Genomic DNA, 899,618 nt, shown 5'->3' on the forward strand with positions numbered 1-899,618 from the left:
CCACGAACGGTGTACCGCCATCGGCAACGCAAAATACAAGCGACGTGTCGGACGTGAGAACATCTCTGAGACGACTAGAAAGGCGAGCGCTCATGACAGGTAGTTGCGCCCCAGTGTCTATGATCGCCGAAACAGGCGCGCCGTCCACTTCTACGTGAAAAAGGTGTCTTCGGTCGCCAGGGTCAACAGAAGATTTCGGGGTCGTTTGGCCAAATGCAGCATTTCCGCTGGGAGCTGCATTGATCAGTGTTCCGAAGATGAACGACGAGGGTATGGCGGTGGGCAGCGGCACGACAGCGGAAAGCAAGAACGTGGTTCTGCTCTGTGGGGATGGTGAGCAGTCCTAGCATGGAGTCAGGGCAGGAACATGAGGGTGCGGTGCGTCATTGCGAGAACGAACCGATGACGACCAACTGCCTGCGGGGCGGTAAGTGTACGCTGGACGAGGTGACGACGGCCGGCGATAGCGACAATGGCGGTAGATATTGCCTATCCCATCACACGTGAAACATCTTGGCCTGTCGCCACGCGGTGCGCCACTGGTGTGGATCGCGGTACCCGGGATATGTCGATTGTGGGTGGGTAGGTCGAAAGAAATTGCTGAGCTCTGGGCGACTTACAACACAGATGGGATGAATGCTTGTCTTCGCCAACTCTTCGCTCAAAATGGCTTGGATCAACTTTACTGCGGGGTGGGACTCGGCGTTAGAACGGGCCTAAGGAACAGGTAGAGACGCGACTTCAGACTCACGCCGCAGAAGACCCAGCAAGCTTTCGGTACCAGGTGGCTGGACGTCCTCCCAGGCTAAGGTTACGGTGGTGTTAAGGATCTTCACGAATTGTCGCTTGACACGACAGCTTTTCGCTTCCTCAGAGCGTTGGCATTCTTTTATGATATTGTCGATGGTCGGGCAGTCCTCATTTATGAGTAAATTAAAGGCGTCATTGGCAATGCATTTAAGTATGTGGCTGACTTTGCCAGCTTCAGGCATTTTGCCGTCAACCCGCCGACACAGAGCTAACATGTCCTGAATGTACATGACATCTGGTTCAGTTGATGTTTAGACGCGGCATGACAGCTTTTTCTTAGCAGCTCTCTTGCACCGGACTGGCTTCCCGGAGAGCTTCTGTAGCATTTGCTTGCAAGTTTCTCAACTAGTCAGTTCCTCCTCATGTGTTTCGAACCAAACACGGGCCGCTCCCTTGAGGTAGTTAATCAAGTTAGCCAGCATGATGGTTGCATCCCACTGGTTATTCTTGCTGCGTTGCTCCCATCCTGTTAAACAGTCTTCGACGTACATGGAGTTAGCACCGGGGAGGGTGGTACCAGGTTCTCGGAGTTAGGCCAGGATAACCAATGTCGTGGTAGCCGAGGCTGAGCCACTAAGCTGCTCGCTCAGAGGCTTGCTGGCTCGTATCACATGTTCATGTCCGTTGTCTACATGCTTTCACCAATGATGTTACGGGGAGATGTCAAAAAGGGTTTATGTACGGTGTTTACACAGAGGCAGCGAGTTGCACCACAATAACGAAATTGCCGGTTTGGTTTGGTTTGGTGTCCATAGATATTGCTCAGCCCACTTGGGGGTATCGGCCATGAATCGGGCGGCCATAGGTAAAAAGCAAAAAATATTTAAATGTTTTTGTTTTAGAATGGTGTTAAATGAATACTAATTGTTATTATAAATTTTCAAACGATATTAACGCAATAGCGTTAAGGACCCCGTGTCGCAGGAAATCCGGTGTCGGCGTCCCGCGTGGACCATCGTTTCGGCAAAAATCATTATGAACCCTGCAAACTCAACCACGAACACCCAACCACGCAGACCTTCCGACAAGCGCAATGAAATTACTGAACTAATTGAATTTCTCAATGTAAAATACGTCAGAAAAATCGCAAGCATGACTTGCACACAACCTACACACATGCTAGCGCCGGCTTGTGTATTGAATATACGAGGAAACATAATTCTGTTACGCGGAAACTCAAACAAATACCGCTTTTCCAGCGTTCCTACCATTCATAGACCGGCCACGGTGTCCGAGATTGGCGCACTCAAACCTCGGAGGCCACACAGTAGCGCGCCTGGTTCTTTGCAACACCTTCTCATGGCGCTCGCCTTCGCCGCATCTCGGCCCGCGTAATAGCGCACGCTTGTATCAGAAAGCTCACATTCCTGCACAGCGTTAGCCTCCAGTGTTTCCCGGTAAGCATTAGGGTTACATAAGTTGCAGTTGCCGGGAAGCATGAGAAGCAATCAGGGGTGCTTGAATGTTATCAGTTTCCACTCTTAAAGGCGAAGGTTAAGCTTCCTACAAATTCTTATTTTAAAATTTGAAGGCAATATTTTTGCACTCATATTCAGGAAAGTAAACAATAAAATTATGATGGCAGTCTCTTTGTTTCACTTACAAAATTGAATATGGAATCACATACGTTCCTATTGCTGTGTCCTAGTGCTGAAGCCCGAAGAGACAGAATCAGAGGAAGCGCAATGATCAATCCAAGTTGGCAAAGAAGACGTTTTAGAAGTTTTCTGTGCACGTCGAACCTACGACACTCACAAGGAAACGGTCCATAGTTTCAGGTTTGTTGCAATACGAGCGTTATGTGGAAGGGCCCGGGCAGAGCTCGTCCTCTTCTGCTTCTGCTATTCAACGTCTCATTCGTTTGCAGGACAGGTGGCTCGTAAAAATATAGTTGCTATCGCAATAAAATACTGCCAGAAGTATGATTCTCTGCAACCGAGTACGAGCTTCAGTCCACTGTGATATACGCACCATGGGAAGTGGAGGCAGGAACATGATGGAGGACCGCACATCGGTCAGTTCTGGCACGGGCTCGAAGTCTACGCAGTCGGCCTCCAGGGCACCCTCAATGATGCCGCACGGGGTGCCATCTTCCTTCTGCGGTGACGTCATGATGCGCGCACTGCATGTGTTTGACAGCGTCTGCGCATACAGAAGAGAAGTCATTGGGCGGAACTCGCAGTATAGACTGGCTTGACAGGGCGCTATCTGGCAATATCATCATCATCATATCGTTCTAATTTTATCTCCACGGCATGACGGAGGCCTCTCTCGGGGATCTTCAGCTATCCCTCCCGCGCGCTATATTTCCATTTGCGCCAGCGAACTTCCTCATTTCATCGCCCCATCTAATTGTCTACCGTCCTCGACTGGGCTGCCCTTCCCTTGACACCCATTTCGTCATTCTAATGGTCCAGCGGTTATCTACCCTACGCCCTATATGACCTGCCCAGCTGAATCTTTCTCCCCTAATAACAACCAGAACACCAGCTTTCCCCATTTGCTCTCTGGTTCGCACCTCTCTCTTTCTGTCTCTTAACATTACGCCTAACCATTTTTTATTTCACGCTTTGCGCAGCCCTTAATTTATTCTCGAGCTTCTTTGTTATCCTCCAAGTTTCTGCTTTCTATTACTATAACTAGAATGCAATGATTGTGCTCTTTTCATTTCGGCGACACTGGTAAGTCTCCATTCAGGATTGGGTAATGCCTACGGTGTTCAATTCAACCCAATTTTATTCCTCTGTGAATATCCTACTCCATCAGGGTCTCCTATGAGTAATTGAGCTAAATTAACTTAGTACCCCTGCACAGACACTAAAGGCTTACTGACGACTCTGAATTGATGTTCTCTCGCTGTTAGCTCACGATATGCTGAACCATAGGTTATAAAACTTCAAATCAGGCGCTATACATTGCAGGCGAGTAATTGTACCAACTCGTAAATGACCATACTTGACCATATATGTAAGATACCGATTGCAGTGGAGAAAAACTGGCCTGCAGTTTCAAGCGTTAACAACTCTCACCGGTCACTTTTGCGAGTAAGTGTGCTGGATATTAAGTGCCAGTTATTATCCACATATATTTCTACCACAAATTTTCTGCTCGCTGCAAATGGCAGATCGTCGTCCCCGCCAAAGAATATGAAGCCTGTCTTTGTATAATCAAAATAGTTACACTATTCACAAGTTACATACAGGAAAGCACAGGATTCAACCACAGCCTCTCGGGTCGAGCCCCGACACGAGGCTGGTGTTCGCGAGCCTCTTTTATTTAGGCTGCCAGCGGTTGGCTCTTGAATAACAGCGGCTTGATCGCCCTCTCTTATTACTGTGAAACTGTATTTTAGGGCTCCACAAGCATGGATTTTGAGTGCCCCCACTCCGCTGCTCTCCGGGATGACGAAGGCTATCTCGCACCTCCTCCGAGTCGCAGCCCACGGCGCAGCCTTAGCCGCCTTTGGTCTCGTTTGAAACTCGCGACGCTACTTTGTCATGCACGTCGAGCTCAAATTGCCCTCCTACATATCGTATGCATGACTGTTACCGTAAGGGAAGGCTCGATAGGCCAGAAAAGACGAAAAATTATGTTGATGAAGATGATAATTATGTGTATTGGCATCTCCTTTGAAACAGGGTAGGGACAAATAGTGGCCTCTCTTGTTCGATTTAATCAGGTTGTACTACATCTATCGCTACCTAGCCTTCTGCCTATCTGATCTCAGTCTTAACTTTCAAAGGACATCCTTCGTTGCATAAAATGTCAGTGGGGCCACCCAGTGTTTAGTGCGCAGGATCCTCTGCACTGCTTTCCCAACTTCAAACAGGATGCAACACTCAGTGCGGCTCTCCAGAGAAGCTGTTCGTGCGTCATATGCCTCATCGATGGGGACCTCGCTTCCCTGGGCTATTCGACCATGGCTTCTATACACACGTGTTTTACGCAAGTTGTTGCCAAGTTGTTGCGTGTCAGGCCCGAAGCCGACACCAAAACTTGCTGCGTGGCCGCGTATAAAGGATGAAGTGCTCACGGTAGTGCGGGCAATGCGAAGAAAAAAAGAGGACAACAAGGCCGAAGTAGAGCCGAAACCCCAGCATGTTGGGGTCCCCCCAGGGCTAATCTCCCAGGTAAGTATAAGACATATTATAGCGTTATCCTCATCATCGCCATTTGGCGGAATGACCTCTTGTGTGCTTTTCTCTCTTACAGTGGAAATATAAGTGCTAATGCAAAAAGAACAATGTTTCTTCTCTTGAGCTAAACATAATATACCTTCCCAGCAGTACCCGTACCAAGCAAACCTCGCTGACAAACTCGAGAATGTTCATTGCCGGGCAGCAGGCCTTTTCCATTCCCGCCTTTTCAGTGGTTGCAAACGCATGCCAGTCTCCCAGGATCATCTCAAAGCTCTCAAGCGGCGCACCCAGCAAGACCGGCTTGAAGTTTCACGAGTCCGTCTACCCTGCAGGGTGTCTGATTGAAATGTGAAATTTTTCATGCCGCAAAAGTACACCACGCAACATTTCGCGTTTTTTTCTGGCCCTTGTTGCATTAAAGACTGTCCTATTGACACGTGTACTTATATTTATCAGGCCACCACGTTTCGCCGCCTAACAAATGTTATCGCACAACGTGGGACGCACATACATGTATCAGAAGTTTCTGGAAAGTTATCGATGCTTCTATCCACTGTCTGTTGTCGCCGAACCCTGTGTCATCTGATTTGATCGCCTGACGCGAATGGTGTAGAACTTTGTGGAAGGCACGCAGGTCTCAAAGATTTGTCTGGAACCTTCGACGACTGCTGTATAAAAGCCAACGCGCTTGACCCGCGGGACAGATTTTTGATGATCGTCGAGTGTGTTCGCCGCTACCGCTGTTCTTTGAGTGTAGCCTGTTTATGAGGGCACAAATTCGCCCAATAAAACGCTCGTTTCGTTAATCACAGTTTTGCTGCCTTCTTAACCGTCACTATCACATGACATCTGGTGGAGGTGCTAGTGCGTTCATATAGCCAACGCCCCCGCAAAGCCGCGATCCAAGCTCGAAGCCCGAGGACAAAACCAACATCGCCAAAGACCAGCGTGCTAGCCGCAGACTGCAAGGACTGCCCCCCGAGCACGGACTTCTACCTGAGTCGACAAAGAAAATCGTGGACAAAACAACCCCAATGGCGGCCCCCGCGTCCCCAATTATCCTACAACAACCTCGGGACCCACCGCCCATCCATGGAGCAGCGACGGAAGACCCGGAATCCTGTTTGGAGACCTCCGAACGAATCGCGGCTTTTAACAACTGGGTCTCCGACGACAAGCTGTGGAATGTATACTTTACCTTAGAAGATGCCGCCAGAACGTGGTTTGAGAGCCGGGAGTCGACCTTGACAACATGGGGCCTCTTCCGTAGCGGCTGCCTGCGCACCTTTATGAGCGTCGCGCGCAAGGAAAGGGGCGAAGCCATGCTGGACGCCCTAGTGCAGCTATCTAAAGAGAACGTCGCTATCTTCACGGAAGAAATGAACCGTCTGTTCCGCCACGCCGACCCAGATATGCCCGAGGAAAAGAAAGTCCGCCTTCTCATGCGTGGTGTGAAGAAAGAAATTTTCGGTGCAATGATATGAAGCCCACCGAAGACCGTAGAAGAGCTTCTTCGCGAGGCCAGCAGCATCGAGAAGACAGCCGAAATGCGGAACCGGCAATTCAACCGCCGTACAAACTCTACCCACTACGCAGGAATTCAATAACTGGCCACGGACCATCGACGCGAGACCATCAGGGCCATTTTGCGCGAAGAACTGCGCAAGGTCTTGCCTTTGTCGCAGCCTCAAGTGGCCTCAATCGCCGACATCGTGAAAGAAGAGGTGATCCTATCGCTTGGAGTTCCTCAGGTGCAACCATAATCACCGTAGCCCCAGCCGGAAGCGATGACCTACGCCTCCACCGCCCGCCGTCAAGGCCCCCCCTGCACGACCACGCCAGCACCCTTTGACCTCACAATTACGTCGTCCACCATCGCCGCCGTCAGCACGCCCGCCTGTCGCCCAGCACCGCTACGCGAGGAAGACGGACATTTGGCGCGCTCCTGACCACCGGCCGCTCTGCTACCACTGCGGAGAAGCCGGCCACGTGTACCGCCGATGCCCTTACCGGGAAATGGGACTGCAAGGTTCACCGTTAACGCGCCGTGACCACAGCTTGGCGAACGACCTCACGATATCGCCGACTACCTCGGTGCCACTCAGTGCAGCGCTCGACGACCGTCCCGTTCGCCGTCACCAGGCCAATACCTGTCGCCGCAGCGCCTACCACACACTGGCCCAGCCCGGGGCCGGTCAGCGAGCTCGTACCCGGAAAACTAAAATCAGCAACCGATGAAGGTTTGGTCGCTGTTTGTAGAACTGACGAATATCCTCCGCCGCCGACGAAGACGTCGAAAGAACTACCTCGATGGCATAAAGGCACACCGCCGTCCCGACGAAGTGTGGAAGCAAAGAATAGGATGATGAAAGACGACCCGACGACGTCACATACCAGCCCCAAGTCAAGGCGACGCAGCCGTGACCGCACGCTAAGACCGAACTGTATTGCAAGAAAAAGAACCAATGACCTCGACGTGCTTCTCGACGGCCCCCAAGTCACCGCCTTAGTCGACATGGGGGCTGATTACTCCATCATTTTTAAACGCATCGCTGGCCAGTTGAAGAAATAAAAATTGAATGGGAAGGCCCTCAAATTCAGACCGCTGGAGGACACCTCATCACGACGACTGGAATCTGCACGGCAAGAATTCCCGTTCATGACCGGACTTACCCTGCCAGCTTCTTCATCCTGCAACAGTGTTCCCGAGACTTCATTCTCGGCATGGACTTCCTGAACCAATACGGCGCAATCATCGACCTGAAATCGAAGTCGATAACGCTGTCGGGGGATGGGGCGATACAGCCGGACAGCTCTCGTAGTCACCATGCCTTAAGCGTGCTGGAAGGTCAAGTGATCATCCCGCCTCGCTTCAGCATTGTCGTTTCCGTCGGCACCAAAACATCTGCCGACGTAGAAGGCGTCATCGAGGTTGACCAACGTCTACTGCTCGACCGTGAAATTTGCGTCGCAAGAGGGATCACTCGAGTGCACGGACGGAAAACTGAAGTGTTGCGAACAAACTTCAGCCAGGAGTTCAAGCACATCAACAAGGGCATGACGATCGCGTACATCGAGAAAATTCTGGAAACCAGTAATGCGTTTGTTCTCTCGTATTCCCCCGCATCTACCCCGAAAACGATGGTTCACGAACCAGACTACAGCATTAATCCAAGTCTCCCCATAATTAAGCAAGAACCGCTCAGAAGTCTGCTCCGACGATATAAAGGCTGCTTCTCGACGTCATCAAGGATTCGATCGACACCAGTCGAAAAGGATCGCATAATCACCGAGGAGTGCACACGACTACTCCGCCAAAGCCCTTGCCGAGTTTCGCCGCGAGAACGTGACGCTATAAAAGAACAAATCGACAGAATGCAGCGCCACGACATCATCCAGCCGTCGAAAAGTCCGTGGGTATTCCCTGTTGTCTTAAAAGACGAAACCTTATGTTTCATTTCCATTATCGTCGACTGAACAAGATCCCAAAGAAGGATGCATACTCCATACAGCGGATAGACGACGTATTAGATCGACTCTGCAACGCAAAATACTTCTCACCATAGATCTCAAGTCTGGCTACTGGCAAATAGAAGTCGACGAGAGAGATCGCGAAAAGGCAGCCTTCATCCCGCCAGACGGCATCTACGAGTTCATGGTCATGCCATTCGGACTGTGCTCGGCGCCTGCAACGTGCCAGTGCGTCATGGACACGGTGTTAGCAGGATTGAAGTGGCAGACGTGTCTTGTTTACTTGGAAGAGGTCGTCGTCATCGCCGGAAATTTCGACGGTCACCTTAGGCGGCTAGCAACAGTACTAGAGGCCATCAAGTCATCAGGGCTCACTCTGAAGCCAGAAAAGTGCCGCTTCGCTTACGATGAACTTCTGTTCGTAGGCCACGTCATCAGTAAGTCTGGAGTCCGCCCCGACCTGCCGAAGACTGCTGCCGTTGCAAAGTTCCCGCAGCCCATCGACAAGAAGGCAGTGCGTAGATTCCTTGGCATGTGTGCCAACTATAGGCAATTTTCACGCATCGCTAACTAAATGTGACGTGGAGTTCAAGCGGGAAACGCCGCAGGCCGACGCATTTCAAGAACGCAAACGACGTATGCAGTCGCCGCCCGTACTTGCTCACCTCGAAGACGACGCCGATACCGAAATCCCCTCTGACGCCAGTACCCTAGGATTCGGTGTGGTCCTAGTCCACAGAAAAGATAGACATGAACACGTGATATCTTATGCTAGCTGCTCGTCGCCAAAAGCGGAAGGCAATTATTCTACAACCGAAAAGGAATGCCTCGCCATCGTTTGGGCTACCGCAGAATCACCCTTACCTATATGGCCAGCCATTGAAAGTCGTCAGCGACCATCACGTCCCGTGTTGGCTAGCGAAATTAAAGGATCTTTCAGGACGGCTGGCGTGGCGGAGCCTAAGACTGCAAGAATATGATATCACTATAAGCTATAAGACCGGACGAAAACACTCTGATGCCGATTGCCTATCATGCGCCCCCATTGACTCGTTGCTGCAAGATGACGAAGATGACGACGCCTTCCTTGGCATTTTAAGCGCGGAAGACTTCGCTGAACAGCAGCGCGCAGACCCGGAGTTGAAAAACCTTGTCGAGTATTTGGAAGGGCACACCGACGTTGTCCCTAGGGCATTTAAGCGACGTTTGTCTTCGTTCCCGCTGCAAAACAACCTACTTGTAAAAAAGAACTTCTCACCAGTGCGCGCCAACTACCTTCTTGTTGTCCCGTCAGAGCTGCGTACAGAAGTATTGAACGCCCTGCATGATGACGCGTCCACTGGACACCTTCGATTTTCCCGGACACTATCGAGGATACAGGAAAGGTATTTTGGCCGCGCCTGACCGCCGACGTCGCCCGTTATGTCAGAAAATTCCGAGACTGTCAGCGACGCAAGACACCACCGACAAGGCCAGCGGGATTACTACTGCCAATAGAGCCTCCTGGCCGACCATTCCAGCAGATCGGGATGGACTTGTTGGGGACTTTTCCGACGTCAACAACCAGAAATAAGTGGATGGTCGTGGCGACAGACTACCTCAGCTGCTTCGCTGAAACTAAAGCACTGCCGAAAGGTAGCGCAGCCGAAGTGGCGAAATTCTTTGTCGAAAACATCCTCCTGCGACATGGCGCCCCAGAAGTCCTCATTACTGACAGAGGAACGGCCTTTACAGCGGAGGTCTCCAAGCCATACTTTAATACAGTCAGACAAGGCACAGGAGGACAACGGCCTACCACCTGCAGACGAATGGTCTTACGGAGCGGCTGAATAAGACCCTCGCCGACATGCTAGCAATGTACGTCGACGTCAAACACAAGACCTGGGATGCCGTCCTGCCGTACGTAACATTCGCTTACAACACGGCGGTGCAAGAAACAACACAGATCACGCCGTTCAAGCTGCTCTATGGCAGGAACCCGACGACGACGCTCGACGCCGTGCTGCCGCACGTCACTGGCGAGGAGAATCTTGACGTCGCTACGTATCTCCAGCACGCGGAAGAAGCCCGACAGCTCACCCGCCTGCGGATCAACAACCAGAAGGGGACCGACAGCTGACGCTGCAACCTCCGACGACGCTTCGTCGAGTACAAGCCTGGTGACCGTGTTTGGGTATTGACCCCGCTACGCCGACGAGGACTCAGTGAGAAACTACTGCGACGCTGTTTCGCACCCTACAAGGTTATCCGACGTATTGGCGCACTGGACTATGAGGTCGTGGCAGACGGCATTTCGCATTCACAGCGGTGCCACGCACGATCTGAAGTGGTCCACGTGGTGCGCCTTAAGCCCTTTAAACACTTAAACGCTGACGAACTTTCTTATTTTGTTGTTTTCTTTGCTACGAGTGCTTTTCTTTATTACTTTCGTTTGTTTGCAGCATCGGGTCGACGCTCTTTAAGAGGGGGGTACTGACACGTGTTCTTATCCTTATCGGGCGACCACGTTTCGCCGCCTAACATATGTTATTGCACAGCGTGGGACGCGCCTGCATCTATCCGAAGTTTCTGGTAAGTTATCGGTGCTTATATACGCTGTCGTTGTCGCCGAACCTTGTGTTATCTGATTTCATCGCCTGACGCGAATGGTGTAGAACTTTGTGGAAGGCACGCGGGTCTCAACGAATAGTGTGGAACATTACACGACTGCTGTATAAAATGTGGCTCGTGGTCCTTGCCTCTCATCTGCCGTGTACCGCAAGGGAGTATTCCTGGCCCCCTAATGCTCAATGCTTACATCAATGGTATCCTGAACATAGGCACAACAGTTAAGTACATAATATAAGGAGACGATTCAACAATACTTGTTTATGAATAAAGGGAAAATCAGATATCCACCCGTTCGTAGCAGTTGCTAAAGGAAACCCAAACGGGTTCCTCGAAAGAAAAGCCTCATAGTTGAAGAAAAATTCGTCCTTGTCCGGGACACGAACCCGGGACCACCGCCTTTCCGCGGCAGCCGCTCTACCATCTGAGCTAACCAGGCGGCTAGTAGATGGCAGGGCGCAGTCGAATTTGTCGACAACACGAAGCAAAGGCAAGAGTTTGACGTAGTAGTTCTGCGGTAACCCGCAAGGTGGAGCGAAGTAATGAATAAAGGGAAAATCAGACATCCACCCGTTCGTAGCCATCCGTTCGTTCTCCGCCTTGCGGGTCTCCGCAGAGCTACTACGTCCAACTCTTGCCTTTGCTGCGCGTTGTCGACAAATTCGACTTCGCCCTGCCATCTGCTAGCCGCCTGGTTAGCTCATATGGTAGAGCGGCTGCCCCGGAAAGGCGGTGGTCCCGGGTTTGAGTCTCGGACCAGGACGAATTTTTCGTCAACTATGAGGCTTTTATTTCGAGGAACCCGTTTGGGTTTCCTTTGTAGCAATTGCTACGAACGGGTGGATGTCTGATTTTCCCTTCATTCATTACTTCTCTCCACCTTGCGGGTTTCCGCAGAACTACTGCGTCAATACTTGTTTATGATATGAACTTGAATAATTTAATACCCAAATCTAACGTGCTTTCGGAAATTTCCTGGTGGTCGAGAACGGATCCAGTGAACCTCAACATAAATGAAACTGAGGCTAATATATTTCGTGCTAAAAATAAATCAGTCATATCACCAGATTTTAACCCTTGATTCCCATCCAGTTGATATTGTTGATACGCATAAAATACTTGGGGCTTACTTTTCATCGAAGTTAACTTAGGATGCCCACGTTAACTGCTTCTGTATGAAAATCTTATCTGTAACAGCAGTCGTGTGTCGCTGCCATAATCTGCTGCCGCTCATGGCCAAACATCATGCATATCTCGCATTGTTTATCTTACATTTAGATATTTGTACCTGGCACAACAACGAAAACAAACGTACTTCAACTCTTGTTCAACACAAAAAAGATTATCCGCTATATCGGAAACACAATAAACCGGTTAGGTAAACCCGTGAAAGCGTTGTAGGGTTCAATGTCATACGGGTTCACAACATATACCCATATCGTTTGTTGAACGCACTCTACTTTTGCAACAGAGAAGAAATAAATTTCTTTACAGGCCTCTCATGTCTAGAGCGTCGTATTTATAGAGTACCCTACAAAAGGCACCCATACATGGTCGTAGCTCGGTTTCGTACAGCCTACAACTTTGGCAGACAGCTTCCCAGCAACGCTAAAGCCCGTTGAAAATACAACCAGTTGAAGTAAAAGACAGTAACGGTCATAAATTTGTTCCATTGTGTGCTAGAAAAGGCTTAGATATCTCTAAATGATAACGGCTGCACTGTTTGCAAATTATTCATAACTTTTTCTACATGGTCAGTGTTCTTGCGCGACTTGTATTTATGTTGTACGTGTAATTTTATATACATTTCCTGGTTTGTTGGACATATAAGTGCGTGTGGGTGATTTATGAATGTCTTGTATTATGTATTGTATTCGGTTTGCGTTCATTTTACCGTTGTCATGGCGTATTTATAATCTCAACACACGCACCTGGTACAGCTGTTGCCATGTAACAGTCACCTGGACCCCGTCAAGCTGTTCTCACTGCTTTTATTTAGCCCAGCGGACCCTCTAGCGTATTGTCTGGTAAATTAACTTGAATTTAGAAATTTGCAAAACCAGAGACAAAAAAAGGAATGAAAGAAAAAGAAAGCTTCGAGATCTGTGACCTCACACCGACGTACAGGCGCTGAGGTTTCATAGGAAGGATTAAAATAAAACTTGGGTGATAATTTTGTTCACGAATAAGAGACATATATCGTGAAATGTGCAATAATAGAGTTCTCAAAGTCTGCTTTATCAGAGCATACTAGTTTATTATTTCTTTATAGTGTCCTTTTACGAATTTTCTTCATTGCGCTTCGAAGACGCCGCTTGATGAGATTAAATCAAAGAAAGACATGAACAGAGTAAAACGCTTCTAACAAATCATGGTAGCGCATTCGTCTATTGTGTTTTAGCTTCCAATTTCTATATTTGCCCCGCTAGAAAAACATGCAGGTGGAGCTTCCCACAAAACATGAGAATTTGTATACTAGGTTCGCGTTATGATAGGCATATAATTCGCAACATTGACGCATTCAGTGCGTTTCGAAAAGAAGCTATGCCTTCTCGCCTGGCCTCCCCGCATGTAGACAGCCGGGTACAGTGGGTCCCTGGGGGTGCCGAACTCGTCGAAGACTCCGTACCGCAGGTGAGCCCACTCGTGCACCACCAGGTAGTCTGCGCAGAGCGATAGAGCACCCTTAGGTGGTTACATAGCGTCACTTGTCCGACACTAAATTAACCACCTCTACATGGATGCGAGGGCATCGCGTGTGGCATTTGTTACCGCATCATGGTAATGCTCAGCGACAACTTCTACATGTGGCGCATCGCCCGTAACCTGCTTCTGTGAGTGCGTTACGAATACACCAGCTTTTAGACGCCCCGCCATAGACTTACCCGTCTGCAAATGTTGTTGTTGTTGAAAGAAAGCCCTGGTCAGGGTTTATTTTAGAAAGAACATCAGCTGAAGATATAAGACGTAAAATCAATGTGCTATAGCTGGGCCGCTTCTTTTGTCTTTTATTGCGACAGCAGTCATACGGAAACTGCCAGTGCATTTTTGCCGTCGCCGTGATGTTCAGTCCAAGGGCGACAACACCGCGTGTCGGATGCTGTTTTGCGCGAGTGAAAGCACGCGAAAGAAGCCGGCAATCGTGGCTCAATATGGCGCCCGCGAAGAAGAAAGCGGCTAGCAAACGCGCCGTCTTCCGTCGCATGAAAGGCCGTGGGGGGACAGGACGGAATGGGGGGCATTGTTCTCCGGCAGGTACTGCGCATTTCGTGGCTAGCCGCAAGCGTACCTTACGATCGCCGCTCAATCTCGCGTGCCATGTATGGAGGTACGCGGGGAGGCAGCAAGTGTGTACACTCTTTAACAAAATTTCACCCTTCGACTCGTATCTTGCCACACAACGTTAATCGTCATCTGTCTTCCGATTTTCCTTTTTTAAGGCTGCGAGCCTGGTACTTCCAAGTCATGAACAACAGGCATGTTTGCAGCGTGACAAAGCATTCTCGACAGGAAAGTAGCGAGCGCAGCGTTTACAAGGAAGGAAACGCAAGCAAGACAGATGACGGTTACTGTTTTGTCGCACGATAAGAACCAAAGTGTGCACATTTGTTTAACAGTGTAGGTTTTAAGTGTGCACGCGCGTGCCGTATCTTGAAAAATGTCTGCAGGTGGCTCAGACCTTTGTGTGCGCTGTGTTTTCGCCGCTATTGCGTTGAAGCGATAGAGTGCATGATCATTTCGCTCGCTGCTGCAGCAGCGCTTACTCACGCCAGCGTCTACTGTTTTCCAACGTGTTTCTGCGCTCATCGAGCGTGACGTGTTAATTTTGATTGCTTGTGCTGGCACCATGCTTGCTCATTCAGTTAGTAATCGAATGTTTCCAAATTCTCAGGCCAATAAAACTACTATACTTACTTCGCGTAGTGATGCACTAATTTGCTATCACAGCCCATGTTTCGCGTTATGGGCGAAAGTGCTACTTCTTTACAGCATCCTAGAAACATGTGTGCTACCTGGTTACATGAAACGAGCAAGTGTTTTCCCCTATTTAAAAGCGGAACTGCGTGAAAACAAGGTAACTACCGCCTAATACACGGACTTTATTTCTTAGCAAAACCACTGGAAATGCATGTTCTCGATGCAATGAACAGGCTTGTTCTTAAGCACAACTTTTTATCTCCTTCCCAGTACGGCTTTATTCCCGGCAGCGGTACAAAAAGAACATTTTGAAACGTTGTCGAATTTTTCCATGAAACAATTGAACATCGAGTGGCCTGTGGACTCTTTTTGTGTCTAGCAAAGGCATTTGCCTGAGTTGACAACCGCATGCTATGCAGTAAGCTTTACAACTATGTCATTCAGGGACATTTGCCAGCTTTGCTTATTATTTATTTTTTATTCGGTTTCAAATTATCTGTTTGAATGATGTGCACAGCACACCGCGCCATCTCACACCAGTTATACCGCAAGGTTTAGTGCTCTCATCGTCGTTATTTACCTTATACATGTGTGACACATACGTTTGCAACTATATAAATAATTAAGAACCATCTGTTCCATCGTCCAAAATACGTGTCTTCCTGGAATCATCGTCGATACAATGATGGTGTCCCAGCGAGCTGCTCCAATGCCTACTTGAACTATTTCTATCAAGCGCTGCGAATGAGTCGAACTACCTTCCTGTCACAATCGTTGCCATCTGTGAAGCCACTAATTTGGTCATTGGTCACTATTCTTGTCGTCGGTAAAGTTCATCATGAATCCCTTGCTACATTTAGCGCAGATGCTTCCGTTTCGGACGACATGGACGGCCAGTGCAACGGAAGGATGCCGTTGTCTAATCGTCCCTGTGCGTCTTACGGATACTAGGCAGAGGAATTGTCGTACCGGATCGACATCAGCTTATCGACCCCGCCCCCTTCTATATCATCGTCCGCTGCGTACAAAAGAGGAAGCACCTGCTTGAATTTGTTTAGTGGGCTCGTCGGCTGGCCGTCGGTGAAGTTCACCACGAATATCTTGCTACTTTTCACCAGATGCTTATATTAGCGACGACATGGACGGCCAGTGCAACGGAAGAATCCGGGTGTCTAATCATCCCTGTGCGTCTTGACGGAGACTGCGCAGAGGAAGTTTCGTACCGGATCGACATCAGATTGTCGACCCCGCCCCCTTCTACGTCATCGTCACCTACACAAAAAAGAAGAAGCTCGGACTTGAATTTCTTTAGTGGGCATGTCGGCTGGCCGTCCGTCAAGTTCATCATCAACCCCTTAGTGGAGTTCGGCGTTGTTTGTGCGGACGGCTGCATGCAAGGGTCGCGCGGGGTGGTCAAAAGAGACGCGTGGTTCGACACCAAGATGGCGGCGATTTATAGCCATCGGAGGTGGCGGACCCGCGGTCTACGAAGAGCGTGTAGGCGGGGTGACTGTGCGTCGGGCTTCCGCCAGTCGGTTCGCGGAAGCAGTGCCCTGGCCTTGAAGTCAACCCCTCGTCGCTGACCCGCACTATGCCGAGACATTCGCAAACTGTCCAGATGCCCCAACGGAGCGTGAAAGTGCTTTCTTCTGGGAAGTGTGTTTTGCGAGGTTGTGAGAAAAAAGGGGACTCGTTGCACTGCAGAGGATTTGTAGCAACGGCCTGGAGGTATTGGAACTCCCGATAGTGTCACCTTGGAGCCCCGTTGTGTGCACACTGCGCGCACTGCAGTGTGATTGGACGAACGATGGGGAGAGGGGGGCTGCTGGGGATGCTTTTAGGTACGTGCGGGGCCGTTGGAGGGGATTCGGTGGAGATTCGGCTGAGAAAGAAGACCAAAATTCTAACATGTTACTCGTAGTGATGTCCGTGTAAGTACTTTGCTTTCTATCGCTTGCCTATTCTATGTTAATAAACAGTTAATCCCATTCCAATCAGCGTCACTGGCTTGCCCACTGTAATGTGACTTCGCGACATCATAATATCTTCAAGTTTCCCTCACTGACATCGAGGCGAACATCAACTCCCTTGCTACTCTTCACGCATATGCTTCTCTTGATGTCATATGGTTTGCCGAGTGTATAAGTAGTCTTGTGTCACGAAATAAACCACCAGTTGGAAGTTAGCGCTTACTCTGTTTTCCATTCCCTTTGATTACCCCTACCTCCTTCCTGTTTTGCTCTTCCTGAGCTGCGCTACAAGCCTAAAACAGACATATGCTTCGGTTTGCGACGACATGGACGGCCAGCGCCATGGAAAGATTCTGCTTTCTAATCGTCCCTGTGCGTCTTGACGCAGACTGCGCAGGGAAACTTTCGCAACGGATCGACATCGCCGGGTCTACACCACATCTTTCTACGTCATCGTTTGCTCCTTACATTAGAAGTAGCCCGCGCTTAAGTTTCTTTCGTGGACATGTCGGCTGGCCGCAGGTCAAGGTTGTCAAGAACTCCTTCCTACTCTTCACGCAGATGCTTCGGTTTGCAGCGACAGGGAGGACCTTTGGAACGGAAGGATTCCACTGCCTAATCGTCCCTGTGCGTCTCCACGGATACTGCAAAGAGGAACTTTCGTACCATATCGACATCACCATGTCGGCACTGCCACCTACTAATTCATCATCCGCTAAGTACAAAAAGAAGCCCGGGCTTGAATTCCTTTGGTGGGTGCGTCGACTGGGCATCGGTCAAGTCCATCAAGATGTGCTTGCTACTCTTCACACAGATGCTTCTGTTCGCAACGACATGGACGGCCAGTGCAATGGAAGGAATCTGCTGTATAATCATCCCTGTGCGTATTGAGGAAGACTGCGCACATGTGCTTTCGTACTGGATCTTCATCAACGCGTCGACACCGCCCCCTTCTCCGTAATCGCCCGCTCCGTTAAAAAGAAACCCGCGCTTTAATTGCTTCAGTGGGCATACCAGCTGGCCGTCGGTCAAGTTCGACATGAATCGCTTGCTACTTTTCACACAGATAGTTCTGTTTGCGACAGATATGGACGACCAGTACAACGGAAGCAACCCGGTGTCTAATCGTCTCTGTGTGTCTTGATGGAGACTGCAAAGAGGAAGTTTTGTACGGGATCGACATCATCATGTCGGCACTGCCCCTTACTATTTTGTCATCCGCTTCGTACAAAAAGAAGTTGAATTTCTTTGGTGGGCACATCGGCTGGCCGGTGAAGTTCACCATGAATCGCTTGCTAGTTTCACCAGATGCTTTTGTTTGCAACGACTTGGATGGCAAACGCAATGGAAAGATTCTGCTGTCTAATCGTCCCTGTGCGTCTTCATGGAGACTGCACATAGAAACTTTCGTACTGGATCGAAATCACGGTGTTGACACGGCCCCTTCTACGTCATCGTCCACTCCTTACAATACAAAAAGCCCACGTTTGAATAATTTTAGTTAGCACGTCGGCAAGCCTTTGGTCAAGTTCACCTTCAATGTTTTGCCACTTTTCAAGCAGACGCTTTTGTTTGCGACCACATGGATGCCCAGTGCAAGCGAAGGATCCCGTTGTCTAATGGTTTCTTTGCGTCTTGATGGAGACTGCGCTGAGGAACTTTCGTAAATGATCGACATCACCATGTCGGCACTGCCCCCTACTGTTTTATCGTACGCTTCGCGCACAAGAAGCCCCAGCTTGAATTTCTTTAGTGGGCATGTCGGTTGGCAGTCGTACAAGTTCATCATGAATCCCTTGCTACTTGCCACCCAGATTCTTCTTTTTGGGACAACATGGACGGCCAGTTCAACGGAAGCATTCCGATGGCTAATCGTCCCTGTGTGTCTTGACGGAGACTGAGCAAAGGAAGTTTCGTACCCGATCGACATCACCGTGTCAACACTGCCCCCTTCTACTCTACTGCAGCGGCCGCTCCGTACAAAAGACGAAGCCCGCATTTAAATTTCTTTAGTAAGTATGTCGGGTGACAGTTGGTCAAGATCAAGATCTGCTTGCTACTCTTCATGCAGATGCTTCTGTTCGCAATGACATGGACGGCCAGCGCAATTTAAACATTCTGCTGTCTAATCGTCCCTAAGCGTCTTGACGCAGTCTGAGCAGGTGATAGGAGGAGGAATAAACTTTTATTGCACAACCAGCACTTTTTGATGGGCGGGCCTAAGCCTCCCATGAAGGGACGTCGAGGGCTTGCCTCGTCGCCGCCTCACGGGCGTGCTGGGTCACCCAGGTTTGGTCGTCGAGGGCTGAGCTCCGCAGAGCCTCATGCAACCTCGACGAGAGTCGTGGTGTTAGTCTGTGTGTTCTGTGCTGGGCACTCCCACAGCATATGCGGAAGCGTAGCCGGTTGAATGCCACAGCACCGGCAGTTGGGGGTAGTGTAGACGTCTGGAAATATAAGGTGGAGGCGGGCGGGTGAAGGTTACGTGTTTGTTTGCAGTAGACGCAGGGTGGTAGCCTGCCCCCGGCTGAACTTGGGGTGAGGCTGGGGGAAGGTTTGGCGACTGAGGTAAGAGGCCTTAACGAGATCGTTATAAGTTGTCAGATTGTCCCTGGTGTCCAACTCATCTCCAGTGACTCCGGCGCGGTTGACCTCGTTGAGATTGGGGAGGTGTGGGTGGACAAGGCCCGCATGGGCCGGGATTCATGTTAGGGAGATTATGCTGTCTTTAAAGTGTGGTGCCTGGCGGAGGATGCGAAGAGCTTGGGGAGAAATACGGCGTTTGCTGAAGTTAGTGACGGCTCAGCGAGAGTCGCACACGATGGTGTGACAGGTGGGACCTAGAATGGCCAGGGCGATGGCCATATCTTCAGCCGTCTTGGCAGTGGGGTAGTGACGCTGGAGGCATGGTGCAGGACTCCATCGCGTGTGGCGACAGCCACAAATCGTGTGCCATGGGAATATTGGGCTGCATCAACAAATGTAACGCCAGGTACGTGAGCAAGGGCTTTTATTATAGCTCCGGCCCGAGCTTGGCGCCGGGTTCTGCTATATTCAGGGTGCATGTTTCTAGGGATAGGCTCTATGTAGATCCAGCTACTGACGTCGGTCGGGATCGGTTGTTTGGGGCCCTGTTGCTGATGGTAGGTGAAGCCAAGCGTGCATAGAATAAAGCGTCCCGTTTCAGCTGAGAGCGCTGATGGGCTTCAATGAGTTCGGAAAGGTTTTTGTGAACTCCCAGTTGGTTGAAGAGTTCCGTGCTGGTGCAATGCGGGAGGCCAAGTGCTTGCTTGTAAACCCCTTGTATGAGGGTGTCGAGCTTGTATTGCTCAGCGCGGTACCTGTTGAGGTACGCAGCAACGTAGGTAATGTGACATATGACAAAGGATTGAATGAGGCGGAGAAGGCTTCCTTCTTTGAGTCCCCCTCGTTGGTTAGAGATACGTTTAAGAAGTCGTATGGTGTTTCGAAATTGGGCGCAGATCTTGTTGAGAGCCAAGGCGCTGGAGATGTTGGTAGAGATGGTGAGACCGAGGACCCGGATTCTAGGGACGTGTGGGATAGGACTGCCATCTTGAAGGCGTAGGGTGATAGCGTCACAGGGTCGGTGATCTGATTGGTGTTGGGGAGCGTAACCCCGCTGAATGGGCTTGTACAGCAGAAGCTCCGATTTAGCCGGCGAACAGTGCAGTCCGATCCCTTTGAGATAGGCTTAAACCGCGTCAATCGCCGTTTCGGGGCTGACTCCACTTGACCATCACTGCCTCGATACGACCAGATGGTGATGTCGTCGGCGTAGATGGTATGGTTGATCTTGTCGACTCATTGTAGTTGCTGGGCAAGGCCGATCATGACTAAGTTAAAGAGCATGGGAGAAATAACTGAACCTTGCGGTGTGCCTTTGTTGACAAGGGGAAGCTGGTCTGATCGTAAATCTCTGGCCGTGAGGGTGGCCGTGCGATTGCAGAGAAATTCACGAATGTAATTGTGGGCTCGTTCTCCTAGGTGGAGGTGGGAGACGTGGTCAAAAATAGCTGCATGGAAAATGTTATCAAAGGCTTGAGTGAGGTTGAGTCCGAGGATGGCCTTCATGTTACGGGAAAGATCGTTTAGCACTTGATGCTTGAGCTGCAACATAGCGCCTTGAGTAGAAAGATGAGGGCGAAATCCAATGATAGTGTGGGGATAGAGAGAGTTGTCTTCGGGGTAACTGTTGATGCATGCTAAGAAGGCGTGTTCCATCACCTTGCCTACGCATGAAGTGACGCAGATGGGCCTTAGGTTATTGAGGCTAGATGGCTTGCCAGGCTTTGGAATTAGAATGACGTTGGTAGTCTTCCAGACAGCTGGGAGGGCGCCACTACGCCAGCTATCGTTGATGTAGTCAGTCAGATGGGACACGGGCTCGTCATCGAGATTGCGAAAGGTTTTCTTAGTGACCCCATCTGGCCCTAAAGCAGAACGACCGTTAAGCTTGCAAGAGCAGCATGTATTTCAGATACGCTGAAATTTGCGTCTAGTGTAGGGATGGGATTATCGATGTAATTGCTGTGTGGACTGACTTGTCCCCTGGAGATATATCTGGTGCAGAGGTAGTCAAGCACCTCTTGTGGACCTTGCTTTACGGTCGCCGTATAAAGGAGCTTCTGCAGCCGATCCTGTTGGGTGGTGCGGGTGGTGGTATTATCAAGCAGATGTTTGAGGAGTTTCGACGAGTAGGGGCGATGAAGTTGTCCATCCACCATGTTACACAGTTCAGTCCATTGTTGCCGGCTGAGGGTTCGACAATGCTCCTCGATGGCTGTGTTGAGTGTCGAGATCTTACTTCTGAGGCGGCGATTTAGGTGCTGCCCCTTCCATCGAGCTAGGATGGAGGCCTTAGCCTCCAGAAGATGGGTGAGGCGACTATCCATGGGTTCAACTGAGACATCCGTAGTTACCACCCGAGTGGCCGTTTGAACATCAGTGCGTAGCGCTTGCAGCCAGGTGTTAATGTCGGCAGTGCCTTCTGCTGACGTAGAACCTATGCGTATCTTACGAAAATCATCCCAGCCGGTAATGGTGAATTCTTTAGTGGGGGCAGGGGCGGCAGCGAGTTTGGGTAAAGAAAGAGCAAGTATATAATGGTCGCTGCCCAGGTCTTGCTGGGTATTGGTCCAGTGTGCATTGTTGATATGTTTGATGAAGGTGAGGTCGGGGGTAGTTTCCCGGGTAGTGGAGGTACAGAGGCGTTTAGGACAGGAGGGGTCCGTGATGAGCGTAAGGCCTAAGTCGTGGTAATCTTGCGAGAGCTTGCGAGCTCCAGCTTTGATGCGAACGAAGCCCCAGCCTGTAATGGCGAGGTTGAAATTGCCGCCGATAAGTAGGGGGTGTGTTCCAGCTACGTGAAGAGCCTTCTTAAAGGGGGTGAGGAAGCGACACCTTGCTTTGTCCTTGGGGCTATTGTAAATGTTAAGGAGGAAGATGCATTCTTTCCGTGTACGATTTGGAATTAATTCGAGGAATAGAAGTTCGATGCGAGGCCCATTGAGATCATGTTTAATAACAGGGATACGATGCCCTACTAGGGTGGAGACCCGGCGAAGAGGGCGGGTGGTATGGAAGGTTTGATAACCGGGGAGCGTTATTGGTTTCTTGAAGTAGAACAGCATCCGGGCGGCGGGTGTCTTGGCGCAGGCATTGACTGAGTACCGGTTGTTTCTGGTGAAAGCCTCGGCAGTTCCACTGCCAAATGAAGGCGTCTTGATTAGTGTGAGCCACGATGGGAGATGGTGGATGTCGCCATCGGTGTCCCGGAAGGGTCGCAGATGGGGGCGGCATGGCTAGGAGGCGTGAGAATATCAGTTTCCAGGTTGGTCGCTCGTTGGACAATACCAATAAACGCTTGCTGGATGGAGTCCAGTGCATGTTGGAAAGTGCTAATAGTCATTTGAAGTGAGATGATCATGTCTTTAACTTCAGAGCGAACCTCGCCCATGGCTCCATTCTGCTGGGCTCTCTTCTTAGGGGCTGGAGTCGTGGGGCCTCCTGACTAGGGGCAGGGACGTTCTGTGCGATAGATAGAAACTTTGTTGTAATGAAAAAGATTTGAAGGAGGGGCGTTCGGAGCCTCTCAGTCCAGGGCCCCACTGGCTTCTGCCGCCTGCCTGACCTGGCTAAATAATTACTTTTGTCCTGCCAGGTCGGAGCGGGCGAACTGTGCCTCCCATGCTCTATTGTGTTACTGGTATTTGGCCTATGAGGGTACTTAGTGAACTCCCAGGTTATATGTTTTAGGGTAGGTATGCCACCGCACCAAGGAAAGTTGGCCCTATAACGAGTGGGATACATGGCATTTAGCAATTATAAATGGGGGAATACCCCGGTCTGTATTGTACGCCAATCGGCGGCCTCTTCTCCGTTAAGATGTGGGTGAGGTGGCGGGTATTTTCTGCGAACTCCACACTGATGAGCAGGGATGTCTTTGGCATTTAAATTGGTGGAATTTTCTGAAGGACAGTGCGGGTGGTTGGGGTTAGAAGAGGACACCGCTGTTCGGTTAGTGAACCCTCGAGCTAAAGCGTTAGCCTTTTCGTTTCCCTGTACCCCCGCGTGGCCCGGGCACATGAGTAGGCGATGATGGTGGTTGAAGGATTTGGGGATTATCGCGAGGCTAGCCGCAGTCACGTGCCCCTTGAGAAACATGCGACATGTCTCCTGGGAGTGCGTGACCGTGACCGAGTCCCTTTGCGAAAGCTCCGTGTGAGCGAGTGCGATAACCACTGCTAATATTTCAGCCGAGGTGGGGGATCCCGCCGTGGCCGACGCGGTAATTCGCTGTTGGCTGATCGCGTTCACGACTGCCAGGGCGTACCTCCTTTGGTAGCACAGCCCGGTCGCCTCTGCATACACAACTACGTTCGTGTAGTATGTGTTGTGCCTATGGTTATTAGAGTACGCTGATTGAATGTGTTGTGCACGTGCTTTGCGCCTTTCTTTGTTGTACTCGGGATGTATAGTCTTTGGAATTGAGGCTACTGTAATTTTGGATCTCATCGAAGGATGGAGAGGTACGGCCTGCTCTGTGAGATAAGTGGGGTATGCTGCGATATTCAGTCTAGCCAGTATTGCCCTACCAGTTTTTGTGAAGCTGAGGAACTCCCTCTGTCGCATCAGGGAGGCCGGCCTCAGTTCGTCGAAAGAATTGTGCACTCCCAAAGCTAACATATGCTCCGTTGAAGTACATGTAGGCAGGCCCAGAGCAGCTTTGAAAGCGGTTCGGATAATTGTGTTATGCCTGTTTCACATGATGCGATTTTCGTCGCACCGGAAGTGCGATTTCCGTCGTTTGCGATGAAAATCGCAGTCGCAGTGCCGAACCCCCGATTTTCGGCTGCGACCAAACGGTTGGTCGCACAGTCGCACCGTCGCACTGATCGCTGCGATTTTCCGTCGAAATTGCGCGGAGAGCTGTCAACGGAGCTATTTCGCCGGTTTGTTTTGGAAAATGGCGTCTCGAACGACAAGTGCAATGCGCGGAGACGTGGATCGTCGAATTCGGTACGTACGCGAAGGGAGAATAAAAAACTTGTACCGCAGATTGCATTCTCCGATTGCTATGCGTCTGTTGACACGCTACACATCAAATGAAGTGCATTTTCACGTTTGCTTCGTACGCCTTTGCGAGTTGTCAGTGCTAGGAGGTGTTCGATCCCTAGCAGACGACGAGGTCGTCACAATTTTCTTTTGTTGAGTAGCATGCAAAAATCGCGCTTACGGAGCCGCTTGAAATATTTCAACCTCGGCAAGCGCAAATGACAAGACAGCAAAGTACCCGAAGTTTCAACGTTGCGCTGAACGCGGTACCGTTCAGTTGCATTTTCTTGTCGGTTTTCAAGCATGAATTTCCCGATGCATCTTGAAAGCTTATCTTGCCTCTTATTAAATTTGACAGAGCAAAAGTGTAGGCTATCGTAATGAATTTGCTACTATAGCATTAAATCCGTGGCTTGAATAAAATATTACATGCACGTTAAGTTGCACCTCTTCTGTGGAGAATTTTTTTTCTTGCACAGAAACCAATAAACATTGACTATGTTGCGGACTTTGCATCCTTACTGCATCTGTATGAACACTTGCTCTGCAAGGTAATTAACTGTACAGCTAGTAGATTAAGTAAATTGCTTTCTATATTGGCACAGTGACAACGTACCCTCCTGCACAATTATGTAGAACTCGTGCAACAATGCAAAAAGCAGGCAAACGGCCTGTTCTTGTGGGGATAAAACAGTATAAAACAACATGCTGAAGAAAAGTAAATCAAAACTGTGCAGTGAAGTCAGCCAGTACAAGCAGTTCTTGCACGTTCACAGCTGATCAAGTGTGCAGAAACATTCATATGCCTTACATGTTTCTAGTAAGTTTCTAATAAATTTGTGATCACATATATTAGTGTGTAAGCCCATATAACGATATCCGCTGCGATTACTATCTTTATAAGTGATGAAATACCATGCCACTTGCAAGAACATATATCAACCGAGGATTTTAGAACAAATTTCTGCATTTCAACTATACATAATATGTGGTTTATTCAATAAAAGACCACAACCTGGGCTTTTTTGCAATGACAAACTTATTCCAAACTTTACTTACATGCAGGCAAGAAAAAAAATTATAGACAGAAATATTGTTCTTCAATTTGTTCACCTGCCACTGTGGCTATAGCATTCTGCTGCTAACACAAGGCGAGGGGTTCATTTGCCAGCCATGGAAGTCGCATTTCGATGGGAGTCATAGGTGAGAAAAAGAGCTCTTGCACTTAGATTTAGTGCATCACCTTTTATTGAACCCTTACACTTCAAAATACTGTTGCATAGGGGGGCATGCTTATGGGAAATCTAACACTAATAGAAAGCAAAGGGCAGAATTGTAAAACAACTATCTTTCATGATGATTCGAGTGTGTAAATATTCATTGCATCAATATGTATTGTTCAACAGCGCTGCACAAATAAGCATGATCAGGTATAGCAAGTACTCTGTCAGGAAGCTGGTTCTACAGATGTATAAATGTCAAGGCATGAATGCTCGTACTACGCCGCACACATAGCACAGAGAAAACCTTTTTCAAGAGTTGTCCCTTCCGGCAGATATGAGTGGGCCATAAGCAGCAGAAACTTTATTACAGGACATTGTGTAATACCGCTTATGAAAGAATGAAGTGAGTGAATAGGCTTTTAACAGCAGTACCTCATGCTGCTCTAATAAGAGAACGATGAGCAAAAGCATTTCTGGTATAGCACTTAAACAGTAACTTTCTGAAGGCAGAAAATTCCAGGTGAGAGTTGGAGGTACATTTGGCCCGCACACACCAACAACACGGGCATACTACAAGAAACACTACAGCCTATGGTGTATTACAGTCTATGGGAAAGCTATCTTATACAGAAATCAAGAATGATGCAACAAGCCCTCGACGACACTGCAGACTTTCTTGGCCAGTCTGGCCTCTCGCTTTCTGATAAGTCAGCTCATATCGACGTCGGAAAAGAAAGAAAGACTAGAATCAAGAACTACCCCAGATTGCACGTTGTGATCCACATAGCTGGACAAATATGCCCGCAAGTCAACATCCACAAATCCTCAGCTAGTGTAAGCCCATGACGGCAGAGCCAGCACATGGGTGAAACAATTATGCAATGCCTGGACGCAGCTTCCACACCTGGTGAAAAGAATAATTTCGAAACAGTGGGGGTGGACGAGTGGATGTTATAGAGAATCGCAGATGCTGTGCTTGTGTCCAAGGTATGGTCCGGTATGAATTACCAGCAGCACATAAAGACAACTCATCGAATACAGGCATCGGGTAGTAATAACAGGTCTTTCCAACTTTACCATGCTTGAAGACCTCTATGAGAAAGAGCTAACGAACAAGCACCTAGACAGAGTAGAGTCGCAGCCTGCAGCACAAATTCTTTGTCTGAAGAGCTCAGAACCTCGTCCCAAGATACTATGCCAGCTAGCATATGAGATGCAAAGACCCTCCCTTCAGAAACAAAACCTCGGGAGTACCTGAACTTGAAACACAACAGGCCCATACCATGAAATATGGGGGCAAACAATTAGGCCAGGAGACTATATGCAACTGCCAAATGCACAGAGGAGGTTGCGAATCATGAAGATGCAAGCAAACATAAGGCACATATAGTACACTGATCTGGCAATAGCAGTGTAACAGTAGTATGACAGTACATAAAACTAAACCCCATATAAGTAAGTACCATTCCAGGTCATCCTACACCTAGAAAAGCTGAAATGAAAGAAATCAAAGCAGCACTTGTAGTGCAGATTACACCCTGCACAACACCCTGCGTGGATTCACCAGAAACTGTCTGGGCCTGCACATCATACAAGATTGTCAGGAAAATCAGGAGATTGATACGCGACTTGCAAGCACATGGCCAGAAATTAAATTACAGGATACATAGCCATGCAGATATTCCAGGACACAAGCGGGCTTATAAGCCCGACATAATAACTGAAAACTGGATGAGTTTGTGTGTATTCATTATTAACTAAAGCGCAACAGATAGACAACAGACAAGAACGAAGCGCTCTGTGTGTTCACTTCGTTCCTCTCCATCGCATTTCTGTTGCACTATAGTTAATGAATTCATAAGGCTGCACAGGAGAAGAATGATACCTCTGCCCAAGGGCCCGATCTCACATCCAAATCCACGCATGTGCACACACACGCGCGCACATACACACACAGACACACACACAGACACATAAATGTTGCAAGAGTGCATCGCATGAAGCAGTATCAACAGGATGACACTAGATATGGATGAGGACTAACTTTCAACTGAGGTTCATTTGTAAAAATGTGGGGAGTTATATAACTTACCAGAAAAGAAAAGGACGATGAGCAAAACGAGAACAAGGTGAAAGCAGGAGCTAACATTTCGACAAGTGGACTTGTCTTCTTCAAGGTCCACTTGTGGAAACGTTGGCTCCTACTTTCACCTTGTTCTCATGTTGCTCATCGTCTTGAATTTCCATCTCCCGCCTTCCCCGAGTTTTCCCCAGAAAAAGAAAGACATCTTTGAAGGATAGATAAAAATTGGTGCTTGGTGCAGCCAAACATAAATAAAAATGCTACAGAAAGAAAATAGAGAAAAATTCCAACTGCAGGAAAAAAATAATTACAATTGCCAATCCTGCATGCCAGCACCTTTCAAGAAACACTGTTGTTATTCCAGTAGACAGACTGACAGCTTGCTTATGCAAGCACATTCTTCCAGTTCCATGCCATTGGAAAAAAAATGAGTTTCCTGGAAGGTAGCCACATGCACACTTGGTGATCACAATGCTTTTTTTCCCTGGACTTGTATATCTTATATGTATTTTCTCCCTTTCCCGCTTTTATGTTTGGTTTCATCAAGCACTAGTCTTTATCAGGTTTTGTTGCTGTACTACTTTCTGGTAACCTTTATAGATCACTGCATTTTCACAATAAACCTTTTAATTAGAAGTTAGCGTACCCTGTTCTTACTGCTTCATTGTCAGTCATTGCTTAACACTTTCGAAATGAATAATTATAGCTTGCTATCGACACTGAAGCAGCCTTTCGACAGCAAGGAAAGGAATCAGTTTTTCCAGCTCTGAACATTGAATTGCAGGAAATGCAAGCAGGCATAAAATTCTGCCAATATAATCTGTTTAGGAATACCAAATTCGAATAAGCATTGAGACTTGCATTAATTTGTACTTTCTCTGACTGAGCAATCTAGTTTGAAATGACTCCCATAAGCATGTCGTAACAATGTTTATCTAATACAGGTTAAATGCATGACTAGCTTAAGAAATCTGGATCATTGCTATAAATTACAGTGAAGAAACTATAATATCTAATAACATTACTAATATAAGAACAATATTTATTTTCACAAAACAGGCTAACCGTGAGAGAAGTGCGAGGCTGAGCAGAAAGCTGAAAAATTCTACGGCAAGTGCGCCTGCCGTGGGCCTACGATCCTGCATTATGAATAGCGCGTATTGATATGGTCTTCTTGTTAGAAGTTCCGAGTATACTGCCAGCGCGAGACACAGGACAACAAAGTAGGCGAGAAGCGTGTCTTTTAGAATGATACGTTACAACGTACAGGTTTCTACAAAAGTGACGGTAACTGCTCGAAACATTTGATGCGTCGGCTTTTGCGCCTTTAGAAATATTTAGAGAGGGCTCCCATATATATATTCGCAGCGCAAGCACGGCGATGGACGAACCAGGATAGCGCTAAAGTTGAATTTCACAACACAATTTTCATTCCACGTCGTAATCACACATTTGAGGCTTCGTTCAGTGGCACACGCGTGCTTTCGGGTTGGTGCTTCTTGTTGCGTTTGGCGTAAGAATATGGCTAGTAGCAGGCACCACATATGCGCAATCACGGGCAATATACACGCATCATTTCTTCAGAAGCTGACGCTGAGCACGGGTAGCGCGAGGATATTGTTGGGCTGACACTACGACTTCGTGGCAGCCGAATTCCGACTACTGCGTATGCGGTGAGGGTAGCAATATGAACCGGTCGATAGGTCATCTTGGAGATTGTTGTAGCGCAGGCAGAACGAAACGGTCATGGAAGGCAGATGAGACAACACACGGCGCAGAACCACCTGCGAACAGCTGTTTACGTGCTCCATGTCGCACTGAACTACCAAAACCGCCGTCGCGCACTCCAAGACAAATCTTAACTAACGTTTTTAAATTAGTAAACGTACATATTATTTGCTTGTAATTAAGAAAAGTCAATAATATCATACTGTAAACGTTTTATTCATTACAATAAAAGAATTATGCAGCGTGTGCCACGAAACCTGGCAGTAAGCAACCCTGGGCGTCGCACCAGTCGCTTTGTTGAAATCGCAATCATGTGAAATGAGCCCTCTAAAAATCGCATTGCGACGCGTGCGACAGCACCGATTTTCGTCGTTGCAGTCGCAGCATGTGAAACAGCCTTTAGCCTGCTTTTCCTTCTCCCTGTTCAGGATTTCGTACGGTAAGCCATACGTGAATCGACTAACCACTAAGGCCTGTACGGGCCTTAGGGTATCGTCTTCTCGCATTCCCACTTTTCGATACGTCACGCGACGTATCGTTTGGGCTATGTTGTGGGCTGCGGATTTGAGGGTCTTGAGTGTCTGTGCTGCTCTCCCATCGCTCTGAAGCCACAAACCCAGTACTCGCATCGTGGGTACCTCTCGGACTGATTGGCCCTCAAACACGATGTTAATCGATGCTCCGGATTTGTAGCCTTTCGCGTGTACCCGGATGACATCAGAATTTTCGGATGCGCACTTCAGGTCACTCCATGTAGAAAATTCCTCCACCGCTAATACTGCGCTTTGTAGCGTATATTGCTATCCCCTAGTGAACCTCTGCTCGTCCACGTAGAGCGTGTAATCTAGGTCGGGTATCCGATCCAGATCACGCTCGGGGCGACAAAGCGCCATGTTGAAGAGAAGAGGAGATAATATTGACACGTGTACTTATCTTTATCGGGCAACCATGTTTCGCCGCTTGACAACTGTAATCGCAGAGCGAGGTACGCGCCTGCATGTATCCGACGTTTCTGGAAAGTTATCGACGCTTCTATCCGCGTGTCTGGTGTCGCCGAACCTTGTGTTATCAGATTTCATCGCGTGACACGAATGGTGTAGAACTTTGTGGAAGACACGTGGGTCCCATCAGTTAATCTGGAACATTCGACGACTGATCTATAAAAGCCGACGCGCTTGACCCGCTGATCAGTTTCTCCGACGATCGCCGACCGTGTTCGCCGCTATCGTTGTGCTATAAGTGTAGCCTGTTTTTGTGGGCACAGGTTCGCCCAATAAAAACTAGTTTTGTATTCCACCGTATTGCTTCTTTCTTCACCGTCACTACCACGTGACAATATAGCTCCTTGGGGTGTTCCTTTGTCAGGCATTTTAAATAAATCTGAAGTGAATTGGCCAATACTGATGCTCGCCTGGCGGTTGGAAAGAAACGCTCTTAAGTATTTGTAAGTGCGCTCACCTCAATCCGCGAGTTCCAGTTCCTCGAATACTGCGGCGTGAGAGACGTCGAAGGCTCCGTTGAGGTCTAGGGCTAGGACTAGTCTCACGTCGCCGTATGGCATATTAGTTTGAATTTAGTCTCTAAGTAGGAGAAACGTGTCCTGGCAAGATGAACCAGCGCGAAATCCTACCATGGAGAACGGGAACCAGCTTCGCTTTTCCAGTTATCGCTGCAATCTGCTTTGCATAACGCTTTCAAAGAGCTTACCCAGGCAGGACGTGGGCGACACCTGCCGTTGTGTATCAATCGAGGGATTCTTTTTGGCTTGGGGATCATGATTATTTTAGCCAAGTTACACTCTTGTGGCAAGTCTCCGTTGGCCCAGCACTCGCTATTGAAAATCTTTGATATTTTCGCTAGGGCTACCGAATCCATGTTTCGAATAATTGCATTTGGGATCGAGTCTGGGCCCTATGGCGAGTGTTTAACTGCGGATTGTGCCGCCTCATACACTTCCGCGTACGTTATTTATTCGTCTAATTTAGGGTTCGCCTCCCCCGCATATTGTCTCCTCGCGTACGACGATCCCGCGGCCGGTGAGGGTCCTATGTACTTTTTCTGAAGAGCATGGACTAAATCTTGGTCTGTAGCCTCGAAGTTGTCTGCTGTAATTTGGAGCTTCTTGCTATTCTCAGTACGCGTGCTCATCAGGTCTAGCATGCTTCGTAGTATTCGCCACGTACTGGTCGTTCCCAGAGTTCCTGATAGGGTTCCACAGAACGTCACCCACTCGTTTTTAGCGAGCTCGTCGGCGTTGCCTTGGGCTTGCTCTACCAAGAGAGCAATGCGTTGTCTGAGGTGTTTGTTTAGACGTTGTCTTTTCCACCTCTTGGTCAGTTTCCGCCTCTCTCCCCATAGGCTGACCAGGTGAGAGTCTATCACCGGCACCTCCGCTGTACGCTCAATGGCTTTAGTGGTGTCCCCGTGTGCTCGTCGAAGGAATTCAGTCCATTCTCGCATGTTGGTCGGGGCTGTATCTGACTCCTCCAGCCCTCGGTGGAGTTCTCCATAACGAGGCCAGTCAGTTAATTCATTCCTATTGTTCTCCGTATGTTGGGCGTGGAGAGCGCAACGGATTATGTCGTGATTGCTTCCCAGGTTTTCGTCGAAGGAAACCCATTGTGCGTCTCTAATGTTAATTGTAAAGGCACGGTCGGGCGCCGTGTCTCTGCTGACGCTGTTACCCGTGCGCGTCGGTTTGCCGATCTGATTGGTTGCCCGTAAGCCCAAGGCCGTTGCGGTGCACTCGAGTAGGAATCCTTTGGGCGACGTTTTCGCGTATCCCCATAGTATGTGGTGTGAATTAAAGTCACCCATTGTCAGCGCCTTATCGCTGGTGCCCGCTAAATCTTTTGTTGCTGAGAGAATGCGGGGTAGGTCATCCCTTTTGCTTTTGGGAGGACTTTACAGATTTGTGATAAGTGTGTGTGCCTTACTTCGTTTCTTTGGCATCACACTGATAACTATGGAATTAGTATCTCCCTCAATTTGAGGAAGTGTTAATAATTGAGCGTTTATCCACTTGCTCACCAGCGTGGCGACCTTCGAATTTTGAGGATGGCTCAGAGTGTAGTATCCCTACAGTTTCGCCGGCTTGGCCCCGACCACCTGCAGACATATCACGTCCGGAGCGATTCCGGAGTTTTTGATAAACTTGTGGAACACTGCCGCTTTCCTCGAGAAGGAGCGGCAGTTCCATTGCCATATCTCTAATTGTTCTGAATTTTGTATTCGTTGTGATTCCTTAGCGTGATTAGCTATGTTGCCCACTCTTATTTTATGCCCGTGACGTTTCCGTGTCCGAGCCGTCGGATTCTGTTATGCAGTGGCTTATTTTAGTTTTTGCCGAACCCGCTCCTATCGCAATTGCTCGTTTTTTGACGGGAAAAGCCTTCGAGACTGCTTAAGCTGTTCCGCCACGAATACCTTGTGTTTCTCGAACTCGTTCGTGCATTGTTGTTGAAATTCCGTTAACCTTTGGGTAACTAAGTCATGATTTCATGCATAAATATTTTCAAGTTTTCCGCGATCATTGTCTGGATCTGCGCTGCCGTTAGCTGTGCGTTATTTGAGATTTGGGTTGTCCGAGATTGCGAGGAGACGCAGTTTATATCTGCCGCCGCTTTCGCTTTGGCTATTTCTTCAGACTTACGCTGCGTTTCCAGCTGTTGTATTGTGCTGTTGAAGCGCGCCTCTAACTCTGACATTTGTTTCTCAAGTGACTGTCGTTTGCGTTCTTCTCCTGAGAGCTGTTCTCTTAGTCGCGCATTTTCCCTTTCCAATTTCTGAATATGTTAATTATTTTCACCAGCATTCTGTTTTGGAGCAGTGGGAGAAACAGCCCTCGCCCAGCTCACTTGTTTTTTTTTTTTTTTGGCCGTGGCGAATTCAACCGCTGCGAAGCCCTGGAGCTGGAGGGGTCCCTCGAGGGTGTGTTGCTCTTCGCTCTGCTTCCGTGTGGAGACCTGGATCTCGATCGGTTCCAGTAGAAGTCCTCTTTTTCGGTCGACTCGAACCAGCGCCCCGGTGCCTTTTTGGTGTTCTGTCCCGACCACTCCTGCGATCGAGACTGACGAGTCGTCTTCACGCGCTTGGCGGCAATCAGTTTGTTCGGGCACTGACGCGTCTCGTGCACCACCGCCGTGCACATGGTGCACTTCACTTCATATTCGCGTCCTTGTGGGGGGATTTTCAAGTCCGCAGCGAGAGCATATGTTCTTGGGGTTCAGGCAAACGTCCGAGTGGCGTCCCTCTTGCATAGACTCCAGGCACATTTGGATTGTTGGCCTGTACTCCGTACACCGCATCTCTACTCCCATGTACTATAGACGCATTTGGCGCGCGTGCCTCCCGAGAAGGTGAGGAGAGCCGTATTTGGGCTTCCTAGCATTCGGGCCCTTTCTATGGTGACTCCTTGGGTCCTGACTTGCAGGTGTTGCTGGAGATCTGCTGATTCGGTGTGTACTGGGAATCCGTGCACCACAGCTTTGTAGCTATCATCTGGATCCACTACGTACATGTTGAAGGGGTGTTCCTTGCCTCGAAGCTCCATGCACGTGATTCGACGAATAACGTCCGCCGCTTCCAGTGAAGCTGTGGGGACGATGATGATATTCATTCCCTCTCGGATTCGCAGTATGAAATCCTGTCCGGTGATTTTTCGCTGGTACGGTCCGTTTGCTGGGATTATCGCCCCGGTAGCCCGAACAATCGCTTGTGGTATTTCTGTTCTCAGATATTTCTTCAGCATTAGTCCCTTGTGGGGCCTCAGTATTACTTTGATATCGTTCTGCGGTAATGGTGGCAGAGACTTCTCCTTCCTCCGGCGCATGTTGCGACGACCGACTTGCCCGTCTCCTTTCGCGCCGCCCTCTGATGGATGTCCGTTTATCTTATTCTTGTTGTTGGAAGCCGTTTCCTTGTTGCGGTGCTTGACAATCTCTCGCTGTCACCGCGATAGAACTAGCTGCCAACCGTCCATCACCTCGTTGTGGGCGGCGATCTCTTGGCTTTTGCTAGTCCCCTCTTCGGAAATTATTCCTGTGCCCGCGTTTTCATCCGCGTTGTTAACCGGATGCGGGGAGGGTTGAGGGTATTTGGAGGTCCATGTCTTCTGATGTAGCCATCTCCTACGCTCGGCAGAAGCGATCCGGTTATCAAGTGGTGAGGCGGTCGCTCACGCGCTAAGCCTATCGAGGCCTAAGGGGGCTTCCGACGCTTCGAATTTTCATGGTCGCGTGGGATGACGAAAAATTCACTCAGAAACTTGAACTTGGTCTTGAAACGGAGCGTTTGTCGAGTGGAACCCGATTGGATAGTCGAGGCTGGTGCAGTTGTCGAGTTTTCGGCTAAAACGTCGATAGTCGGCGTAGTCCATGTGAAAGGGCGTGTTCTGGCGGAACTTCGTCGTCTTTTTCTGCGCAGGGGAACTTTCGCACCGAACCGACATCACCGCGTCGGCGCTGTCACTTTCTACGTTATCGTCCGCTCTTTACAACAAAAGCCCGCGCTTGAATTTGCTCAGTGGGCACGTCGGCTGGACGTTGGTCAAGCTCATCAAGAACTCCTTGCTTCTCTTCCAGCAGATGCTTTTGTTTGCAACGACATGAACGGCCTGTGCAACGGAAGGATTCCGCTGCCTAATTGTCCCTGGGCGTCTTCACGAAGACTGCACACAGGAACTTTCGTACCGGATCAACATCACGGTGTCGAAACGGCCCACGTCATCGTCCGCTTCATAGAATACAAGAAGCCCGCGCTTGAATTATTTTATTTAGCACGTGGGCAAGCCATTGGTCAAGTTGATCATGAATCCTTTGCTACTTTTCAAGCAGACGCTTTGGGGTGCGACGACATGGATGCCCAGTGCAAGGGTAGGATCCCGGTGTCTAATGGTTTCTTTGCCTCTTAATAGGGAGTGCGCTGAGGAACTTTCGTAACTGATCGACATCACCATGTCGGCACTGCCCCCTTGTATTTCATCGTCCGCTTTGCGCGCACGAAGCCCCTGCTTGAATTTATTTAGTGGTCACGTCGGCTGGCCGTCGTACAAGTTCATCGTGAATCCCTTGCTACTTTTCCCGCAGATTCTTCTCTTTGCGGCGACATGGACCGCCAGTGCATTGGAAGGATTCCGCTGTCTAATCGTCCCTGTGCGTCTTGACAAAGACTTCACAGAGGGAGTTTCATACCGGATCGACATCGCCGTACCCACACCACCCTATTCTACTTCATCATCCACTCCGTGTAACAGACAAACCCCACGCTTAAATTTCTTCAGCAGGCGCTGCCGTTATCTGCGCGTTATTTGAGATTTGGGTTGCCGGAGATTGCATGGAGAGGGAGTTTATATCTGCCGCCGCTTTCGTTTTGGCTATTTCTTCAGACTGACGAGGCGTTTCCAGCTGTTGTATGTGCTATTGAAGCGCGCCTCTAACTCTGACATTTGTTTCTCAAGTGATTGTCGTTTGCGTTCTTCTCCTGAGAGCTGTTCTCTTAGTCACGCATTTTCCTTTTCCAATTTCTGAATACGTTTATCATTTTCACCAGTATTCTGTTTTGGAGCAGTGGGAGAAACAACCCTCGCCCAGCTCACCTGATGTTTTTTTTTGGCAGTGGCGAATTCGACCACTGCGAAGCCCAGGAGCTGGAGGAGTCCATCGAGGGGGTATTGCTCTTCGCTCTTCTTCCGTGTGGAGATCTGGATCTCGATCGGTGCTGGTAGAAGTCCTCTTCTTCCATCGACTCGAACCAGCGCCCAGGTGCCTTTTTGGTGTTCTGTGCCGATCGCTCCCGCAATCGAGACTTGCGAGTCGTCTTCACGCGCTTGGCGGCAATCAGTTTGTTCGGGGACTGACGCGTCTCGTGCGCCACCGCCATGCCCATGGTGCACTTCACTTCACATTGGCGTCCTTGTGGGGGGGATTTTCGAGCCCGCAGCGACAGCATATGTTCTTGGGGTTCTGGCAAACGTCCGAGCGGTGTCCCTCTTGCACGGACTCCAGGCATAGTAGACGCATTTGGGGCGCGTGCCTCCCGAGAAGGTGAGGAGAGCCGTATTTGGGCTTGCTAGCATTCGGGCCCTTTCTGTGGTGACTCCTTGGGTCCTGACTTGCAGGTGTTGCTGGAGATCTGCTGATTCGGTTTGTACTGGGAATATGTGTACCACGCCTTTGTAGCTATCATCTGGATCCGCTACGTACATGTTGAAGGGGTGTTCCTTGCCTCGAAGCTCCATGCACGTGATTGGCTGGTCGTCGACCAAGTTCATCATGAATCCTTTGCGACTTTTGACGCAGATGCTTCGGCTTGCGACGACATGGAAGGACAGTGCAACGGAAGGATTGTGCTGTTTATTCGTCCCTGCAAGTCTTCACGGAGACTGCACAGAGGAACTTTCGTAATGGATCGACATCGCCATGTCGGCATGGCCCATTTCTACACCATTTTCCGCTTCGTACAAGAGAAGCCCCTCTTTGAATTTCTTGAGTAGGTACGTCGGCTGGCCATCGTTCATGTTCGTGATGAATCCCTTGCTACTTTTGAAGCAAATGCTTCGGTTTGCAACAACATGGATGGCCACTGCAGCGGAATGATTCTGCTGTCTAATCGTCCCTGTGCGTCTTGACGACGATTGCGCAGAAGTTTCATACCGGATCGACATCACCTTGTTGACACCGCCCCATTCTACTTCATCGCCCACTGCGTGCAAGAGAACAACCCACGCCTAAATTTCTTGAACGGGTACTTCGGCTGGCCCTTGGTCAAGTTCATTATAAATACCTCGCTACTCTTCACCTTGATGCTTCTGTTTGCGACGAAATGGACGGTCAGTACAACGGAAGGGTACCGCTGTCTAATCATCCCTGTGTGTTTTGACGGAGAGTGTGCAGGGGAACTTTCATACTGGATCAACGTCACCATTCCGGCACAGTCCCCTTCTACTTCATTGTCCGCTGCGTACACAAAAACAAGCCCGCGCTTGACTTTCTTTAGCGGGCACATCGGCTGGCCATTGGTCATGTTCAGCATGAACTCCTTGCTACACTTCACGCCGATGCTTCTGTTTTATACGGTATAGACGGCCAGTGCAACGGAAGTATTGTGCTGTTTAATCGTCCCTGTGAGTCTTTACCGAGACTGCGCAGAGGAACTTTCGTGCTGGATCGACATCACCGAGTCGAAATTGCCCTTTCCTATGTCATCGGCCACTAAGTACAAAAGAAGAAGCCCGTGCTTATGAGCGAGTGGGGCTATACTGATCCAGGTACAACAATATTAGGAAGGCCTACTAAGCTGGAACAAAGACACTGCCTCACCAGAACAGGAATTCAGCTCCCTGGCGCAGTATTCGGCAGCAACCTCCCTTGTGGTGTCTACAATTACCTTATGGCCCTCGGTCCCCAGCAGCTGCGGAGCACCTGACCAAGGCGGCGCTCAGACCTATAACTGAGCAGAGGTGCTAAGAATCTCTGGGTCCTGACAGGCCGTCAACGGAAACTTACCCTTGCAACGTTTAACACCAGAACCCTCTCGAGGGAGGCTAGTTTAGCAGGACTCTTTGAAGACATATGAGACATTGTTTGGGATATTATCGGCCTTGTGTAAGAGTAGAAATGGTTCGGAATATCAGGCATGGTTTGGGATATTATCGCCCTTGGTGAGATTAGAACTGGTGGAGAAGAGAACAATGACGCTGTTCGATCTGTTGTCTCCTCAGTTCTGTAATTTTTGCATAGGTTTTGTTATTCATTAAGTGAGTTATTAACTACTGTCCCTTTGAAAAGGGTACGGATGCTCCGGCGCCGGCATCTTCAAAGGGACAACACTATCCGAAGAAAGCCAGTGTGGCGCAGGCGGCCATAGCCTCGCAAGGCGTGGAGCCACCAGACATCAGGGACGATAAGCAGTCCAGTGCATCATCATCGCTTAGACTCGACTATCGTCGACCTTGACGAGGAAGTGGCTGATATGGGGGAAGTGGACAGCGACGGCTGCAAGGTGGTGAGTCATAGGAAGCAAAGAGCGGTCGGAATCTCAGTGGTGGTTTTGTCAACAGAGAAAAGTGTTGATTTGAGAGAGTGGAACCCTATCAGGCTCTTCGAAGCCATTAATGTACTACTGGGATCTGCTCCGATTCGCAGCCGCTTCACTACGCAAGGTGCTCTTTATCTATATATCTCAACGGAAGAGCAATTGACATTCTACTTCGGTGCTCTCAGATTGTTGACATAAGAGTTACAGCACGGTTGCCTCACTCCTACATGACTAACACATGGGTTATTAGAGGAGTACCAGTGTGGTATTCGGAAAGCGACCTTCTTGACTACTTGAAACCGCAAGGTGTTCTGCACGTGAAACGTCCGATGCGCCGGTGGAGAATCAAGAAAAAGAATGGGTAGCGAAACCTACTAACTCTGTTGTGATAACGCTTGCTCCCAACACCGAGCGCCCCCAAAACATTGATCGTTGTTTTACTAAGAATGTAGTCAAAGAATTCGTTGAAACTTGTCCCTGACGCTTTAGGTACGAACGCTTTGGGCATGTAGCCATAGATTGCATCAAAGATCAACGTTGAAAATGATGAGGTGGCACCCAGGATTACAAACCCTGCAAGGTAGATTTTGCTTGCGGTAATTGCGGTGGTGACCATCCAGCGAGTTTCGGTGGCTGCCCCTTCCGTGTAAGCGCCTTACACCGTCGAGTGTCCTTCATTAGTGGTCCCAAACCACAACCTACTGAGAAGCCGATACCTGGAAGTGACGAGTTCGCGGCGTTAGATTCGGAAGTTGAGTTGCCTGCGTTAGAGTCGGAAGTTCGTAGCGTAATACAGTAACAAGCAACGTCAGTGAGCGACCTGAGACTAGCAAGAGGGCAAAGTCCTCGGTGGGTGAGTCGGTTGTTCCATCTGCTGCAGCAAAAAGTGTCCAAGTTCCTCAGCGACCAGATCACAGCCAGACTGGACGACATGGATGACATTCCCTCGCCTCAAAAGAGATGCAGAAACCAGCTGCAGTGGCCAAGAGTGGGTCCCAGTCCGCATATTGTCACGTGGTCGTGACGTCAAAGAACACAGTAGAAATACTGTGAAAGGCAAAACTAGCTTTTATTGGGCGAACCTGTGCCCACAAAACAGGCTACACTCAAAGCACAACGAGAGCGGCGAACACAGTCGGCGATCGTCGTAAATCTGATCAGCGGGTCAAGCGCGTCGGCTTTTATAGATCAGTCGTGGAATGTTCCAGATTAACTGATAGGACCCGCGTGCCTTCCACAAAGTTCTACACCATTCGCGTCACGGGATGAAATCAGATAGCACAAGGTTCGGCGACAACAGCCAGCCCGGTAGACGCATCGATAACTTTCCAGAAACGTCGGATACATGCAGGTGCGTCCCTCGCTGTGAGATTACAGCGGCGAAACATGGTCGCCCGATAAAGATAAGCAGACGTGTCAATACCCCCCTCTTAAAAAGCATCGACCCGATGCTGCAAACACACGAAGGTAACAAACAAAAGCACTCGTAGCAAAAAAAAGAACAAAAATTAGGAAGTTCGTCAGCGTCCGTAAAAGGGGCGCACAACGTGGACCACTTCAGTACGTGCGCGGCGCCACTGTGAATGCGAAATGCCGTCTGGCACGACCTCACAGTCCAGTGCGCCAATACGTCGGATGACCTTGTAGGGTCCGAAATAGCGTCGGAGTAGTTTCTCACTGAGTCCTCGTCGGCGTATCGGGCTCCACACCCAAACACGGTCGCCAGCCTGGTACTCGACGAAGCGTCGTCGGAGGTTGTAGTGTGGGCTGTCGGTCCTCTGCTGATTCTTTATTCGCAGGCGGGCGAGTTGTCGGGCTTCTTCGGCGCGCTGGAGATAGCTAGCGACGTCAACATTCTCTTCGTCAGTTACGTGCGGCAGCATAGCGTCAAGCGCCGTCGTTGGGTTCCAGCCGTAAACCAGCTTAAACGGCGTGATCTGTGTCGTTTCTTGCACCGCCGTGTTGTACGCAAGGGTTAAGTACGGCAGGACCGCGTCCCACGTCTTGTGTTCGACGTCGACGTACATTGCTAGCATGTCGGCGAGGGTCTTGTTCAGGCGCTCCGTGAGACTATTCGTCTGCGGATGGTAGGCAGTTGTCCTCCTGTGGCTTGTCTGGCTGTACTGCAGAATGGCTTGGGTGAGCTCTGCTGTAAAAGCCGTTCCTCTGTCAGTGATGAGGATTTCTGGGGCACCATGTCGCAGCAGGATGTTCTCCACGAAAAATTTCGCCACTTCGGCTGCGCTGCCTTTTGGTATAGCTTTAGTTTCTGCAAAGCGGGTGAGATAGTCCGTCGCCACGACGATCCACTTATTCCTGCATGTTCATATCGGAAACGGCCCCAACAAATCCATCCCAATCTGCTGGAATGGTCGGCGAGGAGGTTTGATCGGTTGTAGTAATCCTGCTGGCCTTGTCGGTGGTGTCTTGCGTCGTTGACAGTCTCGGCATGCCTTGACGTAACGGGCGACGTCGGCGGTCAGACGCGGCCAGTAATACTTTTCCTGTATTCTCGACAGCGTCCGGGAGAATCCGAGGTACCCAGCGGTTGGATCGTCGTGTAGGGCGTGCAGTATTTCTGGACGCAGCGCTGATGGTACAACAAGAAGGTAGCTGGCGCGGACTGGTGAGAAGTTCTTCTTCACGAGCAGGTTGTTTTGTAGCGTGAACGAAGACAACCCGCGCTTAAATGCCCTAGGGACAACGTCGGTGTTCCCTTCCAAATACTCGATGAGGCCTTTTAGCTCCGGGTCTGCTCGTTGCTGTTTAGTGAAGTCTTCCGCGCTTATTATCCCAAGGAAGGCGTCGTCGTCCTCGTCGCCTTGCGGCGGGGCATCGATGGGGGCGCGCGATAAGCAGTCGGCGTCGGAGTGTTTTCTTCCGGACTTGTATATTACCGTGACGTCATATTCTTGTAGTCTGATGCTCCACCGCGCCAGCCGTCCTGAAGGGTCCTTTAAGTTAGCTAGCCAACACATCGCGTGATGGTCGCTGACCACTTTGAATGGCCTGCCATAGAGGTAAGGGCGAAATTTCGCTGTGGCCCAAACGATGGCGAGGCATTCCTTTTCGGTTGTAGAATAATTGCCTTCCGCTTTTGACAACGACCGGCTAGCGTAAGCTATCACGTGTTCTTGTCCATCTTTTCTCTGGACCAGGACGGCACCGAGGCCTGGGCTACTGGCGTCAGTATGTATTTCGGTATCGGCGTCCTCGTCGAAGTGCGCAAGTACGGGCGGCGACGGCATGCGTCGTTTACGTTCTTGAAATGCGTCGGCCTGCGGCGTTTCCCACTTGAACTCGACGTCACATTTAGTTAGATGTGTTAGCGGCTCCGCGATGCGTGAAAAGTCCTTGACAAATCGCCTATAGTAGGCACACATGCCAAGGAATCTGCGCACTGCCTTCTTGTCGGTTGGCTGCGGGAACTTTGCGATGGCAGCTGTCTTCTGTGGGTCGGGGCGCACTCCTGATTTGCTGATCACGTGGCCTAGGAAGAAAAGCTCATCGTAAGCGAAGCGGAACTTTTCCGGCTTCAGAGTGAGCCCTGATGACTTGATGGCTTCTAACACTGTCGCAAGCCGCCTAAGGTGATCGTCGAAATTTCCGGCGAAGGCAACAACGTCATCCAGGTAGACAAGGCACGTCTGCCACTTCAGTCTGGCTAACACCGTGTCCATGACGCGCTGAAAAGTTGCAGGCGCCGAGGACAGTCTGAATGGCATGACCTTGAACTCGTAGAGGCCGTCTGGCGTGATGAAGGCAGTCTTTTCGCGATCTCTCTCGTCGACTTCTATTTGCCAGTAGCCAGACTTCAGGTCCATCGACGAGAAGTATTTAGCGTTGCAGAGCCGATCCAATGCGTCGTCTATCCGTGGAAGGGGGTACACATCCTTCTTCGTGATCTTGTTCAGTGGACGATAATCGACGCAGAAGCGTAGGGTTCCGTCTTTTTTCTTTACCAGGACTACAGGAGAGGCCTACGGGCTTTTCGACGGCTGGATGATGTCGTCGCGTAGCATTTCGTCGACTTGTTGCCTAATAGCTTCACGTCCTCGCGTCGAAACTCGGTAAGGGCTCTGGCGGAGTGGTCGAGCGCTGTCTTCCGTTATTATGCGATGCTTTGCAACTGGTGTTTGTCGAATCCTCGATGACGTCGAAAAGCAATCTTTGTATCGTCAGAGAAGACTTCTGATCTGTTGCTGCTTACTCATAGGAAGACTTGGATTCACGTCGAAGTCTGGTTCTGGGACAATGCTCATCGGGGTAGATGCGGCTGAATCCGAGAAGACAAAGGCATTGCTGCTTTCCACAATTTCCTCGATGTATGCGATTGTCGTGCCCTTGTCGATGTGCTTGAACTCTTGGCTGAAGTTGGTTAGCATAACTTCCACTTGCCCTCCGTGGAGTTGAGCGATCCCTCTTGCGACGCAAATTTCACGGTCGAGCAGTAGATGTTGGTCACCCTCAATGACGCCTTCTACGTCAGCGGGTGTTTCAGTGCCGACGGAAATAATAATGCTGGAGCGCGGCGGTATGCTCACTTGATCTTCGAGCACACTCAAGGCGTGGTGACTACGGCAGCTCTCCGGCGGTATCGCTTGATCTTGTGACAGCGTTATCGATTTCGACTTCAGGTCGATGACTGCGCCATGTTGATTCAGGAAGTCCATGCCGAGAATGACGTCTCGTGAACACTGTTGGAGGACAACGAAGGTGGCAGGGTAAGTCCGGTCATGAACGGTAATTCTTCCCGTGCAGGTCCCACTCGGCGTAATCAGGTGTCCTCCAGCAGTCCGAATTTGAGGGCCCTCCCATGCAGTCTCAACCTTCTTCAACTGGGCGGCGAAGTGTCCACTCATTACGGAGTAATCGGCCCCTGTGTCGACTAAGGCAGTGACTGCGTGGCCGTCGAGAAGTACGTCGAGGTCAGTGGTTCTTTGTCTGGCGTTGCAGTTGGGTCTTGGCGTCGGATCACGGCTGCGTCGCGTTGAACTGAAGCTGGAACGTCGCGTCGTCAAGTCGTCTTTCCTCGGCGTGGTCTTCCCTTCCTGACTTCGTCGGGATGGCGGCGTGTCGTCATTAGGTCATCGAGATGGTTTCTTCGTCGTCTTCGTCGGCGGCGGAGGATCTTCGTCAGTTCGGCGAACAGCAACCGCACCTCCATCGGTTGCTGCTTTTAATTTTCCGGATATGGGCTCGCTGACTGGCCCCGGGCTGGGCCAGTGTATGGTCGGCGCTGCGGCGAGAAGTAGCGGCCTGGTGATGGCGAACGCGATGGTCGTCGAGAGCTCCACTGAGTAGCGGCGAGGTAGTCGGCGATATCGCGAGGGTGTTCACCTTGCTGCGGGCGCGGAGCGTTTAGGGCGAAACCTCGCAGTCCCATCTGCCGGTTTGGGCATCGTCGGTAGACGTGACCTGCGTCTCCGCAGTGGTAGCAGAGCGGGCGGTGGTCAGGAGCGCGCCAAACGCCTGTCTTCCCCGGGTAGCTGCGCTGGGCGACGGGTGGCCGTGCTGGCGGTGGCGGTGGTGGTCGACGGAATTGCGGTGTTACGGGGCCCTGGCGTGGTCGTGGAGGGGGCCCTTGACGGCGGGCGACGGCGGCGTATGTCATCGCTTGCGGCTGAGGTTGCGGTAATTGAGGTTGCACCTACGGAACGCCAAGCGACCGCTGAACTTCATCTTTGACGATGTCAGCGATTGAGGCCACTTGAGGCTGCGACGACGGGAAGATCTTCTGAAGCTCCTCTCGTACGACTGCCCTGATAGCCTCGCGCAGGTCGTCGGAGGCCAGTAATTGAAGTCCGGCATGTTTTGTAGAGTTGGTGTGGCGGTCGAATTGCCGGTTTCGCATCTCAAGTGTTTTCTCGATGCTAGTGGCCTCGCGCAGAAACTCGTCGACGGTCTTCGGTGGGTTTCGTACCATAGCAGCGAAAAGTTCCTCCTTTACACCACGCATTAGTAGCCGGACTTCCTTTTCCTCGGACATTTCCGGGTCGGCGTGGCGGAATAGGCGGCTCATTTCTTCTGTAAAAATCGTGGTGGTCTCGTTAGGCAGCTGCACTCGGGTTTCTAGTAGTGCTTGGGCTCGTTCTCGGCGTACGACGCTTCCGAATGTTTGCAGGAAGCCGCTTCGGAAAAGGTCCCAGGTCGTTAAGCGGGCTTCTCTGTTCTCGAACCACGTCCTGGCAGCATCTTCCAGTGCGAAGAAGACATGCCGAAGTTTGTCGTCGCTGTTCCAGCTGTTAAATGCAGCGACCCTCTCGTACGTCTCGAGCCAGGTTTCTGGGTCCTCGAATGTTGAACCGCGGAACGTGGGGGGCTCCCTGGGCTGCAGCAGCACGACGGGGGATGCTGGGGCTGCCTTCGGGTGGACTTGGTGGCAATCTTCCTGCTCGTCTCAGGTAGAAGTCCGTGCTCTGGGGGCAGTCCTTGCAGTCGGCGGCTAGCACGCTGGTCTTGGGCGACGTTGGTTTTGTCGTCGGGCTTCGGGCTTGGATCGCGGCTTTGCGGGGGCGTTCGGTACATGAACGGACAAGCACCTCCACCAGACGTCACGTGGTCGTGACGTCAAAGAACGCAGTCGAAATACTGTGAAAGGCAAAACTAGCTTTTATTGGGCGAACCTGTGCCCACAAAACAGGCTACACTCAAAGCACAACGAGAGCGGCGAACACAGTCGGCGATCGTCGTAAATCTGATCAGCAGGTCAAGCGCGTCGGCTTTTATAGATCAGTCGTGGAATGTTCAAGATTAACTGATGGGACCCGCGTGCCTTCCACAAAGTTCTACACCATTCGCGTCACGGTATGAAATCAGATAGCACAAGGTTCGGCGACAACAGACAGCCGGGTAGAACATCGATAACTTTCCAGAAACGTCGGATACATGCAGGTGCGTCCCTTGCTGTGAGATTACAGCGGCGAAACGTGGTCGCCCGATAAAGATAAGTAGACGTGTCAATATTTTGTCGAAGGTGTGAGGCAGTGCGTACAGCAAAATCGGGAGCTCAAAAATCAGGATCTGTCCAACCTTATGCGAGTTTTGTTTGAAGTCCTGCGTTCATATGTTCGAGCGATGCAGACTGGCACCCTGAAGAACTTTCTACAGCTCGTTCTTTCCTTTGCGTCCATGATTACCGCCTTCGCAGCGACCTTCACCTTATAATATGGCTAGTCTTCTTCAACTTCGTGCAACTAAAAATCACTGAAAAGTGCCGTCTATTATGCAATGGAACTGCGCTGGGATTATAAGTTGATTCATCATCATCATCAGCCTGGTTACGCCCACTGCAGGGCAAAGGCCTCTCCCATACTTCTCCAACAACCCCGGTCATGTACTAATTGTGGCCATGCCGTGCCTGCAAACTTCTTAATCTCATCCGCCCACCTAACTTTCTGCCGCCCCCTGCTACGCTTCCCTTCCCTTGGGATCCAGTCCGTAACCCTTAATGACCATCGGTTATCTTCCCTCCTCATTACATGCCCATTTCTTTTTCTTGATTTCAACTAAGAAGTCATTAACTCGCGTTTGTTCCCTCACCCAATCTGCTCTTTTCTTATCCCTTAACGTTACACCTATCATTCTTCTTTCCATAGCTCGTTGCGTCGTCCTCAATTTGAGTAGAACCCGTTTCGTAAGCCTCCAGGTTTCTGCCCCGTAGGTGAGTACTGGTAAGACACAGCTATTATATATTTTTCTCTTGAGGGATAATGGCAACCTGCTGTTCATGATCTGAGAATGCCTGCCAAATGCTCCCCAGCCCATTCTTATTCTTCTGATTATTTCCTTCTCATGATCCGGATCCGCCGTCACTACCTGCCCTAAGTAGATGTATTCCCTTACGATTAGCAGAACTTAAATTATTTCTGTAAAATACGTGTGTTCCAGTATTGGCCCTCTCGGAGGCTGGCCTACCAAGAGGGAGATCTTTGACTGGACATGTCGCCCACAAGAATTCCAGCATAAAGTCATTTCCCGCAGGAAGTGCCCCCCCCCCCTTTACATACGAAGGGAGATTCCTCATGTAGCTTTGAACGCCACCGATCTTTCCACCGACAGTGTTGAGGTAGCGGCTGTGAGGATACGGCTTCGCTTCCGAACTCTTTCTGTTGCATCCGTATACGTGTCTCCGCGGAAGAAGGTAGCAATGGACTTGTTTCCCTAGTAACTTTGTGACCGTTGTCCAGCGCCCCAAATTATCGGCGGTTACTTCAACGCCCATCACTCTGTCTGGGGTAACAGCAACACAGATTCCCGCGGACGCAAAGTTGTAGAAGTTATCGACAGTTTGGACGTGTGCGTGGCCAATTACAGAAGTCCCACTTTCTTCCGGCCTCCAGCCTCAACCACATCTATAGACCTAACCTTGCACTCACCTGACATCCGCGTGAAGTGATCAACTGCACCTGACCGCATAGGAAGTGATCACTATCCACTTTTAGTGTTTACTGCCGACTTCCATATGCGCGGCTCTAAAATTAGCCATGCTGTTAATTGGTACAAATACAGGGAGCAACTTGCATGTGTTTCTGGTGATGTGATAGACAAAATTATTTCTGGTAAGATGGCTGCTACCACAGCGGTCAACTCGACTAATTATGTTCCGACTCCGGATTTAAAACTCAGGAACTTTTACGCAGCGCGCAGAAGGGCGGAGCGACAACTGATGCGGAAGGACTACAGATCCTTGAAGACGACCTTCAATAGGCATAACTCTGCCATTCGACGCCATACGAGCAAGCTCTGTAGGTCGCAGTGGCTGTCCTTCTGGGCTAGCTTGACTGTTTGGCCAGTCATTGGCAGTCTCGCTGGTGATTCTCCTTCTAGTAAACCTTTCGAAGCACTTGCACTGCACAAGTGGAAACCTCTCGTGTGCTGGGAAGAGGAATTTGCAGATGCATTTGTAAGTGCAAGTTTAGGAATTCATCCCTGCGCTCTGCCAGCAACGTCTACATCTGTGATGGACGCCCCGTTCGCACTTCGAGAGCTACAGATAGCACCCAGCAGCCTGCGACGTGGATGTGCACCGGGTCCTGATGGCATAACCAGATGATGCAGAACCTACTACTGGAACACCGGAATATGCTCCTAAGCTATCTCATTTGAGTGTGGGAGACTGGCGACGTTCCTCCTTCATGGAAGGTGGCTTGTGTTGTCCCAGTGCTGACGCCCAGCAACGAAATGACAGACTTGGCCTCGTATCGTCCTGGATCACTGAAGCCGTGTGTGCCTAAGCTCATGTAGAAGCTGGCCAGTAAGTGTTTATCTTGGTGGCTCGACGACAGAAGGGCTCTGCCAACATGCATGACTGGATTGCGAACAGGTTTAAGCGTGCAAGATAGCGTCTTGGACTTGATAAGCCATATTGAACAGCATAGAGCTTTAGACCTTTCAAATCTAGTTATTTTCCTAGACGTATCAAAGGCTTATGATAGCGTCCTTCAGAGCTCAATACGAAATAGTTTGCAGGCCATGGGCATACAGGGCTATCTTCTGCGACTCATTCACTCATTTATCAGTGATTGTAAAATTCAAGTGCGTTAGGAAGTACCACAAGCACCGAAAGGGCGGTATCGCGAGGTGTACCTCAGGGAAGTGTTCTTTCCCCCAACGCTCTCTAATGCTCTAATGGCTTCTCTTCCCGCTGAAGTGCTAAAACATTGCAGGCTTGTCCTTATGTCGATATATGAGGACGGCATTTGTCTTTAGTTAACCGGATATCAACGCTAGCGTTTAGCCCTGATAGCTCGACAGGCACTACTTTCAGTTCAAAATTAACTTGAAGGTGTTGGGTTGACTCTCTCGGTGGAAAAATCTGGCTTCATCAAGCTTCCAGGTAGAGGAAGACGGTATGCACGGCTGAAGATAGACCTTGATCAATCTTGCCTTTGCCAATTGACACACAAGCGCTTTTTGGGCGCCATTATTGACTACCGTCTACAGTGGCGACGAGCTATAGACTCGGTTGTGACATCGCTATCTTCGCGTCTCAATGTGATCCGTAGAGTTGTAAGTGAGCAATGGGGAAATCACACTTCAATGATCAGGTTGCACGATGCACTAGTGACGAGTAGAATAATGTACCAGCTCCCTTTAATGTCTCCCTCGATATCATAGCTGAAACGACTTGAGATTTTGCACAGAAAGGCCCTAAGGAGGGCCCTTGGCGTTCCACAGACTGCTCCTAACGATGCAATACTTTACGAGCACCTATCGAGACCTCCTAGCCTAGTCGCGTTACAAAGGTTATTGATGCAAATGGGCCGCCTCACAAAGACGGTAGCCGCGGGTGAGCCCTTCTACAGGGCCTTCGAAAGATATCTGAGTCCCGAGCGTACTTGGCACTAAATACTCTTGGTTACCTATGTCTTGACGCTAGAGGTCGAACTAAGAGATAGAAACCACCTTGGTCGTTCGCGAGCCTCGATTTTTCGTTGACATTTCCTCACGTTCGCGCTAAGCGGAGCTCTCCTTTGGCGGCAACGCGTTCACTGGTACTGGAAAATCTTGAGACTGAATATGCACGTCATCTTCAAATTTTTACTGATGGCTCTGTGGACAAGGTCAGAGGATCTAGTGCAGCTGCTTCTCACATTCCCTCTTTGAAGTATGATTGGTCTGTTTACTTCACTGCAGCCGTGCCCTTCACAACAACCGAAAGCGTTGACACTGAGGCAGCTCTAAAGAAGCTGCGGTTTTGTACGCCTCAACCTGTTGTCATTCTTACAGATTCAAAATCTGCCCTTAAAAGGGTTAAGCACGGGTTCCCACTGTTGTACTGGTGCGTTATGTCTAAGCTCCATACGCTAGGTGCACAATCTCTCTATCAAAGGCTTCTCCATACGTTTTCAAAGGGTGCCCTCGCACATAGGTGTCATAGGCAATGACATGGCGGACAGCTTCGCCCATAGAGCACTGTCTTGGGAATTCATTGAGAAAAGTGCCTCAAGAGGACAAGAGACTCTTCAGACAAGCGGTGTTGTGCCACTTCAGTTATTTGTGGAGCTCACCTCAGAAGCCATGTGTGATCAAGGGTCTCAAAATAAACCAAGCCACTTTACTGCTTCCGCAATCGCACCGGCTCTGCTCGTACCCCTGCGTGGATGTATAAGAGGGGCCTGGCGTTGTCTCCATTATGTTCAGCGTGTGATGTGTGCGGTGACATAGAACATTACCTTATGTGTGCTGTATTCCGTGTAACGCGGAAAGGAGTGTGTTATTCGGGCCCCTCAAGAAGACAGGAGTTCCCCACAGTTCTCTTCAGGACATTGTTTTGCCGCGCGGGAACCAGTTATGTAGGAAGGTCTCTCGCTTTCTTTTAAATTACCTACAGGACATGGATATGGCCTCCCCATGGTGAACTTAGGAGTGACCATTTGTAATTGTGAGGTCTGTGTCTGATTTTTGTGTCGCTATGGTGGAGGAATTGCCAGCAGCAACTGCAAGGCTAATCCCACCAGTAGCCTACAACCACTCAACTAAACTCAACTCCACTAGAACTGGTGAGGCTTACACATTGCTAAATAATGGCCATGTCCTCTGCTATAGAGGTCTCCCTGATTCCCTGATAAGAAGCAATATGGGGCAGGATTCCTAATCCTTACTGACATTGCTGGCAACATTGACGAATTCTGCAGCATTAACGAGAGGGTAGCAGTAGTCGTAATCAAACTCAATAAGAGGTATAGATTAAATATTGCAACTAGCCTACGCCCCAGCATCCAGTCACGACGATGAAGAAGTAGATGAGTTTTTGGAGATGTTGAATTAGCGATAAGAAAAGTGCAAACTCAGTATAAAATAATAATGGGTGACTTCAATACAAAAGTTGGAAAAAGGCAGGTGAGTGAACAGGCAATTGGCAACTACGGCATCGATTTTAAAAACGCTAGAGGAGAGATGCTGCTAGAATTCGCAGAAAGGAATAAGCTGAGAAAAATGAACACCTTTTTCAGGAAACGTAGCAACAGAAATTAGACCTAGAAAAGCCCTAATGGCAAAACAAGAAATGAAATTGATTTCATACTTTCTTCCGACCCCAGCGTAGTGCAGGATGTAGAAGGTAGGGTAACGTGCAGTGATCATATATTAGTGAGGGCTAGAATTCACCTCAATTTGTACAGAGAAAGAGTAAAATGGGTCAAGAAAAAGAGGTCCACTTAGAGGGCGTAAGGGTAAAAGCCGACAAGATTAGGCTGGTACTTATAAACAAATATACAGCCTTAAAACAGAGAGATAAAGATGATAAAGCGCTCTGTAATTCCGTTGGTTTTGGTATGATACGCGCTGGTAGCCCGATGGTCAATCTTGCATTCACGTAGAAAGCCTTCTACGCTTCCGGAGAGGAAGGAACGTCCGTGATATCTCAATAACTCACAAAGCACACCGTGCCACCGTTTTAAGGTGTGAACAAAGCGACTTCACGTAATTTAATTTACGCCTTTTAATTTACTTCACGCTGAATTTTTTACGTTGCGCCTGAGGTAGCCCACAGTGACAATGACTCAGCGGTTGTCATTTGTAGTATTCGGAAGCGAGCCGAAGAAATCAATTCCGATGCAATCTAAAGACCGGGTTACACAGGGCAAGGTTTAGAGTGGACCAGTGCTCGCGTAAAATGGGCTCTTGTGGCGTCAGCACGCGGAGCACGAGCAGACGTACCACGAAATGAAGCAGTGCATTCCGCGCCAGTAGATTGGAAGTCGCAGGCATGCGTAGGTCTGTAATTTTTCGGCATGGCCACATTGAGAGTCCGCATGAAACTATAGCCCTGATGTCGGAGCGTAGACGACCAGGAGTCACCAGCAACCATGAAATAAGCAATTGCGGTAGTACAGAAGCCCGTCGTGGATGGCCAAGTGACGAGCAATGCGTCGAAGCATGCTGATGGTGGTACGCGGCAACGGGACAGACAGGAACCTTAAGAGACAGGCTATCCAGGGATCCTGATGCTGCTCCGATGACATGCCGGCTTATGTAAGGGACCAATAGTCATGGCTGAGGACAAAAGCAGCACCAGGCTCCATCCCATGTCGCTCCACCGCACCACCCAACTCCACCAGACAACAAGAAGTTTGGAGCGGGAACAGGCTTCGCCATGTGCATTACATCCGGGTCTGCAGACGACATGAACATCGTAGTCTTGTGCCAATGATCCAGCGAGCAGATGGATATATTAGGGAACACAACCAGCAGAAGCCATGTTGATCAGCTACGTCGAATCGTCGGCCGTAGACATGGTGGGCATGCTGTTGTCAGACAAAGCTGACCGAGAGCAAATGAAGACCTTTAACAGTATGGGTGCACGAACAGTAACTTTTAAGAATCAGACGAGTTCGAATACAAATCGAATACTGCCTGAAGGGAATCGGATTATTTTTATTATCGCATACTTTAAGAATAGTTCTCAAATCGTTAGCTGCGCTTTTCAGCTTATAAAGGATTATCCTCACGTCAAAGGATAATCAACGTTTGGCAAATTTGTGTTAGAATCGAAATTATATAGCGTTGTCTCTTAAAATTACGTATGCAGCACTAGAAGCATATAAACAGCTTACTCTCATTCTCCCCAATCATTAGTGTGGTTTCGAAAAAAAAAAACAGCATGGATTCCTTAACGACGTACCATGCTCTACTAAAAAAAAAGCCGCAGTTTTGCACCGAATGCGAAGCATCGATTGCGATATCCAATTGGTACACAGCTATTCGAAGTAAGGATAGTAGTTTTATCGGCATTATAAAGTAGGAAAGATTCGCGTACTAACTGAATTAACAAACGTGGTGTCAGCGCACACACGCAGACATGAACGCACCATACACGATTAGCGCAGACACACGCTGTGAAAACGCAGGTTTCACCAATCGCTCCAACAGCAGCAATCGAAGTGACTCTAGTGCGGTTTAACGCTTCAGCGCCGCAAGAGCGGCGAGAGCACAGCTCGCGAGAAGGTGTGCGCCGTCTGTAGATCCCTGTCAAGGTACGGCACGTGCGACCGCGCGCGGCCGTGCAAAGTACGCACTTGTTGGCGGAGTCTAAGCCGCCCCACCTCCCTCCGGTGCTGCCTTCCCGCTTTCTTTCATGCGTGGCGCCCGAGATTGAGCCACGATCGTCAGTTCCCCTTCAGTACGGTCAAGTAATCAGCAGTTGCTGCGGGAGCATAACACCCCCCCCCCCCTCTCTCCCTCTCATTTGCCCATGGCTTCTCGCGCTACGGAAGACGGCGCGTTTGCTATTCGCGTTGTTGCTTCGCGCTCGCGAGATAGAGCCGTGACCATTAACTTCCCTCTCGCACATACAGCATGCGACGCGCGGTGACGGTATTATCGCCCTTGAAGTTTATGCGGAACATCACCTCGACGTTGACGCCCACGGCAAAAGTGCGCCTGGAGTGTCGATAGAATTTCTATCCCAATAAAACTGTTCGTGGTCTGTGTTTGCTGTGGTTGCCAGGATAAACTTTGTCACACTTTTCCAATTTTATGCTGCATCGCGCTTACTATGTGGTTTCAAATTACCGAAAGCCATTCGAAAAGTGTTCATATATGCGGATTGCAGCCATTATATTCGAAGACCCAATTTATATGAATAGTCGATTCGTTATTTGGAAGTTCCGAACTTTCGCACACCACCGCGTAACAGCACCGGCGGGAAGCGGTAATACTTGCCACTTCCCCGTTTGCAAATAGATGGAAGGTGTGTGCATATGTGCGTGGATTTTCGCTTGAGAGTAACTCGTGAACAACAACAATCGCCCAATAGTGATTGCCTATGAACGTTTGTGCAGGTCCATGATATCATAGGTGCAGGAAAAAGCTCGTGATCATCACACGAGGTATAAATCCAGCCCCCCCCCCCTGCCCATGCACGGGAAGATGGGACCACATGAAGTCGACGTGACGCCTTCGTAGGCTTGCGCGGTCCCGTGTATCTCCCCACGGAGACGGGGGGCGTTTCTTCAGGAGGTGCAAAGACTTGTTCTCGCTATAAGTCCACATATAGAAGGAAGACACTGCTGATGGTGTGTGTCAGTTGCGTAAAATAGGATGAATCATGTTCCGATCGGCTTTTCCTTGTCTGGATTTATAGGCGTCCTGTATGGCCTCTTAACTTTTTGTACTCTTTTTCTTCGTACATGAACCAAATATGTGCGGTTGTTCAGCAAGATGAACGAAATAAATATTTCGCATACGTCAGACTACTATCAAGCTAGAAAAAATTTTTCTATGGTTCCAAAAATGCAGGGTTCGATATCCAGAGCAGGACGCATTTTGCTTTAATATTCGACGTTTTCTTTCAGGCTCCCTTAATTATGGCTTTGTCATAGATCTTCGCTCTCCAGTCTGGGGGGTGGTAACTGTCAGCCGTGTATAGAATCTAGCATGTCCATCTCCGAAGATCTTGCGATACGGAGATCCTTACACAATTTATCACTTGAGCCTGAGATCCTGTGAACTGCTAAAGGTGTGCTCCGGCGTCTACATCGGAGTGTCACCCAATGTTGTGGCTCGTCCCGAAAAGGAGGACGAAATGAGGGGGCGCTTTTAGAACTGTGCACTCACGAAAATATGTACACGCATTGGGTCAGTGGTAATAAGTTCTTTGAGTCACTGAATGCAATTACCACACGAGGAGGGCCTCGCCTTTATCGTTTCGACGCCCGTGTACACCGCAGGGCAAGGTATTCAGTTAAGAAAACGTACTTAATGATACATGTTGCCAAATTCATTTCCTGCATGAATGCTCTCAAAGGTTAAAGAAAACCTAGTTGTCAATAGCGCGTTCTACTCCTTTATCGAACAATTATGCGCTTTGCGCCTGTGTACTGTGACGTCATTGCTGGAAGTTAGCCCGACTAATGTACTGTAGCGATGAGGGTGGGTGAGCACTTGCCTGCTTGGGGGTCTCTGAGGGCAGCGACGGGCAGCAGAGTGTATTCGCCCGCTTCGCCACATGGACGCGGTTGCATGGTGCGTGGCCATCGCGCTTGCTCGCTGGTCACGATTCGGATCGGTGCATTCGCACGGAGAGAGGCCAGTGCATCCCCGTGCTCAGCTGGTGGCCAATGCGGAGGCAGGGCGATGGTGACATCACGGAAGTACACAAGGCCTCGAGTGGCACGGTGTAAAAAAACCGAGGAGCGTGACAGGACAGACTGCAAGCGGATGCGCACATATAAGAGACTACTAGACTAACTTATGCATATAGAACCTTAGGTACGTCAGAGCAATAGTTTTACAAAATTATAGAAATAGTGCGTCCAAATAAGTCATGCAAAATAATTCGAGCTTGGGGTAGAGAAAGAAGACGTTCTACATACGCGACGGCAATACCCGCATGCAGAACCGAAAGTTGCTCGACATGCTCCCACTTTTTCAGAAGGAGCACGTCCCGGCACTCGCTTGTAGGAAAGAGAAATGGTGCCCACAAGCCTTTCGACCGATGTACCTGAAACATCCTATTAATATTAAATGCTAGAAAAAGAGACCCATGAGCTTAAGGAATTCCTGCAATAATTTAGGTATCAAAGTCCGTCGTTTAAAAGAAGAGTATCTCTCGCGCAAAGCTTTCTAATAAAATGTTTTACACATGACAATAGAAAGCCAAATATCGTTAAAAGTTACCCGCACCACATTCAGGAATGCTTGCGTGGAACTCGAATTATTTTATTTATTTTATTTTATTGTACCATCGTGATCGAGGTATAACAGAGAAATGGGCAAGAAACATATGCAAAAGTAAATAACAAAGCAGCAAAAGGTGGTTCGTTATTACAGCAAAACTGATTAGTAAATTGTATCCGGAAGTGATGATGTCTGGTAAGGCCGAATGACACTTTGAGTTGTCCTTGATTGCGACGACTGCACCGGGAAGGTGGTTCAATTATTGGGAGGCCCTAGGAACAAATGATTCGTGACAGGTTCTCGTATGGCATTGAGATAGTCTAACCTCATGGCTATAATCAATGCGACAGAAAATATAGATAGGAGATGATACGCTAATCGCGCACGTAGCAATTGTGGAAATTAAGTTTAATAACTAAAGCAAGGCGAAAGCACTTACGTGAAAGAGGAGCAAGTAGTAAAGAATTTTTCATGGCAGTTACTTTTGATGCGCGGCTATAATGGCTATAAATGAAATGCGCGGCATTGTTTTCGATTAGTTCAAGTAATTGAATAACGGTTTCGAGGTGCGGGTCCGACATGGATGGGGCGCACTTCATTTTACACCTAATACGCGTTTTCGTATAAGAATAATTGTACTGATGTAGGAGCAGAAGACAAATTTCGGCGAAGATAACCTAGCATGCGGTTGGTATTATTACTTACCTTATAGATGTTCAACGACCAGGAAAGTGACGAAGTTTCGTGCACGCCTAGATATTTATAGAAGGTTACGACTTCGAGGGGAGCATTATTAAGGGAATAGTTCGACGGAATATCTCCATTGCTTGGAGATCATCAGGTGCATTTACATTTAGTTACGATAAGTGGCATTAATCATATGTCACACCTGTTAGATATGAGCAAAACGTGAACAAGGTGAATGCAGGAGCCAACGTTTCGACAAGTGGACTTTTATTCAAGGCGACGTATGCTTTCCTCGCCACAGTGTATATAGGCGGGGTTCTTCTAAAGGAGAGAGGGTGTGAGGCGGGAGGATGAGGGAACGAGGGAAAATGTGTTAACGTGTCGAATTGAGAATAAAGAAACGCTGTGTACAAGGTCAAAGCCAGGGCACCAATCCCCCGGTCTGTCAATACACGAGTGTTAGCCGGCGTTTCAAGGGCATCTGACACGCCGGCTGACAAAAAAATGGGGGAAGGAAAGGGAAAAAAGGGGAGGATACGCCAAGAAATCAAACTAAGTGTTGTTGCCTATAGCTTGAAGTTTAGCAAAGCGAATAGATTATAAAGCTCCCTTTGAAACGTTTCTGCCTATTGGTTGCAACGTGTTGAACCTGTGGATAAGGTATGATTTATTTATTTATTTATTTATTTATCATACCCTCAAGGTACAGTTGTACATTGCAGAGGGGAGGGGCAAAGTAAGTAAGTACAGAGGCAAATCACAAAAATAAAGAAGGAAGGCAAACAACATGGCAAAAACATCGTATACAAAATAAGAATGGTAAATAGAAACTTGTGAGCGTGGCAAAAATACATGGTGTAACAAAATAAAGAAAGGAAAGAACATACGATATAAAAATACAAGCCAAAATGTAAAACAATGACATAAAAGCAGTTATTATACAGAACAAGCAAACGCAACAATAATTTATAGCATGAAGCTTTGAAGTTTGCTTTTAAAGTTATTGGTGTCATTAATGCTTGTAAGTAATGCGGGTAAGTTATTGCAATCTTTGCTCGTTTGTGGAAGAAATGAATATGAAAAGCCGACGGTGTTGCAGTGCGGAATGTTTACCTTTTGGCGGTGGTCTATGCGAGATGAAATGTATGGTGGTGGTTGGACAAAAATAGAACGTAAATATGTGTTATGGTAGTATATTTTATGGAAAAGACATATGCGAGATAGTTTTCTACGGGTTGATAACAGCGGGAGGTGAAGGAGAGCTTTCATGTTAGTGACACTCGCAGTTCTTTGGTAGTTGGTGAGAATGAAACGGGCTGATCGATTCTGTATTGCCTCTAGAGACTGTATGAGGGTGTCATGACCAGGGTCCCATACTGATGACGCGTACTCTAGTTGTGGGCGAATGTAAGTTGTGTACAATAAGAGTTTTAGTGATGATGGTGCTTGAGAAAATTTTCGACGAAAGTATCCCAGTGTGCAAGTGGCCTTAGATGTTATGTGATCAATGTGAGTTTTCCAGGATAGATTGCTGGCAATGTGAACCCCCAAGTATCGATATGACGTTACACATTCTAGTGGGATGTTATTTAGCATATAGGTGGGGCAGATGACGTTAGTACGAGAAATCCTCATAGTCTTACACTTTCTAATGTTTAATTCCATGCGCCACGTATGACACCACTCATTTATGTTATTGAGATCTTCCTGAATTAGTAGAATATCTGAAGAGTTAGTTATTTTACGATACAAGACGCAGTCATCCGCAAAAAGACAAATGTTCGAGGAAACGTGAGTGGCAAGTCATTAATATAAATTAGGAATAATAAAGGACCGAGCACAGACCCTTGCGGGACGCCTGAGTCAACTGGGGCTAAAGGTGAGTTAGCGTCATTAGTGGTTACAAATTGAACACGTGATGTCAGAAACGTGCGAATCCAATTAATTACGGAGGGGTCTATGTTTAGAACGCCTAATTTATGAAGAAGCAATGCATGGTTCACTTTGTCAAATGCTTTAGAGAAGTCGAGAAATATACAATCTGTTAGAAAACCAGAATCTAAATTGGCATGTAGGGCATTAGTGAAGAGGATAAGCTGAGTGTCACAGGAGAAGTTTTTGCGGAATCCATGCTGCATAACTGTGAAGAAGTTGTTATTTTCAAGAAAATTAACCAGATGTGTGTATATTATATGCTCCATAACTTTGCATGGTACAGATGTAAGTGAAATAAGTCGATAGTTATGTGGATCATGGGTTGGTCCGGTTTTGTGAATGGGGATTACTTTGCCAATTTTCCAATCATACGGTAAGGTGCCAGAGTTGTAGGATTGTGAGTAAATGCATTCTAGTAGGATTGAACAGTATTCCACTGTGTTTTGTAAGAATATAGTGTTAATTTCATCTACCCCACATGATGCTTTAGGTTTTAAGTTTTGTACTATGGCTTTGATACCAGTTGAGTCGAAAACGATGGTATCCATGAAATGGTAGTTAGTTGATTTTATCTCGGGCATCGGATCAGGGGTCTGAGGTGATGAGAATGACTGAGTGAAGGTATTGTTAGCACAGTAGAACACAATGGGTCAGGTACTGGGTCCCCAGAAGTTGTTAGCAATGATATTCTAGTTTTATGGTTGTTTCCTCGTATGGCTTCCCAGAAGCGTTTTGGATTAGTCTTCAATAAATTTGGAAGTGTACAATTAAGGAATGAAAATTTGGCTGACCTTAGGGCTTTAATATATGAATTTGCTGCGTGTTTATATGCTAGCCAATGTGTCTGTTTTGAGGAATGTTTCGCTGTACGGAATAAACGTTTTTTCCTGTTCGATAACCGATTAAGATATGTGCTGTACCATGGTGCTTTATTGTTAGCATAGACGGATCGAAGGGGTACGTGTTTGGTGATAAGCTCACTTAGTTTATTTTTGAAGATAGACCAGTTAGTTTCTACGGAGCGTTGCAGATAAAGTGGTAGGAAAGTGTCTAAAAATATGCATAGTTCTCTGTTGATGGCTTGATAGTTAGCTTTTTTATAATCTCAGAACTTTTTCCGCTCTCGGTATGTTTTTTGTTGTGTTGTTGTAAGTGTAAAATGCAAGATGTCATGATCGCTCAGTCCGGGCATGTGTGTCACCGCAGAAAAGTTATCGGGCGATGACGTTAGAATGAGGTCCAGGAGTGAAGATGTGTTTTGTGCTACACGTGTTGGAAGTCTGACGATCTGCGATAAGCCGAAGTCAGAGCAAATGGAAATGAACCGATTGGCCTCGGCCGACGAAGGATTAGAAAAGGGATTGACATGTGACCACACAATGTTAGGAAAATTAAAATCGCCTAAGGGTATAATTTCAGTTCCGGGGAAACGCATGGTAATCTTATTTAAACAATCATATAAGTCATCGCAAAAGGATGAGTCGCTTGATGGGGATCGGTAGCACACACCTAGTATTATTTTTTTAAAACTAATAGTTATACAGCACCAAATTAGCTCTAAATTGGTATCAATGGTCACAAAAAAACAATTAATAGATTCTTTAACGGCGAGCAGAACGCCACCACCAATTCTACCAGTTCGGTCACTTCGGTAAACAACGTATTGGTTGTTGCACTCAAACAGTTCGGGGTTAGTTATTTTACTATTTAACCATGTTTCTGTGAGTACAATGATGTCAGCATTACAGTCGTTAATAACAGCACATAATTCGTCTTTCTTAGGAAAAAAACTACGAATGTTAGTAAAAAGAACTGAACACCCGCAATCTTTTAAGGCACCTCCCCTCGGATGGCCCTAACTTGGCTGTAACTTACGGCCAGAACGAAGAGTTGTACCCGGTATATGCGTTCTGCGCATTTCATAAATATTTTCACTGGCTTCGTCATATGCGTAGCATTTCCCATCCAACATTAGTTGTTTATATCTCAGCTTCAAAAGCGTGTTTTTTGATTTGCCATATTCTATTAATTTTTTCCTTACGTTACGAGTTGCTTGGCAGAAGTCTTCACTCATTGCTGTGTCTGTGTTTTTTAACAAACCTCGCTTTGAAGAGACTAGCTCCCTGGTTTTATAGGTTTCAAGCTTAGTTATTAATGGTCGAGTTTTCGCTGAATCAAAACGACCAATTCTGTGCGCCCGGCATATATCAGAACCCGTTATGTTAATCTTCAATGTATTAGTCAGCAGGTTTAGTATCTTATTTTCCGATTCTGATGAAGTTCAGTTGATGAAGTCTAACAGAGGGTGCCTCGAGCCACTCCTCGTTCACGAACCCGGACGGATCGTGATAAGGATGGAGTGCTCTAGCAGAAAGCGATCGTAATTTTACGGTAACCGATATCAACGCAAGCGCACAGAGCTTCCAGGTTACATTGAATGTAAACTTGATGGAATTGCAGGGACTTTGACGTAGCGAGTAGTCCGCCTCCGCCTGTGCGAGCAGTGCGATCGCAACGGAGGATCAGCAATACAGCACATCTTGTGGAAGTTGGTATCCCACAATACTTTATTGAGGTCTGAAGGATGCCGCAAAGTGAGGGTGTTAAGCAAATCATGAAGCTCAGTGGTAAAAGTGGATAGGCAGGATTGTAGCAAGCACGTAAAGGCCCTCGGGCATACTCATCATTGGCCCGCCAGTCTCGTTGGGCAACATTGGTCACCGTACCAAATAAACACAGACGAGCACAGCTGTTTGGCGGTCAGTCATCATTCATCACCACCACGCTGCTGAGTGTCTGTCTAACGCAGGGTGTCTCGGGCCACTCTTCGTTCACGAACCCGGGCGGATCTTGATAAGGTTGGAGCGCTCTAGCAAACAGCGATCGTAATTTTACGGTAACCGATATCAACGCACGCGCACACAGCTTCCAGGTTACAGTGAATGTGAACTTCATCACACAGTAGTAGGCACACATACCAAGAAATCTACGCACCACCTTCTTGTCGATGGGCTGCGAGAACTTTGCGATGTCAGCTGTTTTCTAAGGGTCGGGGTGGACTCCAGACTTGCTGATGACGTGGCCTAGGAACAGGAACGCATCGTAAGCGAAGCGGCACTTTTGTGGCTTCAGAGTGAGCCCTGATGACTTCATGGCCTCTAGTACTGTCGCAAGACGCCTAAGGTGATCGTCGAAATTTGCGACGAAGACGACGACGTCATCCAAGTAAACAAGACAGGTCTGCCACTTCAATCTTGCTAACACCATGTCCATGACGCGCTAGAACGTTGCGAGCGCCGAGCACAGTCCGAATGGAATGACCTTGAACTCGTATAGGCCGCATGGCGTGATGAAGGCGGTCTTTTCGCGATCTCTCTCGTCGACTTCTATTTGCCAGTAGCCAGACTTGAGATCCATCGACGAGAAGTATTTTGCGTTGCAGAGCCAATCTAATGCGTCGTCGATCCCTGGTAGGGGATACACATCCTTCTTTGTGATCTTAATCAGTCGACGATAATCAACGTAGAAACGTAACGTTCCGTCTTTTTTCTTCACAAGGACAACAGGGCATGCCCACGGGCTTTTGGATGGCTGGATGATGTCGTCGCGCAGCATTTGGTCGACTTGTTCTCTTATAGCTTCACCTTCTCGCGGCGAAAGTCGGTAAGGGCTCTGCCGGAGTGGTCTAGCGCACTCCTCGGTGATTATGCGGTGGTTGGTGACGGGTGTTTGTCGAATGCTCGATGACGTCGAAAAGCAGCCTTTGTATCGTCGGAGGCGATTTCTGAGCTGCTGTTGCTTAATCACGGGGAGACTTGGATTAATGCCGTAGTCTGGTTCGGGAACCATGGTCGTCGGAGAGGATGCGGCGGAATCTGAGAGTACAAACGCATTACCGGTTTCTAGAATTTCCTCTATGTAGGCGATCGTCATGCGCTTATTGATGTGCTTGAACTCCTGGCTGTAGTTTGTCAGCAACACTTCAGCTTTCCCTCCGTGCAGTCGAGTGATCCCTCTTACGACGAAAATTTGACGGTCTACCAGTAGACATTCGTCACCCTCGATGACGCTTTCTATGTCGGCAGGTGTTTTGATGCCGAGGGAAATGACAACGCTGGAGCGAGTTGGGATGCTGACTTGACTTTCGAGCACGCTCAAGGCATGGTAACTACAAGGGCTCTCCGGCGGTATCGCTCGATCTTCCTATAGTGTTATCGACTTCAGGTCGATGATTGCGCCGTGCTGATTCAGGAAGTCCATGCCTAGAATGACGTCTCGTGAACACTGTTCGAGGATTACGAAGGTGGCAGGGTAAGTCCAATCATGAACGGTAATTCTTGCCGTGCAGATTCCAGTCGGCGTGATGAGGTGTCCTCCAGCGGTCCGAGTTTGAGGGCCTTCCCATGCAGTTTTAACTTTCTTCAACTGAGTGGTAATGTGTCCACTCATTACGGAGTTATCGGCCCCTGTGCCCGCTAAGGCGGTAACTGCGTGGCCGTCGAGAAGCACGTCGAGGTCGGTGGTTCTTTGTCTGGCGTTGTAGTTAGGTCTTGGCGTCAGATCACGGCTGCGTCGTGTTTTACTGAAGCTGGTACGTCGCGTCGTCAAGTCGTCTTTCGTCGGTGTAGTCTTGACTCTCCGACTTCGCCGGGACGGCGGCGTGTCGTTATTATGTCGTCGAGATGGTGTCTTCGGCGTCTTCGTCAGCAGCGGAGGATCTTCGTCAGTTCAAGGAACAGCAACCGCACCTCCATTTGTTGCTTCTTTCAGTTTTCCGGATATGGGCTTGCAGACCGGCCCCGGGCTGGGCCAGTCTGCAAGCCCAGCCCGAATTTGAGGGCCTTGAATGTGCGAGGAATGTTTGATATGAATGTGCGAGGAATGTTTGAGCGGCGTTTGATATGGTGGGCGCTGCGGGGACAGGTAACGGCCTGATGACGGTGAACGGGATGGTAGCCGAGCGCTCCACTGAGTGGCGGCGAGGTAGTCGGCGATATCGCGAGGTCGTTAGCCAAGCTGTGGTCGTGGCGCGTGAATGGCGAACCCTCGCAATCCCATTTCCCGGTATGGGCATCGGCGGTAGACGGGACCCGCTTCTCCGCAGTGGTAGCAGAGCGGCCGGTGGTCAGGAGCGCGCTAAATGTCCGTCTTCCTCTCGCAGCGGCGCTGGGCGACGGGCGGGCGTGCTGGTGGCGGCGGTGGTGAACGACGGCATTGTAAAGGTCCCGGGCGCGGTCGTGTATTCGGGCCTTGGCGGCGGGCGGCGGCAGCGTATGTCATCGTTTCCGGCTGGGGCTGCGGTGATTCTGGTTGCACCTCAGGAACTCCAAGGGAGTGCTCAAGCTCATCTTTGACAATTTCGGCGATTGAGGGTACTTGAGGCTGCGACCTAGGGTACAACTTCTGCAGCTCTTCTCGCCCAATCACGCTGATAATCTCGCGCGAATCGTCGGTGGGCAGAGATCGAATTCCTGTGTAGTTGGTAGAGCTCATGTGGCGGTTGAATTGCCGGTTCCGCATTTCGTGTGTCTTCTCGATGCTGGTGTCCTCGCGCAGAAACGCTTCTAAGGTCTACGGTGGGCTTCGTGTCATTGCGCCGAAAAGTTATTCCTTCACACCACGCATGAGAAGGCGGACTTTCTTCTCCTTGGGCATATCCGAGGCACCATGGCGGGACAGACGGTTCATTTCCGTGAATATGGCAACGTTTTCGTTAGGTAGCTGCACTCGGGCGTCCAGCATGGCTTCAGCCCTTTCCTTGCGCACGACGCTCGTAAAGGTGCGCAGGAAGCCGCTACGGAAAAGGTCCCATGTTGTCATGTTCGACTCCCGGTTCTCAAACCAGGTTCTGGTAGCGTGTTCTAAGGCGAAGTATACATGCCGCAGCTTGTCGTCGGAGTCCCAGTTGCTGAAAGTCGCGATTCGTTCGTAGGTCTCCAGCCAGGATTCCGGGTCTTCAGTAGCTGCTTCGTGGAAGGGCGGTGGGTCCCGTGGTTGTTGCAGGATAACGGGGGACGCTGGGGCAGCCATGATCTGTGTGTCTTGGCCACGATCTTCTTTGTCGTCTGAAGTAGAAGTCCGTGCTCTGGGGGCAGTGGTTGCAGTCTGCGGCCAGTACGCTGGTCTTGGGTGATGTCGGTTGTGTCCTCGGGCTTCGGGCTTGGATCGCGGCTTTGCGGGGGCGTTCGGTGCATGAACGCACAAGCTCTTCCGCCAGATGTCACGTGGTATTGACGTATAAAGAACACAAGTAGCAATAGTGTGAAAGACGAAACCAACTTTTACTGGACGAACCTGTGCCCACAAAAACAGGCTACACTTGAAGAACGATGACAGCGGCGAACACAGTCGGCGATCGTCAAAGTCTGATCAACGGGTCAAGCGTGTCAGCTTTTGTACATCAATCGCCGAATGTTCCAGGCTAATCACTGGGAATAATGTAGAACGAAGTTCTACATTATTCGCGTCACGCACACATGCAATCAGATTACACAAGGCTCGGTCACAGACAGTGGATGGAGCAATCGATAATATTCCAGAAATTTCCCACACATGCAAGCGCGCCCTGCGCTCTGTGATAACATTTGTTAGGCGGGGGAACGTGTCGCCTGGTGAAGACAAGTACACTTGTCAATATCGCAATAACAGTGATATGTTCAAAAAATGTTCAATACTTTCTGGAAGAAAAAAAACGCAACTTGCATGGTATTCCAGTCACTCGAGAGAGCTTACTAATTACCATTTTCACGTGAGCATTCCACGACAAATGTTGCTCAAGTATAACTCCAATACCCTTAATTGAAGGAACAATAGGAAAAATGGAGTTGTAAAGCCGTAGAAGGATACAAGTGCCAATATTTCAATTTTCCCGCCTAAAAAGCACACCCTTTGTTTTATTAACATTTATTGTTAACTAGTTCGCGATACTCCAAGATGGTAACTTTGACAGCACCGCGTTGGCTTTAATGATGAGATTTTCAAGATTTTTTTTCGGTTACAAGAATTGTAGTGTCGTCTGCACATGCAATAAATTTTACGTTTTTTCTCAATACTCACTATATCATTAACATTTCCAGTTCCGAGGGCAACGCCTATTCGTAACCGAAAAGGCAGGCGATGCAGAGCAGGAACAGCTGCTTGCCTGAACGGCTCACACTCGTGCCAAGCACTGGCGATCCGGTTGGCCTACTGGTTTCACAATAGGCATGGAAGAGACGATCTGGCTGGCCTTGGTCTTGTGCTCTTCTCCTTCATTAAAATTACCCCCCGGTGCAAAAGCGGAGCCATCGTGGCGAGTTACGACGTGGAGACGAGCGGGTCATAGAATTGTTTCAGGCGGCGCGCGTGAACAACATCCCGTCGACGGCGGCGCTTGTCGGATGTCGATGTAAGCGGCTCTATGACATAGTTGACCGGAGAGGTGCGTTCGACGATGCGGTATGGTCCATAATAGTGCGAACGAAGATTTGTCGAAAGTCCAGGCGTAGTAGAAGGCACGGACAACAAGAAAAGTGTGCCGGGAGCGAATTTCAGATTCGTAGAGTCGCCTTCACGATTGGCTTTTTGTCGTTGTTGTCGGCGGAAGTGAACTTTCCGGCTAATTGACGGCGATCCTAATTGACGGCTAATTGACGGCGAACACCGGGCGATGGCTGAAACGGGAGCACACTCTGACGTGTTTGGTGTATAAGGCAAAACCGTATCGATAGTATGGGAAGGATCGTGACCGTAGAGAAGAAAGTATGGAGAAAATACTGTAGTATTTTGTGTAGCCGTATTACATGCGTACGTGAAAAATGGGAGGATGATGTCCCAGTTTGTATGCTCCGATGAAACGTACATGGCGAGCATATCCCCAAGGGTGCGAGTGAAACGCTCTGTAAGCCCGTTAGTTTGGGGATAGTACACCATGGTGGTCCGGTGAACTATGTGGCATTGAGCAAGCAGAGCTTCAATCACCTGCGACAGAAACACACGGCCTCTATCACTTAGCAGCTCCCGAGGTGGGCCATGACGAAGACTGAAACGATAGAGCAGAAAGGATGCAATGTCACTGGCGGTCGCTGCAAGTAGACCAGCGGTTTCAGCATAGCATGTAAGGTGATCAACCGCGACAATAATTGATCGTTTTCCAGCGGGTGTTAGCGGTAGCGGCCCGTACAGGTCAATTCGCACACGGTCGAAGGCACGAGCAGGGCACGGAAGCGGCTGTAATAAACTGTGGGCAGGATGAAACGGAGATTTTCGGTGTTGGCATTGTGGGCACCAGCAGATAAATTTTGGATAAAAGTAAACATTCCTCGCCAGTAGTAACGTTGTCGCAGGCGTTCATACGTCTTCAAAACACCGGCGTGTGCACATTGTCGGTCAGTATGGAAAGACGCGCACATGTCGCAACGCAAAGTCCTAGGGATAACCAGGAGCCACTTGCGACCATCGGGCTGGTAGTTGCGTCGATACAAGAGGTTATGCCGGACAGCAAAATGGACAGCCTGACGACGCAGGGAGCGGGAGATGGGAGATGCAGGCAAGCCAGAAAGGCGATCCAAAGGAGAGGCCACTGTTACGTTTCGCCTACCCTATTGCAAAAACCAGCGTCTTCCAGCGTGAAACCAGCGCGCTTTTTGGCGCTGGGTCGCACTGGGTACGCTGGCACTCGCTGGGACTCACTACGACACCAGTGAGAACGCTGGATAAGAGCTGGGTCCCACTGGAAGAGACGCTGGTTCCACTGCCATGACGCTGGGGCGCACTGGTTTGTGCTGTACAGGCGCTGGTTCTCGCTGCAGTTCGCTGGTTCGCACTGGAAACTGCGCTGGTTGTGTTTGTGCCGCGCTGGTTCCCTACGCATGGACGAGCGCTGCTGAATATTTAATACTTAATTTATTCAATTTTATCGCTTGATACTAGTGTCTTGTCCTAAATAACGCTATATCTTCGGGTTATAAAACCCTATTTCGTGTCCCAGCTTGGAATAAAGGTGCGTGAGCTGCCCATGTTTATTCATGCGCACTTGAAACTGAAAATCACTTTCGCTTTTTTTATTTTCCCTTTGGACTTGGCGGATAGCTAAATTCTTGAACGAAACCACGTAAACGCAGAGGATGCCGCGTTTTTAAGTAGTTCGCACGTAACGTATGACTGGCAATTGTCGCAGTGTTGTGGAGTGGACATGAAATGCAGAAGTCGTTCAGACGCGCGACGGACCCCGAGTTCGAAGCTTATCGCTGAATGATATTAGCGCACCGATAACAAAGCTGAAGTGATTCGTGCGCTTCCACTTTCCCTATTGTACTGAAAAAAGTTTTGAGGGTAAAATACGCACTTCTTAGCTTTCGCCAGCTACCCGCGCCGAGATCGGTCCCCACCGAAGCTTAGGCCTAGCGTATCAGCCGAGTCCGTCCTCACGCTATCGGCGCGTCTAGGCTCAGGTATCAAGAAATATAACAAGGATAAATAACTATATATTTAAGCTTTCGCATCGGTGTTCTTAAATAAACAATTTTTTCATGTGTACAGTGTCAGCACAAGAAGCGATGACCGCTGATGTGACGCGTCATAAACACAGGTATATGCGCTATCGCCGAAGGCTCCCAGCACTAGCCTGCGCTTCTCTGACGAAGATATATGACTAGACAGGCGTGTTGACTGAAAGGCATCACTGAACTAAGGAAACGTTGCACATCCTTTGCGTGAAGAACAAGAAACGGCTATCGAAATCGGCAGAAACAGCCCATACACCGTCCCGGGTCGGCGGTTCATTTAGGACTTTTTTCGAAGTCAAAATAGCAATCGCAAGTGAAAATCGATGTTCTGGCACTTCCAAGCATAGTGCTGAATACGGACAGCAACCTTTTCTTTCTGGTACAGGCGTGAGTTTTAGTTGCTGGGCGATAGCGCATCAACCATGCCTGTACAAGACGTAGCTTTGCGAAACAAACTGCTTCTCGGCTGTGACATGGTAAATTACGCTCGTGTTTCCGTCTCGTGGCGTGGCGTAGTATGACCTGGACATTCTAGCAGTACAGGAGACAAGAGTTGAGGGCGACGACGAAACCGGGGGCATGGTGCGTCAATTCTTAGCTCGATACTGTGTTATAGTGAGCCATGCTGTGGGAACTTCTTCCGGGTGCGCTTTGTTCATCCGACATACACTCTAATAAAAATCCCGGGGAAAACGGGAGTAACTGCGCCGTTAGTCCTAAAAAGGGCGCTTTCGTCCCTCAAAGGACTAACTGCATGAATGTGCGTGCCGTGTGCAAATTTCGGAGAGTAAGTGTTTAGTCCCTGTTCGGAAAGAGAGCAATGGGAGGACGAACGGCAACAGTTACTCCCCGGGCACTTCGCTGTTTTCGTCCGTGTCATGGAGCGATGCGGCGAAAACGATATTGTCCATAAATTGTGAATGGTTCGAAGTTCCTGCATTGTCTATTGAACTACATGCAAAGCAGCACCTTGCCTCTTCGTGAGAAAATTACGTGAAACTTAAAACTGGAATGTGAAGAGGCATGCCCTTCGTGCGCACCCCATAAGTGAGCGATACACATTAAACGCGCAAGTCATTGATAGACGGCTAGATTTTCTTGGTCAATAGTACCTAAGTTCCTTCCGTTCCAAGGAGTTTGCGAACTGAAGCGATGTGTAGCTCAAACGGCGCACGCTAAGCGACAGAGAAATTGCCCTTCTCTGTCGTCTTCCGTGACCCGTTTGAGCTCGCTACACGTATATATGGCGTAGTGCCTCAGTTTAAATCACCTTAAGAATACTCGGGCTGATTTCTTTTCGCAGTCGCTTATGGTTGCATGTACACTCAACGTTAGACTCTCACTGCATAGCTTGCACAAAATACGGAGTCACTTTTATATTACCGCACTTGCGTTCCCATGCTTAACCTTGTCTGAATATGCCGTCTTGTCAACCAAGCGGCGTGGTGAAGTGGTTAGAGTACCTGACTTGTGAGTGAGAGGACGTCAGTTCGAACGCTGCTCTCTGCACATTTTTTTTTCAGCTCATTAATTTTTTATTAGGGTATAAATGCCTAATTTAATTAATTCCACCTTTGCGGAGCATCGGAACGAATTACCGTTACTCCCTTGAGGACCATCGGGCAGGGGCAACTGTTAGTCCCCCAAGGAGTAAGCGCATGAGGAGTAACAGTTCATCCCGTGTCAGTTCGTCCCCAAAAGGACTAATGGTTGTGGCAAATCAGTTAGTCCCCAAAAGGACTAACCTCCCTACCCCTTTTAGTCCTTTTTTTCTTAGAGTGTAGCCTTGGAGCAAAAGTAGAAGCTGTGACGTCATGCCCGTCAGGTCGGCTTATTGTCTGCGATTTTTTATTATCGTCATTGGAATGGCGTGTTATTTGTTTGTACGCGCCGACTGTCGCTGAGGAAAGACGCAGATTTTTCGATCAGCTAAAACAGTATACCCTGTGTAATAGGCTCCTCATTATTGCCGGTGATTTTAACTGTGTTCTTTCAGCCCGTGATAAAACTAGCGCCCGACCGTACAAGGATGCAAGCACCATTGCCCTAAGCGATATGATAAGGGACGATGGTTTGGAAGACGTGGCTGAGTGTCTCGGTGGTGGGAGGACTACGCAGTACACCCACTTTCAGGCAGCCAGCCACGCCCGTCTTGACAGAGTGTATGTGAGCCTTGATTTGATACCCCTTTGTAAGGAGTACCACGTGAGCGCACTTTCATTCAGTGATCACTGTTTGGTCAGCTTTTTAGTAGCAAGCACGAAAGAAAAGAAAAAGGGCTTTGAGTGGCAACTATGGAAATTTAATTCGAAATTACTAAGCGACGAAATGTTTACAGCGGATGTAACGAAGCAAGTTGAAGAAATGAATGCTGATGATAACACGACATCTGGTGAAAAATGGGAGAACTTCAAGCAGGTGGTTAAAATCAAGGCTTTAGAGCGTGCGAGCGCTATATGCAGAGAAAAGGGAGCAGAAGAAAAACAGATGCGCAGGAATTTAGAAAAATTGTTCAGTGAGGAATGTAGGATGCCCGGCATGTTCATGGACGATATTCGCGCACTGAAACATAAAATAGAACAGTTCGATATCGAGAGATACCGCGGTGCTGTGGTGCGGGCAAGGGCTGAAAGGCTGATAATGGGAGAAGTACCGTCGAAAAGAGCGTTAGGCTCAGAAAAGTGGCATGCGCGCCGCAATCAGATAGCGGAAATCGAATATTGCGGAAAAGTTAGCGACGCAGCAGAAGATATCGAGCGTGCTTTTTTCGAGCACTATAGTGGTTTATTCACTTACTGCGCAGTCGACATTGATCGTTTTAAAAAGGACTTTTTGTCGTTGATGCCAAGGCTAGATGAAAGTACGAAAGAAACATTGGAGGAACCAATTTCGGAAGAGGAAGTGAAAAGTGCTATTGAAAGTATGCATCCAGGAAAGTCCCCTGGCCCTGATGGTCTAACCTCAGCCTTTTATAAATATTTCAAAGGTGCGATCTCACCAGCCTTAGCGGATGTTTATAACGAAGCATTCCAGCTCAAAGTACTACCCCCGTCCTTCTCATCTTCCCACACTATTCTTATACCCAAGTCAGAAGATCCCGTTGCATTGCGAAGGGTAACTTCTTACCGCCCAATTTGTCTCACTAACGGAGACTATAAGATAATGATGAAAATCTTAGCAAAGAGGTTGCAGACTGTCATTGCGAAGCTTGTGGGGCCGCATCAAACGTGTGGCATTAAAGGTCGAACTATCTTCTCAAACATACACGTAGCACGCAGTATCCTCGAATGTTGCGATGCCATGGGTGCACATGTGGCAATGCTCCAAATTGATCTCGAGAAAGCGTTTGACCGGGTGCCTCATGACATACTTTTGTGCATTCTAGATTATGTGAATTTGGGTAGAATAATTAGAGAGGGGGTTGCCATGGCGTACCGGGACTGCTCGACGCGGCTCATTGTCAACAAGATGTTGGGAGCGCGAATCCAAGTTAAGCGGTCTGTGCGTCAGGGCTGCCCTCTCTCGCCGCTGTTGTTTTGCTTGTATATAGAGTCGTTTTGTTTGAGTGTCATGGAGAATGACTGTGTCCGCGGGTTTAAACTGCACGAGGTTGAAGTCCGCCTGTTGGCTTATGCAGACGATATTGCTGTGTTCTGCACTGATTTGGACAGTATAACACAGGCTGTCAAATGTGTTAAAAGTTTTTGTGCTGTGAGCGGCAGCGCGGTAAACTGGGGTAAGTGCCTGGGATTCTGGCACGGGGATTGGCGGGCGACCCCAGACACTTTTGCCAACATGAGTTTCGTTACGACTCCGGTGAAATACTTGGGTGTTCCCCTTCAGTGCTACAAAGACAGTGAGTCGTACTGGAGGAGTGAAGTGGATAAGCTCCGGGACACAGTAAACAAATGGAATGGCTGGAATTGGTCTATGTTTTCCAGAGCCACAATTTGCAACATATTTTTAGTGAGCAAACTTTGGTACATCCTCCAAGTCTTGCATTGCTCAAGGGTAAACATCCAAAAAATTCACCGGGTGTTCGCAGTGTTTGTGTGGGCATCGTCTTGGGAGAGATCAAGTCGTACCAATTTGTTTCTTCGAGTTCGAAATGGAGGACTTGGATTGTCACATTTGTTTTTGAGACAGGTTGTCAATCGTTTTTTTTTTTCTTCAGGGACGCAAAAAACCCGTTTTTATACACTGTCTGCCAACATCGCCTGGGCAGGCACTTGCCCGAAATGGTTGTCTCAACGGGCAGTTTGCCAGGGGGTGTTTATGGTTTTCTACGTGAAGTTGTGGTTTCATGCAGGTTTTTGTCAGCGCGTTTTTCTCTTCAATATTTGAGTGACGTTAACCGGAAAAAACTGTACAGGGACCTGTGTGATGTTGTTCTTCCCGTGCCTTTATATCGGTCTCTCTACAGAGCTAGCCATGGGCACAATGTTCTGAAGCGCGTTAAGGCGATGCTAGTACCGTCAGGCGCTAAGACGTTCTTTTTCGAATTGCACTCCGGAACGCTGACTGTCAAACCATGGCTGGCTGAAAGAGGTTTCTTTGTTCCTTGGGGCACTCATTGTACAATTTGCAGGCAGGAGGAGACAATTGAACATGTTTTTCTGCATTGTTGGGATGCCGTTTTCCTCTGGGATGTGCTCCAGCGCACAATCAAAAAGGATTTCCCCCTAGATGCGTATGGGATTCGCTACTTGCCAATAGAAAGTGATGATGGTACCCCATTCGATGTGATCATGCTTTTGGCCCTGCATAGCATTTGGAAATGTAGAATTGCGGTAAGGCATGCCGATCTCGATGCAAGAGCGGCTCGCCAGTATTTCAAAGAAAGCATACGGAACTTTGTAGAGGAACAAAAGTTGCTGGAGTGCATCCCAGAGTGGTTGCCACGAGTGGAATTATTATTGGCGATAAGGGAATTTTAGCACAAGCGCAGCCGCACAAGTTCTGCGGTTGTTTTCAACATATTGTGAGTGTGCCTTTTGATTATTTGTGAATGTGTAATTTTTATCCGGGCCAACGACCGGCAATAAAGGAAAAAAAAAGTGGCGTGGCGTAGTGGTAAGGTGTCGGGCTTCGGATCTTTAGGTCGGACGGTCGAATCCTGGTCGTAGCAGCTTTATTTTTGCGTTTTTCTTTTTTTTTAATGCACTAAAACGCTCCTTGTTGCTTTCTATATTCAAAAAAATATATACGGCGTCCAGGCATCGCATATTTAACGCGCTAGAGCTGTTTTTCGCGCGAGTAGGCAGTGCCTCCCAGCACGCTGTGCGATCCCACCGCCCCAGCATCCAGCGCGCTGCACTGGGCCCATAATCAGGCGCACTGGGTCCCAGTGGCACTGGGTTTTGCAATAGGGTACGACGCGCGGTATAGCCAGCGCGGATGCAATGGACGCCGGGGCTTCATTCAAAGCGGCGGACATTTTGGCGCGTTCAGCGCGGCCGTAACGCCTCCTGCCATGCGCGTCCAGGCATATTTCAATGCCACGTGTCTTCGTGTGTGCGTGTGTGTGTGTGTGCATGTTGGTGTCCAAGCTTGTCAAAGCATGGCAGCCGGGGAGGGGAGCTCTCCCAACTGTGAAGCGAGGACGTCTGACCGGCGCCGGCCCGGCGGATGCGTCACCTACTCGTCTCAACGTGTCTCTCAGCGTGTCCGTGCCCCGCATCACGTGCGCCTCTGACGAGGCGTTCCTGCTTGCCCTCGACTCCGAGCGTATAAAAGCAGCTGCCCCTGGACGCCTAAAGAGGCTCCGATTTCTTCCGTCGAGTTACGTCCTCTCCCGTCTCTCCACTTCGGTCGACCTGACCGGCAGCTCTTCTGCGATGCTAGAATAAACAAGTTGTTCTGTTATCAGTCGACTCATGCTTTGCCAGGACCATCGGATGCTTCCAGTTGTGCCCCAGGCAGCCAGGCCAACGCTACCCTTGGGGCTTGCGACCCAGATGCAACAACTGTCTGCCAGCGGTGAGGTCGCGACAACGGAGGCCAGCAGCGAAGATATGCGGTTGACTGTATGCTGAGCAGCACAACGACCATCCGGGAGCAGTGCAACGAGCCCTGTGTGATGACTAGTTGCTTGCAGCGGAAAGACTGCGCTGCGAGGCTTGGTGAGTGCGGGACTTTCTTCTTCTGAGTTTTGCCAGGCTTTTGTTAGGGTCAGAAACAGAGCTGGTAATTGTGGTTGTTGTTGCTGCCGGGTTAGTTTGCGGCAAGACAACAGTAGGCAGTAAAGAAAGTAGCATACAGAGCAGCCATGGATTTGAAGTCGTTGCGCAAACCGAAATTGCTGGAGCTTGCAAGAGAGTTGGGTCTGGATGTCTCAGACAAACTCAGAAAACCAGAACTGCTAAGGGCTATTCTTGAGTTAGAAGCTGAGGATAACGAGCTGTCGGAATGCCATGAGACCATTGAGGAGAGGGCAAAAAGACAGGAGCGCGAACTTAAAGACCAAAAAGAGAAACAGGAGCGCGAACTTAAAGAGCAAAAAGAGAAACAGGAGTGCGAACTTAGAGAGCAACAAGAAGAAGAGCGCGACCCTCAACACGCTTTGGAAATGAAGCGTCTCGCGCTAGAGATGGAACGCGCTCGTATTGAAAGTCAGGCACATGGTACAGGAGAACGAGTATTGTTCAAAATGACTGAGCTGATGCGGCCGTTTAAGCTTGGAGAGGACATTGGTTCGTTCCTCGTTAACTTTGAGCGAACGTGCGAGAAGCAGGGGTTCTCTCGGGAAACATGGCCCAGCGCTTGCTCACTTTGTTACCCGGCGAGGCGGCTGACGTAGTCGCTGGCTTGAAGAGAGAGGAGGCAGAGGATTTCGACCAAGTGAAATCGAGTCTGCTAAAAAAGTACAGGCTGTCAGTGGAGGTATTCTGTCGGAAGTTTCGGAAAAATGAGAAAGGCAGAAGTGAGTCATATACAGAGTTTGCCTACAGGCTTATGTCAAACATGCAGGAGTGGCTCAAATAAGAGAAAGCGTTTGGTGACCACGAGAAAGTTCTACAGTGTTTCGGGCTGGAGCAGTTTTATAGTCGGTTACCTGAGAACGTGCGGTACTGGGTCTTCGATAATAATAATATATGGGGTTTTACGTGCCAAAACCACTTTCTGATTATGAGGCACGCCGTAGTGGGGGACTCCGGAAATTTTGACCACCTGGGGTTCTTTAACGTGCACCTAAATCTAAGTACACGGGTGTTTTCGCATTTTCGCCCCCATCGAAATGCGGCCGCCGTGGCCGGGATTCGATCCCGCGACCTCGTGCTCAGCAGCCTAGCACCATAGCCACTGAGCAGCCACGGCGGGTGAGTGTGTCTTGGATAGGCCAGACGTTAGTACGGTGGCTAAAGCCGCTGAGCTAGCCGAGGAGTTTGTGACGCGTCGGGCTCGCAGTGCTAACGATGGTCAAAAGGGTGAATTTCGCTCCAAGATTGAGAGGCCGAAGTTCACACCCATGAGAGCAAGAGGGAACACACGTAGTGCGGATGCGAGTGAAAGTAGTCCGACCGAACCTAAGGAGACGGCGGCAGCCGAAGCCGAACGCAGAAAACGGTTCGAGATGAGGCAAGCGCGATGGGGTTATACGTGCCAGAAGCCGGGTCACTTTTCGGCGCAGTGTCCGGAAACAAAAACAAAAGTCGTGTTTTTGTCATTATGCAGCACTGACGAGAACATGAAGCTTCTCGAGCCTTACATGCGAGACCTCCTCGTGAACGGGAAAGAGTGCCGACTGCTTCGCGATTCCGCAGCTACAATGGATGTAGTTCACCCCTCTTACGTAGAACCCGATATGTTCACGGGCGAGTGCGCATGGATCAAGCAAGCCGTGGAAGCTAATAGCGTGTGTCTGCCCGTAGCAAATGTGCTTATTGAAGGACCTTTCGGAGCACTTGAGACGGAGGCCGCAATGTCATCTATGCTGCCCCCCCCCCAGTACCCGTACCAATTTTCGAACAGGTCCGATCACCTCCTGCGCGAGAGGGGCTTTTTTTTGGTGAGGCTAGCGTTCAGGCCTTAACCAGATCGAAGGTTCGGGAGCTCGCTGCAAGGGCGGTAGTTGCAGGGCCGACGTTGGCGAACAATGAGAAAGGGTCAGAGGCGCAGCACGCTGATATTCAGAGCACATCCGAACTGAATAAAATTGAGCCTGTAGCGTTGAAGGCACCAGATACTGGAGAGGAAATGCCCGACACGGGAAAGTTAGAAGAGCTATCTGCAGATTTGCTCACCGCGCCTTCGTCAGACGGACTTAATAGGTTGCTAAAAGTCAGCCGGTCGGCTTTGATAGCCGAGCAAAAAAAGGATGGCGGCCTAGAAAACATACGATGCAATGTGAAGGTAGGTATCGCCAAGAAAAATGCTCGTTTCGTGGAAAGAGGTGGGGTCCTGTACCCGAAGTATCTAGACCGCAGGGGAGTGGAGTTCAATCAGCTGATCGTGCCTCAGTGCTACCGTCAGGATCTGTTGCGCTTGTCGCATGCGGGTACGTGGTATGGACACCTAGGAGTTAAGAAAACTAAGGACCGTGTCTTGCAAGAGTACTATTGGCCAGGGTGTATTCGGGACGCAGACCACATTGTGAGGACATGTGACACCTGTCAGCGGGTGGGCAAACCAGGGGACAAATCGAGGCCACCGTTGAAGTTGGTACCTATCATTAGGGAGCCTTTCAGACGGCTCGTTATTGATACAGTCGGACCTCTGCCGGTAACAGCCACGTGGTACAGACACATTTTGACTGTGATCTGCCCACCGAGAAAGTTCCCTGAAGCAGTGCCGCTTAAAGAACTCAGCTCAGTTGAGATAGTCCATGCACTACTGTCCATATTTGCGCAAGTTCGTTTTCCTGCGAAAATCCAGTCAGATCAGGGCACAGTGTTTACTAGCGCTTTGACGACAGCCTTTCTCGAAAGGTGCGGGGTAAAGTTGTTACACAGCTCAGTGCACCACCCCCAGTCGAATTCCGTTGAGAAGCTCCGCTCCGTCATGCAACGCGTGTGGAGAGCATTGTGCTTTGAACAACAAACTGACTGGGAGCTGTGTCTGCCTGGGGTGATGTTTGCATTAGGGACCGCGCCGCATGCGGCTACGGGGTTTTCGCCAGCTGAGCTGGTGTACGGTCGCTCGCTGCGGTCTCCGCTTCGCATGCTTCGAGAATCGTGGGAAGGCCGGGGCGATGACCCAGTCGTGGTGATGTACGTGCTTAGGCTCCTCGAATGCTTAAGAAGGGCACAGGAGTTGTCAGGTGAAGCAATGGCAAAGGCCCAGCAGAGCGCCAATGTTGATTATGATCGGACAGCCAGGGCCCGTCGTTTTGAGGTGGGGGATGAGGTCATGATATTGCGCACATCGCTAAAAAACAAACTCGACGTGCAGTAGGAGGGCCCAGCATAGATTGTTCAAAAACTATCGGACGTTAACTACATGGTGAGTCTGCCAGCAAAACGGAAAGCACAGCAAGTTTACCACTGTAATCTGCTCAAACCCTATAGACTACGGGAAGCAGTGGTGTGTATGATGGTAAACGTTCCCGAAGAGCTTCCGGTCGAGCTTCCGGGACTAGGCTCAGTGACGAACAGGAAAGACACCGTTCAAGTCATTAGTGACTTAATCAGTAAAGCACCGCTGTCGCCTGAGCATAAAACCGAACTACACCAGCTCTTACAAGAGTTTCAAGGTCAGTTCTCTGAGAGGCCTGGTAGGACTTCTGTCCTTACTCATGACATAGAACTTACCTCCCCAGAGCCAGTACGCTCCAAGGCGTACCGGGTGTCACCCCGCCAGCACGATATTATGGAGGCTGAGGTAAAGAAAATGCTACAGCTCGGTGTTATTGAGGCGGGTGAGAGTGATTATACCTCCCCTTTCATTTTAGTTGAGGTACCGGGCAAGGAACCTCGTCCTTGCATCGACTAACGCAGGCCTAATTTCATCACTAAGGATCAAGTTTATCCGATCCCTAACATCGATGAGCGCCTTGAGAAAGTGAGTAGCGCTCAGTTTATTTCCACTCTACATCTTGTCAGGGGCGATTGGCAGGTTCCGCTTACAGAAGAGGCTAGTAGGTATGCGGCGTTCATTTCACCAATGGGGACATTCGGTCCTAAAATTTTGAGTTTTGGTTTGAAGAACGCGCCATACTGCTTTTCAAGCCTCATGGATAAAGTGTTGCGGGGACAGCAAGAATTCGCTTTGCCGTATCTAGACGACGTAGCGATATTCTCCGCATCCTGGTCTGAGCATATGGCACACTTGCGGGCAGTGCTAACCCGCATGCGCGAAGCGTGCTTGACAGTCAAGGCTCCCAAGTGCCAGTTAGCGCAGGCCGAGGTTGTCTACCTCGGTCACGTGATTGCACGGGGTCGTCGCCGCCCTTCTGAAATAAAGGTGGCCGCTGTGCGAGACTTCCCGCAACCGCGCACGAAGACCGATATTCGGTCGTTCTTAGGTGTCGCCAGCTACTATCAGCGGTACATCCCCAGGTACTCTGATAGCGCGGCTCCCCTGAGGGATGCTCTAAGAAAAACAGAGCTCCAAACAGTCGTCTGGGACGAGACAAAGGAAAGAGCTTTTAGTGCCCTGAAGAGCGCCCTAACAAGCCAGCCTGTGCTACGATCGCCAGACTACACAAAAGGGTTCGTTGATCAGTGCAATGCTAGTGAGCGAGGCATGGGTGTTGTACTGTGCCAACGAGAAAATGGAGAAGTGGAACACCCCGGCCTGTATGCTAGACGTAAGCTGACCAGTCGTGAGCAGGTGTACAGCGCCATCGAGAAAGAGTGTGCGTGTCTCGTATGGGCCGGTCATAAATTGTCATGCTACCTAGCCGGCTCGAGGTTTATCATTGAGACGGATCACTGCCCTCGCCAATGGCTGCAGACCATCTTTCCCAAAAATGACTGCCTCCTGCGCTGGAGCCTCGCTTGGCAACAATATTCCTTTGAGGGGCGTCAAACTTGGACCCAAAAAACTCTCAAACTTGGACCCAAATTCAACCTTTTGACCGTCCTTAAGTCCGCGAGCGCGACGCGTCGCAAATTCCTCGGCTAGCTCGACGGCTTTAGCTATTGTACTAACGTCTGGCCTATCCAAGACCCAGTACCGCACGTTCTCAGGTAACCGACTATAAAACTGTTCCAGCCCGAAACACTGCACAACTTTCTCGTGGTCACCAAACGCTTTCTCTTCTTTGAGCCACTCCTGCATGTTTGACATTAGCCTGTAGGAAAACTCTATATATGACTCACTTCTGCCCTTCTCATTTTCCCGAAACTTCCGATGGAATGCCTCCGCTGACAGCCTGTACTTCTTTAGCACACTCGATTTCACTTGGTCGAAATTCTGTGCCTCCTCTCTCTTCAAGCGAGCGACTACGTCGGCCTTCTCACCGGGTAACAAAGTGAGCAAGCGCTGTGGCCACGTTTCCCGAGAGAACCCCTGCTTCTCGCACGTTCGCTCAAAGTTAACCAGGAAGAAACCAATGTCCTCTCCAAGCTTAAACGGCCGCATCAGGTCAGTCATTTTAAACGATACTCGTTCTCCTGCACCGTGTGCCTGACTTCCATTACGAGCGCATTCCATCTCTACCTCGAGACGCTTCATTTCCAAAGCGTGTTGACGGTCACGCTCTTCTTTCTCTCTATCTTTTTGTTCTTTACGTTCGCGCTCGTCTTTCTATTTCTGTTCTTTATGTTCGCGCTCATCTTTCTCTTTCTGTTCTTTACGTTCACGCTCCTGTCTTTTTGCCGTCTCCCTCTCCTCAATGGTCTCAAGGCATTCCGACAGCTCGTCATCCACAGCTTCTAACTCAAGAATAGGCCTTAACAGTTCTGGTTTTCTGAGTTTGTCTGAGACATCCAGACCCAACTCTATTGCAAGCTCCAGCAATTTCGGTTTGCGCAACGACTTCCAATCCATGGCTGCTCTGAATGCTGCTTTCTCTACTGCCTTCTGTTGTCTTGCCGCAAACTAACCCGGCAGCAACGACAACCACAATTACCAGCTCCGTTTCTGACACTAACAAAAGCCTGGCAAAACTCAGAAGAAGAAAGTCCCGCACTCACCAAACCTCGCAGCCAAGAATTCAGCGCAGTCGTTCCGCTGCAGGCAACCAGTCATCACACAGGGCTCGTTGCACTGCTCCCGGATGGTCGTTGTGCTGGACAGCATACAGTCAACCGCATATCTTCGCTGCTGGCCTCCGTTGTCGCGATCTCACCGCTGGCAGCCAGTTGTTGCAGCTGGGTCACAAGCCCCAAAGGTAGCGTTGGCCTGGCGGCCTGAGGCACAAGTGGAAGCATCCGAAGGTACTGGCAAAGCATGAGTCCACTGCTAACAGAACAACTTGTTTATTCTAGCATCGCAAAATAGCGGCCGGTCAGGTCGACCGAAGTGCAGAGACGGGAGAGCACGTTACTCGACGGAAGAAATCGGAGCCTCCCTTGGCGTCCGGGGGCAGCTGCTTTTGTACTCTCGGAGTCGAGGAGAAGAAGGAACGTCTCGGGATGGGGCTCATGTGACGGCGCCGCACGGACACGTTGAGAAGAGTTGTGGCGCATCCGCCGGGCCGGCGCCGGTCAGACCTCCTCGCTTCACAGTTGGGGAGCTCCTCTCCCCGGCTGCTGCGCTTTGACAAGCGTGGGCACTAACATGTACACACACACACACACACACACACACACGAAGACACGTGACATTGAAACATGCCTGGACGCGCTTGGCAGGAAGCGTTGCGGCAGCGCTGAACGGGCCAAAATGTCCGCCGCTTCGAACGAAGCCCCGGCGTCCGGTGCATCCGCGCCCGCTATACCGCGCGTCATAGGGGAAACGTAACAGCGGGAAGGGAAGTGGCGCCGACAAGTAGCACGTAACACAGAGGTGATAATTCGACTTCAGCACGTGCACAATTGATGACGGCGTTATTTCGCGAAAGAAAGTCCCACCCAAGTATCACGTCGTGAGAGCAGGACTGCAGAACTACAAACTCCACAATATACAGAACGCCCTGAATAACAACTCTAGCTGTGCGTGCTGCTGAAGCCTGAACTGGCTTGGCGCTTCCTGCGCGAAGAGAAAACCCGGAAAGTGGCGTCGTAACTTTTCGTTAAAGTGCGGGTGAGGCGTTCATTTAGGAGAGACACGGCTCTTCCAGTATCAATTAGCGCAACGGTAGGGACGCCATCAACAGTACGGTCGGCAACGTTCGAAGGCGACAATGGAGGACTTGTACAGATCGATGGCGACGCAGTTCCTGCCTCCTGAACTGTGGCGCTTAGTTTTCCTCTTGCGTGGGTAAAGGGTGCCGACGCATGGAGGACAACGAGCGGCGACGTGGGCAAGGTGAACGATGTGTAAGGACCGGGTGCTCGGCTGGTGGCCTGTTCGACTGCCGACTAAAATAAGTGTCGTGGAAAGGCTGCACGTCGGCGTAGGGAGGCGACTGCACCAACTCATCAGAGTGCAGCATGCGGTGGCGGCAGAGTCGTGCAACATGGTCGGGAACGCCACAGGCATAGCATATGGCCATGTTGTCTTGCGTGCGCCAAGGATTAGTAAAGGCAGGAGCAGGTCGATGAACGGGATGATGAATGGATGGTAGCGGCCGAGGATGTAGCGCAACGAGTGGTTGACGAGGAGGCTGCGCGGCGACGGATGCGTAAGTAGGTGGCACGGCGACAGGGTACTGCTGATGCTGCATTAGTAGAGCCTCAGCAACTTGCTCTTCAATAACCTGCCGGAGATTAGGAGCGAGCTGTGTAGGAGGCTGTTGCGTCAGCGGCTGCTGTTCGGGTAGCTCAGCGAAGGGTAGCAGAGAAAGCTGATGTGCAACTTCCTCCCGCATGAAAGATTGGATTTGTGTGAGCAAAGGCGAGCGATCAGGGAAGGCTGTCATGAAAGAGAGGGCCTCGTCAGCCACTGAGGGGCGCCTGGTCAAATTGCGCTGCCTCCTCAACTCGTCGTAGCTTGGGCACAAGTTTATGAGCTCTGCTACGGTGCGCGGACTCTTGGCGATCAACATTTGGAAACTGTCAGCGGCAATGTCCCTAAAAATGTGCTTCAATTTGTCATTTTCGGGCATAGAAGCATCCACACGTTTGCATAGGTCGAGAACCTCTTCCATATAACCGGTGAATGTTACACCGGGTTGTTGCGGTCGCTCTCGTAAGCGCTACTCGGCGCGCAACTTGTGGACGGCGGGGCAACCGAAAATTGCAGCGAAACTAGTCTTGAACGCGGACCAGGACTGAAAATCGGCTTCGTGATTTTTAAACCACAGGTGAGCCATTCCCGCAAGGTAGAATATGACGGCATTTAACTTGGCGGTATCATCCCATCGAATGTGCAAGCTCACCCGTTCCTACGTAGACAACCAGTCATTTACGTCCTGTTCATCCGTACCGCTGAAAACCGCTGGATGGCGTTGCGGGACAGCGCCAGAGCAGGCAACGGGGGGTGGCAGCGACGTCGGCTGGGGAGAGTCAGGCATGACGGCAGGCAGAGTCCGAGATCGGTGTTCCAGGGTGTAGATGTTCTTGAATACCCCGCACCTTCCAGCAATTGTAATGGTGTACTGAACAGTTCCGAGGGTAACGTCTGTTTGTAACCGAGAAGGCAGGTGATGCAGAGCAAGAACAGCTGGTTGCCCCAACGGCTCACACTCGTGCTAAGCACTGGCGATCTGGCTGGCCCACTGGTTGCACAGCAGGCATGGAAGAGACGATATAGCTGGCCCTACTCTTGTGCTCTTCTTCTTCATTACAATACAAAAACACTAGGGGCCCAAAATGCTGCCCTGTGGTACTCGTGCGATAAGTGGTTTCAAATCGGAACGTAACTGTTTATAACTACGTGCTGCATGCGGTGTTGGAGATATGACTCCATTAACTTAAAGAAATGCCTCGATAACCAAAATAGTTAAATTTTCTAGTAGGGTAGCATGATTTATGCAGTCGAACGCCTTTGAGTAGTCGACGAAAATACCCAATGTACATAGCTGACGTTCGAAAGAATCTGATATAATTTTCTTTTGTGTTAGAAGGGCAGTTTCAGTAGATTGACCTCTCGTAAATCCAAATTGCATGTTTGTTATTATTTTTGCTTAGTTGTACAGGATGTAATGCGGCTGTGAATAAATTTTTCCAGAGGTGTTGAAAAAAGTGGCAAGACGGATATTGGTCTATAGTTAGTTAAATCGTTTTTATCGCCGCCCTTGTGTAACACTAAACCTTTAGCAACCTGGAGGCGTTTTGGAAATGTACCATCAGATAAAACAAGGTTATAAATGTGCGTCAACGCCGAAGTGATTGCATCTAGTACGAACTTAGCAGGCCCATTTTCAAAACCATCGGCATCGCAACATTTCGTATTTCTGATAAAAAAGAAAGTGTCAATCATTTCCCTACCTGTCGTAGGAGTCAAAAATGCAGATTGGCTAGTCCTTGTAGTTAGATATTGGGAACAATTTGGATCGTGAGAACTCTTTGCTAAATTGGTGAAATACTTTTTGAAACATTCGGGTAGTTCCTTTTCAGATATTGCATTGCCAATAATTGTAATTTCTCTAATCGTCTCATTACAACTGTTTCATCCAAGAACTTTAATATGCTTCCAAACAATATCTGTCTTTTTCATAACGTTAACATTAAATAAATTTTGTAAGTACATCCTTTTCTCGCGGCGCAGAAGACTGCTAACTTTATTCCTTTGAACCCTGAATTGACGCAAGGTTTCTTCACACCGGGCGTTGAAATAAAGTCATGAAATAAATTTTTTTTCTGCGTATTTCGTTTAAACACTGTTTCGTAACCCATGGCTTTCTATATTTACGCGCAGGTTTCAATACCTTGTGCCTGAAACATCTTTCGTTAGCAGATTTAAACTTTTCGTGAAAATACTCGCAAGCTGTCTAGGGGTCTGTAATAAGCAGCGGAGGTGACCAGTCAAGGAGCAATATTTCATTGCGAAAATTGTTTAAACTACGTGCATTAATGTCCCGTACAGTCAAATGAATGTCATTCGTGGTTCCAATAGTGTGGTATGTTTAAGAAACTAAACAAAATGGGAGGTGATCGCTGATGCAAGTGCCTACAACACCGGATGAGAGATTTGTATCTTCAATGTTTGTTATGAAGACGTCTATTAGCGTACTTGAGACAGCTGAAATAAGAGTGGCAGAGTTTACTACATTTGCAAAACCATTAGATTCAAGTGTCCTGTAAAATTCATCACGTGGTTTAGAAGTCTTCAACAAGGCAAAGTTTATATCACCTGCCATAATGAACTTGAAACCATTATCGTTAATCCAGCTTAGGTACTCATCTATAAAGGACAGAAAGCTTGGTATGTTTGTACCTGGTAGTCGGTATACAACACAATATACATTATCATTCCATTTAATTGAAATCACTTCATAATCAATAGTAACAAAGGAAAACGACTCAATCAGTTGGCACTGCAGCGTGTTTTTTACCATCAGCATAACACCTCCTCCTCTGCGAGAGGGTCGATTTACAAAGAATGATTTTTAACCGGGCAGCCTAAGCACGTCTATTTCCTTTTTATACCAAGTTTCACTTATCATCAGCACATTTGGAGTGAAACCAAACGAGGCAGTAAGCGCAACAATTGGTCTTCCTTATTTCTGGCTGATTGTGCATTAATGTGGATGAAAGATATTGAATTCTTGCTTTTTGCATATAAGTTACCCACTTCGCAAGGCGAGAGAAAAGTAGGAGAAGAGGTGTTTGTAGGTATGACGTCGTCGAAATAAAACATTATTTTCCTAGTCAGTCTTATCCAGATCCGAGATGCAAGCTATGCGCATTGCACGGGAAGACTCAGTTTTTCTTGCGAAAACTTTGCCGTCCCTTGCCCGTGCAAAACGCCAACTTTTTTCTTTCTTTTTCGCGATTGTCATGCCCAGCAGCTTCTTTATGGTTTCTCCATTGCGGCTGTTTTTGAATATGTGGAGTCCCAGTGTTCTCAGGCTCTCTACATCTGTATCCCGGTGCCTTCTACTGTGACCACTTTACCCGGTCTTTCCTTTATGCATTTTTGACCCCTTCATGCGGGTCTATCGAGCAGAAGTTCTGATTTTGCGAGGAGCCTCTCAGTCCCTTGTCGCTGATGTATTCTCACGACCGTGTTTACTGCTGTTTGGAGAATCTTTTCGACATGCCCATCGTTTCCAGCCGCTACTCAGAGGGTGATGACCGCGTCTTGGCTGTGTCCGAGTCCATCTTTATGAGTCTCGCAGGAAACCGATCATTGCCACGTTTAATAGAAAGGGAGATAGGACTTAACTCTGCAGAGTACCCCTATACCTAGTTTGAGCGGCTCCAATTTGGTTTGGTTTGGACCCGTGAAAAGGTGTTTGATGTACGCGTATGGTTTACTTCGTATATCCAGCTCTTGGAGATATTATAGTATTGCCTTGTGCGTGACAGATTCAAAGGCCTTAATTTCTTAAATTGAGCCCTAGTATCGCCTTCGTGTTTAGAGTTTTTACACCGGCGTCTATGATGTGATGTTTTAGTTGGATTATATTACCGTGCGTTAATAACTTGGGTCGGCATCGAACCATGATAAGTGGGTAAAGTCCTTTATCATCCATGTGTCTCGCGAACCGGGCGAGAATCACATGTTCAATGAGTGTACCGATGCAGGATGTTACCGAAATGGGCCTTAAGTTCGTCAGCTGTAGTTTCTTTCCAGGTTTCGGTATAAAGATGATTTGGACTGATCTTCATTCACTTGGAATTCCACCTTGCTACCAGCAGTTATTCATGTAGTCCATGAGAACTCGGATGGGTCCATCGTCGAGGTTCCCGAGTGTTTTCTTGTTTATCCCATCAGGTCACGGTGCGCATTTCGGATTGAGCCTCGCAAGTTCAGGTTTGACTTCAGCCTCCGTAATGGGGATATCGAGATCAGGATTCTGGTTACCGATGTGATCCGGGAGTCCATCTCTATCCGCATCTCCAAAGTGTATCTTTTGTAGCTCTCGAAAGAGCTCTTCTTATGTACCTTCGTAGCTGTGTATACCCTTCTGTAGATTGTACCTTTGCACAGTTTTGCTACTCTCAGGGTCCAAGAGGCATTGAATAATGTTACAGGTCTTGGAAATTCCCGTCAGCCTTTCCACCAAGGGGCTTGTGACCTCCTAATTTTGTTGGGACAACTTATTTGCATAGATGTCGATTTGCTTGTCTAATTCCACAATTCTTTTCCTCAATTTCCTAATATGTTATTGCTTTTTCCACCTTTTGCGCATACTGCCTTTCCCTTCCCACATCTGGTATCCATCTTCTTTATCCGTTTCTTCGCTTGGAACAGTTTTGGTAGCTCGTTGAACACTTTGTTGTAGTTTCTCTGCCCATTTCTCGATGTCCGTTATAGTGTCTTCCGCATCATCCCGTGGTGTTTTGCGAAAAGAGTCCCATTTTACACGTTTCAATTCTCTACCACTCTTTCTCCTAGGGCCTGCTTGTGCCGTTGTGATGACGATGTAGTTACTACCTAAATTTTCCTGCATGTTGGTCGATTGAGAATCTGCTACATTCTTCGTACGTCTGAGACCTGGTGTCGTGCAGCTTTTACGCTGTTTGCTATTGTGGTGTAAACACACTGAGGTTCAGTTATGAGCGTTAGTCCTTCCGGCTAAGTTTCTGCCCACAGACTTCGAACCTTAATTTTCTCTATGCTATATCCTCAAGCCGCGCACGGCACGTTAATCTCGTGGACCATGACTAGCGCCAGTTGTCCGCTACAGTCACCGCTTTGCGGAAGAATGCACCGAATTTTCGCTCGTGTACGTGTGGACTGTATCTCGTAAGAATAAATAGACTTCCCTCTTCTTTAACGGAAGAGATTGTTTCAATCAGGACGTCATCTATGCCGAGCATTCTGGCATCATGCTCGACAGCCGAGTGGTTTCTGTGTATCAGCGCCGTGATGGTTACCTTGTTGCCGGAAGCTTAATATTTATACCCCATAACTTGGCCATCGCCCCGTTCTCCTGCGGGGCGATGATATCTGGCCTTTCCTTGCTTGTTACGAACTGCTGAAGGTTTCCTCGCTCGCGGCGATACCCGCAGCAATCAGATTGCCAAATCTCGCACTGGTTACACGGTGCCATGTTGATTTATCTGTTCTTTCCCGGTGGCCTTGCTATTTTCTACCGCATTCGGTCTCCTGTGCGGTTTGCTTTTAACCGGTCTCACGCCTGCCGGACTAATATCCTGTAAGGCGGCTTATTACCAAGCCAGAACGTTGCGTGATACACAGGCAGGTCTGTTGATCAAGCGCTAGGCACCGAGCGCGCGAGCTCTGTTCGCAAGCGAGGCGTTGACGATGGGCCTGACGCACACGCCTGTCTTCTTCGCTACAATTTCCCCCCGCAGAAGAGAGCGCCATCCTAGCGGCTCAAGGGGAAGAGAGCCTGACCAGGTCGTAGTAAGGTTTGAGTCGCTGCACGTGCACCGTCTCACTTCCACGGCGCCTTAAATCAGCGGACAGTGTGAGAGGCACGACAAGGTAGTTGACAGGAGACGTCTGTTGCACGACGAGGTAGAGACCGTGGTACTTGGCTAGGAGTTCGGGGGAAAGACCGGGGGTGGTTGAAGGTATCCAGGGCCAGACTAAAGTTCGGCAGACATGAACTTGTGGGTATGTCAGCATCGTGACGAAACTTTTGCTGACATTGGTCTTCAGTCGTAAAAGAGTGGGCTAGCTGGTGGCATTCTTCGGCGTATCTGGAAGCTTCAGAAAGTCGCGTGCACTCTGATGATTCAGGTCAGCAGGGGAGAATCGTGTCGAAGGTACAAGAAGGTTCACGGCCACATACGACGAAGAATGGGGAAAAGTCTTTCGTGGCCTGTGAGGGGTTGTTTTATGCGTAGGTCGAGAGGGGCATGGGATTGGCTGGAAGGAACCACAAGGACGGCGAGCAGGAGACTTCCGGCGGTGGCATTCTGAACCCAGCGTGGGCGCATTGTGGGTCTGCAGAGAAAGCGGAGCGTGGAGGTGGCGAGGGACGACGAACAACCACATGCGACCGTTTGAAGCGTAGTTGCGGCGATAGAGCATTCCATCCCGTACCAGAAAATAAGAAGGTTGACGGCGGGGAGCACGGGAGGGGCGAGTCGCCGGGGAGTCACATAGGCAATCCAAAACAGCCGCAATCCGCGGGTGTTTGCGTTGCTCCGCAGCCATATCGATGAGCACTGTTGACGAAAACACCGAGTTGATGGCAGAAAGGCAAGTCGTGTCACTGGACGTGGGGGAGTGAAAGAGAGCGTCCGTGCCGGCATGTTTGCGGCCAGACCGATAGAAAACGCGCATGTCAGTCTTGTAACCAGAAAGCCAGCGGGCGAGGCGGCCTGATGGGTCTTTCAATGTCGACAACCAATATAGGGCGTGATGATCAGTAACGTCATCGAAGGTACGGCAGTGCAGGTATAGTCGAACTTTTCCATGGGCCTAAATGATAGCAAAGCACTCCTTTTCAGTTACGGAGTAATTAGACTCGGCCTTTGTTAGTACCCTGCTGGCGTCGGCTGGGACGTATTCGCTGTATCCACTTTTGCGCTGAGCTAGCAGAGCTCCAAGTCCACCGTTGCTGGCATCTGTGTTAACTTCTGTGGTAGCCATGGGGACAAATGCAGCAGGACGGGCGGCGATGCGAGCAGACGATGCACTGTTGTAAACGCGTCGTCACAGGCTGGCCAGTATAGGTAGAAAGGCCGGTGTTGCCTCGCAGAAGTTGGGTTAACGGAGAAATGATAGAAGCAAGGTTCCTGATAAAACGTCGAAATATGAGCAGAGCCCGATGAAGCTTCGAAGTTCCTTCAGCGTCGCTGGTTTCGGGAAATCATTGACAGCACGCAGTTTAGAAGGGTCGGGTAAAATGCCGTCTTTGGAAACCACGTGTCCGAGTATCGTTAGTTGCTTGACTCCAAAACGGCATTCTTTCATATTGAATTGCAGGCCTGCGTTATTTAAGCACAGCAAGACCTGCTCGAGACAGTACAGATGCGAGGACAAGCCAGGAGAAAAAAAAAACACGCATCAAGGTAACATAACACGTCTTCCATTTCAGACAACAGTGGAGATCGTCCATCCTCAGTTCAAGATAGCAGGAGCATTGATAAGCCAAATGGCATAACGTTATAATCATACAGGCCGTCTGGTCGTACAAAAAATGTTTTTGGGCAATCCTCTGGTGACATGGGCACTTGCCAATAGTCGGAATGTAAGTCGAGTAAAGAAGAGTACTTCGTGCCTTGAATAGAATCGAGGACGTCATCAATGCGCGGCAAAGGATATACGTCCCTGCGCATTATCTTGTTAAGACCGCGATAGTCGATGCAAAACCAGATGGACCCATCCTTTTTCTTCACAAGGACTACAGGAGACGCCCAGGGACTGTTAGGAGGTTGAACAACGCACCGAAGCATATCGCTGACTCGGTCTTTAACATATTTGAAACACAACAGCGCGTTGTTCACGGGGACAAGCAGGGAGAAACGACACGGACGAGCGCTGCCATGTCGTTTCTCCTGCTTGTCCCCGTGAACTACGCGCTGTTCTGTTTCAAATATGTCTTACCCACTCGCCCAAACGTCTGTTTTAACAGGTCTTCAACAGCACGGTGGTCTGTGGGTGACACACGATAAGGTCGCTGGCGCAACGGGGTGTGGGCGCCCGTATCGATCTCATGATACACCGTCGACGTGCGGCCGAAAGTCGCTTGTTGGCAATCTAATGTAGAGGAGTACTTGCGAATCAGGTTGAGAAGCCGGGAACGTTGCGCGGGGCTCAAGTTGGTATCCATAGAATTTTCGAAGACGTTCGGGGAAGGCAGGGGGCAAGCAGCGCACCAAGCCAACGTACTAATCTCGGAGCACGAGCCATCAAGAGGAGCATCGAACATGGTCGTATAGTCGATGCGCTCAAGACGTCCAAGGCACTCACCGCGACGAAAGTGAGGGGCGAGGCACAATCGTTGGAGACAAGCATATAGGTGAAGCTCCCATTGACAGTGAAAACCACAAAGGGAGGAGAACATCGTCGATGAACAAAAATATGCGACGGTATAAAAAGAGCGATGGTATCTGTAACACCGTGTGAGCCGGCAGTTACAACCACATATGAGTGCGATGATATAGCAGTGTCGCCAGCAACGAGCATCTTGGCGCCGGAATCATCAGCATCATCAAATTGGGCGTCAGGAAGCGGCGAAAATTCAACTTTGGCACGAGAACAGTAAATGACGGCCTTGGGATTGGAAGGGAAGTCCAACCCCAAAATTATGTCGTATAAGCATGAACACAGAACAAGAAAATCGACTGCGTGCGTCCGTCCTTGAAAGGTGATGTGGGTCTACTGATCAAGCGTCAGGCACCAAGCGCGCGAGCTCTGTTCTCGAGCGAGGCGTTATACATGCGCCTGACGCACACGCCTGTCTTCTTCAGTAAAATCCTTTGGTGTGCTTTCTAGTGCCGCTACACCATTTCGTAATTCACGAAATCGTTGTTTATTCTCTGCATACATTTTGGAGATATGTTGCTGTAACCTATCGAGCATTTATATAAACGTTCCCATAACCTGCCGATTGTAAAGTTGCACTTTTCCTCAATCTCCTTTTGTGTGGTGGTGCCTCCCCATTCGCTTGTGTTCAAACTGATCGTGAAGCTCGACTAGGCGTCGGCGTCCTGCTGGCGGAGGGTGCGTTGCTATTCTTTCTTTGTTGCTTCAGCTTCGTTTTTTCTGCCCTAAGCTACTTGATCTCTTCATTAGGCATTGCATTGCCTTGGATAATCTGTTCTAACTTCTTTCTAATCTGTGTCATTTCCTGTTCTAGGTCAGACCCCTTAGATTTAGGCGACTGAATAGAAGTGCCGGAGACCTCGCTTGCCCAGCTCACCTGTGCTTTGCTCCCATCTACCCCTCGATTAGTTCTCGAACCGGACTTCGACTTTGAGTTGTTCCAGGATCTGCCCCTTGCCCTGGAGCTGGGCCGTACGGGACCGGCTTGCCCGCGCAGTCTCGGGAAGTAACCGGACCGGTCTCTTCCGTATTGTTTCCTACTTCTTTCTTTGCCGGTTGGTGGATGCTTGCTGGTTACCGTCTAACGGTTATTGTTTTTGTCGTCGCTCCCTCTGGCTTCTTCGTTGTTGTGGTTGTAATACTCTTCCCCTTCGGCCTCTTCTTCCCGCCTCCGTCACTCCCAGCGGCGTCTCTTGGCCAGGTTTATCGTACCTTATGTTCGTTTTTTCCGTTTGTTTCTTGCTGCTTCCTCCATGAAGGCTCTTCCTTGCTGCTTGTTTCCCGCCAATCCGGCCCCACCACTGCGTCGTTTCTTCGCGCCTTTTCTAACTTCACATCAACCTGATTCTTTTCCGAGTCGTCCAGTTGCATCATTCAGCTTCCACGCTCACGAGTTCTATTACAGCGGGGGGGCGGCAAATCTCCGTCGTCGTCTACGCCGAGTTCTCTCAACCGCCACCGCGGAGGAGACGTTCGAGGCATCGAGGCGTTCGCGTTAGGCGTAGCTCTCCCGCCACGCATAGCGGGAGAAAAGAACGATTGACCCCCGCAAAGTGGGCCCAAATGGTATGATTCCAAAATGATTCCAAATGGAATCCTTTTGGGGTCTTTGGCACTTCTTCCTTCTATTAAAGATGGATTTTCTCCACAACAATGCGATTTTCCGCCGAGAATCATAACAAAACTTCGGAGCTGACGCCATCTGCCTCCGAACTCCGTGACTTCTCCCCCTCCCGATATAGATGGAAAAATTCATTTATTAGGCAGCTCATACGTACAAACTCAAAAATATTCATGATTCCAATAGATCTCCATTGGACCACGAATATGCTTTGGATATTCCTATTGGATCCGGACGTCCAAGTCCCGATTAGGACGTTCAATGGGTAACATGAGGGCCCTAATTTCAGGATATTCTGCTTAAGACATACACCGGACATCCACTCCGTGAAACTTCTGGGATCTAAACAAATCCCAAAAATTTCATTCTATGGGTGTCCGAAGGACATTTTCAACAGTATGACCAACACCGCACATATGTGGGACCAACACACACTATCCAAAATGTAGTATTAACTTAGTAAACAGGGATAAGGTGCCTCAGAAAGGCTGGCAGCCCTAAAATACAACATGTAGTCGGTGATCATACCGCGGAATATAGATTCTCTTCCACGCCCGCCTTCAGAGCACACTCTCCCTAAAAAACAACATATCAGCCAGCAACATGAAGTTGCTGCACTCAGAATCAAACATACAATGCAGACGATAAATGGAAAAGTTGCAATGAACAAACGAAACTGTACAAGCCTATCGGGAGGAAACGTGACAAAGCGGTAAGCACAGCGTCGGAACAGCTGCGCATTACCACGTACCGCAAGGCGTGACCGAATCAGTCGTGTGTTACGCATACGTTCTCCAAACATGTAGAGAAAGCAGAATACTGCAACTCTGCAACGACTGCAATCACTGCCGTAGAATCGAGCAGCTACTGTCTTTACCTAGTTGAATCGTGGCTGTCTGTTACGTGCACGTTTTGCGCTGATTTGCCCGTAGCCGGTCTCATGACATAACGCCACCGTTTTATTGGATCTCTTCCCCCTTCTACGCTCTAAGAACAGTTTACACCCTTTGGCTTGCCCCTTCTGCCACACAAAAATAATCGTCATCTGCCTTGATGCGTTTCCTTTCTTTATCGCTGCGAGCCCGGAACTTTCCAGTAACGAACGGCACGCGCGTTATCAGAAGAAGCACTCCAAAGGGTGTAAACTGTTCTATGCTGATAATGCGCGTGCCGTTCGTTACTGGAAAGTTCCGGGCTCGCAGCGATAAAGAAAGGAAACGCATCAAGGCAGATGACGATTATTTTTGTGTGGCAGAAGGGGCAAGCCAAAGGGTGTAAACTGTTCTTAGAGTGTATGTAGGCTCGGAGTTCCAGGAGGTTGGTGCTGTCTGCGGGTTTTTTTAGAACGGGGTGGTCATGTCCTGCACTCATGAGTTCCAGCGTGAGTGTCTGCAAGTTCCAAGTGAACGTTTCGTTGTGCGCTTTGGAGCTCCATCACCGCGGCGCCTGTCCGTCTTACGCCAATCAAGAGGTGAGAGTTCATAAAGTCAGTGTTTTTCTTTTAGCAGCTCTCCAATCTTTTTGACTAAAATGTCGTCATGTCTGCGCGTAATCGAATGACGGGCAATGTACATTCCTACGGTTTGCGGAGACGGTAACACACAATCCGTTCTACTGCGTTTACTCTCTTCTATATTGTTTCTGCACAGCTCTGCGATCCACCGAAAAGAAATTTCTGAATGCGAAACTTTAGAACCGCCAACTCCCACGTAGCCCACAGTATGGGCCCACGGGAGGTATCGTTGTGCCTTTCCTGAACAATGGCAAATAATAACAAATTAATATTAATAATAATAAATATTCCGGACGCGCACGCTCCGGAATAGCCTTGCTTCAGCTTCGTTTGCTCTTTGTTTGCGTAACTACGACTGCGAGAGCAATGGTGCATTTGCGTAAGGCTGGAATAGCTGAAATTTCGAACGCGTTTGTATCACGGTCGCAGCACTTGCTGCACATTATAGCTCACCACGCTGCTGAATTTTAACACGCCTATATTTAGGGCTCCCATAGTGTTGCCAAACAGTGTCATGCACGTTTCTGGGAATAACGAAACTTTTGGGCGACCTAATTGTTAGACTTCTGCTTACTTACAAGTGATCGGATGCTAGTATGGTGGCGACATCAAGAGAAGTTTACTCCTCAGCTATCTGTGACGAACGAAACGTCAGCGGTGACTTAATTGCTCGTTCGTAAGTGGTCGTATTTTTTAGCATGTAACAGTGAACACTTTTCTGAGTTGACTGTTTCTTTCACACGCTCGTAGTAATATCCGTGTCGATTAACTTCACTATGTGTGCTCCTGGCATTTTCTTTGCGTAACCGTGATTGCCAAGGTAATCGTATAGCTGTGTACGTTCCGAATAACCGAAATTTTGTTGGCGTTTGTATCGCGAGCTGAGAATTTGTTGCCCGTGATGGCCGTTCGCGCTACGGAATTTAAGCATGCGTGTATTCAGGGCTGGTAATGTTGTTGGCTAACAGTGTCGTGCACGTCGTCATAATAACAAAACTTTTGGGCGACTTGTTAAACTTCTGCTTATTCAAACAAACACCCGAATATATTCTAGTATGGTGTTAAGGTCAACTTCACGTCTGAGCTCCGTAACGGTGAAACACGTGGGCTGATTAGCTCGATCACGCGTGGTCGCATCCTTTTTTTTAATTATCAACGTTAGTCGGAGTTGTCTGTGTTCCGCGCTCACTAACCGTGTGGCTTAAGCTTCGTCTGTAATTGCCGTTTTATTTGCGTAACGATCGCTACGGCAATCGTAAAAACTGAGTAAGGATGAATTACGTGAATTTATTTCATTTATTTGTTTTAATACTCTGAATGTCACGTCGATCGTTACAAATAGGAGCGTGATTTTAAACAATAAATTGAAATCATGGTTTTGAAGCTTCATGGAACAGCTTGACGCTGTCCTGGAATGAAGGGATAAGCGTGCTGGTTTGTACGTGAACTTGGGACGTGGAATACAGATGTAGGCATCTGTGTCACAATTGGCTCACTTGCTGCACGCGGTGGTTAATTGGCCGGCCGCACTGCTCACCTTTACCACGCTTGTCTTGACAGCTGGTATATTTGGGCAAAACAGTGCCACGCATGTTTTCTTTAATAACGAAAGCTTTGGGCGACTTGCTAGGCTACTGCCTATTTGCATGTGGTCGGATGCATGCTATTATGAGGGTAATAAGGTCAAGCTTAGGTCTCTGCGTCCTGTAACGCTTTTGCGTTAAATTTGCACTATTTAGACTGTAGCTCGTTCGCACGTGGTTGTATTGTTTAGTATTAGTAATAGGGAACATTGTCGATCGTTATTGGCTCGTAAACTTATGTCACGCGCCCGCCCTCACTGCTTAACCGTGTCGCTTCATCTTCGTCTGCCTTTTGAGTTTTCTTTGCGTAACCGCGATTGCGAGAGCGATCGTAAAATGGCGCACGGTTGAAATAAATAAACATTTGTGGGCATTTGTATCGCGATCACAGCACATGCAACACCAGGTGATGCAGGTGATGATTGGCTAGCGGCGCCACTGAATTATGCCTCGCGTTTCTTTCATACAATGACATGCACGTTCGTTTCTGGTAATGACGAAACTGTGGGGCGATTCGTGACACTTGTTGGGTATATGCTAGCATCATTGTGAGGTCAAGCTTACGTCTGAGCTATCTGTTAAGGCCCGTTTATAGTCCAACGTTATCGGCGCGCGGGCGAGCGTCGTTCGCGGTCAGTCACGCTGCGTCGGTTGCGCTGCGCCAGCCGAGATGCCATCCCCTCTATACTTCAACGCGCGCGCCGTAGGCCGCTATCTTCAGAGCATGCGCAGAAGGTTCCCCAAGTCGCGCGCCGTCCGCAAACGCCGTCTGCGGAGTTGTGTTGGCACCTTTTTCTTCGCGCGCAATGCATTGTGGTGCGAGAGTTCCGCCGACTTCGACGCGCGAATGGCTCCGGAGCCAAATCGGCGCCGGGCCCGTCGGGGCGCGTTGGACGCCGCCGGTTACGTTAGCTGCGCCGGTGCGCCCGACTATTAGCCCCGAGAATTAAGAGTGGCGCCCTCTCGCGAGTGACGTCACGGCCAGGACGCCGCTCGCTCTGGCTCGCTCGGCTGCCGCGCGCGCTCGTTCCGAGCCGTACGTATTGAAGAATACGTCGGCTTCTTTCAGCTGCCATACCTTGACCACAGTTTCTTCTTCAAAAGCGTGTGAGTCGAGAAACTTTGCGGCTTGGATATCGCAAGCTAAGTAGCGTTAAAGGGGTCTACTAGGTTTTGCAATGCATATATGCGCCGTGTCTATAGGTAAATTTTGACCAAAAAAAAGAATATCTGCAAATTCAACGCGCGAAGTTGTGTATGATACTTCGCTAAACATTTAACATTCCTTTAGTATTTAGCTATGAGAGGCATTGCATTTTAAGTGGAAGAAAACTTTGGTAGTTGGCGTCAACATGTTATCTGATTTTAGAAAGACACTGCCCAGCGAAGCTCTCATCATGATTCCTATTACTCTGGTGTGTTGTTCTATTCAAATATGGCCATTCATTAATGCGTAAAAAAATTGGCGCGCATTTCTTATGAAAAAGTTTGCTGCTACTTTCATCCCCCTCTGAAACAGGCCTCCAAAAAAACGAATTGCTCATGGCTGCTAACACGACGGCGCGTCATGTAGAGTATTTACATAGTTAATTCACAAACACCATAGTAGCAATCACCTGAGAGAAAAGTTTCGTTGTTAAGATCGAGAGCCACTCAATTGAAAGTGATGAAATGTTTCATAGTGGTCCTCAGTAGCCTTTATCGACAATATGGCACACCCCTGATCACGTAACGGTAGCAATCGACTGTCCGTATGGCGAGGCACGCTATGTTCGCGAGACCCATCAGTTCACTACAACTACGAATTAAAACCGTAAAGCATGTTTTTTACAGCACCAACTGGAATGGCTAAAGTATTCTCGAGCTACTACACCGCAGCTTAGATTTCCTGTATACAAAAGGAAAATTCAAGCACCTTCTGTCTCACCATGTCTCGATCCAGCGTTATTCAATTATACAAACGGATGACTATTCGCTTCGTCGGTACATAAAAGAGAACCTTGCAGGCAAATTAAGTTTGCTCCAATCCAATCGCAAACATTCATAAAGAAAGCACCACAAGCCTTGCATATACTTTCACTTGATTTCTGACCCTCCACCGGGGGAATTTCGATATCTTCAATATGTCCCATACTATTACTCATTGACGCTTAGACTTCTTTCTGGCTGCAGCGATGCGGTCCAGCAGGCATACTTCACAAAAAAAATTGGGCCGAGCAGCCTGTGTCAGTTCGCCAAACAGATTCGTCATGTATATTCCTCAAGCAGCAAGCACCAGTAAATTTCTCAACTGAGTTTGATTTGATTTAATAATTTCCATTTACACACACACATGTACAGAGGAGTGGTAAGTGGAGGTGGATGAGGGAAAAAAGTCGCACAGACGCGGCTTGAGGTAACCTCACCCCCTTAGGTACAATATGGCTGCATGGGGTAACACATCAAGCGCCATATAAATTACATTTATATAGTGGCCATAAAACATTGCAGTTATACAATATATGAAAGAAAAGTGAAATATTTCCACAATAACAATGCAAAACACACTGCGCGGCATTGAAATAAATAAATGATATACACTAGGTAACATAGACAAAAATAGAGGAACATAACATACATTATTAATCATTAACAAACGCGCTCTAAAGAGGTGAGTTGAACGTGTAGCATGGAAAAGGGAATATATATTGGTACATTCCTATTTGTCCTCTGTAAATAGCTGTAAGCCTTCATTAACTTTACTTCAAGTTTCCGCCGCTTAAAAAAAATGAACACGTGAAGAACCGCCTAATGGTGACAAGCAGTTAAAGAAGCAAGTGAGGCGTGTAGAATCTAAGCTCCAGTATTAGTTAAGTCTCCGTGCTACTGCCGAGCGTTTCTGTGAGGAAATGCAAAAATTCGATATTGTACCATGAACTACTCGTCGTGAGCAAACCTGTTTTAGCGGAATAAAATCAACGTAACTGCTGTAGAAGTCATATATAGCCAGCTTTGTGACATACTTGTTGCACCGCGGCAGGTATGGTATCATAGCAGGATTCCTATAGGCTATGCTCTTGCGATTGTCTATCCGCGTATGAAAAACCCGCAATGGGCTGGTCTGCGTCGCTTCGGCTGGCACTGTAGCGTTGCCTTCGAGAGCTGCATTGTTGTCTAAGAAATTAGCTCTTTGAATAAATGTTCGCAAAGGAAGACGTCGTAAAAATATATTTGAGACGACCACCATAAGTATACAAGCAGAGAGAACGAGGGCGAACAAACGAAAACACCGCAGAAAGCGCCCGGACAACGCCCGAACTGTAGCAGACGACAGGCGCGAGTCCGTGCCCTGACGTCACGCGAGCGGCGCTCGCAGCGCCGCTCGTGTTCGTTCTCGGGGCTAATAGAGCTGTCGTTTTCGCCGACGTGACGTAGCGTGCGCGCGCGCGTGCGTTACGTCGGACTATAAACGGCCCTTAAGGTTTGCATCGCTTAACTTCTGTAGGTATTTGTATCAGGATCCCAGTGCATTCCGCACGTGATGGTTGGTCGGTAAAGCTGCTGAATTCTCACGTTCATTTTAGGAGGGTATATTTGTCGTGCCCGAAAATGCCGTACACTTGCGTTTCTGGAAATAACCAAACTTTTGGACGATTGCAAGAATGCTGCTTATTTACATGTTTTCAGATGCATGCTAGTAGGATGATGAGGTCAAGCTTACGTCTCAGCTGTCTGTAATGATCGAAACGTTTACTCTTTTAATTAGACTATTGCTTCTTCGCACGTTTTCGTATTTTTGGGAGAGAAGTCCCGACTAAGGCGCCCGCATTTTGATGGGACCGAAATGCGAAAACACACGTTTGCTTAGACTTACGTGCGCGTTAAGAACCCCAGGTGGTCCAAATTATTTCGGAGTCCCACACTAAGGCGTGCCTCGCAATCAGACAGTAGGTTTGGCACGTAAAACCCAACAATTATTTTTTTACTAATGAAGAAAGTTCGCCTGTATTGAGTGTTAATGAAATTTCTGTCAGGTGATTTACCGCGTCAATTAAGCTTCGTCGACCGCTTGACTTTTCTTTGCGTCACTGCGATCTCAAGAGCAATCGTAAAACCACGGAAAGGCCGCATAACGGAACTATTGTAGGCATTTGCATTTCAATGGCAGCACCTCTCACACAGGCCGGTTGACCAAGTGTGGTGCTTTGGTTATCTTCTACCATTTGCTATCATTTGGACCAGGCTATGTTCTGACGCGTGCACGACGCGCTGGACAAGATAACGAGACTGTTGCATCTCCTTATTGGTATTGTATTCATAGTGACGCTACACAGTCGACATTCCCCAGCTTTTTTTTTTATTATTGCGATAGAAATTGTAGGGACACTCCTGACAAAATTCTGCTGATGCGGACGTGCGCCGCGGTGCGTTGTGGCTTCGTGGGCCCTGTTCCCGCGCAGCTGCATTGTCGAGGGCCGCGTAAACTGGGCTCTGGATACGAATTCTGGTTGGAATTCTGTCGCTTCTGCCTCGCTTCATCACGCCAGCGTTGCTACAGTGAGTTTACCTTCAGTGAGATTTGTCCATGTTTGGCTTTTCGCACGACACCAAGTTTGTTATTTAAACATTGAAGCGAAGGTTTACTGTAATGAACACTGGTCATGTGACATACAGCCGCTTAATTTAAGCTGTCTAGTTATTTGCTGTCGCGATCACTACTTTGCTTTTCGGGCGCAGGTGCGACATTTTTTACTGTTATCAGTTCGTTTGACAAATCTATACTGAAGTAGAAACTTGGAGAATTCCTTATATTATTCCTTTATAGAGTTGAAATTATTACAACTTTTTCACGATCACTGTAGCTCAGAAAGCTTGTATAAAACCACACGAAAGCAAATTCGCTGTCAAAACCAGCAGAGTGCTCTCAAACGTGCTGGTTATAACATGCACATGGAGGATAGCATTTTCGTACATATTTCTAGCACGTTGTTCTTGCATACTGTAAGTCATGCTGTGTTGTCATCAGCCTGGTGTCACTTTTGGTCCACGTTAATCTTCCTTGATAATCAGCACAGAAACAATCCCACAGAAATATGCTAACTTTCTCAGGACATCTGATCTTAACAGCGCACTTACGGTTCTGCGACAACTGGGACCGATCCTGCAAGATGACTAGCAAACTTTGTAGCGTACCCGTGATCTCTTCTGTTTTGCCTCTGCAACCATGGATGAAAGGCTGCCCCCAGCGAGTGGTAACTTTCTTATGGGCCGATGTTCCTGTAAACTCTGAGTTACGTTTTGTCTCTGTGACTGTTCAAGCAAGTCCACAGAAATGCTACACTAAATTTCTTAGTACATGTGAACTGCAATGTAATTGTCAGCGACCGCAGAAGCCAGCCTGCAGCGAGTCTTAGTAAAATGTTTGCTCGCCAAGATACCGGTTATCTTTTCAGGAATATTTGGGCGTGCTGCCATGAAAGAACAGCCACGCTCGGCCTCTGGCAACTTTCATCGAGGCTGCCTGATATCCGTGAATTTTTAGAGTTAACTTGTGTTTGTGAGTGACCGCTCAAGCAAGTACACACAAATCCTCTGTTAGCTTTTGGTACAGGTGACCCATATAAAGCATTTTTGTGTCTACGACTGCTGAACCAAGCACGCTGCAAGCCTTAGTTGTGTAGCCGCCAAGGTACATGTGAAGGCTTCGGCAATATTTGAATGCGACCACGGGAAGGCCGCATACAGCTTCTCTTTACTTGCTTAGAGGCCTTCGAGCCTGTGAACACTTACGGTGAAATTGTGTCCGTGACTACTCTAGCACAGCAAGTATCTTGTAAGTTCTAGCACCTGTGAAATCAGTTTAGTTGTGTGCTGAAGCAAGTGTTTTGTAACTGCTTTTCTACCTTTGAATTCTCCAGTAGTGTTCTCGTCCGCAACCTAAGGGATCGCTTAGTAATTTTATTAATGCCCAGTGTATCTATCAAACCTTTAGTACTGTTTCTGTGTGCGACCACTGAAGCAGGCCCGCAGAACGTGTGGAGTAGCTTCCTTCATGGCTAATACAGCTTTGAACTCTCCAACAAATGTTGCGTTTTTGTGCCTCCGACCGCTTAAGTGAACCAGCCCACAATAGGCCTACTTACTTCCTTTGTACCCCCCATTTTTGCAGAGGGCTTTTAAAGTTCTTTTACGAGCCGAGGTGCATCTGCAGAATAATATATCAATTGAAATGACCTCGTCACTACACGAAAGTGTCAATGTTTGCTCTGGTGACCTTTAACAGAATTTGTTATGGATGCAGAGCGCATTCGGTCTATAAATCGGCGATCATACATAAGCTGCTTCTGCCTATATATGACCACTGAACTAGCCTCAAGTAATTTAGTCAATGCCTAATGCAGTTGTGACATTTTTAGCATAACTTATGTTAGCATGTGTAACTACTAAATATGGCTTAGAGAAACGCTCTGTTAACTTCAGGTTGCTTACACATCTGAACTGTTCAGCAAATTTTGTATTTATGTGTGCGCGACCACGGAAGTGAACGCGCAGCAAGCCTCATGATAACTTCCATAGTGGCCTCACTGTGAATTCTTAATTTTCTTGCTGCCCAAAGTGCATTCGTAAACAGTTTAATTCATGCGCACTTTTACTAAACCATTGTGCGTCATAAAAAACTCATAATACTCATAAATAACTCATAAAAGATGACGGGGTTTTACGTGCCAATGCCACTTTCTGTTTATGTGGCACGCCGTAATGGGCGACTGCGGGAATTTGGACCACCTGGGGTTCTTTGACGTGCACCTAATCTAAGTACACTGGTGTTTTCGCATTTCGCCCCCATCCAAATGCGGCCGCCGTGGCCGAGATTAGATCCCGCTATCTCGTGCTCAGCAGCCCAACACCATAGCCACTAAGCAACCGCGGCGGGTATAAATAAATAACCCATAATGGCTGATCTTGCATGAAAAAATTATTGAATTTTATTTGTTTGAATTGATGCACTTTACTGGAAACTGCTGCGTGCATTTGAGACTTTAACTTTTCATCTTCTTGCAACTGTTTTATTGAAATAAATGATGTATGCTTGCATACGCTACAACGCAGTCACGACCACGCTGGTCATGACTGCGTGACAAGGACGGCTCCGTTCGTTCGAACTTCCCTAGGAGCAGAAAGGTCGAAGTTTGCCAACAGAGGAGAAGTCATGAGAAGGTGGATAAGCGCAACAAATGCATGAGCTTCTCTACGGCCCCATGAGAAAGGCGTATTTTTGTTGAGAAGTTCAGTGAGTGGAAGGGCAATGTCAGTGAAATTATTGACAAAGCGACGGAAGTAAGAACATAAGCCATAGAAGGACCAACGTCCTTGGTAGAGGAAGGTACGGGTAAATGCTTCCCGGCGCGAATTTTTTCGTGGTCAGGTCGGATTGCTACATCATTAACAAGGTGACCGACTACTGTTTTCGCAGTGATCAAAGTGGCACTTGGATGAGTTAATCTCAACGCCGGCGTTGCGGAACTCTTGGAAAATGGCCGAGAGGCGCTGAATATGGCTGAAGATGTTGAAAAGGTAATAACATCCTCCAGGTAACAAAAGCAGGTCAACCATATGAAACCTCGAAGGAGCCAATCCAACATGCGCTCAAATGTGGCTGGCGTATTGCAATAACCGAAGGGCATAACTTTAAATTGGTATAGCCCGTCAGGTGTTACGAATGCGGTCCACTCGCGGTTCATAGGATCTACGGCAACCTGCCTATAGCCACATGCCATTGATGGGCGAAAAATAATTAGCTCCGTGGAGGCAGTCGAGGGCGGGATCTGCGAGGCAAATGATATACGTCCTTCTTAGTGTTTTTGCTAAGACGTCTGTAATCTACAGAGAAACGCCAGGTGCTTGTTTCTTGACGAGCACAACTGTAGATGCCCATGAGATACTCGAGGGTTCTATAATGTCCCTTTCTGCCATCTTGTCAACTGCTTTTTTGTATAATCGCCTTTTCAGCATTACACACGCGATAGGGACGTTGACGATTACGGTTTGCCTTGCCGGTGTCAACTCGAAGCTTGACAACCGTTATCTGGTCAAGTTGGCGGTTTTTGAATGATGACGATGCGCCAGTATTGGAGAAACTGCGTGAGTTGCTGGGCGATACGGCAGGATTTTGCTTGTTCGAATCGCCGACACGGCAGCACAGTTCCTGAATACCAATAGGTTGAATGCGTCATCGGCGATACCTTTGAGTATGTGCCCGATCTTGTTGGCTTCGGACATGTTACCGCCTACTTGGCGGCAAAGCGCTAGAATATCCTGAATATACGGAATGTATGATTCAGTAGATGACTGCGCGTGGGAGCCAAGTTATAATTTAGCAGCTAGCTGCAGACCCAAGGGCTTGCTGAACAAGTGGTTTAGTTTTTCTTTGCATAGGTACCCGGATGTTGAGATCTTGCTCATGGGTCCAGTACCAGATGAATACGGTTCCCTTCCGATAAAACACCAGATTTGTCAGCATGAGGGTATCGTCCCACCTGTTCTTTTTGCTGACATCCTCGTACCATGAAATACAACCATCAAGGTCCAGGTCATCTGTGCCACAGCAGGTGCCTGGATCTTCTGGAAGCGATAAGATTACAGACGGTGGAGACGGCTGCGGCGAGGTAAGTTCCAGCACAGTGGGTACTTCAGCGGCCATCGCCAAGGGAACAACGTGGCGACCGCTTTGGAGTTCCATGCTTGGGTCATGGTGATGAACAGGCAGCGTACCCAGCACTTCCACCAGAAATGTTGCACAAAAACGTATATTTACGAATATTTACAAGTAACGCAAGCAGCACAGGAGTCAGAGCAGCCAAGATGGAGAGGAGCAAACTCTGTGTCTTCTTCATCGATGCCAGCCTAATGCGACAGACTTCTTCTGTGTCGAGGCAGTACTTTCGAATGCTTCAGCATCATGCAGAACTTAGTTCTGTAGCTTCGTTCCTGTTAGCATAAAAAGTATAGCTTGCATGTCTATATGTTTTCATTTAATGCAGTTTTGTCAAGTTGTATGTAATTTGTTAACTTATCGTCGCAGGGAATTATGTGCACAATGCTTACCTGCACTGTAGACTTCTTTAGCACGCTATGAGATGCGATGGGCTGTATTCCAGGCCTGGCTCCTGCTACTTCAGCTTTTGCATGACAAAAATGTTTGGTCGCCTTATTGGACTGCTCGGCTGGATCTTCAAGATCCATGTAGTTCCTTTTCATCAATGCCTCACAAGCCAACACAAAACCAGGCCAAGCTGTGTTAATGGTAATATTAAAGGCAGTAGGCCTGCTTCCAATCTAAGACACACTATGAGGAACGTCTCTATTATGTTAAATAACCAAGTGGGCGTCCTGTCGATCTCCTAAATTCCGAACCAAATATCCCACAAACATTCTTTGGGCGATTGGTAATACAATATGTCCCAGAAGCAGCCTACATCCTAACAAAAATGTCCTTGGGACGTACTCGGGATTATCCAACTATGACGTTCGTGGGACATTCTGTGAAGGTCAGTTCGCTTGCACGGTACGATCTCATGGACATCCTTTAATGATCCATAGGCTTCATCCGCGTTGTACCCGGCACCTCCACCAGTGTCGCGGTACAACGAGGACGGAAGATAAGGAGACGTTCTGTAAGAACAGCAGGACAACCTGTTCATGCAAACAGAACAGAGACACGCCTTCTCCGTCTTCGCCAAATCCCACTGACCCATTAGACGGGGTTTGTTTGTGCCCCCATTGTCGTTGTCGCCTCCATCGTGCACACGCGGCAGTATTTCCTTGAGACCTTCGATGACCCGTTTCCGATCTCTGCTGGACACCTGTTGGACGTTGATGGTCCAATGAATCATCAAATTCATTCATTAGTCTATTCATTCATACTTACTCAGAGATGTCTTCGAATATGAGTGAACCAAAATTAAGTGTCCTGTGGTGTCTGACCTTCAGTCTAAGTTAATTAGTATCGTAGACAACGCGCCTTAGTGAGTTTCTGTGAATTGGAGCTTGTGTGAACTTGAGCGAATTTAACTGCGTCAGAATCATGTGTTATATTGATTTTCCTTTTTGAAACCACAAACATTGCGTACGATAATGGGTCCACATGATTCTGAGTTTAATTTGCAACTATAAGCGCGATCGTTGACCATCGAAAGAAGTAAGTTTGAGTGAGGCCATCTAAACGAATTACTAGGGTCTAATCAATCACTAAACTGCAGCCGCCACGCAGATAACACGTAGAACGTGATTAGTAGCGCCTGCTGTCAGAATCGTCTTACGCATCCCTTACTATGGTCATGAATGGCACGGTTTAATAATGCCGAGGCTCGGTTTTGCACATCTACGCAAATGTCGAAGAAAGTGGAACAATCAACAGCCGCCGTTGGTTACACGGTAGAGCATCGGGCGCGTTATGCAGCAGTATTTTGTTATGGCCTCCCATCGCCGGCCACGCTACATCTACTTACACTTTCATTTCTTTTTATCAGAACACAAAACTTGTCGCAAGTTCTTGACTTTTCTTAATTGGCTTCATTATATGTTGGCCTTCTAAATCTCACTAAAACTCAATTCTTTCAGTTCTAGTCCTTGGCCTGAGTCCTGTATGATGTTTGCAGTTTTAAACCACGTGCACCATCTCCACCACGCAAACACGCAACGCGCACATACACAGAAACACAGGAATCTGCTTTCCGAGCAGTGCACTCTGCTGATGGTATTGCATGCGTGTCTGAATCCAGCACGTTATATTACATCGAGCTAATGACGCTTAGACCAGGAGATTTTAAAAAAAATAAAACCTGTAGTATTACGCCGGGCAAGCACAATACGATTATGAGGCATGCCATCGTGGAGGACTGGGAAATAATTCTGAGCACCTACAGTTATTTAACGGCGTCTTAGCATTTCAGCTCTTTCGAAATACGGCCACAACGGCTGAGATTTGATCCTGAGCCTTCGAGCTTAGCAGCGCAACGCAAAGTCACTACGCCACAACAGCAGGTGACCGGGTGAGTTCGGAGCCTGCCAATTGGAGTATCGTTATTCTGCAAGTCCCTTAGTTTCGGTCTATCTTTGTTAGTGTCACTAGATGAGTCAGCCTGTCTGAGTCTGATTTTTGTCCGCCAGAGAGGAGGTGGGCCGGATTTTTGTGAACGTGAGACCGAGCTCGCCAGAGTGGGCCTCATCGTTATTACCTGAGTCTGGGTGTGCATTTGAACAAATATACATATTTCTTGAGTCAGTCATGGTTTTGTTAATTTTGCCAGCCTATTAAAGCTCGTCACATATTTAAAAGAATTCAACACACAGTACAGACACGAAAGCAAGACGACATGTAACGCAAAGCCTTGCCACTCTCGAGTAACATTGCAAACAACATGACCCAACACTTATGTATCTAGGAATCGTACAACTGCGGTGGTAGCCCAGTAGTTATGTCGTTGCATTGCTGGGTGGAAGGCGAAGCCTCCACTGACATTTGATTTATTTCCATAACGGCATGCGCCTTATCTGCGGAGTTCAAAAGACAAGAAATAATAAACAGGCCACCGTACACAAAATACATAAAGCAGAGACACCGACTAAAAGTACACGAGGCATTTCCCCCTCGTCTATATGTGTGCTTAAGATGCGCACCTCACTTTTTTTAACGTGCGCTGCGGGAAAGAAAGTTATATATCTTTATCAGTCATTGCTATATCCTCGCTTAGAGATATATGAATGTCGGTGCACTTAAAACGCCTCAATAAACCCTTCCTTTCTTCTTCCATTTGATCCAAAAAGAGCACATAATAACATATAACCTCTGTCTGACAAAAATCAGAATCAGACAGGCTGACTCATCTAGTGAGACTAACAAACGTGGACTCACATCTGCACGGCGCACCACTTATGCTAGATTTCCCAGATGTGTAATCTGTTTGCGAGATCATTTGTTTTCTAAACCTATCGTTAATACACCTTCCTATTTATAGTTGGCAATTTTGACACACGACATCGGATACTCTAACCATATCAGTGCAGCATTCTACTACTTCGGTTTGGCGTCTCACCTCACAGTGCTCGCACAAAAAAAAAATTGTAAGATAAGCACAAATGCCCCGCACAGCATCCCGCCTTCTTACATAAATGCCCCGCATAGAATCCAACTGTCTTATACATAGTTTACTAGTAGTGAACATAGGAAAACTTGCCCGCCTTTCTATGTTTATTTAGCACCTCACCTTGAGCTGCTCGACAAGCTCGGATTCCGCAGGCAGCGCTTCATGAACAGCAACGACAACACCCACGTAGCCGCCATCATCCTGCAGCTCGATCACGGCATTCACCCGGACATCGGAGTACCAACACTGCAGCAGCAACGACACGAGCAAGAGTGAGGGAATGGAACGGTAGTGAGCACACGCGATACATGGTCCGTTGTCTCGAACGCGGACTCGCCGAGCTTCGAGAACACAGCATCCACCAGGAGGGCTCATATTGCTACCGGGGTTGGTGGTACACTTAAAGCCACTTTCGAAGGAGCATATCAGAGGTGCCACGGGAAGAGACAGCCAAAGCAGCCGACGAAGCGTAGTGGTTGCTCACACTGATCCACGCGTACGGACGCTGTCGCGCGCTAGAATCATACTCGTGCCCAACGCCTTTCGTCGACCACACCCTGCGGTGACACGCAATGACGGGCGGCCGTCGGTGCGCGCGCCCTTCGCGTCTCCGGGGAGACAGGTCACAGCTGCTGATAGAGCGCCGGCAAACACGGCGCTGGATCTCGCGGATGCTCCGCGAGCGGCCCGTCAGCGCAGTCCATACCGCCATGCTTCGACACGCGATAATGGCTTCACTTGGCAGCCTAGCTCCCACCCTTTTGGCGCTATGGAAGCAGCCGACTGCTGCTTTAACTGCACGCGGTCAAGTTGTCTTAACACATTGAGGCAAATCACGTGTGTTTGTAAAAGCGATGAACCGCTGGCAAGGAATTTCGCTATGAAAAGCTACACTCTAAGAAAAGTTTACACCCTTTGGAGTGCCCCTTCTGCCACACAACGATAATCGTCATCTGCCTTGATGCGTTTCGTTTCTTTAACGCTGCGAGCAAGGTACTTTCCAGTAATGAACGACATGCGCGTTATGAGCATGATAGCATTCCTGACAGGAAAGCAGCGGGCGCGACGTTTTCAAGAAAGGAAACTCATCAAGGCAGATGATGATTATCATTGTGTGGCAGAAGGGGCACTCCAAAGGGTGTAAACTTTTCTTAGAGCGCAGAAAAAGAAATAAGGGGGTATATAAATAGGGTGGTGCCATAATTTACGCGAACTATATCGCAACTATATCGCGTCACGTTGCAAACGTGGCGCGACTGCCTCACGACGCGTGCGCGCCATTCACAGCCGCAGACCGTTCATGCAGGAATTCACACAGACTTTTTTTTTACTTTTTTTTACGTGCCAAAACCACTTTCTGATTATGAGGTACGCCGTAGTGGGGGACTCCGGGAATTTCGACCACCTGAGGTTCTTTAACGTGCACCTAAATCTAAGTACACGGGTGTTTTCGCCCCCATCGAAATGCGGCCGCCGTGGCCGGGATTCGATCCCGCGACCTCAGCAGCCTAACACCATAGCCACTGAGCAACCACGGCGGGTAATTCACACAGACGAAGCGCGTTACCCTGGCACTATCCCGTCATCCGCGGCACTGCGCTTTCTTCTCACGCAATACCTTCCCCGCGCCAGTTCGCTATCGCCGTCTTTCAGGCGCCGTCTGCGTTCGCCCCATTCGCTGTGCCTGTTGCTCGGTTACGAGGACGCCAATGGACGGCGCCGATGCTCGACGCAACAACGGCCACCCAAGAGCTGCGCTCTAAAATGCATTGAACATCGACGCGTTCCAGTGCACCTTGGTGATGTAGATTTCGGAATAGGGCTGTGCTTTCATGATTTCTGCTTAATGCATGTTCCTTAAACACTCTTGTACATGACAAATGTCATGTAATTCATTACTTCTAAATATTTACGCTTTTCGGTAATCTTGCAATTTACCAGTTACTTTGTTTACACGATAACACTCACCACAGTTCAATTACTTTTTCAGAAACCAATTACATGTAACCAATTACTTTATTTGCTAGACAAGCTGTAAAAAACGAAGCAGCTTAGAAAACCTGAATATGATGAACACTGCAGTGAAACGCCAGAGAAAGACCCATGCAGCAGCCTTAAAAATGGGCACTTTCAGACCGCCAAACCCAATGACTCGGTATTTGTTTGTTTATCGTCACGCCCACCTGATGTTGGCCGACGAATTGACCAGGTGCTGGTACGTCTGTATAGCGAAATCAACTTAGGACGTTATAGCCACAAAATCCCATGCGGTTGACATTTTCCCCTTTTCATTGGCTCAACCTTAATCTTTTTCTCAAAATCCAAGCAACAATTACGTTGCACGTCACATAGGACAGAGGTGTTGCGCGATCATAAAATCAATCGCAAGAACCGTATACCTTACCACACCGCCGAACCCCACCGTGCGCACATCAAACGACGTGGCAAAGCTCTTTCCCTATTCTTACTTCTCGAGAAAGCTTTCAGCGTGCTACTGATGCCTTCACAACGAATGAGGGGTGACGATAACTGACAAACTCTTTAAAAGTAGTTATTGCGGACAAGCAAGCTATAAAAGGATCCAGTGGACGCACTGAAAGTAGTGTGCCAGCTCGTTCCGTTTACTGTATGTACGCTTCTGCTAATAAAAGTTCGAAGGGAATTAACGTAAAAGCAATCGATTAATATTGCGTAGTGGAGGGCAGTAATTGGAAAATGGAATTATTCACATTTGCTAAAGAAGTAATTCTAATCGGTTACGTTTCTTTTGCAACGTGTACAAGTGTGATTAAACACTATTTTCTTAGCCCAATTAAGCAAATACATTTGATTCCTAATATTCTGAATTAGAGAGGCACTTACTATACCTGTGACTAATTCAACATCGCGCTCTCTTCTGCCCGCATGCCTGCCTATCCAAGGTAACTAGCTGTAACAGTGCCATTCCCATTCCTGCCACTACAGCGAACTCGGAAGGTGAAGAACCTCGCTTTTTTAATTAGGGAGTGCATTTATTTAGGCTTTTTATTCACTTGTCATCAGCGCAGCATCATCAGAGATAAGTAATGTGTTGGCACTCTGCCAGGCAGCGTGGCCATGTAGTGTTCACCGTCCTGCTATATGCTTTCAAGAAACCCGCCATGATTGCACAGTGGCTATGGTGTTGGGCTGCTGAGCACGAGGTCGCGAGATCGAATCCCGGCCACGGCGGCCGCATTTAGATAAGGGCGAAATACGAAAAAACACCAGTGCACTTAGATTTAGGTGCACGTTAAAGAACTGCAGGTGGTCGAAATTTCCGGAGACCTCCAATATGACGTGCCTCATAATCCGAAAGTGGTTTTGCTACGTAAAACCCCATAATTTCATTTCATTCGTTCAAGCCAACACAGGTGGCACCATGACAAAAGATCCCAATGAGTCGCTGAGGCTCTACTGCCTGTACGCGACCATTTTTAAGTGTGCCAAGTGACAGACGTACTTCAGCTGCAGTTGACCCATAATCGATGGACTCCCTGCTCTGTTGGCAGGGAATGCATGGAGGAGCTCAACAGCAACGGCGATTCGGCATTCTAGTCCATAAGAGAACGTTTAATCAAAGCGAAATCTATTGTAAGCCGTTTAGCACCTACAAAACAACTGCTCACTGTTTCGTAAAAAAAACAACTGACAACACCTACGCAGTGTCGATAATACCCACTCAAGAAGAAAATGGAAGCAACACGTACCACAGGACGAGCGCTGACCTTCTAACTAGCGTTTATTTGAGACAATTATCTATTTTCTGCTCTGCGCATCGGGTACATCATGCACGCATCATCATAAAAAAAATTCTATAAGTCAATCAGTTCATACATGATGCTGTACAGTCAATCAGGTCACGTTTCTATAAAAACCTCCAAGGAACTGTCACTTCTTTTTCATGCAACACCAAAATACGGACAGTTGACCCACTTATCACCTCCGTTCGTCATAAAATGCGCTTCAACTATTTCGCTTTCGGTATTTTTTTCCCTTCCTCAACAAAGTTGTGTTGGCAAGCATGGGTGTGCATGGGCAATCTTTGCTGAGCTCGGCGAAGTGCTACCGTATCCTTTTCTAACGTCATTATTGTGCATCCAGCCCTGTCCTTGGGCACTGGCCAGTCTGTCATTAAACGCGCCCACAGCTTAAGGGTACCTCATACACAGCATACGATGTACATATGGCGTACAAGATGTGGTGATTAGTATGGCATTACATGCATCTCGGGTTCTTTTGAAGTTTACATAATGCGGACAACTTGCATGGCGTTAAGAATCTATAATGATATTTTGTTGGTTGGCGACTTTTCGCAAATTATGTGAAACTTTATGGGGGTGTGAGATTACATGAACAGATCTTTTGTCACAATCCTTGGTTATGCACTTCCTTCCTTGTTTTAATTTTTCAGGTGATGTCTCGCAGACAGATGACAGGACGATGATAGGAACACGTACGATAGGACGCGCGCGTCTTGTCGTATGTGTTACTCTTTTCTTGGTCTTTAGTCCGTTTTATGAACACTGTCATGATGAGCCAACACCTCCAAGTGAATGTAAGGTGTGTACTTCTTGTGAATTGTGAATGAAGAAGCATCACTGACCAATTGAACGCCGCTCAGAGGTCCTTCGAGTCATGAACTCCTCGCGGGCAAGCGAGCGTTCAGCCACTTGGCACGTTTTAACGCGACAGCGTTAAGGAGCTCATGTCGCAGAAAAGCCGGTGTCGTCGGCGTCGGCGGCGTCGCGTGAGCGAAAAATGGCGGAAGGCAATTCATAAATAAAAACAACTTGCAAGATGGGCTCGGTGGGAATCGAATCAGGGTCTCCGGAGTGTCAGACGGAGACGCTACCACTCAACCATCAGTTCGATGCATTGAAGCATCGAACTCATGGCGGAAAGCTGAGTGGTAGCGTGACAATAGCACCTCTAGTGAATGCGATGTTGCCTTAAAAACGTGCCGTAGAAAGTTCTACTGCGGTGTATATAGGTAATTATGAGCATGTAAATTAAAGAAGTCGCAGTTAAACGCGTAGCGAAGTACGTTTTCGCTACATTTCTTCTGCGCTCGGCGCACACGCAGAGCCATCTTGCGGCAAATACAGAAGACCCCCTCCTCGCAATGTACGGCGCTCCCCGACAGGTGGCGCGCCACTCGCCCGCTCCACCCCTTCGTCTCGTTTGAGCGCATTGGGGCTGTGTGGGGACTGGTGCGAGGATGTCCCAATACCCTTGCGTTTATTAAGTTTTCTCGCTCTCTCCTCTTACAACTTCCAGCGTGCGTCACTCGAACCGTCGTGTTTAGGCGACGCGGCTCCTCTTTCCGCTCACAGAGAGATTCCTAGGCGCAGCGTCCGATGCGGGACGCCTCTGACGTGATCGCTGCGCCGTAGCGCGCCTGGTGGGAAAGCGTACCCTGCGATGTGTGCCGTGCTGCTGGCGAGGAGTCATGCATCTGCGTGGTGTTCCCAAGTGAGATACAGGACGATCCCATCGAGGCGTCCACCCCATGATCGCGTCCGCCTTCATGGCGTGTCCCGGCCCGGGTGTCCATAACGATAACGACGTTTGGCTCGCGTAGATCGTTTCTCCGACCGAGGCACCGAGATCTTTGGTTGGTTCCGCTTGCTCAGGCGCACGTTTCGTCTCTGTGTTACTCAGGAACATGCCGAGCGAATGAGTGGGCGGTGCGAACGAGGTGCAATAACGCTATCGCGTTCCACTCTTGAAGGCGGAGCTTAAGCGTCCTCCAAGTTTTTTTTTTATTATTTGGTATTAAGGCCACTTTATATACTCCCACTCGCCGTGTTCGTCGGTTCGTCAGCTAGCGTCGGCGGAGGTTGGCGACGCCAGGTTCGTCGCGTTACGTTGGCACGAAAGCGGACCCCTCTATGGTTCATCGCGTGCTCCACACCGCACCACCTAGAGGCACGCGTACTTCATACAAAACTAGGAGTTTTAGGTCGGTAAGAAATTCCGCGCTCACTGCAATGTGTAGGGGAACGCGCTGCCTCCATCGGCCAGACGCGGACGTGGTGCATTCTGGGTGACGAAGAAAGCATAAAATGCACTGTATCGCTTCTCGCGCCGACGGACGCCGGATACGTGGGCCGCGCCTCGTATCAGAGCCTTTGTGGAAACACAGGCACTTGACGGCTTCCGGTTTTGCTCACTGACGTAGGCCGCTAAATGTAGTGAGCAAAAAAACGCATTGGTGGCTATATCGAGTACCAGGATTGCATTAAAATCCAAGCCCGCAGATTTGGAACACATAAACTCTATGTATATTGATTACTTTACAAGGGTACGTCCCAGTAGGTTATACGAAAAATTATACGTATTTGTCCGAAGGCGTAATGCTTCCGTAATTTATCTCAAACTTAAAAACAAACTTTCCGCACAGTCATACAAATAAAAAAAAATGGCCATCGATTAGGCTTCTTGGTAATGCGATCTTTCAGCGCAACTGCTGCCTTATTTGAGCAACAGGCAACCGCACACACAACACGCAATTCGAAACTGAGGAAGTTCTACGTTTCGGATTGGGCAGCACACACTGTGATCAGCCGTTGTCGAGCCGGCGCTCCGTCGACGCGCCACCGCACCATATTATGGTAGGCCACCGCCAAGACGAGTGGGGAGATTAGCTATAATTATTTAAGGTTCAAATCATTATAGTAATACAATACCCCTGTTTAAAAATTGAACAGGGGTATTGAGTAGAGGTCACACATTCATTAATTCACCCACAGACAGCTCTCAATGTGGCCGCACAAGGTTGGGATGGGAAGAAGTAAAGGGACGAAACGCTATATGTTTCGAGTGACCGTAACGGCACTGCGCCAGTTAAGTGGAGGTATAGGGTAAGAGTGGAGGCGGTCGAAGGACAGCCAGGCGCAAGCACTGCCAGAGGGGACAGATGCCATTGAGGAACGCACCCCGACTGAGACACGGCGAAGAGCCATACAGCCACGCCACGCGGAGATGGAGGAGCACAGAACCGTGGATAACGCACGAGGCGGCAAGGAGCGCTCGCCGCTGGCACCGCGGCAGAGCCGCGATAGCGGGAGCAGGGTCGGCGAGGACGGAGTGGGCAATAGCAGCGAGTCACCGGAACGGCGCTGCGCGGAAGAAGGGGGCGAGAGGATAGGCGAGAACACATGAGTCGGATTTGGAGGACAAAGGTTGAGAAAGGCTCACGCCGTGCACGAGCGATGGCACTAGGAGCGCGCGCAGCTAAAGCAGAGCGCTGGCCCCGCCTACGCGGCTGGTTACGGCGAGGCAATACGCCGAGGGCGACATGAAAGGCGGGAATGGGCGTCATAGCCTCCAGTATAAAACGCCCTTTGTGTTCCGGCGCAGTACTCTGATAGACCGTGACCGCAAGTTTCTTGGGGCCGCGCTCTCGCTGCTGTTATCGCACGAGTGAATCCGCCGTGGGGCGCTTTCCCTGGCGTTGCGTTAGGGTGCCTCGATTTCAGCGCCACCGTTCAGGGTGGTGCCATCCTTTGAACACCCCCACGCCACCTCTTCCTCGCTGCGACGCCATATTGAATCATCGCGGGTGGTCAGAGTGGTCGCAGTTGATAGGGGCTAACAGCTGAGCTTGCATTGTTCGAGGCACTCACTGGTGGTTCAGCTTGTTTGACAGTGTTCGACTGCATGACTGACAAGCTTGTCAAGTACACTGAGCCATCATGACGGGCTGCTGTGTGCCAATGTGCTCCGGGTCAACACGTAAAGGCCTGCGTTGTTTTCGCTTACCCCGGGACTCGGAGCGAAGAAATAAATGGGAAGCTCAAGTAAAGCGGGATCGGTGGAACGCAGCTGACTGCTGATATATCTGCGAGGTGAGTTGCAAAACAGTTAAGTCTTATCGATCCGTATTTTGCAATTAAAGCAAACTCGTGTACGCCGCTGCTGCATAGGCAGCGTATAGGTACGCGCATACGTACGGGCGCGAGCATGTTTTTCATTTCGAACTTAGCTTTTCTACGCGAATAGTGCCCTGATTATAGAGTCGGACGAGGGTGCGTTTTATTCGCGCAATATTTAACACTAGCGAAAAATCGTAACGTCGCATACCTTTGGCGGCAGCAAGGAATGCACTAGCTTCAAAATCTTATGTTCTGCTTTGCAGATTGCTGCATGCACCGGAATCTTCTGCGTTCAGGACGTCCCATCCTATTCAAGCCATACTGATAGCCTACTTTCTTGGCCGGTCAGCGGATGCTTTGTCAATGCCTTGTGCGGTGAAGTTGCTTGCAGGGATACTGCGAAGAAACGTGATTTCCACAATATCTGCTGGACTGTCAATGCGTGGTCGAACTGCGCATGGCACGGTACCAGGACAACTACGAACATACGAGAGCCTATAAAAGCATCACATCGTGTGCTACTCTTCAGTGGGTCCGGCGGCAGCATGGAATGCACTCGCTTCAAAATCTTATGTTCTGCTTTGCAGGTAAGCTTGAAGTACAATTTCAACAGCTACAGATGTGACAATCGTTTTGTATTGCTGCTTGCCGACCCCCCTGCAGTCCCCATGAATGTGTTTCTTTCGCTCATAAATTCCTTAAAGATCCTGTTGCTATTGTGCGTTGATGTGGAAACTAACCCTGGCCCTGACATTGAAAAAATGTTGCTCGAATTACTCTCAGGACAAACAAAAATTAGCCAAGAGCTAGCGGGTCTTTCCTCTAGGGTTGCCGCCTTCGAAGAGCGATTATCTGGTATAGAGCAGTCTATTGCACCGATTGCTCATGTTGCATTGCGGGTATCTGAGCTTGAAAAGGCTGTAACTGACCTTCGAGAGATCGTTAATAAATCAGATCGCAAAAACGACGATTTAGAAAACAGGTCCCGCAGAAATAACCTGCTTGTATTCGGTCTTGCAGAAAGCTCCCGCAAATCTTTAGAGGAGTTGCTGGAAGCGGTAACTGAACTGATTACATCGAAACTAGAAATTAACTGCAGCGATATCGAACGCTGTCATAGGGTGGGAGTACGAATGAGCAATACTCCAAGACCAGTAATTATTAAGTTGCTGGATTTTAGAACTAAGGTTGCTATATTAAGAAACGCAAGAAAGTTGAAGGGCACGAAAATATTTATAAATGAAAACTAGTCTGTTCGCGTGAGGCACGTGCGCAGGGAGCTGTGGCAGAATTCAGCTTAATTAAGGAAAAATGCGCAAAAAACCCGGCTGCACTATGATCATCTGTTGGTGGGCAACGTTGGGTACCCTTGGGATGATAGCAAAAAAGCTATCGTTAGAGAAAGCCGTCGCTTGACCGCTATAGACAACGATTGACAGTTTCGAGAGCAATGCTTCACGCTTTTGAATTTAAATGCACGTAGCCTCATTATAAAATTGAAAACTTTAACTAGCTAATTGAATGTCTTATTCCATCAATTGTATGTGCGACTGAGACTTGGCTAAACGAATCCATTCTTGACCATGAGTTCTTACCTCCTAGTTACATGGTTCTAAGAAAAGACAGGCCTTCTGCCCGTGGTGGCGGAGTAGCACTTTTTATTAAATGTGGTATTGAATTCTCCTTACTACCTCAACTTCCAAATGTTGAATCAATATGGTGTAAATTAAAACTTGATGGTGTGGCTATTGTTATCATCATCATCATGTTTTTTACATTTTCACCACTCGATACAAGGTGAAAAAGGGAGAGCCGGAAAAAAAAGCCGAAAACTCTTCGGCTTGACAAAGCTCCGGTCTCCCAGATAGGCACGGTAGCGGCTGGTGTAGCAATACAATCACTCATAAAGTGTGGATATAAGAGTATTTTTAAACAGAAATACATAGACAGTTTCGTGTTGGTACATAGAAACAAGTTATAATACAGTTGTGTCAAATAACTCCCAGTATACAATTACAATCTGTTATCTTGCATATTATTATTTAACACAGACCCAGTCGCATGTAGCACAAGAACGCAAAAGCAATGTATATATATATATATATATATATATATATATATATATATATATATATATATATATATATATATATATACATACATACATAAATAAATATAACAAATTTCACAGAAGTGTACAACAACCGCAAGTTACCATCAGGAAACGTTCTCTCTTTTTTAGAAATTAGTTTAAATACTTGCAAATACATATGTGCGTCCAGGTTAAAAAACAGAAAATAAAACTTAATCTCCATATAGACTGCTGCTTTCGTGACAGACACCTCGGCAACGTAGCCCAGGGCGTTGTCACATCCTCAAATTTGTTTTTTCGCGAAGACGCTCTTTACAGCATCCAGTTTACAGCCGAAACCCTGCCATGAGGTCCGGGCACAATCACTGCCTCGGAAACCGGGATTGTAGGAATAATAGTTACAAGTGTGAACGTATAAACGCAACGAAAGTACATGATAAGTTCTGCGGAACTGTCAGAGCAGTTATCAATACACATATATAAGAACAAATCCAATATTTTAGTTTTGTTTAGAGATAGCACATCAACATTTTGTTGGTTGAAATAGTTAAGTAGGGAAGGTAGTGTATGTTTAAGGCGTTGGCAGCCATAATTAGTACGTGAGAAGAGAATTTGCCATAGTGCCTGGTGACGATATGAATATGTACTTCTATTTTGTTGTAGAGTTGCCAGGGTTAGGAATGAGTCGAGCTTTCCCAGCATAGCATTTCTATAGCTTAGTAACGTTTTGAATTTATATATGTCACGGGCTCTGAATATTCTGTTTTGTTGGAAAAGCTCTTGCGTATGCTCGAAAAAAGAAACGTTCGCTATCGCCCGAATTGCTTTCTTTTGAAGTATTGATGTATTGCTATCCACCGCCCCCCTAATTCCGCCCCTGACGTTCTTTCGGCTATCAGTGATTATATTGTCGGACAAAAGCTTAACTGTTCTAAACTGGTACGAACCGGTGACTTTAACGCACCCGCTATAGATTGGCATTCGTTATCATCAACTGGCCATGATACGATAATTTGTGATTCGTTAATTGACATGTCAGTAGCTTTCGATCTATCGCAGCTGGTTGTCGATACAGCGCGCGAAGATTCGGTCTCAGATCTTGTTTTTGTCACTGATGACCTGGTAAAGAATGTATACCAGTGCCGTGTTGTTGACGGAATTTCCTACCAAAAGGCTGTTATTGGTCATGTAAATGTTGCTTGTGTACCAGTACGACCAACGTTTAAATCTGTCCTGAATTTCGACCGCACTGACGACACTTCTATTATTGCTAAACTTGCATCATGTTTTGATGTGTTCATATGTTGACTAACCGATTTCATAGTATAGCTAATGAGTGTATAGCGCAATTTGTTCCTCAAAAGAGTATAAAACGTCATGCTACACACCCGTGGTATACCAGACCAATTATACAACTCTTATTATTCGATTATACAGTCTTATTGTTCGACTGCGAAATCGACGGAATGCACAAACTAATGACGGCGAGTCCCTAAATAAATTACTTAAATATGAACTAAAAGCCAAAATATGTGAGGCTAGAAAGATCGATTTCAATACCACATTATCCTCTTTTATGAAAAATAATCCACTCAAATTTTGGAAAACCGTCAACCCTGTTACCTCCTGCCCGTCATCTTTCGTAATAAACGATGTGTCCTGTTCAGACCCTTCGACAATTTCGGAGGCGTTTAATGGCTATTTCAAATCTGTGTTTGGAGATGACAATGGTACCACCCCCGACATTGGTTATATCCAGGAAATGGCTCCATTTCCAAAAATTGAAATTAGCTATACCGGTATTTATAACCTTCTCTTGAACATCGACATTACTAAAGGTGCCGGACCGGATGGTGTACCAAACATGTTTTTGAAGCGCTATGCAGAATGAAATGCTCATTACCTAACCATAAATTTTTGTAAGTCATTAGAGACATGTACTGTACCGGCCATTTGGAAAATCGCCAACGTAATTGCTGTGTTCAAACCGGGTAATAAGCAACTAATTTCTAACTACAGGCCTATCTCGTTAACAAGTATTTGTTGTAAACTCTTAAAGCACATAATTCACAAACATGTCCTTCAGTATTTAAATACTAATAATATATTGTCGCAAAATCAACATGGTTTTCGCTCTTGTTTATCTACAACTACTCAACTCATTGAATTCACTCATGACATCGCTTCGGCTCTAAATAATCGAGGTCAGGTTCATGCCACATTCGTAGATTATAGCAAAGCGTTTGACATGGGTGTGCTACAGACAACTTCTTCTTAGGCTCAGTAAAGTTATTAACGATGACAAAATGTTGGCTGGGTAGCTGATTGGCTACATTTAACATCTCAGTATGTTACTTTTAATCACGCGCAGTCATCGTCGGCCACAGTTTGTTCCGGAGTACCACAGGGCTCAGTCCTTGGGCCCCTGCTGTTCATTCTTTATATTATTGATGTCACACAGGTCGTTAGGGACACACCAGTGAAGCTGCGATTGTACGCTGACGACTGCGTGTTCTATACCAGAGTAACTAACAAACGAGATCAAGAGTTTCTTAACAATGTATTTTCGTCCTTTTGTGGTTGGAGCAATGCGTGGCAAATGAGTATTAACTACCAAAAAACTGTACAAATGACTCTCACTAATAAAAAGCAGCCGTTCAATTTCAGTTATAGCTGTAATGGGCACTACATAAATTCTGTGAATACCTTCAAATATCTTGGCGTTACCTTCAATCAAAACTTAAAATGGCATCTTCATATTGAAACAACTTGCGCTAGGGCGCTTAGGAAACTGGGATATTTAAAGCGACCCCTCAAATGCTCAACTAAGGACTGCAAATTAACAGCTTATAAATCCCTCGTCAGACCATTACTAGAGTACGCCTCAGTGGTATGGGCACCACACACTGCACTTGACATTAGTAAGCTCGAAGCCATACAAAAGCAATACGGTTCATTTTTCGCCGATGACCGCAACTTGTCTCCCTCATCTGACGCATGCGCATTCTCAATAGAACCCTTGGTTCATCGAGGCACACTTGAACGTATCACTTTGTTACATAATATTGTACACGGCAAAAGTAGCATGCATGCAACGATTTCCTTCAGTCATCCCACTTGGCGTGCCACGCGCCGTTCCCACCTACTTGATATTGTTCCTTTCCCGTCTTTTGTAAATTGTTTTAAGTATTCTTTTTTTCCAAGCACTGTTGAAATTTGGAATAACCTAGCTGGTTCCTTGCGGGAAAAACCTAATAAAGAGTTTTTGAAAGAATTGTCTAACCACATTTTGTAATTGCATTTCAAATTCATTGTATGTTGTTTTGATCTAATCTCTGGTGTATCCTCTCCTGCTGTGCCTCATGTATTGAGACAGCAGTATCTGTAAATAATAAAAATAAAATAATAACACCTGTTTTATATTTTCACAGGAAGCACTGGCGTCTCTTTTGCAAAGTTCGCGTCACTGTTATTCAGACAGCAGCGACGCGACCTTTACGTTGAGCGAAAATAGACGAACCAAAAGTGCTCGTTATTTAGGCACACACTGCTTCGTCTGGACAGTGCGGCTGTTGTGCTGGTGCCACTCGAAGCCCTGCGCTTTTCTTTGAGATCTCAGTAGATAATTGTGGCTCTCATGTCAAAGTGCATAGACGATTTTTTCATTGGTATATAATTGCATCGTGCTATTCGAAAGCGACGTAGCCGATGTTTCGATCGCGGGCATATTTGCACTACGCTGTTCGTAAGCAGACCTTATCGCTGCAAGTTCATTCCCGATCGTGGTTACTATTCTGTGACGGAGCTAAATACCTAAGCAGGATGTACTCATGTAAACGTGCAGCTAACGCACATTATGGGTCAAATTTTTCCTGAGCTTTCTGGCTCGGCGTCCGTCGTAGCCTGCGCGTTGTTTGCAAACGTGCGAGGTTCGGTAATACAGCAACATTTTTTATGAACATTTTCGGCTGAGCACCTTAAATAACTGGTTATTTTTACAAGTATTTTTGTATCATTCGGAACAAACGTGAATAATCACATTTGGATGTTTTATTTATTTTTTTAGCTCCACTTTCAAGAGGACCAGTTCAAGGACCAGTTTAAAGTGGACGCTCAGGCGCAGTGGCAACGTTGGTGTACGCGGCATCGTTTGTATGTAGCAGCGCCAGCCTGTAAACAGATGTAATTGCTCCCCTGTGGGCAATAAACAAGCGAAGAACTCGCAGTTACACTTTGAAAGATTAAAAAGCAGGCAGGTTGTCTTTGCGAGAAAAACTAACGGAAACATCTCGCGAAAAAGAAGTGAAACCCACCGCCGCGCGCGAGCGGCTGATGACGCGTGGCTGTTATCAAAGCGCAGGAATTCAAAAACCAAAAACCACGTAGAAAAAGAAAAAAAAACAATTGCTTCCACTCGCACGAAGCGGTAGCCCCTGCTGGGCAACGGATCTTTAAAATGATAGCCTCTTTAAAATGATAGCCAACTGACGGCACACTAATTGTTCAACCTCGACCCCTCGGGGCACTAAAATCATTTCGTACAATTACGTCTTCGGCCCTCATGTGGTAAAATGGCTATTATGAGTGAAAAGATGCGCAGTACAATAGTGCCACGTGGTAGTGACTGTGAAGAAAGCAGTCAAACTGAGAAAGAGGAAACTACCGTTTTATTGGGTGAACTTGTGCCCTCAAAAACAGGCTTCACTCAAGGAACAGCGACAGCGGCAAACACAGTCGGCGATCGGCGAAAATTTGATCAGCGGGTCCAGCGCGTCGGCTTTTATACAGCAGTCGTCAAATGTTCCAGACTAATCTTTGGGAGCCGGGTGACTTCCACAAAGTTCTACACAACGGAGAGCCATAGCCACACAACAGAGAGCCATAGAGAAAGGGATTGAACAAGAGCGGGCACTCGGCGAAAATTGGAAACAGGAAACACGTCACGCTATACTTTTAACATCGGCGAATTGGGGCCGCGAGCATCGAGCAAAAGAAGAATGTGAAATGACATTAACAGAAATTGTTTCATTTTTCTCATTCTTTCCCGGAAAAATTAAAAATATCTGCGTATAAATTAAACTAAACTTTGCGGCTTACTTCCGTTGCCTAGCGACAGGCGAACCGGCGAATGACGAGCCAGATGTTTGCGTCATTCGTCAGACACGCCGCCGAAGCGAGAGAGACCGGCTGCGCATCTGAGCGTTGGACTGTTCGGGCGCCCGTCTGCCTGTTTTTCTATTTTGGGATTTAGCCTGGTTTGGTGGCCTCCCGGCGGATTATTGCGTTCATTCGGAACTTCGAGAAGGCAGCACTGCACTATTGGACTACGGCAAGGTGAGAAACTTTGTTCGACAGTCTGCGACGCACTTCAAGCAATTAGGCTTACTGCCCGGCAACTAGGCTACACACTAAGAAAAAAAAAAGAGTACCTCTTACTCTTTTTGAAGAGTCTGGACTCGCCACGTATACGACACACTTTGTGGGAGACACCCGAACTCTCTTCTGGCAGAGAGTCCCGAGACTATCTGTGCTCCATGCAAGGTGTTTGCGTGACTCCGCACACAATAGTCATGCATACTCTGTTGTAGTAGTCGCCTATACTCTCTCAAAGGGGCTACAAGACTAGTGCTGAGGGAGTCGGTTAACAACTCTAGATGAGTCAGACGACTCAAGATAAAGTGTCACATGAACACTGCAAGAATGATTCCGGTAACTATTCTAGATGAGTCTGATGACTCTAGAAGTGTGTGTCAAGTTACCCTTAGTGCGTGGTGCCGGTCTCTTGCAAATAAAGTAAAATAACTAGTCCATGTAAGTCGTTTTACTCTTGAATGGCAGTGTCGAGCCGCTTTTCAAAATGTGTCAACAACTCTTGCTGTAAGTACACACGACTACGGCTAGTTCTCAAGAAGACTACTGTGGAAAGACAACATAGGATAACAAAGAATCCACAGTAAACATGCCAAAAAGCAAATGACAGGCTAGCAAGAAAAAGTTAATATTTCATCAATCTTTGTTATTGTCTTCTGGAAAATTCAATTTTATCAGTCAGCACAGAATCACCATGAAAGCAAGACAGTTCTCATTACTATTAAACTGGAATCAATAGCCAACCAAGCAAAATGTAGCAAAAGCAAAATCCAATATGTAGCCTGCAGCTGCATATGCATGACACTGCAATGCCACTCAGAACCTTGATGAGACCCCAAAATATTATGTAACTCATGTAGAAGTTTAATTCACCACCGCACAAGTCTCTTATAATATGTCAAAAGATTTATAAGTTCAACCTATTTCCCTGTTCTAAACTTACGACTTAACATTCTAAGCAAGTAAGCTACACATAACAAATAAGAAAGGCTGCACTTATGTGCCAATGAGACCCACATAATGAAGTGCAATAAAAACAACATTCCAACTTAGATTACATTATCTATGCATTATACTATGCTTGTTAAAAACAACTGGTTGGCAATTGATAATCCAATCTAACAGTAAAAACAGCTGTCTTACCTTATGGTACTCTTGTTGGCACTTTTTCCCACACAATTTTTGCATGTTAGTGTGAGATGAAAATTGATCTGAAAAACACCACATTAAAAAGTTGTGCATCAATTTTATTCTGTCATACAACATGCAACAGTGTATCAAAACTTCATAACTGACAAAATTACAAAAATAAATACAGCAACGCTTATACTGATCATTTATTTATGTTGAGAAACACACTTTTGCAAGACTAAGTATAATAGCTGACACAGACAATTTCACAGGTAGAAATAACCGCTAATACAAAACTTTCCATAATGCAAACACATTGACAAAATAAGTAGCACTGGTAGCTGTATTTTGTTACGGCAAAGATGGCGCATGAATTATGAGGACAAGGAAGGAAGCAGAACACATAAACTATACCCAGCTGCATGCACGCAGCTGTAACAATACACATAGTGCACAAAGATTCAGAAGAAGCAAAGAGGAAGATGTGAGGAAGGCTTCTTTTACTCATCACAAGTCATCCTGTAAGAGCACATTATGCACTGGCTGTAATCTATCCTCAGGACATACATGAATAAGTTACTTTAGGTGCCACATTTATAAATCACTCATACAATGTTCTTGAGATTTCCCTTATTCCAATCTTTAACTAAGCAAGCATGACTGAGTTACATAAAGCCTCCCTACGGCTTGGCACATATACAGAAAGAAGTGTTTCTATAAACACTGGAGGTCACGGACGGATGACTGGCACATACCTCTTTTAATACTTTTGTCTTTGTCATTATGATTATCTATCACAGTAGACTTTTGTAGAGTGAAACACTTCCAGATAATAGACTGTGTGCAACCAAGTGTGAATACCTGTTCTCGATTTTATTTATTTCTACCTTTTTCTGGTGTCCCGCTAAGGTAACAATGGCGCAAAGGATTGTCTTCCCAAAGTATGCGTTCCCATACAACAGGATCAGATGAAAAGCCGCATTAATGGTGCGTGAAATAAAACATCTGTGCTTAACTTTCCGCTGCCGCTCCAATCTGGAGTGATTTTTTTTTTGCTTTCTGTACACTAGCACAGGTGCTACGTTGTCCCCTTGGTGCCCAAAGCAACTCTCACACCCGAGCAGGATGTCCATTTTTTTAAATTCTAAGCAAAACTCTGGTTATGGGAGACAATTTCGAACTTATATTTTTGCTTTGTATCTTAATTATGTTGTTGACCTTTAACTTTAGCCACTTCACTACTTTTCTGCAGGTGCAGACAGGCCATTGCACCAATGCTCGGTTTTGAAAACACCAGAGCAGGGTAGAAAGCAAGAACCGATATTTATAATTTGGGTGCCCACTTTGCATTGCATGGATATGTTTCAATGAACGATAAAACTACTTGGTAGATAAACATATGAAAGATAAGGGAATTAAGCTCGAAGCCTACCATATCAGTAACTGGGAATTTTATGTGTAAATGAAATTTTACGATTCCCAGTGATGAAGAAACAGTTTTGACAATATGTGCCAAGGTCACCAACTCACTCATGCTCACAAAGGAAACAAAATAAAAACAAGCAAGATTAAAAGAAGTTCAAACTTGCAAACTAAAGTGAGACACCTCGCGTGACTGATTTATGTATATTTACTGAGCATAAATTACATCTGGCGCATAATCTGCTTGTACAAGATGACAAACAATGAGTTCTGTAAGCCTTGTGGGACAATTCTGTGTGAAAGACAAATCTATTTGATCATTACCTTTTGAGTATGTGTATCTCAGAACTGGTGCTAGTCTGAGTTCTTACAAAGTAGACGTCATTGAATACTGTAATTCTAATGCCTGCCACTGCTATAAATTTCTGTTATTCGCACTGTCATGAAGCAGTTATGTTCAATAATTAGCGGCAGTCACCACTGAAACACTCAGTAGAAAACACGAAATAAATATATGCAGTCGGAATGTAAATGTCGAACAAAGTTATAATCAAGTCTACATTTCACAGAACTGTCTTTCTTTCTGTTAGTGTGCCAATACCATTTCCACATTCACAAACATTTTTGTATTGCTCTCCTGACAAATGCAGGAAAATGCAGTCTTTAACAGAAGCCCTTGGGAAGACAGCCCAGAGTCGAATTGACAAGAGGACTTTCCTTAAACTTTTGTCGCTATGTTGTAGGTCACTGTAGCAAGGGGAACATTTTGCTGATTGAATATTACTCGAAATATTTTTATTATTTGTACTAGAGGTTTGAAAAGAAAGCCAATTGTAGAGTTCTTCATGAAGATTTTATATATTCCATTAGTTTTTGTTTAGCTGCTTCTCGAGTTATGTCCTACACAACAACAAAATACATAGTCATATTTGCAAGCACTTTCTTGTGTATTAAATTTTCACAAAAAGCAGTGTGCTGCAGCTAGCTAAGCTCTTTGTAGACTGCAAAGTGCCAATATCTATTCAAACAGCATGTAAAGTTACTAGAAGTATGCAAGATTAGTAGGCAGGCAGACAGGCCTGCCTACTAATCTTGCATACTTCTCATGCTATTGTGAAAAAAAAATAGAATATACTTCAAAAACTTTTTCTCACAATAGCATGACAATAACCTTATGCACTTATAATTGTCATATACTAATGAAATTTGGCATACATACTATTCAAGATATGCAGAATGCTGATATCTAATTGAAATTGCAATCTGTAAAATTATTTAATGTGGCCTAATTAATATTTTTTGCATAGTTCCAGTAATTGTACAAGCCGTTTCTATAGGTGTCATCACTTTGCATTATATAACTAGCTAAATAAGATACAGCATGAAGCTATTTCTGAAAATTTTATACACAGGAAAGTGCCCACAAGAATATTTTGCCACTTTGTAGGACCATAACTAAAGAACAGCAGCTACACAAAAATCAATGACAATTAAAATCTAATAAAACACTTTATAAATGACAGTATATTCAAATCTATAGTACAAATATATAAAAAAGTTGTTTTGAGGAGTATTTCCCTTTAAAAAGTGGGTGTCAGTGTTTTCTACCAAAGTGTTAGAAAATGCCTTCAGGCATACCATGGGGAGCTTTATAAATGGCACACGCACGCATCTGCCTAAAAAGCCCCACGCCCTGCTTGCATTCATTAGTCATTGTTGCATTCTGTTGTATGTCACCATTTGCAGCCCTTAATATTGAGTGCGCAAAACCAAAAACAACCTAATACCGTATTTACTCGCATAATGATCACACTCGCGTAATGATCGCACCCCTAAATTCTGATGTCAAAATTCGATTTTTTTATTTCTCGTGTAAGATTGCACCCCAAACTTGCCGCAGCGATATGTCATGTGCCAAGTCTAGCTAATAATGATCGCGCTTACCATCTGTCAACTGCTATGCGAACAACTCTTCAAGACAAACCAAGCAGTCTGCACGCACCAAACATTCTTAAGCAGATGCCCCATTTCATTCCTTCCATCACTTTCCGCACTTATATGACAAAAAAAAGCTACAACCAAACTTGCCTTTATTATGTGTAGGCTTTGTAATGGTTGTGGTCAATAAAAACAACAAAAAAGGCGTCTTTCGTTTCTTCTCGTCTGCAACTTGTGGGCACGCAACAAATCGCGAGCGGCAATGATAGCAGCCACGTTTACAGTGATACGTTAGAAGTGTCCCCTATTCATTCGCCAACGTTTGTAACGCAGCTAAGATATTCGCCCACCCTTAGCGGAAACGTGCCATATTAGGATAGTGGTGAAGACAAATGCCGCAGTTTCCGCAGCATGCCCGCCATGTGTTCCTATGTCACAGGCAGCTAAGCGCGCCCATCTGTTTCTGTCCCCTCAAGGTGGACATGGCTATGTTATTGCCGCAAACTTGCAGATATTATTCATCACTGATACGGAAGAAACTGTTTGAATGCACGTAATGTACTCACGAAAAGAAAAAAAAATCGTGTTCGGCGCGTTCGGCTTGCTCTGCCGGCCACCATTTTTTTTTTTGTGTGTGTGTCCCGCAGTAAATACAGAGGCAGCCACCTCTTTATTGACCTGTTGTCATCCCGTAGCAAATGCCAGAGGATATATTTTTTTTTCTTTTTGTGGGAAATTTACCCAGGTAATGATCGCACCTCTGAATTTGAGTCAATTTTTTTTATAAAGTGCGATCATTATGCGAGTAAATAGGGTAACACACTGAATTTTTAGCCTGTAAAGGGGTTGTATACAAATGGGGGCAGGCAACTCTAGTGCGACAATAAACAAATATTTGTTCTCACAATAATGAAACCAGCCATAAAATATATCCTACAAATTTGGAAATGAATGCCCAAAGAACCTTGCTGATTGTCACATTAATTTCCTAAACAAGATCTTTTGATGTTTATAATTCCTAGTTTAATTCACTTTCTCTAGTAAATGGGCTCTGACCTAGACTATTCAGTGTAGGTGACTAACCCAGACCTGGATGCCAATATTTAAATCTGAAATAAAGTCATTCATCCCACGACCACGTCACTGCTATGTCATCAGAAGCGTGCATCCATGTACATATAGTCTGTAAAATAATTTTTACATTATCTGTAAAGTAATTTTTACATAATCTGTACTGTTCCACTTGCACTAATAAATTAGGAAATGCATTTGCTATTTAAAGCACTGCTGTAAACCTTTGTGTTTGAGAAATGCAATACTCAAAAGTGTAACACAACCAATGTGTACATGAAACCTACGATGCCTTTCACATTCGTCAGTGTGACAAATACGCACTGAGAAATGCCAAGGGCATCATAGCTTTCTTGTTTCAAACCTTGTATGCGAGTATATTACTGGTATGTTTGCAGTGAAGGGAAGTCACATTATTATCAGACTTATGAGGGGAACTCATGTTTCTCTAGTTTAATATTTTCTTTTTTGTGCTCCTATATTCTTTACTTTTCCAAAAATAATGGGTGTTTGAAATAAGTATTCTATATTGCTATTAAATTTTTCCTGCACCAGAGCCCACGTTGGGTTACATTTCTTGAACACTTTCCAGTGCTGTAGATTATCAAAACGAAGAAAAAAATGCCGTAAGTTTGCATTTTAGCCTTCTGTATAACAAGAAGTATGAACCTATCAGTTACATAGACAAGTACAAAAGAACTATGAAGAACTGTGCTTAAAGAGAGACATACATTATAATAGCAGGAATCGATGGCGAGAATTCTAATAGAAAGGAACCATTAAAAACTAGGCACTAAAGACACATATTAATTATAATAACACAAGTATTTGCTAAGGATTTGAAGAGACAAAAAGAATGTCTCTTCAAATCACTCCACCCCAACATTCATCCATGGTTCTATGAGTGACCAAAGCTGGTGATGCGGTTTGGATAGGTGGAAGCTGTGTGCAGCTGTGAAATAGGTGGAACATGTTGAGGGTCACCAAAGGTTGCACGCTGGTTGCACAGCAGGTTGCCTCGATCTCCGGACTCACTCGACATCATGCGTTGAGCCTGGTTATACGTCGTTTGCAAGAGGCCTGGCCCAAGTGTGTGGCACGGCTTGGGTAAAATTTCGAGGCAACCTGAAAAACACAGATCCATATCTATAAGCAACAAAATATTCTCCATCATAGGGCAAACCTGAAGTTTACTATCGGCACATAGCAGATAATGAAAACAGACACAGGTCACCAGACTTGAGGTATACAGATGTGCAAAAGTGTAAATGAATGTGAAGAGCTGCCTATAAAACGGAATGTTTCATTCCGTCTTTTGTAGATCAATAATAGTATCTTAACTTAAAGTCAAGTGTACTGGGCCCTCCCCCCAAAAAATTCGAATAATGGGGTTTTACGTGCCAAAACCACTTTCTGATTATGAGGCAAGCCGTAGTGGAGGACACCGGAACGTTCGACCCCCCGAGGTTCTTTAATGTGCACCTTAATCTAAGTACACGGGTGTTTTTGCATTTCGCCCCCCTCGAAATGCGGCCGCCGTGGCAGGGGTTCAATCCTGCGACCTCGTGCTCAGCAGCCCAACACCATAGCCACTGAGCAACCACGGCAGGTATGGCCCTCCCTATTTCTGTAAGTAGGCTATTTCATGCGAGCTGTCCCGACCTGGCACACAACCACTTGAAATTTATTTTCGAAAAACTGGAGGCCCTTCAATATAGGACAAATGTTAATTTCAAGAAATACTTGTGTAACGCACCAAACTATGCATCATAAAAGGCATAGCCAAAAAATTGGTTCCTTCATTAAGGGGGCCAAATTTTTCAGGACAATAAATAGAGGCCTTACACCAAAAATTGAACTGCTTATTAGCCACTGCTCAGTTTATTATGGGTCATTAAAAATGGACAAAATGGCCTATTAATTTTATTTTCATAGAACTCGCTTACAGCAAAAGCTGCAAATTTATGTAATCCACATATTTAGGACTTGTGCTGCATGCAAAAACTGGTTTCAGGAAGATAAATTATGCAGCAGTGCACCGAGATGAGGATGAACGAGCAAAAAAAGTCAGTTTTGGTGTAAGTTTATCGGCATACTTACTATTGAGGCAGTCCTAGTAAATTTATGCCCGATAACATATATGAAAGTACACTGTATTGTTTTTAAATTGCTAAAGCTTTATCAAAGCAGTTTTGTGTCAAGCAAGAAAAAAAATTGTACAAGTGGTCTCCTACTAGTTACAAAATTTGCATCGCATTTCGTCTAATCCACATAGCCTCTTGGCGGCTAAGGCAAACTGGATGGACTTGAGCATTCCTGCACCGATAGCAGGGAGTCTAAACTGCTTCGAAGTTAATTCTTTCATTGCTGAGTGGCTACAAGCCACTTCACTCAAAAATTTGCCACTTAATTACATGTATTTACCTCGATCTTTCTGTCAGCTTCCAGCCTGCTTGGCATCATCACGAAGGCTGCCAACTCCGTAGTGGACGTAGTCAGGACACGGTGGTGGCAGGACGCAGTGGCAGGAGCCGCCAAAGGCTTCGAACTCCCTAGTGAACATAGTGAGGACACGGTGGTCGTAGGATGCAGGGGCGGGAGCCACCAGAGTGTACCTGCAGCAAATTTGCACAAACGCTCTTAGTCCTACCATGTCACAGTTTACAAGAAAAAATTCAGCTGTCTGTGTAACATGGATACCAATACAAATAAATGTAAACAGTTAGGTCCTACAACACAACTAGAACATCGACAAAGAAGACATGGTACTTATGTTTATGAAAATCCAAGCAATGAAAAAAAATGTGCATCCGATTTGTGCGTGGAAGCTCAATGGTAACCTGAGCACATACCATCAAGTGATTTGCTAGTCAACTGGAAGCCTCTTAAAATGTCATTGTATATTTTTACGTGCACTATGTTAAGCTGCATTAAAACAAGTTCAATATCTCTGAATATAAGTAAATCCCGAAGCAATTCAATTAATGAATTCCAGTGGTCATTAATGCAACAAAGTGCAAGCTCTGAATGAAGCTGGCCAAACTGGGTAGTGACAAATAACAATGTGGTTCTCTACATCTTGTTTTTCTGGCTTTCGCTGTAGCATTACAATACACAAGAAATTTCACATTCCTGACATTTAACCCTGCAAATTTTTATTCCATAATGCATAATACTTCAGCAAGAGCACTAATGCTGTATTTTAATCGTAAATAGTGATAGAACAAGAAATTTTACTGGAGCTAATGTTTGGCAAGAAAACTTATCTGCTTTTCTTTGTCGAAACATTGGCTCCAGCGATGCTCCTTGTTCTACGGCTCTTATCATTTCAAGTCTCTGTCTTCCTGTGAACCTCTGTACTTTCAATGTTGTATAAATTAAATTGTAATAACGGAGAATTAGTAAATGTAGCTGATGAAGAATTTGTGCTTGTTGGTAGATAACGACAGAGTAACTGCGCAACATAGAGATACGGACAAAGGAGGCTTATGTGTGTCGTCTCCTACAGCCATGTTTCTCTCTTTTGGACGATTACTCTATCTAGATGTAAAAGTATTACCCTTTGCACAATAATGCTCAAATGAAAAAGGCCAGGAAAGTGGACACAAAAATTAAAACAAATATCATCATATGCTAATGAGATATGCAAAAGTGCCTGCTACGATCTGTCTCACCCATAACGTGCTGGATAAGATGGCGTCTTCTTCTGCATGTTGCCATTTCTTGAATACCTAAAATAAAGTACATTTCAAAATTACAAAGATACACAGAACAACAGCAGTAGCAGAGGAGATAATGCATTGTTTAGTAAAAGAAATTAAACTAATCTCTGATGCACCGCAGACGAAATTTCCTTTATTAAATTAGTAGAAAAATACACCACACCTCATTTCATTCAATGATGTGAGCGTTTCTTGGTACAAGAAAAAAAGGTATTTCTGCATGAAAACAGTAAAATAATCATAGCATTCTACTTTTACAAAATACGCTACAGTGACAAAGCCAACTACGGCTGTATATACTTAAAATTGTTATATGCACCTTACAATAGCCAAGACAGGATAAACTTGGGTTCATGTGCAGCTCACCGGGAGATACAACTTTGCAATCAACTCATTTCTGCTTGCCAAATATCTGCACTAACATAAGACTGCAAATAAAAAGACCCTCTTTTTCATAAAACACCGGACTCAAAATAGAAAACCAGTAGGAATAGCACAAATTCACTACACAACACAGCCAAGTTTTGTGCGCCTAGTAGGATTTACTATATAAAGGTTGCAGCAAATTCATGCTTTTAAATAATTACGACCGTGAAAATAAAGATGACATAAAAAATAATAGCATTATACATCGGCTTGTACTGTAAGCCAATGTGTTTCCGACTTGACGCCAAATGCACATTTAATTTGTTCGGTTTCAGCGCTTTTAAAGGGTTGTGTCTGTTCGCTCGTGCATGCAGCCGCCTTACTGCTACGAAAATATCTGTGCTGCCAAATCGCCTGACACTGCCATACAGCGTGGTAGCGTTTTTATTATTCGCGGTAATATACCTAAAGCGCTAGTAAATCTTCAGAATAGACTACTGTTCTTTCGACAACCTCTTCGCCAGCGAAAGTCACACTGGTCACACTACACTTCAAGTTACGCAGTACTTGGTATTCTACGGATTTTTCGATGCGACAGGCCACTCGTCGTTGGAGTCGTTAAGAACGGTGTTTATCTATGACAGTACAGCTTTGCTATAATTTCAGATGCTCTCCTGAGGCTTCCGTCTGCCAGTAGTATTTTCGCATACATACGCCCACGCATGCTTAAGAAACCTCTGTGAACTGCCAAGAGAAACGTGGCGCAAAATGTAGCCGTGCCGGAAGGGCCGATTACGCGCCGTTTGTGAACTCGGAACAAAAGCTGATATGCTTACCTGAGAGGTTAAGAGAAATATGGCACAGGTCACTCTCCGCTGGCAGTCTTTCGTATGAATCTGGTCGTCTCTGCGTTGCGATCTCCCATATCACAATGAAAGATGCAGTGCAAACCGAAAGACGAAATCGGCGATACGCTGCTGCTGGCGGCAGTCGTCCTCGTCGCAATCACACAGCACGGACAGAAGTTCCCACCGTAACTTGCCGCAACGCCTGGTTGCAGTCGCCCCTAACGCAGCGCTTTCAGAACCACTCCATAGAATAAAGAACCACCACTCGACGACAACGTACTCGCGCGAGATGCAACACAACTGAAAAATGGCGTCATAAGCAGGTTGCGAACGTAGTTCCCGCGCCTACTAGGGCGCCCCTCGCGGCGGCGAGCGCGGAACCGGCAGGATACGACCGGCCCGCTTGCATTCGGAAAGCCTGTCTTTGCACTGCTTCGCGCGTAGCTGTTGCCTTTTCTGAGCAATGCCGAAGTGCAACCCGAGCGGTCGCGTAGTGGGCTACAACAGCACGTACACTAACTCACGAGGAACAAAGCTTTACAGGCTTCCAAGCCGACCGTCTGAAGCAGAACGGCGTCAACACTGGATAGCGCTCGTCCGACGTCATAAGCTGTTTTATGTTCCGGCGTTATGCCAAGTGCGTTAACGCTGAATTCTTTGCTTTTACAGCAATGATGGCAGCAACGGGACACCTGCAGTGCGTACCAGGATATGCAGCAAACAAAGTAGTTTGTTTCCACACTGTACCGCAGTAAAGCTGTGGAACTCATTCCCAATCCTCTTCCATTCAAACAGCGCTAGGGCTTGCTGAGAGATTTCAGGAGGGGTTGCAGCTGGCTAAGCTGGCGTACACCCTTCTGCGCCCAGCATATCAACTAAGGGGCAGTTGAGATCACCAAAATTTTTGACGACATGGTTTATTGGAACCTCCTTTGCACGCACTGAAAAATCGCAACATAAAAGTATCGCACTTCCAGAAACTTGGGCAAAAATATTTTCCCAGCGTAGTCTAACACAAGTGGCAAGTTAACCTTTATTTGTGTTTGGGGAGAGCACCGTTAGAATACCTCGGGTAGGTCTTACGAGTCGTTCGTACGCCCCACGTTCTTGGATGAGATGTTTTGGATTCGCATTTGCCATCCTGTATGTACAGGGAAACTGCCGCGGCGTCCTTGTACTTCCCTGCGAAGCCAGCACGGCAATCGCAGCTCCCCGCTAGGATTTGTCTGCTGTCGCCGATCTTCAAGAATCAATGTCGCCTATAATTTCGTGCGTCCACACTGTAGAAAATGAAGTAACTTACGCTGAGTTCACGCATCTCGCTGGTGCGTTATGTTTCGTTTGCGGAATACACTTAGCAGTCACTTCGATAAGTGCGAATTCAACACTTTCCTCACGTCGTAGACGTGCCCCACTTCAAATAGACGACTTCCTTTCTCTGAATTCTTTTCACGAAAAAAGCTGTCGAGATCTTGTAATTCCCGAAACCCGGTTAAAATTAATATCGGCACGCTGTTTCGCGCCATCGCTACCGTTTGACAGGGCGCTAACACGCAGCGCGAGCTGCTGATGCCGTGAGCAATCCTACCGCATTCGCGCAACGATTCGTCAGATGGCGCTAGGGGTCGGAAAGACAGGGCGCCGCCTAGCACTTGCAACGTGCCCATACTATTGACGGCTTCGGCTTTTGATCATTTGAATCCGCACAACTAGTTTCGGTTTTCTTTCCTTGCGTTGAAACAAAAACTGTTTTCCTCACTGATAATTTTACGTCACGTAAGTAATACTCATGAATGAAACAGCCGTGAATTTAACACGCATCTTGAAATACCAGCTACGTTCACTTCGCAGAAGCAAAATTTCTATCGTTGGGCTGTCGGAGCGTGCTCGAAGTGGGAAGACGCGGCGTAATTGTTCTTAACTTGCTTCCCTTGATCTCTGTCGAGTGCAGTTTGCTCTGATGTAGGTAAATCTAGTGCACCTGAAGCTGCCAGAACTCTGGTATTTTCTCCACAATTTCTTGCGACTGCGTTCCGCTGTCACCAAATGCGAGCGTAGTGTTTGACGGAGATTTAGCAACACATTTTCCCGAAATATCGTTCACCGCTGTATCACGACGTGGAGAAGCAGCGCTGTTGGTCCTCAGTGAAATTTTCTGTTTATTGCGAATTTTGCGATAGCAGTAATATGGGCACAACCGTCGAAATATATATGTCGGTTTTACCGCGAGCTTACGTATAAAGTCAAGTGCGACCCGCCGTGGTTGCTCAGTGGCTATGGTGTTAGGCTGCTGAGCACAAGGTCGCGGGGTCGAATCCCGGCCACGGCGGCCGCATTTGGATGGGGGCGAAATGCGAAAACACCCGTGTACTTAGATTTAGGTGCACGTTAAACAACCCCAGGTGGTCGAAATTTCCGGAGTCCTCCACTACGGCGTGCCTAATAATCAGAAAGTGGTTTTGGCACGTAAATCCCCCCCCCCAAAAAAAAATTACCGACGATTACGTTACTTCCTAATGCGAAATTTGAGCGCAGCAAATAAGCTGTTTCACCTTTTCGATAGATTGAGGCAAAGAAATCGAGCAACACATGTATGCGCTATCACAGAATTTTTTTTTATTTTTCACACGTATTCCTTTAACAAAGACTCCACTAACAGTTCTTGACAGTCATGAAGGAAGCTTTGTGGTCGGAGAAATAGACTGATATATGTTCGACTTGGTACACCAATGCTTGATTCTCAAAGACGAGATCTATACAAGTGCCTCGCGAGGTTGTCACAGCCGTGGGACGCGTTACGAGCGAGAGGAACGGAATGTTCTCCCGCATAAGTGTTAGGAAATTGCTGTTTGTCTTTATGTCAACATTAAAGTCCCCCACTGCTAACATCGGTGTGGATCGATGGACGGTTAATGCGAGTTGCAGGAAGTGCACGACGTCTTTCGTGAGTGCGGTAGGGGCACAGGGGTTGCATTGGAGGAGGAGCGAAGAAAGGAATTAAGTTCGAGCCGGCGCTTTGACAACCGGAGACTCGCAGGAAGAGGGGGGAGGGGGGCGGCGTGTACACCCAGCGGCAAACGATGGGGGCAGAAGCGCGCGCAGCAAGCGGACAACACGATAAAGGGAGGAGGGAAGAGATAGCAGCGACTGACTGATGCCGCTGACGCCGATAGTGAGTCAACTCCAGCTGCGGAGTTGGTTTCAGGGACAACGCCGCCGATGCCGACACAAACAATATGATACCCTCGCTTCCGCAGCGCTAAGAACCAGGTCTAGCCGTGGGAAGGTGGTCACGTATTCGTCGACGTGCCGGGGCCTACGTGAAATAACCGGCGCGTCGGCAACTGAAGAGCACCCTATCCGCCACACAAGAACAGGGGGGGGAACCTTTCCTCCTCTTTCTGCATGGCGGCGACGGTGTTCTATGCAGTCACGTTATCTTGACTCTCTAGCGGCGTCAGCGGCATCCAGCGGTATCAGTCGGTCGCTGCTAGCGCTGGGGGGATGAAAGGGGGGCGGAGCTGGTTACGAGGCCGACGACAACGCCGACGACGACGCGAAACCCAGGAACGGACGCCAAAGAGCTGCGCTCTAAAAAGAGCGATAAGAGCCCATCCCGCGCCGTTGACTGTGCGCGTTAAAGGAAGTGTTCGAGGCTGAGCCGGGCTGGATGGGCGCCCCAAGTCAAGTATTTGAGGAGGTCACGTGATAAAACGCACGCAAGCTGGGAGAGGGAGGCGCTAGTTTAGCGCGCTTCTCCTCCTCTAGCCGTTGCTCTAGCCCGGTCTTGCGCCACCCTCGCTCTGTTTTCGAGATAATTATCGAATATCAGAGGAATGGCGATTTTCCACGACGACTCTTCGCGTGCTATTGAGAGTCAAACGACCCATGCGCAAATGTTGACTCTTGTTTTCTGACTCTACTCGCGTAAAAGTGGGTCTTCGGAAGAAAAAAGAGAGTCAACTTGCCGTGACTCACTTTTTACTCTCTTTTTTCTTAGAGTGTAGACTTGTGACGCAGTTAACGAAAAACAGCGTGGCCGTCGTGGAGCAGTTAATTTGAATGAAAGAATCGCACTGGGAGATGTTTGCGACGCTTTCTGAAAGCCCCAATATTGTTTTAACTAATTTCGGTAGTTTTTGGGCGCGCTAGTCGCACAGGGTGCTGTGACGCAGTTTCGCGTGTACTGAATTTTACTGCGACAAGTTGTGGCGCTTTCTCTGACTGCTAACAATATTGAAACTAATTTCATTACTTTTCGGGCTACCTTTCGAGCACAGTGGGTACGCCTGGTGCTGTGACTCGGTTAGCGAAAATCAGCTCGGCCGTGGTGCGCGGTTTCGCGCTTTAATGCACTGACAAGTTCATGACGCTTTTCTTTCTCTGACGCTCAACATTGTTGAAAATTTGAAAATATTGCCACGGCAGTTATGAGAGCGTTGGGAGTTCTTGTTGATGAGGATGTAGCATGTTCATCAGCAACCATATTACCCTGAATGCCTCTGTGGCCAGAAACCCAGCATGTCATAATATCTCGCTCACCTGCATAGCTTGTGCACAGAAGCGAATAATGTTCAATTATTAGAGCATTCCTGTGCTTTTGTAAGGACATTAAAGCCTTACCTACGCTTAAGGAGTCTGTAAATACAATTGGCTTCTCAATTTATTTGCATAACAACATAACAGCCGACAATAATGCTTAGGCCTAAGCCATAAAGATGCTGGTTAGTGGGTGCAGCGATTCCAAAAATGATGGTCCGACTGCGGCGTAGGACACACCCGCACGTGACTTTGATGCATCTGTACGAAATTCCTTGCATGGGTAGTTCGCTCGCAGTTCTATAAAGTGCTTTCGAATGAGTTCGTGTGGAGCATGCTTTGAGACTTCTACAAATGACGTGTCACATTCTACTATCTCCCAGTGCCACAGCGGTAACGTCCGAAAAATGTAGCAGTGCTGACCTGTAGAAGAGTACACAGTACCGAAATTACTGGAGCAGAAGGCTCAAAAGATGACAAATTTAGGTGGACTGACAAACTTGACTGTGCCACAAAGATAATATAGGGTACTTTCAAAAGACTTCCTTGATGGCCTAGTTCCTAAGATGTATTCTAAAACAAAAGCAGTGCAAACTGATTGGCAAAGGAAAGCACACAAACACAGCACTGATTTGTGACTTATTATTTATTTTGTGTGTGGCAAAATATGCGCACGCAAAGGATTCGGTTCAAGGCAGGGGCAACAGGAACACAATGTGACATCGAACAGGGGACAGGAGGGAAATGTCTCAATCAAGGCAGCAAGCTAACCTCGGGAATGCTACGGGAGCTGCTGTCCCATACATAAATGCAACAACCCCTCTAATGTTGAAGTATATATTGAGTGTCCCTCCAATTTCCACTGTTTTCATTCTAAATGGGCAACTGCACCTCCGCTCATTTACCAGACGATGCGTCTTTTTGGCAAAAGCCAAAGCCCACTAATTGTAGTTCTTTCTAGGCCCCCGAAGCAAAACAGCACTTGGTTCTATCAGTATTGAAGCAAGCTTCCCATCACTCTCATCATGAAATTGTTCAGTTGTTCCCCTTGAGCAAGGCAGTTATTAGCTGGTCTAATGTCAAGATTTGTTGATCATTTACTGCTGATGACCTCCTGATCCTGATGATAATGCAGCTAAAATGCTACTGCGACCACTCAGAAAGCTTGAAAAGGAAACGAGTTATTGCAATGTTACCGGCATCATTTCCTGAGTCTGAGGTTTTATTCCAAACATGCATGCATAGGCACATCGCTGAGAAGGGGGGTAAAGCCGCTAATTCGCAGCTTGACAGTGCTCCCTACCCCCATGTGTACCTCAGTGCAGTGGTACGCACAAGAGCAGATAGCACAGTCTAAACCTATTTACAAGGAAGACTCCAAAACAAAGAATACCTAGTGTAGCATAACATGAACCATATAAAAAATACAATAACATCTCATTGTAGATATTTAATGCAAATAAGAGAGAAACAGTGGCAGGGCCATGCACAAAACAAAAAATTAACGAAAGATGTCTCGAAGAGAATTAAAAGAAATTTCACGCATTGAGTTGTAAGATAAGTCAAACCTGCTTAGTAAAGAAGGCAAATTATGTTTTAGAGTTTCAAAATCATAGTTCCTACGAGGGTGAGAGGTAGACCAGCATACATGGTGTCGTGTAGTGTGATAGTCATTCTTGGGGCACATCCTACGTGCTAGATGAGCACATTATACGACAGCTGGTAAACAGTGGTTTCGAATGTGTTTTGTAAGGCATGGCAGCAATTGCTCTTAGCACATTCTTTTCCATAACTGAGAGTTTCATGATTTTGTCTGTTTTGTACTGAACCACGTCAAAATGCAGTATCTTAATTTGCAAGTAAAATAATGCGAGGTACGTCGCAAGCTATGCATTTACAGGTAATAAGCACTGAAATTTTTTCGTGATTCCAACTATATGGGCAAGTTTACCTTGCCCTGAGTGGTTGTGTAGAGTGTCATGGGATGCTCTGCGCGAGCATCCTATAACATAAGTTCATTGAAATGCACTCCCAGCATTTTGACTGTGTTTGTAATTTCTACATTTCCTCCTAAGGTAAGAGTAGCGCTGATAAAAAAAAGCTTTATTGTTAGTTCTGGAAAATATGGCTTTAGTTTATTAGTAGATAATTTTATGGGCCAAGAGTGCAACATACATAAGACACGTCCCCTCCCCCAATTGTAAACTAGTTTTCTCAATATGCATGTCTTGTCCGTTTTTTATTTAACTTTTTCTCTGTTGTGTTCGGCTGGCCATTATAGTTTAAAACACTGAGAGAGAGAGAGAGAACAACTTTATTATTTGCCCAGGATGAGGTAAAGGGAAGAGGAAGGGGTGGGAGATCCTCTTCTGTCTTCTTCCCATTTTAGGCGGCAGCCAGAAGCCCTTGGGCCCCTGCGACGTCTTCAGCCATCCGGATGACTCGGATTTGCACTTGTGGATTGGAGCTGAGCGGCGCGGTCTCCCACTGCTCCACAGACCTGATTTATAAAGAAGAGTGTCCCTTCTGTTGGAAGTGACTACGTTTGAGGAGGCACGGCCAAACCATGTGCTGAAGGTCTGCCCTGCCTTTGCAGATTTTGCATTCGGCTGTATACAGTCCTGAGTAACAGCGGCTGTAGGCTACAGGGTTAAGGAAGGTGTTGGTCTGCAGCAAACGCCATGCCACCGATTGCCACTCAGTTAAAGTTATTTGTGTTGCAGGATACTTGGTCCTGATATATTTATAATGAGCAAGGATGTCCTGAAAGGACACCAGCCTATCTTGCCTCTACCGGCGAAACGAGTGAGCAGCCACCCCGGGTGCTGAGAAGCCGAGTGACGCCACTGGGTGTGCATATAGTTAAAATTTCTCTGAACATACTTTCTGGTCCGAACTTGTCTCGCCATGCAATGAAGGCTATGTCCTTCTAATACAGGCTGCATTCTGTGTTCCGACAGGCTAAGCAATTTTAATGTTTGGCTATTTTCAACAGGCATTTTTCATGGCTGCCAATGTCTTGCGGACTTGTATATAATGACCAATTTGGTAATTGTGTTACTGCACAGTTAAAGAACCACTTATCATCCTTGAATGCTTCTGGGGCAACCACCAGCACATAGGAGGAAATGTGGATGCATCTATACAGAGAGATACTGATTTTGATTAGTCATCACAACCAGAACTCAATGGAAATATTGGAGGCCTTATATTAAAAGGGAAGAGGACAAGTACACTAGCAAGCCACAAACTGCAGTTAGTGGAAAATAATTCTGGTTTATACAAGAGCACACTTTTCTTTAGCTTGGATACCTGTCGAGATATAGCTCTTTGACTCTTTACAAGGCACCCTCCACACGGAAAAGAAACGTGGGCTATCTTGAGAAGCCTGGTGAACACCACAAACACCAGAATGTTAATGAACACCACCCTCCAATACATATCAGACGTGGGACTCATAGAATACTTCTAGAAGACATCTTAACACCGAACAGACGTCACACGGGGATGCCGCGTCACAGACATACAGGGGCATCAAAAACGACAAACTCAAAAGCACCATAATTACGGCAGAGGTTTCTGCAGCGGCCCAGTGATTCAGAATGAACACCATCCCAGGTAGTGATCTAATAGCGAAAGCTACGATTCACAACTTAAATTATGACACATTACTTCAACTGCCGGAGTTTTTTAATGGCAACGTATGGAACCTACCCATACCTACAGCAGGCCCTACCCATACCTGTTCAAAGAGACAGACATTGAAATAGTTTATTCATTAAAGGTGACCTGGAAGGGTGCGTCCATGTGTGGGAGCGCGTAGTCACAAGTATTTCATGAAAGTGAGAAATTGCCATTGCACTGGACTGTAACATCTAGCGAAAAAAGGAAACTCGTACAGATTTCTCCTAAAAGAATGCTCCAAGTTGAAGAAAAATATATTCTGGCCCTGGGTTTAAACTCGAAACCAATGCTTTTATGAGGAAGTCGCTGTACAATCTGAGCTAACCAGGAGGCTAGCAAAAACAGAGCAAGACTGAATTAATCAAGAACTTTAAGTACAGGCATGTACAACACGGCAAATCAATTCTGCAGAAGGCTGCGAAGTGACAGAAGGTTCATGTAAGGGAACATTGTTAACCACCTGAATGGAATAGAAACAAAGCAGGGGCTTCGAGAGCTGCGGGACAGAGCCTTCGTCCTGCAGTGGACATAAAATAGGCGGGTGATGTTGACGATAGCATTGTCAACATCATCCACCTATTGTCTTACCTTGTTCAAAGAGGCCTTGAAACACTCTTCTAACTGATTATAGAATGGCACCATTATTAAATTATGTCACCTCATGAATCTCCTGCCATGAAAGCTTGCCTTCAAGCACAAGTTAAGTTAGAGATGGTTATCGGATGGAAGAGCGGCTTATTTTATCCTTTCATTTACGCTAATTTTCTGGAAGCTACACAGGGGAGACAGCAAGGTGGTACAAGAGAGCAGTGCCCCAGCCAGATATTTAACGTCGTGGTGGCAAGAAGACTCACGGCGATCATGGTACCTATTGTGCGCTTTTCATCTAAGATGCCACATGCAGAATATACGCAACATGCAACTGTGGTGTGTAGATTGGCTGAGCAAAGTTGAACTGTTCTTTCTGTCTTTTATGCGACGCATATTACTAGAGCTCAACCCAGCTCCTCAGGCGCGGCGGTGTCGCCTTCAATACCACGTGACACCGTGACGTCACGACAGAGGAGAAACGGGGCTCCAACTCGCGCCGTCGCTCGCGGCGTCGCGGTGGTATATAAGCAGCTGCGCTTGCCTCTGCTAGACACTTACAAGGTGAGATGCCTCCTGGAGACAGAGCTGCTCGTTGGAATGAGAAGCGAAGGTTGCGGCGTGCTACAGAGACTGATGAAGAGCGGGAAGAACGTCTGGCCAAGCAACGTGCTCAGTATGCGGCTCGGCGACAAGTTACTTACCAAGTTTAGCCACCAATATGCTTCGCATCTGACTAGGCTTAACCAAGCTAAGCCTCAGCCAATTTTTTTTAAGATTGCAGACACATCTGCTTTTTTTATTTAGGTCAAATAAGCAATAATTGTATTACTGAGAATGTTCTCACAATTACGCAATGACCAAATAGCTGCTGTGGGCGCAGCTTCTTGCGATAAGAATGCATGAGGACTTTGCAGAAGCGAGAGCAAGCAATTTTTTGTTATTCTTGACACGAGACTGTAACTTTCCATCTACGTGCAGTGAATAATATTTGGGTCGCATGTTCTCAGGAGCCTCATTACCAGATCAACAATGCTTTCTTATTTTGTGCAAAAAGCGTTTCCAGGACCCGTTAAGAAGTGTTTCAGTACCCCTATAAGTCATAGACTTATATACAGACTTGTACAAGTTACAGAAAAGAGATTTAACAGTTGCAATTACCTCCCACAACAATGTAATTGATTACAGTCTTCAATTACTGCCCCGTAAAAGTAACTGAGGAATTACTCAAAACTAATCAATTATTAGGAGGCAACAATCCTCTAAATTTTAATATCATTGCTCGGATACCATGTTTAGAACGAGCTGGCCTGGCACATTTATTGTGTCCTCTGCAGCCTTCATACATTGCTCATCTTTACTAACAATGGTGTTTTTTTTTTAATTCAGCAGTCATAATTTCTAGTTTTTGTTGTCAAGACATCAGCAGTTACACCGAAAACTGGTTCTACGCGTGCTTGGGAGTAAGGCAGTGTACTAACATACAGACATCTTGCACACAACATATAATTATTCAGCATCTAGGTCCTCTGTGAAACGAAGTGCTTTGCTGTTGCTAGAACATGAATATGCTTCCGGTTGGGCCAGTCGAGACTTGTAAAAATTGTCCATAGATGACATCATGGGATTAGCGTCCCAAGTGGCCGTCGCTGTTGAAACATACAAGCACCAGTTTAATACACTAGCCAACATGTAGTGGAGCGTTACGTGAATAAACAAATATTGTGCTCCATGGTTTGCATGTCTGAACTGGCTGCTGTGTAGCATGGTCTCGGATGTCCTACTGCAGTGCCCGCCAAGTACAGGTCCCCAAAACTACATCAACTGCTACAGCTCGTCTCGTCAATAAAGTAATAAATTACATGTAAAAGGTTGCTGCAAAAAAAATAAATTCAATTACAGTGAGTGTTGCAGAGTAAAAACATGTAATCGTTAAATTACAACGTTACCAAAATGTTAATAGAATACAATAATTAATTGGCACATGTAATTTGTTATGTACCAGTCTGCTTATATGGGAATAACAATGCGTCATCCAAATTAAAATATTTCTGTTTAGGCTAAAAAAGATGCCTTATACTTTCTGCCACTCGGCCCCCTACTAATCTTTTGTGATTCACAGTACAGTTGTATGGGAGAACTACGGATATCGACTGACATAACCTTCAATTTTGAACTTGAACCAAGAAATCACTGCCGCACTGCATGCTCCAGTGCCTTATACAATAGCCACTGATATAGAGGAGCTATAGTGTAGTTGCGATATGTTAAGCAAGAAAAGCTTGCACTCAGTGGAGCATTCAGCTGTCCTGAACAGGGCTGCACCACACGCTGCCACTCGCTAGTTTTCTTCATCCAGTGAAGCATGTGCCAGTACAAGGCAATCCAGAGCTAAAACATAAGCACAATGTATAGCCTCATTGATTTAAAATTGGATTCATGAGTCTTCACCCATAAAAGCTATACTGCAAAGCGAATCGCACAAGCTTTTTATATTCTGTTTTGCAAGATTAGAAGTAAATTGCATGTTATAGACAGATTCACCTGTTTGTAATTAATTTACACACTAGAGAACTACTCGTGTTTGGTAATTTGCCTCTCTGCTGGTACGTCTACCAACAATTTTGAGCCATCCTAGTAAAATACACATCTATTTCTCCCACCTTATTGTTATGGTTACGGAATGAAAATACTTAAGAGTTTTGTTTGCCTCAGATTTAAGGTGGAACCGGGCACGTACAGGAGGTAAGAAGGAAAGCGGCACCAAAATTGGGCATCCTACGTCGTAATTTTGGCCACTTACACAGTAAATTTGAAATAAGGGCTGTATCTCACTTACGTATGTTCGGTACTTGAGTACGCATCTATCTTCTGGGATCCTTATACGTGTCAGTTAGTCGATTTACTTGAAAAAAATTCAGAATAGGGCGGTTCGATTCGTTTTGGCGAATTACGACAAATACCTCAGTATCCCCGAAAGCAAGCGCATACTTCATTGGCAGGACCTAAACGACAGGAGAAAAAGCGGTACTCTAATTTTTTCACAGTGTTTGCCATTCTAAAACAGACATTGACAGGGACAAATATTGACGCGTGCGTCTTTTCTTCTATGCAGACGACAACGAAAATAGGGACATTAACGGATTTCGTCTAGTGGGTCAGTGGGATTCGGCGAGATCGAAGAAGACGTGGCTCTCGCCTGCTTTGTATTTTGAACAAGTTGTCCTGCGGCTCTTGAACGTCTCCCTGTCTACTGTCCCGTTGCACTGCGACACTGGTGGAGGTGCTGGGTACTGACCGCGCCAGATGCTCGGGAGTCCTTCTGGGAGTCGTTCCTCTAGCCCGGACGCGTTGTCACCAGTTTTAACACCCGTGCATCGCTTTAGTTGTCGACTGCTAGGTCTTGCCCTCGAGTTCTCCCCCCTTCAACCACCCCTGTCCAGGAGCTCCACACATCTCGCAATGGCCAAAACCAGCCCAACGCAAGCAGCCCAAAGCAGCCGGTTTTCCAGTCCACAGCAAGTAACCGTTCTGCATCCTCTGGTTCCCGATCGCTATCGCGGAGCAGTCTTCGAAGACATTGAAGACTGGCTTGACAAATATGAACGCGTCGCACAGATTAATCAGTGGACTGGGCAGCAAAAGCTCTCTCACGTCTATTTCGCCCTTGACGACAGCGGCCGTACTTGGTACGAAAACCGCGAAGCTAGCCTAACGACATGGAATGACTTTCGTCAGAAAATCACAGATACCTTTGCGAGTGCCGACCGACGCGACCATGCCCAGCAGATGATGGAGCTACGCGTACAACAACCTAATGAGTCGTTAACAATGTTCGCCGAGGACATGGCCCACCTCTTTCGTAGAGCCGACCCGAACATGACTGACAAAAGAAAGTTGCGCTACCTCATGCGAGGTGTAAATGAGCGGGACTTGTGCGGAATCCACCAGTCGCCGTCACTGACTGTATCAAAGAGGCTACGGCTATTGAGCGGGCCCTTCATCAGTCATGCAGGCAGTACGATCGTCTGTCCGCCAGCACCACAATCAATGCCGCCGCATTGACTGGCGAGTATCAGAAGCCCTTGCGGGAATTGATCAGAGAACTCGTCAGAGAAGAAATTCAAAAGATTCTGACACCGACAGTGGATAGACCCGTAGCGTCAATCGCCGAAGTGGTGCGTCAAGAAATTAGGCAGGTGTTACCGGCAGCCAATCTGCAAGATCACCAGCGTCCCATGACCTACGCAGCCGCTGACCGATGTCCACCACCCGTTACAACCACACCGCCGTACCGCCAGCCTCCGACAGTCGCTGCTTGGTCGCCGCCGCAAGAGGAGGCTTCGAGGCGCGCACCCGTCACGCAGCTACAGGCATACCACCAGCCGCAGACGGGACGGCCGCAATTTCGGAGAACCAACGCATGGCGCACCGTCGATAGGCGCCCACTCTGTTTTCAGTGCAGAGGTGTCGGCCACATTTCGCGTCATTGCTGGCATCACGACACATAATTTCGACCTTTTTGTCCGTGGTCCCATGGTCGACGTGCAACTTACGACTCCATGCCACGCCACGACGAACCTGCTTTTCATGGACCTCCAATAGCGCACCCGAATCACGAATTTGTGCCGCATATTCAGTCCGATTTCAGCCGTCGGTCGTGCTCTCCAACCCCTCCACGTCAGATGCCTTCCCCTGCTGTACGTACTTTTGCTGACCTCCGAGGACGAAGGTCACCCAGCCCATGCCGGTGAAACTGAAGGCGGCGACCTCCGGGGGTAAGGTTGCAGGCCCACCGCAAGACAATAAAAAGCCCCTGACACGCTCGCCGCAGAACGACGTGAAGCCGATAAACCGCGAAACCGAAGAAATTGTGAGCGCCGACACTAATGTTTTGGTGGATGGAAAGCCGGTGACAGCGTTAGTCGACACTGGTGCCGACTTCTCTATAATGAGTCAGGAACTCGTCCTCCGTCTGAAGAAAGTAAAGATGCCATGGACCGGACTGGTTATGCTACACATCATCGACACTCACAGACAATAACATCGTTAATTACTAAAAAGAATTGCTTCAAATTTTCCCTTTTCCCCAGAACTATTGTTGAATGGAATAATCTCACTGATGACGTTGTAACTCAATGCTCATTGCCATTATTTGAGTCGCACCTATGTTTATGTAGCGAGTGATTTACTGTGTGTTATTCAGTAACTGCTTGCATTTGTACATCGCGAATGACCTATGTTATGTATCGCTGTATATTTACTTGGATGTTTTTCACTTTGTATGAACCCTGCTAAGGCCCTGGAAACAGGACCGCAGTATCAATAAATAAAATAAATAAATAAATAAGGACGGCAGGCGGGCAATTACTGATGCCTATTGGAAGATGTACTGCTAGAATTAGCATCCGGGATTCTTATTTCGTTGCCACTTTCCTCGTTCTTCCTGTGTGCTGTAAGGATTTGATTATTGGAATGGATTTCCTGAAAGAATACGGCACCGTAATTAACATTCCGGACCGCATGGTGACGTTTTATAAGAGCCCTGGTTTAGTCCATTGCTTATCGCCGCAACGCAACTCCTTTCGTCTAGCAGAAGACGACGTCGTCATCCCACCTCGATCATGCACCCTTGTTACGGTAGCATGGGACACACCGTTTGATTGCGAGGGAGTTGCCGACCGGCCTGTCCGGACAGGCTGCCATTGGAATATGAAACTGGCAACGTTTAACGCTAGAGCGTTATCTAGTGAGGCGAGTCTAGCAGTGCTATTGGAGGAATGAAAGGGCAGTAAGTGGGATATAATAGGGCTCAGTGAAGTTAGGAGGCCAAAAGAAGCATATACAGTGCTAAAAAGCGGGCACGTCCTGTGCTACCGGGGCTTAGCGGAGAGAAGAGAACTAGGTGTCGGATTCCTGATTAATAAGAATATAGCTGGTAACATACAGGAATTCTATAGCATTAACGAGAGGGTGGCAGGTCTTGTTCTGAAACTTAATAAGAGGTACAAAATGAAGATTGTACAGGCCTACGCCCCTACATCCAGTCATGATGACCAGGAAGCCGAAAGCTTCTATGAAGACGTGGAATCGGCGATGGGTAGAGTGAAAACTAAATACACCATACTAATGGGCGACTTTAATGCCAAGGTAGGTAAGAAGCAGGCTGGAGACAAGGCAGTGGGGGAATATGGCATAGGCACTAGGAATAGCAGGGGAGAGTTATTAGTAGAGTTTGCGGAACAGAATAATATGAGGATAATGAATACCTTCTTCCTCAAGCGGGATAGCCGAAAGTGGACGTGGAGGAGCCCGAACGATGAGACTAGAACTGAAATAGACTTCATACTCTGCGCTAACCCTGGCATCATACAAGACGTGGACGTGCTCGGCAAGGTGCGCTGCAGTGATCACAGGATGGTAAGAACTCGAATTAGCCTAGACCTGAGGAGGGAACGGAAGAAACTGGTACATAAGAAGCCGATTAATGAGTTAGCGGTACGAGGGAAAATAGAGGAATTCCAGATCAAGCTACAGAACAGGTATTCGGCTTTAACTCAGGAAGAGGACCATAGTATTGAAGCAATGAACGACAATCTTGTGGGCATCCTTAAGGAGTGTGCAATGGAAGTCGGTGGTAACTCCGTTAGGCAGGATACCAGCAAACTATCGCAGGAGACGAAAGATCTGATCAAGAAACGCCAATGTTTGAAAGCATCTAACCCTACAGCTAGAATAGAACTGGCAGAACATTCGAAGTTAATCAACAAGCGTAAGACAGCTGACATAAGGAAGTATAATATGGATAGAATTGAACATGCTCTCAGGAACGGAGGAAGCCTAAAAACAGTGAAGAAGGAACTTGGAATTGGCAAGAATCAGATGTATGCGTTAAGAGACAAAGCCGGCAATATCATTACTAATATGGATGAGATAGTTCAAGTGGCTGAGGAGTTCTATAGAGATTTATACAGTACCAGCGGCACCCACGAGGATAATGGAAGAGAAAATAGTCTAGAACGAATTCGAAATGCCAAAGGTAACGCCGGAAGAAGTAAAGAAAGCCTTGGGAGATATGCAAAGGGGCAAGGCAGCTGGGGAGGATCAGGTAACAGCAGATTTGTTGAAGGATGGTTGACAGATTGTTCTAGAGAAACTAGCCACCCTGTATACGCAAAGCCTCATGACTTCGAGCGTACCGGTATCTTGGAAGAATGCTAACATAATCCTAATCCATAAGAAAGGGGACGCCAAAGACTTGAAAAATTATAGACCGATCAGCTTACTGTCCGTTGCGTACAAACTATTTACTAAGGTAATCGCAAATAGAATCAGGAGCATCTTAGACTTCTTTCAAGCAAAGGAACAGGCAGGATTCCGTAAAGGCTACTCAACAATAGATCATATTCACACTATCAATCAGGTGATAGAGAAATGTGCGGAATATAACCAACCCTTATATATAGCTTTCATTGATTACGAGAAAGCGTTTGATTCTGTCGAAACCTCAGCAGTCATGGAGGCATTACGGACTCAGGGTGTAGATGACCCGTATGTAAAAATACTGAAAGATATATACAGCGGCTCCACAGCCACCGTAGTCCTCCATAAAGCAAGTAACAAAATCCCAATAAAGAAAGGCGTTAGGCAGGGAGATACGATATCTCCAATGCTATTCACAGCGTGTTTACAGGAGGTATTCAGAGACCTGGATTGGGAAGAATTTGGGATAAAATGGAGAATACCTCAGTAACTTGCGATTCGCTGATGATATTGCCTTGCTTAGTAACTCAGGGGACCAATTGCAATGCATGCTCACTGACCTGGAGAGGCAAAGTTGAAGAGTGGGTCTAAAAATTAATCTGCAGAAAACTAAAGTAATGCTTAACAGTCTCGGAAGAGAACAGCAATTTACAATAGGCAGCGAGGCACTGGAAGTCGTAAGGGAATACATCTACTTAGGGCAGGTAGTGACGGCGGATCCGGATCATGAGACGGAAATAATCAGAACAATAAGAATGGGCTGGGGTGCATTTGGCAGGCATTCACAGATCATGAACAGCAGGTTGCCATTATCCTTCAAGATAAAAGTATATAATAGCTGTGTCTTACCAGTACTCACCTACGGGGCAGAAACCTGGCGGCTTACGAAAAGGGTTCTACTCAAATTGAGGACGACGCAACGAGCTATGGAATGAATGATAGGCGTAACGTTAAGGGATAAGAAAACAGCAGTTTGGGTGAGGGAACAAACACGAGTTAATGACATCTTAGTTGAAATCAAGAAAAAGAAATGGGCATGGGCAGGACATGTAATCAGGAGGGAAGATAACCGATGGTCATTAAGGGTTACGGACTGGATTCCAAGGGAAGGGAAGCGTAGCAGGGGGCGGCAGAAAGTTAGGTGGGCGGATGAGATTAAGAAGTTTGCAGGCAGGGCAAGGCCACAATTAGTACATGACCGGGGTTGTTGGAGAAGTATGGGAGAGGCCTTTGCCCTGCAGTGGGCGTAACCAGGCTGATGATGATGATGATGATGATGCCGACCACGTTGGTGGTCGGCAACTCCCGTGAGCAACCACGTTGTTGCTTACTCACGGTATCGGTCACACGAGGAATTTTAGGTGTCACTGACGGGCGCACTAACTTGTTACTAACCAATTTTAGCACAGAGCGACGGTACCTTCCAAAGAGCACGGCTGTGGCTTATTTTGATGGTGTTGCGGATGTTCGAGGCTGCTGTTCGCAACTCGAAGAAGCACCTACGCAAGGCCCAGCTTCTGCACTCGACGTCAGCACTGCTTTGTCGCAGCACGAACGAGAGCGGTTTCTCACGCTATTGTCGAAGTTCAATGACTGCTTTGCGCCGACGTCCAGCGTCGGACGGACGCCTCTAATGAAGCATCGGATAATTAGAGAAGATATGGCAAGACCAGTTCACCAACATCGTTATCGTGTGGCTCCCAGAGAGCGTGAAGCCATCCAACTACAAGTGACAAAACAGCCGGAAGATGACGTGATTCAGCCATCAACGAGTCCCTAGGCATCCCCTGTAGTTCTAGTTAAGAAAAAAGACGGCAGCTTGCGTTTCTGCGTGGACTACCGAAAACTAAATCAAGTGACAAACAAAGACGTGTACCCACTTCCCCGTATAGATGATTCACTCGACAGGCTCCGTCACGCGCGTTACTTCTCTTCAATGGACTTAAAAAGCGGATATTGGCAAATCGAGGTAGATCCGAGAGACCGTGAAAAAACTGCTTTTGTGACGCCATACGGCCTATACGAATTTAAAGTCTTGCCTTTCGGCTTGTGCTCTGCCCCTGCTACATTCCAACGCCTCGTGGATACTGTGCTTTCGGGTCTGAAGTAGAAAACCTGCTTAGTGTACCTAGACGACGTCATCGTGTTCTCCGCAACTTTTGAAGAACACCTCCAACGGCTTGAAGCGGTTCTGCAGTCCATACGGTCCGCCGGCCTCACCCTGAAGCCGCAGAAGGGCCACTTTGGCTTCGGGGAGCTACAGTTTCTCGGTCACGTCGTCAGCCACGAAGGTGTTCGCCCAGATCCTGAGAAAATTGCGGCCGTAGCACAGTTTCCAGTACGAACCGATAAAAAGGCTGTCAGGCGCTTTCTAGGCCTCTGTGCCTATTACCGGCGGTTTATTGCGGCCTTTGCTCGCATTGCGTCGCCGTTAACTCGCCTGACGAGAGACGACGTTGCTTTTGTATGGGGCGACGAAGAGCAAGGTGCATTCACTGACTTGCGGGAACGTCTCCAGACACCTCCAGTGCTTGCTCACTTTGATGAGACCACTCCTACATTGCTCCACACTGATGCCAGCAATGTTGGCTTGGGAGCTGTTCTTGTGCAGTGGCAAGAGGGCACAGAAAGAGTACTTGCCTATGCAAGCAGAGCACTCTCACGCACAGAGGCCAAGTACTCCACAACTGAGAAGGAATGCCTCGCTGTAGTATGGGCTGTTATGAAATTTCGCCCATATTTGTATGGCCGCCACTTCACAGTTATCAGCGACCACCATTCACTGTGTTGGTTGACAAACCTTAAAGACCCTTCGGGACGACTGGCGCGTTGGAGCCTACGGCTGCAAGAGTTTGACATGGCTGTCAAGTACAAGTCGGGGAAACGACATACGGATGCTGACTGCCTGTCTCGATCGCCGATAGAGTCGCCTGCTCAACCCGACGAAGACTCGTCATTTCTTTGTGTTCTGGACACATCCACCATCGCCCAACCATAACGGGATGACCCTGAGTTGCTTGAGCTCATCAATTACTTAGAGGGCAGATCTGCGAGACCGCCTAGAGTTTTCGCAAGAGGCCTGTTGTCGTTTTGTTTGCGGGCCAAAGTCCTCTACAAAAGAAACTTTTCTTCCACCGGGTCCCCCTATCTGCTCGTCATTCCTGCAGCTCTTCGTACGGAAGTACTTCAAGCCTGTCACAACGAGGTGACTTCTGGTGACTTAGGCTACACGAGAACGTTGGCCAGAGTGAAGCAGAGGTACTACTGGCCGAGACTTAACACCACCGTGAAACATCACGTCCGCATTTGCCTCGACTGCCAGAGGCGCAAGTCGCCTACGTCGAAACCAGCCGGCCTTCTGCAACCTGTCCAGGTTCCTCGAAGACCATTTGACCAAATCGGAGTGGATATATTGGGTCCGCTTCCTACTTCTACTGCCGGGAATCGCTTTGTTATCGTAGCAACCGACTGTCTCACACTTTACGCTGAAACAAAGGCAATTCAGAGAAGCACAGCGGAAGAGGTGGCGCGCTTTTTCATTCAGCACATTGTGTTGCGACACGGCGCACCAACCGTCGTAATCACAGACCGAGGAGCCGCATTCACGGCTGCGCTTTTAGATCACGTCTTGCTGCTATGTGGAACGGCGCATCGAAAATCAACCGCCTACCATCCACAAACCAACGGATTAACAGAACGCCTAAACAAAACAATTGAAGACATGCTCTTCATGTATGTGGATGTTAAACATAAAAATTGGGACGACATCCTACCGTATATCACCTATGCATATAACACGGCGAAACAGAAGACTACGCGCATGACTCCGTTCACCCTTGTTCATGGGCGGGATGTACAGACGATGTTGGATGCTATGCTTCCACATGACTTTGACGACACTGATACGGACGCCGCTGTGTTTACGCAAAGCGCAGAAGAGGCTCGGCTACTCGCGCGCTTGCGGATCTGCCAGCAGCAACACTACGACGCAGGGCGCTATGACCTTCACCGTCGAATAGTAATCTATGACGTCGGCGACAGAGTGTGCGTTTGGACACCCATACGAAAACGAGGCCTCTCCGAGAACCTGTTAAGGCGATACTTCGGACCATATCAAGTATTGCGCCGACTCAGTGACGTCACGTACGAGGTCGTCCCCGATAGTCCCAATTGTACGCGGCGCCGCCCGCACCGTCCTGAACTTGTGCACGTTGTCCGCATGAAGCCTTATGTGAGCGAATAACTATGTGAGAGACCCTTAATTCCGCAAGTGACACTTCTGGTCTAGCATCCTGACGATGCTCTCTTAGGGAGGGACAAATGACGCGTGCGTCTATTCTTCTATGCAGACGACAGCGTAGATAGGCACATTAACGGGTTTCGTCTAGTGGGTCAGTGGGATTCGGCGAGATCGAAGAAGACGTGGCTCTGGCCTGTTTTGTATTTTGAAAAAGTTGTCCTGCGGCTCTTGAACGTCTTCCTGTTCACTGTCCGCGTTGTACTGCGACAATATATTACATTGCTGTCGTATATCTCGCTCAGAAGTGACCATGCTTTGAAACTTCATGAATTACCTTTCAAGAGTGACACCATGCGTTATGAACTTTTTTTGGGCCACGAGGGAGTGGAATGCTCTCCCGTTAACTATTGTAGGTATACAATGTAATGCAAACTTTTATAGCACTTTGTGTGTTAAAATTAATGACAATTGATGTAAATATCTGTGTACCCCCTGCTGTAATGCCTTCCATGGCGATGCACGTGCTAAATAAGTAAAAAGAATAGATAAATTACGCCATGTGAAAATGAAAACATTCATTCATGCCAGCTTATAGAGAAGGCAAATGTGAAAAGAAAGATGTGCAGTTCAGTTTGCTAGCACTGAAAGAGAGCTTTTTGGTGTTCAGATCTGAAAAGAAAAAAAGGTTCTCACGTAATAGATTCCATGGTCTTGCCTGTATTTTTTCCTTTTTATGCCATATCCGCAGTGACACTACAGCAGACATGACAGTCCATAGACAGTAGCGATTGAGTGAGCGTTTGTGACCATGAATTGCGCTCACACATGCGCACCCTCCCAGAAATTCTAGGGAATAGGGAAATGGTGGTTGGTAAACAGTCATAAAGTTATAGAGATCAGCAAGTCTGAGTACTGCTGCCGTATACATCCATTTTGTCTACATGTACTATAATTGAACAAGTACTGGTGGAGAGTATCACTACATACATCTTATTTACACCATCTAGAAGCCCATAGGCTGTTCTAGCCACTAGCGTACCAACAAAGGGACATCCACTAGTACCAGCTCTAGCACTTCAGACATTGTCTACCTTACACCAACCTGCTGTCACCTAATATGTGAGCACCAGCGTTCTGTAGCTGTGTTACCACTGATTTTACAAGAGGTTAATATCCACAAATACTATATCAGTGCGACAACCAGACCATTTTGCCGATTGCATCCGACAACCCAACCATACCTGCAGCGTGACTGTGCCGTAGAATAGCTGGGAATCTTATTGTGCTTCTGCATCAAGCTATTACTGTTCATCAAATAATGGAGACAATATTGTTACGGTGAAGTGAAGGAAGACGTTGAGTTGGACTAGAGAAAGACGAAGTCTGGCGGTTGCCTGAACGCCATATCCATCATTTGTAAATATAAGTTATTTTACACTCGTGGGCCTGCTTTCTTCCCGCAACATTTTGGTGGAAGGTGCGGGGTACCACCACGGAACTTCGCAGCGGACGTCATCTACCTGCTGCCACAATGGCAAATCAACCGACACAAGCGACAACGCCTCGGCAGCCCGTGCCCACGGTCATCCTCACTCACCCACGGGACCCGGGAACATTTTGTGGCACGGACAACGTCGACGTCGAGGACTGGCTTACGATGTACGAGCGAGTGTGCGACAACAACAGGTGGGATCCTACAATGATGCTTGCAAACGTAATATTTTATCTGAAGGGAACTGCGAAGCAATGGTATGACACACATGAAGCTGACCTAACGAGCTGGGATGTTTGCAAAGAAAAAATGCGAGACCTGTTCGGCAGACCTGTCGGTCGTCAGCTGGCAGCTAAAAAAGAACTTGCGTGCCGCGCTCAGACGTCCACAGAATCCTATGTCGTGTACATACAGGATGTGCTGGCCCTCTGTCGCAAGGCTGATGACAACATGACCGAGGCAGACAAGATTGGCCATATATTGAAAGGTATTGCAGACGATGCCTTCAATCTCTTGATGTGTAAGGATTGTGCCACTGTGGATGCAATTATTAAGGAGTGCCGGCGCTTCGAACAAGCGAAGGGCCGCCGCGTCACTCAAACTTTCGACCGGTTGCCCAATACCGCCGCGACATCTTCTTGCGAAGACCCGCCGCGGTTCGTTCAGCCCGCAGGACCGGAAGAAATAACGCGCATCGTTCGCCGTGAGCTTGAGGCCATGGCCCCGGCTCCCGTTCGTTCAGACTGTCGGGAAAGCGTACCCGCTATCTCCCTTATACAAGCGGTCGTTCGGGAGGAAATAGCAAGTTTGGGCATTCCATCTCTCTGCTCAGTCCGCCATACCAACACCTACCAAATTTCTCCGACCGCTCGCTCCCGGACGCAAAGCTTTCCACCACTCCGCCGCAACCCAGCTGAATGGCGCACAGCGGATGATAAACCCATCTGTTTTAATTGTTCCGGTATTGGACACATCGCCCGTCATTGCCGCAACCACTGGTCGTCGCCTCCTCGGTGGTCGTCTCCGAGTCACTACAGCCAAGTACCCGACAATCGCACTTTCTCGCCCTATACGCCGACTAGGAACATCAACGCCGACAGTGCTCCACCAAGATCCAGCCGATCCCCGTCTCCGCAAGGTCGTAGGTCCCGTTCGCCTCTCGTTCACCGCTCTTCGTCCCCTTCTGCAACCGGTCGCTTCGCTTCGGGAAACTAGGCGGTGCAGCTCCCGGAGGTGAAGCTGCAACTCCGACCCGGCCCACAAATCCTCTATTGACCCTGCCTACATGTGGAAACCTGCTGGACATTGAAGTCGATGGCGTTCCTGTTAGATCTCTCGTTGATACAGGAGCGCAGCTTTCAGTTATGAGCGCTGCTCTCCGCCGCCGGCTCAAAAAGGTTCTGACCCCCGCCGTACCGTGCACCGTGCGAGTCGCCGATGGGAGTACGTCACCTGTCCTTGGAATGTGCACAGCACGTGTGACCATTGGGGGCCATTATACCGTTGTTCTATTTATCGTCCTTGAACACTGCCCACACGACCTAATTCTCGGCCTCGACTTCCTTTCGAAACATTCTGCCCAAATTGACTGCTCCGCAGGTGTTGTACAGTTGGACCTGCCGCTTCCTGCCGACGCAACCACTTGTGCTCCACACCGCTTATGTGCTGCTGAATTTGCAAGGCTGTCTCCACAGGCTGCTACAAATGTCCTGCTGACGCCCTGTCCTCCCGTACCTGATGGCGAGTACGTCCTGTCGCCGCTTACTGCCGTGGTTTTGTCGCGTAATATTGCCCTACCGAGCACCTTAATTCGGATCCGCGAAAACTGCGCTCGCGTGCCCATCCTCAATTTTGGGTTCTCGTCACATGTTTTGCCACACGGTATCGCCATAGCGCATATCACTCCTTTGGAAGAATTTCAGATTTCTTTTTTGACCTCTGAATCCTTCCTCAGTACGAACGGACCTTTGTCATCCACTCCTTCGTACTCGACGCCTGCGGACGATGTTTCTAAGATGATCGCCCCCGACCTTCCTTCCGAGCAAACAACAGCTCTTCGTCATCTCCTGTCATCTTATCGGGACATCTTTGATTTGGACGACCGTCCACTTGGCCAGACATCTGTTGTCACGCATCGCATCAACACCGGTGACGCCAGCCCCATTCATAGACGGCCATATCGTGTCTCGGCAACAGAAAGGGCCATCATACAGAAAGAAGTAGACAGGATGATGGACAAGGACATCATTGAACCCTCCAGTAGCCCGTGGGCATCACCGGTTGTCTTAGTAAAGAAAAAAGATAACTCGTGGCGCTTCTGCGTTGACTACCGTCACCTCAACCGGATAACAAAGAAGGATGTTTATCCCTTGCCTCGCATTGATGACGCTCTTGACTGCCTTCACGGATCCCAATACTTTTCATCAATTGACCTCCGCTCCGGCTATTGGCAGATTCGCGTCGATGAGATGGACCGCGAGAAAACCGCCTTTGTCACACCGGACGGTCTGTACCAATTTAAAGTCATGCCCTTTGGATTATGCAATGCGCCAGCTACATTCGAGCGCATGATGGACTCTCTCTTGCGCGGCTTGAAGTGGTCTACATGCCTGTGTTACCTCGACGATGTGATTGTGTTTTCGCCGAACTTTGAGAGCCACCTGCGGCGCCTCACAACCATACTCTCCGTGTTTCGCAGGGCTGGCCTTCAGCTAAACTCCTCCAAGTGCCATTTCGGTCGCCGTGAAATTAACATGCTTGGTCATCTCGTCAACGCCGCCGGAATCCAACCTGATCCACAGAAAGTTCACGCCGTGCGAAATTTTCCTGTACCTTGTTCAACGAACGATGTCCGTAGTTTTCTGGGCTTATGCTCTTATTTTCGGCGATTTGTGAAAAATTTTGCGGACATCGCTCACCCTCTCACTGACCTTCTTACGAAAGACGCCTCTTTCTCTTGGGGCCCGCTACAGGAGAAAGCCTTCTCTACCCTGATTGAGCGGCTTACCACTTCCCCGATTCTCTCCCACTTTGACCCTTCTGCGCCCACTGAAGTACGAACTGACGCGAGTGGTCATGGCATCGGCGCTGTCCTCGCTCAGCGTCAACAGGGCCAAGACCGTGTCATCGCTTACGCTAGCCGCCGCCTTTCCACGCCCGAGCGAAATTACTCCATTACTGAGAGAGAATGTCTCGCGCTCGTATGGGCGGTCGCGAAATTTCGCCCGTACCTTTTCGGTCGGAGCTTCTGCGTTGTCACCGACCATCACGCCCTCTGCTGGCTCTCCTCTTTGAAGGACCCAACTGGACGCCTTGCACGTTGGGCATTGCGCCTACAAGAATATACATTTTCTATTATATATAAGTCAGGACGCCTGCATAAAGACGCTGACTGCCTGTCCCGCAATCCCGTGGATCAACCGGACGATACCGATGCAGACTCGGACATCAGTATTCTGTCCCTCTCCGGCTTCCTCCACATTGGCGACGAGCAGCGCAAGGATCCTGTTCTTCGAACACTTATGGACCGCCTAAGCTCCTCGCCCAATGACCCGTCCCTTCGGATGTTCACCTTGCGCGATGGAACTTTATACCGTCGTAGCGTTCGTCCTGACGGCCCGGAGCTCCTCCTAGTCGTCCCCAAGCACCTTCGACTCACCGTGCTCCAGCAACTTCATGACGCTCCTACTGCTGGACATCTGGGCGTCACTCGTACTTACGACCACCTGCGGCGCCGCTTCTTCTGGCCTGGCATTTATCGCTCTGTGCGCCGTTATGTCGCTTCTTGCGACCTGTGTCAGCGCCGGAAGACGCCTGCTATGCCTCCCGCTGGTTTGCTTCAACCCATTGATATACCTACAGAGCCCTTCTTCCGTGTGGGCCTCGACCTCCTTGGTCCGTTTCCAATTTCCATCAAAGGAAACAAATGGATTGCTGTAGCAACCGATTATGCCACTAGATATGCCATCGCACGAGCCCTGCCAACCAGCTGCGCTACAGATGTCGCCGACTTCTTACTAAAAGACGTCATCCTGCACCACGGCGCCCCTCGCCAGTTGCTGACGGATCGCGGCCGCTACTTTCTATCGAAGGTCGTTGATGATCTGCTCCGCTCCTGTTCTACAGAACATCGGATTGCTACCGCGTACCACCCTCAAACGAACGGCCTCACCGAGCGACTCAACCGCACACTCACTGAAATGCTCGCCATGTACGTCTCCAACGATCACCGCGACTGGGACGTCGCTTTACCATACGTCACTTTCGCATACAACTCGTCCCGTCACGACACTGCCGGATTTTCACCATTTTTCCTTTTGTACGGCCGCGACCCCACCTTGCCTTTTGACACGTTGCTACCTTCCGCAGTACAGTCACCCAGCACTGCTTACGCTCGCGAGGCTATTGACTTAGCCGCCCAGGCCCGAGATGTCGCCCGTCATCGCCTCACAGTCTCGCAAGCTTCTCAAAAGCGACGCTACGACCTTCGGCACCGAGACCACCATTTTTCACCTGGTTCCCTTGTCCTTCTCTGGACGCCTTCACGTCGTGTCGGCTTGTCGGAAAAATTACTGTCCCGTTTTTCTGGTCCGTACCAGATCTTACGCCAACTGTCCGACGTGACCTACGAGATCGCCCCACTCGGTCAGCCTTCCGTGCCTCCCAACTTAACCAGTGATGTTGTTCACGTCACCAGGCTCAAGCCCTATGTCCCCCCAATAAGTGAGGCTGTTTAACTTGCACCGGGACGGAGCTCCCCCACCGGGAGGGTGATGTTACGGTGAAGTGAAGGAAGACGTTGAGTTGGACTAGAGAAAGACGAAGTCTGGCGGTTGCCTGAACGCCATATCCATCATTTGTAAATATAAGTTATTTTACACTCGTGGGCCTGCTTTCTTCCCGCAACAATATTATACTACAAGACGCTACATCGACGTTACCAAGTCCACGCACATGTGCACGAATACTTTGCTGAAGAACATTTTGCACGTGCCTCTACTTTGTTTTCACTAAAACTCCACAACAGCAGCGCATTTGTTACTCTCCCTTATTCAAATAAACACACATGACGCCGATATCTGTGTCGTACATGCGGACTTTTAATAGGCAACGAAAACAGCACACGCACCTTCAAGCTTCTGAATCGCAAGGTATGTGTTAGATGGTGATAATTCTTCTTTATGCGCGAATCAGACAAAGCCAACATACTTCGTAAATAACGAATGATGTGAACCGGAATTAAACGAAAACCAAGGCAATAACTCTGGTTTGAATTTCAGTTTTCGTCATGCCCAGAAGGAAGAACAATGCTGGTCATATGCAGCCGTGTGGCGATAAAGCATGTCGGCAATTACGATTACCAATAAATATCAGCCTTGCCACGAAGGGCGTGGCAAATTGGCGCATGTGACAGTGTCGGCTTGTTTACCTCCCGGTGTGATGCATATACAAGAATTTGCACAAGTATCAATGCACGACTTTCTAGAGCTTCCCAAAAGACTTGTAGCGTAGACACATATATAATTAATAGCACTGCATTGTGAATAACAGCACAAGAATGCTCCGAGCATCAGCTCCTTCAACTGTTCAACATTGAAAGTCAAACAGGAAACCCCCACGACTACTTTTCTGAAGAAAGCAGGTAGTCCTTCGATCAGAACACTGAAGCGGAAACCATTTCTTTCATCACTTTGCAGCCAGTATTTCAGCACGCTGTCACTGCAAAAGCGCCCATCGCTGGCGAAGCGTTCACTGCAGATTGTGCTTTGCCAAGTAGGGGACGATGCAGGCAATCCAAAATGCTCAAGCTAGCCAGCTCCGCTGCTAAGAAGCGATGAGTTAAACAAGACAACTGGGTGACATGCTGTTTCATATATCTTTGTTGGATGCTTTTTAAGTACATAATCAGGTATAGGTGACGGAGGCACATCATGTCAGCGGAGAGTTGCTTAGTGCCATCTGCCCGAGGAGGCATGCACAAAATAAAGATACATCGTCTTTCAATCTTGGCGTCAAGACAGCACATATAAATACAGAGCCTATACATGTGATGACGTTATGGAAAAAGAAAGAGAAAGAAAGGAGGAGGACGTTAATTAACGTTAAATTCAAAGCACATTAAACACGTTTGAGAATAACCTGTGCAGAATCTTGAATAAAATTCTTGCACGTACTGTCGAATGACAGTTATCATTGTGAAACATAATTCCAGCGCACAATCGAACAAGGACGAGGAGAGAAAGAAGACACGAAGGCCGGACTTCAACTGAGCTTTATTCATTGGAAACAGGGCTTCATGTACACAGAGGGAGGGGGTGGGGGACTGCTACTACGCAGGACCACTCAAAAATATTTCCTTGGTCTAGGCAAACGTCATCAGAGGTGTCAAAACAAAAATTAAACGCGAAACATTTCCCTCTTTTTTTTCTCTTTTTATATTTACGTCACTCAGTACAATATTGTTCATATCCCGCCCTGCCTAGCTGATTCGACACACCCGTTTGCCCTGAGATAATCAATTTCTTTTGTCCCGACTGCAACAGAAGGAGCACTGACACAGTTCTCGTTTTCATTGGAGATACATCATCATCATCATCATCATCATCATCGTCACCATCATCATCATCATCATCATCATCAGCCTAGTTACGCCCACTGCAGGGCAAAGGCCTCTCCCATACTTCTCCAACTACCCCGATCATGTACTGATGGTAGCCATGTTGTCCCTTCAAACGTCTTAATGTCATCCGCCCACCTAACTTTCTGCCGCCCCCTGCTACGCTTCCCTTCCCTTGGAATCCAGTTCGTAACCCTTAGTGACCATCGGTTATCTTCCCTCCTCATTACATATCCGGCCCATGCCCATTTCGTTTTCTTGATTTCAACTAAGATGTCGTTTACCCGCGTTTGTTGCCTCACCCAATCTGCTCTTTTCTTATCCCTTAACATTACACCCATCATTCTTCTTTCCATAGCTCGTTGCGTCATCCTCAATTTCAGCAGAACCCTTTTCGTAAGCCTCCAGGTTTCTGCCGCATATGTGAGTACTGGTAACACACAGCTGTTATACACTTTCCTTTTGAGGGATAGTGCCAACCTGCTGTTCATGATTTCAGAATGCCTGCCAAACGCACCCCAACTCATTCTTACTCTTCTGGCTATTTCAGTCTCATGATCCGGATCCGTGGTCACTACCTGCCCTAAGTAGATGTACTCCCTTACCACTTCCAGTGCTTCGCTACCTATCGTAAACTGCTGTTCTCTTCCGAGACTGTTAAACAATACTTTAGTTTTCTGCAGATTAATTTTCAGACCCACCCTTCTGCTTTGCCTCTCCAGGTCAGTGAGCATGCATTGCAATTGGTCTCCTGAGTTACTAAGCAAGGCAATATCATCAGCCAATCGCAAGTTGCTAAGGCATTCTCTATCAACTTTTATGCCCAATTTTTCCCACTCCAGGCCTCTGAATACCTCCTGTAAACATGCTGTGAATAGCATTGGAGATATCGGATCTCCCTGTCTGACGCCTTTCTTTATAGGGATTTGGTTGCTTTCTTGGTGGAGGACTACGGTGGCTGTGGAGCCGCTATAGATATCTTCCAGTATTTTTACGTATGGCTCATCTACACCCTGATTCCGTAATGCCTCCATGACTGCTGAGGTTTCGACTGAATCAAACGCTTTCTCGTAATCAATGAAAGCTATATATAAGGGTTGGTTATATTCGGCACATTTCTCTATCACTTGAATAATAGTGTGAATATGGTCTATTGTTGAGTAGCCTTTACGGAATCCTGCCTGGTCCTTTGGTTGACAGAAGTCTAAGGTGTTCCTGATTCTATTTGCGATTACCTTAGTAAATACTTTGTAGGCAACGGACAGTAAGCTGATCGGTGTATAATTTTTCAAGTCTTTGGCGTCCCCTTTCTTATGGATTAGGATTATGTTAGCGTTCTTCCAAGATTCGGGTACGCTCGAGGTTATGAGGCATTGCGTATACAGGGTGGCCAGTTTCTCTAGAACAATCTGACCACCATCCTTCAACAAATCTGCTGTTACCTGATCCTCCCCAGCGGCCTTCCCCCTTTGCATAGCTCCTAAGGCTTTCTTTACTTCTTCTGGCGTTACCTGTGGGATTTCGAAATCCTCTAGGCTATTCTCTCTTCCACTATCGTCGTGGGTGCCACTAGTACTGTATAAATCTCTGTAGAACTCCTCAGCCACTTGAACTATCTCATCCATATTAGTAATGATATTGCCGGCTTTGTCTCTTAACGCATACATCTGATTCTTGCCAATTCCAAGTTCCTTCTTCACTGTTTTTAGGCTTCCTCCGTTCCTGAGAGCATGTTCAATTCTATCCATATTATACTTCCTTATGTCAGCTGTCTTACGCTTGTTGATTAACTTCGAAAGTTCTGCCAGTTCTATTCTAGCTGTAGGGTTAGAGGCTTTCATACATTGACGTTTCTTGATCAGATCTTTCGTCTCGTGCGATAGCTTACTGGTTTCCTGTCTAACGGCATTACCACCAACTTCTATTGCGCACTCCTTAATGATGCCCATGAGATTGTCGTTCATTGCTTCAACACTAAGGTCTTCTTCCTGAGTTAAAGGCGAATACCTGTTCTGTAGCTTGATCCGGAATTCCTCTAGTTTCCCTCTTACCGCTAACTCATTGATTGGCTTCTTGTGTACCAGTTTCTTCCGTTCCCTCCTCAAGTCTAGGCTAATTCGAGTTCTTACCATCCTATGGTCACTGCAGCGTACCTTGCCGAGCACTTCTACATCTTGTATGATGCCAGGGTTCGCGCAGAGTATGAAGTCGATTTCATTTCTAGTCTCGCCATTCGGGCTCCTCCACGTCCACTTTCAACTAACCCGCTTGCGGAAAAAGGTATTCATTATCCGCGTATTATTCTGTTCTGCAAACTCTACTAATAATTCTCCTCTGCTATTCCTAGAGCCTATGCCATATTCTCCCACTGACTTGTCTCCAGTCTGCTTCTTGCCTACCCTGGCATTGAAGTCGCCCATCAGTATAGTGTATTTTGTTTTGACTTTACCCATCGCCGATTCTACGTCTTCATAAAAGCTTTCGACTTTCTGGTCATCATGACTGCATGTAGGGGCATAGACTTGTACCACCTTCAATTTGTACCTCTTATTAAGTTTCACAACAAGACCTGCCAATCTCTCGTTAATGCTATAGAATTCCTGTATTTTACCAGCTATTTCCTTATTAATCAGGAATCCGACTCCTAGTTCTCGTCTCTCCGCTAAGCACCGGTAACACAGTACATGCCCGCTTTTTAGCACTGTATATGCTTCTTTTGTCCTCCTAACCTCACTGAGCCCTATTATATCCCATTTACTACCCTCTAATTCCTCCAATAACACTGCTAGACTCGCCTCACTAGATAGCGTTCTAACGTTAAACGTTGCGAGGTTCAGATTCCAATGGCGGCCTGTTCGGAGCCAGGTATTCTTAGCACCCTCTGCAGCGTCACAGATCTGACCGCCGCCGTGGTCAGTCGCTTCGCGGCTGCTGGGGACTGAGGGCCGGGGTTTGATTGTTGTATTCATATGGGAGGTTGTGGCCAAGTACCGCACCAGGGTGGCCAATCCTGCTCTGGTGAGAGAGTGCGTTACCGGTTCTGGTCGCCGGGATCAGGCCGCACTCCAGGCCTGTTTTTGCAATTTTCTCAACACACGGGGTTTTTTTGTATTTTCCGGGGGACAATTGCGCGGCACCGAGATTTGAATCACGGTCCTTTTGCACTGGAGAGGGATACTCTACCGTCCCCGCAATTATACCACTTATACTGAACCATAAATATGAACAAGCATTCATATCTGCTGCAAGCAGCAAGCCAATACAGCATATATCAAACATATTTATTTCTAAACCACGTGCTTCAAAAAACACGCTTCAAATATTTCCCGGTGTTTCTGATCGCCATATTTGCGCAACACGCGTGTTCGTTCAAAAAACGCCTTGCATGCTGGTTTGTGCGAGCAACGGCGTATGTGGTCGGCTAAATGACCAGCGCCACTTAGTGATGTAGCATTCCTGCGATGTGTCCTGCGATGTGTCTGCGAAGCGTTCATCAAGACAGCGCCCGGTTTGGCCAATATAGCATTTCCCACAGGCGAGGGGAATACTGTACGCAACGCCGACGTCACATTCAACGAGGGCTTTGGTGTGCTTTATTTTGCAGGCTGGCTTCTTCTGGGATTCGTTTACAAGGCGACACATTCGTCCCAGCTTTTCCGGTGCTGAAAACACGACACGCACCCCGCACCTATCGCCAACCTTCTTGAGGCGGTGAGACACCTGGTGCCAATAGGGCACCACGACAGGGTGCTTTTGCGGGCGTGCGTCTTTTTTCAGCCTGCGCCTCCCACCAGCCTTTGCCTCGCGAATCTGGCTCTCTACCATCGAGGCCACGATTTCTCCGTGGAACCAAGCCTTCTCCAGACGCCTTAGCTGGGCGTCGACGCTGTCACGAACTTGATGTTCCCATGACTTGTCTAGAGCAGAGCGGATGCAGTTTTTTGCTATGGCTCTTTTTACGAGCTTTAAGTGGGCCGATTGATAATTCAGAATTTGTTTTTTCGACCGTGGCTTGTACAATTCTGCAGCAATGCTGCAGCACAATTCCGCCCATACCTATATAGCAGGCCATTCAAAGTCGTCAGCGACCATCACGCATTGTGTTGGCTAGCTAACTTAAAGGACCCTTCAGGACAGCCGGCGCAGTGGAGCCTCAGACTGCAAGAATATGATGTCACTGTAACCTATGAGGCCAGGCGAAAACACTCTGACACCGACTGCCTATCACGCACCCCCATCGCTGCCCCACCGCAGGACGACGACGACGACGACGGCTTCCTTGGAATAATAAGCGCGGAAGACTTCACTAAACAGCAACGAGCAGACCCGAAGCTAAAAGACTTCGTAGAGTACTTCGAAGTAAACATCGACGTTATTCCTAGGGCATTTCGGCGCGGATTGTCTTCGTTCACGCTACAAAACAACCTGCTCATAAAGAACTCACCAGTCCGCGCCAACTTACTTCTTGTTGTTCCGTCAGCGCTGCGTTCGGAAGTACTGCACGCCGTACATGACGATCCGACGTCTGGACACCTCGTATTGTCCCGGACGCTATCGAGGATACAGGACAGGTATGACTGGCCACGTCTGAGCGCCGACGTCACCCGTTACGTCAAGACATGCTGAGAGTATCAGCGACGCAAGACACCACCAACAAGGCCAGCACGATTACTACACATAATTGACCATTTCAGAAGATCGGGATGGATTTGTTGGGCCCATTTCGGACTTGAACATCCGGAAATAAGTGGATCGTCGTGGCGACAAACTTCACTGAAACTAAAGTCCTACCGAAAGGCAGCGCAGGTTAAATGGCGAAATTTTTCGTTGGGAACATCCTGCTGCGACATGGTACCACAGAAGGCCTCATCACCGACAAAGGAATGGCCTTTACAGCAGAGCTCACCCAAGCCATTCTGCAGTACAGTCAGGCAAGCCACAGGAGGGCAACTGCCTACCACCGACAGACGAATGGTCTTACGGAGCGCCTGAATAAGTCATTCGCCGCCATTCCATTCCATTCCATTCCTTTATTTCAGCATTCAACTTTAGATGTACAAATGCTAGGACAGGAGCAAAAAAGCCGCTATTTTAAGCGGCTTGACAAAGGCCCCTGCCCCTACAGTATTTGGCAGCAGACAGTTTGGGAACACTTTTTTTACGCAACAATACACGGGTACATATCTTCAAGAACATGTCTAAGGGAATGATAACATGCGTTTTTGAAAACACTATAACCAACATTTTTTTTAACCAGCAATACATGCCTTCTCTTAACAGAAAAATACAGATTTATGTAACGTGGTGAAACAATACATTTTTCCAATTACACAACAATATATAAAAGCACTTTCACATACAAGACAAATACAAAAACAATTCTATACATAAGTTACAACCAGCAAAAGGAAATGAAAATACAACATACTCTAATCACATGCAGTCGCACGGCTAATGAAATATTCCTTCAAAATTCGACGTGAAACAGTCCCAAGATCCATGTTTTCTTTTTCAAGACTGTTCAGTAATACCGATATGCGGTACGGTAGTCTGTCCTTACCATGATTAGTTCGTGAAAAGGCACGGCCCAAGGTTCTCGCTCCCGAATGTCGTAGTTGAGTTGATGAGGTTTGCTTAGATTGCAAAGACCAGTAAATCCCGAGTGGCCTCGTTTTACTCTTTCTTTATATTTCATAGCAAGATTAAACTGATAGTTGCAATGAAATGGAAGAACATGAAACTTGGAAAAAAATGTACTTGTATGACTGCCGTAAGAAATACAAGCAACGTGGCGCAATGCTTTTTTTTGTAAAACAGATAATGTCTGAATATTTTTTCTGACGTTGTCCCCCATACAAGAATACAATAATTTGCATGAGAAATAAATATGGTGTTATACAGCAATAGTCGTAGTTTTAACGGAAGAACATCTCGAAGCCTACAAAGTGCACCGCAGGCTTTTTCCATACTTGTTGCCACGCGTTCTACGTGTTTGTCCCAACCTAAATGCTGATCAAAAATCACTCCCAGTGTTTTCACGTCCGCGGTGACGTCAATTCGTTCTGATCGATAGAATATGTTTAGATTACGATTTACATTTTTTGGGGCGGGTGCAAAAAGAACAGCTTTGGTTTTGTTAGAGTTAACTTGTAAAGAATTTGCCTTGCTCCACCAATATAGTTTATCAAGGACGGTGTTTGCTAGTTGTGATAAGCTATCAGCATTGCATGATTGGAAGAAAAGACTGGTGTCATCTGCGTATATTATATAGTGTGGTAAGTTACTGATGTTTGGTAAATCATTTATATATATGTTAAACAATATAGGTCCTAATATGCTCCCTTGGGGAACACCAGCTTCTAAATCCAAGGGGTCTGAGTATTCTTCTGAGATGTAAACGCATTGTTTCCTATGGGTTAAATATGACTTTAGAATGTCCAGGGGTAATCCCCGGAATCCGTAATGTTCGAGTTTTTTTAGTAGAGTAATATGATTGATCCTGTCAAAGGCTTTGGAAAAATCCTTCTGTGTTAATAGAGCTAGTTCAGTCGATCGGCCCTTACGAAACCCAAATTGATGCGGCGATAATAACTGATATTTTTCACAAAACGACATAACGCTTTTACAGATAACCTTCTCTAAGCCTTTTGATATGACAGGGAGCACTGACACCGGCCGATAATTTGACACGTCATTTCTGTCCCCTGATTTGAACAGAGCAGTAACCTTTGCCTGTTGCATTTTTCTAGGGAAAACACCAGTAGACAAGCAAACATTGAATACGTGGGTGAAAACGGGCACTAACAAGTCTATTGCAAATTTAATTGGTTTAACCTGGAGTCCATCGATGTCACGTGCCTTACTGTTCTTTAAGGATATAAAAACAGAGTAAACCTCGTCCGGTGTCGTAGGCTCAAAAAACGCTGTATTTACACTAGGCGCACCCAAGTAATTGAGAGCATCTGTATTGTAAGCGCTAATAACTAAATTTGTAGTGTTCATTGAGACGATTTGCTAATTCTTTACCCTTTAGCTGCTTCCCATTCTCTGTAATCTCGAGCTCTCCATAACGACTTCTGTCGCGATTTAGGAGCTTATTAAGCGCACGCCAAACTAGGTCGCCTTTGGTATCAGCATTACTAAATAGCTTTTCCAGATACTCTTTTTTTGTATCTCGAAGAAACTTAGTTACGAAGTTTCTGTATTTCTTAAATGCAAAAAGATCATCAGGGCTTCTAGACTGCACAAAGTGAGAGTACAGTTGGTTTTTTTTAAGAATTAGCTTTAAAGGGGTGGAGACGTCAAAATTTTCGTTCATGCGTTTGTTGATTCAAACGTTGCGTCATGCTTCAGGCAGCACGATACACACAGCGGGATTCACATATATCCGATAAATAATTTAATAATAGCATTACTATACCGAGCGATTTCGGTTTCGGTTTCTGGGCTCCGGGGGATGCTATGACGTCACAGAGGAGGAAACGCAACATGGCTTGGTCACGTGGGCCACAAAAAATAGTGACGTAAAACTATGCTGCGTCGTCTGCTCGCGCATACGCGTGCTCTGCCAGCAGAGGTCAACAACTGGCGATTCGAAGTGCATGTCGCGATTATTATAATTATTGCGAAGAGCGACAACAACGGTAAGAAAATATTGCGGCTTGTGAGAATCGGTGATTCATTCCGAAGCGCCGTAAGCTTTAGCTTTCAAGTGAACCGGAAAAGGCCTAGCGACGATATCGGCGGCGCCGAACGATCAGAGGCCGTGAAGCTGCCGTCAGTGCCAGAGTGACCACTCCTCGGTCGCTGATTGGCCGCTTCGCCGTACGGCTGCCGCACAAATGGGTCCCGGGCCCGTCCTCTCTACGGCAAGGAAATCTCGCCGTTCGCGAACAAAACCGCCGTCGCATGGGGGCCCGCGAACGACAAACGGCGTGTGGCGAGTTTCCGTGCCGGTAACGTGGACGGGACCTCACATTGAGAAAGGCCAAGCGAACAAGAGACCGCTCCGAGCTGCCGAACTATGCGACTATGCGAGGAGATAAGCGGACAACACGAACGCTGCATATCCTGGTCCCTTTCGGAGTCGGCCGGCTAGTGTTACACTCAAACGTGTAACGTCCGCACGGCGACTCGCCGCACGCAGTTTGCCGTTCGCGGGCCGCCGTGCGGCGTTCGTGTTGCCCACTTTTCTCCTTTTGTGTCCGTGTCTGGATGCCTTACCCCTTCTTTGCATTAAGAACGGATTTCTATTTCTATGCCTGTAGCTCGGTCATAGTGGAGGCTATGCCCGGTCGCTCGACTCAGCAGGCTCCGTAATCGGCATTTCATCGCCGCTACTCATCATACGTCACGTTTTTGTGCTAGTGTGCTATGACGTCAATATTTTCGTTCCTCCTCTGTGACGTAGTAACTGCCGCGCTAGCGATGGGTCTCGACTACGAGAAGGAGTTTTTAATGACTTTTTGGAGCTGAATAAAAATTATTTTGAAATGTTTGCAGCGTCCAATACCTCGTTATGGGTGTCCTTGCATACGGAAGCAGCCTACAACATGCTTTTTATAGCCTCAAAATTTGGTGTCCCAACCCCTTTAAACACTCATTTGTTAACCGAGGTTTCCGTATCTTCCTAGATGTTTTTACCTTTTTTAATTTAAAACAACTAGTGTATGCATTTTTAATGATATGCATGAGCGTATCATAGGCCGTATCAGCATCGTTACACTCGAATACTGGTGCCCAGTTTGCACTTCGAAGTTGGTTTCGAAAGTCAGTCATTGTTCTTGGATTTATTTCCTGCGTGATGAAAGATTTACATTGATTTCGGCTCGCTTTAAGTGAGCTATTTCACTTAGAAAACATGTATATCGGCAAGTGATCACCTAGATCGGCGGCAATGATACCAGCATTGATACCTAGCATTGGGCTGGTCGTAATAAATAAGATGCAAGCATTGTACGTCGACGCCGAACACAAGACCTAAGATGCCGTTCTGCCATACGTTACCTTCGCTTAGACACGGCGGTGCAAAAAACAACACAGATGACACCGTTTGAGCTAGTTTACCGCTGGAACCCGAGGACGACGCTCGACGCCATGTTGCCGCACGTCACTGACGAAGAGAATCTTGGCGTCGCTACGTATCTCCAGCACGCCGAAGAAGCCCGACAGCCCGCCCGCCTAGGGATCAAGAACCAGCAGTGTACCGACAGCCGACACTACAACCTCCAACGACGCTACGTCGAGTACCAGCCCGGCGACCGTGTTTGGGTTTGAACGCCGATACGCCAACGAGGACTCAGTGAGAAACTGTTGCGACGCTATTTCAGACCCTACAAGGTCATCCAACGTATTGGCACACTGGGCTACGAGGTCGTGCCAGACGGCATTTCGCACTCACGGCGGCGCACCGCACGATCTGAAATGATCCACCTGGTGTGCCCCAAACCCTTTTACGCATGCTGGCGAATTTCCTTGTTTTGTTGTTTCTTTGGTACGGGTGTTTTTGATTAATACTTTCGTTTGTTTGCAGCATCGGGTCGATGCTTCTTGAGAGTGGGGTATTGATAGGTGTGCATGTTTATCTGTATCAGGCGACCACTTTTACCGCCTAACAAATGTTATCGCACAGCGCAGGACGTGCCAGCATGTATCGGAAGTTTCCGGAATGTTATTGATGGTTTGATCCGCTGTGTGTGGCCAAACCTTATGTAATCTGATCGCATGTATGCGCGACGCGAATAGTGTAGAACTTGGTGGAAGACACGCGGGTCCCAGCGATTATTCTGGAACATTCGACAACTGACTATTAACAATAATTTCATCTGATTAACCATTCAGTTCCTGTGAATGCTAACAGTTTGCGACATGTTAGCATCTACGATATTTCACAGGGCCTTTAACAGACTAAGAAGTGCTGAAGAAAGCTGGAGGCCAAAGCAGTTATTTTGATCATGTGACTGAGCTTTAAACATTCCGTGGCTTGCGTAACTTGTGTGCGCGGATATGTCCTCGTCATGTCTAAATTTGTACTGGGTGAACACTACTTCCGTAGACAAGTTAGATCAAGATGACCCAGTGGCCTGACGAGGCAAGTGCACAGCAAAATGGTTTTAAAGCATCTTTTTATGCTGAGTACTAAGTCGTAACTTGGGTATCGCCAAAAAGCTTCCAGGTCAACAAGATCAACAATGCACACAAAATCAAGTGGCAAAGGTATGAAACAGGACCTATAAAGCTGCCTAGTTCTTTGAGGCATTTGTGCACTTTGGAACTTAGGAAATACGTGAACTTTCGGTGTACAAGAAATGTAGTCTTTGGAAACAACTTGTCAATTATAATCAGTTGTTTGCTGCCAGAGTGAAATTTCATCACGCAAGGTTGGAAGCCTTCCTGCAAAGAAACAAACACTAAAAGAGATTTCCCTCAATTTTTATATGCTCGAGAATTCAATGCCCGGTGATTAAATTGTCTATGGCAGCTCTAGCAAGTCATAGGGTTGTACACTTAATTGCAGTGACTGCCACAGAAAAGGAGAAAGCACAGGAAATAGCAATAACAGGTTCTTATATGAACGAAAACTCAAAACAAAACAAGATTGGTGTAGTGGCATAAGATGAAAAAGCAAGAAAAACTATGGACAAAAAGTGATGGACACACAATCATGCATCATGCATGCTAGGCAAGAGGTTGTGCTTTCTGCAACTGTTTGCACAGGCCATGACACTGCACAGCATGTCCCAAAAAATTCTGCACAAGTGGACGACTCATTCACTTTGCCGTTGTTCTAGCCTTGTGAGCAGCGAGAGCAAGCTGCTTAATAAAAAGTAGTTGAATTCGCAAGGCTCACCTGCACTGAACTCTGTGTATTATTCTGTAGTTCTGGAAGGGTGTCGGCTATCTCGAGGTGAAATGTACCGTTAAATCAAATGGAGGACCAACTTTAATGCACATGAATTGAGCTAGATCTTTCAGATTCAGTAAAGACTAAAAGACCAGACGAAAACTTAGACTTAACAGAGTAGGTGCTCTGACATTACACAAATAATAGACATGATTTCAATATACAGGTGAAGGCAGTGCTGCCACACCTCGAAACATCTTTCTTATCTTTTATTCTCCTCGTCGTAAGCGCTGCATACTAGGACTCAATATTTAGTGCAACGGCTTTGTCACAGGCTAACCGCCAAATTAAGCACTAACAATGAAGTCCCTATTGTTACGGAAGAATGGAAGAAGAGAGAGAAACAAGAAGATTGGAGACGCTGGCTGCGGCGTGTTGTTGGAGGTCAGACATCTTAAGCACTCTGACTCATCCTGTATATATATTGCAAATATATTTTTTCTATGCTCGCAACATCCCCGTAACATATTGGTGAGAGGTGCGGGGTACCACGGCTAGAAACGGAGCACCGCAGTGGACGTCGCACCACCGTCCGCACCATGAATGACGATAGCACGCGGGATCAACGTCGTTGCCGCCCCCAACGTCACCGTCGCCAGCTACGTCGCTGTCACCATCGGTTGTTGTGCAGCCGAAGGATCCTGGAACTTTCTGCGGAACCGATGGCGCCGACGTTGAAGAGTGCGTCGCCATGTTCGAACGTGTGCGTGGAATGAACAGATGGAACCCTACGCTTATGCCAGCTAAACTGTTGCTCTACCTAAGAGGCACGGCAAAGGTCTGGTATGAAAACCACAAAAAGCAGCTAACCAGCCGGGACCAATGCAAAGAGAAATTGGCAGAGTTGTTCGGCAAACCAGCCGGCCGAAAAATTGCCGCAAAGCAGGAACTGGCCTCCTATGCCCAATCCCCCTCGGAGCCCTGTCTCGTACATCCAGGACCTGCTGGCACTTTGTCGTAAAGCCGATCACGACAGTAGCTGAGAAGGTCGGGCACGTGCTTAAGGGTATTGCTGACGACGCGCTTAATCTGCTCATGTGCAAGAGATGCTCTACAGTCGACGCAGTCATTAAAGAGTGGCGACAATTCGAGCTGGCCGAATGCCGACGCGTCCTGCAACCATTCGCCAGACTTCCCAATACTGCCGCCGCAACGTCAGGGTGAGAGGATCAATCCACAGAGCAGCATGCGTCGCCATCAGAGGACGTGGTGAGAATCGTTAGTAGTGAACTGGATGCGTTGGCGCCCGCAGCTTTCTTTTCGCGTAGCCCTGATGCTACCAAAATTTCCGTTTCCCTCGTACAAGCGATTGTGCGCCAGAAACTTGAAAACATTGGTTTAGAGTCTGTGTGTGCTGTTGCCAATGCCAGAGCTAACGAACGCCCTTCTACTATTTTCGTTCCACACCGACGCTTCTCTCCACGTTATCGCGACCCGACTGAGTGGAGAACTGCGTACTACCCGCCGATATGCTTCACCTTCGCCGCATTGGTCATGTTGCCCGTTACTATCGCAACTCATGGCCCTCAACACCACGCACGCCGACCAACCTAAGCCGTTTTGATGGAAATGCCCGCAATAGAGAGTTTTAGTATTGGGGACGCAAGGCGTTGGGGCCCCAAGCGCTTGGGTGCGTTTGCGTTTGCGTACGCAAGCAGAAACGTGTTATAGGTTAGCGGCCCCAAACGCAAACCGCAATGAGGTCGTATGCGCTCGCAGTACCACCAACGTCTGATCGTTGCTGCGTTATCATTTTATATAATATGAAATGAAGCATATGAAGTAAAGTACGTTAAACCCTTTTTATGAGAAGCAGTTAATAGAGTCGTTTACAGCGTCCGGTAATCGGGTAAACGCAGGCTGGGCCGTTGGGGCGGAGCCATGAACTAGAGCAGCCTGCATGGTGCTGCCACCTGGTGGCGCAAAACTCAAACAGACAAAAACAGCTAATATTGCAGTAACCAAGTGTATTTTACTTTGCTGCGGGTATAAACTTTTGGCAGCAACACAATTACGCCAGTGCCGAAAATTTACACCAGCAGCGAAGTAGAATAGACTTGGTTACAGCAATATTAGCTGCTTTTGTCGATTTGAGCTTTGCGCCGCCAGGTGGATGCACCAAGCAGGACGCTCCCGTTTATGGCTCCGCCCCAACACCCCAACTGCGTTTATCCGAATACCAGACACGCTAAACCTCTCTAATACACATAAAAACGACGTCTGTCGACACTTGGCGAAAGATTTATTAGATTATCTACCCGCTAGCTACTCGTAAGTTCTCCTACACCGCAACAGTCACGTGGGTAACGTGACCACTTAGGGGCAGCGATGTTTTCGCCGGCCAAACAACCCAAGGACGCAAGTAGACGTAGCGGTCTGCGCATGCGCAGTGCCGTCGCCCCTAGTTCTTGCGTACGCAAGCCGCTTGCGTCCCCTATACTAAAACTCTCTAATGTTTCGCCCGCCACAGAGTCTAACTGTGCCGACAACTCTGCTCGGACCACGTGGCACAGCCGCTCACCCTCGCCGCGCGGACACCAGTCTCGTTCATCGCAAACACGTCGCCCATCTTCCTGTTCGCCGACGCCACGTCGTCTTTCGTTCTCTGTGGCTTTTGGCCGCACCCTTTCGGAAAACTAGGAAATGCAGCCTTTGGTTGTGGTGCTGCATTGCCGACTACTGCAGCAAATCCTCTGTCTGTGCCCACAACGAGAAGTTAAATTCACGCTAAAATAGACGGCGTACATGTCCAAGCACTCGTCGATACTGGAGCGCACATATCTGTGATGAGTGCTAGCCTACGTAGACGTTTAAAGAAGGCCCTCCCCCCAGCAGCTGCCCGAGTGCTTCGTGTGGGCGATGGCGGCGTGCTAGTTGTTCTTGGGATGTGTACTGCGCGTTTAATTATAGCCGACCGCCCTACTTCTGTTCTCTTTGCTGTGATCGGCAACAGCCCTCACGACGTTGTCCTTGGATTGGACTTTATCCACTCATTCTGCTCTCATCGACGGCGCGACCGGCGTTCTTCAGTTAGAATTGCCTTAACTTGCCGATGCTCCGAGTACCACCCGACCGCGCTTGTGCTCGCTTGAAGATGTGCGTCTGTCATCTGAGGCAGTTACTTACGTCACTTTGACCGCCCAGCCACAGGTTCCTGAAGGTGAATATGTGCTTCACCCCATCATCGACGTGCTTTTGAACCGGAACGTTGCTGTTCCGCATACATTGGTCACGCTGATTAATAACGACGTCGTTCTACCGCTTCTGAATTTCAGCCTGTGCCCTCAAATGCTTCCGGCAGGCATGTTCTTGGCCAGCGTTTCTAGTGGTTGCGAATTTCCCCTTGAGAGTCTGAATGCCGAGATTGGCTTCTTAGCGCCAATTGCAGCTGACAGTTCTGGTTCCTTAACGGATGACTTCGCGAAAATGATTGCGCCTGACCTCACTTCTGCACAGGCCACAGACGTACGACTCCTGCTTGAATCGTACAGTGACACCTTTTATTTCGGAGACAGGCCTTTAGGCTCAACATCGCTTGTTCACAACCGTATAAACACTGCAGATACGAATCGTATTCGTCGGCGTCCCCATCGTGTATCGCACGCTGAACGTCGAGTCATCCAGTCAGAAGTCGATTAAATGCTCCGCAAAGGGGTCATCGAGCCATCAGCCAGCCCTTGGGCTTCGCCTGTGGTCCTTGTTAGAAAGAAAGATGGTACCTGGTGTTTTGACGTCGATTATCGCCGCTTAAACAAGATCACGCGAAAAGACGTCTACCCACTTCCACGCATCAATGACGCATTGGACTGCTGCACGGAGCTAACTACTTCTCGTCCATCGATCTTCGATCCGGCTACTGGTAGATTTGAGTTGATGAAATGGACCCCGAGAAGAGGGCCTTCATCACCCTGGACGGCTTACGCAATGCTCCTGCGACATTTGAACGTATGATGGACTCTCTTTTGCTGGGCTAGAAATTGATCACCTGTCTTTGTCACCTTGACGACATTATTGTTTTTTCTCCCACGTTCGGCAGCCACCTTACCCGACTCATTGCAATTCTTGCGGTCTTCCATAAAGCCGACCTTCAACTCAACTCCACGACGTGTGAATTCGGGCTCCGTCAGATCACCGTGTTGGGACACCTCGTTGATGCATCCGGTGTCCAACCAGATCCGGAAAAATTCGCGCTATACGCAGTTTCCCTGTGCCACGTTCTGCTTCTGACGTGCGCTGCTTCGTCGGCTTGTGTTCTTACTTTCGCCGTTTCGTCAAAATTTTGCTGACGTTTCTCGGCCTTTGATAGATCTTCTAAAGAAGAACACGCCATTCTCATGGTGCCCAGAGCAGGCTCACGCGTTCGCCGCTCTCATCGGGTTTCTGACCACCCCTCCCATACTTGCCCACTTTGATCCACCTGCACAGACCAAAGTCCACACTTATGCAAGCGGCTATGCATCGGCGCTCTTCTCGCCCAACACCACAATGGTACCGAGTGCGTGATAGCTTACGCCAGCCGCCTGCAGTCACTTGCCGAGAGAAATTACTCCATCACAGAGCGGGAGTGCTTGGCTTTGACCAAGCCGTCCGACTGGACGGCTTGGTCGCTGGGCTGTGCGGCTCCATAAATATTCATTTAGTGTCCATTACAAGACTGGACGCCTCCTCAATGACGCTGACTGCCTCTCGCGTCACCCCGTGGATCCTCCCGACCCTGTTGCGCTTGATCCGGTAACCTGCATGATGGCTTTGACTGACATGACCGACATGTGCACTCAACAACAACGCGACGCATCTTTACAGTCCATTATCGCCGGAGTGCAGTATGGCAGCACAGACGGCACGAGCCGCATGTCCGTGCTGCATGACGGCATCCTCTACCACCGCAATATCAACCCTGACAGCCCTGAGCTGCTCCTTGCATGTCCTTCCTCGTCATCTGCGATGCGTCGTTCTCGAATAACTTCGTCATGCACCGACGACGGGACACCTTGGACTTTTGCGTACATACGACCGCGTACGACGCCGGTTCGTCTGGCCAGGTCTCTACCGCTCTGTGCGTCCTTATGTCGCAACCTGTGAATTGTGTCAGCGCCGGAAGAAACCTTCCCTGGCACCTGTCGGACGACTCCATCCCATTGAAGTTCCCTCTGAACCCTCCTTTCGCGTTGACCTTGACCTGCTTGCCCCTTTTCCGACTACAACTAGAGGGAACAAGTGAATCGCCGTGGCTACTGATTGCACGACACGTTACGGGATAACAAACGCGTCGCCGACTAGTTGCGCAACTGACGTCGCCGATTTTCTCCTCCACGACGTCATTCTCCACCACGGAGCACCTCGACAGTTACTTACAGACCACGGCCGATCGTTCTTATCTCGAGTTGTCGACGACCTCCTCCGCTCTCGTGCCACTGAACACAAGCTGTAGAGCGTCTACCATCTACAAACAAATGGTGTTACGGAGCGTCTCAACCGAACAATCACAGAGTTGCTGTCGATATACATCTACAATGATTACCGCCATTGCGACGCCACGCTGGCTTACATGACGTTCGCGTATAACTCGTCCCGACATGACACCGCAGGATATTCACCCTTTTATCTCTTCTATTATCGTGACACCACACTGCCGTTTGACACCATCCTCCCGTCTGTACCACGTGTTACAACTGAGTACGCTCGTGAAGTCATTGATCACGCTCACACGGCACGTCGAGTCGCCCTATCGCGTTTATTAGCTTCGCAGCATATACAAAATGATCGTTACGACCGCTGCCATCATGACGTTAATTTCGCACCAGGTGGTTGGATGCTCCTCTGGTCACCATATCGTCGGGTTGGCCTCTCCCAGAAGCGCCTCTCTTCCTACAAAGGACCTTATGAAGCCCTTCGTCAAGTTAACGACGTCAATTACGAGATCGCGCCTTTACAGTTTTATCCATCCTCCAGTCCGCCGCCTGTTGACATCGTGCACGTTTCGCGGCTAAAGCCGTACTTGGCTCGGAATTCTTCGCCTGCCATGGGCCGTGACGGTGTTTCGCCACTCGGAGGTCCTGCTACGGAATGATGAAAGAAGAGAGAAAGGAGGAGAGTGGAGACACTGGATGCTGCGTGTTCTTCGTGGTCGGCCATCTTAACTGCTCTGACTGATCATACCCGCCGCGGTCGCTCAGTGGCTATGGTGTTAGGCTGCTGAGCACGAGGTCGCGGGATCGAATCCCGGCCACGGCGGCTGCATTTCGATGGGGGCGAAATGCGAAACCACTCGTGTACTTAGATTTAGGTGCACGGTAAAGAACCCCAGGTGCTCTAAATTTCTGGAGCCCTCCACTACGGCGTGCCTCATAATCAGAAAGTGGTTTTGGCACGTAGAACTCCATAATTATTTATTATTGACTCATCATGTATATATAGCAAATATAGTTTTTCTATACTAGCAACCTCTCCCTAACAATATATCAGCTTTAGAGTGTTCGCTTCAGCTCCTACTTCGTGACTCATGAGCCGGCTGCGTCTCCATAATGCAGGATCCAGCTCCACAGGGTTACTACTGAATTGCTGTGTCTCACAGGAGCATGGGCACCTGCATAAATAAAGCTTTCTATTTTTTACGCACTGCAACTAAGTGCCCCGAGTTTTTACCAATATTTTATCTCATGAACACGGACGTACGTTATCCTTCTCCTTCAATAAAGTGGTGCAAAGATCGACGAAAAGCTCTTGAACGTTTTTTCTGTGCGCAGTTAGTGACAGGAAGGCTCAAAGACTGCATGATGCCGGTTTTCTACAGTTGGCTTCACCGCAATGTTTGAGTGTAACATGGTGAAGCATGAGCAATGTATGACGGGGAAGCACACCAAGAAATTAAAGGGACTACGGTTACGGGTGAAACTCGCAGCTCGCCACCACGTCTCCTGTCACAGTGCAAACGCAGAGGCGCCTAAGAAAGGTGCTGAAAGGCCTACGGAGATATTTAGCACGTGGGTGTAGCGATTTGAGCGTTTTTCTCACCGCCAAACACACCCCCACCCTGTATACAAGACCGCAACGGCAATGAAGTACGCGTTGCCTAATTACTTCTTTACTTCTTTACTTCTTCCGGCGAAATCCTAAAGGTAGCGCCGGAAGTAGTAAAGAAAGCCTTGGGAGATATGCAAAGGGGGAAGGCAGCTGGGGAGGATCAGGTAACAGCAGATTTGTTGAAGCATGGTGGACAGATTGTTCTAGAGAAACTGGCCAACCTGTATACGCAATGCCTCATGACCTCGAGCGTACCGGAATCTTGGAAGAACACTAACATAATCCTAATCCATAAGAAAGGGGACGCCAAAGACTTGAAAAATTCTAGACCGATCAGCTTACTGTCCGTTGCCTACAAACTATTTACTAAGGTAATCGAAAATAAAATCAGGAACACCTTAGACTTCTGTCAAGCAAAGGACCAAGCAGGATTCCGTAAAGGCTACTCAACAATAGATCATATTCACACTATCAATCAGGTGATAGAGAAATGTGCGGGATATAACCAACCCTTATATATAGCTTTCATAGATTACGAGAAAGCATTTGATTCTGTCGAAACCTCAGCAGTCATGGAGGCATTACGGAATCAGGGTGTAGACGAGCCGTATGTAAAAATACTGAAAGATATCTATAGCGGCTCCACAGCCACCGTAGTCCTCCATAAAGCAAGCAACAAAATCCCAATAAAGAACGGCGTCAGGCAGGGAGATACGACCTCTCCAATGCTATTAACAGCGTGTTTACAGGAGGTACTCAGAGGCCTGCATTGGGAAGAATTTGGGATAAAAGTTAATGGAGAATACCTCAGTAACTTGCGATTCACTGATGATATTGCCTTGCTTAGTAACTCAGGGGACCAATTGCAATACATGCTCACTGACCTGGAGAGGCAAAGCAGAAGAGTGGGTCTAAAAATTAATCTGCAGAAAACTAAAGTAATGTTTAACAGTCTCGGAAGAGAACAGCAATTTACAATAGGCAGTGAGGCACTGGAAGTCGTAAGGGAATACATATACTTAGGGCAGGTAGTGACGGCGGATCCGGATCATGGGACGGAAATAATCTGAAGAATAAGAATGGGCTGGGGTGCGTTTGGCAGGCTTTCTAAGATCATGAACAGGAGGATTCCATTATCCCTCAAGAAAAAATATATAATGGCTGTGTCTTACCAGTACTCACCTACGGGGCAGAAACCTGCAGGCCTACGAAAAGGGTTCTACTCAAATTGAGGACGACGCAACGAGCTATGGAAAGAAGAATGATAGGTGTAATGTTAAAGGATAAGAAAAGAGCAGATTGGGTGAGGGAACAAACGCGAGTTAATGACATCTTAGTTGAAATCAAGAAAAAGAAATGGGCATGGGCACTACATGTAATGAGGAGGGAAGATAACCGATGGTCATTAAGGGTTACGGACTGGATCCCAAGGGAAGGGAAGCGTAGCAGGGGGCGGCAGAACGTTAGGTGGGCGGATGAGATTAAGAAGTTTGCAGGGACGGCATGGCCACAATCAGTACATGACCGGGGTTGTTGGAGAAGTATGGGAGAGGTCCTTGTTCTGCACGAGAGGTACGCGGACAGGGAACACATTTATACCGATGGTTCCACAAACATCCAGTGTTCGTCCGGTGCTGTTGTTGTCCCAGCAAAAGCTATTACCATCAGCTTTAGGACTGACCACCCAACAACATCGACATCTGCTGAACTAGCTGCTCTTCGCGCTGCACTTCGTGTCGTCAATCGGGAGCCACCTCGACAATGGTCAATCTTCAGCGATTCAAAGGCAGCCCTACAATCTGTACTATCAGCTCTGCACCGTGGGCCATTCGAACAGCTCGTATTCGATATTAGATGCCTACTCCATACATCACAGGAGAAAGGACACCACGTGACGTTTCAGTGGCTGCCAAGTCACTGCGGCGTCAGTGGAAATGAAGACGCCGATAATGCCGCTCGGGCAGCTCTTGAAGACGCACAAGAAGAGGCCATACCGCTTTCACGATCCGACGCAGCTAGCAGACTTCGAGTGCTTGCACATGAGATCACGCTATCTCTATGGTGCACACCAAACAGCCAGACCACCCAGAGCAACCGTCAATACCACCTGCCCTCTTTGATGCATCTCTATATGCCAACTGGACTGCGTCGAAGAGAGGCGACTCTGCTTTATCGCTTATGGCTGGGGGTGGCTTTCACTAAATCTTACTCCTTCCGCAATGGAATGGCCGACAACGATCTCTGTAATGCCTGTCTTTGCGAGGAGACGCTGGAACATGTTCTGTGCGACTATCCTGAATTTAATGTTCAGCGACAGTCCCTGGCATCTGTTCTAGCGCGCCTTGACAGTAGACCATTGTCCCTCGACACGATTTTCACATGCCGCCGACAGAAGATATCGCAGGTGAAGGCGACAAAGGGACTACTTCGGTTTTTGAAAGAGACGGGATTGGACAAGCGGCTGTGAGAGTGACGTCGCGTACCATGCCAGATTGATGGACTCCAACGGACGATGTGTGTGTGCTGTGCTATGTGCTCTCTCTCCCTCTCCCCCTTCTTTAATCTCCCCCATCCCTCTCCCATCTGTAGGGTAGCAAACCGGTTAAGCCAAACTGGTTAACCTCCCTACCTTTCCTTCTCCACTTTTTCCTTCCTTCCTTCCTTCCTATGGGAGAGGCCTTTGCCCTGCAGTGGGCGTAACCAGGCTCATTATGATGATGATGATGCCTAATTACATATACAAGCGCGCTCGTCTTAAATTGACTACGAATCTGTACCACTTAGTCGATCAGTGTTGCTGTACAGCTTTCACAACGCTATGAAATATTGCATGGCGACGTCTATTTTTCGTATTTTAGCATCAGGATACGAAATGTGTTTCAATTCATCGAAACTTTTCGGTAAAGATTGGTGCAGCGTGATGCTTTGCCGGTGTTGCTGTACAGCTGTCACAACGATATGCAGCTTTTAAAGTGCTCAGCGACGTCGAGTTTACCTACTTTTATTGACGATCAGTTACATGTCCTGCCCATGCCCAAGAAAAAGAAATGGGCATGGGCAGGTAATGTATTGAGGAGAGAAGATAACCAATGGTCAATAAGTGTTACGGACGGGATTCCAAGGTAAGGGAAGCGTAGCAGGGGCCGGCAGAAAGTTAGGTGGGCGGATGCGAATAAGGAGTTTGCCGGGACGACATGGCCACAATTAGTACATGACTGCGGTAGCTGGAGAAGTATGGGCAAATGGGCGTAACCAGGCTGACGATGATGATGAATTCAAGCTGCTTCCGTTCCCGCGCGAATCTCCTGAAAGAGTGCAGCATGCTCAACGACACTAATGAACAATGCACTGGCACGATATATTTCTTTTTGCCACAAAAGTTATCTGAGAAAACAGCTCACTTCTAAACGTATCCCCCTGCGACTATCACAATTAAATACGCTACCGTCACAAGAAAACGCAACAAACTGACCACGGACACAGTTTCCTTGCCGCGACAGCCACACATCTGACGATTTTGTACTGCCAGCACGGCTATGGACGAGCGGAGCAAACAACGTGCTCCCCCGTAGTACCAAAACGAAGACAAATCTAAAGGACCGAACTTCCCCACATTTCTCTCTCCCAACCGCTGATTCTCATGCATGCGCAAAAATAGCGGTTATATCCAATTTTGATGTGCTCGTGCCACTGACGAATAGATAAGCGTATGGAGCCGTCGGACCGTGACGTTGGAAACCGTGACGGCAGACTTTGTACTGTAATTTTGCGTACTCATCTTTTGCTGTAGATAGGGGTGGCCGGAACGTATGTTCCTTGTTCCGTATGTTCCTTAAGCAATAGAAACAAACCTTGCGCAGCCTGTGAACAGAGTCGTCCTCACGGCGCGGCCGCACATCGAAGCTAAGCGGCGCAGGCGCACGGGGGTCTGGGCGAGCTCCACCACAGGAATAGCTGGCGCCACCGTGGCATGAGGGATCACGTGGACACAGCGGCCGCGTCGGCGGCTTCGGAAGCGCCGAAGCGAGCTGAAAACGAAAGCTTAAAGTCCTACCTGGGCCGCGGTTCTGATTAAGTGGTGAGGATTTCACGCCTTGGGTGTCTGCTTGACAACATTTGAAAGTAATATAATAGGTATTGGCTGCCTTTGCAGGCATGCAGCATGGTAGGCTACTGCTGGGTGCCCTTGTGGCGGACACACGCAACGGAGCCCGGTGTCAGCCTTATTCACCCGTAGCCGCAGGGCAAGGAGCTGCCTGAAGCTTGGCTGGCGAAACTTAGAACCGGCAGACAGCCATCGGCTACAATTCGGATGTGCAGTAAGCACAGCTACGGCGGCGGGTCTGTGCGATGTTCGGAGAGTAGCGGAAAATGCGCACTGACACGTTCGCCCATGCCCTGCTAATGTCATGACGCTTTATTAGGTCTATGAACTTGTTGATACAAGATTCTGGCAAGTTCACTGGAATCGAAAGGGAGCGGTAATAAGCGCATTAGAGCGCATGGCATATGGTCATGTTTGTGTGATGAATCATTTCACTGGATTACGAAAAAGAAGCAGAGGGAAATCGCACGCTGAGAAGACCGATAAACGTACAGTGCGACGCAACTTGAGAAATAATATTCAAATGTCCAAGAATTTAGAAGACAAAAAAGATTGAATCGCCGAGACGGCACATCGCAGTGGCCGTAGGCGTCGAAGTCTCTATAACGAAATTACTTTTGAACATTTCTGATAGCGTCCACGCAACAATGGTTTCTAGTGTGCTGTCAAATGCTCATATGCTGCTGCCTAAAGCTCACGGCACGGTGAAAAAACGCACGCACAGCGAGAGAAAAATATTGTGCGCGGACAAGCATTGTAAGGTTTGTGGTCGGGGTTGTAGGCGGGACCTCGCTCTTCGTCGGGAACTAGGAGTACAGGATTTAGTTACAACATTTACATTGAAACATAAGATACATTTCAACAGTCTACCATGACTCCCAATTGTAGCACGCAAGACGAAGCACACAGCACACGAGCTCCAAGCACGAAGCACACAGCTGCTTAAAAACACTCTGTCCTCCCCAGATCACTAGGTGAGGGAAATCTGCTGTCCAATCTTCGTCCACGGTCGTTGGAAGCGTAGTCGACCCGCCTTTATGGGGTAGGGCTCACACACTCACGTACGCACTTTGGATTCCCAGAACCCACTTAGTTGAGTGGGTCCTCGTAGCCAGCTTATCATGCTTGACCCCAGCCGGAGCCTCTTAATTCCAGAGCTGACTTCTCAGGTAGCCAACACGAGTGTCAGCTGAATATGACGAATCCTAAGGCCGGGGGAAAAACGCACCGCGAAACACCCTTTTCTGAGAAGCTCTCTTGCTGAAAATATACCATGAAGGCGACAGCGAAATCGGTAACAATACATGGTCCGCCAAACGTGGCTTGACTTGCAGGCGCCGTCGACTCCAAGATGGAGGCGCATGGTTGATTATCTTTGCTGTGGTCTCCATTTCACCGAAGGAAGTGCATGGTCGGTTATCGTTGCCGGCGTCGCCGGTTCTCTGAAGGACGCCACCCCCGCGGGTCGATCGAAGCAACTGCAGCGGTCTGAGATATTTTTGCAGAGCAGTACCCCTGCTAACCCATCGTCACAGCATGCAGACGCGCAGTCGGTCGCTGCGAACCCGTGCGATCGCTGCATTGATGCTTCATTCTGTTATGCTACATTTGGTTATACAGACAGCCCACTATAAGAACATGATTCACATAGTTTGCTCTCACTATTTGCCTACCTTTCACGCAAGAAGCCGGTTCGGGAGACTCCATCGCGGTGACCACGCGCAGTGGCGTTCACTGTGGGTATTCCGTAAAGAGATAGTGTCTGTAAAGGATTCTGTGCTTTCAGTTTGCACAACGTTATTATATCAACAGTCAAGAGCTTCCCTCGTTTTCAGAATACCTACATAAATGTCCAGGAGGGCTGCCGCGTGGTGTTTTTGTTGAGCGCCGTAAGCGAAACCTATGAGGAGCGTGCCGCGTGATCCCTCATACTACGAAAAGGAGTCGCTTCCGACAGACAACTCCTCCGTAACTCCTCGCCCCCAATAGCGCGCGAGCAGGACGTGCTTGCTTTGTTGTGAACCCCAGTTAACTTGCGGCATGATCTTAGCGCCTCAGCGCGCGGCGACCGCGTTGCGGGAAAGCGCACTGCACACATGCAGCGTGTTGTGTAGTTTCCGCGTACGCCAACTGAGCGGTTCCTCTTTCCAGTGCCATCATCACCGTTAAACACATGTATGCTTGCAAACTCCTCAGAATTGGTTTGGTTTGGTTTATGGGGCTTGACACCGTAAAGCGATTCTGCCTATGAGATAAGCCGTACGGGAGGGCTCAGGATGATTTCGACTACCTGGAGCTCTTTAACGTGCACTGACATTACGCCGCACACGGGCGTCCTTCCATTTCTGCTACATGAAAATTTGGCCGCGGTGGCTGGGTTCCAATCTCGCGACCTTAGTCTTGATGTCTGTTGTGTTTTTTCATACATATGAATATCGTGCACCGTCGATATGGTTCAAGCAATCGCCCAACAAGTGGGTCTCACGCAGCCAGCACGATCGTCCTAGTCTCTGGCAGAGGCCTGGACACTCTCACTCTAGTCTGCTGAAATATAATACCTACATCGTCGTTTGCGCTGCATACCTCACTAGTTATTGGGAGACAGGTGCCCTATTCTCGATAGCCACCTGCTACGTATCCTTCTTTCTGCTTCTATCCGTACTATCTCGCAATTGACATACGCGAGTAATGAGCATGTGGCCACCAGTTTCACGTGCCACCACCGAGTATCAGCAACTCCGTTCTTGAGGCCCACAACTTCTGTATTCTTTCTTCTCTTTATTATGCCCAAACAGATGACCAAGCCAAACGCCACGAACAGAAAGGAATCAATATGTTAAATATGTTCCCAATGTGGAATCGTATGCAAAGGACTGCCGACAGCATCCTGCCGTTCATCACATCCGCCTTCCAACACCGTACGACGCGAGACCACTGCTTTAAATTCTTCTCTAAACTCAACCAATCTACACTCTCTATAATATACTATCGACATTATCTATACTCTCGACATTATCCTCCGATGTTCTGGTGGCCCTTCCTGAAGGAGCCTTGCCCACCTGCGCGTTCTGGCTTCCCAAGATTGCTCTAAAGCGTGCTATGGCGGTTCGTGAGAGCATGGGCATGGCACTCTCTCAAGTGCCAGCGAACGCTGATATGGGGCTGCACGTAATTTCCATGTCTCGTCAAGGAAACATTACCGGATTATTAAGGTGAAGGCCTTAAGTGGCTCATGCCACCGATGGTCTGGAAAACGCGGCGTGCCGTACAGAAAGTCATGTGAGCTCGCCACGCGAAGACTCGGGCTCGTGACACTGCTCGCGCGTATATCGTCTTCTTCCACAGTTGTCTCCAATGCCACTCATCATGAAAAAAAAGGCTAAGTTAATAAAATTATAGTTAATTCAAGTGCTCGAACCCACGGTCTTCGGTTGGAGTCGAAGCTTGAGTTCATCTGGAATTGATGTTAAGGCGAAGGTAATTAAGGCACAGTTAATTATTGTAGAAGTAATTACGGCACTCGAGCCCGCAATCTTTGATGGGGGTCGAACCTTGAGCTTATGTGGAAGTCGAACCCATGGCATTTGCTGTTAATTTGGACGAAGCAGAACACACTTAATTAACGTAGCCTCAATTAAGGCACTCGTACCCACGACCTTTGGTCGGAGAAAACAAGTAACAAGAAGTAACAGCCCATTCGAATGAGAATGTCAAGTCAATTAATTAATGCCTCTTTAGGGCGCAGGTTTTCACCTTCACCCTCTTTGGCGTATGGTAAAGTGACTGTCTTTTTTTTCGTGAACGCTCAGGTCAGTAAACATTGTTTTATTCAGCTTATATTTATCGGCTGAAATGAAAGTTACGATCCGTGTTTTTTTTTATTTTGTTGCTTCTTTCTCATACTCGCTCGGCAATAAAATGGCTGCCACCTAGCAGGGCTACACCACTTGTCGACAAACGTTCGGGAAGACAGCGATGTCGCGTGTTGCCGAAGAAAAAAGAAGGAGCACTGTAGATCTAACCTTGCAAGCCTACAGACAAAGGCAGGTATCTGCGACAAACCGGCCGCTCTCAACACTAAAGCGAATCATCCAAGCGCACCGAAAAGAGCGGAGAATCAAGCATGCTCCACGTAAAGTCCGCCCAAAAGTGACCACGGAATACGAGGACATGGCCATTGTTGCCGCAGCTGTGGACAGTCCAACATAAGTGCTGACGAAAACTAAGAACAGCGCAGGGGCCCTGTAGCATAAAGCTGTTCCAATATGTTTTTATTCCAATCTCCTGACGTCAAATTTGCGTTACCGCCGACGCAAGCATCGGGTGGTCACCCGCAGGTTTGTCTGAACAGAACAATCAAACGCTCACCTCGTTCATAGGAGGTCACTTTTGTTTGCGTGAAAAACGAATAACATTGCCTACACTGAGCGGCTTGTCTTATCTAATTGGCTGACAGGAGGCAAGGAGCCCGCTCAAGTAGAGAGAGATTCGATGGGGCCCAGCCACTGCACTGAAAATCGATAACCAGATGAAGAGGGTGGTGCCGGCGTCTGCGATTGGTACGCTTTCCCTTACTTAGCTTGCTTTGGCTGGTTGAAAATCGCGGCGGCGTGAACCAGAAGATGAAGAATGACGCTAAAACGGAATCTCAGCAAAGAAGAGTGGCCAGAGCGAGGTCGTAAACGTGCTGAAAGTGCTCGAAAGCGTTACACGGCCACGCAAGAAGCATTATTATAGACAAATAAGCCCATGCTCTCCGGCAGGTGCGAGCAGCCGGTGCCTCAGTGATCGGCGCCATATTTTATTCCTTTCTGCACGGGGCAGCCTGCGGCTATTCAGAACAATATTCAGTTTTGTTCGGCATATTAATGCATCTTTAGCGCGCACATGTCACGTTGACGTGCGTTTTTGTGGTTTTTTGACATCACGTGACAGGCACGTGAAGTGTGCGCAGCCCGAAAACTTTTGACCAATCGTCGATAGCTAATGGCAAAAAGGTGACGAATCAGAAATAATTATTTTCCTTTTGTTCGGTCAAATCATGCATAATCAATGTGTACGCGTCATATGAAATGGGGAGCTATCGCGTATTTTGTGGCGTCACGTGACAAGCAGATGTAGTGGACGTGCTACAAAAAGTTTTGACCAATCACGGAGGGCTTATTATTGAATTAGAATTGAAAGAAGTTTGGAATAGCTTTACGTTATTGCACCCCAGGACTAGCACGTATGTCAAACACAGCCTTGAAGCTTCACCTGTATGCTTCGGGCCTCAAATCGAGGAGAGCGGCTCACATGTCAATTGTGAATGAAGGCAACATGCAAAAGCACCTCGAATTTGCTCAAAAGCGCCAACAATGGGCCGAGGACCACTGGGCAAAGGTCGTGTTTATGGACAAATCTTTATTTACTACAAGGTGGGACCAGCGGCAGCGAGTCTGGAGGGCCCAAAACTGCCTTGAAGTATGATTTACAGAAGCTCTCCAATTCTCCAAAGTGTTAGCTTGCATTTTGCACTCTAGTATTGGCTGTCCAGATGCATATTCAAGTTACTGTAAAAAATATATTTATTCTATTAGCCGCACTTCACTGTGACACCGTACTTTGTGTTCGCTCCAATGCATATCGCATGCTTGCCAATTAGAAAAGCGTGCAGGTCCCTTTAGCTACATAGCGCGACACTACAGTGCCTGCCACGAAATGAGTGCCTGTGAAGTATTTGTAAAGTACTCGCATTCAGGATAGGTATCGCTCGCGATAAATAAGCCATTTTCACCAAAAGCGTAATAATAATAATAATAATATTAATAATAATCCAAGAAGAAGAAGGAAAAGATTAATGGTAATAATGCTTCAGTTCGGAGGTCTGAAAGCTTCACATGGGGTAAAAGAGATTCTATAGAATGGAATATTATTATAATTTACGTTGTGCTTACCAGGTTAAACATTTCAGGCGTAGCATCGAGCGGACCAATGTAATTAGCGGGGCTTGCCGCCAGTAGAACTGTTTGAGTTTACCCATGTTTAGATAAACTATGGCCGAGGTATACTTGCACTGAATGTAATAGGACAAGCACAAAAGCATACGTAGAAACGGTGCTCTGGCAGAATCTGGGCATAGCATATTATCTCTGATCACACATGGAATCAGAAAAGAGAGGGTCCTTTTACCATATATTTCATGGCAGCGTTCAGGGAAAATTGGACCATCAGACAAAACTAAACGATAAAATGATTCAATACTTGTTCCTACGAGTGAATCTTGCATGTTATGTTGCATGTTATGATGTTGTATGTTATAGTGAATTGCATGTTATACCAACGCCAACAAAATATTTTGATCTTTTTAGGGTATCTGCCGGAATTCATGCAGCCAGACGCAGCTAGTTGCTGCGTTTCTAGAGAGTCGAGACGTGGAAGTCCTCGAATGCCTCCACAGTCACTTTACCTCAATATAATTGAAAATGTCAAGGGAAATATAAAGGTTGCTCTCACCCACCGACAGCTCCTTGCCCCCTATTTTCGAAGAGGAGTAGGAGTGGCATAGATCAAAAACCACGTATTGTCGGTCTTTATCAGCTCCTTGCAGAACAGAATGAAGGCTGTGATAGGTCATGGAGGCGAGCCCGCCCCCCGCTACAGAACTTAGGGAACTTTCAGAAGCGCACGTCACATGCGAAAGTAAGAAACTTTGCACGAGTGAAGCCTCGGTAGCCTCAGCAACAATAAAATCTTTGTTGCAAGTTAGCAGCTCTCCTTGTGGTTCTTTACGCTTGTTGCCTATGTTTTGCGCTACATTGTACATGTGATGAAAGGCCATAATCTTATAGGTCTGGAATGGGACGCCAATGTGTGTTAAGTACGGAATGTTTCCAGTGTATTGAACCATCTTTGTTATAACACGTGGATTTCATCTTATTTGTCTTAGTAGTTGTTAACGACACTAGGCTGCGGTAGTTGGCAAGTGCCTCGACGAGTGCTTGATATATTTTAATTTTGACAGATGTCGGAAAAATTGTGCGACAACGTGTAATCAGTCCAGATGCATCAAATAGTTTTTTTTACAAATTACGTTCACCTGTGTATCCCAAGATAAGCAGGCCTCGAAATTGACGCCCAGTATTTTGTGTTGGTGGACGATTTCGATTTCCTGCGCTGCATAATAAACGGCGCGATTGATTTTTCATGGTTTATTTCTTGCGCGGAACAAAACGATTTTGGTTTTAGTTGGGTTCACTTCAAGTCTATTATGTTGGGACCAGTAAAACAACTTCTACAGAAAAATGCTGTATTTTCCTGCCAAAACGTCTTCATCTGGACCAGAAAATAAAACAGTGCTATCGTCAGCGTACATGACGAATTGAAGTGTCTATGTCGGGAATGTCGTTTATAAATGTGTTCAATATGAATGGGCCAAAAACGCTGCCTTGCGGTAAACTGGTCTTAATTGTGAGATAAGAAGACCGGTTTTCACCTATTGATACTGTCCGACTTCTGTTCGTCAAATAGGCTTTAAAAAGTTCAAGAGCGTTACCGCGTATCCTTTAAGTGAAAGCTTTCGTAATAAAATATTATGGTTTACACAATCGAAAGCGTTTGTGAAATCAATGAAAAGACCTAGAGTATAGTGGTTTTTATCTATATTGCGTATACATTTTCCTTTATGGTTAACAATGTGGTCTTAGATCTGCTTTCTGCATAGATCTGCTTGATCTGTCTTTTCTAAATTCATATAACGCATCTGATATTATTTTTGTCTTTCAAGAAAATTTGTTGCTCTGATTAGTATAATTTCTTCCATCCCTTTTGAAAAAACAGAAATTACACTTATTGGTCTGTAGTTAGCTACGTTGTTTCTATCACCGCCTTCGTACAGTACAGCTATCTTGCTCTTTTTCGTCATGCTAGGGACCATTCCACTTTCGAAGACTAAGTAAAAAATGTGAACCAGTACGAGAAGGACAAAACGCAGTACATACCTTACAGGTTTTATTATTTTACCGAATGCTTTGCTGTTCTTCAAGTTAATAATTGTTGCATGTGCTTCTAGCTCATTTGTTGGCTCAAGGAATACACTTTGGACAGAACGCCTAGCTAAGCTCACTTTTCCCATGGTAGCATTCTGTGCTGCGGCAATATTGATAAAGTGTTGGTTGAAATATTCTGTCATTGCTCGGCCACCATGCACTGTGTTGCTACATGTGATTTGGTTTAGTGGTAGATTTGGAGCCCCCCGATCCAATGCATCATTTGTTGTTTTCAATAGCTTTCAGGATGCTTTGAAGCTATTACAGAAAACATTTGCTCATAATGTGCTTTTTGGATATGCGTTCAATTTGTTTCGCGATTTCTTAAAGGTCTTGAGCGCATCTAACGTTCGCGTAAGCAGGAAAGGGTGATGAAGGTTATTTTTGCGTTTTATCATTGAGGCATGTAATCGAGTGACCCATGGCTTTCTTGTCTTTTTAGATGGCCTAATCGGTTTAAAAGGAAAATGTTCAGCGTACAAGTTCACAAAAATATTGAGAAACTCATAGGAAGCGTCGCCTGCGTTTTTTTTTTTTCGTGAAGACCGATGACCAGTCGTGTGTAACTATATCACACTGGAAGGACTCGAGAGCGCTATCTGATATGTATTGGATGGTAAAACTTGATTGATCTGCGCATTTGTGAGCTTCTGGTAGCTAGTAGAACATGAAAACAGGGCAATTGTCGCTAATACCCGATGCGATAGTACCAGCTTGAGAGACGATTGTTTCACAATTTGTAATGAATAAGTCTAGTGCCGTTGATGGAGTCAAGGCGACACGTGTTGCTGTCTCAATACGGTTCGTGAAACCAGTGGAAAGAAGTTTGGTCGTGAAATCTACTACGGTTGTGTTCTGCTCTGAGACGTTAATACTGCAATCGCCAGTACATGTTAGGTGGAAAGTGTTTGCACGAGCATATTCTAAAGCATTTCAAAGAAATTCAAGAAAGTCGAAATATCCCCGTTTGGTGGACGGCAAATGACGCGTATTATTTCGAGGTTGCTTCTTAACGTTAGACATTCATAAGCATCAGTTGTTTTACAAAATCAGTAACAGGTTCGCACTGAACATCAGCATCGACATAGATTGAAGCTCCGCCGCCTCTACGATTTGAGTGATTCATGCAGAAATTCCTATGGCCATCAAGGCGGATCACAATGCAACCATCATAGTACCTAGTCTCGGTGAGCATTATAATCTTCAATTTAAAAGAAAATTGATTCAGAAAATTTACAATGGATTCGATGTTGCACGGGCGTTCAAATGAAGAACAGATTTGTGAGAAAGCTGCTTCTGGTGAATTGATTCTGGGAGGGAAAACTCGCTGTAATCCATATTGCCGAATGATACTAATAAGTGCTGCTACTCCGACCTAGGCGTATTGCACGTCCTAGCAAGATCCTGCTCCATCTTGATGTACACAACTTCTGAGTAATCAGTTTCTTTTGCTAGGATTTCGCCGTTGGAAATCCACAAAGACTTCCACTTATGTCGATATTTCTTTTTGATGGCCGTTCCGAGAAGCCGTTTTCGTGCTGGGCAGAGATGCTCATTCACATAAATTGGAGTCCGGCCGAGAAGTTCAGTGTCGGCATTAGCGAACGTAGTCTAACTTGCGCTCCTTAGGGCCGCATCTCGCTTCGCACGCGACCTGAACTGCAATGTTCGTAATCCCGAGTCGGCACGCGGTGGCAGGTTTCCATATCACTTGTAGTCATCGGTTCGTTGATGACGGTACCTATTTTGGACGAGATGACCAGGACCTGGAACGCTTTCGTTTGCTTGTTTTTCGACTCCCTTTATTTCAAGGTTGCACTTCTTGAATACAGCTCTGCATTAGCTAAACGATTATTTAGCTCCTCTACCGTATACTCCAACGCTATGCACTATGCATTTAGAGCCTCACTTTCCTTTCTGAACTGTGCGTTTTTCGCTTCGCTTTGTAACGTCTGTTTGAAGTCTATGATTTTTTCATGGGCAAATTCGACGCTTTGGGTTATGTTTTTTGTTCAGTTTCAAGCTCACGGATTTCCATTCTCAACGCTCTTTCCAGTGACTCTTTTGTACCCGAAACCATGAAGTCTATTGTATATTGTTACGCGAAGGACGAGTCAGTAAGACGAGCAACTATTTACAGGTTATATATACAACAGCGGTTGCAGCGCTGACCAGTTAGATTCCCAGCGCGGGCCCAGTACGCTCTTTCACCTCTTCTCTCGAGTGATCGCGCCCGCGCGCCTCATTCAAACAATCAAATATCACACATGTGTTGCATAAGGCCCCGAAGGCAGAAGCGACGTCCTTGAGCGTCTAAATGTCGTCACTGGAAGGGTGATACTGCTTCAGTCGTGTAATGTGCACAATATCAGTGAACGGGAAAGCAGATTGGGCATCAGGGGCGATGTCGTAGGTGACGGGAGTCAAAGCACGAAGCACTCGGTATGGGCCTGTGTTACGAGACAGCAGTTTTTCTGACAGGCCGACCTGACGTGATCGAGACCACAGAAGCACCAAAGAACCAGGTGGGAAGTATACGTCTCGGTGCCGCCGGTCGTACAAACGCCTTTGACTACCTTGGGATTTCAGAAGGCGGTCATGGGCAATTTCCCTTGCGTGGGCACAGCGGGCGAAGGCGTCAAGTGCATATTCCCTGGTAGGTGCCGCGTGAACAGGTAGGGTTGTGTCGAGGAGCAGTGCTGGTTCTCAGCCGAACAGAAGGAAAAATGGGGAATAACCGGCGGTGTCATGGCGCGAGGAATTATAAGCAAATGTGACAAACGGTAGAGCGAGGTCCCAGTCAGTGTTGTCTGAAGAGACATATTTCGCGAGCACGTCTGAGAGAGTGCGATTGAGACGCTCCGTGGGGCCATTTGTTTGCAGCTGGTATGACGTGGGGAACTTGTACCTCGTGGCACAGGACTGCAGGATGACCGCAATAATTTGATAGGAATGTCTGACCACGGTCTGGGAGAAGTTGTCACGGAGCTCCATGTAATAAAACCACGTCGCATTGAAGAAAATCGGCGACATGTGTGGCGCAGCTTGTAGGAAGTGCTCGGGTGATGGCGTAGCGCGTGTCGTAATTTGTGGCCACTGCGATCCACCTGTTCCCAGAGGTAGAAAGAGGAGAAGGGCCAATTAAGACCAAACCCACCCGAAAGAATGGTTCCGTGGGAATGTCGAGTGATTGAAGGTGCCCAGCAGGGAGCGTAGATGGTTTCTTGCGTCGTTGACATTTCTCTCACGCAGCTACGTATCTTCGAACGGATCGAGCAAGCCCTGGCCAAAATAGGCATCGGCGGATCCTGTCGTAGATGCGTGACACAACCAAGTGACCGGCAGTGGGGAGGTCGTGTAGTTCGTGGAAAACCGCCGAACGAAGGTCTTTAGGGATCACAAGGAGTAATGCAGGGCCGTCGCGGTGAACGTTGGGGCGGTAGAGTACGCCATCTTGATGTCTGAATAAGCGAACGGAACTATCGGCAATTGACGATTCCAAGCGGTCAATGATGCTACACAAGGACGGGTCACGGCGCTGCTCGTCGGCGACATGGAGCAGTAGAAAAACAGAGAACACAGGCGTCGGTGTCAGTATCAGACGTAGAGGTCTTCGACTGGGTAGCGAGAGCGCCAATCTGCGTCCTGGTGTTGGCGTCCTGACTTGTAAGTCACTGTGTAGGGATATTCTTGTAGTCGGAGGGCACAACGACTGAGCCGGCCAGTAGGATCCTTTCGTGACGAAAGCATAGATAGATAGATAGATAGATAGATAGATAGATAGATAGATAGATAGATAGATAGATAGATAGATAGATAGATAGATAGATAGATAGATAGACAGACAGACAGACAGACAGACAGACAGACAGACAGACAGACAGACAGACAGACAGACAGACAGACAGACAGACAGACAGACAGACAGACAGACAGACAGATAGATAGACAGATAGATAGATAGATAGATAGATAGATAGATAGATAGATAGATAGATAGATAGATAGATAGATAGATAGATAGATAGATAGATAGATAGATAGATAGATAGATAGATAGATAGATTTCATAGCTTCTAACAGCACCATTAAGCTTCATCTATATAGGACGTTAATCAGGCCTAAAGTAGAATATGCTTGCTCCATTTGGGATCCTAATCAGATAACCTTAATTAACGCTTTAGAGTCTGTTCAAAACCGCGCCGCCCGTTTTATTGTTTCAAATTATTCCCGAACAGCAAGCGTATCTGCAATGAAATCTGCACTTGGTCTTCCCGTTCTTTCTCTGCGTCGTAAGTATTTTCGCTTGTGTCTTTTTCACAGAATTTATTATACCAACCCTATTCTCAAACATAAGTTACTCCTCTCTCCATCTTATATATCTTCCCGCACTGACCACAACTGCAAGGTAGGAATACCGCAATGCCGAACTAGCCTTTGTATAAATTCATTTATTCCTCGAACTGGAAATGACTGGAACCACCTCCCTGCCTTCATGGCTGCCATCACCGACGTCAACAAATTTAAGAAATCTGCCGCCGATTTTGTATGCCCCTCCTCTCTGTAATGCCTCTGGCCCTGAGAGTACTGAAATAAATAAATAAATAAATAAATAAATAAATAAATAATTAGATAGATAGATAGATAGATAGATAGATAGATAGATAGATAGATAGATAGATAGATAGATAGATAGATAGATAGATAGATAGATAGATAGATAGATAGATAGATAGATAGATAGATAGATAGATAGATAGATAGATAGATAGATAGATAGATAGCGCATGCTTGACAAGGACAATAGAAGGCACATCTGACACACACAGCGCTACTTTCAACAACAGGTTATCAACATTTCATTATCATCAAAAGAGCTTAATTATCTTTGTTCGCGTTGAACGTGTACATTGCTTTGAATATGTGAATCAAGAAAATGCCTACGTGTGGTTCCCAGTTTATATCTCTTGTTTTTTTTCCAAAAATGTTACACGTGGTGTATGACGGGTCGAGGGTGTATATATAGCGACGAGAACGAGAAATAAACCTGTTGTTGAAAGCTAAAAATAAAAAAAATAAAAAAGATGTGCCTTCTATTGTCCTTGTCAAGCGTGCGCTATAACAAAATAAGATATGCCGTACCAACAAGCCCCTATTGCTATCCTTATAGATAGATAGATAGATAGATAGATAGATAGATAGATAGATAGATAGATAGATAGATAGATAGATAGATAGATAGATAGATAGATAGATAGATAGATAGACAGACAGACAGACAGACAGACAGACAGACAGACAGACAGACAGACAGACAGACAGACAGACAGACAGATAGATAGATAGATAGATAGATAGATAGATAGATAGATAGATAGATAGATAGATAGATAGATAGATAGATAGATAGATAGATAGATAGATAGATAGATAGATGGATGGATGGATGGATGGATGGATGGATGGATGGATGGATGGATGGATGGATGGATGGATGGATGGATGGATAGATAGATAGATAGATAGATAGATAGATAGATAGATAGATAGATAGATAGATAGATAGATAGATAGATAGATAGATAGATAGATAGATAGATTTTATTAAAAGAATTAAACCGCTAATGGCCGGGGCCCCTAGTCCAAGGCTCTGCAGGCTCTTGCCATCTTCTCAGCTCTATCAGCTTGAGCTGGTCATCGAGGGCCGAGCTGGACAGCAGTGCCTCCCATTACTCCTTCGTGGTGTTGGTGTCTGGGTGCTCTATGTTGTGTAGTGTGCAGTCCCACGTAATGTGGTATAGGGTTGGTCTGGCCCTACACCACGGGCAGGCTCATGATGATCTGTGAATACTGAGAAGGGCTTGCCATATAAGTATGGGTGAAACTTTGAAACGGCCCAGACAAGCGCAAGACATTCGCGCTCGGCAATCGAATATTTGCGCTCTGCAGTTGTCAGGAGCCGGCTAGAGCAGGCTATAACGCGGTCGTGTCCATAAGATGGCGCTGGTCCCGTAACCACTGGCCTCTGTAGGTTCGGAAGGCTCGAAGTGCGCAAAGACGGGTTGATTGGTGAGAATCGTGATAAGGCGTGAAAATGCCGCAACCTGAGGGGAACCCCACGTGAAAGCCACGTCTTTCTTGTAAGCTCAGTGACGGGTCGAGCGACTGCTGCGAAATCTTTCACAAACCGTCGCAAATAGAACAGAGCCCCACAAGATTTAGGATGTCTTTGACAGACGGAGTTACAGGATAAAGCCGTTACAGCTCGAACCTTCTCCAGGTAGGGTTGCACTCCGGCAGCATCGACGAGATGGCCTAACAGTGCAATCTGTCAGTGCCCAAAGTGGCACTTCGATGAGTTTAATTGGAGCCTAGACTTGCGGAAGACATCAAGGATAACTGCAACAAGCTCAAAATGCGTCTCAAATGTAGGAGAAAACACAAGGACGTCGCCGAGGTAACAAAGGCAAGTTGACCATTTGAAACCTTGAAGCAGAGAGCCGATCATTCGTTCGAACGTGGCGGGGCATTGCATAAACCGAACGGCATAACCTTGAATTGGTAGAGGCCATCTGGAGTGACGAAAGCGGTCTTTTCTTGGTCTTGCTCAACGGCGGAAATCTGCCAATAATTATGCTGATGGTCAATGGACGAAGAGTATTCGGCACCGTGAAGGCAAGCAAGAGCGTCGTTGATTCGGGGTAAGGGTAAACGTCCTTTTTAGTGATTCGGGTGAGCTGGCGGTAATCAACGCAGAAACGCCACGCGCCATCTTTCTTTTTGACGAACACGACCGGCGACGCCCAAGGACTTGAGGAGGGCTCAACAATACGTCTTGTGAGCATCTTGTTTACTTCCTGCTGAATAACTTGTCGCCCTGCTGTGGACACGCGATATGGGGGGGCGGTGAATGGGAACTGCCTCACCAGTGTTTATCCGATGATTAACAAGGGAAGTGTGACCAAGACTAGTCGATTGTCAGTGTCAAATATGTCGTGGTAGAAAATCAAAAGGCAATATAGGGTGGCTGCTTGGTCAGGTGCGAGGTCCGGAACGACCATGGGACGTAATGGGCCGTCAACGTTCAAGGCATCCTGCACGTAATCAGGAGGATCTGGAAGACGCGTCGGCTGCAAAAGCAGTGACGTGGTCGTCTGTCACAGACCGGAGCGTGGCCACCGCTAGGCCTTCAGGTAACACTTGCTCCATCAAGCCAAAATTGATAACGGGGAGATTAGCGGCAAGGGTTACGACGGAGTGTGGCACAGAGATGTCGCACGCCAGGAGGACATCATGAATAGGTGCGAAGATATAGTCGCCATCAGGCACGGTTTCCGTTGAGGCCACTTCGACGAAGTTTAGGGCTTTTGGAGGTAAGCGAACAGACGCCGTAGTGCAGAAGGTGTTCGGTTGTTCGGGGCGAATGTCTGAAAGAAGAGGAAGCTCTAGGCACGGCGTACCGGTGGAACAGTCGATGAGGGCAGAATGCGTCGTCAGAAAGTCCAACCCGAAGATTCGGTCATGAGGGCAACTGGTCAGCACGGTGAACAGGACTGGAACTTGGCGGCCAGCAATTCTCATGCGAGCAGCGCACATACCCCCGACGGCAACAGTGGCGCCAATGGCGACGCGTACGGCTCGAGTGATGGCCGGCGTAAGAACTTTTTTGAGGCTACGACATAGGTTAGCGCTCATTATGGACACTTGGACTCCAGTGTCAATTATTACCGTCAATGGAAGACCATCTACGTGTACTTCAATTAGGTTCGTGTTGGTGAGGAGCGTCAATGGAGGATTTGGACAGGACGAACGTGATGCAGCACTGCTTACAAGAGCAGCGTGGCCTAGTTTTCCGTCCGGGGTGGTCCATAATATGCCGGCGACGAATACTGGCGTGGCTGGGATGACGGGGACCAACGGCGCTGAAGTGACGGAGAGCGAGCAGGACGACTGACATCGACGGATACGTCAGAGGTAGGAGGCATACGGCGAGGCGAGTAACGGCGTGGGTCTGCCTATGGGCGAGGAGACGGGGAGAAGGAGCTCGAATACCACGACGTCCAGGAGGTGTGGCAGTGGCGACCGACGTGGCCAATTTATTCTTTATTTTTTATTCAGTGAGTGCCCCACTTTGCCAGAAATGCGTTACAGCAGGGGGGTTACAGACCTAAATAAAACGCTTCTTCATCTATACAGCACATTTGCGCCTCTTGCAACCGGTACCAATCTGCGATAGTCATCACAAAGAAGGAATTGTAAAACATAGTTGTCCTTGCACGGTACTCTTTCACTTTGTGTCGATGATCATTTCTACTGGTTATGCAATTGGGTTGATAAAAGTAGTTATTACAAGCAATTCCCGTGTTACCATGAAAAATACGAAAGAAAAACTTCAACCGCAGTTTCTTTCCGCGCAACGAAAGCGATTCCCAACCCAATTCTGTTTTCATAGCGGTACAGCTGTCTGTCCCGCTTGCACCGCCCTAAAACAAACCGGGCAGCTCTATTCTGAATTTTTTCATGTTTATCTATACACCTGGCCTGCATCGGGTCTCATACGGGCATGCGTACTCCAAAATCGGGCTAATACAAAAAAATTAAATTATGAGGTTTAACGTGCCGAAACCACTTTCTGATTATGAGGCACGCCGTAGTGGAGGACTCCGGAAATTTCGACCACCTAAGGTTCTTTAACGTGCACCTAAATCTAAGTACACGGGTGTTTTCGCATTTCGCCCCCATCGAAATGCGGCCGCCGTGGCCGGGATTCGATCGCGCGACCTCGTGCTCAGCAGCCCAACACGGCCTAATACAGGTGAGGTAGGCTATGTTCTTTAAATTCTGGGGTGCCCAGTTCAGGTTCCGTTGGATAAAGTTAAGAGGCCTTGCTGCTTCACCAACAACATAATTAATATTGGCATTCCATTAGCAATCATGCGATAAAACAACACCAAGACATTTGCATGTTCGTTCAGTAGTAATCATACATACTTAGGCTGTAAGCTCTTTCACTTTCTTTCTTTTTTTGAAAACACGCGTGTGCACACACCTTTTTGGATTCAACGCCATTTGCCACTTCTGGCACCATCTTGTAATACGATCCAAATCGTCCTGCAAAGAAACGCCGTCACTTCTGTTCCTAATCTGCCGATATAAAACAATCATCGGCAAATAAACGCATGCGCGATGAAATACCCACAGAAATATCATTAACAAAAATAAGCAATAAGAGCGGTCCAAGGACGGAGCCTTGTGGCACGCCTGACGATACACCAACATAGGATAAACACCTCTCATTTAAAAGCACGCATTGACGCCTGTCGAACAAGTAATTGGTTATCCAAGTTAGTAAATTCTGGTCAAAATTTAGAATCCGCAGTTTGACGAGGAGAAGGGAGTGCGACACAGTGTCGAATGCCTTTCGAAAATCTAAAAAGGCACAGTCTGTTTGCCCACCCTCGTCAACGTTGGAAGCCAACTCATGAAAGAACTCTACGAGTTGCGTGGTACAAGAAAATATTTTACGAAAACCGTGCTGCTCATTTATCAGAACACTATTATCTGTAAGATGGGTCAATATGTGCCTAAATAGGATATGTTCAAAAAGTTTACATGATATCCATGTAAATGAAATAGGCCGGTAATTTGTTACATCCTTTTTTGAGCCACCCTTATGAACCGCAACAACATGGGAAATTTTCCAATCATCGGGTAAAGTGCCTGTTGAAAGGGACTTAGCGTAAATTATGTAAAGGTAAAGCGAAATGGGCGCAGCACATCGCTTCAGTGCACGAGGAGAGATACCATCAGGACCAACTGCTTTGGATTCGTCTTGGCTTTCAAGAAGAGAACGTATACCGCGAACACTCAGTTCCACCGGCGGCATCAGTGCAAACCTGCTTGGGTACGGTTGGGAAAAAGCGTCATGCCCAGGTAAAAACACGGACTGGAAATACGTATTTAAATATGTGGCTTTAGCTTCCTCATGAACTATAACCGTATCATTAATATTCAGTTCGCTGACTCCAACATTATCAGATCCGCACTTCTTAATATAATGCCAGGACGACTTGGGATTAGTTTTCATTTTATTATTGAGCCTCTAGAAATATCTCTCTTTTGATTTTTCCATACTTGCTTTATACTGCTCCGTTAATGCTTGTAATTCTTTCGCGTGCTGACTGCTTCCACTTTTCTTTAATTTATGGAAAACTCGTCGCCTTCTCCTGATTTCTTTCAAAATACCCGACGTCATCCATGGCTTCTAGCATTTATTAATCTTGCCTGCTTGTATCGCAGGTATATACTTATCCACAAGGGTTAACGCCTTATCCCTAAACTTAAACCATAAATCGTTTACACTATCGGTTTCAGCAAGGCACTAAAACACGGGCAAATAGTCTTCTAGCTTTTGAGCTATGCTTGAGTAGTCACCCTTGCTGAATAGAAAAACCTTTCTTGTTGCACAACTTAAGGTTCTGCTGCTCTCTTTTTTAATATCTGCAACAACTGCCATGTGGTCACTGATACCTGGAATAACACTGACATTATTCATCAACCTGGGGGAGTTCGAGAACACGAGGTCTAAAACGTTATTATTTTTTAGTTGGACAAGTAACAAGTTGAATAAGAACAAAATTGTCAATAATATTTTTATTTCTATGTTACACGGCACCCAGTACGGCTTACACATATTCCATCACGCCATTCTATGTCTGGCAAGTTAAAATCACCAGCAAGAATGAAAGGTCTGCTTGAAACTTCCGAGATAATTTAATTCAGCGATTGAAGTGTATTGTAATCAGAGTTCGGTGGTCGGTAAAATGCACCTACGGCGAACGAAGAATTATCATCTAGGGTAACTGTGCACCAAACAGATTCGACATCACACGGGATGTATAAGGCAGCAGATTTCAGGGAACTTCGCACAAGGAAAAATACACCACCACCATGGCTCGGCCTATCTCTACGATACGCGACAAATCCGTTCGATAAGACTTCACGATCTCCGATATCAGGGTTCAGCCACGATTCCATGCCAATAACTACGTCAGCTCTCATCGTCTCAATTAGTTCTGCCAATTCTCCCGTCTTGAAATTAAATTATGGGGCTTTACGTGCCAAAACCACTTTCTGATTATGAGGCACGCCGTAGTGGGGGACTCCGGAAATTTCGACCACCTCGGGTTCTTTAACGAGCATCGTGAGGCTTATAGCGCGTTAAAAAGACAAGGACGAAGGTGAGACGTGACACACACAGGCGTCACGTTGTGTGTCACGAACGAGACGTGACACACATAGCGCCTGTGTGTGTCACGTCTCACCTTCGTCCTTGTCTTTTTAACGCGCTCTAAGCCTCACGATGTCTTACCAATAAGCCCAAATCACTGCTTTAACGAGCACCTAAATGTAAGTACACGGGTGTTTTCACATTTCGCCCCCATCGAAATGCGGCCGACGTGGCCGTGATTCGATCCCGCGACCTCGTGCTCAGCAGCCCCACACTATAGCCACTGAGTAACGGCGGTGGGTTAATTCTTCCGTTTTATTCGTTACACTTCTACAGTTAATCAAAACAGCGACTAGGTTGTGCCACGTTATTTTTTTTTCAGGCAAGCGTCAGTTTTTTTTTCTTTTTAGTGGACCAACTACCTTCTTTTTGTCATCCCATAGGTAAGTTTTTTCACCAAGAGTAAGCCTATTAAATCCAGTTTAACTTTTGTTTTCTCGCCTTTGCGCGCCTTACCGTATTCCCATAATCGCTTCCGTACTTCCCGTGTAGCTGGCGCATAATCCTGATCCACTCTGAACTCTGACCCCTGAAATTTTCTTGCGTTGGAAAAAATTTCTTGTTTGTTTTTCTTTATACGAAGAGAGGTTTACGATAATCGGCCTCTTTTTTTGCTCTCGGTATACACCAATTCGATGTGCTCTTTGTAGTGACTTAACTTCAATTCCCAGCTTGTCGCCAACGATCTTTTTAATCAATTCCTCTCATTGGTCCCATGTTTCCGCCCTGTTGTCATCCACTCCTTAAAACAAAAGGTTTTGTCTCCGACCTCTGTTCCCTAGGTCAATATTCTCAACCTGCAAATCCCTGAATACTTTCTCACGAATCTCAAGTTCATGCTTATGTTCTGGAACTGCTCTACCAAGGTCCTGAACTTGTTCCTTAGTTGTTTAGGCTGCCTTTGATGTCCGCTATCATTCCTTCATGTGCGGCGATCCTGGATTCAATAGCGTCTAGCTTATTCAAGATTGCAGTCTGCCCTTTTTGCAGGCTTTGCAATAATTCCATTTCGACAGGACCAGGATTAAGTTTGATATCGCCGGAAAGCAACAAAAGCAGGAACACGTACAAAAATCTGTTGACAAATAGAAAAGACCTACTTCGAGGCGCACGCGCTCGTTTACGACAATAAGCATCAGCAAACACCATAGTGGCAGGAGCCGGCAACGCACACAATAGCCGTGAGTCTCGAATAGGGTAATGCGAAGCAACCTACGTGAACAACAGAGGAATCTGCTGCATGTCTTCCAGCGTGCCGGCTCCAAATCCCACTAGGCAGAAGCGTTGCTCTTCTATATAGTGTCCACTCTGGTCACGTGGGCATCGATTTCCAGCGGCGATTGGTCGATGGCAATCACTCAAACATCCACCACGCACCGAGCGCTGCACTGAAGATAATGGGCCTTGAATTGTCGATATGCCTTAACAAGTCGTGGGATGTGATACCCGCCAAAGATGAAAGTACTGCTGAAGTTTGGCTTTGGCCATGATGAAATTCTGTGCTGGCGACAACCACACCGAGCCAGAAGGTGATTCCAAGACTTGCGAAACGTGTGTGAACAACAGGGGAATCAGCTGCATGTCTCCCATCGTGCCAGCTCCAAATCGGTGGCAACGGATGCAAATGGGCTTGTCATCTCCACTCGGCAGGATTGCGGTATCTGGGATGGGAATACAGATAGCCGTGAGGCCGATCAGTCGGCACCGGTCGGGCGTCAGGGCGGGAGACGGAGCAGGCAGCAGGAAAACCTAGGTTTGCAAATCTATGCCGTACAACTGCCTGAATGAGGGAGATCGCTGGGGCTGGTTGGTCAATGGTGGGTTCAAGTGGGCGCGAATGAAACCGCGCAGGACTTGTAGCCTCGAGTTCGCGGCGACCAATGCGTGTGACGTGCTCATTAAAGTGGTGAAGCGGTAAGGTCAACGCAAGACAACGTCGCAGCCGTGTTAGGGAGCCGGGAGAACTGTGGAATGACGCGGCAGCTTTTGGCGAGCTCAAAGCAGCAGCATTCCTTGACAATGACGTCGATGGTGGACATATAGTTGAAGACCAAGAAGTTGAAGACGTCGTCCGCGATCCCTTTAAGTTCGTGGCTGACTTTGTCATCCTCTGCCATTTTCTCATCGACTTTCCGGCAAAGAGCGAGCCGGTCTTCTATGTACAAGACATACGATTCAGTAGAAGACTGAACTCATGTAGCAAGCTCTTTTCTAGCACCCAGCTGCCTACCGGTGCGATTTCCAAAGAGGTCGACGAGCTTCTCCTTGAAAGCATCCCAGCTAGAGATCTCGTCCTCGTGTGTTCCGAACCAGACACGAGGAGTTCCGCCCAAATGGAATAGGACATAGGCTAGCATAATGGCAGGGTCTCAGCGGTTGTTTTAGCTAACACGCTCATACAAGTTGAGCCAGTCATCAACGTCGACATTATCTTGGGCGGAGAACATGCCAGGATTGCGGGGATTGGTAACCGTAACGTACGTTGTTGTCAGGGCCGCAGGAGTAGAAGGAGACGGCCTGTCACCACCGGGAGCTACGGCGGAGAGCACGACGGTGCGGCCACTGCGGAGCTCCGTGGCGAGGACGGAGAACGGCACCCTCCACCACAATGTTACGCGAACGACGAATCAGTAATACGAGCAACTATTTACAGGTTATAATTTACAACAGCGGTTGCAGCGCTGACCGGTTAGATTCAAAACGCGAGCCCAGTTCGTTCTTCTTCCTCTTTTCGCGAGTGATGGCGCCCACGCGCCTCGTTCAAACATTCAAATATCAATGAATGAATAGAATTTATTGATAGGAAAGACAGAGAGGTCGACCTGAGCTAGTGCGCTCTAGTCTGCTACTCTGCACTGGGGAAGAGGGAAGGGGAGTGAAAGTAATGGGATGGATGATGATGATAAGAGAAGTGGTGAGTGCTTATGTACATGAGACAGTTGCCTCGCTAGAGCCGCTCATCGAGATTGGTGCGTGTAGTAGCAATATCATCATCTTCATTAACCTGCATACTACAAATGTATTCTTGTATAACCAGTTCCATTCTTGTAGCCATGTATACCCATTCCTCTCGGTGACGCCGAACGGCGTAACTAAATGAAATCAAATGAAACGCAATGAACATTTACATTCCCGGAGAAGATCTTCTTCACGCTTGGAAAAGTCATTTTTCACTTCTTCTCTGACACGCCCGACATCATTCGCCATTGTGCCTTAGTACAAAAACCAAAAATAAGCATGAAAAAAAGAAACGCGCATACACCATGCCAAAATTTGATAAGAATGAAGGAAAACACTCCGCAAATAGCTATGAAAACTTGGCAATAAAAAGCTTGGCAGCAGCAACGGCTTTCAGCATAGTTCCACTCGTGAGAAACAAAAGTTTGGCACTAACCTGCAGCAAGTACAAACAACGGTTTAGGCTTGTCTCCACAATCGTCGCTACTTCTGCCAAGGGAAGTTGGTTCCCAGAGTCGACGCCTTTAAGTAGTACTGGCCAATGTGACGTACGGGACACCAACACCGCAGATAGTGTTTATGTCGCTGACAGCAGCGCCGCCTTGCCCCTGCAGCTTGCAAAGTCGTCCTCCGTTCGGCACGTGGCAGACGGGGCGATGCAGACACGGCGCTGAGAGTGCAGCAGGGATGGTGACAATCGGCAGCAGGTACAAACAACGGTTTAGGCTTGTCGGCAAGATCGTCGATACTGCTGCCCAGTGAAATTGGTTCCCAGAGTCGATGCCTTTAAGTAGTCCTGGTCAATGTGACGTAGAGGACATCAACACTGCAGATGGTGTTATCTCGCTGACAGCAGCGCCACCTTCTCCCTGGAGCTTGGAAAATCCGTCTCCATTTGGCACGTGGTAGACGGGGCGATGCAGACATGGCGCTGAGAGTGCCGCAGGGATGGTGACAATCGGCAGTAGGTACAAACAACGGTTTAGGCTAGTCTCCAATGTCCTCGCTACTGCTGCCAAGCGCTACTGCTGCCATATATGCAAGCAGTGCCTCGCATACAAACCTTTGCATTGGGGATTAAACGTATTCTGATTTTTTTTTTTCATATTTACGGCATCTGTTGCCGAGTTCCATGAGTTTGTTGGTCACAATGGAAATCGCATCAAGCGATCCGCGAGCACCGTCGAGCTAGCATGGCACCACTCCGACCAATAAAAAGTGAGCTAGACGCCATATCCGGGCACATACTATTAGCAGCTGCTGCTGTAAAACATCTCATATGTTTTAAAGAGCACACGCAGAAAAATTTTATATGCCCGAAAGTAAGGGACGCCCGCGTGCCTAATGTCAGTTCACGCTAACGAGCACCGGGTGGTCGAAATTACCCGGAGCCCTCCTCTACAGCGTTTCTCATAGGCAGAATCACTTTGCGGCATCAAACCCCATAAGCCAAACCAAACCAATCCTCAGAAGTTTGCAAGCATACATGTATTCAACGGTGATCGTGGCACTGGAAAGAGGAACCGCCCAGTTGGCGTACGCGGAAGCTACACAACACGCTGCAGTGAGTGATGTGCGCTTTCCCGCAACGACGTCGCCGCGTGCTCAGTCGCTACAAGCGTGCCGAGAGTTAAAGCGGCCCCTGAAACGGTTCCGACAAATCTTGTAGACGCGTAGGGTACAGCTAAAGTTAATCATTCGCACCAGAATTTGTGTGAAACATCTGATATTAGGAGAGCTACGGACGATTACAAGTAACCCTCCTCCACAGTCATGCATTTTCTCCTCAACTCGTTCGCCTAATTGAGCGGGGCTAAGTTTCGCCTTCAATGGCTCTGCAATATGATGGCACGTAGTAACGTCGACTTCCGGTTCTTTAGGAGCGAGCGCACGAAGCCTCTCCAACCTCTCCGCCAGCTGCTTGCCAGTCTACACCAAGCGAGAGCTATCGAAGAAGCGTAAGTTGCGAGCATTCTGTCACAGAGCCGAACGTTTCTGGTATTCCGATAAACACAGGCGAGCTGGACATTTCGACGGAACGGTGGAGGCATAAACTCAAGCTGATGAAGGAACCTTAGCGTAGACGTACGTGAACTGCCTGATTCGTTTCCACGGTAAAGCCAAACAGAGAGCTAATTTTGCACTCACCAAGTGTAAAACATCTTAGACGTTTACAAAAGCAACGTGTTAACGATTACACACCTGAGAAAAATTTACATTAGCAGCAAAAAATACATTTCGTTACTGCTACTGTGTGTGAGTGAGCTCTGTGCAGACCTTTCACATTTGCGCTCCTGCTGATCCCGTGAACGAAACGGTCAAACGGCCAGGCTCTGTACCATTGTGCTTGAGTTTATCCTAATACCGGACTGTGCGAGTCTGCAGCTGTCACCACAGAACTTCACACCTACGCGGGGATTTGCCCATGAGTGGCGGAAAGGTTAAGCGGTCTAATCGGTAGTGTGTGCAGATGTCGTCGTAGGTAATAAGTCGATCCCACGCTGTAAACGGCGCCTCCTCCGTGGCGAGGTCCGACACATCTGATGCCTGAGCCCGGACTGTAAATCCTCGGGCACTGGCATGAGCCGTCTCGTTTCCGGCAAGGCCCGCATGCGCGGGAGTCCAGACTAATGCCACAGTTTGATGGAAAGGATTGGCCAAGAGGAGAGAAAGGGTTGGTTTAGAGACCCTACCCGCTCCTAAGTTATGTATGGCTGCTTTGGAGTCGCTAACGATAACTGATGAATTTGGAATTGTGAGGGCCAGGGCTATGGCCGCTTCCTCCGCCTCCTCCGAGGAAGAGCCAGGAATGGAGGCGGCCGCAGCGACCTGGCCGTGAGAGTTAATGACTGATATTGCGTAATGATTTCTGTTCCCATATTCGGCGGCATCAACATAGAGCACGTCTTTAGTGGTGGAGAATTGCTTTTGGAGAGCCTTTGCTCGCTGCCTCCTGCGCTGTTTGTTATGCACAGGGTGCATGTTTTTAGGAAGTGGGGGGATGCCGAGGTTCTCGTGTCTGTGATGTGGAATGGTGTATTTAGTCTTGATTGATGATGGGTGCCGGAGTGATGTGAGAAATTGTGTAGTGAGAAATTGTTCTTGAGCATTCTCTCTCTGCTACATTCTTTTCATAGAAACAAATTGACTACCATTCCAACTTTTAAGAACATTAATTATTCACCATAAAGTTGGAAAAATGATCGATGACGCGCGCTGGGCAGCCAATTGGATAGCTCCCCATACTGACGTCGATTGGGTGATTAACGTCATATGGGTAGGGGCAGTTGAAAATTCCGCCGAGCAGCCTGCTGCGATGGGAAGCGATGTACACTTTTAAAACCCTATAATATATTACACGCTTTACGCGGAGCACTTAGATGCGTCAATTAATGATAAGAATGACCTACTCTAACGCCTCAGTACATTTGTACAAGATGGTCAAAATCATTTCACGGTCCCTTTAGGGCCAACAACGCGTCGGCAAGCTTCGGCACGCGCCGACAAGGGAACACGTCGGTTGAAGGGAAAGGGCGCGCAACCACTGGACATAACCTGTGACGCGCGCCGACGCTCGCTCCTCGGCTGCGGCGCTGGACTGCTTTGTCTTCAAACCGCCAAGTCCAGCCTAAAACAGGCTGCTGTAAACTAAGCTTGTAATAATAAGATAGTGATCTGCATGCTCTTTGAGATATAAAAACACTTTTGATTAGTGAATCTACGCCTGCTGCAAGAGTTTCTTTTTATCTTTGAAGTAAGAATAGTGCACAAAATATCGATATCAGCGCTCGCTCTCGCGCGTCCGCCTGTCTTCAAGATCGCTTTGCAAACACCTGCACGACGGTGCCATGTCATATCAAAAACTGTGGTATCATTTCATTTTTTTGGTAGCTCATTATTGCACAGCCAACTACGTAATAATTAGGCGTGCAAAGTATAATTGAAAAAATCTGTGCTAGAAATATGTCACGTAGTAGTGACTGTAAAAAATGATGCAAAGTAAGAACTGGGAGTTACAAATTTACTTCTTTATTAGGCGAATTCGTGCCCAGAAAAACAGCACTCCGTCCCAACAATACAGGCGAGCAAAGTCGGTGATTGTCGAAAATCTCATCTGTGGGTCAAGCACGTCGGTTTTCATTTATCAGTCTTCAAAAGTTCCAGCGTATTCACTGGTGCTCACGCGCCTTCCAGAAACTACTACACAAATCGTATCGCGTATGCAATCTGATTATACAAGGTTCGTCGACAACAGACAACCGACAAAACCATGGATAACATTCGCGAAACTTCCGATACGTGCAGGCGCGTCCTGCGCCGAGCAATGATGTTTAACATTTTTTAGCCAGTGAAATACGGACACGGGATACAGATAAAGTATCCGTGTAGCCGATTCTTGACTTTATAAAGTTGTTCTGATGGAGCACCTCATTTATTATTTTAGGTTGTTTTGATGCATCAACAATGAATCGGGAGGCGTTCACATTCAGTGTATTGCTAGTAAAAAAAATTCACGGTATAAAGGCATTGTTCTGTTCTGATTAGCTTCAACATGTCAAGTTTGTCTTTCTAGATATTAATGAAATGGCATACCGTCAGCTAATACATGCTTGAGAATCGGAGAGTTTTGATAGGTGTCTTTAGTTGGCCGCTGTCAAGTTGTACTGTTGAAGTGCTTATTCCAATCTATGAGCGCAGCTCATCTGCATTATATAAGAAATATATATGTATATAAACAGGTTATTTTCAGTTTCTAGAGTTCGTCACCACACACACAAAAATAAAAGTTTATTGTTTTCCATTGCAAACATCACTTACAGCGCGTACTTAGACAGGGACCAAAAGAACGACGAAGACAAGCACTCGTCTTCGTCTCTCTTTTGGCCCCTATCTACGTACGCGCTGTAAGTGATGCTTGCAACGGAGTACCAACTAGCCCGTAACCAAACAAACAGCACTTGTCTTCGTCGTTCTTTTGGCCCCTGCCTATGTACGCGCTCTAATTGATGTTTCCAACGGAATACCCACTAGCCCGTAACCAAACAAACAGCGCTTGTCTTCGTCGTTTTTTTTTTTGGCCCCTGTCTATGTACGCGCTCTAAGTGACGTTCGCAACAAAATACCAACTAGCCCATACCCAAACGACAGCGCTTGTCTTCGTCGTTCTTTTGGCCTCTGTCTATGTACGCGCTGTAAGTGATGTTCCAACGGAATACCAACTAGCCCGTACCCGAACAACAGCGCTTGTCTTCGTCGTTCTTTCGGTCTCTATGTACGCGCTGTAAGTGATGTTTGCAACGGAGTACCAACTAGCCCATAACCAAACAAACAGCACTTGTCTTCGTCGTTCTTTTGGCCCCTGCCTATGTACGCGCTCTAATTGATGTTTCCAACGGAATACCCGCTAGCCCGTAACCAAACAAACAGCGCTTGTCTTCGTCGTTCTTTTGGCCCCTGTCTATGTACGCGCTCTAAGTGATGTTTGCAACGGAATACCCACTAGCCCGTACCCAAACTACAGAGCCTGTCTTCGTCGTTCTTTTGGCCCCTGTCTATGTACGCACTGTAAGTGATGTTTTCAATAAAATACCAACTATCCCGTACCTAAATCCTGCTTAAGTTTATTGTTTTCAGTCTACACTGAATACAGTTACCAACCATTATTAAATCTCAGAAGAAATTCATAGGACAACCCACCATGGTTGCTCAGTGGCTGTGGTGTTAGGCGGCTGAGCACGAGGTCGCGGGATCGAATCCCGGCCATGGCGGCCGCATTTCAATGGGAGCGAAATGCAAAAACACCTGTGTCCTTAGATTTAGGTGCACGGTAAAAACCCCAGGTGGTCGAAATTTCCGGAGCCCTCCACTACGGCGTGCCTCATAATCAGGAAGTGGTTTTGGCACGTAAAACTCCATAATTTGAATTCATAGCAGAATGCATATGATCAGGCACAAAGCATTTTATAGCACCTTCTTAATGCATTGCTTTCTTTTAATTGCACAAAAGCTACTGCACTGAAATAATATACTAGTACACACTTAAAAGGCACGATGTTATATTACAATAACAATAAATCGATTAAATGCTTCTTATAGTACCCAGGAAGAACTAGAGAGCCTTCATATTGCTGCACATAAAGAGCAATAGGTGAGACAAAATGTACAGAAAGCATGAATGTGGTAGACAAACAAATTTCAAGATAAAGAAACAAATAACGAAAAAAAGAATGCGAGGAAGAGTAAAAGGGAGCTAAACATGCATGATTATCTACAGATACACAGAACAGGAAATAACCTCTGTATTTATATACAGGCACAGTTCATAATACATGTGTTTTGGAGTCGAGTCACAAATAGCACAGTCTTGCAACAAGGCCATGCAAATAATGTGGAAATCTGCCTGCTATACTGTTCCGGCACGAACAAATGCAAATGATCAAGAATCTTTGGGGAATGTATAATGTCACAGACCACCTTATACAGGAGCAAAAGTTGTGATTAAGCGTTGAATCTAGAGACGCGAGGTGAGGTATATTTGTGGAGGCTGAACTGTGACCGCAAGAATTGCAAAAGTGGTGCTTGAAGAGAAATATCAATTCATTTTCGACGCGTTCAATGACGTCAGAATTAGATTTGCACGTTACAATCCCTCGTACAGACGCACACTCTAGTAGCGAAAGGCACACAGTAGAAGACAATTTCAGAAACACAGCAGGTGAGCGGAAATCATGCAATACGCGGCAGAAAATTGAAATACCGTGAAGGGCATGCTGTGTGATTATCTGTGTGAAGAGAAGCTTAGCCTTTTGTCCAAGTACGCACCAAGATATTTCAATTCATCGACCCTGGGCAGTGGAGCATCCTGTAGGGCATATGAAAATTGCACACGGTGTTTTCCGTGTATAACTTAATGTCATAGTATTGTGAGCATTTAAGAGTACGTTATTGTCTCTGCACCAGTTTGAGAGGAAAAAAATGTCTGTTTGGAGGTCGATGCAGTGGTGAACACTGTTGACAACCTCAAATGCTTTTAAGTCGTCGGCACACAAAGTCAGGGTGTTCATTTATTAAAATGCTCTTAGCAATAACAGAAAGCAAGGAATGTAATACCGATCCAAAACTTATGACACATTTCAGAGGATGGATATAGGCTGGCAGTTAGTAACGGCACATGTAGCACCCATTTGTGCACGGGCAATGTCCATGCTACCTTCCAAATGCTAGAAAACGTACAGGACTTTAGGGAACTATTGAAGGTGCTTGTGACAACAGGGAACAAGTATGCTTCCATACACCTTAACGTTTTCAGACACCACCTTATCCCGTTGGTTAAAAACTTGCTTTCACCACATCTCTTGCATCTTCAGAATCATAGAAAATGCACAGCTGCAGAAAAGATGAAGAATTTTCAATTGATTAGTAAGTTTTGTCAGGCTTACAAAATTTCCACTCCGTGCGAAACCTCATTACAGGAACATGAAATGTGAGAACATTTTCTATTTCGTGTTTTAAAAAGCTTGGAAAGCACTTATCCAGCCACTTGAAATTTATGTCTTGTACATGACATTGTGAAAACCAATGAAAGAAGTCAACCCGCTCCGTACAACATACTGATACATAGTAAGAACACCTGACCATCTAGCATCCCACTCATTTTGCTTAAACATTCTGCACATTATAAACGTTGCAGCACAATTCCAATAGTAAGTGTTTACAGATGTATGAAACACCTTTTAGATATCGTTAATTTCAACAGTGCTTTTGCTATTGATGCACTATCCTGCTGTGCACAATTATGTAGACAGTGTCTCAAAGGGTTAAGCACTGCGGAAGAAATACCATGAGCACCAGAAGAAAGGGAAGGTTTGAGGTACGTCCACTCGAAACGATCACTTGAAAAGAAGGTTTTCATTGACTGATAGCGTACACACCGTGCCACACTGAGATGTAAGGTTACTTGAGGTATACTTCACACTATATAGAGAACAGATATTTTCTCCGAGGCCATCATCAGTTTTCGAGACATCACCTTTTTCATCAAGAGGACGTACGTACATCCTTGGTGCTCTTTTTAGAAGTGTGAAAGCGCACGAAGCTCCAGAAATATTTTGAATTATGTGTCACGCTGGCTTCTACACAATGGATGTTGTCGTATTGATAATAATAATAATAATAATAATAATAATAATAATAATAATAATAATAATAATAATAATAATAATAATAATAATCTTAGTGGTAACATCGCACTCTAGACTAAAGAAAGGCTGATGCTTGTACGCTAGAGCGTCTCATAGCCAGCCATATAGAGCAGGCATTTGCAGGGTGCATAAGACACCCGCTTCCTCTTCACGTGCCCGCGCACACACACATGCTTCCTCACTCGCAGAGCCAGATACACAGTCGACGGGTTCACAACACGCAGGAGTGTCAATTAGGTCCGGTCACTAGGAAGGTAGAGAGAAAGCTCCGCATGCCAGATATAATCATGGAGTTGTAGTGTCGGGCCATACAGGTGTGATGGGACTTAGGCTCTGCTGATCAATTGTTCAGACGAACTGAAGAAGATGAGTGCTGTCCAGAGAGCCATCATGCACCCTGCAGCTTATACAGACTAGTGTAATATTGCGCAGGACTTGCACGGTGTGCCACTTGGGGGCTTTGAGGCCATCCTTGTAGGCTGGCATGAGTTTGCCAAGACCGTAAAGACGAAGGTGGAGAGTGTGCGTTGCCCGGCGCTGAACAAGCTCAAGTATGTCAGCGACGCGAGTTTGGTACGGGGACTATAATGACAAGCAGAACTCAAACCGTGGCAGACCAACATACGTGTAGAGGGCTCAGAAAACCTCGGGTCCTCAGGGAAGGGAGACACGAAACAAAAACCCAAGAATGGGCCGATTCTTAGATACAGTGCTGGTGACACATGGGAAAAAGTTGAGAGAAGAGCTGAATGTTACACCCAGAATGGGAAGGGCCCGTACAGTTTTTATAGCGGCGCCTCCGAGGAAGTAAGTTGGACACGCAGCAGGATTCTTGTGGGTGGTGCGCATGGCAGCCCTTTTTCCAGTGCAACTTGCTATTGTAGGCCACGCGCTCACCTTTACGGAATGTATTTATTTCAAGCACATATGCTGTACATCGCATACTGTTGCAGTAGAATGGTTAACTTGTTAATCAAACACATTCTGCAAAGTTGTATTAGGAACTTCGTTTTCAGTTTATCTTTTCCCTGACTACAGTTTACAGTATCGCACTAAGAAACATTTTAGTAGCTGAAAAGGTTTGGGCACCTTAAGCATCCCGACTGCACAAAGCACTGATGGCACTTTTCCATCTTCCCCACAATGCACTCACACCATTTACACTTTCCATAAACAAAAGTGAGATGAAAAATCAATTACCGTTTCATTGAATCAGTACTTGCTGCTTCTCAAGCAGGCATCGAAGCAATCTTCGTATACGCGGCTACACAGGTCCTGCATGATGCAGGTGGTGCTATGCACTGCACATGGTGCACACGTTGCAAACATCAATTGAAATCATAGCGCTGGATTGACACGGGCAATAAATACGACAGGACGTGCGCCAACGATCAATTGAATTTTGTTTCAGAAAAGCATGGTATTTATGCCGGCTCAAGCGTGCGAAGATGATCGCACGCGCTACTCAGCATTTTCCAGATAGGCCATTTCCTTTCTGTTCAGAGAAATCGATGGAGCGCTGACGCAGTTTCTTCTTTTGCAATAAAGCTTGCCTCTACAATCTCCCTCGTACCTTTATATGCATTTCTAAACACGACTATACAATCATAAAATAGTGGTTTACATCCGCTATCATCACACTGCACGGAAATATGTCCATTTCGTTACCAGTTCAATTTCTGCTTGTGTTCCCTTAGCCCATCATTGAGGCATCTACCTGGCTGCGCTATGTACAATATGCCGCAAGAGAAAGGGAAGTGATATATGACACCTTGCGCGCAGTAACAGACAGTGGCGGATGGTTCTTCATGCAGCCTCGGCACGTGTTTCTCAATAGATCGGTGGTCTTACTTATTATTGAAGCTTGCCGTTGAGTGCAGGAGTTGGCCGACGTTGAGGACAATTTTGAGATGAAACTGACGGTTTATTTAAATTATTTACAGTAATAACACAACGTAATTAACAGTCATAAAGTCATTGACAGCCGGCAGCAAATCGGATGTTGCGGCCTGTTTTGGCCCCGTTGGGTTTGTTTTGGCCCCGTTGCTAATCTTGGTTTACATGAGAGTGGCTTGTTGGGCTAGTTGGTACATGGTTATGCTAGGAGAATGCCAGCAAACTTTAGAGTACGAAAAAATCGAGAGGTAGACATAGACAAAGAGACAGGAAGGTGGCTTACATTAACGACATTACAGAGATTGTCGAGTTCCCTGTGAAATTGAAGCTTTTTGCTGACGACTGTTTAATTTATTCTATGGTAACACACATTGACGACCAAATCAGAATTAACCGGGTCCTTCATTCCCTTCACCTTTGGTGTAAAAAATGGGACATGGAAATCAATTACAACAAATCGACTTTTACACATGTTACTAACAAAAAAAGTGTGGCACCATTCTTTTACAATACTGCGAGCAACAAACTAAGAAATGTAGATACATTCAAGTATTTAGGGATCACAATTTCACATAACTTAGACTGGCGTAAACATATTGACACGTATACTTATCTTTATCGGGCGACCACGTTTGGCCGCCTAACAAATATCGCACAGCGCGGGACGCGCCTGCATGTATCCGAACCTTCTGGAAAGTTATCGATGCTTCTATCCGCTGTCTGTTGTCGCCGAACCTTGTGTTATCTGATTTCATCGCTTGACGCGAATGGTGTAGAACATTGCAGAACGCATGCGGGTCCCAACGATTAGTCTGGAACATTTGATGACTGCTCAATAAATGCCGACGCGCTTGACCCGCGGATCAGATTTTCGACGATCGCTGAGCGTGTTCGCCGCTATCGTTGTGCTATAAGTGTAGCCTGTTTCGTGGGCACAGGTTGGCCCAATAAAAGTTAGTTTTGTCGTTCACACTACTGCTACTGTGTTATTCAACGTCATGACCACGTGACATCTGGTGGAGGTGCTTTAGGTTCATGTACCGGACGCCCCCGACAAGCCGTAATTCAAGCCCGGACCGCAAAGACAACACCAGCGCCGTCCCGGAACATCGAGCAAGCCACCGTCTTCAACAGCTGCCCCCGGAGCACGGACTTTTACCTGAGACCAAGAAGATTGTGTGCAAGGCAACTCCAATGGCAGCCCCAGCATCCCCCATCGTGCTACAGCAGCCCAGGGATCCACCGACGTTCCACGGTTCCACATTTGAGGACCCGGAAAGCTGGCTGGAAGCGTATGAGAGGGTCGCTAAGTTTAACAGCTGGGCAAACGAGGACAAGATGCGACATGTTGATTTCGCATTGGAGGATGCCGCCAGGACGTGGTTAGAGAATCGCGAAGCCACCTTGACGACGTGGGACCTGTTCCGAAGCGGCTTTTTGCAAACATTTACAAGCGTCGTGCGAAAAGAGCGAGCCCAAGCTCTACTGGAGACCAGAGCGCAGCTGCCGAATGAGACGATCGCTATTTTCACTGAGGAAATGAACCGTCTGTTCCGCCACGCAGACCCGGAAATGTCCGAGGAGAAGCAATTCCGCCTGCTGATGCGTGGTGTAAAGGAGGAACTTTTCGGCGCAATGATACGAAGCCCACCGACGACCGTAGAAGAGTTCCTTCGCGAGGCCACCAGCATTGAGAAGACACTCGAAATGCGGAACCGGCAATTCAACCGCCGAAAGAGCACGACAAACTACGCCGGAGTTCACTCACTGGCCACCGCCGACCTGCGCGAGACCATCAGGGCAGTCGTACGAGAGGAGCTTCAGAAGATCTTCCCGTCGTCGCAGCCTCAAGTGGCCTCGATCGCTGACATCATCAAAGATGAGGTTCAGCGGTCGCTTGGAGTTCCGGAGGTGCAACGTCAATTACCGCAACCCCAACCCGAAGCGATGACCTACGCCGTCGTCGTACGCCGTCAAGGTCCTCCTCCGCGACCGCGCCAGGGCCCTGTAACGCCGCAATTCCGTCGACCACCGCCGCCGCCGCCGACAGCGCGCCCATCCGTCGCCCAGCGGAGCTACCCGAGGAAGACCGACGTTTGGCGCGCTCCTGACCACCGCCCGCTCTACTAGCACTGCGGGGAAGCGGGTGACGTCTACCGACGATGTCCATACCGGGAAATGGGACTGCGAGGTTTCGCCGTCAACGCTCCGTGCCCGCACCAAGGTGAACGCCCTCGCGATATCGCTGACTACCTCGCGGCTACTCAGTGGAGCTCTCGACGACCGTCGCGTTCACCATCACCAGGCCGCTACCTGTCGCCGCAGCGCCGACCATACACTGGCCCAGCTCGGGGCCGGTCAGCGAGCCCATATCCGGAAAACTAGAAGCAGCAACCGATGGAGGTGCGGTTGCTGTCCGTTGAACTGTCGAAGATCCTCCGCCACCGACGAAGACACCGAAGAAACTACCTTGACGACATAACAACACGCCGCCGTCCCGACGAAGTCTGGAAGGAAAGAATGCGATGACGAAAGACGACCTCACGACGTCACATACCAGCCACAGGTCAACGCGACGCAGTCGCGATCCGACGCCAAGACCGAACTGTAATGCAAGACAAAGAGCCACCGACCTCGACGTGCTTCTCGACGGCCACGCAGTCAACGCCTTAGTCGACACAGGGGCTGATTACTCCGTCATGAGTGGACACATCGCCGCCCAGTTGAAGAAAGTTAAGACTAGGTGGGAAGGCCCTCAAATTCGTACCGCCGGAGGACACCTCATAACACCGACTGGAATGTGCACGGCAAGAATTACCATTCACGACCGGACTTACCCTGTCACCTTCGTTATCCTCCAACAGTGTTCACGAGACGTCATTCTCGGCATGGACTTCCTCAACCAACACGGCGCAGTCATCGACCTGAAGTCGAAGTCAATAACTCTGTCGGAAGACCATGCAATACCGTCGGAGAACCCTCGTAGTCACCACGCCTTGAGTGTGCTCGAAGATCAAGTGAGCATCCCGCCTCGCTCCAGCATTGTTATTTCGGTCGGCACCGAAACACCCGCTGACGTAGAAGGTGTCATCGAAGGCGACCAACGTCTACTGCTAGACCGTGAAATTTGCGTCGCAAGAGGGATCACTCGACTGCACGGAGGAAACACGAAAGTGTTGCTGACAAACTTCAGCCAGGAGTGCAAGCACATCAACAAGGGCACGACGATCGCATACATCGAGGAAATTCTGGAAAACAGCAATGCGTTTGTCCTCTCGGATTCCGCCGCATCTACCCCGACGACCATGGTTGCCGAACCAGACTACGACATTAATCCAAGTCTCCCCTTGATTAAGCAACAGCAGCTCAGAAGTCTGCTCCGGCGATACAAAGGCTGCTTTTCGACGTCATCGAGGATTCGACAAACACCAGTCGCCAAGCATCGCATGATCACCTTGGAGTACGCTCGACCACTTCACCAGAGCCCTTACCGAGTTTCGCCGCGAGAACGTGAAGCTATTAGGCAACAAGTCGACGAAATGCTGCGCGACGACATAATCCAGCCGTCGAAAAGCCCGTGGGCATCCCCTGTTGTCCTGGTGAAGAAAAAGGACGGAACCCTTCGTTTCTGCGTTGATTATCGTCGTCTGAACAAGATCACGAAGAAGGACGTATACCCTCTCCCACGGATAGACGACGCATTGGATCGACTCTGCAACGCTAAATACTTATCCTCGATGGACCTCAAGTCTGGCTATTGGCAAATAGAAGTCGACGAAAGAGATCGTGAAAAGACCGCCTTCATCACCCCAGACGGCGTCTACGAGTTCAAGGTTATGCCACTTGGAGTGTGCTCGGCGCCTGCAACGTTCCAGCGCGTGATGGACACGGTTTTAGCAGGATTGAAGTGGCAGACCTGTCTCGTTTACTTGGATGACGTCGTTGTATTCGCCGGAAGTTTTGACGATCACCTTAGGCGGCTTGCCACAGTACTAGAGGCCATTAGGTCATCAGGGCTCACTCTGAAGCCAGAAAAGTGCCGCTTCGCTTACGATGAGCTTCCTAGGCCACGTCATCGGCAAATACGGAGTAAGCCCCGACCCGCAGAAAACAGCTGCCATCGCAAAGTTCGCGCAACCCACCGACAAGAAGGCAGTGCGTAGATTTCTTGGCATGTGTGCCTACTACAGGCGATTTGTCAAGGACTTTTCACGCATCGCTGAGCCGCTGACACAGCTAACTAAATGTGACGTCGAGTTCAAGTGGGAAACGCCACACGCCGACGCATTTCAAGAACTCAAACGACGCATGCAGTCGCTGCCCGTACTTGCGCACTTCGACGAGCACGCCGATACCGAAATACACACTGACGCCAGTAGCCTAGGCCTCGGTGCCGTCCTCGTCCAGAGAAAAGATGGACATGAACACGTGATAGCTTACGCTAGCCGATCATTGTCAAAAGCAGAAGGCAATTATTCTACAACCGAAAAGGAATGCCTCGCCATCGTTCGGGCCACAGCGAAATTTCACCCTTACCTATATGGCAGGCCATTCAAGGTGGTCAGCGATCATCACGCGTTGTGTTGGCTAGCTAATTTAAAAGACCCTTCAGGACGGCTGGCACGGTGGATCCTCAGGCTACAAGAATACGCCATCACTGTAACCTACAAGTCCGTACGAAAACACTCAGATGACGATTGCCTATCCCGCGCCCTCATTGACCCGCCGCCGCAAGATGACGAGGATGACGACGCCTTCCTTGGAATAATAAGCGCAGAAGACTTCGCCGAACAGCAACGAGGAGACTCGGAGCTAAAAGCCCTAGTCGAGTATTTGGAAGGGCACACCGACGTTGTCCCATAGGCATTTAAGCGTGGATTATCTTCGTTCACGCTTCAAAACAACCTACTCGTGAAGAAGAACTTCTCACCAGTCCGCGTCAACTACCTTCTTGTAGTTCCGTCGGCGCTACGTCCAGAAGTACTTCACGCCCTACATGACGATCCGACCACTGGGCACCTCGGTTTCTCCCGGACGCTATCGAGGATACAAGAAAGGTATTACTGGCCGCACCTAACCGCCGATGTCGCCCGTTACGTCAAGACATGCCGCGACTGTCAGCGACGCAAGACACCACCGACAAGACCAGCGGGATTACTACAGCCGATCCAGCCTCCTTACTGACCTTTTCAGCAGATCGGGATAGACTTGTTGGGACCGTTTCCGACATCAGCTTCCGGAAATAAGTGGTTGTCGTGGCGACGGACTATCTCACCCGCTTCGCTGAAACTAAAGCTCTACTGAAAGGCAGCGCAGCCGAAGTGGCTAAATTTTTCGTCGAGAACATCCTGTTGCGACATGGTGCTCCAGAAGTCCTCATCACCGACAGAGGAACGGCTTTTACAGCAGAGCTCACCCAACCCATTCTGTAATACAGCCAGACAAGCCACAGGAGGACAACCACCCGCAGACAAATGGTTTCACAGAGCGCCTCAACAAGACCCTTGCCGACATGCTAGCAATGTGCGTCGACGTCGAGCACAAGACGTGGGACGCGGTCCTGCCGTACGTAACCTTTGCATACAACACGGCGGTGCAAGAAACAACACAGATAAAGCCATTTAAGCTGGTTTATGGCAGGAACCCGACGACGACGCTCGACGCCATGCTGCCGCACGTAACTGACGAAGAGAATGTTGACGTCGCTAGCTATCTCCAGCGCTCCGAAGAAGCCCGACAGCTCGCCCGCCTGCGGATCAAGAGCCAGCAGCGTACCGACAGCCGACACTACAACCTCCGACGACGCTTCGTCGAGTACCAGCCCGGCGACCGTGTCTGGGTATGGACCCCGATACGCCGACGAGGACTGAGTGAGAAACTACTGCGACGCTATTTCGGACCCTACAAGGTCATCCGACGTATTGGCGCACTGGACTATCAGGTCGTGCCAGACGGCATTTCGCATTCACAGCGGCGCCGCGCACGACCTGAAGTGGTCCACGTGGTGCGTCTTAAACCGTTTTACGGACGCTAACGAACTTCCCTTATTTTGTTGTTATCTTTGCTACGAGTGCTCATTTATTACTTTCGTTTGTTCCAGCATCGGGTCGATGCTTTTTAAGAGGGGGGTAATGACACGTATACTTATCTTTATCGGGCGACCACGTTTGGCCGCCTAACAAATGTTATCGCACAGCGCGGGATGCGCCTGCATGTATCCGAACCTTCTGGAAAGTTATCGATGCTTCTATCCGCTGTCTGTTGTCGCCGAACCTTGTGTTATCTGATTTCATCGCTTGACGCGAACGGTGTAGAACATTGTAGAACGCATGCGGGTCCCAACGATTAGTCTGGAACATTCGACGAGTGCTCTATAAAAGCCGACGCGCTTGACCCGCGGATCAGATTTTCGACGATCGCCGAGCGTGTTCGCCGCTATCGTTGTGTTATAAGTGTAGCCTGTTTTGTGGGCACAGGTTCGCCCAATAAAAGTAAGTTTTGTCGTTCACAGTACTGCTACTGTGTTATTCAACGTCACGAACACGTGACAATATCGATAACCTGTGCTCGACGGCTTCACAAAACTGTATTCACTGAAGAAAAAGCTGGAACATGCAACGAAAGATGCTAAATTAATTGCTTATAAAACTCTCATACGTGCATCTTTAGATTACGCTTGCGTTGTCTGGAGCCCCCACCAAGAAGTCTTAATAGACAAACTAGAAAGAATTCAGAGAATGGCTGCTCGTTTTATTGCTTCAAGGTATCGAAGGACTGGCTCGGTAACAACAATTCTGCGTTCTTGTGGGCTTGAGTTGCTGGAAACCCGAAGGAAGAAAGCCAGACTTAAGATTTTTTTCAGATACTTCAAAGGGTTCTGAAGATAAAAAAGGAAATATATGCCCAGTTCCCTGCAAATCGTAGCGAGAGAATAAACCACAGCAGAGCCGTCAAGCCTTATAAGACACGTGTTGATGTTTTTCGTTATTCTTTTTTCCCGGAGGTAATTGCAATGTGGAATGCCTTACCTGATGTTGTTGTCGATCAGAGGGACGTGCACAAATTTGAATGCTTGATTGATATTTTGTATCGTGGACACCCAACCTCATGCTGTGAAATGTCAAATTTGCTTGTGTTGTACTATTTTCCCTCCCTGTAACAACCCTCAAGCGAGGGTTAACAGTATTAATAAAGAAAGAATAATGAAAAAAATGGATGTATAAAGGAACGCTTGTCTATGCTCCCTGCCCCTTGCTTTTAACCCCTTCGGTTCGTCGGGGTCACGTCATTTTCGGGCAGTCGTCCAGTCCGCACAGGTGTCGTCATTTTTTTCCAATGGTAGGCGCCCGCTCAAGTGCTGTCACATTCGGCAGATGGGGTCACTCCGATGGCTCCACTGTGACTTACGGATGACTTGCGGATGTCTTAAGGATGACTTACGGATGACTTACAGATTACTTACAGATTACTTACAACCGGCGTTGCCTTGGTGTTGCCTCACCGTCTGCAAGCGCTCAGTTGGAGGAGACAGGTTGGTCTTCGAACGACCTTTCAGAGCTGCAACACAGCTTTGCTCGGGACCAAGATCAACTACCGGGAACCGTGCCAGGCTCCCGTTGCACTTTCGTGAAGAGTCAAGCAGAGGTGGAGAATAGCTCGACGTGCGGCGCTCGAGGTGGGGGTCGCCAACTGGTCTGACAGGTCCGGGAACGTGCTAGACGCGCTCCTGCGCACCTTAAAGGGCCCCTGAAACGGGTTGGACAAATTTTGTAGGCGCGTAGGGTACAGCTAAAGTTAATCATTCGCACCACAATTTGTGTGAAACGTCTCACATTAAGAGAGCTACGTACGATTACAAGTTACCCTCCTCCAGAGTCATGCATTTTCTCCTGAACTCGTTCGCCGAGTGATCGGGGTTAAGCTGCGCCTTCACTGGCTCTGGGTCATGATGGGACGTCGTGTCGTCGACTTTCGTTTCTCTAGGAGCGAGCGCGCGAAGCCTCTCCAAACTCTCCGCCAGCTGCTGGGCAGTCGACCCCAAGCGAGTGCTATCGAAGCAGTGTGCGTTGCGAGCATTCTGTCGCAGCGCCTAACGCGTCTGGTATTCCGGTAACCACAGGCGAGCTGGGCATTTCGACGGAACGATGGAGGCATAAACTGAAGCTGATGAAAGAACTTTGGCGTAGACGTATGTGAGCTGCGTGATCGGTCTCCACGGTCCAGCCACCCGTTTGTGCAGTGCTTAACCAGCCAAGCAAACAGCTAATATTGCTAATATTGACAAGAGCTAATACTGACAAGAGGACATCAATCTACAGTGACTCGATATCAGCGGTTAGGATATTCGCCAAAGGAACCATATCTGAGCTGGCCCTAGGGATACTAGGAAGCAAGGAGATCATGCCACACACATTGATATGGTTTCCAGCCTACATGGGACAGATCGAGGGTGCCCCGCCAAACCTCAATGAGTCGGCACACGGAGCTGCGCCAGGGATCATCAACCGCGTAGCTACCGGGCAGCGTGACGCTGGGGGTACTGACAATTCGGACTCTCCTTCCTCGTACACCGAAATTACTAAGCACTTTTACTTGGCTCGGAAGATTTACCCCCTCCCACATTGCAAACTCAATAGTCCTCAGGCTTTGACGCTAAGGCTTCTACAGACAGGGGCATACCCAAACCCCTACTTCTTCACAATATGTACCCTGAAATTCAGACAACAAATGCAAGTGCACTATGCAATGACTTAGCGAACTTACCCCACGTGCTCTGGCGATGTCCCGCGTTACGCGTCGATGAAAGCAACACTTCTTCACGCTGGGATGTGGTCCTACACAGCCCCAACCTCGAAGAACAGTTATGGGCTGTCCAACGGGCCCGCGACGCGGCGGTGAGGCTCGGCCTCTCTGTCCCGACGTGGGAGCGACCCGCGGCGTGCTAGTGCGCGCCCTAAAGGACCATAATAAAGTTTTTCATCCATCCATCCATCCATGTGTTAAACATCTTAAACATTTTCAAAAACAACGTGTTAACGATAACACTCCTGCAAAAATTCACACCAGCAGCAAAGATGAGTATATTTCGTTACTGCTACTGTGTGTGGTTGGGCTCCATGCCACCAGGTGGCTGCACCGTGCAGACCATTCACATTGCGCTTCTGCTCACCCCGTGAACTACGCGGTCAAACGGCTAGGCCCTCTTCCCTTGCGCTTGCGTTTACCCTAAAAGAGAGTTTTAGCCCAGCGGGTTTACGGCCAGCGGAGCGGAGCGGTCTCCACCGTTGCGCCAGCGGAGCGGCTCGCGAAAAAAGAATTTTAGCCCAGCGGATCACCCGCTCGAGCGGGGTAAAGAGCGGGGCGCTCTGCTGCCCCACCTAGTGGTTCGAATAGGAGTTACTGAGAAATGAAATTGAATTACGCTTGCTTTTATTATGCAAGAAATGTTGAATAAAGATATATTACATGTTCTCAGTGCATTATTTGCTAATAATGTACTCAGTACTAATGTACGGGTCAGCGCGGCAGTCGCCGTCTTCGATGCAGAACTGCCGGCGTTCATGTTCGCGGCTGCCGTCTTGCATTTCCCATACACGCCCGCGCGCCCTTACGCACGCTCGCGCGCTGCGTATACCCTCCGCTGGGCAGTGCTTTCCAGCGGGCGTAAACGCTGCTCCGTAAAACCGCTGGCCGCCTCAGCGTGGTGCGCATGCGCAGTCGCGTCTCCGCTCGCCCGCTCCGCTCCGCTGGCCGTAAACCCGCTGGGCTAAAACTCTCTAATACTGAACTCGCGATACGCTATTGCATTAGTAATCTTTTGGTGTAAAGTGACGACCGCAAACGCGCAAATCCTGGCGCCGAACGGATAGCGCCCATGCAATGCACTGCAGCTCGTCTTCTGCCTTGCAGAGCGGCATGATGTCGCAGCTTGACATATTGCCAATAGCTACGTTTGCAGTCCACAATGCAACTAAGTTGAATGATATTGCTCCTGAAAAGACTGCGACTGGCTCTGACCAAGGAGCTCACGTCAAAATTGAGCACGGTGTAACACAAGCAGACTACGCTTACTGTGTGCCGCAAGTGCGTAAGTGTAGTGAGAAATTGTTCTTGTGCATTCTCTTTCTCTTACTTTATTTTTATAGAAACAAAGTAACTAACATTACAGCTATTACGAACATCATTTCTTCACCATAAAGGTGGAAACATTATAGATGACGCGCCCTGGGCAGCCAATTGGATAGCCCCCCATACTTACGGTAATTGGATGATTCACGTCATATGCGTATGGACGGCTGAAAATTCCGCCGAGCAGTGTGCTGCGATGCTGCGATCGGCAGTGATGTACCTTTTTAAAACCTTATAATAAATTACACGCTTTAAGCGGAGCACTTAGACGCGTCAATTAATAATCAGACGGACCTACTCTAACGACTCAGCACCTTTGTAGAAAATAGTGAAAATCGTTTGAGGGTGCCTTCAATTGGAATGCGACGGTGATTGGATGTGGTCCGGAAACACGAGTGATGCCAAGAAAATGGCCCGTATCTAACAATATAGTTGATAGCTTTTGTGGAGCTGAAAATACGACGTGCACTTCCACTTCTCAGGCCACCTCCTTTAAACCTTGTGATATACCATGCATGTATGGTTCAACCGCCTTCTTTTTTCTTTCATGGCTGCGCTCGAGCTTACCACCCGGTGGAGCTAGTTTTTTCAGCTCATTTTCCGCCACTGATAAAAGCACGTGGATAGGGTAGCCTGCTTCCAGTAGCCGCTCTCTTTGTCTGAAAAAACTCGCCGGCATCCGGTGGGGGCGTGATTTGCGGAGCACATTCACAAAACATGGGTTTGCGATTGTTCGCTTAACTAACTTTAGATGTGGCGAGGCATGTGGAAGCAGCGTCTTTGTTTCCCTAGGGTGGTAGTGCCAACAGCAATGATTGGCGGTCAAATTTAGTTTTATACCTAAAAAGTGAATAGCATTATTGTTAAGTAGCTCATCTGTAATAACCAGATTGTCAACACATTCATTGAAGACGACCACGGTCTTCGGTCGTATTGTTGTCGGCCTACTCATGGAGAATGAAAAAGACTAAGAGCGAACACTCCGAGAATTTTGGCCTCAGGAACACCGTCACGGCTACGTAACGAACTAGTGCCCTCACCAAACGCCAGAGGACGCAGACGCACAAAAAGAAGATGTAATGAATTCTGCTCAATCGTTTTACAAAATATTAATTATACGCCCAAATTTGGCGTGTTTTTATCAATAAAAACGGAATTTATCCAAGACACCTTCCGTGCTTTTTGTTCTTCATCCATATTGCCATCAACACCAATTACCATTCGTCCATCGAGAAGAAATCGACGAATCGTGTACCAGCGGCGCGCCAGCGTGAGGTTTCATGAACGTCGGCTGCGGCGGTGTTTTCGTGTGTGAGACAGGTGAGTCACGTCTTCAAGCGAAGCTTGGAGTAACTTGTGAGAGCGATGGGGTTCGCTAAAAAGCCAATTTGCGGCTCTATATGAGGCGGATAGATGCGAACAATACGAAAAGCATGCCCCCTCAGGAAACGCGTATACCGAGAGGGCTGTACCGTGTACTTTCTTGCTACCCCCACCGAGAACGGAATAATCTCTGCTGGTTGCGCTCCGTGAAAATCATCAAACAACGCGAAGCTGTCAACTTGCACCGGTGCACCGCTGTGCACTGCACTGCGACTCGCAGCTTGTCAGACGCCATCGAGACGCTGCGTCTCAGTTTGCGAGGGTTAACCGTTCTTGCCCAGCGCTGTTTCCAATAACCACGGCATCGGCGTTCCATTGAAATAGTTCCTGTTGGCGGACTAAAAACGATCTGCTCGACAACGCTTAAGGTCAACATCCCGAATTGCACAATTCAGGAAAATTCCGGTTTCGAGAAAATTGAATTGTGCAAGAGGGCTTTGTGAAGTTTCACGGACCCTGTGGACACTTTCCTGGACACTGTGAGTGTTTATCTCTACCGTATACAGCGGTTTTGCCACCATCACCCGGCCGCCGCCTCGCTAGCCCTAGCGAGGGGAGCTTCTAAACCGACGTGTCGAGCGCGGCGACGCTTCTGGCGCGTTGCTCTCTCTTCCACGTCGTCGCCGCCGCTGCATGGGCTACAATTATTGTGCTCAGACATGGAATACCAAGTGGCTGGGGAGGACATTGCCGTGGAGGACATCACCCCGGATCAAGGCTGGCAGACTGCCACGTCTCGCCGCGCCGCAGCCAAACGTGACAGCGTTAACCATACTCCGCCATATGACGTGTTGGAACGTGGAGGAACTGAGACCCGCGACCACGGAAACATTAAAAACACCATTGTCCGCACGAGCAGAATGTCGCCGTTGCCAAAAGATGATATCCGTATTATTATAAGGCCCCGTGGGGGACTTAACATAGCAATGGTTGGCCCTGCGGTGGTTGCCAACGCCATTGCCGCCTCGGCTGGCCTCAGCCCGGCACAACAACACTCGGACACGCTTTGCCCCAGCAACAAACAGAATATCTTAGTGGCAAGCACTCCGCTCAGAGAAAATGCTAACCTCTACGTGCGAGCAAAGCAAATTTGCATCCAAGGCGTCACCCACGAGATCAGCGCCTACGAAGCGGCACCACAGTCCACTTGCAAGGAAGTCATCAGCAGGGTCCCCGTGGAACATTGGCCGACGGACATTGACTCGAAAATCGTCAATGACAGAAATCCACTGGCATTGGCCGCCAAGCGCATAGGCACTACCACCGCAGCAATCGTGGCATTCGACGGCCATCGAGTGCCCAATTTCGTGCGCTATGGCTCGGTCCTCATGCACTGCACGCTGTACCGCAGGCAGGTCGACATATTTTACGCCTGTGGTCGGCTCGGCCACCGTGCGGACTTGTGCCCAAACCCCGGGGACGTTATTTGCCAAGGCTGTGGTGCCCCAAACCCCACTCGGGAGCACCACTGTGCACCCAAATGTAATCTATGCGGTGGCCCCCATCTCACCGCCGACAAAGCCTGCAAGGAACGCTACCACTTGCCATACGTGGTCCGTCGACGGCGATGGGAGAGAGCGCGCTCGACGAGGAACGGCGACGACTGCACTACAATGCCCAAGTCCGCCATCGCTACCACCGAAGACGCCTACCCGCAACTCCCTGGAGGTGGCCGGGCCGCTGACAACAACCTATCCCAGTCCAGATCCAAGGGCCGATCTTGGAGCCGCTCCAGGCGGGCATCGACATCCCGGAGCCGACCACGGGCCCGCTCCCGTGGTGCGCCGCGCGGTGCATCTCGGGACCGCTCCATTTTTCGCTCCAAGTCCGGGCCCGGGTCCCGTTCCGGGTCCCATTCTGGATCCCACTCCGGGCCCTCTTGTCAACGATTGCCAAGGTCGCCGGCACCACCAACAAGCAACAAGAAACGAGGCTCCCTCACCTGCACAGATGTCGTCCGGGGAAGAAGAAATGACACCACATCACAGGTAGGGTCGGGCTCACTCCCAGAGCATGTTACAAACACTAACACATCCGAGATAGCGTTACTCAAACGCGAAAACGCCGCTATGAAAGAGACAATCCTGAAACTTACGGCCGCGATTGCCGAACTGCAGAACGACAGGAGCGCGCGCGCAGCCATTATGCCCGCCGCCGAAAACGCTGCGAAGGCAGTAGCCCCGTCACCACCGCCACACCCTGTTAGCGCTGATGGCGCCGACGGCGAGAGCGCACCCAAGAAACGCGCCATAGCTCGCGCCCTACCAGAACTGAAACCCGAGTTAGAAGAGATTAAAAGTACGCTGTCGGCAATTAAAGAGAGCCTCCGCTTTCGCGGAGAGAATATGGCCCGCGTACAGTCAACCCTCGCGGCCCACGGTAATCGGTTGGGGACCATCGAACATTATCTTGAAAACGTCGTAGCCCCCGCCATTGCCGCTGCTAAGCCGGTCTCGACACAACACCCCACGCTCAATCCACCCACACACGCGGCCCCCTTCCAACCGTCAAGCGCCCGGGCCGACCCCCACAAGCATCAAGATGGCCAGGCGAGTTGAAGCGTTCCGCATCTGGCAGTGGAGCTCCCTGCAATAGCCTCCCTGCAGCCTCCCTGCAGCCTCCCTGCAGCCTCCCTGCAGCAATACCTGCACAGCCACGACGCCAAGCCCCACGTAATCCTACTGCAAGAAACTTTAACACACACGGCCACGTTCACCGGTTACCAGTGGTTACCAGGCCTCGCGGGAGGACGTGGTACCACCACGCTGGTCTCTAAAAAGCTCACCTGCCTCGAGCATGACCTCGGCACGTCCGAGGTGGACAACGTCATGACAGAGATTCTCCCAAGCGACGCGTCCCGACAAAGTGTGTACATACTCAACGTGTACAGCAGCCCCAGACAAACGAGTCACCGTTTCCGACGCCTCTTCCAGAGAGCCATACGTCTTGCTGGTTCAAACCCGCTCGTCATTGTTGGCGACTTCAACGCTCTGCATCGCACCTGGGGTTACGTATATGACACCCCCAAGGGCGCCGCGCTGTGGCAGCATGCGAACGAGCTCGAGCTCACCCTATTGACAGACAAGGCGTTCCCTACCCGTATCGGCACATCCACGCACAGAGAGACCACTCCAGATCTCTGCTTCGTGAAGAGCACAGCCGATGCCCGCTGGTCCAATCTTGCGGACGATCTTGGCAGCGACCATCTCATACTGGCCGTGCACTTACCCAGCACGTCAGGAAGCCCAAGTCGTACACGTGGGTCTACTGGGACTTCTTTCGCAAGACTCGCGCCTCACGACTCCCTCGAGACACTGCCCCGAGCCTCGAAACGTGGACGGCTCAGCTCAAGGCCGACTTCGTTAAGGCCACGAAAACATTTAGCACGGATATGCCAACCGAGAAGATGGACAGCCGCCTCGCCCACTTGCTCGAAGCCAAGCAGTCTCTAATGACAAGACGGAAGAGCCAGCGTCTCAACCGCAGGCTCCGCAAACGCATTCCAGAACTGAACCAGACCATAATGGAACACTGCAGCACCCTATCCAAACAGCAATGGGACGAGGTGTGTAACTCCGTCGACGGACAGGTCCGCAACGGGAAGACGTGGAACCTCCTCAAACACCTGCTCGACGACACCAACACCCGCATGAACCAGCGCCACTCACTCACCGAAGTCCTTCACCAGGCCAAAGGCACCGCTTCGCCGGATGACATCGTCAAGACGCTTGTGCATAAGTACCTGCCGATACCCACAGGCCCGCCGACCCTACATCCCGATTACACCGGTACCGACAACAGTCTCCTAGACGCCGATTTTTCCGTCGAAGAGATACGCCCGGCTCTCCACGAACTAAACGGCCGTTCCGCCCCTGGCCCCGATGGCGCAACCAACAAGCTCCTGCGGAACTTAGACGACCCCTCGGTCGTGTACCTCACAGGCGCCATCAATGACGTGTGGGGGCGGAGCGAGTTACCTGATGCCTGGGAACTCGCCCAGACGGTCCTCATTCCAAAAGCGGGCAAGGCGCCTGGCGTCGATAACCTTCGCCCCATCTCGCTAACGTCGTGCGTGGGTAAGGTGGCCGAGCATGTCGTACTCAACAGAATCGGCCGGTATCTCGAAGACCAGGACTGTTACACACACCACATGATCGGCTTCCGACCCGGGCTCTCGACTCAGGATACGATGCTTCCCCTGAAACACCAAATCATAGACGCCGGGGCTACTTGGGGCGCCCACGCCATACTTGGCCTTGACCTGGAGAAGGCTTTCGATAACATCCAGCACTCGGCAATACTGAAGGCGATCACGGCCTTAGGGCTCGGGCGCCGGTTCTACGACTTCGTCCGCTCCTTCCTAAGCCGTCGCAAGGCCGTGCTCCGTGCCGGAGACCTCACGTCGGAAGAAGTCGAGCTCGGACAGCGTGGCGCCCCCTAGGGCTCCGCCCTCTCGCCTACGCTGTTCAACCTGGTGATGATTGGGCTCTCCGAACGCCTGTCGAAGATACAAGGCCTCAACCATACGGTATACGCAGACGACATCACCATCTGGTGCTCCGCGGGGTCGGACGGCTTTATCGAATCCGCTCTGCAGGAGGCAGTCGAAACTGCCGAATCCTACCTCGACCACACGGGCCTCAAGTGCTCCTCCGCCAAATTGGAGCTCTTGTTGTACAGCCCAAAACGACGAAGCAAAAGGCCTAAGAGATGGAAACCACCGACCGAACGCAACATCACTGTCCGCACCAGAGACGGTCGCCCAATCCCCAGAGTTGACTCCATCCGAGTAGTGGGAATGATTATCGAGGCAGGCACATCCAACATCCAAACGGTCTACAAGCTGACGACAAAAACGGACAACGAAGTACGACTTGTACGCAGGGTGGCCAACCGTCACCACGGCCTCAAAGAAGACAATCTGCTGCGTCTCGTACACGCATTCGTCCTATGTCACTTCACCTACGTCGCAGCAATGCATAAGTGGAAACAATCGGAGCGTGACAAGCTCAATACACTAATCCGAAAGGTAGTGAAGCGGGCCCTTCGGCTCCCGATCACGACGCCGATGTATCGACTCCTCGAGCTCGGAGTCACAATACCCTCGAAGAGATCGCTGAGGCTCAGGAGAGAGCGCAGATGATACGACTGACGATGACGAAGACCAGCCGTCACATCTTGCGCGAGCTCGGATACTTCCCACCGAACACCCAGGATCCACCGGAGCTTATGCCGGTTCCCCGCGAGCTCCGTGACCTTATCACGATCGCACCCATTCCGCGAAACGTCCATCCGGAACAAAATCGAGGCAGGCGCCAAACCCGGGCCACCGCGTTCCTCCAACGATTAAACAAGAAAGCGGACGACGTCGCTTTCGTGGACGCCGCCGCCTACCGATGCAACCGAGCCTTCGCCGCGGTAGCGGTCTCGTCCTCGCAACGGACTTTAAACGCCGCCACGGTACGCACACGTGATCCCGAGGTGGCGGAGCAAGTGGCCATAGCCCTGGCAATGCTCGGCGATAAGCGAACGACAATATTTAGCGACTCGAGACCAGCCATCAAAGCGTTCGAGAGAGGAGTCGTCTCCGTCAAGGCGTTACGCGTCCTCCGCGGCGCTGATCTAAGCACCCTCAAACACCACACCGTCATCTGGTTTCCCGCCCACCTGGGTCGGATCCCGGGCGCCCCGCCCAACCTCAACGAGACAGCCCACGACGCTGCGCGCGCGCTTACCGACCGCGCCGTCACCCCCCGGGCAACTACGTCTCTATAAATTGGAGGCGAACAGGAATGCCCCAATAACCTACAATGAAATAACCAAACACTTTTACTTGGGACGACGTCTTTTTCCGCCCCCGCACCCCAAACTAAACAGGGCGCAGGCGCTAACGCTACGCTTATTATAGACAGATACCTATCCAAACCCGGCCACCTTACACATAATCTACCCAGACGTCTACCCAGACGATGCGTGCCCCTCGTGCGGGGTCACGGCGACACTCGCACACGTGCTCTGGGAATGCAGAAACGCTCCGCCCGACTCTACCTCCGACAAGTGGGAGAAGACCCTAAGAAGCCCGCTCCTACAAGACCAGCAATGGGCCGTCCAGCAGGCTCGCGCAGCGGCCGCCAGGTATTCCCTGTCGGTCCCTGCGTGGGAGACGCCCACTGCGCGCTGAGGTGCGTCCTGCAGGACGTTTGTAAAAGCTTTTCCAATCCAATCCTAACCCGCGTTTGCATGACCGCGGGACGGTTGATGGTTCTTTGAAATTGAAATTGAAATTGAAGTTTATTCAAAATGGAAATTACACAGGAAATGTTGTACAGGACATCTGGATCCCTAGCTCAAGGCTAGTTGGGATCCATGCTAGTTAATAATTCACAATCTTAACATCAATACGAAGAAGTATAAGTAAGTCATATATACATAAACATTCAATTAGAACACAAGGCAGGGTACGTGTATTAGCTGCGAGAAACCGACAGAAAGGAATTTGTATTTTTAGTAAATTATACACTGCAAGTGAAAAGGGTAAACATGTGTACACAATCCAGATGAAAACTATGCAGATAATAGTAATGAGTGATAATGGGTTTTCACTGATAGTGAAAAACTTTTTGCTTGTTTTACTTCTGTTGGCAAGCTGTTCCATAGGAGTGCTCCAGTGTTGCTTAACCTTCGCCTTCCATATACATTATGCATTTTTGGCAAGAGAAAATTTCCCTTAAGTGCGCTGCGTGTATTGCTTCTGGAATGTAAAAAATGTGATACGCTCAAAGGACAGTTAGTGATTATGCTGTTATGAGTATGCAATATAGTTTTAAGATTCAGTAATAAATTAAAAGGCAGTATATTTAAACTTTGAAACAGCGGCATTGATTTAGCATTGTAGTCCGAAAAAGTTATAAATCGCAAGGCCCTTTTTTGAAGAAGTATGATAGGTTCAACGTATGAAACGTACGTATTACCCCAAGATGCAATACAGTAGGATAGATGGCTATGGAATATGCTAAAGTAAATTGTTCTCAAAGTGGCAGTGTCGAAGTAATAACGGCATTTATACAGCATAAAACAAGCCTTGCTCAACTTTTTACACAGCAATGCAATGTGAGGCTTCCAATGAAGATGCTCGTCTAGTGTGACACCCAAGTATAGAATTGAACTCACCCGCTCAAGGATATTATGGTTTAGAGAAAGCGAATGACAGTCTTTTAGTGGTGCTTTCCACGAAGAAGTAAAGAGAATATATTTAGTTTTCTTGATATTCAGAGTTAGCTTATTTGACGCGAACCACTGGTTAACACTCCGAAGTTCATTATTAGCCACTTGAAATGTTTTGTCCAAGGAGTCTAGCGCACAAAGTAGAACAGTGTCGTCTGCATACATCACAGCAGAGAAGTTTTCTAAGGTATCAGGAAGATCGTTTACAAATAAAGCAAAAAATATTGGCCCTAGTACTGACCCTTGTGGGACCCCTGTAACAATGTCAGAAACGTCGGATTTGGTATCTGCAATGGAAACTAGTTGTTTTCTGTTATTGAGATAGCTGCGGAAAAATTGAAGAGTTAGACCTCGGAAACCATAGCATTCTAACTTATTTAGCAGTATGTCATGATCCACAGTGTCAAACGCTTTCCTCACATCTAGAAATATGCCTAGGACACTTTTGTTGTTGTTCAAGTTAGAGTTTATGTAGTCAGACAGAGCTAATACCGCTGTGCTTGTCGATCTTTTAGCTCGAAAACCGTGCTGGCAATAAGATAACATGGGTTCACGTTCAAGAAATGAAGTGATTCGTTGGGCGATAAGTTTTTCAAAGACGGTGTTTAAGCAACTTAAGACGGATATGGGACGGTAGTTTTCTAATAAGTTATGGTCCCCATTTTTGTAAACTGGAATAACTTTAGCGATCTTTAGTAAATCTGGATATGTAGCAGTATAGAAAGAGAGATTGAATATTTTTTCTAATGGCATGCACAGTATATCAATACACTGCTTTAAGGCCACTGTGGATATTCCATCGTGACCAGTAGAATGTTTGAATGGCATGTCGTTAACTACAGACACTATCTCCTCCGCTGTAATGTCCACAAAACCAAATGAGTTTGTCGACCTTTCTGGGTAAGTAATGGCTGAAACAAGAGGTACGTTATTAGATATTGCTTGGCCAATCGTACAGAAGTATGAGTTAAACGACGAGACTAAGGACTCCATAGATATTCCTAAGATTTTCAAGTCTGGCATTGTATATTGTGTAACCGATGGCTTAATTACCGAGTTGATAATGCGCCATGTAGCCTTTGAATTACCAGAATTACGGACTATTAAATTTGAGTAATACTCTTTTTTACGATTACGTATAGCGCTAGTTACTACATTTCGAGCTATACGAAATTTTTGTTCGTAATATTTGTTACCCCTATGTGACTTTACTTTAGTGTGCCAAAAGTCTTTATCTTTAATTAATTTTAGCAGTCCTTTCGTCATCCAGGGACAGATAGGAGTGCTATAATATCTTTTTTCGAAGGTGTTTGACGATTGCGCTAATGCATCACACAACGCTTTGCTAAAACTGTCAAATTGCTTATTTGAATTTGTCTGCGCATCTATAGTTAAAGAGCAAAGGCATTCACGTAATACTGGATAGTTAACTCGATGAGAGATATGAGAATGGCCCTGAGAATGAGTGGATCGATGAAAAAAGATGGCAGCAGCAGAGTGATCTGTTACAGCCGAATCATAAACATTACACCAGCTTGAATCGGTGTTAAAGTTGCACAATATATGATCGATGAGTGTCGATGTCAGTGAAGTTATACGTGTTGGAGTTTTAATGACGTTATGGAACCCATATGATCTAACAAGATTAAAATAATCGCTGTCATCTTCCTTTATAGCATCAATATTAAAATCTCCACATATTATTATTCGTTTATTTAAATTGGTTAAATAAACTAATAAATGTTCAAAATGTTGCATGAAAGCTGATTTGTTCTTGTTAGGAGCACGATAAATTACCGCTGCAACGAAGCCTTGAGAATTCACAACAAGCATATCAAATTCACTCGCGTATGAGTAAGAGTACTCTTTAACGACTGAGCACGGTAAAGAAGACCTCACAAATAGTGCAACGCCGCCACCCCTAGTTCCCGTACTTCGAGGAGTGGAGAAGAATGCATATCCGGGTATATGGTACAGTTCGTCTGAACGTAGCCATGTTTCGGAGGTAGCAATAACATCAAACGGGAAATTATGTAATGACAGAAGAGAGCAAAGATTGTCAATATTTTTGAGCAAGCTACGCACATTACAATGAATTAAAGTATAACAGGAGGAACTGTTCAGGAAGTCATTAGCAGACTGAACTATGGTAGCCATGTTAATGCAAAAAACTAACAAATAAGTGATAGGTCGTTGTCATTACGAATATTGACAACCGTGCATTCTCAGCCTTTCGGGCGAGAATTTTTCCGTTTGCTACCCAGACAAATTTCCAGTTGTTTGTCTTTTTCCTGGTCATAGCTTTCCCTAATAGTGTTTTCATTTCGGGGCAGAGGTGCTCGTTAATGTACACATTCGCTGAGCCATCGTATCCAAAATCCTGAGGGCTTATCTTTTTCTTTTTGAAACCTTTAATTATGCGTTCACGAATAGAACGAGACATGCACTTAACTACAACATTTGGCCGATCCTTATCTTTACTTGGAACACGATGAATCACATCAAAGTCTGTTTCACTAACAGAAATGTCATGCTTTTGACAAACAGCCGTCAATACTTCGACGAGGTTTTCGTTTCGTTTTAAGGGAAGTCCCTTGATTTCCAAATTTTGTTGTCGTGTATATTGCTTCAGCTCAATTATTTCATAGCGGGTGCTGTCAAGCTTACTTCGTAGTTCAGTATTTTCTTTTTTTAGCAACGCTTGTTCTTTCTTCATAGCATCAACTGCCGCCTTGAAACTTTCAAAGTGAGAGTTCAAGAAATGAAGGGATTCCCTTATCTGTTGCATCTTATCTCTCAGAGTAGATCCATGCGAGTCAACCTTGCCTGATAGATCAGTAAGCAACTTTGCTAATTCCTTAATTGTAGTCGGTGGCTTGTCCGTCATTATGGTCAGCTGGGGAACCAAGGGATACTGCTCGAGGGAGCCTATACTCAACTTTCCTTGATATTTTAGATCAGAATACTTTTTATCAGTATGTGCACGAGCCATCACGCACTGACGGAACAGGTCACGTACTCGACCTTTTGCTCTGTAACGTGCCTGATGTTGTATACAATGTACGGGTGTTGCCAGGTTTGAGCGATCACAACGTTGTTCTAGCAGATTTATCAGTTCAGTATGTGAAGGTTGCAAAAACACCTAGTCGAAAGATTTATGCCTACAGCAGGGCCAACTACGAGGCGATTAGCGCTGCTTTCGAGTCGTTCTTTCCAACTTTTGATGCACTCGCAGATAATCTAGATATCGAACAACTATGGAATACCTTCAAATTGAAATTGTTCGAACTACGTGAAGCTTTTGTCCCATCACGAGTTATATCAAGTAGGCGAGCTCGAGACAAACCCTGGTTTAACACAGAGTTACGTGCCCTTGTTCGACGACAGCGACGAAACTATCAAAGATATAAGGCGTCTAATTCGCCAGAGCATTTGGCCTTGCTGAAAGCAACAAAAACTGAATTTAGGCAAAAGTCCGACATCGCTAAGGACTTCTATTTCTTTAATCTAGGAGAAAGACTTGTCAGGGATACCAAAGAATTTTGGAGGTACGTGAAGCGTAATGGCAAAGACAACAGATCAATACCTGCTTTGAAAAATGAGGAAGCTATTATTCATGATAATGAGTCTAAAGTTGAAATTTTTAGCCGTTATTTTTCATCTGTCTTTTTGCCGTCTAGCTCACGTACTGTCTGTTTTGAATTACCTGCTGAAATAGACCCCATGCCAGAAGTTACCTTTTGTGTCGATGGTATCCGTAAATTATTAAAAGATGTGAACCAGGCTAAGGCATGCGGCCCTGATGACATTCCTGCCGCTATCATACGGAACTGTGCGGACACGTTATGCTTTTATTTTGTCCGGATGTTTCAGAAGTCCCTAAATGAAACTGATATGCCAGATGATTGGAAGTTAGCGCGAGTCGTGCCCATACATAAGAGTGGGGTGCGTAACTCCGTTCAGAACTACAGGCCCGTTTCCTTAACTAGTATAACCTGCAAAATTATGGAGCATGTAATATATAGTTGTGTTATGGACCACTTAACTAAGCATAATCTCCTAAGTCCCTGCCAACACGGTTTCAGGCGTGGTTTATCGTGCAATACACAGTTGGTAGAGTTTATTCATGATTTAGCCACGGCAGTTGATAAGCAACAAGTTGTGGACTGCGTTTTTTTGGATTTCAGTAAAGCGTTTGATGTAGTCGCACACAGTCTCCTACTCTCCAAATTAAAAGCTTATAACTTGGATGGTAAAATAATAGCGTGGATTGCCGAATATTTGTCATTGCGGAAACAGGCTGTGGTTCTGAACGGTATATCTTCGCAATATGCATCAGTTACGTCGGGAGTTCCCCAAGGCTCAGTGTTGGGGCCACTATTGTTTTTGTTGTATATCAATGATATTTCAGCTGGTATACAGTCTTCATTCAGGATGTTTGCCGATGATTGTGTTGTTTATAGAGTCATAAATGCCATTTCCGATTCACAAATCCTGCAAGTTGACCTAAACACTATCGCAGACTGGTGTGTGCGTTGGGATATGTCGTTAAATATAAATAAGACTGTTCACGTCACCTTTACAAGAAAACGAGCTAATCATCCCTATAGGTATAGAATTCATGATTCAACTCTAAAAGTAAGCAAGGAATTTAAATATCTAGGTGTGTTTTTCACTTCTGATTTACGATGGAACAAGCATGTTAACTATATTGGAAATAAGGCAGCATCAGTCTTGGGGTTCTTGCGGCGCAATTTTAGTCATTTACCGAGTAACTTGAAGACGCAGTTGTACTTTAGTCATGTACGTTCAATACTTGAATATGGATGTGTTTGTTGGGACCCACACACATCTGAGCTTATAAACAAATTAGAAAAAATCCAGAATAGGGCAGTTAGATTTGTTCTTGGTAATTATAGCCGGCAGCTTAGCATGACAGAAAGCAAACTTAAACTTAAATGGCAAGAGCTGAAGGATCGTAGAAGGCATATTAGATTAAAATTTTTCCACGATATTTATTATTCTAAAACAGGCATAATCCGCGATAAATATATCCAGGCACCACATTATATATCTATGCGACTTGACCACTGTTTGAAGGTCAGGGAATTTTCTTGTAGGGGTGACGTCTTCCGTTATTCTTTTTTTGTTAGAACTGTTCGAGATTGGAACAGTTTGCCATCGACCATTGTATATATTACAGAAAATGATGCTTTTTACCACGCATTGAACTAATTTGTTGATGCATTGATTAAAGTTTGTAACCTCCCTGCTGTAATGCCCTACGGGGCGATGCAGGTAACTAATAAATAAATAAATAAATAATAAATAAATAAATAAATTATCAAAGGCAATTTGCACTGGACAGACAGTCAAAGAAACGCGCTAAAAGAGCAGTCACGGAGCGATCCAGGCACTTCTGGTGGGTTACTATGAAAAGATCCAAGTTGATTTACCTGCACGATTTGAAGAAAACGATTAACGTTTGCCGATGCTTCCAGTTGCCTGGACCGCTCCGTACTGACGATTTTCGCACTTGTTACAGCTCCTTTTATAGCTGTTGCGAGGGGGCGTCCATGATTTGACGATCAGAGCGCCATTCCATGGCGCAGGCGCAGTCGGTAGCTACCATGGTGGCAATCTTGAAGATGAGGGCTGGTATAGTTGATCGGATGAAACAGCTGGTCGTTTTATGACTGTACAACCAGCAGCGAATTGGCCCCGGAATCTGCACGATTTGAAGAAAACGATTAACGTTTGCCGATGCTTCCAGTTGCCTGGACCGCTCCGTACTGACCAGACTGACTGGTCAGTACGGAGCCAGTTCATAGTTCGTTGGTTCAGCCAGCCAGTACGGTCAGTTCGTTGGTTCGTTCTAGAGGCTGACGAACGCTGGAAAGAACATAAACGACGCCTCGCCGATTCCGACCGAAAACGGCGTTCCAGGGACGGGCGCTACCTAAACAAACAAAAGCAGGACGTTAGGCACGCTGTAGCCAAGCGCTGCTTGCTCGCTTCCCCTATAAAGTAAGGGCTCCTAAATATTGTTATTTTATTGCTTGCAAACAATGGCATGTGACATAAACAGCGAGCGTAGCTTATTGCGTTTTGTACTGTAGCGAGGTGTGTATCAACGGCGCACGGATGGACGCTGGTGTATACGTCCGTGCGGATTGTTTATACAGAAAAGTAACGGTGGAGAAAAGTCGCCAATGACTACTGCATGTACTTATTGCGGCGGCCGTGTTGGGTAGTACTGCGCATTCTGGTAACTTTCGGTTCCTTATCATTTTTTCGTGGCGGCTACATTGCACAACGTATTGTCGCGTAGGCGTGGCGTCGCGCGCATTTGAACAAAAGCCTTGTATTTCGGCATTTCGAATGAATCTTTACCACGCTTATGTGAACTGCTATTTTGCCTACCAATGTACCTTGTACTGAGTACGTACAGGGGTGGCCAAAAGTTCATAGGCCGCGATGCCATGGGATTACATAGGATGGCGACCTGCGAACTTTTGAACACCCCTTTCCGGGGTCCTAACATTTATCCTTGTAAGTCCGAGTTTTATGGGTCAGAGGTCAGGATGTGTCAGTGGTTTTATACTGTGCATCGGTTCGCTATTCATTCAAAGCGGTTTCCTGGTACAGTTTTGACGTGTACACATGTTTTTGGTAATTAACGAAGCGTGCACGTATCGACATTTTCAGACCGTGCTGATGCCATGCCGTCCGGCGGTCCAAGCTACGGCAGCTACTGCTGTGTGTCGTGATGCTTTAACAACGGCGGAACCCAGAAGAAGCCTAACTTGCCTTGGAATAAAAAAAACATTGTGGAAACTCTGTCTCTTTAATACATATGACCGCTTGTACCAAAACACAGAAGACTAGCGCGATGGATAAAGCCGTAGCGAATTATGATTACCTGTATCTCCATCTGTTATAACTTAATCGAAATAAATATTGCATCACGACCTCAGTTCACACCAAATATTGAACTAGACAAAATAGTGAATCGCTAAACTAAAACAACAAATAAAAGGGTCGCCATTTTGGTGACGAAAAGTGGTCTGAAATGACAAGCTTCCGCTACAGCTTAACGTCGGTTACGCGGGGTAATCCAAATTTCGCGCCAGCGAAACCAAAACAGAAAGTTCAGGCCAGTTGCTCTCATCAACCGCCAGGCGCGCTAGGGTCGATTGGGCCGCTGGGGTGTATGGGAGTGTCCGCTCTTAACTTTTTTTTCTTCCTCTATGGCCTACTATCATAACACTGTTTTTCAGGAATACTGTCGCGTACGTGGTGCGTCCAAAGAACTCGGACGGTCGATGGTGTCGGCGCCTTCGCAGCGGCGGCCACCATACGCATAGCAGCTGGAGGCCTCGCAGACTCCGATTGGTTGACGCCAGCGACGCGTTGCAGCCTCTAATTGGTGCACGCCAGCGAAGCGTCGGCAGTCGACAGTCGACCATCGGCAGTCGACAAAATCGCTGCACGTCGTTACGCTTCGCCCAGCTCCCCACCGACGCTTTTGACGCTTTGACACGTGCCGAAGCTTGCCGACTCGTACGAATGGTTGGGCCTTTAAGTGTTCTTCACAACAAAGCAAGCATGCAACGAAGCAAGCAAGCAAGCCCCGCCTTCAGGCCCCTGTGCGTCTGCGCCACTTCGCTTCGATGTGCGGCCACTCCGCGTGCGCTGGCGCTCCGCGGAGCCCGGCCACGCTGCTCCGTTTTCGTGCTAAGGGTGGGCGAGCCTGCACATCTAATACATTTTGGCGGATCTGTATGGGTGGCATATGCTGTTATCGATTACGTAAATCATTTTTGATTGACGTGTCAGTGCCTAGGTAATAATGGGAGATCTCAACGGTATTCCACCAGTGACCTGCTCTTCAAAAAGACAGTCGTCCCCTTCAGGAATGATCAGAGGGCTAAAATGATCCTGGCAGCGGTGCACGGCGACAAGAGGAAGGCAACCAAGCCGTTCCGGATGTGGCATTTTGGAGGACGCCCTAGTTCATCAACATCACTTAGAATGTACAAAGTCTTTTGTAAGACGGGTAGCTTCACGAGAAAGCGACACATGATTGCGACGGTAGTTCAAGAAACGAAAACAGATGTTTTGACGTTTTTCGCTGCTAACCCTCAGACAAACAAGTATTCATTTTTTTCGACCCTTTTCATTTGGCCAAAACTTCTGCGGTAGTTAAGCCTAAGAGCTGCCACTACCTCGACGCGTTCGCGCGCAGCTGCGGTGGTGACGCCGCACCCTGCCGTGCCCAACGCCGCATCGAAGATGCCTTACACCGTGGAAGGCTCCGCTATCACCGCCGAGGAGTATCCAACGGCACATGGATGGCGTTCAAAATGCAACGCCGCTACCGACGCCCATCTCCACCTGAACAACCTGCCGGAGGCCAGGCGCCAGCCGCGACGCTGTCTGCCCCGAATGAACGCAACGCGGCCGCCCTCCACCACCGAGCAGGAAGCGCCCGCTTCCCCGCCTGCCCTCGGACGACCTCAAGATAGTCCTTCGCCCGTAGGGCACACTCAACCTCCACACCGTTGGCCCCACCCGATTGGCTGTTGCCATTCACGCAGCCGCTAACGTCGACCAACGCCTGGCAGTTACTGCCGACCAGGTTAGAATCCACCCTACTAACAACACGGTGACAGTGGGCACGCCTGACACTGCTCGTGCAGTGTCTTACGCCAAGGTACGCGCCATCACCCATCGACACCACAGAAGGCCCGGTTGCCGCCTACGCCCCAGCCCCAGACAAGTCCCTGCGTGGGATCCTGTACCGGGCTTACAGCTATAAAAGCGATACCGAAATCTTCGCCGAGCTTCGGGCTCGCAATCCCGACATCTCTATCGTTGCTGCGCGGCTTATGGGCCAGACACGACACTTTGTTTTCACGTTCGCCGACACCAAGCTGCCCCGATACATGCGGTATTTGGGTTTCACTTTCGAGGTATTCCCTTACAAGGGGCGCCCGGAGGATTGTTTCAACTGTCTCAAGCTAGGTCATAGAACACATGTGTGCCCACAACCGCGCCAACCCGCTTGCCGCCGCTGCAGCGTGGCCAACGAACCTCAACCAGTCGGCCAACCACCCACTGGTCAAGCCACGTGCATCGTACGCAAAGGCCCACATCCCACTGGCAGTAGAAGCTGTAAATACCGTTTCGTGCCTACCAACCAACCTGAAACTTCCAAATTCTCCACGGACACTGAAACTGAACCCGGCACCTTGTCACGGGGCCATCAGCCTCGCTCTCGTAGCGGCGGCTGCCAACAACGACCCCCAGGAGATTACCCTTTCCCACCACTGCGAAGCAGCAGCTTCAGCCACAACAGCCATAGCAACTCCCCATTGCGCTCTCGGGACTCCGGAGCAAACTACCAGGATGGGCCGGATACCAAGTCCACCAAACAGGTCGCGTGGAAGACCCCTCCACTAGCTATACAAGCCCAACCCCCCGGTGAGGGAACTGGCAGGAATAGTTAAACAACTACAGCTATACAGTTAGCAGGGGCAAATGCTAAAATTCATAGCCTTGAGTCTGCACAGGCGCGCCTACAACCGCGGCCGCAGCAGGTGGCTCGCGCTCTCACTTCCGACCCCACCAATGACCCCCACATGGACGCCGACCTTCCCAAGTGCAATACACGCAAGGAACCTCCCCTCTCCTCTACCTCTATCCTTGATGCAAAATTCGAAGCCTTTGACGCCCACTTATCTAAAATGGAGGACCTCCTGAAACGGCTGACTTCCACTATCGACCAGCTCATTGAAGGCTGCGCAAAAATGGGAGCCATTATTCACACCCTAACCACACGCCTCGACCGACTGACGGGTCCTCCGCAAAGTGACGCCCTCACTCTTACTCAGTCGCCCGGTCCGCCTCCCTCGACCGACAGTGCAGCCGCGCGCGCGTCTGCTGGCGGTATCAGACAGTTCTCGTACTACGTCATGACGATACGTACGCAGCTCGCAAGTGCTTTGCGGAACGTAGGAGCGCGTGTCGCGTTAGAGCTTTTAGTACTGCGAAATACTGTACGTCATACCACGAAAAGAAAACCAAACAAGCACATGTTCAACCCCGAGTACCTTCTGCCATACGGACACCTGTGACACAACTCACGAATCACCCGCCACGCCCTCCTGTGCCGTGCGGCACGAGAAGCGATGCCACGTGGCCGGCACTCCCGCAACGATTGCCCACCCATGCGCCTGGCTCGGCGGCAAGAGGGAGTCTGAAGATTTGATCTGGTTTCGCAACCGGAGGGCGCCTCGATACAGAGCCACAGCTGCAGCAACGGCAGGGCCCCCTGGCCGACAGCGGTAAGTCACCCGCTGAGCAGGCCTCCCCAATACCTCCCCACCCAGCGCCACCCCATGCACCAGTCCTCTCACAACAGACCTGTGCACAATATTTCCAAACTCCAGAATTCACAGAAGGGCTCACGCAACTAGTTCTAAAATTTGTAAGCGACAGCTTTGAGGCTGTCAAAACACAAATGGTTAAGGAACAAGAGCAGACCCTACAAAGAGTGGAAACCGCGTTTAATTAACGCATCGACAAAATAGAATCTGCAATTAATCACCTCTTCGATTTGCATGCCCAATCATCACCCACCCGTAAGCATAAACAGCCCAAACCTGCCGCCGCCGCTCACTCCCCTCAGCCTACGGAGGAGGTGATAAACCCACAGTTGGGGGTCTCGACCCCCGTAACGACTCAACATGGCCAACTCGAATAAGCGACGGATATCGAGTAGAGCGGGCTTAACTCCTCCACCCGGAAACCAAACTTTACCGGACCTAATCATATGGCAATGGAATTGTAGAAGCATCAAAAAGAACCTCGCCCAATTTACCGCATACATTCAACACTTCCCGAAGCCGCCAGATATACTCGCCCTGCAGGAAACAGGGCTAGAATAGCAGCTTGGGCTTGTTGGTTTTCCATCCTGCTAGTGTCTTCCTGTCTCGTCTCTTGTCTACATTTTGCGCTGTTACTAGCAGGAGGAAACAGGGTCCGCGTCTCTAGCCTTGCAGGGATGTCACGTGGCATCTGTAACATTGCGTACGGCTATTCTTATTAATAAAACCCTCCCTTTCATTGACCGAACCCTTACCGGGGGTCCTTCAGAAGGAGGAACCGAGTACACCGCTGTCGAGATTATCCCGTCCAACCCCACATAGGGAAAAGGACTGTTGGTTGTCAACATATACAGTCCCCCTAAATGGCACAAGGATACCGGAAATTCTTGCTCAAACACGCTATACACATCGAATCATAGTGGGTGACCTTAACGCCCGCCATACGGCAGGGGGTTACATAAATAACACGCCGAAGGGCAACCTTATACATAACACTATGATGCACCACGCACTTGCTTTAATAACAGATCCTACAATATCAACGAGAGTGGGCACCAGTACAGCAAGAGACACCACGCCAGACCTCACTATGACAAGCACACATGTGAAAGTGAAAGTACACGAGGTCCTGCAAAATTCCTAAATTTTTTGGCCAAAATTCAGAGCCTCGTTGACTGGGATAAACTACGCTCATACGTCGCCGTGGAGGATACCACGCCGAAGACGTTGGACTCTAAAGATACATCATGCCTTCGACAGAGCTGGAAGAAAGATTAAGAACACCAAGAATGCCCCCCAAGTAGACCCCCACCTCCTCCATCTGTGGGAGGCTCATCGAAGCCTCTCCAAACAATGGAAGCGCCTGAGATTACAACGCAAACTTCGCCTTCGTATCGCTGCAGTCACGGAGGAGGGTGCACACTATGCCACCCAGCTTGCTCAAACAAACTGGGCAAACTTTTGCGGCACACTGAAAGTAACTCTGGGCACAAAACGCACTTCACTTGGAACCTCCTGAGGGCTCTTCTCGATCCCACTTCCACCAAAACCCACGCGGACACTACTACTCAAAAGCTGATTTACCTAGAGGAACAAAAGGGCACGGATATTACGGCATACATCAAAAATCTTTATATTCCACAGCCCATACCTACACATCCGAATGCAGCCCCTTTAACGCCCCCTGATCCAGACGAAAACCTGGATGCAGAGATCACACGGCCGGAGGTGAAACAGGCCCTTGGGTATATTACCAGGGACACTGCACCAGGGCCCGACCAAATAACGTACAAAGTCCTCCAAAATTTGGATGACATATCTTTGCAGGAGCTCACGGATCTCTTTAACGAACACTGGCGAAAGGGCACACTGCCTGGCGATTGGAAACACGCCTAGATTATTCTTATTCTGAAGCAGAGTAAATCCTTACTCCTTCAGAATTTACGACCTATCTCGCTCACGAGTTGTGTAGGCAAACTTTTGAGCACGTGATTGTGCGGCGACTACAACCGCACTTAGAAGCTAAGCATTTCTTCCCCAACACTCAGTTTCGCTTCCGCCCCAACCTATCGGCACAGGATGTCCACTTGCATATTAAGGAGACCTTAATAAATCTCAAACGACGGACCGCCCGCGCCAGAGCCATCCTAGCATTAGACATACAAGAGACCTTTGACAACGTAGGACACCACCATATCCTCAGGACCCTTGCCACCACAGGTTGCGGCCGTAGGATCTGGCATTATGTCAAAGTTTTTTTGGAAAATCGTAACGCCGAGAATAGATTAGGTCCACTCACATCGGCCGCTTTTGCCCTCCCAAACAGGTGCACATACCAGGGAGCAGTCCTATCACCACTATTATTTAACGTAGCCATGGCCCCACTCGCCAGAGAGCTCACAGGTATCACTAAATTGCACCACGCTTTCTATACTGATGATATGACTCTATGGGTGTCACAAGGCTCTATTGGGGAGGCACAAGATGTCCTACAAACAGCTATCAACGTTATCGAACGGCATGTTCGCATAATGGGGCTCTTCTGCTCGCCAAAAAAGTCCGAATTGCTCAGTATTAAGCCCCACAAAGGCGACCCTGGCATACACCTGTTCATACACGGTCAACAAGTGCCTAAGGTACATAGAATCAGGATACTGGGTCTGCACATCCAATCTAACCTCGATGCGAGTTTTACACTGAACCTCCTCGATAAGCAACTAAAACAAATCTCAGGACTGGTTCGCCGGATTGCGTCACGCAATCACGGCCTGTCTGAAAACGACACCATCCAAATGATTGAAGCTTTAATGGTCAGTCGCCTTGCCTACCTCCTCCCGCATCACCACCTCACTCAAAAACAAATGGATCAGGCTAATCGCGTCTAATCAGGCGGGCGGTTAAGACCGCACTGAGGCTGGTGATGCGCGCTAGCACTACCCGCCTCCTACAGACTGGTCTCTATAATACCCTCCAGGAAATCATAGAGGCACAGATGAGTAATCAGCTTCTGCGTCTCACCTGAACACCTACTGGGCGAAACCTACTCCAAACTCTGGGGTGTGAACCAAGCGGCACGATCCCGATAGAAGAGCCGTGGTTCCCGATTCCTGTAAGACTCGCAGCTAACATGCAACTCAAACCGTTGCCACGAAACATGAATTCTCACCGCTATCCGGGTCGACGTAAGGCGCGGGCTGATTACTACGTCCGGCGTTGCCAAAATCGCGAAGACGTCCTTTATGTCGACGCCGCGGTCGGTCCGCTCAAAGGAACGGTCACGGCCACTGTCACGGCGGAGGATGGACGCATTAACATCTCTGCCTCGATTAAAACAGCGCGCACCGATGTGGCTGAGGGGGTCGCATTAGCCCTAGCAGTGGCGCATGCGGCTGCAGATTCTACAATAACAGAAATCTGCACCGATTCCCAAAGTGCATACCGTTACTTCCTTCAAGGCGTAGCACCTAAGACGGTCACATACATTTTGCAAAACATTCCTTCGCTTCCCCATCAGGTGACTATCACGTGGGTACCTGGGCATGAGTGTCCCCGGGAACGAGAGCGTTAATGCGCATGTCCGAGGTCTTTCCCTCCGTACCCAGGACGACCACTCACCCAACCCCATGGAAAAAGCAGGAGAGGGGACCTGCACCTACCATCAGATTACCACGTATTACAGGGATGGTAGGCGAGATTTACCTCCCCCTCACCATTCCCTTACCACCCATCAGAGTTCAATCTGGTGCCAGATCCAGACCAAAGCATTTATTTCTCCCTATCTGGCACATTTATTTCACCCTGGTCTCCATAATCCACAATGTACCACCTGCCGAGCGCCCCGGGCAGATCTTTTCCACTGTATGTGGAGCTGCCCCACGCCCATGGCGATAGAACCTGTTCCCAACCTTTCCTTTTCCTCGTGGGAGGCTGCTCTTCGGGTCACTTGCTCGGATGACCAGCTCTGGTTGGTGGACCGTGCTTGCCTAGAGATGTCGGCCAGGGCGGCTCCCGGACGTCTAGGGGTCCAACCACATTTAAATAGATCCAATGAAGTTGTATCCATCCATCCATCTTACGTAAGAGGGCGAGCGTTAGACGCCGGGTGCGTCGGAGCACTTTAGCCGCGCGTCTGCCAGTACGCCGAACCGTCGGTCGAACGAGATGCTGTTGATCTCGCTAATGTGATGTAACGTGTGGGCGCATTCCCGCTTCGTCGAACTATATTTAAGCCTTTAAGAAACTCCACTTTTAATACGGATGAAATACACGAATCATGCCGAGAAAAATAAAAACCGACTACTTACTTTCTGAGGCTGGCATGGTCATTTGCGACGAACTGCACCAAAAGCAGGTCGAGCCTTTCGCGCAAGCAGCACACCCTCAACGCTTTCTCAAAAACAAGTTTCCTATTTTTGCTATGCATTCCCACCATGCAGGTTCCGGGAATGGCTTCTGCGCGTTCACTTCACGCAGCAAAGCCAAATCGTAGGCCATTGAAAAGTACAGCCTTCCGATGGTCGCCTTTGACGCTGCCATTTTGTGAAACGCTTTTGTCTCGCGCTCCCCCGAACAAACAGGAACCACGAGCGCAGCACGCAAGGCTCCCTACGTACGCACGCAAGAATCGGATGCGTGCGTATGCAGCGGCCGCGTACCCATCACGCACCGTTCGTGTTGCGTTCTGCACATGCGCACTTTGCAGAACGTAGCAATCTTACGTACGCAACACCATTGCGTACGCTACGTGCGCAGTGCTGAAACCATAGAGAAAGAAATTTCAACAAAAGCGGACAATGCCATAGAGCCCAGCAGCCGAATCGACTGTAGCACACCAAGCGGATGGTATTCCGGTTTCGGTTTTGGGCGCGCGCGTTTTGAACACCAGTAGGTACACGCCGCGCCGGCTACGCTGTTCGGCGCAGCATTTTTTTTTTTCGCTTCTACTGAACCCCGCGTGGCCTTGGCATGCAGTCGTTTGATTATTTAGTAAAAATGATTGCGAACAACCTTTACAAGACTCCACCGAATCCGTCAGGTGCAATTTCATAAAGAAAACGCAAGACGTCTTCTGAAATGATGAAATGTTTATTTTCCTGTATATATATACTCGTTCCGGGCTTCTTCTACATTCATCCAAAGTTGGGGCACCAGGTAAGCAGCAGTCGTTGCCGTACGAAGCTCCACCAGATGCCATCAGCTGAAAGAAAGTAAATTACAAGCATGTATCATTTCGGTATATTGACCTAAGAGGAGTATTGCGTGTAGAAGCGAAACGTGCGTAAGTGGTGAATGAGCGGCATTACAGATAAATTCACTTTTACGTGCATTTCGCAGCAAAGACTCCTCCCCAACAATGCCATAAAATATGAGAACATCCGATTTTCAAGCACCCCTCCCTTCCCTGGCATTATTTCCTGCACTTTAAGTGCACAAATACACGGGTGACTGCGCGTTTCCAAAACAACTTAGCCTCAGTCGACGCGATGGTACGTCAAGTACACAAAGCTGGCTACAACACAGGCTCAGCCAGACCATGTTACACGCTCGCAGAATGCCTTCTAGTCGCACTCAAGAGAGATTCGTGGGTGCAAAGCCTGTTTTCAGACGCTGAGAATACATAAATGTCATGTTCTTGAGCTCCTTCGTGTTATCTTTTACACATCCTGCCGGCGCATGCAACACTCCCGTGTTATCAATCTCGGCAATCGCTCGTCGCGTTTTCGACAAGCGTGAGTACCGAAATAAGGTATATATGTTGTTGCAGGGTTATAATATGCGTCACAAACTTGTCCCACTAAAATTCAGTACACGCAAAACTACCTCACTATGGCCGGCTTGCTTTTTTGCTAGCAGCTTCACAACCCCAGGCGTGGCGAGCAAGCCTCAAGATATCACAGAAAGTTACCAAATAAATTACAATACTTTTTCGGGTCAGAGAATGCGTCATGAACCTCTAGCAGTAGGATTCAGTACACGCGAAACTAACTGCGGCACACAGCCGAGCTGCTTTTCGCCACTACGCCGAGCGCGGCCGCTGTGCTTAAAAAGAACCCCAAGAAGTAGTGAAATTAGTCACAATAATGTCTGGAGTCAGAGAAAGCGCCAAAACTTGTCCCGGTAAGATTCAGTACACGCGAAATTGCGTCACACGGCCAAGGTGCTTTTCGTCAGAAAGCCAGGTGCGGCGAGCGTGCCCAAAAACTACCGAAATAAGTTATAATTATGTTTGGGCTCATAGAAAGCGTCGCAAACATCTCCCAGTATGAGTAATTAACTCATATTAACTAGGCTTCGACTGCGGAGCTGTTTTTCGATAACTGCGTCATTCTTGTGCAGTAAGCCTAAATGTGCTTGAAGTGCGTCGCAGACTGTCAAACAAAATTCCTCACCTTGCTGAAGTCCATTAGTGCAGCAGTGCCATGTCGAAATGCAGACGGAACACATGAGAACGCCGGGAGCCCAAAAAACGGGCTACATCCAAAAGAGACGGGTCGCCGAACACGGGAGCTTCACATGCGCTGCCGGCCTCGTTCACTCCTGCGGCTTGTCTGGCGCATGACGTATGCACGCGCGTCTGGCGTGCCGCTAGCTTGTTGCTAGGCAACGCAACAAAATTAAGTTGCCAAAAATAGGTTCATTTACACGCAAAACATTTTCCCTTTTAGTGGGAAAGAATAAAAAAAGAAATAAAACATTGTCTGGAAGTGTATTTCACATTCTTTTTTTTTCTGATGCTCGCGTCCACTAACGGATGGAGTTCAAACTAGGCATGGCATGTTTCCTGTTGCCAGTTTTTGAAGTGTGTCCTCTCTTGTTGAATTTCTTTCTCTATGCTAAAGCTGTCTATTATCAAAACCGACGTAGCGTTTCCGCAGCGTCCCGAACCCTACAGGAAACGCGATGGCTAGCGCGCCCATCACAGTATGGCCGTGGAACTGCAGGGGCTTCAAGGCAACGCGGAGAGCCTTTAAGTATACCCTGCAGGCCCCAGTCATTTACACGACACATTATAGAGCTCCAGAAAACATATACCGACACCAAATTCGCCAGCTATACCACTTACAACCAACCGGTGGCGCCGGATCTACGCCCGAGCACGGCCATCCTTGTACACCACAACCTCACCGCCAATCAACTCGATCTTGACTATTCCGAAGTCCCGCACACTTTCGTGCAGGTCCTTCCAAACAGCCAAACCGAATCCCCACTGAACATTCTAAATGTGTACAGCCCCCGAAGTGACAAGAGCACTAATGTAGCCACTCTCATCCGCAAGGCGTATGCGACTGCGCGGAACGAGATGCTACTTATAGTGGGTGAATTTAACGCAGCACACGCCGAGTGGGCTTTAACGCACCACACGCCAGCAAAGCCTGCTGTCGTAAAGGAGCCAAGGTTTGGGACACTGCCCAGACACTGGCTCTGACGCTCCTCCTCGACCCCGAACGGACCACCCGTTTCGGTAACAGCATCACGAAAGACAGCTGCCCTGATCTCACTTTCGCCCTAAACATCCCAGCTACGTGCTGGGAAAATCTCGGTATGAACATAGGTAGTGATCACTATGTCCTCAGCACTACCTTTACAGCCACCCACAGCAAGGGCCCCTGCCGCACATTCAAACACACCAACTGGGACGCTTTCCGGTACAAACGAGCTCAGCGTCCGCCAAGCCCCATAGACGACCTCGACACATAGACAAATACTTCGCTCCGCGACGCACCCAACGCCACCTCCACAGTCACCTAGGGGGAGGGCGGCCCCACCCCAGATGCTAAACTCCTGCATATGTGAGAGGCCCAGCGCAGCCTCCACGCTCGCTGGCTCCGATGCAAACACAACCACCCTCTCAAGCTTCGCCTCGCTCACCTCGAACGAGAGATCGAAGCCTACCCCGCCAAACTTAGTCAGCAACAATGGCATCAGACTTGCGACTGACTCGAAGGGCAGTTGGGATGAGAGAACACATGGTTTATGCTCAAGCACTTGCTTGACCAGACCCACACCAAGTCTGCATCACACAAGAATCTCAACCGCGTCATACAGGCCCTTCCAGGCACGAACCAGGAACTCCTCGTTACCTTGAAAGACAAATACATCAACACCTCCACCGACATTCCCACCCCCTTAAATTACAAAGGCTCTCAGAACAGAGACATGGACAGAGACATCATGCCATCTGAAGTCCGCGCCGCTCTCAACAGCATCAAGACTACCGCGGCTGCCGGCGATGACCGTATCACCAACAAAATGCACCGCAACCTCGACGACCAGTCGATCGCAGCACTTGCGCACTTTTTCAACCACGACTGGCATGAAGGTCACGTTCCAGACTCCTGGAAGCATGCCAACGTAATCTTCATACCCAAACCAGGCAGTCGACTCGATCTGGGCAACCTCCGGCCCATCTCGCACACGTCTTGCCTGGGGAAGGTTATGGAGCACGTAGTTCTAAACAGACTCCACACTCACGCAGACAAGGAGGATCCCCGCCCCCTATGTTTGGGTTCCAGGCTGGACTCTCTAGCCAGGACATTATGTGGCACATACAACACGACATACTCGACTCGGGTCCCATCCGGGCGACACGCACAATTCTCGGCCTCGACGTCAGTAAAGCGTTCGACAACGTGTCACACGCTTCTATTCTGACCAACCTCTCGCAGATGAATGTAGGCACTCGCACCTAAAACTATATTGCCAACTTTCACCCCACCCGCACTGCTGAACTCCACATTGAAGACCTCTGCAGTGACAGTCACCACGGGCACCCGGGGAGCACCACAGGGAGCTGTTTTGTCCCCGTTCCTATTCAACATTACTATGCGAGGCCTTCCCACACTCCTCGACACAACACCCCACATTAAGCACTCAATATACGCCGACTATATCATCCTCTGGACAAACCCTGGCTCGGACGGGGAGATACAAGACTCACTTCAACAGTCAATCGACACCCCCCACACTTACGCGCAGGCAACCGGTCTCGTTTGTTCGTCCACCAAGTCTGAACGGTTAGTTATACGGGACAGACGTGTTCGCCGACCCGTCCCCGACCCTCAAGAGCCGATCACGCTCCACATTGCCACCCACCCCATACCCCCGTACGGAACATCCACGTGTTAGGCATGCTGGTGCAGAACGACACGCAGAACTCGGAAGCCATGCAACGCCTCCGAACCACAGCCTAATAAATCAACGGCTTAATCCGCCGCATTGCACTCGCCGCAGGGGAATGCGGGAGACCAACATCTGCCCCCTCACACAAGCCTACTTCATTAGTAGGATTGGCTACGCATACCCTTATTACCACCTCCTCCGCAAAGACAAAGAGGCAGTATATAGCATCATCCGCTCGGCGTACAAGGCATTAATGGGACTGCCCCAGTCCGCCAGCACACAGCGTCTCCTCCAGCTTGGAGTATACAACACCCTCACAGAGCTGATAGAGGCACACAAGACTGCACAGATACACCGTCTTTTTCGCACCGAACACGGTCGTTACATTCTTAACCGTCTTAACATCAACCCTACAGGTGACATCCACCCCACTGCTGCCCTCCCGACTGGAGTCTGCAGTCGGCTGGCCATCGAACCCATGGCCAAGAATACGCTACCTGGCCGCCACGATAGGCGCCTGTTAAGAATGGCGAGCTGCAAGGCAAGATTGCCACCCAGTTACGACCGGGGAACAAGACACGCATCCCCCACTCTCCTTCGCTTCAGCTAGGATGCTTTCGATGAAGCGGGCTTTGTGCTGACACCGCCGCCTGATCCTCCAGCCCCATCGCCGTTGTGACGGGACGAGTACGGCGGGCGAAATATTGTGACCGAGCTCTCCAGCGCGGACCTGATCTGCTACGCGTGAGCGGGCGGCCGCGGGAAAGCCGTTTTTTGCTGCTTCCCACATGCCTTCCGGGACGCAGGACAACGAGCTACCCACCATGGCTCCGAGCTTCCCGGAACGGCGCCCCTCTGACGTCGGCGCCGGACATCGGAATGTGTGTGCCTACGTGTGCGTAAACTGTTCTGCGGGGCGGCGGCAAGTTGACAATGAGTAAACGAACGTTCGTGTCACCTTGTATCGCGGGAGGACCGGAGTGTTTAAAAACTGCTGTGGTGCGAATGCTGGACACACTTCTCTTGAGCAGTCATGTTGGACTGATACACTTCTCTCGTGCAGTCATGTTGGGCTGACACTCTTTTTCTCAAGTAGTCATGCTAGACTGATTCCAATACTGTAAATAAACCCATATTCCTCGTTGCCGTTGAGAAGCAGTTCTTCCCTTCATCAACGTCCTCAGCGTGTATAAGTTGGACGAAGGCATGGGCCAGCTACCTTCGAATTCTTGCCAGACTCCAATCTTGACAACGGATCACGAGCGATGAGATTGAGCCCCCAATCCTGACAACTGGTGGCAGCGGTGGGATGGACTTTGCGACATGGTGCTGTATCTGCGGTGAGTGCTTGGTTCTTGCTTTGACTCTCTAGGCTTCATTTTGTGGTTGTTCTGTTTAGAACTGTAGGGAAGCTAGATTGTTGAGTGTTAGCTAGGTTGTGTTTTCCTAACTAGATTTAGAGAGCAGAATCAAGGCAGTAAAGCAGCAATCATGGAGTTAAGGACACTGCTGAGAGACGAGTTGTTGATTGTTGGTGAGGAACTGGGCCTAGATGTACGCAAGGAAATGCTAAAATCGGAATTATCGCATATAATTTCCGAACAGGCCAGTGAGGAAGAAATTGAACTGGGGTTTGAACTTCTGAAAAAGAGAGAAGAGCGAGAGAGAAAAGAAAGGGAGGAACGCGATAAAGATCGCGAGTTAAGAAAAATGCAACTTGAACTTGAAAGCAAACGTATGGAGTTGTCTCATGGAAGTGAAGGCGCTCTGGGACGATCAAGTGAGGCAGAATCATACCGCATGGACAGGCTATTAAATCCATTTAAGGTCGGGACCGACATAGGCTTGTTCCTAAGTAATTTTGAAAGGACTTGCGAAAAGATGAGCTTCGGCCCGAGTACATGGCCACAGCGGTTGCTGTCTATGTTGCCGTGTGAGGCGGCGGAAGTAATCGCCAGACTGAGTGCTCGGGATGCATATGATTATGCAAAAGTTAAGGCTAGTCTCCTGAAGAAATACCGCCTTTCAGCCGAAGCTTTTCGGCAAAGGTTTAGGAGCACAGGCAAGAAAGATAGCGAGGGCTCTCCGGAGTTGCATATAGCTTAAAGGCCAACCTAGTCGAGTGGCTTAAAAGCGCGGAAGCGTACGACAGCAAAGACATGATCATTGAATGCATGTGTCTAGAGCAGTTTTAACCTATAGTTATCGTACCTACTAACTATAGGGAGGACCTTTTGAGTCTCTGTCATGGAAATGGGTGGTCCGGCCACCTAGGCATAAACAAATCAAAGGAAAGACTGCTTATGGAATACTACTGGCCTGGCTGTTTCAAAGACGTAGAAAACTTTGTAAGATCATACGACGCCTGCCAGCGTTCTGGTAAACCAGGAGAGACATGGAAAGCTCCACTGAAGGTAGTGTCCTTAATAACAGAGCCTTTCAGACGACTTGTAATAGACACGGTAGGGCCTCTTCCAAAAACAAAATCGGGCTACAGGTACTTGTTTACCATGCTGTGTCCGGCTACCAAGTTTCCAGAAGCAATCCTTTTGAAAGAGCTCAGCTCCACCGAAGTAGTAGACGCGCTTTTGACAGTGTTTGCACGAGTTGGGTTTCCAGCCGAAATTCAGGCAGATCAAGGGTCAGTATTCACGAGCGCAATGACTTCCACATTCTTGCAAAAGTGCGGGGTAAAGTTAATACACAGTTCTGTCTATCACGCTCAGTCAAACAGTGTGGAGAGGTGGCATTCGGTGCTTAAACGAGTTTTGCGTGTGCTCTGTTACGAGCACAAGGAGGACTGGGAGAACTGTCTGCCGGCCACTTTGTTTGCTTTGCGAACGGTTCCACATGAAGCGACAGGGTTCTCACCAGCAGAACTAGTGTATGGGAGGACACTCCGTTCTCCACTGAGAATGTTAAGAGAGATGTGAAAGGAAAGAGGGGAGAGGCCAACAGTGGTTGAATACGTGCTAAATTTACTGGAACGGCTAAGCGCAACCCAAGAACTAGTCGGGAAGAACATGACAATAGCTCAAAAGAACGCCAAGTTCTATTACGACAACAAGGCGAGGCTTCGTACGTTTAACGCCGGAGACCAGGTAATGATCCTCAAACCTTCAAGAAAGAACAAGCTTGAAGTTCACTGGGACGGGCCCGTTAAAGTGTTGCACAAACTTTCAGATACTAACTATGCTTTGAGAATGCCCGGTCGCAGGAAGGAAGTGAGGATATATCACTGTAATTTGATGAAGCCGTATGTAGAGTGGAGCGGAGTCGTTAACTATACCATCAAAGAACCGGATGGCACTAGTACCAAGTTTAAGGAGTATAGGGCGACCTCCAACTCTGAAATCGGCCTAGAAGAAGTAGTAGAACACTCGGCAAGCTCGCACGCTCTAAGACCCGAGCAGCTAGATGAGCTAAAAGAGGTGTTAGGGGAATATCTCGACAGATTCAGCGATCGGCCGGGTAGAACCGAACTGATAACGCATGAAATTGAGCTAACATCAGCCGAACCAGTAAGATCAAAGCCTTACAGGGTGTCTCCAAGACAGAGAGAGAATATGGAGGCAGAGATACAGCGCATGCTAGAGTTGGGAGTTATTGAGCCCGCTGATAGTGACTACACGTCACCTCTAATACTCGTAGAAACCCCTAACAAGGACCCTCGTCCGTGTGTTGACTACAGGAAGTTAAATGCCATCACTAGGGATCAGCTGTACCCGATACACAACATTGAGGAACGAACTGAAAGAGTTAGCGCTGCTAAATACATTTCAACTATAGATCTCGTGCTGGGGTACTGGCAAGTTCCCCTTTCAGAAAGTGCCAGCCGCTATGCCGCATTCATCTCACCTGTGGGCACTTTTCGCCCTCTCGCACTCAGCTTCGGGCTCAAGAACGCACCGTGTAGCTTCTCTAAATTAATGGGTATTGTTCTAAAAGACTTGCAGGAGTTCGCCTTGCCTTATCTTGATGATGTGGCCATTTTTTCGGACAGCTGGGAACAACACGTATCGCACATCAAACAGGTGTTCTCACGGTTGAGGGAAGCCGGCTTAACGATGAAAGCGGAAAAGTGTAGGTTTGGTTGTTCGCAGGTTACTTATCTGGGCCATGTTGTCTGTCAGGGCACGAGACGGCCGGCTGAGCTGCAAATAGCTACAATTTGAGAATTTTCTCAGCCGCGCACGAAAACGGACCTTCGTTCATTTTTGGGACTTGTGGGGTACTATCAAAGGTACATTCCAAATTACTCGCAATTGGCAAGTCCATTAACAGACGCCCTCCGAAAGGGAGCACCGAGTAACGTACACTGGGATAAGGACAAAGAGAACGCTTTCCAAAGTTTGAAAACGCTATTGGTTTCTCATCCTGTGCTTCGCGCGCCAGACTACACAAAGGAATTCATACTTCAATGCGACGCAAGCGACGGAGGTATGGGCGTGGTACTTAGTCAGGTCGGTGACGATAACGAGGAGCATCCTATCCTCTATGCCAGCCGTAAACTAAATGTAAGGGAGGAAGCCTACAGCGCTTCAGAGAAGAAATGTGCTTGTTTAGTTTGGGTCGCCCAGAGGTTGTCGTTTTACTTGTACGGAGCGAAGTTCATCTTCGAGACCGACCACTGTCCTCTGACGTGGCTCAATCAAATGTCACACAAAAACGGCCGCTTGCTCCGATGGAGCCTCACTCTCCAAGAGTACAACTTCTTCGTTAGATATAAGAAGGGAAAGTTGCATAGCAATGCAGATGGTTTCAGCAGGCTAATTTGAATTCTGCGTTTGAGGGTCCCGCCTAAATTGTAGGGTTACTAGTGTTAATTTTATTAAGCGAAGAAGATCCCCTCTCATTTAGCAGGATTCCCTCCATGATTGCTGAATTTGTTAGCAGAAATTGGCATAGCGAAATGCAGCATTTTTTTTTGTTTCTGCACTTATGTTGTTTTTTTAAGCGTAGTGGTTCTAAAGTGATAGCCAAGGCACGTCATCTCGGCGCAGAGCCGTGTTGTGGGGTTCATTTTGCAGTTGCCTGTCCTTGTTGGATGTTTTGGGGCGGTGACATCAATACACAAGTGGTCGCTGCGTGCCAAGACATCAATCCCCCCCCCTCCCTGACCACCAGCCATTCTCTTCCTGCCTAGCGGTTGTCAGCGCTAGACAGTCGACATTTTGCGGGCCATGGAGGCGCTGTTAAGAATGGCGAGCTGCAAGGCAAGATTGCCACCCAGTTACGACCGGGGAACAAGACACGCATCCCCCACTCTCCGTCCCTTCAGCTAGGATGCGTTCGATGAAGCGGGCTTTGTGCTGACACCGCCGCCTGATCCTCCAGCCCCATCGCCGTTGTGACGGGACGAGTACGGCGGGCGAAATATTGTGACCGAGCTCTCCAGCGCGGACCTGATCTGCTACGCGTCAGCGGGCGGCCACGGGAAAGCCGTTTTTTGTTGCTTCCCACACGCCTTCCGGGACGCAGGACAACGAGCTACCCACCATGGCTGCGAGCTTCCCGGAGCGGCGCCCCTCCGACGTCGGCGCCGGACATCAGAATGTGTGTGCCTCAGAGGCGTAGCCAAGGGGTGGGCTTATGGGGCTACAGCCCCTTCCCCCCCCCCCCCGAACTTTTTTCGTGCTGCCCATGCACCGCCGACGAAAGCAACCCCTGGTGCCAGAAATCATTCTGGATTTTGTCTAGAATGTCTTTTTGACGCTCGAAAAGACATTTAAGCGCGAAGATAGCGAACTCGGGCTGGATTTCGCGGCAGCACCCATGCACCGAGAGTCACATAACGTCAAGCAGCCCCATCCGACCACAAAGTTTCAAGGTCGTTTTGATGGTGAGTGGGCTCGCCGCGGCATCTCGCTGAGGCCGCGGAATCTATGGAGCGCATGGATGTCAATTCCAAAAATTTATGGGTATAAATCTCATAAACTTTTGATGTGAAAGGTGCATTGAGATTTCCAAAGTTGTGCTTTAGATTTTCAATTTCAGAACTTTGTGGGTTTAATGTTGTTGTAAACATTTGACGCCAAAGTTCCACTGACTTTTCTAAAGTCTTACATCGAAACACACAACGAGACAAGTCAAATCAGCACACTAGCCGACAAGTTGACTAAGCACACAGCGAGGTTCAATGAGATGAAGCGTTGTGATGGTTCATTTGTGCCGCCATGTCACATAAAAAAAATATCAACATTTTTTTTTAACCTACGCCAAAACATCCATGTCAAAACACTAAATCCAGCCAAGCTAAGTACGTTCGTATTTATTTTTTCTGCTTTGACTTTTATTCGCGAGGACACATTGAGTCTCTTCAATTTTTTTTTTTTTGTTCTCGCTACCATACCCGCGGGCTGCCAGAGCTAGCCAGAGCGCATACGTTTTTCTCGCATGGCCCCGACCACCGCGCAGCGCACTTCGGTGCGCGTTCGGTTTTCTCTGGCCGAGTGGATTTTCTCCTGGCAGAGTTTTGGACACTTTCTGGATAGCAGACGAGAAAATGAAACAATGGTCGCTCGCCGCCATCACTCTGGGGACTTGACGGATTGCACCGCGTTCGCTTTTGCGGAACTTCTCCGGAAAGTCTTGTCTCGCCGGTGTAGGATACCGAGCAGTATGTGTATGGTTGGTTCCCAGTGGACCAAGCGTCTCATGCTTTCTTCGATATTCCTTCCGTAGCCACATTAGGTGCCCAAAGTAGGCATTCTATTGTGGCCAACATACTTTCCTATGCGTTTTTTTTTTCATTTCGGTGCCCCCGCAACACAGAAGGAAAAAAAGGTACATTGTTGCGGTGCAGCGAATTGTCGCATGGTGAAAGTTCGATTTTGTTACTTCTTCTTTTGTGGAAAGTAATGAGCCACGGGACACTTCAGTTGCCAGATATTCTTATTATATTATTGCGATAGCAATTATATGGACACTCCAGGAGCATATTCCTGCCAACGCCGTCGCCCTCAGGTTTCGTATAAAGTCCAAGGCTGATAACATCGTGACCGCGTGCCGCATGCTGTATGTGCGAGTGAAAGCGTAGGAGGGGGGGCGGGGGGTGGAATGGCTGAGCCGACGATGGTGGCTCAGTCATGTGTGCGCAAAGGAGAAAAGCGGGGAGCAAGTGCGCCGCCTTTGGTCGCGCGCGATACACCGGGGGGGTGGATGGACTTGGGGCGGAATCTAGGATTCTGTGAAGCTGTGATCGCGCAGCATATTTATTTGCCTTGTTTGACGCATTATATACAGCGACTTTTTCTTAGATACGTAAATTTATTAGTGATTTATACGTATATTTAAATATCTTGTTGCGAGGTTTCGTGTATACGTGCAGTGAACTTTGTTTCCAGTCACACTTTTTGCCCTTCTTCAAGCTGTCTCTTCGCATTTCTAAAGCACGAGTGTGAGTCGCAATAATGGTTCGGTTCATTATCTGCGAGGCGTGCGTGTAGCAGAGTGGCATCTCTCATTTACAAAAGTGGTACGCATGTGTGAGAATAAATGTTCTTTAATGCTCTCGTAAACTGGGTCGCACATGGTTGCATGACATAATGGACACCCCAAAAGCTTAACAGCGTGGTGTCGCGAAGTTTTTGACAGCTAAAGGTGTTTCCCGAAAAGAAATTAATCACCGTATGGCTTCCATGTACGTTAAACATTGCATTTCATCGGCCACTGTAAAGCGTGGGAGCAAACGGTTCAAAGAAGAATGGGAAAGTTGCAAAGACATTCGAAGACCAGGTCAATGCCATCGTGCAATCACATCCCACACAATTTCAAAGGTTGATGAGCTGAGACAAGAATGGAGGACAAGCATCGATGAACGGGCAGAGCGTGTGAAAATCTGTCACGGTTCGGTTCACGCCATAATTCATGAGCACCTCGGTTATCGGCTCTTGTGTGCGCAATTGATGCCCAAGCTTTTGATCCACTGCCAGAAGACGGAGAAGTTTGGCGCTGCTTTGACTAATCTGATCTGGTATCACAATGAGGATGACGATTTCTTGTTTGCTATTGTGATCGGGGACGAACCATGGTGCCACTACTACGAGTCTGAAACACGACGGCAAACATTACAATGTAAACATTCGAATTTACCACGGCCAAAGAATGCAAAGGCCGTCATTTTCGCCGGAAAGGTGTTGTTGACTTTTTTTTCGATAGTCAGGTGCCATTACTGATAGAATTTTCTCAATCTTGTCACGATTGGGGGCTCAATCCCATCGCTCGCGATCCGTTGTCAAGATTGGAGCCCGGCATGAATTCGAAGGTAGCTGGCCCATGTCGTCGTCCAACTTATCCACGCTGAGGACGTTGATGAAGAGAAGAACTGCTTCTCATCGAGAACGAGAAATATGGGTTTATTTACAGTATTTAAATCAGTCTAAGATGACTGCTTGACAAAAAGTGCATCAGTCTAACATGACTGCTTGAGAAAAAGAGTGTCAGTCCAACATGACTGCTTAAGAAAAACTGTCTCGAGCATTCGCACCACAGCAGTTTTTAAACACTCGGTCCTCCCGCGATACAAGGTGACGCGAACGTTCGTTTACTCATTGTAAACTCGCCGCCGCCCCGCAGGACAGTTTACACACACAAAGGCACCCACGGGCGAATGTCCGAAACCGACGTCAGAGGGGAGCCGTTCCGGGTAGCTCGGAGCCATTCTGGGTAGCTCGTTGTCCTGCGTCCCGGTCGGCGCGTGGGAAGCAACAAAAAAAGGCTTTCCCGCGGCAGCTCTTGCACGCGTAGCAGATCAGGTCCGCGCTGGGGAGTTTGGGCACAATAGTTCGCTTCATCGAACGCATCCTAGCTGAAGCGAAGGAGAGTGGGGGATGCGCGTCTTGTTCCCCGATACAAAGTCGTTTTAGTCACGCTGTGGCTAGAAGTTCGCGGCGATGCTCCCGAGATGTTGCTTTTCCCCAGTCGTAACTGGGTGGCAATCTTGCATTGCAGCTCGCCATTCTTAACAATCTTGAGAGACTATCAATTGTTTCCGATATTATGAAACGCCGGAACGACTGCGTGTCGCAATCAAGAACAAACTACGTGGAGAATTGGCGAATTATGTCATCTTGTTCCACGACAATTCCCATCCCCACGCCGCTGATGTGGTTAATACAAAACTGACAAAGTTCAAGTGGGAAACCCTGCAACATCCGTCATACAGCTCAGACCTGCCCCCTTGCGACTTCCACATTTTGGGGCAACCGAAAAACAGCTCGACATTTGTGCCGGACGATGACGTGAAAGAGTCAGTTACAGACTTTTTGAAGTAGCAACCCAAGGAGTTTCATGAGACGGGAATCACGCGACTCCTTAGTCAATGGGGCAAATGCCTAAATTCTCATGAAGACTACTTTTTAATAAAGTACCGCGTTTGTCATATATTCGCATTGGCTCACATTCATTTAACTCGCCCTCATATAGCTTGCAAAACTCCTGCTTTTTATACATGCTCTCTGTTGCGACCATAATTTCGGTGCAATTACTCACGATTCACGACCGGTGACAGCTGCTCCTGCCATTGCATATACAAGGATGTATACACGGTTCTTGAATGACTAAGTTTCATTAACATATTTGTCCTCAACTTGTTCATTTCATGGCCTTTTCATTTTTCATATCAGCGGCATGCGCTGCTTTCCTGGTTTCGAAGTTATATAGTTCTAAGGTTCGTGGGATATTTTCTTTACTTATTAAATAGACAAAAACATGGCAGCATTGATATCAGTTACTTTGGGCACAATTTTTGGCACATACGAAAATATTCTTTTATGAAAAAATACATAATTTTCTTGTTTGGACAGTGCGTAGCATTAAAGAATTCATTTACAGCATTTTTGACAATGGTAATGCATTTATTATTCATGTATTTGATCCCTCGACAAATTGTTTAAGAGGAAGCTTTAGCAGGGGCCCAATCCGACGCGGCCTATTCAAATACATGTAAAACGCAGAAACGCTTTTCTGAAATAATCCTGCTAATCGCTTTTAATGAAATTTGTTGCATTTGAGAGTGAAGGTAAATTATAGTGTCTGTTGGAAACGGAATTTCGATTTACGGCATGAATTTTGTATAAAATATATTCAAAAAAATACAAGCACGACGTTTACAAAATAATAGCTATGTACCAAGAACAGATATCTCGGTTCTGCAAACGACAACTATTAGGAAAGTCGATGCGGACAAATCTGGTATGTCAATTTGTATCTTGCGTGAATTGGTTACGTTGTGTGTAAGGGTTCTGCAAAAGTCGTATTTCCATAATACTAATCTTTTTTGAGATTCATGTTTAACATATCTATTTTGTCCTCTGCATATGTAATATTATATGCAATTCACAGAATTGTGCTATCATTTTTTTTATTGTTGAGTTACTGAGTTTTAAACATGATAGTTCGGTTTCTTGAAAATTTGCGATTTTGGCCAATTTTTAATAAAGAATTGACCGCCTAAATGAAAAATTCGAAACCAACAGTCAATAGAATTTAATTTTTTCTTTTAAATTCAACAAATGTCGTCAAATTTGTTGCAGTTGTTGCGAGAAAAACAAATTACCCTTCTACATGTATTTAAATAGCAGCACCCGAGCTAAAGCTGCCTCTTAAGGAGGAGGCCGAGCTGCAACATGAGCCCCCCCCCCCCCCGAACGAAATTTCTGGCTACGCCACTGGTGTGCCTATGTGTACGTAAACTGTTCTGCGGAACGGCGCCCTTCTGACGCCGGCGCCGGACATCGGAATGTGTGTGCCTATGTGTGCGTAAACTGTTCTGCGGGACAGCGGCAAGTTGACAATGAGTAAACGAACGTTCGCGTCACCTTCTATCGCGGGAGGACCAGAGTGTTTAAAAACTGCTGTGGTGCGAATGCTGGACACACTCTCTTGAGCGGTCATGCTGGACTGACACTCTTTTTCTCAAGCAGTCATGTTAGACTGATTTAAATACTGTAAATAAACCCATATTCCTCGTTGCCGATGAGAAGCAGTTCTTCCCTTCATCAACGTCCTCAGCGTGTATAAGTTGGACGACGGCATGGGCCAGCTACCTTCCAATCTTGACAACGGATCACGAGCGATGGGAATGAGCCCCCAATCCTGACACGCCGCCAACTGAAGGCACAAGCCTTAGATGTCCCCTACTCCGCCGACGAACATGCCATGTACGTAGACGCGGCGAAATGCGACTAACACATACGTAGCCTGCATAGCGACGCCAACCACCACTCTCATCAGCACCGCTACAGTGCGCACGCACTCCTCCACCGCTGCCGTAGAGGCCGCGATCGCGCTAGCCATCGCGAATCCCCGCACACGCACGGTTATCAGTGACTCTAAACAAGCCATCCCAAATTTCTAAAAAAACTCACTCTGTCTCCCCACCGCACACATCCTCCGTGGTTACGCTCTCGACAAAACTGTAAGCTTAGTGTGGGTACCTGATCACGCGTGGAACTCTGGGAACGAAAGGGTCGACCATTTAGCCCGAGGCCTAACTAATCGGGAGGCCGGCCCCTCGAACCCGGATGCGCTCGCAGAGGCCCCCAAATCCTATGCTGACATTACCAACTTTTACAAGAAGACGAGACGCGTGTACCCGCCTCCCCACACTGACCTCTACCGAGCGCAAGCCACCATGCTTCGTAGACTGCGGACAGGTTGCATTCTCAGTCAGTCTAGGCTTTATTTAATCACTGGCAGGGATTACGATCCCGTCTGTACTAAGTGCTCGCCACTCGGGCACACATTCTCCGGTTATGCGAGGGTAACCCCCCCCCCACACACACACACACACACACAATCATTACTACCAGCTCCCTCCGAGGAGGGTTGGAACCAGCTGCTGACAAGAGCAGACAAGAAAACGCAACTCGCACTCGTCTCGTGGGCCCAAGACGTCGCCCCCATCTGGAAGCCACACTAGGCCTACCTGCCCTAACATCCTACACTACAGTGGCCAATAAAGTTCTTTCTCTCTCTTCTCTCTCTCTCCCAGAGCGGAATCCGGGTCCTCAAGGCCATTAGCGTGGAGAATTTTTAAAAAAGGTCATATGCACCCGCACCATGGACATCTTCATAAAAAAACCGAGATTTTAAAAACAGGCTTTATTTTGCAATCTGTATTGTCACGTGGTCGTGACGTCAAAGAACACAGTAGCAATACTGTGAAAGGCAAAAACTAGCTTTTATTGGGCGAACCTGTGCCCACAAAACACGCTACACTTAAAGCACAACGAGAGCGGCGAACACAGTCGGCGATCGTCGTAAATCTGATCAGCGGGTCAAGCGCGTCGGCTTTTATACAACAGTCGTCGAATGTTCCAGACTAAACGTTGGGATCCGCATGACTTCTACAAAGTTCTACATCATTCGCGTCAAGCGATGATATCAGATAACACAAGGCTCGGTGACAACAGACAGCGGATAGAAGCATCGACAACTTTCCAGAAACTTCGGATAAATGCAGGCGGGTCCCACGCTGTTCAATAACATTTGCTAGGCGGCAAAACGTGTCGCCCGATAAAGATAAGTACACGTGTCATTACCCCCCCTCTTAAAAGCATCGACCCGATGCTGCACACAAACAAAAGTAATAAACAAAAGTAATAAACAAAGGCACTCGCAGCAAAGAAAAGAACAAAAATGACGAAGTTCGTCAGCGTCCGTAAAACGGTTTAAGGCGCACCACGTGGACCACTTCAGATCGTGCGCGGCGCCGCTGTGAATGCGAAATGCCGTCTGGCACGACCTCATAGTCCAGAGCGCCAATACGTCGGATGACCTTGTAGGGTCCGAAATAGCGTCGGAGTAGTTTCTAACTGAGTCCTCGTCGGCGTATCGGGGTCCATACCCAAACACGGTCGCCAGGCTGGTACTCGACGAAGCGTCGTCGGAGGTTGTAGTGTCGGCTGTCGGTCCTCTGCTGGTCTTGATCCGCAGGCGGGCGAGGTGTCGGGCTTCTTCGGCGCGCTGGAGATCGCTAGCGACGTCAACATTCTCTTCGTCAGTTACGTGCGGCAGCATGGCGTCGAGCGTCGTCGTCGGGTTCCTGCCGTAAACCAGCTTAAATGGCGTTATCTGTGTTGTTTCTTGCACCGCCGTATTGTATGCAAAGGTCACGTACGGCAGGACCGCGTCCCACGTCTTGTGCTCGACGTCGACGTACATTGCTAGCATGTCGGCGAGGGTCTTGTTGAGGCGCTCTGTGAGACCATTCGTCTGCGGGTGGTAGGCAGTTGTCCTCCTCTGGCTTGTCTGGCTGTATTTCAGAATGGCTTGGGTGAGCTCTGCTGTAAAAGCCGTTCCTCTGTCGGTGATGAGGACTTCTGGAGCACCATGTCGCAACAGGATGTTCTCGACGAAAAATTTAGCCACTTCGGCTGCGCTGCCTTTCGGTAGAGCTTTAGTTTCAGCGAAGCGGGTGAGATAGTCCGTCGCCACGACAATCCACTTATTTCCGGAAGCTGATGTCGGAAACGGTCCCAACAAGTCCATCCCGATCTGCTGAAAAGGTCAGTAAGGAGGCTGGATCGGCTGTAGTAATCCCGCTGGTATTGTCGGTGGTGTCTTGCGTCGCTGACAGTCGCGGCATGTCTTGACGTAACGGGCGACATCGGCGGTTAGGCGCGGCCAGTAATACCTTTCTTGTATCCTCGATAGCATCCGGGAGAAACCGAGGTGCCCAGCGGTCAGATCGTCATGTAGGGCGTGCAGTACTTCTGGACGTAGCGCCGACGGAACTACAAGAAGGTATTTGACGCGGACTGGTGAGAAGTTCTTCTTCACGAGTAGGTTGTTTTGAAGCGGCTTCTTGCAAGCGTTTACAAGCGTCGTACGAAAAGAGCGAGCCCAAGCACTACTAGAAACCAGAGTGCAGCTGCCAAGCGAGACGATCGCGATCTTCACGGAGGAGATGGCCCGTCTTTTCCGGCATGCCGACCCAGAAATGCCAGAGGAGAAAAAAGTCCGCTTCCTCATGCGGGGTGTCAAGCAAGAACTTTTCGCAGGACTTATCCGTAACCCGCCGTAGACCGTAGCTGAGTTTTCTGCAGAGGCATCGACGATCGAGAAAACTCTGGAGATGCGCACCCAGCACCTCCACCAGATGTCACGTGGTCGTGACGTCAAAGAACACAGTAGCAATACTGTGAAAGGCAAAAACTAGCTTTTATTGGGTGAACCTGTGCCCACAAAACACGCTACACTTAAAGCACAACGAGAGCGGCGAACACAGTCGGCGATCGTCGTAAATCTGATCAGCGGGTCAAGCGCGTCTGCTTTTATACAGCAGTCGTCGAATGTTCGAGACTAAACGTTGGGATCCGCGTGCCTTCTACAAAGTTCTACATCATTCGCGTCAAGCGATGATATCAGATAACACAAGGTTCGGTGACAACAGACAGCGGATAAAAGCATCGACAACTTTCCAGAAACTTCGGATAAATGCAGGGGGGTCCCGCGCTGTGCAATAACATTTGCTATAGGCGGCAAAACGTGTCGCCCGTGTCAGTATTTTCGCGAAATGTGACAAAAAAGCGAACTTTCTCGCGCGCGTTCTTTTGGACGGATGGGGCTAATTTCTCCAGAAACGCACAATTTAATCTTCACAACGCCACTACTGGAGTGATAGGAATCCCCACTGGCTAGCAAAAACACGACACCAAGTGGTGGTTTAAAGTGCGGTGCGGTCTTTTGATGGCAACATCATCGGGCCCACCTTTCTTGAAAACATTGAAAACACACTAACGACACAGCGCTACGTCAAAGTAATCCGCGAGGGCCCCGTGAATGACGGCCGTTGCGACGTTTCACTTGCGCACCTTCGGAACATTCGGTTTCAACACCATGTTGCTCCTGCGCATAGTAGTAGTCAATCTTGTTTTTTTTTCTGGACAGTGTATTGGCCGGCACGGACCTGTACCCTGGCCTGCAAGGATGCCGGACATGACATCGCTGGACTTCTTCTTGTGGGGATGCGTAAAAGATCGCGTGTAAGCAGTGAAACTACCGCACCGGATGCCCCAAAGGCAAAAATAAGCAGTCTGCCACGAGATTCCAACGTCGTTAGTTAAAGCTGCAACAGCACAAGTTTTGGAATGAGGTAAGTACTGTGTTGCTTCAGACGGTCACCTGTTTGAGCACGTCCTATTCGTGACAATTGAAAATAACTTCTCCGGACTAGTGTAAAACGTTTAACTGTGTAACGCAGCTTCCTGATGTCGCCCTATCCTTACATTAAAAAAAAGCTCGCGACAAAGAAGAAATAGGTAAAAAACTGCATTGTTTTGACTCTTTTTCCGGAGTTCAACACATAGAAAGGGAAAGTGGCTTAGCCAGTTGCACCTTCGGATGTTTCCTTGTGGGCGACTGAGACACCTCACGTGCGTTTCGCTTATTTTTTATTGGAATAAACTGCTGAGTAGCTCTTTTGTGTTTTTCCGAGAGCTGCCCTTTTTATCTTTACGTGCTCTTTCGCTCACAGTTTTTTTTACATTCGTAGAATTTCTTCTGTAGCTTTGTGTCATGATGCGCGAAGCTTAAAGCTATCCAGATTGTTTCGTGATCGAGCACAGCATTGTTGCGCCCGTAGATGGTGACGCTTATCGCACCACGCTAGCTAGGTCGTGGAACTTCTCTAGCCGTCCTACATGACAAGCCTTATACAATGCGGCGATAAACGAATGCAGCCGTATATGTTTCAAAGATTGCTTGGAGGCGCTCGAGTAGCGGCGCGCAAGCGCGCATCTATTTTATATGTAATAATAATATTTGGGATTTTACGTGCCAAAACCACTTTCTGATTATGAGGCACGCCGTAGTGGAGGACTCCGGAAATTTTGACCACCTGGGGTTCTTTAACGTGCACCTAAATCTAAGCACACGGGTGTTTTCGCATTTCGCCCCCATCGAAATGCGGCCGCCGTGGCCGGGATTCGATCCCGCGACCTCGTGCTCAGCAGCCCAACACCATAGCCACTGAGCAACCACGGCGGGTTATTTTATATGTCGCGTATTTCGCGGGCTTTAACTTTTTCTTGGAAAAAACAACCAGGCACACTTCAGCACGAAATAAATGCTTGATACGGAGGTTATTTAAGGTGCCCTAATACTTTGTAATTGACATTTTCGCGATTCAAGCAACAATTAAAAAGTTCATAAATTCAAACCAATTAAGTAATACTTAGCGATCCAAAAAAGCACTGGCTAAAAGTACACACGACTACGGCTAGCATGCAGTCGGTGCGATTTCTCTAGAGCTCTGTTTTTTTTTATTTTAATCTTGGTCCAGTTAATTGGGACACCCGGTATATATGAAGCATGTAGTTCGGAGCCGGTGTTCGAAGTTGAAAGTGTAGGCGCACGTAAAAAAGCAAGGCAGACGTGCGCGTGAACTTCGTTCTATATATATATACAAGAGCTGAAAGAGAAGGGAAACCGAGAAGCTCGACTGTGTCTTTCTTGGCCATGCCAACCAGCTATTGGCGATCACCGTCGCGTGTGTTACAATGCGTAGCACGGGTGTACATGTAGGCGCGCCTGCGGCCTTTGTGGCAAAGAGCGTAAGGGAATGAAATGGGCTAGTTTACAGCATTTGATGAACCGTTTCGCGATATCTTTGCGCAACATTGATTCTAAGACATGCGTTGAATCTGTACAATGTTTTTCTTCGCCTTTCGATTTGTTTCGTTACGATATAAATCACGTGCTGTATGTGCTGTACGCGGAACAGGCACCAACCACCACCAACGCGCAGCAAAATCTGTTGTTTCCTAACTGATGAAGCATGCGTTTCTGCCAAGGACACAGAAAGCTCACATGAATCAGCACAAAAACACGTCGCTTTCGGTATAAAGGTGTCGCTGCACCGGGCTGGCATTTCACTCCGGCAGCTGGCGCTTCCATCAGCGCCTACCTTCGCAGACTTTCCGATAACATTCTGAAGCGGAGCCCAAACATTGCATTCGTGCCAGAAGGCAGTACACGGTCACCGAGGTCAAGTTTCCTGCTCCATCGCGTTTACAGCACACGGCAGCTCTTCTGTATCTGGGTAGGGTCACTTCTTTTGCAGTTTAAGCAATTCATCCTAACTTCACAAGGTACATTGTGCCCTTCTAAATGTCGCGTTAAGATATTACGCCCACTGCATCATTGCTGCTGATGATGTTTCGCGCTTTCTGGCGCCAGATTGCTCCACGCAATTTATTTGCGCATGCTTGAAGGCTCGAGGTCCGTTTCAGTTAAATCGGTTTGTCCCGTGGACGCCACCTTTGTCAACATCACTTAGCCGCCCATTTTCGCGCAGCCACGGCGCAAATGCTTCATTGCTTCTCTTAACCTTTCTTTCCTTCATTGTCGGCTCTGGTTTTGCGATTAGTTTTCTGCGCTTCACGGCTACTATAACGGAGCTCGTTGACGGTGTACTCCTTGCAGATTTTCCATGGCCAAGGAACCGAACCACCCTGCTGAAATCCCCTTGCTGGAGCCACACTTTCCGCAGGCACATCAAGGCGCAGTGGCACATCAAGAGCTTGCAGAGAACGACCAGCCTTCGAGCAGTTTTTGCCGTGAGAAGGATAAAGTCTGCTGTAGGGTGTCTGTCGCACTCATTTCATCTTTGATAATCGTATTAACAATTTGCGGTGCCTACAACTGGTTTACTTGCGACAGTAGTCAGCCAGCACGTCCTCCGTCATCACTGACTAAAGAAATGTCGCCATGGCTCCGATGGGATTATCGAGACGGGGACGTGCGCGTTCCCCGCATCCTGATTTGGACGGACCCACCTTCAGAGATTTCCGAGGCTCCCAGCATTGGCGCAGCCCCTGGCCTAGGGGCGTCGGACTCCGCACCTCAATACTCGTACAGGACCTCGTGCCATTTCATCACCAACTACCCCTATGACGTTCCGGAGCAGTGCGCCGTTACTAACGACCGGCGCCTTCTCATGGAAAGCGACCTGATTGTTTTCCATGCCGACCGCGTGAACGCCAGTGACTTCCCCAAAAAACGCTCCACTGGCCAGTTGTGGATTTTCTTGGCGCGCACTCACCCGATAGCACCGACCTTTGTTGGTGACATTGGTCTTCTGGGCGCACTCTCCCACGTCAGAGTGAATGTTTCACCCTCAGCGCTGCCGATGCAGTTGGCGCAAGCTTTTAACTGGACCATGTCCCGACGAGAGGATGCCACTGTACCCATTGTTCACAAGAATATTGGCCCTGGCTTCCTATCCAGCGGTAATTTGTCAATATCAAGCGCCAACCCCAGTGGCTGGTCACCTACGCCCACAAGGCGGCACACAGCCTGGATCGCCTCTGATTGTGAACGGCAAAGATTCCGAGAAGAACAGGAGAAGCTACGTTCTCTTAACGATGGCCTGCACTACCTAAACGATGTGCCCATACGCCTGCAGGTACTGTCCAACTGTGGTGCAGGTCAGTGCAACTCACTGGCCGACTGCGTAGCGCAGGTCGCCAAGAACTTCAAGTTCATCGTAGTGGCCGCGATGCCGGCCTGCTTCCAGAGCGTCCACGAACTCGTCTACGAGGCGTTCGAGCACGACCTTGTTCCGATCGTGCTTGCGTCGTCCAACATCACGCTCAACGTGCCACCTAAGTCGGTGGTAAACGCGGCGGACTGGCTGGGGCCCGGCCGTTTGCACGCGCACCTGCGGACCCTCCTGGACCATCCAGCCGAGTATGAGAGCTATTTCGCCTGGAAACGAAGCTTCACAGTGTCCACACTCGAGGACGAGCTGTGCTCACTGTGCCAAGCTTTCCAGAAGGGAAATTTAACCGTGGGTCCAACAAGACTGGACGTCCGGGAGTGGTGGGAGCTTCGCGCCAGGTGCCGTGTCGAACCCCTGTTCGGCGTCGATGCTCTCACGGTCGTTTCAGACTTTCCTACTTTGGCGAACGTGTCCCCAAAGCGATAGCACACGCGATTAGTCTTACACGTGTCCTGAAATAACCTGAGGACATGGCGAGTATTTCAAGAGCCGGTGTGTAAACGGGTCTTCGAACACGTCGCTCGGCCTTATTTGATTTGTCGTTATTGCTCTTCTCTATAGCCGAATAAACGATTTCTGCATATCGCTCCTTATGTGTTCTGTCCGTCAATGTGTTGAGCCAGTGTGTTCTTGCATAAAGCGTGCTAATTTACCGCACGTAGTGATAGTCTTTCGCACTTATACATCGCCGAACCACCACATGAACGAACAGTTTGTTCCCGATGACGGGAAGTACAGCGCATGCCTCAAAAACAAAGCTCGGCTAATGGCGCTAGTTGCATGTGCAGGAAGCAAACCATTCTGACAAGAGCTGCTTCATCAATAAATAGTTCCTGCAAGCGCTAAAAGCTCCCCTAGCGTCAGCCGTTAAAAGCCGTGCACTTTCACCGGAGTCATCGATGAGGCAGTGGTCAAATCTGTACCTAACGGCAACCGCAGATAGCTTTTCTGCATGCTTTGAAGCACGTGATACCAATGGTAGCGCACGGTGGTACAGCAAAGCCCTGCACGGGTCCTTTCCCCAGACACGCCTCGAGCCCGAAAGTGCTATGCGGTGGCTCGCCCGAGCCCCACTCCGTAGTTTCGAACCTGATTCGTTCCCAGCCTGTGTCCGAAAGATTTGGGCCCGGCCCAGCTCGGTTATTGTGAAGATACCATCCACCGCACAAGACATTTTCTAGAGATAGTTTTAACTGTGTCAGGACTTGGTCTGGCGTTATTGCTGATAAATGGGAAAAAAATTATGCATTGAACCCATTATACTCATCCGTTACCGTGCAATATGAAAGCATGTGCTACATTTGCCAAATAGTTTCGCCGTCCTCCAACGCACCCGGTGTTGGGGGTCACGTGATCAAAACATAGCTGGAGCAGGAAGGGGGGCAAAACATGGTGTATGAATACATGGGGGCATAGTGAGCGGGCGCTAGGGGGAGGGAGAAAGAGGTAAGCGGTTTCTCCTCCTCGGAAGTAGCACAGGCTGTTCATCACTGTCCGCGCGGCTGAGCACACTATGTAGATCCTGTGCCAACACTGAATCACATAATATGAGACTGCGAGGAGGAGAAGCTCCAGCCTAAAATGAAGACTTGTCACCTCACCCGAAGCCTAGGGGATGCTGCTGCGCCGTTCTAGCCTGGACATCCAACTCCAGGCCATACGAACTGAAAACGTCGCCATCAAACGTACATTGACGGCCATCTGATCCACCTCAAGAAACCACGCCTAATCCCCCCCCCCTCCATAAAGCTGACAAAATAGTGTTCCCTACCTATAGCAGACAGTTTTGAAGTCACCAATAGCATACCCGGCCTATTATAGGCCTCGTAGGGACCCAGATTTATTATGGGCCTGCCCGGGTCCGACGCGAGTCCGAAGCTCCTTGGCCCGAGCCGCAATAGGTATAGCTTACCCGACACGATGCTGGCCCACGGGCCGGCCCGGGTCCGTGCAGTGCTCTAAGGTGCAGTTCATCCACCGCTCGTGTGCCCCGTTTACTTTATGTGTCGCCCGTACTTACATGTCAATTTCGAGTTTGTGAGGTCTGCAGCTTTCGCAACTACACGGACGTTAATTTCTTCCGCAGCAGGTTGCCTTTCCGAGTTGTGCTCTATTGCTTCTCCGCCCGCGTTACTTCAGAATTAATCGGGGCAGGGAATCACTACGAGTTGTTGGTGTTCATATTTTAGCGCCATTCTACTGGAAATTAACCACCGTTGTAACATGTCGATGGGGTGTAAATGCAAAAACGCCCTTGTAGCGAGAATTTCATGCACGTTCAATCAGTCCGCAGTTCGCCACTACGGCGTGCCTCATAATCAAATCGTGGTTTTGACACGTAAAACCCAAGAATTCAATTCAAATTCAACTGAATGCCGCTAAGAATCTAAAGCAAAAATAAACAGTTGGCTTCAGGTTAACAGCGCTTAGTGTGCATATTGCTCAGACTTTATCGGGAAAGCATCAGCACGAAAGTCGTTCACAGTGTTGAGATGTCACCTACAGGAGCCCCCAACGCCACCTTTAATTTGTACGTCGAAGTCCGTGCAAGTAAAAGAAAAAAAAACTGTTGAAAATGAGTTTGCACGTTAAGAGTGGCAGTGCTTTAAAAGTGAAACGTCGTCAAATACGGGCCTAGCTTATCGTACTGAGAAACGGGCAGCCGCATTCTTCATAACTCGGCCGCTTTCGGAGCCCCTCTTCGGCACTCACCAAAGGCGAACCCCTGAATTTTAACGTGCACAAAGGCCCAACTACTGGTATGTGTCGGCATGCTTCGGCAGACGCCAACAAGCGAACGCGTCGATTCGCGTCGGTTGAAGGAAAAGGGCACGCAAACACTGGACAGCAGCTCTGACGCGCGCCGACGTTCGCTCCTCGGCTGCGGTGCTGCACTATTCGGTCTTCAACCGTCCAAGTCCGACCTAAAACAGACTGCTGTAAACTAAGCTTGAAACAATAAGTTATTGATTTGCATGCTCTTTGAGATATAAAAAACACTTTTGATTAATCAATGTACGCCCAGCGCAACAGCGTTTTAACTTTGAAGTAGCAACAGTGCCCAAAATATCGACGACAGCACTCGAGCTCGCGCGTTGTCTGTCCACACGGTCGCTTTGCAAACACCTGCACGACGGTGCCATATATCAAAAGCTGTTGTACGATTTCATATTTAGTAACTCATTGCGCAGCCAACTATGTAATAATTAGCCGTGCAAACTATCACTGAAATATCCGTGTTACAAATGTCACATTGTAGTGGCGGTGAAAAATGATGCAGATTCAGAACTGGCAGTTACAAATTAACTCTTTATTAGGCGAACTTGTGCCCAGCAAAAGCAACACTCAGTAGCACCGATAGCGGCGGGCAAAATCAGTGACAGTCGAAGATCTCATCCACGGGTCAAGCGCGTCGGCTTTCATATATCAGTCATCGAAAATTCCAGCTTATTCGCTGGTGCCCGAGCGCCTTCCAGAAGCTACTACAGAATTGGTGTTACGTATGTAATCACATTATACAAAGTTCTTCGACAACCGTCAGAGCCATGGATAACATTCGCGGAACTTTCGATACGTGCAGACGCGTTCTGCACCGAAAGATAAAGTTTAACATTAGTTACCCGGTGAAATACGGTCACTGGATAGAGAGAAAAATTTGTCCGTGTCAACATAGTTATGCTCAGGGGTGCATAAAAAAACGTGAAATAATGGGCTTTGAGACAATCAGCAAAAACAATTGAAGCACCTGTAGCACTCACAAAACACATGACAACCACTCCACTGTGAAGATGGAATTGCAGCGAAAGCTGACGGCATTCAAAGCGCTCAAACGAAAACCAAAGTGCTTTCCCTGCCATTCCAGCTTCACAGAGTGTAATGGCTGACATTTTCTGCGTTGCGAGTCCGGCGTCGTTGCTGGTTCCAAGGTGCCCGGGCTCGCGATTAACGTTTTCGTTCAGCACCACGGAAACGTATTTCGTCGGTGGCTGTTTCGCACCGGCGCCGTTTACATTTTCGTTACTGTTCCCTCCGGCGCTCCTCCCTACGCATGTTGTTCGGGTGTACGAACTATATGGGTCCGCCCTATTGGTAACGCAGCTGCTTTAGCACCAATACCTCTACTGCTTCTATACGGCGATAACCTTGACGTCATGCTATATAGTGTTCACGGCAAGCGTTCTAATTTGCTCCGCATTTTGACACCTGCGACACCGCACTGTACCCGTATGGGTTTGTTAGAAATCGCCAAGTCCATTTCTGTTACCGGACGCCGAAAAACGCTACGGTAGGTTAGTCATGTACTAGTTTCTCTGTTGAACTTCTAGAGTAGCTAAAATTCACGTAATTGTAGCTTGTCTCCTTCAGAGTCTTGATTCGGTCAAATCTCGTCCATGGAACACGTCCTTTATTATTCTAGGTTGTTTCGAAACATCAACACCACATCAGAAGCCCTTCACATTGCTAGAAACATTTTCACTTGATGAAGGCAATGCTCTATTGTAACTGGTTTCAACAGGTGAGGTCTGTCTTTCTTGACTCATGAAATGGCATACCGTCAGATAATACAAGCTTGAGAATCGGAGTGTTCGAATAGTTGTCTTTCGTTGCCCTTTGCCAAATCGTCCAATTTAGCACTTATTCAAATGTATGGGGAAAGCTCATTTGCATAATATGAGAAATATATCTTGACACATGTACTTACATCTTTATTTTTATCGTGTGACCAGGTTTCACCGCCTAACAAATGTTATCCCACAGCGCAGGGCGCGCCCGGATGTATAGGAGAGTTTCTGGAATGTTATCGATGGTTCCATCCGCTACCTGTAACCAAACCTTGTGTATTCTCATTGCATGTGTGCGCGACGCGAATAATCTAGAACTTTGTGGGAGGCCCGTGGGTCCCAGCGATCACTCTGGAACATTCGATGACTGATGAATAAAAGCCGACGCGCTTGACCCGCTGATCAGATTTTCGATGAATGGCGAGTGCGTTCGCCACTATCGTTATTTTTTGAGGGTAGCCTGCTTTTGAGGGCACAAGTTCGCACAATAAAGGGCTAGTTTCGTTAGTGACAGCTTTGCTGCCTTCTTCACCGTCACTGCTACGTGACTCCTAATAGAGGTGCTTTACGTTCATGTACCGGCCGCCCCGGCAAAGCCGTAATCCAAGCCCGGACCACTAAGACATCACCAACGTCTTGCCGGAACGTCCAGCTAGCTGCCGGCTACAGTAGCTGCCCCCGGAACACGTACTTTTACCAGAAACGACCAAGAAGATCTTCCAAGAAGGTCGTCCAGAGACGACCAAGAAGACAGCCCCAATGTCAGCCGCAGCGGACCCAATATTTCTGCAGCAGCCCAGAGAGCCACCGACGTTCCGCAGTTCCACATTTGAGGACCCGGAAATTTGGCTGGAGACGTATGAGATGGTCGCTACGTTTAACAGATGCAACAACAACGACAAGCTGCGACATGTCTACTTCGCAATGGAAGATGTGGCCAGGACGCGGCTCGAGAATCGAGAAGCCACCTTAACGACGTGGGACCTGTTCCGAACCGGCTTTCTGCAAACATTCACAACCATCGTGGGTTAAGAGCGCGCTCAAGCACTACTGGAAACCCGATTACAGCTTCCCAATGCGACCATAGCGATCTTCACGGAGGAGATGGCCTGTCTTTTCCGGCACGCCGACCCGGAAATGTCGGAGGAGAAAAAAGACCGCTTCCTGATGCGGGGCGTTAAGCAAGAACTTTTCGCCGGACTGATTCGCAGCCCGCCGAAGACCGTAGCTGAGTTTTCTGCAGAAGCACCGACGATAGAGAAATGTCTGGAAATGCGCACCCCACAATATAGCCGTCATGTGCTCACGCCGCAGTGCGACATCCAAGGACTTGGTTCCGACGACCTTCAAGAGACCATCAGGGCCATTGCGCACGAACAACTGCGCAAGGTCTTGTCTTCGTCACAGGCTCAAGTGGCTTCAACTGCCGACATCGTCAAAGATGAGGTTAAGCGATCACTTGGAGTTCCCGGGTTGCAACCTCAATTACCGCAGCCCCAGACCGAAGCGATGACCTACGCCGCCATCGCACGCCGTCAAGGTTCCCCTTCCCGACCGCACCAGGGCCCTGTAACGCCGCAATTCCGTCGTCTGCCACCGCCGCTGACAACACGCCCACCTGTCGCCCAGCGCAGCTGCGCGAGGAAGAGGGACATTTGGCACGCACCCGACCATCGCCCGCTCTGCTATCACTGCGGGGAAGCCGGACATATCTACCGCGGATGCCCACCCATACCGCGAAATGCGGCTACGAGGGTTCGCCGTCAACGCTCCGCGCCCGCAGCAAGGTGAACGCCCTCCCGATATCGCCGACTACCTAGCCGCTACTTAGTGTAGCTCTCCACGACCACCCCCTTCGCCATGACCAGCCCGGGGCCGCTCTGCGAGCCCATATCCGGAAAATTAAAAGCAGCAACCGATGGCGGTGCGGTTGCTATTCGTCGAACTGGCGAAGATCCTCCGCCACCGACAAGGATGCCGAAGAGACTATCTCGACGACATAACAACGACACGCCGCCGTCACGACGAAGTGTAGAAGCAAAGAATACGCCAACGAAAGGCGACCTGACGACGCCACCTACCAGCCACAGGTCAACGTGACGCAGCCGTGATTCGACGCCAAGACCTAACTGTAACGCAAGACAAAAAAACCACCTACCTCGACGTGCTTCTCGACGGCCATGCAGTCACCGCATTAGTGGACCCAAGGGCCAATTACTCCGTCATGAGTGGAACCATCGCCTCCCGATTGAAGAAATTTAGGACTGCATGGGAAGGCCCTCAAATTCGGACAGCTTGAGGACACCTCATAACGCCGACTGGAATCTGCACGGCAAGAATTACCGTTCATGACAGGACTTACCCTACCACTATCGGTATCCTCCAACAGTGTTCATCAGACGTCGTTCTCGGCAAGGACTTCCTGAATCAACACGACGCAATCATCGACCTGAAGTCGAAGTCGATAACGCTGTCGGAAGATCAAGCGATACCGTCGGAGAGCCCTCGTAGTTGCCACGTCTTGAGCAAACACGAAGCTCAAGTGAGCATCCCGCCTCAATCCAGCATTGTTATTTCCATTGGCACCGAAACACCCGCTGAGGTAGAAGGCGTGATCGAGGGCGACCAACGTCTACTGCTCGATCGTTAAATTTGCGTCGCCAGAGACATCGCTCGACTCCATGGAAGGAAAGTGGAAGTGATGCTAACAAACTTCAGGCAGGCGTTCAAGCACGTCAACAAAGGCACGACAATCACATACAGCGACGAAATTAGAGAAACCAGCAATGCGTTTATCCTTTTGGATTCTGCAGCATCTACCCTGGCCATAGTTCCCGAAGCAAACTTCGACATAAATTCAAGTCTCCCGATATGTAAGCAGCAACAGATCAGAAGTCTTCTCCGGCGATACAAACAGTGTTTTTCCACGTCATCGAGGATTCGACAAACACCAGTCGCAAAGCTTCACATAATAACTGAAGAGTGCGCTCGACCACTCAGCCAGAGCCCTAACCAAGTTTTGACGCGAGAACGTGACGCTATTAGGCAACAAGTCGACGAAATGCTGCGCGAAGACATCATCCAGCCGTTGAAAAGGCCGTGGGCATCTCCTGTAGCCTTGGTGAAAAAAAAGGATGGAACCCTACGTTTCTGCATCGATTATCGTCGACTGAACAGGATCACGAAGAGCGTATAACCCCTCCCACGGTTAGATGACGCATTGGATTGGCTCTGCGACGCTAAATACTTCTCATCGATGGACCACAAGTCTGGCTACTGGCTAATAGAAGTCGACGAGAGAGATCGCGAAAAGACCACCTCCTTCGCGCTGGACGGCCTCTACGAGTTCAAGGTCATGCCATTCAGGGTGTGATCGGCGCCTCCAACGTACCAGCGGGTCATGGACACGGTGTTAGCAGGATTGAAGTGACAGACGTGTCTTGTTTACTTGGATGATGTCGTTCTCTTCACCGGAAATTTCGACAATCACCTTAGACGGCGCGCGACAGTAGTAGAGTCCATTAGGTCATCGGGGCTTACTCTGAAGCCGTGAAAGTGCCGCTTCGCTTACGATGAGCTTCTCTTTCTAGGCCACGTCATGAGCAAATCTGCAGTACGCCCCGACCCGCAGAAGACAGCTGCCATCGCAAGGTTCCCGGAGACCACCGAGAAGAAGGTAGTGCGTAGATTCCTTGGCACGTCTGTCTACTACAGGCGCTTTCTCAAGGACATTTCATGCATTGCTGAGCCGTTAACACGTCTAACTAAATGTGATGTTGAGTTCAAGTGGGAAACGCCGCAGGCCGACGCATTTCAAGAACTCAAACGACGCATGCCACCGGTACTTGCGCACTTCAACGAGTGCGCCGATACAGAAATCCATACTGACGCCAGTAGTCTACGCCTCGGTGCCGTTCTAGTCCAGAGGAGAAACGCAGTCCAACAGGTGATAGCTTACGCTAGCCGGTCGCTGTCTAAAGCGGAAGGGAACTATTCTACGACCGAAAAGGAATGCCTCGCCATTGTTTGGGCTACAGCTAAATTTCACCCTTACCTATATGGCAGGCCACTCAAAGTAGTCAGCGACCACCACGCGTTGTGTTCAGAACCCTTCAGGACGGCTGGCGCCGTTGAGCCTCAGACTGCAAGATTATGACGTCACGGTAATCTACATATCCAGACGAAAACACTCTGACGCTGACTGCCTATCACGCGCCCCCATAGATTCCCCGCCGCAAGACTACGTACCTTCCTTGGAATAATAAGCGCGGAAGAGTTCAATAAACAGCAACAAGCAGACCCGGAGATAAAAGGCCTCGTATTGGAAAGGAACACTGACGTTGTCCCTGGGGCATTTAAGCGCGGATGTCTTCGTCCAGGCTACAAAACAACCTGCTCGTGAAGAACTTCTCACCAGTCCGCTCCAACTAGCTTGTTGTTCCATCAGCGCTGCATCCAGAAGTACTGCACGCCCTATATGACGATCCAGCCGCTGGGCACCTCGGTTTCTCCCGCACGCTGTCGAGGATACATGAAAGGTATTACTCGCCGCGTTTTACCGCCGACGTCACCCGTTACTTAAGACATGCCGAGACTATCAGTGACGCAAGACACCACCGACAAGGCTAGCAGGATTACTACGGCCGATCAAACCTGCTTGTCGGCCATTTCCGCAGATCGGAATGGATTTGTTGGGACCTTTTCCAACGTCAACATCCGGAAAGAGGTGGATCGTCATGGTGACGGACTATCTCACCCGCTTCGCTGAAACGTAAGCTCCGCCGAAAGGCAGCGCAGCTGAAGTGGCGAAATTTTTCGTAGAGAACGTGCTGGTGCGACATGGCGCCCCAGAAGTCCTTATCACTGACAGAGGAACGGCCTTTACAGCAGAGCTCACCCAAGCCATTCTGCAATACAGCCAGACAAGCCACCGGAGGGCAACTGCCTACCACCCGCAGAAGAATGGTCTCGCAGAGCGCTTGAATAAGACCCTCGCCGACATGCTAGCATTGTTCGTCGACATCGAACACAAGACCTAAGATGCCGTTCTGCGGTACGTAACCTTCGCTTACAACACGGCGGTGCAAGAAACAACGCAGATCACACCGTTTAAGCAGGTTTACGGCTGGAACCCGATGACGACGCTCGACGCCATGCTGCCGCACGTCACTGACGAAGAGAATCTAGGCGTCACTACCTATCTCCAGCACGCCGAAGAGGCCTGACAGCTCGCCCGCCCACGGATCAAGAACCAGCAGAGTACCGAGAGCCAACACTACAGCCTCCGACGACGCTTCGTCAAGTACCAGCCAAGCGACCATGTTTGGGTATGGACCCCGATACGCCGACGAAGACTGAGTGGGAAATTATTGCGATGCTATTTCGGACCCTACGAGATTAGCCGACGTATTGGCGCACTGGACTACGAGGTCGTGCCAAACGGCATTTCGAATTCACAGCGGCACCGCGTGCGATCTAAAGTGGTGCACGTGGTGCGTCTTCAGCCCTTTTACGCACGCTGACGAACTTCCTTGCTTTGTTGTTTCTTTGCTACAGGTCTTTTTGTTCATTACTTTGGTTTGTTTCCTGCATCGGGTCGATGCTGTTTAAGAGGGTGGTATTGACAGATGTACTTCTTTAAGTGTATCATGTTATCGCACAGCGCAAGACGCGCCTGCTTGTATAGGAAGTTCCTGGAATGTTATTGATGGTTCGATCCGCTGTGTGTGACCGAACCTTGTGTAATCTGATTGCATGTATGCGCGACGCGAATAACGTAGAACTTTGCGGAAGGCACGCGGGTTCCAGTGATTACTCTGGAACATTCGACGACTGAGGTATAAGAGCCGACGCGCTCGACCCACTGATCAGATTTTCGACGATCGCGGACTATGTTCGCTGCTAACGATGTTCTTTGAGTGTGGCCTGCTTTTCAGGGCACAAGTTTGTCCAAAAAAACGCTAGTTTCTTTGGTGACAGTTTTGCTGCCTTTCTCACCGTCACTGCTACGTGACAGTACATATCTATAAACAGGTTATTTTCAGAATTTATGAATTTCAAGTCACCACAAACAATACGAGTTTATTGTTTTCAGCCTATTATTATGTTTTGACTGAGAAAGACATTCAATTTGTTCTGCGAAGCACGCAATAATTGCTGTGGCATATTATTTTGTTGCACAATACTGAATACAGCAGCCAATCATTATTAAAATTTGGAAGAAATTTATACCACAAAGCATATGATCAGGCACATAGCATTTTATTACAATTTCCTTATCATGCCTTTATTTAATTGCACAACAGCTAATGCACTGAAATGATATATTAGCACATACTTAAAAAGTACGATTTTATCCTACAATAATAAACAATCAATCAAATACTTATCATAGTGTCCAAAACAGCTAGAGAGTCTTACTACATGTTTTTTGGTATCAGTAAGATCTTCATGACGGCGAGTTCGTTCATATTTAGAACTCAGGTTGAACAGCGCGAATAAAACAAGGACACGAGGAAACAAATACCACATACAAGCCCTGTCATGTTATTTGGAGTCGAGTAATATATAGTCCAGGAAAATAATGCTGAATGCTACCTGGTATATTGTTCCGTCACGAACGATTGCATATGATCAAGCAGCTTTGCGGAATGTATAATGCCATGGAACACTTTATACTGGAGCAAAATGTCTCATTAATTAAGCGTTGAGCCTAGAGGCGCGAGTTGCAGTAAATTTCAGAAATCTCAACTATGATCGCTAGAGTGGCAAAAGTGGTGCATGAAGATAGACATCAATTTATTCTGGGCGCGTTCAGTGAAGTCAGAAATAGATTTGCCCGTTGCACCCCCACCTACAGAGGCACACTCCAGTAGTGGAAGGCACACACAAGAATACAGTGTCAGCAACAAAACAGGTGAGTCTAAATTATGCAGCATACGACACACAGCTCCAAGAGCGTGAAGGGCACGTTGTGATTATCAGTAAGAAAAGAAGCTTAGTGTTTTGTCGAAGGTCACACTAACATCTTTCATTTCATCCACCCTTGGCAGTGGAGCGTCCCAAAGGGTTTGTGAACATTTCACATGGTGTGTTTTTCGCATATAACTTAATGCCATAGTATTGGAAGCATTTAAGAGTACCTTGTTGCTTCTTCTCCAGTTTGAGAGTTAGAAAATGTCTTTTTGGAAATGAGGTTACACAGCGAGAAGAAGACGAGGACACAAGGAAACAAATACCACAGTCCTGGTCTTTATTGCGCTGTTTAACCTCAGTTCTAAGTATGAACAAACTAACCCTCATCAAGGTCTTGTTGGAGGTCGATGCAAGGGTGAACACTGTTGACAGTCTTAAATAGTTTGTAGTAGCCGGCACACAAAGCCATGTTGTTAATTTATAAAAGTGTTCTTAGTACTAACAAAAAGCAAGGAGTGCAATACCGATTCAAATACTTTTGACGCACTGCAGAGGATAGATATAGGTCGGCAGTTAGTAACTGCACGTCTAGCACCCGGTTTTTGCATGGGCAAGTCCATACTAGCTTTCCAGTGCTAGAAAACGTACTAGACTATAGGGAACTATTGAATATGCTTGTGAGAACCGAGAATACCTATGCTTCGATACGTCTTAAACCTCTCAAACACCACTTTATCCCGTTGATTGAAAACTTGCTTTCACCACATCTAGTGCATCTTCAGAATCATAGAAAGTGTACAGCTGCAGAAAAATAAAGAGTTCCCAATTGTTTAATGACTTTTGTCAGGTTTACAGAATTTCGACTCCATGCGACAATTTGCTACAAGAACACCAAATACGAGAGCATGAACTATTCCATGTTTGAAATAGCATTTATCCAGTTACATGAAAATAAGGCCTGGTGCATGATATTGTAAAAACCAATGAAAGAAGTGATACTAGATACAACGTACTAAACATAGAACTAGATACAACATACTAACATAGAGTAAAAACACCCAACCGTCTACCTTTCCGCTCATTTTGCTAAAACATTCTGTATGTCATTCAATATTTCAGCACAGTTTCAATTATAAGCGAGTCCAGATACATGCAGCACATTTTAAATATCATTACTTAGATCATTACTTTTGTCATTGAGGTACTGTCTTGGTGTAGAAAATCGTGTTGACAGTGTTTGAAAGAGAACTGCGGAAGTAATACCATCAGCACCACAAGAAAAGGAAAGTTTGAGGCGCATCATACACTTGAAAACAATGTCTTCGCTGACTGATAGCGTAGACACCGAGCTAGACTAAGGAGGGTTACGTGAAGCATCTTTTACGCCATATAAAGAACAGAAATGTTCTGCAAAGCCATCAGCAGTGTTTGAGACATCACCACTTGCATCAAGAAGACATACTTAGATCATTACTTTTGTCATTGAGGTACTGTCTTGGTGTAGAAAATCATGTTGACAGTGTTTGAAAGAGAACTGCGGAAGTAATACCATCAGCACCACAAGAAAAGGAAAGTTTGAGGCGCATCATACACTTGAAAACAATGTCTTCGCTGACTGATAGCGTACACACCGAACTAGACTAAGGAGGGTTACGTGAAGCATCTTTCACGCCATATAAAGAACAGAAATGTTCTGCAAAGCCATCAGCAGTGTTTGAGACATCACCACTTGCATCAAGAAGACATACATCATTGGCGCTCTCTTTAGAAAAGTGACAGCACACAAAGCTGCAAAAATATCGTGAACTACGTGTTGCGCAGGCTTCAACACATTCAATGTGGTCATAGTGATTATTCTAATATTATTATTGTAATGAAGAAGAGCACAAGGACTGGGCCAGGCAGATCGTCTGTTCCGTGCATGCAGTACAACCAGTGGGCCAGCCGGATTGCCAGTGTTTAGCACGAGCGTGAGCCGTTCGGGTAACCAGCTGTTCCTGCTCTGCGTGACCTACCTTCACGATTACGAACAGACGGTACCAACTGAACTGTCCAATATACCCCATTACAATTAGCGGAGTTACGGGGTATTCAAGAACATCTACACCCTGGAACTCCGATCTCGGACTCTGCCTCCCATCATGCCTGACTCTCCCCAGCCGACGTCGCCACCACCCTCCGTTGTCTGCCCTGGCGCTGTCCCACAACGCCATCCACCGGTTTTCAGCGGTACGGATGAGCAGGACGTCAATGACTGGCTGTCTATCTACGAACGGGTGAGCTTGCACAATCGATGGGACGATACCGCTAAGTTAAATGCCGTCATCTTCTACTTTGCGGGAGTGGCTCACCTGTGGTTTAAAAATCACAAAGCCGACTTTCAGCCCTGGTCCGCGTTCAAGGCCGGTTTCGCTGAAGTTTTCGGTAGCCGCGCCGTCCACAAGTTGCGCGCCGAGCACCGGTTACGAGAGCGAGCGCAACAACCCGGTGAAACATTCACCTGTTATTCGAAGAGGTTCTCGACCTATGCGAACGTGTGGATGCTTCTATGTCCGAAAATGAGAAATTGAAGCACATATTGAAGGGCATCGCCAATGACATTTTCCAAATGTTGATCGCCAAGAGACCGCACACCGTAGGAGAGCTCATAAACTTGTGCCAAAGCTACGACGAGTTGAGGAGGCAGCGCGATTTGACCAGGCGCCCCTCAGTGGCTGCCGAGGCCCTCTCTTCCATGACAGCCTTCCCTGATCGCTCCCCCCTGCTCACACAAATCCAAACTTTCGTGCGGGAGGAAATTGCATGTCAGCTTTCTCTACTGCCCTTCGCTGAGCTACCCCAACGGCAACCGCTGCCGCCACAGCCTCCTACACAGCTCGCCCCTACGATCCGACGGGTTATTGAAGACCAAGTTGCTAAGGCTCTACCAATGCAGCATCAGCTGTACCCTGTCGCCGCGCCACCTACTTACGCATCCGTCGCCGCGCAGCCTCCTCGTCAACCACTCGTTGCGCTACATCCACGGTCGCTACCACCCATTCATCGACCTGCCCCTGCGTTTGCTAATCCTTGACGTTTGCTAATCCTTGACACACAGACTGCGATACATAGCGCAAAAAATGACACGGGGACAAGCAGGAACACAGGACGAGCGCTAAGCACAGGCATATGCATAACGAGCGCGCAGGCATATGCTATGCCTGTGGTATTCCCGGCCATGTTGCACGACTCTGCCGCCGCCGCATGCTGCACTCTGATGGGTTGGTGCAGTCGCCTCCCTACGCCAACGTGCAACCTTTTCACGACACTTATTTTAGTCGCCAGTCGAACAGGCCACCAGCCGAGCGCCCGGTCCCTACACGTCGTTCACCCTCCACACGTCGCCGCTCGTTGCCCCCCATGCTATCTCCGTTGTCCTCGTTGTCCCCCATGTTGTTCCCCATGTCCCCCCTCCACCCATGCAAGAGGAAAACAAAGCGCGCAGTTCACGAGGCAGGAACTGCGTCGCCATCGATCTGTACTGTACAAGTCGTCCATTGTCGCCTTCGAACGTTGTCGACCATATTGTTGACGGCGTCCCTACCGTTGCGCTAATTGATACTGGAGCAGCCGTGTCTGTCCTAAACGAACGCCTCTCTCGCGCCTTGGGAAAAGTTACTACGCCACTTTCTGGGTTTTTTCTTCGCACAGCAAGCGCCCAGCCACTGCAGCCTTCAGCAGCGTGCACAGCTAGAGTTGTTATTCAGGGCGTTCTCTACATTGTGGAGTTTGTGGTTCTGCAGTCCCGCTCTCACGACATGGTACTTGGGTGGGGCTTCCTTTCGCGAAATAACGCCGTCATCCATTGTGCACGTGCTGAACTCGAATTTTTGCCTCAGTGTGACGTGCCCCTCGTCGGCGCCACTTCTCTTCCCGCTAAGCTAGTTCTTCGAGAAGGCATTGCCATACCGCCGTACTCGTCTGCCGTTGTACCCGTCTTCTGTGGCGCTGTCTCCAAAGACGCTGTCCTCTTCACTCCTTCAGAACTCTTCATGACCCGCAAAGACTTTCCCCCTCCCTTTCCCCACGCTTGACATTTCAGCCGGTTTTAGCGTCATCGCTGCCTGCAATCCTCTTCCTACAGCCCTGATGGCTCTTTGCGGCGAAGCACTTAGCCGTGTTCAGCCTCTTGATGACATGTTTATAACCGACGTGCCGGATGCTTCGTATGCAGAGCTCACTGACTTCTGTGCACTTTCCACTTCTGCTCCGCCATCACCTGACTTATTCACACCTTTTATTGCCGATGGCCTTACTTCCGAGCAGCGCTCCCAGCTTCTTCACCTGCTCGCCCAGTTCCGCTCTTCTTTTGATGTTGCTCAGCCTTCTCTGGGTTGCTCGTCAACCGTCAGCCACCACATCGACACTGGCTCCAACGTGCCATTGCGGCAGCGCCCGTACCGCATATCCATCAAGGAACGTTAAGTGATTAGTGAGCACGTGGATGACATGCTTCAGTGCGGCGTCATTCGACCTTCAAATAGCCGGTGGGCATCACCGGTGGTTCTCGTCACAAAAAAAGATGGTTCCATTCGGTTCTACGTCGATTATCGCCATCTTAATAAGATAACGCGAAAAGACGTCTACCCTCTACCACGCAATGACGACGCTCTGGACAGCTTGCAAGGCGCTAAATTCTTCGTTGGATTTACGCTCGGGCTACTGGCAGGTCCCAATGTCAGCTGCTGATCGCCCTAAAACTGTATTCATTAAGCCAGATGGTTTATACGAATTTAATGTGATTCCATTTGCCCTATGCAATGCGCCCACTACGTTTGAACGACTGATGGACAATATCTTGCGTGGCCTAAATGGAGCACGTGTTTTTGCTACCTCGACAACATCGTTGTGTTCGCCCCTGATTTCAGCACCCATCTTCTCAGCCTTAGGCAAGTGTTGACGTCCTTGACCAACGCAGGCCTGCAACTGAACTTGAAAAAGTGTCAGTTCGCCGCGCGCAAGCTCATGATTCTAGGTCACGTCGTATCACAAGACGGCATTTGCCCCGACCTATCAAAACTTTGCACTGTGGCAGAGTTTCCTAAACCTAAGACACTCAAAGAACTCCGCGCCTTCATCGGCCACCGTTATTACGTCAGACGCTTTGTTCACCATCTGGCCTCGATTATATGACCTCTGACACAACTCTTAAGTGGCGCCAACGACCTATCATCCTGGTCTCCTGCATGCGACACCGCGTTCGTGACCTTACGCCGTCTCCTGAAGTCTCCGCCTATACTGCCACACTACGAACCCACCGCCCCAACTGAAATGCATACCGATGCCAGTGGTATTGGCCTTGGCGCTGTCCTTGTACAGCACAAGCCTGGCTACTCTGAGTACGTCGTTGCTTACTCCAGTCGCGCGCTGATCAAAGCGGAACGCAATTACAGCGTCACAGAAAAAGAATGCTTGGCCATCGCTTGGGCACTCGGGAAGTTTCGACCTCATTTATACAGCAAGCCTTTCAATGTGGTCACTGACCATCACGCCCTTTGTTGGTTATCCTCTTTAAAAGACCCGCCGGGATGCCTTGCCCGGTGGGCTCTGCGCATTTAAGAATACGGCGTACACGTCATCTACCGCTCAGGTCGCAAGCATACTGAGGCTGACGCTCTGTGTAGCTCTCCGCTGCCAGCCGACATGGCTACCCTCTCCACCATTGAGGTGGTATCCTCGGTCGACATCGACACATTCGCATCAGAACAACGCAAAGATCCTTGGGTGGCGTCTCGTCTTAATCTCCTTTCTGGCTCGCCTGCATCTCCCACCTCCCGCTCTTTGCGTCGCCAGGCTGCCCATTTTGCTGTCCGGGATAAACTCTTGTATCGACGCGACTACCAGCCCGATGGTCGCAAGTGGCTCCTGCTTATCCCTAAGACTTTGCGTTCCGACATGCGCGCGTCTTTCCATACTGACCCACAATGTGCACACGCAGACATTTTGAATACGTATGAGCGCCTGCGGCAACTTTACTACTGGCGAGGAATGTTTGCTTTTGTCCAAATGTTTGTCCGCTCGCGCCCGCAATGCCAACGCCGCAAATCTCCGCCTCACCCGGCCCACGGTATATTACAGCCGCTTCCGTGCCCTGCTCGTGCGCGAATTGACCTGTACGGGCCGCTACCGCTAACATCCGCTGGCAAACGATGGATTATTGTCGCAGTTGATAACCTTACACGCTATGCTGCGACCGCTGCTCTACCTGCAGCAACCGCCATTGACGCTGCATCCTTTCTGCTCCATCGTTTCATTCTTCGTCATGGCCCACCTCGGGAGCTGCTGAGTGATAGAGGCCGTATGTTTCTGTCGCAGGTGGTTGAAGCTCTGCTTGCTCAATGCCGCATAGTTCACCGGACCACCACGGCATACCATCCTCAAACTAACGGGCTTACTGAGCGTTTCAATCTCACCCTTGGTGATATGCTCGCCATGTACGTTTCATCGGAGCATACTAACTGGGACACCATCCTCCCATTTGTCACGTACGCATATAATGCGGCTACACAAAGTACTACAGGATTTTCTCCATACTTTCTTCTCAACGGTCGCGATCCTTCCCATACCATCGATACGGTTTTGCCTTATACACCAGACACGTCAGAGTGTGCTCCCATTTCAGCCGTCACCCGATACGCCGAGGAATGCTGTCAATTAGCCCGAAAGTTCACCTCCACCGGCCAACAACGACAAAAAGCCAATCGTGGCGGCGACGCTACGAATCCGAACTTTGCTCCCGACACACTTGTATTGCTGTCCGTGCCTTCTACCACGCCTGGACTTTCAACAAAACTTCTCTCGCAGTATGATGGACCATGCCGCATCGTCGAACGCATTTCTCCTGTCAACTATGTCATAGAGCCGCTTACACCGACGTCCAACAAGCGCCACCGTAGAAGACGGTGACAAACGTTCACGGCCTGAATCAATTCTATGACCCGCTCGTCTCCATGTCGTAAGTCGCCAGGATGGCTCCGCTTTTGCACCGGGGATGATTGTAATGAAGAAGAAGAGCACAAGGACAAGGCCAGCCAGGTCGTCTGTTCCGTGCCTCCAGTGCAACCAGTGGGCCAGCCGGATCGCCAGTGCTTAGCACGAGCGTGAGCCGTTCGGCCAACGAGCTGTTCCTGCTCTGCGTGACCTGCCTTCTCGATTACGAACAGACGCTACCAACTGAACTGTCCAATACACCCCATTACAATAATAATAATAATAATAATAATAATAATAATAATAATAATAATCTAACATGGCACACTAGACAGTTCGCAAGACTAAAAAGGAAAGAATTATCCCTGTACGCAAGCGCGTCTGAAAGCCAGCCATCTAGAGCAGGAATTCACAGGGTGCAGAAGACACCTCTCGACACGCACGCACACAAGCACACACGCACACACACACAGTGAGCCCGAATGGCCAGGGGGGCGTGAACAGAAGGCTCTGTTTGCCAAACATAATCATGCAGTTGTGGTGTCGGGCCGTACAGGCATGATGGATCTCACGCTGAGCGGACTGCTCGTTCAGATGGACTGAAGATGAGTGCTGTTCAGAGAGCCGTCAAGTACCCTGCAGAATAGAGACTAGTGCAATATTGCGCTGGTATTGCAGGGTGTGCCACTTGAGGACTTTGAGACAGTTCTAGTTGGCTGGCATGGGTTTGCAAGGATTGAAAAGACGGGAGTACAGAGTGCGTGTTGCCCGGCACTGAACAAGAGCAAGTCTGTCTGCGACGTGAGTTTGGTACAGGGACTATAAGGATGAGCAGTACCCAAGCTGTGGCAGAAGGATAGAAGTGCAGGGTGCTCGGAAAACCTTAGATGTATTGGAAAGAGAGACACGGGACACAAACCCATGAATAGGACGATCATTAAATAAAGTGCTGGTGACATATGGGGGCGTGCAGCGTAGAGGTAGAACACCCGCCTCGCGAGCAAGAGGTCCGTGGTTCGAATCCCGGTGCCGGCAATTTTCCACCAGATTAAAAAAAAATCCGCGTGTTCATAAAATTTCAGAAACAGGCCTGGAGTGTGGCCTGATCCCGGTGACCAGAACCGGTAACGCACTCCCTCACCAGAGCAGGATTGGCCACCCTGGTGCAGTACTTGGCCACAACCTCCTATATGAACACAACAATCAAACCCCGGCCCTCAGTCCCCAGCAGCTGCACAGCAACTGACCACGGCGGCGGTCAGACCTGCGACGCAGCAGAGTGTGCTAAGAATCACTGGCTTCGGACAGGCCGCCATTGGAATATGAACCTGGCAACGTTTAACGCTACAACGTTATCTAGTGAGGCGAGTCTAGCAGTGTTATTGGAGGAATTATAGGGCAGTAAATGGGATATAATAGGGCTCACTGAAGTTAGGAGGCAAAAAGAAGCATATAGAGTGCTAAAAAGCGGGCACGTCCTGTGCTACCGGGGCTTAGCGGAGAGAAGAGAACTAGGAGTCGGATTCCTGATGAATATAAATATAGCTGGTATAGCTATATAACATATGGCTTTCATTGATTACGAGAAAGCATTTGATTCTGTCGAAACCTCAGCAGTCATGGAGGCATTACGGAATCAGGGTGTAGGCGAGCCATATGTAAAAATACTGAAAAATATCTATAGCGGCTCCACAGCCACCGTAGTCGTCCATAAAGAAAGCAACAAAATTCCAATAAAGAAAGGTGTCAGGCAGGGAGATACGATCTCTACAATGCTATTCACAACGTGTTTACAGGAGGTATTCAGAGACCTGGATTGGGAAGGAATGGGGATGAAACTTATTGGAGAATATCTTCGTAACTTGCGATTCGCTGATGATATTGCCTTGCTTAGTACCTCAAGGGACCAACTGCAATGCATGCTCACTGACCTGGAGAGACAAAGCAGAAGAGTGGGTCTAAAAATTAATCTGCAGAAAACTAAAGTAATGATTAACACTCTCGGAAGAGAACAGCAATTTACAATAGGCAGCGAGGCACTGGAAGTCGTAAGGGAATACATCTACTTAGGGCAGGCAGTGACTGCGGATCCGGATCATGAGACAGAAATAACCAGAAGAATAAGAATGGGCTGGGGTGCGCTTGGCAGGCATTCTCAGATCATGAACAGCAGGTTGCCATTATCCCTCAAGAGAAAAGTGTATAGTAGCTGTGTCTTACCAGTACTCACCTACGGGGCAGAAACCTGGAGGCTTACGAAAAGGGTTCTGCTCAAATTGAGGACGACGCAACGAGCTATGGAAAGAAGAATGATAGGTGTAAGGTTAAGGGATAAGAAAAGAGCAGATTGGGTGAGGGAACAAACGCGAGTTAATGACATCTTAGTTGAAATCAAGAAAAAGAAATGGGCATGGGCAGGACATGTAATGAGGAGGGAAGATAACCGATGGTCATCAAGGGTTACGGACTGGATTCCAAGGGAAGGGAAGTGTAGCAGGGGGCGATAGAAAGTTAGGTGGGCGGATGAGATTAAGAAGTTTGCAGGGATGGCATGGCCACAATTAGTACATGACCGGGGTTGTTGGAGAAGTATGGGTGAGGCCTTTGCCCTGCAGTGGGCGTAACCAGGCTGATGATGATGATGATGATGATGATGATGATGATGCATCTTAACACCCAACAACTGGCACGCGTCGGCAAGCTTCAGCACGCGCCAAAGTATCAAAAGGGGAAAGCGTGGCGACGGGCATAGATTTTGTCGACTGCCGATGCTAGAAGTTCGGCTTCGTCGGCGCGCACCAATCAGAGACTGCGATGCGTCACCGGTGTCAATCAATTGCAGGCTGCAAGGCCTCTGGCTGCTATGCCTATGACGGCCGTCGACGCGAAGACGCCGACACCAACGATCGTCCGAATTCTTTGGACGCACGACGCACGCGACAGTGCTTCTTAAAGACAGTGTTGTGACACCGACAATGACATGACCGTCGACCGTGGGTTGTGGCAAGGTGATGTGGATCCGAACCGACTTCGAACGACTCCGACAAATCCAACCTGCTCACTGGGTTCCGCCAGTCTCAGTGCAATCGTCTGCTAAAACATCCAACCGGATCAGGATCACCGCAACGTCTGTGCTTAGTGTATGTGTGATTCCGAACACCGACGTCTGGATAATCAGCACTCGCGTATGGCCGATGTTGTTTACGTTACCCGTAGAGGCCTAGCGCGTCCTTCGAGTTCGTAACTGGCGAATGAACGAGCCCAGCTGAGAAACTGTCGAAAGAAATAATGTTCAGTTCAGGTTGGCGCTGCAGCGATTTAAAATATGGCACTCCTGACTTCGTGCGATGTGGGATGTGGTGAATGAACCGCGTGAAACTTCGGCTGGTGAACCGCGGCGTGCATCGTGTGGTCTCAGGTGACTCAAGTTTATCGGGCGAGCCCTGTGCTGTTTCCAGCGGCAAAAATAACTTTCGAAAGGGAAAGACACTGGTAGCCGAACAATGCGAAGTACGTACATCATCAGCCATGCCACCCGTTTCAGGTGACAGTGCACTATTCTATTCGGCATGTGAATCCAATTCAGTACAAGTTCATAATACTCCTTTAGTTACTTTTTTCAAGTGCATGTGTCTTATAGGCTAGTTGGGGACAAATTGCTTGTGCATTATTCAACAACGCTGACGCACTGAAGGAAACAGGACGCAGCGCAGTGACGTTTGAGTGAGTGTGTCCATATACTGCAGCACTGCAAGAAGAAATCATGTGTTTGCAATATGTGCACCGGGGGCAATGCATGGGAGGACCTGAATCGTGCAAGACCTATGCATGCAGCCGTGTATACCAGGAGTGCTTCAATGCCTGCTTGAGAATCAGCACGTACTGAATCAATAAAATTTTAATTGGCATTTGACCTCATATTTTGTTTATGGAAAGAGCAGGTGGGTTGAATGCATTACGGGGAATATGATAAGGTGTCATCAGTGCTTTGTGCAGTCGGTATGATTAAACTGCCCAAATCTCTTCAGTTTCCACTAAAATGCTTCTCGCTTCGATACTAAAAAGCAGCTGGTGCTAACAAATTTAAACAGGAAGAAAGCGGAAGAGAAAATTCCTAAGCGTACAGCCACAGGGCTAGACGAGGTTCCCATTAGGCTGACAAATGAACTAGGACAAAAAAGTAAGGAAGCTCTGGTGAAAGCAGTGGAAAGAACTTTAAAAGATAGACGAATACCAAACAGTTGGCGACAAAGTAGAATGAATTTGATTTATAAACGAATGGGGGAGAAAGACAGAATTCACTCGTACTCGTATAGACCGTTGACCATTACATCGGTAATATACGGGCTAGCAATACAGGCAATCAAATTAAAGCTTCAAGCATGGACAGAGAATAATGGCATTTTGGGAGAGCTTAAGAATGGCTTCAGAACAGGTAGGTGTTTGGATGACAACTTGTTTGTTCTTACTCAGTGTATCGAAATATCAAAAGCAGAAATCAGACCGTTGTATGTGGCCTTTTTAGACATCACAGGAGCCTACGACAACGTGGACCGCAACATTTTGTGGGATATCCTGGAAGGGGAAGGCTTAGGTAACGATTGTATACAGCTTTTGAGAGAGATTTACCTAGAAAATACCGTTTGCGTTGAATGGGAAGGTATGAGGAGCGAGGAGAAAGTTCATATCAACAAGGGACTGAGGCAGGGGTGCCCTTTATCCCCACTGTTGTTTATGATGTACATGGTGAGGATGGAGAGGGCGCTAGAAGGAAGTAATATCGGGTTTAATCTCTCATACAAACAGGCGGGTGCAGTAATAGAGCAGCAACTCCCAGGTTTATTTTATGCCGACGACATTGTGTTGCTAGCTAACAAGCAAAGTGATTTGCAACGTCTGGCTAATATCTGTGGACAGGAAGGCAACGATTTAGGTTTGCAATTTAATGTTAGAAAATCAGGTGTTATGGTATTCAATGAAAACAGTGAACAGACAGTGGAGATACAGGGCCAAGAAATACCTCGGGTAACAGAATATAAATACCTTGGTATATGGATAAACGAAGGAAATGGATATATGGAAACACAGGAAAAAACCATAACAGTAAAGGGGAAGAGAAATGCAGCCATAATGAAGCACAGAGCGCTATGGGGATAAAATAGGTACGAGGTCCTCCGGGGTATGTGGAAAGGTGTAATCGTTCCAGGACTTACTTTTGGAAAAGAGGTTGTTTGCTATAAATCAGGGGTACAATCAGGACTCGACGGGAACCAAAGTTCAGTGGGTCGCCTCGCATTGGGCGCTCACGGGAAGACTACAAATGAAGCTGTGCAGGGTGATATGGGCTGGACTAGTTTTGAAGTGAGGGAAGCTCGCAGTAAAATTGAGTATGAAGAACGGCTGAGGAATATGGAAGAAAGTAAATGGGCTGGGAGAGTGTTCAGGTATCTGTACAGGAAAAACATTGATTCACAGTGGAGGAAAAGAACTAGGAAGCTTACCAGCAAGTATGCGGCCTGTAGGGTGGACAACACAACAACAAAGGTCAAGCGGAAAGTCAGAGAAGCTGAATTAATCTCATGGGTGGCGGCAATGGAAAAGAAACCTGCCATGAGTAACTACTTAAGAGGAAAAAACGAAATCTGGAAAGAAACCATTTATGATAATTCAAAGGGAGGTTCATTACTTTTCGAAGCGAGATCAGGATGCCTTAGAACATGCACCTATAAAGCGAGATATAAGAAGGAAGAAGAAGCATGTGCTTGCTGTGGTAAAGCTAGGGAAACTACGGAGCATGTTTTATTAGAATGTGAAGACGTCTGCCCAGCGGTCGATTTAGGCACCACTGGCCTCCTTGAAGCCCTTGGGTTCAGAGGGAGCAGTGGTAAAGCAAACATGTCCGCAATAGACATTAGTAAGAGGCGACTGGAGGATTGGTGGAAGAAAAGTAGGGAAACGACAAAAGACGGAGATGACCAAAAGCACAGTTCGCAATAGGGGATCAGAAAATTTGGGCGTGGTAGTTCATAGTGTTTTTTGTGTCTTTTTCATTGTTTAACCTAGGTAGAATATTAGACAGTATAGTAGGAAGAGCTTGGTGGCGCAACCCACCACCCCGTTCCAAAGGGGACGCTCATAACATCCATCCATCCATGTTAGGGTGCCTCGATGCCTGCCCGCCGCGCCGCCGTTCCAGGGTGGCGACAGCCTTTGTACCGCTCCGCGCCGCCGTTCGGCAGACGCGCCGCCATTTTGGTTCGACGTTGCTGCCCGCTGCACGTGTCTCCCGTGTGGTCGACGAGTTGGTGAGGCGGCATTTTCGTGCTCTCGTGAGCAACTGGCATTGAAAACATTTTCGCACACGCTCTTCCAGTGTAACAGTATTCTTATCGTTCACCCGTGGGTGGGTGAACAAGATAAGAGAATGACGGGCTGCTGCGTTCCGCTGTGCACCGGCTCATAGAAAAAAGGACTGCGGACGTTTCGGTTTCCCCGAGACCTTGAGAGAAGAAAGAAGTGGGAGGCTGAAGTGAAGCGGGAGAAGTGGAAAGCGACTGACACATCTAAGATATGCGAGGTATGTGATCGAAGCTTGCTTGTGCCTCGGAGTTTGATAGGGAAGTTGTCTAAGTTGGGCGGCCGTCGTTTAACGCGTAGCATTTCTTCTTCATACGTGACGTGTACAGAATGTGTCCGCGGTGGCTGTGCAGCCTATGTTTAGTATACAGCCGCAAGTGTTATATCGTTGGATAGCTCATGTCCAGTATAACTACGCTGCGCTCATTAGAGGTTTCAATTAAATACTGCAAGTTAATTGTAAATAAATTGCTGTTTACGCTGCATTATTTAGTCATATATTTTTGGAAAGCCTATGTAGGGAGACTAATACCCCTGTCACACGGCAAACCTAATGTCATTTACAACGAATGACATTCGCTGATAATGCCATTTCTTTGGTGTCACACGGTAAAACGTAAGGACATTTTCGAAAATGAAATTTACAAATAAATCAGTTCGCCAAACTCATTCGCATTCGTTTGGAACTGAATGTGTATCCTCGACACCACGAGTTTACCAGTGTTTCGCAAAGAGTATGTGCTTCTTTTTCTGTTTTAACAAAAAATCATTATTATTCTATCCATTTTATTACCTCATTATTGCTTTAACAACATTGAAGTCCATCACATAGGTAAATACAGAAAACTACTTTCAGTCCAGTGACCAGACAGCCATCTTTAGCTTTCGCTGCAGCAGTTGTTTTGGTTCTCACCGGAGCATTGGCCGCGGCCACTTCAATTGACTTGGCGTAAAAGCGTGTGCGTGTTTTCCTGTGGCACGCGCCAAGAATGAGGATATTAGAATCTCGCATGCACATCAGAAAGGCGATGACATGCAACTGCCATTCTCGTACCACTTTAGCAGATGTAGCGGACGCGCCTATCGTTCTCTTCGCCCTGTTGCTTGCCTTAGCTCGACTCGACTTCGTTGGCAATGCCGACAAGTTAGTAATCGAACGCTACGGTTTGAAAGCAACGATCACATATTCTAGTGGAATTTAGCATATTGGAAAATAATAATTGGACAAAAGTGGGTTTGAGGCGTGTCTTTTTTTTTTACTATCGTCGTTGTCATCATTTTCAAATGGCATTAGTTTTTGCCGTGAGACAGCGCGCTGTGATAATGACATTAATTACAACAAATGTCATTTGTTGGAAATGACATTAGATTTACCGTGTGACAGGGGTATTAGGTGCCTACGGTAGTTTTCCCTTTACTGTTCCGTCTTGTTTGTTTGCAGCTGCAGGTGCGCATGCTTATGTCGCTCTACTTAGTGCGCGCAACATGTCGCGACTCAGTGCACCTTCACTGCGATCCTGATAGCGGTACGTGAATAATCGCGGTGGTATAAGCCGAAAGTTCGATGATGCGAATTTGTTTCAGCATCCCAGTAAATAACCAAAATGTTAGCAGTGATGAGCTCGGTGGTGTCAATATGACACTTTCGTAAATATAAGTGCCTCTACATGATAGTTCAGAAGAGCCTGTCCCGCTTACTCTGTGTGCTTGCATGTGTGGTCTGCTTGTCTCTAAGATTGCTTCTGTGTTAACATTTTCTAGCGTCACTTTGAGTCTGACCAGTACGAAAATGCCAGACAAGACGGGCGGCGGCTCCTGAAGTCTACTGCAGTTCCGACTCTCTTTGATTTTAGCCGTGAGTAATGATTTATTGTTAGTCACTGTGTTGCTTCCAATTACAAGCGTTATGCGTATTGAATATGAATGCCTTTATTTCTCCATGCAGCGCAACCGAAATGCAGGAAACCTCCTGTGAGGCGAAGAAGTTTAGCTGATTCTGCAACTTCAGCTACCGAATCATTTCAGTCGACAGATATTGCCTCACCCGGACCTTCATCTCCCAACAATCAGGAGCTAGACACAGGTGAACTCTGCAAGAAGAGAAACAGGAGGAGCACTGTGACATCCTGGATGTTGACTGACTGTCAACAAGCGAAATGCGGAAAGCTCTCCAGGACATGTAGAAGAAAAACTCTCAGCTTAAGGAAAGTCTGTCTGTCGCTAAAAAAAAGATGAGGACTGCTACGAGGCAAGCAGCCAAGCTGGAAACAAAGGTCACAATGTTGACTGCCAACTTGAAATATCTGAACGAAGACCAGAAGACAGCTCTAGAAAGGCAGGATAGAGGGAGTGCAGGTGCAAAACCTGCAGGCACCTTCAAAGTGACATTAAAATTAAAAGCACCGCAAATAATTATACACATGAAGTCAAATCTAGCTTCACATGCACAAGTTCGGATGTGATTTATATGCTTGAATGTTCCTTCTGTAAGAAACAATATATCGGTGAAACAGGACAATCAATGAACGTCAGATTAAACGGACATCGCGCGGACACAGCTAAAAAGCTTCCCAAAGCCGTCGCCGAGCATTTCAACCAACCAGGTCATAACTTTGATGAACTTAAACTCTACATGTTACAGTCAAATTTCCTTTCTGAACGAGAAAGAAAATACAGAGAATCATACCTTATCCACAAGTTCAACACGTTGCAACCAATAGGCAGAAACGTTTCAAAGGGAGCTTTATAATCTATTCGCTTTGCTAAACTTCAAGCTATACGCAACAACACTTAGTTTGATTTCTTGGCGTATCCTCCCCTTTTTTCCCTTTCCTTCCCCCATTTTTTTGTCAGCCGGCGTGTCAGATGCCCTTGAAACGCCGGCTAACACTCGTGTATTGACAGACCGGGGGGTGGTGCCCTGGCTTTGACCTTGTACACAGCGTCCCTTTACTAATTCGACACGCTAACACACTTTCCCTCGTTTCCGCGCCCTCCCTCCTCACATCCCCTCCCCTTTAGAAGAACCCCACCTATATATACTGTGGCGAGGAAAGCATATGTCGCCTTGAAGAAGACAAGTCCACTTGTCGAAACGTTGACTCCTGCATTCACCTTGTTCACGTTTTGCTCATCGTCTTGAATTGCCATCTCCCGCATTCCCCGTTTTTTCTCAGGATAGAACATGCCGCACGTGGAGTGCCGACACAGTAAAAAAGGCACTGCAACTCAAGTTCGCCTGTGGAAGTACAGGTTATGACCTCCTCATAGAGCAAGGCTACCCCCTGCCATCACGGCGCACACTATGTAGAAGATTGCAGCATCTGTCTTTCAAGCCTGGCGTGCTGCATGAAATATTGTCTGCAATGCAAACAAAAATATCTTCAATGAGTGATATCGAAAAAGATTGCATACTATTTCTTGATGAGATGGAAATCCGGAGTGGGGTAGAACTTGACCGTGGCAACGATACTCTGCTTGGAATGATAACATTGCCTTCATCTGACCAGCCAGCAAAGCATGCGCTTGTCTTTATCGTGGTTGGCACAAATACCCATTGGAAACAAGTAATTGCTTTTCATTACACAGGTGCTTACGTCAGTGGAGATGTGCTCAAGGACTTCGTATTCCACCTTATCAAGCTCTGCACAGACATTGGCCTTCGTGTTCGGTGTGTCACTTCTGACATGGGAAGCTCCAAACGCGCGATGTGGAGGTCACTGAACTTAAGCAGCTCTCGCAATGCTGTTACAGTGTCCAGTGTGCCGCATCCCTTCATAAGCAACGAGACACTACATTTTATGCCAGACCCTGCCCATGTGCTAAAGAACGTGAGGGGACATGTTGTTCGGAAAGATCCGATGCACCTGAGTAGCGAGATAGTTTCACGGTTCAACTTACCGACAATTGAAATAACAGTCGAACACGTTGAGGCTCTTTTGAACTTAAATAGCGATCAGCTACAAGATGCACCTAATTTAACCCATGTGCATGTGTCCACTGGGCACTTTACAAAAATGAAAGTAGGAATAGCTGTACAATTATTTAGAGAGTCGCCTGCACCTATTCGGTATTATATCGAGCAGCGGCGACTATTACCTGAAGCTCAGACGACTGCGTGGTTTCTTGAACTGATCTCAAAGTGGTACTCCCTGACGACAGCTCGCCACCCAGTTGTGGCTCTTAGCTTCATGAATGAAGAGAAATACAGGGAAGCAATTTCAATGCTAAACCTCACTGTTGAGGTCATTAATAGCCTAAGCATTGGTGTGAAGAAGGTATGGAAGCCATGCCAGGCAGGTGTTGTTATGTCGACGAATGTTATTTTGCAGCTGCACATTTTTCTCCTGAAGGAATGTGGATACAAGTTTGTATTAGCAGGGCGGTTTGCACAGAACTGCCTGGAGAACTTATTCTCTGTTATAAGAATGCTGAAACCAGTCCCGAGTCCATATGACGTGAAAAATGCCATAAAGATTCTTTCCGTGAGCCAGTTCTTGAAAGTGCCAAAATACACCAGTTAAGACGCTGATGACAGTGAGTACCTCGTAGACATTTTTTCTGCGGAAATTAGGCACGTACAGCAAGAAGTCCCAGTTGACGTAAATGATTTTGATTTTGAAGATCTTGAGCATATTTCTCATATTGAAAGCAACATTGTGGCTCATCTAGCAGGGTTTCTGGTGAGGCCACTGCTGTCAACTGTAACTTCTTGGGCTGTGTGCACAAATGCGCTTACTGCAGAAGAAGTAGGAGGAGGAACATGCTCTTGTACAAATGAAGGAATATGTGTGTGGTGGAAGGAACCTTACTTACGTTAGTCGTGGAGTGCTGAGCCTCGTTGAAAGCTGGGAGAGTGCCTTCAAAAAGTTTTCTTAGGAAAGTGACATATGCCGATTGAAAAGCCCCATGAAAACTTTGAGGCGCATCCTGGAAGAATGTGTACCTCCTTTTTCGGTGCACAGCAGTGACCACCCCACTCTGAACAAAAGACTACTTGAGCGCTTTGTAACGCTGAGGCTACGCATCTATTTGCGTTGGCTGATGCAGCCTGATGATTCATGTGACGGATATGGCAGCAAGACAGTCGCTGGTGCTAACCTTGAATCAAATTTTTTGCAGAGTCTATATACATTTTCGCAAGCTACCTGTTTTCTGTAAACCTCACTGAGGGCATGAAACGACCGCTGTTATTAAAAACACATTTAAACCTCCGCATTTGCTTTAGAGATATGATTATGCAGAGTGCTATTATGCCACCAATACACTAATTGGAAGCTCAAAATTGTAGCTCATGTGTAATCTAGACTCATCGTGTACAGGATCACTGTGAAATAAAAATACAGCCGGGACTCTGTGATATAAGGCCGTGAACTGCTGTTAAACGCAGCAAACGAAACATGTGCTTCAAAGTTTAGAGGGAGCCTACCAACACGTGAACAGAAAAGCGTTGTGTAATTTCACAAACGGTTTTGTCAAAAAATTTTTCCACCATCCAAACGAAATAACATTGCGACAGTGAAAACTCAATTAACATTCCGACTCGCCAATCGCTCTCCTCGTAACACCGCAGCGCTCTGCCAACATGACTACTGTGCTTTTTTACAACAGAATATGAGCTCTGCATTTCAGCACGAAAGCATAATTCCACACATGCCAGAAATTTTCAGCTTCCGATGCGATTGGTGAGAATCCTGCCCTCTGCGACGATAGCTCGGCGGGCGCGCGAGGCGCTTCTTCAAACCAAAATGGCGGCACCGCGGGGCTGTCACCACCCTGAACGGTGGCGCGGCGGGCAGGCATCGAGGCACTCTAGCACGTGCAGTGTTACACACTGTCCACGCACCTCGTCTGAAACCTCCGCTCTCACCGTCGCGGCAGCCCTACTCCTCTATGAACTCGGAGCACACGTCATATCAAGTTGCGTCTGGCACTCCCGCTCCTCTCCTGCTAGTCGGCTGCCCCGCCTCAAAACACTCTACTCTCTGTACCTCTATATAACGCCACCCATTCCTGTTTACTCCATGGTTAATAAACCCAGTTAACCTTCATTAAAAAAAGTCCAGTGTTCTATCGTTCACTATACGAGAGATAACGAAACACATAGAACCGGCCATGGCACTTTCGCACTCGCCATATAAATCCAAAGCTAGCCTTGTGACGGGTTGCTCAAAGCTACAAAAAGGGACAAATGTGCGGCTATGAACGGCGTCGGGAACGAAAGGCCGCCACACGGTCCATGGCAAAGATGGCGGCATATGAAAAACTTTGCTTCGATCCCGTCCATTCGCTTTCGTTTGTAAGGCCGCCCTTCTGAGTGTCGCGCAGCAACTACGAATAAATGTGTGTTGATTCGGCACCAAACTCAAACTTTAGCCACCGAAGTCCTATGGGCACGTCGCAAGTGCTAGGCGGCGCCCTGTCTTTCGCACCCCTAGCGCCATCTGACGAATAGTTGCTCGAATGCGGTAGGATTACTCACGGTGTCAGCAGCTCGCGCTGCGTGTGTGGCGCCCTGTCAAACGTTAGTGATAGTGGGAAACAGCGTGCTGATCATAATTTTAGCCGGGCTTCGGGAATTACAAGATCTTGACAGCTTTTTCTCGTGAAAATCATTTAGAGAAAAAAAGTCATCTATTTGAAGTGGGGCACGTCTACGACGTGAGGGAAGTGTTGAACTCGCACTGATCGGAAGTGACTTCTAGGTGTATTCCGCAAACGAAAAATAACGCACCAGCGAGATGCGTGAAGCTCAGCGTAAGTTACTTCGTTATCTACGGTGTGGACGCATGAAATTATAGGTGACATTGATTCTTGAAGGTCGGCGACAGCAGACAAATCCTAGCGGGGAGCTGCGATTGCCGTGCTGGCATCGCAGGGAAGTGCAAGCACGCCGCGGTAGTTTCCCTGTACATACAGGACGGCAAATGCGAATCCAAAACATCTCATCCAAGAATGTGGGGCGTACGAACGACTCGTAAGACCTACCCGAGGTATTCTAACGTCGCTCTCCCCAAACACAGAAAAAGGTGAGGAACTTACCAGTTGTGTTAGACAACGCTGCAAAAATATTTTCGCCCAAGTTACTGGAAGTTCGATACTTTTATGTTGTTGAGATTTTTCAGTGCCTGCAAAGGAGGTTCCAATAAACAACGTCGTCAAATATATTGGTGATGTCAACTGCCCCTCAGTTGATATGCTGGGCGCAGAAGGGTGTATGCCAGCTGAGCCAGCTACAACCCCTCCTCACAGCTGGTGCTGTTTGAATGGGAGAGGATTGAAAAAGGGTTCCACAGCTTTACTGCGGTACAGTGAGGAAAGAAACTACTTTTTTTGTTGCATATCCAGGTAGTAGTACGCACTGCAGGTGTCCCGTTGCTGTCATCGTTGCTGTGACAGCAAAGACTTCAGCGTTAACGCATTTGGCATAACGCCGGAACATAAAACGGTCTGCCGTCGGACAAGCGCGATCCAGCGTTGACGCCGTTCTGCTTCATACTCTCGGCTCGGAAACCTGTAAAACTTTGTTCCTCGTGAGTTGGTGCACGTGCTGTTGCAGCCCACAAGGCAACAGCTCGGGTTGCACTTCTACATTGCTCAGAAAAGCAACAGCTACGCGCGAAACAGTGCACAGACAGGCTTTCCGAACGCAAGCGGGCTGGTCGCATCCTGCCGGGTGCGCGCTCGCCGACGCGAGGGGCGCCCTAGTATGCGGTTACAGAAACGCACCTTAGAGACTCAGAAGAGCCACCAGTTATTGACAATTATGTTTGGGAAGGGTGCAACAGAACTAAGTCGGAAAGAAAGGAAGGGGGAGTCGGAACGCTCAACCATCAGGGAGCCAAATAGAAAAGAGTAAATTCACAATGTCAAGAGCATCTTTGGTTATCAGGTACAATGAGTGGGAAAGAAACTTGGCTGGGCGTTACGTATTTGTGGACCGGAAAAAATTGCACAGAGAAGAATAAAGAGTTAGTGGAATGCATAAGCGCTGATATTAAGGGTTTCGGGAGTGGTGCTGAAATTGTCCTATTAGGTGACATGAATGCCCACATACAGGATTTAGATGGCTATACCGACAATAATGGGAAGTCAGTGCTGGACCTTTGTGAGCAAAATAACCTCGTGATCGTGAATACAGGGCCTAAGTGTGAAGGACAGATCACGTGGGAAGTGGGAAACCGGCAATCCACTATTGATTACTGTCTGATGACAGAAGGAATTCATGATAAGTTGAGAGAAATGGTGATCGATGAGGAAGGGTTTAACAGCGTAGGGAGTGACCATAAACGCATCATATTGAAAATGGGATATGTAGTTGGGAAAGAGAGCAAGGAGAGCAAAATGGCCAGTCCAAATTTGAACTCTGAACAAATAGCAAATACAGTCACTAGGGTTGAGGAAGAACTTGGCAAATGGCCAAGTAAAAAGTGGGAATATGGTGAGCTTATAAGTGTAATAACCACAGAAATACCGAAAGAGAAACAACATGTTCGTTGGAAAGGAAAAAAGAAACCGAAAAGCTGGTGGAACAAGGAGATACGAGAAGCGATCGCCGAACGACAGAAAGCATCTCGAGAGCACAGGCAGGCAAAGAAGGCGCAGTTGCCACAGGATGAAGAAACTAGTAAATGGGAAATATACCGGGAGAAAAAGTCTATGGTTCAAATACTGGTGCAAGCAAAATTAAAAGGTGAAAGTGAACGTTGGTTGTCAGAAATACGTGAGAAACAGAAGGCCGCACCTAGAATATTTTAGAACCACATAAAATTATTAGGCAGGAAGTCAACAAAAATACAACAACATATCCTAGACGAAGATGAAAACAGACTCCAAGGAGAAGCGGCAATAAATTATATCCGAAAAGCAACAGCCGAATCTTTCGAAGGCAATCACGAGGTTATATTTGTTGAAAAAAAGAGCATGAAAGAGACCCAAGGGGAAAAGCAGCTGGTGCTAACAAATTTAAACAGGAAGAAAGCGGAAGAGAAAATTCCTAAGCGTACAGCCACAGGGCTAGACGAGGTTCCCATTAGGCTAACAAATGAACTAGGACCAAAAAGTAAGGAAGCTCTGGTGAAAGCAGTGGAAAGAACTTTAAAAGATAGACGAATACCAGACAGTTGGCGACAAAGTAGAATGAATTTGATTTATAAACGAATGGGGGAGAAAGACAGAATTCACTCGTATAGACCGTTGACCATTACATCGGTAATATACGGGCTAGCAATGCAGGCAATCAAATTAAAGCTTCAAGCATGGACAGAGAATATTGGCATTTTGGGAGAGCTTCAGAATGGCTTCAGAACAGGTAGGTGTTTGGATGACAACTTGTTTGTTCTTACTCAGTGTATCGAAATATCAAAAGCAGAACTCAGACCGTTGTATGTGGCCTTTTTAGACATCACAGGAGCCTACGACAACGTGGACCGCAACATATTGTGGGATATCCTGGAAGGGGAAGGCTTAGGTAACGATTGTATACAGCTTTTGAGAGAGATTTACCTAGAAAATACCGTTTGCGTTGAATGGCAAGGTATGAGGAGCGAGGAGAAAGTTCATATCAACAAAGGACTGAGGCAGGAGTGCCCTTTATCCCCACTGTTGTTTATGATGTACATGGTGAGGATGGAGAGGGCGCTAGAAGGAGGTAATATCGGGTTTAATCTCTCATACAAACAGGCGGGTGCAGTAATAGAGCAGCAACTCCCAGGTTTATTTTATGCGGACGACATTGTGTTGCTAGCTAACAAGCAAAGTGATTTGCAACGTCTGGCTAATATCTGTGGACAGGAAGGCAACGATTTAGGTTTGAAGTTTAGTGTTAGAAAATCAGGTGTTATGGTATTCAATGAAAACAGTGAACAGACAGTGGAGATACAGGGCCAAGAAATACCTCGGGTAACAGAATATAAATACCTTGGTATATGGATAAACGAAGGCAATAGATATGTGGAAGCACAGGAGAAAGCCATAACAGTAAAGGGGAAGAGAAATGCAGCCCTAATGAAGCACAGAGCTCTATGTGTATAAAATAGGTACGAGGTCCTCCGAGGTATGTGGAAAGGTATAATTGTTCCAGGACTTACTTTTGCAAATGCGGTTGTTTGCTATAAATCAGGGGTACAATCAGGACTCGACGGGAACCAAAGGTCAGTGGGTCGCCTCGCATTGGGCGCTCACGGGAAGACTACAAATGAAGCTGTGCAGGGTGATATGGGCTCGACTAGTTTTGAAGTGAGGGAAGCTCGCAGTAAAATTGAGTATGAAGAACGGCTGAGGAATATGGAAGAAAGTAAATGGGCTGGGAGAGTGTTCAGGTATCTGTACAGGAAAAACATTGATTCACAGTGGAGGAAAAGAACTAGGAAGCTTACCAGCAAGTATGCGGCCTGTAGGGTGGATAACACAACAACAAAGGTCAAGCGGAAAGTCAGAGAAGCTGAAATAATCTCATGGGTGGCGGCAATGGAAAAGAAACCTGCCATGAGCAACTACTTAAGAGGAAAAAACGAAATCAGGAAAGAAACCATTTATGATAATTCAAAGGGAGGTTCATTACTTTTCGAAGCGAGATCAGGATGCCTTAGAACATGCACCTATAAAGCGAGATATAAGAAGGAAGAAGAAGCATGTGCTTGCTGTGGTAAAGCTAGGGAAACTACGGAGTATGTTTTATTAGAATGTGAAGACGTCTACCCAGCGGTCGATTTAGGCACCACTGACCTCCTTGAAGCCCTTGGGTTCAGAGGGAGCAGTGGTAAAGCAAATATGTCCGCAATAGACATTAGTAAGAGGCGACTGGAGGATTGGCGGAAGAAAAGTAGGGAAACGACAAAAGACGGAGACGTACAAAAGCACAGTTCGCAAAAGGGGATCAGAAAATTTGGGCGTGGTAGTTCATAGTATACTCTTTTGTCTTTTTTCATTGTTTAACCTAGGTAGAATATTAGGCAGTATAGTAGCAAGAGCTTGGTGGCGCAACCCCCCGCCCCGTTCCAAAGGGGACGCGCATAACATCCATCCATCCATCCAACTACATTCGCAACCTGCCTATGGGCGATTAGGCCTAATGTCCTAAAGAGTATTGTCGTGACAAAAACTTGCCGATGTGGTAACAGGCCGCAAGTAGTCGCGAAATGCTTGCCGCTAATAAGTTCGTACGGGTGGATAATCGGTGATCGGTTCCGAGTTCAGGCGTGTGGCCTAGATTGACGGTTGCTGAAGCGGCGCGAAAGTCATCGCCGCGTACTCAACACGATCTGCGTGAACATCGAATTTATAACCAGTCCGATGTTCACACACGCCTTCACGCTTTACCAAATACGCGCTACTTTGGTTGCCATTATGTCTCGACGTATCCCGTTGTCATTGCGATCGACCTCATCGACCCGCGCAAACCTTGTATGCCCACAGACCCTGCCGACGTGGAGCCGTTCGTTCGGGCCGCATTCACGGACCACCCCGGGCGTCCGCGGTGCGCTCCTTTAGCGCCGAAACCAAAGTGGAACGCTTGCCTGGGTGGCATGGAGCCCGAAGGATTCCGCGGCGCACGCGATAAAATGGCACTGCACGAGTCTCTAAACCCAATATATCGAATAATCAACTTGTATATATTCGATTCGTGAATCGAAGAATTGCGACCTAATTAGATTCGGTGAAATTTATTATTCGCACACCCCTAGTTAATAGAGAAGCCATCACAATCGGTAGAAGCAACACAGAAGCTGTATTTAGCCCCCGGTAAACAGAAGCAACCGGAGCACCCAGCAGGAGAGGCACAACAACATAGAACCGGCTACGCTATTATGCAGTACAGCCGAGCAAAAGAAAGTGCCTACCCTCTTACAATGCGTTACATCACAAGAATCTTTTTTGTGCAGCCAATGAACTGTGCTCAGCACTAACCAATTTACCGACCGATACCGGTTGCCCCGGGCTTGCGCAAAGGGCAGTGGTTTCTTCTTCGTCTATGGAGTAAAAAACAACTTATATTTCAGCCTAAAAGCTTGTATGCCCAAAAAAAGATTTTTCTGCAAATACCTAAATCTAACATACTGAGCAGACTACATACTACATATGGGCTTATATTGTCGATGGTACACCATTACCTGAATGTATGGACATGCCCCTGTCACGCGGTCACTTTCGATAACGGTTAAAGCTATTCCCACTCCAAGCACATTAACCCATTCATTTGTAGGAGCACTCTGCTGTGATCCTGCTCGACTGATTCAAACTTCCTCCATCAAAATCAATATATTCAAATACAGATGAAGCTGCTTTATGCAGACATGCCAAACAAGAAAATGAAAATATTGACATTGTATGCATTGCGGTAAATTGACCACACGAGAATACAAGTGCTTCACTCGTTACATATCGGTGCACAACCTTAAGTTATTATGAGCATAATGAGCTAGCATGAACTGCATAATAAAAAAATAACGCAACTTCCACAATCAGCAAGCCAAATATAACTGCTGAGTTAAATAAATTACTATGTGCACTGTTTTTTAGAGTCGCAGGAACAAAAGTAAGCACTGGGCTGATCCTTCGTTACAGATACTTCCTGGTATGTAGGGAGAACAATCCAAAGCAAGTAGTGAGGCCACAACATATCCACTCTGTTCTGTCATGCTAAAAATTTCAGGCCTGGTTCAGTTAAATTAAAATACAAATTAAGTGCCCATGCAACAAGGTACATATACACAATCGTCTAATGAAGCAGAAGTCATCGTGCGCCATGCAACTTGCCCTTTCGAACCAATGTTATATAGCATTTTATGCGTACAAACAGTTCAATGGCCTCAAACAACAATCAACAGCACGCTAAATGTCTAAATCCATTATCATCACCTCCCAACAACCATAAACAATGCACTGCAAGAAATTTGCAGCTCTTATGTCGAGCTCAGGTAAGCCTCAGAAATGCATAGAATGAACATGAGGGTAGACTGCATGACATAGTCTTCACATTAGCAAAGAAAACCGGTGCAAAGCCTCTGTTAAAAATTTCATGCAGTTTTCATGAACTTCATGAAATTGCAAGAACCGCAATGCTCCTAACTATGTTATTTTAAGATGAGAACCATCACTGACAAATTTTCGTGAACCAATCCATTTGCAATAAATGTACTGGTGAGAGGTGCTCCAGGGTCTCTTTTGGCATACAGGTGTATCTATTTCGAGTGCCACAATTATTCAAATTTCATCTGAAAACTGTTATGTATTAATGAACGTCTCAATACACAAGGAACACACTGAATTTTAATGCCGTAATGGCACACAAATATTTTCTCTACATAGTTCCCAATGCTCCAGTGATTACTGCTCACCCTTTCAGTGCCATTTAACACCAGTCCCTTGTAGCTTCAAAATTGAATGTCAGTCCAACTGAAGTAGAAGTGGCGATATTTCATTCTGGTGCCAAAACTGCAACAATACCCAGTGGTACGGGCAACTAGTGGTGCCAAACAGATTTGTTTTCTTCTTTCAAGCATAGTTCAACACTGCATAACAGTGCTAAAAATGTCTTTACTATCATACCAGGTCAACTTTTACCACTAGTAACGCTGCTTCCAAGGTATGCTGCTTCTCTTAAATTTGCCCTTGACACAGGATGCCTTCCATAATTTCCTTCTAGAGTTCAATTAAATAGGTCAAACAAGCCTCAAGCAATGACGCTGATTCTCGTGATGCAAATGAGAATAAAACAAGACACAATAAAGCAAAAGGAAATTCAGTACGAAATGCAACAATGAGCGAAGAGACAATTACATAATCACATAATGACCACATGACTAAAATTTTTTACATGCTGAGGTTCTTGAAGAGCTCCTCACATATCCCTTATATAAAAACTCTGATAAAGAGACGTTTAGAAAAAAACTGACTTGATCAACATATTGGAAGCCATAGTTATGGACATGTACATTGCGCAGATAATAAATGACGTAATCAAAAGCCAGCATTTCGTAACCACCGATAGGTTTAACCACAAACACATACACGTGAACGAACATCGTACAACACTGGAATGTAATGCACGAACTATAAGCAAACATTATGCAAAAAAGTGAGGTGTGCAGACAGGACACAAGAGAAGTGAAGTGGACAGCACGAACGCTATCAACTGAAGGGAGCACTGAGGCAGAAAGAAGACACAAAATTCATCTGCGCAAGCTCTGGAATGGTATGACCCCCATACGTGATTGCAGAAAGCAGTAATAGCAAAAAAATAGTAGTGGCCATTCCGTACATTCATTAAGTATCACACAGGCTTAAAAAGTTGCAAGTAGATACGATGTTAATGTTGCTTTCGCTGCTCTCAATAAGATAGGTGCAGAGAAAAAAGGAGCAGGTAAAAGGCAAAAAAAATAACAGATATTTGTCCACTGAAGCACAGTGGGAACAATAGTTTTACTGACTGTCATATGGGGTGTGGTTTACAAAGATCCCTTAAGCTGTGGCCAGTTCTACGTAGGGCAAACGGGGCGGTCTATCAATCAGAGGCTCATGGAACATAAAAGGTCATTAACCATTGGATCGCCTTCTAATCTTTCCCTACATTGCCAAGATTTTAACTGCACGCCAGAGTTAGATATATGCGCGATATCGTACAGGCACAAGAATGAAGATTCGCGTGTTATGGTAGAGGCATGGCATATCTAGAATGGTGGAAGTGCGTGCGTGAGTCAGCCTTCAATGACTTTACATAAGAAAGAGATTAAGCGCCTTAACAGCTATCTCTCATGCAGACCGGCACATGCACCCTACTGACACGTGGTCATACCATTCCAGAGCTTGCGCAGATGAGTTTTGTGTCTTCTTTCTTCGTTTCGCCTCAGTGTTCCCTTCAGTTGACAGTCGCCGTTCGTGTTGTCCACTCCTCTACTCTTGTGTCCTGTCTGCACGCCTCACGTTTTTGCATAATGAATCCCTACCAACTGGCTCAGCTTTCTGTCGTTATAAACAAACGGCATGCATGAGTGAAAAAATGGACATGCAAGGTGCGAAAAAGCAGCCTTGTTTTAATAATTGACCTCACAGTCACAGTGGATTGTCCTTGACGGCAAGGGATGAAATAAAAATGAACTAGCAAGAAAATAATTCTCATGATCGACTGGAATTATAAGCGAAGCAGTAAAAGACACTGTACCAAAGAAAAAGTAAGCGCAAATGCATTCACACTTCACACTTTTTATGTAGCGTTTGATGCTTGCGATTTTGCCCCAGGTTGTCATTAATAACCACAATAGACAGGAGCTACTCCATCCGCCACTTCACCCCACTCCGCTCAGTGCTGTAAAGCTCTCATTAAATTTCCTAAGCGAAATATGAAAAGTTCGAGTTAACAGAGTAAACCTGGAGCATTCGAATTCGCCAAGTGATCAATGCTAAACGTAAATGACAGCTTGTTTTACAAAGCAAATATAATGACAAGAATAACGACTATGGCTGCTATTTGGACCATCTCGTGTACCTGGTGCAGATTATGCATCGCATTATGGAGAACATAAAACATGAATTATACATGCAGCGCCATGTGTGTAACTTGCTTCTTAGGTTTTTGTTAACATGCTGTATTATCTGGGCTAAAAATAAGCTTTAGGGTGTGCTAACATATCAGAAATATGTCAACATACTTCAAATTGCTAAATTACGTGGCAGTGAGTTTTACACGGAAAATTACAAATGGAACAAGGATGCCGACGGACAAACCACACACTAACAAATCTTTGTTTTCGTCTGAGTTAACGCGTTATTTACAATGTGACTGGCGGGGGGTGGGGATGCAGTGACATGCCATGTGACAACGCCGATAGCCAGAACCACAGATTTCAATTGCAGCCACTCCACCTTGCGAACTCGGCTTCGGCTTCTGTGAACATAATGGAGGGGGTGGTTATGCACTGTTCTCTTTCTTTATGGATACCAAAAGCTTCCCATATTTATCTTTCCATTCTTGTTTTCACTTGTCCAACTGTGGTCTTACTAGCATAGGCGAGCATCTACACTGTTTAAAGTAGGCCGCCAAGTTGCTAGGCTCTGTTAAGAGCTGACGCATGTGCTTATGCTCCCTTAATCTATCGTTTAAACAGAGTCAGGTCTGACCAACGTAAGAAAGAAATACAATCCAAAGAAAGCAACGTAAAAACGAAAGAGTGCGTGAGCCCTCCGTCTATTACGCTAAAAGGAGCCGAAATCAAGTTCGCAGGACCGAATGGGTGCAATTAACTACGTGATTCTGGCTATCGTGTTGTCCCATGTCACTGCCTCGCTTATCACTTAGCATATTAACGTGTTCTCTAACAAAAAACGGGGTAGTTTACGGTTCCCCCGTATACATTCTTGTCCCCTTCTTTGTAATTTTTCCAGGGCGAAACTCAGCGCAACGTAATTATGGAAGTGCACTAACTAGCCATCTTCTGGCTTTACTTCATGTTACCATTACTAAGCCACCTGCAGTTTCGTGCCACATTCTAATGAATATCTGCTAGGCTCAAGCACCCTCTATTTCTCCGAGTTGCAGAAAGCGCAATTCTAGCATAAATAATTACGGCTTCGGTCATTCCACAGCCTTCAGTTTCTTTTGCCGAGTGCATCAGCGTGCTCACAAGAAAGGTGTTGTCTGTTTCAGTCTGTTCAGCAGCCAATCCTGTGCCTTCATTCTTCGGCAATGACTCAATGTGCTTAGGGCCTCACGGGCATATGTGCGTGGCTTGTATTTTCCCCCCAAGATCTTGATGCCATTATTATCCCATACCCTGCCTGCTAGGATGTATCAAGAGCTTACTTTTCACCCTGTACAGTCTCAATCATTGCTCAATTCTCCGATCGCTTTTCTAAAATCTGTGTAGCGTCTGGCAATCAGTCACGTAATTATTAACGTAAAAGCTACTATTCTATTACGCTTCTTCAATACCAAAAATAACACAAAAGCCAGAAAAGACGTAAGAACGATGGACAGGTGACGCTGTCGCAGTAAGATCCCCCGCCACCTTACTAGTGACGACAATAATTTTGGCGGTCTCTGCAAGAGCACAGTTAAATATTCATTGGTAAATGTGGGCTACGTTCCGTTCCAAATGAGCTAAATAGTGAATTTAGCGCTTTATCAAAAACTTTTCCAGCGCCATAACGGCCCAAACGCAGAAAAATATTTTTGAAATCAGTCTCATCACACTAAGTACCAGCGCTAGGGACTATTGAAATTATGAAAAATTGAATTTTACATGATATTTTGTCAGCATAAGCTTTCTTTTTAGTGTACATTTCAACTATACAGCCCATCGCTGTTTGATATGTTTAACAAGAACGTGGCGACCTCATTCGCATTCTCCCTCTAAGATCCAGTCCTTTACTGCTTACCACAGCAGTTCTGATTTCTGTGAACGCTCTCAGCTAGCACAACAGTGTGCACAGAGTAGATGCAACGTCATTGCACGTTAAATATGAAAATGCTTAAACAATATATTTTACAATATATCTCAATGTTTAGCGCTGTAGCAAATAAAACTGAAGAAACTGACGGCAAGCAGGCAAACTTCACACTTTTTGACATATTTACTTTAAAGGCAATGCACCTCCACAAGCACATAGACGACTGAAATTATGATTAAGATTGGCACCTGGAAGGTTATTCACCTGTGCAAGTGGTTTCTTCCTGATGGTGCCGGCTACTAGTCCACTCGTCCCCCCCCCCCCCCCCACGACACATAATTTGTCAGTTTTCAAATTCTCCCTAAATCGGTACATTATAAGCTGCTCCACAAGCACTAGTCTAGGCGTTCATACTGAGTAGGAAAGTTAATTCTGTAAAATGGTTTCATTCCCAATTCCTTGAACTTTTCTTCATTCCCTTATTTCCAGTGTACTGTGCAGCCCTCTAGAGTTGCACGTAATGCTGAGCCAACCGTAGGTTAATGTCCTTGACAGTAAATTGTTGGCAGCAACAACACGAAGACATTAATTGCTTATTAAATTTTATAAAATGCCTTTAATACGCTTTAATCACGGAAAGTTTGTACTTGGGGCATCGCCATTTTATTTAGTTTTCCTTTTCTGTATGTTTTGCATACAGCACGTCCTAAAAAAATCATTCCCTTCCTCTCCTTGTGGGCTTCTTAAAGCGAAGCTTGCTTTGCAAACCCTCTCAGACTTTCCTACCGTTTATGACATACCCTTACAGGTGTCCTGGCTGCTGACCTTGCTTTCTACGGAATTACTACATCAGAAAAGAAAGAACACGTGAATATTTTCATAGCAGCGAATATATGTACATCCATGCAGAGCACAGTTCCTTCATTAAAGCAAATCTTTTTGTGCTTGGTGTTCGGGGGTTTGGGGTTTGGCCCATTAGCTTGGCTAGTCTTTCGCCGAGTAAAGTGCAGTTTACTGTTACACTATCTCCAGGGTTGGCCCGCTCTAGTCGACGCGCCAACAATAGATATAGTGTCATGGCAATTGAGGCGAATCGCAAAGGCATCATCGTAACGCTTGTTCGCTCACGCGTTCGTCACACGTCTTGCTGGCCGCTCTGCAGTGGCCAGTCCATGTTGCACGATGCGGTGGACGATAATTCATAGCGGATTCGCGCCAACGAAAAATGCACCACGAACGCACGCAAGCGTTCCGTCGAATCCTGACGGCCTTGGCGCCAACACACTAAAAGCAAGAAGTAGATGCATTCGCCCTTCACGGCTGCCAAGAAAGAACTCCAGAAAGGCGAGGGAAGGCGCCTAGGGAAAGGGCGCATGCTCTCGGGCAACCGAATAGCAGGGACAGGTAGCGAGGAGGGAAGGGGGTGGGGCAGAACTGTCGCTCACTCGTTCTTTCAGGCACTTCGCTTACATTGCAATACTCGTGGATTATTTCTGCTAATTTTTCTTGGTAAAGGTGGCAACCCTAATTGCGATGCAACCATAAAACAAACTCACTTGCTGCACCGATTTTTCAGTGAAAAGACGACAAAGCAAAAGCTCACTGTAACAGACATGCGCTGAGCCTAGTTCACATGACAGTAGAGGACGTAAAGAAGTGAGTCACTTCCTCTTAAATGACTTCCATGCACCTCCATGTTTTTCGCAGGTATCAAGCATCTTTCCCCACACTGTAGTTCGTCAACATTTGAGTTTGCATAAGGTGTAACTGCAGAACTGAAAATGCGCTTCACATTGTGCTCCCACACATAGGCGGCCCACTATATTTCTTGGTCCCTTGAGAGATTCAGTTATTCATTGTCAAACTCCTCAATATCCAAATACCTTCTCCTGCAGCTTTAACCTATCAAGTTTATTGACGCAGATCAAATTGATCGGTTGACTAATCTGAGCGCTTAGTCAGACAGCACAAGTCTGCAGGAAAGCCTACAGACACATATGCATAAAGTGAAATCTTTCCTGCCAATAATGACGAACTGACAATACAACGGATCAATATTGAGCAATATGGTTTTATCGTGGACGATTTCACCGCTTTATGTTGCTTGAAGAGCGCCAATGGGTATCTAATTTGACTGAAAGAGACAGAATGAATGAAGACGTAATTAAAGGAGACAGGATGAAAATATTACCACTAATGTGCATCTTGACAATGCACACTCACTTTACAAAAAAGGAAATTGCCTTTTGCTGAAATCAGACCAAATGTAAACATATGTGGTCCAGATATTGTCAAAGAGAGTACATTCTCCAATAAACTGCCAGGAAATGTGTCAACATGGCTGCTAAAATTTCCAGAGAATTTTGTCACTCAGTCGAAGCATTTCCACATAATGCTGCCATTTTGTAACAAAACGAAGATGCTTCAAGCTCTTTTTACTTCGTTTTGCCGATACAGCCAGATACTCAAAACCAAAATTTGCTTTTTGCAATCTAAACATTTGTATCAGGCGGCTAGAAGTCCGTTTTCTGCACTAACGCATGCTTTTAGCCCTTGTGTGAGACGCAAATTAAATATAGCATGCAAAATTAAAAGGCAAATAGATTCTTCTAGCTTTCTTGCGTTCGGAATCAATTTCAGCATCACATATAGATAACACTCTGGCAAATTAATAATACAAACACATTTTTGTCAATACAGACTCTCTCTATTAGATGTTTTTTTTTTCAACACAACCACATCTAATGCCAGCTTATACAATTAGAAATTTACAGCTAGTCCCACATTTTAAAACAAGCACAAACAAAAGTGTTTGTCATAAGTGATTGTAAAGCCCTAACGCCACTTTTCCCTTAGTGGTCTGAACTACTTATGTTCGGTCATCTGCAGAAAGAAGTTTCTTCAAATCAACAATTACCTAGTAATGCGAAAATTCATAAAACACCACTACAGTTAGGACACGTAGAACAAAACATTTCATGCTCTGCAGGCCATCTAATGTTAGCGAGCTGTGTTTGGGTGAAAAGGAAGTACATATAGCCATATTAGCATTGCCATGAGCCTGGTGTAACCAAGTTAGCTAATTGCTAATAACCAGAAAAAATACAGGCTTGCAGACTATGGTCATAGCTTTATAAGCTCTTTTTATCTGGGCACAGCATATTCCTATCTAGCACACCAAAGGGACAACTTCCATTTGTGTTTTGCAAGGTAGTCGTTTTGGTGAGCACTAAAAGGCCTGACATAAGTGATGAACATCCTCTCATCAACTCAGTATGCTCAGTAAGTAGGGAACCCAGCCAAATATGGTGCGATGTCCAGCTATTTTTAGCAGAGCACACGATGCTCAGTCTACTCAGTGACGGGCCACTCTACTGTAGCATAGATGTGGCGCACTGAGGATCAGTGGCAGCGAGCACGAAGACTAATTCAGGTCCTCACAATGTGAGTGCTTACCACTGATATCAAATGCGCTCTCGCGTCACATAACCGTTGACAGCACATGAAAACGAGCCTTACCTGTATGATCACTGTTCGAAAAAGCATGACAAGAAGCATTTTGGCAGCAACTGGGCGAGGTACGACACAGTCTCACATAATTTGGAAGAGCCACAGTAGTAGAGCGCCATACACCAGCAAGCAAAGTCAGCACATATAAGCTAAACATCGTTTTGTGTCTGCAACAGCAACCTTGCTCAGAATGAAAATGAATGGGCATTCCCTGTATACAAGGTTCTTGTGGAAGAGCTCCAATGTGGTGTGCTTTCGACAACTCTGGCCAATGCACTGACACTTCTTACCACTTTGAACAATGTCCTCATGGGCAGGCCTGATAATGTATCGCAATTTGTTATGTGCTCTCTCAATTTGCATTCCTCATGTAGCAGTTTACAAGGTAGCATGGGCCCCACATCTGGGGCACCTGGAAAGGGCAGGAGTCTCTTGCAGATGATCCTCTAGAGTAGCAGTCCTATGGCACACTTTGTGCATGACCAGTCCAAGGGTCAGATGAACATCTAGACGAAGGGTAAGCGGGCGTGTTGCTGTCATTAGACCATAGCCGGGCAAGTCAAAAGTTTTCTTATCGGTTGTCAATCAACGTCTGTATTTGCAGCACAAGCTCGCGGGCAATCTGTAGCACGGCCTTGGCATCGTGTCGTTCAGCCATCTCTGAAAAGCATGCAGACACAAGAACCATCAGCAGGACAATGTAAGGCAAACTTCTAGAGACATACCTCAAAAGAAATTCAACGAATTGAGGACGCTGCAAAGAATGAGTGACTCAATCTGACATGTTGCTTAAATTTTGCGAATGCAAAGTCTTATGCCTGCAACTATTCCGCATTGTTCACAGGTTGCCATGGACGAATGACAGCTCTTTTTATTTCATTTTGCTGATTCATTATGCCGCTGTATAGCACAGCCATCCTTAAAAAAAGACTCCAGTGACTCCCTCAATTTGTTAACGAATGCGGACAGCATTAATGGGCCTATTAGTTTTGTACAAATAGACAGACTCCTACGCGATCGCTACCTTAGATGTCGACAAAATGCCGTCATCCCATTCCTTTGTTATTGTCCTTTTCGTGCAGTCATCGGTGATCTCATCGTGCCACTGTAGTGTCATTGTCATGCTGCCTTATTTGACCCACCGTGATTGCTCAGTTGCGGAGCATGACCTCGCGGGATCTAATCCCGGCCACGGCGGCCGCATTTCGATGAGGGCAAAATGCGAAAACATCCGTGTACTTAGATTTAGGTGCACGTTAACGAACCCAGGTGGTCAAAATTTCCGGAGTCCCCCACTACAGCCTACCAATTTCTTCCAAATAATCATCAACACTCAAACCACCTACAAACTTCAAGCACAAAATATAACCTGTTGTTCTACTATAGACCGTAACAATGCGAGCGCTTCAGACAATACTCATAAGAAACAACGAAACAGGGCTTGTGCTCCCAGCTACAGGGCAAGTTGAAACTTGCCTCCACATGTGTGAACTTCTTGCGATGTGCGACAATTTGCTGCGTCATATTACAAACTTTCCCTTGTGATTTTTGCACAAAAAGTATGAGAAACCAAGGCATAGGAATTACAGCTAATAATAATTGAGTAACTTTATGTGAATGATCATCAAATGAAAAGCAATAAGTAAGTAGAGCACATCCTACGTACAATTAGTCGAGAATACCATGTCATATCGCTACGAATCTGGTCACTAATGATGATGCGGATTCTGATCTAACCGTGCGATCCAATATTACGCCGGCATCACATAAACTGCAGACGGTCGAAATACGGCATGCACAATAGCTAACCTATTATATTTCTTTCATTCCATGAGCACTGTACAAAATCCACTGCGCTGACTGGCAAGAAACAAGCTTTCTTTTTTTGTTCCAGCACTTCCTTCGAGCTATTCTAACAAGAATGGTAAAAGTAAGGGGAAATGTAACCAATAACTCTTCGTAATCTTTAAAGTACTCTTCCAAGGCCATTATTGATCACTAAAATAAAATAATTAATAAATGAAGCAATATTTGTTTGTCAGTTTTTCGCTACATGTGCGCAAAACATGTCAGCGTACCTTAGGTCAGCACAGCCCTAGATACCCACATGCGCACCTCAGCTCGTATTTGTACAAAAATACTTCCTAGCATAACAAAACACAAAGTCAACAGGGGCATACCATTGAAGAACTTGATAATGTCGGTGAAATCCATATTGTTTTCTAGTATAATATCACGGTAGTACTCCACCATGGCCAGAGCAATGAAGAGCACAAAGTTGCTGGAGGCAACGTGCTGGGCAGCCCAGATGGTCTCCCAGACGCTGAACACGTCCTGGTAGACGAGCTCTGCATAGCCAGGACAAGAAAGATATTTCTTTTTAATTATTCTGGGGCTTTACGTGCCAAAACCAGGCTGGATTGATGGATGCATTGAGCGTCCCCTTTGAAATGGGCAGTGAGTTGCGATACCAAGTTTTTGTTATTTTGCTTAATAGCATGCCTATCTTCCAAAAAAACACATACACAAAGAAGTCCCAGCATCAAACCTTCTGAACCACTATTGGGAACTTTGTTTTTGTACGAATCCATCGTTTGTGGTCTCCCTACTTTTAGGCACCAAACCTCCAATCGCCTCGCACTAATCTATAGTGCGGACATGTTTACTTTCTCTCTGCTATTGCTGAACCCAAGGGGTTCAAGCAGGCCGGAAGTTCACATTCTAATAAAGCATATTCAATTGTTTCCCTAGCTTTACCACAACAAGCATATTCTTCTCCCTTGGTGTACTGCACTTAGTAACTACGCGTTCTAAGGCAACCTGATCTCGCTTCGAGAAGTAAGGAGCTTCCCTTTGAGTTATTGTTTCTGCCTGATTTCGCTTTTTCCTCTTAGGTGGTTAATCACAGCGGATTTATTTTCCAATGCCGCCACCCATCAGATTGTTTCAGCCTCTCTCACTTTGCATTAGACGTTCTTTCATGTTTACTATAATAGTCGCATACTTGCTGGTAAGCTTCCCAGTTCGTTTCCTTCCTTGGGAGTCAATGTTTTTTCTGTACAAATACCGCAACATTCTCGCAACTCATTAACATTCTTCCATATTCCTCGGTCGTCCTGAGCTTCGCTCACTTCAAAACTTGCCCAGCCCATATCACCCTGCAAAGCTTCATTTGTAGTCTTCCTGTGAGCGCCCAATGCGAGGCGTTCCACTGACCTTTGGTTGCCATCGAGTCCTGATTATACCCCCACACGATCTGACTATGAGGCAGGATATTGTCACGTGGTGGTGAGGTTAAGAACACAGTAGCAATACTGTGATAGACAAAACTAACTTTTATTGGGCGAACCTGTGCCCACAAAACAGGCTACACTTATAGCACAACGATAGCGGCGAACACAGTCGGCGATCGTCGAAAATCTGATCAGCGGGTCAAGCGCGTCGGCTTTTATAGAGCATTCGTCGAATGTTCCAGACTAATCGTTCGGACCCGCGTGCCTTCCACAAAAAAAATTAAATTATGGGGTTTTACGTGCCAAAACCACTTTCTGATTATGAGGCACGCCGTAGTGGAGGACTCCGGAAATTTCGACCGCCTGGGGTTCTTTAACGTGCACCTAAATCTAAGTACACGGGTGTTTTCGCATTTCGCCTCCATCGAAATGCGGCCGCCGTGGCCGGGATTCGATCCCGCGACCTCGTGCTCAGCAGCCCAACACCATAGCCACTGAGCAACCACGCCGGGTAGCCTTCCACAAAGTTCTACACCATTCGCGTTACGCGATAAAATCAGATAACACAAGGTTCAGCGACAGCAGACAGCCGGGTAGAAGCATCGATAACTTTCCAGAAACGTCGGATGCATGCAGGCGCGTCCCGCGCTGTGCGATAACAGTTAAGCGGCGAAACGTGGTCGCCCGATAAAGATAAGTACACGTGTCATTACCCCCCTCTTAAAAAGCATCGTCCCGATGCTACAAATATAAGAGAGCGAAACACAAAAGGACACTTATTAAACATAAGTAACAAAACAACGAAAAGAAACAAAGTCGAAAGGTCAGTCACGGAAAGCCCCAAAGTTCATTAACGCTGGTAGTACGGCTTGAGTCGCACAACGTGGACTATTTCAGGTCGTGAGCGGCGCCGCTGTGATAGCGAAATGCCGTCTGGCACGACCTCATAGTCCAGTGCGCCAATACGTCGGATGACCTTGTAGGGTCCGAAATAGCGTCGGAGTAGTTTCTCACTGAGTCCTCGTCGGCGTATCGGGGTCCATACCCAAACACGGTCGCCGGGCTGGTACTCGACGAAGCGTCGTCGAAGGTTGTAGTGTCGGCTGTCGGTACGCTGCTGGTTTTTGATCCGTAGGCGGGCGAGTTGTCGGGCTTCTTCGGCGCGCTGTAGATAGGTAGCGACGTCAAGATTCTCTTCGTCAGTGACGTGCGGCAACATGGCGTCGAGCGTCGTCGTCGGGTTCCTGCCGTAAACCAACTTGAACGGCGTGATCTGTGTTGTTTCTTGCACCGCCGTGTTGTACGCAAAGGTTACGTACGGCAGGACCGCGTCCCACGTCTTGTGTTCGACGTCGACGTACATCGCTAGCATGTCGGCAAGCGTCTTGTTCAGGCGCTCCGTGAGACCATTCGTCTGCGGATGGTAGGCAGTTGTCCTCCTGTGGCTTGTCTGGCTGTACTGCAGAATGGCTTGGGTTAGCTCTGCTGTAAAAGCCGTTCCTCTGTAGGTGATGAGGACTTCTGGGGCACCATGTCGCAGCAGGATGTTCTCCACGAAAAATTTCGCCACTTCGGCTGCGCTGCCTTTTGGTAGAGCTTTAGTTTCAGCAAAACGGGTGAGATAGTCCGTCGCCACGACAATCCACTTATTCCCAGATGTTGATATCGGAAACGGCCCCAACAAATCCATCCCAATCTGCTGGAATGGTCGGCGAGGAGGTTCGATCGGCTGTAGTAATCCGGCTGGCCTTGTCGGTGGTGTCTTGCGTCGTTGACAGTCTCGGCATGTCTTGACGTAACGGGCGATGTCGGAGGTCAGACGTGGCCAGTAATACCTTTCCTGGATTCTCGACAGCGTCCGGGAGAATCCGAGGTGCCCAGCGGTTGGATCGTCGTGTAGGGCGTGCAGTATTTCTGGACGCAGCGCTGACGGTACAACAAGAAGGTAGCTGGTGCGGACTGGCGAGAAGTTCTTCTTCACGAGCAGGTTGTTTTGTAGCGTGAATGAAGACAACGCGCGCTTAATTGCCCTAGGGACAACGTCGGTGTTCCCTTCCAAATACTCGACGAGACCTTTTAGCTCCGGGTCGGCTCGTTGCTGTTTAGTGAAGTCTTCCGCGCTTATTATCCCAAGGAAGGCGTCGTCGTCCTCGTCGTCTTGCGGCGGGGGATCGATGGGGGCGCGCGATAAGCAGTCGGCGTCGGAGTGTTTTCTTCCGGACTTGTATATTACCGTGACGTCGTATTCTTGTAGTCTGAGGCTCCACCGCGCCAGCCGTCCTGAAGGGTCCTTTAAGTTAGCTAGCCAACACAATGCGTGATGGTCACTGACGACTTTGAATGGCCTGCCATAGAGGTAAGGGCGGAATTTAGCTGTAGCCCAAATGATGGCGTGGCATTCCTTTTCAGTCGTAGAATATTTGCTTTCCGCTTTTGACAGCGACCGGCTAGCATACGATATCACCTTTTCAAGTCCTTCTTTCCTCTGGACTAGGACGGCACCGAGGCCTAGGCTACTGGCGTCAGTGTGGATTTCGGTATCGGCGTCCTCGTCGAAGTGCGCAAGTACCGGCGGCGACTGCATGCGTCGTTTGAGTTCTTGAAATGCCTTGGCCTGAGGCGTTTCCCACTTGAACGCGACATCACATTTGGTTAGATGTGTTAGCGGCTCCGCGATGCGTGAAAAGTCCTTGACAAAGCACCTATAGTAGGCACACATGCCAAGGAATCTGCGCACTGCCTTCTTGTCGGTTGGCTGCGGGAACTTTGCGATGGCAGCTGTCTTCTGTGGGTCGGGGCGTACTCCTGATTTACTGATCACGTGGCCTAGGAACAAAAGCTCATCGTAAGCGAAACGGCACTTTTCCGGCTTCAGAGCGAGCCCTGATGACTTGATGGCTTCTAACACGGTCGCAAGCCGCCTAAGCTGATCGTCGAAATTCCCGGCGAAGACTACGACGTCATCCAGGTAAACAAGGCACGTCTGCCACTTCAGTCCGGCTAACACCGTGTCCATGACGCGCTGAAACGTTGCAGGCGCCGAGCACAGTCCGAATGGCATGACCTTGAACTCGTACAGGCCGTCTGGCGTGATGAAGGCAGTCTTTTCGCGATCTCTCTCGTCGACTTCTAATTGCCAGTAGCCAGACTTGAGGTCCATCGACGAGAAGTATTTAGCGTTGCGGAGGCGGTCCAATGCGTCGTCTATCCGTGGAAGGGGGTACACATCCTTCTTCGTGATCTTGTTCAGTCGACGATAATCGACGCAGAAGCGTAGGGTTCCGTCCTTTTTCTTTACCAAGACTACAGGAGAAGCCCACGGGCTTTTCGACGGCTGGATGATGTCGTCGCGCAGCATTTCGTCGACTTGTTGCCTAATAGCTTCACGTTCTCGCGTCGAAACTCGGTAAGAGCTCTGGCGGAGTGGTCGAGCGCTCTCTTCGGTTATTATGCGATGCTTTGCAACTGGTGTTTGTCGAATCCTCGATGACGTCGAAAAGCAGTCTTTGTATCGTCGGAGAAGACTTCTGATCTGTTGCTGCTTACTCATAGGAAGACTTGGATTCACGTTGAAGTCTGGTTCGGGGATAATGCTCATCGGGGTAGATACGGCTGAATCCGAGAGGACAAAGGCATTGCTGGTTTCCACAATTTCCTCGATGTATGCGATTGTCGTGCCTTTGTTGATGTGCTTGAACTCTTGGCTGAAGTTGGTTAGCATAACTTCCACTTGCCCTGCGTGGAGTCGAGCGATCCCTCTTGCGACGCAAATTTCACGGTCGAGCAGTAGATGTTGGTCACCCTCGATGACGCCTTCCACGTCAGCAGGTGTTTCAGTGCCGACGGAAATAATAATGCTGGAACGCGGCGGGATGCTCACTTGATCTTCAAGCACACTCAAGGCGTGTTGACTACGATAGGTCTCCGGTGGTATCGCTTGATCTTGTGACAGCGTTATCGATTTCGACTTCAGGTCGATGACTGCGCCATACTGATTCAAAAAGTCCATGCCGAGAATGACGTCTCGTGAACACTGTTGGAGGACAACGAAGGTGGCAGGGTAAGTCCGGTCATGAACGGTAATTCTTGCCGTGCAGATCCCTGTCGGCGTAATCAGGTGTCCTCCAGCGGTCCGAATTTGGGGGCCCTCCCATGCAGTCCTAACCTTCTTCAACTGGGCGGCGATGTGTCCACTCATTACGGAGTAATCGGCCCCTGTGTCTACTAAGGCAGTGACTGCGTGGCCATCGAGAAGTACGTCGAGGTCGGTGGTTCTTTGTCTGGCGTTGCAGTTGGGTCTTGGCGTCGGATCACGGCTGCGTCGTGTTGAACTAAAGTTGGAGCGTCGCGTCGTCAAGTCGTCGTTCGTCGGTGTAGTCTTGCCTTTCTGACTTCGTCGGGACGGCGGCGTGTCGTTGTTATGTCGTCGAGATCGTTTCGTCGTCGTCTTCGTCGGCGGCGGAGGATCTTCGTCAGTTCGACGAACAGCAACCGCACCTCCATCGGTTGCTGCTTTTAGTTTTCCGGATATGGGCTCGCTGACCGGCCCCGGGCTGGGCCAGTGTATGGTCGGCGCTGCGGCGACAGGTAGCGGCCTGGTGATGGCGAACGGGACGGCCGTCGAGGGCTCCACTGAGTAGCGGCGAGGTAATCGGCGATGTCACGTGGGCGCTCGCCAAGCTGTGGACGCGGCGCGTTGACGGCGAAACCTCGCAGTCCCATCTCCCGGTACGGACATCGTCGGTAGACGTGACCCGCTTCTCCGCAGTGGTAGCAGAGCGGGCGGTAGTCAGGAGCACGCCAGATGTCCGTCTTCCTCGCGTAGGTGCGCTGGGCGACGAGTGGTCGTGCTGGCGGCGGCGGCGGCGGACGACGAAACTGTGGCGTGACAGGGCCCTGGCGTGGTCGCGGAGGGGGTCCTTGACGGCGTGCGACGGCGGCATAGGTCATCGCTTGCGGCTCACGCTGCGGCGATTCAGGGGTTACTCCAAGTTGTTGTTGGAGTTCCTCACGCACGGCGTCGGCAATCGAAGCCACTTGAGGCTGTGATGATGGGAACAGCTTTTGTAGCTCCTCCCGCACGACAGCTCGGATAGTCTCGCGTAGGTCGTCGGCGGCCAGTGACTGAACTCCGACGTAGTTTGTCGAGGTCGTGCGGCGGTCGAATTGCCGGTTTCGCATCTCGAGTGTCTTCTCGATGCTGGTGGCCTCGTGAAGAAACTCGTCGACGGTCTTCGGTGGGCTTCGTACCATTCCGGCAAAAAGTTCCTCCTTCACACCACACATCAGCAGGCGGACTTTCTTCTCCTCGTTCATTTCAGGGTCGGCGTGGCGGAAGAGACGGCTCATTTCTTCCGTGTAGATCGCGGTCGTCTCATTAGGTAGCTGCACCCGGGTTTCTAGTAGCGCTTGGGCTCGTTCTCGGCGTACGACGCTTGCGAATGTCTTCAGGAAGCCGCTTCAGAAAAGTTCCCAGGTTGTTAAGGTGGCTTCTCGGTTTTCGAGCCACGTCCTGGCCGCGTCTTCCAAAGCGAAGAACACATATCGCAGTTTGTCGTCGCTGTTCCAGTTGTTAAAGGTAGCGACTCTTTCGTACGTCTCAAGCCAGCTTTCCGGGTCCTCGAAAGTTGAACCGCGGAACGTCGGAGGCTCCCTGGACTGCTGCAGCACGACAGGTGACGCTGGTGCTGCCATTGGGGTGGACTTGGTGGCCATCCTTCTAGTCGTCTCGGGCAAAAGTCTGTGTTCCGGGGGCAGTCCTTGCAGCCTGCGGCTACCTCGCTGGTTCTTGTCGACGTTGGTGTCTTCCGAGTGAGGGCTTGGGTCACGGCTTTGTGGGGGCGTGCGGTGCATGAACGCAAAGCACCTCCACCAGATGTCACGTGGTGGTGACGTTAAGAACACAGTAGCAATACTGTGATAGACAAAACTAACTTTTATTGGGCGAACCTGTGCCCACAAAACAGGCTACACTTATAGCACAACGATAGCGGCGAACACGGTCGGCGATCGTCGAAAATCTGATCAGCGGGTCAAGCGCGTCGGCTTTTATAGAGCATTCGTCGAATGTTCCAGACTAATCGTTCGGACCCGCGTGCCTTCCACAAAGTTCTACACCATTCGCGTTACGCGATAAAATCAGATAACACAAGGTTCAGCGACAGCAGACAGCCGGGTAGAAGCATCGATAACTTTCCAGAAACGTCGGATGCATGCAGGCGCGTCCCGCGCTGTGCGATAACAGTTAAGCGGCGAAACGTGGTCGCCCGATAAAGATAAGTACACGTGTCAATATGAACCCGCCGCGGTGGCTTAGCGGCTATGATGCTACTCTGCTAAGCCCAAGGTCACGGGATCGAATCCTGGCCGCGGCGGCTTCATTTCAATTAAGTAGAAATGCAAAAATACCCGTGTTCCGTGCATTGAGGGCACGTCCGGAGTCCACTACTACGGCGTGCCTCATAATAAAATCGTCGTTTTGACACGTACAACCCGGGAATTAAAGGCAGGATATGATTATGAGGCGTAGTGAGGGACTCAGAAGTAATTTTGACCAGCTGGGATTCTTTAGCGCGTACCCATGCACGGTACACGGGCGTTGTTACATCTTGCCCCCATTGAAATGCGGTAATGCAGTGATTTGGGCTTGTTGGTAAGTCATCGTGAGGCTTATAGCGCGTGAGAAAGACAAGGACGAAAGGAAGACGTGATACACACAGGCGCTAATGCGTGTGTGTCACGTCTTCCTATCGTCCTTGTCTTTTTCACGCGCTATAGACCAGAACACGCTAGTCTCGCACCCAGACTAACCCAACGCATACTCTCGCACCCGGGTTGCCTGGTCGACCGGCGCCGTTTTGTACTGGGCTGCCAAAGTGTGTTCGCCGGCGAGCAGTAGACATGGCAAGCGCCAGCTCTAGGGCACCAAAGTGCGGAAATGTGCCCGTTCACACGGATCCAAAGTAGAAGAAGTCATCTGAGCATCAGTGAGTCATGTTTGGATGCCAAAACAACCAGCGGAGAAGGAGCAGATTGCTTAGCGCTGTTTGCGAAGAGCACAACACACGTAGAGAATCGTGCCGGTGCAGTGTTTTCAGCCTGCGCCGATTTCCATCCGCAACGAAAAATGCCAAGCTGCGCCACCGGTGGATAGCTGCAGTGAATAGGAAGAACTACCAACCCAGTGAAAATGCACGAGTGAGTATTCGGTCTGTGTATATTTTGGTGCCACGTTCAACTTTGCGCCCTACAAACGTAATACGTGTAACACGCCGGTCTGCTCCGAGCACTTTCTGGGCAACAAGCCTAAAGAGCAGAATCCCGCGCCGGTGCTTCGCCTTGGCTATAACAAAAAGGCAAGCCTTTTCGTGTTTTCATTCAGGCAGAGCTCCCGACGGTTAAGCGGAACAGTTGAGTTTGCGGTTAGCGATACTTGAAGCTGGTGCGCGGAATGACCATTAAGCGTGAACGACAAGTTGTAGGCCTTGCTGGTGAGCGTTATTGCTAATGAAAGTAAACCGAAGTCTGCTCGTCACGTAGCATACGTCCACAAAAACGTAAACGACGACTACTCGTCGCCGAAGGTGTTCTTGCAGCGCACCTGCCTTTACGAGCTGGTGTTGCAGGTGTCATTCGTAACGAATTCATTTGAGCCTCCTGAGCTCTAAACTGCGTGCGGGCTGTTAATGCGGGGCAAAGTGCAAAATATTTCCGTTCATATGGCGAGGAAAATAAGGTGCTTAATTATTCTTGTATTTTGTAACAAAATTTTGATCGTTCTCACTAGTTTTTTTTTTACTGTTTTCTTTTCTAAGGGAGCGCCAACAATCCGATGGCCTCGCACAAGCGAAACAGGTCTGGTACCAGGTAGCTGCAGTTGGTGGGGCTAATTTCTTGGAATGCAGGTGCGGTTGTTGTCTTATACCAAAGGGGTCCTGATGATGCAGCTTTAAGTAGGGATGGTAATTTTACGTGCCCTGTCATGGTTTGTGCAACTGTACAACACCTGCATCTGTCATGCTCGTCCTGTTATACGGGCTTTGACTGCACATGTAGTTGAACATTATAACTACTGTAGTACATCATTTTCCAATGAGTGCAGGTTTAGCATCATATGCTGCTTGTTCGAGTGCTGTAGGCTTTTGTTCTGAATGTTGTACTCTTAAGTGGTTGCACGATACAATTGGCCTAGTGTATTTTCTATTTCATTTTGAGAGGACTTTATATCTTCGCAACAGTGATGGCATGGGAAAGAACTACAGCCCTTCTTACTATAACATCTATTTTGTTTTCAATGTGCAGGTGGTGAAGGGCAGGCGTCTGCTAACCAGGCAGTCAAACGACCTCGCCAGTTGGTTGCCAAACGCGGCCAACCCAGTAGAGACCATGACAAACAAGACCAAACTGAAAGTGCAGATGACAGTGTTCTGCGTGCTTTAATAATATATGGCACCAACGCAGTGCTGTAAATTCCTTCACAGGTTAGGTGCCAAAAAGCTCACACGTGTTCTAGCATATAGCGCGCGGTTTGTACAAACGTAATAGCGTACCTATCCGATGTATTCGCTTCTGCAGTCTGCACAGCACTCAGTGTGGCCATTGCGGACTTGCATGAGGTCTTGAAGTTTGATTGAATACAGACAGCGAAAATGACAGGTTAGAAAAAACGCGAAACACGCCTTCCGCCCAGCTAAAAAGCCCAAGTTTCGCTTTCGCGCCGGGTCGCATCTCCCGGCGTGGCAGCCCAGGCCTGCTACTTCGCGGCGCTTGGGATAGATGGCGCGACCGGCGCTCATCAATATGGCGGCGCCCTTTGAATTCACGGTGTTCTGGTGTATAAGCCTCACGATTGAAATGCGGCCATTGCGACTGAGGTTTGATGCCGCAATCTGGTGCTTAGTAGCGGAACGCCAGACAAATATAAACACGCACGCTTCGTGTAGATTGGCCTGCTGATAGCACATGAATAAAGCCTGTTTCACATGCAAGCGACGGCGCGGCGATGGTCGCAACGGCTCAGCGGCAACACAGCGCGCAGACGCCGCTTCCTTTCACACGCTCTATTTTCGCGCGACGCATACCGCAGTGATGCCCAGTGTCGCTTGCGGAAAGCGCCCGTGAGCCACGGGTTTCAGCGGTCTTCAAGAGCTGCGGCTTGCTCCACATTTCCATGTTTTGGCGCATTTGAGCTGCGGGTTTAGTCAGTGTATTCAATTGGTGCTCTTCGCACTTCTAATCCTTATAAAAAATAAAAATACTCTGTGTCGAACTGATCATACAACTTTTTCATTCATATTTATGTCTCTTGAAAGTCTTGCTAAGACACCGGCACAGAATTAGCCATACGGAAACAAAGCAATGGGTTGGTTCGTATTTCAGGCAATTTGGGCTTGAATCACGTGCACATCTGCCAACGACTCTTGCCTTCGAATGTGTCAAGGCGTTCGGGCACCGTCTCGGCCACCCGGATGCAAGATCCCTATGGATGGCTTTCAAATAAGGTCGCGTCCCTTTGCACCTCTAGGCATTCGAGTAGAAAGGCGGCGGCCCTAGCAGAGCTCAGGGTACGTTACCTTCTAACTGACGAAAGAATACCAAGCAAAACTACGAGCACACTAGCTCGTAGTTGTAAAGAAGAAAAAAAACGCCTACATTCGCTGCGAACAAGAAGTATGGAGCGCCGTTTCGTCCCGTCTGTATGTACCCATATAGGGTCACCATCGAGGGAAAAAAACGAGGCAAAAAGAAGAAAACAGCTCGTGCAGTCTGGCTCCATAGAATGGAACTCAAAAACGACATATGGAAACAAACGGCACTTCCGAGGCACAAACGAACATGGCCGATTCAAGTGATGCCCACTTTTACTTTATGGAACTATGCGTAACTTGCGACAAGGAGCAAATTCAGCCTCAATCCGCAATTTTTTGCCAAAGAATCCTGTTCTTATCCTTGTTGCTAAAATCCTTCATTTCAGCATTCCAAACAAGTGGACACTGCGCAACAAGAGTGATGAACAGCTCGTTGAAAACAGCGCGAGACATTGTAAACTGGCAGCGGACGTCGTCTACTACAAATGTCATCTGCTAGAACCGTGTATTCAAGCGGGCGAGTTCGCCACGTCACCCACGCTTCCGCTACGTCCCTATTACGTGATCATAATGTCACTGCTCACAGGCCCTCCGCCACTGGTTGCCGCTCTCGTCTCTCGCTAATGTTTCGATCGTGATCGCAATGGCACGCGCCGCTCGTAAAACTGGTTTGGCGAAAGGAGGCTTGCTCACGCGACGGTCCCCAGCCCAAAAGCACTTGCAGGTGAAACAGGCTTAACATAAAAGGTTCGACATGAAACAGAAAGGTGAAAGTTAAATATTCAACAGCACAGCGTTCCGGGATTTAGTTGCGGCAGTTTGCAATAAATATATGCTTTCTGGAATGCGCCACAGCTAGTAGCGAAGAGCGTAGGAAAACGAAAAAAAAATTAAGCAACGTTTCAGTGATGACGAACAGCCAGACAGTACCGAATGACGAATCTAACTCCCTATGGGACACAGCTGTGCACACACAAAAAAAAACAATTAACACTTAAAGGCGAACCATTGGGGGCAAGCGCAGTCGTCAGTCGTCATAATCAGATTTCCGTTCATAATCAATATTTCTGCTGTAGTCTAAATTAAACCGGAGTGCCTCACGACGGCATTCCTCAATCAGATAGTGGTTTTGGCAAATACAATCACAGAATTTTTATTGAGAGAGCAATTATACGGACGCTTCAGGCAAAGTTACTCCACCACCAACGGCGTCGCCGTGATGACCTGTATAAAGTACAACTGCGATAACATTGCGGCCTCATGAAGAAGGAATGTGGTACACAACACAGCACGCACAAAGGACGAAGGTGTACCACTTTCCTTTTTCATGTGGACGAAAATATATAGGCCAGACAGCCTGCTGCCTAAACATCAGACTTGGAGAGCGCCACCCCCACCTCTCTCGAAGGGTCACCATATTCGCATGTTGCCGTACAATACCGACCATGTGGATGCGAACCCGCTTTGCAAAGGCAAATCCGTCTTTTTCCGGCACCGAGATAGGACAACTGCGGAGGCTGTAGAGGCTTTCTACAGTAAAAGGAATGGTTCCACGTGTGTAAGCCAGCCTTCGATAAACGTTCACACAAGTGAAACAGCGTATCTCGAAAAGCCGTTTTTCACTGCGAATCCAACACTATCATGCTAACAGGAACAATGGGCGAGTCTGAACTGGCTTCTATAAGTCTTACGCTTTCGGAGCTTTTGGTTTATTGTTTTTTTGCGAGCACAACTGTGTCACAATGAACTTTTACTGATTTCTTAAACATTTCTGGGGGGCTTGGAGCGCGCTTGCGCCATAATTTTATTTGCTTTTGAACTCTGTATCGACTGATACGACGGAAATTTCGGCCACTTGGGGTTCTTTAACGTGCACCTAAATGTAAGTACACGGGTGTTTTTGCCCGCATCGAAATGCGGCCGCCGTGGTCGGCATTCAATCCCGCGACCTCCGCAGCCCAACACCACAGCCACTGAGCAACAACGGCGGCTGCCTCCGAACATTTATGAACACTGCGTGGATAAGGCAAACACAACGAACTGGCCTGTGCGTCCTCTGCAGTCATTCACACGTTGTTTACCTTCCCTAACAATTGCTTTTAAAAATTTTTCATCGGTCATCTACCCTCGTTTTTTTTTTTTGTGAAGGTAGCGGCGACACTGAAAAAACTCGATATGCGCACTGGAGGGAAGCCAGTGTTGTAATCTATGAACACCATGCACATTAGACTGCGGCTACTCAATGTCGTGATGCTCGCGTCTGGGTCGTCTATGAAGGACAGCGCTTCATTGTTGCAGGGGCTCAAATGCGCTGCCCGTAGGGACAGTGAAAAGGCGAAAATATTGTCCATGTACGACTCCCTGCCATTTTTGTTATTTACTATACGTACTTTCCAGGCCTGAATGCACGAAAGAAATGAGTGATATCAGAGCAAGAAAAATACGCAGACAGTAATATAAACGCAAAATTACGACAGAACTCATCTCGCGATGATTGTCGACGCTAACGCGAATATAAGTCGAGCAATGTAGCAACAAAACACATTTTTAACTCATTATTATTACTGCGACAACAACTATATGGACACTTCTGGCGCATTTCCGCCGTAGGTGTCGCCGTGAGGCTCCGCATAAAGTCCACGGGCGATCAAATCGCCGCTTGCGAGTGAAAGCATGCAAGGGTGAGCCAGCAGCTCGCGGCTCAACCTCGCGCACTCAAGGGACGGAAGCGGCGAGGAAGCGCGCCGTCTTCCGTCGGCAACAAGGGGAAGGTAGGGAGGTTGTACTCCGGGCCGCTGTACCTTGAAAGCCATCTGCGACAGAATGACGTGACGTTGGCTGTATCACGAAATCAGTATGACGATGATAGCATGATGAGAGTCAGATGGCGAAGCTGGAGGGACGATGATGGCCCCGCCACGACGGCATTACGACAGTCTCACAATGAAGGCAAGTCAACGACTGTCTGACGATGACGGTACAACAAAGGCAGCATAACCACGATTTAATGACGACAGTGTGATTACAATACAATGACCAAGAAAGACTGACGTTGATAGGATTATGAAAGCGGCACGACAACGATGACATAATGACAATGGGGTGACGTTAGTCAAGTGATGACGATGATAAAACGGCAGCGTGACGACAACTGTGTGGTTACGATGACGTGATCACAATCGCATGACGAGTGCGTGATAACAAAGCTTGAATGACAGCAATGCAACGATCGATACAGCATCGCGACGCCGAATCCATACCTAGATGCCCAAGCAATTAGACAAGTTGGGTCACTGGGTTGGGATACAAGATGTGACGACGACTGCATGAGGAGAGTCAGATTGCGAAGCACAGCGGAACAACCACGACCGCATCACTGCAAGGATCACATATCTAGTGGCACAAGCAGGTACAACTTGGGCCGCTGAGTCGGCTTCAGTAGACAGACAGACAGACAGACAGACAGACAGACAGACAGACAGGCAGGCAGGCAGAGAGATGGATGGATGGATGGATGGACGGACGGACGGACGGACGGACGGACGGACGGACGGATGGATGGATGGATGGATGGATGGATGGATGGATGGAAGGATGGATGGATGGATGGATGGATGGATGGATGGATGGATGGATGGATGGATGGATGGATGGATGGATGGATGGATGGATGGATGGATGGATGGATGTTTCAGAAAAGTTGTTGCGTACAATATGCAAAATAGAAGTGAGGCGTGCAGACAGGACACAAGAGTAGAGAAGTGGACAACACGAACGCCGACTATCAACTGAAGGGAGCACTGAGGCGAAAAAAGAAGGAAGACACACAACTCATCTGCGCATGCTCAGGAATGGTAACACCACGTGTCAGTCGGGTACACGTGCTGGTGTACGTGAGAGATAACTGTTAAGGCACTTAATCTCTTCCCTATGTAAAGTAATCGAAGGCTGACTCACGCACGCACTTCCACCATTATAGATATACCATACCTCTACCATAAGACGCGTATCTTCACTCTTATGCCTGTACAATATTGCGCATTCATCTAACTCTGGCGTGCAGTTACAATCTCGGCAATGTAGCGAAAGGTTATAAGGCGATCCACCGGTTAACGAGCTTTTATGTTCCATTAGCCTCTGATTGATACACCATCCCGTTTGCCCTACGTAGAACTGGCCACAGCTAAGGGGAATTTTATAAACGACACCCATACGACAATCAGTAAAACTGTTGTTCTTATTGTGCTTCACTGGACAAATATTTGTTCGTTTTTTTCCTTTTACCCGCTCCTTTTTATTCTGTACGCCAGCGCATATCTGACCTAGCTTATTGGGAGCAGTGAAAGCAACATTAACATCACATCTACTAGCAACTTCTTTAAGCCTGTGCAACACTGAATGAATATACAGAATAGCCACTACTCTTTTTTTGCGATTACTGCTCTCTGTAATTACGTCCGTCCCTCTCGAAACCGACTTCTTTAGGCGCTCAGCCACAGTGGCCACTGCTACACAAGGATAACCTGCTTCTAATACGCGCTGGACCTGCGCATTACAACTGGCGCTCATTTTGTGCATGCAGGGTCTGGTGAGGGAAGACTCAAGGCACGACATGGCAATTCCGTTTTTTACTAATTTAGAATGCTTGGATCGAAAGTTTAGCAACGGCTTCGAAGATCTTGGGGAGTACTGCCAACAAACACGATTTTGTTCGAAGACCAAGGAAATGTCAAGAAACAGAATTACGCGTCGCTGAGGAAATTCCTTGGTAAACTTTAATCCTCGTCCATAAAGATTAAATTGCTCACTTACTGAGGTAGCAGCGGAATCGAATTCTTCCCTATTGCAGAAAATCAGGTAAACATCAACGTAGCGAAATATCTTGATAACGCTTTCACCTAAGGCTTTCTCTAAGCAGTTGTCAACCTTACTTAGGTAAATATTGCTTAGAAAAGGGGCAACCTTTGAGCCAATACAAATGCCTGATTTCTGCAGAAAAACGCCATCTCTCCACCCAATCAGCGTCGACTTCAAGTGCATTGAAAGAATTTCTAGAAAAACTCCCGTGGAAACACCGCATCTGTCAATAAAAGCCGACTATTGCACTTGTTCTTTATTGCACTCATTTACTGAATTTTGCAACCGGTCATGCGGCAAAGAATAATATAGGTCTTAGATGTCCATACTAAAAGCTGTACAGTCACCAGGATTTTCCTCTCTCAAATACTGAACCAGTGCCTGAGAATTACCTAGGCAAAAGGGGTCTGAAAAAACTAGTGAAGCTAGGCAGTTCTGTAAGTAACTAACGACACAAACCTGCCACGTCCCTTTCTCCGACACTATAGCACGAAAAGGAATTTCTTATTTATGGGTCTTGGCCGAGAAAAACAGTTCTAAGGTGAGGGATTTAGCTTTACACGTAGACCGGCACGTGTACCCGATTGACACGTGGTGTTACCATTCCTGAGCATGCGCAGATGAGTTTTGTGTCTTCTTTCTTTTTTCGCCTCAGTGCTCCCTTCAGTTGATAGTCGGCGTTCGTGTTGTCCACTTCTTTACTCTTGTGTCCTGTCTGCACACCTCACTTCTATTTTGCATAATGAATCCTTAACAACCAGCTCAGCTTTCTGTCGTTGTTGCGTACAAATTTCTGGCAAAAAAAAAACACGTTGCTGCATATGATTGGGAATCTCCTAACGTTACATAACAATAAGGTAGCAATCCAAAAACAAGAAAGGGGCTGGCAGATGGAATGGCACACTGTGGTATAAACTTTTTTAAAACAGGATTGAAGTGCCTCAGACAGGCTGGCCGTCTGAGGCACTTCAACCCTGTTTTAAAAAAGTTTATACCACAATAAGGTAGCAAGCTATCAGTAACTTAAGTAGACAGACCATAATACAGTCTATTCTTATTAAAGGAAACTCAAAATTATTGTGCCAGCCCTGATGAGAGCTCAGTTTTAGTATATGAAGGCCTGAAAAATATATTTTATCAATAGAATATCTGTTCAATAGAATATATTGTACTAAATAAGAATGAGGTTCTCAGCTTAAACAGTGGATCAACCTGTGTTTCGTGGCAATCTTTTATTGCAAATTAGGTTTTGCTGTCCAGTTTTCCTTAAAAAAAAATTACCGACGATTACGTTACTTCCTAATGCGAAATTTGAGCGCAGCAAATAAGCTGTTTCACCTTTTCGATAGATTGAGGCAAAGAAATCGAGCAACACATGTATGCATGCCACCGCACAGGGCGAACGGCAGCGGCAATTTCGGCTCGGGCGGTGCACATATACAGATCCGCCGCCACCGATCTGGCTCTCTGATTGCCACCGCACAGGGGTTGCACTGGAGGAGGAGCGAAGAAAGGAATTAAGTTCGAGCCGGCGCTTTCACAACCGGAGACTCGCAGGAAGAGGGGGGAGGGGGGCGGCGTGTACACCCAGCGGCAAACGATGGGGGCAGAAGCGCGCGCAGCAAGCGGACAACACGATAAAGGGAGGAGGGAAGAGATAGCAGCGACTGACTGATGCCGCTGACGCCGATAGTGAGTCAACCCCAGCTGCGGAGTTGGTTTCAGGGACAACGCCGCCGATGCCGACACAAACAATATGATACCCTCGCTTCCGCAGCGCTAAGAACCAGGTCTAGCCGTGGGAAGGTGGTCACGTATTCGTCGACGTGCCGGGGCCTACGTGAAATAACCGGCGCGTCGGCAACTGAAGAGCACCCTATCCGCCACACAAGAACAGGGGGGGGGACCCTTTCCTCCTCTTTCTGCATGGCGGCGACGGTGTTCTATGCAGTCACGTTATCTTGACTCTCTAGCGGCGTCAGCGGCATCCAGCGGTATCAGTCGGTCGCTGCTAGCGCTGGGGGGATGAAAGGGGGGCGGAGCTGGTTACGAGGCCGACGACAACGCCGACGACGACGCGAAACCCAGGAACGGACGCCAAAGAGCTGCGCTCTAAAAGAAATAGAAGGGTCTTCCCGTCATTACAGCAGGCGGGTTATCGTAAGGCCAATATTCTCGACAGACAAAAGCGCCAACCGTATGTCACGTGAGTGTACCGCCATTGGCGCATTGCCATCGCTGGCGCTGAGCGAGTCGGCGACGCCGGTAGAGAGCAGGTTACAACACTCGCCGTGTCTGTTGGGCTGCAGAGCATGATGTCGAATCCCGGCCATACTTGGAAGGGGGCAAAAACTTCTGGCCACAATACGAAAACGCCTTTCTACTCAGATTCACGTTAAAGAACCAAAGCTGGTCCAAATTTCCCCACTACCTTGTGCATCATAACCAGATCGTGGTGTTGGCAGGTAAAACCCAACAATTACGAAAAGAGAAGGCACCACCTCATTATCAGGTTTGGTGTGATTTACCACCTGTCAACCCCCTCTACCGCCCCAACCCCGTTCGCGGAAATGTACGCATCCGGGCGGTCACCGCACTATATTAGCCACATAACCCTTTGGCGGCCACCATGTAAATTCAAAGCTAACCTGTCAAAGCCATAGAAAGAGACCGACGTGCGTCAAAGAACCACGTCGGGAACGGGAGGCCGCCGCATGGTGTGTCGCAGATATGGCAGCCCCGAGCACTGTTACCATCCCGCACACTCACTTTCGTTTGCGCAGCGGTTTTCCGGCTTTCTGGGTGTCGCATGGCTGCTGAGAATAGACCTGCATCAATTCATCAAATTGTAACTTTAGTCGCGGACGCCGGACTAAGCAGCGTCGATTAGGCGTAATGGCCTAATCAGTGCGGACGTGACGAAAATTGGTCGATGTGGTAACGTGTCCGAAGCCGTCTGGGAAGGTTTGCCAAAAATATTCGATATCACGCGCACGGGTTAGATTGACGCTTGTGGACGCGGCTAAAGTTCGTCGCCGCGTATTTAACGCCATCTGCGTGACTTCCGGCGGCTAACCGGCCCGATCTCCACACGCGCTTTCGCACTTCCAGAAATTCACGTTGCTTTTGTTGCCGTTCCCTGTGTCCGCGTCACGTTATCATTTCTATCGGTCCTGTGGACCTGGACGAGCCTTGCATACCGATAGAGGCGGCCGACGCGGAGCCCTTCCGCAAAGTGCGGTGTCCAGGCGCTGTGTGCGATTCCTGCATCGGGCCGACGTCGGAAACTACACGCAGACGCTGTTTCACGCTCCTTTTGCGCCGATAACGACCGCTTGCGCCACATCGAGCACGAAGGGCAAGAGGTGCACACGGGCCTCTCCATAGAATAATCAAAATATTCGAAAAATTGGATAGTAGATATTTGATTCGTGAGTCAAATTATTCGAATGATCACTATGCGATTCCCACAGGTGATATTAGAGTATCCGCACACCCCTATAAAGAAATTTGTGGGCTCGGAACATTCATATGGGGACGGTTTACCAGCGATGCTGTTTAGGCTGCATAGATAGGCTGTATGGACTATGAAATCATAAAATATTCCCGCTGTCGCTGGTTGTATTCGCGTTTCTGCTGTCGACGCCTCTCCGCACGTACCTCCGGCGCACCGCCTCGCCATCCCTGGCTGCTGCTCCAAAGCGCGCACCCCAGTTATGTACCACGCATGACGTCATACTACAGCAGCGCCAACACACTACGCCGACACATGCTGCGCCGCCCCGGTCACGGCACCTCCCATGCATCTGCCACAACTGCTGCTGCAGGTGCGCTGGCACCTCAGACGCGCGTGACCTCATAACCACAGAAGCACAGGCCACGTGCACAGGTGCCATCAACACACTCTTTCCCCCCTTACCCGCCTCCATTGCTCCAATGGTGTCGCGACTCCTTCGTCTCTCCATTCCTGTCCACGCGCTGTGTCCCGGACACAGACGTAAGACGCTCGGGGTATCCCCCCCCCCGCCCTCCTTGGGAACGCATGCGAGTGATGCATACGGGGGCTAGAGGTAAACAGCTTCGCTGTAAAAATGTTAACCGGTAGCGTAGTAGACAGCTCTCTTGCAAGATGTGCCCGTGACGTGAACGATGGAAGTAAGAAGGGGGTTCTAGTCGACATTTGTGTGGGGTAAAAAATAATTTGGTACCTGTTCAGTTCGGCAAGGTGGTACGGCAACTTTACATCTGTGGTCAGATCAGGATCAAGTGTAGAAAGATGGGGTGATAAGTTGTTCCTTCAGCACAAGGTTGGAGTGATAAACCTTGTGCAACAGGCAAAGGCGAGCACATTTGCGGTATAATGAAAGATATGGAATATCGATGTTTTTTTTTTCTTACAAGTTACACGGAACGGTGGGAATAGTTAGATAAAATAAATCAAGTTGCTCTATTTTCAGTCACCTCAAGGGCAAGGATTAGTGATGCTTGAAAGTTAGCCTAAATGGCAGGTGCGTATTTATAATTTTGAGGCAACTAGGGTTGTGTAGAGTGTCAGTTTCGCAGAAGTAAGCACAGTAGAAAAACTACGACGAAGATATCCAACATGCGATCAGCATTGGCAATGAGCTATCATATAATGAGCTTGAATATTCCATGACAAATCATTACTTACGTGAAGGCCAAGATATTTCTGAGTGTTTACTGATAATAGCAAAGTGTACTTCTGCACATATCTACAGTTATTGCCATACATGATATGCTCCTCGATTTACACATATTAGCTTTAAGTTTTATAAGCCATCTGTTGCACAAGGGCGACACATTGCATTACCATCCGACGTGGCCATCATTATCGAGACAAAGCAGCAATGGTTCATGAACTCAGCTAATACCTGGCAGAGCCTTATAACAGGAAGAAACAAGTACCGAATTTGTCTGAATTCGGACAGACTAAGGCGTGTGTTCTATGGTAGCTCGACATTAATTCGAGTGCTCCAAGCTGCTGCGGCGCCTGTTACCACTCATCTTATCAATGAACTGTTTACGTGTAATTAGTTGCTAGAAAAAGTAAATGAATTACGGTGCATTATTGTATAAAAAATATTCGATCAGTTACAAACCTACAAAAAATTGTAATTTATTGCCAGTAGTGATTCACGCGTAATTCGTTACATGGAAGTCTGTCAACTATACATGCCTTGTGTTGTCATTATCATCACCATGATTCTGGCTACGCCCACTGCAGGGCAAAGGCCTCTCCCATACTTCTCCAACTACCGCGTTCATGTGCTAATTGTGGCCATGTTGTCCCTGCAAACTTCTTAATCTCATCCGCCCATCCAACTTTCTGCCGCCCCCTGCTACGCTTCCCTTCTCTTAGAATCCAGTCCGTAACCCTTAGTGACCATCGGCGATCTTCCCTCCCCATTACATACCCTGTCCATGTCCATTTCGTTTTCTTGATTTCAACTAAGATGTCATTCACTCGCGTTTGTTCCCTCACCCAATCTGCTCTCTTCTTATCCCCTTAACGTTACACCCATAATTCTTCTTTCCATAGCTCGTTGCGTCTGCCTCAAATTAAGTAGAACCCTTTTCGTAAGCCTCCAGCTAGGTTTCTGCCTCGTAGGTGAGTACTGGTAAGACTCACCTACGTTATACACTTTTTTCTTGGGGGATAATGGCAACCTGCTGTTCATTATCTGAGAATGCCTGCCAAACGCAACCCAGCCCATTCTTATTCTTCTGATTATTTCAGTCTCATGATCCGGATTCGCGGTCACTACCTGCCCTAAGTAGATGTATTCCCTTACCAATTCTAGTGCCTCGCTACCTAGCGTAAACTGCTGTTCTCTTGCGAGCCACTAAACATTACTTCAGTTTTCTGCAGATTAATTTTTAGACCTACCCTTCTGCTTTGCCTGTCCAGGTCAGTGAGCAATAATTTCAGTTGGTCCCCGGAGTTACTAAGCAAGGCAATATAAATGCCTTATATAACACATAGATATTCAGAGAAAGTTAGTATTCAATAATCTTTTGGTTCACGTCTCCCATAAGATTGCCTCTATTTCCTCAATATATAGGATATTTACTGTTTTCGGTCCTGTCAGGAAAGCAGAGAAACGTTTGAAGGGTTTCATATAACACCTTTAAGGAGGCTGAAACCGAATGCATTGCAATTTTCCTTTGCCCGCAATTATCAAACACGCCTCAAATATTGCCTCTGACATTCCAATTATTTCTCAGAATATAAACTTCGGGAGTGTCCCTGTTCAGTCCGAAAACCATGAAAACTGGCATAAAACATTTGAGATCACCACTAGTTGCATTACCAGCTTCGTTGTAAAAAGAAAATATGTGCTTGTGTAACTGTTGGGTAAAAACCGCATAAAAATGAAACCGGCAAAAAGCGATGTATGCCGATGAAAAAAAAATGCAGCTCACTGTTCCAATGGTAGTGTAATGGCTCTTAACATTCGACAAAGTTGTTTTCACCAGCATATACAGAATAAGCCGCGATTACGCAATAAAACTCGACAATCAGGCCTTTTGCATAATGAATTCTTACCAACTAGCTCAGCTTTCTGTCGTTCTAATCAGGCCTGTAATGTGTTTCATTAGTTTTTTGATGGCAATAAGAGATTGAGACTGCAACGCTATGTCGGCTCTCTCTGCTCAGAGACTTGTAGTTGTGGTATTTGACGACAGAATGGTCTTTCCTAAAAGAGCGGGAGGGTGGCTCAGAGTCTTGACGGGCTCACGGTTCCCTCGCTGAAAATAGTTTTCCATAAGGTAGCAACCTCATTTTATTTTCATATTTCATCTTGTTTACAATTAATGCACTTCCCTATTTATTCTCGAAAAGGTAGCCTTATTTTTGTACCAAAACCTAACTGACCACCCAAATCGCGCTCAACATAGCGGCCTAATGTAATGAATTCCATTTTTGGCAAACTTTTATAACCGGTGATCGTGGAAGGCATACAGAGGCGAGAGAACCAGCCGGCGATTGTGTTGTCCGCGTCCGCACGTGTTGCCTTCTTTCACGATGAATCCCCACGAAGTAGCTCAACTTTCTGTGGTTCTAAGCTTCATTTTATAAAGAAATTTATAATATTTCGTGTGCTCTAATAATTTACTCCATCCAAAACAATTTGTTTTTACGCATGGGTAAGAGTGCGCCCTTCCCCTTATACGTGCGCTGCGTCAAGCACTCGGAGAAATTGGATCAAAATGTACGCGCTTTATATTCATCTCTCTTGATTTCAAAGGTGCCTTCGACAAGGTTTTGTCTCCCAAACTATTAAGTTCCTTAGATTTTAAATCTCCCGAAAACCATTGGCATTTATTAAAGTCTGTCCTCGAACACCGAACAGTCGTTCACCGCTCCAGCACCTGCGAGGCATAAGTTACAGCTTCCATTGGCTAGTCCCGAAAGCTCACCAGTCGGTTTGCAACTATGGAATATTATTACTCGCAGACTTTCAGATCACCCCTTCCCGCCTCGCATGTGCGTCGACACAGCCACAAGTTGACAACAGGTGGATGTCATTTCTGCGATCAGCTGCTCGGCTTGAAAAGCACGTGAGGCACTCGCGTTATTGGCGGCAACGTTGCCCACCTCTCAGCTCACTGCAAAACTCACCTTCACAACGCGAGTCACCGCCACAGATGCATTCCGCGATGTGGAGTGCGCCTAGTTGCAAGTGGAGTCCGGTCGCCTCACTCGTCCTGTCTTGTTTTCGTGCTTGGCTTTCTGCTACGAACATATACCAACTGTCCTGGCAGCCCGTTTTGCTGGGATAATATATGTTCTTTTAGAACTAGGCGTCTTCTTTCATTACCATAAAATGAACACGTAATACATGGATGGTTAGGACTATATTGTTACGTGAAGCTGAAGCCGAATACTATTTACAATTTATTTACAGGTAAGCTCACGGAGGCCAAAATGGCGACGCTATATCAAGCCGGTCCACACGTCGTCTTCTTTCTCCTCTGTGCAGCCAAACTGTGGCGGCTGTTCCGTAGCATCACCCCGGCTGTAGAAGCACCGTCCCGGTGCTTAATCTACACATCCGCGGTAAAAGGTGTGTGGTATGGTTTTAGTCTTGCCACGTGAGCGATGCCACTTGCAGCTGATGATGACGCTGAGAGATCGGCGGGGATGATTTCATACGTGACATCGTTCACACGGTAAGGGCCAGTGTAGCGTGACAGCAGCTTTTCGGAAAGGCCCACACGGCGAACGGGTGACCAGAGAAGCACCAGAGAACCCGGGGAAAAGTGCACGTCACGATGGTGGCAATCATAGAGGCATCTCTGATGCTCCTGCGAGGCCTCGAGACGGTAGCGGGCGAGCTGGCGGGCATGGTCGGCGTGTGCGATCGCGTCGCGGCCGTATTCAGTGGCGGAACGTGTGGCCGACGGCAGCAAAGTGTCCAAGGGCAACACGGCTTCTCGGCCATATAGGAGATAGAATGACGAATAGCCGGCGGTGTAGTGACGAGATGAATTATACGCGAACGTCACATATGGTAAGTGAAGATCCCAGTCGTGGTGGTCGGTCGCAACGTACCTGGAAAGCATGTCGGTGATGGTCCGGTTGAGGCGCTCCGTGAGGCCGTTGGTCTGTGGGTGGTAGGACGTGCTGAACTTGTGCTTTGTCGAGCCGGAGCTGAGGATGTCCTCGACGACTGCCGACAGAAAGCTGCGGCCACGGTCAGTGAGTAATTGGCGCGGAGCACCGTGCGCTAATATGGTGTCATAAAGCAGAAAGTCAGCAACGTCAGCAGCGCAACTGGTCGGGAGGGCTCTGGTGATTGCGTACCGCGTAGCATAATCGGTAACGATGGCGACCCGTTTATTTCCGGAGCCCGAGAGAGGAAATAGTCCAAGAAGGTCTAGACCAACACGGAAGAAGGGTTCGGGTGGGATGTCGATCGGCTGGAGACATCCAGCTGGAGGTGTGGATGGCTTCTTCCGGCGCTGACAGGGCTCACAAACGGCAACGTAGCGCCGTACAGAGCGAGCGAGACCCGGCCAAAAAAATCGATAGCGTACACGGTCGTATGTGCGCGAGACGCCCAAGTGTCCAGCCCACGGAGCATCGTGAAGTTGCTGGAGGACAGTCGAACGCAGTTGCGATGGAATGATGAGAGGAAGGTCAAGGCCGTGTGGATCAAGATTGCGGCGGTATAATGTCCCCTCCTTAAGGAGAAACATCCGGAGAGAGGCGTCGCCAGGAGTTGACCCCTGAAGGTCGATGAGGGCACGTAATGAAGGATCGCGCCATTGCTCGTTGCCGATTTGAAGCAACTAGGACACAGAGAAAACGCAAGCGATGGCATCCGCATCAGCTGGTTTTTCGACGGGGTAGCGGGACAAACAATCGGCATCGTGGTGCAAGCGTCCCGTCTTATATACCACGGAGAAGGTATATTCTTGCAGGCGTAACGCCCAGCGAGCGAGTCATCTCGTGGGGTCCTTGAGCGAAGATAGCCAGCAGAGAGCGTGGTGATCAGTGATGACACAGAAGGGGCGTCCGTACAAGTATGGACGAAATTTCGCTACAACCCACACAAGAGCGAGGCACTCGCGCTCTGTGGTTGAATAATTGCGCTCGGCGGGTGATAGAAGTCGGCTGGCATAGGCTATAACGCGATCATGTCCATGCTGGCGCTGTGCTAACACTGCTCCTATGCCGTGACCACTGCCATCAGTTCGAACTTCCGTTGAGGGAGACGGGTCGAAGTGGGCCAAAATTGGAGGCGTGGTAAGGAGAGTAGTCAACTGCGAGAAAGATGCGGTGTGGTCAGGACCCCAAGAAAAAGGGGCGTCTTTCTTCAAGAGGTCGGTAAGGGGACGTGCGATGGTCGCAAAATCCTTCACAAAGCGTCTGAAATAAGAGCACAGCCCTACGAAACTACGGTCGTCCTTGGTAGACTTCGGAACAGGAAAATTCGTAACGGCGCAAATTTTGTCCGGATCGGGTCGCACGCCTCTGGCGTCTACGAGGTGACCAAGGACGGTGATATTGCGGCGAGCGAAGTGACATTTTAACGAGTTCAACTGGAGACCGGCGCGGCGGAACACGTCAAGAATCGCTGAAAGACGGTCTAGATGCGTGTCAAATGTGGGCGAATAAACGATGACGTCGTCCAGATAGCACAAAGAGGTGGACCACTTGAACTGCTGAAGCAAAGAGTCCATCATTCGTTCGAAGGTGGCGGGCGCGTTACAGAGGCCGAAAGGCATCATCTTGAACTGATAAAGGCAGTCAGGGGTAACAAATGCAGTCTTCTCTCGGTCCATGTCATCGACGGATATCTGCCAGTAGCCGGACCGTAAGTCGATAGAAGAAAAATAGGTGGCACCGTACAGGCAGTCTAGAGCGTCATCAATACGTGGCAAAGGGTACACGTCCTTCTTTGTGATTTTGTTCAGGTGGCGATAATCTACACAAAAGCACCACGTTCCATCCTTCTTTTTGACAAGTATGACGGGAGATGCCCAGGGACTACAGGAAGGCTCGATAAGGTAATTTGCAGGCATCTTTGTGACTTGCTGTTGTATAACAGTTCGTTCCGACGCAGAAACACGGTGTGGACGTCGGTGAATAGGGTTCGCATCGCCAGTGTTTATGCGATGGGTCAGGACGGACGTTTCACCTAAGGGTCTGTTGTCAAAGTAAAAAATGTCACGATAGCCTTCAAGAACGCGGCAAAGAGCTTCAGCTTGAGCAGATGTAAGGTCAGAGGAGACCGTCTTCTTAATGTCGACGTCAGTACCGTGCGATGACGTCACGGTATGGGTTGAGCTGTAACGATCTTCCTCTGGGAATGGCTCGACCTCATCATCTTGCAAAGCGCGAATTATAGCCAAGGAGATCCCCTGAGGCAGAACTTGCGCGGTTAGCACGAAATTGACAAGTGGAAGGCAGGTGCGGTTGCCAGTAATTTTCAGCACAGTGTGCGGCACGGTAACACCATGTGCAAGCATAACGGCCGGAATTGGTGCGGCCACGTAATTGCCGTCAGGTACAGCTGGAGAGGATAACAAGTCGACGTGTGTCACAGAGTGAGGTGGTAGGCGAATAAAATCTATGCAGCTCAGATGGCTTGGAGGCGGGTCCACAGGGTCAGCAAGAAGAGGCATGTCAAGGCGAAGTGAGCCGGCCGGACAGTCAATGAGGGCAGAATGATGGGCAAGAAAATACAGACCGAGAATGAGTTCGTGAGGGCAATGCTCGATGACGGTGAAGAGAACGACGGTGCGTCTCTCAGCAATGGTGAGGTGGGCAGAACACATGCCAACAATAGCGATAGTCCCTCCGTCGGCGACTTGTACAACTCGGTTCGGGGCGGGCGACAGAACTTTCTTAAGCCGACGGCGAATAGCAGAACTCATTATGGACACATGCGCCCCGGTGTCAATCAACGCGCACACAGGAACATTGTGGACGAGAACATCCAAAAGATTCTTGTTCGTCGGTAAGGTGAAGCGAGGATTTCGTGCCAATATCGTCAATGCAGCTTCACCTCCAGAAGCTGCACTGTCTAGTTTTCCGGTCGGAGGTCCGGCGAGTAGGTCGGAGAAGGAGCACGGCGCGACGGGGGCGAGGGAGATTAGCGGGGTCGTGTCAAAGGTGTCGTAGGGTCAGGTTATGGAGCGGGCATAGAAGGGGCGAAGGAAAAGGACGCGCGAGAGGGGCGAGGGGAGTAATCAGGATAATAGCGCGCCGAAGAAGTCCAGCGGCTGCGGCAGTGGCGAGCGACATGTCCCATGCGTCGGCAGTTAAAACAGATGGGCTTGTCGTCCACGGTTCGCCATTCGGAGGGGTTGCGCTGTCCATAGGAGTAAGAAGAGCGTAGTGGGGACGTGCGTGAAGACAAAGGTTCCGAGCGTACGGAACGAATGGATTGCAGGCCGACGTTGGACAACTCTTGACGGACGACGGCCTGGATCAAGGAGATTGTCACCGGAGAATTATCAGGTAACGGGAATGAAGGGGTCGCCGGTTGTGCCGCATCGACCTCACGACGAATGATGCGGGTCAAGTTGTCACATCGCGACGGCTGGTGGAAAAGGTCGTCACAGGATGACGTAGCAGCTGTGTTGGGAAGTCGCTTGATGTGCTGGGATGCTCGGCGGCTTTTAGCATGCTCGAGACGGCGGCACTCCTTGAGGATGGTATCGATGCTGGTGACGTTCGTAAACACCAGTAAATTGAAGGCGTCGTCAGCAATGCCTTTGAGGACGTGGTTAACCTTATCGTCCTCAGTCATGTTCGGGTCAGCCTTGACACAAAGGGCCAACACGTCGAGAATGTACGACACGTAGGACTCGGTCGACGTTTGTACATGTGTGGCAAGGGCTTTCTTGGCGTTGACTTGACGACCAAGCGGATTGCCGAAAAGTAGGGGTGTGCGAATATTCGAAATTTCGAATACGAATCGAATATTTTCCTTATTCGAAGCGTATTCGATTCGAGAAATGCATATTCGTAAATTCCCGAATATTCGAGGACGGCCGAATCATGGTCGAAACGGCGAATATTCGGACTGACTGAATAATTTAGCAATTAACGAATTATACGCTTGCTCCACATTCTCCTAAGAACATGTTTATTCACTGAGAGCTTCACATGATCCGCTCATTATCTGTATGCTCTGCACCAAGATGGCAAGTTGGGCCAGTTGGTTGGGATTCATAGTAAGGTTCGTTACAGCGCAACACAAAACAAGCACAAAAGAAGGTACAAAACGACGACACAGCGTTACAGCACTGTGATCTTAAGTGCTGTAACGAACCTTACTATGAATGTGTACGCTCTGTTCCAGTCTATATGCATCAGGCCCGTGAGACATGACTAGTTTTGATTTTTTTTTACCAAGCTTTATTCCAGGGCTCTTTCATAACAATATATGATGTACTTTCGGGCTTTGTAAGTATGCGCAATAAAATATGCACCTAGAAAATGTTACCTGGACCAATGTTGTCACAGTACATAGAGAGCCTTTACTTTCTGAACCTGTTGAGCAGTCAATTTTCCTTCGCGATAATCTGTAACAAGCGTTTACCTGACAGAGAATTACCTTACATTACCTGAGTGCATTACCTAGAATGAGTGCCTCTTTAACCTGAAGCAGCCTCGTAAAATGCAACATAATTTTTAAAAGGGTAATAAAGCTATTGTTACCTCGTTTTGCAATTTTTTAATACTACACATATATTCGATATTCGATTCGATATTCGAAGACAGTTTTTCGCCTTATTCGCACTTGATTCGTATTCGAAAATTTCAATATTCGCACACCCCTACCAAAAAGGTCGCGTAGCTTGTCTTTGAAGAGATCCCAGCTCGAGATCTCCTCTTCGTGAGTCTGGAACCACGCCAATGGAGCTCCGTCGAGGTAGAAAAGTACGTTGGCAAGCATAATAGTCGGATCCCACCTGTGACTGGTGCTGACACACTCGTATAAGCGGAGCCAGTCGTCAACACCAGGACTGCCGACTCCGTTGAAAACACCGGGATCCCAAGTTCGGGAAACGGCGACGTAGGTCGGGGCTGCAGGCGGAGACGGTTGTGTAGATGAAGTACCGTCAGCAGGAGCCGAAGTTGCATTGTCGTCGTTGCGACCGCTGCGAAGCTCCATGACGGGTACGGGGAACGTCCACCTCCACCAAATTAATGTTACGTGAAGCTGAAGCCGAATACTATTTACAATTTATTTACAGGTAAGCTCACGGAGGCCAAAATGGCGACACTATATCAAGCCGGCACACACGTCGTCTTCGTCCTCCTCAGTGCAGCCACACTGTGGCGGCTGTTCCGTAGAAATATTAAGTATTCTTTTCACACAGTACAGACGACGAGTGTGGGCCATCGGAAGAATGCAATGAAGGAGCATCAGGGTGGTTAAACATTGCGCCCGCAGGTGTCCGACTCCTAGGTGTGCATGCACGGAGAATCATTCATGTGATGACTTTTTCAACTCTCGCCACCACCCTAATTCCCAGTAGCTCCGGACAGAGGGTCGGAATGAAATGACTGTTTCTCTCTCTCTAAAGTTAATGCCCGAGGAAGAGAAAAACAGTCTGCAGTAGTTCTACAAAGCTTGTAACCAAGGGAACTATGTTCCTCGAAAACAATCGCGAGTTTTTCAAGCAGTGGGGCGTGAACGTTTCCTTTTTTAATGCGAAAGCATTCTATAGCACATTACGCGAAAATCCGTTGCACACGGCATGCCCTAAAGATGGTACCAAAAATGGCCGACGGCACAAAGTGTAAAAACATGTAAAGAATTCCTCGAATTGACATGAAATTTCTCAGGAAGATTCCTGTAAAAAAAGTAAATTGATGGCTTTGAAGAGAAAATGCAGTACATTCGGGTCTGGGTGGGAATGGAGCGTCCGGGGCGCCGGACGAGCACGCTTCGCCGACGCCATGGCGGTTCTGGCTAACTGAAGGCCTGGTGAGTGCGTCACGTGACAGCGTAGCCAATGGCCACAAGTGCATAGAAAGAGCGCTTTCTTGACGTTCCGAGGTCTACAGATGATATAATGCATTCACACACGTAAGCAGTCTTTAGCGTCTCTGCCAATTTTTTACCTTTGAACTCGTTTGAACCTCAATGAACTGGTTCAACATGCTCCAACCAGTTCGAACCTTCATTATTTTTGCTCTGGAACTGCGCCTGAAGCGAAAAGAAAAGCGCGCACCCAAACTGAATGCGTAAAGATTTCGGTTCGACAGATTTAATACGATCAACGTGATATCGCGTCTTGGCAGCGGACACGTTGGGGATCGTTTGTTGCACTGCGCAAATAGTGAGCTTGTCACAGTGCGCGTCCTGCTCTGAGTCACGCGAAATCTCGCAAAAGTGATCGTATCTCTGAATGCGACCGCTTCAGCTCTTCAGCAATTGTACGCTTCCAAGCTGACAAAGCAATAGATGGATTATGTCAGCTGTGCTGTAAAAGGTCAATTCCAATCACAATTTTCCTTACTTTAAAGCGCCGTTATGATTTTAATAGTTTGTACAGTTCAAACCAGCTTTGATAGTTTCCTTAGTTTGTTCAGTCTTGTCCTCCGCTTGTCGATTTTTTTTATTCTGCATACTGGCATATTCTCATTGATACGTAGTAGTTTCTTTGTGATCAGAGAGCATGCAAATGCAAACGCGTGCATATATATATATATATATATATATATATATATATATATATATATATATATATATATATATATATATATATATATATATATATATATATATATATATATTGGTTATCCCAACAACAGTACTTTTGGGAAAACACTAAATACTCTTTCTGCATAGTCGTACATGGTAATCATGAATTTTTTATGAGTATTGTAATAAGGAAAACGAAATAGATGTACTTATTGATCGTGAACACATCAAAAAGATACTCGTCTCAAACGTGATTCATTCAAAAATGCCTTAGTAACCGCATAGTCCTTAGGATCAATCTGTATCCAGCAAAATAAAGAAATAACAGAATCAAATATATAAGTCATGCGCAAATCCGTGCGAAAAGTGCGTTTTAAGCGACGGTAGCTATTCAGTACGATGAGCGAAACGAGAACAAGGTGAAAGCAGGAGCATCGTTTCCACAAGTGGACTTGTCTTCTTCAAGGCGACGTACGCTTTCCTCGCCACAGTAATATAGGTGGGGTTCTTCTAAAGGGGAGAGGGGTGAGGCGGGACGGTGCGGCAGCGAGCGAAGGTGTGTTAGCGTGTCGAATTGAGAATAAAGGAGAGCTGTGCACAAGGCCAGGGACACGGCCGTCTGTCAATCACGCGTCAACGCCCGTGTGTCAGCCGGCGTGTCAACGGCGTGCAAAGCAGCCCCTCTACTGCCTGTTTCACTGGTGGTCGTAGGCTATAGTGTCTCTGATAGAGATAACAGAAGGGGCGGCAGAAACCGGTGCTCATGAATAAAAAAGAGAGCCAATAGCCATAGCCAATAGATTTTGAAGCTCCCTTTGAAACGTTTATGCCTATTGGTTGCAATGTCTTGAACTTATGGATAAGGTATGATTCTCTGTATTTTATTTCTCGTTCAGAATGGAAATTCGACTGTAAGGTGTACACTTTAAGTTCATCAAAGTTATGACCTGGTTGTTTGTAATGCTTGGCGACGGCTTTGGGAAGTTTTTAGCTGTGTAGTGATGTCCGTTTAATATGACGTTCATTGATTGTCCTGTTTCACTGATATATTGTTTCTTACAGAAGGAACATTCAAGCATATAAATTACATCCGAGCTTTTACAAGTGAAGCTAGATGTGACTTCGTGTGTATAACTATTTGCGGTGCTTTTCATTTTAATCTCACTTTGAAGGTACCTGCAGGTTTTGCACCTGGGGCGACAACATGCTTTTATTACGGGGGAATGATGTTGGCTGACTTTTGCATGCAATAACATGTCTTTAAGGTTCCTGTTGAGGCGATAGGTAACCCTACGTACATCTTGGAACACTTTTCTCCGACGCTCGTTACTTGATAATATGGGTGGCATTTTCGTAGGATGTTGTTTATGTTTGGGAGTGCATTGGAATATATTGTTATAAAAGCTGGCGGTCTGTCAGATTATGGTGTAGGCTCTTTCTTCGCCAATTCCGACTGTCTCTCCAATCTTGACGCGGCATCATAAGCTCTATCGAGAGCAATTTGGGGATTGTTCCTTTCTGCTGGCGTTGTTTTGAGGTCATTTAGGTGGTGGATGTAATCGTGGTCTTCCCTGCAGATTCGTCTTATTCGCTTCGCTTGTCCGACAAAAATTCCTTTCTTGCCGTGTCGCGAGTGATGACTGTTGAAGTCTGAATATTGCTAGCTATCCATTGGCTTCCGGTAAAGTGTCGTTCTCAGTTTTCCGTTTTCTATGTAGACCGCCGTGCCCAGGAAGTTGATCTGACTAGGATAGTGGTGAACAGTAAATTTATTACTCGGGTGAAAGCAATTGAAATGGCTAATTGAGTCGGTTAACGCACTTGTGCCATGTTCCCTTACTATATATGTCGTGAATGTAACGAATATAGGTGTAGGGCTTTAAAGGGTAGGACTCCAACAGGTCTGCTCCAAGCTGTCCCATGAAAATGTCCGCATACGTGGGAGTGAATGGTGTTCCCAGGCTAGTGCCGAAAGTTTGCAGGTAGTGAATAGAATCGAATTCGAAATAGTTGAGCGTGACAACCTAAGGAGCGAAAGGTAAACATCAGGAGCGTGTGCTTGGGGATTGATTGCGAGGGATTGAGAAACGGCTTCAATTCCTTCACTCATGGGTATGTTGGTGTAAAGGGCAGAAACGTCCAAAGTGACTAGAATAGCGCGGTCGGAAAGGATTTGGTTGGCGTTGATGCCACTGATAATTCGAAAGAAGTGCGGCGTGTCTTGAACAAGGGATGGGAGAATGGGGGGAGTGGGTTTGACAGGTGGTGATTTATTAATTTAGATAGTGACTCAGTAGCTGTGTTGTTGTTAGACGCAATAGGCCGACCTGGGATTTCTGCTGTAAATATTTTTTAGACTGGAACGTTATGTATTTTAGGAAGAAAAGCTGCCTCCCTCTTTGTTCTTGGGCATCATGAAGCGACATTCAGATTGCGTGATTAGTTCCCTGGACAGGAGCTCCCCTATTGTGTTTTCCACAGTACTGCTGTAAGCTGAAGTTGAGTTAGAGTCGAGTTTTCTGTTATGGGTATGGTTGCTCAGTTGTTTGGAGGCCTCATTCTTGTACTTTTCTATTGGCCAGATTACGATATTGCCGCCTTTGTCTGCTGATTTTATTACAATATCATTCCTTTTCGCAACTTATTTAAGGATTTGGTGTTGGGCAGGAGACAAATTTTTGCGTTTCCGGCAATGCCGCGCTGACTCTAGGATAGCGCTTTGATATCAGCTTCATGTACAGGTCCAGGTCTGGGCACTATTCGGCTTCCAGTGTCTACGTGCTAGGTGGTTTAAGAGAGTCTCTGTCTTGTTTTCCTACGCCTCACCTATCGAAAAAGAAGTTCTTGATGCGCACACGTCTTGAAAATTATGTTATATCTTTGTGGAGTTCGTATTCGTTTACTGTTTCTCTTTTTTCTTGTCTTTCTTCCTTCTTTTAGGAGCTTCGGTTTCTGCCGCTCCTTCTATTATCTCTGTCAGAGACACGATAGCCTGCGACCAGCAGTGAAACAGCCAATGAAGCCGCTGTGGACGCCGTTGACACGCTGGCTGACACGCGGGCGTTGACACGTGGTTGACAGACGGCCGTGTCCCTGGCCTTGTGCACAGCGCTCCTTTATTCTCAATTCGGCACGCTAACACACCTTCGCTCGCTGCCGCACCCACCCGCCTTGCATCCTCTCCCCTTTAGAAGAACCCCACCCATATATACTGTGGCGAGGAAAGCATATGTCGCCTTGAAAAAGTCCCCTAGTCGAAACGTTGGTTCCTGCTTTCACCTTGTTCTCGTTTCGCTCATCGTCTTGAATTTCCATCTCCCGCCTTCCCCGTGTTTTCCCTGGATTCAGTGTGATCGAAGCTATGTCTGGTGCATGGCACTACGATGCCGAGTTCTTTCTCGAAAGACGCGAAGACACAGCTCGAATGCTCGCGAACGCCCGCCGCCGGCTACGTACTTTCTCAAGCGGGGCGGAGACACGGGCCACCGCCCCTGCGGCCACCTGACGCAAAGCGGCGGCAACTCGAAAGCCGCACTGGTGAAGTGGCGCCGCTTGGCCAGCTCTCCACCACCGTGGTCTCGGCGTTCGATTTTGCAAACTCCGACTTGTCTTGGGACTCCAGCCCACGTGACATCCTATCAGGACCGGAACTAGCTAGCGGCCGTCTAGCTGCTCGCGAGCTACCAGAACTCCTAAAAACAAAAAGGTTCAAAGTTCGTCTCTACATCAAGTGTTGATTCTGTGTTTGCCTCACTGTAGCAGACATAATCAACCTATGGGCCCTCAACGCAATTGGCTTCGAAAGTAAAATTAGAGAAAACGAGACTGTCCTTCGTAAGGAATGGGTACGTTGCACAACATAAAGATGGATTATTTTTCTTCTGCAACAACTTCCGAGCTAATGTGTTAAGCAAAATATACATTACCATCTGTACTAAAGGCCAGAGATAGAGATAGCTAGCACATTTATGGAAACAAAGAAAAGCTGTAAACAAACTTGCAGCACAGGAAAAAAAGGAAATGTAGCTTGTAGTTGGCATTCACTTAATAAATTACTAACGAGTAATTCCTATATGTAAGCACGGCGACAAGAACGCGTTTAGCAATCGTGCGATTTCATTATTGCCTGTCTTTTCCAGGGGTATAGCGAAATTTATCCATGTCCGACTCTTATCGCACTTCAACAGGCATAACTTACATGATTTACAGCATCATTTCATACTGAAACAGCACTGTTGATGCATAAAGAAGTTATTTTAACAGTGTTGCGAATCAGAGGACTAATTGCCAGTATTTGTGTAGATTTTTCAAAGGCTTCTGACCTTATTAATCATTAGATGCTTCTTCATAAACTAGAAAATACGGTGTCCGGGGCATCCCGCATGAGCATTTGAAATCTCATCACCCAAATTAAGCAGTTCGTAAGCACTGACAACGCTTCATCTTTATTACAGATGCGTGCAGGTGTTCCACAGGGCAGTACAGTACTGAGACAGCTTCTGTGCCTGCTATATTGACACGTATACTTATCTTTATCGGGCAACCACGTTTCGCAGCCTAACAAATGTAATCGCACAGCGTGGGACGCGCCTGTATGTATCCGAAATTTCTGGAACGGTACCGATGCTTCTATCCGCTGTCTGTTGTCGCCGAACGTTATGTTATCTGATTTCATCACCTGACGCGAATGGTGTAGAACTTTGCGGAAGGCACGCGGGTCCGAACGATTAGTCTGGAACATTCGATGACTGCTCTATAAAAAGCCGACGCGCTTGACCCGCTGATCAGATTTTCGACGATCGCCGAGCGTGTTCGCCGCTATCGTTGTGCTATAAGTTTAGCCTGCTTTGTGGGCACAGGTTCGCCCAATAAAAGCTCGTTTTGCTTTTCACACTACTGCTACTGTGCTCTTTGACGTCATGACCACGTGACATCTGGTGGAGGTGCTTGTGCGTTCATGTACCGAACGCCCCCGCGAAGCCGCGATCCAAGCCCGAAGCCCGAGGACAAAACCGACATCGCCCAAGGCCAGCGTGCTAGCCGCAGACTGCAAAGACTGCCCCCAGAGCACGGACTTCTGCCTGAAACGACAAAGAAGATAGTGGTCAAGACCACCCAAATGGCTGCCCCAGTGTCCCCCGTTATCCTACAGCAACCTCGGGACCCACCAACCTTCCATGGAGCAGCAACTGAAGACCCGGAATCCTGGCTGGAGACGTACGAGCGAATCGCGACTTTCAACAACTGGGACTCCGACGACAAGTTGCGGCATGTATACTTCGCCCTAGAAGACGCCGCCAGAACGTGGTTCGAGAACAGGGAGTCGACATTGACAACATGGGACCTCTTCCGTAGCGGCTTCCTGCGCACCTTTACAAGCGTCGTGCGCAAGGAAAGGGCCGAAGCTATGCTGGATGCCCGAGTACAGCTACCTAACGAGAACGTTGCCATCTTTACGGAAGAAATGAGCCGTCTCTTCCGCCACGCCGAACCGAATATGCCCGAGGAAAAGAAAGTCCGGCTACTTATGCGCGTGATGTGAGGGAAGAGCTTTTCGGCGCAATGATACGAAACCCACCGACGACCGTAGAAGAATTCCTTCGCGAGGCCACCAGCATCGAGAAGACACTCGAAATGCGGAACCGGCAATTCAACCGCCTCACGAGCTCTACAAACTACGCAGGAATTCAGTCACTGCGCACCGACGACCTACGCGAGACTATCCGAGCGGTCGTGCGGGAGGAGCTACAGAAGCTGTTCCAGTCATCACAGCCTCAAGTGGCTTCGATTGCCGACGCCGTGCGTGAGGAGCTCCAACAACAACTTGGTGTAGCCCCTGAATCGCCGCAACCTCAGCCGCAAGCGATGACATACGCCGCTGAAGCCCGCCGTCACGTTCCCCCTCCGCGCCCACGGCTGGGCCCAGTGACGACAAAGTTCCGTCGTCCACCACCACCCCCGCCGCCAGCACGCCAACCCGTCAAGCCACGCGGCATTCCAAGGAAGACTGACGTTTGGCGCGCCCCCGACCACCGCCCGCTCTGCTACCACTGCGGAGAAGCCGGCCATGTGTACCGCCGATGCCCATACCGAGGGATGGGACTGCGAGGTTTCGCCGTTAACGCACCGCGGCCACAGATTGGCGAACGACGTCGCGATATCGCCGACTACATCGCCGCCACTCAATGGAGCCCTCGACGACCTTCGCGTTCGCCGTCGCCAGGCCGCTACTTGTCGCCGCAGCGCCGACCATACACTGGCCCAGCCCGGGGCCGGTCCGTCAGCCCATATCCGGAAAACTAAAAGCAGCAACCGATGGAGGTGCGGTTGCTGTTCGTCGAACTGACGAAGATCCTCCGCCCCCAACGAAGACACCGAATAGACTACTTCGACGACACAACGACATGCGGCCGTTCCGACAAAATGTGGAAGCAAAGAGTATGACGACGAAAGGCAACTTGACGACGCAACGTTCTAGCTTTAGTTCAACACGACGCAGCCGTGATCCGACGCCAAGACCTAATTGCAATGCCAGACAAAGAACCACCGACCTCGATGTGCTTCTGGACGGCCACGCAGTCACCGCTTTATTGGACACAGGAGCCGATTACTCCGTCATGAGTGGACCCATCGCCGCTCAGTTGAAGAAAGTTAAGACTACGTCGGAAGGCCCTCAAATTCGGACCGCTGGAGGACACCTCATAACGCCGACTGGAATGTGCACGGCAAGAATTACCATTCATGACCGGACTTACCCTGTCACCTTCGTTATCCTCCAAAAGTGTTCACGAGACGTCATTCTCGGCATGGACTTCCTCAAGCAACACGGCGCAGTCATCGACCTGAAGTCGAAGTCACTAACTCTGTCGGAAGACCATGCGATACCGTCGGAGAGCCCTCGTAGTCACCACGCCTTGACTGTGCTCGAAGATCAAGTGAGCATCCCGCCTCGCTCCAGCATTGTTCTTTCGGTCGGCACCGAAACACCCGCTGACGTAGAAGGCGTCATCGAAGGCGACCAACGTCTACTGCTAGACCGTGAAATTTGCGTCGCAAGAGGGATCGCTCGACTGCACGGAGGAAACACGAAAGTGTTGCTAATAAACTTCAGCCAGGAGTTCAAGCACATCAACAAGGGCACGACAATCGCATACATCGAGGAAATTCTGGAAAACAGCAATGCGTTTGTCCTCTCGGATTCCGCCGCATCTACCACGACGACCACGGTTCCCGAACCAGACTACAACATTAATCCAAGTCTCCCCGTGATTAAGCAACAGCAGCTCAGAAGTCTGCTCCGAAGATACAAAGGCTGCTTTTCGACGTCATCGAGGATTCGACAAACACCAGTCGCCAAGCATCGCATAATCACCGAGGAGTACGCTCGACCACTCCGCCAGAGCCCTTACCGAGTTTCGCCGCGAGAACGCGAAGCTATAAGAAAACAGGTCGACGAAATGCTGCGCGACGACGTCATCCAGCCGTCGAAAAGCCCGTGGGCATCCCCTGTTGTCCTGGTGAAGAAAAAGGACAGAACCCTACGTTTCTGCGTCGATTATCGTCGTCTGAACAAGATCACGAAGAAGGACGTATACCCCCTCACACGGATAGACGACGCATTTGATCGGCTCTGCAACGCTAAATACTTCTCGTCAATGGACCTCAAGTCTGGCTATTGGCAAATAGAAGTCGACGAAAAAGATCGCGAAAAGACGGCCTTCATCACGCCAGACGGCCTCTACGAGTTCAAGGTTATGCCATTCGGACTGTGCTCAGCGCCTGCGACGTTCCAGCGCGTGATGGACACGGTTTTAGCAGGATTGAAGTGGCAGACCTGTCTCGTTTACTTGGATGACGTCGTCGTCTTTGCCGGAAATTTCGACGATCACCTGAGGCGGCCTGCGGCAGTACTAGAGGCCATCAAGTCATCGGGGCTCACTCTGAAGCCGGAAAAGTGCCGCTTTGCTTACGATGAGCTTCTGTTCCTAGGCCACGTTATCAGCAAATCTGCTGTCCGCCCACACCCGCAAAAGACAGCTGCCATCGCACAGTTCCCGCAACCAATAGACAAGAAGGCACTGCGTAGATTCCTTGGCATGTGTGCCTACTACAGGCGCTTTGTCAAGGCCTTTTCACGCATCGCTGAGCCGTTGACACGACTAACTAAATGTGATGTTGAGTTCAAGTGGGAAACGCCGCAGTCCGACGCATTTGAAGAACTCAAACGACGCATGCAGTCGCCGACGGTACTTGCGCACTTCGACGAGTACGCCGATACAGAAATCCATACTGACGCCAGTAGCCTAGGCCTCGGTGCCGTTCTAGCGGAAGGCAACTATTCTACGACCGAAAAGGAATGCCTCGCCATCGTTTGGGCTACAGCTAAATTTCGCCCTTATCTATATGGCAGGCCATTCAAAGTCGTCAGCGACCACCACGCGTTGTGTTGGCTAGCGAATATAAAAGATCCTTCAGGACGACTGGCGCGGTGGAGCCTCAGACTACAAGAATACGACATCACTGTAATATACAAGTCAGGACGAAAACACTCCGATGCCGATTGCCTATCACGCGCCCCCATTGACCCGCCACCACACGATGACGAGAATGACGACGCCTTCCTTGGAATAATAAGCGCGGAAGACTTCGCTGAACAGCAACGGGCAGACTCGGAGCTAAAAGGCCTCGTCGAATATTTGGGAGGGCACACGGACGTTGTCCCCCGGGCATTTAAGCGCGGATTACCTTCCTTCACGCTTGAAAACAATCTACTCGTGAAAAAGAACTTCTCACCAGGCCTCGCCAACTACCTTCTTGTCGTTACGTCGGCGCTGCGTCCAGAAGTACTGCGCGCCCTACATGACGATCCGACCGCTGGACACCTCGGATTTTCCCGGACACTATCGAGGATACAAGAGAAGTATTATTGGCCGCGCCTGACCGCCGACGTCGCCCGTTATGTCAGAACATGCCGAGACTGTCAGCGACGCAAGACACCGCCGACAAGGCCAGTCGGATTACTACAGCCAATCGAGCCTCCTTGCCGACCATTCCAGCAGATCGGGATGGACTTGCTGGGACCCTTTCCGACGTCAACAACCGGAAATAAGTGGATCGTCGTAGCGACGGACTACCTCACCCGCTTCGCTGAAACTAAAGCACTGCCGAAAGGTAGCGCAGCCGAAGTGGCGAAATTTTTCGTCGAGAACATCCTGCTGCGACATGGTGCTCCAGAAGTCCTCATCACCGACAGAGGAACGGCTTTTACAGCAGAGCTCATGCAAGCCATTCTGCAATACAACCAGACAAGTCACAGGAGGACAACTGCCTACCATCCGCAGACGAATGGTCTTACGGAGCGCCTGAATAAAACCCTCGCCGACATGCTAGCTATGTACGTCGACGTCGAGCACAAGACCTCGGATGCGGTCCTGCCGTACGTAACATTCGCTTACAACACGGCGGTGCAAGAAACAACACAGATCACGCCATTCAAGCTAGCGTACGGCAGGAACCCGACGACGACGCTCGACGCCATGCTGCCGCACGTCTCTGACGAGGAGAATCTTGACGTCGCTGCCTATCTCCAGCGCGCCGAAGAAGCCCGACAGCTCGCCCGCCTGCGGATCAAAAGCCAGCACAGGACCGACAGCCGACACTACAACCTCCAACGACGCTTCGTCGAGTACCAGCCCGGCGACCGTGTTTGGGTATGGACCCCTATACGCCGACGAGGACTGAGCGAGAAGCTTTTGCGTCGCTATTTCGGACCGTACAAGATCATCCGACGTATTGGCGCGCTCGACTATGAGGTCGTGCCAGACGGCATTTCGCTATCACAGCGGCGCCGCTCACGACCTGAAATAGTCCACGTTGTGCGACTCAAGCCGTACTACAGGCGTTAATGAACTTTGGGGCTTCGCGTAACTGACCTTTGGACTTTGTTTCTTTTCGTTGTTTTGTTACTTATGTTTAGTAAGTGTCCTTTTGTGTTTCGCTCTCTTATATTTGTAGCATCAGGGCGATGCTTTTTAAGAGGGGGGGTATTGACACGTATACTTATCTTTATCGGGCAACCACGTTTCGCAGCCTAACAAATGTAATCGCACAGCGTGGGACGCGCCTGTATGTATCCGAAGTTTCTGGAACGTTACCGATGCTTCTATCCGCTGTCTGTTGTCGCCGAACGTTATGTTATCTGATTTCATCACCTGACGCGAATGGTGTAGAACTTTGTGGAAGGCACGCGGGTCCGAACGATTAGTCTGGAACATTCGATGACTGCTCTATAAAAAGCCGACGCGCTTGACCCGCTGATCAGATTTTCGACGATCGCCGAGCGTGTTCGCCGCTATCGTTGTGCTATAAGTGTAGCCTGTTTTGTGGGCACAGGTTCGCCGAATAAAAGCTCGTTTTGCTTTTCACAGTACTGTTACTGTGTTCTTTGACGTCACGACCACGTGAATATATGTAAATAATATAAGAGACAGAGCTCGCGATGTCAGATTGATTTTAAATTGCTCTTAAGTTACAAGTACTCCTTCAAGAATATTTAAAATGTAACTATTTCACTGTTTAATTACAGCAAAATGTGCACGAAAGACCAACAAGGCTCAAAGAAAGAATTATTGTTGCAATATCGCGAAGGAAGTATGATAAGCAGTCCATACTCTACACCTTACGATCCTTGGCGGATGCATTAAATGACAATAACTTTGATACTACTTGCCACGCCAGGAATTTCAGTAAAATGTACTGCCAACAGAAGTTTTCTTGTACATATAAATCTACCTGCAACTTAAGTTTCTTGTTATTCATTGTTCCTATTTTCGCAAAATATTATGCGTTGTTATATTCTAAAAGTAAACTGCTAAATTTGCATCTAAACTGTTTTGCAATATTACCATCACAGGTGCGCACCTTTTTCTTTGTAAGACCATTTCTATTGTGCTTATGTACAAGCACTGTACTCCAGCTTCCCCTGTCAAGCTCTGCCTTCTCGTACGAAGGAAAATAAAATGGGAAAAGAAGCGCACGACAGCGGCCACTGCGACGCAGGCTCACCTCGCTTGAAGTCCAGAAGAAACCATCGGTAGCAAAAGTAGAAGTGCGTGTAGTCTCCATTCTGGTGCATCAGCTCGAACACCTCTGCGTCCAGAATCTGTGTGAGAAAGGTGTGGGTGAAATGTGTGTAGCCACCGAATCTATTCGGTTCAGAACTGTTGCAAAGTGGAGCCTGCACGGCCTACGTGATAAGAATTAAACTCTGGCGTTGCAGATCACGCTAAAGCTGGATTACGCTCGTGTAATTTTTTTATTTACAAGATTCGTGCATCGGGGCCGTAGCGGCATTACTGCAAAGGGGTGGACATACACCAAGTCCACCAAGTTTTGATGCAGACGTGGGCATATAAGAGTGCACGGTAATTGAAACGCCGAATACAAGATCTAATCGCACAAGTAATACACAAATCAGTGTACCCAAAAATGAAACGTAACAGGTTACAATAGTGAAAGACTTATCAGCTACATCCAATATTTCTTCCGCGAGTTGATTCCAATCCCCAGGTGTGGTTACAAAAAAAGAGTTGGTGTAACTGCGGCTACTAAATGAGTATTGCCCTTGTTTTGTGTACTGACTTGGCATCGAAATGCATGCTGACTCCAAAGGATGCTCCGTTGCAGTGCAACCCGTGCTGCTACAACAACCAACGCTTATACCACGTGTCCCACGTAAACACGTGTCTCATGTAAAAGTTGCACGTGACCAGTCGCGCGGCAACAATTTTGTGTATCATTTGCTTCCTTTCAGGTGTGGAAAGAAAATATGTAGCACGCATTGAGCAATAGAATGCTGGATTCCCAATAGAACCGTGCTGGAAATTCCCAATAGAATTGAGAATTTTTCAGCACGGTCTACAATTTTCGCACTGACATTTCCGCGCTAGAATAAATCATTTCAGAAGTTGATTATCTAATAATTAATTATATGGTTATGTAATCAGGTTAAATACAACAATACCTGCGGCAGAATAACCCAGATGAATGTCAGCGGTAATGCGTCGCCATTTATTCAGCACAGCGACACAACGCACTGTCACCGTCGAGACGAGTTACGCACGCAGGTCATGCAGGTTTGGAAGTATGCTCAAGTGACGCCCAAGATTTTTTTTTTCTGGACGCTTCTTCTGTCTCCTCATTGTCCGTTTTGTGGTGTTAAGAACATGAACTCAACTAGAACAAAGTGTCCATAGGATCAGAACCAGAGTGCAGGTGATAGGAGCATGGCTACAAACTGTGAGACTAACTTTTATTATGGAACGACTGAAGCCTCAGGTCGACCAGAATCTGAGTTTAAGCATTAAATGACTATGGTATGTGTAAATGCACTGCATTCAATCCAACTATCAGATTTTGAAACTTGTTATCAATGCACTTGCCATCAGGTACTCTGTTTATGTAAGGGTCTATATATAAAAGTCTACACTATTTTCATTGAATTTAGCAAAACTGTTGACACAGTACTACACTCTAAATTGCTTTTGAAGCTCCATAATATTCTAAATAACACTCAGTTAGGGTCTTAGATTTCCAGTTTCCTTTCTTTGCGTTCCCAATTCGTATGCTATGATTCTGCGGATTCGTCTGCAGTCGACGTCACCTCAGGAGTCCCACAGGGATTCGTACTTGGCCCTCTACTATTCTTATTGCTTATTGACGACCTTCCAGACCATGTTACTTCAAAAATACCCTTCTATGCAGATGATTGTGTTATGTACAGCCCAGTTGACTCACTCGCTGATCATCAGCGCCTTAAAGATGCCTTTGTTTCATTTTGTGACTGGTGTGCTACTTGAAAAATGAGCATAAATTTTGATAAAACTGTTATAATGGCTTTCACTAAGAGACGCATGCCCGTATGTTATGATTATATATGCAACGATGTACTACTAACACGAGTTTTTCAATACAAATATTAAGGCGTCATTTTTACATCCACCTTGTCTTGATCTAAACATATAAACTGCACTAGTAGTAAAGCGTTAAAAAAACTTGGTTACATCCACCGGACGCTGTCTGCTGATCCGAGGGACGCTAACTTAGTAGCATACAAAACGCTCCAATTTTAGAATATGCTCCCTCCGCATGGAACCCATATAAACAATGTGAAATTAATTGTATGGAGTCGGTCCAGAGGAAGGCTATTCGTTTTGTTTACCGTCGCTTCGACCGAAACTTTTCACCGTCAGCTGCTCTTGAGGAATTAAACCTCCAGTTTCTTTCTAGACGGCGGCATATAGAATCTCTGAAGATTTTCTATTCTGATAAGAACTATCTTTGTCACCTATCAGATCCCTCCCTTTTAATGCCTGCTTGGCCGACATACCTAGAGCTTATCATGCCTCTAATATCAGACCACTTTATCCACGCACTAACACTTTTAAATAGTTTTTCCCCCGCATGATTGAACAGTGGAATTTGTTAGCTGCCGAAGTTCGTTTGTTACCCATTTCTCAATTTTTAAATGCTATTGCTGATGTATAGTTCCTTCACATTTTTATATTTCTATGTTCTTGTTTCTGCATATCATAATCAGTTTTCCTCGCATGTACACCCACTCCTGCCATAGCCCTAACAGGCTGCAGTATGTATAAATAAATAAATAAATAAATAAATATTATTGCCACTAGCCATAATGCTATCTGACAAGCCACATCCGTACTTTTCGTGCTTTCACATTCGGCTTCATTTACAGGGTTCCTTGCTATAATCCATCTCGCAAATAAATTGCAGCATTGTGGAAGCTGCACGACCACTTAGCCAATAGGAACGCCGAATGGCCGTAGAGACGTGTTTCCCCGCGCAGCGCCGTCTGCTCGGCGTCTGCTTGCCATTCTGTCAATAAATGCTCCACGATTGATGGATTGACGCAACAAATGTTTTGGCATGGTAAACATAAGCAGCGTTTGCATGAATGCGATAGCATGTTCTTGCTACATCTGTACGCTTACTCAGCAGTTCCTTGCAGTCTCTTCATCCAGTAGTAAGGGCAAATGTCCCTGTAACTGTTCACACACGCTGCATCATTAATTGAAGTAAACTAATGATGCAGTTAATGATTAGGCATTTATAGCGTTTCAAGTTAACACGTCAGCAGTTCTAACGCTGTGGCACCATCTGCTAACTGAATATCAAACCATTTGTACGGCTTGGCGACCTTTCTGTAGTCCTAGCAGCGTCAGAACAAGCAGTTGATCTCAATAATTAGTACCAAACATACATAATGCCTTGTCCTGAATATAAGATGAGACTAAGCGATGACGGATTTTACCACTTATTTCTTGCTGTCAGAGCGGACAGAAATAAACAACAGCAAACCGCGATCGAAGCGGATGGTTTGCACTGCATGGGCGTTGCCATGTTGCTGCGTAATTACGGTGGCTACTACGGTGACCGGCGGCAACCACCACAGGAATTCACGGTATACGGCGCGCATGCGCAGGTCATGTGGATGCGCAAGTCATGTAGCAAGCAAAACAAATCCCGGCAATATTCGGAGAGTTACAGCCGGAACTATATTCCACTGCGCAATAACATTACCTGTGTACACCTTGTACATTAGGCACCGTTGCACACGACTTGTGAGGCGGCTTTAAATAGTAGCCAAAATTTTACAAGAACACTAAAAACAGAGTGATAGAAATTGCTTCGACCAAGAATGCTTTGCTTACATAGCAGGAATTTACTTGGCTGTTGCATAGTGTTCCACTGTAGGACCAGCCATGGCTACAGGCATTTCCAATCATTAGGCATTTCCTTCATCTGCTTGGTCAATCGTAGGCTTGTCACTCCAGCCAAGTACCAGCAATTTTCCAATGATGGACAGCTTGGCCACTTGTGAATTACCATACTCGGTCTAGCAAATTCTCCTTGTAGGGTCATAGTTGAAAGACAAGAAATCATAGTGTCTTGGCATGTTTATTGAGATTGTAGTAAAGATGTTCATATTTTACATGCCTGAGTTTGCTCTCCTTTGAATTGCCTTCATAGCGTTCATTTTGGGCCTGCGTCTCTCACTGAGATACGGGCACCCAAGGCGCGCTCTTGCCGCCGCCGCCGCCCATCATTCTGCTGCTGCTGCTGCGACGTCGCGTGCCGGCCATACAACCCAGGCCACAGAGCGGATAGGCGCCCTGTCTGTCGCATTGAAGGTCACGTGATTGTACTGCCTCTGCCAGGGCGAATGGTGAGTATGCAAGAAACCCCCGGAAGCCGAACGATTCATTTTTGTCGCGAAAAACATGCCCATACATAGTTGTTGACAGACATCCTAAGATCTCTTGAACGAAGTCCGGACATGAAATAAATCAGAAGAGTTTAAAGAGAGACATTGAAAAGACAGGAATCAGTAAAAGGTCAGTTTATAGTCTGCGTATGCGGCTAAAACAAACGCCACCAGGTGTGATTACAAGAAACAACTCGAGCGATGCTTTTTTGAAACTAAAGACCTCCTCATTTTATACATTTCAAGCAACCTATTTTCAGCTTCCTCACTTGACAAATCTGTCACGGCAATCGCCATCCATTACATGATGAAATATAAGGCCTTCAAAAGCTCACGCGCCACGGTCCTTGCTTCAAATTAATATCCTAAAATCTTTATTTAATCATACAATAGCACGCACTCGCAGCTCTCACAGTGCGCAGGCAGATGCGCGCATATAGTTTGTTTTCTAGTGACACAGTGCGTTGTCCTGCTCCAACGTTCACGCCCCTACCGATCTACCCTGCGTAACAGCTCCCATAAGAGAGAGCGTCTTCTTGAACTTTCGCGAGTATCACCGAACCTCTCATGTCCCTGTCCTTTTTCTGCGTTCTATTAATTTAGTTTGCATCATGAACCGGCTTACCCAACAATACGCCTTGCTACGGACCCGCGACCTTTTGGGTTCTTGAGGCACGGCGCACTTGAAATAATGCACGAGTCGGCCGCGCGGAACGTATACTGTTGGGCAAGCATGCACGCTCCATGCCTCTGCACCGAATTAGCTTTCTGACCGCGAGTGCTCGCTGTGATCGAGTGAACTCTGTTCATGTGTGTCGTTGTGCATGCGTTTGGTTAGTGACTGAATGTTTACAGCAATTTCTACTGGCCTCAAAACTACAAGCCTTACATAATTAAGTAATATAATACGTTGCTGTTGCCATCATTGCTTTGGAAAACTGCCTTTCTTTAATCTCACCGTGACAAGCAAAGGACACGTAACTACAGTACCCAACAATGGCCTCAACAAAACACAGATCCTCAGCCATGTAAGACGGCGACTCATGCTTAATAGAAGCTGTTCCAATCGTCAGTTATTTCCAACAGCAACACACTGTTCGACTTTTGCCAGTCGGAAAGACAACAAAGGTCTGTGACTGATGGGCAGAGCAAAAGCCAACTCGGGCCCAATTGGTTAAGTGCCCACGTCAGCAGAAAGGGGCTTTCGAATAAAAAATTAACTAAATAGTGGATTTTCTAGAACATTCTCTTCAGCTATCTGCATACTACTTGCTTATATTGGAGGGCAAGTATACAACACACATAAACACAGCAGGCTTCACTGCGTGCATTTGTTTTTATTTGCGCTCTGAGAAAGAACAGCACTTCAAGCGAAGCTTGTGTTGTCTCACTCGTGTTGGCATCGGTGTTGCCGTACGAAGAAACCCAAGCCCCGCGATAATAAAAATTGCTTCTGGGGCTGCGGATTCGAACTACCGACCCCCGGCTTGCGAGACTACTACGCTAGCCGAACCAGCCACTGTCGGTTCATCATTTGCACCCTTTAAAGCGGGGTTTTATATGCATGAAGTAGACGGAACACAACGGCGCCAGCCAATCACAGGTGTGTGTCCCCCTCAGCAGGAGGAGAAGGAGAAGGAGGAGGAGGAGGCGGCGGCGGCGGCGGCGGCGGCGGCGGAGGAGGAGGAGGAGGAGGAGGAGGAGGAGCATGTAGGAAATGGTGTGATCGCGTTTTCGCTCGCCTCGCGCCCGCTGTTTCCCGCCAGTTCAGGCCCGGCAAGGGAGGCTGCATTTGGTTCGTTTAGCCGAAGAGCAGGCTCAGTTGAAGAGTAACGGCAGCAGGAATGGGCCGTGCGTCATGAGTTCGGCCGAACAACAGACGGCGTTTGATGAACCCTGCCAGGAACTCGCACGAAAAGGGGTTCGTCGTCGACGCGCCGACCTCCCCGTGAGGGAGCGCAAAGCTGAGGCGTTACGAGCGAGCTTTGCCTGCACCCCTTTTCACAGTAATTAATTTTTACTGGTGCCTAAAAATGACTAAGCGCCCTGTTACATGGTTACACAATGTGCCCCTTCCCTACCGCACAATTACTGCAGGCAATGCTATATACGATGTACAGTGCTCGAAGAATGAAACGCGTCAATTTAGGGCTAACTAATGTGCATACTTTCGCTTCCACCGGCTGCAGTTCGTGTTACATAGACATAATTTTAGCGCATACACTTAGATCGGAGTCCGCATCACCTTTGCAGACCAGATTCCTAGCGACATGGCATAGTAGTCTCGAATAACACAGCGAGTTGGTGACTGAGCATGCTCCTAGGAGTGGGCAGTGCAACCCGGATGAAGGACAAAGGGAAGTGCACGATATGAGCGCAAACTAACAACTGGTTAACTTTTCCAAACAAGTATACAAAGAATGGGATCATGTGATGAAGAGACGCGGAAAAGTGGTGAAAGGGTGCCAGCCTATCTTGCCATTAAAGTCGTCCACTTTGTCCGCTTCCTTTTGTCCTTCGTCCGGGTTGCGCCGCCGACCACTAGGTACATACTCTCGAGTACTTTGCACATTGCAAGGTTCTACTAAATGCTCTTTGTCGCATTACATTCCGTGAGCGCTGTACGTGCATGCTACATATGAGGATAGATCGAATACTTCCGTGGCAGTGGGTGTGGATGTGTATGGTTGAAGGATGACATGCAAATAAAATAAGTTTTAAATAGACTTGCCGAGGGCCTAGTTGGTGCACACTTAAATATACTTCGTGCTGCGTTTGTTTTTTACGCTCAATAATAATTATGTCAAGCTTAAGCTATATCTGCTGCTTTTGGGGCATCAACTGTCATTTGAACATCAAGAGCGGTTCCTGCAAGCACTTGTTCATTCTGTGAATGGCAGTATCGGGCATGCGGAATGTTTTGTCCACACAGGAATGCTGACTTGTTCATGCAATGCAATCACCCCAAGGATTATGTGCAGCAGGGATGACAAACTTAGTTTTTAGCCTAAAATTCTGTCTAGCTTAATGTTCACCAGAATACTGGAAGGCTTTTTTTAACAGCTAGTGAGTTCTAACTCTTCCACAATTACCAGGCTAGCATGCATTCCTGCTGACCTTCAGTGAATGTAAAGCAGAGCAACAAGTGGATCATCTGGGCGGTAGCCCTCAGCTGAGTACGGGCCACTTGCCTGGATGAGTGAGCGCATGTTGGCGAAGTGGTGGTCCATGGCGCCCCCATGAGGGAAGTTAGCTGCCATTCGCTTCATCAGCTCACAAAAGCAGCTGTAAGTCAGCATCTCTGCACATGCAGACACACACACATACACACAGACGTATGTTGTAACTAAAACTAAGTATAGCATCTTGTCTGCAGCAAAGCAGCTGCTTCAAAGGCAGTTCATGTTTAAGACTGCTGAATCAGTCATGCAATCCCCACTGGTATTACTAATGTGCCATTTACTTCTACCGTTCCCTTAGAAATATTTGTAATGAGGATTATGATTACAATAAAGCACGATTTCATCTGCAAGGAAATTGAACCTTGAGCCAAAATATCATACATATCTCAGAAGATGAGACACAAGCCCTACCTATAATTAATACACGATTTCAGTACATATTCAAGTATAGGTGTATCTCTTCAACAATTACTATAGGATAGCAAAAAAAGCATTTGTCATCAAGTACGATTGCTTCTCTTGTAGCTGCAGCCCATATCATTATTTTGATCATATAGATGCATCATAAATATCTCAAAGTTCATGTGCGTTTTGATAAGAACCTTAAGAAAAGGCCCCGGACTAATTGTGTAACCTCCTGGAGTTAGTCAAAGCCCACTACACATCACCCGTGCATTTTGTGTTCTATCTGCACCATGGCATGCTTTTACTACCGCTGAAAACAGCTCACAAGACCCTGTGCTTAGCAGCTGACGATGATGACCACTCACCCACCACGAGAAGATTCTTGCTGTTTTATAGCTATCAGCGTAAGCCATTTGCACAAGTGGTTGTAAGCACCATAGGTATACAAAACGGCACTGTTCACAAGTGGACACCTTATTTGTATATACACAAAAATAACATAACCAAGAATGCAATGAAAACAAAGATTTTTGTAACTCGTAAGTCTATTACAGTTATAACGCCAACTAACAATGCATAATGCAGAAAAATTCATGGGCTAATGCAGTCAAGGGTCGGACGAAAACTCGTCTGGCGAGGGAAGGTATGGTTTCAAGATAGGCGTATCGTTTATCACACGAGGTATGATACCGCATATGCATGGTACCATCTGCGCATATGCCATGGCGTAACATTATTGGTATTAGTAGTGTGTAATGGTTAAAATGAATGTCATGGTGTTGAATAAAACTAAAATAATAGACTCGAACCTCGTTATAACGAAACTGGATACCCAAAATAAAGGATTTATTGATGTATATGAAATTCGCTTTCAAATACCCAAAGGGACCCATGTACTTAAACCTCGTTTTAACGAAGTGAAAGTCTTAGCTAATGCATATAATGAACTAGATCTTTCTCCGAAACTGAAAAATACCCGACCGTTGCGCACCGAGGATATCACATTTCGCGGGGTTCGGCACTCGTTTCCCGCAGCAACCCCCATGTCAAATCTGCAGTGGAGCAACACTAGTGCTTGTCGCAGCTGCGCGTAGCTGCGCACAAGCCGAAGCTCACTATCGCCCTTCTCCACTGGAGTACCTGGCTACTCTACGAGGCTATGCACAGCGGTGTGTGCATTCCCTTGTACTGTACGCCTCCCTGCGCGGCGGGTCAAGCATGCAGGTGGAGCTGCGCATGGCCTCCAAGATCTCCCCGGCGCAACCTCTCGGGTTGCGCGCAGGCCGTGCCTTCGCGTCCCCGTGGGACTGCGCCCCGAAGATTAGTGCATTCACTTCTCGCTCTCCATGGCACGCGGCGCGCGCGCTGGCAGCTGAGTGTGGCCTCTGAGATCACATTAGCACATGTGCAATCTCGGAGGTCACGAGCGAGCCGAGCAAAGCTGGTGCAGCGAAGTTCGCTTGCCTTTCCTTTTACACAGCGGAGTGCTGTATTGCCTGCCACATGCTGCTCGACCACGACGAGCCAAGGAGAAATCAGAAGTGAGCGGCGATCACAACGAAACAGAACGCAGTAATTTAAAGGCTGGTACACCAGGTTCTAAGTTGTGCGTTGCACATGCCGAATACGTTTCCGCTGTCTTATTCAAATTTTATCGCATGCGTGACCGCGTAGCTGTTCCACGGGCAGGAACGTCGTCTTCTTATTTCCATGTTCATAACTGTGCACACCGTTGGACATATGTTGCAGTAAATGACAATAATAAATATAATTGAACTAAGGGATATAACAAAGTAATTTCAGCTCCCCCTTCAACTTCATTATAAAGAGGTTCGAGTGCACATGTACAGCGCCTGTCATGCTGTTGCAGAAAGCGTGAAGCCACCGATGTATTCGAGCACACACGACAGCGGAATGGTGGCTACGGTTTCCTGCTGATAAGACGCAGGTTCTAATGCCGGCTGCGGTGGCCGCATTCCCAAGGCCAACTGTATGCTTTGGTATGCTAAGCGATTGAAATGATCAATTATTACAACGACCTCCCCTGAACTGCGCAGGCTATCCGGTCATCATTACATCTCCACAGTCGTCTTTCTCAACATACCATCGTCAAAAATGACCAGCAGGGGAGCGACGAGGTCGCACATTCCTTGCACATAGCCCACGTCCAGATGCTCCCACACATAGCTGCAATGCACGGCACATCACTGTGAACACAGTCATCCAAACAAAGAGAACAGCAACACTAAGATAAGTTATGCATGATACAACTCCCCTACATGCAGTCTTATGAGCTCTTGTAGTTACAGCTATGCTAAGACCCTTAGTACGAACAAAAATTTTTGGTATGAACAAAGATATTGGTTGCTCTCAAAGTCCTAAAGCCAACGTTTCAAGTCGAAAAAGTTTTTTGGGTTCGGTTCAGGTTCAGACTTGTGTATATTTTCCTGTTCGGTTGAGGTTAGCCTCCGGAGCAAAAAATATAAAGGCTTGAACCGGTTCATGCGGGTTTATTGCGGTTAAGAATTAAGAATATTTTTTAAACAATGCTTTTCACATAATCTGCTAATTTTATTTTAACGATATATAGTATATTTCTAGCCTCGCGTGATGCGAAACCGACTATACTATGACCCGAAGCGCGCGCGCAGTCGTACTGTGAATTGTTTTCGAAAGCCACAGTACCCTATGCATTGAAAACGCATTTAATTCAATTTAGTTGCGCCTGTAAGCTGACTTACACCGCGTGATCCTTGGCAGTTAAGTTGAAGGTCCAGCAAGTGGAAATTTAGTAACAACGAAAGCCTGTATGACAGGCATCGGTCTTTCAAAGTTGCTCAGCTCTGTACAGCCTGCAATCGAGCTCTAAAGACGCAGACAATGGTTTCTTTATTTCCAGGCCTTGAACCTGGGGGCTATCAAATGACTAATAAGAAACGGCGCAGTGAAAACTAAGGCAAAGGAAGGTGCACGCACAACACAAGCAATGACCCAGTTTTCTATCCTCTTGACGCTATCAAATGAATTTTTCCATTCATAATAGTGTCGCGAAAAGAGTATAACGCGGGCCTCTTTGCTTGCTTTCGGGGAATTTTGTGGGCTCCTCGACGCGGGGGAAACCTTTGTACACAACGGCGACGGCACCACGGACTTGTGCTGCCGCCCGGCCGCTGACGGCGCCGCACCTGTTGTCACACGTGCACTTGACGCGTCCTCGTCCCATGCTCGGCTGTCAAAAGGTGATTAGTGTGTGAGTGGTTTTAAAAGGGGAAAAGGAAGAGATAAGTACAGCGCTGTTACTGCCTCTCGTGCGAGGGCACCTCCACGGCGCTGTACGGGTGAGGGGAAAGGGACAAAAAGGGTAGTGAAGAAAACAGAGTATAGAAGTGATAGATAGCCAGGCACGTCAGGAAGGCGCGGCGGCTACAGCCGCTCGTACAGTTCGGCGCCGTCCGAGAATTCCAGCAGAGCCGCGAAGGCGCGTCCGGCCACCGATGAGTGTGCCGCCGCCGGGAAGAGAAGCGCCTCTGGGCTGTCGCACGGCAGTCCGAAGCGGTGCTCGTGAGCGCGTCGCGCTGAACGGAGTACGCTGGGCACCGTAAAAGCACGTGCTCTAGGTCCTCCACATCGGCGCACTTGAGGCAAAGAGGGCTCCCCGTACCTTGGATGCGGTGTGTCCTTGCCGCGGTGCGGTAGCAGCCGATGCGGAGGCGAAGCAGCAGTGCCCGGTCTCGTCGGCGAAGGCCCGTACATGGCAGCAACTTTGGCGGCTTGCCACTGGCGACGCGGGCGTCCGGGTGTCTCGCTCGTAGCATGCCGGCCACGGTGTGACGGGTGACGTCGAATGGAGTCACCACGAGCGATCGAGGCACCGACGCCGTGTGGGCTTCCCTTGCGAGCCGGTCCGCTTCCTCGTTCCCGTGTATGCCGATGTGGGCAGGCACCCACTGCAGAACGAGGTCGCATCCCTGCTCGCAAACGCCGTGCGACTTGCGGAGGAGGCGCTGAATTTGCGGGGATCCCTGGTCGGCTCTGGCCAGCATGTGTAGTGCCGCGCGGGAGTCCGTGAGGATGGCCGCCGCAGGGATGCGCCGCCGGAAGATCAGCTCGGCCGCCAAGTCGATGGCCGCCAGCTCCGCGTAGGTGGATGAGACCGCGCTCAAAACGCGGCACTGACTGTGCGCCGGGATCTCAGGAGCCACGCACGCGGCAGCAGTAGCACCGTCCCGCAAGACAGAGCCGTCGGTGAAGACGAGTACCCGGCCGGCCAGCTGCTCGTTGATGGTTGCAGCCGTCTCCACTTCCAGGGCGCAGAGCGGTGTGTTGCGCTTGCCCCGAACGCCAGGGACGGTCGTGCGGACGAGCAGACGACGCTCTCGCTGCGGGGGCGGACCAAGCCACGCACACGTGGCGCCACCCCGTACAAGGCTGGCGAACTGGGCGACGCGGCGACCCATGCCGGAGCTCGGGAGAGAGTGCAGCCGGCCGATCAGCTGCTGGCAGTGCCGCGAGCGATGGAAGCGCTCCACGTGGTTGAGGGCGCGCCCCTCGGCACGGACATATAAAGCCCTCAATTTTTCAAAAGTTGCGCCGTTCTTAGATCTTTCCGCCACCCCGCTCACCCAGGCTATATACCCAGGCGCTTCCTCCTCCACTCCTCCTGTCGCCCCAGCCTCCTCCGCTGCCCCATTGGCCAATCTGTGTCACGTGAAAGCAAGTCCCGCGCTTTTGTATATTTTTTTACTTTCCGGCGCAGAGCAGGCGCCGCGCTTTTGTATATATTTTCTTTCCAGCGCGCTCCGACCCCCATTCTTGGGCCTGCGCAACGAAAGTACGGCAGGCGGTTTGAAGGAGCGCGGTAGTTTTATACAATGTGTTAGGGCCGGGTGCTTAATTGCGATTCCGTGCTGCTGCGCCTACGGTTGCCACAACAGACCCAGTGACGGCAAAAAGCTTTTTGCTTTACCATCCGCCGGGCGCAACGGAAAAAGAAAAGTGTGGATTCACAAGGTCGGGCGGGCTGACTTCGAGCAAGTGGCAAAGAACGCGCGGCTTTGTGAAGTAAGTGCCACGGTTCCTCGAACCTCTTCTTTTGAGCCTAGTTCACGCCTTCCGCTTCGAAAAAAGTGTATGTGTTCATGCTCTGCGTGGTTTTTAGCGCGTTTAAGTTGACTTTTCTTTTTTGGTATGTGTTCTCTTCGTTTCATGTAGTTTCGTTTTGCGGTGAAAGTGCACGCATCTGCAGCTGGCCTGCGCCATGAAAGCGACATGATTTAGGGTGTGTTTTGAGCTCCACCAGAAGTTTGCACATTCTCGACGCTTTTGCAGGGCTCACTATGACTTATGGATGCAGTCTTTTAGCTTCGAATGTACACCTGCATGTATTAATTTGGTTTGAGGTGATTAACGTTTTTAACGTCCCGAAGCGACTAGAGCTATGATGGAGGTCGTAGTGGATTGCTCCGGATAACTCTATTTAGGTCGCCAAGAGATGTTTAACATGCACTTTGATCGTAGAGTCGTACGTGGGCCGGTAAATTCCTCGTTGGCGTTTCATAATTCTCGCGTCGGCGCGGTAGCGCTGCGTTAGAAGTTGGCGCCTCTGCGCGATTGTATTTCTTCAACAGATTTTATTTACTAGTTGGAACAACGTGTCATTATTTCGTATTATTGACTGCGCCTCCAGGGCACTAAAGCAGCAATGGGAACACCAAAGCTAGAACCAGGGCTGAATGGGGCTCGCCGAAGCCTGTGCATGCCAAGGGAGTGTAAGATCGGCTGTCCGCGTTCGCGGACAGCCAATTCGTATGCGCACACTTCCTGCGCCGCCTGCTTTATTGTAATTTCGCGTGCTCTTCAGGTGTCTCCTTTAGCCGTTGAATGTGCCGTCCTGGAGCAGTACTTGCCAAAAAAAAAATCTATTGTCACGATTACCAAAGCACCCCGCAATGAAAAAAGCGCCCGCGACTGCTGCAACATACTGCGCCCGTGCGAGGAGAATTACGGAAGACCAACGAGGAATCTCTTTACGGGCCTCTTACATTTAGCCTCTATCCTGGCTGCTGCTGGACGAGTGCTCGATATTGGAGGCATGAGCAGCGGCTACTCGCACGTTTTGTGTACTCATCTGCACTTAACTGCACTTATCTTGAAGTTCAATTCGATCGGCAAGGCTAACGTTAACACGAAAGTGGTGTGTGGCGTCATGGAAATGCTACATTTCTTTTTTTCTAAGGAATGGGGGGGGGGGGGGGCTACGCTTCAACATTATCTGGACTATAATTGTATATATTTTTCGTGCATATGTATTTATAACTTGTTGACTGCCAACTGCATTATACGGCAAAATTGCTCTCAATGTCTCTTGCACTTGTTTGTATCCCTGTACTACTACAAGAATAAGTGCATCTGTTGCAATCCGCTCTAATAATTCTTTTTTTCTTCGAGTTTGATTGCCTGGGCAAGCCTGACAGCTCAGTGGACTGTGTGTATTTGTGCTGTATATTTGTCTGCAAGACTGTTATATGCACCTTTATTAAACCCATTTGATGACTGTTCGGTCCTACAGCCCTATTCTGTCTCTACACCCGCCGCGGCCACTAAGCCACCGCGACGGCCGCATTTCGATGGGGGCGACATGCAAGGACGCTCGAGTCCAGTGCATTGGGGGCGCGTTAAAGAACCCCAGCTGGAAAAAAATTAATCCGGAGCCCCCATTAAGGCGTGCCTTATGAGATCGTGGCGTTGGGATGTAAAACCCAAGAATCAACTTTTTTTCTGTCTTGTGTGCCTTGACTGTTCCAGTTAACGCAACACTGCTACTTTGTGAAAACTTACAACGCAAAAAATACAGACGCACATAGTATACACAGATAAAATTAGCACTTCAACAAAAGTGTTGCTGGTGCCAATGAGGGGAGGGGGATAATTATTTTCTGAACTTCTTTCCAGTTGTCCCATCAAGTTCCTTCTTTTTTTTCTATCAAATTCTAACCATTTGCACTGTAATAAATAAATAACGATTTCATATGCTGGTACGTTGTTCAAATTATCTATACCGCCTATTTGTGAAAACGTTTCTCATGGCCACCAGAACCTGTGCATGAGCTACGTACATCTGTAAAAGGCGCGGAACAGAAACGGCCCTGCTGCCAGGCATTGCTGACCGCAGACAGTCGGAATCTCTCACGCGCCGGCCGAACAAAAGCATCCTGCAGGTACGTAAATTAACCTACGAAACCTCGTGCACATACTTTCACGCTGTCAAAACCTGAAACTCTGGTAATTACTCGCGTGTCTGAGCACACCGCGTGCTTGTGTCGTGTTTCAGCAACACGAACTTTCAACGTGCGCGCGCTTTACGCCTTAAATACGCCTTGAATAACGGGGCTTTTCTCTATTTCTTCCGCAAATCCGACACGACATTCTTAAGGCCAGTTACCGACTGACGAAGCAAGATCTAGATTGAAAAAACTGCTCCGCAGGACTTGAACGAACTTTTCGCGGATTTCCTCCCGTAGCGTGTTAGCCGTCGTCTGCTACGGCAGGCCCACCACCGGCGGCGCCACCGTCGAGGCCGCGCCGAGCGGAGGAGGAGGAAAGTGAATGGCGCTACTTTGGGAGATTGAGGGGCTTTACGGAGATAACTTTGGCGTAAACTGCTGACACGCGCGTGGTAGAAGCGAAATGCCATACTAAAACGCTGCTGCCACGCACGGAAGTGACGTCACAGTTATGATGACGTTGTTTAAACAAGTATGGCGTGTTCCGGTTTATAGTTCTGCGCGCGCTGCTGGAGCTGCTTCAGCTTAGCTAAAACATAATTTTACGGTTTCTTACTGTGTTGTTTGATAGAATGTTGTTCTAGTTAGTTGCGCTGGAAGAACCGGATGGTGTTCGAGCTTGCGATCTCGAGCCACACTTGGGCGCAACGGTGGAGCAGCTCGTTTCTTTATGCCTTGGAGCGCGTTTATGGTTGGTAGTGTGGTCTTGTGCAGCTCCTGTTACGTTTTTCAGTGCTGTTGCTCTTGTTTGTTGAATTTACTGATGTGAATGGAGCATATGCGGGCTCTCAGTTTGGCAGAACTCTACCACATGTGTTTGACCCCTGTTGATTGCAAGTCGCACAAGCCTGTTCCCTTAGTGAGTGAAACTAAGTGAAAGAAACTTGGCCTTCTTTGTGGAGCAAAGACAGTTGGCAAAAATGAAGCACACAAAGGTAGAGAGGTTTTGGTATAGCCTGTACAGTGAAAGTTCCACTCAAGATCCAGGTGCTGTACCGTATCTTCAGAAGATAAAGCATTTATCTAAACACGAGCACAGGGTGTAAATGATCGCACTCCGATGCATGTGATACATAATGACAATCACCACGAAAGCCTATCGCATTACTATTACTTCCACAGGTAATTTTCATGGCTGCTATGGAATGGCTGTCTCACTGCACCACAATCTATAGCAACTAATACACTGGGCATTTCAAATGGTTCATGAAAGCGGGTTGGGCCCTGGCCAGACTGAAGCAGCGGCACTCGAGAGACACTTTTCAACGCCCAGCCTCGTGTGAGTCACTTGACACTCGTCAGGGACATTTGCTGACATTGCCTTCAGGCGGCAACAGGCATTTCTGTTAGATTTGCGTTTCACGTCCAGGCTTTCGTTACTAGGCTTCTGCGCGCGTAAGGCGACGCGAAATGTTTGAATGCACTTTGCTCATCGACAAAAGGTGCCCTTACTTTGCACAGCGATTTGGAAATGTGTATATGCACCCTACATCGACGTCAATGCCGACGCGCACCACTTCTGCGTTTTCGAGCTCGAGAGCAGTGTGTCGACGTGGTGTCCAAGGCCAAACAGGCATCCGACTTTGCCAGAAGGCGTACACACAACTTAAAAAGAATCGCTACATACGACACACCCTGCAATATGCATGATCCGTGTCGGCACCATATGCAGTCGGCGCTGTGCTACCACGACTCTTCAAAACCGAGTCCAAATGAGGCGACATGTCGTGATGTTTCGTGGATGCAGCACAGTTCGTTCGAAGCTTCTGTAGCTTCGTAACGGCAACGTTATTCGTACTCGCCGATATTACACAGTGATTCAATACTACAGTACACACCACACAGCCACAAGGAATCGCAACGATCCTCCCACTGCGTGCACGCGTGTGTAGGCGCCGACAGTCATTTTCGATTTTAAAACGCAGCACAAAATAAATGCTTTATTTATTTAGGCGTAGTGTATTTAACAACAAAACGATAACGTTAGCATTTCATGTATTTTTTTACTAAGTTTTCTTTTTGTGACGTCATCATGCGTGGCAGCAGCGGACTCCACTTGGGGTCGTCTGCTGCCACGCGCGTGCACCCAGCGCCGGCCGATAACTTTACACGGAGAAAGATGGGCGTCTCTCCCGCCTCGGCGAGAGTGGCGCCGCTCTGCGAAGACCGCGGGAGCCACAGGAACTGGCGTACTACGGCTCTGTGATCCGCGTCCATCACCCTCCATTGCGTCGGCTGCAGGTCCGCCAGGGGCAGCGCGTACAGGATCCGCGCCGAGGCCACGGAGTTGTCCAGGCGAAGCGAGAGGGATGGCGAGCAGCCTTGGCCACGAGCGAGCAGGGATCGCGCGGCGCCCGCTACCTGTGCGGCACCTTTCCGCAGGGCAGACACCGCAGCACACCAGTTCAGCCTAGAGCCCCTACATCCACGCGCCACCGCCGACCAAGCTAAGTACCGCCAACCTACCCTCCTCCTCCACGCTCCTCTCCCACTCACCCCATCAGCTTCCTGCGTCAAGCGGAACTTACGTAGCTTCAGCTTCCTGTTCCGAGTGGAAGTGACGCTATGTTTTTAGCGTTGTTTACTTTCGCGTCTACGGAGAGGCTTTAATTGCACCAGCTGCGGTTGAAACAGTTAATGCGATTCCATCCAAGAACCACCGCCTATTGTAATCGGCGATCTGGTCGTGTTCGCTGCTTCGCGTCAACCTGCGACGGGTTGTGCCTCGAGAGACAACGTACAGTGGAATGCAGTGCCTGGGTGCTTGGAGACCGCTCCCGTTTTTCGTGCATTTGGAAAATAGCGACCGCAAACTACTACTTCAGCGGAATACAACAGCTTGTCCCCTTTGAATTCTTCTTGTTTTGAAGCATACATCCCCTTCAGCCAGCACGTACGGAGGGACTTTAGTGATGGAGTTCGCGACGCCAATTTGTACGGCAGACGCATAGAGTTAATGCTGTTGATTCTGAGGTTGAACTTGTCTCGTACGGCAGATCGAAGGTAACGAACGTCCCAAGTGCGTGCACTGCGTGAAGAACTGCAATGACGTGAAGCTATGAAATATAACAAGTTCAAATTTACGTGGAAGGCATTCAGTGACATGGTGAAAGCAAGTGTGCTTTTCTTGTGCGATATGCGCGGAGGTGTGCAGTGAATTGGTGCGTGCGCGCGTGTTGTAACGCGTGCAAAGGTGTACGGCGAATTGTGTTAGTGTTGTGACGCGAGCAGATGTGTACGGCGAATTATGTTCGTGTGTTGTGCCCCAGCCCATGGCTCTCCGCACTTTGTCAGAGAAAGGGGACGACAGGCAAAGCGTGCGGGCGCAGCGTACGCAAACAAGCACGTAGATGCACACGAATGACGCTTGGTGGAATGGCTAGAGCGAGCTACTCAAATTAGCACCGGTTGCTAAGCACGGGCGTCTCACCATCGTCTGCAATCACAGTGGAAATTCTCGCAGCGCAACTCCGGGAAGCGTAAACGCCGGAACCGGAAATCTTAAAACCGGACATGCCGGAACCGGAAACGCCGGAAGCGGAAATGCCGGAACCGGATTTGGTGTGAGGGGAAAAGGCGGTTGGCGGTACTTAAAGGGACCCTGAAACGATTTTGGCGATTTTCTACAAACGTACTGAGTCGTTAGAGAAGGTTCTTCTGATCATTAATTGATGCATCTAAGTGCTCTGCGTAAAACGTGTAATTTATTATAAGGTTTTAAAAATGCACATCACTGCCGATCGCAGCGCACTGCTCGGCGGAATTTTAAGCCGCCCCTACCCATATGATGCAAATAACCCATATTACGTCACATGGGCGAGCTATCTGATTGGCTGACCAGGGCGCGTGGTCGATAATTTTTCCAACTTTATGGTGAACAAATGATGCTCGTAATAGTTGGAATGTTAGTTACTTTGTTTTTGTAAAAAGAAAATAACTTAAAGAGAATACACAAGAATAGTTTTTTAGTACACTTCAGCACTTCCGGCACACAGCAAGTGTCGTCTGCTTGTGTTACAACGTACTCCATTTTGACGAGAGCTCCGCGGTCAGAGTCGGTCTCAGTCTTTTCGCGAGCACTATGATTCGACTTTGTTGCCTTGTGGACTGCAAACCTAGCGACCTGCAAACCGCGAGTCCAGTATTAGGGCAAACGCAAGCGCAAGGGGACAGGGTCTGGCCGCTTGACTGTGCCGGGATGAGCCACGAGATGAGCAGAAGGGCAAATGTGAATGGTCTGCACGGTGCAGCCACCTGGTGGCACAGAGCTCAACCATACACAGTAGCAGCAACGAAGTGTACTCTTTGCTGCTGGTGTGTATTTTTCGCAGGAGTGTAATCATCAACGCGTTGATTTATAAATGTTTAAAATGCTTTACACTTGGTTAGAGCAATATTAGCGCTTTGTTTGACTGGTTAAGCGCTGCGCCAGCAAGTGTCTGGACCGTGCAGACCGATCAGGGTGCTCACGTACGTCTACGCTAAAGTTCCTTCATCAGCTTGAGTTTATGCCTCCAGTCATTTGCCGAAATGACCAGCTTGCATGTTTTTAGCGGAGTACCGGACACGTTCGGCGCTACGACAGAATGCTCGCAACGCACGCTGCTTCGATAGCTCTCGGTCGACGGCCAAGCGGCTAGCGGAGAGGTCTCGCGCGGGATGGGGCGTGCTCCTAAACAACCGGAAGTGAGCGATGTGACGTCGCATCGTGACGATGAACCAGTGAAGGCGGAGCTTAGCGCCGCTCGCTCGGCGAGCGAGTTGAGGAGGAAAAGCATAGCTAGGGAGGAGGGTAACTTCTAATCGCTTGCAGCTCCATTAATACGTAACGCTTCACTTAAATTGTGGTGCGAATGTTCTACTTAAGCTGTACCCTACGCGCCTACAAAATTTGTCCGAACCGTTTCAGGGGCCCTTTAAGAGAGCGGCGGTGGCGCGCGGATGGAGGGGCTTTAGTTCAGCCGTCGGTCGATCACAAGGCCAAGGTAGCGAACCCGCTTCTCCCACGGAAGTAGCACTCCGTGGAGGGTGAAGCGCGGCGGGCTGTACTGTCCATCGTACTTTGGGCGCACGATGAGCGCCTTGGTCTTGGCTGCCGAGAGGGTGAGGCCGATGCCGCTGATGTAAGCGTCGACCCCGTCCAGTGCGCGCTGCACACAAGCACGCACCGCATAGCCGACACTAGTGGGGCCGATCGCGAACAACGCGATGTCGTCCGCGTACACTGCGACGCGAACCTCGTGCGCCGGGAACTGGGGAATGTAGTCGGGGATGCGTGCCAGCGCGAGGTTGAACAGGAATGGGCTAAGCACACTGTCCTGCGGTACTCCTGTCACAACCGAACGCGGCTGAGTGAGCGCTCCCCCAACGCGCACCCGCATCGTCCGGCCGCCAAGGAATGCTGCAACGTAGGCCCGCATGCGTCCGCACACCCCGAGCGCATCGAGTGCGTCCATGATGGTGGCGTGTGGCAGACGGTCGACGTCGAGGAGGACGAGGTAGCCTGCCTCGCCCCGGCGTTTCGCCGTCTCCAGCGGGGCGATCACGTCGGCCAGGCAGTCTGCAGTGGCCCGCAGTCGTCGGAAGCCGCTCTGCTCCGCCGCAAAGGTGTCGAGCACCGCCGTAATCCACTCGAGCCGCCGCAGCGCCATGGCCTCGAGCACCTTGCCAGCAGCGGAGGTGAGCGAGACGGGCCGGTAGGAAGCAGGGTTGCTGGCTGCCTTGCCAGCCTTGAGCAGCGGGACGACCACCGCCTCATTCCACTCGTCGGGGATGCTGCCGGTCCGCCAGACGTGGTTGTAAGCATCGAGCAGCAGCAGGAGCTGGTCAGCCTCCAGGTTCCTAAGCATCTGGTATGTGACGCCATCGGAACCTGGTGCTGAACGGCGCTTCCTCGATGTGAGAACTGTGCGAAGCTCACCGATAGTGAAGTCAGCCTCGCACAGCGCCCTGATGTCCTCGAGGATCCCGGCCGTTGGGAAGTGCCGCTCTGGGGCAAGCAGCTCGCGCCTTGAGTGCGGTTGCGGCTGCAGCACGTACGACGCCGGTGGGCGGATGGTGGGCGGCGGGCAGCACGTCTCGGCGAGGAGCTCGGCCAGCTGTCCGTTGGTGATGCCGCGCGCCACGGCAATGGAGAGGGCGGGGCAGCGCGGCACGCGGGGCCGCAGGATCGCCCCAAGGATGCGCCACGGACTCGATCGAGCGCACGCTCTCTCCAGCGATGAGCAAAGGCTGGACCAGCTGGCGGCGCGGCGCTGCCTTGCGTGGCGACGGCATACCGCGTCCAGCCGGTTGTACACAGTCCAATGTTCGCGCTGGCCCGAGCGCAGCGCTATCCTCTCGGCTCTGCGACGCGCAGCGCGGAGGTTTAGCTGCTTCATGTCGGGCACGGGCGTCCCGGCCGGCACCACACAGCGAGTCGATGCGGCACGCGCGCACTGTGCGATGTGTTGGAAGAACAGGCCGCACTCCGAGACTGGCACTGTAGCACACAGTTCCCGGAATCGCGGCCAATTCACAACACTGTACGCACGCGTCGGCAGGTGGGCGGCACGGCGGGGCTCGAGTTGGATAGGGTAGTGGTCGGACCCTCGCATGTCGGGGCTGCGGCGCCAGATGTAATGGCAGCGCTCCGACACTAGCGAGAGATCCAACACACTTCCCCCGCAGCCACGACGGGCGAAAGTAGTGCAGCCTGTGTTCGCTATGAGCAGACCCGCCTCCTGGATAGCGTCAAGCAGGTCCCGGCCACTGCTGTCGGTGTGGCTCGAACCCCACGCAGTGTTGTGCGAGTTGAAGTCTCCGCACATCACGAGGTCATCGCGCACACGCTGTGACAGCCGGACGACCATCTCCTTGTCCCGTTATCGGGACAAGGAGAGTTATCGCGTTATATAATTATTTTTTCTCGTATAGTCGAAATACAATCCGAGAGCTATCGTGTTTGTAAGTTGTGTGTGTGTCACAGTTTGCGATTTTTCCACGTATTTTAGCTTCAGAAATTCAATTATTTCAGTAAATTCCTTGCGTTACATGGATGACCTGAATATGGGTGGTCCGAAAATCTTTTTGCCGAAACGACATCCGGCGCGGGACGCCGGCGCCGGCACCTGATTTTTTGCGATATAGGTTCTTCAACGCTATCGCGTTAATAACGGTTTAGAGCAGTGCTTGTGGGCGGTTCAAATAGCGAGCAGGAGACGATGGTTTATTGGCATCCCCTCTTAACCGGGTGGTGACCAATGGTCACCTAGCCTGCTTGATTTAAATCAGGTACGCTCTACGTGTTTTTCTTCCTTGCATTTTTGTATGCATTTATTTAGTATGTTTTTTCATATTCCTGAAAACTCCTCTATCTCCCTTGCACCACTACCTATACTCGTATATACTCCGGTCGTATCAATCTCTTCCCTGCCTTATTTTCCACGAATACTGTAAACGTCTCTTGCTTGCTTCAACTGCTGACTGGTTGGTGCTTCCGTCCACTTTAAATCCAAGCGCCGAGCTGATGCAGATCTACTAGCAATGTCCGCGCGACACTCAGAAAGCAGGCAAACCATCCCGCCAACGAAACTGAGTGTACAATTACCCCAACGTTGTTTACGGCTGCCATTTTTTTTGTGACACACTGTACACGGCGACCTCTCGTTCCCAGCGATGTCATTCGTAGACGTACATTGGCTTCTTTCGTAGCTTCGAGAACCTCGTCATATAAGGCTACCTTTAGACAAAGGCAGCGATGTGGGCCCCTTGATGCACCTTGGCTAAAGATGGTTGAGAACAGGAAAACAGAATAAGGCACATTAGAAGCACAGGCGCTGTTGCCTTCGTCAGTTCTTTCGTCCTCGTGCTTCAGTGCACTCCTTTAGTCAAGATTACCTTTGGATTCACAAGGATGGCTCGCAATTTCATGACCATAGTGCGCCGAGTGTCTGATCGACAGCAGGCGCATTTGCAACGCATCAGCAAGGAATGCCAGGTTTCAGTGGGTAGCAAGAGATGCCAGATCTGACAGCGAAAAGACGGCTGTTCTTTATCGCCAGCGCCGACAGCAGTCAATCCCCGCTGCGCCAACGATTTCTACGCGCAGGTGGGTGACGTCACGTCATTTTATGTGCAGTCCGCGCTTTTCTCTGTCCGGCGCATTTAACGAGCTGATAATTCACATGACGCGCCTGTTATAAAAGACGGCAAAAGCCTTAAGTGTTTTTACTGCAAGACTAAAGAAAGCAACACTTTTTAAGCAACAGAAGATTTCCATGAATAACAGTACGACCCTTTATTAAACTGAAAACATCGTTGTTATTCATACCATGACTTCTCTTTATTTGGTTTCAGAGGGGGAAAAACGCTTCATTCTATTCAACAGACATTCTCTTAATTAACAATATTTTTCCTGGCATTCTTAAAGAGCAGCTGTAATTGCTGGCACACTAAATTACTGTTCCCCTTATAGGTACCCGTTACCGATGGAAATGAAGATTCGTGTTATGCAATGAGGGTACATTCCCTATATCATGTGCAGCACCTGGTTTTCTTGCACATAAAATGCAATAATTAGACTTTGCTTTATATTTTCTTATATGTGATCTGCGGCTATCCTTTTATTGCGACAGCAGTTACATGAACACTCCAGGTGCATTTTCGGCGTCGCTGCGATGTTCCGGATGAAGTCCAAGGACGATAACATCATCGCCGCTCACCGTATGCTGTACGTGCGAGTTAAAGCGTGCAAAGGCGAGTCGACGGTGCTGCCTCAATCTCGCACGTGCAAGGGAGCAAGCGCGCCATCTTTCTTCGCGCGCAAGACACCGTGGAAGGGGGGAGGAGGGGGGGGGCGTTCTGCTGCGGCGGCAAGTGCGTATGCCGCGGTCGCGCGGGCTCTATCTTCAAAGCGATCTGTCATAGGAGGCAGAGTTTAGGTGCGACAACGGCTCACAGCTTCGTGTACGCTGTTTTTGCAGCTAAGTTTGTGTTGAAGTGATAGACAGCACGAAGGTCAGTTCGCTCGCTGCGGCTGCCTCGCTTCTTCACACCAGCGTTTTGACAGCGAGTGTCCGCGGCCATCGAATGTGATGTGTTCATGTCTGCCTGTACGCGCTGACACCATGCTTGCTAATTTGTTTAATTAGGAATCGAATGTTTACATGGTTATGCGGCCGATAAAACTACTCTCCTTACTTCCTATAGCTGTCTGCTAAGTTGCTATCGCAATCAATGATTCTCCTTTCAAGCAAAACTGCGAGCTTTCTCGATTCAATACGACGTTCTATTTAAAATCCCCTAGTTATTGCTTGTACTGTTTGTCCTATCACCAGGTCGTTTTTCTTCCAAGCCAATAAGAAAAAGCAGGTATTTTTTGTTGAAAAGAGTTCCTTTATAAACGAAGCGCTCGAGGCCTCAAAAATCCCGGTCACTTTGTCATAACGGTCAGGCATCGTACCGCTCTCGACAAAGCAGGCCGAGCACGTCCAGTAAAATGAAACCTTCATTTACTGTGCATTTAAAAGATACTTAGATGTGGCTTATGTCAGCGAGTAGTATAAGCGAAGTTCACGCACGCTCCGCAGCAAAACTCGAAAATGATGCTAAGCAGAGCTGCATAGCTTTGAATGGCGCTGTTGCCACTATTATCCTTTTCAAAAAAATTTTCGTCTTCAAGCAGTTCTAGCGCTGACCGCAATTCACTGCCGGCTTCGGTGGGCAGTGGTGGCACCACCAGGTGCATTCGTTGCAAAGCAACAATTTTGGCTTTTGGGAACAAGTTCCTTCGTTGCAGAGGCAACTTCGTTGTTGTGGTCTTCGCTGTAGGGGCGTTCACAAGAGGCTGGGTCACACGGAATCCTTCAGGGCACAGGTAATTTTGTTGTAGTGGTGTTCGTTGTAGAGGCGGTCGGCTGCACTTTCCATGGTCTTCTCTAGGCCTTGCACTGTGCACATGTGCAGCTGCACAGTGCATGAAGCGGAAAGGGGGGCAGGTGTGCCGTCCCCTGGCGCGCGCCGTACGCCACCGGAGGTCAAGCATGCTCGGTGGCTCCCATCTGAACACATAGGCATGGAGAAATCGTCTTTCTCGGCAACCACTCCAGCAAATTTAATTAGGGGCCTTATGACGTAAAACTATTGCCGTCTGTTTTTATAGCAATCTCCAGACGTCAAATTTAGGCAACTGCAGACGCAAGCATCAGGCTGTGACCCTCAGTCGTCGTTGAAGCAAATAGCGTTGCTTACCTTGAAATAATTTTCTTATCTACGGTAATTGGCTGAGCCTGACAAGAGGCGACGAGCACACAAAGTGGGGAGGGTTTTGGTGGGGCCGGACTAGCGCAGTGAAAGCAGATAACCGAATGAGGAGGATAGTATTGGCGTCGGCGATTGGCCCGCTTCTCCTTGCTTAAGATTCGGTGGCTGTTAGGAAATCGCGGCGGCGTGTGACGGTAGGCTAAAAAATGCCACTAAGACCGATTCTGAGCGATGAAAAGTTGGCAAAGCAATGTTGTGTACGTGCCGAAAGGGCTCGAAAACGCTATGCTGCCACACAACTTTTTTATTGTTATAGTAAATAAATTCACCCTCGGCGCAGCACCCCCAGTAGCCATTGCCAGAGTGATCGGCGGGCAGCCATCTTCTATTGATTTCTCAACGGGACAGTCTCCATCTATCTCGAAAAAAAAAATCTGTTTTGTTCGACATATTGATGCATCTTAAATGCGTGCACATCCCTCTGACGTGGTGACATTTCACGGTTTTGTGACGTCGTGTCACAGAGTCGAAGTGGGCGCCACCCAATAACTTTTGATGTCGAAAAAGACGTAGAATCCGAAAACAATTGTTTTTTCTTCGGTCTACCAATGTATAATCAGTGTGCACACGTGATATCAGATTAGTAGATTAGATGACGTAGCGTGACCGACAAGCGAAGTGGGGGCGGCCTGAACAATGTTTGGTCATTCTTGGAAAGCTGACCACGCAATTGGAATAGAAAAGTTAGGAATAGTTTTACGCTGTAGCGGCCTAGGTTTGAAGCATTTAATAGTAGGAAATTAGATATAGTGGCATCAGGAAACGTATTTTTTATTTGGATCATTCAATGGTTCGTAGAAATTGGTGAAAATCACATAATTAAAAAAATACTATGTTATCAAGTTCAGAACAACTCAACACGGAGATATCTTATCACAATTCTGCAAACTGCAGCGAAAAATACATTTAAAAAGACAAAGTGGATGTAATATCTGATACACAGCAGTGTTATATACGCCACTAATATCTGAGTAGGACCATTGCGAAATACGTATGAACAGTGTAACAAATTCCTCGCTTCAGGTGCTCTAAAGTATGTAGTTTGCAAAACGGCGATATCCGCTCTTAGTGCAAGGATACTGGTTTGTAAGCTTCGTGCTTCTAGTTTTTTAAAGCGAAAGCTTTACTGGCCACGAACTTGCGATTTCGTCGTGGCGGTGCTCCGAGGAGGCACGTGACGTCACAGCGCGCGCCTCGCCGCGGATATTTCTCTCTCTCTCTCGCTCATTAGTCACTACTGCGCGGGCACCACTAGTAGCACTGAGCCGCGGACGTTCCGCCGCTGTGAAGCGCCGCGCCTTACCATTGCCGCTGTTTGCCATGACGTCACACCGATTACCTCGTCGTTGCGCTCGCCTCCGCACGCTTCGGCAGCAGCATCGCATGCCTGATAACATGTCGGAGGATTGAAAAAGAGAGCTCGCGTGCCCCGCAACCACAGGTGAGGCGGCAGTATGGACGGCGACAATTTTGGTAAGCAGGAGGAGGCCTGAAATCGACATCGGAACGAGATGAAGAGGAAACGAATCGCCCAGGAAACAGACGAACAGCGCGCCGAACGACTGGCTAAACGCCACAACCTAGCTAGACAACTAGATTAAGCTGGACTTGCAATGAAGGTTAACCTAGGCTAACCATGCTATGCCTTAGCTTTCGCTACGTATATCCAGGCATAGCCGAGCTAAGCCACTGCCAATTTTTTTTCTCTCGCTCGCTCCCTAGTCACTACTGCGCATGCGCCACTTGTAGCACCGAGCCGCAGGTGTACCACCGCTGCGAAGCGCTGCGCTTTTCCATTGCCGCCGTTTGGTATGACATCACAACGCGTTCCTCGTCGTTGCGCTCGCCTCCTGACTTACCATACTGACTTACTGACTTACCCGCCGTGGTTGCTCAGTGGCTATGGTGTTGGGCTGCTGAGCACGAGGTCGCGGGATCGAATCCCGGCCACGGCGGCCGCATTTCGATGGGGGCGAAATGCGAAAACACCCGTGTACTTAGATTTAGGTGCACGTTAAAGATCCCCAGGTGGTCGAAATTTCCGGAGTCTTCCACTACGGCGTGCCTCATAATCAGAAAGTGGTTTTGGCACGTAAAACCGTATAATTATTATTAACCTGGACTTGCAATGAAGATTAACCAAGGCTAATCATGCCTTAGCTTTCGCTACGTATATCCTGGCATAGACGAGCTAAGGCACTGCCAATTTCTTTAACACGTAAAGTTTTGGCAACTATTCTAAAAAAATTCAGGCAGTAAGTGAAAATTCCGCTTCCAAAAGTCCCTGTTTTTGTCTAAGTTTTAACTTGTTTAACAAATTTCAATACATTTATCCGGGGGTTTAATAAAAGCGTTTCTCCGCCTAATACATACTTGAATGAGCGGCATCGCAGTTGATCCCGAGCTGAAACTTCCTCTTAACGCGCTCCCAACATTGGAGGTTATGCTACCCAGCGTGCGCTACGGGAGGATCGCATGCGTCACCTGCTCTAGCCCGGACATGGCTGCGCACTGCTGTCCGCGCAGCTGAGCGCATATTCGGCCAGCGCGTCGTACGTTGAAGGTAATCTGTGGCGGGTACCAGCACTATGGGCGAGCCGTGATGGCTGTTGCTTTCACGCTCGCTATCGTAGCGCACGCCTAGTGCTGCAGGTCGCATAATCGGAGTTTTCGAGACGTGGCAGACTTGAAATGAAGCGAGTGGCAGCACGAAGTGTTGTTCATGGGACAAGCACACGCGCTCAGGGCTGCCGTCATTGTAACATTGAACGTTCGCGGTGATCTGGTGAGATCTGTTCACGTAGGTCTCTGCGCGTGTGCAACCATGCTTTAGTTCTTAGACGAATTTTTACTGCAATTTTCGCGCTTATAGAAATACGAACCTTGCTTTGCGTAATTGTCTGATACTTTGCTGCCGCTATCAATGCTTCGCTTTTCAAGCGAAACTGCGACTTTCTCCTCGGACAAGTTCTGGACGAACGGAAGTTATGAGTGAACTGTTTGAGCACTTCACATTACATTACGGGTGCGCCGGCATTCGCAAGTTGGTTTAATCAGTATTATGCAAGTAGCACAAAAGCTGGATATGTGCACAGGGCCGTACCCTTTTCAGACCTTAAAAGACTGCGTGTTCAAACTATGTTACTGGTAGCGTTATGTTCTTGCAAAAGCTGTAACTGCCCTCTTTCATTGACGTACAACGTCTCGAACAATGGGAGGGCGAAAGATGGCGACGTGGCACACACGTGTCGCGCCCACCACCCCATACGGACAAAGAGATTGACTGACGTGCACATGACATTTCGCAGCTTCTCCAGGTTGGACGTAGTGAAGTAGGAGTAGTTGCGGTCACAGCGCTGCACGTCCTTGTCGATGCGGTGCAGGTTGAGTGAAAACAGGTCCAGGAGGTCACTCTGCAAGCAGATTGAGTTATTCATAAGATGTGGAGCTGTGGTGAGGTAGCTTAACTACAGATTTATACACGCTACAGAAAAAAGTTACCGATTAGTGTTCTGATTACTTCATTCAAAATTGTGATTGGTTACAATTACCAATTAGTGCCCCTCCAAAAAATTCAGCAATTACACAATACTAATCAATTACTTCTAAGTACGTTACTTGCTCCCCAACTTTTATTATGCAAAGATGCAATAAACAGACCACCCACTGCAGCGGCGCGTCTTTTGCGGCCCTTCGCAAATTGCTTATTGCACTTTGCACTAACAATTGCTTTTTAAAATGTTTCATCGGTAATCTACCCTCGTTATTGTCGTGACTGCGTCAGCAGGGACACTGAAGACTTCCTCAAGGAACGAAAAGAAAGGTAAAGAGAGAGGGGGGGGTTGGCCAGAGAGAGGGGGGTGCCGGACGGGCAGGGCAGTGTTCTAACGTATACAGATCTTGCGCACGTTATTGCGGTTGCTCAGCATCTGGGTCTTCTATCAAGCACAGCGCTTCAATGTTGCCGGCGCTTGGAGAAGACGCTTCCGGTTGGGCCCGCAAGAATCTGTAAAAATCTTTCCTATGTGATTTCCTGCCATTAACCTCCTATTTGATTCAGTAGAGACCCCAGCAATCATAGAAGCATTATGTAATCAAGGAGTACAGGACGCTTACATAAATATCTTGGAAAATATCTAGAGATTCCAAAGCTACCCTAATTCTCCACAAGTTGGAAGGTACCTATAAAGAAAGGGGTCAGACAAGGAGGCACAACCTCTCCAATGCTATTCCCTGCATGCTTGGAAGAAGTATTCAAGCTAATAAACTGGGAAGGCTTAGGAGTAACGATCAACGGCGAATGTCTCAGCAACCTTCAATTTGTAGATTACATTGCCCTGCTCAGCAACACTGGGGCCGAGTTACAACAAATCATCAAGGATCTTAACAAGAAGATTGTAAGAGTGGGTTGAAGATTAATATTAAGAATACAAAGATAATGATCAGTAGCCACACAAGGGAACAACAGTTAAGGTTCGCCAGTGAGCCTCTAGAGTATGTGAAGGAGTACGTTTACCCAGGTCAATTACTCACAGGGGAGCCTGATCATGAGAAGGAAATTTACAGAATAAAAATGGGCTAGAGCGCATATGGCAAACATTGTCAGACCCTGACTGAAAGCTTACCATTAAGATTGAAAAGAAAAGTGTACAATCAATGCATTGTACCAGTGCTAACTTATGCGGCAGAAACTTGCAAACTGATAAAAAAGCTCGAAAACAAGTTAAGGACTGCGCAAAGAGAGATTGAACAAAGAATGTTAGACGTAACGTTAAGAAACAGGAAGAGAACGGTGTGGATCATCGAACAAACGGGCATAGGCAATATTCTAATTGACATCAAGACAAAAAAATGGAGCTGGGCACATAATGTACTGCATAGGTTAGATAACCGCTGGGCAATTGGGGTTACAGATTGGGTGCCAAGAGGAGGGAAGCGCACTCGAGGAGGGAAAAGAATAGGAGGGGTAATTAAATTAAGAAATTCGCAGGCACTAGTTGGAATCGGTTGGCGCAGGACAGGGGCGATTGGAGAACACAGGGAAAGGCCTTCGCCCTGCAATGGACATAAAATAGGCGGATGATCACGACGAAAGTTATTACCCTTACTTCGTATAGTTGTCTATATATAGAAACTTTATTTGTCAGCAAGAGATATTAAGGAGGGGCAGATGGAGCCCCCAAGTCCAGGGCTAGCATGGCCTCTGCCACCTGCCTGACATGGCTAATTAAGGACTTTTGTCCTGCCAAGTCGGAACGGGCAAGTTGTGCCTCCCACTGCTCCATTGTGTAATTGCTATTGTCCCTATGAAGGTGCTTAGTGCACTCCCAGGTTACATGTATTAGGATGGGTATGCCCCCGCAACAAGGGCCGGTGGCCCTATAGCGAGTGGGATACATGGCGTTTGGCAATTTTAGATGGGGGAATCCCAGTCTGCATTTTGCGCTAATTGGCGGCCTCCTTCCAGCTAAGTTGTGGGTGAGGTGGTGGGTATTTTCTGAGGACTCCGCACTGATGAGCAAGGATGTCTTTGGCATTTAAATTAGTGGGATTTTGAGAGGGATAGTGCGAGTGATTTGGGTTAAAAGAGGCTGCCGTCGCTAGTTTGGCACACCGTCGAGCCTGAACAAGGGAACGGCCATTAGCCTGTTCGTTACCCTTGTACCCCCGCATGCCCCAGGCACAAGAGTAGGCGATGACAGTGGTTGAAAGATTTGGCAATTATCGCAAAGCTAGCCGCAGTCACGTGCCCTTTTAGAAACATGTGACATGTCTCCCGGGAGTCCGTGACCACGACCGAGTCCCTTTGAGAACGCTCTGCGTGAGTGAGGACGATCACCACTGCTAGTGGTTTGGCCGGTGTGGGAGATCCCGCTATGGCCGATACGATTATTTTCTGCTGGCAGATCGCGTTCACGACTGCCAGAGCGTACCTCTTTTGGTAGCGCTCGCCAGTCGCCTCTGCATACGCAGCTGTGTCCGCATACTATATTTAGTACCTAGGGTTATTCTATTCGAATATATCGATTAAATATGTTGTGCGCATGCTTTGTGCCTTTCCTTGTACTCGGGATGCATGTTCTTGGGAATTGGAGCTACTGTAAGTTTGGATCTCACCGAAGGAGGGAGAGGTACGGCCTGTTCGGTGAGATAAATGGGGTATGCTGGAATATTGAGTCGAGCCAATACTGCCCTACCCGTTTTTGTGAAGCTGAGGCGTTCCCTCTCTCGCATAAGAGGGGCCTGCCTGAGTTCATCGAAAGTATTATATACTCCCAAAGCTAGGATGCGCTCCATGGAGGTACATTCAGGCAGGCCCAGAGCCTCCTTGAAAGCGGTTCGAATTATCGTGTCGGCCTGCCTTTTTTCTTTCCTGTTCAGGATTTGGTAAAGTATGACATACGTGATTCAGCTAATTATTAAGGCCTGTACAAGCCTCAGGGTCTTCTCGCATGCCCGCCTTTCGATACGTCACTCGACGTGTCATTTGGGCTATGTTGTGGATTTGAGGGTTTTGAGCGTCTGTACTGCTCTCCATTCGCTGTGAAGCCACAAACCCAGGACTCGCATCGTGGGTACCTCTTGGACTATGTGGCCCTCAACCACAATGTTAATTGATCCTCTGGATTTAGCCTTCCGAATGTATCCAGATGACCTCGGATGTTTCGGGCGCGCACTTCAGCCCACTTCCTCGGGAGCATTTCTCCACCGCTGATACTGTGCTTTGGAGCAGATATTCTTTATTTCCTGGGAACCTCTGCTTGCCTACAGCGTGATGTCAACCGCGGACAGCATGTGACCTAGGTCGGGTATCCGATCCAGATCACACGCGAGGCGACACATGTTGAAGAGCACAGGCTATATTACCGCTCCTTGAGGTGTTCCTTTGCTAGGCATTTTAAATGTCTCCGATGTGATTTGGCCAATACTGATGCGTGCCTCGCGTTTGGTAATAAATCCCCTTATGTAATTGTAGGTACGCTCGCCACAACCCACGAGTTCGAGTTCCTCGAGTATTGCGGCATGAGAGACGCTGTCGAAGGTTTCTTTGAGATCTGGTGCTAGGACTAATCTCTCGTCGCCATACGGTATATTAGTTAGAATTTCATCGCTAAGTAGTAGAAAGGCACCTTGACAAAACCCTGTCAAAACCCTGTCATGGAGTCAGGGAACCAGTTCTACTCTTCAAGGTATCGTTGCAGTCTGCTGTGGATCAACTTCTCATAGATATTTCTCAGGCAGGACGTGAGTGATACCGGCCAGAGTGTATCAATCGAGGGATTCTTTTTTGGTTCAGGGGTCATGATTATTTTAGCCAATGTCCATTCCTGGTGCAAGTCACACTTGACCCAGTACTCGATGTTAAAATCTTTCTTATTTTCGCTAGGGCCACCGAATCAATATTTCGAATCATTGAATTTGTGATCGAGTCTGGGCCCAGTGTTGAATTTTTATTTGTGGCTTGTTACACCTCGTACACTCTCGCGAGCGTTATTTCCTCTTCTAATTTAGGGTTGGCTTCCCCTGCGGATGGTCTCGTCGTGTAGGGCCTGTTGGTCCCTATTGTTCGCCGGATGTTGGGCGTAGAGAACGCTATTCTGATGATGTCGTGGTCGCTCCCCAGGTTTTCGTATAGTTGTCTAACAATTTGCTATTCCAATTGATGCTTTGCCTTTCGAGCGAAACTGCAACATTCTATTTCGAATTCGTAAGTTGAATAATTTTTGTTTACCAGTGTGAATTTAGGATATTTTTTTTTGCTGTCCTGTCGCCTTAGGACCATACAAGAAACATGTTGCAGCGTGACACTTGGCAGCGAAATAATGTTACGGAGCCCCTTTAAAGGAGCATAGGCAAAAATAAAGGCAAATGATTCGTATAGAACCATGTGACTTTGAAAATATTGCACGTAGACTATAAACTTTGTACATCATAATAAAGGCAATATATTCATTCATACTTTTAAAAGTACTGACATGTACCATGCAAGGTTGATAATGGGGCGAGTTGATATGAATCCATGGTAAAATGAGGTTAGCACGAAAAGACAAGGATGTACAAATAACACCACAAGCGTTAACTCGCAACTAAATGTTTATTTGAACAAACATGTATTCTCAAAGCAATATGAACAACTTCATTTGTAGATTCTTACAGCGCCAACACATCCATCCACAAAGTAAAAAGGACGACACACAGGCGCTGTGTCTCGCCTGTGTATCGTCCTTGTTACTTTAGGATGTAAGTGCTAGCGCTGTAACAATTTTCAAATCAATTATGTACCAACTCGCCCAAAAAAAGTTTTAATGAATATGAAAAAATTGGCCAGTTGCCACAACTGAACGAAAGCAAGTTCAAATGGGTGAAACTTCTCAATAAAAACAAAATTGAAGGAAAACAAAAACAAGAAAATACAGACGGCGCAATCGTTAAAATGCTTAAACTGAAGACCATATCACTCAAGGCAGGGCTTATCGTGCTTCTAGAAAATTTTGTAGATTTTGTGGCTAAGTGGGTAGCGCTATTGGAACTGACACATTTTAGTGTACCATTTCTTTGGTAAAACACTTTTATGGAGATTGTACGCCCCATTGTCATTGTCATTATTTTAATACTTACAAACTTTACGAACATTACAGTGGCTATTTTAGGCCTCTGTACAGCCACATAACATCTACCTTTTGCCATTGAGAATGTCATCACCAAAATGGCACCATTTCTTGGCCCTTCCACCATAGGAATCCATATATCAGCATCATTAGAACCAAACAGCCCAATCTTTGACATTGCCAGCAATCGCAGCCAGGCTGCACTTACCGAGTAGACGCCTCCACTGGAAGAAGCTGGCGACACACAGCTGGATTCGTCGTCGACAATGGGCGGCTGCAGCAACTGCAGAGGATCAGCAGGAAGTCGAGCTTCCCCTTCGTCTTCTTCTACCTCCTGGCCAACCTCCTCTGCTCCTGCTTGTTGGCCTGTGCACAAGCGAGCTTTTAAAACAAACGACTCAGGCTATATATGAACTTTACTCTTGCTTTCAAAGAAAACATTTATTCAGGCAAGAAAGACAGATTATTAATGAAGATTATTGCAAACATTGAGGGCCAATGTTTGCTTCACCAACTTCTCTCACGGACAAGTCACAGCAGCTATGTTATCGTATTCATCGTCATCAACTTGTTTCTTAAGTCCGAAGCACAACTAAAGGGGCTTACTGAATATTAGCAGTTACCTCCGTCCTGCATCAACTGAGCTAAGCCCTTTACCTGTAAACTCTGTAGCAGCATCACTTTACAAATGGGATAAGTGGCACAAGGGTCGAGCGAGGTGACCGCCAGCCATAGCCACAAAAGGACGGGTGGACATCTCTGCTCATCAGCGTTGACACCATCTGCTATTTCTCTCCATATGACTCAGGAAAACATCATCCTGGTCACTGCCAGCTGACAAAATTCTGCATGCGGCAATAGCACTGGGTTGAAACAAATGCTGTTTTGGATAAAATTAACGCATTTGGTTTTTGTCTGTTTGCCCCCGTGCCAGTAAGCTCGGTTATACAGGCTGACCGCACAGCAGTTAGTAACCACAAATGAGGGTCAGGGACTTGTGCGAAACACAGACAACAGAACATGATAGGTTGTATTGGCTCCTGCCACTAGAGAGCTGGCAAGTGCCGGCTCCCTCTTGCAAGAAACCATTGTGCAAGGGCTAAAGGTGGGATATAACTAAAGGAACTAGCGGATAGGCTGAGTTGCATGCTCAGAATCACGTCTCACCATTTTAGGTGCATAAAGAAGAAAAAGATAGAACAACATGGTGGCAAATAAGTGGGTGCATTATCAGCTTGGCTTGCATAGGACTGCAACATTCAGTATGCCAGAACTGATGAAAAAAGAGAGGAGTGTCACACGTAACAAAGTACATTTGCCTTTTTACAACTGTGTTGATGCAGAACATCTTGGGAAACTTTTTGTGGGAGCACATATGAAAGGCAGTGTTAACATAAGTAATCTCTTTTTTTTTTGCTTACCGGTGCCTGCGTGGGCTGGGCTGTGGCTGCTGTCGATTTCCCACGCAATCTCTTCCCCTTCGCAGACTGCTTCATCGTGGGCAGCAGCATCCATGGAGCCTTCACTATCGCTGCTGCCATCTTCAAATACCTCGTTGCTTAAGTGTGTGTCCCTAGGACCTGCAGTAACAGGGACAGAACACTCCATTGCTTAAACCTTTAGCTCTCTACTATGCTAGTGTTGTGAAAAGATCGCCTAATGCCTCTCATCGAAATTGACACAGCTTGCTTTCATAATAAATTTTCTAACATGCATTACATGTCATGCAAGTGCACATTTTTCATCAGTATGTATAAAGACTTACTTTCTGAGGATCCTGTCCCAAGGGTTCGCGTAAACACCTGAACTGTTCAGCAGCCACCTGCTACAGCGTAATCAAGATTTTGTACTCTTTTATGCAGTTCTATTTCACTAGTATGGCTGCAGCCCTCTAAGGGGGCCTTTATTCAAAGCAATTTGCGACTGTTTTGCTGTGGCCACATATTGGGCAGCTTGCAAGCTGCCACCTTAGCAGCAATATCATGTTATATACAGAATAAGAAAAAAATGGCCAGGCTTAGCTTGGTTAAGCAATATGCGTTGCATATTGTGCGAGTGGGGGCCCAGCTTTTCCTCCAGCTGTCGTCACGTCACGTCACGTGGTTGCGCTAAAGGTCAATGGTGGCTGCCCGGCCGCGCCCAAGGGCTGAACTGAGTGATTGCAATGTGCAACGCATAAAAATAGAAGCAACTTAATAACAAACATAGCAAACTTAAAGGAGAATAAGCCCACATATGAGACGCGCAGCAATGAACAATGGCTCATACCCTCAATGGTGGCTGCCCGGCCACGCCCAAGGGCTGAACTGAGTGATTGCAATATGCAACGCATAAAAACATGGCAGTGCCAGCATAATGCTCTGTGCTAGCACAACATACTTAGTAGCCTAAAGTTAGGCTATTATTTAGTTAGAAGTAGCTAGAAGTTGTGCGATTTGCATGTGGTAGGGCAAAGGTTCTCGAACTGGGTTTCAGAAGCAGAGTAATCGCAATTGCATGCCCACCTTCCCCCTTCGTTCCCAGAAGTTTCTCAATTTAAATATGTAATTTCGCACAACTCTGAATTTACTGAAGCATTCATACATCGCATATGCATAGTTTCTGATAATGGTCTATGCTGCAGCACTGCAAAAGATTTGTTGCTGCGTGATTTACTGACACGCATGAGCACCCCCACTGCGTGGTACTAAACATGAGTGACCTCACAAGTTTTCAACCTCACAAGGTTGACAAATTTTATCCATTCTGAGAGCTTAGCGACTACTAAAACTTCCATAAGCCAGGTCACGAGAATTTACAGCTTAATCTTAAAGATGCTCTATAGTATGAACAGATCAAACAGCAACGAAGCCTATTAAAACTTGGCTATTAAAACTGCCTATTAAAAACTTGGCGTCTTGGCCCCCGCATGAAAGTGCCGTTCACAATTACGGCAACTGTCAAGTTCTTAATTTCTTCATCTTCGAGGTGAACATTTGACTGAAATCAGACAGTTGGGAAGCACTTGAAGTTACACAATCTAAACAATAACCAACAAAGAAGGTTCATTAGAGATTGGCCTAATGTTTCGGGGTCATTCGAATTCTTTCATCTGGATTCGCTTCGGGATGAAGCAGCAGAAATTTATATATTGGGCTTGCAGCCCTGGCAGTGGTTCCTTCAGGAGGTGACCTTGCATAGGCCCTATGAAGCAAGTACTACGAATTGAGTTTGTATGAAGTCATCTGTCAGACAAAATGTCACCTGGTCAAGAAGAATTAATAAGAAAACAGAATAGACGCTGATGAAGATGAAGAAATTAAACAAACGATCATTAACCAAGAAGGTTTATTAGAAACTGACTCAATGTTTTGGAGTCATTCCAATTCTTTCATCAGGGTGGCTTCTGGAAGCAGCAACGGATTTTTATATATTGGACTTGTGGCCCTGGCAGTGGCTTCCCCGAGCAAGTAAGTACTTCATAGTACTAAAAGGCGTTACTGCACACTTTTTCAACTCAGACTACTTCCCGTAAATGTAGCTTTTTTACATTCCTACAACTGTAAAATACAATTCTCTTGCTTAATTTTTGTACAGCAGACACTTGCAGTCCTTCAGTAGATATTAATCAGGATAGCTCAGCTCTGACTGGCACACTGTTCTTTCAAAACTCTATATTTGTTAGTGGAAAAAGCTTGATTATGAGCCAACACATCGAAGTTGACAGGAAGCGTTATCTCGGGAGCTCCTATCTAAACAAATGGGAATGGAGAAATAATTTTGCTCAGTATACACCTCATTGAATTTGATTAGATTTGTTGCATTTAATGACACTGTTAGCATCTAGTAACTGCACGAAGCACATTTTTTAGTTAGATAAAATTGTTTTACAAATGTGATAACTGGTAAAATTGAAAAGGACTCCAGTACTTAGTTTTAAACTCTGTAACTAAGGAATAAATTAAGATATTGCAATTACGCAAACTGAACCTGTTAAGATACCTAACAAATTAAATGATAGGGTTCTGCATGCCAAAACCACTGATTGATTATGAGGCACGCCGCAGTGGGGGACTAGAAATTTGGATCACCTGGGGTTCTTTAACGTGCAATTAAATCTAAGTACACGGGTGTTTTCGCATTTCTTCCCCATCGACTGCCCAACACAAGATATCTAAAGCAAACAAATTGATGTATTATACACTACTCTAAACTATACCACTGATTTGTGCATAGGTTATTTGCAAAACCCTCGTAAGCAGCAACTTCAGATAAGCTGTAATCTCGTATGTCAAATTAGTTTGCTTTGTGTCCTCTAAGAGATGCAGTTTATAGAACTGCGGTATTTGTCTTTGGTGCTATGTTACGAATTTGTTAACATTATGCTTGAAATGTTTTTTAAACATATCGATTTTTGCCAATTTTCGTACATAGTATGAGGCCATAAATCAAAATTCTGCTTCCTGCAATTGCTAAAATTTAGCTTCCTCTCTCAAGTGTGAACAAATTTCATTCAAATCATTTGAGTGGTTGTCTGGTGAGAGCACTTCTGCATTTTGCATGTAGTTATTGAATAAAGAGGTCATAGTTGGCCCTAAGCTAAGGCTTCCTCTTCTACTTCTAAATTTGGCCTCACAACAAGGAACCGCTGACATCAGTGTAATGACGGATGAATCGTAGATGTCATGATGAATGAAATCATAGATTTTATAGCATGCATGAGTATTTGAGTCATTCGTACGCAGGAAAAACTCTTGGATGTTACCCACTCAAGTTCTTACTTGGTTTTAAATAAAGTGTAACTGTTCTCTATCGACAATGATAAGCAATTATTTAACACCGTGCAGATGATGTCAAAGTGCACGGTGTCATGCAAGGCTAGTCTGGATATTTGAATGTGACGTCACAACTCTTTCGTTTCTGCATCACTTCTGCCTAACTAAGCTTCTGTTCGTGCTCCAATTAATTGACTTGTATGAGACTTCGAGCCCCATATTCATGAAACATCTGTTATGCAAGAGCCACGGGGGTGGCGAATTGCGGAAAGCATTTACGAAAGAGGATTTTCTTTAATATTGGCCAAGAAGTCTCACCAGGTACTCTGGTCTAACATAATATTTCTGTTTACTGTTTCTTTAAACATCATTTTGTGTCAACATGCATCAACTGTGAACGACTCCGTAACGACTTACAACACCACCGTTATCCCCCTCTGTTATCAACGATGCGATTCAAAAAGCAGACAACCTTGATTGTCAAGCGCTCATCAGCAGCAAACCAGCTCCCCCAGATTGACGGACTAACTTTATCCTCAGGTGTTCAGCATCAACTCCTAACATAAATCGTATCCTCCGGAAACATCATATACCATACTCTTGCTGAGTGAGAAAGTGCACTAAATTGTTCCTGAAACTCCACAAGTGGTATACAGACGGGCCACCGACCTCAGAGATGTCATGTCCTCTAAGACACAGGTAATTTCACAGGCCGCGCACCATGCAAGAAAACTTTGACGCAAGCTCTGCTCCATGATGAGTACCACTACTGTTACCAAGAGCACCGCGTGTTCATTTTCTCTTAAATTAAAAAGGGAATCACAACTGCGACAATTGCAATGTTGTATTTCTCCTCGAATGCACCATTTGCTGCGCACGATACTCATCAGCAGCAAACCAGCTCCCCCAGATTGACGGACTAACCTTATTCTCAGGAATTCAGCACCAACTCATAACATAAATCGTATCCTCCAGAAACATCATATACCATACTCTAACAGAGTGAGAAAGTTCACCAAATTGTTCCTCATACTCCATAGGTGGTATACAGACGACCCACCAACATCGGAGATGTCATGTCCTCTAAAACTAACTCAGCTAATTTCACAGGCTGCGCACCATGCAAAAAAAAAAATCTTTGACGCAAGCTCTGCTCCATGATGAGTTCGACTAATGTTACCAAGAGTCCCACGTGTTCATTTTCATTTAAATTCCAAGAGAATTACAATTGCGACCTTTGCAATATTGCACACCTCCTCGAATGCACCATTTCCTGCGCACGACACACTCAACAAACGGAAACCCCTTTTAAGCTATAGCATTTTCTAGGGGAATTAATGAATGCATCGGTGGGATGACGTCTATGTTCAACTAGCAAGAGATATATTTCCTAGATTGCCGACATGTTTGGTGCACCAGCTAATATTTTTCCTGTCTGTTTTACGCATTATCTAATGGTTATATATGGTACATATTGTCACATGGTAATGATGGTGAAGAAGGCAGCAAAAATTTGATTAAAGAACTAGCTTTTATTGGACGAACTTGTGCCCTCAAAAGTAGGCTACACTCAAAGAACGATAGCGGCGAATACACTCGGCAATCGTCGAAAATCTGAAGAGCGGGTCAAGCGCGTCGGCTTTTATACATCAGTCGTCGAATGTTCCAGATTAATCGCTGGGACCCACGGACCTTCCACAAAGTTCTACATTATACGCGTCGCGCACACATGCGATCAGATTACACAAGGTTCGGTCACAGACAGCGGATGGAAACATCGATAACATTCCAGAAACTTCCCATACATGCAGGTGCGTCCTGCGCTGTGCGATAACATTTGTTAGGCGGTGAAACGTGTCGCCCGATAAAGACAAGTACACGTGTCAATACCCCCTCTTAAAAAGCATCGACCCGATGCTGCAAACAAATAAAAGTAATAAAGAACAGCACTCGTAGCAAAGAAAACAAAATAAGGAACTTCGTCAGCGTCCGCAAAAGGGTTTAAGACGCATCCCGTGGACCACTTCAGATCGTGCGCGGCGCCGCTGTGAATACGAAATGCCGTCTGACACGACCTCATAGTTATATTTTGTTATAGCGCAAGCTTCACAAAGACAACAGAAGGCACATCTGACACGTCAGATGTGCCTTCTGTTGTCCTTGTCAAGCTTGCGCTATAACAAAATAAGATATGCCGTACCAACAAGCCCCTATTGCAGCCCTCATAGTCCAGTGCGCCAATACGTCGAATGACCTTGTAGGGTCCGAAATAGCATCGCAATAGTTTCTCACTCTTTCCTCATCGGCGTATCTGGGTTCATACCCAAACACTGTCACCGGGCTGGTACTCGAAGAAGCGTCGTCGAAGGTTGTAGTGTCGGCTGTCGGTACGCTACTTGTTCTTGATCCGCGGGCAGGCGAGCTGTCGGGCTTCGGCACGCTGGAGATAGGTAGCGACGTCAAGATTCTTTTCGTCAGTGACGTATGGCAGCATGGCGTCGAGCGTCGTCATCGGGTTCCTGCCATAAACCAGCTTAAACGGCGTGATCTCTGTTGTTTCTCGCACCGCCGTGTTGTTAGCGAAGGTTACGTACGGCAGGACGGCATCCCAGGTCTTGTGTTCGACGTCCACGTATACATTGCTAGCATGTCGGGGAGGGTTTTATTCAGGCGCTCCGTAAGACCATTCGTCTGTGGGTGGTAGGCAGTTGTCCTCGTGCGCCTTGTGTGACTATACTGCAGAATGGCTTGGGTGAGCTTCGCTGTAAAGCCCGTTCCTCTGCCGGTGATGAGGACTTCTGTGGCGCCATGTCGTAGCAGGATGCTTTCGACGAAAAAATATTGCCACTTCGGCTGCGCTACCTTTCGTCACAGCTTTAGTTTTCGCGAAGCGGGTCAGGTAGTCCGTCGCCAAAACAATCCACTTATTTCCGGATGTTGACGTCGGAAACCGTCCCAACAAGTCCATCCCGATCTGCTGAAAAGGGCGGCAAGGAGGCTTGATCGGCTGTAGTAATCCCGCTGGCCTTGTGGGTGGTGTCTTGCGTCGCTGACAGTCTCGGCATGTCTTGACGTAACGGGCGACGTCGGTGGTTAGGTGTGGCCAGTAATACCTTTCTTCTATCCTCGATAGCGTCCGGGAGAAACCGAGGTGCCCAGCGGTCGGATCGTCATGTAGGGCGTGCAATACATCTGGACGCAGCGCTGACAGAACAACAAGAAGGTAGTTGGCGCGGACTGGTGAGAAGTTATTCACGAGTAGATTGTTTTGAAGGGTGAACGAAGATAATCCGCGCTTAAATTCCCTAGGGACAACGTCGCTGTGCCTTCCAAATACTCGACGAGGCCTTTTAGCTCCGGGTCTGCTCGTTGCTGTTCAGCGAAGTCTTCCGCGCTTATTATTCCAAGGAAGGCGTCGTCATTCTCGTCATCTTGCGGCGGCGGCTCGATGGGGGCGCGTGATAGGCAATCGGCATCATAGTGTTTTCGTCCGCACTTGTAGGTTACAGTGCTGTCGTATTCTTGTAGTCTGAGGCTCCACCGCGCCAGTCGTCCTGAAGGATCCTTTAAGTTCGCTAGCCAACACAACGCGTGATGGTTGCTCACGCCTTTGAATGGCCTACCATATAGATAAGGGTGAAATTTAGCTGTAGCCCAAACGGTGGCGAGGCATTCCTTTTCGGTCGTAGAATAGTTGCCTTCCGCTTTTGACAGCGACCGGCTAGCGTAAGCTATAACCTGTTCAACTCCGTTTCTCCTCTGGACTAGAACGGCACCGAGGCCTAGGCTACTGGCGTCAGTATACATTTTTGTATCGGCGTACTCGTCGAAGTGCGCAAGTACCGGCGGCCACTGCATGCGTCGTTTGAGTTCTTCAAATGAATCGGCCTGCGGCGTTTCCCACTTGAACTCAACATCACATTTAGTTAGACGTGTCAGCGACTCGGCGATGCGTGAAATGTCCTTGACAAAGCACCTGTAGTAGGCACACATGCCAAGGAATATATGCACCGCCTTCTTGTCGATGGAATTCGGGAACCCTGCCATTGCAGCTCTCTTTTGCGAGTCTGGGCGGGCACAAGATTTGCTGATTACGTGACCTACGAACAGAAGCTCATCGTAAGCGAAGCGGCACTTTTCCGGCTTCACAGTGAGTTCTGATGACTTGATGACCTCTAGTACTGTCGCAAGCCGCCTGAGGTAATCGTCGAAATTTCTGGCGAAGACGACGACGTCATCCAAGTAAACGAGGCACGTCTGCTACTTCAATCCTGCTAAAACCGTGTAAATCACGCGTTGGAACGTTGCAGGCGCTGGGCACCGTCCGAATGACATAACCTTGAACTCGTAGCGGCCGTCTAGGGTGATGAAGGCGGTCTTTTCGCGGTCTCTTTCGTTGATTTCCATTTGCCAATAGCCAGACTTGAGGTCCATCGACGAGAAGTATTTAGCGTTGCAGAGCCGATCCAATGCGTCGTCTATTCGTGGCAGGGGGTATATGTCCTCCTTCGTGATTTTGTTCAGACGACGATAATCGACACGGAAACGTAGGGTTCCGTCCTTTTTCTTCACCAAGACTACAGGAGATGCCCACGGGCTTTTCGGAAGCTGGATGATGTCATCGCGCAGCATTTCGTTGACTTGGTGCCTTATAGCTTCAGTTCTTGCGTCGAAACTCGGTAAATGCTCTGGCAGAGTGGTCGAATGCACTCTTCGGTTATTATGCGATGCTTTGCGACACATGTTTGTCGAATCCGTGATGACGTCGAAAAGCACTCTTTGCATCGTTGAAGCAGACTTCAGAGCTGTTGCTGCTTAACCACGGGTAGAATTGGATTTATGTCGAAGTCTGGCTCGGGCACTACGGTCGTCGGGGTAGATGCGGTAGAATCCGAGAGGACAAGTGCATTGCTGGTTTCCAGAATTGCCTGCATGTATGCGATCATCGTGCCCTTGTTGACGTGCTTCGAGCCCCTGGCTGATGTTTGTCAGCAGCACTTTCGTGTTTCCTTCGTGCTGTCGACCGATCCCTCTTGCAGCGCAAATTTCACGGTTGAGCAGTAGACGTTGGTAGCCTTCGATGACGCCTTCTACGTCAGCGGGTGTTTCGGTGCCGACCGAAATAACGATGCTGGAGTGAGGCGGGATGCTCACATGATCTTCAAGCACACTCAAGGCGCATTGAATAAGAAGGCTCTCCAGCGGTATCGCTTGATCTTCCGACAGCGTTATTGACTTCGACCTCAGGTCGATGATTGCGCCATGTTGGTTCAGGAAGTCCATGCCGAGAATGACGTCTCGTGAACACTGTTGGAGGATAACGAAGATGGCAGGCTAAGTCCGGTCGTGAATGGTAATTCTTGCTGTGCACATTCCAGTAGGCGTTATGATGTGTCCTTCAGCCATCCGAATTTGAGGGCCTTCCCATGTAGTCTTAACTTTCTTCAACTGGGCGGCAATGTGTCCACTCATGACGGAGTAATCGGCCCCTGTGTCGACTAAGGCTGTGACTGCGTGGCCGTCGAGAAGCACGTCGAGGTCGGTGGTTCTTTGTCTTGCATTACAGTTTGGTCTTGGCGTCAGCAGCGGTGACAGCCAGTAGGCGCAGGACTAATCAGAGTGGCTGTTCTGCTACAGGTAACCTGGGACTAACCGCAAGGAGCTGCTAGTACGAGGGTGTCCTTCACTGGAAGCTTGAAAGCGGCACAGTATCGGAAGCAGCCCTGGAGCTACCCACTGCGCCATTAACCCCGGAGACTTGCCGCGACGAACCGCTAGGTGCAAGGTGCCTTTCACCGAAGGTTTACGAAAGGCAACCCATCGGCATCACCCGGAAGCTACCCACAGTGCATCAGCAAGAATAGAAAAGGAAGCGCTCGACATTCATCGTAGCATTTGGCAGCGGTGACAGCCAGTAGGCGCAGGACTAATCAGAGTGGTTGTTCTACTACAGGTAACCTGGGACTCACCGCAAGGCGCTGCTAGAACGAGGGTGTCCTTCACTAGAAGCTTGAAAGCGGCACAGCATCGGAAGCAGCCCTGGAGCTACCCACTGCGCCATTAACCCCGGAGACTTGCCGCGACGAACCGCTAGGTGCAAGGTGCCTTTCACCGAAGGTTTACGAAAGGCAACCCATCGGCATCACCCGGAAGCTACCCACAGTGCATCAGCAAGAATAGAAAAGGAAGCGCTCGACATTCATCGTAGCATTTGGCAGCGGTGACAGCCAGTAGGCGCAGGACTAATCAGAGTGGTTGTTCTACTACAGGTAACCTGGGACTCACCGCAAGGAGCTGCTAGAACGAGGGTGTCCTTCACTGGAAGCTTGAAAGCGGCACAGCATCGGAAGCAGCCCTGGAGCTACCCACTGCGCCATTAACCCCGGAGACTTGCCGCAACGAACCGCTAGGTGCAAGGTGCCTTTCACCGAAGGTTTACGAAAGGCAACCCATCGGCATCACCCGGAAGCTACCCACAGTGCATCAGCAAGAATAGAAAAGGAAGCGCTCGACATTCATCGTAGCATTTGGCAGCGGTGACAGCCAGTAGGCGCAGGACTAATCAGAGTGGTTGTTCTACTACAGGTAACCTGGGACTCACCGCAAGGCGCTGCTAGAACGAGGGTGTCCTTCACTAGAAGCTTGAAAGCGGCACAGCATCGGAAGCAGCCCTGCAGCTACCCACTGCGCCATTAACCCCGGAGACTTGCCGCGACGAACCGCTAGGTGCAAGGTGCCCTTCACCGAAGGTTTACGAAAGCCAACGCATCGGCATCACCCGGAAGCTACCCACAGTGCATCAGCAAGAATAGAAAAGGAAGCGCTCGACATTCATCGTAGCATTTGGCAGCGGTGACAGCCAGTAGGCGCAGGACTAATCAGAGTGGTTGTTCTACTACAGGTAACCTGGGACTCACCGCAAGGAGCTGCTAGAACGAGGGTGTCCTTCACTGGAAGCTTGAAAGCGGCACAGAATCGGAAGCAGCCCTGCAGCTACCCTCTGCGCCATTAACCCTGGAAACTTGCCGCGACGAACCGCTAGGTGCAAGGTGCCCTTCACCTAAGGTTTACGAAAGGCAACCCATCTGCATCACCCGGAAGCTACCCACAGTGCATCAGCAAGAATAGAAAAGGAAGCGCTCGACATTCATCGTAGCATTTGGCAGCGGTGACAGCCAGTAGGCGCAGGACTAATCAGAGTGGTTGTTCTACTACAGGTTGGTGCTGTTTTTCTGTCTGTTACAGACGCGTTTTATTTATTTGATTTGTCACCGCTGCCAACATGTTGTGTCATTTTGCTTATTGAATTTCTTTTTGCACATTTTGCACTTTCTACACTTGGTGATGTCACAGAAGGAACGGGATGCACGCTCTGACCTGCCCGAACTACGTTTTGAGATGAAACAAATGAAAGAGGGACTTGAATTCATGGAAAAGCAATTTGAAACAATGAAGCAACAGTTAATGGAATAGCGCACCGAGAGAGAAAGCTTAAGGAAGGAAAATGACAGGCTGAAGGCTAAATGCAGTGAAAATGAGTCAATCATTGTACAGATGCAGAAGCGAGTTGTTCAGGGTGAGCAGTACTCTCGCAGGTGGAATGTGGAAATAAAAGGGCTCGTTGAGAAGAGAAATGAAAACATCATTGATCTTGTAGGCCTGATTGGTGGTGTCGTTGGCGAACCCATTTCTGCTAATGATATAGAAGTGTGCCACCGAGTACCGACTCGTGAGCAGGGCAAAACGAACATTATTGTTCAGTTCAAAAGCAAGCAGAAACGGGACCACGTCGTCGAGAAAGCCCGCAAGAGCCGCATTCGGAATCGCGACGTAGGAATCTCCAGTGAAGCCCAAATCTTCGTGAATGAGCATTTCTGTCCGACACTGAAGCGGCTGCTTGCACAGGCAATTGCAAAAAAACGGGAGAATCAGTGGCAGTTTTTGTGGACTAAGAATGGGAAGAGTTTCGCGCGCAAGACACAGTCCAGTCAGGTGGTGCGCATTGAAGCATATTCTGACCTCGTCAAGATTGCCTAGGATACTTCTGCTTATAATCTGTGTTACGTTTTCTTGCACACGCGATGCTGAATCAAGAGTTTTGCCTGCCATGTGAACTTAAACTTCCGGCGCAGTCGCAGGGTATTTTCACTGCCATTCACATCAATGTACGTTCCGCCGCCACTAAGCTCGATGAGTTAAGCACATTCTTTAATGAATTTAACTTCATGTTCGATGTGATAATGTTGACTGAAACGTGGTATCACGAAGGAAGCGACATGTTAAATATGATTGAATACAATCATTATTTTCTCAATCGAAGTGGTCGCCGTGGTGGCGGAGTGGCAATGCACGTAAAAAAACACATGCTCTGCGACATAATCCCGGAATTTACGTGCATTACTGCCGACTACGAAGTACTTTGCATAAAGAGCAATATCAACATGTACGTGGCGTTTTACCGCCCACCGTCTGGTGATATGAGTGTATACCTGGAATTTATTGAGGAGATGTTAGAATACTCAACAATTCACCAGTATAACTCTAATAGGTGGCGACTTTAACATAAACCTTCTCAAGGATAATTTGACCTCCCGCGAATTCCTTAACAAATTTTACGCTTGTGGCTACAATAACGTCATTACTACGTCAACACGCGTAACGACAACTTGCCAGTTCATACTAGACTTGTTTATCGTCAGCATAGACACTGATGTAAGCGCAGCTGGCACGGTATGCGCCGGTGTAAGTGACCACTGTCCTGTCTTTATTGCTTTTCCTAAAACTACTGAAAATGAAATAACTTACCAGGATATCGTTAAACATACATGTATGTCTAGCAAAAATATGGCCTCATTCCGCATGCATATGCTGAGGGAAGATTGGTCTTCTCTTTACGATAAGCTAGACCCAAATGAGAGCTATCCTGAATTCTTATCTATATTCACTAGTCATTACAACACCTCTTTTCCTTACGTAAGCACCAAAACTAACAGAAAAAGAAAACATTGGGTAGGGCGCGAGCATATCAAAATGATCAAGAAAAAAGGTCGCCTTTTTAAGAAGTTTTTGCGCACACCCGATATTAAGGAATTTTAGGCCTTTAAAACTTACAGAAACAAACTAACTGCCGCGCTGAAAAAGGCAAAGGCCTCCTACTATAACCACATATTTTCTGACATCTGTCGACGGCGCCCAAACCAAGTTTGGAAAGCCATCAATCAGGCATTGAACCGCAAAACGGGTCAGAATACTTTAACGGAAATAACCATTAGCGGGAACAAACTTCCCGGTGTGCATCTAGCCGAGCACTTCAGTGAGCACTTTGCTAATGCGGTGCAACCACTGGGAAGCATTGCTCATACTAACATTATACCGTAATATTGATACAATTTTTCCCGCACCTACAGATGAAGCAGAAATAGTACGCACATTTCTTTCTCTAAAAAACAGTAAAGCTGTCGATGTCGATGGATTTCAGGTAGAGGCGATTGAGCACGTAATTGATCTCCTTGTTCCTTGTCTAACCTACGTGTTTAATCTAGTCTTTCAATCTGGCTGTTTCCCAAATCTCTTGAAAATCTCAAAAGTTTCTCTTATACTTAAAGGTGGAGATATTAATGATGTTAATAATTACTGACCAATTTCTATTATTCCTGTATTCTCCAAGGGATTAGAGAAGATAATATTCTGCCACGTAAATAGCTTCTTCAACAAACACAATATACTTTCGGAGTATCAGCACAGTTTTCAACGTGGTAAATCTACACAGACTGCACTGTTAGCTCAAAAAGAACTGATAATTAATAACATCGAAGAAAAAAAAGCTTACGCTGGGCGTTTTCATTGACTATATCAAAGCCTTCGATACCCTAAACCATCGCATTTTACTCGGGAAATTAAGTGCTTATGGGGCACGTGGGGTAGCTAATTCACTATTTAGTTCGTATCTGTCTGAGAGAAAACAATGCGTCTCAATTGCTGTTTTTCATCTTCTAAAACCATTTCTTGTGGCGTACCTCAAGGAAGCATTTCAGGACCAATGCTCTTCAATATCTACATAAATGATATTGTTAAGATAAACAATGACGCCTCATTCCTGCTCCATAAAGATGACACTAATATTTTTGTTTCTGGACAAGATCCAACTGAAATTGTTGCGAGAACTCAAAGTGTACTTTCAGATGTGCTGCAATGGTCTACAGCTAATGGCCCTACGAATAAATGCGAAAAAAAACTAAAGCTGTCTTTTTCAGATCCCCAGGCACTGAAGTCAACGTGAACCAATCATTAACGCTTGAGGGAATACCCATCGAAATAGTGGAGAAACATAAACTTCTGGGCGTGACTTTTTCTGCTCATATGACATGAACGTGTCATATTGCATCACTGACTAAATCGTTATCCCGTGCTGCGGGTGTTCTGTCACGATGTAGGCACTTTCTTCCAGAAAAGGCTAAACTTCAGATTTATCATGCTCTGCTTTCTTCCCATATAAATTACTGCCTGTTAGTCTGGGGAACCACAACCCTTAGTAACATAAATACAATTCAGCTATTGCAGAAAAGAGCACTTCGGTATATTGCAAACGTCCTGCGCAATAGTTGTACAGTTACATTGTTTACCCGCTATAAAATATTCAGTGTGAAACGCATGTTCGAGTTTCGTTTAATGTATGCTTATTTTTTCTCAAACGAACAATTCAAAGTGTTTATTAAAGATTTATCTAATATAAGCATGCATTACACTGATTCACGCACCCGCAGCACCGACAAGTGGCTTGTTCCTCGTTCCCGCACGACCTATTTTTTGCAGTCTCTTAGATTCACACTGCCGTCCCCACTTAATAAATATTAAGAGAAAGACGCCAACTTTTCTACGTTTACAAAAAAGGACATGCGCGAATTTTTTCTAACTCTTGTCTAATGTCTTTTGTACTGCCCGAACATGATCAAGTATGTTTCATTACTCCTTGTAACACGTTTATTTTCGTCATTTTGTTATGTGTGTTCACGTGAACATTGAATATTTCAACTCTAATGTACAACTGTTCTGGAGTGTACTTATATATTGACTTTATTTGTTCTATTGTTCCATTGTTGTATTTGCACAACTTCTTCTTAATTTGTTTTGAAGTGGATTTTTTACTTGATTTCTGCAAATTTGTTTTTGAACGTATGAATCGTAGTACCGCTGTCATGTACGTGGGCCCTTAGGTATTTTCAAATGGTGTTACTACCGCTTTTCGCCTAAGGGACCCCCAACTGTCGTTGGAAATAAAGATTTTATTGATTGATTGGATCACGGCTGCGTCGCGTTGACCTGTGGCTGGTATGTGATGTCGTCAGGTTGTCTTTCGTCGTCGTATTCTTTGCTTCCAGACTTCGTCGGGACGGCGACGTGTCGTTATGCCGTCGAGGTTGTTTCTTCGGCGTCTTCGTCGGCGGCGGAGGACCTTCGTCAGTTCGATGAACAGCAACCGCACCTCAATCGGTTGCTGCTTCCGGATATGGGCTCGCTGACCAGTCCCAGGATGTTCCAGTGTATGGTCGGCGCTGCGGCGACAGGTAGCGGCCTGGTGATGGCGAATGGGACGGTCGTCGAGAGCTTCACTCAGTAGCGGTGATGTAGTCGGCGATATTGCGAGGGCGTTCACCTTGCTGCGGGCGCGGAGCGTTGACAGCGAACCCTCGCAGTCCCATCTCCCGGTATGGGCATAGTCGGTAGACGTGACCCGCTTCTTCGCAGTGGTAGCAGAGAGGGCGTTGGTCAGGAGCGCGCCATACGTCTGCCTTCCTCGGGTAGCTGCGCTGGGCGATGGGTAGGCGTGCTGGCGGCGGCGGCGTTGGTCGACGTAATTGCGGCGTTACAAAGCCCTGGCGCTGTCGTGGAGGGGGTCCCTTGAAGGCGGGCGACGGCGGCGTAGACGATCGCTTCAGGCTGGGGCTGCGATGATTGTGTTTGTAGCTCGAGAACTGCAAGCGATCGCTGGACTTCTTCTTTGACGATTTCGGCTATCGAGGCCACTTGAGGCTTCGACGACGGGAAGATCTTCTGAAGCTCCTCTCGTACGTCTGCCCTGATAGCCTCGCGCAGGTCGTCGGAGGCCAGTGATTGAATTCCGGCGTAGTTTGTTGACTTGGTGCGGCGGTCGAATTGCCGGTTCCGCATTTCCAGTGTCTTCTCGATGCTCGTCGCCTCACGAACAAACTCGTCGACGGTCTTCGGTGGGGTTCTTACCATCTCGGCGAAAAGTTCCTCCTTTACACCACTCATCAGTAGGCGGACTTTCTTCTCCTCAGACATTTCCGGGTCGGCGTGGCGGAAAAGACGGCTTATCTCCTCCGTGAAGATCGCGATCGTCTCATTCGGCAGCTGCGCTCTGGTCTCGAGTAGAGCTTGGGCTCGCTCTTTTCGCACGACGCTTGTAAATGTTTGCAGGAAGCCGCTTCGGAACAGGTCCCACGTCATCAAGGTGGGTTCTCGATTCTCGAGCCACGTCCTGGCGGCGTCCTCCGATGCGAAATAGACATGTTGCAGCTTTTCGTCGCTGTCCCGGCTCTTAAACGTAGCGACCCTCTCATACGTCTCCAGCCAGCTTTCCGGGTCCTGAAATATGGAACCGCGGAACGCCGGTGGTTCCCTGGGCTGCTGCAGAATTATCAGGGCCGCTGCGACTGCCATTGCGGATGTCTTCTTGGTCGCCTCTGGACGATCTTCTTGGTAAAGCAATGAAGGGGGCTAGTTGGTGAACGTTCATATCTCCTTGTATATAAGCGCCTTATTTAACAGTAATAAACAGTTGGTAGTTTGCGCTACGTCCGTCCACGTCCTGTCCTTCCTTAATCTCGTCTGTGTAAAACTGAGCGCAATATAACCATGAACGATCTTCTTGGACTGGCTTCTTGGTCATATCTGGTAGAAGACCGTGTTACGGGGGCAGCTGCTGTAGTCGGCGGCTTGCTCGATGTTCCGGGATGGCGCTGTATTGTCTTTTCGGCCCGGGCTTGGATTACGGCTTGTCGGGGGCGTCCGGTACACAAACGTAAAGCACCTTCACCAGATGTCACGTGGTAATGACGGTGAAGAAGGCAGCAAAACTTCGATTAAAGAAACTGGCGTTTTATTGGTCGAACTTGTGCCCTCAAAAGCAGGCTACACTCAAAGAACGATAGCGGCGAATACACTCGGTGATCGTCGAAAATCTGAAGAGCGGGTCAAGCGCGTCGGCTTTTATACATCAGTCGTCGAATGTTCCAGAGTAATCGCTGGGACCCACGTGCCTTCCACAAAGTTCTGGATTATTCGCGTCGCGCACACATGCAATCAGATTACACAAGGTTCGGTCACATACAGCGGATGGAACCATCGATAATGTTCCATAAACTTCCGATACATGCAGGCGCGTCCTGCGCTGTGCGATAACATTTGTTAGGCGGTCAAACGTGTCGCCCACTCACCGTGGTTATTCAGTGGCTATGGTGTTGGGCTGCTGAGCACGAGGTCGCGGGATCGAATCCCGGCCACGGCGGCCGCATTTCGATGGGGGCGAAAACACTCATGTACTTAGATTTAGGTGCACGTTAAAGAACCCCAGCTGGTCGAAATTTCCGGAGTCCTCCACTACGGTGTGCCTCATTATCAGAAAGTGGTTTTGGCAAGTAAAACCCCATAATTTTTTGAAACGTGTCACCCGATAAAGATAAGTACCCGTGTCAATATTATACAGCATGTTTATGTGCCGATATGTACATTTCCACGTCATTCATTAGAGATTCTTCTCGCCCTTCTGTTATATAGATGTTTGTTACGTTATGATATAATTTTTCCTTTATTTCTTATTCTATTTTTCAAACACGCATAGACATTGTTAAAAAAACACAGTTTGCCCGCAATCACCAAAGGCGCCACGTGTGCAAAGAATGCTATGGAACATAGTTTGCGGAACTTGGAGGTTGCTGGTGGTCCCAGCATCGGTTCCATATAACCAAGTGGCTGTCTTCATGGTGTCACAAAAGTTGCAGTATATTCAAACAAAAAACAAGAGAAACACTGTACTGGCAGCTGCAACCCATCGCACGCTCTATGCTAACATGTGACCCGTCTCGCCTGCATTCCACTGGCTGCATCGTTCCATCTTATATTTCTGACGCCCTCCCTTGTAGATGCCACTGAATGTACGCTTGTTTGTATTCATAGGGTACCTGCACTTTCCTTCTTCCTTTTTCTTATTTTTGACTTCAGTGAATACACGCGTGTTGGTATTCATGACGTCATATGTTTTTCTCTTTTCTTTTATAAGCTTCGCCCTTACAGACATTGCACTCTTGATGAAGGCCGGACCCCGGCCGAATCATCGAAATTCAATGTTTCCTTTTGCAATGCTACGTGCGCCTGCGCTTCTTTTCTTTTGTTTTTGGTATGGTAGTCATTACGGACATGTCGTTACCTTACTGTCATATTTCGCAAGTCCACGGCATCCTCTACTGTACCCTCACCTGGAAAATGGCTAAAGCTCTTCCTTTATTCAAGACCGGCGACAAACACATTATATCTAATTATAGGCCGATTTCTTTAACCTCTCATTCGTGTAAAACGTAGGAAATTGATGGCAGCTTTCGATGAGCGGAGGGAGGACCTGGATGCGCATTCGCATCGGTTTGAAAGGATATAAGTCGGGAAAGGCTGGGAGAGGAGCGAGTGGGCATAAAGCTTTAAGCATGTGTTTACAGGGCGATGCTCTGAGTGTCTTTGGGTGTATGCCAGCAGAGGAGTCATTAGACTATAACAAGGTGAAGAAAACGTTATTGCAAACATTCAGTTTGAGCACAGAAAGGTTCCGGAAGAAGTTCAGGTCATGTAAGCCTGAAGATTCAGAAACAGGCAAGCAGTTCGCATATCTTCTAACAAATTATTTTGAGAGGTGGATAGAGCTGTCCGAGGAAGACTAAACGTATGAAGGGGTTCGTAACAAGGTAGTGGGGGTACAATTTCTTGCCAGGTGTAGCAGTTGTTTGGCGATATTTCTTAATGAGAGAAAACTACAAACTTTGGAGCAGATGGCACAACAGACAGACCAGCTCGTAGAGGCACAAGTATTGATAAATTTAGGAAAGGGCGACAAAGAGGCACACATGAGAACAGTAGGAGAGATGAAGAACCAGGGGCAAATCAGTAGACAAAGGGGACCCCAGAGATGTTTTCTACGTAACCAGTTAGGTCATTTAGCGGTGAACTGCGGAGTGAGAGGTAATCGTCAGGAAACACTGATGGTTTGCCAGTTGTGCCAAAAGAAAGGTCACAAGGCAGACGAATGTAGGACTAGATTTCTGGCCAAAACGGCATGTATCATGAGGTCAAGACAGGACGGACAGAGAGAGCAGGACATGCCTGTAGTGGAAGGCGAGATACAAGGACGCAAAGCTGGTCTTGAGAGACACGGGAGCCCATACCATGATAGCAAGGAGGAGTCTATTGCCACCAGAAAGCATGACCGGGTACTTTAAACCAGTAATTTTGGTAGATAAGTACATTCAATATCTGCCAGAGGCACGGATTCAAATATCGACACCCTTTCTTACAGGGTTTGTCACAGCTATATCTGTGGAGGACCCCCTTTATGATTTGATTGTTGGAAATGTACCTGCGGTGAAGAAGGCAGATGATCCAGACCCTAGTTGGAAGAGGACAGGGAAAGACTTGAAAGAGAAAGAACACTCAGAAGCGCAAAAAGAGGGGATGCAAGAGGTAGACGTAGTGGCAGCAGAACAAACGTGAGCAAGCAACAGCAGCACCAAACCTCTGAAAGCATTGCAGGTTGCAGCCTTTAAAGAATTAGGTATTACCGCTGCAGAATTTAAAGAATTACAGAACAAGGATGAGTCAATACCAAAGGGGGAATATAGGGGAATTGGTGTGAAGGAAAAGGAGTAGGACAGTGGACAACCTATTTTACCAGAAGTGTGCGTTTAGTTCAAGTAGGGATGTACTACAATTGATGGTCCCGAAGGAGCTGAGGAACACAGTCACGAAGGAATAAACGTGTTAGAAAGGATCACAGAAGACTTCGTTTGGATGGGGGTGCAGAGTGATGTGAAACGGTATGTGAAATCGTGTTCTATGCCAAAAGACAGTGGCTAAGGGACGTGTAAGAAAAGAGATAGAAAAGGGGAAGGACGGGGAGAGGACTAGAGTTTTTGAGCAACGCTAACTAATGGCAGAATAATGAGTTGGAGCCTCGCCTTGCAAGAATACTGTTTCTATATATAGTACATCAAAGGACGACCGAATCTGGGGGCGGATTTCATGAGTAGGGCGTTGTAGTGATGATATATCAAAGTATAATGCCGACGAACAAGTGTACACATGTAAAGTGGTGGGAAAAATGAACTCGCGAACGTTGCGAGCTGTGCATATGGTGAAATGTGTGTGGCAGTGTGATGTGTTGTGAGCCACGACGACGCAAGAAAATGCATCCAACTCACAGCGGAAGAGTCAAATTCGCCACCGAGAAGACCGACAGAAAGCAGTTTTCTTGGAAAAAAACTCCTCAAAAGGGGACCCATGTCATATGTAAGAGCTATGCGGCGCAAAAAGAAAGGAAGAAGACGATATGCGCGGATCGGACCGAACGGCACGAGCCGTCGAGGCGCATTGCCCAAGCTGTGATAGCGAGAGAAGCGGCACCAAGCTGGCATTATCGACATGGCTCTGGGCCAAGAAGGTTGGAGCATCAGCATCGCACTGGCGACGAGAGCCATGGAGGTTCGGTCAAGCCCGTGACGCTGGTGAACTAGGGTGTGACTGTCGACATCGGCGACGTTCGAGCGAGGCTCCTTGTACCTGCCCCTCACGGCCGTGCCGGGCACTCCAGGAAGGATTCCCCTCCAGAGGCAGACTAGCACGTCCGCGGGGCGTCTCGTCAGCAGTTAAAGTAGCGGTGGAGCCCGGCGTTAGGCCTAGCCAGTGAGGCCGGAGTGCCGCTTCACCGACGGAGTTCGGGACACCAGCATCAAAGACGGACGGGTTGACTGACCGACATCAAGGCAGCAACCTCTACGGCGTCGACGATGAGGAAGATCCGACAGGCATAAGACTCGGAGATACGGAGATATTAACATGTTGAGAAGTGGTCAATGAAAGGTCAAGCTGGATGCTCTATTAAACTCAAATGGCCTTACACATGTTATTAATCTTCCAACAAGAGTGACACTGAATACGTCTACATTAAATTATATTTTTGTTACAAATGCAATGCCGGAGAGAATCAGAGCCGGAGTTATCGCGGCTGACTTGAGTGATCATTTGCCTATTTTTTATGCTGTAGTAAAAAGGTGAACATGAAACAAAATTTGCCTGCAAATTTACTACAGCATATTACGCCGCAAAATCTTTCCTCATTTGTAGACAAACTTTCGTTGGTACCGTGGGACACTGTGCATAATATTACAGACGCTTGCGGAGCTTCCGAAGAATTCTTTAAAATCCTTAAACCTATATATACAGAGACCTTTCCTTTTGTACGCTTAAAACAAAAGAGAAAAATTCGTAAGCCCTGAATAACCTCCGACCTGGCAGCAAAAAATCGGCAGAATAATACAATGTTTAGCAAATTTATTAAGAACAGAGATCCAGACGCACTGAAGAAGCTTAAAACTTCCCGTAACAGTTAAGACAAAAAGTTAAAAAGAGCAAGAAAACAACAGTTTTATAATTTATTTCCTTCCCTTTTTGGCTGCTCAAATGCTCTCTGGAAGAAGCTGAACTCAGTGTTACAATATAATATTAAAAACCAATCAGTTCGTGAAATAAAATACAATGGCACCGAGTTTTCAGGGAAGGCGTTAGCCAATGCTTTCAATGAGCATATTGTGAACACCGCGGGTCAAATGGCAGCGACGAGTGATTTAAAAAATGTTTACTACAATAACAGTCCGGTGTTCCTTGACCCTATCACTGAAGCTGAAGTGACAGAGGTAATAATAAGCCTAAATAACACAGTGCATTGGATGTTGACGGGATGCAAATGAAGCCTTTGAAACATGCTGCCTCTTTGCTTGCTCCATGCATACAGTGCGTATTCAACTTATGCCTTGAACAAGCGATATTTCCATCCCAAATGAAAGTTGCTCGTGTTAAGGTACTCTATAAGAAGGGTGACAAAAACGATATGGGCAATTATCGGCCTGTTTCTATACTGCCCGTGTTTTCAAAGGCCTTTGAAAAGGTAATCCTCAAGAGACTGAAAAAATTCGAACAGAAGCACATCTTAATTGACTGCCAGTATGGTTTCCGTGAAGGCTTGAGCACTGAATCGGCACTTCTTGCACAAAAAGAGTATGTGTTAGATTAAATCGAAAAAGAAAATGTAATACTGGGCATTTTTATAGATTTTTCAAGGGCCTTTGACCTTATTAATCATGAGCTGCTCATTAGGAAGCTAGAACGTAACGGTATGCGAGGTGTTGCTGCTTCTCTAATCCATTCATATTTAAGAAATAGGCAACAAATTGTAGACATAGAAGGCTTTCACTCGGATCTATTAGCAATTTCTTGTGGTGTGCCTCAAGGCAGCATCTTGTGACCATTTCTTTTCAACCTCTACCTAAATGACATTGTAAGTATATGTCCAGAAGTAAAATTCATCATTTACGCAGATGATACGAGTACATTTTTGTCCGCAAAAAAAACCAACCAAATAGTTCGGAAATGCCAGCGAAATCCTGGGTAAACTTGAAAAGTGGACAGAAGAAAATGCCTTAAAAATATAAGTACAGAAAACAAAGGCAGTTTTATTTCACGCTAGAAGCAAGAAGATAACATTAAATCAAAGGGTTCTGCTGAACTCAACTCCAATTGAAATCGTACGTTCTATTAAAACACTGGGCGTTTTCTTCCACAATACCTTGTCTTGGGACGAGCACATAGATCAGTTAGCAACAAAACTCTCCCAAGTAATTGGCGTTGTATATCGGAACGCAACCATACTACCACACAGTGTAATGATGCTAATTTTCAATACCTTATGTTGTTCCAGACTTAATTATTGTCACCTAGTTCGGGCCTCTACGACGCAAACCGATCTGCAAAAAATCCACGTTTTGCAAAAAAAAAGTTTCTGCGAGTTATTGCGGATGTACCCAAGTACTATCCATCTGAGCCCTTATTTCGCAGCTATAACATAATGCCAGTAACAAATATTTATGATTATTGCCTGTACAAGCGATATAAAGAAGAAATAAAAAATAATACTTCTTTCTTGCGTCAGTTAGCGGAGCTGAAATATCACTCTACTACATATAATACGCGAAATTTTGAAACATGGGCAATAGATACTTGTAGGACAACATATGGCTTACAAATGCTAAAAAAACCGGCTGCCAAGGTTATTGAATACACTACAGAAACAAAACATAGAGCCCGACAAAATTACTTTTGCGGACCTTCGAAAATACTTTAGTGCGTAAAGAAGAAAACAAAAGGGAAACAAGAATAGTATAGTTAGTGTATAATTTTGCTGCACTTTTACTGCGGAGTTATCTGCGCTTTCTGCGGTGCATTTTGTGTGCGCTGGTATTTGGTGGCGTTCTTGTATGAATAAACAGTGCCTTGAAAGCTGAATGTTTGTACTTCATAATTGTATAACTTCAAATTGTATTGTATCACTTGTATTATTTGTATTGCAATTGTAATTGTATTAACTGTATAACTTCAAATTGTATAACATAATTTGCATAACGATGTCTGAATATGGAATGAGTTTTATCTTTTTTCATGCATGGATTTCAGTAAGTGCTGACTATAACTCATATATATTATATAAATTGCTGACTGCTACATGAAGTTGACATTGCGGGGACTGCGGCCTTGTGAAGCTTCAATGCGACAGCTTTTTCTGTGGGCCTTTGGCATCGTGTATTTCGAATGCAAATAAAGTTATTATTATTATTATTATTATTATTATTATTATTATTATTATTATTATTATTATTATAGAGTTTCTCACAATATTACCACGAGGGAAATCTGGCGCTGCTGCGCTGTGGTATGCATGGGAATGCCGGCATATTGTGACTTCGGATTGGCATCGTTCTCGGAGAGACAGGCAAGCACCACTGATTCATGTCACGATGATTCATATTCTACTAAAAGAGCACGTAAAAAGCTGTTTTAGCTTAACTATTACACAAAAACATTTTTTGTTTAAGTTTGAGAACTTGCTATTGCGTGTACAATTATATAATACGTAAGAAGTATCATCGGGCCGCTAAAGTTAGAGGACAGACGACGGGATTTACGCTCGCTTTGAAACAGTTTGTTATCTGTTCTTGCTTTTCTTCGATTGGTCATGCATTGTAGGTGAGTAAAGATGTAATATGCGTGAATGGAAACATTTTATAAAAATCTTACTTTAAGAACGCGTTATTTGTGTAGCCATATCTGCGTTCTAGACGAAGCCTCTTACAACACCAGCCAACATGAGCCTCAGAGACACATATACCGTCATTCCCATCACGGCACGGCGCCCCTAAATTCCCATAGACGGTGGCGCCAGATTTCCCTCTAGGTGTTATGGTGAGAAACTCTATGGTAAGAACGCTCCTTTCTGATGGCGTCCAACCATAGGCCAGGGTTGCCTGACTTTCGCTTAGTAACCGCTTAGGACGAACGTAGACGAAGATAAGGACATTTAGGCTATGCAAGTGTCACTATTCCTTAGTGGAGTTTTATTTTTAGTCAACTGAGTTTTTCATTTTGAATTTGGGTTAATCAATCAAAATCTGTTCGCTGCGTTGCCTTGCGCTTCCCGACTGCATCTCTCCTAACATCCGCAAGCCTCCAAGATCGGTGACACGCGACAAGTTCGCGACAGGACTAGACACGAGAAGCTCACTGTACTGAACTCTCATTTGCAAACAATTCATGCAACCAGTCACCATCTCTTTTATTTCACTGTTGATAGTTGGCCACAATACCGATTCATGCGCTAGGGCCTTGAATCTTCTAATACCTTGGTGTCGCTAGTGAATCTCGAGTAGCATGGCTTTATGGAGTTGCTCAGGAACCACTTTTCTGCAGTCTTTCAGCAGCAGTCCTTTGACGACCGCTAAGCTGCCTCGTTCTTTCCAATAGTCGTACAGTAGTTGAGGCACATCAGATGGTTGAGTGGCCAGCCACCTTTGCACAATTTGAGAAGACCAACGCAAACAGCATCTTCTGCCTTGTGTTTGAAGAGGTCATCCACCGTCACTACAGTAACTTCTGCGACTTCCATAACTGCAACATCTCCTTCCAGCCATTCTGTGTCTTGGTTTCTCTTTGGAGCACCAGTTGGAGCACATGACAGGGTATCTGCAGTGGCCAAGAGTTTTCCTGGGATGTACAAAACACTGTGCTGGTATTGCAGGAGCCTCATTCGGAATATTTGCATGCGTGGTGGCATTGTGTCCAGCTCTGGGGAGGGGGTATTCTGAAAGAGTCCACCTAGTGGACTGTCCATTTTGGCCCCTGCTGATTGGATGCAGCTCTACGACAGAGAAGGAGACTAGCGGCCCTAGCCAATCAGCAGCAGCCGAATTGGACAGTCCACTAGGGGGACTCTTACAGAATACCCCTACCCCCTGCTTTACTTGGTAATGTAGGAAGTGGCCTGTAGACAGTCTCTATGTCAAAGAGTACGGCCCTGACGAATTGGTCAAATCTTTCCGCTGCCCATGTTACTGCCAGGGCCTCCTTTTTCGTCTGGCTGTAGCTCCCCTCGGCAGGTGACAGTGGCCGTGAAATGTATGCAACGACACGCATCGCCCCTGAGGGTTGGTCCTGGAACAGCACTGCACCAACACCATATGAGCTAGCATAAGCTGACACCATTGTTTGGAGCACTGAATCGTACTTGGCCACTGTGGTGAAGTACGTGAGTGCGTCCTTTACCCTTTGAAAAGCCTTTTGTTGATCCAGTGCCCAATACCATTCACTGTTTCTTGAGAAAAGAGCCCGGATAGGTTCTGTTATCTCGGACAAGTTTGGCAGAAAACATCCCACGTGGTTGACCATTCAAACCGGTCTTCACGATCCACTGATGTCTGAAGGTGCCTGCAGGTTTTTCAGGGCGTTGATCTTGTCGAGCTCAAGTGCAATTCCATCACGGCCCACCACTATTCCAGAAACTTTACTTCGGGCACTGCAAAAACAGACTTAGTTTTGTTCAGTCTGGCTCCAGCTGTTCTAAACCATTGCAAAGCATTTTCTAGTCTTCGATCATGCTCTTTCTTTGTTTGGCCAAAAACTAGGACGTTGTCAATCATGTTCACCACACTGTCCATCCCTTCCAAGATGCTACTCATTTGGCGTTGGCAGTATTCTGAAGCAGAGTAAATACCAAATGGAAGCAATTGGAAACAGTATCTGCCAAAAGGAGTAATGAAAGTTGTCAGCTACTGACTTTGTTTCGCTAGTTTCACCTGGTGAAATCCCACAGTGGCATCAAGGGTGGAGAACACTTTACCTTGGCTGGTGCTCCCCAAGATGCTTTCTACTGAAGGTATAACATGTCGTTTGCAGAGCACAGATTGATTCAAGTTTGTCAGGTCCATGCAAATCCTGTAGCCCCCTGAAGACTTAGGAACAACGACGATGCCAGAGTACCACTCAGTCGGAGCGTCCGTACAGCGGATCCCACCTCCGGTTTCTATTTTTTGCAGCTGCTTATTTACTGCCTTGTGAAGAGGCAGCGGTATACTCGGAACACTAAGCGAAAATGGTTGAGCGTCTTGGTGCAGCTTTATGCTGTACGCTTCTCTGAGTTCACCGAGGCCTTCAAAGATGTCGCCTGGCAGGAAGGCAGGCTTGTCTGCAGTGACGGGGTCAACAAACATAACAATTTTGAGTGCCGTGATGGCTGGAAAGCCCAATAAACGCTTGGCATCGTTGGCATCACAGAAAAAAAAGGCAGCACTGTAGACCTTCCTTTCCACACGAGGGTTGCCTGGAACACCCCCATGACTTCTACGCGTGTGTTGCTGGGTCCTGTCAGAACTTGATCAGGCTTGTGCAATATATTCAGAAGTCCTGGAAACTCCTGAGAGACGGCTGCGACATCTTCTCCGGTGTCCACCTTGAAGAGTCCTTCACGCCCTATCACAACCACGCAAACGAACTTCGCCATGTAGTTGTTTCTGTTTGATGAGACGGCGTGCAGATCTACAGCGTTTACATTCAGTTTCTTTTCAGATACGCTGTCAAAGTGTCTTTTTTCTTTGCAGTTATGGCACTTCGCTCAACGAGCTGTACATTCAGGTCTCGGATGCAACGAACGACCACAGTAGCGGCAACATGTTCTCGTCTGAGGTGAGACGTCATACTTTCCTGGAGGTTTACTTCTCGGCTGCTTCTGCGATGTGCATAGCTGGGGCTGCCCACAATGGCCAAACTTGGCTTCTGACAGCGAAGCACTATATTCGGTGCCACCAGAATCAGAATGTTGACAGGCCCCTTTGAATACCGCAGCTCGTGCCTTAAGTGCGTCTTTGTGAATACGGGCTTGTTGGATAGCACCATCAAGCGTAAGTTTCGTGGTACGGCACAGTTGTGCAAATTCACGCAGTCCAACGGCGAAACAGTCGCACACCAAACAATCCTCAACATCCTTCGATTAATAATTACATCTATTTACAGGTTCACGCAGAGCCGTGATGAAGCTGTCTACTGTATTTTTTTTTCTTGCCTTTGGCGGTGAAACTTTACGCTTTCGTACGCTCCGTTAGGCGGATGAACAAAATACGCCTTGAACTTCTTTTTGATGGCATCGAAGCATGCCCATTATGCCGCTTCTAATACTCGCGTGTCAAGAATCCTTCCAGCTTCTTGCGATCCCATTGTGTAGAGAAGAGTTCGGACCTTTACCTCGTCGGGCAGCTCGGTAAAGTCCAGAAGCAAAGCTATAATCTTTGAAATGTAGAATCCACTTGGGCCACTCGCTAGGGTTCTCAAAGTCAAACCGCGGTGGCTGCCTCATGGCAGTTGGTAGTATCGGGCTTCTCGCCACTTCTGCGCCATTCTGGTGCAGCCATTGTTAGGAGCTCCCGACACCCGGCTTTGACATAAAAAATGCGCACAGCAGATTTGACACTTGCAGTATGGGTGAGCAAGTGACAAGCGGTTTCTTGGAGGAGCTCAGCTCATCCTACAGTTACCTGATCCAACCTCTGACACCATGTCATATGCTACGCGGCCTAGGCGCCGTCGACGCCGGAAAACCCTGCAAGCCCGACAGCACATGCTCGTGACCAAATACCAAAAGCCTCTTTTACTTACACAGAACACACACGCCACAGCCTTGCAGCGGACGACCGCGACCTTATCGGGCGACAACGTTTCACTGCCTAACAAGTGTTATCGCACAGCGCAGGACGCGCCTCCATGTATCGGAAGTTTCTTGAATGTTATTGATTATGTTATCCGCTGTCTGTATTCACCGAACACTGTGTAATATTATTTCATGTATGCGCGACGCGAATGGTGTAGAACTTTCTGGAAGACATGTGGGCACCAGCGATTGCTCTGGAACTTTCGATGACTGATGTATAAAAGCTGACGCGTTTGACCCGCTGATAAGATTTCGCCGACCGCCGACTGTGTTCACCGCTATCGTTGTGCTTTAAATGTAGCCTGTTTTTGTAGGCACAGGTTCACCCAATAAAAGTTAGTTTCGTAATTCACAGTATTGCTACTGTGCTCCTTATTGTCACTACTACGCGACAATAGAAACTGGATACGCCTTTTGTTGCACCTCCAACAATTGTCGTTACGTAAATCAAATGTTCACTCGCGAGGGGTCACTACACCAGGTGGAAATATCTGTTTTTGTTACCAATCTGGCTAAGTGCCTAAACTACTGTTTGCAAATTACTAATTTGATCAAGTGCCAAGCTTAGCACTGTTTGTAGACCTTCACTGTAAAGCAGTTGAGTACCCCCAGGATGCTTCAAGGGCAAACTGGATTTAAAACGTGGCTTTAGAAAAAGCAAGGAAATTTTTAACGACAAGGAAACCAGATATGTCCACAACAAAGAAAACTCTCGAAGAGCACTGCGTCAGCACTGCAGGAAAAACTTGGATATGTTCACCGACCAGCAGAACAAGTTTCACTTGATTGTGGCAGGAATTCTCACTGCCACGAGCACAGGTTGAATTATATGTGCATGATGAAATTTTAGGTCAGAAACAAACATCCGTGTGAGTGGTGGTGGAAGCATTGTGCGCACTACTGGCTTGCAGACTGACAGATTCTGATAACAGGCACTAAGATGTCCAGTTCCCAGTTCGTTTCGGTGTCTGAAGGAATTAGGATGCAGAAGGATGGCCGCTGGTCACCGAACATGTCAACTAGCTATCTTCCCTTCACGACAACATTAAAAACTGCACTTTTGATACTGTCAAGCAAAAGTGTTGTACTAGAGAATTTGGTTTACCACAAATCATAATTTTCCTGTACATTACTTTCTGTGCAAGAAAATTGTATTTTTTAATACTTCTGGTTGGAAAACAATATAGCATTTTACAAAGCAACAGTATTTGTATTAAAAGAAATATTCAAAAAATATTGAATTCGATTCACACTTGCTTTTCATTATTTCAATTCACTTCAATATGGAAAAGTTTATATACGCACACTCCTACCTTGTTTTTCTTCTTTCGATATCTTTATTTTTTGCGTAGCCAGTGAAAAAAATTTTCATGCTATTATCCAGACAATCATTGCTGCCTATGTGGGCAGGCTTTAAAGTATGGTATGCTCAAGGACACGTAAAGTTAGAGTATGGAGAACAATTAATTGAGTCCCCCTGGACAAAAACTTGTAATAAACTGCTCGTGAGAATTAAAGTAGCAAGGAACTTTAAATATTGTTTGAAAATATTTTATTAGCAGAATCAGGATTTTGTTAACAGTTATTTTCCCTTGAAATCAGTCGTCAGAGTATACAGTAAAACGTCTTTAAACAAAGTACTCGAGACCTCCAAAATGCTTCATTATACAGGTCACTTCGTTGTCAAGATTGCGAGCCACGTCATGTCCTATAGAGCAGGTTAGCACAATCCACAAAATGAAACCTTCATTTTCCCATGAATCCAAGATATACTGAGCATAGTCGCTAATTTCCTTCTCCACACTTAGCCCAATGAAATGTGAGAGTGCAACCAACTTTATGGCATTAAAGTGATGTGTGCTCCTTGGCATAATAACTCAACAGCGACACAAGTTACATCTTCAGATTGCATAACTGCTGCATTCTTGGTGGGTACGCGAGCCCTTTATCACTGGTGCCTTCATTGACTTTTACGACCGTTTCGTCATTGATCGCGCAGACGATGATGACATCGTTGTCAACTGCGAAGTATTCATCAGCTGTCACATCAGCTGCTGTGTCGCAGCAAGTGCCATACGAGTTGAGCTGTTCCACAGTCCCGTTCCTCAATAAGTTCCGTAGCAGTACCAAGACACTGCGTGGCCGGCATGCTCACCAAGAATATCGCTAGCACTAAAACGTTGACCACACCTCAGTGGCAGGTGAGCAAGGCAGTGGCAGTGCCGCTCGCCTTCATTGTAAGGCAAAAAAATTAGCCATGATGCCTAAATTTTGTCGTTGTACAGGCAAATATCCCGTAGTGGTCTTCACTGTAAAGGCATTCACAATACATAAGAAGGACGGGATTCAGGCCGAACATACAGAATCCTTTGCTGTACAGGTAATTTTGTTGTCATGAGGTTCGTTGTAGAGGTGTCCCAACTTTATTATGTTACCTGTTATCTATTGCAGTGCCACAACTATGGGCATGCCTTTTTACGTTGTTTATATCTTTAGAATTATTATTTTTTGTACTGCTGACATGTCTCATGTATTTTTCACTGGACTAGCCACTAGGTAATGTAGACTATTGGTCCACATATCATTCATATATATTTCTGGCAATTTATCAATAAAAATAATTGACTGACTCATCGATAGACAAACTAAGCTGATCAAATGATTTGAAAGCAAGTGTTTGACAATCCAAAATATGCTCACCAATGAGTGGTATTTCCGAGGTTGTACTCTCGGAGGAGAGCTTAGTGTGCAGACCCTCCCGATGGCGCACCATGGCCTCAGCAGCCAGCCACTCGGACAGGGTGGCCTCGTACTGCGCCTGCGTGCTCGCGTCTCGTTCCTTCCGCTCCTCTGGCAGGCTTGACAGCGCATAGTGGCCCAGCAGGTACGGCCACACCTGTGCAGCAAGGAGCAGCTATCGAGTGATCACTGGGCTCCTAAGGCCAGCACTACCTTTGTTGATGTTTTTCGCTACTGTGTCGCCTCACCCCCACCTACTTGCCTCAAGAAGAGCACTCCTTGACTCCCTGTGTTAGTGAAGAAAAATAATCGTTGTCATTTCATGCTCACTGCTGGATAAAGGCATCTCCCAGTAACCTCCAACCAGTGCCTACTGACTTCATCCTATGCATAGAAATTTCTTAATTTCATCACACCACTTTAATTGTACTTCCTAATACTCTGATTTTCTGACATTTAATGTTACACCCATCATTTTTCGCTCATTGTGCAGTCATTGGTGTCTTTTCGAGCTTCTATCTTAATCTCCAAGTTTCGGCCCCATACGTTAGTACTGCTAGAATGCAATGATTGTACACTTTTATTTTTAAGGGTATATAGCAGCAAGCTGCCAGTCATAACTTGATAATGCCTGCCGTATGTGCTCCAGCCCATTTTTATTCTGCTATAGATATTTTCTCACGACACTAAAGGTATGTACCATTAAATCAGCGCCACATCTTACTTTTGCTTCTCATGCTCTCACCACCCCCAGTTTCTGCTCATAACTTAAAATTCTTTGAGCATGCCTCCTGCTTCTTGCCAAGGACAAAGCTTTTCAATAAACAATTACAAGTACTAACAAGCATCCTAGACACTCAACCAATGACACTTCAGTGTGATTGAGCTGGAACTAACAGCGAAAAAGGAATTTTGCTTTTAGCATGGTTGTTAGTCTAACTGCACCAAAACATTAAAAGAAGCTATCCCACATGCTTTCCAATTTTGTTCACTGCACTGCTGCATAAAGCCACACATGCAACTAGCACACTTTGGTTTGGCAAGTGTACACGAAGGCAGCAAAGCATAGTTGCCTAGCTGTTCTCACTGAGCTGGTCAAACAGCTCTCCCAGCAGGCAGGCATCACCAAGTACTCCTACTAATGGCATCACCTCGTACTACCATCATCCTACTAGCCTATCCATCACTTCCTATCGGTATTTTTTTTTCTTTTTGCGCTTGCTGATATCATTGGACACCTGTGTATTATGAATGTTCTTACTGGCTTGCCTTCTCTTTGGTCTACACTGTCAGCACAAATGTTTCTGTCGTATATTTTCTCTTGTTTTCACCAATGTGTCCACTTCTACCATGGCTGCGAAAAAGTAACAGGCATCTAAAATGCTCGGCAGCATGTTACACTCCTGCAACACGTGAAGGCGTAAGCCTGCTGTACACTTGGTAAAGCATTAAGGTATACAAATGGCGGGGTCAGACTTCTTGCAACACATTAGAAGCTACAGCGTGAAGTACACGTGTGGGAAGCCGTTCCCTGCGAGCTTCAGCCTCCTCTCTACGTTGCCATCTCATATTGTCGCATTGCTGCTTTCGCATTTCGGCTTTTTTGGCTCGTTTTCTACCCTTAGATGCGGCTTCACGCAGTGCTATAGCGGGGTCAAACTCGCACCAATGATGCTTCTCTTCGACTTTACTTTGAATCTCCTCAGTAGGAGAAAACAGCGCTCGCAATCAAGCGCCTTGCTCCCGCTGCTTCGCACGCCGCACCTCGTTTCTCACTTAGCAAGCATAAATGGACATAGCGTACTCCCGAGGCGGGTGTGCAATGCTCTAATGATGGTGCGTATGCTTGTTTTGAGCTTGTTCTTTATTAAAACATATGCTGCTCTGTGTGTTGTATGGGTGATTTTATTTATGTATCCACTGTTCGCTTTCCTGAGCACTTGTAACCTCTGCTTTAAGGGAGAATGAGCCATTGCTGATGATGATATTTTTTACCACTCAACTATACGCTGCGTTTTTTAGGTATGAACCATTTCAACAAGCCACTGAAGGCCTTAATAAATAAATAAATAAATAAATAAATAAATAAATAAATAAATAAATAAATAAAAGGATTGCTGGGCTGGCCTTGTCTCCTCCATTCTCTCGAACAGCAGGCTTCCCCTGCTTTAGTACTCAACAGAAGTGCTTTATACTGACAAGTGCTGTGAACATTGCTCTCACGTGGCTGCTTTTAAAGCGTCAGGCGGCTGAATAAAATTTAATGTAGGCAACGAGGCCATGTGCACAAAAGCAAGCATTGTAATCTCCACTCCAGTTCCAATGTATTGAAAATCAGATGTGCCTTTGGCCATTTGACTTGGCCATCTTCATTCCCCCTTTGCCATGCCAGCACACAGAGACAGGACATCTTCTACCAAGTGCAAACTTTTGTGATTGTCAATTATGATCACCAGCCTATGTATGTCCATTACAGAATGAAGGCCTCTCCTGACGATACTCAGTTATACTGAATATGCTGCCTCTAGTCTCTGCCTGAAAATTTCTTAATTTTTTCGCATGACCTAATACTATTCGTCCTTGAATGCGTTCCCCTTCCCTAGGCATGTCTATCACTGCCGTCTTCCTGTCTGTTAAAATTACACATATAGTTTTTTCACTACAATGCTCATTGAATTCTTAATTTCCTCAAAATCTTCTTGCTGTATCGTTCTCGAAGTTTAAAAGGTTACTTACAGCAGAATACACCGATTACAAGCTTTTGTTTTAAAGGATATCGGTACGCGAATGTACACGAATTCGATGGTGTGGTCTGCCATGTGCACTCCAAGCCAGTTTCATCTTTTCTCGAGATTTTGATAACCAAGGTTCCCTTGGATCTATCTGTCCCAGACAAACAAACTCTCGTCCCCTTGACAGGAAATTAAACATTACTTTGCTGCGTATTAATCTTCAACACTTCCTTTTAGATTGTACAAGTTTAGGTTCGAATTCATTTGTTGTAAGTCATCTGCAGCATGACTGAACAGGACCAGTGTCACCTACAAACCACAACAGTTCGTGCCTCTCCCCTTGCTACTATTTTTGTTCCACTCTTTCCTGTTACAAAGGGGTACTAATCACATAAGTTACTGGGTACCATAACTTGTCTGCATTGAGCAGTATATTGTATGCTTTGTGCACAGCAATGGTTGCGCCACCTGTTGCCACTTCTACATTTGGGCAAGTGCCATGTACTGAGCAATCTTAACAGCACAGAGTGTGGTGACAATTGTGGCCGCACCTTTTTATAATGCTCTCATGATTGTGTTCTAAAATTTAAGTAATGTGCTAAAGGCCCGTCTTGCCTAGGCTGCCATCTTTTCCAAGAAAAACAACACAAAACAAAAGAGAGAGGAGGGGGGCTTACAGTGCTTTCTCGTCATTTGCGAACAAGATAAGCACAAAAGAAAGTCCTCGCTTGCTAGCTATATAATCAATGACAGCGAGAAAACCTGGCTACATAAAGAGCTCATTCAATAACCACAGACATGTAAGCAGACACTAAAACAAGAGAGGGCATAGCATAAATAAAGGGTTCTTAATTTTCAAGAGATAGTAATTCTAGATATTTACTAGATAAGACATAAAGAGAAGGCAGAAGACATACAACCATTCAAGGTATCACTGCACAGTGATAAAGGATTTGGCACAGCTTCCAGAATGAGAGTGCTTGTGTTTTCTTGTACTATACTTCAGCGCAGTCGACTACATTATACCACCTCCTGGCATTTTTTGGCCATCCTAAGCCCTTACATAAAAAAGGAGAGAAAAAAACTTATCATGATCATCATGTATTCTTCAGCTTCCCATGATAGGCAATGTGATAACATTTGGCCAGTACTATTACGAACAGAAGACTGGCAGACCCTTGTATGTTAGAATGTCCATGCTTATTATAGGCACTTAGCAGAAATAATATTGTAGGACTTCATTATAATATGCAAGTATCACAAATTAGTTCAGTATACATACGGTTCTTTGTTTTCAAGTAAAACCCAATAATTCAAAAAAATTTCACCCCAAGCAAAATTTGTGCAAATTGGCTTAAATGGAATTTTTTCCCAAATTACTGTACCCCTCGCCACCTTAGCCAACTAGCCCAAATCAGCAGTCCTGTGCAGTATGTTTCTCCACAAAGTAAGCCCCTTTGTAGGGGATACTAATAAATGCAGGTGTTACAAAACTAAGGAACGCTGCCCACCTTTGGTGAACAACTGGTTCATAAGACATATATCATAATATAGTAATATTAATGTACAAGTAAAGTGTATGCCTCGTTTTTGTCTAACACTCAAGCGAAATGCGGCATACATAGAAATGTAATCAATAAATATATATTGACATGCGTAGTTGTTTATCTTTATCGGGCTACCATGTTTCACGGCCTAACAAATGGTATCGCACAGCGCAGGACGTGCCAGCTTGTATCGGAAGTTTCTCGAATGTCATCGGTGGTTCCATCCACTGTCTGTTGTCACCGAACCTTGTGTAATCTGATTTCATCGCGCGACGCGAATGGTGTAGAACTTTCTGGAAGACACGCGGGCACCAGCGATCGCCCTGGAACCTTCGATGACTGATGTATAAACGCCGACGCACTTGACCCGCAGATCAGATTTCGACGATCGCCAACTGCGTTCGCCGCTATTGTTGTGCTTTAAGTGTCGCCTGTTTCTGTGGGCACAGGCTCGCCCGACAAAGGCTAGTTTCATCTTTCCCAGTATTGATAATGTGTTCTTTACCGTCACTACCACGTGACATCTGGTGGAGGTGCTAGTGCGTTCATGTACCGAACGCCCCGCAAAGCTGCCATCCAAGCCCGAAACGCAAGGACAACACCTACATCGACAAGGACAATGAAGGTAGCCGCAGGCTCCAAGGACTGCCGGATCACTACTTGATCCGGCTGCCAGTTCTCACGTAGATTGGCGTTTTGACTGTTCAAACCCTGCTGTTAGCTGTATTCTTGCCTCATTCAATGAGTATTATAGGCCACTTACGTTCACCACTGAAGTTCCAGCGCAGGGCAATATCAGGTTTTTAGACTTGCGTTTGCATTTCAAAGCTGAACACGTGTGTTGGGTGTATGAGCCCAGAGCTAATAAGCCGCCCTTGAGGTACAGTTCTGCAAACTCTAAACTCATAAACAGAAGTATCGTTCGTTCTTTCCTGTCATGCGCTCTATTTAAGTCATGTGCTCACTTGCTGGATGAAGGCCTTAGTAAGCAGGTGGCTCGTCTGGAAGCAGCGAACAATTTAACACATATCATTATCTCGGTTCCTGAAGGCCTGCATCGTCAAAGGAAACTAACTTCAAGCATGAGCGATGAGCAGAGAGCGGATGACGAAAGAGAAAGGAAAGAAGAAAGGGACAAACGAAAAGTGGCGGTAATTCCCTACATTCATAAGGTTTCCCACAACCTAAAAAAGGTTGGGCAACGTTCTAGTGTAAACGTTGTGTTTACAGCACCTAACAAACTCTCGAGGTTGAGTGTGTTGAGCTGTCCCATGAGGAAACGAAAGCCTGGTTGCGCTACCGTGCACAAAGATCCTTTTGTTATATGCACTCGCAATGTTGTGTATAAGATCCCACTTTCGTGTGGGAAGTACTACGTGGGCCAGACGGGCAGATGTTTAAACGTGCGTCTGGCGGAGCATAGTAACAAAATGGAGAGCATCGCAATAGATGGGCATCTGGCTGCCCATTGTAGAAAATGTGATACGAAGGCACCATGCTTCCCGCTCTTAGAACAAACTGTTGTTGTCTATCGCCACAGGAATAAGATTACGAGGGAAATTGTGGAAGCAGCTGAGACAGCTGGCCAGAGCAGGTGACGAGTGCGTTAGCACGCCGTCTATACTTTTATCAAGGAAAGAGCTTGAATTTTTGGGTATAGTAGTCACATGACTGTTTTTCTTCCTTCCCTTCAGTGTGTCTGTTGCAGTGGTGTCCCAGTGAGTATATATTGGCGGCGAGGAGTTAGGGAGTCGCCATCTATCGGAAGCGCCTCGCTAGCGTAGTATGACGGATCACGTGGCACGCCCCTCATAGGTTTTGCTGTCAGCGGTCACTGAAAACACCACGCGCGAACTCTCCCGGACATTTTATGCGAAGCATATTACGAGAGCTCAACCCAGCTCCTCAGGCGCGGCGGTGTCGCCTTGAATACCACGTGACACTGTGACGCCACGACAGAAAAGAAACGGGGCTCCAACTAGCGCCGTCGCTCGCGGCGTCGCCCCCCGCATCGGACGTGGTGAGCGTCGAGTGACGCAGCGTTCGGCGCGACAACGAAATGTGCGCCTGAGCAAGCGCCGCACGCCTGAGCCGACGCCGACGACACCGGCTTTTCTGCGACACGAGCTCCTTAACGCTGTCGCGTTAAAATAAAGGCTAGTATGCTTCGCATCCTGGGCTTAACCTTAGCTAAGCCACAGCCATTTTTTGTAAGTACTTTCGAAACGAGAGAAGTTTCTTAGTGTCTAAATAATAATCGTGGGCGAACTGAAAGCTCACAATCGTTTACAGACGCTATCTCTTTACCATCTCTTTACTCTTTATCTCTTTACAGTGAACGCCACTGCGCGCGGTTGCCGCGATGGAGTCTCCTTAACCGGCTTCTTGCGTGAAAGGTAGGTAAAAGCCGAGAGCAAACTATGTGAAGTATGTTCTTATAGTGTTTGTATAACTAAATGGAGCGTAATAGAACGAAGCCTCAATGCAGTGATCGCGCAGATTCGCAGCGACCGACTGCGCGTCTGCATGCTTGTCCGCGCACTGTTTCGACTTCTCCGCACGCGCGTTTTCTCACCGTACCATGAGCTTTAGGCCGCAGAATATGAACATTTGACAGTATACAAGAAACCATTGTTGCGTGGGCGCTATCAGAGCTGTTCAAAAACAATTTCATTGTAGAGACTTCGACGCCTACGGGGACTGTAATGTGCCGTCGCGACGATTCAATCTTTCTTTCTTCTAAATTCTTTGACCTTTCAATATTATTCCTCGAGTTGCATCGCACTGTATGTTTATTGGTGTTCTCAGCGTGCAATTTCCCGCTGCTCCTTTCTTGTAATCCAGTGGTATAATTCATAACACAAACATGACCATATGCTATGCTTTTTTTAATTGTGCTTCTAACCGCTGCCTTTCCACTCCACTGAACTTGCCAGTATCTATAGCATAGACAAGTTCATAGACCAAACCGTCATGACATTAGTCGGGCAGCGGACTCGGGCGAGCGTCTCAGTGCGTGTTTTCAGAACATCGCAGACCGGGCGCAGTAGCAGCAATCTTCCTCGCGTCTGTGCTTGCTGCATAACCGAGTTGTAGCCGATGACTGTTTGCCGGTTTTATGTTTCGCGAGCCAAGCTTCACGCAGCTTCTTGTCCTGGGGCTACGTGTGAATAAGGCTGACACCGGCCTCCGTTACGTGCGTCCGGCCCTGCAGCACCGAGCAGTAGCCGACCATGTTGCGCGCCTTCAAAGGCAGCCACTACTTATTGTAGTGCTTTGAAGCGTTGTGAAGGAGACACTCGAAGCGGGAAAATTTCGCCACTAAATGAGGACCGCAGCGTACGAGGGAATTTAAACTCGTTTTCAGCTCGCTTCGGCGCGCCCGAAGCAGCCGACGCGGCCGCTATGTCCACGTGATCCCTCCTAGCACGTCACGCCGACGGTGGCGCCACCTTTTCCAATGGTGGAGTTCGAGGCCAATATACTCACCAGCTGCAATAAATCAATAGTTGAAAGTTAGCGCTCGTCCTGTGTTCCTGCTTGTCCCTGTGTCATTTTTTGCGTTATGTATCCCAGTCTGTTAGTACCACTATACCTGGGCGAGGGGAATGTCTTCCTCGCCCGTCAGCTACCTGCCCGCGGGTTGGAGAGGAAGGGTGCGCGCGCGTCGCGAGAGCGAGGGAGGATCGGGAGAGGGCGTAGTGCGCCTCTCCCGTGTCTATATGCCAGTTCTCGACGTGACGACGCGGGGGAAGATGGGCGCGTGTGCTCCCCACAACACATATGAGAAGGTTGCTGCATTTAACAGCTGGAACACCGACAACAACGTGCGAAATGGTTTTTGTTCTTTTTTTCCGCATTGGAAGATGCCACCACGACGTGGTTCAAGAACCGAGAAGCTACTTTAATGACGTGGGACCTGTTCCGAAGCGGCTTCCTGCACACATTCACAAGCGTCGTACGCCGAGAAGGAGCCCAAGTACTACTAGTAACCCATGTGCAGCTGCCTAATGAGATCCCTGCGATCTTCACGAAGCAAATGAGCTGTCTATTCCACCATGCCGACCCGGAAATGTCTCAAGAGAAGAAAGTCTGCGTACTCATGCGTGGTGTCAAGAAGGAACTTTTCGCGGGAATGATACGAAGACCATCGACGAGTTTCTACACGAGGCCACCACCATCGAGAAGACACCCGAAATGCGGCACCAGCAATTCAACCACCACACGAACTCTACAAACTACGCCGGAGTTCAACCACTGGCCACCGGTGATCTGAGAGAGACTATCAGAGCGGTCCTATGGGAAGAGCTGCTGAAGTTGTGACCAAGGTCGCAGCCTCAAGTGGCTTCAGTCGCCGAAATCATCAAAGAAGAGGTTCAGCGATCGCTTGGAGTTCCTGAGGTGCAACCACGATTGCCGCAGCCCCAGCCAGAAGCGATGACCCATGCCACCGTGACCCGGTGTCAAGGCCCCCTCCGCGACCATGCCAGGGCCCTGTAACGCCGCAATTCCATCACCCACCACCGCCGACGCCAGCATGCCCTCCCGTCGCCCAGCCCAGCTACGCGAGAAAGACGCACATTTAGCGCGCTTCCGACCACCACCCGCTCTGCTACCATTGCGGGGAAGCAAGCCAAATCTACCGCCGATGTCCTTACTGCAAAATGGTGCTGCGACGGTTCATCGCCAATGCACCGCGCCTTCAGCAAAGCGAACCCCCATGCGACATCGTCCAATACCTGGCCACCACTCAGTGGAGCCCTCGACGACCATCCCGTTCACCATCACCAGGCCGCTACTTGTTGCCGCAGCGCCGACCGAACACAGGCCCAGCCCGTGGCCGGACCGTCGGCCCATACCCAGAAAACTATAAGCAGCAACTGATGGACGTGCGGTTGCTGCTTGTCGAAATTATGAAGATACTCCGCCGCCGACGAAGACACCAAAGACACTATCTAGATGACAGAACAACGACACGCTGCCATCCGGACGAAGCCTGGAAGCAAAGAATGCACCGATCAAGGACCTGACGACTTGACGTACCAGCCACAAGTCAACGCGACGCAACCGTGATCCGACACCAAGACTTGACTGAAACGTAAACCAAAGAGCTACCGACATTGACGTGTTGCTCGATAACGATGCAGTCATCGCATTAGTAGACACAGGAGCCAACTACTCCGTCATGAGTGGACCCTTTGCCGCCAAGTTGAAGAAAGTTAAGACTTTGTGAGAAGGCCCCCAAGTTCGGACCGCTAGAGGACCCCTATAATGCAGACTGGAATCTGTACAGCGAGACTTACAGTTCATGACCGGACTTGCCCTGCCACCTTCGTTACCCTCCAACAGTGTTCACGAGACGTCATTCTAGGCATGTACTTGAGTCAACAGTTCAATCGACCTGAAGTCGAAGTCAATAATGCTGTCAGAAGATCAAGTGATACTGCTGGAAAGCTGTCGTAGTCACCACGCCTTGAGCGTGCCGGAAGATCAAGCGAGCATCCCGCCTCGCTCCAGCATTGTTGTTACCGTTTGCACCAAAACACCCTCAGACGTAGAAGGCGTCATCGAGGGCGACTAATGTCTGTTGCTCAATCACGAAATTTGCGACGCGAGAGGGATCGCTCGACTGCACGGAGGGAGAGCGACAGTGATGATGACAAACTTCGGCCAGTAGTTCACGCACATCAACAAGGACACGACGAGCCCGTATACATTGACGAAATTGTGAAAAACCAGCAATGCATTTGTACTCTCGAATTCTGCTGCATCAACCCCGACGACCATAGTTCCTGAACCAGAGTTCGAGATAAATTCAAGTCTACCCATGATTAAGAAGCAACAACTCAGAAGCCTTTTCCAAAGATACAAAGATTGCTTTTCGACGCACGTAATTCAGTATTCGACAAACACCAGTCGAAAAGCATCGCATAATAACTTAAGAGTGCACTCCACCACTCCGGCAGAGCCCTTACCGAATTTTGACATGACAACGTGAAACTATTAGGCAACAAGTCGACGAAATGCTGCACGATGACACCATCCAGCCATCGCAAAGCCCGTGGGTATCTCCTGTAGCCTTGGTGAAGAAAAAGGACGGAACCCTACATTTCTGCGTCGATTATCGTCAACTGAACAAAATCACGAAGGAGGACTATACCCATCGCCCACGGATAGATGACGCATTGGATCGGCTCTGCAACACTATATACTCCTCATCGATGGACCTCAAGTCTGGCCACTGGCAAATAGAAGTCGACGAGAGAGATCGCAAAAGGACTGCGTTCATCACGCCAGACAGCCTCTGTAAGTTCAAGGTTATGCCATTTGGACTATGCTCGGCACTTTCAATGTTCCAGCGTGTGAAGGACACAGTTTCAGCAGGATTGAAGTGGCAGACCTGTCTTATTTACTTGGATGACGTCGCCGTCTTCGCCACAAAGTTCGACGATCACCTCAGGCGGCTTGTGACAGTACTAGAGGTCATCAAGTCATCAGGGCTCACTCTGCAGTAGGAAAAGTGCCGCTTCACTTACGATGAGCTTGTGTTGCTGTGCCACGTCATCAGCAAATCTGGAGTCCGCCCCAACCCGCAAAACACAACTGTCATAGCAAAGTTCCCGCAGCCCATCAACAAGAAGGCAGTGCGTCGATTCCTAGGTATGTGTGCCTACTACAGGCGCTTTGTCAAGGACTTTTTACGCATCGCTGAGCCGCTGACACATATAACGAAATGCGATGTCGAGTGCAAGTGGCAAACATCGCAGGCCGATGCGTTTCAAGAACTCAAACGACGCATGCAGTCGCCTCTAATACTTGGGCACTTCGACGAGGACGCCGATACCGAAATACACACTGACACCAGTAGCCTAAGCCTAGGTGCTGTCCTAGTCCAGAGGGAACACGGACTTGAATGGGTGATAGCTTACGCTAGCCGGTCGCTTTCAAAAGCGGAAGGTAATTATTCTACGACCGAAAAGGAATGCCTCGCCATGATTTGGGCTACAGTGAAATTCGGCTCTTACCTATATGGCAGGGCATTCAAAGTCGTCGGCGACCATCACGCGTTGTTTTGGCTAGCGAACTTAAAGGACCCTTCAGGATGGCTGGCGCGGTGGAGCCTTAGACTACAAGATTATGACATCTCTGTGACCTACAAGTCCGGACAAAAACACTCCAATGCCGAGTGCCTATCGTACGCCCCACTGACCCGACGGCGCAAGATGACGAGGATGACGACGCTCATTGGAATAATAAGTACGGAAGACTTCGCCGAACAGCAACAAGCAGATCCGGAGCTAAAAAGCATCGTCTGGTATTTGGAAGGGCACACTGACGTTGTTTCTAGAGCACTTAGACAAGGATTGCCTTCGTTCTCGCTTAAAAATAACCTACTCGTAAAGATGAACTTCTCATCAACCCGCGCCAACTACCTTCTTGTTATTCCCTCAGCGCTGCGTCCAGAAGTACTGTACGCCCTACATGACAACCCAACCGCTGGGCACCTCGGCTTCTCCCGGATGCTATTTTTTTAATATATGGGGTTTTACGTACCAAAACCACTTTCTGATTATGAGGCACGCCGTAGTGGGGGACTCCGGAAATTTTGACCACCTAGGTTTCCTTAACGTGCACCTAAATCTAAGTACACGGGTGTTTTCGCATTTCGCCCCCATCGAAATGCGGCCGCCGTGGCCGGGATTCGATCCCGCGACCTCGTGCTCAGCAGCCTAACACCATAGCCAGCCCCGGACGCTATCGAGGATAGATGAAAAGTATTACTGGCCGCGCCTGACTGCCGACTTCTCTCGTTACGTCAAGACATGCAGAGACTGTCAGCGACGCAAGACACCACCGACAAGGCCAGCGGGATTACTACAGCCGATCGAGCCTGCTTGCCGATCATTTCAGCAGGTCGGGATGGACTTGTTGGGGCCCTTGCCGACATCAACAAGCGGAAATGGGTGGCTCGTCTTGGCGACACACTACCTGACCCACTTCGCTTAAACGAAAGCTCTGCCGAAAGGCAGCGCAGCCAAAGTGGCGATATGTTCCATCGAGAACATCCTCCTGCGCTATGGCGCCCCAGATGTCCTCATCGCCGATAGAGGAACGGCCTTTACAGCGGAGCTCACCCAAGCCATTCTGCAGTATAGTCAAACAAGGCACAGGAGGACTATTGCCTACCACCCACAGACGAATGGTCTTATGGGGAGCCTAAATAAGACCCTCCATGACATGCTAGCAATGTATGTCGACGTCGAACACGAGACCTGGGATGCTGTCCTGCCGTGGGTAACCTTCGCTTACAACATGGGGGTGCAAGAAACAACACAGATCACACCGTTCAAGCTGGTTTACGGCAGGGACCCGACGACCACTCTCGACCCCATGCTGCCGCACCTCACCGAGGAAGAGAATCTTGACATTGCAACCTATCTCCAGTGCGCCGAAGACGCCCGACAGCTCGCCTGACTGCGGATCAAGAACCAGCAGTTTGGCTTTGGACCCCAATACGCCGACGAGGACTGAGCGAGAAGCTTTTACGCTGCCATTTCGGACCCTACAAGATCCTGCGACGCATTGACGCACTCGACTATGAGGTTGTTGCAAGACGGCATTTCGCTATCACAGCGGCGCCGCTCATGACCTGAAATAGTCCATGTTGTGCAACTTAAGCCGTTCTATCAGCGCTAACACATTTTGGGACTTTGCATAGCTGTACTCTGGACATTCTTTTCATGGACTGTGTTACTTTGGAATTTGTTTCTTTGTTGTTTTGTTACTTTTGTTTAATAAGTGTCCTTTTGTGTTTCGCTCTCTTATGTTTGCAGCATCGGGACGACGCCTTTTAAGAGGGAGGTATTGACACGTGTAGTTGTTTATCTTTATTGGGTGACCACGTTTCACCGCCTAATAAATCTTATCGCACAGCACAGGACGCGCCTGCATGTATCGGAAGTTTCTAGAAAGTTAACAATGGTTCCGTCCGCTGTCTGTTGTCACCGAACTTTGCATAATGTGATTTCATCACGCGACGCGAATGGTGTAGAACTTCCTGCAAGACACGTGGGCACCAGCGATCAGTCTGGAACCTTCGAAGATTGATGTATAAAAACCGACGCGCTTGACCCGCAGCTCCGATTACGACGAGAGCCGACTGTGTTCGCCGCTACTGCTGTGCTTTAAGTGTATTGTGGGCATAGGTTCACCCAATAAAGGTTATTTTTGTATTTCACGATATATATATATATATGTATGTATGTATGTATGTATGTCTGTATGTATGTATGTATGTATGTATGTATGTATGTATGTATGTATGTATGTATGTATGTATATTCTAGAGGGGCATATGCATGCAGCGCTGTGCGCAGCACTGTTACCATTGCGGCGGGAAACCCGAGCTCGAGCTGCTGATGCCAAATGCTAGGACCCCTTTCATTTGGTCAAGGTGCTGGGTAACCTCGACAACTGGAACTCTGAAGCCGGACGCTACCCACTGTTGCGACTACGCCTGATGAAACCAGCCAGGAACATACACCGCAGCCTCCAGTGGTCATCGTTTCTGGTGTGTTGTGCCAGCGTGATCCTGCCATATTTAGCGACACCGATGATCATGATGTGGATGATTGGTTGTCATCGTACGAACAGGTGAGCAAGCACAAGTGGGACGACGCCACCAAGTTGCATAATGTGCTGTTTTACTTAACCGGCGTCGCGAACCTCTGGTTTTGAAACCACGAACACGATTTCACTGCATGGAGCGCATTCAATACAAGTTTTGCAGAAGTGTTCGCCCCCCCCCCCCCCCTTCGTGCTGAACAACGCATGAGGGGGCGTGCGCAATATCACAATGAAACTTTCACAAATTACATTGAAGATGTCACTGACCTGTGTACGCGCATGAATTCGTCAATGGTAGAACAGGACAAGATAAAACCCATTATGAAAGGCATTGATGAGGACACCTTTCAAATGTTGGCGCATGATGCGCGTGCCATGGCCAAAGTTATCAACTTGTGCCAAAGTTTTGACGAGCTACGAAAACAACACATCTTAGCTCGGTGCCCACCACCTACATAAGACTCAATAGCAGCATTGGTCATTGGTAACAACCAGACAACTTTGCTGACGCAGATGAAAGAATTTGTGCGTAAGGAGGTCGCGCGACAGCTCTCCATTTTGCCGACCACGGAGAAGCCTTCTCAATATTTCGCTCCAGCGATCCGACAGATAATTCAAGAGCAAGTGACCGAAGCTCTTCCACCTCCGTTGCAGCCGGCTCCCGTGGCCACGCCTCTGACGTATGCTGTCCGCGTCTTGCCACTGTCTCGCGTCCCTTTTCGTGCGCTAAAAAACCTCAGTTATGCTGAAGCTGTTGTACGGGCGCCTCGCCCACCGGTGTTCTCTCCTCCACCTCCGCCTCGCCAGCCGGCGGCTCTCTTTTTCAGTGCACAGCAGCGGGGTACTAATCCTTGACATACTGCTGACATCCGCCTAATATGCTATGCCTGCGATAACCCAGAACATGTAGTATGCTTGTGCCGCCCGCACTTCCCGGCATTCACAGGCACCATGCAACCCGCCCTACCCCCCCCCCCCTGCTACGGTTTCTGACCATTCCATATGCCACAACAGCCGCCACCAGATGTCTACGCTGCTGATGACATACCAGCTCCGAAGTCACAGCCCTATGGTACTCGTCGCTCGCCTTGCCCTCGTCGGCGCTCATTCTCACCCATGTGTCGTAGCTCCAGTTCCAGGACTACCGAGGCAGAAAACTGGGGCCGTATAATGTAAAACTATTCCAATATGTTTTTTATTCCAATCTCCTGACGTCACATTTGCGTAACCGCCGACGCAAGCATCTAGCGGTTACCCGCAGGGTTGTCTGAACGAACCAATCAAATGCTCCCCTCGTTCATAGGAGGTCACTTTTGTTTGCTTGGAAGACGAATAACATTGCCTGCACTGAGCGGCTTGTCGTATCTAATTGGCTCACAAGAGGCGAGGAGCATGCTCAAGTGGAGAGGCATTCGATGGGGCCGAGCCACTGCACTGAATATCGATAACCGAATGAAGAGGGTGGTGCCGGCGTCTGTGATTGGTCCGCTTTCTCTTACTTAGCTTATGGTGGCCCGTCGACAATCGTGGTGGCATGCCACGGAAGCTTGAGAATGATGGTAAAGCGGATCCCCAGCAAAGAAGAGTTGGCAGAACGAGGTCGTAAACATGCCGAAAGTTCTCGAAAACGTTACACGGCCACGCAAAAAGTTTTATTACACGCAAACAAACCCACGCTCTCCGGCAGGGGCGAGTAGCCAGTGCCAGAGCGATCAGCAGCAGCCATCTTTTATTCTTTTCAGAACGGGGCAGCCTGCGGCTATTCAGAAGAAAATTCAGTTTGTTTGGCATATTAATGCATCTTTGACGCGTACGCATCACTTTGACGCAGTAAGTTTTTGCGGTTTTGTGACGTCGCGTGCGAGGCAGGTGAAGTGGGTGCCGCCAGAAAACTTTGGACCAGTAACCGAGGGCTAATTACAAAAAGGCGTCAAATAAGAAATAACTATTTTTGTTTTGTTCGGTCAAATTATACATAATCAGTGTGTACACGTCACATCAGATGAAGAGCTATCGCGGTTTTCGTGAAGTCACGTGACAGACAGGTGAAGTGGGGGTGGTTCAAAAAAGTTTTTGACCAATCGCGGTGAGCTGATTGCAGAATTCGGCCCCTATAACGTAAGACTATTCCAATATGTTTTTATTCCAATCTCCTGACGTCAAATTTGCGTAAGCGCCGACGCAAGCATTGGGCAGTGGCCTGCAGAGTTGTTCAAAGAGACCAATCAAATGCTTTCCTCGTTTATAGGAGATCACCTTTGTTTCCTTAAAAACGAATAACATTGCCTACACTGAGCGGCTTCTCTTACCTGATTGGCTGATAAGAGGAGAGGAGCACGGCTGAAGTGGAGAGGGATTCGATGGGGCCGAGTCAGTACACTGAAAATCGATAACCGGATGAAGAGGGTTATGCGGCGTCTGCGATTGGTCCGCTTTCCCTTACATAGCTTGGGGTGGCTCATCGAAAACCGCGGCGGCATGCAACGGAAGCTTAAGGATGCCGACCAAAGGATGATCAGCAAAGAAAAGTTGACTAAGCGAGGTCGTCAACGTGTCCATAGTGCTCGAAAACGTTACACAGCCATGCAAAAAGTATTATTGTACGCAAATAAACCCATGCTTTTGGCAGGTACGAGTAGTCAGTGCCTGAGCGATCGGCGGCAGCCATCCTTTATGCCTTTCGGAATCGGACAGCCTGCGGCTATTCAGAGAAAAATTCAGTCTTCTTCGGCATATTAATGCACCTTTAACGTGTACAAGTCACTTTGACGCAGTGAGTTTTCGCGGTTTTGTGACGTCGCGTGACAGGCAGGTGAAGTGGGCAGCCCGAAAACTTTTGACCAATAGCCGAGGTGTAATGGCGAAAAGTCGTCGAATCAGAAATAACTATCTTTTCTTTTGTTCTTTGCGCCCATGCATAATCAGTGTGTGCACATCATATCAGATGGGGAGTTACCGCGGTTTTCGTGGCGTCGCATGACAGACAGGCGAAGTGGAGGTGGTTACAAAAAAGTTGTTGGCCAATGGCGGAGGGATGATTGCAGAATTGGAATAGAAAAGTTTGGAACAGCTTTACGTTATAGCGCCCTTGGAATAGAAAAGGTTACAATAGTTTTAGAATAGTTTTACGTTATAGCGCCCCTGATATCCGCAGTTCCTGAGGCACGAACTGTGTCATCGTCTGAAGATTTAAAGGGCCCCTGAAACGGTTCGGACAAATTTTGTAGGCGCATAGGGTACAGCTTAAGTAGAACATTCGCACCACAATTTAAGTGAAGCGTTACGTAATAATGGAGTTACAAGCGATTAGAAGTTACTCTCCTCCCTAGCCATGCCTTTCCTCCTCAACTTACTCGCCGAGCGAGCGGCGCTAAGCTCCGCCTTCACTGGTCCTGCGTCACGATGCGACGTCACATCGTCTACTTCCGGTTGTTGGAGCACGCCTCCTCCCGCGCGAGACCTCTCCGCTGGCCGCTTGGCCGTTGACCGAGAGCCATCGAAGCAGCGTGCGTTGCGAGCATTCTGTCGTAGCGCCGAAGGTGGCCGGTATTCCGGTAACCACAGGCAAGCTGGTCATTTCGGCAAATGACTGGAGGCATAAACTCATGATGATGATGATGTGTGGTTTTTTGTGGCGCAAGGGCCAGGTTTGGCCAAAGAGCGCCATGACAAGTGTTAATGTTGACGGTGTATTATGAAGATGTGACATGGCTGTAGAGTGGCCTAAAAATATTCGCTGTAAAGTGCGTAAAATCTACGTACTATAAAATTATGGCGATGACTAATGAATACTATGAACATTAAAATCCATCGTACAAGAATGATGCAAAATATAAAATGTATAAGATGGTAACATTACTTGGAGCACTGCTGCCTCGCCAGAGCCCTTGAAAACAAGGGTCTAGAGGCATGTGCTATACCAAGGAGCTATCACAGCGGCGTCCTCTGAAGAGAGGACCCGCTATGAACATGTAGGGCTAAAAACATGCAAGACAACATCTTTCAGAAAACTCAGGACTGCGTTGGTGTCAAATAATGGTTCTTGGCCGAGTAACGTAACAGGATGAAGGGGGATGCGCTGCCGGTAGGCTAAGGGAAAATGTTTCTTTCTTTCATATTCGGCTTCCCGACACTCCAGGAGGACGTGGAGGACGGTCAGCCTCTCCCCGCATCTACCGCAGGTTGGAGGATCATTTTCAGTGAGTAAATAGTTATGCGTGCCAAATGTGTGTCCTATTCTCAGACGACAGAATAGGACATCTGTTCGGCGTGATTTTGTTACAGAGGGCCAGAATCCTAACTGTGGCTTGATCACGTGGAGCTTATTATTTGTTTCCGCGTCCCATAGGCGTTGCCAGTGGTTGCGTAGTTTCCTCCGTAAGAAGGGCTTCAGATCCGTGACAGGAACTGCAGCGGTGGGATTAGCAGAATGCCATGCAACTGACGTGGCCATCTGGTCCGCCAGAACATTACCTTCGATGGCCCTATGACCTGGCACCCAGCATATAATCACATACTGGTTAGATGCATATGCTTCACATAAGACGGAATAGAGTTCAATTATTACAGGATTTTTGTGCTTGCAGAACGATATCAAAGCCTTCACAACACTTAGGGAGTCCGTATATATAACTGATTTTTTGAGTTTTGATTTCCTTATATGCTTCACGGTCGACAATATTGCGTAGGCCTCAGCCGTGAAGATACTAGTTTCCGGATGCAGTGCGTCGGATTCCGAGAAGGATGGCCCGACGGCTGCATAGGACACCCCGTCATGTGACTTCGATGCGTCTGTGTAGAACTCCGTGCAGGAGTGTTTGTGCTGGAGTTCCCGGAAATGCATTTGGATTTCGATATCTGAAGCGTGCTTTGTAACTTGAACGAAAGATGTGTCGCATTGTATCAGCTGCCACTCCCAAGGAGGTAGCAGCTTGGCTGGATGCATTAGGGGGAGCTCGAGGAGTGGGACATGCATTTGATCACTAAGCTCCCTCACACGCAGCGAGAAAGGCTGTCTTACGGAGGGACGATTGCGAAAGAGTGTAGCATATGTCATGTCATTAATGGTATTAAAACAGGGATGTTGTGGACTTGAGTGGACTTTCAGAAAATATGTTTGGCTAATGTATGTTCTCTGCAGATGAAGTGACCACTCATTTGATTCTACATATAAACTTTGTATGGGACTCGTTCTGAAAGCGCCTGTGGCCAGTCGGATTCCTAGATGGTGGACCGGATCTAGCATCTTTAGCGCGCTCGGGGCTGCAGAATGATAGATCACGGCACCATAGTCTAGTCGTGATCGAATGAGGCTCTTATAGATATTCATTAGACACTTCCTGTCACTACCCCACGTAGTCTGGGATAGAAGTTTCATTAGATTCATTGTTTTCAGACATTTTTGTTTAAGATATTTAATGTGGGGGACGAAAGTGAGTTTGTAGTCAAGTATGACACCCAGAAATTTGTGTTCTTTGTTTACAGGTATCTGCTGTCCACGCAGTTCTATGCAAGGATCTGGGATAAGTCCTCTCTTTCTTGTAAAAAGAACACAAGAGCTTTTGTTAGGATTGATCCTAAATCCATTCCTGTCTGCCCACGTTGACACTTTGTTCAGGCCATGCTGTACCTGTCTCTCGCAGACTGCGAGGTTACAAGATTTGAAACCTATTTGAATGTCGTCCACATAGACAGAGTAAAAGACGGCGGGTGGTAGTGAAGCACGAAGCGTGTTCATCTTCACGATAAAGAGCGTGCAGCTGAGCACGCCTCCTTGGGGTACACCCGTTTCTTGCGTAAAAGGACGTGAGAGTGCATTGCCGACTTTTACCCGGAAAATACGATTTGAAAGATAGCTTTTTATTATATTAAACATATTACCGTGGATGCCCATTTCTGACAGGTCTCTTAAGATTCCGTAATGCCACGTTGTGTCATACGCCTTTTCCATATCGAGAAATATCGATAGGAAGAACTGTTTATGTATAAATGCGTCCCGGATATTCCCTTCAACACGCACGAGATGATCGGTTGTGGAGCGCCCTTCTCGGAAGCCGCACTGATAAGGATCAAGCATTTTGCTCTCTTCAAGGAAATGAATAAGTCGCCGATTTATCATTTTTTCAAATACCTTACACATGCAACTTGTGAGGGCTATCGGGCGGTAGCTTGCCACTGAGGAAGGATCTTTGCCTTGTTTTAAAACAGGGACCACAATTGCTTCTTTCCATGTGGTCGGAAGGTACCCTGCGTCCCAGATAGTGTTGAAAAGTGTAAGTAGTGTAAGTTGCGTGTCATTGTGTACGTTTTTGAGCATTTCATATAAGATTCTATCAGATCCTGGTGCGGAACTCTTACATGCGCTCAAGGCCGCTTTCAACTCGGCAGCACTAAATGGGCAATTATAGGGTTCATTCTGTCGGCATTTATTGGTGAGTGGCTTGCATTCTTCTATTTCTTTATATTTCAGGAATGTTTGCGAATAATGGTTGGAGCTTGATACACTCTCGAAGTGCTCCCCAAGTGAGTCTCCTTGTTCAAGCAGGGTATCGCCTTGTGGGTTTACCAGGGGGAGTGAATGTGTTTGCCGCCCTCTAATCCTATTTACTCTGTTCCAGGCTTTGGCCTCATCCCTAAACGAGTTAATACTTGATAAAAACTTTTGCCAGCTTTCTCTTCTGGCCTGCCGGCGGGTTCGCCTGCCTTGTGATTTTACTTTTTTAAAGTTAATAAGATTCTCTGCAGTGGGGGAGGCGCGTAGCAACCCCCACGCTTTGTTCTGATTTTTACGTGCGATCCTACAATCGTCGTTCCACCACGGGACACGCCGTTTGCAGGACAGACCATTTACTTGTGATATACATTTAGATGCGGCATCTATTATGAAGGCTGTAAAATATTCGACAGCAGCGTCAATTTCTAGCGAGGACATGTCATCCCACGAAATACAAGATAGAGTTCGAAATTTTTCCCAGTCGGCAGTGTCAACTTTCCACCTAGGAGCCTGTGGTGGATATTCCTTTTCTTCGGGTGTTCTAAGCAGTATTGGGAAGTGGTCGCTTCCGTAAGGATTGTTGTTAACTTGCCATTCGAGTTCAGACAGTAGTGACGGGGAGACTAGGCTAAGATCTATTGAAGAAAATGTTCTGTTTGCAAGAGAATAGTATGTCGCTTCCTTCTTATTCAGTAGACAAGCACCAGAAGAGAAAAGGAACTGTTCAACAAGACGTCCTCGCGCATCTATACGAGGGTCGCCCCAAAGGTAGTTGTGTGCATTGAAGTCGCCTAGAACCAGATAAGGTTCTGGCAATTCATCTATAAAGGACTGAAATTCATGTTTAGTTAATTTGTAATGTGGGGGTATATAAAGCGAGCAAATAGTGATGAGTTTGTTTAGCAGAACAGCTCGCACCGCCACTGCCTCAAGGGGCGTACGTATCTGTAAAGATTGACATGCTATACTTTTATGAGTGAGAATCGCCACACCACCCGATGATGCGACGGCATCATCGCGATCTTTGCGAAACGTAACATAGGTACGGAGAAAGTTTGTGTTTTTGGATTTTAAGTGTGTTTCCTGTAAACACAGCACTTTTGGATTGTGTTTATGGATAAGTTCTTGAACATCATCTAGATTCCTAAGTAGACCTCTGACATTCCACTGAATGATTTGTGTATCCATATTTTAAATTTAATTGGTGCTGTGTTTACGGAACCGGAAGGGATGTCTTAGATTACAGAGCCCTTTCGAGGCCCTGTAACCGGGGTTTTGCTCTTTTTGAAGCGTTCGAGGGAACCTCGCCGCTCCTTAGGCGCCTGGGGCGCCTTGGGGATAGTTGTGGTGTCCATTGCCTCTTGTGAGGCGCCGGACACGTGCTCTTGCGAGCGAGAAGTTACCAGGGAAGGGCCCGCCTTGGAGGGCAGGACCCCTGCGCCCACCAGCCCGGAGGTCGGTGGGGTTCCCTGGGGGATTTGGCTGCGCCGGCCATTGCCAGCACTGGAAGGGACCTGGGAGGTTGAGGCAGCCTCGGCTGCGCCCACCTTCGGGGTCGATGGCCCCTTTTCCTCGGTTGGCGGAGCAGCGCTAGCTGCAACCACCGTGGGGGCAGATGGCGTAACTGCCGACTCACTGCGTGTGGGTCGGACAGTCGCCGGAGGCCGTTGTGACGCTGCCCCCTGACGCGCCACTTCGGCAAAGCTGGCCTTAGGAAGGTGTGCAACCCGCCTGCGTGCCTCTTTGAAAGTGATATTTTCCTTGACTTTAATTGTTACTATTTCTTTTTCTTTTTTCCAAGACGGGCATGACCGCGAGTATGCGGCATGCTCGCCATCACAATTGACACAGTGGAAAGCATTCTCACAAGCTTCAGAGGAGTGTTCGTGCGCACTGCATTTCGCACAAGTTTGGCGGCCTCGGCAGCTCTGCGAACTGTGGCCAAAACGCTGGCACTTGAAACATCGGAGGGGATTTGGCACGTATGGTCTTACACGGAGCTTGATGTACCCGGCCTCGATTGACTCGGGCAGGACACTTGAATTGAAGGTGAGTATTAGGTGTTTGGTCGCAAGTTCTTTTCCATCTCGCCTTATCTTAATTCTTTTGACACTTGTAACATTCTGTTCGCTGAAGCCCTCCAAGAGCTCAGCCTCAGTGAGCTCCAGCAAATCATCGTCCGAGACAACGCCGCGGGAGGTATTCATCGTGCGGTGCGGGGTTACTACTACTTGGGTCTCCCCAAATGATACCAGCTGTGGCAGCTTCTCAAATTGCTTCTGGTCGCGGAGCTCCAAGAGGAGGTCACCGCTAGCCATCCTTGACACCTTATATCCTGGGCCAAAAACTTCGGTAAGGGACTTAGATACTAGGAACGGGGAGATTGTTCGTACTTGTTTAGCCGGTTTTTCTGCGTGGATTACATGAAAACGGGGAAAATTGTGGACTTGACGTCCGAAAAACTGAAAAACTTCTTCGGTGCGCCCTCGTTTATGAGGGCGATCAGGTAGTTTAGGAAAAGCATCTTCCATAAGTAATGTTGGGTTTTCGGCCGCGATGCCGACCACCCACCATGGAGCCCAACAGGGGGACGTGACAGGAGCTTCTGCTATAGAAACCCTGCCAACGCCAGCCGTACATCGCTGCTATAACCAAATACAGCATAACCAAGGCTGGCTAGCTACACAAGGTTAACCCTTGCCGCCGGGAAACTAGGAAGTGAGGAGAAGTGATGAGAAGACAGGAAAGATGAAAAAGACGGGAGAGAAAGACGAAGATTGGAGAGGAGGACAGGAAAAGGCGACTGCCGATTTCCCCCGGGTGGGTCAGTCCGGGGGTGCCGTCTATGTGAAGCAGAGGCCAAAGGGGTGTGTTGCCTCCGCCGGGGGGCCTTAAAGGTCCAAACACCCAGCATTGGCTCAACCCCCAGGATCCCCTTTTCCCCAGACACGGCTAAGCCGCGCACGGCTACACGCGGGAGGGTCCAACCCTCATGTGCTCGGGTCCGTGGTGTCGCAACACACCAAACGCCTGCTTGCGCAGACGCCCCTGCGGGGGGCATAAACTCAAGCTGATGAAGGAACTTCAGAGTAGACGTACGTGAGCAGCCTGATCGGTCTGCACGGTCCAGACACTTGTTGGCGCAGCGCTTAACCAGTCAAACGAAGCGCTAACATTGCTCTAACCAAGTGTAAAACATTTTAAACATTTATAAGAACAACGTGTTGATGATTACACTCCTGCGAAAAATACACACCAGCAGCAAAGAAGAATGCACTTCGTTGCTGCTACTGCGTCTGGTTGAGCTCTGTGCCACCAGGTGGCTGCACCGTGCAGACCATTCACATTTACCTTTCTGCTCATCTCTTGGCTCATCCCGGCACAGTCAAGCGGCCAGACCCTGTCCCCTTGCGCTTGTGTTTGCCCTAATACCGGACTTGCGAAACGCTATTGCGTTAGTAATCTTCCGCTGTAAAGTGACGGCCACAAACGCGCAAATCCTGGCGCCTATCAGATAGCCGCAGTCCGATGCGCAGCAGCCAGTTCGCTCGTATGCTGCCTTGCAGAGGGACACGATTTCGCAACTTCACATCTTTCCAGTCGCTACGTCTGCAGCCCACAACGCAACAAGGGTGATTCATCGTGCTCACGAAAAGACTGATCGACACTGACGGCGGAGCTCTCGTCAAAGACTGCGCACGTTGTTACACAAGCAGACGACACTTGCTGTGTGCAAGGAAGTGCTCAAGTGTACTAAAAAACTATTCTTGTGTATTCTCTTTAAGTTATTTTCTTTTTACAAAAAACAAAGTAACTAACATTCCAACTATTACGAGCATCATTTGTTCACCATAAAGTTGGAAAAATTATCGACCACGCGCCCTGGTCAGCCAATCAGATAGCTCGCCCATGTGACGTCATATGGGTTATTTGCATCATATGGGTAGGGGCAGCTTAAAATTCCGCCGAGCAGTGCGCTGCGATCGATAGCGATGTGCATTTTTAAAACCTTATAATAAATTACACGCTTTACGTAGAGCACTTAGATGTGTCAATTAATGATCAGAAGGACCTACTCTAACGACTCAGTACGTTTGTAGAAAATCGCCAAAATCGTTTCAGGGTCCCTTTAAGTCCTCGTTTTTCCCCAGCTAACGTTATTGAATCGTCAGTTGAAGGCATCAAATCTTTTGCGCTCATCGATATATGTGCTGCTGTATCCGTGATAAAGCTTTGTCGTGCATTACAGAAAGTGGCCATGACGCCTTCGGTACTATCGTATAGAACAGCCAGCGCACAAATTCAGCTAGTCACTATGTGCACTGCCAGGGTAGTGATTCGATACATTTTGTATTCGATTGATTTCTTTGTGCTAACTTGTTGCTCCCACGATGTGATTCTTGGGTGGGATTTTCTGACGCGCACTCATGCCGTCATTGACTGTGCACGTGCTGAGGTTCAGTTCTCCGTCATGTTCGATTTGCCATCTCACAACATTGAAGTTCATGATGTTATCAGGATCTTTGAAGCTTCAGATACTGACCTTCCTCCTCACAGTGCTGTATCCAGTGTTGTTGGACAGTGTTGTTCCTCTTTCATGCGCATCGCTTGCCGACGCGATGGTAATGTTTGTACCGGCTGCCATATTCATTCGCCGCCAGCCCATATTGTTGCCTTTAGCCCTCCTCACAGTTCACCCTGGTGCTGCACCAATACTGGTTTCTAACGCAAATTCGTACACTTTGGCTTTGCACTGTGGCGAGACCATTGGTGCCATCCAGGCTATGGAGGCTGACAATATTGTGCATTTCCCTGTTGCCGAAGACGTGAATACTGCTAACGTAACAGCACTGACACCCCATGTGCCATCTAACCGAATGTCACCGGATGTTTTTTGTCACTCCATTGCCGATGACCTCGAGCCAATACAACATGAGCCAGCTACTTACTCTTTTAAATAATTTTCACGCTTCTTTTGACTTGAACCAAGCGTCATTAGGCCGCACAAGTACTGCATCTTACCACATTGATAGGTGACATCACGCACCATTACGCCAGCGTCCGTACCGCGTGTCATCCATTGAGCATCGTGTCATCACTGAGCAAGTTGAAGACATGCTTGAACATGGTGTTATCGAGCCATCCTGCAGTCCTTGGTCGCCTCCCGTAGTACTACTTAAGAAAAAAGATGGCTCAATTTGTTTCTGAGTGGACTATCGTCGCCTCAACAAGATTACATGAAAAGATGTCTACCCTCTACCGCGCATAGATGACACCCTGGATTGTCTACATAGTGCCGAATTCTTTTCTTCTCTGGACTTGCGATCGGGCTATTGGCAAGTCCCAATGAATGAGTCCGATTGCTCCAAGACAGCTTTCATTATACCTGATGACCTGTATGAGTTTAAGGTAATGCCATTCGGTCTATGCTATGCGCCCGCGACATTCGAAAGAATGATGGACAATACTGTGCGGGGCCTCAAATGGAAGACGTGTTTGTGTTATTTAACGATGTGGTAGTTCTTTCCCTGATTTGACCACTCACCTCTCTCGTCTACGCGAAGTTCTTACTTGCCTTGCCACCGTCGGCCTTCAACTTAACTTGAAGAAGTGCCGCTTCAGAGCCCGCCAGCTGAGCACACTTGGCCATGTCGTTTCCAAAGACGGCGTCCTTCCCGACAATGACAAGCTTCGCGCTGTCGCAGAATTTCCGCGGCCGACTACAGTGACAAAACTCTGAAGTTTTGTCGGTCTTCACTCTTATTTTCGTCGCCTTGTGCATAATTCTGCCTGCATCATCACACCCCTGACGAAGCTCCTGGCTGGCCCTGGTGACCTTCGCGATTGGACACCGGCATGTGACCAAGCCTTCATCACTTTGGGTTGTTTTCTTACCGTATTTACTGGAATCTAACACGCACGTTTTTTTCCGATAAAAGGGGTGCAAAAATTGTGTGCACGTTAGCATAGTGTACGACCCTAAGTCTGCATTACTATATCACCATTGGCATTTCAACATGGCCGCCTCATGTGCGCTTCGAGCCTAGCTGCCGTAGCTTCCACCAGGTGCTGTAGTATGTGTGCTTAGGCAATGCTTCCTTTGGCTTAGGTTAATGCACTGTCCAGCTTCCCGTTTTTCCCGTTTTCTGCGTTTGCTCTATCAGCATGGAAGCGCCGACTGCAAAGACATACCGAGATCATCACGATGCCACAAATAAAAGGAAAGCGATCACGTGTGTGGAGAAGTACGGAAATCAGGCCTCATCATGGGCATTCGGAGTTGCCCAAACTTGTGCACGGGACTGGCGCAAACAGGAGAGGCGTTCTACAACGGCGGCTGCTACACACGGCGCAGCCACGCGGCCCAACGCGATCTGCGACGGAGACAAGAGTCTACACATCTAGGCGCACAGTGCTGTGTTCTTGACGCTTAGTTCGTGTTTGCGAGATGCCGCACAAAGGTCAATTCCCTCGCTTCTGCTACCGCACTCCCTCACTCCAGCGTTTTGATAAAAAAGTTTCCACGGTCATTGAGTGAGACGTGTTTATGCTTGCTTGTGTGTGCGTGACACAATGCTTGTTATAATTAAGTTAGCAAGCGAATATTTAAATGTTTATAGGGTCGACAAAACTACCATCCTTAGTTTTCGTATAGCCGTCTACTAATTTGGTATCATAACTGATGCTTCGTCTGTCAGGCGAAACAGGAACTTTTTTATTTATCGCAACTTTATTGCATTGGGAGAAAATGTTTGTTTTTTCCAAATGAGATAAAGTTGTATTTCTGTATGAAAGTATGAGGTGCGCGGTACTGTAAAGCACATTCCTTTTTTTAGGTCTCGGCAAACGGGTGCGCGTTACAGTCGAGGGCGGTTTTCGTTGCTTTTTTTTTTCGTCATGGAAAATGGGTGTGCGTTACAATTGAGAACGCGTTAGAATCGAGTAAATACGGTACCTCACCACCTGTTCTACACCACTACAACCCGAGTGCTCCGACCGAAGTTCATATGGGCGCCAGCGGCGTTGGTCTTGGAGCCGTCCTTGCGTAATGTAAGCCTGGCTTCCCGGAATATGCAGTTGCCTATGCGAGTCATGCCCTCACGAAGGCAGAAACCAGTTATTCTGTCAGAGAAAAAGAATGTTTGGCTAAAGTTTGGGTCTTAAATAAATTTCGCCCTCACGTGTATGGCCATCTATTGGACGTTGTAACCGACCGCCATGCTCTGTGCTGGTTTGCGTCACTGAACGACCCGTCGGGGCTCTTCAGCTCCAAGAATCTGGCATTCCAGTCATCTATCACTCCAGGCATGAACATTCTGACGCGGATGCGCTCTCCCTATCACCCATGCGATCCGACGAAACGCCACCCTCGTCCATGGAGTGCCCGATTGCTACACTTGCTGTTACTGGCATGCCGTCTGAACAGAGAAAATATCCGCGGTTTGCATCCCTCGCTGACATTCTCACCAGTTCTTCAACGGCTACATGCCCTCAAGCCCTTCGTTGCCATGCCACCCATTTCGTGCAATAGGATGCCATCTTGTACCACCAGAACTATCAGCTATATGGTTGGAAATGGCTGCTAGTCATACCTCGCCATTTGCGTCCTGACATATGCCCTTATTTCCACACCGACCCACAACAAGCTCATACTGGCGTCCTGAAAACCTACGAGCGGCTCCGCCAGCGGTACTACTGGCGCAGCATGTATTCTTATGTCCGGTCATGTGCAGCCTGTCAGCGACGCAAGACATCTCCTCATACGACAGGCCCCCTGCAACCTTGTCCTGCACGTCCATTTGACCGGTTTGGCATTGACCTTTATGGGCCTCTTCGATGAACTGCTAACGGAAATCGTTGGATAATTGTCACAGTAGAACATTTAACAAGTTACGCCTAAACTGCTGGACTTGCTTCGGCTGCTGCTCGCGACGTCGCCGCATTCATCTAATGGCATTTCATCGTACAGCACGGCGCATCGCAAGAACTGCTCAGCGACCGAGGCCGTGTCTTCTTGTCCGAAGTTACTAATGAGCTACTCGCCGCGTGCCGCGCTATTCACCGCACCACTACAGTGCATCACCCACAGACTATCGCGGCGATCGGGGATCGTTGTTTGGAGAGCGGGTTCGGTTCGCCGCGCGCAAATAGGCCACGTCGACTTCGTCGGCCGGGAGCGCGCATTCGGTGGCGCCGCGCGCAATTAGCCTCGGCTGCGCCGACTTCGTCAGCCGCGTGAGCTCAGCGCGGCCTAAGTTCCCCAATCGTGGCGCAGTAAGTAAACACTTGAAGCTCACACAAAGTATTTATTTGGCTAAAAGTACTGCAGCAGTGCAGCCTGCTTCTTAATGACAGGGGCGTGCTTAAACACGGAAACCTCAACATAGTAAACGATCCACCGTGCAATAGCCCGGCGCCTTCTCTTGCGCCGCAGTACGCCGCAGTAGCGGTGTAGAAGGGCCAAAGCCGCTACAGCCCCAGTTGAAGTCAATAGCAGGGCAACATCAGCGGTTGCGGGGTCAACCTCGACAGCATCTTCGTTTGGCCGCTACTTCTGCTGCCATCTCCACGTCCGTCAATCGAACCATTTTTAAACGCTGTCAATAACAAAGTGCGGTACTGACATGGTGGCATGACTCGACATTCTGAATAGCTACCCGGGCGCGCTAGTTTTCGGGCACCAAGGGACAAGTAGACGCGACGAGCGGATGATACGCGGCTAGGGCCTTCTCGGTAAGCGCTGAAAACTTTTCACATTTTTATTTTTACACACAAGTGTTAAGTGTTGTTCAAATTCAGCGAAAATATATGGTGCACCTAAGCGCGTTCAAAACCGCGTGCATGCTTGAGATCCGGGAAACAAGAGGTTAGGACCACGGAAAATTGATACTGTATTGTGCAACTCGAAATCTTTATGAAAAAGGCTTTGCCAATACACTACCAACATACCTTGCACATACTTTCTAGTGACAACACTAGAAAATATACTGCAGGCAAATTCCGAATATTTGCACCTGCCACGATTCCCTCTTTATAAACCCAAATTACATAGAAGCTAGCTTATACAGATCTTGAAAACGTAGTCGGGGAACCTAATACGTGAATAGATGTTGACACTACCACGCTCCATAACACTAGAAATGCTCAAGAAGTTATCCGCAGCAACTTACGAGGCGCGCTGCCAAAACGGGCTCTCTTTGAGGATGCGAAATTTCCGCACAAAAGGAAGAGAGAAAAATGACGGGAAGGTTTTTCTTTACAGTATTCGCGCAAAGAATAAAGAAAAGCAAGTAGCAACAACAACTAGCTGTGGCGTTAACACACAGATTTTCAGCATGTCAGAACGATCGTATTTGCGTCCATTCCTTTCATCTACATATGCAATTATTCTTTCTAGCTTATTTTCGTTTGTATTCCCGAGAATTGTATTGCGACCATGGCAGTAGCAGAGCCGTCAATTGTTTACAAGTGTGAAATCTTCAAACTATGTCTGACTGATCGAAGAAGGCACCACTGTAGGTTAAATGAGGCACACAATTCCCAACTCCCTAGCGTTTAGGCACGCAGCGTTCCCAGAAAAGTTGTTTGGTCAGCTATCCCCCCCTCCATTTCCTTCTTCTCATTAGCTCTAGTATAACCGCCGTCCAAAGCTGTAGGAAGGCTGAAGGCACCATTAGGAGCTGTCAAGGTCACCTGCTTTGCGCGAGGCTCAGAGTGGTATTGATAAGGAAGCACGACTCGCCGTTCTGAGTAGCTACCCGGGTGCGCTAGTTTTCGGACACCAAGGGACAAGCAGACGCGATCGGATGATACGCGACCCAGGGCCTCTCGGTAAGCGCTGAAAACTTCTCCCTTTTTTTTATTTTGACACACAAGTGTTAAGTGCTCTTCAAGTTCAGCGAAAATATATCGTGTTCCTAGGCAAGTTCAAGACCACATGCATGCGTGAAATTCAGGAAACAAAGAGTTATGACCACAGAGAATTGACACTATATCGTGCAACCTATGATGACCAGCAAAACCCGCAAAAGGGTGAACAAATCAGCATATCGCATGGCATGTAGGGCCCTCTGGACAGTGCTTTTCGGTGACAAGGTAGCCTAGCCACCTGCGGGATTATCTTACTGAACTATATCGAATGCTCGATTGCAGTAGTCGGAAGTGTTATCCCCCCACCCCTGTTTTTTGTCTTGTTTTTTTTTTGCGATGACATATCTGAATTTGACATTCTCCAGCGCACTACATCTGCAGGCTTGGAGTGAGGCCTAACACCGGCGAAAGATGCCAAGAGCGCGTGAGGCTATACTAATCCGGCTACAACCAAATTACGAAGGCCCGCTAAGCTTCAGCAAGGAGACCCCCTCAGTGGAACAGGAATTGCCCTCATCATCATCAGCAGCAACAGCAACAACAGCAGCAGCCTGGTTACGCCCACTGCAGGGCAAGGGCCTCTCAAATACTTTTCTAACTACACCGGTTATGTACTAATTGTGGCCATGTCGTCCCTGCAAACTTCTTAACCTCATCCGCCCACCTAACTTTCTGCCACCCCCTGCTACGCTTCCCTTCCCTTGAAATCCAGTCCGTAACCCTTAATGACCATCGGTTATCTTCTCTCCTCATTAGATGTCCTGCACATGCCAATTTCTTTTTCTTGATTTCAACTAAGGTGTCATTAACTCGCGTTTGTTCCCTCACCCAATGTGATCTCTTCTTATCCCTTAACGTTACACCCATCATTCTTCATTCCATAGCTCGTTGCGTCGTCCTCAATTTAAGCAGAACTCTTTTCGTAAGCCTCCAGGTTTCTGGCCCGTACGTTAGTACTGGTAAGACACAGCTGTTATACACTTTTCTCTTGAGGGATAACGGCCACCTGCTGTTCATGATCTGAGAATGCCTGCCAAACGCACCCCAGCTCATTCTTATTCTTCTGATTATTTCAGTCTCATCATCCGGATCCGCGGTCACTACCTGTCCTAAGTAGATGTATTCCCTTACTACTTCGAGTGTCTCGCTACCTATCGTAAACTGCTGTTCTATTCCCGAGACTCTTAAACATTACTTTAGTTTTCTGCAGATTATTCTTTAGACCCACCCTACTGCTTTGCCTCTCCAGGTCAGTGAGCATACATTGCAATTGGTCCCCTGCGTTACTATGCAAGGCAATATCATCAGCGAATTCCAAGTTACTAAGGTATTCTCCATTAACTCTTATCCCCAATTCTTCCCAATACAGGTCTCTGAATACCTCCTGCAAGAACACGCTGTGAATAGCACTGGAGAGATCGTATCTCCCTGCCTGACGCCTTTCTTTATTGGGTAATTTTTGCTTTCTTTAAGGAGGACCACAGTGGCTGTGGAGCCGCTATATTTATCTTTCAGTATCTTTATATACTACTCGTCGACACCCTGATTCCGTAATGCCTGCATGACTGCTGAGGTTTCGAGTGAATCAAACGATTTCTGGTAATCAATGAAAGCTAGATGTAAAGGTTGGTTATATTCCGCACATTTCTCTATCACCTGATTGAGAGTGTGAATATAGTCTATTGTTGAGTAGCCTTTACGAAATTCTGCCCGGTCCTTTGGTTGACAGAAGTTTAAAGGGTTCCTGATTCTATTTGGGATTACATTAGTAAATACTTTGTAGCCAACGGACAGTAAACCGATCGGTCTATAGTTTTTGAAGTCTTTGGCGTCCGCTTTGTTATGGATTAAGTTTATGTTGGCGTTCTTCCAAGATTCCGGTACGCTCGAGGTCATGAGGCATTGCGTATACAGGGTGGCCAGTTTTTCTAGAACAATCTTCCCACCATCCTGCAACAAATCTGCTGTAACCTCATCCTCCCCAGCTGCCTTCCCCCTTTGCATAGCTCCCAAGGCTTTCTTTACTTCTTCCGGCGTTGCTTGCGGTATTTCAAATTCCTCTAGGCTATTCTCACTTCCATTATGGTCGTGGATGCCACTGGTATTGTATAAATCTCTGTAGAACTCCTCAGCTACTTGAACTATTTTATCCATATTAGTAATGATATTGCCGGCTTTGTCTTTTAACGCATATCCCTGATTCTTGCCTATTCCTAGTTTCTTCTTGACTGCTTTTAGGCTTCCTCCATTCCTGAGAGCATGTTCAAGTGTATCTATATTATACTTCCTTATGTCAGCTGTCTTACGCTTGTTGATTAACTTGGAAAGTTCTGCCAGTTCTATTCCAGCTGTAGAGTTAGGGGCTTTCATACATTCGCATTTCTTAATCAGATCTTTCTTCTCCTGCGATAGCTTAGCGGTATCCTGTCTAACGAAGTTACCACCGTCTTCTATTGCACACTCCTTAATGATGCCCATAAGAGTGTCGTTCATTGCTTCAACACTAAGGCCCTCTTCCTGAGTTAAAGCCGAATACCTGTTCTGTAGCTTGATCCGGAATTCCTTGATTTCCCCTCTTACTGCTATATTACTGATCGGCTTCTGATGTACCAATTTCTTCCGTTCCATCCTCAAGTCTAGGATAATTCGAGACCTTACCATCCTATGGTTACTGCAGCGCACCTTGCCGAGCACGTCCACATCTTGTATGATACCAGGGTTAGCGCAGAGTATGAAGTCTATTTCATTTCTAGTCTCGCCATTTGGGCTCCTCCACGTCCACTTTCAGCTATCCCGCTTGCGGAAGAGGGTACTCATTATCCGCAAATTATTCCGTTCTGCAAACTCTACTAATAACTCTCCCCTGCTATTTCTAGAACCTATGCCATATTCCCCCAGTGACTTGTCTTCAGCCTGCTATTGAAGTCAACTATTAGTATAGTGTACTTTGTTTTGAATTTACCCATTGCCGTTTCCACGTCTTCATAGAAGCTTTTGACTTGCTGGTCATCATGACTGGTTGTAAGTGCATAGGCCTGTACGACCTTCAATTTGTACCTCTTAGTAAGTTTCACAAGACCTGCCACCCTCTCGTTAATGCTATAGAATTCCTGTATGTTACCAGCTATATCCTTATTGATCAGAAATCCGACTCCTAGCTCTCGTCTCTCCGCTAAGCCCCAGTAGCACAGGACGTCCTCACTCTTTAGCACTGTATATGCTTCACTTGTCCTCTTAATCTCATCGAACCCTATTATATCCCATTTAATGCCCGCTAGCTCCTCCAATAGCACTGCTAGACTCGCCTCACTAGATCACGTTCTAGCGTTAAACGTTGCCAGGTTTCGATTCCAATGAAGGCCTGTCCGGATCCAGAGAATCTTAGCACCCTCTGCTGAGTCATAGGTCTTACCGCCGCCATGGTCAATTGCTTCACAGCTGCTGGGGACTGAGGGCCGGGGTTTGATTGCTGTATTCATATAGGAGGTTGTGGCCAAGTACTGCACCGGGGTGGCCAATCCTGCTCTGGTGAGGGAGTGCGTTAGCAGTTCTGGTTACCGGGATAAGGCAATTTTATCAACACGTGGATTTTTTTTTAATCTGGTGGAAAATTGTGCGGCACTGAGATTGGAACCATGCTCCTTTTGCACGCGAGGCAGATGCTCTACCTCTATGCCATCGCTGCTGACCTATTATGCCTTATTATGCTGCATCAAATGCCTGTAAAGCCAGAGGCCTTTGACCCTATGCCAGTCATCATTGATCACGTTTGCTGTCAAGCAATAAGCTCAAAATTAGGGGTGGTGCTGAAAAAAAAATTGCACCTCGCTGTTTGCAAATGCGTGCCCCTTGCTTTTGAGAGACTTGCTTTTTTGCAAAATTTAGACGTCCAGTGGCTAAGTGTGCTTTACAGGCAAAATTTCGCTTGCAACATAACATTGCTCAATATTCTTAGATTATATAGAATCAAACGCTAAGAACTGTGGTTGCTCCCACACAGCAAGCAATATATTCGATTTGATTCGAATACTTGTATCCAACAGTATATCCGAGCATTTTCGAATACCTGTTTCTTGAATTGAATACGAATAATAAAAATATAATATTCGCGCTTTTCGAAAATTTGCACACCTCTAGTTTAAAGGCTTTGGGTTTTCCTTTACCGTAAAAGAATGACAAGCAAAAATTTCATGCCTGTACCCTTTTAACAAGAGTTTGTTATAATCAATAATTGTATATAATGATGTATTTGCTTTGTGACGCCAGTACTCTTTAAGAAGGGTTTTTTATAACCAACAATTCGGCATATTAGTGTTCCCTGTAAGGAGGTTTCACGGGCATACACAGAAGGCAAGAGGAGACATAATCGAACCAAGGGGCGGACTTGATGCTCAACGCCGCCGAAGTAGACGAGCCGGTGCAGTTCCTGGGGGTCGTCCAGGCGTCCCGAAGCAGACAGGCACTGCCAGGCCTCTCGCGTGAGGCCCCCCTCAGCGCCTTCTCCAGACACGATCGCCGGATGCACTAGCCCCGAAAGATGCGTGCGGACCGTCTGCAGGTGCCGACAGTGCGCCAGCCCTGTGTGCATGCCAGGAACGATGTGCTCAATGGTGGCACAACAGGCAACATGGCAGTGCGCACTACAAGACAACAATTGCATCTGCTTTTTGGGAATGCAGTACCTGTGATAGTTCAGAGTCCAGTGTCGACAGTTCAAAATCGTGCCTGTTGGTATCGAGTTGTAAATATAGGATTGCGCATTATTTGCATGAGCTCAGTTATGGAAACATTACACAGAAGAGGGTCTAGCAGGTGCAGAGTGAGAATACAAATGTGTATTTTTTATATTTCACAATCATGACACTTTATTATAATCTTCCTAGATCCATTGATGATTTCCTGAGGCTTGTGTCATGAGCGCATGGAACAGTGATTTGCACACATGTGTTGCACTGAAATAAGACCAATTACTCTGTGTTCTGCCTTAATACTTTTTCTAAGAGCACTGGTCTGCTGAAAGTAAGGTCATGCCTTGAAAACAAATCAGAGCTGTTACATCAAAAATCGGGCCCAACACACACAGTGCACTATGGCCCTCTGATGTCAAGGTCCCACTTAGTGCCATATATTCGCGTGTAGGCTCAACCTACAGGTGATTATATTTTCTGCTTTTTTTACTCATAACAAGTTGGAAGCATCAGTCCTAAAATGTTTATCTTTTAATCTGGGATGTTGGTACTAGGTTTAAACCAATCTTCTTCATATTTGCAGTCAATCAAATATTCGCACAAAAGCTACAGCTACAAAAGTAAACATGGTAACTACAAGCAAATTTCCCTCCAACCCTTTGAGGGTCGATTTTTTTTCGCCATTTGCAACCACCCAGGGTAGATTTTTTATTGCAGATTCCAATTCTTCGTAAGGACTTACTTCGACAAAAATTTACCGTAAATTTTCTAGGGTGACCGTAACGTGAGAAAAAAATATTTTGCATTGGTATACATGCACGCTTCATTCATGACTAACAACAATAAAAAGAAAATAAACTTATAAGAATAAAAAATTTCATGTCTAATACGAATACAGTGCAAAAGAGCAGCAGGCAGCATGTCGCAACCAGAGCAGCTCAGGCAATCTTGAGCTCGCGCCTCTTGGCCGACTGGCGATGTGGCTACAGCGCCGGGCATTCCTCTTCCCTACAATCGCCCCCCCCCCCCATAGGAAAAGGAGCCATCCTGGCGACTCATGGTGAACATAGAATCATGGGGTCGTAATACGGCTTCAGGCGTTGCACGTGGACGGTTTCACAACCACGACAGCGTTGGTCCGTAGGTGGCGTGACAGGCTCGACAATATAGTTCACAGGCGATGTCTGCACTACAACACGGTAGGGTCCTTGATATTTGGACACAAGCTTGGATGAGAGTTCACCAGGAACGGCAGGCACCCAAAGCCACACAAGAGAGTCCGGACAAAAGTGACAATGCGGGTGATCATTGTCACGTCAAGACATTTGTTGGCATTGGTCGACGGCTGTAAAGGAACGGGTGAGCTCACAGCGTTTCTCTGCGCAGCGGGAAGCTTCAGAGGTGGGCGTACATTCGGATGAGTCGGGTCTGTATGGAAGAATGGTGTCGAGGTTAGTCGAAGGTTCGCGCCCATACAAGAGGAAGAATGGGGAGAAGTTTGTGGTCGTCTGTGGTGCAGTGTTGCAGGCGAACGTGGTGAATGGCAAAATGAGGTCTCAATCAGTGTGATCAGAGGCGACGTATTTAGAGAGCATGTCGCCAAGGGTGCGGTTAATCTTTCCGTCAGACCATTAGTTTGTGGATTGTAGGCGGTGGTGGTGCAATGAACGATGCGACATTCGACAAGGAGCGCGTTTACAACTTCGGAGAGGAAGACACGCCCTTTATCACTCAAAAGCTTGCGTTGTGCACGGTGACGGAGAATAAAGTTTTCCAGGAGGAAGGGTGCTATATCACGAGCGGTGGCAGCCGGCAGAGCGGCTGTTTCTGGTATCGCGTCAAATGGTCGATGGCGACGGCTATCCAGCGGTTTCTGGAAGCCGTGCTTGTAGCGGTACATACAGGTCAATGCCAATGCGATCGAAGGGCCTGGCAGGTCACGGGATTGGCTGGAGTGGACCAGAGACATGCTGAGCAGGTACTCTGCAGCGTTGGCACTGAGGGCACGACCGAATGTACTTGCACACAAAGGTGTACACGCCACGCCAATAAAACCTGGAGAGAAGCCGCGTGTATGTCTTGAAGACACCCGCATGTGCACACTGCGGGTCAGTATGGAAAGCAGAACATATTTCACCACGGAGATGTCGAGGTATGGCCAGCAACCAATTGCAGACATCAGAGACGTAATTCCGGTGATAGAGAAGTCTATACCGAATTTAGAAGTCAGATGCTTGACGACGCAAAGCTCGAGAAGGTGAAGGAACAGTCAACGGGTTTGAAAGGAAGCAGATAAGAGCGCTAATTCAGGCGTCCTTGCGTTGCTCCGAAGCCATGTCGCAGCCTGCTGGGGACGAAAGTACTTGGTCAACGTCAGAGAGGCGGGCACCGCTTTCGGTTGACACAGACAAACGGGAAAGCGCGTCGGCATCGGTCTGGTGGCGGCCAGACTTGTAGACAATGCGCACGTTGAAACCTCGCAACCGCAAAGCCCAGCGAGCTAATCGACCTGAAGGGTCCTTCAACGTGGACAGCCAACAAAGTGCATTGTGGTCTGTAATCACGTCGAAGCGGCGGCCATAGAGGTAGGGTTGAAATTTACCAAGTGCCCAGATTACGGCCAAACATTCCTTCTCCGTAACGGAGTAATTCTTCTCGGCTTTGGTGAGGGTGCGGCTTGCGTATGCAACGACGTACTCATCGAATCCAGGTTTGCGCTGCGCGAGTTTAGCGCCAAGTCCAACACTGCTGACGAAGGTGTGTACTTCGGTCGGAGCTGTCGGGTCGAAGTGACGCAGTATTGGCAGCGAGGTCAGTAGACAACGCAGCTCTTGGAAGGCATCGTCACAAGCGGACGACCAGACATAATCGTTCAAATCGCTCCGTAGAAGCTGATTCAAGGGAGCGGTGATGGTCGCAAAATTCTGAATGAAGCAGCGAAAGTAAGAACACAGGCCAAGGAAGCTGCGAAGTTCTCTTACGGAGGAAGGTTTGGGAAAATCAGGAACTGCACGGAGCTTGGCGGCGTCAGGAAGAATACCGTGTGTAGATACTGCATGGCCAAGGATGGTGAGCTGACTTGCGCCAAAGTGGCATTCTTTCAGGTTGTGCTGAAGGCCGGCGAAGTTAGGCACTGTAACACTTCCTCCAGCCTACAGACAAGGGTTGGAAAATTGGTCGAAAAAATAACCACATCATCTAAGTAGCACAGGCACGTTTTCCACTTGAGACCACGCAAAAGGTTGTCCATCATACGCTCAAATGTTGTGGGGGCGTTGCAAAGTCCGAAAGGCATGGCACGAAATTCATATAGGCCATCTGGTGTCACAAAGGCCGTTTTAGGTTGGTCTTCGGGTGCCATGGGGACTTGCCAATAGCCGCTGCATAAGTCGATGGAAGAGAACTCCGTGCCTTGGAGGTAGTCAAGGGGGTCGTCCATTCTCAGGAGAGGGTAAACATCTTTACGAGTTATTTTGTTAAGACGACAGGAATCGACATAGAATCGAATCGATCCATTCTTCTTCTTAACAAAACCAACGGGAGATGGCCAGGGGCTATCCGAAGGCTGAATGACGCCGCGCTTGAGCATGTCAGCTACTTGGTCATCGATAACACGGCGCTCTGTCCCGGATACACGATATGGTCTTCGTCGCAGTGGCGCACTGCGACGCCACTGGTACCTGTGTCGATGCGACGACAAACAGTTGACGTGCAGCCCAAGGAAGCATGCTGGCAATCGAAAGACGAACGGAACTTGTCGAGAAGGCGTAGAACCTGGGCGCCTTGAGAAATAGTCAATGGGTCGGCGATGGAGCTATGTAAAACATCGGGCAAAATCGGCTCCTGCGCAGGATTACAGGTCACTCCGGCAAACTCATGAGTGGCGATGGAACCAGTTGGCATGTCAATGATGGCAGCAGGGTCGACACACTGGGAACCGCCAACGCACTCCCCAAGAAGCAAAGTGAGAGGACAGGACAATCGGTTGGCGAAGAGCAGTCTGCTGACGCCGGCATGAACGTCCAAAAAAGCAAAAGGCAGTGGGGAACATTTGCGACAAGCGAAAATTGCAGATCGCGTAAAAATTGCGCTGGCATCAGCAACAATGTTGCTTGACACTGTGGCAAGGGCAGATGAGTGCGGTGGAATTGTAACGTCTTCGGCAACAAATATATTATCTTCAGGTTCACGAGCATCAAGGAGTGAGACATGACACAGCGTTTGAAATTCCACGTCAGCACGAGAACAGTGGATGACAGCCTTCTTAGCGGAAAGGAAGTCCCAGCCCTAAATAAGATCATGGGAACAAGAACACAGCACCAAAAATTCGACAATGTAAAGAAGGCCGTTGAACACAATGTGAGCAGTACACACAGCTGTAGGCGTGATGCGGTCTGCGCTGGCAGTATGAAGTGACGCGTTCGACAGTGGCATCGTAACTTTTCTGAGCGAACAGCAAAGTTTGGCCATATGGTTTGGCACTGATAATTGAAACTGCGGGACCAGTGTCAACGAGGGCGAGTGCAGCGACACCGTCCAGATATACATCAATAACATTAGTTGGTGAAGGGAGAGGCCTTCGTCTGTTCGTGGGTGACGCAGTTCTTGCCTGTGAAACTGTGATGATTAGTTTTCCCGTTCCGGCGTAGACGGACAACGACGCATCAGCGAAAGCAAGCGGCATCGAGGCGATGGCGAACGGTGGTCAAGGTCAACAAGCGGGCGGTGGTCCAAGGAGGAAGACATCTGGCTAGGGTTCTGAGACGCGGAGGATGACAGGTATGTGGAAACGTATGGTTCGGTGTCGAAGCTATGGCGGTAGGATGTTGCGCGGCGACGACAAAATCGTGCAACGTGGCCAGGTAGACCACGCGCAAAACATATTGGCCGGTTGTCAGGAGTGCGCCATTGTCCACTGCTGTGTGGGTACCGCAGCTGAACGAAGGGAGGAGCTGGACGCAGTGGCACGACTGATGAGAATGGCGTAAAGGTCGGAGGTGGTGGCTGCGCGAGATTGGCCTCGAGCTCGGTATTGGCCTCGAGCTCCACCACTGGAAATGCTGGCGCCACCGTCGGCGTGACGTGCTAGGAGGGATCACGTGGACATGGCGGCCGCGTCGGCTGCTTCGGGCGCGCCGAAGCGAGCTGAAAACGACTTCAAATTCCCTCGTACGCTGCGGTCCTCATTTAATAACGAGATTTTCCCGCTTCGAGTGTCTACTTTACAACTCTTGAAAGCACTACAATAGGTAGTGGCTGCCTTTGAAGGCGCGCAACATGGTAGGTTACTGCTCGGTGCCGCAGGGCCGGACGCACGTAACGAAGGCCGGTGTCAGCCTTATTCACACGTAGCCGCATGACAAGAAGCTGCGTGGAGCTTGGCTCGCGAAACATAAAACCGGCAAACAATCATCGGCTACAACTCGTGTATGCAGCATGCACAGACGCGAGGAAGATTTCTGCTACGACGCCCGGTCTGCGATGTTCTGAAAACGCGCACTGAGACGCTCGCTCGAGTCCGCTGCCCAACTAATGTGATGACAGTTTGGTCTATGAACTTGTCGATGCTATAGATACTGACAAGTTCACTGGAGTGGAAAGGTAGCGGTAAGAAGCACGTTAAAAAAGAAAGCCTGGTATATAGTCATGTTTGTGTTATCAATTAATACACTGGATTACAAAAAAGAAGCAGGGGAAATCGCACACTGAGAACACCGATAAACACACAGTGCGACGCAACTCGAGAAATAATATTGAAACGTCCAAGAATTTAGAAGAAAAAAAAGATTGAATCGTCGCGACGGCAGATCACAGTCCCCGTAGGTATTGAAGTCTCTACAATGAAGTCTCTACAATGGTGGGCAACCATTGTTGCCCACGCAACAATGGTTGCTTGTATAGTGTCAAATGCTCATATTTTGCGGCCTAAAGCTCATGGCACGGTGCGAAAACGCGCAGGCGGCAAAAGCGAAACAGTGCGCGGACAAGCATGCAGACGCGCAGTCGGTCGCTGCGAATCTGTGCGATCGCTGCATTGAGGCTTCATTCTATTACGCTCCATTTAGTTATACAAACACTATAAGAGCATATTTCACATAGTTTGCTCTCAGCATTTATACCTACCTTTCACGCAAGAAGCCGGTTCGGAAGACTCCATCGCGGCGACCGCGCGCAATGGCGTTCACTGTAGGCGTATTCGGTAAAGAGATAGCGTCTGTAAACGATTCTGTGCTTTCAGTTTGCCCAAGATTCTTATTTAGACAGTAAAAAACTTCTCTCGTTTCGAAAGTACTTACAGAAATGTCTCGGAGAGCTCGCGCGTGGTGTTTTCAGTGAGCGCTGACAGCAAAACCTATGAGGAGCGCGCCGCGTGATCCCCCATACTACGCCATCGAGGCGCTTCCGATAGATGGCGACTCCGTAACTCCTCGCCGCCAATAATAGATGAGAGGTGCAGTCACCTCGGGATAAGCAACGGTGGTCGGCACCGGCGGAGTCTCGCAGGGAAGAAAGGAGAGCTGCGCAAACTTGCTCCTGGATGACCTAAAGCCCCTCAATTTTCCAAAAGTAGCGCCATTCTTAGATCTTTCCGCCACCCCGCTCACCCAGGCGCTTCCTCCTCCACTCCTACTGTCGCCCCAGCCTCCTCCGCTCCCCCATTGGCCAATCTGTGTCACGTGAAAGCGGGCCCCGCACTTTTGTATATTTTTTTCTTTCCGGCGCAGAGCAGGCGCCACGCTTTTGTATATCTTTTCTTTCCAGCGCGCTGCGACCCCCATTCTTGGGCCTGCGCGACGAAAGTACGGCAGGCGGTTTGAAGGAGCGCGGTAGTTTTATGCAATGTGTTAGGGCCGAGTGCTTAATTGCGATGCCATGCTGCTGCGCCTACGGTTGCCACAACAGACCCAGTGACGGCGAAAAGCTTTTTGCTTTACCATCCGCCGGGCGCAACGCAGAAAGAAGAAAAGTGTGGATTCACAAGGTCGGGCGGGCTGACTTCGAGCAAGTGGCAAAGAACGCGCGGCTTTGTGAAGTAAGTGCCACGGCTCCTCGAACCTCTTCTTTTGACGCCCGTGTCAAAACGGGCCCGTGTCCAGTGCATTGGGGGCGCGTTAAAGAACCCCAGCTGGGAAAAAATTAATCCGGAGCCCCCATTATGGCGTGCCTTATGAGATCGTGGTGTTGGGATGTAAAACCCAAGAATAAACTTTTTTCTGTCTTGTGTACCTTGACTGTTCCAGTTAACGCAATACTGCTTCCTTGTGAAAACTTACAACGCAAAAGAATACAGACGCACGTAGTATACAGAGATAAAATTAGCACTTCAACAAAAATGTTGCTGGTGCCAATGAGGGGAGGGGGATCATCATTTTCTTAACCTCTTTCCAGTTGTCCCATCAAGTTCCTTCTTTTTTTTTTATGAAATTCTAACCATTTGCACTGTAATAAATAAATAACGATTTCATATGCTGGTACGTTGTTCATATCTATACCGCCAATGTGTGAAAACGTTGCTCATGGCCACCACAACCTGTGCATGAGCTACGTACATCTGTAAAAGGCGCGGAACAGAAACGGCCCTGCTGCCAGGCATTGCTGACCGCAGACAGTCCGAATCTCTCACGCGCCGGCCGAACAAAAGCATCCTGCAGGTACGTAAATTAACCTACGAAACCACGTGCACATACTTTCACGCTGTCAAAACCTGAAACTCTGGTAATTACTCGCGTGTCTGAGCACACCGCGTGCTTCTGTCGTGTTTCAGCAACACGAACTTTCAACGTGCGCGCGCTTTACGCCTTAAATACGCCTTGAATAATGGTGCTTTTCTCTATTTCTTCCGCAAATCCGACAAGACATTCTTAAGGCCAGTTACCGACTGACAAAGCAAGATCTAGATTGAAAAAACTGCTCCGCAGGACTCGAACGAACTTTTCCGCGGATTTCCTCCCGTAGCGTGTTAGCCGTCGTCTGCTACGGCAGGCCCACCACCGGCGGCGCCACCGTCGAGGCCGCGCCGAGCGGAGGAGGAGAGAAGTGAATGGCGCTACTTTGGGAGATTGAGGGGTTTTAGGATGACCTGGGGAAGGTTGGCCGGCAAAGGCGAAGGTGGTGGCGTGGCTGAGGACAGCAGCGAAAGCTGACGAGCGACCTCAGCACGGACAAACTCTTTTATCTGGCAAAGCAGGGAGTCCATCTCAGGTGCCGCAGTAATGCTCCCGAGTGTTTCGTCGGACACAGGATGGCGCCGCGAGAGCAGACACTGTCTGCAGAGCTCATCGAAGCTCTGGCAAAGCTCAATGACCTCAGAAACAGTGCCTGGGTTTTTTGGACAGCAGCATGTGAAAGGCATCGTCGGAAATGCCCTTCACGACGTGACGTACCTTGCCCGCCTCCGCTATCGTCGGGTTGACCCGCGGGCAGAGGTCGACGATGTCCTCTATGTAGCTGGTAACGTTTCACCAGTTTGTTTGGATCGGCTCCATAGGCGTTGTTCAGCGCGGTTTGCACACGCCAGGGCGGCTGAAAACTTCTGCGATGCTGGTTCAGAAGCTAGTCCACGTGCGGAGATCGGCTTCGTGGTTTATATGCGAAGCATATTACGAGAGCTCAACCCAGCTCCTCAGGCGCGGCGGTGTCGCCTTGAAACCACGTGACACCGTGACGTCACGACAGAGGAGAAGTGGATTTGGCTCAACTCTTGCAAGATGGGCTGGGTGGGAATCGAACCAGGGTCTCCGGAGTGTGAGACGGAGACGCTACCACTGAGCCACGAGTACGATGCTTCAAAGCGGTACAAAAGCGCCTCTAGTGAATGCGGTGTTGCCTTAGAAACGAGCTGTTTCTAAGGCTCAGGCATGCGTCGCTTGCTCAGGCGCACATTTCGTTGCCGCGCCGAACGCTGCGTTGCTCGACGCTCACCGCGTCCAATGCGGGGCGTCCAAGGCGAAGCAGAGTAACGCATGAGTTGTTTCTTCGTCTAGCCGAACCAAATATAGCCAAGCAACAGCAGTTCACCAAGCTAAACAGTGGTTCAACAACTAAAATAAAGGCTAGTATGCTTCGCATCCTGGGCTTAACCTTACCTAAGCCACAGCCATTTTTGAACCACGTGGAGGTTGGCGACGCCCGATAAATAGAAGATCGCGTTGCCGAGCTTGAGGGGATCATCCCATTTGTTGGTTTTACTGGCGCGTTCATACGATTCCAGCCAATCTCAACGTCTTTCTCGTCGGTGCCCCTGAAAATATCGGGATCCCGCTGACGCTGGGCACCGACACATACGATGGCTGGAGTAACCGGTGGGGATGTTGGGCTGGGGTTGCCAGGCATGACGGATGGCAGAGTTCGGGTGTGTAATTCCAGGTTGGGGGAAAACTGCAGCACCTCCACCAGAATCTAACATGAATACAGTTTAAGAGAGCAGCAGGCAACGTCTCTAAACCAGAGCAGCTGAGGCAATCTCGAGCTCGCACCTCCCGGACGACTGGCGATGTGGCTGCAGCGCCGGGCATTCCTCTTCACTACAGATGCTTTGTTATACACATAGTTCAAGGCTTTGAAAATGTGCACAAGAGAATATTTCGCAAGACTCAAATGTTCCTGCTCCTACACTGATATGTACATCCATATTAGCGTGACCGAACTGCATAGGTGCGCGCACTCAAGATGCGTAGTTGTGTGCCCGTCAAAAAAGCAGAACGTGCGACAAACTTCCGCTAATCTTCATCTTAACGCCAACCAGAGGCAATTAGTTTTTCACAAGTCTCAAAAAAAAAGCAACGGAAACGCGTGCACAGTGGCATCCTTCCTATACGCACCCCTGTAAACGAGCGAGAAACAAGCGGTCGCCCTTTGAGCGATTAGTAACGAGATTGCCATCAGCTTTGCAAGCGCAAGCAGCTGAAACTGCCGGCGGAACAAAAACCAAACCGCCGCCCACCCGCGCGCACGCCAATGCGCGAGCAGTAGTATGCTATAGATGCACTGGAGCAAAGTAGCTCTAAAACAAACCATGGAACGAAAACTGAGAGAGGGAGGCGCGCGAAAAAGTTTCCCTCTATTCCCATATAGTGGCACCGAATGACATAAAAGAAAAAATTAGGAAATTGGCGTGCTTTCTAAATTTTTAAACCTACAGACGGCGCCGTAAATATACGACATCGACCGTTTTGAACTTGTTCGCGGCGCTGTATATTTATGTCATTGAACCAGAAAGGGTTAAAAAACTTCAAACATTTAGCCTTGGCAAGCTAAAGCAGCCAAATCGCAAGTTCACTGACAACAAAATCATATACTTTCTTTGCATGCAACATTTTCTTGACGAAGTCTGCTAGTTTTTTCTTATCACTGAAGCAACACATTTCGCACCTACTGGGCACCCAGCACCGCATGGTCTTGTTGCTGTCTTGCTCTTTGCAGCACTGCTTGGCCCTGTGCCATTTAATTAGGAATCCCAGTTGTTTGCGAATAAGGACCAAGTTCCCTTATGCATGTTTCTGTCTTGCACATAAGAAGATGCGATGGCAAACCACATGCTGCATGTCGAACCATGTAAATGTGCCTCACACATGCGTATCCCTCATTATGTCAAGTTCTAAGAAGTACACTCACAGCCATAGAAAGCCCTCGAGATGATCTGCTTCTTCATGGTGTCGCACAGAAGCTGCAGTGATTGCCTGCAAAAAATCACACATGGAATGTTGACTTACATGGTGCACACTCATTTTTTGTACTTCTCATCTGCCCTTTTCTGGCATTGGAGCAATTACTTTTGTTCATTGTTGCTTTGTTTGTATCCCAGACTATGTTTATGCCTCTTTGACTACTTTCTCTGCCAGCAAATTTTATGTGCAATGCTTTAATGTTGTTATATTATGTAGTACATGTGAATATTGCTCTGTCTCCATTGACAAAAACTATATAATTTTGCTGCCCCAATTGGTTGCGAATTAGAGACTTTGGGCTCTGTTGCAGCTGCTAAACATTGCAGTTTTATGCATGCGCCATACCACAGGTTTGGCAGCATTGTGTCCACTTAGGCTGTAAAATCCCTTTGCATTTTTAAAACCATTTCTGCCTTTTTGAAACAGTACAGGCTGCTTAGTCTTCCATGTGGCACTTCAGTCGCACGCCTTCTTCATGCATGGCTTCTCATGCATGATTTGTCGATTACTTCTCGTTCAAGGGATGCGTCTACTTGCCAGCACAAAATCGATTGGTGTGCCTGCGTGCACAGTCTTGTTTTATTTTTGCAAACAATCTTGTTTTTGGTATAGCACAAGCTTGCTCAGCCAAGTACATTGAATGCATCACATTTTAGAAGGTACTGTCAATAGAACTGGCCTGATACTTTTGAGCATGGTATTCCCATTTCCTCGCTGAAAATTTTGCATGCACTTAGATGTTGTAACATATTACAATAGTGCAAATCATGTAAGTTGAGGGCACAGGAAAGTAAAGGGTTTTAGAGTATCTCTTATTGTGATGCCCCCTCTACTCCTTACCAATGCCTCAAATGAAGCCTATGAGCAGTTTCTAAATAATCAAATATGTTGATAACACAGAGCAAATTACAGGGAGACAAAAGGAACAGCACCTGTGTTCTCTGGTTTTTCACATAGTGCCCACCAAAATAAAGTCGTGTCTTTTGTCATTTCTGGGCTTGATGCACACTTATACCGCTCAAGAATTGTTAAAAACAAGACAAAACATTGAGCCCATTGAAACAACATAAAAACAAGGGGTTTAGCATGCAAAGAAATAAAAAGTTAGACAGAGAAGATCCATGGCTGGCCAACTGTTACTGTGACTTGCAAGGTTTCAGGTCTCGAACAGCGGTTCGGCATTATAGGAATAATATACAAAGGAACAAATGCTCCGTAGGTTGGCAAAGAGACAATAGTTTCTAACTGGTAATAAGCCCCTTGAAGCTGTGCCAGACTACGTAGTTGCAGAGGAATCAGATGCTGAAATTTTCAAAATAGTAACAATGGATTCAAGTGCATTTCGCAGGCAGTCCCAAGCACCAGCAGCTTGCCGATATCCCTGGAACACAAATGCATACTGACAATGCATTCTATAAGTACTAAATGTATAAAACTGAAGCTTAGAGGATAACAAAATGAGTTTGAGAGGCTGAGTACCACACAACAAGTGATAGGCATAACGTTAAGCCACAGGAAGATGGTGATATGAATTAGAGAATGAATGGGTATAGCTGACACTGATTATGAAGGCGTGGAAGACCAAGCAGAGCAGAGACAGTGGTTTGTTATGCAGTCAGGGATGGGCGCCAATGGAAAGAAAACTGCAGTCCATGATGCCAGAGAGGTGGTGTGGCAGGACGAGATTCGCAGACATGGGACAAAATCAGTTGACAGGTGTTTGGGGTGACTGGAGATCACTAGAAGAGGCCTGCATTTTAGAGTTGACATAACACTGGCAATTATGTTGACATTACACATGTTCTTAACTCTTTCCTTATTGCCAGAAATGTGCTCATATCTGGTGCCTTTAAGATTTAACATTTTATTTTAAGGCGCATTTGCCATATTGTATACTGTGACATGATACGATACAAAGGTATAAAATTGTGTACTAATCATTGGTGTTTTGAATGGAAGTATAGATTAAATAATGGCTCCTGGAACTCTTAAGAATTCTCATGTTACACTTCAAAGAGGTGCCCCAAAATTCATGACTAAAACAGATAATTACCTTTTTTGAGCACAAGTACCGAGAGTAAAAAAATCTGAAATAAACAAAATATGCACCTTGCTCCCAAACCCCAACTTCTTAAATCACACCGTGCAAAAAAATATGTTATTCATATTATCACTGAGTGTTTTGTTTTCGAGGCAGTCGGCACTGCTGAAGCACCTCTACGCAACGTCGACATTAGTCCAACGCTTCTTTAGGAGAACAGACAACCCCTGCGCGAGCTGTTGCTTGAGTTCCACTCTTGCTTTGCACGGTCGTCGAAGGTACGTCAAACATCGATTACGAAACACCGTATCATCACCTATGACGACGTGCCCCCCATAGGGCAACAGCCTTATCGTGTTTCCCTGACCGAACGACATGCTATTCAGACGCATGGGAAGGAAATGCTTCAAGACGGCGTAATCCAGCTTTCATGCAGTCCCTGGTCATCGCCAGTCGTTCTTGTTAAAAAGAAAGATGGCACGCTTCGATTTTGTGTAGACTACCGGAAGCTAAACAACGTCACAAAGAAAGACGTGTGCCCGGTGCTTCGTGTCGACGATTCTCTGGACAGGCTGAAGCACGCGAAGTATTTCTCCTCTATCGATCTGAAAAGTGGCTACTGGCAAATTGAAGTAGATGAGCGTGACCGCAAGAAAACTCCTTTCGTAACTCCGGACGGCCTTTACGAATTTAGAGTACTCCCTTCCGGCCTCTGTTCCGCTCCAGCCACATTCCAGCGAATGATGGATACCGTTCTCGCTGACCTCAAATGGAAAAGCTGCCTCGTCTATCTCGATGATGTCGTTGTCTTTTCGGAAACTTTTGACGAGCACCTTCGACGCCTTCGGAATGTACTCGAAGCCATTCGATCGGCTGACCTTACACTCAAGCCAGAGAAATGCCATTTCGGTTACGAGGAACTGAAGTTCCTTGGTCACGTCGTAAGCGCGGCGGGTGTTCGGCCTTATCCCGAGATGACTGCTGCCGTAGCAGCTTTTCCCGCTCCAACCGATAAGAAAAGTGTGAGACGATTTTTGGGCTTGTGTGCTTATTATCGACGCTTCATTGAAAATTTTTCAAAGATTGCAGATCCGCGCGTGACGACACGCCATTCCTCTGGACTGATGCACAACAGACCGCCTTTGCGGAGCTACAACGTCGCTTGTCTTCTCCTCCCGTGCTCGGTCATTTTGATGAGGATGCCGACACAGAAGTACGCACTGACGCCAGCAATATCAGTCTCGGAGCTATCCTGGTGCAGCGACAAGACGGGACTGAACGAACGAGTTATCGCCTACGCGAGCCACGCTCTGTCACGCGCGGAGTCCAATTTTTCCGCCACAGAGAAGGAGTGCCTCACGGTTATTTGGGCTACCACAAAGTTTAGGCCGTATCTCTACGGGCGGCCATTTAAAGTTGTGACCGACCATCATGCTTTGTGCTGGTTGACCAACCTCCGAGACCCTTCTGGACGATTGGCACGTTGGAGTCTGCGACTCCAGGAATTTAACATCACCATCGTGTACAAGTCAGGCAGGAAACATGAAGATGCTGACAAGTTATCACGGGCACCTGTTAAATCTCAGAATCCTGACGAGGAAGACGACAGCACCTTTCTGGGAGCCCTCAGCGGGCCTGATCTGCTCGCTAAACAGCGATCAGACGCTGAGTTAAGACCCGTCATCGATCACTTAGAAGGCGGCATCGCGTTCATTCCTCGCCCACTTTCGCGAAGATTGTCGTCGTTTTGCCTACGAGGGGGCATCTTATACAAAAGAAACACAGGTGCCGTCGACAAACCACATCTGCTAGTAGTACCTCAAGCCCTTCGCGACGACATCTTATTAGCCTGCCACGACGAGCCGACATCTGGTCACTTGGGCTACTCAAGGACTCTGGACAGGGTACGGCAACTGTACTACTGGCCTAGACTGACTGCTTGCGTCAAACGCTACGTGAAAGGATGTCGTGAATGCCAGCACCGAAAGTCACCACCCTTCAAGCCTGCAGGCCTTCTACAACCCCATCGACCCTCCGCGTACGCCGTTTGATCAAGTTGGAATGGACCTTCTTGGACCATTTCCCTTGTCTTCCTCCGGCAATAAGGGGATCATTGTCGCAACTGACTACTTGACGCGTTACGCTGAGACGAAGGCACTACCATGCGGGACAACATCTGAAGTTGCCCAGTTTTTTATGCATCACATTGTGCTTCGGCAAGGCGCACCGTCATTCATCATCACTGACCGAGGGACAGCACTTACGGCAAAGCTTCTGGATGACATCTTCAAGCTGAGCTACACAAGTCATCGAAAGGCAACTGCATACCACCCTCAGACTAACGGCTTGACAGAAGGACTAAACAAAACACTGGCAGACATGCTCACTGTGTACGTGGATGTGCAGCACAAAACGTGGGACGAAATGCTACCATACGTAACGTTTGCGTACAACACTGCCACGCAGGAAACTACACGCTTCCCGCCATTCCGCCTCGTTTATGGTCGTGATGTCCAAACTATACTAGACGCCATGATGCCATATGAAGATACCGACCAGCTCGACCAGTTAGCTCCTGACGTCGAGGAGTACATTCAGCGCGCCGAGGAAGCGCGTCAACTGGCCCGCGTGCACATAAGACAGCAGCAGTGTACCGACGCAATAAGGTACAATCTCCACCATCGACAAGTGACCTATGAGCCTGGTGACCAAGTTTGGGTTTGGACACCCATTAGACGGCAAGGCCTCAGCGAGAAACTCCTCAGCAAGTACTTCGGACCATGCACAGTACTAAGGCGTGTAAGCTACGTGAACTATGATGTGATTCCAGATGGAGACCTGCCATCGCCCAAGCGCTGTTTACCACGCGCAGAGACTGTACATGTGGTCCGCCTCAAGCCGTATTTTACACGGTGAAGTGTACTAGTGAAACAACCTTCTTTTTTTTTGCTGTCGTCGCGTCTTCCTCCAAAGAACTTTGAAGCGTTGTTTTTTTGTTCCCGACCACAGAACACATTTTTCCGTGTGCATTTCCGTATGTGTGTGGCGTGAATATCAGCCATAGCAATTCCCATGCTATGCAAGAAAGCCATGGCATCACGAGTGTGATAACAGGTAAGCTCCTATTGTACAGGGAGTACTTTTTTTGAGTCATTGGGACAAGCACCTGGTTGCTTTATTACTTTATTCCTTAGGACCTCGAAGCAATGGTTGTCAGGTTGGGGAGCATCCACAAGCATCCTCATACGTGGTTATTGTATTCGATCAGCTTTTCTCCGCTAGCATCTGGTCTAGTCGTACGCCTTGAGCTGGCGCTGGAGCTTTCACATGCTTCGTACAGTACAGCAATGCACAGCGTTGCACAATAACGTACAGTAATGAATAAGGCCATTTGCATAGGCGGTGTTCAAAAAGTAAGATATTAGACTGCCAGTCAATCGTCTGTCGAAGGTCGGTCTGAAATCACCTGCATGCTCTTGTGTAAGTGGAAACTCCACACAACGGGAAGCATGCTTGTAATAAGTTGTACATAAGCTGTGCGAATGCTGATGGATAAAGGCTACTTACTGCGCGAAAAAAATAAAGTTGCATTTGATATTTGTCGAACCCAATCACCAAAACAACATGCACTCCTGAAATTGTATTGATGTTTGACACATCAATAAAACAGCGTTTACGTCAGATCTGAATATTAGACAACCCAACAGAAGCTTCTTTGTCTTCATTGCCTCTGATATTTAAAAATAATGTTGGAGAGCCGACCACAGTGTAAATTTTGTACTACTTGATTGGGGAAGTGCTAGGAGCACTAGAAAGCTAGTTACAACAATGCCACATCGAAGTTTTATTTTTTCAGGCTGCCCAAAGTGTTAAAAATTGTCAAATGTGGCCAATATTTGAAGTACAGTCATCACTTCAAACGATGCAATCTCATTGCTTGTGGAAAAATTCGACAAGGTAGTGTTTAATGTGTCAAAGAACCATCGGTCAAATTGATCAATTTCTATGGGCACTGTAAGGAAAGAGTTAAAATGCATTTCCCGGGGCTTTTTTAGAGCCAAACTCTAGGAATAACTGCTTCACTGACCATGAAGTGACAGACATGGTTTGAGAAGGCCTAATTCAGCCTACCAAGGCACCAACCCCAATGGCAAAAAAAATCGAGCCTAATCAAAATTACACATGTGAGCAACACTCACCCTTGTGCCCTTTGTCCGGGTGACTCCTCCTCGGGTGGCGGTGACTCACTCGACCGGGAGGAAGAAGACCGTGCCTCCAGCAGGCGACCGGTGCGCGCTCCTCCAGTAGCTGTTGAAGTAGCGGGGCCGCCTTCTAGGAGGTCCTCTAGACATACCATGCCAAGTGCATGAGGCCCAGCAACTAGCTTCAGATCTATAGCTGTTCTATCACAAACCAGATTTTGGAATTGTATGGCTACCCACCACGGTAGCCCCAGTGGATATGGTACCGTGCTGCTGAGCTCAAGGTCGTGAGTTCGACATGGCTGCAGCAGCCGCTTTTCAATGATGCAGGAATGCAAAAGAACTTGTGTATTTACTCTTGTACATTAAAAAACAGGTGGGCAAAATTAGCCCGGAGTTCCTCAATAAGGCATGCCTCATAATCAGATCATGGTTTTGGCACATAAAATTCTGCAACTTTAATTCATACTAAGGTTCGTTACAGCGCAACACAAGACAAGGACAAAAGAAGGTATAAAACAGCAACACAGCGTTGTGTCGTCAAGGACACACAACAATACAGCACCATGTTGTTGTTTTATACCTTCTTTTGTCCTTGTCTTGTGTTGCACTGTAACGAACCTTAATATGAATCCCAACCAAGTGGCCCAACTTGATGCAACTTACTTTAATTATATGACAAATATTTAAAATGTACATGCAAGGTCAGCACAGTGAACAGAGATAATCAAAAGATGAGCAGAAATATGGCAATTATAAGGAAACCCCCTAAGCCTAAACACCCTAAGCAGACAGACATAAATATCTTATTACTGTTGTCACTGCACAGCTACAGAAAGTGTCCAAGATGCTAAATTCTAAATACATGCACATGACGTAAAGAATTGACAGCAATGGTGAAACAAAAACATCAAAGCCCCTTTCTTAAAGAAAGATGGTTGAACATGAAGCTTCCCCCAATGCAAACTGAATCAAATTTAAAGTGCAAAGCCAACGACCATGCAATGAAGCCAAGAAATGCTGAGCGACCTGATGCTATGCATATGTGATTTGATTGTTTGTTTAGGATTCTATTTTTTTTACATTGAAGTTGAATGAAGACACATTTTATCAACTTGCATAGCCTTTATTTTAGATCATGTAGCTGTTGATTACAACCACGCAGTGACGCTTTCACGGACGACACTACATTTGCACAGTACAGCTTGTGAACACTGTGGTAGATGGTCAGAGACTCTGTCATCGTAATGTGACACAGTCTGCTTGCAATGCAGGAATTGTGTTGCGTCATGGGTCTCTGTAGCGTCTTCAGCTTCAACAAGTAGCGATCTAGCATGAAAATCTCGATCCATTTGCCATGCTCTTATGCCACGTTGATATTAAAGTCACCACACACGAGGATCGGCGCATTATGTGGCTTTAAGGTCTTCATAGTTTCTGCCAAGAACGTTTCTGCGTGTTCGGTCTGCGTGTTCGATGTGTTCGGTCTGATGTACACGCTGATGATCACAAGACCTGTAGGCATCTTGACTGTACAAGTGTCTCCCACATGGCTTCTGCATGCCGTTGCCAATACATGGAATCGGCCTCGCAGGCACGATCGCACTCACAATTATGTTTGCGCATGGCATCCTCTCCTTCTGCCATGCACTGTACCTGTGGCCTACCCATGGTGACAGCAGGGAATGCATTGCATGACGCGCATGATGCTATGCAGATATATACTGTTCATCTAGGTAGCGTGGTGTTCAACCATCTTTCTTTAAGAAAGGGGCTTTGATTTTTTTACAGATCCTAAGACGAGCTCGTGTTGACCCGCACTTGCTGTCTCCGACAAGCAAGGAAGCTCAATTAATCACGACAGCGGTGGTGTCATGCCTAGCACACACAACTTGCACTTCCAGTGAATTACGAGCAGTAAACAGCGCTAAACAACAGGACAAAGAGAGGGACAAAGACAACAGCACTGTTTACTGCTCGTAATCACGAACCAACCAGCCCAAATGCGTACTCTTCCAGTGAACTTTGCGTGCATGCGTTACTCTTGGTGAGCTCGTCACTTCGCGTCATTGTCAGGCACTGACCAGGCTGGCTAGCCGACACTGGCACAGTACTGCGAATGTAAACTGTAGTGTTCTACATAGGTGTGTAAGTTGGCTTTCCTGCGGTGTGTTTTCGGGGCTCATGGACAAATCAGTGAGACATAGAAAGCTTCGCATTAATAGGGGAGCTTTCTTGGCTAGCAGTGCACTCATTTCAATTTGTTATGCTGATAACAGTGCTTAGGCAAAAGGCACACTCAAATAATCATACTGTTCGTCTGATTATCTTACAAAAACCTGCAATTCAAAGCTATCTCATATTCACAGCTGTCAGAAGAAATTACATGGCACTTTAGTAGCCTATACAAGCAACACAGTGAGAGCGGTGGAATGTGACGATGAACAACATGAAGTCCCAATTAGCAACTGTTCCATTATAAACCTCTCAAATCATGTGCCGCACGATCGATGCAGAACAGTGTCCTGTTCAAGTGCGATAAGATCCTATTGCGCCCCATGTGCTGCATGCTTTGAGTGCGAGTGAAAACATGCGACGGTGAACAGAGAAGGGGAAAGGAGGGGAGCTAGTTCGCGGTAATATGATCAAGCATGTGCAAGAGGCAGGGACGGTAGGGGGAGAGGGGCCTTGCGCTGCCAACTCTCAAAGTCAACAAAATGAACTTTCTTCTGAATAAAATCCGTTTTTTCTGATTGCCAGGCAATACAGAAAACACTGCGGCACTTTTCATGTAAGGAAAATCCATTGGTGATGATACTGGTTTGCATAAAAGGTCGAATTACAACTGAACAAAATTTCAATATAACGAAGCAAGCTGCCACTTTTACTGTGTCTTCATTATGTTGAGGTTTAATTGTATCACAAAATCGGTATCTACTCATGAAAGGCTGCTCTTATAAACCAGTTGTTGGTTCTTGCCTTCTTAACGTCCATGCGAAATTTTCATACCTGTTTTGTCAACTAGCCAAGCCTCCGTGCATATACACTGCCAAACACTGCAGCCCTGCAGTTGGCAGTGAATCCTCACTTGTACGCTTCAGCCCACCTACACTTGCAGTATTTTGTTGTTTGCTGTGAACCTGTTGTGTCCCATCCCTATTATCCCTGATGCATTTCAATCTGACACTTGTCACTGATGCTGTAACAGAAAACTTGCACACAATTAAAACCTTAGGTTACCAAACTTGCTTCAAAACTATGTTTAAAGCTGAAAGGCGACAGCAAAAAGACTTCAGCACAGCCATCAATGGAATGGCAAAATACTGCAGAACCTCTAGCAAAATTGAAGATAATGTGGTGTTTTGTGGCCGAATGGGTTGCAAGAGTTGTAAAATTAAAGAGGAAGTAGATTTTGCAGAAGTTATTGCTGTCATGTTAATGATGCAGTGCACTGTGCTTAAAAACTGGTTGTCTATGAAAGTTCTGTATTTCTGTGGAAATGGGGAGCATATTTCTTCCCCGTTTTTTGTTCATTCTTTACACCACTGCAGATCTCTTTAATACTGCCCTTAGTCCGGCCACATTGCCCATGGCAAACAGTGCTTTCAAAGCGAGACAGTGCTCACCAAGGGAATGCGGCCTTAGGGAAGTGATGACTCGAAAGACAAAGTCAGTGCTGCCCTCTTCCTCTTCACCTTGGGCTGCCCTGCGGCGACGTAGCCGTGGAAACACTTTGCCTGCACAAGAGAGCAACTGATACGGTGAGCATTCTTCGACTGCCTTGTTATAAATGGTTCGTGCATATAACAACGATTATGAAATGTGACATAGGTGGATAGATTTCAACATGTCAAGGCGGTAGCATGGGAAAGTTGCATGAGTCGATTCAGCTCTGTTCTTGTTTCATTGCATTTGTGACTCCTGCTCTCTGCGTATTATACATTCTAAGATTCCGATAAATGTTGACTTAGTCAAACAAGGGTAAGACAAAGATAAGGAATTGTGATTATTGTGTCGTCATCGTCATCGTCATCAGCCTAGTTACGCCCACTGCAGAGCAAAGGCCTCTCCCATACTTCTCCAACTACCCCGGTCATGTACTAATTGTGGCCATGTTGTCCCTGCAAACGTCTTAATGTCATCCGCCCACCTAACTTTCTGCCGCCCCCTGCTACGCTTCCATTCCCTTAGAATCCAGTCCATAACTCTTAATGACCATCGGTTATCTTCCCTCCTCATTACATGTCCGGCCCATGCCCATTTCTTTTTCTTGATTTCAACTAAGATGTCATTTACCCGCGTTTGTTGCCTCACCCAATCTGCTCTTTTCTTATCCCTTAACGTTAGACCCATCATTCTTCTTTCCATCGCTCGTTGCGTCGTCCTCAATTTCAGCAGAACCCTTTTCGTAAGCCTCCAGGTTTCTGCCCCATATGTGAGTACTGGTAACACACAGCTGTTATACACTTTTCTTTTGAGGGATAGTGGCAACCTGCTCTTCATGATTTGAGAATGCCTGCCAAACGCACCCCAGCCCATTCTTATTCTTCTGATTATTTCGGTCTCGTGATCCGGATCCGCCGTCACTACCTGCCCTAAGTAGATGTATTCGCTTACCACTTCCAGTGCCTCGCTACCTATCGTAAACTGCTGTTCTCTTCCGAGACTGTTAAACATTACTTTAGTTTTCTGCAGATTAATTTTCAGACCCACCCTTCTGCTTTGCCTCTCCAGGTCAGTGAGCATGCATTGCAATTGGTCTCCTGAGTTACTAAGCAAGGCAATATCATCAGCGAATCGCAAGTAGCTCAGGTATTCTCCATCAACTTTTATCCCCAATTCTTCCCACTTCAGGTCTCTGAATACCTCCTGTAAACATGCTGTGAATAGCATTGGAGAGATCGTATCTCCCTGTCTGACGCCTTTCTTTATTGAGGTTTTGTTGCTTTCTTTGTGGTGGACTACGGTGGCTGTGGAGCCGCTATAGATATCTTCCAGTATTTTTACATATGGCTCATCTACACCCTGATTCCATATTGCCTCCATGACTGCTGAGGTTTCGACTGAATCAAACACTTTCTCGTAGTCAATGAAAGTTATATATAAGGGTTGGTTGTATTCTGCACATTTCTCTATCACTTGATTGATAGTGTGAATATGGTCTATTGTTGAGTAGCCTTTGCAGAATCCTGCCTGGTCCTTTGGTTGACAGAAGTCTAAGGTGTTCCTGATTCTATTTGCGATTACCTTAGTAAATACTTTGTAATTTAGTAAATACTTTGTTTAGTAATACTTTGTTTACTAATAGTTTAGTAATACTAAACACTTAGTTTAGTTTAGTAAATACTTTGTAATTAGTAAATACTTTGTTTTTTCGAAAGCAGTCCTACTAGGGTTAATATAATTACACGAAGGTATTTCACCCTCGTCAGCAGCAGTCCTTGAGATAGTTATTCTGGCGGCTAGCTTCCCCCGCTATACGTGCCGCCCTCGCACCTGTTTCAGCTTTTCCTAGACGCTAGAGTTCTACTATGTCCGCGCAACCTTGAGCGATCGGAAAGCGCGTTTTCCCCTCTTGGCCGGCGGAGAAGGGAGGCTTTGTTTCCGGCCGCAAAGCCCTCCTCGTCTCAGTAAGGTGCCTGGTGGTGGTCTCGCGCGGACGATTCCCTCTCGGTGAGCGCATATTTGCCCCCTCACTTTTTAAGAGGTTCAATACTTACAAGCATTTGTCTCACAAACCATATTTATTTCAAGGGAATTTTCCACGTCTCAATAATTTCTCTCGTCGTATTCGAGTGCTGGTTGCCGTGTTCTAGTTTGTTAACGAAGCTTTCCCCTCAAGTCTAAATGTTTTAAGGCAGTTTGTCGTGTGCGTACCATGGCCACGCACGCTTATATCGTCTTCCGTTTCTCTACCACGGTTGCGCTTTAAAACCACGGCGCTGCAATTTTGCTTTCCTTTCCTTCCTTCTTCTCCGCCCTTAAACTAGCTCTCTTAACTACTACACGCAGAGACAAAGCAACAACGCGCGCATTAGATCCCATAGATGAGATGAATATTTACCAATATTATTAGGGTTATAATTATATTCGAGTGCTGATTGCCGTGTTATAGTTTGTTAACAAAGCTTTCCCCTCAATTCTAAACATTTTAAGGCAGTTTTCCTAGTCTCTAAAGCCACTCCAGTTCGCTCTTCTCCTCGGGCGGCCATTTTTCCATGAAAGTAATCAGCAAAAAGCGACTATCGCGGACAACATCAGTCCCTTTCCACGTAAGTATGAGGCTTGGAGCAGGAGCTATGGCGCTTGAATGTAACGTGGGGCCTGACGAACCAACCGCCTGAGCTATCTTTCCGGGCAACATCCAAGGGTCACGAGTTCAAATCACCTATTATGTTCCTTTTTTTTTCGCCCCCCCCCTTTTTTTGTTCCTCTTTTTTAATGTCTTTTCCTTTATTTTATCACTGTACGGGAACCCTCCTAAAAAAATTATATATATCCTCAATTATGTACGGCCACACATGTGCAGGTCATAAATACCAGGTTCTCTAGCCGAGTGCCATCCGTACGGTATAACCGAGCTCAAATTGGCACACCTTGACTGATCAAATAGGGCACCACTGTAGGTTAAATGAGGCGTAAAACTCCTGCGGGACCCGCCGTAGTTGCTCAGTGGTTATGGTGTTGGACTGCTGAGCACGAGGTCGCGGGATCGGATCCCGGCCATGGCGGCCGCATTTCAATGGGGGCGAAATGCGAAAACACCCGTGTACTTTGAATTAGGTGCACGTTAAAGAACACCAGGTGGTCGAAATTTCCGGAGTCCTCCACTGCGGCGTGCTTCATAGTCAGAAGGTGGCTTTGTCACGTAAAACCCCATAATTTATTTTTTTATTTAACTCCTGCGGGGACGGTAGAGTATCCGTCCACCGTGCAAGAGGACCGTGGTTCAAATCCCGGTCCCGCGCAATTCTCCACCGGAAAATACAAAAAAACGTGTGTTGAGAAAATTTCACAAACAGGCCTGGAGTGCGGCCTGATCCCGGTGACCAGAACCGCTAACGCACTCTCTCACCAGACCAGGATTGGCCACCCTGGTGCAGTACCTGGCCACAACCTCCTATATGAATACAACAATCAAACCCCGGCCCTCAGTCCCCAGCAGCCGCGAAGCAACTGACCACGGCGGCGGTCAGATCTGTGACGCTGCAGAGGGTGCTAAGAATACCTGGCTCCGGACAGGCCGCCATTGGAATCTGAACCTGGCAACATTTCACGTTAGAAAGTTATCTAGTGAGGCGAGTCTAGCAGTGTTATTGGAGGAATTAGAGGGTAGTAAATGGGATATAATAGAGCTCAGTGAGCTTAGGAGGACAAAAGAAGCATATACAGTGCTAAAAAGCCGGCACGTACTGTGCTACTGGGGCTTAGCGGAGAGACGAGAACTAGGAGTCGGATTCCTGATTAATAAGGAAATAGCTGGTAACATACAGGAATTCTATAGCATTAACGAGAGGGTGGCAGGTCTTGTTGTGAAACTTAAGAGGTACAAATTGAAGGTGGTACAAGTCTATGCCCCTACATGCAGTCATGATGACCAGGAAGTCGAAAGCTTTTATGAAAACGTGGAGTCGGCGATGGGTAAAGTCAAAACAAAATACACTATACTGATGGGCGACTTCAATGCCAGAGTATATAGGCAAGAAGCAGGCTGGAGACAAGTCCGTAGGGGAATATGGCATAGGCTCTAGGAATAGCAGAGGAGAGTTATTAGCAGAGTTTGCAGAACAGATTAATATGCGGATAATGAATACCTTTTTCCGCAAGCGGGTTAGTCGAAAGTGGACGTGGAGGAGCCCGAATGGTGAGACTAGAAATGAAACCGACTTCATACTCTGCGCGAACCCTGGCATCATACAAGATGTAGACGTGCTCGGCAAGGTACGCTGCAGTGACCATAGGATGGTAAGAACTCGAATTAGGCTAGACTTGAGGAGAGAACGGAAGAAACTGATACACAAGAAGCCAATCAATGAGTTAGCGCGGTAAGAGGGAAACTAGAGGAATTCCAGATCAAGCTACAGAACAGGTATTTGGCTTTAACTCAGGAAGAGGACCTTAGTGTTGAAGCAATGAACGACAATCTCATGGGCATCATTAAGGCGTGCGCAATAGAAGTCGGTGGTAACGCCGTTAGACAGGAAACCAGTAAGCTATCGCACGAGACGAAAGATCTGATCAAGAAACGGCAATGTATGAAAGCCTCTAACCCTACAGCTAGAATAGAACTGGCAGAACTTTCTAAGTTAATCAACAAGCGTAAGACAGCAGACATCAGGAACTATAATATAAATAGAATTGAACAGGCTCTCAGAAACGGAGGAAGCCTAAAAACAGTGAAGAAGAAACTAGGAATAGGCAAGAATCAGATGTGTGGGTTAAGAGACAAAGCCGGCAATATCGTTACTAATATGGATGAGATAGTTCAAGTGGCTGAGGAGTTCTATAGAGTTTTGTACAGTACCAGTGGCACCCACGACGATAGTGGAAGAGAGAATAGCCTGGATGAATTCGAAATCCCACAGGTAACGCCAGAAGAAATAAAGAAAGCCTTAGGAGCTATGCAAAGGGGGAAGGCAGCTGGGGAGGATCAGGTAACAGCAGATTTGTTGAAGGATGGTGGTCAGATTGTTCTAGAGAAACTGGCCATCCTGTATACGCAATGCCTCATAGCCTCGAGCGTACCGGAATCTTGGAAGAACGCTAACATAATCCTAATCCATAAGAAAGGGGACGCCAAAGACTTCAAAAATTATAGACCGATCAGCTTACTGTCCTACAAAGATTATTGTGTACATCCTTGCAATATTTTACTGGAACATGAGAGTGTCACTGCAAGAAGTTGCGAGATAGGTGACAGTACTATGCCCATAGGTCAGCACACTCACTCACACTCACTCGCGCTCATTTCAAAGGCGTGAGTGCTAGTGCAAGTGAGTGCCAGTGAGTGTGAGCGCAGGTGAGTGCGAGTGCAAATGAGGGCCAGTGAGTGCGAGTGTGACTGAGTCCCAGTGAGTGTGAGCGGAGGTGAGTGCGAGTGCGAATGAGTGCCAGTGAGTGTGAGCGGAGGTGAATGTCAGCGAGTGTGAGCGTAGGTGAGCATAGGTGAGTGTGAGTGCGAGCGAGTGCCAGTGAGTCTGAGTGGAGGTGAGTGTGAACGTGACTGAGTACTGCGAGTGGGTGACATGACTGAGTGCTTAAGTGTGCGAATGCAGGTGAGTGTGAATGTGAATGACTGCGAGTGCAGCTGAGTGTCAACGTGAGTGAGTGAGTGCAGATGAGTGTGAATGTGAGTGATTGCTTGTGAGCGTGAGAGGAAATGAGTGGGAATGTGGTGTTTATGAGTGACTGGAGGTGAGTGTGAACGAAGGTGAGCGTGAACCTAAGTTATGGAGTGCGGGTGAATGTGAACGTGACTGCTTGCGAGTTGAGGTGACTCTGAATATAAGTGTGAATGACGGCAGGAATGTGAGTAAGTGCTCATGAGTGTTAGTAGACGTGAGTACGAAGGGGAGTGAGTGGGCGTGAGAGCTCGTGAGTATTAATGTGGGTGAGTATATCACAGCTAGCACAATTGAAGACGTTTAAAGTTCAATTTGAGGATGGAACACGATAGCGTAAACGTGCTATGTTCACATCGGAAATCATGGGAGACTGTTGTTGGTGGGACCCTATTGAAGAGGAAGTGGACGCAGCATCGAAGGCACCTGCAGATGCCACGTCCGAACTTTTTCATATAAAACTCAGTTTAATAGTGTGTGCACCATCGACCAACAGTGACTGAATTCGGCAATAAAGAAAAAAGAAAAGACAGTGGCTGAATGGGTTAACGTGCTGGTCTCGCAACCCATAGTTCCTGGGGGCGAATCCCCAGGCCGCAATTTTATTTTCAGGTTCATCATCATCGACATCATCAGCCTGTTTTATGTCCACTGCAGGACGTAGGCCTCTCCCTTCGATCTCCAATTACTCTTGTCCTGCGGCAACCAATTCTAACTAACGCCTGTGAATTTCCGAATTTCATCGCTCCACCTAGTCTTCTGCCGTCCTCGACTGAGTTTCGCTTCTCTTGGTATCCATTCTGTAATCCTAATGGTCCAATGGTTATCTAACATACGGCGCAATACATGACCTGCCCAGCTGCATTTCTTTTCTCTTGATGTCGATTAGAATATCGTCTATACCCGTTTGCTCTCTGATCCAAACTGCTCTCTTTCTGCCTCTTAAAGTTATGCCAAGCATTCTTCGTTCCATCGCTCTTTGTGTGGTCTTTAACTTGCTCTCAAGCTTTTTTGTCAGCCTCCAAGTCTCTGCCCCATATGTTAGCACTGGTAAAATGCACTGATTGTACACATTCCTTTTCAATGATAATGACAGCTGACAGCATACAGCTGACAATGCCTGCTGTATGTGATCCAACTCATTTTTATTCTTCTATGAATTTCCTTCTCATGATCAGGGTTCCCTGTGATTAATTGACCTAGGTAAACATACTCCTTCACAGACTCTTGGGGCTGACTGGCGATCCTGAACTCTTGTTTCTTTGCCCAGCTATTGATAATTATCTTTGTCTTCTGCATATTAATATTCAACCCCACTCTTGCACTCTCCCTGTTAAGGTCCTCAATTATTTGGCTTCTAGCGCGAAGTGAAACACGGACACAGAAAGGAAAGACAGGCTCCTTTCTGTGTCCGTGTTTCACTTCGCGCTAGAAGCCAATATCATGTTACCGTACCAACTCGCCCAACTGTCTATCCTCAATTATTTGTTGGAACTCGTTTGCAGTGTTGCTGAATAAAACAATGTCATCGGCAAACCGAAGGTTGCTGAGGTATTCACCATCGAACCAGTTTAATAGCTTGAATACTTCTTCCAAGCACGCAGTGAATAGCATTAGAGAGATTGTGTCTCGCTGTCCAACCCCTTTCTTTGTAAGCATATTGCTGCTTTTCCTGTGTAGAATTAAGGTAGCTGTAGAACCTCTGTAGATATTTTCCTAGGTGTTTACGTAAGCGTTCTGTACTCCTTGATTACGTAAAGCCTCTATGACTGCCGGTATCTCCACTGAATCAAATGCCTTTTCGTAATCTATGAAAGCCATATAGAGAGGCTTATTGTACTCTGTAGATTTCTCAATAACCTGATTAATGACATGGATGTGATCCATTGTAGAGTATCCCTTCTTGAAGCCAGCGTGTTCCCTTGGTTGACAAAAGTCCAGTGTTGCCGTTATTCTATTGGAGATTATTTTGGTAAATATTGTGACGTTGTGGTGACGTTGAAGAACACAGTAGTAATACTGCGAAAGACAAAACTAACTTTTATTGGGCGAACCTGTGCCCACAAAATCAGGCTACACTTAAAGCACAACGATAGCGGCGAACACGGTCGGCGATCGTCGAAAATCTGACCAGCGGGTCAAGCGCGTCGGCTTTTATACAGCAGTCGTCGAATGTTCCAGACTAATCGTTCGGACCCGCGTGCCTTCCAGAAAGTTCTACACCATTCGCGTCAGGTGATGAAATCAGATAACATAAGGTTCGGCGACAACAGACAGCGGATAGAAGCATCGATAACTTTCCAGAAACATCGGATACATGCCGGCGCGTCCCACGCTGTGCGATTACATTTGTTAACAAGGACTGCAGAAGTACGGTCGGCGGGGCCATTTTCGAAAAGCGTGCGAAGTGCAATAGCAGATGCGGAAGCAACATAACATTCGCCAGACGGCACGTTCGTGCACTCGAAAACAGTCGGCGAAAATTGCCGTTCAGTTAAGCTCCGAAGGCGTCGCACTCGAGCGCACTCGAGCGTGCTTCTTTGGAGTTCGGAGCGCGCTAACTTAACGCGCCCATTGTGTGCCGGTTGGTTCGATGCCCTCTCCGATCTCATCCGTATCCTCATCTGCCTTGAGGGACCCCCCGCGCACTGCCTGCTTTCCCGGCTTTCTCGCCATGTATAGCACGGCTTTTTGCAAATGCTATAATATTGCTACTACTGATGCAAATACAATACTATACCACTAAATCAATGCAGAGCACTGGCCTTTTAGCAAGCACCGATACGCACAGGATCCAAATCCTCAAAATGTCGCAAAGCAACTCTCAGCACTGTTTCAAAAGCAATCAATGCCGCGGAGACCGAAGGTATGACATGCTCTCGCACGCGCTGAACCACGCGGCCACGCTCTCACTTTCCTACCAAAAACATGCACAGTAAAACCACTTAATAGCTATTAATCTTGCCACCTCCAAGCTACCATATAAAGACTACAAACACTCAACGTCCCAATCGGCTGCACGTGTTGAAGCACATGGCGCGAAAGGACGCTCTAACAATCCTGCAAATCCAAATGTGCACGAAACACATCCGCGCACCCGAAATACGAGAGACAAAAAAAACGAAAGAAAAAGAAAAAGCACCCAATTACTATTTAAAGGCCAGAAATCTGCAAATCAAAAACAGAAGCAAGCTCAAAGCATGCACAAAAACTTATGATTTCGTCGCCGCCACGGAGCCCCGAAAAGCACGTTCATTCGCCACAAAACTAAACCAAAACCTTCGCGTGGCCTCTTTCGAACGCGCCACCGTTCGCGTGACCGTACGCGCTAACGAACAGGCGTTGGGATCCAGCATGGGGCGAACATATTCGGGTGCGACTGTTTTCACAACAAATCCGTGCAGGAGCGGAGCCTCGCATCGATGACGTATCACGTACCATTTTCTTTTTTTTCCCCTCTGTTTGGCGGCGCGGTCGGTGTGCGGCGCTTCAGTTCGGATCAGCTCACCCCACGTGGGCGGGAAGTTGGCGCGCGTATCATATTTACGGCGTGCATTGTTTTGTTTCACACGGAATGCAACGATGAGCGAGCCTGACCGACAGAAGGTGATCGAAAAGTACCTCCAAGGGTTACATCATCATGAACACGGCTACTCCCATGGCTACCTGAAGTCAGACGATGAGATTAAGCTTTTGAGAGGTCCTTGGCTGTTGTCAACGAGAGGTATGCTGTGCGGACATCAAGAGACCTGAACAAGCCGTCTAAATGTAAGCAGTATCGACTGCTTCTTAATGTTTCGCTCCACGCATAGATTTATCATTGTAAAACGAAGTAGTAATTTTAACCAGGGACTCAATCTGGCAGAACCAACCCGCCGTGGTTGCTCAGTGGCTATGGTGTTGGGCTGCTGAGCACGAGGTCGCGGGATCGAATCCCGGCCACGGCGGCCGCATTTCGATGGGGGCGAAATGCGAAAACACCCGTGTGCTTAGATTTAGGTGCACGTTAAAGAACCCCAGATGGTCAAAATTTCCGGATTCCTCCACTACGGCGTGCCTCATAATCAGAAAGTGGTTTTGGCACGTAAAACCCCAAATATTATTATTAACCTGGCAGAACGACTTGTTTTCAGTTGCGGTTAGTGCGCAACACTAGACAATTGATTCATCTTGATTTGCCTTTTTGAAGATGGGGTTATATATTGTTCTGGTTACCGGTTCAGAGTTCCCCTAGCACCTATTTAATTCGGTTTGAGTGGAGTATTGTTCTGGTTACCGCGACATGACCCGATTTTGAGAAATTCCGATAAACGTAAAATTAACAACTGTTATTTTTAGGTTTTTAGTCATGATTACAACCGCGCACGCAAGGTAACCACGAATACAAAAAAAATGAAAGGTCTGCCCCTGTGCTCTTTACATATTTGATTTGAATTCAAGACAGAGCTGCGCTTGGGCGTTTGTTTTGTATGCATGTGCACTTTTTTTTGAACAATGAAAAAGCAATCGCGCGCAACACGAGACACTATTTGCGGTAGGGCTGTACTCCATGTCGTGACACGGCCGTGTGTGCCATCCGTGGTACTGCCAGAAGTGTGAATTGGACGTCTAGAGCAAGACATAGGCCTGATGTTGAACTCTGTATATGAGCTGAAGCTGCAGCGTCGAGCTTTTTGTCGTATTATATTAAAATCCCAAGGCCCAACCAAACTGTAGCATGTTCGTGCTGCTTTTAAGTTCTCACTTTTTAAAACCATACAAAAAGTATGGGTAATTTATAATAATAGTGATAATTATTATTCCCGTTGAGGAGAGCCAGATTTTCTTGCTAGAGGCAGTGCATCTTAGTTTCTTTGCTGCCATTACATTACACAAACTAAAACTGGATTTGATATTGCCCTGTGCCATGCATAAATCTAGGCACCTTCATTAAATCATCTTTATTGCTTATTTTCAGCCAATGTCATCTTCTCCATGATCCACTCCGGGTGCAGAGTCTCTCTAGACAATGTACCGTTTGTGGTTGTCAAAGAAACAGTCATAGTCTGCATATTTGGTACGGAATACTACAAAAAGACTCGAGAAAAAAACAAAGACCACGTATGTTACATGATGATGCACTTGCGAACGTTTCAGTGTCATGCAGGTATCCAGCAGCGTTCCAAATTTAAAGATTGTTTACATGCAGTGTAAAGAGGATCTACTGTATGTTACTTTAGGTTAGGTTACTTTAGGTTTACACCAGAAATAAATATTCTTGATTTCATTTACAGGGTTCAAGCACCACTGACTGGCCTAAGGAGGTGTACAAGAAGAAGCGAATGAACCTTCAAGGCACAAAGAAGAAAGGGTGTGCAGCAACAATGAATTTGAAATGGATTGAATTGTACCCAGATTTCCAGGTACGTAATGTGCAACCACAAGTAAAAAGTGTTTGCAGTTTATTTTCTGGGCACCTTTATCATGGCATTTGTGTCTGCAAGCAGACACGAAACAAGCAGTTTTAAAACATTACTACATTGTCCTTGCAGTGGCTCGTGAGGAATTTGTAGCTGACTTCCACTATCATTGCTTCTACTTCTGGTGATAGTAGGGAATTTTAGTAGAGGGATCCGATATGGATGCCTTCTCTCCCCTCTGACAGCCCTGAACACGCGTTGTGCATCGTTATGGTATCGTTATCGGGGCTAAGGAACGGTCTGGTAAAACTCCCCAATCTCGGCTTTTCCTGTTGCTCTTGGTGCGCAGTGCAGGCAAATTTGTCGTGGCATAAGATGGGGCACGTTAGACTTGGTTGACGTATGCTCAATGAAAGGTTTGTTTGAGCTAGTTGGTTAACTAGCTCAAGCAGCAATGATCATTATGGTTAAAAACAGCGAGCCAATATGAGGACAAAGTGAAGACGAGACAGCACTGAACTAAAAACAGAAAGCTTATTTCCACTATTTCCAGTATATATACGAGTACAAGAGGGAAATAGCAAAAAAAACAGTGCGAAAGATAAAGAGTACAACACATACAGTCTCGGCATCCAAGCCGAGGCTGTATGTGTTATACTCCTTTTATCTTTCGCACTGTGCTTATTTTGGTATTTCCCGCTTGTATATATAATGGGCAAGTGGAGATAAATTTCCAGCTGTTAGTTCGGCGCTGTCTTCTGTCTCGTCTTCACTTTCTTCTCATCTTGTCGCGCTGTTTTAAACCATGAAGTATGCTCAATATACGTAACAATGCCTACTTTCTAGGTGGACCTTCCCCAGCCATGCGGCCAGACAAAAGAGGGTCGGCTGAAAGCAGACAAGGCCAAGCAGCTGCAGGAGGTGCTTCACGCAGAGCAGCAGACTGTGGCCAAAGAGACGCGGATATACATTAAAATTGCCAACTGCGGTTCCCATCGTAACCATGCTTTCGAGGACATGGAAGCTTTTAGCCAAAACATGGACAGGAACATTGCTGAGCGAATTCAAATGTTGGCAAGGGAAGGAATTACATCTGTATCAGATGTGAAAAGTGTCTGCACTATTATGTGCACGACGTACTTTTTTCAAACAAGGAAAAGCCTGATAGCAGCTGCAGGGCCTTTTTCCCAACACATCGTGATATCAGCAACCAGATCCAAGCTGTTCTTAAGAAAGACCGCTTCAGTACAGTCGATCAAGAAAATTCTAGCATCCTTATTGAAAAGATCAGGGGTGAGCAACCCGAATCCTCCATTTTCTATCGGCCATATGCAGCACGCAGCTGCGTGGGTACCAATGACTCGAACAACGTGGAAGAGAGCATTGCCAGCGAGTGCGAAGACACGTTGCTGTTCTGCTTCCAGACAAAGTTCATGAGAAAAATGCTTAAAAAGTATGGAGCGTCAGTAGTTTGCCTGGACGCAACACACAATACTAGTGATTATGCCTTACCACTTTTTTTGCTTGTTGTGAAAACACCGTCGGGATACACACTAGCTGGTGTGTTTATCGTACAGTTTGAGACAACCCACATCGCTGATGCTTTAGACGTTTTCAAGCAGTGGTGTGATAACTGGTGCCCACAATACTGGATGGTAGATTACAGCAAGGCAGAAATAAGTGCCATCACGCAAGTGTTCCCAGAGAGTCAAATCTCTATCTGTGACTTCCATAGACTACAAGCATGGCAAAGGTGGCTGCGCAGAAAGGAAAACAGTATAACCGATCCGGATGATGCCCTGAGACTCGTGAAACGCTTTGCCAATGCTTCAAATCAGGATGAGTTTGACAAGGCATTTGAAGTCCTTGTCGCCTCAGAGTATTGGAAAAACGAAAAATTCCGCTGTTACTTTGAAGCAGTGTGGCTGTCTGTAAAGGAGCTGTGGGTCATGTCTTACAGGCTGGAGTTTGATGTTGTCTTGACCACAAATAATGGCATTGAGGTCAAAAACAGGGTGTTGAAGACACAGTATGTGAAAAGGGCCAGTGGGAAACGATCGTTAACATCCCTAACCACAACTGTCGTCCATGGCTACCTTCCCGACATAGAAGTGAAATTCCATGAGGCAGCAAGGAGGCAGTCATCAGTGTACAGACAGTACAGCGAAAATATTCCTGCATACCTGCACAACCGGCCTCACGGGTTTGTTAAACATATGCTGAGACGGCTCGTTAACGCAGAGGAATACAGCCACACAGACATGTAATTAGGGACCTAAGCCATCAAGTAAGAATTCTGCAAAAGAAAAATGTAGACCTCGAAAACAGAAGCCGTAGATCGAACCTCGTGTTTTACGGGATAGATGACAATGATCGGTCCGAAACATGGGAACAATCTGAAGCCTTGGTAAAGGGTATCTGCGCTACAAATTTGGGAATCGAACTGCAGTCGGTTCAAAGGGCACATCGGGTTGGTCGTTTTTATGAACGGAAGAAAAGACCTATAATTGTAAATTTTTCATCCGATAAAGAAAAAATGGCCGTTTTGAAGAATGCAAGCAAGTTCAAGGGCTCCTCTTACAGTGTAGAACAGGACTTTTCATTTGAAACTCGAGCAGTGCGAAACAAACTTTGGGAATACGGCAAAGTAAAGAAGGCGGATAAGAAAAACCAGGTTAAGTTGAAGGACGATAAACTGATCATAAATGGCAGAGCGTTTACATGGGACGATGAGAAGGAAGAAGTTATTGCCCTGTCAAAACGGTGACGTACAAATGATATTTGCTCTATTTATCGTGATTTAGTTATTGCGGTGGTAAATTGCCGTAGCATAGTCAACAAGATAGATGAGTTTGCAGGATTGGTTGAGTCATTAAAGGCCGATATAGTGTTTGGTACTGAATCCTGGCTAAACCCATCCATTACTGATAGCGAGGTCTTCCCCTGCAACTATACTGCGTATCGCAACGACAGGCCGGGTCATGGCCGTGGTGTTTTTATATTAGTTCATTCGTCCCTTTCGTCTTCGATGTTGAACATCGGTCATGACACGGTCGAGTCGGTTTGGTGCACAGTTACACTGGCTAATAATCTTTCTTTTGTCACTGGAGCGTTTTATCGATCACCATGTACGGATTTCAGTGTTTTAGAATTACTGTACGATATCGTTTCGGAGGTATCTGGGCAAATAATACTGCTTGCGGGTGATTTTAACTTACCCGACCTAAAGTGGGAAAACGGTACATGCGAGTTAATGAGTGCAAACCGTATTAATCTAGAAATGAGGAACCTGGTTGATAGCTTTGGCTTTTTTCAGTATGTCCTCGAACCCACACGAATTAATAGTACCCTAGATCTTCTCCTTTGTAATTCGCCAAATTTAGTTGGTAATGTTGATGTCATTCCAGGTATCAGTGATCATCGGGTTGTGGTGCAGAGATCAAAACGAAAGTACAGCGCATAAAAAAGTGCATCAGCAGAAAAATTTTTTTCTTTGAAAAGGGCGATTATTCATCAATTTCTGATAAACTTATTGATTTTCTTCCTGTTTTTGAATGCTTTGCGGAGGAACATGAAGTAGAATTTTTATGGAGCACATTTAAACAAAAGCTGTTTGACCTTACAGAGAAGTTCGTACCAAGTATTGAATCGGCTAGACTCCAAAAGCGTCAGAAATCGTGGATCACCTTTCGTGTATTGAGGTTAATTAAAAAACGAAGGCATGTGTTTCAAAGATATAAAAGAACAAAAACACACGCGTGTTTTAAAAGGCTACAAGAATTAACACGCGAATACAAAGACCTGTCGAAAAAAGCAAAAGAACAGTATCTTAAACGATTAAATGACAAAATGAAAATAAATCCTAAACCGTTCTGGCAATATTTGAAGGGATGTGGGTCTGATCCTGTTGGAATAAATGAAATTATTTACAATGAACGCATTCTTACTGACGATGCAGAAAAAGCGACATACCTAAACAGATATTTCCAATCAGTCTTTCTTTCTCAATCTGCATGCAGCCCAAAATCATCCAAAAGCAACGTCCCTCTTATGAAACCAATCGAACTCAGCGTTAGCGGCATTGAATCTCTGCTAAAAAACCTTGATGAAAGTAAGGCTATTGGCCCTGACGGTATCTCTCCGAGAATTTTAAAACAGTGTTCTCACGCCATCTCGCTTTACCTTTACTTAATATTTCACAAGTCATTAACTACTGGTCAGATGCCACAGGACTGGAAAATTGCAAATGTAGTCCCTATTCACAAGGCGGGCTCTAAAAAAGAAGTTACTTATTATAGGCCTATCTCACTTACCTCGATTTCGTGCAAGATCATGGAACACATAATATATAAGGCTATCATGGAACATCTAACGGACAACACATTGCTTACAAACAGACAACACGGATTTCGCAAGGGGTTTTCATGTTCGACACAACTGATTGAATTTTATGATGACCTGGCGTCAGTGGTTGATATGGGTGGACAAATAGACTGCATATTTCTGAACTTCCGCAAAGCGTTTGATACTGTCTGCCATTCTTTACTACTTCATAAACTTCGTATGCTAAGTATAGATTCTAGTGTTTTTAGCTGGATAAAGAACTATTTGTCAAGTCGCCGTCAACGTGTGGTCCTAAATGGTACTACTTCAGATTATCTTGAGGTCACATCAGGCGTCCTGCAAGGATCAGTTCTGGGGCCTCTTCTTTTTCTTATATATATTATAATATTAACTTAGGTATTGACTCTAACATGCGGCTATTCGCAGATGACTGTATTGTGTATAGAAAAATCGATAATGAAGACGATGTTCTCAAACTGCAGGCCGACCTAGATCGTATTTGCGAATGGTGCCCAAAGTGGAAAATGAATTTGAATACTGGAAAGTGCGTCCATGTGCGGTTTACTAAGCAGAAAAATGTAATCGATGCCAGCTACAGTCTAATGAATAATATATTAAGTACTAAATCCAAGACTAAATATTTGGGCGTAATGCTGTCGGGCGACTGCTCTTGGCGGGCACACGTGGACTATGTAGTTGGCAAAGCGGCAGTTGCTCTGAATTACATTCAAAGAAATTTAAAATGCGCAAATTCCAACCTTAGAAGCACGGCGTACCTAACTTGTATACGACCTATTTTGGAATATGCTTGTACCCTATGGGACCCGTCACAGATATGTCTGATAAATAAACTAGAAAAAATACAAAACAGAGCAGCCAGGTTCGTCTTGAGTAGGTACGGGAGGAGGCACAGTTGCACAGCAATGAAAACAGAGCTCAACTGGGAGTCCCTGTCGTCTCGCCGAAAGAGGCTGCGGCTAAAGCTTCTGTATGAAATCTATCATAACAAAACTGGAATTGATAGGGAAATGTACTTAAAACCGCCAAACTATATATCGGCACGCACTGACCACCAGTGCAAAATTAGAGAATACCGGGCTAGGACGGGCCTGTATGCAAACTCTTCCTTTGTAAAAACTATCGCTCAGTGGAATGGACTGTCATGTGAACAGGTGTGCAGTGAGAATCAAAATGTATTCTTTTCATGCTTGTAACCCCCCTGCTGTAACGCTTTCGGGCTAAGCGGGGATATGTCTGAATAAAGAATAAAGAGAAAGAGCTGCACACTGAAGGCATGTTCTCGGTTCATTCTGAAAGAAGTGATGATGATGTGTACACAGTCGACTTCACCAAGCCATCGTGCACCTGCCCCGACTTTAGAAAGCACAAGTGCCCATGCAAACACTTTTGCGTTGTTTTTAAGTACAGCGACAGGTGGCGCTTTCCTCTCTTCCGCAGAGTTACCTCAGTCAACCGCAAATTACACTTGGAAGCTGTCTAGAATCAGAAACAGGTTCTGAGATTCCTCTTGTCAATGAGCCCAGCCCTTCTGAAGTGTCTTCACATGCTCTTGGTACAGCAGTATCAGAGCCGGACATTCCCTTTGCCAATGAGCCAAGCGTTTGTCAAGTGCCTTTACAGCCTGTGGTTGCTATGGTTCCTGGGACAGCAGTCCCCTCAGTCTCGGAGCTGCGCAAATGTATAACCGAGGAACTTGAAAAGTGCAGTTCCCTCCTTTACTGCTGCTACGACATTCAAACACTGTTGGAGGCTAGGGGCTTATTGCAAGTCACCTTCCCTAAGTTGGCTGAATCTGTGGCACAGAGTTCTGGCCTTCACATGCGGGGCTCACCGACAAAGGGATGCTCGCCTCTGAAGCCTCTTCCAAAGAGAAGGCGCCTATAGTGTGCTGTCACTCTGCCATTGATTCGTTGATTCTTCACAGGAGCTTTGGCTCGGGCTGCTAGGAAAGGGTCAGGGGAAAATGTTAGAGATTGCCACTCAGTGATTTTTTTTTCATTTCTTTAAGGAATTACGAACTTTACAAAACTCAATTTTTACCATGCATAACTTGAGCTTAAGCATAGTGTTTTAACTACGTGTAAATATGTTTTAGAATGTTTGGAGCTTTTAAGAATAATGTGCTATGTTTTATACTAGACTCCATTATAGTCATGTAATTGCAACATTGGCAACGGCTGTGTATGTGTAGAAATACTGCCTTAATGTTTCGTGTCGATGACTCAATTAATTGATTCTGTAAAACTGTTTTTAGGCTTGTGCTTTCAATGTATGTGTATAAAACTGTTTGTAAAGTTGCATCCCTTCTGTACTTCCATGAAAGTGCTTGCTTTTCTACTTCCCTTTTAAAATTTTAATATTCGCAACTCCAGCAATTCATGCGACACCTAGCGGCAGTAGGGAGAAACGCCATACGGAGGTCCAGTCACCGTGTGTGCCGTAGAGGTTGCTGTCGCGGACGGAAGAATGGAGCTGCTAGTAAAGAAAAAGCGAACGGCCAAGCAGTTCTGCTGTGTTCCTCGGTGCGTGCCAGCGAGATGGAAGGGCAGCGATATTTCCGTTCACGCACTTCCCTCCGAGTCGAAAGGCTGAAGCCGCAGAACCAGTGGATCGCTAACCTCCGCATCGGCAAGGCTGTGACGCTGACAGTGACTGTTTGCTCACGGCATTTTGCACGGGATAATTTCTCCTTACCAGGTGAGACACTATTGTGAACTTGTGAACTCGAACCTAATGCATGACTATTGTGCGTGGCCATTATACATGTCGCTGTGTCACCTTATGTAAACACGTTTCATATTGCCAGCACTGGCGATTGGGCTATGCATAATTTGCTGCATATGTTAGCCGCAACGCGATATTCGAGCACAGGTTCGAGACATGTCACAGCGGTTTCTCCGAGGAACGTCTCCACTGCACTCGTTACCCACATTGGCTGTAATTAGAGCTCATGTTCGACGCTTCACAGCGGTTTCTGCGAGGAACGTCACCTCTGCGCTCGTTGGCTACACCCGGCTGTAACTCGGGAGGCTTTTGATGCCCAGCACGTCTCGCGCAACTTATACGGGTGTCGGAGATTCAAACGTTTACGAATGATGTACTAGCAAGTTCTGGAAGTGTTGAGTGTAAACGTGCCACGTATGTGGCATGCTAAAGCGGAATAAATATCATGCATGGCGCGGATGAACTTGCAGCACAGGCGCACTGCACACGGGCACTTCCCAGCGCGACTGATTACGAATTTGCCACTTGCACTTGAGAATCTCTGACGTGCTCAAGAGTGGCCATATGACACTGGTATTTCGCACCGACGGCGAGCCTATCACGTTCATTGCAGAAGTTTGCCACTTACGCGACAGCCACATGTCAATTTTACACGCGTTTGCTAGTTGCGAGGAAAATTTACGGCGTCCGCCGTCTACTGACGTGTCGCATATGTATGTGCAGTATTAGTACCTAAGGTAGCTTTATCTGTGTTATAAAATCATCCCCAAGTCAGTGGCAAAACTACTCCGGTCATGTGGTGGTGTTTGCACCTGTGTACTTTGCGTTATGAGCATCTTTCAACTACGTTTTGCAGATGCTCCATTCGGTGTACAACGTTGCATAGCCTTGCACACTCAAACCGTGCCTCATCTCCTTGCAAATGCTTTGTTATAAATATTGTGGCCTTGTTTCTGAGGTAAAAAGAAAAAAATTCTGGGTGCAGCCCATATTGAGGCACAATAAAGCATAAACAATTCATTTATTTTTTCAGATGTAGCATGTTAAAGACAGCGGCTGAAAAAATGCAATACCAACTGAAAGCCTACCAAGGACGTCATGTTATGATGAGAACAAGGATGCTCATATGAAAGAGCTTTCACTGGCAAGACTTCACCGACGTGCGTATCGGTCAGCCAGAGTAAGTCAATTTGACTGCATGGTGCAGCACTTATAGGCTTATGGTACATACACCATGTCTACAAGCATGCAATAGATGTCAACACCTTTTAATGCACTACAGAATGAATCAAGCAAAGAAACTGCTGCCTCCCCATTAGAAGCAAAGGCGTTGCCTGATGTACCTGTCAGCACGACCACCATGGTAAATTGGCTGCCTGCAACTTGTGCACACATTGCTTCACCACTAATTCCTTGGGATTAAACTCTGACATTGCAGGACGATTTCCCATCCCCTGACAGCAACAACATGGACCAAATAAGTGACAAAGGAAATATGGTAAGTTCTTTTTGTATATGTATGTGTTGTGGTAGCTGTATTTACCTAGACGTTGGCATGCTTTCTGGATTTACATCGTAAAAGCATTGTAGCACGTGGTGTGTGATGGGTGCACATTAACTGCAACTTGTGCACACATTGCTTAACCACTGGTTCCTTGAACTGAACTCTATCTGACATTGCAGGACGATTTCCCATCCCCTAACAGCATGGACCAAAGCCTTCCAAACACCATAAAGGACAAGGACATAGCAAATATGGCAATTTATTTTTTCTACATATTTGTGATGTGGTAGCTGTCTTTACCTAGCCGGCAGCATGTTTTCTGGATTAACTTCGTGAGAGGATTGTGGTGTGTGTGTGGTCTGATGGGTGCAAATTAACTGATGCAAAAACCCTGGCTTTCCTACTTTCAACATTGAATTTAACACATTGACGTGCATTATTGGAATGACAAAAAGAAGCTGCATCTCGCATCAGATATGTCAGACATTATAACTCTTGCTTTTGTTTTGTGACAGGAATGTGCTTGCCAACCTGGCCCCCGGACATTAATGGCAGAGTACTCAAGAGAAGAAAAAGACGTGGCAAATTTCCTACTAGAAATGGCTTCAAGGATAAGGCTTACAGAAAGCAAGGCTGTCCAAGTGACATCGGGTACTTTTCCACAAAAGTTTGTGAACACGATAAATAGTAGCAACGTAAATACATTCACAGGCCTGCCATCATTCGATGTTCTGAATGCTCGTGTGACATGCTACACAAAAATTCATCCACTTTCAGGACGGCACCAGTTATGTGTAAAAACAATTGCATTGACATTGGTGAAATTGAAGCATAATATTTCCAGTGCATTCTTGAGTCACCTTTCTAACTGTTCTCTAACTACATGTAGCAACATAATTGCAGAGACTGCTCAGTTGATGTCTGAAATTTTAAAAGTAACTGTGGCTGTGCCACCAAAAGATGATGTTTAACATTTGCCTGTCTGTTTTAAACACTTCAGTAATGTGCGTGTCATTGTAGATTGCACCGTAATTCCTATTAGCCAGCCCAACTGTTTGCGATGTGCATTACCGACCTACCCCTTCTATAAGAAAGGTTTCATGGTTAAATATATGGTGACTGTTACAAGTGGTCTTAATGCCTACATAAGCCAATGATATGGAGGCCGCACCTCAGACAAGGCCCTGTTTGAGCAAAGCTGCCTCGTCAAGAAACTAGACCCGATATCAGATGCCATAATGGCAGACTGTGGCTTTCTTATTGATGGCATTTGTGCGGACAACTTAATTGAGTTAATCAGGTCTCCATTCAGAGAGCAAAAGCAGATTTCAAAGGGTGATTCACTTAGGACACAAAATATAGCATCAGCAAGAGCTTATGTAGAGCGTGCTATACAGCTAATGAAAATATTCCGTGTTGTCAACAAGAATCCCATGGAGCATGGTGGGATTACTTGACGACATTGTCATAATAGCTGCAGGCATCACAAACCTTTCATCACCGATTTTAGCAACACATCGATTTTTGTGAGTCCTGCATCAATACATTTTCCAAACGTATTATGTGCATCGTAAAAGTGGTTCGTGCTTTCCATGCAAGGAATTTTAAAAAACTTTACAGGTGTGGAAGCGCCATGTTCCTTACCAGCAGAGGTGAAGCCAGCGCTTGCCCTTATTTTACATTTGAAATAGACCTTCGTTGGGCTGTCCTCTAACAGATCAAGTGGTTTGGCTCTGGTAATGTAATTACGTGGCTAATTAGAAACTAAAAGCATGTTGTTCCTGTCAGAAGTCCCCAAGGCATTTCTGTAAGGAATGTCTTGAATAAATGAATAAAGAAAGAAAGAAGGAAAGAAGTATTATCTTCCTCTGAGTATTGATGTTCGTTATTTCTGAAACAATTTACCAAGAATTTCAGGCTTCATCTTAAAACCAGTAGCACTAAGATACACGTCAGCCAGTCTCTGTATGGCAAAATAAGTCACGTTAATGGGGTTGAGACATCAAATTTTCGGCTTGCGCATTCTTTGTTTCAAAAGTTTCTTATTGCTCCAGGAAGCATGGTGCACACTCGAATACTCTTATATTCTCAGTAAATAAGTTAATATCGCATTATTTATGTGAAGAATTTTCAATTTCGGTTTGTGGGCGCAGAGTTGGACAGTGATGTCAATGTCTAGGAAGCTTGGTCACGTGGGCCCACCAAGCTGTGACGCGCACACTGCTGCATCGTCTGGTCTCGCACACACATTCTGTACCAGTGCAGGCAAACAAAACCACGCCGACAGTTGTCTTGGCTAGCTGCGGCAGCTCCAATTATGACTCTACGACTGACGTGGCTCATTGCCCTCTAGACTCAAGCCTCTCTAGGCTTGCCCGGTGCTGTGGGTCACCATTCATTGCACGTCACTCTAATGTGGTATGACATCACCAAAACTTTCGTTGTGCTTCCAACGCAGTGACATCGGTGTCAATCGCGGTAGCGATGGGCTTCGATCACGAGAATGAGCATTTAGGCACTCTTTGGAAGAGAATGAAAACATACTTTAAACTTTTCTGTGTCTAGCACTTCATGTTCAGTGTCTTTGAATACAGAGGAAGCCTACAGTATGCTGTTTATAGCCTCAAAATTTCGTGTCTCAACCCCTTTAAACTAGTGGGAAGTGTGAGTAAAGCACTTCTTTTCCTTCATTGAAAAGTAATCTTTTATAGTGCCCCTCCTAAAATGGTGGTGTTGGTTCACTTTTGGCACATAGATTCCCCTCCAACAATTTTTTATATTCCTTGTTTCCATTGTGTACTTACTTACTATAGCCTGTTCTAATGTTTTGTTTGCTTTTTTTACATCTCCACAATCTTGTGTATTGTTGCAGCCCATCTGAACTTAACATGTGTTGCTACGTTGCCCAAGTTTAGTTTTCTTTGTTAGGAAAACTTAATTGTGCATGGCCTCGTAAGGGCCCCTCACCAGGCCCTATTGCAAATTTTGGTTATACACTGGTATATGTAAGGTGTCGTCTAGAAAGCATTTTTTTCGAAGATTTTCAAATTAATTCACCCGATGTCACTTGGACAACGTTGGTTTCTGTAAGCCAAGTACCTGAAGCCATTTCTAACAGGAAATTTGCCACATCTTGGGAAACGGAAGAGCCTGTCCTGTTACCATGCTGCCAGAAGGCAAGCGTTACTACCAGCAGACATTTTGTCTCTGCCTCTACTAGGGTGCGCTAGTGTTCTTTCCCTGCCTTCTCCAATACCAAAGCGAAAAGGCCATGTCACATGAATGTGTCGTACCCCACATTTTTAATAAAATTCTTCACAATTCCAGTGGCACGTTTGCATATTTGGCATTAGATGATTCACCTGAAGTCATGTGCCATGGCTGGCGACATTTCAAGTCGCCTGTATTGCATAGAGGCATTTGTGCGTGTGACCTTGGCTCCGTCAAAGCGTGGCGGCCTTGAGAGTAAGTGCGGTCTTCTGTTTAGAAATCCCGCATTTTTCATGCCACTCAGCCATTTCATACTATTCAGACACCGTCGTTGCCATGTGATCTACATGCTGCACTTGTTTGCATTGGCCAAACCTGCAGACTTCAACTTCAACACACTTTTTGTAAATTAGCAATGCACATTCTTTTGCAACTTGTATTCTTCATTGAAGTGCTGATTTACGCTACGCATTCTGATGCAAGTTTTCATATTATGGTAATCCGAGATATTTGCAGTTCACTTATGATCTGTGTGCATAGAGTTGTGGTTATTCTTCAATGGCTGTTTGTTGTCCCTTGCCTTACTTGTATTTTTTTTACGAAATAAACCACATGTACTCAATTTTTTGTTCACTGTACTCAGTGTCAAGGTGTTTGCCTCATACGTTTTACTCAAGCCCATTCTTGTTGCACTTTTTAGCATATGAGGGTATATCTTGCCAAACAGAACATGAGAAGTAACATGGAACGGTGTCAAACCTGCATACGATGAGTATTTAAAAAGTTTGGCCACCAGAGTTGAGTACCCTGAAAGAATGGTCTGATTCAAATGACCCCAGCTGCTATATGTACCCTAATTTATGCTTCTTCCCAATTTGTTGAATACAGTGCAAATGGCTGTCTTGGGAAGCGTTACTAAACCGCTGGTAATACAACATGGGGAGACACTAGTGCAGACTTAACATCAGTGAATGATAATTATTGAACTCCAGAGAGCATATAGAGCTGTCCTTACTATCAACATATCAATAAATGGAAAGTAAGTGACATAAAAGTTTAACATGCACTTAAAGCACTTAACAAACACTTAAAGGGGCACTGAAACACTTCCAACTGATCATAGTGACCTCACTACAAAAGGACATCGCCTGCTGCAAAAATTTTTCGAATCATTGAAGGGTAAGCGGAATTAGTAGTTATTGCACCGATGCATTGCTTTCTCCTTTTGTCTCAGCTAGTGTGCCGGAAGCTACACGGTGCATGGCAAGGGAGCAAGGTCCTGGTCAAGTTTTTTTTTTTTTGACACATTGCTACTTGTGGTTCAGGCATGTGTGGCACTCTCTAAACGCGAGATGGACGCCTGGAGCTACATCACTTACAGAGACCAATCGATACACACGGCTGTCTGATCGTCCTGCAAACAGAGCTTGTGGTGGTCGTGGTATCTATATTATGCAGCATGCCAGTTTCAGGGCCCCTTTAAGAAGGGCACAAACAAAGACAACAAAAGTTGATTTCATGAGTTCTGCCCGAGTCGCCACTGATATCACGCAGTTGCTCGTGCACAAATTGTGAAACAATAACGTATCAGCCATAGGAAACGAACAGTCATGTCGGCAAAAAAAAGCAGGATATGTATTGTGATAGGTAACCTTAAGCGCCACAGCACAAAGTGAAGCTAAGTTGCAGTTTTGGCACATAATAGGATCTCTTCTGCTTAAAACGGTGCACGCACATGAACATTTCACTTTATACGATCTTTGCAATATGAACAGCATTGAAACGCAATGTAGAGATGAAACATTAAAGGGACTGACAACTACACCAAACGTTCCAGGATAAGGTGCCAGGAGAAACAGCCGAGATGTGCTAGCACTTTTGCGACAATCCAGCAGTGCACGAGCACTTTGCCTCCACGATCGATGGGTCCCGGAATGCGTCGGTGATTCTCACCACAATCTCGTGCTGGTCCGCTGTCACGCCGGAGGTTCGCACACACGCGCGACCACTTCTACTTAATTACTCACTGTACCACTGGTACCGACTAAAATGAGGTGCTCGGCGTCCACTACCCGTTCTCCCCCCACAAAACAGCGCGAATTAAGATCGCAGTGCAACAAACTTCATATTTTCACCAAGGACAGCGTACGCAGCTGTACGCGGGACGTTGTTGACCAGGTCGTGTTATTGACGAGGACCTCCGTAAAGCCGCCATACTGCACAGTGTAACCAGACCGGGCCAGGCTTCGCAGCGCCCCCTAATGTTGATTTGAGTTGCGAATAGCAGCTATTGTATATGAAAACATGTTATTACATTTTTGTCTGGTGGTTACTTCAAGAAAAGTTCAGTAGTGTGCTTGTAATATGCATCGACTGTGAATAAAGCACATTTGAGAGAATGCCTAATGTGCACCAAGAGTTTATTTTGAAAATGTGAAGCATGGTTACCTACACAGTAGAGCAATTTCGCCAAGAGTACTTCAACAGTTGTGACTGAAATTAGAGGCTGGGCAAACTGGCCATTTTCGAGGGCAATTATGAGAACTACCCTTTCAGCGAAATGTTTTAGGTATACATACTGATACTAGTGACTTGAGGGAGCTATTTCATTATCCATACTTAAAGCATTTTTCAATGGCACCCTATGGGAATTGGGATATAAGAAGGGGTTGCATAAGGAACAGGAATGCACAAGAAAATGGGCAATCGTCTAAACTTAGCATTTATCAGCTAGTATGTTTCAATTAGACTCAACATATACTTTAGTCTCGTGGAACTCGAAACAGTCAATGTTGAGCTGTCTAGTTTTTGACCATCATGTCACGAAAACATGCGACCTGATGTATGGTGCATAAGTCGTTAGTATGGTGCGTACTACATAGCCGTTCTACGGAAAGGGGAAAAGTCTCATGAACCTTCTTTTTTGCACCTTGGAGGTTCATTCACATTTTCTCGTACACCTGCTTCGGCCAGTCGGTGGTCAGTGGTGCTTGAATCCTGTAAATTAAATAAGGTACATTTATTTCTGGTGTTTATACATGCATGTTAAAAGACACACAGGTCAACTGTAAGATCATGCGGCTTTGGTAAGTACAAACAACAACAGTGAAATGCTTCCATAGTTCACACAAGGCATGTAGCCAGGATTTTGTTTGGCTCGCAACTACTGAATGAGGGGGGAGGGGAAAACGCCACAGGTGGGAGAGGTGGTAAAGGACGTCCCAGCAAAGCGGAATATTTCTTGGGGGACTGGGCCACTCCAACCACTGGCTATGTGCCTGGTACACAGCCATAATGGTCTTTTCCTAAATCTATTCATTTACTAGGAACAACCTGAGGGCCCTGAAAGGGGCATTGTATAAGGGAAAATAAGTCAAAAACACCTGTCGCGAAGTATACTCTTTACACTGCTTCCACACAATCTGAGTTGGAAGGCTGCTGGACGTCTGCATGAGAGTGAAGTGTTTGCAAGCGCATCAATGTAACATACCTGGTCTTTTTCTCCCTGAGCCTTGTTGTAGTATTCCATTCCGAACTTGCAGACTGACTGTTTCCTTCACAACTCGAAATGGCACATTTCCCAGAGGGATTTGACATCCGCAGTGGATTGTGGAGAAGACGACATTGGCTGAAAATAAACAATAAAGACGATTTAATGATGGCGCCTAGTTTTATGCATAGCAGAGGCAATATCGAATCTGGCTTTAGTTTTTATATATGGGCAGCAAATAAACCTAAAGCTCTGCAATTCTGGCTCTCCTCAGTCATAATAATATTAATATTATTAATTACCGAGACGTTTTTGTGTGGTCTTAAGTAACAACTTGCAAGCAGCGCCTAAAAACCAACATGTTACAGTATGGTTGGGCCTTGGCATTTTAATATAACACGACAAAAAAGCTCGACGCTGACGATTCAGCTTCTCCTATACAGAGTTCAATATCAGGCCTATGCCTTGTAGCAGGACCACGGATGGCACAGACGGCCATCTCAGGACATGGAGTACAGCTATGGAGGCTGTTCTAACCACATAGTAGAGCCCCACCGAAATTCGTGTCCCGTGTTGCGCACGATTGCTTTCTCAGTATTAAAAAAAGCGCAGATGCATACAAAACAAACGCCCAAGCGCAGCTCTGTCTTGAATTCAAATCAAATAGGTAAAGAGCACAGGGGCAGACCTTTCATTCTTTGTATTCGTGGTTACCTTGCGTGCGCGGTTGTAATCATGACTGAAAACCGAAAAATAACAGTTGTTAATTTAACGTTTATCGGAATTTCTGAAGATCAGGTCATGTCGCGGTAACCAGAACAAAACTTCACTCAAACCGGATTAAATCGGTGCTAGGGGAACTCTGAACCGGCAACGAGAACAATATATAACACCATCTTCAAAAAGGCGAATCAAGATGAATCAATTGTCTAGTGTTGCGCACTAACCGCAACTGAAAACAAGTTCTGCCAGGTTGGGTCCCTGGTTAAAATTACTACTGAGTTTTACAATGTTAAATCTACACGCAGGGCGAAACATTAAGAAGCAGTCGATACATCCTTACATTTAGACGGCTTGTTCAGGTCTCCTGATGTCCGCACAGCATACTTCTCGTTGACGGCAGCCAAGGTCTTCTCAAAAAGCTTATCGTCTGACTTCAGGTAGCCATGGGAGAGAGGCTCGCTCATCGTTGCATTCCGCGCATTCACCAGCGAAGCAAAACGCGCGCCGCGAATATGGTACGCGTGCCGACATTTCACTCCACTGAAGCGCCGCAGACCAACCGTGCCGCCAAACAGAGGGGGAAAAAAGAAAATGGTGATACATCATCGAGGCGAGGCTCCGCCCCTGCACGGATTTGTTGTGAAAACAGTCGCACCCAACATATTCGCTCGTTATCCGGTCGCGGTGAGTCGGACTTCCAGATTTGTCGCGCGCCCATCGGCATGTTTTGTGGATAGCAACTCGCCTGGCAGGCATTGATATATGAAAGCTGCAATAAATGCCCTGTGATTGTTTGCACTACTGTGTTGTCATTCCTTTGTCAAGAGCACAGGAGGAGGACCCCGCAGGATGTGTCAATGGTTTTGTCACCACGAATAAACTGAAACAAAAACTGTAGTCATGATAGTTTTACCCTACATTGCAGTGTTAACAAACCGCCTGTTTATAATAATTCAGTCGAATCCGTTAACTTGTACTTACTATAAATGAACCTTATTTCCTTCTTCTGCATCCAGTCGTATGAGTTCTTTTGTGTATGTAAATCAAACAATACATGCGTACTCCATCACTGGTCGAACAAGCATGTTGTAGGCCAGCAGATTTGTATCTGCTGGCGCAAAATGAAGGCATTTTTTCAGAAAGATGAGTCGCTTTGGTGCTCAGTGTACATTGATCTCCACTTGAGGTTATGTTGTTAACATGGGTTTCCCATCGGAGAGCGCGTGTTAAAGTGACACCTAAATATTTACCCTGAAATACGCAAGTGAGAGGTGTGTCACTAATAATGTAAGTAAAATCAGATATCTATTTCTTTCTACTTTCTGTTAGCATTATTTATCTTTGGGCATTTAGAGTCATCTGCCACTCCTGACATCACGGAAAGGTAGAATTTTGTAATGGTGATCATCACTGCAATTAATTTTGCGGTACGAAAAACAATTGTCAGCGAATAGGTGGATGTTACCGTGTAATCACGAAGACAAATTGTTTATGTATATTAAAAATGAAACTGGGACCAAAACAGTGCCTTCTCACACTCCAGATGTAATAGGTGCTAAACTGGAAGCTTCGTTTGAATATACACAAATTGTGAGCAGCGGAGGGCAGTCACTCACATTCACTTGCACTCATTTAAAAGATGTGAGTGGAAGTGCAAGTGAGTGCCAGTGATTGTGAGTGCGAGTGAGCGCAGGTAAGTGCGAGTGAGTGTGAGCGTAGGTAAGTGCAAGTGATTGTGAGTGGGTGTGAGCGGAGGTAAGTGCCAGTGAGTGTGAGCGGAGGTAAGAGCGAGTGAGTGGAGGTGGGTGCGAGTGAGGGCCAGTGGAGATAAGTGAGTGGAGGTGAGTATGAGTGAGTGTGGGCGGAGGTGAGTACGAGTGAGTATGAGTGGAGGTAAGTGTGAGCGAGTGAAGGCCAATGAGTGTGAGTGGAGATAAGTGAGTGTGAGTGGAGGTCAGTGCGAGTGCAAGTGATTGTGAGTGGAGGCGAGTGCCAGTGAATGTGAGCGGAGGTAAGTGCGAGCGAGTCCGTGGAGGTGAGTGTGAGTGGAGATAAGCGAGAGCGCAAGTGAGTGGATGTGAGTATGAGTGAGTGTGAGCGGAGGTGAGTGTGAGTACGAGTGAGTATGAGCGGAGGTGAGTGCGAGCAGAGGTGAGCGTGAGTGGAGATAAGTGAGTTTAAGTGGAGGTGAGTACGAGTGAGTGTGAATGGAGGTCGGTGCGAGTGCCACTGAGTGTGAGCGGAGGTGAGTGCCAGTGATTGTGAGTGGAGGTGAGTGCCAGTGAGTGTGAGCGGAGGTGAGTGAGCGTGAGTGGAGGTCAGTGCGAATGCAAATGAGTGCTAGTGAGTGTGAGCGGAGGTGAGTGCCAGTGAGTGTGAGTGGAGGTAAGTGCATGCGAGTGTAAGTGAGTGTGAGTGGAGGTGAGTGCGCGTGTAAGTGAGTGTGAGTGGAGGTCAGTGCGAGTGCAAATGAGTGCCAGTGAGTGTGGGCAGAGGTGAGTGCCAGTGAGTGAGCGGAGGCAAGTGCGAGTGAGTGAGCGGAGGTAAGTGCGAGCGAGTGCCAGTGAGTGTGAGCGGAGGTGAGTGCAGGTGCGAGTGAGTGCCAGTGATTGCGAGTGGAGGTGAGTGCCAGTGAGTGCAAGCGAGTGAGTGTGAGTGGAGGCGAGTGTGAGTGAGGGCCAGTGTGGACATAAGTGAGAGAGCGAGTGAGTGGGAGTGGAGGTGAGTATGAGTGCCAGCGAGTGTGAGCGGAAATGAGTGAGTGTGAATGGAGGTAAGTGCGAGTGTGAGTGGAGGTCAGTGCGAGTGCAAGTGAGTGCCAGTGAGTGTGAGCAGAGGTGAGTGCAAGTGCAAGTGAGTGCCAGTGACTGCGAGTGGAGGTGAGTGTCAGTGAGTGCGAGTGAGTGTGAGTGGAGGTTGTTATATCTGTTACATCTTGATTACTGTGGATTACACCTGATAAGAGAAAGGACAACGGACGCTATGGTGAGCGGGTTGAATCAGCCCTGGCCTATCCCCCAGTTGGGAGTGGCGTTTATTGCGTAACTAGCAGAGGAAAACGTAGGGGGCGCTAGCGATTACATAACACGCCGCCACACGAGAACTGACAAAAAAAGACAAAAAAAGAAACACACACATACAAGACGTTCACAGGAGAAATCTTGAAGGGATTCTCACTGGCCTTCCCGAGCGCGTCTTTGTCGGGAATGATTGCGTTGGCACCGTTCTCAGGTCTGAGGATCGGTCAGGCGGAAGACTTTGGCGTGAGGAATGGTGTGGCTCACTTTCTCCTGTTGACTCAACGGGATAATAGTCTTCAGGTATTTTCTGGGGATCCCTTGAGTGGCGTCGCACTCGTAGGTGGTGTCGGTTGCGCATGTACGCGTGACCATTGGCTGCTGTGACTGTGTACCTCCGTGGCTCTGAGCCTACTTGGGTTATGACTGCTTTTTCCCATTTCTTTCCATGCCAGAACCACACTGGTAGGTTCTTGCCCAATGGTGGCAGGTCTCGAGCATGCTGGTCTGCGTACTTGTGCTGTGCCTGCTGCCTTGTTTGAAGCTTCTTCTGGAGCACCTTATGGTGGTAGTGTGGTAACAAGAATCTGGGATGGGCTGGAATAAACGTTCTTATCCTTCTTCCCATAAGCATCTCTGCTGGGGATAGGAGGCCATTCATCGGAGTTGCTCTGTGGTTCATAAGCACCATTGAGAGTTCCTTGCCCTCAGAAAGCGCTTTAGTCATTGTTGCTTTTATGGTCTGGACCATTCTCTCAACTTGTCCATTTGAGCGAGGGAAAAGAGGTGATGTGGGTTTGTGGACGATGTCCCATTCCTTGTTCAAGTTTCTAAACTCAGTGGAGTCAAATGGAGGTCCTTGATCAGTCACGACTTCTGAAGGTATGCCAAATCGTGCATAGATGTCCTTGAGCACTGAGATCACAGGTGAGGCTGCAGCTGTTGACATTTTCTTGACCTCTACAAACTTGGAGTAGTAGTCCACTAACAGCAAATATGTGGCACCATTGTGGTGGAAAAAAAATCCATTGTCACTTTTTCCCACGGACGTGTCGGCAGTTCTCTGTCAAGGAGCGGCTCTCGCTGATTAGCTCGCTGATGGCGTTGGCAGAGCTCACAACCAGACACCATCTCCTCAATGTCCTGGCTTATTCGAGGCCAGTAGACACTAATGAGCTGTATTCTTACACGAGATTATGCCACGATGGGCCATGTGGATCCTTGAGAGTACGTTCTTTTGGCATGCCTGGGGCACAACAAGTCGTTCACCGTAACAGAGAAATCCATCAGTTGTGTGCAGTTCACTCCTGATTGAATAGTAGGGCTTCACTGTTGGCGGAACTTTTGAGATTTTGTCAGGCCAGCCTTTCTGGATGTACCAGGCTACTCGTTGAAGTGTGCTATCAGTAGCTGTGCAGCTTCTTATCTCAGCTAGCTTTAGGGTTGAGGCCTGCACCAATGTACAGGTCAGTACCTGATACTCTTGGTCTGAGGTCTTAATGGTTGCTGCTGGATCAGGGGCTCGAGACAGCGTGTCTGCAACTGTTAAGTGTTTACCAGGTACGTACACCAACTTCACATTGTAGCGCTGCAGTCGAAGTAGTAGGCGTTGTAGCCTGGGAGAAACTTTGTGGAAATTCTTACACTGAAGACCGATGAGAGGTTTGTGATCAGTCTCAACCACAATGCTGCGACCACAGACATAATAATAAACTGTTGACAGGCAAACACCACAGGTAACAGTTCTTTCCCAATTTGCGCATAGCACTGCTGGGCTGGTGTGAGTGCTGCAGACGCATAGGCTACTGGATGCCCATTCTCAAGTAGGACGCTGCCGATTCCATAGGAACTTGCATCTGTGGATATGGCTATAGCCTGTGCTGGGTCGAAATAGTGCAACACTGGGGCTGTTGTCAGCTCGTTCTTGATCTCAATGAATGCATCCGTCATCTTAGGAGTTCAGTGCCATGCGATGTCAGACTTAAGAAGTTCTCGAAGGGGCTGTGTTTTTGCCGACAAATTCGGGACGAACTTCATGTGGTATGTTGCCATTCCCTGAAAGCGAAGAAGCTCAGCTTTGCTAGTTGGTGCTGGTGTTGCATTAATCACCTTGACTTTACTGGGATCAGGGGTGATGCCTTGCTGTGTCAGCTGATGTCCTAGGTAGGTGATTGAGGGCAAAACCAGTTTGAGTTTGTCATAGTTCAGTTTGAGGTTGTTAGCTCGTGCTGTGCTGAGCACTTTACGCAAGTGTGCCACATGCTCTTCAAGTGTTCTTGATGCGATCAAGACGTCGTCAAAGTATGGCGTGACAAGGCCTTCACGTTCAAAGATACTGTCAATTGCTTGCTGAAAAAGTTCAGGGGCTGTATTGAGGGCAAATGGTACCCGAAGGAACCTATAGCGTCCCCAAGGTATGTGCACAAATACGAGCTGCTTTCGTCAAGAGCTAACTGCCGAAATGCACTCTTAGCATCCAAAACTGAGAACACTGTACGTACCCACTTAGCCGCGCGAACAGTTCTTCTGGAACTGGAATGCGATAGTGATGTCGCTTCACGGCTGCGTTTAAGTTCCTTTGGTCAAGACAGATTCGCACACTTTCATCTTTCTTTGTGATTATGACGATAGGATGCACCCAGTCTGTTGGTTCCGTCACACGCTTGATTATGCCATTCTGTTCCATTCGTTCGAGTTCAGCTTTCACAGTCTTTTCTAGTGCACTAGGTACACGACGAGGGGCAGTAACTGTAGGCTTAGCATCTGGCTGGAGGTGTATGCTGTATTCTCCAGGTAGCCTGCCCGTGCCTCTGAACACATCAGGAAATTCTTGGAGCACGGCTTCAAGCTATTGAGAAGCTGAGGGGTACGCCTTTTCCACTGCTTTAATGTTCCTGACTCTGTGCACCAAGTCTAGCGCTGTGCATGCAGCTGCTCCAAGTATAGCCTTGAGGCTTTCTTTGACTAGCATAAATGTTAGGATGCTTTGCTTGTTTTTCACTGAGCATGAGAGCTCACATTCATAATCAATGTTGAGTTGCTCACCGAAGTAAGTTGTGACCTTTGCCTTTGTTGTTGTCACAGTCGGCTGGGGCTTCCATTTCAACACTAGCTGCTCAGGGAGAAGGTTCACGTCGGACCCCGTGTCCAATTTAAAGTTCACGTCGCGGCCATTAACTTCGACGCATTCGAACCAGTCTGATGATGCATTTTCCACAATGTCCACGGTGAGGCTTCCCAAGAAGAGTTCTTGGTCGGGGTTGTCACCCTGGTCGGCGCCAAACATCCGAACTTTTCCCTGCATTGTTCGTTGCTTCTGACGGCAAACACTTGCGTAGTGTCCCAACTTCCCACACGCGTAGCACGTAGAGCCGTAGGCGGGGCAATGTCAGGGTTGGTGCAAGGTTCCACACCTGCCGCATGCGCGTTGAGATACTGTTTCTCTAGGCTGACTGTTTCTTCGGTACAACGATGGTTATCCTCTCGGCTGTTGCTTGTCGGGTGCTTGTTGTCGAGCTTGCTTGTGTTTTCTGTTCAAGTTGTCCACATTCACTTCTTGTCCATCCGCTGTCGTTGCTAGCGAAGACACATGCTGCTTGGATATTTCCGCAACTCTGCACGTCGCGACAATTTTCTCCAGTGTTAGGTCTCTCTCGCGAAACAGCCTTTCTCGAAGTGCTGCATCCCGAATGCCGACGATGATCCTGTCGCCCAGGAGGCGGTCATGCTTGTCACCGAAGTCGCATCTTGCTGCTTGCTGCTGGAGTTCAGCAATGAACTCGTCAATGGGCTGGTTTTCTTTCTGACACATGCTGTTGAAGACGGCTGTCGCTTGAGTCACGTCTTTGTACGGAAGGTATCTCTCGTCGAACTTCGCAAAAATGGCTGCCACTGTGTCACTTCTTTGCTCACCTTCAGCTGGCGGAGGAAAGTGGAATGTCTCCACGACCTTCCGCGCTGTTGGACCCATGACGTGAAGTAGTAGTGCTCGCCTTGTTGCTTCTGGCTTCGCGCTGTACTGGCATGCTGCTTCGTAAAGCTGATAGGCCGCTTTCCAGTCCGACCACGCTTCGGCGGGATTGCTGCCCGGCTCGAAATGTTTGGCTGGTTGAATGAGCGGGAGTGCCATGTTTAATAACGTTGATGCCGCGTCACTGAAGGGCATAAGAGCTGCTGCGTTGGGTTAGTTGACTTCAGACACCATGTTATATCTGTTACATCTTTATTACTGTGGATTACAACTGATAAGAGAAAGGACATCGGACACCACGGTGAGCGGGTTGAATCAGCACTGGCCTATCCTACAGTTGAGAGTGGCGTTTATTGCGTAACTAGCAGAGGAAAACGTAGGGGGCGCTAGCGATTACATAACAGAGGTGAGTGCGAGCGAGGGCCAGTGTGGCGATAAGTGAGGGAGCGAGTGAGTGTGAGTGGAGGTGAGTATGAGTGAGTGCCAGTGAGTGTGAGCGGAAGTGAGTGAGTGTGAGTGGAGGTGACTGTGAGTGGAGGTCAGTGCGAGTGCAAATGAGTGCCAGTGAGTGTGAGCGGAGGTGAGTGTGAGAGTGGAGGTGAGTGCAAGTGAGTTCCAGTGATTGTGAGTGTGAATGGGCGTGAGTGCGAGTGAGTCCCAGTAAGACTGAGTGCGAGTGAGAGTGGGCGCTTGTAAGTGGAGGTGAGCGTGAACGTGAGTGCGGGGTCTAAAAATTATGGTGAGTGAGTGTGAGTGAGTATCCTCGCACACTGCCAGCCTATGAGTATGCCCAAGGGAACAAAGTGCTCTCAAGTGCAAGCATTGTCTTGCTATGCTGTTTGCATCAGGAAGGCACATGCCCCACCAGAGTTATTTGCAGTCCTGCTTGCATAAGCTGGTATGAGAAAAGGTTTAGGTTAAGATGTTTCATTTGCAACAAGCTATGCAGATTTTCTTGGCATCACTGGAACCTACGAATACACCAAGGAATAAAGATTTTAAAGAAAAGAAAATTTATGAGTATGTGGAATGTACTGTCATAAAAAAAGAAGCAGAAGTGATAGTTGCAAATACTTAACTGCGTGGCCTTGCTATTTGTGGGGGTACGCAATGATGCCTTGTGTATGACAAAGGAAGGATGTGTGCACTTCTGAGGCAAACAGCGTAACAGGTGCCATTTGAATTGGAGATTGCTTTGCATGCTCAAGCACACTATCAGTGGTCTCACCACTTCTCATCATTATAAGGCATTGACATGCCATACAGTTGATGCTTGCATGTTCTGATTAAAAAATTCCACATGTGAAAGTTATGAAGTTGAGAGTAAACAATGATGGTTGGCCTACATGTAGAAGAGATTGGGTGCACATGCAGAACTTACTAAGCGGCACTACCACTGGACATGCGGCACTGCTTTTGTTTTTGTGCTGAAAGTTGGATCACATGACGCCACGTCGCTTTGGTGGCACTCTCGTGGCTTGCTGTGAGCCATTTTTTGCATGCTTTAGAAGGCACGTTAGTAGCACAATATCTTTTTTAATCGGGAATGTTGTCTGCTGTCAACAATCGCTGACTGCTGTATAAGCAGCAAAAGGGTTTTTTTGGAGCCTTGGAACGCTACATTTTAGCACAACTGAGCTCCTGGGTTATGCAGTCGATCCCACTTGTTCTGGTCAGTGTTAGTGTATCTTGTTGGAAAATGCATTGTGCTGCACTAATTATAGGTGCCCTAAGTTGCTGTTTGCCATGGTGAACATGTTACATTACATATCCGTGGTAAGGCATCACACGCTTATCTTTTTGTCAGACCTCTGTGCACATGGCGCACAGGCTACAGATGTTCTAAATAGTGTTTGGCACTTCGAAAAAGGCATGCCTTGTTATTTATTGACAAACCTAATAAGGAGTGCTTACAATGGTGTGTAGGTGCCGACACCATATAAAATTAGGCCATTTCCATGGTTTTGAGTAAAAATGTGGCAAATACATGTCAGCATTACAGTTTCATAATATTACATTTCGTTCTTTTTTATGTTCGCTGTGCCAAAAGCCAGAAACTACACTGAATCTCATTCTTTGTACTGAAAAATGGCAATAACACGTGATTTCCCATTGCCATCCACTGCCTATCTGACCAAAGTTTCTTGAAATATTTTCGAACTAATTAAGTTGGGGCTACAAATAAGAAAAGCATATATGCACATAATAATATGATGCAGATAGAAAAGAGTATGCAACTGTAGATGGGCAAATACAGTCGACTTTCATTAATACCACCCTGACAAAACAAACAAAATTGTTCAAGTTATCTGGCAGGTCGAATGAACAAGAGGTGAAAAAAGAGATTCCGAAAGAGACTGCTGATTCATTGGCAGTATATGACTCTATTCTAAAATGCCCCTGAATATAATGTGTTTTTTTCTACTTTTTATTGGTTGAAAGCTGAAGACTAACACAGAAATGACATTAGGGCTCCTAAACAAAGTATAAATCGAATTTGCACCCAATATTTGCACCCAATAAAACGTAGCATGCTTCCAATTCTGGCAATAGAAAAAAAGATGAAACCAGCGCACTTGAACCTCACAATATTAAATCTTATTTATACCCAATGTATATCGACATCACTGTCGGACAGCACTTTGTCGCTGTCTATTTATGTTGTCATCATGCTATGGATGAAAATTTATTTTGTCGTCATCCATGGTCGCCATCTTGCAATGGCAATGGTGATGTCACTGGCCAGATGTGGCTCTGATGGTTGAATGCTGCACTGTTTTGGCTTTAGTTTCATACTGGATTGCACCAGCCCAAGCACTTTACAGACAAATTTTCTTGGAAGAAAAGGCGCACTTTAGAACTGGGTATATTCCATAATAATTATTCATAACCTATCGTTTTCGCTTAAAAATCTTCATGGGTAGACTGAAAATAAGCGTTTTTGACGGGACATGATGTGTGTTTGATGCATTCCTACCCCAACGGATGCTGCCGCTGGGGGAGCCGCCAACTGCAGTGAGGCGCTTGCGTGATGACCAGCCAAGCTTAAGTTATTCAGCGAAGGCTAATTTCAGGATCAAAATAACAAAATTTGAGCCCCATAGAAATGCATGGGCACCAGCCGGGACCTTTAGTTGAGATCAATTTAACCAAAAAATCAAATTGTCTGGAGTTGGGTTATTGGAAGTCTATGGTGCAATGATCTGACTGAACAATGAAGTATGTTTGGTGAAAAATCTTACCGGCAAAGAGCTTCTGAACATCGTCGAAGAGATATTCTTTCATATTCAAGCCAGCTTGAAACTTACTCGGTATACTGGGATACTGCACACTACCTGTTGCATGAGACAGTTGCGTGAACTGTACTCAAATGTGTCACTGTTGAGGGCCAAATGTCCCATAATCTTGTGCATATGTCTGCTTCCTTTAAAAGTACGCCACCAGGTTTTGACAACCACTGGTTCTGGAGAAGCTGGTACATGTGTCGATTTCCATAGAGGAGTTGCTGTGTAGGCGTTGTACACAGCAAAGTGTCATAAGAGGGCACAGAAAAATACAGGATTTCAGAATACAGCACATTAAAACTGTCTCATTGAAATACCTCTGGCATAAAAAGTTGTTTCTGCAACTGGCCAAAACTGTCCGCTCATGTGATGGAAAGGTCATGCATGCCCTTCGATGACCCAGCACCGTCAAAGCAGACATTGCGCACACGGTCTAAATTTCCACGCCACTTGGGAGTTGGCAGTGGATGTCACCACGGTATGTCCTCGCACCCAATATGTGTACATTGGCAATCACACAATGAGAGAATAGACAGAAGGAGGAAGAGTGCCAGTGAAAGTCCCAACACGGTTATGCACCCATTGATAAAACAAAAATTCTCTCTTTATTACTTAATAAGGTGATTTGTTTCTTTGATTTAGCTTTCTTCCAAGTGAACCTCACTTCCAAACAGCACAGATAAAAAATAACTTAGTGAGAGACACGCAGGTCAGTTCATTTATTTGGCTAGCCACAAAATGTGTAACATTTTTCAAAAATGCTACTTCTAAGTGCTGTCACTCAGAAGGTAAACAACCGCTTGGTAGAGTTCAGAGCAGTGGATGTAAGTAGTATGCATTCGTGATTCACTTTATTAGAACAGCCTGCAAGAATATCCGCAGTTTGATCCAAAGCAAAACATGGTGATAAGAGTTAATATATCACAACACAACATTAGTAATACTAGTACACGAAGGTTTCTGTAATGTGCCGCCATGGCATCAGCAAGGAATGAAATACAGGTAGCAACATCGGAATCGTTCTCAAATCATACAAATTCAGAAACTTTCTTTAAAACTCTGATCCAATGTGCCACTGTTTTGCAAGTGGAAGTCAGACAGGTAAAGCCGCCATGTATTTGAACTACACTCATCTTCCCTTAGCCTTCTTTACATTTATGAGTCTGCTCAGTTATTATGAAAGATTGCAATGGTATCTGCAAGAATCTCTTTCCTGTCAAGCCTTCTTGCTGCTTCTCTGTGAGTTGTTTTTATATAAAATAGAACAGGCACAAAGAGCACATGAACAGAAATAAATGAACAGCAATACGAGTGCAATTTCTTTGGCACCATCAACTCACCCAGTTCACAGTATTAATGTTCCTCTGTTTTCTGCATGGCAAATGATGGCACTAATCTACTTAGTGTATCAACTTATTTACCTGGGTGGCCAATTTTCAAATGCCAGCATTTTGTAATTGCCTACCTGTCTGTCAAATCAGGCAAGTACTAATGCCAAACTCATTATTGTTCAATGTGAGCTGTGAAATGTGACTGCTAAAGCCAGCACTAAATACCATCTTTGCAGCACATGAATTAATACTCATTCATCAACATTTTGCACTTCTGCTCTATGCAGCACATGTCCATGGACTCATAATACCCTCAAAGAAATGGTCTGACTGCATGCTTTAGTTGCACGCTCACAGATGTGCTCTTCATATACATTTTACCGTTATATTCCGTAAAAATTGTGACAGCTAATATTTTATTCACGTAACAATATCTGCAGGTAATAAAGAGTTCATCCACAAACTTCACATCGTTTGTGAATTGTCGGGTTACTGGAGATGCATGCATAAGTGCCAGGGTTCGTATCGCCACCTGGCGGTGCAGAGCTCAACCAAACACAGAGCCATTATTGCAGCAACTAAGTGTACTGCACTTCGCTGCTGGTGTAAATTTTTGGCAGCAGTGTAATCGTGAGCATGTCGCCTTTTCTGAACTTTTTTTTTACAAAAACACTCGTGTAAGAAGAAAATGCGTCCATAAGACAATGTGATTAGACAAAGTGTTGCAAGATGTCTCTACCAGCATTGTTGCTACCATGCGCCTCTCTGGTAACCTACCAAACCACAAACAGTAAGAAGTTAGTGGACAAGCCAAAGCTCTCTCTAATAGTGTGCCAACGTTGTTAGTGTGCTGCTGCGAGCGATCAATGCTTCAAAGAGACGACCACAGACCTGTGCCACTCTGGTGGGTCCGCAGGGGCGGGTCCAGCTGCCCGTTGGGAAGCAGGCCATTCTCGAGGCACGACAGAAAAGCCAGCAGGTGTCCTCCCCGGGGAAAGTGCATGGGTGGACGTTGCACTCCATCCTGCCCCACCAGTACCAGGGTACCCCCAGAGTCACCTGCTGCCCCAACAGCAAGAGCCACCCTCTCCTGAAGCTACTTCACAATTGCAGTTGCAAAAGCGAAAACCAAATGATTAAGTTTTCAGGCATCACTTTTGCTCCTTACTGCTACCGCAGGTTATAATCTTGTTGCTCAGTTAGTCATTAAAATATGCATTTGTTTGTCTTCATCAACACTTCACCACTAGCACCAGTACAAGCACTGAATTCCTGCTTTCCTGTTGCCTTTTTTACGCATTACTTGTATGTGAGTTAACACCACAGTTAACCAACTTAATTTTAGTCATTTTATGGACACCTTATACAGTTGAACCTCTACGTAATGAACGCCGATATAAGTAATTATTGAGTATAACAAAGTAAATCAAAAGTTTTTCTCGCTGACATCTGAGTGTGCAAGTTTATTTTTATAACTAATATAATATTCAATTAAGATATTTTTGTGTTGGATGCAGTTTCACCATGGGGTTTGCCTGTATTGGAAACATTGCGTCTTTCAATGCAAGAAATGTAAGCATGAACACTGCACTAAACTTAGCTAAAGAATCATCTCTTATTGAGCACAAAATGATGACATTTTGGCATTCGGCATGATTGGCAGCAGCGACGGCACAGTGAACACCTACTAAGCACGTTTTTCTGCTTGTGCAGCTTTCGATGCTGGCCGGCTGACATCGCGACACGTGCAAGAACAACAACGTCCCCTGAGTCATCAAAATACCTGCGACCCTAGCGGCTGAGGTGAACACCACAGTTTTTCGCTACTTAAAGCATGGAAGCTTCGACAGGCGGTATCATTGGCAGCAGCGACGGCACAGTGAACACCTATTAAGCGCGTTCTTGTGCTGGTGCAGGTCAGTAATTCTGTGCTTGAGCACTTTATCTTTGGTTTTGTTGCTTTGCTGTCGCTGCTGCCACATATATTCCATGCCTTGTGTACAGTGAAGTTTTACGAAGGTTCTGTTTTCTTGCATGCGTTTTTCAAGGCTGTTTTCACTATGCCCACTTGTGCTGAGCTCGCGAAATGAATCAATGAACTCGAATCAAAATTAGGAAATGGGATCAGTAAATTTGAAGAAGACATAGCTGACAAGCTAATGGTAAAATTTAAGGCTGCTGGCATAGATTTTGGTGGAATGAAAGAGCAGATCTGCAACCTGGTGTTGAGCGTTGAATTTCTCAATGCCATGGTTAAATAACTGCGCTCAGAAAACGCCTTGCTTGTTAATGAAAACAAAGAGCTGAAGCTGCAAAACACCACTACTGAATGCCAAGAAATCAAGTTGGAAAACAGTACTCTCTCTCGCAAAGTGTCTGATTTAGAGCAGTATTCAAGGATAAATAACGTCGAAATTAAAGGCATTCCGCATACCCACGGTGAAGATTGCAACCTGATCTTTCAGACAATCGGAGATAAAATTGGCTGTCCTGTCTCGCCCATCGATCTGGAAGTGGTTCACCGCGTTTCAACCAAAGATGAAAACAAAAAAAAACGTGATCGCCCAGTTCTACTCTCGAACAAAGAAAGCAGACTTCGTCAGCAAGGCGCGAAAAGCGAAGCTTTGCCTGAGTGACATCGGCTTCTCTGGACCAGTTCAGGACACTAAAGTGTATGTCAATGATCACTTGACATGGCACTATTATCTAAAGCCCTGTCATTAAAGAAGGCTAAGAAATGGAATTTCCTCTGGACAGATAAGTGCCAGATTAAAGCCCGCAAGAGCATTGGCAGTAAGGTGTTTCGCATTGCTAACGAATCTGACTTGGCTGTATTTACTTAATACAGCACCGTAACTTAGGAAACTTTTCAGAAACCCTCGCTAATAACAAAAACAAACATGTCTGCATATTTCTCAGCTACCCAATTAAGTAAACTAAAAACTAATAGTTCATGCTCGGCTGTTCATTTTAACGCACGAATTTGCGGAAACACTATGACGACATTAATTCCCTTTTGTCTATGCTCTCTCTCCGATTTACCATCATTAGCTTTACTGAGACTTGGCTCTGCGATGACGACAAAAACTTATTTTCCTTCCCTTCCTACTCAGCCGAATACTGTCATAGACAAACTAGCAGCCATGGTGGTGTGGCCGTTTACATATGATCACATCTTAGCTATAAACGTCGTCATGACCTTGACTTAAAGCTAACAAACTGTGAATCTGTTTGGTTAGAATTCAATCATCTTTTTCTTCAGGCTGATAACAGAAACTTTACTTTTGGCTTCATTTACAGATCACCATCTTCATCTTACGTTCACTTTTGTTCCGCCTTCAATCAATCCCTAGAGAAACTATCATTTGAAAACAAGAATGTAGTTATTATGGTCGATATTAATATAAACCTTCTGGATGAAACTTCACCTACCTCTTTCCTTTATAGCAACTGTTTTCAGAGTTACGGTTTTGAATGTTTGGTAATGCTACGTACTCGTTGCAATAAGATAAATGAGGACACACTACTAGATCATGCACTAAGCAACATGACGTTACTGCCAGAGGCTGGTATCCTTGATGTCGACATAACACACCATTACCCTATCTTTGTTTTCCTCAACTCAGAGCCGCAGTCGCCCACTATTTCATACTTCAGCTACGTACTGAACAAAGATGCCTTTTTAGAATCTGTGACTAAAGCTGACCGGTCTGCTGTCCTTGAACATAATGATCCGCAAGAAGCCTTTTCTCAGTTCTCCGCAATTTTGTTATCATTAATCGATTCACATACCGTCCAGAAAGAATGCAAGAAAATCCTCTCCCTTTCTCAAAGCCCTTGGTTAAATGCTAGCATACTAGCCAACATGCGGATACATGACAACCTATATAAAAAAACTAAAAGGCAACCTTTCAATGCCGCCCTCTCTGCACGATACAAAAAAAAATTTGCAACGACCTCAACAGCAAAATAAGGAATGCAAGGAAGAGCTACTATGAGCACAAACTTGGTCAGTCTGGCAGCAACTCAAGACAAAAGTGGCAAGTTTTAAATTCCTTTTTGCGCAGAAATGAACAACTATCATTTATTGATACCATCACAAGCGATCACATTACATATGATCAACCATTTGAGATAGCAAGAGCGTTAAGTGATGCCTTTTTCCCGGACAAATCAGTCATCAGTAGCCATTCTTTGTCACCGAATCGTGTGGAACATTCATATTTTTTTTAACCAACAACTCCCCATGAGGTTCTTGATGTCATTCGCAAGCAGAAAGCAACCAGTGCCGGTCCTAATAATATTCATCCTAGTAACATAAAACTAGTTGCTCATGTCATTTGTGATGTTCTATCTTTTATTATCCATTTAATATTGAGGACCGGCATTTTTCCATCTGAGCTGAAACGAGCAAAGGTAATTCCAGTTTTTAAGAGAGGCGATCGTTCGTTACTATATTACCGCCAAATATGTATACTGCCATTCTTTATTAGAGTGATTGAAAAGTTGACTGTTTCTCGATTAACCAATTACCTGCCTAAATTTAATATTCTTTCCAATTCTCAGTACGGTTTTTGTCCTGGCTATTTGACCGACCTTGCTTTTATCTTCCTAACGGATCGCTTAAAGGAAGCTATTGATAAAGGGTATTTTGCTGGTTCAGCTTTTATTGATCTTACGAAAGCTTTTGACACTATTAACCATCACATTTTGTTTTTAAAGTTGGAAGCTCTAGGCATAACTGGACCAGCACTAATGTTACTACTAACCTATCTGCAGGATAGACATAACATATTTAAAATTTGTAATGTTTCTTCCGAAGCTAAGGTTACTAACCTAGGGGTACCACAGGGTTCTATTTTCGGACCTTTATTATTTTTAATTTACATTAATTATCTGCCTGACTGTCTAACATCCTCACACTGTGTATTGTACGCCGACGATACAACCATTATTAACTACGATAAAAATATTTCGTCCTTGGCTACTAAACTCAATGACTTGGCTAAGGTTACAAACTGGTGTATAAATAATAATCTTGTTATTAATCCCTCGAAAACCAAGTTTATTGCATTTAATTCACCCCAGAAACCATCTTGTTCAGTTCCATTGCTGAATCTTAATTGGTTCCCATGTTTAGCCCCTTCTAGCACTCATTGCTCATCCTTAGGTGTAGAACTAGACTCTAACCTCAAGTTTCATTATCATATGTCTCAAATATTAAAAAGAAAGTTGCTTACGGCATTCGGTTACTGATTAGAGCCTGCCAATTCTTTAACTGTTCTACACTTGTCTTGCTATATTACGCTTTTATACACTCACACATTAACTACTTGTTAATATGTTGGGGAAATACATATAATAGTTCACTTCAAACTTTACAAAACCAAGCAATTAGAATAGTCACCTCTAGTCCCTGTAATACCAGCGCCCTCCCATTACTACACTCTAATAACATTCTGTCTGTCAAAGAAACTGTGTTGTATAATTTGGGTATATTTATTTTCAAGTTATTGAATAATCAAGTGCCTGAAAGTATAATTCCTAAAACATGCCCGATAAAGGCTAATGTCCCTAGATTTGCTTTACACAATAATATCATTTTACCTCAGGTGCGCACCAACCTTGGCAAACAATCGGTTCATTTTGCAGTTTCGTCATCTTGGAATTCCATACCACATTGCATCAAAATTTCGCATTCAACATCTATATTTAAACAAGCATCTGAAGAATTCTCTTCTAAGAGAAAATATTTAACATTAACTATTTTTTTCTTTTTCTTTCTCTTTTTTTTCACCCTTATTACTTCAAATATTCCGCTGTTCCGATACCTTTCTTTTTTATTAATAGTCATGTGTATTTCGACGTTTTTTTGTTTGTTTCTATAGTTGCATTTTTGGTCATGTATATTTGAAATTCTTTTTTTTTTGTATTGCATGTTGGGGCAAAATGCTTTTTCTGTTACTGTTAAATTCGTTTAGTTCATTTAGTTTTGCCACATTTGCTCCTTGCAATCGTATAATTTCGTTCGTTAGATTTCTTGTAACTAACTCCTAATCTTGTTTTGCATTCTCCAGTACTTACTTTCTTCCATGTTTGCTTATATATGATTTTAATGTGGTTCTATTCGTTGCTTTAGAAAACGCATATTTATAAATAACAGGAGGTCCCGATACAGTCATTGACTATGGGACCTCCTTCTCTATATTATTTTTTTAAAACCTGTGATCTATAATGAATAAAATCAATTTCAATTTCAAGGATTGTAACACTGAACTTGCTCAAGATTGTAGCCAAGCACAAGTAGTCGGCAGTGTGTCACTTGTGTTCAGTGTGCAACTACGGTGTGGATGCACAGTGATTTCAAACATAGGTGTTTATGTTATCCAGTGCTGGCTTCCTCCAACTCATAAAAAAAATGCTCAAAATGCCCGCAAATCAGCATTTTGACGTACCAAACACAGCAAACAAAAAATAATGCATTGCGGGGTGAAGCAGCCACCGCTAGCAACCTTTCACAGACGGTCCAAAGGAACAGACCCTCTGTGTGTGAAAGAGGCCTCACCTTGCTGGTGACAGTGCAGATAAACAATGTCCTCCATGTTGACACTCAGGGCATACTCCCAGTAGATGCTGGAAGAGGGGTGATCAATTAATGCAGATTGAGAGCCTTCGAAATAGTAACTTTAAATGATTTTCTTATGTCCTACCCATACCAATTATGATGGGTTGTCGAGAAATGGGTGACAGACACATAAATTTATTCCAAAGTGCCCCAGACTGTACGGAAGGAAAGCTTACGTGGCTGGATTCCTTGTACATCTTATAATAAGTTCTCATAATCAAACAAATAAATGCTGATTTATTGTACACTGAGACACATTAAATTTTAATAAAAATAATTTTCTACTAGTTCTCAATGCATTTATTGGCTGAAGCGAGGATTAAAAATGCTATGTTTTCACCTTTGCTGCCCTTGCTGGCACCAGTGGTGTGCAAGTTTTGAGTGGAGACCAGCCATTGGTTTAGCAGGAATAGTCGTGTATACCTGATGCTCTTATTAATGCAACAACGTGTCACACTAAATGATGTGATCAAGACTTCATTAACTGGTACAAAACTGTGCAAACACACAGCTGAAGTAGCATCTTCAATTGGGCTGGTTGGTACATATCTCAGCTTGAAGGTAACAGTGCTAAAGACAGGACGATGACAAGTGACAAGCATGGCGCTGACTAACAACCAACTTTTATTGCATGTCGACATCAATATATACTGGATCACTATAGCTACACCACAATGAAGTAATGTATTTATCCAGCACGTGACTTCACTTTGTGTAAGCTCACCACCACGAAAGGCAGTAAAACAAACTGAAAATCTCGACACCGGCTGTCTGGGCAGTGGGCTTGTGTCTCGACGACCTCTTTGAGCTTGCCTGACTGCAAAGTACATTCCCACATGCATCCCGTGGGCTCCTGAGGCCAATGAGGCATTCGAAGGTCTCAAAAGTGCCCTGTGAAATGCTGTCGAGCTAGTGACTCCAGGCTCAAGCAAACCATTTTGGTTACTCACCCATGCCTCTGCAACTGCTGTAGGCTCAGATGACCGACAATGGCACGAAGTGGCCCATTGCTTTTGCCAGCCTCCGCTTCATGCCCACCCAGATGTGATGGTCTATGATAGAACGTGAGGTGGTTGGCGTCATTTGGGGCCTCAAAAAGTTTGATACATGGGCGTTTGGGAAAAAAGTATTTGTAGTATCCGACCATAACCCACTTGCATAGCTCACAGAGTCCACTCCACAGGGAGCAAAACTGACAGGTTGGGCTGTAGCGCTTCAGCGCTATGATGTAGTGGTAAGACACAGAACGGGGTTCGCACATACTAACACTGATGCACTTTTGTGTCTGATGAACCATTGCTGGGGGAAGGATGTGGAAGACAGGAGACCAGTAGTGACGGACAGTGGAGGCGAGGGAATAACTGTAGTGTGATGTGATATGACTGAAATAACCGTGCAGAGGACCTTGGACAATGAACTCATGTGTCCATATTTTCTGTGTGGACATCGTGTCTTTAGTGCATTTATTTTGTTGAGTGCCATCTTGTAAGCTGCGTGATGTATGTTTTTGTTTATTTTCTCCTCCGACACCACGGGCTGACAGTGCCCCGCCAGCTCAGCTTTGCAGGATAGGATGCTACATACTATTAGTTTCAGGGAATGAGCCCTATAGCATCAGGGAAATGTTTACATTTTGTTTACATTTGTGTGTTTTCTTTGCTTGAAGTTGGTCCTTTCCATAGTGCGACATGACATACACATTGACATAACTGTTGCGTGCCGCAAGTGCTTTGTCTGTGTTTTTGTTGTACCCTATTTTACCGTTGCGTTCATTCATGTGTTTGCACATTCTGCGGAACATTTTTTTTTCTTTTTGTCGTGTTCAGCTGCGGCATATTTACAAGGTTACATCCAGCCAGCTTTGTCTTGTTTTTGCTTCGACAACACTGCAAACAAGTTGTCTCATCTTGGGTGAGTAGTGTAAGCCCACCAACACAAACGGCAGTAAGACAAACCGAAGAGCTCGGCGCGGACCATCTGGGCAGTGGGCTTGCGTCTCGATGAGCTTGTTGTGTACACTTGAGTAATGGCCATCAACGGTTGACACAGAGCAGGATCTTGCACACAAGCAAAGTAAACACACCGCCAGCACTCTTAACTACCGCAGAGCTTGGGAAGCGGAGAAAACTATCGGGGTGCCAAAGTAGTGGTTGCACTTGAAAGTTACAAGGGGCCTGAACCCTTCTTTGCAGTGTGAATTTTTGGAAACGCCGCAGGTGCATGAACAGATTCACAAGTTGAGGTTCCCCTAAAGGGCGACAAACACCTTTGCGCGTCTGACTTCCACAGCGGTGCTCCGGTGGGTGACCTTGGAGTATGTGTGGTTTGGGTCTCTACATGAGCGGTGGGGATCGCGCGACACCAACCGGATGCTTCTTATGGGTGCCATTACTTCTTATGGGTGCACCCCGCGCACGGCACGGTGTATAGTAACTTAGAGCTGCATGAGAGCCTAGGATTTTGTCTCAGATCTGAGGCACCGAAAGAATGTTTCCTTTGTCTTACAGTCCAGACATGGGGCCAACATTGGCTGGTGGACAGTTATCTCATGCACCTCACCGACAGTTTGACTCGCCAACAAGTGGTTGTTTATGGCGCTGCATGGCCCTCAGCAGCTTGGAATCTGGTCGCGTCGCATGTGTGTTCGAGGACTGATGACATGGTCCCGATGCTTCCTCGCGTGTAGAATTTGTGCACATGTTTTGCTTGTCGGCACTTTGCTACACAAGCTGCGCTGGCGTGCAGTTTCTTGGAACTTGCGACAAATATGGGCAGTGTAACCCACGCCCTTTTGTTATTGTATGTTGTGCATTTTGGGTGAGGATTCTACGCTGTGAACTGTACTAAAAAAGTGTTCTCGGGTGGCTGTTCGACTGGCCAATCACGCATGGAAGCTGACAAATGCAAGGATTGGTGAACAGATTGTCCAGTCGGAAAACCTACTATCAGTAATTCGTCAGTAAACATTTTGGGTGCAGCATGAGCCCTAGAACATGCGGCCGCAGCCCTCCGATGGGGAGGTGCGGGCCTGAACTTGGTGCTAAGCATCATCGGCTCGGCTGAGATAGGGTCGCCCTATGTGGTCTGAACCAGTGCAACTCTTTGTAACCTGAATGCAGCTTTTTGCGCAAATACGAGGCTGAGACACATGTGTACAGACTTACAACAGTGCTTTATTTTGAAGCGACCACATATACAGCAGAATCCATGACACATCACAAGTGTCATCACAAGCCCACAGAAAATTCCTATCTCTACGCAAGAAGGATAGCTCCTTGCTGGAAAGGGCGATACACGATTTTGACACACAGGTGTCACCACAATTGTCAATCAATGCCGCTTCGACGATTTATCATGTTAACTGATTACGATTTTTGCTGACAATCGAGCAAGCACTATATACCGGTTGACACATGACTCTATTTGTGGCATCTGCGCGATTACGCACACAAGTTCCACAGTGGGCATCCAGAAACCCACCTCTAATTTCTGTCACATTGTAGCGATGTTCCCGTAGCCTGTCATTAAGACATCATCTACCCTGACCAACATAGTTGGACCCACAGTTCAAAGACAGATTATTAACAATTCCTTCTGTACAGTAAACAAACTTTGACTGATGTCTCTTTTTGTATGCAGGCACACACACTGGTCAATCTGCACAAAGATTGCAGTTTATCGGGAGAGGAAAAAGAACACTTACATTGGCCCGCTGACCAATCCTTTTCAGTCGATGTGATATGCCATGGATGTGCGGAATAACCGTGACTTTTTTGTAAAGTGTGGAAGACTGAGGGTCATTAGTTATTTGTGGTTACATGCGCTTCAACAAGGTTTTAGCAATGCTAATGAGTACATGTGTGGTGTACCCCGCATTCCGGAGGCGAAGTGCCTGTCCAGAGAAGCTGTCGGCCATGAGCTCTGGGCAAGACTTACTTAAAGAATTGGACAGGCCTAACTTCACGATGCACCTTTTTACCAGCTTTGAGTGCGCTGACGCATACCGGAGCAGTGCTTTGTTGGCACGAGGCTCGTATTTCCAGTATATATGCTTGTCTTGGAATAAAAATCTGATGTTGAGAAAGTGCAGGTTTCTGTTAGACAGCAACCCATGAGTTAAAACTAAAGATGACAAGCCCTGATGTATAAAGCATAGTGTGCTTGTAGCTAGTGTCTTTCTTCCTTCTACTGTGGACCCTGATATTTGTGTGTCTGTGTCATCTCCTGAACCTGCTGTTCTGGTAGCGCCTTGTCCTGTCGTCTTTCTTGTGCCTGTTGTTTTGCACTAAACAAAGTATTCATGGATTCACACCAGCTAGTGTCTTGAAATGCCCTGACCTCCAGTCAAGAAAAATGTTTACATCATCCATGTACCTACAGGTCTTTGCAATGCTCAATTCATGAAAGAGGCTAATGAGACTAAAGAGGTAAGTATAAATCATTCAGAATGGAAGCAATGCATGAGCCAATACATATCCCCTCCTTCTCTATGAATGGCTGGCGGCCCCACTGAATAAAAGTTGACTAAAGATAAAAACTGACCAGTTTATCTATCACCTTTATAAACTGACAGTTTATGATCTTCCTTTGAACTGCGGGTCAAACTGTGTTGGTCAGAGCAGACGATGTCTTAATTACAGGCTACGAGAACTGGCGTATTCAGCATGGTATGGCCGATGGCCATTACAGGCTACGAGAGCATTGCTACAATGTGATAGAAATGAGGGGGATGTTTTTGGATGCCCACTGTAAAAATTGTACCTATGCATAAATCAGGCAGATGCAACAAATATGATCCCATGTAAACCGGTATATAGTGCTCGCTCAATTGTCAGCAAAAATCGTAATGAGATAACCCAAGAAATCATTGAAGTGGAACTGATTGACAGGTGTGGTGATACCTGTGCGTCAAAACCGTCTATCGCCCTTTTCAGCAAGGAGCTATCCTTCTTGCGTAGAATAAGAATTTTCTGCGAGTGGCGCACACATGATGTGTCTCTGATTCTGCTATATTTGTGGTCACTATCTTCAAAATAAAACACTGTTGTAAGTCTGCGCTCATGTGTCTCAGCCTCTTCTTTGTCCTCGTCTTGTGCGCAAAAAGCTGTACTCATGTCCTACCAACATGCCGTGGCATTGTGATCTTTGTAACCGATGTACCATTGAAATCTGGTAACCAAGCTTTGTAATTTATTTGTAAATACAAGTTTTGCTCATCTGTACATGTGTGTCTGCGTCCTTGGAACCTATGTCACCCGTTGAGCCACCTGTCCATACCGTCTCTGACGGTGTGTCTCGGACACCAAGATTGGGGGTGAGAAAAATGACGAATCACATTTTACTTTTTGTCAATGATTATCATGAATATTGTTAGCCTGTGTCTCTTCTACTGATTGTACATCCAGTATATACTGACGTCGGCATGCAAAAACAAAATTGGTTTTTAGTGCCGTGCTTGTCTCTTATCATCACTGGCCTGTCTTTAGTGCTGTTACCTACAAGTAAACTGCAACTTAGTGCTTAATAACAGGTAATTAATACTTGCATAATGTACTATGAAATCTAAACTAGCACTTCTAGTTGCATTACTCAATCTGTTTTCTTCATCCTATACTCCATCCTATACCTGCAAATCACCTGATTTCTTCACACCACCTGGTTCGCTGAAAACACGGGGAATGCGGGAGATGGAAATTCAAGACGAGGAGCAAAACAAGAACAAGATGAAAGCAGAAGCCAACGTTTCGACAAGTCCACTTGTCGAAACATTGGCTCCTGCTTTCACCTTGTTCTCGTTTTGCTCATCACCTGGTTCACTGCCATTCTTGAATGTGCTTGCCTTCTCTTGGTACCCATTCTGCAACTCTAATGGACCACTAGTAATCTGCCCTACGCATTGCATAGCCGGACCAGCTCCATTTTTTCCTCCTTAATGTCAACTAGAATACTCACTAACCCTATTTGCCCCCTAATCCTCACCGCTCTCTTCCTGTTCCTCAATGTTACACCTAACATTTTTCGTTCCATCACTCGTTGCATGGTTCTTAGCTGCTTCTCAAGCTTCTTTGTTAACCTCCGAGTCTCTGCCCTGTACGTTAGTACCGGTAGAATGCAAAAGACGGTTTTCTTTTTTACCGATAGCAGTGATGCCAGTCACGATTTAGCGATGCCTGCCGCATGCACTGCCATTTTTCACTATTCTATCAGGAAATCCTTCTCATGAGCAAGGGTGTGTGACGTACAAGGCTCCAAATAGGAAATGTGACCTCACTCTCTTCTTTTCCTGCTCGTTGTTGCATTTCTATCCCTCTCTTTACCTATGGCTGCCTGGAACAACACATGGTGTCACATCACCAGAGATCTGACACCATCTGAACCTTATTTTGTTTTTGAACCTCACACTAAAGCATGTGGTCATCCACTATTATCTTCCTTCTCATTTTTTCTATGCCCATAAGCATTTTTTTCCTAGTAATCTTCATCACTTGTAAAAATTTAGCCTTAACCCACATAGAAGTGTGAAATTGAGGATACACATGCTTCCAACCTGACAGCCCAGCTAGTCTAATAACGACAATGTGTAAGAAGCCTGCCTAAATTGACCATCCATAATCTTGCGTTTCCACTTTCCCCAATGAGGCTGACTGGCCTGCATGGTTCCAAGAAATCAAAGACTATAGCGTTGCATTGGGATTTGGTGCATGTAAGAAATGCAAATCACCAAACTTTATTACACCATAGGGTGCCAGGAAACAAAAATGTTCAAGACACTTGACATCTCCGACAAAGACTCAAAATAACTATTCAACACTGAAGACAGACTACCTGCAAGAAAATTTGTTTGAGCAGAAAGAATCAAGAAGCAGGAGAAAACGTGGACAATATGCATTCATCTGTCCTGCAAAGTTCTGCAGAGAAATCAGAATTCTGGAACCTGACAGACAGTGTTTAAATTCCATAGTTTGACATGCAAAAACCACAATTTGAATATGAGGCATGCCGTAATGGGGGACTCTGGTTTACTTTTGACCACCTTGGGGCTGGGGGCATGCAGCCCATACACGGCACACAAGTGCTTTCACATTCTGCCCTCATTGGAGTGTGTTTGCCATGGCCGGGATAAAACCCACGAGCTCGACCTTATGATAAAGTGCTCTCCAGAGATTGATCTATCGATCAGTCAACCAATCAAATGAAGTCAACTGATCGGTAGCCAACTGTCCAGGCTACCAATGCACACTTCAATTAACCTGTAAAGAAAAGCAGGCATGGGCCCACCTCTTGTCCTGGCTACTGCCCAGGGAGTCCCCGGACGAGCTGTCCCCGCTGGTCGTGCCATTCATGAGCTGGTTGGGCGTCCACTTGAGAACCAGCCGGGTGCCACCTTGCTGGTGCAGCGACAGGTAGCCCGGCAGGGGCTCCCCCGTGTGACATCGTGGCTGCACGTGCACGTTGTTCTTGCCATACAGCAATGTTGAGCGTGCATTCTGGTGAAGCGACTCAACATAGTCCCGAGCCAGCCGGTCACAGCCCCCTCCCCCCGATGCACCGACGACACGGCCAGCTGGACCGCCACCTTCTTCAGAGGAGCTGCCACCAGTAGTGCCACGAAGGTCACGGCGGCACTGTGAGCGCACATGCCACAGGTGCCGTTGTGGCTGCATCAACACGTCTTCTACCACGAGAGATGCATTGGTGAAACATTGCTGACTCGCTCATTTTGTGCTATCAGTGGGCAAACAAGAAGTTATGTTCCACAATACCTGGGATTTCGTTGTGGTTTTTTTGTGCCTATTTGAAGCAGCTTTTACAGCAACAAGTTTCATTTTGCATCTATCATTGCCTGCAAGTTGAAGTGATGAAGAAGTAATTTGAGTCTCTTGTGTGCTCCGAAAAAACCTAGAACTGGAGCCACCTTTCCACTCCCGACCTTCAAGTCAGCTGTTACCAATCATTTCTTATATGAACTTCTCTCCTTTTGAGCTACCATATATTAAGTTGGCCCACCTCTCTCTATTATGCCGGGGTGACTCTGGCAGTAAGTAAAAATAATGAAGATAAGATCACCGTTACGCAGTACCAAGTAATTGCAAGCACTCGTGAGAAAAATATAAAATGTGTTGGAAATTGTAATTGTGCATCACTTCATTCAGAATCATGGTTAAGAATAACGTCTTATTTCATGATACTGTCAAACCTCAACATACTGAATATGGACATAATGAGTTAATGGATGTAATGAAGTAAACTAAGACTTTTTCTTACCAATATAGGGGAGTGTGCAATCAATACATGCATATAATGAATATTGGATATACTAAAGGCGTTTTCGTGTTGATCTGGCTTTGTTACGAGGCTCAACTGTATAGGTTTTGCCAATAACCCCTTTTGTGCCATAGAAAGGAAAAGGCCGGGACAACGAGGGACAGAGTAATTAAATAACTGGTCCATGCTGCCTTACTTATTCATCGTGGTTACCCTTCCTCTTTCAGTCAAGTACACTGGTAAAGAAAGACTTGTCAGCAGCCTATCAAATCTTTTCTCAAGCAAAAACCTGTACATGGCTCGAAGCTGCCACCTCCCTTCCATGCCCAAAGAGAACGTCTTTCTGTCAGTGTGCACCCACCTGGAGGCCCAGTCGCCTCGTTGGCGGTGGTGTGCCCGCAGTGGCAGACCCCCCGGCACTGGCTGAAGTCGGAAGCCCGCTGGACAATCGATGGCGCTGCACCAACTCATCGGCAGGTGGGTCCGTCCAGAAGTGGTCCTGTGTCTTCATTTTGGAGTAGTCCAGAGCACATGGGCCCACTGCGCTCAGCGAGACACACTGTTGCACCAGCACTCGGCAACAAAACTTTGCTCACACAAGAATTTGCTCAGAACGACAGAAAGCTGAACTAGTTGGTAAGGATTCATTATGCAAAAAAGAAGTGAGGAATGAGCATGCACAGATGAGTTTTGTGTCTTTTTTTCTTTTTTCGCCTCAGCGCTCCCTTCAGATGATAGTCGGCGTTCGTGTTGTCCACTCCTCTACTCTTGTCCTGTCTGCACGCCTCACTTCTTTTTTGCATAAAGAATTTGCTCATTGCATGGCTAGCCATAACAGAGGAGCACAATACATTCTAGACAAAAATAAAGACAAAACAATACATTCGTTTATTACGAGAACTAAAGGGACTGGCTATTGCCCAATATATGTCCTGAGATTAATTGTGCTCACAGAAAAAAGTATATCTCAGAATGATGGAAACGAGCACATCCTAAGCCTCTAAATAGGGACATGCACATTTTAAAATGGGTAAATAAAGCCTCGCAAACAGTGCATAAGTCAACCCTTTAGGTGAAATACCAAAATAAAATGGGTTCATGTGCCGCCTGAGCTTACGTAAATACATGCACATTAACCTTTGCCAAGTGTGGTCGGCATTTCATTAAAATTTATTTTGGAATTGGCATTGTGGATTTTACAGCTTCAGTTTTTATTCACGTGAACTTTAGAGAGCTTTTGCCAAGAACTGTTGCTGCCCGAGTGGTATCACAACCACTACTATGCACAGCCTAGTGATTGTCTGCTTGGCAGTTCAGCTTACGCCCTGCCTGTGTGTGTGCATCGTTTTCCCAACTCCTGCTCTCATGGGGATTACTGTTTTCATTCTTTAATGTTGCCAGAATCTATGATTATCGATCTCGGCAGGGCACATTAATAAATCTAGCCAAAGTGCATAAGAAAGTAAAAAAAATCATGAAAGCAGAATCAAATCACATATTAAATTACAAGCTTTTAAACTATAAGTCTGCCACACACTGTAAACATTTCTTAAGGCTTTAAGCACACAGTGAAAAAGAAAAACTTTTTTTGCTACAATACCTGCAGTGTGCTCTGTTCAGATTCATTTTTGCAGCATGCCATTGCAAATTGCATGTGCTATTGCAGCAAACTATGACTTAGTATGACCAAGTGAACTGCAGGTCTAGATATTTTCTATAGGAAGCTTTTTATTCTGTTGTAAAAGTTGTCATCCTTATATAATGGTATACAATACTATTATGTGATCAGCATCTACATTATTGCCTGCTTTAAGTTTTATGTAAACAGGCACTCAGTAGTGATGTGAACTTCCCCTACCTGAAGCCCAAAAAGGCTAGCCTTGTCATAAAAGCTAATCTTTATTTGAACAAATTTTCAATTCTTGCGGCATTCAAGAAAGGCTACCTTGTACCATAGCCTGAAACCACGGCTTCCTTACAGCCGCCATTTTACTTCAGGTAGCTTCCTTAAAGGTGCGATTTGACTTTAGTTGCTGGCTCAGTTTCTTGTATGCTAGACACTTCACCTTATTACACAAAATTAAGATGTGACCAAGGGTGGAAAGAAAAGTTTCAAGGCAGGAAAGAGCATATTTCCCGCCACTAAGCATTCTTTTTGTCCTTGGTTGCAGCTTAACTCTGCATAATAAGATGAGCCAACTAGCCCAGCAACTAGTAGTGATATATAGACACTGTACATTGAGGTTACATAGTTCAACTTACCAAGCAGGGAAGCCAGAATTTGCCCAGAGACAGGGTCAGCCACCAGGGCGTCCTTCTCATAGTACTTGCTGAAACAGACCATGCTCCTGTAAAGCCTTGTTTTATCAAGAGAAATACACTAAAGGTCAAACAACCACAAAGATTCAAAGCAGGCACTCAAATGTTAGTAAGGGCTTCCATTTTCATCGCTCCGCATGTGGCTTCTGAGCAAGGATCAAAATACTGTACTTTACTCTGCATAACTTGCAGTTTGTTCAAGTGCAAAAGAAGGATTAAAGTTTGACAAGGACAATGATAGCATTGTCTAAACCTGTACCAATGCCTACTGAATGTACAAAAGAACTTACAACAAATTTCATCAGACTGCTTAACTGCAAGAGCTATTGTGAGGACAAACAATAAGAAAGAAAGAAAAAAGCTACATGTATTGGAATTTTTCAGAAAACTTAAGCAATCACGAAGATACTTTTTCTTGTTGTTCATCCTGGGTAAATTACTGTACACTGTTGGCTTAGACAACCCATGTTCAGCAGATCGTTAGCACTGCTATTTGTCATTCTGTATACACACTGTCGTTTTTACACCTATATTCTGCATTTCAAAGCAGCACTGTCAACGGTTGAACACTGTCCAGCTATGATTACAAGTTCTTATGTGACAACTAACCTGGAATTGTGGACCAAGTGGTCAACAATGCTCGCCAACTGCTTTTCAAAGAGTGCCAGCCTGATCCAGATGTATCGCCCGCTCGTCGCCCACAGGGAGCGACGACTTGTTTGGCTGCGCAGGCGGCTCTCCCTGCACGTTGCAACCGTAATACAGAAAATGGGCACCCCGGGATTAAGCCAAGCAAATAATGGACTTTGTGATAACACTGTGACACACCAAGGAAAGACCCCAAAGAAGTAATACACTTTATTAATGGTATAATTTTGCCTGCTAGTTTTGCACAATCAAGACAAATGTATGGTATTTCCATCCAGCCAAGCTCAAGTCTTCTCTTCAGTCCTCATTATCATCAGTGCAGTTTAGCAAAGGTAGGGGCCAATGATGTTTGTCACCATTCACTGAGCGATTACTGCCTAAATCCTCAGCTGGGAGAAATTGTTGTATCAAAATAGAGGAAGTAAAGGTCAACAAAATGCATCACAAAGTGACCTCAACAGATGTGGCCTCCTGCGCAACGCATACATGGCTTCAGGTAGGTGCTTACATCACCTCGAACAGGATGTACAGTAAGGAACGGCTACCTAGCTGATGTCATTGAGATATTGTGCAACCTTTCTAGGTCCTAAGAACAACCTTGGCAGTGCTTCAGAAAGCTCTCGACAGTGAATGACAGACCAAACCTACACTCTCTGGTTGAGCTAGCAGATGAGAGATTGGTGTCATACTAATATGTAATGCTGAGTGTCTCATGCTACTCCTGGGTTGCACATAAGGGCAGCACACATACAGCTGTTTCTTGGTGCCATGTGTCAGACAGAGTGGGCATGTGAGCAGCACTAGTTGCACTATGCCTCATGCGCAACTTTTCTTCGCTCCACAGGTTTTCCTGATGCTGGCCCTTGTTTCACCATCTGCGCCCATCTAAACGTGCCCTACCATGGGCGAACGCGTCGATGCTGTCCAAGATCAAGAGCCCGTCACCGGCACGTGTGGCCTCCATAATCTTCCATCCTTCCTGGGTGTACCGCTAGATGGACACCGCATCGTTTCTGGGACGACCTCACTGGTTGATTCACCGCCCTTTCCCAGCCCCTTCAAAAGCAGCTTGCTGATGAACTACTCCTTCAGTGGGCATGTGAGCAGCACTAGTTGCACTATGCCTTATGCGCAACTTTTCTTCGCTCCACAGGTGCGTAACAATTTGACCCTGTATGCTAAACGGAGTGATAATCGCTCACTTTTGCTGCTCCCATGCCCACTTGTCTTATATGCTACTATGTGTGATTGTTGCGACGTGGCGCTGTTGTTGTTGCAATGCGGTGATGTCGAGGAAAACCCGGGGCCTCCGAGGGTGCAGAGGTCGGCTCAAGATGACTCTGCGTCGAGTAGTATTCCCGAATCCCAGTCGGATCAAATGAGTACAGTGCTATTAATGCTAAAAGACATAAAGAAGTCGACAGTCGAGCTTGCTAAAGGTCAGTCCGAATTGAAATCGGATATGAAGGATGTGAAAGCCAGCCAAAACGCAATCGAAGGCAAGCTAACTGATATTTTCCGCCGTCTCGAATCACTTGAGAAAAAATCTGAAGCCCTAGACACATTTTCCAAAGATATCGCCATACTTCAAGAGAGCGCTGAACGGTCAAAAAAGCAGCAGGACACCATAGTCTCGCGCTTAGACGACTTGGAAGACAGGTCAAGGCGGAAAAACTTGGTTTTTCACGGCATACCCAATTCCCATGAGTCATGGCTGCAAACTGAACAAAAAACCGTGGATGCCCTGTCGTCAGCTATGGGAAATGCCTTGCCACCAAACTCAGTTGAACGGGCGCATCGAATCGGGATTTTTCAAACACAAAATGTCGTCCGGTTATAATGAAACTAACAAATTTCAAAATTAAGGAGAGCATACTTTTGTCGCGCAGCCAGCTTAAAAATAGTAACATTTCAGTAGCTGAGGACTTCTCGCCTGCGACAAGGCTCGCTCGAAAAAAGCTTCTCGAATTTGGTAAAAACCAACCTAATTCCCCCTCATTTAAACTACGTTTTAACAAGATTTTCATTGATAATCAGTGTATTATGTATGATTCCACAACTGACAGCGTTAAGCAAGTTAAAAGTGGTGTTCCAGATCACGCAAGCGCACCTGACAATCTGCGTCATCATCCTGCTACATAGCAATGCGTAAAAGGCAATGACGTATCTTTAACACCACAAGTCTCCGTGCTTGTTGCAAACGCTCGAAGTGTGTTTCGCAAACGCGTGGAACTAGAATCGCTCATCGATAGTTGTAATGCTGGTATCATTGCATTAACAGAAACGTGGCTACAACCCCATGTGCAAGATTGTGAAATCTTTGACTTGTCTCGATTTCACACTTTCCGTTGCGATCGCACTAATCGCAAAGGTGGAGGCGTACTACTCGCTATTTCAAAATCCCTGCAAGGTCATCAAGTCCACTTATACTGTAACCTGGAAGTTGTGTGCGCGTGCGTCGATATCGGTTACCGTAAAATTACGATTCTTGTCTGCTACCGCTCTCCATCCTACCCATCCACTTTCACCACTGAGCTTCACGATGTGCTTAACACCCTTATATTTGCGGCATCCTTCGAACCCCATCATATTATTGGGGTACTTCAATTTCCCCAACATATGCTGGACTACTGAACCTCCGCACTGTTATCCATTTTCTTCGCAAAGTAACGACTTTCTTGATCTCTGCTCTTTGTTTTCCCTAACACAATTAGTATTAGAACCAACGAGGATCTCGGAAAGCGCCGCTAACCTCCTTGACTTAATATTATGCTCTCATCCTGACATAGTTACCAATGTTTCATGCTTACCGGGCTTAAGCGATCACCTGGGTCTTTCTTTCAACATATTATCTCCTGTGATAGAACCAATTGTTGAGAAAAAAATAATTTACCACTACGATAGGGCAAACTTTCACGATATTAATATTCATCTAGCTAATTTTCTTGATCCTTTCCTAAGCCAATTTGATGATCGCACGGTCGATGAGAACTGGACCGTTTTCAAAAATAAGATACATGAGCTCACCGACAAGTTTATTCCATCAAGTGTAATATCCTGGAATGTTAAGAAACCCTGGTTCAATTCCAAGTTAAAAGGGCTTTCAAACCGAAAAAAACGACTGTATCGAATAGCCAATAAAAGTTCACTGGCATCGAAATGGGACGCTTATAAGGAGGCAAACAGTACTTACACAGAAGCCATTAAACTTGCCAAAAAGACATTCCAAGTAGACACGTTGCCCACAATGCTTGCTAATGACCCTAAAAGGTTTTGGCGTGTTATTAACCCTTCCAAAGATAATTCAATCACGTTGATTGATTCCAACGGTTCACCGGTACCCGAAGATGTATGTCCCCACATCCTTAACTCTGTGTTCTGTAACAACTTTATCGTATGTAGTAACCCTGTGCTTCCAACGCTCGTCTTGCAATTACCCACCTATGGACTTTATTATCATTGAACCTCTTGGGGTCGAAAATGTAATTAAAGGTCTTAAGTTGTCATCAAGTCCTGGTGCTGATTTGGTTAACGCGAAATTCCTGAAAAATACTGTTGTTTATTCATCTGTTCTGCTCTCGAAAATTTTTCAGCAATCCTTAGATACCCATCGGCTACCTACAGATTGGAAGGTCGGGAAGGTGGTCCCACTTCATAAGTCCGGTAGCAAACATTCGCCACTCAACTACCGCCCAATTTCCCTCACAAGCATTCCTTGCAAGGTTCTTGAACATATTCTGTACTCACATTTAGCTAAGCACTTACACAATAATTCATTTTTTACAAAAGCACAACATGGTTTCCGAAAAAACTTGTCATGTGAAACCCAACTTCTTTCTTTTACTCACAGCCTTCATCTTATTCTCGACAAAGGTTCTTTCGCAGACTGCGTTTTCTTTGATTTCGCCAAGGCCTTCGACAAAGTGTGCCATAAATTACTTCTATTTAAACTTAGTAAACTTAATCTTGATCCTCACCTGTTTGCATGGCTTGAACATTTTCTCTTTAATCGGTCACAGTATGTTGTGGTTGAAAATCATATGTCCTCATCTAATCCTGTAGACTCTGGTGTGCCCCAAGGATATGTTATAGGCCCTCTTCTTTTTTTAATTTACATTAACGACTTACCCATTGACGTTTGTTCTAACATTTACCTTTTCGCAGATGACTGTGTTATCCTCCGTGAAATCTCGGACAAATCTGATAACAAATTCTTACAAGATGATATAAACGCTATCTCTAACTGGTGTGACGTATGGTTAATGCAACTTAACGTAAGTAAATGTAAATGTATGCGTGTAACTCGCAGCCATATTCCTCCACCGAACTATTACCTTAATGATACTCCCCTGGAGGTCGTAACCTCGTATAAATACCTAGGCGTCCACATAACCTCATCACTTTCCTGGTCGTTGCACATCGATAACGTAATGAACAATACTAATCGCATGCTAGGTTATCTTCGCCGAAACTTTTCTTCTGCTCCTACATCATTAAAATTAATTCTATACAAAACACTTATTAGGAGTAAAATGGAGTACGCTTCATCCATCTGGGACCCGCACCTCGAAACCCTTACTCAATCACTCGAACTAATCCAAAACAATGCCGTACGTTTCATTCATAGCAACTACAGCCGTACATCAAGCGTAACTGCCATGAAAAACTCTTTGCTGCTTGCTCCTCTCTCAGCCCGGCGTAAGTGCTTTCGCCTTGCTTTATTTCACAAACTATATTTCCACAATTCGTACCTACGCGATAATCTAATATCACCTCCTACCTACATTTCCTCTCGCATCGACCATAGCCACAAGGTTGGAATCATTCAGTGCCGCACCAGAACCTGTAACGAATCATTCATTCCTAGGACCTCTCAGGAATGGAACCACCTTCCCGGCGCAGTTGTCGCAATCAAGGACAACTCAAAGTTTCGTTCGGCATTATCAGACATCATTACTCCCGGATGCAATTAACTAACCACATTTGTTGTTTATTGCTGCTTTGTTTATTTATTTGTGTATATTTTTTTACCCACTCCCCTCTGTAATACTTCGGTCTTGAGGGTACAATAAAATAAAATAAATAAACTCGCATATATGCCAGGGTCTGTATGGGTGAAATGAATGGACCATATATGTCCTTGGCAAACTACAGAGATGTTATCGTTAAATTTCTTAATTATGAACTAAGTAGGCATTACAAATAGTTGCTGCAGGGCTATCACCATTGCAATTGGCAATTGCATTCGGCAAGTGTATATAGAAGTTTAAATCAAGGTCAACAGAGCACAAGGTCCATGTTCGTTTCTTGTTTTCATGTCAGTGTGTGCCACCTTAGTAGTGCAACCACCCAACATAGAGTTAAGTCTTACTGTTTGCTCACCTGACAAATTGACAAAGCATCGACGCAGTAATATGACATTTCGGGATGCTAATGATTCCTTGGCACATCTAACACAAAGCACAGTCATACATACAGCGCACAACACAGAATGGGTCACTGAACTTCCATCTGAAGAGAGACCTGGACACACAAGATGGTATGGTGCATCTACTGTGCTGCTCTTACTGTCAGGCATTGCATTTGCCACGTTTTTCATGCTTTCACTTCATACCGCTACTAAGCTTCTGCTTTTCACAGTAACCCCATTACACCTCTTTCTAATTTTTTCATTGTTGAGTAGTTTCTCACTTATGCTGTGTTTCTTCTTCTGATTCCATACTAACAGCTTCTCGATCAACTTTTGCTTACCCAGAAATGGCAAACAGCTGTGCCGAAGACAATGAATCAAATGTGGCTCCGATTTGTAAGCTGCCGGATTGTAATAGAATCTCCGACACACAAACATTAAATTTTGCCATTGCACTGCTGATAAAACACACTGTATAACCTTTCACTGGCTGCCACTGGGACACCAAGGCCGCTATTTTGTAGCGATGCCTTATGCCTTATTCTATGCTATTCTTATCATCTACCACACACGGCCGCCTGATCCCGTTGATAATGTGGGCAGACCGTCGCTCTGACCACTGGCAAAGCGCGAAATGCCTGAAAAAGCATAGAATCGGAAAAGGCATCGCTACAAAATACCGGCCCAAGACATCATTGCTAGCAACCTTGCCAATGATGCTGCCCAATGTGCCTATGCTGGAGCACTGGCACTTCTTACACCGCTGTCAAGAGTGGATGGTACAAGAGAGGTTCACCATCTCACATGTAAAATGATGTTGGATTATTGGAATACTTCCCGCAGCTACAACGATTGCTTATGCAGCCTCAATTTGTCATTTCAACTGCAGTTACCAACAAGTGTCTCACAGTGGGACACACACAATACTGTTAGCTGTGGGTCAGACTAGCCTTTGCTATTACATACAGCTATCACACAGGGATCACCGGCTCACATATGCACTCAATGTAGATCCGAAGTGGCCGCTGTTGCTGGTTCGTCAAGCAATGCCCGTCCCCCCTGTGCTTTGAGCAGAGGGCAAGCTGACTTCACCACTCATAAGCCCTGAAAGGTGCACGAGCACTTACTCAGTAATTGAAGGAAAGTGTCCCAACTGTGCCTAGTCTAGCATGCATGATTAACCTGAACTCCTGTTTTCTCTCTCTGCTTTCACATGTAGGATGGCAAACATGGACAAAGTCTAGTTAACCTTTGCTTCCCTCTCTATTTCTCTGGCACCGAAGGAAAGCTTGCTCTCAGCCTGGGGGGCTTACATTTTTTCAAGGCGCGATTATAGCACTAAAGATAAAACAAAAAGTAGTAGAACTGAGAACTGCCTTCGTCATAATTTGCAAATGAATGCCCATGTTGCCATACATTTTAGTATGCTTTTGCGTTCGTTGTTGTAGTGATAGCTATAGTGATATGAGTCATCAAATTCATCATCGTGGTGGTTCCCAGGCAGAAGGAGTTGCAAAGAAACTTCATCTGTCCCCAAGCAGGATTTGGTCCCACTTCTGTGTCATGTGAGCCACCATGGTACTATTTTCGCACTGCCATAATTGTAACGCTATCATTATTCTCAGAATGCTGTTATCACTTGCATTGTGATTGTGTCATTATCACTGCTGTCATCGCAATTATGCCATTGTGCAATCGTCATTACTATCTCATCATTGCTGTCATGCAGTGATTGTCAAGAAAGCTTTTGTCTATTTGAGTAGCACATGAAGCTTCCCTCTGAGCAACCTTCTACATTTTAAATGGTAAGCATGCTGCTGCATGGTTCAGCAATGAGCCAGGCCTCTAATAGAAAGTTGTTCTACGTTTAGATGGCACATCTTGGCCCTGACAACATGCTCTGGCAGAGAATGGTTGCCATATCAGTTAACATGCAACTAGAAGTTAAGCACAAGCAGAAAAGGCACTCACGTAGTAGACGAGTCTGAGGTCACGGTTGCTGCTGCTTCCATCTGTGTGACTGCTCGCGCAATGGCCGCAGCTGGCTCAAAGTGCTTTGCCATTTTGTGCAAAAGTGCTGTGGTTGAATTTGTCTTGAAAAGGCCTAGTGCTCGACGCTTCAGGCCATGTGACAGGCATGCATCCACCGCCGCTGCACGACAGTTAAACATGTGTCGTGAGGAAAGTGTACTTTAGGTACTTTCATATTATTGTTTATTAGGTAGAAACAGCAGAAAAATCAAGCATATTGTGTGACCTGCAATGCCCGTATATAAAAGAGTGCCAACAACAAAGTTTCTGAATGCGCACTGTAATGAGAGGGTGTACTTTAAGGCAGTAGCTGTTATGAATTATTCCGACTCTCAGTGTTTCTGTCCAGATGCTGTGTCAAAAAAGCTGTCGAGTTGTCATGGCAATGATGAAGTAAAATAAACAAAATATTGAAGCGAAAAAGTTACTACACAAATCCAGGAAAAGCTCCCATGAGGTCATTATCCCACTTATGTCAAGACTGCTGTTGAACAAGCTAAAACTGCTTTTTGTGGCACTTGAGGACTCACTTGAGTAGAATAGTCTATTTTATATGGAGGGAAACTCACCATCTGGAACCGATCGTTTCAGTCATGAAAACCTGCAGTCAACTTATACACTTACAAGCAGGAAAAATCAATTCAATAGCAGAAGATACAGGATCAACTGACAATACTGACTTACCTATTCTTCTAGAGACCTTGAAATATTTGTCTCATGCCAAGAGGCGACAGTGACAAGAAAAAATTGAATGAATGGCTGATGCAGTCAAGTAATTCACCTAGAACTGTACTCTGAACCAGCAATCTTGGGGCTGATGCTGTGCGTGACAATACTGGATGCTTTTAGAGGAGGGCCCATACCACACCCTTGCGATAGAGTGCTTGTAGTTGAGTTGTATTATGTTCCCTCGGTCTGGTATATGCCATACCACTAATGTGTGGGAAAGTATGCTATATGGGCAAATGGGGCACTAGTTTAATGTATGCAACCCAAGACAGAATTATGCTGCTCTCAAGAATTCAACACGCTCAAGCCTGTCCGTGCACTGTAGATGATGACACTGCATTACCAAGGTTCTCGTGAGGTATAAGATACCCAAGCCCACTGCAGTAATCCAGTGGTTACAGTGTTGCACTCTTGAGATCCCGGCTGTGGCAGCTGCATTCTGATATGCTCGTGCGCCATGCAGTGTTGAGATGGGGAGGTTTGTCAGCAGACATTAGTTTCTGAAGCAGTGCATGGGCTCCGAAGAGAAGTTGTGGCCACTCCATCACAAAGCTGGCTTGGTTCCCTCGTGCGTGCCTCACATTCTCCCAGAGCTGATGGGCAGCCACAGTTGTGTATGTTAAAGAAGCTGAGGTTGTCAAAATCAATCCGGAGCCCCCCACTACGGCATGCTTCATAATCATATCGTGGCTTTGGCACATAAAACCCCCAGAGTCTAACTTTAATTTTTTTTAGTCGAATAGCCTGGGAATTAGCCTAGGCCTACTAGATTCATATACATTTTGCCTTGTGCCGTGGACAGACGGTTTTCACCTTAGACAACAAAGACGTGCAATTTATGAGTGGCATCATTTGCGGTTGCACCTTATATATCTTACATGTACTCTGTGCCTTTGTATTTTTTGTGTATAGGTATGTATTTTGCCAAGTACAATACAGCCGTTAATTGTGACTACAGTGCCTGTGCTGCATGATTCATTCCTCTTCTGTTCTTTCTGCAAAGGTTGTTTTCTACAACTGCTATCAACATCATTAACCTGTTTAGAAACAGTGCAGATCAGACGTCTAGTGGTCTTGTTCTGTGTCAGCTGACTTCACCCTATGGCTGAAAAATTCTGATAATCCCATTGCTCTGTATAATCCAATGTTGCTTTCAACTTTGTTTTACTCGACTTGGAACCTTGTTCTGTTACCCTAAAGAGCTTCAGGTATCCCTGCTCCATGCATTACATTGTAACGCCGTAGTGACATTGAAGGATAAGATGGTGGCACAAGTGTGAGTCACAAAACCAACTCTTTATTTGGCAAACTCATGCCTGCAAGACAACTAACACTCAAGCCAATGATAGCGGTGAGTACAGGCGGCGATTCAAAAGTCAAAATTTAATCTACGCGCCTTTGCACAGATTTTTGTTCCTTACTTGTTAATTATTCCAATTTACAGTCTTAATGCCTAAACTAAGCATTCCTAATAAGTATGTTTCATACCACTAACATATAAAACTAATGAAAATGCTTCACACGGGATTGTGAGAATGCTCTGGCACTCTAGAGCCAGTACAAGTGGTGCACATCACCTCAACAGGCCACATTGTTAACCAATTATTCCCAATAGTACTTTCATTTTCTGCAGATGTATGCGCGAGTACAATTCTTCTATTTAGTGACGGACATTGATCATTGTCCCAATTCTTTCACTGCATGTTCTGTTAATACGCTCAAGAACATGACACGAAACTAATACTGTCACTGTCAAGAAGAATGTTTCTTGATAACATTTTTTTTAAACTTAATTTGCCCTTCTAGCCTATTTCCATGCTTGAAAGTGATTACCAACAAAGAAGTAAAAGTAGTGCCACCGAGCTTTGTGGCTTTTTAGCCAGTCCTGTGCACTCACCGCAAAGGGAAGTGATGCTGCTGCTTTCCTCGTGGACAAATTTGCGGGTCACTGCTTCTTCCATGATCTGCTTCACCTGCACAGTGCCCGTGCCATTTACTTATTGTGGCATCTGAGCATCTGTTTCGCCACAAGGTTGAGAAACTGAACATAGTCACAAGAGGGCACTTGCATTTCTTCAGTGCAAAGGATGGTAAAGACAAATACTAAACCTAGCTAGACTATGAATACTTAGTTTAGCGCAAAACGACAGACACAAGAAAGACGACAGGAAAAGGCGCTACTCTCAACTGACATCATTTTATTGCGTCACTCCTTTATAGATCGCTCAAACAAGAGGAACATGCGCAGTGAGCATGAGCACCATGCGGTGGAGCCACCAACAACCGATCCCAAGAGCGCACTCATGCGACAGAATCCAAAAAACCAAATTCAGCGCTGTACAAGGTTAAGGAAGGCACACTAATGCACTGTGACCCCAATGACTGAATGAAAAATGCTTCCGATAACTCTCGGGCGGTGGTGTCACGGCTCATCTTCAAAATCGTGGTATCACGAAACAGGGGTTTGCACTTGCATCTTTTACAATGCAGAGCCAGATTGGAACCTGTGCCTGTTGGTATGGATCGCTCATGTTCTCTAAGGCGCTCGTTAACACAGCGGCCTGACTGCCCTACATACACTTTGCCACATGATAAGGGAATCTTATAAACCACACCGACGCTGCTATTTACAAACTTCACGTGGTTCTTTTCACAATCAGGTTTTTTACTTGTTTTAGAAATACGGTTGCATAACATTGACAGTTTCTGAGGAGCGGAAAACACTACCGGAATTTGGTATCTATTGGCGACATTCTTTAGATTGTGAGCCACTCTGTGGCAATACGGCACAACTTCAGGCCGGCACAACTTCGCTGAATGCTGAAGTTGTGCACAATACGGCACAACTTCAGCATTTAACTAATGACGATCCTTATGGCATAAAGGATTCTTTCGATGTTGTTTCCTTTCTGGAAGACAACCATTCAGTAGCCGACATTTTTTCTGTTGACGTAGAAGATCTTTACTATTCGATACCACATGATGAGCTATTTCGCAGTGTGATGACGTGCATCGAAGAAAGCGGCGAGGTAGATTTTCGCAATGCGACCGGGTTGTCTTCGGAAAGTTTCATGTCCCTTCTCGAATTTTACTTAAGTGCAACTTTTATCCAGTTCGAAAATAACGTTTTTATCCAGAAAAATGGTGTGTGTATTGGTTCATGTGTGGCGCCTGCTCTTTGTAATATTTTTTTATCGTTTGTAGACCGCGCTCTTAAGAGTGCCTTAAACAATGACTCGGTTCGAATGTTTAGATATGTTGACGATTTTCTTGTTGTGATAAAACAGACTAACAACGAATGCTCCGTGACGGTAGCTAATATTTTAACTCTGTTCAATGACAATGGCAAAGGTTTAACTTTCACACATGAGCTGTCTAGGGACGGTAAACTCCAGTTTTTAGATTTGCAGCTATCCTTACAAACAGGCCACGCCTGTTGGATGTACTCGCCACGTGCACGTAAGGAACTTTTACCTTACGCGTCTGCGCACTCAAAGACTGTGAAACGAGCTATTGCTTTGATGTGTTTAGAATCTTCCTTAAAGAAATCTTGTCATCACTCTGCGAACATGAGTTTCAGTACACAGTTAAACAGGCTGCAGGCTGCTGGTTACCCAAGTGTGATGGTGACGTCAGTCTCGGAGGTTTTGCTTCAAAAACTGAAAGGGAAGCGGCACAAAATAACTGCATCACACAAAAGAAGAGGCCTGAAGTTGTGCCGTATTGCCACAGAGTGGCTCACAATCTAAAGAATGTCGCCAATAGATACCAAATTCCGGTAGTGTTTCCCGCTCCTCAGAAACTGTCAATGTTATGCAACCGTATTTCTAAAACAAGTAAAAAACCTGATTGTGAAAAGAACCACGTGAAGTTTGTAAATTGCAGCGTCGGTGTGTTTTATAAGATTCCCTTATCATGTGGCAAAGTGTATGTAGGGCAGTCAGGCCGCTGTGTTAACGAGCGCCTTAGAGAACATGAGCGATCCATACCAACAGGCACAGGTTCCAATCTGGCTCTGCATTGTAAAAGATGCAAGTGCAAACCCCTGTTTCGTGATACCACGATTTTGAAGATGAGCCGTGACACCACCGCCCGAGAGTTATCGGAAGCATTTTTCATTCAGTCATTGGGGTCACAGTGCATTAGTGTGCCTTCCTTAACCTTGTACAGCGCTGAATTTGGTTTTTTTGGATTCTGTCGCATGAGTGCGCTCTTGGGATCGGTTGTTGGTGGCTCCACCGCATGGTGCTCATGCTCACTGCGCATGTTCCTCTTGTTTGAGCGATCTATAAAGGAGTGACGCAATAAAATGATGTCAGTTGAGAGTAGCGCCTTGTCCTGTCGTCTTTCTTGTGTCTGTCGTTTTGCGTTAAACTAAGTATTCATGGATTCGCACCAACTAGCCCGCCAACGCATTGTGCTGAACTAGCTAGACTAATAGCATAAAACACCGAGGATAACTTCAGCACTTTTTCTGCTTCAAGAGGTTGCTCTGTCACTGGTAAAGCCATATATAAAAATGATGCGTATTTTGCAGACAGCAGATAAGAGGTGGTGAACATTGCTAAAGATATGTTAACTACAGTGAACTCTCCTTAAATGCAACATCAAAAGACCAGGGAAATTGGCTCTGTTCATCAGGAGTTGCATTTACTGTGAGACAAAGCTGAATACAATTGCATGAATACAAAACCAACCAAGATGATGGTGTTCCATTTAAAAGGCAGATACGTTGAAGCGATTTACATTTATCGAGGTTTCACTGCATATGTTTAATATATGTGATTTACTGATACTTACATATTATAAGCGGACCTGACACACCATTGGGAATGCATCCTATATTTTCACAGCAGTAGTGCCAAACCAGTTCTATATTGCGTCTGATGTTTACTATATGTATATAGGGTTCATCATTCTTGGTATTTATTTTCTAAAAATTCAACATAACTACATTGGTATGTATTCCATCTCAAAAATTCAGTTGCTTTTAGTGAATATATTTGTTTAGGTGAACTTTCACAGGCATTTTTCTGGTGGGAAATTTTTCACATCAAGCTTGCTGTCTTTTTTTCTTCACTTAGCTAATTTTGTGTTTTGACTGTGTATCCTGCTCTTCAACACTAGTTGCATCTAACGCACGAAATTAGAAAATTTTTGAGAAGCAGTCTTAGCGAGAGCAGGGTGTTATGTGACAATGCATTCTGGCCTACGTACACATGACCACATGTTATAGGTCATGTGTGGTCATGTGTACGTAGGCCAGAATGCGAGATGCATAAACACGACGTTAAGGGAGCACTTGTCTAGTGTGAAAGGTCGCCCTAGTACGCATTTGGCAATGCATCGCCAAGAACATGATTGCTCACCTTGTCTTAGTAGCACAGACATTTTGTATAGGCATAGGAATCAAACCGCTAGGGAAATTGTGGAAGCACACTGGATTGAAAAACAAAAATAAAATGCATCAGCCATTTTTCTGTTTCATTGTTGGATAAAGAAAATTCGCTTCTATCATCACATCTGTAACGCATTTTATTGTAAGTGGATGTTTTATGCACCTTGCTGTTTTTATGTTGACCGGGTGGCTTTTGTCCACATCTTTTTATCACAAGTGTTATATGTACTATTGATGTGCTCTCTTGACTTGATCGTGCAGATCTGCGGCTATCATATTGACACGTATAGTTATCTTTCTCGGGCAACCACGTTTCGCAGCCTAACAAAAGTAATCGCACAGCGTGGGACGCGCCTGTATGTACCGAAGTTTCTGGAACGTTATCGATGCTTCTATCTGCTGTCTGTTGTCGCTGAACGTTATGTTATTTGATTGCATCACTTGACGCGAATGGTGTAGAACTTTGTGGAAGGCATGCGCGTCCGAACGATTAGTCTGGAACATTGGATGACTGCTCTATAAAAGCCGACGCGCTTGACCCGCTGATCAGATTTTCGACGATCGCCGACCGTGTTCGCCGCTATCGTTGTGCTCCACCGACAAGGCCAGCAGGGTTACTACAACCGATCGAACCTCCTCGTCGACCATTCGAGCAGATTGGGATGGATTTGTTGGGGCCGTTTCCGACGTCAACATCCGGGAATAAGTGGATCGTCGTGGCGACGGACTATCTCACCCGCTTCGCTGAAACAAAAGCTCTACCGAAAGGCAGCGCAGCCGAGGTGGCGAAATTTTTCGTCGAGAACATCCTGCTGCGACATGGCGCCCCAAAAGTCCTTATCACCGACAGAGGAACGGCTTTTACAGCAGAGCTCACCCAAGCCATTCTGCAACATAGCCAGACAAGCCACAGGAGGACAACTGCCTACCATCCGCAAACGAATGGTCTCACGGAGCGCCTGAATGAGACCCTCGCCGACATGCTAGCGATGTACGTCGACGTTGAGCACAAGACGTGGGACGCGGTCCTGCCGTATGTAAACTTCGCTTACAACACGGCGGTGCAAGAAACAACACAGATCACGCCGTTTAAGCTGGTTTACGGCAGGAACCCGACGACGACGCTCGACGCCATGCTGCCCCACGTCATTGACGAAGAGAATGTTGACGTCGCTAGCTATCTCCAGCGCGCCGAAGAAGCCCGACAGCTCACCCGCCTGCGGATCAAGGACCAACAGAGGACCGACAGCCGATACTACAACCTCCGACGACGCTTCGTCGAGTACCAGCCCGGCGACCGTGTTTGGGTATGGACCCCGATACGCCGACGAGGACTCAGTGAGAAACTACTCCGACGCTATTTCGGACCCTACAAGGTCATCCGACGCATTGGCGCTCTGGACTATGAGGTCGTGCCAGACGGCATTTCGCATTCACAGCGGCGCCGCGCACGATCTGAAGTGGTCCACGTGGTGCGCCTTAAACCATTTTACGGACGCTGACAAACTTCGCATTTTTGTTCATTTCTTTGCTACGAGTGCTTTTGTTTATTACCTTCCTTTCTTTGCAGCATCGGGTCGATGCTTTTTAAGAGGGGGGGTATTGACACGTATACTTATCTTTATCGGGCAACCACGTTTCGCAGCCTAACAAAAGTAATCGCACAGCGTGGGACGCGCCTGTATGTACCGAAGTTTCTGGAACGTTATCGATGCTTCTATCTGCTGTCTGTTGTCGCTGAACGTTATGTTATCTGATTGCATCACTTGACGCGAATGGTGTAGAACTTTGTGGAAGGCATGCGCGTCCGAACGATTAGTCTGGAACATTCGATGACTGCTCTATAAAAGCCGACGCGCTTGACCCGCTGATCAGACTTTCGACGATCGCCGACCGTGTTCGCCGCTATCGTTGTGCTATAAGTGTAGCCTGTTTTGTGGGCACAGGTTCGCCCAATAAAAGTTAGTTTTGTCTATCGCAGTATTGCTACTGTACTGAGCACGCCTATAGCGCATATTGTCACGTGGTGGTGACAATATGCGCTATAGGCGTGCTCTGTTGACTAGATCGTGCAGATCTGTGGGTATTTAAGCAGGTGGTTCTTCAAAAATCAAACCAGTTGTTAGAAAGCACTCGTCCTTGTGTTGCCCTATTCTTCGTCCCTGTTTGTTTGCGCACAAAAAGTTTTAAGATGTATATGTTGCAATGAGTTTGAGTGGAGTTACTAGCAAAAAAGAAATTACTGAAAGCATCCGCAATCTTAAGAGGTTCGAAATAAGTATAGCCATCATGGGGTATTTTAGTTATGCTACCCGCTCCTTGTTTCCAATTCAAAAAGGAGTTCACTATTTGCCATTTTTTCTTTACGTCCGAACCACACCTAAGTATTTTTTCTTTGTAATATTTGGTTTTAGCTTTTTTAAGCCGTGAAGAAAGTGTGTTGCAAAATTTCTTGTACCACGCGTGTAGGTTTAAATTGAATGGTTGTCCTTCAGTTTTTTTATATAGGTTTTCTCATGTGCGCATGGCCTTCAGCAAGCTATAGGTGACCCAGGGATTTTGAGGTGAAGCCACTTTCTTTCTGCATTTACTTATCTGAAAGTAGGTATGATAGTATGATATCAACTTTGTTATAAATAGCGAGAAGGCTACCTGCGGATCATTTCTGTCAAGAGCGAAAGACCAGTCAGTGTGAGATACTGCTGCTGAGAACAATTTTTTATCAAAAAGAAGTTTGGTGTAAGAATTTGAATATGAAAAATGTGCAGATGTAGTGCGCAGAAAAAAGGGAGAATGGTCAGTAATGTTGCTTTCAAGTACTCCTGCATCAAGTGGATTCAAAAGATTAGACAATGCATGATCGATTAGAGTGTTAGAACCCCCAAGAAATGAACGAGTAGGGATATTAATAAGACATTCGTAACCAAAACTCCGGAAACAAGACAAATAATTGACAGAGCTCGGGGATGACTACATTAAATTTATGTTCATATCACCCATAATTATGACATTTTTTTTGTCTCAACGGATAACTTTGCCATTATATTTTTGAGAGAAATAGACAAGTCTGGAATTGAAGAGGAAGGTGAACGGTAAATGCAACCAAAGATGAAGTTTCTATCATCGGTGTTAAGAAAGTTAGGATCGAATTCCAACCATACTGATTCGCAGTTTTGAATATTTAACGTGAGGTCGAGTCTTTTTTTGTACGGGATTCCGGACAAGATATAGGCAGCCGCACCACCGTAGTTGCTGGACTGTCTGTGTGTACTCTGATTTATAAGAAGGGAAACAGTACAAGTTTTTATCATCTCCGCTAAGCCAGGTCTCTGAGACTGCAACGATTGAAAACATGAAAGAAAGTGTTGAAAGCAGATTCTGGAAGTCATCAAGATGTTTACGGAGGTTGCGCGCATTGAAATAAGAGAGCGATTACTATTCTGAAGGAAGTAATTAACTCGCTCGTGCAAATTAGCCCCATCAATATTGTTATAATGTCAAAATTATATAATCATAACAACGATAATAAATATATAAAGCACTTATTATAGTGCTCAGAAACAGTTAATGAGCTAACACTGGGGCACTTAAAGAGTAATACACCAAACACAATGTACGGAAAATACAAAAGTGGTAGACAAAAGAATGTGAGGTACAGAAAGAAATAGTGAAAAAGAAAACGATGAGGCAGGTGTAGAAGAGAATTAATCATACAAAGGGTCCTTCATTTATGGGTAAAACCTTATAATTCCCGATTTTCACACTTCAAATAACATTTATGAGAACCACATTAAACCCAATTTCTCCCTGAAGTCTATCCTTTGTAAAGGATAATAATAAATGCAGGTGCTACAAAACTAATTAACGTTGCCCACCTTTTGTGAGCAAGTGGTCAAGGTATATTATTAACATTATTATTATATTACAATCGTATGTGACTCGTTTTTGTTTGGTTCAAGCAAAGCCACATATAAATATATATATTCCATCCCTTCCGGCCTTGAGTGTGTTGTAGCATGCATACAGACGCTACTCAAATAGCAGGAACAGGAATGGCTTTATTCCCAAAACATGCGCTGTTTATCTAGGTACGAACAGGGGGGTGTGGCCGTGATGTCATTCTGTCACAACACTTCTGCCAGCTTTAATTTTCTTTTTAATTGTATCCCCATCTATCTGGTTGCTTGCGTGTTCGTGTACTACGCCTTAAGGGTTCAGGAGTAGACTGCACTGGAACCTGCTCCGAGGTCTCGGAGCTGGACATCGCCTGGTGATCTTCAAGGCGTCCCAATGCTGGGGGCTCATGTGAAGATTGGTCTTGCAGTGTCTGATCATCGCCCTGTGGACCACCTGGAAGGGCTGCCATTTCTCAGGCCGCCATGGGTTCTGCTTGATCGAGCCGTCCTGGAAGTTGTAGGACTGAATGCGAGCTTCTGGCTGGCTGGTAATCCGGGCGCTTAGCTGAAACGATATGGTCGGCACGCACAAAACGTTCTTCGTTATTCACCTGCACTGTATACGTGACAGCACTAATACAGCGCGTGATCGTGCCTGCTAACCATAGAGGGTCGCCCGAACGAGTTCCTTTCACTTGCACCTCGTCACCTGCTGTGAACTCGCGCCATGTTGACCTTGAGCGGGCAAAAGTGGGCTGGCGTGATTCATTCTTCAACCGGTTACTCAGCTCCGAGTGCAGGAGGCTAAGACGTGTTGTTGGGGCCCATGTCAAAAACAACTGAGCTGGCGTAATCGTTGTTGATGTGCAGAGCGTGCTCCTGTACGAGAATGAAAACTGATCGACGCAATGCTGCATAAACTTGCCATGCTTTTTGTGTTCTCCAATTCGCTTTAGTAGGCTTTCCTTGATGGTTTGCACAAGTCGTTCCGCCGCCCCATTCGAAGCAGGATGATAAGGTGGAGAAGTGAGGTGGCGTATGCCATTGGAGGCAAGGAATGTAGAGAACTAAGCAGACGTGAACTGCGGTCCATTGTTTGTGACGACCGTTTCCGGTAGACCGAAACTCGCAAATATTCTTCGCAGCTCTTGCACAGTTGCTTCCGCTGTAGTTGTTTTCATGCACACAACTTCTGCCCATTTGGAATAAGCATCTATCAGGACTAGTAACCAGCATGAGTTTGCAAAAACGAAGTCCAAGTGCACTCTTTTCCATCGTTTGCGTGCACTGGCCCAAGGAGTGAAGTCTACCTGGGACGGCGTGTTTTGCCTAAGTTGACAGACTGCACAGCTCTGGACAGTGTCTTCTATGTCTGAAGTTTGCTGGGGCCACCACACATGGCTCCTCGCAAAGATTTTCATTCTAGTCGCGCCTGGATGTCCTTCGTGCAGCAATTTTAAAACCGGCGTAAAAGCGCACGTGGCACAATTACGCGATTGCCCCAGGTCCCGCAGCCTCGATCCAACGATAGTTCATGGCGTCTAGTAAAGTATGGCGCTAAATTTTCATCAGCAACTTTTGCTGGCCATCCATTTAATGTGAAAAAGTGGACCTTCTATAGGACTGGGTCCTTCTTTGTTGCTTTCCGAATATTTTCAGCTGATAACAGCAGTTCGTCTGTTGCCGAGAAAAACTGCACGTAGTCAGTGACATCAGCTTCGTTCTTTAGCGGAAGCCGCGATAATGCGTCTGCATTAGCGAGAGCCTTCCCTTTCCTATATACCCATTTATAACGGTAGGCTGCAAGTAGCAGCATCCAGCGCTGCATTCGGGCAGCTGATAGTGCTGGAATGGGCTTGTTGTGTCCGAGTAAGCCATTTAATGGCAGGTGATCAGAGTGTACAGTGAACTCTCGTCCATAAATATATTTATGAAATCGTTTGATAGCGAACACCACGGCAAGCGCTTCTTTTTCTATTTGGGAATACCCAGTCTCTGCTTTACTGAGTGCTCGCGAAGCGTAGGCTATCGGTTTTTCATTTCTGTCGATTTCATGGAAGAGCACCGCCCCCAATCCGTATGCAGACGCATCTGCTACAAGACCTATTGACTTCTCCGGATTGTAGAAGGTTAGGACACTGTCACTCGTCAACCAACGCTTGCTCCTCTGGAAGCACTGTTCAGCGTCTTTGGGCCACTGCCACTGCCGAGTTCCCTTCAGTAATTGATATAGGAGTTTCAGCTGTGTGGACATGTTGGGGATGAACTTGGAGTAAAAAGATAGCATGCCAAGGTACGCTCTTACTTCCGATTCATTCCTTGGAGCTGGCGCAGTCCTAACAGCTTCGACCATTTCTGTGCACGGCTTAATTCCTCTTGTGCTAATAATATGCCCCAGATAGGCGACAGAGTCTTTGAAAAACTTACATTTCTCTTGCTTGAGCCGAACGCCATGCTACCGAAACCGAGGAAGGACTGCTTCAACGCGTTCGAAACATTCCATTTCCGACGCCCCCATGATGAGGACAACATCGAGATAGCAGGCAACGCCATTCACGCCTCTTAATACTTGATCCATCACCGACTGGAATATGGCTGGGGCACTGGAAATTCCATATGGCATGCGGAGGCACTGATAAAGCCAATGTGCGTGTTAAGCGCCAACAGTTTTTGCGAGTCAGGGTGCACTTCTATTTGTTGATACGCAGTTGTCTGGTCTAAGGCCACGAAGACCTTGCCTTCCGCAATTACTGCAAAAATGTCTTCGACTAAGGGTAATGGATAATGCTCCGTCATTATGCAAGGATTTAAGGTCATTTTGAAGTCTCCACACAGCCTCACCTTCTTGTCTGCCTAGGGGACGACGACCACTGATGTAGCCCAGTCGCTTTGTGCCACGGGAACCAGGACCCCGTTCCGTTCGAGCTGTTGAATTTCTTCTTCGACTGCTGTTTGCAGGCAAAAGGGAACCTGTCGAGCCTTGCAGAAAACTGGTCTCGCGTCTTCCTTTAGGACCAGCTGTGCCTTGTGTCCCTTTATTAGTGGTACCTTCATAGAAAAAAACATCGCTATACTTGCGTAGCAGCTCCTCCACCATTCCGTCTGTCTGCACCGTGAATACGCTCTTCCAGTCAATCCTCAGTTCTACAAGCCAGTCACGTCCAACTAGCCACGGCTTCCTTCCAGGTAAAACCATGACAGGCAACGTCTTGCGTTGTTCTCGGTAGACCACAGGCACTTCCGCTTGCCCTACAATTTCCAGTGGTGCGCCTCCGTACGTTCTAAGTTGCAGTCCTGTTTTGACTGGTGGCTGTAAACAACACAGGGACGAAAAGACGCTCTCGCTAATAATCGAGACAGCGGCTCCTGTGTCTATCTGCATCTCCACTGGCGTACCTGCAATGTGCACTTGCACTCGGTAAGGTTGAGTCGTCGGTCCCCTTTGCTGAACGTTAAAAAGTTGTAACTCTTCCACTTCTTTATCATTGTCGTTAAATGCATTAACCGCTTCTCGTTTTTTTTCTTGCACGCCCGAGCCAGATGACCGGTCATTTTGCAATAATGACACCTTGCCTTTCGATATGGACCGTCTCCAGCATCGTGTTACTCCGCACATCGGTAACAACAGTTACCGGCTGCAAGACCTGCCAAAGTCCTCGCCTTTTGTCTTTGTTGACCCTTCTGAATGAAGTGGACGCCTTCGTCGAGAAAAGTCTTGTCAGAGGTTGGGCAGAAGCCTTTGGATTCTTTCGCAGCCAGTTCCGCGCTTCTGGCTAGGTCATACGCAGTTTCGAAGCTTAGCTTCTTTTTCTTCAGAAGGCTGGCTTGAATCGAAGCGTCGCTGAGGCCAGCCACGAACCTGTCTCGAAGAGCATCGTCCAGAAATGGCCCAAAATCGCATCTTGCTGCCATATGGCGTAGTTCTACGGCAAATGCGGATATTGTCTCGCCTTTCATCTGGTAGCGGCAATTAAACTTGAACCTTTCGGCGGTAACTTTGCTTCCCGGAGAGTAGTGTTCTCTCAGGACTGCGACGATTTCATCGAATGATTTGTCTTCTGGCTTCGCTGGTAGCAATAGGCCCTTCAGCGTTTTGTAGGGGCGTTTACCAATGGCCAGATTTCTTCAGTCTGTCATCTTTGTTTTGGGTCACTTTCCAGTAGTGGTCAAATCTTTCAACATAAGACATTAAATCTTCTTCGCCATCATCGACGAAAGGCTCGAAATCCAAAAACTTCGCCATTCTTCTTGTCCTGCGCAATCTCGGCCTAGGCATCGGATCCCATCCTCGTCGCCACTTGTTGTAGCATGCATACAGACGCTACTCAGATAGCAGGAATAGGAATGGCTTTATTTCCAAAACGCGCGCTGCTTATTTAGGTACGAACAGGGGGGGTGTGGCCGTGACGTAATTCTGTCACAACAGAGTGAACGAAAGCTTGTTGCATTTCAATAGCCGTGTTTACGTGAATAAGAAAATGGCCCATTGCATCGCACTTCCTACATGCCGTATACATATAAACAACAGTTAAAAAGCATATTAACTGCATTGCGAATGGTAGCTGTGATGTTGAGAGGACGTTTACCTAACTAGGTCATGTTCAGTAAAGAGAGAGAGAGACAAAAGGGAAGGAAAGACAGGGAGGTTAGCCAGTGTAAGTACCGGCTGGCTATCCTGTGCTTGGTAAAGGGGTAAAGGGAATAAAAGTAGGAAGAAGAGAGAAAAAAATGATAAAAATTCACACAGTAATGCGATGCTACACGCTACAATGGTCAAAAAGGTCGCACAATTCACAAGGCCTTAAAACTTCAGCAAAGCCCTTAAGACTTTGAGGGCCAAAACCTGTCTGCACCAGTGTCCTAGAACTTTTTTTTCTGTGAAAGGGCGATTGCCCAGTTTCTTTAGCACGGTCACGAACACTTTTCTTGGTACACTGTAATGGGGACGGTCACAGAGTAGGTGCACGATCATCTCCTCGCAGCCACAGGTGTCGCAAGTGAGGCTTTCGGCCATTCCAATGCGGAAGGAGTAGGAGTTCGTGAATGCCACACCGAGTCACAGGCGGCACAGGAGTAAAGGGTGGTTCATTCATCTAATTGGCATTCCACGCTGCAAGTATACCAGTTTTAATGCAAGTGCATATATTGGGAACCAGTAAAACAAGACGTAAGCAGATGAGGACGAAAGGCATAACAGATCTAGGATGGGCATAGAGATGCTGCCAATGCTTGTGATGATGTATGCCAGCAAGGACTTGTCAGATAACGAAAAGCATCACAATTCCTGCAAAGCATGCCCATGTGCTGTTAAAAAAGTGCAGTTAAGAAAGGGTCACCAAACTCAAATTTATTTGCACTCCCTTTTTTTCATGTGTCAATAAGAGCTGACAGCAATGGTCTGGTATGGGTTGCACTTTCTAAAACACAGACACTGTGAGGCACACAGGTCGCGTTTGTTATCTGCATGTCTCACTGTGTCCGTGTCTTAGAAAGTGCAACCCATACCAGTACTCGCCAAAGAAGCAACACTCTAAACAATAATTTGTAGATCAGCTTGTCACAAGGTTTGCCAACAGCTCTATTTAATTACATGTTCTTGCGAGTGATTTTGCTTGATTAAACTGAGCATTTGTGTCTAAAAGGAGACAACTGCTCCCATTGTCTCCTTATGGACAAAAGCTACCGGAAGAATCCTAAACTTCGAGCTGTAAAATAACAGAACCCCCGATTTCCTCCCAGTTTTCCTTTTGAAAAATACCATCAGATTAGAAATCAGAAATACCATCAGAAATACCATCAGAAATACCATCAGAAATATTACCAAATTTCAAAGAAAGATATAACATTTGGGAACGAAAGACCTAATCAAACAACATGTTTATCTACACAGGTTACAGAACACATGCCAATACAGGCAGAATACTGACTATGGTACATGTTTTGAAATTTATCCATGGGTCAGTGACTACTGCAACAAGGCCATACAGAAATTGCAGAATGCTGTTTGGTACGCGTTTGCTGCATGAAAAATTGTACATGATCAAGAAGCTTTGGGCAATTTATAGTGCCAAGAAACACCTTTCAGAGTAAGAAATGGCTTGATTTAATACTGTCACATGGTAGCGACGTTAAAGAACACAGTAGCAATACTGTGAAAGAGAAAACTAGCTTTTATTGGGCGAACCTGTGCCCACAGAAACAGGCTACACTAAAGCACAACAATAGCGGTGAACACAGTCAGCAATCGGCGAAAATCTGATCAACGGGTCAAGCGCGTCGGCTTTTATACATCAATCGTCGAATGTTCCGGGCTAATCGCTGGGACCCACGTGTCTTCCACAAAGTTCTACACTATTCGCGTCGTGCATACATCCAATCATATTACATAAGGTTCGGTGACTGACGGCAGATGGAACCATCAATAACATTCCAGAAACTTCCTATACATGCAGGCGCGTCCTGCGCTGTGCGATAACATTTGTTAGGCGGTGAAACGTGTCACCTGATAAAGACAAACAAGTACACGTGTCAATACCCCCCTCTTAAGAAGCATCGGCCCAGTGCTGCAAACGAAAGTAATAAAGAAAAACACTCGTAGCAAAGCGAACAACAAAATAAGGAAGTTTGTCAGCGTCCGTAAAATGGTTTAAGACGCACCACGTGGAACACTACAGATCGTGCGCGGCGCCGCTGTGAATACGAAATGCCGTCTGGCACGACCTCATGGTCCAGTGCGCCAATACGTCCAATGACCCTGTAGGGTCCGACATAGCGTCGCAATAGTTTCTCACTCAGTCCTCGTCGGCGTATCAGGATCCAAACCCAAACACAGTCACCGGGCTGGTACTCGACGAAGCGTCGTCGGAGGTTGTAGTGTCGGCTGTCGGTCCTTTGATGATTCTTGGTCCGCAGGCGGGCGAGCTGTCGGGCTTCTTCAGCGCACTGGAGAAAGGTGGCAACGTCAAGATTCTCTTCGTCGCAGACTTGTGGCAGCATGGCGTCAAGTGTAGTCGTCAGATTCCTGCCGTAAACCAGCTTAACCGGCATGACCTGCATTGTTTTTTGCACCGCCATGTTGTAAGCAAAGGTTACATAGGGCAGGACCGCGTCCCACGTCTTGCGCTGGATGTCAACGTACATTGCTAGCATATCGGCGAGGGTTTTGTTCAGGTGCTCCGTGAGACCATTTGTCTGCGTGTGGTAAGCAGTTGTCCTCCTGTGGCTTGTCTGGCTGTATTGAAGAATGGCTTGGGTGAGCTCTGCTGTAGAAGCCGTTCCTCTGTCGGTGATGAGGACTTATGGGGCACCATGTCGCAGCGGGATGCTTTCGAAGAAAAATTTCACCACTTCGGTTGCGCTTCCTTTCGGTAGAACTTTAGTTTCAGCAAAGCAGGTGAGATAGTCCGTCGCCACGACGTTTCACTTATTTCCGGATGTTGACGTAGGAAATGGTCCCAACAAATCTATCCCAATCTGCTGAAATGGTCGGCAGGGAGGTTCGATCGGCTGTAGTAATCCTGCTGGCTTTGTCGGTGGTGTCTTGCGTCACTGACAGTCTAGGCATGTCTTGACATAATGGGTGACGTCGGCGGTCAGACGCGGCCAGTAATACCTTTCCTGTATCCTCGACAGCGTCCTGGAGAATCCGAGGTGCCCAGCGGTTGGATCGTCATGTAGGGCGTGCAGTACTTATGGACGCAGCGCTAATGGAACAACAAGAAGGTAGTTGGCACGGACTGGTGAGAAGTTCTTCATGGGCAGGCTGTTTTGTAGCGTGAAGAAAGACAATCTACACTTCAATGCCTTTGGGACAACTTCGGTGTTCCCTTCCAAATACTCGACGAGGCCTTTTAGCTCCGGGTCTGCTCGTTGCTGTTTAGTGAAATCTTCCGTGCTTATTATTACAAGGAGGGCGTCATCGTCCTCGGCGTCTTGCGGCAGGGGATCGATGGGGGTGCGTGATAGGCAGTCGGCGTCAGAATGTTTTCGTCCGGACTTGTAGATTACCGTGACGTCATATTCTTGCAGTCTGAGGCTCCACTGCGCCAGCCGTTTTGAAGGGTCCTTTATTTTAGCTAGCCAACACAACGCGTGATGGTCGCTGACGACTTTGAATGGCCTGTTATATAGGTAAGGGCCAAATTTTGCGGTAGCCCAAATGATGGCGAGGCATTCCTTTTCAGTCGTAGAATAATTGCCTTCCACTTTTGACAGCGACTAGCTAACATAAGATATCACCCGTTCACGTCCGTCTTTTCTCTGGACTAGGACCACACCGAGGCCTAGGCTACTGGCGCCAGTGTGGATTTCGGTATCGACGTCCTCATCGAAGTGTGCAAGTACTGGCGGCGACTGCATGTGTCGTTTCCATTCTTGAAATGCGTCGGCCTGTGGCGTTTCCCACTTGAACTCGACATCACATTTGGTTGGATGTGTTAGCGGCTCTGCGATGTGTGAAAAGTCCTTGACAAAGCACCTATAGCAGGCACACATGCCAAGGAATCTACGCACTGCCTTCTTGTCGATGGGCTGCGGGTCAGGGCGGACTCCATATTTGCTGATGACGTGGCCTAGAAACAGAAGCTCACCGTAAGAGAAGCGACACTTTTTTGGCTTCAGAGTAAGCCATGGTGACTTGATAGCCTCTAGTACTGTCGCAAGCCACTTAAGGTGATAGTCGAAATTTCCGGCGAAGACAACGACATCATCCAAGTAAACAAGACAGGTTTGCCACTTCAATCCTGCTAAAACCGTGTCCATCACGCGCTGGAACGTTGCAGGCGTCGAGCGCAGTCCAAATGGCATAACCTTGAACTCATAGAGGCCGTCTGGCATGATGAAGGCGGTCTTATCGCGATCCCTTCCGTTGACTTCTATTTGCCAGTAGCCACACTTGAGGTCCATCGATGAGAAGTATTTAGCGTTGCAGAGCCGATCCAATGCGTCGTCTATCCATGGGAGGGGGTATACGTCCTTCGCGATCTTGTTCAGTCGACAATAACCGACGCAGAAATGTAGGGTTCCATCCTTTTTCTTCACTAAAACCACAGGAGACGCCCACGGGCTTTTTGACGGCTGGATGACGTCGTCACATAGCATTTGGTCGACTTGCTGTCTTATAGCTTCGCACTCTCGTGTCGAAACTCGGTAAGGGCTCTGGCGAAGTGGTCGAGCGTACTCCTCGGTGATTATGCGATGCTTAGCGACTGGTGTTTGTCGAATCCACGATGACGTCGACAAGCAGTCTTTGTATCGTCGAAGCAGACTTCTGAGCTGTGCTGCTTAATCACGGGGAGACTTGGAATTATGTCGAAGTCTAGCTCGGGAATTACAGTCGTCGGGGTAGATGCGACAGAATCCGAGAGGACAAACGCATTGCTGGTTTCCAGAATTTCCTCGATGTATGCGATTGTTGTGCCCTTGTTGATGTGCTTGAACTCCTGGTTGAAGTTTGTCAGCAACACTTCAGTTTTCCCTCCATGCAGTCGAGCGATCCCTGCAAATTTCACGGTCTAGCAGTAGACATTAGTCACCTTCAATGACGCCTTCAACATCAGCGGGTGTTTTGATGCCGACCGAAATAACAATGCTGGAGCGAGGCGGGATGCTCACTTGATCTTCGAGCACACTCAAGGCGTGGTGTCTACGAGGGCTCTCCGGTGGTATTGCTTCATCTTCCGACAGCGTTATTGACTTTGACTTCAGGTCGATGATTGCGCCGTGTTGGTTCAGGAAGTCTATACCGAGAATGAGGTCTCGTGAACACTGTTGCGAGATAACGAAGGTGGCAAAGTAAGTCCAGTAATGAATGGTAATTCTTGCGGTACAGACTCCAGTCGGCATTACAGGTGTCCTCCAGCGGTCCGAATTTGGGGGCGTTGCCACACAATCTTAAGTTTTTTCAACTGGGAGGCGATGGGTCCACTCATGACGGAGTAATCGGCTCCTGTGTCTACTAAGGTGGTGACTGCATGGCCGTCAAGAAGCACGTCGACATCGGTGGTTCTTTGTCTTGCGCTTCAGTTAGGCCTTGGCGTCGGATCACGGCTGCGTCGCATTGACCTGTGGCTGGTACATGGCGTGGTCAGGTGGTCTTTCGTCGGCGTAATCTTTGCTTCCAGTGTTCTTCGGGATGGCGGCGTGTCGTTATGACGTCAAGGCAGCCTCTTCGTAGTTTTCATATGCAGTCGGGGGATCTTCGTCAGTTCGACGAACAGCAACCGCACCTCCATTGGTTGCTGCTTTTAGTTTTCCGGACATGGATTCACGGATCAGCCCCGGGCTGGGCCAGTGTATGGACGGTGCTGCAGAGGCAAGTAGCGGCCTGGTGATGGCGAACGGGACGATCGTCGAGTGCTCCACTGAGTAGGTGCGAGGTAGTCGGCGATGTCATGAGGGCGTTCACCTTCCCTCGGGCGCAGTGCGTTGACAGCGAACCTCGCAATCCCTAGTCGCAGTATGGGCATCGGCGGTACACATGGCCGGTTTCGCCGCAGTGGTAGCAGAGCGGGCGGTGGTCGGGGGCGCGCCAAATGTCCCGTCTTGCTCGCGCAGGTGCGCTGGGCGACGGGTGGTCGTGCCGGCAGCGGCGGCGGCGGCGGCGGACAACGGAATTGCGGCGTTACAGGGGCCTGGCGCGGTCGCGGAGGGGGACTTTGACGGCGTGCGACGGCGGCGTAGGTCATCGCTTCTGGCTGGGGCTGCTGTAATTGAGGTTGCACCTCAGGAACTCCCAGCGATCGCCGAACCTCATCTTTCACGATGTCAGCAATCGAGGCTACTTGAGGCTGTGACGAAGGCAAGACCTTGTGCAGTTTTTCGCGCACAATGGCCCTGATGGTCTCTTGGAGATCACCGGAGCCCAGGCTTGGATGGCGCGCTGAGGCGTGAGCACTTGGCGGTTATATTGCCTAGTGCGCATTTCTAAAGTTTTCTCAGTCGTCGTAGCCTCTGTCAGGGACTCAGCTACGATCTTCGGTGGGTTTCGGATTAGTCCGGCGAAAAGTTCTTGCTTTACACCTCGCCTCAAGAAACGCACTTGTTTCTCTTCGGACATTTCCGGGTCGGCGTGCCGGAAAAGACGGGTCATCTCTGCTGTGAAGATGGCGACGGTCTCACTGGGTAGTTGGCCTCGGGTTTCCAGCAGAACTTCGGCACTTTCTTTTCGGAGAACGCTCGTGAACGTCCTCAGGAAGTTACTGCGGAACAGGTCCCATGTTGCAAGGATGGACGCCCGGTTCTCGAACCAAGTCCTCGCGGTATCTTCTAAGGAGAAGTACACATGTCGTAGCTTATCCTCAGAGGTCCAGTTGTTGAAGGTCGAGATCCTTTCGAAGGTTTCGAGCCAGGTATCCGGATCCTACGACGTAGCTCCACGTAAAGTAGACGGCTCTCTGGGTTGTTGAAGTACGATGGGTGACACTTGGGCTGCCGTTGTGGTTGTCTTGGCCACAATCTTCTTGGCCTTCTCAGGTAGAAGTCCGTGCTACGGGGGCAGCTGTTGTAGACGACGGCTTGCTCGATGGTCCGGGACTACGCGTGCTCTCTTTGCGGTCCGGGCTTGGACCACCACTTGTCGGGGGCGTCCGGTACATGGACGAAAAGCACCTCCACCAGAAGACAGGCTACACTAAAGCACAACGATAGCGGCGAACACAGTCGGCGATCGTCGAAAATCTGACCAACGGGTCAAGCGCGTCGGCTTTTATGCATCAATCGTCGAATGCTCCAGAGTAATCGCTCAGACCCGCGGGTCTTCCACAAAGTTCTACACTATTCTCGTCGCGCATACATGCAATCAGATTACACAAGGTTCGGTGACAGACAGTGAATGGAAGCATCGATAACATTGCAGAAACTTCCTATACATTCAGGCGCGTCCTGCGCTGTGCGATAACATTCGTTAGGCGGTGAAACGTGTCGCCCGATAGAGACAAACAAGTACACGTATCAATACCCCTGTCTTGATTTTGTCTTGTCTTGATTTAGAGGTGGGGGTTGAGGTATGTTTCAAAGTGCTGGACTACGGTTGCCAGAAGACATGAATTTATTCTGTATGCATTCAGCAACAATAATAATAAGAAACATTTATTTCCATCCGTACATGTTGATGGAACGGTATAGAACAAAAATGACAATCCACTTTAGTAGTTTCCCGCCCCCTGTCCATATGCTTACTAGAATCTATCCAGAGTAGTGCCTCGTTATATGTGCTTCTTACCCATTTGTCCTATCCTTTGCGCAGTGTTAACTTTAAAGTGTATAAACTAGCCCACGTCAACACCGTAGTAGAGTATAGTGCCACTCGTTTTACTCGTACTAACTATAGCTGTGGTACCAGCATCACAGAAATTAAACAAAATAATTCCTTAAATCCAGTCGAGCTACAATGCACCACTAGCTGCGTCTTTATCTTGTCTGCATAAATACTTTCACAACACAAGCCTTTGTTCTTTACCTATTGAACAGCCATTTCATTACCCTGCATTGCCTCATGCCACGGTATGTTGGAATGACCTTCCTGAGCACATTGTGTTTATTTCACATCACCAGATTTCTCGTGAAAAGCTGTACAACCACTCTTTCTGCTTATGTTGATTCTTTCTTGATACCTTTTGTTTATTTATTTAATTGCTTTATCACTACCTAAATGTCCCACTTGTTTACCATGATGCCACCAATTTTTATTAGTTCTTACAGCCTGTAAATACTAAATAATGTTCCTTTCTTTTGTATGTTGGTTGCCCTCTGTGTTTTGTACTCCTTGTTTGTGCCCACCACTTATCGAGTTCCACACAGAAGCCTGTAAGGTATGTTAAATATGTATAAAATAGGTATTATAAAGTAGCTGAGCTCACTCAATGATGTAATTTCTTCACATGAAAAGCCAATCACCAACATTGCCAAATCAATTTCTAATGTAATAGAGTCGACATATAAGCTGCACAGGCCTCTTCGACTGTTTTGCACCAGCCGTTTCCATCTTGTGATTGCAAGTTTGCTCATTTAATCACATCACCTAGTTCTCTGCTATCCCCGACTGCACTTGCCTTCCCATGGCACACACCCTGCAACTATAATAGACCACAGGTACTTACCTGCCCTATACATTACGAGGCCTGCCCAGCTCCATTTCTCTTTCTTATCTACAACTAGAATATCAGCTACTCCCATTTTCTCTCTAATCCACACTGCTGTCTTCCTGTGTCTTATCGTCACACCTAACATTTTTCATTCCACTGCTCGCTGCACTTTCAAGCTTTCTTGATAACCTCCACACTTCTGCCCCATATGTTAGTACTGAGACATTGCAATGATTGTACACTTTTCTTTCCAAGGGTAGCGATAAGCTGCCAGGCATGACTTGATAATGCATTCCGTATGCACTTTAACACATTTTTATTCTTCTGTAAATTATCTTCACATATGCACTGTGAAGTGGCAACTAAGGCTCACTGAATAGCCCAGTTTGTGTGCTGTACAGGCACAACATTCCCTGCATGTAGCCATGCAGTGGCGGCAAGTTAAGGAACCTTCAAGTCCAAGCAGTGAACAGCACAGTTCGCGCACATTATGTATTGACAGTGACGCACCACCAACTACCAGACTTCAAGAGACAAGTGGAAGGTGAACCTTGTCAAAGCAAAGGCCTCCTTCAAACAGCCAATGTCAAGGAATCCAAAAATAAAAGCTCTTCACATTGCAGTATTAAGCATCTATGGTGAGCCAGCCTGCCTGCCACGAAAACTGGTTAAAAGTGCAAACGAATTTTGTGCGGCCAGTGATGGGAAGAATGATCCTTGTTTATGTAGACACTTGTAGCACACAATTCGTAGCTATTCCCGTGAAGTGCATGAATGCAACCTCTACAATTGAATGATTATACAGCGTGTTCAACCAGCTTGGCATACCTCTCACAATTGTTTCTGATAATAGAATGTAGTTCAATGGCCAAGGCTTTGGCAATTTTGTCAAGCAGTAGACTAGGATGCACTTGCACACAGATAAGTTTCACACCCAGTTAAATGGCTTAACCAAAAGCACCATACAAAGTAAATTAAATCAAATTTATTGCACATTCACAGTGATGTTAAAAAGCGCCTGAAGAAAGTGAGTGAACGAACTATATGTTAGGTTTTCTCGTAAGCTTGCTAGACTACCTGGAGTGCCTGATGAGTGGACCCCACCACTTGATGTGGCTGTTTGCATCGTCCATAGCTATGGTGTTGGCAATGAATAGAATGCATTGGCTGTGAAATCCATGAAAGGAGCGAGAATGGCACCAGTAGAAACACCTGGGGGTCTCATCTATCATTATGCAGAACAAATCTATCCAAGAAGGGGAGTGACATTTTCCAGAGACCACAGAGACCATGACAGGATGGTTAAGTACAGTCCCTTGCAAAAAACCACCATAGGTCTGCAACCTGTAAAATGATGCCAGACAACCCCACCAGAATAACCCTAACACACACAACAGCAAGGACACAGTGAATTTCCAGAGAACACAGCAGTTCTCCTATGGAACTCAACTTGAAAACAAAAACAAATACATCAAATGTAAGCCCTCTTGTCATTCTGGGGCAACGCTTCCTTTTCGCACACCAGCAATAAAGGCTCCGTCTGAGTTTGCCCAACTACATCACTTGACAGGCACAACATGCTGTGTGTAGCCACAGTGTAGCAAAAACAATGTCTATGTTTACAGAACGCTTATGCCATAATACCAGAAACACCTGCACTAAGTCCATATTTATCAAGCAGTTTAGATACTTCTTGGAAGCATGCAGTAAATAATAATAGAGAAATTGCATTTGCTTGATCAAATTTTTGCTTGACTAGTATTTTTCCACTTTCCAACTAGAATCTGGGTATTTCATAAGATATTGTTACGTGTAGCTGGTGTACAAGTCTATTTACAATATATTTACATGTAGACAAACGGTGGCAAGGATGGCGACGCTATATGAAGCGGTGGCCACGTCGTCTTCTTTCTCCTCAGAGCAGCCACACTGTGGCGGCTGTTCCGCAGCATCACCCCCAGCAGTAGAAGCACCGTCTCGGTGCTTAATCTACACATCCGCGGCGGAAGGTGTGTGATATGGCTTTAGTCTCGCCACGTGAACGATGTCACTTGCAGCCGACGATGACGCTGAGAGGTTGGCGGGGATGACTTCATACGTGACATCGGTCACTTGTCGCACCACACGGTATGGGCCAGTGTAACGCGACAGCAGCTTTTCGGACAGGCCCACACGTTGAATAGGGGACCAGAGAAGCACCAGAGAACCCGGAGTAAATTGTAAGTCGCGATGGTGGCAATCATAGAGGCGTCTCTGATGCTCCTGCGAGGCCTCGAGCGTGTACGATCGCGTCGCGGGTGTATTCAGTGGCTGAACGTGTGGCCGAGGGCAACAAAGTGTCCAAGGGCAACGCGGGTTCTCGGCCATATAGGAGATAGAATGGTGAATAGCCGGCGGTGTCGTGACGCGATAAATTATACGCGAACGTCACATATGGTAAGTGAAGATCCCATTTATGGTGGTCGGTCGCGACGTACTTGGATAGCATGTCGGTGATGGTCCGGTTGAGGCGCTCCGTGAGGCCATTGGTCTGTGGTGGTAGGACCTGGTGAACTTGTCCTTAGTCGAGCAGGAGCGGAGGATGTCCTCGACGACTGCCGACAGAAAGCTGCGGCCACCGTCAGTGAGTAATTGACGCGGGGCACCGAGCACTAAAATGATGTCATAGAGCAGAAAGTCAGCAACGTCAGTAGCACAACTTGTCGGGAGGGCTCTGGTGATTGCGTACCAAGTAGCATAATCAGTAGCGACGGCGACCCATTTATTTCCGCAGCCCGAGAGAGGAAACTATCCAAGAAGGTCTAGACCAACACGGAAAAAGGGTTCCGGTAGGATGTCGATCGGCTGAAGACATCCAGCTGGTGGTGTAGAGGGCTTCTTCCGGCGCTGACAGGGCTCACAAGCGGCAACGTAGCGCCACACAGAGCGGGCGAGACTCGGCCGAAAGAATCGACGGCATACACGGTCGTATGTGCGCGAGACACCCAAGTGTCCAGCCACGGGAGCGTCGTGAACTTGTTGGAGGACAGTCGAATGCAGGTGTGATGGAATTACGAGCAGAAGGTCATGGTCATGTGGATCGAGATTGCGGCGGTATAGTGTCCCTTCCTTAAGGAGAAACATCCGGAGAGAGGCGTCGCCAGGCGTTGACTCCAGATGGTCGATGAGGGCTCATAATGAAGGATCGTGGCGTTGCTCGTTGCCGATTTCAAGCAACTGGGACACAGAGAAAACGCAAGCGATGGTGTCCGCATCAGCCGGGTCGTCGACAAGGTAGCGGGACAAACAATCGGCATCCTGGTGCAAGCGTCCCGTCTTGTATACAACGGAGAACGTATATTCTTGCAGGCGTGACGCCCAGCGAGCGAGTCGTCCCGAGGGGTCTTTGAGCGAGGATAGCTAGCAGAGGGCGTGGTGATCAGTGATGACACAGAAGAGGCGTCCGCACAAGTATGCACGAAACTTGGCAATAGCCCACACAAGAGCGAGGCACTCGCGCTCTGTGATTGAATAATTGCGCTCGGCGGCTGATAGAAGTCGGCTGGCATAGGCTATAACGCGATCATGCCCATGCTGGCATTGTGCTAACACTGCTCCTATGCCGTGACCACTGCCATCAGTTCGAACTTCCGTTGAGGGAGACGGGTCGAAGTGGGCCAAAATTGGAGGCGTGGTAAGGAGAGTAGTCAACTGCGAGAAAGATGCGGTGTGGTCAGGACCCCAAGAAAAAGGGGCGTCTTTCTTCAAGAGGTCAGTAAGGGGACGTGCGATGGTCGCAAAATCCTTCACAAAGCGTCGGAAATAAGAGCACAGCCCTACGAAACTACGGTCGTCCTTGGTAGACTTCGGAACAGGAAAATTCGTAACGGCGCAAATTTTGTCCGGATCGGGTCGCACGCCTCTGGCGTCTACGAGGTGACCAAGGACGGTGATATTGCGGCGAGCGAAGTGACATTTTAACGAGTTCAACTGGAGACCGGCGCGGCGGAACACGTCAATAATCGCTGAAAGACGGTCTAGATGCGTGTCAAATGTGGGCGAATAAACGATGACGTCGTCCAGATAGCACAAAGAGGTGGACCACTTGAGCCTCTGAAGCAAAGAGTCCATCATTCGTTCGAAGGTGGCGGGCGCGTTACAGAGGCCGAAAGGCATCATCTTGAACTGATAAAGGCCGTCAGGGGTAACAAATTCTGTCTTCTCTCTGTCCATGTCGTCGACGGATATCTGCCAGTATCCGGACCGTAAGTCGATAGAAGAAAAATAGGTGGCATCGTACAAGCAGTCTAGACCGTCATCAATACGAGGCAAAGGGTACACGTCCTTTTTTATGATTTTGTTCAGGTGGTGATAATCAACACAAAAACGCCACGTTCCATCCTTCTTTTTGACAAGTACGACGGGAAAAGCCCAGGGACTACAGGAAGGCTCGATAATGTCTTTTGCAAGCATCTTTTTGACTTCCTGTTGGATAACAGCTCGTTCTGACGCAGAAACACGATATGGACGTCGGTGAATAGGGTTCGCATCGCCAGTGTTTATGCGATGGGTCATGACGGACGTTCGACCTAAGGGTCGATTGTCAAAGTAAAAAATGTCGCGATAGCCTTCAAGAACGCGGCAAAGTGCTTCAGCTTGAGCAGGTGTGAGGTCAGAGGAGACCATCTTCTTAATGTCGACGTCAGTACCATGCGATGACGTCACAGTATGGGCTGAGCTGTAATGATATTCCACTGTGAATGGCTCGACGTCATCATCCTGCAAAGCGCGAATTATAGCCAAGGAGATCCCCTGAGGCAGAACTTGTGCGGTTAGCGCGAAATTGACAAGTGGAAGGCAGGTGTGGTTGCCAGTAATTTTCAGCACAGTGTGCGGCACGATAACACCATGTGTAAGCATAACGGCCGGAATTGGTGCGGCCATGTAATTGCCGTCAGGTACAGCTGGTGAGGACAACAAGTCTACTTGTGTCACAGAGTGAGGTGGTAGGCGAATAAAATCTACGCAGCTCAGATGGCTGGAAGGCGGGTCCACAGGGTCGGCAAGAAGAGGCAAGACAAGGCGAAGTGAGCCGGCCGAACAGTCAATGAGGGCAGAATGATGGGCAAGAAAATCCAGACCGAGAATGAGTTCGTGAGGGCAATGCTCGATGACGGTGATGAGAACAACGGTATGTCTCTAAGCAATGGTGAGTCGGGCAGACCACATGCCAACAATAGCGACAGTCCCTCCGTCGGCGACTTGTACAACTCGGTTCGGGGCAGGCGTCAGAACTTTCTTTAGCCGACGGCGAAGAGCAGCACTCATAATGGACACTTGCGCCCCGATGTCAATCAACGCGCACACAGGAACATTGTCGACGAGAACGTCCAAAAGATTCTTGTTCATGGGTAAGGTGAAGCGAGGATTTCGTGCCAATGTCATCAATGCAGCTTCACCTCCAGAAGCTGCGCTGTCTAGTTTTCCGGTCGGGGGTGCGGCGAGTAGGTCGGAGAAGGAGCACGGCGAGACGGGGGCGAGCGAGATTGACGACGGGAGGGAGAAGGCGAGCGGGACTAGCGGGGTCGTGTCAGAGGTGTCGCAAGGTCAGATGATGGAGCGGGCATAGAAGGGGCGAAGGAAAAGGACGCGATAGAGGGGCGAGGGTGGTAATTAGGAGAATAGCGTGTCGGGGAAGTCCAACGGCTGCGGCAGTGGCGAGCGACATGTCCAATGCGTCGGCAGTTGAAACAGATCGGCTTGTCATCCACGGTTCGCCATTCGGAGGGGTTGCGCTGTCCATAAGAGTAAGAAGGGCGCGGTGAGGCCGTGCGTGGAGAGAGAGATTCCGAGCATACGGAACGAATGCAGTGCAGGCCGACGTTGGACAGCTCTTGATGGACGACGGCCTGGATCGAGGAGATTGTCACCGGAGAATAATCAAGTGACGGGAATGAAGGTGCCGCTGGTTGTGCCGCTTCGACCTCACGACGAATGATGCGGGTCAAGTTGTCACATCGCGACAGCTGGTGGAAGAGGTCGTCACAGGATGATGTAGCAGCTGTGTTGGGAAGTCGCATGATGTGCTGGGATACCCGGCGGCTTTTAGCATGCTCAAGACGGCGGCACTCCTTGAGGATCGTATCGATGCTGGTGACGTTGGTAAACACCAGTAAATTGAAGGCGTCGTCAGCAATCCCTTTGAGGACGTGATTTACCTTATCGTCCTCAGACATGGTCGGGTCAGCCTTGGCACAAAGGGCCAAGACGTCGAGAATGTAGGACACGTAGGACTCGGTCGACGTCTGTACACGTGTAGCAAGGGCTTTCTTGGCATTGACTTGACGACCGAAGGGATTGCCAAAAAGGTCGCGGAGCTACTCTTTGAAGAGATCCCAGCTCGAGATCTCCTCTTCGTAAGTCTGGAACCATGCAAGTGGAGCTCCGTCGAGGTAGAAAAGAACGTTCGCAAGCATAATAGTCGAATCCCACCTGTGACTGGTGCTGACACGTTCGTATAAGCGGAGCCAGTCGTCAACATCAGGACTGCCGACTCCGTTGAAAACAGCAGGATCCCGAGGGGGGGAAAGGGCGACGTAGGTCGGGGCTGCAGGCGGAGACGGTTGCGTAGATGAAGTGCCACCTGCCGAAGCGGAAGTTGCACTGTCGCCGTTGCGACCGCTGCGAAGCACCATGACGGGTACGTGGAACATCCACCTACACCAAATTAATGTTACGTGTAGCTGCAGGGTGTACAAGTCTATTTACAATATATTTACACGTAGACAAACGGTGGCAAGGATGGCGACGCTATATCAAGCGGTGGCCACATCGTCTTCTTTCTCCTCAGTGCAACCACACTGTGGCGGCTGTTCCGTAGCAATATTGTCATATAATTCCTCTACAGCTTGATCATGCAATGCCCTTATGACTACTGGAATCTTTACTGAATCGAATTCTTCTTCATAATCTACGAAGAACCATATGCAGAAGGTTTGATTATGATAAATTTTAAAGCATCCCTCAAACACTTTTCCAACTAATCATAGAATAACATCACTATTAAATTACGTGGCCTTGCAAACATTATGTCACAAAAGCTTTTTGAATCCTTTCAACACAAGCCAAGTTAGGCATAGTTACTGAACTGATGAGCAGCTATCTCTCGCCTTTCATTTCCTCTAGCGCACTGAAACCTGCAGAGGGGAGACGGCAAGGGGGCAACGCCACACTGCCCCCCCACCCCCCGAAGGATGAATGTCTTGACAGCAAGAGAGCTCGTGGTGGCACGCCGTGGTATCTGCACTTGCGGCCTAGCTAGAGGGGAGATTGCACACGCTTTTCAGTGCATGCTTCTCCCCTGTATCCAAGTCATGTTACGCTATGCATCTAATCTCAGCAGCCACACACAGCAGACACAGCGATGTATAACTGTTGTGTGTAAACTGGCAGTGCAAAGATGAAATTTTTTTTGTATTATTGAGATCGTAGACATATATCTTTTTTGTTCATTTAACTCAAATCAGCCATAATTGCATTACTGAAAATGTTCTCGCGATCACAAAATCAGCCAATAGCTGTAGTGGGCTATGCTGCAAGATGACATTAAGAAGCAAAGAGCAAGTAATTTTTCACTGGTTTTGACATGAGATTGTAAATTTCTTGCTGCACATAGTGCAACAATCTTTGGCTCATAAGTTCACAGGAACCTCGTTAACAGATCAGTATTTTCCTAATATGTTCAAAAATTGTTTCAGGGCCCCTTTGAATCGTTAAGTGGAATGACTAGTGCTCCCACTTGCCTTTCCAGCAAGGAAGCTAGTACTCATCTTGATCTGATGGATGTAGTACACAAGAAGAAACAAGAGCTGATATAGATATCATGAGGTAATGTAACCTTTGAATGTGTTGCTGTTTCAATATAAACTTTTTCTTTAATGGCATCTAGCTAGCTTCTCGAAAGAAACCCGAGATGCGATTGATTGCTTTGAAATGAGACACGAACAGACTCAAAACTGGGGATCTAGGATGGCACCAGAATTGCAGTTGAAGCAATCACTTATCAGAGGTTGTAACGCAATACACAGGCAGGCCAAACTTGACAATAAACTTTGTCCAGAAAGCCATCAGCTGCACATACACCCTGCTACGGTACAGAGACGCTTGAAGAACATCCACGATAGCATATGCGTAGGCAAGGTTCCTTTAATTGCCTTTGCAGTAATTCATACTCCATATTCCACAATACTACCCATTCTCCTGAAATATTTTGTAGTATACCTAATCACAGAAAAGCTGCTTGAAATAGTTGAACAACAAGCTACTTTGTGATCAATCATCCCCTATATTACAAAACTTGAGATCACTGTTATTTTTTATTTTTTTTATTATAAGCTCTCTGTGCCAACTGCGTCGCATTCTCTGAGACAATTATACCAGCAAAGTCAGTGCTATAAAGCCACTGGCATAGACTTCCGACTTCCACCAGATGTAGTAAAATGAAAAGTCAGGTGGATGGTTGCGGTGGTAGTGATGTTCCCGCAGGTTCGGTTAGCCTGGCACACATAGCCGGCAATTGTTTCACCTGAGCCTCCTATGAGTGTCACTATAGTATGTGTCACCGTGTCGAAGAGCACCATGTTTCGCATGAAGTCAGGTGAACTTGTTGCTCTTGGGGCACTGAATCAACAGTGCAGGCACCCCAGATTAAAGTTGCTATGAGATACCACAAAACCTAATTTGTTTAAGAGCCTGCTTATACATTGCCTGAAGATGACCATAGTTATCGCACTCTGACAGCTCGTATGACATGTGGGCCAAATGTAACTCTACTCCAGCACAGCTCCAAGCTATGTTTTTATGCTGCAACAAAAAACACAAAACACAGAAAAATTGAATCACTCTCACTAAGCATATTACAATCATGCTTAGAAAACATTTTGCCATCTGCAGAACTTGGTTAATATAAACGCGTTTTCACCACATGCTTTCATCCTTACAATTGCTTTGTGCCCAAATTTTAAAGCAGAACTAAAGCAGCATACAATTAATTGCATATGTAATTAATAGGTTCTTAAACAAAAAATCAATTATTTGTCATATAATTTAGTTCAACAATTAGTTAACAGATTATTGAGTGACAGGGCTACATTCACCAGCATGAAGTCTATGATGCCTTCCCATGAAAGCATGTAAACCTAAATTAAATAAAAATGAAGAAGCTATACAACATGAAAATGTAATCAATGTACTAACACTGCTAATAGCAACAATTACAAAGTTAAAAGGAAACTTACGCTCAGGGCTAATATTTGATCTCACTATTCAAATACATGTAAAACAGAACTGGTGGACCGATTTGAATAACTTTTGTTGCATTTGAGAGTGAGAGTTCCATTCTAGAAAATATAGCAAGCCGAATTTTTCATTTAGAATCTCATACATTTACAAGAATTTCTAAGAATCAGTAAGTTTAAAACAAATCAGAGCATTAAGGTTGCAAATCATAACTCTGCACAAAAAACAGGTATAACAGTTTCGTAAACTGCATCCGTCTGAAAATCTAAGGTCAACAAATTTGATATATAGGTTTACCACTTATATAAAATTTTTAAAATGCTTACAAAGGTGTTGAAAATGCGTTACTCACAAATGGTATATTTCAAAGCAATGTATAATACATCAATTTTACATCAATAATACGTGCAGCAGCGGCATAGAGGTAGAGCATCTACTTGGCATTTAAGAGGAGCTTGGTTCGAATCCCGGTGCTGCACAATTTTCCACCAGATTAAAAAAAAATCTGCGTGTTCCTAAAATTGCATAAACAGGCCTGCAGTGCAGCCTGATCCCGGTGACCAGAACCGGTAACACACTCCCTCACCAGAGCAGGATTGGCTACTCTGGTGTAGTAGTTGGCCACAACCTCCTATCTGAATACAATAATGAAACCCCGGCCCTCAGTCCCCAGTAGCTGCGAAGCAACTGACCACGGCGGCGGTCAGACCTGTGACGCAGCAGAGGGTGCTAAGAATCTTTGGGTCCAGACAGGCCACCATTGGAATCTGAACCTGGCAACGTTTAACGCTAGAATATTGTCTAGTGAGGCAAGCCTAGAAGTGCTATTGGAGGAATTAGAGGGTAGTAAATGGGATATAATAGAGCTCAGTGAGGTTAGGAGGACAAAGGAAGCATATACAGCGCTAAAATGTGGGCACGTCCTGTGCTACCAGGGCTTAGCAGAGCGACGAGAACTAAGAGTCAGATTCCTGATTAATAAGGACATAGCTGGTAACATATAGGAATTCTATGCCATTATTGAGAAGGTGGCAGGTCTTCTTGTAAAACTGAATAAGAGGTACAAATTGAAGGTCGTAAAGGCTTACGCCCCTACTTCCAGTCATGATGACCAGCAAGTCGAAAGCTTCTATGAAGACGTGGAATCAGCGATTGGTAAAATAAAAACAAAATACACTATACTGATGGGCGACTTCAATGCCAGGGTAGGCAAGAAGCAGCAAGCCTAAAAGCAGTGAAGAAGAAACTAGGAATAGGCAAGAATCAGATGTATGCGTTAAGAGACAAAGCCGGCAATGTCATTCCTAATATGGATGAGACAGTTCAAGTCATTGATATTTAAAACAGCGCCAAAAAACTAGTTCAAGTGGCTGAGGAGTTCTATAGAGACCTATACAGTACGAGTGGCACCCATGATGATAATGGAAGAGAGAACAGTCTAGAGGAATTTGATAATCCCACAAGTAATGCTGGAAGAAGTAAAGAAAGCCTTGGGAGCTATGCAGAGGGGGAAGGCAGCTGGGGAGGATCGAGTAACAGCAGATTTATTGAAGGATGGTGGGCAGATTGTTCTAGAAAAACTGGCCAACCTGTATATGTAATGTCTCATGACATCGAGCGTGCCAGAATCTTGGAAGAATGCTAACATAATCCTAATCCATAGGAAAGTGGAAAGACTTGAATAATTATGATGATGATGATATGTAGTGTTTATTGGCGCAAGGGCCAAGTGTGGCCAAAGAGCGCCAAGGCAGTGTTGGTAAGTTCGTAATGTAGTTATGAGTTCTATGGGGTTAATGTAAAGTGGCTGTATAGGGGCCTTAAAAATAGTCGCTCTAGAGTGCGTAAAATCTATATGCAATAAGATTATGTCGATGACAAATGACGTGTTCTATGTGTAATAAAATCCATCGTGAAAGAGTGGTGCAATACAGAAAATATATTAGATGGTGAAATTACCTGGAGCACCACTGCCTCGCCAGAGCCCTTGAAACACAAGGGCCTAGTGGCATGTGCTATATGAAACAGATATCACAGCGGACTCCTCTAAACAGAGGAGACGCTACGAGTGTGTGGGGCTAATAACATGTAATACAACATCTTTCAGGAAGCCCAGGACTGCGCTGGAGTCAAACAGCGGTTCTGGGCCTAGTAACATTACTGGATGAAGGGGGATGTGCTGGCGGTATGCTACGGGAAAATGTTTCTTTCGTTCAGATTCGGCTTTCCGACACTCCAGGAGGACGTGGAGGACGGTCAGCCTCTCCGCGCATCTACCACAGGTTGGAGGCTCGTTTCCGGTGAGTAAAAAGTTATGTGTGCCAAATGTGTGTCCTATTCTTAGACGACAGAATAGGACATCTGTCCGGCGTGATTTTGTTACGGAAGGCCAGAATCCTAACTGTGGCTTTATCACGTGGAGCTTATTATTTGTTTCCGCGTCCCATAGCCGTTGCCACTGGTTCCGTAGTTTTCTCCGTAAGAAGGGCTTCAGGTCTGTGACAGGAACTGCAGCGGTGGGATTAGCAGAATGCGATGCAACTGACGTGGCCATCTGGTCCGCAAGAACGTTACCTTCGATGCCCCTATGACCTGGCACCCAGCATATGATGACATGCTGATTACGTATATACGCTTTACACAGAGCAGAATAAAGTTCGTTAATTACTGGATTTTTGTGGTTAGAGAAAGCCATCAAGGCCTTCACAACACTAACGTAATCCGTATATAGGACTGCTTTCTGGAGTTTTGATTTCCTGATATGCTTCACAGCCGACAATAGTGCGTAGGCCTCAGCCGTAAAGGTACTAGTTTCCGCATGCAGTACATCGGTTTCCGAGAAGGATGGCCCGACGGCTGCGTAGGACACCCCGTCGTGTGACTTCGATGCGTCTGTGTAGAACTCCGTGCAGGAGTGTTTGTGCTGGAGTTCCCGGAAATGCATTTGGATTTCAATCTCTGGAGCGTTTTTTGTAACTTCCATGAAAGATGTATCGCATTGTATCAACTGCCACTCCCAAGGAGGTAGCAGCTTGGCTGGATGCATTAGGCGAAGTTCGAGGATTGGAACATGCATTTCATGACTAAGCTCCCTCACACGCAGCGAGAAAGGCTGTCTTACGGAAGGACGATTACGAAATAGTGTAGCATATGTCATATCATTAATGGTGTTAAAACAGAGATGTTCGGGATTAGAGTGGACTTTCAAAAAATATGTTTGGCTGATGTATGTTCTCTGGATATGAAGTGACCACTCATTCGATTCTGCATATAAACTTTCTACGTGACTCGTTCTGAAAGCTCCTGTGGCTAAACGGATACCCAGATGGTGAACAGGGTCTAGCATCTTTAGTGCGCTCGGGGTGGCAGAGTGATAAATGACGGCACCATAGTCTAGTCGTGATCAAATGAGGCTTTTATATAGATTCATTAAACACTTCCTGTCACTACCCCACGTAGTCTGGGATAGAAGTTTCATTATGTTCATTGTTTTCAGACATTTTTCTTTAAGATGTTTAATGTGGGGGACGAAAGTGAGTCTGTAGTCAAGTATGACACCTAGAAATTTGAGTTCTTTGTTTACAGTTATCTGTTCTCCACACACTTCTAAGCAGGGATCCGGAACTAGGCCTCTCTTCCTTGTAAACAAAACACAAGAACTCTTATGAGGATTGATTTTGAATCCATTTTTCTCTGCCCACCCTGACACCTTGTTCAAACCATGCTGTACCTGTCTCTCGCACACTGCGAGGTTACAGGATTTGAAACCTATTTGAATGTCGTCCACATAGACGGAATACAAAATGGCCGGTGGTAAGGAAGCACGAAGTGTTGTCATCTTAACAATAAAGAGTGTGCAACTGAGCACGCCACCCTGGGGTACACCGGTTTCTTGTGCAAAAGGACGTGACAGCACATTGCCGACTTTCACCCGGAAGGTACCATTGGGCAAGTAGCTTTTTATTACGTTTAGCATATTACCATGAATGCCCATTTCTGACAAATCTCTCAAGATTCCGTAGCGCCAGGTCGTATCGTACGCCTTCTCCATATCGAGGAATATCGATAAGAACTGTTTGTGTGCAAACGCGTCACGAATATGTCCTTCAATACGTACAAGATGGTCGGTTGTGCAGCGCCCTTCTCGGAAGCCACACTGAAAGGGATCAAGCATTTTGTTTTGTTCAAGGAAATGGATGAGTCACCGATTTATCATTTTTTCAAATACCTTACACATGCAGCTTGTGAGGGCTATCGGGCGGTAACTTGCCACTGAAGAAGGGTCTTTCCCTTGTTTCAAAACAGGGACCACAACGGCTTCTTTCCATGCCGTTGGAAGGTACCCTGCGTCCCACATAGTGTTGAAAAGTGTAAGTAGTGTTACTTGCGTGTCATTGTGTAAGTTTTTGAGCATTTCATACATGATTCTATCGGATCCCGGTGCAGAGCTCTTGCATGCGCTCAAGGCAGCTTTCAACTCGGCAGTACTAAAAGGGCAATTGTACGGTTGATTCTGTCGGCATTTATTGATGAGTGGCTTGCATTCTTCTATTTGTTTATATTTTAGGAAGGATTGCGAATAATGATTTGAGCTTGATACACTCTCAAAGTGCTCCCCAAGTGAGCCGGCGTGATCTTTCAGTGTATCGCCCTGTGTATTTACTAGATGGAGTGAATATGTTTGCCGCCCTCTAATCCTATTAACCCTGTTCCAGGCTTTGGCCTCATCTCCGAACGAGTTAATACTCGATAAAAACTTGTGCCAGCTTTCTCTTCTGGCCTGCCGGCGGGTTCTCCTACCTTGGGATTTTATTTTTTTTTAAAGTTGACAAGATTCTCAGTGGTGGGAGAAGCTCGCAGCAACCCCCACGCCTTGTTCTGATTCTTACGGGCGGTCCGACATTCGCTGTTCCACCACGGTACACGTGGTTTGCATGCCAAGCCACTTACTTCAAATATGCATTTTGATGCCGCATCTAATATGAATGCTGTAAGATAGCCCACAGCAGCATCAATTTCTAAAGAAGACAGGTCAGCCCATGAGATGCTAGAGAGAGTTCGAAATTTCTGCCAGTCGGCTGTGTCTATCTTCCACCTAGGAGCTTGTGGAGGATATTCGTTTTCTTTAGATGTTTTTATCAGTATTGGGAAGTGGTCGCTCCCGTAAGGATTGTTCATAACTTCCCATTCGAGTTCAGGCAGTATAGACGGGGAAACTAGGCTGAGGTCAATTGATGAAAATGTTCTGTTGGCGAGAGAATAATATGTGGGTGCCTTCTTATTCAGCAGGCATGCACCAGAAGAGAAGAGGAACTGTTCAACAAGCCGACCTCGCACATCTATACGAGAGTCGCCCCATAGGCTGTTGTGCGCATTGAAATCCCCAAGTACAACGTAAGGTTCTGGCAATTCTTCTATGAAGGACTGAAATTCATGTTTGCTTAGTTTGTAGTGTGGGGGTATATAAATCGAGCAAATTGTGATAAGTTTGTTTAGCAAAACAATTCGAACCGCCACGGCTTCAAGGGCCGTTCGTAGCTGTAAATGTTGACAGGCTATACTTTTATGAGTGAGAATCGCAACACCAGCGGATGATGCGACGGCAGCAACGCGATCTTTGCGAAACGTAACATACGTTCGGAGGAAGTTTGTTTACTTGGATTTTAAGTGTGTTTCCTGTAAACACAGCACCTTTGGATTATGTTTGTGGATGAGTTCTTGCAAGTCATCCAGGTTTCTAAGGAGTCCTCTGATGTTCCATTGAATAATTTGTGTATCCATATTTAATGTAAATAAGTGCTGTGTTCACGGAAAGGGAGGTGATGTCTTAGGTTACAGAGCTCTTTCGAGGCCCTGTAACGAGGGTTCTGCCCTTTCTGGAGTGTTCGAGGGAGCCTCGCCACTCCTTAGGCGCTTGGCGCGCCGTGGGGATAGGTGTAGTGTCCATTGCCTCTTGTGAGACGCCGGACACGTGCTCTTGCGAGCGAGAAGTTTTCAGAGAGGGTCCCGCCTTGGAGGGCAAGACCCCTGCGCCCACCAGCACGGAGGTCGATGGGGCTCCCTGAGGGATCTGGCTGCGCCGGCCGTTGCCAGCGCTGGATGGGGCCGGGGAGGTTGGGGTAGCCTCGGCTGCGCCCACCTTCGGGGTCAATGGCCCCGTCTGCTGTGTTGGCGTTGCAGAGTTAGCTGCAGCCGCCGAGGGGGCGGATGGCGTCACTGCCGGCTCACTGGGTGTGGGTCAGACAGCCGCCGGAGGCCGTTGTGGCGCTGCCCCCTGACGCGCCACTTCGGCATATGTGTTCTTAGGCATGTATGCGACCCGCCTACGTGCCTTCTTTAATGATATATTTTCTTTCACTTTGATCGTGACAATTTCTTTTTCTTTTTTCCAAGATGGGCACGACCGCGAGTACGCGGCGTGCTCTCCATCACAGTTTACACAATGCAAAGAGTTCGCGCAAGCTTCAGACGTATGTTCATGGGTACTGCATTTTGCACACTTTTGGCGGCCTCGGCAGCTCTGCGAGCTGTGGCCGAAACGTTGGCATTTGAAACATCTCAGGGGGTTTGGCACGTATGGCCTAACACGGAGCTTAATGTACCCTGCCTCGATTGACTCGGGCAGGACACTCGAACCGAAGGTGATTATCAAGTGTTTCGTTTGGATTTCTTTTCCATCTCGCCTTATCTTAATTCTTTTGACATCTATAACATTTTGTTCACTGAAGCCCTCCAAGAGCTCACCCTCAGTGAGCTCCAGCAAATCATCGTCCGAGACAACGCCCCGGGTGGTGTTCGTAGTACGGTGCGGGGTTACTGTTAGTTGGTTGTCCCCAAATTACACAAGCTTAGACAATTTCTCGTATTGTTTCTTATCGCAGAGCTCAAAAAGGAGATCACCGCTTGCCATCCTGGTCGCCTTATATCCGGCTCCAAAAACATCAGTCAGAGTCTTTGATACAAGGAACGGTGAAATAGTGCGCACTGGTTTGCCGGGTTTTTCCGAGTGAACTACATAGAAACGTGGGAAGTTGTGGACTTGGCGTCCGAAAAACTGAAAAACTTCATCGGTGCGCCCTCTTTTCTGAGGGCGATCAGGGAATGGAGGAAAGGAGCTATCCATAAATATATGTGAAATTTCGGCAGCAGCGCTAGCCACCCACCATGGAGTCCAACAAGGGGACGCTGCAGGGCCTGAAAAACAGGGCCTGCAAACGCCAGCTGTACGTTGCCGCTATAACCTAATATGATATAACCAAGGTTGGCTATTCACACAAGGTTAACCCTTGCTGCCAGGAAGGTCGGAAGTAATAAAGAAATGAGAAGGAGACAGGAAAGGTGGAAAGTAAGGAAAAGACGAAGGTTGTAGGGAGAGAGAGACAGGAAAAGGCAACTACCGATTTCCCCCGGGTGGGTCAGTCCGGGGGTGCCGTCTATGTGAAGCAGAGGCCAAAGGGGTGTGTTGCCTCCGCCGGGGGGCCTTAAAGGTCCAAACACCCAGCATCAGCTCAACCCCCAGGATCCCCCTTTACCCAGACACGGCTAAGCCGCGCACGGCTATACGCGGGAGGGTCCAACCCTCGTGTGCTCGGGTACGTGGTGTCGCAACACGCGAAACGCCTGCTTGCGCAGACGCCCCTGCGGGGTTGAATAATTATAGACCGATCAGCTTACGGTCCGTTGCCTACAAACTATTTACTAAGGTAATCGCAAGTAGAATCAGGAACACCTTAGACTTCTGTCAACCAAAGCAGCAGGCAGGATTTTGTAAAAGCTACTCAACAATAGACCATATTCACAGTATCAATCATGTGATAGGGAAATGTGCGGAATATAACCAACCCTTATATATAGCTTTCATTGATTACAAGAAAGCATTTGATTCAGTCGAAACCTCAGTAGTCATGCAGGGATTACGGAATAAGGGTGTAGACGAGCCGTATGTAAAAATACTGAAAGATATCTATAGCGGCTCCACAGCCACCATAGTCCTTCATAAAGAAAGCAACAAATTTACAGCATGTTTACAGGAGGTATTCAGACACCTGGATTGGGAAGATTAGGGTAAGAGTTAATGGAGAATACCTTAGTAACTTGCGATTCGCTGATGATATTGCCTTGCTTAGTAAGTCAGGGGACCAATTGCAATGCATGCTCACTGACCTGGACAGGCAAAGCAGAAGAGTGGCTCTGAAAATTAATCTGCAGAAAACTAAAGTAATGTTTAACAGTCTCGGAAGAGAACAGCAATTTACAATAGGTAGCGAGGCACTGGAAGTGGTAAGGGAATACATCTACTTAGGGCAGGTAGTGACCGCGGATCCGGATCATGAGACTGAAATAATAAGAAGCATAAGAACGGATCATGAGACTGAAATAATACGAAGAATAAGAACGGGCTAGGGTGCGTTTGGCAGGCATTCTCAGATCATGAACAGGAGGTTGCCATTATTCCTCAAGAGAAAAGTGTATAACAGCTGTGTCTTACCAGTACTCACGCACGGGGCAGAAACCTGGAGGCTTACGAAAAGGTTATAGTACTTCAATTTAGGACGACCCAAGGAGCTATGGAAAGAAGAATGATGGGTGTAACGTTAAGAGATAAGAAAAGAGCAGATTGGGTGATGCCAGATCATCGTGAAATGGTGGGATTAAATAGCGACTCTCGCTTAACCGACTATGTTAGTGGGTATGTGGCCAGGAAAATGCTAATGAGAACAAAGTGCGAAGAGTGTTCTCAGCTGTTGCTTCAAGCGAAAGACTCGCGCTTGCTTCCATAAGGGTCATGCCTTACCAACCACATGGATAGAGGTGGCCTACTTTACCCATCTCAGGTACTAAAAGACTTGGTTGCTGCGATGGAAGATGCCTTTACGCATTGTTTCAGCTTTAACAAGTTGAAAGCTGCCAGCATCATGGACTTTATTTCCTGCCAGTCAATAAATAAGCTGGATATGGTTGGCTGTGTGCAACATCGCATAGAAATCGCCAGCCAAGTGATATGGTTTTTTGTCATCACGAAGTTGAACTTGCTTGTGGCAGGAGGGAATGCATTGAAGCAAGGGAAGCGAGAAAAAATGAAGTACCTCAAGCTGAGGCGCACTACATTAGCTGCATAACTGCAAAATTTATATTAGGAAGATCAACAAAAAGCATTTATCACATTGTATTCTCAGAAATATCTGCATATCTGAACAGAACTTCCCATTCGACAAATTATTATTGTTTGCACTGCACATGCACAATAGCTTCTTCTTCTAACACCTACTCCCACTCTGTCTTTACAACTGATATCTCTGTAACCCCTCTTTTTGATTCCGAACCATACCCTCCAATCGACGATATATCACTGTTTCCTGAGGCTGTACTTAACTTAACCAAGAAGTCGTGTGGTCCTAACGGTATCCTGACTGATTTTCTCGTTCGATACTCTCTTTGGTGCAGCGGCTAGATGTCCAAGAATTATCTTTAAAAATCTCTCTCAACTGCCACCCTTCCTCCTTTTGGAATCTTGCTTCAATTCTTCCCTTATTTAAGTCTGGTAACGTTCAATTGTTATCTAATTATAGGCCAATCTCCTAACAGCACACTCATGTAAATTACTCGAAACTAACAAAATTTTATGCACTTTTCAGCATGGTTTTAGACGTGGCCTTAGCACTATAACACAACTGAGAGAATTCGTTCATGGCATCAACAGCTTTTAAGACATAGGTGACCAGATTGATGCTATTTTTATAGACTTTGCAAAGGCCTTCAACACTGTCTCAAACCCTAAACTTATGCACAAGCTGTTTGCTATACTAAAGAATGCATCTTTGGTTGGCTGGATATTATACTTTTTTTCCCAGCGTTCACAATAAGTATGTTTCAACTCTACGGACTCACCCTTGATGCCTGCATGTTTCATCAAGCGTTCCCCAATGCTCAGTACGTACTGGGTCTTCTTTTATTCCTGATTTATATTAACGATCTCCCCCTACACACCTCAGTACACACCTCCCGCCTTTTGCTTAAAATGTCCTTGTTAAACATTCATCCTAGTGTCTTGAACTGGATTCGAAGCTTTTTAACTGACCGCATGCAATTTGTCTCCGCTAATGGCTTCTCATCATCCTACTCACACGTTCTTTCAGGAGTACCTCAAGGCATGGTTCTTGGCCCTTTGCTCTTTGTAATATACATTAACGACTTGCCTTCCACAGTAACATCTAGTATCCGCCTTTTCGCGGATGACTGCGTACTCTATCGCCCCATAACTAACGCCGAGGATGCTTACATTCTCCAAAATGACCTGGATAACATACAGCAGTGGTGCACTAAATGGCTAATGTCCCTAAATACTACAAAGACCGCACAAATTTCTTTTCACCGCCGCCGTAATTATACTCCGCCTACTTATAAAATTAACTATACTACTATTATTTCCACTAACTCTTTTAAGTATCTTGGCATTAACCTTGCTAGTGACTTAACATGGTCTTGCCACATTAACCACATAATAAATTCATCTAATCGAGCAGTTGGGTATCTCCGACGTAACCTGCGCATGACACCTTCTTCCTTAAAATTACTAGCTTATAAAACATTTGTACGACCTAAACTTGAATACGCTTGCGCAATATTTGACCCCCATCAGTCTAACCTTATCTCAGCGTTCAGAATCGTGCCACTCGCTTTATTCTTTCAAACCACTCTCGATACTCTAGCATATCCGCCTTGAAATTGCAACTAAAACTTCCTTCTCTCGCTTCCCGTCGCCGAATTTCACGTCTCTGCCTTTATCACAGGTTTTTCCATTGCTCGCCCCGTGACAGTAACCTCATCCTACCAGTACGTCGGACACCCCGCACAGGCCATCCAAACAGCGTCATCCCGCATCGTTCCCGAACAACTACTATTCAGAAATCATTTTTTGTCCACACAGCTCGCGACTGGAATGACCTTCCCTGTCACATAGCACAAATCTCTGATCCAGTCCATTTCAAGACTGCCATCGAGGAAGCTATGTCATCGTCATGATTCTCATGTAACATTCATTGTTAACCGCCGTTCTTGCGCCCACCCCTCAAGTAATGTCCCGCCAGGGACCCTTGAGGTTCAAATAAATAAATAAATAAATAAGTAAAGTACGCCTTCTTTGCAGATGATTGCATTTTATATTGTGACACGCTGACGAAGATGTCAGCTTGGTCGGAAGAAGACGACGCTCTGGGTTGCGAGCGCTGGCTACCATCTTGTCAGCTGCTTTAATTAATGTAAATATTTTATAAATACAAGTCTGACTGTTTTTAACCCCGTAACATTTTTGGTGGAGGTTGCGGGATCATTATTAAGACGAATTTACGCAGCGGGCGCTCCTTGGCTGCATCTACAATGCCAGCTCAAGGCGAGGATGCTTCGGTCCCGTCGGCACCCACGCCCACCGTCATTCTAGCACAACCCCGCGACCCAGGAACCTTTTGTGGCACCGACGACACTGATGTTGAAGACTGGCTTCAACTATATGAGCGGGTGAGCGTCAGCAACCACTGGGATGCTCGCGAATTTGATATTTTACCTAGTGGGCACGGCACGCGTCTGGTTTCAGACCCACAAGGAGGAACTTACCAGCTGGGACATATGCAAACAGAAACTCAAAGATTTGTTTGGCAAGCGTGTTGGACGTCAGCGCGCCGCCCAAGACCTCGCTTCGCGTGTCCAGACGTGCACTGAATCCTACCTCACGTACATCCAGGACGTGCTCGCTCTGTGCCGCAAAGTGGATCCGAAGATGTTCGAACCTGATAAAGGTGCACATGTCATTAAGGGCATAGCAGATGACGCCTTCCATCTCCTTGTCTTCAAGAATTCTTCCACTGTGCAAGCCATCATTACTGAATGCCGGCGGTTTGAAGAAGCCAAGAGTCGCCGCATTGCCCAGCCGTTTCCTCGCCTTCCCAACACGGCTGCCACGTCCACCTGCGAAGCCTTCCGCAGACCGCCCACACCAAATCGCTCTGACGACATCCTCTATGTCATCCGACGTGAAATAGAAGCCGCACCTCCTGTCACGATCCCAACCCATGGCCCCGACAATTGCCAGGCTACCGTCTTATTCATACAGTCCGTTGTGCGCCAAGAATTGGCGAACGTTGGCTTCCCCAACGTCTGCTCAGTCAATCGGGCTGACTACACTCCGTCCAGCACTGTCATACGCACCCGCAGCCTGAATGCCCCAACGCGGTATCGCAACCCGGCCGAATGGCGTACTCCAGACGACAGGCCTATATGTTTCACTTGTGGCCGTATCGGCCATATTTCACGTCACTGCCGGTCTTCGTGGAATTCGACCCCCTGGCCCTACCACCCATTCCACGGCCCTCATGCTGCTCCTAGGTTCGCCCTACAAACGCAGCCAGTAAATTCTGGCGACACTTCTCTGCCTACCCGCTCTCCTTCGCCATATCGCCGCTTCTCCCGATAGCCCCCATCTCGTCGATCACCGTCACCCTAGCTCCTTCTGGTGCACGTATACCCTTCAGGAAAACTTACGGGTGCAGCACCTGGAGGTGATGCTGCCAAACCGACCCGACGCAAAAATCTTCTTTTGACCTTGCCCACACATCGGAACCTCATTAACGTGAATGTGGATGGTGTACCTATTACGGATCTGATTGACACTGGCGCGCACGTATCTGTGATAAATGCTCAGCTTCTGAATCGTCTCAAGAAAGTCCTCACTCCTGCCCCTTCGCCTGTGGTCCAAGTCGCCGACGGTGGAACACCAGCTGTTATTGGCATGTGTCCGGCTCGCGTGAGTGTCGCCGGACATCATACTTCTGTTTTATTTTATGTACTAGGCCACTGCCCTCACGACCTCATCCTGGGCCTTGACTTTCTGTCTACACATTCTGCTTTGATAGAATGATTGACCCTCCCGATAGTGCCCCGATACGGCTATGTTCCACAGAGCATATTCGCCTCCCTCATCGTGCTGTTACCTACATAGGTGTCTCCCCCGTTCCACCTGTACCAAACGGTGACTACATCGTATCTCCTAATCCGGATGTCCTGCTCTCGCATAACGTCGCTTTTCCTCACACCGTCGTTACCATTTCGGACAACACGTCCTGCCTTCCGCTTGTGAACTTTGGACTCCGTCGTGCACAAGTACTCCAGCGCGGAATATCCCTGGCACAAATAACGCCAGCCAGAGACTACCACATTTCAGCTTTAACTTGTGACAGCTCCTCGTGTTCAACACTTAATTGCTTTGCCCCCTGTCCCTTCCGACTTGAATGCCCTAACGAAAATGATTGCTCCCGACCTTCCTCATGAGTGTGCTCAAGAACTACGTTGCCTCCTTGCCTCATACTGGGATATATTCGACCTTGGAGACTGCCCTCTAGGACAAACATCTGTCATAAAACATAGAATAAACACCGGTGATGCGAGCCCGATCCACCGGCGACCCTACTGCGTCTCGCCTACTGAGCGACATATCATCCAACACGAAGTTGACAAGATGCTTTCTCGAGACATCATCGAACTTTCTTGCAGCCCATGGGCATCCCCTGTTGTACTAGTTAAAAAGGACAACAGTTGGCGATTTTGCGTCGATTATCGACACCTCAACAAAGTAACAAAGAAAGATGTCTATCCGCTACCACGCATTGACGATGCCCTGGATTGCCTGCATGGAGCACAATATTTTCGTCCATCGACCTTCGCTCCAGCTACTGGCAAATTGCCGTCGACGACATGGACCACGAAAAGACAGCATTTATTACTCCCGATCGCCTCTATCAGTTCTAAGTGATGCCTTTCGGTTTACGTAATGCCCCGGCCACATTTAAACGAATGTTGGACGCCCTCCTACATGGTTTCAAGTGGTCCATGTTACCTGGACGACGTGATCGTTTTTTCTCCGACTTTTGCAATACACCTCGAACGCCTATCGACGATCCTATCTGTTTTCCGTCAGGCGGGGCTACAATTAAATTCGTCCAAGTGCCACTTCGGTCATTGGGAAATCTCTGTGCTCAGGCATCTCGTCGATTCTTCTAGTGTACGCCCTGATCCCAATAAAATACGGGCAGTGAAAAACTTTCCCGTGCCAGCATGTGCCAAGGATGTTCACAGCTTCTTGGGCCTTTGCTCCTACTTCCATCGGTTTGTCCGAAATTTTGCGAACATTGCACGTCCTCTCAGTCAGCTCTTCAACAAAGACGCCGCACTCATTTCGGGCCCTGAGTAAGCTGGTGCTTTCACCGAGCTGATTGGGCTGCTTACGTCCAGTGGCGTAGCTAGGTCGTCTGGCACCCGGGGCCCTTAGCTATTCTGCCGACTTTCTACTAGAGAACGTCACCCTTCACCACGGCCCCGCTCGACAGCTCCTCACCGACTGCGGCTGCTACTTTCTATCTAAAGTTGTCAACGACATTCTGCACTCGTGCGCGACTAAACACAAACTTGCTACTGCTTACCATCCACAAACGAACGGTCTAACTGAGCGCCTTAACCGCACACTTATTGATATGCTGTCCATGTATCTCTCCACTGACCATCACGACTGGGATGTTGCGCTGCCGTTCGTTACTTTCGCCTATAATTCGTCTCGTCATGATACCACCGGCTTCTCTCCATTCTTCCTCTTGTTTGGCCGCGACCCTACGCTACCTTTCGACACATTCTGCCTGCTAGCCTGAATTCCACGTCCGAGTACGCCCGTGAAGCCATACTCAAAGCTCAGGAAGCACGCCATATTGCCCGACGTTGACTTGTGGAGCCGCAGGACAATCATGCGGCGTTTATATGACGCCCGCCATCGGGACGTCCATTACACACCGGGCACCCTGGTTCTCCTTTGGTCGCCATCGCGACGCGTTGGCCTCTCGGAGAAGTTACTTTCACGCTACTCTGCCCTTACCGTGTCTTGCGTAAACTAACTGATGTCACGTACGAAATCGCCCCTCTTGAGCCAACCGTGCCTCAGCATCCCTCCGACGTGGTCTATGTCGCGCGTCTTAAGTTGTATCACTCGCCCGCCTCCTAACCAGCACCGAGCCGGTGCTTCCGCCGCCGGGGGTCATGTGACACACTGACGAAGATGTTAGCTTGGTCGGAAGAAGACGACGCTCTGGGTTGCGCGCACTGGCTACCATCTTGTCAGTTGCTATAATTATTGTAAATATTCTGTAAATACAAGTCTGACTGTTTTTAACCCCGTAACAATATCATACAATTAAATCTCCTACTGATCATGTTGTCCTTAACATATATTTTGCTGACTTCTGTAACTCATCCAAAGCATGACAAATGAATATCAACTCTTTCAAAACTGTCCCCATGTCCTTTACACAATGCTCATGCCCTTCCTTTTTTGCCTATGGCTTTAACAATATTACTTTAAATAGGGTTTTCAAATTCAAATATTTAGGTATCCTCCTAACACACAATTTGTCATGATCGAAACACATTGATGTCACCTGTAACAACGACCTTAAAAGACTAGGTAACTTACATTGGATGCTGCGTCTTGCTCCTCAAGAAAATAAACTTCTTACTTATATAACCCTCATTCGCCCCATCCTTGAACATGGCTGCATTGTATGGAATCGATACAAATACTGTGACATCAAAACAACTAGAATCAGTGCAAAAAAAGGCAGTGCACTTTGTTTATAGGAGATATGACAAGGAATTCCATCTAAATCTCTTGCCCAACTTGATCATACTTCTCTCGCAGGGGGTCGCAAATATGAATGACTAAAGTTTCTTCACACGTTAATCAATTTTCCTCGCCTCTCCTCTGTAGATAACTATTTTACTTTTTCCAAACCCTCATGTACGAGGAGTCACCATGCTCTAAATATCTCAACCCTTTCTGCCCACACTGATTCCATTAAATACAGTTTCTTTACATCAACAATTGAAGTCTGGAATTCATTACCGGGCAACATCCGTTCACTACCACTGAAATAATTCACACAAGCTTGTTTATGAATGTTTGTATGTTTGTTGTTCATTCCACTCCTGCAATAGCCTCATTGAGGCTGCAGTATAAATAAATTAATTAATTCGTCAGTGGAATGTCCCCAAAGGAGACAAGATTTGGCAGCTTTCCGTGTTACTCCTTAAAAGGGAGTTTCAAGGGGAGGTCACTGCTGGTGAACTTTGTTAGTTTATAACCTGGACCTGTAGCATCTGTCAGACATTTCGCCACAAGGAATGATGACATGGCTCTCACTGTTTTTTTTTTCAGTTTTTCACTGTGGGTCACATGATGGCGGGGAAACCTCTCTACTTGGTTCCCGAAAAATTTGAAAACTTTGGTGCACCCCCTTTTCTGGGGTCGATTAAGGAGTAGGGGCACGGTACTAGCCATAAGTGAGCATGTGCTTTTCAGCAGTAACGCCAGCCACCCCACGTGGAGCCCCACGAGGGGATGCTGCAGGGCCTGCAAGAACAGGTTCTGTAAACGCCAGCTGTAGGTCACCACTACAACTGAATATGGCATAACCAAGGCTGGCTAGTCACACAAGGTCTTGCTACCTGGACGATCGCAAGTAACCCATAAGTGAGTAGAAGGCAGGAAAGATGGAAGGTGAGAGAGAAAGATGAAGATTGGAGAGGGCGACAGGAAAAGTCAACTACCAATTGCCTCCGGGTGGTTCCGCCCGGGGGTGATGTTTACTTGAAGCCGAGGCCAAAGAGGTGTGTTGCCTCCACCCAGCTCAAATCCAAGGATCCCCCCTTTTCCCCAAACATGCAGGAGGGCCCTATCCTCATGTGCTCAGATATGTGGTGTTGCAACACACCAAACACCTGCTGACGCAGACGCCCTAGTTGGTTAGTTTGGACTTTGTCTTGAACTTCCGGAAGAAGGTACCCAATGGCACCTTCTCCTATGCATTTCATTTTTATTTGCCTCGATTGAAGGTCAGGCCTTAGCAGAGAACAGATTCCACATTTTGAAGCATGAAGAAGGCTGTGCAGGCTTCTTTTTCTCAGCTAGCAGTGCTGTAAATTTTACTTTTTGCGATGCTTTTCCATTTTCGTTATTTTTGTGAACAAGGTACTTATATGGGCATTGAAACTTCAATTTCGTCGTTTTACTGGTCGGTAACAAGATTTAAAATTGCTAAACAAAGATAATATATTTCCAGATTCACCTAAAGTGACACTAACATGAAAATAAAGCTCAATGGTGTCAATGAAGGCAATCTTTTTTGAAAGTGTCACTTACTTGGGTTCGATGACATGGTTCTGTCTTCCTTGCATGTATTGGTCCTAGGTGTACATATACCCGCTTCCATGTAATAAAACTTTCAATTGACAGACAGCACAATCCTAATCTGTCTCCTTTCATTCTAGTCCTGTTTTTGCACTGCATTTTCAAACCTGACTGCCCGCCATCTTTCAACACAACTAGTGCCACCAATGGTATGGCTGCATATGGAGCCGCCTCTTTGCAAGTGGCCAGTTCTTGTTTCAGCAACAAGCAGCCATGGGGTTCAATGCTGGTTGTGGTGAATGTTGACAGTAAAAAACTTCTTGTGTCACAGAAGACGTGTGACAGAATGATGGCACAGGTTGAGTGTGCCACCAGCACCAAAACTCTACAGAGCCATCGAATCTAAACATAAAGAATGTGATATGCAAGACATCTCCTAATGAAAACATGCCTGTGGCTATAATGCCAGCATCGCGAAATGTGGGGACAGCGAGATTGACATCATATCTGCTCTATTTCTGTATCAATTTTGACTTTAGCAAGCCAGAGAAGGGTGAAATAATTGTTCACATGGCGCTCTTAAAGGCTTCATTATTTAATATTTATTTGCTAGCTTACGTAATGCGAAATACAGGCTTCAACTTGCTTGAATTCATTAACTACCTGGAATAGAAAATTAAAGAGATAATGTAAGTGTGTTATTTACACGCTACATATTATTCTTCACCTAGAGGCTACCAATTTAGACGCTCAAATTTTTAAAACGATATAAGTATATTTAATTTATAAAAAGTCAAACTGTTTCCACAGCCTTTGCATAAGTACGTCTTTTATCACACTGTAGTCTTTTCTTGTTTTTATAAAAATTACACTGCACATCCATTACAGTAAATTTGCCCAGACTGGAAGTGTGCAATAATAAATTATTCTAACAACCATATAATGTTACACAAGTGAAATATGTTAACAAAGTGCAAACACGTGAGTGTTTGAAAGGAGAGGGTCATGGTTAAAAAGGTACTATATGTAGATCAGAGAAAAATGCTTTTCACTCATACATCATAGGTTCGTCATAGGGAGAAGGTCCACTACCCATTCTCCTCCCATTAATCCACCCGTGTGCAGTGTTTATGCATCTATATAACAAGCTGCTAAGTCAGCATGCAGAAGGGAAATACTGCAGCCATCTGTGAATATCCCAGCTCCTGTGTATCTATGCATGTCCATTGCAGAACTTTTCCATCATTCATTTGGAAGAATTAAATGAGGAGAAAAAGAAAACAGAAACAATCAGGCGTCTCGGTAAATAACCTTTTGTAATGTTTGCTTTAAGAAAATTAATGGTGAGCAAGGATAGACACATGCCAGCAAATAAAGTACTCGCAATACGGCTCGCCAGGAAGTACCAGTTCTAGTACTGCTGCTACATAAAGGCCACAGAGTGTAGTCATATTATATGATGTAATTCACACTTTGTAGAAAACTCAAAATTACTCTGGCAAACCTTGCACGTGAAATCTTCACCTATGAGTGGAAAATTAATGCAACATACATGTGCTGTTGAGACCATAATCAACATATTTTTTGTTTGTCCAAGACCTCTGTGATATCTGCTGTCGAGAATACCTCTGTCATATGCAACCAGCTCATTTTCTATGGAACATAAGCTATTAACCAACATGCATTTATGTCATACTAGATAAAATTTTAATCACAATTCCATATAAAGTCGCAGGCAATGAGGCCGTAGTAAGCATAGGGGTAATAAGCTGTGGTCGATACTTAAATGTAGAAAATAATGAATAGGGGAATGAAAGTGGATAAAAAGAAATTGTCTCCGGTAGGGACTGAACCCACAACCTTAATACTTAATTCATGTGTACATTGCCCAACTATGTTCAAATTAATAGCTAGGTGAACTGAATGGGTTAAAACAAAAACAGATTTTAAGGTATGGCTGATTTCATATGCTAAGAATTTATTTAATTAAATGAAATACATGCTATATTTATCTATTTTCTATGGCTCTATACTTCTATATATCTATATTTTCTGAACACTCGTGGGTGTACATTAATACTAAGAAGAACACCGCATGCATCTCGATGCATAATATATATATATATATATATATATATATATATATATATATATATATATATATATATATATATATATATATATATATATATATATATATATATATATATATGCATGTGTGCGTGTGTGCATTTTAATGCCCCAGACAGTTTATTTGCACAATTAAACCTTGGTTTCCTTTTTTTCCTTTCTTCTCTAAATTACATTTTAATTATGCACACAATAAATGTATACATTTCTATACGCCTATCGCAAGTGCAGCGCAGCGTATGCCGGCGTTCGGGTCGTCAAGCAGGCTTTCCGGCACGACAGCGTCGTCCGGCGCGGAAATGCGGCGCGCGACGCCCCGAAACGGAACTGCGCGTTGCCGCAAGCGAGGCCGAGATACGCGCGATCCGCACCCCGGGCGCTCTTCGCAACTGTCACACGAGGTTCATCGACCCAAAAGCGAACGTCGCGGAACCCCTGGCGCGCAACAGGCGTTTGCTGAAGGCCGAGGCATGTCCCGCGCGCACGCCTGCAGTTTACGGTGCGCTAGCTGTCAAACGAAGCGAGAAACGAAAGATTTAAAGGCAGCAGCCAGACGGCATGACGCCAATCGTCTCTGTTGGGCCCCATATGTGCCGGGCTGACTCCCAAATTGTGCAATATGGTCACTAGAGTGAAGCATCCGCGGATGCTCTGGGCAGCGTAGGCACTCTTCCCCTTTTTCATCTCAGTGCCAACCTCTAACAGAACGAGTTTTGCAACTCCTTGGGTGAAGCGATCGGAAGTATATCACGCATATTTCGCTCGACCGCAACACAACTGCTGCGACGCGGCTGCAGCACAGTAATCGGCAGCCGGCGCACCTGCTGCGTGCGTCGCAGCGGCAGCGCGCACATTACCTCTTTCTTCACAGTCCGCAGTAGTTTCTCCCTGTACTCGTTTTCGCTGAGCAGCGACGCCGACGTATCGTCGCTCTTGCTCCGGAAGACAGTCATGATGCGAGTCGGCGAGTCGCTCTTGGAGAATGCGGCCGGCGCTGACGCGAGGGCCATTACCTCTTCGAGTCCACCCTACTTAAAGATAGAAACAGCAAATCGCGCGTGACTGCACGCACACCAATTCGTCTCGGCGACGGCAGCAGCTGAGCCCCGCTCCGCCACTCTGATTGATGCGGCGCTTGCGGCACGGCGCTCCCTTCGGTTTCAGCGTTGGTTTCCCCGCAGGTTTCCCTACGGCCTTGGGCAAATCTAGTGAGAAACTCTATGCTTGGGCATTAGGAAGCTCTAGATGATACGAACTTTCCAATGTTTTTGAAGCAGAATGCTGTGTCCTGACCTGTTGGCTATCGTCATATCTCTAGTTTGTTCTACTTGTATGCCTGTCCAGTTGCATTAAACATTAAAGTGCGTGAAGCGCACTTTCGCTTTAATAATGTCGCCACCAACCAATTTTTTTTTTTTGTATACGTTGACAACTTTTTTTACTTTTGCCCCGAAAATCTTACGGTGGTTGTTTCTTTGCTGTCGTGAAACTTGGGCAGCTCTATAAATTGTGCTTATCCTAGCTATAGTGCCTAGAATATACTGGCTAGTGTGCCGTCCGCGGCCTCTCGGGAGGCACCAAATGCAATGAATGGCGGCGGCTGCCACTAGGGGCGCTGCAGTGTAGGTGGGTGCCGCCGCACCATCCGGTCTTCGTAGCCCGCCGTGTTTCCACAGCATCGGCAAGCGGGCTGCTGCTCTTTTTGTTTTTATTAAGCTGTAGCAGCAGCACAGTTCAAATGTGGGCAGCTGATTTAAAAATCGGGGTGTGTTTCGATTACAACAGGCTTCTCTAGCGCTTGTCGCTTGCGTGAAAAGCGTGTGCTAGCTCAGCTGGGCTTCGAGCGGGAACCTGATGTGTTTCTATGCTGGCGAAGAGAAAAACGTAATTTCTAAGGCAAATGCCTTGATCTGCATGTTCCAAGGCCGTGTTGCGAGGTACAGAACATATCACACGATCCAAGGAAGGCCAGAAAGGAACCAAAGCATGTCCAGCCGTGTATTGGAGATGCTAATGATTAGCAAATTTAATTATTCATATAGTGATTGGATTAAGGGGGATAAGGCTGAATTACAGGGATTAAGGTGTATTAATTAAGGAGGATTAGAGTGAATTAGAGTAGGCTTCACAAGGCGTTCGCCTTCGTGTCTCTTCGGCGATAACTAAGGACACTTGTTTTTTAGGCCCAAACAATGAAACGTTCCTTTCCTTCGAGCGCTTCCTAACCTTACGCGAGGCCTCCTTACAGCGAAGGACCGATGGAGGAAGCAAGCATACTCTGAAAGCTCCCTTCACCCGTCCTCACGTAAGGAGCGGTTGCCGCCATGCCTGGGTTCGAGATTATCTCTTAAAAGCTTTAGGCGAACACCAGAACACCACTATTCAATAAAAAAGGTTGTATCGTCACACAATCTTTAAGTTGATGAGCTAATATAGAGAAGCGTGGACGCTTTTTTCTAGTTTTGTTTATTAAACCTAAAGAAGTAGCGTATTACGGTGCAAAACTTGATGTGATCCAGCAACGCTGGTACGCCGGCGTCGTGCAACGCCTAGCAACGCTTCCATGCCGCACGCGTGACTGAAACGAACGTGCCTGGCAAAACGTACCGTGCTCGCGCTTCTCCGAAGGTGGGCGACAGCACGCACGCGCAAGCAAACGTCACGTGGTTAAGCAGTGAGGCGAAGCGCTCGTTCAGGGCCAGGAGCGGCGTAAGGACGCATGAAGGTAGCTTGGTCCAAACAATAAAACGTTCCTTTTAGGTGTGTGCGAATATTGAAATTTTCGATTACGAATCGAATACGAATAAGGCGAAGAACTCTCTTCGAATATCGAATCGAATATCGAATACACGTGTAGTATTAAAAAATTGCAAGAGAGGTAACAATAGCTTTATTACCCTTTTAAAAATAAGATTGCATTCTACAAGGTTGCTTCAAATTAAAGAGGTACTCAATTATAGATAATGGACTCAGGTAATGCCCTCAGTCAGGTAAAACGCTTGTTACAGATTGTAGTGAAGGAAAATTAACTGCTCAATATGGCCAGAAAGTAAACGCTCTCTATGCACTGACACATTTCTACCGGTAGAAAAGACTCTTTCACTAGGAACTGAAGTGGCAGGGATCGCCAAGTACTTCCGGGCGAGTGCACTTAAAAACGGGTACCTGAAGCGGCCAATGGACTGCCACCACTCACAAGGATTCATGCCCCTTTCCAGAAGAGGCTTTTGCGCGTAGTCTGTAACTTCCCCTTCAGGGGCAGATGCCAAATGTGTCTTCTCTTTGTTCATCACTAGATCGTCAAAAGCATTCCATACACTCGATGCCACCAGTGGACACGAAGTCGACGATGGCATGGCGGTGTCCCCACGGTGTTCCACGACGGCTTCCTGGAGCTCCCTTGTCACAAGGTTTTTCAGCCAGATCATCTGAACAGATGCCTGATGAACTGTGGCCATAAAGCGCGGATCAAGAAACATGCCTAGGCTGGCCACTTCATCAAATTTCCACTCCGCACAAAGAGCCTTGATACATTTTGAATCAATGTTAGCAAACCCTGAGTTGCCTTTGCAACCTTCAAGGCAATGGGGCATTCCAAAAATAATTGGAATTATAAAGCTTGGTGAAAAAGAAACCGAAACTGATCATGTCTCAAATGCCTGAAGCAGATAGACTGAAACAGAGCATACAGATAATGAGCGGATCATGCGAAGTTCTCAGTTAATAAACATGTTCTTAGGAGAATGCGGAACAAGCATACAATTGGTTAATTGCTCAATTATTCGCAGTCTATCCGAATATTCGCCGTTTCCACCGTTATTCGGCCGTCCTCGGATATTCGTGAATTTCCGAACATGCATTTCTCGAATGGAATACGCTTCGAATATGGAAAATATTCGATTCGTATTCGAAATTCCGAATATTCGCACACCCCTAGTTCCTTTCCTTCGAGCGCTTCCTAACCTTACGTGAGGCCTCCTTACAGCGAAGGACCGATGGAGGAAGCAAGCATACTCTGAAAGCTCCCTTCACCCGTCCTCACCTAAGGAGCGGTTGCCGCGTGCCTGGGTTCGAGATTATCTCTTCAAATCTTTCCGCGAACACCATTATTCTATTAAAAAATGTTGTATCGTCGCACAATCTTTAAATTGAATAGCTAATATAGAGAAGCGTGGACGCTTTCTTCTAGTTTCGTTTACTAAAGTTAAAAAAAGTTGCGCATTACAGTGCAAAACTTGATGTGCTCCAGCAACGCTGGCACGCCGGCGTCTTGCAACGCCTAGCAACGCCTAGCAATGCTTGCATGCCGCACGCGTGACTGAAACGAACATGCCTGGCAAGACGTACCGTGCTCGCGCTTCTCCACAGGTGGGCGACAGTGCGCATGCGCAAGCGAATGCCATGTGGTTAAGCAGTGAGGTGAAGCGCTCGTTCAGGGCCAGGAGCGGCGTAAGGACGCATGAAGGTAGCTTTGGAGCTACCTTATGCTGAGGAAGCACCAAGGAAGCCTTCACCGAGGGCCCCTCAGTAAGGAAGCTTTCAGAGTGACATAAGGTAGCCTCACCCCAATGAAGGCTTCCTTAGTGAGGTAAGGAAGGTTTCATTGTTTGGCTTCTTATGCTGAGGAAGTACCAAGGAAGCACCAAGGAAGCCTTCACCGAGGGCGCCTCAGTAAGGAATCTTTCAGAGTGACATAAGGTAGCCTCACTGCAATGAAGGCTTCCTTACTGAGGTAAGGAAGATTTCATTGTCTGGCCCTTATTCTAGCCATATGATGGCAGCGTAATTTTTTTAAGGGTAAGTTTTAGGTTACATTTTTCATTCTAATAAAGTAAAGGAATTCTAAGGTTACGTTACTGTTCTATTGATGTTATAATAATGCATAACCATTGATAACCGCTGTAACAGATCATCCTTTGAAATGACTTGAATTTCGCTGTACTTTCTTTTTATTTTATTTGCTTCTATTTCTGCCTATTATCTTATTGTTGTGCTCATAGGTTTGAATGTTTTTAATTGTTTGTACACCATGTACCCATCTCCTAATAATGCCCATTTGGCCACGAGGATAGGATAATAAGTAAAAAAAATTGCCAGTAAAATGGACTGCACGCGGTGTTCTCTATACATTTTTTAATACCTGGTACACACGTGCAGATTTCTTTTTATGTCTGATATAAGTGAACGAAAATGGGAAACAGATCTTTAATTTGAGCGTAACAAATATTTTATTCTCTCGTAACAACAGTCAAACGCGGGCATATAAGACAGGCCTAGATGAGATAATGCACACATACATGAAGAAGATAGATCTAGTGGCAGTGACGCAGTTTAAAGAGCTTCTGTCGTTGCCTTTGCGCTTCCCTCTCTTTGTTGATGCCTTAAAAAAAAACGAAACCTCAAGAAAACAGAACTTCACAAGTGTTGTCAAAGCTGGTTTTTCATGCTCTGGGCAACCTAGTTGGGGAAAGGCCAGTGTCTGCAGCTGACCTGAAAAATCAGCTAGACTCGCTACATCTAACTTGTTTTTGCTAAAGAACACAGTAAAAGCATCTTCCACGGCCTTCACAGCGGTTGAAAAGGTCTGACTAAGATAGACAAGGCCTCCATTGTCAAAATGCGTATTGCAATAGTGAAGCAGCGTCGGCACTAGCTTCAGCTTACGCAAAGGAAACCTGCACACTGTGGTTAAGAATTTTGGGCAGTGATCTTTCGTGCAACATAACAGTATAGTAGATCAAAGCACTACTGCTCCTTTTTTCTTGTTTTTTTTTCCCTGGTACTCACGAACAGTAAGGTGCATGCTTAGGATACTCAGGAAATATCGTGGGTATAGCGTAGGGTTTCAGGCGTGGTTTATCGCGGGAAATCTCGTGGATAACGCCGTTCACGGTGATAGAGAACGCGCGTCGAACTAAGCTGTTTTCGAAATGTTTTTCACAAACCACAGCAGTTGGTACCGGCCTTCTGTCCACTCTCCTGATCATTCTTGCACATTCTGCTGCCGCTTCTTACCAGTGGTGGAGTGAACAAGGATACACGCCCTTTGTTCGAGCGGTAACCGCTTCGACACAACGGCACAAAGCAGCTCCTCCAGCTCCTCTCCTTGCACTGTCTCTACGGCATTTTTTCACCGCCGCCGCATAGTTCTTGTAATGACAGGCACACGAACACAGCAGCGACGCACTCACCCTTTGACAACACCAACAACAAACATGCAACGCTGTAATAACACTGAAAACGCCAACAGAGATACCGACGCAACAGCTGCGAAACTGATATGCGAAGCAGACGACACGCGCAGTCTGCACCCACCCGTGTGGCAGCGACCTCTGTCAGCCACCGTGGGCATTCATTGCAGGCGGCGCCACACTCCTCCATTGAAAAGAGCGGATGCACGGCACACTAGCCAGTAAACTCTAGGCACTATATCCTAACTATAGTGCCTAGAATGTACTGGCTAGTGTGCCGTGCATCCGCTCTTTTCAATGGAGGAGCGTGGCGCCGCCTGCAATGAATGCCCACGGTGGCTGACAGAGGTCGCTGCCACACGGGTGGGTGCAGACTGCGCGTGTCGTCTGCTTCGCATATCAGTTTCGCAGCTGTTGCGTCGGTATCTCTGTTGGCGTTTTCAGTGTTATTACAGCGTTGCATGTTTGTTGTTGGTGTTGTCAAAGGGTGAGTGCGTCGCTGCTGTGTTCGTGTGCCTGTCATTACAAGAACTATGCGGCGGCGGTGAAAAAATGCCGTAGAGACAGTGCAAGGAGAGGAGCTGGAGGAGCTGCTTTGTGCCGTTGTGTCGAAGCGGTTACCGCTCGAACAAAGGGCGTGTATCCTTGTTCACTCCACCACTGGTAAGAAGCGGCAGCAGAATGTGCAAGAATGATCAGGAGAGTGGACAGAAGGCCGGTACCAACTGCTGTGGTTTGTGAAAAACATTTCGAAAACAGCTTAGTTCGACGCGCGTTCTCTATCACCGTGAACGGCGTTATCCACGAGATTTCCCGCGATAAACCACGCCTGAAACCCTACGCTATACCCACGATATTTCCTGAGTATCCTAAGCATGCACCTTACTGTTCGTGAATATACCAGGGAAAAAAAAACAAGAAAAAAGGAGCAGTAGTGCTTTGATCTACTATACTGTTATGTTGCACGAAAGATCACTGCCCAAAATTCTTAACCACAGTGTGCAGGCTTCCTTTGCGTAAGCTGAAGCTAGTGCCGACGCTGCTTCACTATTGCAATACGCATTTTGACAATGGAGGCCTCGTCTATCTTAGTCAGACCTTTTCAACCGCTGTGAAGGCCGTGGAAGATGCTTTTACTGTGTTCTTTAGCAAAAACAAGTGAGATGTAGCGAGTCTAGCTGATTTTTCAGGTCAGCTGCAGACACTGGCCTTTCCCCAACTAGGTTGCCCAGAGCATGAAAAACCAGCTTTGACAACACTTGTGAAGTTCTGTTTTCTTGAGGTTTCGTTTTTTTTTTTAAGGCATCAACAAAGAGAGGGAAGCGCAAAGGCAACGACAGAAGCTCTTTAAACTGCGTCACTGCCACTAGATCTATCTTCTTCATGTATGCATGTGTGCATTATCTCATCTAGGCCTGTCTTATATGCCCGCGTTTGACTGTTGTTACGAGAGAATAAAATATTTGTTACGCTCAAATTAAAGATCTGTTTCCCATTTTCGCGTTCACTTATATCAGACATAAAAAGAAATCTGCACGTGTGTACCAGGTATTAAAAAATGTATAGTACACAGAACACCGCGTGCAGTCCATTTTACTGGCAATTTTTTTTACTTATTATCCTATCCTCGTGGCCAAATGGGCATTATTAGGAGATGGGTACATGGTGTACAAACAATTAAAAACATTCAAACCTATGAGCACAACAATAAGATAATAGGCAGAAATAGAAGCAAATAAAATAAAAAGAATAAAGTACAGCGAAATTGAAGTCATTTCAAAAGATGATCTGTTACAGCGGTTTTCAATGGTTATGCATTATTATAACATCAATAGAACAGTAACGTAACCTTAGAATTCCTTTACTTTATTAGAATGAAAAATGTAAGCTAAAGCTTACCCTTAAAAAAATTACGCTGCCATCATGGCTAGAATAAAAAACAAGTGTCCTTAGCTATCGCCGAAGAGACACGAAGGCGAACGCCTTGTGAAGCCTACTCTAATTCAATCTAATCCTCCTTAATTAATACACCTTAATCCCTCTAATTCAGCCTTATCCCCCTTAATCCAATATCACAAAATTTGCTAATCATAGCATCTCCAATACACGGCTGGACATGCTTTGGTTCCTTTCTGGCCTTCCTTGGATCGTGTGATATGTTCTGTACCTCGAAACACGGCCTTGGAACATGCAGATCAAGGCATTTGCCTTAGAAATTACGTTTTTCTCTTCGCCAGCATAGAAACACATCAGGTTCCCGCTCGAAGCCCAGCTGAGCTAGCACACGCTTTTCACGCAAGCGACAAGCGCTAGAGAAGCCTGTTGTAATGGAAACAAACCCTGACTTATAAATCAGCTGCCCACATTTGAACTGTGCTGCTGCTACAGCTTAATAAAAACAAAAAGAGCAGCAGCCCGCTTGCCGATGCTGTGGAAACACGGCGGGCTACGAAGACCGAATGGTGCGGCGGCACCCACCTACACTGCAGCGCCTCTAGTGGCAGTCGCCGGCATTCATTGCATTTGGTGCCACCCGAGAGGCCGCGGACGGCACACTAGCCAGTAAATTCTAGGCACTATATCCTAACGGCACTTTATCAACTCTGTAGCGGAGTATGCTTATAGCGTCTCCAAACGGCAAGTTTATGAAAAAGAGGATTACGTGGAGTTCGCAAAACAGGATAGGAGTATCGAAACTGGTAGGAAGCAAGGGGCGGTGTTTAAAAATGGCCGCGCACTTGGCCAACGGCAGGGTCAACGTCGCGCTGCTACGTGAGGCAGCAAGAAGAGAACTCATTGAATTGCTCGACAAATGCAATGGCACCAAGGTAAAAAAATGTGAATGAAATTCCGTAGATGCGGGAGTGCATGAAAGAACGAAGCTTCGATGCTTGGTGCTATCAAGAAAGCGAAGTGCTGTCGGTGACTGCGTTTGATATCTTTAGCGTGAAAGCGAACACTCAAGTTGTCATTGTCGGATTCTTTTCATCGGTGCGCGCGCTCGTGTTTTCATTTACGCAGTCAGAGCTTTTACTACGCATCTGTTCCTAATGCGTTTAGACCAGTAAGACACTTCGATTATCTTCGTTCAAATTGTGACCATTTTGCCATTCATGTGCAAATAAAATTAACGGGGAAACCACGTTAACGTTTGTTGTGCGACGTGTACTCGTTAAAATGCTCACATGGGACGATGAAAGCATCGTCAAACTTATCGCGTGCTTGTTTAAACGTCTCGGGCACAAACTATGTGAAGACCGTCGACTCTCTTCATATCCTGTAGTAGCACTTACTTGCCTTCTTGCAGTAGTATTGCAACTTCCTGTGTTTGTACTTCGGTTTCTATTTGTTGTTGGAGTAGACTGATGCAGCGCTACAAAATTTAAACTTTCTTTGACGTTTGCTCTTAAGCGTGTACTGAATTCTGTAAATCACTTTGCAATTGGCAGTCATTTCTTTCGAATAGGTTATTCATAGCGAATAATTGCTTATCGGAAGGACGACATGCATTTTAAAACTTGGAATGTAGTGCTCTAACGCCATGAAAAAAAAAAAAAGCAAGTGTACTGTGCCACAAAGTGTGTGTGTGATGCACGTCCGGCAAAGGGAACATACACTTTCCTGAAAAACTCCTGCCTGCGACAGGCCGTCTTGTAGGCCTGTTCGCAACCAAGGATAACAGTTAACTTTTTTTTTTTTCATTGCATTGGAAACATGGGGAACAACTAAAATCAAGGAACACGTTGAGACAAAGGAAAATAAAACGAGAAAAAGCTAAGCAAGTACATGCTTGCTATACTATACTAGCTTAGTGCAGCGTTACATATTCAACGTGATTTACAGGCTATCGTGTGGGACGAGTCTCTGGCTGGGCCCTTCAGCCTTATTGCAGAGTTTGGTCTACTTCGGGTGAGTACTCTATGAATATAGCAAAGCCTATGGATATGATACTATGATCTCGAAAGCATGAAGCTGTTGGGGGCCAGGGTTATGAAGTGAATCTAGGCCAACAAATGCACAGCCCCATTAAAACAGTAACTGGAAGGCAGTGGGAGGCATGGCTTGCAGACAAGGAACAGGACAGCCAGCTGGCTCTCCTGGACCAAGCCTAGCGAGCCACTCAAGCCAGTGGGGCCCAGGACTAGGGGCTCCACCTACGTTAAGTTTCTCTTCTTTTTTTTTTTGCCTTTTCTCAATAAAGTTATACTCTCTCTCTCTCTAACTGGAAAGGCTAGAATGTAAAATTAAAATATTGTTACGTAAGAAGACGCAAATGAAAAGCTATATACAAGTATATTTACAACGTAATATGCCGCACTTGGCCAAGAGGCAACAGCCCGCGCTAGCCTCCAATCGTTGTCGTCGTCTTCGTACTGCTCGCCGCTTCGTCATCGGTAATACTATTCCGTAGCACTACCCCCGGCGGCAAAAGCGCCGTCCCGGAGCGACTAAAGGCCGGACTTGGAAACAGTGTAGTAGGCCTTGAGCCTACTGACGTGCACAACATCACTAGGTGCCACAGTAGATGACGAGGTTGAGCTCACAGGGGCAATTTCGTACGTCACAGGCGTCACCTGGCGCAGCACGCGGTAGGGCCCTGTGTACTGCGAAAGGAGCTTCTCTGAAAGTCCGACGTGACGGGAGGGCGACCAGAGGAGCACGAGCGCACCAGGCGAAAACTGTACGTCACGGTGGCGGGCATTGTACTGACGCTGCTGAGTGGTTTGCGAGTCCGTCAGTCGAGCACGGGCAAGCTGGCGTGCATGGTCGGCGAGAGCGATGGCGTCGCGCGCATACTCGCTTGTTGAGATCGAAGCAGGAGGAAGTGCCGTGTCAAGGGGCAAGGTCGGTTCGCGACCGTAGAGCAGATAAAAGGGAGAAAATCCGGCGGTGTCGTGCCGGGAAGAATTATAAGCGAATGTGACGTAAGGAAGGGCAATGTCCCAGTCGCGGTGGTCCTTGGAAACGTACTTTGACAGCATATCGGTCAGAGTACGGTTTAACCGCTCTGTCAGGCCATTGGTTTGAGGATGGTATGAGGTAGTCAGCTTGTGTTGAGTGGAGCAGGAACGTACAATGTCGGCGATAACTTTCGAGAGGAAGTTACGACCACGGTCAGTGAGCAGCTGTCGCGGGGCGCCATGAAGTAAGATAATGTCACGCAAGAGAAAGTCCGCGACGTCAGTGGCGCAACTGGTAGGGAGAGCCCGCGTGATAGCGTATCGGGTGGCGTAATCAGTTGCGACGGCTACCCATTTGTTCCCAGAGGATGACGTGGGAAAGGGACCGAGGAGGTCTAATCCAACACGAAAGAACGGTTCCACAGGGACAGTGATCGGCTGGAGATGACCGGCAGGTAGCACCTGAGGTGTTTTCCGACGCTGGCAGGTATCGCAGGCAGCAACATACTGTCGGACGGAGCGAGCGAGGCCAGGCCAATAGAAGCGGCGGCGGACGCGGTCGTACGTGCGGGTTACGCCAAGATGTCCTGCAGTAGGTGCGTCATGCATCTCAAAGAGCACAGTCTGTCGTAGATGTTTTGGCACGACAAGAAGAAGATCAGATCCGTCAGGAAGGAAGTTCCTTCGGTACAGAATGCCGCCCTGGAGGACATATCTGCAAACGGATGCGTCGGTAGGTGTAGAGCGCAGACGCTGGATGAGTACTCGCAGCGATAGGTCTCGGTACTGCTCATCGGCGATGTTAGCGAAGGCAGACACAGAGAAAATGCCGTCGGCGTTTGCTTGAACGAATCCCAACTGGTGAGCTCCTCTTCGTGCGTCCGAAACCAAACTCGAGGTGTGCCACCGAGGTAAAAGACTACGTTGGCGAGCATGATAGTAGGGTCCCACCGGTTATTGCGGCTGACGTGTTCGTACAGGCTGATCCAGTTGTCGACGTCGTCCCCATCTTTGCCCGAGAATACGCCAGGATCACGAGGAGCAGGGAGAGAGATGTAGGTCGTCGAAGTGGCAGGAGGGGTCGGAGGCGGCTGAGTCGAATTGTCATCGCCGGGAGCCATGAAGCTAGGCTCGACGTACCGTCCACTGCGAAGCTCCGTGACGAGGTACAGGGAACGTCCACCTCCACCAGATATGTTACATAAGAAGACGCAAATGAAAAGCTATATACAAGTATATTTACAACGTAATATGCCGCACTTGGCCAAGAGGCAACAGCCCGCGCTAGCCTCCAATCGTTGTCGTCGTCTTCGTACTGCTCGCCGCTTCGTCATCGGTAATACTATTCCGTAGCAATATGTAATCAGAGAAGCATTCTAGGGAACATAGTTCATTTATGTAAGACAAATTGGCAGTTTCGCCCCAAGGGCGAATCACAAAGTGGTGGTGAGGTTTAGAATTGTGTTCAAGGGCCTCAGATAGGCTTGTAACAATACGTGGGGAAGAGATGATGATAATCAAGGTAACAGCCAATTGGGAGGGGGGGGGTGAAGATGTGCTGCAACACTGGCATGATAAAGAGCACAGCCAGCTGCGTTGCTGTTGACGTACCTCGATAGTGCTCGAGACAAGACCAATGGAAACCATTCATGCTTGTCAGTGCTCAATGAAGGAATTAGATCATTTTAGCTTGACATTTGCTGTCTGTTCTGCATGAACCATTGTATGTGTATGGACAGTGGTGGGGTATGCACATAACTAATCAGCAGGAAGGCAAGTGTGTGTGCACACAATTATTATGCCAGCAGTGAAACGCAGTTCAGCCTTCCCTGAATATCCAATTAAGCGATGCGTGGCGATGCATCCACTTTACCAGGTCATTTTTGCAGCCAAACACACTGCGCTTTCCTTATGTCACTGAAAATCAGCTAACCCTCTACATACACGCCGCATAGCTCATGCTTGCACCTTCAATACCTTGGCAGCACATCAAGCAGCAGACCCACACCTCGAGTGTCCATACAAATGCTATCACAATAACTTCGTATGGGTTATCTTCCTACACATTTTGCAGTATGGATAAATCTGTTGTAAACGTTAAGGAGAAAAAATTTTATAAACTGGTAGCTGTGATTGGTTACAATGGCACTGTGCAGTAAGTGATATTTAGCAGGGTAAAGCTGTAGGCCAATTGGTAAGACATTGTGGATAAAACCACTACAAACACAGGACAAAGGGAGACTACAACACAGGGCGGTACTTGCAACTGAATTTTCATTGCAAAACAGCATGGCTTTTATAGAGGATAGCACGTGTAACCCGACAACCAATAGTAACCAGGATGAAGTTGTCCAACCGCATACACGTCGAAGTGAAAAAGCGTGTGTGCAGGTGTTTTTAATCTTCCTAGAAGATTCTGTTATCATAAATTTTTTTGTTGGTCTTTACTTCACCCTGGTGTGTTGCACGTGCCATCTTCTGTAAAAGTCATGCTGCCTCCCTCTGTCTCTAGCAGTTTCATTGACAACAGTAAGTGATGTTTCTGGTAGCTTTTAAGTTGCTCTTGTATTTTCAAACTTTGGATATGCATCAAAGTAAATGTAGCAGACTTGAATTTCCGAGCACATGTTCAGTAGCTCAAACTGAGAGGTTCAGAATATGACCTGCAATAGGAGAAGTACAAGTTTAGGCCCTTATTTATCCCCTACATCCAGAGAATATTGCTTAATGCAAAAAAAAAGTGGCTGACAAGTAATGATGTCAGGCTATTTCTTTCTTTTTCTGAACATAGTGCAAATCTGGGGTGCGATCGGAGATGGTTGTTCGGCGCGTTCGTTCGGCTACCGGCGCGCGCGATTGGCCTACTCTGCGCCGACGTCACCAGCCGCGGGGCGCCGCCCCCTTTTTGGTGACGTCAAAATGATGACACGCTCCTGTCAATCATCCGCCCACCGAGCATTTCGTCCGAACACGACGGGAGTTGAGAAGTTTGGAGCGATCATACGGCTTCGCATGGCGCGTCTGGTGGATTGGATTGGATCCAACAGGTGGCCTTTTCGGCTGCGGAATGGCACGTTTGAATCCGATCCATAGTTTAATTCTAGAAAATGGCGCTTCCGTTGGAAACTTAGGTTGTTGCGCTGGCGTTTCTAAGGGAAGGAGGAGACCGGGTGGCAGTGCGAAACGCATTTGAAGAAATGACAGAAAGTGAATTCCGGCATCATTTTTCTTTCTCGAAACAAATAATTCGTTGGTTGTACAGAGAAATCGACAACATCATCAGTGCCAGCGAGCCACTGGGATGTTGTCGCTGCCTCTTGAAAAGTGCGCCACTCTTCCCATCGTTTTTTTTTTTCTTTTTCTTTTTACTTCTCGCTGTGCGCGACACCACCTAGGGACGACGGAAAGAACCTAATAGTTATAAATTGCAGTAGTCACACGTACTACTATTTGAAAACGTGTTTGGGCTTGAGAAGAAAAAATAAATTTTTTTTAGATAAATATTTCATTCAATTGGAAGACGAGAAACATTTGGCTTTGTAGTATACTGTTTGCAAGCAGACGACAAACGACGGAGGTAAACTTCCGGGGAGGTGACCGCTTCCTGATTGGCTGCTCTCTCCGCCCCGCTGTCACAAATTTTGTATACTGCAACTTTGTGACGTTGCAGCAACTGAACAGAACGCGTATCGAACAAAATATCTCCGATCGCGCCCCTGGCCTTTGTTGGTCAAGCCAAGGCTAGAGCTGCATGTGAAGGAACGCTTGCTACTTGTTGGTACGCCAAAACACTTCTTTGCACAACCCATGTATGTGGGGTTTCACTAAGCAGTGGTTGGGTGTATATGAGTGAGACATGAGTTGCATCAACATGAGGGTGTCCAAGCATGATCCGAAAGCGAAAAACAAATCCAAGGGACAGCTATGTGGAGACTTATGGAGTTGTTAACCATTCTTATTACTAGGCCACACCTTTAGTGCTGCCTCTCTCCATGCTGTAACACCGCTCGCACTGCTCTGCATCACACCACCAGAAATTTCCAAGAAAAAAATAACAAAATGAAGTAGAAGGGTTTGGGCGCAAGCTAGTTGGTACAGATCACAGCACTGGTTCTGTGGTCTTGCTGCTCCGTGCGTTTTTTGGCGCTGTTTAAAATGAAAAATGAAGTAGCATGATTTATTGTTGTGCTCCACGATCTCACAGGAAAATGAATACAGTACATAGTTTCTGTATCTCCACCTTCGAGGCGAATTCTGTTGTTTCCTGTCCACATGTGTAAAGTTTGGTTTGACATTTCTGAAGTAAACAGCTGGAAACATCTAATTAGTACTCAGACCAATGTGACTTGATTGTGTCATTAACTTCAACAGAAAAAAAGAATTCCCACAAAGCCCACCTAACAATGAATGTTGGTGTTCGTGCGATTAGCATTGAAGCAAAGTAGCAAGGCACCACCGCAGAGACGTGTCGTTGGGTATGAGGCGTGTATGCAGCCGGGTTCCTCCTCTCTCTCGCTTCGCCCTGGACATGCTGTGCCTTCTAGTGGTGCTGCTGTGAAGTTTGTGCATTTTGAATACATACTAAGACCTGGTTGTCTGAATATGTGTAATACATGTCTGATTCCGCCCTGGGCCAGATAAATTTTTTATGATTTTCTTTGTCATTGAAGAGTTGTACATACTCTGTTGCACATACCAGAGACCCAAGTTAGCACCGGAGAAGTTCGTTGAAGAGCGACACATACCCAGTGGCCCAAGCTAGTGTGAAAAAGATCCATTGCTTGCACCCTGTGACACAAGTGCATCCGATGGTGGGTTTTAAACCCTGTTATGCCAATCGCATTAAATGTGCTTCATGTGATGTTATCTGTTTATTTCTATCTGTCCTTGGATGACAAATGGACTGCTAAAATTAGACTTTTGGCACAATAAGGTAAAGTCACATAGGGGTAACAAATAATATGAGCAAAAGTTTTGTATGGCTCAAAGTATAGTAACTAGCGCTATACATATTCATTAAAAAGAGTATTACACAAATTTAATAGCTCCTAATTCTGGTAATGCAAAGGATACGTGGTGTATTATCAACCCAGTAGTCAAGCCATCGGTTAGAATATGTACAATGCCAGAGTTGAAAGTCTTAGGTATATCTATGGAATCCTTAGTGATGTCGTTTAATTCGTACTTCTGTGCGATTGGTCAAGCAATATCTAATAATGTCCTTCTTCTTTCTTCTATTACTTACCCAGAAAGAATAACATGGTCATTTGGTTTTGTGGACATTACAGCGGAAGAGATGGTGTCCGTAATTAATGGCATGGCCATTCAAACATTCTGCTGGGTCTGATGATATATCCGCAGGGTCCTTAAAGCATTGTATTGATATATACTGTGCAAGCCATTTGAAAAAATATTTAATCTCTCTCTCTACACTGATACTGACCCAGACCCACTAAAATATTGCAAAGGTTATTATTTACAAAAATGGGGACTATAGTTTGTTAGAAAATTACCATCTTAAGTTGCATAAACACCATTTTTGAAAAACTTTATTGTCTGTTAGCGTTGTGTAATTGAAATTAATAAAAATCTAGCCCCTTGTTTCCTCTTCTTGCTACATACTGTGTCTTGCTACTCTTTAGTTCTGTAGCCTATGTATGCTTATTAGCTGTTGTGAAATTTTTAGGCCAATATATGGTCTCTTGTTCATCTCATGCAGAAATATGAACTTGTCTGCAGTTGCTTTAAAGGAAAACTAAAGGCAAATTAATAGGCCAAGCATTTGGCAATAGATTAGTGTTGCAAGGTGTCCAAAATGTCACTTATACAATAAACAGAGTTCTTGTAAGCAATAAGGTGGCATTAACATAGTGCAGGAGCACAACTGCTGTTGGGAAAATGTGGCACCAGTTCTTGCCAAGCAACATGTCCTATTTATAAGAAGTAAATTATAGTTTACCATTGGTGATAAATAGATGAGCTACATTTTTCTTTATTCTTTAGTTTTTTATTTATTTGGGCAAAACAAGTACAAGGTTTGCCTGTAAGGTAAGGCAAAAAGAGGTCGTAAACCTCCTCACTAAAACCTTTACCTCACTAGAGCAGCAGATGTACCAGTTTACTAATAAAACCAAATGCAACTGATAAGATAATAAAACCAAATACAACTGATAAGACAGAAAACATCACAACTATTTACAGTAAAATTCTAAACACATTGCAAAGCATGGACTGTTTGCAAAATAGCAAGTAACTAAGTAAATGCAGCACTGCAAAAAATAAGAACATTCTGTTACTAACAAAAGTTATACATTCAGAATATAACATTTATAACTTCACTATTGACATCAAACAATTTAAAACCCCATTAACATTCATTAAACCTGCTGTGATCAGAAAACAGTGTTTTGTATTGCATGTTTAAATTTGTGAATTGTTCTACAATTTATAGCTTTTACTATTTAGCATTTATTGCATTTCAACATGAAATGCAGTTTGGCCAAGCTTAACGAATTTTTCAAAAGAAGATATTGCTGACTTTATCTCTTCACACCCTTCCATTAAAACTTTTTATTTGAAGTGTGGCGCCTTCTCAGTGTGGGGCTCATCAGTGTATGGACTCCAAGATTACAGGCTCAGTGGGAAATTGTATGTTGGGGGTCATATGAATTGCAGGGCAATTGTGCAGCCTTGTCGTTTGCAAATTCACATTTATTTATTTATTTATTTATTTAACTATTTACACCTACTGCAGGCCAACTTAGTAGCTCGAGCAGGAGGGGTTATAAGCTAAGTGACAAATGAGTAACAGACAATGTATGACAAGTGAAACTGCAGACAGTACAGTACTGAAAATAGCTATCCCTTAGGAAGTAGAATGATCATATGAAAGCACATTCCAGCTCATTTGAAAAGTTATTGGTGCCAACGTTGCTGTCCGGCAGAGAATTCCACTCTTCTACATTTCTCAGAAAGAAACTGTACTTGTATGTGTTAGTCCTGGCGAATATTGTAGTTAACAAATGTTGCTTACCAGAGAGTTTTATAATAGGGGCACCAGACGTTTGGGGCCCCAAAGAAATAGTGTCGAAGCTGTGGCGCATGCACGAGACCCAAACTGCATTTGGGTTTTGCGTCGGGCACGCTATTTAACTGATTTAGTGGTAGCCCGAAACGCTACCCAAAAGCTTTGCGTCAACAAACTTGGTGGCACCCATTGAAGCGACGGCTCTAACCTAGCATCAAACTGGGCTCTATTCAGGGTAATGTGTGAAGTTCACAAGCTAGGCGAAGTGACTACGATTGTCGCTTTCTCTGAACTAGTGTGTGTGTTATGAAGATTTATAGATTAGATGCCGTTGATTCCAAATTCCATTGTTGATTTCATGGTTGATAGGCCTACAAGCAAACTATTTAACTTGGCTGGTGAAGGCACATATATCTGGTTACTCAAAACTAAGCACAACTGATTGCTTGCTCCTAATAGAATAACCTCCAAACCTTAAGTACATGCATGGACACGAATGTCAAAATTACTCATATCATAAAGCGCCATATCTTGATTTAATATTTATAGTAGCTTTTCTTTGACACTGTAATGGCACTGCAAGCACAAGGCACTATACACAAACGCAAAGCCTTATTCTAAAACTCTTCACTCTCAACAATAAACCCACAAAGCTCTTTGGGGCACCAAACATTTGGGGCCCCTATTCTGAAACTCTCTAGTATGTCTTGTTCTTCTTGTGCAAGTCGACTTCAGATGAGCTAGTAAGATTGCATTGAGTTCCCTAAAAAGTATTTATAAAATAGTGTTAATCGGCTATTCTTTCTGTGTGTTTCCAGTGTTTGAATGTTGCTCTGTAGCACTAAAGTAGTTGGCAAGTCTTCTCTTTTATACTTCCCATAAAGTGCACAGCTTTCCTCTGAACACACTCTAATTGTTTAATGTCCTTACGAAAATGTGCATCCCATACTACTGTGGAATATTCAAGCGTCAACCTTATACAAGCATTATAGGCTGCAATTTTTGTACTGATTGGTGAATCTTTCACGTTTCTTTTAATGACCCATAGCTTCCTTAAAGCCTATGTTGAGTTGACCCGGATATGTGTAGACCACATAAGTTTATTGGTTAGCGTATTGCCTAGATGCCTGTACTTGTCAACTTCTGCAATACGATTGTTCACTAATCAATAAGTAAAGGTACTGGGCGTTTTGTTCCGTGTAATCTGCATGAGTGTAATCTGCATAAATGCACACACTAGTCAGTAGTCACTACAATGGATTTCTGCACAATAATATGATCACTTTCAGATGATATTTCTTTGAAACAGTCATCTGCAAACACTCTTATAAATACCAAGTATGTCAACCAAATCATTAAAATAAATTAAAAACAACAGAGGGCCCAACACACTGCCCTGGGGAACTCCGGAACTAACAGGAAGCACATCTGAACGGCACTTCTTAATTTCAACATATTGGTGCCTGTTCCTAAGTGCGTCCTGATCCATTGAGTATTTCTGAATGGAAGCCTGATGTATTCCAGTTTGTACAACTTGTCATGAGGCACCTTGTCTAATGCCTTACAAAAGTCCAGAAACAAGACATCCGTCTGTCCAGCGCCAAGCTGAGTAACAGTAGACATCCCCTTCCTAAAACCATGTTGAAAACCCAGCAAATGGTTATAGTCTGGCAGAAACTCTTGCACAGTTAAACCTTGACATAACAAATTTCAATGTAACAAAATTCTCGATATAACAAAGTATTTACCTTTTTATAACCTCTTGTCCATAGAATGCCATGTATTTAGAACCTCAATTTAACAAAGTGTATTTGTATGCGATTTCAACAGAAAGAAATTTCGCTTCCCCTGCAAGGGAATGCCCAGACAATAAATTGAAACTTTGGTGGAGGCAGATGGTCAAATGGTTGAATTACAAGTGGCTGCTTGCAAACGCACCTCTCAAATCGCATGTGGCTTGACAAATGTGGCCGCTGAAGTGGAGCCGTATCAAGTTCTGTATAAAGTCCAAGTGCAATAAGATCCTATCGTGCCCCATGCACTTTGCACTTTAGGCATAAGTGAAAGCATGCGCGAGGGTGAGGCAATATAGATGGTGGCTTCTTGAACACTGCCTTCCAGTGCAAGGAAACGGAAAGACAGGGAGGGGAGCAAGCTCGCTGTAACACGATCGAGCGCCTGCGAGGGGGAGTGAGGGTGGGAGGTAGGTTGGTGCACATCTCGGCTGTGACTGTGCATGGCTGTAAAGGCCCAACCACACGTAGCACAGGATACGCGTACCCCTAAGCGTACGCGTCTCCGAGTGCATACACGGGTGCATACGCTGAAACGTTCATCTTTGGGTTTGAGAAAAGCTTATCCTTAATTTCATTATGGCTAGCCTTTTCTATTTAATTTATCAATGTTAAGCTAGTATATTGTTTTTAAGTTGACAAATGCGTGTTATTTGTATCTACACATCCTTATGAAAAGCAAAGCTACATCAATGATCAACTTCACGTGCAATAGCGTCTGCTTGACCATGACTGTACTTGACATCTGTGCGTGTCCTCGCACAATGTTTCTGTCGAGCTTTTGCTTAGCCGCTTCCTTCGCCAGCTTCAGCGTTCTCTACCCACAATGCTGCAATTCTATATCATTAACGAGAGGGTGGCAGGTCTTGTTGCGAAACTTAATAAGAGGTACAAATTGAAGATCGTACAGGTCTACGCCCCTGCATCCAGCCATGATGACCAGGAAGTCGAAAGCTTCTATGAAGACGTGGAATCGGCGACGGGTAAAGTCAAAACAAAATACACCATACTGATGGGCGACTTCAATGCCAGGGTAGGCAAGAAGCAGGCTGGAGACAAGTCAGTGGGGGATTATGGCATAGGCTCTAGGAATAGCAGGGGAGAGTTATTAGTAGACATTGCAGAACAGAATAATATGCAGATAATGAATACCTTCTTCCACAAGTGGGATAGCCAAAAGTGGACGTGGAAGAGCCTGAATGGCGAGACTAGAAATGAAATAGACTTTATACTCTGCGCTAACCCTGGCATCATACAAGATGTGGACGTGCTCGGCAAAGTGCGCTGCAGTGACCATAGGATGGTAAGAACTCGAATTAGCCGAGACTTGAGAAGGGAACGGAAGAAACTGGTACGTAAGAAGCCGATCAATGAGTTAACGGTAAGAGGGAAAATAGAGGAATTCCGGATCAAGCTAGAACAGGTATTCTGCATTACCTCAGGAAGAGGACCTTAGTGTTGAAACAATGAACGACTATCTTACGGGCATCATTAAGGAGTGCGCAATAAAAGTCGGTAACTCCGTTAGGATACCAGTAAACTATCGCAGAGACGAAAGATCTGATCAAGAAACGCCAATGTATGAAAACCTCTAACCCTACAGCTGGAATAGAACTGGCAGAACTTTCCAAGTTGATCAACAAGCGTAAGACAGCTGACATAAGGAAGTATAATATGGATATAATTGAACATACTCTCAGGAATGCAGGAAGCCTAAAAGCAGTTAAGAAGAAACTAGGAATAGGCAAGAATCAAATGTATGAGTGACACAAAGGCGGCAATATCATTACTCATGTGGATGAGATAGTTCAAGTGGCTGTGGAGTTCTACAGAGATTTATACAGTACCAGTGGCACCCATGATGATAATGAAAGAGAGAATAGTCTAGAGGAATTTGATAATCCCACAATTAATGCTGGAAGAAGTAAAGAAAGCCTTGGGAGCTATGCAGAGGGGGAAGGCAGCTGGGGAGGATCGAGTAACAGCAGATTTATTGAAGGATGGTGGGCAGATTGTTCTAGAAAAACTGGCCAACCTGTATACGTAATGCCTCATGACCTCGAGCGTACTGGAATCTTGGAAGAATGCTAACATAATCCTAATCCATAAGAAAGGGGACACCAAAGACTTGAATAATTATAGACCGATCAGCTTACTGTCCGTTGCCTACAAAGTATTTACTAAGGTAATCGCAAATAGAATCAGGAACACCTGAGAATTCTGTCAACCAAAGGACCAGGCAGGATTCCATAAAGGCTACTCAACAATAGACCATGTTCACACTATCAATCAGGTGACAGAAAAATGTGCGGAATATAACTGATCTTTATATATAGCTTTCATTGATTACGAGAAAGCGTTTGATTCAGTCGAAACCTCAGCAGTCATGGAGGCATTACGGAATCGCTGCAGACGAGCCAGATATAAAAATACTGAAAGATATCTATAGCGGCTCCACAGCCACCGTAGTCCTCCATAATGAAAGCTACAAAATCCCAATAAAGAAAGGTGTTAGGCAGGGAGATACGATCTCTCCAATGCTATTCACAGCGTGTTTACAGGAGGTATTCAGAGACCTGGATTGGGAAGAATTGGGGATAAGAGTTAATGGAGAATACCTTAGTAACTTGCAATTCGCTGATGATATTGCCTTGCTTACTAAGTCAGGGGACCAATTGCAATGCATGATCACTGACCTGGACAGGCAAAGCAGAAGGGTGGGTCTAAAGTTAATCTGCAGAAAACTAAAATAATGTTTAATGGTCTCGGAATAGAACAGCAGTTTACGATAAGTAGCGAGGCACTGGAAGTGGTAAGGGAATACGTCCACTTAGGGCAGGTAGTGAAGCAGATCCGGATGATGAGACTGAAATAATCAGATTAATAAGAATGGGCTGGGGTGCGTTTGGCAGGCATTCTCAGATCATGAACAGCAGGTTGCCATTATCCCTCAGGAGAAAAGTGTGTAACAGCTGTGTCTTACCAGTACTCACGTACGGGGCAGAAAACTGGAGGCTTACGAAAAGGGTTCTACTTAAATTGAGGACGACACAATGAGTTATGGAAAGATGAATGATGGGTGTAACGTTTGTTTGTTTGTTTGTTTTGTTGTTTCACAAATTCTCTCCATGCAGGAGGCAGAGATAAAGGCAAAATGCCTGACAGAGCCTCTATGACCCTATTTTTCAAGGCAGCATTGACATATCATTCACATACATATTTGCCAAACATATCTTTAACACACAGCACACAGAAATGAAAAATTCAATTATTCAGAACGCATGTCTCCCAAGCATTACTTTTGCTTCAACGTGATAGATTTTTAAAAAACAAGATACATAAGCAGTAAGTATTACATAACAATAAAATTGGCTTACATCAGAAATCAACAAAGAAAGGAAAACCATAGAATCACTGGCCCGAAAATAAATAGCACATACAGTAAATAGATCAGTACATAGAAACATTTAAGAAAAGAATGAAGGTTTTGACTGATGTAAAATGTAAATGCCAAAACAATGCAAATGTTAAGGGATAAGAAAAAAGATTGGGTGAGGGAACAAACGCGAGTTAATGACATCTTAGTTGAAATCAAGAAAAAGAAATGGGCATGGGCAGGACGTGTAATGAGGAGGGAAGATAACCGATGGTCATTAAGGGTTACGAACTGGATTCCAAGGGAAGAGAAGCGTAGCAGGGGGCGGCAGGAAGTTAGGTGGGTGGTTGAGATTAATAAGTTTGCAGGGACAACATGGCCACAGTTAGTACATGACCGGGGTAGTTGGTGAAGTATGGGAAAGGCCTTTGCCCTGCAGTAAGCGTAACCAGGCTGATGATGATGATGATGATGATGATGACTCGTTAATGTACTACATAAGAAAGAAGCTTTTCTTGCTGCTGCTTTTGCAAAGGCGGCAAGAGCACAGGAAACGTCTGCAGCGACACTGGCGGGTCCAGCCCATCTTTCAACGGCATAAAGAAGAAGGACTTTATGGCTGTAAGTAACTTCTTTTATTTTGGTGATCTACAGTGGTAGAAAAGGGGAGCCAGTGCTTGGACATGGGGACTTATCTTCTTCAGGACAGCACTGCTTTTGAAGTGGGTGCATATAGAAGACATAAGTGAAAGGGTTAAAATAGTAATGCGGGGATCGTACTCACAGTGTGCACCGCGTTGTCGGCACAAGGGTCGTCCAGGTTGACAGCACCGATTGAAATGATAATGTGAAGTATGTGAACAGAGGGAACAACAAGAACAGGGCGTACTTCAGAAAGCGCAAAAGCGTAGGCGAAGATCGGGCGGATTGGCAGCCGGAGGCACACAGATCGTATATTGGATACACGGTGACGATACTTCACACAGTCATCTGTCAACAGTTTCAACATCCATCTGTCTAACCCATATATGCAGTACAACATACTGCCACTAATTCTTCAGCTTCAGAGGGGAAGAAGCATTTGATTCTATTCAACACACAATCTGTCAATAAAAGAAATATTTTCCAGACCTTCATATACTAGAACAGAGGTGTAACCACTGCTGGAGTACTAACTTGGAGCTCCCTTCATTATTAACAGTAGACCATACTGTTGATGCAGAGCTTGTGTAGCACCCCTTTTTCTTGCACAGAATTTGTAAAAATGTTCTGTAATAAATTTCCCGCTATATTCGATATTTGATTCTAAATTTACTATTTGGTATAAGCACACCCCTACAAAAAAGGTTAAGGACTGCTAGATATATTTGTGCCATTAGTATAACACATGGATTCAAGAACACCTTTTTAATCGTATTGGTCGTCATATATGAAGCTTGTGGATAAGATAAGAGTTCTATATTTCCGGTCTCTTGAAAGTGTGACTGTAGAATAAGAAGTGTAATGTAATTAAGTTGTGACCTGGCAGGTTAAAAGGCTCTGCGACTGATTTCCGAAGTTTCTTGGCATTGAATGCACTGTTTTCGTGAAATATAATGTTGGCTGGCTCTCCTGCTTGCCGACACAGTGTTTGTATTCAAGCATATAAACAAAGCAGAGGGCAAAATTAATCATGGCTAGTGGCCATGCGTGTGTGTCATTAAAAAGTGTACAGCTCCTGATACCTGTGAGTGTTTGTGGGTAGGGCACGGGCCTTCTGTCAAGTAATAATGCACCATTTTTTACAGATGCAACAGATGCGTCAGGATGACCATGGATTTTTCTACAAGTTCTTTCGCATCACACCGCAGCTCTTTGACAAGCTATTGAGCTTTGTCGCAGTGAACCTCACACAGCAGCACCACATTCGAGAAACCCCTGGAGCCTGGAGAAGGACTTGGTTATAGCATTGAGGGTTGTAAAAGATAGTTGCTCCTACGGAAATAATATGCGATTGGAGGAATATAGAAGAACATCATTTCTTTGTCATTTAATGTATCATTTATTTTATTTTATTTTATTTATTTACATAATACTGCCCGCCACCTTTTGGACGCCAATCAGGAAGGGGTCACTAAACATTGAAGCACAACAAAAGAAAGAACAAAGAAAATGACAATGAACATGCATAAAGAATACTAACACATAGTCCAGTTCATTATACACAACTAAATATTTATTAACGCATAAAAAAACTAAAGAATGGGACACAAAACTGATACAAAACAAGAGAAATAGCAATGAAGCTAGTGACAATGCGCATGAAAAAGAAAATCCTTGAAAAGAAATTATTACATGATCACAGAAACTGAAAGTTTGCGCTTAGTGCATCACCAGTATAAGAGTAATGGCTAACTTAATTGAAAAACTTTGACATCGAGTGGCATCGCACAAAAGCTACCTCAGCACCTTTGACCTTGTGCAACTTGTAAAACATGCACTGAGGAATGCTTGTACATGTATTCAACAAAGGTGGTAGCCAACCTACACAAATGAATTGATAACATGTCACCCAAGAAGTGCCCCCACAGTCATGGAGATCATTGTCAAGAAAAGTCAGGCCATCATATTTAATGTGCAAACAACAATTGAGACATCTGTACTAATTTTTTTCCAACTTGCATTCCAGCTATTTGGCATCTGGGCAACACATAAATGATGTTGCCTTTGCTTACTGTGTGGGGATTGAGGTGGCTAGACTCGGCAATGGTGTGTAAGTGGTATTGTGACTATTGTGTCTGTAAATTATTAAACTGCTGCACAGCACGACAGCAGCAGAAATTTCTAACATTTTTTTAAGCTTAGGAATTTTTTAAACCTCACTTGCTGTTCACGGCTCCTGTCAGGTAGCCCTGCTTCCTGCCAGAGAAGCAAGGTCATATGTACAAATGCCTCATTTACTCTGTGCCTTCAATGTCACTGATTACGTGCAAAGACTTTGGCCAAACATCCAATGCAGAACTTGCAAAACCAATTCTGGAAGTGAGCCATGCAACAAAGAACAAGAAATGTGGCTTGTGGACGATAGTTGTGGGAGAGGGAGAGGTTGGCAGTGAACCTCAGCTCCTGGCTAGGTGGTGGCAAGACTTTTCACATTTTGCTATCTCTTCTAACAATAAAGCATATTTAAAAATGCTTGCGGTGCTAAAACGCCTTGAGGCAATGCTTTACAAATTTTAGCATGTGACCTAAATTTTCGATGGGGACTGGTTGAAGCTCCATTACATTTCATTTTCTTTACAGGCATGTACAGGCACCCGTAGATGCATTCACAAACTCTACATGCACAAGTAGTGAACTCAAAAAAGGTTAATTGCTGCAAGACACATTCAATGAGTAAGGACAGATGAAAGCGATAAACACCTGTTTTGTAACAACACACCTTTAGTTGCAAGTCAGAGCTTGTTTCTCTCTCGTACGTGTGTTGCTAAAACATGTTCACACATCTCTGCAGCAGCAATGGCCAACCTACTAGGCCCACAGATATCAACTTTATGAAATTCTTAAATAATTACGCACAAAAATACAAATACAACACAGTGTAAAATGAACAAAATAGAAGAACTAAGGGCCTTTAGTATGACACCAGCAGACAAGGAAACCTAGTAAAGCATAGAGGAAAATAACTAGTCTTGTTTCTGGTGTTGATGTCACAAGGAGGTGGGAAATGAAAGTGGACAAAATATAACTTGCTACTGGCGGGAGTTAAACCCAAAACCTATTGAACTACAGTGAAGGCTATTCCACCATCAATTTCCTAGAATGTTTACGTCTACAAGATGTCTCTGGGAGTGTTGTTGCACAAGTAGCACTGGCTAACACTACCAGAACGAGATCTAGTATATGCATATACATGCTCAAGAAAGTTGGCAGAGGGATAGCCATTACTGCAGCTCTATTGGTAAAGCAACGCAAGCATAATTCAAAGGTTGTGGATTTGTCTCCCATCAATGGGAAGTTAGCTTTTCATCCACTTTCATTTTCCTCCTTATTTCTCCATTTCAGTATACTGTAACTTCCTCAATTATTTGCTTTGTTTCATTGTCTATTGGCTCTATTATACAAAAGGTACACATTAAAAAACATTAATCTTTAAATTACTTTATTACGTGCATCAATTTATTTTTCATATTGAGATGCTTATCCTCATTGACCTCTCTCACATGTTTTAGCAGAGAGACAGCAAAAGCAAAAGTTCGAGGTCGTCCTGTGGTTTGCATCTTTTGATTGCACTTGAAACATTGCCTAAAACCTCTAATATTAAAAAAACTCTCATCTTTCTTTTTCCTTTTTCTCCCTCTTGACATTGTCGCTTCAGAAGCAATGCTTCCCAGCGTATCCAGTTTGCGACGGCCTGCTGAAGCCATCAATGCTTGTGACTGCGGCCTGCTGTGGTGTGCCTCAGAAGCCTCAGGAATCGGCACTTCTTGAAGCACTGGGGATTGAAGAGATTCCAAAATGTCCTGAGACTCCACAGACTCATGTGACGCCGAAGACAGAGTCGATGCTGGCGCTTGTGACTTTTCACCTGACTGTCTTCAAGCGTTGCCAGATCAGAAAACTGGCACATCTTCGTTAAGATGTCTGCAGCGCTTCCCTCCTCACTCAATGGTGACACTGTTGGAAGGTTGGCGGACGTCCTGCATTTGAGCGTAATAAGGTTTGCACATATTGTTAATGTGCAAATAATGTGCCGGTCTGAGTGCAGAAATATGTGATGGCTCAAGTCCATCCACATTTGTTTTAAGGTGTCATTTTATTAGAAAACACCGCCCAAGCTCTGAGTCAGTTTTGTAGGGACATAAGTGTCTTACACACACAACCAGAATGAACATTTTCTGCATGCGCTGAAGTGTAGCTTTTGTATTCTTTTTCTTTTTTTGCTTCTGATGCATTTAAGCAGTTCTTATGAGATCTGCATTCCTAAAGCCTAATGATACCTTGTATTTGAAACAGTGCATGATGTCTGGAATGTTTCAGTTTCGAAATAATCAGCAGCAAGCATTCCACTACATTTAATCAGTACAACCACTTAATAAATTTTATGTTGAAAGGCCTACACTTGTACTTTCTAAACATAGGGTGGTAGTATTGTTATGTCTTACTTTAACATAAGACTCTTTCCTGTTACAGTTCTCGTTTTTTGGCTTGTAACTTTGTTTTCCTTTCATTTGTTTTTAAATTATTCTAAACAGTTTCTCTTAATTGAATGTATGTCTAGACACAGTGTGAAACCGTGTATGTAGCAGTCAGTGTATTTGCTGTTTGTATTTAGGAAGTTATGTATAATCATGCTTGTCATCTTGCCATGTGCCTTGTAAAGGGTGTTTTGGCACAGTGAAGCTGATTTTAGTGAGCAAACCCTTCCAGAAGGTTTCTTAAAGCAAAGCTTTCTTTGCCTCTCCTTTGGACTTTCCCACGGCTGCTGCTGTCTTGCCAAATAGATCTTACTGAATGCCTCATACTGATATTAATGTAGTCATTGAACCATTGTCATTCCAGCTAACTACTGGCTACTGTCTTGCATGAGTGACCTGTACCAGTCATAATGCAAATACCAGATATAATAATGTAACTAGATCATGGTTTTGGCATGTAAAATTTCATTAATTATTTTATGCAAATTTTGCTAAGCAGGAACAGCGTTCTCCACAAACATCGTGGAAGCTTCACTTAAACCAGTAAACACAGCGCTTGGAATCTGCAGAATAACCGCAAGCAGGTAATTAGGTGAGGACACTGCTGAGCAGACACAAAAACAAGCATTATGAATTACACAGCTGATAATGTTGTCAGTACTATGGTGCATTTATTCCTACAGCATGAAGGCACTGAATGAATCCTTGAGCAAAATAGATAAAATTTGAGGGTCTGTGATGGAGCACAGATTTGCACACTGCTGGCAAGCAACAAAATACAAAATTAAAGCGTCATCTGCACAGATGAAAAGCTGTTCATTGCAGTGCCCAAGACACACGTGAATATAGCAACATTCAATACTCGACTAAATACTGCCCATTGACTTGCACATTGCCTTCTAGGATCAGTGCATAGAATCAAAGGAAACTATTTACATCTTTTGTGTTTTGTTTTTGTGTGTGCATCATGTAAGTCCTTTTCCTTTGTTTAATTCTGCTAGTTTTGTATGTGACATCCTCTTCTGGCTTGTGCTTTATTATGTTAGGTTTTTATGTGATTGCTTGTTATTTTGTACCTGTATTTCTGCTTTCGCTGCTCCCTGCTGCAATGCCAAACTGGCTTTGTAAGTACCTAAATAAATAAATATACAAAGCTATCCTTGTACTGCTTATATGTCCCCTGACCGGATCACATTTAATGAAATATGCGATAATCGGAGGAGCGATATCGCACAAATCTTTTATCGCCAATTAGACAAAGCTGAATATGATGCATACTACACGTCAATTTACTTGTGTAAGCACAATTTTGAGTCGATCCCCATAAATACGGCGCATTGCCACCTATAATACAAACATACAGCATTGTCGGTCGACGTGGTAAAGGGAAAGCACGAGGATCTCGTGTTTCATTTTTAACATACCAGGCAAAATGGAAACTTCAATATCTACACACCGTTGTGTAGCGCAGGAACATCATCTGGTCGAAAAACAGCCAGATGACGTCATCCTGAAGGTCGTCTGCCACGACGCAGCTCTTTTCTTTCGGAAGCATCTTCAAAAGGCACCGAAATTTATCCCCCAAAGACTTCCATCACTTCTGCAGCGCTGTGTTAACGTCATGTGCACAGATGAAAAGCGTTTTCGACATCGACGAGTCGGCTGATAAGAGAGGCAGCTTATACCGGTTCCACACAGGCTTTCGAGCGTGATAACATTTCTCAATCACGATAAGGTCTACGCAGAATGCGCAGTACAGGCAATCGTGATCATAAAATCTGATCCCGATCGGGCTCGATCGCAATTGAAACTGCTCCGGTATGATGCCGTATAAAATTCCGAGCACTCGCCTGTTACGGCAGCGTTGGGCATGAGAATCCACGAGCACCTCATCATGTGCTTGTTCTTGTGGTGCTTGTGTTTCGCCTGCCACCAAAGCGCAAGTCGAGCCTCAACGCAGGCAATCAGTGCTTCATTGTTGATCGCCTGCATAGCCTCTGTGCTCTAGTGACACAATACCACCAGCGGCTCCAGGCATCTCCGCACGATTCTGAAACTTCAACAAGTTTTTCGAACCTCCAGAAGTGTACATGCAGGCCACATGACGTCAGTGCACAAGCTGCCACTTCCGCCGCGTACGCTCAAGATGACACCCAAGATAAAGACCTCCCTGACCTGCACAATGCCTGCGCATCTCCCCTCTCTATACGCGTGACGCGTAGCCAGGCGCACACGATTAGCCGCGTGTGATTGGGCCCTAAAGCTGAGACCACACGTATGTTTCCAGATGCGCATAAGCTTACGCCTGTGCATGCGCAGACGGTGTGGTATGCCTCGCACTCATCGAGACGCGGCGTGGTCCTGGTGAACAGCTGCTCTCTATTATAGCCCGCTTGGGCTGCTTCGTGTCGGTGCACCTGGCTACGCAGCTACGGTGCGGTACATTCAACTCTCAGTGAAGCAGGTTTATGTCATGCAAGAAAAGTGCCTAATCTTTCCTGTTTGTGCTGATCTGACAGCTCTAAAAATATAACAATTATGTTTATAGATATCAAAGCATTTTGAACACTGTCAATAACAAAGTACAAAGGGCATCTTCCAAGGCGTCTATGAGTGAGCCCAGTGAATGCATGCTGTTGTGCGCATGAAAGCGCATGTTTGCGCATGCAAACCACCATTCCTCGCGAGGCGCAGCAGGCGTAAGGCTCGTAGACGTGAACTTGCACGTGTTCGCAATCGTACCTGTGGTTTAGGCTTAAAAACGGCCAAGCGCATACTCGTCTGTGCACTCTGCTTTAAAGGTAATCTGCGTTGTGTGTAAAGAGAAAGCATGCCAAGACGGCATGGCGTCATGTAAGCTGTCTTACCGTGCGTTTAATATTGAAGGTTGCATAATCTAGAGTTTCGGCAACCCGTTGGAGCGAAAGGCAGATGCATTCGCTCCCCGGTGCTGGCTCTTTTCATGATAGCCTCGTCTCACTACCGGCGACGTTATCAGCAACGGGGGTGGAGTGCATGTGAAAGCGTGGCTGGCTGCGCTTAATTCGTGCCGCCGACTTGAAGATATTGTGCAGCCACACTCAGTGCAGCCACACTATGGCGGCTGTTCCGTAGCAATATCGTTGACATGGCATGAAACTCTCATTTGTCGTTGACTACCAAATATATCAAAATGATTTGTTTTCTCATTCAAGTTTGCTTTTTTCGATGCCCCGATAATTCAGAAAATTCTGTGGACCTCTTTGTGTAAGAAAAATTGATCGGCAACTGTACTTACATGCATAAAAAGTCGAATTTCGATACAACACAATTTTGATATAACGAAGCAAATTGCCGATTTTAACTACTTCGTTATATCGAAGTTTAACTGTATGTAACATGCAACGACATGTTCCAACAACTTACAACAGGTTCTCATAAGAGAAACAGGCTGACAATTGAAACGGATAAGGAATCACACTTCTTAAAAATTGGAATTACATGAGCCATTCGCTAGTCGTCCTGTTTTTAAGGATAAATGAAAATCTGAGTTAGAAACCCAGCTATATGCTCGGCATACTGCCTCCAAAAAGCATTCGGAACACCGTCAGAGTCAACAGACTTCCTCATATCAAGACTAAGTAGCAATGTCACAACACCCTCTCAGGTGACCGATAGGTCGCATACCAGGTCAGAAGACTTTTATGATTGATATTCCTCAGACTTTGTGAAAACACTCCAAAAATTATTGTTAAAGCTTGTTGCAAATGAGCTTGCATTGGTTATAACTGAACCACTAACATTTATTCTTGTTATTTCCTATCTAGTTTCCTTTATCTGATGCCAGAGCTTTTAGGGTTAGCTTTAATGATCGCTCCGAGTTTATGGCAAAAAAGTATGTTTCTAGCATTGTTGACTTTTCTTTGTAATTGCTGTTTTAGTTCCTCAATCTGTACTGTTGCTGTCTTGCACTGCTTCCTCAGTCGCTTAATTTTACATTTATCATGAATAATGTCTTGAGTAATCTAACGTTCCAGACGGCATTTATGAACCTTTTTTAGCGGTACAAAGTTATAATTGCAAAACTGGATGATGCAATAGAACTTTCAATATCACTAGTAGCGGTGTCAAGGTGTAAATCTACATAGCCTATTATTGAAACATCATCCGCCTTGTTGTAATCCCGAACCGCAATCAATGTCGAGATTTCAGGTGTCTTCTCTCCAGCTTTCATGTAGAAAAAGGAAATTAATTTATGCTCAAAAATACATCCCTCAACTTGAGCAGTTCCTTCGCTGAACATTTCACTGACAAACAAATAGTCTAGGATAGATTTCCCACAGTTAGGTTTTTTTTTACAAGCTACTCGAAGTTAAGGGATAACATTATGTCAGTATTGTGTAGTTGGATGTCAAGTAACCGTAGCTCAAGCTATTCCAGTTATTGGCAGGCAAGTTGAAATCACCTGTTGCAATTATATTCTTCCCATGTAATCTCTCGAGATCATCATAAAGCTGAAACTGGAGCATATTGTTACATGGAAGCAGAGTAGGAAAACTATTTACAATGTGTATTTACAAGAAGTAGCAAGTAGTGGCGAACATGGAATCCAGCCAACACCAAGCAAGCTATGTTGTCGTCCTCAGTTCGGCCAGAAAGTACGCCCGACTAAATCCAAAGGTCGACATCATCTTCTAATAGCATGTAGCATGGCCTCCAGTGGCAGAAATGCTGGCCTGGTGCCACTAAGGATCCATAGCAAAGGATGGGTGGTAAAGCCTGGGACTCGAAACACAGACGACGTTGCTGGAAAACGAAACAGTAGCAAGAGGGCACCTGAAGGAAAATGTTCGTCGCGGTGTCGCTGGTCATAGAGGCGCTTCTGATTGTCTTAGGAAGCCGCAAGTCTACTATGGGCTATCTGCCACACATAATCAGCCAGGGCAATGGCATCGCATGCATATTCACTAGTCGAAGTTGCAGGGGAAGAGAGAAATGTGTCCAACAGTAATGTCGGTTCCCGCCCAAGCAAAAGCTAAAAGGCAGAGTATCCAACAGTGTCGTGAAGGAAGGAATTATATGCGAACGCAGGGCAGTGCAAGGTCCCAATCACATTGGCCAGCCAACAAATACTATGAACTCATGTCTGTTAAGGTCCGATTCAAGCGCTAGGTTAGCCTGATCCTGTTTGTCTGGAGATGGTATGATGTGGTGGTCTTGTGCTGTATGGAGCAGCAGCGTAGGATATCGTCGATGACTTTAGATGGGAAGATATGGCCTCGGTCAGTCAGCACTTGATGTGGGGCATGGTGTGCTTAAATGACATCATGGAGGAGAAAGTCTGCCATGTCTGTAGCATAGCTGGTCACCTGCGATCATGTCATTGCATAGCATGTCGGCAGCGATGACAACCCCTCTGTTTCCTGAAGCAGATGTAGGAAAGGGTCTGAGAAGGTCCAAACCGGCACGGAAGAAGGGCTCAGGTGGGACGTTGATGGGCTGAAGATAACCAGCAGGAAGCATAGACGATTTCTTACAGCATTGACAGAATATCATCAGAGTTAGAAGCCCGGTACACTGCACTTAGAAAAAAGTATGCCTGCCAAATCAACACCTTCAAAAAACAAGCCTTCCTGGTCGGCAATTTGATCAGTGATAACAGCATCAACACCACATTTGGTAATGATGGCTACTCTACCACCGCAAGATCCCCTGTCGCATCTGTATAACTTGTAACCTGGTGGTACTATCTCATCATCACCCATCAAATTATGCAACCATGTTTCTATTGTAACACACATGTGTGGATAATGCAACAACAGGAGGGTTTCACGCTTATCCGTTTTGTTTGATATCCTCCTTGCAGAGATAACGAGTGTAGTTGGTGGGATTTTAATCACTGGCTTTGTGGTTGTGCATTGCTATTCCTTGGGATCTCCATGCCTGCAATGTGCTACGTCGTTCCAAGCAAGAAATTGGTCATCTGTTCTAAGTTTATCATGCACAAGCTGAACCTTTTTACCACCATCTTTTTCTTCTTGTGCACTGTCCCAGAGTTTGCACTTGCACTGTGTGACTGTGCTGTCATTGTATTTAACAGAAATGCTGCTTCCTTTCAACTTCTTGACATTTCACATTGCCGATTGCTTTTCAAAGTAGTCTTTAAAGAATGGCATAATTGATCTATTCGAAGATGTCACAATTCTATGAATTCTTGCGACTGAAGAACAGATCAAGCCCAGTTTGCCCTTGAACACTTCAATTACAACTTTATTCCACAGATCCAGTTCTGTTTCATTTTCTTTTTCGTAGATGCCAAAAAACAACAGCATTCAACCTTTGGCTGCAATCTTTTAAAGCAACCTGTTTTCCATGTCACAGTTTAAGAGTGTCTTCCAGCAAGTCTACCCTTGCACTCGAATGCTCGGTTTCACTTGCTTTAGTTTGTGTTTTGTTTACTGTCACGGTGCTGCATTATTTGATTTGGTGAAACACCGATCAACGGGTGCCAAAAAGTTGTGGAAATAGGGACCAATGAGCAAGATGGGTATTGCTGGCCACTCGGGCAAGTGGCTGAAAGAAGTCGAAGGCAGGTTTAGAGATTATTGTCTTTTTATTGTCGGCACGGCCATGTCACCCCAACAGCTTTGAGTAGGAATCCCTGTGTCGAAGGCACGACCATGATGCCTTGACGGCTTTTTGTGGGAACCCCTGTGTATACTCTGCCCCGCACGTGCATTGAGAAGCTTACTAAGAAGGGGGGGGGGAGTACGAATACTCCAAAATATGCGGTGTGTCTGTGCAATCCTGTGTCCCCAAAGTGCTGAGAGTGTATGTGGTACCTCTGTACAATCCCATGTGCACGAATTGCTGACAGTGTATGTGCGCCGACAGCGCCATATGGCCTGCTGCTGTCGTTTTTCCTGTGTTTGTGAACCAACAATAGAGGCCTGTCACCAACTCAAGGGTGTGCGTGTGTGAGGCAATACGAGTGCGCAATCTCTAAATGCAGGGGGCAATCACCCGTTCCCTCACCCCTAATTAAAAGGGGCGTGGCCAAGACCTTGGGAGGAGCCAGGACCCAATTGGGTGAACTTGATTGGATTGTCACCAATATCTGCTGTTCCCCAACATAGGGAACTGGGGAAAGGATAAGTTATCTAAATGCAGGCTTTAGACTGAGCTAGGCAGTCTAGAAGCTGAGCCTACAATCTGATGAGAAGCGTCAATGAGCTAGTACCTTCCAGTATCGCCTGGGCCGCCAACCTGCGTCTGAACTGCGAGTTACTGGTTGGCATAAGAGACGACAAACCAATGTCTGCAATGAGTCTCACGGTAGTTCCCCTAAAGTTAGCTCAACCTGCACTGGAGAAGATGTCAGACTTAGCCAGGAAATTCAGCCCACCAATCGCATCCACTGCAACGAGATCGACTTGTCAGCATTCTTTGGGAAAGCTCTACCGTCAACTCCACACTTTATGGACTTGCTGCTGCTGCTGCCCGAGGTTCAAATTGAAGTCGACACCCCATACTTTACCAGCCCCCTTACAGTGCTATGTATGTGATGACCACTCTATGACCTAATTGTGGGAAATATAGAAATCACAAGATCCCAAGAGGATCTGAAATGCGAGACCGAACAATATGGCGGTAAGGACAAGACTAAATGAGGACCTATGGTGGCAGCTATCACCCACGGCCAGGCGTAAGTGCAGCAGAAAAGGCTTCCCAAACTCCAGGCTCCCTAGGCCGCAGTAGAGTTACCAGGCGAGAACGGGTATGTGAGTGAGCAGACAAGTGATGAGATGCTTAAGCAGTGTTTCGCTAGGATTAACTAGAAGCAGACATGCTCAAATCAGAAGGGAAGTGTCGAATTCAAACAGGAAAAGGGGTTATTTTAATTGTGCTACACGGAGAAGAACGAACGGTCAATGCGTCAGCTTGTTGTGCCAAGGTGTCACCAAGACGCTGTGTTAAAAACAGCGCATGATGGTATAATGGCTGGTCATTTAGGCGCTCAGAAGACTAAGGATTGGTTTTCTGAGGAATTCACTATGGCTGGGCATCACGGCCGATGTGAAAAGGTTTGTCGCTTGCGATATTTGCCAGTGCATGGTTACAAAAGACCGAGTGCCATGTGTTCCACTTGGAAGGATGCCCATAATTGAAACCCCATTCAAACAAGTAGCTGTCGACATAGTGGGTCCTATACTTCCATTGGGGAAGACGCTGGGCAAGATTGAAGCTGCACCACGCCCATCAACAAAGCGGGAGGTATGTGCCTTCTTCGGATCGACCGGGTACTATGCGGAATTCATCCCGAACAACGCCAAAGTCATCACTCCCTGACACGAAATTAACCTGGAAGGGAGAAAGCAACTCAGTCAAATGGACACCAGCATATGAAGAAGCGTTTCGGGAACTCAAACGCCAGATCTCCAAAGACCCGATACTGCAACTCCTGAATTTAAACCAGCCCTTTGTCTTCCGTGCAGACGCATCGGACATGAGTCTGGAAGCAGTGCTCATGCAAAACCCACGAGAACAAACTCCACCTCCACCCCATACCTTATGCCAGCTGAAAGCTACATCTGACAGGCGAAACAACTGAATGGCCGGGTACTTCGATGGAGTTTCCTACTTCTGGAGTATCAGTTCACGGTCACCCACAGTAAGGGAAGCAAGAATGTGGGAGCTGGTTATTTGAGCCGAATATGGGGTTATTCTGCAGTTGGAGATTTTTGCGTTGTATATATAGGCATGTAGTTTTCTGTTCGATTAACTTTTTTTGGTATAGTACACCTTGTATATTGTGTGTACAGGGTTTTTTATACATGGAACGGTGTTTCTCCTTCTTTTTTTATCAAAAATGCCACTTGTAAAAGCGAATATTATTTTATAATATTCTGAAACTGGGGGGCAGTTGTCATAGTGTGGCATTATTTGATTCGGCGAAGCACCGATCAACGGCCACCAAAAGGTCGTGGAAATAGGGACCGGTGAGCAAGATGGGTATTGCTGGCCATTCGGGCAGGCGGCCGAAAGAAGTCGAAGGCAGGTTTAGAGATTACTGTCTTTTTGTCGTTGGTGCGACCGTGATGCCCTGATAGCTCTTTGTAGGAACCCCTGTGTATTCTCTGCCCCGCATGTGCATTGAGAAGCTTACTAACAAGGTGGGGGTTCGTATACTCCAAAATATGTGGTGTGTCTGTGCAATCCTGTGTCCATGAATGGCTGACAGTGTATGTGTGCCGACAGCGCCATATAGCCTGCCGCCATCGTTTCTCCTGTGTTTGTGAACCAACAATAGAGGCCCGCCACGGACTCAAGGGTGGGCGTGTGTGGTGCAATACGAGTGCGCTACCTCTAAATGCAGGAGGGAATCACCTGTTCCCTCGCCCCTAATAAAAAGGGGTGCGGCCAAGACCTTGGGAGGAGCCAGGATCCAATTAGGTGAACTTGATTGGATTGTCACCAATATCTGCTGTTCCCCAACATAGGGAACTAGGGAAAGGATAAGTTATCTAAATGCAGGTTTTAGACCGAGCTAGGCAGTCTAGAAGCTGAGCCTACAATCTGCTGAGAAACGTCAAGGAGCTAGTACCGTCCAGTATCACCCGGGGCCGCCAAGCTGCGTCTGAACTGCGAGTTACTGGTTGGCATAAGAGACGACAAACCAATGTCTGCAATGAATCTCACGGTAGTTCCCCTAAAGTTAGCTCAACCTGCACTAGAGAAGATGTCAGACTTAGCCAGGAAATTCAGCCCACCAATCGCATCCACCGCAACGAGATTGACTTGCCAGCATTGTTCGGGAAAGCTCTGCCTTCCACTCCACACTTTATAAACTTGCTGCTGCTGCCCGGCCATACATATGCCATTATTTGTTTTCTTTTGAACTCTGTTTAATTGACCGCCATTAAGGGTGTTTATGTAGTGTTAATTTCTATATTTACTGTTAACTTTTCCTTATATTTCTTTTGTATTCATCATTGATCTCGATTAAGTGCATGTGTGTTAGTGTTCTTTTTTTTGTGTGTGTGTCGTTCAAATTGTGTGTCGTTGTCATTCTAGTATAAGTATTTGTTCTTCTATCTTTCGACTCTGACGCATTCGCTGTTTTCGTTTGAGTACAGAACGACCAACCGGCTTGTATACCCCGTCGACGACTTCGGGCCAATGGCGAATGGGTGACAAGCTGTGACATTTACCTTTGTTTCGATGTCATTTAAACGTCCACCAAGGTTGGTCACTGTGCTTTCCGTTATCTGAAGTTGAGCTTTCAGGTCAGCAATGTTTGCCTTGATAGCCTGCTGCCCTTCTAAAAGCATTTGAAACATGTCCTCTATGGTCGGCCCAGGATTCTCCTCAGTGTCGCCCCATGCATGCTTGCACGCACAAATACCGTGTTTACTCACGTAATGGACTTGCTCACGTAATGAATGCACCCCCAAATTAGTCGTGAAAAATTTTAATTTAGTTTTGCTCACATAATGAACGTACCCCCAAGTTTGCTACTGTGCAGTCCCATGATCGAATGGCCATGCCGAAGTTTTTCGGAGAGACTACAATCTTTGACTCTCACACATGGGTTTAAAGCAATTGCACTTATGCTTAATGCAACCTTTCTGCTACTGTTGGCATAAAGGCGCTTTGCAGATTAGAGAGAGAAAAAACACAGCTGGCTCTCTGCAGCATACGCAGTTTACATACTTTACGCTCACGTAATAGTAACATCCTGCTGCACATCCAATTAGCATCCCGCCACACATCCTGTGCATGTGGGATGCGCAGCCAGGTGCGGCGTACGGGAGAGTGTGAAGTGGCGGCCAGCATTTGATCCGCATAGTGGTCAGTCATAGTCGGGCGTAGTGCCAAATTAGCGTGTCTGTGGTTCACTTTTCTGGCGGCCTTGGTTATGTGTGTGATGGGCCTTAACTTGACTTATACGCCTGCTGCGGGACATAAAGTTTATCTGCTCACATAATGGAAATGCTGATCAGACACCGATGAACTTTGACATTCCTATGAGCAGGATGGTAAGAGACGCATGCAGCTTGCTTGTCAGAACAGGTGCATGCTTCAACGTGAGGCTTGCGATAATGTGAGGGTTGCAATAATGTGGAGTGCCATTCTTTCCTTCTAATTTGCTATTGCCAAGTACCTGATGCACTCCACTTTTGCCAATGTGATCATGGTGTGGCTTGTGAGCACTCGGTTGACTGACTTTCACATCAGTGGTTCGTGATACTGCATGACCACTATCTCCAATTTTCATTATCTAAGCTGGCACCCTGCTTAACATGCATCTGCACTCCTTTTGGCACATGTATTTAATTGACCACAGTAAAGGATAGTGTAATTATTTGTTGTATGTTCAAGGAATTGAAGCCCTATACTGTGATTGTGGAGCTGGCAGCTTCAATATAAGGGTAAAGTGAAGAGTTATATGCAAACATTGTGTTACATTAATTGAACAGGACTAAGTTTGGCGTGCACTTCACATTCTTTAGCGTTGAAAGCGTCAAAGCCTAGAAGGCCAAGATTTTAGTGTCGGTAGCAGACTTCCCAACTCTGTTGGCTGTTTGTGCAGGACCACCAGGTGACCCAGATGTTCCACTTGTCAACTCAGCGTCCCATGAGCACTACAGCCCAACATGTGATCTACATGGTGCGGCCACGGCTCACCCTAATGGACATCATTGCAGAGCAAGTGCTCGAGTAAGTGGCACTGTGTGTCTACGACATTTTTTACACACCACACTTTCCTACAGATAGGATGTCCTGCTGTGTTGAAGAAATTTAATGGACTTGATGAGAGGTTCAATGCTGAGCTTCATAGAACTAAGGCAATTTACTACGATCAGGGCTGGATGAACAGCGCTGAGGGCCCGGTTCAAAAAAACAAGGGGGACCCCTCCCTTGCCCCCTCCCGCCTTACCCTCTCATCATTCTTGAGACTTGACGCTTTCTAAAATTCGCTTCAAAAAACACATGCCGTATTTACTTGAATGATCTCCAGAGTGTTATGAACATTGCCTGGGCATCTACTTTGTCGTAGAGCACGTGGAGAGATTGTCATGGGAATTTAACTACATTAAGAGGCGAACAGACATAGACAGCATTAAGATTTGTCGGGCTAGTTGGTTCATGCTGAAAGAAGAGTCAATGTTTTTAATAACACTCGAATAAACAATGATACACATTTTCATTTATGCACAGATCGTTCACTTTTAAACAGGTAATAAATTCACATCCTTGCAGGCAATATCCGCTTTTATAAGAGCAGGAAACACATTCATATTGCAGATGCATTTTCTGGTATTAAATTGTGGAATTTACATTTAACAAAAAATTCCTACTCCAGGAAAGTGTAAAAATAGGTTATGCGTTTCGCGGAAATTCAACGTTGAAATTGGGCATGTATAGGTATTGACATGTTTTCTCTTTTCATTCATCTTTTAAGAAAAGAAAGAAAGATATGTACAGGCATTTTCGTGCCTTTTGCTGGTACAGTTTGTTGATGAAATCAACATTGACCCTCCTAAGAATCTCCATCTCCACGCACAGCAATGACAAATCGCTGAGGCGGCTGTCAGTCATCATTGATTGAAGCCTTAGGCATTAGGCGGGCCCCCTAAGCCCAGAGGGCCCGGTTCATTTTGACCCCTTGAACCCTGGATAATCCGCCCCTGACTACAATAATATTTTTACTGATATTCCTGATAAGCACTCCTCTGCTGCTGCGACTGCCTAGAGTGTAGTAAATATAGCTTTAGGTCATGAAAGCAGAAATGCATTTCCTGAGCAACTAATGCATGAAAACAGAGTATATACAGTAAAACCCCTTTACAATGAAATGGGATATAACGAGCTAATGGATATAATGAAGCAATCGTGATTCCCCTTGAAATTCCAATAGATGCCCATGTATTGAAAACCTCATTTTAACAAAGCCAAATTTCCTCGCAATGGGTATAACAAACCTTTTTTAGACCGCAGCTCTTTGGCGCCCATTCTTGCCTTTCGCGGCGCCGTCGACTCACACCGTAACCAGCTCTGTAGCCGGGGTCAGCGCACTGCTCAAGCTGCGCACGCTCCTGGCACCCTCTCCCGAGAACGGCTCGAGCCTTGCGCTCCTCCTCCAATGCCAGCCCTGTGCAGCAGCAATCAGAGCACCGGCTCAGTGGCAGCTGATCTTGAGGATGTGCTGCTGCCCTAGCCGAAATGCACAGCCACCGTTCGCCACTGCGTGTACCTCTTCTCCCCCTCTCTCCTCCATGGTGGTGACTGCGCAATAACACATGGTTTTCTCCGGTTGTGAAAGTGGTGGCTCCGTATCAGTGGATCTCGGTGCGCGCTTCCCAAGCCGAAACGCAGAGCCACCTTCACTTGACTCACTAGCAGCGTCAGTGGCGTCAGTCAGTCGTTGCCATCCCTTTGGCGCATAAGTTCCTATGCGCCTACGCGCTGCCTCCCGCGACCTCCCGATTAATGAGGCATTTGCACCAAGCTATGCTTGTAGCGGCTGATGCGAAGTGGTCCGCACAAGATGGATTGTCTGAGGCTCACAGACGGTTTATATTATAAATAATCTGCCTGCCTACATAAATAGCTTATTCACAGCCAGTTCTTTCGGAGCCATGAGCGAGGCAACCAATGGAAGTCTTTCGTCTGCCGCTGCTGCTAAACGAGCTGCCCGAGCAGAGGCCCAGTGCCCTTGCCGCCAGAATCCAGAGGTGTGCTATGCTGAACCAGGCATTGGTGCAGCAAGTTGAGCATGTATCCATCTGTTTCTTCGACCACACAGCTTCCTTCATGACAATCAAGAACTGGGAATGGAGTGTTTCTTGAAGAAGGAATATGTGTGAAGAACAAAAAGTTGTCTGTAACTGTAGGTACATGTCTTGCACAAATTCTTTGCCTCAATATAACGAAAAGCAGAAACAGCTCAAGAGCTGCACTCAACTTTCGCATTAGGAAGTAGCGTAATCATGGCAATCTTTCTTTTTTTTCCACAAAGAGCATTTACTGGTGGACCCGCCTGCTCTTCTGCTGTGTGCGGGGGGCGGCGCCAACTGGGGTTTTGTTGTTGCTTGTCGTCTGTGTGCGCGTCAAGGATAATTTTGTTTCTGTCGGTTCATTCGTGCCAGTTCCCACCACCATAAAGGAGATGGACGACGGCAACGGCAAACGGAAGCGCAAATGATATCAATCGAGCAGAAGGTGGCTATGCTGAAAGCCGTTGAGCCCAGTGTGAAGAAGATAAATGTGGCCAAAGATTTTGGCATAGCATTGAGCACGCCGTTTACGATGTTGAGCAGCAAAGAAGCTGCGAGCCCCTGCTTTTGAAGCTATAGAAAAGGCGGACTTCAAGTGGTTTTTGGACGCAAGAGCAAGCGCCACTCCTGTGAGTGGGGCACTGTTGCAGCGCAAAGCGAGGGACTTTGTGTGCATCGTGGGGCACGATGATTTTGTGGCAAATATCGGCTGGCTGCAGAATTTCAAGGAGTGCCACGACATCGTTGGCAGGGCTGTAAGTGGGGAAATGCTGCCTGTCGACCGCGAAGCTGCAGTGACATGGCTGGAGACAAACATTAACAGCCGGTGTCCAATAAGCTGCACATCACAAAACCACGGTTAGGGAACTGGCCACCCATATAAAAAATAAGACGAACCGAGGTTACCATATGCCGACTGAGAATTGGCCACACATATGGTACACACTTGTACTTGCTGACTGGTGATGAGCCACCTACCTGTAGTAAATGTGGCTGACGGTCCTGCATGTGTTGCTGGAATGTGGTGAATTAGAGGCTCTTAGGAAAAAACACTCCCGTTTATTTCACCATCAACAAGTCCCATTACATCCAGCAATGTTTTTTAGCAACAGCCCACTCTTTGATTTTAAATCAACATCAGCTTTTTTAAAGGATGCAAGTATGCTGCAGGTTATCCACCCAAATGATCCATAGTGCAGCCTCTTATCAGAGATTTCTGTTGCAATAATAGTATTAGAGCATGTGCCTCCCGGTTCTTTCCCAGACCCGGGAAAGGCTTTACTACTATTTTTATACTTATATATATATATATATTATAATACCGAGACCGATCAAGTTGTCCAGCGCTGTTTATTCCAAAAAAGGCAACGCCCGCCGCTCACGCGCGAAGAAGTCGAAGAAGAGGGAAGATGATGATGGCTATGTACAAATGAAAACGACGAAGTACGTTAATAGTGCTTACACTAACTTCCCCCCGTCATGGAAGCGGCCAGCCTGGCCGCAGATTAGAGATTATCTAAACGGGGAGTGAAGGGCTTCATCCGCGACACGTGAACAATTTCGGCATTCCGGCGGCGCCGGTCAGTGACGGAGTGTACTGGGCGGACGAGATAGTTCACTGCAGATGTTTGCTGCACAACGGTGTATGAACTAATGTAGCGTGGAAGGAACTTCTCACAGAGGCCTGGGGTGCGGACTGGAGTCCAAAGCAGGACTTGGTCTCCTGGGTGAAAACGTAGGTCACGGCTTTTGTTGTCGCAGTAACGCTTGCGCTCAGCTTGGGTAGCTTCTGTGCTTTGCCGGGCGATTTGACGGCAATGTGCAACTCGGGCAGCAAAATCTTCTGGAAGCCACGCGTTAGGCGAAGAAGGTGCGAAAAATAGTTCTCTGTCGAATATGGTGGAAGGAGATCGTCCATACACAAGGAAGAAAGGGCTGTAGCCGGTAGTCCGTTGAATAGCAGTATTATATGCGAATGTCACAAAAGGAAGAATTTTATCCCAGTCAGTGTGGTCAGGACGGATGTACATGGCAATCATGTCAGACAGCGTACGGTGGAAGCGCTCAGTAAGGCCATTGGTTTGCGGATGGTAAGTAGAAGTAGATTTGTGGACGGTATTAGTGGCTCGAAGAACTTCCTCGAGAACTTGTGAGATGAACGCCTTGCCAGGGTCACTGAGAAGAATGCGAGGAGCCTCGTGGCGAAAGACGATGGCGCGCAAGAAAAAGTCGGCGACCTCAGAAGCGGTGCCGGATCGCAGAGGGGCAGTCTCGGCATATCTTGTTAAATGGTCGACCGAAGTGACAATCCAATGGTGACTGGAGGGTGTCAACGGCAAGGGACCATATAAATCAATGCCAACAAATTCAAAAGGTTCGTCCGGGCAAGGGAGAGGTTGTAGTAAACCGGCAGGAGGGGATGTCGAGCGTTTGCGGTGCTGACATGACGCACAAGAGGCAATGTATTTGGCCACCGTTGTGGATAGGCCAGGCCAGAAGCAGCGGGTCTTTATGCGGTTGTAAGTCTTGTGGAAGCCTAAGTGGCCAGCCGATACATTGTCGTGAAGTGCCTCTAATACCCGCAAGCGAAGGCAGCGAGGTAGAACTGGGACCCACCGGTGACCTGTTTGGTGGTAAACGCAGCGGTGTAGCACGCCACCTTGAAGGTGGAATTGTCGAAGTTGGCATCGCAAGCGGCTGTTGGGTGGTTCGGTGAACCCACTAAGGTGATCCATGAGAGCTCGACAGTAGGAGTCGACCCGCTGAAGCGAGACGAAATCAGAGCGTGATGAAAGCTTAACTTGGTCCAGGGGCGTTATCGAGAGCTGGTGGGAGGCAAGCGTAGCATCGGAACGACGTGGTTGGGAAGACGACGGCGCGTTACCGGGAGAGAGTGAGAGTGGGCAGCGAGACAATGCGTCTGCATCATGATGGCGTTTTCCAGACTTGTATGTTATAGTGAAGTCATATTCCTGCAAGCGCAGTATCCAGCGTCCTAAGCATCCTGACATGTTTTTCATTGATGACAGCCAACACGGAGCATGATGGTCGGTGGCGATGGTGAAGTGGCGGCCGTAAAGGTATGGGCAAAATTTCTGAATTGACCAAACGATAGCCAGGCACTCTTGGTGTAGTTCCGCTCAGCTGGAGAAAGTGTTCGGCTGGCATATGCTATGACTTGCTCTTTAGATTCTGTATTACGTTGCAGAAGTACTGCGCCAATACCTTGTGCGCTTGCGTCAGTATGGAGTATGGTGGGGGCACGATTATCGAAGTGGCGAAGCACTGGTCCTGAAGTAAGATGCCGCTTAAGAGCTTGAAAAGCCGACTCGCAGTCGCTAGTCCACGTGAAAGAGGCACCGGTAACCAGTAGCTTGTGTAGAGGAGCTGCCATTGCTGCGAAGTTGCGTATAAATCTACGAAAATATGATGCCAAGCCGAGGAAACTACGTAGATCTTTCTGTTGCTGGGGGCGAGGAAACTGAAGAACGGCACTAATCTTTTCGGGGTCAGGCTGGATGCCAGCTTTTGAGACGACGTGACCCAATACTTTTATTGTTTTGCTTGCAAATTTGCATTTTTTTGTATTGATTTGGAGACGAGCATTCGCAAGGCACTTGAGAACTTCGTCTAATCGATGAAGATGTTGGCTGAAGTCAGACGAAAAGATGACAATATCGTCCAGATAACAGAGGCATGTCTTCCATTTTAGACCACGAAGGACGTTGTCTATCATGCACTCAAATGTGGCAGGAGCATTACAAAGGCCAAAAGGCATGACGTTAAATTCATAAAGGCCATCCGGTGTAGCGAATGCGGTCTTTTCTTTGTCAGTCTCGTTCATCGGAATTTGCCAATATCCTGACCGAAGATCAAGGCTGGAGAAATACTCCGCCCCTTGTAGTGTGTCCAAAGCGTCGTCAATTCGAGGTATTGGATATACGGCCTTGCGTGTGATCTTATTGAGCGCTCGATAATCCACGCAAAAGCGAACTGAGCCATCTTTTTTCTTTACCAGGACCACGGGAGACGCCCTTGGGCTAGATGAAGGTCGTGTTATCTTCCGCGCAAGCATGTCAGCAACCTGTTGTTCAATGACCTTTCGTTCGGACGGCGATACACGATAGGGGCGTCGTCGTATAATAGCGGAACCATCGGTTTCGATGCGGTGTGTAGCCGCAGGAGTTTGGCCCAACACAGGGGAACAGCTATCGAAACAGGCTTTGTGTTTTGCCAAGACCACCATTAGGGCTTCGGACTGCGCGGCTGTTAGGTCAGAACCAAGAACGGCTGGAGGAGGCAAAGAATCATCCAAACCTGAGGTTGGGGCTGGCGATGAAGAAGGGCAAAGCGCGACTAGAGAGATAGGTTGAGTGTCGGCGAGGGTTGCCACAGTCATCCCTTTGGGCAGCATCACAGGATCTGCGGTCGTGTTGCAAGCAGACAGAAGGGCGCGGCCGCGTGAAAACCGGACGAGACAGGTGGCAATGAGAATTCCGCGAGAAGTACAGCGGGAAGAAGGGGCGACTAGGGCGTCTCCGTCGGCGATCTGACTGGATGCTACATCGGCGATCTGCTACATTGTCTTCGTGACCAGGACGCAGGACGTAGTCGGCAGCGATGGTCAAGTTCACGCATGAAAGTGAAGAGTCCGCAACAGGTTCAAGCTCTGTATCCGTGATGTGGACAACTTCCTCTCTACATGAAATGACGGCTGAAGCAGAATGTAGGAAGTCCCAACCCAGTATAAGTTCATGGATACACGTTGGAAGGATGATAAACTCGATGTGGTGGCGTATGCCGTCGATGAGAACACGAGCAGTACACTGTCCGTCAGGGTGAATGAATGCATTATTCGCACCACGCAAAATAGGTCCAAGATAAGGCGTTTTTACTTTACGGAGCCGCGAACACAGATCACTTCGAAGAACAGAAACGGCGGCACCGGTATCGAGAGAGGACGTCGAGATCTTGACGTACCTCCACCACTTTATAATACCGAGACCGATCAAGTTGTCCAGCGCTGTTTATTCCAAAAAAGGCAACGCCCGCCGCTCACGCGCGAAGAAGTCGAAGAAGAGGGAAGATGATGATGGCCATGTACAAATGAAAACGACGAAGTATGTTAATAGTGCGAAGTATGTTACTCGAAGTATGTTACGACGAAGTATGTTAATAGTTAATAGTAATAGATATATATATATATATATATATATATATATATATATATATATATATATATATATATATATCATCACACTGCAAAGTATTTTTAGAATCGTAGAATACCTCGCTTGTCATTGCCCTCTTTCTATCACATATGTATTTTACGCACTTACACACTGATTGATTTTGGACCCCTTTACAGCCACAGTACATCCCAGACTTCATCAACCATTGTTAACTCACTGTATGATGTGTTTGATGCTCTTTGGCCAGAACTAGCTCTTGTGCCATTAAAACCCAATCATCAATCAATTAAATAAAAATGTTTCACTCACTTCAAAGCTGCGTTATTTGAAGAAATCAGGGATGTTCTTCTGGCGCATGCAGCACGCACGATCAATTAAAAATGCGTCTGCATCTTCCACTTTGTGCAATACCTCATTGGGTATGTCATTGCACCGAGCGATGAAAGTGCGGACTTTGTTCATGTGCACTAGAACATCAATGTTCGACACAATCTCCTCTTTTGTGGTCGGTGACCCACAGTCGTCTTCCTTCAGGTCGTCATCACTGGAGACGTGAACGCAGTAAACAATCTTTTCGGTTGTCATGTCCGCTGCCATTAGTGCTGTGCTGTCGCTCTCCATGTAGTCATCGAAGGAAGAGACAGTGGGCAACAGTTCCACAACCTTAGTCCACAGGTCTCCTGTGTTGTTGTCGGTCACCTCCAGGTCGTCTTGAAGCTGCACAGGCACTTTGACAAGTCCTGCTTTTCACCAGCAGTTGCTAATGGTCAACACCTTCAAGTTCCACCAAGCTCCTGTGAGCATTTCTGCTGCCTGACGAATAATGCTTGTAGTCGGCGGCTTTAGGCGGAGGTTGATAATCAACCGCTGCACAAGGCGCTTACGAAATTCTGCTTTCGCATTCTTTTTAATGCCCTGGTCTAAGGGTTGCAGCAAGGACATGTTGTTTGGCGGCAGAAACTCCAAGCGAATGTGCATCAAGCGAACATTCACAATGTGAGCAGAGCAGTTGTCGACAACCAGTAGAATTCTTCGGTCATCCCTCCTAATTTAGTTGTAGAGTTTGCTGAGCTACTCGGAAAAAAGTTCTCTGGTCATCCAGGCTCGTTCATTGGTGCGGTAGTCGTTTGGTAACGACATGACGTTTTTCATACAGTGAGGCTTTGCATACTTCCCGATGACAAGCGGTTTAATTTTCTTTGTGCCTGTTGCATTGCAGCAGAGCAGGACTGTCACGCAAAGGTGTGACTTGTTCCCTCCTTTGCACTGCTGCCCTTTGAAGTGCATCTTCCGGTCTGGCAGGAGCTGATATAAATGTCCGCATTGAAAATATCGTCTTCAGAGTATGATTCAGCCACCTCTAGGAAATCATCATTGTGCCAGAAACCCACGCCTCCTCTGTCAGCAGCCTTTTCCTCACCCGAGACTACCTGACAAGTTATTCCATTCCTTTGGTGGAAACAAAAAAGCCAACCTGAACTCGCCTCGAACCCAGTTACTTCAAGTGCATAGGCAAATTCGCTGGCTTTTTCTTGGAGCATTGGGCCAGACATGCGAATGTTTTGCAGTCTGGCATCTTTGAACCATGTGAGAACAGCTTGGGCTACATTTTGAAAGTTTGCCAATCACAGCCATTTCCTCGTAGGGTCGAGTTGCGATTCCCGGTGGAACTTGATAATCTTGTCTCTGTCTTTCAAAATGGTTGTGACAGTCGATAGGGCAATGCCATGCTGTCTGGACACGTCAATTTGCTTTTTCCCTGTGTTGATTTTATGCAATACATCCGATTTGACCTGCAGTGAAAACTGCTTTCACTTCTTCTTGGTGCCATCGCTAGCTGCATTGATCATTGGATCTTGCACAAACATTGCCAAATCTTTGTCGTGAAGTTCTTGGTGAAGTTTGTGATGAAGCAGTTGGCACTCGACATGGCGATGACGATAGCTACCGTGACATGGTGATGATGATAGCTACTGCATTTGCGGTTTCTGTTTCACGTGAAAGTTTGGCGCTGTTACTTGTAGTCAGATTCATAATACCGATGTTCCTCGACTATAAAGGGGAAAATAAACTATGTGCGTTATTCTGAAACATGCGCAGTATTGAAATTCGTAGTTCTGAAATATTTTGACATTGAAAATATAGGCAATCTGGTGGGGATTTTAAAAATATTCTTAAATTTGAGAAATTCGTTAATGTGGGTTTCGTAGTAATGAGATTCGACTGTATACTGTTTAGCCTTGTCTTGTGGAAAGTATACTACATGAGCCAAATTGGTTGGCTTGTGAACACGACTTTTGAAACACAAAAGGTCACTGGGGGAAACATTCATTTTTATCATTTTTATCTTAAAGGTTCACAATCTGGCAGCTTGCTGCCTTTCAGTGAGTTCCTTCTTACCATAAGGATCAGCTCACCAGGGAAACTATTGAAGCCTTTTACGTTAACAAAAGAGTGTTGGAACAGCCAACCATCTGTTCTACGGAGCCAGTGTAAGGCCACCTTCTTGGAGGAGCAGTAGAATAAATTGGTAATAGAGGTGATAGGTTGAAACAATTAAAGCACACCATGTTAGGTATGTTGCTGATCTTTGCCGCCAGGGTGTGCATCGGTATATAATCTTGTTTTACCACTCTTTGACGCCTGAGGATGCGCAGGTTTATGAATATGAAGTATTTGTTCTGGGATAAAGTAGTTGCGAGTGCAGTGAGTGTTGTGTTTTCTTCTGTTCTCTCCATTTTGTTTTGTTCAGTGCGCTGCTTCACCCACACGGTATAATTACTCCTAATGCTAATGCATTAAAAAACAATAAACAAATGCTTACTATGTCAATACGCTTCTATTTACAAAATGAATTGGCACATCCTGTTTCTGCTCTGTACAAAAGCAGTGCAGAAGCTGCAATTCTTGTCATCTCCTGACTGATAAATGCTTGCAGTGGTGCAAGCCTCGAGACTTCCTTCGGAGCAAGGTCGTGGCGCACATCTTCATCTGAGGGATGCTTTTCACTAGCATCCCAATTATCTTTTTGCCACTGAGCTGGTCGTCAACAGATCATCCGTTCATTGTGACGTAGCTGGTGTTCGTCGTTGACAGCTTCTGCCATGTTTGTAATCTCATGCTCGAAGTCATTCCACTTTGTCATAGTGAAAACTACTGCTTTCCACAGCCACGGCCACTGTTGATAGCGTCATGGACAGTGACCGTGCACTTCTGAAGGCATGCGCCTGACGCACGCATCAAGTTAAAATTGCAACCGCTGCGCACGAAACTGCTGCTGCTGTCAACGTGCTTATGGACGGGGACCATGTCCTGAAGGAGCGAAGCTTTACTGTTTGTGGCAACTGCTGTGCACAAAGCCGTGGTCACTACTGACGTGGTAGTGGATGACCACTGCATATTTATGAAGGCATGCAGCCAACACAGTGTTATGCATGGCAGTAAATGCGATAATAAAGGCTATAAAGGCACAATAGGCGCTAAATGTTCCAGCATTCCCGTCGTTCACATATGGGTTCCACAGATGACTTTGGTGATGTGGACTTTGTTTCAGTTTGACGATAGTGCCATTTTTGCTCTTTCTTGCCTTGTACATTTGCAGAGCCCCGTGCTTGCCGAGTGGATATTTAACCAGTGTGCGACAAAATATGTCCAAATTAACATGAGCTTGATTCCATTAAGTAATGCCTATGCCTGCCAGGACCAGAAGATTAATCCAAATTATCCAATTTCCCCAATTAATGAGGATCAAGTTAATGTGGTTTTGCTGTACTTTAAGCTACATTTACTGCTAAGTATTACATCAGTGTGAATTTCAAGCGCAAATGGGCTGTCATGGTGAGTCGACAGTGCTGGCAATGTGAGGAAGTACCAGATACTAAGCGAGCAAGCATTCATTCCCATTTCCTTGTGGCATACTCAAATTTTTTTCTAAAGGAGCGTACATTTGACAATGCTGCTAATCCATGTGACCACCACTCTTGACTTGATCAGTGTCCACAACTTCATCATCATGAGCTGTCATATGCATATAACTTAGAACATCAGGGATGTAGTGTCTGTTATACAGGGATGTATTCTTTTGAAGCATACATGAGCATGATGGGGCATTTTGAACACGTTGTAACCAGGGAAATGATGTCATTAACAAGCTGAATGGGCTTGGCAAGCACGTCATGCCCACTTTCACAATGGGACACCAATGCTTTGCTGTTATTTGGCATCTCAGGGTTGCACCATTGGGGGAGTGAAATGTGAATTCATAGCTGCGGAAATTTAATTAAAGAGAAACTCTCATTTTACTCACATTTTGAAGTTACTGCATTACACTTACATTTCTGTGAATTGTTTACCATGATTCCTTTTTCTCCTATTGTTTTGACAGGCTGATATAAACCAAAAAGGGTGGCCTTAAAAAAGTGTTGCTGGGCTCCTTTGAAAAAAACATAAATTGTAATTGAGTTTTTTTTTTTTTTTATTAAAACACGTGACGGATAACTCAGTGGTGCTCACTGTTTTATTTATATTGCGTTGTCACAGGCAAGCGCGGCAGCCAAGCAGCCAGCGTAAGGAGTTCCACGTGTTTTTTGTGCCCCGCAAGAGCCAGCCGTGTGTCCGCCAATTGGAGGTGAGCCTGTTTATGCTTGTCTGCACGTTGAGAAAGGGTGCTCACAGAAAGATGCAGCATTTATGGCATGAGGACCCAACCAAGTGCAAATAAATTGGGTTCTTTGTTGCGTAATACTTCTTGCTGTAAGTCCGAATATTCATGCTTGTTCTAATAAACTAACCGCTCTTAGTAAGAAGCAGAAATACTTGGGGTTAATTTTAGAATCAGAATCAGTTTATTTATGGCAGTAGTGAAGCAAGAATAACAAAATTGCATATACAGAAGAAGGTCCCAAAGCAAGAACTTGTGCATCGTGAGAAGAACCATTTAACTAAGAATGACGGTGACCACATGTGAAATTTCTAGCTATTATATACTATTAAATATCATCAAGAGACAATTGATCAGAATACAGCTTATGGCTATGAATTAATAAATCCTTAGCTGTGAAAAACTTCTCATGCTCAACATCTGATAGGCCTGGTAAGAAAGAATGCCTTGTAAGGCTATTGGAGCATGAACCCTTTGTTGCGCACACCATTTCTTGCAACCATTTTTTCGTTGAACCACTTCCTGCTCCTCCTGCACCTGAGCACCTCCACAGATATCAGAGATCGGTTGAGAACGGTGCGCCCATTTATGGAAGCAATTGAGAGCAAGCTTAGTAGCCTACTACTTTGCACCAAGACCTGTGCATAGACGAGTCTTATGGTGCCATGGAAAGGGCGGCTGTCATTTCAGCAATACATTCCTTTGAAGAGGCACCACTTTGGTGTTAAGCTGTTTGTCATCAAAGATTTGGGATTTCTGACTCTATCGTCCTAGAACTACTTAAAGGCTACCTCGGGAAAGGACGTTCACTATTTGTAGATAATTGGTACAGTAGTCCAGCATTGTTCAACTGCATTCAAGATAAAAAAAATGACGCATGTGGAACTCTCCGGACCGAGAGAAAGGGGCTTCCGAATTTCTCAAAAAAGATGAAAAAAGGGGAAATGGACTCCTTTCATACATACTAAGATGCTTGTTGCACTCAAATGGCATGACAAGAGGGATGTACATGTCCTAACGTCGATGCATGATGCACCTCTCAAAAGACATAGGCAAGGCGGATAGGGTCACAGGCGAGAACAAGCAAAAGCCCACATGTGTACTCGAATACAGTACGAAGATGGAATTGTTTGACAAGGACATGATGATGAGTTTCACTGAAGCATTAGGAAGAGCCTCAAGTGAGACAATTTCTTTTTCTTTATATGATAGACATGTGCTTCCTAAATGCCTTCATACTGTGGCGTGAAAATGGCAGACGTGAAACATTTGGTGAATTCCACTTGAATGTCGTGTATCAACTGATGCAAGGGTATGCAAGGGTGATGCAAGGGTTCTGTTTAGCAGCTTTGCGCAAATGCGATAATCTGTACAAAAAAAACTAAAAACCAGCCTTTTAATACCAAATTAATTGCCTGATATAAAAGGTTATGTAACTCTATAAACAGCCAGCTAAAAGGGGCAAAACGATTATATCTTGAACAAAAAATCTTACAAGCCGGCCATAACAGCAAGTTGAAATGTAACATCGTCGACTCCTTTCTAAACAGGAATTGTAAACCAGAACAGCTATAAAAAATTATATACAATAACTCAGAGTATAACTCACCTGTCCAAATAGCCAACACCTTCAGCCCCAATTTTTTTGATAATGACACACCCTCTCCTTCACAAGTAACTCAACTTAATCGTCTCCCTCACTCGTTTTTTTTTCCCTACAATGCCAGAAGAAATATATAACGTTATATGTTACCTAAAACCCACCAGTGCTGGAATAGATGAAGTTCTACCTGCTACCATTAATATGATTGCCCACCTAATTTCTGATATCATGTCTTATATTACTAATTCGATATTCAAAACTGGTGTGCTTCCTAACGAGCTTAAGTGCGGTAAAGTCCTTCCAGTTCTAAAAAAAGGTGACAGCACATTAATACATAACTACCGCCCTATTTGTATTTTACCTTTTTTTGGCAAAGTTCTGGAGAAATTAATCGCATTGCGTCTAACCAAATGTCTCACGAAATTTAATATTCTCTCGTCATGCCAATTTGGCTTTCGTAATGGATACTCCACAGATTTGGCACTCATACATATAACTGACCAATTAAAAAAAATAATTGACGATGGTCTATTTGCAGGTTCAGTTTTCATTGATCTAACAAAGGCATTCAACTGCTTAAACCACATTATTCTTTTTGCTAAGCTTGAGGCTATCGGTGTTTGTGGTCCTGCGCTCTCACTATTAAAAAGTTACTTATCAAACAGAGTTCAGATAGTGTCTGTGTCTAATGTCTATTCCAGAGAACAAACCACTAACATTGGCATCCCTCAAGGGTCGATCTTAGGACCACTACTGTTTCTGATTTATATCGATGACCTACCTAACTGTTTGTCGTCTACTAAGTGCATTCTGTACGCTGATGATACTACCATATTTGCCTCTGATAAAAACATGTCACTTCTTATTAACAAGCTAAATACTGATCTAGAAAATGTTTTAAGTTGGTGTAATGCTAACCTATTATCTATTAATGCCACCAAGACTAAATTTGTTGTATTTTCCTCACATCAACAACATTCGGCATCCTCCCCTTCTTTAACTTTTGGCTCACACTCTATCTCTCCCAGTCCATGCTCATCTTTTCTTGGAATTTCTCTTGACTGCAGCTTGAAACATAAAGATGACATTTCTCACATCAAGAAGAAAATAGCATACAGTATTCGCATTCTAATTAAAACTCGTCCCTACTTTACACATAATACATTAATCTCGCTATACCACTCATTCATTCACTCTCATAATAACTACGGCATATTATGCTGGGGTAACACTTATAACACTCACTCGGCATCTCTCCAGGTAATCCAGAACCAGTCCATAAGAATTATTACAAGCGGTTCACGCTTTGCAAATGGAAAATCCCTACTACATGAAAACAACATCCTAACCATTTCAGAACTCACCAAATGTAATCTAGGGATTTTATTTTACAAATATATGTCTAAGAAACTACCATCAATCTGCTTCTCACCTTGTGACCTGATAGCTCATAGTCACACTAGATTTGCACTCAATAATAATTTCCGTCTACCTAAAGTGCAAACTAACTATGGTAAACAGACTCCGGAATTTTCCTCGATATCGCTTTGGAATACTCTACCACCTGTAATAAAAAATGCTAAAAATTTATACCAATTTAAAAGAGAACTAAAATCATTCATAATAAATACATATTGAAATTGTCCATCTTTTTCTTTTTTTTCTTTTTCATATTATCATTCTGTTAACAAGTGTTCTTATTACTAATGGGCTATAAACATGCTTTGATATTACTCTAAGCTCTCATCTGTACTACTGTTGCTTTAAACATTGTATAACATCATAAGTGTCTTTAACAGGAGGTCCCGATACAGTCTTTGACTATGGGACCTCCTTATGTATACTATGTACTTTTACTAATAAATCAATTACAAAATTATGAAAGACCATACTGCTAGGAAGAGGGGCGGACAATGGAGCGGTGACGACCTGACGAGGCTCACAGCATGACACTTTCCCCAGACGGTTCCTCAAAGCGAAGCCAAAGGTATCCACACCCAACGGAGGCATCACATGCGTGCAAACACTGTTTGAGGGGAAAAGAAAAGGAAAGACACCCGTGTTATGTGCGTCGAGTGCGACAAAGGCTTGTGCCTGCACCCATGCTTCAGGATCTACCACACACTCAAGAAATAGTAAGAGCAGTGTTTTTTTTTTTTTCTCGTGTTCCTCATTTATCTCCATTTTGTTTATTAGCAACCCCTGCAAAACACTAAAATGTGCATATTCTGTTGACTATGTTATTTGTATCGTAATCATAACAAAATAAGTCACTATGCTTGTTCCCTGATGTTCCTGAAACCAAGCCGACTCTGGGAGTGTGTCACAGCCAGAGACAACCAACAGTGAAAGAGTTAAATGATATGCTAATTGATATGTTCACCTATGCAAGACCATTTGTACACGTTTGGTAAGTGGCTTTGGCTTGTGCTAATGTATGTTGGGTGGGTAGATTCTGCATCGTGTGACACTGAAATGGGTTTCAAGAGCAGCTGCTTGTTAAAAGTTCGTGTCCACAACTAGATAAACATATTGTGGACTTCCTGAGGGATAAGTAAGTAAATCAGGAAACTTGATAGTATGTATACTGTTATATCTTACCTCAGGTAGTCTCAACCATATGAAGCCAACAGGTGATGAAGCCAAGGAAAGGGGAAAAAAGCTTTTAAGGGAAAGTGGACATGCTGATAAGGAAACAGAAAATGAAAGTAAGTGCAAAAACAGTTTGCTGCCAGTGGGAGCCAAATCCACATCTTTTGCATTACGCTTGCAATGCTCTACCAATTGAGCTATAGTGGCGGCCATCTTCCTATTCACTTTCTTTAGCACATGCATCTCCTTGATTTCATTGTCCACTGGCGTCATATGGTTGTGACCAACAAAGAAGCAAGACTTATCAGTTATGCTCCTTCTCATTCATTGCCACAGACAAGTATTTTGACATTGTAAACTGACATTTCCATCTCTAGTGCTCCGGAAGCAATCAAGTTGTATAAATTACAGGCTTAGGGAGGCAAATTAACTAGTGACTCACAAAATAGTGAAGCAAAAGGCTAGTTGTCTCATCTATACAGAGTCCCAGGAATCAAAACAAATGAAGTCCTAAGAAACAACTTTTTACTCCTTCATGTCTGTATCAGTACCTTCGATACATTGCCTAGATTACTATACATATTTTTTGCATTGTTCTAGTTGCAAATTAGTGCTCACTTCTGTAACACAAACACACATGCACGTGTGTGTGTGTGTGTGTTTACCACAAGGGCAAAATGAGATATTGTAAAGGAGATTTATTGAGGTTTGTAATGACAGCCAGTTCTAGGATGCACTGAGCACAGTCCCCTAGCTCGAGCCTCTGCCATGCACCTGATGCTGCCGATGCTGATTACTCTGCGCTCATGTTCGTTATTTTCCTTACCACGGCCTCGCAGAAATAAAGGAGCCATCCTGGTGACTTAGTTTTCTGGAAGGACGGTAGAATGGTGATAAGGTTTGAGACGCTGAACGTCAACGACTTCGCCGTTACGACGTCGCATGTCGAACAGCAGCATTAGTGGCTCAACCAGGTAATCAACAGGTGACATTCTTTTGAAAACGCGGTATGGCCCGTCGTACTTTGGAAGGAGTTTTGACGCGAACCCAGGCGTGCGGTGTGGCACTAACAACCAGACGAGGGTGCCCGGGAGAAAAGTGGGAGTTGAGTTCTGGGCTTCATGAACGGCTTTTTGACGGTTCTGGTCGTCCGAGGTGAATCGGTGGGCCAGCTGGCGACATTCTTCGGCGTGTCCGGCGTCTTCCAAGATCGGCAGGCATTGGGATGGCTCTAGAAAGTAGGGCAGAATGGTGTTGATTGTGTGCGAAGGATGACAGCCGTAAAGAGGGTAAAAGGGTTGTGGTGGTGGTGGCCCAGGGGACGGGAGGGCGAGGGCAGTGCACAGGCTGCTGGAAGCGACGTGCGAGCACACTGCGAGGGACCATTGCAGCAACCGTAGCCTAAGTGACCGGTGTAGCCATGGCATCCTGCTGGTGAACAGCAGGCAGCGCTTCCGCAACCTCTTCATGGATCACATTACGGAGATGAGACGGCAAAGTGCTGGCAGACTCCTGAGTGACGGAGACCAGAGATAGCTGTCGTGGGACTTCTTCGCGGATGAAATCCTTGATTTAGGTTACCTCGGAGGCTTGTTCGCGGCCAGTGGTCAGGCTGCAGAGTGATGCCACATTTGGTATGGGATGTCACCTTGTCAGAACTCGCTGCTTATGTAATTCATCATAGCTCTGGCACAAGCTGATAACATCGCCAACAGTGTGCGGGTCCTTGGCCACAAGCATCTGGAATGCATCATCATCGATTCCCTTCATGACATGCTTGATCTTTTTCGCTTCCATCATGGCTGCATTCGCGCACCTGCACAAATCGAGAATGTCTTCCATATAGCTGGTGAATGTCTCACTCATGTCCTGTGCGCATGTACGCAAACGCTGCTCGGCTTGTAGTTTACTGATGGTGGGTTGGTCAAATACTTCTGTAATCGATGTGTTGAATGCCGACCACGTTCAGATATCCCTCTCATGATTTCTGAACCAGAGACTGGCCATGCACGCAAGGTAGAATGATACATAAGCCAGCTTGTCTGAGTCATTCCATTTGTTGTAAACGCTCACCCATTCGTAGGACAACAGCCACTCTTCAACGTTGTTGTTGTTGGTTCCACTAAAGATGGGAGGCTCCCGCTGGTGAATGTTCCCAGCGCAAAGGATGGGTGGTGATGGAAGAGTCTGCTGGTCGGTGTCCAGCATGGCAGAGGGCAGTGTCCGAGAACGGAATTCCAGGATGGTAGAGTGGAACGTTACCCTGCATGGCTCCACCTCTTATAAAGTAGATTTTTTGAGGTTCGTAACAACAGCCGGTTCTAGGATGCACCGAGCACAGTCCCCTAGTGCGAGTCTCTGCTGCCCGCTTGATGCTGCCGATGCTGTTGACTCTGCGCTCACATTCGTTATTTTCCTTATAATATATTAAATTTGTTCCATAAAAATCTTCATCTTTTTCACACTTGGATAATACTTGCATGGTTCATTTTTGATTGACAAACATCCTGTGCAACCTGCAGCAGATGATGCAGGTAAGTAAATGTGGAGCATATTTCTCACAACTCTTGTTGCAATTTATCTGCCTGGATAAAGGCTTTGGCTGTAATGCAACATTCTTGTTACAAACCTTTTTCTTAAGTTTTTCTACCAAGAGGAGCTATGCTGCGCAAGAACATAACTTACTGTAGGGTGTGGGGAGCACACGGGTCTCTTCCACGTACTCACATCGTCGTATTCGCACGTTGCTGACGCATCGAGAGCTGGCATACACATGGAAAAGGCACACTATGCCCTCTTCCGGTTTTCCCTCTCTTGATTGTCCCCCCTCCCCAACTTGCGGGAAAGGTATCTGATGCACAGGAGGACATTCCCCTCGCAAACATAAAAAGGTATAAAACAGCATCACCAAGGGAGACTCTCCCTCTCTGTTGTGCACCTGCCTAGAACCTGGAGTAGGCATACCTGCTGTTTGGCTGACTATTGCACGCAATGAGGCAAGCCCATTTAGTCTTTATTACAGAGTGGACATCCCTCTGCAAGTGTTACTTATTGCTTGTAGCAATAAACATTGTTAAAGTTGACGCTGCTGGTTGCATTATTTGCCCGAACCCAGAGTACCTGCGATTACATGCACTATGGCTTGAGGAGTACCACGGTATCACTGTGTGTGAGAGCTTGCCTTCAGTCCTAGCCTCACGCAGAGCAGACCCCCACAAGTTCAACAGGCTGTCTGAAGATGTCGCCACTAGCACTCTTCTTTCCCGATGTGTCCAAGCGTCAGCAGTGATGTGAGAAGGGGCAGATTACTGCCCATTTACTGTTTCCTACTCATTTAAGATATTGTATGTTCTTATGCATATTTAAGTGTACAGGCAGTTCAAAAACAACCACTTTTGTGACATGGTGAGAGTATCACCAAAGTTGTCCTTAAAATAAGACTTAATCCTCAGCACTTCACTGTAGTCAAGCAGCTGCTTTGGAATGTGGAAGCTCATCAATTAATGCATAGCTGTATAGTATTTCATCACGGGAATGGCGAAGGATTCATTCATAGAGAGGGAATTACAAAACAGTGGTCACTGGAGGACAGCTGTTCAATTGCAGTGCTTACTCTTAGTTGAATGCTTTCATCACAGAAACATATTCCGCACTTTGAACTTTCCTGATTTCCCCGTCTTCGTGCTGCTTTTCAAATAATTTACCTTCGAGCTTCTCCTTCGTTTCTTTTGTTGATCACAGATGGCATGTGCATCCATTGTCAAGAGTTCAAAGTCCATTCGACAGCGACTGTTGCCTGGCTGTGTAGTGTATCTTCATTAGTATGTGCTTCTGTCACATGGGTTTCTGCTAGTGAACATTCTTTGTGCTAGCATTTTCATGTTGCGTGTTTTCTCCTGAAACAAATTAGTTGTTAGAAGTTCTGGTGTAAGTGTGTTCTGACTCTTGTCCTGTTTTGCTTAACAAGCAGGGATACTCCACATCAGTGTGCTTTTGATGCTTTGAAGCCATATGTCCAGTTTCACATCTCCATGACATGGACAGTACTTTGAAGGACTATCTACATAGCCAGGCATTGTTTTCAGTCACATGGCCGTCAAAACAGCAGGTTTGGTAGAGAGATAGTGACCGGTTGTATGAAAAATAGTGTTCTACAGTGGTGGATTCGGTATGTACAGTCGAACCCACTTATAACGATACCGGTTTTAGCAACATATCGGTTATAACAATGAGAAGCTGCTGCACTGTCAACTTTTGTATTTTTTCCATGGTAAAATAACCCGCTTGCTACAATGCTCTGATGCCACATTATCGGTTATAGCAACGAAGTCTGACTGCTGGGTGTCCAGTTGAAAGGTAGCAAAATGTGAAATCCTTAAAAAGAAGACGAGAAATTCAAGCTGCTGCATGATGGGCCGCTGCTTCAACAGCCGCTGCGCACTCATTTTCCAGCCATTTCCGCGTGCCTCTCCTATCGCCCTTCCAACCCTCCGAGCACAAACGGGCTGCACTCATAGCAATAAGCCGCCCCACCCTCCGAAACACAAATAGACCGCGCCAGTTGGTTCTTTATCATGTGACTGCGCTTCTCGCATGTTGCTCACTGGCTCCTCATTCAGCACAGTTTTGCAAACAGCTTAATCACTCGCGTTCGTCTTTGTTGGTTGCATTGAAATCGTTCCTGGCCACGTGGTTTCTCAGCCTCGTTTTACCAACAGTTGGTTTGACTTGCCGCTGGAAAGGAAGATGGCTGATGCGCCTGCTGATCATCAGCAATGCACAACATTGTCAGTGAAAAGAAGGTGCATGGCTATAGATTTTAAAACTAAGTGCTTCTAACCGATGAAGCGATTGTCGCGAATATGCTTGCATCAGATAGCGATGATGACATTGCCAACGATGACGTGGTACGGCAGGCTGCCTCAACGTTGTCCTCACAGGAGGCCGGCAGGTGATTCAGTCCCTCCGGGGCGCCATTTTCGCGAGCCACCTTTCGCTGCACTACGTGGAGCACTTGGATGCCTTGGAGAAGGTTGTCTGCAAGCTTCGCGTAAAGCATGCAAGGCTGACGGACATAGGGTTTTCTCGTGCAAGCCAGTGAGAAGTACATGGCGAGATGCTTGTGGCGATCTCACCTCAGCGTAACGTTTCTTCTGGATGTCTCAAGCTGACAGGCTGCCACGGCAACCTTCTCACATATTTAAAAGGCCCCTTTTGGGGCCCCCAAACCAATGCCTCGGCGGTGCTCACATATCGCTTGCCACTCGTGACCCCTCTTTGCAGTTGATGTAGCGGTGCCATTCTTTAACGCCAACAGCCGCGGCTTGTTGCACGCGATCAGAGCGCCCAGGAAGCAGTTAACATGTGGTTTAGCACAAATCCATGCGCGTGCGCTGAAAAGAGCAGCGTGGGCGTGCTTGGCACGTCGTTTGGCAGAAATCCACGTGCGCGCTCTGCCAAAAGCAGCATGTGCATGCTCAACCTGTGGTTTGGCACAAAACAACGTGCGCGTCTACCAAAAGATGCATGTGCATGCTTAACAAGTGGTTTGGCACAAATCCTTGCGCGTGTGCTGAAAAGAGCGCCATGGGCGTGCTTAGCACGTCGTTTGGCAGAAATCCACGTGCGCGCTCTGCCAAAAGATGCATACACATGCTTAAACGAGTGAATACAATCAGCAACCAGATGGAGGAAGAGAACATCAGCTCTGCCATCCCCCTGTCTTGATTTTTTTATGCAACATGGCAATAACAATTAACGGTTATAACAATGGAATTTTTGTGGCACTTGAATATTGTTATAAGTGGGTTCGACTGTACTGCACATTCTTCTTTGTACAGGAACGTGGAGTGTATGGAGAGCTGGGCATTGAAGAGTATGCCCTTGAACTGTTTCCTGTGGACAGCGACGTGCTTTCAATGGAGATGGACGCCTCCTTCAAGGTGACTGCCCTTTTATGCCTATTTCCAAGACTGAGAGTTCATTCTCACTAATTGGAACAACTGCCCACCAGCTAGTTGAGCTGGAAGAGAAATTTGGGTGACATGGCAGTACAAGTTGAAGTGCTGTTGGACACGAAGGTCTGTCATTCAAGATCATGTGCTCATTATTCAGTTGACTCATGTTAATTCTTGCATCAAGGAACCGCAGATTTTTGTTTAAGTCATCTGAAGCTTGAACATATTGGAGGTACATAGCAGGCTGAATGTCGGCACAATGATGCTGTGTGAGCATTCTCTCAATCAGCAGCTTTACAGCAGAGCTTTTAAAAGGAGTTTCACTGTGGTTTTCATTTGGCAGCATGGGCAGTGTCAACAGCCAACAACCCAGCCTGCTTCTCAGCCACAAAGCAACCACATGACCAGGCCATTGATGAATCAGAAAATGGGAACCAGTTGCCCTTCTCTCGTTCATTGCATAGCAGAGGTCTCGACTCCGGCAGTTTTGATTCCTTCATGTAGCATACAAGGGTTTATTGGTCAGCTGCCTGCTCCTTAACTTTACCTACTATGTGATGCCGTAGGTCTAAAAGGACATTGCATGTCTGCCTACATGGCCATCAGTAGCATTGGCTGACGCTCCCTGGAATCTTCTGCACACACATAAATAGTTAAATAACATAAAAAGCCGATGTGGGAATATTCTTCGCATTGCACAATTAGTAATGCAACCCCAACTAATGCGGAGGTTGTGGGTTCAGCCCCACTAGTGGCAAGTTGTTTTCTTGTCCACTTTCACTTCCCTTTAGCTTATCATTCCTGTGCTTCAATTAAAAAATATAATTTCCCCAATTTGGTTGGCTTCATGTGGTTCAGGCCATTGTTATGCACAGCCAGCATTTATAGACACAGTGCATGGTACAGAGACTTGCATTGGTTATAGCGAAGACTATAGAAGTACTATTAGGCTCAAACATAGTGAAGTGTTTTAGAATGCTTAGGTGTAGCAAAGGGATTGCACTGAATATTTATTAATTTATTTTTATTTAGCACATACTGTCAATCCACTTGGAGATTGTTACAGGAATAGGATCACATACGAGAGGTATACAATTCAGTTCAAACAGGTATATCTGGTGAATAACAAACATACAATGAGACATACAATGAAAACAAATTGCAAACACTTGTTTTGGCATGCACATCAGAAAAAATATAATTTTCTTTTTACAAAATAGGTGTAAAATGAAGACAAATTAAAGAAGCTTTGTTGTTGGCTTAAAAATCAAGAAAGGAAAGAACAACATGGCTGTGAAGACGAATTCAGAGAAGCCACGAAGTTTGGCTTGTAGACAGCACCAGCTCCCCTGCGAGCTGAACAAAGCTTTCCAGCATATCCTGTGATGTTACAAGGCTGTTCAGTGCGTTCCAATTGCACACAGCTCAGCGAAAAAAAGAATAATGAAGTGCGCTGTTAACACAAGAGTATCCTTCAAGCGTAAATTCATGTTTGTGTCCTGTTTCCCTGGAACGACTAAAATTGATGTAAGTGGCAGGATTTATCTTCAGCATATTATGAACTAATAAACATAAAAACTTCAGTCTATGGAGGGTTGCGTGGCTGGATAAGATGGCAAGGCCAGCTTGGGAATGCAGTTCCAGGAGGAAGTCGGTGCATCGATAACTATTGTAGATGAAGAGAACTGCTTTCCGTTGCACTGAGTCAAGCATGATTGTATTCTTTTTGTAGAAATGGATACCAGACGACGTTCGCATATTCTAGGATTGGGCGGATAAGAACCTTATAAGTGAGCAGTTTGGTCTCATGGATGCAATAGCGTAGGGCTTGCTTTAAAAAGAATTTTGTTCATTGCTTTTTTGGTCATACACTGCATGTGAGTACATGAACCGAGGTCTTGTAAGATAGTTACGCTGAGGTATTTCTTCTTCGTTATGGTTTCAAGAATGATGTTGCCGCAGCAATATTTACGCTTTGATTTCTTTTTTTTGTAACTGACATCAATACAGTTTTTTCTGAACTTATAGCCATTTGCCAGCAATTGCACCACTGCGCGATGTTGTTGAGCAACCTTGCCTGGTCTGCTGGAGAATTTATTTGCTGATAGAGCACGCAGTCTGCGAACAAACATATTTTGACATAGACGTGGTGTGATATGTCATTTAAAAATAAGAGGAATAAAAATGGCGCCAGCACTGAACCCTGCTGAATGCCAGAAACAACCGAGACGGTATCAGAGCCGTGGTCCTTAAACTACTAACTGCTGGTGCTCAGACAAGTAGTCGCCTATCCATCTAACGATAGGCCCATCTAAGCTTAAAGAACAGTTTAGCACGTGAAACACAATCAAAACCTTCAAACCCTGTCCATTCCGACGTCCCACAAGGCTCTGTCCTCGGGCCTCTTCTTTTTCTAATCTACATCAACGACTTGCCTTCTGCTGTTTCCTCTCATATCCATTTATTTGCGGATGACTGCGCAATCTTCAGAGAAATAACAAGCAGTGACGATGTAACCGCTCTTCAGACTGACCTGAACGCTATTTCATTGTGGTGTAAAACATGGCTAATGGAACTTAACATCACAAAATGTAAATCTCTTCGTGTATCAAGAACTTGCAACAGTATCCCCACTTATTCCTTAGATCATGTCCTCTTAGAATCGGTAGGCTCATACAAGTACCTTGGTGTGCACATCACTTCCACTCTCACTTGGTCTGCACAACAATGCAATCAACGATTAACAATGCTAATCGTATGCTTGGTTACATCCGCCACAACTCTTCTAAAGCGCCCTCATCCCTCAAACTGCTGTTGTACAAAACGTTAATACGTGCGAAACTAGAGTATGCCGCATCCATCTGGGACCCTCATCATGAAATCCTAATACATTCACTAGAAATGGTCCAAAATAACTCGGTTCACTTCATTCTTTCCAACTATAACAGGACCGCTAGCATATCTTCAATGAAATCAAGCCTTAATCTACCATCCCTAGCCTCACGTTGCAAAGCGTTTCGTATCTGTCTGTTCCATAAGATGTTTCATCATCCACACCTGCATAGCGAATTAATCCCTCCCCCACGTCACCTATCATCTCGATTAGATCATGCCTAAAAGGTCGGTGTCCCATTTTGTAGAACCAATGCTTTCTTCCAGTCATTTATACCTCATACAGCAGCAGAGTGGAATCGCCTTCCCGTACTGACAGCCACCATCAAAGATTACCAGCTTTTCAAGAACGCCTTAGCTAACATTGTATGAGTAGACACACTTGTTAACTTTTATTGCAATACTCCTATTCCTTGTATCACATTTCCTATTTTTTCTTGTTTTGTATGCCTGTAACCACTCCTCTCTCCAATGCCAATGGCCCTGAGGGTGCATGAAATAAATAAATAAATAAATAAATGTAATCAAGAAAAATGATATCTATATCAAGGTGTCTACCACCGAGAAAACGGGAATTCTCAGGGATTGTGAATAGTCTGGAAAAACTCAGGCAATTTGTACTTCAGTCAGGGAAAATTAGCCATCTTAAATTGAATGTGAACGAAAGTCGCCCTGCTGCTGGCTCGAGTGAAAGAAAGGAATCGTAACGAATTGTCTTTGACGCCGTGTTGTCGGCTGGAGGAGTTGCCAGTGAACAGTCAAGACTGATTTTCTGGACGCCCGATTTTTGTGAAAAATGTGGACGGCTTCGCGGCACCACCACGTGCACCATAGTCAATGCATTTATAAGAACGTAGATCTGTAATTTCAGACGCAAGAACCCTTCGCTGTCCGATTTTCCGGACTTTTTGCCGCTACCGCAAGTTCGTAACGGCGTTAATCAAAGCCAACGCCGCCGTTTTGATCATCTCGCCGCCTCGAACCAGCGCTCTCGCACGCAGATCCGCTGGCAGCCGTGGCCATCACCGCGGCAACGCTAGGCGTAACTGCTTCGACGTTCGCTATTAAGGTTCTTGCCGTTCGGTGCTGAATTTTTCATACTGAAAGAATTTACCGCTGTCAGTAATGGCGCCGACTCCGCCTCTGTAATCCTCGCGATTGGCTTCGAAGCTTAGAAAGCATAGCGCGTTGCATCATGCCGGTTCCCGGAAGACAGCTTCGCCTCAGCACGTGATGTTACGCGGTGGAGCGTATGCGAAGTATTGCGGTGAAGCTTAACAAGCGTGGGAAGGGGCAAAATTCACGGGACACAGTACATATTCCATAATTACACACGCGTGTACCCGCCGTCTCCTGTCACAGTACGAGCACTGATATGCCTAGTAAGTGTACTGGCAGGCCTTCAAAGCTTTTTCGGACGTGCCTGTGAGGATTTATTTATTTATTTGTTTGTTTATTTGTTTATTTATTTATTGTACCTTCAAGGCCTTAAATCTGTTAACGGAAAGCTCCCATTCCCTATAATTACTACCAGCCAGTATCCATATTCCACGTCTACCCGTTTCGCTTCTACCAACAGCTATTTACTACCAAAACCTAGAACTAATTATGGTAAATTTACTACTAATTTTTCAGCCACACTACTTTGGAACTCATTACCGTGTCATATTAAGATATCCTCTCATTTTTACACATTCAAGTCAAACCTTCGTAAATTTTTGCACTCAATATAACAATGTGATCGTTATCATTTTATTAATAAGTGCTTTGTGTCGTTAAATGTTTTACAGCGTAAGCAAGTGACTAACTTAATATGGTGTCTTTTGTGTTTTTATATAGCTGCTTTGTATTTATATATCCTACTCACTTGTAATGGGAGGTCCCCTGTACAGTCTGTTGACTATGGGACCTCCCTCTGTATGTATGTATAATCCCCATTTGTAACCTTATTAATATGCAAATAAAGAACTCTCTTGAACTCTCTTGAAAGGCCCGAAGGCGCTACGCAACGGAGTGGAAAGAAATACAGAGCATGTGCAGATAACAGGGTATAATAATAAAAAAAAAATTAGAAAGTGCGGATTAACAAAAGTACTCTCCAGTAGTGGTTCTAAAAGCACATGTATCGGTTATGTTAACAATTGAGGCCGGCAGGTGATTTGATTCATTCGTAGTTTTAGGAATAAATGAATAAAAAAATAGGTTCGTGCGACAGTGTGGAACGCTCAATTTATGGTGATGGTCAGTACGAAATGATATGTATGCATGTTCAGACAAAACTTCACTTTATAATTCTGGATTGTACTAATAAATTTAGTGCGCAGTGATAAGCATGCTAACTTCCTACGGAATGAGAGGAGAGGGAGGTTTAAATTAGCCTTCATAGATGTTATGCTTGATGTCCGAGAATAGTTTGTAAGAATGGAACATGCGCTACGATTTTTTATAGATTCTATTGCATTTGTTTAGTAATCTAAGCCAGGGTCCCATACAGAAGAGGCATATTCAAGCTTAGCATGTATTAGTGGTTTGTACAGAAGTAGCTTTAAGTTAGCAGATGCCATAGAGAAATTGCGATGGAGGTAACCAAGCGTGCGGTTAGCATTGTTAGTGATGTGGTTTATGTGTGTTTGCCAGGAAAAATTTTATGTTATGTGGATGCCTAAGTTTTTATAGGAAGTGACTTCTTTGAGTACAGAGTTCATGAAGTGATAGTTGGGTAGGTTAAACGAAGCAGTATTGCAGGAAATCCTCATTAGTTTGCACTTTTGGCTGTTAAGTCGCATTTTCCAAGTGTCGCACCAGTTAGTTACCTTGTCTAGTTCAGATTGTAGTTGTAGTTGTAGCGTCAGAATTTGATGATATTACCCTGTAAATGTCACAATCGTCTGCAGATAACCTTATGGAGGACGCTACACAGTTAGGCAAATCATTAATATAAATGAGAAAAATCAAGGGTCTGAGAACCATGCAACACCCCGGAACTGACAGGACAAAGCGAAGAGTCAGAATTGTGACAAATTGTGTTCTATTTGGTACGAAGTTTTCACTGCATGAGATAATATTACGGTCAATGTTGAGTGTACTTATTTTAGACAAAGTAATTGGTGAGAGACGAGATCAAATGCTTTAGAAAAGTTAAGAAGATGGTGTCAATGTGAAATACATTATCCAACGCGGCACAGATTTCATGTGTAAATGAAAAAAATTAGTATCACAGGAAAACAATTTGCGGAACCCATGCTGACAAGATGAAAAAAAAAAAGAATTTGTTTCTAGGAAATTGATGAGATTAGAGTATATTATATGCTCTAGAATTCCGCATGGCACACTTGTTAGAGAAATCAGCCTGTAATTTAAAGGTGAATGCACATCGCCAGGCTTAAATAATGGGACCACCTTGCCAGCTTTAAAATCCTTTGGTAATGAGCAGGACAGAATGGACGGCGAAAAGATGTTGCACAGAATTATAAAGGAGTGCACTTTGGTATTTTTCAAAAACTTAGAATTAATATCGTCTATTCCTGATGACGACAAAATCTTTAATTTACGAATCAAATTCACGACACCATCATAATCAATTAACAAGGGCTCCATCTGGTTAAAATTCATCTTAACAACTTGAGGTAGAGAAGTACAGGGCAACACATTATCCAAAATGATTTAGAAAACACTTAAATGAATACAGAACAACATTCTTCTTGCAGAATGAGAGCACCATCTACATCAGTTAACAATATTGTGTTACATTCGGAATCCTTGACAGTTTTCCAAAATCATTTAGTATTTTCAGTTAGCAGAGATGGAACTGTATTGTAGTCAAGAGTTCGACGAAAGTTCGTCTGGTCAAGTAACATGATGATGACGAAATTGCAGTGACTGACCAAGTCAAGGTGAAAATAACACAGAGACGTTTCGGGAGTCGTACGGGTTCCTTGATCACACTAATGCGGGCAAGAGCCACAAGTCCTTCTCATGCCAAAATGTGATGTAGAGAACGGGTGTAGTTGGCTGGCAGATTTCTATCAGTCCTGTTATACTGTTGTCCGTAGTTTGAATAAATAAAGATTCTAACAAGAGTCGCGTCATCGGATTCTTTTCCTTAGCTATTATGGCAGCGTTTTCCCAATCTATGCAGTGACTGCGATTATCGGTGTGTTCCATTTTTTAGCTTGGTGAAACAGCCGCTTCTTCCTGTTCAAGATAGGTTTTAGGGATGCATTAAACTGCGCTGCTTGACGGTTACACCGGACAACTCGGAGGGGTATGTATTTTTGTACTAATTCATTAACTTTATTTTAAAAAATCGACCAGGTCTGTTCAACACTCTGAGTGTAAAAGTCTGGCATATATTCTTCTACAAAACCTTCAAGTTGTGTTTTCATTGATGCTTAGTCAGTGTTACTGTAGTCTCGAATGTATTTTTGTTTGCTATTGGAATGTTTGACATTTTCTTTAAGCTGGAAATGAACAAAGCAATGATCGCTAAGCCGTGGCCAAATACTTAAAGAATTGATAAGATCAGGAGCAGTAGTCAAAACTAAGTCGAAGATGTTAGCACTGGTTGCTGTGGTTCGAGTTGGTTGAGTAATCAGATGAGTAAGATGGAAATCAAAACACAAATCGAGAAATGCCTTGCTATCACTGGATGAGTCAGATACAGTTGGCACAGGATAGGACCAGTTTATGTTGGGGTAATTGAAATCTCCCATTAAGAAAATGTGTGAATGTGGAAACCTTCTTACGATGGTATTAAGTAGCTCATGAAGTTCAGTGCAAAACATGAAAGAAGTGCTCGGTGGCCTATAACATATGCAAAAAATAACATTGCAGTGGTTGATTCGAATTCCTGCGCAGACTGCTTCTAAACCGGACGAAATAGGAATGTGAAACAAATTTAGCCTGTCAGCCACTGTGCTAGGCACGATAAGCGATCTGAGCCCTTAATGGAAGTAAAAAATATTCATTCATTTTTTCGGACTGCCCGATTTGATTTTTCGGGCATTTTCGTGGACCCTAGGGAGCACGAAAACTTGGACGTTCACTGTACAACTGACCAAGAGGATGCTTCTAATGGTCCGTGGGGTGAACTTGCGGCGGAACAAGGACAAGAACAGAAAGTACCGTCGCATTGAGGAATGATCGGGAAAGGAACTTTTTGAGCTTGAGCTCAAAAAGCAATAGGTTGGCTGAGGCAAAGCTGCAGGTAACCCTTATGCAATCCAGAACAAACTCTTGAAAGCAGTGAAACACAAAGTGGAGGCAATCGTGCATGGGCTAAGAGTATGTGAGGACAGTTGAGTTTGACTTTCCAACTACTGACAGAATCTCACTTGTGACAAAGTTCGGGCCTAATACCAATGGTCTTGCTGTCACTTGATAGAAAATAGCTCATTTTTGAAAATATTTGCTTCTGTGTGCATCTCTTTTTATTTGTATTTGAAGATGTTCAACTCTATTTACAATGGGCTGTATCATTTTTCTTTTTCGAAGATATTTTATTTGCGGTGCATTTTACTATCCCCTACCTTCAGTTTTCTATTTTGAATAAAATAAACATTACTCCTTATTATTCAAACTAGATTAAGTTGTTCTTTTCTTATTCTTTTAAATGCTTACTTGAAAGTGACAGCATCGGGCGACGTGGTGTCAGCCTGTCTTGACATAAAATAAAGTTCTGTGTCGCTCAGGGAAAACCTAAAAGACTCGGAGAACTTGAAACTGGCAACTTGATAGACACCCTGCTATTTGACTGTGGTCATTAATTCCATTTGCGAGGTGATGAAAAAGTTCGACAAGTTGAGTAGAAGTAGACAGACCACCTCTGAAACCCGGCTGTTTGGCATGAATAATGTTGTTGGTTTCAGCATGCTCTTTAAGAAATATTAATATAATGTGCTCTAAAATTTTTTGAGCAAGTGCATGTGAGAGAGATTGGCTGGTAATTGCAAGGGGATGTTACATCACCTGATTTGTGGATTGGGATTACTTTCGCTACTTTCCATCCATTCTGTTGCGAGGCAACTATCCTGAATTGATTTGAAACATATAAGATAGAGACACTTACTAATTGGCTCTGCATAGCGCCTGAAAAAAAAGTTAAGAATACCATTCGGACCGCAGCTTCTTTTTAACGTCTAGGCTTAGGAACAAGAAAAACATCCCAGGTACAGTTATGGTAGGAGCGTGCGACATTTAAGTGGAGACATTACTACAAAGTGTCAATGTCCCCAAAAAAACAATTGTCAGCTGTGAAAACATACTGAAAATAGCTGGTACAGGAGTCAGCCAGTTGTTCTTCTTCTACATCGGGATATGTTGAAGCACTAGATTTACTACTGATATGCCTAGTTTCAAAACTTGTGTGACGAATTTTGATAAAGTTGCTGAGCGTAGTGCTGGAAAAACATTTTTTAGCCTCAAATACCTCCTTCTTTACAGTTCTTGTTAGTGTGCTTCTATTATTCTTCAACTCTGAACTTGGATGCTGGTTGTTCCTTTCCCTTAATCTTTTAATTTTGTGTTTCATGTGGATTATTTCCTGTTTGATCCACGGATTGTGCTTTCTTGCAAATTTTTTTCTCAATGGAACGAAAGATAGACTGCAGTAAATCACATGCATTTTAAACTGTAGCCATAAAGCATCAATAGTTGCATTTTCAAGGATGTATAAGTTGAAAAAGGTATCGTATTCATGTACGAGATAAGTCATAATCACCGCGTCATCGGCTCTGTTGAATGCGCTTATATATTTCGCTGTAGCACTGAGACGCACCATGTGGTTCTACTTTGCAGTCATCTTTTGTGAAGTGGTGGCTGGCGAAAACTAAGCCTAGTGTAGAATTGGATGTTGCTTGGAGATGAGTAGGTTTGTCGACAATCTGCACTTGTTTCATTTGGATGCATCATTCTGGTTCTTATTTTTTTCCACTTTTACCACGTCATTGAGTTCTTCATCCCATTTGAAAAGTTGACTGTTAATGCTTACTTTATCATAACTTGGGTACACCTTCTCTTTTCGGTCACGGTTTTCTTTTTTCATTGTCCAAAGCTTCTTTCTAATTTTCCTAGTAGGGTGTGAAAAGTCTTCACTGATGGAGTATTCAGAGCCTTTCAACTTTGAGCAGCATTTTTAAATGCTAGCTTTATCTCTATAGTCAAGAAGCCTCAAAATTACCAGCCTCTTGCATGATTCGTCATTATTTCTTGCTCGTACTATACAGTGGATCCTTTCTGTGCCTGAAACTTTAGCATGTAATATGTTATTAAATATGTTCCTGGTCATTGTTTCTTGCAGACTTTCAGCCAACTCATCTTGCTCTCTCACTCAGTAGATTCTAATATTTGACCTATGGCTCCTGTTCTCAAGATCATCTGCCTTTTTGACAGGTATAGAAAGGCTCTGTTCGAGCGTAGCCGTTCTTTTAGTGCACTCAGTCACCTGTTTCTCAAGCAGGCTGATTCCTTCCAGCTTTTCTAAATCGCAGTTAGCTTTCGGTTGGCTGCCACTTTACTTTTCTTTATCTCTTGAATATCTTTTGTGATAGCCTTTAACTGCTCCGCAATCAATGAATCACCTGGGCCAGGATTTGTTTCGACGTCACCACCCAGTAGCAAAAGGGACTGCAAGAAAACGTTCACAGAATACAACAAATCAATCAATGGCTGTGAGCACGGCAGCAATAGCAAGCATACATTGTTGCTATGAAAAGCATTTTCATAGCGCTCTCTCACCTGTACAAGGTAAAGAAACAGGTTGGTCTGCATTCTTGTGGTGCTGCTGTGCCCACTGGTTGTGGATCCGCTGTGGCTTCCTTTTATAATGTAGCCAGGTGACGTCAATGAAGATCCGTCGCCTTTATCTGTCGCTGATAGCATGGTTTCAGATGGTGCCACATAGCTGATCTGGTCGAATAAGGCTGTGTCATTCCGGCCAGTTACTGCAGAACCGAGCGCAACTGACAGTAGTTACAGCGGTGAAATGCTTGTCGTCGGCCCGGCCGGCAAGAGCAGCAAGCTGAGCAAGACCTGTACAAGGTAAAGAAACAGGTTGGCCTGCATCCTTGCAGTTCAGATCTTGCATAGAAAAATGGCAAACCAGACCCCTATGGAAATTCTGAAAGGCGTAAGAACTCTGTCACGTAGCTTTGCCCTCTTTCTTGGATTCACGTACATCTGTGGAGTTTACCTTTTTTTCCTCCGTGTTTTTGTGCTCATGGAAATGGCAAATCTTGAATGAACCAGAACCCCTGTCTAACTTGTTTGAATTAACAGGCTTTAAAGTGCATTGTAAACACAGCAGGACAGCCACAATGTTTAGTTGCTAATGAATTAGGTGGCACTTCAAATCATCCAAGTTTGAATTACCCTGTGTCTACATTATGTACTTGTCACATCAGTTTTGCAGTGTCATTCACTGTGTCTGCTATTTATGTATAAACAGCATGAAGAGGTAAAAGGAAGTAGTGCTAGGGAAGTGGACAAAGACTTATCCATGTGTCTATTTCCTTACATGCCGTCATTCAGTTTTGTTGCTGTGTTGTATTTTAATTATCATACTTGACTTGGGTGAGGCCACTAGACTTGGTAGAGCCTAACATCTGCACTGTTCAAATTAATGTAGTTGAATGTCAGTGGTGGCAGTTAAAAGTTCTATGTGCTGTTGTCTTTGAAACCATAAATACAATTATGAGTGGCGTTTTGGGAGAGGAAAATAAAGTTTGCCTTGTATTTACAAGAAAATAAAAAAATTCTCTTTTATTTCTCAATAGGGATTTTAATGATAGCTCAAATTAAGAGATATTTTACATTTGAATATTTTATATATAAAAGTAAGTGTATAAAAGCTTGGCGGAAGCTCTTGAATATATATATATATATATATAAAGCTGAAATATTCATCATTCTTTAAAATATTGTTGTTATGAGGGTAGGTTTCAATACAGAATTAACAGATAATACAGATTTTTTGTAGAGTATTAGTTTATATGCTTTGATTTCTGTAAATGGAATGTTTGAGTACTGAAACTTGTTAAAAATATACACATCTTTTCTGTATATGTAAAATTTCATACTCATAGAAGACATTATTGCATGTCGAATTTCATTCAAATGTAGGCTAATCACTATAATTGCAAGTTTAGAAAGTGTTTTCTTTTTTTCTTTTTTTAACTGAGGGCCATCGGGAAATTAGACGGAAATTGTCATTGTCAGCCTTGCATGCCTATATTGCCACCCACCCACCCCCAGATAGATTGTCAATTAAGTTCAGCGATATTTATAAGCTTTATGACTAATATCCCCTCAAGCATAGATTGTCTTTTTCAATTTAGAATCTGCTTTCCTGGGTTAAGAATCTGAAAACTATGCAATACTTGTGAAAAGTAAAAAGGTCACTGAAGGTGCCGTGGTGCAGGAGTGCCATGTGGAGGAAGACACGACGTCCATGCACTACGTGGCTCGTGCGCTCATGACTCTGCAGTCCCTCTATGGAGTCATCCCAAATGTCTACGCCAAGGGAAAGATGGCAAAGGTGAGAATTCAAGCACCGCTAGTCTATTTTTCATCTAGGGATCAGGGAGTTCTGCTGAAACCAGCTGAGCTGAAGGTCACACCGCTTCTTGTAAAAGTAATGCCATTATCTGAACATTGCTGCCTTCTTCTTGCCCACTTTTATCGCTGCTCGGCTACTGTGCAAAGTTGGCGCGGCTATTTGTTTTTAAAGTGAGTCTGTCTCTGTGGTGCCCGATAGGTTTAGATGCTGTGGTCAGTGATGGTTCGACTGTGTGCAAGAGGGGGCTTCACCGAGAGGGAGGAGAGGCAGCGATGACGTCATGGGTAAGGGGAGGGCGCGACATTGTGCTGATTGATGGGCGCAAGCGATGACATCGTCAGGCTGCAATTATGGAGTGGAGACAGTGCACATGCCTAGGCTCGCATGATCCACTGTTGGTTTTGTGGCCATAGCAGAAGAGTAAACAATAAAGACAGAAGCTTTGCTACAAGTGATTCCCACGATGCATAAGATCTGAATAATTTTTATCATCAAACAGTAGCATTGCATGTGACACAGGGACTGTGAGTAACATGGAGACGAGGCATTGTCAGCAGGTCTGGTTTGCAGTGATGAACATGGACCGACTCGCCACACTCAGATTTGCTTTTTCTCTTTCTTGCTGCACCAGGAACATAGAGCAGCAGGTACTGCTGGAGGTCTTGTGGAGACTGCTGGTGTAGTACAGTCGTAATGCGAGTACAGATGCAAAAAAAATTGCGACCACAGGGTGACCATCATCCAACACCAACTGAACGCGCTACAAACAGGGTGATTTACCCAAGACCCTGCACCATGATGACAGTGTTGCGGGTCACACTTTGCTGGGCGCTACCTTCTGTCTTGAGTCGGAAGGTTTTACGATGGCAGCACCACACCACATAGTTCACTGTGAAAAGGTAGCATCAGTGAGTTTTCGCACAGAAAAGTTTACTGAGGTTGGCTAAACTGTAGTGTTTCATGATCAAATGCTATATATTTAAGTCTTTTTATATTGTCACTTTTTATTAGTTGACTGAAGCTTACCAAATTATAAACTAAACAGGTGAGGCTGTGGAAGAGCTGGTGCTGGTTTTTCACTGCACTGGTGTTAACTGTAGGTGTATGAATACTCGAGTATATCTAATTGAATAGTGAACATTCGATTCACTGATTGAATATCTACTGTTCTATTTTTTTAACATTCGGCATAGAGACTGGTGCAGGGCCACACTTCATGTGCACCACGATGCCCCTCGTTCTCAATGCCACACAAGCCTCACTTGGTTGTTCTTGGTGCAAAAGGAGCGCTAAACACACCGTGGAACCCTGGCTGATGCTGTCGTCATCTCTGTGAGCGCTTCTTCCCCACTGCGTACACTCCCCAATGTCGGCCCAACACCCAAGCAGTGCAATCCACAGAAGATCACAGTGTCAGCCGGAGTCAGATGCTCTGTCGGTACCAGGTTCATCCAGGTCGACGAGACTGACCAAAGCAATAATGGGGCTTGGACAGAAGGAACTGCAACACAAGCAGAGCGTAGTTTGGAAAGTGCCAAAGCGTGTGAAAGGTTTGGTCACATAGCGGCCGGAAGGCATGCAGATCGTGTTGACAAGCAGAGACGAAATGCTTCAACAGCTATCAATGTAACCCGTACACATAATCTTGGGACTGATCACTAATGAGCCATTCGTTCGAACATATTAGTTGGAAGCGTTCCGCAATGGCTTGCAGCCTATTAGCACGTCGGACAGTTGTGAACTTTCATCACGGCCACATTGCCTAGGCCATTAGGCCTAATTGGGTCTGCTTTGTCGGGCGTCAGCGACTAAAGTTACGGTTTGGTGCCGAACCGATAGAGGTCTATTCACAGCAGCCTTTCGACAACACTCGGAAAGCCGACAAACCACTTTGTAAATGAAAGCACATACGGGATGGTGAGTGGAATAGCCAGAAATGTTTTTCAGAGGTGAGGGGTGTCATGCTTGAAGTAGTAAAGGCAAGGCGTAGAAGACCAGGACTCAGGAAGAAGAACACAAACGACTGGACCGACGTCTGTGTTCTTCTTCCTGAGTCCTGGTCTTCTGCGCCTTGCCTTTACTACTTCAAGCATGAACCAACTAGCCCAAGCAAGAGTTGCACTTGACTGAGGACGGGGAGGGCGGGCCGGCGGTCATGTGCCCGGTGTGACTTTCTATTGACATTCTGTTGATAAAAAGAATATTTTTGAGACCTTCATATTGTTACGTGAAGCTGAAGCTGAATGCTATTTACAATTTATTTACAAAGAAGCTAACGGAGACCAAAATGGCAACGCTATATCAAGCCGGTCCACACGTCGTCTTCTTCCTCCTCAGTGCAGCCACACTGTGGCGGCTGTTCTGTAGGATCACCCCCGGCTGTAGAAGCACCGTCCCCGTGCTTAATCTACACATCCGCGGTGAAAGGTGTGTGGTATGGTTTTAGTCTCGCCACGTGAACGATGTCACTTGCAGCTGATGATGATGCTGAGAGGTCGGCGGGGATGATTTCATACGTGACATCGGTCACTTGTCGCACCACATGGTAAGGGCCAGTGTAGCGCGACAGCAGCTTTTTGGAAAGGCCCACACGTTGAATGGGTGGCCAGAGAAGTACCAGAGAACCCGGAGAAAAGTGCACGTTGCGATGGTGGCAATTATAGAGGCCTCTCTTATGCTCCTGTGAGGCCTCGAGACGGGTGCGGCCGAGCTGGCATGCGTGGTCGGCGTGTGCGATCGCGTTGCGGGCGTATTCAGTGGCTGAACGTGTGGCCGAGGGCAGCAAAGTGTCCAAGGGCAACGCGGGTTCTCAGCCATATAGGAGATAGAATGGTGAATAGCCGGCAGTGTTGAAGACAGGTCAAAGTGGGCCAAAATTGGAGGCGTGGTAAAGAGAGTAGTCAGCTGCGAAAAAGATGCGGCATGGTCAGGACCCCAAGAAAAAGGGGTGTCTTTCTTCAAGAGGTCGGCAAGGGGACGTGCGATGGTCGCAAAATCCTTCACAAAGCTTTGGAAATAAGAGCACAGCCGTACGAAACTACGAACATCCTTGGTAGACTTCGGAACAGGAAAATTCGTAACGGCGCAGATTTTGTCCGGATCAGGTCACCTTCGGGCTGGAACAGCGTGAAAACATCGTCCAACCGTTATCGCCTTTTCCAACCCTCAACCGGGTCTTCACCTGGCAACCCCATGCCACTATCTGCGCGGGAGCATTGCCTTGGCTTCAAAGGCACCCAACCTTCATGGACCACTTGGGGCACCGCACCGCTACGAGCATGGTCACAGGAATGCCTTTCTTCTTGCTGCAGGCTTTTTTGCTATCGCAAATCTCGCCTATGTTATCCTGCCTTGGCTGCAACGTCACCACCGGCGCAGGAATTTGCGAAGAGCCGGGCTGGAACCAGCGTGAAAACATTGTCCAACCATCATCGCCTTTTCCAACCCTCGACCAAATCTTCGCCTGGCAACCCCATGCCACTATCTGCGCGGGAGCATTGCCTTGGCTAAAAGGCACCCAACCTTCACGGACCACTTGGGGCACCGCACTGCTACGAGCATGGTCACAGGAATGCCTTTCTTCTTGCTGCAGGCTTTTTTGCTGTCGCAAATCTCGCCGATGTTATCCTGCCTTGGCTGCAGCGTCACCACCGGCGCAGGAATTTGCGAAGAGCCGGGCTGGAACCAGCGTGAAAACATCGTCCAACCATCATCGCAATTTCCAACCCTCGACCGGATCTTCGCCTGGCAACCCCATGCCACTATCTGCGCAGGAGCATTGCCTTGGCTACAAAGGCACCCAACCTTCACGGACCACTTGGGGCACTGCACCGCTACGAGCATGGTCGCAGGAATGCCTTTCTTCTTGCTGCAGGTTGATTATTTGCCGGGCGCATCTTGTACTCGCTCTAGCGATCCATGCTTACTTGCGGTGTCGTGCCCCTCAGACACATTCAAACGTTGCCAAGTGTTTTTGTATGAGTGCATATGTTCTTTCGCCATCAATGCTCACTTTGACTCCTTGCTTCTTGTTCTGTCAGGCGACGTCGAGTTAAATCCTGGTCCTCCCCCGTCTCTTGACTCTATTGCTGAGTGTTTGTCACGCTTAGAACTTGCACAATATTCCGTTCTGTCTGAACTTGCAATGATTCGCGCTTCCCAGTCGAATTTCCAAAGCTTGGTCAGTAGCCCTTCATCGCGCATTGATGCTCTGGAAAAAATTGCCGCAACGAGTCAGTGCAATGATGTCAGTCTAACGCCTAATTCAAACTCGGATATTCACAGCCTTTCATCCGAAATTTGAATCCTCAAAGAAAAATGTGATGATTTTGAAAAGCGACTTCAGCGAAATAATGTGCTGTTCTTCGGACTGCCCGGTGCGGTGGATGTAACATAGGAGCAATCTGAAATGGCCGTAATTTCTGCTCAGATAAGTTAAGCATATCAATCGATTCCGCCAAAATTGAAAGAGCGTATCGCTTAGGCCACTTTGAGCAAGGGAAGAAACAGCCAATAATAGTCAAATTCTCGCATTTTAAAGATAAATGCAAAATCCTTTCTGCTGGCCCTAAGCTCAAGGAAACTGACTTTTCAATCCGTGAAGATTTTTCAGCGCGTGTGCGTACAGCTCAAAAGAAACTTCGTGCGTTCAGCAAAGAAAGTGGCTTAAAATACAAAATACGGTATGATAAGTTAACCATAGGCAACAAGCAGTTTGTCTACAATGCTGATACAGATTCCGTGCTAGAGCATGGGTCATAGCAGTCACTATCTACTTCAAGGCTCCCCTTTCATCGTCAGCCACTTTTGCCTCCGTCACGCCCACATGTTTGTGAAACTGTGGCGTTTGTTTTAGCAAACATTCGTAGCCATCTTCCGAAGAGAGAGTCAGTGGAAGCTTTTCTTGATGACAATGGCACCGATATCGCTATATTTACAGAATCGTTGCTCTCCGAAAATATCCTAGACGAGGAACTGCTTGACAACAATAAACCGTTTTTCATCTACAGATGTGACAGGGTTTCGCGCAGGGTTGGGGGTGTTCTAGCCTTTATTAAAACCAGCCTTAATTCTTCTCTTCTTGCGACTCATTCCTGCCATGAAATTCTTTGTATCAGAATTACCCTTTCCACAACCGCATGCATAGTTATTGCATGTTATCGCCCTCCTGACAGCGACAGTTCCTTTACTACTGATATTTACTCAGTTCTGCTCGATCTTAATACTCGTTTTCCTAAAGCCAATTACATCCTCTGCGGTGACTTTAATTTCCCTGACATCGACTGGGGAAACTTGTGCGCATTTTCTCGTCAATCGAAAGATTTCCTTGACGTTGTCATGACATTCAACCTCAGCCAAACAGTAAACTTTCCCACACGTGGCAGTAACACCCTTGGTTTAGTCTTTACATCCAGCCCTGAACTCATCCAATCCATGTCGAGCACTGACTGTTTCAGTGACCACAAAACAGTTATTTTCTACCTATCACTTCCGTTTCCCCAACGGCAGCGCTCTGTTAAGTTCATTCGTGATTATAAAAAGGGAGACTTCGCTCGTATCAATTCAGAGCTTGAGAACTTTTTTTTTTTCATTTCAGGCTATCCGCATCTAATAGATCTGTCGAGGAAAACTGGCTAGCTTTCAAAAATAAACTTTCAGAACTGGTCGAAACCTGTGTTCCGCTGATATGCACTCGCGGCGACTCCAAGAAGCCCTGGTATTCTAACTCCTTAAGAAGGCTTTCTCAAAAGAAAAAGCATCTTTTTCTTGAAGCTAAAGGAACTGCACTGGCTTTTAAATGGAAGAAATATTTTGCCTGCCTACAGGATTACACGCGTCTCCTTATGTGTACAAAAAGAAAGTTTTTTCACAATGATCTGTATGGCATTCTACTAACAAACCCAAAGAAATTCTGGCGGATGTTATCACCCAAATCAAGCAACACTCATTGCATTACCCTTTTATATCCTGATGGTTCACAGGTGCCTCCAGAACTTAGATCTGACGTCATGAACTCTTATTTTACATCAGTCTTCACACATGTGAGCCTGCCTGGAATACACCACACCAAACATTTTTTAACTTTCCTGCGATGGCCCCTATCAACATCACTACTGCTGGGATTTGTGCTCTAATAGACAAACTAAACATGTCCAGTACCGCTGGGCCAGACAACATCACTGTGAAGATATTAAAACACACAAAAAATTTGTCTTCTCATTTTCTAAAGCTAATTTTTGATTGACTGGAAAATTAACAAAGTTGTTCCTGTATTCAAGGCTGGCAGCCGGAGCGACCCGTCAAACTATCGTCCTATTTCATTAACTTGCATACCATGTAAATTTCGTGAGCATATTATATACTTGCATATTGCATCCCAACTGAATTCCAACTCCTCCTTCTTCAAAAACCAGCATGGCTTTCGTCATGGCTATTCATGTGAATCACAGTTATTCGAGTTTACCATGGATCTTCACCTAAACCTTGATTCTTTGTTCCAAACCGATGTCATCTATCTTGATTTTTCCAAAGCATTCGACCGTGTTCCACATCAACATCTTATGTACAAACTTTCAGGTATTCAGCTTCACGCACTTGTTTTAGACTGGATTCACAGCTTTCTCACATCTCGCTCTCAGTTCGCCGTAATAGGCGGACTTCCTTCAAGTTCTACTTGCGTCACCTCCGGAGTACCACAGGGGTCTATGTTGGGCCCGCTTCTCTTCTTAATTTTTATTAACGACCTCCCACTCAGCATCTCATCCATCATCCGCCTTTTCGCAGATCATTGCATTATCTACCGGCGTATAAATACTAAAGACGATCAAGCTGCCCTCCAGAACGATCTGAAGCTTATCGAAAATTGGTGCACATCGTGGATGATGGAATTAAACACTAGGAAGTGCAGTTTTATGCAAATTTCTTGGAAGCGGTCTAATTTATTTATCCTTACTCTTTATTTTCTGAGGACCTATTACAGGTAGAATCTTATCGTTACCTTGGCATCACAATCAATAGCAAATTAACTTGAGTTGATCATATCACAAAAATCACGGCCGACGCTTCATGTACACTTGGTTTTATCAGAAGATCACTTCCCACTTCCCCCGCTAACATACGAAAACTAGCATATAAAACTTTTGTCCGCAGTAGGCTTGAATATGCATCCGCGATCTGGAGTTCTTATTAGTCCTACATAATTAACATGCTTGAATCCGTCCAGAACCGTGCAGCACGCTTCGTATCGTTGACATACGACTTTCATTCCAGCGTAAGCTCCGTTAAACTATCACTTGGCCTCACTTCTTTAGCTCTCAGGCGAAAAGTTGCTCGCCTGTGTTTATTCCATAAGTTATATTTCAATTTCCCCTATCTGCGTGGTTCCCTTATATCTCCTCCCATTCGTACATTGCGTCGCCTATTCAATTCAAATAGCGTCCAACGACTTCATGGCTCCACTAATGCTTTTAACAAGTCCTTCTTTCCGACCGCAATTGAAAAATGGAACCTGCTGCCCGATTCAATTACTAATGAGCACGACGCGACAAGGTTTAAGGCGATGTTGTTAAATCATCTGGGTTGACATGTTTCTTTTTGCTCCGATTTGTGTTCATGAAATTTTATCCCTTTTCCTGTGGTGAGCTTTTTTCTTTTTTTTTCCCCTGTAACCATTGTGTACTCGCTCTGCTGCCCTAACCTTTCGCCGACATGTGTGGCGCTTGTGGCTTCAAGGCAATAATGGCAAGCACCGTATTAACTATTGCGTTCCTTGCTTCTTTTTATGTCCCTGTGTTGATTGTTATGTTTTTGACCTTTGTTCTTTTCTACCTTGTATACGCTCCCCCCCTTATGTAATACCCCGACAGGGGCCTTTAAGGGACAGTAAATGATGATGATGAAGCTGAAGCTGAATGCTATTTACAATTTATTTACAAGGAAGCTAACGAAGGCCAAAATGGCGACGCTATATCAAGCTGGTCCACACGTAGTCTTCTTCCTCCTCAGTGCAGCCACACTGTGGCGACTGTTCCGTAGCAGTATTCTAGAACTGGGCTGTAATCAGTGCTGCATACTAACTAGAGTGACCTTTAATCAGAGTAGACTGTACCGTACGTATATAAGATTTCTGTGCATACCCAAGCCACTGATAGCTTGCTACATTCTTGTTATGCAATGCTAGGAGACTCCCGAGCACATGTAGCTCCGTGTTTTCTGCCCCAAAGTTCGCTAGCAATAAGCTTTGTGAGAAAGTTTCTGATGTTCAACATTATATTTGATATTTGGCTTTCTTTCTTGAATTGATTTGAAATATAAGATATCTCTGTTCTCGTTAAAAGTTACATTGTGTACACCTTGGACTGTTATTGATTTTTCCAAATTTATTAATTGGTTCCTCAAGGGCCCCGAGGGGCAATACACGAGGGGTGTATAACTTTATCCCAAATAATCCTTTCTTTGATTGCCCATGGCACACAGGTTGCCTGAGGCACAGGGACAATACCAGTAGCAGCCTGCAAGGCTCACCCTGCCTATACAAGACCCACGCTTGCTATGCCCATTTGCCTGTTCACTTGCTTGCTCAATCACTCATTCCCAGCCATTTAGTCACTCATTTGCACTGGGAGCTGGGCAAAAGTACTTGGAAAATGTGTTGTAATACAGATACAAGATACTTAGACAATAAGTATTTCAGACACCGATACAAGATACCAGCGAATCAGTTGTATCCGATATTATACTCGGTGTTTGTATCTTAAGATACTTCCATAAATTAGTGAGTTGCTACAAGTTTACAATAGTTTAGTTGCAAATTTCTTATCTCCTGCCATCACTCAGACCTGCTTCTTTTCAAATTTCTCTGTTACTGCAAGGTTTTTTTTGTTTCAATGTTCTAACAAAGTACTATATTTTCCATTCACAACATGGTCAACACAGGTACACTGTGTAATCAGCAATTTTTCGATACCCCATTTATAGGCGTCACGAGTCATTGCTCTTCTGTCCTATGATAAAGTGGGTCAGTATCTTACTTTGCTGCATGATTGTTCGTGATGTTTCGTATTCGTGCCAGAAGAAACTTTGGGGCATAATCTGCAGATTAGCCTCTGAATAGGTTGACACATGTTTGTAGGGACATACTGTTTATAAACAACTCGATGTGCGCAACTTAAGGTGAAGATTAAAGTTCGAGATGAAACAATAAGCGCATCTGATGATCTTGCAAAACGTTTGTCTTGATTTAACTTTGTCCCCATAAGAAGAAACCATAGATTGTGTAACAACACATAATGTCCCACCTGAGATAGCATGTCATCTATAATCAGCCATGCTCAGCTCTTCCGTTGAAATTTCCAGAAATGAAAATCCTGCTAGAGTTCCCATGTTTCAACAAATATTGAGTTACAGTGTATACATAATATCTGAAAGTGTACTGCAAAGCTAATGAGTAAATATTTTATTATTGCCGTGGGTAGCAGTAGAGAAAAGTGTGTTAAACTACAAGCTCTAATTTTAGAAATGGCATGTTGGATAGGAATGATGTAGAGGAGGCCAGCCAACGTGTTTTTGTGTTGTGTGATCAGGATGAGCAGAAGTCCAATAAAACATTGCTCTAGTGTTAAGGGCTTGCTTTTGTGGCTTTGAATTTCATTACAGAGGGTCTTTGCAGCACTGTTTGTATTAAGTGTACCGTATTTACACGATTGTAAGTCGACCCCTTTTTTAAATTTGAAAGTCTGAAGTTGGGGGGTCGACTTACAATCGAAACCGAAACATGGCCCCGCCAAAAAAAAGCGATACCAACGAGAGCTACGACGTAGTTAGAATTTTATGTTTGCTATATGGCCCTACCCGTATCTTTTCGCTATCCCGCATGTTATTTCGCTTTTCGGAAGGGTTTTTCAGCATTTTTGAGAGTTTTACAGTGCATGCAACACTCATGGGGGGTGTCGATAGTTTATGGAAGCGCCGCTGTTCCTATTTGCGGCGGCACCCTCAGAACGGCGGCGCTTGCGGGGAGTATCGGTAGTTCATGGAAGAGCAGACACTGCTCGCTGGTTTCTCTTTCTCTGCTTGAAGGCATTAGTATTGGCATTTGACGCGTTCTACTTGAGTGCCGGCTACGTGCTACTTCTATGCTTCCCCAGTCGTCATGAGTGCTCCAGGCCCACTAATCGTTCGGCACTCGTTCACAGCACCGTTCAAAAGGGCTGCCATCCTTTACGCCGAAGAAACAAATCACTGCACAGCGGGCCGCAATTTCGATGTTTGTAAACGGGTGGTGCGAGAGTGGCGACTGCAGCGAAGCGAAATTTTCACCTGGTATGACAAGTGAGAAATTTCCCACGTGCCAAAGTCTGGACGCTTTCCGGAGCTGTAGGCTAAACTTGCGGCGTACGTCGCTGAAATGCGTGATCGGTCACTGCCAGTGAAGTGCGACGTGGTCGTGAAACAAGCCCGGACCTTCGCCTTAATTTTAAGGTTCTGCTCCGCCGTGAGTACAACGAGTGGCTGGCGGCAGAAGACTGCGAAATTACGCCAACCGGACCTGTCAAAAGAGCCTCCCTGACGGCTGCGTGTGTTTGAGTGCATTTGGCGTGGGCTGCTATTCTGCAAGATGTCCTGGTGCGGTCGTTTGCCAAATTTGAAATTTCGCTGCACCACGACGCGCTGTGGGACTGCAGCAACGATGACGATGGCAGCACTAGTGAAGACGAGTAGTCCAGTGACTATGTCAGCTACTAATAAATTTTCGTTATCGAACGCGCCGTCGGGTATGCTCTCTTATTTTTTTTTTTTTCGGTCACGCGATATGGGGGGGTCGACTTACATTCGAGTCGACTTACAATCGTGTAAATACGGTACTCTAAGTAGCACTCAAAATCTGCAGCAAAATGCATTGTGCCTTGAGACAATTTGTTTCTGCATTGTGCAAGATGCTGCACATGAAACTGTTAGCATAGACGGCAGTGCATATCACGTTACATGTTCAGTCTATATTTCTTGAAACTGTACTGTAAAAAATATTTTGTGTGAAAGAACTTTATAACCAATTAAAAAGTCTGGCAATTTTATTACCATACCTTTTCTTTGTTTCTTACTTTTTCTGTAACTTCACCAGCATTTTCTAAGAGGTTCAATACATCCTGTTCGTCAATTTTTATATCTTGAAAAGGAGGCCTTTCATATTCATCTGTAAAATCGGGCAGGAAGCCGTTATCGCGTGTGAAGACAGACGAGAAGAAAGAGCTGAAATCCTGTGCCTTCTTTACAGCGCTATCTCCAGTTTCATGGCAACGAAAAGCAGCTGGGGGTTAATATATTGCCAAAATTTTCTGGGGACATTTTTCAGAAAAAGATTGTAATGTGACAATATAGAATCTGTTTTTAGATTCTTTGATTAGCCCTTTTAATTCACGACTCATACTAGAAATGCAGCTTTTGTCAATTGGCTGGCAATTCATTGAAGATGACTTTCGCTTCCATTTTAGCTTTCTTTTTGCATAAATTATCTCTCTGGTTATCCAGGGATTTTTTCGTTTAGTTGTTTTTAAACGTTTTGGGACAGAGTTTTCCACACAGTGCTCGACCATATTTGAAAAGAAATTCCATAGCTCGTCCACGCTTGCGCCAGAGTGGACAAGACCTAGGAACTTAGCTGACGAGACTTCGAGGTAATCTAAAATATATGCATCATCGGCTAATGTACAATTCAAGAATGGTATTTTTGATGCACGGAAGAGTTTGCGCACAGACAAATTTAAAGACGTCACTACCATTTTGTGGTACGAAATATCGCCTTCGATGTCACAGCTCATAATAAAAGAGCATAGGCGATTTGAAACGAAAACAAGATCTAAAATCGTTGAAGTTTCCGCGCCCACTCTTGTGAAGCCAGACACAATTTGAGTCAGGTTATAATTAAATGCAATATTTAATAACTGATCAGAACTCCGTACTTCGGTTCCTCCTGAAGAATTCGACGCCCGATCAATTCCAGCCAAATTAAAATCGCCCGCAAGGCATATGTTGTCATCTGGATGCACGTGCAAGGTCATAAAGGCTTCCGCATTTTCTAGTACTTCTACAGGGGAGTTGGGAGGTCGGTACGCACCACCGATTAGCAAATTACGGTCATTAAAGGTAGTTTTAATCCAGACTGTTTCGAGATTGCTTGGATCATTAAGTACCGTAAAAGGAATGTCGCTTTTCAGAAGTATAGCAACCCCACCCCCTCTAGTGCGCCGATCCTTTCTTATGGAATATCCGAGGGGCGTTACCTCAACATCAGTCACATCGGGGTTCAGCCATGTTTCTGTTATTACCATTGCATGTGGATCGTGCTCTATTACAATGCTTTCTAGGCTATCTTGTTTGTTAAGTATGCTCCTTGGATTCAGGTTAATGATCTTAAAGCATGCAGATTGATTTTGGTTGAGTCAGCCGGCACCCGAAGCCGAATGAAGCGTGGTCGCAGGAGCCTGGTGCGCGTATCAGCGGCTGTTAACCTCATCCCAGGCGTAGAGCACATTGTTAACCTTTATCTTGTCAAAAGCCCACGTCACCTTGGCTCTGGTTTTCTTCTCCTCAGTTGTCGACTTCCACAAGTTTTTTTGAGCAGTAGCAACTCTTTTAGAAAAATCTTCTTGCACGCTGAATGGGGTTCCCTTTAATTTTGAGCAGTTTTTAAATATTTTAGCTTTTTCCCTGAAGTCCCCTACTCGTAGTATCACTGGTTGACATGTTCCTGGGACCTTCTTGCCCAACCAATGAATTCTGTCGATAGAGTTAAGTTTTTGTTATAAAATGTTTCCAAACACATCGTCATTAACCTTTCGCAGGAGTATTTCCTCAGTTTCAAGTCTGGCCTCTTCTATCCCTCTAACAATAATGTTATTGCGCTTTGAACGATTTTCGAGATCGTCGATTCGTTCTGACATTGGAGGGAAGTGATCATCAAGATTTCTCACACAACCTTCAACAGTAACAAATCAGGTGTTGGTGTCTTCAACGCACTGTAGTTTAGATTCGATTGTTTCCAGTCGTTTCTGGACAACAGAAATGGCTGTCTCTGAGGTTAACTGCTTTACCTGAATTTCAGAAATACTAGCAAGGATTTCTTTCTGCGTGTTTAGCATCTCTTTCCCCATATCCTCAAGAGGCCTAGCATTCTCTTCGACGTCTCCTGATAGTTTTAGAAGTAGACATGCTATTGAGAAACATTCACTCGCGCAATTTACAAGCACGTGTGCACGCGGCAACACCACTATGCAAGGATATTTACTATGAAAGGCGTATTTTCGGTCACCAACCTGCACAAAAAGCGGAGTGTAGGGCAACATAGCCACGGCGGTGTTGCCGTGTCCACTGAAGAGCGACCAGCCAAAATCGTCCTTTATAGCTGCCAGCCAGACTGTCACGTGGTCTCCAGTTGACGTCAATGTGCTCGAACTAGCTTCACCATACGATGTATCCACGTACAGTGGATACGCAGTCTTGATCCATGTTGAATGATCGCAAACGTCTGCAGAAACTACCACTGTAGGCACGTTGTACGGAGGCCCGCGACAATGATAAGCATTGCTCCCACAGGCCGCAGCAAAAGGAAGGATCCCAAAAAGCACCTGCACAAAAAGCGGAGTGTCAGGTGACATAGCCACGCCAGTGTTATCATGTCCACTATATAGTGTAGCCTAGCCCGCTACATTTCAGTAAAGTAGTTAGGCGCCTGTTACATGCTTTGTGTTTGTCTTTGTGGTTGTGCCCTTGTGCTACATTGTCATAAGTAACTCGTAAAGCCGCACACAAATGTTAATTGAGATGAACAAATCTTATTTCTCATGTATTGATGGCCAATCTTTTTGCTTTATCATATATAGAAACCAATTCTGTTTAAATCAAGCACAACTCTCTCTTTCAGCATAAACAGGAAAAGAATAGTTTTTTCTACCTCAAAGAACGTTTCTCCTTTGAAAAAACATTTTTCTTCATTGTTGTAATGAATTTCTATACAGTGTGGTGCTAAGTACAATGTTTCTAAGAAAAGCATGGGCAGAAAAACTTGTGGACTGAAATTCTGCAGTGGCAACGTTCCTCCTAACGACAGTAAATTAGAATCCGTTACCTATGATTTCTTACTTCTACCACTAGTGCTGCACAGCACCTGATTTTCTAAATTGTATTTATAATTATAAATATGAGGGATCATATGGTTGTCGTCGTTTAAAGTAAGGTTTAACCAACGTAACGTGTACTTGTTTATCTTTTTCCGCTGACTGCTTTTCACTGGCTGATGAATGTTAAACACTGTCGCACAGCGCAGGATGTGTCTGCATATATCACAACATTCTTGATTCTTGTAGCCAATTCTATACGTTGTCTGTGTTGTCGCTGAACCTTTTGTAATCAGATTGCATGCCTGACGCAACTAATGTTGTACATTCTGGAACTTGCGAATGCCCCAGTGATTATGCAATCCATGAGTCAAGTACAGTGCAGTCCACTTATAATTATACCACATATAACGATACAGTAAAATCGCATTATGAAGTTGAAGGGGGTCGTAATTACTTCGTTATAACCATTAGTTCATTATAGCGACTATCCATTTCTATCCACAATTACAAAGCTAGAGAAGATGTACACACCACCAAATCTCACAGCAACCCGCCACGCAAAACAGAAAACTGCTGTCGCACGGAAAAGAACAAACGAAAAAAAAAGAACAGCAAGGACTTGATATTTTGTTCATGCCTAACGGATCATCACTGATGTATGAACAGCACATCAGGTGGCGGCTCACTTCGCAAAAACAAAAAGGCCTTGATAGATTTTTGCGACATCTTCACGTGAATTGTGGCTTTTTCAGCTGCAGCTGCTATTTCGAGTCCATCCTCGCCATCATTGTGAGCGCCAAAGAAGCGGTGCAGCAGGTCTCCCGCATTCAGCACTTGTGCGGGCGTCGGTACATCGGATTCGCCAATATTAGGCTCCGAGCTATCGTCGACATATTCGTCACTGTCGTCATTAGGCACCCCCGTCACTGCACGCACAATTTCCACCTACGTTAACTCTTCCGTTGTCACCGCCTCAGCATCGGCACTGACTTACGTGCAGAAGGTGTCACAGTCGGGCACAACGCCGGCATCAAGGAGATCGTCCCATGAGGCTAGAGGCTAGGGCTTGGTTGCCCGCGGCACCCTCATTAGTGGCAGCACCGAGAATTTTGCTGTAACCACCGCTGCTGACACCGAATGAGGTATGCTGTAAGCAATTGGCGATTGTGCTTGCTGGTACAGCCATCCAAACAGCCTGTACCATCTCGATTGCCATATACAAGTCGATCGTGGACTCGCGCTTCATGCTCATATTGAGCAGAATCCGGTCGATCACATGCTTGTGGCAGCCCGAATTAAAGTTCATGATAACTCCTTGGTCGAGGGGTTCCTCCACTGCAGTGAAGTTTGGCGGCAAGAAGCATAGCTCGATGTTTTTGAGCACAGCGGCAGTGTGGTGGGCCGTGCAGTTGTCTAGTGCGAGGCATATCTTCCGGTTCAGCTTGCCTAGCCCCTTGTCCCACTTCTGCAGCCATTGTGCAAAAATTTCTTTCGTCATCCAAGCCTACGTATAACTCCACTTGGAGCTTTCATTCACCTTTAATGCATCGTGGTGAAACACTTTTGCCGACTGCAAGGGCCGGCACCTTTTCCGACCCATCCATGTTGGCACAAAGCAACGGTTACGTGGACCTTGCTCTGCTTACACCCTGGCAGCATTCACCTTTGAGGGCCAAGGTTTTTTGCGGGAGCATATAGTAGAACAGGGCTGTCTCATCTGCATTGAACAAATCCTTGGCACTGTATTTTTCTATGAGCTATTTAATGTTTGTCTCCACCCACGTCACTGCAGCTTCGCGGTCGACAGGCAGCGTTTCCCCACTTACAGCCCTGCCAACGATGTTGTGGCGCTCCTTGAAATGCTGCAGCCAGCCGACATTTGCCACAAAATCGTCGTGCCCCACGATGCACACAAAGTCCCTCGCTTTGCGCTGCAACAGTGCCCCACTCACAGGAGTGGCGCTTGCTCTTGCGTCCAAAAACCACTTGAAGTCCGCCTTTTCTATAGCTTCAAAAGCAGGGGCTCGCAGCTTCTTTACTGCTCAACATCGTAAACGGCGTGCTCAATGCTATGCCAAAATCTTTGGCCACATTTATCTTCTTCACACTGGACTCAACGGCTTTCAGCATAACCACCTTCTGCTCGATTGATATTGTTTTGCACTTCCGTTTGCCGTTGCCGTCGTCCATCTCCTTTATGGTGGTGGGAACTGGCACGAACGAACCGACAGAAACAAAATTATCCTTGACGCGCACACAGACGACAAGCAACAACAAAACCCCAGTTGGCGCCGCCCTCCGCACACAGCAGAAGAGCAGGTGGGTCCACCAGTAAATGCTCTTTGCGGAAAAAAAAGAAAAATTGCCATGATTACGCTACTTCCTAATGCAAAAGTTGAGTGCAGCTCTTGAGCTGTTTCTGCTTTTCGATATATTGAGGCAAAGAATTTGTGCAAGACATGTACCTACAGTTACAGGCAACTTTTTATTCTTCACACATATTCCTTCTTCAAGAAACACTCCACTCCCAGTTCTTGATTGTCATGAAGGAAGCTGTGTGGTCGAAGAAACAGATGGATACATGCTCAACTTGCTGCACCAATGCCTGGTTCAGCATAGCACACCTCTGGATTCTGGCGGCAAGGGCACTGGGCCTCTGCTCGGGCAGCTCGTTTAGCAGCAGCGGCAGACGAAAGACTTCCACTGGTTGCCTCGCTCATGGCTCCGAAAGAACTGGCTGTGAATAAGCTATTTATGTAGGCAGGCAGATTATTTATAATATAAACAGCTTAAAAAGTGGGGGCTCGCAGCTCCTTTCTGTCACCTTTTATGCCGTGTGTGACAGCAATGATGACAGCTTCTTTGCTGCTCAAGATCATGCTCAACGCTATGCCGAAATCTTCGGCCGCATTTCTCTTCTCCACACCTGACTCGATGGCTTTCAGCCACCTTCTGCTCGATTGATATCGTTTTGCGCTTCTGTTTGCCGTCGTCCATCTCCTTTTTGGCGGCGGGAACTCGCACAAATGAACCGATAGAAACACTGATATCGTTGATGTACACGGAGGCAATGACAAGCAACAACAAAACTGCCGTCGGCACTGCCCCATACACCCAGCAGAAGAGCCGGTGGGTCCACCAGTTCCATGGGAAAGGGGAGGCTGGGAGACGCCCACGGGAGACGCGAACGTTGCGCACTTTAACACATTGACCTGACAGGTACCAAAATCGTCAGCAAATGCTTGTTGTGGAAAAAAATATTGCTGACAAATATGTTACTTCCTAATGCAAAAATTGAGCGCAGCTCTTCAGCTGTTTTGGCTTTTCTACATGCTGAGGCAAATAATTCGAGCAAGACATGTAGGTACAGTTGAAATTTTTTATTCTTCACTTCTTCAAGAAACACTCCACTTCCAGTTCTTGATTGTCATGAAGGTAGCTTTGTGGTCGGAGTAATAGATGGATATATCTCAGACTTGCTGCTGCTCCAATGCCTGGTTCAGCGTAGCACACCTCTGGATTCTGGCGGCGACGATGCTGGGCCTCTGCTCGGGCAGCTCGTTTAGCAGCAGCGGCACAAGGACTTCCACCAGTTGCCTTGCTCATGGCTCAGAAAGAATTGGCTGAGAATAAATTACTTATATAGGCAGACAGATTTTATTATGATATAAACCGTCTGTGAGCCTTGGACAATCAGTCTGGTGCAAAACATTTTGCACCAGCTGCCGCAAATGGAGCGTAGCTTGGCACAGCTGCCTCGCTTATCAGGAGGTCGTGGGAGGCAGCGTGTAGGCGCATAGGAACATTACGCGGCAACAGGATGGCAGCGACTGATTGACGCCTATGACTCTGCTAGCAAGTCAACTGAAGGTGGCATTGCGTTTTGGCTTGGGAAGTGCGCACTGTGATCTGCTGATACTAAGCCGGTGCTTTGGCAACCGGAGAACACCGTGTGCTCTCGCGCGGTTGCCGCCGTGGAGGAGAGGAAAGAGGGAAGGGGTACATGCAGTGGCGAATAGCGGTGGCTATGCATTTCAGTTTGGGCAGCAGCACATCATCGAGATCAGCTGCGACCGAGCCGGCACTCTGATTGTCGCTGCACATGGACGGCATTGGAGGAGGAGCGAAGAGAGCAAGGCTCATGCCGTGCGCGAGAGATGGCACCAGGAGTGCGCACAGCTAGAGTAGCGCGCTGGCCCTGGCTATGGAGCTGGTTACGATGTGAGTCGACGGCACTGCGAAACACAGGAAGAGGCACAAAAGAGCTGCGCTAAAAAAAAAATTTTCGTTATAACCTTTGCGAGGAAATTTTAGTTTCGTTAAAATGAGGTTTTCAATACATGGGCATCTATTGAAATTTCAAAATGAATCACGATTGCTTCGTTGTATTCATTAGTTCATTATATGCCATTTCGTTATAAGGAGGTTTTACTGTAGAATTGTTATAACAATGAGTCTACTTCAGAGTATAGACTTATGCATTAGGGCTATGAGAAAAAAAAGACATATTTAGCGCCAGCAAACAAGGACGTAAGGGAGACGACAACACAATGCGCATTGTGTTGTCGTCTCCCTTACGTCCTTGTTTGCTGGCGCTAAATATGCTTTCAATTTACCAACACGCCCAACAAATGGCAAAAAAAAAGACGTATATAGTGATACGTTTTTCAACACATAATGGATATAACGATCGAAATTATGCCTTTTGAGGGGCGTTTTCCACGCAGAATAATCGTGAAATTTGTATTACCAAGTTCTCTTTAACCGAGATGGAGCAAAACGTTTTCCTACGTGAGTTCGTATCTGCCGCCGTTACTGTGCAGTGCGTACCGTACGGCCAGCACACCGATTGCAAAAGCCACGGAGAGCAGTGTTGTGGGATGGGCACCCTCATTCTATTCCAATTCCATTCCGGGGAATTAGAACTTGCCACAATTCTATTCCTTTCAATTCCTCGAAATGAAAAAACATGGACCATTCCCAGTTTGGGAATGACCAGGCAGTTCAATTCCATTCTTGTAATTCAACATAAGAAAGGCATCTTGGTAGTTTTATCGAGTTACCGTTGAAAGCACTACAAAGCTGATGTCACCAGACACGTTAAGAACTGCAAAAATATGCAAAACATGTTACCAAGTTTGAGGGATAGTAGCTTGGTGACATATCTCGTGCAGTACAACCACCCTACTAATTCTCGTAGGGGCAGTTCTCCTGCTGCCTGTAGTATTTACATGGTCAGCATGTTTTGATGGCTTGTTATGTTTTAGTATTGTAAGCTTAAATGTGTTAATGCTAAAATGACGACATAGCGTGTTTTTGTTTAGGTGTCCTCCTGATAGTTAAATGCTGCAGTAAACGTTGCAAGTAGTGTAAGGTGCAGAAAGAAGTGTTATTTTGGTTTTATTCATAAAAATTTTACAAAAGAATGTCATGAGCGAAGCGGCCGCTTCACCATTTAGTTTTGAAAACCTGAAATGTGAATGACGGCTGCCTCAACGATTAGTTCTAAGAATAAAAAAAGTGAGATAAAACAATTGCCTTCTACCTAACTGTGTTGCACTTCACAAACATTAGCTGCTCGAAAGAGGTACTTAACAGCTGATTTCGCTTTACTGTCATTATCAGAGATGCCATAGAAAAGATGCATTCCATGTCAACTGACGTCGCATCCACAGTGAAAACTGCCCTTTGAGGTGGGAAAGCAAGGGAAAATGGCTAACGTTCACTTTCCAATAGGTCAGGAGATTAACTGTGTCTGTGTAAGTTCCCTCTGTAACATAAAGAGAAATTTCCCCTGCAATGAATCTAGTCATATTGTCTTAGTGGGCATTTTCATTTTGCCTGACGTTTTTAACCCTTTGAGGGTCGAATTATTTTATAGAAAACTTTCCCCGGTGGTCAAATTACTTTATTGCGGATCTTGAATGTACAAGATGGATAGTCGGGAATAAATAGTAAAAAAAAATTAGGAACAGTATTTTGGTGTCGGCATCACTCAGAAGTGCAAAATGTTCAATAGTATTTCAGAGTGTGGTACTCCTTGAAACACGAGCCTCCGCACAGCCGCAGAGAGCGAGAATACCTCATGAGCGGCGGTGATAAACGAGCTAAGAGCAGTGCCAATCAAGATAGAAATCAACTTCCACCGCCCCTGCGATAACATGCCGACAAAGACAAAAATCATGTTTCGCGCGCCTCCGTTGCGGCGGAACCGAAACCGCGAAAGCGCGTTGCCGCTGAGAGCAAGAATACCTCGTGAATGGCGGTTATAAACAAGCTAAGAGCAGCACCAATCAAGATAGAAATCAACTTCCACCGCATCTGCAGGAGAGTGCCGACAAAGAGAAAATGACGTTTTGCGCGCCTCCGTTGCGATCACGCGGCGAAACTGAAGCCGCAAGAGGGGTGTTGCCGCGGTCTGCGCGACGCGCTGAAGCTAGAAGTCAGTTCTGTTTATCTCCGCAAGAAGGTAGAGCAAATTTCAAACACTTCTTGTAAGTCCTAAGAGGTGGCAGCACCTCCCAGTGGGCATGCATCGTCATTATGGCGCGAAATTTCGAACGGAGGGTTAAAACCGTACCCGTACGGCAAAGACCTTGCGGGACAGAAAACCGCCGCCGTACATGTAAGGCAAAAACTGTCGAGGGGTTAAACATCAGTCTGCTTGGCACTGCTGGCGCTGTCGTGCCCTAACAAAAGATGCCCCCTCCCCAGCACAGCAGAACACGTCTGCTCGACTGTTGCAGCTGAACGCCAAGTAGATGGGTCTAGGAGGGTACTCACCAAAAAACTAAAGGCTACGCTGTAAGCGTTTAGCTGCCTATTTGCAAAGAAGTGTGCCTTTGCTTTTGAAGAAGCCAATCAATGAGTTAGCGGTAAGAGGGAAAATGGAGGAATTACGGATCAAGCTACAGAACAGGTATTCGGCTTTAACTCAGGAAGAGGACCTTAGTGTTGAAGATATGAACGACAATCTTATGGGCATCATTAAGGAGTGTGCAATAGAAGTCGGCAGTAACTCCATTAGACAGGATACCAGTAAGCTATCGCAGGAAACGAAAAATCTGATCAAGAAGTGCCAATGTATGAAAGCTTCTAACCTTACAGCTAGAGTAGAACTGGCAGAACTTTCCAAGTTAATCAACAAGCATAAGACAGCTGACATAAGGAAGTATAATATGGATAGAATTGAACATGCTCTCAGGAACGGAGGAAGCCTAAAACCAGTGAAAAAGAAACTAGAAATAGGCAAGAATCAAATGTATGTGTTAAGAGACAAAGCCGGCAATATCATTACTAATATGGATGAGACAGTTCAAGTGGCTGAGGAGTTCTACAGAAGTTTATACAATACCAGTGGCACCCACGACGATAATGGAAGAGAGAATAGAGGAATTTGAAATCCCACGAGTAACGCCGGAAGAAGTAAAGAAAGCCTTGGGAGCTATGCAAAGGGGGAAGGCAGCTGGGGAGGATCATGTAGCAGCAGATTTGTGGAAGGATGGTGGGCAGATTGTTCTAGAAAAACTGGCCACCCTATACGCAATGCCTCATGAATTTGAGCGTAACGTAATCTTGGAATAACGCTAACATAATCCTAATCCATAAGAAAGGGGGCGCCAAAGACTTGAAAAATTATAGACTGATCAGCTTACTGTCCGTTGTCCGAGAAGCTCAATCAAGTCTGTCGCCAGCCTCACTTCATATTTACACAGTTTAGCCTTCTCACATGCATGCAGAGTTTCTGTCAGACCTGGATGACTCGAGAAAGTGGTAAAGAGCTTTTTCATAATTCGCAGCTGTGAGTTCCACCTCATCGCGTTGTGAAATTTCAAGTGCAACATTCAACACTTCTTCCGTGTCGACAGTGCTCTTCCATATAGATTCAACGATGGTGCCACATTTTTATGTGACGTCCTTGGCATTGGAGTCCTACAATAAAGCAAGGACGACAATTAGTGAATATTGCCACTGCAAGTACAGATAGCGCAAACGGCAAACATGTGATGCAATAGAGTTTCAGAAAAAGAATGATGCCAAACGTAATTGTACGGTATTGCACTTGACTACACACTGACACTAGGCTACATTAGACAAAATAAAGTGGGGCCAGACACTGCCGTTTTCTCCCACCTTACGATAAATTGAGTGCAGATTAATGCATAGGCTGCACCTTCCTGTTCTTAGAACAAATGTTGTACACTTAGTGCCATGGCTACGGCACTACGGCTGGTATTATCTTAACGAAATGGGCTTTGTAATTCAAATAAACATTCTAGCAGCAGACTGTCGCCTCACTGACTGGTTTTATATAGGTTTGCGGGCAGAGCAATTTGTACTAGAAGGAGTGACGTACGCAAGATTTCATTTTCCTGAGTGCGGTGCGGGGGGCGGGGGAATAAAAGAAAGGAGAGGGACATCACAAAAGAAGAAAAATAGCTAAGAGCACAAAATACAATAAGACAAGAGTAGCTTGAACAAGGAATCAACCAAATTCAAATCTTTTAAAATGTATCTTTGGGACACCGTGGGCATTCTTTACATGGTGTGCCAGTTTTGTTTTTGTTTGTCTTTAGAGGTATTTTAGCACAGTTGATTGACGTGGTGAGAGCAGACCTCGAAGTCGCTCAAGCTTGGTGCCTGGCCTGTGGCAGAAAAATTACCCGCAGCCACTATTTGATGGGAAGCAGAGTTCATGACCTCGGACATAGCAGCAAATGCACCACAAATCCCCAAGATGAAAAAGCGAAGTACGTTCGATAATTTGGCTAAATATGAGCTGGGGGTATTTGCATAAGAAAGCTTTAAAGCACCAAAACTGTAATAAGCACAGTTGTCGGCCTTTTCTTTTCAAACTGCAGTTATTATATTCATACATTTTTTGTCCATTCATTCATGGCATGTTATATAACAAAGCTTGGTCAAACAATTGTTCATGAAAATGGTCATAAATGAACGACGTATGAATGTACATAAGATGAAACGACTATGTTATTTAATAGCGCATTCTTGCCAAATGGCATCTTTTACGGCATGCTGCAGGCTGTGGGTGGCGCATCCAAATCGAAGTTGCTGCAACTGATGGAACTCACTTAAAAGATCCTTGGTTAAGCGTTCTGGGCAGTCGTTGAAACTGTTGTCATCATCGTCTTCATCAGTCTCCTACCCGGTAAATGCAAATGCCTTTATTATTCATGAAGCGTTATCTGTCAACACGCGAAGGACCTGGAAAATGAAATAAATACAGTTAACAGAGGCGAAATTGTACAAAAATGCATATTTCACCTTGTCAGCAATGTTCCACTGCAGCAACGCTGTTTCATACTCGGAGTGGATCCGAGCAGCTGTGTGGCTCCGCGTCAGGCGAGTGAAACATACGAGGTGCGTGTGAGACGTGAAATTGCTGTCCACAAATGTTGCTTCAACAGCCAGGAAGCCCTTCGTAGAACATGGCGTCCACACGTCTAGTGCGACACAGACGTACTCCGCTCCCACCAAAGACAATGATATTATGGTCGGCAGCACTGATACTTTCCCGGGCAGGAACTTCTCTCTGAGGTCGTCCTGCGAATGCAACTTGTAGCCCGGGACGGTGACCTTAATGTGAAAGAATACAAAACAGTTACTTTGATTAAAGGGAGCTTATAATATATTGTCGAGCTTACGTGACGAATTGTTTGAGTCCCTTCCTCTAGACAGCATGAAAGGGCTCCATGTCAGTGCAAATAACGTTGATATGGTGTCGTCAAGGGCAGCCTTTCGATGAAAAGGCACAGAGCTGCATCCAGCGTTGAAGGCCGACACTATCTTCGGCTGGCTTGCCTGCCCTTTCTCTTGTTGTGTGTACTCACGTTCGTGCTTTCTTTTTAGGTTCCAAATCAAATTATATGAAACTCCAACTACAGCATGTATAGTTTCGGAGCAAAGCTTGCAGTATGCAGCTTGTTCGTTTTCTTTTTGGGTAATTTCAAAAATTTTTTTTCTATGTGCCATGTTAGTGAACTTACTGCGTGCGTGAGCCGTTGGGCGCAGGAGCCAGTGTGGCAGTGCATTATGGAAGCACTTTTTATTTGCAATAGAACAGAGCTCCCTAAAACAGAGTGAATGTGGGTTTTATTTGGCCTGAATCTTCGTGTCGGGGCTTGGGGAGGCGCCGCCGTGGCTTCAGTTACGTGGGCTCTCCTGCTTCAGCTGGCTTCCCGAACCAATGCTTTCAAAAATTTATTCTCTCTCTCTCTCTGTGTATGGAGGGAGAGGGTGCACAGTTCATCATGTACGACCGTGTGCTGTGCTGACCTGTAGACTTTCGTCGACAAATTTTCAGGCAAAGATGTCTGTGTGTCTAGACAGGGGGGACAGTATTGCAAAAAGGTTGGGGGACGAGGAGTACGGAGTGAGGTGGCGCGCAGGCTGGTATACGAAAGCTCGCAGTGAACACAAGCATCGCGCCAGCATCAATACGCATCACAACTTAGAGAAGCACCTCTTCGAATATGCTGTCCGACTCGCCAATGGTGACAGAGGCAAAAACAAAAGGTGAAGGGTGGGGAGACAGCAGGCAGCTGGGGCAGAGGCGCCGCCATGGTAAAAAAAAAGCACAAGGTGTAAGAAGAGGGGGGGGGGGAGGGGGGAGAGGTGGTAGTATGCCACCGCCATAGTTCCGCACGATGGATACCAATGGCATAGAGCCGCAGTTACGCGAAGAATCGAGACAAACTTCGAGGCAGCTCAGTCTATAAAGATAGAATTATAATAGGCATGTGTCTTATAAATGTACCGTGCTTGTAACCAGCCAAGCGATTTTAAAAATACTGCTTTATTGTTTACATGCACACTATTGTTTACATGAGAATAGCGCGCCCCTCGCCATATAGGCGCGCCACTAAATACTCTATCAATTTAAAGATAGAGGCGTAGGCAAAGGCATAGCGCATTGCCAAACATGTCTGTCATCTGTGTTCTTCTTTTGTCCTGTTTCTGATCCACTATACCTTTTGCCTCCATCACGATATACCAACAAGCCCAACATGCAACTTTATTACCATTTATGTTTACTTAGTAAACCATCTGTTTTCTTGTCTCAAGAACTGTGCTTGCTTAAGTCAGCAGAGTGATTGACAATGATTGTCACATGGGCTTTGGAATCATGTGCCTGTGTGTGAACACATGCAATTGCAGTAAACTTCAGTTGCTAATGCTCTCTTGTATGTGTGAAAACATGGTGCCATTGGATCCTCAAAATATTTGCAACGACTGGAAAAATTTTTAAATCTTGTGACGTTTGACTATAACCCTGTTCATATATTTTGACAGGATTATGAGAAAAAAGCAAACATTGCAAATTGGGACGACAAGAACCTATTGTAATTTTACCAGAGTTATGCCACCATTCTGCAGTTACTGGTAACATTTCAATGGCATCCTGTAATTTATCGACCTATTGCCACCTTTGTCACTGGGGCCTCTGAAAAAAAAAAAAAAACTGGAACTTACTTTATGAGGCTTTAATATGACTAGTATATCCGTCTTCAAGCATTCAAAGTATCGTGGCTTGTATTTGGTGTTTTTATATAGCATTTAGGAATTTGCTCATAGAGGTTCTTTAGTGTGCGGCATTTCTTGAGACAAGGCTCTGATTCAAAATGTAGCAGCATTACTTCAAACAAGACTATAAACCGAAATCATGTTGCATTTAGAATCATGCAAAACCAACTAGTATATAACCCAATTTTCGACGTTAGTGAGCAAGAAATCTGTGCATGTGCACCCGCTGTCTTTTTGCCTTTGATGTGTTTGCACATGCTGGGAACATGCAGACCTGATTTGACCAGACAGCTCCCTGCAGTAAAAGGGAACGCAAACTGAGGTAAAGACAAATGGTCGGCAGTCTCTAGATGGGCAGGCCATGCTCACAGCCATATTGAAACTGCCGGTTCACCTAGCAGCAAACCAACTTGAGTGCAGTACAAGAAATAGCACTAAAATGAATGCCTTTTCCAACTCATGATAGGATGGCATCTTTCGAACAATGCCCAATTTCAATGTGTGAAATTTCTCCAATATACAATAAAACAGTGTTGGCAAATTCAGTGTCTATACGGCCAGTATAACGATGCCAGTTGATGATGTCACATTGTCACATTGATGATGTGTTTCGTTGGATTCAAGAAAGCTGGGTGAATGCAAATGTGTGCCACATTGTGGTTTTTGTGGGTGAATAATTTGGTGGTACTGTTCAGTAGGCTTCCTTTTATGTGAATTGTAACTGTTCTTCTTTTCAAAACTTCCGTTTAAAGTGCACCGAATACCTATGCAACTTAACAAAGTCCCCGCAGTGTTAGGTTGTTTATCTCAAAGGGTGGCCACTGTATCTGAAAACACTTGCTGTGGAACTCCCGTAAAGGTAGACTTTATTTTGCGCTGAGACAAATGGGTCTGCTGTATAGAAACGCCCCTTCGAGATCTTTTTTTGTAGATTACGGTAGTATACCAAATCATATCCTGCTCACTTAGCAAACATAAAATTGATCAGAAATCTAAAATCGTGAAGAGCTTGCGAGTCAAGTGTGAAGGCGTAACGAGAGTTATCAGGAGCTGACATGCTTCATAAATGTTTACATGCATAAAAAGGCGTCCTTACCGCTGCAGTCCACTCTAATCAATTCAACCCTTGCGGGACCACAAGATTTGCTCCAATTATCAAAAAGGTCAAATTAACCGTGGCACAATAAATTAAAATCTCTTTTATAGCTTGGATTAATCTGTAATCGCATTTTGTTTCTTGCTTTTAAAGCACAGCCCAACCATTATGAGGCAAAGAGTGCCGATATTGTCACGTGGTGGCGACGTTGAAGAACACAGTAGCAATACTGTAAAAGACAAAACTAACTTTTATTGGCCAAACCTGTGCCCACAAAAACAGGCTACACTTATAGCACAACGATAGCGTCGGCTTTTATAGATCAGTCGTTGAATGTTCCAGAGTAACCGCTAGGACCCGCGTGTCTTCCACAAAGTTCTACACAATTCGTGTCGCGCATACATGCAATCAGATTACACAAGTTGCGGTGAAAGACAGCGGACGGAACAATCGATAACATTCCAGAAACTTCTTTTACATGCAGGCGTGTCCTGCGCTGTGCGACAACATTTCTTAGGCAATGAGAAGTGGTCGCCTGATAAAGATAAAGAAGTACACGTGTCATTAGCCCCCTGTTAAAAAGCATCGTCTCGATGCTAGAAATATGAGAGGGCAAAACACAAAAGGACACTTATTAAACAAAAGTAAAAAAAAACGAAAAGAAACAAAGTCCAAAGGTCAGTTACGCGAAGTCCCAAAGTTCATTAACGCTGGTAGTACGGCTTGAGTCGCACAACGTGGACTATTTCAGGTTGTGAGCGGCGCCGCTGTGATAGCGAAATGCCGTCTGGCACGACCTGATAGACCAGTGCGCCAATATGTCGGATGATCTTGTACGGTTTGAAATAGCGACGCAAGAGCTTCTCGCTCAGTCCTCGTCGGCATATAGGGGTCCAAACCCAAACACGGTCACCGTGCTGGTACTCGACGAAGTTGGAGGTTGTAGTGTCGGCTGTCGGTACGCTGCTGGTTCTTGATCCGTAGGCGGGCGAGTTGTCGGGCTTCTTCGGTGCGCTGGAGATAGGTCGCAATGTCAAGATTCTCTTCGTCAATGACGGGTGGCAGCATGGCGTCCAGCGTCATTGTCGGGTTCCTGCCGTAAACCAACTTAAACGGCATAATCTGTGTTGTTTCTTGCACCACCGTGTTGTAAGCAAAGGTTACGTACGGCAGGACCGCGTCCCACGTCTTGTACTCGACGTCGACGTACATTGCTAGCATGTCGGCGATGATCTTGTTCAGGCGTTCCGTGAGACCATTCGTCTGCGGGTGGTAGGCAGTTGTCCTCCTGTGGCTTGTATGGCTGTACTGCAGAATGGCTTGGGTGAGCTCTGCTGTAAACGCTGTTTCTCTGTCGGTGATGAGGACTTCTGGGGCACCATGTCACAGCAGAATGTTCTCAACGAAAAATTTCGCCACTTCGGCTGCGCTGCCTTTCAGTAGAGCTTTAGTTCCAGCGAAGCGGGTGAGATAGTCCGTCGCCACAATGATCCACCTATTTCCGGATGTTGACGCCGGAAACAGTCCCAACAAATCCATCTTGATCTGCTGAAATGGTCGGCAAGGAGGGTTGATTGGCTTTAGTAATCCTGCTGGCCTAGTCGGTGGTGTCTTGCATTGCTGTAGGTCTCGGCATGTCTTGACGTAATGGGCGACGTCGGCGGTCAGACGTGGCCAGTAATACCTTTCCTGTATCCTCGACAGCGTTCGGGAGAATCCGAGGTGCCCAGCGGTTGGATCGTCATGTAGGGTGTACAGTATTTCTGGACGCAGCGCTGATGGAACAACAAAAAGGTAGGTGGCGCGGACGGGTGAGAAGTTCTTTTTTACGAGCAGGTTGTTTTGTATTATGAACGAAGACAATCTGCGCTTAAATGCCCTAGGTACTACGTCGGTGTTCCCTTCCAAATACTCGACGAGGACTTTTAGCTCGGGTCTGCTCGTTGCTGTTTAGTGAAGTCTTCTGCGCTTATTATTCCGAGGAAGGCATCGTCATCCTCGTCATCTTCTGGCGGGGGATCGATGGGGGCACGTGATAGGCAGTCAGCGTATAAGTGTTTTCGTCCGGACTTGTAGATTACCGTGACGTCATATTCTTGCAGTCTGAGGCTCAACCTCGCCAGCCGTCCTGAAGGGTCCTTTAAGTTAGCTAGCCAACACAACGCATGATGGTCGCTGACAACTTTGAATGGCCTGCCATATAGTTAAGGGCAAAATTTTGTGGTAGCCCAATTGATGGCGAGGCATTGCTTTTCAGTCATAGAATAATCGCCTTCCGCTTTTGGCAGCGACCAGCTAGCATAAGATATCACCTGTTCATGTCCGTCTTTCTTCTGGGCTAGGACGGCACCGAGGCCTAGGCTACTGGTGTCAGTGTGGATTTCGGTATCGGCGTCTTCGTCGAAATGTGCAGATACCGGCGGTGACTGCATGCGTCGTTTTAGTTCTTTAAATGCGTCACCTGCAGCGTTTGCCACTTGAACTCGACATCAGATTTGGTTAGATGCGTTATTGGCCATGTGTGAAAAGTCCTTGACAAAGCGCCTGTTGTAGGCACACATGCCAAGGAATCTACGCACTGCCTTCTCGTCGATGGGCTGCGGGAACTTTGCGATGGCAGCTGTTTTCTGCTGGTCGGGGCATACTCCTGACTTGCTGATGACGTGGCCTAGGAACAGAAGCTCATCGTAAGCGAAGCGGCACTTTGCTGGCTTCAGAGTGAGCCCTGATGATTTGATGGCCTCTAGTACAGTCGTAAGCCACCTAAGGCGATCGTCGAAAGTCCCGGCAAAGATGACGACGTCATCCAAGTAAACAAGACAGGTCTGCCATTTCAATCCTGCTAACACCATGACACGCTGGAACGTTGCAGGCGCCGAGCAAAGTCCGAATGGCATGACCTTGAACTCGTAGAGGCCGTCTGGCGTGATGAAAGCCGTCTTTTCGCGATCTCTCTCGTCGACTTCTATTTGCCAGTAGTCAGACTTAAGGTTCATTGACGAAAAGTATTTAGCGTTGCAGAGCTGATCCAATGCGTCGTCTATCCGTGGAAGGGGGTATACGTCTTTCTTCGTGATCTTGTTCAGTCGTCGATAATCAATGCAGAAACGTAGGGTTCCATCCTTTTTCATCACCAGGACAACAGGAGATGTCCACGGGCTTTTTGACAGCTGGATGATGTCGTCGCAGAGCATTTCGGCGACATGTTGCCTAATAGCTTCACGTTCTCGCGTAGAAACTCGGTAAGGGCTCTGGCGGAGTGGTCGAACGTACTCCTCGGTGATTATGCGATGCTTGGCGACTGATGCTTGTCGAATCCTCGATGACGTCGAAAAGCAGCTTTTGTATCTTCGGAGCAGACTTCTGAGCTGCTGTTGCTTAATCATGGGGAGACTTGGATTAATGTCGTAGTCTTTTGGCAACCATGGTCGTCGGGGTAGATGCGGCGGAATCCGAGAGGACAAATGCATTACTGGTTTCCAGAATTTCCTCGATGTACGCGATCGCCGTGCCCTTGTTGATGTGCTTGAACACCTGGCTGAAGTTTGTCAGCAACACTTCAGTTTTCCCTCCATGCAGTCGAGCGATTCCTCTTTCGACGCAAATTTCACAGTCTGGCAGTAGACGTTGGTCGCCTTCGATGACGCCTTCTACGTCAGCGGGTGTTTCGGTGCCGACCGAAATAACAATGCTGGAGCGAGGCGGGATGCTCACTTGATCTTCGAGCACACTCAAGGCGCGGTGACTACAAGGGCTCTCCGGCGGTATCGCTTTATCTTCCGACAGCGTTATTGACTTTGACTTCAGGTCAATGATTGCGCCGTGTTGGTTCAGGAAGTCCATACCGAGAATGACGTCTCGTGAACACTGTTGGAGGATAACGAAGGTGGCAGGGTAAGTCCGGTCATGAATGGTAATTCGTGCCATGCAGATTCCAGTCGGCGTAATAAGGTGACCTCCAGTGGTACGAATGTGAGGTCCTTCCCATGCAGTCTTAACTTTGTTCAAATGGGCGGCGATGTGTCCACTCATGACGGAGTAATCGGCCCCTGTGTCAACTAAGGCGGTGACTGCGTGGCCATCGAGAAGCACATCAAGGTCGGTGGTTCTTTGTGTTGCGTTACAGTTAGGTCTTGGCGTCAGATCACGGCTGTGTCACGTTGACCTGTGGCTGGTATGGGACATCGTCAGGTCGTCTTTCGTCATCGTATTCTTTGCTTTCACACTTCGTCGGGATGGCACCGTGTCGTTATGTCGTCGAGGTAGTTTCTTCGGCGTCTTGGTCAGTGGCGGAGGATCTTTGTCAGTTCGACGGACAGCAACCGCACCTCCATCGGTTGCTGCTTTTAGTTTTCCGGATATGGGCTCGCTGACCGGCCCCGGCTGGGCCAGTGTATGGACGGCACTGCGGCGACAGGTAGCAGCCTGGTGACGGCGAACGGGATGGTCTTCGAGAGTTGCACTGAGTGGTGGCTAGGTAATCGGCGATGTCACGTGGGTGCTGCCCAAGCTGTGGACACGGCGCGTTGACGGCGAACCCTCTCAGTCCCAAGTTGCGGTATGGGCATCAGCGGTACACATGGCCAGCTTCTCCGCAGTGATAGCAGAGCGGGTGGTGGTCGGGGGCTCGCCAAATGTCCATCTTCCTCGCGTAGGTGTGCTGGGTGACGGGTGGGTGTGCTGGCGGCGGCAGCGGACGACGAAATTGTGGCGTTACAGGGCCCTGGCGCGGTCGCGGAGGGGTGCCTTGATGGCGTGCGACAGTGGCGTAGGTCATCACTTCTGGCTGGGGCTGCAGTAATTGAGGTTGCACCTCAAGAGCCCCAAGCGATCGCTGAACCTCATCTTTCATGATGTCGGCGATCGAGGCCACTTGAGGCTGCGACAAAGGCAGGACCTTGCGCAGTTCTTCACGCACAGTGGCCCTGATGGTCTCTTGAAGGTCGACGGAACCCAGTCCTTGGATAGCGTACTGCAGCGTGAGCCCCTGGTGGTTATATTGCCGAGTGCTCATCTCCAGAGTTTTCTCGATCATCGATGCCTCTGCAGAAAACTCAGCTACGGTCTTCGGTGGGTTACGAATAAGTCCGGCGAAAAGTTCTTGCTTGACCACATCAGGAAGCAGATTTTTTTCTCCTGCGATATTTCCGGGTCAGCATGCCGAAAAGACGTGCCATCTCCTCCGTGAAGATCACGATCGTCTTATTTGGCAGCTGCGCTCTGGTTTCTAGTAGAGCTTGGGCTCGCTCTTTTCGCACCACGCTTATGAATGTTTGCAAGAAGCCACTTCGGAACAGGTCCCACGTCATTAAGGTGGCTTCTCGATTCTCGAAGCACGTCCTGGGAGCGTCTTCCAATGCAAAGAAGACATGTCGCAGTTTGTCGTCTCTGTTCCAGCTGTTAAATGCAGCGACCCTTTCATACGTTTCGAGCCAGGTTTCCGGGCCCTCAAATGTTGAACCTCAGAATGTTGGAGGCGCCCTGGGCTGCTGCAGCACGATAGGGGATGATGGGGCTGCCGTTGGAGTTGGCTTGGCCACAATCTTCTTGGTCTTCTCAGGTAGTAGAAGTCCGTGCTCTGGGGGCAGCTTTTGAAGACGGCGGCTTGCTTGATGGTCCGAGGCTACGTTGGTGTTCGCTTTGTGGTCCGGGCTGAGATCACGGCTTGTCGGGGGCATCCGGTACATGAACGAAAAGCACCTCCACCAGAGGTCACGTGGTGGTGACGTTGGAGAACGCAGTAGCAATACTGTGAAAGACAAAACTAACTTTTATTGGGCGAACCTGTGCCCACAAAAACAGGCTACACTTATAGCACAACGATAGCGGCGAACACGGTCAGCGATCGTCGAAAATCTGATCAGCGGGTCAAGTCGTCGAATGTTCCAGAGCAACTGCTGGGACCCGTGTGTGTTCCACAAAGTTCTACACTATTCGCGTCCCAAATACATGAAATCAGATTACACAAGTTGCGGTGAAAGACAGTGGACGGAACCATCGATAACATTCCAGAAACTTCTTTTACATGCAGGCGCATCCTGCGCTGTGCGATAACATTTCTTAGGCGGTGAGTAGTGGTCGCCCGATGAAGATAAAGAAGTACACGTGTCAATATGTTTCAGTATAGCAAAACATGAACCATGGGTGAACAAATGGTTCCATGGGTGGAAGGAATGTCAGCCACTAAAAGATAGAAATAAATTTAAGTAAAAGCTTTGCACCCAGGGAACCAGTAGCATCATGCGCTGAATTTTTTGCATTTTCAGGCATTACTAAGTGCTGCACACATGAAGGGGCACCTGTGGGGGTTGAATGAACTGATGTGGCACATTTTCGAGTTGGTAGTAAACGAGTTTTCTTTCCATGGCAAGTTTTCTGCTGGGGCTTTCCGGTGCATCTGAATGAATCAAAAATTATGATGAACTGAAGTCGAATGAACTTGAATCAGCTGCACATATCACTGGCTTTTGTGTAAAATGTAGACAGTCGTACAATAAAGCGCAAACTACATCCTATTGTAGCGAATGTACACAGTAATATCTGACTCTGCATTGGTTGTGGGGCTGCATTGGGGTGGTCAAGCATTGTGTATCTTGTGAGAAAAGCCAGTAGGCAATGTATTGGAGACGTAATTACTTTAGACAATGCAATAAGTCATTATCAGGGCTCAGTTTGTCATGCCATGGGTTTGATGTTATGATCGGAAGTTCAAATTCTTCTATAAGTTTTTTTATTTTATTTATTTATTTATTTATTTATTATTATTATTATTATTATTTTACTATGGTGAGCTTGAAGTTCACCCCCTCCAGTGCAAAAATGCCGAGAGCGAGTGGCGCTGTACTAATCCAGATACAACCAAATTAGGAAAGCCCAGTAAGCTTCAACAAGGACACTCCCTTGCCAGAACAGGAATTGGCCTCCTTGTTGCAGTCAGTATTCGGCCACTACCTCCCAAATGACTCCTTCAGTAAACCCATGGCCCTTAGTCCCCAGCAGCTGCGGAGCACCTGACCAAGGCAGCGGTCAGACATGTAACGCAGCAGAGAGTGCTAAGAATCTCTGGGTCCAGACAGGCCACCAATGGAAACTGACCCTGTCGACCTTTAATTGCCGAACTCTCTCAAGTGAGGCTAGCTTAGCAGTACTCTTTAAGGAACTATCAAACATCGTTTGGGATATCATCGGCCTTAGTGAGATTACAAGAACTGGTGAGGCTTATACATTGCTGAATAACGGTCATGTCCTCTGCTATAGAGGTCTGCCAGATAAGCGATACGGTGTAGGATTTCTAATTCATAAGGATCTAGTGGGCAACATTGACGAATTCTACAGCATTAATGAGAGAGTAGCAATAGTAATCAAACTTAATAGGAGGTATAGATTAAAGATAGTGCAAGCCTATGCTCCAACATCCAGAAACGATGATGAGGAAGTAGATCAGTTTTATGGAGATGTTGAATTAGCGATGAGACAAGTGCAAACTCAGTATACTGTAGTAATGGGCGACTTCAACGCAAAAGTGGGGAAAAAGCAGGCTGGTGAACGAGCAGTTGGCAACTATGGCGTCGATTCTGGGAAAGCTAGAGAAGAGGTGCTGGTAGAATTCGCAGAAAGGAATAAACTTCGAATAATGGACACCTTTTTCAGGAAGCTTAGCTACCAAAAGTAGTCCTGGAAAAGCTCTAATGGTGAAACAAGAAATGATATTGACTTCATATTTTCTGCTGATCCCAGCATTGTGCAGGATGTAAGTAGGGTAAAGTGCAGTGATCATAGGTTAGTGAGGGCTAGGATTCACCTCAATTTGAAGAGAGAAAGAGTAAAATTGGTCAAGAAGAAACAGGTCAACCTAGAGGCAGTAAGGGTAAAAGCAGCCAAATTCAGTCTGGTACTTGCAAACAAGCATGCAGCATTAGAACAGAGAGATGAAGATGGCATAGATGTAATTAGTGAAACTGTGACTAGGCTGACTTCAGAGGCAGCAGTTGAAATGGGAGGCAATAGAGTCTTGGCAAACATAAATTGCTTAAATGGAATTGCCATTACACAAAGCTGTGCCCTTATGCTTGGTCGGCTTGCATTAAGGGAACGAAAAAAAAAGTTTGTTAAATGTAACCGCAAACATTACTGTAAATGTAAGTGAGCAGCCAATTTCAGAATCATTGCGACAGGCATCACTGGCCTTTCCTTTTCACATTTCTTCGTCGGTTCTCTACATTATTGCCAAGGTGGCTTTTGCTGGCTTTTGTTGGTCTCATGGTTAGTTTGACTCCACTGTGGTTGTGGCTTGCTGTGGTGTCTTTGCGTTGGCTATGCCTGTGGGCTGTGAGTTTGCTTAGCATTTCCTGTGGTAGCACAGAAATGGCCGCACAAAGAGCTCATCTTAATGATGAAGATCAAAGTGATCTTAGAGGGTGGTTGCTTTAGTAAAATGACTGTTTCCTGACTAACTGCCCATTTTTTGCCCTTGTAGTTATGTTTTGTGCTGCTGGCTTTAGTCAGTGGCTGCATGCAAGTAGAAACTTGCTTGTGAGAAGGGGGCTTCCTAATTGTGCATGCAGCTGCTGTAGACTGTGAAGTGCCTGGCCCCTTTCAGAGGAGCATCTTGCATGCCCTTGAGATCAATCTCTCAGTAAATGGAACTACTGATAAATGCAGTGTAATTCCCTGTTTCCTTCAGGTTTCGTTTAACGAGAGTCCGATGTATATTCAATACTTCCCAGCCCTGTTTGCATTACTCGCGCTGCTTACTGAATTTCATCAAAATTTTAAAGTTGTGGGGAACTTACAGCACCGAAGAACCGGCACTACACTGTTTGTTCTTTTTCTTCATGCCACGCAGTATCACTAGGGCTCTCCACTCTGGCACACTTAACACTGCATCCACACAAGATTGTCTTTTCACCAGAAAAAAGTTTCAAGTGTAATATATTGAAAGCTTGTTTTAAGTGTGCTAGGATGCAGGTACAGTCATGGGTGTTGTGATTGCATTTCATTCAGGCCGCCAGGATAATGTTCGATTACACGAAGGTGTATTGCTAGTAATTGATCTGTTGGGAATACAGCCCCGGTGATCTGCATTGAGCTTGTTGAGGTTCAGGTTGTTTATTGTCCTTATGTTGTGAAAGTGCAAGGGACAAAATTAAATGCAGAAAGAGGTCCTGAAGTGAAGCCACTGTAGTGGGGCCTCTCATACTTTGCGTTTTAAACCAACTGAAACTTGTGAGCAGGTGAATGCAAGTGACGAGAACTAAAACAGCAGTAAAAACAACTCTAAATTCAGTTTCATAATACAATACGAGGGAATGCTGTACTCGTACATTACAAAACAATTTATCGTGTTTACATAAATAAATATACCAGGATAAACAATAAATACAGCAATTTATCACATGATTTAGTAATTGAGCATTCTAATCATTTGAGAAGAATAAAATAAAACAATTGAACATTGTAAGCTACAACAGCAACTGGCAATAAATAATCAATCATTTGACACTGAAGAAATAAAGGACATAAAACTACATTAAATGATGATAAACATGGCATAGTTTGTACATCAGAGGGTATTCCAAGTTTCAATGCCTAAAAAAGCAACAGTGTGAATGTTATTTGTTCTTACCTTAGTTAAAAAAAATTGTGTTTTGGTGCAAATCTTGTCATGTTAGTATTTAGTTACTCTTTATGAATAATCTGAAGTAGGTTGCGATCAGTAACAATTCGATAAATGAGATTATTGGGAAGTTAACCCTCTGAGGGTCGATTTTTTTCGCCATATGTGACCGTCCAGGGTCGATCGTTTTTATTGCAGATTCCAATTCCTTTTCGGGACTTATTTCGAAAAAAAAATTTGCTGTAATTTTTCTAGGGTGACCATAAAGTGAGAAAAAAATATCTTGAGTTGGTATATATGTACTCTTTATTCATGAATAACAACAATAAAAAAGAAAATAAACTTATAAGAATTAAAAATTTGATGCATCGTTATACACATAGTTCAAGCCTTTAAAAATGCACACACGAGAATACTTCGCAAGACTCGAATAGTCCTGCTCTTGCACTAATATGTACATCCAGAGCGTAATAGAACTGCATAGGTGCGCACTCAAGAAAACTGTGTGGTTGTGTGCCCGTAAAAAAAGCAAGACGTGTGAAAATTTCTGCTAATCTTCATTTTATCGCCAACCAGAGGCAATTAGTTTTCGCGAGTGTCAAAAAAAAAAAGCAACAGAAACGCTTGCGCGGCGGCATCCTTCCTATGCGCATCCCTGTGAGCACTAAATGAGCGAGAGGCAGGTGGTCACCCTTTGAGCGATTAGTAACGAGATAGCCGTCAGTCTTGAAAGCGCAAGAAGCTGAAACCGCCTGCGTAACAAAACCCAAGCCGCTGCCCACCCACGTGTGCTCCAATGTGCGAGCGGCAGTATCTAGACGCTCGGGAGCAAACTAGCTCTAAAACAAACCATGTAACGAAAACCAAGAGAGGGAGGCGCATGAGAAAAGTTCCCTGTATTTCCACATAGTGGCAGCTCATGACAGAAAAGAAAAAGTTAGGCAATTGGCCTGTTTTTTAAATGTACAGGTGGTGCCGTATATTTACGTCATTGACCCTTAAAGGGTTAATTAGATCCTCTATAGGTCATATATTAAGCTGTTGATACAGTTGTTGTAAGGAGGCACTCACGTGGGCTCCAAGCATATAGTGTGATTAATGTGTGCAGGTGGAAAAATTTTCTTACTCGAAGGAGGATTCTAATACCATATGAAATACTTATTCTGTGATAGTAAGGTACGTAAATTAACTTTGGTTAAGCTGTCAAACTTAATGATGAAGTTTGACAGCTTAATCAACTTGACGGCTTAATCAAGCAAATGTCCAGAGTCCTGACTTTACCTATATGGGACAGCCAAATGTACGTCTTTTTATTTTCTGCTGAATAACAATGGATAAACCTGAATTCCTTGTTATAGTGGCTGACAGCTTGGTTGCAGATTCTTCTTGGGTGTCTCCTGTTGCATTAAAGGCGGTTTCTAGTTCTTTCGTACGCCCTAACTGTTCACAGTATTGTATTGTATACAGTATGCGTATTGGTGGCCGTGTAAGCCAGGCTACTACTGCACCTTTCGTGTAGTGAAATGTGGCATGATAGGGCAAAAAAAAAATGTGCAGCATTGTCTGCCCATTCCAACTTCGTCTACTCGAGAGTTGGCAACGCTAGTTCAAAATGCATACAGCCACAGGTGGTGGCCCTTGACTCCCTCCGCAGCTGGTGGGCGACCTGCTGGTGCGTCTGCGCCGAGAGCAGGTGGGCCGGGAGGCGCCCCTGGTGCCCCAGGTGGACACCCTGCTGCTGCTGGACCGACAGGTGGACCTGCTGACACCCCTGGCCACCCAGCTTACCTACCAGGGCCTGTTGGATGAGCTGTTTGGGGTGCAGCACAACCTGGTGCGCCTGCCCGAGGCTTCTTCTTCGGAGGGGGCAGGTAGCCGCCAGCAGCTGTGCCTCAACTCGGCCGAGGAGCTGTTTGCCGAGCTGCGTGACCGCAACTTCAATGCCGTTGGACCCCTGCTCAGCCGGGAGGCCAAGAGCCTGACGTCCCAGTATGAGGTTTGTTCACATCCCCTGGCATTGCCCTTTGTAGAATGGGGTAAAAAGACAGGGACACAGAAAGGAGACAGGCTCTGTCTGCTGGTTTGCTTGCTTACTATCTGCATCTAAATATTGTGGGATTCACAGTACCAGGTTGGTCTTTACAAGGGGGCAGAGCGGGAGGACTGTACCATTGATAGCAGTGCCCAGTGTCGATCCTCTTTCCATGAGGCGCATTTAGCTGGAAGCCTTTTGGCCTGCGCCACTAAGATGGAATCTGCTTGGCCACTGTAGATGTGCACGGGCATAGCACATGCAGCCATGTTCAGGAATGAGAGCAAGTGCTTCACTCTGTCTTTCTGGTGACGCCATTGGCTCAGTGAATTTTTGCTCTTCCCCCAAAGCAGTCACTTTCTGTACCCCCCTCCCCCCAAACTATGTTCAACACAGTGCTTTAGGTATTGATGAGGCCTGAGTTATAACATTACCAAGTGAATTAGAACTAATTAGAATGTCTTGAGCAGCTAGTTGGTTCATTCTAATCACTGATTGCTAAATGCGCAAAATTGAGAAACAGGACACCACACAACAAGAGACACATGGGAAGATCGAGCGCAGACAACCAGCTGCTTAATTGCAATGTTGGATCTCACAAAATACAGCATCACAAGGTAGCCCAAATACGAAGTCACATACAAATCGAAAGAAAGATAGATACTCTTTCCTGCATCCTCACAGAACTGCATTTGATTACCGTATTTACTCGAAATCTAATGTGCACTTTTTTCCAATGAAACAGGTCCGAAAATTGCATGCACGTTAGAATCGAGTACGACCCTAAATCCTAGTTACCATATCGCCATCGGTATTTCAATATGGTCACCTTGTACGCGTCTCGAACCAACGTTCTTAGACATGCTTCAGTTTCGCAGCTCTGCTTGGGAGGTGGCCGAAGTGATAGTCACGTGAGCTAGTGGCTACAGCTACTACAGACACATGTAGGCCCACAAGCGACTACAGAAACCTGTATGGGCAATATGATGAATAAAAATGCCTGTAACTTCAAATGCTCATGATTCCCGACCCCACAAGTCTCTTCCCAGAGATACGAGGTCGTTCAAAACCATCTTGGGATATTTACCGTTATTGAATACATACAGAATGTAACATTTACTTGTCATATGCTTAAGTGAATCCTGCTTGCGGCGATTTATTCTAGAACATCCCAGTCAGGCTTGAGAAACTGTCTGTGAATGCCTGCATTTGTGTGTGGTTTGTATTAGTTGACATGGCTTATCACATTTTTTATGATTGTGTGCATGCACTTGACAAAAAATAAAATAAAAAAGGAATGATAAGAAGACCCTTTACAGGGCATGCGCATGTGACCTGCCTGAAAATAAAGCAAAATCACTTTGAAGAAAGGTTGCTGAAGTAAAAAAATCTGTCACGATGTTTCTTGTCAATTTTGCTCGTAAAAAATAAAACGCTTGACCTATGAATGTTCACATGTCGAATCAGTTCTTGCCACTTAATGATGATCACATTGAATGCACACCTTTTTTTATATACGGGAGTGACAAGTAAAAATTGCATGCACAAATTAGGTTTATAATACGCGGAACAGATGGCGGGCAGAGAAATTCACCGAGTACATTCAGTTTCCAGATCGAAGGAGTTTTGTTTGTCACTGAAAGTATGCAGGAAATTTCGCTGGACTTGTCTGAGTATGCATGAGTATACGCCCAAATTTCAAGTTGGCCCGTCCCCACTATAGGCTTCCCCATTCATTTTCTATGCAGTGCTATGTATCCTTATGGGTATGTATAAATCTGATCGTATGGGCTTTCTTCTTGATAACTTTTTTTTCTCAATTTTTCCTTATCACTTATAAAGCTGCCGATCATGTAAATTTGCACTACTATAATGATTAAATGTGTTAACTTTGCAAAGGCATAAGGCATTACACTTCTCGTGGGACAGACAGATTTTGCCTGAGTACTCGCCAAAGAATGCTTATGCATTCAAACAATGAGAGGCGGTTAGCTTACCAGGAGAGGAGCAGCATTTTGTGCACCTTACAATCTCTAGCTGTGCGCAACATATTCTTAATACTGCTGATTATATTAACAGGCACTCGTATTTATTAGACGTTCTGAATCACTGCCAGAAAAAAAAAAAAACCTGACTAGGCCAGTGCGGCGCTTCTAACTAAAGAAAGTTGGTTGGAAAGCAGAATTGTCACGCCTGATTGCTCATTTGCACAGTACAGGCTCAGCCTCGAGACACCAGCTAGACATGTATTTCGAGGTCGTTACAGGCCAAACTTTTTTTTTTTTTTTCGCTAACCTTGGCATAAAAATCTGAGCGAGCAGCTAAACTACATTCACTAATGAGCAAGCGGTACTGGTTAGGTAGAGCAAGCAGTGCATTGCAGCAATCATAGTAGATGAAGCACCGTGCGTGAAGAGAGACGCGACTGACACAGACATGACACTGTGAAGAAGAAGACGCGCCTCGCGGCACAGCCACATTGCCAACACGCGGCTCGTCTCGGCTCGCGCTGTTGATTGCTGGCGTCCGTTTGGACAGTGCTTCGGGCTGCCTCGCCGTTCCCGGTCGCTGTGCCTTCGCATTAGGCGCCGCCAATAAACCTTTTCTCAACACAGGTACACAGACACATTGAAGTCCCTGTTACTTAAGCACAGCAGGTTTGTCACAAAACTCAGAATGTGTATCTAAAGTACATTTACAGATGGACAAGCGACACAGGCCAGTTAGTGAAAATGACACATCGCAGCAGGAGCAGGCGACGCACGGCGTGTGATGAAAGACAAGACTGCAGAGCTGGTAGTTCCAGTGACATGCACTGGAACTACCAGTGGGCTTGTCCCACTGGTAGTTCCAGTGGGACAAGCGAGCTGGGAAACTGAAGTAGTCTAAGAACGTTGCTTCGAGCTGCCGTAGTTTCCTCCATGTGCTATAGTATGTGTGCTTCGGCAATACAGTCAAACCTCGATATATCAAACACGGATATATAGAATTATTGCGTATATCGAACACTTTCTATATCACGTGGAAAATCGCATGCATCTTTAATTTTTTATTTCGAACGGGGCCGGATGTAAAATGGATATATCGAACTCCGCCGCCCCGGACCAAGTGCGCTCTGTTGACAGGAGGCGAGCTTTCCTGCAACACTCTCGAAGATAGCGGCGGCGCGATGGGCGTTCCGGACTGCTTCGTACGACAGCTGCCCACATCGGTTGCACCGAGGGCGCCATTTGAACGTAGCGGCGTACACACACGGCGGCTTGGGGCCAGCACGGCCGCCTCGATCACGCGCGCACGGTGCACGGCGGGGGCAAGCCCCGCCGTGCGCGCGTGATTGAGGTGGCCGTGGAGCCAGTTGGAGCGCTTTGTCGGTGCTGAGCCACACAGCATGTGCATTGAGGACTTCGTTGGCGGTGACGACAGCACCGGAACAGTGGCGGAGTTTGCTCGAGCCGCCCATCGCCGCGAGCCGCACCGCACGCGTGCGGTCGCGCGAAATATTGCACGTATCAAACACTTGTGCACAAATTTCAGTTTACAATGTGTAAGGTATACACTGTGCACACAGTGTAAATCGTGATTTGTGCACAAGTGCTGGATACGTGCAATTTTTCGTGCGACCGCAAGCGTGCGGTGCTGCTTGCGGCAATGGGTGGCTCGAGCGTATATCGGCCCTAACAGACGTGAGATCGCGGCAGAAGTGACTGCTGAGCGGCCGAACGAAGACGCTGCCGAGGCTGATCCAGCAAGCGCTGATGTTGCCCCGCTCCCGACTGCAACTGAGGCTGTAGCTGCATTGGCCGTTGTACGCCGCTACTGCGGCGCAATAGAAGGCACTGGACCGTCTCTTCTGGACCGTTTGGACTATGTTGAGGACGCCGTGGTCAAGCACGCGGTTGCCAATATGAAGCAGGCTACGCTGCTTCAGTACTTTCAGCGAACGAAATAAATACTTTGTTTGAAGCTTCATGTGAGTATCTATTGCGCCACGATTGGTTCATTGATTGATTTGTGCTAGTTTTTGACACGTTTTCTACGTGATTTTATATGTCGAATTCTGGCTATATCGAACTATTTTGCGATCACCGCGCTGTTCGATATATCGAGGTTCGACTGTACTTCCTTTGGCTTAGGTTAGTTTACTGTCCGTCTTCCCGGTCTTCCAGTTTTCTGCGTTTGCTCCATCAGCATGGAAGTGCCGACTGCAAAGACATGCCGAGTTCGTCATGATGCTGCAATTAAAAGGGAAGCTATCAGGTGTGCGGAGACGGACAGAAATCGGGACGCATCACGGGCGTTCGGAGTTGCCGAAACTTGTGCACGGGACTAGCGCAAACAGGAGAGGCATTCTACAACGGCTGTTGCTACACACGGCGCAGCCACGCAGCCCCTATCTCGAAAGCGATCTGTGACAGAGACAAGAGTCTACACATCTAGGCGCACAGTGCTGTGTTCTCGTCGCTTAGTTCGTGTTGAAGCGAGAGGCCGCACGAAGGTCAATTCCCTCGCTTCTGCTACCGCACTTCCTCGCTCCAGCATTTTGACAGCAGAGTTTTCGCGGTCACTGAGTGAGATGTGTTCATGTTTGCTTTACTTGTGCACATGTGACACCATGCTTGTTAATTTAGTTAATCAGCGACTGTTTAAAAGTTTATACGGCCGATAAAACTACTGTCTTTACTTTTCGTTTAGCTGTCTACTAAGTTACTATCGTAATCGATGCTTCGCTTTTTCGGGCAAAACTGCGACTTTTTTTTATTTATTGCAACTTTAGTGCATTGGGAGTAAATCTTTTGTTTTTACAAATGAGAGAAAATATGAAAGAATGAGGTGTGCAGTACTGTAAAGGACTTTTCTTTTTTTTAGGTCACGGCAAATAGGTATGCAATAAGAGGCGCATTAGGATCAAGTAAATACGGCAATCAGAAAAGACATTTCTGCATTGAACAACGATACAGATGTGTCACTTACACAGGCGCTACCTCTTCTTTTGATAAGAAACACTTCCGAAATCTCTAGGGCACGTGCTTTCTTGCATCTTCCTAGTAGCTTCGTAAGATGAAATGGCGCCCCACAAGTGCAGCCAGTGCAATGCGCGGGCAAATTGACCATTTCATTATTTTTTATAGTCAGCTGATGCTCTCGCGCGTGACCGTTTTGCAGCATCCAGTCTGCCCGACGTAGAATTTTCTGCAAGTTAGTGGAGTCTGCGTAGTTTGTGCACTGAGGTGGGATACATTGAAAGGGTGAGCTGGGACTACTGCCTCAATTCGGATTTACAGGACTGGACATGCAGCAAATGCAGGAAGGGTCCTTTTTGGCTGACCCTTGGAGGGGTGCACTGCCACAGCGTCTGCTCGTGCCACACCTAAGGTGCCGGGGACAGCCTGCAGATGTGAAGGGGTGTGGTCCCACTGTGGTTGTCGATGACTAGCACTCCCTGGATTAGACCTGGTATCTTTAAGCAGAACAGCGCGTATCTTGGCAGAGACCCAGAGGGAGACACGACACGCACGAGCGCTGGTGCACACACGGAAATAGCCAGTGTCGTAACTTAATTAATGGTGGAGCAGTGCATACATAAGGTGGCAGATGTGAGTTCAGATCTCACCTGCGCTCTTTCATTTCACTTTTCCTCACTATTCTTACATTTCAAATAAACGTGACAGCTAATCTTCCTTTTGCTTTTTCAGCTTCATTGTCTGCTACATACAGCTTTAACTAAAGAGAAACACAGCCCCATTTGTTCACTGAGTGAGATAATGTCTTTTTCAGCTAAGAAACACACCTTAAGTCTGTGGTTCTTTTGTATTTCCTGCATAGTCACTATTCTGTTGACTTCCCCCTTTCCCACTTTCAATGAAGTTTACCACCACCATTCTGTTGACCGGCTTCTGTTTATTCCTGAGCCGTAGAAGAGCACCAAATTGCATCCATTCGTGTTCAACTGATACAAAGAGCCAGAGCGAGTGCACCAGGTTTCTGTGTTCAGAGTACAGTTCAGGAGTGTAGAAACTCAACAGCAGGTTTCCAGCGTCAAGTAACAGCCGACAATATAAGGCATCCTTCTGCACAAGCTGCTGCTGTCTGAAGAAAAATACTGGATTTACCATTATTCACAAGTTGACAGGCTTTTGGCCCTCCAGTTTTCCCTTCGGTCTGGCTACAGGTTATTTTATGCTTGAGTTCCGAGTCACTTGGCAAAACATCTTCACATTTTACCCACTGGAATGCAGAAATGGCTCAGTGATCACCTTTTCTTGGTCATTCACTGCTTGCAGAAAGACAACACAAAGGCCTCTTTAAGAAGGCCACACACACATGCTCTTTCCCAACCAATCTTGATCCCAGCAGTTACCACTAGATATTACAGGTGTAGTCCAGAGCTTCATTTGAGGTTGCAGTTGGACATCTCTATAGCTTACTTAAGTCTCATAACTAAAAGCATTTAATGACAGTGTAATAGAAACTTATTAACTGCTGTTCCTGCAAATTTCATCATTACAGCTATTTCAACAATGGCTCACATCATACCAACTCAAGGTTCTGCAGATTTGTTCATGTTCCCTCAGTGTGGCATGTTCAAAATAGTATTCCCACCATGTGCCTTAATGGTGCTTTTCCCTAAGGGCAAACACTTGCTTTAAGGACTCTGTAATAGAGTAGCTTTGTGAGGTGAAGTAGTCGCTCTACGAAGTCACAAAAGTTACGCACACAATGAAAGTCACGATAACATCTTTAACATCACTTTTCTACTTTTTGCGTACTATCTTCAGCAAACACATCAGAAGAATTATTTGCAGATTACATAATGTTGCTTCTTTATTTGAAAATGTCATGGGAAGCCCGTGAAATTTCGTAGAGCTGAGCTGCATAAATTTATTACTTTTGCACGCCTAATGGTCCCCACCTTCCATCTTCTCTTCTCCTTTCAATACATTTAGAGATGCATTGCTATCACATACTGTTGCTTATCCTTGCTTCATACTCCTGTAACTGTCTCCATGTATGTGGCCCCTCAATTTCATATTGCAGGTACGTCATGACGCCAAAACCATTGGGGAGATCAAGCAGTTTGTGGACCGGCTACCCAGTATGCAGCTCAAGCGCAAGTCCCTTGCCAACCGTCAGTCACACTTTTTGCTCCTGTTTGTGCACAACTAGCACTGCACTGTCTGCTTAGTTGGACATGCTTAGTTGGACAGTTAGGTGAACATGAAATCAAGCTCAAGTGATAAATTACTGCTCCTTAATTTTCAGAGTGTCAATTTTATCAAACACAGCTCTTGTGAGCAAGAAAAAAAAATGTTAGTGGAGTAAAAAATTGGCGCCATCGCTGCCTCAACACAAAACTAACTTTCAGCAAGGTAGAGTTTCTCATAAATCTAGTCTGAGCAATTCTAATTTTTCATACTCGCCATCTGTCAGTGCTATTTGCAAGTTGTGGTGCCTTTTCTGCGTGGCTCAGCTGAGGATGGAACATGACCTCTGGATTCCACAGCGCAGCGCAGAATTCCTGTGCTGCTATGGCATGTCGACGATGTGTTACCACCCATTCTTTTTGGGTAGCCTGCTGTCTCCAGTCATGTTTATGTCACTGCCTAAATTATATCTTCATGCAGAACTGACACATAGAGATGTGTCAGTTCTTTCAGATGTGTCAGATGTGTTTCTTTTTTACTTTGTGCTACGGTTTGGTGGATGACAATTTTTCCTTTCATGAACCTACTGCCACCTTGTAGGCTTCCATAGAATTGATTTGCCACAGTCAGGAGCCTAGTGGCTGTTTTCCAATGCTCGCTGTAGACAGTTCCTGCAGCCATCTCAACTTTTATTCCAATTAATAAAAACCCAGCAAAAGAGAGCATGTGAGGATAGCATCAAAACCAAGAACGATGCAAGCTACATTGCTGTCCAAACAAGATGGTGGCTGAGTAGAAGACTTGGAAGCTCGACGGGAAGGTCTTCTGCTTACAGGAAAACATAATCAAGCTTTCTTGTATGCCTAATGTAAGCTGCATTATGTCTTTCATAGGTTTGCACACGCAAAGTTGTAAAATACAATGGTAATATGTGCTTTTCGTAGCTTTTCCTTGTTGACGCAAGCTGGCGTCATGTCACAGAGACAGTCTGCCAGACAGTTTTGGGTTTGTTCTTTTACTTCGGCTCTCTTAGCTGCCAACATAGAACTTATCTGCCAACATGGGTTCACACACGTAAAGTTGTAAAATACAGTGGTAGTACAGTTTACGCTCATTAAAACAGACCTGCGTACAACAGACTTTCATATATAATGAACCATATTTCAGCCTTAATTTGTTCTACCTATTTTACTAATGCAGGGAAGTTCGCTTTTTATGAACCGCGCTACAGCAGACTATCGGCTGCAGTGGACGAAATTGGCGGCAATTTTTTTCAAAACTGGCGCATAAAACGGACTTTTGCCGCGTCGACACAGGCTAGCAACTGACTTGCGACAGTCAGGCCAACGATTGTGGCTCAATATCACGTGTGCAGGGGAGAAAGGAGGGAAGAACCGTGCCGTCTTCTTTCGCGTGCCAGGCACAAGAGGGGGGGGGGGAAGGGGTCAGAGAGAGGGGTTGTACTCCGGCGGCTGCTGCTTACGGCATGTATCTGGAAAGTGATGTGCAGTGTGAACAAGGTGCACCCAGTGCTGGTAGCTTTGTATGCACTGCGCTTTCGTCTGTGTTTAGTTCACATTGAAGCCAGAGGCAGCACGAAGGGCGATTTGCTCGCTGCTGCTGCCGCGCTTATCTTGCTTAATTTGCTGTCGTAATCGATGCTTCGCCTTGCGGGCCAAACTGCTACTTTTTTGTTTCTTTTTTACTTTGGACGATCGTCACTCACTACTTGCAAAAAGGTTGTTAGACATTGTGACGAAAGTTTCGGAAGTGAGGCGTTCCGGATATTATGGACTTCGAATAAAACGGACATTTTTTGTTGGATTATCAGGGTCCGTTATGACGAGAGTTGATTGTATGTGCTTTTCTTAGCATTTTCTTGTTGACACAAAGTGGCACCATGTCACAGAAATAGTCTGCCAGACGGCTCCAAATTTGTTTCTTTACTTGGGCTCAAAGCTGTATTCTTAGCTGCTAACATAGGCAGTCTCCAATGCCAGCCAGAATTGTAACACTCTCAATTTATCTTTCTTACTGCACTTAATGTTTGCCTTTATAATTCTCACTACAGGCCAACATAGACTTCAACATGAAATCGGAAAAATTATGAACTGTCGCAAAATGAAAGAAAAGTGTCGAAAAAGCGCTGTCTTTGTACGTATGCAGAGCATGAAGATGGTGGTATGGCAGCACTAAGGCATTATTTGCAGCTGTGCTTGGGTCACTATTCATTTTTTAACTTTCACCAGGCTTACTTGATCTCTGTGCCCAAGTTTAAAGTCTGTCTACTGTGAGCATCACATTTGCACTGCATTAAGAATATGTGCTCCTGTTATTTATGAATGTGCTTTTTGTTGTGCTATACATCTTTGTGAACATTGTCAGTGAAAATGAGCACCTGCCAGAAAGACTTCTCTGGCAGCTGCTTGTCTTTACAGACAGTGTTTGTTCCTTACCAAAGTATGTTTTACAGACACTAAAAGAATTTTTCTTCAAGACAGTATTGTTCTCGGGGGTGTTGGTGTGAAAGAAAAGTGTTTGGATGCTGTCAGAGAAATCTTAAATAACACTCACTCACTCACCTGCTCGCTCGCTTGCAGGATCAATCAATCAATCAATCAATCAAATCAATCAATCACTCAATCAATCAGTACTGTTGTGGTGGAGATTGTTAAAATGTTAACAAACTTTAATGTCCACCTATGGGCACCTTACATTTTTGTGAAGTTTGGTAGAAGCATAGAGCTCCAGAGGAACAGCCTTGCTCAAGCCAGTGAGCTGGATTGAAGCTGCTTACAAGTGTAATTTACAAGTGGAAGTTTGAGTGCTTGTCAGCTTGTGGGTTGCTGACAGTAATAGCAAACTTCCATCAGCACGCATAGAGCTAGACCCACTGTCTGCCCTCTGCAGCACGTCAAGGGCATGCACCAAATCAGGAGTGCATGCTCTTATCACTGGTGTATCGTGACCGCTTGTACAATGTGAACTCTGCCTGTGCCTGCAGACACGTCCCTGGCCGAAGAGGTCAAGAAGGTGACGGACCAGGAGTCCTTCTTTGAAAACCTTGCTGTCGAACAAGGTGAGTGTCTTGCCACAAGAAAAGCCAGCATTGGCGCATGACTTGTGGGGTTCTCATTCATTTGGCCAATGCAGGACACTGTGACAAAGCTGGTCCCTTCGATGTTGGGTTCAGCAACTTGCAGAGGCTGTCAGGTCTAATCATGTAGGCGAGAAAGAAAATTTTTTATTTGGGAAGAATTAAAAGTTTCACAGGCAGGCAGTAGAATTCAAAAGATGGCTCACTGTCAACTTACTTTGACCCCTTCAGTCATGAATTACAGCCTAAACTGATAAATTTGTGAAATTTACATAATTTTATGCCAAGGTGCTGGAGACACCCTAGAAATCAAGTCAAGGTGGGAGAATGATTCTGTGCATTTTATATAGTGACCTGTCATAATTACATAGTAATAAAATATTGTATGGTCAGTCACGCTAGATTTCTTCATTGAAAATATTAAGAGAGAATAAACATCTTTATTACATAAATGAAGCTTTGGAGAGGCGTCCTCATTCCTGAATGCTTTGAGCTCAGGCAGTGTCCTGGGCCTTCGCAATCAGCCATTGCTGACCCTCGAGGACAGAGCTGGCCAAGGCTCTCTCCCAAAGCTTGTTGGTTTGATAAAGGTTTGGAGGGTGCAATGGTGCCTGTCTGCAACTCTCTACTATGTGCCTGAGGAACCCGAGTTCTGCTCAGAAGTGGCATTACAGAGAATATTGATTCACCCACTCGAATTATGTGCTTAGGTTAATTATCAGGTGCAAGCGTTACAACAAGGGAAAAAATGGTATCTCACAATTACTACCAATATGCTCCACTTCAAACGTCCCATCAAACAAGGCAATGCCTTTACCAAAGCATTCACTCAGAAGTGAAATGTGTGTACTTTAGGAAAGAAGGATGTTCAATTTACTCAAAGGATATTGTTCGTTGTCTATTCCTTGTAACCACTGCACAGAAGTGGCAAAGATAAGTCGCATCCACAAACGTGGACGCCGTGGCTGAAGGGGTTAAGTATGGTAAATCTGTATAGTAAGCATATGCATAATGTAAAAAAAATGGGCATAAGTAGCATTAATAAAGACTACCAAGAAAATTTGTCTACGATTTCGCAGGTTATCCAACCAACTGCTGTATTAGTTCACCACTGCATAGCTGGTTTTCTACAGAGGACACTTTACAGGCACTGGGATGTTTCAGGCCCTTTATGTCAAGCCAGCAGTGCACTTCAGCATGGCATTAAAATCGAAACCCCTGAGGCAGAAATTCCGCGACTGCAAAATTCTCGCGACAACAAAATATTTTCGTATTCCTGGCGAAGGCCTATAGGATTCAGTGCATTTCGTACCTCTCGGCAACAAAATGTAGCTGTGCTACTATCCCGCGTCAACGAAATTTGCTAGGATGGAACTCTGCATATTACCTACTTACGCAAGGCTAGCAGGCTTCGAAATGTGCTCAAATGTGATTGCTTTGCACTAAAATTGCATAAAATGCCACTGCACTACACTCCTGTGGGCACCGCCATTTTTGTATACAAGATCAACCAAGCACCGGAAGTGGTTGCATGCACTGGAAACAAAACATGGCCGCCATCTTGTTTGTTAATTGCCTCTTTGAAGTGGCACGTAACTTGCTACCTGCATAATATTATGGTTTTTGCACGCCTAGTGCAGTGCGAATATGCGTCTCAGTGAAAAAAATGCAGCAAAATCAAGAAAATCCACGTCCTGTTGTATATGCTGCCATCTAGTGAAAACGAGGAGACATAGTTCCTCGTGACTCCGCGTGGTCTGGCAGCGCCTGCTCTTCTTCTTGAGATAGAACACGTCTGAGGGACCATTAGACGTGTGCATATGTGACTCCTCGCCTGGCCGTCTCGCTCTTCCTTCCTGGCTACAACACGCCCCACCGACGTGGAATTGTTTATGGTGCTTGAGATGGTGATCGCAGCATGGAGTGCCAGGCATTGGGCCGTGGCTGAGCGCTTGTCCGGGAATACACATCCCTTGCTTCAAGAACGCTGGTTTTGGTGCCACCCGACATGCATCGTGTGCGGATTTGCACGGATGTAGAAATGCGCGAAGGCGCTGTAATCTCGATCGATTGCCTTTGGGTATATGAGATACAATCGGTTTCATGCTTGGCACCGTACACGTTGACACCTGTGGGCAACAGTGTGCATTGGAGAAATGCTACTGCATGCGTAGAGTTCTGTTGCTCCTAGTTCGGTGCCGAGTTACGCAAAATCTCGCAAAAGCGATTGTATCTCTGAAAGCAGTTGACCGAGAGTACTGCTCCACGGCAGTGTTGCCACTGCTGATCAATGCATGTGGCACACTTTGTACTGCTGGCAATATAGTTCTATATCCTCGAGCAAAGCTTGCCAACATAGGCTAACGAAAGTTTCATTCTGCGACGCATTGCCTATCTGCAGTCTGTGGTGTTCTCACATCCGTGCTCTTGGGACAAAGGAGCGACAACACAGTAGTGCAAATAATCACAAGGCATTTATTGCACCTTTCATAGATCAATGCCTGCTAGCCGAATTGCTATCCACAAAACATGCCGATGTGCGCGCGACAAATCTAGAAGTCCGACTCACCGCGACCGGATAGCGAGCTATCCGGTCGGTATCCGGTATGGATCGGCGCACACGTGGCACGGCATGTCCACACTGCTTGCTGTGCCGAACCCAAGAGAGCAAGCGCCTTCCTTTCGGCGCCCAGGTAACCTCGCCTGTCGGCGACGTTAGCAGTGCAACACTCGCGCCATCTCTCGCACTGCGCCCCAACCACATCGACCGCCGCGGGCATCACGCAGGCCACGCGGCGAAGCCGCAATACAGGAGACGCGCTATGCGGGAAAAACATCAGGGGACGCGTGAGAGTCGCGCATCCCGACAAGTCTCATTTCGCAACAATGAAATTCTCGCGAAAGCATATTTTTTTTTTTGTGCCCCCCATCGATTTCATTGCGAGGTTCGACTGTAGTCTCTGTCCACAAGAATGGTCCACAAGAGCTGTTGCTGCTGTGGTGTGTGGACGCATATGAAATCATTCGTGGAAAGTGATTGCATTAGCCGGAAACACATCACGACCACCACATTTCTGACTGTGCCTCTGAGATATGCAAAGCCAAATTGGTGTCCTGCATACCAGTCTCAGAGGCCACAACTGGAAACTATAGGTATATTCGATTTGCCTGCGCCACCTCAAACAGTTTACTGTGCTGAACCCTGCCATTGCAACACACAGAAAAGAGTAATGCCCATGCAGCCTTTGCTATCCTCTTGTTCTCCTAGATTTAATTGTCACTATTGTGTGCTCAACATACTACTGCAAGTAAAGTGCAAAAGATGAGGACAGACGGAAGGGTACAATACACGTGCAGCCCTTCGTCTATCCTTGCTTTTATTGCGTTTCACCTGCACTATGTTGTACCAACCCATCTATACTTTAGAAAACATAGTACAGAACAGCAATAATGGTTTCGCTTCTTTGTTCACTGAAAGACAGGTAGTGGTCTGAAGTTCTGTTTCACAATGACATTGCTGAAAGTAAAGTGAAACTGTGGGGATTAAAATCTCAAAGCAACGTACAGGCTTTGAGGGACACTCAAGTAATTTTCAAATTAATCTTGGAATTGATTTTGACTAGCTGGGGCACTTTAACATTTACGAACATTGCAGTCACACAGGATGTGTCTGTTATAGCTGAGCATTCATAACACGTCGTCGTCATCATCATCATCATCAACCTGGTTACGCCCTCTGCAGGGCAAAGACCTCTCCCATACTTCTCCAACTACCCCGGTCATGTGCTAATTGTGGCCATGTTGTCTGCAAGCTTCTTAATGCCATCCGCCCACCTACTTTCTGCCGCCCTCTGCTACACTTCCCTTCCCTTGGAATCCAGTCCGTAACCCTTAATGACCATCGGTTATCTTCCCTCCTCATTACATGTCCGGCCCATGCCCATTTCTTTTTCTTGGTTTCAACTAAGATGTCATTAACTCGAGTTTGTTCCTTCACCCAATCTGCTCTTTTCTTTTCCCTTAACGTTACACCTATCATTCTTCTTTCCATAGCTCGTTGCGAAGTCCTCAATTTAAGTTTAACCCTTTTCGTAAGCCTCCAGGTTTCTGCCCCGTACGTGAGTACTGGTAGGACACAGCTGTTATAAACTTTTCTCTTGAGGGATAATGGCAACCTGCTGTTCATGATCTTAGAATACCTGCCAAACGCACCCCAGCCCATTCTTATTCTTCTGATTATTTCAGTCTCATGATCCAGATCCGCAGTCACTACCTGTCCTAAGTAGATGTATTCCCTTACCACTTCCAGTGCCTCACTACCTATCGTAAACTGCTGTTCTCTTCTGAGGCTGTTAAACATTACTTTAGTTTTCTGCAGATTAATTTTTAGACCCACCCTTCGGCTTTGCCTCTCCAAGTCAGTGAGCATGCATTGCAGTTGGTCCCCTGAGTTACTAAGCAATGCAATATCATCAGCGAATCGCAAGTTACTAAGGTATTCTCCATTAACTCTTATCTCCAATTCTTCCCAATCCAGGTCTCTGAATACCTCCTGTAACGTTGTGAATAGCATTGTTGTTTTCTTTATGGAGGACTACGGTGGCTGTGGAGCCGCTATAAATTTTTTTCAGTATTTTTACATACGGCTCGTCTACACCCCGATTCCGCAATGCTTCCATGACTGCTGAGGTTTCGACTGAATCAAACGCTTTCTCGTAATCAATGAAAGCTATATATAAAGGTTAGTTATACTCCGCACATTTTTCTATCACTTGATTGATAGTGTGAATATTGACACACGTACTTATCTTTATCGGACGACCACGTTTCGCCGCATAACAAATGTAATCGCACAGCGTGGAACGCGCCTGCATGCATCCGAAGTTTCTGGAAAGTTATCGATGCTTCTACCCGGCTGTCTGTTGTCGCCGAACCTTATGTTATCTGATTTCATCGCGTGACGCGAATGGTGTAGAACTTTGTGGAAGGCACGCGGGCCCCAACGATTAGTCTGGAACATTCGACGACTGCTGTATAAAAGCCGACGCACTTGACCCGCTGATCAGATTTTCAACGATCGCCGACCGTGTTCGCCGCTATCGTTGTGCTATAAGTGTAGCCTGTTTTTGTAGGCACAGGTTCGCCCAATAAAAGTTAGTTTTGTCTTTCTTAGTATTACTACTGTGTTCTTCAATGCCTCCACCATGTGACATCTGGTGGAGGTGCTTGTGCGTTCATATACCGAATGCCCCCGCAAAGCCGCGATCCAAGCCCGAAGCCTGAGGACCAAACCAACGTCGCCCAAGACCAGCGTGGTAGCCTCCGACTGCAAGGACTGCCCCCAGAGCACAGACTTCTACCTGAGACGAGCAGGAAGATTGCCACCAAGTCCACCTCAATGGCATCCCCAGCATCCCCCGTCGTGCTGCAGCAGCCCAGGCAGCCCCCCACGTTCCGCGGTTCAACATTCGAGGACCCGGAAACCTGGCTCGAGACGTACGAGAGGGTCACTACATTTAACAGCTGGAACAGCGACGACAAACTGCGACATGTCTTCTTCGCATAGGAAGATGCTGCCAGGATGTGGTTCGAGAACAGAGAAGCCACCTTAACGACCTGGGACCTTTTCCGAAGCAGCTTCCTGCAGACTTTCACAAGCGTCGTACGCCGAGAACGAGCCCGAGCACTACTAGAAACCCGAGTGCAGCTGCCGAACGAGACCACCGCAATTTTTACAGAAGAAATGAGCCGCCCATTCCGCCACGCCGACCCGGAAATGTCCGAGGAAAAGAAAGTCCGGCTACTAATGCGTGGTGCAAAGGAGGAACTTTTCGCCGGTATGGTACGAAACCCACCGAAGACCGTCGAAGAGTTTCTTCGCGAGGCCACTAGCATCGAGAAGACACTCAAGATATGAAACCGGCAATTCGACCGCCGCACCAACCCTACAAACTATGCCGGAGTTCAATCACTGGCTTCCGACGACCTGCGCGAGGCTATCAGGGCAGACGTACGAGAGGAGCTTCAGAAGATCTTCCCGTCGTCGCAGCCTCAAGTGGCCTCGATCGCTGACATCGTCAAAGATGAGGTTCAGCGGTCGCTTGGAGTTCCGGAGGTGCAACCTCAATTACCGCAACCCCAGCCCGAAGCGACGACCTACGCCGCCGTCGTACGCCGTCAAGGTCCTCCTCCTCGACTGCGCCAGGGCCCTGTAACGCCACAATTCCGTCCACCACCGCCGCCGCCGCCGCCATCACGCCCACCCGTCGCACAGCGCAGCTACCCGAGAAAGACCAACGTTTGGCGCGCTCCTGACCACCGCCCGCTCTGCTACCACTGCGGGGAAGCCAGTCACGTCTACCGACGATGTCCATACCAAGAAATGGGACTGCGAGGTTTCGCCGTCAACGCTCCGCGCCCGCAGCAAGGTGAACGCCCTCGCGATATCGCTGACTACCTCGCGGCTACTCAGTGGAGCTCTCGATGTCCGTCGCGTTCGCCATCACCAGGCCGCTACCTGTCGCCGCAGCGCCGACCATACACTGGCCCAGCCCGGGGCCAGTCAGCGAGCCCATATCCGGAAAACTAAAAGCAGCAACCGATGGAGGTGCGGTTGCTGTCCGTCGAACTGACGAAGATCCTCCGCCACCGACGAAGACGCCGAAGAAACTACCTCGACGACATAACGACACGCCGCCGTCCCGACGAAGTCTGGAAGGAAAGAATGCGATGACAAAAGACGACCTGACGACGTCACATACCAGCCACAGGTCAACGCGACGCAGTCGTGATCCGACGCCAAGACCGAACTGAAATGCAAGACAAAGAACCACCGACCTCGACGTGCTTCTCGACGGCCACGCAGTCGCCGCCTTAGTCGACACAGAGGCTGATTACACCATCATGAGTGGACACATCGCCACCCAGTTGAAGAAAGTTAAGACTACCTGGGAAGGCCCTCAGATTCGGACCGCTGGAGGACACCTCATAACGCCAACTGGAATGTGCACGGCAAGAATTACCATTCACGACCGGACTTACCCTGTCACCTTCGTTATCCTCCAACAGTGTTCACGAGACGTCATTCTCGGCATGGACTTCCTGAACCAACACGGCGCAGTCATCGACCTGAAGTCGAAGTCAAAAACTCTGTCGGAAGACCATGCGATACCGTTGGAGAGCCCTCGCAGTCACCACGCCTTGAGTGTGCTCGAAGATCAAGTGAGCATCCCGCCTCGCTCCAGCATTGTTATTTCGGTTGGCACCGAAATAACCGCTGACGTAGAAGGCGTCGTCGAAGGCGACCAACGTCTACTGCTAGATCGTGAAATTTGCGTCGCAAGAGGGATCGCTTGACTGCACGGAGGAAACACGAAAATGGTGCTGACAAACTCCAGCCAGGAGATCAAGCACATCAACAAGGGCACGACGATCGCATACATCAAGGAAATTCTGGAAAACAGCAATGCGTTTGTGCTCTCGGATTCCGCCGCATCTACCACGACGACCATGGTTCCCGAGGAAACACGGGAACCATGGTCATCGACATTAAGACATTAAGAGACTACGACATTAATCCAAGTCTCCCCGTGATTAAGCAACAGCAGCTCAGAAGTCTGCTCCGATGATACAAAGGCTGCTTTTCGACGTCATCGAGGATTCGACAAACACCAGTCGCCAAGCATTGCATAATCACCGAGGAGTACGCTCGACACTCCGCCAGAGCCCTTACCGAGTTTCGCTGCGAAAACGCAAAGCTATAAGAAAACAGGTCGACGAAATGCTGCGCGACGACATCATCCAGCCGTCGAAAAGCCCGTAGGCGTCCCCTGTTGTCCTGGTGAAGAAAAAGGACGGAACCCTACGTTTCTGCGTCGATTATCATCGTCTGAACAAGATCACGAAGAAGGACGTATACCCCCTCCCACGGATAGAAGACGCATTGGATCAGCTCTGCAATGCTAAATACTTCTCGTCAATGGACCTCAAGTCTGGCTATTGGCAAATAGAAGTTCACGAAAGAGATCGCGAAAAGACGGCCTTCATCACCCCCAGACGGCCTCTATGAGTTCAAGGTTATGCCATACGGACTGTGCTCGGCATCTGCAACATTCCGGCTTGTCATGGTGTTAGCAGGATTCAAATGGCAGACCTGTCTTGTTTACTTGGATGACGTCGTCATCTTCGCCGGAAATTTTTACGATCGCCTTAGGTGGCTTACGACTGTACTAGAGGCCATAAAGTCATCAGGGCTCACTCTGAAGCCGGAAAAGTGCCGCTTTGCTTACGATGAGCTTCTGTTCCTAGGCCACGTAATCAGCAGATCTGGTGTCCGCCCAGACCCGCAAAAGACAGCTGCCATCGCACAGTTCCCGCAACCCATCGACAAGAAGGCAGTGCGTAGATTCCTTGGCATGTGTGCCTACTACAGGCGCTTTGTCAAGGACTTTTCACACATCGCTGAGCCGTTGACACGTCTAACTAAATGTAATGTTGAGTTCAAGTGGGAAACACCGCAGTCCGTCACATTTGAAGAACTCTAACGACGCATGCAGTCGCCGCCGGTACTTGCGCACTTCGACGAGTACGCCGATACAGAAATCCATACTGACGCCAGTAGCCTAGGCCTCGGTGCCCTTCTAGTCCAGAGGAAAAACGGAGTCGAACAGGTGATAGCTTATGCTAGCCGGTCGCTGTCAAAAGCGGAAGGCAATTATTCTACGACTGAAAACGAATGCCTCGGCATCGTTTGGGCTACAGCTAAATTTTGCCCTTATCTATATGGCAGGCCATTCAAAGTCGTCAGCGACCATCACGCGTTGTGTTGGCTAGTGAATATAAAGGATCCTTCAGGACGACTGACGCGGTGGAGCCTCAGACTACAAGAATACGACATCACTGTAACCTACAAGTCCGGACAAAAACACTCCGATGCCGATTGCCTATCACGCGCCCCCCTTGACCCACCGCCGCAAGATGACGAGAATGACGACGCATTCCTTGGAATAATAAGCGCGGAAGACATTGCTGAACAGCAATGGGCAGACTCGGAGCTAAAAGGCCTCGTCGAATATTTGGGAGGGTACACCGATGTTGTCCCCAGAGCATTTAAGTGCGGATTATCTTCCTTCATGCTTGAAAACAATCTACTCGTGAAGAAGAACTTCTCACCAGTCCGCGCCAACTACTTTCTTGTTGTTCCGTCGGCGCTGTGTCCAGAAGTACTGCGCGCCCTACATGACGATCCGACCGCTGGACACCTCGGATTTTCCCGGACACTATCGAGGATACAAGAAAAGTATTATTGGCTGCGCCTGACTGCCAACGTCACCCGTTATGTCAGAACATGCCGAGACTGTCAGTGATACAAGACGCCGCCGACAAGGCCAGTCGGATTACTACAGCCAATCGAGCCTCCTTGCCGACCATTCCAGCAGATCGGGATGGACTTGCTGGGACCCTTTTCGGCCTCAACAACCAGAAATAAGCGGATCGTCGTAGCAACGGACTACCTCACCCGCTTCGCTGAAACTAAAGCACTGCCGAAAGGTAGCGCAGCCGATGTGGCGAAATTTTTTATCGAGAACATCCTGCTGCGACATGGTGCTTCAGCAGTTGTCATCACTGACAGAGGAACGGCTTTTACCGCAGAGCTCATGCAAGCCATTCTGCAATGCAGCCAGACAAGTCACAGGAGGACAACTGCCTACCATCCGCAGACGAATGGTCTTACAGAGCGCCTGAATAAAACCCTCGCCGACATGCTAGCAATGTACGTCGACGTCGAACACAAGACCTGGGATGCGGTCCTGCCGTACGTAACATTCACTTACAGCACGGCAGTGCAAGAAACAACACAGATCACGCCATTCAAGCTAGTGCACGGCAGGAACCCGACGATGACGCTCGACGCCATGCTACCGCACGTCTCTGACGAGGATAATCTTAACGTCGCTACCTATCTCCAGCACGCCGAAGAAGCCCGACAGCTCGCCCGCCTGCGGATCAAGAACCAGCAGAGGACCGACATCCGACACTACAACCTCCGACGACGCTTCGTTGAGTACCAGCCCGGCGACCGTGTTTGGGTATGGACCCCTATACGCCGACAAGGACTGACCGAGAAGCTTTTGCGTCGCTATTTCAGACCGTACAAGATCATCCAACGTATTGGCGCACTGGACTATGAGGTCGTGCCAGACGGCATTTCGCATTCACAGCGGCGCCGCGCACGATCTGAAGTGGTCCACGTGGTGCGCCTTAAACGCTTTTACGGACGCCGACGAATTTCCTTATTTTTTTTTTCTGTGCTACAAATGCTTTTGTTTATTACTTTCGTTTGTTTGCAGCATCGGGTCGATGCCTTTTAAGAGGGGAGCATTGACACACGTACTTATCTTTATCGGGCGACCACGTTTCGCCGCCTAACAAATGTAATCGCACAGCGCGGAACGCGCCTGCATGTATCCGAAGTTTCTGGAAAGTTATCGATGCTTCTACCCGGCTGTCTGTTGTCGCCGAACCTTGTGTTATCTGATTTCATCGCGTGACGCGAACGGTGTAGAACTTTGTGGAAGGCACGTGGGCCCGAACGCTTAGTCTGGAACATTCGACGACTGCTATATAAAAGCCGACGCGCTTGACCCGCTGATCAGATTTTTGACGATCGCCGACCGTGTTTGCCGCTATCGTTGTGCTATAAGTGTAGCCTGTTTTTGTGCGCACAGGTTTGCCCAATAAAAGTTAGTATTGTCTTTCGCAGTATTACTACTGTCTTCTTCAACGTCACCACCACGTGACAATATGGTCTATTGTTGAGTAGCCTTTATGGAATCCTGCCTGGTCCTTTGGTTGACGGAAGTCTAAGGTGTTCCTGATTTGTTCCTGATTCTATTTGCAATTACCTTAGTAAATACTTTGTAGGCAACGGACAGTAAGCTGATCGGTCTATAATTTTTCAAGTCTTTGGCGTCCCCTTTCTTATGAATTAGGATTATGTTAGCGTTTTTCCAAGATTCCAGTACGCTCGAAGTCATAAGGCATTGCGTATACAGGGTGGCCAGTTTCTCTAGAACAATCTGCCCACCATCCTTCAACAAATCTGCTGTTACCTGAACCTCCCTAGCTGCCTTCCCCCTTTGCATGCTCTCAAGGCTTTCTTTACTTCTTCCGGCATTACCTGTGGGATTTCGAATTCCTCTAGACTATTCGCACTTCCAATATCGTCGTGGGTGCCACTGGTACTGTATAAATCTCTATAGAACGCCTTAGCCACTTGAACTGTCTCATCCATATTAGTAATGATATTGCCGGCTTTATCTCTTAACGCATACATCTGATTCTTGCCAATTTCTAGTTTCTTCTCCACTGCTTTTAGGCTTCCTCCGTTCCTGAGAGCATGTTCAATTCTATCCATATTATACTTCCTTATGTCAGCTCTCTTACGTTTGTTGATTTACTTGGAAAGTTCTGCCAGTTCTATTCTAGCTGTAGGGTTAGAGGCTTTCATACATTGGCGTTTCTTGATCAGTTCTTTCGTCTCCTGCGATAGCTTACGGGTATCTTGTCTAACGGAGTTACCACCGACTTCTATTGCACACTTCTTAATGATGCCCACAAGATTGTTGTTCATTGCTTCAACACTAAGGTCCTCTTCCTGAATTAAAGCCGAATACCTGTTCTGTAGCTTGATCTGGAATTCCTCTATTTTCCCTCTTACCGCTAACTCATTGATCGGCTATCGGCTTCTTATGTACCAGTTTTTTCCGTTCCCTCCACAGGTCGAGGCTAATTCGAGTTCTTACTATCCTATGGTCACTGCAGCGCACCTTGCTGAGCACGTCCACATCTTGTATGATGCCAGGGTTAGTGCAGAGTATGAAGTCTATTTCATTTCTAGTGTCGCCGTTCGGGCTCCTACACGTCCACTTTCGGCTATCCCGCTTGCGGAAGAAGGTATTCATTATTCGCATATTATTCTGCTTCGCAAACTCTTCTAATAACTCTCCCCTGCTATTCCTAGTGCCTATGCCATATTCCCCCACGGCCTTGTCTCCAGCCTGCTTCTTGCCTACCTTGGCATTGAAGTCGCCCCGTCAGTACAGTGTATTTTGCTTTCACCTTACCCATCGCCGGTTCCACGTCTGCATAGAAGCTTTCAACTTCCTGGTGATCATGACTCGATGTAAGGGCGTACACCTGTACGAACTTCAATTTTTACCTCTTATTAAGTTTCACAACAAGACCTGCCAGCCTCTCGTTAATGCTATAGAATTCCTATATGTTACCAGCTATGTTCTTATTAATCAGGAATCTGACTCCTAGTTCTTGTCTCTCCGATAAGCCTCGGTAGCACAGGACGTGCCCGCTTTTTAGCACTGTATATGCTTCTTTTGGCCTCCTAGCTTCACTGAGCCCTATTATATCCCATTTTATGCCCGCTAATTCCTCCGATAGCACTGCTAGACTCGCCTCATTAGATAATGTTCTAGCGTTAAACGTTGCCAGGTTCATATTCCTATGGCGGCCTGTCTGGAGCCAAGGATTCTTAGCAGCCTCTGCTGTGTCGCAGGTCTGACCGCCGCCGTGGTCAGTTGCTTCGCAGCTGCTGGGGACTGAGGGCCGGGGTTTGATTGTGGTGTTCATATGGGAGGTTGTGGCCAAGTACTGCACCAGGGTGGCCAATCCCGCTCTGGTGAGGGAGTGCGTTACCGGTTCTGGTCACCGGGATCAGGCCACACTCCAGGCCTGTTTACGCAATTTTATCAACATGCATATTTTTTTTTTAATCCGGGGGAAAATTGCGCGGCACCGGGATTCGAACCACGGACCTCTTGCATGCGAGGCGGGTGTTCTACCTCTACGCCACCGCTGCAGCTTAACACGTGGGCATGAGCTATTGGCATCAACTGTGGCTGATGCTTATGCAAGTGATGGTACCAGTTCCACAGTCTCCTCACTTTCTTTAACTGATTCATCGCAGACAAAGCCTTGCATTTCAGGAGTGATGCCCACATCCATGATTGACTCTGCAACATTGGCTTCGTCCACATCGACAGTCATTCCAACCAATGTCAGCAGCATTCGAACAATGTCACACGTAGCAGGATGTTAGCAGCTGACTGCTCAATTGCAAAAAGCGTGTGCTTGGTCACACATCAGCATTCGAAAGGTACTTTTGTAATCCCCTCACAGAGATGAGGTCCTCCAAAACTGTTCCGTAAGGGAAGACGGGGTTCTTACATTTTTAAAATATGACCGATAAGATTAATTTTTTGAAAATTACATTTTCAGTTGCTATGACTTTTTTTCTATGTGATTTTAATCTACTTTCACTGAAAACAACACAAGATTGCTAAAAGAGTATGCACTGATGCACTGATATCATTGATGTTATTTGTTGGTGATGTTGAGGGCATACGAAAGTTGTGACGTGATGTGAAATTTACTTTGCCTGCGCTACTCGTGTTTATTGTTCTTGCTCCGCTCGATGCCTTTACGAGCCTCTGTCTACTCAGTACTAAGTGCACGCTGCAGCACCATTCTGGGTTGTAGCATTGTAACTCACAGAACTGCCCTCTCTCTCTCTCTATTCCCTCTCTGACATTCTCCCCACCTCCTCCATCTACTGTTGTTGCTGTTGCAGGTGAGCATGGAGACGAGCGCGGCAGCTCCTGCACTGCATTTGTGGGGTGTCCCGCCTAATGACGGCGTCCAGAGGTGCATTATGCATGTACGATGCGGCATAAATCTTGACATGAGCTTCTCGGGTCGTCTTTCCTTCGTGCCACACTCCTGTCATGTATTATTGCGATAGCGTTAAGGGCCCTGTGTCGCAGAAAATCTGCAGAAATCATTCTAGACCAGAACCAGGCAGGCCCTTCACATGGCTCATAGCTTGTCTTACATTCTTTACAAAGGTATCCCTCGGAATTTTGAGAATGACAGCTCATAAACAAATCTCATGAAACAAAATGCCGACAGTACATGCCTTTTATTTGTGACATGGCCACATCTCAACCATGTCCTGACACAGCCAGATTAGTGGCGTGCGTCTCAACCAAGTCCTGACATGGCTGGCATTAGCGACGTGTCAGAATGGCAGCAGCGGGAAAATCGAAGAAAGGCAAAAAAACTTCGTTTTAAAAAGTCACAGTTTCGCCCGAAAGGCAAAGCATTAATTCTAATAGCAAATTTGTAGACAGCCATACAAAGTAAAGTAAAGATGCGTTTTATTGGTCAAATAAACTTGGAAGCATTCCCTTACTAACTGAATTAACAAGCATGGTGTCATTGCGCACAAGCAAACATGAACACATCACACTCAATGAGCACGGACACTCGCTGTCAAAACGCTGGTGTGACCGTCGTGCAGTCGATCGCTTCAACGCAAGAGCGGCGAGGACACAGTACGCACAAAAGTATGAGCCGACTGCAGATCCCTTTCAAGATACGGTGTGTGCGACCATGTGTGGCCGTGCGAAGTATTCGTTTGTTGGTTGTGTCGAAGCCCAACTTCCTCCCTGCCACGCTGCCTCCCTGCTTTCCTCCATACAGGGTCCCGAATATTTCTCTGCGTGTGTTCAAAAAAAGACTTTGCACTGACTGCTGCACTGCTCTTGCTAAAATATTTCAGAACGATTGCATTTTCTCCGCTTCATTTACCATAACACTTGGCACGATTTGTCGCCTGTTTTTTAAGACAAAAATGAGAAACTGTTTTCGCCTATGGGAAAAACGGCGTCTGAAAAGCCAGCCCTGGCACAGACTTGTGTCGCGGCTTGCAGGCTGCAGCAGGAAGGAGCTGCTTCGCAGGCAAAAAGGTATCTTTAAATTGGCTGCTGGCGTGGCAGCAGCACCTTCCTGCTGCTGCCAGCAGGCGGCGACACAAGTCTGTGCCAGGGCCGGCTTTTCAGATGCGAAAACAGTTTCTAATTTTTGTCTTGAAAAATAGGCACCTAATCGTGCCAAGTGTTATGGTAAATGAAGCGGACAAAATGCAATCATTCTGCAAAAGTTGAGCTGGAACAGTCCAGCGGTAAGTGCAAAATCTTTTTTTTTAACACGTGCAACCCAATAATCAGGACCCTGTATATGGCACGCGAGATTGAGCCACAATCGTCAATGCCCCTTGCCCCTGGTCGTAAAATGCGTAGTTTCTGCCGGAGCACAACACCCCCCTCCCTCCGTTCCATCTATCTACAGCCTTTCTCACAATGGAAGATGCGTGCCAGATTGAGCTGCGATTTTTGGCTCCCCTCACATGCTTTTACTCATGCATACAGCATATGACCCACGGCGACAGTGTTATTGCCCTTGGACTTTATCATAAACATCATGGTGATGACAAAATGCAGTTGTATCATATCATAAACATCATGGTGATGACAAAATGCAGTTGTATCAGCCATGGTGGCAAAAAATTTATCGGAAATCACAGAAAAATAGCATTCTGCAAACCACAATATCTCCGAAACGGCACAACCCAGCGCCGCCTTCTTGGTCTCGTCAGAAAGTGCGTTTCGCCATCTACAAATTTGTTGTTTCAGCTATCTACTTCGCACAGAAACAAGCACACAAAAAGCAAATGATTGAAGGTCATTCCGAAGTTGCTGATTGGCAGCGACCACTACGTGGCTCAAGTGTGCTTTGCCATTGGTCCAGCGCTCTGTCTGTAGGGGCGTCATCTGCTCTTTGCATTTACTTCGCGAGCTCTCGAAGTCTCAACCATTGTAATCTCGGAGATTGTCAAAACAAGCGCTACGTGGACATCGCAGAAGCACGGCCGATCCCTCCATTGCTCGTCGTCTCACACTCGCGCCTAAGCTTCCGAGCATCGGCAACGCGGACTTCACGAACAAGCATCGTTTGCGTTATCTTTGGACACACTGCTAAGCCTTTCGAGCATCGGTGCTTCAGACTTGGTGATCAAGTACATTACGTGCGCACTCCTCGGACCAGCGGCTAGGCATTTCGCGCATCGCCACCTCGGACTGCATGACCAAGCTTGCAAACCGAGATATATATACTTCCTTTTTTTTCTCCTGCCTTTTCTTGTGTGCTACAATACCCTTTGTAACATAAACCTATAGTCTGTGTTCAGTCTTATTTGAAATACTTCACATTTTTGTTGTAATTTTTTTTGTAAGGCACCTGCTGTATCCAGGAGGGGGCAGATGGCCAGGCAAGCTGTTTATGCAGCTTTTTTCCTCTCCTCCTACATCAATGATCGAAATAAAGTTCAAGTTCAAGCACATTGAGCGTTGACTGGTTGGACTCGTGGCTAGCCATTCCGTGTATCATCACTTGGATGGCGTGACTGAGCACATCGAGCGTCTACTCCTTGGACCCGCGGTTAGGCATTTCGCGCATCAGCATCTCATACTGTGTGACTAAGTACATTGAGTGTCTACTCCTCAGACCCACGGCTAGGCGTGTATCGGCACTTAGGATAGTGTGGCTAAGCACATTGAGCATCGACTCGTTGAACCCGTGGCTAGGCATTTCGTGCATTGGCACCTTGGGCTGCGTGACTAAGCACATTGATAGTTGACTGGTGGGACCCGCAGCTAGGCACTTTGGACATTGGCAATTTGGACTGTGTGACCACATCCCATATTGAGCGTCAACTGGTCAGACTCCCGCCCAGGCATTTGGCGCATGGGCACGGCGGACCCACAACTCTGATCATATATCACTATATCTCGTAACAATATCTATCATACCACTCCTTTAAAAGAGGACCTCATCGTAAGCTCTGTTCACTAGGCCCCTTGAGCTAGGGCAGACACTGGGCTGCAGAAGCAAGACATATCAAACAACAGTACAAGCTGTAAAAACACCTAGCAGCTGCATTGCTGCCTATCTATCTCTGGCTCTTGATCCTAGCTTCACAGCCATTGTCAAGGAAAGACGACTTGGAAGGCTGCTGAGAGCCTTCATTCAGTGATATACAGTCCTTTCTACCAAAAGAAAAAACATTTTCACTTTCACTGTTTGCACTGTTAATGAGGCAGTCTGCAGGTACAACACTGGAACTATATTCTTGCCCACACACGTTTTGCACCTCACTGGGTTTTAAACCCAGGCACCATGCTGGCTGTAGAACAGCAGTAAATAATGCCATAAGAAAAAAGGGGGGGGGGGGGGGGAGAGGGATGAAGGCACACCAGAGCTGAAGCCACATGTCCAAGAAGCCACACATCACAAAACACACCAAAGGCTAAAGGTTTGGTGCCTTTTAGAGAACCAAGGAGAAGGTGAAAATTCTAACGATGTTTTCTCAAAACTGTTCTTTTTTTTTTACTTTTTGCCTTTCTGCTCATCTTTGGGAGCCGATTTCTTTGTTACCGTGTGGCCTATTTTGACTCCGCTTTTTTGTCATGTTTCTTGGACTAGAGTGCAGGTTGTGACATTCTCACATCTTGACTTTCTATAATTTTAAAATGTGGCTATTTGTTTCCTTCAAAAGCGTGCTTGATGTGACGTAAAAAATGACAATCCAAACAATTCGTGTTGCAGTTGCAAGAAAAGAAAAATAATGTCGAGCCCTTCAGCACACATTTAGCTATGCAGTCAATATTCAAGGAGCCTTCCATTGCATTCTTTATGCTCCCCAGGCCCTCCAGGAAATGCTAAGGCGAAAAATTCTGCTGAATAAAATGTTCTCAAGGTATTACTCTGGAGCTTTTATGAAAGCATCAGGGAGACATTCTAAATATTTGTTCCAATTTTCATAAAAATTCATGAATAAGGAAGCTTAGTTGAAAAACCAAATCCCCTCTTAAGAGTAAGTAGTCCAAAAAAACAATGTGGTGCTTCATATTTTTCTAAATTGAGTTCGTTGGAAAGCAGAATCGTAGCGTATAACTGCTCACTTGCACTATGGTGTCATGCTAAAGTTACTGTGTAAATGTGTCTTTTCAGAGTGCCACTATGGCAAATGCAAATACAGGGACCTCCTTGGCACAAAATACTGTGTGGGCAACTAAAATTTATTTGAAGGACTAACTGTTGGGCTTTTTAGTCTGACATGTTAGTTGGAAAACTAGTGCGAATAAGTTGCACAAAAATACCACTGCAGTGCTCATCTGTTCCATGTGTCTTTATGTAATTTATTCACATTTAGTTTTCCAGTCAGCTAAGATACAGTCACCAAAAAGCAAGCAGCAATGGCCAGTTGAGGAAAATGGCCCAACACAGCAATTATATTGCAGCAGCAGACAGTGCACAGTGCGTGAAGAGGTACACGACTGCAGCACCAAAAGTAAAGTCCTTTTTACTTGAAGGGCCCCGGAAACAGTTTGGACAAATGTTGTAGATGCGTAGGGTACAGTTTAAGTAGAACATTCACACCACAATTTAAGTGGAGCGTTACGTATTAATGGAGCTACAAGCGATTACAAGTTACCCTCCTCCCTAGCCATGCTTTTCCTCCTCAACTCGTTCACCGACCGATCGGGGCTAAGCTCGGCCTTCACTGGCTTTGCGTCACGATACGACGTCACATCGTCCACTTCCGGTTGCTTTGGAGCCCGCCCCGGCCCGCGCGAAACCTCTCCGCTAGCCGCTTGGCTGTTGACCCCAAGCGAGAGCTATTGAAGCAGCGTGCGTTGCGAGCATTCTGTCGCTGTGCCGAACGTGTCTGGTATTTCGTTAACCACACGCTAGCGGAACATTTCACCAGAATGGTGGAAGCATAAACTCAAGGTGATGAAGGAACTGATGAAGTGTAGACGTACGTGAGCTGCCTGATTGGTCTCCACGGTCCAGCCACCCGTTGGCGCAGAGCTTAACCAGCCAAAGAAAGAGCTAATATTGCTCTAAGTGTAAAACATATTAAACATTTACAAAAACAATGTGTTAACGAGTACACTCCTGCGAAAAATTGACACCAGCAGCAAAGAAGAATACAGTTTGTTACTGCTACTGTGCCTGGTTGTGCTCTGTGCCACCAGGTGGCTGCACCATGCAGACCATTCACATTTGCGCTTCGGTTCATCCCATGAAACGACATGCAAGGGGACACGGCCAGGCCCTGTCCCCTTTGCGCTTGCGTTTATCCTAATACCGGACTCTCGAAACGCTATTGCGTTAGTAATCTCCTGGTATAAAGTGACCGCCACAATCGCGCAAATCCTGGCACCAATAGGATAGTGGCAGTCCGATGTGCTGCAGGCAGTCCGCTCGTCTACTGGCTTTCAGAGGGACACGATGTCGCAGCTTGACATATTGCCAGTCGCTACGTTTGCAGTGCACAACGCAACAAAGTCGAATCATAGCGCTCGCGAAAAGACATACCGACACAGGCGGCGGAGCTCTCGTCAAAGACGGAGCGTGTAACACAAGCAGACGACACTTGTTGTGTGCCGGAAGTGCTTAAGGGTACTGAAGAATTGTTCTTGTGCATTCCCTTTGTGTTACTTTCTTCCTATAAAAACAAGTTAACTAACATTCCAAATATTACAAACATCACTTGTTTACCATAAAGTTGGAAAAATGATCGATCACGTGCCCTGGTCAGCCAATCGGCTAGCTCGCCCCACTGACGTCATATGAGTGATTTGCATCATATGGGTAGGGGCAGCTTAAAATTTCGCCGCGCAGTGTGCTGCGATCAGCAGCGATGTGCATCTTTAAAACCTTATAATAAATTACTCTTCACGCGGAGCACTTAGATGCGTCAATCAATGATAAGAAGGACCTACTCTAACGACTCAGTAAGTGTGCAGAAAATCGTCAAAATTGTTTGAGGGTCCCTTTAAGTATAGCTGGTTTATAATAGAGCTGTGAATGTACAGCTAAACTACATTTGCCAGCAAACAAACTGTACCAGTCAGCTGACACAAACAACCCAGCGCAGCAGGACTACACGAGGCTGTTGCAGTGGTTCGGCGCAGTGTTTAGGCCAGGAATCCTCCAGGCACAGGGATGAGTAAGTTTGGGAGGAGGAGCGAAAGAAAAATGGTGTATATTTACACTGGCTCAGGATATAGGAGCCCACTCCAATGTTGTAGCGCACGTCTGAGCACATGCGTGTCAGCAACCGTCGGGACACACTCACTGCACCTTTGGTGCAGTGAGTGTGCCTTGTAAGTGTGTTCAGTGAGTGTTTTAAAGCAGTTCGTTTTCCTAGGTGACTAGACTAGGGAATCTGATGACTGTGTCTTAGCCAATCACGATCATCGAAACATTCGCAAAATCCCACCCTTGATGTTGCACTGTTCCACCAGACTCCGCCTCCACTGATGCACGATTGTAATTTGGGAACCTGAAGTTGACGCAGTTCCCACAGAAGTCCTTGATGTTTTCCCCTTGCATCAATTAGGGGGCTCTTTGTGATGGTCAACTTGCAGCGACCCGGGAAGCCCGACCTACACAGCTGTTACCGCGCCTACAGAATCTAGTGTTCGTTGTTTGTTATCTTCAGGGGAGCTTCTTTGTTGACCCGTCAACAGTCGGCACCAGGGCTTCGCTAACGTCTCGATGGTTGCTGATGAAAGGGGCTGCCTAGTGGGAAGCATCTAAAGAATGCCCTTTGCCATTTTGAGACATAACATGCGGTGCCTGACACAAGACTTGATTGCTGCGCCAGTAGTTCTAGCTATAGCCACTGTGGCCATGCCGGTCAGTGGCCACAGTGGCCACACATAGGGAGCTTGTGGAACTGAAGTATGTTTAAGAACACTGGGTCCAAGACAGCACTCTCACCCTCGCATGGTCATGCCGGCGCAGCACAACTCAACGGCCTCACCCTGTGTGTTTTTTATTCGAATGGCCATGCCAGCGCCACAGCTATTGGCTGCGCCACAACAAAACATAGACCTCTTGCACATTCTGACTGAGAGCATATTCACGGTACATATCAGCCGCTGCGATCTTATCTTCTTTGCATCTTCTGCATGCATAAGAGAAACATCAGCAGATTTGCATTGATGCACAGGGTATGGACAGATATGGAACTTGTGCTCCAAGGAGCTGTATAAATGCAGGAACTCGGTTTCACTTGGGTCTGCTGACAGGTTTTAATTTTATTCTCTCTTGACAGTCTGCTGTCACTTCCTGTAACCATGCAGCTTGTGTGTCACTGTCTCCATATTGTGCTCACCTCTGTCGTCCAGGAATTTCCAGGATTTGATAGGGCTGAACGTTACCCTTAAGAAAATTGACATTTCATCCGTATTTCTTGCTTCGTTGAGGTTGTAGTTATACCATATTTACTCGAATCTAGGCCGTCCTTGATTCTAAGTCGACCCCCAAATGTCCGAAGCCAGAAAAAATTTTAAAACTTACCTCGAATGTAGGCCGAACAAAAAGAGCGAGGACAGAATTCACGAAACGGTAACAGCATTTATTTAATATGTACATGCCGAGCTCACTCTGTGTCGTCACCACCGTTAGCCTCGTCCCTTTAGCCCAGACCACATGTTTGCTTGCGGACGCGCGCAAGCTCGCGTCTGCGCACTTATGCATGTGCAGACATTGCGGCATCGCACGCGTTGAAACGTGGTGCGATCTTGGTGAACAACTCCTCTCGGTTATTGTATGCTTATCTTCCTCATCGCTGTCATCTCCTTGTTGTGGCATGCGCAAAAGCGTCTCCCATTGCCCCTTTCAACGAAGGATGTTTTTCTCATCGATGCTGAAGTCCTGCCTGGCTTACTATGCCTCTGTGGCTAGCACAACTTTTCGTTTGAAGGTGGCACTATAGTGTGCCATTACGATAACGCCATGCCGCACGCCGATACCATAGAACCAGCTCTCATACGACACAAGTGGAAGCGGCGACATCGCTTGTGTACTTCAGTTGGCTACTGGCCCGGCTAGAAGCGGCTGCGACCCTGACTTTTCTAGATGGCGCTAGCTATGGACCATATTTACAATTTTCGTTTACAAACAGGCACGTTTTTTTAAGATCCTCGAATCTAAGCCAACCCTAGAGTTTTGTATATGATTATTTGGAAAGAACTATTGGCCTAGATTCAAGTAAATATGCTAGTCCTTTTGTAAGTTGACATATCACTGGAGTAATGTGGGTGTCAGTTTTGATCCGTTAACACTCTTAGGATGCTTCATGGACTTTCTGGGGGCTATTTATCTGTTTGTATCAATGTTTCTATGTATCTCTTTATGTTTGTATCTAATCGTTTTCCTGCACACCTGGGTCACTGGGTACTTCATGAATGCTTATTGCATCAGGCTGCTGTGCTAGGGTATAAGGGTATGAAGCCAACCATCAGATCAACTTGGGTTACTGAGTAGGTGCTGTTGTGCACATATGTTCCTCTCTTCAGTGAAGCTCTTTCACGCCAATGTTGATGACTGCAGATGCGGGACTGGGTAGGCACTGCTGTTGCCAGAAACGTTTTGATGTCAACTTGGCTCTCTGGGTATGTGCCAGTATGTGTGTGTCGCTCTTCAATGAACATCTTTGATGCAAACTTGGGGTTATTAGGTATGTGCCACTGGGAATGTGCCTTAAGTTTCTCCAATGTTGAGTGAAATTGAACCCACATCACAAGGCTTCCTCAAGGACAGCAATCCGATGCATCAGCAGGCTACACCACAAATGCATTGGGTAGGTGCCACTTTTCAAGGCCCGCCTTTCACGCCAACCTTCTAGCGAGCTGTGCCATGAATGCACTACGCTGCTCTTTAATGAACGTCTCGTCAGCTAGAGTCACTGAGCATGTGCCACTGAGGGTGCAGCAAGCGAGGGAGCAATTCTCTGCGTTCCTAGGCCTTGGCACAGTGTGTGGAGAAACAAGTGTAAGAGAGGAGCCCTGCTGCTACATGGCGCATTTCTCAGCATTCACATGCGCCAGCGTGCCATGAATTTCGGAGGCCATTTGCAGGCTTCGTGGCACGGCTGATAGAAGGCGCCAAGGGAAGCATGAAAGAGGAGTCCCACTGCAGTACATGCCTCACACATAACTCATTTTTACGGTGGCAATGCATTGTGTGGCTATACAGTCGAACCCACTTATAACAATATCTGAGTTCCATGAAAATTATATTGTTATGTGTAACCGATAATTGTTATAACTGTGTTGCATGAAAAAAAAATATCCATATGTTGGATGGCATATCTGTTCCGAGAAAACTATAATGGCGAGGAGGCCAGTTCTCCTCCCCACCACCTTCCTTCATCCGGCTTTTGATTGTGTTGACTCATTTAAACAACTGTTTAACTTTGCTTCTTACTCACTCCGATTGCATGTTGTTAATAAGCCGTGGCTGTTGGCTTTCAAGAATGGCACTGCTATAACAATTGCAAATGGGGGTCACGGGCGGCAAGTGATATAGGAGCTCCGCCGAGGCATCGCTTTGGTGGCACCAAAAGGTGCCTTTTAAAAGATATGGGAAGGTTGCTGCGGCAGCATCTCAGCTTGAGAAATCCGGAGGAAACGCTGGGACGTGATCACAAGGATCTTGCCATGTACTTCCCACTGGCTTGCACAAGAGAACCGCATGTCCGTCAGCCTTGCTTGCTTTACGCGAAGCTTGCTGACATCCTTCTCCAAGGCATTCAGGTGCTCCCTATAGTGAAGCACATGAGGGACTGAATCATCTACAGGACTTGCCGCAGGGACAATGTTGAGGCAGCCTGCTCTACCGTGTCAGCGCTGCTGTCGTGGCCATCACTTGCTATCCAATGCAAGCACGTTTGCCACGATTGCCTCAGCAGTTAAAAGAATTTCATTTACAAATCTATAGCAATGCGCTTTCTTTTCACCGGCAAAGTCGTGCATTGCTGATGATCAGTGAGCGGGTCAGCCATCTTCCGTTTTGGTGGAGAGTCTAGCAAAGCTGTGAAACAATGCGGCCAGGAACGACTTTGATGCAACGAACAAAGACAAGCATGAGGGACATAATCTGTTAGCAGAATTGTGCAGAATGAGGGCCATAGCATAGAGAAAAGCATTGGCCATAGAATAGAAAACCAACTGCGAGGGCCCAGCGAGCAATGTGGGAACAGTGTCTGCAGCTTTTGTCAGTGCATTTGGCATGGTACATTAGTGTTTCGGAGGGTGGCATGGCACAGAGCTATGGGCACAGCCCATTTGGGTTCGGAGGGGTGGAAAGGCGACAGGAGAAATGCGTGCGGAACTGGCATGCATCTCTCAAGAAGAGGAGTGCATAACGACAGTTGCTGTGGTGTGCGATCGTGCAGCGGCTCGCATTTCACTTTTTCTTTTTTCTTTTCCAGAATTTTGCATTCAATTATCTTTCGGTATGGACACCCAGCGGCCAGACTTCATTGTTGTAACCAATAATGCGGCATGAGGACATTGTAGTAAGCAGGTTATTTCCCCATGGAAAATGTACAGAAGTTGACGGTTCAGGAGCTTTTCGTTGTTATAACCAATATATTGTAAAAACTAGTATTGTTATAACTGGCTTCGATTGTATTTACGCATTGTTGATGGTAATACCACCAACAGTCATCGTGAGATAGGTTCTGCAGAATATTTTACTCTGCCAGAAGCTTTTGACAGTTTAAAATTCCCATGGTACGCAAAAATTCAGCACAAAGCTTAAACTTTAACACTGAATCGGGCCCATCTTTTTACAGTGATTGACTTCTTTTGCCACTCTTTTTTTGCCATTGACTTGTGTGCTGCCACTGTTTCCTCTATTTAACCACTTGACATTGATGTGACAACAAAAACAGTAAAAAAGAAGATGGTTTACCATCTCCATTCTAAAAGAAAATGCCTTCATAAGAGAGAAGCTTTCTTGCTTTATGCACGTCTCTTCAGCATCAAAGGAACTGACAAACAATTTTCATGGTAGCCATTTATTACAATGGAAAGCGTACTGGTCAGGGTGTTTAATCACGAAGTGGTAATACGGAACATTTTTTTATTTGAATTTTTCCATCCACATTGAGGATGTGCCAATGCTCACTGGAAGCATGGCGAAAAAAGTTATAGGTGAGCGCGATAGCCATTATACACCAGTAGTAGTTGGAGGCAGATGACACGTGTGCCCTTAGCTGTGAGAAAGTATTCCTTTGTTTTTCAAGCTGATGTTCCTGCGATTCATGTTTTCCAAGATGTAAATTTATTTCTATAATAATAGCTATGTGTTCTCATGGTTTCCTGTCCAACTGCTTTGGTCATTAACCAGCGAAGAGTGTTTCTTTAGCTAAGCCAAGCTAAGTTCTTGAAAGCAAAACAACACTTTTCCACATGATATACGGTTCAGTGTGTGGCCGTAGTCATGCATGTGCTGATATTGTAGGGCAGCTTGCTCCCAAACTCGTGTGCGTGCAACAGCATGTGTGCCACCATGCGATGTGGGACGCGTGTGCTGCTCGTTAGCATGGATTCTCTTTATTTTGTCATTCACGTAGGACAAAGCGCAAGTGTGTAATAATATACGAACTGCAATTTTAAGCAATAGAAAAGATAGTGGTCATGCTGTATTTAATGGCAGCCGACTTATCCCCTTCGGGCGCCGTGTCCCCACGCGGGGACGTGAACTTCACGCGCCCTGTTGTGTAAAAGTCCAAAGAAAAACGTCGTTGTGAATGCACCGGAACACGCCCCCTGAGCCACTTTAATGGACAAGTGGCGCCATCCCACACCAAGTGAACAAAATGCTGCCGGAGAAGCGCGGAAAAAATGGATGTGACTATCTTCTATCTTCTTCTAAGTACTTCTTGTTTTCTTTCATTTTTCAGTGTTTAGAGTCTACGCTGAGTGACAAATTGACATTTATTTATTATAATAAGGTCCCATGAATGCGATATAACCGTTGTCATTCTTATCATCAACATATTCAGCCTTGCACGTGCTTCCGAATATTGGCGTCCTCCCCCGGGGACATGGTGCCTCAAATCTGCCTTTGCCAACACGCTCCTTTTCTCAGGGCGCGGCGTCGCTCTTTCACTGACTTGAAGAAAACCTCATTTCTCCAGGCATTTCCAAGCATGGTTTAGAAAGAAAGAAGCTGGATGACGACACAGCTGAAAAAATATTTTGAAGAATTCAAAACGGCGATATTTCGGATGCAGATCTCACTGATGACGAGCACACCGAGCAGGAGACACGGCATGCGGTAATGGTGCATGTTTTGTGATCCCAGGTTTAAAAATAATTTTGTGCTTCTTTTCATACTTCTGCTACAGATAGCACTGTGCAGAGTGCAGGAGCATCTCCTGGAGCACCTTGCACGCAGGACAAGCAAGTGCCAGATGCATCATCCGAGAAGATGAATGCATTGAATTGGGTGGCCCAAGCTTTTCAGCCTAAGAACACTGATTGTACCTACAAGCCTCAAGGTGGATCATACCTGAGAAGCCCATGGCATACTTCAAGCGGTATTTTTCACCCACGCTTTTTAGTGATCTAGCAACATTCACTAGCATGTATGTGCTCCAGACAGATAGGTTTGTGCTAGGAACTTCTGCAGAAGAAATCAGTTTTTTGTGGAATTCTCATGCTGATGGGAATTCTAAAATTCCCGAGAATTCGCATGTATTGGCAAGCCTCGACAAGAATTCCAGCAATAGCGGAATCTATGACAGCAAAGTGATTATTTAGAATTAGAGCTGCACTGCACATTACGGACTCAAATGCTCCTCGTGACCCAGCCAGCCAGGACAAGTTCTGGAAAGTGCGCCCTGTCATAGAAGCCGTCAGGTCATGATGCTTGCAGCTGGAACCCTTGGAGCACAATAGTATAGATGAGCAAATGATTCCTTTCACAGGCCGTGTTCCTGCAAAACAGTTTATGAAGGGAAAGCCGAATCCAGAAGGGGTGAAGGTGTTCCCCCGCTGCAGCGCCGATGGCTTAGCTCATGACCTTGAGCTGTACCAGGGTAAGGGAACAGGAGTCAGCGCGCAACATGCACATCTCGATCTTGGCGGGTCAGTCGTCATGCATCTTGTCGAGGCAATGCGTAAAGAAAAGAACCTAAAGTGCTTCATGTACAACTATTTCACCTCAGTGCCACTCATCCTGCAGCTGAAGGAAATGGGCATTCTTGCCAGCGGTACGATACGAGCCAACCGACTGCCGAAGTGTTGCTTAAAGAGTGACAAAACTGAAGAAAGAAGGTAGGGGAAGCATGGATAGGAACGTTTCCACGAAAGGAGACAATGCTATTGTGAGATGGCAAGATAACGGAGTCGTAAACATGGCATCCACACAAATTTGAATTGGTAATGTTGGAAAAGTCAAACAATGAAGCAAGGCAACAAAGCAGCATATTGAAATTGACTGCCCAGAAGTGATTTTAAAGTTCAACTCGTACATGGGAGTGGTCGATAAACTCGACTTCCTAATGTCGTTGTACCCCCTTACGGCAAGAACCAGAAAGTGGCCAGTGAGGGTCATGTCTCACTTTGTGTCTTTTGCGCTGTGCAACAGCTGGATAGAATACCTGAGAGACGCAAGTGCCGAGAAGCTTGCACAGAAAAGTACTTTGGACATGATGGCCTTCCAAACAGACATTGCTAACAGCTTAATCGCATGCAGCAGAGCTCTTCCAAAAAAGCATGGTCAGCCAAGCAGTGAATACTCTGAGCCTGTTGCAAAGAAGGCAAGCCCGCATTTGCTACCGACCGTAACCATCAGGTATGATGGCTACAATCACTGGCCGGAGTATGTCAGCACACCAAACTCGCAACGCTGTCGCCGTGAAGGATGCAAAGCGAAGTGCCCGATTCGCTGTCGAAAATGACACGTGTTTTTGTGCGTGTCAGCGCACAACAATTGTTTTTACCTTTTTCACGCCAAGTAGGCTTTGCTTTAATTTGCCAATCAAATCATAATTCATTAATCGCATTCTGTTCCAAATATCTCGCTAAGTACACTACCGCACGTTCTGGTAATGCTGTGCTTTATTTTTTCTGTATTGAGGTGCCCTGTCCCCGAATGGGGACAGCGCAAAATACAATGAAAGAATGAAATTTTTGTTGTGGTGTCTTCAAGACTCGTCATCTGAAGCGTGAAGAGCACAAAATTATGCTCATACATTTTCTTTATTGCAAAGATTTTATTCGCACCTGAAGGGGTTATATACCATAATCTCGTATACTACATTGAAATGCCAAGATTTCGCCATCAGGCTGCACCACTTACTAATCTCTGAGACTTTCTTCGCCAATTTAAATTTATAATTCCTACTTGAACCGCGAACAGTGGGCTGGAATCTATCACTGTAAATCATGGTCATTTCATTTCTATCAACATCTCACAACACATTCTGGCTAGTAACAGTCCCTTTAACCATCAAGAACCGACTCCCTTATTCCCCAGATGAAGTATGCAGGCTCACCTTAAAAACAGAGGTGATGATCATGCTTGGGCTTGACAAGGCTTTGGTCACGTGTGTTGGTTGCTTTTCAGGTCACCATTTGACACGTGTCTTTGGCTCCTGAAAGCACTGCCTTGCCATGCTTCACGTAATGGCAAAATGCTGATGTCTGAACCTCTGGATCTGACTTCTGTTCACTTTTCGTGTGTTCGCAGAATTCATGAATGGTGTGGACACGGACAAGGTACACCCTCACATTGAGGACTGCATTGCCCGACAGGAGGACATTGTCAAGGTAAGCAACGTTGGCGTTGCACTGTTGAGAGGAAGCTTAACTACTTTGCCGAGTAAGCTGCATTACATTTCGCTTAGGTTTCCACCACAAAATGTCTCGAGCATGGGCCAGCTGTCTGACCCATGTTAGCACTGAATGTATCACACTGAAAGAAGAAAAGGGTAATCACAAAGCACATTTTATACGAGCTTAAGTTATTTGATTAGCTTAATGTAGGACAGATGTACATGGTCAAGTCCAATAATTCAATGAGATGTCCAAAGCTAGTTGGAATTATCAACTATTATATACTCGCAGACAGCTTTACGTGGCTATGAAGGGAAAGATACGGGCGCGTGGCTGCTGCACATGTGCTACCTTGCCAAGTAGTCTGGCAGCGTTTGACAGTGCTTTAGGTTGCTCGGAACAGATGCTGGATCGGTGCAGCTTCCACTTGCGACAGTTTCGCATTTGCCCAGACGCGGAAGGGAAAAGCTGCAAGTAAACTTTTACATTCAGTGGTGTGTTTTATTTTTTTTAACTGTTGCTAATAATGTGTTTGTTTTCTCTTCCCCAGCTTAAACTAAAGTGGGCAAAGCACTCTTACTCGTATGCGCTTTGCCCCCATAGCTTTCCCTTCATTGCCACAGAAAGTTGTCTGCGAGTATAGTAAGAAGGAACACAAGTAAAGTTAAAGCTTGGTATAACCAACTTTAAGATAACGAAATTCTAGATATAACAAATTCTTTTTTTATGCAAATTTGCTTTTTCCTATTGCTTGATAATATGGAAAATAATGTGGCCCCTTCCGTGTAAAAAAAAGTTCATCAACTACTGTACACATTTGCATAAACCTTCTAATTTTATGACAACAAAATTTTGATATAATAAAGCAAATGGTTGATTTTACTGACCTGATAACATAGAGGTTTAACTATATGTGCAAAGCATGGGTGCCATTTGAAACTTGAAAGGTCGAATGTTTTGGCATAGACACAAAGTAGCCAGACACTCTCATTGTGGAATGAAAAAAAACAAGGGGCATGTGTCTCCATTTTTCTCACAAGAGCAAGGTGAAATGAGAGTTTGTTTTAATGCCAATAATGTTAATTTTTAAGCTGATGTTGCACAAATATTTGATGCTACTGAACACCGAAGGCTGTAATACACAATAATATAGGCAACAAACAACACACATTTATGAAGTTAACATGCAATACACTAGTCCACACCAATTACAGTCAACTTCCATTAATTTGACCCTCACGGGACCGGCGAAATTGATCAAATTGTCCGGCGGGTCTAATTAAGCAAGATGCAGAAAAAACTCGATAAACACTGCTAATTCATTTGGCAGTATTAGCTTGATTGTAACATGCTTCTGTATCCAATGCGCGCCCTCTTTCTTTGTGTCCAACATAGTAAACTAATGTATAAATTGCATTAAGGCTTGTGAACAAAATAGGAATCTAATGCGCACCTGATTTTTTTGCCAGAAAAATTGTTGCACTGTGGCAGTCAGTGTCCGAAAGTCAGTTTCGCCGCTTTATGTACGTGTGATGCGGCAAAACATGCTAACGTTCTAAAGACGGTTTGGGTTAAGTGCCTAATTGCACTGTGCAGGCAGTTTTCCGCCCAATTCATTATTTAAAAAAAAGTAAATTTAGAATGAACCGAAAAAAAAAAAGTTGGAAACCCACGTCCACCCTGCCTTCGAATTTGTTGTCTTGCTTTCAGCAAAGCACTTGTCTATCTCACTGAACTTTAATTCCTTTCAGACAATGTGCATTGCTATAGCTTTTTTTGGTGAGTACTAGACTCTGCTACGTGCAACTGGTTACGGGCTGTTACTTTGTTTCATTACTGCCATTGTTATGATGCACCATATACATAATCACTTTTACATTATTTCTGATTTACAAGCTTCTCAATTGAAATGGCTTTCAGTTTTTGCCGGCGTTAGTGGTATCAAATAACAGAAATGAGCCTTTTGTGGCAAACAGTGTCCGTGCAACCTCCACAACAATATTTCTCTTTGTTTAGAAATAGCAATTATTTATATTTGATTCGATTAAAACATTTCATTAGTCAAACACCTCTAGTTGAGATGCATTGAAGTCAGTGGTCCACCATGGCATTGCCATGTTCTTAGGCATTTTATGGCTATCGTTGCTAGAGCACAGACAGTTTCTTATGCATATTGCTGCAACTTCGTGAATGCAACTCTATGTGAAGCAGTGATATGTGATGAAAGAAAGGGGGCATTACTGTAACCCCATGTACTGCAATCAGCATCTATGAAAGTGGTGCCATCTAACTGACCGTACAACTTTGGCATCAGTAGACAGGCGTCAAAGAATACAGGAGGCCATGGTTTGGCAGCCAATAATCATCATTCATTTGCCACACTGTGGGAATTTGCATGTGTTCCCTTGATACTCAATCAACTGGTCACCCTTCCCATTTACTACTGATGTATGTCTGGAGCATGCTGCACAGTACTTTCCAGACAGGGAACTCTCCACTGCGTGCTGCTGATGTGCTTGTGTATGTGTTTGTGTACCCTTTGTCTGTGCCATGTGCCTCCATCTAATCCAGTGTCACCTCTTTGCTGGCTTTACTTACTGCTGCTACAGTCCTTCACACTTGGTGCCTCTGTTCTGCTAGTCATTCTAGCATCCACTGTGCTCGTAACTACCCTTCATGTCAGTGCGTGCACGACCACAGCATGTTTGCTATTCACTGCTGATGCTTGGAGGTGCTTGCTCTCCATGTCTGTGTGAGACATGAGAAAATTAAAAAAAAAACTATTTTTATCGTTGAGGAACAAAGAAAGAAGCAGCATACCTTTATGGGAGAAGCTTTTCCTGCTTCCTTGACTTGTCACTGAGTGTAGTATCTTGTTGCGAAAGCATTTTGGGGAGATCAACACAGATTTCAGAAGTTGTACATCATAGACTGGGAACAGCTGGTGGTAACAGTATCACTCCTTTCACCTTGTTGCTGGCTTAGAACTACTTCGGCAGTGTGTCGAGACAAGAACTTTATTGCATTTCTTTTTTACCTTCAGAAAAGAAGGCTGTTGGGAGCCGAGGCACCAGAAGTTACTACTCATGAACAGAAAGCACACAGACTGAACATAGAAAACGGCTTGCCCATTTACTTTGTAATTGCTTTCAATTACATTTTATTGCATGCATACTACAGGGGTCTGGAATTTCACTGGAGCACCGATCACCACAGGTTCGGGCTTAGTGAGGGCCGCGTCAGCCATTGCCTCGCGTAATCTAGCATGCCGCTGCACATGTGCTCAGCCTGCAAAAAGGTCACTGTGCGCATGAGGATTGCCCTAAGTAATGGAAACAGTTTATTTGCCTTCAGTGACACTCTGCACTGCTTAAACACCCTGTCCTCGGGCAGTGGGGAAACCAGAGGGGCTCCGGTGCCAAAGGTGAAAAATACAGAAAGAGGAACCGCTAGCACATCACTGCGGGAGGTTGGCTCCCCGCGATATGCCGCTAGGGAAGAGTGTCCCTGCAGCTATGCTGCATATCCTCGCTGTGACCAGTTGGCTTACTCACGAGAGCCAGGGCAATCTTTGTCAGCTTGGGTCTCTGATAAGTGTGGCTCAGCATAGCATGACTACACGCAAGCACTAGGCACCGCTTTTTGGCTTAGCGTTCAGAGAAGGGGCAACACCAGGAATTCGCTCGCTATAGATGCAAGGCATCACAGATGAGCTCAAGTCCGAGTAAAATGTGCTAGGATGGAGGAGTGGGTATAACGGATGGCATGGCAAGTGTTTAGAGTGATAATGCTCTGCCGATCACACCAGTTGTGTCACTGCCTGCACCGCAGCTGGCGTTGCCAAGCGCCACCGCCACAAACCTGTTCGTGTAAAAAGCTACCCTTTACAGTTGACGGAGGTGAAAAGGGAGAGGCATAGGGTTGACAGAACAGGTGAATGCCTGCAGAGAGGTGCTGGGACACACCTCCATCCCCACAATACACAGATGCTAACACAATGTGAATGAACACTGGCAGTAGCAGATGACATGACTGCACTGCTGGTGCACGAGAGGTAACTTAAGTGATACCTGTCTAATCTGGTGGAGAGGAGGAGAACTAGAAAACAAGCAGAACAGGCTTTAATCAGTGGTGATCCAGCAGAGATGATGTGTTGCAGAGTGCCATCCAATCGCAACATAGGGACACAAGAGGGAAAGTTAAATAGGTAGAAAGCAGAGACGCACGGGAGGGCATGCTTGTTTTAAGCGATGTGGTACAGATCTGAAATCTTTGTGGACAGCTCCAAATGCAGCTGTTGGCTGCAAAATCTTTTATCTGCTCTTAAAAGGCTGCTTCCTTGTGTCTTTTCATTCCCATGAAGTACCTGCATTGCATTCAAGTTTACATTGTTTTAACTGTCTGAAGAAGTATTCAAGCTATTAAACTGGGAAGGCTTAGGAGTGAGGATCAATAGCGAATATCTCAGCAACCTTCGGTTTACAGATGGCATTGTCCTGTTCAGCAACATTGGGGATGAATTACAACAAATGATTGAGGGCTTTAACAGAGAAAATGTAAGTGCAGGGTTGAAGATTAATATGCAAAAGGACAAAGATAATGTTCAATACCCTGGCAAGGGAACAAGAGTTCAGGATTGCCAGTCAGCCTCTAGAGTCTGTCAGGGAGTATGTTTACCTAAGTCAATTATTCACAGGGGAACTTGATCGTGAGAAGGAAATTTACAGAAAAATAAAAATGGGTTGGAACGCATACGGCAGGCATTGCCAGATCCTGACTGGTAGCTTACCACTATCACTGAAAAGAAAGGTGTACAATCACTGCATTCTACTGGTTCTAACATATGGAGCAGAAACTTGGAGGTTGACAAAGAAGCTCGAGAACAAGTTAAGGACCAGGAAAAGAGTGATGTAACAAAAAATATTAGGCGTAAGGGCAACAGGAAGACAGCGGTGTGGATCAAAGAGCAAACACCGACAGCTGATATGCAAATTGACATTAACAGAAAAAGATGGAGCTGGACAGGCCATGTAATGCATAGGATGGATAACTGGTGGACCGTTAGAGTTGCAAAATGGGTGCCAAGAAAAGGGAAGTGCAGTCGAGGGTGAGTCGGGGGTGATGAAATTAGGAAATTTGTAGGCGCAAGTTGGAATCAGTTGGCGCAGGACAGGGGTAATTGGAGATCTCAGGGAGGGGCCTTCGTCCTGCAGTGGACATAAACAAAAGACCTGATGATGATGGCGATGATGATTAACTGTCTGAAGCATGGGGGCTATCTGTTCTCATTGCGCCATGACAGTTTTTCCTTCTTGCCTTTAGTCTTTGTTATCTTTGAACCTTATTGCTCCTAATTTGATAGTGCACTTACTGTGTACGTTTGCCCTGATGTTCTACGTTGAGAATATTTTTTGCTAGCTTGACAACCGATGGTGGGAATAGTATACATTTAAATGACAAGTAGTGTGGAAGTTACCAGAAAACGTAGGTCATCAAGAGCATTGTGATTGTGTACAAGTTGCAATGTTGCTATCTGGTTGATGAAATGTAGTAACTGTTTTACAGTTTTATGGCAAGTGCTGGAAACCATTCCAGCATCATGGTTACATGCATTGCCCTTAATTCTTATCAAATAATGTTACAGTGGAACCCCGGTTAGATGTCCTCCGGTTTTGCTATGACCCGGGTTTCACGATGGATTAGCGCAGTCCCGGCAAAGTCCCTATAAAAGCAATGCATTAAAAACCCCGGTTATCCAACGCAATTTTACGCCTGACCCGCGTTATACGACGGCCCTTGTGAAGCGTGGACAGAACGGCGGACGGAAGAAAAGTGCCGCGGGTCTCTTTCCACGCTCCATCTCTCCGCATGTGGAGCGCTTGACACCGCTCGACCAGTTCACCCTGGTGCAGCTTTCTACCCTGCCTCGTCTCATCGTTCGTTTCTCCTCCACCAGTCACTGCCCGCGACGCCCGCTGTGCTGAAATAGCGCCTTTTCTTCTCCACAATCACTTTCTCCCTCTCTTCTCGGCGGCGTTGCCTCTCGTGTTGGGGAAGTGTTTCCCTCCTTCTAGTTTTCCAGCAGCAGATGCCCGACAAGGTAGCACGGAGAGGCCTAGGTTTATCGCACGTGCTCTTCGTCATAATCCTAGTGACCAGCATTCAGCGGAGGTTTTGAGTTGTGTGGAGCAACGCGACGCACGATGTATCGAAAGTGGACAGTTCTGTCGCTCGGCGATAAGCTGAACGTTATCGAGGAAGCAGAAAAGTATCATGGAGCTCTGAAAGCCAGCATTGCCCGGGACCTTAAGATACCCGAATCTTCGCTTAGGACGATCCTGGCAAACAAAGCGGGGATACAGAATGCCAACAAGTTTCGGCTCAAGCAAAAAGCTTCAAAAGAAGGACAGCATGAGAAGTTAGAAAAGGTTCTCGTCAAGTGGCTGCATCAAGCACGCAGTTCTGCGATCAACATTGACGGCGCCATTCTAAAAGAAAAAAAAAGGCTGACCTTGTGGCATTGCGTCTGGGCATCGACAACTTTCAGGCATCGAACGGGTGGCTGGGTCACTTTAGAAAACGAAACAGGATTGTGTATAGCTGTTCCTGCAAAGAAAGCACTTCTGTGGACGTTTCGACAGTGAACGAGTGGATGGAGTCGCTGCTGGAGATGATTGCTACACACAAGCCCTGCGACGTTTTCAACGCCGGTGAGAGCGGTATTTTTTACCATATGCAGCCCGAGCAAACCTTTGCGTTTAAGGGTGACAGCTGTCATGGTGGCAAGCGTAGTAAAGAGCATGTGACGGCAGTATTCTGTGCTAACGAGGACGGTTCCGAGAGGCTACCCATGCTCATTGTTGGAAAGGTTGCAAAACCACGGTGCTTTAAGTACTCGAAGACGCTGCCGTGCAGCTACAACTTCAACAAAAAGGCGTGGTTTTCCCTCTTCAGCAATTTTTTGCAACAGCTGGATAACAAAATGGGTACTAAGGCAAAGAAAATATTGCTTTTCGTGGACAATGCACCATGCCACCCACCCGATACATCCAATCTGAGGAACATAAAGGTTGTTTTTTTTCCGCCCAACTGCAAAGCCGGCTGTAGCCTCTGGATGCCGGCATCATTAAGTGCGTCAAGCAAGGGTACCGGAAGCGGTTAGTGCAGCATTGGCTGGTGGCTATGGAGCGCAGCGAGTCAGAAGAAAAGATCACTGTGCTCGACGCCATGCATTTTATTGCCAGTTCGTGGAACGCAGTGTCGCAAAACACAATTGCTAACTCGTTCAAGCACTGTGGCTTTAAGCGAGAGACTGCCTCCCCTGCTGGCGACGCAACAACCTCGATGCTGCTCGAGGCCGATGCAGGCTTCGCTGACGACGATTTCGAGGGTTTAAACCTCACCACGACCTTGGGCGAGTACGTGGAGGCCAACGACAACATTGCGATCTGCGGCGAGATGTCGCTGGATGACGCCATCGAGGTGGCTTTGCCTAGTGCCGACACCACTGCGACATCGGACGAGGACAAGGACGACACCACAGATGTCGTGCCTGTGCCTACCACGTTTGCTGAGGTGCTACGGCACATAGACGACATCCGAAACTTCATCTGTTCACACGACGCCGCAGAGGGCCTCCTTTCGGATGTTGCCCAACTCGAGTGAAAGCTCTTGGTTCACGGATCAAACAAGGTCCAAAAGAAACTTACTGACTTTTCTTAAGGTTCGTGCCAGCTGGCAGGAATCGCTGCAGTGGGCAGTGGAGTGCCGTAAAGGTTCGTTTCAATAAAGCATGATTGGTACCTGTACTGCAGCATTAATTCTTATCACATTTACTTCTTTGGTAATTTGGGTTTCCAAGCCCTGCAGAGTATGTTAGTAGTTTACATTGAAGTTTCTCGTAAATCCGTCGTGCGAAATAAGTTGTATCTTTATAGGCATAATTTATGTCTGAATTTTATGACGCTTTTTCACGGTCCCAAGTAACTGAACATGTGCTGGTGGGCAAGTTGGTTATGCATGATTACGAAGAAGGCGCCAAATAAAACAACAGACGAAGGAAGGAGACACAAGACAGCCACGTAGGTGCACTAACAACTGAGTGTTTTATTTCTTGAAATAGGAATACATATAGCTGCTGTCAAGGATCAAAACAACAAGAAGAAACAGGGCCGTCATCTGCATCGCACAAGGAAGCCACAATACAGAATAACTTCCAAGTGTGGCTCTCAAGATACGCCAGTTCCTTTGTCGAAAGAGAGACTGAGGCTTCACTGATACAATCATCACCATGCTTCTTGATCGCAGGCGCTTCCAATATCTCTCTTGTCAGTTGATCATCAGCTCTGTTCAAAACACAGGTTCTATTAAAATCTGGAATGCACTTGACAGCAGCTATATATTCCTATGTCAAGAAATAAAACACTCAGTTGTTAGTGCACCTACGTGGTTGTCTCGTGTCTCCTTCCTTCGTCTGTTGTTTTATTTGGCGCCTTTTTTGTAATCATAGTCCCAAGTAAGTCGTATAATCGGGGTTTCACTGTAATTTGCTTATTCATTGGTTTTCTTGTGATCTTGCTTACCTTTTCTTTTTCCCATAATATTCACTTTCCTCAATGAATGAAGCTTCTGTGCATGACAGAGTTTAAAGGGGATTAGTTTGGGGTTTGCTTCTACACTGCAATAATTGTTAATGACATTACATTTTCTAACTGTGGCACACAACAATACTGAAAACGAGGGATGTAGACACCTAATGCCTCCAAGTCTCTTCAGGCTACTAGTCTGCTGGAGCATTGGAACAGCAGCATGACTACTGCTGTTCTGGTTGTAGAGTCCAGCGACACAAAAATTTTGACAACCTGCTCCCACCTAGGTTATGTTGCACTCAAAAAATTTGCTTACCCTCCTCGAGGTGGCTTTGGCATTGTAACTCATGTTTACCTGGTTCCCTGGGAGCTCAGTGGTCATGGCAGTGCACTTTGAAATACTACACGAGGTTCATTCAGTTTGCTTGCATCACTGTAAACCAGTTCACAGGGGGGCACGAGAAGTTAAGGAATTGTGCAGCTTGACTTCAGCACTGCAGATACTATGTGACGATCAAAATGAATGCTAAGGTGCAGACTTCATGCAGGCATGTTTTGTTGCCTAATGTGAGCCATCCAAGTAAGTTTGAGAGGCACTAAACCACAGGTATGGTCATTCTCTGAGGTGTAAGCAACAAACATGACGTTGTATAGGCACAGCAGATACTTGTAAGTGGGAGTTCAGTGGCACTTATGCCTGTGCAGCATCATCTGCTGCAATGCTGGTTCACACCTGGATACTTGCACCAAGTCGACACTGTCTGTACAACGGGCGCAGAAGAATTGTGAACCAGCCGCTCACCTTTCTTGCACCTTTTGAAACAAAAGGAGAGTTTAAGAGAGCACCACTGCTCCACTGCCAAACTGAATGGAAGGCTGCAGTGCCTCAAGAACTGGTTCAGATGGTGCAAGAAAATCAAACAGATCTATGGATGAAGGTTTGACTCTCTGCCACTGTGGACAGATTTCAATGTGAACAGAATGCAAAATGCTCTTATACCAAGCTTTGGGTACATGTCAAAGGACTCCGGGCGTTCACAATCAATCCGGAGCCTTTCACTGTGCTCTCCCACGGCCGCTGTGTTCCTGTGAATCTTTAAACCCAAAGTATTTTAAGTGAAATTTATAAGATTATGGGGCTGCAGGACAGAACTGAGGGTGGTGCTTGGATGTGGGTGCCTTGCAGGTGCTGCGGTTGGTGTGCATGCAGAGCGTGGCCAACAATGGTCTCAGGCCCAAGGTGCTCGACCACTACAGGCGGGAGATCCTCCAGGTCAGAAGTTGCTTGAGCAGGTTGAGTTGCTTCACTGTTGGCTTTTGCAGCGCAGCAGACGAGGATCAAGGCACAGCAATAGACAGACAGGCACTGTATATGCAGACACTGAATGCACATATAACATCTTTGTCTGTCTCCGTCCTCGCCTGCTGCACTGCAAAAGCCTAAATGCCTCTGGGTTAGGCCCTTGCTCTTGCCCAGATGCACAAACAGGCACCCAAGAATGAATGTTGTGCAGCATTACCCTTTGCTCTTGCAGGTGTGTCGAGACATAACACTATCATGTAAATGCATTAACAAGTAGGCGTTACTACCTGTAACAACAGGTTTTCATGGAGCCTACTTGCTGCGCTGCGTGTGTTGACTGTCAGTGAGATGCCACGGAACATTCAGCTCAGTTACCGGTTGGGAGTGCGACACCTGAGTTGCATTGTGCATCACTGGATTGAAAACTGCTTCCTGATCCTGGGAGAAAGACCTGCAAGAACACTTGAACCAGATGGGAGATAAGGTGGGACCATGCTAAACAGGGTGGACCTTGTTGGTACGTGGGGCAGAGACAGTGTGGGTACCGTGTTACACAGTGGGGCATGCTCAGCATACTTCTTCAGAAGGACACTATTTTTATACATTATGTATCCAGCAGAAACAAATAATATTAAAAAACAACAGAGTCTTGGAACAGTAATTAACTTCAAATTGATTCAGCAGCAAGCAGACAGCACGAAAATAAAACAGACCAGCAAAATAAAATGCAGAAGAACTGGTCCATAAAAAAGGACAACAAAACAACATAAAATAGTTGTTTGCATAAGTCTATTGTACATAAGTATACAGTAACCACATGGAACAAGTTAATGGAATGACAATGGCAATAAAAGAAAGCTACAGTTACATAAAACACACGCACACACACCAAACCAATTGTTTACACAATAGTGTTGTTTTCTTGTACAGCAGAAGCAGTCTCGACTACTGTGCACAGATAAGAATTTTCTTATCTGCTGTGGCAGACATTTCGCTGTTGATATCTCCAATTTTAACGCAATAGCATTAACCCTTTCGCTGTCGGACCTTTCTGGCTGTGACGCACCCCTAGTGTCGGCTTGGTTTCAGGGAACAAGCATAACAGGGAATGAACATAGCAATTTATTTTTAATCATGATTGGTATGCAAATAACATAGTCAATGCAATATGCACATTTCAATGTTCTGCAGCTGTTGTTAGTAAACATCATCATCATCATCAGCCTGACTATAACATCCGTTCAACATCCGAATCTGACGATGCGGAACTCACCTCTTCTTCGCATGAGGCTCTGTCCGAGTCTGAATCTGAGCTCAGCTCGTATTCTGAATCGGAAGAGCCACCGCTCCAAAGAGCAGACGAAGGTCCCGCGCGCTCAGCTATCCGAAAGTAATCGCGCGCAGGGAGGATGCACTTTCAGTCACCTGCACAACAGAGAGAAATGGGACGATGTGTGATCAAGAAGACAGAGGGAGATAGAAAAAGGCTAAAACAAAGTTCGAAGGGCTTTATGTTTATTGCTGCAAGTCGGAAGCGAGGGTGTGGCGAGGGAGCGAAAGCAGCAATTGAGTCACTCTTTTCGGAGAGGCAATGGCGCGTGCCTCCGAACTTGACACGCCGTAGCAGACACACCAACAGAACAAAAATAAAAACCTTCAAACCAGCGGAGATGGCAGAACAACCCTTGAACCCATAACCACACGTGCGCGACGCATGATCCAGCGTACGCGGAGCCACCGTGCCACTCAGCAAGAAGAGAGGGGCGAGTGGCAGTCACTCTTTAACACATGTACCAACACAGGTCGGGGCGAAAATGCGAACTTCTAGAAAGAGTCAACAGATGGCGTGGCCAGTCCAGGAGCAGGCAGCTTTGCGCTCAGGCGCGAAATTTCGAACACACGATAGAGAATGTACCGGTACGTCAGTGACACTGTGGGGGGGAAGCACGAAGACGTACCGGTACGTCCACGTCAGCGAGAGGGTTAAGGGCCCTGTGTCTCAAAATCCGGTGCCGGCGCCGGCAGTGGTGTCTATAGGAGAAAAATCATCCCGAACCTCTCCTGCCAATCCACGCAGGTCCTTCACATGGTGCATAGGCGCTACTACACTAATGGAATCTCTCGAAGTGGAATACATAAGAAAATTTGTAAAGTACCGTATTTACACGATTGTAAGTCGACCCCTTTTTTTAAATTTGAAAGTCTGAAGTTGGGGGGTCGACTTACAATCGAAACCGAAACATGGCCCCGCCAAAAAAAAGCGATACCAACGAGAGCTACGACGTAGTTAGAATTTTATGTTTGCTATATGGCCCTACCCGTATCTTTTCGCTATCCCGCATGTTATTTCGCTTTTCGGAAGGGTTTTTCAGCATTTTTGAGAGTTTTACAGTGCATGCAACATTCATGGGAGGTGTCGATAGTTTATGGAAGCGCCGCTGTTCCCATTTGCGGCGGCACCCTCAGAACGGCGGCGCTTACGGGGAGTATCGGTAGTTCATGGAAGAGCAGACACTGCTCGCTGGTTTCTCTTTCTCTGCTTGAAGGCATTAGAGGTCTCCTCGATTTGGCTGCACTTCCTGCACTAGTTCAGGGGGTGCAGCACTCAAGCACTCGATTTGCCAGTGCAGCTAGCGCCACCTGCACTTCGGCACTCGATTTGACGTCGTGCTGCACGAGTTCATGTACACTTTGGCACTAGACTCTCCGCAAGTTCTTTTCTCGTGCACGTAGTGCAAGGCTCTTGGTAGCAGACGACACATGCGGTTCCGTGGCCATGCGGGTGTTGGTAGACGGCATTGACGGCGCCTGTTGTTGGTAACGCAGCACGGACGCCAGTTTTCTTCAGGATGTGTACGCAGCATCTTGTTAAGGGCGCTTTCCGGGTTCAGCTGCTGCTAAGTGCACTGAAGGCCGGGATTTTCCCACAGGTCACAGTCGTTCGTATTAATTTTCCTGAGCTTACCGCTACCTCGACGTTAAGTTTACGCGAAACCACATCGGTCCGTCGTTTGAAACGTTGTGCCATATATGATTCAGAAAGGTGTGGAAACTGCGCTTGGTCATGCTTTCTGAATAATTATGCCGAAGTTGAACTAATTTCCAGGTACTAATACATAAATTCTTCCCAGAGTGTCCAGAGGACAAAAAAGGCCATCGCGCACACGTTTACGCTTGCGGCACACACCAACAAAAGAAAGACCACAGCCGCCCAGTCGCAGCAGACGAAGGCCTGAACGTTCCTGCACTTTCGTCCTCGATTTGACCGCTGCACCGAAAGCGCTAGTGTGGCGCTACACTCGCACTTCAAGAACTGGCGCTACACTGGCACGACACTTTTCTGAACTAGTGCAAAAAGTGCAGCCAAATCGAGGAGACCTTAGTATTGGCATTTGACGCGTTCTACTTGAGTGCCGGCTACGTGCTACTTCTATGCTTCCCCAGTCGTCATGAGTGCTCCAGGCCCACTAATCGTTCGGCACTCGTTCACAGCACCGTTCAAAAGGGCTGCCATCCTTTACGCCGAAGAAACAAATCACTGCACAGCGGGCCGCAATTTCGATGTTTGTAAACGGGTGGTGCGAGAGTGGCGACTGCAGCGAAGCGAAATTTTCACCTGGTATGACAAGTGAGAAATTTCCCACGTGCCAAAGTCTGGACGCTTTCCGGAGCTGTAGGCTAAACTTGCGGCGTACGTCGCTGAAATGCGTGATCGGTCACTGCCAGTGAAGTGCGACGTGGTCGTGAAACAAGCCCGGACCTTCGCCTTAATTTTAAGGTTCTGCTCCGCCGTGAGTACAACGAGTGGCTGGCGGCAGAAGACTGCGAAATTACGCCAACCGGACCTGTCAAAAGAGCCTCCCTGACGGCTGCGTGTGTTTGAGTGCATTTGGCGTGGGCTGCTATTCTGCAAGATGTCCTGGTGCGGGCGTTTGCCAAATTTGAAATTTCGCTGCACCACGACGCGCTGTGGGACTGCAGCAACGATGACGATGGCAGCACTAGTGAAGACGAGTAGTCCAGTGACTATGTCAGCTACTAATAAATTTTCGTTATCGAACGCGCCGTCGGGTATGCTCTCTTATTTTTTATTTTTTTCGGTCACGCGATATGGGGGGGTCGACTTACAATCGTGTAAATACGGTACGACTTGGCACACAACCTACGGACATGATAGCGTCAGATTGTAATTTGAATATATGAGGAATCATAATTCTGTTACACAGAAGCTCAAACCTAAACCCCCTTTCCAGCTGGCATTTGAGGTCTGTCTTCAGCACAATGCGTTGGCGGGCTAGTTGGTGCGAATCCATGAATACTTTGTTTAGCGCAAAACGACAGAGACAAGAAAGACGACAGGACAAGGCGCTACTCTCAACTGACATCATTTTATTGCGTCACTCCTTTATAGACCGCTCAATCTAGAGGAACATGCGCAGTGAGCACCATGTGGTGGAGCCACCAACATCCGATCCCAAGAGCGCACTCATGCGACAGAATCCAAAAAACCAAATTCAGCGCTGTACAAGGTTAAGGAAGGCACACTAATGCACTGTGACCCCAATGACTGAATGAAAAATGCTTCCAATAACTCTCGGGCGGTGGTGTCACGGCTCATCTTCAAAATCGTGGTATCACGAAACAGGGGTTTGCACTTGCATGTTTTACAATGCAGAGCCAAATTGGAACCTGTGCCTGTAGGTATGGATCGCTCATGTTCTCTAAGGCGCTCGTTAACACAGCGGCCTGACTGCCCTACATACACTTTGCCACATGACAAGGGAATCTTATAAACCACACCGACGCTGCAATCTACAAACTTCACGTGGTTCTTTTCACAAACAGGTTTTTTACTTGTTTTAGAAATACGGTTGCACAACATTGACAGTTTCTGAGGAGCGGAAAACACTATCGGAATTTGGTATCTAGTGGCAACATTCTTTAGATTGTGAGCCACTCTGTGGCAATACGGCACAACTTCAGGCCTCTTCTTTTGTGTGATGCAGTTACTTTTGTGCCGCTTCCCTTTCAGTTTTTGAAGCAAAACCTCCGAGACTGACGTCACCACCACACTTGGGTAACCAGCAGCCTGCAGCCTATTTAACTGTGCAATGAAACTCATGTTCGCAGAGTGATGACAAGATTTCTTTAAGGAATCTCTTTCGGAATTTCTTTCGACGTCAATAGCGCGTTTCACAGTCTTTGAGTGCGCGGACGCGTAAGGTAAAAGACCCTTACGTGCACGTGGCGAGTACATCCAACAGGCGTGGCCTGTTTGTAAGGATAGCTGCAAATCTGAAAACTGGAGTTTACCGTCCCTAGATAGCTCATGTGTGAAAGTTAAACCTTTGCCATTGTCATTGAACATTGTTAAAATATCAGCTACCGTCACGGAGCATTCGTTGTTAGTCTGTTTTATCACAACAAGAAAATCGTCAACATATCTAAAAATCTGAACCGAGTCATTGTTTAAGGCACTCTTAAGAGCGCGGTCGACAAACGATAAAAAAATATTACAAAGAGCAGGCGCCACACATGAACCAATACACACACCATTTTTCTGGATAAAAAGGTTATTTTCGAACTGGATAAAAGTTGCACTTAAATAAAATTCAAGAAGGGACATGAAACTTTCCGAAGATAACCCGGTCGCATTGCGAAAATCTACCTCGCCGCTTTCTTCGATGCACGTCATCACACTGCGAAATAGCTCATCATGTGGTATCGAATAGTACAGATCTTCGACGTCAACAGAAAAAATGTCGGTTACAGAATGGTTGTCTTCCAGAAAGGAAACAACATCGAAAGAGTCCTTTATGCCATAAGGATCGTCAATAGTTAAATGTTTCAACTGCTTTTGCAAAAAGCGGCTAACCAAAACCTGCCAACAGTTGTTTTCACTGACTATTGTACGGAAAGGCACATCCGGTTTGTGCGTTTTCGCAGTGAAAAAAACCTCTAGAGCAAGCACCTTACATTGTTTTACATCTTTCACAATCTTGGTGAGGCCTGTATTTTCCAACAAAGAAATGGCTTTGCGTTTTACCTTCTGAGCTTTCTCATTTGCCAGAATGAAGTTCTTGTTGACAGCCTCAATGGCTTTTTTGTTGAAGACCGCAGACGGAGCTATCACAAAACCACCCTCTTTGTCACTCAGTAGCAGCCGAAGTTCATTGTCTCTAAAGAAAGATACTGTCCTTTTGATCACAGCTGTCGAAGGTGGCGCGCTCCCGGTGACGGTCCTACGAAGGCAGTCCACCCCATCGAGGAGGCACCGCTCCTGGTCCTCTAGTTCTGCTTTCCTTGCGATGCGCCTGTTCAAAGCCAGTAGCTCATGTGCAGGAATTCTTGGTTCCATGCTATACTTCGGCCCATTCTTTAACAATGCAGCAACTTCATCAGGAAGACAACCATTCTGTAACCGACATTTTTTCTGTTGACGTCGAAGATCTGTACTATTCGATACCACATGATGAGCTATTTCGCAGTGTGATGACGTGCATCGAAGAAAGCGGCGAGGTAGATTTTCGCAATGCGACCGGGTTATCTTCGGAAAGTTTCATGTCCCTTCTTGAATTTTATTTAAGTGCAACTTTTATCCAGTTCGAAAATAACCTTTTTATCCAGAAAAATGGTGTGTGTATTGGTTCATGTGTGGCGCCTGCTCTTTGTAATATTTTTTTATCGTTTGTCGACCGCGCTCTTAAGAGTGCCTTAAACAATGACTCGGTTCAGATTTTTAGATATGTTGACGATTTTCTTGTTGTGATAAAACAGACTAACAACGAATGCTCCGTGACGGTAGCTGATATTTTAACAATGTTCAATGACAATGGCAAAGGTTTAACTTTCACACATGAGCTATCTAGGGACGGTAAACTCCAGATTTTAGATTTGCAGCTATCCTTACAAACAGGCCACGCCTGTTGGATGTACTCGCCACGTGCACGTAAGGGTCTTTTACCTTACGCGTCCGCGCACTCAAAGACTGTGAAACGCGCTATTGCTTTGATGTGTTTAGAATCTTCCTTAAAGAAATCTTGTCATCACTCTGCGAACATGAGTTTCATTGCACAGTTAAATAGGCTGCAGGCTGCTGGTTACCCAAGTGTGGTGGTGACGTCAGTCTCGGAGGTTTTGCTTCAAAAACTGAAAGGGAAGCGGCACAAAAGTAACTGCATCACACAAAAGAAGAGGCCTGAAGTTGTGCCGTATTGCCACAGAGTGGCTCACAATCTAAAGAATGTTGCCACTAGATACCAAATTCCGATAGTGTTTTCCGCTCCTCAGAAACTGTCAATGTTGTGCAACCGTATTTCTAAAACAAGTAAAAAACCTGTTTGTGAAAAGAACCACGTGAAGTTTGTAGATTGCAGCGTCGGTGTGGTTTATAAGATTCCCTTGTCATGTGGCAAAGTGTATGTAGGGCAGTCAGGCCGCTGTGTTAACGAGCGCCTTAGAGAACATGAGCGATCCATACCTACAGGCACAGGTTCCAATTTGGCTCTGCATTGTAAAACATGCAAGTGCAAACCCCTGTTTCGTGATACCACGATTTTGAAGATGAGCCGTGACACCACCGCCCGAGAGTTATTGGAAGCATTTTTCATTCAGTCATTGGGGTCACAGTGCATTAGTGTGCCTTCCTTAACCTTGTACAGCGCTGAATTTGGTTTTTTGGATTCTGTCGCATGAGTGCGCTCTTGGGATCGGATGTTGGTGGCTCCACCACATGGTGCTCACTGCGCATGTTCCTCTAGATTGAGCGGTCTATAAAGGAGTGACGCAATAAAATGATGTCAGTTGAGAGTAGTGCCTTGTCCTGTCGTCTTTCTTGTCTCTGTCGTTTTGCGCTAAACAAAGTATTCATGAGGTCTGTCTTATTAGGGACCCTGCAGCACCATTCAGATGGTCTGTCTTAGTGTTCCTTGCAACTCCATCTAGATGGGTCTCGCCTCTGCGCATCCGCGGCAGTGGCGGCATCGCCGTGGGGGGGCAGCAAACAAATAAAAAAAGAACCGCAAAGCTCGCCTTCATGTATAGCATTCATCGCCAGCGTTTCCAGGAAAACATTATGGTTACGTAAGGTGCAGTTGCTGGGAAGCGTGAGAAGCAGTCAGGGATCTTTGAATGCTATTGTGTTCCGCTCTTAAGGTGAAGCTTAAGCGTCCTCAAATTTTTTTTTAGCAAGTCAGAAACCGATGCTTTACGGTGTTAATCAAGGGAACTAAACCGAGCATAAGCCTATCAGTGCAAGGTCTAGCAGACATCATCTTCCTCAGCCACTTTTTATACACCGTGTGCTCCAGCACGTATGTCTCTTACCTCATGCTGTGAGCTGTGAGATTAGAAGAAAAAAGGAAGAAGAATAAAAAGTTATTTCTGCTCCTGTTATCAGTCCAAACAGTTTGCAGGTCATTCGCTCGCTGACTCACTCATTGTTGTAGTGAACCTAACCTTGGCCCCTATAACATGGTGACCCAGATGTGATTCTATGACGAGCATGGCATCATGGATGATGCCACGAACAAGAGACCGATGACCATTGCGGAGGGCCTCACCACAGTGCAGATTCACCTACTGTCCTTTTGACCACAAAATCCTGCAGCCTGGTATAGTCAGGTGGAGGCCATCTTTGACCTTGGGTGCATTACCTCGTAGTGCATGAGGTTCCTCCACGCTGTCTCAGCATTCCCTACAGAGGTGGTCGAGGAGTTCTAAGATTTTGTGGACACATGCCATGACGCCACCCCCTATGACCGCTTCAAAACAACAGGACTTCAATGTAAATCTGTGTCTGTGTGAAGGCACCTCCAGCAGCTTCTCAACAGCTCAGCAACCGTCGACTATCAGAATTTTGACGTCATATGTGGCGGCTCCTCAGTGACTGTAGACTATATCCAAACAGCCCGCTGCTGTGTGAACTGTTCTTTCAGCGCCTGCCGCAGAATCTCGTGGTCGCCTTGGCTACCACACCAAAGGACACATCCCTTATCAATCTCACTTAACTGACTGACCGCATCGTTGATTATTCAGCAAGAGGTACGGCGACGACTGTTCCACTCTTGCACCTTGAAGGTGAGCAGGCTCGCCTTGAGCAAATGTTTGCCGAACTTCCTGCGACCATTGCTGCACTACGGTCATCGCCCCACCATCATCAGCATGACTGCAATTGCTGTTCCAAATTTCTTTCTCGGTCCTGCTCCTGTTCTGGCCCTCCTCACGGGGAATACTGCTGGTATCACAGCAATTTCGGTGCTAGTGCATGTTGGTGCCGTTCCCCTTGCAGCTGGCAGGGGAATATGCAGCAGAGTCACTGATGGTGGCCAATGACTCTTGCCATACGACAAGCCACCTGTTCGATGTCGGTGACATTATTGCCGGACAACAATGTCTCATGAATGCAAGTGCAGAGGTCAGTGTCATTCTTTCCTCACAATTAGACCGGCAGCCTGAAAAAAAATATATCTATTTATTTATTTTCAATACTGCCAGTCTCTTTATTGAGACCATAGCAGGTGGGCATATTGTTACAATGTAAGCGTTGATACAACATTATTCATAGAACATGTGAATACAAAGTACAATAAACTAAATACGCTACATGTAGCTACACAGTACAGTCTGGAAAAATACAAAATGCAAGAAAAAGAAAGACATCGTTTCATGCATATATTTAGTGAAGTCAGCTATAACAATAAAACAGATGTTATAAATACAATAAATTGTCATTCAATACAATCTCGTGAAATATAAATGCAACACAACCATTTACAACCTAACAGTGCATGACTTAATACAATCTAACATAACATAACATAAGAGATACATCTAAACTATGAAAAAAACAAATTTGCATAAGACTAAAATATTTCTAGCAGTTATTCCTTATTCTTTTCTATCATGTTACTAAAAATTGAAGGCGAGTCTATATCAGCTATTGCTGAGTCGAGGTGGTTCCACTCCCTAACAGCAGTAGGGAAAAAAGAGTATTTAAATGTGTCCGTTTTACAAGGGTACTCAACTAACATTTTATTATGCTTATGGCGTGAAATACGGGACGTAGAGAAAGTAATGTATTTTGAAGAATTTATGTTAAAACGGTTGTGCAACAGGTTGTGTATGAATTTTGGCCGAGCTTGCTGTGCTCTGTTTACCAGTGTGTCCATTCCGGATGAAGCCAGGAGTTCTGTGGGCGAGTCAGTGGTTTTGTACTTGTTGTGAATAAACTGGATTGCTTTCCTTTGAACTTTTTCCACTTCGGCTATGTTTGTCTTTGTGTGAGCAAACCAAACCGTGTTGGCGTATTCTAGCACTGGCCGCACAAAGGTGTTATAGCATAGCAGTTTGATACTATGACTGGGAGCAGATTTCAGGGACCTTTTAAGGAAGAAAAGCTTACGGGTGGCTGCTGAAGTGATGTTGGCAATGTGCTTGTTCCACTTCAAGTCAGGTGCTAGAGTCAGTCCTAGATACTTGTGTTGCTGAACATTAGTTAGGGGTGTACCATTGAGAAGGTAGGTGAATGCTGACCTAATCTTCTTTGTTGTTACCATCATTGTCACTGATTTCTTGATGTTAATAGACATTTGCCATTGTTCACACCAGGCATTTATCTCGTTAAGGCATCTGTTCAAAATAAGGTGATCTTCATAACTTCTTATTTCTTTATGTACAATGCAATCATCTGCAAAAAGCTTTATGCTGCATGCTATGTTATTGACGATATCATTGATGTAAATTAAAAATAATAAGGGCCCCAAGACCGAGCCCTGGGAAACGCCAGATGTGACAGGAACTGTATCAGATGATGCTTCATCATGGAAAACAAACTGTGAGCGTTGTGATAAAAAATCCCTAGTCCAAGCTGTAATGCTTCCATTTCCAATAATTGACTCCGATTTTGCAATTAGCTTGTTGTGACACACACAGTCGAATGCTTCGCTAAAATCTAGAAATATTATATCTGTTTGACCGCGGTTGTCAATAGTCTGTGCTAGGTCATGTATAACTTCAGTCAATTGTGTTACTGTTGACATCCCGTGCCGAAATCCATGCAGGTTGGCTGTTAGTATGCCATTCTCTTCAAAATATGTTGTTAGGTGTTTTAAAATTATATGCTCTAGTATCTTGCACGATGTACTAGTTAGTGATGTCGGTCTGTAGTTGGAAGGAGAGTTTGTGTCACCTGATTTATGGATTGGTATTATCTTTGCTTTTTTCCAGTCATCTGGCACACGTCTGGTTGAAAGTGATATGCGATAGATAATGCCAAGATACCTGCTGCACCATTCTGCGTATCACTTTAAGAATTCGTTCAGGACGTCGTCAGGGCCACTAGATTTTTTCGTGTCTAATCCGAGTAGGAGGTTAAAGATTCCCGAGTCAGTTATGTTTAGTGAGTTGATAGTGAAACCTGTAGGAATGATTGGGAGGACAAACCCGTTATCTGCAGTAAATACCGATTGAAAGTACTTGTTGTATGCATTAGCTTGAGAAACTTTTTCATCATGGGGTCGTTCTGGCATGATTACTTTGCGTACACGGAAGTGATTCCAAAATCTGTGTGGATTACTTTTTACAAAGTTAGGCAGGGTAGTATTAAAATATTCTTTTCTGGAGTGGCTTAGTCTGACTTTAAGTTCTGCCTTGGCGGTAATCAATTTTGATGTCTGATGTGAATGATTTTTAGTCTTCTTCAAAGACCGACGTAACCTTTTCACTTTTCGTTTGGCATGAATTACCTCACGCATTACCCACGGGTTGTATTTGCGCGATTTTCTTGTTTTTAACAGTATAAATTGTTCAATGCAGTCATGTATTACTGTCTTAAACTTAATCCAGAGGAAATTTGCGTCTGCCGAAGGATTGTAAGCCATTTCCGCAAAATCCGTGAATTCATGTGTCATGTATGTCAAAACATTGGCGTTGTCCGACTTCGCAAAGTTGATAACGGTGCTTTCTAAAGACCTTTTTTGTATGCTAAACGACAAAGGTAGGCGACATATTGGAATATCGTGGTCGGATATACCTTCAACAATACTAGTGTGTATTTTGTTTACAAAGAAGTGATCAGAGAGTAGTATTAGATCGAGTATATTACTTGCAGTACCACGTGAGCGTGTTGGTTGATCAACTACTTGTTGTAGGTTGAAGTTGAGCATTAAATCAATTAGCGCTTCTGAAGTACGTGATGAGTATTGCATTTTCTTCCAGGTAATTTCTGGAAGAATAAAGTCCCCCATGATGATAATTCTTAGGCTGTGAGCGTGGCACTGCAGAAACTCATGTACGTTCTTTATGAAGCTTTCGTCCGAGTCAGGACTTCGGTAAACGCAGCCTACAGTTATGGCAGTGTTGTTTCAGGTAATTCTGCAGAACACGGCCTCAGCATCTCTCACATTTTGCAACGGTTCGTATGGGAGGGATTTCTTTATTAGCAGTGCCACGCCACCACCACGTGTCTGTCTGTCTTTTCGAATGGTGGAGTAATAGGGAGGCACAAATTCGTGATTTAAGACAGCCGAGGGAAGCCACGTTTCAGTTATCGCTACTATGTCAGGATTATGTTCAAAGAGTAGATTTTCAAGCGCGTCAGTCTTATTTAAAATGCTTCTCGCGTTTACATTCAATAACGTCAGTTCTTTGACTGCGCTTGGCTTCGCGTGATTGGGCGCTTTGCTCCTACGTTTTTTTAAGTAAAACTCTCTTCCCCTTGTCCTCGTCCCAAGCGAAAACTTGGTCAATAATGTAAAGCCTGTCTAATGACAAAGAAACCCTGTCGTGGTTTTTTCGGTTTTCCTTGGCGCTATTCCACAGCAGTTTCCTGATTTCTCGAGTTCTTTTACAGAAGTCTTCCCCGATAGAGAAACCTGTGTTTTTTAGCTTGCGCCCTTTTCCTAATATTATAGATTTCTGTCTAGAATCCAGAAGCCTAAAGATTACTGGTCTTGTTTTTTTTATGCGCTGGTTTACCGAGACGATGAATTCGCTCTATGGAAATAGGCTGCAAGCCAAGCATGTCCTGGATAATGGTCTTATTTACAGTTTGTTCTAGCTTTTCACTGTTTTCGTCTTCTGCTTCCGTCAGGCCGTATACTATTAGGTTTGACCGTCTACTCTGGTTTTCCAAGTCGTCCATTCGTTTTTCCATTTTCCTTGCACTCTCATGAATGTCTTGTATTTGGCTTACGCATAAGGTTGTCGTCGACTCCAGGCATGACAGAGCATCTAGTTTTTTATCTATACTGGCAAGCCGTCCTTCTTTAATTTCCTTGATATCGGCTGCAACTTCCTTCAACTGCTTTACGATTTGCGCTAGATTAGGGCCTGGATTGCTCTCAATGTCACCCGCTAGCAAAAGCAGCTCTTTTAACCATGTCACTACGTTCAAAAGCATACAACAAAGCTGTGGGCACGGCAGCAACAGCAAGAACGGATCACTAGAACGGATTCAGTAGTCGTGTTGTCTTCTTACCTGCACGATGAAAACAAACGGATTAGTGACCATCATTCCGCCGATGCCACCGTGCCCAGTGGACGCGATGCGAGGAGGCCGGCTACCTATAGGCGCGCTGTGAAGCGGCGCTGGCTGCTGGTGACGTAGTTCGTCACACGTGGGCCTAGTCGCGGATGGGGGCAAACAGTTCCAAGGTGCTGAACACGTTATTTTCATTTTTCTTTTTTTTTCCTTTTTTTTCTACTCTTGCCATACAAATTATCAGACACTGACTGAACCCATGGCCAGAGGCTAGTGTGGGGTTCAGAAACAAAAATACACGATGGCAATGACACAACACTTGTGTAAAATAGAAAGCCCAAAATCACGGCAAAAGACCAAAATACACTATACAATGAGGAGAAAGTAATATAATATGCATTTTACAGGAGAATGAATAAAGATCTTTAATGAACAACACTGTACAACAAACACAAACTGCGAACGACTGTCACATAGATCAAATAGGGCTCAAAAAGTATGTTCTTAATGCTTTATTTGTTTCGTGGGACTGTTTTATTTCTGGGGGTAAAGCATTCCAAACCTTGGCTCCTGAAAACTGCACCAATCTTTCACTGTAGATGTTATTATTCGGTGGCAGATTAAAGTTACTATGTGTGAGGTTTCTCATGAGTCGAGAAGGAGAGCGAAACAGGGAGGCATTGAAAGGTTGGTTATATTTTACTATGTTGTTTACACACAGCGCTATCTTTAAAGACCGCAAAAGATCAAAAGGAAGGATATTTAATAACTGGAAAATTGGTTTACTTGGTTCAGTATATTTGCTTTGTGTTATAATTTGGGTAGCCTGTTTTTGTAATCGCCGGATAGGATCAAGGTAAGTGTTGTATGTTAAACCCCATGATTCTACACAGTATGTTAGATGACTGTTAATAAGGGCAAAATAAAGGTTCTTCGCCCCGTGAAACGTGACGAAGCTTGTGTCGCTTGCATCCCTGGACGACGCCACCGGTAGCATGCGTATGCCATCCAGGGATACGAAAAGACTGATGGAGAGCTGCACGATGAAAACAAACGGGTTAGTGACCGTCATTCCGCCAGTGCCACCGTGCCCATTTGCGCCCATTTAAGGAGCCAACAGCTCTTCCATCCACACATATGGCCAGCGCTGTCTTGCCATTAACTTGGGTCTCTGATGCACCTTCCGCAGGGTGTTCATTGTTGTAGACCATATTGCATGGCCATGTTGGGTGCGGATTTTATGACCTACGATGCACTTAGTGTTGACCTCTGCGCTTGTTGCCTTGTGGACACTACAATTAGGATGTCTATACAAGGCATCCTTGCGCCTATGACTTAAAGCACTAGAATGGTACCACAGGTACAATCATCTGCATGTTCGCCTCAATGCTGTCTGACTTCCCAGCCATCACAATACCTTCCAGCCTTGAGCTGCCAGTATGTCACAGTGTCACGCATCATGTTGTCAGCACAGGCCCCCCAGTGTTCTGCCAACTCAGATGCCTCACTTGTGACCACCTTGCCATCGCAAGGAGAGAGTTCGACCATATGCTGCAACTGGGCATTCGTTCTTCGTCGAGCAGTTGGTCTTCAGTTCTCCACATGGTGCCAAAACGTGACCCAGGGGATTGGCGCTCGTGCGGCGACTGCCATGCGTTCAATGTGTGCGCCGTCCCTGATGACTATCAACTCCCTCACATTTATGACCTCGCAGCCAACCTAGCTGGAATGGTAACATTCAGCACAATATAGTCACGTATAGGCTTGGGCTTGTGGACCTAATGGATCTGCCCCCAACGCCATGAGCAAGTGGCAAGTGTTGGCCAGGCGGCATAGAATGTCGAGGAGATGGAGAGCAGGACTGGCACCGCAGGAGTGTCGTGGACTGCTGGCTCACCAAGTACTCAATAATAGCTCGGGGACGCTCACCATCACAAAGCATTAGCAAAACATCTTTAATCTTGTCAGCGAAAGAAATGGCATTGCTGCATAAAGGGTAGATTGCAAGGCAGGTACATCGCGTGTGTATGTTGGCTGTCCGGAATTTGTATCTGATCATCGATGTATGACCGGGTGCATGCGTGCCCAGATTTGTACGTATAAGTTGACTTCTTACTTCTAATAAATCAGTTGTCAGTTCAGTGCCGTGTTTGTCTCCTCCTCTTTCTGGTACTGTCGTCTAGCGCTGTTTGAATTTTATTGTTACCATGGAACACCAACTCGCCCAATCCGCTGCTCTTCTGCATATCACAGGGTCGATGTGTGTATGGGCAAAACCAAGGACGGCCCATATGATGGTATGTGCACTCGCAGTATAGGTGACCTGCTTTACCACAATGGTAGCAGAGTGGCCGACTGTCTCAAGTGCGCCAAACACTGGATTTCTGAATATTTAGACTTGGGCTTGCGGAGGGCTGGAAAAGTACCGAGGGCTTGAGAAGTGCTGTGCCGTCTGTTGCGTGGGTGGGTGGGACGGAAAGAGGACTGCTGGCATAGGAGATCTTAAGGCGTTGGCGTACATCAGGAGAGAGGCTGCAACTGGTGGCACGACCAGCACTTGTACCAGCTGCCTGACCTCTTCGCGAACTACATCACTTAAAGCAGTCACGTGGCATTGAGGAGACATTGCATGAACTTGTTGCAGCTCCTCGAATACAAGACTGCTCACGACCTCCCTTAGGGTCGTCAGATCAGGGGTGGCCATGGACAATGAGAGAGACGTGAAGTTGCTTGGGCGCTTGTACTGTGACGACCGCTGCCATAGCATATGCTCCATTGTTGTTGCATCGTTGAGGAATTCAGCTACAGTACCTGGTGGGGTGTACACTAGACCTGCAAACAACTGCTCCTTCACACCCCACATCAACAAATGTACTTTATTTTCTTCTGTCGTTCCAGGATCAGCGTGCTGGAACAGCTGCAACATGTCCTCAACAAACACGGTGACACTCTCATTTGGTCTTTGGTTCCTGGAATTGAGAACATGTTCTGCTTGCTCCTTCCCATCTGGACTTCCGTAGGTATTGTGCAGCTGGCTACAAAATTCTTGCCAGGTTGCCAAACTAGCTTCATGGTTTTCAAACCAGATGCATGCCAAATCCTCGAGGACTAAGTAGACATACCAGCGCTCCCGGTGGTCGTCCTATTCATTGACGCTGGTAACTCGATTGTAGTGGTCCAGCCAGTACTCAACATCCTTGAACGCGTCACTGTGAGACGACCTTGGGGTTCGCGACATGTTGAAAATCCATGGAATAGGCGGAGTGGCAGTCTCTCTAGTTTGGTTACATGTTGAACTGGTTGTCATGGTTGTACACTTTAGTGAGAGAGGGTCCAGTTCTGGTGGTAGTCCTAGTTGTCGCCGGCTGCACCAAAGGTCAGCGTCAAAGGTGTCGCAATCTATGTTGGGGGCTTCCCTGTTGGTCACAGTGAATGGAACAGTTTACCCCGCACCTCCGCCAGTTACCTTACTATATATAGGTTGCTACACGCATGTGGTATTTGATTGTTTGAAAAACTAATAAATTTAATCTAATAGAAGCAGGCAGTTCCTATTTGACACCTTCACTAAGAGTGCGTCTTCATCGTCGTTGGCCTCAGCATCTGCAGAAGAGGCGAACCCACTATGCAGCCAACTGTTATGCTCATGGTAACATGTTTGGGGAAGGCCTACCATGAAATCCTTGTCAAGCCAGCGGACATACCAAAGAGTACAATTGCGAAACCATTTGGGCTTTTCAGTACGTCCGCATGCCGTTCAGGCTGAGAAACACTGCTGAGACGTTCCATAGGTTTATCAACGATGTCACCTGGGGACTCCCCTTTGTCTTTGCATACCTCGATGACCTCCTGATGGCTAGCGCTTCCCCTCAAACAGCATAGCAACCATTTGGGCCTGCTATTTTCTTGGCTTTATGAACATGGCCTTCTCATCAACCCTGCAGAGTGCATCTTCAGTGTCCATGCCATTGAGTTCCTGGGACGCTGTGTGACTTCCAATGGAATCAGACAGTTGGAAAAGAAACTTCAAGCCTTGCATGAGTTTCCTCAACCAATGTCACTGCGGAAGCTCCATGAGTTCCTTGGGCTGCTCAAGTTTCACCACCGTTTTCTTCCTAACATAGCCCGAATTGTTATACCACTGACCAAGTTGCTCAGGACAAGTAAAGCTCTGTCCACTCCTCTGTCCTGGATGTCCAATGCTGAAGAGCCCTTCCAAGCTGCCAAAAATGCATTGGCAGATGCTACCCTGCTGGTGCACCCTCTACATGTTGTGCCAGTGCGTCTTATCATCGGTGCATCTAATGCGGCTGTCAGCACTGTTTTGCCAAACAACAGTTCCAGCGCAACTCCTGGTGCCCACTCGGGTTTTTCTCCCAGAAGCTGAAGCTTGCAGAAATGCTCTACAGCACGTTCAGTCACAAGGTGGGCATTAGGAATTTCCGACACCTGCTGGAAGGAACAAGCTTACACGTTCTCACGGATCATAAGCTTTTAACGTTTGCTTTTCTCGGTGATCACTACATTTATACCCCATGAGAGATACAGCGTCTCAATTTCATTTCCGAGTTTACCGTGAACAAACGATACAATAAAGGCGCAGTCAGCACAGCTGCAGATGCCTTCTCCCATATCGATGCAGTGTCCACAGTCACAGTGGACTTCTGAAAAATTGCCATGGCACAGCGTTCAGGTGTCGAGCTTTGGAATGTCCAGTCCTCTGCTAAGTCATTAGCGCTGTCTGACTTGCCCCTTCCGTTTTCTTCCGGCACTATCACTTGTGATGTGTCAAGGGGTCACGCATGCCTACTCGTTCCATTCGGACTACGCCGTCAAGTATTTGACAAACTACATGGCACATTAAGGGAAAATGATGGAAATGACACATGGCACAAATCATCCTGTAGCTCGGGCCGCCCAGCATCTAATTGCTTCCTGCTTTGTGTGGCCGAATGTGAATTCAGATGTGTGCTGCTGGGCTTGCAAATGCCTTCATTGTCCACCCTCCAAGACAACACTACACATGGAGTCACCAATTGACTCCTTTCGTCCACCTGGCACCCGTTTGGATCGCATCGACATTGTTGGCCCACTGCCACCATCCCGAAGTGCTTCCTATGTACTCACTTGTGTGGACCGTTATACCCATTGGCCTGAAGCATTTTCTCTCACTGACCTAATGGCACTTACAGTGGCTTCCGCTTTTGTCAGTGGCTGGATCTCGCGCTTCGGATGCCCCAGAGTTGCTACGACCATCACAGCCAACAGTTTGAATGTAATCACTTCTGGGAACTCGAGTACTTCCTTAGCGTCCACCATATCTATACTACCACGCATCACTCATCAGCAAATGGAATGGTTGAACACCTTCACCCTCAACTTAAAGCCGCCTTGGTGACCAGCGAGGCTCACCCTTCTTGGGCTGAAGACCTTCCTCTTGTCCTGCTAGGTGTGCGCTCCTCTTTCAAGGAAGACCTCGACTATGCGGCTGCGGAGCTGGTCTATGGCACAAAGTTGCAGTTGCCTGGTGAATTTTTCACACCAGCTACTGTTGCCATGCCTGATCCAGCCAGCTGTGTTCAGTAGCTCTGCTTCCTGTTTGCACGCTTGCATGTTAGACCTAGTAGAGTTGCATCCTCTAGAAATGTATTTGTCAGCAAAGACATGCCTACAGCGAGCCACATTTTCATGTGGTGTGAAAGCACCTGACCATCTCTTATGCCTCCCTATGACAGCCTTTTCAAGGTACTCAAGTGGACAGAAAAAACTGTTACCATTGACCTCAATGGATGTGAAGAAGTTGTGGCAATAGACAGGGTCAAACCACCTAGTGGCCTCACCATCGTTATCCATTTTCATCGACTTTACAACAGCTGAAATGATGGGTCTACCCAATTGCCTGACATCAAAGGCTGTTTCTTGGGCACCACTGCACTGCTGCTCTTCTCCTAAAATGGGGGGAAGCCCTCTAGCAGCTACCATCATCTTCCTTAGCCTCAAGATCCCTTTTGGCTTCCTCAAGATTAGACAAAAAAAAAGGAAAAGAATAACAGAGAGCTACCTCTACTCCTGCTATTGGTCCGAACCTTTCTCAGGTCTTTCGCTGGCTTACTCGCTCATTGTTGTAGTGGACCTAACCTCGGTCCTGGTACAATGTATACATTGGGCAGTGAATGTCAGTATAGTCAGAATGCAAGGCATCGAGCATATTGTACCTAGGTTCGCCAACTCTAAAGTGGACAAAGTTGGGGCAGTGCCAGAAGCCACCAGACTATGTGCCACAATATTGCTCAATTCTTTTTAATCCTACCGTGTCGCAGTTTATGACAAGAAAGGTGTAATAGTTGCTTGGCTAACTTTCCAACCAATACAGATATAGGTACTATGACCATTAAGAGCCTAGAACCATGATGGAAAAGAAACCGCCTTTATGTTTATGATAATGCAGCAGAGGAAAGAAGAGAAGAACATGTAATCTAGCTAGCTGTCAAGCATCATAAAAAAGAAATCTGTTTTAGTGATAGTCCTTCAGTAGCAAAAAGGTTAAGTCAGGACATTTCACCATTCTGACTAAATCAAGCCAGGATGCCGGACATTTATTTACAGTTACACCTCAGTATAACGAACTTCAGTAAAACATAATTCTCAATATAACAAGGTATTTAACTGCTTATAACTTGTTATCCATAGAGCACCGTATGTTTAAAACCTCAATATAATGAAGTGTGTTTATACACGGTTTCAATATAAAGAAAATTTTTTGCCTCCGCAAAGGAATACCAAGACAAAAAATGGGAACTTCCATGGATGCAGATGGTCAAATAATTGAATTACAAGTGGCTGCTTGTGAATACACATCTCAAATCGTGCAACTGAGGACTGAGAGCGACCTTCAAGAGTGGGTCAGCGTAGTAAGGATCCATGTTCTTCCTCCCTCTCAAGGGTATGGCTGTTACTTCCTTACTCGGGCATCTGACATGCGCCGCCAGAGACGATCTCCGCAAGTGAAGTATACTGCCCCTAGGGATAGCAGTGATAGGTTCGCTAGAGGCTTCAGATGGATGGAAGCAGACACAGATGGAACTTTATTACAATTCACATTTAGAACTTCTTACATAAGGCACACACAGAAATGCAAGATGGAACTGGAACACATAGAACGAGCCTATATTGGCAGAGCCGATGGTGTATAGCAGCGCTAGTTGAGTCCAGGACACATGGTCGGGGCAATGGGGCCATGTTTTCTATGCCTTGGCACCCCACCCCAAACATTTACAGTCCAATTGCCGCCGAGTAGTTTTGAGTATGGTCTGCCAGTACACCAATCCTGTACGAGGATCGTTACGAGGATCGAAGCATTAGTTCTCTTGCACATCCCCTTTCTTTGCCTCAGTTTCAGGTGTTTGCTCCTCTCCCAAGAACAAAAAATATATTTAAAAAATCGCAACAGGGGAGAGGGTTACAAATGCATAGCAGTTGTACCCCGCACAAAGCCACAGAGCCCAACACATTGGGCACAATAAAATACTGATAAACAGGCAGCACCTGCAAGCCAGGGGGGGGGGAGTGCTTATGGGGCTCCAGTCCCCCCCCCCCCTCAAAATTTTTTTGTGCTGTCAATGCACTGCTGATCAAAGCAACCCCCGGTGCCGGAGATCATTCTGGGTTTTGTCTAGAATGTCTTTCTCATGCTCATAAAGACATTTCACCACGAAAATTGCAAACTCGGGCTGGATTTCGTGGCAACGCCCATGCACCAGGAGTCACATAACGCAAGCAGCCCCATCCGAGCACAACATTTCAATGGCGTTTTGATGACAAACGGGCTCACCGCGACATCTCATGGAGACCACGGAATCTACGGAGCGCATGGATATCAATTCTGAAACTTTATGGGTATAAATCTCATAAACCTTTGATGTGAAAGGCGCATTGACATTTCCAAAGTAGTGCTTTAGATCTTCAATTGTGGAACTTTGTAGGTCTAATGCTGTTACAAACATCTGACGCGAAGGGTGCATTGACTTTTCTAAAGTCTTGCATTGGAACACACAATGAGACAAGCCAAATCAACACACTATTAGACAAGTTGACAAAGCACGTAGCGAGTTCCGATGAGACGAAGCGTTGTGGTGGCTCATTTGTGCCGTCATGTCACATAAAAAAATATCAAAAATTTTTTTTCACCTATGCCAAAGCATCCATGTTAAGACACTAAAGCCAGCCAAGGTAACTACATTCTTATTTATTTTTCCTACTTTGACTTTTACTCGCGAGGACACGTTGAGCATCCTCAATTTTTTTGGTTTTGCTACCCTACCCGCGGGTTGCCATAGCCAGCCAAAGCGTATACATTTTTCTCATGTTGCCCTGAGTACCGCGCGGTGCACTTTGGTGCATGTTCAGTTTGCTTTGGCCGAGTGGATTTTCGCCTGGCGTAGTTTTAGACACTTTCTGGCTAGTAGACGAGAAAAATAAACAATGGTCACTCGCCGCCATCACTGTGGGGACGCAATGGATGGCACCGCATTCGCTTGAGGGCAACCTCTTCGGAAAGTCTTGGCTCGCTCTTGTAGGATACTGAGCAGTACGTGTATGGTTCTCTGTGGACCAAGTGTCACACATTTTTTGCAATATTCCTTCGGTAGCCACATTAGGTGTGCGAAGTAGGCATTCAATTGTGGCCAACATATTTTCCTTGGGTTTTTCAATTTCGATGCCCCCGCCCCACAAAAGAAAAAAAAAAACATTTTGCAGCACAGCGAATTGTTGCATGGTTAAAGTTCGATTTTAATGGGCCACGAAACGCTTCAGTTGCCGGATACTCTTATTATATTGCTACGAGATAGTATTTCCAATGACGAAGAGCCGAGCAGTAAGAAGACGACGACGATTGGAAACTAGCGCGGGCTGTTGCCTCTTGGCCAACTGCGGTGTATTACCTTGTAAATATACTTGTAAATAGCTTTTCGTCGGTGTCTTCTTACGTAACATATCTGGTGGAGGTGGACGTTCCCTGTACCTCGTCACGGAGCATCGCAGTGGACGGTACGTGGAGCCTTCCTTCATGGCTCCCGGCGACAATTCGACTCCACCGGCTCTGACACCTGCTGCCACTTCTGCGACCTACATCACTCTCCCTACTTCCCGTGATTTTGGCGTAATCTCGGGAAAAGATGGGGAAGATGATGAGGACTGGATCAGCCTGTACGAACACGTCAGCCGCAATAACCGGTGGGACCCTACTATCATGCTCGCCAACGTAGTCTTTTACCTCGGTGGCACACCTCGAGTTTGGTATCAGATGCACGAAGATGAGCTCACCAGTTGGGATTCGCTTAAGCAAAAGCTCCGAGACTTGTTCGGCAACCTCTACGGTCACCAACTTGCCGCGCAGAAGGTGCTTTCCAGCCGTATGCGGACATCAACAGAGCCCTACGTGACATACATTCAGGACGTCTTGGCTCTGTGCCGTAAAGTTGACGCACACATGACTGAGTCCGACAAGGTTGCCCACATTCTCAACAGCATTGCCGATGACGCCTTCAACTTGCTCGTTTGCAACAACGTAGCGATGGTGGATGCTGTTATAAAAGAGTGCCACCGCCTGGAACTTGCTAAAAGCCGACCTATCGACCAACAGTTTGCCCGTCTGCCCAACACCCCAGTGACATCTTCCTGTGCCGACGCTCCTCGTCCCAACAACACTGGCGATGTTACCAGGATTCTCCGGCGTGAGATCGAGGCCGCCTATCCGGCTGCCTTCGACTCCAGCCCCTCCAATGCACCTGCAGTCACTGTTTCCCTGATCCAAGCAGTTGTCCGCCAGGAGCTCGCCAACATGGGTATTGACACCATACGCTCGGCCCATCACCCTGATACCCACCCGGCTTCTTCGATTCCGCCCCGTCCCGCACCTTCTTACCCACCACGTTTCCACAACCCCTCTGAATGGCACACTGCAGACGACAAGCCAATTTGTTTTCACTGCCATCGAATTGGGCACATTTCTCAGCACTGTCACAGTCGCTGGAGTTCCCCGAACCAGTCTACATATACTGCCTACTCTCGCCCCCCGGGTGGCCTTTCTCGTCCCTATGCTGCCCGCTCAGATAATGCCGCCACCGATTCTCCTGCGCCGAACTGCCTCTATTCTCGTTCGCCTTCGCTCGAACGACGACAGTCTCGCTCCCCCCAGCCCCGTCGCTCCTATTCGCCGACTCCCTTCAGACGCCGCTCCCAGTCGGAAAACTAGACGATGCAGCACCTCGAGGTCACGCTGCATTGCTCCCTATGCCGCCAAATCCTCTCCTGACATTTCCCACTCATCTGAACCTTCTTGACATGCTAGTCGACAGTGTTCCTGTATCTGCTCTCATAGACACTGGGGCGCATTTGTCGTAATGAGCGCTGACCTTCGTAACCGGCTGAGGAAAATAATCACGCCTGCCACGATGCCTGTTGTCCATCTCACTGATGGCGGAACAGCCCCTGTAATTGGTATGTGTGCCGCCCGCGTCTTTCATCGCCGATCGCTCCACTACCGTGCTATTCACAGTCATCGCTCACTGTCCCCCCGACATCATCCTCGGCTTAGACTTCCTCTCCGCACATTCTGCTCTCATCGATTGCTCCGCCAGTACTCTCCGCCTCGACCTGCCTGTTCTGGATCCCGCTGAACAATACCCCAGTCGCCTCAGTTCCGTCGACTTCGTTCGCTTGCCACCTTCGACACTGACTTACGTTGATTTCGTGTCATCCCCACCAGTCCCCGACGGTCACTACATCATGGCTCCTATGCAAGACGTCCTCCTTACACACGGGATCACAGTACCTCATGCAGTTTTATCTATTACGGTGAATCGCATCTGCCTGCCAGTGGTCAACTTTGGCTTGATGACACAAGTGCTGCCACGCGGGATGTCTCTGGCCCAGCTTTGCTCATTCGAGGATCACTCAGTAGCATCCATTGCAGTAGACGGCAATTCAGCCGATCCTCCTCTACCATCGCAGTCGGCAAATTGTACCATCGCCAACTTACAGAAAATGATTGCACCCGACATGCCGTCCGAGCATGCTCGTGAGCTCTACCGCATTCTTTTTTCCTTTTTTTATTTCTGACTTTAACGACCGTCCATTGGCCCAAACTACAGCTGTTAAACATCGCATTAATACCGGCGATGCCCCTCCTATTCATCGCCGCCCGTATCGAGTATCACCGGCTGAGCGTCAAGTTATTCACTCCGAAGTTTGCCAAATGCTTGCCAAGAACAATATTGAACTGTCATGTAGCCCATGGGCGTCACCTGTTGCACTGGTAAAAAAGAAGGATGGATCATGGCGCTTTTGCGTGGATTATCGGCACCTTAACAGGGTTACCAAAAAGGGCGTGTATCCCCTACCTCGGATTGATGACGCCCTTGACTGCCTCCACGCTGCTCGCTATTTTTCCTCTATTGACCATCGCTCCGGCTATTGGCAGATTGCCATGGACGATCTCGACCGCGAGAAGACTGCCTTTGTAACACCCGACGGTCTTTACTAATTCAAAGTAATGCCGTTCGGTCTATGTAATGCTCCTGCGACTTTTGAACGCATGATGGACTCCCTTCTGCACGGTTTCAAATGGTCCACGTGCCTGCGCTACTTGGACGACGTTATAGTATTCTCCCCAACGTTCGCTACGCACCTCGAGCGTCTCTCAGCAGTCCTGCACGTTTTTCGTCGAGCCGGTCTGCAACTGAACGCATCCAAGTGCCAATTTGGCCGGATTACCGTCCTTAGACATCTTGTTGACGCGAATGGAGTACAACCGGACCCAGGCAAGATCCATGCTGTTACGCACTTCCCTGTTCCAAAGTGTGTCAAGGATGTGCGCAGCTTCATCGGCCTTTGCTCGTACTTCCGCCGTTTCGTGAGAAATTTCGCTGCCATAGCACGACCACTAACCGAGCTTTTGAAAAAAGACGCCCCTTTCCAGTGGGGTGATAATGAGGCCTCTGCATTCTCGCTTCTAATCGACCTTCTCACAACGCCTCCCATTCTGGCCCATTTCGATCCTTCTGCGCTTGCCGAAGTCCGTACTGATGCCAGTGGTCACGGAATTGGCGCAGCACTGGCACAACGCCAGCGCGACCACGAACGTGTTATCGCTTACACCAGCAGGCTCCTCTCGCCCGCGGAGAACAACTATTCCATCACTGAGCGTGAGTGTCTGGCCCTAGTTTGGGTGGTTTCAAAGTTCCGCTCGTATTTATATGGCCCACCCTTTTCCGTTGTCACAGACCACCACGCGCTTTGCTGGTTATGCTCACTGAAAGGTCCTACAGGAAGACTTGATCGCTGGGCCTTACGCCTCCACGAATATTCGTATACTGTCACCTACAAATCTGGCCGACTACACAAGGACGCTGACTGCCTCTCGCTACTCGGTAGACGAGCCTGACGACGCCGACAGTAGTACCGCCAACGCATTTTCTTTGTGTCTGCCTTCGCCAACATTGCCGATGAGCAGTACCGAGACCTATCGCTGCGAGTACTCATCGAGCGTCAGCGCTCTACACGTACCGACGCATCCGTTCGCCGATATGTCCTGCAGGGCGGCATCCTGTACCGAAGGAACTTCCTCCCTGACGGCTCTGATCTTTTTCTTGTCCTGCCAAAACATCTACGACAGACTGTGCTCTTTGAGATGCATGACGCACCCACCACAGGACATCTTGGGGTAACCCGCACATACGACTGCATTCGCCGCCGCTTGTATTGGCCTGGTCTCGCTCGCTCTGTCCGACACTATGTTGCCGCCTATGATCCCTGCCAGCATCGGAAAGCACCTCAGGTGCTACCTTCCGGTCATCTCCAGCCGATCACCGTCCCTGTGGAACCGTTCTTTCGTGTTGGATTAGACCTCCTCAGTCCCTTTCCCACGTCATCCTCTGGGAACAAATGAGTAGCCATCGCAACTGATTACACCACCCGATACGCTATCACGCGGGCTCTCCCTACCAGTTGCGCCACTGTCACGGACTTTCTCTTGCGTGACATTACCTTAGTGCACGGCACCCCGCAACAGCTGCTTACTGACCATGGTCGTAACTTCCTCTCGAAAGTTATCGCTGACATTGTGCATTCCTGCTCTATTCAACACAAGCTGACTACCTCATACCATCCTCAAACCAATGGCCTGACAGAGCGGTTAAACTGTACTCTTACCGACATGCTGTCCAAGTACGTTTCGAAGGACCACCACGACTAGGACATTGCCCTTCCTTACGTCACATTTGCTCATAATTCTTCCCGGCACGACACCGCCGGATTTTCTCCATTTTATCTACTCTACGGTCGCGAACCAACCTTGCCCCTTGACGCAGTACGTCCTCCTGCTGCGATCTCAACAACCGAGTATGCGCGCGATGCCATCGCCCTCGCCGACCATGCACGCCAGCTTGCCCGTGCTCGACTGCAGACTCGCAAACCACACAGCAGCGTCAGTACAACACCAGCCACCGTGACGTACAGTTTTTGCCTGGTGCGATAGCAATTGGAAACTCCAGGCGCATTCCTGCCGTCACCGTCACCCTCATGTTTCGTATAATGTCCAAGGGTGATAACATCGTGACCGCGCGCCGCATGTTGTATGTGCGAGTGAAAGCGTAGGTAGGGGGATGGGGGGGGTGTCTGGAATGGGTGAGACGACGATGATGGTTCAGTCTTGTGTGCGCAAAAGAGAAAAGCGGGGAGCAAGCTAGTCATCTTCCATCGCGCGCGATACATCGGGGGGAGTGGATGGGCAATGGGGGCGGTATCTAGGATTCTGTGACTCTCTGATTGTGCAACATGTTTATTTGCTTCGTTTGACGCATTATACGCCGTGACTTTTTCTTAGATACGTGCATTTATTGGAGACTTATACATATTGTTACAGTGAAGGGAAGGAAAAAGTTGGATTGGACTAGAGGAAGACGAAGTCTGGCATTTGCCTGAACGCCATTAACCTCAGTTGTAAATATACATTATTTTACACTCATGGGCCTGCTTTCTTCCTGCAACATTTTGGTGGAAAGTGTGGGGCACAATCACGGAACTTCACAGCGGACATCATCTACCTGCCGCCGCAAAGGCAAATCAACCGACACAAGCGACAACACCTCAGCAGCCCGTGCCAACGGTCATCCTCATTCATCTGTGGGACCCAGGGACATTTTGTGGCATGGACAACACCAACGTCGAGGTCCAGCTTACGATGTACGCGCGAGGGTGCTACAATAGGTGGGATCCAACAATGATGCTAGCAAACGTGATATTTTATCTAAGAGGAACTGCGAAGCAATGGTACGACACACACGAAGCTGACCTAACAAGCTGGGGTGTCTGCAAAGAAAAAATGCGAGACCTGTTTGGCAGACCTGTCAGTTGTTAGCTGGCAGCAAAAAAAGAACTTGCGTGCCATGCTCAGACGTCCACAGAATCCTATGTCATGTACATACAGGATGTGCTGGCCCTCTGTCGCAAGGCTGATGACAACATGACCGAGGCAGACAAGATTGGTCACATACTGAAAGGTATTTCAGACGATGCCCTCAATCTCCTGATGTGTAAGGATTGTGCCACTGTGAATGCAATTGTAAAGGACTGCCGGCGCTTCGAACAAGCGAAGGGTGGCCGCATCGCTCAAACTTTCGACCGATTGCCCAATACCGCCGCGACATCTTCTTGTGAAGCCCCGCCGCGGTTCGTTCAGCTCGCAGGACCGGAAGATATCACGCGCATCGTTTGCCATGAGCTTGAGCCCATGCTCCAGTTCGTCCCGATTGTCGGGAAAGCGTGCCCGCTATCTCCCTTATACATGCGGTCGTTCGGGAGGAAATAGCAAGTTTGGGCATTCCATCTCTCTGCTCGGTCCGCCATACAAACACCTACCAGATTTCTCTGGCCACTCACTCTCAGACGCAAAGCTTTCCGCCACCCCGTCGCAACCCAGCGGACTGGCGCACAGTGGATGATAAACCCATCTGTTTTAATTGCTCCGGTATTGCACACATCGCCCGTCATTGCCACAACCATTGGTCATTGCCTCCTCGGTGGTCGTCTCCGAGTCACTACCGCCAAGTACCAGACAATCGTACTTTCTCGACCTATACACCGACTAGGAACATCAACGCCGAAAGTGCTCCACCAAGATCCAGCCACTCCCTGTCTCTGCAAGGTCGTAGGTCCCGTTCGCCTCTCGTTCACCGCTCTTCGTCCCCTTCTGCAACCAGTCGCTTCGCTTCGGGAAACTAGGCAGTGCAGCTCCCGGAGGTGAAGCTGCAACTCCGACTTGGAAAACAGACAACTCGTGGCGCTTCTGCGTTGACTACCGTCACCTGAACAGGATAACAAAGAAGGATGTTTATCCCCTGCCTCGCATTGATGACGCTCTCGACTGCCTTCACGGATCCCAATACTTTTCATCAATTGAGCTCCGCTCCGGCTATTGGCAGATTAGCGTCGATGAGATGGACCGCGAGAAAACTGCCTTCGTCACACCGGACGGTCTGTACCAATTTAAAGTCATGCTCTTTGGATTATGCAATGCGCCAGCTACATTCGAGCGCACGATGGACTCTCTCTTGCGCGGCTTGAAGTAGTCTACATGCCTCTGTTACCTCGACGATGTGATTGTGTTTTCACCGAACTTTGAGAGCCATCTGCGGCGCCCCACAACCATACTCTCCGTGTTTCACAGGGCTGGCCTTCAGCTAAACTCTTCGAAATGCCATTTCGGTCGCCGTGAAATTAACATGCTCGGCCATCTCGTAAACGCCGCCTGAATCCAACCTGATCCACAGAAAGTTCACGCCGTGCGAAATTTTCCTGTACCTTTGTTCAACAAACGATGTCCGTAGTTTTCTGGGCTTATGCTCTTATTTCTTGCGATTTGTGAGAAATTTTGCCGACATCGCTCACCCTCTCACTGAGCTTCTTAAGAAAGGTGTCTCTTTCTCTTGGGGACTAGTGTAGGAGAAAGCGTTCTCTACCCTGATTGAGTGGATTACAACTTCCCCCATTCTGTCATACTTTGACCCTTCTGCGCCCACTGAAGTACGAACTGACGCGAGTGGTCATGGCATCGGCGCTGTCCTCGCTCAGCGTCAACAGGGCCAAGACTGTGTCATCGCTTACGGAAGCCGCCTTCTTTCCACGCCCGAGTGAAATTACTCCATTACTGAGAGAGAATGTCTTGCACTTGTATGGGCAGTCGCGAAATTTCAGCCGTACCTTTTCGGTCTGAGCTTCTGCGTCGTAACCGATCATCACGCCCTCTGCTGCCTTTCCTCCTTGAAGGACCCAACTGGATGACTTGCACGTTGGGCCTTGGGTCTACAAGAATATACATTTTCAATTATGTATGAGTCAAAGCGCCTGCATAATGGCGCTGACTGCCTGTCCCGCAATCCCATGGATCAACCGGATGATACCGATGCAGACTCAGACATCAGTGTTCTATCCCTCTCGGGCTTCCTCCATATTGGCGACGAGCAGCGCAAAGATCCTCTTCTTCGCACACTTATGGAACGTCTAAGCTCCTCGCCCAATGACCCGTCCCTCCGGATGTTCACCTTGCGCGATGGAACTTTATACCGTCGTAGCGTTCGTCCAGAAGGCCGGGAGCTCCTCCTAGTCGTTCTTAAGCACCTTCGACTAGCCATGCTCCAGCAACTTCACGACGCTCCTACTGCTGGACATCTGGGCATCACTCGTACATACGACCGCCTGCGGCGACGCTTTTTCTGGCCCGGCATTTATCGCTCTGTGCGCCGTTATGTCGCTTCTTGTAAGCTGTGTCAGCGCCAGAAGACGCCTGCTATGCCTCCCGCTGGTTTGCTGCAACCAATTGATATCCCTACAGAGCCCTCCTTCCATGTGAGCCTAGACCTCCTTGGCCCCTTTTCAATTTCCATCAAAGGAAACAAATGGATTGCAGTAGCGACCGACTATGCCACGAAATATGCCGTCGCACGAGCGCTACCAACCAGCTGCGCTACAGATGTCGCCGACTTCTTACTATACGACGTCATCCTGCACCACGGCGCCCCTCACCAGTTGCTGACAGATCACGGCCGCTACTTTCTATCGAAGGTCGTCGATGATCTGCTCCGCTCCTGTTCTACAGAACACCAGATTGCTACTGCGTACCACCCTCAAATGAACGGCCTCACTGAGCGACTCAACCGCACGCTAACTGAAATGCTGGCCATGTACATTTCCGACGATCACCACGACTGGGACGTCGCTTTAACATACATTACTTTCGCATACAACTCATCCCGTCACGACACTGCCAGATTTTCACCATTTTACCTGCTGTATGGCCGCGACCCCACCTTGCCCTTTGACACGTTGCTACCTTCCGCAGTACAATCACCCAGCACTGGTTACGCTCGCGATGCTATTGACTTAGCCGCCCAGGCCCGAGAAGTTGCCCGTCATCGCCTCACAGTCTCGCAAGCTTCTCAAAAGCGACGCTACGACCTTCGGCACCGAGGCTCTCATTTTTCACCTGGTTCCCTTGTCCTTCTCTGGACACCTTCATGTCACGTCGGCTTGTCGGAAAAACTCCTTTCCCGTTATTCTGGTCCGTACCAGATCTTACGCCAACTGTCCGACGTGACATACGAGATCGCTCCAGTCGGTCAGCCTTCAGTGCCTCCCAACGTCACCAGCGATGTTGTTCACGTTGCCAGGCTGAAGCCCTATGTCCCCCTATTAAGTGAAGCTCTATAACTTGCACCGGGACGGAGCTACTCCGCCGGGAGGGTGATGTTACGGTGAAGGGAAGGAAGAAGTTGGATTAGGGACTAGAGGAAGACGAAGTCTGGCAGTTGCCTGAACACCATTAACCTCGGTTGTAAATATACATTATTTTACACTCGTGGGCCTGCTTTCTTCCTGCAACAATATATTTAAATATCTTGTTGGAAGATTTCGTGTATACGTGCTGTGAACTTTGTTTTCGGTGACACTTTTTTGCCCTTTGTCAAGCTCTATCTTTGCATTTGTATATCCCATCGTATCTTCGCATTTCTAATGTATGAGGGCGAGTCAAATGAAAGTGAGCCTACCCACCCCATGCAATAATAGTTCTGTTCATTATCTGCGAGGCATATGCGTAGAAGAGAGGGATGTCTCATTTACAAAAGTGACACGCAGGTGTGAGGATAAAGGTTCTGTAATGCTCACATACATTCGATTCAACATGGTTGCGTGACATATTGGAAACTGCAACAGTTGAACAGCGTGGTGCCATGAAGTTTTTGACAGCTGAAGGTATTTCGCACTAAGAAATTAGTTGCCGTATGGCTGCCACTGAGAATCGTTGGAGCAAACGGTTCAAAGGAGGATGTGAAAGTTGCAAAGACGATCCAAGACGGGACTAAAGCAATTGTGAAATCACCCTTAACAAAATTGCAAAAGTTGATGAGGTTGTGAGACAAGAACAGAGGATAAACATCGATGAACTGGCAGAGCATCTGAACATCAGTCACGATTCAGTTCATGCCATAGTTCATGAATGTTCATGAACGCAGAGTAAGCTAATAGAAAAAGTTCAAAGCTCGATGGAAATGCTATCCAAAAAATATGATGAAATAACCACTAATGTTGCTTCTCAGAGCAGACAGGTTGCTGCTCTCGGGAAACACTCTGATGAAATAGACACACGTCTTGTGGCGAAGGAAAAAGAAATCGCGCAGCTGCAGACAGTGGTCACAAATTTGGAGATTTAGTCTAGAAGGAATAACATCGAAATTCATGGCGTGAAACCTGGTGGTAATGAAGACCTTAACATTGTTTTGGAATGGCTAGCAGAAAAACTCGATATAGCATCACTGACTGCAGATTGCATTGATGCAGCTCATAGGCTGCCAGCCAGGGAAGGAAGGATACCGCCCATAATTGTTAAATTTACTTCAAGAATACAAAGAGACACATGGTATAGCAAACGTAGAATCTTGGTAAAGGAAAACATTTTCATCAATGAGAACTTGACGGCTGAAACAAGGAGACTGCTCTGGCAGGCAAAGCAAGTTGCAAAGGCCAAGGCATTTAAGTTTGTGTGGACTAAGAATGGAATGGTTTTCATGAGAAAAACTGAAGGATCTGGCGCGAAGAAAATTGTCACCGAAGCTGATCTATTAAGGTTGAATTAGTCATGCCCACAGCGCTCAATTCATTCGCGGAATGGGTACAAAGAAGGTTGCACTCTAATGGCTGCACTGCACCATTTCTAGAGCTTGTGCACACTAATATCAGAAGCATTAAAAAGCACTAGGATTCATTAAATGTGTACCTGAGCGAAATATTGCAATACTTAGACATCCTCATATTAACAGAGATAAATATAACGCAGTCCGAATCTGCAGCGTTTATTCTCCAAGATTTTCAGTCACATTCAAAGTGCCGTGACCTGAGCAAGGGCGGTGGCGTCTATGTTTTTGTTAGAAACGAATGGATAATGGAAGTAATTTCTGCTGACTTTACCGCTGCGGAAGTCGTTCCCTTTACATTATGCAAGCCTAAAGCTATTTTCCTGGTACTAGCAGTATACAGACCACCTAATTCTGATCTGAAAGTATTTTTATCAGAATTGTCTACATTCCTCACTAAACATGCTCGTCATAACATAATTATAGCGGGAGATATAAACATTAATATTACCAAACCAAGAAAACAGGGAGTCGCTGACTATGTAGATCTGCTTTCAGCCCATGGTTTGGTACATCTTATACACGATTTCACTCATGAAGAACTTGTAGCTTCTCGCCTCACAAGATCGTGCATTGATCATATAGCGTCGAGATGCCCAAACTTTGAAACCGAGGCGGTAGTTATACATAAAAAAGTGGCAGATCATTATTTCACGGCCTTGCGTGTTACAGATAGTATCGCTCCTGAAGATGACGTAAATCACGTGGGGTACTTCATAGACGACAGAAAAGTAGATAAGCTAGTCGGGAACTACGACTGGACGACATTAGACACATCCAACCATGTGACAACGTATAATCAATTGGCAAATCAGTTTAGTACGTTCTTTTTACTGGCCACGAAAAAAGTTACATTGAAACGCAGAAATCCGAAGAAAAAATGGATAACTGCACCCATTGTAGAACTATCTTACCAAAAAGATAGATTATAGAGGCTTTGTAAAAGTTACCCGACAAATCTAGAGCTGCAAAAAGAATATCGAACTGCACGTAACAAGCTTACTGCTCAGTTACAAATAAGTAAACTGGAATACTACACTGAAAAATTCTCGCAGTGCCGCAGTAACGTAAGGAAGACATGGGGCTTGTTGCATGACTTGGCAGGAAACCTGAACGTAAAAATCTAGATGATGGCTTACTGAAAACATTTTCGCCTGCAGAGTCATTGGACATTGCAAACTCCTTTAAAGATGCCTTTGAACTATCACTAACAAAACTAAAACAGCAGTCTTCTAGAACTCCGAATTTAAATTACCTAGGGCAGATAATTCCAAACTCTGCTATTCTACCACCCATTAATGCAAGTGACCTGTGGGACTTGATCAACGCAATTCCACTCAACAAGCCGGCAAGTTATGACCGAATAAGAGTGTGAGATATAAAATGCTATTTCCATCATCTGCAAAACGTACTTCTCTTTATCTTAAACGGATGTTTCGAAACAGGTTTAATCCCGCAGGGTTTAAAGACCTCAGTAATTAGACCAATCTATAAAAAAGGTAGTAAATCAGATAAAAATAACTATAGGCCAATTGCAAATAATGAACGTGTTAGCGCATGTAATGGAGAAATTTATTTACACTTGCATGGTATCCTTTTGCGATAAATTTGATATTATAAGTCCCTCCCAATATGGTTTTAGACGTAGGTTAGGTACAGTCGATCTGCTTGAAGAATGTAATGATTATATATGTAAAAATATTGATCAAAATAATATTGTGCTTGGCCTTTTCTTAAATCTGACAAGAGCTTTTGAAACCATAGAACACAACATCATGATATATAAACTAGAAAGTATTGGTTTCCGAGGTCTTTATTTGAAATTCTTTTCCAATTATTTTTCAAACCGTATGCATGTAGTTTCTATAAAAATACATATAGTGATTTTACATCAGTTAGATATGGTGTACCTCAAGGATTGGTCCTGGGACCTCTTTTATTTAACATTTACTTAAATGACATTGCCAACATACAACTGAATGCTGCAATATTTCAATACGCTGATGACACTGCACTACTTATATCACACGAATCGTATTCTGAAGCCGTAAAACTACTTCAAGAAGACGTAACACGTGTGATTGATTGGTTAAATGCTAATCAAATATATTTAAACAAAGACAAAACCAGCATGATATGTTTCAGAAATCCTCATAAGACTGTTATCCTAGACCTTTCCATTCAATTACATGGTTCTCAGTGTTTATAATGCTCGTGCCCGTCTCTACCGCTATCCTCTTCTGTTAAGTATCTTGGTCTTCATTTTGACGACCGTATGTTGTGGGATGTCCACATTGACTACATAATGAAGCTTTTACGAACGGTAGCAGCTCAGTTATACACACTTAAATTCAACACGCCTGTTAAGTTGCGAAGGTTAGTGTTTAAGGCTCTAGGCCAGTCTGTGCTCAGATATGGTATTTCAGTTTTTGGTTCCTGCTCACAAGCGAAAGTAGATCGAGTGGATAAGCTATTGCATAGGATAGCTGCGAGCATACTGTATGGTACCGCTTATGATTGTTCAGACAATGACGTGAGAAGTAATATTGCAGGTGTTGAGTCGTTTTCGGATCTATTTGTACAAGTGATACTTGTTCGTAATAGTTTCTCGAATCGCCACAAAATAATACAGAGTAAACCTAAAACGCTAAGAAAAACATGTCTTTATCAGTTATCGCGCATATATACGAACTATGGTAAAAAGTGTCGAGAATATTACGTTCCTTTTTATTTTAACCAGTTGCCGAAAGAAATAATTCAACAGCATTCCCAAAAAGAAGCCAAACAACAAATTAAAGCATGGTTACTTCATCCTCAATATACTTGACAAGTATTGAGTGCTTATGTTTTTTAAACAGTTCCTATCATTATTTACACTTTTGTCTTGCAAACAAAACGATTTTGATCTTTTTTATTTGTGTTTCCCGAAGAAATAGAGGGAAATTTTATTTTTCAAATTAATTTTTTTTTCTCATGCTACTAACCCAGTAAAATATTCCTGTTCAGTGTTCTCTTCAAGCTGTTGCAATATGTAACATATACGTCATACTTCTTTTGCTAGCAGTGAGCTAGCACCTCATGTCTGCCGTGACCCGCACACAAGCGACTTGCGCTTATGCGGGCACGATATGTGTGATAAGTTGTGAACTGCTGAAATAAAGATGTATGTATGTATGTATGTATGTCTCTGTCATCGGCTTTTGTGTGCGCAATGGATGCCCAAGATTTTGAATCACCGCCAGAAGACGTAGAAGTTCGGCACTGCCTTGTCTGATCTGATCCGGTATCACAATGAGGGTGACGGCTTCTTTTCTGCAATTGTGATCGGGGACGAACCATGGTGTCACTACTACGAGCCTCAAACACGACGGCAAAGCTTACAGTGGGAACATTCTAATTTACCATGACCAAAGAAAGCAAAGGCCATCATTTTCGCCAGAAAGGTGTTGTTGACTTTTTTTTCAATCGTCAGGGATCATTACGGATAGAATTTGCTCAGTCTTGAGATACTACCAATTGTTTCCGATACTGTGAAACACCGGAACGACTGCGTGTTGCAATCAAAAAGAAACAATGTGGAAAATTAACGAATGGGGTCATCTTGTTCCACGACAATGCCCGTCCCCACATCGCTGATGTCTTTAATACAAAACTGGCAACATTCACTGGGCAAACGCTGCAACATCTGCCACACAGCCCAGACCTGTCGCATTGCGACATCCACATTTTGGGGCAACCCCCCAAAAAAAAAATGGCTCAAGGGAACCGCATTGTGCCGGACGATGACGTGAAAGAGTCAGTTGCAGACTTTTTGTAGTAGCAACACAAGGAATTTTATGAGACCGGAATCACACAACTCCTTAGTCAATGGGACAAATGTGTAAATGCTCATGGAGCCTACTTTTAAATAAAGTACCCCGTTTGTCACATATTCGCATTGGCTCACTTTCATTTGACTCGCCCTCGTATATTTTGCGGAACTCCTGCTTTCTATAAGTACTCTCTGTTGCGACTATAATTTCGGTGCAATTACTCACGATACAGGACCGGTGACAACTACTCCTGCGTAATACATTGGAACAAATGCCAGCGTCATTGATATTTTGCACTGGCCATTGCATGTGTACATGAATGTAAACACGGTTCTTGAATGACAAAGTTTCATTAACATATTTGTCCTCAACTTGTTCATTTCAAGGCCTTTACATTTTTCATATCAGCGGCATGCACTGCTTTGCTGGTTTCAAACTGATATAGTTCTAAAGTTCATGTGATATTTTCTTTACTTATTAAATAGACAAAAAATATGGAGGCATTGATATCAGTTATTTTGGACACAATTTTTGGCACATACAAGTATATTCTTTTATGAAGAATGATAAATTTTCTTGTTTTTACAGTGTATAGCATTCAAAAATTCGTTTGCAGTATCTTTGGCAATGGCAATGCAATTATTATTCATGTATTTGATCCCTCGACAAATTGTTTAAGAGGAATTTTTAGCTCGGGCCCAACTCCGACGGGATCTATTCAAATACATGTAAAATGCAGAAACGCTTTTCTGAGATAACCTATGGATCGCTTTTAACAAAATTTGTTGCATTTGAGAGAGAAAGTTAAATTGTAGTGTCTGTTGGAAGCGGAATTTCTATTTAGGACCTGAACATTGTTGAAATATTTTGAAAAACTCGAAAGTAAAAAAAAAATATAGAAGCGCGGCGTTTACAAACTAATAGCTCTGCATCAAGCCCACATGTCGCTGTTCAGTAAACGGCGTCTATTATAACAGTCAAAGCGGACAAATTTGGTGTGTCAATTGATATCTTACGTGAATTGATTACATTGTGTACAAGGATTCTGCGAAAGCCGTATTTCCATAATGCTGAATTTCTGGAGATTCACGTGTAACGTAGAAATCTTGTCCACTGTAGATGTACTATTAGGTGCAATTCAGAGAAATGTGATATCATTCTTCATTGCTGAGTTACATAGTTTTAAACTCGATAGTTGAGATTTCTGAAAATTTCCAATTTTGGTGAATTTTTAATAAAGAATTGACAACCTAAATGAAAAAATCCGAAACCAACAGTTACTAGAATTTAAGTTTTTCTTTTAAATGCAATAAACCTCGTCAAATTTGGTGCATTGGTTGCCGAGAAAAACGAATTCTCCTTTTACATGTATTTAAATACGAGCTCCCGAGCTAAAGCCGCCTCTTAAGGAGAATGCCGAGCTGCAACGTAAGCCCCCCCCCGCCAACGAAATTTCTGGCTATGCCACTGCCTGCAAGCTACAGCAGTAGAGTGTTGCCTCGTCCCCCCCTCGTACCTGCGTACACCCTTTGGAAAAACCGCTAGCATAGTAGTGTACAGTGAAACCTCGTTAAACTGTAGTTGGCCGGTGCTCCGAAAAAGTACCTACTAAATGACAGTACTACTTAACCGAAATAGCACAAGATGACCACTTACCTATCAAAAACGGAACTCAGAGAGAGTGCGATGAAAGGGCGAGAACATGCAGTATTTGTTCACTACGCGTGACAAAAGTGTCATTTTTGTTTGGTGCCACGGTGGCCTAGCAGCGACGACAGTGGCTTCAAACTTACTGAAGCTGCAAGCCAGCTTTTCAGCCAGCCCCCTCTTCTCGGCAAACACTCTCATGGCATATTCCTCATTGGCGTTGCATATTCTTCGTGCATGCTAGGCACCTTTTTCATAGCGGGTAGCTGTTCTCGTCACGATGATTACATTCATGAGGCTGACTTAACGCACAGCTTCTGCCACTGTCGGGCCTGAATTGCCCGTGCTGTCGCTTTCTGTGTCATCCTCATCACTGTCATTAGGCGACACTTTGGCAACAACAGAGGCAACAATGGCGAAAAGTCGAACCTCGTAGCCAACACCTCTTTGCGGTCACAGCAGCACTGCCAAGCAACTTCTTCACATTCCAAATGCCACACATCGTAGTCAATGGTGGATCCCTGTCGTGTGCTAGCGCCGACTTCTTTGTGCCACGTTCGATAGCACGAACAATGTGCAATTTTTCTATGCTGAGCACCGAGTGCTTTTTCTCTGAGCTTTGGCATGCCGCAAGTCCTAGCTTGCACGACGCCACAATGCTCTTTGGTATGGCCATATGGCACGGCGCAGAAATGATGTTAATATTGATGTGGCTTCACGCGCAAAGGCACAAGGTGCTTGGAGGCTGTCCTGAGCTCTGAGGCTTGTTGTTCTGTCGGGCTGCCCGATGGGGATGACGGACCGTTGTGATTGTGCAACGAAAAGTGCGAACACTACATGTTAACTGATACGTACGTACGCAATAAGCTGGTACTGTTTATGCGGATAAAAAACGCATTGTGTTTAATGGCCGCCATGTTGGGGATTCGACTTTACTACTTTTAAAATGAAACTACTGTTTAAGCGGGTATGGTTTAACGAGGTTTTACTGTAGTAATTGCGGGTCATACGTCAATGAAAGCTGTCAATGCGACGTTTTAGGCTTGGTTACTCTTGTCAAGTAAACACTTGCTCTGAAATGGGTTCCCTACATTGGTCAATTGGCCACAGTCTCGAAAAGAGGTTCCCACAACGGGCATGGTGTGCGCAGTGCATAGTGAATAGGGCGTTTACACATTACGCATTCTGTGCAGTCACTGTGACAGTCACCCCTCGCTGACAACTATTGTGCTTCGCTCGTCAAGCAAGGCTCGTTGGCTTCATACAATATTTACACTATTGTAAGTCAACCTATTTTTTAAAATTTGAAAATCTGAAGTAGGGGAGTCAACTTATAATCAAAACCACAACATGGCACTGCCAAAAAGACGAGACCAACAAGATATTGGTACACCATAATATCAGGGGAGCTACAACGTAGTTACAATTTTATGTTTGCTCTATGGCCCTACCCGTAGCTTTTTCACTATCCCGTGCATTTGTTCACTTTTCTGAAGTATTTTTCAGCATTTTTGAGAGTTTTAGAGTGCATACAACTCTCATGGGGGGGGGGGTCAATAGTTGATGGAAAAGCAGACACTGCTCACTTGTTTCTCTTTCCCTGTAGCTCTTAGTTTGACCCGTTCGACTTGACTGCCAGCTAGTGCTACTTACATGCTTCCTCAGTCGTCATGTGTGCTCCAGGCCCACTAAACACGCAAGTTCAGTCCGCTGTAAGTTGAGTCCAGGTTAAGAATGCTGCTGTCAACGAGCGTTCACAGCATCGTTCAAGAGAGCTGCCATCCTTTACACTGAAGAAACGAATCACTGCACAGCGGGCCACAAGTTCGATGCTTCTGGACTGGTGGTGCAAGAGTGGTGACTGCAGCGAAGCAAAATTTTCACCTATGACGGCAAGTGAAGAATTTCCCATGGGCTGAAGTCCGCTGGACACTTTCTGGAGCTGTAGGCCAAGCTTGCGGCATACGCTACTGAAATGCATGATCGGTCCCTGCCCATGAAGTGCGACATGGTCATGAAACAAGCCTGGATCTTTGCCTTTTAAGGACCTGCTCCGATGCGAGTACAACAAGTGGCTGGTGGCAGAAGACCACGAACTTACGCCAACTGGACCTGTCAAAAGAGCCTCCCTGATGGCTGCTTGTGGTTGGGTGCATTCGGCATGGGCTGCTGTTCCACAAGATGTTGTGGTGCGGTCATTTGCCAAATGTGGAATTTCGCTAGGCGATGAGGTGCTGGGAGATTGTAGCAGCGATGACGATGGCAGTACTAGTGAGGACAATGACACAAGTGAAGACGAGTAGTCCAGTGAACATGCCAGCTACCAATAAAATTTCATTATAAAATGTGCCCTCGGGAATGCTCTTCCTTTTTTTTCCCGCTGTCAGACGCGATATGGGCGGGGTCGACTTACTTTCGAGTCGACTTGCAATCATTTAAATACGGTACCGCTAGCGATCTCTTTACCCTTTCGTTGCAACCGTTCCCTTTAACGGGACCAAAAGGGAGGATAATGCTGATTTCAAGGTTCCTGAGCTAAAATTAAAGAAATAACCCGTGCTTCTTCGGCAGCAGGCTTACAAGCATCATGTTCCAAGTCCAAATGCGAAAAAATCCTATTGTGTATGCTTTTAGTGCAAATTGAAGCTTGCGAGATTGATCCAAGAAGAATGGTGGCTTGATGAGCGCCGTGGTGGAAAGAGGGAGGGGAAAGGTAGGTTGTTGCACGTCTCCTTTCTTAGCGCAGCCTAGGCTGCTAACAGCTGTCAGCATGGCTGAGTGCATACACAATGTGCGAATCCTGTTTTAGAGGTAATCTGCCACATGTGTAAAGAGTGGGAATGCGAGGTGTGGCAATATGTGCACTGTGTTTCCGCGTGTTTAGTACTGGAGGTTGCTTAATCTCAAGTTTTCAGAGACACATTGAAGCAAGAGGCAGACGAAGCTTTTGCTCCCTGCTGCCCGCGCTTTGCATGATAGCGTCATCCTACTGTGGGTGACGCTATCAGCTACGGGGACGGAGTGGACGCAAAAGTGTTTCTGGCTTCACTTCGTACCACTGATGTACAGATATCGACACGACACAAAACTGAATCTTTCATTGGTAACTCTCAAGTTCCACAAAATTATTTTCTTTTCTTATTCAAACTTGATTTTCTTGATTGCCTGAGATTGCCTGATAAAATGAAAATTTTTGCAGCCCCTTCCGTGTAAGAAAAAATCTATCGGCGACTACTTACTCGCATAAAAAATTGAATTTCAATACAATGAAGTGATGATAAAAGGAAGCAAATTGGCAATTTTGCCGACTTTGTTAAATCGAGGTTTAACCGTATTTACATATTTAACTACCCTAAATGCCCCAGAGGACATTACATAGGCAGGGAGGAGCAATACAAGATCATTGTGTCATGCAAAGAAACACCTGAACAATAAATAAAGACAGAGAGAACAATACAGAGATTTCAATTTCATAAAAGGTAAGTACAGTATTTTAAAGAAGGCCTAATGAGACATTTAACATGTTATTCATAATTAAAGTAGGTGCAATGAGAGAAAATTTTATACAGTTCTAAAGGAGCATAAATAACGAAACACACGAAAAAAAATTATATATGAAAGAAAAGCAGTCATCTTAATCCTGGTAATGGCAAGTACAGTATTATAACATGAAAGTCCACCAACACATTCAAATGTACACAAGTAAAACAGCAGCAAAAAAAAAAGGAGCTGTTACACAATGAAAAATTTGGCGGAACCCATATCACGGTACCGCTACCGCTGTTAAATTCACTCCTTATGTACTACCCCCTCTGGGGGTCTTAAGGACAATAAACTGAACTGAACTGAACAATAACTGCAAACAGCAATGTGTTTAGCATTTAATCAATATGGTGACACAATGTGTATTGCCATCACTGAAATGAGTTATGTATGAGGTGTCTACTGCAGCGTGACTGCTCTTTCGCGATTCCCCAAGAACACTCAGCACCATCTAGGACCACCGCCACAAAGGCTATGTGTGGTCTCTGAAATGCCTGGTACACCGGTGCGTGCGAGCGCTGTGAAACACATCATGCAGCAACCAGGCTCCTCTACCGCGCTTCGAATGGATGGATGGGTGCTATGAGCATCCACTTTAAAATGGGGCGGTGGTTGGTGCCACCAACCTCTTGCTCTTATTTTGCCTAATGTCCTATGTATCTATATATAAAAAAAAATTTCACCAGGAATTCCCAGCATCAAACTTTCTGAACCACTATTGGTAACCTTGCTTTTGTACGCCTCTGTTACTTGTAGTCCCCCTACTTTTCTGTCCCTGAACTGCCAGTTGCCTTTTAGTAATCTCTATTGTGGACATGTTTACTTCCCTCCTGCTATCTCTGAAACCAGGGGCTTCAAGGAGGCCAGCTGAGCCTAAACCGACAGCTGAGTAGATATCTAAACATTCTAACAAAAACATGTTCCATCGTTTCCCTAGCTTTACCGCAGCAAGCACAAGCTTCTTGTTACTTGGTGTATCCTGCTTTGTAATGACACATTCTAAGGTGACCTGATCTCGCTTGAAAAGTAAAGAGCTTCCCTTTGACTTATCATTAATTGTTTCTTTCCTGATTTCGTTTTTACCTCTTAGCCAGTGGCTTATAGCAGGTTGTTGTAGCAGGCCATTTGTTGTGCCATGAGCAGCACAGACATTATCCCTAATTTCGTGGATGCCACTATAGTTCTGTTTAGTTGTACTAAGTTGCGCTCTTATGTTTGTGATGTCCTTTTTGATTTCCATTAGGCTAGCTGTGGTATTCTCGAATTTTACCTCCTTGTCATCAATGAACTGTCTGAGAAGGATAAGAACATCTTCAGCCGTAAGTCCAGGGTTGACCTCAGCTTCACCAGCAGAGAGGAGGAGCAAGGCAAAGCCCAAGGAATTTGATACAAGAGAGGGGTCTCAGCAAAGGGGCATAGATGGCATTTATATGGTCAGCACTTGAACTTTGGGATCCTGAGTAAGGGCAAAATGTGCTAATACAAGCACAGTACGTGCCAAGATCAGTGCCCGTGGCACAGGTTACATTTACATTACCCAGTCACTTCAAATAGCCAGAGGGAATCAGCCCAGCAGCAGCAGACAGTCCTGCTAAATTCAGGGCGCTTGGAAACCCAATGTAACATCATGCTGAGTAACTTTCCACACCAGATTGTTTAGCAATGAAAGGACTGGTAATTGATTTTCTTAACAGCCTTTAAATAGTGCCTAAGCAGATGATGCTTGCACCTGGTACCTAGCAAATATGATGCATATTCAAGACCATGGCCTCTGAGATAATCAGCAGGTTGAGGGGGCACTCCCTAATCTTAGAAGTCTTGCTGCGGAGCCATACTGGTTCTCAACGTCCTGTGTTCTGCATCATTTCGAGTGAGCAGTAATGGTAGTGTCTTTTTTTTTTCAGCTTCTCTAGCAAAAGTGTATATGTTTGTGAGCTTTTCATGGCACATTCATTTGTATTTCGAATGCAAAATTTTGCAGAGAGAGTGCCTATACCTAAGTTGCCTAAAACTAGGCTTTTTATGTGTTCAAAAATTTTGTTGCAGTTGGCCATCAGTTTAAGAGTGCAACAAACAGAAGTTGCAAGTACAAGTTTTTGTGCTGCACTTTTTGCCAGTGTGACACCTTACTTGTATGGTAATTGTGTGAGAGGATCAGCCAAGGTTGAAATGCTTGCTTGTTATGCTCATTCATTTACGGCAGAAAGGAGTCGTCTGGAACGCAGAAAGCTGAGAAAACGCATTGATGCTTGCCTGCACTGCTGGCTTGACAGTCGCATGGAGCTGGTGTCATGGTGGAGAGGGTAATAAAAATCAAAACTTTGCAAAAATGCCACCACTGGTGATCAGACTCATGCGAATGTGCCAACATGAAAATGGCTGCTCTAACCTATGGGCAGTTGTCAGTTGCATGGAACCCCATGACAGTTGCATGGGGTTCGTCGTGTGCCTGATGCAGGCTCAGAGAGCAATCGCATCTGTGCACCTATCGTGCTTGTGCGGAAGGAATAACTTGTGCTGTCTGAGACTTGCAGAATCGGAGTTGCTAGTGTTGGATTAGAGTCTCAAATTGGAGGCTTTCCTCCACCATTTGTGCATGTTGGAAGAAATGGACGAATGGTACCGAGAAGAAAAGAGGGTCGACAGCGAACATCAAAATAAGATAAATATGAAGAAAAAGTTGGCTGAGTGAAAATGGCTTGCCGAGTAAGATTTGCATAAGTGTTCGAGGATGAGCCATGCAGTGATGAGCCGGCAGCAGAGATCTCAGTCATTGCAAAGTGAGGCTCAGATCTCCGCAAATATTTTCTGGAAGGTCATGATATTGTTGTCCCTTTATTTTTTTCTTTGCCCCCTTTCTCTAGAAGACACTTGGTTCCAATTTCACTTGGGGGCTTTCTTCTTTATTGTGACTGCCATGTGCGCAATCTCATGTGAGTTTATACATGGTTGATTGTGCAGACGTATGGCTACCGGCAGCTGCTGTGGTTGCTTCGACTGGAGAAAGCTGGTCTGCTGCAGGCCCAGGAGCACAAGAACCACTTCTCTACATTGCGCAAGACGCTCAAGCTCAATGTTGAAGATGTCAGCGAGCAGGTGCGGCATTCTCTGCCGAGGTGGCACATGCACTCTCTTCAATATTGCAGTAACTGGCATTCTGTTGTTGACCACACCACAATGTGGCAGCCACATTCCAACAGGATTGGAACTAGTATGCAGAGGCTTCAGTGCGTGAAGCCTTTCACTACCATCATCCATCACGGGTCTAGCGCAGCTTTCTTGAAACATTAAAATCAATCTGGTGTTCATTTCACAGTGCCTACAGTGAGTCCCAATGATGCAATTTCAGTAAATACAGATTTAGATATGATGTGGATTCACAAAATTCTCCAGCCAGATGCAGTCTATACTACTATGTTAAGAATTTCTGGTGATGTTGGGTGCCCTTCTGCACTATTACAGGATAATTAAGCTGGCAATGGTAATGAGATTGGTAAAGAAGTAATATTTGACGTGGTCTTGTGTGTCTGTGTTCCAGGTTCCCAATGACCTGTCGTACGTGTACAGTGGCTATGCACCGCTGAGCGTACGGCTGGCCCAGTTTCTGGCACTGCCTGGCTGGCGTGCCATCTCGGAGGCCCTGACCCTGTTGCCGGGTCCAACACTCACTGACCTGCAGCAGCGCCCCCCTGCTGGACGTATGCCCCGGCGTGCGTACTTGACACACACTCCTATACATCGATGCCTGCCCAATTGCTACAATTATCATGCCTTCACGGCAATAATTCAAAAAAAAAATTAGTCTGGAATTTTATGTGCCATAACTACATCTGATTAAGAAGCACACTGTAGTGGGGAATTCCGGGTTATTTCAAAGCGCATTAGTTGCTTTAAAGTGCCCCTGTATCTGTGTACATGAGAGTGTTTGCATTTTGCACCTCATTAAAATGTGGCCACCGTAGCCGGAATCGAAGCCGCAACTGCAAGCTCAGGGGGTCTGCGCCATAGCCACTAAGCTACCATGGCGGGCACCTTCATGTCATTCTGCGTGTGGTATCTGCATAAGTCTACTGCAGCCATGAATATTAGTACCCACTATGGTGGCTTAGTGGCTGTGGTGTTCTGCTGTTGATCATAAGTTGACGGGCTTGATTAGTATCAACCACATTGCCGTGGGCGTCAAATGGAAAAATGCTCGTATGGCTAGCATTAGGTGTGCGTTAAGGACAAAGCTGAATTATTGCCCTTCTGAAATACTCAAAATAGCACTGTGAGAGGAAGCTTATTTAATTAGGAAATTCTCAGAAGCAAAGGATGGGTGGTGAATTTCCACACTACCGTAAGAACCTGCGTATAATACGAACCCGCATATAGTCTGAGGTGAAATTTTTGGGTTGCGAAATAGAAAAGCGAAAGAACACGATAAAGGAAAGAACAATTTTCAAAGCCTACAAAATAAAATATTTGGGCAGCGCGCAATACATTCGGCTAGTTCTTTCAGAGTGCCACGCTCCAGCTCAGAGCACTCGAAGGTGCTCTCACTTTCAACCTGGGAGCACGACCGAGATCTGGCGGAGTTCTGGTCACTTGGCTCCTGCAGCTTCTGTTGTTGGCGTGATGTCAGCCACAGCGGCACGCCTCTGTAGCTGCACCCTTGTTTGTATTCAACAGAAGACGTGCTGACGTGTTTCTTATTCTGGCCTCCAATTGCTCTGGCGAGCAACTGCATGTTCGGCTTGTTTACACTTTCTCTGACTGATGAAGAGTGTGCTCCGCAATCTGAGTCGAAGTGCGGCAGGGAGCAGCAGAATGTACTATGAGTCTCGTAACTTTTATGTTGCAAGATGTGGTGTAATTATTCATGGAAGGTGTTGCAGATCTGAACCTATTAACCACCTAAAGAATGAAGCAACACATTTCTTTGGTGAGCGGCCACAATACACCATCTGCACTTGCAGTCATAGCATATATGTCACATACTGGAAGCACAAAGGTCCACAAGTAATACATGATTCGACCTAACCTTATGTCCACAAGTTGTAGTTGTAATATATGTACCAGCTATTCCGTAGAAAGTGTTACAGATAAAGAGCAACTGCACTGTGACACATGGGGCGTGAGACTTCTATGACCACACTCATTGTGCAGCTTCCCCAGCATTGTCTGCTAATTACCTCATTCCACTTGCATCCTGCGCAGGTGGATCAGTGAGCTCGCTTCATTCGTCGAGCGCAGAGGAGCCCAAGGTGACACTGGTGTTTTTCCTCGGAGGTTGCACGTATGCCGAGATCTCAGCACTGCGTTTTCTCTCCCAGCAAGACGACGGTGGGTGTAATCTTTCTTGCGGCACTCATATAGTCTCCATTAGTTCACTTGGCAAAACACTATATCGCCACTTTTTTTTCTCTGTACGTGTAGCTCTTGCATTACAAATAATTACTGAATACTTGCTTTCTTCCTACTTTCAAGCTTCCTATGAGGCACATATATAGTAGGTTTTTCCAGTTACCTCGGTGAAGTAAGCTAGGTACTTGTGTAATTTATTAAAAATAGGGGGCATGTATGTAAATGTATGTATGTATACGTATGTAAAGTTCGAAGTGTGTGGACTAATTAATGACCTTTGCAATAAATTACATGTGCAGCACTAGTGAGAATCATAAGTGAATTTTACAAGCAGCACAGAGTTTAGCCCACTGTCCTGGAGTGCTATGATGGCCTCCAAGATCAAATTTATTAACAAAGGAGGGGCGGCAGAACGTTAACATTAATGTTCAAAAAGCTTTAGGTGTGGGGATGAATTAGCCTTTGTAAAAAATTATTTTTAGCAAGTGCTCAAAAGCATTACATGGGGGCAAGGTATCAAATGCGTGAGTCATATGCAGGCAGTGTTCTTAAGTGTGTCATATAACTCTTCCGTTATCACACCCATAGAAATCTATAAATTTGATAGACAGTTTTTCTTCACATTGTTAAGCACTTCTGTTGTAATTTTACTAGCAAAATCAGCTACTGTCTGAAATGACGACTGAACTTCAACTATTTGTTAGATTTGACAAGTTTTGGGAGATTGGGAAGTCTGGAAAAATAAAACTTCAATTGAAGGTATTGTCTAAACTAGCCTCCAGTGCTCTTAGCATTTTTTCTAGAGACACTCAAAATTTGAGCTTTGTTTGGCTCAGCAACATAATCTCTAAATGACAGCAGCAGTGAATACATAGAAGCTTCTCTAGAGCTGTCAGTTCTCATATCCGACTGATAGGCTGTTTCAACAATGTTTTAAGCATTGGTAGATGTTCATGAGTGTGTGTTATTTTGATAATTGTGTTCGATTAATATCAAGTGCAACTTTATTTTCCCCACCACGGATTGCTTTTATCCATCATTGGTTTGACAGCGTATCTACAAGTTATTACGAGTAATCCTTTCCGTCATGTTAGGTTTTTACTCACACAGGAGCACACAGTAGATTTCAGTCTGACCTTCGACCGACACTTGACTAGCTGTCCCATATCTTCCATTTTGAACACCACCTGTGAAAGTGCCCTAATTAATTACTGCACAATATTGTGCGACACTCCACATTATTGTACAGCACTCTACAGGAACTGAACATATCATGTTGAGGCTCCAGCACCCGCCCAGTTTAGGGAATGTAGGCCGGTTTTATTATCGTTGTCGTTCGCGGGTTTCTTCATTATGCCGTGGTTTTTTTTTGCTCGTGTGTGTATTTGTGTGGTAAGTAAATGATTTGTACTAAAAAATCATATATTAATTAAAACGAAATGAGGCATCCACCCAATCGTAGCAATTGTCACAAAGGAATTCCATACGGGTTCCTTGAAACGAAAGCATCACAGTTGATGAAAAATTCCTCCTTGTCCAGGGCTCGAAGCCGTGGGACCATCGCCTTTCTGGGGCAGCCGCTCTACCATCTGAGCTAACCAGGTGGCTAGCAGATGGCAGGGCAAAGTCGAATTTGTTAACAACTTGAAGCAAGAGTTTGATGTAATAGTCCTTTTTCTAAGAGAACTATTACGTCAAAATCTTGCTTTTTCTTACGTGATCGTGGTCACCTCTGTTTCAAGTTTCAAACATATTACTTGCCCAGAAGATGCAGCAAATGCTCCAGCAAATGGAGCAGAAAGAGAACTTTCAACGGTAGTCAGTTTTTTGAGCAAATGTATTCATGGACGAACACAGAACACCAATGACCAACCAACCAACCAACCAACCAACTCATCTGGTGCCACTGCCCTAAGAAAACTTTGTCAATGCTTACACATTGAAGACAGCAACTAACAATGCTGTAGCCTACTACAATGACGGCAATTCTGCATGAAAAGCTGTTCTGGAGGCACTTGGAATCGTTTCAAGTCTGTTTTGTAATATTGCCCTCGATAGGATGGACAAAGAGCGTGTTGACAGGGCAGAATTCTGTAACTCTGCCAAGATCAAGGAAGGACGACGGATAAAAAGGGACACTAAGAAGGGTTTTCGAGACACCTGCAAAAAGTTAGCAGTGAAATGTATTCTCTTGGGGCATTTTGAGCATCCACAAGCAGTATTCGAACATAAAACTTCATTTTTCTCAAATTGCATTTTTTATGTATTTGTCAAATTCAATGTACCTTTTCTCAGAAAGTATTCATCCCATTCCAGTGAAATTTTGTACACATGTACTACAAGCAGTCATAAATATTCTGAACTAAAAAATCTGATGATATGAGTGATAACACTGGAAAAATTTACACTGAAAGAAACCTGCCTTGTGGCTTTGTGCAAGCAGAGATATCTTTTTTTTTGGGGGGGGGGGGGGGGGGTTGTGAACTCCAAAGTGGATATGATAACTCTTTAGTTCAGATGTAACCTATGGGTATTAAGAATAACACTGTGCAATATCATCACATTCCTCGGCATGATTGCAGAGAAAAGGTACATCAAATATGTAAACACACCTGAAATTTTGGAAGTGGGCCACAGGAAAGGCAAACCATCTAGACACGAACACGGGCCTCGTGTTGTATCCAAGAGCACCTTTTGTAAGCGCTTGAAATTTGATGTGAATATCTGCTGCCGTTTCTAAAATATTACATTAAAACTAGCATATACCATTTACCCTACCATACCATCTTAAGCAAAGCCACCACCGCCGCCGTTTTGATTACTTCGCCGACTCAAAATGGCGCTCTCGCCCGCAGATCCGTTGGCAGCCGTAGCCAACGCTAGGCCTAGCTGCTTCGACGTTCGCTATAAGCTTCTTGCCGTTCGGCGCCGTGTTTTTCATTTGAAAGAATTCGCCGCTGTCAGCAATGGCAACGACTCCGCCTCTGTGGTCCTCGTGATTGGCTTCCAAGCTCGAAAAGCACGGTGCGTTGCTTAATGCTGGTTTCCGAAAGTCAGCTTTCCCTCAATGTAGCAGCATTACGCGGTGAAGCATACCAAGCGTGGGAAGGGGCAATTGTCACGGGACACAGTATGTATTCCTTAATTATACACGCGTGCACCCGCCATCTCCTGTCACGATATGAGCACCGATATGCCTAATAAGTGTACTGGTAGGCCTCTTTGGATGTGCCTGTGGCGATTTGATCTCTTATGGGCAGTAAAATACATGCATTTATCTTTACGAACTGCGATTGTTCAGACATTTTCGCGGCCCCTAGGGAGTCCGAAAAATCTGACGTTGACTATACAACTGACCAAGAGGGTGATCTAAACGGTCTGTGGGGCGAACGCGTGGCAGAACGAGGACGAGAACAGAAAGGACCCTTCGCATTGAGGAATGATAGGGAAACGAAGTGTCTTGCCTCTTCTTTGATGGAGCTTGAGCTCAAAAAGCAAAGTGTTGGCTGACGCCGACATGCAGGTGATCTTCATCCAAACCGGAATAAACTCTTTGAAGCACTGAAATGCTACATTGAGGCGTTGTGCGCAGGCTGAAGTCAGGACAGTTGAAGTTGACTTACCAGCTGTTGAGAGAGAATCTCACTTCTGACAGTTCGGGCCTCATACCAGTGAGCTTGCTATGAGTTGACAGAAATGGCTCATATCCCCTTCAGTCACAGCGTCCACATTTGTGAACGCGAGCTATTTTTGCCATTTCTGTCCAGTGATAGCAAGGAATAGAACACAAACATTAAGCTTCAGGTAAATTGAACATTCTGATCACCTAAATTACTTTTATTTTACTTCTGAGGGATATGTATCATTACAGAGTACCACTTTGGTGAAGGCATTACCGTGTTTTACATGACATTTGACGTGGGGCATGTTGGTACCAACCTTGGAATATTTTTTTTCTTTCTTGAAATGCTTGAGAATAATGAGTAACTTGTGTATGTAATTCAAGTGGTGTATTTAGTGCTTTTTATGAAGAAACATAGCATGACTGACTTTACGATATTCAAATATTTAGTTACTCTCTATTTATGATGTCTCATCATAAAATGCTCCAAGAGTCATTATAATGTCTTGATTTACTTTTAGTGGAGTCTCCAACACCATTTATGTTTCACACACATATCAACAACCGATCATAATTCGTGACTGAAGTGGATAGTTGAAAATATTTGTTTCTGTATGCATCTCCTTTTTATTCGTATTTGAAAATGTTCGACTCAACTTGCAATGGGCTTTGCTTCTTTTTTCGAAGTTATTTTATTCGACGTGCATTTAACCGTCCCTTCTGATTTCTTTTTAAAAATAAATGGTACTCCTTGTTACTCAATCTGGAATAATTTTTTTTTTCTTTTTTAGCATGCTTAAGAAAGTGACAGCATCGGGTGGCATGATGTCGGGCGGTCGTGACATAAAACAAAGTTCTATATCACTCGGGGAATTTTGCAATGGCACTCGGAAAGGCTGGAAAACTCAGGGAATTTGCAAATGTCAATTTGGTGGACACCCTGATCACACATAGCGAAACTACAGACGGGCAGAAAAGCTGGCAACTGCCACACGAATTTGACACTACGCCCGACTATGCTCACTAGCCGACCAAGTGCCAGCCACCCCTTTTTCACTTGGATTCTCCCATGCTCCATGCCTGGTCACATGCGTGCACTCCTATTATGTTTGAGTAAAGTTCATAAACTGCATAAAGAAATTGTTGCAGAGAGCCAGTTGTGCTTTTTAAAGTGAAGCCTTCTTTGCTTCTTCCTTCGACTTTCCCACTGCTGCTGATGCCGTCTTGCGTACTGCGTCAGGGGCTGGTACAGAGTGTGTATATATGAGGGTGATCCTAAAAGTTTCTGGCCTGACCAACTTTTAATGCAGAAGTAAATGAAACAACTGTGTCACTTTTTAATATAATCTCCCTTTACTTCAACACATTTTTCACACCCCTGCACTAACATTTCTATGCCCTTCAGAAAATAGTCTAGACTTTTGTCTTCAAAATGTTTACGGACGGCACTCTTCACTTCAACACCAGTAGTAAATTTTTCACAGTGGAGATCTTTCTTCAGCTTTCAAAAGAGGTAGTTGTAACTTGTGTTACTTTTGCGGTCGATCACCAATGAGCCAGAGACGCACGTCATCAAGACCCAAACTGAAGCGCCATGTCGATGTCCTTTATTCAACTATCCAGACCGTTTAATCCCACATCACTCTTTCTCAGTCGGAAGAGACGGTCAGTCCTGGAATCGAATGGGTTTCACAATGCATCAACCATATCTTAAAAAGACACCCACTTCTTCACTCAGGTTGGGGTCAATGCTCTCCTCTTCATCCCTTAGTGTAGCTGTTATCGTTTTGGGCCTTTCTTCCTGTTGTCTGGAAGTTAGATCCATTTACTCCCAATCTGCGGTGTCTACATTATCTTCTGGGTTGTCGCGGTGGGAATCAAATGGTATGTGTTTCGAACAAGTTTTTGCTGCGGTGTATCAGCGACCCAGGATCTTGGGTTGTTCTTCACTAGTCGGCCCGCTGTGCCAGGTATTTTCACTCACATTGAGCTTCCTGTGGTCAGCTCGCCTCGAATGCTGGCGTGCCTCTGGTTGTAACTTTGGGCTTGCTTCAACTTACTCATGGTTCGGCATCTTAGGGGTTAGCTGGGATGGCAGCATAGGTAGAAGTCATCCTAAGCTGTCTTCCCATTAAAAGCTGCACTGGAGTATATCGACAATGTTCAGCAGTTGTCCTGCACATGAGTAGCCCTAAACTTGGGCCTTCAGCTTTCTTGAGAGTGTATTTGGCAATTTTCACTGTCCTTTCTGCTCCACCATTGCACTTGAGATAGTGCGAACTGCTTTTGACATGACTTATTTCGTACTCTTTTGTGAAGTTGACAAACTTCATGGATGTGAATTGAGGTCCGTTGTCTGACCTATATATTTCTGGTATTCCATGGCGGGCAATCAATGACTTCAACAGAGCTATCCCTGTATCCGTAGTGTGTCTCGTAGATGACACTTCTAGATACTGGGAATAATAATATACAATGACTAAATATTGCTTGCCTCTCAGTGCAAACAAGTCAGCAGCAACTTTCTGCCACGGATAATCTGGTAGCTCTATCATGGGCTCTACTGTTGGAGTCCGTTCTTGAGTGCAGGTGGGTCAGTTTGCAACTATCTCTTGAATTTGAGCACTTAGCCAGGGCCACCACACTGACATTTTTGCCCTTTCTATACTCTTTGACACCCCCTTGGTGTTCTGTGTGCAGTTGGCAAAGCACTTTCTTCCAGAGAGTCTTTGGAATCACCAACTTGTTGTCTTTTACTATCATATTGTCTTGCACTGTGAGGCTGTCTCTGTATTTGAAGTATGAGGCTATCTCAGGTGGAATTCTGTTCTTGCTTGGCCAGCTTTTAGTGCAACATTCCATTATTTGTCGGCACACTAGATCGTCCCTCTAAGCACTCTCTATTTGTTTTAGGTAGTTGCTTGATGCTGGTAGCATTCCTGTCACTACCTGAACATATGCCTCAGCTTCATCTTCCATGCTCTCTGCAGGGTCTACTGGGGCTCTGGAGAGTGCATCTGCAGTCCACATCTCTTTCCCAGGAACATGCTCGATGGAATAGTCAAAACGCATGAGTCCCAGCTTGATTCTCCGAATTCTTGCTGGGATTTTGCCTACGTATCGATCTCCTAGCAGTGGAATCAGAGGTCTATGGTCGGTTTGCACATGAAACTTTGTCCCTATAAGGAACTTTTCGAAGCGTTTACATGCCCATGTAACAGTGCATGCCTCTTTCTCGATTTGAGCATACCTGCACTCTGTTTCACTCAGTCCCTTCGATGCAAAAGCAGCTGGTTTTACACAACAGTCCTTGTCCTTCTGCACTAAGACAGCACCAAGGGCGTAGGAAGAGGCATCTGCAGAGACTATCAGCTCTTGTTTTGGGTCGTACACAGTGAGTACTGCTGCTCCTTGGATGTCTTTCTTCACCTGATCGAATGCCTGCTGTTGCACATCCCACCTCTGCTGCATGTACTTTCGGAGGAGTTCTCTGAGCTGTCTCATCTTGTCGGACAGGTTTGGTATAAACTTTACCACTTGGTTGGCCATGCCAATAAACTGACGCACCTCTGTTACTGTGCATGGTATGGGAAAATCTACTGTTGCTTTCACTCTTCCTGGATCTGGTTGAATCCCGTTATGACCCAATAACTTCACTGATGTTTTTGCAAACTCTCATTTTTCATTCAGTGTTACTCCTGTGGCTTTCAGCCTTGACAAAACTTCCTCCATCCACCTGTCATGCTCTGTAACTGCAGCTCCGGTGAACAAAATGTCATCCATGTGACGCACCACTCCCGGCATGCCTCCTCTGGAAATGTTCAGGTGCTGAGGATATCCTAAAAGGCACCCTTTGAAAATAATACCTTCCAATGGGGTTATGAATGTTGTGAGCAATTGTGAATCTTCAGAGAGTTTGATGTGGCAAAGTCAGGCTTTTGCATCCAGTGAAGAACTTGGCTCCTGACAGTCTTCCAAATTTTCTTCCACTGAAGGAAGTATCCGTTTCTCCCTTTCGACGGCTTTGTTGAGGTTAGTCAGATTTACACCAATTCTGACATCGCCATTCAGTTTGGGAACTACTACCATTGCTGAGCACCACGGAGTTGGCTTTTCCACTTTTCGGATAATGCCTTTCCCCTCCATGACCTCCAGCTGTGCTATGACCTTGCTAAGCAATGCCAAGCGTGCTCTGTGGGAGGCACTGATGGATACTGGGCTGGCCTCAGCATTGAGCTTGATCTGGTATTATTCTTGCATTTCTCCAAGAACAGTGAATAGTTCAGAAAACTTCGCTCTGCACTCTTCTCATCAATCTTCAGTGACTGGCTGTAGAAGTTGCATAAACGTCAAACTCAAACTTGCTCAACGACCAAGGAAAGCCTCATCTAGGCCTTCCACTACATACAGCTCATCATGGAAGCTGGTTTCGCCACAACTAAGCATGGCGTTTGGCTTGCCTAGTACTTTTAGCAGCTGTCCCCCAGTGCCGTACCGTTTTGGTTGGAGTAAGAGTTCTCAAAGTAGTCACTATTCGCAGTGGCCCTGCATTTACATCTGCTCCAGTGTCTATCTTGAAGCTCATCTGTTCGCCGATGTAGATAATCTTTCTCCAATGCCATATTGTAGGGGTCCCAAAGTCCATATCTGTGTTGGTGTTGCCTCTTCTTTTACTTCTCCATGTGTTTTAGTGCGGCACATTTTCCTTCAGTGCCCTTTTTTCCCACACGAATGGCATTTTGTCTTTGACACTGGGCAGCTGATTTTGTCATGGTGCTCCTGTCCTCCACATCTGCCACAGCCATGCTGCATTTTCCCCTGCTTTGGCGACCACTTTTGCTTGTTTGGCCTTGGAGGAGTTCCGCTGCTCACTCGTCACACGACATCAGCAGACACTTCTCCAGTTTCTTGTCTTACAATAGCTTGTTGCTTTTGGACTGCTTCTGTCTTTCAGGCTTCTTATACAGCCTTCTCCATTGTGAGGTCAGGATAGCCTTGCAGTGTTTCCGACAACTTTGCCTCTTCACAACTATACAGCCTTCTCCAACATGAGCTCTGGACAGCTTTGCAGTGTTTCCGACAACTTGGCCTCTTCTTGCTTCTTGCAAGCCCACAACTAGCCTGTCACAGACCATTTCATCTTTTAGTGCTCCGTATCTGCAGTGGGACACCAGTCTGTGCAAAGCAGTTACCAACGCTTCCATTGTCTCTCCATGTTCTTGTCGCCTCTGATTGAATCTTGCTCTTTCATATATGATATTTCTTTTACCAACGAAATGATTTTCTAGCATGTCAATCACTTTATCAAAGTCTTCCTGCTCTTCTTTGGTTAGCATCAACATCGCTAGAATATTCCTTGCATCTTCCCCGAGACAATAAATCAGAGCATCTACTTGATCAGCTCAATCTTGCTCTGTAAAAGATGAGACTCGCGTGTATCACATGAAGGGTTGTTGCCATGCTATCCGCTCTTCTGGTTTTTGGAAGTTCATAAGAACTGGTGGTGCGAACCCGGTGTTTAGTTGCGTCTGCCGGGGAGCATCTGTCGCCATTGTGATCCCTCCTTGACCATTGTTGTTGCGGTTCTCATTGTATTCGTTGCATTGCTTAGGGGCAAATCCTTGTCTGTTTCTCGTGGACGCACTCTAGATGCGTTGAATTATGCGTTCAACTGTTCATGTATTATTGGCTACACAGATGGCACGAGACCAATGCACGTTTGGCTGGGCTCCTTCATGGCTGCCATGTCGTCCTCCCTGCTACGTGCACTGGTGCTTCTTGATGAAACGGTGAAACTTCCTGCAGCGTGGTCTCTCCTTCAACTGCGGTCACTCCGCTCATTCTTACACCATGTCGTAACTTGCATTACTTTTGGGTTCGATCATCAATAAGCCAGAGAGGCATGTCATCAAGACCCAAGGTGCGCTCCTCAGTGAAGCGCCCCCTCAACATCCTTTGTTCAACTACCCAGACCATTTAATCCCACAGTAGTAGCCACTGGGTGCCAGGTCTGGGCTGTAAGGCAGATGATCGATTTCCTCAAAGCCAAAGTCCTTCGCTGCAGCCCTTGCAATGCCAGCAGTGTTAACTTAGCGTTGTTATGAAGCAGACAGATGCCATGATCGAAAATCCCCCGCCTCTTCTTATTTATTACATCATGCAGTTTGTGTAGAAGTGACACGTGATACTATGTGTTCATGATGGTATTTCTTTCCTTAAAGTCAATCAAAAGAATCCCACAGCAATCCGAAAATATTGTTGCCATGGTCGTTTTGGTCAGCTGAGTCACATTGCCTTTTCTAGGTGGCGCTTCTGATTTGCACCGTTCTTTCGATTCTTTTTTGGAAAGGAGATCATAGTGAAGGACCATGGTTTCACCCCCGGTGACGATAGATTCCAGCACTTCTCTCTCATTCCCATGACAAAGCTCTAAAAACTTGAGAGAACAGGTCACACAATGCTCTTTCTGCACAGAAGAAAGGATTTGGGACACTCGTCTTGCACTGACCTTTGTCATGTGAAGCTTCTAATGAATTATGCAGAACACGGTCGTTACAGTGAGTCCCACCTGTGTTGCAATTTCTTTCACTTTCAGCCTCCTGTCAGTGACCACTTCCACGGGCCAGCCACTGCGAGGCTCATCCTGAGTGCTCTATCTTCCCATGTGAAACTTTTGCTCACTCCTTCATGGTGGAATAAGAAAGCGAAGCTTCTGCATACACACCACCTAAGCGCTTAATCACGGCTTGGTACTCAATTTTTAGCATTATCACCACTTAGCGTGCCTCGTGTTTATCAGGCAAGTGCGGCACTACTGAGGAACATGCATGCCGAGTTGAAACTCCTACTCTGGCCTTCTAAGAGATGGTGCTGTGTGTCTGAAGCAGTTATCTTGAAATCACTAAGTTTGAAATGTCAGGCCGGAAACTTATGGAATTACCCTCGTACATGGAAGGAGCCTGGCAGAGAATAAAGTCGACACGAGAAACTCGTTTGGCCCTTTCCATCGTGTCCAAAGGGCTTGTTCACAATGCCCTCTGGAGCTCCCTGGGCATTGTCAGGTTACCTTCTTGGCAGCTGTAATTATCCGTGACTCCCCACAAAAGCATTGCAGTAACTGTCGCGCTCACCCTTCTACAAACGTGCACATCCTGAGGAGAGGGTGGAAGGAGAAGAGACAGAGAATGGGTTGAACCAATGCAGTCTTGAAATGAGTGAGTAACAGCTTTGCCACTCTTCACTCGCAGTTCCCATACAAGGGAACTGCGAGAGGGAAAAGGCAATGTGCGAAGGCTAGGAAATGCTACTACTGTAGACACGACAGCAGTTTCAGGCAAACTGAAGGTACAGTATGGTACGTTTCTGCTAATTCTGAAGAATAAACACCATGCAAGTTTGTCAAGCAGACAACTGAGGCAGGGCGTGCAGATGCAAAGCTACATTAAATAACCATAGGGGGTAGTTGGCACTATGGAAATGTTCACACATCAAATGAACACTTCTGCGCCCGCCACAGTAGCTTTGTGGCTATGGCATTACTCAACCTTGCGGGTTCAGTTCCAACCGCGGCTGTCGCTCATCGATGGGAGCGAAAAAGAAGAATGCTCGTGCACTTAGATTTAGGTGCACGTTAAAGAATAAATACCAGGGTGTCCCAATTAATCCGGAGTCCTTCACTATATCATGCCTCATAATCCTGTTGTGGTTTTACCATGTGCAGGCCCATAATTCAGTTAAAGTTTAACACTTCTGCCACGATGTGATCTGCAATGTGAGGCAATGACTATGCTCAACCTTCTTAGAGGTTATGAACAATGGTGCACAGTGCCTCAAGCAAACACATCTGCCTGTGTGTTCTGTATACTACTCAGACGAACATCAGTAGTGCACGCAAGGTAAATGTTTAACATCAACTCACCACTTCCCTGTTCTACTAAACATTGAAGAAATTAAACATTCGCCATCAACATCACCGCTAGTTATTGTCAGTCGGAGCAAACAGAACAGAAAGCTTTGCTTACATTGGTTTCCACACTGCATGGTATCGGCATAATTTTTCTCTCTTGAGTCTGCACAGGTACTGGCGGTAAGCAAGCGGCAAGAGCAGGCTGAGTTCTTTCTGTCAGGTCCCAATGGACCGTGATAATGTGCAGCCTATTCTTACTGCATGCTTGTTGCCAGTGTTCTCTTTTCATGGCTTTGCAGTCAGCTTCTCAGTCCTCAAACCCACCACCCCTGCCAGTGTGCCCCTATGGCATGTTTGTTACTAGCGTTAATGTGCAGCCTACATAAGTTGGCTGCAGAATTTTATTTACGTGATCTCGGCGTTTCTCAGGTGGCATCATTATTAAATATTTCCAACACAGTGATGCGCATCAAGATTAAGTATCCTTGCTCTAAACACATGTGCGAGAGCAAAAGATTCTAGTCTCTCTGAAAAATTGCAGGACAGCTTTTCGATTGTGCGACTGCACAGTAGCAAAGTTGGTAGTGTGTTTATTTTGCAAGTGCATTCGTTATGCGAGTATATACGGTGTACAAACCAGATGAATATTTGCATTTTTCAGATTTTTCTTACTCTTGCTACTTATACTAAAACAGCAAATTATTTCTTTCATTCATATTCCTTCGGGTGCATCTGTGAACTTTCTCAAAAATTCTCAAAATTTCTCTAAGCAATTATTACAGATATGCACCCATTTAAAACAGTGATCAGGCAATGATTTTGTGTATTACAGTATGCATTAGAACTACTACATCCTGAAAGAGAATGTTAAAACATAAAATCACCGAATGAACACGATTATACCAGTAACGAAAGAGTTAATTACAATCAACTGAAATTACTAATTCAACTGCTCAGAAGAAACAGCTTTGCCGGAAATTAATCTGATTCTGCTAGGTTGGCAAAGGCTGCTGCTTGTTATTCCTGTGCCGAATCAGCTTTGAATGTAGACATTTTTTAAATCTCAGTTATTTATCTGTACAGTATTGTGGTGTGCTGTTGGTGCTTTGTAGTGTGGTGCTATGTTAACTGTTGAATTTGAGCTCTGCAAGTATATGCATGCTTTTACGTTATCTGTGTCGTTTGCAGCACCTGTGGAGTACCTTGTGGCCACCACAAAGCTGATCAATGGCCGCACATTCCTCCAATCTCTGAATGAACCACTCAACTCACCCCTATGAAGAAATAAATGTTGTTCCTAACAACTAATATGTCACTCCTTGTGGTACAACACACGAAGCAGCATTTGTTGGTACACTAGCTATTGTGGACTGCAGAGCAGACAAGTGTAAGCATTTTGAGAAGAGACAGTGCAAGAAGTCGCAGTCTTCAACAGCGACAAAAAAAAAAAAAGCATTAAGAGATTCTTGCAATTTCGTTTACCTCAACTATCAAAAAAGTGCCAGCAAAACTTTTTATCAGATCTGCACTACAAAAAAGTTGGACTCGGCATTTGTGCATGTGCCGGCGATGCCTCACAAGTAAAAAAAAAATATATCTTTCGCAGATGTATTGGCAATACAAGCAACTCGTACATCAAGGACAGCCAAGCTGTATACTAGAGTTCTCACATGCTTTGGAAGTCTGTCTGGTCACTGTGCAAAACCTGCCCAAGGCTCTGCAAATGCTTCACTCTTATGATCGAGCCTTTGCATATTTATTTTTTATTCATTTACCCTAAGGGCCCATACAGGCATTACATAGAGGTGGGATGGACTAAAAAATCAGACTTGATAACATAATTAACATTGGTAAGTGTCAAAAACAAATATATATAGTATATGTAGCGGTACCTGTCACCTCCAGGGCCAGTGAAGAAGGTGGCTGACATGCATGTAGCGCGAGGATAGAACAGACTAGCGTGCTCAACCTGAGCAGCCGCAGTAGCTGCCGCTCCCAAGCTTCTGCAGCACTGTCTGCCTAGACTGTCGCCGCCGCGCTGCTCCTAGTAGATCAAATAAACACCTTAACATTCTGTGGAGAGTGCTGTGCCCCCAAACCTCCCCCACTGGAATTTCGATTCTGTACCCTCCCATCTACCATGCCTCAGGACCCCTCCCAGGAAACACCTCCTCCTGCACCAACCACATGTCCTGGTGCACCTCGTCACTGTGAACCTGCCATCTTCACTGGTGCAGCTGACACCGATGTGGAGGACTGCCTCGCAACATACGAGATGGTCAGCGCACATAAAGAATGGGACAAACCAGCCAAACTGAATAATGTGCTGTTCTGCCTTGCGGGTGTCACCAGCATATGGTATAACAACCATGAAGCAGATTTCCCGACCTGGTCCACATTCAAGACCACCCTTATCTATGTATTTGGTCGCCCCACTGTTCATAAGCTGCGTGCTGAGCAGCGTTTGCGGGCGTGCTTTCAGCAGCCGGGTGAATCATTAACCAGTTATATTGAAGACATTCTGAATCTATGCAAGAAAGCGAACTCGACTATGGCGGAGTCTGATCGCATCAATCATGCTGAAAGATATAGAAGACTACGCTTTCAACATGTTTGCCCACCAAGAATCCTTGCTCCATGACCAAAATCATCGTACTGTGGCAAAGCTATGTAGAGTTACGGAGGCAACAGTCGTTGACCCATTGCTTTTCCTCGCATGACAACGAACGCCTGGCTGGTTTGGCTAGCTGGTTAATTCGAGTTTAACAGTGCAAAAGCGACTAAGGCCATGCTGTGCCAGTCACAGAACAGCACAAAATCCAAGGTTAAGGCAGCAAAAGCTGTGTTACTTGAAAGTAGATGTAAATAACCAGTTTCATTTAAAAACTCGAACAAGTCAGTGAATGGCATTAGCAACTCATCTCCCAATATTAAAGGGACCCTGAAATGATTTTGACGATATTGTACAAACATACTGAGTCATTAGATTACGTCTTTCTAATCATTAATTGACGCATCTAAGTGCTCCGCTTAAAGGGTGTAATTTATTATAAGGTTTTAAAAATGCACATCGCTACCAATCGCAGCACACTGCTCAGCTGAATTTTCAGCCGCCCCTACCCATTTGACGTAAAGGCCAAGCTATCCAATTGGCTGCCCAGGACGCATCATCGATAATTTTTCCATATCAATGGTGAAGAAAAGTTTGTAATAGTTGGAATGTTAGTTCATTTGTATCTACAAAAAGAAAGTAACAGAAAGAGAATGCACAAGAACAATTTCTCGCTACACTTAAGCACTTCCGGTGCATAGCAAGTGTTGTCTGCGTGTGTTACAACATACTTGACGAGAGCTCTGCGGTCAGTGTCGGTTCGTCTTTTCGTGAGAATTATGAATTGCCTTTGTTGCATTGTGGGCTGCAAACGTAGCGACTGGCAATATGTCAAGCGGCAACATCGTGTCCCTCTGCAAGGCAGCAGATGAGTGGAGTGGCTGCAGTGCATCGGACTATTGGTATCTGATCAGCACCAACATTTGCGCATTTGTGGCTGCCGCTTTACAACCAAGGATTACTACCACAATAGCGTTTTGCGAGTCCATTATTCGGGTAAACACAAGCAAAGGGACAGGGCCTGGCCACTTGATCGTGCCATTTCACGTGATCAGCAGAAGCGCAAACGTGAATGATCTGCGTGGTGCAGCCACCTGGTGGCACAGAGCTTAACCAAACAGCAGCAGTAACGAAGTGTATTCTTCTTTGCTGCTGGTGTGAATTTTTTGCAGCAGCGTTATCGTTCACATGCTGTTTTTGTATATGTTTAAAATGTTTTACACTTGGTTAGAGCAACATTAGCTCTTTCTTTGGCTGGTCAAGCTCTGCGCCAACAGGTTGGCTAGACCATGCAGACCGATCAGGCCGCTCATGTACGTCTACGCTAAAGTTGCTTCATCAGCTTCAGTTTATGCCTCCACCCATCCGTCGAAACGCCCAGCTCGCCTGTGGTTACTGGAATACCAGAATGCCGGAATAGCCCTAGCTGCTGGAGAGGTTGGAGAGTCTTCGCGCTTGCACCTAGAGAACAGGAAGTAGACGACACGACGTGCCCTCATGACGCAGAGCCAGCAAAGGCGGAGCTTAGACCCGATCACTCGACGAACGAGTCGAGGAGAAAATGCATGGCTATGGAGGAGGGTAACTTGTAATCATCCATAGCTCTCTTAATATGAGACACTTCACAGAAATTGTGGTGCGAATGATTAACTTTAGCTGTACCCTATGCGTCAACAAAATTTGTCCGAACTGTTTCAGGTGCCCATTAAGGCAGGGTGTAAAGGTATATGCAAGTAATACAAATTGTTTAAATGTTTCCGCTTCTGTGTTTCAGTGTGTGGACATGACATAATGTGATTTACTGTAAGCGATTCCTGGCATTTCTCACAAGTTCGTGGCTTTTCTTTTCGAAGTCGAAAATTATGTGTTAAATGTGTGTGTCCAATTCGAAGTCGACATAAGATCACCTCATAGAACCGTTCTTGGTGACTGCAAGATTTTTACTTGCCGAGCAGGAGTTTAGTCACATGTAACTTATTTGTGCACGAGTTCCATTCTTGTTGCCATTTTGATGTCGGGGCCTTACGAATCACTTGGATAATGTCTTTGTATGGAAGTGTTTTGTGAGTTATGCCTTTGTGCGCTGCCATGGACGGACATCCATCTACTGCTTCATTTCCTGTTACCCCAACATGGCTTGGGACCCAGCAGAATCGTATGGTTCTTCCGTATTTGTTATTAAAGAGCGTGCTTAAGATATCACCATGCAGACGTTCAGACGCAGAGTTGAAATTTAGAGTGCACTTAACGAATCGGTAAAAATAATACCATTCTTCTGCTTGTCGGTGGTAATTTTCTTTTTAACTGCCGTCCATATCGCATCAACTTCAGTGGTATAAAGACTGAAGCAAAATGATTTATCCGAAAGCTATTTTCACAATTTTTCGTTATGGTTCTGACACCCACACATTCTTGTGTTTTAGAGCCGTGAGTGTAAAATTTCGTGTAATTTTTATAGTTTTCTTGAATAGCTCGGAATTCTTGTATCGTGTTCTTGTGGAGTGTCTTTTTTTCTTTAGGTGTGTTAGTGTCCAATCGCATAGCTGTGTGAAATTGCATGACGGGGCCAATCTTTGCGGCTTTTCAGCAACCTGCAGAACCTCTTGAGGAACATAAGTCTGACAGTATTCCTCATGTCATAAGTGGGTGAATCATGTTCGGTTTATTTGTGTAATGTAAGCGTGAGTTGCATTGTGTGACGACATTGTAGCATATGTGCAGCGGTGATAACTGAATTCTGAGTATACGTAGGGAAAAGTAATGCTCGGCGCTGCTGTAAGGAAGGCTCATTACAGTCAACGTATAAACTTGAGACAGGTGATATTCTGTACGCACCACTTGTCAGTGACTTAGACACATTCCAAGGTTATATACTGGATCAACTCGTCCAATGTAAGAGTGTCTGGCTGAGCCATGAACTCCGCAGTCGTAGTCTAGAAGGCTATGCACAACAGAACGGTAAATACCGTATCCAGCTTTTCTGGAGATCTGGGTTTAGTTTGCATGAGCGCCACCACGTGGCGTAGTGACCCTAAACTTTTCAAACTTCCCGCGCTGACGTAGTGGTGACGTCAGCAAAACAAAAATGCAAAAGTTAAAAGCTATCCCTGCGCACTGAACTTGGCCACAAAGCTTGTCCCGCCGGCGCTATCAGTGTACTTGATAAAGCGTAGCCGCTCGTAGGCTGGAATTGGCTAATCATCCTAAGAGCCCTAAGTCTCGAAGAGCGGTGATTAATTCTGTGCTTTGAGAGGCTTCCCAAAGGCAACCACGTATTGTTTTCTTTTATGCTACGGAGTAAACGGGCTAGGGTAATCTTCGGAAGCAGTCTGCGGCAGGTTTTCTTTCGTCGGCAAAGCGTGAAAGGAATAAAGGCAAATACGAAGTAAAGCTTAAAGGGCCCCTGAAACGGTTCGGACAAATTTTGTAGACGCGTAGGGTACAGCTTAAGTGGAACATTCGCACCACAATTTAAGTGAAGCGTTACGTATTAATGGAGCTACGAGCGATTAGAACATACCCTCCTCCCCAACCATGCTTTTCCTCCTCAACTCGTTCGCCGAGCGAACGGGGCTAAGCTCCGCCTTCACTGGTCCTGCGTCACGATGCGACGTCACATCGTCCACGTCCGGTGGTTTTGGAGCCCGCCCCCGCCCGCGCGAGACCTCTCCGCTAGCCGCTTGGTCGTCGACCGAGGGCTATCGAAGCAGCGTGCGTTGCGAGCATTCTGTCGTAGCGTCGAACGTGTCCGGTACTCCGCTAAAAACAGGCAAGCTGGTCATTTCGGCAAATGACTGGAGGCATAAACTCAAGCTGATGAAGGAACTTTGGCGTAGACGTACGTGAGCGGCCTGATCGGTCTGCACGGTCCAGACACTTGTTGGCGCAGCGCTTAACCAGCCAAACAAAGCGCTACTATTGCTCTAACCAAGCGTAAAACATTTTAAACATTTATAAAAACAAAAACAACGTGTTGATGATTACGCTCCTGCGAAAAATACGCACCAGCAGCAAAGAAGAATACGCTTCGTCGCGGCTACTGTGTATGGTTGAGCTCTATGCCACCAGGTGGCTGCACCGTGCAGACCATTCACATTTGCCCTTCTGCTCATCTCGGCTCGTCCCGTTACGGCACAGTCAAGCGGCCAGACCCTGTCCCCTTGCGCTTACGTTTGCCCTAATACGGCACTCGCGAAACGCTATTGCGTTAGTAATCTTCCGGTGTAAAGTGACGGCCACAAACGCGCAAATCCTCGCGCCGATCGGATAGCGGCAGTCTGATGCGCAGCAGCCACTTCGCTCGTACGCTGCCTTGCAGAGGGACACGATGTCGCAGCTTGACATATTGCCAGTCGCTACGTTTGCAGTCCACAAGGCAACAAAGTCGAATCATATTGCTCGCGAAAAGAGTGAGACCAACTCTGACCGCGGAGCTCTCGTCAAAATGGAGTACGTTGTAACACAAGCAGACGACACCTGCTGTGTGCCGGAAGTGCTTAACTGTACTGAAAGATTGTTCTTGTGCATTCTCTTTATGCTACTTTCTTTTTATAAAAACAAATTAACTAACATTCCAACTATTACGAAAATCATTTGTTTACCATAAAGTTGGAAAAGTTATCATCACGCGCCCTGGTCAGCCAATCGGATAGCTCGCCCAACTGACGTCATACGGGTGATTTCGATCATATGGGTAGGGGCAGCTTAAAATTCCGCCGAGCAGTGCGCTGCGATCGGCAGCGATGTGCATTTTTAAAACCTTATAATAAATTACACGCTTTACGCAGAGCACTTAGATGTGTCAATTGTTGATCAGAGGAACCTACTCTAACGACTCAGTACGTTTGTAGAAAATCGTCAAAAGCGTTTCAGGGTCCCATTAAGTGTTAGGTTAGTGCTGTCAGGATTCGGGGCTCAATCCCGTCGCTCGTGATCCGTTGTCAAGATTGGAGTCCGGCATGAATTAGAAGGTAGCTGGCTCATGCCGTCGTCCCACTTATCCACGCTGAGGACGTTGATGAACGGAAGAACTGCTTCTCATCGAGAACGAGGAATACGGGTTTATTTACAGTATTTATATCAGTCTAACGTGACTGCTTGAGAAAAAGAGTGTCAGTCCAACATGACTGCTTAAGAAAAAGAGTGTCAGTCCAACATGACTGCTTAAGAAAAGTCTGTCGAGCACCCGCACAACAGCAGTTTTTAAACACTCGGTCCGCCGGCGATACAAGGCGGCGAATGTTCGTGTTTCATCGCAAAACTAGCCGCCTCCCGCAGGACGGCCTACGCACACAAAAGCACACACATTCCCATGTCCGGAGCCGACGTCCGAGGAGAGCCGTTCCGGGTAGCTCGGAGCCATTCTGGGTAGGTCGTTGTCCTGCGTCCCGGTCGGCGCGTGGGAAGCAACAAAAAAAAACGGCTTTCCCGCGGCAGCTCGCGCACGTGTAGCAGATCAGGTCCGCGCTGGGGAGTTCGGGCACAATAGTTCGCCCGCCGAACTCATTCCGTCACAACGGCGATGGGGCTAGAGGATGGCGGTGGTTTTCAGCACAAAGCCCGCTTCATCGAACGCATCCTAGCTGAAGCGATGGAGAGTGGGGGATGCGCGTCTTGTTCCCCAGTCGTAATTGGGTGGCAATCCCGCATTTCAGCTCGCCATTCTTAACAGCGCCTCCATGGCCCGAAAAATCTCGACTGTCTAGCGTTGACAACCGCTAGGCAGGTAGAGAACGGCTGGTGGTCATGGGGGGATTGATGTCTTGGCTCGCAGCGACCACTTGTATATTGATGTCACCACCCCAAACATCCAACAAGGACAGGCAACTGCAAAATGAACCCCACAACACGGCTCTGCGCCGAGATGACGTACCTTGGCTCTCACCTTAGACCCGCTAGGCTTCAAAAAAAAAAAAAACATAAGCGCTGAAACAAAAAAATATGCTGCATTTTGCTATGCCAATTTCTGAAGCAAATTCCTGCTGACAAATTCAGTAATCATGGAGGGAATCCTGCTAAATGAGGGGGGATCTTCTTCGCTTAATAAGATTAACACTAGTAACCCTAAAATTTAGGCGGGACCCTCAAACGCAGAATTCAAGTTAGCCTGCTCAATCCATCCGCATTGCTATTCGACTTTCCCTTAAATCTAACGGAGAAGTTGTACTCTTGGAGAGTGAGGCTCCATCGGAGCAAGCGACCATTTTTGTGTGACATTTGATTGAGCCACGTCAGAGGACAGTGGTCGGTCTCGAAGATGAACTTCGCTCCGTACAAGTAACACGACAACTTCTGGGCGGCCCAAACTAAACAAGCACATTCGTTCTCTGAAGCGCTGTAGGCTTCCTCCCTTACATTTAGTTTACGGCTGGCATAGAGGATAGGATGCTTCTCGTTATCGTCGCCGACCTGACCAAGTACCACGCCCATACCTCTGTCGCTTGCGTCGCATTGAACTATGAATTCCTTTGTGTAGTCTGGCGCGCGAAGCACAAGACGAGAAACCAATAGCGTTTTCAAACTTTGGAAAGCGTTCTCTTTGTCCTTATCCCAGTGTACGTTACTCGGTGCTCCCTTTCGGAGGGCGTCTGTTCATGGACTTGCCAATTGCGAGTAATTCGGAATGTACCGTTGATAGTACCCCACAAGTCCCAAAAATGAACGAAGGTTCGTTTTCGTGTGCGGCTGAGAAAATTCTCCAATCGTAGCTATTTTCAGGTCAGCCGGCTGTCTCATGCCCTGACCGACATGGCCCAGATAAGTAACCTGCGAACAACCAAACCTACACTTTTTCGCTTTCATCGTAAAGCCGGCTTCCCTCAACCGTGAGAACACCTGTTTGAGGTGCGATACGTGTTGTTCCCAGCTGTCCGAAAAAATTGCTACATCATCAAGATAGGGCAAGGGGAACTCCTGCAAGCCTTTTAGGACAATATCCATTAACTTAGAGAAGCTAAACGGCGCGTTCTTTAGCCCGAAGCTGAGTGCGAGAGGGCGAAAAGTGCCTACAGGTGAGATGAATGCGGCGTAGCGGCTGGCACTTTCTGAAAGGGGAACTTGCCAGTACCCCGGCACGAGATCTATAGTTGAAATGTATTTAGCAGCGCTAACTCTTTCAATTCGTTCCTCAATGTTGGGTATCGGCTACAGCTGATCCCTAGTGATGGCATTTAACTTCCTGTAGTCAACACACGGACGAGGGTCCTTGTTAGGGGTTTCTACGAGTATTAGTGGTGACGTGTAGTCACTCTCAGCGGGCTCAATAACTCCCAACTCTAGCATGCGCTGTATCTCTGCCTCCATAATCTCTCTCTGTCTTGGAGACACCCTGTAAGGCTTTGATCTTACTAGTTCGGTTGATGTCAGCTCAATTTCATGCGTTATTAGTTCGGTTCTACCCGGCCGATCGCTGAATCTGTCGAGATATTCCCCTAACACCTCTTTTAGCTCATCTAGCTGCTCGGGTCTTAGAGCGTGCGAGCTTACCGAGTGTTCTACTACTTCTTCTAGGCCGATTTCAGAGTTTGAGGTCGCCCTATACTCCTTAAACTTGGTACTAGTGCCATCCTGCTCTTTGATGGTATAGTTAACGACTCCGATCCGCTCTATATACGGCTTCATCAAATTGCAGTGATATATCCTCACCTCCATTCCTGCAACCGGGCATTTTCAGAGCATAGTTAGTATCTGAAAGTTTGTGCAACACTTTAACGGGCCCGTCCAAGTGAACTAGCTTGTTCTTTCTTGAAGGTTTGAGGATCATTACCTGGTCTCCGGCGTTAAACGTTCGAAGCCTCGCATTCTTGTCGTAATAGAATTCGGCGTTCTTTTGAGCCACTCCCATGTTTTTTCCGACTAGTTCTTGGGTTGCGCTTAGCCGTTCCAGCAAATTTAGCACGTATTCAACCACTGTTGGACTCTCTCCTCTTTCCTCCCACATCTCACTTTACATTCTTAGTGGAGAACGGAGTGTCCTCCCATACACTAGTTCTGCTGGCGAGAACCCTGTCGCTTCGTGTGGAACCGTCGCAAAACGAACAAAGTTGCCGGCAGACAGTTCTCCCAGTCCTCCTTGTGCTCGTAACAGAGCTAGCGCACGCAAAACTCGCTTAAGCACCGAATGCCACCTCTCTACACTGTTTGACTGAGGGTGATAGACAGAACTGTGTATTAACTTTACCCCCAACTTTTGCAAGAATGTGGAAGTCAGTGCGCTCGTGAATACTGACCCTTGATCTGCCTGAATTTCGGCTGGAAACCCAACTCGTGCAAACACTGTCAAAAGCGCGTCTACTACTTCAGTGGAACTGAGCTCTTTCAAAGGGATTGCTTCTGGAAACTTGGTAGCCGGACACAGCATGGTAAACAAGTACCTGTAGCCCGATTTTGTTTTTGGAGGAGGCCCTACCGTGTCTATTACAAGTCGTCTGAAAGGCTCTGTCGTCTGAAAGGCTCGGAGAACATGCACAATCTCTCAACCTACAAGAATTACAGCAACCTCAGCCACAATCATCCACCATATTCTATGCAATCATAATAATATTCTCGCAGGTGTATACAATACGAGTATAGCAGATCACTCTCCTGTTTTTGCATTGATACCTAATGATGGACGCATTACTAGGAATGAACTAAATCCACGCACAGGTCGAATAAATTACTCGCTGCTTCGTGATAAAATTAAGAAGATAAATTTCTCTGACGTACTCACTGCAGACAACAATACCGAATGTGACAAGCTACTGAAAACCCTCTCCCGTGTCATCTCTGAATGCACAACAACCAATCATCACAGGTACGAGCAGCCGTTGTGTCCATGGATGACTAAGACTATATTAAGCGCCATTAAGGAAAGAGACACTTGGTATCAGAAGTGGAAACAGCAAAGACATAATATGTACTATTTACAGCAGTTTCGTAGCTCCCGAAATTTTGTCGTTGCAATCATTCGTATAAGGAAAAAAGAGTTTAACGCGCAACTGATCCGTAAGGCTCAGGGTAATTCTAAAAAGATGTGGGACATTATTAACAACGTAATTAGTGCACCTGTGAAAATGCACATTGCTCCTGACCGGATTGACACCGAAAAAGTTGATGAGTTTAACACATACTTCACCAACGTTGGGCCAGTTCTAGCTGACAGTATAACTCATCAGACATGTGATGTTAATTACCCGTTATTGTGCTGCACATTTTGCCTTAAACCAATAGAAGATACTCTAGTACAAAATATATTAACCGATATGAATGCTAACAAGGCGGCTGGTCACGATGGCATTACTGTCAAAGTTTTAAAAGATAACGTTGACCTCCTCTGCCCTGTTCTTACAACCATTTTCAATCTTAATATCGCACGCGGTACATACCCTGAAGCTCTAAAGATTGCTAAAGTATCTCCTATATATAAATGTGGTGATAATAATGACCCTGGAAGTTATCGACCAATCTCGGTTTTGAGTGTTATTAATACCGTGTTTGAAAAGGTTATTTCAATTCAATTGAAAGAGTACCTGAACACAAACAACATTTTAAATGAATCTCAGCATGGCTTCAGAACCGGTCGCTCTACGTCCTCAGCAGTACTAGAGTTGTCGCAGCATATAAACGAAGCACTCCATAATAATGAATTAGCCCTAGTAATATTTCTAGACCTCAAGAAGGCTTTCGATACAGTTATTCATTCCATACTACTAAAGAAACTTGGAATACTACGGTTTCAGTGCCAGTACTTTCAATTTATTTTCTAGTTACTTAACCAACCGACAGCAGTTTGTTAAAATTACTAATTTTACGTCTTCGTGTTCTTTTGTTAAAACAGGTGTGCCACAGGGGTCTGTCCTAGGACCAATTTTATTTTCTTTGTAGTATGTCAACGATTTTCCTTCAATTCTCACATCTGCCAAAGCTGTCATGTATGCGGACGATACTGCACTAGTGTTTACAGGCAAAACACTTCACGAAGTAATACAGATTGCTAACAAAGAACTAATCTGTGTTTCATCGTGGTTTGGTGCAAACAAACTTACACTTAGCAAAGCTAAAACTCACTACATGATTTTTCAGTCTAGGCATAGTCATGTTAACAGTGCACCCCTGCAAATATATCTTGATAATAGCCTTCTAGAACAGGTGAACACAATTAAATATCTGGGCGTGACACTAGACAGTAGTTTAAACTGGAAACCACACATCCCTAGCAAAAATGACCAATAGAAAAACCAATAGGCTATGGGATTATTGAACATATTGGTCTATAGGTATTGTATAAGCCTATTGGTGGCTTACTGGTATATATTGGTGCTCTATTGGCCTATTAGTAGTGTATTTGTCTATTGGCACTCTATTGGCCTATTAGTAGTGTATTTGTCTATTGGCACTCTATTGGCCTATTAGTAGTGTATTTGTCTATTGGTAGTGTTGCCTACTGGTCTAAGCACATTGTTCATGTATCAAAACAATGGTGCTATACAGCAGTGAGGACTGCAATGTGGCAAGCAGTCTATAAAAAGAACAAATTTCATTTGAAAGTAGGCATGTATTTATTTACAAATAATATTTACAAAATTACTTCTTCATCAGATCCGCAATCTTTCCAGCAACAAGCTTTCCGAGCATGTTGTGCCTCCTTGTTATGTCATCTTCACTGCTGCACCGCTTCTCAAGGTAGTGCCTGAAAAAAACTAAAATGGGAAAGTCAGCAAGTGAAAACAAAGATTTCGAAGTACTACTGAAAGGACAAGTATATATAGCATATTAACATGAAAAAAATGTGCTGATCCCACTCACTGTGGAAACAATAAGCAAAATTTGATGAGCCAGCAATAACAAAGAGATAAACATGGTAAGAAATCCAGAGTGGTCTTATATAAGACCTTTGCAGAGATGTGACATATGTCACATCTCTGCATGCAGTGAATTCAGTGACGAATGTATCTTGCAGTCACCCTTACTCACAACAGCATACCTTGCAGACATTTGTGGAGAAACACAACAGTGTTATCACCATATGGATAACAGCATCTATACCTTCATACATCAGAAAGAAAGCTTCACCAAACAGCCTTCCTACTGCAGCCAGTCTTGCCACACACACACACTTTAATGGGATTCAGCAAAAATGGTTGCGAATTATGTCATGGCTTCATGGTTTTTTTTTGGGGCACTTGCTCCACTACCTACCACAATGCAATGTTTAAATTTCAAAAGTAAATTGTATGCGATATGGCATATATGCCATGTGTTTCAAAGTGCTAAATTGCAAGAGGGAAATGAGGGGTAAGGTTGCTATACTGCAGTTCTTTGTGCGTCTATTGCCTAATGAACAGTGCATCTGATGCTGCACTGGAGTACCGAGGTTCAAATCCCACCACAAGACCTATAATTTTTTAACTGACTGACAGCTTGTGCCGAGTCATTGAGGCAATAAATTGGCCAATTTATACAACCATGCCAAGCTTTGGGAGGTAGGCAAAGAAAGCTTTGAATTGAAAACAGTATTGTTAAAAAGTGGCGTCAATCTCGAACACACAAGCCCTGAGCAGCTACAATTGGAATAATACATTGAGAAAATTGCAAAGGAACATGTCGCTGACTTTTGAAAGAACAGACTTATGGCTGAGGGGTGTATAAAAAAAAAAAAAAAACATGCTTTCTTCGGGGCCAATCAAGGAACATGACTGGATTAAAGCATACCTTTTAGCGCATCATACTTGAATGCATCCAGAGCAGGCATACTTGTAAAGCCAACAAAAGTTTCCAATGAAATTTGTTGAATATGCAAAACAGTAGCACTGAGGTTTACAGGTTAGGAATATATGAATCAGCTCCACGTGCGTTATGAGCGATTCCTTTCAACAAACAATGAAATTCATCTACGCCACCATTATACATACGTGAACAATTAACCCATGCAAATTGCTAAGCTTGCGGCCTTTTCCCTACAGTTTCTTACAAGTTAGGGCGATGTCATTGAGGGAGAGAGAGCTTTAACATAAATGAAGACATTTTGTTTTCCACACAACAATGTAATAACAGTATTTTCCTTCTCTGCTGTCAAACAGGCTGCATGTTGCATGTTGAGCTCTGTAATGTTCGATATCTGTAGAAGCTGGGCACGTGCCGCGCCACAAAAGGCAAAGCAAAACTTATGCGGCTAGACGTAAGAGTGAAATTTCATTACCTCGTCCAATGAATCCGCGCTGGACATTGACATTTCGCTGTCCTCACTGTCCGACGGGCGTGGAGGAAGTGGGACCCGCCTTGTCGGTTGATGTGCAGCCTCTTTTGTCTCTGCGCAAAATAAGAGCACAGCAAAATCAAACGCAGCCTAAATATAAGCAAATATTATAGAAGAACAAATGTATATATTAGAATTTAACTTACCAAACAACCGCAGGATCTGCGCTCGAAAAAAAGCCGCTTTGATGGTCATCCTTCCAGTGCACTTTGTACCACCTGTTGCTTTGGTAGTCTGAAATGCTTTGAGAGCTGAAATTTTTTATAGCTCCGATGCTAACGACATCTCGCGCGTCGTCGTCGCGAAATCTGATCGACACGTACTACATTGCAGCACAAGCACAAGCGACGAATACTCGCAATTACTAGAGCTACGGATGCAAGCCAACGCCGCCGACGCTACCGTCCAAGACCACGTGACCACGTTGTGTCATGGCAGCACGAACGTGGGCTAGCAATGGCTCTCGTCGGCTTGCATTTTCTTTCCCCCGTGGCTTTAAAAATGAGAAAACGAGCAACATACTTTTTTTTACTTTGCTATTCTTTATTTCTTGCTTTGCTTGCTATGCTTAAAAACGTTTTTGCATTAGGTGCATGAAGATAGTAATGTGAGAAAGCAAAATAATGTAAAACATACAGCGTCACCACGCGACGACTCATCGTCAAATTTTTTGCGCCCCTACACGTTTTTAAATTCTGTCTTTGTATGGTGCTCCGTGATTGTCTACCGTAATTGCCATAATTTTGTGTCTGTTATTTTGGGTTCCCGTAGTAGTGGTCACGTTTTACGAGAGTCCTTGCTTGGTGACGATCTCCGCGGCATTCCTCGCCTTCCGAACGTCCGTTTTTCTGCGAGCGATGGAAAATCGGGGCGTCGCCGGTAGCAGTGCACGTGAACCCGAAGAGGAAGCGCAAGTGCTATTTGAAGCCTGGAGCGAATTTCACGGTTCCACGAAGCACTTTTTCTTTATCAGCGTGTGCAGGGAAGCTCTAATCCCGGTACCAATTTGAGCTGCGAGCGGTCTCCGACTGTGGAGCCAGCGAACTCGCCACCTCACTTGGACGACAGCGTGCAACCAGACTACAATTGTTTGCCGGCTGAAGTGGACGACGTCGCCGAAAACACAAGAAATGACGATCGCAGCCGGAGATCACCGCAACATATCGTCAATGACCGTGCAAGCGAATAACCGACAGGGTCTGCACATGCGGATGCGGGCAGTGAAAGCAACTGCGTGGACACGGCGGACGGTGGACGACTTCATGAAATTGTTCTCAGGGGAACGTCTGCCAAATTGTGACCTGAGTGTTGCTGATGCAATGGTTACATTGATGGCGTACTCAACGTGAGCAGGGCTCAACTGGAGCGACATGGAAAAGCTAGTACATGTGGTGAACCTTTTGCTTGGAGCCGAGGTGCTGCCTTCATCTCAATATTTGTTGAAGAAGGCGTGGAAGAATTGGCAGAGGCAATTAGTGAAGCGCTACTACTTTTGTACGACCTGAAGTACGCCTGCTGCCAATGCTGAAGCACACAGTTTTGTTTGTTCAAACTGCAATGCCCGAAATTCGGCGCACAATTTTTATGCAGTTATGAATTTGCAGGAACAAATTGACTGCGGCACTTCTCGACTCACTTGAGAAGCAGAATCTGCGTGAGGTTTCAAACAAAAATACAGTGCTCACTGACATCACAGATGGAGCACTGTATCGCAAGCGTATGGAGGGAAGTGAGTGGAGCGACATCACTCTCACATTCAACACTGGTGGTGCCAGAGTGTTTAACTGTAACAAAACTTCCTTGTGGCCCATTCAGTGTGTGATCAATGAGTTGCCGGTAGCATTGCGCTGCTGGCACTAGGAACTAGATTTTGGTCGTTCTCATGTCTGATCATATAAACTTAAGATATTTTTGTCTTTTATAAAGGTTCAAGAACTTAATTACAAGTTCCCACAACACTCTTGCTCATTTATCTTTTTTTTTCAATGTGTATGTATGCTTTGCATTTAAAATAAATGTTTGTTCGAAACCAGCACTTTGTTCATGTCTGTACTTTCACTGTACCTGTATTGTGTTGGTCTGCACGAATGCCTAAACGTTGAAGTGACACGGAAAGACAGAGCTAATTATAAAATCTGTGCACGAAAACTATTAACTGCACACATTGAATTTGAGGTTTAAAAAGAAATATTTTTTTCCACACTGAGAAAGGAGACAAGAGCTACATCTAAAAGAATGCAATGAAGGTTGATTCTAGTGGTAACAGGAAACAGTATGCTTAAGGCACGGTGCCAAAGCACTGTCCAAGTTCTTGGGAAGATTTATAAGGATGAAAAAGGAAACTACAAAAGCCGCAGCCATTGAAAAAGCCTGGTAATGTGTAAACGCACGTATTTGTAGCATGTTTATAGCATGCCCTTAATGCCACAAGCCTTAGCAGTGATTTAAGAAGGAATGTCATTTTGAGTGATTTTGACAAGATGACGTACTGTCGGGCAGCAACTGCTTTTTTAGCAGCATTTAGGCATGAGTAAATTGCCCCGTACCCTCAATGGGTGAGAAAGAGATTAAGCTGGTGCATAAAGTAAGCTTGGGTAATCAAAGTCTAAAAAAGAAAGTGGCAGGTGTTAAGCGTTATACGGGGAACAGTTGGTAGTGCTGCTGTTGGCTCTTTTTGAGGTGGCAATAACTCAAAACGAGTAGGCTACGTGCACATGAAAGCTGCCAAGAAAAGCATTTCCTGCCCTGATGAACACAATTCCATTGTTGATATGCTCCAGCGACATTCTTTGATCAACCACTAGATCACATGAAGCCTTTCACTTCCTGTGAATCTTGATCTTGTTCAACTTTATACAAGTTTATAGCATAAGCATAATTTTGGGCAGAATATCTGCACAAGTTAAATTAATAGAGAATTGTTACTGAGCGACTAAGGCATCAGGTATTAGTAAAATTGCTGCCACATTTTGAAAAATCCTCGTTCATATATATTTCATTCATTCATTCCTCATACTCATATGACGTCAGTGTTTCATCCTTGAAAGCTACATCCGGACTGCCACCCCTCTCTTTTCGTCGTCGCATTGCTAGCCTCACCCTTTATCACAAATTCTTTTATTCTCCTCTCAATCAAGAACCGTATATCGCCGCCGCATCACGCATATCTCACCGCACCAGTCATCCCCTTCAAGTTGCCCGCCCACTATCACGTACTACTACGTTTTCAGCTTCATTATTTCTTCGAGCAGCCACGGACTGGAACGGCCTACCCCATGATATCGTCGCCATCGCTTCAACACCTGCTTTTCAAGAGCGCGTAACAGATCACCTTCAATGTTAAATCACCATCGCTGTTTGTTTTTTTCTCACTACAAATGTAATCCCACCCCTTATGTAACACCCCCTGAAATGGGGGCCTTTAAGGAATAAAACTGAACTGAACTGAACTGATTTGATGCAGTTTCTATTGAATGAATCAAAACTGCCATTTTATTAAGGTTGATCCAAATAAAGCTCTCGGTTCTACAGGAAATAATGTTCTACTGACTAAATTTGAACCAAGTAACTCAAAACTCCTAGCAGTATCCTGCTCGTACCAATAGCAACCACATTAGCCTTTAGGTTGCTAATAACACCTGCCACTTATTGATGCCCATTGGTACCAATACAAGCTCTACTGGCTCTATAGGACAAGTAGGAGTTGTCATCTATTTCACCCTATTGGTGCCAATACAAGCTCTACTGGCCCCTATTGGTACCAATACAACTTCTGCTGGTCCTGGAGGAAGAAGAAGTGCCTCGGAAGAAGAACGCCTATAGCTGTGGTCTCTTCATTTTCCTGTGTCTCGGACGTTTTTCAACATCAGAGACTGTGCAAAGGGCACAACGTCATCCTCCAGGATGGGGGATAGGAATCCCAACCAAGCGTTTGACCCTGGTCGTCCACCACTGGCTGCATCGAAGACAAGGGACCGTACTGGCCCTTCCACTGTCGCCCTTGAATCTTCCGACAGCTCAACGGTTGAAGAAATGGACTCGGACAACGATTTCACACTTGCCATGGGTCGCCGTTTGAAGAGAAAACTCAGGAGGACATCAACAGACAGTGAATCGTTGCCCAGGCGGGACAGCGGTAAGCAATCATTCACTATTGCTTACGTCCCTACCACAGCTACCGACGATCTGAATACCTTGAACAGGCAAAGTTTAACAGAGTACTTTGAGCGAATTGCGCCAGGCCAAGTCAGCGAGATCAGAATTAACGCACGGAGGAACATCCTTTCGGTGGACGTGAACAACAAGACAATTCTGGATACGCTAAAGGCTGCCACACTACTAGGAAACATCCCAGTGCGCTCCTTCTTTGCGTATGGAAAAGGAACCTCGACTGGCGTTATTTCTGACGTGGACAAAGAAATCGCAGACACTGACCTCCAGCGGCTTCTGAATTCCACCGCACCAATAGTGCAGATTCACCGCTTCGGTCAATCCCGGTGTATTAAAATAGTTTTTGACTCTGAAGCATTACCTGACTACGTAAAAGTAGGATACGTAAGACACCGTGTGCGCCCTTACGTGCCAAAACTGGTGCAGTGTCGGAAGTGTTTCAAAATAGGACACGTAAGCGCAGCTTGCAAGGGCGGAGTAACATGCCAACGGTGTGGAGGGGCCCATCAAAATGATAGCTGCGATGCTACTGCCCTAAAATGTCCTAACTGCGCCGGTCCACATGAAGCGACATCGAAGGACTGCCAGAAAATCAAGGACGAAATGTCAGTGCTTCGAAAGATGGTGCGGGACAACTCCACTCACAGACAGGCTGCTACATCGATACGCCGCCGCAGACGTCGATCGCGACACAGACGACAGCAAGACAAGAGTACTTCTCATACCGATGGACCATCGACCGCATGGCAGACTCCTCGCTTGCCAAGTTTGCTTCTGCGATCAAGATGCGGGCCCGACGTGCCTTCTTCGGCAGCAGCACGTGGAACACATGCGCTGCATAAAACGACGCTTCCGCCGACCGACTCTGACATTGACTGGCCGTCGCTCCCACCCAAACAAATAGGCTTAAATGCGCCGGGTGATGTGTCTGCAAGGGTGGTTGAGAACGATAAGTCAGAAAATGAAAATGTACAAAGTATGCTGAAACAGCTGATAACTACGATGCGTTCACTTCTCTGCGGACTTCAGACGCCGGTTGCTAAGACCGCGCTACATGTTCTAGATGCTTTGGAACCGCTCCTTGCGGCTCTACAATAAGGCATCATGGCCCTCTCTTTTGAAAACCAATTACGAAGATCTGCAATAATGCAGTGGAATGCCAGAGGCCTACGAGGCCGCCTCGCAGACTTTCGGCAGTGGATGTTCAAATACCAGTTTCCCGTGGCTGTAATATGTGAACCAAACATGACATCTTTACTACGCGTATCTGGATATGTGCCTCTGTGGTCAAGAAATGATCACAATTTAAGCAAAGTGCTCACTTTTGTCCGTCGGAATTTAACGTGCCTTCGTAAAGACATTTCTGCACACGCTTCCAACGAGTACGTTTGCATAACGCTGAAGTACAAGCGGCGCACACTCTCAGTAATTGGCGGGTATATACCCCCAAGATCGAGCATAGACTGTTCATATTTGCTGTCCATACTGAAAGCTTGTCCGGGTCCGCACATAGTCATCGGTGACTTCAATGCCCACCATCCCATGTGGGGCTCTGCTTCGACGAACGCCCGCGGTAGAGACTTGGCTGACTTCATGCTTAGTCAAGGCTTGATGGTGATCAATGATGGCTCGCCAACATACCTTCGAGGCTCTTACTACAGCAGTTGTCTTGACATTGCGTTCGTTTCAAAAAGCCTGCTGTCTGCTTCACGATGGTGTACTGATCTCGACACCCATGGAAGTGACCATCTACCAACATATGTTCAGTTGAAATGGTTACATCCCCCAGCTCCGCACACTGTGCGTTCTATCGATTGGCCGGCGTTTCGAGAATCTGTGACCACCGCATGTCAAGCCATCCAAGCACCATCCAATATTGAAGATGTCATCGCGGCAACTTTACGTGACACAACAAAACACCTCAGTGCACCTTCACCTAGATCATCTATTGATGACCAGTACGAGCGACTTCGCGCGATACGGCGTCGAGCAGAACGAAAATACAGAAGGACCAAATCACCATTAGACGTCACTGCATCACGCCGGGCTCAGCGTCATGTCCTGCGCCACCTTGACAAGCTTGACAAACAACGCTGGAGATCATTCTGTGGCTCTCTGGATCCGAGAAAACCTCTATCTAGAATTTGGCAAATTGTACGAAGCCTTCGCTCGCCTCCACAACAGCTTCACCCGTTCAGTGCTGTGGCCATACGGCAAGGCCGGCGTGAGGTTGACGTCGCCGATGACTTTTGCAAATTACTCGTGAGCTCCTCGAACGATATACCAACCCATTCACGATTGACTTTCCCGTCATCTAGTGATCACCGTCTGGACGCGCCTTTTACCATGCACGAGCTCGACGCTGCAATATCTTCTTCCCGCCGATCAACTTGTCCAGGACCAGACGGAATTACATACTCCGCGATTTGTCATCTTGGAGTAGAAGCTCGAGAAATTCTCCTGGCGCTCTACAACTCTACGTGGGACACAGCAACTGTGCCTAATCACTGGAAGTGCAGTCGTCTTGTGGCTTTGCTAAAACCTGGGAAATGCCCGCAGGATCTCTCACATTATCGACCAATAGCCTTGGCAAGCTGTGTCGGTAAAGTGATGGAGCGAATGGTACTGAGCAGACTGGAATGGCTACTCGAGAAAAGTGGTGGACTTCCTGATTTCATCAATGGATTCAGAAGAGGCCGATCATCCATTGACGGTGTGATCGACCTATAGTATCTTCTGTTCAACAGGAAAAGAGACGCCGTCGTCTGGTATGCGCAATATTTCTGGACATCAAAAGTGCCTACGACAACGTCTTCCACCATTCGATTCTTCAGGCGCTTGAGGATATAGGTGTTGGTGGCCGGATGCATGCGTGGCTGCAGAGTTACCTCAGTGGCCGCACCATTTTCATGTCCACTTTGGATGGCGAGACTGATAGACATGAAGTTCGCAGGGGTGTTCCGCAGGGTGGTGTCCTTAGCCCAGTATTGTTCAATATGATACTGGTGGGCCTTGCAGACGAGCTACCTGAAACAGCGCGTATCAGTACGTACGCGGATGATATCTGTATTTGGTCATCTGGGGTCACACGTCCGCAAGTGCGTGCAAGGCTTCAACGTGCGGTTACCATAACGGCGAAGTACTTGCGCCGTAGAGGCCTGCAACTCTCAGCTACTAAGTGTGCAGTCATGGCATTTACGCGCAAATCGATGTCAAATTATCCAATCGTTGTCGACGGAACGGCGCTCCCTTTAGTCACCCACCACAGATTTCTTGGCGTGATAATAGACCGCAATCTTTCTTGGACCAAACATGTTACTGCGCTTAGGGCTAAACTGTCCAACTTCATACACGTTCTTCGTGTAATATCAGGACTGAGATGGGGGCCATCTGAGCGAAGTTTGCTCCAAGTGTACCAGGCACTTTTTGTGGGCTACATACGCTACAGCATGCCTGTGTTATCTAACATGGGGTCATCTTGTATACGCACGCTGGAGAGCCTTCAGGCTCAAGCACTACGGATATGTCTTGGCTTGCCACGCTGCACGTCAACTAAGGGCACAATAGCGGAAGCACGGGCTTGTCCTATCGACATATACAGGTCTTGTGAACCCGTGCGAACCTATCTTCGCCTGCTAACCAGACACTCATGCCATCCACTGTCAACGCTTCCAAGCATCAACCTTGACTGTGCTTTTTCTAAAGCTATTGCATGTCACGCAAGCATTGTGCCTGCAAGATTCCAGGTAACCGACATCCCCGCGACACCTCCATGGACATTGCCAAGACCACTAGTGAGGCTTCAGATACCCGGAATTAGGAAGAAATCTCACGTTTCCTCCATTGGCTTGAAGCAGCTCACCCTGTCCCATATATTTACTTTATATAGTGGGACTGTAGAAGTATATACCGATGGTTCGGTCACGCCATCTGCCACAACGGCCGCATTTGTCATCCCACAATTTGGAATTACTCAACGATTTCGATTAGACCACAAATCGACATCTACGGCAGCGGAACTTGCGGGAATACGGGAGGCTGTCCGTTTTATGAGAACGCAGACACCCCATAAATGGACAATATTGTGCGATGCCAAATCAGCGCTACAGGCGCTAAAATACTTTTTAAACAAAGGACCATACTATCTGCTCGTGCTGGAAATCGTCGAACTTTATCACAGTGCCGAGTTAAGTGGCCACGTGATCACCTTTCAATGGGTGCCTAGCCATTGTGGTGTTTTTGGTAATGAACTCGCTGACAGTGAGGCAAGATCGGCCTCCCCTTCATGTGATGAAGTACGGATTGCCTACTCGCGACCTGACACCAACTCCATGATCAAGGCACTCATGCAGGACCTTACAAAGGCTTACAGAGCCCACTCTGATAACATTCACAGACGTTTACGTATGATTGACCCAGACGGTAAATTCTGTTTGCCCCCGAAGCTTACACGGAGCAAAACATCATTGCTACACAGGATTCGGCTCGGCGTTGCTTTCACCCGTCGCTACTCACAGCTCATCGGCCAATCGAACAGCCCTGATTGTGTACAGTGCCAGATGCCCGAAACACTGCAACACATACTGTGCGACTGCCCAGCATATATGCTGGAGCGAAGGACGTTAGAGAGTTTCCTAGCCAGCGTTGGCAGACAACTACTGTCGGAGGAAGCTATTCTCGGTCCATCGCCTGACACTGCAATTTCAATGCGTGCCACAAAAGCATTGTTGAAGTTCCTGCAGGACACCAAGCTCGACGAGCGGCTCTAGCGAGGCAACTGTCTCATATACATAAGCACTCACCACTTCTCTTATCATCATCATCCATCCCAATACTTTCACTCCCCTTCCCTCTTCCCCAGTGCAGAGTAGCAGACTAGAGCGCACTAGCTCAGGTCGACCTCTCTGTCTTTCCTATCAATAAATTATATTCATTCATTCTGCTGGTCCTATAAGTGACAAATAGCTGGCATCTATTTGACCCTATTGGTGCCAATACAAATCTATTGGTTCTATAAGTGACAAATAGCTGTCCCCTATAGGTGCCAATACAAATCTATTGGTTCTATAAGTGACAAATAGCTGTCCCCTATTGGTGCCAATACAAATCTATTGGTTCTATAAGTGACAAATAGCTGTCTCCTATTGGTACCAATGCAAAGTCTATCGGACCTATAGGCAAGAAATAGATGTCACCTATTGGAACCTATGGGTACCAATAGAATTCCAATAAAACCGATAGAGTTCCAATCAGTTACCTATAGAACCCACAGCACAGCTCTATTGGACCAATAGAAAATTCTATTGGCATTTTTGCTAGGGATTGATAATGTATGTTCGAAGCTAGCGTCAGCGTGTTATGGGCTCTTAAAGGCGAGGGCATGCTTCGATATTTCGGTACTGAAAATAATCTACTTTTCTCTCTTTCATTGTCATATGACATATTGTTGCGAATCATGGTCGTCCACATTTAAAACATATTTGGATCCAATTTTGCGCTTACAAAAGAGAGCGGTGCGGATAATGACGTTTTCTAGTCCATTCGAATCCAGCAGTCATTTATTTTGCAGGTTGAAAATACTTCCCTTTACCCTATCCTCCGAAATGAAAGTTGCTATTTTAGTGAATAACATAATAGGTCGCAATCACTCATTGTCGTTTAGTATATTTGTGATTCCTACACGAAATACTAGACACGCCACTAACATAAATTTCAATTTACCAGTTACCCGAAACACATACGGTCAAAGACTAATTCAGTATCATGGTACAAAGATATGGAACGCCTTACCAATAGAAGTGAAGAGTGCCAGTAACATTTTATTTTCCATAAAAAGATTATATCTCTCAAAAATTAGTTAAGAATATTGCTTTGTCTTTGTGGTGATATTTTTTCTGTAATACTATTCTATTGTTGCAGTGATGTATGTTTTCTTTTTTCCGTCTTGTTTCTCATCCTGTACAATTATGTATAATCAATATACATTTGTTCGTCACTGTCCTGATCGCCGCAGCATAAACGCATGTATACCACATGGGCCCACACTAGCCTTGGCTATGGGCCCAACAGTTGTTTGCTTGTGTTGATGTACAAATTCATGATGAATAAATAATGTCTAATGTCTAATGTCTAATTAAGGGCACAACCTTCAGTGGAGCTTTCCATGTGCCTCCTGGTTTACCAGAACGCTGGCAGGCGTCACATGATCTTACAAAGTTTTCTACATCTTTGAAACAGCCAGGCCAGTAGTATTCCATAAGCAATCTTTCCTTTGATTTGTTTATGCCTAGGTGGCCGGACCACCCATTTCCATGACAGAGACTCAAAAGGTCCTCCCTGTACTTAGTAGGTACGACTAACTGATCTAAAATCCTACCCTTTCGATCTCTGTAGTTCCGATACAACAATCCTCCTCTCTCATGTATCGTCACGTTGCGCCTAGCAATGCCTTCTTTAGCTGTGTCATGTTATTTAGCTTAGCTCTCATCATTCTTTTGCTCGGCTGCCAGTGACTCTCTATCCACGCGTAAGAGCTGATCAAAGTTCCAGGGTGTCTACCAAGTTGACATTTCCAAATTCCCTGAGTTTTCCAGGTTTCCCCTGCGCACCTTTGCGAAATTCCCTGAATGAGCCAGAACTTTGTTTTATGTCAAGACAGGCTGACACCACGTCGCCCCATGCTGTCATTCTCTAGTAAGCATGCTGAAACAAAAAATGACTTAATCCAGTTTGAATAGTAAGGAGTAATATCTATATTATTTAAAAAGAAAACAGAAGGAAGGTGTTAGTAAAATGCACAGCGAAAGAAATGGTAAAGCCCATTCCAAATTGAGTCGAACATTTTCAAATACGAATGAAAAGGAGATGCATACATAAGTAAATATTTTTTAATATCAGCTATTTCTATGAACTGATAGCAAGCTCATCTGTATGAGGTCCTGAACTTTGTCACAACTAAGGTTCTCTCTCAGCAGCTGGGAAGTCAACCTCAACTGTCCTGACATACTCTCAGCCCGTACACAACATCTCAGAGTTGGGTTTCACTGCTTAAACAATTTATTTTGGTTTGGATGAGGGACGCCTGTGTCTCAGCGTCAGCCAACACTTAGTTTTTTTAGCTCAAGCTCCTTCAAAAAGGCGGCGGCACCCTTCTTTCCCGTTAATTCCTCAATGCGTCGGTCCTTTCTGTTCTCATCCTCCTTCTACCACGCTTTCACCACATGGATCATCTGAAGCATCCTCTTGGTCAGTTGTACAGTCAACATTTGATTTTTCGGACTTCCGAAGGGCCACAAAAAAAAAATTGAAAAAAAAGGGCAGTCTGAAAAAAATTAATGCACGTCTTTAACTGCCTTTAAGGGCTAAATTACCACAGGCATGTCTGAAAAAGCTCTGAAGGCTTGCCAGTACGCTTATTAGGCATATCAGGGCTTGTACTGTGACAGGAGACGGGGTGCACGCATGTGTAATTAAGGAATACATACTGTGTCCCGTGACAATTGCCCCCTTCACCACGCTTGTTATGCTTCACCGCCTAACACTATTGTACTGAGGCAAAGCTAACTTTCGGAGACTGGCATTACGCAACGCGCTGTGCTCTGCGAGCTTCAAAGCCAATCGCGAGGATTACAAAAGCGGAGTCGGTGCCTTTGGTGATAGCGGCGAATTCTTTCAATGAAAAACACGGCACCGCACTGCAAGAAGCTTAATAGCGAACATAGAAGCAGCTAGGCCTAACGTTGCCGCGGTGGTCGTTACGGCTGCCAGCGGATCTGCCTGCGAGAGTGCCGGTTCGAGGCGGCGAGATAATCAAAATAGCGGCGGAGGGGGCTTTGATTAATGCCATTTCAGACCTGCAGTCAGGGCAATATACATTGACTATATGGAGTACGTGGTGGTGCCGCAAAACCGTGCAAATTATCGGGCATGTCCGAAAAATCGGGCGTCTAGAAAATCGGTCGTAACTACTCTGGCAATACATCGTGCCAATGACACGGCGTCAATGACGATTCGTTGCGATTCCTCTGTTACTGGAGCCAGCATTAACACGACTTTCGTTCCCTTTCAATAAAGTTACAGCTAACTTTCCCTGATAGAAGCACAAATTCCCTGAGTTTTCCCTGAGTTTTTCCAGACTGTTCAAATTCCCTGAGAATTCCCGGTTTTCCCGGTTTTCCCGGTTGGTAGACACCCTGAGTTCTTTGAGGCCGGTGATAATAACGACCCTGTCCCGCTTGTGAGTGCGTCAGCTTGCTCTTCCTGCAGGCTAGAACTTTGACACTCTAGCTAGTGCTACGCTCTCATTGAGCTGGTCAGCTGGCAGGCTCTCCTCAACTGTTCTTTTGTCCCTCGAGCCTAGCTCGGATTCGGGTATTGAAGTTATCCCCTTTTCTGCTTCCGCTGGAGGAGCTTGTGCATTTTCAGCCGAAAGCGCCGCGATCTTACGAGCTTGGCCTCGGGTCGATGCTTGTACTATATGCCATCTCACAGTTTGAGCCCTTTGTCACGCAGTAACTGATTCGAACGATTCGAAAAGATGTAAGGATACTGCAGTGACAAAAATTTGAAAACTGCAGCCTCAGTCTCTAGCTTCCCGAATGGTCCATTGATTTTGACTTTGGCCATGGGCAGACACACGCTGTGTTCTTCTACAACCTGTTTTATCCATGCTACTTCTCCGGTGAAGTCATCTACCGTCACGTAAGATGGGTGGACAATGTCCATCGTGGCGGCACTGTCTCTTAGCACTCGGCATGGTTTTCCATTAACTTGCAGGTCGTGAAGATATGGATTTAAAGTTCCATATTCTCATCTTTTTCCTCCACGTAGGAGAAAACTACGCTAGGCTTCCCGCAGTTTACAGTTATATGTCCCAGTTTGTGGCATTTGTAACAGCGAATTGGTCTTAAAGATTCGAAGTTTCTTTTCTGTTCTTTTTGTGCGGTTTCCTCGTTAAGTTTCTCCTCGCTCTTTTCTGCGGGCTTTTCCTCCATGTCTACAGGCTCCGATCGTCTAGTCTGCGAACCCTTTTTGAACGGAAATGGTTTCCGCGGTCCATTGCGACCATCCCAGTTTCCGTCCTCGGCGTTCAACTTTCTACGGGTTGCGTACCCTTCGGCTAATTCGGCCGCCCTTTCCACAGTGTTTACATTCCCTCTGTCTTGCACCCACAGTTTCACAGCTTGGGGAATGGTTTTGTAAAATTGCTCTAGACACATGCATTCAATGATCATGTCTCTGCTGTCGTACGCTTCCGCGCTTTTAAGCCACTCGACTAGGTTGGCCTTTAAGCTATATGCGAACTCCGGATATCCCTCGCTATCTTTCTTGCCTGTGCTTCTAAACCTTTCCCGAAAAGCTTCGGCTGAAAGGCAGTATTTCTTCAGGAGACTAGCCTTAACTTTTGCATAATCATATGCATCCTGTGCACTCAATCTGGCGATTACTACTGCCGCCTCACACGGCAACATAGAGAGCAACCGCTGTGGCCATGTACTCGGGCCGAAGTTCATCTTTTCGCAAGTCCTTTCAAAATTGCTTAGGAGCAAGCCTATGTCGGTCCCGACCTCAAATGGCTTTAATAGCCAGTCCATGCGGTACGATTCTGCCCCACTTGATCGTCCCAGAGCGCCTTCACTTCCTTGAGACAACTCCAAACGTTTGCTTTCAAGTTCAAGTTGCATTTTTCTTAACTCGCGATCTTTATCGCGTTCCTCTCTCTCTCGTTTTTCTCTGTCCCGTTCTTCTCTTTCTCTTTTCCGTTTCTATCTCTTTTTGAGAAGTTCCAATCCCATTTCAATATCTTCCTCACTGGCCTGATTGGAAATTAGCCCCAATAATTCCGATTTTAGCATTTCCTTGCGCACATCTAGGCCAAGTTCCTCACTAACAATCAACAATTCGTCTCTCAGCAGTGTCCTTAACTCCATGACTGCTGCTTTACTGCCTTGATTCTGCTCTCTAAATCTAGCTAGGAAAACACAACCTAGCTAACACTCAACAATCTAGCTTCCCTACAGTTCTAAACAGAACAACCACAAAATGAAGCCTAGAGAGTCAAAGCAAGAACCAAGCACTCACCGCAGATACAGCACCATGTCGCCAAGTCCATCTCACCGCTGTCAGCCAGTTGCCAGGATTGGGGGCTCAATCCCGTCACTCGTGATCCGTTGTAAAGATTGGAGTCCGGCATAAATTAGAAGGTAGCTGGCCCATGCCGTCGTCCAACTTATCCACGCTGCGGACATTGATGAACGGAAGAACTGCTTCTCATCGAGAACGAGGAATATGGGCTTATTTACAGTATTTATATCAGTCTAACATGACTGCTTGAGAAAAAGAGTGTCAGTCCAACATGACTGCTTAAGAAAAGTCTGTCGAGCACCCGCACAATAGCAGTTTTTTAAACACTCGGTCCGCCGGCGATACAAGGCGGCGAACGTTCGTGTTTCATCGCAAAACTAGCCGCCTCCCGCAGGACGGCCTACACACAAAAAGGCACGCACATTCCCATATCCGGAGCCGACGTCCGAGGGGAGCCGTTCCGGGTAGCTCGAAGCCATTCTGGGTAGCTCGTTGTCCTGCGTCCCGGTCGGCGCGTGGGAAGCAACAAAAAAAAAACGGCTTTCCCGCGGCAGCTCGCGCACGTGTAGCAGATCAGGTCCGCGCTGGGGAGTTCGGGCACAATAGTTCGCCCGCCGAACTCATTCCGTCACAACGGCGATGGGGCTAGAGGATGGCGGTGGTTTTCAGCACAAAGCCCGCTTCATCGAACGCATCCTAGCTGAAGCGACGGAGAGTGGGGGATGCGCGTTTTGTTCCCCAGTCGTAATTGGGTGGCAATCCCGCATTTCAGCTCGCCATTCTTAACAGTGCTCGAGAATATCTAAGGTGCCGGTGTTCTCGCGAAGAGAGCCTTAATAAACTAGAAATCGAGGTAAAGGCGGGACATGGTTAGAGACTCCCCCGGGACATTCAAGCACGATGACGAAAGCACTCCTCAGTTAAATTCTGTCACTAGTACTCAGCTACTCGTTGCAAAAAGTATCCTCGTATTGTATTATAAGATCAAATAAAATGCTGCTTGTCCAGTTCGATTTCATGTTCAGAAAAAACAACTCATTAAAATAACCGTTGAACGACGCGGTCGGTCGAAAGGTTTCGTTTTCACTCGACTCTCTGCAGGGCCGCCACACTTTCGCGTTTGAGTACTTTCCTGATCGTAGTGCTGCAGTGGTTTTGTTGGCTCGCGAAACTTCGCACACACTGCAAGTAGCAGAGAATTCAACTTCCATGTGATGTCGCGGGATGCCTGAACGGTCTACGCCGCTTGACCAAAAAGCAGCTGCAGCGGCGAATCCGCCGCTCTGTCTTGGCTCGGTGCCGCCGTGTCTGTCGGGCGCCGAGCCAAGATCACATCACCGCTCTTTGCTGCCATTGGTGAGTAAAAACTCACCAATGGCAGCAAAGAGCGGTGATGGTGTGTGAAACGTCACCATTGCTCGGGTTGGCTGGGGGAGATTTGAATTTCGAAAAAGGAATTCGGACTCTTCTTATACAATTTTCTCGTAAACTAAGACTTTTCTTGGCACGAAACAAGCGTTGCGAGGTTTCTAGAATGGTATTTAAGGAATCCACGTCGACTTAGTATTTACCTTTAGTGACCCTTTAACGTCCAAACCCCGCACGTCTACGAGACGCCGTCCCCACTGAACAGATATTGGTCAATTAGCCGTCTACAAGACGTCTTGGCAAGGTCACCAAGATGTCTTGAATATCAATATTGTGACACGCTGACGAAGTTGTTTTCAGCTTGGTCGTAAGAAGACGACGCTCTGGGCTTCGCGCGCTGTCCACCATCTTGTTAACTGCTACAATCATTGTAAATATCCTGTAAATATACGTCTGACTGTTTTTTAACCCCGTAACATTTTGGTGGAGGTTGTGGTATCATTATCAAGGCGCATTTACGCAGCGGGCGCTCCTTTGCTGCATCTACAATGCCAGCACAAGGCGAGGATGCTTCGGGCCCGTCGGCACCCACGCCCACCGTCATTATAGCACAACCCCGCGACCCAGGAAGCTTTTCTGGCACCGACGACACTGATGTTGAAGACTGTATACGGCTTCAACTATATGAGCGGGTGAGCTCCAGCAACCACTGGGATCAGACCATCGTGCTCGCTAGTTTGATATTTTACATCGTGGGCACGGCACGGGTCTGGTTTCAGACCCACGAGGAGGAACTTACCAGCTGGGACATTTGTAAACAGAAGCTCAATGATTTGTTTGGCAAGTCTGTTGGACGTCAACGCACCGCCCAAAAAGACCTCGCTTCGCGTGTCCAGAGGTGCACTGAATCCTACCTGACGTACATCCAGGACGTGCTCTCTCTGTGCCGCAAAGTGGATCCGAACATAGAGTTTTTGTAGGAAACTATGGATCCGAAGATGTCCGAACCTGATAATGTTGCACATGTCATTAAGGGCATAGCAGATGATGCCTTCCCACGAAACACAGAACTTCTTAAAAACTTCTTGAAACGGCTACAAACAGCTATAGACGTCTTGGTCTATGATAAGGCTGAAAACAGAATTTCTTCTAAACATAACCTGAGCACTTGGAATATGCTAGTTTATCTGCGGCAAAACCCACTACTGGTGTCACTAGAGTCTATCTTGGCAAACACATCCAGAATGTCTGACTCAAGAACGTTTAGACCTTTTTGTCTAAAAGTGCATAAAATGCCAAACGGCTTGTTAAACGTGCGGTTACCGTCGGCCGTCGGCGTTAGCGAATAAAAGACGCCACAGACAAATCGAACTCGTTGGAAGCAACATAATAAGTTGGCTTTAATGTTAAATAATTTCACACCAGAACTTCAACAATCAAGGGCGTGTTATTGTTTTCCATACGGGGCGCGCATACGACGCCTAAAAACCATTCTTCTATGCTCGCGCAGCAGGTATACTGACAGCAGCAGGAGCGAAACGCCGGTGTTGCACAGCGGTGTTGCAGAGCCACCGCGATGCGATCACTTCGGCGGCACGCTCCAAATTTGCCAGACATCTCATTCCGTGCGGTAAACACTGGGACGCAGGAAGTTTGAAAAAACAAACGGCCATTGCTAGGGCGGCTCCCTACCACTGCCTCCCGCAATGTCACGGTTGTGGGTTCGTTATGCCAGCTGTGCGTCATTCTAAGTCGTTCTGTACATTTATACTGGACATTAACTGGAGTCATTTAGCTGTGCTAATGCTGTTTGTCGTGTTTTTTGCATCAGTGCTGCGTGGCATCGGCTGTATTGCGTGTTTTCGCCGACGGCTTACTACCACAATGGGACTATTGCATTACCCAGGAGTCGCTGCGAAAAAGGTGCTAAAAAGCGCCCTCTGTGCTAAAATGGGTCGTACCAAGCTCGGTCGTCTACTTCGGAAAGCACGTTTACAATATGGACCCGCCACTTTCGGTTGTGTTGTTTCACGGCCTGCAGCGAATATCGGGCGCCGAAGATTTTTTCAGGGGTGGCACGCTGCGTAAAGGCAAGAAATTATGCAGTGCCGAATACGTGTACGCCGTTTAAGAATTAGGCGGCGAAGTTTTAGCACCGTGTCAATCGCAAGTGAAGCGAGTCGCGTACGAAGTGGAACTTCAGGTAAGGTTTGCACGCTAGCTGCTAGATTCAGGCACACAAACGCGTGGAAATGCTTGCTATAAATGAACCCACAGCAGCGATAAGCAGGCATCATGTGTACGGAACTGCTCGAGCACACGATCGTACGCGCCGCGACGGCAGCAGTCTTTCGACATGCCGCGAAACGGCGGGCCTCCTGCAATCTTTGTTGACTGCATGCCGCTAAACAAGTAGTATGCCTGCGTTGTAGTAGCGGCCATCTGTCCCTTTTAATAACTGGTAATAACTGATGCAATGCATATGAGCTCGCACGTACGTGCGAATCGCGCTGCAGCGCGAGCTCGTGCGCTGCTCGCTTGATGTAGGTTTTAATGACAGCTTTCGAACATCGATGTGCTGCAATCAATACTGCCTTGCTGCGCTGCCTCAACGTGCTGGCTTGGGATCAAGGATGAGCGAATTTAACTCTCTTAACCTGTGCTGCTCGTAGTGGAGTAGTGAATTGTCATCAAATGAGCCCGACCATTTGCGCTCATTTGCACACACCTGGGGCGCTATAACGTAAAACTATTCCAAACTTTTCTATTCCAATTCTGCTATCAGCCCTCCATGATTGGTCAAAAACTTTTTTCGACCACCCCCACTTCACCTGTCTGTCACGCGACGTCACGAAAACCGCGGTACCTCCCAATTTGATATGATGTGTACACACTGATTATGCATGATTTGACAGAAAAAAGAAAAACAGTTATTTCTGATTCGACCCCTTTTCGCCATTAGCCCACGGCTATTGGTAAAAAGTTTTCGGGCTGCACCTACTTCACACGCCTGTCACGCGACGTCACAAAACCGCAAGAACTCACCGCGTCAAAGTGACGTGTACGCGATAAAGATGCATTATTATGCCGAACAAAACTGAATTTTCTTCGGAATACCTGCAGGCTGCCCCGTTCCGAAAGGAATAGAAGATGGCTGCCGCGGATCGCTCAGACGCTGGCTACTCGCACCTGCCGGAGAGCATGGGAGTATTTGCGTATAATAAAGCTTCTTGCATGGCCGTGTAACGTTTTCGAGCACTTTCGGCACGTTTACTCCCTCATTCTGCCAACTCTTCTTTGCTGAAGGTCCGTTTTAGCGTCGTTCCTGAGCTTCCGTTGCATGCCGCCGCGATTTTCGACCAGCCACCACAAGCTAAGTAAGGGAAAGCCGACCAATCGTAGACGCCGGCACCACCCTCTTCACCCGGTTATCGACTTTCAGTGCTCGGCCCCATGGAATCCCTTTCCACTTGAGCGTTCTCCTCGCCTCTTGTCAGCCAATTAGATACGACAAGCCGCTCAGTGTAGGCAACGTTATTCGTTTTTCAAGCAAACAAAAGTGACCTCCTATGAACGAAAGAGCGTTTGATTGGTCTGTTCAGACAACCCTGCGGGTGACCGCCCGGTGCTTGCGTTGGTGGTTACGCAAATTTGACGTCAGGAGATTGGAATAGAAACATATTGGAATAGTTTTACGTTATAGGGCCCCTGGTCACTTCACCACTTCGCATCGGTCGAATTGTCAATTGTCGCTGTGGCCGGGTCTCGAATCGTGAATTACCAGCCATACGCCTGCTGCTACGTCGGTCTGCTGTCGGGACTGTAGGTGCAAAAGACCGAACTTTAGAACGCAGATAATCAAGCAAGCTTCAAGACAGGCGAAGCAGTCAGCATGGCGCAAAGTTTCGATATCGCTTACTCAGCGCGACGAACTGCAGCTATGCAGCGCGCCCAACGCTCCACTTCGTGAGGCCTTGAAAGAAAACGGTAGAAGCTGGTGTTGGGATATTCAGGCCTTCTTGATCATGGCAGCCCACGACGCAGAAGTAATGACGGTGACGCCTTTTCGAGGCTGAACTAGGTCTCTCCGGATCGGCGTCACCGATTCCTTCTGCTCCTAGCATTACGTCCCACGGCACACGGAGAGTCCGTTTTCGTTAAACTATAGGCTGCGGCGAGCTCGCAGCATGGTCACCGTGGTCTGTGAGAAGTGACGAGCCTTTTCGCACTCGCAACAGGGCAGAAAAAAAATGCGAATCGACGCAAAACTCGGCCTAGAAACGTGCTTCGCCACAGCCAGGGTTCAATACGACCCAAGCTGGTACGACCCACCCAAGCAACAAAAAGTCCGTGGCAAAAAGTCGGCCCGACGTCTCTGGCCGACTGCAAAACGGTTGGCCCGACTTCGGCAACCAAGGGCGGCCCAGCTTTGGGGATTGACATTGGCCTAACGTCGGCCGATCGTGGGCAATCGATCTAGGTCCGACCACTGTGGCCGACTTGGCCGACGGCGTCCCATACGAGGGCCTACCAAGGTTTTAGGTACGTAGTGAGTCGGCCAGCCGTAAGGCCATTCTATTTGGCCAACGCAGCCGAGCGCATGCCACACGCGGGCCAGCCATGGCCCTGACGACAATAATGGTCGGCATTGCACCAGCCCGGTGCTGAAAGCCGACGTTGCTTTTGACGCCCCGAATAATCGTAGCTTTTGCATCATGCATGCGCATCATGCATCATGCTTGTGTGGTGGCCGGCATAGAAGTACCACACGAAAGCGAACGCTTTTTTGTACTTCTCATGCCACATAAATGCCAGGCAAAAGATTCTTATACAGGTCTTTATTTCTTAAACCCACACGTTCGCAAGTTTCAAACACTAGTTCATGGTGGGCTTGAAGCGGGGTCACGGCGCCTTCTTTCGTTCCGGCCTCCATCCCTGTCGGCTGCTCCAACTAACCAGCGTTTTGCGACTCTAGCCACTGATGCCAGTGAAGCGTCAGGGAAGGTACGTGCTCCTCACAGATGCTGCAATAGAGCGGCACATATAAGAAAGCTGCCCCCGCTTTATAGTTCAGTTGGTAAGTCGCATTCCATTTGAAGAAGTGAAACAAACAAAAAGATCATAAGCCAGATATTCACGAAACATTAAAGAAACGACAACAAAGCAATATTAGGGACGTGCAAATCAGTATCGAAGCTGTCAGGAAGAGTGGCTGGACGACACAAATCGTGTAAGTACCGGATAGTCGGCAATTTATATGTCGTTAGCAATAGGGGGAACTGAACACGGAAGCATAACAAAACACGCGTACACAGTGGCTACTGTATCTATAGGTAGCGCGGCTATTTACACCACGATATATCTTGTTGCTTCCCGTGAGCACTGTATGGAACAGCCAAGTTGAAACGCGGAGACAAAGAACGCGCCGGAGCCCGGAGCGCCAAGCGGCACAAGGAGGGGAATAGGTCTGGAGAGGCAAGAGGGGAAGCTTATGGCATGATACATATACTTGCTGACATGATGGCAACGATGATAGGTCTATGTTTTGCAGAAAACAGTTAGCATACATAAGTAAAAGCAGAAACAGCATATACAGCATATATTATATGTTGAAGCAAAACAAACTCCTCAAAAGCAGTGGCAAAATATGGACGCCGCAAGTAGAACTCACTTATTACGGCATTATTTTATTAAAGAGAATGCTAATACTGGACGCAGCAAGATGCAATAAGCAACAGCTTGTTTGAATGAAGGAAAAAAAAACTAAGCATGCAGTTGGTGCCGATGCTCGCAACGTGCACAAGAAAGCTGATTGTTATGCCATATTCCTTACTTAATTCGTGATGGCCATGAGCTTCACGAAGGCGTGCTTCCTCCCCTGCGACCCTTTCCAGCTGAACTGCAGTGCAGCTTCATTATGCCCTGCAGAAGAGTGCGCACGGCATGAGCGGTGTCCGTTCCTCCGTATCTGGAAAAAAAGTTCACCTGCAAGAACCAGCGCACGTAGAGTTAAACCAGACATCCAAATACGTGGTTATCGTGGTCTGTAAAAAATAATGGTCAGGATAAGAAATGTGATCGCTCTCGTTTTAAATGTTTTAACCGCATAAAACAAATATATCTAGAAACATCGTTCTATGACAGAACGGCATATGGCTGCGGTATTGTATGAATGACAAAATGAAAATCAACCAAATATTAAACATGAATACATAGTTTCTCTAAAAAGAAAACACAGCATGTCACTCACCATCTGTTCCATGCGGGAATCTGAAGCTAAATATTCCTCTAAGATACGCTTTAGAGCCGCCCAAGGAAACATGAGGACAGGAAGGATAGATTTACTGACTTTGGTCGGAATATCAGTGAAAAAAAAAAAAAAACATCCAGGCAGCACGATAAATGAATACAACACATAGTTGCACAAACAAAATAGCAGTGCGCAGACTGCCACGAGACGAATGTACATAACGTCGAGACCGCGGTGACAAAGTATTACACGTAAACTACGAAAATGCAACAAAAGAAAAATTGAGGAAGAACTTACAAATGGGCTATCCGCAGGGTTTCACATACGTGTCTTCTTGTCTGATGTTCCTAGATACTCTAGTCCACATGCGGCGAAGCGCGCCACACACAATCCATTCTTACCTGCAATGCACCAGACGTATATCATACAGGTATTTACAGTTATGTTTTTTCATCTGTGGGAAGGAACGAAAGCAACTTCTAATTAATTATGACTTTTGCGCAATGACAACCAGACAAGAGTCTTACCTGATTTCTTCCCGAATGGTGATAACAGTTCCGAGCGTAGCAGGTCATTCGCACACTGTGCTTCAATTTAAGCAGTGTCGTTCAAGTGTTTCCTAGAGAAAAATTAAGGAAAATACAAGACGAAAAAATACTATTACAAATATATACATGAAAGTTCGTCTCACATTTCCCTGTCCCAACTCTCGAACGCTTGATCCGTTCTCATATAAAGCCCCTTTTTTTTTCTTCCAGTCAGAAAAAAATAAGCCCAGAAAACAAGGAGTTTATCATACGTTGCAAAACCATTTACGCAATACAAAGCGAGTTTTGTTCACTTGAAAAAGACAGTCATGCATTACACAACGTGAAATTAAAATGCCACTTACGAGTACGCATATCTTGAATGGCGAGACACGGCGGCTCCATTGCATGGAAAGGGCTTGCGCTGTTCTTGTACATGTCACTTTTGTGTAGTTTGCGTTTATATGCGCAGTCCATGATAACAGAAATGCACCAACTAGTCGACCAAGAGACGCGGAACGAGCTGGCATCCAGAGCTAGCATTTGGCGGCAACTCACGTCACTGCTTGCGCCCCCGGGCCATTTGGCGGGAACTCGCCTGCGCCCCTGCAAGCAGGCGGTGTTGGCCTGACGAAGAAAATATAGACAGCAAGGAAAGTCCCGCTTCGCTGGTGGTTGCTGACAGAGAGAATCGCCCGTCCCTGCTTTCCAAGAACCTCTTCATTCCTTCTGGGAGAGGGAGATGCGACAGCGCAAGACGACCTCGGTTCCCCACACTTTTCCTTTTTTTTTTCAGGCGCTTCCTGTGAGCGCGTCGCCGTTTCCTTTTGGTGTGTGTGCTATGCACGTGCGTGCGTGTGTGTAATGAAAATCTGCGTTCTATATTTGGCAGGGATTGGTAGCTCTATACGAATATGTATATAGCTTGTGTATACAATAATTTTGACCTCTTCAATGCGTCGAACAGTACTTTGGCTGCTATGTACGTTAGCATGTAGGTTCTGTTTTCTTTTTTGGGAGTATTGCATAAATATTGTATAATCTTGTTTTGTTTCCTTTTGTACTTGTTCATTATTGTATACCTGTTATTAGTGTGTGCAATTGTATTTGTTTTAAAATTCTCGATGCAAAGGCTCTGCCAAGCGAAAGTGGGCTTCGGCTGTGTCAATCTGTATCTGAAAGCTTTTTCTGCGCCTCCGCTATCTGCAGGTGCCTTATTTCTGGCTGAAATAAATAATTTGAATTTTAATAAATATTTATCGTAAGAGCATCACGTCTATATGTGCACGAAGTTCGATATGTGCGTGCATGCATACACAGTCAATGCGCTTTCCAGGGAGCTTTGCACAAAAATGGTAGATATGCTTCACAGGAGACGGCGCTTGAAAAAACACTCATGATATACCATGAATTTATTAATTCTTAACTGCTTGATTGTTGAATGTCATTAGTTCATTGAGCAAAAATTGGAAGAGTTTGATCTAACTCTAGTTTTTCCCAATCAAATCCACGTCGGCAGCAGAAATGCTCCATTTTATTATTTACATTGATTGGCATGCAGCCTTAACTATTCTTAGACGAGTCGACAATAGCTACAAAAATTGCAGATTTTGACATCTCTTCACAATTCGGCTTCGTATAATCGCTTCTTTCACCCTCCCCAGTGAAAAACATCCAACTGAAATGTTTCCCAGAACTGTACAGTCCACGAGTCGCCTGCGCTTAGATCGTTTGACGATTTTTGCTGTGCTGCGACAGGGCGGTTTACAATTAACACGCTGTTCGCGAACAATTTTGCTTGACTCTTTCGGCAGTTCAGATGACTATTACGAGAACTGTCTAATGCAATATCCACTTGATTAAATTTTGTTCCCCGTTAAATAGTTATTTTCTCGATAGTTTAACTACAAAAGAAGAAAGCAATAATGAACGATACAATAGTGTTGCAAAACATATCTGTTTTTGAAGTATTGAAATCTTGTGCTTTTTGGTAAAGCAGATGTAATACTTACGCGATATGTCTTCTTGCGACTTGCACACTGGTCTCCACTCTTGCTCTCATAATAGTGGTCGTTGCATGCGCACCCGCATATATGGCGAAAATAAATTTGATTCTGATTTCATTATTCACTCTAATTACTAGAGTTCGATCAGTCCAGAATAAAACACAGAACCATCCTATAGCGGGAAGCTGATCTAACTGCCAGATGAACTGTCACTAACGTCTGTATGTGATGGTTGCTGTTTTTCCCCGTGTGATGAACCGCCGTCATCGCTTTTGTATAGCTGGTATATATTCCGTCATGATATATATTCGTCCGTCAACATTTGTTACGCAAAAGCAACAACAACAAAAAATTGCTGCCTCTCACTTCTTCAAAGCACTGCGCAGCCTGTCGGCCGGAACGCACTGGTGCGTGTGAACGCATGGCCTGAAGGCTCATTTTCAAAGTATTCAATTGCTGCCTGAACCACTCGTGAAGACCTTTCGGGCCACGTTACTTTATCATGCTCGCTTTTCTTGTGACCGATGACAAGACATTAAATTCGGCGGCCTCTGCAAAACAAACCTGCATCAATACAGCTTCTTAACTATATGAATTGGTTCAGCGGCTGTCGGACAGTGTGCATGGTCCCTTGTGGCACGTCACTAAAAAACCAATTAAACACTGAGCGTATATGCATAAAATGGCGCGACCACTAATACAACGTGAGAGGGGACTTTCGGTCTCACAAATAACTATATATATATATTACACGAAGTGATGCCGCAAGGAAACAGGAAACGACGTATAAAAGCGGGTGCTCGCAAGGCGCAATTTATTCCTCGTTACTGCGAACTGCCGTCGCAAAATGCCGTGAAAGGACGAGTGCCTGCACAATCACTCGTTGTTACTGCTGACTTCTTTGTCACCGTCGGCGATGACGGTTTCTGCCCCCCATGCGACCAAAGTTATTAGGCAGGCTTCAGAAATACCCGTAATGGAATCGAATACGGCGAAGGCACTGTGCGACGATTCTCCGGGCGACTTCGAAAGTCGCTCGCTTGGCGCGCCTGCACATCACCGCCGATCGTATTGCACAAGGTTTCGATTAATACGCCGTAACCATATTGATGCGGCGCTAAGAGTGTTTAAAACCGGGAGGATAAAGGCGGCGCGAAATGAACAGTGAGAACTCCCAGCTCGCGCGCTCTTGCGCACGGTGAAATGTCAGCGTTAGATAAAGTAAAAGAAAAATAGCACACGTTATGTTCATGTCACGAACCCGAATATAATGCGAGGCGCGTTCCAAGACTCGAAATTTCGGGGGAAAAACTTGCGCTATATTCGTGCAAATATTAAGTGCGCATCTCTCGTGTGTCGCCTCTTCTCTGGCTCACGCTGGTAGCAGCAAGTAAGGAACACCTCCTTTATAGTAATGTTATTTCATTACTTCAATGGTCAACTTACCCCAGCATTCAGGCGCTCCAGCTACGTGTGTCTCTGTGTGTGGTTGTACCCATTCGCTACATTATGTCATTAATTACAAATACTCATTTAGGCGTAAACCTCGTTTATGCATTATGGTGTCTTTATCAATTAGACGTCATTTCGGATGTTCGGTGGCCTCGATTTGTCATCTAAGTGCATCATAGCCCCATATAAAAACCAGAAAATATGTATATTCGAACGCAGAAACGTCAAATCGATCATGTCAAACGACTGTTTTTTTTTTCATATATGTGCCAGCTAGAAGAAGTGCGGGATATCTACCGGACGTTCATATGTAAAATATCCACAATGAGACTTCCGACGGATGCGATTTCGTATACTGAGGCAGTACATGCATGAGTCATATATTGTACTGACGAAGCTTTATTTTAGATGAGAGCTATAGGTTACGTGGCCGCCTGCATGCAGCGCGCAGTCTGCCATTTGGGGAGTGGCGCCATTGTCGAGAAGGCCCTTCCTCTTGCGCAAGAGCGATATATGAAAACGCTATACCTGAAAACGTATAAAGTTGACAGCAGCAATTGATGGACAAGAAAAAAGAAACCTATACAATATTGCCTAATGTAAGCCGTTACATGTTTTCAGCCAGAAGCTTATAACTATATTAGATAAAGCTGTATAGGCAAAACTATACTGATTAAAAAAATATTACAATTAAACTGTACATTTGTTGCGACGCACTATAGCGTATACATCCATGTTAATTCTTCCGCATGCAAGCGCTTTTGTTGTGCTGCCTTGGGTGCGTTTCTGAATTTCTCATCTTGGGCTCAGATAGATCGCACCGTTTATTCAAAATTTATTGACAACAGACACCGCTGGCTTCTCGGCCGCAAGTGCAGCCTACAGCGATCGAAACGAAAAGTTTCCCGCGCTTCTCCCTTCCCTGGTTGCGGACGTTTAGTCTTTTTCTTTCTTTTTTTTCTTTCCCCTCCTAGCTCGATACTGCGGTTACCCGGTGTTACGTTTCGCCTACGACGCGCGGTAAAGCCAGCGCGGATGCAACGTACGCCGGAGCTTCGTTCCAAGCGGCGGACATTTTGGCCCGTTCGGAGCGGCCGCGACGCATCCCCGGCGAGCGCGTCCCGGCATGTTCAGTGCCACGTGTCTTTGTGTGTGCGTGTGTGTGTGTGTGCCCACGCTTGTCAAAGCGCGGCAGCCGGGGAGAGGAGCTCCCCCAGTGTGAAGCGAGGAGGTCTGACCGGCGCCGGCCCGTCTGATGCGTCACCTCCGTGTTCCAACGTGTCTCTCAGTCCGTCCGTCGCCGCTGTCACGTGGTGTAGTCCCATGACCTTCCCTCTTGCTCTCAACTCCGAGAGTATAAGAGCAGCGGCCCCCGGACGCCAAGAGAGAGGCTCCGATTTCTGCTGTTGAGTAACGTGCTCTCCCGTCTCTCTACTTCGGTCGACCTGACCGCCCGCTCTTTGCGATGCTAGAATAAACAAGTTGTTCTGTTAGCAGTCGCCTCATGCTTTGCTGGGACCTTCGGATGCTTCCAGTGTGCCCCAGGCCGCCAGGCCTACGCTACCCTTGGGGCTTGCGACCCAGTTGCAATAACGGGCGTCAGCACTGAGGTTCCAACAGCCGGTGCCATCGGTGAGGTTCAAACATCTGGTTGCCAGCGGTGAGATCGCGACAACGGAGGCCAGCAGCGAAGAAATGCGGTTGACTGTATGCTGAGCAGCACAACGACCATCCGGGAGCAGTGCAACGAGCCCTGTGTGATGACTGGTTGCCTGCAGCGGAACGACTGCGCTGAAATCTTGGCTGCGAGGTTTGGTGAGTGCGGGACTTTCTTCTTCTGAGTTTTGCCAGGCTTTTGTTAGTGTCAGAAACAGAGCTGGTAATTGTGGTTGTCGTTGCTGCCGGGTTAGTTGCGGCAAGACAATAGTAGGCAGTAGAGAAAGCAGCATTCAGAGCAGCCATGGATTTGAAGTCGTTGCGCAAACCGAAATTGTTGGAGCTTGCAAGAGAGTTGGGTCTGGATGTCTCAGACAAACTCAGAAAACCAGAACTGCTAAGGGTTATTCTTGAGTTAGGAGCTGAGGATGACGAGCTGTCGGAATGCCTTGAGACCATTGAGGAGAGGGAGACTGCAAAAAGAGATGAGCTTGAACGAAAAGAACGAAACGAGAAAGAAAAAGAAGAGCGTGACCGTCAACACGCTTTGGAAATGAAGCGTCTCGAGGTAGAGATGGAACGCGCTCGTAATGGAAATCAGGCACACGGTGCAGGAGAACGAGTATTGTTCAAAATGACTGACCTAATGCGGCCGTTTAAGCTTGGAGAGGACATTGGTTTGTTCCTGGTTAACTTTGAGCGAATGTGCGAGACTTTCCGCAACCGCGCACGAAGACCGATATTCGGTCGTTCTTAGGTGTCGCCGGCTACTATCAGCGGTACATCCCCAGGTACTCTGATATCGCGGCTCCCCTGACGGATGCTCTAAGAAAGACAGAGCCGCAAACAGTCGTCTGGGACGAGACCAAGGAAAGAGCTTTTAACGCCCTAAAGAGCGCCCTAACAAGCCAGCCTGTGCTACGATCGCCCGACTACACCAAAGGGTTCGTTGTTCAGTGCGATGCTAGTGAGCGAGGCATGGGCGTTGTACTGTGCCAACGGGAAAATGGAGAAGTAGAACACCCCGTCCTGTATGCTAGTCGTAAGCTGACCAGTCGTGAGCAGGCGTACAGCGCCACCGAGAAAGAGTGTGCGTGTCTCGTGTGGGCCGTTCAGAAATTGTCATGCTACCTAGCCGGCTCGAGGTTTATCATTGAGACGGATCACTGCCCTCTCCAATGGCTGCAGACCATCTCTCCCAAAAATGGCCGCCTCCTGCGCTGGAGCCTCGCTTTGCAACAATATTCCTTTGAGGTGCGTTACAAAAAGGGGAGTCTCAACGGTAACGCCGATGGCTTAAGTCGAAGCCCCTAACGTAGGAATCAGCCTCAGAGTTGTTTGTTACTGATGTTTTCCTTCCTGAGGCAGGATTTTTAACATATTGCTTTTGTGTAGTGTTTCAAAGTGATGATGTGCTTTCTAGTGCAATTTTCCAATTTGTGGACGCGTTCTGAGTGCTGCTAGACTACTGTAAGGAACTAGGCAGTAGTATTAAAGGGGAAAGAGCCTGGCATGGCTTAGTGAGGGTTGTGCCGTGCTTGCTGACTGAGCGGCTGAGTTTCGGCGTAGTTCTAACGCTTGCTGGGAACGAGAGAAAAATGAGAACTCTCCCGAAGCCACTTTGCAGTGTCCTCTGTGAACCTGAACGTGAGAACGAGGCCTTCTCGGTGCGCTGCGCTCAAGAAACGCCGAGGGACGACCGACTTCGGTAATGAGCATCATTGAGCGACATCCCTCCGGACAGCGGATGCAGTCCCCTGACCATCGGGATCTCCCTCCCCCGGCGGGGCGGTCTGTTACGTTTCGCCTACGACGCGCGGTAAAGCCAGCGCGGATGCAACGTACGCCGGAGCTTCGTTCCAAGCGGCGGACATTTTGGCCCGTTCGGAGCGGCCGCGACGCATCCCCGGCGAGCGCGTCCCGGCATGTTCAGTGCCACGTGTCTTTGTGTGTGCGTGTGTGTGTGTGTGCCCACGCTTGTCAAAGCGCGGCAGCCGGGGAGAGGAGCTCCCCCAGTGTGAAGCGAGGAGGTCTGACCGGCGCCGGCCCGTCTGATGCGTCACCTCCGTGTTCCAACGTGTCTCTCAGTCCGTCCGTCGCCGCTGTCACGTGGTGTAGTCCCATGACCTTCCCTCTTGCTCTCAACTCCGAGAGTATAAGAGCAGCGGCCCCCGGACGCCAAGAGAGAGGCTCCGATTTCTGCTGTTGAGTAACGTGCTCTCCCGTCTCTCTACTTCGGTCGACCTGACCGCCCGCTCTTTGCGATGCTAGAATAAACAAGTTGTTCTGTTAGCAGTCGCCTCATGCTTTGCTGGGACCTTCGGATGCTTCCAGTGTGCCCCAGGCCGCCAGGCCTACGCTACCCTTGGGGCTTGCGACCCAGTTGCAATAACGGGCGTCAGCACTGAGGTTCCAACAGCCGGTGCCATCGGTGCGGATCAAACACCGGCCACGCTACTCGGCCTTGGGCTCGGTCCTCCCTTCTTGCCCGCATTCTTCCCCGCCTCTGGACTATTTTGCTTTACTTTTTTTCCCCCTTAGTCCGAGTCGCCAGAGTCTACATCAGCTTGTCGTTGGAAGTAGGCATGCGCGTTTACATTGCTTGCTCGTTCGCGCTCAAAGTTCGCAATGAGGTCGCATTCTTTCTTCTTGCATTTTTCACAGAGTGTTTAATTAGTATCTCTGCTTGCCACGGTTCATGCGAAAAAGACACCTCCTACCCAGTCGAACCGAACCAACGGCCAACGAACCAGTTTAAAAGCAATGCAAAGCGTTTCACCAATGCGGAAAAAAAATGCCGCTTTTTAGCGAAACGTGAGTTGAAACCAAGCAGCAACATGAGCAAACTCATAAAAAAATTTAATGAAGAGAAAGGTCCAGAGTTGCGGTCTGGTGCTTCGGCAGTGTGCATCAGTTGTGGCAGCATGCAAAATGCTTATTATTGTAGTCATCTACTTAGCGCAATGCATTTTATGCTGTCAAAAAAAAAAAATACGTGGAGCCAAAGTTCAGTCGGCAACTAAAGCCGGCCCGATGCATTGCCGTCTTGTCGCGCCGACGAGCGTTTTGCGCGCTCGGCGTTCAGTCGTGCTCTGACGGAGGCCCAGCCCGCGCGGCCGGCCGCGTGCCGATGTAGCTGGAAGGAGACGTCGGGCCGACTGTTTTCGGAAGTCGGGTGGCCAGTGAAGCCGCTGCCGACTATTTCCCAACAATCGGCCAATCATTGGCAGTCGGCTAGGGTTGCTTGGGCAGATGTCGTTTCCCGCGCCGCCACCAGGCGCCGCTACTATACCTCATGGATGGATGGATGTTATGAGCGTTTCCTTTGGAACGGGGCGGTGGGTTGCCCCACCAAGCTCTTGCTACTATACTGCCTAATGTTCTACCTAGGTTAAACAATCAAAAAGACACAAAAAACACTATGAACTACCACGCCCAAATTTTCTGATCCCCTATTGCGAACTGTGCTTTTGCAGGTCTCCGTCTTTTGTCGTTTCCCTACTTTTCTGCCACCAATCCTCCAGTCGCCTCTTACTAATGTCTATTGCGGACATGTTTGCTTTACCACTACACCCTCTGAACCCAAGGGCTTCAAGGAGACCAGTGGTGCCTAAATCGACCGCTGCGTAGACGTCTTCACATTCTAATAAAACATGCTCCGTAGTTTCCCCAGCTTTACGACAGCAAGCACATGCTTCTTCTTCCTTCTTATATCTCGCTTTATAGGTGCGTGTTCTAAGGCATCCCTATCTCGCTTCGAAAAGTAATGAGCTTCCCTTTGAGGTATCATAAATGGTTTCTTTCCTGATTTCGTTTTTTCCTCTTAAGTAGTTCATGGCAGGTTTCTTTTCCATTGCCTCAAACTCCAGCGCAAGACGCCCATGGTGGTATCTGAGATCAACGCCTCCTCTAGAAAGATGCCTGCGGCGTCGCTCGCTTACCACGTTACTAGACTAGCTTCAGTTTTAAAACTCGGCGCCGTTGCGCGGAACCGCCACCCGCCCGCGCCTTCGTGGCGCTGCAGTCGCGCCCGGCTTCCTCACTATTCTATGACTGGCCGGCTACGCGGGCGGGCCGGACTAAGCACGCGGAGCAGCGTTGGTGTATTCTGTGGTTCGTTGTGGACGGCGAATTTCAGCAAGCATATCATCCGTAGAGCTGTAGCCTTCGCCGAGTTTCTTAAGAATATCAGCAGACGATGCCGACGTGCTGCGTACCTGACTACATAGGCCGCTATCGGAACGATGTCAACAGTTCGGCGCGCCACTTTTTCTGTACTCCCAGCAATGCCGCGCTTCGCTCGGCGTGAAACAGAGCGATTCCTCGTGCCGGCCGGGAGCTCTCTACGAAATCAACGGCACGCGCTCATGCCACTGCTCCCGCGTTCGTCGTCGTCTTCCACAGCTGGCTGCATGGCCGTTCATCTTTCCAGCGTAGAATTTCACTTCACTTCTGTCGTCGTAATGGGGAGTCCGCGTGTACGGGGGTATGAGCAATTGCTTAAAGGGCCCCTGAAACGGTTCGGACAAATTTTGTAGGCGCGTAGGGTACAGCTTAAGTAGAACATTCGCACCACAATTTAAGTGAAGCGTTACGTATTAATGGAGCTGCAAGCGATTAGAAGTTACCCTCCTCCCTAGCTATGCTTTTCCTCCTCAACTCGCTCGCCGAGCGAGCGGCGCTAAGCTCCGCCTTCACTGGTTCAGCGTCACGATGCAACGTCACATCGCTCACTTCCGGTTGTTTAGGAGCACGCCCCCTCCCGCGCGAGACCTCTCCGCTAGCCGCTTGGTCGTCGACCGAGGGCTATCGAAGCAGCGTGCGTTGCGAGCATTCTGTCGTAGCGTCGAACGTGTCCGGTACTCCGCTAAAAACAGGCAAGCTGGTCATTTCGGCAAATGACTGCAGGCATAAACTCAAGCTGATGAAGGAACTTTAGCGTAGACGTACGTGAGCAGCCTGATCGGTCTGCACGGTCCAGACACTTGCTGGCGCAGCGCTTAACCAGTTAAACAAAGCGCTAATATTGCTCTAACCAAGTGTAAAGCATTTTGAACATTTATAAATCAACGTGTTGATGATTACACTCCTGCGAAAAATACACACCAGCAGCAAAGAATACACTTCGTTGCTGCTACTGTGTATGGTTGAGCTCTGTGCCACCAGGTGGGTGCACCGTGCAGACCGTTCACGTTTGCCCTTCTGCTCATCTCGTGGCTCATCCCGGCACAGTCAAGCGGCCAGACCCTGTCCCCTTGCGCTTGCGTTTGCCCTGTTTGAACCGCACCGATGGCACCGGCTGTTGGAATCTCAGCGCGGCCACCAGCTGTTGGAACCTCAGTGCTGACGCCCGTTATTGCAACTGGGTCGCAAGCCCCAAGGGTAGCGTTGGCCTGGCGGCCTGGGGCACACTGGAAGCATCCGAAGGTCCCAGCAAAGCATGAGGCGACTGCTAACAGAACTTGTTTATTCTAGCATCGCAAAGAGCGGGCGGTCAGGTCGACCGAAGTAGAGAGACGGGAGAGCACGTTACTCAACAGCAGAAATCGGAGCCTCTCTCCTGGCGTCCGGGGGCAGCTGCTCTTATACTCTCGGAGTTGAGAGCAAGAGGGAAGGTCATGGGACGACACCACGTGACAGCGGCGACGGACGGACTGATAGACACGTTGGGACAAGGAGGTGACGCATCAGCCGGGCCGGCGCCGGACAGACCTCCTCGCTTCACACTGGGGGAGCTCCTCTCCCCGGCTGCCGCGCTTTGACAAGCGTGGGCACACACACACACACGCACACACAAAGACACGTGGCACTGAACATGCCGGGACGCGCTCGGCGGGGCGCGCTCGCGGCCGCTCCGAACGGGCCAAAATGTCCGCCGCTTGGAACGAAGCTCCGGCGTACGTTGCATCCGCGCTGGCTTTACCGCGCGTCGTAGGCGAATCGTAACAGACCGCCCCGCCGGGGGAGGGAGATCCCGATGGACAGGGGACTGCATCCGCTGTCCGGAGGGATGTCGCTCGATGATGCTCATAACCGAAGTCGGTCGTCCCTCGGCCTTTCTTGAGCGCAGCGCACCGAGAAGGCCTCGTTCTCACGTTCAGGTTCACACAGGACACTGCAAAGTGACTTCGGGAGAGTTGCCATTTTTCTCTCGTTCCCAGCAAGCGTTAGAACTACGCCGAAACTCAGCCGCTCAGTCAGCAAGCACGGCACAACCCTCACTAAGCCATGCCAGGCTCTTTCCCCTTTTATACTACTGCCTAGTTCCTTACAGTAGTATAGCAGCACTCAGAACGCGTCCACAAATCGGAAAATTGCACTACAAAGCACATCATCACTTTGAAACACTACACAAAAGCAATATGTTAAAAATCCTGCCTCAGGAAGAAAAACATCAATAACAAACAATTTTGAGGCTGATACCCACGTTAGGGGCTTCGACTTAAGCCATCGGCGTTACCGTTGAGACTCCCCTTTTTGTAACGCACCTCAAAAGAATACTGTTGCATAGCGAGGCTCCAGTGCAGGAGGCGGCCATTTGTGGAAGAGATAGTCTGCAGCCATTGGAGAGGGCAGTGATCCGTCTCGAAACATGCGATGCGGAGATCGCAGTGAGCGACCGTACACTAGCTCAGCTGGCGAAAACCCTATAGCCGCATGCGGCGCGGTCCTCAATGCAAACATCACCCAAGGCAGAAACAGCTCCCAGTCAGTTTGTTGTTCAAACCACAATGCTCTCCACACGCGCTTCATGACGGAGAGGAGCTTCTCAACGGAATTCGACTGGGGGTGATGCACTGAGCTGTGTAACAGCTTTACCCCGCACCTTTCGAGAAAGGCTGTCGTCAAAGCGCTAGTAAACACTGTGCCCTGATCTGAGTGGATTTCCGCAGGAAAACCAACTCGCGCAAATATGGATATTAGCGCATTGACTATCTCAACTGAGCTGAGTTCTTTAAGCGGCACTGCTTCAGGGAACTTTGTCGCTGGGCAGATCACAGTCAAAATGTGTCTGTACCCTGTGGCTGTTACCGGCAGAGGTCCCACTGTATCAATAACGAGCCGTCTAAAAGGCTCCGTAATGATAGGTACCAACTTCAACGGCGCCCTCGATTTGTCCCCTGGTTTGCCCACCCGCTGGCAGGTGTCGCATGTCTTCACAAAGTGGTCTGCGTCCCGAAAACACCCTGGCCAATAGTACTCTTGTAAGAGACGGTCCTTTGTTTTCTTAACTCCTAGGTGTCCGGACCACGAACCCCCATGCGACAAGCGCAACAGATCCTGACGATAGCACTGAGGCACGATCAGCTGATCGAACTCCACTCCCCTGCGGTCTAGATACTTCCGGTACAGGACCCCACCTCTTTCCACAAAGCGAGCATTTTTCTTGGCGATACCTTCCTTGACAATGCAGCGTATGTTTTCTAGGCTGCCATCCTTCTTTTGCTCGGCTATCAAAGCCGCCCGGCTGACTTTTAGCAACCTATTAAGTCCGCCTGACGTAGGCGCAATGAGCAAATCTGCAGATAGCTCTTCTAACTTTCCCGCATCGGGAATTTCTTCTCCAGTATCTGGTGCCTTTAACGCTACAGGCTCAATTTTATTCAGTTCGGGCGTGTTCTGAATATCAGCTTGCTGCGCCTCTGACCCTTTTTCATCGTTCGACAACGTCGGCCCCGCAACTACCGCCTTTGCAGCGAGCTCCCGAACCTTCGATCTGGTTAAGGCCTGAACGCTAGCCTCACCAAACAAAAGCCCCTTCTCGCGCAGGAGGTGATCGGACCTGTTCGAAAATAGGTACGGGTACTGGGGGGGCAGCATAGATGACACTGCCGCCTCCGTCTCAAGTGCTCCGAAAGGTCCTTCAATAAGCACTTTTGCTACGGGCAGACACACGCTGTGAGCTTCAACGGCTTGCTTGATCCATGCGCACTCGCCCGTGAACATATCGGGTTCTACGTAAGAGGGGTGAACTACATCCATCGTAGCTGCGGAATCGCGAAGCACTCGGCACTCTTTCCCGTTTACGAGGAGGTCTCGCATGTAAGGCTCGAGAAGCTTCATGTTCTCGTCAGTGCTGCATAATGACAAAAACACTACTTTTGCTTTTGTTTCCGGACACTGCGCCGAAAAGTGACCCGGCTTCTGGCACGTATAACACACGCGCGCTTGCCTCGCCTCGAACCGCTTTCTGCGTTCGGCTTCGGCTGCCGCCGTCTCCTTACGTTCAGTCGGACTGCTTTCACTCGCGTCCGCACTACGTGTGTCCCCCTTTGCTCTCATGGGCGTGAACTTCGGCCTCTCAAACTTGGAGCCAAATTCACCCTTTTGACTGTCCTTAGCTCCGCGAGCCCGACGCGTCACAAACTCTTCGGCTAGCTCAGCAGCTCTAGCCACCGTACTAACGTCTGGCCTATCCAAGACCCAGTACCGCACGTTCTCAGGTAACCGACTATAAAACTGTTCTAGCCCGAAACACTGCAGAACTTTCTCGTGGTCACCAAACGCTTTCTCTTCTTTGAGCCACTCCTGCATGTTTGACATTAGCCTGTAGGCAAACTCTGTATATGACTCACTTTTGCCTTTCTCATTTTCTCGAAACTTCCGACGGAACGCCTCCGCGGACAGCCTGTACTTTTTTAGCAGACTCGATTTCACTTTGTCGAAATCCTCTGCCTCCTCTCTATCCAAGCGAGCGACTACGTCGGCCGCCTCGCCGGGTAACAAAGTGAGCAAGCGCTGTGGCCACGTTTCCCGAGAGAACCCCTGCTTCTCGCACGTTCGCTCAAAGTTAACCAGGAACAAACCAATGTCCTCTCCAAGCTTAAACGGCCGCATCAGGTCAGTCATTTTGAACGATACTCGTTCTCCTGCACCGTGTGCCTGACTTCCATTACGAGCGCGTTCCATCTCCACCTCGAGACGCTTCATTTCCAAAGCGTGTTGACGGTCGCGCTCTTCTTTTTCTTTCTCGTTTCGTTCTTTTCGTTCAAGCTCATCTCTCTCTCTCTGTTCTTTACGTTCAAGCTCATCTTTTTGCTCTTTAAGTTCGCGCTCCTGTCTTTTTGCAGTCTCCCTCTCCTCAATGGTCTCAAGGCATTCCGACAGCTCGTCATCCTCAGCTCCTAACTCAAGAATAACCCTTAGCAGTTCTGGTTTTCTGAGTTTGTCTGAGACATCCAGACCCAACTCTCTTGCAAGCTCCAACAATTTCGGTTTGCGCAACGACTTCAAATCCATGGCTGCTCTGAATGCTGCTTTCTCTACTGCCTACTATTGTCTTGCCGCAACTAACCCGGCAGCAACGACAACCACAATTACCAGCTCTGTTTCTGACACTAACAAAAGCCTGGCAAAACTCAGAAGAAGAAAGTCCCGCACTCACCAAACCTCGCAGCCAAGATTTCAGCGCAGTCGTTCCGCTGCAGGCAACCAGTCATCACACAGGGCTCGTTGCACTGCTCCCGGATGGTCGTTGTGCTGCTCAGCATACAGTCAACCGCATATCTTCGCTGCTGGCCTCCGTTGTCGCGATCCCACCGCTGCCACCAGATGTTTGAACCGCACCGATGGCACCGGCTGTTGGAATCTCAGCGCGGCCACCAGCTGTTGGAACCTCAGTGCTGACGCCCGTTATTGCAACTGGGTCGCAAGCTCCAAGGGTAGCGTTGGCCTGGCGGCCTGGGGCACACTGGAAGCATCCGAAGGTCCCAGCAAAGCATGAGGCGACTGCTAACAGAACTTGTTTATTCTAGCATCGCAAAGAGCGGGCGGTCAGGTCGACCGAAGTAGAGAGACGGGAGAGCACGTTACTCAACAGCAGAAATCGGAGCCTCTCTCCTGGCGTCCGGGGGCAGCTGCTCTTATACTCTCGGAGTTGAGAGCAAGAGGGAAGGTCATGGGACGACACCACGTGACAGCGGCGACGGACGGACTGATAGACACGTTGGGACAAGGAGGCGACGCATCAGCCGGGCCGGCGCCGGACAGACCTCCTCGCTTCACACTGGGGGAGCTCCTCTCCCCGGCTGCCGCGCTTTGACAAGCGTGGGCACACACACACACACGCACACACAAAGACACGTGGCACTGAACATGCCGGGACGCGCTCGGCGGGGCGCGCTCGCGGCCGCTCCGAACGGGCCAAAATGTCCGCCGCTTGGAACGAAGCTCCGGCGTACGTTGCATCCGCGCTGGCTTTACCGCGCGTCGTAGGCGAAACGTAACAGCCCTAATACTGGACTCGCGGTTTGCAGGTCGCTAGGTTTGCAGTCCACAAGGCAACAAAGTCGAATCATAGTGCTCGCGAAAAGACTGAGACCGACTCTGACCGCGGAGCTCTCCTCAAAATGGAGTACGTTGTAACACAAGCAGACGACACTTGCTGTGTGCCGGAAGTGCTGAAGTGTACTAAAAAACTATTCTTGTGTATTCTCTTTAAGTTATTTTCTTTTTACAAAAACAATGTAACTAACATTCCAACTATTACGAGCATCATTTGTTCACCATAAAGTTGGAAAAATTATCGACCACGCGCCCTGGTCAGCCAATCAGATAGCTCGCCCATGTGACGTAATATGGGTTATTTGCATCATATGGGTAGGGGCGGCTTAAAATTCCGCCGAGCAATGCGCTGCGATCGGCAGCGATGTGTATTTTTAAAACCTTATAATAAATTACACGCTTTACGCAGAGCGCTTAGATGCATCAATTAATGATCGAAGAACCTACTCTAACGACTCAGTACGTTTGTAGAAAATCGCCAAAATCGTTTCAGGGTCTCTTTAAGGGAGTATGAGCCACTCATGGTCTTACGTAACGGAAATATTTATTTTGAAGAAATTTTATTTCGAAGAATCACAAGCGGCAAATCGCAGGCGAAGGCTGCTAACCACGCCGCCGAGCACACTCGAGATCTTCGAACGCAAGCGACAACTGCGGACTGCGGGCATACCGTCAGTGACGTCGTTCTCTCTCGCAGCCGATTGTGTGTGTAACCTCATAACTGAGAAACACTTTAATGAACCCTCGGGATTAACCCATTGATAAACACAGGGGCCGCACGTTTCAGCTTCGCCCATTAAGCATCTTCACGGAATGAAAAATCCGACTTCTTTCTTTTTTTTGTTTGTGGCTTGTGTGTACAAAGACCGATCTCATCTTTCTTTTTGTAGCGCTTCTTTGGCGTGGTGAGAAGCTTCGGTGGGGATTAAGATTATCCTGCAATCACGCACTTTGGCCAGATATTCAGGCTCGTGAGCCTAAACTGCGTGAAACGTTAAGACGACAGGAAGAAACACACGACATTTAGAAACGCAGCTTCTGCGCTTCGCTGTATGCATTTCTTCCTTTCGTGTAGTTTACCCTTCTTTCAGTATCAACGAACTGGCGCGATAAATCTTATTGCTGTAGGTGGATACCGCTTTCTCGTGGTATCACCACTAATTCGGACAAGGGAGAACGCCAGCGAGCGTGAAACACGCGCCAACGGCCAGTCCGCACGAGTTCAAGGCTGAAACGAGGCGTCTGCAGTGGAGCCCGATGGAACAGCGTTGCCCTCTGGCGGCTGTCACAGAAGTGGCGACAGCGGCTGTAAGCGCGCGGGCGGGGAGTTTTACAACTGAAGTAACGTTGCGCTTACCCATTGTAGCCGTCGCGCCTTGAGTTGCGGTCAGTTGTCAAGAGATGGCGCAACCTACTTCCATATGATAAAACCCCTCATTCTCCCAAAGTAGCGCCATTCACTTCCCTCCTCTCCGTTCGGCGCGGCCTCGACGGTGGCGCCGCCGGTGGTGGGCCTGCCGTAGCAGACGACGGCTAACACGCTACGGGAGGAAATCCGCAGAGAAGTTCGTTCGAGCCCTGCGGAGCAGTTTTTTCAATCGAGATCTTTCTTCGTCAGTCGGTAACTGGCCTTTAGAATTTCGTGTTGGAATTGCGGAAGAAATGGAGAAAAGGACCATTATTCAAGGCGTAATTAAGACGTAAAGCGCGCGACGTTGAGAGTTCGTGTTGCTGAAACACGACGCATGCACGCGGTGTACTCAAACACGCGCGTAATTACCAAAGTTTCAGGTGTTGACAGCGTGAAAGTATGTGTACGTGGTTTCGTAGGCTCATTTACGTACCTGCAGGATACTTTTGTTCGGCCGGCGCGTGAAAGATTGCTGACCGCACACAGGCGGAATGGCTGTGTGCGGTCAGCAATGCCTGGCAACAGGGCCGTTTTTTCCATTGCGGGGTGCTTTGGTAATCGTGACGATATATTGTTTTTTTTTTACAAGTACTGCTCCAGGAGGGCACATGTAATGGCTAACGGAGGCCTCTGAAGAGCACGTGACATTACAGTAATGCAGGCGTCGCAGGGAGGGTTCGCATACAAAATTGACTGTCCGCAATCTCATACCCCCTTGGCATTCACAGGCTTCGGCGGGCCCCATCCAGCCCTGGTTCTAGATTTGGTGTTCCCGTTGCCGCTTTGGTGCCCTGGAGGCGCCGTCAATAATACGAAATAATGAGGAGGTATTACAACTAGTAAATAAAATTTATTGAAGAAATACAATCGCGCCGAGGCGCCAACTTCTAAAGCAGCGCTAGCGCGCCCGCGCGAGTATTATGAAACGCCAACAAGGAATTTACCGGCCCACGCACGACTCTACGATCAAAGTGCATGTTAAACATCCCCATGCGAGCTAGATAAAGTTATCCGGTGCCATCCACTACGACCTGCATCCTAGCTTTAGTCGCTTCGGAACGTTAAAAACGTTAATCACCACTAACCAAATCAATACATGCGGGCGTACATTCGAAGCTAAAAGACTGCATCGTAAGTCATATTGAGCCTTGCAAAAGCATCGAGAATGTGTTAACTTCTGGTGGAGCTCAAAACACACCCTGAATAAAGTCGCTTTTATGTCACAGGCCAGCTGCAGATGCGTGGATTTCACCGCAAGACGAAACTACATGAAACAAAGTGAGCACATTCAAAAAAAAAGTTAAACAACGCGCTTAAAACCACGCAGAGCATGAGCACACACTTTTTCGAAGCGTAAGGCGTGAAATAGGCTGGAAATAAGAGGTTGTGAGTAGCCGTGCGTTCTTTGCCACTTCCTCGAAGTCAGCCCGCCCGATCCTGCGAATCCACACTTCTTTTTGCGTTGTGCCCGCCGGATGGCAAAGCAAAAAGCTTTTCGCCCTCCCTGTGTCTGTTGCGGCAACCGAAGGCGCAGCAGCATGGCATCGCAAATAAGTTCTCGGCCCTACACATTCTATTACGCTAACGCACTCCGTCAGTCCGCCTGCCGTACTTTCGTCGCGCAGGCCCAACAATGGAAGTCGGCGCGCGCTGGAAAGAAAAAAATATACAAAAGCGCGGCGCCTGCTCCGCGCTGGAAAGAAAAAATAAAGAAAAGCGCGGCGCCTGCTTCCACGTGACACAGATTGGCCAATGGGGTAGTGGAGGAGGCTGGGGCGACAGGAGGACGCGCCAGGGTGAGCGGGGTGTCGGAAAGATCTAAGAATGGCGCTACTTTTGAAAAATTGAGGGGCTTTACCATATGACACGAAAACCCCGAGCCGTCCGGTTCATTTTTCTGACAGCGGGCGCGCTCGATCGTATGCTCGAGGTGCTACATCACTTCCTTCATTCACGAATCTTGCCTGTGTTTTACTCCGACCTCCACGTGATCCAGCACGAGCAGCGGTAAGGGCTTTTATTCGCTTGCTGGTGCGGGATCCTGAGGAAGGCGGTGAATCGTGTCGGCATTTCCATTCTTCCGCCGACGACGAACTGCTGAAGACCATCGCATAAGGCGACCATTTGAGTCCTCATTTTCATCATCCAGGACAAGCTAGCTTGGTCGGTCACGAATGTGAACTGAGATCCAAAAATGAACAGAGGAAACTGTGCGCAGGCGGTACGACAGTGAGACATTCCTTCTCGGTGGGGGCTGTAGTTCATCTCAGCCTTATTGAGGCGGCGTCCAGCTTAGGCAGTGACTCTCTCTTGGGATCCGATTTTCTGAACAAGTACGGCACCAATTCCGCAATCACAGGCATCAGTGTGCATCTCTATCGGCTTCCCCGGTTCAAAGTGACGTAACACGGGCGCCGTGATCAGCTTCTCTTTGAGCGACTGCGCAGCCGCTTCGCAGCGCAGACGCAAGGGACACCCTTGTTTATTAGGTTAGTAAGTGGGCGAGAAATACGAGAGGAATCCTTGATAAATCACCGATAGCAGCTGCAGATTCCGAGTAAGCTCTGCATTTCTTTCTTGTTTTTCGGTGGGGAAAAGTTTCCCATCGCGGCCACTTCTTCTGGGTCCGGCGGATGTTCTGACCACTGAGAATATGACCGAGGTATTTAATCCCTTGCCGAGCGAAGCTGCACTTTACCGGCTTCACCCGCAAAATCGCCGCGTCCAAGGCCGAGAATACGATTTCAAGATCTTGGAAATTAGTGGTCATGGTCTTAGAGAAAATTACGATGACGTCCAAGAAGCCAAGCACCCCTTCAAGAGTAGACGACGGGGCACTTTGTTAATCATTCTCTGAAACGTGGCGGGGGCACTACACAGACCGAAATGAGCAACGTTGAACTCCTAGGCAAACGTGTTCTTTTTTCCACCTTGATTTTCACTTGCTAATAGCCCGAGGTAAGATCCAGTGTTATGACATATTTTGACCGCTGAGCACGTTCAGAGTGTCATTAATCCGCGGCACTGTATGCACATCTTTCTTGGTGACTTCATTCACCCTTGAGAAGCCGACACAGAAACGCTATGTCCCGTTTGGCTTTTTTAAGAGGACGACAGGCGATGACCACACACTGAGGGATTCCATAATTATCGCACCGCACAGCATTTTCTCTAATTGCTTCTCAATAAGCTTCAAAAGGAGAGCGACGATAGGGATGCTGTAAATTGGTCGAGAATAACTTGCGTCGATAACGTGTTTTATCACAGGCGTCTGCTGAATAGTTTTGTCATCGCCAGTGAATAGATGACGGAGCTTGTAAATGAGCGTAAACACCCCATCCTTTTCCTATGGACGCAGGTGAGCTCCAGTCTCCATGTCAAAATCCTGAGGGACTTGCGTCTCCTCGGGTGCGATGACTGCCAGTTGTGCGTAATGGATAGAAGTGGCGCATCCAAGCTTCGTTCTGCTGAGCAAATTTACTGGCGACATTGCGACTATTAGCAATGCGTATCACACCTGTCCCATACGCGATCTTTGCTATGCTGCATGCAACTTGAAGTGCGTATTTGAGCGCGCTGTTTGGTTCAATGAGATGGACTCCGTCTCTTCAGCTTTTTACTTGGACAATGATTTCAGTGCGAGGTTCTATGCGAGTGTGCTCGTTGCACCGTGCACTATGTATATAACTGTGCGCAATGGTGCTCGAGTTTATATGAAATCGAAAAGTTTCACCGTTGAGTTGCGGCTTCTTCTTAGAGAAATGTAGAAGAAGTCTCACTGCTCGACAAAACGGGATACCACCTAATAGCTAGTAGGGACAGTCCTGGACAATCAAAAACTTCTTGTGAATACGAGTGGTTTCAAAATCAATAGTTATTTCAGCTTCGCCTTTGGGGGAGAGCAAGCTTCCGCCAATCCCTCTGATGACGATGTCTTTTCTTGATTTCGATGAAGCACTATTTTTTTCCAGCGAAATGTGGCGAGAAGACATTTGCCGACGAGCCAGTATCAATCACATGTTTTGTATCGGTACCATTTGTTGGCATGGGTCCTGCTGGAAACTGACTCTCTGGCATAGTACACACGAGGCGGCCGGGCTGGCCCCTTAGGCCCGGCCGTTCTTGTTTCCCGAAGGGTTAGGATGCCCACCCTGATTGTTGCTCTCTGTCATCTCGAAACCACGTCCAGCACTGGTGCGTGACGTCGCCGATGTGGCGGGACAGCTGGCATCGTGTGTCCCCGTCGTCGGCACGGGAATTCCCGCTGGCCAACGCACTTTCTTCTGTAAAATTCAAGCGGTCAGATAACGATGCTACGAAGTCCGTGGTCACCTTTAGGTCCCTGTCACCGTAGGCGGCCTATCGCAGGCAATGACGCTCTGCCGCAGCACAGGTAGCGAAACAGGTCGAAGGCGGCTGCATTGATGCTACTGCGGGTGTCACTCTACGGGAGGTGTCGAGCGGTATGGGAACCATGGCTGCTGGCCGGCAGAGAAATGGGTTCCAACCGTTTACGGCTGGGGCGCAGGGGTCATTAAAGCTGCCTGATTAAATCTCGAGGAAGGCTAAACAGCTGTCTGAGTTTGCGATAATGATTTTCTCCTGTACGTCCGGACGCAGGCCGCGCATGAGGTGCCGCAACCTTTTCTGTCATGTACGGATTAACCCTTGTTAAGAATGACGAGCTGCAAGGCAAAATTGCCACCCAATTACGACAAGGGGGGCAAAACGCGCATTCCGCCCTCTCCGTCGCTACAGCTAGGAGGCGTTCGAAGAAGTGGCCTTTGTGCTGAAAACCGCCTCCTTCCACCAGCCCCATCTACATTGTGACGGAACGAGTTCGGTGTGTGAACAATGGTTCCGGAGTTCTCCAGCGCGGACCTGATTTGACACGCATGGACAAGCTGCCGCGGGAAAGACGTATTTTGGTGCTTCTCATGCCTTGTCCGTGACTCAAGACAACGAGCTACCCACGATTGGCACCGATACTTCCCGGAACGGCACCCCTCCAACGCCGTCGTTTGGGCATCGGAATGTGTGTGCCTTTGTGTACGTAAACTGTGCCGTGGAGCGTCAGCAAGTTGCCGATAAGTAAACGAACAGTCGCCGCCTCGTATGGCCGGTGGACCGAGTGTATAAAAACTGTTGTTGTGCGAATGCTGGTGACACTTCTCTTGAGCAGTCATGTTAGACTGATTCATTTCTCTCATGCAGTCTTGTTGGACTGATACTCTTTTTCTCAAGCAGTCATGTTAGACTGATTTAATTTCTGTAAATAAACCCATTTTCCTCGTTCTCGATGAGAAGCAGTTCTTCACTTCACCAACGACCTCAGCGTAAATAAGTTGGACGACGGCATGGGCCAGCTACCTTCGAATTCATGCCGTACTCCAATCTTTGCAAAGGACCACGAGCGATGGGATTGAGCCTCCAATCCCGACACCCTGGCGCACAGGTGAACCACGTAATATTAATTGTGCTCGGGGTACTCCGATGGCATCTGGGTCCCGTTTTGCAGCCGCAAGTGGCTGATCTCGGCTGAATGACGACTCGTAAACGACGTCTTTAGGAGTGTCGCCCACTCTTCTCACGAATTGGGGGGCACCCGTTAAAACTTGTGTGGTGTGCCAGTTTTTTGCGTCCCCGTCCAATGCCAGATACAGGTACAAAAATTTAACTTTTGTCGCTTATTGCCAGTTGACGAGTGAGGGCATACATATTCCTATCAAAGCAGCCGCTCGGAGATGGATTCTTCTGGCGCGCCTCTAAAGACTGGCGGTCCGACGAAAAATTTAGCTTGAGGGATGGACATGGTAGCAGCAGGGAGTTCGGTACTAGTAGAGCTCTTAGAGGTAGTTTCCTGGACTTTGTTGCCATGGCTCATGATGGTAGAGCGGTGTCTTCACTACCCAGCAACCTCCACCACTTTGCAGCCAAGTTACGCAGCTATGAAGATTCGGGCGCATCAACTAACTTACCAGGGAGACGACGATGAAGGGGAATGAGCTGCAGCAGAGGCAAGTGCAAATAAGCAGGCACGACGACGACGAGCGATATCATTCGAATAAATAAGTTTGTTAACTCTGCAAGGTATTAAATGTACACCGTATCGCTGTTACATAGAAGATAAGGTTATACTGCTCCTCGGCAGCCTACCTACCTGGCCTGGTCTCCCGTGTTGAAGGGGTGCCGTTGGCTGCTGTCCCCTTGCTCTCCTTGACACCACCAAAACACGACGCTTTAAACCCTCAGTTGCACAAAGAGTATCGAACGAGCCAATCGCACAGTGGGCTCACATAATTTCAACCACTAGCATCAAACATTTCGTGACGGACACAACGTTGGTCAAAAGAATGTCAATCTACAGCACGCAAGGAGATAGGTTCACTGAAATACACGTTTCACCCCAGTTTCCCTCACGTTAGACACCGAGCCTTGATGTACCCCGGCACCAGAGGCCAGGCTGGAGCCGCACGTGTAACCATACATGGCCCGCGTCCATCCCTTTAGTTTGCGCACAAGCCCACAGGCTCTTTCAAGTAGCCGGCATGCCAGCTGCGAGAAGGCACGGCTACTGACGATAAGGGTTACTGCTCTGCCAGCGCTACGAAAACTCGCCCACCCCGTACAGCTGTGGGCCGAGTCGCTTGAACGCCTCGAACACTGTAATTGCGACCAGAGGGCAATCGCTCACATCACGCAGCTGGTTGAGTGGTCGTAAATGTATCTCCGTTTTACCAACGCATTCTCAGAAGGCGCGTGCCCCCGCAGCACCAGCAGTCACAAAAGCCTCAGGTGAGCTGGGCGACGGTTGTATCTTCCAATGCTCCGCAACACACACCAAACACACAGAGAGATCCCGGTTATGAAATACTTAAACAGGAAAACGCTCAGCTACGCGCACAACTTCGAGACGAGGAACGCAAACGACAGCGATCCGACGAGAAAATTAAGGAGTTAGAGGAACGCCTCACACGAAAAATACAACAGCTAGAATCAGATCGTAGACAATCGGCCACAGAACCGACGCAAATCACCTCATATACGAACACTCTCGCACGTAGTGAACTAAAATCACCGACACCACAAACACCGAATACCGATGCGCCACCCGCAATGGCCCAAATCCAACTATTATTGGCAGAAACCTCTAAATCACTAATGCACTAGATGACAACCCTTGTGAATCAGAAACTCCTCGATTTCCACTCACAAATGCTGGTAGAATTCGAGAAGCACAAACAAGAAGTGACGGAGCAGCTAAAGACCGCAGCCAAAACCACAACCACTAAGAAACGCGCCATAGCAGTCGGCGCCGGATCGGCCAAGACCAAGACGGCCCACCGCATAATTGATACGTACGGCTCGGACACCGAGATGTCAAAAGCATAAATAACGAGTGGGAACCATGGCTACTACACTTAAAGATAAAACAAAACCAAACAACCCGGAACGATTAGAGATCTGGCAATGGAACTGCCGATCCTTCGCTAGAAAGGCGGCAGCCCTCCAGCAATTTATTAAAAGCTCTCAGGTAGCTCCGGACATAATATGCCTTCAGGAGGTTGGGCCCAAACCGGCCCGACTACAGGGCTATTTTGTTCTGAGCGACCCCCAAAATCCTAAAGTTGCCACGCTGGTGAACAAGACAATCACGGCACAAATGATATTCCTCCCCCAACGTACCGGCGAAACAAATTCCGTAACTATCAGCGTGCTACCGCGGAAAAGAGGCAAAGCACACAGCATCATAACAAACATTTACAGCCCTCCTAAAAGCAAAGGTCTGGACCTACCTCAAATTTAATCGGACACTAAGGCCATAGCGGGAACCAAAGACAAGATGGTGATATTGGGCGATTTCAACGCGCCACATACAATGTGGGGCTACGCTTCCACATCCCCTAAAGGAGCCCTACTTGAGCAATCGGTTGAGAACCTCGGCATGCAGACAGCAAACCACATAGGCATGCCCACACGCACAGGTAACAGCGTGAGCAGGGACACAACACCCGATTGCGCGTACACGCTAAACATCAAAGACGCACAGTGGGCATCGCTAAACGAAAACTTAGGAAGTGGTCATGATCTGATTCGTATTTCACTCTCGAACACCAAATTACGTAGAACGATTGGCACAACGAAATTAACCGACTGGTCAAAATATAGGGAGCTCCAACGGAACCTGGACACAGCAACGACTCCCGACAACATACAAGAATGGACAAAACTCATCCAGTCAACACACAAGGACACTACCAAAACCATCGAGCGTACGTCGGACGCCCCCGTGGTAGATTCCCACCTAGTAAACTTGTGGGACGAAAGACACAGATTAGTGAAGCGCTGGAAAAAGCAACGCCTTAACAAACAGCTACGTGCCCGCATAACACTTCTGGCGGAGGAGGCGCAACGACACGCTGACGAATTAGCGAAAAACGAGTGGGCTACGTTCTGCGGGTCCCTCTCGGGGACCTTGGGAACGGCTGGCACGTGGCGCATCCTTCGTGGAATGCTTGACCCGGATAGCACACGCGCGGAAAACAACAAACGACTCCAAATCATATCGGACAGTTTTCAAGGCACAGACGCGGAACTACTAGAGAAACTGAAAGAACGATACATAGGACCACCATTAAACACAGACGCCCCAAACGAGACGCGACCATACCTTGGAAAGGCGAATTCCAAATTAGATGAACTTTTCACATATGCAGACGTCTTTGAGGCTGCTCAAGCAGCCGCCAGAAACTCGGCTCCTGGCCCTGGTGCCATCACGAACGCGATGCTTCGGAACCTGGACGCTAGAGTCCTGACTAAAATCACAGAAGTGTTCAACGGCGATAGCTGGCTCAAAGGCCAATTGCCCCCGGAATGGAAACACGCTAAAATTATCATGATCCCCAAACCTAAAAAGACCCCCTCAATAGGCGCTCTGAGGCCCATTTCTCTCACGTCTTGCCTGGGCAAACTGTACGAACGAGTAGCACAAACAAGACTGCAGCGGTACCTCGAAGAAATAAGATGGTTTCCAAACACCATGATAGGGTTCCGTACGGGGCTATCCTGTCAAGACGCATTCTTACTGATCAGAGAAGAAGTTATAGCTAACATCGCCCGCGGAGAGGAAAGACTAGTGCTCGCACTAGACCTCAAGGGCGCATTTAATAACGTTTCGCACAAAACAATATTGGAGGAACTGGAATTGACGGGATGTGGAGAACGAACGTACAACTACGTGCGGGCTTTTCTCGCCAACCGCACCGCCACGATAGGAATCGGTCAACTCGCTTCCCAAAAGTTCAATATGCCCAGTAGAGGAACACCCCAAGGGGCAATAATCTCACCTTTGCTGTTCAATATGGCGATGTGTCGCCTGGCGCGACAGCTGGACCAAATCCCCGATTTGGGTTACACACTGTACGCAGACGACATAACGCTATGGGCAGCAAGGGGCTCTCTGGGACACGAAGAACAAGTGCTACAACAAGCAGCCGAGGAAGTAGACAAATTCTCGAGGAGTAGTGGCCTCAAATGTGCCCCCGAAAAATCGCAGGTCATTCGGGTACACAGGAGGGGCTGCATATCCAACGGACCTGTCAACATCGTTGTGGAAGGACACACGGTCCAAGAAGTTAGGGCGATGCGTATTATGGGTTTCTGGCTCCAAAGTAGCGGAAACGCATCCCACACCATCAAAATATTGAAAACCACCGCAAATAACATTGCGGAAATGATCCGTCGTGTAACTTATAGGAAAGTGGGCATGCAAGGACACGACACGCTGAGGCTCGTCCAAGCACTAGTAATAAGTCGAGTCACGTACGGCCTGCCCTACCACTTTCTTAGTCGCGAGGAGGAAAGGCAGGTCGACATCATAATAAGATCAGCATATAAAGCGGCCCTCGGACTACCCAAGGGGACGCCCACAGATCGCCTGCTAGCCTTAGGAGTACACAACACATTCGAAGAACTAAAACAAGCCACACTAATCTCCCAGAGGGAACGCTTGAGCTACACTCACGCAGGACGGGCCCTACTGACAAGGGTACGTGTTTCCCCACACCCACAATTTATCAGCGAACAGTTATTACCACTACCACCCTCAACACGAGCTCGAATAACAGTGGCACCCATACCCAAAAACATGCACCCGGAATACAATAAAGCAAGGCGAAAAGCACGTGTACAACATATTAGAACAATGTATGAAAATAATCCCACGTACAACACAATATACACAGACGCAGCCGCGTATTCGAACGTGCACTCGAACGCCAGTGATGTCCAAATGAACATCAGGAGGTACGCAGTGGCAATCATTGACACGAAAGCACGGCAACAATTTACGGCTTCCGTTAGGGCAGGTACTCCCGCGGCTGCCGAAACTTTCACCGTGACAATGGCCCTCGCTCACGCGGAACGCACGCAAAAGAGCGTCACCATAATAACAGATTCACAAGAAGCATGTCGCCTTTTTCTCAAAGGTCACGTGACCAAAACATGTCACTAAATAATACTGACTAAATTCGCCCATCATCACCGGATCCTATGGTGTCCAGGTCATACAGGCCTTGAGGGGAACGAACTGGCCGATTCGCTAGCCCGAGGTATTATTAACCGGGCCGACTCGACTGGGACGGTCCCAGGTAGCCACTGTAATGACCCCAATCCAACGAATGCCCGGGAGATTCTCCCTCATCAGCGTGCAACCAGAAAAAAGTACCCTCCCCCCTCACCCACAACTCAGTGGAGAGGAAGCCTCCAGCTGGCGCAAAATTCAGACTGTGGTATTCCCCCACCTTAAATTACAGAATGCCATGTTCCCCACTCGCTACAGGCCCGACTGCCCGTGGTGCGGAGGCATACCAACGCTACAACACATTACTTGTGATTGTGAATCACACCCGTTTGATAAAACACACCACACAATGGAGCAATGGGAGGCACAGCTAACCAGCTCAGACCTGGTGGGACAACAGTCCTTCATAACACAGGTCAAGCGGGCGGCCGAGGCCAGCGGGGCCTTGGACTAAAGGGTCTTCGACCACTGCACGTAAATCGTTTGTCAATAAAAGTTTCTCTCTCTCTCTCTACGGCGCCGCTAATTAAGGCGCTTTCCTTTCCACGCATCCTCCCTTCGCGTAGCTGACCCACATCCTTCGTTTTGAAAGAATTCGATTCACGGTAATGGGCCGATATAGTACTCTCAGAAATTGTCCTGCGCTTTACAGCACTCACATAAACTGGATCACACCACGATAGCAACAGCAACTCCATATACTTTATACTGACTAGGCCCGCGGCATACCTTCTTGGCGACAATATCATCACCTACATGCCATGACATGCACGAATGTCATGCCATGCATAGTCTGATTATGCTCAACTGAAGAGACAACCACGATGGCATCACAGCGTCACGACGTAGGATGTTAGACAGACAGACAGACAGACAGACAGACAGACAGACAGACAGACAGACAGACAGACAGACAGACAGACAGACAGACAGACAGACAGACAGACAGACAGACAGACAGACAGACAGACAGACAGACAGACAGACAGACAGACAGACGGACGGACCGACAGACAGACAGACAGACAGACAGACGGACGGACGGACGGACGGACGGACAGACAGACAGACAGACAGACAGACAGACAGACAGACAGACAGACAGACAGACAGACAGACAGACAGACAGACAGACAGACAGACAGACGGACAGACAGACGGACGGACGGACGGACGGACGGACGGACAGACAGACAGACGGACGGACGGACGGACGGACGGACAGAGGTCGGACAGACGGACAGACAGACAGACAGACAGACAGACGGACGGACGGACGGACGGACGGACGGACGGACGGACGGACGGACGGACAGCTTAAAAGGCCTAAAGCCGGCGAAGGATGCCTTGCGTTAAATGACAAATGTTGCAAGAAGAATGCATAAATGCGCCACCATCAGTTGCGATGGCACACGCTGCCCAAACGCTCCCGCCAATCCCGCGACCCTTCTTCAGAACTTCGAGCGGGCCAAGTGTCAAGGAGCCTCCTCGGCTATCCGTATCAAAACAACTCCGCGTCAGCGCGACGACTCCAGTGGGAGCAAGCACGTCTGCGTCGTGAAAGTGGCCGCCCAGGTTGCGTTGACAGTGCTGTAGAGGGTGCGCTGCTACGCGCAGCGTTCCTAAACCTTTATTTTTTCGTATTGGCATAGGTCCGAGCGGCAGTCACCACGGCTGTATTCTGGGATGCAACAGTATTTACGGCAACGCGGCGGGGACAAGCCTTATAGCTTGCCAACGCGGCATTGGGAGACGAAGCGCTGCGACGTTGGGGAAAACTGGTTCGCGGGAAAAGGTAAGTCAGATTGTTATTTAAATTTTCAAACTGTCATCTTTGTGACTGATCATGAAGTTGCGCGTGGAAGCTGCCAACTGTCAATGCGTTTATTGTTGCGGTACTTCTTAATGAAAGCGGCATAGCTAATCACGCAATTGCTTGCTCTATTTGAATGCGTAGTGATGCCTACGGCTTTCTCCATGAATATTGGTTGACTCCCGGCTAACTTCCCAAGAACATGTTTCAGGCATTGTTAATGCACCCTGCAGGAAGTTAGGCCTCAATACAAAGCTTACGAATGGAACTGCATTGTTCTCTTGCGTTCTTCTTTAGTCCGCTCGAAGTTAGAGTTGAGTTCTGTTGTATGAAACTATTAATTTAACCAATGTTGCAAAAATTGAACGTGCTCAGCGATGTTTCATTCGTATCCTGTACGATCGATTTCTTGGACGCGGTGTATTTTATGAGCCTGTATTGCGCACGTTTATTATTAGACCCCTAGAAATAAGGCGGAAATAGCGGGATTATTTATTCTCGTATATACAAATTCATAAACACATTCCTGTTCACCCTTAAGGCACGTTTATAGTCCGACGTTATCGGCGCGCGGGCGAGCGTCGTTCGCGGTCAGTCACGCTACGTCGGTTGCGCTGCGCCAGCCGAGATGCCATCCCCTCTATACTGCAACGCGTGCGCCGTCAGCTGACATCTTCGGAGCATGCGCAGAACGTTCGGCAAGTCGCGCGCTGTCCGCAAAAGCCGTCCGCGGAGTTGTGCTGGCGCCTTTTTCTTTGCGCGCAATGCATTGTGGTGCGAGAGTTCCGCCGACTACGACGCGCGAATGGCTCAGGAGCCATATCGGCGCCGGGCCCGTCGGGGCGCGGCGGAAGCCGCCGGTTACGTTGGCTGCGCCGGTGCGCCCGACTGTAGAGGGGTCGTTTTCGCCGACGTGACGTAGCGTGCGCGCGCGTGGACGTTACGTCGGACTATAAACGGCCCTTTAAGGCATGTTTATAGTCCGACGTTATCGGCGCGCGGGCGAGCGTCGTTCGTGGTCAGTCACGCTACGTCGGTTATGCTGCGCCAGCCGAGATTCCATCCCCTCTATACTTCAACGCGCGCGCCTTCGGTTGCTATCTTTGGCGCATGCGCAGAACGTTCGCCAAGTCGCGCGCCGTCCGCAAAAGCCGCCTGCGGAGTTGCGATGGCGCCTTTTTCTTCGCGCGCAATGCATTGTGGTGCGAGAGTCCCGCTGACTACGACGCGCGAATGGTTCAGGAGCCATATCGGCGCAGGGCCCGTCGGGGCGCGTCGGAAGCCGCCGGTCACGTTGGCTGCGCCGGTGCGCCCGACTATAGAGGGGTCGTTTTCGCCGACGTGACGTAGCGATGCGCGCGCGCGGGCGTTACGTCGGACTATAAACGGCCCTTTACTGTCTGCTCTAGCGTTCTGCGTGCCACGCCCTAACTTGCGTGATCCTATAGCATTTTCTACGTGAATTCTTCTTGCACCTCTAACGCTATGACGCGTCTTGTAAGAATAACTTGCGTCATAATCTTGATATATTCAGTTCCACTATTTGCTCATTATCTGATTTCTGTCTTTGATTATTTCATTTTTTTGTCGCACTTTGTACCACTGTTTGAGATATTCGGTTTTCTTTTGCGGTTGTATGTTCTTTGTGTAGCACAGGTGCACCAATATTAAGGCATAAAGCCCTTCTTGCGAACTTTCAGAAAATAAATAAATGAAATGTACAATGAAATGAAATGAGACTGTTAGCCTCTAATTGGTGGAGATATATTGTGGCGTGCTCACAAAAAAAAACAGCAGCTGGACAAAGGGTTTGTGTTTGAGTTCCTGCGTAACAGCATGATGTTTCCTTGTATACAATCCGATGCTATCAGGTCTGTAGGTGATGCGTATGACGTACGAATTTTCTGACACATTTTACTTTAAAAAATTCAATTAGTTCAATAACGCTCTTGCACCAGGCGGAGAGCTCAAAAACACGCCAGCTGGGAGTTATTCTATTTGAGTTTCCACATAACAGAACTGTTTTCTCGTATATTCGAATTACATTACGATGCTATCATGTCTGCAGGAACGTCGCTTGTGGTGGTGGTGCTTGTGTAAATTTGTTTAACGTCACTTGTGGTGGTGGTACTTGTTAAACGTCCGCACCAGCTTCGCTGTACATTAAGTTTCACAGGGTGTAATGGAGGCGGGCGTTTTTTGCTGTGTTCTTGTTTTATTGAGATCAGAATTCTATGGACGCTCCAAGCGCATTTTTTGCCGTCGCCATTGCCGTGATGTTCCGTGTAAAGTCCGACAACACCGTCGCCGCTCGTGTACAAGCGATTGAAAGCCCGCGAGGGAAGCCGACAATCGCGGCTCAATCTGGCACGCACGAAGACAGAAACCGACGCGACGTTTTCCGTCGCGCGATGGGAGGGAGGGGCGATGCCAGCAACTGCGCAATTCGCTGACGGTAGCGGCTCAACCTCGCGCGCGACAGGGAGAGGATAGCGGGCAGGCAGCGCGAGAGAGAGGAGGGGCGGCTTCGACTCCGCCAGCAAGCCTGCATGCAGTTCGCACGAAGCCTGTTTCACATGATGCGATTTTCGTCGCACCGGAAGTGCGATTTCTGTCGTTTGCGATCGCAGTCGCAGCGCCGACCCCCCGATTTTCGGCTGCGACCAACCGGTTGGTCGCACCGTCGCACCGATCGCTGCGATTTTCTGTCGAAATTGCACGGAGAGCTGTCAATGGAGCTGTTTCGCCGGTTTGTTTTGGAAAATGGCGTCTCGCACGACAAGTGCAATGCGCGGAGACGTGGGTCGTCGAATTCGGTACGTACGCGAAGGGAGAATAAAAAACTTGTACCGCAGATTGCATTCTCCGATTTCTATGCGTTTGTTGACACGCTACACAGCAAATGAAGTGCATTTTCACGTTTGCTTCGTACGCCTTTGCGAGTTGTCAGTGCTAGGAGGTGTTCCATCCCCAGCAGGCGACGAGGTCGTCACGATGTTCTTTTGTTGAGTAGCATGCAAAAATCGCGCTTACGGAGCAGCTTGAATTATTTCAACCTCGGCAAAGGCAAATGACAAGACAGCAAAGTACCCGAAGTTTCAACGTTGCGCTGAACGCGGTATCGTTCAGTTACATTTTCTTGTCGGTTTTCAAGCAAGAATTTCCCGATGCATCTTGAAAGCTTATCTTTCCTCTTATTAAATTTGACAGAGCAAAAGTGTAGGCTATCGTAATGAATTTGCTACGATAGCATCAAATCCGTGGCTTGAATAATATATTACATGCACGTTAAGTTGCAACTCCAGAGGAATTCTCCAGAGAAATTCTCCAGAGAATTTTTTTTCTTGCACAGAAACCAATAAACATTGACTATGTTGCGGACTTTGTATCCTTACTGCATCTTATGAAAACTTGCTCTGCAAGGTAATTAACTGTACAGCTAGTAGATTAAGTAAACTGCTTGCTATAGTGGCACAGTGACAACGTACCCTCCTGCACAATCATGTACAACTCGTGCAACAATGCGAAAAGCAGGCAAACGGCCTGTTCTTGTGGGAATAAAACAGTATAAAACGACACGCTGAAGAAAAGTAAATCAAAACAGCGCAGTGAAGTCAGCCAGTTCAAGCAGTTCTTGCACGTTCACAGCTGATCAAGTGTGCAGAAACATTCATGCCTTACATGTTTCTAGTAAGTTTCTAAGTTTGTGATCACATATATTAGTGTGTAAACCCATATAACGATATCCGCTGTGATTACTATCTTTATAAGTAATGAAATACCATGCTACTTGCAATAACATTTATCACCCGAGGATTTTAGAACAAATTTCTGTATTTCAACTATACACAATATGTGGTTTATTCAATAAAAGACCACAAACTGGGCTTTTTTGCAATGACAAACTTATTCCAAACATTACTTACATACAGGCAAGAAAAAAATTATAGACAGAAATATTGTTTTTCAATTTGTTCACCTGCCACTGTGGCTACAGCATTCTGCTGCTAACACAAGGCGAGGGGTTGATTTGCCAGCCATGGAAGTTGCATTTCGATGGGAGTCATACGTGATAAAAAAAGCTCTTGCATTTAGATTTAGTTCAACACGTTTTATTGAACCCTTCCACTTTAAAATACTATTGCATAGGGGGCATGCTTATGCAAAATTTAACACCAATAGAAAAGCAATAGAAAGCAAAGGGTAGAATTGTAAAACAACCATCTTTCGTGATAATTCGAGTGTGTAAATATTCATTGCATCAATATGTATTGTTCAACAGCACTGCACAAATAAGCATGATCAGGTATAGCAAGTACTCTGTCAGGAAGCTGGTTCTGCAGATGTATAAATGTCAAGGCATGAATGCTCATACTACGTCGCACACATGGTACAAAGAAAACCTTTTTCAAGAGTTGTCCCTTCTGGCAGATATGAGTGGGCCATAAGCAGCAGAAACTTTATCGCAGGACATTGTGTAATACCGCTTATGAATGAATAAAGAGAGTGAAGAGGCTTTTAACAGCAGTACCTTATGCTGCTCTAATAAGAGGAACGATGAGCAAAAACATTTCTGGTAGAGCACTTAAACAGTAACTTCCTGTAAGACAGAAAATTTTAGGTCAGAGTTGGAGGTACATTTCGCCCACACACACCAACAACACGGGCATACTACAAGAAACACTACAGCCTATGGCGTATTACAGTCTATGTGAAAGCTATCTTATACAGAAATCAAGAATGATGCAACAAGCCCTCGACAACACTGCAGACTTTCTTGGCCAGTCTGGCCTCTCGCTTTCTGATAAGCCAGCTCATATCGACGTCGGAAAAGAAAGAAAGACTACAATCAAGAACTACCCCAGATTGCACATTGTGATCAACATAGCTTGACAAATATGCCCGCAAGTCAGCATCCCCAAACCCTCAGCTAGTGTAAGCCCATGACGGCAGAGCCAGCACGTGGGTGAAACAATTATGCAATGCCTGGACGCAACTTCCACACCTGGTGAAAAGAATAATCTCGAAATAATGGGGGTGGACGAGTGGATACTATAGAAAATCGCAGATGCTGTGCTTGTGTCCAAGGTATGGTACGGTATGAATTACCAGCAGCACATGAAGACAACTCATCGAATACAGGCATCGGGTAGTAATAACAGGTCTTTCCAACTTTACCATGCTTGAAGACTTCTATGAGAAAGAGCTAACGAACAAGCACCTAGACAGAGTAGAGTTGCAGCCTGCAGCACAAATTCTTTGTCTCAAGAGCTCAGAACCTCGTCCCAAGATACTATGCCAGCTAGCATATGAGATGCAAAGACGACTACCCCTCCCTTCAAAAACACAACCTCGGGAGTACCTGAACTTGAAACACAACAGGCCCATACCGTGAAATATGGGGGCAAACAATTAGGCCAGGAGACTATATGCAACTGCCAAACGCACAGAGGAGGTTGCTAATAATGAAGATGCAAGCAAACATAAGGCACATATAGTACACTGATCTGGCAATAGCAGTGTAACAGTAGTTGACACTACATAAAACTATACCCTTTATAAGTGAGTACCATTCCAGGTCATCCTACACCTAGAAAAGCTGAAATGAAAGCAATCAAAGCAGCACTTGTAGTGCAGATTACACCCTGTACAACACCCTGCATGGATTCACCAGAAACTGTCTAGGCCTGCACATCATACAAGATCGTCAGGAAAATCAGGAGATTGACACGCGACTTGCAAGCACATGGCCAGAAATTAAATTACAGGATACATAGCCATGCAGATATTCCAGGACACAAGCGGGCTTATAAGCCCGACATAATAACTGAAAACTAGATGAGTTTGTGTGTATTCATTATTAACTAAAGCGCAACAGATAGACAACAGACAAGAACGAAGCGCTCTGTGTGTTCACTTCGTTCTTCTCCATCGCATTTCTGTTGCACTATAGTTAATGAATTCATAAGGCTGCACAGGAGAAGAATGATACCTCTGCCCAAGGGCCCGATCTCACATCCAAATCCACGCACGCACGCACGCACGCACGCACGCACGCACGCACGCACGCACGCACGCACGCACGCACACACACACACACACACACACATACACACACAAATGTTGCAAGAGTGCATAGCATGAAGCAGTATCAACAGGAAACGAGAACAAGGTGAAAGCAGGAGCCAACGTTTCGAGAAGTGGACTTGTCTTCTTCAAGGTCCACTTGTCGAAACGTTGGCTCCTACTTTTACCTTGTTCTCATGTTGCTCATCGTCTCGAATTTCCATCTCCCGCCTTCCCCGAGTTTTCCCTAGAAAAAGAAAGACATCTTTGAAGGATAGATAAAAATTGGTGCTTGATGCAGCCACACATAAAAATGCTACAGAAAGAAAATAGAGGAAAATTCCAAGTGCAGGAAAAAAATAATTGCAATTGCCACTCCTGCATGCCAGCACCTTTCAAGAAACACTGTTGTTATTCCAGTAGACAGACTGACAGCTTGCTTATGCAAGCACATTCTTCCAGTTCCATGCCATTGGCAAAAAAATGAGTTTCCTGGAAGGTAGCCACATGCACACTTGGTGATCACAATGTTTTTTTTTCCCTGGACTTGTATATCTTATATGTATTTTCTCCCTTTCCCGCTTTGATGTTTGGTTTCATCAAGCACTAGTCTTTATCAGGTTCTATTGCTGTACTACTTTCAGGTAACCTTTATAGATCACTGCATTTTCACAATAAACCTTTTAATTAGAAGTTAGCGTACCCTGTTCTTACTGCTTCACACTATACATTCTTGCTACAATGGCCAAATAAAAGATTTTATAAGGTACACAGAAGCATCATAAGGGCTATTAAAGTGACTTGTTGAAGTCTAAAAAAAACGAATAGCCTGGCTGCAAATGGCACCAGAGAACACATAGGACGAACAAGAAAACCGAGATGATCTAACAACCAAAAGTTTAATGTACACACTGAGGAAATGCTCGCTGACAATAGACGGAACATACACAAAAAGGAGAAGCAAAAATTCATGTGCGTTTCCTGAGAGGAAATGCATCGATTTTTAATGGAGGCCGTGCTGACAAGATTAACCCAGCATTTTTAGATCTACAGCTTCCGTAATTTCTTAGGCAGCTGATCTGCACAGAATGCTAGCTTCTTCCTCTACAATGCACGCTCAGATGTGGAGAGTGCATTGTAGAGGAAGCTAGCATTCTGTGGAGATCGGCTGCCTAGAGAAATTATGGAAGCTGTAGATGCAGACACTGGGAGAACCTTGTGTCAGCATGGCCTTTGTTACACTTTCAGAGATGGATGCGTTTCTTGTTGGGATCTGTATGGACACACATTAGATCTTGCCTCTGCTTTTTGTGTAAATTCGATTTATTGCTTGTCGACCAGCATTTACTCGGCATGTTCAATAAACTTTCACTTGTTAATACACCTCATAATTGTCTTGGTCTCTAGCAGAAAGGTGGCCATTCTTTTTACAGTGAAGCTGTATATGCCTATGCGAAACACTCATGGTCCGATCACAAAAACCCTAGTGTGGGGGTGTGAGCCATGTTTAAGGTGGTGTGAGCCATTGCATTCGTCTTGCATGATGGACGGAGAAATTTCTTGTTGGTTAGACATAGAAATGCTTATGCATTTCAAACATACATTTATTTACGTATTATTGCAGGGAAGGGACACAGAGAGGGATGGGTTTAAGACAAGATCATGATGTCATTATTATCTCGCAGCAAAGGTGTGGTGGGCCATTCACTAGACCGATAGTGACGTCGTTTCTCTATAGCAGCAGAGCGCGCGTGTCACAGTCTCTCTCCGACTTCCCAATATGTTCAAAAATGTGTCCCTGTATTTAATTAAATGATATGTGCAGCCCGGGTACGTCACTTGGTAACTACATTGCATAACTGAGTCATAAACATTATGATTAACGCATTACAAAACACAAGTGCGTAACATAATTCAGAAATACTTTGGTGGACCCGCTGGATTAACACAATGAACCACTCATTGCACCTTCCATGATGGTGATCTTGCGAAGTGCGATGTGTGGCATTCCAAATAAACAATCTGATAAACTCAAGCCAAACATGTGCATAACCTCATTAAGAAACACAGACATAACCAATAATATAGAAAGACTTGCGTAAACCATTGGAATTAACTCAGTGATAAACACCGGGGCCGCACATTTCAGCTTCGCTGGTTTACCGTCTGTACAGGGTGCATGGGCAGTAACTTTTTCTGTTATTGTGTGTTAAGTATTGTATAATGTTTTGCCAGTAAAACATGTTGGGCTAATTGGTGCAATGTATTGGTACTGCTTTTTTTGCTGGTTTTTTTCTTAATGTTGTGCCCTTCTTCCTTTTGTAACAACTTTTTTATTCCTCCTTGCATAATACTCCAACCTTGCAGCCTGCGAGGTATATAAATAAATAAGTACATAAGCACGTCATTCATTCATCTGCATACACCTCGCACCCTTCCTTGCTCAACAAATGTCACTTTGTTGATGTCTCGCAGCATGCATCTACAATATCTGCCATTTGCGTTTCGGTATGGTTTGTGAACAGTGTAATGCATAAAGATTTCATGACATTAAGGTTGTGACCTATGCGGTGCATAAGCAAACCTTGCAAAAGATGACATGTTGGATTGTTGAAAGTAAGACAAATTGTATATATCGCAGTTACTTTAACAGCATTTAATTGACCACTTGACAAAAACTTTACTTCGCATAGATTCCAACACGTACACTGAATCTGCAGTTTTTTTTTGCTTATTAATGCAGTCGTTACTGCATGGCCACATTGTAGATTTGAAAGCAAAGTTAAATAAATTTGTTTGTTGCAATATAACAATATGTGTAGATCACTGCGATTGTAACACCAGAACTTGATACAAACATGCACACTATAGGATGCAGGCAAATGCTCAGGGCAAACTCCAGAATGTTTGCATCCTGATACTTATGAAAGTGAACGGTTTCATTCCATGGCTGCCAAAAGAGGGCGAGAGAAAACTTAATTGTGTTCGTGGAACAAAAACGCATTGATAAGCTTAGATATATAGTCATTGCTTAACACTTTCGAAATAAATAATTATAGTTTGCTATCGACATTGAAGCAGCCTTTCGACAGCAAGAAAAGGAGTCAGTTTTTCCAGCTCTGAACATTGAATTGCAGGAAATGCAAGCAGGCATAAAATTCTGCTAATATAATCTGTTTAGGAATACCAAATTCGAATAAACATAGAGACTTGCATTTGTACTTTCTCTGGCTGAGCAATCTAGTTTGAAATGACTCCCATAAGCATGTCGTAACAATGTTTATCTAATACAGCTTAAATGCATGACTAGCTTAAGAAATCTGGATGATTACTATAAAAACAGTGAAGAAACTATAATATCTAATAACATTAATAATATAATATTAATATTTATTTCCAGAAAACAGGCTAACCGTGTGAAAAGTGCGAGGCTGAGCAGAAAGCTGAAAAATTCTACGGCAAGTGCGCCTGCCGTGGGCCTACGATCCTGCATTATGAATAGCGCGTATTGATATGGTCTTCTTGTTAGAAGTTCCGAGTATACTGCCAGCGCGAGACACAGGACAACAAAGTGGGCGAGAAGCGTATCTTTTAGAATGATATGTTACAACGTACAGGTTTCTACAAAAGTAACGGTAACTGCTCGAAACATTTGATGCGTTGGCTTTTGCGCCTTTACAAATATTCAGAGAGGGCTCCCATATATATATTCGCAGCGCAAGCACGGCGATGGACGAACCAGGATAGCGCTAAGGTTGAATTTCACAACACAATTTTCATTCCACGTCGTAATCACACAGATCATTTGAGGCTTCGTTCAGTGGCACACGCGTGCTTTCGGGCTGGTGCTTCTTGTTGCGTTTGGCGTAAGAATATGGCTAGTAGCAGGCACCACATATGCGCAATCACGGGCAATATACACGCATCATTTCTTCAGAAGCTGGCGCTGAGCACGGGTAGCGCGAGGATCTTGTTGGGCTGACACGACGACTTCGTGGCAGCCGTATTCCGAATAGTGCATATGCGGTGAGGGTAGCAATATGAACTGGTCGATAGGTCATATTGTTGATTGTTGTAGCGCAGGCTGAACGAAACGGTCATAGAAGGCAGATGACACAACACACGGCGCAGAACCACCTGCGAACAGCTGTTTACGTGCGCCATGTCGCACTGAACTACCGAAACCGCCGTCGCGCACTCCAAGACAAATCTTAACTAACGTCTTTAAATTAGTAAACGTACATATTATTTGCTTCTAATCAAGAAAAGTCAGTAATATCATACTGTAAACGTTTTATTCAATACAATAAAAGAATTATGCAGCGTGTGCCACGAAACCTGGCAGTAAGCAACCCGGGCGTCGCACCAGTCGCATTGTTGAAATCGCAATCATGTGAAATGAACCCTCTAAAAATCGCGTTGCGACGCGTGCGACAGCACCGATTTTCGTCGTTGCAGTCGCAGCATGTGAAACAGCCTTGACTGCGCGCGCGTCGTATCGGGATCCGCAGACACCTTCGTGCGCGCTGTGTTCTCGCCGCTCTTGCGTTGAAGCGATAGACGTCACGAAGACTCGCGGATGCTGCCGCGCTTGCTCGCAACCCCGTTTTGACAGCCAGTGCCCGCGCTCAGTCAATGTGATGGCTTCGTGTTTAATCGTGCGCGCTGACACCATGCTTGTTAAAGCAGTTAGTAAGCGAATGTTTCCAAGTTTATACAGCCAATAAAACCACTACACTTACTTCGTAGCTGTCTATGAATTTGTTATCGCAATCGATGCTTCGCCTTCAAGACGAAACTGAGACTTTTTTGTTCATGTGAGGTTTCTTTGCGCAGCGGAGACATGTAGAGGTAGCTGCCGACAAAGAGTTTATAAACATGCAGTAAGTAATTTATCGGCAATACGGTATTCAATGAAGATATGAATACTATTTCCAACCCGTATATCTTTGCAGAGGTCTACAAGAAGGTCATAACTGACTGGTATGAACAGTATGAAAGGTAATATGAGGCATGCATCTGTTGTTTGATATATATTCAAATTTATAGTGAAGGATGAGAGCATAACACTGCTGTTTAGAATGAACAAAAACTGGCTTCGAGAAGGGTTGCCTGGATGACAGTGTCATGGACTTAGACGGCATGCTTATCCGTGTTTGAGGAATGGGGTGGCCTGTAACACAACACAGCCGTCGACACAACTTATTTTATGTCGTGAACATGGCGCCTCGTGGGCTGCTTCGGAAAAACAGCCCAATGCCGTGTACAGTCTGAAAACTAGCAGTTGTAATCAGCGAAGCACTGCTCGCGGTCGCCGTCACCTTACTTTGGCGCCATTCTATCGCAAGCGTAAGGCGGAGTGCCCGCGCTACGGCATAGTTACATAGTTGTCTTTGATTAAATGGACCGTGGTCGCGAATTCCACATGTTGGTCGAGGCGTGGTTCTCGTGGCGAGTCATACGTGTTATGTGCACACGACGAGGTTCTTGGCCATGATACATTAGTGCAGGGCAGGCTTGCACTTGTCCGAATCGGCCCCACGTAGGGGTGCAGCGAGGTAACTCCAGACATACACATAATGCTCGAGCCTGAGCGATTTTAATATGCACGTGGCATAATTCATGACACCGGAAAGGACGGGCACACTGCATCTAAGGTATCCATCAAGGAAGGCCTTGTAATGTTGTAGAAGCGATCGCTCAGATGGGCCTCAAGTTCTGCCAGTCATGCACCTTATCACGGGAACGAAGTTTTCACTTTCTTCTCAGAACTGAAATTTGCACGTACGAAGATAAATCGCGATCACTGGTCACACCTGCAATTCGGGGTGTGTGCAGATGTACAGCCTGTTCATTAATTGTAATTCGGTACCATTGTCAGTTTTCGTGTAAATTCAGACGTCGCACTCTTCGTGCCCAAGAGGTTCAGCTACTTACAATGCCGATATGCGGATGTTTATAAACAGCACGTTGCAACGATTCTTGCATGTCAAGACGAGTAGCACTCAATGCCTATCTGCAGATGTTATCTGCGCATTCAGAAATCGACAGTGTGCTGGGTAGTTCTTTGCTAGTCTAATTAATGCAACAACAAATAAAGTAGTACTGAGGGCTTCTCTACGGGGTACACTGCCATTGATGGTATGATCTTCTGTGTCACCATCGGGAGTCTCCACAAAAGTTGTGCTCTCTTTAGATAGCTCGCTATCCATTGACCTAGATGGCAAATGACGCCGCAGTCTTTAAGGACATTTAAGATAGCGTCGTGATCAACATTAGTAAGCAAGGAATTTAAATATCTAGGTGTGTTTTTTACTTCTGATTTACGATGGAACAAGCATGTTAACTATATTGGAAATAAGGCAGCATCAGTTTCGGGATTCTTGCGGCGCAATTTTAGTCATTTACCGAGTAACTTGAAGACGCAGTTGTACTTTAGTCATGTACGTTCAATACTTGAATATGGATGTGTTTGTTGGGACCCACACACATCTGAGCTTATAAACAAATTAGAAAAAATCCAGAATAGGGCAGTTAGATTTGTTCTTGGTAATTATAGCCGGCAGCTTAGCATGACAGAAAGCAAATTTAAATTTAAATGGCAAGAGCTGAAGGATCGTAGAAGGCATATTAGATTAAAATTTTTCCACGATATTTATTATTCTAAAACAGGCATAATCCGCGATAAATATATCCAGGCACCACATTATATATCTAGGCGACTTGACCACTGTTTGAAGGTCAGGGAATTTCCTTGTAGGGGTGACGTCTTCCGTTATTCTTTTTTTGTTAGAACTGTTCGAGATTGGAACAGTTTGCCATCGACCAATGTATATATTACAGAAAATGATGCTTTTTACCACGCATTGAACTAATTTGTTGATGTATTGATTCAAGTTTGTAACCTCCCTGCTGTAATGCCCTACGGGGCGATGCAGGTAACTAATAAATAAATAATAAATAAATAAATATACGTTTGATATCTTGAAAGCTTGCAGTCGTCAGCCGGCGGCGCTGCCTTTCTTGTGCCTTAGTGCCACCAAGTTGATTACGCTGTCGATTGAAGAACGTCCTTTTTTGAATCCATTCTAGATATCGACGACAGCTCTCCAAAAACTACTCCAAGCACGCCAAAACCAACCTCTTCGTGGTGTTTCCCGGTGTAACTTTCTTAAGCAATTGGTCTATAAAAAGCAGGTAATGTGGTGACTTGCCTGGCCTAGCGCTATAGCACAACTTCTTTCCGATGAGCCGGCATTGCTCTAGACGTCCAACAGAAGTCAAATGAGAGCCAGTAGGGGTTCCCTTGCTGCCATACTGCGGATGTCACGCAGAGCAGAGCACGTGATTTCACCTAGTCCTGGTGCACTAGAGAGCACAGAAGCACAGATCGCTGCTTTAAGTTTCTGCAACGTGAATGGAGGATTCAGATGATCAACCGCGGTTTGTGGTGTGCAGCGATATTGAGGAACAAGAAATTTAGCCAGATAACCAGCAAGTCTAAAGAAATCTTGGGCGATCTCTAGGTCTTTCGGGTACTGAATGACGGCCAAGGCTCGAAACGGGTATTTGTGCGTCAGAAAGGATAGCAGTGACGAAATGATGTGCCAAATCCTAGATAAAGCGTTTCTAGGGTCTAGTTTCGAGAAAAACAACCTCCAGTGTTGTTGTCCAAGCTACGCCATCCACCTTTCAGTTTGCTTTTGTGCTCGGCGAGAGTCTCCGAGGTCCGCTGTAGATGCGATTCTTTTATATTTTCTTTTAGCACGACATCATAACAATTGCAGTTGCTGATGGAGTACATCAAAAGGGAACTTTAAATTTCGCATGATGATCGTGCGTGTCGTTTCTTGCATAAGTGTGTGCTTTGAGTGATTTATTCGTGCAATCAAAGTGACCACGGTTGCCTGCTTTTCCTGTGAGGATACGTTCGCGTCAGGTGAAAGTTTTGCATTATGTAATGACTGTAACCACCCACACCATTTTGGAACATGCGCTGCGCTAACAGAGAAACAATACAAAACGTCAGCAAAACAGAAATGGGTTTGCGCAACGTCCAAAACTATGAAGCTCAAAGGAGAGAACCTGTATGGAAAGATGGCTAATGAGGAGGCAGCCGACATGAGGTCAATCCTAGTTAGCATAAACGAAAAACTTGATGAATGGATGCCACTAAAAGAGACTGTGCCAAACATAGAAAGATCAGTTCAGCTGATGTCAGAAAAATATCAGGAAGTTCTAGAGCGACTCGCCACTCATGCAAAGGACGCAAAAAAAAAACAATGCGCAAGAGACTGGAGGCCCTTCAACTAAAAGCACAGAGAACAGAAGCCGAAAACAAAAAACTACGA

The 899,618-nt window shown here is 46.8% G+C and overlaps 4 protein-coding genes and 4 long non-coding RNA genes across 19 annotated transcripts in view; 5 read left to right on the forward strand and 3 right to left on the reverse strand.

The window, feature by feature from the left end:
• The window catches only part of LOC139055867 (calcium-activated chloride channel regulator 2-like), a 363,039-nt gene extending 256,104 nt beyond the window's left edge, over positions 1-106,935 (reverse strand). For 6 of the 7 annotated variants that reach the window (XR_011511953.1, XM_070533443.1, XM_070533442.1 and 3 more), the window contains exons 1-4: positions 106,315-106,935; positions 54,453-54,714; positions 13,584-13,690; positions 2,782-2,952 (exon numbers count right to left, since the gene is read on the reverse strand). Coding sequence is in view for 6 of the 7 variants with exons in the window: in XM_070533443.1 (XP_070389544.1) it covers positions 2,782-2,952; positions 13,584-13,690; positions 54,453-54,714; positions 106,315-106,569 (795 nt within the window). In the remaining variant the exon portion in view is untranslated. Of the gene's footprint in view, positions 1-2,781; positions 2,953-6,147; positions 6,462-13,583; positions 13,691-54,452; positions 54,715-106,314 lie in introns of those variants that run through there. The other variant, XM_070533444.1, reaches the window with a different exon arrangement.
• Positions 106,936-121,363: 14,428 nt separating this feature from the next.
• LOC139055322 (uncharacterized) lies at positions 121,364-144,710 on the forward strand. Its single transcript, XR_011511670.1, has 3 exons — positions 121,364-121,518; positions 138,981-139,168; positions 143,979-144,710. It is a non-coding gene; the product is annotated as an uncharacterized lncRNA (long non-coding RNA).
• A 125,270-nt stretch (positions 144,711-269,980) lies between these two features.
• On the forward strand, positions 269,981-272,220 carry LOC139055870 (alpha-(1,3)-fucosyltransferase C-like). Its single transcript, XM_070533450.1, has 2 exons — positions 269,981-270,170; positions 270,554-272,220. The coding sequence occupies exon 2, from the start codon at positions 270,561-270,563 to the stop codon at positions 272,055-272,057; it is 1,497 nt and encodes a 498-aa protein (XP_070389551.1). The 5' UTR covers positions 269,981-270,170; positions 270,554-270,560; the 3' UTR covers positions 272,058-272,220.
• Positions 272,221-308,081: 35,861 nt separating this feature from the next.
• On the reverse strand, positions 308,082-599,661 carry LOC139055871 (small G protein signaling modulator 2-like). 3 transcript variants are annotated; one of them, XR_011511955.1, is made up of 23 exons: positions 599,234-599,661; positions 549,274-549,349; positions 546,588-546,768; positions 539,168-539,299; positions 538,502-538,569; positions 536,601-536,779; positions 535,253-535,599; positions 527,915-527,982; positions 522,241-522,411; positions 482,618-482,728; positions 478,989-479,133; positions 472,696-472,760; positions 461,766-461,971; positions 427,086-427,281; positions 396,692-396,850; positions 395,479-395,636; positions 389,950-390,074; positions 371,181-371,263; positions 368,681-368,790; positions 361,268-361,364; positions 319,510-319,677; positions 317,339-317,989; positions 308,082-315,953 (listed from the first exon to the last, which is right to left on the reverse strand). XR_011511955.1 is itself a non-coding variant. In XM_070533451.1 (22 exons), exons 1-22 carry the CDS (start codon positions 599,384-599,386, stop codon positions 317,901-317,903), a joined length of 3,087 nt encoding a protein of 1,028 aa, XP_070389552.1. In that variant the 5' UTR covers positions 599,387-599,661; the 3' UTR covers positions 315,968-317,900. The 3 variants fall into 3 exon arrangements, 2 of the variants coding, with proteins under 2 accessions (XP_070389552.1, XP_070389553.1); XM_070533451.1 differs by lacking the exon at positions 308,082-315,953 and having other exon boundaries at positions 315,968-317,989; XM_070533452.1 differs by lacking the exons at positions 308,082-315,953; positions 599,234-599,661 and adding an exon at positions 549,446-549,554 and having other exon boundaries at positions 315,968-317,989.
• On the forward strand, positions 491,897-499,332 carry LOC139055872 (uncharacterized). 2 transcript variants are annotated; one of them, XR_011511956.1, is made up of 4 exons: positions 491,897-492,100; positions 493,290-493,432; positions 493,606-493,734; positions 494,578-499,332. It is a non-coding gene; the product is annotated as an uncharacterized lncRNA (long non-coding RNA). The 2 variants fall into 2 exon arrangements; XR_011511957.1 differs by lacking the exon at positions 493,290-493,432.
• A 7,512-nt stretch (positions 599,662-607,173) lies between the features above and the next one.
• Positions 607,174-820,061, forward strand: car (vacuolar protein sorting-associated protein 33A). Of its 2 annotated transcripts, XM_070533453.1 has the most exons (15): positions 607,179-607,395; positions 608,411-608,476; positions 638,414-638,541; positions 650,333-650,420; positions 660,489-660,590; positions 672,913-673,029; positions 711,075-711,416; positions 718,488-718,578; positions 721,599-721,673; positions 750,174-750,253; positions 760,034-760,120; positions 804,841-804,975; positions 805,418-805,589; positions 807,079-807,204; positions 819,942-820,061. In XM_070533453.1, exons 1-15 carry the CDS (start codon positions 607,183-607,185, stop codon positions 820,031-820,033), a joined length of 1,914 nt encoding a protein of 637 aa, XP_070389554.1. In that variant the 5' UTR covers positions 607,179-607,182; the 3' UTR covers positions 820,034-820,061. The 2 variants fall into 2 exon arrangements, with proteins under 2 accessions (XP_070389555.1, XP_070389554.1); XM_070533454.1 differs by lacking the exon at positions 660,489-660,590 and having other exon boundaries at positions 607,174-607,395.
• Positions 620,278-627,980, forward strand: LOC139055874 (uncharacterized). Of its 2 annotated transcripts, XR_011511959.1 has the most exons (4): positions 620,278-622,285; positions 623,452-623,618; positions 624,333-624,416; positions 626,022-627,980. It is a non-coding gene; the product is annotated as an uncharacterized lncRNA (long non-coding RNA). The 2 variants fall into 2 exon arrangements; XR_011511958.1 differs by having other exon boundaries at positions 623,452-624,416.
• An 11,828-nt stretch (positions 820,062-831,889) lies between the features above and the next one.
• On the reverse strand, positions 831,890-834,008 carry LOC139055323 (uncharacterized). Its single transcript, XR_011511671.1, has 3 exons — positions 833,746-834,008; positions 833,543-833,652; positions 831,890-832,043 (listed from the first exon to the last, which is right to left on the reverse strand). It is a non-coding gene; the product is annotated as an uncharacterized lncRNA (long non-coding RNA).
• Positions 834,009-899,618: the final 65,610 nt, after the last annotated feature.

The sequence above is a fragment of the Dermacentor albipictus genome, chromosome 2 (genome assembly GCF_038994185.2).
Source record: "Dermacentor albipictus isolate Rhodes 1998 colony chromosome 2, USDA_Dalb.pri_finalv2, whole genome shotgun sequence".
Taxonomy (NCBI): domain Eukaryota; kingdom Metazoa; phylum Arthropoda; class Arachnida; order Ixodida; family Ixodidae; genus Dermacentor; species Dermacentor albipictus.

What these genes read in the sequence shown, in the direction of transcription:
- LOC139055870 (XM_070533450.1), top strand. Translation starts at nt 270,561, where the DNA reads ATGGCCAAGGAACCGAACCACCCTGCTGAAATCCCCTTGCTGGAGCCA.
- LOC139055871 (XM_070533451.1), bottom strand. Translation starts at nt 599,386, where the DNA reads ATGGCCCTCGCGTCAGCGCCGGCCGCATTCTCCAAGAGCGACTCGCCG. An exon ending in GCTGGTCATTTTTGACGATG is followed by an intron (nt 368,791 to 371,180) that starts GTATGTTGAGAA and finishes CTGCATGTGCAG; the next exon opens with AGATGCTGACTTACAGCTGC. An exon ending in TCTTCTGGACTTCAAGCGAG is followed by an intron (nt 319,678 to 361,267) that starts GTGAGCCTGCGT and finishes CTGGCTATGCAG; the next exon opens with AGCTCGTCTACCAGGACGTG.
- car (XM_070533453.1), top strand. Translation starts at nt 607,183, where the DNA reads ATGCTTATAGCGTCTCCAAACGGCAAGTTTATGAAAAAGAGGATTACG. An exon ending in ACAAATGCAATGGCACCAAG is followed by an intron (nt 607,396 to 608,410) that starts GTAAAAAAATGT and finishes CGTGATTTACAG; the next exon opens with GCTATCGTGTGGGACGAGTC. An exon ending in TCTCTCCCAGCAAGACGACG is followed by an intron (nt 807,205 to 819,941) that starts GTGGGTGTAATC and finishes TGTCGTTTGCAG; the next exon opens with CACCTGTGGAGTACCTTGTG.